Source organism: Ahaetulla prasina, chromosome 15, assembly GCF_028640845.1.
Source record: "Ahaetulla prasina isolate Xishuangbanna chromosome 15, ASM2864084v1, whole genome shotgun sequence".
NCBI lineage: Eukaryota > Metazoa > Chordata > Lepidosauria > Squamata > Colubridae > Ahaetulla > Ahaetulla prasina.
The window spans coordinates 7850001-8720000 of record NC_080553.1 but is presented as its reverse complement, the minus strand read 5'-3'; the positions used below and the strand labels follow the sequence as shown (position 1 = coordinate 8720000).

General features: G+C 44.9%; 4 protein-coding genes and 3 long non-coding RNA genes across 20 annotated transcripts in view; 4 read left to right on the top strand and 3 right to left on the bottom strand.

Annotated features, from left to right (window-relative positions):
- Positions 1-10056, bottom strand: part of GOLGA3 (golgin A3) — a 66590-nt gene extending 56534 nt beyond the window's left edge. Inside the window, exon 1 of the mRNA XM_058158841.1 lies at positions 9952-10056. The gene's annotated coding sequence lies outside the window, so the exon portion shown is untranslated. The remainder of the gene's footprint in view (positions 1-9951) is intronic.
- On the top strand, positions 6778-38676 carry LOC131185883 (uncharacterized). Of its 3 annotated transcripts, none has more exons than XM_058158857.1 (7): positions 6778-6968; positions 20734-21689; positions 29982-30033; positions 30135-30237; positions 31725-31867; positions 32508-32756; positions 34570-38675. In XM_058158857.1, exons 2-7 carry the CDS (start codon positions 20821-20823, stop codon positions 35278-35280), a joined length of 2127 nt encoding a protein of 708 aa, XP_058014840.1. In that variant the 5' UTR covers positions 6778-6968; positions 20734-20820; the 3' UTR covers positions 35281-38675. The 3 variants fall into 3 exon arrangements, with proteins under 3 accessions (XP_058014840.1, XP_058014839.1, XP_058014838.1); XM_058158856.1 differs by lacking the exon at positions 6778-6968 and adding an exon at positions 7694-7759 and having other exon boundaries at positions 34570-38676; XM_058158855.1 differs by lacking the exon at positions 6778-6968 and adding an exon at positions 8724-8947.
- A 1145-nt stretch (positions 38677-39821) lies between these two features.
- CHFR (checkpoint with forkhead and ring finger domains) lies at positions 39822-74120 on the bottom strand. Of its 4 annotated transcripts, XM_058158861.1 has the most exons (18): positions 73920-74120; positions 70562-70716; positions 70282-70381; positions 68228-68337; positions 66952-67011; positions 66613-66828; positions 65473-65673; positions 64305-64461; positions 62244-62398; positions 60280-60442; positions 57140-57282; positions 54155-54274; positions 50922-51005; positions 50276-50346; positions 49929-50016; positions 48567-48674; positions 44837-44909; positions 39822-42928 (listed from the first exon to the last, which is right to left on the bottom strand). In XM_058158861.1, exons 2-18 carry the CDS (start codon positions 70701-70703, stop codon positions 42886-42888), a joined length of 2034 nt encoding a protein of 677 aa, XP_058014844.1. In that variant the 5' UTR covers positions 70704-70716; positions 73920-74120; the 3' UTR covers positions 39822-42885. The 4 variants fall into 4 exon arrangements, with proteins under 4 accessions (XP_058014844.1, XP_058014841.1, XP_058014845.1 ...); XM_058158858.1 differs by lacking the exon at positions 73920-74120 and having other exon boundaries at positions 70562-72632; XM_058158862.1 differs by lacking the exon at positions 73920-74120 and having other exon boundaries at positions 70282-70384; positions 70564-72631.
- A 25669-nt stretch (positions 74121-99789) lies between these two features.
- FBRSL1 (fibrosin like 1) lies at positions 99790-752775 on the bottom strand. 8 transcript variants are annotated; one of them, XM_058158844.1, is made up of 20 exons: positions 752482-752775; positions 600414-600614; positions 494245-494346; positions 481163-481198; positions 353969-353998; positions 244650-244703; positions 179228-179273; positions 147387-147783; positions 145629-145885; positions 141491-141651; positions 135811-135861; positions 132545-132640; positions 124749-124820; positions 119939-119977; positions 118701-118772; positions 115100-115232; positions 111418-111501; positions 107018-107101; positions 102409-102637; positions 99790-101539 (listed from the first exon to the last, which is right to left on the bottom strand). In XM_058158844.1, the coding sequence occupies exons 1-20, from the start codon at positions 752773-752775 to the stop codon at positions 100303-100305; spliced, it is 3675 nt and encodes a 1224-aa protein (XP_058014827.1). In that variant the 3' UTR covers positions 99790-100302. The 8 variants fall into 8 exon arrangements, with proteins under 8 accessions (XP_058014827.1, XP_058014830.1, XP_058014831.1 ...); XM_058158847.1 differs by having other exon boundaries at positions 111424-111501; XM_058158848.1 differs by having other exon boundaries at positions 119948-119977.
- LOC131185886 (uncharacterized) lies at positions 127999-135671 on the top strand. Its single transcript, XR_009152240.1, has 3 exons — positions 127999-128184; positions 131559-131760; positions 133667-135671. It is a non-coding gene; the product is annotated as an uncharacterized LOC131185886 (long non-coding RNA).
- On the top strand, positions 422666-437743 carry LOC131185888 (uncharacterized). Of its 2 annotated transcripts, none has more exons than XR_009152242.1 (3): positions 422666-422781; positions 426984-427249; positions 437389-437743. It is a non-coding gene; the product is annotated as an uncharacterized LOC131185888 (long non-coding RNA). The 2 variants fall into 2 exon arrangements; XR_009152241.1 differs by lacking the exon at positions 437389-437743 and adding an exon at positions 436453-436729.
- A 76213-nt stretch (positions 752776-828988) lies between the features above and the next one.
- Positions 828989-849688, top strand: LOC131185738 (uncharacterized). Its single transcript, XR_009152217.1, has 3 exons — positions 828989-829055; positions 829186-829290; positions 848795-849688. It is a non-coding gene; the product is annotated as an uncharacterized LOC131185738 (long non-coding RNA).
- The last annotated feature ends 20312 nt before the right edge of the window (positions 849689-870000 follow it).

Below are 870000 nucleotides of genomic sequence, written 5' to 3'. Positions count from 1 at the left end.
TAGAACTACGCCGCCTTCGACATGACCTGAGTTTAACTCATAGAATCATCTATTACAATGTCCTTCCTGTCAAAGACTACTTCAGCTTCAATCGCAACAATACACGAGCACACAATAGATTTAAGCTTAATGTGAACCGCTCCAATCTTGATTGCAGAAAATATGACTTCAGTAACAGAGTTGTTAATACTTGGAATACACTACCTGACTCTGTGGTCTCTTCCCAAAATCCCCAAAGCTTCAACCAAAAACTGTCTACTATTGATCTCACCCCATTCCTAAGAGGTCTGTAAGGGGCGTGCATAAGAGCACCAACGTGCCTACTGTTCCTGTCCTAATGTTCCCTTTGATATCCAATTTCATATAGTTATTACATACTTATGATTATATTTATGCTTATATATTGTATAGTTATTTCATGCTTATGCTTATATATGCTGTTGTGACAAATAAATAAATAAATAAATAAATAAATATTAGTGAAAACCAAGGCCCCCCTCAGAGTTGGTTTTCACCAGATATGATATTTCCAATAAAGCTGTTCCTTGAAGAATTCACCTGCCTTGGGAGTTTTTGCTTGCAATGGATCTGTTACTTGGAATCCTGGCTTAGGGCTTCCTGCCTGAGCGGGGTGGGTGGGTTGGATTAGAAGACCTCTAAGGTCCCTTCCAACTCCTATGATTCTGTATTCTGCAATCTTGGGATAAGTGGCTATAGCACTGATCCAGTTCTGTTGAAGGATTTCGATCAAGCTGTTTGTTTGCAAATGCACCTGCAGGTTGCATTTGTTGTGACCGAGACCCAAGTAGGTAGTAATAAACTTAGTCCGGGGAAAAACAAACTTTATTCGAACAGCTGGGAATTACTTCATTCTCAGCATCATTCAACTCAAAGTAAAACAAATGCCTCCCAACACAAATTCCTCAGTTATCTCACAAACCGTCCAATTAGGCAAACTGCCAAAGGTCCTTCCTGGCAAACGTCTAGAAGCCACAAAAACAAAGACCATATACGAAGCAAAAGATGAAGCAAAAGACGCAGCTACAACGTTGTTTTCCGGCAAAGCTGAAATGCCGGTGCTGGTCTGTTTTAAGCCTTATGGGAGGGGCCAATCATCTCCTGGCCTTACTCCGAAGTCATCCTCTCTGCTTGAGCTACTCTTGCCTTCTGGCAGCTCTTCTCCTGCGTGCCTTAGGAACAGGCTCCTCCTGTTCCTCTGCCTCACTACTATCAGTCCCTGGAGGCTCTGGAGTCTGCACCTCACTTCCCGATGGCCCTGGTCTCACCTCAGCCTCATCGCTGTCCGACTCCGTTGCCAGCTCCGTAGGCTGCTGACGGACCACAACAGCATCGTACAGATAGTCTTCAACTTACAACACGCAACTGAGCCCAAAATGTATGTTGCAGAGTGAGTTATTCTGTTATTCTGAGTTGCTAAGGGGAATGTTCCCACCTGGTAGATGGGCCCAATGCTAGTTTTTGTGTGAAGCTTCCTATTTATCAAACACTGGCATTAAACCCCCACATCTCCCGAATTCCTCCATAAGCAGAGCCTTTATTTTTTTCTTTGAATCCCTTAAAAAAAAAACCACAACAAACCAGGAAGTATTTGCAAAAAAGAGGGAAACTCTGGGGTTTTTTTTGGGGGGGGCTTTTTAAGCCGAAATACAAAGTACACAAACTGGATCGGTGGAAGCCATCCACTTGCCTCACCTTTGGCCCAGCAATCTGAGCTTTGTTTTCAAAAAATTCCGCAAAGTGTCTTGCAATTAACATTTTAAGAAGTTATTTTATCAATGGCTAGATTAAAAAAATAGGTTGAAGTTTGACGGAGACATTTATAATGTAAGAATTCTTGAAACAAACAAAATATATCACAATATTATTGGTTTGAATTAAGAAAAGGAAAGGAATGATATAAATATCATTAATGTAAAATCTAGCACAATTTATACGAGGCAAGGGAAGAAATATTCAGAGTTAAACGAAAGATCAATCAATTAAAATCGATATTTGGATGCATATCAGATGGTAGAATAACAATCAACCAGCCATCCCAATATTCATAACAATCAACCAGCCATCCCAGTATTCAATCAAGTACCCATCACCCTACCACCCATTCAACCAACCATCTTACCAGCCATTCAACCAACAGCCATCCAACCAACAAACCAAGCAGCCATCCAAGCAGCCATCCAAACAGCCATCCAAACAGCCACCCAACAATCCACCCAACCATCCATCCAAACAACCAAACTACCATCCAACCATCTATACAATCATCTGTTGTACACAACCCCCAACCTACTAACATCCAAAACTAGGTATGCACGCCCCTTACCTCTTCAACACCAATCACTTCAGATCTCAAATGCAAATTGATAAATGCAAGAAGCATAGTCAACAAATTACCTGAATTTATCCTCTTATTAAACAGTGGCACATTTGATATCATTTTTGTTTGTGAAACATGGCTGAACTCATCCCTTCCTGACTCCATTATCTCAAACAAAGAATATCAAGTCTATCGATCAGATCGTGAAAACCAAGAGGTGGTGGAGTGGCTATCTTTACAAAAGTCACTGAATCTAAAAATATCCAAGTAGCACATAAACTCTCTCTTCCTGAAACTATAGTATGCGACCTATCCCTTGACACTACTCTTCGATTCTTACTATGCTACAGAGCCCTGACTATGACATTACCCATGCAAATATGCTAACCTCAATGCTAACATGGGCTACCTCTGCCCATATCCTCTCATCTTCCTGGGTGACCTAAATCTACCTCTCATTAACTGGACAACTAATGAATGTTCAACTGACCCAATCCATACTACACTATACAACGCTGTTACAAACCTAGGTCTTGAACAACTTGTAACTAACAATACAAGACTCAACAACTGCCTTGACCTCATCTTCTGCAACAATTCAAACTCAATTTACGGACTACAAATTAAAGAACCTTTTTCCAACAGTGACCACTGCATGATTGATTTTCGTCTCAATATACGTCCATACTTAAATCGTCATAACAACAGTACTCCCAACTACAACTTCAAAAAAGCCAATTACGACCTTATAAACAACGATCTTTCATTTCTGGACTGGCAAAATCTGTTTGCAACCTGCATAACCGCTGAAGACCACTATAGAGTCTTCCTACTTGAAATCAATAGAGTCATTAAACTATATGTACCACAAATGACTACCATGACCAAGAAAAACAAACTACCCATATCAATAAAAAGCTTCAATCAAAAAAATCCCTCTGGAAAAGAAACAAAAAAGGCTATGTTACAAATTTCAAAAACCGCTACAGAAACATATGCAACCAAATAAAAACTGAATGCACAAATTACCACACCAAGCAAGAAGAGAACCTTCTACGCACAAATTCCAATCGTGCCTTTTATAATTTTGTCAACAATAAACTTAAAGACTCAAGATCCATCCCACCACTAAAAGATTCTAACAACAAAGAATGCAATGATGAAACAGTCAAAGCAAACCTCTTCAACATTTTCTTTGGCTCAGTTTTTGTTAACTCCGATAACACATATCCGACATTCCACAAACGAACCAGCAATGATTATGATGATTTAACTCATATAGATTTCACAGAAGACAATGTTGGAAAAGCTCTTCACAACTTAAAACCATCGCTTTCTATTGGACCCAATGGACTATGTGCATACTTCTTAAAAAAACTTTCCATTAATATAGCAGAACCCCTAAGTATTATCTTTGATAAAGCTTTCATCACCAATTCTCTTCCCAAACTTTGGTCACTAGCCACAGTCATCCCTATCTTCAAAAAAGGAGACCCCAGCTTCGTCGAAAACTACAGACCGATCTCCCTTTGCTGCGTCACCTGCAAAGTTATGGAATCTATCATCAACCAATCCATTACCTCACACTTAGAAACTAACAACCTACTCTCCAACAAACAATTTGGTTTCAGGAAAAAATTATCATGTAACTTACAACTTCTCCACTGCAAAAACATATGGACTTCAAATCTCGATCAAGGCAAATCAATAGATGCAATCTACATAGACTTCTGCAAAGCTTTTGACTCAGTAGTACACGATAAACTTCTCCTAAAACTAACATCCTATGGCATCTCAGGACCCCTCCACAAATGGATATCTGCTTTTCTGTCTAACAGACAACAAGTGGTCAAAATTGGCAATGCTTTATCAAATCCTGTTCCTGTCAAGAGTGGTGTTCCTCAAGGCAGCGTCCTTGGACCAACACTCTTTATACTATACATTAATGATCTTTGTGACCACATCTCAAGTAATTGTGTTCTCTTTGCTGATGATGTCAAACTATTCAACACCACAGACAATACTTCTATCATTCAAAACGACCTTGATCATCTATCAGCTTGGTCTAAAAATTGGCAGCTCCAAATTTCAACCAGCAAATGCTCAGTCTTACATATAGGAAAAAAGAACCCAAAAACTAAGTACATACTAGATGGACATTACCTTACAGATGACCCCCATCCCGTTAAAGACCTTGGAGTTTTCATGTCAAATGATCTAAGTGCCAAAGCCCACTGCAACTACATAGCAAAAAAAGCTCTAAGAGTTGTAAACCTAATTTTGCGTAGCTTCTTTTCCAAAAACACCACACTACTAACCAGAACATATAAAACATTTGCTAGACCAATTCTAGAATACAGCTCGCCTGTTTGGAACCCTCACCACATCTCTGACATCAATACAATTGAACGTGTCCAGAAATATTTTACAAGAAGAGTTCTCCATTCCTCTGAAAACAATAAAATACCCTATCCCACCAGACTTGAAATCCTAGGCTTAGAAAACTTGGAACTCCGTCGCCTTCGACAAGACCTAAGTTTAACTCACAGAATCATCTATTGTAATGTCCTTCCTGTTAAAGACTACTTCAGCTTTAATTGCAATAATACTAGAGCAACTAATAGATTTAAACTTAATGTCAACCGCTTTAATCTAGATTGCAGAAAATATGACTTCTGTAACAGAATCATCAGTGCTTGGAATACTTTACCTGACTCTGTGGTCTCTTCCCATAATCCTAAAAGCTTTAACCAAAAACTTTCTACTATTGACCTCACCCTATTCCTAAGTGTGCCTACCGTTCCTGTCCTATTGTTTTTCTTTTCTTCTTCCTATATATATGCTTATACCTCCTTATATTTACTCATATATGTGTTTATATACTATATAATCTTTTTGTATGATCCTTATGATTTATATTGATATATTGATCATCAATTGTGTTGTAAATGTTGTACCTTGATGAACGTATCTTTTCTTTTCTGTACACTGAGAGCATATGCACCAAGACAAATTCCTCGTATGTCCAATCACACTTGGCCAATAAAAATTCTATTCTATTCTATTCTATTCTACATATATTGTTGTGACAAAATAAATAAATAAATAAATAAATAAATAGAATGTAAATTACATTTTAGGAATATGGTGAAATTGCACAAAAGCTTTGTAAACAACCAACCGACACACTGTCTGTATTTCAATTGAAGATGTTTTTACGTCCGTCTGTCTAGAAAAACGAAAGAAGAAGAAGAAGAAGAAATCGGAGGGACGTTTGTCTGAAAACGGTTTCCTGCTTGAGCAGGGGGTTGGACTAGAAGATCTCCAAGGTTTTTTTTCCCAAGTCTGTTACTCCGCTAAAAATGCCTGGGAAGGTTTTCAGATCCAAAGGCGGCCAAGTTTTTGTTCTTTGTTTTTAGAAAAATATCCTCCCTCCCTCTCTCTCTCTCTCTCTCTCTCTCTCTGTTCTGGGCTTGCCAGGATCTTCCAATCCAATTATGAGCTTGTCACCCCAAAGATGTCAAATGCTTTCATCTAAAACTTTTGCTTTGGGGGATTAAGGCGTTTAAAGTGTGGTGGTGGGGGGGGTGGGCCCTTCTCGTGATGCCTCCTTTCAAAACGCTCAAGCTCAAGCCTCCGTTTCTTTTCCTCTCTTGCACGCAAGTTGCGCGAAGGTGGACACGAGAGAGGGTTCCCCGGGAAGGCTCAGAAAGTCATCCGTGACTCCGGGTTCAAGAGACCCGCAAAAGGTCTGCGTTTCCTAAAAGCCACAGCCAAGAAGCAGCGGCTGCGTAGCGGGAGACCGACATGTTCTGCCCACTAAGATTTTAAGCGGCTTGTTAGGGACGACAGGACCCCACACTCACTAGAACTGATGATGTCATGTAGTTGGGCAATGAAACGACTGCAAGGAAACAACCAAGCTCAGCACCAAGGACCTCACAGTTTTCCCCTCCTCCTCCTCCTCCTCCTCCTCTTCTTCCCTCTCCCTTCTAGCATGGATGATATTACCTAGTTGGTAATGAAATGTCTGCAAGGAAACAACCAAGCTCAGAGAGTACCAAGGATCCCACAGTTCTCCTCCTCCCTCCCTCCCTCCTTCCCTTCTAGCCCTGATGACGTAACCAAGTCCGGTAATAAAATATCTGCAAGAAAACAACCAAGTTATCCCACAGTTCTCCTCTCCCTATTCCCTTCTTCCACTGATGATGTTACCTAGATGGGTAATTAAATGTCTGCAAGAAAACAACCAAGCTCAGAGAGCACCAAAGAGCCCATAGTTGTCGTCGTCCTCCTCCTCCTCCTCCTCCTCCTCTTCCACAAAGAAAACCTGACTTCCTTCTAGCACTGATGATGTTATCTAGTTGGGCGATGAAACGTCTACAAGGAAACAACCAAGCTAAGAGAGCACCAAGGACCCCACAGTACAATTCCAAGTGACGGGCCTTCTCTTCTGTTGGGATAAATGCCAATCATTATCTTGGACTTGAACTCGGTTCAACCGCCAAGGAGTCAGCAGGTTAAGAGATGGGAAGAGGGGAGTCACCATCAACCCAACGGATAAATCCCCCTCTTTGAGTTGACCCATCCCTCAACTGTAATCCGGCGATGAGCGTCTTCCCAGCCTGTGGTGAGTCAAAACAGAAGGCATCTCCTTCGCAGTAAGAACCGTAAGATGGGAAGAAATAAAAAAATGAGGACCTCGGAGATGCCTCTTCCACAGCTGGTGGCATCCGAGAAAGAGATTTTGAGTTGGTCCCATTGGCACAAGATGGTGGGCCTTTCTATTCTCAAAGAGGTTATCATTTCTAAGAGCTCATTTATACCTGCATATTAATATAGGGACATGGCGGCTCAGCGGCTAAGATGCTGAGCTTGTTGATCGGAAGATCGGCAGTTCAGCGGTTCGAATCCCTAGTGCCGCGTAATGGGGTGAGCTCCCGTTACTTGTCCCAGCTTCTGCCAACCTAGCAGTTCGAAAGCATGTAAAAAATGCAAATAGAAAAACAGGGACCACCTTTGGTGGGAAGGGAACAGCGTTCCGTGCGCCTTTGGCGTTGAGTCATGCCGGCCACATGACCACGGAGAGATCTTCGGGCAGCGCTGGCTCTTCGGCTTTGAAACGGAGATAAGCAGCGCCCCCTAGAGTCGGGAACGACTAGAATGTATGTGCGAAGGGGAACCTTAGCATAATTGCCACACAAAGCTGAGCTTTGTCTTCTGTTTTTCTAGCCATGCCTCCACACAGCCTTCTCGTTTCTTCCCTTCCCCTCGCATCCCATTTCCTGTTTCTGAAATTTGTGGTGGATGTTGGAATGAGAAACATCAAGGACGAAAGAAATATTTATGTGTGGAAGATGAAATAACATAATGGCTCGTTCTTCAATATATGTGATAGAGCTCTTTCTCTGCCTTCAGCTGGTAGGTCGATGGCTAAGGGACTGAGGGAGAAACCCCCAGTTTCTGGTTTATTTGTGCTATTTAAAATTTCAGACATAAAGGGCCTTTAAAAACTTCCTGCCTTTTCCCTCTCTTGTTCATCTGAAGATGGCCCGGCTGTACATGAAAATAGTATAATTGGGAGGAGAAAGAAAGGAAGGAAAAGAAGAAAGGAATTGAGAGGGAAAGGAAGGAGGGGGAAAAAGAGAAACAGGGAAGGGAAGGGAAGGGGGAAAATGGGGAGAATAAAGAAGGATGAAATGGAAGAAGGAAGGGATACGGAAAGAAAAGGGGAAGGGACAGAGAGGAAAGGACAGAGAAGGAACGGAGGGAGGGAGGGAGGGAGGAAGGAAAATGAAGGAAGGAAGCAAAGAAAAAAGGAGGGAAGGAAAGGAAGAAAAGAGGAAGGGAAAAGAAGGAAAGGAAGGAAAGAGGAAGGAAAGGAAAGGAAGAAAAGAGGACAGAAAGGAAAAGAAGGAGAAGAAAGGAAGGGAAGGGAAGGGAAAAGCTGAATGAAAGGGCCGGAAAGGGAGAGAAGGAAATAAAAAAGAAACAGTAGAAGAAAACGGGAAGAAAAATAAAAGAAAAAAAGAAGGAAGAGGAGAAGAAAGGGGCCACGGGGAGTGGGAGCTTCTCCCTTCTTTCATGTGTAAAAGAAAAAGGGACCACCTAGAAAGCCAAAGGGGGACCCCCAACCAACACAAGCACAGCGGCGCCTCCATTCCCTTTCCCGTTAGCCGAAGCCGCTCCCGCGACCCCCGCCTCAAACAAGGCAGGCTAGAGGAGGAGTGGGGGGGGGGGGAGATCTCGAAGCCCACCTCCCCCTCCCGTCGCAGGTGATCCGCCCGCCCCGGGGAGGCGGCCAAGAAGGCGACTGGACGGCCGCGCGGGAGAAGCGGAGAACCGGGACGGCCGGGCGGGCAGAGTCGGGGGAGGACGGAGAGGGGAGCCGGGCGGGGGCACCCAGCCACCCAGCCACCCACCCAGCCACCCACCCCGCCAGCCAGCCAGCCAGCCAGCCCGAGCGGATAGGGGCTGAGCCTCCGCTGCCGCCGGCCGCTTCGCCTAGCAGGCAGCGTCCCAACCGGAGAAGCCAGGATGGGCCGTCCCGCCTGCTTGCTTCTGCTGATAGCGGCCGCCCTGAGCTGGTCCTGGGGGGCTCAAGGCCAGGTAACCCCTGGGGGGCGGGCGAAGAAGTTTTTGCCAAGGGTCTCTTGCTCGTTCGCTCGCTCTGTCTCTCTCTGTCTGTCTGTCTCTCTCTTTCTTTCTCTCTTTCTTTCTCTCTGTCTGTCTGTCTCTCTGTTTCTCTGTCTCTCTCCTCTCTCTCTCTTTCTCTCTCTCCCTGTCTGTCTCTCTCTTTCTTTCTCTCTCTCTTTCTTTCTCTCTGTCTGTCTGTCTCTCTCTCTGTCTCTCTGTTTCTCTGTCTCTCTCCTCTCTCTCTCTCTTTCTCTCTCCCTCTCTCTCTGTCTGTCTCTCTCTGTTGCTCTCTGTCTGTCTGTCTCTCTCTCTCTTTCTCCTCTCTCTCTCTCTTTCTCTCTCTCTGTCTGTCTCTCTCTGTCGCTCTCTGTCTCTGTCTGTCTCTCTCTCTCTCTCTCTTTCTCTCTCCTCTCTCTCTCTCCCTCTCTCTCTCTCCCTCTCTCTGTCGCTCTCTGTCTGTCTGTGTGTGTGTGTCTCTCTCTCTCCTCTCTTTCTCTCTCTCTTTCTCTCTCTCCCTCTCTCTCTCTGTCTGTCTGTCTCTCTTTCTTTCTCTCTCCCTGTCTTTCTTTCTCTTTCCTTCTCTCTGTCTCTTTATCTGTCTATCTCTCTCTTTTTTTCTCTTTCTTTCTCTCTCTTTCTCTCTGTCTGTCTGTCTCTCTTTTTCTCTTTCTTTCTCTCTCTCTTTCTCTCTCTCTCGCTCTGTCTGTCTGTCTGTCTGTCTGTCTCTCTCTCTTTCTTTCTCTGTCTGTCTGTCTGTCTCTCTCTCTCTTTCTCTCTCTGTCTGTCTGTCTCTTTCTCTCTTTCTCTCTCTCTCTCTCTCCCCACTTTCGGTCTCTCGCTTCTCTACCTCCGCCCTCCTCTTCTCCTCTTCCTCTAATGCTGCCTTTCACTCCTTTGCAAAAACCCTCCGACGCCGGAGACTCCCCTGTGACTCCCCACCTCCCAAAAAAACCCCAACTTTGCCTCCCCACCCCCACCTTGCATGGGAAGAGCCTCTCCCGCGTCCACCGCGAAAGCCGGGCACCTCTCCAAAGTAGCCGGGCTCGCTGCGTAATTGCGCTTCGCCTTGCCGAGACTTTGGCCGAGCGGGCAGGGAGGGAAGGAATGGGGAGGGTGTCTGCGGGGGGGGGGGAGTTTATCCGGACATGTCGGGGTGGCTTCGGTCTCTCCCCCCCCTCCCCATCTTAATTTCCTGGGGCTCAGTGGAAAGTTGCGGGGGGGGGGAGTGGGAGAGGCAGAGCCGGAGAAGGGGAGGGGGTTTGGATTTCCAAACAGGGTCCATGTGGGTTTCATTGAAAAGGAAAATTAGGGTGGGGGGGGGAAACGGGTGGGGTGTGTGTGAGTAGAGCCATTCGGGGTTGTTTACGATCCTTTGAGCTGGGAGGGAAGGAAAGAGGCGGACAGGGCTTTCTTTGATTTCAAAATCCTCCTCAGGCAGATCTGGGGAAGGGGGCGAGGGCTGCGAGGGGGGTGGGCGTCGGAGCGCGCTTTCCCGGTGCTTGGAAGCCTTCGCTGTACCGTTCAGTCCCCTTGGCCGTGAAATTGTAAGCCACTGGACTAGCCACCTTGAATGAAGTGAATGAAGTCATGAAAAGAGAAAAAGGAAGCAGAGGTGGTTTAGAATTTAGAATAGCAGGGTTGGAAGGGACCCTTGGAGGTCTTCTAGTCCAACCCCCTGCTTAAGGCAGGAACCCCTACACCACTTCAAACGGTTATCCAACATCTTCTTAAAAACTTCCAGTGTTGGAGCATTTACAACTTCTGGAGGCAAGTTGTTCCACTGGTTAATTGTTCTCCGTGTCAGGAAATTTCTCTTTAGTTCTAAGTTGCTTCTCTCCTTGATGAGTTTCCACCCGTTGCTTCTTGTCCTGCCTTCAGGTGCTTTGGAGAATAGCTTGACTCCCTCTTCTTTGTGGCATGGAAGCATGGAAGCAATTAATTTAGCCCCCTGGAATGGCCAAGGGTTGTCAGCTTCCTAGCTTCAGGTCTTGAAAATCCAAATCAGCAGTAGTTCTGAATTTAAATCTCCACTGAGGCATGAAAGCTAGAATGGATTTGGCCCCACAATGTAACCTAACCATTCCTAACTTGAGTTGATATCCTACTGATGGAAAAAAATTCCTACCTAGCACCTTAAAAGAACAGAATAATAGAATTGGAAGGGGCCTTGGAGCTCCTCTAGTCTAGTCCAACCCTCTGCTGGAGCAGGAGACCCAATTCCATTCCAGACAAGTGACTCTCCAGTTTCTTCTTGAAAGCCTCCGGTGATGGAGCATATAATGAGACAGGAAGGGGAAAATAGAGTCAGGTGTAGCCTATTGAGCTTCTTGGAAATAATAAGAACTGGTGGGACAATATAATAGACAAATTAATAAATAATTATTGAAATCATTGGAGGAGGAGGAGGAGGAGGAGGAGGAGGAGGAGAAGGAGAAGGAGAAGGAGAAGGAGAAGGGGAAGGGGAAGAAGGGGAAGGGGAAGGGGAAGAAGAAGAAGAAGAAGAAGAAGAAGAAGAAGAAGAAGAAGAAGAAGAAGAAGAAGAAGAAGAAGAAGAAGAAGAAGAAGAAGAAGAAGAAGAAGAATCTAAAGTGCTCTGGAACTTTAGAATTCAGACAAACAAGCACCTGCCACACAACACTGCAAGTCTGCAACAGTTGTTGTTAAGAAATTACAAAAATACTGGATAGTGGATGTGGCATTAGATGCAGACAGCAGAAGAGAAGAGAATGAACTGGAGTGGGGGGGGAAATCACAAAATACAAAGATGTGCAATCGGAGGAGAACAACTAGGACCAAAGAAAGCAAAGACGGCACCCACAAGTGACAGGCACCCTGGGATGCAATCCCAAAACATCCGGAGCAACCCTTGAACACCCTCAGCATTGACAAAATCCCCGTAAGTCAGTTGCAGAAGGCAGCTTGGCTTGGAACAGCTGACATCCTGAAACAAAAATCTTGACCACCGCCTTTCCATCCAGATCCTCGGGAAAGGCTCAATGGAGGGCGATGAAAACACCAACTCTAGTCTAAACACCTGGCTGGTTGTTTGACCAACCCTAATAACAAAGCATTGTGAACAAAGATGGATTCCCTGCCCCCCCCCCGCCTCCCCCAGCCTTGCTCCTAAGCTTAGTAAAGTATTTGGTTTGGGGGGGGGGAATCCTTCCACTCCGAAACTATGTCCCTCAATTAGCAAAGAATGCAGTTTGATTAATAAAGTCTATGACATTTCAGCGATTAAATCTGGCAGCCAGGCCGGGATCACAGCTTGCTGTATTAGCTCCCTTGCCAGATCAACCCAGCAAATAACAGCAGCCAAATCTATGCAAATAAATAATGCCAAGTGGTTAAAAAAAAACGGGCCCCTTTGGCTTAGAATAGATGTAGCCAACAAAGGCCACCACAATGAGGAAAAATATGGGGGGTGGAAGAGGGAGGTTGGGTCAACTGTGACCAAGAATGACCACTGTATAGGGAAAAAAATAATGCCTTCAGCAAGGCATTGATGTCCAGGATCCACTTAGCAGAGTAGATCTCCAGTTCCTCAGTCTCCTACTTTCACCTCCATAAAGTCTATCGGTTCTTCTCAATTGGGAGACCTTCCAGATGATGGAGACTTTGAACCCCAGATTTGTCAGTAAAGGCTCCGTGATATGGAGACTGAGACATGGAGCTGAACGGATGATATTTTGTGAGTTCATCTGTTTTGGGAAATCCAAGATCGAACGAGAGTTTTGGTACGTGCTGTAAGAGCAGGTGGGTCTACTAAAACTAAAACTAATGTAAGGAACTAATCTAGACAGCAAATCTAGACAGCGTACTAAAAAGCAGAGACGTCACCCTGCCAACCAAAGTGCGTACAGTCAAGGCGATGGTTTCACCAGTTGCAATGGATGGCTGTGAAGGTTGGACCATAAGGAAGGCTGAGCGCCAAAGAATGGAGGCCTTTGAACTCTGGCGCTGGAGAAGACTCCTGCGAGTCCCTTGGACTGCAAGGCGAACAAACAAGCCAGTCCTAGAGATCAACCCTGATTGCTCTTTAGAAGGCCAGATCCTGAAGATGAAACTGAAATACTTTGGCCACCTAATGAGAAGGAAGGACTCCTTGGAGAAGAGCCTAGTGCTGGGAACGATGGAGGGCAAAAGAAGAAGGGGACAGCAGAGAACGAAGTGGCTGGATGGAGTCACCGAAGCAGTCGGTGTGAGCTTAAATGGACTCCAGAGGAGGGTAGAGGACAGGAAGGCCTGGAGGAACGTTGTTCATGGGGTCACGATGGGTCGGACATGACTTCACAACTAACAACAACAAGGAACTAATGTTCATCAAAACTACGGTAATATTCATCAAAACAATGTACAATCAAAAACCCTGGAATTTGGTGGTCCGTAACTTTCTTAAGAGGAAGCAGGGAGGGGGAAATAAAATTATTCCAGGCACCTGGGGAGGTTGAAACCCAGAGGAAGTAATCAGAATGATCTTCTAAGGCCTGGCCTCTTTCGTTTCCCACATGTGGTTTGTGTTGTTGTTTTTTTTTTATCCATATGGCCTTCTGTTGCATGCTCAACATGTGGGAACATCCTGGGGCCTACATGAAAGAAACTCAACTTCACGCTATTCGAAAACAAAGTCAAGTTTCTGTTTTCATCCCAGCATGAGGAGGAGAGGACAGGAGAAGGGAAGGGCAGGAACTGAGCCTTTGAAAAAATGAACACAACTTCCAAAGAGCCTCTCCTAAAAAAATTTCCCCCAAGGATTTGACTTGAACATCGCTCGGAATTTTCTCAGCAGATTCCCGGACTGTTGTTGCGAAGGGGAGAAATCTGCAGGGTTGGGTTTCCTGACGAGAAGACCGCTAAATTGATAAATTTGTAAATGAACGAGAAAGAAACCAATCAAGGAGAGAAGCAACCTAGGACTAAGGAGAAATTTCCTGCCAGCGAGGACAGTGAACCAACCAGTGGAACAGCTTGCCTCCAGACGTTGTGGGTGCTTCAACACTGGACCGTTTGTTTGGGATGATGGAAGGTCTCCTGCTTGAACAGGGGGTTGGACTAAAAGACCTCCAAGGTCCCCTCTGTTATTCTGTTGTTCTGATACAGCAACCCAGCTTTCGCCTTCTTGCTCATTTTGCTTGAGATAGAGAAGGCTGCCTGGATGATAACAAAACATCTATCAAAGATCCAACATCTAAATTGTCCTAGGAGTTGCACTCTCTGCTTTTTTGCCTCCCAAGTCACTAGGAAGTTGCGGCTTCTGCAAGGTATTGATTTAGTATAGGTCAGGAGTCCGCAAACTTGGCTCTTTTAAGACTTATGGACTTCAACTCCCAGAGCTCTGGGAGTTGAAGTCCACAAGTCTTAAAAGAGCCAAGTTTGCAGACCCCTGGTACAGGTACTCCTTGACTTACGATCACAAATAAACACAACATTTCCAAAGTCAGTTGTTCACCGAGCCACAGCAATTGTTAACGTTTCTGGTTTAACAAATGGTTGTTAAGCGAACTTGGCTCTCCCTGTTGACTTCGTCACAAAAAGGGATCACGTGACCCCGGGGCACTGCAACCGTCATAAATATGAACCAGTTGCCAAGCATCTAAATTTTGATCATTGGGGAAGCTACAGTTGGTCGTAAGTGTGGAAAACGGCCATGGGTCACTTTTTTCAGTGTGTGACTTCAAACGGCCACTAAGCAAATGGTCATAAGTCCAGGACTACCTATCAGGAAGCAAGCTGAACGTAAATCGATTTCTCTTCTGCAAGATCGCTCTACCTTAAACCTTGTGCTGTGATCAAGAAGGTAGTGAAGAAATAATCTGGAACTAGCTGTGTTCGGGATTCCAAACTCGCCAGTTGGGACCCTCCCAGCCAGCTTTGGACAACCAAAGTCAATACCGGTAGTCCTTGACTTATGACCCACATCATGCTGTTAAGTGAGACATTTCTTAAGTGAGTTTTAACCCGTTTTACGATCTTTCTAGCCGCGCTTGCCAAGTGAATTCAGTGCCGTTGTTCAATGAGTAACCCGGTAATTAAGTGAATCCCCTGGACTTTGCTTGTCAGACGGTCACAAAAGGGAAATCACGTGACACCCCGGGAGGCTGCGACCGTCGTAAGTATGAGTCAGTTGCCAAGCATCTGAATTTTAACTACGTGACCACGAGGATGCTGCAAATGTGAAAAATGGTCTTATGTCACTTTTTCCAGTGTCCTTTGTAACTTTGTAACAGTCACTAAATGAACTGTTGTCGTCGAGGACTACTGTCAAAGAAGCTGGGTTCGTTTAATGACCGCACGAATCACTTAACAACCGCCGTGATCCGCTTAACAACCATGGCAAAAAAAACCCCACAGCCATGGCTGTTTGAACGACCGCTTTGGTTAGCAGAGGGAATTCTGGCTCCAAATTGAGGTCGTAAATCGAGGACTAGCCGTGTTTGGAACGCTCCGCAATGAAGAGAAAGAGAAAGACGTTTTCACGAGGAAACAACAAGCTGTTTTGTATCCAAGATGGTTGCGAAGAAAGCCGCACCTTTTCCGAATGAGTAAGCCGGCCTTCGTTGACTCACAAACAATTTTCTCTTTCCATGCAATTACCAGACAGACCTTCCTGGCATCTGAAGCTGTAATCAACAAGAGGAAAAAAAAACATGTCAGCTAAGCTCAAGTAATTTGGCGCTATGGGAAAATAATTTCTGGCTAAGCCCAAAGATCAGAAGCAAATTCTGCGTCTTTTTCCTAATAAAGAGACAGCTGCATTGGCCGTACAAAAAAAATCCAGCTGGTTATACAAAGGAAGCCGGGAGAACGCAATGATAATCTACTCTATTGGGTTAGGATTTTTAAAAAATTTAAATCTTGTGGGTTTAATGAGGCTTCCACGCTTTTACGTCAGTGATTATTTCTGCGTAAAAGATTCCAGATATAGAGATGATGGATGTCCATTCAGATGTGGCTGAACATCAGCTTGAAGCAAAGGATCTTGGGAACAGATCTTCAGCAACCTTGGATGGGACACCCCAAGGTGCTGTTTCAGGAGGCAACTGGACTTTCTTGTTTTTTTCCGTTGAAGAGGTTTCGCTTTTCATCCAGGAAGCTTCTTCAGCTCTACAGGAACCATTTGACCCTGAGGACACAGATAAACCTCCAAGTGCTTCAACGACCCTCTAAAAGGATGCAAATGACCAGCTGTTTGCAAGGAGTATAAATCCTTCCATTCCTCACCATCCAGTCAGAGCTGAAGAAGCTTCTTGGATGAGAAGTAAACAAACGTATTCAAAGAAAAAAAACCAGAAAGTCCAGTTGACTCTTGAAAAAGCACCTTTTGAGGCAACCATGACCTGGATGAATCTCTACAGATTCGGATGAGATATATAGAGTATGGGTACCAGACCTGGGGTGTAAAAATCTGCATGATCACAAGATGGCAGCACAGACATGTTGTGGGTGATAACTCTTTGGCTCCATCTTGTGGTCCTTTTGATTTTTCATTTTTTGGGGCAGTTTTCAGGCCATTTTGGGGCTGTTTTCAGGCCATTTTTGGGCCATTTTCAGGCTGTTATTTGGGCTGTTTTCAGGCTGTTTTCAAGACATTTTCAGGCCGTTTTCAAGGCGCTTTTTGGGCTGTTTTCAGGCTGTTTTTGGGCTGTTTTCAGGCTGTTTTTGGGCTGTTTTCAGGCCTTTTTCAGGCCATTTTTGGGCTTTTTTAGGCCATTTTTTGGGCTGTTTTCAGGCCATTTTCAGGATTTTTTGGGCCCTTTTCAGGCCATTTTTGGGCTGTTTTCAGGCCCTTTTCAGGCCGTTTTTGGGCCATTTTGAGGCTGATTTTTGGGCTGTTTTCAGGCCCTTTTCAGGCCATTTTTGGGCTGTTTTCGGGCCCTTTTCAGGCCGTTTTTGGGCCATTTTCAGGCTGTTTTTTGGGCTGTTTTCAGGCCCTTTTCAGGCTTTTTTGGGCCCTTTTCAGGCCATTTTTAGGCCATTTTTGGGGTTGTTTTCAAGCATTTCCAGGCCATTTTTGGGGCTGTTTTTGGCCTTTTTCTGGCGCTGCAGTGCCCGTGAAGACCAGCGCACCAGAAACCAGAAGAGCAGCTAGCAACACCATGTGTGCCCACAGAGAGGGCTCTGTGTGCAACCTCTGGCATGCGTGCCATAGGTTCACCATCACAGATATAGGGTCTCTTGCCTGAGCAGGGGGTTGGACTAGAAGACCTCTGAGTTCCCTTCCAACTCTGTTATTGTATTATTCTCTGGCAAGTTTAATTTCAGACCGAGGGAGGAAGAATCTGCAATATTTTCACATCTGGGCTTATACACAAACTCTGTGTGACTTCTCTGTTCTCTTGCCAAGATCCATTTGTGTTGAAACAGACGAAAAATGACTTAATCCCTTTGTAGTTTTTTTCTTTTTCTTTTAAACCCCCTTTCCTCCACAATTAATGCCAGAGAATGGGTGGTGTTTAGAAGAAAAGTCTTGTTAGTGTATAACTTTGCTCTATCCAAGCGTAGTCGGGGAGCGGGATAGGAAAATATGGGAGGATTTATATCTTTTGGGTCAAGGCTGGAATTCCATGGATGCTTTAGACCAGGGGTCTCCAACCTTGGCAACTTTAAGCCTGGAGGACTTCAACTCCCAGAATTCAGAATTCAGCAAATCCCAGAACTCCCAGAATTCAGCAAAGCTGGCTGGGGCATTCTGGGAGTTGAAGTCCTCTAGGCTTAAAGTTGCCAAGGTTGGAGACCCCTGCTTTAGACTGAAACCTCACCATAAAACCCAGAAGCACTGAGACGTTTCTAAACACTACAGGATGTCCTTGTCTTATAACCAGTGGTGGGATTCAAATCATTTAACAACCGGTTCTCTGCCCTAATGACCAGCTGGGTAGGCATGGCTCGGTGGTCATGTGACCGTGTGTGGGCGAGCCCAACTCAACGTCACTCACATCGATGGGCGCTTCGCCTTAGCTGTTACAATGTAACAAGGCTTAACCCAAGAGGCAGTTTCTGTAAGCAGGGCAATAAAGATTGGGCTAGAAACACCACCAGAATGTTTCCTTCCTGCCTTCCTTACAGGATTAGCCCTGTAAAGTGGGGAAAAAAACCAAATAAGATTTCTTCCAACAACGGGTTCTCCGAACTGCTTAGAAAGTTAACAACCGGTTCTCCCAAATCGGTGCGAACTGGCTGAATCCCACCACTGCTTATAACCATTCATTTAGTGACCATCTAAAGTTACCAAGGCACTCGAATGAGCAATTTAGGACCGATTTTCACACCTACAATAACCTTTGCAGCGTCCCCCATGGTGATGTGATCAAAATTTAGACGCTTGGCTCTAAATTGGCAACTGGCTCACATTTATGATGGGTCGCAGTGTTCCAGGATCATGTGATCCCCTTTTGTGACCTCCTGACAAGCAAAATCAATGGGGAAAAGCCAGATTCCCTTAACGACCTGTATTATTACCTTAACAATTGCAGGGATTCACTCAACAACGGTGGCAAGAAAGGTTGTAAAATGGGGCAAAAACTCAATAACTGTCTCGTTGAACGTCAAAAGCGTTGGGCTCAATTGCGGTTGGATGTCAAGGACTACGTGTATATTTTTATGTTATAGCTTTAATGTAACACAGGGGTCTGCAAACTTGGCTCTTTTAAGACTTGTGGACTTCAACTCCCAGCAAAGCTGACTGAGGAACTCTGGGAGTTGAAGTCCACAAGTTTTTTTTTTTTTTATTGAAAGAGTTTTAAAAAACAAAAACATTTCCTCCCTTTTTCCCCCCTCCCTCCCAAAAAAAAAACCCCTTCCCCCTCCCTCCCCCCCCCCCCCCGGCTTCCCGGGTCAATCACAAGGTATTGTTATACATAAACCAAACATAGAATAAAATTTTCCCTTCCAATCCAAATAACCACATCCAAAGCTTTTCGTCTCCCAACCCCCTCCCCATTACATAAAATAACTTTCTAATTATTCAAAGGCAATCTGATATTTCTTAATCTGATATCTGTTTTGTAGATAATCAATCCATTTTTTCCATTCAATTAAATATCTTTCCTGCGTATTGTCTTTTAAAAACGCTGAGATTTTAGCCATCTCAGCCAAATTAATAACTCCACAAGTCCACAAGTCTTAAAAAAGCCAAGTTTGCAGACCCCTGACCTAACACATCGGACAGAACTACCCTTCCCTTGATGGGGAAGACACTGGCTAATTTTCCTCAGTTCAATTGAGAATAGAGCTGGAAGGGACCTTGGAGGTCTTCTAGTCAAACCCTACACCATTGGGACAGGTGGCTATTCAGTCTCTTCTTAAAAACCTCCAATGATGAAGCGCACACAACTTCTGAAGGCAAGCCGTTCCACTGGCTTTCTCAACACAACCAGTTGTGTTTGGAGTGCAGGTCTTGAGACTCTGCACCAGCATGAGTTTTGTTCTCCTCCCAACGTTTTGTCAAGAAAAGGAAAAACTTTGTTTTGTATCCATGAGCAACAAATAAATATATATTAAGCCTTAGTAAGACCACACCTAGAACACTGCATCCAGTTTTGGTCACCACACTATAAAAAAGAGGTTGAGACTCTAGAAAGAGTGCAGAGGAGAGCAACCAGGATGATTAGGGGACTGGAGGCTAAAATATATGATGAACGGTTGCAGGAACTGGGCATGGCTAATCTACTAAAGAGAAGAACCAGGGTGGGGTGGTGGGACTAGATGACCTAGAAGGTTGCTTCCAACTCTGTTAATATCCATCTATCTGATCAAAGGCCTGAAGACTAAAATATGAAGAACGGTTGCAGGAACCGGGCATGGCTAGTCTAGTGAAGAGAAGGACCAGGGGAGACAGGATAGCAGTGTTCCAATATTTGAGGGGCTGCCACAGAGAGGAGGGGGTCAAGCTATTCTCCAAAGTATCTGAAGGCCAGACAAGGAAGAATGGACGGAAACTGAACAAGGAGAGATTCAACCTAGAAATAAGGAGAAATTTTCTGACAGGGAGAATAATCAACCCATGGAACAAAAGTTGCCTTCGGAAGTTGTGGGAGCTTCATCACTGGAGGCTTTCAAGAAGAGACTGGACTGCCCTCTGTCAGAAATGGTCTAGGGCAGTGGTTCTCAACCTTTATAGTGCTGCGACCCCTTTAATACAATTCCCCACAATGTGGCGACCCCAACCATAAAATTATTTTCATTTTGAATTTATCACGCCTGAAGCCGTATTGGCTAGCGATCTGAACTGCTTGCGATTGCCTTGAGGACGGAGGCATTAAAGCGGAGACTCCTCCCCTATTAAGTTTATGGTGCCTGAAGCCAGATTAGGCTAGCGATTGGGAGTGATTGCAGCTGGCTTGAGAGGGAGACATCAGAGCAAAGATTTCTCTCTTTTTTAATTCATCGCGCCTGAAGCCGAATTCGGCTAGCGATTTGAAGAGCCTGCAGCTGGCTTGTGGAGTCAACCATTGGAGTGCGATTCTTCAACTCGCAAGTATACTTCCCATATTTCCGATGGTCTTAGGCGACCCCTGGCAAATCATCATTTGACCCCCAACGGGGTCGTGACCCACAGATTGAGAACCGCTGGTCTAGGGTCTCCTGCTTGGGTGGGGCATTGGACTAGATGACCTACAAGGTCCCTTCCAAGTCTGTTAGTCTGTAAAACAGAACTGATGGGTCAAACAAGGAGGGGGACCTTTTGATCAGTTGAGAGAGCAAATTCTTTTGTCGAAGGAATTGAGTGTGAATCTTCCTCCTTTTTGTTGTTGTTTCAGGTCTATTATTCCTGCGGGGCTCAGTTCAGTTCCTGGGAAAGAGGATTGATTTTATCTCCCGGCTTCCCCAGCAATTATTCCTCGGGCATGCACTGCGTCTGGCGGTTTCTTATTCCTGCCAAAACCTACTTACTGTTGGAGATCTTTGACTTTGATGTCTTTGAAAGCATCAGTGAAGACTCGAACGCCTGGGATGGCTATTTTTCCTTGACCCAAAATACGAACAAGGATTCTTCACCCGCAGAAGAAACCGCAGAATATTTAAGCACCGTCTTTCCAACCAAGACTTTGGTTGACCCCGATCTTGACTCAACGGATCTCGTCGAGGGCCTCCCAGAAGCCACGTCTCAAAACCTTGAGTGGAAAGAATTCCACCCAAGTGGAGAACCCAAAGACTTAGCGGTCACTCAACCAAGTCAATTTCCAATCCAGGAAGGGACCGACGATACCTTGACGAGACAAGGTGGAAAACAGGAAAAGGAGGACTTGGTGGACAAAATATTCTTTGCTCACTACCCTGCTAAGGAGAACGCGGAAGGTCCTCAAAGACATCTCGGGAAGGTGATTTTTGGAGAAGAGGCTGCCATTTCAACCATGATCTTGCCGGAGAACGTATCTTCCACTCCGCCGTCCTCCGCTGACGTTTGTCCTGATGATGTCTTATATGTCTCGGACCTCATCGCTTTTTCTTCTCGTTTCTGTGGGGCAAAATCGCCCTTGAACCAAAACATGACCTTTGGGTCTTCTCTCAAGATGGTGGAAGTGATTGTGGAGCTGATTACCACCACCGACCGTGGACGGGGTTTCGCCATGCTCTTTGAGTACAAGAACGGGACAGAGACGATGCCCACCCACGACATCGAGGATGGAGAAGAGAATACCATGATGTTGGTGGTCATCACAGGCATCCTCTTCTTTGCGATGGTCCTTTTGTCCTCGCTCTGCATTGCATGTAGGTAAGTGAGCGATGGTGGACTCTTCACTGTTTCGTGTTTTGAGTCTTAAAAAGATTAGCAGAATTGGAAGGAACCTTGTAGGTCATCTAGTCCAAACACCTCACACCCAAGCAGGAGACTCTACACCATTTCTGTCGTGTCCCACTCCTCCGCTGACGGCCGGGTCAGGGAAATCCGAATCAGGCATCCCTCTGCAGCTCTGCCAAAGTCCTAGCAAAGTTCTCAAGGTGGGCAGGAGACCAGGAAGTGACTTCAGCAAGATAAGGTAGACTTTGCCTGACTCAGAAAATGCCAGAAAGCAGATCCTTTATATAGGCCATGGGGTGTGGCTCCATGACTCAGCACTTATCCAGGCCTGCCCCTCCCTTCCTTCTGTTGCCACCGCCTATCAATTCTCCTGAAGCGAGGGTCACTCCAGTCTGCAGCTGTTGGTAATTGACCTTCCTCAGGCTCACATGCTGTGAGGGAGGGGGAGGGGTCTAGTTGCTCCGTTTGCCTGGGCATGGAGCCAGGGCTGGGGGCTGGGGGCGCTTCTTCTTCTTTGGCCTGTCTGGGCATGGAGCCAGGGCTGGGGCCGGGAGGCATGTTAGGACATTCCTCAGCATTCGGAAGCAGATAAGACGGGCCCGGCTGCGGGGAAAGCGGACGAGGCACAACAATTTCAGACAGATGGCAGTCCAGTCTCTTCTTGAAAGCCTCCAGTGATGAAGCTTCCATAGCTTCTCTCTTTGTTCAGTTGGCATCCATTATTCTTTGTCTGGCTTTCGGGTGCTTTGGATAATAGCTTGACCCCTTCCTCTATGGTAGCCCCTCAAATATTGGAACACTGCTATCATGTCTCTCCTGGTCCTTCTCTTCACTAGATTAGCCGTGCCCAGTTCCTTCAACCGTTCTTCATATGTTTGAGCCTCCAGACCTTTGATCATCTTAGATAGATTCATATTAACAGAGTTGGAAGGGATCTTGTAGATCATCTAGTCCAACCACCCCACCCAAGCAGGAGACCCCACACCATTTCTGACAGATGGCAGTCCAGTCTCTTCTTGAAAGCCTCCAGTGAGGAAGCTCCCACAACTTCCGAAGGCAACTTCTGCTCCACCCTTTGATTGCTCTCACTGTCAGAAAATTCCTCCTTATTTCCAGGTTGAATCTCTCCTTGATCTTAATCCTTAAATCCTTAAATCCTTTCTGAAGTCACTTTCAATAATAATAATAATAATAATAATAATAATAATAATAATAATAATAATAATAACAACAATAACAACAACAACAACAACAACAGAGTTTAATGGACTTAATGAAGTGGAGCGATGTTTCTCCAATACAAGAAAAAAGTGACTTCGGAGGATATACAGGTAGTCCTCGGCTTATGACCACAACTGAGCCCAAAATGTAAGTGGTTAAGTGAGAAATTTGTTAAGTGCTCCATTTGTTAAGTTTTGCTCCATTTTATGGCTAGAGCCGAGGTGGTGCAGTGGTTAGAGTGCAGTACTGCAGGCTACTTCTGCTGACTGCCGGCTGACTGATTCTGACCAGCTTGACTCAGCCTTCCGTCCTCCTGAGGTCGGTAAACGAGGACCCAGATTGTTGGGGGCAAGAGGCTGACTCTGTAAACCACTTAGAGAGGGCTGTAAAACACTATGAAGTGGTATATCAGTCTAAGTGATATTGCTATTCCTTCCTTCTTTCTGTCCATCCATCCATCCATCCATGGTGCACAGTGGTTGGAATGCAGTATTGCAGGCTAACTGTGCCCACTGCCAGCAGTTCAATCCTGACTGGCTCAGGTTGACTCAGCCTTCCATCCTTCTGAGGTCAGTAAACGAGGACCCAGATTGTTGGGGGCAAGAGGCTGACTCTGTAAACCGCTTAGAGAGGGCCGTAAAGCACCGTGAAGCGGTATATAAGCCTAAGCGCTAATCGCTATTTCCTTTCTAGATTTGTTAAGTGAATCACTGCAGTTGCTAAATTATTAACACAGTTGTTAAACGAATCTGACTCTTGTTTATCAGAAGCTCGCAAAAGGGGATCGCGTGACCCCGGGACATTGCAACTGTCATAAATATGGTCTGTGGCTAAGTGTCCGAATTTTATTCCCGTGGGGATGCGGCAATGGTCATATAAGTGTGAAAAACAGTCATAAGTCGCTTGTTTCAGCGCCGTTGTAACTTTGAAATGGTCATTAAATGAAGCATTGTAAGTCCTTGTATAGGTAGTCCTCAACTTAAATGGTTCACTTAGTATTGCTGGGTCTCTTCTGACTAACAAGTTTCTTTAGTCGGCTCTGTAGATTTTCACTTGGGTGAATATCTGGTTTATTCCCAGGCCATTCAAGCAGTGGAATAGGGTTATCTTGAAACTCAAAAAAGAAAAAAAGTGGTGTTATTAGCCATCAAACCTCACAAATATATTTGTTAGTCCCTCTGGCCTTGAAGGATAGTCAAGTGACTGCAAGGGGCCTGCATAAGAGCACAATAGTGCCTACCGTTCCTGTCCTATTGTTCCCTTCATTATATCAAATTAACATAGCTGTTGCATGCTTTTACTTATATATACATATTTTTCTTTCATGATATCTTGTTTTTATTTATGACGATGTTTGTGTATACTGTTGTGACAAAATAATAAAAAAATAAAAAAAAGAGGAACAGAAGCAATAGAAGGAGGAGAGGGATGGCCAATGAAGAGGCCAAATCTTGCGTAGGTAGAATTTTCTTCCAATTTATAGATGAGCCAGGATTACTTCAACTCAGCAGCAGAGAAAGGCTCTGAATGCGGTAGATAAAATGTCCATGGAGATTCTCAGTCATCCAGTTTCACGGTTGTCCCAAAGGTACTTTTTCAAGAGACAGCTGTATTTTCTAGTTTTTATTTGAAGATGTTTCGCTTCTCATCCAAGACGCTTCTTCAGTTCATGAACGGAATCAGTTCTCATCCAAGAACCAAAGAAGCTTCTTGAATGAGAAGCGAAAGGTCTTGAAAGATAAACAAGGAAGTCCAGTTCATCCTCTATTAACGACCCCATAATCCTTTGCGGGGTGGAGTCTTGGGCAACTGAATGGAGCTGAGTGGTTTAATGGCCGGATGCCCTTCCTGTCGCCAACGCAGAGGTTTTTTCGGCAGATATATTCTCAGTGTGCCCAGAGAGAGAAAGATTTGCCTCTACCTAGGATCGAACTCACAGCCTCCTGATTGTCGTAGTGACGTAATGCCGTAGTAACTGCCCATCTCTGAATGAAAGGCTACCATAGAGTCCTGTAGGACACATCACGATGAAACTAACACGAAGGACCACCTACATGGAATTCTCAAGCTGGCATGGAACCCAGATAAAGAGATAATACAAAGTGGAAAGTTGAAACCTCCTGTCTCAAATCATTCCACTTTGGAGTATTGTATTCCAAGTAAAAGAATAGGCACCCCTGAAGCCTTGAGGTCCAACCTCCCCATCTTCCAATATATGAATCCAGTTAATGGATTGATTCATGATTGATTCTTGGAGACCTCAAGCTGTTGTGCACCACTGTCCAAGTCTGGTGGCAAACTTGGACAGTGTTGTGACTCGTCCTCCCTCCTCTCCTCAGCCGGGCCACTCCCGTCTCCAACCAGGCCTTTTATCAGACTCCGAGTCTGACAATGAAGATGAATGGCCTGTCATGACTCCAGCCCCCGGCCCTGGACCCATGTCCGGAGAGAATTCAAGGAGTGAAAGGACAAGCCCAATAAACCTCACTCATACAGCGTGTGTTCCTTTGGCTCAGCCTTCAGAGCAGGAAGCCAGCCAGGTGGTGGAATTACCCGGGCCTACTCCCTCTGACCCCTCCCTTTCCCAGACGCTGACAGCAGATCCAGCTGAAAACAATTCAGGGTGGGTGGACCCTCACTTCCGGAGATCTGAGAGGCGACGCCAGCAGAAGGAAGGGTGGGGCAGGCCTGGATAAATGCTGAGTCATGGAGCCACACCCCACAGCCTATATAAAGGACCTGCTTTTGGCATTCCAACCTTGAGTCAAGCAAAGTCTTATTTAGTTTGCTGATATCGGACTCTATCGCTGAAGTCACAACTTGGACTCCTGCCTGCCCTGATAAACCTCGAAGGAACTTGGCAAGCTGCAGAGACTTCGTTGCCAAATTTGTTATGGACTTCCTTGACTCGTTCGTCGGAGTGGGAGTGGGACATGACAGACAGTGAGGAGGTTGGGGAGGAACATGGTCCAATCCTGGAGTCTGGGGAAGGCTCTGATGAGTGCTCTGCGTTGGAGGAGGAGATGGGGCCAGGGCCGTCCGACAGTTATCAGCTGCCTTCGGAGTCGGACATCAGTGGGGCAGAAGAACAGCTGGAGACTGTTCCCAGTGTGCGCATGTGCTGAGCTGCCAGGAGAAGGGAACAGTTAAGGAACAAGGGCCGACTCGGGAGTAAGGCCAAGGTGGACAGTGAATGGCCCCTTCCATCGGGAATAAAGAGGAGCGAAAGGGGAATGGAGTTTGCAGGAGACAATTGGTTCATTTCATCACTGTGAAGATCCATTCGTGATTCTCAGAGACTCCTTGCCAAGTATTTTCTTGTACAGCATTGCAAGTTTGGAAGATATCAGCCTGGTGGCTCTCCAAGCCTGATAAGGTCTGTGGTTGTAAATTCACCCTGGAAAGGCGGTTTGCTGGGACTTTGCTGGATGTGAATGAAAGGAATTCACTCATTCAATAAAAAGGGGTTTTGTCGGGACAAGGAATCTGCTTCGTGCTTTTGGGAAGCCTAGATCAGAACACAAGCTTTAAGCTTTTCCCTTGGTGCCATGCCGATCCCAAAGTCCCAAACTTGATTGCTCAGTTGTTGAAGAAAATCCATGTGCTGTTTTGGGGAGCATGGGACACGTTTTACCGTCCCTGTTGCTCCGCCGTGCTTTCCTGAAGCCCCAGCAAGTCGCCACTGTGGTTGGGTCGATTCTTCTTTCCGTTTCCTCTGTCTCGTTTTCATCGGTGAAGCTAAAAGTAGCAGCGTGGATTCAGTCAGCAACCCAGCCCAGACATATTTCTCCAATGCTGGCTGTGTAGGTCACCTAACGCTGTTCTAATAGTGTGTGTTTGTGCGTGTAAATGAGTGGAAGGGTGGGGGGAGGAAGAAAAGACAGTTCCTCAGTGAAATGTCCAAAGGTTCATTTTCCTCCACCACTCTCTGGGGATTCTCCAAGATTTTGCCACACTGCTCTCTTTGTGTGCCGGCTGGAGAAGGAATGAAAGCTTCATTTGTTGGTTTGGCCAATCCTTCTAATTGCTTTTGGCCCCCAAATTCGTCTGGCCACCTCCGTGAATATGAACCGTGTCCTGTAGAATCCAGGATGGGGTCGTTTCGATTCGTTTTGCAAAGACAAAAGAAGTTGCCACCGAAGGCCTCCCAACTTTGCAAACTATTGGAACAGCCGAACGGACAATTTACAGGAAGTCCTCGTCTTACGACCGCAACTAAGCCCTGATGTCAGGCCTGGAAGCCGTCTTTTGCATTGGGCCTTCAGGCCAGCGGTGAAATCTGAAGTCTGCTACCGGTTCTGTGAATCTACTATGGAGCGCATGCTTTGCACACATGTGTGCCTGAGGTGTGCCCGCGCAGCGCTAAAGAAGGAAACTTTTGAAGCCTTCTGAGTCTGCAAAAGTAAGTAGAACAGGAAGGGAGGGAATCCGCTGTGCCATACGATTTAGATTAGCTAGAAAGCAGGAAATCCGATGATTCTAGCTAATATAAATCATGCGTCACAGCTGATTGTCGCCCAGCTGATCGTTGGAAATATCGGTTCACCCGAAACTGTCCGAACTGGTAGCATTTCACCCCTGCTTCAGGCCTGCCACATTTACTGCTGTGGGAAACTGGGAGGGGGGATTGTATGGAGCCAGGGTGATATATAGTCATAACAACATTCCTTTCTCAGAGAGTCAAGGACATCTTGCCCTGCACCTGGGGGGGTGATTGGGAGGCATCTCCAGTTGAGATGGTGCTTGGATTAGACCATGTGATGGACTTGTGGTTGCTGGGCAGGGGCTTGGACTTTCCTTTGGGTGGAGAAAATCTGGAAGCTTTCAGATTCGGGTTTTCCCAGATGTGCCAATATGACATCTCTAATAAAATGGAACTTTGAGGAACTTCAAGCCTTGGAGTCTTCTTTAGTTGGGGGATGTTACTTGGAACCCTGACACCTGAATTCGTGTTGCTACGCGAGACATTGGTTAAGCAGGCCTTTCTTGCCACCGTTGCTAAGTGAGTTGCTGCGGTTGTTCAATTAGTCACACAGTTGTTAAACGAATCCGGATTGACCCGTTGACTTTCCTTGTCAGAAGGTCGCAAAAAAGGGGATCGCGTGACACACACACACACAATGGGACACTGCATCCATCATAAATGTGAGTCCAAGTGTCTGAAAACATCGTAAGAGTGGAAAATGGTCCTAAGTCAATTTTTCCAGTGCTGTTGAACCTTTGAACGGTTGTAAGTTGGGGACTTCCTGTACAGGTTCTAACAGCAACTTCTCAGCAGCCATCTTGGTGGCCCTTCCTCAATTTCTCAGAGAGAAAACAGAACATGAGCTACTTCCTAGGTCAGGGGTCTCCAACCTTGGCGACTTTAAGCCTGGCGGACTTCAACTCCCAGAATTCCCCAGCCAGCAAAGCTGGCTGGGGAATTCTAAGAGTTGAAGTCCGCCAGGCTTAAAGTCGCCAAGGTTGGAGACCTCTGTCCTAGGTATCATTTACTAAGGAGAAACAGGGAGCCTGCATCAGTGCGTAACAGTGTTAGCATGATTTCTGCACATCGGGCCAAATTGTAGCGTCCCAATTTTAAGTACAGTGGCCCAATTTTAACAGAATAATAAAAGGGTTAGAAGAGAATGGGGTGAAATTCACTTAACTTACCTACCGGTTTGCAAATGTGCGTGCGCCATCATCCACGCATGCACAAAGCCTTCTGCGCATGCGCAGAGGCTGAAATCGTCGGGAAAAAAGGGACCTCATGACATCTGCGCCAGAGGTGCTATTCAGCAGGTTCTGACCAGTTCTGGAGAACTGGTAGCGGAAATTTTGAGTAGTTCGGAGAACTGGTAGTAAAAATTTTGACTGGCCCCGCCTATATCTATTCTCTGCCTCCCGAGTCCCAGCTGATTGGGAGGGAATGGAGATTTGGCAGTAACCTTCCCCTGCCATGCCCAGCCGACTGAATTTCAGCCCTGGAAGGGACCTTGGAGGTCTTCTAGTCCAACCCCCTGCTCAAGCAGGAAACCCTTTACCATTTCAGACAAATGGTTGTCCAATCTCTTCTTTAAAAATTAGACATACCCAGTTCCTGAAACCCTTCCCCGTATATTTTAGCCTCCAGTACATCTTTGCTGCTCTTCTCTGCACTTTTTCTAGAGTCTCAGCATCTTTTTTTATATCGTGGCGACCAAAACTGGATGGAGGATTCCAAGTGTGGCCTCACCAAGGCATTATAAAGCGGTATTAACACTTCACGTGATCTTGATTCTATCCCTCTGTTTATGCAGCCGAGAACTGTGTTGGCTTTTTTTGGCAGCTGCTGCACACAGCTGACTCATATTTAAGTGATTGTCCGCTAGGACGCCAAGATCCCTCTTGATCAGTTACTGCTGTTGAGTCAGGTACAGCTCTCATTTGGGTTTCGCGGTCCCCCCTCCCCTCTAAAAGAAATGTGTTATCTTGCTTTCTATCTAGACCAGGCGTCTCCAACCTTGGTCCCTTTAAGACTTGTGGACTTGCTTTCTATCTAGACCAGGCGTCTCCAACCTTGGTCTCTTTAAGACTTGTGGACTTCAAATCCCAGAGTTCCCAGACTCTGGGAGTTGAAGTCCACAAATCTTAAAGGGACCAAGATTGGAGACCTCTGATCTAGACCAACTCCTATAAACAAAAACTTCAGTTCTCTTCGTTTCCATCGACCCCACTTCCTTTTTCTAATTAGTTACTAGGTCTGTCTAGTTACCAAGCCAAACTGAGTATGACGATAGAGATCCTTTGGATAATACTGTTGGCAGTTTCTCTTGGAAGCACGTTGTCTACATATCTAAGATTTGTTCCCCTTCTTCACTTTGTGGAAGGAAAGAAAAATATTAAATCTTGGACTCCTGGTTAGACTAAGAAGTCAAAATACGTGTCAGAAGGAAGCAATGGGGACCACACTTGTAACACCAGAACATTGGAAGTGTGGGGGATTAACAAGAGTCCAACCCAAGTCTGTAGCTTTGTATATGAAGGACACTTAATAATTAAATGTGTTCCTTCTTTATTTTCTAGGTGGAGGTTATGTCTCAAAAGAAGTTCTCTGGAAGTCCACAGCGATCAAGAAGTAAGTATCCTTATTTCAGGTCCTTCCGTGGATTTTCGTTTACCACTTTTGAAACAGGTTGCTGATCGATTGCTTGAACTTGGAAATGTTTGGAATTGTAGAACCAGATCCAGAACTCTGGCGTTGACGTCAGTGAACTCCAGCTGGTGATCCCCTGTCAAGAAAACGAAAACAACAATCACTCTCTTGGGGGAAATGGCGTCGGTAAGCAGAAAAAGGTTAAGAGGACTTTGTTGTCCAATCTTTGTAACAAGAAAGTTCTTGTTCAGGGTCCAATAGTCCATTTTATCCTTGCTGTGATATCACACAACCAAAGAGTTTTATGAATTTCTTGAGTATAGATTAAGGAATGACCTGATTATATATCAGTTGTAGTTGTTGTTAGTTGTGAGGTCGTGTCCAATCCATCGCAACCCCATGGACAATGTTCCTTCAGGTCTTCCTGTCCTCTACCATCCTCTGGAGTCCATTTAAGCTCACGCCGACTGCTTCAGTGACTCCATCCAGCCACCTCATTCTCTGTCGTCTCATTCGTCTTTGGCCCTCAATCGTTCCCAGCATTAGGCTCTTCTCCAGTGAGTCCTTCCTTCTCATTAGGTGGCCAAAGTATTTGAATTTCCTCTTCAGGATCTGGCCTTTTAAAGAGCAGTCAGGGCTGATCTCCACTAGAACTGACCAGTTGGATCATCTTGAAGTCCAAGGGACTCGCAGGAGTCTTCTCCAGCACTATATCAGAGACATCCTTTAATAGCAGCTAGTTATTTTTGAACCACTGTGAGGGAATTGTGGGAAGCAAAGTCTAATGTATCTAGAGGTTCTGCAAGTTTAGGAAAAGATGATAGAAGACATGAAGAAGCACTTTGGAAGTCTTCCAAGGAGAAGATTCATGACTGTTAGAGAAGATCCATGACTTAGAACAGCGTTTATCAAGCTTGGCAACTTTAAGACGAGTATACTTCAACTCCCAGAATTCCCCAGCAAACAGTGGTGGAGAAGAAGAATGAATCTCTGGGCAAAGCTGGTTGGGGAATTCTGGGAGTTGAAGTCCACCCATCTTAAAGTTGCCAAAGTTGAGAAATCTATATATATATATAAGCCAAATACCACTCACTCATCACAAAATCTCCAAAACCGTAACGCCTACAAACTTGAAATTTGGCACGTATGTTCCTCTTGGCTTCTAGGTGCTTGCAAAGAAAGGATTTTTTGAAATGATCATCAGATCATTAGTATTTTATATACAGTACTATATTCACACGCTCTGATGCTAAGGAGTTAGACGTTCTACTTCCCCTTCCCACCTGAAAGGAACTCTGTCCCAACTGCCAGTTGCCTTATATTCACACGCTCTGATGCTACCCCTTCACTAAACTGGGTGTGGGCGTGGCCAGTGTGTGACTCATCCGGTCTGCTGGCTGGAACATTCTACTCCGCTCCCCCTCTGTTCCAATTGCCAGTTGCCTTATATTAACACATTCTGATGCTACAGAGTTACACATTCTACATTAGGTTTCAGGCTTTAAGCGTCAATTTATCGCGCCCGATCACATAGTTTCGTAGCGAAGCACAGGCGTCCAGCTAGTACTGCTATAGAACATTTGAGACAAATGCAGAATGGGGTTACAAATGATTCTGAAAACATACTTGCTATTTCTTTGGTGCAAATATATACATTTTGGTATTTTCTCCAGTCACTTCCTGCCCTGGCAATGTGGAACCCATAATCGATCTAGATGCCCTTCCAATGTCAGCTGTGATGGGAGGTGACGAGGTGTTCATTATTTCTGCCAATCCAGAACCTGGTCGCTTGAGTTTTACCTCATGTAAAATACAGGTAAGGACCAGGTAAGGGGCAGAGAGAGAAAGAAAAAGAGGAAGAAAGAGAAAGAGGGAAAGAGAAAAAAGGAAAGAGTAAAAGAGAAAGAGAGGTGGAGATAAAGAAAAAAAGCCAAAGCAAGTAATAGAGAGAGAAAGAGAGAAAGGAGAAAGAAAGGCAGAAAGAAAGGGAGGGAGAGACAAAGATGAGAGAGAAGTAGAAGAAGAAAGAAAAAGAGAGGGGGAGATAAAGAAAGAGAGAAATAGAAGGAAACAGAGAAGGGAGAAAGGGAGGGAGAGATTAAAAAGAGATAAAAAGGGAAAGAGAGAGAGAGAAATAGGAGAGAGAGAGAAAGGGAGCGAGAAAGAAAGTAAGTCTCCTTGTACAGATTTTGCCTGCTTTTAATCTCGTTTTTTTGCCAGCCAAATGTTTTGGCTTTGCTTGCATTTCATCCATAAACATCCAGCTGCCTCTTTTTCTGCACGGATTCTTGGTCTGGTCTGAATAGAGGGACCGTCTGGGGAATGGGTTGGGTGTAGTGACTACCATTTCCGCACAAAGCCATGCCGTGGCTCAAGAGAAGGTGTTTCAATCCAATTTTCTGCTTGAAAATCCCATCCCATATTCCCAACGGGGTTTTCTCTCTCTCTCTCCTTAGGACAAGAGGTTGACACGAAGCATCACCAGCCCAACTTCCGTGTCGGAATGGCTGATCCCCAAGCAAACGGAGCCCGGCAGCCAAGCGTCCAAATCCCGAGGGGGGCGGCACCCCAAGGACGCTTCTCTGAAGCAGCAGGCGTGGCACGCACGTACCTTCCACGATCTCTTGGCTCCGTTCCCACAGCTCCAGGAGCAATGGGGCCACTGGACCAACAACGGCCCTTCCCCCAAAACGGCCAAAAGCGGAGTGAGTATTGGTGCCCTGGGGAGGACCCAGCCTAAGGGTTTTGGAAACCAGATCCAGCTGTTCCACCGCTGAGTTAAGGCATAGGCAGTGTTCTGTCCCCCCTCGCCTCCGTCCGAGCGATGGCTTAATTAGCCGGCACTATCAGCTCTGGCAGCAAACTAGCGAGCGTCTGCCAAGTGACTCTGTTATCTCCCTTGAGGCCGATGAGTCACCCAGGAACAAACAGTACTTCAGCTCTAGTTAAGCAGTTGATTTGCCTGCTACGAAGAGGCATAGCAGCCCTCACTGGTTTTATATCCTGTGGGGTGTGGCTCCGTGACTCAGCACTTCCTAGGCCTGCCCCACCCCTGCTTCTGTTGTTCCTGCCTCTCCTGACTACAAAACCTAGGGTCCAGCCAGGCCTGATTGCCATCAGCTGGGTCTGGAGGCGTGGCCTGGGGGGGAAAGAGTCAGGGGATGGAGGCCTCGTTATGTCCTCCACCTGGCCTGCCTCTGACTCCTGGAGCTGAGCCAGGGAAGCCGGTGCTCCCGAGGTAAGTCCTGATGGCCCTTCCCCCTCACTTTCCAAGTCACTTTCTGGCAGGGGACCCGGCTCGGGGGGCGCAGACGCAACAGGTAGTCCTCGACATACAACCGTTCGTTCGAGGTTACGACAGCACTAAAAAAAGGGACTTGCAAGCCATTCTCAGCTCGGAGACCCATCGGTCAAGCTTTGGGAGTGGCAGGTATTGATGGTGGTAGAACCACTTGATCTCCATTTGGGGACTTCCAACAAGCCAAGTCAATGGGGGAAGCTGGATTTGCCTTAACAACCAAGGTGATTCGCTTAACGACTGTAGCAAAAATGTCGTAAAATCAGGCACCACTCAATGGTGGAACTTCTGAGCCTGATGATGGTCGTACGTCAAGTGCTACTTGTACGTAAGAGTGTAACAAAATCTGTCCTGAACCAAACGGGCACTATATGCTCCAGTCCGGTGTATATATATTCTATCTCCTTATATATATCCTTATATATGAAGATGATTGTTGATTGATAGATGATTGATAGATTAGATTAAATATATTATACATATATATATTACACACACACACACATAAAACCAAATTTGTGTTTTGCTGATAAAAAAATAAAGGGAGACTAGTATAGATTTATTTCAAGCTATTTAGTTCTCATCAGCTAGCCACACCCTTATTGGAAATTGAACTTGGGCTGCCTGCATATTAGGCAGTTATGTTAACCTCTGAGCCACAAGTTCTCCTCCCTCTATTAGCTATATATATTATGTATATATAAAATCTATCTATCTATATAATCCATCAATCATCATATCTACTGGTATCTATCTGTCTGTCATTCTAGCTAGCTAATCTATCAATCATCTTACTATCATCCATCTATCCATCCATCCATCCATCCATCCACCCATCCATCCTGTACGTCTGTCTGTCTATCATCTCTATGTCTTATCATCTGTCATCCATCAATCCATCCATCCATCCATCAATCATCTATCTGATCATCAAACACTTTCTCTATCCCATCTTTATTTCTTCCTCTCTCTCATCTGTCACTATCTAATCCAGGGGTCTCCAACCTCAGCAACTTTAAGACTTGTGGACTTCAACTCCCAGAATTCCTCAGCCAGCAAAGCTTTGTTGGCTGAGGAATTCTGGGAGTTGAAGTCCACAAGACTTAAAGTTGCCGAGGTTGGAGATTCCTGATTCTAATCCATATGCAAGAGCCTTAAAGGAATGCTTCTTCTCTATTGTCTCTCAAAGTTCTTGACACAGATCTTCTCTTCCCTTCCAGGTTTTTTCGACCTCCACCCCAAACCAGCCCATTAGAATCCAAAATGTGAGCTCCGCGGGAGAAACTGAAGGAATTTCCGAAGGGTCCCATTTGAAAGGTTTGGCCAGTAGCCCATGGACACGTTCGGCCCAGAAACTGCAGAAGCTGACCGGTGGTTCTAACTCGAGAAGGTCCCAATTTGCAAACCCCTCTTTTGATTTCTTGACCGGTTCTCCTGGCTGCAGCCAGCCGAGGCTTCCTGAGCACTCCAAAGCTGAGGCCATTCTGTCCCCTGGTCTGGGAGGGAAGGATTCTCCAGATGCTGCCCTCAGATTGAAAAGCAACACCGTCAACTCTTCCAAACCCAAGGAGGCTTCTGTAGACGTGGACGGGCCCAAAGCGGTGTTTGTGATTTCTGAAGAAGGAGATGATCAACAGCCTTTGGTTTTGGCGGAGCACACAAATGAAGGCGTGGATGTTTTACCCGAGACAAATGCCGTCATCTGTGAAGGAGGGATGGCCGCGAGGAAGGAGCAGATGGTAGACCTAGCGCTTGAAGAAGACTCGGAGGAGACCACCAGAAGCAGGTTGGGCATAGGTCCGTGGGGGGAGCCCTGCCGTTCCTATCAAGATGCCTTTCAGGGCGACAGAGATGAAACCTATGCTCCTGGCCCAAGACCAGAGTCGCTGGCTCGTTTCAATTCAACGACTTGTCCGAATGTGCTCTTTTGATCGTCCATGAAGGTCCTTCACGGAACTGGAAGCGGTGAAGATCTTTTGAGATGGAACGGAGCAGGCAGACATTCAAGAGACAGCCTTTGATTTGCTTAGGGGGGCAAGCACGGATCCTGCACTCAACGACGCTTGCCCGAAACTTTGTCTTAAATTGGATGCAATGATTATGGATATTGCTGTGGAGCACAATGTTTGGTCTTGATGCATGGAGACCCACCTGGCGTTTTCCTTTTGAAATAAGCTTGTTGTTTTTTTTTTAAAGTTGTGTTTGAATTGGGAAATGTGATCAGATCTAAAGCCTATCAGGTTTAGGTAAAGGTGACTGTTCTGGATATAATCCTTAGCAAGAGATCAACCAAATTCTGCCCATGATGTGGAAGGGTCAGTGGTGGGAATTCACTGAGCGCGCGGTTCGCCCAAACTAGTCCGGACAGGTACAATCCCACCCCTGGGAAGGGTGTAAAGTTCTACTGATGTGTGATTATAGTCCCCCCCCCCAAAAAAATGGGTGACTCTGAACAGAACTGGGATAACTAAAAAAATACAAGCAACGCATGTGAAAAGACGATTGGGGAGGGCGACATTTTTAGATTAACACATTTTATTCAAAGGATTCACTGGCTTTGGTGAATTCTCTCTCTCCTACAGTGAGAAGATGAGGTCAAGTCAGTTCAATGAAACTGACCGTTACCCACACCAACAACAGGGTTTGCCATTCGCACAACCCATCCCGCCAAAGTTGGTGCGAACTTGGGATTCAAGTTCGGGTGGGTTGGCGTGGTTGCAGGCGCTCACACCGAAGTTGTGAGATTGCCAAAATTGTTATCGTGGCCACGTAAGAATGCTTCGGTGAATTCTGAAAGCAGGATAAAACCTTTTGAGAAAGCAACGACTTCTTCAGATTAACCTGACTAGGTGGCTCAGTGGCTAAGACACTGAGCTTGTCGATCAGAAAGATTGGCGGTTCGAATCCCTAGTACAGGTCTCCTGTGTGAGCAGGGGGTTGGACTAGATGACCTCCAAGGTCCCTTCCAACTCTTGCTACTGTTACTATAAGATTTGAAGACCACAATATGCTTTGGAGCAGACGATGGTTCTCCCACCCACGCCTACCTAGATAGCTCTTTAAAGCAGCTGCATCTTTTCTGGGAATGCACACGATGACAGAATCTGGGGAAGAGATGCGGTGGCTTTAAAGGTTTGCCGTCCTAAAAACGCACAATATTTTGAATCGGCCCTGCTCCACATTATTAAGCCAACACCCCGGCCTTTGTGGTTCAAATTCCTCACTCAAGAGAAGATTTTCAAGGATGGGTCAGTCTGTGACACCATAGTAAATTGCACTTGGAATTACAGTATTATTAAGAGAGTGGGGGCGCACAGTGAAGATTTGTGTTGGTTGAGGGGTTTGAACCAGGGGTTGGATTTCGAAATTTTAGCAACCAATACTCTGCCCGGTTGCTGGGTGGCCATGGTCGTGGTCTACTTGGCTTCCTGTCCTACGGGTGGGGGAGGCACAGCGTTTTTACCTTCCTCAGACTCCGGAGGCTTTCCTCGAGCCTCTGGGAGGGTGAAAACAGCCTCTCCCAGGCTCTGGAGGCCCTCCGGAGGCTGGAAGTGGGCCCATTTATGGACTTTCAGTATGCCCATTTTTTGCCCTACCAGAGCCTCCGCACGGGCCCTGCACTTACCTGGCATCCAAAACGGGCCACATGGAGACTCCTGGGAGGGGCGGGGAGGGAGGGGCGGGGTCAGCCAGTCCTTGCAACAGCCAGTTTGATGAACCAGATTAAAATTAACATCCGGTTTGCCCGAACTGGTCCGAACCGGCTGAATTCCCACCCCTGGTTTGAATTAAATGGTAGGTGAGTTTTAAGCAAACTTTGTTGTGGTTTTTACAGAAGCTGCATGATTTATTTGCAAAGTCCATGACCTGTTAGCAACTTACAGGTAGTCCTTGTTGTAAGTCAACGGTCATTTAGTTCAAAGTTACAAAGGCACTGGAAAAAAGTGACTTATGACCGCTGTTCACACATAACGACCGTTGCAACATCCCCATTTAAAATTCAGACCCTTGGCAACTGATTTGCACTTATGACGGTTGGTCATGCGATTCCCTTTTGCGATCTTCTGATAAGCGAAGTCCATGGGGAGACCAGATTTATCTAACAACCCTGTTAATAATTTAACAAGGCAGCGATTCACCGAAGCCTGGCAAGAAAAGCCATAAAACCGGGCACTTAACAAATTTCTCACTTAGCGACATAAATGTTGGGCTCCACTGCGGTCACAAGTTGAGGACTACCTGTAAATGCTTCCCTGTGGCCATTAAAACAGGGCATCGCTGGGTCTTTAATCGCACAACTTCATACCTGAATCAAAACAAATTTTTAAAGCCGGCTGCTACAGCTAGCAGCCTGATTGGTATTTTAATGGCTTTGTCCTGGAATGCAATTTTAGTTTTTCAGATTTTTTTGAGGCTGGAATAGAAGGGAATGTTATCCAAGACCTGCATTTGGTTCAGGCAGCTGTTGGAGAAAGTCCTTGAAATATCTGCTGGAAAACAGGTGCCAAGGGAAGGAATGGGAAAAATTCAGCTCTATTCAAATAAAGCAATTTTTTTTCTTAGCATTTTTCGGGCGCTGTCTGGGAGCTTTAAAACTGGCTCCTAAATTGCTTAACTCAGATTAATTCCTCATTTTCATCTGCTGTTTTAAGCGTCCATCTGCGCTAGCTTAAAGTACCAGGTGTAGTTGTAGAAGGGCTTAAGATTTGTGTGTGTTTGTGTGTGGTGTGCACATTTGCACTTTGAAATGAAGAATTTTTTCACCTAAAGGAGCAGTAGATTTGATCGTAGTAATGGGGAAATGCAAGCAGAATTTATAGTGCCTTTCCACTGAAAACCTGTTTTCCCAGCGACTTTAATCATTCAAGATTGCTAGGAATTCTGTTTTTGTTTCAAGCAGGACAATCAAATTGAAGAACTCTCCCTCCCCCTATTCTGCTGTTTCCTGTTGTTTTTGCAAAAATTTTTTTTATCAATTTATAAGAAGCTTGTTTGAGTTTTCTCATCTTTCCCAAAAGCTGGTGGTTTTTTTTTTGTGTGTATTTGTATGGATGTTTTTCCTATTACATTTTCACACCTTAGAGCTACGTTATCAGTGCAGCAGATGTGTCTACGTGTAAAACAAAAACTAAATACAAAATTCCTAAAATACTTTCCAGCTTTTTATACGTTACTGGTTTGGGTAGAAAGCAAGCTGGTGTGGAAAACTGCCTCAATTTTGTAGCTGGTAGTTCCAAATGTGTGCATCTGAATTCTAAGCCACACACATGGCAGAAATTGGCTAGGAAAGTCAAGGGCTACGTGTACTCATAAGGGGGTTCTTCTTATCTACAGAGCAAGCAAGCCCCTTCCCATCGGCTAAGTCTATAAAGCCAATATTTATTTGGCTTTATAGTACCCTTTGTTTTTCCATCAACCACGCAGAAACATTTTTTTTTAATTTGAATTTATATCCCGCCCTTCTCCGAAGACTCAGGGCGGCTTACACTGTGTTAAGCAATAGTCTTCATCCATTTGTATATTATATACAAAGTCAACTTTTTATTGCCCCCAACAATCTGGGTCCTCATTTTACCTACCTTATAAAGGATGGAAGGCTGAGTCAACCTTGGGCCTGGTGGGACTTGAACCTGCAGTAATTGCAAGCAGCTGCTGTTAATAACAGACAGACTTAGTCTGCTGAGCCACCAGAGGCCCATTTTGATGGAAAATTGCACTGTTGTGGCCCGCCACTGGCTAGCAGAGCTGGCAGCAGAGTCAGAAAGTGAGGAGGTTGGGGAGGAACATGGGCCAGACCTGGGGGCTGGGAAAAGCTCAGACGAGGGCTGAGAGGGAGCTAAACAGCGGTGAGGCAGAGGAACAGTTGGAACCTGTTCCCAGAGTGCGCATGTGCAGAGCTGCCAGAAGGCAAGAACTACTCAGAAAGCAGGGTCGACTTGGAAGTAAAGCCACACACCTTGGAGTTGATTGGCCCTCCCATAGGAAACAAAAGCAAACTGGGAACGAGCTTTTGCAGGAAACAATTGGTTTGTTTGTTCGTTCGTTTCAAGAGTGGAAACTTCCATTCGTAACTCTAAGAGACTCTGTGCCAAGTTTTGCCTTGTCCTGCGTTTGGAAACAAGTTACGTGGCAGCTTGCCAAGCGAGATAAGGTTTGTGTTGATAAATCTTCCTTTGAAAAACTGTTGGGACAGGCCTTGCTGACTGTGAATGAAAGGAATTCACAGCCGTGTAAATAAAAGAGGTTTGAGGTGGGGACTAAAACTCTGCTTCCTGCTTTCTAAGGGAGCCTAGATCAGAAGCACCACCATATTTAAGCTCTCCCGAATCAACTGAACCTTGGCGTGCGGGCCAGCCTGAGCTGACATCGGAAGACAAACGAAGCAAAAAAGTTCAATATTGTGCATTTTAATATTTTCCAAAGATAAATCATGAACCCCCAAAGCCCAACAGTTATTGGAATTCTTTTCTTCCCCCCCCCCCATTTCCCAGCCACCAGCTTGTGTACAAAGGAAACAAAAGCCGAAAACATTTCTTTTTAGAGCAGATAACAAAACTTCTAAAGTCCCAACTGCCCATCCTAAGCGTGGTGTGAACCACGCTAAACCCCCTGGAAGACACTTGTATGATTGGAATGAAGGAGGAAGGGGTAAATTTAGCCGGGGGGGGGGTGTTGTGTGTGGAAGCAAACTGCTGTTTTTAATTCTTCTATTTACATTTTGGCTGGTTAAAGAGAGCCACGGCAGTCAACCTCAACCGAGAGAAGAGAACCAAATTCTCCCTCTCTCCATTTTTCAGTTTGGAAGGGGAGAAGTCACCTGACAACCTCACCTGGACTAGCCAGAAGCTAACCTGGGAGAAACTGACATGGCTCTGTGTGCAGTTTTTTGCAGTCCCCTTTGTTTCTCCATTCCCTGAGACGGGAAAACGCACCCGTTGCAACAACAAACAGTCCCATGCAAACTTTGATGGCTGCAAGGTCCATCGTCTTAATTTTCCTGCAGCTGGTGTGGAAGTCTCACGGCGTGTCTTAGCAGTCCACTTGACATGGTCTGTGAACACGGCTGACGAAGCCTTTACGTGGCTTTTTACTGAAAACAGGCCCGTGACTAGACGCCGTTGGCGTATCACAGGGGGGGGTCTCAAAACCTGGCAACTTGTGAACTTCAACTCCCAGAATTCTCCAGCATGGGGAAGTCGAAGTACACAAGTTTCCAATTTTGGAGAGCCCTGCTGTACAGGATAAACTTGGAAGCTCTATATATATTTTTTAAAAGGGGAGCGAAAGAAGTCTGCAGTTAGAAAACGAACCAATCCTTATCAACCATCTTTAACATAAAGGGCATTAAATCTTGGAGGGACCTGTTGCTATCTCTTTGGACCACTCCCCACACTAGCTCTACAAGACCCAGCTCTGAAAAATTTACTATTTCAGCGCATAAAAATATAATGTGGCTTGGGTTCACCCTTCAATAATTGTGCCCAGCACATTGTTCTTTTAAATCCCCTTGAGTTTGAGAGCAGAGGGGAAAAAAGCCCGTAATTTTAGTGGATTGGAATGAGGCCACCATTACTATCTTAAGTTGCATTTCTCCTGCAACGTTAAGATGGGTGGACTTCAAGCTCCCAGAATCCCCTAGCTGTTGAAATCCGCCCATCTTAAAAGTTGCCAACACAGCTATAAAGGAAGACAAGATCCTGGCTACGGAACCAGCATATAGATGCCAATGTTTTAAACAATGGGAACTTCTGCAAGTTTTTGAGACTGCAACTTACAAATCGATGAGCCATCCCTGCCTTGGTTCAACTATCTCAGGGATTCTGGCACATGGAATTCCAACACGTCGGAAGGGTGCCAGGTTGGGGGGAAAAAATCCATTTACATACCGTTAGGGCTGAATTTAAGCAACATTGGGGAGTTGTAAGAAGAAGGGAAAAAGACTCGGCTGTCTTTATCCAGACTTCCTAAGGGCTACGTTGAGCTCTTGTTTTGTCTTAAAATATGCCCAACGGTGGAAGCAGCGGAACTGTGCTGTACCAGCATTAAATTATTTCAAAAGCAATTCTGGTTATGCAGGTTATCCATTATTCGTAGTTGTTGATGGTCAAGAGGACAGCTTTTAAAAAAAAAATTAAGTTAGGCAAGAGGTCACTCTGACATGGTTTTTAAAAAAAATGGATATATGTAGAAACACACTTCCCTGTGCTGCTCCATTTTAGGGACACAAAAAACCATTCAGGAATAACCCTTGGGAGATCGGGATAAAAGCTGCCAATATTAATGTCCTACATTCAGCAATCTTCGGGGATCAGTTGGGGATTATGCCAAATTCCCTTCCATCGTGAAGACGTCTTTATCATCAGGGGATTAAAAAAAAAAGAATTTCCAGTGGAATTTGACCAGTAAAGTGGGGGGAGAATGCATAGTTTTTTTGAAGCATAACTCAACTGCTAACAGCAGCAATTCCTGGGAGGGGGAAAAAAACTTTCTTGTGGAGCCCCAAGAAAGATGGTGGAGGTGAAATTCGATTTAAGAGAGCACCAGTCTGAATCCTAGAATTGAGCATGGGGGGAAAGAAACTGACAGGATCTAAGGAAGGAAAAAAAAAACCTAAATAAAAAGAAAAAAAGAAAAGCAAAGAGGACGAAACAATTGGATCTTTCCCATCAAAGGAGGCTAGGTCAACTGCACCAGCTGGATAGCGGCACTTAAGATATAAGTGTGGAGTGTGTTAAGAAAGCACAAGACACCCTAAGGTTGTGTTTGTCAACCTTGGCTGTTTTTAAGACGGGTGGACTTCCAGCTCCCAGAGTTCCTCAGCCAACATGGTTGGCTCGGGAAGTCTGGGAGTTGAAGTCCTCGTGTCAACATGTCCAAGGCTGAGAAATACGGCCTTAAGTGGTCAGTGTTGGGACAGACCTTGGTCAATCCAGCTGTGATCTTTGACCGAGGAGCCAAGAAGTCTAGGCCATCAATTCCAGCGAGATGTTGCAAGTTGGTCCAAGAAATTGACAAAGACGCACGGCACTTGTCCGCCAAGAAGGAACCAAGAATGTCCTTCTCTCTTGCTGTACTTCGCTCTAACGTTGCCTTCTCAAGTAAGACCTTTCTTCATTTTGACAATCAACGTTCACCGAGAATGGTTCCACGTCTACCGTTCAGCCTCCTTTGGCGAGTCCTTAAATTCCTACAGTAGCTCAAATTCAAGAAGAAAACAGGGGCAGCCGCCACCCTTCTGGCCTTCAAAACAAAACAAATTTTTTAAAAAAAAAAAGAAAAGAAAAGAAAAAAAAGCCAAGGAGAACACAGGGTGGCGGAAAAAAATCCGACAAAATAATAATCGTTAAGGAAAGGAAAAAAAAAAAGAGCACGCTAGCACATCAGAGTACCTGATGTAAAAAGTTGCCAATCCCCCCCTTTTTTTGTTGTTTTTGCGGGAACAAGCAGGCAAAAAACTGTCGAGTTGGCGTTTCGGGGTTTAATTTTCCGATCCTTTAAAAGCACGGAGCGAAGTGAAACGCCCCCGGGAAGGCTCCTCAGTTTTTGAACCGCGTTTGTTCGCAGATGTGGTTGAACTTCCTGAAATTAAAAACCCAAGAAGAGAAAAATTAGCATTTTCTTTTTCTTTCTTTTTTTGGGGGGAACGTCACATGAAAGAGATTTTCCAACAAAGGAGAAGCAGCTTAGCTTCCTAATTAATACTCTTGGGGGGGCCTCCAAATATTTGGCACCTCTTTTAATTCGTTTCTCCAATTCTAGACCCATTCTGAGCTCAGAATATTTCTGCTAAGACCGGAACAGCTGAAAATGCTTTGCATAGCACCTACTGGCGATTCTGAGCTTAATATCTAAAGCCTGCAAAATGAAACAGCCAGGAGGACAGTCCGCTGAGAACTGCCAATAGATTTGATGGCTAGATGATAGAGAGGGAGAGGGGATAGATAGATAGATAGATGATAGAAAAGATAGATAGATATAATGAGATAGATGATAGAAGAGATAGATAGATAAATAGATAGATAGATAGATAGATAGATAGATAGATAGATAGATAGATAGATAGATAGATAGATGATAGATATAATGAAATAGATGATAGAAAAGATGGATGGATGGATAGATAGATTAGATAGATGATAGATTATAGAAGGGATGGATAGATATTGAGATAGATGATAGATAGATTGATAGATAAGATAGATAGATAGATAGATATAATAAGATAGATAAATGATAGAAAAGATGGATGGATAGGTAGATAAATAGATAGATAGATAGATAGATAGATAGATAGATAGATAGATAGATAATGAGATAGATGATAGAAGAGATGGATAGAGATACAGATAGATAGAGATAGATGATAGAAGAGATAGAGATAGATAGATAATGAGATAGATGATAGAAGAGATGGATAGATAGAAGAGATAGATAATGATATGATATAGATAGAAGAGCAAGCGAGCGATCAGCGGTGAAATCCGGCCAGATCTATCTGGCTTGTGCGAGCCGGTAGGCCCAACGGCGGGAAGCTCCGACCACCCGCTGGGACATCATTACGTCCTGGTTTTGACCCTCCGTGCATGCGCAGAAGGCTCTGCGCATGCGCAGAAGAGGGGTGCGCACTCACATTTCCGAACCGGTAGCGAAGGTAACTGCATTGCACGGCTGTGATAGATGATAAGAGAAATGATATATAGATTGACGATAGTTAGAGGTGATATAGATGACGATAGAATAGAGAGAGATGATAGAGAAGGGTAGATGATGTAGACAGAGGACAGAGAAGATAGAGTTGATATAGATAATGACAGAGATATAGATAGATGATATAGAAGATAGAGATGATAGAAAGAGAGGATATAGATGATAGCTTGATATAGACAGATATACACACACACAGGTATATGTGGAGATAGATAGATAGATAGAGATAGATAGATAGATAGATATAGATAGATAGGAATTAGGATGGATGGATGGATAGATAGATAGATAGATAGATAGATAGATAGATAGATAGATAGATAGGTAGGTAGGTAGGTAGGAATTAGGATAGATAGATAGATAGATAGATAGATAGATAGATAGATAGATAGATATAGATAGATAGATAGATAGATAGATAGATAGATAGGTAGGTAGGTAGGTAGGTAGGTAGGTAGGAATTTGGATGGATGGATGGATGGATGGATATAGATAGATACATAGATAGATAGACAGACAGACAGACAGACAGACAGACAGATAGATAGATAGATAGAATGAATTAGGATGGTTGGATGGATGGACAGACACAGGCAGACAGACACAGACAAAGATAAAGCTTCACTCCATGCCCATCAATTTAATACATTGATCTGAGCTGGGTAAACAGGTTAGCCACAGAATTCTCTTCGCTCCAGAAGAGAAAAATCTCTTCTCTTTTTGTGTCCGCTACCTACAAACTGTTGCGCAAATGCTGAGCTTCCAAAGGGGCTCACTCACATAGCATGGTGGGCTTTCACCTGAGTGCGACAGTTGCGACCCCAGTAACAGTCGGGACGGGATGTGACAGCGGCTGCAAGACAAAACCCACGCAGAGAGTTCATGCATGGCTGAGACGGCTCAAAACCCAGGGGAATTTGATCTTTGAGGCAGGAGATTCTTGAAAGGGGCATCAAAGGTGAAACTAGAGACTTTTCCTATAGGACTACTGGACGACGAACTTGGAGGGGGGGGGGAAACATTATCTGGAACCTTGTTAGGCTATATGTTGACCGCAGCGAGAATTCTGCATGGAAAGCTGTAGTACAGCGAGGCCTCAGTTTGCAACCATTGGTTTAGCAAACATTCCAGGTTAAAACTTTGAAAAGCTAAACAATTAAATTACTGTCCAGAGCCCCTCCATGTGGAGATGAGCAGTTAGGAACTTTTGATAGGCAAATAAAATTATAAAACGACATTGAAAAAAGGGACTACCAACAGGTTCTTGCATTTGTGACTGCTATTGCATCCACTTCAAATCAGAATAGAGCTGGAAGGGACCTTGGAGGTCTTCTAGTCCAACCCTCCCCCCTGCTCAAGCAGGAGACCCTAGACGATTTCAGACAGGTGATTGTCCAGTCTTTTCTTAAAAACCTCCAGTGATGGAGCACCTATGATTTCTGGAGGCCAGGTGTTCTACTGGTTGATTGTCCTCACTTTTAGGAAGTTTCTCCTCAATTCCAGGTTGCTTCTCTCCTTGGTTATTTTCCATCCATTGTTTCTTCTCCTGCCCTCCGGTGCTTTGGAATATAATTTGACCCCCCTCTTCCTTGTGGCAGCCGCTCAAATACTAGAATATTGCTATCATGTCCCCCTCTAGTCCTCCTTTTTCTTTGCAATGGCCATACCCAATTCCTGCAACCGTTCTTCATATGTTTTAGCCTCCAGGCCTTTAGTCATCTTAGTTGCTCTTCTTTGCACTTTTTCCAAAGTCTCAACGTATTTTTTTTGTAACGTGGTGACCAAACCTGGATGCAGTATTGCAGGTGTGGCCTTACTAAGGCAAGGTAAAGGTAAAGGTTCTCCTTGCACATAGGTTGTAGTTGTTCCCGACTCTAGGGGGCAGTGCTCATCTCCGTTTCAAAGCTGAGGGGCCAGTGCTGTCCGAAGACGTCTCTGTGGTCATGTGGCCGGCATGACTCAATGCCAAAGGTGCACGGAATGCTCTTACCTTCCCACCAAAGGTGGACCCTGTTTTCCTACTTGCATTTTTTACCTGCTTTCAAACTGCTAGGTTGGCAGAAGCTGGGACAAGTCATGGGAGCTCACCCCATTAGGCGGCACTAGGGATTCAAACCACTGAACTGCCGACCTTCTGATCGACAAGCTCAGTGTCTTAGCTACTGAGCCATTGCGTCCCTTACTAAGGCAAAGCGGTATTCAATTTTGATCATGTGACCTTGACGATGCTCTGACGGTCATTAAGTGTGTGGACTGTTTGCAAATCACTTTTTTGTGAACGAATGCTTGTAAGTTCGAGGACTTACCCGTATTATGAAATTTAAATTAAAAAATAAATAAATTTAAAAGCCAGGGAAATTTGATAGGGAGTGCTGAGGTTGAGAAATAACTGCTCTGCCCTGAATACTTCATAGAAAACATTTCAGTGTTTAATTCTTTCTCAGCGGGAACCAGGAATGAGACTCAGTCAAGACTGCATCACTCTACCTACACCTGGAAACCACTTCTGGACTTTGTGCTTGAAGATAGGGGAAAAAAATATGAAACTTTGATTTTGGGGTTTACCGATTAGATCAGGGGTCTCCAAACTTGGCAACTTTAAGACTTGTGAACTCCCAGAATTCCTCAGACAGCAAAGCAAAACTGGCTGAGGAATTCTGGGAGTTGGAAGTCCACAAATCTTAAAGTTGCCAAGTTTGGACAGCCCTGGGATTAGATAGATCTGTTCTTAATAATAATAATAATAATAATAATATTTTAATTTGTATACCGCCCTTCTCCCCAAGGACTCAGGGCGGTGAACAGGCAGGTAAAATACAAATATACACAATAGTTAAAACAACCCTTAAAAAACTGATTAAATTAGCCCAAGTATTAAAATAACTTACACCCCTATAAAATTACAAAAATTCGAATTCAATTAAAATCTAGAGATAAAAATCAAGCTAGTCCAGCCATACGAAATAAATAGGTTTTAAGTTCGCGGCAAAAGGTCCTAAGATCAGGTAGTAGTCAAAGTCCGAGGGGAAGTTCGTTCCACAGGGTCGGAGCCCCCACAGAGAAGACCCTCCCCCTGGGGGCCGCCAGTCGACACTGTTTGGCTGACGGCACCCTCTCTGTGGGAACGCACCGGACGATGGGAGATAGAGGCCGGCAGTAGACGGTCCCGTAGATAGCCCGGTCCTTATAGAAATGGCTACTTTAAACTAGAGGTTTGGTGTTATTGCCATATTTTACTGCACCAAAGGGAGTCGGAAGTCAGTGCCTTTTCTGTCTTGTGGTCCCAAAGGTGCTTTTGCAGGAGGCAACTGGACTTTCTCGTTTTTTCGTTTGAAGACGTTTCGATTCTCAGCCAAGAAGCTTCTTCAGCTCTGGCAAGATAGAAAGTCCAGTTGCCTCTTGGAAATGAACCTTTGGGACAACCGTGACCTGGATGACTGAGAATCTCTATAGACTTTTAGCTTGGGGTGAGCACCCTTTGAATGGTGTGGGAGTAGGAATGGGAGTAGGAAAAATTGCAGACTAACAGGAACCATTCGCACCACTCAGGGTGACCCTGAGGACACAGAGAAACCTCCAAGTGCTTCAACGACCCTCTAAAAGGATGCAAATGACCAGCTCTGTCTGCAAGGAGTGTGAATCCTTCCATTCCCCACCATCCAGTCAGAGCTGAAGAAGCTTCTTGGATGAGAAGCTAAACATTTTCGAAAGAAAAAAAAATCAGAAAGTCCAGCTGCCTCTTGAAAAAGCACCTTTGGGACAACCATGACCTGGATGACGGAGAATCTCCATAGACATTTAGTTAGGCCCAGTGGTAAAATTCTAATTTTTTTTTTACTACCGGTTCTGTGGGCATGGCTTGATGGGCGTGGTGTGGCTTGGCAAGGGAAGGATACTGCAAAATCCCCATTCCCTCCCCACTCCTGGGGGAAGGATACTGCAAAATCCCCATTCCCTCTCCAAATACCAGCCAGAGGTGGTATTTGCCGGTTCTCCGAACTACTCAACATTTCTGCTACCGGTTCTCCAGAACCTGCTGGATTTCACCCCTGGTTGGACCAGAGCTGAAGAAGCTTCTTGGGTGAGAAGCGAAACGTCTTCAAAAGGAAAAACAAGTCCAGCTTTCTCCTGAAAAAGCAACCATGACCTGGTTGACTGAAAATCTCCACAGACATTCCTTTCTTTCTTCCCCTTCTTTTCCACACTTTCCCCTTCGCTTTTCCCCTTTCCTATTTTTCCTACTATTTTTTTTTTATTTTTTTATTTTTTGGGGGGGGGGGGCTCTATTTGTATATCCTAAACCAGGGGTCTCAACTTGATCCCTTTAAGACATGTGGACTTCAACTCCCAGAGTCCCTCAGCCAGCAAAGCTGGCTGAGGAACTCTGGGAGTTGAAGTCCACAAGTCTTAAAGGGACCAAGATTGGAGACCCCTGTCCTAAACCAATAAAAATGGTTAAAAAGAAAGACTCCATTGCTCTCTGCAAGGGCCTCTCATATTCTCCTGGTACCTGGCAAATCCGCAGCAGGAATAGTCTGCCTGTATTGGTAAGCGAGTTCTCGAAAAGTCCGTAGGCCGCAAAAATAACACAGCACCGTTTCTCCCGTGATTTGGTAATCTGAAAGAGAAAATTGGGGTCCTGGGGTTATGAAGAGAATATTCTTTTGAAGAATAAACCTCTCGGAAGAAAACTCAGTAGATGGTTAATCTCCCTCGGGTGAGCTGGGCTTAGGAGGTGCCCTTGCGAGTTTGCAAATATTTGAATACTGGATAATAGTTGGAAGGGACCTTGGAGGTCTTCTAGTCCAACCCTCCACTCAACCAGAAGACCTTATGCCCATTGAGATAATGGTTGTCCAGTCTCTTCTTAAAAACCTCCCGTAATGGAGCGCCCACAACTTCTGAATGCAAGCCTTCCACTGATTGTTCTGTCAGTGAATTTCTCTTTAATTCTAGGTTGCTTCTCTTCTTGTTTCCTGATTGCTTATTTGCACCCTATGCCCATCATTCAGTGTTGTACCTTAGAATTCTTGATGAAGGTATCTTTTCTTTTATGTACACTGAGAACATATGCATCAAAGACAAATTCCTTGTGGGTCCAATCACACTTGGCCAATAAAATATTGACTTGACTTGACTTCTATTCTATTCTTTTATTAGTTTCCATCCATTGTTTTTTTCCTGCCTTCAGATGCCCTGAAGAATAGCTTGACGTCTCTCTTCTTTGGGGCAGCCCCTCAAATATTGCAACACTGCCATCATGTCACCCCTAGTCCTTCTTTTCACTAGAGATACCCAACTCCTGCAACTGTTCTTCACATTTTAGCCTCCAGTCCCCTAATCATCTTTGTTGCTCTTCTCTGCACTCTTTCTAGAGCTGTGATGGCCAACCTATGGCACGTGTGCCAGAGGTGGCATGCAGAGCCCTCTCTGTGGGCATGCGTGCTGTCGGCAGCTGCTCTTCGGGTTTCCGGCATACGTATGTGTGCCGGCCAGCTGATCTTTGTGCGGGCCGGAGTCCCAGAAACCCAAGGACCAGCTGGCTGGTGTGCATGGATGTGCCGGAAACCCAAAGACCAGGTGGCCGGTGGGCGCATATGCACTGGCCAGCTGGTATTTGAGTTTCCGGTGCTCTGGCGCACGTGTGCGCACACACACACGTTCCAGTTTGGGAACTCGGTGTCGAAAAGCTTCGCCATCACTGTTCTACAGTTTCAATATCTTTGCTATATCGTGGCGACCAAAACTGGATGCCATGTTCCAAGTGCGGTTTTACAAAGTGGCATTAACACTTGGGTTACAGAAGCAGCAGAATCCAGGAAAAAAAAATTGTCTTAGGAGTATGTGGCTGGAGGGCTAAATCAAGACTTACCTGGTAAAATAAAAGTTCCTTTTTGAAGAGCTAGGAGGCTTTCGTTCAGCATGTCTTTCCATGTCAATCCCTTAGATTGCAAGTAATCCTAGAAAGGGAAGGCCGATTAAAATTAAAAACCTTCAGAAGAACTTCCAAGCAGGGATTTGAAACTCCTTGGGAAAGCGCAAGAAATGAAAAGGGACAGTCCTTAAAAACAGAGAGTTTTTCTGAAGGACTTTGTTTTGGACTTAATTTGGACTAAGCTGAGAATGAAGTAATTCTCAGCTGTTCTAATAAAATACATTTGTTTAGGACTGATTGTGTCTGGTAATAACCCCCTCAAACTTTTTCCAAACTGTCCGTACCTTTAGAATATCTGATTCATAGTTATTGCCGTTAAGAACGCCGTCTAAACACTTGTCACCGAGATTGAGTTCTGTTTAAAAAAGAAAAGAAAAGTAAGAACATTATTAGTGCCCTGAAGTGGCTGCAAGATATTTAATGAATTAGGCAAAATCTCTTAGAATTGAGCTGCAGTTTCCCAAAGCAGATGCTACTGGTAGATTATCCTAGATCAGGTGGCAACCTTAAGCACTCAAGGTCCTAACCGGAAACCCCTGTTCAATTCTGGAGCCGACCGGAAGTCCGTTTCCCCCATCGTAGTCTCCTCCTAGCGCAGTATCCTTTTTCCTCTACCTGTCCTAACCAAAAGCCCTATCAATTGTGGAACTGACCAGCAACAGGGAGCTGCAGCAGAGGGATGAAAGAGCCACATGCAGCTCCAGAGCCGCTGGTTGCTGACCCCTGTCCCAGATTAAGGAACAGGGATTCTGCTTACTTCATTTAGCTAGCTTTATTTATGGAAAAGGCTTACTCATGGAAGCCAACCGCCTCTTGAAGAAGGCGGCCTGGAGCCCGAGGAGCGGAAGAATATCGGAAGCGCCAACAAATTACAACAGAGCTTGTTTTTTGCAAAAGAAAAAGAGAGGAAGATTGCAAAGAAGATCATACCACAGAACGGGGCTAAACAGCCCAAGCAGGAAACACGGACACATCCCCAATATTGATGGCAGAAGGACTGCAGACAGATGGTACCTGTGAAGACGGAAAGGAAAAAATATATAGATATGCCACTGGCTCAATTTTTTTTTTTTCCTGTTGTGGTCCGTCGGCAGCCTGCGGAGCTGGCAATGGAATCGGACAGCGATGAGGCTGAGGTGAGGCCAGGACCATCGGGGAGTGAGGTGCAGACTCCAGAGCCTCCAGAGACTGATAGTAGTGAGGCAGAGGAACAGGAGGAGCCTGTTCCTAATGCACATATGAGAAGAGCTGCCAGAAGGCAAGAGCAGCTCAAGCAGAGAGGACAACTCGGGAGTAGGGCCAAGAGATGATTGGCCCCTCCCATAAGGCTTAAAACAGACCAGCACCGGCATTTCAGCTTTGCCGGAAAACAACATTGTAGCTGCGTCTTCTGCTTCATCTTCTGCTTCCTAGATGTCTTTGTTTTTGTGGCTTCTGGACGTTTGCCAGGAAGGGCCTTTGGCAGTTTGCCTAATTAGACTAAGGTTTGTGAGATAACTGAGGAATTTGTGTTGGGAGGCTTTGTGTTGTTTTACTTTGAGTTGAACGATGCTGGGAATAAAGTAATTCCCAGCTGTTTGAATAAAGTTTGTTTTTCCACAGACTAAGTTTATTACTATCTACTTGGGCTTGGGTCACAACATCCCACAAAGAAATAACAGTGGACTGAACAAAAAACATCCTTCAGTCATCAAAAATTTTAGGTGGGACAAACTCCCAGTCTCCTGTTGATTGGCCCAGAGTCACCTAGCCAGTTTTCATGCCTAAGGCAGGACTGGAACACACCATCTCCTGCTGACTGGCCCAAAGTCACCCAGCTGGCTTTTATTATGGCTAAGGCGGGACTAGAACTCACCATTCTTGGTTTTCTAGCTTGTTACCTTAACCACTAGACCAGGGGTCTCCAACCTTGGCCACTTTAAGACTTGTGGACTTCAACTCCCAGAATTCCTCAGCCAACTTTGCTCAGAATTCCTCAGCCAGTTTTCCCAGAGGAATTCTGGGAGTTGAAGTCCATGAGTCTTAAAGTGGCCAAGGTTGGAGAGCCCTGCACTAGACTAAATCTAACTGAAGATCTGATCACGGATGGAAGCAGCAGCAGAAGAAAAGGCTTCTATGAAGTTGGGCTGACCAGCCACGATGGTGTTCAAGACTCCTGCATCTCCTTCCAACTCCATCTTTGGTCAGGCTGAAAGGCCCACGTCAGGGATGAAATGCTCCCAGTTCGGACCGGATCGCCTGATCCGGTAGCGACGGCGGCAGGTAGTTCAGAGAACCGGTAGCAAAAATCCCTGCCCCCCACATGCCCAGCTGAGCCGCGCGATCATCAGAGGCTTTTTTTTTAACTTTTAAAAGCATTTTTTTCTTCAGCCGAAAAAATGCTTTTAAAAGTAAAAAAAAAAGCCTCTGTTGATCACGCGGCTGAGCTGGGATCATCAGAGCCTTTTAAAAGCATTTTTTCTACAACCTCTTCGGCCGAAGAGGTTGTAGGAGAAATGCTTTTTTTTTTTTTTTGCAAAAATTTTTTATTTTTCCATAATAATTCCCACAATTTGACCAGTGTACAATACAATCACTTATCCAACAATCAGTCCTATACTCAAATTATACTCAGTCAGGGCTGCTCGACTGCCACTCCCCCCTTTAATCCTTTCTTCCCTTCTCATCCTTCTTAAACTTCCCCCACCACCTTCTCCTCGCTTTCCTACTTCCCCTCCTCTTTCCCACTTCTCACTACCATCCTTTCTAACCCTCTATCTTCTCCTTCTTCTCCTCCTCCTATCCTTTCTTCTCCTCCTTCTTTCCTCCCTACCCACCTACCTACCTACTTTCTTCCTTCTTTACTCCTCTTTCCTTACCCTTTCCTTCGGGAGTGTTTGCCGAGCAGTCCCGACATTACACCATTCCAACTTGTTTAATTCTACCATTATTCCTGTACAATGGCAACCAATCAATTTATAGTCTTCCCTTCCCGCCTCCTTCCCCGAGACTTCCCAGAACAGAATACAGGGTATTGTAACTAACAAACATAATCTAAAATATAACATAAAACATATTCCATTTCACACCATCACACTATCAATTCCCTTCTTTCTTAAACTAATACATAATAATTCCTAACTTCACTCAAAAACTAATTGATATTTTTTAATCTGATACTTATTTTGAATATAATCAATCCACTTCCTCCATTCCAATATATATTTTTCTTGTGTACAGTCTTTCAAGTAGGCAGAAATTTTTGCCATTTCTGCTAAATTTGATACTTTACTAATCCATTCTCCAATTGTAGGTAAGTCTTCTTTCTTCCAATATTGTGCAATCAATAATCTTGCAGCAGTTATTAAATTCAGAATCAGTTTTGTCTCTATAACAGTGCAATCTGAGATTATTCCTAATAAAAGAACTGTGGAACAAACTTGATCTTCTTTTTCAAAATGTTCTGCATAATCCACCATATTTTAATCCAAAAGGCTTTAACTTTTTTGCAAGTCCACCATATATGATAATAGGTAGCATCCTCACAATCACATCTCCAACATTTTGCTTTCACATTTGGATACATACATGACAGTTTTTTAGGATCTAAATGCCATCTATAAAACATTTTATAAAAATTTTCTCTTAAATTTTGTGCTTGCGTGAATTTAACATTCCTCACCCAAATTTTTTCCCATGTTTCTAACATTATAGGTTGTTGAAAATTTTGTGCCCATTTTACCATACAATCTTTAACCAACTCCATTTCTGAATCAATTTCAACCAATACATTATATAATCTCTTTATATGCTGTTGACCTTGATCTTTTATTTGTTTTACCAGGAGAAATGCTTTTAAAAGACTCCTCTGACGATCCCAGCTGAGTTGCCTGATTGTCAGAGGCTTTTCTTTTAAAAGCATTTTTTTTTTGCCTTTAAAAGAAAAGAAAAGCCTCTGATGATCAGGCAATTCAGCTGGGATCATCAGAGGAGTCTTTTAAAAGCATTTTTTGGCCGAAGAGGTTGTTAAAAAAATGTTTTTAAAAGTTAAAAAAAAAAAAGTTGGCCACACCCACCCAGTCACATTACCCCCCAGTAAGCCATGCCCACAAAACTGGTAGTAACAAATTTTACATTTCACCACTGGCCCATGTGTTCCCCGAGGGAAGCTCTCTCTTGCTTACACTGCTGTGGGGCGATGTTCTGGTTCTGTTCCCGATCCGCTCTACGGTCTGGCATGGGCTGGAAACAGCAAGTGCAGAAGATGTGGCTTCCTTGAGCTGGACAAACATATTCCTGGACTGCTGTGGGAGGAGAAATGACCACCAACATGTCAGGGTAAGGTTGATTTAAAGCTGACCAGCCAATGTAAAGCTAATGCAACTGTGAGGCTGATGACATGTAAGGCTGATGCAATGAGAATAAATCAGCATTGGTATAGCCAGTTTAAGACTCTGAAGGGGTCCATACAAGACTTTTACCCCTTTAAGAGGCGTTTATAAATTTCAGCCAGGAGACGGCGTATTCATGGGGCTCCCCTTGAGGTGCACCCGGAGACTTCAGTTGGTTCAGAATGCAGCCGCGCGGGTGATAGAGGGAGCCACTCGTGGCTCCCATATAACACCGATCCTGCGCAGGCTGCACTGGCTACCTGTGGTTTTCTGGGTGCACTTCAAGTTGCTGGTTACCACCTTTAAAGCGCTCCATGGCATAGGACCGGGATATCTTCGGGACCGCCTTCTGTTACCACATGCCTCCCACCGGCCGGTACGCTCCCATAGAGAGGGTCTTCTCAGGGTGCCGTCAGCCAAACAGTGTAGGCTGGCGACCCCCAGGGGGAGAGCCTTCTCGGTGGGGGCACCTACCCTCTGGAATGAGCTTCCCCCAGGACTTCGACAACTTCCTGACCTCCGGACCTTTCGCCGCGAGCTTAAGACATATCTATTCTTCCGAGCAGGACTGGCTTAAATAGGGTTTTTAAACATGGATTTTATTGGGGTTTATTTTATATTTTGTATTGTATTTTAAATTTAGGCTATATTGAATAAGTTTTTTAAATAGTGTTTTTATTGTAATGTATTGTATTATTTTATCTGCCTGTTCACCGCCCTGAGTCCTTCGGGAGAAGGGCGGTATAAAAATTAAATAATAATAATAATAATAATAATAATAATAATAATAATTATTATTATTATTATTATTATTATTATTATTATTATTATTATTATTATTATTATTATTATTCTCTCTCCTTGTGTCCGGTATTCATTGCTGAGTTCTCCGTGTAGAGTTAAGAAGAAGATTGATTGCTTGTCAGGTATTTGCCAACCACGTATATTTCTGTATATGTCTTGTATATAATGCACCAACACTGGAAAGTTTTAAGAAAATGTTGGATAGCCATTTGTCTGAAATGGTGTAGGATTTCCAGCCTCGGCAGGGAGTTGGACTAGAAGGCCTCCAAGGTCCCTTCCAACTCTGTTATTATGTTATGTTATAAACCACTGTTAAATGTCTAAATCTCTGTGTGCTGTGTTTGTCTCCTAATAGTAGTCACGCTGCAAACCCACTGACACAACAGGTTGTGCAAAACAGTTTCAGATCCAGCCACTGATAAAACGTTTAACATCACATAGATTAAAAGAGTTGGAAAGGATCTTATCTAGTCCAGGGGTGTCAAACTCAGTTTCATGGCGGGCCGCATCAGGGCTGTGGTTCATCTCGGGGGGTGGAGGGATGGGAGGCAATCAGGTGAGGCCGTTTGGGTGGGTGTGGCCAACTTGATGCCACTCCCCAAACTCCTGAATGTTTCCACTTTGCATTGGGGAGACCGCTTCTCTTCGCGCTGGGTAAAGGTAAAAATTTCCCTTGCACATATGTGCTGGTCGTTCCCGACTCTAGGGGGCGGTGCTCATCTCCGTTTCAAAGCCAAAGAGCCAGTTCTGTCCGAAGACGTCTCCGTGGTCATGTGGCCGGCATGACTCAACGCCAAAGGCGCACGGAACACTGTTCCCTTCCCACCTATTCTCCTACTTGCATTTTTTAACCTGCTTTCGAACTGCTAGGTTGGCAGAAGCTGGTACAAGTCACGGGAGCTCACCCCGTTATGCGGCACTAGGGATTCGAACTGCTGAACTGCAGATCTTTCGATCCACAAGCTCAGCGTCTTAGCCACTGAGCCACCAGGTCCGTTGCTCGGACTGGGTAGACTATGTTGGCATGATCTTTCCTCTTCACACCGGGTAGATCAGGACAGCTCTGTGGGCTGGATCGAACCACTTCGCAGGTTGCATCTGGCCTGCAGGCCTTGAGTTTGACACCCCTGATCTAGTCCAATCCCCCCGCCTGAGCAGGAGACCCTACACCAGGGATGGCTAACCTTTTTGCCATGTGCCAAAAGTGAGGGTCGCACGCGGAGGGGGGAGGGTCGTGTGCATGCCCACACCCATAATTCAATGCGTCCTGCCCCTCCCCCGTGCATACGCACACGACCCCCCCCACGCTCTCCCTGCTTTTGGCACGCGATGGCACGGTGGGCCCAGTAGGCCTGTTTTTCGCTGTCCCCCAGGCTCCAGAGACTTTCTAGGAGCCTGGGGAGGCTGAAAACGTCCCACCCACTTGGAGGCCCCCTGGAAGCTGGAAACAGCTTGTTTCTTGACTTCCGGTGGGCCCAGAAGGCCTGAAAATCAGGTGGCTGGCGTGTGCATGTGCGCTGGAGCTGAGCTAGGACAACACTCGCGTGCCCATAGGTATGGCTCCACCTGTGGCACACGTGCCATAGGTTCGCCGTCACGGCCCTCCACCATCCCTGACAAACGGCAGCCCAATCTCCCCTTGAAAGCCTCCAGGGATGAAGCTCCCACATTAAACGACTCGCCTCACAGTTGCAGAAAGCTTATCTCCGTTCTCCATTTCCAATGACCATTTCCGAGGTAGGTTGTGGACAGCGTTGGGAGCACACAAATGCATACCAGCACTATCAGAAATAGTGCGGAGAGGCAGAATAAACAGCACAGGGGCAACTAACCCACATTTCACTTGGGGCACACAGTAGAAAAAACAGGGTTTGTTTTTTTCAGGGAAGCCAAGATCTTGATAATGCTTGTGAGAAAGGTACAAAGCTCACCTTGCCTTTCCAACCCCAGAAGATAACACCGGGATGCTCTTACCTGTTGGGAAGTTGGAAGAAGTCGATGGGGAATCTCCAGGAACCTGCCCAGGTTCTGTTTTTTCTTCCTGCTCGGGAAAGGTGAGGGGTGGGACCGTTTGGCAACGATAACCGGGACATTGCCGGCATAAGACATATGGTTGACTGCAAAGGAGAGAGTCACGGTCATGAAATTGACAAGGGAATTGCCACAAACCAAGTTCTGATCTCTCTAAGGAGTAGAGAGTTGGTCTCTCGACAGAAAACCACTTGAATTAAAATGACAGGGTCTACAGCATATAAAGAGAATTTGCATAAGATGTTTTACAGGTGGCATCTATCCTCGATAAGAATTGCTAGAATATTCAAGGATAAATCTGAAAAATGCTGGAAGTGTCATCAGATACCTGGATCATATTACCATATGTGGTGGACATGCGTGGAAGCAAAAAGATATTGGACTAAAACTAAGAACTAAGGAGAAATTTCCTGACAGTTAGAACAATTAATAAGTGGAACAACTTGCCTGCAGAAGTTGTGAATGCTCCAACACTGGAAATTTTTAAGAAAATGTTGGATAACCATCTGTCTGAGATGGTGTAGGGTTTCCTGCCTGGGCAGGGGGTTGGACTAGAAGGCCTCTAAGGTCCCTTCCAACTCTGTTTTATTATTGTTATTATTAAAATACATACATGGTTGGAGAAAATGATTAAAAAACATATAGACTTTAAGCCAGAAGTCTTTCTGTTGGGAATTATTCCTGAGATATATACTAGAGATGTAAAATATTTGATTGTGAATATTATTACAGCAGCCAGGATTGTGTTGGCGAAAAACTGGAAAAATGAGAAATCACCTTTGCAAGATGAAGTAATTAGGAAGATGATGGAATGTGCAGAGATGAGTAAATTGACATTTAGAATAGAATAGAATAGAATTTTTTTATTGGCCAAGTGTGATTGGACACACAAGGAATTTGTCTTGGTACATATGCTCTCAGTGTACATAAAAGAATAGATACGTTCATCAAGGTACAACATTTACAACACAATTGATGGTCAATGTATCAATATAAATCATAAGGATTGCCAGCAACGTTATAGTCATACAATCATAAGTGGAAAGAGATTGGTGATGGGAACTATGAGAAGATTAATAGTAGTGCAGATTCAGTAAATAGTCTGACAGTGTTGATGGAATTATTTGTTTAGCAGAGTGATGGCCTTCGGGAAAAAACTGTTCTTGTGTCTAGTTTGAAATTAGAGATCAAGAAGATAAGCAATATTATGAAATATGGAATTTATTTCACCATTGGTTAGAAGGAAAGATATGTTAGAAAAGATATGCATTGCACAAGAAGATACGTAAACACCCCTTCAGCACATTGTAATTGTTTGATGAGAATGTGTTTTGTTGTTGTTGTTGCTATGGAAAAATAAAAATTTTTATTAAAAAAAAAAAAAAAGAAAACCACTTGAAGAAACTAGAAGCATTTGAAATGTGGATTGACAGGCGGCTGTTACGCATAAGATGGGCTAACAAAATCACAAATGAGGTGATAAGCCGCCTGAGAAAGCCAAGGGAAATCATCAAAGCCGTTAAAAAGCGGAAGTTAGAATATTTTGGACGTGATGCAACACCCCAAAAAAATACGACATCTTTCACTTAATCCTCCAGGGAAAGATTGAAGGCAAACAAAGTCCAGGCAGAAGAAGAACATTGTGGCTTCAAAACCTAAGGGACCGGTTTGGACAAAACTCAGCAGCGCTTCTTCATGCGGCTGTTGACAAAACTAGGATCGCTAACGTCAGATGACGGTTATGGCTAAATTCTGCTCACGTGACCCAGAAGGATGCTACGCCAGTTGTTAAGTATTAAAAAACGTCACCATTTTTTCCCAGGGTCGTCGTAACTTTGAATGGGAACTAAATGAACTGTTAGAAGTAAGGACTACCTGTTCTGCTTTGATGAAAATTGTTTACAAATTTGAGAACGCCAGCCTGGTGTCAACACTGAAGTGAGCCTGGCTGAGGTCAGCTTGGAGGCTTCGGTGTGGCCACACTGGTGAAGAGGGGAAAGGGAGGGGAGGGGAATAGAGATAGCTGAGGTTTTGTAGCCAAAACAAAAACAGTTTCTCCTGTGAACCAAGGACATTCCAACAGCTAGCTGAAGAGAGGAGGCGAGAAGTAACCAGGCAACCGGCCAACATCTAGACTGGACAATGTGATTTAAAGTTTTCTCTTCCCCCAAACAATACTTTTTAATCTGCAGCTCTATAACTGTCTGGTTTGGCTCTGCAACCCAACAAGACAGAGACAGACTTCAGAGGATCATTAGAACTGCAGAAAAAACAATGGCTACCAACCTGCCTTCCATTGAGGACCTGTATATTGCACGAGTCAAAAAGAGGGCTGTGAAAATATCTACAGACCCCTCGCATCCTGGACATAAACTGTTTCAACTCCTACCCTCAAAATGATGCTACAGACCACTGCACAACAGAACAACTAGACACAAGGACAGTTTTTTCTCAAACGCCATCACTCTGCTAAACAAACAATTTCCTCAACACTGTCAAAACTATTTACTAAATCTGCACTACTATTAATCTTCTCATCGTTCCCATCGCCCTTCTCCTCCCACTTAAGACTGTATGAAAAAGGGGGGAAAAATGTTTTTGCTTGTTAAAACTTTTTCAATAAAAAAAAAAAAAAGATTGTATGACTGTATCCTTACGATTATATTGATATTGTTTCCTAGTATGATTCGATTGCGTATTTGTACCTTATGACTATCACTAAGTGTTGTACCTCATGATTCTTGACGAGTGTATCTTGCCTTTTTATGTACACATTTTTTTTACTATAGGTGTACCATCACCAATCTCTTTCCACTTATGACTGTAACTTTTGTTGCTTATCATTAAGTGTTAAATTATACCCTATGACCATCATTTGTGTTGTAAATGTTAAATGTTGTACCTTGATGAAGGTATCTTTTCTTTTATGTTCACTGAGAGCATATGTACCAAGACAAATTCCTTGTGTGTCCAACCACACTTGGCCAATAAATTCTATTCTATTCTATTCTACCTGGAACACTGACACCTAGGTTGTAACACAACCCAGCCAAACATATCCATTGCCCATTTGAGCTTTTTACCTAATATCAGAGGATTCACTGTCTACATCCGACAGATCCAGCAGGTCTTCTGAACTTCCTTCTTCATCTGAAAAGGATCTTCGAACTTTCGGCTGTAGCATGTCCTGAGTGATTTTGTTCCGGGCATCCATACTTTTTAAGTCTTCTTCGCTACGACACTTATCTAGAAAGATTTAAAAAACAACAATGGAGTTCTGTTATGGTCCAGATGCGGATCATAGAACTGTTGCTTAGTTCCAAAGATGTTTTTTTTTCAAAAGGCAACTCGACTTTTGGTTTTTAGAGAAGGATAGAACAACAGAGTTGGAAGGGGCCTTGGAAATCTTCTAGTCCAGCCCCCTGCTTAGGCAGGAAACCCTGCACCACTTCAGACAAATGGTTATCCAACATCTTAAAAACATCCAGTGTTGGAGCATTCATTTTCCCTGAAGATGTTTCACTTCTCATCCAAGATGCTTCTTCAGTTTCTGACTGAACGGTGGAGGATGGAAGGATTTATATTCCTTGCAGACATCTGGTCATTAGTATTCTTTCTGAGAGTCGTTGAGGCCACTTGGAGGATTATCTGTGCCCTGAGAGTCACCTGAATAGTGCAAAATGAGCGGGGAAACTTCTTGAAACTGCTGAAAGGACTGTGTTGTAAATGCAGAAGGCTCCACCCCCATTTGCACTACTCAAGTGACCCTCAGGACACAAATAAACCTCCAAGTGGCCTCGACGACCCTCTAAAAGGATGCAAATGACCAGCTGTCTGCAAGAAATATCAATCCTTCCGTTCCACACCGTGCAGTCAGAGCTGAAGAAGCTTCTTGGATGAGAAGCAAAACGTCTTCAAAGAAAAACAACAAAGTCCAATTGCCTCTTGAAAAAAAAAGCAACTTTGGGACAATCCGGAGGACTGAGAATCTCCATAGAAAAACTCAATGGCTCTTCCTCAGGATTAAGTCCCAAAGCAGCTCATGATTTCAATAACGTCTGAAAAGGTACCCAAAAAACACCCGATTCATGGCTGCTCCTCACACTTATGACCGTTGCGGTGTCCTCATGGTCATGTGATCAAACTTTGGGTGCTTGGCAACCCACTTGTCCTTATGACAGTTGCCAGGTCAGAAGGACATTTGTGCCCTTCCCAACGAAGACAATGGAGGAAGCCAGATTGGCTGAACAACCGCATGATTCGCTTAACAAACCAGGGCTCTGAAATTTGGGTACAACTGCCTTTCTGAGCAACAGAGATTCTCTACCCAACTGTCATAGGTTGAGGACTATCTGAGGTTCGTTTGCTGGAATTCTTGCAAATTGTTCCCACTTTCCTCTTAAGAAATCTTGTTAAAGAAAACTCTTTGAGTTGCATACTGGGAAAAATTACTTTTGGCTCAATAGCTTAATACAGACAGTCCTCGACTTAACAACAGTTCATTTGGGGACCGTTCAAAGTTACGACAACACCGAAAAAAAGTGACTTATGACCATTTTTCGCATTTATGACCTTTGCGGCATCCCCGTGGTTGTGCGATTTACATTCGGATGTAAATGACAACTGGGTGCAGTGCCCTGAGGTCATTTGAACACTGTTTGCGACCTTCTGATGAGTAAAATCAATGGGGAAAAGCCAGGTTCATTTAACAACGGTGTTACTAGTTTAACAACTGAAGGGATTCACTTAACAGAAGCAAGAAAAGTCACGAAATGGGTCAAAACTAACTTAACAAGTTTCTCCCTTAGCAACATAAATTTTGGGGGCTCATTTGTGGGACGTAAGTCGAGGACGACCTGCAGTCCATTCCCAAAGTATTCCCACTTTTCAACTCTCCAAGTACAAATCATTCGGTTCACTGTTTGTCCGCACATCACCCTACATCCGTGCAATGTTGAATTGTTAACAACAACAACAACAACAAAGAAATAACACAAGTATTTTTAATGACAAGAACGCTTGCACAGATTCCACATTCCTCACGTGCCTGGGTGTTGGATGAGATACGCTTCGACCAAGTTGTTCAAAATGTGATTTTTACAGATCCGTTCCACGGGACAGCGGCATGTCGGACAGAGGGAAGATCGCTCCATCCATCCTGAGTAGCAAGCGGCGCAGAAAGTGTGCATGCAGGGCTGCAAACTGAAGAGAGGAAGATGGAGGGGGAAACAAAAAAGGTGGATGAATCAAAGTAGGAGCTGGTTGGTCAAGAGTCTAAACCTTGGGAGACAGGAAGAAAATTTCCTGCCTCAAGTGGAAGGCCTCCTTCTGTTTCCCAAGGTCATCCCCATAGACCAGGGGTCTCCAACCTTGGCAACTTTAAGACTTGTGGACTTCAACTCCCAGAATCCCTCAGCCAGCAAAGAATTCTGGGAGTTGAAGTCTACAAGTCTTAAAGTTTTTTTTGTTTTTGTTTACATTTATATCCCGCCCTTCTCCGAAGACTCAGGGCGGCTTACAGTGTATAAGGCAATAGTCTCATTCTATTTGTATATTTTTACAAAGTCAACTTATTGCCCCCAACAATCTGGGTCCTCATTTTACCTACCTTATAAAGGATGGAAGACTGAGTCAACCTTGGGCCGGGCTTGAACCTGCAGTAATTGCAGGCTACTGTGTTCTAATAACAGGCTCTAACAGCCTGAGCTATTCCGGCCAAGGTTGGAGACCCCTGCCATAGACCATCAAAGCAAATCACCCATATTTCAAAATTCAAAAATCAACTTAACTTTTTTTAAAAAAATACAAATCTGGGAAGTTGTTACTCACTGTTGGCTCACATATTCATCAAGGTTCATGTCTTGGCAACAGTCTGAGTATTTAATTTAACCCTCCCAGGTCTCCTCTCCTCTCCCCTCCACCTCCTCATTCTACTCTACTCTACTCTACTTCTCACAACCAAAATACACACGTGGTTGAGAAGGTCTGGAGCTTTCTTTCTTGTCTCGTCCCTACCCATTTCAACTGGAGGCATCTTGGTCCAACACTTTAACCCCTACGCCACGCTGGCTCTCACGACGTGGCTGATATATCACTTGGTGGTCCACCAGAAATGCCCACTGCAGTGTCCACTGAAATCGGAAACTGATTGGCTGAGCCAGAAGACCCGTTTCAGAATGTTCCATGGCTCAAGGCCCGAGACTGATGCAACAAGGGAGAAGGGCTATGAAGTAGCCACAAAGCCAAGGAGCATTGGAACAGTTGGGTGAGAAAGTGGAGCTGGGGGGGGGGGAAAGAAAGTGAGGTGAGAAACCTAAGGGAGCTAAAAGCAGACGAATCAAAGACCTAAACTGGACAGATAGTCCAAGTGAAGAAAGGGGGATAATTGTTGGTAAGATGGGAGTCCTTGATAAGGAGAAAGAGTCAAAACAACCCATGTACAAATTTTAAGCCTTGATTAAGGCTACTACTACGGTCTTCTCTATTCAGTCTGCTTCTTCCAGACTCTTGTGAGTTGTGATTCAGCAACTCACAGAAGTCACAGGTTGCTTTGCTTTAGACTTCAGCAAGCAGCATTTGGCCTTCCTAAACTCTATGGTCACCAGGTGACTTGGGAAACCTGACTGGTCCCTCCCAAGAAACATGACTTCCACTTCTTGAGTTGAACCAACTCGACACTTCTTGAGTTGAATCAACTCGACGCTTCTTGAGTTGAACCAACTCAACGCTTCTTAAGTTGAATCAACTCGATGCTTCTTGAGTTGAACCAACTCGACGCTTCTTGAGTTGAACCAACTCAATGCTTCTTGAGTTGAATCAACACTTCTTGAGTTGACAAAATAGAGGCAAGCAGGGCAACCTTGTTTCAATCACATTCAATGGCTACGAAGGTGAGGTATGACCAAGATTCTCAACTGTCTTTCTCACAGTCTACTTCTCTTCGAAGTCCTACTGTAGAGAATATGAGCTAGTTCAGCCCTTTCCCTCCATCCAACCTTCTTCGCTTTATGTTTTCCACCAGACATACTTTCTCCAGCGAGCCACCGGCTCATATGGACTACTCCCTTCTCTCTTAATCAACCTATGACCACTGTCCATCCACCCCTACCTGACACAGTCATGAAGCAGTTCCTGGCAGATGATGCAGCTCAGGCTTTCTCCCATTTTGTCGGGCTTCATGGTTGCTGATTTGGCATCTCCAGGGTCAGGTCTCATTGCGGATCCCTCTGGGGTGACCACCTGAAGGGCACAGCTGGCTTCACCATCTGCAAGAGAGGTTCTTATGTCACATTGGGGAAGGCATGCAGAGGAAAAGACAGCATGGAACCCAACACATTGTTGCTCAACAATCAAGAGGTTGAGTGTTGGCCACAGAAATGAGAGCGGCTCTTCAATGTTCACAACCCTGGATTAATCAGTGGAATAGCTTGTCTTCCAGATATGTGGGTGCTCATCAATGGAGGTTGTCCAAAATAGACTGGACAACCATTTGACTGGGATAGTATAAGGTCTACTGCCTTGAGCAGGAGGCTGGGCTAGAAGACCTCCAAGATCCTTACGATTCTATGTTCCATATTCTAAGGGCTGTGTGTTGTGGCCCACCAGCTGCCAGCGGAACTGGCGGCAGACTCGGATGATGAGGAGGTTGGCGAGGAACTTGGGCCAGTTCTGGAGTCTGGGGAAGGCTGTGATGGATGCTCTGCATTGGACCCAGAGATAGAGCCAGGGCCATCCGAAACTTCCCAGCCACCAGAGAGGCAGCTGCTATGGAAGCTGAGATTAGTGGGGAGGAAGAACAGCTGGGGCCTGTTCCAGATGCGCCTATCCACAGAGCTATTACGAGAGGAGAACAATGGAGGACAAATCGGGAAGCAAAGCACACGTGGATGCTGAATAGCCCCTCCCTGGCTGGGGAATAAATACAAAGAAAGGGGAGTGGTGGTCGTAAGAGACAACCGTTCATATTTCTGAAGATTTGGCTCATGCCTCAGAATCTGCTTGCCAGAACTTAATTTATAGCTTTGCACCTGGCAATTATCTCAAGGAACTGATAAAGTCTGTTACTGCAGTTAACTATTCGAAGGATTATTGCCTGGACTTTTGGTTTGTCAATGCCATTAATTCACAGGAGATAAATAAAGAGGGGTTTTTCGGGACAAGGAGGCTGTTTCTTGTTTCTGCTAAAGCTGGGTCAGAAGACTGTGATCTAAGCTGCTGCTAAGAAGGTATCAAATCTCTCCCTGGAGAACACCAAAAACTTTGCCATATATACCAACCTCTTCTGATTTTCTTCTTAGCGGGGTAGGGTAAATCTTTTCCTTCCCTTCCCGAAAACTGGAACATGGCTGTTTTCTCTGCGTCCCTTGAAGAAGCACTGGAAGTTGCAGCAGGCTGCCTGAGTTGAAGCAACGTCTCTGGTCTGGATGGTACCAATTTGAGCAAAGCAGGTGCAAAAATTAAGGTGCAAGGCTGGGGTCCTGCAATCATGGAAAGAATGATGATCACCGTGAAGGCTCTTTGGACTCAACCAAATGACTCTGGAGAGCAGGGGTCACCAAGCGTGGCCGCATTAAGGCTTGTGGACTTCAACTCCCAGAATTCCCCAGGCAGCACAGCTGGCTGAGGAATTCTGGGAGTTGAAGCCCACAAGCTTTAAAGTTCTCATGTTTGAAGATCGCTGCTCTGGAAGAACAGTTCCAGTTCTCTACTTCCTGAGCCAATCCGAAAGGTGCTTTTTTCAGGAGGCAACTGGACTTCCTTGGTTTTTCTTTTGAAGACATTTTGCTTCTCATCCAAAAAGCTTCTTCAGCTCTGACAGTATAGTGGGGAATGGAAAGATGAAGACCCTTTGAATGGTGTGGGAGTAGGAATGGATTTCCAGAGGAAAAAAATGGCAGACTACAGGAACCAGGAGCACCACTCAGGTGACCCTGAGGACACAGATAAACCTCCAAGTGGCCTCAACGATCCTCTAAAAAGGATGCAAATGCCCAGCTGTCTGCAAGGAATATAAATCCTTCCGTTCCCCACCAAGTCAGAGCTGAAGAAGCTTCTTGGATGAGAAGCGAAACGTCCTCAAAAGAAAAAACAAGGAAGTCCAGTTGCCTCCTGAAAAACAAACATCTTTGGGACAACCATGACCTGGATGTCTGAGAATCTCTACAGACTTCCTGAGCCAATCTCTGCCTGTCCATCCCCTTCCACTTCCAGCAATACTATGGTCACCCTCCAAAGCAAGGGTCTCCAACTTTGGTCCCTTTAAGACTTGTGGACTTCAACTCCCAGAGTTCCTCAGCCAGCTTTGCTGGCTGAGGGACTCTGGGAGTTGAAGTCCACCAGTCATAAAGGGACCAAGGTTGGAGACCCCTGCTCCAAAGGAGGATTCAATCTTTGGGCCAAAGACGCTCAACCTTTACCAATTATTGTAGGGTTCGCCTTCTCAGTGGATGTGGACTGAATGGAAGAGGTAGGAACAATTTCAAAGAGGTTTGACGTCGAAGTTGATGGCTGCGGCTCTTCGTAGCTTGTCCGGGTAGCCGGCGCCGGCGGCAACACTATGGAGGTCCAATCATTGCTTTCTCTGGTGCTTGAGGTATCTTTGGTTGTGTGGCACGCACCGTCAAGCTTGGCCTCTGGAGATGGGGAGAGAGAGAGAGAGCGTGTGTGACTTCAACGAGGCCAGGAGAGCTGCGAAGAGCTGAAATGTCTCCTCGGCAGGTCCACGGCTCAAGTCCTCCAGGCTAATTTAAACTCACCTCCTGGATTGTTAGCTCCATCGTTTTTCGGGTGCAAAGATTCGTACAGGTATGCAACATCTGAAAGACGAGAAGGCGGTTGAACTCAACCGAGCAAAGCAAGATGCCCCTCCTTATAGGTTGTAGGTGCTCCATCACTGGAGGCTTTTTAAAGAGAGATTGGGCACCCATTTTTATTTTTTATTTTGTCACAACAGTATACACAAGCATCAACATAAATCAACAAAATATCATATTGGCATATATATGAGCAAAAGTATGTAATAACTGTATTAATTTGATATAATGAAAGGAAACATTGGGACAGGAACGGTAGGCACTTTTGTGTTCTTATGCACGCCCCTTATAGTCCTTTTAGGAATGGGGTGAGGTCAATGGTAGACAGTTTTTGGTTAAAGCTTTGGGGAGTTTGAGAAGAGACCACAGAGTCAGGCAGTGTGTTCCAAGCGTTAACAACTCTGTTACAAAAATCATATTTTCTGCAATCAAGATTGAAGCGGTTAACATTACGTTTGAATCTATTGTTTGCTCTTGCATTATTGCGATTGAAGCTGAAGTAGTTTTCAACAGGAAGGACATTGCAATAGATGATTCTGTGTGTTAAACACAGGTCTTGTCGGAGTCGGCAGACTTCTAAGTTTTCTAATCTAAGGATTTCAAGTCTGGTGGTGTAAGGTATTTTGTTGTTTTCAGAGGAGCGGAGAACTCTTCTTGTAAAATATTTCTGGACACGTTCAATTGTATTAATGTACAGGGTCTCCTCAGGGGTGAAATACTCCCGGTTCAGACCGGATCACCCGATCCGGTAGCGATAGCGGTGGGTGGTTCGGAGAAGTGGTAGCAAAAATCCCTGCCCCCCCCCACTCGGCCAAAAAAAATACTTTTAAAAGTAAAAAAAAAAAAAGCTGCTGATGATCGCGCAGCTCAGCTGGGTGCTAGCCAAAAAACGGTGCGGGGGAGGGGGAAGAGTCCGTTTTTCCTCCCAGCAGGCTCTGCTAGCCAAACCAAAAAACGGGGGGCTGCTGGGAGGAAAGCCTGAAGCCTGCTGGGAGGAAAAATGGACTCCCCCCTCAACCCAACTGCTAGGTTGGCAGAAGCTGGGACAAGTCACGGGAGCTCACCCCGTTACGCAGCACTAGGGACTCGAACCGCTGAACTGCCGACCTTTCGATCTATAAGCTCAGCGTCCTAGCCACTGAGCCACCGTGTCTCTGGTTGGAGATCCCTGCGTTATTGTATAAAAGCTGTTAAAGGGGATGGAATAAGAGTCTCTTACTGTTTTCGGGTTCGTATTTCCTGTAAACGACGTAGATCACGTCTCCAGTTTGTAAAGGGCAGGTCTGTCTCTTCACCACTTTCTGTTTATTGATCATTGTTCCGTTAGTGCTGCAGAGGGAGGCAAGAAACACAGGTGGGATCAAGACAGATTTCTTTATAGGCCCTTGTGTGATTGGACACGCAATGTCTTCTCCGGTGCATAAACTCTCATTGTACATAAAAGCTGTAAGTGAGGAATCGTGACCCATAGTCGTCATAAAGATGATAATGATCATCGTAAGATGGCCATCGGTCTCCTTTCTACCACTACTGACCTAGGTTAATGCCACCGCAGGTAAGTCTTCAACTTACAACAGTTCATTTAGTGACGGTTCAAAGTTACGATGATACTGAAAAATGTGACGTGGGATTCAGCTGGTTCAGCTAAACCGGTAGTTATGGCCAGGGGCTGGGCCCGCCCACCTACCCACCCTGGCGCTCTCCCGTCTTATACAATCGCCATGTTTTTGAACGCAGCGCGCAAGGGTGCAAGGTGTGCGCACGAGCGAAGCTACCCCGTCCGATACAATCGCCGTGTTTTTGACGCAGTGTGGAGGTGTGCAAGGCGTACCAGCACGAGCGCGCTCACATTTTCGATTCTGGCCGAACCGGTTAGTACCATTTTTCTGTTTAGGACCATTTTTCACCCTTACGACCATTATGACGTCCCCATGGTCAGGAGATTGAAATTCAGACGCTTGGCAACTGGCTCATTTTTTTGGACAATTGCCATGTCCTCAGGTCTTCTGGCCATTTTTCACACGTATGACCTTTGTAGCATTCCCTAGGGCAGGGGTCTGCAAACGTGGTTCTTTTAAGACTTGTGGACTTCAACTCTCAGAGTTCCTCAGCCAGCTTTGCTTTGCTGGCTGAGGAACTCTGGGAGTTGAAGTCCAAGTCTTAAAAGAGCCACGTTTGCAGACCCCTTCCCCTAGGACCATGTGATCAAAACTCTTTGCTGGCTGAGGAACTCTGGGAGTTGAAGTCCACAAGTCTTAAAAGAGCCACGTTTGCAGACCCCTTCCCCTAGGACCATGTGATCAAAACTCTTTGCTGGCTGAGGAACTCTGGGAGTTGAGGTCCAAGTCTTAAAAGAGCCACGTTGCAGACCCCTTCCCAGGACCATGTGATCAAAACTCTTTGCTGGCTGAGGAACTCTGGGAGTTGAAGTCCACAAGTCTTAAAAGAGCCACGTTTGCAGACCCCTTCCCCTAGGACCATGTGATCAAAACTCTTTGCTGGCTGAGGAACTCTGGGAGTTGAAGTCCACAAGTCTTAAAAGAGCCACGTTTGCAGACCCCTTCCCCTAGGACCATGTGATCAAAACTCTTTGCTGGCTGAGGAACTCTGGGAGTTGAAGTCCACAAGTCTTAAAAGAGCCATGTTTGCAGGCCCCTTCCCCTAGGACCATGTGATCAAAATTCAAAAGCTTGACAATTAAGACTCGTATTTATGACTGTGGCAGTGCCCCGGGGGTGGGGGTGGGGAGTCACGTGATCCCCTTTTTGCGACCTCTGACAAGCCAAGTCAATAGGGAAACCAGATTCACTTAACAACCGTGTGACTCACTTAACAAGAGCAGGGGTTCACTGAACAAAGGCGGCAAGAGAAGTTGTAAAATGGGGCGAAGCTCCCTTAACAACCGTTCTCGCTGAGCAGCAGAAACGTTGAGTTCAGTGGTGGGTTTCTACCAGTTCGCGGCAGCAGAGGGAGTCTACGCCCACCCTGCCCGGACGTCATCACAAATGCTCTGTGCCTGCGCAGAAGGTTCGCACACAAGCGAAGCGAGCACGCAAGCTCACAGTTCCGAACCACTAGCGAACGTAAGTGAAACCCACTACTGGTTAGGTTCAATTGTGGCCATTAAGTCGAGAACTACCCACATGAATACAAGGAAGTTCATCCACCTAGCTCGTTTCCAAAGAAAAATCAAGCCTTACAAAAGAGGCGCACAAGAAATATTCGTTTTCACCCACAAAAATCACAGAAAAAAGGATAAGAACGGCTTCTGACCTGGAATCCTGTAGGAAAACCTGACCCGATTTTTCATCCATTGTTATTTTACAGTGATAGCCAGACACCAGTTTATTACCAGGGAACGATAAGTCGCAACCTTGGAGAGAGAGGGAAAAAAAGAGAACATTGTTTGTTTAATTGGCTCATTCACCTGAAATTTCAACAAAGTCTCCTGCCATTTCTCCCCAATACCCCCCAAGTTTGCACATCGTTTCATAACTGAAGGGCAGTTACGTTACGTTAGTTTTTACGGGCGCAAGGCTAGAATTTTGGGCACCTTTTTTTCTGCCAATGGTCCACTCCTTTTTCTGCAGCAAGATATGGGGCTCGGCTTGTTCCACCCCAAAGCGGATCAGCTTCCCCCAAGGTTGAGGCCTTCCGACAGGTTGTGTCCGTCCTCCGAGGTCCATGTGTTCCATCTGGACTTCACATCTGCAAAGGGAAGGGAAGAAATACATTGATGCAGGAGAGGGGTGGGTTAACAGCAGCTCTAAAGGCGGCTGAAAAGCTGAGCTTTTGGAGGGAGGGTGTTCAATTGTTTGTAAGCAGCCCAGACCCATATATATACGGGAGGGGCAGTTATACACACTCGAAATATATGCATTAAACATTTCCCTTCTCAGAATTACGGGTGGTTTGTGTCTTTGACTCAGGTCTTCTATCAGTGACTGGGAGTTTGAGGGTTGTGCGCAGGAGTCTTATCAATTCCTAATCTTGCTCACTTTCAAACATAATCGCTCTCAGAATTACATTATCTCAGAATTACATTTACGTGATATTATAAATATAGGATGAAATTATCCCACAACTGCATTTTTATCCTGCTTTTTATGCAAAGATATATGGGTCCACTCAAGGCAGCAAACACGCCTAATGTCTATTTTATCCACTATAACCCTAAAAGAGAGCGCAGCTTTTAAAAATATTTATATACGCACACAACACACACACACGCACAACTCCACACACACATACATATACAACACCTGGTCATGTCTGGGAAAAGAAACGACTTTGCATGGATCCAGCTAAGGAAGCCCTGTCCCCATATTCCTCAGTTGCATTGGCTCCTCTACATCCCTTTGCACACTAGCCTCCTTCTCTTTGCATGTGTGTGCATGCACACAGACACACAAATGCTTGGGGAAAAATGACTTTGCTAAGGAAGCCAACTTCCTGATATTCCTCAGCTGCATTGGCTCTTCCACATCCCTTTGCGTGTGTGTGCATACACACAAAAACGCTTGGGAAAAGAAATGATTTTGCCAAGGAAGGCCCATCCCCATATTCCTCAGCTGCATTGGGTTTTCCACATCCCTTTGCACACTAGTCTCCTTCCGTTTGCACAAGCGCATGCATACATGTACACACGCACACACAAACAAAAATGCTTGGGAAAGGAAATGACTTTGCTAAGGAAACCCCGTCCCCATATTCCTCAGGTGCACTGGCTCCTCCTCCACATCCCTTTGCACACTTGAACACTCGTCCGCCTCCCTTTGCACGTGTGGGAATGCACATGCACACACACACACAAATGCTTGGGAAATGACTTTGCTAAGGAAGCCCCGTCCCCGTATTCCTCAGCTGGACTGGGTCTTCCAAAATCCCTTGGCACACTTGCATACTCGTCTCCTTCCCTTTGCACGTGTGTGCATACACACACACACACACACACACACACACACACACGCTTGGGGGAAAAATGACTTTGCTAAGGAAAACCCTGTCCCCATATTCCTCAGGTGCAGTGGCTCCTCCACGTCCCTTTGCACACTCGTCTCCTTCCCTTTGCACGTATGCATACACACACACTTGGGAAAGGAAATTACGCACACGCTTGGGAAAGGAAATTAAGGAAGCCCCGTCCCCATATTCCTCAGCTGCACAGGGTCTTCCAAATCCCATTGCACAGTTGCATACCGGTCTCCTTTCCCTTGCACGTGTGTGCATACACACACACACACACACACACACACACGCTTGGGAAAAGAAATGACTTTGCTAAGGAAGCCCCTCAGCTGCACGGGGTCTTCCAAATCCCTTTGCACACTTGCATACTCATCTCCTTCCCTTTGCACGTGTGCATACATACACACACGCACACACAAATGCTTGGGGGGAAAAATGACTTTGCTAAGGAAAACCCTGTCCCCATATTCCTCAGGTGCAGTGGCTCCTCCACGTCCCTTTGCACACTCGTCTCCTTCCCTTTGCACATATGCACATGCTTGGGAAAGGAAATTACGCACACGCTTGGGAAAGGAAATGACTTTGCTAAGGAAGCCCCGTCCCCGTATTCCTCAGCTGCACGGGGTCTTCCAAATCCCTTTGCACAGTTGCACACCTTCCCTTTGCACACTAGTCTCCTTCCGTTTGCACAAGCGCATGCATACATGTACACGCACACACAAATGCTTGGGAAAAATGACTTTGCTAAGGAAAACCCTGTCCCCATATTCCTCAGGTGCAGTGGCTCCTCCACGTCCCTTTGCACTCGTCTCCTTCCCTTTGCACATATGCACATGCTTGGGAAAGGAAATTACACGCTTGGGAAAGGAAATTAAGGAAGCCCCGTCCCCATATTCCTCAGCTGCACAGGGTCTTCCAAATCCCATTGCACAGTTGCATACCGGTCTCCTTTCCCTTGCACGTGTGTGCATACACACACACACACACACACACACACACGCTTGGGAAAAGAAATGACTTTGCTAAGGAAGCCCCTCAGCTGCACGGGGTCTTCCAAATCCCTTTGCACACTTGCATACTCATCTCCTTCCCTTTGCACGTGTGCATACATACACACACGCACACACAAATGCTTGGGGGGAAAAATGACTTTGCTAAGGAAAACCCTGTCCCCATATTCCTCAGGTGCAGTGGCTCCTCCACGTCCCTTTGCACACTCGTCTCCTTCCCTTTGCACATATGCACATGCTTGGGAAAGGAAATTACGCACACGCTTGGGAAAGGAAATGACTTTGCTAAGGAAGCCCCGTCCCCGTATTCCTCAGCTGCACGGGGTCTTCCAAATCCCTTTGCACAGTTGCACACCTTCCCTTTGCATGTGTGTGCATACACACGCACACACAAATGCTTGGGGGGAAAAATGACTTTGCTAAGGAAAACCCTGTCCCCATATTCCTCAGGTGCAGTGGCTCCTCCACGTCCCTTTGCACACTCGTCTCCTTCCCTTTGCACATATGCACATGCTTGGGAAAGGAAATTACGCACACGCTTGGGAAAGGAAATGACTTTGCTAAGGAAGCCCCGTCCCCGTATTCCTCAGCTGCACGGGGTCTTCCAAATCCCTTTGCACAGTTGCACACCTTCCCTTTGCATGTGTGTGCATACACACGCGCGCGCGCGCTTGGGAAAAGAAATGCCTTTGCTAAGGAAGCCCCTCAGCTGCACGGGCTCTTCCAAATCCCTTTGCACACTTGCACACTCGCCCCCCCTCCCTTTGCACCCTTTGCACGCCCTCCCAGCCGCCTGAGCCGCCCTTTTGCAAGCCCAGCTCGGCTCCCTCTTTCCGGGCAGGGGCCCCTGGGAGCGGGATGGCCTCCCCCTCCCCTCCCCAGCCGGGCCTCCCTGACCCGCGAGCCCCGCCTGCTGGCTGTGGATGCTGGGACCTGTAGTCCTGCCCCACAGGGAAGTGGGGCGCCCGGTCGGAGCCTCCTCTCTCCCCCCCGCTCCCTCGCCGGCGTCTTCCGCCTTGGAAGCGCGGCTGAAGAGCAGCCCGAGGGAGCCGCGCCGGGCTCCGCCGCTCACGCCCCGCTCCGGCCGCCCGGGAAGCCGCCGCCGCTGTCAACAGACCCGGCCAGCCCTCAGCTGATCCGGAGGGGCGGAGCAAGGGGCGGGGACTCGCCGCTCATTGGCCGGCGGGGCTGCGTGGCGCCGGCGGTGGGGGGGGCGCGGGGCGGGGCAAACCAGCGTCGGCGTCGTCGACGTGCGCGAGGCGGCGGCTAGAGCGTCCGGCGAGGGCCCATAGAGGGGACGCTAGAGCGGCGTTCTTTGGGCGAAGGCACGTGCTTGGGCGAACCAGCAAAATACACACACACACCCCCACACCCCTAAATAGGTAATTATATCTTTTATACAATATACGCATATAGAAACCCACATATATGTACATGCACCTATATAAGATACACATAAATTATATCTATATCATAGTTTGTTTGTATATATATATATAATATTAACAGAGTTGGAAGGGACCTTGGAGGTCATCTAGTCCAACCCCCTGCTCACGCCTAGGGATTCCAACCGCCGGACTGCCAACTTTTCTGATACGTGTGTTTGTGTATATGTGTGTGTGTGTAAATATATATTTCATAAACCATTTAATATAATACATGCGAAGTATGATTACATAATGCAAATACAATAATTCATGCATTTTATATTGTATAATATATTCAAATGGGTGATAGATATCATGAAATATACATCTTACAGAGTATGTTTTATCTGATAAGTTGTGAATATATTCACGTAGCATTTAGATAATATTGACTATATCAATTCCCAAGAATTAGAAATCACATTTGTGGTTGCACAAATTGCATCATTCTAACAACATAATCACATGAAATACAGCTATGTGCGCTCACCTATTCAAAAGGCCACTCTAGTTGAACGCTTCCAGTCCTCAAGCAAAAAGAGAAAAATCCACCACTCACAAATCCCAACTAGGATTAGCAAAGCTGGCTTCTTATAGAAGTATAAATTAAGAGTCCCATTCCCTCTGCTCCCTCATTGGCTGTGAAAATTAACAGGAGGGGCTTGAAATGAAAACAGCTGTTGGCTAATTGCCAAGCTTAATTATTGGGGCCAAAAAAGGGAATGACTTGCAGAATCCAGGCAGCTGAAGTTGAAATGCTTCATGACCCAACTAGGTGATCTCATCAGTGTTAGAAGAGAGTGGGGTTTGTTCTGTTTTAGTAGCTGGCCCTATCAGTGTTGGTGGAAAAATTCTTGGTGGTTTCAGTAAACAAGACCCTGATCAAGAAACCACTAAGACCAGTCCCACCAACACTGGTGCCACTGGAACAGAGAGCAAACCCCACTCCCTTTTAACACTGATGATGTCTGCTAGTTGGGTCATGAGACGTCTGCAAGAAACCCTAACCCAACTCAAAAAGCACCAAGCACCCCACAACATCGATTCTAACTTTTGCAAGAGATGATAGTGGTAAACTCCTTTTTAAACCAAGAAAGCCACAGGAATTTTAAAAAATGTAAAAGTTTACCTGGGGAAAAATGTATTTCTCTGATTGTTAGGAGTCAACAACAACTTGATGGTTCATTAGCAACCAACGTTTTTTTTTTTTTAGGATTGTAAAATGGGTAGATTTTTCTTTGGAAAACACCAGAAGATATTGTAGACCTTGAAGGACGATCCAAAATCAGGCGATTCCAAATTTTATTAAGCTGCTTCTTAAGGAATAAAAAATAAATAATATCCTCGTTAAATCAGCTATTGATTTTACTTTTGGGATTGAGTCTAATTCCACCCACCCCCTAAGGTGTTCTAAATTCAGCAAGGGCTTGTATTTTAGGAGACCAGCAAGCTGATAACTTATCTTTTAAAAATATATTCAGGCTGATCCTGGAGAGATCATAGCTTCTCATTTTATTATATCTAATCCATGGTTTTGCAGAGGCAGGAAGGGCTGTGTGATGGAGGCCAACATTGGTGGTTGTGATGCTTTGATGTATGGTTGAACTGTGTGAGGTTTTTGATGGATGGAGAAGTGGGAGGCCAATGATGGCTTGCTAATCAGAGCCAAACCCGTCTGCTGAATACAGATCACGGCATTAAGAGACAGCCTCTCTTCCTTCTAAATATAGTTCAGAGTTAACCTCTCTTCCCTTTACCAGGCTGTGGTTCACACATGGACTGTGACCTCCCAGCTTGGTCCAATTCAGGCTTCGAAACTCTTGTTAATTTTTTAAAATCAGGTCAGGGCTCTTTTCCCCCCTCCCTTTTATTAAAACCTTCAGGCGGTTATTTTTTTTAAGAGTCTGGAAAGAAAGAGAGAGATAAACCTGTTTCTGGGCTAATTTTTCTCCTGACAGAATCAATTTGTTCCCTTCCAACCGTAGGCTGGTCTTTTCCATTTGATTTCAAATTGGATTCGGACCTCCAGGGATTTGGGATGTCAGCTTCCCTAATGTAGTGTCGGTCGAAAGAGGCAAGAGAGATAAAAAGTCAGCTTCGGTTAACGGGAGATTTTTTTCCCCCGCCAGCCTTCCTTCTCTTCTTCCCGGGTTTTAACCTGGTTTGTCTTGGCTTTCTCATTCTCTTCAGCATTGGGCAGCTGAGAACAGCATAAAGAGATTAAGACTCACAAAAGTTCTTTTTGGGAACATTCAGATTTGCTACATCATGAAACAGGGTTTAATCTAGGTTGCTCTTTTTTTCTTTTCTTTCTTTTTGAAGTTCCATGTCAGAGGCTGTTCTGGTTTTTACCTGCCTTTTAGCTTTTTAACGGAGTATGGAAGGCCATGTCACAAAGGTGGGGTGAACACCAGCCTTCCAGAGGTGAATTACAACTCATGTCTCCTCGTTGGGTATCCCTGAGTAGTTGGTTTGGTCAATGCTGAACGTTATATACTCCCAAGAGGCAGTACAGAGAGTCCCTGGCTTACAACAATGTGTTTGATGACAGTTTGAAATTAAAGGTAAAGGTAAAGGTTCCCCTCGCACATACGTGCTAGTCGTTGCCGACTCTAGGGGGCGGGTGCTCATCTCCGTTTCAAAGCCGAAGAGCCAGTGCTGTCCGAAGACGTCTCCGTGGTCATGTGGCCGGCATGACTCAACGCCAAAGGCACACGAAATGCTGTGACCTTCCCACCAAAGGTGGTCCCTATTTTTTCTACTTGCATTTTTTATGTGCTTTCGAAACTGCTAGGTTGGCAGAAGCTGGGACAAGTAACGGGAGCTCACCCCATTACACAGCAGCACTAGGGATTCAAACTGCCGAACTGCCGACTTTTCGATCGACAAGCTCAACGTCCTAACCCCTGAGCCACCACGTCCCTAAATTTTGTTTGAATTTTGTTTGAAATTACAGCAGCGCTAAAAAAAAAAAGTGATTTACAACCATTCTTTTGCACTTATGACTGTTGCAGGTCAAGGTCATGCGATCAAAATTTACAACCACGTGGTTAGGATGGGCGTAGCGTCCTGGGATCATGTCTTCCCAGCCAAGTTTTCGACAAGCAAAGTCACTCTCTTTGTAAAATGCACCTGGTCAACGAATGTGGCAAAAGAGTCACAGCATGTGCAAGGTTTAAGGTAAGGCTTAATGCAGCCTCTTGGCCACTAGATGGCACTGTGGGTCTTCTGAAACTCTCACCCATCCTATTTTGATATATATATATATATATATATATATGTATGTATGTATGTATGTATGTATGTATGTATGTATGTATGTATATATGCCCCCTTTCTTTCTTTCTTTCTTTCTTTCTTTCTTTCTTTCTTTCTTTCTTTCTTTCTTTCTTTCTTTCTTTCTTTCTTTCTTTCTTTCTTTCTTTCTGGAGATTTCAATTTAGCCCTTTCTAGCTTGGCTGTGTTATCTTCGGCCTTCCCTCCCCTTCTTTTTCTTCTTGTAAACTCTTTGTAAGCCCTCTGGCAGTTTTACAGATAAAATGAGAACAGGGGAGGGGGGGGAAGGAAGCCCCAGGCTGAATTTCTCAACCACCTTCATTATCTGCACCTCTGTAACAACTACAGATTCACCCCCACCCACTCCCCTGCTTTTCTGAAAGCAGCTGCAACCTCCAGACTCCTTAAAAGGTAAAGGTAAAGGTTCCTTTACATACGTGCTAGTCGTTCCCGACTCTAGGAGGCGGTGCTCATCTCCGTTTCAAAGCCGAAGAGCCAGCGCTGTCTGAAGATGTCTCCGTGGTCATGTGGCCGGCATGACTCAACGCCAAAGGCGCACGGAACGCTGTTCCCTTCCCACCAAAGGTGGTCTCTGTTTTTCTACTTGCATTTTTTTTTTAATTTTTTTTTTTAATTTTTGCAACAAACAAACAAAAAGAAAATACATTATTACACCCTTGTGCTATACATAAAAGGAAGATTTGGGTCTTCGGATATATCCTCATGATTGCCAAAATCCACGTTCTCGAGGTACAGGTACTGAAGCGTCCAATGTTCCAAGCGCAAAGTCCACAAATGGTTTCCAAGTCTTCCAAAAAATATCTTCTTTATACACACCACTTCTAATTTTAATATCACATGTCATTTTATCATTTAAAGCTAATTTCCACATTTCAGAATTCCACTCTTCTATTCTAAAAATCACATCTAGTTTCCAATATCTAGCTATTATAATTCTACCTATTATAATCATAATTCTAATCAATTCTTTTTCATATTTTGTTAATTCTATTTCCTTAATTACCAACAATAATATAGTTTCCACTCTCAATGTTATTACTTTCCCCATCATTTCAAATATCATTTTCTCCAATTGTTGCCAAAACTTTTAACCTTATCACAATTATACCACATATGTTCATAAGTCCCCAATTCCATCTCACATCTCCAACATTTTTACTAATTTTTTATCCATTTGTGACAATCTTACTGGAGTCAAATACCATTTCAAACAACTTTATAATTGTGCTCTTTAATCCTTGTAGATAAAGTTCTCATAATTCTACTCTTCCAATTCACATTCCAATCTGACTCTGATATTTCAATATTAAGATCTTTTTCCCAATTTATCCTCATCACTCTTTGTAATTTTTCATCAGAATTTATAATCTTATAAACCCTACTAACGAGTCCCTTTAGCCCAATTTCATCTTTCATAATCCGAGATACTAAATATTCAAATTCGGTTTCACATCTATTTATCGAATAATTTTCCCTTAGTTTTTTTGTCCATTTTTCTATCTGTATTTTTTCAAACCAACTTAACCCTAATTTTTCAATAATTTCTTTATTTCTACTTGCATTTTTATGTGCTTTCGGAACTGCTAGGTTGGCAGAAGCTGGGACAAGTCATGGGAGCTCACCCCGTTACGCGGCAGCACTAGGGATTCGAACCGCTGAGCTGCCGACCTTTCGATCGACAAGCTCAATGTCTTAGCCCCTGAGCCACCAGACTCCTTAGACCTGCCGTAATAGCTCTGCTTTTGGTGAGCACAAAGGGGTACAATGGAACTGCGTGGGATCCTAAACATATGTTGATGTTGAGTATCTTTTGCAGCGTTAAGAAAGCAATACAGGTAGTCCTTGACTTACAAAAATTCATTTAGTGACCGTTTGAAGTTACAACCGTTTTTTCCCACAACCATTGCAGCACACACTCCTCCCAGGGTCACGTGATCAAAATTCAAACTCTTGGCAACCGACTCGTATTTATGACGGTTGCGGTGTCCCCTTTGTTGTGACCTTCTGACAAGCGAGGTCAATGAGGATTCACTTTAACAACCATGTGACTCATTTAACAATGGCAGTGATTTGCTTAACAACAGTGGAAAGAAAGGCTGTGACACGGGGCAAAACTTGCTTAACAACGGTCTCGCTTAGCAACGAAACTTTTGGGCTCCATTGTGGTCATACGTTGAGGACTGCCCATAGTGACAAGATGCTGGTTTGCTCTCTGGGTTAGAAACTAGGAGCCTGGGAGTTGTAGTCCTGCCTTAGACTCAAAACCAGGTGGTGGGCCAGTCCCTGTCTCTCAACTCTAAGAAAAAAGTAGGAAGGCCGAATCGTCTCCAGAAATGTGGCCACGAAAACAGTTATCAGACAGGAATCCAGACAGACTCAAGGGCCCAGAGACAATCAAACATTTAAAGCCAATTGTTGTTCATGCAATAAAACACGGTTAAAGAAGGTCATAGCTTAGTGCAGTGGTAGTCAACCTGATCCCTACCGCCCACTAGTGGGCATTCCAGCTTTCATGGTGGACGGTAGGGGTTTTGTCCGATACTGAAGCACTTTGCTTTTTTTTAATCTAATTGACTTTTTTTAAAAAAATTCATAGCATTATTTAAAAACATTTTCATTAGGTTTTCATAAAATTCCCCGTGACAATTTAAATTTCTGAAGATATACTATTTGTATCGCCCGCGTGTACGTTTAGTTCACGTTACGTAAGTGAAACTAAATGGCGCTATAGTGCGACCGCAAACAAAAGAGCCTCGTCCCAGAATAGCTTGCGCATCTCCCCCCACACCACCCAGCTGTAACAGACAAGCAGAGCTGGTAGCCAGCGCCCCCACCAAAACCCAATCCACGATGGGCGAGAGGCATGCATAGACGACAATACACGGCGCATTACTGTGGAACCGGTGGGCGGTTAGAAAATTTTACTACTAACAGAGATACAAAAGTGGGCGGTAAGTATAAAAAGGTTGACTACCCATGGCTTAGTGTGGTACATAGATCTAACCAAGGCTGGGCTTCAAAAATTTTAACAAGGGGTTCTCTGCCTGGTTTGCTGGGTGGGCGGTCGTGGCCATGGTCGCCATGGCCTAGCTGGCCTCCTGCACCACCGCGGGGGGGGGGGTGCTTTCCTCAAGCCTCCGGGAGGGTGAAAACAGCTTCTCCAGGTTCCGGAGGCCCTCTGGAAGTTCTGAAGCTCTTCCTGAACTTCTGGTTGGCCCCTTTTTCGCCCTCCCCAAGCCTTTGCGCGTGCCCTGCATTTACCTGCATCCAAAACGGGCCGCGTGGGGACTCCTGGGAGGGGTGGGGTAGGGAGGGGCCAGCCAGGAGTGGGATTTAGAGGTTCTCCAAACTGCACCGAATCTTAGCTAAAGGTTCTCCCGAATCTGTGCGAACCCCCAGCAGCCCCACCCCTGGGGCTAAACCAAGATATCTTGATTATTTTTTGGCATTGCAAACCAACCTTGCTCTCTTCCTACAACATGGACATAAGCAACGTATCTTTTTCCTATTTAAATAAGACGTGGGTATGTGTGCATGCGTGCCCGCCAGCGTAATTCTGAATGTATTTTTATGATGACAGTGATCATGATTGATCACTTATAGCTTTTATGTACACTGAGAGCTTATGCACTGAAGACAAATTCCTTGTGTGTCCAATCACACTCGGCCAATAAATTATTCTATTCTATATTCTATGTAATTTCCCTCTACCCTGCAAACACTATAGATCTAGACGTAAATGAAGCTATTTAAGAGCGTTGCCATTGCTCAGATATCTGTTCATTTGTATATATAAAAGAAGTCAACAGAAACTCAGCCACCGGTATTCTTACACAGATGATGGAGCTCTCTTAGCTAGAGAGCTAAGATTCTGTGCACTTCAGAGAACCGCCGAATCCCACTCCCGGCTGGCCCTACTCACCCCTTCCAGGAATCCCCACACGGCCCATTTTGGATGCAGGTAAGTGCAGGGTGCACACGGAGGCTCAGGGAGGGTGAACGGGCCCATTTCCAGCCTCCGGAGGGCCTCCGGAGCCTGTGAAGCCGTTTTCGCCCTCCCGGAGGCTCGAGAAAAGCCTCCGGATCCTGGGGAGGGCAAAAATGACCACGCCCACCATGGCCACACCCACCCAGCAACCGGGCAGAGAACCCCTTGCTAAAATTTTTGAAGCCCACCTCTGATCTCTTCCTCCTCCTCCCTGACCTCTGGAGATGGAGGGTCCCTCTGTCCTCCGTCCCCCCGCCCCCCGAGAAGGGCAAAGGTCTGGAAGGATGGGCAGCCACCTGGGTGGGCTTGTGGGAGCCATGCCCCAGAGGAGAGCTTCCCCCATAGCAGCCTCAGCGATGGCAGGAACTCCTTTGCCGTGCAGCTCTGCGGGTGCGCTTGTGTTTTGACGGTGCTAAGTAGCTGTGGCTTTCACACCCCAGCAGGTGCTAAAACAAATATAATTTCTGGTGACGGTAGAGGAAGGTGATGGAGAATGTCAGGCGGAGGGGAGGGGACACCGGGAAGGGTGGGGGGGAGACGAGGGAGAAGAAGACGCGCCGTTATTCATTCTGGCAGGCAAAGACGTCGCTGGCTGCACCCCGGCTTGGCTGTCAGCATGAATTTAAACATCTCCGCCTGTGGATGCCTCGCAGTCAGGTTGACGGACTCTCTCAAAGTCACTTTCCCCGCTCGGAAGAAGGACGTGCCTCTCTCTCTCTCTCTCTCGCCGCCACTTCGAAGGCAATGGAGGTCCTCTCCGGAGGAAGGGCACCTTTGGGGAGCTGCCAAGGCCGGGGCCTGGAATCCGTGTGGTCCTGTACCCGGCAGGTTCTCGGGCTGGGGCAAGAGGACTCTGGCCACCATGGTGGTCATAGGCTGGTGTTCCCAAGGGGTTTATTGTTGTTTTTTTTAAAAGATGAGAGGAGCAAGATCGAAGCATCTTCCTCTTCCTCTTCCTCCTCCTCTCTTTTCTCCTTCTCCCCTCCTTCTCCTCCTCCCCTCTTTCTCCCTCTCCTCCTCGTTTCCTTATCTTCCTCTTTCTCTCCTTTCTCCCTCTCCTCCTCCTCTTTTCCTTCTCCTCCTCCTCCTCTTCCTCCACTTCTTTTCCTTCTCTTCCTCTTCTTCTTCCTCCTCCTCCTCCTCCTTCTCCCATCCTCCCTTCTCCTCTCCTCTCCTCTCCTCTTTTCTTTCTCATCCTCTTTCTCTTCCTCTTTCTCCCTCTACTCCTCTTCACTTCTTTTCCTTCTCTTCTTCTTCTTCCTCCTCCCCTTCCTCCTCCTTCGCTCTTTCTCCTCTCCTCTTTTCATTCTCATCCTTTCTCCCTCTACTCCTCTTCACTTCTTTTCTTCTCCTCTTCCTCCTCCTCCTCCTCCCCTCTTTCTTCTTCTCCTCTTTTCATTCTCATCCTTTCTCCCTCCTCCTCTTCCTCTTCCTCCTTCACTTTTTCCTTTTCCTCTTCCTCCTCCTCCTTTCTCCTCTCCTCCTCCCCTTTCCCCTTCACCTCCTCCCCCTCTTTCTCCTTCTCTTTTCCTTCTCTTCCTCTTCTTCTTCCTCCTCCTCCTCCTCCTTCTCCCATCCTCCCTTCTCCCTCTCCTCTCCTCTCCTCTTTTCTTTCTTATTCTCTTTCTTCCTCTCCTCCTCCTCTTCCTCCACTTCTTTTCCTTCTCTTCTTCTTCTTCCTCCTCCCCCTTCCTCCTCCTTCGCTCTTTCTCCCTCTCTTTTCTTTCTCATCCTCTTTCTCCCTCTACTCCTCTTCACTTCTTTTTCTTCTCCTCTTCCTCCTCCTCCTCCTCCCCTCTTTCTTCTTCTCCTCTTTTCATTCTCATCCTTTCTCCCGCTCCTCCTCCTCTTCCTCCTTCACTTTTTTCCTTCTCCCTCTTCCTCCTCCTCCCCTTTCTCCCTCTCCTCCTCTTTTCCTTCTCCTCTTTCTCTTCCTCCTCTCTCCTCCTCCTCTTTTTCCCTCTTTCCTCCTCACTCCACATGGCATCTTTGTCCCTTTTCAGAGACGGTTCTCGGGTTCAGAAAAAAACGCCTCTATTCGCTTCCATTTCCATCGTGCTTCCTTTGTGTCCACCCAGAAGGGGAGTCCTCTTTTCAGGAGTTGTTTCCAGTTTGCCGTCATTTAACTCACCCGGAGCTCCCTCGTGCTGAGAAGGAGCCTCCCGCACATGTTTTCCAAAATTAGATAATGGGGAATGACTGTGGGAAGGAGAAAAAAAAACAACCACATGAACACAGAGGAAACCTTCAACAATAACGAGAAAAACCCAGCACGATTAAAATGTCTCTGGGGCCATCAGCTGCAGCAGCAGCAGCAATCTCCTGGAGGGTCTTTTTTGCTCCAATAACCACACCTTTGAAATTGCTTTATTGCTTTAATAATGCGGTGGTGAAAAGCGAGAGGGTGGGGACCTGCCACATGTCTTATTTACCGCTTGCAAAAGATGAAAGTGGGCAATTACAGCCTTTTAGAAGGAACCGGCAGAATGGCCTGCCCTGTGTTTGTGTGTCTTTCTAATGGCCTCCGTCATTACCTTTCAACGTTTCTGGAGTTCTACGAATGGGTTAGTCTGGGCCCAGCATCTGCCCAAAAGGCAGGCGGACTTAGTCGGCCTCCTAACCCTCCCGTTGTGGGGAGACTGTTGGTCTCCTGAAACGCCTGTGGTTGTGAGGCCCCCACAAACCAAGTAAGCACATGGAGTAACTTCTAAGCAGTTTCCTACATTGTTCTCCATCTGTAGACTGAAACCTTGCCAATTGCGCGGGGAATTGCCAGGGAGGAATCTCCTTAACTCTTCCTTCAGGGCAAACAATCTAAGCCACACACACCCTCCCTCCTGGGAATCCAGACTACATTCCACCACAGTTGTGGAGAGATGGTTGACCTTTTGAACTCTTGTGGAGATGTTTGATTAGTCTCCTAAATCTCCTAAGGTGGAGATACTTAGTCGGTCTCCTGAATCTCCTAAAGTGGAGATACGTCTTGCTTAAAAGTCTGTGCTGATCAACTGGCCCCCATCTTCACCTGTATCTTCAATAAATCACCAGAGATGTGCTATGTTCCTTCTTGCTTCAAATGCTCTACTATCATCTCAGTGCCAAAGAAGCCCACCATCAAGGAACTGAATGACTACAGACCAGTTGCTCTAACATCTGTAGTCATGAAAACCTTTGAAAGGCTAGTGCTGTCCCATTTGAAAACCATCACGGATCCGCTGTTAGACCCTTTGCAATTTGCATATTGAGCAAATAGATCAACAGATGATGCTGTTAATATGACTCTGCATTACATCCTACAACATCTTGAATCTCCAAAGATTCAAAGCAAGGGTCCTTTTTGTAGACTTTAGTTCAGCATTCAACACCTTCATTTCAGACAATCTTCTAACTAAGCTAAACCAGCTACAGGTACCTGAACAGACTTATAAGTGGAACATAAGCTTCCTAACAAACAGGAAGCAGCAGGTGAAGCTAAGCAGAATCATATCAGATTCCTGTACAAGGCTGTATGCTCTCCCCATTTTTCTTCTCTCTGTATACCAATGACTGCATCTCTAACGATCCATCTGTTAAACTACTGAAGTTCGCAGATGACACAACAGTGATCGGTCTCATTCAAGACAATGATGAATCCGCATACAGATGGGAGGTTGAATGACTAGCCTTGTGGTGTGACTGGAACAATCTGGAACTGAACACACTCAAAACCGTAGAAATGATGGTAGACCTTCCATACTTCCACCTCTCACAATACTAGACAACACAGTATTAATAGTAGAAACCTTCAAATTTCTAGGTTCTACCATATCGCAAGATCTAAAATGGACAGCTAACATAAAAAACGTCATTAAAAAAGCACACCAAAGAATGTTCTTTCTGCGCCAACTCAGAAAGCTCAAACTGCCTAAGGAGCTGCTGATTCAGTTCTACAGAGGAATGATTGAGTCTGTCATCTGCACCTCTACAACTGTCTGGTTCGGTTCTGCAACCCAACAAGACAGACACAGACTTCAGAGGGTAATTAGAACTGCAGAAAAAACAATGGCTACCAACCTGCCTTCCATTGAGGACCTGGATACTGCACGAGTCAAAAAGAGGGCTGTGAAAATATGTACAGACCCCTCGCATCCTGGACATAAACGAAACTCCTACCCTCAAAACGACGCTATAGAGCACTGCACACCAGAACAACTAGACACAAGAACAGTTTTTCCCCGAAGGCCATCACTCTGCTAAACAAATAATTCCGTCAATACTGTCAAATTATTTACTAGATCTGCACTATTAATCTTCTCATCGTTCCCATCACCCATCTCCTTCCACTTATGACTGTATGACTAACTTTGTTGCTTGTACCCTTACAATATATATTGATACTGATTGTTTCCTGATTGCTTACTTGTACCCTATGGCTATCATTAAGTGTTGCACCTTAGAATTCTTGATGAACATATCTTTTCTTTTATGTACACTGAGACTGTATGCACCAAAATTCCTTGTGTGTCCAATCACACTTGGCCAATAAAAAATTCTATTCTATTCTATTCTATTCTATTCTATTCTATTCTATTCTATTCTATTCTATTCTATTCTATTCTCTCTCTATCCATCTTCTATCCATCCATCCATCCATCCATCCTTTATATATCTTCAATCTCTCTCTCTTATCTGTCTCTCTTCTATCCATCCATCCATCCATCCATCTTTTATCTTCTATCTTCTATCTCTCCTCTATCTATCGCTATCATCTATTATTTATGACTTGTGCAATGTATATCATCTATCTTTTCTGCAATTCTGTCTACATTATGATTTCTATCTATCTGTCATCTATCTATCTATCTATCTATCTATCTATCTATCTATCTATCTATCTATCTATCTTATCTTATCTTATCTTATCTTATCTTATCTATATCTATATCTATATCTATATCTATTATTTATGACTTGTGTAATGTGTATCTATCTTTTCTGCAATTCTGTTTACATTATCATTTCTGTCTATCTATCTATCTGTCTGTCATCCATCCATCCATCCATCCATCTATCTATCATGCATCTATCTATCTATCTATCTATCTATCTATCTATCTATCTATCTATCTATCTATCTATCTATCTATCTAGATATACCTATCTATCTACTTTCCCTCTCTCTTTCTATTCTCTCTATCCTGCAATTATGTAGAAAAAGACACGGGGCAAGAATGAGTGTTATCTTTTTCTGGATAGTGCTGATACAGACGGTGGTTGATTTCTCTCTCCAATCCAAGCAATCCTGGTGCCGTGTACATATATATGTATATACATACACTGTATCTATCCAGCTGTGCTGAGGTTGCTGTCTTGTTACCCTTTAATCCTGCTCTCTGTCTTGCTCCTGTTTAAGGAAGCCTTCAAGCAGAATGCCAAGATTAATTTGACTCTGCTTTCTTTCACACAGAGACGGGGGAAGCAGACATACGTGCTGGAACAAACATTAAAGCGGTTTTCCACAGCAGCACATGGGTTGGCTTCGGGAGAGCTCAAAAAGCATCAGCGAGGCAGGTCAGGCCTGGTTAGACCTTGTAAAAAAAAAAGATTCTGTATTCTTTTTTTATTGTTTTATTTTACAGTCTCACTATTTTGCTGAATTTTATGGAGGCTATGTTTTATGAGACACTGTGGCTCAGTGGCTAAGACGCTGAGCTTGTCAATCGAAAGGTTGGCAGTTCAGCGGTTCGAATCCCTAGTGCCACATAACGGGGTGAGCTCCCGTTACCTGTCCCAGCTTCTGCCAACCTAGCAGTTTGAAAGCACGTAAAAAATGCAAGTAGAAAAATAGGGACCACCTTTGGTGGGAAGGGAACAGCGTTCCGTGCGCCTTTGGCGTTGAGTCATGCCAGCCACATGACCACAGATACATCTTCGGACAGCGCTGGCTCTTCGGCTTTGAAAAGGAGATGAGCACCGCCCCCTAGAGTCGGGAACGACTAGCACGTATCTGCAAGGGGAACCTTTACCATTTTATATGTCAAGACCGTTGGTTCTACCAATAAACTTAGTTACAGTGTGTGCGAATGGCATTCAATATCCTTTTTCACATTAAGCTGCAACAGCAGCTAATGAGCTAAAGAGCTACCTACAAGGCTGCCAGAAATTCAAGAAAGAAAAGAGGGAAAAAAAAAAAGATTGAGAAATGTAGTCCAGTTTAACGCCGCCAGGATAAATAGCTGGGACTCCCAAGGTTGTGTCAGGCGGATAGTAAGAGGCTAAACGGTCTGTTTGATTTGGGTGTCTCAGTTCAGGAATTGGGCTTCATTCCAACTTCCTAATTCTTTGTAACGTTGAGGTCAATAGAAGGAGGGATAACGTATCCGCTGCTTATCTTGTCCTGGCTATTTTGGATAAGAGAAACACTTTTTTATGTGCTCAACACCAGGCTGGAAGTTTCTCATTCCAAAAGGGTTTGGATCAGTGGTGAAATTCAAAAAAATTTCCCTACCAGTTCTGTGGGCGTGGCTTGGTGGTGGGGTCATGTGACTGAGTGGGCGTGGCCAACTCTTTTTTTTTTTTTTACTCTGTAGCATTTTTTAACTAAAAAAAGTTTTTGAAAAGTTCCAACGGTCAGCTGTGACCGCGATCGTCAGAACCTTTGTTTTTTACTTTTTTAAAGTATTTTTTTTACTACCGGTTCGGGCGAACTGGCTCAGACTAGTAGCATTTTACCCATAGTTTGGGTCCATCCTTCCAAGACTTGGTATGGAAGTCAAGGTAAATTTTGTAAGTGTCAGGCATCAAAGATCAGTTCCAGGGCCTGAAGGTCCAATTAAATTGATTTATTGCTACTCAGGCCTATGCGCATGATGATCTTCTCAACTAACGTTGATCACCTGCTAGGAGTTAGATAAGTGTCGATGGAATTCAGGGGAAGTTGGACTTAGTCTGTTTGTGGCTATGCAGGGATTCTAGGCTGATTTCTCTCTTGACACCGCCCTCAGGTTTTGCCAGTCCTTCTCCTATAGTAACTGACAGAAATGTAGAGATGATTTTTCAGAAATCTCTTGGCTGGATAACCAATCAAGATCTAAAGAAGAGTCGATTGATGTGCTTTGTTAATCCCAGAAGCAGGAGTGGGATTCAGTTGGTTCGGGCAAATCGGCTGTTAATTTTAATCTGTTTCACCGAACCGGCTGTTGCAAGGACTGGCTGACCCCACCCACCCCATCCTGTCCCTCCCAGGCGTTTCCATGCAGCCTGTTTTGGATGCCAGGTACCCAAAGTACCAGAAGTCTGGAAACGGGCCCATTTCTGGCCTCCAGAGTCTGGAGGAGGCTGTTTTTGTCCTCCTGGAGACTCAAGGAAAGCCTCCGGAGCCTGGGGAGGGCGAAAACACCCCCTCCCCCCACTGTTGTGCAGGAGGCAGAGTAGGCCACCCCACCATGGCCATGTTTACCCAGCAATCGGGCAGCGAACCGGTTGCTAAATTTTTTCACTCCCACCCCTGCCCAGAAGGCATATTGGCTGCTTGTAGATGTGGCCAGAGATGGGTCAGTTGAGTAAACCTTGGGTAAAATTATGTTCTTCATTAAAAAAAAAAATGGCCTTCTGCATTCTTGAATTGCATTGTCAAGACGAAAAACCGGAATCCTACGAGTAAGCAAATTACTGCTTTGGAAAGTCCTACGTTGTACAATTTAGAAATAAGTCCTCTTCTGGAAGGCGAGGTGACCCCTTTTTTCGACTCGTCATGCTGCAACATCACACTGTACTAACGATGCTCGGATTTATGTCCATCTTCTGCTCCACTCTTGCTTGTTCAGCCCTCTTAAGGGCCTTTCTGGACAATTAAAATTTGATTTTTGTGCAGCCCCCGCGCTTTCTTAACTGGATTTTTTTTGTCTAGCAAGTCCAATAAATGTCCTCATTGGCCATCTGCTGGGGGAACAAGCTTCATCTTTTAGCTAGTAATTAATGTTTCTTGGTTGGTATTCAAGGAATAACGTTCAAGAAAGTCGTCTCGGCTCCCTGGCTTTGAAGTGTGTCAGGAAAGATACTTTTATGGGGAGAAAAAAATAGTGTTGTGTTCTATGTTCTCATTTGTCATTTGACCACAGCACAGGGTTTGTTTTTTTTGTCCCAAAATCCAAAACACCAACTCAGTAGACAGGCCAAATCCAACATCCGCACCTATGGTTCTTCCGATGTTGCAGGATCCTCTCTCTTCCCAGGGGTGAAATCCAGAAGGTTCTGACAGGTTCTGGAAAACCGGTAGCGGAAATTTTGAGTAGTTCAAAATGCCGCCTCTGGCTGGCCCCAGAGTACGGCGGGAATGGAGATTTTGCAATATCCTTCCCCCAGGAGTGGGAAGGGAATGGAGATTTTGCAGTATCCTTCCCCTGCCATGCCCACCAAGCCACATCACGCCCACTAAGCCACGTCCACAGAACCAGCAGTAAAAAAATTTTGAATTTCACCACCGTCTCTTCCCCTTTAGCTAAGCAGGCTGGGGATGATGGGGTTCACAGTCACCTTGAACCGTAGGACGGGCGCAAATGAATTTGAAAAATAAATCAATAACTTAGCAAATCCATAGGATCCCACCTATTCCTACCCCTGATGCTACCTTTGCCGTTAAGTAATCGTGCACGCCACGCCAAGAGATGAAATTAAAATAAAGGTAGCCTTCAACTTACTACAGTTCATTTAGTGACGGTTCAAAGTTACAACAGCAATGAAAAGCAATGGGCCTCTGTGGCTCAGACTGCTAAGACAGTCTGTTATTAACAGCAGCTGCCTGCAATTACTGCAGGTTCTAGTCCCACCAGGCCCAAGGTTGACTCAGCCTTCCATCCTTTATAAGGTAGGTAAAATGAGGACCCAGATTGTTGGGGGCAATAAGTTGACTTTGTATATAAATATACAAATAGGATGAAGACTTTTGCTAACATAGTGTAAGCCGCCCTGAGTCTTCGGAGAAGGGCGGGATATAAATGCAAATAATAATAAAAAAAGTGACTTACAAGCATTTTTCGCACTTAAGGACCATTGCAACAGCCTCGTGGGTCACATGATCAAAATTCAGACACTTGGCAACTGGCATGTACTTGTGACTGTTGCAGTGACCCACCCAGGGGGGTCATGTGATCCTCTTTTACGACCTTCCGCTGAGCAAAGTCAATGGAGAAGCCAGATTCATTTAACGACCGTGTTAGTACCTTAACAACTGCAGTGGCTCACGTAACAACGGTGGCAAGAAAAGCCGTAAAATGAAGCAAAACTCACTTAACAACAGACTCTGTTGTTTGGGGCTGTATTGTGGCGGTAAGTTGAGGACTACCTGTCATTTATGCCGTTTTCCCGTTTGGTTCAGGATACAAGCCCGAGGAAGAGCTGTAAAATTTATTCCTGATCGTCGTTAAGCAGCTCTTAACTACACAGGCCTTGTTTTTCAAGCGATTTGTTTCATGCTGTGGGAATTAGACGTTCAGTTTTGGTTAAGCCGAGCGAAAGGATGGTGAACTTTATGCCGACGCGTGCAAGTTTTGAAAGGGGAGATTTAGGCAGATCGGTTTTCCTTTAGTCCTGAAGTTTAAAAAAACGGGGGATATAAATTCATACGCACAGACCCCTCGTCCTTCTTCTAAGCTTCTTTCTGCCACTTTACAAATGTGATTTTAAGGCTTTTAGGATAGCGGCCCCCAACTTTCTGGACACCAGGGTGTTGTGGCCCGCCAGCTGCCAGCAGACCTGGCAGCAGACTCGGATGATGAGGAGGTTGGGGGGAGGAACTTGGGCCAGTTCTGGAGTCTGGGGAAGGCTCTGATGGATGTTGTGCGTCGGACGCAGAGATAGAGCCAGGGCCGTCCAACATTTCCCAGCCACCGGAGAGGCAGCTGCCTTTGGAAGCTGAGATGAGTGAGGAGGAAGAACAGCTGGGGCCTGTTCCAGATGCACGTATGCGCACAGCAGTTAGGAGAGGTGAACAAAGGAGGACAAGGAGTCGACTCGGGAAGCAAAGCACACGTGGACGCTGAACAGCCCCTCCCTGCCCGGGGAATAGATAGGAGGAAAGGGGAGTGGTTGTCGTAGAAGACAACCGTTCGTATTTCTGGAGGTTTTGCTCATTGTGTTTCGTGCATCAAAGGCTGCTTGCCAGAACTTAATTTGCAGCATTTCGGCTGTTATCGCAAGGAACTGATAAGGTCTGTTGCTACCATTAACTCCTCGCAGGAGTCTTGCCTTGACTTTTCGGTGGGTGAATGCAATTAATTCACAAGAGGTAAATAAAGAGGGGTTTTTTTGTGCAAGCAGGAGTCATCAAAGTGTTTTTCACCTTGAGTGGTGCAGTGGCCCAGAGGTGGAGCTCTCTCCTCACCAATCAGGAGGCTGTGAGTTCGATCCTAGGTAAAGGCTGATATTTCTCTCTCTGGGCACCATGAGAATATATCTGCTGAACAAAACTCTGCATTGGTGACAGGAAGGGCATCCGGCCAGTAAACACTCCGCTCCAATCAATTGCCTAGGCTCCACCCTGCAAGAGATTATGATGGCAGTCAAGAAATTCCCCAGCCTTAACTAAATGGTAATTTTGAGAGCCCTGATATGTTTGTGTGATTTTACCCTTCCATTTGCCTAAGGCATGCAAGAATCCTCCAGCCAGCCTGCACTGCACAGATTAGATAGTCCTCTCTTTACAACCGTTCGTTTAGTGACCGTTCAAAGTATGTACTTATGACGGTTGCAGTGTCCCTGGGTCACGTGATCCCCTTTTGTGACAAGCAAAGTTCTTGGGGAACCCAGATTCACATAACCACTGTGGTTAAGAAAGGTCATATTATTTAAGTACTGCCTCACTTAGCAACAGAAATTGGGCTCAATGGTGGTCGTAAGTCAAGGACTACCTGTACAGCTCAACCTGCTTTATAATGCAGGAAGTAAAACCCACTGCTTAAAACTGTGTGTAGCTTTCACGCTTTTTCTTCTTACATAAAGCCGCCGAAGCACCTTTTGCTTCCTGCTCCTTTTCTCCTTCCCCAAGTTCGGATGTTCCATCACTTTACAAAATGGAAATCTGTAATTTTATCCTTTGTGCCTCTCGCCCGAGTCCTTTTCTTCCCCCTGCTAACGCAGAGTGCTTTTGCTAGAAAACAGCGTGAGCCTGATAAAATATCGATCCTGGCAGCTTTTTATAAGGTGGCGGATTCAAGCTCCAGCAATGGTCTTTGATGTGCTCCAATTTCCTTCAGGGGGTTTTCGAGGAAATTGGAACAGGCAGCCGAGGGAGAATTGCTCAGCCGGCAAAAATAAATAAATAAAAATAAAACCTTTGTTTTGGTGCAGCGTCGCCCTGCTCTGAATTCAAGTCTCCTTTCCTTACTCTGCATTTGACTAGATCTCTTTTGGAGAATTTTTGCTTTTGATTAAAGGTAAAGGTTCCCCTCGCACATATGTGCTAGTCGTTCCCGACTCTAGGGGGCGGTGCTCATCTCCGTTTCAAAGCCGAAGGGCCAGTGCTGTCCAAAGACGTCTCCGTGGTCATGTGGCCGGCATGACTCAACACCAAAGGCGCATGGAACGCTGTTCCCTTCCCACCAAAGGTGGTCCCTATTTTTCTACTTGCATTTCTACTTGCATTTTTTATGTGCTTTCGAACTGCTAGGTTGGCAGAAGCTGGGACAAGTCAGGGGAGCTCACCCCGTTATGCGGCGGTGGGGATTCAAACTGCTGAATTGCCGACCTTTTGATCGACAAACTAAGCATCTTAGCCACTGAGCCACCACGTACCTATTGCTTTTGAATAAAATGGGATCGTTGGAACAAAAGAGACGAAACGCTCATTCCAGAGCTGGTGCAAAGTTTAGCGAAAAGCTGGAGGATAATTTGATGATGAATTTTTACTTGCGATGGATTGATCCACGTTATGCAAACTCTTTTTTGGCTCGGTCTCTGGTAGCGGTTTCAAAAAAAATACTCCTCAAAAAACAAGGAACTGCTGGAATCCCCTCAGCCTCTGCAATCAAAACAAGGTTGCTTTTAGGTAGAGAGACAACAGTGTGGATCATATGAGGCCCCATTGCTGGGGCCTCATATAATATGCCAGAAGGATCAAATCTCTGTGACGCTTTGGATTTGATTAAAGTTCTAGATAACCAGGATAACAGAATCTGGAGAAGAGCTGTAATTTGAAAAAGCGTCTCAGACGAGACCCTCGCTAGTTTTCATGAAGGTGTAAACAGAGCAAGGGTGGGGTGGGGTGAAGCACATTTAAACTTGCCAGATTATGTAAATCTTGGAATAAAAATAAAAATCCGTGTTCATAACTTTGCACTGATGACGTTACCTAGTTGGGTCATGAAACGTCTGCAAGAAAACCACCAAGCTCAGAGAGCACCAAGGACCCATCATCCATAACTCTGGTTTCCTAGCCAGGTCTCCTCGCTGTCAAGGTTCCAGAAAAACCTCTTCTGCATAAAAAAAACTCAGAAGCCATTGTCTTTCAGAGTCTCACAAGAGTTGACATGCAACCTTATCCTTCTCAGAAACACCCATATTTTTTTTTAAATTTGCATTTATATCCCGCCCTTCTCCGAAGACTCGGGGCGGCTTACACTATGTTAGCAATAGTCTTCATCCTATTTGTATATTTATATACAAAGTCAACTTATTGCCCCCAACAATCTGGGTCCTCATTTTACCTACCTTTATAAAGGATGGAAGGCTGAGTCAACCTTGGGCCTGGTGGGACTTGAACCTGCAGTAATTGCAAGCAACTGGGTTAATAACAGACTGCATTAGTCTGTTGAGCCACCAGAGTGACAAACGGCACCAGCTAAATAATCCAGGAAGGTAGAACAACTGTTAAGGAAACCACATCCTGACCGAGAATAAACAGGCAAGCTACCATATGTAAACACCCGTCAAACTTCACTTTCCCATGCCCTGAAGATGTTACCTAGCTTGGCCTTGGAATGTCTGCCAGAGAACCTGAGAAAACCGGTTGCACCAGTTGTCCTAATAGGTAGGTAAGGAGTCAGCAACCTGCAGCTCTAGAGCTGCATGTGGCTCTTTCATCCCTCTGCTGCGGCTCCCTGTTGCCAGCTGGCTCCACAATTGATAGGTTAGGACAGGTAGAGGAAAAAGGACACCGCGCTAGGAGGAGACTCTACGGTGGGGGAACTGGACTTCTGGTTGGCTCCAGAATTGAACATGACCCATGTGCCCCTCCAAACTGTGAATCATGATCCACCTCTGTCAAAGGTCTAGCAGCGTTAATAGAAAGAGCATGTTGGTCTGGTCAATAAGCCATTTATTTTCCTTTTCTTTTTTTGCCTCCAGGCAACCCCTCTGTTGTGTTTCGATTTGACCCACCCACTATCTTTCTCCCCTCCCAAAACACTCTGAAGTCAATGCTGGGTTTATCTTCGGGAAGTGGAAGGTTTCAGATGACAGGGGAGGAGGCTGGAAAAGGATGCATGAAATAGAGCAAGGAAGAAAAAAAAAATATTGGAAAGAAAACAGGAGAAGAGATTGACTGAATAGGTAAAACACCAAATTGCTGTGGCTTTTGGTTCATTCCTCAGAGGGCTTTGGTGGAAAACTCAACAAGACACAAAAGTTGAGTCAGTGATATTGTTGTGGCCCGTCAGTGGAACAGTGAGGAGATTGGGAAGGATCATGGGCCAGTCCTGGAGTCTGATGAAGGCTCTGATGAGGGCTCTGTGTTGGAGGCAGAGAGGGGGTCAGGGCCGTCTGACACTTGTCAGCTGCCTTCGGAGTCGGACATCAGTGGGGCAGAAGAACAGCCGGACCCTGTTCCCAGTGTGCGCATGTGCTGAGCCGCCAGGAGAAAGGAACAGCTAAGGAACAAGGGTCGACTCAGGAGTAAAGCCACAGGTGGACGGTCAATGGCCCCTCCCATAGAGAATAGAGGAATGAAAGGGGAGGGGAGTTTGCAGGAGACAATTCGTTCAATTCATGAGAGTGAAAATCTGTTCCTGACTTCTTGCCAAGTGTTGTCTGCTACAGAGTGGTGTGTGGAAGATACCGGCCTGGCAGCTCTCCGAGCCTGATAAAGGTCTGAAATTGTGAAATCTCTTGAAAGACTGTTTGCTGGGACTTTGCTGGAGGGGAATTCCCTTTAAACTAAATAAAAGGGGTTTTATCAGGACAAGGAGTTGGCTTTGTGCTTTTGGGAAGCCTAGGTCAGAACACATATTGCCGGGGAGGGGGGGGGGAGCCGAATCACAGATACCCCTTTAAAGCTCAAAGTTGGAGACCCTGCGAAGGTACAGTTTGTGGTCTTCACCAGGCTTAGCATCACACGCGTGAGAAATGAACTCTCCGTCAATCAGCAGTGCTTTCAACGAAGAACAGCCTATAAAATCTCCAAATGGCCATCGAGATGGTTTTGGGGTACATTGGCACCAAGAGTCAAGTTTGCTCCCCAACTTTGCTGCTTCTAGAGAACACCGTTCTAGAGGTGGGAAGTTCAAGTGAAGAGCACCAAGGAAAAACCCAAATCTTATGACCACCTGAATCTCATTGTTGTGGTCCGTCAGCAGCCTATGGAGCTGGCAACGGTGTCGGACACCAATGAGGTGGAGGTGGGGCCAGGGCCATCGGGAAAGTGAGGTGCGGATTCCAGAGCCTCCAGAGACTGATAGCAGTGAAGCAGAGGAACAAGAGGAGCCTGTTCCTAATGCACGCATGAGAAAAGCTGCCAGAAGGCAAAAGCAGCTCAACCAGAGAGGACCGCTCAGGAGTAGGGCTAAGAGATGATTGGCCCCTCCCATAAGGCTTAAAACAGACCAGCATCAGCATTTCAGCTTTGACAGAAAACAACATTGTAGCTGCGTCTTCTGCTTCATCCTCTGCTTCATGTATGTCTTTGTTTTTGTGGCTTCTGGACGGTTGCCAGGAAGGGCCTTTGGCAGTTTGCCTAATTGGACTAAGGTTTGTGAGATAACTGAGGAATTTGTGTTGGGAGGCATTTGTTTTTCTTTGAGTTGAACGACGCTGGGAATGAAGTAATTCCCAGCTGTTCGAATAAAGTTTGTTTTTCCACGGACTGAGTTTATTACTACCTACTTGGGCCTGGGTCACAACACTCATGTAGCCTGCTGTGTGGACTCTTTATCAAACTGGGTGGGGGTAGGGTGTGTGACACTGAACTCAGAAAGTCTATGGAGATTCATCCAGATCCTGGTTGTCCCAAAGTTGCTTTTTTTCAAGAGGCAACTGGACTTTCTGGATTTTCTTTGAAGACGTTTCGCTTCTCATCCAAGAAGCTTCTTCAGTTTCTGACAGAACGATGGAAGAATTTATGGTGAAATGTAAACTTTGTTACTACCGATTCTGTGGGTGTGGCTTGATGGTGGTGGTGGGGTAATGTGACTGGGTGGACGTGGTCAACTTTTTTCTTTTTACTTTTAAAAGCATTTTTTCTACAACATCTTCGGCCGAAGAGGTTTCTAGAAAAAATGCTTTTAAAAGGCTCTTGCGAACCCAGCTGAGCTGCGTGATCATCAGAGGCTTTTTTTTACTTTTAAAAGCATTTTTTTTTAGCTGGAAGATTTTCAACCCCCCGATTTATTCTTCCTTGCAGACAGCTGGTCATTTAGTACTCTTTCTGTGAGTTGTTGAGGCCACTTGGAGGTTTATCTGTGTCCTTGCGGTCACCCGAATAGTGCAAATGTGTGTGGAAACTACTCAGGTGACCCTGAGGACACAGATAAACCTCCAAGCGGCCTCAAGGACTCTCTAAAAAGATGCAAACGACCAGCTGCCTGCAAGGAATATAAACCCTTCCATTCCCCATCATCCGGTCAGAGCTGAAGAAGCTTCTTGGATGAGAACTGAAACATCTTCAAAGAAAAATCAAAAAGTCCAGTTGCCCTTGGGAGGGGGAAAAAAAGAGCACCTTTCGGACTGAACTCAGAAAATTTGCATCTGTTCCTCTGCTCAGAGTAAGTAGTACACACGCACACACATTGCTAAATGGTTGTGATTTGTCTCTCTGATCCAGTTGTAGGGGCAGAGTTTCTTTGGGGCAGAAACTCAAATTGGGCCTTCATAATTTCTCTGCCCAACCAGCCAGTCGAAAGATTCCTATAAAGACGTTACTCCTGTGTGGGCTCCTCGGTGCTCTCTTTCTGATCTTTCTTGCAGACTTTTCGTGACCCAGCTAGGGAACATAATCAGTGCTAGAAGGGAGCGGGGTTAATCGGATAGAACTGATGTTCCCCAGTTGGCTCCTGAAATGTCTGTAAGTAAAAAGCCAAGCTCGGAGAGCACCAAGGACATTATCCTTTTTCCCTCCTTCACTTTAAAAACATGAATCCCTTCCAGCACTGATGATGTTACCTAGTTTGGTCATGAAACGTCTGCAAAAGAATCACCACCACCAATCAAGCTCACCGAGTATTAATTCCAGCTCTCCTCCTCCTCTCCGTAAATCCCACCCCCTTCTATCATGTTTCCCCCAAAATAAGACCGGGTTGTATATTAATTTTTGCTCCAAAAGATGCATTATGGTTTACTATCTGGTTAGGCCTTATTTTAGGGGAAATACAGTACTAATGCATCCGTCTGCTGACGATCTTAACTGGGGCTTATTTTGGAGGTAGGTGTTCTGTCTCCGTCCCCACTTCGGAGCAATGAGCTGGCCTTCAGCCAGTGGATTCACGGCTCTTATCAGTCCTGGCAGAGAAATTGCAGCTGCCTGCCAAAGTTCAAACAAATGACTCACAGAGTAAGACTTTCAGCTCTCTTTGAAACGGTTCAGCTAATTTTTGCTTCCGGTGGAATGAGAGCAGTCCCAAATCTCCTTATATATCCTGTGGGGTGGGGCTCCTGCCCCACCCTTCCTTTTGATGATGCCACCTCTCTAATCTTCTGAAGCGCGGGTCAATCCAAGCTTGATTATTATTATTATCAGCTGGGTCTGAAGGCGTAGCCTGGGGAAGGGAGAATCAGGGGATGATGGCCTCATTACCTCCTCCGACTGGCCTGGTTCTGGCTCCTGGAGCCAGGCCAAAGGAATTGGTGCTCCTGAGGTAAGCCTTACTGGCCCTTCCCCCTCACTCTCGGAGTCACTTTTTGGGCATGGGACCAGGTTCGGGGGCTGGAGTCACAACAGTAGGGCTTATATTACGAGCATCCTGAAAAGTCATGCTATAGCTTATTTGGGTCTTATTTTCGGGGAAACAGGGTAGCTCTGGTGATGTTACCTAGTTGGGGATTAACTGTATTAGTGAAATCGCCTCCAAGGTTCTTGCATATGCATACAATTAGGTTATATGCTCTAATTAATCCCTACATTGCATTCGTATCAGTATGAGTGGTGCGATGGCCTAGAGGTGGCGCTCTCACCTCACAATCAGGAGGCTGTGAGTTCGATCCTAGGTAAAGGCAGATATTTCTCTCTCTGGGCACAATGAGAATAGATCTGCTGAACAAAACTCCTCATTGGTGACACGAAGGGCATCCGGCCAGTAAAACACTCAGCTCCATTCAGTTGGCCAGAACTCCACCCCGGCAAAGGGATGATGGGTTTGTTAAAAGAAGAGGATTGCATTTGTATCAGTAGTTCTTTTTTTACCCTTAGAAACACCGAAGAGGATTGGGTTGGAATAACGTTAACCAATAACCAGAGAGTGGTTCTAGAAACCGTTTTTTTTTTATAAAGTCTACCTATGTTAAGAATTCAATATTGGTGTACATTTATATTAACAAGAGTATTTACATGTTGCTTTCTTTTGTTGCTGTTTTTAAAACAAGAAGTCAAAAAACTCTAATTTTCTCCATAATATAAGGCAAAAGACAAACAGTTTTTGTACATTATTATTAATTATTATTATTAATTAATTTTTTTTAATATATATCTGTAACTTCAATTTCAAAGTACCAGAGAAACCAGTGGCCTCGATTCAGGAACCTCACAGTGGACTGTATGAAACTATAGTTATCTCCATAAATAATACTTTTAAGAAACCCTGGATGTATGTTTTTTTTTTTGTTTTTTTTTTACTTAAGGATCTGAGGCCACAAAATTTAAACTAGAAACAAAAAATTCTTTTTTTCTTTTCTTTTTGCGTGTGTGTGTGTGTGTGTGTGTGTGTGTGTGTGTGTGTGTGTGAACGAAGAGCACAAAATTTAAAAAAAAAATACATTCATTAAAAATGTTCCTGGCATTTGGGGCAAAAAGAAAACATCAAAATAAAATATACAAACCTGATAATAGTTTAAAACTCAGCACAGAAGCAAAAGGAGGGGGGGGGGGAGAAAAAATAAAACCAGGAAACGAGAAAAACCAAAGACCTATATATTAAAATTTCCATATTTTTTTTTTCTTCAGCAACCGTGCGGGTCGAAAGGTTTGTCACCTTGGATGCCCCCTTCCGCGCGTCCCCCCCCTTCCCCTCCCTTCCATCGCTTTCGCAACTGTGCTTCATGTCTACAAATTTTACAGTTTTTTTTTAAAAAAGAAGTTTACAGCAGTGCATTTTTTTTAAAAAAAGGGTTTTTTTTCCCCCTGCCGTTCCCCGTCCTCCTCTGTTTATACAGGCGAGTTTGAAAAAAAAAATTTTTTTTTTCATCCTGCAGGCGAAGCCGCCGGGAACTATCGTGCCTCGACTTCTTTGGCATTTCTAGAAGGGGAATAGTCCCGGGATTCCGGGTTTGTGAGTGGGGTAGTCCGACGAGGGGAGGAGGGTCTCGTACTACTCGCCGGGACCAATGGGGGAGGAGCGCTGAGCGCGGCGGTGGGCGGGTTCCTGTTTAAAATCCCGTTGTGCATGGCGGCCGAAGGGCTGAGTCTGGGATAATGCATGCTGCTGAGATGAGACATGAAGGAAGGCATGTGGGCCAGGTGGCTTTCGATGGGGGATGTGTGCAAGTGATGTATTCGGGCACGCTCGAGTTCCTCCCGTAAGTGCAACCTCTCCCTCTCTTCCGCTTGTCGGAGCCGCTCCTGTTCCCGGCGGGCTTCCAGAAGGTTTTCGTGGTTGTAGTCGTGGGGTTCGCGGTCCCGGTAAGAGCGCTCGTGATCGTAAAATCCCGAGGCAGCAGGAAACCTGTGGATGGGATCTGCTCGGAGCTGGAAGTCCATCCGGCGATGTAGATCTAAGCTCCGGTAGGCGTCGCGTAAGGGGTCCCTCATGGGATCCCAGGAAAACCCTGGGTGGGGTAGCCTCTCCCGTCCCGTGAGCGGGTTCATGCCCATGAGCGGAGTCATCATCCGGCTACGTTCCAAAACGTTCATGTTGTTCATCTGGTGGACGCTGCCCATGGAGATGGGCATGGCGGCCGCCATGGTGTGGGGCAGGGGTAACCCGTGCAGAGAAGGGGGCGGTGGGTGCTCGGTGCTTCTGGGATGCTGCGAAGTTTCCGAGCTTACCACCAAGACGTCGCTCTCCTCTTTGCGCTCTTCTTTGACTTTGATGTCGTTCTTGATCTTCTGGAGGTCCGTCAGTAGCTCCGGCTTTCTCTCCACGTCCTTGTTCATCAGGTTGCTGAGTTTCAAGCTCTCGCTCAAGGCCGGTTTGCTGTAGGGAGAGACCGACTGGATTACAGGCTTGGTATTGTCCTCCAGCGATCTCTTTTCATGGCTTGGAGGCTCCTTCACCGGGGAGCGGCTTTCTTTGATCTTCTGGTCTGCCACTGGAGGAGGATCTCTGAGCCGGTCAGGAATCTCTCTCTCCAGATCTTTAGATCTGTCTCGGTCCAGGAGGGCAACTTGCCGGCTGGAATCGCTCGCAGCCTGGCTGTTGCTACGGATGAGGTTGCTGATTTGGTGCGTCACGGGAGCTGAAGCCGGCGAGGATCGGTTTGAATGCCGACTTTTATCTAGAAGATCCCTGGAGGGAAAGAGATTGAGACTATGAGTGTCACCGTACAACCGTTTTGCATTATTATTCAACAGAGTTGGCAAACGTGGTTGTAGATCAAGTATGTATAATGTGTGCCAGCAAAAAAAAATTCACCAGATGTGCCACGTACTATTATAATACCACTATGGTGGCTTGATTCATATCACAGGCTAAGTCGCTCTAGTTAGTGAGATGGATGGCATGAAAACAGAGAGAGAGAGAGTGGAAGGAAGGGAGGGAGGAGGGGGAGAGAAGATAAGCAAGGTAGAGAGAGAAGAAAGGAGGGAGGAGGAAAAGAAGGGAGGAAGAGAAGGAGGAAGGAAGGAAAGAAGGAGAGAGAAGAGAAGAGGTGGAGAGAGAAGAAGGGAGAAAGGACAGAAAAGAGGGAGGGAGGGAAGAGAGAGAAGAGAAGGAAGAAAAGTGGCGAGAAGGAAGGAAAAAAGGAGAAAGGAAGGAAAGAGGGAGGGAGGAATTGATGAAGAAAGAAAGGAATTGATGAAGAGAAGAAAGGTGGGGAGAGAAGAAAGAAAGGAGGGTGTCAGAGTTCCAAGTAACACCCCCAGCGGAAGAAAACTCTGAGGCTTGATTTTCAACGAAAAAGATGGCTTCCAGGCCTGAGAGAGGAAAGAAGGAAGGAAGGGCGAAGGAAGGAAGGAGGGAGAGAGAGAGAGAAGAGAAGGAAGGTGGACAGAGAAGGAAGGAAGAAAGGAAGGGAGGAAAGAAGCAGGCTAGCAAGCAGGTAGGTACTGGGTGGGTTTCCACAACACACTGGACCTCCAAGCTGTGAACGCCAGTCCATTTTTGCAAAGGCCACCATGACCATTTCGGCCAAATGTCCCCCACCACCACTCCCTCACCTCTCCTTGTCTCTCTCTTCTTTACTCGAGGAAAGCTCCCTCTTCTCGGAGTCTCTGTCTCTGTCGTGATTCGTCACCGAGGAACTCCGCTCGGTGTCTCCCGGCTTGGGCCACTGAGGTGGCGTGGGAAAAGAGGGTGGCGTCCGGTGCAGCCGGTTCCAGGGCTCGTGGGGGCTGCCGAAGCTCTGGACGTTCGGCCCGTCTTTGTGAGCAAAGATGCTGCTGTGACCTGGGAACCGAGAGAAAATGGTAGAAAAGATTGGGCTCGCTCCGGGAGGACAGAAAGGAAGTTCAGTCTTATATAGGATTGTGCCCCTCCCCCCCCCCCAAAAAAAGGCCAATTGTTTTATTTATCTTTTTCGTCCTGGAAAAAGAGAAAGGGAAGGGGGAGGATGAACAAGTCCAGGGATGGGATTCAGCCGGTTTGGACCGGTTCGGGCGAACCGGATGTTAAGTTTAATCTGGTTCGCTGAACCGGCTCTTCCAAGGACTGACTGACCCCGCTCACCCCGCCCTGCCCCTCCCAGGAGTTTCCACGCAGCCCGTTTTGGATGCCAGGTTAAGTGCAGCGTGTGCATGGAGGCTCTGGGAGAGCAAAAAATGGGCCTACTGGAACAGGGGTCTCCAACCTTGGTCCCTTTAAGACTTGTGGACTTCAACTCCCAGAGTTCCTCAGCCAGCGAAGTTGAAGTCCACAAGTCTTAAAGGGACCAAGGTTGGAGACCCCTGTAGTGGAAGTACCGGAAGTCCAGAAATGAGCCTGTTTCCAGCTTCCGGAGGGCCTCCTGGAAATAACAGCAGTGAATCGGCTCCATGGATGGAAAAAGGAGCCATTGAAAGTCTCTGCCGGCAAAGAAAATCTGAATAACTGCATGGACGTAATGAGGGTGTTTGGCCTAAAAGATTGCAGGTGAATCCCAAATCGCGCAGCTCCCTGCTGTGACACTCGGAGCTAAACTGAGCCTATTGTGGCGGCTAAGGAGGGTTTATTGTGAGAAATCAACCCGTTAAAAGAGGATCAGCTGTCTACCGGATAAAGCGGGCATGGAGATGGGCCATGAATCAGCTGAGTAGAAGCACCATTATCCAGATCTGCCACGAGTATCTCTCTCGGGTGAGAGAGTTGGCAACTCACAAATCTGTGGGGTCCTTGGTGCTCTCTGAGCTGGATGGTTTTCATGCAGACGTTTCATGACCCAACAAAGTAACATCATCAGTGCTAGAAAGGAGTGGAGTTTTGCTCTCTGTTCCACTCCCACCTAGCACTGATGGTGTTACCTAGTTGGGTCATGAAACGTCTGCATGAAAACCACCCTGTTCAGAGAGCACCAAGGACCCCACAATCCTCCTCCTCCTCCTTCACTCTACAAACCCCTCTCCCTTCTAGCACTGATGATGTTACCTAACTAGGTCATGAAACGTCTGCAAGCTCAGAGAGTGCCAAGGACCCCACAGCTGAACCCTGAGCTACAAAGACTCTCTTTTATCGGTACTCGTAATTCTGTTGGCCACTCAGCTTGGCGTTCCCCAGTTGTGTTGGGAACGCCACTCCCAAATCCGTAACCAGGGACAGCTCCTGAAGTTGGCAATGGACAATTTGGGGGAGGGGGTGTTCCCTGTCTCCCTGCATCTCTAGACGTTGAGGAAGGTGATGGAGCTTCCTTGAAGAACATCAACGTCTACTAGAAGTTCTTTGCGTTCATGAAATCGTCCCCAAGGGTGATGGCTTTGTGGCATGTGCTCTGGTTTTTTGGGGGGTGGGCTACTGAATGAATTGGATGCTTTTGAAAATTCTGGGTGTTGGGTCTGTATTTACGACTGCACACAAAGACAACAATCCTGAAAACACGTAGACAGTTCCAGTCTCAGCCCACAGAGCAATGTATGTTCTAGTGCAGGGGTCTCCAACCTCGGCAACTTTAAGCTTTGCTGGCTGAGCAGTTCTGGGATTTGGAAGTCCACAAGTCTTAAAGTTGCCAAGGTTGAAGACCCCTGTTCTGGTGTCTCTTTGGTCACACTAATTTCCTTCCACAAAGATTCACCCCTCCAAATCAAGTGGCTTCATTTTTCTAGTTTTATGAGCCTCAATCCAGCAGGGCCATGTCTCTCCAGGAAGCTGGGCCTAGTTAACGGAAACCCTCCTGACGTCTCATGATTGCGAATGACCTCCCAGGATATTTTTGGAAGACGCAGGAACACAGGAGCAGCACAGTTTACACAGGTGGAATTCAAGTACGCGAGTCTATGTTTAGCTCTTTTTTCCTGGATGCAACAATCAGGCCATGCAGCTACTTTCCAAGGACCATATGACCATCCGGGATTAAGAGGGATGGTCGGGACACCACTTCATCCCTGAAGGAAAAACAGAACGTTCTAGCATTCCCTGGAGTGTTCTGTCCTTCCCTGTTGCACATTTTGCACATGCTTGCAGTAAGTGACATTGTGAACAAGTGAACTAGAGTAGAGTTCAAGCTGTCTGGGGTCAATCATTCTACGTTCACACGTCTATCTTGGGAACATTAGATCTTGGCCGGTCAATGCAGGCCACTGCTTGGCCATCAGATGTCCTCCAGAGGTCAGCTCCCTTCCTCATGAATCTCACTCCAGCAGGTCTTCTCTTCAAAAAGCTCAATCCAATGAAGGAAGCATCTCAGCATGGACAGTCCAAAAATATCTCGGGATCATGCAGTTCCCTCCCCCGCCAAAATGGAGTTAAGAGAGGATGATGCCTTGATTGAAACAACAGAGTTGATCATCTGTATCCCTGCCTCTCTCTCTTTTTTATCATATCTTTCTTTCTATCTATCTGTCTTGTCTGTCTGTCTGTCTCTCTCTCATTCTATCTCTATCTGTCTGTCTGTCTGTCTGTCTGTCTGTCTATCTATCTATCTATCTATCTATCTATCTATCTATCTATCTATCTATCTATCTATCTATCTATCTATCTATCTAAATATCAAAATATCTAAATATCTAAGTCTCTCTCTGAATATGTATCTATCTAAGTATCTATCTATCTAAGTATCTAAGTATCTATCTATCTATCTATCTATCTATCTATCTATCTATCTATCTATCTATCTATCTATCTATCTATCTCTGTCTCTCATCACTAGAGATGATAGGAGATCATCTAATCAAGAAGAGAAGCAACCTGGAATTAAGGAGAACCTTCCTAAAAGTGAGGACAATTAACCAGTGGAACAGAAGGTGCCTTCAGAGGTTTGTGGGTGCTTTGTCACTGGAGTTTTTTAAGAAGAGACTGGACAGTCACTGATCTGAAATGGTGTGGGGTCTCCTGCTTGAGGAGGGGGCTGGACTAGAAGACCTCCAAGGTCCCTTCTAGCTCTATTCTGATTGTGATTCTGATATTGTGAAGAAGAGATAGGACAGCCATTTGTCCAGAATGGTATAAGGTCTCCTGCTTGAGCAGGGGGTTAAATTAGAATACCTCCAAAGTTCCTTCTAACTCTTATTATTCAGTTACCATTCATTCATTCATGCATTCATTCAATTTGTATAGCCGCCCATCTCAAACCAATGACTCCAGGCATCAAGCATTAATAAAAACAATGAGAACATGATGCGCAAAGAAATTAAATACAAACAGCAGCCAAGAAATATTACAATCTATCGGTATCAGTTTCCCCAGGTAATATTCGTGTATTCGGGACTCCAGGCCTGGGCACATAAACAAAAACCTTCCCAAAATGCCAACAGGATTGGCGCCATCCAAATCTCCGAAGGATTCTCCAGAGCGCAATCTATGGCAGAAGAGGCAAACTTCCTACTGCCCAGCAGCCAACATTCCTTGACTGATAGGAGTGGAACATGTCCATCCTACTGGACCAGACTGGGCAGGTAGAAATGACTGGAAGCAGACAGTCCTTCAAGATAAACCTTGTACCAAGCCAATGTCTTTTTCTCTTGCCTCAACAGTGATGCCATTCAATGGGTGCTATGGGCATCTGCCTGATCTGTCTACGGAGATTCTCAATCTTCCAGGTTGTCCCAAAGGTGCTTTTTCTCAAGAGGCAACTGGGCTTGCTCGTTTTGCCTTTGAAGACGTTTCGCTTCCTATCTGAGGAGCTTCTTCAGTTCTTGGATGAAAACCGATTCAGTTCATAAATGTGAAGAAGCTTCCTGGATGAGAAGCGAAATGTTTTCAAAGGGGGGGGGGAAACTCCAAAGAAATCCAGTTGCTTTTTTTGGAAAAAGCACTTTGAGATCTTCCTGATACCTTCTCCAAGTTCTTCCAGGTAGATCCTAAAAAACCACTCATGTTACTTCCTCAAACTTTGGACTTGAGACACCCTACCCCCACCCAAAAAAAGGATAATTAAAGGGGTGGGAGAGATTTTGCTGGGCTTTCCCCCCTCCACTTCTCTGGAAAGTGAGCTGAAGTCACCATTTTTGGTGGACCTGGGACATCGATTATGGAAAGCCCTCTACGGGAAACTCGGAATATTCGTAGCCTCAGTTCCCTTTGTTTGGGGGAATGTTTTAAGAAGCTTGCCTTGCTTCAAACGAACGGCCAGCGGTTGCTTTCGATAGGAACATGGCTCTTCTCTGGGAAAGAAGCTAGTCTGAGGAACCCATCCGTACTTACTCAACGTATGACTGCCTAATCCGCCAAAGGCATTGCTGCTTAAGTTTCCAAGGCCGCTGAAGGTGCTTGACCTTGTAAACGGATCTGGAAAGGCAAACAGGGTTTTAGCCGGCATTTAGCCAAGAATGCAGGGAAAACTAAATGTAAGCATCCCCCTTCTTTTTTCCTTACCCGCCCCCTTGTTTATTTGCTTTGTTTATTTCAGGGTTTGAATCGGCTAATCCTTCTCCCTGGTGGGGGCCTTTGCGCAGAACATTCTCAACGGGGTTAAAAACGGTAAGGACTTGCTAACGTGGAAACAGGTGCTGGAGTTTAGCGTGCCAGGAGGAAACCAACTGTTTGAGACCGAAGAGCCAGAAGGACTAAGGAGGCCATCGAGCTAAAATCTGAGCAGCTCAGATTCGTGAGAGCCAAGTAAGAAGATGGAGAGTGGTTTCTGGTGAGACGTGTTATGGAGCAGGGCTCTCCAACCTTGGCAAGTTTAAGACTTGTGGACTTCAACTCCCAGAGTTCCTCAGCCAGCAAAGAAAAGCTGGCTGAGGAACTCTGGGAGTTGAAGTCCACAAGTCTTAAAAGTTCCCAAGGTTGGAGAGCCCTGCTCTAGGCCAGGCTGGTTGAGGAATTCTGGGAGTTGAAGTCCACAAGTCTTAAAAGTTCCCAAGGTTGGAGAGCCCTGCTCTAGGCCAGGCTGGTTGAGGAACTCTGGGAGTTGAAGTCCACAAGTCTTAAAAGTTCCCAAGGTTGGAGAGCCCTGCTCTAGGCCAGGCTGGCTGAGGAACTCTGGGAGTTGAAGTCCACAAGTCTTAAAAGTTCCCAGGTTGGAGAGCCCTGCTCTAGGCCAGGCTGGTTGAGGAATTCTGGGAGTTGAAGTCCACAAGTCTTAAAAGTTCCCAAGGTTGGAGAGCCCTGCTCTAGGCCAGGCTGGTTGAGAATTCTGGGAGTTGAAGTCCAAGTCTTAAAAGTTCCCAAGGTTGGAGAGCCCTGCTCTAGGCCAGGCTGGTTGAGGAACTCTGGGAGTTGAAGTCCACAAGTCTTAAAAGTTCCCAAGGTTGGAGAGCCCTGCTCTAGGCCAGGCTGGCTGAGGAACTCTGGGAGTTGAAGTCCACAAGTCTTAAAAGTTCCCAAGGTTGGAGAGCCCTGCTCTAGGCCAGGCTGGTTGAGGAATTCTGGGAGTTGAAGTCCACAAGTCTTAAAAGTTCCCAAGGTTGGAGAGCCCTGCTCTAGGCCAGGCTGGTTGAGGAATTCTGGGAGTTGAAGTCCACAAGTCTTAAAAGTTGCCAAGGTTGGAGACCTCCTGTTATGGAGGACCCAATCACCAGAGGAAGCCTCTCATGAGGAAATCTCAGGAAGGCCTAATGGGGACATTTGAGATAACATATCGCCCTCAACTTAGGGTCAGAGTTGAGCCCAACATTTCCACTGCTAAGCGAGACGGTTGCTAAGTGAGCTTTGCCCCATTTTACGACCTTTCTTGCCACAGTTGTGAAGCAAGTTACAGGGTTGTGAAGTGAACCTGGTTTCTCCCATCGACTTCACTCGTCAGAAGGTCCCCAAAAGGTCCCCACACAATCCCAGGATAAAGTCATAAATATGAGTTGGTTGCCAAGGGCCAGGGGGTTGGACTAGAAGACCTCCGAGGTCCCAACTCTGTTATCCTTCATCTGATTTTAATCAGGTGAACAGCCCCCTTTCTGATGGTTTTGGTTAAATTACAGGTTGTGGGCCCAAGGAGCAAGAATTGGACAGAATCTACAAATTATATTTGGGGGTGGCAAGGACCAATGGCATCCCCTTGAAACCCACATTTCTTGAATTAAAATCGGATCCTTGTGCTGTCTACCTCGTCTTCTATCGTTTTAAGTTTTGTCCGCATTTGGACATTCAGAGTCTACTCTAAAGACCCCCTGGTTTCCCTCCCAAAGAGCACAATTCTTGTTTGGGCAACGCAAACAAGACACACTGATGTGCGATAGAGTCATGGTTGAAACTCATGTTCTTGGTTAAGAGTGTAGCTTTGCTTCATCTTCATTTAACGATCCCATCATCCCCTGGGGGGTGGAGTCTGGTCAACTGAATGGAGCTGGCAGAGTGTTTTAATGGCCGGATGCCCTACCTGTCGCCAATGAGGAGTTTTGTTTGGCAGATAATATTCTCATCGTGCCCAGAGAGAGAACTAGCTGCCTCTACCTAGGATCGAACTCACAGCCTCCTGACTGTGAGGCGAAAGCGCCACTTCTAGGCCACTTAAGCCACTCCCATGAGGGTAGCCTTGCTTGACCAGCTCAGAATAACAAATTGGAGGTTGTGAAAATGACGACCGAGGTTCTCTCGGGGAGTAGACCAATTAATAATTTAATTAGGCTGAAATGATGTCTCTCCTAAGCTTAATTTAAAGCCAGGCCAGATGGTTACAGCCGGTGTTGCATTCTTGTTGAAAGTCTGTGAATTATATCACAAGAGACTCTGATCCACCAAAAAAAAAATACTTCTGGCTAAGCGACCAGCTGGGTTGAAACGGATGTTGAGTTTTTTTTTTACAAGCTGCATCAACAACTTCCATTAATGTTTCTGGATTGTGGATTCATTATTGTGTGTCCTTCACCAATCCTAACAACGGTAGTTGAAGATCTACTATTTGCTATGCACTTAGGGTAAATATTAAAGGTTCCCCTCGCACATACGTGCTAGTTGTTCCCGACTCTAGGGGGCGGTGCTCATCTCTGTTTCAAAGCCAAGGAGCCAGCACGTGGCCAGCATGTGACCGGCATGACTCAACACCAAAGGCGCACGGAATGCTGTTACCTTCCCACCAAAGGTGGTCCCTGTTTTTCTACTTGCATTTTTTAACCTGCTTTTGAACTCTTAGGTTGGCAGAAGCTGGGACAAGTCACAGGAGCTCACTCCATTACGTGGCACTAGGGATTTGAACCGCTGAACTGCCGATCTTTTGATCGACAAGCTTAGCGTCTTAGCCACTGAGCTACTGCGTCCTTTCTCGCTATGGATCTAGGTCAGGGGTCTGCAAACTTGGCTCTTTTAAGACTTGTGGACTTCAACTCCCAGAGTTCCTCAGCCACTGGCTGAGGAACTCTGGGAGTTGAAGTCCACAAGTCTTAAAAGAGCCAAGTTTGCAGACCCCTGACCTAATGTCAGTTTTGGAAGCCATATTAGGTTGGAAGCTTCTGTGCTGCCACTATCTCCGGTGTGGGAAAGTCGGAGAGGGGATTTAGTCAAGGGGTTGTCTTTAGACCTAATAGCATCCTTCCTGTCGGTCAAGGTCAGGCCGATCCAGCATCTGGAGAAGGAGTGGTCGGAGGACTGTCTCGAGATGGGACGGATGCTGATCGGAGCATGTGATCGACTGAGGAGTCAGGGGATGGTTTTGGGGGGGTTTTGATTTACTGAGAGAAAACTTGGACCACTCAGATTCGGGTTTTCCCAGATGTGCCAGTTTACCTATTCTACTAAATAGAACTTTGAAAAATACTTGCTTCAGAGGTTTTACTTGGAGTTTGGGGGGTTTTCTGGAACGCTGACACCTAGCTTGTCCTAAATTGTTCACCCAAAGAAACCAGCCAGCACAGTTTCAAGCAGAAGGCGTGCTCTAAAAAAGGGACAGGAGACTTGGCTGAAGGTTGGGACATCACCTCTTCAAATCTGTTTCCACCCCCCCCACAAGTTGCTTCACAAACATGATCCATGATTTTCAGATACTGCTGGTTTTTTTCCAATGGCAAATAAATCCATTTTATTTAGCAGGAAGGTTTGTTTGTTTTAGCTTAAGAGGGTAATTTTATTTGGATTCTATTCTATTCTAAACCTGATCTATAAAGGTGTTTTCCAAGCCAGGAATGTTACGCAGCATTTGCTCTTTCAGTAGATAAAGATTATCACCGCCCTTCTGCACACCTGTCTTCCTTCCCAGGTCCTGATAGCAACAGCACTTAGACTTATATACTGGTTCATAATATATGTAGTTTCTGACAGTCAGAGCAATCCACCAATGGAACAGAAATTGCCTTCAGAAGCTGTGGGTGCTTCATCACTGGAAGCTTTCCAAGAAGAGACTGAGCTGCCATCTGTCAGAAATGGTGTAGGGTCTCCTTCTTGGGTGGGGGGTTGGACTAGATGACCTACAAGGTCTCTTCTAACTGTTAATCTGTTAAATTGTGATTTACAGCCCTCTCTAAGCGGTTTACCGAGTCAGCTTATTGCCCTCAAAAATCTTGTTTTACCGACCTCGGAAAGGAGGGAAGGCCGGTGAAAATCGAACTGCTGGCAGTCGGCAGAATTAGCCTGCAATACTGCATTCTAACCACTGCGCCACCACGGCTCTGATGCAGGAGAAGTCAAGACATATATCAAAAGACTACTAAATCGGAAGAATAAGGTTTACTTACACCTACCTGCCAAATGGCTGGTCGGCAGGAAGCTGCTATGATGAGGCGAGGATCCAAATGGCGTGGAGTTTGGATGAGCAGACCCTGCAACAACAACAACAATCACACAAAATAAGCTTGTAGCAGCATCTGAGAATCATCTTTACAGCCTGGTAACTTAGGGAAGGTCCCTACTGAGCTTCTTGCTTGACCCCTTGTTCAGCTGAGGGCTATGCTGTCTCTTATCTGACCAGTCTATAGGCAGCATCTCCTCCCTCCATCATCATCCTCATTTAACAACCCCATTTGGGGGGGGTGGAGTCTGGGCAACTGAATGGAGCTGAGTGTTTACTGGCCGGATGCTCTTCTTGTCGCTGATGTGGAGTTTTTTTCCAGCAGATATATTCTCATCGTGCCCAGAGAAATAAATATCTGCCTCTACCTAGGATAGAACTCACAGCTTCCTGATTGTGAGGCAAGAGCTCCACCTCTAGGCCACCGTACCACTCCTCTCCTCCCTCCACCTCCCAAGGTTTTTCTCACAAGCATTACAGCCGCCTCTTTCGCAGAATAAGAAACTAGGGAGGGTCCCTTTTGAGGCTCTCTCTCTCCACTCATTAAGCAGCTGTGGCAGTGGTGAAATTCAAAAATTTTCCCTACTGGTTCTGTGGGCATGGCTTGGTGGTAGTGGGTCATGCGATTGGGGGGGGGTGACCAACTTTTTTTTTACTTTTTAAAGCATTTTTTAACTTAAAAAAGTTAAAAGTTCCAACAAACAGCTGTGGCAATCAGCAGTGTCTGTGATTGTTGGAATCTTTTTTTTTTTACTTTTTTAAAGCATTTTTTACTACTGGTTCGGGGGAACCAGTCGGAGCCGTTAGCATTTCACCCCTGGGCTGTGGGCTGTGCTGTCTTTTATCTGACTGTTCCCTAGAGAGCATCTCTTCACCTAGTCTCCAAAGGTCATTCCCACATAGCATTGCAAGAGCAAATCATAACAAAGCAAAAACCCTCCCCCCATGCTCAAAGACCCTTATCTGCCATTGCTTCACCCACTCCCATCCGTCTTGAAAACTCTTCCTAAGATTCTGAAGGAATTTTGAGAAGGCTGGAGAAAGGGTCAGGCCGCCCTTGGGACTTGTTCCCGCACGGTCTCTTCACCATCAGTGCATCTGAAAGTGATTGAGGTTGAACTGGTTCCGAAGAACTCAAAAAAGGAATCGTGGTGTGTGTGTGTTTGTGCGTGTGTATGTGTTGGAAGCAGCCCTGGAGAATGGCACCCATTGCTATCAATGTACTTTTGCAACTTGCAGGTTTTCCTTGAGATGGATGGAGGCTTTCACCCCGTAAAATCCTTTAGGGCAAGGGTCTCTGACCTTGGCAACTTTAAGCCTGGAGGATTTCAACTCCCAGAATGAGGGATTCTGGGAATTGAAGTCCAGCCATGCTGCCTGGCGAATTGTGGGAGCTAAGACCCAACCATTTTGACTGAGGGATTCTGGGAATTGAAGTCCACACATGCTGGCTTGGGAATTCTAGAAGCTGATATCCAACCATTTCGGCTGGGGAATCTTGGGAGCTGAAGTCCAACCATGCTGGCTAGGGAATTCCAGGAGCTAAGATTCGACCATTTTGGCTGGGGTATTCTGGGAGTTGAAGTCCGCCAGGCTTAAAATTGCCAAGGTTGGAGACCCCTGCTTTAGGGTATCAGAAGGCGCAGAACAAACGGGCGATTTCTCGGAAGGAGGCATCTTTCCACCTTGACAACTCCAGGCTGATCATCGTAAGGAGGAAGGAAGAAGAAGAGGCTTCCTCAAGAGTAAAACCAGGAATGTAGCTGTAGGTTGTCAGGAAGCTATTAAACCCAATGTTCGCCTGCAGCTGTACATCCATCCCAGGGACAGGGGAATCCGAGATAACTTATGTGTTTTTTGGCGGAAACGTCAACAGCCTGGAGAAGCTGGGCCTCTCAGTGACTTCTCCTTCAACAAGGCCAGGAGGAAGCCTCAGATCCTGGCAATCCACAGATTTATGCCTCCTCCCGTTAGAGTCACTGCGTTCCGCCTCTTCTCTGCTGATAGCCAACTTTATTAAGATTTACTGCCCAGTGCAGCTCTGGGTATTCTACAAACGGGAAAGGTATTATTTATAAGCCAAGCGGGACTTCGGATTTGAGTCCGAGAAGATATTTCAGATAGCGCATCAGGAACACACCTGCCAAACACATTAAAGACTCTGCATTCGTTTCCTGAAGGATCTAGGGCAGGGATTCCTTCCCAACACCAGGTCCATGGTCCAGCACCAGGATGCGGGCATGCCAGAAACCAGGTTGCGCAAACAAGCAAAGCCCCATTTGTGGGATGCAGGCAGCACACGAAACCAGGCCCTCCCTGGTCCACGGAAAAACCTCTATGCAGGGAACCAGTCCCGGTGCCCAAAAGGTTGATCTAGGGCAGGCGTCACCAACCCTTCGGACCTCAGGGACCATTAAATTCATAATTTTAAATCCCGTGGATCACTCGTGTAATCTGCCTAATGATCAGCTGGGTGGGTGAGGCTAGGTGGTCATGTGACTAAGTGGGTGTGGCCAACTCACTCACATTGAAGGGCGCCTTGCCAGCTTCTACTCTCCCCTCCCCTCCCAGCCACTCCTTGCCTCTCTGTCCAGCCTCCTTAGGGCCCCAACAGGAAGCAGTTATTGGAGCTAAGTAGCCACAATGAGAAAGAGTTGGCAAAACAGCTCAGTTAAAATTGGATCTGACCGAAAAGGAGGCTCAGTAGAAGCACCTCACTGAGGACTACGAGCATAGGATTTCCAAGTAGAGGGAAGACCTGCGGAAATGCAAGGCCAGGTACCAGCATCTGGACGCTCGGGCTGAGATGTTCAGCCAGTTCCAAGCCATGATGCAGTCCCACTGGAAAAAGGTCCTTTGGCTCTTCGCCACTAGCGGCACTTCCCTCCAGCCTTCGCCCAAAGCCCCACACCAGGAGGCCGAAGTGGCCAAGACAGAATTTCTGCCCACCTCCGACAAAAAGACCCCGAAAGGGGGAGACTGTCTGCAGCAACATTAACATTCATTGCATGTATCCGGCCCAGGGGCTGTAGCTTGAGGACTCCGATTTAGTGCAATATATAATGCAAATAATTTTTTCTGTGGACCACCAAAATTTTCTCGTGGACCACCAGTTGGTGACCACTGATCTAGGGCACTTTTTTTTTGCAACAGAGTAGACATGTAAGGGATGCGGTGGCTCAATAGCTACGACAGTCTCACTATTTTGCTGCATTTCATGGGAGGCTCTGTTTTATGAGACACTGGGGCTCAATGGCTAAGACGCTGAGCTTGTCGATCAAAAGGTCGGCAGTTCAGCGGTTCAAATCCCTCGTGCTGCCATGTAACGGGGTGAGCTCCCGTGACTTGTCCCAGCTTCTGCTAACCTAACAGTTCGAGAGCACGTAAAAAATGCAAGCAGAAAAATAGGGACCATTTTGGTGGGAAGGTAACAGCGTTCCATGAGCCTTTGGCATGGAGTCATGCTGGCCACATGACCACAGAGACATCTTCAGATAGCGCTGGCTCTTCAGCTTTGAAACAGAGATGAGCACTGCCCTCTAGAGTCAGGAACAACTAGCACATATATGCAAGGGGAACCTTTACTTTTACTTTAGACGTGTGTGCATCAACAGGGATTTTCCCCTCACCTGTGCTGGAGAAGAGGGGTCGGGCAAGATCTTGAGAATAATGGAAACCAGGAAAGACGCCGGGAGCTGGCGGTCTACTGAAGAGGTCAAGTTTTCCGCCGATTTCGAGCTTGTGGGGATCCAGCTGCATTTGCTGTCAAAAGAAGAAGAAAAAACCCCCCAAACCTCATTATCCAATTTCTATTTTCTGGGCTTGGTGATGTACATGTTGGTTGCAACCTCTCTTTGATTGCCAACTGGGTTTAAAAGCAGATGTGGTTGGAATCATCGGTACCGACAGTTCCGTAATGCGGAAGCTTGCTAAAAAAGCCGAATTGAGCCGGGTCAAGTTTTTCATCATGCCTACGGAAGAGTAGATCTACTCCTCAAACCACTTCCTAGGTCAAAGGATCCCTCTCCAAACTCTTCACACGGGAAGCAAAGTTCCACGGAAATCGATTCTGTAGAAAGTTAGCACCCACCCCTCTCCTAGGAGAATGAAATACCGTATTTTTTGGAGTATAAGACGCTCCCGAGTATAAGAGTATAAGAGGCACCTTAGTTTTTGGGGAGGAAAATCAGCAGCCATCGTTATTCATCTGGCTGGTGTCCTCGTAGCAAATAGCGAACAAATAAGGTCAGCTTCAGCACATTATCGCAGCCTGACTCAGCGCAAGCAGATGATTGGTGGGTGGATCAGCAATCCCGGAATACCCGCAATTAGCTGTTCCGGGCTGTAGGGATTGCCGCAGACAAACGCTGCCTCCGTGCCTTGCGTTTTCTCCGACCCGTTCAAGGCTGCGGGGATCGCCAGAGCACATTGCTGCTGATCGCCGCCTCCGCACATTGTGTTTTCGGCCTCCCCATGTCCCGTTTTCGGCCTCCGCGCGCCATGTTTTCAGGCGATGGTCTGCGGCAACCCCTGCAGCCTGGAACAGGTCTAAAATGTGACATTGCGGAGGCTGAAAATGGCCAAAGGGTGGAGGGTGGGTGTGGCTACATTCGGCGTGTAAGACGCACCCAAATTTTCACCCTCTTTTAGGGGGGGGGAGAAGTGTGTCTTATAGTCCGAGAAGTACGGTACTTTGAGAAATATTTTTTTTAAAAAGGCAGAATATTGTATTTCCCCTAAAAGAGAAATAGAAATCTTAAAGGAAACAGAAACACGCAGAGCAGGACAGTTCCCTGCCTCCAAGTAGATGCTAAGCGGAGGCCAGCTTTTAGAAATGCAGATTTGGTAATCCATTCAAGACAGGATGTTTTGAACAAAGGCAGAATTAGGTAGAATGGTAGGATCAGCCCTTACTCAGGATCCAAACCAGGAAAAGCCATTAAGACACAATAGAAATGGCCCAACACCCTTTCAGGACACAAGCCTCATTACATCATCCAGGCTTCAATCAAACTTAATTCAGACAACCTAAAAAGTTAAGCTATGACCCCTGCATAGCCCCCTGGGTGTCTGACAACCAATAGAATACATTTCTTGCACAGGAACAGGAAGCTCAAGGTATAAATACTTCTCTCTCTCTCTCTCTCTCTCTCTCTCTCTCTCAACTCCATGTGTTCAGCTGCCCAGGACCTCAAACCCGTGTGGTCCTGTCCATCAATAAACCATCTTTCCATGTTTCCAGTGTCTTTCTCTCCGCTTGGAACTGAACCCGGATGGATATTTCTACCAACAATTCAATAAGGAAGGAGACCAGATCAATTTTCTGCTTCTCTCCCCTCCCTGCTTGCGGTTGCACAACTAGAACAGTAAACAATGGGGATGAACCACCAAACAAAACGCAGATTGTGGTGATCACAAAAGGGAGGGAAGGAGGGTGTCAAAGCGACTTCCTTGACTGTCAACCTCTTCGGTTCAAGTAATTTAGAAAGGTGTAGTTCTGCAACCACCAGTCTCTTCACAAACCATCTGGGCGTTAGCCAACCATTTACCAAGCGGCTTCTACAACAACCAATAACCAACCCCAGGGTGTTAGATGTTGACTTCTGTGGTTGAGGCTAAAATTCTGAATTCCGCCATTTGCAGTGGCAGATGTGTTTGGTTTGTCTCAAGAGTTTCTCCCACCATATAAAACATCTTTAACATCTCCTGATGAGAAATATCTCAGATTTGGAGAGGCTACCACAGAGTTTCTCTCGGCTTCTCTCTGTATGTTCTAGGGTAAGGACACCTGGCAATCTCCAAGAGTCTTCTAATATTTGAGGGGCAGTCACAGAGAAGAGAGGATGATCTATTCTCCCAAAGAGGTCCACCCCCTCTTCTCCTGTCCTGAGGGCAGGAACAGAATAGAGTAGAGTAGAGTAGAGTAGAGTACAGTAGAGTAGAACAGAACAGAACAGAATAACATCTTTTATTTCTTGTCCTTCTTCTTGAATACTGCATCCAGTTTTGGTCACCACACTATAAAAAAGATGTTGAGACTCTAGAAAGTGAATAGAGAAGAGCAACAAAGATGATTAGGGGATTGGAAGCTAAAACATATGAAGAACGGCTGCAGGGACTGGGTATGTCTAGTTTAATGAAAAGAAGGACCAGGGGAGACAGGATAGGAGTCTTCCAATATCTCAGGGGCTGCCCCAAAGAAGAGGGAGTCAAGCTATCCTCCAAAGCACCTGAAGGAAGGACAAGAAGCAACAGATGGAAACTAATCAAGGAGAGAAGCAACTTAAAACTAAGGAGAAATTTCCTGACAGTGAGAACAGTTAATCAATGGAGCAACTTGCCTCCAGAAGTTGTAAATGCTCCAACACTGGAAGTTTTAAAGAAGATGTTGGATAATCTCTTGTCTGAAGTGGTGTAGGGTTTCCTGCCTGGGCAGGGGGTTGGACTAGAAGACCTCCAAGGTCCCTTCCAACTGAGTTATTTTATAATGCCTTGGTAAGGCCCTACTTGGAATACTGCATCCACGATAGTCACCATGATGTAAAAAAAGATGTGGAGACTCTAGAAAGAGTGCAGAGAAGAGCAACGAAGGTGATTAGGGGACTGGAGGCTAAAATATATGAAGAACGGTTGCAGAAACTGGGTAGGTCTAGTTTAATGAAAAGAAGGACTAGGGGAGACAGAAGAGGGAGTCAAGCTATTCTCCAAAGCACCTGAGGACAGGACAAGAAGCAATGGGTGGAAACTAATCATGGAGAGAATCAACTTAGAACTAAGGAGAAATTTCCTGACAGTGAGAACAATGAATCAGTTGGACAACTTGCCTCCAGAAGTTGTGAATGCTCCAACACTGGAAGTTTTTAAGAAGAGGCTGGATAACTATTTGTCTGAAATGGTGTAGGGTCTCCTGCCTGAGCAGGGGGTTGGACTAGAAGATCTCCACGGTCCCTTCCAATTGTGTTATTTTGTATTCCGATCTTCTCTTCTGGATTGTGTAGGATCGGTATTACTACTAGGGTGTCCTGGCCCACCAGGGAAACATAGCCATTTCAGATTTCTAAGGTAGATATTCGAAGATAGAAAGGCTTAATGCCTTCCACGCTTTACAGAGGAAAAGTGACAGTGTGAAAAATGGACGTCTTAGGAAATCAAGGGCGGTGACAATGGGAATGTCAGCCTGAAAGCCAGAAGAGAAATCCGCTGGTTTTCTGAATAAATCCGCCTGATTACCTTTATCTTCTGTTGGTGATGGTAGATCTGCCAAGCGATCTGTACGTGTACAGCACACCATTTTCCTGGCTTCTGTAATAAAATAAAGAGCGGGATTTAATTTTAAGCAACTGTTGTGTCCACTAATCTCTCTCTCCCCTTTGTGCAACTGATTACGACCAGAATTCGGTCCCAAATTTCCGTTGGTAAGTGAGACATTTTGCTCAGCGAGTTGGCAACGGACTCATATTTATTATGACGGTTGCTGGGATCATGCAATCCCCTTTTTGTGGCCTCCTGACAAGGAAAGTCTGTCGAGGAAGCCAGGTTCATTTAAGAAACGTGTTCCTCACTTCACAACTGGTAGAGATTCGCTTAACGGCCGTGGCGAGAAAGATTGTAAAATGGGGAAGTGAATCTGGCGTCCTCATCGACTGTGCGGGTCAGAAGATCGCAAAAGGGGGATCCCCTCTGATCCCAGCAACTATCATATATATGAGTTCATCGCCAAGGGTCTGAATTTTGACCCCGTGACCATGGGGATATGGCAACGGTCGCAAGTGTGAAAAACGGTGGTCAGTCGTTTTTTTTCCAGTGCTGTTGAGATTTCAAACCGTCACTAAACGAACTGTCATAAGCCGAGAACTACCTGAAGTTATTGTTTTGATTTAAAGGCTGCTCTAATGTGTACATTAGGGACACGGTGGCTCAGTGGCTAAGACGCTGAACTTGTCAATCCAAAGGTCGGCAGTTCAGCGGTTCGAATCCCTAGCGCCGCATAACGGGGTGAGCTCCTGTTACTTGTCCCAGCTTCTGCCAACCTAGCAGTTCAAAAGCAGGTAAAAAATGCAAGTAGAAAAAATAGGCACCCCCTTTGGTGGGAAGGGAACAGCATTCTGTGCGCCTTTGGCATTGAGTCATGCCGGCCACATGACCACAGAGACGTCTTCAGACAGCGCTGGCTCTTCGGCTTTGGAACGGAGATGAGCAGCGCCCTGTAGAGTCAGGAACGACTAGCACATATGTGCGAGGGGAACCTTTACCTTTAATGTGTACATTAGACTGCCTAATATTGTCCATTTTCAACAGTTCCGATTCGTGAAATTGACGAACGGTAGACTGGCTGCAATCTTATATAATCTCACCTGTCCTTTTAAGGCAAGCATTACAAATACTTTTTATGCGTGTCATTTCCCCCTCCCCTCGAATTTTAAAAATAAAAAGTAGATTTAAAAAAAATAAAGAAATCCCTGACAAACCTTACTTACTCGTACAGGAGCCCGATAGGCATCAGCCACCTAGGGAAAAACATGAAAAAAAAATTTCTATAAAATAATATATGATGTAATGTTATGTCTGTTACGGGTTTTTAATGTGTTTTTGTTTTTTTGTTTTTTTAATTTTGTTTTTAAAAGTCAAAAGTCTAATAAAATTATTTTTTTAAAAAAAGAAAAAAAAATTCAACCTATTATGACACCTGGATTATAAAAAGGATTTTTTAAATTCAGGATGTGGAGCATGAAGAGGGAAGGAGCATGAAAAACGCTCTTTATTTATTTCAGCGTTAAGAACATAATTGCATCAAGACTTAGGGGGGAAAAAAGAGTTCTTAGCATGCAATTCCTTTATTGCAGCCTATTCCTCAACTCAGGATTCAGAGTTTGTTTAAAAATGATCTAATTTTCCTTTTGCTCAGGGCAGGATTGACGTTTCCCTAATTTTGATGCTTGGGCCTGGGAGAAAGAAGGATGGGGCTGTTTAAAAAAGAAAGAAAGAAAGAAAAAGAAAGAAAGAAAGGGCCTCTGGTGGCTCGGACTGGTAAGACAGTCTGTTATTAACAGCAGCTGCTTGCAATTACTGCAGGTTCAAGTCCCACCAGGCCCAAGGTTGACTCAGCCTTCCATCCTTTATAAGGTAGGTAAAATGAGGACCCAGATTGTTGGGGGCAATAAGTTGACTTTGTACATAATATACAAATGGATGAAGACTATTGCTAACATAGTGTAAGCCGCCCTGAGTCTTCGGAGAAGGGCGGGATATAAATGCAAATAAATAAAAAAATAAAAAGTAAAAGAAGTGGCTGTGGGTACTGGCATCCTGGTACAGTCGGCTAGTTCCGTCGCTGACTGTGGGGGGCAAGTCACTGGCCCCCAGGGAGTTGGTTCGCAGCCTAAGAGTTCTCCTGGATGCACGGCTGTCATTAGAAGAGCACCTGACGGCGGTCGCCAGGGGAGCTTTTTATCAGGTGCGCCTGATCCGCCAGCTGTGTCCCTTCCTGGACCGGGACTCGTTATGCACGGTCACTCATGCCCTCGTTACCTCCCGCCTGGATTATTGCAATGCTCTCTACATGGGGCTCCCCTTGAAGAGCACCGGGAGACTTCAACTGGTAGAGAATGCGGCTGCGCAGGGGATAGAGGGAGCATCTCGTAGCTCCCATATAACACCTCTCCTGCGCAAGCTGCACTGGCTGCCGGTGGTCTTCCGGGTGCAATTCAAGGTGTTGGTGATCACCTTTAAAGTGCTCCATGGCATGGGACCAGGTTACTTACAGGACCACCTACTGCCACCAATAGCCTCCCATCGACCTGTGCGCTCTCACAGAGAGGGTCTCCTCAGGGTGCCGTCAGTCAAACAGTGTCAGAGCCCCTTCTCTGTGGGGGCACCTGCCCTGTGGAATGAATTACCTTTGGGGCTACGCCTACTCCCCGACCTCCGGACCTTTAAGCGCGAGCTCAAGACCTTTTTTGTTTCACCGAGCAGGGCTGGCCTAACGGCAATTTTAATGGGTGGTTTTATTGATGGTTTGGTTTTATAGTTTTACTTGTCATTTTAATATTTCGGCCAATTGAATCAGATTTTTAATTGAAACATTGTGTTTTAACTTTTGTATATGTGTTTTATCTTGGCTGTAAACCTCCCTGAGTCTTCGGAGAAGGGCGGTATAGAAATGCAAATAATAAATAAATAATTAAATAAGAAAGAAAGAAAGAAAGAAAGAAAGAAAGAAAGAAAGAAAGAAAGAAAGAAAGAAAGAAATGCAAGTAGTCCTTGAGTTAGGACCACAATGGCGCCCCAAATTTCCGTTGCTAAGTGAGACACTGGTTCAGTGCATTTTTATCTCATTTTACGATCTTTCTTGTCACATTGGTTGAGAGAATCATTGCCGTTGTTAAGTGAGTCACACGGTGGTTACGTGACTCTGGCTCCCCTACTGACTTTGCCTGTCAGAAGGTCGCAGGAGCACGCAACCTCGGGACCACTGCGACCGTCATAAATACGAGTCGGTTGCCAAGCATCCGAATTTTGACCGCGTAACCATGGGGATGATGCCGTGGTCGTCAGTGTGAAAAACGGGTCATAAGTCACTTTCTTTCAGTGCCGTTGTTAACTTTGAACGGTCACTAAATGGACTGTTGTAAACTGAGGACTACCTATATGCAGGTAGGCATCAACTTGCAACTTCATTTAGTGACCATTCAAAGTTACAATGGCACTGAAATAAGTGACTTCTGTCCGTTTTTCACCCTGACGGCCTTTCCAGTGTCTCCGTGATCATGCGATCGCTGTTCAGACGCTTGGCAACTGGTTCATACTTATGACCCCTGCTCTGTCCCGAGGTTACACGATTCCCTTTTGACAAGCAAAATCCATGGGGAAGTCAGATTCACTTAACAGCCGGGTTAGTAACTTATCAACTGCAGCGATTCATTTAACGACTGTGGTGAGAAAGGTCATAAAACGGGGGCAAAACTCACTTAACAAATGTCTTGCTTAACAATGGAAAATTTGGGCTCCATTGTAGTCATAAGTCAAGGGCTACCTCTATATATCTATCTATCTCTGTATCTGTCTGTCTGGGTCTAACTATCTATCTATATCATTCTATCTGTCTGTCCGTCTTTCTGACATCCATCCACTCATCCATCCATCTATCTATCTATCTATCTATCTATCTATCTATCTATCTATCTATCTATCTATCTATCTATCTGTCTATCTATCTCTATCTTTATCTATCTCTATATATCTCTATCTATCATCTATCTATCATCTATCATCTATCTATCTGCCTGCAATTACTGCAGATTCTAGTCCTACCAGGCCCAAGGTTGACTCAGCCTGCCATCCCATCATCATCATCATCATCATCATCATCATCATCATCATCATCATCATCATCTACTCTCTCGATCATCTACTCTTTATCTAATCTATCATCTACTCTTTCTCACATCTATCTATCTATCTATCTATCTATCTATCTATCTATCTATCTATCTATCTATCTATCTATCTATCTATCATCTACTCACTCTCTTATATCTAATCTATCATCTCTCTCTATCATCTACTCTTTATCTAATCTATCATCTACTCTTTCTCTCATATCTCTACATCCATCCATCCATCCATCCATCCATCCATCCATCCATCCATCCATCCATCTATCTATCTATCTATCTATCTATCTATCTATCATCTCTCATCATCTACTCACTGTCTCATATCTAATCTATCTATCATCTGTGGGCCTCTGTGGCTCAGACTGCTAATGCAGTCTGTTATTAACAACAGCTGCCTGCAATTACTGCAGATTCTAGTCCTACCAGGCCCAAGGTTGACTCATCATCATCATCATCATCATCATCATCATCATCATCATCATCATCATCATCATCATCTACTCTCTCGATCATCTACTCTTTATCTAATCTATCATCTACTTTTTATCTAACCTATCATCTACTCTTTCTCACATCTATCTATCTATCTATCTATCTATCTATCTATCTATCTATCCATCCATCTATCATCTACTCACTCTCTTATATCTAATCTTTCATCTCTCTCTATCATCTACTCTTTATCTAATCTATCATCTACTCTCTCATATCTCTACATCCATCCATCCATCCATCCATCCATCCATCCATCCATCCATCCATCCATCTATCTATCTATCTATCTATCTATCTATCTATCTATCTGTCTATCATCTACTCACTGTCTCATATCTAATCTATCATCTGTGGGCCTCTGTGGCTCAGACTGCTAATGCAGTCTGTTATTAACAGCAGCTGCCTGCAATTACTGCAGGTTCTAGTCCTACCAGGCCCAAGGTTGACTCATCATCATCATCATCATCATCATCATCATCATCATCATCATCATCATCATCATCATCTACTCTCTCGATCATCTACTCTTTATCTAATCTATCATCTACTTTTTATCTAACCTATCATCTACTCTTTCTCACATCTATCTATCTATCTATCTATCTATCTATCTATCTATCTATCTATCTATCCATCCATCTATCATCTACTCACTCTCTCATATCTAATCTATCATCTACTCTATCATCTCTCTCTATCATCTACTCTTTATCTAATCTATCATCTACTCTTTCTCTCATATCTCTACATCCATCCATCCATCCATCCATCCATCCATCCATCCATCCATCCATCCATCTATCTATCTATCTATCTATCTATCTATCTATCTATCTGTCTATCATCTACTCACTGTCTCATATCTAATCTATCATCTGTGGGCCTCTGTGGCTCAGACTGCTAATGCAGTCTGTTATTAACAGCAGCTGCCTGCAATTACTGCAGATTCTAGTCCTACCAGGCCCAAGGTTGACTCAGCCTGCCATCCTTTATAAGGTAGGTATCATCATCATCATCATCATCATCATCATCATCATCTACTCTCTCGATCATCTACTCTTTATCTAATCTATCATCTACTTTTTATCTAACCTATCATCTACTCTTTCTCACATCTATCTATCTATCTATCTATCTATCTATCTATCTATCTATCCATCCATCTATCATCTACTCATCATCTCTCTACATCCATCCATCCATCCATCCATCCATCCATCCATCTATCTATCTATCTATCTATCTATCTATCTATCTATCTATCTATCTATCTATCTATCGTTGTAAATCAAGGCCAAAAGAAGAAAAATAGTCCGTTATAAGTCAACGTTTATCATGTGTCAGCCCTAAAGAGGAGTCGAAAAAAACCCCTGGACTTGGTACCTACCCCTGGTGTCTTCTGCAGAAGCGTGTGGTGCACTGTACTAGGCCTGCTGGCCACATCGATCGGATTCGAAGTCTAGAAGAACAAAAACGAAAATGTCGGTGAGTTTACTGTTCTAGCAATGCTTCGATGCGACGCTAGCAAACAGGAAGGACCATTCGATGCAACTGAGCTCAAAATGTCATTTTCCTTCCTTCCTTCCTTCCTTCCATTATCAAATAAATACAGGGAGTCCTCGAATTACAACTGTTCAAAGTTACAATGGCATTGAAAAAACCTGATTTATGACTGTTTTTCATACTTATGACCATTTCAGCATCTTGATGGTCACGTGATGAAAATTCAGATGTTGACCAACTGACTTGTATTTATGACGGTTTCAGTGTCCTGGGGTGTGTGTGTGACGTGATCCTCTTTCGCGACCTTCTGACGAGCAAAGTCCACGTTCAGATTTACTTAACAACCACGTTACCAATTTAACAACCGCAGTGGTTCACTTAACAATGATCTCTCACTTAGCAACAGACATTTTGGCCTCCATTGCGGTCATAAGTCGAGGACGACCTGTTGTGTTTGGATGGGTTTGAAACTGTGCCAATTCCACACACACCCTTTTTAAAAGGAACTTTTTGCCTTCTTGGAAATATAGCTGCGCACCAGGTGAATTTCTTTTTAATTCGTTCATTACATTCATCCCTTTTAATTGCCACTCTGGCTGACTTCGTCTTGGCAGCCGTGCAGAACGGGTTTTATCCTTTCTTTCATCCGCAGTTTCTTTTTTCTCCCCTTTCGACATCTCAGCCTAGCCCGCAGGCCCTTCTGTGTCTAACTGGAAGATGCCGACCGAGGGCTAATCAGGTTTGATTTGCTGAGCTCTTTAGAGATCAACCCAGGTCAGCTAAATGCAGCCCAGCTCCAGAGACGTTAATTCCTTCCAGGAAAAAAAGTTAAATGGACAGAGGGAGCCTCAGTTCTCCTTCTGCTTCCTGGTTTTAATTAAAAATAAAAAAGTGTGAGTACATCAGGCTTCCCGCCTTTAAAGTATTTTTTTTTTAATTGAAACGTGGGCGTTTTAAGAGTTTGCAATAAAACAAATAATTGGGGGAGAAATAAGAACTCCCGGGGGCGGGGGCGGGGGGGCGGGGGGGCGGTTCAGAAATGGTCAAATGTGGTGGCTAAGATGACTCAACAAGGCTGTATTCCCTGAGGGGGGGGGGGTCACCGCGTCAAAGTTGGCCACATCATCAGGAAGGGGAAGCCGTCTTTCTCAACCTTAGCAACTCTAAGATGTGTCTGTGGACTTCGATTCCCAGCATTCTTTGCCGGCTGGGGAATTCTGGGAGCTGAAGTCCATGCCACGTGAGTGATGTAGGATATAATAGCAGAAGCTTGAAAGTTTGTCTGAAATTCCCTTTGTCTTCTCTTATACACACGGAATCCAGGTGCAGGTATTTTACCTATCTTGCCTGCCTGCCTTTCCTTCCTTCCTTCCTTCCCTCCTTCTCTCCAATTGTCCTTCCTTCCCCCAGTCTTTCTTTCTTTCCTTCCTCCCTTCCCATTCCTTCCTTCCCTCCCAGTTTTTCTTTCCTTCCTTCCTTCCCTCTCAGTCTTTCTTCCCTTCCTTCCTTTCCATTGTCCTTCCTTCCTTCCCTCTCAGTCTTTCTTTCCTTCCTTCCTTCCCATTGTCCTTCCTTCCCTTCCAGTCTTTCTTTCCTTCCTTCCCATTTTCCTTCCTCCCTCCCTCCCTCCTTCCCTTCCCCTCCCGGGAGTAAGCTGTTCCTTCTCTCTTTGCAGCTCCTGCAATCATCCCTCAAGGCCAGTGGTCACCAACCAGTGGTCCGCAAGAAAATTTTGGCGGCCCGCCAAAAAATTATTTGCATTTTTTATATTGCGCTAAATACGATTTATCTTTTTTTAAAAAATCATATTCGTGGTCCGCGGGATTTAAAATTACGAATTTAGTGGTCCCTGAGGTCTGAAAGGTTGGCGACCCCTGCTCAAGGCTACCTCAACGGCTCTTTCTCCTCCTACCTATGTGCCATTGCCTTGTTGATCAATTGCAAGAGTTAACCAAGTCCTCCCCAGGGGTCTCTGGAGCCAGCAGTCAACGTAACCTAGTGCCAGCTTTTTTTTTTTTTTTGAATGGAACAAGGACTCAGGGCCATCTCCTCCTTGCCCAGCACCTGTTTCCTTCCAAGACGAGAGCCGGTTAGGTTCCCTGAATTCTCCTAGCTCAGCGATTCTCAACCTGTGGGTCGGGACCCCGTTGGGGGTCGAATGACGATTTGCTAGTGGTCGCCTAAGACCATCGGAAATATGGGAAGTATATTTGCGAGTCGAAGAATCGCGCTCCAATGGTTGACTTCACAAGCCAGCTGCAGGCTCTTCAGATCGCTAGCCGAATTCGGCTTCAGGCGCGATCAATTAAAAAAGAGAGAAATCTTTGTTCTGATGTCTCCCTCTCAAGCCAGCCGCAATCACTCCCAATCGCTAGCCTAATCTGGCTTCAGGCGCGATAAACTTAATAGGGGAGGAGTCTCCACTTTAATGCCTCCGTCCTCAAGGCAATCGCAAGCAGTTCAGATCACTAGGCAATACGGCTTCAGGCGCGATAAATTCAAAACAAAAATAATTTTACGGTTCGAGGTCGCCACATCGTGGGGAATTGTATTAAAGGGGTCGCAGCACTATAAAAGTTGAGAACCACTGTCCTAGCTAGACAGTTAAAGCTGCAAGACAAGCCAACTCACTGTCAGTTTTCCAAGAGGAAGCCTTTCTCCGAGTGCCCTGTCAATCACAAGGGATCAAGGGTTGTTTTAAACATAGGAGGGGTGGGGGAGAAGAAGGATGGAAGGAAGGAACGAAGCTTTCCAAACTCTGGGTGTGGTAGACCTTCAGCCTCCATCGCCCCACCGGAGAAAGCCAAGCCCCTCAGACCTTTCTCCAAACCGATGGAAAGGGAGGCCAAAAATAACAGCTGCAATGAGTTTTAAGGTCACGTTACATGAATAGTGTGAATGATAACAGAGCCCTCCTGGTCCTCTGTCTCCCCCCCACCCCCCACACACACCTTCCCCAAGACAGATGGGAAAACTTCCTTCTGCAAAGCAAATTGAATACTTTTGACCTTTCCCGAGTTCTTAGCTCATGAGAAACGGCCTTTTGGGAAAGCAACTCCCGAAGTCAGTCGGCAGTCCAGGCTGAGATCACGAGGCCAGGATTTCCAGACGAGGCCTTGGGGACGGGACACCAAAGGCAGGGAAAGCCAAACAAACTCTTTGCTTTCGGAGGGCAAGTGGGGGGGGGGGAAGAGAGAATTCATTATAACACCCCACCACCACCCCAGTCAGCCCTCCTGGACATGTCTGTCATGATGATCTAGAGCTTAAGTCATGGGCCGCCCGGGGAGGAAGAGGAAAAGTTTTGAGCCTTAAGAAAGGTTAGAATGATTTGTGCAGAGTTTGGTTCTGCTTGGAAGATTTGCATTCTGTCTCTCTTCCAAGGAGATTAATCTCTCTCTCTCTCTCTCTCTCATTCTCTGTCTCCCTGTGCCTCTGTTTCTCTCTCTCTTTTTCGTTCTCTCTGTGTTTCTCTTTCTCTCGCTCTGTTTCTCTGTTTCTTTCTCTGTCTCTCTGTTTCTGTTTCTCTCTCTCTCTCTCTCTCTCTGTTTCTGTTTTCTTCTCTCTCTCTCTGTTTCTCTCTCTCTCTGTTTCTGTTTTTCTCTCTCTGTTTCTCTCTCTCTCTGTTTCTGTCTGTTTCTGTTTCTTTCTCTGTCTGTTTCTCTCTCTCTCTGTTTGTTTTTTCTCTCTCTCTCTGTCTCTCTGTTTCTCTGTTTCTGTTTCTTTCTCTGTCTCTCTGTTTCTCTCTCTCTCTCTCTGTTTCTCTCTGTTTCTGTTTCTTTCTCTGTCTCTCTGTTTCTCTCTCTCTCTCTCTGTTTCTCTCTGTTTCTGTTTCTTTCTCTGTCTCTGTTTCTCTTTCTGTGTTTCTGTTTTTTTTCTCTCTCTCTCTGTTTCTCTGTTTCTGTTTCTTTCTCTGTCTCTCTGTTTCTCTCTCTCTTGTTTCTCTCTCTCTGTTCCTCTCTCTGTCTCTCTTGTTTCTCTCTCTCTTTTCGTTCTCTCTGTGTTTCTCTTTCTCTCGCTCTGTTTCTCTGTTTCTTTCTCTGTCTCTCTGTTTCTGTTTCTCTCTCTCTCTCTCTCTCTCTGTTTCTGTTTTCTTCTCTCTCTCTCTGTTTCTCTCTCTCTCTGTTTCTGTTTTTCTCTCTCTGTTTCTCTCTCTGTCTGTTTCTGTCTGTTTCTGTTTCTTTCTCTGTCTCTCTCTCTCTCTGTTTGTTTTTTCTCTCTCTCTGTCTCTCTGTTTCTCTGTTTCTGTTTCTTTCTCTGTCTCTCTGTTTCTCTCTCTCTCTCTGTTTCTCTCTGTTTCTGTTTCTTTCTCTGTCTCTCTGTTTCTCTCTCTCTCTCTCTGTTTCTCTCTGTCTCTGTTTCTCTTTCTGTGTTTCTGTTTTTTTTCTCTCTCTCTCTGTTTCTCTGTTTCTGTTTCTTTCTCTGTCTCTCTGTTTCTCTCTCTCTTGTTTCTCTCTCTCTGTTCCTCTCTCTGTCTCTCTTGTTTCTCTCTCTCTGTTTCTCTCTCTTTTTCTCTGCTTCTCTCTCTCTCTCTGTCTCTCCCTCCTTCCCTGAGTTAAAGATAATTTAGGTGCGGCCGGGTTTCTCCCACTTCTGCCAAATATAGCTGGGGGAAAAAAAAAAAGAGGATGGGAACTCTCAAGGCAAAAGATTCATGGGCAGTTAAGGGAGGCCTGCGAGGTGATGTATCTTCCACACATGCTGAACAGAGGTGGGGGAGTGGGGTGGGTGGGAAAGGAAGCATCCATTGATTGAGTTCACACATTTGGCTTAGTAGTGGGTTGTTTCCATCCCAGAAAAACACCCGTCTTTGCGGTCCCTAAAGAACCAAAGTTGAAATGTGTTGGCGTAAAAAAACCCAATCCTAATCAACTGGATTGTCTCTCTTGTTTGTTAAGCCCTGATTTATTTACCGTGGTGTGTCTCCACCATAAACCATGGTAAGCAGAACGTTATGTAGCCTGTGTGAAACCAGCGTCTCTTGTCTTGGATTTATAAGCCGCTTGCAATCCTACACGGCTTCTGGAGGATTTCAGTGGAGTGAGAGTTTCTTTGGCCGACAATGGAATGCATCAAAACTGGATCTTTAGTCCTGTGTTTCTTCTTTCATCTTTTTCCTTAGCTTTATGGTTTTTTTTTTCATTTACTTTCATTCATGGGGGCAGGCCTGAAGGCCCAATGCAAAAGATGGCTTCGTTGGGGGTGTGACTTGGAATCCTGACACATGCACTGTGTTCAGTACAATAGAAAATCCATCCATCTATCTATCTATCTTTGGATAGCCATTTGTCTGAAATGGTGTAGGGTTTCCTGCCTCGGCAGGGGGTTGGACTAGAAGACCTCCAAGGTCCCTTCAAACTCTGTTATTATGTTATGTTATGTTATTTATCTATCTATCATCTACCTACCTACCTACCTCCATCCATCCATCCATCCATCCATCCATCCATCTATCCATCCATCCATCTACTTACCTACCTACAACTCTCTCTCTCTCCTTCTACTCTCTCATATCTATCTACCTACCCACCTATCTCCATCCATCCATCCATCCATCCATCCATCCATCCATCCATCCATCCAATCTATCCATCCATCTAGCTATCCATCCTATCTATCCTCCTCCCTCTCTCTCCATCCATTTATTCATCCATCCATCCATCCATCCATCCATCCATCTACTTACCTACCTACAACTCTCTCTCTCTCCTTCTACTCTCTCATATCTATCTACCTACCCACCTATCTCCATCCATCCATCCATCCATCCATCCAATCTATCCATCCATCTAGCTATCCATCCTATCTATCCTCCTCCCTCTCTCTCCATCCATTTATTCATCCATCCATCCATCCATCCATCCATCCATTCATCATCTAAGAAGACCAGAAGCCATTCTTTGGTATGTTTTTTTCTGTCTCTTTTGCTGTTATATTTTCTTTCTTTTAAGCTTTTTCTGGGATTTCTTTCTTTTTCTTTTCTTTTTCTCCCTTACATTATATTTGTTGGTATTAGTTCTTTTGACTTTTGTTTACATTTTTAAAATAAAATTATTAAAAGAGGGAGAGAGAGAGAGGGGGGGAGGGGGAGGGAGGGAGGGAAGGGTTAATGGGAAACAGGCTGCTGTTAACCAATCAGTTTTCACAGATGGCCTTGTGTTTTTGGTTGGTTTCACTGCAGCCATCAATTTGATGGCTGACTTGAGAGCTGCTGGAGGCCTCTTGCCCTGCAAAACCCCCAGTTTCATTAAGACTCTGGCTGCATGCATTCAGAATCTACTCCCAGCTTCCTTCGACCTCCTCCCTTTCCCTCTCTCTCTTTCCTTTCCCTTCCTTTCATTCCTACCTCCTTTCCTTTCTCCTTCCTTCCTTCCTTCCTTCCTCCCTCCCTCTTCTTCCTCTTTTCCCTTTCCATTATGAAAGAAACTCAGAATAACAGAACTCCCCCCTTCTCCTTTTTTTTATTTTTTATTTTTTATTTTTTATTGGCCAAGTGTGATTGGACACACAAGGAATTTGTCTTGGTGCTTATGCTCTCAGTGTATACTTCTCCTTTTTCACCTCCTCCTCTTCCCCTTCTATTCTTCTTCTCCTTCTCTTCCATTATGTATTTTAAAAAATCTACTTCTCCTCCTTCTCCCTTATTAAAAAAAAGAAATAAAACTTCTTTCTCCTCCTCTTCTCCCTCTAATAGATTCGTTTTGGGTTTAATACGAAGAGGAAATCCTCACTTTTTGGTTTGGCAACATGTGCAAACCAGGTCACTGCAGCTTGTTAAAAAAATATATGGATAAAACAAACTACCTTGTTTCCATTTTATGAACAAAAACAACTTGTCAGCAGCTCAGGGCAACCACAGGCTCAGAGAATGAATGCTGGATTCAGGAAAAAGACAGGTGAGCATTTTTTAATAACCATTTTTGGAACACACCAGTGTTCCAAAAATTTCACCAGTGGTGAAATTCAAAAATTTTCCCTACTGGTTCTGCCGGTGTGGCTTGGTGGGGGGGGTTGTGTCATGTGACTGGGTGGGCATGGCCAACTTTTTAAAAACTTTATTTTAGCATTTTTTAAACTAAAAAAAAAAGTTTAAAAAAGGTTCCGACGATCAGCTGTGACAATCAGCTGTGCTGCTGATTTTTTTAAAAAAATTTTTAAGCATTTTTTTTTTACTACCGGTTTGGGCAAATAGGTAGTAAAAAAAATGCTTTAAAAAAGTCTGATTGTCACAGCTGATTGTCGGAACCTTTTTTTTTTTACTTTTTAAAAGCATTTTAACTACCTATTCACTGGAACCAGTAGTAAAAAATTGTTATAAAAAAGTTTTTAAAAGGTTCCGACAATCAGCTGGGACAATCAGCTGTGCTGCTTTTTTTAAAAACTTTTTTAAAGCATTTTTTAACTACCTATTCACGGGAACCGGTAGTAAAAAAATGTTATAAAAAAGTTTTAAAAAGGTTCCGACGATCAGCTGGGACAATCAGCTGTGCTGCCTTTTTTTTTTACTTTTTTAATGCTTTTTTTTTTTTTTTTACTAACGGTTTGAGTGAACCGGCCCGAACCGGTAGCATTTCACCCCTGCCTGATTTGTTTGGAGAAAGAACAAAATAAATAAATAAAAATAAAATAAATAAAAATAAAATAAAAGCAGTTTGACGAAGAAACCCAGTCAATATTTACCTTGGGTTGAAAAGCTCCTTGGAGAGACCCAAAAGGACCTGGGTGAGGGAGCATGGAAGGCATTCCTGGCACGTTGGGTGGGTAACTTGGAAAGAACTGAGGGGAGGAAAAAAAGAAAGAGAGAATTTGCATTAGAGAGGGATCAGAGAACATGGCGATGCACAAAAAAAACCCACAAGATTTCGAAGGCACCTTTTTTTCTCGTATCTCCCAGAGCAAGGGTCTCCAACCTTGGTCCCTTTAAGACTTGTGGACTTCAACTCCCGGAGTTCCTCAGCCAGCTTTGCTGGCTGAGGGACTCTGGGAGTTGAAGTCCACAAGTCTTAAAGGGACCAAGGTTGGAGACCCCTGTCCCAGAGTCCAAATAAAAATAAAATAATATCTACAATATTATTTTTCAAGGAGTCTCTTCTCTCTCAGCTCAACTGACCTCATGGGATTGATGTTTCGAGGAGGAGGAGGAAGGAGAATTATGAATGTTTATTGCCTTGAGTTACTTACAAAATAACAAAGACCGGATAACATATCTGCCAGTTTTAAGATCAAGTAGCTACTTCTGAAAAAATAGAGTTATGTGATCTCCTTCCTTTTCTCTCCCTCCCTCCCTCCGTTCTTCCCTTCCTTCTTTCCATCCTTCCTTCTTCTCTCCCTCCCTCCTTCCTTTACTCCCTCCTTCCCTCTGTCCTTCCCTCCCTTTCCTTTTCTCCCTCCCTCCCTCCTTCCCTTCCTTCCTTTTCTCTCCCTCCCTCTCTCCTTCTCTCCCTTCTCTCTGTCCTTCCCTCCCTTTCCTTTTCTCCCTCCCTCCTTCCCTTCCTTCCTTTTCTCTCCCTCCCTCTCTCCTTCTCTCCCTTCTCTCTGTCCTTCCCTTCCTTTTCTTTTCTCTCTCCCTCCTTCTTTTTCCCTTCCTCCCTCTTCCCTTCCTTCTCTTCCTCCCTCCCTCCTTCTCTCCCTTCTTCCTTCCCTCCCTTTCCTTTTTTCCCCTCCTTCTTTTTCCCTCCCTCCCTTCTCCTTCCTTTTTTTTCACTCCCCTCCTTCCTTTTCTCTCCCTCCCTCCTTTCCTCTGTCCTTCCTTCCTTCTCTCCCCCTCCCTCCCTCCTTCCTTCCCAATTTCTACTGAAGCAGCAGTTCTGCAGCCCCTGATGGTCTTTTGACATAAGCCAAGATGACTTTTCTCCAGTGGTTGGCCTTCACAAGCCTCCTGCAGAACAGCCGCCTTTAATCTTCATCCACCCTCCCGATTCACACACAGGGCCCAGCCAAGAAGCCCAAGCTTTTACCCAACCACAACTTGCTTCCTTTGATGCAGCCAGCAAATAAATGGACTGATAGAAAACAAGGAAGGCAGGAAGTTCTGTCTATATCTCCTTTTCTGGGCTGAGACGGTTGAAGATGCCCACAAGGTTAAACGATGTGAAGGCATGTCTGTTTTTAAGAACTCCTGGTCGTCTTTCTCAGCCAAGTTCTCTGCAAGCCAGAATGGTCTAAGGCAGGGCTCTGCAAACTTGGCTCTTTTAAGACTTGTGGACTTCAACTCCCAGAGTTGAAGTCCACAAGTCTTAAAAGAGCCAAGTTTGCAGACCCCTGGTCTAAGGTCTCCTGGACTAGAAGACCTCCAAGGTTTCCTTCCAACTCTGTTATTCTACGTTATAAAATTATCTGGGTACATTAACATTAATTATGATCTATTTGGGTGTTCCGTCCCTGGAGGTTTTCAAGAACAGACTGGACAAACCATTTTGTCCAGAATAGTATAGGGTCTCCTGCTTGTGCAGGGGGTTGGACTAGAAGACCTCCAAGGTTCCCTTCCAGCTCCCGTTATTTTGCAATTCTGTTAAGCTAGCTTCTCTTATACGGTTATAAAAAAAAAAGGAGAGGGATATCCTTGAGAGAAGCTCTTGGAGAGGACATTCTGCAGTTTTATTGGCAGCGAAACTGAAGTATTTTGACACTGTCTTCCTGTGTGATTTTTTTTTATTTTTTCCTCTTCACCCTCCAAAGTTAGTCTACAGCCTTGGGCTCCCCTCCAGAGGTAGCCTCCTGGTCAAGGATGATCTGTGGCCAATTCCAGAAACATCCAAGGTTGTCCAGGCGTTGCCAGATACCAAAGCCCATCCAAGTAAAGTAACAGAAATAAAATAATGTCAGAGTTGTAATGATCAGCCTTGTCTGGCCAACCAATGTCCTCAAGATGATGATGATGATGATGAACAACAACAACAACAACAACGTATTACTGGAACTGATTTTAAACTGAATTTTAAAATATAGGCTATCTTAATATAATATAATATAACAACAGAGTTGGAAGGGACCTTGGAGGCCTTCTAGTCCAACCCCCTGCCCAGGCAGGAAACCCTACACCATCTCAGTCAGATGGTTATCCAACATTTTCTTAAAAATTTCCAATGTTGGAGCATTCACAACTTCTGCAGGCAAGTCGTTCCACTTATTAATTGTTCTAACTGTCAGGAAATTTCTCCTTAGTTCTAAGTTGCTTCTCTCCTTGATTAGTTTCCACCCATTGCTTCTCGTCCTGCCTTCAGGTGCTTTGGAGAATAGTTTGACTCCCTCTTCTTTGTGGCAACCTCTGAGATATTGGAACACTGCTATCATGTCTCCCCTAGTCCTTCTTTTCATTAAACTGGACATATCCAATTTCTGCAGCCGTTCTTCATATGTTTCATCCTCCAGTCTCCTAATCATCTTTGTTGCTCTTCTCTGCACTCTTTCTAGAGTCTCAATATCTTTTTTATATCGTGGCGACCAAAACTGGATGCAGTATTCCAAGTGTGGCCTTACCGAGGCATTATAAGGTGGTATTAACATTTCACATGATCTTGATTCTATACCTCTGTTTATGCAGCCTAGAACTGTGTTGGCTTTTTTGGCAGCTGTTGGCTCATATTTTGATGTTGGATGTTAATGCCTTATTCTACTGCACCAAAACAAGTTGGAAGTCAATGCCTTTTTTTTTTTCATTTTCCTTTTTTTCTTTCCCTCACTTTTCCTACGGTTTACTTTTGTATTTTCTTGGTACGCTATAGTATATAAACTAATTAAAAAAATAATGATTAACACTGACAACTCCTTTATAATAAAAACTGCTCCTAGAATGAAAATAACTGGGTTTTTTTAAATTGTTCCTTTCTGGATCCTAAATAAAAACCCACACAGCTGAAGCGGCATCGGAAACAGATAAGGACAACGTCAAACACAGAACAAACTCCACACTTTTTAAGAATATTAAAAAATAAAAAGGCACTTACGTTGGAATGTCGAAAGTAAGGATTCTCAAGTTTGGGAGCGTATTTGTCGAACTGGAAAAAAAACAAAAACCAAAGTCGGAGAAAAGTTGGTTGGTTTGGTATAAGCCTTGAAAGGCAACTGAAGTATAACCGAACATAAGGTAGGAGGAGGATGTTGTGAGTTAGTTCATAGAAACGGTGGAGGTGAGTTGCTATTACAGGAAGTCCTCGAGTTACGGCCACAAAACGGAACTCAAAATTTACATTGCTAAGTCAAACGTTTGTTAAGTGAGATTTGCTCCCATTATACGGCTTTTCTTGCCACAGTTCTTAAGGGAATCGCTGCCCTTGGTTTAAATTAGTAACCCAGCGGTTAAGTGGATCCCCATGGACTTTGCTCGTCAGAAGGACGCAAAAGCAGATCACGTAATTCCCTGGGACGCTGCAACCGTCATAAACATGAATCAGTTGCCAAGCAGCCGAATTTTGATCATGTGACGGGGGGGGCGTAAGTGTGAAAAACAATCCTACAGCAGGTCACTTTTTTTCAGGGATGTTGAACGGTCACTAAATGAACTGTTTCACTTTGCATTTTAAGGAGCCTCCTTTTAGCAAAGCAAATGACTTCCTTCCTGATCTAGAATAGGGGGGTCAAACTCAAGGCCTGAGGGTTGGATCTGGACTGCGGGGTGCCACCCTGGAAACAGCGAAGGACCGGTCTGCGGTGCCTTGGGAGGGCCGTGGGCGGCTCTACCGTGCTCCATTTTCACTGGCAGAGGGTTCCAGGAGGCCGTTGCAGCCAAAAACGGAGCTCGGGAGCCCGTTTTCGCTAGCAGAGCGCTCGGGCCACCAACATGAATGACGTCCAGCTGGCCATGCCCACCCTGGGCTCCTGAGGTCAAACACAACTCTCAGTGAAATCGAGTTTGCCGCCCTGATCTAGAAAATCAGTGGAACATGGGGGCGAAGGTATTGGACTAGGAATGGGGAGACTCAAGTCTCGTTCCCCCCCCACACCCCGTATTCTAGTTCCCCTTTTAGCCAGAAGTTTGTTGAGGGGGAGGGTGTCATTGGGACAGGCAGTCAGTCAACAGCCACAGGGCTATAACAGGTAGCACTGTAGTCCTCGCCTTACGACCGCCATCGAGCCCAAACGTTTCGCTGTGAAGCCAGACAGTCGTTAAAACGAGTTTTGCCCCACTCGATGGCCTTTTTAGTAACAGTAACAGAGTTGGAAGGGACCTTGGAGGTCATCTAGTCCAACCCCCTGCTCGTGCAGGAGAACCTGTACTAGGGACTTGAACTGCCGACCTTTTCTGATCGACAAGCTCAAGTGTCTTAACCACGGAGCCACCTAGTCAGGTTTTCTTGCCACCGTCGTTAAGCGACTCCCGGTTGTCTAGTTAGTGACACGGTTGTTCAGTGAATCCGGTTCGCCCGATGACTTTGTTTGTCGGAAAGTAGAAAAACAACCACCACCACCACCAATCCCCCAAAAAAGCCTGGGATGCTACAACCGTCATAAATATGAAGCAGTTGCCAAGCGTCTGAAGGTTGATCATGTGACCGTGGGGATGTTGCAATGGTAAACCTAAACCAGGGGTCTGCAAACTTGGCTCTTTTAAGACTTGCGGACTTCAACTCCCAGAGTGCCTCTGGGAGTTGAAGTCCACAAGTCTTAAAAGAGCCAAGTTTGCAGACCACTGTCCTAAACAAAGGAGACGGCCAAAATCAGAGTTTTTGTGCCTGTTTAATCAGGGATAGATCTTCAACCCTCTGCATTTTTTCATTCGGCGATTTGATCTCCCCGCTGTGCTCGGTTTGACCCGAACCACCCTCCTCCCCTCATTAGTATTCCGATCACGTCCCGAGAACAATGAACCCTCAGGCAAGCAGAAGAGGTCCTACCATGGGAAGAAAGGGTTCTCCCTAAAATGCCCACCCCCCCCCCCGACCCCAGCCGAATTGTCACGCTCCCTTATGCGTCCTCCGCCGTCGTGCTGGAGCGCAGATTTGCAATTGGGTTAATTACAGTGATTACCGGAGTCATGTACCCTCCAGTGTAAATACCCAGAAATTACTAAAACACGTGCAGCTGCTGGTGGGTTTTTTCCCCTGCCACCCGTTCCGGCATTCGGATTAATAAACCCGCGGAGTGGAAGATCAGGAAAATCAGACATCACAAGGAAAGACGGGGTACAATTGTGTGTGTGTGCGCGCGCGTGTGGTGTTTAACGCGCTTCGCCCCACATCCGCGAGGCCTGGGGTGGCGTGAAGGGATCAGGTGACCGAGTTCTTAAAAAACTCCGGCTGGGCCGGCTCTCCAGGAAAAATGCTGAGCTTGTTGTGGCTAACTCGGGAGGAGGAAAGGAAAATGGGCCTTGAGCAATGTTCAAAACACCTGAAGGCACTTTGAGGGCGGATGAAAACTGTTCTTTGTTCTTGAGTTAAGCGGATTAGTGCCGCCAAAGGGATGAGAAGGCGGGAGAAGAAAGGATAAAGTGTCATTTCCCACGGGTTGGCTCTCCCCCAAATGAAGGAGGCTGGGAAAAATAATAGTAATAATAATAATAATACAGAAGAGTTACAAAACTTGAACTCTGTTTCAACACCGTTGGGAAGAGATGTTGAGCCCAGCCTTTGCTAAAGGCAGGACTGAGGAAGGAGTCGATCGCGTTTATTTAGTTACCGGGAGTCCTCGGTTCATGACAATTTAGACCAAAAGTTCTGTGGCTAAGCAAGAGAGGGTCATTAAGTGAGTTTTGTCCCATTTTACAGGGAACTAACGAAGAGAAGGATGGGATATGTGTGTGATACGATAGGAGTCTTCCAGTACTTGTGGGGCCGTCTCAGAGAAGAGGGTGGAAACTAATCAGGGAGAGAAGCAACTTAGAACTAAGGAGGAATTTCCTGACAGTGAGAACAATTAACCAGTGGAACAACCTGCCTCCAGAAGTTGTGAATGCTCCAACACTGGACGTTTTTAAGATGATGTTGGATAACCATTTGTCTGAAGTGGTGTAAGGTTTCCTGCCTAAGCAGAGGGTTGGAGTAGAAGACCACCAAGGTCCCTTCCAACTCTGTTATTCTATATGAAGGTCCTATTGTGGACTGGGTTGACCTGTTCTCCAAAGCACCTGAGGGCAGGAGAAGTAGTAATGGGTGGAAAATCATTAAAAAGAGAGATCCAAGCTAGAATTAATTTAATTAATTAATTCTATTAATTATTAGAATTAAAGAAATTTCCTGATGGTTAGAAGAATTGAAGAATTGAATTGAATTTTAAAACTTGGGCCAAATTTAAATAAGTTTTTTAATTATTGTTTTTAGTTGTATTGTATGTCTCTTGATTGTTTATTTGGCTGTTAATCGCCCTGAGTCCTTCGGGAGAAGGGCGATATACAAATTAAATTATTATTATTATTATTATTATTATTATTATTATTATTATTATTATTATTATTATTATTATTATTATTATTATTATTATTATTATTATTATTAGTGAAGAACTTGCTTCCTGAAATTGGGGGTGCTCCAAAGGAGAGATTGGACAGCTATTTGTCTGAATTGGTATAGGGCAGGGGTCTGCAAACTTGGCTCTTTTAAGACTTGTGGACTTCAACTCCCAGAGTTGAAGTCAACTCTGGGAGTTGAAGTCCACAAGTCTTAAAAGAGCCAAGTTTGCAGACCTCTGGTATAGGATCTCCTTCTTGAATGAAGGGTGGTTGGTTGGACTACAAGACCTCCAAGGTCCCTTCTAATTTCTCTGATTCTAAATACAGTTATTGCTGTGAAATTAAAAAAAATTCAAAGGATAGGAGAAGTGTCCCATTGAGTCAAAGAGTTGCTGTTTCCGACCAACAATTTGGATTCACATTTTTTTTGGGGGGGGAAGCAGGAAACTGTTAGTGGGTGGGCAACAGCGTGCTACAAAATCCGCACAGCTCCACTAGCCGGCTTCTTTGGAAGGAAACGTTAAAATAACCCGAATCCCTGAATTAGTCTTTCAGCCATGCCATAAACAAACATAACTGCCGCACAGCCTGGTCAGTGTTGAAAAGTACAGACACTTATTGATGGGGGCCTTGGCTTCACTCAAGTCAAATATTAACATTCGGGAGTGAAACAAATGTTCCCACTGCTACTGGGTGGTACCGATTTGGAGGGCCACGAAGGAAGAACATATTTTTCACGGGCAGCTGAATTATTACGGCGGGATGAGAGGCCCGAATGACAAAAAAAAAAAAAAAAAGGAAGGCGGCTGTTCTGGAGTAAAGAACATTCCGAAGGGTTGTGGGTTTTTCCTGACACGCAAAACGCCTTTTGTCATTAGAGGCTCGGAAGGGACCTTGGAGGTCTTCTAGCCTAACTCCCTACTCGGGCAGGAGACCCTATAACAGGGGTGTCAGACTCGATTGAGGGCCGCATCAGGGTTGTGTTTGACCTCCGGGGGGGGTGGGGTCTGGAGTAGGTGTGGCCGACATCACTCATGTCGGGGGCGCCTGTGACGGCCCCAGCGCTCTGCCAGTGAAAACGGGCTCCCGAGCTCTGTTTTTGGCTGCGACAGCCTCCTGCAACCCTCTGCCAGCGAAAACGAAGCTTGGGAAGACTGCGAGTAGCCCTCCCGAGCTCCGTTTTCACTGGCAGAGGCATCACGGGCCAGTCCTTTGCTGTTTCCAAGGTGGCACGGGATCTAAGCACCCCGTGTGCCGGATCCGGCCTTCGGGCCTCGAGTTTGACACCCCTGCCCTATACCATTTCAGACAAATGGTTGTCCATCTCTACTTGTAAACCTCCAGTGATGGAGCACCTGCAACTTCGTTCCACTGGTTAATTGTTCTCACTGTCAGGAACTTCCTCCTTAGTTCTAGGTTGCTTCTTGATTAGTCTCCTTGATTAGTTTCCACCCGTTGATTCTTGTCCTGCCTTTAGGAGAATAGGTTTGTTCCCCCCCCCTTTTTGTGGCAGCCCCTCAAATATTGGAACACTTACTATCATGTCACACCAAGCGTTAGACTACTAGACATGTGTAAACGCCCATGTCTGCCTTAGTAGAAAGTCTGAGACCACTCCTCCCCCTACTGCCTGCAAACAGATAAAATAAAGGTAATAACTAAGAAACAGCAATAGCAAATTACTCCCACATTTGTTTGTGGCGAAAAGCTGCGACTGCAACCGTGTCTTTAAAGCAATGTATCCTTTGGCAAGAAGGAGAACAGTTTTGAACATCCTTCAGGGTCAACCAGAGGTGTTTTTACTTATCCACACGTTTGGGGAAGGGGTACGCACCAGGGGAGGTGCCGAGTGCGGCTTCTGGGGCAGGCTGGACGGGTAAGGAGTGATTGTGTGCTGATGGGTGTGTTGGTGAGTGTGTTGGTGCTGATGGTGCTCCGCCCTCAGCATCGGCACCAGACTGAGCGAGCCGCCAGTCCTGTCTGCAATCTGAATCGAAAAACGATTGTTCAGGTCTTGTCTAAGCAGCTCGTGATCTAGAAGAGCAGGGAGAAAGAAAGAGACAGAGAGAGAGAGAGAGACGGAGAGAGAGAGAGAGGGAAAGAGAGAGAGAGAGAGAAAAGAAAGGAAGGAAGGAAGGAAGGAAGGAAGGAAGGAAGGAAGGAAGGAAGAAGACACCAGGGCCCAGAAGCCTGTGAGTTCCACTAAAAAAAAACGTAGAGGTAAAATAATTTAAAATATTCACCTGGCATTCCCTATTTCTGCACGTCATGCTGTGATGGTTTTCTACGTGAGAACTCATTGGTGGAGGTAAGAGAGATGCCTGTGACAATGTACCAATCAGAATCCCCGAATGAGGCTGGCAATACATGATTGGTTGGTTGAATGATATCAACAGGCTGGTATCTAAAGAACAAGAGAGAATACAATGAGCCATCACAGTAGAAAACATTTGGGGAGGGGGGGTTTAGCAACATTCAGCCCCTTCCCACCACCACCCACCAACCCCAGAGACCCCGAGGGTCACAACTGATCTTGCTTTCAAGAAGAACTAATCTGGGAGCCGAGAGAAGGACAACCCAACGTCGTCTCCCATCTCTACTTCCAACCCCACCAACATTTCTGGAGGAACTCCAGGCATGCCATGAAGGAGAGGCTGGGCCTTAAAGGTCTACATGGTTTCTTGCAACTTTGGTTTCAGGTTGTGGGATAGATAAGGTTGCATTGGTGAAGCCCATCAACCATATTATGCTTCATACCTTAATGGGCCAGGGAAAAACAACTAAGTAGTGGCTTCTCACATCTTTTTCTAGAAGTGGACTTTCCAAACCCAAACCCAAACCCAACCCCACTCCCACAAAACCCTTGCATTTCAATCTTTTCAAAGCCACCCTTCACAACCCTTCCGGATCATGCAAAGCCAACATTGCAAGCCCCGTTGAAACAAGATATCTTGAGAATTATCTCCCAAGGGATGGGTAAAAGCCATTAAGATTCCTCAAAACTGCTTGGACCTCGAAGGCCAGATTTCTTACATAGCTGGGAATGCTTGGTTGAAATATTAATGTGACGTGACTTGGGTTGCTCCTAAGCCTCCTTCTGGACTAACAGGCAAGTCTCATTGCTTGGATTTTGGGTTTTTCCAAAGTGATCCAACAATGTGGATTTGACGCATCAGATCATGCAAACAGACAAATGCCAAAGACCTGAATGGTGCATTGGAGTCAAATTAAGTGATTTAGACTGGATCAGAACCAATTCTCAGGGACCTTCCTCGCTGCAGCAATGTTGAGAGGTTTGAGGAGGTGAACAGAAAATGGGCTTATTATTAAAGTAGCATAACTTGGTGGGTACCTTAATTAGTAAGCAGCTTTGCAGGGTTCTAGACCAGGGGTCTCCAACCTTGGCAACTTTAAGACTTTAAAGCTTTACTGGCTGATGAATTCTGGGAGTTGAAGTCCACAAATGTTAAGGTTGGAGACCTCTGGTGTAGACTGAGGACTTGCTCATCACCTGCTATCTGATCCATAATTCAGTGCTAGGATCCCTGAGCTCAAAGAAATGAAGAAGGCGTCATATATCCAAGCTTACTCAGGAGAGGAAGCCCTGATAAGATGATGGGTCATCCAGTCTCTATCTCAAAATTTCTGTTAAAAGAGCCCGGCTCCTCTCTAAATTGGTTCCATCAATGAAGCTTTTTCCATGGAGGTCGGACAAAACCCTTGAACCGTTCCTCGTTGCCCAACTCTTTGAGTTGTCCCATTGAATCAGGTTCTGAGAAGCAGCTCTGGATGAACAAATTCAGTTCGATATCTTTCTTAACTTAAGTCTCCGGAACTGAAGGCAAACATATTTGTCAAGCCTGAATGTGATTGGAGTGTGGGATTGTTTGTATCCTTGAGCATTCAGGTCAGAATGCCCAAGAGCCGAAGTGGCGCAGTGGTTAGAGTGCAGTACTGCAAGGTGACTTCTGCTGACTGCCGGCTGCCTGCAATTTGGCAGTTCAAATCTCACCAGGCTCAAGGTTGACTCAGCCTTCCATCCTTCCGAGGTGGGTCAAATGAGGACCCAGACTGTTGGGGGCCAGAGGCTGACTCTGTAAACCGCTTAGAGTGGGCTGGAAAGCACTATGACGCGGTGTATAAGTCTAAGTGCTATTGCTATTGCATTCAGCTTGACAGAGTTTGGATCTGAAGGGGGGAATGGAGCCTTCAGTCAAAACAGCATCTCTAACTGATGAGTCAACCACATTCCAATGTCTGGCTGACCAGAGAAGGAGGAGGAGTAATGTCGCCAAGCAACCAGCTCCCATTTTGGTTGGACTATGTGACAATTTGTTTTGGAAACTCGAGAAAACTGAAACTTATACGAGGGTGAAAAGCCCGGAAACTTTAGTACTGGCTTTTCACCAGTAGCGTCAAGATGATGTATCTAAACAAATTTGTTCTTTAAGGAAAAACAATGCTTTGGAGTTCGATTTGTGATGGGTGCAGTACTTGGACCCCTGACACATATTTTCCAGAAGACAGGTCCTATGGAGATGGGAGCTACAGAGGTTTCAGGCTACGACACGGCAATGGTCGCTTTCTTCTCTTATTTCCTATCCGTTGAATTAAAAACCTTCCAAGGAAGAAATGAGAGAACCAAAAAGCACCACCGCTATTAGCGGTTATAAACCTCTCTTCCAACCGCCTCTTTCTCACTTCTTAACTAGCTTTGCATAGGAAATAGGAGAAGGTGTTGGTCTACATGTGCAGCTACTTTAATCCCCATGCAATTTTGTTTTCTTCCTTCGCTCTATACACACACACGCTTAATTTTTAAACTTTTTGAATTTTAATAATTGTAATTGGGGTATTTTTATGAATTTTATGGGTCAAATTTGACGGTTTTAAATTTTCGGCCATTTATAGAATATGTTATTTTAACTTTTGTCTTAATTTGTATATTGTACTGTTTTTATTCTGGCTGTACACCGCCCTGAGTCCTTCGGGAGAAGGGCGGTATAAAAATCTAAATAATAAATAATAATAAACACACACACACTCTCTCTCTCTTTTGGTTGGTGTTTTAGGGTTGTTGTTTTTATGTGTGTGTGTGTATTTCACCATTAATCCGAATGGATGAATTATAGAGTCAAAGGCCCGATCAAAAGGAGGCGTTTAACAGGGAGCGATCCCCCAGAGATTCCAGCTGCTGAAGGAACAGATGTAAACTAACGGGAAACGATAAAAGGAGATACTTCAGGGCCCTGAAACAAATCCGTACTTCAGAACGTGCAGAGAAAGTTTCAAATCTCGTGAACGTTAAATAAATAAAAGCTTCACTTCCTCCAGCAATCCAGCCTTTATAAATCTGGAACACGGGGAAATAATATTATTGCATGGGTGAGTGTTTGTTGCCTATGTTTATTTGCCTTCTAGAGCAGGGGTCTCCAACCTTGGCAACTTTAAGCCTGGAGGACTTCAACTCCCAGAATTCCCCAGCCAGCTTTGCTGGCTGGGGGATTCTGGGAGTTGAAGTCCTCCAGGCTTAAAGTTGCCAAGGTTGGAGACCCCTGTTCTAGAGGAAGGACTGCTGTCCACCAAGGCCATTTTTTTTAATTTCCTAGTTTATCCGTGCTTCATATGTAGGCTCAATCCTGAATTTTCTCTTGTCCTGCTGAGATGTCATTTGCATACGTTGATTAATTCCCAACTGCGAATGTTATTGAGGAATAACATGAATGAATAACGATGAGCGCTGGGTCTCTCTTTTCCCACAGTGATGGCAGATAGAATCAGCGTTTGCCAGAAGAATTTTTGCAGCTGGGAAGGAATTATCCCCCCCAAAAAAGGGACGTGCGGTTAAGGCTTTTTTTTTTTTAAATTAACGGTCCATCTACTACTAAGGATGAAATTTGCATGTTAGGTACAATAGGGGAATTCTATGAAAAATGGCGTCCCTGTCTCAAAACTTTTCCAGTTCGGTTTTCCCCACATATGCTTGAACATGGCTCAAGTCCTAATTCCCATCTTGGCTAGGCAGTTCCCCACATCTGGAGGATATCAGATTGATTCACTCCTGAAGGCGGAATGAAAAGGGGCATCTGCCTAGAATGCCCTACATAGTCACAAGCAAACAACCTTCCTTGAATTCCGTTGACCCCTATCTAACTCCTAACAGAAGCTGAGAGGATTCCCGTTCTCAATTCCTAACATGAGTTGAGAAGATTCCTGCGCATGGCCTTTTAGCAATAAAGCAGTTCAACTGGACCTCCGCCTCTAGAAGGTTGATTTTTTGCGCCCAAAGGTTAGCTTGGACCGAGGACTGAATCGCGTACCTCTTTCAAAGTGACGGCGAACGTATCTCAGTGGAGAATCCAGACAGCAGGTGGGACTTACCTGCAGGGTGTCCTGGGATCACAAGGCTGTTGGTGGGCAAGGCTGGAGGTGGGGGCGGCAGCGTGGGAGGGGTGGCGAACATGGCCGGATGATGCTGATGTTGGGACTGCGACCGGAGAGGGAAGTGCGAAGCGGCAAGGTTGGAGATGGAAAGGGGCACCACGGGGCCGGAGGAATGGTGGGGTGGGATCTGTGGGGAGAGAGAGAGGTGCTTGGGGAGGCTAATGCTTGTGGCGCTGCTGGCACTGCTGCTTCTGCTGTGAAGAGAAACAGAAGAGATGGGATGGGGGAGAGACAGAGAGAGAGAAGGAGAACATGGTTAGAGAAGGACCAGGTAGGATTACAAAATAGCACCATAATTCTTGAAAGCATCCCAGCTCCCTATCCCCAAGACAACAATGTTTTTGCAGTGTGTAGACTAGCCTTCTTCTCTTGACTTGAGGTTCTTCAAAATTAGAACTTCTGGACACTGTTGTTCCAGAACTCACAGAGAAATGCTCCTTCTGACAACTGAATTAGGTCCAGCATTAGCTGGATGAGCTTCTTCCTTGAATCTTCCTTCCAGTTTGAGGCATCCGAGATCCACTCACTATTTCCAACTTGACGTTCTTCATGATATTTCATCCTCTACTCTGGTTAACCCCGATGTTCTGAGATCTCCCCTCAAGAACAGAATGAGAAATATCCTCCATAGCTTTTGGTCTTTAAGATCACTCATTCTCCTTGGCAGTTGCCTCATCTACTTTACTGTTAAGTGGGGGATAATCATATCCCCCACTTAACAGACCCACCAGAGGCTGGGAGAACCTGGAACAATTCTCCTTAATGCTGTCAAAACCCATCTAATTTTCAAGCCCGGTGCATAGAGATGGAGAAGGGTTTGGAAACCACAGAAAAACCTTCACTGCCATGTTCCTGCTCTCACAAACTTCGAAGGATTTGGGATAGGAATTCAGAAAAGGATTGTGGTGGAACCACTAGCTGGAGAGTTAAAAGATTGGGGGGGTGGGGGAGTTAAAAGACATTCCAGCTTAAGACTTGCTACGGGGAAGGGAATGTTTGAAGTCAAATCCTTAGGTCTATACGTGCCTTTCCCAAAGGAAGGCAAGACAGCCTGGTGAAATTTCTTGTAAACTGGTGGGTCCACAATAACGAAACAGAGCTGATCCATTCTCGGAACTGTTCCGGTTGCTTACATCTAACAATGATTGTCCAAATTCTTGAATTGGGTGCTAGGTTGAAAATACACAAATATAAAGGGGTGGGCTTCAAAAATTTTAGCAAGGGATTCTCTGCCTGGATGCTGGGTGGGCGTGGCCATGGTGGGCGTGGCCTAGTCAGCCTCCTCCACCATGGCAGAGGGGGCGTTTTTTCCTCTCCCCAGGCTCTGGACGGCGAAAACAACCTCCCCAGGCCCTGGAGGCCCTCCAGAGGTCGGAAACGGGCCCGTTTCCAGCCTTCCCGAACTTCTAGTAGGCCCATTTTTCGCCCTCCCCGAGTCTATGCACATGCCCTGCACTTACCTGCATCCAAAACAGGCCGCATGGGGACTCCTGGGAGGGAGGGTGTGGGCGGGGCCAGCCTGGAGTGGGATTTGGCGGTTCTCCGAACTGCACAGAATCTTAACTAGAGATTCTCCCGAACCCCTGAGAACCCCCAGCAGCGAACCCTCAGCAGCCCACCCCTGAAAACACACACACACACAAACACACAGGCTGCAGAGAAGACAGCCTTCCAATCAACTTTGGCTGTCCCCACCTGATATTATTGATTCCGTTGTGGGTCACTTGGTGATGGACTTGGTAACCGAGAGGAGGAGGGATATGACTCGGTAGTTGTGTCCGAAGCTCGGGCAACAACTGAGGTTGCGACTGCGGCCGAGGCTGAGGTTGCGACTGAGGCCGAGGCTGTGGCTGAGGGGTGAGCCTCGGAGGTGCTGGTGCTGGGATCAACGGTTCCTTTTTCAAGAGCGGGCTAGCCCGAGTGCTTGATGTGGGTACCGAAGAGCTGGATGTCACAATCGTTGTGGTAGGCGGTGGGCTAGAGAGGGGTAGAACGAACGGCAGGTCTGTGTTCAGTTCCTGGCTGCGTTCTAGCCCGGACACTTTAGGGAGGTTTCCTGCTTTCGTTTCGGCCTTGTCATTCGAAATTGGACCTACAACAACAACAAAACGGGGTAAGGGGAGAAAAGCACAAATTTACATGCAACGTTTTTTTTCTTGGCTCAAGAAAGGAAAAAAATTGTGTCCGGAGAACCGCCCCTTCCCCACCGGCTGGGAATGAAGTTCAACCCATATGGAGAATATCCCAGTGGTGAAATTCAGCCAGTTCTATCCGGATCACGCGATCCGATAGCGCTGGCTGCGGGAAGTTTCGCACACCCACCCGGACGTCATCACATCCCGTTTTTGACCCTCTGCTCATGTGTAGAGGAGGCTTGCATGAGTGTAGCACGCGCATGATCGCTCACATTTGTGAAACGGTAACGAAATGTCCTTGAATACGGAATGTTTTTATGACTAACTTTCTACCACTCCAACAACAACCCCCTCCCAACTTCCACAGCTAAAATATGTGGCAGTTAAGAAGCAAAAAAAAAAAAAAAATTGCCTTCCAAAAATGACAGGAAAGTGAATTCCACCCCTGAAACATCCCTTTATTCAAACAAGGTTGTTCTTCTTTTGTTGTTGTTACTGTTCCACTACAACGTCCTTTGCCTTCCACTTAAGGTGGACCCCAGCGGTCCTCAATTCCTCAGAGTGTTTCAAAAGCAGAACTAAAACCAGAAGGGATGCTGATTGAAGATTTATTGGAAGGAAGAACCGTTAAAAAAAAAGAAATCTATCAAAAAAGCTGTCATCATCTTCCAACTAGGAAGGTCCGCTTTCTACAAAATGGCTCCTGTCTTCAACAGGTTGGGACAAACAATGCTACCGCCAAAGAGGGGGTCAACATATTTTCCAGAGCACCCGAAGGAAAGACAACAGAAAATGAATGGAAACTAATCAAGGAAAGAAGCAACCTAGAACTAAGGAGAAGTTTCCTGAGACTGAGAACAATTAACCAGTGGAATGGCTTGCCACCAGAAATCACTGGAGGCTTTTAAGAAGATACTGGACAGTCACTTGTCTGGAATGGTACAGCATCTTTTGCTTGAGCAGCGGGTTGGACTAGAGGATCTCCAAGGTCCCTTCCAACTCTGCTATTCTGTTATAAACCTTCTCCTTTATTGTATGTACGAGAAGCTTAGCGCTTTTGTATTACAGATACAGAGGCCGTGGTGGTGCAGTGATTAGAATACAGTACTGCAGGCTAACTCTGCCCACTGCCAGGAATTCGATTCTGAGCGGTTCAAGGTTGACTCATCCTTCCAAAGGTCGGTAAAAGGAGGACCCAGATGGTTGGGGGCAGTATGCTGACTCTGTAAACCACTTAAGAGAGGGCTGAAAAGCACTGCGAAGCTAAGCGCTATTGCTACAGAACAGGGAAAACCTCTAGAAACCTTGTTTACATCCAGCAAGCCAAGTTCCTTTTTATTTTTTATTTTTTTAGAGGGGTCAATACGAACCTCTTTGCAAAACAGGTTTTGGGCCAACCTGCTATTTAACTACATAAAGATAAATCACCTAACAGATGGTCTTTTCCCTTTTCCATCACTATAGTCTGGAACAGCCCCAATGATGACTGGCTCTCTTAAACGTCTTGGAGGCTTTCAAAAAAATAAATAAATAAATAAAAAATTGCATGTCCAGAGCTTCTGGTTCCACCTTGGCATCTGATGGTCCCAATTTCACATTCCTGATTTCCAGCCCAGTCCTAAACAAGCTTGGCAGTTCTACGGGAACCCTGCAAAGGCAGGCGCACTGTTTATTTTCTCCCCAAGTTCTAGAGTAGTTAATTTCCATCGCAGTAATACACTTGAGCTAATTTGCCAAAGACTCAGCCAGTCAACTCCAATATTTCAACCTTAATTAAAGCTGGATTCACATCAGCTTCGGCTCTTTCCTTTCACACGCAGGCTTGACAGTTATCATGAATTGTGTCTTGGCACAACCTCCCATTAGGGATTAGATAAGGCTCTTTCCTTTTCTTCCTAACTCAAGTAGACCACTTCGTTCCTTCTCTAACCAAACTTCCCAGGAGGTGTTTCAATCAAGAAAGATGTCGCTAAGATTGTTTCCCCTGCCCTGGCGTAACAGATTTAGAATAGCCTAGAGCTGGAAGGGACCTTGGAGGTCTTCTAGTCCAGCCCCCTGCTCAAGCAGGAGAACCTATACCATCTCAGACGAGTGACTGTCCAGTCTCTTCTTAAAAGCCTCCCGTGATAGAGCGCCCATGATTTCTGAAGGCCAGCTGTTCCACTGGTTAATTGTCCTCACTACTAGGAAGTTTCTCCTTAATTCCAGGTGGCTTCTCGCTTTGGTTAGTTTCCAACCATTGTCTCTTGTCCTGCCCTCAGGTGCTTTGGAGAATAATTTGACCCCTCCTCTTTGTGGCAGCCCTTCAAATACTGGAAGACTGCTGTCATGTCACCCCTAATTCTCCTTTTCTTTAGACTAGCCAGACCCAAAACCTGCATTCTTCATATGGTTTAGTCTCCAGGCCTTTGATCATCTTAGTTGTTCGTCCAGGAGATGTCCACGAGAGGAACTGAAGTTGCCTTCAGAAGTTATGGGAGCTTCATCACTGGAAGCTTTCAAGAAGAGACTGGACTGCCATCTGTCAGAAATGGTGTAGGGTCTCCTGCTTGGGTGAGGGGTTGGAGTAGATCTGGGGTCTCCAACCTTGGCCACTTTAAGACTTGTGGACTTCAACTCCCAGAATCCCCCAGCCAGCAAAGCTGGCTGGGGAATTATGGGAGTTGAACACAAGTCTTAAAGTGGCCAAGGTTGGAGACCCCTGGACTAGATGACCTACAAGGTCCCTTCCCATTCTTGATAATCTGTAAAAACACTGCAATTCTAAAACTGGAATGAACTATCATGGAACTCCGTGTGGGGCTTTAATGAAATAGAGATGTCAATTTAACAGGGAGAAGGCGTGGAAAACGGGTGTCCCCAGACGGATGAGGGAAGGACACAAATACCCCAGAGTTATGTAAATATTTCCATTGGTGGCGGTGGTGGGGATCCAGCGGTTTTCCCAAGCGACGTAAAGATGGTTCTGGATTCGAAAAAGAAGCATTTGAAATTCTGATTTGGGCTTGAAGAGTCGGTTTCTAATCCAAAATCCTGCTCGGGGGACATTTTGCTGAGTTCCTTTTGCACCCCCACCCCCACATTTTCTCCGTCTAAGGAAGATGCTTCTCCTGGACCCCCAGCGCGGATCCCACCTCTAGCCCTTCTCTTCCTTCGTGCAGAGCTGTCCTCAAGAGCCATCAACCTGCACCATCTAAAACACTCCCCGAAACAGCTGCCACTGTCAATTATTCTCTCTTGACAGCCTTGCCGAACAGGAAAAGAACTGGAGCGAGTACTTGCCAGTTTTAATAAACTCCGCAGCTAAAATCATTTAACCTGCTAGATTGCAGTTGGTGGGGGCTGTAACAAGCCGCCGAGCCTTGGGAAGGGAAAGAATAACAGAGTTTGGAAGGGACCTTGGAGGTCATCTAGTCCAGGGGTCACTAACCTTTCGGACCGCAGGGACCACTAAATCCATAATTTTAAATCCCGCGAACCACTAATATGATCTGCCTAATGACCCGGCTGGATGAGCGTGGTTGGGTGGGCATGTGATTGGTCAACTTGATGTTACCCACGTCGAAGGGTGCCTTGACTGCCTCTACTCATCTCTCCCCTCCCAGCCACTCCTTGCCTCCCTGCCTGGGCTCCTTAGGGCCCAACAGGAAGCAGTTGTTGGAGCTAAGCAGCCACCCTGAGAAAGAGTTGGCAAAACAGCTGCTCAGTTCAAATTGGATCTGGCCGAGAAGGAGGCTCAGCAGAAGCACCTCACTGAGGACTAGGAGCATAGGCTTTCCAAGCAGAGGGAAGACCTGAGAGAGTGCAAGGCCAGGTACCAGCACCTGGAGGCTCAGCGGGCTGAGATGGTCAGCCAGTTCCAGGCCATGATGCTGTCTCACTGGAACAAGGTCTTCTTGCTCTTCGCTACCAGTGGCGCTTCCCCCAAGCCTTCGCCCAAAGCCCCACACCAGGAGGCTGAAGCTGACTCCAAGTCGGAATTTCTGCCCCTCTCTGACCCACACAAAATGACCCTGAAGGGGGAGACCCTCTGCAGCAACACAAACGTTCATTGCACATATCTGTCCTAGGCAGGGGTGAAATCTAAAAATTTTCCCTAGCGGTTCTGTGGGCGTGGCTTAATTGGTGGGCCTTGCTTGGTGGGCGTGGCCAATAACAATAAATAATAAAAATAATAAACAAAGTATAAAAAAACAATAAGAGGTACCAAAAACCAACTTTCACACTTTACATACACACAACACAACACAACTGACTTACACACAATGTAAAAGCAGCTGCACTTCACACTTCACACAGCCACAAAAAGCTCAAAAACCAACTTTCGCACTTAACACACACAACTAACACACACACACACACACACACACACACACACACACACAATATGCCACATACAGCTTTCTGAGATTTTGTCTGTTTGTGTAGTTAGAGTGAAACACTACAGAAACACACCAAATCTCAGAAAGCTGCACAAATATTTTATTTTATTATTTTATTTTATTTTATTTTATTTTATTTTATTGTGGACTTCAAATCCCAGAGTTCCTCAGCCAGCCAGTTGATCACCGAGGAAATAGATTAGCTGAGCCGATTGATTCGGGCTGTGGCCATGTGTTCATCAGTAATCAGGTAAATGCCTTAGAATCTCTACTCTTACTTGTAGAAAACACGTTTTCTACAAGTAAGAGTACAAAGTAAGGTTCTGCTGTTTTTTACTTTTAAAGGCCTGTTTTGGCTGAAGCAAAACCGGCTTTTAAAAGTAAAAAAAAACAACAACCTCTGCAGATGGTGCGGCTCAGCAGAGGCGGGGGGGGGGGGGGGGAGGGATTTTTGCTACCGGTCCTCCGAACCAGCAGCTGCCATCGCTACCAGATCGCGTGATCCCGTCCAATCCGGGAGCATTTCACCCCTGGTCCTAGGGGTTGTAGTTTGAGGACCCCTGATTTAGTGCAATATAAAAAATGCAAGTAATTTTTCTGCGGACCAGCAGTTGGTGACCGCTGCTCTAGTCCACCTCTAGGAGTAGGGGTGAGGGGATAGCAACGTTCCCATATCTAAGGGGTTGCCACAAACAAGAAGTGGGGGGGGGGTTTCAGCCTATTCCCCAAAGCACCTGAAGGCAGGACGAGAAGCTAAGGATGGAAACTAATCAAGGTGAGACTATGAATGCAGTCTCTTCTCTGTGACTCATTAAAGCAGCCACATTTGTCTTCAAGACAGCAGGGCTGTAAGCAGAAGCTTCTCCTACCCACTTGCTCCAGAGCTCTTCTTTTTAAATCAAATCCAACACAACGCCCGGCTCCGACCTGCACGTTTTATGCTGCCTTGAAAAAGGGGTTCTTTTGTCGCCAAACCAACTGCTTTAGTCCCATCCCAAAGTCAGGCAGCTGCACTGGATTAATGGATTACAGCTCATTTGATGAATTTAATTGATGGCCCTTTGCCAAAGAGTGCCCTCCAAATTTAGGAATAATCTACTCAAAGGAAACTCGATCGCCCTCTAAGCTCCTTAGTGCAATGCCTTGAGGTCTGCTCTCGTGAAGGTCTTAGTGGTGTGTTTGAGTTGGACACGCGATGCACGACAAAAGGGCCTTTGCACTTGTTAGCCCAGACGCTGCGAGCAGCAAATACCAATAGTAATAATGCTTAGACTTCATATACCGCTTCACAGCGCTTTCCAGCCCTCTCTAAGCAGTTTACAGAGTCAGCCTGTTGCCCCCAACAATCTGGGTTCTCATTTTACCCACCCCGGAAAGAAGGATGGAAGGCTGAGTTAACCTTGAGCAGGTCAGGATCGAATGGCTGGCAGTGGGCAGAGTTAGCCTGCAATACTACACTCTAACCACTGTACACCTAGGGAGGGAGGGAGGGAGGGAAGGAGGGAGGGCAATAGTACTAGCAATAGCCCTTAGGCTTATATACCGCTTCACAGTGTTTTACAGCCCTCTCTAAGCAGTTTACAGAGTCACTGTATTGCCCCCAACAATCTGGGTTCTCATTTTACTGATCTTGGAAGGATGGAAGGCTGAGTCAATAGCAACAGTAATAGCGCTTAGACTTATATACCGTTTCACAGTGCTTTACAGCCCTCTCTAAGCAGTTTACAAAGTCAACATACGGCCCCAACAATCTGGTTCCTCATTTTACTTAGTAAGACCACACCTAGAGTACTGCATCCAGTTTTGGTCACCACACTATAAAAAAAAGATGTTGAGACTTTAGAAAGAGTGCAGAGAAGAGCAACCAAGATGATGAGGGGACCGGAGACTTAAACTTACGATGAACGGTTGCAGAAACCAGGCCTGGCTAGTCTAGTGAAGAGAAGGACCAGGGGAGACATAGCTACGTTCCAACATTTGAGGGGCTGCCACCGAGACGATGGGGTCAAGCTATTCTCCTGCTTGGGCGGTGGGGTTGGACCAGATAACTTACTAGGTCCCTTCCAAGTCTGTTAGTCTGAAAGTCCCTCTGGCAGCATTTATGGACCCTGGCTGTCAAGCTGTGTCCTTCTATAGGTGTTGAAGATGTTCCTGGGGAGGGCCATGCTGCATGTGGGAGGGGGGAGGGATTATCTGGAAGCATGCAAGGAAAAGACCCCCCCCGAGAGATGAACAGAAGCAGGCCCGGAGTGAGCGACGAGGGCCAAAGGATAGAAAAAGGCAAAAAAAAAAAGCCTGCAGAAAAAAGTGAAGGCAAGTCCGTAGCTGGCAAGCACCCAGAGCAGGGCTTAAAATGCGGATTTTCAACCCCAGGCATCGACGGGCAGAAGCGGCTTCGGTAATGAGATTGGAAGTTTCATGGCGGCTTTTTAATCTTGGCCTCCAACGCGGATCAAAACTCAGCAGGGTTAAATCCCTTCGTTCTGGCTCTTAAGCAGAGGCTAACCGGCTTCCCAGGCCCATGACGCAAGAGGCCCTTGACTAGAAAAGGAAGACAACCTTTGCTTTTCCCGTTGTTGCTGCTGCTGTTGTTGTTGTTTTAAAAAATACAAATAAACCACAACTGCAGGTGAAAAAGGTGTTTGATTGGCTTGGCTGGGCTTTTTCGGGTGTGTGTGTGTGTGGGGGGTGGGATGGCTCAAATCAACAACACACAAGGACAACCATCGCTGTGTAAGGGGTAATCAGGTCAAAGCCTTTTAAAAAGACACAACTCAATTATCTATCAAGCAGCGGGAAGGTGGGCAGGGGGGTTTAATTAATCAAGAAAGTGCAAACAGCCAACCATCAGCTGCCACACTACAGAAGGGGAGGGGTGTGTGTGTGTGTGTGTGCGGGGTGGGGTGGGGGGACCGGGGTGGGGTGGGGGGGAAACGCTTCGTTCCCTTGCTGCTTGCTTTCTCTCCCTGTTTGGAAATCTGGCTATCGATTGATTCCCACCTGGCTGTTGAGTTATTAATCGCTCCAATTAAATCCCTGACACAGCCTTGCATTGGAATTGAAGCCCTCGATGGATCGATCGCTAGAAGGCCTCCGAAGCAATTATTGCTCAACCAAACAGAACAAGGAGGGAGGGAGAGAGAGAGGGAGGGAGAGGGAGAAAGGAAGGAAGGAAGGAAGGAAGGGAGAGAGAGAAACAAAGAGGGAGGGAGGGAGAGGCAGGGAGAGAGAGGAAAGAAGGAAGGAAGGAAGGAAGGAAGGAAGGAAGGAAGGAAGGAAGGAAGAGAGAGAAACAGGGAGGGAGGGATAGAGGGAGGGAGGGAGGGAGGGAGAGGGAGGGAGGGAGAGAGAGAGAGAGAGAGAGAGAAACCCAAATCAAAGGTGCCTTTTCAAGAGGCAACTGGACTTTCTGGTTTTTCTTGGAAGACGTTTCGGTTCTCATCCAAGGAGCTTCTTCAGCTCTGAAGAAACGTCTGGGATAAGAAGCAAACTGGAGAAGCTCCTTGGATGAAAAGTGAAATGTCTTCCAAGGAAAACCAGTAAGTCCTGGATGGCCGAGGACCTCCATCTACACCAAAGGAGGTAGCATGATCCAATTTCGAGAGGCCACCAAGAACCAGGGCCACCTGTTCCCCTTCTACGAATAGTCCTCGGTTGATAACAGTTCGCTTAGCGACCGTTCGAAGTTACGACGGCACTGAAAAAAGTGAATTGAGGCCCTTTTTCACACTGAGGACCGCTGCGGCATCCCCATGGTCACGTGACCAACGGTCAGATGGTGGGCAACCGGTTCCTATTTATGACGGTTGCAGTGCGCCAAAGTCACACAATCCCCTTTTTGCGACCTTCTGGCGACCGTGGCAGGGTCCCTGTGATCACGTGATCAAAATTCAGAGGCTTGGCAACTGACATGTACTTATGATGGTTGTAGTGTGTGTGTGTGTGTGTGTGTGTGTGTGTGTGATGTGAACCCCAGAGGAACGAACTCAATGGGAAAAGCCAGATTCATTAAACACCCCGTTACTGACTTGATGACTGCAGGGATTCCCTTAACAGCCGTGGCCAGAAACGTCATAAAATGGGGCAAAACTGACTTAACACACCTCTCGTTTAGCAACGTAAACATTGAGCTCAATTGTGGTCATAAGTCGAGAACTGCCTGTAGGTGCACGGCTGTCTTCTACCTGGGGCGAGAGGACGAGCTATCCCTCACAGGTAGTCCTCGACTTACGAACGTCTTTTCTTAGCAAGCATTTCCAAGTTACAACTGGACTGGGGAAAAAAAAAGGGACTCACAACACGCACAACGACACTGCAATGCTGGAGTAAGGGGCATGGTTGGATCAGAGGGGATATTAGCAGACAAGATGGTTGGGTGGTCCTGTTACTGAAAACTCTTTGTCAAGGTCAAAGAGACTCTTTGTCACACCAAACTGGCAGGAATAGCCATCACTCCAGAAGAGAGGCTCAAGATACACAAGGATCTTGACAGACTTGAACATTGGGCGCTATCTAAAAAAATGAAATTCAACAGTGAAAAAAGTAAGATTCTACATTTAGGCAAAAAACCCCAAAATGCACAGATACCGTATATGTGGTACCTTGCTCAATAGTAGTAATTGTGAGAGAGATCTTGGAGTCCCAGTGAACAACCATTTAGATATGAGCCAGCCGTGTGCAGCAGCTGCCAAAAAAGCCAACACGGTTCTGGGCTGCATAAACAGAGGGATAGAATCAAGATCATGTGAAGTGTTAATACCACTTTATAATGCCTTGGTAAGGCCACACTTGGAATATTGCATTCAGTTTTGGTCACCATGATGTAAAAAAGATGTTGAGACTCTAGAAAGAGTGCAGAGAAGAGCAACAAAGATGATGAGGGGGCTGGAGGCTAAAATATATGAAGAACGGTTGCAGGAACTGGGTATGTCTAGTTTAATGAAAAGAAGGACTAGGGGAGACGTGATAGCAGTTCTTCCAATATCTCAGGGGCTGCCACAAAGAAGAGGGAGTCAAGCTATTCTCCAAAGCACCTGAGGGCAGGACAAGAAGCAATAGGTGGAAACTAATCAAGGAGAGAAGCAACTTAGAACTAAGGAGAAATTTCCTGACAGTTAGAACAATTAACCAGTGGAATAACTTGCCTGCAGAAGTTGTGAATGCTCCAACACTGCAAATTTTTAAGAAAATGTTGGATAGCCATTTGTCTGAAATGGTGTAGGGTTTCCTGCCTGGGCAGGGGGTTGAACTAGAAGACCTCCAAGGTCCCTTCCAACTCTGTTATTATGAAATTATGAAAGGTTCCAAGTAACACCCCCAACCAAGTAAGACTCTGAGGCTAAAGATCTAATTTATTAGAGATGTCATATTGGCACATCGGGGAAAACCCGAATCTGAAAGCTCCCGGGTTTTCCCCACCAAAGGAAAGTCAAAGTCCCTTCCCCTGCAGCCCACATGTCCATCACATGGTCCAATCAATCCACTGTGCCACCTGGAGATGCCTCCCTGTCAGGGGTGAAATCCAGCAGGTTCTGGAGAACCAGTAGTGGAGTGGAGTAGTTCGGAGAACCGGCAAATACCACCTCTGGCTGGCCCCAGAGTGGGGTGGGAATGGGGATTTTGCAGTATCCTTCCTCTGCCACGCCCACCAAGCCACGCTCACAGAACCAGTATTTTAAAAAATTGGATTTTACCACTGCTCCTCGTCATGTCTCTCCAGGGGCAGGCTGAACATCCTTGACTCTCAGAGAAAAGAATGTTGTTATGGCTACAATACCTGTGTTCCGCTATGAAACTATGTGATCGGGCTTGATAAAGCGACACTTACAGCTTGAAAATTAGTTACATTCTATAGTAAAGCTGCTTGCTGCTGTGAAAGTGAAACTGAAAGTGAAACTCCTCTCCTCTGCTTGTGTTTTGCATTTGGAACATATTTCTTTTCAGGTGGGGAGGGGGAGTAGAACTCCTTAGCATCAGAGCTTGTTAATAATAATGTAGGAAATACTAATGCTCTGATGGTCATTTCGAAAAACCCTTTCTTAGTGAGCACCTAGAAGCCAAGAGGAACATACGTGGCAAATTTCAAGTTAGCAGGCTTTATGGTTCTGGTGATTTTGTGATGATGCATGCGTGGTATTTCGCTCTTATATAGAGAGAGATAACTCTATCAACTCCATGCAAATCCCCTCCCACTTTCCCACAGCACTAAGTGTGGCAGCCCTGAAGATCCAAAAAGAAAAGATGGCCTCCATGGCTGATACTCTTCTTCTCTCTGCCAAAAGTAGCACTACTCTATGAATAAGTAAGACAACCTCACATCTTGTATAATCCTTGGGCCCCTTTAGATAAATCTAGTTGCATCTTTGGTTGGGAGTTTATATGGGTGGGTTTTAAAAAAAAAAAGAATTAAACCTCTGGTCTCCTTATGAATCCCGACATTTTTCTGCAAAAATGGGAAAAAGCATGTTTACTCAGCTGCTCCTCATCATCCCAACTCAAAGCCACCTCTGTGCGCCTCTCTCTTCGGCTCGGCTTCACCCTTTTTGCCTCAAATTGCAGTAGTTCACACTTTTAAAACAGGAGTCCCTCCTCAACGGGCTTTTAATAACCGGTTCCCTGCTTTTCTTTAGCCAAAGCTAGTCCGGTTCCAGTTTTGAATGGAACTTCTTAGCTGACATTTTGCAACGCAGGGACAGGGGGAGAGAAACGGCTGTCCCGAGAAGCAACGTGGTGATTCACAACACAATTGTTGTGGGGTTCCCCAAAAGACAAAAAAAATAATAATAGTTGCGGTTGTTTCTTTCTCTACCCAATGTCCAAACAACACTGATGCAGTTGTGAAATATGGTGGTTGAGTCGAAAGGCCAATGTTGTAGATAAGCTGCCTTCAAATACAGAAAGTCCTCGATTTATGACCAATACCGGAGTCGGAATTTCCGTCGGCAAGCAAGGTGATTGGGCCCGGTTTTACAAAACTTTCTTGCCTTGGTTGTAGAAGTTCCAGGTTGGATTTTTCCTTGGTTGGTTTCCATCCATTACTTCTTGTCCTGCCTTCAAGGTACTTTGGAGAATAGGTACTTCGCCATAAGCGGAACTCAAGTTTTCAGGACTCCAAACGTTAAATGGGGGAGTTGGATTAGAAGACCTCCAAGGTCCCTTCCAACTCTATGTATTCTATATACAAATCAGTCCAATCAAAACATTGGCAAAATCCATATGCAAGATTTCAGGAGGAAGTAGAGGGCTTGTATCGTGGAGAAATCCTCTGTAGCTCTCTTTGAGATTCTCAGACGGGAGCGCAAGGTATCTTTGCAAGCATTTCAAGAACAACCTGGAAGGTTACCCCTCAAAGGGGAAGTGTGAGTTGTTCTTTCTAGCACAAGACAGGAAACGGCCAGCGTGCCCCCTTTGCAGACTGTTCCTATGGCAACCAAAAATCCAATCCGCCATCGGGAAGAGTTTCTGGCTCCGAGGTTGAAATGGTATATGGGAAAGGCCTGGGGAGTTTGGACAAAGAGCCACAGCCAGGGGTTAGATAAGAGATAACCTAGCCCACAGGTGGGTACTAGGTAAGGCAAGAGGCTCAGTAGGGACCCTCCCTAGTTTCTCAGGCTGTAAAAGAGACAGAGGGAGCACTGTACTTTCAGACTTGCAAATGATTCTTGAATCTTGAAAAAAGCTAGTTTTGAAAACCTATGGCGGCGATGGCAAACCTGTGGCACGCGGAGCCATGTCGCCTGGCACACGGGGTGTCACTCATTCCTGTTCCGGGATTCTGGCACGCATGCGATGATCAGCTGGACTTTGTGTGTGCAGCATTGCTGGAAACCGGAAAAGCTGGTCTTCCATTTTCCGGTATGAGCATGTGCGCCGGCCATCTGATTGGTGCGTGCACAAACATGGCAATAACCGGAAGTCTTGCACTGGAAACAGGAAGTACTTTATCCGGCGTGCACATGCCCCCGGGCAGCTCCTCCTCCTGGATGCGGCACCAACGAGCATGTGAAGTGCTACTGTTTTGGTACCTGGTGCCACCCACGCACACGTGCACTTTCTTTTTTTGGCACTTAATGCCAAAAAGGTTCGCCATCACTAACCTATGGTGATGGGTCAAAGGCTCCTATAACAACCTCACACTCCCTTCTAGATTGATGATGTTCCCTAGTTGGGTAATGAAACATCTGCAAGAAAACAAACAAGCACCAAGGCTCCTCCAATTTTTCTCTTTCTTCTTCACTCGGCACATCTCATTTCTAACACTGATGATATCGCCTAGACAGGTTATGAAACGTCTGCATGAAAACCACCAAGGTCACAGAGCACCAAGGCCCCTACCAGTCTTCTCCTCCTTCTCTACTCTGCAAACCCCACTTCTGGCACGGATGATGTTCCTAGATGGGTAACGAAACATCTGAAGCCAATCGTCAAGCTCAGAGAGCACCACGGTTCAACCTTGAGTTACTCTTCTACTATAGATGATCCTGTCTATCCAACTGAATGCCCATCACAAAATGGATCACATTCTTCAGCTCATCATCTAGCGCAGGTGTGTCAAACTGGATTTCTTCAAGGGCTGGATCAGCATTGTAGTTCTCTGTGGGCCGGCGGGGGAGAGGGGAAAAGGAATGGGACGGGATAGGACAGAAACCTCTTGCAGCAACCTGCTGGTCAAAACGGGGTGCAGGAGGGCTGCATGTGGCCCCCTCTGCCCTGTTTTCGGCCTGAACGGCCTTCTGCAACACTTTACTGGCCAAAACGGGGCACAGAGGCCCCACGAAGCCCCTGCACGGCCCGTTTTTGGTCTCCAGCAGCACTCTGCCAGCCAAACTGCACAGAGGCCCCACACGGCCCGTATTCAGCCTCCCTAGCCTCCAGCAGCACTCTGCTGGCCAAAAACGGGCTGTACAGGGGCCTCCGTGTGGTCTGTTTTTGGCCGGCGGAGTGCTGGAGGAGGCCGAGGAAGCCAAAATTGGGCTGGGGGCATTGGGGGGGATGGGGGACACATGTGACCCATTTTGGCTGGCAGAGGCACCATGGGCTGGTCCTTTGATATTTACAGGCCAGTCCCGCGGGCCGGATTAAAGCACCCTGTGGGCTGGATTCGGCCCGTGGGCCTTGAGTTTGACACCCTTGATCTAGCGCAACACGTCGGCCTATCGGAGATTTTTTTCCAATCCCAATCTGCAAGTATTTCACTCTAGCAACAGCCACAACTAAGTTGTCTTTTTGCTAACCCAAATGACAGGGTTTGAAGTACAAGTAGGTGGGCCCTCCAGCAGGGGTTTGGACGGCTCTCCAGCTGGTAAACCAAGCAAAATAACAGTGCATTAGCGTCCCCATGTAGCTATCGGGTTCCTGGTTAAAGTCTACGCAGAGAATGCGCGAGCCAGCAAATGGATGCCCCTTTGTTTACTTTGGATGAAAAGACAAGACCATGGAAAAGCGGTTGTTACAAACTCCCCGAATGGGCTTAAGATGATCCTTTCCATGTAATAACGACTGGTGAGCGCTTAAGTGGCGAGTTTTAAGTAGGATCAGCTGTTGGTGGGGCAAGAGCGAACAAATTATATTTTGGTTTGAAACAGGGCAGAAACACCAAAGTTATTTTACTTCCATTCCTGGAGGATGGGAAAAGCTCCACCATCACCAGATGCTACTGCAGTTTGGCATTATGAGGAAACCGAGTCGCTATGTGGCATTTCAAAGCCGGTTTATTCCAGCTACGGTTTCTTTTCATTACGTTCCGAGTTGTTCCTAGGAGGGAGTCAAAAGAACCAGATTTTGAACGGTTCTGCAAATATAGCAGCGTTTTCTGGGCCTTCTCAACCTCAGCAACTTGAAGATGGGTGGACTTCAATGTCCAAGTCCAGACCCTCATAAATTACTAGGACTGGGGGTGACTTGAGAGCAGTAATCCAGTATTTGAGGGGCTGCCACGAAGAGGAGGGGGTCAACTAATTTGCCAAAGCACCAGAAGGCAAGACAAGAAACATCGGATGGAAACTAATCAAGGAGAGAAGCAACCTAGAATTAAGGAGAAACTTCCTAACAGTGAGGAAAATTAACCTGTGGAACAGCTTGCTACCAGAAGCTTCATCACTGGAGGTTTTTAAGAAGAGACTGGACAACCACTTGTCTGAAATAGTATAGGCTCTCCTGCTTGAGCAGGGGGATTGGACTGAAGACCTCTAAGGTCCCTTCCAACTCTGTTATTCTGAATGGTTCTCCTGCTTGAGCAGGGGGTTGGACTAGAAGACCTTCACAGTCCCTTCTAACTCTGTTATTCTCTTATTCTGAGTGGTATAGCATCTCCTGCTTGAGCAGGGGGCTGGACTAGGTCCCTTTCAACTCTATTGTGAATTGAATCCAATTCCACTGACCCTTATCTACTGCTAGTTAATTTGGATCTAGACATCTTGTCTAGAGGTAGCACTAATAAACTCCGTGCTTTGAACTCAACGCAGGCTTCTGGTTATTTACGCCTCACACAACCACGGCTCAAGCATCCATCTTTGTGGATGCTATGGAAGTCACGAGGCAGAGCATGATGCTTATAGGCCACACTGACGTGCGAGTTCCTGCTCATCTCCCGTGCGAGTCCCTGCTCACCTCCCACGTTTCTCCACCAACCCAAGGAAAGCCACCAACCAGGAAGGCCACGTGTGAAATTAATTACTGCCCAACTGAAGTCTGGATTGTCTTTTTCCTCTTCCTTTCTCCCGGCCAGCAAAGGTCTTGCTGAGCTGACTCCAAGGTCTCTGTATATTTTACTTAAACCATTGGCGCTGGAGAGCGCGCACAACCTAGGCATTCATTAAAGTCAAGTAGGGGGAAAAGAGGCTGTGTGGGCACAATTCCTCTTTACGAGAGCCGTCTCTCCCCTCACCTTCCCTCCAGCTGTTGGCTGCTGTTAATGTATGTTTGGGGGATAGCGTCCATGAAAAATAAACATAGATCAAGTAGCGGGTTGTTCCTCTCCCTCGCCCCATCGTTCTTGGTCTGAAATAACAGCCCAACCCCTGCCAGGCTGGGAACACCACTTCTCAGTCCATCTTGGAGAGGGGATAACCGCGGGGAATCCAAAAGTGGGGGATAAAATCACCGCTTAGAGGTGCCAGAATATACAGTCATCCGGGTCGTTCTGGAGCCAGAGTAAACTTTGGAACACAACAGCTTTTGATTCGCGGGCGTCCCAACGGGGACGTTAATTATTTAATAGGCGGCTTGTGGGTTTTTTTTCAGCAGTGGAAGGGAGACCGGGGGGGGGGGGGGGGAGAAAGGAAGTTGGAATTTTCTCTCTGACACACACACACACACACCACATGTGCACACAGGGCCTGTGGTTTTTCTGTGCGGAAAGAGCGAAAAGCATCTGACGCTGGGAACAGGGCAAGAGGCGACGCCAATACTCAGATGAAGGAGCCAGAAGGACCATCCTGGAGCGTCAGCCTTTCACGATTCGGTTCTTTTACGCTGGAAAACTATAAAGTAGGGATGATCCTCGACTTGCAAACCATTTGTTTAATGACTGCTGAACAAAGTGGACTCCTGGCTCGGTCCTTGCACTTAAGGACGGCTGCAGAACCTCCAGGGTCACATGATCAAAATGTAAGTGTCTGGCAATGTGTACCTTATTTTTCGGACTATAAGACACACTGAAGTATCAGACGCACCAAGATTTCGAAGAGGAAAACAAGAAAAACAATTGTTTTTGGTCTCCGCGCGTCCAGTTTTTGCCCTCCCTGGCCCCCAGGAGCACTCTGCAGGCCTCCCAAACCCTCTGCGCGTCCTGTTTTTGAGAAAAATGAGCTTGTTTTTGGCAAAAATGGGACGTGCAAGGCGGGGTTTCGGGAGGCCAAAAATGGCTGTATTCGGTGTATAAGACACACCAACATTTCCACCCTCTTTTAGACGGGGAGGGAGTGCGTCTTATACTCCGAAAAGTACAGTATGTATATGTGATGACTCTTCCAAGGTGAGCTCTTTAGTATTTCACACCTACAGACAGAAACTTGCCAAACTGAAGCACTCTGCTCTCTGCATCTACAATATACTGTAGGAACTATTAGAGAGAGGCTGTCTTCACCCATCTTCTCCCACGTACATAATATCCAGGCTGAGTTGCCTCTCAGTCCTCTGGAATGCAACCCCTTCCTCCTGGGGATTGAGCTCCTTACTACCTTCTATCCCGCTGCCTGTCTTATAGTAAAATAAGTGGCTTACAACAATGATGTTAAAAAAAGGCAGCCATCTCATCAAATCCCAATTTCTACAGGATTATCAGACCTGCTGACACAGGTCATATTTTTAAGGGGTTTCCAGAAGGATCTAAAGCACAGGTGTCAAACTTGATTGCATCACATGACGTCACATGACATATCGTGACGTTTTTTGCCTTTGGAGTCATGGCCTGCATGTGATGCATCCGGCCCTTGGACCATCAGTTTGACACCCCTGATCTAAAGGATGGGGGCTCTGTGTGTGTGTGTGTGTGTGTGTGTGTGTGTGTGTGTGTGTGTGTGTGTGTGTATGTTTGTGGACGGATTAATAAAAGTTAGTAAGTAGGGAGGGAGGGAGGTAGATTGACAGATTTGATAAACAGAGAGAGAGAGAGATTCACAGATATGATAAACAGACACACACAGAGAGATAGCTAGATAGATAAGATAAATAGAAGATGGAGATGAATAGATATAGACAGACAGACAAACGGACGCGGATACGACAGAAAACAAGAGCTAGATAGTCTGATAGCTAGATAAGTAGATAGAAATAAATAGGTGGGTACGTAAGTAGATAAATGGTTTGATAGCTAGTTAGCTAGCTAGCTAGCTAGCTAGACAGACAGACAGACAGACAGACGGACAGAGATAGCTAGATAAATAGAGATAGACAGAGATAGGTAGCTAGAGATACCATACATAGGCGGGCAGATAGATAGATAGATAGATAGATAGATAGATAGATAGATAGATAGATAGATAGATAGATAGATCATACAGAGAAGATGGATGGATGGATGGGTGACGATGGAGAGTGAGATAGATAGAGAGAGATACCGTACTTAGGTGGGCATGCAGATAGATAGATAATAGATAATAGATAGATAGATAGATAGATAGATAGATAGATAGATAGATAGATAGATAGATGGAGACAGACAGACAGACATGATAAGCAGACAGACAGACAGAGAGATGGATGAATATGAAATGCAAGGCCTGTCAGAGCTTGAGCGATGCCCCTGACTCTCCGCTCTCCTGTGCTCGGTTAGGACAAGATAGGCTGCTGTGAGCAATATCAGGATTTACACATCTGAAAATGAAGCTAATATAAAAATCAATTACTGAAACATACCACATGTCAACCCTGGGATTGCTGTGGAGAATGAACGATTACCGCTTGCTGCACGGATTGATTGGGCGAGCACGTTTCCTGCTCATCAGCGGAGCGCCCCATGACTCCCAGGGAGGGGAGGGGAGGGGCGGGAGGGATGGGGAAAGGGATGTGTGTGTGTGGGGCGGGGGAGAGGAGGATTGTGCATCAGTGGGGCAGACGGGAGAGGGAAGAACAGCCGCTGGCTTGTTAGTAGTGTTCTCTCTACTCAAGCTGAACCCCCTGCCACTGGGAGGAGGGGAAAGAAATGGGAAGACTACAAATTCAGAAATTTTCACAAAAGGGAGAAAGCACCCCCCTCTGCAATTAAAGAGCCCGACGGCCCCCACATTGATCACTTTCATTGACCGAACAAAAGGAAACACACAGTGACCTCCGGGGTCAAGTTAAGCCTCTCCTTCTGCATGTCCAGGCACTCCCCCCAAAAGCCCCCCCTCCCCTCCCGCTGACATGTCAAATTACTTGTCAATTGCCGCTCTGGCCTCTATTATACCACTGACCTGTACTAAGAAGGAGGTTAAGGCGGGTTGCTGGCTGAATCCCTAATGGGCCATTTAACACAACTGCTGGGACAGATTAATATTGATAACTTGTCAAAAGCTCCTTTTTTAATTTTTTTTTTTTTTTTTTGGAAAAGGAAGCCTATGGAGATGCAAGGCGAGGAAAGCAAGAGGAAGGATATTCAGATGGTATTTAACGACCCTGTTTCCCCCAAAATAAGACTCAACTGAAAAATAAGCCCTAGCGTGATTTTTCAGGATGCGCGTAATATAAGCCCTACCCCCAAAATAAGCCCCAGTTAAGATTGTCAGCCAGATGGATGTATTTAGTACCATATTTTCCCCAAATTAAGATCTAACCGGAAAATATGTCCTAATGAGTCTTTTGGAGCAAAAATTAATATAAGACCTCGTCTTATTTTCAGGGGAACACAGTTAAAAAAAAAAAAGGAGTTACAGAAATACAGAGTGTGTGCGGAAAACCCTCCCGGATCAACCAAAGACTGTTTTGTTATCAAGTTTGCAGGTCAAAGTTGTGTTTGTGGAGCAGAGGCTACGCTAAGCCCTCCAGCTCAGCTCCAGAACTGTAAAAAATGGATGTCCCAAAGGCGTTTTATTTTTCTTCAAAAGGCAACTGGGACTTCCTTTGATTTTTTCCCTTGAAGACGTTTTGTTTCTTCTTCAGAACTTCTTCAGAACTGAAGAAGCTTCTTGAATGAGCAGCAAAAACGTCTTCAAAGAAAAACAAAGGAAATCCAGTTGCCTCTTGAAAAAGCGCCTTTGGGGCAACCATGGCCCTGAAGACTGAGAATCTCCACAGAATACTACACTACACTACTAACCAGAGCATATAAAACATTTGCTAGGCCAATTCTAGAATACAGCTCGCCTGTCTGGAACCCTCACCACATTTCTGACATCAATACAATTGAGCGAGTCCAGAAATATTTTATAAGAAGAGTTCTTCATTCCTCTGAAAACAACAAAATACCTTATCCCACCAGACTTGAAATCCTACACTTAGAAAACTTGGAACTCCGTCGCCTTCAACAAGACCTAAGTTTAACTCATAGAATCATCTATTGTAATGTCCTTCCTGTTAAAGACTACTTTAGCTTTAATTGCAATAATACAAGAGCAATCAATAGATTTAAACTTAATGTTAACTGCTTCAATCTTGATTGCAGAAAATATGACTTCTGTAACAGAATCATCAGTGCTTGGAACACTTTACCTGACTCTGTGGTCTCTTCCCATAATCCCAAAAGCTTTAACCAAAAACTTTCTAATATTGACCTCACCCCATTCCTAAGAGGACCATAAGGGGCGTGTATAAGAGCACAAATGTGCCTACTGTTCCTGTCCTATTGTTTTTCTTTTCTTCTTCCTATATATATATATCCTAATATTTACTCATATATATGTTTATATACTTTATAATCTTTTTTGTATGATACTTATATATACTTATATATTATATATATTGTTGTGACTAAATAAACAAATAAAATAAATAAGAACAGGTAAAAATGGATGCAGTCTTGCTCATCGTGCGCACCACAAACCAAAGCTGGTGGATTTTTGGTTTTTGTTGGCGAGCGCAAGTTGGCTGACCCCCAAGAAGCTAGGCAGAGTCCACCCAACCTGGTTAACTCCTGGAGGTGAGAGATTGAAGGAGAATGAGAAAAAGAAGAAGAAGGGAATTGGGATAAATGCAGGTAGTCCTCGATCTGCATCAATTCATTTAGTGACCGTTCAAAGTTACAACACAGGCACAGAAAAATGTGACTTGTGACCAATGGTGGGATTCAAGTAATTTAACAGTCGGTTCTTTTGTCCTAATGACCGACTGGGTGGGTGTGACCAGGAGGTGTGACAGACAGCACTCAGTCTCCCTGAAGCCTCCTGGGAGTGAAAATGGGCCGCGGGAGGAGTGGGGGGCCCTCGCTACACCCCTATGCCCCATTTTGGGCCTAGTAGGCTTCCCTGCACGTACGCGGGAGCCAAAATGGGGCACTTGGGGATTCCTGGAAGGGGCGGGGCCAGTCAGCAATTTAACTACTGGTTCGCCCGAACTGGCTGCATTGCACCACTGCTTGTGGCCGTTTTGCACAGATACGACCTTTGCTGCATCCCCATGATCATGTGATGAGTTTCTCTAGATTGGCCACAGCCAATTCCTGCAACCGTTCTTCCTATGTTTTTGTCTCTGGGCCTTTAATCATTTTAGTTGCTCTTCTTTGCACTTTTTCCCAAAGTCTCAACATCTTTTTTTGTAACGTGGTGACCAAAACTGGATGCGGCGTTCCAGGTGCGGCCTTATTAAGGCTTTATAAAGCGGTATTAATACGTCACACGATTTTGATTCTGGGCCTCTATTTATACAACCCAGGATCGTGTTAGCTTTTTTTTTTTTTTTTTTTTTGCATGCTGTCGAAAACCACGGTTTCCCACGGATCCTGAATGGTGGTGAAATGTCGGTGGATCCCGGTTAACTCTGCACCGAAGCCAAACGTGAGCCAATCAAAACATTTCAATCGTGCTAAACCAAACCTAGAAGAACCTGTTTTGGGCTAGTAGTTTGACTGCTTTTCGCTCCAGAGGGCTGTTTGAAAATCCAAATTTGGTAAAACAAGCAGAGCTTCGTTAGGCCCGAATGTTTATGAAGCCAAACAAGAGGGAAAGGTAAACAAAGCAGGAGAAAAGATGAAAAGTTAATTTGATTTTTCTTCTCCAAAAAACCCCTGTAGCTCAAGGTAATGTAAATTGTTATTAGTGGACGGTTGGAGTTATTTATTGAAACGCCTTTCCACCTAACCTTATAGCTTCTTTTAATTGACTTTCTTTCCAAACTGCAAATTTAAAACTTGGCTGCTGGGGTAGATCCGAGCAAGTTGGTTATATATTTCCCCCCCTATTCTTTCTCTCTCTCTCTCTCTCTCTCTCTCTCTCTCTCTCTCTCTCTCTCTCTCCCCTTCCCTGACAATCGACTATATAATTAAAGAAAACAAATCATCTTTATACAACATTTATGCCAGCAAGACAAATTTATTTGTTTTGAAGACTCCTTCTCTTTTATCCTTTAAGATCTGGCGTGCTGTTAAGCCTTCTAGAATATTTAACAGGGCCACATTTAAAATGTAAACTATTTCCACGAAATGGACCAAATCTACAAAAAAAGGCACTTCATGGAGACATTTATGCCGCTGAGAATAATTTGGGGAGATGCTACAGTTTTTTTTTTCTCTCTCTCTCTCTCACTGCTCTGCTCTGCAAAACATGGGCCTGCCTTTGGATGCATTAAATCAAAAAGCAATTTCAGTCTGTAATGCCCAAGTAAATAATTAAATACTTCCTATCTCCTACAGTATTACTTCAATTTATTTTGTGCCCGGAGATGGGGGAAAAGCTACGCGGGTACCCCAATAACTTTAAAATAAGAGCCTATTGCTCACTAGAGGACTCCGAGAGGTTTATAGCTCAACTTTTCACCCCAATACTGTGGAGGGGTTTGGGGAGGTTGGCTCAGCCGTGGACATTCTTAGCTGGCAACGGTTGGGTCGGGTTGGGTCAGGCCGGGTCTCGCCTGTTTGTCTCAGACAATACTTCGCTGCCGTTGAGATTAAGGCCGTAAATTGCTCTTCTCCATCAGCTGTTGACATTTCTGGCCTGTATAAGTTGAGCTTTTACTGACCAGAGTACAAGAGGCACTGATTGAAAATTGACCCGAGGGGTTGCAAGCAGGGGTGGGGTTGAAAATTTTTAGCAACCGGTTCTCTGCCTAGTTGCTGGGTGGGCATGGCCATGGGGGCGTGGCCTAATTGGTCTCCTGCACCATGGCGGGTGGGGGGGAAGGCGTTTTCACCCTCCCCAGGCTCTGGAGGCTGGAAATAGGCCCATTTTTCGCCCTTCCAGAGCCTCTGTGCGGGCCCTGCCCTTACCTCGCATCAAAAATTGGCTGCGTGGAGACTCCTGGGAGGAGAAGGGAGGGGTGGGGTGGGCCCAGCCAGTCCTTGCAACTACCGGTTCGGCGAACCAGATGTAAAATTAGCATCCAGTTTGCCCGAACTGGTCCAAACCGGCTGAATCCCACCCCTGGTTGCAGGGGTTTCCACTGGACCCTGACTCAGAATGCCACAGCAGGTAGATTAGATACAGTGTGATAAGAATGGAAAGGATTCAGTAGTGGATATAGGACACATTTGAACCATGATGGCGAACCTATGACATGCGTCCCTGAAGTGGCATGTCGCCTGGTACACGCGGCATCGCTTGTTCTTCTTCCAGGTTTCTGGCACACGTACCGATCACCTGGCCTTTGTGCTTGCGCCCGTGCCGGAAACCGGAAGAGCTGGTCTTCCATTTTTCAGTGTGAACATGTGTGCTGGCCAGCTGATCAGTGTGTGCACATGCGTGGCAAAAACCTGAAGACTTGCCGGCCAGCACACAACAGAAACAGGAAGTACATTTTCCGGTGTGCGCTTGCCGGCTGATTGGCGCGTGAACATGCGCGACAGTAAGCTGAAGACTTGCCGGCAGTAACCTGAAGAAACTGCAAGTACATTCTTCTGCGCATGCACATCCCTGGGCAACTCCTATGCTTGGTCTTGGCCCTGACAAGCGCCCACGTGCTACCTTTTCAGCACTCGGTGCCGAAAAGATTCACCATCACTGCTTTAGAGTTTTATAGGAAGGCTTGGTCAGGAATAAGTGAGTTCAAATGGGACATGGGTTGATATAGTTAGTTTTCGACTTTAAAACCATCCGTTTAGCAATCCAAGTTGCAACGATGCTGAGAAAAGTCCTTGCAGTTATGATGGTCATGTCATAAAATATTTGGGACACTTGGCAACTGGCTTGGGTTTAAAAATCATTGAAAGAAAAAAAAAGAGAGAGAGAGAGATACATGATAAGACAGGAATATAGATGACTATATCAAGAAGACTAGGTAGGTAGGTAGATAGAATAGTTAGAATGGATAGATGGATGAAAGATGGAGAGAGAGAGAGAGAATAGATAGGAAGGTAAGGTGGACCGACAGAAAGATAGACAGGTAGAATGGATGGATAGACAGACAGACATTGACAGACATAAGGAATAGATAGATAAATGATATAGTTAGAATGGATAGATGGATGGAAGATGGAGAGAGAGAGAAAGAGGGAGGGAGGGAGGTAGAGAGAATAGATAGGATGGTAAGGTGGATGAACGGACAGAGAGATGGACAGATAGACAAATAGAATGGATAGATGGATAGACAGACAGACATTGACAAACAGAATGAATTAGAATAGAATAGAATAGAATAGAATAGAATAGAATTTTTATTGGCCAAGTGTGATTGGACACACAAGGAATTTGTCTTTGGTGCATATGCTCTCAGTGTACATAAAAGAAAAGATACCTTCATCAAGGTACAACACTTACAATACTTAAAGATAGTCATAGGGTACAAATTTAACACTTAATGATACAATGCTTAATGATAGATAAATGATATAGATAGAATGGATGGATGGATGGATAGGTAGATAGATAGATAGGATGGAAAGGTGGGTAGATGGATGGATGAACAGACAGACAGACAGATAGAAAGACAGACAGACAGATCAATAGATAGAATGGACGGACAGACAGACAGTCAGACAGATTGATCTTTGAACCATTAAAAGCTGGGCTGCCTGAAACCAAACTTCTCAACCCACAGTTCCGATTCTGGCCAAGTCCCTGGCATGGCTGCTTGCTAATTAAGAGAAGCTGTTCTCCTCTGATTCCTTCCCAGATCACTCGTTCAGTGCTGTCACTGGAGATCCAGCCAAGACCAAACTCTTCTGGCCAAACGGAAAACTAACTAGCAAACTCAACTACTGTTTCTCTCCATGAAAAATCAAAATCAAAATCTTTCCAGTGCTTTGACAGATTCCGGGCCTCTTCCGAAGCCTAGGAGGAAGACACAGGAGGAGGAAGACCCAAAGTTCAACCTAGAGTCAACAGAGTTCAGACTTTAGGCAGGAAGTGACCAATCCTGGATCTCTTTCCTTCCTTCCCTTCCCTGCCTTTCACTTTTACCAAATACTTTCCCTTCCTTCTTTCCCTTCCTTCCCCCTCCCTTCCTTGCCTTTCACTCTTTTACCAAATACTTTCCCTTCCTTCCTTCCCTTCTCCCTTCCTTGCCTTTAACTTTTACCAAATACCTTCCCTTCCTTTCTTCCCTGCCTTTCACTTAAACTAAATCCTTCCTTCCTTCCTTCCTTCCTTCCTTCCTTCCTTCCTTCCTTCCTTCCTTCCCTTTCACTTTTACCAAATATTTTCCCTTCCTTCCTTCCTTCCTTTCCTTCCTCCTCCCTTCCTTGCCTTTCACTCTTTTACCAAATACCTCCTTCCTTCCTTCCTTCCTTCCTTCCTTCCTTCCTTCCTTCCTTCCTTCCTTCCTTCCTTGATGGAAGGAGAGGGCTGTTAGAAGGCCGGATAAGTTCAAGGCGAGTGTTCCTTTTCATTTCACTGCTAGCCCACTAGCAACAACAACCAGGCGAAAGGGCCCTTCCCTTCCCAAACTCCTCCTCACACCCCCTTAGACCCCTCTGAAATAAACAGCATGGCTTTTCTCCGGAGGTTTTGCATTTCCAGCATTTAAAATGATTTATGGTGACAGGTTAGCACAGCAGGAGAAAGGAGGGGTGGGGGTGGGGGTTAAGCATGAAAAAAATAAAAAAAGAAGCTTTTGACTCCGTGGCAGCAACCAAATTATGCGGCCAGGCGAGCCAACCAACCAACCAACCAACCAACCAGGTCCCCGTTGTGGATCAGGCAGGGCAGGGAAATCGCAGAGGGCTTCTTTAACAAGAACTCTCTCTTGCTTGACCCGAGGCGAATTTCTTTGGCGGGTCAGACAAAATAAAAGCGCTTCAAGTAACTTCCAAGCACCTCCAGGCCTTCCAACCGCCTGCATTTTACAAGCTGCTCCTTGGGAGAATGTCGGTTAAGACTCGTGTGTGTGTGTGTGTGTGTGTGTGTGTGTGTGTGTGTGTGTGTGTGTTGTGTGGGCGTGTGTTTAAATAACACACAGAATGTGTCATTTTAAACAGTGAAACAGCTTGCCTTCGGAAGTTGTGGGTGCTCCATCGCGGGGTGTGTGTATGTGTTCAAGAAAAGACTGGACAGCCGTCTGTCTGTCTGTCTGCCTGGAACGGTACAGGGCCTCCTGCTTCTGCAGGGGGTTGGACTAAAAGGTACTCGTTCCCGACTCTAGGGGGCGGGTGCTCATCTCCGTTTCAAAGCCGAAGAGCCACCGCTGTCCGAAGACCTCTCCGTGGTCATGTGGCCGGCATGACTCAACGCCAAAAGTTTCTCTTTAATTCCAGGTTGCTTCTCTCCTTGGTTAGTTTCCATCCATTGGTTCTTGTCTTGCCTTCGGGTCAGGGGTGAAATCCAGCAGGTTTTGACGGTTTGGAGAACCGGTAGCGTAAATTTTGAGTAGTTGGGAGAGCCGGCAAATACCACCTCTGGCTGGCCCCAGAGTGGGGTGGGAATGGAGATTTTGCAATACCTTTCCCCGAGGAGTTGGGAGGGAATGGGGATTTTGCAGTATCCTTCCCCTGCCAACACCCACCAAGCCACGCCCACCAAACCACGCCACGCCCACAGAACCGGTAGTTTAAAAAAAATGGATTTCACCACTACTTCAGTTGCTTTGAAGCAGCTTTGCTGGCTGAGGGACTCTGGGAGTTGAAGTCCACAAGTTTTAAAGGGGGACCAAGGTTGGAGACCCCTGCTTTGGAGAACAATTTGACCCTCTCCTCTTTGTGGCAGCCCCCCAAATACTGGAATGCTGCTATCATCTCACCCCTAATTTTTCTTTTCTCTAGACTAGCCAAACCCAAATCCTGCAACTGTTCTTCATATGTTTTCGTCTCCAGGCCTCTTACCAATTGTCCTCTTGCAGTGATCAGGATGGATAATAAGCTTAATGAACGATACGCTGGTTCTAATGAAGTATAGACAGTCCATCTGAATGCACAGCTGTGTGGAAATGCAACAGCACGCCAGGGCAGACTGAAACCACCACATGCCAAAGACCAAGAAATGATCAAACAGTGACTGATGGATGAAAGTACCAAGATTCAAGGACATGAACTTCCATGCTCAAGAAGAGACTGTTTTCTAACTGTTTTCTAAACACTATTGTGTGACTCACAAGATGGATGGAAACCAGCTGTTCAAGAGTCCAGGACTCCCAGGATGTAAAACAGGTGAAGAAGAGAACTGACCGGAATGGAAACCAAATCAACAATTGCTCTGTTGCTTTTCATCCATCAAAAAAACACAACTACTAATCATTAATCTTAGGAAACGTTACGGGTGCTTTAGCAACGGAAGGAGGATTTAGAAAAAAAGGGAAAATGTAAAGACAAGAAATGTAAAGAAAAACTGTCAAGATTCAATCTTAATATATGTGCTGCAGGGAGGGAGGGAAGGAGGGAGGGAAGAAAGGAGGGAGGGAGGAGGGAAGGAAGGGTAGGCAGGCAGGTAGGTAGGTAAAATAACCTATTTTAGGGAGGGAGGGAGGGAGAAGAGGAGATGAGAAAAGAGATGGATGAATGGATGGATGGAAGAAAGGAGGGAAGAAAGGGAGGAGAGGAAAAGAAAAGAGATGGAAAGAAGGAAGGAAGGAAGGAAGGAAGGAATAGAATATAATATATTTTTTTATTAGCCAAGTGTGATTGGACACACAAGGAATCTGTCTTGGTGCATATGCTCTCAGTGTAGATAAAAGAAAAGATACCTTACAATACTTAATGATAGTCATAGGGTACAAATTTAACACTTAATGATACAACACTTAATGATAGTCATAGGCTACAGATAAGCAATCGGGAAAGAGAAGGAAGGAAAGATAAGAATGGAGAGGAGAGGGAGACGACTTCCGGTATCCAGCGGCAACGGACGTCTGGAAGGTTTCTCCTGCCTCCAGCGCCCGAATCCGGCCGCCGCCGAGGCCCTTAGGGGCCAGGTGTTCCGAAAAGGACACCTGCCGTACGGACGGCTCGCCAGGGGTCTCCCAGCCGATATACAGGACTGTGGGGACCGATGCTGGCGCGTCCTAGGCTTGGCGGGGTTCGGAGGCCACAGGCCGCGGCCATTATTTTGGTCGTCGCCTGGGCCGCTGTGCCCGTGACACGGGGCATTGGATTTATAACTGCAGCAGCCTGGTGGTGAACAGGGCACGGAGAAGAATTGAGGAGGAGAAGGAAGGAATATCGGTGGCGTGGTGGAGTGCTCCGGAGTGCGGGGGTTTTCTCCCCTGCGGTTGGAAGGAGCACGAGTTATTCTGGAGAGAGGAGAACTTAAAATAAGAAGATTACGGTTTTGTGGAGCTCTGGAGAAGAGGTGATGGAGAAATTTAGGAGGGAAGGTTTGAGGCCCCCTCCTTCTGGGGAACAGTGGTGGCGTCCAGCTTCCGCCTTCACTATGAGAATTTTGATGACATCACTTCCCTTGACTTCCTGGTTGACTAACTGTACTCTGGACTCGTTGCTCCTGTGAGTGCCCCTGGTGGATCCGGAGGAAATTACAAGGATACTGTGCTTGCCTGAGGATTTTGTATTTTTTTTTTTCAAATGGCAAAGGTCAGAGACCAACTGCTGGAGAGATGGAGAATTTTGGAAAAGTTATCTAATATGGACAAGAAATTGGATGAAATAAGAGCAGAAATTGTGACTATCCAAAAGGATTTAAAGGATACTCAACAAGTCTCAGCAGAAAACAAGCAGAAAGTGGAAGGTTTGGAGGGTGAGATGCGGGCAGTGCAGAAAAGAGAGAGGCGACAGGCAATGCTGTGCTTGGACTAGTGATGGATAAAATGTCTTATTTCCTTAGGTTTCAAAATTTGGAAGAAGTGGACCAAGAAGACTTGAGAGATGTTGTGACTAAATTGTTGGGAGAATTTCTTGGGAGAGGTGTTGATTACATGAATTGGGATGTGGATCGAGTTTATAGAGTTAATTACAATATGCACGCACGCATGCAGTTCCCAGAGAGGTTCATGTCAAATTTGTGAGAAGAGAGACGAGATGAAATTCTTAGAAAACATAGGAGTGGGGCACTGATTTACAGGGGCAGGAGATAGCCATTCTGAGGCAGATTCCCAGACAGGTGCGTGAAAAAGAAAGAAATATTATTTTTGTCAAGCAAATTGTACCAGAAGGAGTGGGCTTCAGATGGCTGATGCCAGAGGATTGATGATTTTCCGGGAGGGCATTACGAAAAAATCAGTACAATTGCGGAGGCTACGGCCTATGTGGAGGAACACAAAGCCTTCCTGGAATCAGATGACCCAGGAATTGAAGAAGGAGGTTATAGATCATGGGGCTGAGCGGCTGCCGCTGTTGCGGCCCTGGAGTTAGGTCAGGCTGAACCCAGAGTTCTGAGATCCAAAACTAGGAAGTGATAAAGATATTTGGGATTGTGTTGGTTTTCCTTATTCTCTTTTGTACGATATTCTGTTTATTCTTGACTCTTCTTTATTACGTATTTAAAATTTGCAAACTTAGCTACTTCGTGTCACCTGCTTGCCTTATGGCTGTTGTATGTGTTAAAAATTTGAGTAAAATTCTTATTTTAGATAAGAAAAATGAAAATTTACCATACCTGATATGTATTTGTATAAACCTTTTTTGACTAATAAAAACTTTTTGAATAAAAAAAAAAAAAAAAAAAAAAAAAAGAATGGAGAGGAGAGGAGAGACGACTTCCGGTATCCAGCGGCAACGGACGTCTGGAAGGTTTCCCCTGCCCCCAGCGCCCGAATCCGGCCGCCGCCGAGGCCCTCAGGGGCCAGGTGTTCCGAAAAGGACACCTGCCGTACGGACGGCTCGCCAGGGGTCTCCCAGCCGATATACAGGACTGTGGGGACCGATGCTGGCGCGTCCTAGGCTTGGCGGGGTTCGAGGCCACAGGCCGCGCCATTATTTTGGTCGTCGCCTGGGCGCTGTGCCCGTGACACGGGGCATTGGATTTATAACTGCAGCAGCCTGGTGGTGAACAGGGCACGGAGAAGAATTGAGGAGGAGAAGGAAGGAATATCGGTGGCGTGGTGGAGTGCTCCGGAGTGCGGGGGTTTTCTCCCCTGCGGTTGGAAGGAGCACGAGTTATTCTGGAGAGAGGAGAACTTAAAATAAGAAGATTACGGTTTTGTGGAGCTCTGGAGAAGAGGTGATGGAGAAATTTAGGAGGGAAGGTTTGAGGCCCCCTCCTTCTGGGGAACAGTGGTGGCGTCCAGCTTCCGCCTTCACTATGAGAATTTTGATGACATCACTTCCCTTGACTTCCTGGTTGACTAACTGTACTCTGGACTCGTTGCTCCTGTGAGTGCCCCCTGGTGGATCCGGAGGAAATTACAAGGATACTGTGCTTGCCTGAGGATTTTGAATACTTTTTTTCAAATGGCAAAGGTCAGAGACCAACTGCTGGAGAGATGGAGAATTTTGGAAAAGTTATCTAATATGGACAAGAAATTGGATGATTTGCAAAGAGGCCAAACGGAAATAAGAGCAGAAATTGTGACTATCCAAAAGGATTTAAAGGATACTCAACAAGTCTCAGCAGAAAACAAGCAGAAAGTGGAAGGTCTGGAGGGTGAGATGCGGGCAGTGCAGAAAAGAGAGGCGACAGGCAATGCTGTGCTTGGACTACAGATGGATAAAATGTCTTATTTCCTTAGGTTTCAAAATTTGGAAGAAGTGGACCAAGAAGACTTGAGAGATGTTGTGACTAAATTGTTGGGAGAATTTCTTGGGAGAGGTGTTGATTTCATGAATTGGGATGTGGATCGAGTTTATAGAGTTAATTCACAATATGCACGCATGCAGTTCCCAGAGAGGTTCATGTCAAATTTGTGAGAAGAGGCGAGAGATGAAATTCTTAGAAAACATAGGAGTGGGGCACTGATTTACAGGGGCAGGAGATAGCCATTCTGAGGCAGATTCCCAGACAGGTGCGTGAAAAAGAAAGAAATATTATTTTTGTCAAGCAAATTGTACCAGAAGGAGTGGGCTTCAGATGGCTGATGCCAGAGGATTGATGATTTTCCGGGAGGGCATTACGAAAAAATCAGTACAATTGTGGAGGCTACGGCCTATGTGGAGGAACACAAAGCCTTCCTGGAATCAGATGACCCAGGAATTGAAGAAGGGAGGTTATAGATCATGGGGCTGAGCGGCTGCCGCTGTTGCGGCCCTGGAGTTGGGTCAGGCTGAACCCAGAGTTCTGAGATCCAAAACTAGGAAGTGATAAAGATATTTGGGATTGTGTTGGTTTTCCTTATTCTCTTTTGTACGATATTCTGATTATTCTTGACTCTTCTTTATTACGTATTTAAAATTTGCAAACTTAGCTACTTCGTGTCACCTGCTTGCCTTATGGCTGTTGTATGTGTTAAAAAATTTGAGTAAAATTCTTATTTTAGATAAGAAAAATGAAAATTTACCATACCTGATATGTATTTGTATAAACCTTTTTTGACTAATAAAAACTTTTTGAATAAAAAAAAAAAAAAAAAAAAAAAAAAAAAAGAATGGAGAGGAGAGGAAGAGAAAAGAGATGGATGGATGAAGAAAGGAAGGAGAGGAGAGGAAGGAAAAAAGAGATGGATGGATGGAAGGAAGGAAGGAAAGAAGGGAGGGAGGAAATCACTCACTTTATCATACATAAGAATCTCCAAAACAACTGAAGCATCTAGACAAAACAACTGAAAATAACTTTGACAGATAGACCAGATCTGCTCTAGTGGCAAGGTGAAATACATGGTTGAAGTCGAAAACATGAAGAAGGCATGAGCAAATACTGAGGCAGACACCCCCCCCCCAATTCACATGAGTATAAAGGGGTGGGGGGGACTGCTATTATAGCCAATATTAATAAAAGTGATTTTAATCTTCTGAAGGAGTCGATTTCTTGGTTTGGCCTACACAATTGGGTGGACAGAAACTATGAGATAAGGGAGATTTCTTGCAGGTTGATGGCCAGGATATTCTTCCAGGTTTCCAGTTCTGGGAAGAACTGTCTCCGGAAGCATAAGAAGAAGTTTTAACCAAACACCCAAGGAGCATTTTTCAATTTTGACCTACCTTTCGTTGCTGGAGGGGTGAACAGCTTCTCGGAACCTTCCGATGCCTGAAAGACAGAACCAGAGGAAGAGGATTCAGTATTTCTCCAAAGGCCACGACAGAAGAAAAGTTTTGAGACTGGAGGGCTTTAGTTGTGCGTCACATCTGGAGGACGGGACAATATTATAACATTATACAGAAAACATGAAAAAAACAAGAGAGAGTGTCAGGAGACGACGGAATCGCATTCAAAACCAAGGCTTAAGAGAATGCAGGTAAGTTCTTGACTTACGACCACAACTGAGCCCAACACTTCCGTTGTTAAGCAAGGCGGTCGTCAAGTGAATTTTGCCCCATTTTAACCACCTTTCTTGCCACAGCCATTAAGTGGATCCCTGCCGCTGTTGCAGTTAGCAACGTGGTTCTTAAGTGAATCTGCCTTCCCCGTTGCTTGTCAGAAGGTCGTAAAACGGGATCACGCGACCCCCCGCAACCGTCATAAATCTGACTCAGTTGCCAAGCATCTGAATTTGACCCCAGGGATGCTGCAATGGTTGTAGGATTGGTGCGGCAGCCTAGAGGTGGAGCTCTCGCCTCATAATCAGGAGGCTGTGAGTTCGATCCTAGGTAGAGGCAGATATTTCCCTCTCTGGGCACAATGAGGACATATCTGCTGAAATAACACTCCGCATTGGCGACAGGAAAGGCATCTGGCCAGTAAGAACTCTTCTAGCTCCATTCAGTTGCCCAGACTCCACCCCGCAAGGGATTATGGGGCCGTTAAAAGATGATGCTGCTGCAATGGTTATAAGTGTGAAAAATGGCCGTAAGTCACCTTTTTTTTCAGCGCGATGGTAACTTTGAACCGTCACTACACAAACTGTCGTACGTCGAGGACTCCCTGTACAGATCCTCCCTAAAATTTTATCGGTCTTCTTAGAAACTTGCAAGTGAAACGTCCATCAATCAAAGGTCCACTACCATCGGATTTCATTTTGTAAGGGACCGCACAACTGCAGCCGATTATACCTGCTCTCTGCTAATCGGATTATTATGTAAAACGGTTTCCTCCTGTTTATATATCCAGGCAGCATTCTACTCTTTTTTTTTTTTTTTTTGAAACCCCATCCATGCTACGTTTCAGCCCCAGGAAGTTGTTAAGAAATCCAATTAACCTAAACCCTGTAAACAGCCTTCTGGTTAATCAGGGATATTCAGTTTCCGGCCAAGATGTCAATAACGTATAGTGGGGGGTGGGGGGAGGGGGAATCTACTCATTTATCTGCATAAGAGTTTCCCGAAATCTAATTTATAAAGCTTGATTCTGAGAAGTAGATTTATTTCTCAGCCCTGGTCAGAATTGCAACTTACAGTAGTGGCCAAAATTGTGGAAACCTTTTGGGAAAAGTGCATTTTTGAGGTTTGATGGCTAATAACACCATTTTTTTTGGGGGGGTGGCGTTTCAGGATCATCCTATTCCACTGCTGGAATGGCCTGGGAATAGCCCAGACCTTCACCCAATGGAAAATCTATGGCGCCAACTAGAGAAGCTTGTTAGTCAGAAACGACCCAGCAATAAAACCCAGTTAACAGAAGCAATCCTTCAATCTTGGTTTCACATGATAACAGCTGCAGAACTAAAAGACTTGGTTCACTCTATGGGAAGACGTCGTAAGGCCATAATTCATACTAAAAGGTTACCCAACGAAGTATTAACTGACATCTCATTTTGATATATCTCATTTTTTCTATAGTGGTAATTTTTGTACATCTCATTTTTTTCTACGTTTTCCATTTTTCTTCTTTATACTGTAATGGCTATTCTAATAGCAAATCCTTCATAAAAGTGATTGCATTCCATTCTTGATTAAATTATCTTTCCATTGATATATAATTTTATGGTACTACTCCAAAAGAAAAGTGGTGTTATTAGCTAGTTTTAGAAAATACACTTTTCCCAAAAGGTTCCTGCAATTTTGGCCGCTGCTGTAAGTATCTACAAAGATAGAACTGAGCTTCACAATAAATAAAATAAACGTACTTATGGCTCGGCTGGGCTGGTTTCCCTTCCTGACATCCCTGATTTTATTCCGCCCTGGCTCGTGTGTGTTATGATGTGCTTTGTGAAATGATTCTAGAGCGGCGCATATTTCATAGCCAGAGGTTTAGGAAATGGGATAAACACGGCGGAGAAACGTTAACCAGACAGGCTAACAGTTCTGGGCTGTGACCCAGGAGATTTGCAAGAATCAAGGGGGGGAGGTTTTTCTATTCTGGTTTCCTTTTGGCCTCCGGAACCGGATTTTCTTTTTTTACGAGAGAGAGAGAGAGAGAGAGAGAGAGAGAGAGAGAGAGAGAGAGAGGGAGGAGGGGGAGGGGGAGGGAGGGAGGAGGAGGGAGGGAGGGAGAGAACGAACCGTGGGTCAGAGATATTCTTCGGGGCAAGAGGTTTTAAGCTACATTTTAAGCTGAGGGTGCAGAGACAAGTAGCGTGAAAGTGGGGGGAGGAAATGGCTGTTTGACTGAAATTTGCAGCTTTGTTTTCCATCTTATATCTCTGCTTCGCTGGGCAAAATAACACCCCCCCCCAAATGCTTTTGAGATATGGGGACATCTCTCTCTCTCTCCCTCTCCCTCCCTCCCTCCCTCTCTCTCTCTCTCTGGCTCCTCGTTTGAGGTTCTAATGCTTAAATCACCTTTTGCTGCTGAAGGAGGGAAACGGAGGGTAGGCATTCTTTCTCTGCCAAGATTTTGTTTAATGCAGACCCTGCTGGGCCAGCTAAGGTATAAAACACTGTCCTTGGCAGGATGGTTTCTCCCTATGCTGTAAAGCAGTAAATTTCAGATTTCCTTCCTTCCTCCCTCCTTCCTTCTGTCCTCCATTCCTTTCTCCTTCTTTCCTTCCCTACCACCCTCTGTCCTCCCTCCTTCTTCTGTCCTTCTCTGTTCTTTCCTTCCTTCCTTCCTTCCCACCCTCTGTCCTCCCTCCTTTCTTCCCTCCTTCTTCTGTCCTTCTCTGTTCCTTCCTTCCTTCCCTACCACCCTCTGTCCTCCATCCCTCCCTCCTCCTGTCCTTCTCTGTCCCTTCCTTTCTTCCCTACTACCCTCTGTTCTCCCTCCCTCCTACCCTGTCCTCCTCCCTCCCTCCCTTCCTCCTTCTGTCTTTCTCTGTCCCTTCCTTCCTTCCCTACCATTCTCTGTCCTCCCTCCCTCCTCCTCCTCCTCCCTCCTCCTCCTCCTCCTCCTCCTTCCTTCCTTCCTTCCTTCCTTCCTTCCTTCCTTCCTTCCTTTCCTGTCCTCCCTCTGTCTCTCCCCTTCCCTCCCTCCCCCTCTCTCAAGCAAAGCCCAGAATTATTCTTGATGAATCAAGGAGGAAAACCTGACTTGGATGGACATCCAACCTCAGGCTTAGACAAATAGATCTAGGGAGAATTCCCACCTAATTTTTCTGGCTGCTTCCCTCTCATTTCCTCGGACCCTCCTTATTTGCAGGAGTTCGTGGCACGGAACGGAGAAATTGGGGGTGCCATTTCGTCCCTTGCTAGCTCACCCCACCATCCTTTTGCTCCCAACCCCTTTTCTCTCTGGCTGTGCAAACCCAGTAAAATCAGCCCAGCATTATTAGCCGGCTGGCATCTCCTCTATTAAAGGGTTCCGTCTCCTGGAATTGCGCGATTGCTCAGTTCATCACGCCCCGAATTAAAACAGCATCCCACAATCTCGAGCCTTTGATCTTTCGAGGAAAAGGATTTAGGGGATGAGCGAAGTGAAAGCCCACGAGCGAGAGAGGCTTTGTTCGCCAGCAACAGGCTCAAACCGTGGAGTTGAAGGGGGATTTTCGTCCGCGGGAATATTAGCCGAGCGGTGAAACCAACGCAAATAAAGCTGACCCCGAAAATGATCATTATCAGCCCTGCAGAGAAAGCTTGAATGCCGGTAATGCGGAAGGACACCTGTCAGATAATCGTTCTGCCACGATAAATAGGCGTTTGAGAGAGCAGCGCACGTTCCCATTATGAAGAAACCCAGATCGCGGGCCAAACCGCTGGTCCAAATCAAGGCTCTCGGTCTGCCTGTGGGTTTTTGCCCCCCATCACAGCAGGCCAGCTCCACACTCCCTCCAGTCATGGCGGGACAAGGGTTTTCAGACAACTGTGACCAAATGAAGAAGTGGGTTCTTTCTTTCTTTCTTTCTTTCTTTCTTTCTTTCTTTCTTTTTCTTTCTCTTCCTTCTTTTTCTTCCTCACCCCTTTCCTTTCCTCCTTTTTCTTCCTTCCTTTCCTATCTTCTTTTCCTCCCTCCCTTTCACCTTCTTCCTTCCCTGCCTATTCCTTCCCTCTCTTTCATTTTTTCTCTTCTCTTCTTTCTCTTCTTTCTTTCCCTTTCTTCTTTTTCTTCCTCGCCCCTTTCCTTTCCTCCTTTTTCTTCCTTCCTTTCCTATCTTCTTTTCCTCCCTCCCTTTCACTTCTTCCTTCCCTGCCTATTACTTCCCTCTCTTTCATTTTTTCTCTTCTCTTCTTCCTCTTTCTTTCTTTTTTTCTTTCTTTCCCTTCCTTCTTTTTCTTCCTCGCCCCTTTCCTTTCCTCCTTTTTCTTCCTTCCTTTCTTACCTTCTTTCCCTTCCTCTCTTTCATTTCTTCCCTTCCCTAACACTCCCTTCCCTGCCTATTCCTATCATGACAGGATGGTGGGGAATGGAAGGATTTATATTCTCAGTTATTCAGGTCATGGTTGTCCATGATCTGGTCATCCAGAATGACTGAAAATCTCTACAGACTTTTAGCTATACAATTTGGGACAAACACCCTTTGAATGATGTGGGAATAGGAATGGATTTCCAGGGGAAAAACTGCAGAGTACAGGAACCATTTGCACCACTCAGGTGACCCTGAGGACACAGATAAACCTCCAAGTGTTTCAACGGCCCTCTAAAAGGATGCAAATGACCATCTGTCTGCAAGGAATATATTTCTTTCCACTTATGACTGTATGACTGTAACTTTGTTGCTGGCAATCCTTATGATTTATAGTGATATATTGACCATCATTTGTGTTGTAAATGTTGTACCTTGATGAAGGTATCTTTTCTTTTATGTACACCGAGAGCATATGCACCAAGACAAATTCCTTGTGTGTCCAATCACACTTGGCCAATAAAAATTTCTATTCTATTCTATTCTAAATCCTTCCATTCCTCACCATCCGGTCAGAGCTGAAGAAGCTTCTTGGATGAGAAGTGAAATGCTTTCAAAAGAAAAAAGTAAGAAAGTCCAGTTGTCTCCTGAAAAAGGAGAAGGGTGGTATAAAAATTTGATAAATAAATAAATAAAAAAGCACCTTTGGGACAACCAAGACCTGGAGAATCTCTAATGACTTTTAACCATTCATTTAATGACTGTTCAAACAGTACTTATGACCAATACTCAATCTTATGACCACTGCAGAATCCCCAAGGTCATGTGATCAAACTTTGGGTGCTTGGCAACCAGGATATATCTATGATGGTTTTAGCATCCCAGAGTCCTGGTTTTGTTGTTTGCAACTTTCTTAGGGAGCTTCTGACAAGCAAGGTTTATGGGGGGACCTTGATCCACCTAAGGACCACCTGATCTGCTTAACAACTGCAGTGATTTGCTTAACAACCATGACAGAGAGGTGGTAGAATGGGGGCCCACTTAACAATCCCCTTGGTTAGCCAATGGAAATGTTGGGTTCAATTGTGGTCATAAGTCGAGGACTGCCTGTAGTAAAATTCTGGCTCTGTCTTCTTTCTTTAAGTACTTTGGGGAAGGGAAAGTGCAGGTAGTCCTCGATTTACGACCACCACTGAGCCCAAAGTTTTTGTTGCCAAGTGAAATACCTGTGAAGTAAAATTTGCCCCGTTCTACGACCTTTTGTGCCAGAGTTGTTAAGAGAATCCGTGCAGTTGTTAAATTAGTCAAATTGTTGTTAAGCGAATCGGGCTTCCCCCGCTGACTTTGCTTGTCAGGAGGTCGCAAAAGGGGATCACGTGACCCCGGGACGCTGCAACCGTCGTAAGTATGAGTCAGTGGGCAAGTGGCTGAATTTTGATCACGTGGCCATGGGGATGCTGCAACGGCCGTAAGTGTGAAAAGCGGTCATAAGTTGCTTTTTTCAACTTCAAAGGGTCACTAAATGAACTGTTTTAAGTCGAGGGCTACCTGTACCTGAACTTTCCCAGCTCAGTCCTTATTCTTTATCTTTAATACCTGTCAAATCTTCAGGGCACATACCGCAAGAACAGAAGCCCCACAGGTTACTAGGACTACGAAGTGGGGCTATTAAAACATGTACTTCCCTGCCCATGGTACACCTGTAGTAGAACATCCTAGTTGCATGCTGGTTACTTTCATCAGTCTACCTTTCCCAGCTGAAATCCAGCATGGCTCAAATTAATTGCTCAAGGTTTTCTCAGCAACCAGAACTGACAACCAATTATCCATTAAAGAAAAAAGAAAAAGAAAAAGAAAAAAGAGTCTAGGTGTTTCATTCAACCTAGGAGCATTTTAAGGAAAAACGGATGGGTGGAAGGAATGACTGACAGACAGGAGGGATGAGTAGATACAGTAAATGAATGGATGGATGGATGGATGAAGAAATAGGTAGATAGATAGATAGATAGATAGATAGATAGATAGATAGATAGATAGATATGAAAGAGACATGATAGATAGATAGATAGTTAGTTAGATAGAGATAGATAGATAGATATGAGAGAGACATGATAGATAGATAGATAGATAGATAGATAGATAGATAGATAGATAGATATGAGAGATAGATAGATAGGAGAGATAGATAGATAGGAGAGATAGATAGATAGATAGATAGATAGGAGAGAGACATGATAGATAGATAGATAGATATGAGAGAGACATGATGATAGATAGATAGATAGGAGAGAGACATGATAGATAGATAGATAGATAGATAGATAGATAGATAGATAGATAGATATGAGAGAGACATGATAGATAGATAGATAGATAGATAGATAGATAGATAGATAGATAGATAGATAGATAGATAGATAGATAGATAGATAGATAGATAGATAGATAGATAGATAGATAGATAGATAGATAGATAGATAGATAGATAGACAGACAGATGCTGGATAACTTAGCTGGACAGCAATGGATGGATTGATGGAATGGTGGGTGGGGAGTGGATGGATGGATGGAATGGTGGTTAAGTGGGTGGGTGGGTGGATGGGTAGATAGATAAATAGGTAGGTAGATAGGTAGATAATGGCTGGATAACCTAGATGGATAGCAATAGATGGATGGATGGATGGATGGAATGGTGGGTAAGTGGGTGGATGGGTAGATAGATAGATAATGGCTGGACAACCTAGATGGATAGCAATAGATGGATTGATGGATGGAATGGTGGGTGTGTGGGTGGGTAGATATATAGATAGGTAGATAGGTAGATAGATATAGAATAGAACAGAATAAAAATTGGTAGATGATAGATAATAGATAAATGATAGATAATAGTCAAACCAGCACAAATCTAATATGTAACAACATTTGTAATCCACCCAATAAACACAATATAACCTAAAAACAAGATACAAGGATTACAAAGCCATAAAAGTAGGTTAAACAGGACTGCAATTAATATAAACACTGCACCAATCTTCTAACATAAAAGCGAAGGCTAAAGCGCTAAGAACTCAAGTAATCAAAAAGACACAAAAAGGCAACCAGCTAATGTTAATAACCTGACGAAATCCCGACCGATGTTCCAAGATGGTTTGCGACATCCGGGTCAAAGAAACAACAGCATTAAAAGGGGCTGTTTAAAGACCTCTTTCTCTAACTGTTTCTCATGTGCTAGAAATCCCTTCTAGGAGCTCACCCAGTGGCACCCAGCCAGTGCTGGTAGAGTGGAGAAGCCAAGCAGAATTGGACCTGCTTAGGTCTTGCATGGGAGGTGAGCAGGAAAGTATGAGGCCAGGTTTAAGTAGGGAAGATAATAAAACAGATTAAAAAGGTAGTGTTATGGCCTGTCGCCTGCTGGCCCTTCCAGCAGCCGAATCAGAGGAGGAGGCGTGGGAGTCAGGGCCAGCATCAAGGCAACCTGAGAGCTCCGAGGGGGAGGAGGGAATGGAGCTGGCAGAGAGAGAGAGAGACAGAGACGGAGTTTGGGCCGTCCGTCAGCGTCAGATGGAGAGTCAACAGCCCTCAGGTCTGGAGATGGCTGCTGAGGAAGAGGAACAGCTGAGTCCAGTACCTGACATGTGGATGCGCAGAAGGCAGAGGAGAGGAGAGCAGTGGAAATCTATGGGCCGGTCCTTGGGATGGAAGAGCCTTCACTGCTAGCGAAGCCCTACCCTAGCTCTAGGGATAAAAGGCAGGGGGCAGAGATGAATAGGTGTGGCAGACAACTATTCATCTCCCTGCCGGATAGACTTGTTAGCCTGTGGTGAGAGAGAAACTCTTTGCCAGGGCTGGGCTGGCACTCCTAATAAAGGAATTATTGATTTCACTTCAGAGGGTTTGTCGTGTTTGGGGAGCTGGGTCGTAACAGGTAGTTTTCCCCTGTCGAGTCATGTCTGACTCTAGGGAACTGTGCTCATCTCCGTTTCCTAGCTGAAGGAGCCAGCGTTCTCTGAAGATGCTTCTGGGATCATGTGGCCGGCATGATTATATACCAAAGTGCACAGAATGCTGTTGCTTTCCCACCAAAGTGGTACCTATTTATCTACTTGCTTTTGCATACTTTCAAAATACTAGGTTGGCAAGAGCTAAGGTGAGGACGGGAGCTCACCCCATCGCGAGGCTCTTGGGTCTCAAACTGACAAAAAGACAATAGCAAAATGCTTTGGCACACAACAATATAAGAAAAGACTCTCATCTTTCCATTAACTTTTCTCTCTCTCACCCAACGGACGTAGTCATCCGTTCACATCTCGCGTCTCCGTTTCGGTCGAGCCAAGGAAGAGAGCTCAACCACTGGGGAAGGCAACTGGGATTTAGCCTGTGGGAACAAAGTTCTCCTTATGATGTTTGCCAGGAACCTACATTTTATCATCCTAGCGGCCTGCCAGACAAGACTTGGCAAAGGATGAAGAAGGGGCGGGGAGGAGGAAGAAGTGGCGGGAGGGGAGGAAGAATGGAAGGGAGCCAAGGGGAAACTGCCAAGTGAATCATTTCTCCTGAAATGGATGGACCAGGGTCCTTGCAGGGCAACTGTCACTTTTATTTCATATTTTTCTCTACCCTCTCTCATGGGACAAGGCCACCTAATTTCTCAGCTGCTTCAATTCCCAAATCCTCCCCACTAAACCAACAAAACACAGCAAGAGTTCTGCTCTGGAATGCAAGGTGACTGTATCAGTTTGGTCTAGGGCAGGTGTCTCCAAACTTGGCAACTTTCAAGACCGGTGGGCTTCCGACTCCCCAGAATTCCCCGGCTGTCATGTACTGTAAGCATAGTTGGCTGAGGAATTCTGGGAGTTGAAAGGCCACAAGTCTTCACGTCGCCATGCCTTTGGTCTAGTAGTTAAGGGACCAGGCTAGAAAGTGGGAGACCGGGAGTTCAAGTCCCAGCTCAGCCAGGAAGAACATGATAGAATAGAATTCTTTATCGGCCAAGTGTGATTGGACACACAAGGAATTTGTTTCAGGATGGAATGTCTGGAAGTTGAGTCATGGCAACTGGACTACTATTCTTTTTTGGTTTGAAAGATTTCACTGCTTTATCCAAGTAACTTCTTCAGTCTTTACTTGAAAATACATACATACATACATATACACACACATACACACATATGTGTGTGTATGTATTATCTATCGATCTATCTATCGATCTATCTATCCATCCACCCATCTCAATATCTCTATCTCAATATTTATCTGTATCTTCTACCTATCAATTTCTATCATCTCTCTCTCATTCATCTCTCTCCCTATTGTGCTATGACACTATCATTATCTCTATCAATCTCTTATCTATCTCTATTTCAGTTATCTATCTATACCTATCGTCTATTTCTATCACTCTACTATCATCTATCTATTTATATTAATCTTCTCATCGTTCCCATCACCCATCTCTTTCCACTTATGACTGTACAACTGTAACTTTGTTGCTGGCAATCCTTATGATTTATATTGATATATTGACCATCATTTGTGTTGTAAATGTTGTACCTTGATGAACGTATCTTTTCTTTTATGTACACTGAGAGCATCTGCACCAAGACAAATTCCTTGTGTGTCCAATCACACTTGGCCAATCAAAAATTCTATTCTATTCTATTCTATTCTATTCTATTCTATTCTATTCTATTCTATTCTATTCTATCTATCTATCTATCTATCTATCTATCTATCTATCCATCCATCCATCCATCCATCCATCCATCCATCCATCTCAATATCTCTATCTCAATATCTATCTGTATCTTCTATCCATCTATTTCTATGTATCATCTCTCTCTCATTCATCTCTCTCCCTATCTTGCTATCTCGGTACGTCACTATCACCATCTCTATCAATCATCTTATATCTATCTATTATCTATCTCTATATCAATCATCTATGTCTACTGTCTACTTCTCTCTACTATCATTCTACCACTCTACTATCCTATCTATGTATCTATCTTTTTTCGTTCTATCTATCTATCTATCTATCTATCTATCTATCTATCTATCTATCTATCTATCTTTTTCTATCTATCTATCTATCTATCTATCTATCTATCTATCTATCTATCTATCTATCTATCTCCACTTTCCTCGCTGTCTGTTCCTTCCTACTCCATTACTCCCATGTAATTTTGGCAGTCTCCGAGGCTTATCTAGGCCATCTCCCAGGGTGGACATGCGAGCAGCTGTTGTGACTTATCACAGGCTGCCTGTCCACCGAGTTTACAAATTAACACCCTATCGAGGCTGCCCGAGGACTGATTAATCACAAAAAGGCGGTGGAAGAGGGGACTTTTATCTCTGCTAGCCGGGGAAGAAATCTCTCTGGGGGTTGGGGATGGTTTACAAATGAAAGGCAAGGGGGGTGGGAAATGGCCAAGTCAAAGAAAGCTTAGCAACGATAAGGAGAAAGAAGGAAGAGAGCCAGAAAGAAGAGAGGAGTTAAAGGACAAGGCAAGAAGGCTGTTGACAGCTTAACAAATGATAATTAACAATCTGGACCTCATGATTCTAGCCTTCTCTTCCAACTCAGTCCTCTGACACTTTGGCCCCTTGGATGATAAATATTTAGCATACTGAAGAGTCTTGAGATGAACCAAACAATTCCACTATAGCAAATCCACTTCTTCCTTCCCTTCTTTCCCAACAAACGACGCATACTAATGCCGAGAAGCTTACAAAAAGAAAAAAAAAGAAAAAGAAAAGAAAAAAAAGAGGACAACTTGATTAACATAACATAATAACAGAGTTGGAAGGGACCTTGGAGGTCTTCTAGTCCAACCCACTGCCCAGGCAGGAAACCCTACACCATTTCAGACAAATGGCTATCAAACATTTTCTTAAAAATTTCCAGTGTTGGAGCATTCACAACTTCTGCAGGCAAGTCATTCCACTTATTAATTGTTCTAACTGTCAGGAAATTTCTCCTTAGTTCTAAGTTGCTTCTCTCCTTGATTAGTTTCCACCCATTGCTTCTTGTTCTACCCTCAGGGGCTTTGGAGAATAGTTTGACTCCCTCTTCTCTGTGGCAGCCCCTGAGATATTGGAACACTGCCATCATGTCTCCCCTGGTCCTTCTTTTCATTAAACTAGACATATCCAGTTCCTGCAACCGTTCTTCATATGTTTTAGTCAGCAGTGGGATTCAAGTCATTTAAAAACCGGTTCTCTGCCCTAATGATTTCTTCCAACAACCAGTTTGCCAAACTGCCCAGAAAGTTAACAACCGGTTCTCCCGAAGTGGTGAGAACTGGCTGAATCCCACCATTGGTTTTAGTCTCCAGTCCCCTAATCATCTTTGTTGCTCTTCTCTGCATTCTTTTCTAGAGTCTCAACATCTTTTTTATATCGTAGTGACCAAAACTGAATGCAATATTCCAAGTGTGGCCTTACCAAGGCATTATAAAGTCATATTAACACTTCACGTGATCTTGATTCTATCCCTCTGTTTATGCAGCCCAGAACTGTGTTGGCTTTTTTGGCAGCTGCTGCACACGGCTGGCTCATATCTCAATGGTTGTCCACTAGGACTCCAAGATCCCTCTCACAGTTACTACTATTGAGCAAGGTACCACATATACGGTACCTGTACATTTTGGTTTTTTTTACCTAAATGCAGAACCTTACTTTTTTCACTGTTGAATTTCATTTTGTTACTTAGTGCCCAATGTTCAAGTCTGTCAAGATCCTTCTGTATCTTGAGCCTATTAAACCACGATTGTCTCTGAAATAGTCCTTTCGTCTTTTAAGGATGCTTTCGCACGTGGTCCTTTGTGAGGAGATACAGGTTATGTCCTCGCTACAACAAAATAACAGTGTTAGAAGAAACCTTGGAGGTCTTCTGGTCCGATCAGGGGTGGCATTCCCTTACTTTCCCTACCGGTTTGCAAATGTGAGCGCGAGCGCATCCACGCATGGGCCTGGCCTTCCGCGCTTCTGCTTTGCTGCTTCATGTGCCTTCCGCATATGCGCCTGGTCTCAAAAACATGCCTAAATAGCATGATTCTAAGCTGGGGTGGGACGGGACCCACAATTTCTGTTACTGGTTCAGGCGAACCGGCTCAACATCACCTCTGGATCCAACCGCCTGCTTGGGCAGGAAACCCTACAACATTTCAGACAAATGGTTGTCCAATGTCTTCTTTAAAAAGCTTCCAGTGTTGGAGCACCACAACTTCTGGAGGCAAGTTGCTCCACTGATTAATTGTTCTTTATGTTCTTGTGAACATACAGAGCGTTTTTGTGAAAAACACTTGTGTTCAACCTTACCCTCTTGATGATCTCCTCAATTCACAGTTCTTAACTAACTATGCCGGCCAAGAGAACTGGAATCATCCTCAAAGGCAGGGGGTCTCCAACCTTGGGAACTTTTAAGACTTGTGGACTTCAACTCCCAGAATTCCTCAGCCAGATGGCTGAGGAATTCTGGGAGTTGAAGTCCACAAGTCTTAAAGTTGCCAAGGTTGGAGACCCCCTGCTCTAACAGATTTGAAGAGCTTCAGAGTTGGAGAAAGTTACTCTGAAAGTTACTCTAGGGACGCGGTGGCTTAGTGGGTAAGACGCTGAGCTTGTCAATCGAAAGGTTGGCAGTTCAGCGGTTCGAATCCCTAGTGCCGCGTAATGGGGTGAGCTCCCGTGATTTGTCCCAGCTTCTGCCAACCTAGCAGTTCGAAAGCATGTAAAAAATACAAGTAGAAAAATAGGGACCACCTTTGGTGTGAAGGTAGCAGCGTTCCGTGTGCCTTTGGTATTTAGTCATGCAGGCCACATGACCGCGGAGATGTCTTCGGACAGCTCTGGCTCTTCGGCTTTGAAATGGAGATAAGCATTGCCCCCTAGAGTCGGGAACGAGTAGCACATATGTGCGAGGGGAACCTTTACCTTTTACTATGTGGACAGAATAGTGGTCAAAGTGTTGATCTAGCTAGATCCAGGAAGATTATGGATCAACCAACCAACTGGGTGAGTCTACATCAGTTTGGTTGGCTGATGGTGGATGGAGATCAATTCCATGAAATCCATCTTCAGCTCCAAGAGGAAAGATATGATATAAATCTAGCAGCCATTTAGATTTTTCTTTCTGTTTTTGTAAGTATGAGATCCTTGCTACCAGTTGTAATACTGATGATGTCACCTAGTTGGGACATGAAATGTCTGCAAGAAAACAACCAAGTTCAGAGAGCACCGAGGACCCACACGGTTCAGCCCTGAGCTACAAATATTCTCTTCCATTGATATTCCTCTAAGAGCGGTCACCAACTGGTGATCCATGGACCACTGGTGGTCTGTGAGAAAATTTCGGTGGTCTGAAAAAAAATCATTTGCATTTTCTATATTGCACTAAATCAGGGGTCCTCAAACTAGGGCCCCTGGGCCGGATACATGCAATGCAGGTTTGTGTTGCTGCAGAGAATCTCCCCCTTCAGGATATTTTTGTGCAGGTCAGAGGGGGGCAGAAATTCCAAATTGGGTTCTACTTCAGCCTCCTGGTGTGGGGCTTTGGGCAGAGGCTGGAGGGAAGTGCCACTAGTAGCGAAGAGCCGGAGGACCTTGTTCCAGTGGGACTGCATCATGACCTGGAACTGGCTGACCATCTCAGCCTGCTGAGCCTCCAGGTGCCGGTACCTGGCCTTGCACTCCCACAGGTCTTCCCTCTGCTTGGAAAGCCTATGCTCCTAGTCCTCAGTGAGGTGCTTCTGCTGAGCCTCCTTCTCGGTCAGATCCAATTTGAACTCTTTCTCATGGTGGCTGCTCAGCTCCAACAACTGCTTCCTGTTGATGCCCTAAGGAGCCCAGCCAGGCAGGCAGGCAAGGAGTGGCTGGGAGGGGAGGGGCGAGTAGAGGCCGGCGAGGCGCCCCGCAGCATGAGTGACATCGAGTTGGCCACGACCACCCAGTCACATGACCACCTAGCCACGCCCATCCAGCCGGTCATTAGGCAGATCCTATTAGTGGTCCGCGGGATTTAAAATGATGAATTTAGTGGTCCCTGAGGTCCGAAAGGTTGGTGACCCCTGGTCTAAGATGCTTCTCATTGCATTGGGGATTCTGCTACCCAAACCACAAATTGTACAAAGGCCATTAATTCCCAACTATATAAAAAAAACTTCTCCAGATCCCTAAATTCCTTCTCTTGTTCCTGAAAGGCTGTGGTTGTGGCTGAGAACATTGAAATGTTAACAGGGTGGGTTTTGTGTGTGATGTTAAGACCAAGATTTCTTTGAAGCAGGATTCCTGGAACAAGTCAGCAGGGACTGACACGTCATAGTAAGTTACAAGCATATTACAGTTTGCTTGAAGATTGCCACACAAGCCCTCCCTCTGCCAGCACCCACCATGGAAGACCTTATCTAATTAATTTTCCAAAATTACCCTGCTATCCCCGAGTGCCTCATTCTCACATGGTTATCTAAATGACCCAGTGAAAAATCCATGTCAAAAGCTCTGATAAACTTTTAGATTAAATCTCTGAAAACCATAGTTAATCTTCCAACTATTTCTAATCAAGGAACAGGACCACGTTCTGAAACTAAGATGGCCTGGCTGATATTCCGCTTTTCCCTGTGGATACGACTCTCCCAAACGCGTCTGAAATAGCGCGCCTGGCTGGGACCCCCCACAGCAACATTTTACAGAATTGCTCAGACTTGATGCATCATGCAAACTAATCTCAACTCAGGTGGGACTAGAACTCCCAGTCTCCTGGTGATTGGCGCCAAATCACCAAGCCAGCTTTCATGTCTCAGGTGCAACTAGAACTCCCAGTCTCCTGGTTTCTGGTTTCTAGCCTGAGGCTTTCACCACTAGATCAAACTGGCTCTCAACCTATTGGAGGGGAGGATCCCCAGCTACTAAGAAGAGACTGAATCAAACCAGTCGCTGGAGATTTTAATTTGCTAATCACTGTAAACACTTTACGTATGAAGCGGGCTATCATTCCATGAAAGTTCATCCGATAACGTCTGTTATTAAGTCTGTAAGGTGTCACTAGCCTCTTCCTGTAGCCAGAGGTGGGATTTGCATACTGTAGCAACCGGTTCACCCAGCACTGGAAATGTGAGTGCACGTGCACACATGCTATCTTAGCTTACGCATGCGCCATCTGCACATTCGTGTGGCGTCACAAAACACGGCAATTTGCTTACATGAACCGTCCATTCATGTGTGGGACGTCAAACAATATGGCAATTTGCTTCGCATGCCATCCCCACATGCGTGCGGTGTCAAAAACACGGTGATATAGGATGGGATAGTGCCCGGACGGGCCCACCCGGTTCACCCGAATTGCTCCAAACCGGCTGAATACCGTCCTCTGCCTGTAGCTTGTGGCCAACCAGATTACAGTGGTTTCTCCAAACAAGATCTACCTCCAAGAAAAGCAGGGAAATCAGATGGAGAAGACGAGAGAGCTAGTGTTGTGTCTGCGCCCCCGAGCCGGGCCTCCTGCCAGAAAGTGACTTGTAGCCAGGCCTCCTGCCAGAAAGTGACTTGGATAGTGAGGGGGAAGGGCCGTCAGGACTTACCTTGGGAGCACTGGCTTCCCTGGTTCAGCTCCAGGAGCCAGAGGCAGGCCAGGTGGAAGAGATAACGAGCCTCCGTCCCCTGATTCTTTCCCCCCCCCCCCAGTCCATGCCTTCAGACCCAGCTGATGGCAATCAGGCTTGGTTGGACCCTAGGTTTCCTAGGCAGGAGAGGAGGGAACAACAGAAGCAGGGATGGGGTAGGCCTAGGAAGTGCTGAGTCATGGAGCCACACCCCACAGGATATAAAGGCAGCAAGAACTGCTGTGCCTCTTTGTAGCAGGCAAATCAGCTGATTAACTAAGAGCTGAAGTTTGTTCCTGAGTGACTCATTGGTGTCAAGGGAGATAACAGAGACATTTGGCAGACGCTCGCTATTTTGCTGCCAGAGCTGATAGCGCCAGCTAATTAAGCCATCACTCAGATGGAGGTGAAGAAGGACAGAACAGCTGGTAGTTATTGCTGCCAATGCCCAAGAGGAAACTAATATGGGTGGTCCTCAGCTTACGATGGTTCATTCAGTGGCCGTTCAAAGTTACAACTGCACTGAAAAAAGCGACTTATTTTTCCCACGACCGCTGGAGGATTCCCTAATGGTTGTGTGGTCAAAATTTAGAGGCTTGGCAACTGACTCATATTTATGACGGTTGCATAAATATGCAGTGTCCTGGGGTCAGGTGACCTTCTGACAAGCAAAGTCCACGGGAAAGCCAGATTCGCTTAACAACCGTGTTTCGTAACTTTCTTAACAACTGCAGTGTTAAGAAGAACTGCAGTTTCTTAACAACTGCAGTGATTCGCTTAAACAACTGTGGCATGAAAGGTCATAAAACGGGGCAAAATTCACTTAACAAATGTTTCACTTAGCACCAAAAACAACCTGGGCTCAACTGTGGCCGTAAGCCGAAAAAGACTCCTCCCACCTCTACGTAATTTGTTCAAGAAAATCCTCAGTCCTCAAGACCGCAAACTCCACACAGCTCCTCGGGATCTTGGCGTCTTTGAGGCTGAACTTTTAGAAATGCTTGTTTGGTCTAGTCATGTTTGGTCTAGTTGCCCTCCAAACAGCCCCGCACTCTGTCAACCAATTATGAATAACACTTCGCTGACAAAAAGTGCTAAGGGTTTATTTACTTTCCGACTGGTAATAACGCAAATGAATCAGACTTCTGGCTGTAGCCCCACCGTTTCCCAAGCTGGGTCTCTCCCTTTCTCTCTCTCAATCTCTCCCTCCTTCCTCTCTCAATCTTTCTCTCTCTCTCTCTCAAAATTTCTCTTTCCTCTTTCAATCTTTCTCTCTCTCAATCTCTTGCCCTTTTTCCTCTCAATCTCTCTCTCTCAAACTTTCTCTCAAAATCTCTCTTTCCTTTCTCAATCTCTCCCTCCCTCCCTCTTTCTTCTATCAATCTCTCTCTCTCCCAAAATTTCTCTTTCCTCTCAAACTTTCTCTCTCAAATTTTCTCTCTCAATCTCTCCTTCCTTCCTCAATCTCTCTCACTCTTTCTTTCCTCAATCTCTCGCTCTTTCCTTTCTTTCTCTCTCTCTCTCTCTTCCCCTCTCTCAATCTCCCTCTCTTTCAAAATCTCTCTCTCTTCCTCCCTCCCTCCCTCCCTCCCTCCCTTTCTCTCTCTCTCTTCATTTCTAATTCCTGCCCTTTCCTCTCCTCCTCCTCCCTGCTTCCTCCTCCTGCTACACAAAATGTCACCAATTTATTTTAGCCCCGGGGCCCATTTCAAATTTTACCGCAAACGCACGAAGAAATGCATTTCTCAAGCTGTTACCACTTAACTGTACAGATATCGGCGACTCGAGGGACCCGATATTGTTTACACAGTCTCCTCTGCGGAATAAGCACGGATGCCCAAAAAAATAAAAATAAAATAAAATAAATCTCTGCCTGAGCTCTGGAAGGAGACGTTTAGTCTCCGTTTTACGAGATTTCCCTCGATTTTGCAGCCGCCTCCACGGCCATAAAAAAACAATGACGGTAAATTAGGAGAGCACAACCAAAATTGCAACCATCATTGTTGAACCTGGCTGGGAAGAGCAGCAGAAGGTAAAGGGTGGGGGGAGGGGCTTGAGCAGGTGTGAAGTGACCCAAAGGTGTCCGGCATTGCACATGGCGGAACTGGATAACACTGAGGTTCACGAGAAAGAGAGCTTCGAACTGTGAATTGCTTCTTGTTTTTCTCTGCAGCAGATCCATGGGCACCCTTTTTTTTTTTTTTGAACTATTGCCATCTGGCAGCCGGTACAGGACAATAAAAACAAGGACAAATAGGCTGAAAAACAACTTCTATCCCAGAGTAGCAACTATACTGAATTCTACTGTATATAGTGCAATATTAGTGCAGTATCAGGGGTTTTCAACTCAATTGTGTAGAATATGAAGGATGTGTTTTATTTTGTTTTATAAATTCTTTTATTTATAGTTTTCTTATGTATGATGTACATTGAAGATGGCATTTAGTTTCATTGTATGCAATGACAATAAAGTAAACTTAAACTTAAAACATTTCCAAGGTGGGCAGTGAAGGATTCTGCCGTTTAAAGCCTTGAAGAAAAAGACTGGGCAACAATTTGTCTGAAAGGGTTTAGGATCTCTTGTTTGAGCAGGGGGTTGGACTAGAAGACCTCGAGGGTCCCTTCCAACTCTTATCCTGTTCTGTTCTGGTTGAGATCTCTGACTAGAAGAATGGACACACTAGAAACAGTGCTGAGAAGAGCGATAAAGATGATTCAAGGACTGGAGGCTAAAACATATCAAGAAAGGTTGCAGGAACTGGGCATGGCTAGTCTAGTGAAGAGAAGGACCAGGGGAGACTGGATAGCAGTCTTCCAATATTTGAGGGGTCAAGCTATTTTGCAAAGCACCCGAAGGCCAGACAAAGAATAATGGATAGAAACTGAACAAGGAGAGATTCAACCTGGAAATAAGGAGAAATTTTCTGACAGTGAGATCAATCAACCCGTGAAACAGAAGATGCCTTCAGAAGTTGTGGGAGCTTCATCCCTGGAAGCTTTCAAGAAGAGACTGGACAGCCATTGGTCAGAGATAGTGTAGGGTCTCCTGTTTGGGCAGAGAGTTGGACTAGATGACCTACCTACAATCCAACTCTGCTATTCTGTTCCGTTCTCTTGAGGGAAGCTCTCTTAGGAGGTAAGGGAAGGAGACAACTGGCTGGCCCGAACACTGGAATAACAACGAACAATTGAAAGGTGGGGCCTGCCAGTCAGTCAATTTATTTATTTATCGTTCATCAACTTGGTATGCTACCTGGCTCCTGACTCTAGGTGGCTCACAGCCAGGACAAAGGAAAATAACAGCAATGACCTAATAATAGAAAATCACAAAATATAAAGGACCTGAAAGTAGAAGTAGAACAACTGTGGCAAAAGAAAGCGAAGGTAGTACCAATAGTAACACTCGCCTTGGGTACAATACCAAAACCTCTGGAGCACCACTTGGGATACAAAGTGGCATTGACAAAATTACCATCCATCAATTGCAAAAGGTCGCTTTGCTTGGAACAGCTTACATTCTGCAACGATACTTTGAACACCATTAAACGACAACATTTGCTTTATTCCCAGGTCCTTGGGAAAGGACTCAATGGGAGATAAAAATGCCAACCATTCTAAACATCTGTCTGGGTGACAAACTATAGTACTAACAGTAACAGGTGCCTTGGGTACGCTCCAAAAACAACTGGATGCACCATTTGAACACCATTGGCACTGACAAATTCACCATCAGCCGTCAATTGCAAACGGCAGCTTAACTCAAAACAGTTTACATTCTGTGATGATAACATTGTCATACAAATGATGTAACTAAATACTTAGTTCCTAATAACATTCATCAGGAAAAGCAGCATTGTTTCAAATCTTCTTCTCAGGTCCTGTTGAAGGACTGATCTGCTTCAGTGCTGGGATTCAGCCGGTTTGTACCAGTTCGGGCGAACTGGTAGCAGAGACCGCTGGTGGGCTGTTGTGGTCTGCCAGCAGCCTGTGGAGCTGCCAATGGAGTTGGACAGCGATGAGGTGGGGTGGGGCCAGGGCCATCGGGGAGTGAGGTGCGGACTCCAGAGCCTCCAGAGACTGATAGTAGTGAGGCAGGGGAACAGGAGGAGCCTGTTCCTAATGCACACATGAGAAGAGCTGCCAGAAGGCAAGAGCAGCTCAAGCACAAAGGACAATTTGGGAGTAGGGCCAAGAGATGATTGGCCCCTCCCATAAGGCTTAAAACAGACCAGCAACGGTGTTTAGGCTTTGCCGGAAAACAATGTTGGTAGCTTCATCTTCTGCTTCGTCTACGTCTTGCATTTATTTTTGTGACTTTTGAATATTTGCCTAATTGGACCAAGACTGAGTTTCCTACTACTTACTTGGGCCTGGGTCACAACACGGGCCTGCCCACCCGCCCTGGTGTAATACTGTCCTATTTAGCCACGTTTTCGAGGTTGGGTACATGCATGGAAGGCACACGTACGAGCAAAGCGCATGTCCGAAGGCTGGGCACATGCACGGAAAGTGCGCTTGTGTGCGAAGTGAGCATGCACGCAGCAAACTGGTGGTAAGAACATTTGAAACCCACTTCTGATCTGCTTGCTTCAAATGTAGCCCAGAAATGTCAAGTGTGTGCGTTTATGAGTGTGAGAAAGACACATTACAAATAATAGAACTCTAAACAAGCAGGCTCAGTAACTTATGCCATAGACAATCTTACTATCTGGATTCCTACATTATCTTAACCCCGATTCTTTGTTAATGAATAAATGTCAGGTCTCAAGAACCAAGAACGACATGCGAAGTTACTTCAATTTCCCTGATGGTTCCTTGCCTGTAGACAGAATCTTGCCAGACTAAACAACTATTTGTATAACTACAGATATATACTGGGAATCATTAGGGAGAAGCCCTTTTTAACCCTCTTCCTGCTTACCAGACATTTTAAGCTCGGCTGCCTCTTTGCCATCCAGAAAGCAGCCCCACCCTCCTGGGAATCCAGACTACATTCTACCCCAATAAACTAGGGTTGCAAGGCTCATACAACCCATGGCTATAAATACCCACAGTGGCCAAGCTCCTACAATCGGCCCAACTAAAGCTGATGATTTAAGTATGCTGCCCAATCTCTGTATCCCTCATCTATATTCTTCATTTTTATCTCTTCTGTGTCTTCACTTCCAGATCAGGAACCTGTCACGACACTGACAATGTCCTAACCCCACACTGCTATTATCAGACATGCATGCTTAGGCTTCTAGAAAGACTTAAAGCAAAGGAAGGAGGAAAAAAAAAACCCTGAGCAATTATGACCCAATTCTCAAGATATCTCTATAGTTGTAGCATCTATTTTTATTCTCTCCTGGCTCGTTCGGTGTTAGCAACTCCCTTCAGGCTCCAACCACTAACTTATGGCCTTTGTAGCTGGAATATTTCCAGTGGATTCTTGTTATTTTTTTCTTTTCTTTTCTTTTTTGGCCTTTAATATGATTTCACTAAGCAAGGAAGATCTGGAGCAATCTGGTGGCCATTTTCCACAGATGCTTAAACAAGCATACCAGACAATTAACCCTCCTGACCCAGGCAGAGAGAGAGAGAGAGGCCTGATGAAAGAAAGAAGGAAGAAAGGGAGGGTTTTTCTTCCCAGGAAAAAGTGAAGTGGGGATCCGTGGGTGGGCACCGTTATTACTTCCAGACTCAACTTTCACAGGTTACAAAACGGAGCTTCAAACATTCAGGTGAAGTCCGTGACCCTGGGACATTTGTAACCGTCATAAATAGGAGCCAGTTGCCAAGGGGCTGAATTTTGATTATGTCACCGTGGGAATGCTGGAACAGCCGTTTAGAATAGAATAGAATAGAATAGAATAGAATAGAATAGAATAGAATAGAATAGAATAGAATAGAATTTTATTGGCCAAGTGTGATTGGACACACAAGGAATTTGTCTTGGTGCATATGCTCTCAGTGTACATAAAAGAAAAGATACCTTCATCAAGGTACAACATTTACAACACAATTGATGGTCAATATATCAATATAAATCATAAGGATTGCCAGCAACAAGTTATAGTCATACAGTCATAAGTGGAAAGAGATTGGTGATGGGAACAATGAGACGATTAATAGTAGTGCAGATTCAGTAAATAAAATTAAATAAAATTAAAGGAATGGAATGGAATGGAATAAATACAATAGAATACGAATAAAGCAAAGGAATTGAATGGAATGGAATGGAATAAATAGAATAGGAATAAAGCAAAGGAATGGAATGGAATGGAATGGAATGGAATAGAATAGAATAGAATAGAATAGAATAGAATAGAATAGAATAGAATAGAATAGAATAGAACAGAACTGAACAGGAATAAAACAAAGGAATGGAATGGAATGGAATAAACACAATAGAATAGGAATAAAACAAAGGAATGGAGTGGAGTTGAGTGGAGTGGAAGGGAGAAGAGTAGAGTAGAGTAGAGTAGAGTAGAGTAGAATATAGAATAGAATTCTTTATTGGTCAAGTGTGATTGGACACACAAGGAATTTGTCTTTGGTACATATGCTCTCATGTGCATAAGGAGGATAAAATACATTCATCGAGAATAAAAAGATACAACACTTAGTGATAGTCAAGGTTACTAATAAGCTATCAAATTGTACTAGGAAACAAATAAAAACAATATAAATTGAAAGATGCAAGCCACATGGTTATAGTCATATGTGGGAAGAGATAGATACTAGTAAGGAAGAGTAGAGTAATAGTAAGACAGTCTTAGTAAATTATATGACGGTGTTGAGGGAATTATTTGTTTAGCAGAGTGAAAAAACTGTCCTTGTGTCTAGTTGTTGTGGTGTGCAGTGCTCTGTAGCATCCTTTTGAGGGTAGGAGTTGAAACAGTTTATGTCCAGGATGCGAGGGGCCTGTAGATATTTTCACAGTCCTCTTTTTGACTCGTGCAGTATACAGGTCCTCAATGGAAGGCAGGTTGATAGCAACTGTTTTTTCTGCAGTTTTAATTACCCATTGAAGTTCTGTGTTTGCCTTGTTTGGTTGCAGAGCCAAACCAGTGTGAAAAATAATCGTAAGTCCCTTTTTTCAGTGCCGTTGTAACTTTGAATGGTCATTAAATGAACGGTTGTAAGTCAAGGCTACCTGTCATCAAAAGCACCGTTCAGAAACACGAGCGTGCGCAAAGCTAGCCAGCAGCGAAATACCTTGAAGGCATCTACATTACTTGCACCAAAGTCCATGTTTAAGCTGGCTGAGGGACTCTGGGAGTTGAAGTCCACAAATATTAAAGGGACCAAGATTGGAGACCCCTGGACTAGAAGACCTCCGAGGTCCCTTCCAACTCTAGTTATTGTGTTGTCTGTTCTGTTAAGGAACACAATTCCTCAACTGCGGTTAACGATGGCCGAGACAAGGCTAGCAAACAAGGAATAACTGCCTCTTTTGAGCACAGAGAAATGGATTGTCTCCACCTCAAGCTAATGACCCTCCATCCTTCATGGCTCTCTGAGGAATCACCGTCATCATTTAGGCCGAGTTAAAACTGATCGCCGTGCTTGCAAAACTAATGCCAGATATACCTTGACGAATCTCGCATCACGCCGTCAAGCCATCTGCTCTTCAAACTGGGGCAGGCGTGCAGAAAATAGGAAATTTTTTTCTGCTCCCTCCCCACTCTCATTTCTCTTCCTAAGTCTCGAGCTGGCTCAATCAGTTACCATCACAGCTTCTCTGTGATTTTTCTTCTTCTTCATTGATTGTCTCTTAAAACACGCCAGGGGACTCCGGAAGACGTTTCTGTCTCAGCATCTTCAGGATAGCTGAAGTAGGGACAGAAATGACACTGCACCCACCAAGCTGATATTTACTTTTTTGACTCAGTTCAAGGCTACCGTTCACACAGCCATTAGCCCACCGTCTGGTGAATGTGGAGTAGTTGGTGTGTTCAAATGTTAGGATGGTCAAAGATGATGAGGGGACTGGAGGCTAAAACGTGGGAAGAACGGTTGCAGGAACTGGGTAGGTCTAGTTTAATGAAAAGAAGGACCAGGGGAGACACGATAACAATCTTCCGATATCTAGGGGCTGCCGCAAAGAAGAGGGAGTCAAGCTATTCTCCAAAGCACCAGAAGGCAGGTTGAGAAGCAACGGATGGAAACTAATCAGGGAGAGAAGCAACTTAGAACTAAGGAGAAATTTCCTGACAGTGAGAACAATGAATCAGTGGAACAACTTGCCTCCAGAAGTTGCAAATGCTCCAACACTGGAAGTTTTTAAGAAGAAGTTGGATAACCATTTGTCTGAAGTGGTGTAGGGTTTCCTGCCTAAGCAGGGGGTTGGACTAGAAGACCTCCAAGGTCCCTTCCAACTCTGTTATTCTATTCATAGATTCAAGGTCCTACAAGGGTAGATGAAGCTAGATCCAGCCCTGTTCTCCTTGGTCAATGTCCTTCTGATGTTGTCTGGATGGAATCCTTGTCTCAGATCTTGGAGGCAGGTAGTGAAGCCCTTCCAAACATGGCTGCCAAATTGTAATTTGTAACAGGATTGAAGGAAGGAAAGGACTACAAACCATGAACAAGATTTAACGGAGTTGTTATAATTTTCGGGCCATTTTATTGAGTACACTTTACATAATTTCAGGGAGGAGGAGGAAGAAAAGGAGATGTTTTTATAATAAAGGAGAAGGAGAAAGAGAAGGAAGAGGGGCAGAAGGAAAAAGAAGGAGAAGTAGGAAGAGGAGGAGGAAGGAGGGGAAGATGAGGAGAAGAGATGTTTTCATAATAAGGGAGAAGGTGAAGGAGAAGGAAGAAAAGAAGGAAGAAGAGAAGGAGAAGGGGAAAAGGAGAAGAAGGCGAAGGAGGCGAGAAAAGAGGAGGAGGGAAAAAGAAGAGGAGGAGGAGGAAGAAGAGGAAGAAGAAGAGGAAAAGAGGAAGAGGAAGAAGAAGGAGAAAGAGGAGGGCTTTAAAAAGCTCTGTCAATCTATGCTATCTGTTTTAAACAATCCTACTGATGCAGGCAATTAAACTGAATAATTAGCTCCGTTAAGTGCCTCCTTAACGGTAAAAAGTACCGGTACCGAATAAAAAGATAAGGGAAGAGATTTAGCTGGCTTCTTAGTCAATATTGCAAGAAAAAGGATATTTTCTTTAAAGGTTTCCTCTGAATTCATGACAGAGAAACCAAGTACTGGTTGATTTTTTGGACTTTTTTGTTTTTGGAAAAAACAAAAAACCATGGTTGAAAAACCTTCCGACTGTCATCTGGAGAGGAAAAAAAGCTTAAAATGCGCCCCTGAACACTTTTCGAACCCTTGCGGTACAACCTCATTGGGCTGTTTATTAAACTTTTGATCAGCAATTGCTCAGATCTATAATTCCCGCCTTGATGGATGAACCAAGGAACCTTGGAGTGGGTGGGCTTATTGCACTGCATTCAGTTTTTTATTCTATTTTCAATCCCTTCGGTTCGCGTTTCTGTAAATCTGAAAGCTGCCGTATGAATCAATTAATCAAACAAAATAAAGACAAAACGGTTTAAATGATTTTTCAAACAGCGCTGCTTCGAGGACCACGTCAATGGCGGATTGTCCAGAGCCAATCCGATAGCAAAACATCCACTTAAAAACAAGACCAAATTAAAAAGGGAAATATTCCATCTCTTTCTTCAGTAACAACAACAAGAGCACCTAATTAAGGCATTAATATATTTCTCGGGTAAGAAACTACAGATGTAAAGACAACCCTTTGGGCTTGTTCCCAGTGTTTGAACTTGATTTGATAGACACCCAATCAAGAGGCTGTTGGGAGGAATCGGATTTAGGATTATGTAAATTCAGCCATGGTAAACCATTATGTAAGAGGGGTTACCTTTTTAAACCCACCGTGAACAGGCTGGCTTATTATTAGATATAGGGAATCAGCAATTAAAAATTGAAGGGTTCCGCTCTGTGGAAGACTGTCTGTTTGTCTGTCTAGTATCATCCATCATCCATCCTTCTATCAATTTTTCATTCTAGCTATCTACTGGTCTGTCTGTCTGTCTGTCTACATCCATCCCATCCCATCCCATCTATCCATATCCGTCCATCCTTCCATCCATCCATCCATCCATCTCCACTGCTATCTATTCATGTCCATCGTTATCTACCCTGTTTCCCTGAAAATATAACCCAACCGAAAAATAAATCCTTGCATGATTTTTTCAGGATGCTCGTAATATAAGCCCTACCCCCAAAATAAGCCCCAGTTAAGACTGTCAGCCAGATAGATGCATTTAGTACCCCTACTCTCCCCAAAATAAAACCTAACCAGAAAATAAGCCCTAATGCGTCCTTTGGAGCAAAAATTATTATAAGACCCGATCTTATTTTCGGGGAAACACAGTATCCACGTCCGTCCGTCCATCCAACCATCCATCCATTTATCTCCATTGCTATCTATCCATACCTGTCTATCTCTATCATCCATTTCTATCTTTATATATTTCTCATCTCTATCTACATCGCTAACTGTCCATGTCCATTGTTATCTATGCATGTCCGTCCATCCATCCATCTCCATTGCTATCTATCCATATCTATCTCTATCATCCATTTCTATCTTTATCTCTCTCCCTCTCATCTCTCTCTCTCTCATCTCTCTCTTCATCGCTAACTATCCATGTCCATCATTATCTATCCATGTCCGTCCACCCAGCCATCCATCTTTAATATACAACCATGTCTGGGAAGAAGAAGAAAAAATAGCGGGTGATGGCAAGGCAGGAGTGTGGTTCTTGAAAGGCATTCTGGGTATCCATTCAGAATGGAGTCTGGCATCCCTAGACTAATTTCGGGGTAAAGCGGAGAGGAATTTTGCCGCTGGCCGCGACTGCCATCATTCCGGCAGAAGAGTATATTATTCTGCTCCCTGGGACGCAAAGCCAAACAATGGAAAACATTTAATCTCTTCCCTAATTCTGCGCAGTGGGACGGCTCCTCCAACCCGCAGCGGCAGAGTCTGTCTACCTGGCAGGAGGGGTCATTTTTTTTTTCCTTGGGGCTTCCTCTTCAGCTCGGCCCCCCTCCCCAAGTAAACGCTGTGCATCCCCCGCTGCATTTTTCAATGGCTTCATCCGAGTTTGCACCAAGCCGAGCGTGAAAGGTAGCTCCGCGCCCAGCAGGCAAGATATGTTGTCTGTGTGTTTGTGTGTGTGTGTTTGTGTGTGTATGCGTGTCCGCACAACCGGTAGGGGGAAAAGAGGGGAAGGCAGAAGGAAACATTTGGCCTCCTTTGTGTTCCCCCCCACCTTAACCATTTCCCTTTCTTTCTTCCGAAAGGCGAGTTTTGCAGAACAGCGGTGAATAATGAGGAGTCGTGCGGTGAAGGCTTCGACTCCGGAGTAACCCTTTCTAACGGTTTTCCGCGACGGATAATCAGGTGCGCATTTGTGGGGCTCAGCGGGCTGCCTCACCCACTGCCCGGCTTGGCCTTATAATTAGGAGCTTCCACACTCGGCTGCATAAAAGGCAGATTGCAACAGCGGTGGTGAAGCCCCTCTGTTGTGCGGCTGGGGGCAAAAGAGGGTGGCTGCTGTCAAGGATGGAGGGAGACAAAGAAGGGACGAAACAAAAAAAAAAAGGGAAAGCTAATTTTTGCCTCTGCGATCCAACATCCTTTCATTGCAACCGAGTCTTTTCTTTTTCTTTTTTACATGGGGGCTCCTCTCTTTGGAACTCCAAGGCTCCCACCCCTCCATAATTTCCTTTGGGTTGGGAATTCCTCCTTTGTAGCGGCTGAAGAAAAGCGATACAACCCAGGGATAAAAATTCACATCCGCACAATTTAAAAGAAGGGAATATCTGTAGCTCAGGGTGGAACTTTGGGGTCCTTGGTGCTCTCTGAGCTTGGTTGCTTTTCTTGCAGGCGTTTCGTTACCAGACTAGGGAATGTCATCAGTGCTGTAAGGGAGTGGATTTTGCAGTGGGGAGGAGGAGGAGGAGGAGGAGGAGGAGGAGGAGGAGGAGGAGGAGAAGGAGGAGGACGATGACAACAACAACTGTGGGATCCTTGGTGCTCTTCAAATTTGGCAATTTTCTTGCAGATGTCTCATGACATCTAACATCAAAACATCATTAAAAAAGGACAACAAAGAATGTTCTTTCTGCGCCAACTCAGTAAGCTCAAACTGTCCAAGGAGCTGCTGATTCAGTTCTACAGAGGAATTATTGAGTCTGTCATTTGCACCTCTATAACTGTCTGGTTCGGTTCTGCAACCCAACAAGAAAAACACAGACTTCAGAGGATAATTAGAACTGCAGAAAAAATAATTGCTACCAACCTGCCTTCCATTGAGGACCTGTATACTGCACGAATCAAGAAGAGGGCTGTGAAAATATTTACAGATCCCTCGCATCCTGGACATAAACTGTTTCAACTCCTACCCTCAAAACGACACTATAGAGCACTGCACACCAGAACAACTAGACACAAGAACAGTTTTTTCCCGAAGGCCATCACTCTGCTAAACAAATAATTCCATCAACACTGTCAAACTATTTACTGAATCTGCACTACTATTAATCGTCTCATAGTTCCCATCACCAATCTCTTTCCACTTATGACTGTATGACTATAACTTGTTGCTGGCAATCCTTATGATTTATATTGATATATTGACCATCAATTGTGTTGTAAATGTTGTACCTTGATGAACATATCTTTTCTTTTATGTACACTGAGAGCATATGCACCAAGACAAATTCCTTGTGTGTCCAATCACACTTGGCCAATAAAAATTCTATTCTATTCTATTCTATTCTATTCTATTCTATTCTATTCTATTCTATTCTATTCTATTCTATTCTATTCATGACCCAACTAGGTAACATCATCAGTGCTAGAAGAAGGTGGGATTAGCAGAGAGGAGGAGGAGGAAGAAGAGAGCCATAATGATATCTGCGGGGTCCTTGGTGCTCTCTGAGCTTGGTTGTTTTTCTGCAGACATTTCATTACCAAACTAGGTAACATCATCAGTGCTAGAAAGGAGTGAGATTTGCTCTCTGTTTATATACAAGTGACTTGCCCTGCCAGTGTTGGTGGGAGGGTTATTTTCTTCTTGGTGATTCCTTGATTGGGCTGTTGTTTACTGCTCGACTGTCAGTTTGAGTTCAAGCAGTGAACAACAACCCAATCAAGGAACCACCAACCACCACCTAGGACTGAAAGTATTACCTAGTTGGGTAACGAAATGTCCGCTAGAAAACAACCAAGCTCAGAGAGCACCAAGGATCCCACAGACATCATTGTGGCTCTCCTCTTCCTCCTCTTCTCTTCAAACCCTACTCTCTTCTAGCACTCAGGGAGCCCCTTGGATCCTAGACACCAACCAGCCAAATGAGTCCCACAGACAATCCAGCCAATTAAAGACAACGGAGACATTCTCGCATGGACAGCCCTTGGGATTCTCCTAGCTCTCGGCATCTTCAAGGAAGACAGCCAAGATGCTACAGTCATAACTGTTTAGGGTTGAGGATGAGAGATGGCATTCAGCCGATTCCAACCGGTTTGCCCGAACCGGTAGCGGAAATCGCACCCTGGCACAATGCCATCCTATTTAGGCCCATTTTTTAGCTGCGTGCATGTCGCAGGTGTGAGCATAGACAAGCATGGAAGGCCGCGTGCATGCGTAGAGGTGAGCGTGCTCACATTTGCGAACCGGTAGGGAAGGTAGACATCTCTCTTGAGGATGTCCAGGCCAAAGCAAAGAAGGCCAGCTGGACAGCTATCAAAACACGGTGCAGATGCCCCACCATACCCCCCAGTATGAAGTGGGATTTCAATCCCCACATTTGCATTTCAATGCAATTCAAATTACATGCTGCTCATAACAATTAACTGCCCAGTTCCGTACTGGTTTCCCCATCTGTTCCTCTGAAAAAGGATAACAATGGAGGCAATAAACTTCTGGAGGTCCTTCAGGGCCGCCTTAAGGGACCCAAGGGATCCCTTGTGTGGCTCTGGGGTTGCGTGCTGCTGGGCACTGTTGATGGGAGGATAATATAATATAATATAATATATGATCAGGTATTGCTTGGGTGCTTAGGTTAGTCCTCTGGGTTCTGCCAGCAGAGGACATAGAGAATGGCCTTGAGGAACAGAAGGAAGAGTTGCAAGAAAGTCAAGACAAAGGGACTTGAGCCTGGGCCAAGAAAGTAACTAGAGAAAATGCTTCAAATGAGCCCCTCCCTCATTCACACTAAGTTAATGTGAGGGAGAAGCACATTCACTCTTGCAAAATTCTGTTACAGTAAAAGCAGTCCTGACTTATCTCAGTTGGGCCCACTTGGTTGGGCTGAACTTGCCTCAGCTCGCTCTATCTATCTATCTATCTATCTATCTATCTATCTATCTATCTATCTATCTATCTATCCATCCATCCATCCATCCATCCTCTATCTATTTATCTCTCTCTCACTTCTCTATGATCTCTCTATCTATCATCTATCCATCCATCCATCCATCCATCCATCCATTTATCTCTTTCTCATCTCTCTTATCTATCATCCATCTATCTATCTATCTATCTATCTATCTATCTATCTATCTATCTATCTATCCATCCGTCGATCCATCATCTATTTATCTCTCTCTCACCTCTCTATGATCATCTATCCATCCATCCATCATCTATTTATCTCTCTCATCTCTCTATGATCTCACTCTCATCTCTCTTATTTATCATCTATCTATATCTATATTTCTATAATCTATCTATCTATCTATCTATCTATCTATCTATCTATCCATCCATCCATCCATCCATCCATCCATCCATCCATCCATCCATCATCTATTTATCTCTCTCTCACCTCTTTATCATCTATCTATCCATCCATCCATCCATCCATCCCTCATCTCTCTCTCTCATCTCTCTTATTTATCATCTATCTACCATCTCTCTCTCTCTGACTGCTAACCCATTCAGTTCACGCTCATGCGCTATCCACCTTGCCCCACAGAGGTTGAGTCAGCTCCATGCCAGAAATAAAAGCATCCTGCAATGTCATTCAGGGCTTTCTCCCTCCACTGAAACTGCCTCGCAAAGGGGCATAAAATCTAGAAAGGTCCAGCTCTGACAGGCATCTGACTGTCTGCACGAAGCACCAGATTGTCTTCCCATCTAAGTGGTAACTATTTATCTACTTGTACATAGCATGCTTTTGAATTGCTAGGTGGGCAAGGCGCTGAAGCAAGGGACGTGAGCTCATCCCGCCACGTGGTGCTAGGACTCAAACCGCCGGAACAGCTCCAGCGTCATCAAGCCGCCAATCTCATTTCAGAGCCGGTGAAGATTGTCTGAAGAAATGGACAAAGCACTGCAAAACCCCACCCACAAATCTAACCCTTTTCCTAAGTCAACCGGGTCTAGGGGTTGTGGAGAAGGGCGCCTTGTCAAAGCAGGAGGGAAGTCACAGGGGCTCTGCTGTGCTCTTCCTTCTGCCTGGCATGAAATGCCAGTTTGTTTCCTTGGAACGCGGGAAGCAAATTGAAGAGCTGGGATGCCCGCTTCTGGCTGACCCCCAATTCGAGCTCTTGTGAATACCCATTTGTAGATATTTAAAGCCAAGGAAGATCATTAGCTCGCAGAGGCGCTGGCAAGGGAGCACTAACTCGGATTCACTAATGCGCCTCGTTCTTGAATAATGAAAAGGCACAAGTACACACAGACGCCTATCTGGCTACAAGTGAAAAACACAAATGGGAAGAAGAAAGGGCAATTTTGAGTTTTCCACTGCAGGTTCTCCCTCGCTTTCCGCCACTCTCAACCTCGGCAACGTAAGAGGAGGACTAGGGGAGACACGATAGCCGTCTTCCAATATTTGAGGGACTGTCACGGAGAAGGGAGTGATGGTGTCGACCTATTCTCCAAAGCAGGAGAAGAAGCAACGGATGGAAGTTTATCAAAGACAGATCCATCCTATAACTAAGGAGAAATTTCTGACAGTGAGAACCACTAACTGGTGGAAAGGCCTGCCCTTCAGAAGTTGTGAATGCTCCAACTGGAGGTTTTTAAGAAGAGGCTGGACAGCCATTTACGTGAAATGGTATAGCGCAGTGATGGCGAACCTTTTCAGCACTAAGTGCCGAAAAGGGAGCGTGTGTGCTTTGCGTGGATGCGCGTGTTCGTCTGGTCCACAACCCGGAAGAGGAACTGCCCAGGGTGCATGCGCGTGCCTGAAAATGAACTTCCAGTTTCTGGTATGTGCATTTGCACCGGCCAGCTACTCTTCTGGGTTTCTGGCATGCATGCGCGCGCTTCGATCAGCTGGCCGGTGCACATGTTCATACAGGAAAATGAAAGACCAGCCTTTCCAGTTTCTGGCAATGTTGCATGCAAAAAGGCCAGCTGATGTCATGCGTGCATGCGCACCAGAAACCGAGAAGAGGAACGGGTGATGCCCCGTATACCAGGCGACATGGCTCCGTGTGCCATAGGTTCGCCATCCTGGCTTTAGCAGAGGGTTGGACTAGAAGACCTCTAAGGTCCCCCCCAACTCTGTTATTCTGTTACCATCGAAGAGAGATCCAATCTAGAACTAAGGAGAAATTTCGGACAGTGAGAACAGTGGGAACAGAAGTTGCCTCCAGAGGTTGTGGGTGCTCCATCACTGAAGATTTTCGAGAAGAAACTGGACAGCCATTTGACTGGGATGGTATAAGATCTCCTGCTTGAGCAAAGGGTGGGTCTAGGAAACCTCCAAGGTCCCTTCCAACTCTGGTATTCTGCAAAAGGAATGATCTCAACCTTCCTTGTTTTCCCTTCATCGCATTCCTAATCTTTCTCTCTCTCTTGCCTCTGAACATGCTTCAACAGGTCTGCAGAAGGACTAAGGGTTGACTTTCCACATGCTAAGCTTAGTCAGATATAACCTGGATAACATCTCTGGGTGTGAGTATAAGGCATCTTGTCCTATCAATCCAAGAGTGAGAAGTTTTCAACTCCCTTCCCTGTAACAGTGCAGGAAAGCAGACAAGGATTTGGCCACCATACTGCCTGTATCTTAATGTACAAGGTTCTTGTTGGCATTCTGGTGTTTTCACCTTAAACTTCCTTCCAATAAATATTACTAATTAGAATCCTGCATTGTTCAAAGCATCAATTGGATAAACTCTGTCTGGTCCATCAAGGAGGGAAACAGAAGAGACTCTCTCTCTCTCTTTCCTTTCTCTCTCTCTCTCAATCTCTTCTCTTCTCTCTCTCTCTCTGTCTTCAATCTCTTGCCTCTCTCTCTCCAATCTCTCTCTTTCCTCTCTCTCTCTCTCTTTTCAATCTCTTTCCTCACTCTCTCTCTCACTCTCTCTTGCTTTCTCATATTTATGTGTATGTATGTGGAGGAGAGAGGGAGGGAGGGAGGGAGGGAGAGAGATTACACACACAAATTTAAGCTTTTTGGTTTGTTTATGACTTTGTGAACAGCCCAAATCAAAAAAGCGGCTAAATTCATAGAAAAATTATGGGTGTAACATATAGCAATTGAAGATGGATGAATCCTTCTGTGTCAACTTTCTCTTGATGTTATTTTTAGATAGGTTTCCTAGAAGCCTGTTCTAGCTTTCCCCCAAATTGATGTACTCAGCTGGGTGGGACCTCAATTTTCACCACGCCACCAGTCAACGCAGAGGGCTGAAGATGGGGCCTCTTTGCCCAACGGACAATGTTTTAAGCTTTTGGGTGCAAGGGTCATCAACTCTAAGGTCCTACCTGGTTCCATGTCTGCATACCTGCAAGATGCTTCAGTGGGGTGCTGGGAGACTTGCTGTTAATGAATAGATAATATAGAATCTTTCTAGGTTCATGAGCCTTGGTGTGAAAATATTCAGGCTTGGGACCAAGATTTGCCTCTGAAACCTCAAGGAAGCTTTACAGAATAACAGAGTTGGAAGGGACCTTGGAGGTCTTCTAGTCCAAACCCCTGTTTAGACAGGAAACCCTACACCACTTCAGACAAATGGTTATCCAACCTCTTCGTAAAAACTTCCATTGTTGGAGCATTTGCAACTTCTGGAGGCAAGTTGTTCTACTGATTAATTGTTCTAACTGTCAGGAAATTTCTCCTTCTTGCTTCTCTCCCTGATTAGTTTCCATCCGTTGCTTCTCAACCTGCCCTCTGGTGCTTTGGAGAATAGCTTGACTCCTTCTTCTTTGGGGCAAACCCTGAGATATTGGAAGACTGCTATCATGTTTCCCCTAGTCCTTCTTTTCATTAAACTAGACATACCCAATTCCTGCATCCATTCTTCATATGTTTTAACCTCCAGTCCCCTCATCATCTTGGTTGCTCTTCTGCTCCTCAAGCCCACAGAAAAGAGAAAAGTTCTTAAAAGAATTCGTATTTCCACTTCTACAACCTCAGCTCTATGGCAAATGATGGACTTTCCTTCCATTGCCATTCGCTTACCCCTGAGCATTTTATTCTTACCCTGGCCTTCTCCCCCACCCACTTCTCAGCCATGCTTCCTTACCGACAAAAGCAAGCCATGCCAAATTAAAAACCCCACGACCCAAAACTAGGTGAAAACGTTCTCTGGTCCAAGTGGAGCCAAGGATTCTCCCCAGGGACCCATGAAGATTCACGCTGGTTCCTTCCTCTGCACAGCCTCCTCTTCAGCCTTTTCCCTTGTGACAACAGCTTAATTTTTATTTATTTATTTAGGGCATAGTGTTCTGCAGGGCTAATGTATTCCCCCGTTTATCAAATTCTATGATTTGGAATGTAAGGAATATACTGTAGGCATTAATGTGGTTTCCCAAAGTGTTCGTATGAAGCTTGACCGATTATCAAACTTGGCCAAGGTTTAGTAGACGTATACGATAGTCTACTACTTTGGGTTATGAATGTAGAAGACTATAACAAAAATACTAGATAGACAGATAAAATAAATATAAAGAATTGGGAATGGGAATTTCATACGTCTAGGCTAATGAAAAGAAGGAGCAGGGGTGACATGAAAGCAGTCTTCCAGTATTTGAGGGGCTGCCACAAAGAAGATGGGGGTCAACCTATTTTCCAAAGCACCAAAGGGGAAGACAAGAAGCAACGGATGGAAACTAATCAAGGAGAGAAGCAACCTGAAACTAACGAGAAATTTTCTGACAGCGAGAACGATTAATCAGTGGAACGATTTGCCTCCAGAAGTTGTGAATGCTCCAACACTGATGGATTTTAAGAAACTGGACAACCATTTGCCTAAAATGTTATAGGGTTTCCTGCTTGAGCAGGGGGTTGGACTAGATGACCTCCAAGGTTTCTTCCAACTCTTATTTTGTTAATCAAGAAGATTGGATGGATAGGATCAGTGGTGGGATTCAGCCAGTTCGCACCACTTCAGGAGAACCGGTTATTATTATTATTTATTATTATTTATTCAATTTTTATACCGCCCTTCTCCCGAAGGACTCAGGGCGGTGTACAGCCCGAAGGACTCAGGGCGGTTGTTGGAAGAAATCATTAGGGCAGAGAACTGATTGTTAAATTACTTGAATCCCACTACTGGATAGGATGGATGGATAGATAGATGGATGGATGGATGGATGGATGGATGGATGGATAGATAGATAGATAGATAGATAGATAGATAGATAGATAGATAGAGTAGGTAGATAGATAGATAGATTGATTAATGAGTTTGCCAATGATGGCTGGATATTTTATCTGGTGAAGTCTCAGTGTCGCTTATTCTGGCTTTGAAAGAAAACACACACACACACAATTAGCCAGCCATAGTCCTTAAGAAAGACCACATCCAACTTTCCCCTAGCAAATAGCTTTGTTGTTACGTGCCTGCAATTTTGTTTTTAATACTTCAAACTGCCCAAAGAACCAACAAGGTCTGCCGAAGAAATCTGATGCAGTACAAAAAAGAAAGATTTAATCTTTTTTAGAAAAGAAGGGTAGAACCTTCAACCCAGAAATGTTAAAATGTTAAGGAAAAAAAAATATCCAACAAAAAGTAAAAATCCATCCATCATATAACGCCCCGGCTCTTTCACACAGCCAACAATAGACACACCCTTGCGAAGCGGGGAGGCCAAGTGTTAACTTCCACCTCATCTGTTCTTCCGGACACCCTGGAGACATCCTACCATAGCAAACTACAATTTCTAGTAAATATATCCTAGGGACACAATTAGTTTTTTCAGCTGGGGACATGATAAATTGGGCATGCATAATTCAGGACTGAAATCTGAACTGCGGCGTGACAGGCTTCCGAGCTTCCCAACAGGAGAATATGTAAACGACAATGCGAGCTGGCAACGCACGTGACAGCACAACGAAGACGATGGTGTCTGGTGTCGCTTTTGCAGCTTGGTGTCTTCCTTTCGTCAATCTAAAGCAGGGCTGTCAAACTCAAGGCCTGTGGGCCGGATACGAGGCCCGTGGAGTGCTTAAAACTGGCCCATGAGGCCAGCCTGGAAATATTAAAGAACTGGGCCGCAGTGCCTCTGCCAGCCAAAAAACGTGTGCCGCCCCCCACTGCGGCCCATTTTCGGCCTCCCCGACCTCCAGCAGCACTCTGTCGGCTGAAACAGGCCGCGTGGAAGCTCTGCGGGCGCCTCTATGTGGCCCGTTTTCGGCCTCCCCGACCTCCAGCAGCACTCTGTCGGCTGAAACAGGCCGCGTGGAAGCTCTGCGGGCGCCTCTATGTGGCCCGTTTTCGGCCTCCCCGACCTCCAGCAGCACTCTGTCGGCTGAAACAGGCCGCGTGGAAGCTCTGCGGGCGCCTCTATGTGGCCGTTTTCGGCCTCCCCGACCTCCAGCAGCACTCTGTCGGCTGAAACAGGCCGCGTGGAAGCTCTGCAGGCGCCTCTATGTGACCCGTTTTCGGCCTCCCCGACCACCAGCAGCACTCTGTCGACTGAAACAGGCCACGTGGAAGCTCTGCGGGCGCCTCTATGTGGCCCGCCGCCTCCCGTCCACCAGCAGCACTCTGTCGACTGAAACAGGCCGCGTGGAAGCTCTGCGGGCGCCTCTATGTGACCCGCTTTCCGCCTCCCCGGCCTCCAGCAGCACTCTGTCGACTGAAACAGGCCACGTGGAAGCTCTGCGGGCGCCTATGTGACCCGTTTCGGCCTCCCTGACCTCCAGCAGCACTCTGTCGACTGAAACAGGCCACGTGGAAGCTCTGCGGGCGGCTCTATGTGGCCCGTTTTCGGCCTCCCCGACCTCCAGCAGCACTCTGTCGGCTGAAACAGGCCGCGTGGAAGCTCTGCGGGCGCCTCTATGTGGCCGTTTTCGGCCTCCCCGACCTCCAGCAGCACTCTGTCGGCTGAAACAGGCCGCGTGGAAGCTCTGCGGGCGCCTCTATGTGGCCCATTTTCGGCCTCCCCGACCTCCAGCAGCACTCTGTCGGCTGAAACAGGCCACGTGGAAGCTCTGCAGGCGCCTCTATGTGACCCGTTTTCGGCCTCCCCGACCACCAGCAGCACTCTGTCGACTGAAACAGGCCACGTGGAAGCTCTGCGGGCGCCTCTATGTGGCCCGTTTTCGGCCTCCCCGACCACCAGCAGCACTCTGTCGACTGAAACAGGCCGCGTGGAAGCTCTGCGGGCGCCTCTATGTGACCCGTTTTCGGCCTCCCCGACCTCCAGCAGCACTCTGTCGACTGAAACAGGCCACGTGGAAGCTCTGCGGGCGCCTCTATGTGACCCGTTTTCGGCCTCCCTGACCTCCAGCAGCACACTGTCGGCTGAAACAGGCCGCGTGGAAGCTCTGCGGGCGCCTCTATGTGGCCCGTTTTTGGCCTCCCCGACCTCCAGCAGCACTCTGTCGGCTGAAACAGGCCACGTGGAAGCTCTGCGGGCGCCTCTATGTGACCCGTTTTCGGCCTCCCCGACCACCAGCAGCACTCTGTCGACTGAAACAGGCCACGTGGAAGCTCTGCGGGCGCCTCTATGTGACCCGTTTTCGGCCTCCCTGACCTCCAGCAGCACACTGTCGGCTGAAACAGGCCGCATGGAAGCTCTGTGGGAGCCCTGTGGGAGCCTCTATGTGACCCGTTTTCGGCCTCCCCGACCTCCAGCAGCACTCTGTCGGCTGAAACAGGCCGCGTGGAAGCTCTGTGGGAGCCGCTATGTGGCCCGTTTTCGGCCGGCAGAGTGCTGCAGGAGGACTGAATTGGACTGAATTGCAATTATGTGGCCTGAAGTAAGTGCCTGATCTGGATAGCAAACAAGCAACCATCCTATATTAATACTACAGTTGAATGCCAGATTTTACATGCTGTAAACCCATTTAATCTACCATCAGCTATCTAATCTATAATTGACAGCCATTTCTAGTCACTATCCTGGAAATTGACCTCTTCTGTTAGATCTTGAAGTATCATGTTATTTAGGCTATTGTATTTTTATCATTAGTTGAATGATAAAAAAATGCAATAGTATAAAAATAGCTTCTCTGCCTGGAAAAAGCAATTTACTATGAAACAATGAGGTATAAATTTAGAAATAAAAAGTTTAGTGGAGTATGAAGAATAAGTAATGAATGTTTGCCCGTAATATCTGATAAAAGAGATAAGGGAATGGTTATAGCAAAGAACTGTGGAAAGAAAGAGGGCACCTTGAGCCTCAAACGCCTACCCTGACGACACTCACCCCCAGACACCGCCCTCCGGCCCCCCAAGTCAAACACCACCCTGATGAGGCCCTCAATGAAATTGAGTTTAACCCCCCCCCCCCACGATCTAAGCGTGCCATACACTTTTCTCCTTGCTTGCTTTCTGCACTCTGTAGAATTGTGCACAGTCACTCATGCGCTCGTTACCTCTCACTTGGATTATTGCAATGCTCTCTACATGGGGCTCCCCTTGAGGTGCACTCGGAGGCTTCAGCTAGTCCAGAATGCAGCTGCGCGGGTGATAGAGGGAGCTACGCGTAGCTCCCACGTAACACCGCTCCTGCGCAGGCTGCACTGGCTACCTGTGGCCTTTCGAGTGCACTTTAAGGTGTTGGTTATGACCTTTAAAGCGCTCCATGGCTTAGGGCCTGGGTACTTACGAGACCGCCTGCTGTTACCGCATGCCTCCCACCGACCCGTATGCTCTCACAGAGAGGGACTTCTCAGGGTGCCGTCCGCCAAACAATGTCGGCTGGCGGCCCCCAGGGGAAGGGCCTTCTCTGTGGGGGCTCCCACACTCTGGAATGAGCTTCCCCCGGGTTTACGCCAAATACCTGACCTTCAGACCTTCCGCCGCGAACTGAAGACACATCTTTTCATTCGCGCGGGGCTGGCTTGAACTGAATTTTATTAATTTTAAATTTTTATTAATGAATTTTAAATGGGGTTTTTAGTCTAGTATATTTTAACCTATCAGGCTAATTTTAAAATAAGTTTTTTAATCTGCATTTTAAATTGTATATTGTATTATCTGTTTTATTTTTGCCTGTACACCACCCTGAGTCCTTCGGGAGAAGGGCGGTATAAAAATCAAATAAATAAATAAATAAATAAATAAATTTGTAAGCGATGTTTTTGAAAGCCTCGGGAATTTTTCACAAAGGGACAGGTGTTTGTGTCTGTTTGTGCAGGTGTGTCGATGCCTGTGTGTGTGTGAGAGAAATGAATCTATAAGACAATCGATATCAAGAAGATTAGTTAGATAGACAGACAGGTGCCCAAGGCCGTAAGTGTGGAAAAAACAGCCCTAGGTCATTTTTTTCAGTGGTGTTGTAACTTCGAACGGTCACTAAACAAACTGTTGCAAGTGCAGGACTTCCTGTATATACAGGACAGATAACAATGGTATAGGTATGATCTTGTAGATCACAGCCCTGTCAGACTACTTTTTGGGAGACTGCTAAAATGCTACAGATATAATTAACTTTTATAAGTAATAATAATAATAATAATAATAATAATAATAATAATAATAATAATAGGCCCTCTGTGGCTCAGACTGGTAAGACAGTCTGTTATTAACAGCAGCTGCTTGCAATTACTGCAGGTTCAAGCCTCACCAGGCCCAAGGTTGACTCAGCCTTCCATCCTTTATAAGGTAGGTAAAATGAGGACCCAGATTGTTGGGGGCAATAAGTTGACTTTGTATATAATATACAAATGGATGAAGACTATTGCTTGACATAGTGTAAGCCGCCCTGAGTCTTCGGAGAAGGGCGGGATATAAATGCAAAAAAACCAAAACAAAACAAAACTTTTGACTTCAACAGAACATTTTGCAAAAAGACTTCATGATATTCTGATTAGCAAACTGCATAAATCGGAGCTGGATGGTGGGTTAGTTAAATGGATACATGCCTGGCTTAGACATCACGGTGAAGGAGTGTTTAGTGATTCCTCATTAAACTGGAATGAGATATCAAGTGAGGTGGCTCAGTCTGGGAAACTGGGCTCAGTCTTCACCATTTTTGTTAATGACTTGGATGAAGAGGTGGAAGGAATTCTCACCAGTTTCAGATGACACAAATCTGGATAAGATAGTAGATACTTTAGCAGGTAATGCTTTAAAGGTAAAGGTTCCCCTCGCACATATGTGTTAGTCGTTCCCGACTCTAGGGGGCGGTGCTCATCTCCGTTTCAAAGCCGAAGAGCCAGCGCTGTCCGAAGACGTCTCCATGGTCATGTGGCCGGCATGACTCAATGCCGAAGGCGCATGGAATCCTGTTCCCTTCCCACCAAAGGTGGTCCCTATTTTTCTACTTGCATTTTTTACCTGCTTTCGAACTGCTAGGTTGGCAGAAGCTGTGGCAAGTACCGGGAAGTCATTCCATTATGCGGCACTAGGGATTCGACGCGGCACTAGGGATTCGACGCGGCACTAGGGATTTGAATAGCTGAAATGCCGACCTTCCGATCGACAAGTTCAGCGTCTTAGCTGCTGAGCCACCACATCCCTTTAGACTGCACTAACAGAAGTACGGTAATTATCGCACTTCATTTTGCATTGGTCAGATCCCACATTACAATATTTTCGATAGGTTTAGAGAAGATTGGTGAAAATAAAAAGAATATGGCATTGACACAAATACAAAATTATTCATTGAGTAAATAGCGTGTGTAAAAAATAATCTTGGAAGAGTGGATCTCACTGAATAGCAGTCAACAGGCATTTTTTAAGGACTACGAGTACTAAAACAGCATTTTTCCCCAAGATCCTCAAACAAAACCCTCTCGGCCATCTAAAAGGAACTCTTGGTCAATACTCTGATATAATCCCTTCCAAGCGTTCTCTGGCATTGGGATTAAAAAAACATATTCGATAGGAAACATCCATGTAGGTTAAAAGAGGAAAAACAACAACCCAAGGTTTTTATTATCATTCTTAAAGGAAATAAGCTTTTGTTGGAGAAACAATATCTCAATCTCAGATCATTCATTCGTCATTTGGGCTCCGGGTGGGGCTTCTCCTTGTTGAGCCCCCAACCTCAGTTTCCAACCAGAAATGCTAATTTGGGTAAAATAAATAGTTTGCCCGTTCGTTCGTTCTCTTTTCGGCTCGGCGCTCGGCTGGGTTAAAGAGCCTTGGAGCTCAAGTGTACAGATGTTCAGCAATCTGTACTGGTGTTAATTACCCTAATGTGAACAGAAACTCAACAGATCCCTGCTAATGAAGGAGAAAGTTTTCCAGAGTGACTACCTTATGTTACATTGTCCCTGTATTACCGCTCCCCCCCCCCGCCCCACAACCCAGCCTCCTCTGCCAGCTAAATCTCCTTTCCCCAGCCTATTTTGCATTTTATGTGGTCTGCGTTCCCCCCCCCTTAACTTGGTTGTGTCTGCCTAAGGACTGCGAATATGCAATATGGCGGGAGCTCTGTGTAGGACTGGCAGGGTGCCTATTTACAGATTAACAGAGTTGGAAGGGACCTTGGTGGTCATCTAGTCCAACTCCCCCAGCCCAAGCAGGAGACCCTACACCATTTCTGGCTGATGGCAGTCCAGTCTCTTCTTAAAAGCCTCCAGGGATGAAGCTCCCACAACTTCCGAAGGCAACTTCTGTTCCATGGGTTGTTTGTTCTCACTGTCAAGAAATTTCTCCTTATTTCCAAGTTGAATCTCTCCTTGACCAGTTTCCATCCATTATTCCTTGTCTGGCCTTCAGGTACGTTGGAGAATAGCTTGACCCCCTCCTCTCTGTGGCAGCCCCTCAAATATTGGAAGGCTGCAACCATGTCTCCCCTGGTCCTCCTCTTCACCTGACTAGCCATGCCCAGTTCCTACAACCGTTCATCTTAATTTTTAGCCTCTAGTCCCCTAATCATCCTGGTTGCTCTTCTCTGCACTTTTTCTAGAATCTCAACATCTTTTTTATAGTGTGGGGACCAAAACTGAATGCAGTACTCTAGGTGTGGTCTTACTAAGGCTTTATAGAGTGGTATTAGTACCTCACTTGATCTTGATTGTGTCCCTCCATTAACGCAATTTAGGATTGCACGACGGTGCTGGATTAACAGAGGGTATTTCAAATAATGGCAGGGTGTTTAGTTCATCTATCTCGCCCCTCCCAGCTGGGTAGAACAAGCCGTGTGAAGCCAGAACTGAGCCGAGTTCAGAGTGCTCTAAATCGGTCTTGTCTATGGATGTGTCTTCTGCAACTCGGAAGATGTGGCTGAGTGTCAGAGAGACACTGGCTGAGCCAGAAGGAGGAGTCAAACAGGGAATTAGTCTGGAATCGTTAAATGGGTGTAAGAGAGTAAGGTCTGACCCCACTTGAATGCTGGTCTGATCCATGTGTATAAACTGTCAGTCTGGGAAGATTCCTGTAAAATAGGCTTTCAGCAATAGAGTAGCTAATTGAACTCTTTGTATAGATCTGGTTGTTCGTGCCCAACATTGAGCTATAGCAGGGATCTTCAAACTTGGTCACTTGAAGACTAGTGGACTTCAGCTCCCAGAAGTCCCCAGCAGCATGGCTGAGGAATTCTGGGTGGTGAAGCCCACCAGTCTTAAGGTTGCCAGGTTTGGAGACCCCTGAGCTATAGCAACCAGCATCCTTCCACGATAGCCAGACTGGGAGGGGATTCTGGGTAACTGACTATCTGTGAGGGCTTCGGGACGACTATCCCAGGAAGCCTGCTCTTTTCAGATGTCTGGAAAAGCCAAATCTGCTTTGGAAAACATGACTTCTACAACTGAGCTATAGGCTTTCTGGAGCAAATGTTGAGAGGATGATAGTTGGAAAACCACACAGCTGTAGAATGGCAGCTTTAGACAACCCCACATGTGGGTTGGAGGGCCAAGGTCTTCCATTCTTGTATTAATTATGGTGTTTAATGGCAACAAAAGACGTCTCAATTTAATCTTCAAAGAGCTTCTCTCTGAGATCAAAACACAGCTGGGTTGTGGATCGATGAATGGCTTAGACCAACCCACGGAGGAAGGGCTTCTTCCTTCATCCCTCCCCATCTTCTGAGCCTAAAAGCAAGGAGATATATCCAATTCCTGGCAAGGATCAAGGGCAACCTTCTTTCGTAAGACAGGTAAGTCCTTGACTTACCAACAGTTCATTTAGTGGCCGTTCGAAGTTACAACAGCACTGAAATATGTGACTTAGGAATGTTTTTCACACTTACGGCTGTGGTCACCTGTTCAAAATTGGGATGCTTGGCCACTGATTCAAATTTATGACGGTGGCAGTGACCCCAGGTCATGTCATCAAACATTTGCGACCTTCTGACCACCAAATTGCAAGGGGGAAATCCCGATTCACTTCAGAAGCATGTGACTTAATGTTAAGAACCACAAGGATATTCGCTCGAGGACGATGGCAAAGGTCGCGAATAGGGCAAACCTCCCTGAACCAATGTCTCACTTAAGGTGAGAAATTTTGGGCTCAATGGTGGTCGTAAGTCGAGGCCTGCTTGTACTCTTGAAGAGAAGCAAGGAGGAAGAGGCAACTGATTCCTCTTCAGAGATAAACCGAGACACAGAAGGAAAAGGCAAAAATGTGTGTGTGTGGAGAGAGAGAGAGAGAGAGAGAGAGAGAGAGAGAATGAGAGGGAGACAAAGAGAGAGAGAGAGAATGAGAGGGAGAGCAAGACAAAGAGAGAGAGAGAGAATTAGAGAGAGAAAGAGAATGAGAGAAAGAGAGGGAGAGAGAGATTGAGAGGGAGAGAAAATGAGAGAGGCAGAGATACAGAGAGAGAGAATGAGAGAGAGAGAGAGAGAGAATGAGAGGGAGAATGAGAGAGAGAGAATGATGGGAGAGAGAGAGAAGAATCAGAGTGAATGAGAAAGAGACAGAAAGAAAGAGACAGAAAGACAGAGACAAGGAGAGAGAGAGAGAGAGAAAGAGAGAATCAGAGAATGAAAGTGAGAATGAGAAAGATATAGAGAGAGAATGAGAAAGAGAGGGAGGGAGGGAGGAAGAATGAGAGGGGGAGAGAGAGAGAATCAGAGTGAATGAGAGAAAGAATCAGAGAGAAAATGAGAGAGAGAGAAAGAGACATAAAAACAGAGACAGGGAAAGAGAGAGAATGAGAGTGAGAGTGAGTGAGTGAGAGAGAGAGAGAATGAGGGAGGGAGGAGGGAGGGAGGGAGAGAGAGAGAGGGAGAGGGAGAGGGGGAGATCCTAAGGCATTTATTGGCCTTTGTTGTGTCAATCCTCAGAGATGATAAAAGATGGATCAAGATTGAAATAGCTCCAGGACAAAATGGAGCATCTGCCACAATTGTCTTCTTTTGGGAGTTGCTGAGGAGAAGATGACTTATTAAAGAATATCCTCAGGACAAAACACTTAGAAAGCATTCCCGAAGGAGCGAGGCTTTCTGCTCATCTATTTTTTCCCCCCCTTTCTTTCCTTCTTTTTATTCTTTTACGTCTCTCCCTGCTTAAGAGTGCAAGTGAGAACAACAACTCGGGGTGAAAAGAATTAATCGCTTTGCTTCTCAAATTACGGGAGGAAGAAGGGAAGGAATGCAGCTGAGGCCACCAAAGGACCCGAGCTTGAGAAAGGCTGTGTAAAAGCGGTCCTCGACTTACAACCACAACTGAGCCCAAAGTTTCCCTTGTTAAGTGAGTTTTGCCCCACATTATAACCATTCTTGCCACAGTGCTTAAGTGAATCATTGCAGCTCTTAAGTTAGTCACAGTTGTTGTGACTAACTTAACAGCTGTTAAGTTGTTAAATGAATCTGGCTTTCCCTTGGACTTTCTTGTTAGGAGGTCACAAAAGAGGATCACCTGAACCCAGGACCCTGCAACCCGTCATAAGTACATGCCAGTTGCCGAGTGTCTGAATTTCGATCATGTGGCCATGGGGATGCTACAACTGTTTGTAAGTGTGGAAAAAATGGTCACGTTGCTTTTTTTCCCCCGGTGACGTAACTTCGAATGGTCACTAAATGAAGTGTTGTAAGTCGAAAACACTGCAAACCCGTTAATGATTCTTGCCAAATTGTCTCAAAAGTGCTTTTTCAAAAGGCAACTGGGCTATGTTTCTTTTCTTTGAGGAAGAAGTTTCACTTCTCAGCCGAGAAGCTTCTTCAGTTCTGACTGAATGGTGGAGGATGGAAGCATTTGCATATATTCCTTTGCAGTCATCTGGTCATTAGTATTCTTTCTGAGAGTCGTTGAGGCCACTTGGAGGTTTAGTTGTGCCTGTTCTGACCTAGGCTCCCTTAAAAAGTAGGAAGCAGAGTCTTGGTCCGGGCAGAACCTCTTTTATTTACAGGACTGTGAATTCCTTTCATTCACAGTCAGCAAGGCCTGTCCAAACAGTTTTTCAAAGGAATATTTATCAACACAGACCTTATCTCGCTTGGAAGGCTGCCACGTAACTAGTTTCCAAATGCGGTACAAGGCAAAACTTAGCACAGAGTCTTTTAGAGTCACGGAACGAACAAATTGTTTCCTGCAAAAGCCCCCTCCCCGTTCACTCCTCTTTTGTTTTCTATGGGAGGGGGCAATTAATTCCAAGGGGTAGCTTAAGTCAAACCTGCTTTCTGAGTTGTTCTTGTCTTCTGGCAGCTCTGGGCATGCACACACTGGGAACAGGCTCTAGCTGCTCCTCTGCCTCACTGCTCCAGCTCCCTCTCTGCCTCCGATGCAGAGCCCTCATTCGAACTTTCCCCAGCCCCAGGACTGGCCCATGTTCCTCCCCAACCTTCTCACTGTCCTACTTTGCTGCCAGCTCTACTGGGCATCAGCAGGCCACAACAATGTCCTCGAGGTCACCTGAGCAGTGCAAATGGGTGTGGAGCCTCCTTGGAACTGCTGAAAGGAGTTGTGTTGTAAACAAGAGAGAGTTGGTGTTGTATCCCTTCCCCACTGTTGAGGGAGGGCTGTTTTAACACACATGGACTGTTTTACTCCTCTCAGAGAGAGTATTAATGACCAGATGACTGCAAAGGAATACAATCCTTCCATTTCCCCATCCCTCCATCCAGTCAGAACTGAAGAAGCTTCTTGGATGAGAAGGGAAATGCTTTCTCCAAGGCAAAACCAAAAAGTCCAGTTGCCTTTTGAAAAAGCATCTTTGGGACAACCATGACCTGGATGACGAAGAGTCTCCATAGACTTCTTGTCCAGTTGTCTCACTGATCAAACTTTCCCAGTCGGACAGTTTGTCTACAGCAGTGGTTCTCAACCTTTATAGTGCTGCGACCCCTTTAATACAATTCCCCACGATGTGGTGACCCCAACCATAAAATTATTTTTGCTTTGAATTTATCACGCCTGAAGCCATATTGGCTAGCGATCTGAACTGCTTGCGATTGCCTTGAGGACGGAGGCATTAAAGCGGAGACTCCTCCCCTATTAAGTTTATCATGCCTGAAGCCAGATTAGGCTAGCGATTGGGAGTGATTGCGGCTGGCTTGAGAGGGAGACATCAGAGCAAAGATTTCTCTTTTTTAATTCATCGCGCCTGAAGCCGAATTCGGCTAGCGATTTGAAGAGCCTGCAGCTGGCTTGTGGAGTCAACCATTGGAGCGCAATTCTTCGACTCGCAAGTATACTTCCCATATTTCCGATGGCCTTAGGCGACCAAATCGTCATTCGACCCCCAATGGGGTCCCGACCCACAGGTTGAGAACCACTCGTCTATAGCAATGGCAATGTTGCACAATTGGGAAAGAACCACAACGGAGAGGAGAAAATAGATTATTTTCTTGATAATTTTCTAAAACAGAGTGGACATTTTCAGAAACCTGTGAAGAATCTTCCCAGCCGGCAGCAAAACACCTCTTTGGGTCGTGCCAATGCCTATGGAAGGTCCATAAAATGTAGAATCATAGGGGTTTTGTGGTCCTCGTTTTCTCACCATCACACGCTTATTACGAACACCCAACACAACATACACATACAGGGCGCATCCCTCAACTCCAAGCATGACTCAGAATTCTCTCGATCTGTTGTGGCTCCCGCCTCCGAACCTGACCCCATGCCCGAAAGTGCCTTGGAGCCGGACCTGCTGCCAGAAAGTGACTCAGAGCCGGGCCTGCTGCCAGAAAGTGACTTGGACAGTGAGGGGGAAGAGCCATCAGGACTTACCTCGGAAGCACCGGCCTCCCTGGATCAGCTCCAGGAGCCAGAAGCAGGCCAAGTGAAAGAAATAACAAGGCCTCCTTCCCCTGACTCTTTCCCCTCCCAGGCCACGCCTGCAGAACCAGCTGACAGCAATCAGGCTTGGCTCAATCCCAGGTTTCGTAGGCGGGAGAGAAGAGAATAACAGAAGCAGGGGAGGAGCAGGCCTAGGAAGTGCTAAGTCATGGAGCCACACCCCACAGGATATAAAAGGCAGCAAGAGCTGGTGTGTCTCTTTGTATCAGGCAAATCCACGGATTGACTAGAGCTGAAGGTTGTGACTCACCAGCGTCTTGGCAGACGCTGGCTCTTTTGCTGCCAGAACTGATAAGAGCCGACTAATTAGGCCATCGTTTGGACGGAGGCGAGGAGGACATAACAGGATGATACCGAAATTCATATGTTAAGCCAGTGGTAGTATTCAGCAGGTTCTACCATGTTTTCCCCAAAATAAGACATCCCCTGATAATAAGCCCAATCGGGGCTTTTGAGCGCATGGCAATAAGGCCAAACGCTTATTTCATGGTTCAAAAAATTATATGACTGGGTCTTATTTTTGGGGAAACATGATAGTTAGTTAGTTAGTTAGTTAGTTAGATAGACAGACAGACAGAGTTTATCCAATTGATGCTTTGAACAATGCAGGATTCTAGTTAGTAATATTTATTGGAAGGAAGTTTAAGGTGAAAACACTAGAATGCCAACAAGAACCTTATACAGTAATATATGGACAATATGGTGGCCAAATCCTTGTCTGCTTTCCTGCACTGTTACAGGGAAGGGAGCTGGAAACTTTTCATTCTTGGATGGGTAGGACAAGATGCCTTATACTCACACCCAGAGGTTATCCAGGCTATATCTGACTAACTGGTAGCGGCGGATGCAAGAGGCTCTGCCCACCCACTTGGACGTTCTCACGCCGCGTTTTTGACACACTACGCATGCACGGAAGGCCCTGCTTGCACTCACATTTGCGAACCGGTAGCGAAGGTAAAGTGAATACCCTCTCTGTATTAAGCATGTGCCTGAATCCTTGGTTGCGAAACGGTTGTGCGAGCTCTCTCCCATCGTGGCAAAGTCCTCAAGAACCGAAGACAGGTGTCTGCAAACTTGGCTCTTTTAAGACTTGTGGACTCCAACTCCCAGAGTCCCTCAGCCAGCAAAGCTGGCTGAGGAACTCTGGGAGTTTATTTATTTTTATTTTATTTTATTTTATTTAGATTTTTATACCGCCCTTCTCCCGAAGGACTCAGGGCGGTGTACAGCCAAATAGTAAAAAACTCACAATATAAACATTAAAACAAAACTAAAACCAAGCATATTACAGGAATGGCTAAAATTTAAAACAATTTAAAAACCCTAAAATTTATAAATAACCCCAATTAAAAATCTAATAAAACTTTTAAGCCAGTCCCGCTTGAATAAATAGGTGCGTTTTCAGCTCACGGCGAAAAGTCTGAAGATCAGGCACTTGACATAAACCAGGGGGAAGTTCGTTCCAAAGCGTAGGAGCTCCGACAGAGAAGGCCCTACCCCTGGGGGCCGCCAGCCGACATTGTTTGGCGGACGGCACCCTGAGAAGGCCCTCTCTGTGTGAGCGTATGGGTCGGTGGGAGACATAAGATAACAGCAGGCGGTCCCGTAAGTACCCAGTTGAAGTCCACAAGTCTTAAAAGAGCCAAATTTGCAGACTGCTGTCCTAAGAGCAAAACCTCAGGAAGCAGAGGTTTCATCACTCCCTTAAGGAATCTCGAATTTCTGAAAAGAACACCCCCAAAGCTCAGAATTTCTGAAGGAACTCCCAATACGCCTTTGGGGGTATTTCTTTTTTCTTTTTCTGTTTTTTTTTTTTTCCAAAAGCTGGCGGAACTTGTCCGGACAACCTGTAATTCACTCTTTCAAAGACACACCCCTGTGTGGGATTTCCAGATCTCCACTTAAAATGCTTGGATTACTCTTAACCGCAGCAGTTATGGATTCTTTGTCTGCCTCGAGTTAAGCACCGCTGAACAATGGGGCGAGAACAATGGAGGAGATTAGCACGCCTGACTTATTTTCAAAAGCCCACGTCCCCTTGGTGGAGGTATGGATTCCATTTTCAAACTCCTCCACCTCATCTTTTGACTCTTGAGAGCGAAGGAAAGCAGCTTTCGGATTTTATTTTATTTTTATTTTTTTGAAAAAAAGCAGAGTGTCTTAAATTTCAATCTGACTAAAAGAATTTACAAGAATAGGTAAAGGTAAAGTTCCCCTTGCACATATGTGCTAGTCGTTCACGACTCTAGGGGGCAGTGCTCATCTCCGTTTCAAAGCCGAAGAGCCAGTGCTGTCCGAAGACATCTCCGTGGTCATGTGGCCGGCATGACTCAATGCCAAAGGCGCACGGAACACTGTTCCCTTCCCACCAAAGGTGGTGTTCTGTCCTCACTCGCCTCCGTCCGAGTGATGGCTTAATTAGCCGGCACTACCAGCAGAATAGCCAGTGTTTGCCAAGAGCCTCCGTTATCTTCCACGACGCTGGTGAGTCACCCAAAAACAAACTTCAGCTCTTAATCAGTGGATTTGCCTGTTAAAAAGAGCCACAGCAGCTCTCGCTGCCTTTTATATCCTGTGGGGTGTGGCTCCATGACTCAGCACTTCCTGGGCCTGCCCTACCCTTGCTTCTGTTGTTCCCTCCTCTCCTGCCTACGAAACCTAGGGTTCAACCAAGCCTGATTGCCGTCAGCTGGGTCTGCAGGCGTGGCCTGGGTGGGAGGAAAGAGTCAGGGGACGGAGGCCTCGTTATCTCTTCCACCTGGCCTGTTTCTGGCTCCTGGAGCTCAGCCAGGGAAGCTGGTGCTCCCGAGGTAAGTCCTGACAGCCCTTCCCCCTCACTGTCCAAGTCACTTTCTGGCAGCAGGCCCGGCTCCAAGTCACTTTCTGGCAGCAGGCCCGGCTCCAAGTCACTTTCTGGCAGCAGGGCCGGCTCCAAGTCACTTTCTGGCAGCAGGGCCGGCTCCAAGTCACTTTCCGGCAGCAGGGCTGGCTCCAAGTCACTTTCTGGCAGCAGGGCCGGCTCGGGGCGTGCAGACACAACAGGTGGTCCCTATTTTTTCTACTTGTATTTTTACGTGCTTTCAAAACTGCTAGGTTGGCAGAAGCTGGGACTTGTAACAGGAGTTCACCCCGTTACACGGCAGCACTAGGGATTCGAACCACCGAACTGCCAATCTTTCGATCGACAAGCTCAGCTGTCTTAGCCCCCAAGCCACCGCGTCCACTTTACAAGAATACAACAGAGCAAAATTCAAGAGTCCCAAAGCTTGGCAACTTCCCACCCTGGCTCCAAAAATTGGCCTTCGAGGGATTTGCTGTTGTTCCGAGAAAGCTCAACTCATTTAGCCTAGCAAAGAGAAGGACTAGGGCAGGGGTAGTCAACCTTTTTATACCTACCGCCCACTTTTGTATCTCTGTAATAGTAAAATTTTCTAACTGCCCACTGGTTCCACAGTCATGCGCTGTGTATCATCGTCTGCGCATGCCTCTCGCGCATCGTGGGTTGGGGGGGCGCCGGCTACCAGCTCTGCTTGTCTGTTAGAGCTGGGTGGTGTGGGGGGGAGATGCGCGAGATATTCTGAGACAAGGTTCTTTTGTTTGCGGTCGCATTATAGCGCCATTTAGTTTCACTTACGTAACGTGAACTAAACTTATGCGTGGGCGATACAAATAGTATATCTTCAGAAATTTAAATTGTCACGGGGAATTTTATGAAAACCTAATGAAAATGTTTTTAAATAATGCTATGAATTTTTTTTTAAAAAGTCAATTAAATTTTAAAAAAGGAAAGTATCGGATAAAACCCCTCCCGCCCACCATGAAAGCTGGAACGCCCACTAGTGGGCGGGAGGGACCAGGTTGACTACCACTGGACTAGGGGGTGACACGGTAACAGTCTTCCAATGTTTGAGGGGCGGGTCAAAGAGAAGAACCATTCTGCAAATTACCAGAGGGTGGGACAAGAAGTAGTGAATGGAAATTAAGGAGAGAAGCAACTTAAAACTAAGGAGACATTTCCTGACAGTGAGAACAACCAATCAGTGGAATGGTTTGCTTCCAGGAAGTTGTGGGTGCTCCATCACTGGAGATTTTTAAGAAAAGACTGAACTACCATTTATTTGAAATGGTATAGGCCAGCGGTTCTCAACCTGTGGGTCGGGACCCCGTTGGGGGTCGAATGACAATTTGCCAGGGGTCGCCTAAGACCATCGAAAATATGGGAAGTATACTTGCGAATCGAAGAATCGTGCTCCAATGGTTGACTCCACAAGCGAGCTGCAGGCTCTTCAAATCGCTAGCCGAATTCGGCTTCAGGCATGATCAATTAAAAAAGAGAGAAATCTTTGCTCTGATGTCTCCCTCTCAAGCCAGCTGCAATCACTCCCAATCGCTAGCCTAATCTGGCTTCAGGCACGATAAACTTACTAGGGGAGGAGTCTCCGCTTTAATGCCTCCGTCCTCAAGGCAATCGCAAGCAGTTCAGATCGCTAGCCAATATGGCTTCAGGCGCGATAAATTCAAAACGAAAATAATTTTATGGTTGGGGTCGCCACATTGTGGGGAATTGTATTAAAGGGGTCACCACATCGTGGGGAATTGTATTAAAGGGGTCGCAGCACTATAAAGGTTGAGAACCACTGATATAGGCTCTCCTGCTTGAGCAGGGGGTTGGACTAGAACAGTGGTCACCAACTGGTGGCCCGCAGGAAAATTTTGATGGTCCGCAGAAAAATTACTTGCTTTTTTTATATTGCACTAAATCAGGGGTCCTCAAACTACGGCCCCTGGGCCGGATCTGTGCAATGAACGTTTGTGTTGGTGCAGAGAGTCTCCCCCTTCAGGGTCTTCTTGTGTGGGTCGGAGGGGGGCAGAAATTCCAACTTGGGGGTCTGCTTCAGCCTCCTGGTCCAGGGCTTTGGGCGAAGGCTAGAGGGAAGCGCCGCTGGTGGCGAAGAGCCAGAAGACCTTGTGGCTGACCATCTCAGCCCGCTGAGCCTCCAGGCATCGGTACCTGGCCTTGCACTCCCGCAGGTCTTCCCTCTGCTTGGAAAGCCTATGCTCCTAGTCCTCAGTGAGGTGCTTCTGCTGAACCTCCTTCTCGGGCAGATCCAATTAGAACTGAGCTGTTTTGCCAACTCTTTCTCGTGGTGGCTGCTTAGCTCCAACAACTGCTTCCTGTTGGGGCCCTAAGGAACCTGGGCGAGCAGTTGAGGAGTGGCTGGGAGGGAAGGGGTGAGTAGAGGCCAGCGAGGCGCCCCTCGAGGTGAGTGACATCAAGTTGGCCACGCCCACCCAGTCACATGACCACCTAGCCACACCCAGCCAGCCAGTCATTAGGCAGATTAGTGGTCTGTGGGATTTAAAATTATTATTATTATTATTATTATTTTTATTTTGCATTTATATCCCGCCCTTCTCCGAAGACTCAGGGCGGCTTACACAGTGTCAAGCAATAGTCTTCATCCATTTGTATATTATATACAAAGTCAACTTTTATTGCCCCCAACAATCTGGGTCCTCATTTTACCTACCTTATAAAGGATGGAAGGCTGAGTTAACCTTGGGCCTGGTGGGACTTGAACCTGCAGTAATTGCAAGCAGCTGCTGACTGTCTTAGCAGTCTGAGCCACCAGAATTATGAATTTAGTGGTCCCTGAGGTCCTAAAGGTCAGGGATCCCTGGACTAGAAGACCTGCAAGGTCCCTTCTAACTCTGTTCGTCTTTTATGTTCAAGAAGAAGCAAATAAAGAGGACACATTTTTCATCTTTTAAGAGCCTCTCCTGTCTCCAGCTGCAACCTTCATCTCCAACATCCAATTACAATGTCACGGGGAACGACAACTCTGCTTCCATTCTATTTGCACGCCAGATTACTCGTCCTCTAAAATCATCTCTTTTGAGTAACGCTTGCTCGCGGACTACATAGAAGGCACAATAATAAGATCTATGTTATCATCCGTGGGTCCTGAGCCTTCTTTCGCCCTGTCACACCCCCTTCGAAACAGTTCCTACGCTAAACAAAACAAGGTAAGAGAATAAGACATTATTCATCTCCAGAGGAAACAACTTTCTTACACCAAGCTGTGGACGTTTATTGTTAGGTGGGTTCTCGAATTATGACCACAACTGGCACCGGAACTTCTGTTGTTCGGCGAGACAGTTGTTAATGAGTTGCATGCAATTTGATGCCTTTTTTTTTTTTTTTTGGCCATGGTTGTTAAGTGAACTACATGCCAACTTCCTCCATTGGCTTTGCTTGTTGGAAGCCAGCTGGGAAGGTTGCCAGTGGGATGCTACAACCGTCATAAATATGAGCCCAGTTGCTCCCCCTCCAAAAAAAACCCTTATCATGTGACCATGGGGATACTGCAGTGGTCGTTCAGTATGAAAACTGGTGGTAAGTCAGAGCTGAAGAAGCTTCTTGGATGGGAAGCGAAACATCTTCAAAGGAAAAAAACCAGAAATTCCTGTTGCCTCTTGGGGAAAAAAACAACAACACACCTTTGGTCACAAGTCACTTTTTCTTGTAATTTCGAACGGTCACTAAACAAACAGGTTGTAAGTCGAGGACGACCTGTCCACCAGGATTTCCCACAACGTGGACTGAAAAAAAAAAAACCCGAGCGGAAACGTTTGCAAAAAAAGCAGGCCCCAGCATTCTCTGCTTTGATGTGAGAGTGCGTATATGCCACCCTCTTTTCTCCCTCCCCTCAAAAAGAGCAAAGCAAAGCTGGCTGGGGAATTCTGGGAGTTGAAGTCCGCCAGGCTTGAAGTTGCCAAGGTTGGAGACCCCCTGCTTTAGGGGACCGCGCGGCCATCTTTTTCTCCAACAGAACAGCTCTCTTTTCCAAGCCGAAAACAACCTCCCCACCTGTTCCTTTCCAACAGGAATTCGCTAACAAGGCAGGTGGCTCGTCGGAGGTGTTGAACAGTTGCCAAATAAAACATGCAAAAGCCTTTGCATATCGCAAAGGGAAAAGCTGTGTGTTTGTTGCCTCTGCATTTGGAACGGCTGTCTAAGAAGATTTGACGGCGTTGATCCCGGAAGGTTTCTCCGTAAGATACTCTTTTTTTGTCCACCCCCCCCTTGCAATTTGATCCATTTCTAACTAAGGCTGGGTCTGAAATGGGCTGAGTCAACCAGCCAGAGGGGTACCAGGCTGAGATTGTCTCTCTTCAACACACAGGCTGCTGTTGCAATGCCAGGGTTGTGATAGATGCCCTAATTAAATCATGAGCCTCGAGCCAAGCTTCAAAAGAAATCTAGTTATTTATTAGGAGCTTCATGTCGGCAGGTTCCCAAGTGAAGCCAGCTCTGACCCCACGTAATTTACACCCCAATCACGACCCTGTTTTCCCCCTCCTCCCAGGGTGTGTCATCAATCACACTCGCCAATGGAGCAATTTCCCCGGGTTGTAGAGATCACTCCCCACCGGCCACTGTGGGTAACCCTGGGATACAGCCTTGAGAGAGATCAGTCTGGAATGTGCATCTGTCTTTGGCTGCCCGTTTGTCGGTTTTCCATCCCCCCTGGCCTAGGGCAACTCCAGAGCAGTCCAGGGATGCTTTGTGAGTTGACACCTAACAACTCCAAAATGTCTCTCAGCTTGGATTTCCGAATTAAGGAGAATCAGGTTGTAGGCGAAGAGGAAAAGTCTCTCTTTTGGGTCAGGTAGGAAAAAAATATCTGGAATCATAGGGGCCTCTGGTGGCTCAACAGACTAAGCAATCTGTTATTAACACAGCTGCTTGCAATTACTGCAAGTTCAAGTCCCACCAGGTCCAAGGTTGACTCAGCCTTCCATCCTTTATAAGGTAGGTAAAATGAGGACCCAGATTGTTGGGGGCAATAAAAGTTGACTTTGTATATAATATACAAATGGATGAAGACTATTGCTTAACATGGTGTAAGCCGCCCTGAGTCTTCGGAGAAGGGCGGGATATAAATTCAAATAAATAAATAAAAAATCAGTACTGTTCGGCTTTCCTTGGGGGCCTGTTGTATTCCCAAAATTCTTACCCAACACAAACTTTGGCTGAACTGGCTAGAGGTGGGTGCGACACTTCTTGGATGGTCTACAGTTGTTGCATGGGGCTAACCAAATGCAACCAGTGGTTGGAACTATAAAATGACCTTTTGGAAAGAGGGTCTCGTTTCTTCCACACAATTTGGGGAAGGGGGAGGGGAGGAAGAAAAGAGAGAGGGGGACGGGAGGGGTGGAGAGGAGAGGAGAGGAGAGGAGAGAAGGAAGGTGAGAGGGAGGAAGGAAGGAAGGAGGGGAAAGGAAGGAAAGAAAAGGAAGATGAGAGGAAAGGAGGGAGGAAGGAGAGGGGAAAGGAAAGAAAGGAAAGAAAAGGAAAGGAAAGAAAGATGAGAGGGAGGGAGGGAGGAAGGAAGGAGGGAAAAGGAAGGAAAGAAAAGGAAGATGAGAGGAAAGGAGGAGGAAGGAGGGAAAGGAAAGAAAGGAGAGAGGGAGGAAGGAAGGAAGGAGGGGAAAGGAAGGAAAGAAAAGGAAGATGAGAGGAAAGGAGGGAGGGAGGAAAGGGGAAAGAAAAGAAAGGAAAGAAAAGGAAAGAAAGATGAGAGGGAGGAAGGAAGGAAGGAAGGAGGGGAAAGGAAGGAAAGAAAAGGAAGATGAGAGGAAAGGAGGGAGGAAGGAGAGGGGAAAGGAAAGAAAAGAGAGAGGGAGGAAGGAAGGAAGGAAGGAGGGGAAAGAAAAGGAAGATGAGAGGAAAGGAGGGAGGGAGGAGAGGGGAAAGGAAAGAAAAGGAAAGAAAGATGAGAGGGAGGGAGGGAGGAAGGAAGGAGGGAAAAGGAAGGAAAGAAAAGGAAGATGAGATGAAAGGAGGGAGGGAGGGAGGAAGGAAGGAAGGAAAAAGGGGAAAGGAAAGGAAGGAAAGAAGAGGAAGATGAGAGGAAAGGAGGGAGGAAGTTCAGAGGGGAAAGGGAAAAAAAGAAAGAAAAGGGAAAAAAAGTAAAAAAAAAGTGGCCCCACCTATTTTGGGACACAACTCCTCCCACTGATTTCTTCAGTCCTGACCATCAAAAGTGGGTGAAAATATATCCTATTCTAATTGTATCAATAAACCATGCTAGTTTAACCTGTTTGTTTGAAAGCCAATTGACTGGGTCAGCGCGAGACACATGAACTCAACTTAACCCATTACTTGGTTTAAGCCCAAGAAGGAGGAAAAAAAATCAAAGTTAATAATAACACACATTACTCAAATGCAGTTATTAATCCTTAGCTGGGTAGGTTAACTGTTGATTGAAAGAGAAGACCTCTAGGATTTACTTGATATACCCAATTCTGAGTAAATGTGAGAATTTCTGCCCTTTGGGACTTCTGCTTAAGTTTGTTTTTCCCCTCTGTTCAGGTAAAATACAGCCCACCTTACCAACAATACCCACGGTTACTACTTTACTTCTATAAAGCTGCAAAATCTTAACTCTCAGGTACATTAAATCCTTCTAAACCTGTCTTTCTGTTTTGACCATGTTATGTTTCAGCGCACAATGGCACCTTAAAAAAAAACAAACCCCGAGAAGAAGACAGGTAAAATATCTAAATGAAACGTCATTACATCATAATTCCTTGGAGGATGAAAAGACAATTTGTGACATTCTGATTTCTCTAAAACTTCAAACTCAGACAAGGAGAAGGAGCTATGGGGTTGCGTGGAATAAGTTTGCAAAACAAAATTATTGCTGAATGCAAGCCAAATCAAAAGACTGGCCCACCTGACAAATAGATGCTGAGCAGGAGTCTGGCACAAATACACAAGAGGATTTTGAATGATTAGAGCCGTCAGCACCGAGAGTCTGACCTAATAATAATAATAATAACACACGACAGCATGACAAAATAGAAACCATGGTGCGTTGGAATAAGTGCAAGAAATACCGCGTGCCTGCAAGCAAGAACTGGTGGGACTGTAAAAGAGATAAATAACAGAAAATAAAGAAACTAGAGTGCTCTGGGACTTTAGAACTCAAAGAGACAAGTGATCTGCTACACAGCACACTAGAATTATTAACAGTTGTTGATAAGAAATATAAAAAAGTCTGGGTAGTGGACAGGACAATACTTGGAAACAGCAGATGAGAAGAGAAAGAACTGGAGAAGATAACAAAATACAAAGAGCTGCAAATAGAAGCAGAATAATTGCGGTGATAGGAAAAAAAAAAATAGCCTCGATAGTAATAGTCGCCTTGGGTGCAATTCCAAAACATCTGGAGCACCATTTGAACACCATCGGCATTGACAAAATCCCCATGAGTCAATTGCAACAGGCAGCTTGACTTGTAACGGCTTACATCCTGCGAGGATATTTTTAATAACTTCAAACAACAACATCTGCCACGCATTGTAACGAACAAGGGCATACATTCAATTTTGCAGCTACTAAGACTTTTGGCCGAGCAGGGACAAAAATAGCCAGGGGAATGGTTGAAGCCTGGGAAAAGGACCCAGGAGTGCATCAGCTTATCTAGTACTTAAGAGCCAAGGGTATAGCAACACAAGGAAACAACAGCCAACGACTTAACAGCCGGCCATCAACACCCCAATCAACCACTAAAAAGCCACACACAACCAGGCACCACATATTATTGATGGCTAATACACCACCCTTTTTGGGGGGGAGTTTCAAGATAATCCTATTCCACTGCTGGAATGGCCTGGGAATAGCCCAGACCTTCACCCAATGGAAAATCTATGGAGCCGACTAAAGAAACTTGTTAGTTAGAAGCGACCCAGCAATAAAACCCAGTTAATAGAAGCCATCCTTCAATCTTGGTTTCACATGATAACAACTGCAGAACTCAAAGACTTGGTTCATTCCATGGGAAGACATTGTAAGGCCGACATTCATGCTAAAGGTGACCCAACTAAATATTCACTGATATGATGATAATTTTTGTATATCCCATTTTTTCCATGGTGATAATTTTTGTATATCTCGTTTTTTCTATGTGTTTTGCTTTTCTTCTTTATACCGTAATGGCTATTCCAGGGGTCTGCAAACTTGGCTCTTTTAAGACTTATGGACTTCAACTCCCAGAGTTGAAGCAAAGCTGGCTGAGGAACTGGGAGTTGAAGTCCACAAGTCTTAAAAGAGCCAAGTTTGCAGACCCCTGTGCTATTCTAATAGCAAATCCTTCATAAAAGTGATTGCATTACATTCTTGATTAAATTATCTTTTTATGGTACTACTCCCCCCCCCCAAAAAAAGTGGCGTTATTAGCTAGTTTTAGAAAATACACATTTCCCAAAAGGTTTCCACAATTTTGGCCACTACTGTAAGTTCCCTGTAAAGGTGTTGTGTAGCAGCCAATTCAACAGCGAGTTTGTTGTCAACTTCTGGATGATTTTTTCTTTTTCTTTTCCCCAGACTAGCAAGGAGGGCACAGATGATGAACCACCAGGAAGATCTGCCCAGTTTCGTGAAATAGAATAACAAAGTGTAATAAATGCAGTAGTGAGCTAACATATATAGACCTAATCTTTTAACAGCCAAAAATGCAAGGCAACACCCCACTTTTAGTAACAGCTGGCAAGAGCGAAGGAAGGCAGAAAATCTCACTCAGAAAGTGAACACATTTCAGCATGTTGTTTGTCTTCAATTTCTTTTGTATCATGTTCTTGTTGTTTTTATTATTGTTTTCTGCCTGGAGTCATTGGTTTGAGATGAGAGGCTATTCGAATAAATGAATGAATGCATGAATGAATGAACGAACGGATGGATAACAGAATAATAGAGTTGGAAGGGATCTTAGAGGTCTTCTAATCCAACCCCCTGCTCAAGCAGGAGACCCTATACCTTTCTGGACAAGTGGCTGTCCAATATCTTCTTAACTATCTCCAGTAATGATAGATAATGGATGGATGGATAGATAGATAGTTAGATATAAATAGAGATAGATAAGATAGATGGATGGATGGACGGACAGATGGACGGAGGGATGGACAGATGATAGATAAAAATAGGATTGGGTGGAGAGAGAGAAAGTAGGATCCAGGCCTTCCTTCCTACCTTCCTTCCTTCCTATCTTTCTCTTTTCCTCTCACTCTCTCCCCCTTCTCTTTCTCTCTCTCTCTCTCCTTCAGAAAGCATTCCTTCTGTTAGTCCATGCCTATCTCTTACAGGTAGTTCTGTGCCTGAATTTTGGTCATGTGACCGTGGGGAAAGCTGTGATAGTTGTAAGGGTGAGGATCGGCCACTAGTCACTTTGTTCAGGGCTATTGTAACTTTGAACGGCTGCTAAATGGATAGTGGAAACTCAAGGAGTATCTGTTTTGAATTTTCCCAAAGGACAGTCTATGGCGAACTTGTGGGACGCGAAGCTGTATCTGTGGGTATGCGAGCATTGCCCTAGCTCAGCTCCAGCGTGCATGCGCGTGCCAGACAGGTGATTTTTGGGCCTTCCGGCCCCACTGGAAGTTGGGAAATGGGCCGTTTCGGCCTCCGGAGGGCCTCGGCCATTTTCGCCCTCCCCAGGCTCCAAGAAAGCCTCTGGCACCTAAGGAGGGTGAAAAATGGGCCTACCAGGCCCACTGGTAAGCTTTTTGCCGTCTCATGCCAAAAGCAGGGGGGCCCCGGTGTGTGTGTGTGATGTGCGCTTGCACAGGGGCGCGGCATTGAATTATGGGTGTGGGCATGCGCGTGACCACCCACCCTCGCTCCCCCCGCTTTTGGCACACGACAGCAAAAAGGTTAGCCATCACTGGTCTATGATATGCCTCCCACCCTAGTGTGCGATATTTGTGAGTGTGTGAACGCTAACTATGACACTTCCAGCTCTTAGCCCCAAGCCTGCGCAACCTCATAATTATTGTCCAGAAATTCAAAGAATGGGAAGGGTTACATTAATACACAGGGACAGGGGAGCCATCCTGTCCAGGCTTCCCTTTATCATTTACCTACAACAGGAAGATAAAAGGAAATAATTATCCCAGCCTTGTTAAAGTCATCCGTTAACAATGTCAAGTTTTTGCCCCGTTGTTGACCTGGAGCGTGTGACTGGAAGGGAGGAAGTAGAGCGCCTGTCAGCTGGGACAGTGGCCCTTCCTCTGTTATGGTCGGCAAAGCCGAACAAAAGATCTCCTCCACTTATATCCCATCCACCCCAGCCGCTGCAGAGTATGATTTTTCTTGCAATGGCCACCCAATACGGGAAACTCCCTTCTCCCATGGGAGATGCACTTTGGGGTCTGATGCATTCTTCAGCACAGGCCGGCTGCATTGCACACAAACCTCACTAGCTTCCCCGTTCTGGATAGGATAGGAAAGGATAGGAAAGGATAGAACATAAACTAGATTAGGATAGGATGGAATTAAGAATGGAATAGAATAGGAGGATGGAATGGAATGGAACGGAATAGAATGATGAAAGAAGGAAGGAGAATAGAACAGAACAGAACAGAACAGAATAGAATAGAATAGAATAGAATAGAATAGAATAGAATGGAACAGTATAGAATGATGAAAGAAGGAAGGAGAATAGAATGGAATGGAATGGAATAGAATAAAATAAAATAGAATGGAATGGAATGGAATGGAATGATGAAAGAAGGAAGGAGAATAGAATGGAATGGAATGAAATGAAATAGAATAAAATAGAATGGAATGGAATGGAACAGAACAGAACAGAATGATGAAAGAAGGAAGGAGAATAGAATGGAATGGAATGGAATAGAATAGAATAGAATGGAACAGAATAGAATAGAATGATGAAAGAAGGAAAGAGAATAGAATAGAATAGAGAAGAGTAGAGTATGGTAGGACAGGACAGGACAGGATATTCTTTACTGGCCTAGTGTGATTCGACACACAAGGAATTTCTCTCTGGTGCAGAAGCTCTCAGTGTACATACAAACAACAAACTACATACTTAAATTTCTAACCTTCTCCCCATTATTGACTGCAGGAAACATTCTGCTTGCTTGTCTCAGCCAGTGAGTATGCAGGCCCAGTTGATAATCAATGAAGGTTTCTTGATCAGATTAAGAGAAAAACAGGAGAAGGGGGGTGGGGGAGAAGAGAACTGTTTCTCAAGAGCATTGAATTTCAGATTCCAGACATTGGGCCCCTCTCTCTATTTTCAATAGATAGAGAAAATGCTCTTGAACATAGAAACACATCCATAAGGAAGGGAGGGAGGGAGGAAGGAAGGAAGGAAGGGAGGAAGAGAAGGGAGGAAGGAAAGAAGGAAGAAAAGGGAGGAAGAGAAGGAAGGAAGAGAGGAAGGAAAGAAAGATGGAAGGAAGGAAGCAAGGAAGGAAGGAAGAAAAAAGAAGGGAGGAAGGAGGAGAAGGAAGGAAGGAGAAGGGAAGGGAAGGGAAGGGAAGGAAGGAGAGTAATTTTGCCCCTATTTAGTTGAATGAGTATATTTAGACCCAATCTGTGCCTTTGGGAAAACTTTTACTTAAACTCTTAAATCCCAGAAAATGCGCAAAATCATTTGTAGCCATTTCATTTGTTTTTTAAATCCTCTTTTAGTTTAACATGTTCCATTTCCGAAACAAAAACAAAACGAAAATCTTCCTTTCTTTGGATACATTTTGCCACTAGAAGCTACGCAGACAGCCCAACCAAAAGGAAACAAATAGCTAACAAATATTTCCTCTTTAATGAGAGCAGAAGGCTAAGAGATGAAAAGGCAGTTGGCAGGATTTTCATTTGCACAACTAAAGGGGCAGAATTTGCAAAAAAAACACAAAAGGAAAAACAACACCGCCTCACCTTCTTTACAAAAAAAATAATTAAAAAAATGGCGTTGTTAATAAGCCAGTTTTCAATTTTAATCCTTTAGGGAAGAATTCCAATTAGCTCAACCTTGTAATGTTCAGCAAAACTCAACCCAAAGTTGGACCCACATGAGTCAACCATTCCAATTATCCAAAGGCTAAAACCTGGCCAATAAACTAAGTAGGAAGATGCCTTTACGGAGTTAAGAACCGGCAGATGTTTTCACCTGACTAATAAAAGCTTGATTAGAGTTAACCTTGGTTTATTTGTAATGATGGTTTAGCGTATTGGGCTAAACACAATTCAAGTCATTTGGGTAGAGTAGATCCATGCGCTTCTCAACTTTAGCAAGTTTAAGATAATCTAGATTTTAACTTCTTGTCTTTCAAATTCTGAGTCTCAAAACTCAAGACACCTTAAAGTTGGTAAGGTTGAGAAACGCTGAGTTGGTTTAAAGTGGTGTCCAGAAAACGGGCTCAATTCAGTCACCAGTTTAGTATGGTTCATAAATTTATACATACACACAAACCTGTCTCAAAGGTGCTTTTTGAAAAGGAACTTCCTTGAAAGAGGTTTCGCTTCTCATCCAAGAAGCTTCTTCAGTTCTGACTGAATCCATTTGATCAGAACTGAAGAAGCTTCTTGGATGAGAAGCAAAACGTCTTCAAAGAAAAACCAAAGAAAGCCCAGTTGGCTTTTGAAAAAGCACCGTTGGGACAACCATGACCTGGATGATTGAGAATCTCTCTAGACAAACACGCAAACACATTTAGTCCACAAATACCATATTTTTCAGAGTATAAGGCATACTTCCCCCCCCACAAAAGAGGGTGAAAATTTGGGTGTGTCTTATACACCGAATGGAGGAGGCGATGGTCTATGGCAATCCCTGCAGCCTGGAACAGCTGATTGGGGGTATTCTGGGAGGCCAATCCACCCGCCAATCAGCTGCTCGTGCTGAATCAGGCTGCAATCATGTGCTGAAGCCGGCCTGGGTGTTCGCTATTTGCTGCAAGGGCTGTCGGAGTTTGCAGCAGCAAGCAAAACACAAGCAGAGGAGAGGAGTTTCGGTTTCAGTTTTAGTTTCAGAGATCAGCACAGCATGCAGCTTTAGAACAATTGACCTAAGCCACGCCCAGGCTCCTTGCTGTCTCCTTCCTTGTTGCTCACACAACAAATACTGTTTCAGTTTCCAAACAGTCTCACACACTGACAGGACGCTAGCCAGATGAATACCGATGGATGCTGGTAGGCAGAGGCAGAATTCCCCCCCCCTTATTTTACTCCCCCAAAACTAAGGTGCATCTTATACTCCAGGGCATCTTATACTCCTAAAAACATGTCAAACATAATTCAACCTTAATGTAGACTCTCCACTGCCTAACCCTCCGATGAAGCCAACATAAGTTAATGGCTGCAGATCTCACTGAAGTTTTATGAGACACGTATATTTTTTTCCAAAACGGGAATCTGGAATGCTGGCGATGGGGTGCTTGAGAAGAAGAGAAGTGCGAGATAAGCCATCAATTTGCAAATTGGGACCGTCCTAAGCCGGATATACAGTACAGGTAATCCTCGACATACGACAGTTCACTTAGCGACTGCTACAATGGCACTGAAAAAAAGTGACCATATGATGAACATTTTTCACACTTACAACCGTTGCGGCATCCCCATGGTCACGTGAGCAAAATTTAGACGCTCTGCAACTGACTCGTATTTATGACGGTTGCAGTGTCCCGGGGGGGGGGGGTGTCACGCGATCCCCTTTGGTGACCTTCTGACAAACCTAGTCGACGGGGAGACCAGATTCGCTTAACAACCGGTTACTATCGTTAACCTCTGCAATGATTCGCTTAGGAACCGTGACGAGAGAGGTCGCAAAAAGGGGGTGAAACTCACTTGACGGACTTCTTGCTTAGCCACGGGGATTTTGGTCGTAAGTCGAGGACTACCTGGTAGAAGCACCGGAGGAAGAAGAGGCAAAGCAAAAGACAACAGCAGTAGAGCAATCGAATTCGGGAAAGAAACTCTAAACCCCAAACTCAGTGGGCCGGTGAATAGCGCAGGCTGATAAAGCCTGTTATTAAGAACACAAAGCCTGCAATTACTGCAGGTTCGAGCCCGGCCCAAGGTTGACTCAGCCTTCCATCCTTTATAAGGTAGGTAAAATGAGGACCCAGATTGTTGGGGGGGCAATAAGTTGACTTTGTAAAAATATACAAATAACATAACATAACATAACATAACATTAGAGTTGGAAGGGACCTTGGAGGCCTTCTAGTCCAACCCCCTGCCCAGGCAGGAAACCCTACACCATCTCAGTCAGATGGTTATCCAACATTTTCTTAAAAATTTCCAGTGTTGGAGCATTCACAACTTCTGCAGGCAAGTCGTTCCACTTATTAATTGTTCTAACTGTCAGGAAATTTCTCCTTAGTTCTAAGTTGCTTCTTTCTTTGATCAGTTTCCACCCATTGCTTCTTGTTCTACCCTCAGGTGCTTTGGTGAACAGTCTGACTCCCTCTTCTTTGTGGCAGCCCCTAAGATATTAGAACACAGCTATCATGTCTCCCCTAGTCCTTCTTTTTGTTAAACTAGACATACCCAGTTCCTGCAACCGTTCTTCATATGTTTTATCCTCCAGTCCCCTAATCATCTTTGTTGCTCTTCTCTGCACTCTTTCTAGAGTCTCAACATCTTTTTTACATCGTGGCGATCAAAACTGGATGCAATATTCCAAGTGTGGCCTTACCAAGGCATTACAAAGTGAGATTATTGCCTTATACACTGTAAGCCGCCCTGAGTCTTCGGAGAAGGGCGGGGTATAAATGTAAACAAAAAAAACCAAAAAAACAACTTCCTGGCTGCCACATTGGAGAGTAATGTAACCCATAATCCCATACCTTGTTGGCTACCAAGCCGCTCCTGATATGAGGTAACTCCAGGTCCGCTGAATTCTACAGACAGACAAAACAAAAAGGTCCATTCACAATCACTTTTAGCATCATCGGGGGAAAATATATATATATATATATGTGTGTGTGTGTGTGTATATGTATATCAAACTTCTTTTCAATCCCTTGCTAAATTGGCTAAAATGCAGGTCGTTCTTGACTTACAAGCCTTCCTCCAGTGACCACTCAAAGTTAGGAGAGCACCGAAAGAAGTGATTGACAGCCGGTCCTCGCAGTTATGACTCATAAGAGTCACTGGACTGCAAATTCAGCCTGGTGGCCCCCATGTATTTATAAGAGTTGCAGGGTCCTGGGATCGAGTGTTGGCCACTTGCTATCTTCTCTGCTTGCTTCAGGACAAGGGAAACTGGATCCCTTTAACCGCAGCATGATTTGCTTAAGACCCACCGTTTTCTTAAACAACTGTTTAAGTTGACTTTGTATATAATATACAAATGGATGAAGACTATTGCTTGACACATTGTAAGCCGCCCTGAGTCTTCGGAGAAGGGCGGGATATAAATGTAAACAAAAAAAACCAAAAAAACAACTTCCTGGCTGCCACATTGGAGAGTAATGTAACCCATAATCCCATACCTTGTTGGCTACCAAGCCGCTCCTGATATGAGGTAACTCCAGGTCCGCTGAATTCTACAGACAGACAAAACAAAAAGGTCCATTCACAATCACTTTTAGCATCATCGGGGGAAAATATATATATATATATATGTGTGTGTGTGTGTGTATATGTATATCAAACTTCTTTTCAATCCCTTGCTAAATTGGCTAAAATGCAGGTCGTTCTTGACTTACAAGCCTTCCTCCAGTGACCACTCAAAGTTAGGAGAGCACCGAAAGAAGTGATTGACAGCCGGTCCTCGCAGTTATGACTCATAAGAGTCACTGGACTGCAAATTCAGGGCCTGGTGGCCCCCCATGTATTTATAAGAGTTGCAGGGTCCTGGGATCGAGTGTTGGCCACTTGCTATCTTCTCTGCTTGCTTCAGGACAAGGGGAAACTGGATCCCTTTAACGGCAGCATGATTTGCTTAAGAACCACCGTTTTCTTAAACAACTGTTTAAGTTGACTTTGTATATAATATACAAATGGATGAAGACTATTGCTTAACACATTGTAAGCCGCCCTGAGTCTTCGGAGAAGGGCGGGATATAAATGTAAACAAAAAAAAACCAAAAACAACTTCCTGGCTGCCACATTGGAGAGTAAGGTAACCCATAATCCCATACCTTGTTGGCTACCAAGCCGCTCCTGATATGAGGTAACTCCAGGTCCGCTGAATTCTACAGACAGACAAAACAAAAAGGTCCATTCACAATCACTTTTAGCATCATCGGGGGAATATATATATATATATATATATATGTGTGTGTGTGTGTGTGTGTGTGTATGTATATCAAACTTCTTTTCAATCCCTTGCTAAATTGGCTAAAATGCAGGTCGTTCTTGACTTACAAGCCTTCCTCCAGTGACCACTCAAAGTTAGGAGAGCACCGAAAGAAGTGATTGACAGCCGGTCCTCGCAGTTATGACTCATAAGAGTCACTGGACTGCAAATTCAGGGCCTGGTGGCCCCCCCATGTATTTATAAGAGTTGCAGGGTCCTGGGATCGAGTGTTGGCCACTTGCTATCTTCTCTGCTTGCTTCAGACAAGGGGAAACTGGATCCCTTTAACGGCAGCATGATTTGCTTAAGAACCACCGTTTTCTTAAACAACTGTTTAAGTTGACTTTGTATATAATATACAAATGGATGAAGACTATTGCTTGACACATTGTAAGCCGCCCTGAGTCTTCGGAGAAGGGCGGGATATAAATGCAAATATAAAACAAAAACAAAACTGTGGCCAAAAAAGGGTCGGGAAATTGGGTACGACTCTCTTAATGACAAGACGCTCTGATCCCAGTTGTGATTGTAAATCAAGGACTACCTGAAGCAACTGGTTCACAGGTGTAAATCAAACTTTTCCACCTCCTATGATTAGATGAAAGAGGCTATGGATTACCAACAGGTGGGCTTTTTAACGTAAGTCATGTTACTATTTAATCGATCACAAGAATAATAAGAGTTGGAAGGGACCTTGGAGGTCTTCTAGTCCAACCCCCCCCCCCCGGTCAAGTAGGAGACCCTAAACCTGAGATGGCAAACCTATGGCTCACCAGGTGGCACGCAGAGCCAAATCTGCGAGCATGTGAGCCATTGCCCCAGCTCAGCTCCGGTGCGCCGGCCAGCTGATTTTCGGCTGGGCCCACCCACACCACCCCTCCACTCCCAGGAGTCTCCATGTGGCCCCTTTTGGATGCCAGGTAAGTACAGGGCTCGCACGGAGGCTCTGGGAGGACGTTTTCGGCCTCCGGGGGTGGGGAGGAGGCCGTTTTTGCCCTCCCTAGGCTCCAAGAAAGCCTCTGGAGCCTGGGTAGGGTGAAAAACGGGCCTACCGGAAGTCTGGAAATGGGTAGTTTCCAGCCTCTGGAGGCTTCAGGGAGGACCGCTAAGCCCACAATGGGGCACAGAATTGGAAGGGACCTTGGAGGTCTTCTAATATTGAGTCTGTCACCTGCACCTCCATAACTGTCTGGTTTGGTTCTGCAACCCAACAAGACAGACAGAGACCTCAGAGGATAATTAGAACTGCAGAAAAAACAATGGCTACCAACCTGCCTTCCATGGAGGACCCGAATACTGCACGAATCAAAAAGAGGGCTGTGAAAATATTTACACACCCCTCACATCCTGGACATAAATTGTTTCAACTCCTACCCTCAAAACGATGCTATAGAGCACTGCACCCCAGAACAACTAGACACAAGAACAGTTTTTTCCCTAACGCCATCACTCTGCTAAACATATATTTCCCTCAACACTGTCAAACTATTTACTAAATCTGCACTACTATTAATCTTCTCATCATTCCCATCACTCACCTCCTTCCACTTATGACTATATGACTATATAACTTTGTTGCTGCCTTACAATTTATATTGATTGTTTCCTGATTGCTTATTTGTACCCTATGACTATTATTAAGTGTTGCTACCTTATGATTCTTGATGACTGTATCTTTTATGTACACTGAGCATGTGCACCAAAGACAATTCCTTGTGTGTCCAATCACACTTGGCCAATAAATAATTCCATGCCATGCCATGCCATGCCATGCCCTGCTCAAGCAAGAGACCCTGCACCATCCTGGACCAATGGCTGTCTAGTCTCTTCTTGAAAACCTCTAATGATGGAGCACCCACAACTTCTGAAGGCAAGTTGTTCTAACCGTCAGGAAATTTCTCCTTAGTTCTAGGTTGCTTCTCTCCTTGATTAGCTTCCATACATTGTTTCTTGTCCTGCCTTTAGGTACCCCCCCCCTTTCTATCACATCACATCAGATACCTGTACAATTAGCACAGGGCCCTCCCAAGGCTGTGTGCTCTCCCCACTTCTCTTCTCTCTGTATACCAATGACTGCATCTCCAACGATCCATCTGTTAAACTACTGAAGTTTGCAGATGACACAACAGTGATTGGTCTCATTCGAGACAATGATGAATCTGCATACAGACGGGAGGTTGAACGACTAGCCTCATGGTGCGACCGGAACAATCTGGAACTGAACACACTCAAAACTGTACAAATTGTAACTTTGTTGCTTGTATCCTTATGATTTATATTGATAGAGATTGTTTCCTGATTGCTTAATTGTAGCCTATGACTATCATTAAGTGTTGCATCATTAAGTGTTAAATTTGTACCCTATGACTATCTTTAAGTGTTGTAAGTGTTGTAACTTGATGAAGGTATCTTTTCTTTTATGCACACTGAGAGCATATGCACCGAAGACAAATTCCTTGTGTGTCCAATCACACTTGGCCAATAAAGAATTCTGTTCTGTTCTATTCTATTCTATTCTATTCTATTTCTATTCTGTTATGCACCAAGACAAATTCCTTGTGTGTCCAATCACACTTGGCCAATAAAGAATTCTATTCTGTTCTGTTCTGTTCTATTCTATTCTATTCTAGTTCTAGTTCTATTCTGTTATGCACCAAGACAAATTCCTTGTGTGTCCAATCACACTTGGCCAATAAAGAATTCTATTCTGTTCTGTTCTGTTCTGTTCTATTCTACTCTATTTCTATTTCTATTCTGTTATGCACCAAGACAAATTCCTTGTGTGTCCAATCACACTTGGCCAATAAAATTCTATTCTATTCTATGTGGCAGCCCCTCAAATATTGGAGGACTGTTACCATGTTGTCCCTAATCCTTCTTTTCACTAGACTAGACATACAAAATTCCTGCAACCAATCGTTCTTTATGTTTTAGCCTCCAGTCCCCTATTTTTTGTTGTTCTCTCCTTGTTTAACAGAATAACAGAGTTGGAAGGGACCTTGGAGGTCTTCTAGTCCTACCCTCTGCTCAAGCAGGAGACCCTTATACCATTCCAGACAAGGGGCTGTCCAATCTCTCCTTGAAAACCTCCAGTGATGGAACAACACCCACAACTTCTGGAGGGAAGGCCGTTCCGCTGATTATAACTGCTCTCATTGTCAGGAGCTTTTTCTCGACGCCTGCCTTCTCTAACCACTTGTCCTCTAGATCAGGGGTCTCCAACCTTAATAACTTTAAGACTTGTGGACTTCAATTTCCAGAATCCCTCAGCCAGCAAAGCTGGCTGAGGAATTCTGGGAGTTGAAGTCCACAAGTCTTAAAGTTACTAAGGTTGGAGTCCCCCTGCGCTAGATACAACTGCAACCGCCACAATTCCCATCCAGCCAGGCAGAGGGTAATTCAGCGGCTTCCATAGGACTTTTCCCCCTTCCCTCCTTCACACCCATGTTGCTTTAAGCCAAAGACAAACAACATTACAGGAATTCACGGCTGGGGGTGGGGGTGGGGGGTGGGGCTTTGCAAACGGTCTTTGTCAATTTCTCTGGTTTTTGGGCAGAGGACTGCCCAGTTCCAACAGGATTTTCCCCTTCCACGGGCTATTTAGCAAACACAGCAAAGAGGTTTAGAAACAAAAACGCCCCGGCCCTCTATCCCTGTTTTGTAAATCTGAGATAAGAGATTGTCTTCTTAATCCTAATGAGGCCTCTCCATTAAAATCTTTATTAACTCGCAGCTCAGCGTGGGCTGGCCAGCAAACCCTGTAGGCCTCTTTTTTTTTTTTTCCCTCTCCGCTATCTCTCCGTACTTAGATCTGCTTTAACTTTTTTTTTTTTAACCAATAGCTCTAAGATGTTTCCACTGCTTATCAGCCGTGCCAAGCCGCTTACTTTATCACTGCTATTGCAGATAAAATAAATGAGCTGGGGATGAGATGAATAATGGCATTTTCTGCAGGCAGGGTTCCCATTACATTCACAAGAGACTGTAGATTTCAACTTCTGCCACAAAAGAGACACAGGGTGGGTGGAGGGGGAGAGAGAAGGAGAAAAAGAGAGAGAGAGAGAGAAAGAAGAAGGAAGACAGAGAAGGGAGAGGGAGAGAGAGAGAGAGAAAGGAGAGAGAGAGAGAGAGAAAAGAGAAAGAGAAGAGAGAGACAGAGAAAGAGAAAGAGCGCGAGAGAGAGACAGAGAAAGACAAAGAGAGAGTCAGAAAGAGAAAGAAAAGAGAGAAAGAGCGAGAGAGACAAAGAGAGAGTCAGAAAGAGAAAGAGTAAGACAGAGAGAGAGAGAAAAAAGAGAAAGAGAAGAGAGAGACAGAGAAAGAGCGCGAGAGAGAGACAGAGAAAGACAAAGAGAGAGAGACAGACAGAAAAAGAGAAAGAAAAGAGAGAAAGAGCGAGAGAGACAAAGAGAGAGTCAGAAAGAGAGAAAGAGTAAGACAGAGAGAGAGAGAGAGAGAAAAAAGAGAGACAGAGGGAGAGAGAGACAGGGAGGGAGGGGGGAAAGGCAGATTTTAACAAATAACCTTCCTTTTTGCTCAACGGGTCTTAGATTCCAGAATGGGTTTTAAACCTACCTGAACTGAGGAGGCAATTAATTTTGAAAACCATGGGAAGGCAGCCAAGGGTTGACTTCTCGGAAAATCCCCCGGCTGAGCATATTGTGACTTTATACAGATTTTTTTTTTTTCTGCAGTGTTTGGCAAAGGGAGGTGCGGCTTAAAGCTGTACGTCGCCTAATAAAGCTGTTGGCTTTCGACTTTTTGTCTCCTTCGTTGAAGGGACGGAGCCTGGAGTGGTGTCTTGAAAGGGCGACACACAAACGTTGCGTTACTAAAACGGAGGAAGGACGCGGGAAGAGGGGAAATAGGGGAAACAGGGACGGATCGTCACAGCTTGTTTCAGGAACCGGATGGGTTGAAGTCATGAATTGCCTTAGGACAGGGGTCTCCAACCTTGGCAACTTTAAGACTTGTGGACTTCAACTCCCAGAGTTCCTCAGCCAGCTCTGGGAGTTGGAGTCCACAAGTCTTAAAGTTGCTAAGGTTGGAGACCCGTGCCTTAGGATATACCAGGTAGTCCTCGAGTTACGACCACAACGGAGCCCAACGTTTATGTCGCTTTTGTTCAACATTTGTCCAGCAAATCTTGCCCCATTTGATGGCCTTTCTGGTGGCAGTCATTAAGGGGATCACTTGCAGTTGGTCACAAAAAGGGATTGCATGACCCCGGGTCACTGCAACCGTCATAAATACAAGTCGGTGGCCAAGCATCTGAATTTGGATCGTGTGACGGCATGCAGATGCTGCATTGGTTGTGAAAAACGGTCGTCAATTCCTTTTTTTTTCAGTGCTGTTGTAACTTTGAACGGTCACTAAATGAACTGTTGTAAGTCGAGGGCTACCTGTACAGGAACTATTTTTTGGAGGCCTACAGGCTGAAATTCATCCTAGCCAGGGGGATAAGGAAGGACTCTAGCGTTGGAAGCGACTTCATAATGCAGAGACCATTTTTGCCCCTTGATTCCTCATTGTTTCCCAGTTTGTTTTACAAAACCGTTTCCGACACTCTTTGCCAAGCCTGTTAGCTTCCAGCTTTCTTGTGCATCTCACTTCTGGTTAACATCAACTCATAACATAATGAAGGGGGAAGAGAAATTATAATAATTAACACTGCATAGACAGGGGGCAGAGTCACAACAGGAGAAGAGCTATACTCTTAATTGTTTTGCTGCGTATCGAGGGTTTTCGGCACTTGCATTCAATGAATACTATTTTCAAGGCTACCCAGGCCAGGCGGTGGAAGAGGTGGAGGAGGAGGAGGAAAAAGAGAAAAAGGAGGAGGAGGGGTTTTGGCACCTGCAGGGAATGAATGAGTACAATTTTCAAGGCTACCCAAGCAAGGAGAAGAAGGAGGAGAGAAAGGAGGAGGAGGAGGAGGAGAAGAAGAAGAAGAAGAGGAGGAGGAGGGGGAGGAGGAGGGGAGAAAAGAGGAAGGGAAGGGAAGAAGAAGAAGAAGAAGAAGAAGAAGAAGAAGAAGAAGAAGAAGAAGAAGAAGAAGAAGAAGAAGAAGAGGAGGAGGAGGAGGAGGAGGAGGAGGAGGAGGAGGAGAGAAGGAGGAGGACAAGGAGGAAAAGAGGAAGGGGGAGGGGAAGAAGAAGATGAAGAGGAGGAGGAGGAGAGAAGGAGGAGGAGAAGGAGGAAAAGAGAAGGGGAAGGGGAAGGGGAAGAAGAAGAGGAGGAGGAGGAGGGGTGGTATGGTGATACCGGGGACAGAGAATTGGAGAAGATCCCTAAATTTCAAGATCTGAAAATTAAAAGTGAAAGATTTTTGGCATAAGCCAGTTGGTGCGGTCCCAGTGTTATCGGCACACTGAGTGCCATACCAAAAAGTCTTGGACAGGACTTAGCAAATCTGCGCAATGACAAAAAACATCCATCTGTCAATTGCAAAAGGCCACATGTCCTGGACCCCACGTATATACACCACCAATAAATTATGGAACACACTAGTTCCTGGCAAGAACATGATGCGAATGAGGGCCAACACAGCTAAAGTACTGGCAGTGGTGATTTCACATGGTTGTGTATGTAATAATAAAGGCACTGCAAAAAAAAAAAAAAAAGGAAGCAGAACAACAATGGCACAAGACAGCGAAGATACTACCAATGGTAATAGGGGCCTTCGGTGGCAATCCCAAAACATCTGGAGCACCACTTGAACGCTATCGGCATTGACAAATTCACTATCGGTCAATTGCAAAAGGCAGTTTCGCTTGGAACAGCTGACATCCCTGCATTCGATACCTCTAATACCAACAACCAACCACATCTGCCTATCTCAGGGTCTTTGGGCTCAGTGGCTAAGATGCTGAACTTGTTGATCAGAGAGGCCGGCACTTCGGCGGTTCGAATCCCTAGTATAGGTCTCCTGCGTCAGCAGGGGTTTAGACTAGATGACCTCCAAGGTCCCTTCCAACTCTGTTACTGTTAAATAAAGTGGACCAAAATGTTAAATCCAGTCTGAACATCTGCCTGCGCTACACACCATGATGATGATGATGATGATAAGGCCATGTTCTTTAAAAGCCACAAGATGGCATACAAATTATCTTTTCTTCTTTTGGCTTTCAAAGATTGTGGCTGGGGGAGCAAATTTGTGTCAGCCAAAGCCAGATTTTCACACCGCTTAAAGCAAAGGAGGAAGGGGAGGAAGCTAAGCGTGTCACCAGCCCCAGCAGGGGTCAGTCTGCCACTTCTATATCACCACCCGATATGCTGTCTTTTTAAAACAAAAATAAATTCCCATTAAAAAGGAAAAGAAAAAACCAACAACAGACAGATCTTCCCAGCTCTCGGTTCTGTTATTTCTGTCAACAAAGTTTATTGATCCTTCTAGAAAAAGATCAGCAGTGGGATGAAAGTCCCCTTTTCTCCCCCCACCCAACTTCTTCTATTTGCTGATGTATTTTACAGCTCTTCCTTCCAGTGATCGGCTGGCATATATCTTTGAAGCAGGGGTGCCAAATCATGGCTACTGTATTGTAATAGCCTAGAATTTATTTATGTTCTATTATTTCTCTTTGAGAAGCCAAACACAACAGCGGCCTATTGCAACAGTATCAGAGTTGGAAGGGACCTTGGAGGTCATTTCTCCAACCCCCCTGCTCATGCAGGAGACCTAGACTAGGGATTTGAACCACCGACAAGCTCAATGTCTTAGCCACCTAGTCACCACCTAGCAGATATATAAGTACGAGACAAGATTTCCATCTTACAACACTTCCTTCTTAATGAGAATATTGAAAACTTTGAATAATTCTTCTTTCCCAGTATAGTCTGGGAGAGATGGGGAATGTAGTCCAGCACATGGGGCAGTGTGTGTGTGTGTGTGTGTGTGTGTAAGTGTGTTTGTGTGTGCGTAGGCACATCGGACAAACATCACATAGTCCCTATGCAATGCATTTCTTTCCCTTGAGTTTCCGTAGATTAGAAGTGGAATAAGAATGCCAGATTGGTCTTAGTGGCTAAGGCTAGAAAGTGGGAGATGGTGAGTTCTAGTCTCATGTTAGTCGCGAAAGCTGGCTTGGTGACTTTGGATGCCAGGAGATTAGGAGTTCTAGTTCCATCCTAGGCCTTGAAAAGTCAGCTCGGTGGTGTTTAGGCCAATTGCCAGGCGACGGGGAATTCTAGTCCTGCCCTAGACATGGAAAGCCTGCTGGGAGACATTAGGCTGATCTGCCAGGCGACTGGGAATTCTAGTCTCTCCCTAGACATGAAAACCTGCTGGGTAACATTAGGCCGATTGCCAGGCGACGGGGAATTCTAGTCCTGCCCTAGACATGGAAAGCCTGCTGGGAGACATTAGGCTGATCCGCGAGGCGACTAGGAATTCTAGTCTCTCCCTAGACATGAAAACCTGCTGGGTAACATTAGGCCAATTGCCAGGCGACTGGGAATTCTAGTCCCTCCCTAGACATGAAAGCCAGCTGGGTGACTTTGGGCCAGTTTGCTCTCTCTCTCAGCCCAATGCACCTTACAGGGTTGTTGTTGGCGTGGGGAAAATAGGAAGAGAAAGGTGAGTCAGATATGTTCTCTGCCTTGCGTTGTTTGTAAAAATAAAGAGAGGAATGAATGAATGAATGAATGAATGAATGAATAAATAAATTTTAAAAATGCTTTAGGGAATTGATTTCAATCAAGCTACCACACTGCAGAAAGAAACCACAGAAAACTTGAAGGTAAGCTTGGAAGGTTAAATGCAAATATTTCTATATATATAGAGAGAGAGAGAGAGAGAGAATTTATTTGAAGAAGCATTGGACCTAAAAGGGATAATAAAAATCAGGCGGAGTTTTTTTGCAAATTTTTATTTTATTTTATTTTATTGGATCTAGCTGGAGTTGGTAAAATGAAACAAGGACAGGAAAGCTGAGATGGTAGGTAGAATAAGCTTTTTAATGTTTTATAGCCCTGGTGTTATGCCTCTTACCCAGAATTAAGAGGTTGGTCGCTTGGCCATCTTGGGAGAATTTCAAGGAAATAAAAGCAAACCATAATCCTGCCAAGGCACCAATCAGGCCTTTGGCAAACACACACACACACACACACACACACACACACACACACACACACACACGCATGCAACTCAAGGGAGGCTTTTCTTACAATTCCGCATTCTTCCAGGTCTCCACCATAGAACTGCCTTTAGGTTTCAAAAAGTCAAAATTTCAAAACACAGCTACTTCCTGTAAAGCCCAGGTAATTTCCACCCCCCCCCCAAGAATCCGTCCTCCCTCCCTTTCCACTTTTTCTAACGCCTGTGTTTCTCATTAAAATTTCTGCAAACTGTTCAGTCTTGGAAGCAGTTTTGGGCAGATCCGTCTGACTTGATACCTGACTGACAGGTTTTCACCGAAGCGTTAAAAAAAGAGAGTCCAGAAAGAAGGGGGGAAAAAAACCAACTAGCGACTTTTCGTTTTCAATCAACAATATGACGGGCTTGTAAAGATTGAAACTGGTAAGCGAGTTCCGCCCCCCACCACACACTTACAAGCAAGTTTAAACCCCAGAGCCTGAAAAGAGAGAGTGAGTTCACAAGGCTTTTGGTAACCAGCATCTGCGGCTTATCTCTGGCTTCTGAATGACTGTCTTGGACATTCAGCTTCACATGGGCCTTATTGGCAGGAGGTGGCCTTTTGCGGGGAGGAGTATCTAGTTCAGGGCTGAGTGGAGTCAACGGATCGTATCTTTTATTCAATCATTCATATTATTTTGGTCCACTGGCGGGCCTGTAGAACTGGCAGCAGAGTCGGACAGTGAGGAGGTTGGGGAGGTTCATGGGCCAGTCCTAGAGTCTGGGGAAGGCTCTGCGTCGGAGGCAGAGAGGGGGCCAGGGCCATCTGGGAGTTATGTGCTGCCTCCGGAGCCTCCGGAATCTGATATCAGCGAGGCAGAAGAACAGTGTGAGCCTCCTCCCAGTGTGTGCATGCGCAGAGCTGCCAGAAGGCAAGAACAATTAAGAAAAAAAAAGGGCAACTCAGGAGTAAGGCTTGGAGATGATTGGCCCCTCCCATAAGACATAAAAGAGGAGCAAACGGAGGTGAGCCTTGCAAAACTAATTGGCAATTAGGTCTCTGGCAGCATTTCAAGGAGATAAAGATGGTGCTTATCAACTCGAGCAGACATCTGTAGGAATCTGCACACATATTTACAGTCATAAGAGCTTAGAAATGACCATGTGTCCATCCGTAGGAAGTCTGATAGAAGAGAAATATTTGTACCTCCAGGTTGAACTGTGACGTTCTTGGTGCTTGGGGTTTTTTCGAGCAGACATTTCATGACCCAACTACGTAGCATCATCAGTGATAGAAGGGAGTGGGGATCTGTTGAATGGAGGAGGGGGAGGGGGAGAATTGTGGGGTCTTTGGTGCTCTCTGGGCCTGGTGATTTCCATGCAGACGTTTCATGACCCAACTAGATAATACCATCAGGTGATAGAAGGGAATGGGGTCTGTTGAATGGAGGAGGAGGAGGAGGAGGAGGGGGAGGAGGACAATTCTGGGGTCCTTGGTGCTGAGCTTGGTGGTTTCAATGCAAATGTTTCATGACCCAACTAGGTAACATTATCAGTGCTACAGAGGAATGGCATTTTCTCTGTTTATACCCCAATACAATAACCCCAACTGAGGAACTACCAAGTCAGTAATAAACAGCAGCCCAATCAAGTAGCCACCAAAACCACTCCCACCAACACTGATAGGGCAAGCCACTAATATATAAAATGAGAGCAAAACCCACTCCCTCGTAGCCCTGATGATGTTACCTAGTTGGGTCATGAAATGTCTGCCAGAAAACTACCAAGCTGAAAGAGCATCAAGGATTCCACAGTAGGTCTCTAACTACCAGAATATGAGGATAAGACCGATTTGATGGATCATCAAAAGCACCATTGGTGCCTTTACCAACATAGTTCTAGGCTGCATTAAGAGAGGGATAGAATCAAGATCACGTGAAGTGTTAATACCACTTTATAAGGTAAGGCCCCACTTGGAATATTGCATCCAGTTTTGGTTACCACGATGTAAAAAAGATGTGGAGTCTCTAGAAAGAGTGCAGAGAAGAGCCACAAAGAGGATTAGGGGACCCGAGGCTAAAACATATGAAGAACGGTTGCAGAAACAGAATATGTCTACGTTGATGAAAAGAAGGACTAGGAGTGACATGATAGCAATCTTCCAATATCTCAGGGTCTGCCACAAAGAAGAGGGAGTCAACCTATCCTCCAAAGCACCTGAAGGCAGGGCAAGAAGTAATGGGTGGAAACTAATTAAGGAGAGAAGCAACCTAGAACTAAGGAGAAATTTCCTGACAGTGAGAACAATGAATCAGTGGAACAACTTGCCTCCAGAAGTTGTCAATGCTCCAACACTGGAAGTTTTTAAGAAGATGCTGGATAACCATTTGTCTGAAGTGGTGTAGGGTTTCCTGCCTAAGCAGGGGGTTGGTCTAGAAGACCTCCAAGGTCCCTTCCACCTCTGTTATTCTTTATTCTACCTTTACAGGTTCCCATGCTATCAAACCCATCTGCAAAGTTGGGTCTTGGCCACACACTCATCGCACTTCACTTCTGGCTTGGGAAAAATGGAACCACACCCTTACTGTGGTATTTTTATTCCACCTGCCCAGCATGTGAAGGCAGAACACCAAAACACAGGATGATCTCCTGCAAAGGATGGCGAGAAACAGCCCACGGTTAATGAATGAGAAGGAAGAGGAGAAGACAACAACAACATCCATGATGCAAAGAAGCTGATGGCCAACTATTTTGAGGGCTTACAGGGACTCATCGCGCCCAACTACCGCTGGCAAGAGCAAAGAATGTCTCTGTAACAGCCAACACAGGGTTGGCAAGGAGTCTTCCACACTTACCTAAAAGGGGTAATAACAAGGAACATAATACATAGAATAATAGAGTTGGGAGGGACTTTGGAGGTCTTCTAGTCCAACCCTCTGCTTGAGCAGAGCAGGAGATCCTATATCCGTGATGTTGTGTCTGCGCCCTGCGAGCCGGGCCCGCTGCCAGAAAGTGACTTGGAAAGTGAGGGGGAAGGGCCATCAGGACTTAGCTCGGGAGCACCGGCTTCCCTGGCTCAGCTCCAGAAGCCAGAGACAGGCCAGGTGGAGGAGATAATGAGGCCTCTGACTCTTCCTCCCCCAGGCCACGCCTTCAGACCCGGCTGATGGCAATCAGGCCTGGCTGGACCCTAGGTTTCGTAGGCAGGAGAGGCGGGAACAATAGAAGCAGGGGTGGGGCAGGCCTAGGAAGTGCTGAGTCATGAAGCCACACCCCACAGGATATAAAAGCAGCAAGAGCTGCTGTGCCTCTTCGTAGCAGGCAAATCAACTGCTTGACTAGAGCGGAAGTACTGTTTGTTCCTGGGTGACTCATCAGTGTCGAGGGAGATAACAGAGACACTTGGCAGACGCTCGCTAGTTTGCTGCCAGAGCTGATAGTGCCGACTAATTAAGCCATCGCTCAGACGGAGGTGAGGGGGGACAGAACACGTGATGGCGAACCTAGGGCACGCATGCCCAAAGTGGCACACGAAGCCATGTTGCCTGGCACGCGCGGCGTCTCCCGTTGCTCTTTCGGGTTTCCGGCGCGCATGAATACGTGATGATCAGCTGGCCTTTGTGCGTGTGGCAGTGCCAGAAACAGGAAGAGCTGGCTTTCTATTTTCCGGCGTGAGCATGCGTGCCAGCCAAGCTGATTGGCATGTGTACGTGCGGCGCAGTAACTTGAAGAATTGCTGGCCGAAGTACCTTATCCAGCGTGCGCATGCCCCCTGGACAGCACCCCTTCCTGGTTGCGGCCCTGACGAGCGTGCACTTTTCGGCACTCGGTCCCAAAAAGATTCACCATCACTGTCCTAGATCATTTCAGACAAATGGTTTGCTAGGTTCTTTTTGAAAGCCTTCAGTGATGGGAGCACCCGCCACTTCTGAAGGCAACTTCTGTTCCACTCGTCAATTACTTTCAGAATTAGGAAATTTCTCCTTAGTTCTAGGTTGCTTCCCCTCCTTGGTTATTTTCCAACCGTTGTTTTTTTTGTCTTGCCTTTTGGTGCTTTGGAAAATATAGTCTGTCTTTATAGGAGACTCTCCTTTTTCATCATCATCATCATCATCATCATCATCATCATCATCATAATCATCATCATCATAACAGAGTTGGAAGAGACCTTGGAGGTCTTCTAGTCCAACCCCCTGCCCAGGCAGGAGACCCTACACCATTTCAGACAAATGGCTATCCAACTTTTTCTTAAAAATTTCCAGTGTTGGAGCATTCACAACTTCTGGAGGCAGGTTGTTCCACTTATTAATTGTTCTAACTGTCAGGAAATTTCTCCTTAGTTCTAAGTTGCTTCTCTCCTTGATTAGTTTCCTCCCATTGCTTCTTGTTCTACCCTCAGGTGCTTTGGAGAATAGTTTGACTCCCTCTTCTTTGTGGCAACCCCTGAGATCTTGGAAGAACTGCTATCATGTCTCCCCTAGTCCTTCTTTTCATTAAACTAGACATACCGAGTTCCTGCAGCTCAAAGAGTTCTTCTTCTTCTGCAACTCAAAGAGGTCCTTCTTCTCATTAGACTAGACATATCCAATTCCTGCGACCGTTCTTTGTATGTTGTAACCTCCAGCTCCCTAATCGTTCTTGTTGCTCTTCTCTGCACCCTTTCCAGAGTCTCCACATCTTCCGTTGACCAGAACTTGGGTTGCAAGTATTCCCAGTGTGGTCTTACTAAGGAGAAGACCCCCCAAGAGAGATGAAATGTGTGGCAAGAGAAGAACAATGCTTGAGGCGGCCTCTTGGCCAAGACCTTTGAGGCCCTGTCCAAAAATTCATTCCCTTCAAGGATGGAGGGGAAAAAAGCTGAGAATAACTTATTTCTTAACGGGGCTAAGATACCAATCAAGCATCTTCTGGCAACTTCTTCATCGCATTTTAATATAAATCAATCCCACGTTCCACCGAGGTGCTTTTGTTGCAAAGGAGAATCCTTGATTTCCTGTTCTTTCTCCATCTCCTATTCAGCCAGGGCCAAAAAGTATTTTTTTTAAAAAAAAAAATAATGCAAAATTGCTTGCCATTAAATCAAAACTCCTTTTGTAGCCCAGAGAATTGCAAAATAGCTTCTCTCTCCCGCTGTTTTCTTGAAAGTGAGCAAATGCACAATGTCTATATTTCCTGATCTATGATCGTAATAAAAAAAAAAGAGACTGATTTTTTTTGACAAGAAACATCAGGGAGCATTGACAAAATCTGGATTTAGAGGAAGATGAACGGAGGAAAAATATCCTTTTCCTCCCCGGCTTCCCAAGGCCCTTCAGTGGGTACAAAGTACCTATAGTCTAAAAACTGAATGGATCGTATTATTTACCTGAATGGGAAATTCATAGCAGTAAAAGTTTAAAATGCCTGTTCCTTCCCAGGAAGTTAATAAAAAGAACTCCGGGATTTTATGCTGGTTGCTTAGGGGAAAAAAAACGGGATCAGGGACACCAGGAGGAGGTGGTGGGGAGCAGTGGAGAGCTTTAACATTTGTAAGCGGTTAACCCCCTTTGCCTTTGAGTCTACACATGCAGAGAAAATCGGATTTAATGCATAAACATAAACCGCTGGAGTAAAAATTGTGAGCAGAGGTTTTAACTCTTTAGACATGAGAACAGGCAGGGATATTGTGCTGCTGAGTAAGATCCTTAGCTTGAAATCAACTCTCTAGTAAGAATAGATAATAAAAGCTGCCACCCTGTTTTGAAAAGGAGGCCCCACTGCAATTCTAAACAACCCCTAGAAGCAAACTCTCTCTCTTTTCCCCTTTAATACAATATTCTTTATTGGGCAAGTGTGATCCTTTGTATTCTCTCTCTCTCTCTTTCTTCCTGTTTCCCCAAAAAAAGACCCAACTGGAAAATAAGTCCTAGCATGATTTTTCAGGATGCTCGTGATATAACCCCTACCCCCAAAACAAGCCCCAGTTAAGATTGTCAGCCGGATGGATGCATTTAGTACCGTATTTCCCCCCAAATAAGACCTAACCAGAAAATAAGCCCTAATGTGTCTTTTGGAGCAAAAATTACTATAAGACCCGGACTTACGGTATATATTTGAGAGTCATGATGCTCCATATAACGTAGCATATGTTTAAAATCTCTCGCTTACTTATTCCTTTAATTGGTTCATTTTGGCAGGGAGGGCTCTTTCGACTTTGAAACGGCTCTTCTTAAAATCTTACCATTTCCTTTACCCATCTTATTTTGCAGGCAACGCACAGCGGAATGCCCTCATGCCATAAAATCTTGCCCTTCTGGCGGTCTAATGGATCAAAAGGTTGCTGTCGGAGGAACCAAACAGAACTGGATAGCCAGGAGAAGGGACAGACAAGCCTTCCTCTATAACAGGGCCTAGAATGGTTTTTCTCTTTTACAAATGCAACCTGCAGGTCTTTAGAAGGTTTCTTGACAATATTTTGCTGGGCCAGACAACAATACAGTTACACTGGATTATTCTCCAGTGACCATTTTTAAACAATTAGGTTTAGGCTAACTGTGGTTCCCCCCCCCTTCTTCTCCCTGAATTAAAACCCCACCCAAGAGGAAGAAATGACAAATAAAACTAAACCGAGAAAGTAAGGAGGGCCCAGCTGCTTTAGCTTAAGAGCTCTCAGTCAAAATATTATGTTTCAGTTTCAGGCTGATCTGAAGCTTCTTTGAACTTGGCACCAGGCTGAATACAGCTCCTTATCCACCCAGAACTCCAATGCAATGCTGGCTTTTGCTAAAATAAAATAAAATGGCCCAATAGAGAAGCCACGAATGCCAAATGTTTACCAATGACGGAACTGCACCTAACCAAAGCAATAGATAAAGAGAAGTGAAAAGCCTCTGGACGAAAGCAAGAGGTGTTAAGAAACAACGGTTTCATTATTGGTTGCTTTGCTTGTTTGCTTCAGTTTATCTCAGTTTATTATTTAGCCCGGTTTATTTCTGTAGCTATTCTTGCAAATTAAGCAGCTGTTATTACCCTCTTGCCAAGGATCCCATCCACTCGCCTTCCACCTTCTCTCCAATTCTCCTTCTCTCCTGGCTTTAAGAGAGAGAGAGAGAAAATTCTGATAGCTAAACAGGGAATTCTCATCCATCCCCCCCCCCTCCAACAATTACAGATGGAGTCAGGAGTCAGAAACCACATGCAAATTATGTCCCCCAAGTCAGTTTTACAAGGGATCCGCTCTTAATCGTTGCAGTTCCTTCCATTTCTACGCAATATCCCTGTTGGGCCACTCTTATTGTCGAAAGCAGTTTTAATCTTATTATCCTCCAAATATGGCTTGAGCTGGACTTCAATCCAGTTCCTACTTTTGGCAGCAATGTCATACGTGTGCAGAAACACAGGCAAAACGGTTTGCAGAATCGTTCCATTCCTGGCTCCCCCACGTTTTGTTAAAGTGCCCTGGGCTGCCTGGGATGGGAGGGGGGCGGGAATCCCCCATCCACCCCTTCCTAGCAAGTCAACCAATCCGATGGGCTTCGAATTGCAAAATAAAATAAAATAAAATTTAAAAAACAACAACAACCCTTTCCAAAAAAACTTTCTGGGAAGTTGAATCGGGCCGAGAATAAAAAGAGCTGGGCTGGATTTCCAAAGAAACCTATTTTCAAGGAAATAAAAACCTTCACTCGCCAAAACAACCATTCAAGGCACAGTGCTGCCAAATCCTCTCCTTTGAGGGAAGGTGGTGGTGGGGGGGTTGCACAGTGTCAGTTCTTGGCAGCCCCCCCCCTCTGGAAAATCTCTCTCTCTCTCTCAAGCCATTAATATATTTCCCCTCCTTGGGGAGGGAGAAGGAGGAGAAGTAGGAGACGGAAAAACATTTTTGGGGGATAGGATGATTCTGGAAGAATTCATTGCAAGGCTGAAAATGGAATTTCTGAATACACCGCGACTCGGGCAACCGAAGTGGGTTAATCGTCTTGGATTCCTTCCTTTTTCTCCCCCCCCCCGCTCCTCTATTAAACAAAACAAAACAAAACAAAACAAAACAAAACAAAACAGACAAGAAAGAAAGGCATTCAGCGGTTAGACTCCGGATCGACTCCGACCCCTGTCTCTTGCAGGGATGGTGTTAACAGACGAGGATGTTAAGTATTATTGTTATTCTCTTCTCTTCTGAATTTTATTAGGACGAAACACCACAACCAAGATGCGGATTATGCCCGTTTAAAAATAACTTGATCGCCCAGATCACACACACACACCGTTGGATGGGGATGGGAATGTTTTATCAACAAAACAAATAAAAGACGAAAAAACAAAAACAAAAGAGAGAGAGAGAGATGGAACGTCGGAACGTCGGTGGGGGGGAGAAGAGGGGATGAATCCGGCTCTCGCTTTTTTTTTTGCATTCACAAGGCGGCCCAAGGGTTTCTCTCGCCCACCCCCGGACTAGTCTGCCCATCATCCCCAGCGCTCGCGGGGCAGAAAGCCCCCTGCACTCCCCCCTACCACCACCACTAAGGCACCGCTCTCCTCCGGCCCCTGGCTGACACCCCTGGCACCGTTCTCCCCCAAACGCGTGTCGGCTCGGCACGTCTGAATAGCGTCTTCTCTACCCCTACCCCCACCAAACTCACCCGGAGGCTGTCCGAGCAGCCGGCCCTCCTTGCAGGCGACGTCCAAACGGGCAGCGGGTCCCCCGGGAAGCGCCCGACTCAACAGCAGCAGCCGCCGAAGAGAAGCGATAATCCACAAAGCGGGGAAGGCAAGACAGGCGGCCCGGCCTGGACTCCCCGTCCGTCCGTCCCCCGAAGCTGGCGAGGGCGAGCGAGGCGCAGAGACACATCCGACGGAGGAACCCCGGCCGCCGGGAAGCCGCCAAGTCCCCGGAGCCGAAGCTAGAGGGGTGGGTGCGTTGGCTCAGCTGCTCGGCTCCCTTTCCCCACCCCGAGGATCCGAAAAGGTAGGAGCCCCCCAAGCCGCTCCGCCGCCGCCTCCGGGGCGCCCCTTTTGCGCGCTTGGCAAAGGCCGGCCGAGTCTGCCAGGCGCCGGGCGAGACGAGCCTTTCCGAGCCCGGAGCGATAAAGTTTCCCTTCCCCCGGAATGGGGATCGCGGAGGCCGCTTCCTCTTCTTCCTTTCTTCGGGCTTTCCCTCCCGCCGGCTTAGCTAGCGTGGCATCCCCATCGGGTACCCCGCTTTCCCGGAGCCGGGCTGCGGGCTCCGCATCGCCGGGGCCGCCTGGCGGGAGAAGCGGCTGGGGGCGTTCGCGGCGGAGAGCAAGCGGGCGACGACTAGGAGGAGGAGGAGAAGAGGAGGAGGAGGAGGAGGAGGCGGCAGCCAGCGCGGCTCTGCCCTCCCCCAGCAACGGCGGCGGCGGCAGCAGCGGCAGCGGCGCCCTCCGAGCCCGGGGCGCGCTCGCCCTCGCCCCGCTGCTCCTCCAGCGCCGGCCCTCGGCTTGGCCTGCCTTCCCGCCGCGCTCGCCTTTTGTTCAAGTCGTCTTGGAAGCCATCATTCCCAACCATGGGGGAAGAAAAAGGGGGGAAAAAAGGGAAGGAATGAATGAAAAGAAAGAAAGAAAGAGAAAGAAAGAAGAAAAGGAAGGGAAGAAAGAACGAAAGAAGAAAGAGAAAAAGAAAGGAAGGAAGGAAGAAAGGAAGGAGGGAAGGAAGGGAGGAAGGAAGGAGCCGCTGGAAGCCCTCCGAGCCTGCGGGGGTGAAGTGGCCGTCTGAGCCCCGACTTGTCTTGGCTGGCTTTTTCGGGGGGGGGCTTCTTCTCTTCTGTCCCCCCACCCTAGGCAGATGCAACACGCCCAGGCGCGATCCGGGCTCCGTCCCCCCTCCTTTTTTTGTCCTTCTTCCGCGCCCCCCACCCCCCTCCGCTCCTGCTAATGTCTTCTTAAAGCAACGCTTGGTCCGTTTCCCGGCGGCGGCGAAGGACTGAGATGTATGTAGCAGGGCGAGCGAGAGAGAAAGCGGGAAGGGGAAGAGAGAGAGGTGGGGAGAGAGACGGGAAAAAGAGGGGGGCTTTGAGACTAAGGCGCGACTAATCCAGCCAAGAAAAGCCGATCTCTCCGGCTCCGGTGGGGTTGGGGGGTAGTGGGCGGTGGGGGAAGAGGACAGGGGATGGGTGGGTGGGATGGAGGAGCCAGCCAGTCACCCTCCCTCTTTCCCCCCCTCTCCCATCCTCACCCCTGGCTGGGAACGGGGGGGGGGGCACAGTTTTGCAACCTGGCGCCCGCGGGGAGGGGAGTGGAGGCGGTGGGTGGCTCGCCCGTGCCGGCACGAGGAGGGGAAGTGAAAAGACCCCACACCCCAGCGCAAGCAGAGCCAACCTTCCCTTGGCAAAGGCCTCACGCCCACGGGGAAGGAAAGTCCGGGTGGGTGTGTTTGCAGTGGGTTTGCTTGACCCTTGCTGGAAAGTTGCCCTCCCCACTCTCCACCTCAGCCCACCCCACCCTGGTTGCCCTCCAAATCCTGCGGGCACCATCAAAAAATTGCCGCCTTCCAGTATTTGAAATGCATCGACCTGGCCAACCGATTTATTGTGGGCACTGCGATGCCATTAACTTTCTCTGAAATAATCTACCTGGTAGGAGATTAATTCTGAGCTTCAGGACCACCTGCCCCCCCCCCCGCCCCCGCCACAAAGGGTCTCCCTCCCCCTAGGGTTAGCGTTGTGTTCAGACACAGAGCTGTCCTGGGACAACCTGGAAACCAGCTGCCTTCCCAGAAAATAGGGAGAGATGAACATCCTAGAAGTCCTCCCTATCAGGTGGTCCTCGACTTACAACCATTCATTTAGTGACCATTCCAAGTGACTCGGGTCCCTTTGTCATGCTTACGAAAGGCGGGGCATCCCCGTGGTCCCATGAGCAAAATTCAGATGCTTGGCGACCGATTCACACTTACAACCGGCGCAGTGTCCAGGGTTCATGTGATCCCCTTTTGCCACCTTCTGACAATGGAGGGGCGGGACCAGATTTGCTTAACGACCATGTGACTAACTTAACACCTGCAGTGATTCGCTTAACAAAGGTGACAAGAAAAGTTGTAAAACAGGGGGGCAAAATTCACTTAACAAATGTCTCACTTAGTAATATAAATTTGGGGCTCCAAATTTACGTCCTCGTCGTAAATCGAGGACTTTTACTCTCTTTCTAAACCAGCCCAGCAGACAAAACAGAAATGATGTCTGTGGATTGTGCCCATGGGCGGGGTGGGGAGTCCAAAAAAGGATTCACAACCCACGGTTACATCCCCTAAGCCAGGATTGCTGACGTTGAGTCCCATTCTCCTGAACAAACCAGGTTCTGCTGTCCTGGAGAACTTGGTTGGGCAGTCAAAACATCTGGTGACCTTCCGCAGGAGGAATCCAGGCAGCTCACTCAAGGATTCCTCCTCCCTCACCATCCACCCCCCCTGCCGAATTTACAGGCTGGGATGCTTTGTGAAATGGCAGATGTTGTTGAGACTCCACATCTGCTTTGAAAGAAGTGAGGGGGAGAGAATTGGGTGGCAAATCAGGGTTTATTTGGGATAGATGCAGTGGTGGGATTCAGCCGGTTCGCACCTATTTGTGAGAACCAGTTGTTAACTTTCTAAGCAGTTCGGAGAACCAGTTGTTGGAAGAAATCTTTTTTTCCCCCCCCACTTTACAAGGCTAATCCTGTAAGGAAGGCAGGAAGGAAACATTCTGGTGGTGTTTCTAGCCCAATCTTTATTGCCCTGCTTACAGAAACTGCCTCTCTGGTTAACCCCTTAGTACATTGTAACAGCTAAGGCGAAGCGCCCATCGATGTGAGTGACATTGAGCTGGCCACGCCCGCATGGTCACATGACCACCGAGCCATGCCTACCCAGCTGGTCATTAGGGCAGAGAACCGGTTGTTAAATTATTTGAATCCCACCACTGGATAGATGTAAGATATGAGTGCACCCTCAAGAGCATTTCTGGATGAACGAGCCTCCTAGAGGTCTGCTAAAGGGATCGCCTAAGTGTGTGTGGGTGTGATAGAGGGTGTGTGTGTGTGTGTGTGTGTGTGTGTGTGAGAGAGAGAGAGAGAGAGAGAGAGAGAGGAGGGCCTGGGCCTTCCAAGTGCAGAAATGAGTTTTGCAGGAAGAAGGAGGAGGATGGAGAAGGAAGAATTTACTCAGAGGACATCCAGATGAGAGAGAGAGAAAGAAAGACCAACTGTAAATACAAATCTCAAAAGAGACCAGCCTGGCCCTCGATGGAGGCTAGGCAGGAAGTGCCTTTATTGGGGGGATTTTTTTTTTAAAAAAGGATAAATCTTGGCAGGCAGGCAGGCAGAGACGGAAAGTATGTGCGGAAGGGAAGAAGGGAGAGCTGGCTTTCCTTCTTCGCCCCTGGGCCAAAGCCCTGTTCCTACAGCTGGCTTCAGGCAGAAGATTGTAATAACCCTCATGCTGCCTTCCGTCTGCAACTCATTAAATATATACGGGTATATAGGGAAAGGGTGGAGAGGGGGAGGATTATACATTGGCTTTGAGGAAACTCAAAGAAAAACTGTTCTGTCTGTCTATCATCTATCTCCATCCATCATCCTCTTTTTTCTCCCTATTTATCATATGTATGTTTGTTTGTATCTATCTATCTATCTATCTATCTATCTATCTATCTATCTATCTATCTATCTATCTATCTATCTATCTATCTATCTGCCTGAATCAATTTTATCTATTTATCTCCATCCATCCCTCTTTTTATCCATCCATCCATCCATCCATCCATCCATCCTTCCATCATCCTCTTTTTTCATCTCCCTCCCTCTGTCTCTCTCTCATCCATCCATCCATCATCTTTTTTCACATATCTATCTCTCTGTGTGTATCTATCTACCATCCATCCATCCATCCATCCATCCATCCATCCTCTTTTTTGTCTCCCTCTCTCTCTCTCCCTCTCATCCATCCATCCATCATCTATCATCTCTCCGTTCATCCATATCCTCTTTTTCCACCTGTCCTACTTCCCTACCATCTCTCCATTTATCCATCATCCTTTTTTTTCACCTCTCTGTGTGTATCTATCTACCATTTCTCCATCCATCCTTTTTTTATCTCTCTCTCTCTCTCTCTCTCATCCATCCATCCTCCAGCTAATTATACCCAACAGCAATTCATTTCCAAGTTTCCAGCGGCTTATCTCACAGGCCAAGGAAGAAACAGAGAAATAAAGGAATTAACTCATATTGAGAAATGGCAACTATGATGTAACTCCCCTTGTTCCCTGTCGCCCCACTCTACACACACACACACACACACACACACACACACACACACACACACCTACATACAGTTGGTTAAAGCCAAGAAGCCAGGAGAGAAGTGAACATATGGCCAAAGGCGCCAACCAGAGTGGGAAGTGAACATATGCGCTATCTCTTTGGTGCGACGTGTTGGTAGCGCAGATGATGAATTAAGTTTGCTTCTGTCACTGTTTATTGAATTTCACTAAGTATTTATAACACATCCGTGAGATATTCTGTTCTTTGGAGATGGGAGCCCATGAGCTGTTCATTGCTTCAAGGCTTGCTTGGGCTGTGGATGTCCCATTCTCCCCCTCCCCCTTTCCTCCTCTCCCCCCTCCCCACTCTGTCCAATGTTCCTCCTGCTCCTTTCCCCATGTAGAAACAGCCCCTTGACTAGGAAAATTAATCAGTGGAACGACTTGCCTCCAGAAGTTGTAAATGCTCTAACACTGGAAGTTTTTCAGAAGACATTGGTCTGAAGTGGTGTAGGGTTTCCTGCCTAGGCAGGGGGTTGGACTAGAAGACCTCCAAGGTCCCTTCTACCTCTATTATTCTATTCTATTCTATTCTATTCTATTCTATTCTATTCTATTCTATTCTATTCTATTCTATTCTATTCTATTCTATTCTACTCTATTCTTTTCCATTCCTATTATTTCTATCTCTATCCTCTTCCCTCCTATTCCTATTCCTATTCCTATTCCTATTCCTATTCCTATTCCTATTCCTATTCCAACCTCCTTTGTGGAGAAAGAGATTTTTGTAAGCAACTCCAAGAATGCTTTTGCACTGCAGATTACAGGGAGTCCTCGACATATGACAATTGAGCCCAACATTCCTGTTGCTAAGAGGGACATTTCTTAAGTAAGCTTTGGCCCATTTTATGACCTGGCTTGCTTCCGTCGTTAAGCAGATCCCTGCAGCTGTTTAGTGGCACGGCTGTTAAGTGTAGCTGGCTTCCCCCACTGATTTTTGCTTGCCGGAAGTTCGCAAAAGGGGGTCACGTCACTACAATGCTACAACAGTCGTAAGTATGAATCAGTTGCGGAGTCTTTGACTTTTGATCACGTGACTACGAGGATGCCGCTAAGGTCGTAAGTGTGGAAAACAGTCCTTTTTTTGAGGGCGACTTGTATTTTGTATTATCCTAGCAATTCTTAACAATTTCTGGATGATCAGAGGTCAAGCTGAAGTGGAATTGCCTCCCTAGGTGTTCCTGCTCTTATCAGGTATCTGAGGCGGGGGTGGGGGGGAGAACCATGTTTCTTCTATTTTCAAAGCACCTTTTCTTGGATCGGTTCCAAGACAACAGCCTTGGGGCAGTTTGCACCTAGTTTAACAAAGAGAAGGCTTCCGGGTGATATGATGGCAAGTTCCATTATTTGAGAGCTGTCAAAAAGAAGTGGGGGGCAACCTATTATCCAAAGCAGGGGTCTCCAACCTTGGCAACTTTAAGACTTGTGGATTCTGAGGAACTCTGGGAGTTGAAGTCCACAAGTTTTAAAAAGTTGCCAAGGTTGGAGACCCCTGCTCCAAAGCACCTGAAGGCAGGACAAGAAGGAAACTAATTAAGGAGAGAAGCAACCTAGAAATAAAGGAGAAATTTCCTGACAGAATAATTAGTGAAATGGCTTCCCTCCAAAAGTTGTGGGTGCTCCATCACGGGAGGCTTTCAAAAAGAGACTGGACAGTCATTTGGCTGAAATCGTACAGGGTCTCCTGCTCGAACAGGGGTTGGACTAGAAGACCTCTGAGGTACCTTCCAACTCTGTTATTTCCTTATTCCAAAGGGCAGAAGGTCTCCTGCTAAAGCAGGGAGTTGGACTAGAAGACCTCTGAGGTCCCTTCCTGCTCTATTCTGAACTGAATCGAATTCCATTGACCCTTCCCACCTGTTGTGTCTGCGCCCCCCGAGCAAAGTGACTTGGAAAGTGAGGGGAAGGGCCATCAGCACCAGCTTCCCTGGCTCAGCTCCAGGAGCCAGAGGCAGGCCAGGTGGAGGAGATAATGAGGCCTCCATCCCCTGACTCTTTCCCCTCCCAGGCCACGCCTCCAGACCCAGCTGATGGCAATCAGGCCTGGCTGGACCCTAGGTTTCATAGGCAGGAGAGGCGGGAACAACAGAAGCAGGGGTCGGGCAGGCCTAGGAAGTGCTGAGTCATGGAGCCACACCCCAGAGGACATAAAAGCAGCAAGGGCTGCTATACCTCTTTGTAGCAGGCAAATCAACTGCTTAACTAGAGCTGAAGTACTGTTTGTTCCTGGTTGACTCATCAAGAGAGATAACAGAGACACTTGGCAGACGCTCGCTAGTTTGCTGCCAGAGCTGATAAGTGCCGGCTAATTAAGTTATCGCTTGGACTGAGGCGAGGGGGACAGAACGCCACCATTTTTGCAAGAGTTATTCCTTTGCACAACTTGTGAAGCTGAAAAAGCCTTCCAACCTCCTGAATTCACCCGTACTTGATTTATTTCTCACATGGGGACCTACAGAAGCCGTGCTCTCTCTCTCTCTCTCTCTCTCTCTCTCACACACACACACACACACACACACACACGCACACAGGGTTTATGTTTCCACCCCAGTAACGTTTATGGGCTGAAGGAGGTTGCAACTTCTTCTGCTATCTAGGGCAGAGATGTCAGGCAGAGACCGGGGCGCTGCCTATTCGACGTGAAACATCAACGCTTATTTTTTATTTTTTTTTGGAGCCCATCGTAATAAAAGCTGCATTTCACGTTTAGCACCCTGCATGAGGAAATATGTATTACTAACGGCGAGATATTAAGAGAAACTCATCCCCAGCTTGCTGCCAGTGCCAAAATGATGTATTTCCAAATCATGCTGGGTGCGTTAATGATCTGCAAGGTAATAGAAGGCAATCTAAAAGTAAAAAAAAAGTCGCTGGTTGCAACCAGCGCAGTGCACACGCGGCTCATGTTAAGCAGTCAATTTCCCCTCTCCGTCATAAAGAGATTTTTAACGACGTGTTTCATTCGGCAGAGCCCCGTGGCTCCGCGCGGCCTTCCATTTTCTCTAGAAATCATTGCGATTCACAACAGCCTGTCCTGGCACCGTAGGAGTTTACTACACAACAACAACGGCTCTTATCTCCGGACGGAGGGAGGGAAGCCGGGGTCATCTGATGCCTCCTTCCGAACAATTTTACGGGTGCATCAAAGCATGGAGCAATTTCCTCGCAGAGCATCGCCGCAAAAAAATAAAAAATAAAAAACAAACCCAAATATATTTCCGTGCGCTGTCTTTGCCTGATGATGTTCCCTGGGCTGTGATGATGGAACCCCAGAAGAAAAAGATGATCAAAAGGCAGAGATGTCGGGAGAGTGAATTTGGCCTGATACGGACTGATTATCCGTACATCATCGGGATGATCTAAAGATGAGACACCTTCAAAGGCAACACTGATCTCGGGATGTCTAATGAGGAGCCCCTGTGGACTGATGCAAAGATTTCCTTGTACCGAACCACAGAAATGGACGTATGGGTCAGTGGTGAAATCCATTTTTTTTTACTACCGGTTCTGTGGGCGTGGCTTGGTGGGCATGGCAGGGGAAGGATACTGCAAAATCTCCCTTCCCACCCCATTCCTGGGGGGGAAGGATATTGCAAAATCTCCATTCCCTCCCCACTCTGGGGCCAGCCAGAGGTGGCATTTTCCAGTTCTCCAAACTGCTCAAAATTTCCACTACTGGTTCTCCAGAACCTGTCAGAACCTGCTGGATTTCACTCCTGATATGTAGTGGGGGTGGAGTTAAGAGTGAAATCAGCCTAGAATCCCTACATAATTACAAGGGAACAAAGTCAAAACTAGGGCTTACAAAACCTTTGCCAGACCAGTTCTCGAATACAGCTCGTCTGCCTGGAATCCACACTGTATATCGGATATTAATACAATTGAGCGGGTCCAGAGATATTTCACGCGAAGAGTCCTCCACTCCTCTGCTCACAATAGAATCCCTTATGCCACCAGCCTTGAAATTTTGGGCTTGTACAACCTGGAACTATGCCACCTACGGTCTGACCTAAGTATAATACACAAAATTGTCTGCTACAACGTCCTACCTGTCAATAACTAGTTCAGCTGCAACCATAATAATACACGGGCAAACAATAGATACAAACTCAAGGTAAACCGCTCTAAACTCAACTGCAGAAAATACGACTTCAGCAACAGTGGTCAATACCTGGAATGCTCTACCTGATTCCATTGTTACATCTTCAAACCCCCATAGCCTCAACCTTAAAACTGTCTGCTGTGGACCTCACCCCATTCCTAAGAGGTCTGTAAGGGGGCATGCATAAGTGCACCAGCGTGCCTACCGTCCCTGTCCTAATGTCCCCTTTAATTGTATTCATTACCTGTGCTCATGTCCATGTTTATACTTATACCTGTTATTTCGTACATGTTTGACAAACTAAAAAAAAAAAAAGGAATCCCATTGGCCCTTATCTAACTCCAAGCAGTGTAAACTGTGAATCGAGAAGATTCTTCTGCATTAGGTTTTTTAGCAATAAAACATTTTAATTGAGTGTTCACTCGTGGACTTGGTCTTTCAATAGGTGATGTTAGGTGTGTAAGCCTGTTTTTATTGGAATGTATCAGATCAGGGTTTGAACTCGCTAATCCTGAAGACCAGATTGGGAAGGGAGTTATCTTGACACAAGGCAAAGAACCCAACTGTACTGTATTTTAGCTGCTGGGGCACCCCAGTTGGCATGTCTACTTAATGCATGACTTACTATATAATCTTAGCCAATCGGGGGGAGGGATAAATAGACAATTACAGTCCATGAGCAGAAAACAAAGGTAGCCCCCAAAACACATCATATGAAATCACCATTAAGTTTGTAAGTGTGAGTTTATAAAGCAGAACATGTAACTGGTACGATGCAATTGACATTTCTTATGAAAACAAAAATAACATTAATGTAGCCTAGCTAATAGCAAACTCAGCTGGTAGATCTACTTAATTTTGACTGTGTCAAGGAGACCAAGCTAATGCAACTATAAATAGTTTATTATGACCTGAATATAATGAGAACAACAACAGTCACAACAACAAGCCCAACCTTGGTCTACATCTCTAAGATAAGGAATGGGTGGTCACTATTAATAAGCTTAACTATGGTCTACCTCTCTTAAGAGAAACACCAGAGAAGTCCAACTACTGGTCTACATTTCTAAAACAAACACCATCAACAAGCCCAGCCATGGTCTACATCTTTAAGACAAATAACATCCAACTATGATCTATTTTTTTTAATTTATTTATTTATTTTGTCACAACAATATATGTAGGTATCATACAAAAAAGATTATATAGTATATAAACACATATATGAGTAAATATAAGGAGGTATAAGCATGTATATATATATATATAGGAAGAAGAAAAGAAAAACAATAGGACAGGAACGGTAGGCACGTTTGTGCGCTTATGCACGCCCCTTATGGTCCTCTTAGGAATGGGGTGAGGTCAATAGTAGAAAGTTTTTAGTTAAAGCTTTTAGGATTATGAGAAGATCTACTTGGTGGATGAGCCGCGATGGCGCAGTGGTTAGAGTGCAGTACTGCAGGCTACCTCTGCTGCCTGCCTGCAATTTGGCAGGTCAAATCTCACCAGGCTCGAGGTTGACTCGGTCTTCCATCCTTCCGAGGTGGATAAAATGAGGACCCAGATTGTTGGGGGCAAGAGGCTGACTCTGTAAACCGCTTAGAGTGGGCTGGAAAGCAGTATATAAGTCTGGTGCTATTGCTAGTGCTATTGCTACTTCTCTACGGCAAACTCCCAAGTCCAACTATGGTCTACAACTCCCAAGAGAAACACCCACCCAATTCACATACCGTATTAAACTAATCATATTATGGGTAAAAAACAGTGAGGGCAGAAAAGAACGGGGAGGGGGGGAGCATAAAATCCAGACTAGAAGGATTAGGAACTTGAAGTGATTTTCGAAGTAATTCTAGTTGAAAAGTCATCGTAGAAGGCCCTGAGAAGAGACTATCCTGTGATTTGGAGGAAAAAAAAAAAAGAGGAAACCACATGATGGTGTGATTATCTCTCGGAAACATCAGAGCTGTGAGCAACCAATCTTCTTCCCTTACGATACTCATCTCTTGTTTCTGATTGTTTTCTACGGAACACGTCGTTTTATCATGCTGTAACATCGCATACCTTAAGTCAATTGCAAAACTTTTTTTTTTAAGGAGTTGCTAAAAAGTACTAAAGCAGTTTTAGAACTGGCCTGGTTTTTTTTTGCTTTTTTTTTCCAGATGTCAGGCGTCAACTCTATGAAAGCAAAATATTGTTTTCCGCTAGGTACCAAGAGAGCGAATGCATTTTATACTTTAAACAAAAAGTATCAAAAGAGCCGGATGACTTCCCATCCACCCCCTTCTCCCCTTTAACCCAAGCTGCTGCTTTGGCATTGGAACAAACACACACACACACACACCCTCCTTTGTGTGTATTTTGCTAACACACACAAAGAAACTTCTGTTTATACGGAGACTCCCGGCCTTTAAAACCTACAGTTTGTGAAGCTGTAATTTGTGGTTTGCAATTGTGGTTCGTGGAACAAGGAGAAGTCTTCGGGTTTGCCATAAACACCCAAGCTCCTGCTTCTCATTCTCATTGTCGCACCAGCTATCACAGCAACAATCTTTCACCCCGACAAATACCCGAAGATCCAGCAAGGCTGGCGGCTTTCCAGACTCTTGTTTCGTGATGCAACCGGGGTGCTACATCTCTTCTGCTGGAGCTCAGGCTTGTAATTAGGGCTGGCAAGCTCCTAATTACATACTGCCATCAAATCTAACAATTTTCCCAATAAAAAGAAATAACTACTTTGGTGCTGGATATGGCAAATACAATTACATGCTCTCCCCCTCTTTCCTTCCTTCCTTCCTTCCTTCCTTCCTTCCTTCTTTCTTTCTTTCCATTTAATATATGTGCACATATATGATGCATTGACTCAGGAGGCATTCGGGAGTGTTTTAAGATGGTCACAGAGGCTGATGCCATATAAAAATTGGGAGATTAGATAAATTATAGAGAGATATAGGTACAGGTACTTCTTCCAAGTTTTTTAATGCCTTCTTAAAAGGCTTAAGGCTATTTAGACTTGTTGAACATCTAGAGTAACAGTTAACAGTAACAGAGTTGGAAGGGACCTTGGAGGTCACCTAGTCCAACCCCCTGCTCAGACTGGAGGCCTATACTAGGGATTTGAACCGCCGAACTGCCGACCTTTTTTGATGTAGCAGAGGTAGTCCTCAACGCACAGCCGCAGTTGAACCCAAATTTTTTTTATTGCTAAGCGAGATAGCTGTTCAGGGAATTTTTGCCCCGTTTTGCGACCTTTCTTGCCAAGGTTGTTAAGGGAATCCCTGCAGCTGTCAAGTCAACCTGGCTTCCCCATGGACTTAGCTTGTCAGACACTGCAACCATCATTAATACGAGTGGGCTGCCAAGTCTCTATGAATTTTGATCACGTGACCACAGGGATCCTGCAATGGTCATAACTGTGAAAAAGGGTCATTAAGTCCACATTTAAACGCAGAGCTGGAAATTAGGTAAGATGGCAAGAGGAGCCCCATCTTGCTCCACGTGCCCCCAAATAATAAGACCTCCTCCAAAATAAGGCCAAGCGCTTATTTCAGGATTAAAAAAAGTATGAGTCTTATTTTCGGGGAAACACGGTAGATAGAGATGGATAGATAGATTAGATAGATAGATGATAGATAGATAATAGAGAAAGAGAGACAGATGGAGATAGATGATAGAGATAGAGAGATATGATAGATAGAGAGATGTAGATAGATGATATAGATAGAGTGTATTTGTATGTATGTATATACACACATACAGATACACACTATCATCTATCTATATCTATCTATCTATCTATCTCTACATCTCTCTATCTACTCTCTCTCACTCCTCTATATCTCTCTACATATTTATATACCTGTATACCCAAGATCATACACCCAACACATATATCCGTACTTCCTACTCAAAAGGCCCACTTCTTATCCCTACACTCTCTGAATGTAATCCCATCTGTCCTGTGTATGCATTTCGTTCCTCGGCTGCTCTTCGGCCCCTTCGCTTCCTGCCCCTAAGCTGATCCTCAAAGTCCTCTAAAGGGTGAAGCTTTTCTTCTATCTCCAACCAAACCGGCATGACTACTTGGGAGACGTCTTGCGTGCAGCCAGCTGCACAACCAGGTCAGAAGGTTGATGGGATCCACAAGGGGCTTGTGCCCTCCTGCTGCGGCTGCACTGCACTGACTCAGGAGCACAGTTGTCGGAGATTAGATGGTAATGGACAATTAGGGGCTGGTGTAGCATTTGGGGCTAACCGGCCAAGCGGGGCCTGCTGTCTCCATCCCTCTCTCTCTCTTCCCCCCCTCTCTCCCCCCTTTTCTCCATCAAAATGACCAACCACTCCCTCCCTCTTCCTCCTCCTCCTCCTCCTCCTCCTCCTCCTCCTCTTCCTTCCCTGTTTCTACGCCTGTCAGTCCCCAAGGGCTGTAATTCAGCTATCCTTCTCTCACTCTATCCATCACATTTACAGAAATCCCCAAAGTGGACTGCCTTCTAAATGTCTTTACCTTATGCATTATCCTGGGGCTTAACAATCCAATATTGGTGCAGCCAACCATAATTACTTTCCATTGATGATAAAACTGCCCTGAATCCTGTCAACCCCGGCTGTTTGCATCTTACGGTGTGCCGAGGATCAATAGCTACAACAAAGGAGTAAAACCTGATTAGATGCTGGCTGCTTGCTGGCTCTGTGGAAAGGGGTGGGGGCGGGGGGAAAGAGTGCAGCCGTTTTGCAATATCGGAGCTCTGGTTTAAGAAGGAAACAGCCACCTCCTCTTACAAGGATCGCTTTTGAGGGTGGTTTGAAGAGCTTGTAAGCTGGCAGAGAAGAAAAATGCAGGCCCAAACCAGGGAAAGGAGAGAGAAGAGCAACCAGGATGATGAGGGGACTGGAGGCTAAAACATACAATGCATGGTTGCAGGAACTGGGCAAGGATAGGCTTAGTGAAGAGAAAGACCAGGGGAGACAGGATAGAAGTCTTCCAATATTTGAGGGGCTGCCACAGAGAGGAAGGGAGACAAGCTATTTTCCAAGGCACCCGAAGGCCAGACAAAGAATAGAGGATGGAAACTGATCAAGGAGAGATTCAACCTGGAAATAAGGAGGAATTTTCTGACAGTGAGAATAATCAACCCATGGAACAGAAGTTGCCTTCGGAAGTTGTGGGAGCTTCATCACTTGGAGCTTTCAAGAAGAGACTGGACTGCCCTCTGTCAGATATGGTGTAGGGTCTCCTGCTTGGGTGGGTGGGTTGGACTAGATGACCTACGAGGTCCCTTCCATATCTATCTATCTAAGATGATCAAAGGCCTGGAGACTAAAACCTACGATGTAGGAACTGGGCACGGTTAGTCTGGCGAAGAGAAGGACCAGGGGAGACAGGATAGCAAGTCTTCCAATACTTGAGGGGATGCCATAGAGAGGAAGAAGTCAAATTATTTTCCAAAGCACCCGAAGGCCAGACAAGGAATAATGGATGGAAACTGATCATGGAGAGATTCAACCTAGAAATAAGGAGAAATTTTCTGACAATGAGAACAATCAATCAGTGGAACAGAAGTTGCCTTCGGAAGTTGTGGGAGCTTCATCTCCGGAAGCTTTCAAGAAGAGACTAGGCTGCCATCTGTCAGAAATAGTGTAGGGTCTCCTGATTGGGAGGGGGTTGGACTAGATGATCTACAAGGTCCCTTCCAGCTCTGTAACAGATAGAATTTTTTATTGGCCAAGTGTGACTGGAAACACAAGGAATTTGTCTTGGTGCATATGCTCTCAGTGTACATAAAAGAAAAGATACCTTCATCAAGAATTCTGAGGTACGACACTTAATGATAGTTAAGTTAACTTAATCTATTAAACTGTTGAGGGCATGATGGGTCCTATAATACTTAACGGAAGTGGAAAAAAAGGACTTTGAAGGCTATCTATCTATGAAGGTTATCAACCATCCAGGTCATGGTTGTCCCAAAGGTGCTTTTTTCCAAAAGGCAACTGGACTTTTGTTTTTCCTTGAAGATGTTTCGCTTCTCATTCGAGAAGCTTCTTCAGAGCTTTAGAGAATTTTCTTCAGGAGAACTGAAGAAGCTTCTTGGATGAGAAGCAAAACGTTTTCAAGAGAGGGAAAAAAAAAAAAGGAAATCCAGTTGCCTTTTGGAAAAGAACCTTTAGGACTGGATGAGTTTGGAGACCGTTGAACTTTGGTGTTGGAGAAGACTCCGGAGAGCACCAGGGGCAGCCAAGAAAAATCCCTATTTCACTTCTCACACAACATCAGGGGCTCTCAATCAACCCCAAACCATAACTGGAGTTTATGCCTTGGTAATAAAGTAATAAAATCCATGAGGACCATTTCAGCCTAAAATAAATAACTTGGCATCATTCTTGGTTAAGTTTTGGACTCTCACTGAGGTATCTTGTGAGATCCCTGGGAGACGTGGACAGGACAATCTTTCTTTCAGATGTATTTTTATTTATTTATTTATTTGCATTTATATCCCGCCCTTCTCCGAAGACTCAGGGTGGCTTACACTGTGTCAAGCAATAGTCTTCATCCATTTGTATATGATATACAAAGTCAACTTATTGCCCCCAACAATCTGGGTCCTCATTTTACCTACCTTATAAAGGATGGAAGGCTGAGTCAACCTTGGGCCTGGTGGGACTTGAACCTGCAGTAATTGCAGGCAGCTGCTGTTAATAACAGACTGTCTTACCAGTCTGAGCCACAGAGGCCCTATGGTTTGTTCTAAGCTACCGGCAGACACCGCCGGTTGACAACAGAGCCTTTCTAGCTCCATTTTAAATCTCGGAAATTCATCACAACATCACAGTAAAGAGGGAGGAACATGATTATGGCTTTCCACCTGTCAGTCTAAAGTGAAATGTAACTTTGGATTGGGCTCTGTAGTCTGCAGTTCAGGCATGGAAGATTTAGCATTCAGAGTTCTGCTTCTGAAGTGGGGGGGTGTGTGGCAAAACTGAAACAAAGCTGCTGTGACATGAGAAAATGAACCAATCTTGCCAGCCACTGCTCTCTAGGGGGAGGGAGAGAAGAAGAGGAGGAGGAGGGGAGGGGGAGGAGGAGGAGAAGAAGAGGGTAGGAGGAAGAGAAGGAAAAGGAAGAAGAGGAGGAGGAGGAGGAGAAGCAAGAGGAAGGGGAGGAGGAGAAAGAGGAGGCGGAGGAGGAGAAGGAGGTGAGAAGGGGAAGGAGGAGAAGCAAGAGAAGCAGAAGCAGCAGTAGCACCAGAAGAAAAGGAAGAAGGAGGAAGAGGAGGAGGAGTAAGAGAAGAAGGAGAAGGAGAAGGAGAAGAAGAAGGAGGAGGAGGAGGGTAGGAGGAGAAGGAGAAGAAGAAGAAGAGGAAGAGGAAAAAGAAAAAGAAGAAGAAGAAAGGGGTAGGAGGAAGAGGAGGAGGAGAAGGAAGAAGAGGAGGAGGAGAAGGAGAAGGAGAGGAGAAGGAGGTAGGAGGAGAAGGAGAAGAAGAGGAAGAAGAAGAGGGAGGAGGAGGAGGTGGAGGAGGAGGAGGAGGAGGAGGAGGAGGAGGAGGAGAAGAAGAAGAAGAAGAAGAAGAAGAAGAAGAAGAAGAAGAAGAAGAAGAAGAAGAAAGAAGAAGAAGAAGAAGCAGCAGCTTTCCACTTGGGTGCAATTCATTGCCTGCATTTCCATCACACTTAAACCATCTCAAACCATCTGAGAACGGCATTGATTTGTTCCGTGGTGGAGCACAGGCTGGATTTAATGGGGATTATATTTTTTAAGGCGATGATTACCAAGGGAGACGGGAGATAAAACTATATTAAATAAGAGGACACGAGGTCTTAAAACAGAGTTACTGAGCCGTCTATGCCTACCCCGCTCTTAAAGGAAGGGCAATAACTCCCTCACGTGCCTCTGACACAGGTGAGCTGAGCGGTAATGAATTTGCAAGGTGTAATAAACCTGATGGAAATTGGCTTAGGAGAGACTTGTGGCAATCATGAATCCTCTTACAGCACTGAGCTTTCAAGGACTCCGTCCCTCATCAAAATGACATTATGAAGAGTGGGAGAAACTGGGAGACCGGAGGCCCTTTTCTAAGCAGGCCCCGGAAGCTGACCGACGTACCTATGGAAGGAAAAGATAGGCAGGCCCTCAACTACTGCGACCGGATACCTCTCACCGACCCGTGCGCTCTCACAGAGAGGGACTCCTCAGGGTGCCGTCAGCGAGGCAATGTCGTCTGGCGACGCCCAGGGGAAGGGCCTTCTCTGTGGGGGCTCCCGCCCTCTGGAACGAACTGCCCCCAGGACTTCGTCAGCTTCCGGACCTTGGACCTTCCATGAGCTTAAAACATACCTATTTAACTGCGCAGGACTGAGTTAGATTTTAGTTTGTGGGTTTTAACTTGGGTTTTAATTTTTTATATCTTTTAATTATTAGGCTTTTGAATAAGTTTTTTAATTGTTTTTAGAATTGTATTTATTGCTTTTAAATGCCTGTAAACCGCCCTGAGTCCTTTGGGAGATAGGGCGGTATATAAATATAAACAATAAATAAATAAATAATAAATAAACTAGTCCAACCCCTGTTCAGGAAGCAAACCCTAGACCACTTCAGAGAAATGGTTATCCAATCTCTTCTTACAAACTTCCAGTATAGGAGAATTTACAACTTCTGGAGGCAAGTTGTTCCACGGATTCATTGTTCTCACTGTCAGGATATTTCTCCTTAGTTCTAGGTTGCTTCTCTACTTGATTAGTTTCCATCCGTTGCTTCTTGTTCTGCCCTCAGGAGCTTTGGAGAATAGTTTGACTCCCTCTTCTTTGTGGCAACCCCTGAGATATTGGAACACTGCTATCATGTCTCCCCTAGTCATTCTTTTCATCAACGTAGACATACCGAGTTTCTGTAACCGTTCTTCATATGTTTTAGCCTCCAGTCCCCTAATCCTCTTTGTGGCTCTTCTCTGCACTCTTTCTAGAGTCTCCGCATCTTTTTTACATTGTGGTGACCAAAACTGGATGCGATATTGAAATGGCTAGTTTGTATTGTTATGTAAAAGTAAAAAGTTGAGGTTTAGAATAGAATAGAATAACAGAGTTGGAAGGGATATTGGAGGTCTTCTAGTCCAACCCTCTGCTTAGGCAGGAAACCCTACACCACTTCAGACAAACAATTATCCAACCTCTTCTTAAAAACTTCCAGTGTTGGAGCATTCACAACTTCTGGAGGCAAGTTGTTCCATTGGTGAATTGTTCTCACTGTCAGGAAATTCCTCCTTAGTTCTAGGTTGCTTCTCTCCTGGATTAGTTTCCACCCATGGGAGTCATGGGGCTAAAAAGTGTGGACATCCAGAGGAGAACGCAACCATGTTCTTTGTAGAAGAACACGTAGCATTACCCAACCGGGTTTGCGATGTTACCTACTTCCGAACAAAGGTATCAGCGGAGCAGTGGTGGAATTCAATTTTTTTTAAACTACCACTTCTGTGGGCGTGGCATGGTGGGCGTGCCTTGGTGGGCATGGCAAGGGAAGGATACTGCAAAATTTCCATTCCCACCTCACTCCAGGGGAAGGATATTGCAAAATCCCCATTCCCTCCCCACTCCAGGGAAAGGATATTGCAACATCTCCATTCCCACCCCACTCCAGGGGAAGGATACTGCAAAACCTCCATTCCCACCCAACTCCAGGGGAAGGATACTGCAAAATCTCCATTCCCACCCCACTCCAGGGGAAGGATACTGCAAAATCCCCCTTTCCCTCCCCACTCTGGGGCCAGCCAGACGTGGTATTTGCCGGTTCTCTGAATTACTCAAAATTTCCGCTACCGGTTTTCCGGAACCTGTCAGAACCTGCTAAATAGCACCCCTGCAGCGGAGCCATAAATATCTTCGCAAACCCAAGAATCTCTCAGTTGATTCTCTTGCATCCTGCCTGTGGCTCAATCGAATGGAAAGTTCTTGAGAACCTGTGTGCATTTGTGTGAAGACCTTGTAGACTCCGGCTGTGGTGTACAAGGAATGCCGTTTGCAACCTCATTTGTTATGCTACCTTCTAACAAGAATTTTATAGGCCTCAAGTTGCTTAGCACTTCCCACTAAAAGCAGCTTTAAAATCCATTATTTAAAGGAACGGTTACACCCAGGTTTGGCTGTGGTCTTTTCCCCCAGTTAAAGGGGGAAACTCTTAATTTGGTTGTGCAAGAAGGAAAAAAAAATTCCTATTCCCCTCAAAAAAAGCAGGAAAACGACCCCTCCCCCCAAAAAGATTGACTATACATCTTTCATTTTGCTTAGAACAGGAAATCCCTTGCAAGATATAAGATTTAATGAGTTGAGGAACCTAAAAAGGAAAGGAAGTGGGGGATAGATTAGCAAGAGGAATAAAGCAAACCACTCGACAACATACCAATATTAAATATTAGGTTTCTAAACCAAATATATATAATGCATTTAGGGACTTAATGGAAGTTCTCAGAAGCACATTTATCTGTGGCTTATGGTTCAACAGCCAATATTATAACCCCATTTATCATTGTTAGGCAATGCGGAGGAAGCGGCAGATCTTAAGAATCCGCACACGGAGAGAGGTCTGTTTGATTGACAGAACAGTCCACTTACACCCGGAACGTAAGATGTTCTACTGCAGGGGTGTCAAACTCGATTTCACTGAGGGCCGCTTCAAGGTTGTGTTTGACCTTAGAGGGGCCGGGGTGGGCATGGCCAGCTCGACGTCACTCGTGTAGGGGGCGCCTGTGGTGGCCTGAGGGCTCTGCCAGAGAAAACGGGCTCCCGAGCTCCGTTTCGGGCTGCGACGGCCTCCCGCAACCCTCTGCCAGCGAAAACAGAGCTTCGGAGGACCGTATGCGGCCTTCCACACATGCGCAGAGCGTGAAAAACGGGATGTGATGACATCCAGGTGGGTGGGCGGAGTCTCCCGCAGGCTCCGCTACCGGATTGCCTGAACCGGATAGAACTGGCTAAATAACACCGCTGGTATGCAACCCTCTTGAGTTCCATTTTCACTAGCAGAGGCACCGTGGGCCAGTCCGTCGCTGTTTCCAGGGTGGCCCCGTGCGCCAAATCTAAGCACCCCATGGGCCGGATCCAACCTCCGGGCCTTGAGTTTGACACCCCTGTTCTACTGTCTTTCTCTTGCTGATCTAAGGAGTCTAACCCCATAATTTTATTTGGTTCTTAGCAAATGCAGGTGGAGCCTGAATTTGAAGAAATAATCTCCCACTGATTTTAATGGCTCAGTGATTTACTTAAAGGTATAAAGTTCTGCTTATCTCAAACCCAAGGGTGAGTTATGATCCTGGGGCAGCTGCAAAATATGCCAAATATGTAAAACTCAAAAGCCATCAAGGAAGTAAATGAGAAAAGCTGTTTCACGTTTAGCTCGTAAGGCAAGGAAGAAGCATTAACAGAGGTTGTAAAATTACGCACGTGTAAAGAGAGTGGACCAAGAGACTGTCAGGAAAGGATTCCCCACCACCACCACATATGGGCTACCAGACGCTCTAGTGAAGGCCACCATCTGAATGGCTTTACAACCAGATTGAACCAGGTCATGGAGACTATCAAAGGCTCGGCATATTTGCTGAGTATTAAGTCCATTATCAGAGGCGGGAACATTCGTTTTTATGCCCTGCTTGAAAGCTAGTTGGCTTGTAAGAAGAGAATGCTCTTCTTTAGGATGAGATTGAGATGGTCTCTTTCCCAGGTCTCCTTCAATCAGAATAGAGCTAGAAAGGACCTTGGAGGCCTTCTAGTCCAGCCCCCTCCCTGCTCAAGCAGGAGACCCTATATCATTTCAGACAAGAGACTGTCCAGTTTCTTCTTAAAAACCTCCTGCGATGAAGCACCCACAACTTCTGGAGACAACTTCTGTTCCTGCTGGTTAATTCTCCTCACTGTCAGGAAGTTTTGCCTTAATTCCAGGTTGCTTCTCTCCTTGGTTAGTTTCCATCCATGATTTCTTGTCTTGCCTTCTGGTGCCTTCTAGTGCTTTGGAAAATAAATGGACCCCCCTCCTCTTTGTGGTAGCCCCTCAAATACTGGAACACTGTTCTCATGTCCCCCTCTAGTCCTTTTTTTCTCTAGACTAGCCAAACCCAAATCCTGCAACCTGTTTTAGTCTCCAGGCCAGTTTCAGCTGGTTCTGACCAATTCTGGAGAACCGGTAGCAGAAATTTTGAGTAGTTCGGAGAACCGGTAATAAATACCACCTCTGAGTGGCCCCATCCCCTTCTATTCAGAGAAATATAAAGGGAAGAGCAACAAAGATGATTAGGGGACTGGAGGCTAAAACATATGAAGAACGATTGCAGGAACTGGGTATGTCTAGTTTAATGAAAAGAAGGACCAGGGGAGACATGATAGCAGTGTTCTAATATCTCAGGGGTTGCCACAAAGAAGTGGGAGTTGGGCTGTTCTCCAAAGCACCTGAGGGTAGAACAAGAAGCAATGGGTGGAAACTGATCAAGGAAAGAAGCAACTCAGAACTAAGGAGAAATTTCCTGACAGTTAGAACAATCAATAAGTGGAACAACTTGCCTGCAGAAGTTGGGAATGCTCCAACACTGGAAATTTTTAAGAAAATGTTGGATAGCCATTTGTCTGAAATGGTGTAGGGTTTCCTGCCTGGGCAGGGGGTTGGACTAGAAGACCTCCAAGGTCCCTTCCAACTCTGTTATTTATGTTATGTTATTCTCTGCCTCCCGAGTCTCGGCTGATCGGGAGGAAATGGGGATTTTGCAGTATCCTTCCCTTGAATTGGGGAGGGAATGGAGATTTTACTGTATCCTTCCCCTGCCATGCCCACCAAGCCACGCCCACCAAGCCTTGCCATGCCATGCCCACCAAGCCACACCCACACAACCGGTAGTAAAACTTTTTGAAACCCACCACTGCTCCAGGCCTTTAATCATCTTAGTTACTCTTCTTTGCACTTTTTCCCAAAGTCTCAACATCTTGTTTTGTAATGTGGCAACCAAAATTGGATGCAGCATTCCTAAGGCTTTATAAAGTGGTACTAATCCTTTGCACAATTTGGGTTCTATGCCTCTGTCGATATAGCCAAGGATTGGGTTAGCTTTTTTGGCTGCCACTGCACAAACTGAACCGGGAGAACTAATTCCAAAAGGAGAAGAATCTCTAGAGTCTTAATGCGTTGGTCAATAATTACAGGCTTCAAAACTGTTTAGTCAATCCGGACCTGCCTTGGCTGGTTAATTTCACACAGCCTTGCTCACTTTTAGTGGGTCTCTTTCTCAGAGGCCGCAACTTAAGCCAAGCACTAATTGACTTGCACCCACTGAGCAAGAAGGAAATTAGGTTGATAAATAAATAAATAAATAAATAGAGAAGCTTTCACCCTTTTGCCATCTTGGCTGCAGCAGAGGGGAACCAAAAAGGAAGAGAAAGGTTAGATTAAGAGAGTTGGAAGGGACCTGGTAGGTCATCTAGTCCAACCCCCCACCCAAGCAGGAGACCTTACACCATTTCTGATAGAGGGCAGTCCAGTCTCTTCTTGAAAGCTTCCAGTGATGAAGCTCCCACAACTTTCGAAGGCAACTTCTGTTTCATCGGTTGATTGTTGTTCTCACTGTCAGAAAATTCCTCCTTATTTCTAGGTTGAATCTCTCCTTGGTCAGTTTCCAGACATTGGGGATGGACCCAGCAGGCCAGCAACACCCGAGTGATCCATGACTGGTTTTATGATAGTGGAACAACAGCAAATGAGGGGTTGACAGGAGAAATGTGGAAAGGGTTGTTGTGGCCACTTGGAGGTTTATCTGTGTCCTCAGGTTCACCTGAGTGATGCTCCTGGTTCCTGTAGTCTGCCATTTTTGTCGTCTGGAAAGCCATTCCTACTGCCGCGCCATTCAAACGGTGCTTATCCCAAATTGTACAGCTAAAAGTCTGTAGAGATTCTCAGTCATTCAGATTGTGGTTATGTTATGGCATTAACAGGGAAAAAGGTTTAGAAAGTACAAACATCGCATGGCTTGGTCCAGCTTCATGGTTAGTGGGCAGGAAGGGACGTCTACAATTGAACCTAGTGATTGGCTTTGTGCTCCTTTGTTAATTCTTGATATGTTCAGGATGCAATGGGGGTCGAATCTATCTATATGCTGCTAAAAAAATTTCATTGTTGTGACCATTAAGTGGTGCATCAGGGGGCAACTGCTTTTGAGCTCCCATTGTTAGTTCAAATGGGAAAGTTTACAGAATGCGTCCCAACATCTGGGACCCATGACTCTTGAGGGAATGAAATTCGGGGAAGTCATGGCTATTTTAGTGCTAGTTGCTGGGCTGCTGTTGTGGTTGCTTCCTTTTCAATGTTCCGTAACAGTTTCCCAGCCAGTCTTGCAATCCCAAAGTTGTGTCGTCTTCATTTTCAAGTTCTGTGACAGTTTCCCAGCCAGTCTTGCAATCCCAAAATTGCGTCATCTTCATTTTCAAGTTCTGTGACAGTTTCCCAGCCAGTCTTGCAATCCCTCGCTCCTTTCCCCCACCCAGCAGCAGCCACTTATTTTTCTGATGGGAAGGGATGGGACGGGGTGGGTTGCAGCAGGTTCTGACCAGTTTTGGAGAACCGGTAGCGTAAATTTTGAGTACTTCAGAGAACCGGTAGTAAAAATTCTGATTGGCCCCGCCCCCATGTATTCTCTGCCTCCCAAGTCCCAGCTGATTGGGAGGAAATGGGGATTTTGCAGTAACCTTCCCCTGGATTGAGGAGGGAATGGAGATTTTACAGTATCTTTCCCCTGCAATGCCCACCAAGCCACACCCACAGAACCAGTAGTAAAAAATTTTAAACCTACCACTGGATGAGATGGGATGGGATGAGGAGAGGAGAGGAGAGGAGAGGAGAGGAGAGGAGAGCAGAGATTTCCTAATCTTGCTTTCTGCAAGATTTCCACAAAAAAGCTCCATGGGGAAGCCAGCGGGAAGTCGGAAGTCACTCCTGCTGCTTCTATGCCTGCCCTTGATCATTCAGTTTCTCTGTTTAGGTAAGAAAATATCTCTGAAATGAAGACTCAGTGGATCACAGATCATCTAGTTCTGAATAAAACTAGGGAAGGTTGCATCATTAAGAAACCCAGCGCAGAGAGAGAGTTCTGTAAAGTCCAAGCGGCTGGATCAAGCCCAGAAAAACAGCATGCAGTGAAGGAAGCCGGAGCGATGCAGTTCTGTAGAATACATTAAGGGCTTTGCCACCATTATAAATAACCCTGGTAATTAATCATATTGGATGAGCTGTTACGTGTCTCAAAAAGAGTCCGCAAAACTGGGACTCTCGCAGTACCTTGGTGGTAACATCACCCCCTGGGCCAGTCTTGTTTGCTGGGTGGGGTGTAGCTCCTGATTTTTTAATTTGGACAACTTCTGCATGATCAATGCAAGAAAGAGAGAGAGAGAGAGAGAGAAAAGAAAACAAATTCCCTTGGGTGAGAAATAGCCTCTGAAGCTGGGAGAAAGTGAAGTCTCTTTGATGCTTAGTCAAAAGCGAGATGCCACAGACGCAAATAAGAATACTCACCAACCTCTCCCCCCCCCAAAAAACCCGGTTCTTGCTCATTTAAAAAAAGGGGGAGAGAAAAATCTCATTTAAAGGCTAATTGGAACACCAGGGGAGAGCCATATATTCATTAAAAAGGCAACAAATTTATAAAAGCCCTTGCTGCCATATTAATGAGGCAGAAGAAGAATGCGGTTAGATTAAAACAACGGCCACAGTAATGAGATCTCACGCTTTAGATTTTGGAGAGGGAGAAAAAGAGTGAGAGAGAGATTATGGGCGTCGTTGGACGATAACGCTGTTACTAGCTGTGCCTTTCCGCAATCGCTTGATCAGATTTGCAGGATTTGGCGGAAATCGCCGCTACCTTTCCGGGATGCTGTCCGATGGCCGGGTTTTCCGTCACTCAAATCTTCTGATTTCAAAAGAACGAAAAGGAAGCCGAGATGGACTGCCCTCTTCTCTGTGTTTGTACTTCTCTTGTACAGCTAACAAATGCCATCGGGAAATGGGCACACTTTCATGTTTGCCAGGTCTCTGGAGCTCACTGACATCTGACCACCCATTAATACCTTTCTTTCCTGGACAATAAATGAGCCCAGGGATTGTCCCAAGTACTGCCGGTCTCCCTGCCTGCTTCCCCCTTCTGTAAATAAATGGCAAAAGCTATGTTTGTGTGTCTTTCCGTGCTTCTCAACACAGTTCACTTGGGTGTACTTCCAATTAGTAGTTGCTTTAAGGAGAAAGGCCCTGAGCAGAGATGTTTCGTGTCATCAGCTACCTGATCCTTGTAATTGGAGAAGAGAGAGAGAAAGAGAGAGAGAGAGAGAGAGAAAGAAAAAAAGAGAAAGAGAAAGAAAGGGAAAGGGAATGAGAAAAAGAGAAGCTGGATCTTCCTCCAGGCAACCTCATTTGCTATACTTTTGAATATTCCCTGCAGAACAACTAGCTTGTTATTTCCACCTGTTTGAATCCAGATACCTACGGTACTGTTCTGACCTAGGCTTCCTTAGAAATTAAAAGCACAAACTTAGTCTGGCAAACCTCTTTAATTCCTACGGCTGTAAATTACTTCCATTTACAGTCCACAAGGCATGATAAGCAGTCTTTCAGAGGAAGGTTATCAACATCCACCTATCTCACGTGGAACAAGCTCCCAAAGAGCTAGTTTCCAGATGCAGGGCAAGGCCAAACTTGGCACAGAGTCACAAACAGAAGTTTCAACTCTTGAATCGGCCAGATGAACGAATTGCTTCCTGCAAAAGCTCACGTCCCGTTCGCTTCTCTTTTATGTCTTATGGGAGGGGCCAATCATCTCCAAGCCTTACTCCCAAGTCGACCCTGTTTCTTAATTGCACCTCTGCGCATAAGCACACTGGGAACAGGACCACGCTGTTCTTCTGCCTCGCTGATGTCAGACTCCGGAGACTCTGGAGGCAGCAAAGAACTACCAGATGGCCTTGGCTCCCTCTCTGCCTCCGATTCAGAGCCATCGTCCAAGCGTTCCCCAGACTCCAGGACTGGCTCATGTTCCTCCCCAACCTCCTCACTGTCCAAATCTGCTGCCAGTTCTGCTGGTCGCTGGCGGGCCACAAAAGGTACATACCCTGGGCTAATCACTAAAAGTTAAGGAGAGTCAGGCCTGGTTAGTACAGGTAGTTCACAGTCTGAAAGGCGCCAAGTTTGGACACCTCTAGAGCATCAGAAAATTTCTTCCTAGGGAATTCTGAGAGTTGAAGTCCGGGGGTCCTAAAGTTGAAGTCCGGGGGTCCTAAAGTTGGGCATCCCTGCTCTGCAGCGTCTTCTCCAGTCTGACCATCTCTAAATGTTTTGATCCAGCTTTGCTTCCTGAATTTCTCGAGCACATTCTAGGGCTGTAGGTTTCAGCCTCCACCCCAATAGCAAGTCATCCATTAACATATCAACATTTTTGTTTTTATTCCAACAAGCTGGGTCATCTGCCTCGATGAAATATTTCAGAGATGATAGAAATCCACCTCTTTTAGTTAAAACACATGTAGATCGTTCCAATCAACTGAAGATGTGAGATAGGGGTGGGGAAATATGGCCCTTTTATGACTAGTGGACTTCAACTCCCAGAATTCCTGAGGCAGCCAAGCTGGCTCAGGAATTCTGGGAATTGAAGTCTACAACTCATAAAGGGGGGGGGCATAGTTCCCCACCTCTGATGTAGGAGATGACTAGGCTCAGCCCAAGGGAGGGGTCAAACGCATCATCAGTCATGAGTTCATTCGTGCCCAAAAGCAAAGTCCAGCCCACTGTGAATTCCTTATCTACCACTAAACTGCTTTGACTGTTAGTAGTTCAGATTCTTCTCAGAGCGCATAAGCTTATGAGAAGTCTTTATATCCATTTGAACTGCCTGGATCTCCTGATTTCCCCGGCCCTTGATAGCAGCGCTATGAAGTGGGTGACGTTAACCCAGCGATAAAAAAAACCAAAAAAAAACAACCACGCAGGTTTTGCAAAGATGTCTCTTTTGGCCTGATGGCTCTTCCTTGACGTCGACACCATCTGCGGAGTTTTAACATTTGCTTAGGGAAAGCTCAACAAAGAGAGGCGGCACTTAGTGAGGCCTCCGATTCAATTGAGCAGCATCAAAAGGGTAAACACGATTTAGAAGAGGCAGCGGTGTCATCTGTATCTCCCAAGCAGTGACGGATTAAAAAATAATATTCCTCGTTGCTCGCTTTTGAGAAATACACGGAGCCTTATTAATTCCCTCTGTTGACTTCCTTTGACATTTCGTCCTTCCTACTTAACCACTACTTTAACTTCTTGAAACCAGAAGGTAAGGTTAAACCTGTTGTAACAAAGGAACTCCTAATAGGTCTAGTAAGCCATGTTTTCTTAAGGTCTCCCCCCCTCCCCTCCCGCTCCCCTTAATTCGGGGAGTTTAATTAGCAGAACTCTTGAAAATGGACCATATCGGTGATTAGTCCTTTTAGTCCGGAGGGGAAAATAAAGTTGTGGTTGTATCTAATCAGCCAGGCCTTGGGTCACACCTGGAAAACACTAGAACTATTTAAGTTGCCAAAGGTTATTAATAAATCTCCCGCGATTCCCTTAAGTCAATAATGAAAGACCCATCTTTCAAGCGAGTTATGTCTGGCTATGTTATGGTACCAATTTGATCCTTCCTCTCCCCTCCCCTGCCCCACACACACCGGAGACCAAGCAGGAAGCTCAAATCTCTGCTGACCACAATGGCAAAACTGTGAATTATAAGCGTTCCTGTGTCTCTCTCTTCTGAAGGCCTCCTTCAGAGGTTCCTGCTTGGACAGCTGGGTGTAAGAGAGATGGATTGGAGAAGGATCCATGCTCTCTCTGGAGGATCTCAATGTCTACCCCTCCCTCAAGAAATAAAATAATAATAACATAAAACAATAAAACGATAAAATAAAATATAAAATAATAAAATTAGAATAAGAATAAATATAATGTAAAATAATATAAAATAAACAATATAATAAAATAAAAATCAAATCAAATCAAATTAAAATAATAACATAAAATAATAAAATAAGGTTGACTCAGCCTTCCATCCTTTATAAGGTAGGTAAAATGAGGACCCAGATTGTTGGGGGGGGCAATACAAGTTGACTTTGTATATAATATACAAATGGATGAGACTATTGCCTTACACAATGTAAGCCACCCTAAGACTTTGGAGAAGGGAGGGATATAAATTCAAATAATAATAATAAAAAAAATCAAATCAAATCAAATCAAATTGAAATAATAAAATAAAATAAACATATATAAAATAAAATAAAATAAAATATAAAGTACAATAAACACAACACAACACAACACAACACAACACAATCACTTGGTGGGGGGGAGAGAAAATCTTTGATCAAAGCCAGGTTTCTTTAAGGAAGTTTTGAAAGTCCTAAGTAAAATGTGAAACAATTGGGATGAGTGGATGCTCCATAATGAGTTTTTAGTTTTATTATAATAATAACAGCGCCTGTCACATTAGCAATTATCAGTAAGGAAGACCAAAAAAACAAAAAACAAAAAATCTGGACAGTGGATGTGACTACACCAAGAAGATTGCAGGAGAGAAGAGAAAGAAGTAGAGAAAATCGCAAAATACAAAGATCTGCAGACAGATGTGGAACAACTGTTCCCATATCTCAGGGGCTGCCACCAAGAAGAGGGGGGGAGGGGTCAACCTATTCTCCAAAGCACCGGAGGGCAGGACAAGAAGCAATGGGTGGAAACTAACCAAGGAGAAAACCAATCTAGAATTAAGGAGAAATTTCCTGACAGAACAATTAATCAGTGGAACGTCTTGCATCCAGAAGTTGTAAATACTCCAACACTGGAAGTTTTTAAGAAGAGATTGGATAACCGTTTGTCTGAAGTGGTGCAGGGTTTCCTGCCTAAGCAGGGGGTTGGACTAGAAGATCTCCAAGGTCCCTTCCAACTCTGTTATTCTATTCTATTCTATTCTATTCTATTCTATTCTATTCTATTCTATTCTATTCTATTCTATTCTATTCTATTCTATTCTATTCTATTCCCATTCCCATTCCCATTCCCATTCTATTCTAGGCAAAAGAAACCAAAGATGATACCAACAGCAATAAGCGCTTTGAGTAGAATCCCAAAACATCAGGAGTATCCCTTGAATAGCATCAACACTGACAAAAATCACTATTGGTCAATTACAAAAGGGAAGCTTGACTCCGAATACCTTACATCCTGCAACGATACCAACTAACACCATCAAACAACCACATCTGGCTATCCCAGGTCCCTTGGGAAGGACCTGATAGGTGGATAAAAATGCCAAACCCAGTCTGAACATTTGGCTGACTGCACCACCAACTGTAATAAGTCTAAACATCTGGCTGACCGCACCACCAGCTATAACAACAACAATAACAATAAGAAACCCAATGAGTGAGGGGGTTTGATATAAAAAAGATTTTGAGACTCTAGAAAGAGTGCAGAGGAGAGCAACCAAGATGATTAGGGGACTGGAGGCTAAAACATATGAAGAACGGTTGCAAGAACTGGGTATGCCTAGTTTAATGAAAAGAAGGACCAGGGGAGACATGATAACAGTCTTCCAATATCTCAGGGGCTGCCACAAAGAAGAGGGAGTCAAGCTATTCTCCAAAGCACTGAGGGTAGAACAAGAAGCAATGGGTGGAAACTAATCAAGGAGAGAAGCAACTTAGAACTAAGGAGAAATTTCCTGACAGTTAGAACAATCAATAAGTGGAACAACTTGCCCGCAGAAGTTGTGAATGCTCCAATACTGGAAATTTTTAAGAAAATGTTGGATAACCATTTGTCTGAAATGGTGTAGGGTTTCCTGCCTGGGCAGGGGGTTGGACTAGAAGACCTCCAAGGTCCCTTCCAACTTTGTTGTTGTTGTTGTTATTATTATTATATATTTCTTGTAGACTCTGGTTGGGAACCCCCGAAGAGAACAATAAACTGGGTAAAAATATATACTACATTGTAAAGTCGATCCAGACCTGAGACCAACTTAGAAACGCTCCTAACACTGAGAAACTTTTTGTTGAGGTTCATTATGCGAGTAAGCCTGCATCGAGTGGGGGAAAAAAAATAATTTGCCAGCGATTTTTTTTTCTTCCCAACGCTGAATTTGCGCTGTCCTGCTTCAGACCCCAAAAATGTTCTCCATCTGTGATTCTTTCAAGTTTGAAAAGAAAGAACAGACGACTGGTTTGGGTTAAGGATAAACATATCAATCACGCACTGGTGCGCATACGCACAAAACATGTGCTAATATTCACAGATCACCCTTCAGATGCCAGTAAGAAAAGGAGGGGATCAGTGGCGCTTAAGGTGCTTAAACAGGGGAGACGGGAACGAATGCCTACTTTTTCTTTCTTTTTTCCAAGAAACAAAACTTCAGTGGGATCGAGTATTTTTCCTAGCGAGAGATATATTTAGTTCTCATGAGCTAGTCATACCCTTTCTGGGATTCGAACCCGGCTACTTGCATATTAGGTAGATGTATTAACCTCTAAGCCACGGGCTCTCCTTGCTTTGTCGGCTCTACCAGGGGAGAGATTACCGTATTTTTCGGAGTATAAGATGCACTTCCACCTCCCCCATAAAAATGGGTGAAAATTGCAGTGCTTCTTATACACTGAATGTTGCTGAAGCCCCGCCTACCTACTGGCCCCCATTTTCGGCCTCCACCCATCACATTTTCGGCCTCCGCACACCCCGTTTTAGACCTGTTTCAGGCTGTGGTGATCACCACAACACATTGCCGCCGATCGCTGCTCCCACGCATCACGTTTTCGGCTTCCGCATGCCCCGTTTTGGGCCTCTGTGCTTCGCATTTTTGGCCGGTTCCAAACATGATGTGTGGAGGCGGCGATGCGCTCTGGTGATCCCCGCAGCCTGGAACAGCTGATTGGCGGTATTCTGGGAGGCCGATCCAACCGCCAGTCAGCTGCTTGTGCTGAATCAGGCTGCAATAACATGCTGATGCTGACCAGGCTGTTTGCTACAAGGACGCTAGCCAGATGAATACTGATGGATGCTAGTAGCCAGAGGCAAAAAATTTTTTCTTGTTTTCCTCCTCAAACACTAGTGTGTGTCTTATACTCCGGAGTGTCTTATATTCCAAAAAATATGGTAAGTGTTTTCCAGTAAGACCAGTGTTAGGGTTCCAAGGAACACCCCCAACGAAATAAAGCTCTGAGGCTTGAGTTCCTCAAAGTTCCTATTTATTTTACTTACTTACTTACTTACTTACTTATTTGAGATGTCATGTTGGCACAGCTGGGAAAACCCGAAACTGAAAGCTTCCAGGTTTTCCACACCCAGTTGACAGTTCACAGCCCTGCCTCACACCCATAAGTTCATCAAATTGCCCAATCAACTCTTCACACTCAATTGGATACAATCTTCAGGCAGTCTCCATCAGACGGAGGATGTCCTTGAATACGGTATGTTGTTATGACTAACTTTCTACCGCTCCGACAACAACCCCCTCCCAACTTCCCCAGTTAAAATATGTGGCAGTTACGAAGCAAAAGAAAATTGCCTTCCAAAACTGACAACCAGTCTATCAGGGCAACCTGGTCTACCCAATTATGGAACGGAGTAGACTGCTTCCGCTTTTGCCTTTCAGCCCCAATCCAGGAGCCTTCGCAGGCAGTCGCTTCCATGACAAACTATTTTTGTGTTGAATTTATATTTTACTGACAAAGAAATAAAGGGAGAATAGATCTATTTCAAGCTGTTTAGCTCTTATCAGCTAGCCATACCCTTTCTGGGATTCGAACCCAGGTTGCTTGCAAATTAGCTAGATGTATTAACCTCTAAGCCACGGGCTCTCCTCACTTTGTCGGCTACACCAGGGGAAAGATTAAGTGGTGTTTTTTTTTTCAATGAAAGCAGTCTATCAGGGCAACCTAGTCTACCCAACTATGGGATGGAGCAATGCTGCTTCCGCTTTCGCCTTTCAGCCCCAATCTAGAATTAAAACAAGAAGCCTGAGCAATATTTTGAATTTGATTAGGGAGAACTCACTCAGAGGGAGCTGGAGTATGAAAAAAAACCCTTACCTGTTTGTGATTCATTAAAGCGGCTGCAACTGAAGATGCCGCTTTAATGAGGCTCATACCCGTCATTTGCCGTTTGCAACCATTCATTTGGTGACTGTTTGAAGTCCCAACAGCACTGAAAAACGTAATGCAACCATTTCTGGATTACCCTTGGTCAATTCTCCTTTTTCTACCCAAGTGGCTTAACTTACCCAAGTTAAATTTAAATTTACCGACAAAGAAATAAAAGGGAGGCTGGTATAGCTATTTCAATAGCTATACTAGTCTCCCTTTATTTTTATTTTTGTCGGTAAAATATAAATTCAACACAAAAATAGTTTGCTGCGGAAGCGACTGCCCAGGAAGGCTCCTGGATTGGGGCTGAAAAGCAAAAACAGAAGCAGTGTGCTCCGTCCCATAGTTGGGTAGACCAGGTTGCCCTGATAGACCGGTCTCACCAGAAAATAACGATTAACTTATACAAGATGACTTATAGCTGGTTTTTCACATGTACAAGCACAACATCAAAATGTGGGCACTTGAGTACCTACAATAGAAGAATGGATATTGAAAGTTGCCAATTTGGCTGAGATGGCGAAGATATCAGCCTTTTTGAAAGACAATACGCAAGAAAGATACTTAAAGGAATGGAAAAAATGGATTGACTATATTCAACGTAGATATCAGACTAAGAGTTATCAGACTGTTTTTGAATGATTGTGATGTATTATTTTTGATTGTTTTCGGGGGAAGTTAGGAATTGATGATTGTAGGGGTATAATTAAGTTGGGACGAAATTTTTTTAGCATATGTTTGTTTTATTTTTAACTATACCTTGTGCTCGTTCCGGGAAGTCGGGGAGGAGGTTGTGAAGGGAGGGGAGAGGGGAGGTGGGGGGACAGGGGGGAAATTTTTTTCTGTAAAACTTTTTGAATAAAAAAAAAATTCGGGAACTTGGCAATTGACATGTATTTGCCATGGTTACATCGTAGTGATGGAATTCAATTTTTTTTACTACTAGTTCTCTGGGCGTGGCTTGGTGGGCGTGGTGTGGCTTGGTGGGCGTGGCAGGGGGAAGGATACTGTGAAATCCCCATTCCCACCCTGCTCCAGGAGAAGGATACTGCGAAATCCCCATTCCCACCCTGCTCCAGGGGAAGGATACTGTAAAATCCCCATTCCCACTCCACTCCAGGGGAAGGATACTGCAAAATCCCCATTCCCACCCCACTCCAGGGGAAGGATACTGCAAAATCCCCATTCCCACCCTGCTCCAGGGGAAGGATATTGCAAAATCCCCATTCCCACCCCACTTCAAGGGGAAGGATATTGCAAAATCCCCATTCCCACCCCACTCTGGGGTCAGTCAGAGGTGGCATTTGCCGGTCCTCTGAACTATTCAAAATTTCCGCTACCGGTTCTCCAGGACCTGTCAGAACCTGCTGAATTTCACCCGTTACAGTGTCCTGGGGTGGTGGTCATGCAATGGCCACTTTTGACCTTCCCAGTCTTAAGTCAATGGGGGAAGATGGATTCGTTTAAATGACTGCGCGATTCGCTTAACAACCACCAGAGTAACTGGGTTAAAACATGAGCCCTGGAGTGTGGAGAAGGCTATGGAGATTACCATCTGTGATTTGCATCACTCGACAGGTCTTCAGGACGGCACAGATGAGATGGATGAGGGCTGACCCCCCCTAATAAAATGCACAATTCCTACAAGATTTCCAAGGAACCTGTGTAGATAAACTATTTTCAAACTCTGCTTCTCCTCTGATTTTTATTTTTATTTTTATTTTTATTTTATTTACATTTATATCCCGCCCTTCTCCGAAGACTCAGGGCGGCTTACATTTTATGGCAGCCTTGAGTCATTTTTGTAAGGAAACGTTTAGTGGCACGGAGAACTGAGTATCTACCTATCTTTCTTGGTATCAATATAGTAAGCCTCTGTGTGAATGCTATATAAATATTTCTTTAGGCACGTCACCGCTATTACTTCCTAGTAGCTCCTTTCTAGCCTTAAAAACAAAACAGAACAGAACAAAACAAACAAGAAACCCCCGAGTCACACACTCCTAGTGGGAAAAACACCAGTCAAAACAACAGGATTTAACAATCATTACATTATCTACCCAGTGACAAACTTAATGGTTCTTTTTCTTTTAAATCTTCAATAAACTGAGCTATTTTAAGACAACCGGGCACTTTTAAAGAAACCACGAAGATGAATTTTACAAAATGAGCATTTCAACGTATTTGCATGCATAGAACGTCCTTTTGTGCCTTTGTGGTTGCGGTTGTTGTTGTTTTGGAATTCAGATTATTTTTTACACGCGCACACACGTACACCCCATGGTGCAATTTTCACAGCCACTATAGCACTACACTATAGTGCACTACAGCCACTATTCTAATCTCCAAAATTGCTGCTAAGATGTATCTACTATTCCCATTGGGTGTGTTATGGAGCAGCTGGTTCTATAACAGTAGAATATATTCTTGTTGGAATTCGTATTTATTCGGAAAGCACACTCCTTTGGAACCAAAAAAAGTTGCCATCTCAAAACTCTTTGGTTGTCGTCTTCCTGAGAGATGATCTACAGCGGTCATCAGCGTCCTAGTAGCATCGGAGTGATCCATGGGACTTGTGCTCCTCAACTTGAAATCTCAATTGCAAGGATGCCTTAATATGGATACCTGCTTTGAGCAGGAGATTGATGGAACATTTTTCCAAAACGCATTCCATAAAAAACTAGGAACTTGACGGAGGGTTTTTTTTTTTTTTGAAAGGCTAAAGATGTAGTCCATTTTCTGCCACCAAAGCTGTTAGCTGGTTAGGTGGGCCAGTCAGGATATCTGGCCAGATAAGATGGCTCAATGGTTAAAGACCCTGAGCTTATCAGATGGAAAGCTGACAGCCCAGGTTTGAGATCAGAGCTCTGTGTGATGGGGTGAGCTCCTGTTGCTTGCTCCAGCTCCCTGCCCATCTAGCAGTTCAAAAAGCATGCAAATGCGGGTAGATAAATAGGTACCACTTTGGTGGCAAGCTAACAGCATTCTATGAACCTCTGATTATAGGCATGTCCACAGAAAGTTCTTCAGATAATGCTGGCTCTCAAGTGGACAGCAGAAATCTTTACCTAACTTAGTAGAGGTAAAGGTTCCCCTCGCACATATGTGCTAGTTGTTCCCAACTCTAGGGGGCGGTGCTCATCTCCGTTTCAAAGCCAAAGAGCCAGTGCTGTCCGAAGACGTCTCCGTGATCATGTGGCCGGCATGACTCAATGCCAAAGGCGCACAGAACGCTGTTACCTTCCCACCAAAAGCGGTCCCTATTTTTCTACTTGCATTTTTTACGTGCTTTCGAACTGCTAGGTTGGCAGAAGCTGGGACAAGTAACGGGAGCTAACCCCATGACATGGCACTAGGGATTCGAACCGCAGAACTGCCGACCTTTGAATCAACAAGTTCAGCATCTTAGCCACTGAGCCAATGCGTCCCATATTACCTAACGTATGGAAAGTCCATTCTGATCCTCTTTCTCCACCCACTATACAGCTGTGGGCTAGGCTCCCTCTTATCTGACTGTTCCTCTTCACCCTTTGCCTGTCTCCCGAGGCCATTCGCACATACCATTACAAGAGCTTTGCCTTTTGATCGGAAAATCCTTTTAAAAAAAATGGCAACCATCTCCGCATTCCGAAAAGATTAGGAAACCCTCGGACTAGAGTCCCACAATTAGCCCTTCCCGATGCACAGATTCTAAGAGGGTCAACTCAACCCAAATGGACAATTTTCACAGCATTCCCCAGTTGGTTCAGGAACTGCGGAGGGAAGCACTCTGAGTCCGTAAAGCGTACTGCAATTTGGAAGCAGCCGTCTCCAAGTTAACATTCTGTCTAGGAGGGTGTGAACGTGTGAAGGAGGAGGAGTGGGGAAGGGGAGGTGTGTGCGTGTGTGTCGGGGGGGGGGAAAGCTGAAAGCTCTGCTGTTCAGGCCCCCCCATCCTGTCAGCGAGGGAGAACTGATGCGGGCACAAGTGGGTCTTACTTGCCAATCTTTCTGGCAGGAGAAATATTGCTGCAGATGGCAGCTGCCAGCAGGGGAACGGGGAGTGAAAATAGAGGAATTAATGACAGAAATTACCCGAGAAGGGAGAAGAGCATTAAAAAAAATAAAAACTGAAGAAGGGAAGAAAGAAAAAAAAAACACGACTTAGTTATTTTCTCTTGAGCGTTAAAGCAGAACCAGACATCAAATAGTCAAACAAACAGAATGGAACCAGATGGTGCAAAGAGGCACCGGCTTCAATGAAGAAGCATTAATGTTGGAGAGGGGAGGTGGATCATCTTGATGGCCTCTTGAGTTCCCCCTGCTATTAACTCAAACAAAGGTTTGAGAGAACCTTTGTGGCTTCATAATTTAAGGAAATGTCCACATCAATAGGTGATGACCTCGGGGATACAGAAATCTGCCTTTGGCCATCTGGACTCTTTGTAGGTTAAGAGAACACACAATTAAAAAAAAAATAGCAGAACTGGAAGGGACTTTGGAGGTCTTCTAGCCCAACCCTCTGCTCGAGGAGAAAACCCTATGCCGTCCTGGCCAAATGGCTGTCCAATCTCTTCTTAAAAACCTCCAGTGTTGGAGCATTCCCTCCAAGACGGAGTGGCTGTGGATGCCGGCACCCCGATTCAGTCAGCTGCAGCCGCGGCTGACTGTTGGAGGCGAGTTATTGGCCCCAAAGGATAGGGTGCGCAACTTAGGTGTCCTCCTGGATGAACGGCTGTCGTTTGAAGATCATTTGACGGCCGTCTCCAGGGGGGCCTTCCACCAGGTTCGCCTGGTTCGGCAGTTGCGCCCCTTCCTTGATCGGGATGCCTTGTGCACGGTCACTCATGCGCTCGTTACCTCTCGCTTGGATTATTGTAATGCTCTCTACATGGGGCTCCCCTTGAAGTGCACTCGGAGGCTTCAGTTAGTCCAGAATGCAGCTGCGCGGGTGATAGAGGGAGCTCCGCGTAGCTCCCATATAACACCGCTCCTGCGCAGACTGCACTGGCTGCCTGTGGCCTTTCGAGTGCGCTTTAAGGTGCTGGTTACGACCTTTAAAGCGCTCCATGGCTTAGGGCCTGGGTACTTACGGGACCGCCTGCTGTTACCACATGCCTCCCACCGACCCGTACGCTCTCACAGAGAGGGACTTCTCAGGGTGCCGTCCGCCAAGCAATGTCGGCTGGCGGCCCCCAGGGGAAGGTCCTTCTCTGTGGGGGCTCCCACACTCTGGAACGAACTTCCCCCGGGTTTACGCCAAATACCTGACCTTCGGACATTCCGTCGCGAACTGAAGACACATCTTTTTATTCGCGCGGGGCTGTCTTAAATTGTATTTTATCAAATTTTAAAATTCTTATTAACTAATTTTAAATGGGTTTTTTAGCTCACTGTATATTTTAATTTTCAGGCCAATTTTAAAATAAGTTTTTTAATTGCATTTTAAATTATATATTGTACTGTTTGTTTTATTTTTGCCTGTACACCGCCCTGAGTCCTTCGGGAGAAGGGCAGTATAGAAATCAAATAAATAAATAAATAAATAAATTCACAACTTCTGCAGGCAAGTTGTTCTACTGATTAATTGTTCTGTCAGGAAATTCCTCCTTAGTTCTAAGTTGCTTCTCTCCTTGATTAGTTTCCATCCATTGCTTCTTGTCCTGCCTTCAGATGCTTTGGAGAATAAGCTGACAACCCCCCCACCTTCTTGTTTGTGGCAGCCCCTGAGATATTGGAAGACTGCTATCATATCAGGTTACCAATCTACAGCTTGGAAGCTCTCTCCAAAAGCTACTTATGACCAGAGTTCAATAGCTGCTCTCTCTAGCTAGCCCAATTATCCTCCCAAGAGTGTTATTGTGGAGGCAAGGTGGGATATAAATCTATTGAACAAATATATCCATGCTGGAAGGGGGGAGATGGGATAAAAGGTCAAGAGGAAGCAAATGTGAAGAAGACCCAAACACAACTGAAGATGCTCAGAAGACTTTACTAGGGATTGGCCATTTGATTCTTTAAGCCTGGTCAATGCTTTTAAGTGATTACTTCGTCAATCTGGAAAGACCTGTGTGTTCACTGCTTATTGACAGAATATTGATAAAGCTTATTGATCTAAGCTGAGCCTAGGAGCAGGGATGGGGAAACCCGAGTCACAGGCCGCCAGTGCTTGATTTATTTCTCTAGGTTTTGTGGGGTCCTCAGTGCTCTCTGAGCTTGGTGGTTTTCTTGTGGACGATTCATTACCCAAGGAGGTACCATCATCAGTGCGAGAAGGAAGTAGGTTTTAAGGAGGAAGAGGAGCAAGGGTGGTATTCACTTACTTTCCCTACCGGTTCGCAAATGTGAGTGTGCAGGCTTTTGCACACGCTTCACTCAAATGTGCACCATCCACACATGCGCACAGACTTCCGCCTCAAATATGTGCCTAAATAAGGACAGAATAGAGCCGGAATGAGTGGGCGGGCCCATCCGTGATTTCCGCTACCGGTTCAGAGGAACCAGTTCGAACCGGCTGAATACCACCTCTGAAGAGGAGGACTGTGGGGTCCTTGGTGCTCTCTGAGCTTAGTTTTTTTTTTTTTGGAGACAATTCATGATCCAAAAAGTTAACATCATCAGTGCTACACTGGGTAATATCATCAGCCTTAACTGATGACGTGATCTAGTTGGGTTATGAAATGTCTACAAGAAAACTCCTAAGCTCAGAGAGCAATAAAGACCCCATAGTCCTCCTCCTCCTCCATTCCACAAAACCCACTCCCTTCTAGCACTGATGATGTTCCCTAGTTGGGTCATGAAACATCTGCCAGAAAACCACCAACCTCAGAGAGCACCAAGGAGCCCATGGTGCTGGAGAAGATTCCTGCAAGTCCCTTGGACTGCAAGGCGATCCAACTGGTCAGTCCTAGAGGAAATCAACCCTGACTGCTCTTTAGAAGGCCAGATCCAGAAGAGGAAACTCAAATCCTTTGGCCACCTAATGAGAAGGAAGGACTCCCTGGAGAAGAGCCTAATGCTGGGAAAGATTGAGGGCAAAAGAAGAAGGGGCCGGCAGAGAATGTGTAGCTGGATGGAGTCACTGAAGCAGTCGGTGTGAGCTTAAATGGACTCCGGGGGATAGTAGAGGACAGGAAGGCCTGGAGGAACATTGTCCATGGGGTCACGATGGGTCAGACACGACTTTGCAACTAACAACAATCGGTCTCTAAGGCTTGCCTTCAACACAAGACGCCTCCGCCATGCTTTTTTCGGGATGTGAATTTTCTTTTCTAAAAAAAACCACCACCACCAACAACCAACGTTGCAAAACATTTTGTCTCCCTGTCTAATCACGATTAATCAACAGGACAGACGGTGAAGCAACAGGGGAGAAGAAGCAGGACATGCAAATCAACAGCTGAAGGCTTCTGAAGTGACAGCTCCGAGAGAGCGTTTGGCCTCCCTGCTTTTAAGTGGGCAGCTCCGTTCCTTGGGGAAAGAGTTGGGGGGCGGGTGGGCTTTTCTATGGGATGCTAATTGAGATGTCCGATCCCTGGTTCAGGCAACTTCTGTGTTTTAATCGCTTGCTTTTCCGGGGGCTCTAGAGAGCCTGTGTCACGCTTGCCACCGCTGCCAGCCCCCTCCCAGAAAGAGAAGGCTTTGACTGGTTCTCCCTCTGGAAGCACTTAGTGCTAAGTTATTATTCAACCAGAGAGGCTAAGTGTTGACCAAGAGAACTGGAAGAGCTTAAGGTCACGTTTCGGTAGCGGACGGAGAGCTCAAATCCACAGATGTGTACAGATTTGTAATGACTGCAACAGCCACTATGTAGGACAAACAGTCTGTTGTGGCCTGTCGGCTACGGGGCCCCTCCAGCAGAAGGAGGAAGTGGGAGTCGGGATCAGCATCAAAGCGACCTGAGAGCTCCGAGGGGATAGAGGGAATGGAGCTGGCAGAGAGAGAGAGAGACAGAGGCGGAGCCTGGGAGGTCCGTCAGCCCTCAGATGGAGAGTCAACAGCCCCCAGGTCTGGAGGTGGCTGATGAGGAAGAGGAAGAAACAGCTGGGTCCAATGCCTGACATGCGGATGCTCAGAAGGCAGAGGAGAGAAGAGCAGTGGAAATCTATGGGCCGGTCCTTGGGATGGAAGAGCCTTCACTGCTAGCGAAGCCCCACCCTAGCTCTGGGGATAAAAGGCAGGGGGGCGGAGATGAATAGGTATGGCAGACAACTATTCATCTCCCTGCCGGACAGACTTGTTAGCCTGCGGTGAGAGAGAAACTTTTTGCCGGGGCTGCTGACGCTCCTTATAAAGGAATCTTTTGAGTTCATCTCAGAGGGTTTGTCACGTTTGGGGAGCTGGGTCAGAACACAGGCAGAAGGCATCCGTGAACACCAACTAGCAGTCAGAAGACATGATGAAAACGCTTGAATTTCACGACACGTAACGGAATAACGGAGCAGGAGACCTTCTACCATGTCAGACGGCACAGGAAGTGCTGGACGTACAACCGCAGTTCAACCCAACCTTTCTCCTGCCAAGTGAGAACACCCGGGAAGTGAATTTTGCCTTGTTTGACAATCTTTCTTGCCGCAGTTGTTAAGACACACGGTTGTTCTGCAAATCTGGCTTCCCCGTTGACGGGTGCTTGTCAGAAGGTCGCAAAAGGGGATCCTATGACTCCCGGACACTGCGACCGGCATAAATATGAATCAGTGACCAAGCGTCTGAATTTTGATCACGTGACCACGGGGGTGCTGCAATGGTCGTAAGTGTGAAAAACGGTCAAAAGTCACTTTTTTCCAGTGCTGTTGTAACTTTGAATGGTCACTAAACAAACTGTTGTAAGCCAAGGACTACCTGCATGTAAATATTATTTATGTCTGTCTGTCTATTGATGGCCAGTTTGTCAGACAGCCAGCCTTCTAGAAATTCTCTAGCGCTTTTGGACTTGGGCTTGGTCTAACTTGGGTTTTCCAGTTCCTTTAGTTAAGTTTGTCCGTTTGAAGTCCTAGTGGACAGCCATTTAGGTATGAGCCAGCCGTGTGCAGCAGTTGCTAAAAAAGCCAACACAGTTCTGAGCTGCATAAGCAGAGGGACAGAATCAAGATCACGTGAAGTGTTAGTGCCACTTTATAATGCCTTGGTAAGGCCACACTTGGAATATTGCATCCAGTTTTGGTCGCCACGATGTAAAAAAGATGTTGAGACTCTAGAAAGAGTGCAGAGAAGAGCAACAAAGATGATTAGGGGACTGGAGGCTAGAACATATGAAGAACGGTTGCAGGAACTGGGTATGTCTAGTTTAATAAAAAGAAGGACTAGGGGAGACATGATAGCTGTGTTCCAATATCTCAGGGGCTGCCCCAAAGAAGAGGGAGTCGGGCTGTTCTCCAAAGCACCTGAGGGTAGAACAGGAAGCAATGGGTGGAAACTGATCAAGGAAAGAAGCAACTTAGAACTTAGGAGAACTTTCCTGACAGTTAGAACAATTAATAAGTGGACTTGCCTGCAGAAGTTGTGAACCATCAGTGGAACGGTTGGCTTCTAGAAGTTCTGGGTGACCCATCACTGGAGGTTTTTAAGAAGAAATTGGACAGCCATTTGTCCGGTATGGTAGAGATAGTCCTCGACTTACAACAGTTCACTAAGTGACCGATCGAAGTTACAACGGCACTCAAAAAAGTGACTTACGACTGTTTTTTACACATATGACCATTGCAGCATCCTCATGGCCACATTTTCATTCATATACTTGACCTGACTCACCTTTATGATGGTTGCAGTGCCCTGCGGGGTGTGTGTGTCACGTGATCCCTTTCTGCAACCTTTTGACAGGCGAGTCCATGGGGAAACCAGATTCACTTAACATCCATGTTTACTCATTTAACAACGGAAGTTGATTCACTTAACAAATGTGGCGAGAAAAATTGTAAAACAGGGCGAGACCCACTTCATTTTCTAACTTTTAACAACATAAATTTTGGGCTCAATTGGGCTCGTAGGTTGAGGAACGTCCTGTAGTGTATAGGGTCAACTGCAGTGGTGGGTTGCCCCCGGTTCGGACCGGTTCTTGGGAACCAGTAGTAAAACCGGGGGTAGGCTCTGCCCACCGACTCCGATGTCAATCAGGAAGCTTCTGCACATGTGCAGAAGGAAGTGCGAGTGTGCGAGCGAAGTGCATGTGTGTGATCCTGCTGTGAACCGATAGTAAAGGTAAGTTGATACGCACACCTGGTCTACTGTTGAGTAGACTGTTGGCTTAGAAGACCTCCATGGTCACTTCTAATTCTGTTCATTCTAAGGAGGCTCTGCTTCAATTTTAGTCAAACATTCAGGAACCTACATGAGAGAAAGCATTGTAAAGTCGTCCCGTGATTGCTACTGATTCAGGGGTGGGATTCACCCAGTTCATATCGGTTCGGGTGAACCGGTAGTTGTGACTTGGCACTATGCCATCCTATTTAGCTGTACTGACTGCATCTGAAGCCATCAAACAGCCAACCAGGAAAGGGATTATGTTGGAGAGATGGATTTGGGAACAAGCTTCTGTACTATCCTGAGGGAAAAACACCAACATTTGTAAAACAAGCGAGGGAGAGAGACAGGGAGGGGAGTTTTCTCCCTCCCCCCCCCTTCCTCCTTTTCTTTCTGTGGTTCTTTTCCTCTTTCAATTTCATCCAGGTTGCACATGAGTAAACATCAATTTTAGCACTAATATGGAGCCCCTGCTTGCCTTGAGGTTGGTTGCCTGATTTGTAGAGTGATTGTTAAATCATTAATTGTGTGTTTTACACTCAATTTTCAAAAGCCGCATCTCGCCAAGAAAACAAAACAAAACGATTTACTTCCGAGTTCCCTCCCTCTCCGGAACGTGGCTGTTTAAGCACCATCGTTTTTTTTTTTTTTTTTTTTATTCAAAAAGTTTTTATTAGTCAAAAAAGGTTTATACAAATACATATCAGGTATGGTAAATTTTCATTTTTCTTATCTAAAATAAGAATTTTACTCAAATTTTTTAACACATACAACAGCCATAAGGCAAGCAGGTGACACGAAGTAGCTAAGTTTGCAAATTTTAAATACGTAATAAAGAAGAGTCAAGAATAAACAGAATATCGTACAAAAGAGAATAAGGAAAACCAACACAATCCCAAATATCTTTATCACTTCCTAGTTTTGGATCTCAGAACTCTGGGTTCAGCCTGACCCAACTCCAGGGCCGCAACAGCGGCAGCCGCTTCAGCCCCATGATCTATAACCTCCCCTTCTTCAATTCCTGGGTCATCTGATTCCAGGAAGGCTTTGTGTTCCTCCACATAGGCCGTAGCCTCCGCAATTGTACTGATTTTTTTCGTAATGCCCTCCCGGAAAATCATCAATCCCTCTGGCATCAGCCATCTGAAGCCCACTCCCTTCTGGTACAATTTGCTTGACAAAAAATAATATTTCTTTCTTTTTTCACGTACCTGTCTGGGAATCTGCCTCAGAATGGCTATCTCCCTGCCCCTGTAAATCAGTGCCCCACTCCTATGTTTTCTAAGAATTTCATCTCTCGTCTCTCTTCTCACAAATTTGACATGAACCTCTCTGGGAACTGCATGCGTGCGTGCATATTGCGAATTAACTCTATAAACTCGATCCACATCCCAATTCATGAAATCAACACCTCTCCCAAGAAATTCTCCCAACAATTTAGTCACAACATCTCTCAAGTCTTCTTGGTCCACTTCTTCCAAATTTTGAAACCTAAGGAAATAAGACATTTTATCCATCTGTAGTCCAAGTGCACCATCGTTTTTTGTTGTTGTTGCAGAAAAGAAACATTTATCGTTCCTGAAGATAAATCGTGCCCATGGTATTTTCCAGTGCATGAGCTGGAATGTGTAACAAAACCCCCGTACTTGAAGATTATCTAGGTTAACTGCAGCCAATGCCCCAAGAAATACCTTAACAGTCCAACCCATTCATGGGGACACCATCAATCAACTCACAGCAATGCACCCATCACCAAAGGGATGTCCTTCACACTCTGTTGTGTGCTGCAGGGGAGGGGGGAAGATTAAGGTAAAGGTAACTCCCACACATATGTGCTAGTCGTTCCTGACTCTAGGGGGCGGTGCTCATCTCCATTTCAAAGCCGAAGAGCCAGCACTGTCCGAAAAGGTCTCCGTGGTCATCTGGCCGGCATGACTCAACGCCAAAGGCGCACGGAACGCTGTAACCTTCCTACCAAAGGTGGTCCCTATTTTTCTACTTGCATTTTTTACGTGCTTTCGAACTGCTAGGTTGGCAGAAGCTGGGACGAGTATCGGGAGCTCACCCTGTTACGTGGTGCTAGGGATTCGAACCGCTGAACTGCCGACCTTTCGATCGACAAGCTCCGCATCTTAGACACTGAGTCACAGCATCCAACAATGTACCCATGCACAGACACCCAATGGCGGAGAGAGAATTTTTTTTTTATTTGAACCCAGAGATGCAGCCAGCATCTTGAACATCTGTGAATAGGTCTGTTTCCTGCACTGGGGGACCTCCAGCCAGGACTGGCCGAGCAAAGGTTTGGCACGGCTTTAAAGAGAAGGCTACAAAAATCAGTTGGATTAATTGGCTTCCTCCAAGAAGCCATAAATTGTTTACAGAGGCCTTGGTTTTTAATGGAGTGGGGAGGGAAGGGAGGAAAGGTCAAAGAAGGAAGGAAGCATTAACTATTTCAACACACTGAACAGAATAGCAGAGCGGGAAGGGACCTTGGAGGTCAACTAGTCCAACCCCTTGCTCAAGCAGGAGATCCTATACTATTCCAGACAAATGGCTGCCCAGTCTCTTTTTAAAAGCCTCAGCTGATGGAGCACCCGCAACATCTGGAGGCAAGTCATTCCACTGGGTCAATCAATCAGGAATAGAGCTGGAAGGGACCTTGGAGGTCTTCTAGTCCAGCCCCTTGCTCAAGCAGGAGAGACCTTATACCATTTCAGGCTGTCCAGTCTCCTCTTAAAAGCCTCCAAGTGATGGAGCGCCCACAACTTCTGGTGGCAAGCAGTTCCACTGGTTTATTGTTCTCACTGTTAGGAAATTGCTTTGTAAGGGATGTGTAATGAAAACAGAGTTGGTAGTTATTCCCCACTCCCTGGCATGTGCCCAAGGTCACATGCCGTCTTGTAGGAAGTGCACCCCACAGGTTACCAAGGAAACGCACCTGCCGGCTTGGCCACCTCTGTGAAGAGGGACCGGGCCCATCACACACACACACACAACACACACACGGTGACATCTCTTTCCACCTTGACCTGAGCTTGTTCAAACGGAGAAGTTAATAACGGAAGCCAACGGGGTTGCACTCCCTACAAGACGGAATGTGACCTTGGGCACCTGCCAGGGGCACTGTGCTCCCTCTGACTCTTTTAATTAAACGAAAAATTAAAATTAATTAAAAAGCACGAGGCTCCGGCCTCCTCTTTATATTTCAAAGCGTGTCTTGGGTTCGCTTGTAAAGGATGCGTAATGAAAAGAGTCGGTAGTTAACCCCCCCACTCCGCACCGTTCAGTTTGGGATGTTATCTCCACTAACTCAGGAAAGGGTGCGGCCAGGAGCATTGGAGTATAATGGGTTGAACCCAGTGGTGGTATTCAGTTGATTCTCTCCGGTTCGGGCAAACTGGTAGGGGGGACTGCGGGATGCCCCGCCCACCTGCGTGGACGTCATGGCGTCCCATTTTTCCACGTTTTTGAGGCTCTGTGCATGCGCAGAAGCCCTTGTGCATGCGCAGAAGATGGTGCGTGAGAGCAGAATGCGTGTGCATTTGCAACGGTAGGGATGGTAAGTGAATACGACCCCTGGTTGAACCCTCATGCCCGAAGGAACTTCTGCTTGTTTTCAGCTCCTTGGATGCTTCCTGGTCTTGTGAAACTAAAATAAGGACAAAAAAAATCCATACAAAAACTCTTCAAGTTCCTGACCCTTAAGGTCTACAAATGAGGAATTTGGAACATGAAAGGAAGGAGGGGAAAAAACTGAAAAGCCTTTGATGATGATGATGTTTTTAAAAAAACAATAACAAAAAAACACCAGGAGATTCACAACCAATCACAAACTCCAGGCTTGTTTACTTTGATTGCGTTTTCATCTATTTGTTCTTCCTTTTGTTCACGATTTTCTTTTTTTAAAAATGGAATGCAATGGGGGAATAGGAAACACTATGCTCAAGAATTAATATTGTACTTCCTTCAAGGTCTTGATAAGGTACCCGTTTGAACGTACCACGAAGGTATCGGGCAACCGTTTTTTTTATATATTCAATCGAGGGCTGAGTAGAGAAACTAGCATCCTGTTTTGATAAAAATAAGCTTAAGCTGCCAAATGTTTGACCTCTGGACAGTTTCTGTGACCTAAAGAATACCAAATCCTGAAATACTGTATTATGGCCAACTGTGTGTATTGCCTCCTTTGCTCATACTTTGAATAAACTGTCATTTTAAAATAAAGTGCAAATTGCTATTCTGCCTTTTTAGACAACTTCCCTTCTCTGTACCATGATTGGGAGTAGGAGGAGGTGGAGTAGTAGTAGTAGCAGTAGCAGTAGTAGTAGTAGTAGTGGTGGTGGTGGTGTTCCAATATTTGAGGGGCTACAACAAAGAAGAGGGGATCAACCTATTTTTCAAAGCACCTGGAAGACCAGGCAAGGAACAATGGATGGAAATTAATCAAGGAGAGAAGCAACGTAGAACTAAGAAGAAATTTCTTAACAGTAAGAACAATTAACCAGAAGTTGTGGGTGCTCCATCACTGGAGGTTTTTAAGAAGAGACTGGGCAGCCATTTGTCTAAAGTGATGCAGGGTCTCCTGCTTGAGCAAAGGGTTGGACTAGAAGACCTCCAAGGTCCCTTCCAGCCCCTAGGATTCTATGAAATATTTGCTTTGTCTGATCTCCCCTCCGATATAAGTGAAGGACTGGGGTTTTTTTAAGAAGAGTTTGGACAATCATTTGTTTGAAATGGTATAGAGTCTCCTGCTTGAGCAGGGGGTTGGACTAGCAGACCTCCAAGGTCCCTTCCAACTCTATTATTCTGAGAAGAAGGAGGAGGAGATGTGTTCATAATGAAAGAGAAAGACAAGGAGGAAGAGAAGAAAGACCTTGAGAGATTAAATGCAGTTACAACAACAACAACAAAACCACAAATCAAAACCATGGGAAAATTAAACCAGAAACACTCCCGAGATCTCCTTCTTATTACCCCCCTCTTTCGTTTGTCTATGTTGCCACGGAAGGGTGCCTAAAATAGCAGGAAAGGGCAGTTAAAACAAAACAACCCCTCCCCAACAACACTCCTCCCTCAACATATAAGACCTAAGATAACATTTCTTCCAGTAATTGAACCCTCCTCCTCCCGAACCAGACATTGGATGGCAATCTAGAGTCCTGTCTTCTCACATTACAGACGGGGAGGAGGGTGGGGGGGATGTCCGTTCCGAGCAAGACGGCTTGTCGTGAAGGGCAAACGAATTGCTGCTCTCTCTCCCCCCCACACACACACACTCTCTCTCGGCATTATTAATGAAGTCGATGGATTAATTTCCTATTTATGAGAAGCTAACCAACTGGCTAGCTTGCTGACAGCACTATTAATGATCCTTAATGCCCCACAGGCAGTAATGGGTCCCGTTGGGAGATGCTGGAGCTGTGCAATTTGTATGGAGGATTTAGACATTAAAAAAAGAGAGAGAGAGAGAGAGAGAGAGAGAGTGGGAGGGAGGGAGAGAGGGGGTCTCCCATGGGAGCAGGCAGCTGATCAGCGGGCGTTCCAGTGGAACACAGCAGACAAATAATAAATGACAGGCTGGCGATTAAATCAAACCTTCTACTTTAAGTGTTAAAGTGTCTGAGTGTCACTAACAATCCAGGGCTTGTTCCAGTCTCCGGAGGCCAGCCGAAAGAGAAGCAGTGAGCTGGAAGGGAAAGAGAGAGAAAGAGAGAAAGGGAAGAAGAGGGACACAAAAGCACCAAACGGCAACCCCGACAGCAGGAGTCGGCTGCTTTGACAAGGTGTGGGGGGGGGAGGAAACCCCACATTAAAGACGAAATGCTTCTTGAAGCAACAGACCCTGGCTTGCCCTGGATTTAAAGGCATCGCCCCGTTCTGGCAAAGCTTGGTTCTATCAAATAGAATAGAATCAAATAGAATATGGAATGGAATGGAATGGAATGGAATGGAATGGAATAGAATAGAATAGACTGGAGAAGGAGGAGAAGGAGAAGGAGAAGGAGAAGGGAAAGAAAAGGGAGAAGGAGAAGGAGGAGAATAGGACAAGTAGAAGCAGAGAAGAAGGAAGGAGAATGGAATGGAATGGAATGGAATGGAATGGAATGGAATGGAATAGAATAGAATAGAATAGAATAGAATAGAATAGAATAGAATTCTTTGTTGGCCAAGTGTGATTGCTCTCAGTGTACATAAGGAGGATCAAATACATTCATCGAGAATAAAAAGATACAACACTTAGTGATAGTCAAGGTTACTGAAAAGCTATCAAATCGTACTAGAAAACAAGTAAAAACAATATAAACCGAAAAATACCAGCAACATGGTTATAGTCATAAGTGGGAAGAGATAGATACTAGAAAGGAAGAGAAGAAGAATAGTAATACAGTCTTGGTAAATTATTTGACAGTGTTGTGGGAATTAGTTGTTAAGCAGAGTTATGGCATTTGGGGGAAAAACTGTCCTTGTGTCTAGTTGTTGTGGTGTGCAGTGCTCTGTAGCATCCTTTTGAGGGTAGGGGTTGAAACAGTTTATGTCCTGGATGTGAAGGGTCTGTAAATATTTTCAGAGCCCTCTTATTGACTCGTGCAGTAGACAGGTCCTCCATGGTAGGCAGGTTGGCAGCCATGTTTTTTTCTGCAGTTCTAATGATCCTCTGAAGTCTGTGTCTGTCTTGTTGGGTTGCAAAACCCAACCAGACAGTGATAGAGGTGCAGATGACAGACTCAATCATTCCTCTGTAGAACTGGATCAGCAGCTCCTTGGGCAGTTTGAGCTTTCTGCGGTAGGGGTCAGCTGCCCCTTGTCACCTCAAAAGCAACCTTCCCAGAGATCCGAGAAAAGCTGAAAACAGGACAGTGTGTATGTTTGTGTGTGGACGGATCTACTGAAGGTGGCATGTTGGAAACGGGGAAGGGGGCTTCATTTGAGAAGTTCCCCACCACCACCCCGGAAGCTTTGGATTCTGTTCCTTTGTCTGGGCAGTTGTCAGCCCCGCTTTGTGCGGGAGAGAAAATTATTGGAGACCCCGGCCATTCAGAGGCAATGGGGGTGGGCGGTGGGAGGTGAACCTGGCAGGGGGGAGGCTCTCCAAGCAGGACCCAGGATTTGTTTGAGTCCTTCGGGAGAAGGGCGGTATAAAAATCAAATAAATAAATAAATAAAGGGTCTTTGCGTGCTTGGTTTTAAAGCCCCAAGTGCTAAAAAAATAAAACAGATGGTCAAGGCAAGGTCAGGGAGGGGAATGGTTGGTCGTCCATTCTGGGGGAGAAAACGGATAAGAGGCGGTGTGACCTTTTCAGGATGGGGATCCAGAACCTGAGATGTTTCCATATGTGGTGCAAAAAAAGGCAAGGAAAGACAAAAAAAGTCCAAAGAGTGGAGAAAGGGAGGGCCCTTAAGCTTTGCACAACCTTCAATGCTGGGTTTAATCCAGAATAATAACAATAATAACAATAACAACAGCAATAGACGGATCATCATTTGGAACACACCAGATATCCCAGTTGTCGAAAATCGAAACATACAATTTATTGATATCACTGTACCAGGAGATGCCAGAGTTGAAGAAAAAGAACTGGGGAAAAAATCACGAAATATCGCGAGTTGGCCATCAAAACTACGCGATTATGGATGAAACATGTAACAGTGATACCCATTGTCATCGGGGCACTCGGTACCATGTCCAAGAATTTTACAAAATACATCAACAAATTGCAGCTTCCTGCAATAACACCAGCGGAACTGCAAAAAACTGCGCTACTCGGAACATCGTACATCTTAAGAAGGTACTTGGTTGATTCCTAGGACGCCGGCAGCAACCCGAATCAACCATTAGCACCAGTCAATGGAATTTGTGATGCCTTTTTGAATGTTCAGTTGACTGAGTTTCATATTTAATAATAAAGTAAATAATAATAATAATAATAATAATAATAATAATAATAATAATAATAATAATAATAATAATAATAATAATAATGAGAAGGAGAAGGAGAAGGAGAAGAAGACAACGACTAGGGGGTGACATGATTGCCCCGTTCCAATATTTCAGGGGCTGCCATAAAATAAGAGGGGGGTCAACCTATTCTCCAAAGTACCTGAAGACAGGACAAGCAGCAATGGATGGAAATGAATCAAGGAAAGAGAGAACCAACTAGAACTACGGAGAAACTTCCTGACAGTGGGAACAATTTATCAGTGGAAGGGCTTGTCTTCAGAAGTTGTGGGCGCCTGCACCACTTTGGATAAAATCCTGCCCAATCTCTGGGGTCCTTGATGTTCTTTGAGCTTGGTGGCTTTCTTGCAGAGGTTTTGTTCCCCAGCAAAGCTACCACAGATGATGCCACCTCGTTGGGTCATGAAACATCTGCAAGGAAACCACCAAGCTCAGAGGGCACCAAGGACCCCACAGTTCAATCCTGAGCTACAACAATTCTCTTCTATCCCTTTTCCTTGGCGTGACATTCTTTGGGAGCCACGTCCCTGATCTCCACGGTGTGATGCCTTCCCTTGCTTTCCTCCATCCTTTGCAAGCCAAGTGCCAAAGGAGAAATCAATAAGGGGGGATGGAAGGGGGGATGAAAGGAAGGAAGCATGGATGGATAGAAGGAAGGAAGGGTGGATGGGATGGATGGAAGGAAGGAAGGAAGGAAGGAAGGAAGGAAGGAAGGAAGGAAGGAAGGAAGAAGGGTGGATAGGAAGGAAGGTGGGTGGGATGGGAAGGAAGAGTGGATGGAAGGAAGGAAGGGTGAATGGGATGGCAGGATGGAAGAGTGGGTGGGTGGATGGGATGGAAGGAAGGAAGGAAGGAAGGAAGGAAGGAAGGAAGGAAGGAAGGAAGGGTGGATGAGAAGGAAGGAAGGAAGGGTGAATGGGATGGGAGGAAGGAAGAGTGGGTGGATGGGTGGATGGGATGGAAGGAAGGAAGGAAGGGTGGATGGAAGGAAGGAAGGAAGGGTGGATGGGAAGGAAGGAAGGAAGGAAGGGTGGGTAGGATGGAATGGGAAGAAAGAAAGGAAGGAAGGGTAGATGGAAGGATGGAAGGAAGGAAGGATATCATGGTATTACATAAGCCCCTTTCAAACTATGCCTCAGCATCTGCAGCGGCTGAAACGGCATGTGGTACCACCACATGGCAATTTGGAATTCATGCACACAGATTGCCTGCCCATGGGGGGCAAATTATATCTACCACCAGCACCCACTGAAGAGATTAACTTCTGGAATCCCTGTAGAGAGAGCAGAGCCCACAGAGAATACCAACAGGATTTTAGCAACACTTTCTCCAAGAGCTGGCAAAGGAAAATAGAACTATTTTGGAGTCTTTGGCTGAAGAAACATCTATTGGTGTCTCCCCGTGCCTAGCTCACGGTCTCCAGACTCTCATATCTTCAGGCAGCATGGAGTTGGGTTTTTCAACCTGGTCAACTTTACGATGGGTGGACTTCAACACCCAGAATTCCTCAGCCAGCATGTTGGCTGGGGGGATTCTGGAGGTTGAAGTCCACCTATCTTAAATTCAACCAGGTTGAGAAGCATTGGCCTTCAGAAAGAATGTTGTCAGAAGCTCTGCCTTAGGCAAGGATGTTAACTGGGAGGAGAAGGAGAAGAAGTAGAGGAAGAGGAAGAGGAGGAGGAGGAGGAGGAGGAGGCGGCGGGGGCAAGGTACTTCTGAAAACATTACCAAGAAAACTGCATGGACTTGCCCAGGCAAATGCTAGGAATCAAGACCAACTCAAAAGTCAAGAGAACCAGTTGAGGTAGTGGTTAAAGGCACCAAGTTGAGCCACATTCTGTCAAAGGCCTGCGAGTACTCCATTCTAAAGATCTACTGTAAGTCACAGAGGCTCACTATAAGATCATTGCAAAAAAGGCTTTAAGAGCTGTCAATCTTATTTTACGAAGTTTTCTCTCTGCTAACACTGTACTCCAAACTAGGGCATATAAAACCTTTGCCAGACCTATATGTGATTACTGTTCACCTGCCTGGAACCCTCACTGTATTTCAAACATCATTACATTAGAGAGGGTCCACAGGTATTTTACTAGGAGAGTTCTCAAATCTGCTCGAAATAAAATTCCCTATACCACCAGGCTTGAAATCTTAGGTTTAGGACGCCTCAAACTACATCTATGTTTCGACCTATGCTTAGTCCACAAGATTATTTACCAAAACGTTCTACCTGTAAATGAATACTTTAATTTCAACCATAATAACACAAGGGCCATCCATAGTTTTAAACGCAATGTCATTTGCTCTAATCTTAATTGTAGGAAATACGACTTTTGCAATAGAGTAGTAAATGTCTGGAACAATCTATCTGATCCTGTTGTTAGTCTTGCTTGATCCCCATACCTTTTACCGTAAACTGTCTACCACGGACCTTTCATGTTTCTTAAGAGGTCCCTAAGAATAGAATAGATTTTTTTTTAATTTTTTTATTGGCCAAGTGTGATTGGACACACAAGGAATCTGTCTTGGTGCATATGCTCTCAGTGTACATAAAAGAAAAGATACGTTCATCAAGGTACAACATTTACAATACAAATGATGGTCAGTATATCAATAGAAATCATAAGGATTGCCAGCAACAAAGTTACAGTCATACAGTCATAAGTGGAAAGAGATTGGTGATGGGAACGATGAGAAGATTAATAGTAGTGCAGATTCAGTAAATAGTTTGAGAGTGTTGAGGGAATTATTTGTTTAGCAGAGTGATGGCCTTCGGGGAAAAAACTGTTCTTGTGTCTAGTTGTTCTGGTGTGCAGTGCTCTATAGCGTCGTTTTGAGGATAGGAGTTGAAACAGTTTATGTCCTGGATGTGAGGGATCTGTAAATATTTTAAGGGGGCGTGCATAAGCGCACCAGCGTGCCTACTGTCCCTGTCCTACTGTTCCCAATTATATGTGATCATTCTGTGTGTTTATGGCTATGTTTTGCCAATTTATCCTTTTTCTTTTGTGCCAAATTTTTTTTATGTGTCCATGTCTCTGTCTACTCTGTTACTTGTATTTGTTGACAAATAAAATAACTAACTAACTAACTAACTAACTAACTAACTAACTAACTAAAGTAAGGAAGTAGAAACTGGGAGAACATGAGTTCTAGTCCTGCGTTTGGCATGGAGCCAGTTAGGTGAATTTAATAGGCCATTTTCCGCCACTTCAGAACCAGGAAGAAGGGGGCAAGGACAAACCACTTCTGAAAATTTTGCCGAGAAAAACGCAGGCGCTTGTCCAGCGGGTTGCCAGAAGAAACATCTGAAGAACATCTCCTCCATGCCCAAAACAAGAAGGTCGCTCAGGATTTTTCTCCCAGCGTTAGTTGGACATATTTCACAACGTTTCTTTAAAAGCCCCTCTTCTCTCCCCCCCCCACCTCTGTTTGTCTCAAACCAATTTCTTTAATATGCAAATATTAAGAGACAGGAAAGGTTTATTTTCCCCTCTTAGGAGTCTTCAGAAATCCAGACCTGATTAGAATGGAGAATTAAAACTCCGTCAGCAGTTTTATGGCTCCCCTTCAACTACATTCACTCTGTGATCATAACATTTTTCGCTCCCGGCTATGATGTTGTGTGAAATTTGCATTTCTTTCAATTTGGGATTGTTTCATTTTATTCCTCCCCCATCCTACCCCGCAAAAAGTAAACAGAAGAGAAAGCTTTGGGTTTTTTGTTTTCTGTTTAAATATTCATCTCGTCTTGCAAGCTCAGCCAGGTCCCTTTTCCAAAAATGAAAAAAATAAGGAGGCAGGTGGAATTTCCGCAGTTCCAAGGGATTTACAGGGATGCTGCTATTCAAAGTGTTCCTCAAACCACATCAGGAGTGAGTCTACTTCCGATGTATCCTTTTGAGGGGGGGGGATGTAGCAGGAGAAGACAAGCAAATCTGGACTGAGGCTTGGAGGCCACCTGCTTCAAAAGCAATTTGTGAGTTGGATCTTAGTTCACTCAGCCAGCATCTCGGGAGATGAGCATAGAAGCATGGGCTGGAAGGGGCTTTGGGAGTCTTCTAGACCAACCCTCTGCCCATGGCAGGTGTCAAGCCCAGGAAATCGGGAGTCCAGAGAGTTCAAATGAGAATAGAATAGAATAGAATAAAGAATTAGGAATAGGATAGAATTAAGAATAGAATAGAATTAAGGATGGGATGGGATGGGATGGAATAGAATGGAATAGAATGGAATAGAATAGAATAGAATGAAGGAGGAGGAGAAGAGAAAGAAGAGGGAGAAGGATAAAAATGAGAGAAGTAGAAGGAAAAAATAGAACGGAATGGAATGAAACAGAACGGAATGTAATGGAACAGAACAGAATAGAATTCTTTATTGGCTAAATGTGATTGGACACACAAGGAATTTGTCTTCGGTGCATAAGCTCTTACTGTACGTAAAAGATATAGGTGATAAATCATGCTCACAGTCATCATAAATACATTCATCATAAATCATAAGCTACAACACTTAGTGGTAGTCATAGGATACTAAATAAGTAATCAAAATCATACAAGGACACTAAATAAAATTGGCATGCTATTGCTCTCTACAGAATCTGAACTACTAACAGTCAAAGCAAATTTGTCGTAGATAAAGAGTCAAGGGAATTCAAGGTGGGTTGACTGAGATCTCTTATATGAGTCTCAGTCTCTCTTATGAAGGGACTGAAGACTGATGACGTATTTGACTCCTCCCTCAGGCTCACCTTGGTCATCTCCCACAGCAGGAGTCCTTATACCATCTTAGACAAATGGTTCTCCAGTCTTTTCTTGAAGACCTCAAGTGATGGAGCACCCACAACTCCAGGAAGCAAGTTGTGTCATGGACCGATTGTTCTCGTCGTCAGAAAATTTCTCCTTACTTCTAGGTTGGATCTCTCTTTAACAAAGTCCCATTTATTGCTTTTCGTCCTGCTCTCTGGTGCTTTGGAGAAGAAGTCAATCCATTCTTCTCTGGGACAAGTACTGGAAGACAGTTATCATGTCCCTACTAATTCTTCTCTTCATTGGGCTAAACACACCTAGCTCCCCCTTTGCTGTTCATTGTAGGACTAGACCCCTTATCATCTTTGTTGCTAGTCTCTGCACCCTCTGCGCAGGGGTGTCAAACTCAATTTTATTGAGGGCTGCATTAGGGTTGTGTTTGACCTCGGAGGGCCAGGTGTGTGTGTGTGTGTGTGTGTGTGTGGCCGGGGGTGGGGGTGGCCATAGTGGGCGTTTGACACAGGCTTAAGATGCATTTTTTCCCTCTTCTCTTCTTTCTTTCCACAGTTCTTTACTATAACCATTCTCCTATCTCTCCTACCAGATATTACCGGCAAACATTTATTACTTATTCTTCATACTCCACTAAACTTTTTATTTCTAAATTTGTACCCCATTGTTTAATAGTAATTTGCTTTTCCAGGCAGAAAAGCCATTCATACGATTGTATTTTTTTATCATTCAACTAATAATAAAAATACAATAGCATAAATAACATGATAATACAAGATCTAACAGCAGAGGTCAGTTTCCAGGATAGTAAACAGAAATGGCTGTCAATTATAGATTGTTGATGGTAGATTAAACGGACCTACAGTATGTAAAACCTGGCATTCAACTGTAGTATTAACATAGGATGGTTGCTTGTTTGCTATCCAGATCAGGCACTTACTTCAGGCCACATAATTGCAATTCAGTCCAATCCAGTCCTCCTCTGCTGGTCGAAAATGGGCTGCGTGGGGGCCACACGCATGGGGGCCAACCGTGGCCCACCTGTGGTCCATTTTGGCCGGCAGAGGCACAGTGGGCCAGTCCTTTGATATTTCCAGTATGGCCAGATTTAAGCATCCCACAGGCCTTGAGTTTGACACCCCTGCTCTAGGGTCTTAGCATCTTATTTTTGTATCATATTTATATTTAAAAGGAGTGGACTTTAATCATAAATATATCTAGTTCCCTTAGCCATGCATCGCATGATTTAGACCAGAGGTCCCCAACCTTTCGGACCTCAAGGACCACTAAATTCATAATTTTAAATCCCACGGACCACTAATATGATCTGCCTAATGACCGGTTGGGTGGGTGTGGCTAGGTGGTCATGTGACTGGGTGGGCGTGGACAACTCGATGTCACTCGCGTTGAGGGGCGCCTCGACAGCCTCTACTCGCCCTTCCCCGCCTGGACTCCTTAGGGCCCCAACAGGAAGCAGTTGTTGGAGCTAAGCAGCCGCCATGAGAAAGAGTTGGCAAAACAGCTCAGTTCAAATTGGATCTGACCGAGAAGGAGGCTCAGCAGATGCACCTCACTGAGGACTAGGAGCATAGGCTTTCCAAGCAGAGGGAAGACTTGTGGGAGTGCAAGGCCAGGTATTGGCGCTTGGAGGCTCAGCGGGCTGAGATGGTCAGCCAGTTCCAGGCCATGATTCAGTCCCACTGGAACAAGGCCCTCCGGCTCTTTGCCACCAGCGGCATTTCCCCCCAGCCTTCACCCCAAGCCCCACACCAGGAGGCTGAAGCAGACCCCAAGTCAGAATTTCTGCCCCCCTTTAACCCACACAAAAAGAACCCAAAGCGGGAGACTCTGCAGCAACACAAACTTTCATTGCACGTATCCGGCCCAGGGGCCGTAGTTTGAGGACCCCTGATTTAGTGCAATATAAAAAATGCAAATGATTTTTCTGCGGACCACCAACATTTTCTCACGGATCACCAGTGGTCCACGGACCACCAGTTGGTGACCGCTAATTTAGACCCCTTATCGTTGAACCAATGGGCGGTATGACCGGTTTGGGCATATTCCTATTTTATCTGGGCATGAGAAAAACAACTTTCTAACCACCATTCTTGGATCCAAAACCTTGAATGCAAACAACCAGCTCTTAAAATAAAAGGCTAAAGCTCATAATCCTAATAACAATAGAATATTAGCCAAGTATGGAACCGGCTCTTTGCAAAAAAACAAAAAAATAACCAACAAGAACCAGCCACTGAAATGGGTTACTTGGTTGAGTTTCCTGTTTGGAACCCAGCTTGTATCCTGGAGATCTTTTTGTTTTTATTAGACAGAAAAAGAGACCCCTCCCCACCTTTTTCTCCCTCCTTCCCTCCCCATCATCGCGGGGGGGGGGGAGAGAGACAAGGGGGTGAAAAGGGAATCTAAAAGGAGAAGCTTTAACAAGCTCCAGGCAGCCGATTATAAGCTGCTGCTCAAAATTTATAGATGTTTGGATCCTTGCCACGCAGAACAGATTGGCAAGCTGATCAGGATCACAGCAGGCTGTCTAATGAGCCCCACACAATTTTTCACCCCATATTTTTCCAATAAAAAAGCAGTTAAATACCAACCACAGCCAGAGCAGACTCGCCATCTGCCTGCCTCTTTCTACAGCCATCATTAAAATGGTTTTTGGCAGTTTACACCTCGACTCTTTTCTTTCCTTTTGCCTGTTCTCCTCGCAACCCCCCTCCCCTCCCCCTCCCCTCCCCTCCCTCCCTCCCCCCACCGGCTTTTCTCTGTGCAGATGTGGAACGAATTTTCTGACAACCCTGGGATGAAACAAGGGATTTTATAGATTAACTGCCTAACGCCTGGGTCTAATTTTAAGCATCTTTAGCACACCGGTGGTGGCGTCGTTGTAAGTGAGCTAATTGTAAGAATGTAACTTCCCTGGCAATCTCTGGGCAAGGCTGAATGAAATTGGAAATTAAAGACTGTAAAAAGGGTCCATGTGAACCAGGCCGAATGCATTCAGGAAACGTGGAAAGAAAGAAGGAAAGAAAGAAAGAGAGAGAGAGAGAGAGAGAGAAAGAAGGAAGGAAGGAAGGAAAAAGAAAGAAAGAAAAGGAAAGATAGATAGATAGAAAGAAAGAAAGAAAAAGGAAGGAAGGAAGGAAGGATGGAAGGAGGGAGGAAGAGATGGGAGGAAGGGAGAAAGGAAGACAGGAATAAAGGAAGAAGAAAGAAAGAAAGAAAAAGAAAGAAAGAAAGAAAGAAAGAAAAGGAAGGAAAAAGCAGGAAGGGAGGGAGGGAGGAAGAAAAAAGGAAGGAAGGAAGGAAGGAAGGAAGGAAAAGAAAGAAAGAAAGAAAGAAAGGGAAAAGAAGGGAGGGAGGGAGGGTGGAAGGAAGAAAGGAAGAAAAAAGAAAGAAAGAAAGAAAGAAAGAAAGAAAGAAAGAAAGAGGAAAAAGCAAGAAGGAAGGGAGGGAGGGTGGAAGGAAAGAAGGAAGGAAGGAAGTAAAAAGAAAGAAAGAAAAAAGACAGAAAGAGGTGAATTTAAAATCATGGCAGGATTGTGCTGTAACAAAACATGCTAAGTAGTTGCATGTTTATTCCGATCCTTACTGAAAGTCAATAGGAGAGATGGCCATCCCAGAACTGATGGGAAGTCTCTTCATTTAATCCCCGAGAATAGATTTCCAAGGATCAGGTGATTTGGCAAGGTTGAGTCGTGGAGGCCACCAGATGATCTTTGGGTAAGAAGAACCCAACCAGATCGGGGCAGGTTTCAAAACCCGTCGCTACTGGTTTGTTCGTGGGCACGTGCGTGATGCTTCTGTGCAGAAGCATCCGGGCAGGTGGCCGGAGCCTCCTGCTGCCCCTGCTATCAGCTCGCCTGACCCGGGGTGAACCGGTAGCAACCCACTAATGTACGAGATGGACAACAATGAGCAGGAGCCACATGCCCGAATCAGAAAAGGCCTTAGCTAATATTTTTTAATAAAGAAGGAAGTTCTACCATCCAGGCTGGTTGGATACAACTTATCTAGAACCCAAGTGAGAAGTTCAGTAGCATACAAGTTTAATAAACCAAAGTCTAATGGAATATTTTAAATGTCTCTCAACAGATGGCCATCCTCATATTTCCTGGAAGCAATCGATAATATATAAGTCAACGATTTGTCCCAAATGGAAGAGGGACACCTTTTTTTTAAACGCAAAAAAACAACAACACAACGTTATGCTTGGTCAAATCCAAGATCTACCTGGTTCCACCTCCCACTTTTAATCAGAAGCGTGTTTATTTCCTGCCTTCTCCGAGAATCCTATGAGATACGTAATCTTCCAATTTGATTTTAATTGGAAGATGGATTTTATTCTGTTTATGACAAATTACAATTTGTAGCTGGTAGGCTACCATTAGGTGACTACAGGTCCAAAAAATTAATAACAGTTGGGATGACCTCTACAAAGAGTGGAGCAAAAACAGGATATCCCAACCATCTTACAAGTCCCAAAAGTGCTGTTTCAAAAGGCAACAGGATTTTGTTTTTCCTTGAAGACATTTCGCTTCTCATCCAAGGAGCTTCCGTCCTTCACTTCAGAACTGAAGAAGCTTCTTAGATGAGAATTGAAACATCTTCAAAGTCCAGTTGCCTTTTGAAAAAGCACCTTTGAGACAACCGTGGCCTGAATGACTGAGAATCTCCATAGATAACTTCTTACGAGGTGCCAGGGGCTTAATTTCCATCTATTCATTTAGGCAATCAAAAAAATTGCACTAGGTTGTAAACCTGCTGGAGGAAAGAAGGCAGGGAGGCCAATCTTAAAAACATGGGCGCCAAACATTTAAGGAAGACTTTAAGATTAGGGATGTCTTTTGGGATAAAGCAGAAGGTGCTGCAAATGACCAAAATCATTGGAAACCACTTGCTCCCAAAGTGCTCTCTGCACGGGGCCTAGTGAGGATGGTGATGATTTCAAGTTTGATTCTTTGGGGCTATATTTGAAGAGTCAACCTGGACCATTTGTGTGTGGGGGAGATGAGAATATGGATTTTGGTTTAACTCCCTGTCTTTTGGTTCACAGCAAAACACCAAGAAATATCATTCACTCTTTCACCTGTTATTACTTTTGTTAGTATTAGTATTATTCTCCTACTCTACTCTACTCTACTCTACTCTACTCTACTCTACTCTACTCTACTCTACTCTACTCCATTCCATCCTCTCTGCTTCTCCTTCTACCTTTCTCCTCCTCCTCCTCCTCCGTTTCCCTATTCTGTTCTATTTCCACGGTCATGCAGCCAGCACAAAGTGCTGTTACCTTCCCACCAAAGTGGTACCTATTTGTCTTCTCGCATTTGCATGCTTTCGAACTGCTAGGTTGGCAGGAGACGAAGTGAGGACGGGAGCTGAAATCTGGGCTGCTGGTTTTCCAACTGACAATGTAATATACTACCCAGATAGTATCGCTGTAGTATTATTATTTATCCTTCTTGCTATCTTCTTTACTACCCGCTCTGATTATTATTATGCTGTTGCTTTCCATGTACACTGAGAGCTTCTGCACCAGAGACAAATTCCTCGTGTGTCTAATCCCACTTGGCCAAATAAAACTATTCAATTCAATTCAATTCAATTCTATCCTATTTTATTTTATTCTATTCTATTCTAGTCATTCTTATTCTATTCTAGTCATTTTTATTCTTATTCTATTCTATTCTATTCTATTCTATTCTATTCTATTCTATTCTATTCTATTCTATTCTATTCTATTCATTCTTATTCCTATTCCCATTGCCATTGCCATTCCCATTCCATCCAGACAACACTCACGGACCTCTGTTAGGAAATGGTCAACTCTTGGATGTCTTTTTTACTCACGATTGCAAAATCCTGGAATGTCTTATAAAACACCGCATTCGATGCTCCCCTCCACCAATAAATATTTTTGCAACGTTTTGTGAACTCAGAACAAAGAAATAAATTAGACCGTTGCTAAAGCTGGTAACAATCTAGGCTGACTCAAGGAAAAACGATTCATGTTTTTTGCACAAGAGAGACCAAAAAAACAAAAAAACAAAAAAAAAACCTTTCCCCCCCTCCCCGTTTTCTCTCTTTCTCTCTTTTTTTTTCTGTGTTGGATTCGGCTCCGATCGATGTGGAAATGTAAACAGCCTAAGAGGGGATTCGTCAAATCCAGTTAGCTTTCATTAGACTAGAAAATTCATATGCAAAACAAGAATGAAATGTCAATCCAGAAATTTCCTGGTCTTTCGACTTGTCTGTGATGCAGTTTACTAACCGCAAGACAGTTGGGTTTTAGAATGTGGTCGGGGAATAACACCACGACAAGAGAGCAAATGGCCCGTTTTTAAATAGTTTCCATCTTCTCATTGTTATGTCGCCCGAAGCCATCCCTTCCCAGAACTGAAGCGGTGGGCCTTGTTTGTGAGTTCTCCTCCTGCCTCTTGGGTCGCTTGCTCAGCAAGAAACACAAAGGAAACTTCACAGCCACTTTGGTCTGGTGGTTGAAGGCACCAAGCGCGACCCCGGGAGACGGGGAGTTCTAGTCCTGCCGCTCAAATCTTGCCCAGAATCAAATATGGACTGATCTCTTTTCTCAGGTGGCTTTTATTAAGGCAGTGTTTGATTTGACTACAAATGCTGACAATAACAGATACTGGTTTCCTTCCTTCCTTCCCTCTTTCCTTCCCCTCCAGTCCTTCCTCCCTCCTTCCTTTCTCCCTCCACTCCTTCTTTTCTCCCTCCCTCCCTCCCATCCTTCCTTCCTCTCCAGTCCTTCCTTCCCCTCCCTCTTCTTTTCTCCCTCCCCTCCTTCCTCCCCTCCAGTCCTTCCTTCCTTCTTCCTGCCCTCCCCTTCTTCCTTCCTTTCTCCCTCCCCTCCTTCCTTCCATCCTTCCTTCCCCTCCAGTCCTTCCTCCCTTCTTCCTTTCTCCCTCCACTCCTCTCCTCCCGCCTTCCTTTCTCCCTCCACTCCTTCTTTTCTCCCTCCCTCCCTCCCATCCTTCCTTCCTCTCCAGTCCTTCCTTCCCCTCCCTCTTCTTTTCTCCCTCCCCTCTTTCCTCCCTTCCAGTCCTTTCTTCCTTCTTCCTGCCCTCCCCTCCTTCCTTCCTTTCTCCCTCCTCCCTCCCTCCTCTACTCCTTCCTTCCTCCCTCCTTCCTTTCTCCTCCCTCCTTCCTTCCTCCTCCTTCCTCCCTCCTCCTCCTTCCTCCTTCTTCCTCTACTCCCCCCTCCTTCCCTTCTCCCTCCACTCCTCCCCTCCCTCCTTCCTTTCACCCTCCACTCCTCCCCCCCCCTCCTCCTTCCTTTCTCCCTCTACTCCTCCCCTCCCTCCTTCCTTTCTCCTTCCACTCCTCCCTCCCTCCCTCTACTCCTTACTTCCCCTCCCCTCCTTCGTCCCTCCCTCCCCTGCTCCCAATCCCTCTATGCCAAAAGTACGTATTTATATGAACACACCTTGCAGAGACACACCCCCCCCGCTTCCCTTCCTTAAGACGCAGCTGTCAGAGCCAGTTCTGAAATACGAGTTTCATTAGTCGCAGTACCTCTGCACAAGGAAAAATGTCAGCAGCAGGGAGGTTTTAGTTAGTATGCAGCTCGCAGACAAGCTGGCATTAGACCCGTCTTGCAACATTACATCACGGACGCTGCTGCTCCGAAGTACAGCGATATAGGCCAGAAGGGTTAGGCACCAGGAAAGGAAGGACGGAATTTAATAGAGAGTGTGAATTTTTTTATCTTTTTTCTTTAAATGGCCCTCCCAAATGGCAGTTCTCAGCTTTTTCTGTCGGTGAACCATTCGATGAGGCAAAGACCATCAAGTCAGATCTGTGATCCTCGCACAAAATCTGCTGGAGCCCAAACTGAAAACTGACTTCTTTAGTGTTTATCTACAACCATTACTACTGAATCGAGGCCTTTGAACTCTGGTGCTGGAGAAGACTCCTGCGAGTCCCTTGGACTGCAAGGCGAACAAACAAGTCAGTCCTAGAGGAGATCAACCCTGACTGCTCTTTAGAAGGCCAGATCCTGAGGAGGAAACTCAAATCCTTTGGCCACCTAAGGAGAAGGAAGGACTCCCTGGAGAAGAGCCTAATGCTGGGAACGATTGAGGGCAAAAGAAGAAGGGGACGGGAGAAAATAACTTTTTCTTTTCTTTTTTTAATGAAAATCACTTCCTCTAATCTTTGACCGGGACGCGGTGGCTCAGTTGGCTAAGAAGCTGAGCTTGTCGATCGAAAGGTCAGCAGTTCAGCGGTTCAAATCCCTTGTGCCGCGTAACGGGGTGAGCTCCCGTTCCTTGTCCCAGCTTCTGCCAACCTAGCAGTTTGAAAACACGTAAAAAATGCAAGTAGGAAAATAAGGACTGCCTTTGGTGGGAAGGTAACAGCGTTCCGTGCGCCTTTGGCGTTGAGTCATGCTGGCCACATGACCACGGAGACGTCTTTGGAGAAGCGCTGGCTCTTCGGTTTTAAAACGGAGATGAGCTCCGCCCCCTAGAGTCAGGAACAACTAGCACATATGTGCGAGGGGAACCTTTACCTTAATCTTTGACCTCTCTGGAAAACCACAACAAGGACTTCGACATCTTTCCAGCTTTAGTCACATCTGGCCCGCAGCAAAACAATGATCGCAATCGGGATTCTTCGCCAACCATCCAGTTCAGTTGCATCACTTGGTGGCCCAATAAAATCTGGTCTGAAAAATGACTCAGTCCCTTTACAGGCCAAAGGTAAGCAGGGAAGGATTCTTTGAATTGTTCACCCTTAACTTGCATCAAAGTGCAGTTAAAATGTCGCCACCGTTTTCCCCTCACAACTTTCTCCTAGGCGCATATTTATTACGGGTTGGTTGGTTTGCTTATATCCCGCCTTCATTATTTTTTACAAATAATTCAAGGCGGCAAATGTGTCTAACACAACTTCCTATTCTTATTTTCCCCCCAAACAACAAACCTGTGAAGTGGGTTGGGATGAGGGAGGGGGGACTGGCCCAAAGTCACCAGCCGACTTTGTGGCTATGGTGAGACTAGAACTCACCGTCTCCTGGTGATTGGCCCAAAGTCACCCAGTTGCCTTTCCTGCCTAAGGCAGGACTAGAACTCCCAGTCTTCTGGTGATTGGCGCAAAGTCACCCAGTTGCCTTTCCTGCCTAAGGCAGGACTAGAACTCCCAGTCTCTTTGTGATTGGCCTAAAGTCACCCAGCTTCCTTTCATACTTAGGTGGGACTAGAACTCACAGTCTTACGGTTTCTGGCTTGGCGCTTTAACCACTAGACCAAACTGGCTTTTAAATATGTTAAATATGCCATAATAAAACCCACAGAAGGCTCTCTGAAGGGGCACTTGTCTTTAATTTTTTTCCAAAACTTCCAGAAGAGCCCACCCCTCCCAAAGGGGCTTTTTCAAGAGGCAACTGGACTTTCTGGTTTTTCGTGGAAGACACTTCGCTTCTCATCCAAAAAGCTTCTTTCAGCTCAAATCAGATCGAGAAAAAACAACAACCAGAAAGTCCAGTTGCCTCTTGAAAAAAAACAACTTAGGGACAACCATGACCTGGATGAGTAGGAATCTCCATAGACATTCAAGGAAAGACTTTGTCTGATATCTTCGAGGAAGCTAATCTGTAACAGGCTGTCTGATAACAAAACCTATCATTTTATCCCACACTGATCCTTTGGCTATAAGAACTAGGCGAAAAGCCCATTGTAAAAACATGAAGATCCAGGAACTGAGTACAGTAGTAATTGTTGTTGTTGTTAGTTGTGAAGTCGTGTCCGACCCATCGCGACCCCATGGACAATGTTCCTCCAGGCCTTCCTGTCCTCTATCATCCTCCGGAATCCATTAAGCTCACGCCGACGGCTTCAGTGACTCCATCCAGCCAACTCGTTTCATCTTTTGTGTTTCTTAGGCTTTAATTCCCGCTTAATAGCACACCTTTACCTAAGATCAGGGAACTTCAAACTTGGCAACTTTAAGACTTGCGAACTTCAACTTTTAAGAACTTGTGGGCTTCAATTCACAGACTTCCTCAGCCAGCGAGAATTCTGGGAGTTGAAGGCCACAAGGTTTAGAAGTTGCCAAGACACTCCTGCCCGAGATCAAAGCTGCTAGAATGGTACAACAAGTTCCTCAAATCCGAAGAAGCTAAAGGCTTTATCTTTCTCATTTACTAGATTCAGTAGAAGCTACGTGGCATCGTCTCTAATGTATGTCCCTTCCTTTACCATGTGTGGTCAAAGGATGATGAAGAGCCTTCCCTGAGGTTAAACGCCTTCTTGGGGCACGTTTCTGAAGGCCTTTGGGTGGGATGGTGGCCTTATTTGAAATGGGAACTTTTAAAAAAAAAAAAAGACTTGCTTTGAAATCCAAGAACTTTGTAAGGAAAGACACAGTCTCCAAAAGTTTTCATCATTTCAGGTGGGCTGGTCTTTTGTTAACCAAGCTACTTTGATCTTAAGATATCAAAACTCTGTGAACTCCTATTTGGCCCCCCTTTTCCTTCCTTCCTTCCTTCCTTCCTTCCTTCCTTCCTTCCTTCCTTCCTTCCTTCCTTACTTCCTTCCTATCCATCCATCCATACATCCATCCTTCCAGGGATGGGATTCAGAAATTTTAGCAATCGTTTCTCTGCCCGGTTGCTAGGTGGGCGTGGCCATGGTGGGCGTGGCCTACTCGGCCTCCTACACCATGGGGGGAGGGGCATTTTCACCCTCCCCAGACTCCAGAGGCTTTTCTCAAGCCTCCGGGAGGGCAAAAATGGCCCCCCCTGGGCTCTGGAGGCCCTCTTGAGGCCGAAATAGACCCGTTTTCGGACTTCCGGTAGGCCCGTTTTTCACCCTCCCAGGGCCTCCATGCGGCCCATGCACTTACCTGGCATCCAAAACAGGCTGCGTGGAGACTCCTGGGAGGGGCGGGGTGGATGGGGTCAGCCAGTCCTTGAAACAATCGGTTCGGCGAACCAGATTAAAATTAACATCCGGTTCGCTTGAACTGGTCTGAACCGGCTGAATCCCACCCCTGCATCCATCCAACCATCGATCCATCCACCCACCCACATCCTATCCTATCCTATCCTATCCTATCCTATCCTATATCTCTCCCTCTCTCCACCACCCTACCTACCCATCCATCCACACATCATCTCTGTGTATATATGTGTGTGTGTGTGTGTATGTGTGTGTATAACCTTTTTATTGAAGATGCTTGAAAAGGAAGATAAAAATGAATACAAAGAAAGAAAAAGAAAGACATCAAAGAGAAAGCCAAATGTCTAAGCAAATATATATGTATATATATTGTATATCTTGATGGAATTATTCTGGGTTTGCCAACAACCCCCCACCCCACCCCACCCCATGTTCAGTCAAAGCTTCTTGCTGACATTTAATTGCAGGCCTGAACTGAGATTTATTGTCGCTATTACCTCCGTTATGATTATTTTTTAATTTTTCAAACCTCAACTGCTTTATGAACTTTATTTCTGAATAATTTACGCGACATTTGTCAGAGAAAGTGGGTGTTTGGGGAGGAGAGGAGAACAAAGCTTTCTTTTTTTCTCCCCCCTTCTCCTCCCCCCCACAAACGGCACTTCTATGAAAGAAAGGAAGAAAGAAGGAAGGAAGAGATAGAGAGACACTTAGCTTTGTCATTTACAGCAATTCGCCTCCCACTGCCATTCCAGGCGGCAGAAAATTCCTACCTTCTGCGTTTAAGCACTGGAGGCAAGCCCCTTTGGGTAATTGGGTTGACTGGTTAGGGCAGGGGCTGTGAAGCTTTTTGAGGGGGCTCAGCAAGCTCACGAAGGACAAATGTTCTTCCTTCAATTGGGTGAAGGAGTCTTGAGGGGACACAGAGCAGCCATCAGATAAAATGCCCCTTGGAGTCCCAGTGGTGGAATTCAATTTTTTTACTATCGGTTCTGTGGGCATGGCTTGGTGGGTATGGCAGGGGAAGGATACGGCAAAATCTCCATTCCCACCCCACTCCAGGGGGAAGGATATTGCAAAATCTCTATCCCCACCCCACTCCAGGGGGAAGGATATTGCAAAATCTCCATTCCCACCCCACTCTGGGGCCAGCCAGAAGTGTATTTGCCAGTTCTCCAAACCACTCAAAATTTCTGCTACTGGTTCTTCAGAACCTGTCAGAACCTGCTGAATAGCACCCCTGCCTTGGACCCTTCTGGCCCTAGAAAGCTTCTGTTTGAAGAGCTCCAGGTAAGGAGAACCTCACAACTTCATGCGCCCGTTTGCTCCAAGGGTTGACACCTTGGACAGTCAAAGAAGTTCTTCCTAACATCTAACTTGAATGGTCCTTCCTTGTAGGTTCTAATTTTGCCCTCTGGGACAACAGAGACGATGTCCTCTCTTTCTTCTCTTTGATGACAACCCTCCAGATGCCTTAAATTTCTATCATTATCTCAGTTATCTCTTCTATAGACCAGATGATGATGATGATGATGATGTTATCTATTCAGTCATGTCTGACTTATGGCAATTCTATGGGCCAGATCTCTCTGCATCTTCCAATCTTGGATATCAACCTTTAATTATTATTCCTCAAAGGACTGGATTTCCAAATTATGTATCCTTTTGGTAGTTGTTACTTGCCTTGGTAGTTCCTCAATTTCAATCAGAATAGAGCTGGAAGGGACCTTGGAGGTCTTCTAGTCCAGCCCTCTGCTCAAGCAGGAGACCCTATACTGTTTCAGACAAACGGCTGTCCAGTCTCTTCTTACAAAGTTCCAGTGATGGGGAAGGAAGGAAGGAAGGAAGGAAGGAAGGAAGGAAGGAAGGAAGGAAGGAAGGAAGGAAGGAAGAAAGGAAAGCAAAACAACATAGTTGGAAGGGAATTTGGAGGTCCTCTAGTCCAACCCCTGCCCAAGCAGGAGACCCTACACCATGTCCAGAGGTTATCCAATCTAACGGAAACAAACAAGCTAACAATAAACAACAGTCTAATCAAGGAATCACCAAGAACATGAACAGGACAAGCTGCAAGTATATAAAAAATAAGAGCAAACCCCCCTCCCTTCTAGCACTGATGAGGTTACCTAGTTAGGTTACGAAACATCTGCAAGAAAACCAACCAAGCTCTGAGAGCACCAAGGACTTCACACTTCAACCCTGAGCTAAAAATATTATTTCTGTCGGGAACAAGATATTCCTCGCTCTCCAACTTCCCGGAAGCGGAGGACATGGTTGGCAGAGAAACAGGAAGACTTCAGCTTCAGCAATGGCTGGAAATATTATTATTTCCAGAGATATTATTTTTTTTTCTTTCTTTCTTTCTTTCTTTCTTTCTTTCTTTCTTTCTTTCCTTCCTTCCTTCCTTCCTTCTTTCTCCTTCTTCCCTTCCCTCCTCTTTCTTTCTTTCTTTCTTTCTTTCTTTCTTTCTTTCTTTCTTTCTTTCTTTCTTTCTTTCTTTCTTTCTTTCTTTCTTTCTTTCTTTCTTTTCTTTCTTTCGCAAAGTGGCACAAGAGAACATTGAATATTATTATTTCCAGAGATATTATTTTCTTTCTTTTTTTCTTTCTTTCTTTCTTTCTTTCTTTCTTTCTTTCTTTCTTTCTTTCTTTCTTTCTTTCTTTCTCTTTCTTTTTCTTTCTTTCGCAAAGAGGCACAAGAGAATGGTGAATAACCCTTTTTCCACAACATTCATAAAACCTCCTCCCTTTGCCAAGGCAATCTGCAACGCGTTTGGGCTTAATCCTTTGGTGGAGAGCTGTATGAAAACCACTGCACGGAGGAATGAGTGTCCATGTGGTTTCTGTTTGTTTGTTTTTGAACTTTGATTTTATGGGATTTTTTTCCTTTTTTGTCTGGTGGGAGCAGAAGGTGAAGGGGGTCGGTTCCTCTGCCAACCATCCTCTGACTTGACATGCATTTATCTAATTAGCATTTAAGTGGGGTCATTCTTCTTCCAGCCTTTGTTTTTCTCATCTGACATTTCGCTTAAGCCGAAGGTTTCGAGATCCTCGTCTTCCCCCCACAACTCCCTTCCTTCAAACCATGACAATTTTGAAGGCCTTGTGTTTTGTGTGGGTGTGTTGTTGTTGTTGTTGTTTAGCCTCCTTCGGGTGCTTTCTAAAGCCAAGGCTTCAAAAACAAGATCAGCAAAAGACATAAGCCAAAGGGAAATATCTGTCAACTTTGGAAGCCATATTAACACCGGAAGCTTCCACGCTGCCACCTTCTTGTGTGTGGGGAAGTAGGAGGGAGGATTTAGTAGAGGGAATGTAGGTAGACAAAATAGCATTCTTCTTTTCGGTCAAGGTCAGGACAGTCCTGCATCTGGAGAAGGAGTAGTCGGAGTGATGTCTCGAGATGGGACGGATGGTGATTGGACCATGTCATGGACTGATGAGTGAGGGGATGGATTTGGGGTTTTTGATTTACTGAGGGAAAACCTGGAACTCTCAGATTCGGGTTTTCCCAGATGTGCCACTGTACCTACTCTAATAAATGGAATTTTCGAGAAAATGCTTTAATTGGAGTTGGTTTTTTTCTGGAACGCTGACAATACCTTCCTTTGCTGTCGAGGTGCCAATGTTGAGGCTTTGTTCTGCCGACCGGAAATAAAACGGCATTTCAAGAAAAGGAGGCCTTTCGGTTAGGCCTTTTTGATGTGCACCACAACAGGAGCTGCAGACATCAATATCGTGGCCTGTGAGTTTTTCTTTGGCCTGCTGACTATTAATCCTGACTCTTATCACGTTTCACGGGACCAAAGATTTTTGAGTGTTAAGGAGAGACAGTTTGTACGAGTATCAGAACCAAAAGTTATCAGGACGAAAAGCAATGGATGGAAACTGAACATGGAGAAGCAACCTAGAACGAAGGAGAAAATTCCTGACGGTAAGAACAATTAACCTGTGGAATAGCTTCCCACTGGAAGTTGTGGGTGCTCCATCACTGGAGGCTTTTAAGAAGAGACCGGACAGCCACTTATCTGGAATGGTATAGGGAAGTGATGGCTAACCTCTTCCAAGGACTGAGTGCCCAAACCGTGCACACATACCCCCCGTGCATGCATGGCAGGGACCCGAAGACCAGCTGGCTGGCGGGATGCATCTGTGCATGCACAGTGGAGCTGAACTGGGGTGACAGCTCGCGTGCCATAGGTTCGCCATCATGGGTAAGGGTCTCCTGCTTGAGGAGGGGGTTGGACTAGAAGACCTCCATTTCCAACTCTGTTATTCTGAGCTGTCTTAACTCTCTTCCTCCTGACTAAACTTCGCTTTCTCTTGGTCCTCTGGAATTCAGCCTCTCCCTGCTGGGAATCCAGACCGCATTCCACTACATTATCCTAATCGACTCCTTATGGGCAGACTTGAACCTGAATTTCCTTGCTTCCTGTCCAATAACTTAACCAGCATCAACACGATTCCCTCGTGGTGATCCTTTGTAAAAGAAGAGAAGGAGCCTAACTTTTCTAAGACGGACAGTTAATGGGTCCCGAACAAAATCCTTTCTAAGCCTCGGCTCCAGCAGGGAAGGGGGCCAGATCAAAGACCCTTGTGTTCAAGTCCAGCATCGTCAATACTTCACGGAAGCAAAAGTGCTCCTTTTAAACAATCACGCCGCAAGCCACCGATTCCTAGGTCAAAAACAAGCTTTTGCGAAAGGCTACGTAACCTAAGGAAGTTCAGGGCTCTGCAGAGACTTTGCAAAAGCTGCTCCTCATTTCAGGGGCTGCAAGCAATTACTGGGCGGGTCACGTTTATTGAATAAAACCATTTAAGCATTATGTTTACAAAGTCAAAGCAACATTAAAATCCAGTGAAAAACAATTATTTTTACAGGATACATCTGCAAGCAATCTGGAACGGACCTTTTATTATTATTTTTCCTCTTGGATTGACTCCTGCCCTCCTTCCCTCCCTTGGTAAATTTATCCGTAAGAGCCTTTCTTGGTGGTGTGGAAAATATCCACATCACAGCGATGAATTATTTTGGAAATGCTAAAATATCTTATTTTCAAATATCACGGGCTCTCCCAAAGCCAAAATAGCTGTGATTTCCTGACTAGTCAAAATTCTCTCGGTCTTGGCAGAGCGCTGCAGACCGATCAGGAAGAACTAGACAAATAGTTATTTTATTACTAAGTCTGTCAAATAAATCAGAATGTGACCAGGAACCTTTGCAAAGACGACACCCCCGCCACCCCCTTCTGCTTGGCTGACAGTTTGGCTGTCAAAAGGAAGGAGAAAAGATTGCACAACCCCCCCCCCCACAAATCTCCGAGTATGATTTTGCATAGCACAACGTTGTCGTTTTGAAGGATCCAAACGAAACCCTCTTCCAAAATCACATTATCTTGGCTCTCTTTAAGATAATGGGCAAGGCCGCCTGGCTCAAGTTTTATAACCGATTAAATTCAATCAAGCTTGTTATTTTTAAACTGGAATGTTTGGATAGCATACTGGTGCAAAGTCATACAGTTAAGAGCATTTTTTTTTTAAAAAAAAATGATGTTGCCAATTTAATTCGATTTCAGGGTTGACCTGCCTTGACGTCAAGATTCATACTACTAGGGTTTCCTGACTATTATTTTCCCCTTCAAAAAGACAAAATAAAAGCTTAGCTTAAGTGCCAAAAATGACTGAAGTTGACCCAGTGGAGGCCATTCCACGTCTCAAGGAAAACACGCTGGGTTTGCAAGATGTTCCAATGAAAATACAATGCACATACAGTATGTAAGGATCTTTAAGTCAAAGAAATATCTTGGATTCTGATTTTGAGATCCCATCGCAAAATCTAACCACCAATTGGAGAACATTGAAAACTATCAAAGATGTTTTTGCACACATCCTTCGTAAGACGGGTTTGCCTGAGCTTGGAAGACCCTTCTCACTATGTCTTGGTATTATGTGAACTGAGCTAACCTGGTTTGCTAATGAACCTTAAGAAAAAAAACTGTTTTTATGGGACATGTGTGAATATTAACTGTGGGGTCCTTGGTGCTCTCTGAGCTTGGTGGTTTTCTTGCAGATGTTTCATTACCCAACTAGGTAACACCATCAGTGCTAGAAGGGAATGGGGTTTGCAAAGAAAAGGAGGAAAAGTGTGGAGTGTTCTCTGAGCTTGGTTGTTTTCTTGCAGACATTTCATGACCCAATTAGGTAATATCATCAATGCTAGAAGGGAGGAGGAGGAGGAGGAGGAGGAGGAGGAGGAGGAGGAGGAGGAGGAGGAGGAAGAAACTGTGAAGTCCTTGGTGCTCTCTGAGCTTGGTTGCTTCCTTGCAGACATTTCATGACCCAACTAGGTAACACCATCAGTACTAAAACGGAATGGAGTTTGCTCTCTGCTTATCTTGCCCTTTCGGTGTTTCTTGGAGTTGTTGGTGGTTCTTTGATTAGGCTGTTTTTTTTTACTACTTGATTGGTAGTTCCTCGATTGGGCTTTTTGTTTGCTTCTTGATTGTTGGTCTGGTGTTAATTTTTCCTAAGCTGGGGTGTTGATTGATGACCAGGAGGTGTTTTGGTCTTTTTTTTGTTTTGTTCTTAGCTTTTTGACTGTCTCTTTTGAATGTCGTGTAGATCCTGTTTATGTCTATGTGTCTGTTGATGGCTGATTTGTTTGAACGCCAAGCTTCCAGGTATTCTCTAGCATTTTTGGACTTGATCTACAAAGTTCATAGCCTCCCTGTGGAAATTATGGTAATTTCCATGTGTTGTGCAATTAAATGAGTTTTCATCAAGTCTTCTGATTGCCAGTTGGCGTTCATGGATGCGTTCGTCTGGTCTTCTGCTTGTCTGTCCTACATAATGGTTGTTACAATCCGAACACAATCCCACATGATGTAGTTCAGCGGTCACCGACCAGTGGTCCATGGACCACTGGTGGTCCGTGAGAAACTGTTGGTGGTCCGCAGAAAAATTATTTGCATTTTTTATATTGCACTAAATCAGGGGCCCTCAAACTATGGCCCCTGGGCCGGATATGTGCAATGAACGTTTGTGTTACAGCAAAGAGTCTCCCCCTTTGGGTTCTTTTTGTGTGGGTTGGAGGGGGGCAGAAATTCTGACTTGGGGGTCTGCTTCAGCCTTCTGGTGTGGGGCTTTGGGCGAAGGCTGGAGGGAAGTGCCTCTGGTAGTGAAGAGCCGGAGGCCTCGTTCCAGTGGGACTGCCTCATGGCCTGGAACTGGCTGACCATCACAGCCTGCTGAGCCTCCAGGTGCCGGTACCTGGCCTTGCACTCCCGCAGGTCTTCCCTCTGCTTGGAAAGCCTATGCTTCTAGTCCTCAGTGAGGTGCTTCTGCTGAGCCTCCTTCTCGGTCAGATCCAATTTGAACTGAGCTGTTTTGCCAACTTTTTCTCATGGTGGCTGCTTAGCTCCAACAACTGCTTCCTGTGGGGGCCCTAAGGAGCCCAGGCGGGGAGGGGCGAATAGAGGCCGGTGAGGCGCCCCTTGACACGAGTGACATTGAGTTGTCCACACCCACCCAGTCACATGACCACGTAACAATGCCCACCCAGCCGGTCATTAGGCAGATCATATTAGTGGTCCGCGGGATTTTAAATTATGAATTTAGTGGTCCCTGAGGTCCAAAAGGTTGGGGACCTCTGATCTAGATGACTCCTGTTTTTTCTTCTTCTGGGGGCTACTGGGTCTTTTTGGTTTATTTAAAATATCTGGGAGGGCTTTAGTTGGGTTTGTGTGCTACGGTGATGCTGCGTGGTTGTAATTGGTTGGTTGTGTTTGAGATGTTTTTGAGCGTTATCCTTTTTCGCAGCTCGTGATGGTTGTGCTGTGGCGGGTTGAGGGCCCCTTGTGATAAATTGTGGACATGAACTTGTGCAAAACTTTCTTCTTAAGCTATCCAAACTAGGAGAGGGGTATAGCTGCCAGAATCTTTAAACCTCATGCTATCACGAGTGATTAGCAGCACTACACACAGAGAATAAAACCTGTGTGCGTTAAAACAAATGGCTGTTGTTCGCAGAAAAGCAGATGAAAACTCTGCTCTTTAAATCTGCTCTCCACTCGCCATTAATCCGCCTCCGATCCTTATAATATATCTCCATGGAGCACAAATTACATCACTTTGGTGTTCTGTACAGAAGCCAACGAACTGTGGATGATAAACCAATAACAGACATACGGCCATCACAACAACGGAGCTCAAGATTTATCTTTGTTGCTAAGCGAGACAGTTGCTCAGTGAGCTTTGCCCCCATTTTACGCCTTTTCTTGCCACGGTTGTTAAGTCAGCAACACGCTTGTTCAGTGAATTGGGCTTCCTGCTTGACATTGCTGGTCAGAACATTTGACATTACTTGTCCCAGTTTCTGCCAACCTAGCAGTTCGAAAGCAGGTAAAAAGTGCAAGTAGAAAAAATAGGGACCACCTTTGGTGGGAAAGTAACAGCATTCCGTGCACCTTTGGCATTGAGTCATGCCGGCCACATGACCACGCAGATGTCTTTGGACAGCGCTGGCTCTTGGGCTTTGAAACAGAGATGAGCAGCGCCCCCTAGAGTCGGGAACGACTAGCACGTATGTGGGAGGGGAACCTTTACCTTTTACCTTACGGTCAAGGATGCTGAGCAACAAAGGGACAATGCTCTGTCCATCACAAGATTGAAATCCTGCCAGTCACCATGGAAAACAGCTGCTACTTAACATCTGCCTAGTTTAACCCTGAGAATGCCCTGAGAGAGGAGGGGTCCAAGGTCACTTCTTGTGGCCTGATCATTAGTGATCCTTCAGCTAAACCATCTGGTTCCAACCTACTTCGTTCTGTCTGCTTGAAACGGAACGGAACTTAGGTGTGATCTTGGAAGAAGCGCCTCTGGCCAATGTTGTATCAATGTTGTGTTGTTGCGGTGCCACAATCACAGTGTTGTTATGATTGTGGTGCTGATAGGGAGACTAGATGCTCTTTCTGACACCTACATGGCGTTTGCAGCAGATATATTTTTTCTTAGCGCCCTAGGAAAGAAATGTCTGCTGCTACCTGGGAGTGAACTCTTCACTTTCTGAATGGGAGGCGAGCGTCTTCACCACTAGGCCACCACGCCGCTCACCTCTTGAGCTACAAACCAGTGGTGAAATACATTTTTTTTTACTACCGGTTCCGCGGGCGTGGCTTGGTGGGCACGGTGTGGCTTGGTGGGCGTGGCAGGAAAGGATACTGCAAAATCCCCATTCCCTCCCCAAGCCTGAGGGAAGGATATTGCAAAATCTCCATTCCCACCCCACTCCTGGGTGAAGGATATTCCAAAATCTCCATTCCCACCCCACTCCTGGGGGAAGGATACTGCAAAATCCCCATTCCCTCCCCACTCCTGGGGGAAGGACATTGCAAAATCTCCATTCCCACGCCACTCTGGAGCGAGCCAGAGATGGTATTTGCCGGTTCTTCAAACTGCTCAAAATTTCCGCTACTGGTTCTCCAGAACCTGTCAGAACCTGCTGGATTTCACCCCTGCTTCAAACCTTCTCTTCTGATTCAAATACCACCTCTCTCCACCAGAAGAGGTGAAGATGCCAGAACCTGGGAGGGTGTTGCTCAAGAAGCCGCCTGGGAGCAACTACTGTTGGTGATTCATAAAGCGAGCCTCATACCGCTGAGTGACTGCAAGTGGGTGCAATAAATGAGTTTATGACATTGGGTGGGAAGTAACGCCCAAACGCATTTCAGATCCAGGACTGATCGCACAAGAGGGAGGGAGGGAGGGAGGGAGAAAGAAATTGAGAGATTGAAAGAGAGAGAGAGAGAGAGAGAGAGAGAGAGAAAGATGGAGGGAGGGAGGGAGGAAAAGACAGATTAAAAGGGAGAGAAATTGAGAGAGAGATTGAAAGAGAGCAAAAAGATGGAGAGAGGAGAAAGAGGAGGGGGAGGGAGAGAGGAAAAGAGAGAGAGATGGAGGGAGGGAGGGAAAGAGAGATTAAAAGGGAGAGAAATTGAAAGAGAGAGAGAGAGAGAGCTGGAAGGAGGGAGGAGGAAGGGGAGGGAGAGGGGGAAAGAGAAACAGAGATTTAAGGAGAGAAAGAGAGAGAAAGAGAGGGAGGGGGATTGAGAGAGACAGAAAGAGAGAGATAGAGATGGAAGGAGGGAGAAGGAGGAGGGGCGGGAGAGGGAGGGAGGGAAAGAGGAACAGAGATTAGAAGAGAGAAAGAGAGAGATGGAGGGAGGGAGGGAGAGAGGAGGAGGGGAGAAGGAGGGAAAGATAAATAGATTAAAAGAAAGAAACTGAAAGAGAAAGAGAAGTGGAGGGAGGGAGGAGGGGAGGGAGGGAAAGAGAAACAAAGATTAAAAGAGAGAGAGATTGAGAGAGATTGAGAGACAGAAAGAGAGAGAGAGAGAGAGATGGAGGGAGGGAGAAAGAGGAGGGAGATGGAGGAGGGAAAGACAAACAGCTTAAAAGAGAGAGAAAGGAGAGAGAGGGGGAGAGAGAGAGATAGAGGGAGATCCCTTGCCCTGTCACTTGCAGAATTACAACCTCAATAAAATCTCATTGACTTTCGCTACCTGCTCTACGGCTTGCATTACACTCTGCTAATTATACAGCTGTTACTTTGGGCTATAAAGGAAAGGAGGATCGATGCCAACCATGGTTTCTTTTCTTTCTATTTTTTTTTAAAAGAAGGAGCCCATAAACAAAGCTGCTAGGGAACTCTTTCAGTTGCATTTTTTATGTTTATGAACTAGTTTAACATGACAGGAAAGTGGAATGGCGATAAAACAAACGGCCCACAAGGCCACGAAGAGCCATTTTTGGTGCCAATGAAGCAAAAGTTGGAATCAGTTTGGCCTCTGGTGGCTCAACAGACTAAGCAGTCTGTTATTAACACAGCTGCTTGCAATTACTGCAAGTTCAAGTCCCACCAGGCCCAAGGTCGACTCAGCCTTCCATCCTTTATAAGGTAGGTAAAATGAGGACCCTGATTGTTGGGGGCAATAAAAGTTGACTTTGTATATAATATACAAATGGATGAAGACTATTGCTTAACACAATGTAAGCCTCCCTGAGTCTTCGGAGAAGGGCGGGATATAAATTCAAATTAAAAAAAAAAGGTGTTGTTTTTTTTTAAATCATGGCCTCCAGGGAGCCAGATTGCCTTAGCTGACACACAATGCTAGATCGCAAGGGTGAGTGGGCGCACGTTACAGCTACACTTCGATTCCCGCACTGCGGTTGAGAGACTCTGATAAGGGCTCTTCTAGAAGGGCAGTCAGATAGAAAGAAAATGTGCAGAGAAGAACAACCAAGATGATCAGGGGACTGGAGGCTAAACCATAGGAAGAATGGTTGCAAGAACTCCCTACTAGACTAGTATGACTAGTCTAGTAGGAATGGTTGCAAGAACTCCCTACTAGACTAGTATGACTAGTCTAGTAGGCAGTTCAGTGGTTCGAATCCCTAGTGCTGCGTAATGGGGTGAGCTCCCTTACTTGTCCTAGCTTCTGCCAACCTAGCAGTTCGAAAGCAGGTAAAAAATGCAAGTAGAAAAATAGGGACCACCTTTGGTGGGAAGGTAACAGAGTTCCGTGCGCCTTTGGCATTGAGTCATGCCGGCCACATGACCAAAGAGATGTCTTCGGACAGCGGTGCCTCTTCGGCTGTGAAACGGAGATGAGCACCGCCCCCTAGAGTCAGGAACGACTAGCACATATGTGCGAGGGGAACCTCTACCGTTACCTTTTAGTCTAGTGAAAAGAAGGACTAAGGGCTGACATGATAGCAGTCTTCCAATATTTGAGGGGCTGCCACAAAGAAGAGCACCGATCAACATTAAAAAGTCGTCTAGGCTAGGACAGTCAGTTCTCTAGATGTTTGCTCTACAACTCACCAAATCTTTTGCTGCCCGCCAAGGTGATTGGCATTGAGCAGAGTTGAGTTCCAAAGCATTTGTTCACAGCCTCCCAGTTTGTCAGCTGGAGTCTCACAGGGCTCAAGGGTGACTCAGCCTTCCATCCTTCTGAAGTCGGTAAAATGAGGACCCCGATTGTTGAGGGCAACAGACTGACTGTAAACTGCTGAGAGAGGGCTGGAAAGCACTGTGAAGTGGTATATAAGTCTTAAGTGCTATTTGTAGAACACATGCCCGTCTACCCTGACTTTGGGCTGGTCTTCCCAAAGCAGTCTTTCCTAAACTTTCCAGGACATAACAACCCAGAACTAAGGAGAAATTTCCTGACAGAACAATTAATCAGTGGAACAACTTGCCTCGGAAGTTGTGGCTGCTCCAACACTGGAAATCTTTAAGAAGAGATTGGATAACCTCTCCTGCGCAGATGCACTGGCTACCTGTGGCCTTCCGGGTGCGCTTCAAGGTTCTGGTAACTATCTTCAAAGCGCTCCATGGCATAGGGCCGGGTTACTTACGGGACCGTCTGCTGCTACCGAATGCCTCTCAACGACCCGTGCGCTCTCACAGAGAGGGACTCCTCAGGGTGCCATCGGCCAGGGGAAGGGTCTTCTCTGTGAGGGCTCCCACCCTCTGGAACGAACTTCCCGCAGGACTCCGCCAACTTCCTGACCTTCGAACCTTTCGCCGCGAGCTTAAGACACATCTATTTATCTGCGCAGGACTGGACTAGAATTTTAAATTTTGAATTTGGTTTTAATGGGGTTTTATTAATTGTATTGCTATTTTTAATTTTTCGGCCTTATGTAATAAGTTTTTTAATGAATGTTTTATTTTGTATTTATATGTATATTTTATCTGGCTGTGAACCGCCCTGAGTCCCTAGGGAGATAGGGCGGTATAAAAATGCGAAAAATAAATAAATAAATAAAATAAATAAATAAATAACCATTTGTCTGAAGTGGTGTAGGGTTTCCTGGCCAAGCAGGGGGTTGGACTAGAAGACCTCCAAGGTCCCTTCCAACTCTGTTATTCCATTCCATTCAATTCCATTCCGTAGCCTGGGAAATGTTCTACATGCGGTCCAATCCAACAAGGCAATCCATTTTGGAGGGGACCAAAGCAGGAGTGGAATTCAGCCAGTTTGGGCAAACCGTTAGCTCCGACGATCAGCTGAGAGCGAACAGGTTTTCTCCGATGATCAGCTGGGCCGGCCTGCCCACCCCCTGTGCTATACCGACCTATATTTCCTTTGTTTGAAGCCCAGTAGATAGGCGCGGCAGAGCGGATTGCCATGCCGCAGCTGTTTTAGTCACCGGGACTGCAGTAGGAGGTAAGTTTTAGAGCTGTTTTCAAAAGCGCTGCGTGCACACGGAGCGCGTGTTTGGTGCGCGTGTGCAGTGAATCGGTTCTTACACTGGTTAAATGCCACCACTGGACCGAAGACTATAAAAAGGGGTGTCCCCCTCCCTTGGGAACACAAAGACTAGGTCAATTCTGCTGCTCGAATCTCCAGACCTGCCCTCGGTTGCGATAAAACAGGGCCCTACAGATTGACAAGCGGTAGGTGTCCTTGGGCTGGCGTTTCAAAGGTGTTCCCTGCTTTTTTTGAGAGAGAGAGAGAGAGACGGTAGAAGCACTTGCAAGTTAAGTCTTTTAAAATTCTCTTTCTTAAGACTTAATATTTCACCCTGACAGTGGGGGGAGAGGAATTAGAAGTGCCAGCAGCTATCCAGATAGATGTTAAAGCTCCTTTTTTTTTTTTTTTCCCCTTCTCCTCTCCCTCCTCCAACTTCTCTCTCCTGCCACATTTCTCTGGCTTCAGAGAATATTTTTCCCCTCAAATTGGTTTTAAATTAAAGGAGGTGATGAAGGCAATGTGCAGTCTCAGCATTTTCCCAGGTGCACTTAATCTAATTTCATTAAGGAGATCAGAACCGGTGATTGCTACAGCCGAAACATTAAGTCTGTCCATTTCTTTCCCCCCATCCTTCCCCTTTTTGGTATAAAAAAACCATTAGCTCTGTCAAAGGATCGGCGGGTGGCCTGTTTATTATTGGAGATGAAAGCCCATTTTGCTTCCCCAATAAACTGTCAGGAGCAGTAAGCCACAAATTAAGTCAACCGCTGCCAAAAGATTCAGGGCAAGGAGGATTCCAACTGCCTTTGACAAGGGAGTTGCCTCCAGAAGTTGTGGCTATGACAACACTGGAGCTATTTAAGAAGAGGTCGGACAACCGTTTGTCTGAAATGGCCCAGGGTCTCCTGCTTGAGCAAGGGGCTGGACAAGAAGGCCTTCAGAAGCGGTGGGCGCTCCATCACTGGAGGTTTTCAAGAAGAGATCGGACAACTGTCTTTGTCCGGAATGGCATAAGGTCTCCTGGTTGAACAGGAGGTTGGATTAGAAGACCTCCCGAGGTCTCTTTCAACTCTGTTATTGTGTCATTCGGTCTTCTGTTTGAAGAAGACCTCTAGACTTCCTGGTGTCCAGCTTTAACTCCTTCCTGATCGTTTTGGTTGTGAACCTACCTTTCGGGGCAGTGTGGTGATCTGCCTCTTTCCCGTCATATATCATCTCTTTGGTCATCTGTTCTGATGGGAAGAGAACTGGACAGCTATTGGTCCAGGATGGTATGCTATAGGACAGTGTTGGTGAACATTTTCGGCACTGAGTGCCGAAATGAGAGCATTCTTGCGCGTACACCAGGGGTGGGTTCTACTTACCTTTACTACCGGTTCGCAATGGGAGCGTGCATGCGCGCTTGCTTCGCTCATGTGCGCTTCTGCGCACGCACAAATCATCCATAGTGACGTCTGGGCAGGTGGGTGGAGCCTCCCGTTGGTTTTACTACCGGTTCGCAAGAACCGGACCGAACCGGGGGCAACCCACCATTGGCGTACACACATGCCAGAAACCGGAAGCACAGCCTCCTGGTACGCATGCGCGCGCTGGGTGCCTACTCTTCCAGTTTCCGCCACCTGGTCTTCCAGTTTCTGGTGCACAAAGACCAGCTGGTTGGTGTGCATGCGCGTGCCAGAAACCAGAAGAGCCGCCGCCTGGTGCGCATGCGCGAGCCAGAAAGATGATCTTCCAGTTTCCAGCGCTCCCACATGTGTGAAGACCAGCTGGCCTGTGTGTCGGAACACGGAAGAGCAACGGGCGACTGCTCGCGTGCCTGGAGAGATGGCTCTGTGTGCCACTTCTGTCTATAGGGCGTCTTGTCTGAGCAGGGGGTAGAATTAGAAGCCCTTCAAGGTCCCTTCCAACTCTGATATTCTGTTATTCGGTCTACAAGGGAGTTGAAGAATTTCAAAAACACAAACATCCATGGGGTTGAAGGAGGGTAAGGGATGTCATTTGAAGGACGCCATCGTGTGGGTAGTCCTCGACATAGGACCGTTCCTTAAGTGATGGTTCCAAATTATGGTGTTCTAGGACCCACCTTTGCAATTGGAACTGTTGCACTAAGCAAACAGGTGGCATTTACAAAGGCTGCAGGGTCCTGCAGTCCCACATTTGCAACCTCGCCAGCTGGCTTCCCGCAACCGAGGAAGGTGGATTCGCTTAGTGACCACGCGGTGCACTGAACAACCACCCTGGTTCTCTTTCATGACCACGGTAAGAACGGTTGGAAAAATCAGGGCCCAATCCCAGGGCGACTCGACTTAACAACCGCAAGCGACTTACAATGGAGATTTCGGTGTAAAGTTTTGGCTGTAACTCGAGGGCTACCTGGGCAGCCCTTCTACCTGACTGCCACAACCGACGTCTCACCCCTTCAGGTATTAGCAAAATTTGTAATCCCGTTATGGAGGGACGAAGAAGGAGAAATCGCTCATCCCCCCCCCTCGTTTGGGGCGGCTTGACTTTTTGCCTCTGAGTTTTATTCGTTTCTTTATTTATTTTGGGGGGCAAGATGCCGTTTAGCCTAGCAGATTAACAATCAGCTGCCTTCCCCCCCACACATTTCCTAGAAATCCTAAAGCAGGTAACAGACAATAAGAGGAACTGTTGATGTTTTATATTATGCCATTATGTTAATGTTCACTAAAGTATGCCATGAGCGCTCTCATTACATGTGTATAAACCAATTCTCTGTGGTGTTATTCCTGTGCTAAATGCTATAACTACATAAATCTTGAATTAATGGAGACTTTATAGTTGTTAAAAAATGAAGGGTAATTGCTATCTGTTAATGCTGTTGGAGCGAGCAAAGGAAATACTTCTATCTGTATATATAAAGGTAAAGGTTGCCCTTGCACATATGTGCTAGTCGTTCCTGACTCTAGGGGGCGGTGCTCATCTCTGTTTCAAAGCCGAAGAGCCAGCGCTGTCCGAAGATGTCTCCGTGATCATGTCGCCGGCATGACTCAACGCCAAAGGCGCACGGAACGCTGTTCCCTTCCCAACAAAGGTGGTCCTTGTTTTCTACTTGAATTTTTTACCTGCTTTCGAACTGCTAGGTGGGCAGAAGCTGGGACAAGTAACGGAAGCTCAGTCTGTTACACATCACTAGGGATTCGAACCACTAAACTGCCGACCTTTCGATCGACAAGCTCAGCATCTTAGCCCCTGAGCCACTGCGTCCCTATCTATCTGTATGGGAATATATATTTCAGGCAGAGGTTTGTGGGATGATGGGACATGGCCACATTTAAAAGTGCCACGTGATCAAAAAAGAAAGTTCAACCTTGCCCCAATCGGAGCAATGGTTCAATAACCGATGGGGTTCTGCAGGTAGTCCTTGACTCATGACCACAATGGAGCCCAACGTTTTTGCTGCTAAGCGAGACAATTGCCCAGTGAGCTTTGCCCCATTGTACGACCTTTTCTTGCCACAGTCGGTAAGTGAATCACAGCAGTTATTCAGGTGGACACACGGTTGTTAAATGAATTGGGCTTCCCTGCTGGGTTGGTAGAAGGTTGCAAAAGGGGATCATGTGACCCCGGGACGCTGCCACCGTCATAAATATGAAGTTGCCAAGCATCTGAATTTTGACCGCGGGACTGTGGGGATGCTGCCACGGTCGTAAGTGTGGGGAAAAAAGGCCATAAGTCACTTTTTCCAGTGTTGTTGTCACTTTGAATGGTCATTAAACCAGGAGTCTCCAACCTTGGCAACTTTAAGCCTGGAGGACTTCAACTCCCAGAATTGTGGGAGTTGAAGTCCTCCAGGCTTAAAGTTGCCAAGGTTGGAGACCCTTGCATTAAACGAACTGCTATAAATCAAGGACTACCTGAGGTTAATTTCCAAAATACCTGAAGGAAAGAAATATGAAGTGGGTGGGATAGTAAATTTCAGGAGTAGGGATAATAAATTTGAAGGGTGTTTTTTTTTCCTTTTCTTTTCTTCCTAGAAATAAGAGAAGGAAGAATAGGTGAACATTTCCTGCAGATCTAAGGAAACACTAAGTTTCAAGGGAATATTAAGATTTTCCCAAAGCAAATTCCAACTTTCATTTCCCTTTTCTCTCAAAGCAAAAAAAAAAAAAAAAAAAAGGAAAGGAAATTAGAATTGCAGAGTGCACAGCTGCTGGAACCTGATGTTCAACTGGAATACAATCCAAATGCGATCATTATCAAACTGCGGACTGACGTTTGGTGGGGTTCTAAAGGCTGTGAGATCATCCACCCAAAAATACGTTGGGTTATGGAAAAAAAAAGGGGGGGGGACTCACAAAGCAAAACAAAGGTTGCCTTGGTTATGTGCTACTTGAGACATCAACACTCCCAAGTTTGAATTGGTCTTCTTTCAAAATGTCGACTCTAGTCGCCAAATATCCATTTTTAAAGTCCCGAGGCCCCTTAATGTTCACAACTGGGAGCAGACCCAGCTGACACAACAACAGTGAGATCACCTGCCAATAACTAGGATACAACTGACTTGTTGCTACAAATAAACTCATACACAGACATGATAGCAGCCTTCCAATATCTCAGGGGCTGCCCCAAAGAAGAGGGAGTCAAGCTATTCTCCAAAGCACTTGAAGGCAGGACAAGAAGGAATGGGTGGAAACTAATCAAGGAGAGAAGCAACCTATAACTAAGGAGAAATTTCCTGACAGTTAGAACAATTAATCAGTGGAACAACTTGCCTGCAGAAGTTGTGGATGCTCCAACACTGGAATGTTTTAAGAAGATGTTGGATTTGTCTGAAGTGATGTATGGTTTCCTGCCTAAGCAGGGGGTTAGATTAGAAGATCTCAAAGATCCCTTCCAACTCTGTTACTCTACTCTACTCTACTCTACTCTACTCTACCCTACCCTACCCTACCCTACCCTATTCTATTCTATTCCTGTTGAGCAATAGACTTCTACTCAATCAAAGGGATCCCTGGATTTATGCCTGTAGGAATCAAGAACGAAGGGTGGAATAGATCCTGAAGCAATCAAAAGCTCCCGCTTTTCATTGATGGGTTGAGACCAGAACTCTCAAATATCACCCGTATGAAGTAGAGCGATACGTTGCTCAATTTCCTTCTCTAAAGTTAGACAGTGAAGGTACCAGGCAAACTCAAGGCAAATGTCTATGGAGATTCTCAGCCATCCAGGTCATGGTTGTCCCAAAGGTGCTTTTTCAAGAGGCAACTGGACTTTCTTGTTCTTTTCTTGAAGATGTTTCGCTTCTCATCCAAGAAGCTTCTTCAGTTAGTTTTCACAAAGGTAGGACTTGATGTTAGCTTCAGAGGAAGGTGCCTTGAGTTTCCCCAAAGATGCTTTTGCAAGGATCTTCTTCAGAAATGAAGAAGCTTCTTGGATGAGAAGTGAAACATTTTTAAGGAAAAACAAAGGAAGTCGTTGACTTTGAAAAAAGCATCTGCGGGACAACTCAAGGCTACTTGGATTAGATTAGATTAGATTAGATTAACAGAGTTGGAAGGGACCTTGTAGGTCATCTAATCCCACCCCCTGCCCAAGCAGGAGACCCTACACCATTTCTGACAGATGATGGATAGATTAGATTAGATTAGATTAGATTAGATTAGATTAGACTAGTCTAGATTAGATTAGACTAGATTAGATTAGATTAATAGAGTTGGAAGGGATCTTTGGAAGGTCATCTAGTCCAATGGGGAACCAAAATGCTCAACCCAGTATAAATGGTAATATTATCAATTTAATAATATTTATAGATTTATAGGTTACAAACTTACTTTGAGGGTAACATCAAATCCCAGCATTCTGAAGGCTAATCAATGTTGTCCAAATATTTTTTTTCCTCCTGCTATAAAGATGCAGTCAAAAGTTCATCTAACCGATGTCACTCTCCGATAAAATCTTGCCTACCAGGGTAATTTAAATAACCTTTATTTATTTCGTATGGCTTAAATGGGCATAAATGCTGTATTTTTTGCATGAATGCATAAAATTCACCAAAAAAAAACCCCAGCATATAAAATGTTGGGTACAATGTAGACTAACCCTCCAGAGTGGTACACTCTGGGGCAACGTAATCTTGCATGGCGAAACAGTCTACTCTACACATTCTGGCTGCTGGCCCCCCGGAAGGATGTCCCAGCAAGAAAAAACAGCACGAATAATACAATTTAAGCAACTGTTAATAGCACAACTCTGTACAAAAGGGACCTGTCACTTACACCTTCCTCTGATGGTTGGCTAGAAGACCTTTTAAGTGGCCTTCCCAATGATATTGATTGGGACAACGCAAGGGGAAACTGTGAAGCTTCCCCTGCCATCAAAAACATATGAAGAACGGTTGCTGGAACTGGGTATTAATGAAAAGCAGGACTAGGGGAGACATGACAGCAGTCTTCCAATATCTCAGGTGCTCCCACAAAGAAGAGGGAGTCAAGCTATTCTTCAGAGCACTTGTGGTCAGGACAAGAAGCAATGGGTGGAAACTGATCAAGGAGAGAAGCAACCTAGAACTAATCCAAAAGTGCTTTTTCAGGAGGCAGCTGGACTTTCTTGTTTTTTCTTTGAAGACATTTCGCTTCTCATCCGAGGAGCTTCTTCAGCTCTGACAGGATAGCTGGGGATCTATCCTGTTAGAGCTGAAGAAGCTTCTTCGATGAGAAGCGAAACGTCTTCAAAGAAAAAAAACAAGAAAGTCCGGAAAAAGCACCTTTGGGGCCACCACGACCTGGATGACTGAGAATCTCTACAAACCTGGAACTAAGGAGAAATTTCCTGACAGTTAACGGTTTCTCTCCAGAAGTTGTGGATGCCCCAACACTGGAGGTTTTTAAGAAGAGACTGGACAGTCACTTGTCTGAAATAATATAGGTCCCTGATGACGAACCTATGGCACGCATGCCAGAAGTGGCACACAGAGCCCACTCTGTGGGCACACGAGCCACCACTCCACTTTAGCTCCGCTGCGCATCACCTCCCGCCAGCCAGGTTAGTCTTTGGGTCTCTGCCGTGCATGCATGGGGGGGCCGGGCGCTGCGTGGGGGCCGTGTCTGCATGCGTGGGGGGCAGGGTATATGCACCGGGGCTGCGTACGCTTTCCTTTTTGGGGGGTTTGGACACACGTGCGCGTATTCACACACACACGTGTGCGCTTTGGCCACTCAATCCGGAAAAGATTAGCCATCACTAATATAGGTTTTCCTACTTGAGTAGGAGGCTGGATTAAAAGACTTCCAAAGTCCCTTCCAACTCTGTTATTCCGTTTAAAACAGCGGTTCTCAACCTGTGGGTCGGGACCCCGTTGGGGGTCGAATGACGATTTGCCAGGGGTCGCCTAAGACCATCGGAAATATGGGAAGTATACTTGCGAGGCAAAGAATCACGCTCCAATGGTTGACTCCACAAGCCAGCTGCAGGCTCTTCAAATCGCTAGCCGAATTCGGCTTCAGGCGCGATGAGTTAAAAAAGAGAGAAATCTTTGCTCTGATGTCTCCCTCTCAAGCCAGCTGCAATCACTCCCAATCGCTAGCCTAATCTGGCTTCAGGCGCCATAAACTTAATAGGGGAGGAGTCTCCGCTTTAATGCCTCCGTCCTCAAGGCAATCGCAAGCAGTTCAGATCGCTAGCCAATACGGCTTCAGGCGCGATAAATTCAAAACGAAAATAATTTTATGGTTGGGGGTCGCCACATCGTGGGGAATTGTATTAAAGGGGTCGCAGCACTATAAAGGTTGAGAACCACTGGTTTAAAATGAAAAGAACTGACATCCACCTTGTTCCCTTCTTAGTCTCTTTCCATGGGTCTCAGGCAAGGCAGACAAAAGCAATATTCTTCAACACACACACATAAACACACACACACACACACACACCCCAACAACAACACAAAAAGCCAGATTCAGCAACTTGGGTGGCTCAGCAATTTCTGTGTTCTTGGACATCCCAGCCAAGCAAGTCATTCAAGGCTTTTCCTTGAGATGACAGATTAAGGTCGCCTCCTTTTCCAAAGCTTTTAACGGATGATTGGTGCTGGTTGCTGCTTTTATCACTCTGTTTATTTAAACTTCCTCTCCGGGCTGATCTTCCAGTATATATTTGTACTTCTTGTGCTTTTACTGAGTTACGAGACACTTTTCGTCTATTTGTTTTAGGCGGTTTCTTAGCCCAGCTTTCAATCTGTGGCTTTTGAGAGCAGCTTGGCCAGTAAGTGGCAACCAACCCAAAGACAATATGCGAAATAAAGAAAAGAATGACACAACACAGCCAACACATTAAAATCAGCAGCGGATCAAAGGCCCACATCTCGGTTTCAGAAATAATAATTCAAAGGTCTTAAAGATAACAGAGAAGACTTCCAAGGAAGTCCCGGAAATGGAAAGGGATCACCAATTAGGATCTCTTAATTGTTCAGGTCACGATTTGGAAGACCTTGTCAGGTGTGAAAGACCAGGTCCACACCTGAAGGTTCCATTAAATTGATTTATTGCTTATGGCTTGTGCACAGGAATCTTCTCAACTAACATAAGAGAGTTAGGTAAGTGTCAGGGTTCTGATGGATACCCTAATTAAATCATGAACCTCGAGCCAAGCTTCAAAAGAGATCCAGTTATGTATTAGGAACTTCATATCATCACGTTCCAAGTGAAGCCAACTCTGACCCCACGTAATTTACGGCTGAGACTTGACCCTGTTTCCCCCCCTCCCCCCAGGGTGTGTTATCAGTCACATTCGCCAATAGAGCAATTTCTTGGGTTGTAGAGATCACTCCCCACCAGCCCGTTGTGGGTAACCCTGGGAGACAGCCTTGAAAGAGAGATGTCTGGAATATGCTTTTGTTTTTGGCTGCCGTGCTGTCTTCCCATCCCCCTTGCCTATGGCAACTCGAGAGCAGACCATGGATGCTTTACGAGTTGACAATAAGGGTCAACAGCACTGGAGAAGAGTTGGATTTGGTTCTTTTGTGACTACGTAGGGATTTTAGGCTGATCCCCCTTTTCACGCCGCTCCTGGTTCTGCCATCTCTTCTACAGGTCTGGAGGACAGTACCCCTAAAGGACTTGCACGCTATAAGCAATGAATTCAAATCCTTAAAAAAAAATAAAAATTAAAAAGCAAGCCCAAATTTCTCTGGAACGCATTTAACCTACTGAAGGTCAGAAAGTGGAATTTAAAGTCCCACCAGGCCCAAGGTTGACTCAGCCTTCCATCCTTTATAAGGTAGGTAAAATGAGGACCCAGATTGTTGGGGGAAATAAAAGTTGACTTTGTATATAATATACAAATGGATGAAGACTATTGCTTGACATAGTGTAAGCCGCCCTGAGTCTTCGGAAAAGGGCGGGATATAAATTCAAATAAAAAAAACAAAAAATGAGCCCTAGCAATTTTACAACTTGGGTATGGATCCCAAATAGCAATTCACATTTTGACCGGAAGCCAACAGCCCAGCCTTAAAAAAAAATAAGAATATTTATCTACATTAAATAGTTGCAAGACTGCCATCGAGACAAAAGGTGTATTACATCACGTGCGCCTGGTTTTGTTTTGTTTTTTTCCTAAGTGAATGTCGAACCTGTTACAAAATAAAGGACTGGAAAAACGTCTTGGCAAACTATTCTTAAAATTATAATACACAAGCCCAACTCAAGTATCTTGGAAACACACAGTTTTATGTCACAAGAACAGCCAACTATATCACATACAATAAGAGCCAGGAGAGGTGTGGATGAAGCCCTAGTGATGGCTACAAAAATTATTTTTAATCACTGCTAAACTAGGATCTGTTTCTCAAGTTGTCCCACTGGAGCAGAGGTCTCCAACCTTGGCAACTTTAAGACTTGTGGACTTCAACTCCCAGAATTGGAGCTGAATTCCTCAGTTCAATTCCTCAGTTGAATTTGAATTTGAATTCCGTTGAAGTTGAATTCCTCAGCCAAGCAAAGCTGGCTGAGGAATTCTGGGAGTTGAAGTCCACAAGTCTTAAAGTTGCCAAGGTTGGAGACCCCTGCACGAGTTTATTCCAGGTATTCCAGACAATCCTCGAGTTACGAGCACAACTGAGTACAACATTTCCACTGCTAAACAAGGCGGTTGTCAAAGTGAGCACTGCCCCATTATACGACCTTTCTTGCCACGGTCGGTAAGTGAATCACAGCAGTTATTAAGTTCGTAACATGGTTGTTAAGTGAATCTGGCTTGCTTGTCACAAGGTTGCAAAAGGTGACCACATGACCTCTGGACGCAGCAACGGTCATAAATATGACTTGCCAGGGGTCTGAATTTTGATCACGTGATGGGGGGGAAATGCTGCAATGGGCGTAAGTGTGAAAACTGGTCGTAAGCGTGAAAAATGGTCGTAAGTCTCTTTTTTTCATTGCCATTGTAATTTCGAGTGGCTGTAAAATTGAGGATTGCCTGGAATCCTGGGAAAGTGATTAGTGGAGATTCCTGGATTAAAACGCAAATTTATACCTACATCCTTTTCGTCTTCTTGCCCTCTAAAACCTCTGACTCAACTCGCCTGATGACTATAGCAGACATCAAATCCCCAAAAGTAAAAAACAATAACAACACTGCTACACGATAAGATTCGTGGCGCACAGAGCCAAAATATAAGCTGACAACTTAACAGCATCATCTGCAAATTCGGGTTCCTGGTTTGTCCATCTGCTTACTCCATTACAAAAAACTGACATGTTTAAAGCCCTTATAAATAAAATATCGCTTTGCAAGTCATTATGGTAGGGAGCCTTTCTCAAAAAAGAAGACGATAGAGGCATCGGCGTGGCCCTGAATTCATTTCCAATCAGAGCTCATTCATCCAGGAATTGATTCTTGTTAGCAACAAGCAGGGTTTTTTTTGTGTGTGTATGTGTTTTTTTAAGGAGGGATAAGTGTGTGCATCACACATAGGGAAGCTCAAAACAAAAGTCAATTTAAGTAACATTCAAAATCTCAAGGGGGTCCAGCAATTAATATTTTCAAAACCCGACAGTAGGCTAGGCAAAACAAAAGTATCATCGTTTGGTTGGGTTCTACTTTTTTGGGGGGATGACAGAGGATGTTAAAATTATTCCTGTAAGCAAAGAGAAGGGGTCTTACCTTATCGTCAATATCGCTCTCGCTGTCACACTGTAAATTTGAAAAAAGAGAAAGGAAAAGAAAGTTATAATTGGTGGGGGGGGGGAAATCACGTGCAGCAAGGTGTAATTCACCACTAAATCTTTTACTTTTCCTCTCTTCTGCAGTGGAAATCTTTGTGTCAAAGATAATATATATCTATTTTTTTTTACTATCGTCATTTCTAAGGCCCTTTTCCATCCCACAACCAGAGAACGTTTTAAATTCAGCACCTGCTAAATTTCAACCTTTGGATGATTTCATTGAATCCAAGAGCCAGTTGGGACCCACAGCTCTGGAAGTTTCTTTTGTAGGAAGTTAGCACCCACCCCTCTCCTAGAAAAATGAGATATTTTAGGAAATATTAAAAGGGCAGAATATATCCTCTAAAAAGGAGGCAGAAAATCAGCCCCCCACCACCACCTTTCTCAATGGGCCATTAAAGACTGGGCCAGTCTATTCTACATAGCAAAGATCTACCTACTTCAGGCAAAGCCATAGTAGGAATCCCAAAGCCATTTTCATTACATCATCATCCAGCAAGAGTCAACCAAACGTAGCACGCAGACAACCTACAAAGTTACTCCTGCATGGCTCATCTGACCACCAATCAGAACACAAGCTCAAATTCAAAAGCGCAGAGAGGGCATAAAACTCAGACATTCTCAGCATCTCTTCCCATTTTTTCCCTCTTCACCCAAGATCTTCAAGGCATGTGATCCTGTCCACCATTAAAAACCATCTTTCCAAACAGCCTGACATATTGAGGCAAACGGGGAACAGAAGCCAAAGTAAAGTAGGCAATTATAATTAAAAGCAAACAAACCAACTTTCCACCCCTGAAATCCAATCCTATCCAGGATTGGAGAACTGCAGACCCAAAATTTTCAACCCGACACAAAACGTCTAAAAATTTCCTGCCCTTGTAATAGATTGTTTTTTTAAAAAACTTGGTGACTTTAAGATGGGTAGACTAAGGTGTTGATGGGGGGTTTCTGGGGATTGAAGTGTTCTGACCTAGGCTCCCTTAAAAAGCAGGAAGCAGAATCTTGGTCCCGGCAAAACCCCTTTTATTTACACGACTGTGCATTCCTTTCATTCACAGTCAGCAAGGCCTGTCCAAACAGTTTTTCCAAAGGAATATTTATCAACACAGACCTTATCTCGCTTGGCAAGCTGCCAGATAACTAGTTTTCAAATGCAGTACAAGGCAAAATTTGGCACAGAGTCTCTTAGCGTCACGAACAGAACTTTCCACACTTGAAATGAACGAACAAATAAATTGTTTCCTGCAAAAGCGCCCTCTCCCTTCCCTCCTCTTTTGTTTCCTATGGGAGGGGCCAATCACTTCCAAGGTGTGGCTTTACTCCCAAGTCGACCCTGCTTTCTGAGTTGTCTTCTGGCAGCTCTGCGCATGCGCACACTGGAACGGGCTCCAGCTGTTCCTGGCTCCCTCTCTGCCTCCGACACAGAGCCCTCATCCGAGCTTTCCCCAGCCCCCAGGACTGGCCCATGTTCCTCCCCAACCTCCTCACTTTCTGACTCTGCTGCCCGCCGGCGGGCCACAACATGAAGTCCACTCCTCTTAAATTCAAATACGATACAAAAAAAATGTGGAGACCCTAGAGAGAGCAACGAGAAGAGCAATGAAGACGATAAGGGGTTTGGAGGATAAATTGTACAATGAATGTTGGAGGGAGCTAGGTACATCCAGCCTAGGGAACAGAAGGTTTTTTTTTGGGGGGGGACATGATAACCGTCTTTCAATATTTGAGGGGCTGTCACAGAGTAGAGAGGATAGACTTATTCTCCAAAGCACCAGAGGGCAGGACAAGAAGCAATGGGTGGAAGCTTGTTAAGGAGAGATTCAACCTAGAAATGAATTTTCTGACAGTGAGTACAATTAATCAATGGAATAGCTTGCCTCCTGAAGTTGTGGATGCTCCATCAATGGAGGTTTTCAAAAATAGACTAGACCAGTGGTTCTCAACCTTTTCTTTACCACTGACTCCCTTTCAATATTGTTTTTGGCCATGGACCACCAAGATTTAAACCGTAACACTTTTTTTAAGCCTTCGCGGATTCCCCTATGATGACATCATGGGGCCCCAGGGGTCTGTGGACCACAGGTTGAGAACCACCGGACTAGACAACCACTTGTGCAGAATGGTATAGGACAGGGGGTGTCAAACTCATGGCCCGTAGGCTGAATGCGTCATGCGCTGGCTACGCCCATTGGCATTTTAGCGAAAGGAGGACGGGACAGTTGCGATACGTCCCGTGATGACAACGTGTCATCGTGAATTTGACACCCCTGGTATAGGGTCACCTGCCATGAGCAGGGGGTTGGACTAGAACGGCGGTCCCCAACCTTTGAGGCTTGGTGGCCCGGTTGGGGTTAGGGGAACTGGGCCATGCAAGCAGTTCAATTTGCACAAGTGGCAGGCCAGTGCATGGACATACAACTCAACTTGTGTTAAGTCGAGCTGCACACGTGTGTGTATCAGCCTGCCACTCGTGCGGCCCGGTTCCAAATAGGCCACGGCCTGGAGGTTGGGGGACCCCTGGACTAGAAGACAGCCAAAGTCCCTCCCTGATTATATTTTCTAGGTTCTAAAGTGGCCAATTTGAAAAAAACACTCCTCTGAGTCCTAAGGGAAAGAGCTGTTCTGACCCAGCTTCCCAAACACGACAAACCCTCTGAAGCGAATTCAAAGATTTCTTTATTGGGAGCACCAGCAGCCCTGGCAAAAAGTTTCTCTCTCAACGCGGGCTAACAAGTCTGGACGTCCAGAAGATGAATAGTTATCTGCCACATATATTCATCTCTGTCCCCTGCCTTTTATCCCCAGAGCTAGGGTGGGGCTTTGCTAGCAGTGGTGGCTCTTCTGTCCCAAGGACCAGCCCATAGATTTCCACTGCTCTCCTCTCTTCTGCCTTCTGCGTATCCGCGAGTCAGGCACTGGACCCAGCTGTTCCTCCTCTTCCTCATCAGCTAACAAGTCTGTCCAGCAGGGAGATGAATCTGTCACATCTATTCATCTCCGCCCACTGCCTTTTATCCCCAAACCTAGGGTGGGGCTTTGCTAGCAGCAATGGCTCTTCCATCCCAAGGACCAGCCCATAGATTTCCACTGCTCTCCTCTCCTCAGCATCCACGCATCAGGCACTGGATCCAGCTGCTCCTCCTCTTCCTCATCAGCCACCTCCAGACCTGGGGGCTGTTGACTCTCCATCTGAGGGCTGACGGGACGGCCCGGGCTTTGCCTCTGTTTCTCTCTCTGACAGCTCCATTCCCTCCTCCCCCTCGGAGCTCTCAGGTTGCCTTGATGCTGATCCTGACTCCCACCCCTCTTCCTCCTCCTCTTGATTCGGCTGCTGGAGGGGCTGGCGGTCCACAGGCCACAACAAGAGCAATGGCCCTCGTCCAGCTGAACCTCTGTATCCAAAACCCCCAACCCCATAAAGCAAGGAAGGCCTTTGAGTCGTTTTACACCGAACACGCTTACTAGCTTGGCAAATGAACCGCCCGTGTTTTCAGCTGTACATATGGCAGGATAATCACAGGTTGGAAATCCTTCAGGATGCACTGAGCTGAGTAGCTGGAAACTGGGAGAGGCATTACCACCTCGCCACGTAAAAATAGAGCTATTTGGATTGCTATCTGGGCAAGAAAATGACCTCTGAACAGCAGGGGGGTTCTCCATTAAACTAGGAAGTTTCCCATCGAATGCAAATGCGCTCGCTTGCTCGAGAGAGTCATCTCTCTCCAGCTGGATGATTTTAGCCAAAGGATATGAATCAATACAATACTTTTAGGTAGCGTTGTCAAAACACCAACCCTGGAGAGAAATTCTGCACTACACCAAGTCTCGTTTCTCAATCTCCTCGGAGAGCAATTGCACAGCCTGGTTCCCATCAAAACCGATCCAAGGGCCAATCAATTTCCTAGGGAGGCCGAGTCAGCAGTTATCGCTGCATCAGTCGGTCGGACTGGTTCTGGAATCGTCGGAAGACGCGTTCTGACAACGGGATAATACCCATGCTGTGAATTAGGCTTGTGGGTGTGTGTGGGTGTGGGTTAGCAGGATAGAAATAAAATTTGGAGCCAGGCTCCATGGGAGAATGGAAAGAGACCTTCCCCTGCATCTAAGTTCCCTTTAAAAGTGTGTCTGTTGCATAAGGTTCAAATTTTATAGAATATACAACATAGAATAATACAGTTGGTAGGGACTTCAGGAGGTTGTCTAGTCCAGGGATCTCCAACCTTGGCAACTTTAAGTCTGGAGGACTTCAACTCTCAGAATTCTGGGAGTTGAAGTCCTCCAGGCTTAAAGCTGCCAAGGTTGGAGACCCCTGGTCTAGTCCAACCCCATGCTGGAGCAGGAGACCTTATATCAGTGGTGGGTTGCTACCAGTTGGCCCCAGATCAGGCAAACCAATTGTAGCGGCGGCGGGAGGCTCCGCCCACCTGCACAGAAGCTTCTGCACCTGCGCAGAAGCATCATGCACGAGCGCGCCCATGCCCACGAGTGAACCGGTAGCAACAGGATTTGTATCCCACTCCTGCCTTATATGGTATCATTTCAGATAAATGGTTGTTGTCCAGTCTCCACAACCTCTAGAAGCAAGTTGTTCCACTGATAAATTGTTCAGACGATCAGGAAATTTCTCCTTAAGTTTTAGGTTGCTTCTCTCCTTGGTTAGTTTCCCTCCCTTGTTTCTCGTGTTGCCTATTGGCACTTTGGGAAATAAGTTTAACACACACACCCGTCTTTGTAGGAGCCGCTCAAGCATTGGAAGACAACTATATGTCTTCCCTAGCCCTTCTTTTCGTAAGACCAGACATACCCAATTCCTGCAACCGTTTTTTTGTACGTTTCATTTCTTCTTCCATCTCTCCATTCTTTCTTTGCAGGCCCGATTTGATACTACTCGATGAAGGTATCTTTTCTTTTATGTACACTAAGAGCCTATGCACCAAGACAAATTCCTTGTGTGTCCAATCACACTTGGCCAATAAAAAAAATTATATTCTATTTTTCTATTTGTTTTTCTTTCCCAGGATGCTGAATTATGGAAAGGCAACTCATAATTTCTTATTCTCAGCTTGCAGAGTCACCTGTAAATGGCCCTCCTTATTTAGAAAATATTCTGGAATCCAAAAAGCATGATATTGAATTTTTAAACGGAGATTTTAAACCGGGAGACCCAACCCTTTTCAGGGTTTTTTAGCTTTAGTTGTTTTCTTAGTGTCATCTAAGCTTAAAAAAAAAAGCACACACTAAATAGCTGTTTTCTGATTAAAGATGTGCAAACCCTGAAGGAATTTAGCAGGTGAAGAAGGTAAGGAAGGGAGGGGGAAGAGTTCTCTTCCGTCTTCTAACCACAATGGGACAAAAGCCCTTGTCAAAATACACAGCTCAAGAAAAGTTGAAGAATGTCAAGGACAGGCAGCTCTGGAAGACAAAGGCCTCAATTACCTGCATTTTCCTCCAGGCTGTTAAAGCTCCCCAGGTTTATAAGTAAATCTGTAAACAGTCCATTGTATTTTGTTCATGAGGGCTTGTAAAGGGATTACTGCAGAATGGTGCCAATTGCCTCTTAATTCTGCCAAAAATGTTTCTAAAGAAGATCTTAATTGGCCTGGGTTTTTACTCCCCGCTAAAAGTAATGACAAGTTTAATCCTGAATTCAGCAAACGGGAATTTAAGAAGGGGAAAGAAAAGAAAACAAGAAAAGAAAAACAAAGAAGGAAAGAGAAAAATGAAAAAGAAAACAAACGGAGGAGGGAGGGAAGGAGGGAGGGGAGAAGAAAGGAAGGGAAGAAGGGAGGGAAGAAGAAAGAAAGGAAAGGAAGAAGGGAAGGAAGGAGAGAGAAGCAGAAAGGAAGAAGACAGGGAGGAAGGACGGAAACGAAAGGAAGGAACAGAGGGAGGGAGAGAAGGAAGGAAAGAAAGAAGGAGGGAAGAGTTCTCTTCCGTCTTCTAACCACAATGGGACAAAAGCCCTTGTCAAAATACACAGCTCAAGAAAAGTTGAAGAATGTCAAGGACAGGCAGCTCTGGAAGACAAAGGCCTCAATTACCTGCATTTTCCTCCAGGCTGTTAAAGCTCCCCAGGTTTATAAGTAAATCTGTAAACAGTCCATTGTATTTTGTTCATGAGGGCTTGTAAAGGGATTACTGCAGAATGGTGCCAATTGGCTCTTAATTCTGCCAAAAATGTTTCTAAAGAAGATCTTAATTGGCCTGGGTTTTTACTCCCCGCTAAAAGTAATGACAAGTTTAATCCTGAATTCAGCAAACGGGAATTTAAGAAGGGGAAAGAAAAGAAAACAAGAAAAGAAAAACAAAGAAGGAAAGAGAAAAATGAAAAAGAAAACGGAGGAGGGAGGGAGGGAGGGGAGAAGAAAGGAAGGGAAGAAGGGAGGGAAGAAGAAAGAAAGGAAAGGAAGAAGGGAAGGAAGGAGAGAGAAGCAGGAAGGAAGAAGACAGGGAGGAAGGACAGAAACAAAAGGAAGGAACAGAGGGAGGGAGAGAAGGAAGGAAAGAAAGAAGGGAGGGAGGGAGGAAGAAAGGAAAGGAAGAAAGGGAAGGAGGGAGGGAAGGAAGAAAGAGGGGAGGGGGGGAGAGAAGCAGGAAGGAAACAAAAGGAAGGAAAAGAGAGAGGGAGGGAGGGAGAGAAGGAAGGAAAGAAAGGAGGGAGGAGGAAGGAAGGAAAGGAAGAAAGGGAGGGAGGGAGGGAAGAAAGGAGGGAGAGAGAGAAGCAGGAAGGAAGGAAGGAAACAAAAGGAAGGAACAGAGGGAGGGAGGGAGGGAAGGAAGGAAAAGACAGCAACTTGGTGGGTGAATTAAGGAGTTTATTTCTTTCTTTGCATTTTATTTTTCTTAACCACCCGTCTCTATCTAAGAGGGGCTGTTTGGGGGACGTCCGTGGAAAAGAGTCTTTAGGTGCAAAGGTGACCAGGGAACACCAGGTGCCAAAGCCCAGCCTTTCATATCAGGTGGGAGGAAAACCAGGCCCCAAGGAAAACCCAAACCCGCAAAAAGAAAAAAAAAATCCACGCTCTCATTTATTTACCTACAAAACCCGGCGGAGGCGTCCCTCCGTCTGCGCCACCTTGGCCATTATCCTTTAACTAGAGAGCCCAGGGGAGGGAACAGCGGGCATCTATCATTCCCTGCCACCCACGGGAAAGAGCTATTAGCGGCTCAAAGCTGTACATCAAGCCACGCCACTAAGCGGAAAATGTTCTCGGCTGAAATAGAAGGCCCACCTCGAGACGCGATGACAGAAAAACCTCGGCGTATTTGACCTCAAACGAAGCACCCTTCACTTTAGGCCTCCTTCCTGGCACCTTCTGGAGGCCAAGATGAAGAAGAGGCAAGGGTTCAGGTGCCCAGACTCAGAACAGAACAGAACGAACACAGTTGGAAAGGACCTTGGGGGAGGGTCATCTAGTCCAATCCCCCTGCTCGAGTAGGACAGTCTATACCAGGGGCGTCAAAACTCAAGGCCCGCTGGCCAGATCTGGCCCACAGGGTGCTTAGCAGAGGTGGCTTTCAGCAGGTTCTGACCAGTTCTGGAGAACCGGTAGCGGAAATTTTGAGTAGTTCAGAGAACCGGCAAATGCCACCTCTGGCTGGCCCAGCCGGTATCTTTTCTCTGCCTCCCGAGTCCCAGCTGATCGGGAGGAAATGGGGATTTTGCAGTAACTTTGCCCTGGAGTGGGGTGGGAATGGAGATTTTACAGTTTGTTTGTTTGTTTGTTTGTTTGTTTGTTTACTTACATACATACATACATACATACATACATACATACATTTATATCCCGCCCTTCTCCGAAGACTCAGGGCGGCTTACAGTGTGTAAGGCAATACTCTCATTCTATTTGTATATTTACAAAGTCAACTTATTGCCCCCAACAATCTGGGTCCTCATTTTACCTACCTTATAAATGATGGAAGGCTGAGTCAACCTTGGACCTGGTGGGACTAGAACCTGCAATAATTGCAGGCAGCTGTGTTTTAATAACAGGCTTCTTACAGCCTGAGCCACACCGCAGCCACCGCGGAAGCCACAGTTTCCTTCCCCTGCCATGCCCACCAAGCCACGCCACGCCCACCAAGCCACGCCATGCCTACCAAGCCACGCCCACAGAACCGGTAGTAAAAAAAATTAGAATCCCACCACTGGTGCTTAGATCTGGCCTGTGGGGCCACCCTGGAAACGGCAAAGGACCGGCCCATGGTGCTTCTGCCAACGACAACGGGGGGGCCCTTTTTGCTGACAGAAGGCTAGCAAAACAAACTCAAAACCAAACCAAAGGAGAAACGTTTCCCCTTTTGCACAGGAGCATGGAAGAAGGGACAGGGAAAGGAGAAAGGGAAAGAGGAAAGACAGAGAAAAAGAAGGGAAGAGGGGAAGAGAGCAGGGAAGGAAAGAGGGGAAGGAAGAAGAAAGGAGAACGAAGAGGGAAGGAAAAAGAAGGAAGGAAGGAAAGAAGGAAGGACAACCAACTGCGTTACTAACTTATCAACTGCAGTGATTCGCTTAAGAACTGTGGCACGAAAGGTCTTAAAATGGGGCAAAACTCCCTTAACAAGAGAACATTTTTGGCTCTATCGTGGCCGTAAGTTGAGGACTGTATCTGCAGAGGTTTGAGGAGATGGGGAAGGAAGGCAGCCAGCTTTATCATGAGCCAAACGGACAGAAAAAGAAAGGAGACTACGGGGACCCAGGGCAGCTTCCACACATCACACAGCCTTCCCAAACTGCTAAAAAAACAACAACAATACCTCCCCACCACACAATTGCCAAGTTTCCTTTCTCAGAGGGAAGCCCTGATTGATGGCCGCAATTTGGCCACGGCTAAGGTCTCTCCAGTCCTTTGTTTTTTTTTTCCTGCTGCCAAGGAAGGCTGAGCTGCTGCAGCTCAAGGAGACAAAAGCACCAACCAAGAGGTGGTATTATTATTATTATTATCTCTTTTATTCATTAAACATGAAACTCAGTCAACTGGACATTTACATACTAAATAAAAATAGGGAAGGAAAAAGAAGAAAAGGAAGTGTAGGAATTTAGCACCCACCCCCCTCCTAGAAGAATGAAATATTTTAGAAAATATTTAAAAGGCAGAATATATTTCTCTGGATGAGAAATGGAGAAACAGGTTTTAAAGACAAAGCAGCTCCCTGCAACTTCCTGCCACCCCCCACCTTTGTCAATGGGCCATTAAAGCCTCAACCAAGCTCACTCAATCCCCCCCACCTTTGTCAATGACCATCATTTGCAACACAATAGAACAGAAACTCATCACATGACACCTGGGAAGATTACATCAGCCAGCAAGGCTAGCTAAGACCCCCACCCCCTGGGAGTCTGACAACCTATCAGGACACTCTTCCTGTGCCCCAGGAAATTCAAAGCTCAGAGAAAGCATAAAGCCAGGGAGTGCACAGGATCTCAGCCCTTTTCTGTTCAGGAACTCAAGCCATGTGATCCTGACCACCATTAAACCATCTTTCCAAGCAGCCTCCATGTTTCCAGTGTCTTTGTCCCCACTTGGAACTGAACCCAGATGGATATTTCTTCCAACAGAAGGAAGGAAGGAAGGAAGGAAGGAAGGAAGGAAGGAAGGAAGGAAGGAAGGAAGGAAGGAAGGAAGGAAGGAAGGTAGGTTATAAGGAGAGTGAGTGAGGGTCTGAGAGAAGTCCTGCCTTAGCACATGGCCACCACAGGTGCACCCCCCCAACACGAATGATATTGAGCTGGCCACGCCCACCTTGCCCATGCCCCTCTCCAAGGTTAAACACAACCCTGGTGCGGCCCTCCATGAAATCAAGTTTGACACCTCTGGTCTATACCATTCCAGACAAAGGGGTGTCCTAGCTCTTCTTGAAATGTATTTAAATATGATTGACTGGTGCTAATGGTTGATACGGGTTGCTGCCGGCGTCCTAGGTATCAACCAAGTACCTTCTTAAGATGTACGATGTTCCAAGTAGGGCAGTTTTTTGCAGTTCCGCTGGTGTTATTGCAGGAAGCTGCAATTTGTTGATATATCTTATAATATTCTTGGACATGGTACCGAGTGCCCCGATGACAATGGGTATCACTGTTACATGTTTCATCCATAGCCGTGTAGTTTTGATGGCCAGGTCGCGATATTTCATGATTTTTTCCAGTTCTTTTTCTTTGACTCCGGCATCTCCTGGTACCCTGATGTCAATAAATTTTACGTTTCGGTTTTCGACAACTGTGATATCTGGTGTGCTGTGTTCCAAGCGACGATCCATCTATTATTATTGTTGTTGTTGTTGTTGTTATTTATTTATTTATTTATTTTATTCATTAAAAATGAAAGTCAACTGAACATTCAAAAATACATCACAAATAGCATTGACTGGTGCTAATGGTTGATACGGGTTGCTGCCAGCGTCCTAGGCATTATTATTATTATTATTATTATTATTATTATTATTATTATTATTATTATTATTATTATTATTATTATTATTATTATTATTTACACAAAATGACAGTCTACACAGCAAATGAGATAACTACGCTGGATTTCGTATCACAGATCACTAGTCGAACACTTCCCAAGCATCATCATCATCATCATCATCATCATCATCATCATCATCATCATTATTATTTTGTTGGAAGGGAGGGTGGGTGGGTGGGTAGGTGGGCGAGAGGCGGGGAGAAGAGAGGAAGGGAAGGAGGGAAATGTAATGTTGACTTGAACTAGCCCCAGGCAAGCAAGCGTCCTGGCTTCAGTAGCTCTTTGACAGGTTGATGAAATTAAACCCAGGGCCTCCCCATAGCTAGACTCCACTCCGGCTCCTGATGGAAGGAAGGAAGGGACAGGAGGGAGGGGCGGGTGGAGTGGAGAGCTGCAAGAAACAGATTGAGCCCCCAGGGCAGCAATTTCCTTCCTTTAGCACAGGCCTCCCTCCCCCCACTTTTCCATTTTTCACTTGGCAGCATATGTCAGCGCAACCCACGCTTCTTTTTTTCCTCTGCTGCACAGCTACAACTGTTAAGGGCATGACAGAGGAGGGGGCTTCCACTGCCCCACACCCCCTGCCGTCTGGCTTAATTTGGAGGGTCAGTGATGACTCTCTAGGTTTGGTCCCTCTCCCCAATTTGTTTCCTGGATCCTGCTTTAGGCAGGGTCCCCCTGGGCTGAGGTTTTGCCCCCTGATGCAACCAGCTCTTTGACTCTGCTGGGGGGTGGTGGTTCTGATCTGTCGCTTTTTCTAGGATAGTGAAGACCCCTCCCCCAACTCCTCCCTTCATGTAAGTCTTCTTTAGCCTGTGTTTAACTTTGGGAGGGTTTTGAATGGCTTTTATATCGGCCATTGTTTTTATATTAATTTTTTGTAGCATTAGCCGCCCAGATTAGGGGTGGGGGCCGGGGCGAGGTAATGAAGGAATGGAAGGGATTCAGGTTCTTGAGGACTAGCGTCTTGGGACAGCAGAAGACCTGGATCTGCCAACTGGCCTGATGCCCCCCAATGGGTGGCGTGTCATTCTGGAGGTGACTAATGGATCAGATCAGATCCCGGGCGCATTTTGCTCCTTTCCTCTCCATCTTGGTTTTTTTTTTTTAAATTTTAATTTAATGTCTCTATTTATCATTTTAATGTTTTATAGGGGTATTTTTACTGAGTGATTGTAAGCCGCCTGGAGTCGCCTTTTGTTAAAGACCAGCACCTTGGACAGCACCTGGCCATCTCTCTCTCTCTCTCTCTGTCTCTTTTCAGTCTCTCTCTCAATCTGTTTTTCTCTCTCTCTTTCTCTCTCTCTCTTTTTTTTTTTGCATTTATATCCCGCCCTTCTCCGAAGACTCAGGGCGGCTTACACTATGTCAAGCAATAGTCTTCATCCATTTGTATACTATATACAAAGTCAACTTATTGCCCCCCAACAATCTGGGTCCTCATTTTACCTACCTTATAAAGGATGGAAGGCTGAGTCAACCTTGGGCCTGGTGGGACTTGAACCTTTTTTCTCAGTCTCTCTCTCTCAATCTGTCTTTCTCTCTTTTTCCTGCTTTCAATCTCTCTTTCTCTCAATCACTTTCTCTCTCCCCCCCTCTCACTCACACACACACAATTTTTCTATTTCTTTCTCTCTCTTTCAATCTCTTTCAATCTCTCTCTTTTCTCTCTCTCTCTCTCTCACACACACACACTTTCTATTTTTCTATTTCCCTCTTCCAATCTCTCTCTCAATCTTTCTGTTTTTTTCTCACTCTTACTCTCTTTTTCCCAGTCTCTATTTCTCTCAATCTGTCTCTTTCTCTCTTTTTCCTGCTTTCAATCTCTCTCTCTCTCTCTCTCTCTCTCTCCAGCTTATCACTCTTCCCCTCCCCCTATCTCTGTGGGTGTTGAGGAGCTGGCCTGCCTCTCCCTTTTCTTCCCATTTTCAAACACTATTTTTTTTTTAAAAAAAGTCTCTTTTCAGATCAAGGTCAATTCCTAAAGGACCAGCTGCATTTCCCCCCACACGCACAAACACACAAGCGCACACACAACCACCCTTGTGTGTGTGTGTGTGTGTGTGTTTGTGTGTGTGTGTGTGTGTCCCCCACCGCTGCTGCTTCTCTTTTCCTTAATCTTCGTAAATTAATCAGCAATGCTGGAAGTCATGGCAAGCTTTAGAACATAAAAGGAAGTCCCTGGACACGTTAAACCTAGGATCTATTAAAAGCAAAAGGGGAGGGGGAGGAGGAGGAGGAGGAGGAGGAGAGGCGGTGGGTGGGTGGATGGGGGGCACAGGCTTGCAACAGGGGGGAAGGAAAGAGAGGGAGGCCCACTTCACCTTTTCTGTTGCGGTTGCCGCTGTGAGATAAAAGCTAGGAAGACTTTTGTTATAAATTCCCCCGGCCGACATCAAAACACCTTAAATAATTCAAATAACGTGTTGAAAGGCAAGGAATCAAAACGCTGCTCTGATCTTCCATTGCTGCAAATGCAGAATATTACCCCAAGTGAGCTGGGTGGAGAAAACAACAGTGCGAGCAATGCAACCCTTTAGGAAAATGTCAGAACCTGTAAAAATCATAATTCCCAGCAAGGTGGTTAGTGGGTTCTTTTTTCTTTCTTTTTTCTTTTTGGCCTCGTTGAGTAATCGAGGGCAGGCGTGTGTGTGCGTGTCGAAATGTGTGTGTTTGTGTGTGTGTGTGTGTGTGTGTGTGTGTTGAGATATAAACTTAGCCAGGCTGAAATGTAGGTTTTTTCTGACAAGCTGTTAACAAGACAACAGTCAAGATGTCTGGTGCTTACTGGGAGACGCGATGCCATTTTCCCTGCTCGGAAAGAAGTTCGCGACATGACAAGCGAAAAGCAGACCTTAAAAACCTTGCCGTAATTTTCGTTTGCTTCTGTTGCAAAAGAATTCAGGCGGAAATATGAGAGGAGGTGGAACACACACAGAAGTGCGCATACACACACACACAGATGTGGGTGTCTATGCGTGCAAAAAGAATATAGGAACAAGGGAGGCAAGGGGAGGCAAGGGAAGGCAAGGAAGAATGCCGAAATCACGGTGTTCCCTTTGACCATCGTGTGGTCATTGGGCATAAAACCCCCCAAATAAATTAATAAACAAATAAATAAATAATGGGATTCTCTGTATATGTAACACTGGAGATTTGTCCTGAGAAAAACACAGCTGGGTGTGTACATGTGAAACCGTCCCCATGCATTGAAGAGCTGGACAAAGGATTGGGAGAGCTCAAGGGTCTTCGTAACCCTCTGGCTACGAAGCTTCTACAGAAACTCTGGAACAGTGGTGGGTTATGCAGTTAGTCATGGTTGGATAGATAGATAGATAGATAGATAGATAGATAGATAGATAGATAGATAGATAGATAGATAGATAGATAGATAGATAGATATGGATGGATGATAAATGGATAGATAGAAAGACAGACAGAAATATACTGACTGACAGACGGACGGATGGATGGATGGATAGATAGATAATGATAGACAGACAGACAGACAAAAATACCGTATACTGACTGACAGACAAATGGATGGGTGGATGGATGGATAGATAGATAGATAGATAGATAATGATAGACAGACAGACAGACAGACAGACAGACAGACAGACAAAAATACCATATACTGACTGACAGACAAATGGATGGGTGGATGGAAGGACGATAAATGGATGGATGGATAGATAGATAGATAGACAGATATTGACAGATAAGCAGACTGATGGATAGGTGGATGGATGGATGAGAGATGAGAGATAGCTAGACAGAAATAGATTGGCAAATAGATGGATGAATGGATGGATGATAGTTGATAGCTAGACAGAAAGATACACAGACAAGTAGATGGATGGATGGATGGATGGATGGATGGATGGATGGATGGATGGATGGAAGGAAGGAAGAATAGATGATAGACAAATAGAAATAGACAGATAAGAACAAATGAATATATATTTGTATTGAATTGCAAGCCGCCCTGAGTCACTGATTGAGATGGGTGGTATTGAAACTGAATAAATAAATAAATAGGTAATAAATAATTAATAAACAAACAAACACAAATCTATTCCTACTCCGTGTGGAGTACATATAAATATTTTTCAGCGATCCCTGCCAATCAAACAGCTCTGTTTTGGGACTTCCCCAGCATGTATTATTCAATAGAAAACATGCACTTTTGCTGTTGTTTTTTTTCCCCCTTCATTGCAGGGATCCTGGGAACTGACCGAGAAAGGAAAAAAAAAAAAACAGCCATAGCAAAAACAAAGAGAAAAAAAAGGTTTTTGAAGCTTTTTTGCAATTCCTTCTCACCATGAGTCCCAATCCCATTTCTGCCCCTCCCAGAAATTGCATCAATCGGTGGGCAACATGAAAGGCGTATTTGATATATATATTTTGAAAGTGATTTTATTTTGTGGGAATAATTTTCTGCATCATCATCATCACACTGCCGATGATGATACAGAATAACAGAGTTGGCAGGGACCTTGGAGGTCTTCTAGTCCAACCCCCTGCTTAGGCAGGAAATCCTATAGCATTTCAGACAAACGGTTGTCCAATCTCTTCTTAAAAACCTCCAGTGTTGGAGCATCCACAACTTCTGGAGGGAAGCTTTTCTACCGGTTAATTGTCCTGTCAGGAAATTCCTCCTTAATTCCAGATGGCTTCTCTCCTGGATTAGTTTCCACCCTTTGCTTCTTATCCTGCTTTCGGGTGCTTTGGAGCAGGGTCTGCAACCTTGGCAACTTTAAGCCTGGAGGACTTCAACTCCCAGAATACCCCAGCCAGCAAAGCTGGCTGGGGAATTCTGGGAGTTGAAGTCCACCAGGCTTAAAGTTGCCAAGGTTGGGGACCCCTGCTTTGGAGAATAGCTTGACCTCCTCTTCTTTGTGGCAGCCCCTCAAATATCATAATTATATCAAAGGGCCGCGGTGTGGCTCAGGCTGTAAGAAGCCTGTTATTAAAACACAGCTGCCTGCAATTACTGCAGGTTCTAGTCCCACCAGGTCCAAGGTTGACTCAGCCTTCCATCCTTTATAAGGTAGGTAAAATGAGGACCCAGATTGTTGGGGGGGCAATAAGTTGACTTTGTAAATATACAAATAGAATGAGACTATTGCCTTACACACTGTAAGCCGCCCTGAGTCTTCGGAGAAGGGCGGGATATAAATGTAAATAATAAAAAAAAAACTATCCCAACAAATCCAATTTTCATAGACAAGAGATTCTGAAAGAATAAAACTCTTCTCGCAACCGTGGCTGTCTTTCTCCACCCAAGTGAGGGTGGGAGAGAAATGCAGGCGAACGTCCCTACCAATGGCAATTAAGATACTTTCACGTCCAATGAACGAAAGAATGGAAAATAAATCTCCCCCGAGATTCGCAAGAGGGCTATCTGGCTCCAGTCAGAATTATGCATTACTGGTTTTTATACGTTGTACTCCAGCTGATTAATACAGGTAATCAAATTATATGGCCCTTCCGCCAGTGCTCTCCAATTCAAGGCTATCATGTTTTTTCAATGACAAAGTTCACGGAGTTGTATAAAAAAAAATGTACTTTGGGCAGCAGCGGGCCCTTTTACGGCCGCAGTAAAACACCATTTTCAATTTAGTAATAAGCTCTGACTGACAGGATTCAGTGGAATGGGGAGGTGGGTTGGGAAAGGTCATTCACACACTGGCTATGGAACTCAAGAACCAAGCTAAGTGACCGTCGCATCCATCACCTGGAGGGTGAGGGGGTTCTTGGGACGTGAATGGGTTGCGAATCATTGACAAGAAGGTCCCCCTATTTTTACAAGGGGTAGTAGTATCAGGCTCCAAAAACCCTCTTGCCAACCCGTCTTAAATCTAAATCTAAGATTTACAAGACAACCGTCCGCCGTATTGCACTGTATGACACCGAATGCTGGGCAGCAACAACAGGGACCGAAAGCCATCTGCATCAGAGGTGGGTTTCAGCAAGTCCTGACCAGTTCTGGAGAACCGGTAGCGGAAATTTTGAGTCGTTCGGAGAACCGGTAGTAAAAATTCTGCCCCCATCTATTCTCTGCCTCCCAAGACCCAGCTGATCGGGAAGAAGTAGGGATTTTGCAGTAACCTTCCCCTGGACTGGGGAGGGAATGGAGATTTTACAGAATCCTTCCCCTGCCACGCCCACCAAGCCATGCCACGCCTACCAAGCCACGCCCACAGAACCGGTAGTAAAACTTTTAGAAACCCACCACTGATCTCCATGCCATGGAAATGCGAATGCTCCGTTGGATATTGGGCATCTCCCTTCTCGACCACATCACACGTGACACCATTCAACAACATTCGACAACCAGAAATATTTCTGTTGGGCATCATACCAGACAAATACAGTAAAAGGAATGCATATTTAATAATACGTGTGTTAACAGCGGCCAGAATTGTGTTCGCACAACATTGGAAAGGCGAGGCGATCCCCACAGAGGAAAAGGTAGTAACAAAAATTTTCGAATGTGCAGAAATGAATAAACTAACATTTGAAATTGAAGAAAAGGAAGAGATTGAATATTTGGAGGGATGGGATCTGTTTTATCGAAGGTTAAATAAGAGAAACAGGAGTTAGAACGTCTAAAATTACAAGAGAAAGATTAATTTTATTATTAAACATTCCAAAGGACTTTTCTTTTTTCTTTTTTTTTGCAGCTGACGGAACCTGGGTAGGAGTCAGAAAAAGGAGGATTTCGGATCCATAAGGGAAAGGAACTGGAAACGGGGAAGGGCAGGGCCCGTCTGGGAAATGAACAAATGAAACAAGGGGGCAAACAGCAGCACCTGAGTCTGTGTTAAGGATTATCTGAATGAACGGTTAAGCCGGGGTTCCTTCCTCAACAAAAAATGTAAAATACTGTATGATGTATAGACAACGTGGTCTGGAATTAGTTGCCTCGTCTCCAGTCTGTTTCCTTAGCAACTTGACCTGCGTAAGGCTTCCAAAGGCAGACTAGCGTGTGTGTGTGTGTGTGTGTGTGTATGCTTTCATGTATGTGTATGTATAGGTGTATGTGTATGTGTATATCAGGGGTAGGTTCTATTTACCTTTGCTACCGGTTCTCAGCGGGATCGCTCGTGCTTGCTTGCTTCTGCGCATGCACAGAAGCTTCCTGATGATGTTGGGGTCGGTGGGTGGAGCCTCCCCCCGGGTCTACTACCAGTTCGCACAACCGGTCCGAACCGGGGGCAACCCACCACTGGTGTATATATATGTGTGTGTGTATATATACATATACATATGTGCGTTTCCATGTGTGTGTTTGTATATGAATAGAATAGAATTTTTTTTATTTTATTTTTTATTGGCCAAGTGTGATTGGACACACAAGGAATTTGTCTTGGTGCATATGCTCTCAGTGTACATAAAAGAAAAGATACGTTCATCAAGGTACAACATTTACAACACAATTGATGGTCAATATATCAATATAAATCATAAGGATTGCCAGCAGCAAGTTATAGTCATACAGTCATAAGTGGAAAGAGATTGGCGATGGGAACTATGAAACGATTAATAGTAGTGCAGATTCAGTAAATAGTCTGACAGTGTTGAGGGAATTATTTGTTTAGCAGAGTGATGGCCTTTGGGAAAAAACTGTTCTTGTGTCTAGTTGTTCTGGTGTGCAGTGCTCTATAGCGTCGTTTTGAGGGTAGGAGTTGAAACAGTTTATGTCCAGGATGCGAGGGATCTGCAAATATTTTCACGGCCCTCTTCTTGATTCGTGCAGTATACAGGTAATGTATGTATGTACATTATCCCACAAATCATGCCTGCTTCCTTAGGAGCTTGGCCTTTGTAAGACTTTGTAAAAGCATGTGTGTAAAACACACACATACACACACTTATATATGTATATTATTCCACAAATCATGCCTGTTTCCTTAGGAACATGACCTTCCTAAGGCTTCCAAAGGCAGCCAGGCATGTATGTATATGTATGTGTGTGTATGTATGAGAGGTGGGATTCAGCAGGTTCTGATCAGTTCTGGAAAACCGGTAGCGGAAATTTTGAATAGTTCGGAGAACCGGTAAATACCACATCTGGCTGGCCCCGCCCCCATCTATATTCTCTGCCTCCCAAGTCCCAGCTGATCAGGAGGAAATGGGGATTTTGCAGTAACTGTGTGTGTGTGTGTATAAAATTGATATATTATCCTGCAAATCATATCACAATAATCTTGCGATTAAGAGCCTTGCCAGAATGTGGCCTTGCCTCAAAACGGAGAATTAATGACTCTGTATTAAATGATCCACTGATGTTAAATCAAATTAAAGAACCCTTGGAAGAATATTTAACGCTTAATGATAGGCTCCATATCGGGGCTGGTTTAATCTGGGATGCAGATACAGATGTCATGAGAAGGAATTAATCAGCCCTGCTGCTGCGGAAACAGAAATGCAAAATTGCTGAACAGAATGAATTAGAAACAGATTAGAGAACCAGGGCTTAAAACATAAAAGAAACTTAGCCGATGCCACCCTCAGAGAGCTAATTTGATATACAGGAGAACTTAATTTGCCTTTAATGGTGGAATCGGACTGTTTGATGTTATTAGGAGGAGCTAGTTGATGAACCGGGGGTGGGGGGGGGGTGGGGGATGGGGGGAGAAAGAAGACCAGATAGTCTTTTTCCTTGTCAAAAGAAATGAAAGATCTGAAATAACCGTCTGCAGGGAGGGAGGGAGGGAGAAGGTGGGCGAGAAGAAACCAGGATGAATATTCACAGCCTAAGGGATGGGGTGGTTATCTTACCCGCGCCAAGCGCTGCTGGAAATCTGGGCTGCAAGAGGTTTGATCGGCGTAAAACATCAGAGGAACATGTTTGCAGCGGCTTTACAAGCCAAAACCCTGGAGTGACAGACAGCTTAACACCAAGGGACTGCTGATGAACGCGGTCGGGGAGAGGCTTGAAGCGAACGATGGGGAGGGAATTTTCCAAAGGATTCCCAGAGGTCGGAACTGCCAGCTCACCTGAGGTTCTCCTCTTAGATCTAGTTGACTTGGCCTACAGTGAGCCTTTGGACATGACTTGAGGTTCAACATGACCCTCATCGTACCAGTCCCACTAGGCACCGATTCTGGATATTTATTTTACTGAAGTCTGTAGAAGAGCAGGCAGGGCTGGGAAGGGGGAGTTAAGTGAGTCATTAGCTTAGAATTGTTACATTGCCACAAATGGTCCAATTCCAATTTATTTATTTATTTATTTGTCACAACAGCATATATAAGCATAACCATGAAATAACTATACGATATATAAGCGTAAATATAATCATAAGTATGTGATAACTTTATGGAATTGGATACAATCAAAGGGAACATTAGGACAGGAACTGTAAAGATTAGATTCTTGTGTACAGGCTGAGTAATTAATCCTTTTTGAACGGCAACTTAATTCCTTTGAGCCTGACAATGTCCTACTTAAGGTGTCTTAAGCTATCTGAGTACTTCTTTTATTGTTGTCTGTAGAAGAGCAGGCAGGGCTGGGAAGGGGGAGTTAAGTCAGTCATTAGCTTAGAATTGTTAAATTGTCAAAAAGGCTCCAAGTCCAATCCCTCTTGAATTTTGACCCTATCTAGTGCCAATCTAATATTGAAGTTGAATGATTAGATTCTTGTGTACAGGCTGAGTAATTAATCTTTTCTGAATTGCAGTCTAACTCCTTTGAGCCTGACAATGTCCTACTTAAGGTGTTTCCACAAGAAAAGCTTTGAGAAGCTCATCAAAATATCCAAAGACATAAAATAGACAAAACCCTCAAGCATAAAACCCCCGTAGCCCAGGAAACTTAAAAGCAGATGTTCTCAGAATTTCTCCTATAAAGAACCTTTTAAAACACTTTGAAAAACCTGTTAGCCAATTAGCATTTGAATCAATATAACTCCAATCGATTTACAAGAATCAACTGATGACGTACAATGGGAAGCACTTCAGCTGAGAAAAGTTCCTTTTTCGGTTACTTAATTATGACATTTGGTTGTCATTTCATATTTTTGATTTTATTTTTTAAGGCTGTACTGGATGGGTCTTTTTTTCCCTCTGTTTATTGTTTTGTTTTTATTGTATGCGGCCTGGAGTCACTGTCTGAATCAGGCAGCCCTATAAATCCATTAATTAAATAAATACGGTTCATGATGTTTATCGGAGGAGGTAAAGCTTTAAGCCGTCTACATTGGGGACAGGATTTCTTTTAAGGACGTACATATAATAAGCCTAATGGGAGCTTAACAAACACTCTATGTGCACTTGTGTACCTTTTTAAAAAATAAAAGAAGGAGAGAGAGAGAGAGAAAGAGAGGGAGAGAGAAGACAGAAAAGAGAGAAAGAAAAAGAGGGAGAAAGAAAAAAGAGAGAGAAAGGAAGAGAATGGGAGAGAGAAGAAGAGGAAGAGAGAGAGAAAGAGGAAGGAAGGAAGGAAGGAAGGAAGGGGAAGGAAGGAAAAGAGGGGAGAGAGGGGAAGAAAGGAAGGAAGAAAAGAAAGAAGGAAGGATGGATGGATTATGGGAGGGAGGGAAGGAGGGAGCACGGAAGATGGGAGGGAGCAAGGAAGGAAGGAAAATGAGAGGGAGGGAGGGAGAAGAAGATGGGAGGGAGGATGGAAAGATGATGGGAGGGAGGGAGGTAAGGAAAAAAAGGAAGGAAGGAAGGAAGAAAAGAAAGAAAGAAAGAAAGAAAGAAAGAAAGAAAGAAAGAAAGAAAGAAAGAAAGAAAGAAAGAAAGAAAGATCAAACCATTGGTCAAAGAATTTAGGGGAAAAAAAGACAAAATCCCCCAATTAATTCCAATATGCCAAGAAAAAGACTGGAAGCATCTCAAGAAGACCTTTTAATATTATGCTACTAATTTTCAAAAAGACTTTCGCGGCACTTTCCACACCCCAGCTCCAAATGTGAAAGGTTGAAATGCATGTCATGTCACCAAGAACACGCCGGTCGGTCTGAAATTCAGGGCGATTAATATAAGATTAGCTAATATTTGTGTAAAGCTTTGAAGATGCAAAGCCCTAATTAGAATTTCCAGATTAGCTTGGTTTATGGCCCGGACGCAATCCAAATCAGTAAATAAAAATGTGCAGGGATTTAAACACGCATCGGCCTATAGATTAGTGGACCCAGGAGGTAGCCTTGAAGGACTTCAATTTTCAAGAGGGCGACAGAAATTCATAAGTGGGGGAGGGGGGGAGTGGACTTTGAAAGCCACTGGGAAGAGCAACCAACTGTTCTGCAAAAATCAGCCGCTTTGCCCAGCAGAGTCTTCTTGGATCAGGCAAGTCATCTTTAGCTGAATTACAGAATAACAGAATTGGAAGGGACCTTGGAGGTCTTCTAGTCCAACCTCCTGCTCAAGCAGGAGACCCTAGACCATTTCAGACGAATGGTTGTCCAATCTTAACATAACATAACATAACATCAGAGTTGGAAGGGACCTTGGAGGCCTTCTAGTCCAACCCCCTGCCCAGGCAGGAAACCCTACACCATCTCAGTCAGATGGTTATCCAACATTTTCTTAAAAATTTCCAGTGTTGGAGCATTCACAACTTCTGAAGGCAAGTCGTTCCACTTATTAATTGTTCTAACTGTCAGGAAATTTCTCCTTAGTTCTAAGTTGCTTCTTTCTTTGATCAATTTCCACCCATTGCTTCTTGTTCTACCCTCAGGTGCTTTGGAGAACAGCCCGACTCCCTCTTCTTTGTGGCAACCCCTGAGATATTGGAACACAGCTATCATGTCTCCCCTAGTCCTTCTTTTTGTTAAACTAGACATACCCAGTTCCTGCAACCGTTCTTCATATGTTTTAGCCTCCAGTCCCCTAATCATCTTTGTTGCTCTTCTCTGCACTCTTTCTAGAGTCTCAACATCTTTTTTTACATCGTGGCGACCAAAACTGGATGCAATATTCCAAGTGTAGGAAATAACAGCATTACGTCATCAAACATCATCAAAAAAAGCACAGCGAAGACTGTTCTTTCTGCGCCAACTCAGAAAGCTCAAACTGCCCAAGGAGCTGCTGATCCAGTTCTACAGAGGAATGATTGAGTCTGTCATCTGCACCTCTATAACTGTCTGGTTCGGTTCTGCAACCCAACAAGAAAGACACAGACTTCAGAGGATAATTAGAACTGCAGAAAAAATAATTGCTACCAACCTGCCTTCCATTGAGGACCTGTATACTGCACGAATCAAGAAGAGGACCGTGAAAATATTTACAGACCCCTCGCATCCTGGACATAAACTGTTTCAACTCCTACCCTCAAAACGACGCTATAGAGCACTGCACACCAGAACAACTAGACAAAAAAAACAGTTTCTTCCCGAACACCATCATTTTGCAAAACAAATAATTCCCTCAACAGTCAAACTATTTACTAAGTCTGCACTACTATTAATCTTATCCTCCCACTTATGACTCTATGATTGTAACTTGTTGCTGTATCCTTACGATTTATATTGATTGTTTCCTGATTGCTTATTTGTTCCCTATGACTATCATTAAGCATTGTACCACAGGATTCTTGACGAATGTATCTTATCTATTTATGTACACTGAGAGCATATGCATCAAAGACAAATTCCTGGTGTGTCTGATCACGCTTGGCTAATAAAGAAAGAATTCTAAAGGAAAAATGTCTTGGAAGAAGAAAATGGGGTCAAGGAAACCACATAGACATGGCCCTCAACACTCCAGGAATGAAGGTTGATTTGAAGGAGAGTCGATCTAGCTTTTCTCTTGTTTCCAAGAGAAATGTCCATAAACCTCAGGGTGACTGGTGTCTTCACGTTATGTGTAAGGGCTAAGAGATGAATGGAGGCACAACCTGCGGAAGCCTGAAAGTCATCTCAGAATATAATAACTCTGCTAAAGAAATAATTCCCTCAACACTGTCAAACTATTTACTAAATCTGCACTACTATTAATCTTCTCATCGTTCCCATCACCCATCTCCTCTCACTTATGACTGTATGACTGTAACTTTGTTGCTGGTAATCCTTACGATTTATATTGATATTGATTGTTCCTGATTGCTTATTTGTACCCTATCATTACGTGTTGTATCATTAAGTGTTAAATTGTACCCTATGACCATCATTTGTGTTGTAAATGTTGTACTTTGATGAAGGTATCTTTGTCTTTTTATGTACACTGAGAGCATATGCACCAAGAGAAATTCCTTATGTGTCCAATCACACTTGGCCAATAAAAATTCTATTCTATTATTCTATTCTATTCTATTCTATTCTATTCTATTCTATTCTATTCTATTCTATTCTATTCTATTCTATTCTATTCTATTCTATTCTAAAATTCTGCTGGTAGGCTTGGTGCTTGAAGAGTATTTTATGCAAACACAGAAGCAGAGGTTGGGAGAGAAAAGGGAGGCTGTCCCATCCAATCCATTGGGGTCCAGGGATCTTCAAACTTGGCAACTTTAAGGATGGTGGACTTCAACTCCCAGAATTCCCCAGACAGCATGGCCAGTTGAGGAATTCTGGGAGTTGAAGTCCACACGAGTCTTAAAGTTGTAGTGTTTGGAGACCTCTACATTGGTCGATGCAGGATTTTTTTCATTTTATTATTAATACCTTGGTTCATGGCCAGTCAGACTTTGCTTGAACACCTCTAGCAAAGGGGGACTCGTCACCTCCTTGGCCAACTAATTCTGCTATCCAGTTACTCTTATTGTTGGGAAAATGTTGCGAATATTCAACTGGCATCTGTTTTCTTAAAATTTATGGCCTTTATTTTATTGCCTGTAGAGATTCTCAACCATCCGGTTTGTCCCAAAGTTGTTTGTCATGGTTTGTCCCAAAGTTGCTTTTCCGAAAGGCAACTGGACTTTCTTGAATTTTTTTCCCTTGAAAATGTTTCACTTCTCATCCAAGAAGCTTCTTCAGTTTTGCATTTATTTCACTGCATTTTCGAACAGCAAGGAATGAGTCTTGCTGCTCTGGTTTGACACCCCTTCAGGTATTTGAATAATCTTTTCAATCTTTTCAAGGTAAATGAGCCACGGTGGTGCAGTGGTTAGAGGGCAGTACTGCAGGCTACTTGGCAGTTCGATTCTCACCAGACTCAAGGTTGACTCAGCCTTCCATCTTTCCGAGGTGGGTAAAATGAGGACCCAGATTATTTGGGGCAAGTGGCTGACTCTGTAAACCGTTTAGAGAGGGCTGTAAAGCACTTGTGAAGTGGTTTATAAGTCTAAGTGCTATTGCCCTTCCTTCCTTCCTTCCTTCCTTCCTTCCTTCCATGGTGCCCAGTGGTTAAAATGCAGCATTGCAGGCTAATTCTGCCAACTGCCAAGAGTTCGATCCTGATTGGCTCAAGGTTGACTCAGCCTTTCATCCTTCCAAGGTGGGTAAAATGAGGACCCAGATTGTTGGGGACCATAGGCTGACTCTGTAAACCGCTTAGAGAGGGCTGTAAAGCATTGTGAAGCGGTATATAAATCTAGGTGCTATTGTCCTCCCTCCCTCCCTCCCTCCCTTCCTCTCTCCCTCTCTCCTTCCATGGTGCGCAGTGGTTAGAATGCAGTATTTCAGGTTAACTCTGCCGACTGCCAGGTGTTTGATCCTCATTGGTTTGTGACATGTACAAAGGGCTGTCCTGACCTTACCAGAAACGGTATATAAGTCTACTCTAAGAGCTATTGCTATTGCTAAATGTGCCCAATTCTGTTAATCTCTTCTTGTTGGACTTCCTCTCCCCATTGCTGAAATGTCCTTCTTTCTTTTCTTTTCTTTTCTTTTCTTTTTTTTGGGGGGAATCTGTTCCAGGTTGCCTGAACTGGTCCCAGCTTTCAAGGTTGAGTTGGACCAACACTGATGCCTGCTAACTGTTGATTACGATACAAAGGATCTGAGTATTTTTGTTGTTGTTCTTGTTGATGTGGCAAAATCTGCCCTGCAAAATCCATGGGATGAAAGGACACTCCATGAAATGATATTCCAGGATGGAGGGGCTACATTGTTGTTGTTGTTGTTGTTGTTTTTCTTGACAGATGCTGGAAAGTAGAGCCCTCCTGAGATGGGAGGTGGTTGGGTGGGTCAGGAAGCATTTTTCCATGGGTCGATGAAAGAATTTAATGGCCAGCCTGTTGGAAAAGCACCTCTGGCAAATGGAGAGGCTGAAAAGACCAGAGAGGGAAGAAATGGCAGGGAAAGCGAAAGCATTTCCAGCAATTTCTACCTGTAAAACCCCAAGGAAGTTAGACAGTGCCTGAAGATCTATTTGCGACGAGAGTAAACAAGACCAGGTTTAATCCAAACAAGGTCGAAATGCTCCAGGCAGAGAAACCAGCAATCCAGGGCACAGTAGAGGATTCTCCATCCCCCCCCTTCAAATTGTGTGTCTTTGTGGGAGCAGGAATATTTCCCCCTCCTTTTGCTTATGACTGTGCTGAGGCTATTTTAGGCTTACTGAGCAGTGGATGAAGCACTAATCAACTTACCGGAGGACATCAAAGGAGATGGCTCCAATCAGCAAGCAAAATCTCATATAGTTTGGGTGGTTGGAGAAAATGGATGAAAGACCAGAAGTGATGGTGTTTTGCAGGGCAGACAGGAGGAGGAGGAAGGAGGAGGAGGAAGGAGGAAGGAGGAGGAGAAGGGGCAGGGGGTGGAGGAGGAGAAGGAAGAGGAGGAGAAGGAAGAAGAAGAAGAAGAAGGAACAGGAGGAGGAAGAGGAAAAAGGAGAAGAAGAAGAGGAGGAGGAGGAAGGAGGAGGAGGAAGGAGGAGGAAGAATAAGAAGGAGGAGGAGGAAGGAGGAGGAAGAGGAAGAAGGAGGAGAAGAAGAAGAGGAGGGGGGAGGAGGAAGGAGGAGGAAGAATAAGAAGGAGGAGGAGGAGGAAGAGGAGGAGGAGGAAGGAAGAGGAGGAAGAAGGAGAAGGAGAAGAAGAAGAGGAGGAGGGGGAAGAATAAGGAAGAGGGGGAAGAGGAGGAGGAGGAAGAAGAAGAAGAAGAAAAAGAGGAGGAGGAGGTGGGAGGAGCAACAGCAGCAGGAGAAATGGAGAAAGTGGATAATTAAAGTCGAAGAGGATCAAACACGTTAATACAGTGGTTTTCAATCTTGACAGCTTTGGCTGGACACCAACTCCCAGAATTCTCCTCCTGGCTGAGGAATTCTGGGATTTGGAAGCCACCCAATTGAAAATTGCCCCAGTTCAGAAACACTGGGTTGATGGGATGGAGGGATCTGTCCATTCAGTAACCAGGAACTGGGATTGACTCAATGAGCTCTAACTGTCATTAGATAACTCTCGTTTCAAAATGGGAGGAAAATCACAAAGCCAAAATCAGTGGGAGTTGCAAGATTCCACCACCACCACCAAACAAAATAACAACAAAACAACCACCACAAACAGATTTGGGACACTTTACAACCTCAAAACCCACAGCTTTTCCAGTCCTACTAAGAAACCAATCAGGAGCAACTCTGGGTACTTATTTTACTGATGTCTGTAGAAAAACAGGCAGAGTTGGGGGGTGGAGTTAAGTGAAACATCAGCCTACAATCATTATGTTGCCACAAATGGTGCAAGCCCATCCTTTCTTGAATTACACTGACCCTTATTGGGCTTTCTATTGCACTTTCATTGACCAGAGTCTTCTGTACAGTCTGAACAAAAAAATCTTTTTTAATTGCAACTTGATGTATGGTCCTGATCAGTGGGCTTCTGCCCGATTGCTGGGTGGGTGGGGCCATGGTGGGTGGGGCCTAGTCAGCCTTTTGCACCACAGTGGGGGGAGCATTTTTGCCCTTCCCAAACTTCCGGTAGGCCCATTGTTGCCCTCCCTGAGCCTCCGTGCGCGCCTTGCACTTACCTGCATCCAAAACGGGCTGTGTGGGGACTCCTGGGGAGGGGGAATGGGGGGGCCAGCCAGGAATGGGATTTGGGGATTCTCCGAAAACTGCACAGAATCTTAGCTAGAGGTTCTCCCTAACCCCCAGCAGCCAAGCCCTGGCCCTGATCCTTTCCACCCGACACCATCCTTATCAAAGAGAAAAGTTTTCCAAAAAGCAGCCAACTCTACAAAGGAAAAGGAACTGTGGTGGTGATAAAGACGAAGTATTATTATTATTATTATTTTAAAAAAGGAAAATCTTTGATGAATTTCTCCTGACAGTCAAGACAGGCAGTTTAGGAGAAGGGGTGGCATCAGCCATCCAACTGAGCCATCTTGCCTCTCTTACAAATATGCCTTTTTTCCAGCTTAATTAAAACCGCTGAATACTTGAGCCGGGAAAAAAAAAACACGTAATCCCCATTAAAGTGTCATTTTAGCGGTAGGTGATTGAACCTTTCAAGTTATACTAAGTAATTATGCTGGTAGGAACCACGGGCTGTGTGAATGGCAGCCCAGGATGGTGACAAATTCTCGGGGTTGTTGCGGCTTCACCAAGCCAATCAATGCACGTTTCTGTTAAAGAGATTTATTGCTCAAAGCAATGTGGCGATCAAGGAAACAGGCATCTGTGCCAAGGAGGCTCATTTAGAGCAGGGTGGCAAACTCGATTTCATTGAGGATTGTACTTGACCTCGGTGTGTGTGTGTGTGTGTGTGTGTGTGTGTGTGTGGCCAGGGTGGGCGTGGCCAGATTGACATCAGTCATGTTGGTGGCCCAAGCACTCTGCCAGCGAAAACGGAGCTCGGGAAAGCCACGTGGTGCCGTCGCAGAGGCACCGCAGGTGAGTCCTTCGCTCACGGGTGGTCTCGCGGACCAGATCTAAGCACCCAGCGGGCCGGATCCGCCCCCCTGGGCCTTGAGCTTGTCACCCTTGATTTAGAACACCATTCCCCAACCTTTCCGGGTTGGTGGCTCGGCGTGAGGGGCGAGAGGGGAAAGATTTTGTGTGAGGGGCAGGAGTGCGCATCCACACACTGCTTCATTTGCCCGAGTGGGGCTGTGAATGATGGCACCCGCTGCTCACGTGAGTGGGGGCTGCAAGCATTGGTGCCTCCCCGCTCGTGTGAGTAGGGCTGCGCACGTGCCCTGGCTAGCCGTTCATGTGGATGCGAATAGCCCACAATCCCGTAGTGGTCTGTGGCCCACCGGTTGGAGACCCCTGATTTAGAGGGTTAGAAGCAGTGGTGAAATCCAATTTTTTTTTACTACTGGTTGTGTGGGCGTGGCTTGTTGGGCATGGTGTGACTTGGTGGGCATGGCAGGGGAAGAATACTGCAAAATTCCTATTCCCTCCCCACTCCTGGGGGAAGAATATTGCAAAATCTCCATTCCCACCCCACTCCAGGGGAAGGATACTGCAAAATCTCCATTCCCTCTCCACTCCAGGGGAAGGATACTGCAAAATCTCCATTCCCTCCCCACTCTGGGGCCAGCCAGAGGTGGTATTTGCCAGTTCTCCGAACAACTCAAAATTTCTGCTACCGGTTCTCCTGAACCTATCAGAACCTGCTGGATTTCACCTCTGGTTAGAAGGATCTAAATAATGTATGGTATATCATGCAATAATGCAGTAAAGCCTGTGCAATTTGAATTCTACCAATAAAAGAGAATATTAGTAGCTCGGGGTTGAACTAGGTGCTCTCTGAGCTTGGTGGTTTTCTTGCAGGCCTTTCATGACCCAACACAGTAAGATAATCAGTGCTAGAAGGGAGTAGGGTTTGCGGAGTGAAGAAGGAGGAAGAAGAGGAGGAGGACTGTGGGGGTCTTCGATGCTCTCTGAGCTTGGTGGTTTTCTTGCAGACGTTTCATTACCAAACTAGGTAATATCATCAGTGCTACGATAGTACATTACAAGAGTTCAAACTCTTCCCCCATCTTAACCCAAAATGGCTTTTCTTTTCCCTTTTTTAAAAATCATTTTAATTAGGGGATAAAATACGAACAGAAACAATAGTCAAGGAAGATACAGAGGAACAGTGCAAAAGATAATAAGTTTCAACGTTTATTAAGTCATAGTTGTTTTTAGCGACTGGGTTAAGAACTAAAAGCCTTGGGATGGAAATGTTTTTAATTGGTGTTATGATGGTTTGCCACCCAAAGTCATCTGCGCTCCCACAGAGTGGGCCTTCTCAGGGTGCCGTCGACCAAACAATGCCAGTTGGCGGCCCCCAGGGGGAGGGCCTTCTTTGTGGCAGCACCAGCCTTTTGGAATGAGCTGCCTCCGGGGTTACGCCAACTCCCCGACCTCCGGACCTTCAAATGGGAACTGAAGACTTTATTATTTCATCGAGCGGGACTAGCCTAAGTGTATTTTAACTGTAAATTTTAAGGGGTTTTATGTCGGTCTATGACCGTTTTAGTCGATTGGCCTACTAAATATTTGTTTTTAAATTCTTTTTAAATTTGCTATTTATTCTTTGTATTTTAATATGGCTGTAAACCGCCCTGAGTCCTTCGGGAGAAGGGCGGTATAGAAATTAAATTATAAATAAATAAATAAAAAAATTGAGATGGGCGGCCATAACAAATTGAATAAAGAAAGAAAGAAAGAAAAACATAAATAATTTTTTTGAGTTGGTAGAGACGTAACTGCTGGCAGGTTGGCTGGAGAACCTCCAGTGTATCAACGCTGCGTGATCTGCACCCCGTATAAAAGGAGATTAGCAGATGTTGAAAAAGACTTGAGTCTTTTGTAATCCATGAAATTAGTGCTAAAATTATAATTTCAAATAGCTCTGCCTATCTTGCTTTGGCGCTTTGAAGAGGACAAAGGCAAACTATAGGGACTCGGAAAGGATTAGCAAACGTGCAACTGATAGCTTTTGAAATCCAAGTCAGCAGATATAGTATATGGAGCCTTCCGTCAAGAAATTCAGAAGTCTTGGGGTGACTTTATATAGCTACTTGAGTCCCAAAGGTATTTTTTCCAAGAGCCAACTGGACTTTCTGGTTTTTCTTTGAAGACATTTCACTTATCATCCAAGAAGCTGGGCATGGCTAGTCTAGTGAAGAGAAGGACCAGGGGAGACAGGATAGCAGTCTTCCAATATTTGAGGGGCTGCCACAGAGAGGAAGGGAGTCAAGCTATTTTCCAAAGCACCTGAAGGCCAGAAAAGGAATAATGAATGGAAACTGATCAAGGAGAGATTTGACCTAGAAATCAGGAGGAGCTTTCTGACAGTGAGAAAAATCAACCGATGGAACAGAAGTTGCCTTCAGAAGTTGTGGGGGCTTCATCACTTGAGACTTTCAAGAAAAGATTGGACTGCCATTTGTCAGAAATGGTGTAGGGCCATGATGCCATCGCCTGTTCCTCTTCCGGGTTTCTGGCGCGCATGTACGCGCGACGATCAGCTGGGCTTCATCCATGTGGCAGTCCTGGAAACTGGAAGAGCTGGTCTTCCATTTTCCTGCATGAGCATATGTGCCGGCCAGCTGATTTTTGCACGCGTATGTGTGCCATAAAATCCAGCAGACTCACTGGTCGGTGGACATGCGCGCACTGGAAACCAGAAGTTTATTTTCGGGCACGTGCATGCGCACTGGGCAGCTCTTCTTCCGGGCTGTGGCTGAGACGAGCATGCACACATGCACTCCCTTTTCAGCAATCAGTGCTGAAAAGTTTTGCCATCACTGGTTTAGGGTGTCCTGCTTGAGCTGGGGGGGGGGTTGGACTAGATGACCTATAAGGTCCCTTCCAACTCTGTCAATCTGTGAAAGCTTCTCCAGCTCTTCTTGGATGAGAAGCAAAACGTCTTCAAAGAAAAACCAGAGAGCCCAGTTGCCTCTTGAAAAAGCACCTTTTGGATAACCATGACCTGAATGACTAGAGAATCTCTATAGACATTTAGCTACCCGAGTGTACAATCAATATCTATCTATCTATCTATCTATCTATCTATCTATCTATCTATCTATCTATCTATCTATCTATCTACCTACCTACCTACCTACCTACCTACCTACCTACCTACCTGTGTCTGTCTGTCTGTCTGTCTGTCTATCTATCTATCTATCTATCTTTGGTTATTCGGGTTTTCTCCCACGTAAAATTGGAAGTGTCTTGGCGACGTTTCGACGAAGTCTTTAAAAAGACCAGAACTATCGCCAAAACTGAACACTTTAACAACAGAATAATCAGAGAAGCCATCGAGATAGAAAAACGCCCACACAGCATGAACAAACGAGATGATACCTCCCGCCTACCAGCCATTTGGAAACCCGCCCTTATTGGCAAACGAGTCCCTAACATGAGGAATGACACCAGACCCACACTCACGAGGTCCACACAGGATGTCACCACCACACATCCACCCAGAAAGCAGACCCAAACCCACACTGATCATGAAGCACGACCAAGGACCAGAAGCCAGACCGCAGCTGCAACATTAGCCATTTCAAACCCCTCCAATCCATACATGCAGCAGACTGACACCCACTATGAAGATGTAGCACGACCACAAACACGAAGCCAAACAACAGCAATGCAGCTCACCAGCTCAAATCCCCCTGCAACTCAGACTAATCTGAGCACAACCAAGCCCCCACCCAAACAGGACACACCCCCAGCCAATCAGAGCACAAAAAACCCCCATCCAATCAGAGCACAGCCAAGCTCCCACCCAATCAGTTCAAACCCCCACTAGCAGTTAAAAAGGAAGAAACAGCTGCAATCACACATTGCTCCCAGAAGCACGAAGCTGAAGCCTGAAGATGACGAATGAGACTTCGTCGAAACGTCACCAAGACACTTCCAATTTTACGTGGGAGAAAACCCGAATAACCAAAGACCTACATACAAACACCCGTGAAAACCTCAGAAAACAAATATATATATATATATATATATTTATTTCTGGGCTAGTCAACAAATGTAAAATTGCACACACCGCATGAATCTGTGTAATTAAAAGAAGAAGAAAAAAGCGAATCGTTGTGGTTAATGCCGAAGCAAGATCATAAATGAATACATTATTAAGTCTTACTGAATTAATGTTTAACTGCAATAGAGTTGGAATTGAATGAGGCAATTAATCAGAGCAAGGACGGGGCGGCTGATAAGCATCTGTCTTGCTTTGAATATGTTGAGCAGAAACGACCTTCAGAACGGGGCTGCCAATCAAAGTGAGCTAGCTGGTATTTTGACAGTTCTGATACCACCGTAAGCGGGAAAATATTAGTGCGACAAAGATCCGTGCAGCACAGGAGAAGCCCTTGGGGAATTAAATTTCGCCTGAACCGTCAAGCCAGACGCTGAAGATTTACGTTTGCTGGAGGGGGGGGGGCGGGGGAGAGAAACTGTGCTTGATCAAAGACTCAAGATGACTTTTGATTTTTCATAATCACTGCACCATTCACACACACGCTGCAAAGTGATATATTGACTGGAGCAAGGTCAGTTTGCTCATTCCCATTTTGGAGAACGAAGAAGTGAGATGGGGAAAAAAAATTAAGTTGAAGGCCAGTAATCAATGCTGATTTGAGAAGGGTTCATGTTATGGCTGGAAATGGCTTCAATCACTCTGAGCTAAAGTCAGGGGGTCCCCCAAACTTGGCCACTTTTTCAGACTTGGGGACTTCAACTCCCAGAATTCCGAAAGTCTTAAAAGTGTCCAAGTTTGAAAACCACCTGGGCTAAACTATCATATGCTTTTAGATTACATTAACAGAGTTGGAAGGGACCTTGTAGGTCATCTAGTCCAACCCGACACCCAAGCAGGAGACCCTAATCCTGTGATGGTGAATCTAAAAGTGAGGGCGCGAGATTCGTTCTCTCACACGTGCAAATCCTGTTTAATGTAGCCTTACGATAAAGTATAAAATTAGTTCATTTGGTTGTGTTTCCTGTCTGGTTCACCTGGGACTCTGACACAAACTGACAAATAAGAGGAGATCAAGAAGCAGGAATTCCAGGGTTTTCAAAGGAAATCCCCCATCAAACTCTTACAAGGCGCTATCCTGAAAACCATATTTCCCACGGAAGAGCAAATACAGGGAAGGGTCAGAATTACAACCGAATATTGGGGAAAGGGGGTCTTTGCCACACGGAGCCCACCCCATCAATTACCATAACATTAATCCAATTACAGGCATCACAAGCGGCTCAGGGGCCCGTGTCTCCCCTACTCCCCCATAATTCATGCACCGGGTGCCGGTCTCCCCTCCACTTTGCCTGAATAATTCACCAGACAAAAGTGGAAGATCGTCCAACCGCGTCAGAGAAGAGGCAATTAAAGTTGGTTCCCGAGGTGGGACTCGGCGGAGTTTCGCTCTTACTACGCCGCTGTCTCGACTGATCAAACACTCTGCCACGGCTTCACCACGTTGTATGCAAAGCTTTAATGAGGCAAAGGGCCTAGGGCCCTTCAGTGTTCAAATACATGCCGTTTTCTGCACACTGTATCTTGTGGAGAGCGACTGCGCTTTCCCCACACGCTTCCAGCCTTCCCACTTTTCCCGTGATTTCTCATAACCCCTTGCAGGCGGGTCCTTGACTTACATCAGTTCTGTTGAGTCTGCGCCCCCCGAGCCAGGCCCCCTGCCAGAAAGTGACTCGGAAAGTGAGGGGGAAGGGCCATCAGGACTTACCTCTGGAGCTTCCCTGGCTCAGATCCAGGAGCCAGAGGCAGGCCAGGTGGAGGAGATAACGAGGCCTCCGTCCCCTGACTCTTTCCCCCCCAGGCCACGCCTCCAGACCTGGCTGATGGCAATTAGGCCTGGCTGGACCCTAGGTTTTGTAGGCAGGAGAGGTTCCCACCCAGAAGCAGGGGTGGGGCAGGCCTAGGAAATGCTGAGTCATGGAGCCACACCCCACAGGATATAAAAGCAGCAAGGGCTGCTAAACCACTTCGTGGCAAGCAAATCAACTGCTTAGAGGGAGAAATAGACCTGAAGTCCTGTTTGTTCCTGGTTTCCTGGCTGACTCATCGGCATCAAGAGAGATAACAGAGACACTTGGCAGACGCTTGCTAGTTTGCTGCCAGAACTGATAGCTGCCGGCTAATTCAGTCATCGCTCGTGTCTGAGGAGGGGGACAGAACAAGTTCGCTTAGCCACTGTTCGAAGAAAGAAGTGACTTACGACCGGTTTTTAATGACCACTGTCACATCCCTGTGGTCCCGTGATCCAAATTCACATGCTTGTGTCAACTGGCTCGTATTTATGATGGTCGCAGTGTCCTGGCGACCTTCTGACAAGCAAAGTTGAAGAGGAAGAAGCAGATTCACTTAACAACCTGTGTCACTAATTTAAACACTGCAGTGATTCACTTAACAACGGAGGGAAGAAAGGTCATAAAATGGGGCAAAATTCACTAAACAACAGCTCCGTTGTTAGTAACAACCATGTTATTAACAATGGCAGTGATTCGCTGAAGGACTGTGGCAAGAAAGGTCTAAAATGGGCAATACTCACTTAACAAATGTCTTGCTTAGCAATAGAAATTTTGGGCTCAATTTTGTAGTCAGACGTTGAGGACTGCCTGTAGCCATGTGGAATTTTATAGAAGGAGCTTCATGGGGTTTATTCCCACACAAGAGCCGCAGGCAATTTAGGGAATCCATTTGCAGATGTGATATCTTCTATTTGTGGTTCAGTTGTTCCAGATTCTCTTACATCATCTTTTAACAACCCCATAATCCCTTGTGGAGTGGAGTCTGGAGAACTGAATGGCGCTAGAAGAGTTCTTACTGGCCGGATGCCTATCCTGTTGCCAATGCGGAGTGTTATTTCGGCAGATCAATTCTCATTGTGCCCAGAGAGAGAAATATCTGCCTCTACCTAGGATCGAACTCACAGTCTCCCGATTGTGAGACGAGAGCTCCACCTCTCCGGATTCTCTTGATGGGTACAAAATATTTTATTTGCCTATTTATTGATCAAACTTATACGCCGCTTCAAGCAACTCTAGGTGGCTCGCCATCAATTAAAACAAGAAGATGAAAATGTTTAAGCATTAAAAACAAGGGCAGAATTTATTTCAAACTGACAACAATGGGAAAGGAGGGAGCAAGATGCACACATGGAATAAGAGGAATCCTATCCAGGTGGGCTGCTGGGGGTTCGGGAGAACCTCCAGCTAAGATTCTGTGCAGTTTGGAGAACCCCCAAATCCCACTCCTGGCTGGCCCCGCCCACCCCTCCTCTCACAGGAGTCCCCAGGTGGCCCGTTTTGGATGCAGGTAAGTGCAGGGTGAGCGCGGAGGCTCAGGGAACGTGAAAAATGGGCCTACGGAAAGTTTGGGAAGGTTGTAAACGGGTCCCTTTCCGGCCTCCAGAAGGCCTCCTGGGGAGCCTGGGGAGGCCGTTTTCGCCCTCCTGGAGGCACGAAGAAAGCCTCTGGTGCCCGGGGGAGGGCAAAAACACACACACACCCGCTGTGGTGCAGGAGGTCAACTAGGCCACGCCCATCATGGCCACACCCACTGAGTAACCGGGCAGAGAACCCCTTGCTAAATATTTTGAAGCTCAACCCTGATCTTATCTCTATCTCTGTGGTCTGGCTTAACTTCAGTCATTTAAGTTAAAAGTCGATTTAGTTTTTTTAATGTTAAAAATTGAATGACTACTCCAAAGATGCAACTGGGGTAGCGTGACTCGTACGCAATCGAGGGATGGGAAGCTAAAACGTATATTAGATTTTTTTTTTTTTACAGGATGACTGTCGCCTCAATGTTTCTTTAAGCCGTTTTGTCAACAGCCACAAATATTTTTGCTTCCCGCGTGGTTTTTTTTTTAACTTTCTTTCTTTTTCTTTTTTTTTTTAGCTTTCATTTTTCTTTTGTTAGAGCAAATTAATAGCGACTTGACAAGAGATCCAACTGTCTCCTTCCTCAGTGGGAATTGCTAGAGAAACTAGTGTGATAAAGATAATCAGCATATTCATTTCCACCAAGGACCAGGTTCAAGGCTTGCTATTAAAGATGTCCGCTCTGATATTCTTTGATGAATCAACTAATTATTCTAGCCAGAGAAAGAGTTTCCAGAGACTTTAAAAAAAAACAAAAAACAAGGTTTTAATAATGTGGCTTTCAAACACGTAGCCTCAACTTACGACCCCGATTGAGTCCAAAATTTTGGTTGCTAAGCCAGGCAGTGGTTGTGAGCTGTGCCTCACTGTACAACCTTTTTTTTTTTGTGCCACAGTTGTTAAACGAAGTGTGCAATCGTGAAGGCAACCTGCTTTGCCCTAACATTGGCTTGGCTTGTCGAAAGCTTGGCTGGGAAGATTGCAAATAGCACTCATACATAGACTTATATACCGCTTCACAGTGCTTTCCAATCCTTTCTGAGCGGTTTACAGAGTCAGCTTCTTGCCCCCAACAATCGGGGTCCTCATTTTACCCACCTCAAAAGGATGGAAGGCCTCAGTCAAAAGCACTAGCAATAGCACTTAGACTTATATACTGCTTCATAGTGCTTTCCAGCCTTCTCTAAGTGCTTTAGAGATGGTCTCTAAGCATCTTGTCCCCAACAATCTGGGTCCTCATTTTACCCATCTCGGAAGGATAGAAGGCTGAGTCACCTTCGAGCCGATGAGACTCAAACTGCTGAACTGCTGGCAGACGGCAGTCAGCAGAACTTGTCACGTTTTCGATATTTGGAATACGAAAATATCCCAGATAGCATGGTCATGGGGCAATGGAAGTTGTAATCCAACTCACTGAACCGCAGAGTGGATCCGGACTTCTCTATCAAGGTGGCCGAGTCTGTCCACTTCTGCTCAATCATTTGCCTTCTCGATCCCCCAAGATCTAATTTTTTTACAAATGTTCAACAGGGACCCTCTTCAAGGGAAGCAAGCAGGGGATTTTACAACCGAAAATAGAAAAGAGAGAAAGGGGGGCAGGGAGAGAGGGAGAGAGAGAAAGAGAAAATATGAGAGAACGAATGAAAGAATGAGAGAGAGAGAGAGAGAGAGGGAGAGAGAGAGAGAGAGAGAGAGAGAGAAGGTGATGGCGGAGAAGGATATGGGAGCTGCGTTCACCAATCTGTTAGATAAAAATCAACAAAGCAATTAAGCTCCAACAAAAACAAGACAAGGTAACTCCTTGCATCCCAAACAATCTGAATGTTAATTACCGTGTGCTTACAGGAAAGATAAGAGGAAGAGTTCCACACACCCCTCCTTTCCTTTCCTGAGGAATATATTTCAAACAAAGCCATGAAAAATGCATGAGCAAGGAGTCCCTTCCTGAGGTTGAGCTACGGTTTCCTTGTCAAATATTTCAGCTCCAAGAGGTCCAGAGGAAGGTTAAAGCACAACATTTTCATCTAAGAGATAGAGATACAGAGAGAGAGAGAGAGAGAGAGAGAGAGAGAGAAAGAGAGAGAGAGAGAGAGAGAGAGAGGGAGGGAGGGAGGGAGGGAGAGAGAGAGGGAGGGAGGGAGGGAGAGATAGGACTGCCAAGAAAGTTGAAAAGTGATGGGGAGTCTGCTGCCAGTGACCCCATCAATGTCCTTCTGCCTGCCCTCCAAAAGCACCACGGCCAAAGTTCATGCCAGGTATGAAGATCCTGAACAATTGCTCAGCCTTCAAACTCAATTTGAACCTATTCTGAAGAAGATACCACGAGATCTCCAAGTGTCCTGATGGACATCACACTGTCTCCAGGCCTGGTCATATAACCAGATATTGAGCTTCTTTTGGATATCAAAAGGGAGGAGAATGAAGCTTTATTTATTTATTTAAGTGGGGAAGAACATTCTATAAGGTTGGTGCCCTGGAAGAGAAGGTGTATCACTTGGGACCCAGCAAATGTAGATCCTTAGGTGATGGCGCCCACAGCGTCCTTGTTTGAGCTGCGGTGCTGGAGAAGGGAATGGGACAAGTTGCCATGGCCAACTTGTTGTGGCCAGCTCACCACGGCCAACTCGCAACAGCCAGCTCACCAACTTGCTGCGGGAAACACTCGTCGCGGGATGATTTACCAATTCTATTTCATTATTTCAAATCAAAGAAAATGGTTTTTAATTTTTGCCATTCACATTTCATTCAACTCTACTGAAGCTCTGCCATTTTCCCCTTTTCCTCAATGTCATATTTCTCTTTGGTTGACGGTCTAAACCAGGGGTGTCAAACTCAAGGCCTCAGGGGCAGGATCGGCTTGCGGGGTGCTTAGATCTGGTCCGTTGAGCCCCCCTGGAAACAGCGAAGGAATGACCCGGAATGCCTCTGCCAGTGAAAACGGAGCTCGGGGGGAGGCTGTGTGCGGCCCTCCTGAGCTCCGTTTTTGCTGGCAGGGGGGTGCAGGGGGGCGTCACAGCCGAAAACGGAGCTCGGGGGGAGGCTGTGTGCGGCCCTCCTGAGCTCCGTTTTTGCTGGCAGAGGGTTGCAGGAGGCCGTCACAGCCGAAAATGGAGCTCGGGAGCTCGTTTTTGGTGGCAGAACCCTAGGGCCGCCAGAGGCGGCCACAAGTGACATCAAACTGGTCACAGCCACCCTGGCCACACACCCCTCCCCCCCCCAAGGTCAAACACAACCCTGATGCGGCCCTTAATGAAATTGAGTTTGACACCCCTGGTCTAAACGGAATGAGTCTAGGACAACTTGCCATGGCCCACTCATCCCGGCCAACTCGCTTCAGGACAATTTGACGCTGTATTAATCATTTCATTCCATTATTTCCTGCCCCCCGTTCTTTTCCAAATGAAGTGTTCCCCTTTCGACGCGGCTTCGTGGGTATTGTTAACCTGTTAACGATGCATTGAAAACCACGTTCCATTTCCGAGTGGGACAACAACACACCGCGGCCAACTCTCTGCGGACAATTCAACAAATACAAAAGTTCAATTAATTTCGACGGAGCCGTGGCCAACAATAATACAATAAAATCGATCTAGAAATATGAGAGGAAATATAATAATTTCGCTGAAAATGTGGGTCGCCAATAATAATAATAATACTAGAGGCTCAAACGAAATGCTAAGCGCCTCATTTTTTTCCTACCCGGTCATTGTTTCAAGCGGCGTATAAAAACGCAGCCGCAATTAATGAAGGAAGGAACGATCCCGATGAAAACAGACAGCAATGGCGATGGAAATCCCATTCTGAGAAGGAAATAATTTGCTGGTTTCTCAGCTCCTTATCTTCCGCTAATGACAAAGTAAAATCAAAGGCAGTTAACCTCAACTTGTTCCTTTTTTCAATATACATCCCTGCGTTGTTGTTGTTTTTCGTGGTTTTTTTTTTTGCAGCTACACAACCGCACAATCCTGCCTACCTCCTCTTCACGTTTGTGCATTTTAATGCTGAGCCACTTAAAAGAGCTGAAGTACAGCTTTTTAGTAATCATGGGGCCACTCAGACCCTTTTAATAAATCTGAATCAATCACTTTGGCCCCCTTGTCCTTTATTGTGCCGCATCCTCTGGATACCCACACTTGTAAAACCATTTCTGCCCCCCCTCCTCCTTTCCTTCCGCCCCACCCCAAGTGGGACCACAAGAAGATTATTCTTAGCACAGCTTAAGACTCTCGTAAGCTGCCTGTTATTGAGGCAGAGAGCCAGAAGCAGCTGGGGTTTTCCAGGTTTTTAAGGCCTGGTGATATGCACAAGGCAGTCTTCGAGTTACGACTGCCACGGAGCCCCCAAAATTCATGTCGCGAAGCAAAACATTTGGTAAGCTGAGCTTGCCCCCACGTTAGTTACGATTTTTCTGGCCGTGGTTGTTAAGTGACTCGTTGCGTTGGTTAGTAAGACGGTTGTTCGGTGAATCTGGGGTTCCCCCATTGTCTTGGCTAGCTAGAAGGTCGCAAAAGGGGGAATCGCGTGGCCCCGGGACACTGCAAACCGTCATAAATACGAGTCGGTGGTCGAGCATCTGAATTTGGGTCATGCGGCCATGGGGGATGCTGCGATGGTTGTAAGGGTGAAAAACGGTCGTAAGTCACTTTTTTCAGTGATGTCATAACTTTGAACTGGTCACTAAAATGAACTATTATAAGTCGAGGACTACCTGCATTCAAGACAAAGCTATAAACAGGGAGGAATTGCGAGGGACCCTTTGCCTCTTTTCCGCCCACTGTGCTCTGCAAAACAAGGTCACTTCCTTAGCAGGGATTTCTTATTTATTTCTTTACTTCCACAGTTCAGTAACACAGTTCGACTTATGACCATAATTGAGCCCGATTCTTTTGTCCCTAAACGAGACATTTGCTAAGTGGGTTTTGCCCCATTTTAACAAACTTTCTTGCCCCAGTTGTTAAGTTACTAACAATGCAATTGTTAAGTTAGTAACACAGTCGTCCAATCACTTCTTGAAAAGCTCCAGGGTTGGAGCAGCCACAACTTCTGGAGGCAAGACGTTCCACAGGTTAATTGTTCACACGGGCAGGAAATTCATCCTTAGTTCTAGGTTGCTTCTCTCCTTGGTTAGTTTCCACCCATTGCTTCTTGTCCTGCCCTCCGGTGCTTTGGAGAATAGGTTGACCCCCCCCCACTCTTCTTGGTGGCAGCCCCTGAGATATGGGAACAGTTGTTCCACATCTGTCTGCAGGTCTTTGTAATTTGCGATTTTCTCTACTTCTTTCTCTTCTCTCCTGCAATCTTCCCGGTATAGTCACATCCATGATCCCGATTTTATTTTTGGTCGTCCTTACTGACAATTGCTAATGTGACAGGCACTGTTATTATTATAGTAAAAAAATAAAAACTCATTATGGAGCATCCACTCATCCCAATTGTTTCACATTTTATTTAGGACTTTCGAAACTTCCTTAAAGAAACCTTTAAAGGCTTTGATCAGAGATTTTCTGTTTTTTCCCCCCCAACAAGCTTCTCTCTTTGATTAGTTTCCATCCATTGTTTCTTGTCCTGCCTTCAGGTGCTTTGGAGAATAGGTTGACCCCTCCCCCCCCTCTTCTTGGTGGCAGCCCCTGAGAGATTGGAACACAGCTATCATGTCTCCCCTGGTCCTTCTTTGCATTAAACTAGACATAACCCAATTCCAGCAACATGCAACCCATGGTTGATGCCTGAGACCAGCCTCACCATCTTTGCGCCGACAGCTTTGGCATCGCTGACAAAGCAAGAAAGCCAGAAAGCCTTCCTTCACCGAAGGCAAAAGGGAAACCATATGCGGCACGAAGGGTTGGGCAACACCTGGACTGGGGACATATTGCTTTCGTGAGAACAAAAATCCGGCCTCCCACTCGCTCGCCACAAACAGGAAGTTGCTCCCAAGAGAACAAGGGTGCTGGCAGCTGCCTGCTAAAACCTGTTCTTAGGGAAAAAGCAGAAAAACCAGCTCTGCGACTTCTAATATTTATGTCCTCCGAGGCCAGGCAGGCTACAGGGAGAATTCGACTTACGACTACAATTGAGCTCCGTGTTTTGGTTGCTAAGTGAGACCTTCGTTAAGTGGAGTGTTGCGACATTTTAGACCTTTCTTAAGCGAATCACTGCACTTGTTAAGTTGGGAGCACAGCTGTTGCTAACAACGGAGCTGAACTTCGAGGAAGCGTTGGTCTTTCAGAAATCTAAAATGAGAAATAAAAAATAAAAATGAGCTGTGTGTCTTTCTAGCCCGCAAAAGCTCAGAGGAGATAAGAGAACTCTGAAGCCGGGACAAAAGAATTTAAGAAAGTCTCATTAAAACCATCAGATAGCTCCCCGTGCCTTCTTCCTAACTGCTCTACATGAAGATCTTGAGATGAATGTGCGTGCAGCAAGATAATACAGCTTCCCACTTGTTCTCTGGTAATCATCTGATCTAATATCAGATTATTTACTTTGGGGCATGTGAGAACTGACTCCCACGCCATGCATCCTTGCTCAAGACTAAGGCTAACGGAGATCGCCCTAACCCTGCAGCGTAAATAGAAGACACAAAATAAGGACTAACAGAGATAACTGAAAAAGGAAGTTTGAGGAACATTAACATTAACCAGATAATGACCTGACTCAAAAGGTTGGCACTTGTGGAATAAGTCAAGATCACGTGAAGTGTTGATACCGCTTCATAATGGCTTGGTAAGGCCACACTTGGAATACTGCATCCAGTTTTGGTTGCCACGATGTAAAAAAGATGTGGAGACTCTAGAAAGAGTGCAGAGAAGAGCAACGAAGGTGATGGGCGACTGATGGGGAAGCTAAAACATATGATCAACCCTGACTGCTCTTCAGAAGGCCAGATCCTGAAGATGAAACTGAAATGCTTTGGCCACCTAATGAGAAAGAAGGACTCACTGGAGAAGAGCCTAATGCTGGGAAAGATTGAGGGCAAAAGAAGAAGGGGACGACAGAGAATGAGGTGGCTGGATGGAGTCATTGAAGTAGTAGGCATGAGTTTAAATGGACTCCAGAGGATGGTAGAGGACAGGAAGGCCTGGAGGAATGTTGTCCATGGGGTCGCGATGGGTTGGACACAACTTCGCAACTAACAACAACAACAAAAAAAAACATATGAAGAACAGTTGCAGGAACTGGGCTTGTCTAGTTTTATGAAAAGAAGGACTAGGGGTGACATGATAGCAGTTTTCCAATTTCTCAGGGGCTGCCACAAAGAAGAGGAAGTCAAACTATTCTCCAAAGCTCCTGAAGGCAGGACTAGAAACAACGGGTGGAAACCAATCAAGGAGAGAAGCAACTTAGAACTAAGGAGAAATTTCCTGACAATGAGAACAATTAATCAGTGGAACAACTTGCCTCCAGAAGTTGTGAATGCTCCAACACTCGATGTTTTCAAGAAGAGATTGGACAATCTCTTCTTGAAAATCTGTTGGGTCCTTGGTGCTTTTTGACTTGGTGGTTCTCTTGCAGACCTTTCATGACCCAACTAGGTAATATCACCAGTGCACCACCGTCTGCAATCCCAAGCAAGGTTTACTCAACAATACAGAAAGAGAACGATCCATTCAATCAATTCTCTGTTTATGCTGGGTTTTTATTTATTTTTTTCCCCAGGAAAAAAAAGCACACAACCCCTCTACCAGGCAGGAGATATTTCACACTGCAGTCACGTTTGAAGCTGGTGGATAAGTTTCATCCCATTAAAAGAACCGAAAGGACACCGCACGCCTAGCTCGACTTACGATTCTATTTAAAATCTTTTCAGAAACCTCCAAAACAGTTTAAGTAATGCAATAATAAAACTCTCAGTGAACCTGAGCAATAAAATCCATCAACAGAGGAGACGGGTAATATAATCTCTTTAGGAAAAAAAGAGAGAGAGAGAGAGAAAATATTTCCTCTTTGCCTGAATTACCTTGTGCAGCGCAAGATAGAGCATTTCGACGATAGCAATGGACGGAAATCTCTCTTTAGGGACGCCCTTCTCATAATTGTGCATTCATGCTTCTCTCTTCAGTAGTAGGCTAAATACAATTTACCCTCGCACACACTTTTATGGGGTTTCTTCAAATCCCCCTGTTTTATTACCTCCCTGGCTAGGAACGGGGAGGGGTCTGTCCCGGAAGTCCTGAGGGCTTGCTTGCTAACTGTGCAAAGATATTAAGTGTGAATAATAATAATAATAGTAATAATAATAATAATAAAAATGAAATCCAAGGCAGGTCTCTATCTGCAATTTATCGTTTCTCGTAAAGGACCTTTGGGAGCCTCAATTTGAAGGTGAAAAAAGAAAATAAGATCTTTAAAAGTAGACAATCTAATCTCATTGATGGGGAGGGAACTTAGGCAGTAGAAGCGGGCTGAATGGTTTTAAAAGGGGGGGGGTTTAAGAATTAAAGCAGGGGTCTTCATAATGCAGGCAATCCTTGAGTTACAACAATTCATTTAGCGACCGTCCGACGTTACCACAGCACTGAAACAAAAAGTGACCTAGGTCCGTTTTTTCATGCTTACCACCGTGGCGGTGTCCGCATGAACACGCGACCCAAATTCAGACGCTTGGCAATTGACTCCCACTTATGACGGTTTGCAGTGTCCCGGGGTAACGTGATCCCCTTTCGCGACCTTCTGACAAGCGAGGTCAACGGGCAAACCGGACTCACTTAACAACCGCATTACTAACTTAGCAACCAGAGTGATTCACTTAACAACTGCATCAAGAAAGGCTGTAAAAGGGAGCCAAACTCACTTAACAAATGTCTCACTTTTATCGACAGAAAGGTCGGGCTCAATTGAGGCTGTAAGTCGGGGACTACCTGCATACAAGGGAGTAGAAAAGGGGACCCCGTTGATTCAAATTGATCTCGCACGCCAATGCTCCAGAAATCCATGCAAGTGATCAAGTTTTTTTTTACAAAAGAGCGCTAAGCAAAGAGACCGGAATTATTCTCCGAAGTCCCATATAAATAATCCGATTCCAGACATATATGCGCAGTAATTATCAGCAGTGGGTAATTTTCCTTCACAGGTTATTTGCGTTTTTTTTCTTCCAGGAGGTGTTAAAAAAAAAAATTAGGGGGGGGAAGAATCGCACACCATCTGACGCACGATAAAATTACCACTGTTGGTGCATCGCGTGCAAAAAATGCGGAAGGCTGAGAGCGGGCACGTGATGTTGTGTTTTTTTTGTTTTTTTGTTTAAACTCCTAGGTGTTAATACCACCCGGAGGTGATCCAGCAATGCGCGATAACGAGTGTTTTTCCCAGTTTCTTTTCATCGGGAACAGAAGGCAATTAAACAAGTGCTGATGGAACGCGCTTCCGTATAATCAGGGTTTGTCCGACTGATTTGAATGGCCTTTTATCGGAATAATTATGGAGGGTGGGTGAGACTGTTTATTTATGTATCGCATCTAGATAGCTGCCTAACTCTTGGGAACATGACTCGGAGCAAGAGAAACACATCCTAAAAAAAAAACTAACCATAAAAAAAGCACCCTACGATTGAAAACATACAAATGACCAAAAACAGAGATAGCTATCATAAGTAGAGATAGCTATCATGGTAGGCGATAAAGCTCTTTTGCTAATTATACAGAATAACACAATTGGAAGGGTCTTCTACTCCAAGCTGTTGCTCAAGCAGGAGACCCTACATCAGTTCGGACAAATGGTTGTCCAATCTCTTCTTGAAAATCTCCAGCACCCACAATTGCTGGAGACAAGCTGTTCCACCGATTGATAGTTCTCACTGTCAGGAAGTTTCTTCTTAGTTTTAGGTTGGATCTGTCTTTAAGGATCTTCCATCCGTTACTTCTTGTCCTGCCCTCAGATGCTTTGATGAATAGATCCCCTCTTCCTCTGTGACAGCCCCTCAAATTTTGAAAGTCTGCTGTCATGTAATCTTGTAATAGTAGTCCTGGTATCTATCTGACAATTCTTTTAAGAGCAAGATAGATAGATAGATTGATAGATAGATAGGTAGATAGATAGATAGATGATAGATCAGATAGAGAGAGTAGATAGATAGATAGATAGATAGATAGATAGATAGATAGATAGATAGATGTTAGATAGATAGACAGACAGACAGACAGATAGATAAAGACCGTCAGACAGACATGATTGAAGAGGGATAGGTGGATGGATGGATGGATCGATAGATCAAGACAGTCAGACAGACATGGTAGAAGATGGATAGATAGATAAATATGGATGGATGGTAGATAGATAGATAGATAGATAGATAGATAGATAGATAGATAGATAGATAGATAGATAGATAGATAGATAGATAAAGATAGACATAGACATGATAGAAGATGGATAGATGATGGATGGATGGATGGATGAATAGATATGGATGGATGGATGAATGGATAGATAGACAGATAGATCAAGACAGTCAGACAGACAAGATAGAAGATGGATAGATGGATGGACGGAGATATAGATAGATAGATAGATAGATAGATAGATAGATAGATAGATAGATAGAAAGATAGATCAAGACAGTCAGATAGACATGATAGAAGAAGGATAGATGATGAATGGATCCATGGATGGATAGATAGATAGATAGATGGATAGATAGAAAATATAGTGCATGAATCCAATTGCTACACATCAGATCCCTTGCCTACTCTCATCCTAGCAACAAGATTTTGTCACCTTTAAATGGTTGTCTTGGCGGCCAAGCACACTGATCAGGCCACATTTTTGTGTCGTGCGCAGCTCGGTACGACCCATGGAAAGTTTTTGCAACTCGACTGTAGGGCCTTGCCTGATCTACCAACCGAGCTATGCCTTGAATGTTTGGGTATTTGGGGACATCAGCTAGAGAACTTTCCAAGGTCAGGGTGGACTCTCCGACAGATTTATTTTCCTTTCCTGTCTGGATCAAGTGTCTCCAAAGGAAATGAGCAGCTCTCCTGTAAGGTCAAGGGTCGCGAAACGGTTTGTAGCTCTCCCTTCTTCTTTTCACGGGGCTATTTCCTTAAGTGGTTGGGCACCTCTTAATTAAACAGGAAGTTCTACAGTTAAGATCCTGGAGCCCGTGTGCTTTTTCAAAGCTCCTGAACGGCTTTTAGAATCTGACAGGTTGAACTTTTGGGGGAAAAGAGCATTCAATTGTTGATAAGATGTTGACAGTTTCTTTCCGGATCATGTAAACTGCTTATATTTCCTTTAAGCTGCTTCATGTAAAACTCTGACACCAGAGCCTGTGTCAGGAACAAAATCTGGGATAAATATAATGTAGAATGTGTTTACGTGCATTTAAGGCAGGCCAACGCTTCTGCTTTAAAGGCCAAAGGTATCGTCAGCCTGGCCAGGTATCTGGACTGTTCTTCAATGCAGAGGAAATGTTTTGGGGCCAGTCATGAGAGGCTGGTCGATTAAAAAGAATCCTCAACTTGCAACAGTTCATTTAGTGACCATTCGAAGTTACAACGGCACTGAGAAAAAGTGACTTTAGGACCGCCTTTCGCACTTAAAGACCGTTGCAGCGTTACCATGTGATCAAAATTCAGACACGCGGCAACTGATTTATATTTAAGATGGTTGCAGAGTCCCGGGATCATGTGATCCCCTCGTGTGATCTTTTGCAACCTTCTGACGAGCAAAGTCAACGGGGAAGCCAGATTCCCTTCCACGCTGACGTCGGGGAACTAACTCAACAAGTGCAATGATTCACTTACATCAAGTGTGGCAACAAAAAGTCATAAAAGGGAGTTAAACTCACTTAATGAACGTCTCACTGAGCAACAGAAATGTTGGGCTCCGTTATGGTCGTACGTCGAGGACTGCCTGTATCTTCTCAACTTCAAAATGGGAAATCCTGACTAAATGACCCTCGTCAGTCAGATAATTTCAGGCATGTAGATTTCCACGCACAGAGGAAGAAAAGGATGAGTCCCAAAAGTGATCTGAAGAGAAGAAGCTTCTCAGATGAGAGGTGAAATGTCTTCAAAGAAAAACCAGAAATGTCCATTTGCATCTTGGGGGAAAAAAAACACCTTTGTGTTGTGACCCAGGACCAAGTAGGTAGCGGTAGACGCAATCAGTTCAAAAACAAACACACTTTATTAGAACAGCTGAGAATTAACTCATTCTCAGCGTAGTCCAAACTAAATCAAAACTAAATCAAAACAAATTCTTCATAACACAATTCTTAAGTCTTATCACCAACCTTGGTCTAAGTTGGCAAACTGCCAAAGGCTTTTCTTGGCAAAGGTTCAAAAGCAGAAGACACTGACGAGAAATAAATGCAGCAAGACAAGGAGCAATTCTATCAACATTGTTTTCCAACGAAGAGCCCAAATGCCATTGCTGGTCTTTTAAGCCTTATGGGAGGGGCCAATCGTCTCTTGGCCCTACTCCTGAGTCGTCCTCTTTGCTTTACCTCCTCTTGCCTTCTGGCAGCTCTTCTCATGTGTGCACTAGGAACAGGCTCCTCCTGTTCCTCTGCCTCACTATTGTCAGCCTCTGGAGGCTCCGGAGTCCACACATCATTCCCAGATGGCCCTGGCCCCATCTCTGCCTCCGACGCAGAGCCCTTATCCGGGCCTTCCCCAGCCTCCAGGACTGGCCCATGTTCTTCCTCAGCCTCATCACTATCCAGCTCCACTGCCAGCTCCGCAGGCTGCTGGCGGACCACAACACTTTAGAGCAGTGGTTCTCAACCTTTATAGTGCTGCGACCCCTTTAATACAATTCCCCATGATGTGGCGACCCCAACCGTAAAATTATTTTCGTTTTGAATTTATCGCGCCTGAAGCCGTATTGGCTAGCGATCTGAACTGCTTGCGATTGCCTTGAGGACGGAGGCATTAAAGCGGAGACTCCTCCCCTATTAAGTTTATGGCGCCTGAAGCCAGATTAGGCTAGCGATTGGGAGTGATTGCAGCTGGCTTGAGAGGGAGACATCAGAGCAAAGATTTCTCTCTTTTTTAATTCATCGCGCCCTAAGCCGAATTCGGCTAGCGATTTGAAGAGCCTGCAGCTGGCTTGTGGAGTCAACCATTGGAGCGCAATTCTTCGACTCGCAAGTATACTTCCCATATTTCCGATGGTCTTAGGCGACCCCTGGCAAATCGTCATTCGACCCCCAACGGGGTCGCGACCCACAGGTTGAGAACCGCTGCTTTAGAGCAAACAAGAGATGGATGGCTGAGAATCTCCATTGGCAAAAGGATGAATCGCTTCAAAATGAAAAGGGATAAATGCGATCTCTGCGGATTTATATATATATATATAAAAAAACAGAGATATAACTTGCATTGTAATAATGAGAGATACTTCATAAAATGGTGTTTGTCATTTGCAGTTGTAACAAGTACTTGGATGAAAATGCCATAACAGAATTTCAGTCTGCTGATCAATGGAACAGAGTCACCTTGTTATTGCACTAAGAGGTTTTAAAATGGATTAATCTAACTCATTACCTGCTTAACTTGAAGAAAGGGTAACGAAACATTGAATGAAAATTGTGATTAGCAAGGAGCACTTTTCAAATGCTTGGCACCCAACCTTCTGCACATAGATCTTATGGTATCCTAGATTTCAAATTGGTTGTTAGGAATCAAAGCATCCACTCCAGGAAAAAAAAAAGAAAAGAAGAAGATTTAATCAGAATCACATTGGCTTAAAATGAGTGTTGTGTAAGCTATCTTGCATGCAGTTTCTTGTTTGATAAACAGTAATTTTATTTCGGTCCAAGACTAGGCATACAAAAAATAAAACATTTCAAGCATAAAGGTAAAGGTAAAGGTTCCCCTCGCACATATGTTCCTGACTCTAGGGGGTGGTGCTCATCTCTGTTTCAAATCCGAAGAGCCAGCGCTGTCCGAAGACGTCTCCATGATCATGTGGCAGGCATGACTCAATGCCAAAGGCGCATGGAACGCTGTTCCCTTCCCACCAAAGGTGGTCCCTATTTTTTCTACTTGCATTTTTACGTGCTTTCGAAACTGCTAGGTTGGCAGAAGCTGGGACAAGTAACGGGAACTCACCCCGTTACACGGCAGCACTAGGGATTCGAACCGCTGAGCTGCCGACCTTTCGATCGACAAGCTCAATGTCCTAGCCCCTGAGCCACCGCGTCCCATATTTCAAGCATACCATCCAACAGTAGACTATCAAACAACAGTAAGTGAAATATCGTGTTGTTGTTTACATTTGGACATCTGTAGAGCAAAAAGATGTAACAAGAATAAAGAGACCGAGGACTGAAAATATCATTGGGTCTTGAGGCATGTTCATATACTAGCATCTGCTGTTCCGAGCCCCCAGACCCTTCTTCATTCCATATGACTAGCTCTGTAGTGAGGTGGGATCTCATGAGGCTTCTCAACTATACATCCCATTCAAGTACTATGCTTCCCATCAGCCAGGGCTGTAAACGGTATGACTCATGGTTTGTGTCCATGGAGAGTCTCAATCATCCAGGTCATGGTTGTCCCAAAGTTGCTTTTCCAAATGACCACTGGACTTGGCTTTTTCCTTCTTTTGCTTCTCATCCAAGAACCTGAAGAAGAAGTGAACTGATGAAGCTTCTAGGACAGTGGTTCTCAACCTGTGGTCGCGACCCCGTTGGGGGTTGAATGACAATTTGCCAGGGGTCACCTAAGACCATTGGAAATATGGGAAATATATTTGCGAGTTGAAGAATCATGCTCCAATGGTTGACTCCACAAGCCAGCTGCAGGCTCTTCAAATCGCTAGCCGAATTCGGCTTCAGGCGTGATGAGTTAAAAAAGAGAGAAATCTTTGCTCTGATGTCTCCCTCTCAAGCCAGCTGCAATCGCTCCCAATCACCAGCCTAATCTGGCTTCAGGCGCCATAAACTTAATAGGGGAGGAGTCTCTGCTTTAATGCCTCCGTCCTCAAGGCAATCGCAAGCAGTTCAGATCGCTAGCCAATACGGCTTCAGGCGCAATAAATTCAAAACGAAAATAATTTTATGGTTGGGGTCGCCACATTGTGGGGAATTGTATTAAAGGGGTCGCAGCACTATAAAGGTTGAGAACCACTGTTCTAGGATGAGAAACAAACCATTTTCAACGAAAAACAAAATTCCAGTTACCTTTTGGAAAAGCACCATGGGACACTCAGGGTTTATCCTAAAGGTGTTTTTTCCAAGAGGAAACTGGACTTTCTGGGGTTTTTTTTCCCTTTGAAGGCGTTTTTTGCTTCTCATCCAAGAAGCTTCTTCAGCTCTGAAGAGTTCAGCTCTGAAGAGCTGAAGAAGCTTCTTGGATGAGAAGTGAAACGTCTTCGAAAAAACCCCCAGAAAATCCAGTTGCCTCTTGGAAAAGCACCTTTGGGACAACCATGATCTGGACGACTGAAGAAGATTCAAGAACTGAAGAAGCTTCTTGGAGGAGGAGAAGTAAAACATTTTCAAAAAAAAAGAAACCCCAAGGAAGTCCAGTTGCCTTTTGGAAAAAGCACATTTGGGATTTCTGGTGGTTGTAGGTTCCACAGACCAGGGCCAGAGAAGAAAAACTTTTCTCCTGTATCCCTCCAGGCAGAATTTCTTGGTTGACGGAGTCTGCCCTGGGGAGAGATGGCTCCTCAGATACCCTGGTTTAGCTTTTCAATCTTAAAGCAGAATAGAAAGGAAGAAGAATAGAATTGGCAATTGAGAAAAACGTACAGCTAGAAATTCCCCAACATTCTCAAGGAAGTCGAGAGTATTAGCCTCACCATCTCCAGTACGTAACATGATTGTCTTTCCAACCTTTAGAAAACCTGATGATGTTACCTAGTTGGGTAATGAAATGTCTACAAGAAAATAACTAAGCTCAGAGAGCATCGTGGACCCCAAAGTCCATTCCTCCTCTAGATCAATTCAATCAGAATAGAGCTGGAAGGGACCTTGGAGGTCTTCTAGTCCAACCCCCTGCCTGAGCAGGAGACCCTATGCCATATCAGACAAATGGTTGCCCAGTCTCTTCTTAAAAACCTCCAGTGATGGCGCACCCACAACTTCTGGTGGCAAGTCGTTCCACTGGTTAATTGTTCTCACCATTTGGAAATTTCTCCTTAGTTCTAGGCTGCTTCTCTCCTTGGTTTCCACTCATCGCTTCTTGTCTTGCCTTTTGGTGCTTTGGAAAATAGTCTGACAAACTGCCCCCCCCCTCATTTTTCTTACAGTAACAGAGTTGGAAGGGACCTTGGGGGTCATCTAGTCCAACCCCCTGCTCACGCAGGAGATCTGTACTAGAGATTGGAACCGCCAAACTGCCGACCTTTCTGATCGACAAGCTCAGCATCTTAAGACCCCGAGCCACCAAATCCGGCTTACTTTTTGTAGGAGCCACTCAAATATTGGAACACTGCTATCATTTCTCCCTTTAAAAATTTGGATCCCTTTACTGACTTTTAAAAGGAGGCAGTAAAAGGATCCAATTTCCCCTCCACTCGCCAGTCCCATCTCGCTGAGCCTCCTGCGTTTCGCTGCAATCCTTCAAAGCAACATTATCGCCCTGCTTGGTGCTATTCCTTTCTTTATTTTGGACTCGCAAACCCATCGATAAGACTGGCCGAGACCTGCAAGCCGCACGTTCTTCCTGGCTGACTTTCTGCGCCTGCTTTGCCAAGAACATTTTTTTTTCCAGGCGCAGAAAAGTAATGTAATACAAGGCTGGCCTGATGTTTTGTCTGCCAGCTGTCACTGGAGAGGTCTCTGTTGGGTGTCAAACCTGGATTTCCACTTCAACCACACCTGCGGAGCTCTCAGCTGCTGCCAAAACTGGAGCGAAGAGAGAAGAGGTGGGGTGTGTGTGTGTGTGTAAAAAAAAACAAAAAACCCAACCTTCTCCATTTTATTTACCGGATGCCAAGGAACACAGTCGCTTTGAATTAATTTTGTTAAAAGCGAGACCTTGCAAGGCAGGGCAAGCGCGGCTGTTGCGTAAAACAGACTGCGTGAAGGTATGTTGCTTGGAGCCGTGTCAAAGAAACATTTTAAACATCCCTGAACCGGTGCTGACATCGCCGCGTCAAAGAAAAGGAGGAGGTTGTGTGAAGGGTTGTCTCTTAAGGGGTCACGGACTGAGAAGCCGAAAGATGAAAAAATGGCTTGTCTCTGGGTTGACTGAGATGTCTCACTTGGGGGGGTGTGTGAAAGGGAAGGGTGGCGGGGGAGAGAAATCAAAACTTGCAAACTGCGGTAGGTGAAAACGTCACGTTTTTTTATTAGCTTGTTGCTCGCAACAGTGGTTTAGCAAGCTAGGGATTTGTGGCTTATTCCTTGTTTCTTTTTCTGTTTTGTGTTTGAGAGAGAGGAAAGGTAAAGGTTCCCCTGGCACATATGTGCTAGTCGTTGCCGACTCTAGGGGGCGGTGCTCATCTCCATTTCCAAGCCGAAGAGCGTGCGCTGTCCGAAGACGTCTCCGTGGTCATGTGGCCGGCATGATTCAACGCCAAAGGCGCACGGAACGCTGTTCCCTTCCCACCAAAGGTGGTCCCTGTTTTTCTACTTGCATTTTTTACCTGTTTTCGAACTGCTAGGTTGGAAGAAGCTGAGACAAGTCATGGGAGCTCAGCCCGTTACGTGGCACTAGGGATTCGAACCGCTAACTGCTGACCTTTCGATCCGCAAGCTCAGCGTCTTAACCACTGACCCACCACGTCCCTTCAGAGAGAGAGAGAGAGAGGAGGACATCGCAAAAAGGAAACGAAAGAAATTGCAAAAGGAAGGATGGACGATGGTTAAAGGAAGTTCCAACCTGCTACAGGTGGTTCTTGACTTACGACGGTTCGTTTTGTGACCGTTCAAAGTCACAAGGGCATTGAAAAAAAAGTGACTTAGGACTGTTTCTCACACTTACGACCGTTGCAGCATCTCCCGTGATCGTGTGGTCAAAATTTAGATGCTTGGCAACCGACTCATATTTATGACAGTTGCACTCTTCCCAGGGTCGTGTGATCGCTTCTTGCGAGAGGAATTTACTGACAGTGAGAACAGCGGAACTGCTTGCCACCAGAAGTTTCAGGTGCTCTCCATCATTGGAGGTTTTCAAGAAGAGATTGGACAGCCAATGGCCCAGAATGGTTCAGGGTCTCCTGCTTGGACAAGATGACCTCTGAGATCCCTCCCAGCCCTATGATTCTACGTTCTGTAAATAATAATGATGGTTGCAGTGAAGCCAGATGTTCTGACCTAGGCTTCCTGAGAAAGCATAAATCACAATCTGAGTCCCAAAAAACCTCTTTTATTGAGACGGCTGTGAATTATGGTCATTCACAGTCTGTAATGATTCACAAACAGCCTGTGAAGATTCCGACAGATGCCTGCTTGAGTTGACACAGCCTTTCAGGCAGTGGTGGGTTCCACCGGATAGCCTGAACCGATAGCAGCGGTGGTGGGAGGCTCCACCTACCCGCCCGGATGCTTCTGTGCATGCGCAGACGGGATTTGGAACCCGCTCCTGCTTTCAAGGTAATGTTGATAAGCACCCGCCTTTATCTCCCTTGAAACACTCCCTTGAAACAACACCTAATTGTCAATTAGTTTTAAAAGGCCAAGAGGAGCACAGAGTCAAACAGACTTCTCAGAGCTTGAATTGTCTATAAGAACTAATTGCTTCCTGCAAGTCCGTTTGCTCCTCTTTTATGTCTTATGGGAGGGGCCAATCATCTCCAAGCCTTACTCCCAAGTCACCCTTTTTGTTCTTAATTTTTCTTGCCTTCTGGCAGCTCTACGCATGCGCACAGTGGGAACAGGCTCATACTGTTCTTCTGCCTTGCTGATATCAGATTCCGGAGACTCTGGGAGCAGCACATAACTACCAGATGGCCCTGGCCCTCTCTCTGCCTCTGACACAGAGCCCTCTTCCGAGCCTCCAGGACTCCAGGACTGGCCCATGTTCCTCCCCAACCTCCTCGCTGTCCGAATCTGCTGCCAGCTCCGCAGGACGCTGGCGTGTCACAACACTAGAAGAACATTCTGCAAAATATCTAGAAAAGGGGTTGGTGTGAAACTCTCCTCCTGCATAAGAGAAGGGAAAACTGTGAACGAGATATTCTCTCCAGTTGGACTCAATTTTCCTCTCGCTGATAACTAGCACAGAGGTTCTAACCTTCATTTATGCCCCAAATGCTCAATCCAGGATGTAGAACACACACCAATTAAGCAATTCAGCTAAAATAAGAAGGCTCTGAACCAACATCGCGGCGGCGGCTGCCCCCAAAGGAATTGAGGGTTATCAGCTCGGGGAAAAGGTAATTTATTGAGCTTAATATTCTGCGAAATGTTCTCATGATAATAAGATTGTAAGATGGTTTTAATATCTGAAGTCATGTTGAAAAGGTCATTCCTCATCTTTTACGCCTACCTAAGTTATGTAAATTAAAGCTACTCAAACAGAGTTGAGGATGTGTTTGCTGGAGGATTTAAAAAAAAATCTTTTTTGAGGGGAGGGGGAGAAAGACTAGAGACTAAGGACGACTCAAGGTTGCCGGCTTTGAGTCCAATCAACTGCCCCAAACTTGAGTAGATCTGCAATCTGCTCCTTTAAGAATAACCGAATTGGAAGGGGACTTAAGAGGTCTTCCAGTCCAACCCTCCCTGTTTAAGCAGGAGACCTCGTGCCATTCTGGATAAATGGCTGTCCAGGCTCTTTTTGAAGGGAGCACCCACAATTTCTGAAGGCAAGTTGTTCCACTGATTCATTGTTCTCAATATCCCAATATCCCAATGACAAAGGAAAACTACCCTTAGTTCTAGGTTGGTTCTGTCTTTGATGATAACGGAATAACAACACTGAAAGGGATTTGGAGGTCTTCTAGTCTAACCCCCTGCTCAAGCAGGAGAGCCTACAACGTTTCAGACAAGCGGTTGTCCAGTCTCTTCTTAAAAACCTCCAGTGTTGGAGCACCCACAACTTCTGGAGGCAACCCGTTCCATTCGTTGATTGCTCTCACCATTAGGAAGTTTCTCCTTAATTCTAGATTGTTTCTCTCCTTGATTAGTTTCCACCCATTACTTCTTGTCCTGCCTTCAGGAGTTTTGGAGAATAGCTTTACTCCCTTTTCTTTGTGGTAGCCCCTGAGATATTGGAACACTGCTATCATGTCACCCCCAGTCCTTCTTGTCATTAAAGTAGACCTACCCAATTCCAGCAACCGTTCTTCATATGTTTTAGTCTCCAGTCCCCTAATCACCTTCGTTGCTCTTCTCTGCACTCTTTCTAGAGTCTCCACATCTTTTTTACATCGTGGCGACCAAAACTGGATGCCGTATTCCAAGTGTGGCCTTACCAAGGCATTGTGAAGTGGTGTTAACACTTCTCATGATCTTGATTCTCTCCCTCTGTTGATGCAGACTAGGACTGAACCTAACTGCCGAGGGAGAATCTCATCTTTTTTTTTATTTTTGAGATGAACCAGAGAGCTTTGACCACCTGGTCAACCATTTTTGCTGTTTTCCACTTTCCCTGAGAAACCCTATCAAGATTCTGCAAGATTGCTGCTTCCTAGATAACACCCTATAGGAACACAGTGGTTTTGTGGGTAAGAGGTTGAGCTTGTCGATCAAAAGGTTGGCAGTTCAGCGGTTTGAATCCCTAGTGCCACGTAACGGGGTGAGCTCCCGTTACTTGTCCCAGCTTCTGCCAACCTAGCAGTTCGAAAGCATGTAAAAAATGCATGTGGAAAAATAGGGACCACCTTTGGTGGGAAGGGAACAGCGTTCCGTGCGCCTTTGGCATTTAATCATGCCAGCCACATGACCACAAAGACGTCTTCGGACAGCGCTGGCTCTTCGGCTTTGAAACGGAGATGAGCATCGCCCCCTAGAGTTGGCAACGACTAGCACGTAAGTGCGAGGGGAACCTTTACCTTTAGATAACACCCATCACATTTTCAAGCTTTTGAACATGGCAAAAAAACAGCAGCAAACAAACAAAAAACCCCACGTGACTCAGCTCTTCTCAGGTTGCTCAACCATTCTCAAGCCCCTAAATTATTTCAAGGCCACCACCAAGCGCAACAGTTGATGATCTGAAATGATCTAAGTGCAACAGTACTACTTAGCAGGAGCAAGGCCATCCGTTCAGGTTCATCAGGCCAGGGCTAGGCTAGTGAACTGGTTAGTGTTGAGCTGGGAACGTGGAGCCCCAGTGTCCTGACCCCATCAACCGCAGCTTGTTATCTAGTTTATTACGGTGATAAATCCATCCGGCTAACTTTGCCAGCTGTAAAAAAAAACAATCTTAGCTCAGAAAACAAAAGCAGGCACACTGAAGAATGGCCATCCAAAGGAGCAAGCAAGCTGAGATTAGTCAAGTCAGAATGCTAGGGACTTCCGTGGAACTAGGAGTTAAGGTTGGCCTTCACCGATTTAATGTTCTTCAGCTTGCTTCTTCTAATATATGAGCACTATTATGAGCATGTATCAGAATACTACTGGGCCTGATAAACCTGGTTTCCCTCACTAGGTTACTCGCAATTAGCTAATTTTTGGTTTTTCCCATCCTCTGACATTCCAGTCCCAGATGCCAATGTTCTTCAGAACGTGGTAGAAGATATCCTGACTCAGGTCAGCCTTGGTTGAGTTTAGGGCAGAACAATGGGGCTGTTGCTAGCATGACACAATTGATAGAGCCTGGAAGACTGGAATCTGGTTCTGGAGATGCCTCCTGGTCCTTCAGATAGGGCCATGACACCAAGGTACTATCAATAATAAAGCTCACTACGCGTTGTTAGGTTACTTGAGTTTGGACTAAGACATAGCTCTCAGAAGAAATTGCAATTGTTCATTCAGAGTACTAAACCATAAGCCACAATTGTTGGAGGAACTGCAAACATGTACATTTAACGAATAAGTCATAAAATGGATGTTTCCGTTTCCATCCAAGTCCTAAGCTGTGCCTTCTTGCTGCAGATCTTTACAGAGGTTGCCCCAAGCTTCTAGAAGTAAGGAGGAATATAAACCTAATGAATAAATTAAATCATTGAAGAAAGGGCATAGGATTTCTGGAACCCTTATTTAATTTTTAATAAAGAGGAATAATTGAGTCTGTCATCTGCACCTCTATAACTGTCTGGTTTGGCTCTGCAAACCCAACAAGACAGACGCAGACTTCAGAGGATCATTAGAACTGCAGAAAAAACAATGGCTACCAACCTGCCTTCCATTGAGGACCTGTATACTGCACGAGTCAAAAAGAGGGCTGTGAAAATATCTATAGAAAATATCCTCATACCCTGGACATAAACTGTTTCAACTCCTACCCTCAAAACGACACTATAGTGCACTGCACACCAGAACAACTAGACACAAGAGCAGTTTTTTCCCCAATCGCCATCACTCTGCTAAACAAATAATTCCCTCAACACTGTCAAACTATTCACTAGGTCTGCACTACTATTGCTATTGGTCTTCTCATCATTCCTATGACCCATCTCCTCATACTTATGACTGCATGACTGTAACTTGTTGCCGTATCCTTAGGATTTATATTGATTGTTTCCTAGTATGATTTGATTGCTTATTTGTACCCCATGACCATCATTAAGTGTTGCACCTTATGATTCTTGACAAATGTATCTTGTCTTTTCATGTCAACTGACAGCATATGCACCAAACACAAATTCCTTGTGTGTCCAATCACACTTGGCCAATAAAGAATTCTATAATCTATTTATGGATCTCACAGAGCAAGAGGTAGAATCCCAGTAAGATCCAGATAGTAAGTAAATCAATGGCAAATCCTGATATCACCCCCCCTCCAACTTTTGGAAGTATCCAACTTCAGCCTCTTCCCCACTTACAAAGGAACTGTCTTTCGGGTTTTCAAGACTTCTCAGAAAAACCTTGAGAAAAGTTGCAGTGAGAAGAGGGCGAGGTGCGCTCCCGCCCCTTGACAACGACACAAACACGCAAACCACAAATGTCAGAGACGAATTCATCAAGATCTCACCTTACTGTGGTTTCTTTCAGAAGCTGCAGCCCTCAAAAAGTCTTTGTTAATAACTCAACTTAGATGGGTTTAAGATAACGTGAACGTTGCACGAAGGGGTGTGTGTGAGTTTGGGGTGCATGAAAGGAACGAGATGAAGCTGTTGCGGGATAAAAAAAACGTAGCCCCACTGCAGCTGCAGACGATAGGTTTCTCTTCCAACAACCTGCGGTTTCGAGGATATATTTTATAAAGGATTCTCTGGCTGAACAATAAGCGGATCTAAAGAAATGGGACACGTTTGAAGGGTAAGGGAAGTTAAGGCCTTGCAACCAGGTTTTTCATGTCTCCAGACTCGTTCCTATAGGTCCGTGATGACGAAACTATGGCAGGAGTGCCACAGGTGGTATGCAGTGCCCTCTGTGGGCACGCGAGCCGTCGCCCCAGTTCAGCTCTGCCGCGCATACATGCACCTCCCACTGGCCAGCTAGTCATCAAGACTCTGCTGTGCATGCATGGAGGGTGGGGGGATGGGATGCATGTGTGTGTGGGGTCACGCGCATGCAGAGGGCACATGTGTGGGGGCGTGCACGCATTGCATTTTGGGGGTTCGGGCGTGCTTTGGGCACTCGGTTCGGAAAAGGTTAACTATAGGTAGTCCTTGACTTATGACCATTTGTTGAATGACCGAAACAAGCGACTTCATGACTAGATTGGACCTTAACGCTTTTCAACTTGCCAATGAATTGGGCAGGGGGGGAGGGAAGGGGGAATTAGAATGAAGAAAATGTCTGTGTGGACCGTGAGAGCCTGGCAACCATCAAGGTCACCACTACAGGTGCTTGAGAAAAAGATGGACTGTTCCCATAACAAAAGGATGTCTCATAATTGGACAATGCGATCACCCAGGGGTGGGGAGAAAGGGAAGCCATTGTTTAAAGTAAGCAAGCATTTGCGCGTGAAAACCAGAGCTGGTTTTGATTCTTCAGTACCAAAATGGTGTAATCAGTAAAGTTTTACTTTTGGGGTTTCAAAGCTCCCGTGAGTGTCTCCTTGTCTTAGGTTCACTAGTCAGACAGCTGACATTGATCTTCTCACTATCATATTTATCAAATTTATCACAAAGGTATTTATCACTATAAAGACATTACACTGTCAGTGTCCCTACAGTCAGGTGATCAAAACGCAAGCATGTATTTATGATGTGATCAAGGCCTGTGACCTTCTGACCAGCCAAGTCAACGGGAAGGCTGCATCGGTTTAGTGACACAGTGATTCACTCAATAACTGCAGTAGTTCACTTAACCATGGCCAAAAAAGCTTATAAAATCATGTGTATCTCACTTAACCGCCTTGCTTAGCAACAGAATATCTGACCTTCGTGATGGTTGTAAATCAAGGATTACCTGTTGCATTTATCTCTGTTTCAAATGACAGCAAATTCAAGCCCTCATGCTACGCGTGGAGTTTAAGGCACCGGATGGAGTTGTCCCAAAGGTGCTTTTTCAAGAGGCAACTGGACTTTCTTTGTTTTTTCCCTTGAAGACCTTTCGCTTCTCATCCAAGAAGCTTCTTCAGAAGTGAAGAAACCTCTTGGATGAAAACTCTGTAGAGATTCTCAGTCCTCCAGGTCCTGGTTGTCCCAAAGGTGCTTTTTCAAGAGGCAACTGGACTTTCTTGTTTTTTCTTCTGAAGATGTTTCGCTTCTCATCCAAGAAGCTTCTTCGGCTCTGATAGAACAGTGGGGAAATGGAAATATTGGGAGTTGATTGCCTGCTATACGTCATGGCAGCAATAATACACACTTGTTCTAAAGCTTTCCTTAAAACACGCAGTAGCACCAAGATATTCTACCGACTTCTGTTCCTGGCACATGGGGTTCCATGCTGAAGTCAAGTAATGCAAAAAAAATGCAAAAAAATGTTGCCTTATTTTTGAAGGACACAAGGAGATGGGAGGACGTGGTTAAACTCTTGAGGTTGCTCAGTGTTGTGACTCTTTTAACATACCCACCTTTCTAACTTGCCTACCTGAAGTGAATGAGTGAAAGAGAGAGATAGAGACAGAGAGAGATGAGAGAGAAATTGAGAAATTATAATAAAAGGTTGATTAATTATGTGCAATAACCTGGGTAGCATATCATGAAAATTCCATTCTTGTTTACTCAGCTAATTCACTTTTTATGAGTGTTTAGGCTTTAAAGCAAAACAAAGCACTAATTACCCAATTAACGAGCAATTAAGTTACTGCAGCCTAATAGCCTGTACAGTGACTGCCTTTATGAGTCTGATGGTGAGTTAAGAGACCCATTAAACAAATTTATACACAGCTGTAGCAAACACAACATTTCTGGAGATGTTACATTACATGCTAATATATACTATATTCTCCAGCCATCCTTAAAAGTCGCTTCTTTTTCGCGGGAGGAAATGGAAGAGTCGGGTTTGATTAAAAAGAAGGGTTGCTAATTGTTTGGGTAAAAGTGACCATCAAAAGAGAGAGATGATGGGGCAGATGAAGGAGGAGACATATCGGATGGCCTGTCACACCACTCCCCAGCTGTTTTCACACAGCTGCACAACATTTATCATTGTACGGGAGAAAGAAAGAAAGAAAGAAAGAAAGAAAGAAAGAAAGAAAGAAAGAAAGAAAGAAAGAAAGAAAGAAAGAAAGAAAGAAAGAAAAGAGCTGTGTGCTATTTCATACATTCCGAAGAACAATGGATTGCCATTAATCCTTGAGCATTTCTCATTTGGGTTCTTGGGTTTTGGTAAAGATGTAGATTTCCTTGATTCTGGACACAGGGCAGGGGTGGGATTGAAAATTTTTTAGCAACCAGTTCTCTGTCCAGTTGCTGGGTGGGCGTGGCCATGGGGGCGTGGCCTACTCCAGGGGTCTCCAACCTCGTCAACTTTAAGACTTGTGGACTTCAACTCCCAGCTTTGCTGGCTGAGGAATTCTGGGAATTGAAGTCCACAAGTCTTAAAGTTGACAAGGTTGGAGACTCCTGGCCTATTCAGCCTCATGCACCATGGGGAGGGGGGCATTCCTTGAGCCTCTGGGAGGGCGAAAACGGCCTCCGCTGGGCTCCAGAGACTCGAAACAGGTATCCAAACTTCATAACTCTTTGTACTCCTTATATTCAGTTGTTAGATAGCATGGGATTGTGTTTCTAATGTAAATAGCTATTGGATTCAAGTTAAGTAGAGAGGGCCCTTTAAGAGCGTCTGTCTGACATAATTAAGGTGGGAGGGGAGATTAATGTTTTGAATTCAACAGGAATGTTTGAGCGCGAACTCTAACGGACATTGCATTCCTGATATGATTGACAACCAGAGACCTGTGGAAGAAGATTACCACGGGACCCCGGGAAGGAGCTGGCATTGGGCCAGAACTGATGACCTTTTGGGAAAGAGGAGGGAGGAATGGGGTGATACAGATTGTTAGCCATATTTTGTCTCAGATTCAACTTAGCACTGCTGCTATCCAGATGTAACTAGTAAAAGTACTTTTCTTTATTTGCAAATGAAGTCAAGGTGTATTCTTTCTTAGTTATAATCAGAGGCAGCCTGACAACAGGCCTGTTTTCAGACTTCTGATAGACCCGTTTTTCGCCCTCCCAGAGCCTCCGTGCGGGCCCTGCATTTACCTCGCATCCAAAACGGGCCATGTGGAGACTCCTGGGAGGGAACGGGCGGGCAGGGTAAGCCAGCCCTTGCAACTGCTGGTTTGGCGAACCAGATTAAAATTAACATCCGGTTCACGCGAACCGGCTGAATCCCACTCTTGTCACAGGGGCACCAAAACGTGCACTCATGGTCAGGCATCCTATGAGTTACTGAAAAGGAAGAGTAACATGTAGTACAGACAGTCCTTGGTTCACTACTACTTGTTTAGCAACTATTTGAAATAACGGCACTGAAAAAGAAATTTATGATTTATGACTGATCCTCGCAATTATGACTGTTGTACCACCACCCCTTGCAGTCATGGGATCAAAATCTCTTTGCACCTGGCAGGTATTTTATGACGGTGGCTGTGTGTCAGATCATGTGATTGCCACGTGTGTGATCTTCCCAGCCAGCTTCTGACAAGCCAAAGTCAAAGGGGGAGGTGGGATTCTTTTAATGGCTCCACGTTTCACTTACCGACCAAAGGGATTGCTTAACAACCTGTGGCAAAACAAGTCGTCAAAGCAGACGCAACCACTTCTGGTGAAAATTGGGGCCGTAAGTCCAGAACTGCTTTTCATTGCTTCTTTGAAGAACATCTGGGATTTGGGTGTCACCCTCTTTGTATCACACTAAGCTGCCTCCTAGGTAACATCTGGATTTGCCTTTAAGCAACTTCTCATTCTTTCAGACTTTATCCCAAAGGTGTTTTTTGTTCAAGAGGCAACTGGACTTCCTTGTTTTTTCTTTGAAGACGTTTTGCTTCTCCTCCAAGAAGCTTCTTCAGCTCTGACTGGATGGTGGGGAATGGAAGGATTTATATTCCTTGCAGGCAGCTGGACATTGGAATTCTTTTTCCCTTAAACCTCCCCCAAGCCTTCCCAAAAAAAGAATGCAAATGCAAGCTGTCTGCAAGGAATAGAAATCCTTCCATTCCCCACCATCCAGTCAGAGCTGAAGAAGCTTCTTGGAGGAGAAATGTGAAACGTCTTCAAGTAATAACAAAGACAATCCAGTTGCATCTTGGAAAAGGCACCTTTGGGACAACCATGACCTGGAATGACTGAGAATCTCAGTCTGTGTTTTTTGGGGGGAGAAAATTATGAAGAACCAATAATATCGGTGATGGGAATGAGGCGAGGGAGAAGGGATTCTCCAAGACATTCAGCCTTGTTTGAGCTGGAGAAAGAAAAGCCACAGACAACAGGGACACAAACTGCAGCTATTTAGAGCCATCTGCAATCCTTCTCCACCTCTCTCTCTCTCTCTCTCTGTCTCTCTCTCTGTCTGCTCCTCTCTCTGTCTCTGTTTGTCTGTCTGTCTCTCTCTCCCTGTCTGCTCCTCTCTCTCTCTGTCTCTCTCTCTCTCTCTGTCTGCTCCTCTCTCTATCTCTATCTGCCTGTCTGTTCTCTCTCCATCTGCTCCTCTCTCTGTCTCTCTCTCTGTCTGTCACTCTCTCTCTGTGTCTGTCTGTCTGTCTGTCTCTCTGCTCCTCTCTCTGTCTCTGTTTGTCTATCTGTCTGTCTGTCTGTCTCCCTCTCTCCCTGTCTGCTCCTCTGTCTGTCTGTCTTTCTCTCTCTGTCTCTGTCTCTCTGTCTCCCTCTCTGTCTGCTCCTCTCTCTGTCTCTGTATGTCTCTCTCTCTCCCTCCCTCCCTCCCTCCTTCCCTGTCTCTCTCTCTCTCTGTCTGCTCTGTCTATCTATCTATCTATCTATCTATCTATCTATCTATCTATCTATCTATCTATCTATCTATCTATCTATCTATCATCTATCATCTATCATCTATCTATACCAGCCATGACAAGGTAAATGGATTGTGACCTTACAAATGATGAAATATTCTCGGGCAATAAAGACCAGTAAAATAGTGATCTATGATCACCACTCACGTCTCAGCTTTTTTTTTTTTTTTACTTTTAAAAGCAATTTAGAAAGTAGGGTCTCCTTTCTTTTCCTCCCACCACCGCGAAGAGGCAGGACTAGATGAGAAGTACTAGGGGAAGCCAGAGCAACTCGGTTGTAATCAGTCTCAGAAAATGGGCGACACCATGCCCCATCTAACAAAATGAAACACAATGGTGACAAAAGTAAGGTTCTACATTTAGGTGAGAAAAACAAAAATGCACAGACAAAAGCATAGGTTAGGATTGTCAATCTCAAGGCCCGGGGGGCCCATGGGATGCTTATATCTGGCCCATGCAGCCACCCTGGAAATAGCGAAGGACCGGCCCGCGGTGCCTCTGCCAGCGAAAATGGAGCTTTCACTGGCAGAGGGTTGCAGGAGGCCATTTTAATAACTGGTAGAGCGCTCGGGCCACCACAGGTGCCCCCAACACAAGTGACATCATGCTGTCACGCGCACCTCTCTGAGGTCAAACACAAACCTGATGCGGCCCTCAATGACATAGAATTTGACACCCCTGGCATAGATGGTACCTGCCTCAATAGTAGTAACTGTGAGAGGGAACTTGGGAGTCCCAGTGGATAATCCGTTAAATAGGAGCCAGCCGTGTGCAGCAGCTGCCAAAAAAGCCAACACAGTTCTAGGCTGCATAAACAGAGGGATAGAATCAAGATCACGTGAAGTGTTAATACCGCTTTATAAGGCCTTGGTAAGGCCACACTTGGAATCCGGTATCCAGTTTTGGTTGCCAGGATGTAAAAAAGATGTGGAGACTTTAGAAAGAGTGCAGAGAAGAGCAACCAAGATGATTAGGGGACTGGAGGCTAAAACATATGAAGAACGGTTGCAGGAACTGGGTATTCCTAGTTTAATGAAAAGAAGAACCAGGGGAGACATGATAACAGTCTTCCAATATCTCAGGGGCTGCCCCAGAGAAGAGGGAGTCAAGCTATTCTCCAAAGCACCTGAAAGCAGGACAAGAAGCAATGGATCTAATCAAGGAGAAAAGCAGCAACCTAGAATTAAAGAGAAATTTCCTGATAGTGAGAACAATTAACCGGTGGAACGACTTGCCTTCAGAAGTTGTGGGTGCTCCATCACTGGAGGTTTTTAAGAAGAGATTGGACAACAATATGTCGGAAATGGTATATTATGGGTCTCCTGCTTGTGCAGCGGGTTGGATGAGAAGACCTCTAGCATCCCTTCCAACTCTGTTATTCTATTCTGTTATTCAGCTGAGAAGGTTACAAATGACGATCACATGACCGCGGGATGCTGCAATTGTCGTAAACACCATTGATGGGTTGCCAAGTGCCCGAATTTCAATCACTCGAGCATGGGGATGCTGTACCAGTGGTACAATTGAGGACTGGCCTCGAATTTACTTTTGAGTCCCTTTTCTTTCAGTGCCCTTGTTAACTTTGAGCAGTCACTAAACGAATGGGTGTAAGTTGAGGACTGCCTGAAGTCCCTTCCACATTCAGAGTATACTTGGTCATCATTGAACCACCACCACCTTCTCCTCTTCTTTTTCTCCTCCTCCTCCTCCTCCTTTCTTCCTCCTCCTCTTCCTCCTCTTCAGAGTATACTTGGTCATCATTGAACCACCACCACCTTCTCCTCTTCTTTTTCTCCTCCTCCTCCTCCTCCTCTTTTCTTCCTCCTCCTCTTCTCCTCCTCCTCCTCTTCTCCTCCTCCTCTTTTCTTCTTCTTCTTTTCTTCCTCCTCCTCTTCTTCTCCTTCTCCTTCTTTCTTCTTCCTCCTCCTCCTCCTTCTCTCTTTCTTATCAATGCAGGCTCATCCACTGCCACCCAACTATGGGCATCCTCTCCACCCCCCCACCCCCGCCCATGTTTAGCACGGCGGGGGCCTGACATCAAACCTCGTCTCCTTTTTCTCATTAGCGCTTCCTTCCCAAGCAGAGCTTCAAAGGTGGTAATAATTAATGAGACCATGTCAGAAAATGAATAAAAGATGGCTCGGAAGCTTCTCCTGTTCGGGGCTGACCTTTTGCTGAGTTGACTGTATTAATATATTCTTGTGTTGTCGGACTCGGGATGAAAAGAGAGAGCGAGAAGAGGGGACCAGAGAGAAAGAGAGAGAGAGAGAGAGAGAGAGAGAGAGGGAGAGAGGGAGAGACCGCTAACTGCCTTATGAATTATTTATCAACACAAAAAGTCTTAACCAGAAACAGTGTTAACATTAATTCCTAACCCTCCGTGTCACGGCAGAGTCCTGCATAATTGAATTTTTGTTCGCTCGCCAAGCAATCAGCACGCACGGCCCCCTGGTCTTCAGAGGGCAGGCTGGACCAGGGGCTGCACACACCTGGAGTTCACCTTGTTTTGTTTTGTTTTTGTAAAGCTGGTGCCACGAGGTGATGCCAAGAAGGCAGCCAAAGATCAGAGGGAGAAAGATGGGAAGCAGATGGGTGGTATTCGCTTACCTTCGCTAAGTGAGTGCGCCCGCCCCCATGCAGAGCCTTCTGCGCACGTGCAGAAGGTCAAAAATGGGATGTGATGATGTCCGGATGGGCAGGCGAAGCTTCCCACCGCTGGCGCTACCGGATCGCGCGATCCGGATAGAGCCGGTTGAATTTCAACCACTGCTACTATCCCTAAGGAGCTCGGCTAGCCAAGAGAAAAGAAGAAAACCTAGAATCTTGAATTCTAGAGCCAGAAAAGGGACCTTGGAGGTGCTCTAGTTAACCCTCCTTCCCAAGGCAGGAGACTTTATTCCACCCTGGACAGATGGTTGTCCAATATTTTCCTGAAGACCTCCAGTGATGGAGCACCTGTATCTTCAGGAGGGAAGCTATTCCATGGATCAATTGTTCTCACTGTCAGGAAATTCCTCCTTAGTTCCAAGTTGGATGTCCCTTTGAGGTGCTTCCACCCATTGCTTCTCGTCCTGCCCTCAGGTGCTTTGGAGAGTAAATTGACACCCTCATCCTTGTGACAGCCCTTCAACTATTGGAAGATGGCTATCACGTCTCTCCGTCTCTCCTGAGTCTTCCCTTCGTTAGGCTAAACATACCTAGTTCCCCCAACTGTTCATCTTACAGTTTGGCCTCCAAAACATCTTTGTGGCTGTTCTCTGCACTCTTTCTAGGGCTTCAGCATCTTTTCAGTATCGTAGTGACCAAAACTGGAGACAGTAAACACTGCAGGGTGGGGTGGAAAGGGACATTACTGCTGCAGTGCTGACACCGAACTGGGCCACTGGCACTTGCGCAGAAGGCCGGGTGCATATGTGGAAGGCAGGCGTGTGTGCGAACCAGGCACATGCGTGCACGAAGCAAATACATGCGGGGCAAACCAGTAGCAACATAATGTGCAACCCCCACTGCTGATTGTCTTCACATCTACACCTCACCCTTCAAGGATGAGAGGAGGATTCTGGAAAACTCAAAATGGGTTCAAAGAAGGGCAACAAAGATGATTGAAGGATTGGAAAGCCAAGTCTTACCAGAAGAGTTTGAAAGAGGCACAGAGGTATGGCTTTGACAAAGTCAGAGTAATAGAGTGGGACAGAAGAATGCAAAAGTCTTCTATTGGCTGTCTTTCCCAACCTCGGCCATTCCCAGGTGTTTGGACTTCCCAGAATTCCATAGCCAGCATGGCTAGTGAAAAAAAGGTTCTGGGACCTTTGACCTGAAAATCGCACTGCACGACAGGAAGCTGAAGGGAGAGGACAAGATCTCCGTCATCCTAGAGTTCAACCAATAATTGGAACTTCTGGCTTCATCCTGCAGAACTCAGTCAAATGTTCTTGAGATGGTCCAACCTTCCGTCTTTTGGTTCCTCCAGTCAGTTGCTAAACTTGGATAGAAGGGATCCACGTTTTCCAAACTCGGCAGTTTGAAGATATGTGGGTTTCATCTCCCAGCGTGCTGGCTGAGGAATTCTGGGAGTTGAAGTCCATCCATCTCAAAGTTGCCAAGTTTGGGGCGGGGAGAGGAAAAAAAGACTACCATGAAGAATCCCACAGCTGAAGGGAAGAATATTTCCTATAGTCTGAGAAAGCAGACAAAGTGAGCAAAATGAAAAAAGAAGAGAGAATCCCCTCCGTGTTCTTTTAAAATAACAAATCACCGACTCTGGCAGTTATAACATAACCTAGGCAGATTTTTCTTGTTATTCTGCTGTTTTAAGGGCCTCTCCTCCATGTGAATCTAATTATCCCAAACCTTTGTTTTCGCTAACAAAAGGCCTGTGTTTTGAGGGACTCAAGCTTCATCTGGCTTTAATCCGTTCGCAGCAGGGGAACCTCGTAGCAACTCTCCTGGGTGGGTGGGGGGAGCATGTTTCATGAGGATGGCACAAAGGCTGGGTGATTGGAAGGGTGAGACAACTCCTACACAATTGCCTAACTCTCCACCCCAACCCTTGTGGGAGGAGAAAATGCAAAACCTTGAGGTCTTATGAGAGATAGAGATTCTCCGTACTAGCTACAAGGCTGTGAAAGTTGGCCTTAAAGAAGGCAAGAGAGGAAGAATATCAACTCGTCTTGAGTTGTGGTGCTGGAGAAGGCTTCTGGATATTCCCCAGACAGTAAAAGTGAGTACCAAGCAGGGATGAAATTCAGCAGGTTGTGACCGGTTCGGCAGAACCGGTAGCGGATATTTTGAGCAGTTCGGAGAACCGGCAAATACCACCTCTGGCTGGCCCCAGAGTGGGGTGGAAATGGAGATTTTTGCAATATCTTTCCCCTAGAGTGGGGTGGGAATGGAGATTTTGCAGTATCCTTCCCCCAGGAGTGGGGTGGGAATGGAGATTTTGCAGTATCCTTCCCCCAGGAGTGGGGATGGAATGGGGATTTTGCAGTATCCTTCCCCTGCCACACCCACCAAACCACACCCACAGAACCAGTAGTAAAAAAAAAATTGGATTTCACCACTGGTGCCAAGCAAGGATTGGTGTGCATAACACAAGATGTGCCACTGGAAGGCAACAATCACAAAACTGTATCTCGCTTACTCTGGCCATGTCATGTGAGGGAATTCACTGGAGAAAGCAATTGGGAAGAGTTAACGATAAAAGGAAACCAGGCCCTCAAAGAACATGGTGGCTGGACACCATCAAAGAGGACACCAGCCAGAGCACAGAAAAACTCAAAGAAGCAGGGCTAGATTGTCAGATGTGGCGAGATCTGGTCCACTGAATTATGAAGAATTGGGCATGACTAAGTGGGAATCATCATCATCGTCATCATGAGAGGTAGCTATCCTCAACAAAGAACAGGTTGCCCGAAGTTGGGATTACTCCACCACTGGAGGCTTTCAAGAAGAGACTGGACAACCATTTGACCAGGATGATGTGAGGTCTCCTGCCTTGAGCATGGGTTGGACTAGAACAGGGGTCTCCAACCTTGGCAACTTTAAGCCTGGAGGACTTCAACTCCCAGCTTTGCTGGCTGGGGAATTCTGGGAGTTGAAGTCCCCCAGGCTTAAAGTTGCCAAGATTGGAGACCCCTGGACTAGAAGACCTTCAGTGCTATGATTCATCGTATCACCATGGTAGAAATTGTCATAAAACTGAGTCTGGTCACAGTGATTTGATCTACAACCACACCAATTTATAAACCAACACTCCGTTCCCAGTTGTGGACTTAAGTCAAGGACTACCTGTTCTAAGCTCTTTTGAAACACAAAGGAATCCCCTTGTAGGGGATGACCAGGCTGAGCCTGAGAGAGGAGTCATCAGTCATCAGCATCATCAGTCTCGAGTCCCTTTGTGCCCACAAGAGATCCAAGTCCAGCCCAACTTGAATTCCACTGAATCTTATCTACCGCCCATTTGCTTTGACCATTAGTAGCTCAGATTCTTGTAGAGAACTCAAGCTTGCAATAAATCCTTAGATTCATTTGAACCGGCTGGGTTTCCTGATTTCCGCGCTTGACGTTAATCTGGAGAAGAATCATTCAAGGTAGGTTGGATTTATATCTGTTGTGGGTATGAAGGGATTCGAGACTGATGACGATGGCTCAACCTGGTCATATCGTACACCTCTGCTATCATTTATGGAGAGAGAGAGAGAGACTCAAGATGCATCTTGGCTGCCTTCTCAAAGGATCAAGTGAAACCCTATCAAATAGTTCTTTGTGTTGCTTCATGAAAAGACACACCTAACACAGCCGGCTCCGATTCCCGTCCTTCTCCACCAGTAACTGAAATCCTAGACATTTGGAAGACAGCTTTGAACAACTTGTTATTCTTACTGTTGTGTAGAAATGTGGCTTTGTCGTCTTACTTCCAAGCGAAACCAAAAAGGTCATTCTATTTTTATTTGCTGATGGGATATATATACAAGCCGGGCCCCTCTTTTTTTTTGCTTCTTGAGAAATTAGATTGAGAAGTGATTCACTGAAGACATACAGAGTCGTCACTGCCCTCCCCGGAATTTCCCCCTCTGAGGCTTACATGTCACCCAGCCAAACGCCGGAGGGAAAGACAGAAAGGTCTCGATCTAATTTAGAATAATAGGATGACAAATTGCAAAATAACAGAAAATTACCAGGAATCTTAAACAACAGAGCTCTATTTGTACAAAGTGGGTCTCCCGGCCCATTCTGGTTTTGCGTTTTGTAAGCACTCAATCCCTAAGCACACACGGTTTCAGTCTTCTCGTTTTGAATTCGGTTGGGAGGTTGGCCAGGCAGAAGAAGGTTGACTGGTCTAAGAGCCAGTTGCCTTTGCCGATGGATTGGAAAAACCAATCCGAAGTATTTTTCAAGATGGTAACTATACCATATATGTAAAACCCTATCGAAGAAAGAGAAAGAAGGGAAGAGAGAAGAAAGGAAAGGTACGCACATTTGAGATGGGAAGGAAGGAAGGAAGGAAGGAAGGAAGGAAGGAAGGAGATGGGAGAGGAGGAAAGATAGGTAGGTAGCAGGGGTGAAATCCAGCAGATTCTGACAGATTCTGGAGAACCGGTAGCAGAAATTTTGAGCAGTTCGGAGAACTTGAAGCAGAAATTTTCAGTAGTTCGGAGAACCAGCAAATGCCACCTCTGGCTGGCCCGAGAGTTAGGTAGGAATGGAGATTTTGCAATATCCTTCCCCCAGGAGTGGGGAGGGAATGGGGATTTTGCAGTATCCTTCCCCTGCCATACCCACCAAGCCACTCCCACCAAGCCACGCCCACAGAACCGGTAGTAAAAAAATTTGAATTTCACCACTGGAAGGTAGGTAGGTAGGAAGGTAGGAAAGAGAAGGAAGGAGAGAAGATAGGAAGGTAGGTAGGTAGGTAGGTAAGAAGGAAGGAAGGAAGGAAGGAAGGAAAGAAGGAAAGAGATGGGAAGGAGAGGAGGGAAGATAGGAAGGTAGGTAGGTAGGAAGGAAGGAAGGAAGGAAGGAAGGAAAGGAAAAAAGGAAGGAAGAAAATGAGGAAGGAAGATAAATATTGAATATTAAGCAATGAAAGTTTGTCAACTTTTTTTAGTTTACAAAGTGCTACCGGGTTCTGTGATCTGAACCTTGTCAAACCAGAGACTGTTTCTCGTGCCATTCCTTCCCTCCCTCCCGACTAATGAAGGAGAAAAATGCTTCTTCTGTGCCACTGCCACTTCCATCGTTCCCAGAATGCTACAGTCATCTGGAAAACGGTGGTGTTGTTTTTTCTGAAAGAAGATGAAACATTGCCCAGTCTCTGAGGCACGGAATCTCTGCAAAGCACCGCAGCATCAATGGCTTATTTTGAGCGGCTTGTTTGCAAATTATTATTTTTTAATTCAGAGCAAACATCTGGAGCTAAATTCTTCCATTCTCAAGAAAGAAAGGAGCCATTAAAGTGTGTGAATGATTAACAAGCTTGTTTCCCTGGTCTAGCGGGATAATTATTAACGAACTCTGGAAAAATATTCATTAAACATGTGAAGTTCATGCCGATAGTGTTCTCCTACATTAGAGTTCAGTTCTATTATCCTTAGATACATGGGGGCCTCAGGTTGGAGAAACTTTGAATAGACAATCCCAAATGCACAAGCCGGTAAGAAGCAACAAAAGACTAATTTTTTGCTTTTCCAGCAGGAACAAATAGAAAATATAGATTTATATTGTGTAGAAGAAGAGGAAAAGCCAGAAGGTGGGGTCAAGAAAGTCATCAGCCTAGAGTCGCGACGTTGCCACAAACAGTCTTATGTCCAACCCCTCTTAAATTCCGTTGACTCTTATCTAGTGCCAATTTAGCATTGGACATGATTTGATTCTTGTTTGAGCCATAAATCTCCTGATCCTGCCACTTAATAATAATAATAATATCAGAGTTGGAAGGGACCTTGGAGGTCTTCTAGTCCAACCCCCTGCCCAGGCAGGAAGCCCTACACCATTTCAGACAAATGGCTATCCAACATTTTCTTAAAAATTTCCAGTGTTGGAGCATTTACAACTTCTGCAGGCAAGTTGTTCCACTGATTAATTGTTCTAACTGTCAGGAAATTTCTCCTTAGTTCTAGGTTGCTTCTCTCCTTGATTAGTTTCCACCCATTGCTTCTTGTTCTACCTTCAGGTGCTTTGGAGAATAATTTGACTCCCTCTTCTTTGTGGCAACCCCTGAGATATTGGAAGATTCTATCATGTCTCCCCTAGTCCTTCTTTTCATTAAACTAGACATACCGAGTTCCTGCAACCGTTCTTCATATGTTTTAGCCTCCAGTTCTCTAATCATCTTCGTTGCTCTTCTCTGCACTCTTTCTAGAGTCTCAACATCTAGAGTCTCAACTTGACGTGAGGTCTTGATCCTTTGCCCCTTTCATACAGGTGGGAAGTGGGAAGGAAGTACTTCAAGACACCTTTGCAGAAAATGAGGAATTGTATCTGAAATGAGGAGACCCGGAATTGACCTTCTTCGTGGTTTTCCAAGAAAAGAGATCCCTGAGTTGTCCAAGATGCCTGCATTAATCCTCCCTCCTCCCCCCCCGAAGAAAGCCACCCAAAGCTCTACTTGGTTCCATCTGGATATCGGCGTGAAGACTGGGAAGCAAATTAGTGGAAGCATCTAAAGAGGATAATCCTCCACTGAACAGGTGTTTCCCTCGCCCCCCCCCCAGTTCCTCCTCCTTCTCTTTCTCTCCGCCAAATTACAAGTTGCCAGGAAAAAGACAGGGGCTCAGCTCAGGTTTTATTTCACTCCCAGCTCCTTCCATTAAAATAATAACAGGCTTGATGTGCCTGAAGCTGTAATTAAACATGTGCTTTTGGGAGGAAGCCCTGAAGCTTGTTGTACTGGAAATAAAGAGGAACCAAAGCAGCCCCATCAACTGATAGCTTGGGCCCGCATCGATTCGACTTCCGCCATTTATCTCCGCTCTCATTCAGAGCCGTTCTCGGAATATAACAGAGTTGGAAGGGACACTGGAGGTCCTCTAGTCCAGCGGTCACCAACTGGTGGTCCATGAGAAAATTTTGGTGGTCCGCAGAAAAATTATTTGCATTTTTTTATATTGCACTAAATCAGGGGTCCTCAAACTACAGCCCCTGAGTGGGATATATGCAATGAGCATTTGTGTTGCTGCAGAGAATCTCCCCCTTTGGGGTCTTCTTTTGTGGGTCGGAGGAGGGCAGAAATTCTGATTTGGGGTCTGCTTTGGTCTCTCCACACCATTCTGGGCAAATGATTGTCCTGTCTCTTCTTGAAAACCTCCAGTGATGGGAGCATCCACAACTTCTGGAGGAACGTTTTTCCACTGGTTGATTGTTCTCACTGTCAGGAAATTTCTCCTAGATTCTGGGTTGGTTCTCTCCTTGATTAGTTTCCATCCATTGCTTCTTCTCCTGCCTTCCTAACCTAGGTTTTTAAACCAAGCCAGCTGTGTTTATTGCAAGAAGTAATTCCTAACTAGGGTTTCCAAAGAAGTCACAAGGCGATCAAATCTGGAACAGGATCCTGTAGACAAACTACTTGCTGTGATTAAGATGCTGCAGGCTTTAATGGTGCACATTGATTACCCTTCTGGGTCTCACTGCGCTGACTGTACCAATTACAGAAGATATTGAACTTGGGCCTCTGCTTGGTAAAGACTCACTCTTGAGTCACCAGAGGTCTTCAAACCTGACAATTTTTAAGACTTGTGGACTTCAACTCCCAGAATTCCCCCAAATTTGCTCCCTGGAAATGTCCCATTTAGACTGTGTTTGTGCGCAAAAATGGACTTTCCTATATTTATACTAACTGGCTTTCTTGTTTTTATACTGTGAGCCACCCAGACGTGATCTGGAGTTGGGCAGTGCCTACCCTGAATGCCATGAATGAAAAATAAATGTTTATTTATTAGGAAGATTTATTGATTAAAAAATATTTATTTATTAAGAAGATGTGGCCATCCGACTCTCTCACGGCCTCGGCTATGTCCTCCTTATTTGATTTTTCCCTTTGTGCGTCTGCCTCTCCTTTTAATGACAACCACGACAGCTTGACTCGGATGCTGCTTCCCCGTGGAGGCGTGCAGTGGATCCCCTAAATAAGACCCGTCACCGTGCATGCCAACCGCACCCAGGATGCGGCCCTAAACTGACAGGCACAACGGGTGCCGTGGTAGCCCTCCCTCCGCCTCGCTCCTGCGATTATCCAGGTGTTTTGACATCTCGCAGTGTGGCGTCTCGAAGAAGTGGAGTCATTTTCATAATCGGACGGAGAAGTGAGCAGCTCCTTCCGACACTTCTCCTCCCCCCCCCACCCCCACCCCCCGGATTTCATTTTAAGTTGCATGTGACGTTTGAGGCAACACTTTTCCGAAAGGCAGGAACGTTAATTGGAAAAAGAGATTTGTTCCTTGGATGGCTGAGCCTGTGGACTGGGAAGTTAAGTACAGGAAATACTTAACTGGGAAGTTAAGTGCAGTCCTCGACGTACGACGCGACGGAGCCCAAAACTTACATTGTGAAGTGAGATGTTTGTTAAGTGAGTTTTGCCCCAGTTTCCGATGTTTCTGGCCAGGGCTGTTAAGTGAATCGTTGCAGTTGTTCAGTTAGTAACACGGTTGTTAAGCGAATCTGGCTTTCCTGTTGACTTGGCTGGTCAGAAGGTCACAAAAGGGGATCACATGACCCCAGGGCACTGCAACCGTCATAAATATGAACCAGTTGCCAAGCGTCTGAATTTTGATCCTGTGACCATGGGGATGCTGAAACGGTCGTAAGTGTGAAAAATATTTATAAATTACATTTCTCAGTGCCGTTGCAACTTTGAACGGTCACTAAACAAACTAAGTCGAGGACTACCAAGAACCCTAATTAGGTTTGGATTCTGTACTGTTTAAGAACAGCTTTCCTTATCCTGATTTCCTCCAGATGTGAGTCCCTGCAAATGCCAGCTTTCCAGATGTTCTGAGGCAAGAATCACAGTCGCAAGGTAGGGTAGGTGATCTGTCCCCCTCCGCAGTCTGGGAGACACGAGCGATGACTTAATTAGCCGGCAACTATCAGCTCTGGCAGCAAACTAGCCAGCCTCTGCCAAGTGTCTCTGTTATCTCTCTTGATGCCGATGAGTCAGCCAGGAAACCAGGAACAAACAGGACTTCAGCTCTAATTCTCCCTCTAAGCAGTTGATTTGCTTGCCACGAGGTGGTATAGCAGCCCTTGCTGCTTTTATATCCTGTGGGGTGTGGCTCCATGACTCAGCACTTCCTAGGCCTGCCCCACCCCTGCTTCTGTTGTTCCCGCCTCTCCTGCCTACGAAACCTAGGGTCCAGCCAGGCCTGATTGCCATCAGCTGGGTCTGGAGGCGTGGCCTGGGGGGGGAAGAGTCAGGGGATAGAGGCCTCATTATCTCCTCCACCTGGCCTGCCTCTGGCTCCTGGAGCTGAGCCAGGGAAGCCGATGCTCCCGAGGTAAGTCCTGATGGCCCTTCCTCCTCACTTTCTGAGTCACTTTCTGGCAGGGGGCCCAGCTCGGGGGCCGCAGACACAACAGTAGGGATGGTCTGCAGCATTTCTCCACCGACTTTAAGATGGCAGGACTTCAACTCCCAGAATTTCCTCAAATTCCCCCACCAGCAGGATTCTGACTTATTTCAGCAGTCGGGACCAAAGGAACAGGGGTGAAATGCTACCGGTTCACACCGGTTTGGGTGAACCGGTAGTAATAAAAGCTACCGGTTCGGGCGAACCAGTAGGAAATTCTGCTTTCTAGTGAATCTAAATTGCACGGCACAGCTGTCCCCCCCCACCCTCGCTGTTCTACTTACCTTCTTAAGCCTCCTTTTTCCATGCGCAGCATGCGTTTGGTGCACAGTGTGCATGCATGCACGGAATGCATTTGGTGCACACCACGCATGCGCGGGCAGCAAAATGGTGGCAAACCGCGGAGGATTTCACCACTGCAAAGGAAGATGACAAACGAAGGAAGACGGCGTTTGGTAGAAATAGCAGGTGCAAATTTGCGAAAGAGCTTCCCGATGTAGAGACCGGCAAGACCGGCTTAACCAATTTAGACAGAGATGAAGCTGAGACGAGCAACGAAGGCGGCAGGGGATGCCCACACCCGCCAGAAACTCCAATCGGTGGGAAAGAAATTGCCATTTTTCCCGGGGTCCAGTCGCTGACAAACCCGGTTATGATACGTGTTGGTAAAAGCAAGGGAGCTAATCGAGCTCGGCTCGTAAGGAGTTTAAAACAATTTCCAGCAGAATTGTGATTAATCCCCGGCCAACCGCCGAAAGGTCAAACGCAGTCCCCACTCTTGACGGCCGAGAAAGGCCTGACTTATTTTTATCTCTCTTTTTAAAAATTACAGCAGCCATGAAGTGGCTCCCGGAGCTGAATAATGAACGCCATAAACCTGCCTCATAAAAATGGCATTCATGCAGCCCTATAGTGGGTCAGATGAGCGGGGAACATTTCATTAAAATTTCCCCTTCTTGCTTCCCCAGGAGAGACTTAAAACTAATCATATAAAATGGCTGAGTGACACCATTAACGAGCATTAATATTTTAAAGCTTTAATAGTACAACAGAGCGGGGCTGTTATAGCAAAATTATACAGCCTTATTAGATGGGCCACTCTGGCTGTATTACATTTCAAATATCAGAGTTTCTCGGGCTGGAAATATTAAGAGGTCCAAGGTCCACAGCATAAATATTTTAAAGTTTGGGAGTTCTTCGGGTGGCTTGTTCCGGCTTAAAGAGGTGAAGTCTCATGTTGATGGGTCTTGAGTTATCATCATTAATTTAATGGGAGGGAGGGAGGAAGCGTTTGGAGGAAGAAAGGAAGGAAGTAGAAAGAGATGGGAGGGAGGAAGGAGGAAGAGATGGGAGGGAGGAAGAAAGGAAGGAAGGAAGTAGAAAGAGATGGGAGGGAGGGAGGGAGGGAGGAAGGAGGAAGAGATGGGAGGAGGAAGAAAGGAAGGAAGGAAGTAGAAAGAGATGGGAGGGAGGGAGGGAGGAGGAGGAGGAAGAGATGGGAGGGAGGAAGAAAGGAAGGAAGGAAGTAGAAAGAGATGGGAGGAGGGAGGAAATAGAAAGAGATGGGAGGGAGGGAGGAGGAGGAGGAAGTAGAAAGAGATGGGAGGAGGAGGAAGTAGAAAGATGGGAGGGAGGAAGAAACGAAGGAAGGAAAGAGATGGGAGGGAGGGAGGGAGGAAGTAGAAAGAGATGGGAGGGAGGAGGAAGGAAGGAGGAAGAGATGGGAGGAGGAAGAAAGGAAGGAAATAGAAAGAGATGGGAGGGAGGGAGGGAGGGAGGAAGGAAGGAAGGAAGGAAGTAGAAAGAGGGAGGGAGTAAGTAGAAAGAGATGGGAGGGAGGGAGGCAGAGAGGAAGGAAGTAGAAAGAGATGGGAGGGAGGGAGGGAGGGAGGGAGGAAGGAAGGAAAGAAGGAAGGGGGAAGAGATGGGAGGGAGGAAGAAACGAAGGAAGGAAATCGAAAGAGATGGGATGGGATGGAGGGAGGGAGGAAGGAAGGCTTTGTGATAAAGGTTGATTAAATCCTCATTTGCCTATCCGGGTGGATGCCTTGGGGGTGCAAATCCCCAAATTTATCAACCAGCACTGGAACCCTGCTAAAAAGTTAATGAGGAGCTCCTGCCTCCATTCTGTCTCCTGGGGATACCATGGACAAGTAATCCTTGACTGAGAACCCCAACTGGGGCCAGAATTGCTGTTGCACCCAATCCCTCGTCACCCTCGTGTTAATTTCAGTCCCTCCATCAAGGGAGACTTAATGCATAATCAGTTCTAGGCTTTACAAAAATTTTAAGCCATGTATCATAGATTTTTTTGGAAAAAAAATCACCCACTGACATTGTTAAAGAAGATCTTAGACTTGTACTATGACTCATTCACATATCACCCCAAAGCAGGAGTCTGCAAACTTGGCTCTTTTAAGACTTGTGGACTTCAACTCCCAGAGTTCCTCAGCCAGTGGCTGAGGAACTCTGGGAGTTGAAGTCCACAAGTCTTAAAAGAGCCAAGTTTGCAGACTCCTGCCCCAAACAATCGATCGATCAATCAATCAATCAATCAATCAATTCATAGTTTGTGAATGACACAACCACCCATAGTATAGGGTCATAGCGTATTATAGCTCAGCACAATACAGGTAGTCCTCGACTTTTAACAGTTCATTTAATGACCATTACAAGGGCACTGAAAAAAAAAAGCGACGGATGGCCATTTTTCACACTTACGACCGTTGCAGCATCCCCATGGACACAAGGTCAGCATTTAAAGGCTTGGCAACTGATTCATATTTATGACGGTCGCTGTGTCCCATGATCCCCTTCTGACCAGCAAAGTCCATGAGGAAGCCGGATTCCCTTAACAACTGTGTTGCTCACTTAACAACTGGAGTGATTCACTTAACAACCGTGGCAAGAAAGGTCGTAGACTGGGGCAAAACTCCCTTAGCGTAACACGTTTCACTTAGCAACAGAAACGCTGGCCTCAATTGCGGCCGTAAATCGAGGACTACCCGTCTAGGACTCCGAAAACATAAATCTCAGCAGCGAAGAGTTCAGCTGGCATTCGTATTACCGCTAATATTACTAAGGGAAATTATTAATAATTTTACTACCCCTGGAGCTTCTCCTGGGTTAAATTTATTATTATTATTTGTATATGGCAGCATTTAGCCTATGCTGATAACAATGTTTACAGCATTTTCCTCTATAAGCAAGCACCTACTTAGGCGCTGATCACTTAAGAAACACCTCTTAATTACTTCGGCATTATAAAGAAGAGTTTTCTCGCAGACATCCAGCTGTTTTGTTTTGTCTTGAGTACAGGGAGAGAAAAAAACCCCACAGTAAAATAAAAATAAATAGTGGAGACATATTCTATAGCTCTCTCTTTCTTTCTTTACGAATAAGATACCAGGATCCTATTGAAAGACAATGCAGAATTGTGGAAAAGCTTATATCCTCTTCATATACCCCCTCTCCAATTTCTCTCCCTCGAAAATAGTATTTATTAGCAAGCAATTTAAAAGTTCTTAGAACGCAGTTGGCAAAAATCAGCAATCGATCCAATAATAGGCTGCTTAGGTGTTTCTTAGCCTCACGTAAGAAACACAGTTTTATATATTTACAGGAACACCTTAAAAAGCCTCACGTTTGCCATTCCTTGAGTATGTGGCTCCTTATCACATTAGATTGGTTTGATTCTCGCCTGTATTATTTTTTATAAATATCTCAAGGAGGTGAACACGGCTAATACGCCTTCCACTTCCTATTTTCTCCACGACAACAACCTTGTGAGGTGGGTTGGGCTGAGAGAGAGGGATTGGCCCAAGGCTTTCATACCTAAGGTGGGACTAGAATTCCCCATTTCCTAGTGATTGGCCCAAAGTCACCCAGGCGGCTTTCAAAGCTAAGACGGGACTAGAATTCACCTTCTAATGATTGGCCCAAAGTCACCCAGGTGGCTTTCATACCTAAGGTGGGACTAGAACTCACAGTCTCCTGGCGATCAGCCAAAGTCACCCAACCGGCTTTCATGCCTAAGGAGGGACTAGAACTCACAACCTCCTGGTTTCCAGGCCACTACCTTAACTATTACACCAAACTGGCTGTCTTTTTATCCGCTGATTATTAATGACTATTGAGGTGTTCTTGTACAAGTTTAATCTCCATTTGCCGTGACTCCAAAGAGCAGAGAGAAGCAGGATTCCCCCCACAATATTTTCCACTGTTGCAATCCATCTCGCCTGTTCCTATTCCCTGATCTGCACACTCTAAAGGATTAAATTCTTGTTTCTTAGTCCCCGTCTTTGTTCTTGCAAGCTCACTTTTTTTTTTTCCAAAGCAGCCTTACTTCGGACTCTTCTGTTTTTTTTTCTTATGAGCTTCCGGGCAGATTACGCTGTAAAATTATAACAGTTAATTCAGCTATCTTTTATAGCCTTGATGGCTTTTTTTTTTTTTAGGTACAAAGCAGAGATTTAGGGTAATCTCCCAGACGCCACAGTTCAAGAACTCTTTTAAGAAGTGGAAAATGATCTAAGGGAGAATGAGTTCCTACTATGGACAAGGAAGGTTGAATATTGTCACGTTATGTGGATGGGAAGATAAAGGAAGAATTAATGAGATTCAATGCAATCCTAAATTGCATTAACAGAGGGATACAATCAAGATCAAGGGAGGTACTAATACCACTCTATAAAGCCTTAGTAAAACCACACCTAGAATCCTGCATCCAGTTTTAGTCACCACACTATCAAAAAGATGCTGAGATTCTAGAAAAAGTGCAGAGAAGAGCAACCAGGATGATTAGGGGACTGGAGGCTAAAATCTACAATGAACGGTTGCAAGAACTGGGCATGGCTAGTCTAGTAAAGAGAAGGACCAGGGGAGACAGGATAGCAGTCTTCCAATATTTGAGGGGCTGCCACAGAGAGGAGGGGAGGGGGTCAAGCTATTCTCCAAAGCACCTGAAGGCCAGACAAGGAACAATGGATGGAAACTGATCAAGGAGAGATTCAACCTGGAAATAAGGAGAAATTTTCTGACAGCGAGAACAATCAACCCATGGAAAAGAAGTTGTGGGAGCTTCATCACTGGAGGCTTTCACAAAGAGATTGGACTACCATTTGTTGTAAATAGTGTAGGGTTTCCTGCTTGGGAGGGGGGGTCCCTTCCAACTCTGTTAATCTATGAATCTGTGCGATGGACCATAATCTAGAAAAAGGCATGGATTAATTTGTTGGAAGCTGAGATAGCAAAATCTGCAACTGAGTGTTTTGGGGTGTGCTCAGCTTCTTAAAACTTGGTTCCTCTCTGCACGGTCGCCAGGCTGCCAAAGAAGCTCATAACTACAGGTAGTCCTCAACTTATGACCACAATCGAGCTTGAGATTTCTGTTGTTAAGTGAGAAGTTTGTTAAGTGAGTTTTAGCCCATTTTACAACCTTTCTTGCCACTGCTGTTAAGCGAATCACTTGCCGTTGATAAGTTAGTAACCCGGTAGTTAAGCAAATCTGGCTTCCCCCTTGACTTTGGTCAGAAGGTCACAAAAGGGGATCACGTGACCCCGGGACACCGCAATGGTCGTAAATATGAACCAGTGGCCAAGGATCTCAAATTTGATCATGTGATCATGGGGACGCGGCAAAGGTCGTAACCAGGATGCTGTGACCATCGTAAATATGAGTCCATTGCCAAGCGTCTGAATTTTGATCACTTGACCAGGGGAATGCTTCAATGGTCGTAAGTGTGAAAAATGGTCATGTGTTCCTTTTTTCAGGGCGGTTGTAACTTTGAACGGTCACTAAACAAACTGTTGTAAGTTGAGGGCTACCTATACCTTGTAGGCTTCAGGTGAGCAAACCACGTCAGAGATAGGTGTGAAAGCAGACATCTGCACACCATAGATGGATGGATGGATGGATGGATGAAGATAGATAGATAAATATAGATAGATATAGATAGATAGATAGAGAGAGAGAGAGAGAGAGAGAGAGAGGACAGATAAATTAGATAAGACTATGGTAGTTAACCTGGTCCCTACCGCCCACTAGTGGGTGTTCCAGCTTTCATGGTGGGCGGTAGGGGTTTTGTCAGATAGTGAAGCACTTTCCTTTTTTTTTTAATTTAATTGACTTTTTAAAAAAAATTCATAGCATCATTTAAAAACATTTTCATTAGGTTTTCATAAAATTCCCTGTGACAATTTAAATTTCTGAAAATATACTATTTGTATCACCCGCGCATAAGTTTAGTTCACGTTACTAAACTAAATAGTTTGTTTGTTTGTTTGTTTTTTATTTATTTATTTATTTATTTATTTATTTCCCTAAATAGGGGGAGGGCCTTCTCTGTGGGGGCACCAACCCTCTGGAACAAGTTACCACCAGGTATCTGTCAACTCCCTGATCTTCGGACCTTTCGACGCGAGCTGAAAACATTTTTGTTTCACTGTGCAGGACTGGCCTAGTGGGGTTTTAATAAGGGGTTTTATTGGTTTTAAGTTCTTCAACCAACTCTAAATTTTCCTTTTAAACTGGTCTTAAAAATTTTACTAATTGTCTTTACTTTGGCTGTAAACCGCCCTGAGTCCTTTGGGAGAAGGGCGGTATAGAAATTGAAACAATAAATAAAAAAATAAAAAAATAAATGGTGCTATAGTGCGACCGCAAACAAAAGAGCCACATCCCAGAATAGCTAGCGCATCTCCCCCCACCCACCTGTAACAGACAAGCAGAGCTGGTAGCCGGCGCCCCCCCCCCCAAACCCAATCCACGATGTGCAAGAGGCATGCACAGATGACAATACACGGCGCATTACTGTGGAACCGGTGGGTGGTTAGAAAATTTTACTACTAACAGAGATACAAAAGTGGGCGGTAGGTATAAAAAGGTTGACTACCCCTGAGATAAGAGATAGAGAGATAGAAAGAGCTTGAAAGAGAGATAGAGGATAGATGTAGATAGATAAATTAGATAGAGATAGAAAGAGAGATGATAGATACATAGATATAGATAGATAGATAAATTACATAACATAACATAACAACAGAGTTGGAAGGGACCTTGGAGGCCTTCTAGTCCAACCCCCTGCCCAGGCAGGAAATTAGATAGAGATAAAAAGACAGAAAGAGAGAGAGAGAGAGATGATAGATGTAGATAGGGAAATCAGATAGAGATAGAAAGATAGAAAGATAGATGATAGAGAGATACAGACAGACAGACAGACAGATAGATAAATAAAGACTCTCTGCTTTCTGTTCTCCACCTTCAGATGCAGGAATTGAAAACGCTTCCCAGGAGAAGCATCTGGTTGCCCGCGAGAGGAGAAAGCGGCTTTCTATTCTTGGAAGTGTGGGGTCTGGTGGGAAGGATTTGCGAAGGAGAAACAGCCTGCTGCTAGAGAGATGTGGTGTCTATGTTCCTCCGACATCTGCTGCTTCAGAGATAACATGCCACCTTTTTGGTTTTCTTCTCCTGGTGGTGAAGGCAGAGATAGCCTTGAAGCAGCTGCATTCTTCAAGAGGACTATTTTTTGGTTTTTGTTTTTTAAAATCCTGCCTTCCTTTCATCCACTTCAATCAGAATAGAGCTGGAAGGGACCCTGGAGGTCTTCTAGTCCAGCCCCCTGCTCAAGCAGGAGACCCTACATCTTTTCAGACAAACAGCTGTCCAGTCTCTTCGTAAAAAGTTCCAGTGATGGAGAAGGAAGGAAGGAAGAAAGAGAGGGAGGGAGGGAGGGAGGCAGGGAGGGATAGCAGAATAACAGAGCTGGAAGGGACCTTGGAGGTCTTCTAGTCCAACCCCTGCTCAAGTAGGAAAACCTATACCATTTCAGACAGGTGGCTTTCCAGTCTCTTCTTAAAAAGTTCCAGTGATGGAGAAGGAACGAAGGAAGGAAGGAAGGAAGGAAGGAAGGAAGGAAGGATAGCAGAATAACAGAGTTGGAAGGGACCTTGGAGGTCTTCTAGTCCAACCCCTGCTCAAGCAGGAGACCCTATCCGATTTCAGACAAATGGCTGTCCAGTCACTTCTTAAAAACCTCCGATGATGAAGCACCCACAACTTCTGGTGGCAAGCCGTTCCACTGGTTAACTGTCCACACTGTTTGGAAAGTTTCTCCTTAATTCCAGGTTGCTTCTCTCCTTGATGAGTTTCCATCCCTTGCTTCTTGTCCTGCCTTCTGGTGCTTTGGGAAAACTATTTGACACCCACCCCTTCTTTGCGGCAGCCCCTCAAATACTGGAAAGCTGCTATCATGTCTCCCCTAGTCCTTCTTTTCTCTAGACTGGCCATCCCCAGTTCCTGCAACCGTTCTTCATATGTTTTTGTCTCGGGGGGGTGGGAGGGGCTTTACTGATTGTCTGTTCTCTTCTCTATTTCTATTGCAAGCGGATGATTAAACCAAGAGAGAGCTGGGTTGCATCAGATACTCAAGTGAGGAGTGTGTGTGTGTGTTTCCTTTAATAGCTAATAGTTGTTTATTTTTCTTGGACCACCCATGAATTCTTGGAGAACTTTGATGCCAGAGGAACTCGGTTGGCTTTCGGAAATTGTGTTTGGACTTAAAGAGACAGTATAACAATCGACTGCTCTGTTCCAAATGGGGAACGATGGATCAGGGATTGCTACAGGATGAGGTAGCCAGGAAGAAATAAATGCTGCCATTTTGGAGATTCTCAGAAGCTGAGGAGTAGCAACCCTGCTTAGGAATGTACTCCCTCTTTATCCACTTTAAGAAATGGTTCTTTTTCAGCCCAAGAAGTCAATAATAGAGTTGGAAGGGCCCTTAGAGGTCTTCTAATCCAACCCTCGCTGAAGCAGGAGACCCTATGCCACTTCGGACAAAAATGGCTGCCCAATCTCTTCTTAGACGTCTCTAGCAATGGAGTACCCACTCCAATTTATCAGAATTCATGTTGATTTATCCAGATAAATATAGAACATAGAAAAATAGGATTGGAAGGGACCTTGGAGGTCTTCTAGTCCAACCCTCTGCTCAGGCAAGAGACCCTATATCATTCGGAACAAATGGCTGTCCAATTTCTCCTTGAAAGCCTCCAGTGATGGAGGCTTCTGGAGGCAAGTTGTTCCACTGATTAATTGTCCTCACTGTCAAGAAATTTCTGCTTAGTTCTAGGTTAGATCTTTCTTTGATGAAAAAAAAAAATTCCATCCTACCCTCAATTGCTTTGGAGAATAGCTTGACTCCCTCTTCTTTGGGGCAGCCCCTGAGACATTGGAAGACTGCTACCATGTCACCCCTAGTCCTTCTTTTCATCAGACTAGATATACCCAATTCCTGCAATTGTTTTTCATATGTTTTAGCCTTCAGCTCCCTAATCATCTCTTCTTCCAGAACAAAGTGTCTCAACTTCACTGTCTCTTGGCCCTCTGGCATGTAGCCCCTCCCTCCTGGGAATCCAGACTGCATTTCACCACAATTCACTCTCAAGACATGTTGACACGAAGAGCATCTTGAAAAACAATAGCCATTATAGGGGACCATATTTTGTTCTGGAAGGAAGGAAGGAAGGAAGGAAAATATTCTGAGGAAAAGAAAGTAGGTAGATAGGTAAGAAGGAGGGAGGTTGGGAGGGAGTGAAGGAAGGAAGGAAGGAAACTATTCTGAGGAAGAGAAGGTAGGTAGATAAGTAAGAAGGAGGAAGGAAGGAAGGAAGGAAGGAAGGAAGGAAGGAGGAAGGAAGGAAGGAAGGAAGGAAGGAAGGAAGGAAGGAAGGAAGGAAGGAAAATATTCTGAGGAAGAGAAGATAGGTAAATAAGTAAGAAGAAGGGAGGGAGGGAGGGAGGGAAGGAAGGAAGGAAGGAAAATATTCTGAGGAAGAGTAGGTAGGTAGATAGGTAAGAAGGAGGGAGGGAGGGAGGGAAGGAAGGAAGGAAGGAAGGAAGGAAGGAAAATATTCTGAGGAAGAGTAGGTAGGTAGATAGGTAAGAAGGAGGGAGGGAGGGAGGGAGGGAGGGAGGGAAGGAAGGAAGGAAGGAAGGAAGGAAGGAAGGAAGGAAGGAAGGAAGGAAGGAAGGAAGGAAAAATATTCTGAGGAAGAGAAGGTAGGTAAATAGGTAAGAAGGAGGGAGGGAGGGAAGGAAGGAAGGAAGGGAAATATTCTGAGGAAGAGAAGGTAGGTAGATAGGTAAGAAGGAGGGAGGGAGGCAGGCAGGCAGGCAGGCTTGGTTCAAACAAAGGCAGGAAAGCAGAAGCGTGGAGCAAAATGGTGATTATGCCTTTATGGAAATATCTCATTAATTGCTAAGGCATGTGGAGGAGGAGGAGGGATGATTTAAATCCGAATGTCAATTGGCAGGTAATTTAGGCCCTGCCAACCTAATAGCTATTTACAAATCACAGAATGGAGAAGAGGGGGCTTTGACCAAAAGCTCCGGCTGATAGTTCTGGAGACGATCAGCAGAAATGGCACTGCATGGCGAGGAGACAGAGACAGAGACAGAGACAGAGACAGAGAGAGAGAGAGAGAGAGAGAGAGGGAAGGAGAGAGAGAGAGAGAGAAACAGAGCCAAGTATTTAACATGAGGACTAGAAACCTAAACCAGAATGAACTTATGTCACTAAGCTCTAAGAAAAATCAGAAAAAGTGGCTGAGGCTTGCTCTTTCTTGTGGTTTCTCCTGCTTGAGAGATGCAGTAACATGTCTCGGTGCTTTGGGGTGCAAACCTGCAACCTCCATAAATGGATGTCTCTAAAAAAAAAATCATTGGTGAGAAGTTATAGTTGATAAGCCCTTCCCTTGTTAATATTCCTCTCCGGCTGCCGTCTTTGTTTTATAACATTATCATTTCTCTTTAATAAAGGGGGAGGGGAAAAAACCCAAGTCCCCCCCCCGGCTTTGGCTGATGATAGAGCTTTCGTTTATTTTTGGTTGCAAGGAACCAAATTAAGGAAATTACTTTCAAACTAATTTTGCAGTGTTAGAGAAGACCCAACGAGACGCCAGGCGGAAGCTTCCAGCTTTTCCAGATGAAGCTGTTAAGGAGAGAAGTAATAACTGGAAATTGACTGTGAATAAATCACAGAGAAATTAAACTGCGTTTTAAGTTGCATGACCACCCCCCCCCAAAAAAAAAAGAAAAGAAAAGAAAAAATGAAATTACACAGAGCTAACGGTTCAAATACCTGAAACTATTTAAGGCTGTGGAGATGGATTTTTATTTTATTTTATTTTAATTTTAATTTTTTTGCTATAGCAACAGGAAGAGGGAAAGGGATTAAAAACAGAATGCATCCTGGGGTGATTGTGCATCTATCAAAATATGGCTTACCGAAAGGTAGGCTGATATTATAGAAACCCGGCTACAAACACAGTCCATCCCAAAAGGATGACAGAATAACAGAAATTAAATCCCCTGTTGCCAATCTCCTCTCTTCGTTCCTATTTATTCTTGAGCAGGGTAGTCGGATATAGAGCCCATCTGCCAAACGAATGCTGGAAGCTACAAGAAGTCTGTGAGAACATGAGCGAGACGAGGAGAGCCAAATTCATCGGTAGCCTCAACACTGCATGAACAAGAACATGCATTCAACACTGCAGCTACTGCAATTGTTGGCTGAGCAGGAACAAAAACAGCCAGACTGAAGCCTGGTAAATAGGCCCCTTGTCAGTCAACAGGAGGGCTGATTTACCACTAACTTATCAGGTATTAGGAGCCAAGGGTGAAGGAGTACAAGGGGAAAAAAACACACAATTAACGGCTTTAATAGCCAGCAATCAACACCCGGATTAACAACTAAAAGCTACACACAACTAGGCACCATATAAATACAATGCGCAGAACAGTTCAGGGCACATATTCTGGAGAGAGAGAAATTCCCCGATGATGGGGACAAGATTCAGATTGGATCTTATCATAAAATGGCCTCAAAGATCTCTCATCCATGGTCAGCAGAACAAAAAAGGTCAAGAGCCGAGGTGGCGCACTGGTTAGAGTGCAGTACTACAGGCTACTTCAGCTGACTGCTAGCTACAGTTCGGCAGTTCGAATCTCACCAGGCTCAAGGTTGACTCAGCCTTCCATCCTTCCGAGGTGGGTACAATGAGGACCCAGATTGTTGGGGGTAAGAGGCTGACTCTGTAAACCGCTTAAGAGAGGGCTGTAAAAGCACTATGTAAGTATGTAAGTCTAAGTGCTATTGCTATTATGATGTTTTCCAACCTGGACACCCTTCTAGTTGGGTGAACTTCAATTCCCAGAATCCTCACCTCTGTTGGCTGTGGAGATATAGTCTGTTTTGTACCTAAAGTTTAAGCCGCCTGGGAAAGCCAAGGGAAATCATCAAAGCCATTAAAAAGCGAAACTTAGAATATTTTGGACATGGGATGTGACACCCAGAAAAATACAGCATCCTTCACTTAATCCTCCAGGGAAAGATTGAAGGCAAATGAGGTCCAGGCAGAAGAAGAACATCAAAACCTGGGTTTGGAGAAAACTCAACAGCACTTTTTCATGTGGCTGTTGACAAAAATAGGACTGCCAACATGATCGCCAACGTCCGATGATGGATACGGCACAAGACGAAGAAGAATAAGATGACCTAAAGTTTGAGAGGACCGAAGAAGGTCTCCAAGGCGCCAGAGGCAATCAGAAGCTTCAAGTTGACTCCACCATGCCTTGTGGAGCTTCCAAAGGAGCATTTAAAAACCAGCATGTCTAAACTATCCCAAGCTGGAAGAGGACGCCAGCCATGGCAATAATATCTGTTTCATGACAGAAGCTGGGGACAATCTGCCATGTGTGAATGGAGAACAAATATGGCAATCCATTCCAGGGCCAATTTCATTCCGGGGCCCAAGCTGAAGTTGGAAGTACACCAGAGCTCACTTCGTACGAGCTTGGGGGATGGCGTGAGGGGTGGGGGGAGAACAGGCACCATAAGGCACAAAGAAGAGATGAATATATTATTATTTAAGCAAGAAAAGGAAGCCAACTTCTCAGGGGGAAGAAGAACAACGGTGTAGTTTCTTTAAAAGCTGAAGAAAGTAAATCACACTACATTTTGTTTGTGTGGCTGAGGATCTGGACAGGTTTGAGGAGAAGTAAAAAAAATAATAATCCAAGGGACAGAAGCTTGTTTGGTAGCTTCTCTCATAAATGGCCAAGTGGACCAGGTGGAAAGAAACCATTTAAAAAATTCGATCTTAACAAACTATCCCAGAAGGTGTAATTTTTCAACTGGACTGTCTTGATTTTGCTTGAAGATGTTGTGGTCTTCAAGGAATCAAGAAAGTCCAATTGCTGTTTGAAAAAGAGCACCTTTTGGGAGAACCATGACCTCTGGATGACTTGAAAACCTCCACAGACACCTTACCAAACTTGTTTTTCCGTGAAAGAGGGAAGTTTCTCTTCCATGAAAGGCAAATGAAAGGATCTCCTGAGATCCTCCATGTACGTAGATCAGACACCATGCTCTGGCTGCCCACTCTCCTGTTGTCTTATCTTTACAGCCTTCTAAGCTTCCAGCTCAGAGCTTGAGCCAGTTGCTAGGATGCGGTGGCTCAGTGGCTAAGATGCTGAGCTTGGCGATCGGAAGGTCGGCAGTTCAGCGGTTCGAATCCCTAGCGCCGCATAACGGGGGTGAGCTCCCGTGACTTGTCCCAGCTTCTGCCAACCTAGCAGTTCGAAAGCACGTAAAAAAAATGCAAGTAGAAAAATAGGGACCGCCTTTGGTGGGACGGTAACAGCGTTCCGTGCGCCTTTGGTGTTTAGTCATGCCAGCCATGTGACCACAGAGACGTCTTTGGAGAGCACTGGGTTTTCGGCTTTGGAACGGAGATGAGCACTGCCCACTAGAGTTGGGAACGACTAGCACATATGTACGAGGGGAACCTTTACCTTTAGAATTCAAAGTTGACTCTGTAATGACGTGCCTGGGAAAGGTGCATTCTATTGTCAGATGCATCTTTACGTTTTTTCAAAAAGGAAAAAAATAACAGGAACGCAATATGGCTCCTTGTTTTAACAAGCCAGCCGAAATTTCTTCTCGGCGCTTTAACGTTTTAACTCTCAGTCTAGCAGAGAATAAAATACTCGGAAGTTCAACAAACACAATGGAGCTAAGGGATGGGGTTTGGACAGGCTCTGCGTGCTGTTTACATACTTAACAAATAATAAAGACACAACGAAATGCACAATTAATTCCGCACTTTTACCTTTTTCATTTGAGAGAAAAAGGAAGAATAATTCACAGCCTTGTCTCCTGGGGAAGTATTATCAGGTTTAAGCGTGGTGTTTTGCTTTGATTGAACTTGCTGTTGAAAACCCATTTAAAACAATATGCTGCATTTTTAAGTGGTTAGTCATAGGGCTACTTAGAAGAGACATCATTACCAGTCCCCAATTCTGATCATACAAAGAAGATAGCTTCAAGATGCAGAAGGATTTTGACAGATTTTAACACTGGGCCTAAAAAAATGAAGTTTAATGTAGAGAAAAGTAACGTTTTACATTTAGGCAAGAAAAACCACATGCACAGGTACAGTATAGGTGGTATCTGGCTCATTAGTAGTAACTGCGAGAGGGATCTTGGAGTCCTAGTGGACAATCACTTAACTATGAGCCAGCTGTGTACGGCACCTGCCCAAAAAACCCAACACAGTTCTAGAAGCTTCATTAAGAGAGGGATAGAATTGATATCACGTGAGGTGTTAATACCATCGTATACTTCCTTAGTAAGACCACACTTGGAATATTGCATCCGGTTTCCCTCCCTCCCTCCCTTCCTTCCTTCCTTCCTTCCTTTCTTCCTTCCTTCCTTCCTTCCTTCCTTCCTTTTAAAATGCAGTATTGCAGGCTGACTCTCCCCTCTGCCAGGAGTTTGACTCTGCCCACTGCCAGTAGTTTGATCCTCACTTGAGCTCAAGTTTGACTCAGCCGTCCCTCCTTCCAAGGTCGGTAAAACGAGGACCCAGATTCTTGTGGGCAAGATGCTGACCCTGCAAACCACTTAGAGAGAGCTGTAAATCACTGCGAAGTGGTATGTAAGTCTAAGTGCTATTGCTAACTCTGCAGTCTACTGCCAGCAGTTCGATCCTGACCAAACTCAAGGTTGACTTAGCCTTCCGTCCTTCTGAGGTCGGTAAAATGAGGACCCAGATTGTTGGGGGCAAAAGCTGACTGTGTAACCACTTAGAGAGGGGCTGCAAAGCACTGCGAAGTGGTATATAAGTGCTATTGTTAGCACTTCCTGCACATGGTTCAGTACAGTCATCTGAAATAAGCACATGCCCTACCAGCAAACATGGTCCTTTTAAAAAAAAACAAAAATCACAATAATTTGCAATGCTATGTTTTTAAGGAATGAACAGATGAGAAGTTCATTGCAAAATGAAATCTACTTTCATTCATTCACCAGCCTGCTAATGCAACATTGTCCAACCAGGCAAAAAGAAGAAGAAGAAGAAGAAGAAGGAGAAGAAGAAGAAGAAGAAGAAGGAGAAGAAGAGGAAGAAGAAGAGGAAGAGGAAGAGGAAGAAGAAGAAGAAGAAGAAGAAGAAGAAGAAGAAGAAGAAGAAGAAGAAGAAGAAGAAGAAGAAGAAGAGGTATCTGCCAACTATAATTAATGCAGTAACCTTCTTCGTTTCTCCTCCTCCTCCTTTTTTGGAGTGGGTGGAATAGAGGGGGGGGGGAGAAACATAATGCAATTTTCCCTTGGCCCAAAGGGGATAATATTCAATCAGTATTAGTGCTTTTCTTTGTAAATTAATCTCAACCATCTAGCGTACAATTACAGCCTTTTCTTCCAAATCTTACGTTTCAGCAGATGGATGGCTTGGGGGCATGTTTTATTCCAGGTATGGAGTTAATTGAGGGACTCTTTATGTTGTGAACAGAGAACTTTGCATTATGGCTGAAAAAAGTTTCTCCCCCGCCCCCCTCCTTCTGCTTCCGTATTTGGGTTAGAAAATGACTGGCAAACAATGAACGTTGAATAATGGGGTTGGGGGTCTTCTAGTTCTACCCCCTGCTCTGGGAGGAGACCCTATACCAGTGATGGCTAACCTTTTCCGGATGGAGTGCCCAAAGCGCACGCCCGAACCCCCAAAATGCAATGCGCGCTCACTCCCATTCATGCATGTGCGAGCCCCCGCCAGCCCCCCCTGCGTGCCCCCGTCCCCTCGCACATGAGCCCCCGCACGCCCTCCGCGCATGTGTGTGCAACCCCCTGCATGCAACCCACTCTGTGCGTGTGCAGGAGACACTCGACAAGCAGCTGACCGGTGTTAGGCATGCGTGCATCCGTAGCAGATCTGGACTGTCCACAGAGAGGTGCTGTGTGCTAAGTGTGGCACGCGTGCCATCGTGGCCCTATACTATTTCAGACAATTGGTTGTCCTTTCTCTTCTTAAAAACCGCCTGTGTTGGAGCATTCACAATTTCTGGAGGCAGGTTGCTCCACTGATTAATTGTTCTAATTGTCAGGAAATTTCTCCTTAATTCCAGGTTGCTTCCTTTCTTGATAAGTTTCCATCCATTGCTTCTTCTCCTGTTCTCAAATGCTTTGGAGAATAGGTTGAACCTCACCCCACCTTTCTCTGTGGCAACCTCTCAGATATTAGAACACTGCTATCTTGTCACTCCTAGTCGTTTTCTTCTTTAGACTAGCCATACACAATTCCTGCAACCGTTCTTAGTATATATTTTAGCTTCCAGTCCAGGGGTGAAATCCAGCAAGTTCTAATAGGTTCTGGAGAATCGGTAGCGGAAATTTTGAGCAGCTCAGAGAACCGATAGCGGAAATTTTGAGTAGTTCAGAGAACCGATAGCGGAAATTTTGAGTAGTTCAGAGAACTGATAGCGGAAATTTTGAGTAGTTCAGAGAACTGGCAAATACCACCTCCGGCTGGTCCCAGAGTGGGGAGGGAATTTTTTTTTAAAATTTGCATTTATATCCTGCCCTTCTCCGAAGACTCAGGGCGGCTTACACTATGTCAAGCAATAATCTTCATCCATTTGTATATTATATACAAAGACAACTTATTGCCCCCAACAATCTGGGTCCTCATTTTACCTACCTCATAAAGGATGGAAGGCCTTGAGTCAACCTTGGGCCTGGTGGGGCTTGAACCTGCAGTAATTGCAAGCAGCTGCTGTTAATAACAGACTGCATTAGTCTGTTGAGCCACCAGAGGCCCTTATGGAGAATGGAGATTTTGCAATATCCTTCCCCTGCCACGCCCACCAAGCCACGCCCACAGAATCGGTAGTGAAAAAAATTTGGATTTCACCAATGCTCCAGTCTCCTAATCATCATTGTTGCTCTTCTCTACACTCTTTCTAGATTCTCAACATTTTTATTTTTATTTTTTGCATCAAGGTGACCAGAAGTGGATGCAAGTGTACTCCAAGTGTGTTCTTCACAATGGACATTTAATGGTTTGAGGAAAAGAATATAACAACGCTGTTTTTGCAAATGGTCTGGTCCTTTCCGCTAAATTAAAACACTGCCGTTTACTGAGTAAGACCTGGTCTTAAGAACTGTGCTAAGCCGACATCCAAAAAGGATATTATGATTTAGCAACGAAAATGCCCAAACCTAATCTGTAAAGGTAGATCTTTGTCCTGTTAATCAGGAAAGGACACTGCCCATCAAGAACTTGTGCACAGGGAATTATCAAATCAATATTGTTGTTAGCCATGATTTGCTGAAGAAGCCGGGGTCAACCTTGAAAGCTGGCAAAATACTATTCCCCCCCCCCACCCCAATTCTTCAGAAATAAATGGAGCACAATGAAAAGTCCTGAGGGGAAGCAATAAAACATAAGTTCACCATCACCCCCAGCCCTAAAAAAAACACTATGTTTTCCTTCCTGGGATAGATTAACATATGCTGAGCTAAACACAAAACACGTTTTTATTTACTAGCTACATTCTTCTTCAAAACTTCAGCAGCTGTTGAGCTTTGAATAGCCCGGGAGGAAAAGGAAAGAAGTTTGAAGAAAACTGGCAACGAGTTCAGGTTTGAGCTAGATATGTTCACTCTGGGTTGTTTTTTTTTGTGGGGGGGGACACAATCCCATCCTCTCTCAAGAACCGAGAAAGCTGTAAGAATGCACAACCCCAAAATAAAAATAAACGAAAGCAAAATGACGAGTCCCAAAATATAACAGCCGGGGATAAAGGACAGGCTTGTTTTATTTATTTTTTTGCAAGTGGAGGCTATTTAAATATTTATTTATTTATTTTAAAGGGAAGTCTGTTTGTCTTCAGGGGTCAGGACAGTAATTTTCCCTTTTCTTAAATCAAGGGGGAATAGATGATTTAAGATATAGGGGAAGGTAATGGGTGGAAAGGGTGGCTTAGTGGTTAAGACGCTGAGCTTGTCGATCGAAAGGACGGCAGTTCAGCGGTTCGAATCCCTAGTGCCGCGTAACGGGGTGAGCTCCCGTGACTTGTCCCAGCTTCTGCCAACCTAGCAGTTCGAAAGCAGGTAAAAAATGCAATTAGAAAAATAGGGACCACCTTTGGTGGGAAGGGAACAGCGTTCCTTGCGCTTTTGGCGTTGAGTCATGCTGGCCACATGATCATGGAGATGTCTCCAGACAGCGTTGGCTCTTTGGCTTTGAAACGGAGATGAGCACGGCCCCCTAGAGTCGGGAACAACTAGCATGTATGTGCGAGGGGAACCTTTACCTTTTTCTAATGGGTGGAAGCATGAAGGAGAGATCTAAGGTAGAACTGAGGAAAAGCTTCCTGACAGTGAGAACAATTAACCAGCGGAATGACTTGCCTCCAGAGGTTGTGGGTGCCCCATCACTGGAGGTTTTCAAGAAAAGACTGGATACCCATCATCTGGGAAGGTGTCGGGCCTCCTGCTTAAGCAGGGGGTTGGGCTAGAAGATCTCCAAGGTCCCTTCCTACTGTTCTTCTGTTAATCAGTGGAATGGCTTGCCTCCAGAAGTTGTGGCTCTTCCATCACTGGAGGCTTTTAAGAAGAGATCGGACAACCATTTGTCTGAAATGGTCTAGGGCCATGATGGCAAACCTATGGCACGAATGCCACAGGTGGTATGCAGAGCCCTCATGCGTGGGCACGAGCGCCGTCATCCCAGCTCAGCCAGCTGGTTATCGGGTTTCCGACGCTCTGGCGCGCAAGCACATGAATGCGCATGCTCCTTCCGGTTTGGATATTCTGTGCCAAAAAGGTTTGCCATCACTTGTGTAGGGTTTCCCGCTTGAGCAGGGGGTTGGACTAGAAGACCTCCAAGGTCCCTTCCAGCTCTGTTCTTCTGCATTCTGTACGTCTCCTAGAAGCTTAGAACAGCTTTTCCATTTAAAAAAAAAAAATAAACATGGGAAAGAATTTGCTGACAACCTTGGTAAACCATACCTGCTGCTAATTTTTATCCCATGCCGAAAACAAAATTTAAAGTCAGGGGCAGGAGTAGATATCCCAGCTCCAGGTATGGTTCTAAATTAGGTTACCCCATGCGGAAAACTCTGCATACATGAGTGAGCTTCGTGTGTGTGTGTGTGTGTGTGTGTGTATATGTGTGCGTGTGTGTGTGCAGATATATATTTATCTATCTGCAGAAATGCTATTTTTCTCAAAAACTGCACATTTCCATTCTTGAGGTGGGGAATAAAATAACATCCTGGGTTTCATCAATCAAAGGGCTTGTAAACTCATCCAGAATTTTTTCCGCTATTATTTTGCTTTATAACTTCCCCCTCTGGAACCCATTCCTGATTTATCATATACAAAGGAGAAACATCTCCAAAGCATCCAACAACGGATGTGTCTTTTTCTCTGTGTGTTCCCCCCCCCCACACACACACACAACCCTTCGCTGCAGGCGAAGAGAAAGAAAAGCGAAAATCGAGACATCGACTTTCTCCTGCCTGAATTAAAAGCCGGATGATCTGTTATCAATTGATAACAACTTTTGAGCCGATAAAGCTTTCCCGGGCATCTCGCTGTCAATGATAAAATTTTACGTTCTGGGGCCGAGGATCACATCCTGAAGTTGCCATCAGATGCTTCATCTTTGCTCTCGGCAAAATCGATACCAAGAAAACACAACTTGGCAGGTTGGTTAAATTGGCCACGGTGAGAACACGAAACGCTCTGGTTTGGCTTTTAATTTCCCACCCAACGGCTCTCCACCAGACGCGTGGGCAGAAGAGGTTACGGCTTCCTCAAGGACCCCTTGCTGCCTTCTCGCAGGCCCAGGTTCTACTGCGCGCAATTTTTTTATTACCAGAATATTGTATTTTTTTCTCAGCCTGGGAGAAAATTTCCCAACGCTGTATTTTGCAATGGGGGAAATAAGGTTTGTTCCCGCAAACAGAGCAGGTCAGGCCGCCGATGTTGTTACACAACAGTAATGCATCGATATAAAATTCGCGGGTGCATAATATACTATTTGCCTCTTCAAAGGAAGGCTTCTCAACATTGTCAATAAAAATAAGAATTGCCTTGCGGGGTTTCAGGTCTCAATTGCACAAGAATCCCCTGCAGCAGGGATGAAATCCAGCAGGTTCTGGAGAACCGATAGTGGAACTTTTGTGCAGTTCGGCAAATTCCACCTCTGGCTGGCCCCAGGAGTGGAGTGGAAATGGAGATTTTGCAGTATCCTTCCCCTGGAGTGGGGTGGGAATGGAGATTTTGCAGTATCCTTCCCCTGCCACGCCCACCAAGCCAGACCACGCCCACCAAGCCACACCCACAGAACCGGTAGTAAAAAAAATAATAATTGGATTTCACCACTGCCCTGCAGCGTTTTTCCCAGTCGCCAGCCTGAAAAGTTCTACTACTTCATTGCAAGATCTCGTTTTCTGCACAGGTGGAGCAAATAAAGATAGTCCTTGACTTACAACCGTTCATTTAGTGACTGTTCCAACTTACGATGACCCTGAAAAAAAGTTACTTAGTACCGTTTTTCACACAAATGTTGAAGCATCGCTGAGGTCACATGATCAAAATTTAGAGCTTTGGCAACTGGCATGTATTTATGACGGTTGCAGTGTCCTGGGTGTGTGTGTGTGTGTGTGTGTGTGTGTGTGTGCCATGTGATCCCCTTTTGCGACCGTCTGATAAGCAAAGTCAATTGGGCAGCCCGAATTCACTTAACAACCGTGTTACTAACTGAACAACGGCAGTGATTCCCTTAACAAATGCGGGCAAGAAAAGTCATAAAGTGGAGCGAAACTCACTTAATGTCTCACTTAACAATGGAAATTTGGGGCTCAATTTGAGTTACAACACCGTCGAAAATGAGACTTTACCGGCCTGATTCACTTAGCAACTTTGCCACCAGCTTCTCAACTACAGCGATTTAGTTAACAAGCAGGGGAAGAACCATCGAAAAATCGGGCAAAAGTCACTTAACAACTCTCTTGATTTGCAATGTAACTTTTGGGCTCCACTGAATCTTTAGAATAACAGAGTTGGAAGGGACCTTGGAGGTCTACTAGTCCAACCCTCTGCTTAGTCAGGAAACCCTACACCATTTCAGACAAATGGTTGTCCAACCTCTTCTTAAAGACTTCCAGTGTTGGAGCATTCACAACTTCTGGAGGCAACCCGTTCCATTCATCGATTGCTCTCCCCATTAGGAAATTTCTCCTTAATTCTAGGTTGCTTCTCTCCTTGATTAGTTTCCATCCATTGCTTCTTGTCCTGCCTTCAGGTGCTTTGGAGAATAGCTTGACTCCCTCTTCTTTGTGGCAGCCCCTGAGATACTGGGACACCGTTTTCATGTCTCCCCTGGTCCTTCTTTTCATTAAACTAGACCTACCCAGTTCCTGCAACCGTTCTTCATATGTTTTAGCCTCCAGTCCCCTAATCATCTTTGTTGGTCTTCTCTGCAGTCTTTTGCACATCTTTTTTACATCATTTTACATCTTTTACATCTTCTCTGCACATCTTTTTTACATCGTGGCGACCAAAACTGAATGCAATATTCCAATCCTTACCAAGGCATTATAAAGTGGTTTTAACACTTCACGTGATCTTGATTCTATCCATCTGTTTATGCAGCCTAGAACTATGTTAGCTTTTTTGGCAGCTGCTGCACACAGCTGGCTTGTTTTTAAATGGTTGCCCACTAGGACTCTGAGATCCCTCTCACAGTTACTACTATTGAGCAAGCTACCACCTACTCTATCCCTGTGCATTTTTGTTTTTCTTGCCTCAATGTAGGACCTTCCTTTTTTCCACCACTGAATTTCATTTTGTTAGATAGCGCCCAATGTTCAAGTCTGTCAAGATCCTTCTGTATCTGACGCCTAATTGTGGTCTCCCCATAGGATGTCTCTTTGGTTAGTGAAAGATCGACCAGGACAAAGAGGTGGGTGGTCTAGTGACATTCACAACTCAAATCATACCTGCACAGCAGGAAATCGTAAAGCCACAAAGCGGGTGATTGTTTGGTGTCTCAGGATGTTCCCCTTAGGTGTGAACTTCAGCTTTCAGAATTCTAAGCAGTGACCGCAGTGGCTTCTCACATCAAGTTTATAAAAGTTCACAGGAAGGCTGCCAGGATGGTGAGAAGTGTAGAAACCAAGCTCTGAGAAGAAGAGTTGAAGGTGTTCTCCAAAGCAGCTGATGGCAGAAGCAAGCAAGCAAAATCGAGGAGATACGCCTGATTCACTTAACAACCATGTTAACAACTCATTTAATGACTGCATTTTACAAACGTGGCGAGAAAAGACAGTAAAACGGGGGCAAAACTCAACAAAACGTCTTAGCCATATAAATTGAGGGCTCGATTGTGGTCATAAATGGAGAAACACCTGTGCTGGTGTCCTCTCTCCAGACAGATAACCTAGTGATAATTGATAAGCTGGTTGCATTAATTTATAGAACATCCAGAAAGGCCCCCAGGGTCTAAAAAAAATGAAAATGAAATTCTGAATATGAAGCAAGTTTTTTTTTTAAAAAAAAATTCTCCAATCTCTGAAAAAGTCACCCTGTTGTACATTAATGCAATAATTAAAGGGTTAATTACATGGGCCATAAAAATAAGCTCTGTAATTTATGGTGCACACCCACTCCCTATAATCCAGCCATAAATTAAAAAGGGGGTCGGAGATAAGGAAAAGCTGCAGGCCAGAAAGAACCCAACTCGCCCTCTTTAATGGGTAGTTATATGACAGGCTTCTAGTCCCGCTGGCAGTAAATCAGCAGAAAGATCTTTTATAGAGTTCTGGATTTTATGATGTCATTAACTTTCCTCCTTATATTTAAGGGATAATGAAATAAAAGTGGGGAGGGGGGGAGAAAGATCAAAGGATGAGTCCGTGCTGAGTAAGGTTGAGGCAGACCAGTGGTGAAATCTGAACCAGTTTGCCACTGGTTTGCTGGCCACACATGCACAGTGTGCACCAAATGTGCGTTGCGTGAACGTGCATTGCGCACCAAATGCACGCTGCGCATGCATGCACAGTACGCACCAAAAGGAGGCTTGGGAAAGTAAGTAGAGCAGCGGGGGAGGGGGGGATCAGCGATTTTAAATCGCACGGTACAGATGATCGTCGGAAATACCAGTCCGGAGCAACCGGCAGCTTCTTTTTACTACCGGTTCGCCCAAATCGATAGTTTTTATCACTACCGGTTCTCCCGAACCGGTGCGAACCGGTAGCATTTCACCACTGAGGCAGACAAGAGAGAGCTTCCTTCGCCCCGCTCTCTTCTATGCTAATAGGGGCAGAAAACTAGAATTGGGGATGGAAGTGAAGGAAGGGCGAGAAAGAAAAGAGGGAATTATTTAATTCATTTAAAAGGCCACCTGCCAAATGACACCAAACGACTTGCAACCAATAGTGGGTTAGACAATAGCAATAGCCCTTAGACTTGTATACCACTTCACAGTGCTTTGCAGCCCTCTCTAAGCAGTTTACAGAATCAGCCTCTTGCCCCCAAGAATCTGGGTCCTCATTTTACCCACCTTGGAAGGATGGAAGGCAGAGTCAACCTCAGGTTAGGATTCAACTCCTGGCAGTTCAGCAGAATTAGCCTGCAATACTGCATTCTAACCACTGGGAAGGAAGGAAGGAAGGAGGGAGGGAGGGAAGGAAGGAAGGAAGGAAGGAAGGAAGGAAGGAAGGAAGGAAGGAAGGAACGAAGGAACAATAGCAATAGCCCCTAGACTTATATACTGCTTCACAGTGCTTTCCAGCCCTCTCTAGGCAGTTTATGGAGTCAGCATCTTTCCCCGAACAATCTGGGTCCTCATTTTACTGACCTTGGAAGGATGGAAGGCTGGGTCAACCTTGAACCAGTCAGAATCGAACTGCTGGCAATGGGCAGAGTTAGTCTGCAATACTGCATTCCAACCATCGTGCACAATGGATGGAAGGATGAATGGAGGGAGGGAGGGAGGAACAGAAAGAAGGAAGGAATAGCAATAGCACTTAGACTTACATACCGCTTCACAGTGCTTTACAGCCCTCTCTAAGTGGTTTACAGAGTCAGCCTATGGCCCCCAAGAATCTGGGTCCTCGTTTTTACTGACTCCGGAAGGATGGAAAACTGAATCCAAGTCTGTGGCTCCAAACCTGGGATTTCATTCCTGTCCCTATGCCACTCATCACACAGTTCACTGCAACGTGAATTTCCCTAAACCAACGACGACGCAATGGGGAAAAAGCTGAAAACCTCCGGTCTCCTTTTGAATGATCAAATGGGATCGTTTACCATTCAAGCATCGTTTTGGTAGGGAAGGGCTTCCAACCTGCCTTGAGCCAGGATATAGAGAGAGGGAAGAAAGACAGGTTTAGTAATACTATTTAAAAAGTGGGAGGAGGGAGAGGAGGAAACGTTTAAGAGCCGGGCTTCCTTATGCATTGAAACATGGCTCAATGAAAGACAGCTTGTATGCATAGAACATAACCATCAAGATGATTGTCTACCATTACCAAGAATTGAACGGCGCTCGTACAAGCTTCCAATTTCTCAAAGGAAATGGGTTTTTTTTTGCCAGTCTATTCGCATAATGAATGGAGATATAAAGTTGATGGAGAAGAAGATGGGAGCCCTTCTAGGTGGGTTTGGCTCCAGTCTGTTCTTCGATGCTTCAAGTCATTTTTTTTTTTACAGAACGGGTGGGGAACTTTAGCGAGGGGGGTCGGGGGGGGAGAGGAGAAGGGGAAGCCGCAGAAATGGGAGCGTGATTCTTTTGAGTGAGTTGGCACTAAAAAAATTGTCACACGGGAAGAAAAAAGGGAAGGGCCAGTGAAGGAAAAGAGGAAAGGAAGGAAAAGGAGAGGGGAAATGAAGGGGAAGAGAAAGGGATGGATGGAAGGAAGGGAGGAAGAAAGAAAGAAAGAGAGAAAGAGAGAGAGAGAGAGAAAGGAAGGAAGGAAGGAAGGAAGGAAGGAGGGAGGGAGGGAGGGAGGGAAGGAAGGAAGGAAGGAAGGAAGGAAGAAGAAAGAAAGAAAGAAAGAAAGAAAGAAAGAAAGAAAGAAAGAAAGAAAGAAAGAAAGAAAGATGTTAAAACCACTTTAAAATGCCTTGGTAAGACCACACTTGGAATACTACATCCAGTTTTGGTCATCACAATGTTGAGACTCTAGAAAGAGCAACAAAAATGATTCGGGGACTGGAGGCTAAAACATATAAAGAACGGTTGCTGGAATTGAGTATGTCTAGTCTAATGAAGAGAAGGACAAGGGTGGGGGGACACGATACCAGTCTTCTAACATTTGAGGGGTTGCCAGAAAGGAGAGGGAGTCAAGCTATTCTCCAAAGCACCTGAGGGCAGGACAAGAAGCAACGGGTGGAAACTCATCAAGGAGAGAAGCAACCTCGAACTAAGGAGGAATTTCCTGACAGTTAGAACAATTAATCAGTGGAACAACTTGCCTCCAGAAGTTGTGGATGCTCCATCACTGGAGTTTTTTTTAAGAAAAGACTAGACAGCCACTTGCCTGAAATGAGGCTTTCCTGCTTGAGCAGGGGGTGGGACTGGATGACCTCCAAGGTCCCTTCCAGCTCTATTCTGATTGACTGATAATTGACTGATAATCAAGCAAAGCCATCATTTCCATATTGCTTAGATCTTAGATAATTGGACTAAAACTGCATTCACACATCCAAGGGATCAGCAGTGTGGAAGAAGGCGGGGGGGGGGGAAGGGGGGGGATGGACGGATACGGTACACTCATCTATCCACTCATCGGCTGCCCATTTTTGATCTTTGACATTTTTCATGGCTGTTCTTCCAAGCATTAAGACAGAATGAGGATTGAGCTGTGCCGAAGGAGAAAATTTGCTACTGTCAAAGTTATTTAGTTATTCATTTACAAATAGGATGTGATGGAACTAAAGGAGGAGGAGGAGGTAGATCTTGCTGCGCCGGTTGGAGGGGTTGGGAGTGGGAGGCACCGTTTATCGGTGGTTCTCCTCCTATCTCTCCGACCGGTCGCAGACGGTGTTGACAGGGGGGCAGAGGTCGTCCTCGAGGTGCCTCACTTGTGGGGTACCGCAGGGGTCGATTCTCTCGCCTACCCTGTTCAACATCTATATGAAGCCGCTGGGTGAGGTCATCAGTGGTTTCGGGGTGAGTTATCATCTGTACGCTGATGATACTCAGCTGTACTTTTCCACCCCGGACCACCCCAATGAAGCGGTCGAAGTGCTGTCCCGGTGCCTGGAAGCCGGACGGGTCTGGATGGGGAGAAACAGACTCAAGCTCAATCCCTCCAAGACGGAGTGGCTGTGGATGCCGGCACCCCGGTACAGTCAGCTGCACCCGCAGCTGACTGTTGGGGGCGAGTTAGTGGCCCCAAAGGAGGTGGTTCGCAACTTGGGTGTCCTCCTGGATGGTCGGCTGTCCTTTGATGAACATCTGGCGGCCGTCACCAGGAGGGCCTTTTACCAAGTTTGCTTGGTTCGCCAGTTGCGTCCCTTCCTTGACCGGGATGCCTTATGCACGGTCACCACGCCTGGTTACGTCTCGGCTGGATTATTGCAATGCTCTCTACATGGGGCTGCCCTTGAGGTGCACCGGAGGCTGCAGTTAGTCCAGAATGCAGCTGCGCTGAGTGGTAACGGGAGCCGTTCGTGGCTCCCATGTAACACCACTGCTCCGTAGTCTGCACTGGCTTCCTGTGGTCTTCGGTGCGCTTCAAGATTCTGGTTACCACCTTTAAAGCGCCCATGGCTTAGGACCCGGTACTTACGAGACCGCCTGCTGCTACCTTATGCCTCCCACGACCAGACGCTCACAGAGAGGGCCTTCTCAGGGTGCCGCCCGCCAAACAATGTCGGCTGGCGGCCCCAGGAGTAGGGCCTTCTGTGGGAGCACCAACACTCTGGAACGAACTCCCCTGGCTTCGTCAAGTGCCTGATCTTGGACCTTTCGTCGTGAGCTTAAAACATATTTATTCATTCAAGCAGGACTGGCATAAATAGCTGTTTTAAATTGGGGTTTTAATAATATTTTAAATTTTTAAATGTTTTAATAATCGGCCACATAGTAATAGTTCTTTTTAAATTCTTTTAATTGTATATATTCCGTGTTTTATTTTGGCTGTACACCGCCCTGAGTCCTTCGGGAGAAGGGCGGTATAGAAATTTAATAAAATAAAATAAAATAATAAATAAAATAAGATTAACTGGCCGGCTATTTTTTTTATTTTTTTTAAAAAAAGCCACACAGTCTCTGGTTGCAAATCTTTCTAATCAAGTTAGGGTGGAGCGGAGGTTATTTTTTACGTATTAAGGAGATTCAGCCTTATTTGAATTAATAGAAGTCCAGGTTTTTAATTAGCGATCGGGCTGGAGGGCTTGACGTGTCTCTAGAAATAAGAATTTATTTCAACAGGGTTTTTCCCCTCCCCCCCCATCTTTCCTCCTTTTAAATCATCCGATTATTTGTAAGAATCTGAATTCTCATCAAGAATTTTAATTCTCCAAGACGAGGATGGGAACGTGCAAAAAGACAAGGATGGGAACGTGCAAAAAACTCCTCGCTTTTAACCCACGGAAGTTTATTTACGACGTTTGTCCTGAACTTTGCAGAGAGGGCCTTTTCACGGATTAAGCTCCTCTTTTCGGGTCTTCGTTGGAAGAAGGAGTTTGAAAAAAGAAAGCCTTTCTCTTTCTCTCTCTTTTTTTTTTTATGCTTTCATGAAAAACGACCAAAAAAAAAAAAATGGAAAGGAAAGCATCAAAAGGACCCATTCCCGCCATACCTCGGCTTTCCATCTCGTCTTCCCCGCCTGGAAAAATTAAAGATTTTTTTTCTCCCCCTGGACTGCATTAAGTGAGGGGGGGGCCCCCCAACCCATAGCCCTGTCCAGCCAGTGGAAATTATTTTGGAAGGCTTGGGAACCAAAAAAAAAAAAAGGGGGGGGGCTGCTGAGGTTTGCTACAAGATGGATGCTCCGTGGGGCCTGCTGTGGTGAAGAGCATTTGCAACCCGTTGCTAGCGGCAACGGGTCCTGGACGCAGCATGGGGCCGAATGGTGGGTTTGGCGGCTGCTGCTGCAACAACGAAGGAGCTCTCACATTGGGGGGGGGGGTGGAAAGGGGGGGAATAAATAGACTTTTCAGCCTGGACAGGTCTCACGAGAGGATTTCGACATAAAGGGGCCTTCTGGGGAAAAAAAAAACCCTGGAATTGTCAGTCCTTTGATAGCCTCCCGCTGAGCTATTAGCTTCTGTTACTAATTTGCGGTCCATGCGAAGGGACAGGAACACCTGCAGCCTCCTCCTTAGATGCATGGTGGGAAGAGGGGCTTATTATTATTTTTTAAAAATAAAAAATAAAAATAAAAAGAAGAGGAAAGGGAGAAATAAGAAGGGAGGTAAGAGGAGGGTCTGGCTTCCCTCCATAGAAAAGGGAAAGGTGACCTTAGGGGGGCTATTGTCTGGTTTGATTTTTAAAAAGTTTGATTTAAAAAACAACAACTCAAAAAGACAAGAAACAATGGATGGAAACTAATGAAGGAGAGAAGCAACTTGGAATTAAGGAGAAACTTCTTAACAGTGAGGACAATTAACCGGTGGAACAGCTTGCCACCAGAAGTTTGTGGGTGCTTCGTCACTGGAGGTTTTTAAGAAGAGACTGGACAGCTACTTGTCTGAAATGGTATGGGGGTTTCCTGCTTGAGCTGGGGGCTGGACTAGAAGACCTCCAAGGTCCCTTCCAGCCAGTGGTGGGATTCAGCCAGTTAGCACTTATTCGGGAGAACCGGTTGTTAACTTTCTAAGCAGTTCCAATTGGTTGTTGGAAGATATCTTATTTTGTTTTTTTCCACTTTACAGGGCTAATCCTGTAAGGAAGGCAGGAAGGAAACATTCTGGTGGTGTTTCTAGCCCAATCTTTATTGCCCTGCTTACAGAAACTGCCTCTCTGGTTAACCCTTATTACATTGTAACAGCTAAAGTGAAGCACCCATCAATGTGAAAGACATTGAGTTGACCACACCCACACGGTCACATGACCACCGAACAACACCTACTCAGCTGGTCATTAGGGCAGAGAACCGGTTGTTAAATTATTTGAATCCCACCACTGCTTCCAGCTCTCTTCCGATTGATTGAACTGCTGTCTGAAATGGTATGGGGTCTCCTGTTTGAGCAGGGGGTTGGACTAGAAGACCTCTGTTGTGCCTCACCCGCCCTCCTCTCCACAGCCGGGTCCCTCCATCTCCTGCTATCTGAGCCAGAGACTGATAGTGAAGAAGAATGGCCTGGCATGCCTCCAGCCCCCAGCCCTGGCACCGTGCCTGGACAGACTGAGCAAACAAACCTCCCTACAGCGTGTGAGCATGAAGCCAGCCACGAGCTAGAATTGCCGGCAGCAGATCAGGAGGACGAAAAGACACAGTGGACAGATCCCCGCTTCCGGAGAATGGGCGTCAGCAAAAGGAAGGGAGGGGCAGGCCTGGATAAGTGCTGAGTCATGGAGCCACACCCCATGGCCTATATAAAAGATCTGCTTTTTGGCATTCCTTGAGTCAGGCAAAGTCTCATCTGGTTGCTGAAGTCACACCTTGGATTCCTGCCTGCCCTGAGAACTCTGACAGGAATTTGGCAAAGCTGCAGAGGCTTCGTGGCCACGCTTGATACAGACTTCCCAGACCCGGCCGTCGGAGGAGGAGTGGGATACGACAACCTCCAAGGTCCAGCTCTATTCTGACTGACTGATTGACTCTGAAGTGGCAACGAGGGCTCGCTTATAAAGTGGAATTAATAGTTACTAATACTACTAATAATGACAATCAGGGAAGAAGAGGAGGAAAATTTGTTTGAGAAACAGTAAGAAATCAAGATGGGTAGGACGCGACTCTAATAAATAAATAAATGAGGAATACATACATATAGAAGAAGGGCATTCAATTTAACTCAGGTGCTTCTCGGCTTACAAATATTTATTTAATGACCATCGGACATTACAACAGCTCTGAAGAAAGTGACTTAAGACCATTTTTCACACTTACGACCTTCCCCATGGCCATGTGATCAAAATTCTTGGCAACTGGCACGTACTTATGACGGTTGTCCTGTCCCGGAGTCAAATAATCCCTTTTGGCGATTCAGCAAAATCAATGGGGAAGCCAGAGACACTTAGCAACCGGGTTACTAACTTCACAACTGCAGTGACTCCCTTAACAACGGTGGCCAGACAATGGAACAAAATTTCCTTGCTTAGCAACAGAAATTTTGGACTCAATTCAATTCAGTTCAATTTCAGTTTATTACAGACATAGGCCAGGACAAATAAAAAACACTCAGTAAATATACAATTAAAAATTCAAGAATAAAATAATACATAACAGATAAAATCTATGATAAAATCCAGTTATCTGTTATGTATTATTTTATTCTAGAATTATTGTATATTTACTGAGTGTTTTTTATTTGTTCTGGTCTCTGGTTTATGATGATAAACTGAACTTGAATTGAATTGATTACAAAAGCTAATAAACAGATTGAAGGAAATCTGTTGTGATCGTAAATTGAGGAACCGCCTGTAATCTGTTGGATGAGGCTTTGTTTTAATTTTTTTTTTTTTATCTTCTCTGGCCCCAAAGAGTGGAAGCAAAATCTTTGATATGCTGAAATGTTTGGCCAGAATCGAATTTATTAGGAACAGGATTTTTAAATTAAGGCTCAACCTCTATGCTTAAACATTTCTTTTCTTTTTAAGCTTCTCTTAATTCTGCATCTGGAAACCATATTAATCTGGAGCTGAAGTTTTTAAGTTGTTCGCCAGCTAAATGCAAAAGAAGAAAAAAAGTTGGTAGGCAGAACTTTTTTTAAAAAATTACTTGTGTTTTTTTTTAAAAAAAATACACACCACAAACATTCTGGAAAGGGCGATGATGTGTTTTTTTTTGCTCCTGCGAGAATGGTGAAAAAATCATGATTCTTTAGCTACTTAGGGCAGGAAATTCCTAACAAATTGCATATTAAAGTGACTAGGCCTGCAGGGCCATTCAAAATAGTCTTTTTGTGCCTGCTGGCTTGGATAATTTTACGTACTGGAGCCATGGGGAGACATGCAGGCTACGAGTTCCAGTTGTTGTTTTCTGTATTAATGATGGAGTTGACATGTGTATTAATGGTTGGGCATAATATACAGTAAGTGAGCTGCTTCTCTAGAGCCGGTGGGGAGTTTCTTGGAATAAGTTGCTTAATCTTCTACTTGTGAGGACTAAAAATAAAACACTGTCATTCACAGATGGCTAGATGACCTACCAGGTCCCTTCCAACTCTGTTAATCTGCTCAAAAGATGTGTGTTTTTAAAGTAAACGTTTGCAGAGCAGGATAGTCCTGTTTGGTTTGGTTCTACAGCCCAACAAGACAGATACAGACTTCAGAGGATCATTAGAACTGCAGAAAAAAGCAATGGCTACCAACCTGCCTGCCAATGAGGACCTGTATACAGCACGAGTCAAAAAGAGGGCTGTGAAAATATCTACAGACCCCTCGCATCCTGGACATAAACTGTTTCAACTTCTATTATAAATATAAATGTACAATTATGATGATAGAAGGGACAGATTGGGCAAAATTGAAAAGACATTGAAAAGAAAGTATAGATTATTAGAAAATTATTGCTTGGATACCAAATAGGGGAACTATTGGGCAACAAAGGAGAAAGAAAGAAGAGAGGAGGAGAGGGAGAGAGAGGAGTGGAAGAAAGGGAAAAGGAGAGGAAGAAAGGATAGGGGGACAAGAGTAGGAGAGAAGGTGAGAAAGGGGGAAAGGAGAGGGGAGAAGTGGGGGAAAGGAAGAGGAAGGAGGGAAGGTGAAGGAGAGGAGAAAGGAAGGAAGTAGAAGAGGAGAGGAGGGAGGGAAGGGAAAGAAAGGAAGGAGAAGAAGGTTTGTTGTGAAATGAGGAAAAGAAAGGGTAGAAGAGCAACCCCGAATGTAATCAAAATGCCTTATCATTATGCTTTCTTTAGAAAAAAATATGTATATGTATGACCAATTATGGATAAGAGAATGTATATTTACAAATTGTATAATAAATTGTCCAGAAATATTTTACAAGAAGAGTTCTCCATTCCTCTGAAAACAACAAAATACCCTATCCCACCAGACTTGAAATCCTAGGCTTAGAAAACTTGGAACTCCGTCGCCTTCGACAAAACCTAAGCTTAACTCACAGAATCATCTATTGTAATGTCCTTCCTGTCAAAGACTACTTCAGCTTTAATTGCAATAATACAAGAGCAACCAATAGATTTAAACTTAATGTCAACCGCTTTAATCTAGATTGCAGAAAATATGACTTCTGTAACAGAATCATCAGTGCTTGGAACACTTTACCTGACTCTGTGGTCTCTTCCCATAATCCTAAAAGCTTTAACCAAAAACTTTCAACTATGGACCTCACCCCATTCCTAAGAGGACCATAAGGGGCGTGCATAAGCGCACAAATGTGCCTACCGTTCCTGTCCTATTGTTTTTCTTTTCTTCTTTCTATATATATATATATATATATATATATATATATATGCTTATACCTACTAATATTTACTCATATATATGTTTATATACTATATAATCTTTTTGTATGATACTTACATAGATTGTTGTGACAAAATAAATAAATAAATAAATAAAAATATGTGTATAAGAAATAAATATTATTTTGTAAACTTTTTTTACACACAAAAAAAAAAGACATTATAGAGCACCACACATCGACAGAACAACTAGACACAAGAACAGTTTTTTCCCCGAAGGCCATCACTCTGCTAAACAAATAATTCCCTCAACACTGTCAGACTATTTACTGAATCTGCACTACTATTAATCTTCTCATCGTTCCCATCACCAATCTCTTTCCACTTATGACTATTCTAATTCTAATTCTAATACTATTTCTCCTGAAGACATAAGGGTAGTCCTTGACCTATGCCCATAATTGAGTCCAGCATTTATGTTGTTAAGCGAGACATTTGCTTAAGTGAGTTCTGCCCCATTTTACAACCACAATTGCTAAGCAACTCACTGCAGTTAGTAACGTGGTTGTTACGCGAATCTGGCTTCCCCATTGACTTTGCTTGTTGGAAGGTTGCAAAGGGGGATCACGTGACCGCCGGGATGCTGCAACAGCCGTAAGTGTGAAAAACGGTCTAAGTCACTATTTTTTAGTGCCGTTGCAACTTCAAACGGTCACTAAGCGAACAGAGATTCCCTCCGTATGGTTTAAACATCAGGCCACAGGTAGTCCTCGACTTACAACCGTTCGTTTAGCAGTGAAAATGGCACTGAAAAAGTGGACTTACAACCAGTTGTCGCGATTATGACCGTTGCGGCATGGAAATGCTGGTCCCAATTGTGGCCGTAAGTCGAGGACTACCTTATGTGCTAAGAAAGGGCCCTGCCATGAAAACCAGTATTGTTTCAGAGGCGTTAATTCTGCTGGAAAGATCCCTGAGGATCCACCCACATAATGGAGCTATTAAATATTCTTCTATTCTCCCAGGAGCCATAAAAAGACAGCAGCTCCATTACAGCCGAGAACTTCTGTTGAAGCCCACAAAAATAGATGCATTTTGGATTCATACAATCCATGACTAATAAAGATATTAGAATGCAGAAGAATCAGGAACTGATGCAAAGGAACTCTGATCAATCACATTTACAGGGCTATATTATGCTTGTAGGGAAAGTACCGTTAAATATCAAACAATTTTTAATTTCCCCATTGCTGAGATGATGATTTTTTTTAAGGGGTCCTTGGTGGTCTCTGAGCTTGGTGGTTTTCTAGCAGGCGTTTCATTAGCCAAACTAGGTAATATCATCAGTGCTTTGATGATGTTACCTAGTTGGGTAATAAAAAGTCTGCAGGAAAACCACCAAGCTCAGAGACCATCAAGGACACCACAATGCTTTCTCCCCTTCCCATCTTCTCTGCAAACCCATTCCCTTTTAATACTGATGTTGTTACCTAGTTGGGTCATGAAACCGCCCTGAGTCCCTTGGGAGATAGGGCGGTATATAAATACGTTTAAATAAATAAATAAATGAAATGTCTGCAAGAAAGTCATCAAGCTGAGAGAGGACCAAAGACTCCACAATACACCTTCTCCCCCTCCCCCTCTTTCACCTCCTCTTCTTCTCTGCAAACCCCCACTCCTTTCTAACACTGATGTTATTACCTAGTTGGGTCATGAAATGTCTGCAAGGAAACCATCAAGCTCAGCGAGGACCAAAGACTCCACAATACACCTTCTCCTCTTCTTCTCTGCAAACCCCTCCCCCTTCTAACACTGATGTTGTTACCTAGTTGGGTTATCAAATCTCTGCAAGAAACTCATCAAGCTTAGAGAGGACCAAAGACTCCACAATACACCTTCTCCTCCTCCCCATCCTTCTCCTCCTCTTCTTATTCTCTGCAAACCCCACTCTCTTCTAACACTGATGTTGTTACCTAGTTGGGTCATGAAAAGTCTGCAAGAAAACCGCCAAGTATAGAGAGCACCAAAGATCCCACAATTCAACCCGGAGCTACAAATATTCTCTTCTATTCAGATACTGAATGTATCCCCAAAAACCTACCAAAAATCTTCCTCAGGTCAACTTGTGGAACACCTTGATTGATCGATTGAAATACCAGCATTCCACACTGCAGAGTTTAAGAATTTTTTTCCAGCAAGCGAGAAACACTTTGGCGATGTCTGGCCAAGCTTTATAATTGGGAGGAAAATATTTGACAAATACTCACACATGCAGCAACAGCAGTTGCCACTCATTTGGAAGAGATAAGCAGAGGGAAAAGGCTCTGCCAGGATACCAGCTCCATCACACAAGCACACTGAAAAAAACGTCTCGGGAGACATTTGGGAAAAAGCTGGTGATAGGACCAATCAGAAAGATCACCAGAAAGAGAGAGAGAGAGGGAGCTGCACTTCAGTCTGGAAGAGAGACAGATGGCCTTTATGGTACTCTGGCAGCATTTAATATTTGTGGATTACGCTCATTCAAGATGTCAGCCGGCAGAAGCCAAGAGCAGAAAACCCTCTTTTAAAAAACCATTTATTAGGGAAGATGGAGGAAGAGTGCCAAAGACCCTGGGAAGGAGACGGCGCTCTAAAATTCAAGAGAATTTTGCTCAGGTGACCTACAAGGATCCCTTTTGCTCCTTCAAAAGATGGACAGTGTCTTCTTATTGCTGGATTCTCCCATTTTCTTTTTCCACTTTCTTCCTTTTGCATCCACCCCGAGAAAGAGGGCAGAGGTTCTTCTCCTTCCAGCTAAAGGGTACAATGCAAGGAAAGCCTTAGGATGTTCTTTGGTTGTGTCATGAAACATCTGCAAAGTAACAACGAAGCTCAGAGAGCACCAAAGACCTCGCAGTCCTCCTCCTCCCCTTTCTAACACTGAAGATGTTACCTAGTTGGGTGATGAAACATTTGCAAAGAAACAACCAAGCTCAGAGAGCACCAAAGGCCCCATAGTCATCATCGTCTTCCTCTTCTTCCTCTTCTCATACTGAAGATCAGTGGTGGGTTGTTACCGGCTCGTCCCAGATCGGGCGAACCGGTAGCAGCAGCGACGGGAGGCTCCGCCCACTGCCCGGACGCTTCTGCATGCCCACAAGTGAACAGGTAGCGACGGGTTTTGAAACCTGCTCCTGCTGAAGATGCTACCTAGTTGGGTCATGAAACTTCTGCAAAGAAACAACCAAGCTCATAGAGCACCAAAGACCCCACAGTTCAACCCCGAGCTGCAAATATTCTCTTCTATCAAAATCCTACTGGAACTTCTTCTTCTTCTAGCTCTGCGTGACATTAACCAACCATGAACACTTGAATTCTCTCAAGCATGGATCGGGGAAAGTGAGCTCCTATCAAAGATGATCCTCGACAACAGATGTTTCAAGTGCACAACTATGATTCAGGAGACAAATGCAGTCATCTCCTTGTCAAGTGCGGTGACCTTGAAAAGTATTTGTGCAGAGGGCCATGTTCCAAGACCATCAACTGAAGGGATTTTAGTTTTTTTCTGAAAAATGGGGAAAAAACAAACGAAAGAGGCAATTCCAGGTCAACGGAACACAAGTACAATTTAGCCGCTCTTGATAAGGAAGGAACATGAGTTGAATGATGAAAGATTGTGAAAGACCTTCAGAAAAAAAACTTAATTTTTGGGTCAGGAGATGCAGTTAGAAGCATCAGAAGGTCTAACAAGAATGAAATATTTTTCTACTATTTATAGAATACAGAATATAGAATAACAAAGGGACCTTGGAGATCTTCTAGTCCAACCCCCTGCTCAGGCAGGAAGCCCTATGTCATTTCAGACAAATGGTTGTCCAATCTCTTCCTAAAAACCCCCAGCGTTGGAGCACCCACAACTTCTAGAGGCAAGTTGTTCCACTGGTTAATTGTCCTCCGTGTTAGGAAGTTTCTCCTTAATTCCGGGGTTGCTTCTCTCCTTGATTAGTTTCCATCCATTTTTTCTTGTCCTGCCTTCAGGTGGTTTGGAGAATAGCTTGACTCCCTCTTCTTTGTGGCAGCACCTCAAATATTGGACCATTGCTATCATGTCACCCCCTCGTCTTACTTTCCATTAAACTAGACCTACCCAGTTCCAGCAAGCATTCTTTATATATTTTAATCCCCTAATCGTTTTGTTGCTTTGCTCTGCGCTCTTTCCAGAGTCTTAACATCTTTTAACATCATGGCAACCAAAAGTGGATGCAATATTCCATGTGTGGCCTTACTGAAGCATTATAAAGTGGGATTGACATTTCACGTGATCTTGATTCTATCCCTGTTTATGCAGCCTAGGACTGTGTTGGCTTTTCTGGCAGCTGCAGCACACTGCTGGCTCCTATTTAAATGGTTGCCCACTAGGACTCTGAGATCCCTCTCACTGCTACTACTCACAGAATACTTAACTCACAGAATCATCTATTGTAATGTCCTTCCGGTTAAAGACTACTTCAGCTTCAATTGCAATAATACTAGAGCAACCAATAGATTTAAACTTAATGTCAACCGCTTTAATCTAGATTGCAGAAAATATATGACTTCTGTAACAGAATCATCAGTGCTTGGAATACTTTACCTGACTCTGTGGTCTCTTCCCATAATCCTAATAGCTTTAACCAAAAACTCTCTACTATTGACCTCACCCCATTCCTAAGAGGACTATAAGGGGCGTGCATAAGCGCACAAACGTGCCTACCGTTCCTGTCCTATTGTTTTTCTTTTCTTCTTTCTATATACATATATGCTTATACTTCCTTATATTTATATTTACTCATATATGTGTTTATATATACCTACATATATTGTTATGACAAAATAAATAAATAAATAAATACATAAATACTTATTGAGCAAGGTACCACATATACAGTACCTGTGCATTTTGTTTTTCTTGCCTAAATGTAGAACGTTACTTTTTTCACCACTGAATTTCATTTTGCTAGATAGCACCCAATGTTCAAATCTGTCAAGATCCTTCTGTACCTTAAGCCTACCCTCTGGAGTGTTGGCTATTCCTGCCAGCCTGGTGTTGTCTGTAAATCTGATGAGTTCCCCATCTATAATGAATAATTTTATTATTTAAAACAAATAAACCAAGCATCAGTCACAGGCTAAGTGCCAGCTTCCAGGCATTTTATTACAAAATATATTCACGGGGAAAATATCTCCAAGAATCGTATTTCAATATTAAAGGGAAAGATCCATAAATATTTCAGAGTTTCAAATGGAGGCTTTGCAGCCACGTACCGATCATCTGCACCATGGTTGGAGGGAACCCAATCAAAAACGCCCGGGGCCGGGAGCACAAACAGAGATACGCATTTTCCTGTAAAACTTTAATTGGGAAACTGACACAATATAATCTGTACGTCGTTACCTCCGAGCTGTTGTTAAATAAATAAATAAAAAGCACCATTATCAAAAGTGCTGCTTGGTTCAATTAACACATGTGGGCTATTCCAGGCGCGATCGTGATCACCCCATCGAAGGAAATGGCTCGGAGCCGTAAACACATTGAGGGCAACGTCCTGGCATGCCATCAGGAGCCCCAAAAACCTTAGTGGGTTAAAACACCTGCAGATCTCAAAGATACAGAGATATCTTCCAGTGGTGGGTTTCATAATTTTTTACTACCGGTTCTGTGGGTGTGGCTTGGTGGGCGCGGCATGGTTTGGTGGGCGTGGTAGGGGAAGGATACTGTAAAATCTCCATTCCCTCCCCACTCCAGAAGAAGGTTACTGCAAAATCCCCATTTCCTCTTTGGATGAGAAGTGAAACATCTTCAAAGAAAAATAAACAAACAAACAGAAAGTCCAGTTGCCTCCTGAAAAAGCACCTTTCGGACAGCCATGGCCTGGATCAGGGGTCTTCAACCTTCTCAACTTTAAGACTTGTGGACTTCAACTCCCAGAATTCCTCAGCCAGCAAAGGGAGGTGAAGCCCACAAGTCTCAAAGTTGACAAGGTTGGAGACCCCTTACCTGGATGGCTGAGAATCTCCGTAGACAACCAGCAAGGATAAAACTTTGAAAGTGTCTGGCTCTAGAGGCATTGGGAAGCTGTGGCTTCCACCGTCGCCACGGTGCTATAGAGAATTCTGGGATCTGCTATCCCAAGGCGTCCCGGGAAGACCTCTGGTTTGAAAGCGCTCAGAGACAGTGAAGGGATCTTCTCGGCTGCTCAGATCACAGAACCACAAGCCAGATCTGCTAACTGAACAAAGACCCCGGCGCAGAAACACGATAAGCATTTTCGCCCGAAGATTAGGAAGAAGTGTTTCCAAACACGTTCCAGTTTTCTCGCAGCTTCCTGTACTTGGCAAGGACCTGCCGAGAACCCGGTCTCTCTGAGGCGGAGTCATTCTGCAGGGGCGCGGCTGGGGAATCCGTCAGCGGACCAAATTTTTTTTTTTTTTACTCAACGGGCACACATCTGAATTGATTAGGCTGTTGGGAACTGATGCTAAATCAGTAGGAAAAAAAAAAAAAAAGGCCCACTCGCTGAAGCAGAAAGCGCCCGCAAACCATGTCAGGGGACAGACTGTCCGCAGATATTATGCTGATAGCTGAAGATGCTGGAACGTCCAACTTCCTGTTTCAGGCTTCTAACGCTTGCATGCAACACCAGAAGGGAAATGCAACCATCAAGAGACCTGATAGATATCCTGGCAATTCACTCACTGCATTCTTCAAACACATCACAGACACACGCACGCACATACACACATACACACACACACTTATATAAGTGACTGCAGAACCGGTAGCGGAAATTTTGAGTAGTTCGGAGAATCGGCAAATACCACCTCTGGCTGGTCCCAGAGTGGGGTGGGAATGGAGATTTTGCAGTATCCTTACCCTGCCACACCCACCTAGCCACACCACGCCCATCAAGCCACGCCCACAGAACCGGTAGTAATAAAAATGAATTTCACCATTGCTGTGATGTGTTAATATATATCCCTCTCTCTCTCTTCCTTTTTCTCTCCCTCTCTCTTTCTTTCTCTCCCCCCCTCTTTTTCTTTCTTTCTCTCTTTCTTTCTTCCTTTCTCTCTCTCTCCCTCTCTCTCTTGTTCATTGGACTGTTCCATTTTTTTTTAAACCCTAGGTTTAAAAATTTCCATTTTAAATGTTTCCATTCCTCTGAAAACAACAAAATACCTTATGCCACCAGACTTGAAATCCTAGGCTTAGAAAGCTTGGAACTCCGTCACCTTCGACAAGACCTAAGTTTAACTCGCAGAATCATCTATTGTAATGTCCTTCCTGTTAAAGACTACTTCAGCTTTAATTGCAATAATACAAGAGCAACTAATAGATTTAAACTTAATGTTAACTGCTTCAATCTTGATTGCAGAAAATATGACTTCTGTAACAGAATCATCAGTGCTTGGAATACTTTACCTGACTCTGTGGTCTCTTCCCATAATCCTAAAAGCTTTAACCAAAAACTTTCTAATATTGACCTCACCCCATTCCTAAGAGGACCATAAGGGGCGTGTATAAGAGCACAAACGTGCCTACCGTTCCTGTCCTATTGTTTTTCTTTTCTTCTTCCTATATACATATATGCTTATACCTCCTTATATTTACTCATATATGTGTTTATATATTATATAATCTTTTTGTATGATACCTACATATATTGTTATGACAAAATAAATAAATAAATAAAATAAATAAGTTTCATAAGTCCTGACTTGGCTGTCATTTGGGTTCTGCTGGAAAATTCATAACTGTAATTCAAAAAGTTGGAGAAGATACAGAATGGGGTGGAGAGCCGTACAGACCAATGAGGAAGGGGAGAAGCATTATGTGAAATATGCATAAGTCACAAACAATTTATGGGTTAGCCAACAAACTTTTAAGCAGTCTAGATGGAGAAGGTTCCAATGTTTGAGGGGCTGCCACAAAGAAGAGGGGGGTGAAGTTGTTCAGAACGCAACAGACGAAACCCAAGGAAGGGAATAAGATGACATCGCTGCCTTGAGGTTTTCCAAAGTAGATTCTAATGAGCGAAGCCATGAGAACATGTAAGTTTATGTAAATCAATAGCCTTCAATTACGTTCTCGTAAACAAAGTGAGCGGTGGTGGGGAAATGGCATGTTTCCTTCGTGACAGCAAAGCAAACCTCAAACTTAGCCCTTTGGAAACCAAGACAACCAAATCTGACGCGCTTTGTGCTTGCGCGCACACACACATACGTACCTACTCATTTATGGCTTTGAGGATGAGTGAAAAATTTATGGGACATTTGATTGTAATTAAAAGCAGGACTGCGGCTTAATTGGAAGCAGAGGGGGGGGGCATTTCGCAAGCAAATTAAGGGGACTTTAAAAACCAAAAATATGTTTTATGAGACACCGTGCTCGCTGGGTGACTTGCATAAATGCAGGAGATGCACGCCCTAGTGCCGTCGGGCCATTTGGGCTCCAAGCTGCTCCGTTTTATTTTGTTTTTAGTTTTTGCCCCGTGTCCAGCGTGGGTAATAATTTTGCAGGATCTCAGGAACATCAAGGGAAGGCCCATAACTTGACATCCGTCATTGGGTAATCAAAAGCTGGGATCCTGCTGCCTTTTCCTGTGGTGCTCTTTCTTTTGTTTAAAACATTGGATTAGATTAGATTAACAGAGTTGGAAGGGACCCTGTAGGTCATCTAGAACAACCCCCTGCCCAAGCAGGAGAGCCTACACCATTTCTGATCGATGGCAGTCCTGTCTCTCCTTGAGAGCCTCCAGGGATGAAGCTCCCACAACCTCCGAAGGCAACTTCTGTTCCATCGGTTGATTGTTCTCGCTGTCAGAAAATTCCTCCTTATTTCTAGGTTGATTCTCTCCTTGATCAGTTCCCATCCATTGTTTCTCATCTTGCTTTTGGGTGCTTTGGAAAATAAGATTAGATTAACAGAGTTGGAAGGGACCCTGTAGGTCATCTAGAACAACCCCCTGCCCAAGCAGGAGAGCCTACACCATTTCTGATCGATGGCAGTCCTGTCTCTCCTTGAGAGCCTCCAGGGATGAAGCTCCCACAACTTCCGAAGGCAACTTCTGTTCCATCGGTTGATTGTTCTCGCTGTCAGAAAATTCCTCCTTATTTCTAGGTTGATTCTCTCCTTGATCAGTTCCCATCCATTGTTTCTCATCTTGCTTTTGGGTGCTTTGGAAAATAAGATTAGATTAACAGAGTTGGAAGGGACCTTGGAGGCCATCTAGTCCAACACCCTGCACAAGCAGGAGACCCTACCCCATTTCTGACAGATGGCAGCCCTGTCTCTTCTTGAAACCCTCCAGTGATGAAGCTCCCACAACTTCTGAAGGCAACTTCTGTTCCATTAGTTGATTGCTCTCACTGTCAGAAATTTCCTCCTTATTTCCAGGTTGAATCTCTCCTTGTTCAGTTTCCATCCATTATTCTTTGTCTGGCCTTCGGGTGCCTTGGAAAATAGCTTGACCCCCCCCCCTCTGTGGCAGCCCCTCAAATATTGGAAGACTGCTATCAAGTCTCCCCTGGTCCTTCTCTTGCCTAGACTAGCCGTGCCCAGTTCTTGCAACCGTTCATTGTAGGTTTTATCCTCCAGTCCCCTAATTATCCTGGTTGCTCTTCTCTGCACTCTTTCTAGAGTCTCAACATCTTTTTGATAGTGTGGTGACCAAAACTGGATGCAGGATTCTAGGTGTGGTCTTATTAAGGCTTTATAGAGTAGTATTAGTACCTCCCTTGATCGTGATTGTATCCCTCTGTTAATGCAATTTAGGATTGCGTCCTTTGTAGGTAATCTATTACAACTATTCGCTTAGTGACCATTGGAAGTTACCACGGTACTGAACAAAAGTGACTTAGGATCGTTTTTCAGTCTTACGGCCATTGCAGCATCCCCGTGGTCGCACGATTAAGATTCAGACGCTTGGAAACTGACTCATATTTATGACGGTTTTGCAATGTCCCAGGGTCACGCGATCCCTCGTTTTGTGACCTTTTGACAAGCAAAATCAACGGGGATGCCAGATTCACTTAAGCACCGTGTGACTAGCTTAATAACTGCAGTGATTCACTTATCAGCTCTGGCAAGCGAGGTCACAGAATGGGGCAAAACTCACTTAACGACGGTCTTGTCCAGGAACAGAAATTTTGGGCTCAACTGTGGCCGCAAGTCGAGGAATTATCTGTAGTTTTGAGCACAAGAGACGAAGGCTTGGATGGGGTCTTTCATAACCATTTCCCCTCTCCTCAAAATTTCTTTAGTTGGAAACATTTTTTTTTTTAAAAGATGTTATTTTCACCATGAGCTGCTCCTGAGGCTTTTGACATGAATTAACGGGGAAATATGTTTCTGTTGGTTTCGGTAGGCTAAGAAAAACTGGTAGGAAGTAACAGCCTGAAAGGAAATGTATACACTAAAGTTGAAATATCACACTGCCCCAGCCTCCAGATTTATGCTGTTATCTCCACTTGGCTGTTTATTTATTTAAAATACTATTTGGGGAGCCAATATAGCAGAAGGATACAAATCTTCAGTAGGCTTTGTTCCAACGGATGTCCGCAGTCAACACAGTCTCACTGAATCGATATATCTCTGCTACTAAAAACACCGATAACTCCAATTGGAAATTAATTTAAAATCTACAGTGGAATCCACCCTCGAGTTGTACAGGTGGTCCTCGACTTACAACAGTTCATTTAGTGACCGTTTTGAACTTACAACGATGCCAAAAAAAAACATGACTTAGGACCGTCTTTTTCACATTTAAGACCGTTGAAGCATCCCCTTGGTCAGGTGACCAAAAGTCATACAGTTGGCAACTGACTCGTATTTATGACGGTCGCAGGGTCCCCTTTGGCAGGCCCCTGACTTAAGAACCTCCTTACTAATTTAACAGCTGCAGCGATTTGCTTGACAACTTTGGCAGGGAAGGTCATAAAATGGGGCAAAACTCACTTGAACAACTGTCTCACTTGGCACCGGAAATTTGGGCCTCAATTGTGGTCATTAAGTCAAGGTCTACCTGTAGTTCTAAGGCTTTTTAGTTGCAAGGAAGTTTGTGTAAGAAATGAAGTTGGGTGGGGTTTTTCATTTGCTTTTTTTCAGCATTGGGGGAAAAACGTTGAGGTCTTTCATCTTTGTTGGATGCTGGGAGAAGCCTTCAAAGGTTTTCTCCCCTTCCCACAACTTTTGCTAGCTCTTTCTGAAATAATGTTGTTAGTTGCAAAGTCGTGTCCGACGCATCGCGACCCCATAGACAACGTTCCTCCAGGCCTTCCTGTCCTCTACCATCCTCTGGAGTCCATTGAAGCTCACGCCGACTGCTTCAGGGACTCCATCCAGCCACCTCATTCTTTTTTGTCTCATTCTTCTTTTGCCCTCCATCTTTCCCAGCATTAGGCTCTTCTCCAGGAAGTCCTTCCTCCTCATTAGGTGCCCAAAGGATTTGAGTTTCCTCTTCAGGATCTAACCTTCTAGAGAGCAGTCAGGGTTGATTTCCTCCAGGACTGACCGGTTGGATTGCCTTGCAGTCCAAGGGACTCCCAGAAATCTTCTCCAGCACCAGAGTTCAAAGGCCTCAATTCTTCCGCTCTCGGCCTTTCTCATGGTCCAGCTTTCACAGACATCCATTGCAACTGGGAAAACCATCGCCTTGACTATACGCACTTTTGTTGGCAGGGTGATGTCTCTGCTTTTTAGTATGCTGTCTAGATTTGCCATGAAATGATAACAACATGCATTCAAGAACATCACTTGTTGGAAAAGAAGCCATGGATGGCTATTGCTATCATTCATTAAGAACATCTGATTACAATTCTGTTCCCTCTTTGATATAATATAATATAACAACAGAGTTGGAAGGGACCTTGGAGGCCTTCTAGTCCAACCCACTGCCCAGGCAGGAAACCCTACACCATCTCAGTCAGATGGTTATCCAACATTTTCTTAAAAATTTCCAGTGTTGGAGCATTCACAACTTCTGCAGGCAAGTCGTTCCACTGATTAATTGTTCTAACTGTCAGGAAATTTCTCCTTAGTTCTAAGTTGCTTCTTTCCTTGATCAGTTTCCACCCGTTGCTTCTTGTTCTACCCTCAGGTGCTTTGGAGAACAGCCCGACTCCCTCTTCTTTGTGGCAACCCCTGAGATATTGGAAGACTGCTATATGTTGCTTATTTTGTCCTGTTTGCGATTCTTTTCACTGATATATTGCTTGCAGTGTTAGAGGAATGCCATCAAGTATAAATGTGACGCATTAAAAAGATTTTGGAAAGGGTGAGGATGGTTTGGTGGCTTGCTTTGGCAGGAGAGCAGAACTCAAGTGAAATATAAAGCATCTATGAAACAATTCTATAGACACCTTGGTATTCCACCCACCCCCTTTTTGTCTCGTGGAACAGGAAAGGAAACCAATCATATCAAAAGTGCACACAGGAGGTGAAGGACACTAAAACTATCCACTCAGTTCTATATTTGGCCTCCTGGTTGTTTCACTTCAGAAAATAATATTTTTAAAAAAGCTCATAGCACCCAAGACGCCCACGAGAGTAGCAATCCCAAGTCACAGTGGCAATATTTTAATAGCCCAAATAAAGATTTACAAACTCGTTGCAAGCTTTTGTGTTTTAAGGGTCTCTTCCCCAAGCAAGAGGCTTACAGGCATAAAAGGGATAGAGAAAGGAAGACAGAATAACAGAGCTGGAAGGGACCTTGGAGGTCTTTTAGTCCGACCCCTACACTTTTTCAGACAAGTGGCTGTCCAGTCTCTTCTTAAACACCTCCCATGATGATGCACCCACAGCTTCTGGAAGCAAGTCATTCCACTAATTGATTGTTCTAACTAGTAGGAAATTTCTCCTTAATTCCAGGTTGCTTCTCTCCTTGATTCGTTTCCACCCATTACTTCTTGTCCTGCCCTCAGATGCTTTGGAGAATAGCTTGACTCCCTCTTCTTTGGGGCAAACCCTGAGATATTGGAAGACTGCTATCATGTCTCCCCTGGTCCTTTTTTTTATTAAATTAGCCCTACCCAGTTCCTGTAATCGTTCTTCATATGTTTTAGCCTCCAGTATAATAACGGGCATCCATGGCCTGGACTAGCAACAGACTCTTAGTCCTTCTTTTCATCAAACTAGAAAACTTCCATTAAACTTTTCATTGGTCTAATTCTAGTCCAATCCTCTGCTCAAGTAGAAGACTCTATACCTGTGATGGCAAACTTATGGCACATGTGCTGGAATTGGAACTGTCTCCCCTCGCCTCCGTCTGAGCGATGGTTTAATTAGCTGGCACTATCAGCTCTGGCAGCAAACTAGCGAGCGTCAGCAAAGTGTCTCTGTTATCTCCCTCGACGCCGATGAGTCACCCAGGAACAAACAGTACTTCAGCTCTTAGTTAAGCAGTTGATTTGCCTGCTATGAAGAGGCACAGCAGCTCTTGCTGCCTTTATATCCTGTGGGGTGTGGCTCCATGACTCAGCACTTCCTAGGCCTGCCCCACCCCTGCTTCTGTTGTTCCCGCCTCTCCTGCCTACGAAACCTAGGGTCCAGCCAGGCCTGATTGCCATCAGCTGGGTCTGGAGGCGTGGCCTGGGAGGGGAAGAGTCAGGGGATGGAGGCCTCATTATCTCTTCCACCTGGCCTGTGTCTGGCTCCTGGAGCTGAGCCAGGGAAGCTGGTGCTCCAGAGGTAAGTCCTGATGGCCCTTCCCCCTCACTTTCCAAGTCACTTTCTGGCAGGAAGCCCGGCTCGGGGGGCGCAGACACAACAAATGCAGAGCCATGTCTCCGGGCATGCGAGCTGTTGCCTATTGCTCTTCCAGGTTCTGGCGTGCCGGCCAGTTGGTCTTTATGCTTGCATGCGTACCAGAAAGCGGAAGATCAGGTGGCCAATGCGCATACACATGCTGGAAACCAGAAGATCATCCTCTTGGCGTCTGCATGTGTACTGTATGGCTGCTCTTCCAGTTTCCGGCACTCGCATATGCACCGGCCACCTGGTCCTCGCATGGCCATGCGCACCAGAAACCGAAGACCAGGTGGCCGGTGCGCATGTGTGCGCCCGAAACTGGAAGAGCAACCGACCAGTGTGCACATGCACTCCGGGCGACGATCTTCCAGTTTCTGGCATCTACATGCATAGGCGCGCGCTCCCATTTCGGCACTCTGTGTTGAAAAGGTTCACCAACACTGCTCTATATCATCCTGGACACATGTGTGTCCAATTTCTTCTTGAAAACCTCCAGTGTTGGATCACCCACAATATCTGGAGGCAAGTTGATGAATTGTTCTAACTGTCAGGGAAATTTCTCCTTAGTTCTAGGTTGCTTCTCTCCCTTGTTTAATTTCCATCCGTTGCTTCTTGTCCTGCCCTCAGGTGCTTTGGAGAAAAACATGGCAAACCAGAATAAGGGCCATTTGGAATACAGGGGGGCCCTTGAGGAAAAGCCATGGCTGCAACATCAGTGGTAGATGCTGGCTCTCAGGCCAAGATGGCTTTATGGAAATACCACGTACTTTATTTATTCGTTTTTTACACCACCCATCTCCCCTGCAAGTTGACTTTGATAATTCATCCTAATTGGGTTATATGGTTGTAACATTCTACGTTGATTAAGCAGAACCTACAGTATTTTTCGGACTATAAAATGCATAGGAGTATAAGACAAACCAAGATTTCAAAGAGACCCTGCATTGGTTGACGTTTGATTCTGTGCTCTGGAGCACAGGGAGATGCAAATGTAAATACTTTGTCTGCAACTCTTGAAAGTAGCTGCGTCTTTTCCCAGGATCGTGAATCTGGGAAAAGATGAGGCTGCTTTCAAGAGTCCTTAAACAGCAAAGGTGACCAACAAGCGGATACTGGAGTGCATAACACCACACATCACTAGAAGGCAAAGTCATAAAACTGTGTCTCACTCATTTTGGCCATGTCGTGTGAGGGAATTCACCGGAGAAAGCAGTTATGTTGGGAAGAATTAGCGGTAAAAGGAAACCAGGCCGCCAAAGGACACGGTGGCTGGATACCATCAAAGCTGACCCCAGCCGGAGCACAGAACAACTGAAAGAAGCAGTGCAAGATTGGAAGATGTGGAGAAACCTGGACCACAGAATTGCCAAGATTCGGACACAATAACTAAACAGATAACGTCAACATCACCACCAGTTTTCATTAAGTTACAGACAGAGGTTATGCCCATGGCCCTGAGTGCTTCAAAATAACCGCGGTGGCATGTAGTCTGGATTCCCAGAAGGAAGGGAGCGCGTTCCAGAGGATCAAGAGACAAACCTGGTTCACATAGAGTGTGTGAGAGAAAGCAGGTGAAGACAACTCCTCCCTAATGGTTCCCACAATATGGGGGCGGTCGTTTGTTTTAGTTTGGCAAGAGTCCATCTAGAGGTAAGGAATAATACAAGAAATCTCCTTGGAAAAATCATTCTGTGTCTTTCGTGGTTTCTCCAAATTATTTCTGAAGCGCCTAGCCCAGGGGTGTCAAACTCAAGGCCCGAGGGCCGGATCTGGCCCGCCGGGTGCCTAGATCTGGCCTGGGGGCAGGGGCACCCTGGAAATGAGCATACAAGAAGGGACAAAGAAGGAAAGATGGGAAGAGAGCAAGGAAGGAAAAATAAGGAAAGAGGGGAAGGAAGAAGAAAGGAGAAGGAAGAAGGAAGGAAAAGGAAGGAAGGAAGATTATAATGAAAGTCAGGGAGGGTGTGAGGGAAATCCTCCCTTAGCCCTTAGCCACCACAGGTGCCCCTCCCCCCCGATACGTGTGATGTTGAGCTGGCCATGCACACATCTTCCCCAGGTCAAACACAATCCTGATGCATCCCTCAATGAAATCGAGTTTGAACACCCCTGGCCTAGCCCTACGAAGAATTACCAACCCACGGCAACAGCCATCAAGGGAGCCAAACACAGCGAAAAGAGAATATTTTGCCATTTTTTTTCTTCTCACACCCCCCCCCAACGATTTCCCTCAGGGGTCAGTGAGAAGAGGACGTCTCTGTTTTAGGGACCCATGAACTCAAAATCCTCCCTCATTGGGAGGTCTCCAAAAATCAAGGCCGGGTACTTCACCACTGCAAGACCCAGCAATTTTTTAAAAAAGGGACTTTGACAGCTTTCAGATAAACCATCCTGCCCTCGCAGGCATCGTTTTGTGGAGCTGATCAAAAGGAAAGGTTTGGAAAGCCAGATAAAATGTCTGCTTGATGATTTATTAGTACTAACTGGTGGCAAAAGTTTTTTTTCCCCCCATTAAGGAATGGACGGAACCAAATCAGTTTTTTGCCCCGTTTGTTGGCAGAACTCGGAGGTAAGAAAACCTTGACTCTATAACTAAAGCTGATAAGAAGCCAAGAATGGGTCTTTTCCCACAGGTCTATATACAGTAGTGGCCAAAATTGTGGAAACCTTTTGGGGAAAGTGTCTTTTTGAGGTTCGATGGCTAATAACACCACTTTTTTTTTTTTTTGGGAGTTTCAAGATCATCCTGTTCCACTGCTGGAATGGCCTGGGAATAGCCCAGACCTTCACCCAATGGAAAATCGATGGAGCCGACTAAAGAAACTTGTTAGTCAGAAGCGACCCAGCAATAAAACCCAGTTAATAGAAGCCATCATTCAATCTTGGTTTCACATGATAACAGCTGCAGAACTCACAGTTCTGTTCACTCCATGGAAAGACGTTGTAAGGCCGTCATTCATGCTAAAGGTGACCCAACTAAGGATTAACTACATGGTGATCATTTTTGTATATCTCGTTTTTTCTGTGGTGACAATTTTTGTATATCTCGTTTTTTCTACCTGTTTCACTTTTCTTCTTTATACTGTAACTGCTATTCTAATAGCAAATCCTCCATAAAAGTTATTGCATTACATTCTTGATTAAATTATCTTTCCATTGATATATAATTTTATGATACTATTCCCCCACCCTCAAAAAAGTGGCGTTATTAGCTAGTTTTAGAAAATACACTTTTCCCAAAAGATTTCCACAATTTTGGCCACTCCTGTATTACAGTTTACAAATAGTGGGACTGAGTGAGATGCTCCCGGCAAGCCAAAAAGACAGTTTGTAGATTTCAACAGTCAGTCAAAGCTAGGCAAAATGTTGCTAAGCTACCATTTCCAGAGGTTATAGTTAGTACAGATAGTCCTCGACTTATAACAGTTCATTTAGGAACTGTTTGAAGTTACAACAGCACTGAAAAAAAGTGACTTAGGACTGTTTTTCACACTTACCACCGTTGAGGCAACCCCCGCAGTCACATGATCAGAATTCAGATACTTGGCCACTGACTCATCTTTATGACGGTCAGTGTCCCGGGGTCATTTTTGTGACCTTCTGACAAGCATCGTCAGTGAAGGAAGCCCAGTTCACTTAAGAACCATGTGACTATCTTATCAACTGCAGTGATTAGTCACTTTTTCCCCCAGTGTCGCCATAACTTTGAACGGTCACTAAATGAACTGGCTACCTGGATACATTGTTCTCCTGATTACGGCTCTCAGATTAGACGTAGAACATCTACAATGTACTAACCAAAGGAATGGTGGGGTGGCCTAGAGGTGGAGCTGAGAATATATCCGCTGAACAAAACTCCGTACTGGCGACAGGAAGCGCATCCGGCCAGTAAAACACTCTGCTAGCTCCATTCAGTTGCCTAGACTCCACCTTGCGAGGGATTATGAGGTCATTAAAAGAAGAAGAAGATGATCTACAATGTGCTACCGAAGCACCCAATGTGTCTATTAGTCCAAAATAGTTTGCTTTCTTCAAATCCAAAGAATCCTATTAATATTACGTCCATCCGTGAGCTTGGGATCAACACTAGAAAATGTACATATGTTAAACGAGACAACTTTCAGAGTGGGAAGGCGCAAAAAAACCCATTTTCTTGTCTGTATTTCCTCGTTTAGAGAGCATGTTTCACATTCGCTCCTCTGAAGAGAGGTGTCATAAACATGAGTGGGAGAACTTATCTTCCCAAACCTATTTTTAGGACCTTGCCTCGTGCCAGGGACCTGAGAAAACGCGCCAGGGACCCGAGAAAATGCAACAGATGGCCCAACTCTTTTCCAGTCAAGGAACAACGAAGCAACGCAGAAGCTGCGCAAAATGACTTACCGAATAACCTTTTCCTGACAACGACTGAGCAGAACTCTGTGGAAAAAGAGAAAATGGATGTTAAGTCGTAAAAATAGTCGCAAAGAATGCAACAACAACAACAATAATAATAATAATAAACAAATAATAATAACAAAGTCGAAACTGTTTCATATTTAATATGTGAATGCAGCAAAGTCGCACAAACTGATTACAAAGCTAGACATGACCGAGTTGCTAAATTAATCCACTGGTCATTATGTAAAAAATACAACTTGCCTGTATCCAAAAAGTCATAGGAACATATAGTGGAAAAAGTTATAGAAAATGAGAAGGTGAAGATCTTGTGGGACTTTCGAATACAGACGGATCGTCACTTGGAACACAACACACCAGATATCACAGTTGTGGAAAACCGAAACGTACAATTTATTGACATCGCGGTACCAGGAGATGCCAGAGTTGAAGGAAAAAAAACTGGGGAAAATCATGAAATATCGCGACCTGGCCATTGAAACTACATGGCTATGGATGAAACATGTAATAGTGATACCCATTGTCATCGGGGCACTTGGTACCATGTCCAAGAATTTTATAAGATACATCAACAGATTGCAGCTTCCTGCAATAACACCAGCGGAACTGCAAAAAACTGCCCTACTTGGAACATCGTACATCTTAAGAAGGTACTTGGTTGATTCCTAGGACGCTGGCAGCAACCCGTATCAACCATTAGCACCAGTCAATGGAATTTGTGATGCCTTTTTGAATGTTCAGTTGACTGAGTTTCATGTTTAATGAATAAAGATAAATAATAACAGAGGTCTTATCCACGCACTGCTTTGGCCGATGGGTAAACAGGTGGACCTTACCTTATAACCACAACTGAGCCCGAAATATATGTTGCTAAGTGAGTTTTGCCCTAGTTTATGACCTTTCTTGCCACCGCTGTTAAGTGAATCCCTGCAGTTGTTAAAGTTAGTAACACGGTTGTTAAGTGAACCTGGCTTCCCCACTTACTAGACTAGACTAGAACAGAACAGAATAGAACAGAACAGAATAGAGCTGGAAGGGACCTTGGAGGTCTTCTAGTCCAGCCCTCTGCTCAAACAGGAGAACCAATACCAGGTGTCTGCAAACTTGGCTCTTTTAAGACTTGTGGACTTCAACTCCCAGAGTTCCTCAGCCAGCTCTTCTTAAAAGCCTCCAGTGATGAAGCGCCCACGATTTCTGCTTGTCAAAAGGCCACAAAAACGGATCACAGGACTCTGCAACCGTCGTAAATATGAGTCAGTTGCCAAGTGTCTGGATTTGGATCACATGGCCATGGGGATGCTGCAACGGTCATAAGGCACTTTTTCTCAGTGCTTGTTGTGATCCAGGTTCCTGGACCCGGACTCCTGGACTCGGATGATTCAGAAAGTGAGGGAGAAGACCTGGCAAGCCCTGCTTCTCTTGAGCCCTTTCCCTCCCTGGCACCCACTCAAAGGGAGGAGGAGGGGCCGGCAAGACCTGATTCCCTGGAGCCTTCTTCCGATTTGGCAACGCCCCAAGAACAGTTTTGGAGTGATGCAAGGCTGCGCAGGCGTGACCGGCGCGCGCAGCAGAAGCAGTGTTGGGATAAAGCCAAGTCATAATTGTCATGCAGTGACATCTGCAGAGACTATAAATAGGAGGCGGGACTTCCTGGTTTTTTGTCTTGGACAAAGCAATGAATTTGCGCGGGCAAACTGTATCAATGGAGGGAAGAATATATTCGTGAGTAATTCTGGCCTTATCTATAATTTCCTCGTTATCTCCAGAAATTTGGCAGGCCCGTGGGTAGACGTGGCCAGGACATATATCTATGTAAATAAAAGGAGAAAAGGAGGCCTCTGACTGACTCTTTGCTGGGAGTATTGGGGGGAGGGAAACAGAACAGTGCTGTTGTAACTTTGAACGGTCACGAAGTGAAGACGGCTACATTTATAAGGTTGTAGGTACATCGATGTGTCCCAAATGCATGTGATCCCCTCTGGCGACCTTCTGACAAGCAAAGTCAATGGGAAAGCCAGATTCATTTAACAACTGTGTTACCAACTTAACAACTGCAGTGATTTTGCCCTCAATTTACAGCCATAAGTCGAGGACTGGCTGTACAATAAAACACGTCTATGTGTATGTCTCTCGAGATGTGTAATTAAAACATCAAAGTATAAGCAGTATATATAAATTAAAATTAACAGTTTAGAAATTATTTATTCATGAATAAATGCAATTTATAAATACAATTAAAATAACCTTCACAATTAAAAAAATCATCGATTTTAGAATTTTTAAAAAATTGCAAAGATTGTTCCTTTTGCGCTGGACTTTTTTTTTAATATAAATGCTTATTTTTATTCAAAACTTTTGAATATTTTATTCAAATTTTATTCAAATACAGACTCTAAAACAGGAAAAAAAATTAAAAAGACACAGAGTCTGGACTTTTTCTAAAATAAAAATAAAAGAGCTGAAAAGAGTTACCCAATCTCTTGAAGCAAGCAAGAGATGATCCAGGAGGAAAGTAATGAAAAAGACAACAGGAGACCTGGAAATTACAAATCTCCGTTTTTCGGAGAAGGCGCGTAAAGAATTGCCAACGAGGCTCAGCTTGATCTAAACGCTATTGCAAAGGGCAGGGGGTTGTTTCTCATTGGTGTTTTCTTCCCCCTTCCCTCTGTTGACATTTATTCGTTTCTCCACAGGTGAAAAAGCCCCACTCTGTTCTAACAGCTGGAAGGAGCAAGAGAAGCATCGAACACTAACTCAGAAGCTGACACAGTGTTGTGTCTGCGCCTCCCGAGCCGGGCCTCCTGCCAGAAAGTGACTCAGAAAGTGAGGGGGAAGGGCCGTCAGGACTTACCTCTGGAGCACCGGTTTCCCTGGATCAACTCCAGGAGCCAGAGGCAGGCCAGGTGGAAGAGATAATGAGGCCTCCGTCCCCTGACTCTTCCCCCCCCCAGCCACGCCTCCAGACCCAGCTGATGGCAATCAGGCCTGGCTGGACCCTAGGTTTCGTAGGCAGGAGAGGCGGGAACAACAGAAGCAGGGGTGGGGCAGGCCTAGGAAGTGCTGAGTCATGGAGCCACACCCCACAGGATATAAAGGCAGCGAGAGCTTGCTGTGCCTCTTCGTAGCAGGCAAATCAACTGATTAACTAAGAGCTGAAGTTTGTTCCTGAGTGACTCATCGGCGTCGAGGGAGATAACAGAGACACTTGGCAGACGCTTGCTATTTTGCTGCCAGAGCTGATAGTGCCGGTTAATTAAGCCATCACTTGGACGGAGGCGAAGGAGGACAGAACACACGGGTTGTTTTTTTTTGAGGGGTGGGTAGATGAGTAGGGAGGGTGTATAGGAGAAGAATAGGTAGAGGCCGAAGGTGGAGTCAAGAGAGCAATCAACCTGGAATCATTACGTTGACACCAAGGGTGGGATTTACATAATTTACCTACCAGTTCACCACAGCACAGAAAATGTGAGTGTGTGCGCACCTCTGCACATATCCTTCCGTGCATGCACTTTGCTCGTACCTGCGGCTTCCACGCATGCGCGTGGATAGAAAACATGGCTAAATAGAACGGCATAGCACCGGGGTGGCCACCCGCAGATCACTGCTACCAGTTCGCCCGAACCGGTCTGAACCGGCTAAATACTGCCTATGGTTGTCACAAGTGGTCCAAGTCCAACTCCTCTTGAATTTCTTTTTTTTTAAAATATTTTTTTAATATTTTTATAAAATATATTTTATTAATTTTCTATTTATTACATTTCTTAGTGCTTAATAAATATCGTGTTGTCCGGGTATTTAATTTACAATACAATTAACAATACTGATTCCATTCTGTTGAATTCCTTTATCTCTTATCTGGGGCCAATTTAGTGCTGAGTGTTAATTGACTAGATTCTTACGTACCGGTAGTCCTCGACTTACAGCAATTCATTTAGTGACCATTCGAAGTTACAACGGCACCGAAAAAAGTGAGTTAGGACCGTTTTTCACACTTATGACCACTGCTGCATCCCCGTGGTCACGTGATCAAAATTCTGACAGCTTGACAACTGACTCACATTTATGACGGTTGCAATGTCCCAGGATCACATGATCCCCTTTTGTGACTTTCTAACAAACAAGTGTCTGTTCTGACTCAATTCTCCAAACATGACAAATGCTCTGAAGTTACTGTAACTCAAAAAATCCTTTATTAAGTGTGTCAGCAGCCCCGACGAAAAGTTTCTCTCACGCAGCAGGCTAACAAGTCTGGACGGCCGGAAGATAAATAGTTATCTGCCACATCTATTCATCTCTGCCCCCTGCCTTTTATCCCCAGAGCTAGGATGGGTGTTGTGCCTCGCTCGTCCGTCCCCCCCGCCGCAGCCGGGCCCCTCTCATCTCCTGCTATCTCAGCCAGAGACTGATAGTGCAGAAGAATGTCCTGGCATGCCTCCAGCCCCCAGCCCTGGCACCATGCCCGGACAAACCAAGCAAACAAACCTCCCTCCGATAGCATGTGCGCCTGAAGCCAGCCACAAGCTGGGATTACTGGCAGCTGGGGATGAAACGATGCAATGGATAGATCCACGCTTCCGGAGAATGGAGAAGCGACGTCAGTAAAAGGAAGGGAGGGGCAGGCCTGGATAAGTGCTGAGTCATGGAGCCACACCCTATGGCCTATATAAAGGATCTGCTTTCTGGCATTCTTTGAGTCAGGCAAAGTCTAACTTGGATTGCTGAAGTCACATCCTGGTCTCCTGCCTGCCCTGAGAATTCTGACAGAACTTTGGTAAAGCTGCAGAGGCTTCGCAGCCTCGCTTGATACGGACTTCCCCGACCCGGCCGTCAGAGGAGGAGTGGGACACGACAATGGGGCTTTGCTAGCAGGGGTGGCTCTTCCATCCCAAGGATCGGCCCATAGATTTCCACTGCTCTCCTCTCCTCTACCTTCTGCACAGCTGCATGTCAGGCACTGGACCCAGCTGTTCCTCCTCTTCGTCATTAGCCATCTTAAGGCTGAGGGACGGCCCAGGCTCTGCCTCTGTCTCTCTCTCTGCCAGCTCCATTCCCTCGTCCCCCTCGGAGCTCTCAGGTTGCCTTGATGACCCCGACCCCCACGCCACCTCCTCCTCTTCCTCCTCCTCCTCCTTTGATTTGGTTGCTGGAGGGTCCAGCAGCCAACAGGCCACAACAGAGTTAATGGGGAAGCCAGATTCATTTAACAACTGTAATTACTAACTTAACAAGTGCCATGATTCGCTTAACACCTCTGGCGAGAAAGATTGCAAAACGGGGCAGAATTCCCTTAACAACTGTCTGGCTTAGGAACAAAAAATCTGGAGTTCAATTGTAGTCGTTAAGTCGAGGACCAGCTGTACGGGCAAAAGTATTAAATGAGTTTAACTGGACTTTCACGTGTGGCCCTGATTCTTGGCCCCTGGCAGAGAAATATGAAATCACACCCCCCCTACACTGACACACACGCGCCCAGTTCTCTACGCCACCTACTCTGAGGTGGCAACCGCTTCTTGCAAGCTCTTCCCTAACCAGCTGCTATTTATGGCTGATATTTCATGTTTCTAATTTTCACTTTGGGGCTCCTAGGTGGCAGCCAACCAACCTGCCTCTAATTGCCAATTTGCTCTCCGCTTTGGTCTATCAGTCCATTAGGCTCTTGCTGTGCCCCTCATCCCACCCCATTCATCCAGGGATGCCCCCGAGAATTGAAGGGTAAGACGGCAACCAGTTTCCCTACCAACAGGGGAGACCCATGGAGCGGTCAATTTCATCCCCCCCCACACACATACACACAGAGCACCAAATTGTGACTCTTACGACACCCACCCACCCCATCATCTCTCCCACCCAGCCTCCCCCTTCCCTAAGTTTCCAATTAATGCAGCTTTCAAATATTTGCTATTTCTTATGGGGCAAATCGGGGCTCTATTTTAGAGGATAATAAGCCGCAATCCGTTCCATTTAGCAATGAGGGGAAATCCATTAAAAAAAAACACGGGCTCTCCGTAAGCGGATAGGTCAAGAAAAGATAAACCCATTTTTTTTAAAAAAAAAAAAAGCCATTATATAAAGTGCCAGGTGGCTTTATTTTTTTTTAAAATGGCGGTGGGGGTGGGTTTGGGGGGGGCAGAATTCGGACAATTATGGAACGAAGGAGCAGAAGGGGAAGAAGAAGCAACAGAGTAGTATAGGGCCTCCTGCTTGAGGAGGGGTTGGATCAGGGGTGAAATCTAAAAATTTTCCCTACCGGTTCTGTGGGCGTGGCTTAATTGGTGGGCGTGGCTTGGTGGTCAGGTGACTGGGTGGGTGTGGCCAATAACAATAAATAATAAAAATAATTAACAAAGTATAAAAAACAATAAGAGGTACCAAAAACCAACTTTCACACTTTACACACACACAACACAACACAACTGACTCACACACAGTGTAAAAGCAGTTGCACTTCACACAGCCACAAAAAGCTCAAAAACCAACTTTCACACTTTACACATACACAACTGACACACACACACACACACGAAAAAAATGCCACATAGTTTTCTGAGATTTTGTGTGTTTGTGTAGAGTGAAACACTACAGAAACACACCAAATCTCAGAAAGCTGCACAAATATTTTATTATTTTATTTTATTTTATTTATTTTATTTTATTATTTTATTTATTATTTTATTTTATTTTATTTTATTTTTTATTTTATTTATTTATTTATTTATTTATTTATTTTATTTTATTTTATTTTATTTTATTTTATTTTATTTTATTTTATTTTATTTTATTTTATTTATTTTATTTTATTTTATTTTATTTTATTTTATTTTTTTATTTTATTTTGGACTTCAAATCCCAGAGTTTCTCAGCCAGCAAAGCCAGCCAGTTGATCACCGAGGAAATAGATTAGCTAAGCGATTGATTCTGTCTGGCTAAAAGTGAAACTGCTTTCGGACTGGAAAAAGAGGCATGCGTTCATCAGTAATCAGGTAAGTGCCTTAGAATCTCTACTCTTACTTGTAGAAAACATGTTTTCTACAAGTAAGAGTACAAGTAAGGTTCTGCTGATGAGGAACTCAGGTCAGATCGCCAGGAGACTTTTTTTTTTTTAAAGTTTAAAGGCTCTGCCAATCTCAGCTGAGGGGCGGGATCCTCAAAGGCTTTTTTTTTACTTTTAAAGGCATGTTTCGGCTGAAGCAAAACCGGCTTTTAAAAGTAAAAAAAAAACACCTCTGCAGATGGTGCGGCTCAGCAGAGGCAGGGGGGGCGGGGCCAGGGATTTTTGCTACCGGTCCTGTGAACCAGCAGCCGCCATCACTACCGGATCGAGCGAGCCGGTCCGATCCAGGAGCATTTCACCCCTGGGTTGGACTAAAAGATCTCCAAGGTCCCTTCCAACTCAGTTATTCTTTTGAGATGACACCAAAGGTTGCCCCTCCCCCCATTTCGTTTTAATCCAAATAGTCATTGGGGTTTGCCCCTTTGATTCTTTTAAAATTTCTTCACGCCTGAGTGTCAGCCCCCAAGAAAGTCAACCAGACAAGAAAGATGACTAGAGGGCTAATTCTACTTTAGTGTAAGGCTTGGGAGCTTAGGGAAGCTTGGGAGTAGGAAAGTACAAACTTCCCAGGACTACCTTGAACTGCCTGAGTAATTAGGGAGGATCCTTCCTAAGTTTCTTCCTCTGACTGTTAAGCAACGGAGGGCTCATCCCTCTCTTATCGGATTGTTTCCTAGGTCTGATTATTTCCTTCCTTTCTTCCATTGTCCTTCCTTCCCTCTTCTCTTTCTCCCTCCCTCCCTCTCCCCTCCTCCTTTCTTTCGTTTTCTTCCATCCATCTCCTTATGTCTTAGACTCCACTCTCCCGCTCCCTCCCTCCTTTTTCTTCAATCCATCTCCTTCCATCTTCAGACTCCACTCTCCCCTTTCCTTTCTTCCTTCTCTCCCTCCCTTCCTTCCTTCCATTCATCTCCTTCCATCTTCAGATTCCACTCTCCCCTTTCCTTTCTTCCTTCCTTCCCTCCCTCCCTCCTTCCTTCCATCTTCAGACTCCACTCTCTCCTTTCCTTTCTTCCTTCCTTCCTTCCATCTCCTTCCATTCATCTCGTTCCATCTTCAGACTCCACTCTCCTTCCTTCCTTCCTTCCTTCCCTCCCTCCCTCCTTCCTTCCTTCCATTCATCTCCTTCCATCTTCAGACTTCAGTCTCCTCTTTCCTTTCTTCCTTCTCTCCCTCCCTCCCTCCTTCCTTCCATCCATTCATTTCCTTCCATCTTCCGACTCCACTCTCCCCCTTCCTTCCTTCCTTCCTTCCTTCCTTCCTTCCTTCCTTCCTTCCTTTCCTTCCTTCCTTCCTTCCATCTCCTTCCATTTTCAGACTCCACTCTCCTCTTTCCTTTCTTCCTTCTCTCCCTCCCTCCCTCCTTCCTTCCTTCCATCCATTCATCTCCTTCCATCTTCAGACTCCACTCTCCCCTTTCCTTCCTTCCTTCCTTCCTTCCTTCCTTCCTTCCTTCCTTCCTTCCTTCCTTCCTTCCTTCCTTCCTTCCTTCCCTCTGTCCCCCAAAATCATCCACACATTCTATTACAGATAGTTCGGGGGGCAGGGGGCGGGGGACCCGCTCCCCAAAATTTTTACAAAATTAGATGGTGAGAACATGACCAAAATGCTAGCAAACGCATGTCTCCTAAGATCAACATAATTTTTTTAGTATTCAAACTTGCCTCACCCTTGCTGACATGATACTTTTGCTTCCGCCCAGGGTTCCCAAGCTAGGGTTGCTGATCTAAATCTTGGCAGCTAAGCATTTGGATTGTGTGTTGCTTTATAACTGAGTCCGCGGAGGTTTCTGCTCTGACATGTGAACAGCCTGTGGCCCAGACTTTCATTCTGACTCACCCGAGCAAGGCAGGAGATTAGCTATGTAATAGCATGGTTTGCAAACCGGCTTACATCTCAAGTGCATCTGAGGGCAGAGTTGAGAAGAGACATGGATGCTGAGATCTGCTTTGGTTAAAGAGGTTTTTATTTATTTATTTTAAAAAAAAAAACCAAAACCTTCTGGTTCTTCCTCGTTAACACCAACTTGCTAGCAGATGAAACAAACTCTGATGGAAGAGAATATTTGTAGTTCAGGGTTGGAACTGGTGCTCCCAGAAGTCAACAACTAAGTTCAGAGAGAACCAAGGACCCCACAGAAAGGAGTTAGCTGTGTGATTCTTTGATGGGTGTGTGTGTGTTTCTGCTCAATCCATTCTCTACCTGTTTAGTCACCTTGGAAAATATTTCCACTTTGCTGGAGGTCTCAAAACATGTTGGTTTTAACCAGGGGTGAAAGCTACTTACCTTCCTTACTGGTTTGGAAGTGTTTGCGCGCACGTCACATGCGCACAGAGACCTTCTGCACATCTGCAGAAGGTAAAAAAAACACCCGGGCAGGTGGGCAGAGCATCGTTCCGCCATTGCTACCGGATCACCGAACCAGTGACCACGATCGCTAGTGGATCGCGCGATCCGGTCCAAACCAGGAGCATTTCACCCCTGATTTTAACCAATAGTCACTCAAAACATTTCGCTATGCCTTACGATGGAGCCTTGCTAGGTATTTATGGATAAGGAGGAACAAGTTCTTCAAAAGAGGGGGTTGCCATTGGCCAAGAGCTCAAGAGTCTCCAGAAATGGAGTAGCACCTACGCTGCAGCGATAGATGGATGGATGGATGGATGGATCAATCAATGGGATAGATGGATGGATGGGATAGATGGAAGACGGATGAGCTAGCTAGCAAGCAAGGGAGCAGGAATGCATATGAAACATCTTTCTCTCAGTCTTAGAAGAGCCCATTTTTCCAGTCTTCTGCAACAGCTTTTGAAGCTATCTGTACAGGGTAAGAAATCTTGATGGAAATACTCAGGATCTTTTAGCCAGGCAAGTCCAGAAGAGCAAGAATGCCAACCCATCTTAAATCTAAGATTTACAAGACAACCATCCACCCCGTTGCCCTGTATGGCACTGAATGCTGGGCAGCAACAACAGGGACCGAAAGCCATCTCCATGCCATGGAAATGCGAAGGCTCCATTGGGTATCGGGCATCTCCCTTCTCGACCACATCACACATGACACCATTCGGCAGCATTTTGATGTGGCACCACTTACGGAGAAGATGAGAGAAGGCCAACTCTGTCCTGAAAGCAGCACCTTCCACTGTGGCCAAGGCTGCCTATCAACTAGAAGTCAATGGCCAGCGACCTTGTGGGCATCCAAAACAGAGATGGCGAGATAGCATCAACAAAGATATGCAAGGTGCAGGCCTGTGCCCCGGAGACACAGCTGGCCATGCAAAGTGGCATTCAATGATCCAAAAAGCGGATCCTGAACCTGGGGGCATACGCTAGGAAGGAGAAGTTGGAGGAGGAGGAAGGGAGGAGGAGGAGGAGGAGGAGGAGGATGATAACCAATTGTCTGAAGTGGTGTAGGATTTCCTGCCTAAGCAGGGAGTTGGACTAGAAGATCTCCAAGGTACCTTCCAATTCTATTATTCTATTCTATTCTATTCTATTCTATTCTATTCTATTCTATTCTATTCTATTCTATTCTATTCTATTCTATTCTATTCTATTCTAAGTAGTAGTACGGTAGTAGTAGTAGTAGTATTCCAGAAGAGCAAGAGAACATTTGCTGGCAGCTCAGGGAGACACCTCCCTAATTCACTATATCCCTGAAGATCTGCTTGAGGGCTTCTCACAAGCTTCCACCTAGCCAGGGTGGAAAAGAACAAGACGGACCAAAGACGCTCCGATGTGTGTTTTTGTATCCGCGTGCCTGAGACCGAGAGAACCTCTCCAGGCCTACAAGAGATGGGAAGCGCCCAGAAAGCTGCAACCACAAAGAAAACGATGGGAGGCGACAAGGAAACACCCACCCACAACCTCACGTCGAACGTGGTTGAGATGCCTCCAGCAAGGGTTTCACAGGCCCTTTCTCCACCTCCTGTTTTTTTTTTGTTTTTTTTCCTGGCTTCCCAGTTTTGGTTTCCATCCTTGGACGCAAGGATGTGCCTTCTCCATCTTTCCTCCTTTCCCCCTACCACACCGCCTGTTCGCACTCGTCACACGTAGCCCGAATTCTAGTCCCTCCTTCCTTCCGTCGCTTCTACCGGCGCAGTCGGGCTGTCAGAGTCGTCAAGCTGAATCTCATTTTAATCTGCCAAGAGCACTTTTCAGCTGACATTTTTAATAAATACTTTCAGCTTTTAAACACATTTGTGGGAGCTGTTTTACCCCCCCTCCCCCCCAGGTCCCTTCCCCCCCCCCTCGTTTCTTCTTCAGGGGTGTAAGCTCTGAGCGCCTTAATAGCAAATACATTAGGCTTATCAAAGGCTGTTTTTTCTCCCCCTCGCATCTAGAAACAGAGGTAGTGTTTTCAATTTTAAAGCTAAATTAACTGTCCAATTGAATTTAGTTGGCATGAGCTGCTTTCCCTGTGACAGGTTTTACTTATGTGAACCATATTTCACATTAATAGAACTCAACGTGAAAACTTAAGTCTCCCTGGGACATCGGCGTGGCTCGCCACTGAAATGTTAAATTTAATATTTCAGACATGCCTGGTGCCAGCGTTGGATTATTGTTCGTCATTTAAATCTCTCCTAACGGAAGGGCCTAATTAGCAAAAAATCATGTTTTAATGAAGGCGAAATGCTAATTGCTAACACCACACACATCCACACACCCACAAAAAAAGGCTTCACATAAAATTATCTCAGCACTTTCATTGATTTCTTGGCTATTGAAAGGGAATAAAAAAAAGGGGGTGGAGATGGGGGGGGAGGACCCATTTGGGTGTTTATACACAAAGCCACCGTCTGGTTTTTGTTTGATCATAACATTTCACTCAAAGGCGGCAATTGGGAAATTCAAAGGGAGGCAATGAAGCTCTTTCCATCCTTCAAATCCCAAGTCCTACCAAGCTCAGAGGCAGAGGAATTAAAATAGGCCCATCAGTGGAATACCCATCGCAATAGCCCTTAGACTTATATACCGCTTCATAGTGCTTTTACAGCCCTCTCTAAGCGGTTTACAGAGTCAGCCTCTTGCAAACCCCAACAATCTGGGTCCTCATTTTACCCACCTTGGAAGGATGGAAGGCTGAGCCAACCTTGAGTTGGGCAGGATTGAACGGCTGGCAGTGGGCAGAGTTTGCCTGCAATACTGCATTCTAACCACTGTGCACCATGGATGGATGGATGGATGGATGGATGGATGGATGGATGGATGGAAGGAAGGAAGGAAGGAAGGAAGGAAGGAAGGAAGGAAGGAAGGAAGGAAGGAAGGAAGGAAGGACAATTGCAATAGCACTTAGACTTCTATACCGCTTCACAGTGCTTCCCAGCCCTCTCTAAGCGGTTTACAGAGTCAGCCTCTTGCCCCCAACAATCTGGGTCCTCATTTTACCCATCTCGGAAGGATGGAAGGCTGAGTCAATCTTGAGCCAATCAGGATCAAACTGCTGGTGTGTGGGCAGAGTTATCCTGCAATACTATATTCTATATACTATATAATACTATATTCTAACCACTGTGCAGGCAGGCAGGCAGGGAGGGAGGAAGAACGAACAATAGCAAGGAAGGAAGGAGGGAGGGAGGGAAGAAGAAAGGAAGGAAGGAAGGAAGGTTCACTTAACAATCCTGATACTATCTTAATAATGGCAGTGATTCATTTAACAACTGTGGCAAAGAAGGTTGTAAAAATGGGGCAAAACTCACTTCACTAATGTCTGGCTTAACAACAGAAATTTGGGGCTCAATTCTAGTCATAACTAGCTGGCGACGGCGCGCGTGCCCACAGAGAGGGCTGTTCATGCCACCTCTGGCACGCGTGCCATAGTTCGCCATCATGGTTACAGTGTTTGCAAGAGAGCTCAGCCAACTTTCGCATTAACACTCTGTCACGACATAGGGATGGGGGGGGGGGAAAGTTACGACATGTTGATCTCTGAACGGCAACGTTTGTTCACGCAAGGTTGATGACCCGGCCGCCCATGGAGAGCCCCGGGGTTTCTCGTCAGGGTACTCACATCGCTGAGGCAGTCCCTCGAGCTACTGAGCTGGGAGCTGGTGGCTTCTCGGATGCTGTCATCCTCACTGTTCCTGCCACCCCGTCTCGCTGGGACCTTCATCTGTAAAGGAGCAAGAAACCACACCGTCATTTAGTAGAGTTCGAAGAAACCGCGTTTGCTTAGGCCCAGAGGCTCAGGCCTCTCTCCGAAACAGGGTTGGGCGCTAAAAATGTATTTGGGAAAACACTTGACTTTAAACAAATGACATTCCAGGTCTTCTTTATACCCCAAGGTGGCAAGATGGCCTCAAGATGCAGACAAACACCTGTTCTTTCATGACGGATTGACAGCATTTTGGACTTGCTATACTTATTACTCTAGGGACACGGTGGCTCAGTGGCTAAGACGCTGAGCTTGTCGATCAAAAGGTCGGCAGTTCAGCGGTTCGAATCCCTAGTGCTGCTGTGTAACAGGGTGAGCTCCCGTGACTTGTCCCAGCTTCTGCCAACCTAGCAGTTTGAAAGCAGATAAAAAATGCAAGTAGAAAAATAGGGACCACCTTTGGTAATAGTGTTCCATGCGCCTTCTGCGTTAAGTCCTGCCGGCCACATGACCACGGAGACGTCTTCGGACAGCGCTGGCTCTTCGGCTTTGAAACGGAGATGAGCACCGTCCCCTAGAGTGAGGAACGACTAGCACATATGTGCGAGGGAAACCTTTACCTTTACCATATTTACTTATTTCAAGGCAGGCTATTTTAGCATCAGCTAGCCAAGGAGGTTGCAGATTGTTCTATAACACAGAAAAACAACAACAACCCAAAGCCAAGATGCTAGGTAGAATTCTAGGCTTTATTACCAGCTTTTTAAAGGTAAAAGTTTCCCCTGCCCAGTCGTGTCCGACTCTAGGGCGCAGTGCTCATCTCCGTTTCTTGGCCAAGGAAGCTAACGTTGTCCGAAGACAATTTCCATGGTCATGTGGCCAGCATGGCTCTACATCAAAGACGCATGAAACGCAGTTGCCTTCCCACCAAGTGGTACCTATTGATCTACTCGTATTTGCATGCTTTCGAACTGCTAGGTGAGCCCAACCTAGACCAAGAAACGGGAGCTCACCCTGTTGCGCAAAGCTCGGGTCTCGAACCAGGACTGTCAGCTCTCCAACTGACAAGCTCAGCGTCGCTGAGACATCCCTTATAAGCACTTTAATGAAGGTTAAATGGGCATTTTAGCAACGATTTAGCCTCCTGTGGAAGTTTAGGAAACTCTGGACATAAAAACCATCCTTCACTGACACATTTAGGAAACGACATTCTTGCATTGAGCCAAAACGATTTCCTTTGATATGAAAAAAATTCTTTCGGTACCTTTGAAGTATTTCTAAAACAGTAATTTTATAAGGAACAAGTAACGCTGGTTTTCCATTGTTTGAATCGCCACCTCAATTTATACTTATTTGACCTGCGACTTTGAGGTTTGATTTCTGCAAAATTGTAACACAATGCTTCAATTTAATCACGTTTATTTAATTTGTGTTTTTCCTCTCTTTTATCAGAGTAGAGTTAATATCAATATGCACCCCCCCACTTGCAATATATTTGCTCCCTGAGGGTTTAGGAGCTGGGAATTGTCAGCTCTACAGAAATAACAATAATAAGTGGATAAGGATCCCAAATCCAGCCTAAACATCTGGCTTGTGCGACCAAGCATTGTCACAATCACAACTCCCAATCACTTCATTTGATCACATTATACACAATGGAAAGTCCTCCTTATTTATCTTCCATTTTTCCTTCTCTTACACATGACACAAAAGTCCACGTTTCCAACCGAGCCTTCTCTGTTGTGGCAGGCAGAAGTGGAATAAAACAACATCGCACACAGCGACACACAAAGAGGAATCTGACCTAACGAGGGTTACGGTGGGCAAGCAAATTAGAGGTACCCACGTCGCCATTAACCTCTCCAGGTAAACATCAATTACGAAACTTATTTCCGTACCCTCTGTCACTCGTTTGCTGCTGTGAATTACGAAGATCACCCACCTCTCTGACAGATCTTGTCCATTTACACCTGCTGATTGCCAGCAGGGATCTTCACTGCCCCCCTCAGTCAGCCCCCCCCCATTGCTACAACAGTCAGACCACCTGCTTTAATTCAATGGCAATTACCTTAATGAAACTCACGCAGGTCTGATCTGGGAGAACAACCTGTTGTTGTTTTTTTGTTTGTTTTTTGCACAATGCAAGCTATTGGTTTTGGTGGGGGTGGGGTGCCTTGGCAGCACTGGGTTTGAAATGGATGTGCCAAGAGAGATGGGGTGGGTGGGCTTGAAGTCGTTCCTTGCACCATTAGCTGATTTTGCCAAGTTTTAATTGTGCAGAAGAGAAACAGAAACAGAACTGTTGATATTCTCTTTTGACCCAATTCGGTGCCTTAATTCTTCCTTCCCCCCCCTACCCCTCAGCTTTAAAACACTCACCTAAATTTGTTTGTGTTAAATTTGTACCTTATGACAGGGGTAAAATGCTCCCGGTTTGGACCGGATCGCGCGATCTGTTAGTGATGGCGGCGGGTGGTTTGGAGAACCGGTAGCAAAAATGCCTGCTCCCTACAACCCGTGCCCAGCTGAGCCGCACGATCATCAGAGGTTTTTTCTTAACTTTTAAAAGCATTTTTTCTTCGGCAGAACTAGATCGGGGTCCCCAACCTTTTGGACCTCAGGGACCATTAAATTCATAATTTTAAATCCCACGGACCACTAATATGAACTCCTGGGTGGGTGTGGCTAGGTGGTCATGTGACTGGGTGGGTGTGGCCAACTCAATGTCACTCGTGTTGAGGGATGCCTCACTGGTCCCTACTTACCCCTCCCCTCCCAGCCCCTCCTCGCCTCCCCATCTGGTCTCCTTAGGGCCCCAACAGGAAGGAGTTGTTGGAGCTAAGCAGCCACCATGAGAAAGAGTTGGCAAAACAACTCATTTCAAATTGGATCTGACCAAGAAGGAGGCTCAGTAGAAGCACCTCACTGAGGACTACGAGCATAGGCTTTCCAAGCAGAGGGAAGACCTGCAGGAGTGCAACGCCAGGTAGTGGCGCCTGGAGGCTCAGTGGGCTGAGATGGTCAGCCAGTTTCAGGCCATGATGCTGTCCCACTGGAACAAGGTCTTCTGGCTCTTCGCCACCAGTGGCGCTTCCCCCCAGCCTTCACCCAAAGCCCCACATCAGGAGGCTTAAGCAGACCCCAAGTCAGAATTTCTGCTCCCCTCCGACCCCCACAAAAAGACCCCGAAGGGGGAAACTCTCTGCAGCAACAGAAACGTTCATTGCACGTATCCGGCCCAGGGGCCATAGTTTGAGGACCCCTGATTTAGTGCAATATAAAAAAAGGCAAATAATTGTTCTGCGGACCACCAACATTTTCTTGTGGACCACCAGTGGTCCACAGACCACCAGTTGGTGACCGCTGGACTAGATGACCTACAAGGTCCCTTCCAACTCTGTTAATCTGTAAAATCTGTAACTCATTCCTTTGGCGAGCATAAATATGCTGTCTCTATTTTCCGTTCGTAAGCAGTCTTGCTGTCCGCTCATTATTAATAAGCAGGCTTCGATTTCTCCAAAGCTGCCTTCCCTTCGGAGGGCCGCTGGGAGTTTCGGGGCAAAAGGAGACAAATTCTTTTCTTAAGTTGTTCTGAAGGATGTTGTGCGCGGTGAGCCTCACCCCCATTAACCCATCAGAGCCGGTTTGCTCCAAACGGGAACTCAACCGCCTGCGAAGGAGCCCATTCGGCCTGATCTTTGGCCTTATCCATGAATTTGTTTATTATCTTGCACGCCTTTGCAAATAAAGACTCGGGTCAGGATCCAAATTGAATCATCTGCCTTCGTTTTCCGCCCGATCTGAAGCCGCAGCTGTTCTGACAGGCGGTGGGGATTTCCCCCCGTGACAATTTTTTAAAGATTTTTTTTAATAAAATAAAATAAAATAAATCATGCTCTTCTTAACGCAAGGCGCCATCTGCTCGAGTTTTGTTTTGTTTCAGGGTTCTAATTTTAGGCTCCCTGCGTTATTTCTTTTAAAGAAACGCTCGCAATGGGAACTTAAGAGGAACGTGCTGTTTTTGGCAACCGAAATGAAGAGAGGAAGCTCCAGGCGATCGGGTGAAGTGAAAACGGCGCATCGTGGCATCCGGACAGCTTCAATTCTCACACGCAGCCACTCTGCAACATCCAACCCAGTGAAATAGAAAGTCCTTGACCATCCTTGACTTACGACCGCAATGGAGCCCCACATTTCTGTGGCTAAGCGAGACAGTTGTTAAGTGAGTTTTAATAATAATAATAATAATAATAATAATAATAATATTTTAATTTGTATACCGCCCTTCTCCCGAAGGACTCAGGGCGGTGAACAGGCAGATAAAATACAAATACACACAATAATTAAAAACATCCCTTAAAAAACTAATTTAAATGCCCAAATGTTAAAATAACATACTCCCCCATAAAATCACAAAACTTTAAAAACCCATCAAATAAAGATAAAAATCAGGCTAGTTTTGCCCCATATTACACAAAATGCCACAGCACCCAAAGGCCAGACAAGGAATAATGGATGGAAACTGATAGAAATAAGGAGAAATTTTCTGGTAGTAAGATCAACCCATGGAACAAGTTGCCTTCGGAAGTTGCGGGAGCTTCATCACTGGAAGCTTTCAAGAAGAGACTGGACTGCCATCTGTCAGAAATGGTATAGGGCTGTGATGGCGAACCTATGGCACCTGGGCCACAGGTGGCACACAGTGCCTTCTCTGTCGGCACGCGCATCATCACCAGCTGCTCTTCTGGTTGTCTTCGGGTTTCTGGGGCTCGGGCTCACGCAAACAACAGCTGGCAGAAGACCAGGTAACTGGTGCGTGCATGCGCACTGACCAGCTGGTCTTTGAGTTTCTGGGGCTCCGGTGTGCACGAACCCCAGCTGGCCAGCCTGCATGCACGTGCCAGAAACCAGAAGACCAGGTGACCAGTGCGCACATGTGCACCAGACAGCTGGTCTTCGAGTTTCCAGGGCTCTGTCGTGCGTACACGTTCCGTTTGGGCACTCGGCGCCGAAAAGATTTGCCATCACTGGTGTAGGGTCTCCTGCTTGGTAGGGGGACTTGGACTATAAGGTCCCTTCCAATTCTGTTAATTTGTTAAATCTGGTTAAGTGACTCGCTGCAGTTGTTACATGGTTGTTAAGTGAATCTGGCTTCCCCGTTGATGTTGATTGCCAGAAGGTCTCAAAAGGGAATTGCGTGACCCCGGGATACTGCGACCGTCATAAACATGAGTCAGTTGCCAAGTGTCTGAATTTGGATCACGTCAGGGGTGAAATCTACTTACCTTCCTTACCGGTTTGAAACTGCATGCGCCACACATGTGCACGAGCGGTGCGCATGCACAGAAGGTAAAAACACATTACTTCCTGGTTAAAACCAGGAAGTAATGACGTCCAGGAGGGTTGGCAGAGCTTTGATTATCATCACTACCAGATCACCGAACTATCACGGCCACAATCGCTACCGATCTGGGAGCCTTTCACCCCTGGATCACATGATCACAGGGGTTGCTGCAATGGTTGTAAGTTTGAAAACGCTCAAAAGTTACTTTTTTCAGAGCCACTGTAACTTTGACAGGTCACTAAGTGAACTGTTGTAATTCAAGGACTACCTGTAGTAGATGCGATTGTGGTTTAGCATACTGAGTCTCGCCACTGTGGTTGGAGAAGCGGAGTTTACGGCACAGCGTTTTGTGGGAACGTAACTGCGATTTACTCAATGAAGTGTGATCAGCTGCCAATTGTGTAAGTGTGTTAGGGTTGCTCCATTCTAGGATTTCTAAAACAGGCCGGCCAAAGTCACCCCATGTAGCTGAATGATTATCGATCAACATCATTATCAAGCCAGTGGCAGTAATATTAGGAACACAACTCCGATTCATGTAGTTATTATCTATGTATAGTTTTTCTTTGTTTTTAACTTAGGGAAGAAGAATGGGATTTATTCCTTCCAGAATGTGGAAAATAGTTCTTTCTAATTTTCAAGCTTGAAAGCAAGGCAAATGGTTTGCCTTTATAAATGCATTTCCTTGAGGGAGGAGATGGGAAGGAAGGAAGGGAAGGAGGGAGGGAGGGGAGTGTGACGACGTAAGGAGATGGATGGAAGAAAAGGAAGGAGAGAAGGAAGGAAGAAGAGGGAGGGAGGGAAAGGAAGAAAGAATGAAGGGAGTGGAATGTGAAGACGTAGGAGATGGAAGGAGGGAAGGAAGGCAGGAAGGAGGGAGTGGGGGAGGGATGGAGGGAAGTAAGTAAGTGGAATGTGAAGACATAGGAGATGGAAGAAAGGAAGGAAGGAGGGAGGGAGGGAGGGAGGAAGGGAAGGAAGGAACTGTGAGTGGAATGTGAAGACATAGGAGATGGATGGAAGGAAGGAAGGAAGGAAGAAAGGGAGGGAGGGAAGAAAGGAAAGAACTGAGTAAATAGAATGTGAAGACATAGGAGAAGGAAGGAAGGAAGGAAGGAAGGAAGGAAGGAAGGAAGGAAGGAAGGAAGGAAGGAAAGAAGGGAGCTATATATCAACACAAGAATAGAATCAGTTAAACATATTACATCTGACTTCTTTCCCTGAAAATCCAGCACTAATGTTTCCTAACAGAATTTATCTATCCCAAGCATACCCCATAATGAGATCAACTGGGAAAAATATCAAGCTTGTTTGTATATTTTATACGTGCTCTAACTTGGCAGTTTGCAGATTATATATTCCCCAGGTCCCTCCTTAAATCGTTTCACACACTGCAATTTGATTTTCTTTGCTTGCCCTTTGCCACCATTTCCCTCCCATACATTTTATTGAGTTGTGACTCACAAAGCAACATTCCCTTTGAATTACGGATGTAATCTTTTCTCTGTTTCCCCCCTTTTCTCTAAAGGATAGATGAGGAGGAGGAGGAGGAGGAGGGGAAGGGAGATTGTGGAGACCTTGGAGCTCTCTGAAGTTGGTTGTTTCCTTGCAGACATTTCATGACCCAACTAGGTCACATCATCAGTGTTAGAAAGGAGTAGAATTTGTGAAATGGAGGAGGAGGAAATTTTGCACCTAATTGTCTCTTGAGGTTCTAGCAGTGGCTACAGATGGAATGATTCACTCCTCAGGGATCAACCCACCCACACTACGCTAAAGAGAGACTATGCAAAGGTTTAAAAGCTGTTTTAATTTCAATTTTGTAATTAATGCACTTCCAGAACGTGACTGCATAAAAATTGATTAGTGTTGAAGGGAAAACATGCTGATTTGGAGCTCAAGTATTTATCACCGTCAGTTAACCAATAACGCAAAATATGAAATCAAAACCTCATCACAGCCACAATAAAAGGTAACAAACTAAGAACCAATTATAGCAACAGCCTGTGAAATAGGAGAGGTTTCAACATATGGCCACCTGCTCAGTGAGAAGGAAACAAAAAATATTCAAGAACTAACCGGGCCTGCATTGGACCACAATATCCATAACGAGCAACGGGATTTGGGTTTGGAGGTTCAAGTATCTTCTAAAACAACGCAGAAACAGGCTTAAATAACATGGAAAATTTTGCTCTCATTAGCAAGTACAGTGAAAGACAGCTTTTACCAATACCATCTCATGAAAGTAATATTTATATTATTATTTATTAAAATATTTAATATTTCAAAAGGGTTTTTATTTTGATTTCCTTGACACTTTATCAGCTCTAACCTACCGGCCCGACTGCTCTATGCAATGCACAGGCATTTGCTATTATGGAGAGAGGGAAACATTTTCCCCGATACTGACAAATATTTGAACTCGCTCCACTGTAAACCTTCATTCGGCATATTCCAGCACAGGTTATAACGAAATGTCAGACAAATGCTGAAATTAGAAAGTTGACATTTTGAACAGAACGGTGCTATTAAGGCCAGGCAGTCCCCAATTCTACTTAAGTGTCAGTGGAATTATTTAGAATTAGAATCAGAATACAGCCGGAAGGGACCTTGGAGGTCTTCTAGTCCAGCCCCCTGCTCACACAAGAGATCCTACACCATTTCAGACAAATAACTGTCCAGTCTCTTCTTAAAAACCTCCAGTGGCGGAGCACCCACAACTTCTGGAGTCAAGTCCTTCCACTGGTTAATTGTTCTCACTGTCAGGAAATTTCTCTTTAATTCCAGGTTGCTTCTCTCCTTGACTAGCTTCCATCCAGCGCTTCTTCTCCTGCTTTCTGATACTTTGGAGAATAATTTGACCTCCTCTTCTTTGTGGCAGCCCCTCAAATACTGAAATAGTGCTATCATGTCACCCTTAGTTCTTTTAATCTAGACTAGCCAAACCCAAAGCCTGCAGATGTTCTTCATATGTTTTAGTCTCCAGACATTTGATCATTTTAGTTGCTCTTCTCTGAACTTTTTCCAAAGTCTCAACATCTTTTTTGTAGTCTAGTGACCAAAATTGGTTGCAGTATTCCAGGTGTGGTCTTATTAAGGTTTTTAGAAAGGGGTTCTAAGACTTCACGTGGTTTTGATTCTATGCCTCTGTTTATACAACCCAGGATTGTATTAGCTTTTTTGGTTGCTGCTGCACACTGCTGGCTCGTGTTTAAGGGATCGTCCACTAGGACTCCAAGGTCCCTCTCACAGTTACTGTTTTTGAACCTATAGATTGAAGAGTAAATGGATGAAAAGGTTCATTTTTTTGACCCTGCTAGCTTGCAGTGTAAACTGTAGTGTTGGTGACACATTGGTCTGGACAATGGCTGCAGGCTGTGTGTACCCTCCTGGTTTTTTTCTTCCCTTTTTACATGTGAAGTAAAAAGCTGAGCTAGCTAGAAATCTTGTCCCCAAAGTCCAGCTGGCTATGTAGAAGAATCGAGCTCATTAAAGTAAGACCTTGACTCTGTAGGCCATCTGGGACAAGGTGTCCATCAAAGCCCAATATCTGTTCAATCTGAATATATTTTCACAGATGCAAATTTTGTGCACTGCGTCTAGATAAAAGGAGGGACTATAAAGTTACTGTATTTTGCTATATCACCGCATAAAATCACTGTTTTGCTGTATTTAGCGGGTGTATAAAAACAATGATTAAATATCCAACAATCCTACGGAGCCCAATATTTCTAGTTCAAGTTAAGACATCCCAAATTGATGGTTGCTTAGCCTCCACTTGTAACAAAGGGAGCTTGCCACTTCTCTTGGTTCCAGTACTGAACTGGTGTGGCCATTAAGAAACTCGTCCTAACATGCGACAGAATACAGAATAAAAGACCTTGGAGGTCTTCTAATCCAGGGGTCCCCAATCCCCAGTCCGTGTACTGGCATCAGCCCGCAGCATGCCAGAAATCAGTTCGCGTAAACAAGCAAAGCCCCATCCATGCGAGGGTGGCATTCACTTACTTTCCCTACCAGTTTGCAAATGTGAGCGATTTCCGCTACCGGTTCAGGCGAACCGGTCCGAACCGGCTGAACACCACCTCCGCATCCATGGGATGCAGGCAGCATGTGAAACCACAACCCCTCTGGTTCATGGAAAAATTTCTCTCCATGGAAACAGTCCCTAGTGCCCCAAAGGTTGGGGGTCTACTGTTCTAGTCCAACCCCCTCCTCAAGCAGATTTCAACACTGCTTCAGGGGGTTTGAAATGGCCCTCTATTTCCAAGCAAAGTCACTTGCTAATGCTCTGCCTGGAGTACAAAGCACAGCAACAATTATTCCTGTTAATTATCGCTGTGTTTTTGCTCGGTGATTAACATTCACGGCGGAGGCGCAGGGAAGCACTTTTTTTTCCCCCTGAAGTCGCGCTGCGATAAGGACAAACACGGGGGCCCTGTGGAATTGTTGTTTATCACTTAATATAGAAAAACGGATGAGCTGAATTAGCCAAAGAGCCAGGGGATAAAACAGAAGCTGTGAATCGCTCAACGGCTGGGGTGCTACGCTTGGACAATGACCAAGGCCGGGAGGAACCCCTCTTGCGTTTTGGCTGTTTTCCTAGCCCTCCTACCAAAAACACAGAGAAGGATGGATTTTATTCTGCCAGGAAGCTGGATTCATTTAGCCCAATTTGTTCTCCTCTTCCAGATGTGCTAGAATTTCATATTTCCCCCCCCGCACAACACCCCCAGCCACAGGGTAAAGGCTTCTCTCCATAACACAGCGAAGCGCAGCAGTGGGATCTTTGCCTAAAAGTAGCAAAAGATGGATTTCCACCAGAAGTTTGGGATGCTGCTCAAAAGATTTTGGCGTCAGTGTGAAACGCGCTCGGATTGCTCCGCTGGGGTGTTGCCGTTTTCATTAAGAAAAGCCTCGCTCGGTAGACATCGCTCTTGGAAAAAACAGCAGGCAACGTTTGAGCTGCCATCTTTGCATGAATTATAAAGAGGCTTAACCTGCTGTGCTCGTATGCAAATAAATACGGGGGAAGACTGCATTCCCAAACGACAAAGTTGGTTCTATTTGGACAGGTTTAAAGGGTAACGGTTCCCCTCGCACATATGTCCGAAGACGTCTCCGTGGTCATGTGGCCGGCATGACTCAACGCCAAAGGCGCACGGAACACTGTTCCCTTCCCACCAAAGGTGGTCCCTATTTTTCTACTTGCGTTTTTTTACGTGCTTTCAAACTGCTAGGTTGGCAGAAGCTGGGATAAGTAACGGGAGCTCACCCCGTTACGCGGCACGAGGGATTTGAACCGCTGAACTGCCGACCTTTCAATTGACAAGCTCAGCGTCTTAGCTACTGCGTCCCTTTTTTGGACAAGTTGAGGAGTAGCGTTTTAGCAGGCCATGTTTGTGTCAGGCCTGGAAACCATACTAGACTTTAGGGTTCCAGACGCTGCCACATTTTTTCCCCTGAGGGGAAGAAGGGGGGTTGAGGGGTATGGTAACATTCTTCAAGCGGTCAAGGTCGGATGGTGTTCACATCTGCAGGAGGAGTGGCGAGAAGATATTCGAATGAACTGGGAGAACGTGGGACCATGTGACCAGCAAAGGGGTTAGGGGGGTGGGACTCTTGGGGTTTGTATAACTGGGAAAAGGATCCGGAAGTTCAGTTTTGGAATTTCACTCATCGTGTGCCAGTTTCCTCATGCTAGTAAAGAACTCTGAAAGACAATGGCTTCTGAGGTTTTTTTATGCAGAAGAGGTTTTTCTGGAACCTTGACAGTTTGTTGTCATGGGATTCGGCATACCTAAATATTTTGATACTGATGTTAACAAGAGAGGGGGTCCGGAGGCTAAAACATACGAAGAACAGTTGCAGGGATTGGGTGTATCTCATCCAGGGGTCCCTAACGTGTGGGCCGTGAGAGGTTTGCAACTGGACCATGGAAACAGCCAGCGACTGGGTGAGAGCTTGCACATATGCTCTGTTTGTGTGAGCGACGCTCGTGGAAATGGAGTTGCGTGTGCAAGCTTGCCGGCCGCTTGCGTGAACCATCCCCTGCCTCCCTTGCCAGTGCGCAAAGCCGGAAATGTTAAGGAACTCTGGTCTAGTCTACTGAAAAGAAGGACTGTGGGTGACATGATCGCAGTCTTCCAATATTTAAGGGGCTGTCACAAAGAAGGGGTGGGGGGGAGTGTTAACTTATTCTCCAAAGCACCAGAAGGCAAGAGAAGAAGCAATGGATAGAAATTAATCAAGGAGAGAACCAATCTGGAAATAAGGAGAAAGTTCCTGATAGTGAAAACATTCATCTTGCCTTCAGAAGTTGTGGATGCTCCATCACTGGAGGTTTTCAAAAAGAGATTGGACATCCATTTGACTGAAATGGTGTAGGGTCTCCTGTTTGAGCAGGGGGTTGGACTAGAAGACCTCCAAGGTCCCTTCCAACTCTCGTTATTCTGTTCTGTTATTCATCTTTTGCGGATAAAATGAGAGCTCCCAAGTTCTAAGGAACTTCTGACTCACCCTCTGCTTGGTAGGCCTGACATTGCTTGCCAAAGGTACGCCAGGCGGAAGCACCTGGCACGAAGCAGGTGTGGTAAGTAAGGGCTGGCTGGGAGCAGAAGCTCATGGCGAAATAAGTCAGATGCTTGTCCCGTGATTCAGTTCGCTTTGATTCGGTATTAAGTTGTCAGCACGGGCGGATTTGAACCCAGAGATCTCCTTCACATCTTGCGCAGCCTAATCTCAGCTGAACATCGGCTGGGGCTGGTTAGCTGGCACACCTCCTCCTGCGGCGCATTCATGCACTCTCTGTCTTTGCTAACCGCTTTTTAGATTAAGTGCCGCCCACATTACACCTGTGAATTTGCAAATCAAAGCTACATCGGGCGTTCAAGGAAACCATTAGTGCAGGGAGAAGAGGAACAGCCAGCCAAGTGGGTTACCTCGACAAAACAAAGCAATTAACATCTGAATTTACAGGGAAATACGTTCCTGCAACAGATGCACACGCAATTTCTCTTTTGGCCCTTTGGTAAAAGACTGTTTAGGGACCAGATGTTTTCATTCATGTCAAAGACGAATCCAGCTGCGTCAAGCTGTGAGAATTTCTTCTGATCTGTCAAAGCCTGCCATGAGCTAAAAAAAAAAAGCTGGGGGGGGGGGGGAGAAGGATAAAAGGGGAGGGGGGGCTGGAGAAAGAAAAGCTAGGTTTGAAAGAGAAGCTGGCTTTCCACTGGGACTTGTTCCGCCATCTGTATTTAAAAGCTTTTGACTACTTGAAGCTTCTTCCTTGCAGCATTTGGAAGGCATTCAGCGAGAAATGCAGACATATTAAAATAAAATTTTAAAAAAGCAGAAGTATAGCAGGGGCTGCGAGGCTTCAGGAAGGCTTGCAGGAGAGGCAGGCGGGGGGGTGGGGGGCTTCACTTTGAAAACCGATTTGTGAACTCAGTGGGAATTGCACACAAATTAGAATACCTGATTCCCCAAAGCAACAGCCAGGCAATGGAGCTTCATGCCTGTAGCCTGCCTGATTTAAATGAGACTCAGGACCAGACTAAATCAGGTGGGTGGGTAAGTAGGTGAATGGGATGGATAAAGATAGATGGATGGATAGTGTTGTGACCTAGGCCCAAGTAGTTATTACCAGACACAATCAGTCCTGAACAAACGTATTTGATTAGAACAGCTGATAATTACTGCATCCTCAGCTTAATCCAAATTAATTCCAAAACAAATCCTTCAGAAAAAGTCCTTTGGCCTTATCACAAACCTTTGTCCTCTTGGCACCCTGCAAAAGGCTTTTCTTGGCAAAGCCCCACGAAGTTCAGAAACAAACAAGAGACGCTAACTAGGAACCAATGTAGCAACATTGCTTTCCTACAAAGAGCCCAAGAGCCGTTGCTGCTCTTTTAAGACTTATGGGAGGGGCCATTCATCTCCTGGCCTTACTCCCGAGTCGCCCTTTTTGCTTTAGCTGCTCTTAACTTTTTGGCAGCTCTTCGCATGCGTGCACTAGGAACAGGCTCCTCCGTACCTCTGCCTCTCTGCTGTCCACCTCTGGAGGATCCGGAGTCCGCGCATCGCTCTCAGATGGGCCTGGCCCCACCTCTGCCTCTGATGCAGAGCCCTCATCCGGGCCTTACCCAGAGTCCAGGACTGACTCATGGTCCTCCCCAGCCTCCTTACTGTCCGACTCCGCTGCTAGCTCTGCGAGCTGCTGATGGACCACAACAGATAGATAGGCAGGCAGGCAGGCGGATAGATGGATGGATGGAGATACATAATATAGGATAGGAAGGTAGGTGGATGGATGGTGATAGATAAGACAGTCTAAACTAGACTACAGAGACAGATAGTAGATGTAGGTGGCTATGTAGGTAGGTGGATGGATGAATTGGATGGATGGATGGATGGATGGATGGATGGGAGAGAAAGAGAGAGAGAGACAGACAATTGCTGGGTAACATAAATGGATAGCAATAGATTGATGAATGGTTAGAGATAGATGAACGGATGGAGAGACAGATGCCTCCACAAGCATGCTGAAGGCAGAAAAGAGGAGCACACAATGTCAAATTTAATAGATGAAACCATTATTTATTGCATGCTGGCTTCGGGAATTCTGGGAGTTGAAATCCACAAGTCTTACAAGTTGCCATGTTTGGAGATTCCCGATCTAGAATGTAGATTTAATCACGAAAATGGGCAATGAACGCGCTCCTAGGAAGACCTTTAAAAATCATTCGTTAGTGAATAGCACAAGCAGTGCCGAGCACATGTCATTGGGGCCACCTATAATACCCCCTGGTTAAAAGCGGATGTCAGAACCGGCTTCAGAGACAAAAGACATTCCATGTGCAGGAGGAGTCTTTATTGGCAAAAGAGAGATATTGTCCCTGCTCCCCGGGAAGGCAACGAGTGGACGGAGAAGGAAGAGTCATACACACGGCGACTGCCCTTTGACCCTCAATTGCAAACACCCAAAGTGTTTACTTTTCCCAGGATGGCAATTGCTGTTTCGCAGGTTTCAGCAGGAAATGAAGAATTTAATTATAATAACCCCTTTTGCACAATGCAAGCGCTTGCTAATCACACATAATCATACACTGAGTGCCTCCGCTCACATCAGGCTACCTTTAAATATCATTTTAGTTGACCTATCCAGTTAATGCGCCCCCAGGAAAACCTGCAGGGGCAACACTTACAAATCAACACCTAGGAAGGAGGGGAAACAGGCAAGACATTTGTTGTGGTTAGCGAGGGGAATGCAAGCTCTTTCTCGGTCTTAAAAACAGGAATGAATGTTTCACGTTGACGACTATTCGGCATTCAAAAGAACTGGTCCTCTGACTGGAGGTATTCCATAACCAAGGTGCCACAGCTGAGATGCTGATAGAAGAGAGTTATTTGTGGCTCAGGGTTGAACGGTGGGCTCCTTGGTGCTCCCTGCCCGGATGATGTTACCTAGTTAGGTAATGAAAGGTCTCCAACCCTAAATGTCAGGCACAGACTTCAGAGGATCATTAGAATTGCAGAAAAAACAATGGCGACCAACTTGCCTTCCATTGAGGGCCTGTATATTGCGCGAGTCAAAAAGAGGACTGTGAAAATATCTACAGACCCCTCACATCCTGTACATAAACTGTTTCAACTCCTACCCTCAAAACGACGCTATAGAGCACCGCACACCAGAACAACTAGGCACAAGCGGGGCAGGGCACGTGCGGGGCCAATCATGCATGCATGGGGGATGGAACGCATGCGCAGGGCAGCGCACACATTGCATTTTGGGGGTTCTGGCACAAGCGTGCGCATTCATCACACGCACGAGCGCGCTTGTGCACTTGGTCCGGAAAAGGTCTAGACCATCACTGGTCTAGTTACTCTTTGAAGAGAAGACTGTCAAGAATACCAAGACTGTAGGGCTACACTAGGAAATAAAAAAAAAACATCGAAAAGAAGGCAACAATAAATTCCACATTACTGCCAAGAAAAAAAACAAAAAAACCACCCAGGTAGGATAGCATCTTCCATTGCGCTTAAAGGTATGAACCTAACTTTCTTTGTTGTTTCTGTACCATATTTATAAACTAGCCTGCAGCACCTAGGAACATATAACCGAAGGCACCCACAACTCGCCCCCTCTTGCCCACTCCTGTAAAACACTCCTTTACGTCCTGGCTGGCATCTCTTGAGACTGGCGGCCTAAGGCAACTGACTCGTTTAGACAAATCTCAGCTCCAGCTCTGTTACTTCTCGTTCTTTACACTGAGTTGACTTCCAAGCCATTAAGGTCTTCAAACAGAGGTCAAGACAGTTCAAACAAAATCTCTCATCATGGAGATCTTAAGGAGGTGGTCTACAGCTTGTAGTACCTGGAAAGCTAATAAAGGAGAACAGGAGTGAAATGAGAGGTCCTTGGTGCTCTCTGAGTTTGGTTGCTTTCTTGCAGATGTTTCATAACCCAACTAGATAACATCATCAGTGCTGGAAGGGAGGAGGGTTTGATTGAGCAGTGATGATGTTACCTAGTTGGGTCATGAAACGTCTGCAAGAAAACATCCAAGCTCAGAGAGCACCAAGGACCCCACAGTCCTCCCCTTCCTCCTCCTTAAACCCCACACCCTTCTAGCATTGATAATGTTACTTAGTTGGGTCATGAAACGTCTGCAAGAAAACAATCAAGCCCAGAGACAACCAAAGACCCACAGTCCTCTTTTTCCTCCTCCTTAAACCCCACACCCTTTCTAGGATTGATGATGTTACTTAGTTGGGTCATGAAACATCTGCAAGAAAACAACCAAGCTCAGAGAGCACCAAGGGCCCCTCATTTCAAGAAAGCTCCAAGTCGGGAAGCAGCTCTCCTCATTATAATGCAACCTGAATGTGCTGGAGTTACAACCCTGGGTCATTCTCCCTGGACATACCTGTCTTCCATTCTGCCTTCATTGTTTTCTGACTCTCCCATTTTTGGAAATGCCTGGGTGGTGTTGCCCCTTGGCATCTCCATAACTTCACAGACAAACACGCGTGTCCTTGGTCGCTTGGAGGGACCAGTCTCTCTGCATACGCTATTGGAACAATCTGAGTCTCTTGCGCAGCAAAAGCTTTCAAGGTGATTGGGGTTTATGGAAGATGAATACGGGAAGATGGGTCTTTTGTATTAAGAGACGTAACCAGGGGGAAAGAGGGAGGAAAATGACACAGGCCAATTTTAGCACGCTTCCTATAATCGTCTCAAACGGCTGAGGTGCTTTTCACAAAAAAGACTAAGCAGTTGAGCTCGCTTTCTCCTGATTTCATTAAATTGGCTCAGACGTGCCCTGTTCCCTGTCTTGCTGCTGCCAATTGTTATTTCTCCTCCTCCTCCTCTTTCTCTTCGGCTAAACTCTTTTAGCACTGATGATGTAACCTTGTTGGGTAATGAAATGTCTGCCAGAAAATAACCAGGCTCAGAGACCCACAATCTTCCTCCTCCTCCTCATCTCAACAATACTAATAATTGCAATAATAATAATAAGAAGAGTTATTTTACAGTTGACTCTGCAGCAGTGTGTGCAAAGTGCCTGGAAAGCTATGTCAATTCTCTTTTTATTAACTATTGCCTTGGAGGAGTTGACTAGGACAAATAGAAGAGGGAGGGCAGTCCTCCCTCACAATATGAAACCATAAATCCCTTCCCTGGGTTGGATTAGACAGGGATTTTACACAGAAAGAGAGTTGTTCCCGGGAACCTTTTCCTGCTTTGCAGGCAGTCCGGAGACAAATGACCCAACGGCCTTGATTGGGGGTACACTAAATTTTCTCTTTGCAATCTTTCTTCCGAGAGTTTGGCATTTTAATCAGTTGCACTGTGTGAAAATTATACTGAGAGGCAAAGCCACGCCAGGCTGTTGCTTGAGGAGTCCCGGGTCAGGAACCCTGAACTCCAGCTGCACTCCGGCAATTTTTTGTGCTTTTGCGGTGACATGCACAAAGCAAAAGACGCCTATTGACACGAGGAACAGACCACATTTGAGTATGTTCTATCCGAACTGGGATGCGGTGGCTCATCTAACAATTGACAGTGACAGATCCTGATGGCCTCAATGTACCACTCCTTCTCCTTCTGCTTTTCCTTCTCCTCCTCCTTCTCCTCCACCACAATCTCCATTATTATGAACTAATATCCTTTGCCTTCTCTTTCTCCATTATTATGAAACCATCTCTACCTCCTTCTCCTCCTTCTCCATTATTACAAAGAAATATCCTTCACCTAGGGGTTTAGTGGTTTAGTGGCTAAGATGCTGTTTGTTGATCGAAAAGTTGGCAGTTCAGCGGTTCGAATCCCTAGTGCCGCGTAACGGGGTGAGCTCCTGTGACTTGTCCCAGCTTCTGCCAACCTAGCAGTTAGAAAGCAGGTAAAAAATGCAAATAGAAAAATAGGGACTTCCTTTGGTGGGAAGGTCACAGCGTTCCGTGCGCCTTTGGTGTTGAGTCATGCCGGCCACATGACCACGGAGATGTCTTTGGACAGCTCTGGCTCTTCGGCTTTGAATTGGAGATGAGCACCGCCCCCTAGAGTCAGGAACGACTAGCACGTATGTGCGAGGGGAATCTTTTCCTTTATCCAAACTTAACCAAAAATACCACTTGAAGCCAAGATCGCCAAACAGAGGCTGCCATACTTTAGCCACGTCATGAGAAGTGACTCACTCAAGAAGTCAATTCTGTCGGGAGTGATCAGTGGAGAAAGTAGAAGGGGACGCCCTGGCCCGTTGGCTGGACACTATAAAGCAGGGGTCTCCAAGCCTGGTCACTTGAAGACTTGTGGACCTCAACTCCCAGCATAGCTGGCTGAGGAATTCTGGAAGTTGAAGTCCACAAGTCTTAAAGTGGTGAAGTTTGTAAAGGATGACACTGAGATGGATGACCATGGAGGATCTGAAGGAGACGGTGCGAGGCAGAGGGGCATGGAGAGTGGTGATCCATAGAGTGGCCGAGAGTCAGACATGACTGAACGGCTGACAATGACAAAGTTTGGTCAAGAATGGTCTTTCAAAGAAGCTTGGACTCCAGTCCCCCATTCTCAGTCCAACATAGAAGACTCCAAGCGGGTCAAAAGTAGGAAGTGGCCACCGCAAGGAAACACAAGTTATGTAAACCTTCCTCCAGCTCATCATAATGGAATGAAGGATACGGATTAGGAATTAAGACTTTAATCTAGATTAGGCCAGGCTTTAATCCTATCTCACCGGTTTGGGACAAATCTAGCAGAGAAGCAAAGGAGTCTCTTTCCCAAATCCCCTTAAAACACAGATGTATTTTTGAGCATATTTTTGGCCTTGGTTATGCATGGTTTTTAAGGTCATCCATGGAGCACGATCAAACTACCGGGGACGTGGAATTATTGGATGACCAAAAGGACTTTTATGTATCTGTGTTGCAGAAAACAGAAGCTTCCTTCGTGATGCTTACCGAAGTCTATTTCTCGATCAGGAAACTCTGGAGTGACTGGGATTGGTATAAGGGTTGGACTAGATGACCTCCAAGGTCTCTCCCAGCCCTATGATTCTGTGTTCTACGTGTGAGTTGAAGGGCTGTATCTGAAGCCCAGGACAGAAAGTGAAAAGAGCCCTTTCAGGGGCGTCTTTTGGGGATTAAAGAAGCAAGAGAAGAATGGTGTAAGGACTTCCTTCTGGGCTTACCCCAAAGCTGGAGGTGAAAGGAGAATGGAAGAACATGTTCGGCACAAGGCAGAGCTCCAAACTTTTAACGCTGAATATATATATCTAAAACGACCTCCAGCTAAGAAATCGTGACCTTGGAAGGCAAGCCCTGCTTTCTAGCTTGATCCACCTTTAATATTGCAGCTTAAATTAAATCAACAGTGCATTTTAAAATCTATCTTCTATCCTTCCAAATCTACTGGGGAATACAGAAAGGTTTGCAAAGTCATTTGTAGGAGAAGGAGGCTTATGTTGGGTCAAAACTCGGCATGCTTTTAAACTTCTGGCAACTGTCGTTTTAAACTTTTTAGCATTTCTAGGTCAGCCAACTAATTTAGTCTGAGAAATGATCTCTTTGAAGAACTTGGACTGACTGCATAGAGTTATCAGACACTTACTGGTAATTTGGGGGCAGGGGGCCGTTAATTTTATGGCCATTTGCTTGTTGAAAGGTGTTCATTAACAAGAAACAATGGGTGGAAAACGATATATCAAGGACAGAAGCAATCTGGAATTAAAGAGAACATTCCTGACAGTGAGAACAATTAATCTATGGAACAGAAGTCGCCTCCAGAAGTTGTAGGTGCTCCATCATTGGAGGTCTTTAAGAAGAGACTGGACCGCCACTGGTCTAGGGCCTCCTGCTTGAGCAGGGGTTTGGACTAGAACAGGGGTCTCCAACCTTGGCAAAGCTGGCTGGGGAATTCTGGGGGTTGAAGTCCACCAGGCTTAAAGTTGCCAAGGTTGGAGACCCCTGGACTAGAAGACCTCCAAAGTCCCTTCCAGCTCGATTCTGAATGAAATGACTAGCAAAGGCACCAAAGGCTAACAAACCACAAACATTTGGCACAGTTGCCAGCTATTGAACAGTCTCTCACAGCCAGCATGACAATCCCAAAGGTGCTTTTTCAACAGGCAACTGGGCTTCATGGTTGTTTTCTTCGAAGACATTTCACTTCTCATCCACGCTTCTTCAGCTCTTCTCAGAGCTGAAAGTCCAGAAAGTCCAGCTGCCTCTTGAAAAACACACTTTTGGGCCAACCATGAACCTGGATGACCGAGAATCTCCATAGACATCCAGCATGACAATGTTAAGGAGTTCAGGAACATCTGGAAGACCAAGGTTCACCATCCTGCCTTATGGATAAACAACAACCATTTCAGAGTCAAGCAGAAGATAAGGACCAAGATGAAAAGGTGAAACCGTGGTTCCTTCCACATGTGGCACTCTACTCTCTCAATCCTGTTGTCAGTTTTGGAAGGCAGTTTTCTTTTTGCTTCTTAACTACTACATATTTTAGCTGGGGAAGTTGGGAGGGGGTTGTTGCTGGAGCGGTAGAAAGTTAGTCATAACAACATTCTGTATTCAAGGACTTTTGCCTGCGTCTGATGGAGACTGCCTGAAGATTGTATCCAACTGAGTGTGAAGAGTTGATTGGACAATGTGATGAACTTGTAGGTGTGGGGCAGAGCTGTGAACTGTCAGCTGGGTGTGGAAAACCTGGAAGCTTTCAGTTTCGGGTTTTCCTAGCAGTGCCAACATGATATCTCTAATAAATTGGAACTTTGAGGAACCTCAAGCCTCAGAGCTTTATTTCGCTGGGGATGTTCCTTGGAACCCTGACACCTGTAAGCCAGGAAAGATGGACCATTCAAATCAACCAGAGGGAGACTGTAACGGCTGTGGACCTAGAGATCCAATTGATCGAAAGCAAAACATGGCTTTGTAATATTTAGTTGGGCAACCCGACCCCGCCAAAATGCTAAACCGTAACGACAAGACTTGGAGCTCAGCAATCCAAATTCCTGAATAATTCACTCAACGCAAAGGTATCCTCAGGCAGGGTTTTTATGTCCACCTGCGACGGAGAAGTTGGCCAGGAAATAAATAGAAGGCAGCAGTTACAAATGGACCCTCGCTTTTCTGATATTTCTAAAGCTGTATCGAGTTTGGCAGCGAGATGGTTCAAGACCTGATAATAGGATAAGTGAACGGGAGGAATAATCTCAGGGATAGACGGAGCCTTCCAAAGATATTATTAGCAGGAAAAAGCTAGCTCTCCTTGGAGAATTGGAGTTCCTCTCTAACCCAAGTAGGCCTTCTGGCCAGAAGCAGCTGCCCATCCGGAATTCAGATGCCTACCCAGAAAAGATCTTGTTACAAGCAATTTAGCAAAAAGTCCAGTCTACGCACAACAATCACAAACCTGACAGCCTGTCTGACCACATTAGTGTCAGTAGTCATGTATGCTTTATGTCCAGGAGAGGAAGAGAATGAGGGAGATACGTTATCTGCTGGTTGCACACACGGCAGAGAGAATCCTGAGCTAGGCAGACAAGCCAGTCTGGGTTACCATGACTGCCAGCCAGCCAGGTTGGAGTTTTGCTCAAGGAGGTGGGGGGACGGGGATGGATGGGGGACATGACCAGAACTATGGATTCACATGTGGCTATTTATTGGCAGAATGGAAGGGGGGATCAAGAAGCTATTTTCCAAGGTACTTGAAGGCCAGATGAGGAACAATGGATGGGAACTGATCAAGGAGAGATTCAACGTGGAAATAAGGAGGAATTTTTTGACAGTGAGAACAATCAAACGATAGAACAGAAGTTGCCTTCGGATGTTGTGGGAGCTTCATCACTGGAAGCTTTCAAGAAGAGACTGGACTGCCATCTGTCAGAAACGGTGCAGGGTCTCCTGCTTGGGTGGGTGGGGGTTTGGACTAGATGACCTACAAGGTCCCTTCTAGCTCTGTTAATCTGTAAAGTTTAGAAAGCAAGTGTGGACATTTTCACTGATGACGATGAGATCCGTGCAAAGCTGCTTAGAAGTCTGTCATGTTTTTTACAACATAGAATCACTGGAAGGGAGTTTGGAGGTCTTAAAGTCCAACCCTCTGCTCAGGGCAGGAGACCTTATACCAGTCAGGTCAAATGGTGGTTCAGTCTCTTTTTGGAAGCCTCCAGCGATGGAGCACCCACAACTCTGAGAGGCATGCTGTTCCACTGATTTTTCTCATTGTCGGAAAATTTTTCTCTTTACTTCTAGGTTGGGATTCTCTGTAAGAAGGTTCCACCCAGCTGTGTCTTGTTTTGTCCTCTGGTGCTTTGGAGCAGGGGTCTCCAACCTTGGCAACTTTAAGCCTGGTGGACTTCAACTCCTAGATTACTGCGTAGTTTATGTTGTGTCTTGCCCGCTCTCACTGCTTATCTTATCTGCTTCCGAACGCTGAGGAATGTCCTAGTATGCCTCCCGGCCCCAGCCCTGGCTCCAAGCCCAGACAGGCTGAGGAGGAGGAAGCACCTCCCGGCCCCAGCCCTGGCTCCATGCCCAGGCAAACGGAGCAAGTAGACCCCTCCCCCTCCCCCACAGCATGTGAGCCTGAGGGAGGCCAATTACCAACACCTGTCGACTGGAGTGACCCTCGCTTCAGAAGAATTGATAGGCGGCGGCGTCAGAAGGAAGGGAGGGGCAGGCCTGGATAAGTGCTGAGTCATGGAGCCACACCCCATGGCCTATATAAAGGACCTGCTTTCTGGCATTCTCTGAGTCAGGCAAAGTTGAACTTATCTTGCTGAAGTCACTTTCTGGTCTCCTGCCTGCCTTGAGGATTTTGCTAGGACTTTGGCAGAGCTGCAGAGGCAAGCCTGATTCGGATTTCCCTGACCCGGCCGTCAGCGGAGGAGTGGGACACGACAGTTTATTGTAAACTTGGAAGATGGAGCGGAGGGTCCAACTTTCTTTTGGTGGGAGGGTGGAAGTTTTGCTGCCTGGGGAATTCTGGGAGTTGAAGTCCGCCAGGCTTAAAGTTGCAAAGGTTGGAGACTCTTGCTTTGGAGAATAAATCAATCCCCTCCCTCCTCTCTGTGACAATCTTTTCCATATGCTAGACCAGTGATGTTGAACCTTTTCGGCACCGAGTGCCCAAACTAGAACGCGTGCGCGCCGGAGCACCAGACACTTGAAGACCAGCTGGCCGGTGCGCATGCGTGCCACCTCTGGTACACGTGCCTTAGGTTCGCCATCACGGTGCTAGGCATTCCTAATTCCTTCAACTGTTCATAATACGATTTAGCTTCCAGACCCGTCATCATCTGCATGGCTCTTATCTGCACACTTTTACTGCGGTGATCAGAACCGGATACAGTAGTTCAAGTGTGTCCTCACCAGAGTGGTATAAAGCAGAACACAGAACATAGAATAATAGACTTGGAAGGGACCTTAGAGGTCTCCTAGTTCAACCCCCTAGCAGGAGACCTTCATATTTCAGACAAATGGTTGTCCAATCTCTTTTTGAAAGCCTCCAGTGATGGAGCATTCACAACAGGGCCGGGATAGCTCGGGCAGTAGAGAAGCCTGTTATTAGAACACAGAGCCTGTGTATGATAAAATGGGCACAGAATATTCAGGAACCAATAATGTTGGAAACATGGGAGAAAATCTGGGTTAGAAATGTTAAGTTTACACAAGCACAGAATTTAAGGGAAAATTTTTATAAGATGTTTTATAGATGGCACTTAGATCCCAAAAAATTATCATGTATGTATCCTAATATCCAAGCGAAATGTTGGAGGTGTGATTGTGATGATGCTACATATTTTCATATTTGGTGGACTTGCAAGAAAATTAAGGTCTTTTGGATAAGAATTTGGTGGATTATTCAAAATGTACTGAAGAAGAAGATAAAGTTCCTGCCACAATTTTTCCTTTTGGGAATTATAATGGATTGTACAGGGATTGAGACTAAATTGATTCTGAACTTAATAACAGCAGCAAGACTGTTGATTGGACAATACTGGAAGAAAGAAGAGATACCTACAATAGAAGAATGGATATTGAAAGTTATTAATTTGGCTGAGATGGCTAAAATCTCAGCGTTTTTAAAAGACAATACGCAGGAAAGATATTTAATTGAATGGAAAAAATGGATTGATTATCTACAAAACAGATATCAGATTAAGAAATATCAGATTGCCTTTGAATAATTAGAAAGTTATTTTAGGTAGTGGGGAGGGGGTGGGGAGACGAAAAGCTTTGGATGTGGTTATTTGGATTGGAAGGGAAAATTTTATTCTATGTTTGGTTTATGTATAACTTTACCTTGTGATTGACCCGGGAAGCCGGGGGGTGGGGGAGGGAGGGGGGTGTTTTGTTTTTTTTTGGGAGGGAGGGGGAAAAAAGGGGGAAAAATGTTTTTGTTTTTTTAAAACTCTTTCAATAAAAAAAAGAAAAAAAAAAAAAGAACACAGAGCCTGCAATTACTGCAGGTTCGAGCCCGGCCCAAGGTTGACTCAGCCTTCCACCCTTTATAAGGTAGGTAAAATGAGGACCCAGATTGTTGGGGGGGCAATAAGTTGACTTTGTAAAAAAAATATACAAATAGAATGAGACTATTGCCTTATACATTGTAAGCCGCCCTGAGTCTTCGGAGAAGGGCGGGGTATAAATGTAAACAAACAAACAAAAAAAAACTTCTGAAGGCAAACTATACCGTTGGTTAATTGCTCTCCCCGTTAGGAAATTTCTCTTTAGTTCTGGGTTGCTTCTCTCCTTAGTTAGTTTCCATCCCTTGTTTCCTGTTTTGTCTTTTGGTGCTTTGGAGAATAGCTTGACTCCCTCTTCTTTGTGGCAGCCCCTGAGATATTGGAAGATTGCTATCATGTCTCCCCTAGTCCTCCTTTTCATTTTTTTTTTATTTGAATTTTATATCCCGCCCTTCTCCGAAAACTCCGAAAACTGTGTTAAGCAATAGTCTTCATCCATCTGTATATTATATACAAAGTCAACTTTATTGCCCCCAACAATCTGGGTCCTCATTTTACCTACCTTATAAAGGATGGAAGGCTGAGTCAACCTTGGGCCTGGTGGGACTTGAACTTGCAGTAATTGCAAGCAGCTGTGTTAATAAAAGACAGACTTAGTCTGCTGAGCCACCAGAGGCCCATTAAACTAGACATACCCAGTTCCTGCAACCGTTCTTCATATGTTTTAGCCTCCAGCCCCCTCATCATCTTTGTTGCTCTTCTTTGCACCTGTTTCCAGTGCAACATATATTGGATCTAGGCCAATATCCAGTGAAGAACTGATCCTGTCTTTCTCCAGAAGGCCTGGGTCTTCTGGAGAACAAAGAGGCAGAATAAATGTCCTAATCACTCACTGTAAATAACCTTGGAGTCAAATATTAGCCGATATGTGGCATGGCACCTTATTAGCCTTCTAGTCTCTTAAAGATAGGGATGCTTTTAATTAACATCTGAGGGGTCTCCTTTTTTTGTAATCACCCATTACTGATTAAATAGCAAGATCCAGAGTCCAATCATGATCCGACTGGGAAGATTGTGAAGTTGCAGAGGTGTTGCCTTTCCGAAATTGTCTGTGAATTGATTTCTTTTATTGAATTAATAAGTGTTATCATGCTGTACAGAAGGCAAAATTGCTGCTGAATGCAAGTGATAACATATAATTACGGAAAATCAAATCCTAATCTGCAGAGCTGAACCAGGTGTCAACATTTTAATTGTAGTTCGGGGGATGCATTTAACACCGGGGAGCAGGGGAAGAAAAAAAGAAGAAGAAAAAGAATCTCATGGTTGCAAAAAAATCTAGAGAAACTGGTACTTTCATCCCATAGTCTGGAAATAGGATGGTTTAACTGAGAAGTGAGTGTTAATAATCCGCGGAAATTTACTTCTTTAGTAGGGGAACACAAAGAAAGGAAGGAAAGGAAATATGCATACAGGTAGCCCACGACGTATGCCCACAACTGGATTTCTCTTGCTAACCAAGGCAGTTGCTCAGCTGAGTCTGTTGCTAGTCCAGGCCATGGATGCCCGTTATTATACTGGAGGCTAAAACATATGAAGAACGGTTGCAGGAACTGGGTATGTCTAGTTTAATGAAAAGAAGGACCAGGGGAAACATGACAGCAGTCTTCAATATCTCAGGGGCTGCCACAAAGAAGAGGGAGTCAAGCTATTCTCCAAAGCACCTGAAGGCAGGACAAGAAGCAATGAGTAGAAAACTAATCAGGGAGAGAAGCAACTTAGAACTAAGGAGAAATTTCCTGACAGTTAACTTGCCACCAGAAGTTGTGAATGCTCCAACACTGGAAGTTCTTAAGAAGATGTTGGATAACCATTTGTCTGAAGTGGTGTAGGGTTTCCTGCTTAAGCAGAGGGTTGGACTAGAAGACCCCCCAAGGTCCCTTCCAACTCTGATATGATATGATATGATGACCTTTTTTTGCCATGGTTGTTAAATGAATCACTGCAGTTAAGTGATTCGTGCTGTCATGAAGTCCCGTTGACTTTGCTCATCAAAAGCCAGCTGGGGAGATCACAGATGGTGTTCCCAGGATCCCAGGATCCTGCAATGGCCTCATATCCCTGTTCTTTGCCAAGCACCCAAACTTTGATCAAGTGACCATAGAGATTCTAAGTGGGCCGTTCAGTGCGAGGCCCGGTCCTAAGTCCCTCTTTTTGGCGCTGTTATGACTTCAAACAGTCGCTGAATGAATGGTTGGAAGTTGAGGGCTCTCTATTCTTGAAAGCTGAGCTTGATGAATTCTTGGTTGACCAATAATCAAGAATGGCTTGATGGACAATACATACTTGGTTGGAAAAAATGACAAAGTAGCTTATAGGCTTGAAACCAGAGATACTTTTGTCGGGCATTCTACCGGAAAAAATATGATAGAAAGATTACATTATCTGGTCTTGTATATACTAACCGCAACTAGAATTGTTTTTGCGCAGCAATAGGAAAATGATGAGATTCCATTAGAGGAGAAGGTAATTAAGAAATTATTAGAATGCGCAGAAATGGATAGATTAACGCTCGCTATTAAGGATGAAGAAGGAACTGAATATTTTTTGATATGGGATGTATTCTATCAATGGCTAGACAATAGAAACAGAAGTTAGAAAGGAGGAGACATAAAAAGAGGAAATTTGTCTGAAGTGGTGTAGGGTTTCTTGCCTAAGCAGGAGGTTGGACTAGAAGACCTCCAAGGTCCCTTCCAACTCTGTTACTCTATTCTAAATGATAATGTGGAGAGTTGTTAAAGAAGATGATGTTAATTAAGTATTGTTGTTATTATATTATTAATATTATTGTGATGAATATTGTAACAACATGTGGATTATGATTGTTTAAAAATAATTGTATCTAGATCACACACTGCTTGATGGAAATTGAATGTTATATAAATAAAACAAGGGAAATAAAGAAAAAGAATGGCTTGATGGAGACAGATCGGTTCAAGCCTTCTCTGATAAATTGTGGTTCCAGAATGCAGACACGATTGGATTAAATGGAAGAAAAGACATGAGCTAGGAATGTTGAGAAGCAACGAAGATCTCCCTGTCTCCTTTTTAAAAAAGTGCGGTTAATCTCTGTCTAGAACAGAAGCCCCCCAGCCTTTTGGAAACCAGGGATTGGTTCTGTGGAGAGAGATTTTTCCTGTGGACTGGAGGGAGCGTGGTTTTGCCTGCATCCCATGGATGAGGCTTCACTTGCTTGCATGGCCCAGTTTCTAGCATGTCGGGGACCGGTTCTGATCCATGGAGTGGGGATTGGGGACCCCTGGTTTAAAAGGACTAGGGGGGACATGATAGCAGTCTTCCAGTATTTGAGTGGCTGCCAGAAAGAGGAGAGTGTCAATTTATTTTCGAAAGCACCAGAAGGCCAGATAAGGAATAATGTGTTGTGACCCAGGCCCAAGTAGGTAGTACGAAACTCAGTCCGTGAAAAAACAAACAAACTTTATTCGAACAGCTGAGAATTACTTCATTCCCAGCTTCGTTCAACTCAAATTAAAACAAATGCCTCCCAACACAAATTCCTCACTCCTATCGCAAACCTTGGTCCAATTAGGCAAACTGCCAAAGGCCTTTCTTGGCAAACATTCACAAGTCACAAAAGTAAAGGCAAGACGTAGACGAAGCAGAAGATAAAGCTACCAACGTTGTTTTCCGGCAAAGCTCAAACGCTGGTCTGTTTTAAGCCTTATGGGAGGAGCCAATCAACTCTTGGCCTTACTCCCGAGTCGTCCTTTTTACTTGAGCTGCTCTTGCCTTCTGGCAGCTCTTCTCATGACTGCATTAGGAGCAGGCTCCTCCTGTTCCTCTGCCTCACTGCTATCAGTCTCTGGAGTCAGCACCTCACTTCCCGATGGCCCTGGCCTCACCTCAGCCTCATCGCTGTCCGACTCAGTTGCCAGCTCCGTAGGCTGCTGATGGACCACAACATAATGGATGGAAACTAATCAAGGAGAGAAGCAACCTGAAATGAAGGAGAAACTTCCTAACAGGGAGGACAATTAACCAGTGGAACACCTTGCCTTCAGAAATTGCGGCCACTCCACCACTGGAGGTTTTTAAGAAGAGACTGGACAGCCACTTGTCTGAACTGGTATCGGGTCTCCTGGTTGAGCAGGGGGCTGGACTAGAAGACCTCCATGGTCCCTTCCGGCTCTATTCTGATTGATCTGTCCCCAACTGCCTGTCTCCTGTTTTCCAGAGTCTTCAGCTATTAAAAAAAACCCGAAACACTCTCTTTAGGAATGACAGCTTTGTTGACAGGAGGGAGGTGGCAAAGTCAAGCACACAAAGACAGCTGTTCTCGAAGCCCAGAAGACCAATTGATTTAATAACTAACTTAGCTAAATCGCTGTTGCTAAATTGGCGCAATTAGTAACTGAACTTCTTTTGTGGACGCTCAAATCAGTTTAAGGGGGTCAGGAGAGATATTGATTTTTATTTTTTATTTTTTTTTGCTCGCTCTGGATAATACAATCTGTCGATGCGGATCTCGTGGAAAAGGTGCCAGGCAGCAGCGGGTTTCCAATATTCTTACCTTCCGCACATACGCCTGGATTTCCGCGCACACGTTTTGCTCACGCATGCACCTTCTGCGCATGTGCCCGGCCTAAAAAATGTGTCTAAATAGGACGGCATTACGCCGGGGCGGTCCACAGTCGCTGCTACCGGTTCACGGGAACTGGCTGAATACCACCTCTGATGCCGGGTCTGCCAAGTTTAGCTACCCTTGGTGACAGTAAGAAAAGTATGCTGAGAAATGAATTTGGGTTTTATGACTTCACGGCCACAGATGGAAATGGTCTGGTATGGCTTTCTCCTAGACTGGTTTGGCATTCCCAGTTTGGCCTGTAGCCCTGGGATTTCCTGGCAGTCTCTGAAGACTTATGAGGCTTAGCTACCTGCCTATCCATCTTCCCAGGACGTTCTGGAATCTGATGCCAAGAAAGTCCTGGTGGAGTGTGGTGACATTGACCAAGCAGTGAAAAGACTGACTGTTCTTAGCCTTCCCTTCTCATTCTCTCAAGGAGGTAAAAATGAGTCCATTTGTTTGGTTTTTGATCTTCTTAACAAATAGGAAGCAGCAGGTGAAGCTAAGCCGAATCACATCAGATACCTGTACAATTAGCACAGGGGCCCCCCAAGGCTGTGTGTTCTCCCCACTTCTCTTCTCTCTGTATGCCAATGACTGCATCTCTAACGATCCATCTGTTAAACTACTGAAGTTCGCAGATGACACAACAGTGATCCGTCTCATTCAAGACGATGAATACAGACGGGAGGTTGAACAACTAGCCTCGTGGTGGGACCGGAACAATCTGGAACTGAACACACTCAAAACTGTAGAAATGGTGGTGGACTTTAGGAGAAACCCTTCCATACTTCCATCTCGTACAATATTAGACAACACAGTAACAACAATAGAGACCTTAACATTTCTAGGTTCGCAAGATCTAAAATGGACACTTAACATCAAAAATGTCATCAAAAAAGCACAACAAAGAATGTTCTTTCTGCGCCAACTCAGAAAGCTCAAACTGCCCAAGGAGCTGCTGATCCAGTTCTACAGAGGAATTATTGAGTTTGTCATTTGTACCTCTATAACTGTCTGGTTTGGTTCTGCAACCCAACAAGACAGACAGAGACCTCAGAGGATTATTAGAACTGCAGTAAAAACAATGGCTACCAACCTGCCTTCCATTGAGGGCCTGTATACTGCACGAGTCAAGAAGAGGGCTGTGAAAATATCTACATACCTCTTGCATGCTGGATATAAACTGTTTCAACTCCTACCCTCAAAATGACTATAGAGCACTGCACAGCACAACAACTAGACATAAGGACAGTTTTTTCCCCGAAGGCCATCACTCTGCTAAACAAATATTTCCCTCAACACTGTCAAAGTAGTTACTAAGTCTGCATTACTATTAATCTTCTCTTCGATCCTATCACCCATCTCCTCCCACTTATGACTGCATGACTGTAACACTGTTGCTGGTATCCTTACGATTTATATTGACTGTTTCCTAATATGATTTGATTGCTTATTTGTACCCTATGACCATCATTAAGTGTTGTACCTTAGAATTCTTGATGAATGTATCTTTTCTTTATGTACACTGAGAGCATATGCACCACAGTTAGTCCAGAATGCGGCTGCGCGGGTGATAGATGGAGCCCCTCGTGGCTCCCGCATAACACCCATCCTGCGCAGACTGCACTGGCTACCTGTGGCCTTCCGGGTGCGCTTCAAGGTTTTGGTGACCACCTTTAAAGCGCTCCATGGCATAGGGCCGGGTTATTTACGGGACCGCCTACTGCTACCAAATACCTCTCACCGACCCGTGCGCTCTCATAGAGAAGGACTCCTCAAGGTGCCATCAGCGAGGCAATGTCGTCTGGCGACGCCCAGGGAAAGGGCCTTCTCTGTGGGGGCTCCCACCCTCTGGAACAAACTACCCCCCGGACTTCGTCAGCTTCCGGACCTTCGGACCTTCCGCCGCGAGCTTAAAACATACTTATTTAATTGCGCAGGACTGAGTTAGATTTTAAATTTATGGGTTTTAAATTGGGTTTTATTCTTATATTTTTAATTATTGGGCTTTTAGAATAAGTTTTTTAATTGTTTTTATATTGTATTTATGTGTTTTTTAAGTGCCTGTAAACCGCCCTGAGTCCTTCGGGAGATAGGGCGGTATATAAATATGATCAAATAAATAAATAAATAAATAAATAAAACAAATTCCTTGTGTGTCCAATCACACTTGGCCAATAAATTAAATTAAATTAAATTAAATTAAATTAAATTAAATAAGTCTAGTCTAGTCTAGTCTATTCTTACTCTTGATCTGAGTGGGTGGAGTTGGTTTAAGTCTGTACAAGTCTTGGTCCGTTTCCAAGTCCAGGTACCCCTCCACTTCCGACTACAATTGAGCCCAAAACTTCTGTTGCTAAATGAGACCATTTGTTAAGTGAGACATTTGTTAAGTGAGATTTGCCCCCATTTTACAACCTTTCTTGCCATGGTTGTTAAGTGAATCACTGCAATTGCTAAGTTAGTAACAGAGTTGTTAAGTGAATCTAGCTTCCCCATTGACTTTGTTTGTCGGAAGGTCGCAAAAAGGGGTCACATGACCCCGGGACACGACAACTGTCATAGCAATAGCATTTAGATTTATATACTGCTTTATAGTGCTTTACAGCACTTTCTAAGCGGTTTACAGCCTATGGTCCCCAACAATCTGGGTCCTCATTTTAACGACCTCGGAAGGATGGAAGGCTGAATCAACCTGGAGCTGGTCAGGATCGAACCGCTGGCAGTCAGCAGAATTAGCCTGCAACACTGCATTCTAACCACTGTGCCGCCACCACGGCTTATAATCATAAATATGAGCCAGTCGACAAACGTCTGAATTTTGATCATGTGACCATCACGATGCTGCAACGTTTGTCAGTGTGAAAAATGATCACAAGTGATGTTGTTGTAAATTCAGACAGTCACTAAATGAACTGTTGTAAGTCGAGAACTACCTGTAATTCCATTCCAGGCTGTTCTCCCCAAATGTATTGCAGGTAAAAAACCAGACCGCTTGCAACGGAAAATCTGGAATCCTTCCCCGGTGCCAAATACATCTTCATTCCCTTCTTTGTGTATTTCAGGAGATAGCAAGAGCGCTTTGTTTTTATGAAGTCTTTTGCTGATAACAAAAGCCTTTGACAGTTCTAATAACAGACCAGTATGGTTTCCTAGCGCTACTGTGGGATGATAATTGTGCAGGTTTTTTTCTATTTCCCCGCTGCCGTAGATTAAAGTTTATCTTCCCGTTTTATCTCTTGCATGGAGGAGCCGTATTTTCGGTGCTTTCGTTGTTTTGATTAAGCGACCGCGTATGCCACCTTGAGAGTCATTTTTAAGGAAGATACCTGGGCGATAAAAGTTTTAGAGAATCGCTTGTAAAAACACCCCCTCTTAATGTTTACCCGCCCTAGAAAACTTGAAACTTGCATAGATTTCTGTGTAACTTTAATCCCACCCACCCAATTCTCCCTAGGTATTAATGTGGATCCTTCAGGAGGACATAGGTATAGGTAGTCCTTGACTTACAACCACTGTTGAGACCAGAAGCGATAGTTGTCCCACACTGTGAATCACTCAGGGATAAGTGTCTTGTGGCCACGTGGCGGGGGGGGGGGGGGGGAGGGAAGGATGGGGGGGGTCATTAACTGGTGGAGGCAGGGGTGAAATCTAAAATTTTTCCCTATCGGTTCTGTGGGCGTGGCTTAATTGGTGGGCATGGCTTGGAGGTCAGGTGACTGAATGGGCATGGCCAATAATAATAATAAAAATAATAAAGTATACAAAACTTGGGAGCACACTGGTCTACTTTCTTTAAAAATAGAGGCAGCGGTCTACTAATTGCCTTTTTTTGGGGAGGCATTGGCCTACCTTCTTTAAAAATAGAGGCACTGGTATACCAACTGCCTTTTTTTGGAAGGCAACAGTCTACCTTCTTTAAAAATAGAGGCACCGGTCTACTAATTGCCTTTTTTTGGGGAGACACTGGCCTACCTTCTTTAAAAATAGAGGCACTGGTCTACCAATTGCCTTTTTTTGGAAGGCACCGGTTTACCTTCTTTAAAAATAGAGGCACCGGTCTACTAGCCGCCTACAGCGCTGATCAGCTGTAGTGCGGCCCTTTGAAGCGCCAAAGGGCCTCACTACAAAAAAAAAAGCAAAGCTGGCTGAGGAACTCTGGGAGTTGAAGTCCACAAGTCTTAAAGGGACCAAGGTTGAAGACCCCTGCTCCAAAGCACCTGAAGGCAGGACAAGAAGCAACAGGTGGAAACTAATCAAGGAGAGAAGCAACTTAGAACTAAGGAGGAATTTCCTGACAGTGAGAACAATGAATCAGTGGAACAACTTGCCTGCAGAAGTTGCGAATGCTCCAACACTGGAAGTTTTTAAGAAGATATTGGACAAGCAACCTGGAATTAAGGAGAAGCTTCCTAATAGTGAGGATAATTAACCAGTGGATCAGCTTGCTTTCACTAATCGTGGGTGCTTCATCACTGGAGGTGGTTAAGAAGAAACTGGACTATCATCCATCTGAAATGGTCTAGGGTCTCCTGCTTGAGCAGGGGGCTGGACTGGAAGACCTCCAAGGTCCCTCCCAACTCTGCTGTACCTGTTATTCTGATCCTGAACTAGCAGGAACTGGCTGAGGAGACCCAAAGAAGTGGAATCTACCAAGACTAACTGATATCTCTCTTGAAGCCCTCAACTGCACATTGGCCCCTCCAGTATTTCTTACGCATTAAGCAATCGAGCTGTCAAAATGTGTATTCTTTTCTCGCCTTGAGATAGAGGGGAGCAGAGGTCTGCATGTTTGTGTATTCCTGCTGACTACAGTGATTTGCCAAAAAACGCCGCAATAAAATATAAGTGTACTTTCTTCCCAGGGCAGGCTGGGGGTCAGAGCTTCCTCCCGGAGGAGGTGTTTATCTCTCATTCCGTGCAACAGAAAAATATAACGGTAAGGACAGGGGTGGGCGGAGGCATCTGTACATCCTACTTTCTTCTTTTTTTAAAAAAAAAAAGTCCTTCATTACATCTTGTGCCTTCAGGCAACGCATAAAGGTGCAAACGCGGGACCGTTGTTTTTTTTTTGCCCTTAAAGCGAGAATGAATGTTGGCTTTTGCGTTGCCTCTGGTGCTTCTGGTTACACAGCAAACATGCACTCGGCGCCCTCCCTTTCATCCTTCATTCCACTTGTTAAATAGACTTGGCATCCTTGAACAGCTGCTAGGTTCAAACAAACAATGTCAGGAAAGCCGACCCACCACCATCTCGCACGAACACGGACTTCCTCCTCCTCCCGTGGCCTGAAAGCTTGACACAACATCGCTCAGGGACACGGGAGGGGAGAAGGGGGCTCATGGGAAGAAGGGGAAGGCAAGTTTTAGAAGGTAGCCCTGCAGGGGCAGTAGATTTGTGGAGGTCGTGTGCTTTGCATGGCACCCGAAGATCTCTTTTTTTTTTAAAGCTCAGAGCTGAAATGAGGGGTCTTTGGTGCTCGGAGATGAGGAGGAGGAGGAAGAGATAATGGAGAAGGAGAAGATGATGGAGAAGGAGGAGCAGAGGAGGAGGAGGAGAAGAAGAAGAGGAAGAGAAGGAGGAGGAGGAGATGATGGAGGAGGAGGAAGAGAAGGAGAAGATGATGGAGAAGGAGGAGCAGAGGAGGGGGAGGAGAAGGAGAAGAAGTAGTGGAGGAGGAGGAGGAAGAGAAGGAGGAGGAGGAGATGATAGAGGAGGAGGAGATGATGGAGGAGGAGGAGCAGAGGAGGAACAGGAGAAGGAGAAGAAGAGAAGGAGGAGGAGGAAGAAGGAGGGGAGGAGGAGGAGAAGATGATAGAGAAGGAGGAGCAGAGGAGGAACAGGAGGAGAAGGAGAAGAAGAGGAGGAGGAGGAGGAAGAAGGAGGGGAGGAGGAGGAGAAGAAGGAGAAGAAGGAGAAAGTTTTGTTTCTCATCCAAGAAGTTTAATCAGTTGTAACATTTTGCATTTCCAGTTTCTCTTCCTTCTAGTACATCTGTGGCAGAAGTCAACAACATTTTCTGACACGTCACGTGCTCTCATGCCATGGGCTGAGTGCATCTATTCCCCACCCCCCATAGCACAGAGCCCATCATTTCACATAATTATCAAATCCTGCAAGCTTTCGCCAAGATTTAATGATTTCTATTTGTCGTCCACTCTCTGGGCACCAGTTTGGGGTAGCAGGGGGTCTGTCCTGGTGCCATCCTGCCATCCTGATTTGAAGCCTTGCCGGGGGGGGGGCATTCAACAGTTTGCATTAAATCCAAAGGACTGGTCCCTTTCCCAGCCGCCATTTCATCCTGCACTCCTGGGTTTCCAAAACTCTGAGATCGGATCTCGCTAAAGCCTCCAGATGACAATTCTGAATGTTGATTATTAGGCTCGTCATTTACATAATAATCTCTTTTGAAAGGCCACTTCCTGCACTGTGTAATTCCCCCCCCCACTCCTTCGGTTCCAAGCTTTCTGGATCCCGCTTTTTGTTTTTAGCAAACGCTTTTTGAAGACTCTTCCTGGTTTTCGAAAACAGATGGAGGCCAAAAGGGAGAAAGTGAAAAATAATAATAATAATAGTCGTAAATTCACTTGACGTTGGAAAAAGTCCAGGGTGTTTAGCTGGGGGTGCTCCTGTTTGAAATGACTTCATAGCCTTTGTTTTTGTTTTTCTCTCTCTCTCTCTTTAATCTAGTGCAAAGAAAGGGATGTGGGGGGGGGGGAGGCCCAATCCCCTCTCTAAATCACCAAGGAGCTGGCATGAAAAATTGCCTTGGAATTCGCTCTTTTCGACTGCCTTCCTCTTTAAGTCTTTGCTTGCTCTCATTTAGCCTGGAGAGCTCTTAAGGGAGCTGTCGAAGGAGGCAATAGACAAGACAATAAGATTGGAGGAAGAGGGGGATTGCAAGTGGTGTCTGGGGAGACATCACGTTTTGTTATTCTTTTTGTTTTTGCCCTTTACCTCTTTCTCCCCCCCCCCCACTCTCTCTCCCAAACTTGGACTGGGGTTAAGACAAGAGATGAAAATGCCTGTCCAGGAGGCCTTTTCCTCTCCCTCGACAGGAAGAGTGGTCAGACATCAGAAGAAGTGTGGTTTTTTTTAAAAAAAAAGGAAAATGACAAGAATGATTCACTGGAGAGAGAGAGAGAGAGAGAGAGGGAGAGAGAGAGAGAGAGGGAGGGAGGGAGGGAGGGAGAGACCGCATCTGCCTCGCATTAAAACATGAAATCCTTAATGTAAAGGAGGTATCTGTGTTTTCTTTCCGGCTTTGGCACCCAGGCAGCCATATTTCGCGGTGGAAAGCCACAAGGAGAACAGATGGCTTGCTGGTTGGACCCTGCCAGGCCCTTTATCACTTCTAGGAGATGTCTGATGGCACCCTAAAGCAGGGGTCTCCAACCTTGGTCCCTTTAAGACTTGTGGACTTCAACTCCCAGAGTCCCTCAGCCAGCAAGGGACTCTGGGAGTTGAAGTCCACAAGTCTTAAAGGGACCAAGGTTGGAGACCCCTGCCCTAAAGCAATGGCTGATTTGGGGACTGGAGGCTGAAACGTATGAAGAACGGTTGCAGGAACTGGGTATGTCTAGTTTAATGAAAAGAAGGACTAGGGGAGACATGATAGCAGTCTTCCAATATCTCAGGGGTTGCCCCAAAGAAGAGGGAGTCAAGCTCTTCTCCAAAGCACCTGAGGGCAGGACAAGAAGCAACGGATGGAAACTCATCAAGGAGAGAAGCAACTTAGAACTAAGGAGAAATTTCCTGACTGTGAGAACAATTAATAAGTGGAACAACTTGCCTGCAGAAGTTGTGAATGCTCCAACACTGGAAATTTTTAAGAAGAGATTGCACAACCATTTGTCTGAAATGGTGTAGGGTTTCCTGCCTAAGCAGGGGGTTGGACTAGAAGACCTCCAAGGTCCCTTCCAACTCTTGTTATTCTATTCTAGAGCCAAGGTGGCGCAGTGGTTAGAGTACTGCAGGCTACTTCTGCTGCCTGCCGGCTGCCTGCCATTTGGAAGTTCGAATCTCACCAGGCTCAAGGTTGACTCAGCCTTCCATCCTTCCGAGGTGGGTAAAATGAGGACCCCCGATTGTTGGAAGCAAGAGGCTGACTCTGTAAATCACTTAGAGAGGGCTGTAAAAGCGCTATGAAGCGGTATATAAGTCTAAGGGCTATTGCGATTGCTATTCAGCAGCTTGTCTTCGCTGTCTCTTTGCCAGTGGCATCGGCCAGTGTTTGGGGGCATGTTGGCACTGTGCAGAGCACCAAATACAGGTAGTCCTCGACTTAGAACAGATCATTTAGCGATTGAAGTTGCAACGCCACTGGGAAACCGACTCGTGGTTATTTTTCACACTTATGACCACTGCAGCATCCCCATGGGTCACAGGATCAAAATTAGGACACTTGGCAACCGGCTCACATTTATGACGGTTGCACTGTCCCGGGGTCATGTGATTTAACTTTTGTGACCTTCTGACCGGCAAAGTCAATGGGGGAAAGCCAGTTTCACTTAACAACCGGATGACTAATTTAAGTGATTCACTTGACAGCCGTGGCAAGGAGGGTTGTAAAATGGGGCAAAACTCACTTAACAAATGTCTCACAGAAATTCTGGGCTCAGTCGGAGTTACACCACCATTGGAAAGGAGATTCTGTGGCCCATAAAGCAGCCAACAAGTTATTTTAATGTAAAAAAAAACAGTCTTAAATCCGGTCCGGTTGTGTTGGGTGTCTCGGCTTACAACCTTCACAATTCACAACCAAAGTCCCAGCCATAATTGTGGTCGTAGGTTGAGGACACCCTGTACAGGGAGCCTCTGTATACAACCACAATTGAGCCCAGCAACTCCGTCGCTAAGCAAGACAGTTGTTAATTGAATTTTGCCCCGTTTTACAACATTTCTTGCCACCGTTGTTAAGCGAATCACTGCAGTTATTAAGTTACTTGCACGGCTGTTAAATGAATCTGGCTTTCCCCTCGACTTTGCTTGTCAGGAGGTCGCAAGAGGGGATTTTTTTTCCCTGCATCCCATCGTTCTGCTAAACAACTAATTCCCGCAACACTGTTGAACTATTTGCTGAGATTGTATTACTATTCTTCTTCTCATCCTTCCTATTACCTATCTCACCCTGCTTATGACTATAACCTTGTTGCTTGTAACTTTACGATTTATATTGTTTATTTAGTTTCCTAGTATGATTTGATTGCTTATTTAGTATCCTATGACTTTCACTAAGTGTTGTGTCATATGATTCTTGATGAATGTATTTTTTATGTACACTGAGAACTTCTGCACCTGAGACAAATTCCTTGTGTGTCCAATCACACTTGGCCAATAAACCTCTTCTCTTCTCTTCTCTTCTCTTCTCTTCTCTTCTCTTTCCCTTCCCTTCCCTTTTCTCGTGTCTTCCCTTCCCTTCCCTTCTCTCTTCTCTTCTCTTCTCTTCTTCTCTTCCCTTCCCTCTTCTCTTCTCTTCCCTTTTATCATCTCTTCTCTTCTCTTCCCTTTTATCATCTCTTCTCTTCTCTTCTCTCCTCCCTTCCCTTCCTCTTCTCTTCCCTTCCTTTCCTCTTCTCTTCCCTTCTTTCTTCCCTTCCCTTCCCTTCCCTTGTTCTGTTCTGTTCTATTCTGAATCCAAGTAAACTCAGCCTAAGTAGCAGCCTCTCCTAGCGATCCAATCTCTTGCTTGCTTTGCAAACCCTGTCAATACCTGACTTTTATTTTTATTTTTAGCAGCAAAGCGAGTGGGATGTTAACAACAAATTAGAACCAATTAGGCATTTTCAGTTTTCATACATCAGTTCTGATTAGCTCTGGCCTCTCTTCCTTCTCCCTCCTCTTTCCAAGATGCATTAGGCCTGTCAGAAGCAAGTTGGGGGCAGCCGGGGGCAGCCGGGGAGGGCTGGCCTTGACAAAGAACAAATTGCTGTGCCTCTTTCCCCCAGTTCGCGGGGCAGGGAATGTAAATGATATTCAGGAGGGCGACATTTTCCTTGGCTTGTTTAGCGTTGATCATCAGCGGGGAGGTTAAAGGATCTTAGCTGGCCAGTTTGCCAGAGGGGGAAAAAGGGAAAATTCAGCAAAGGAACTTCCAATTAAAAAACAACAACAACGTAGGAATAGTGGACCTTGGACCAAACAGAGTCACACCCAAAGCAATAATTCATGTATGTGACTGACTTTTACATCCTGAAAAGCAGCAGTAATGAAATACAGGCTCATTTATTCTATTCTGCAACGATTCTAGATCATCATCTCTGAAAATATAATGTTTCAGTCACGGTTGTATCACATGCAGGAAACATGAGTGGAAAACATCCCGAAGGCACTTCTTTCCCAAAAAGCAACTAGACTCCCTTGGGGTTTTTTTTGCCCCGCATGGAAACGTTTTGCTTCTCATCCAAGAAGCTTCTTCACTTCGAAGAGGATGGTGAGTCAACCAGACACATTTCAAGGAAGCATTTATGAGCTGGGGAGGATTTCTCGCCTCCCCAACAGGACAGATTGATTGGCCACCCCTAAATTCAATCTAGTGTGAAAGTGAAGATCAGAGGAAGCGATGTACCTAGCAGGACCAAAGAAACATCTGCTTGTTTGCACTGCGTTTTCCACTTGGGCAGACTGTTCAGATGACAGCTGTCACAAGGCAAATCTCAGCAGATGGGAGGCTGGTGAAGGTCCCAGGTGGGTTAAAACTCAGAAAGGATTTTACAGTTCTCTTCTCAAACCAACAGATTTTTAAAAAATAAAACGTGCTCCAAAAATAGTTTGTGAAGAACTGCTTTAAATATACAGATGTTGGGTAGAGTTTCTTTCCTTGGGACAACCGCCAGGTACATATTTGGGTAATTGGATGTAAAGGAAGGCCTGCAGTATTTGATCCACCACTCTGTCATCTGTACCTCTATAACTGTCTGGTTTGGCTCTGCAACGCAACAAGACAGACAGACTTCAGAGGATCATTAGAACTGCAGAACAAAACCATGGCTACCAACCTGCCTTCCATTGAGGACCTGTATACTGCACGAATCAAAAAGAGGGCTGTGAAAATATTTACACACCCCTCACATCCTGGACATAAACGGTTTCAACTCCTACCCTCAAAAGAACGCTATAGAGCACTGCACACCAGAACAACTAGGCACAAGAACAGTTTCATCCCTAACGCCATCCCTCTGCTAAACAAATAATTCCCTCAACACTGTCAAACTATGCACTAAGTCTGCATTACTATTCTTCTTCTGATCCTTACTAGTACCTATCTCTTCCCACTTATGGCTATATCCATGTTGCTTGTATCTCTGCAAGTTTTATTGTTTTTATTGTTTCCTGATATGATTTGATTGCTTATTAGTATCCTATGACTGTCACTAAATGTTGTATCTTATGGTTCTTGACGAATATATTTTATTTTTTCTTTATGTACACTGAGACTATTTACACCAAAGACAAGTTCCTTGTGTGTCCAATCACACTTGGCCAATAAAGAATTCTGTTCTGTTCTGTTCTGTTCCCTCTACTTTCATCTTGGGTCTCTCAAAATTTCTGTTTTAACCTTTAATCTGTGTTTCTGTCTTCCTTTTTTTATTTATACAATAGCAGAATGAGAGAATAAGAGACTTGGAAGGGACCTTGGAGGTCTTCTAGTTCAACCCTCTGCTCAAGCAGGAGACCATTCCTGGAGGGAAACTCTGGTGGCGCAGTGGTTAGAATGCAGCACTGCAGGCAAAATTTGCCCAGTCTGGAGTTTGATCCTGATGGGTTCAAGTTTCATTCAGCCTATCATCCTTCCGAGGTCAGTAAAATGAGGGCCCAGATTGTTGGAGGCAATATACTTACAGTTGTAAACTGCTCAGAGGGTGTTGTAAGCAGTATATAAGTCTATTGCTCTTCCGGACAAATAGCTGTCCAGTCTCTTCTTGAAAACCTCCAGTGATACACTACCTACAACTTCTGGAAGCAAACAGTCAGAATCAGAATCGAGCTGGAAGGAACCTTGGAGGTCTTCTAGTCCAGCCCCCTACTCAAGCAGTGGATCCTATACCATTTCAGACAAGTGACTATCCAGTCTCTTCTTAAAAATCCCCAGTGATGAAGCACCTACAACTTCTGAAGGGAAGCTGTTCCACTGGTTAATTGTCCTCACTCTTACGAAGTTTCCCCTTAATTCCAAATTGCTTCTCTCCTTGATTAGCTTCCATCCATTGTTTCTCTTGTCCTGCTTTCAGGGGCTTTGGAGAATAATTTGATGCCCTCTTCTTTGTGGCAGCCTCTCAAATACTGGAATTCTGCTATCATGTCCCGTTCTCCCACCCCACCCCACCCCGTCCTTCTTTTCTCTAGAGTTCTGCAACTGTTCCTCCTATGTTTTTGTCTCCAGGCCTTTAATCATCTTAGTTGCTGTTCTTTGCACATTTTCCAAAGTCTCAATCTCTTTTTTTTGTAATGGGGTGACCAAAACAGGTCGCAGTTATTCCCCCCCGTGTGGTCTTACTAAGGCTTTATAAAGCGGTACTAAATACTTCATACAATTTTGATTATATATTCTATAATTCAATTCATTAATTGCGCTCACTGTTAGGAAATTTCTCCTTAATTCTAGGTTGGCTTTTTCTTTGATAGGATTCCATCTGCCCCTTCCTGTGTTTCCCATTACTTGGAATTGCCAAAGCTTTCTGCTATAATACTTAATACTTGCCTTAACTGACATCTGGAATATCAGTGGGGGTTTTCTGGGCATGTGGGGCTCCTCAATTTATGTCAGCATTCCCACTAGGAATTAATGTAAAGACATCCAATCTTCTTGACTCCATATAAATTCTCAAAGCAGGTTTGTAAACTTCCTTCCTTCCTTCCTTTTTTCTCTCTCCTTTCCCTCCCTCCTTCCTCTTTCTTTCTTTTCTCCCTTCCTTCCTTCCCTTACTCTTTCTTTCTTTCTCTCTTTCTTTTTCACTCTTTCTCCCTCCCTCCCTCCCTCCCTCTTTTTTTTTTCTTTCTTTCTTTCTTTCTTTCTTTCTTTCTTTCTTTCTTTCTTTCTTTCTTTCTTTCTTTGTCTTTCTTTCTTTCTTTCTTTCTTTCTTTTTCTCTCTTTCCTCTCTTCCCTCTCCCCTCCCTCCCTCTCCCTCTCTTGCATATACACAGATGCATGAAAAGAATAGCACTAAAGGAGAATAAAGATGACAGCCCAGTTGAACAAGGCAGCTATAAAACAGTGATCGTAATAAAGAATAAAAATGCTATATTACGTTGCCAAGGGAACAGGTATTCAAGGACTCCCAGGTAACGCTGTAAAACATGCTACTGAGCATAACGCACTAAAGCAGGTTAAGGGGTTATTTATTATGTTAGAACATGCCACGGAGTGCCCTCTGGTGTGTGCCGAAGACAGAAATGTCTGGCAGTTTTAATTAAAAAAAAAGAAAGAAAAGGCAACAACACCCCTCTGCTATAGGCCCTTGGAGGGAATTAGCAAGAACTAAACTGTTTGCTTTCCCACTACAAAATAAAGAGGCATTTTGGGGCTCTGAGTCCAAGCGACATCCTTCACCTGCTTCCTTTTTCTTTAAAAAGAAAAAAGAAGAACCAAACAAAAAAAACTAAGATCCTCCGTAAGAAGAAAGGGAATTTACACATGATAAATGAAAAGCGGAAGGAAGTCCAAGCTGATAGTTCCCCTGGGAAAATATTTTTCACGAGGTATTCACGAGAAAAATATATATATATATATATATATCTGCTTCAGAAATAACCACTGGGGGAGTGGGAAGTCAAAATAATATTAAGGTGGGATGGGAGGAGAGATCCGTCTGTGCAGAGTCAGCAACTTCCATATACAGTATTCGTTCCAAACACAGCAAGACGGATGGCCCGGCAGCTGAGCTGGCTATGAATCAACCCTTAGGTGTAAAATATCTTTGAAGCTAACCCTGAATCTTAGCTTGGACAATCTCTGGACTATTGGCGTCTTCTCTCGAATCCTCATTGAGCTCCTTTGATGGGAGTTTGACATAAGGAAGTGCCTTCCGCTCTCCGCCTGTTTTATTTCACGCTTAACTTTTTTCTTTCTTTTTAAGCCACCAGTTTACTCTTTCGGGTCACTCGTTTTAACGTTTTAGGTTTTAACGGCTCGCCTCCAGAAGTTGTGGGTGCTCCAACACTGGAGGTTTTTAAGAAGAGACTGGACAACCATTTGTCTGAAACGGCACAGGGTTTCTTGCTTGAGCAAAGGGGGGTTGGACTAGAAGACCTCCAAGGTCTCTTCCGACTCTGTCATTCTGTTAAAGTTGCAGAAGTTTTCTGAGTAGCAAAGGACAGGCGTTGGGCGATCGAGTGCATTTGATGCCCGCTGGCTGTTTTTCTAGAGAATGCAGTGGTCCCTCTGATCTACTTGTTTTGTTAGCAGCCTTCTGCCCATCTTAAGATGAAATTCAATGGTGAAAAAAGGAAGGTTCTACACTTAGGCAAGAAAAACCAAATGCACAGGTACAGTATAGGTGGTATCTGGCTCAATAGTAGTAACAGTGAGAGGGATCTTGGAGTCCTAGTGGACAACCATTTAGATATGAGCCAGCTGTGTGCGGCAGCTGCCAAAAAAGACAACACAGTCCTAGGCTGCCTAAACAGAGGGATAGAATCAAGATCACATGAAGTCTTAATACCACTTTATAAGGCCTGTGTAAGGCCACACTTGGAATCCTGCATCCAGTTTTGGTCGCCACGGTGTAAAAAAGATGTGGAGACTCTAGAAAGAGTGCAGAGAAGAGCAACCAAGATGATTAGGGGACTGGAGGCTATAAAACACATGAAGAACGGTTGCAGGAACTGGGTATGTCTAGTTTAATGAAAAGAAGGACCAGGGGAGACAGGATAGCAGCCTTCCAATATCTCAGCGGCTGCCCCAAAGAAGAGGGAGTCAAGCTATTCTCCAAAGAACCTGAAGGCAGGAGAGAAAGCAATGGGTGGAAATTAATAAAGGAGAGAATCAATCTAGAACTAAGGAGGAATTTCCTGACAGTGAGAACAATTAATCCGTGGAACAACTTGCCTGCAGAAGTTGTGGATGCTCCAACACTGGAAGTTTTTAAGAAGATGTTGGATAACCATTTGTCTCAAGTGGTGTAGGGTTTCCTGCCTAAGCAGGGGGTTGGACTAGAAGACCTCCAAGGTCCCTTCCAAACTCTTGTTATCTTATATCTAAACATTTAATTATGACCCTCTACCATCTGTGTAGGTTTTAGCTACTTATTTTCACTTATATTACAGTGACAGTGTGGAATCAGGGATGGAAGAGGGAGGTTTAGGGAAGGTCCTTCCTGGTTGCTATTTTGATATTTGGGAAGCGGGAACATCCCCAAACGATGCCACGGCTGTCTCTCCTTGGAAGATTTCACGCACTTTTAAGAAGTTTCAGTTCGGTTCTCCCCCCACTAAGTGGCAGCAATGCACTGCAAACTACAGAGAAAGAAAGGAAAAAGGAATGGCGACGTTGCATCCTTTCGTGGTTGTTTTTTTTTAAAAAAAAAGCTGAGTTAGTTGCCACCACGAGGCAAAAAAGCCTTTGCATTTTGTGAAGAGCCACGGTTTGTGGACTTCAGCAAGCGGAGTCAAAAAAGCTGATTTTGTAAGAGCAAGGGGAGATCGAAGAGGGTTGTTTTCCCATCCAGGATTCCAGAAAGATTTCAAAATCAAGCCAAGCCCTGCCGTTTGGGAAAGATCAGATCTTATGCAAGTCAACGTGGACGGGTGAGTCAGTCCACGTGGCCAATATTTTAGCCGAGAGGCTTTTAGGAAATCCCAGAACTCCAGACTGGGGAGGGGAGGGGAGGGTGAGTGAATGAGTGGAGATGGGGGAGGACATTCTGAATGAATTCGATAGGAAACTACCTTTTATTTGTCTATCTGTTTGTTGGTTAGTTCTACAGCTGCCCAACCACATGCAGCTCAGGGTCGAGGGCCGCCATTCAACAGAGCAAACAAAAATAATCATAAAATGTATTGCACCAGAGGCAGTTTCAAACAGCCCTTATCAGTCAAAAACAGCCGAGGCAGTTGTAAAACTCCTGACCCAGAGCCTGGAAAGGGAGGGGGGGGAAACAAAAAAGCAAAAAGCAAACAGGTTTTCAAGGACTCCTGAAAGCAGAATGGGACAACGCACCAAGGCCAACTCGCTGTGGGGCAACTCTCGCTTGCAGGACAATTTAATTCAATTTAATTATTTAAAATAAATAAATAAGTAAGTAAATAAAAATATTCACGTCGTTCACATTCTGTCCTTCCTTGCCTCTCTTCTTTAATGATGCTATTCCACCGTTTCTTTGATACCGTGTTTCCCCGAAAATAAGCCCTCACCGAAAACATTTAACCGCACGCGCAGCCAGTCCCCGCCATTTCCTCTGATTAGGGTTAGGGAGTCAGAGCTGGAAATCAGGTAAGATGGCAAGAGGAGCCCTGTCTTGCTCCATGCGCCCCAAAATAATAAGACCTCCCTGAAAATAAGGCCAAGTGCTTATTTCAGGGTTCAAAATAATATAAGACAGGGTCTTATTTTGGGGGAAACACGGTATTAGTGTAACTCTTGTGCCGCAGAGGGTTGGCTGCGATGAACTGTCAAAGACCCTCCTGAAAGACAGGCAGAGTTGGAGGCCATCTGAACCTCAGAAGGAAAAGCAGTTCCATAGGACGGGCATAACGGACAAGCACCGTACTTCTGCCAAGAAAATTACATGGATGTGCCTTTGAAGTCCTCAGATTGAAATGTACACATAGTCCTTTATGTATGACCACAACTTGGGACCAGAATTTCCATTGTTAAGTAAAGCGGGTGTTAATGAGTCGATTATATATATGTATGTGAATATATGTGAATATATGTGAATATCATCTCATCTCACAACCTTGGCCAACATTCAATAGTCTCCACCAGTCATCCTGACATATCATCCCATCAATATAAACAATAACAAAGTATTTGAAAGAATGGCCAATCAAGCCACTACTCCACCCCATCTGAAGGAGGCAGGCAGAACTCACTGGAAAGCAGAATAGGGAGTTACAATTTCCTCCAAAATTCCAGGAAGGGCTGACACAGTTTGTGTGTGACTGCACTGAATGGGCTGAAGGGCCAATTTGAGGATTAGAACATAGAGTCCTAAGTCTTCTAGTCCAGGGGTCTCCAACTTTGGCAACTTGAAGACTTGTGGACTTCAACTCCCAGAGTTCCTCAGTCAGCAAAACTGGCTGAGGAACTCTGGGAGTTGAAGTCCACAAGTCTTCAAGTTGCCAAGGTTGGAGACCCCTGTTCTAGTCCAACTCCCTGCTCAAGGAGGAGACTTTATACCATCCCAGGTCAAACAGTTGTCCAGCCTTTTCTTGAAAACCTCCAGTGATGGAGCATCCACAACTTCTGGAGGCAACCTCTGTTCCACTGATTGTTCTCACAGTCAGAAAAGTTCTCCTTATTTCTAGGTTGGATCTGTCTCTGATGAGCTTCCACCCATTGCTTCTTGTCCTGCCCCTCTGGTGCCTTAAGACAATAAATCAATCGCCACTTCTCTGTGACAGCCCCTCAAGTACTGGAAGACTATGATCATGCCCTTCTAATCCTTCTTTTCAATAGGATAGACATACAGTAGTGGCCAAAATTGTGGAAACCTTGAGGTTTGATGGCTAATAACTCCACTTTTTTTTTTTTTTTTGAGTTTCAAGATAATCCTAATCCACTGCTGGAATGGCCTGGGAATAGTCCAGACCTTCACCCAATTGAAAATCTATGGAGCTGAATAAAGAAACTTGTTAGTCAGAAGTGACAGCAATAAAACCCAGTTAATAGAAGCCATCTTTCAATCTTGGTCTCACATTATAACAGTTGCGGACTTGGTTCACTCCATCGGAAGACGAAAAAGAATTTACTTTCCAGGATCTCAGCATCTTTTTTGTGTTGTGGTGACTAGAACTGGATGAAGCATTTACGGGCTATTTACGGGACCGCCTGCTGTGACCGAATACCTCTCACCGACCCGTGCGTTCTCACAGAGAGGGACTCCTCAGGGTGCCGTCAGCTAGGCAGTGCCGTCTGGCGACACCCAGGGGAAGGGCCTTCTCTGTGGGGGCTCCCACCCTCTGGAACGAACTCCCCCCAGGACTTCGTCAACTTCCGGACCTCCGAACCTTTCGTCGCGAGCTTAAAACGCACTTATTCATCTGCGCGGGACTGGATTAGATTTTAAATTTTATATTGGTTTTAATGGGTTTTATTATTTATATTGTTTTTAAGAAATTGGGCCATGTAGAATAAGCTTTTTAACTGTTATTTTATTCTGTATTTATATGTACCTTTTTATTCGCCTGTGAACCGCCCTGAGTCCCTAGGGAGATAGGGCGGTATACAAATATGATAAATAAATAAATAAATAAATAAATAAATAAATAAATAAATAAATAAATAAATAAATAAATAAATAAATAAATAAATAAATAAATAAATTGTGGATCGAGCTGACATCACCCTATGTCTTACAAAACCCGTTGCCCATCTCTTGCCCTGCGTCCTTCAAAACACACTTCCACAATTCCAAAGAGAGTAATTTTTTTTTTAGGTAGCCATCACCCCACCCTCCCCCCGCACATCTGCCGGATGGAGTCTTTTCAGCTTTCTAGTCCTCCTCACCCCATGGTGCTCGGTTCAACAGCTGATTGTGGTGTTGTTGGCAGTCAGCTGCTGTAATTGACCTTAAACTTGGTGGGAGGGGAGTCACGCAGAAGGTTAGAGACCCCGGCCTACTGTTATTTATATAGCTGATTAAGCTCCATTCATCTCCACTGAAACGTTGCAGAAAATGGAAGGGTTCCCACCACACATCACAGGCAACAGCTGTTTATGGACTCCCCTTCCCTTCCTTTGTAGTCAGCTTTCAGCCTAGCTAAACAAACCAAGATGGCGTTTAGCAAAGAACCAGGCCTTTCGCGATGGGGAGTGGATGCCAGGCGAAATTCACCCTCTTTTGGGTGGGGATGGAGCCCAAAGAGATGGCCAGAGGCATCTTTTTCTGTGGTGTTTTTTTTTCTGATTTATTGGCCATGTGCAGACGGTTTTGGAACCTGCCTGCCTGGCGTTACTCAAAGCTTGTCAGGAACAAGCAAGCAAACAATTTTTTTTATTTTTTATTTTTTTATTTACATTTATATCCCGCCCTTCTCCGAAGACTCAGGGCGGCTTACACTATGTCAAGCAATAGTCTTCATCCATTTATATATTATATACAAAGTCAACTTATTGCCCCCAACAATCTGGGTCCTCATTTTACCTACCTTATAAAGGATGGAAGGCTGAGTCAACCTTGGGCCTGGTGGGACTTGAACCTGCAGTAATTGCAGGCAGCTGCTGTTAATAATAGACTGTCTTAGCAGTCTGAGCCACCAGAGCCACCAGAGGCCCCAGAACAATCACTCAGAAAGGGGAAGGATGACCAGGCATCGGGGAAAGTTTGGGGGCTCAGGGAGGAAATCTTGGGGGGGGGGGGAGAAACTTTCTTGATTTGGAGATTCTCTTATCCTGGCAGAAGCACATCTGTCTTTCCTTCTAGCTCATCGGCCAGCAAACCAGTTTGAGTTTTCCACTGTAATCCAGATTGAGTGGTTGTGTTTATATCAAAAACTTTCCCCCCAGCTAGGAGGCAGTGGTCTATCAGCTTTCCACACGCCACCAGAGGAGAGCAAAATAATAACAACAACAACAACAACAACAACAACAACAACAACACCGGTACGTGTGGACGTACAAGAGAGAGACTAACTTTGCTTATCCTTTTTATCCCCCGAATTCCCTCTTTTGCCTTTGGGCAAACATTCTTTCTTTAATTCTCGTCAAGCCCTCCGTGATTCCGGGATTAAGGTGATATTTAAGAGCAAGGTCTTTTGATGGCTGTGCTTGTTTAAGAAGCTGGGGGAATTTGACAAGCCATCCTCCACCCACACACACATCCACGCCCCTATTTTAAAGCTTTTTGTAGGCATGAACACAGGCACAAGTTCTTCTTACCTGATGGCTGAAGCATCGTAAAATATGGAAAGCAATAACGAGGAAGGCTATATAGCACGCTAATAAGTTAAGCCAGGTTTCCCAAATTCTGGTGCTTTCTATACAGTGAGCTTCTTAACTCCTATCATTCTGAGAATTGTGGGCCCTAAATTACAGCTAGCGCAACTACGACAACTGGGCTGCAGAAATCCATACAACAAGTTATGCAAGTACCAAAGAGGAGACCCCTGCTTTGGGGGGTTTGCAACACAGATATATAACAGAAAAACAGAGTTGGAAGGGACCTTGGAGATCTTCTAGGACCCTGCTCAAGCAGGAGACCCTATACCAGTATTGGTGAACCTTTTCGGCACTACATGCACATGTGCTAGAAACCAGAAGAGCACCTCCCCGGTGCGCATGCACGTGCCAGGAAGATGATTTTCCAGTTTCCAGTACATGCACACGCACCGGACACCTGGGCTTCCAGTTTCTTGCGTGCATGTGTGCGCGAAGACCAGCTGGATGGTATACACGTGCACAACGGAAACCTGAAGATCATCCTCCAGGCGGGCGCAGGCGTACCAGGCGGCTGCTCTTCCCATTTCCAGCGCTCCCGTATGCGTAAAGACCAGCTGGCCAGCACACCGACACCTGGGAGAGCAACGGGCAACGGCTCATGTGCCCAAAGAGATGGCTCTGCGTGCCACTTCCAGCAAGCGTGCCATAGGTTCGCCATCACAGCCCTATACCAGGGGTCTGCAAACTTGGCTCTTTTAAGACTTGCGGACTTCAACTCTGGGTTGAAGGCCACAAGTCTTAAAAGAGCCAAGTTTGCAGACCCTTGCCCTATACCATTCTGGACAAATGGCTGTCCGGCCTCTCTTTGAAAACCTCCAGTGATGGACCATATAGGCAAACCGTTTCACTGGTTAAATTGTTCTCCCTGTCAGGAAATGTCTTATTTCTAGTTTGGTTCTCTCCTTGGTTAGTTTCCATCCATCTATCCTGAGACCAAGCAGAAGGAAGTTAGAAAACAAACAGTTGTTCCCGACAACCAAAAGCAAAGTCCAAACACCATCAAATTAAGCCTTTCTTCCCCACTCATCCCCGCTGTCGATAACAACAGGAATTTTGATAGCTACCAGCTACGTGCACTCCAAACCGACTCCAATTACATTATTTTAAACTCTTTCGGAAGAATCCTGCTGGGTTCCTCCTATGCTCTTTCTTGATGAAATTGCTCTCAATCCAGCAGTCCAACTTCATAAAGAAGAACACACACCACATTCATGTTCCTGGCTATTTGAAATACGTCCTCCTCGCTCTACTCTTCCCTACCTTCGGTCACCAGCCCAGAGGCCATCCAGAAAAACAGATGAGAATGACGGTGAGCAGCAGCAGTACTGCAGAGAGAGGGAGAGGGAGACAGGAGAGAGAAGAGCGAAAAGAGAAGAGAGAAGAGAGAGGAGAGGAGAGAAAGAGAGAAGAGAGACAGGAGAGAGGAGAAGACAAGGAGGGAGAGAGCAGGAGAGAGAAAGAGAGAGAAGAGAGAGGAGGAGTAAAGAAAAGAGGAGAGGGGAGAGAGAGAGAGTGTTTATCTGGATGCCTAATCGCTTAATTATTAATTTTTTTCAGACCCCCGCCGTTGTCCCTCGGTGCTACTTCCGTCAAATCGAGGAGGTAACGTACTTCACAAGGAAGAAAACCTCAACCGTCTTGAAGCCTAGTTCCCCTTCCCACTGACATTTCTGCAAAGGTCATTCAATCTCGTCCTTCATCCCCCCCCCACCCCAAATAACAAAATAGAGAGGTGGAAGGGAGGATTTCAGAGGATTTAGAAAAACACATTTCAAGAAAGATCACCGATATTGGACTTACGTGAAGGGAGTGGAGGATGGGATTTGAGCAGGAGAGGGGGGAAAAACAAAAACCAAAACCAAAGAGAAGACCACGTCAAGGTTATCCCCTTTTTCAAAATGACTCTGTTCCCAGGAAGCGGAAACTGGCCGTTCAACCCAGTCGCTTATCATCAGCAGAATGGTTATCAAGGGTTTATCGCATTTCAAACGCTTATCTAAACCAAACAATCCGGCCTGACGAGGTAATTTCAGCAATTAGAAACCCTACTATGACACACAAGGGCTGATATGAGTGGCCCTACCACTTTAGAAAGGGATGTGGTGGCTCGGCGGCTAAGATGCTGAGCTTGTCGATTGAAAGGTCGGCAGTTCAGCAGTTCGAATCCCTAGTGCCACGCAATGGGGTGAGCTCCTGTGACTTCTCCCAGCTTCTGCCAACCTAGCAGTTTGAAAGCAGGTAAAAATTGCAAGTAGAAAAATAGGGACCACCTTTGGGGGGAAGGGAACAGCGTTCCATGTGCCTTTGGCATTGAGTCATGCCGGCCACATGACCACGGAGACGTCTTCTGACAGCGCTGGCTCTTCGGCTTTGAAATGGAGATGAGCACCGCCCCCCTAGAGTTGGGAACGACTACAACCTATGTGCAAGGAAAACCTTTACCTTTACCTTTTTACCACTTTAGAATGTGAAAATCTCTTCTCTCTACCCTTCTCCAGAACTGTTTTGCTACCATTCTCCTTCGCAACATTCATGGCCGGTCAACCTTATCCACTGCTGCCCTATGAGGTCTCTCTCTAATTTTTTTTTTAGTAGAGACAATTTTATCTCCAAGGTTTTGCTTCAGAACCTCATTTTTCCTAAAGGTTTGGTTCCACTTTCTCCTGGCTCCTACACTACACTTGATCTTAGCCAAAAGGCCAAGAAGCTCCTGGCTCCTTAGGTCTCATTAGAAAGAAGAACACCTGGTCAAACCAAGAGCCACTTGAAGAAGAAAAGATCAAAAGAGGGAAGGCAACCCTTGAAGGCAGCAAGATGACCCTTCAAAGGGTTCTTTAGCTAAAAGCAGACTTAGGCGCTAGGGAGAATCCTGCTGAATCTGTCGCCTCTAGTTCTTTTCAAAGATCAAGGAGGTGGTGTTGGAAATGACCTTAACTTTGTCCTAGACAGCTAAGATAAAGGAAAAGGTTCCCCTCGCACATACATGCTAGTCGTTGCCGACTCTAGGGGGCGGAGCTCATCTCCATTTCAAAGCCGAACAGCCAGTGCTGTCCAAAGACGTCTCCGTGGTCATGTGGCCGGCATGACTCAACGCCAAAGGCGTACGGAACGCTGTTACCTTCCCACCAAAGATGGTCCCTATTTTTTCTACTTGCATTTTTACGTGCTTTCGGAACTGCTAGGTTGGCAGAAGCTGGGACAAGTAACAGGAGCTCACCCCGTTACACGGCAGCACTAGGGATTCGAACCGCTGAGCTGCCGACCTTTCGATCTACAAGCTCAACGTCCTAGCCCCTGAGCCACCGTGTCCCTTCCTAGACAGCTACTTACTGCTATATAGATTGATCTTTGTCAGGGAGAAGCAACCAGAGCCACTAGTGAACAGCAGAAATAACTTTATTGTCTGCTACCTATATTACAAGAATCTACCTAGACTGCTTGCCTTCCCCTGGGAATGACCAAGTAAAACTTCAGGGATTTTGGGGAACGTTAAACTTACGCTGCTTATGGCTGTGCAAGGACTCCAAGCTAGGCCCTTGTTTGACTCCTCCTTCCAGTCTAGCTGGAAGTTTCCCAAGAGGCATAAAGTCATTATGTCAACTCGCAAAGCATTCCTCATCTGCTCTCGAGTTGCCATAGGTAGGAAAGTGGGGAGGACTGACGGAGCAGATCAGCAGCCACGTTCAAAAGCACATTCCACACATACCTTCTTCAAGGTTGCATCTCAAAGATTACCAGAGCTGACAGGTGAGGCGTGGTTTCTACAGCCTGCCTCGTTGGAGAATGCGATTCATGAGAGGAGGGGGAAAACAGGGTCAGAGCCGAGCCATAAATTACATGCGGCAGAGTTGACTTCACCAGGGAAGTTGCGAACATGTTGCTCCTAATAAATAACTGGATTTCTTTTGAAACTTGGCTCCAGGCTCATAAGTTAATTAGGGTATCTGTTGGACCTAGTGCTCCCGTAAAATAGGGAAGGAGTCATTCCTTCTAAAATGGCATATATCTTTCCCCAAAGGGCACCTTTGTGATTTGGCAAAATAGCCTCAGTGTCTGAGCTTCCCAACAGGTAGACTTCTAAAAGTCTTGGGATCAAAAATTTTCAATTTTCCTACCTACTCTCCCTCTTGGTTGGGAGGTGGAAGATAATGTTGACCTCAATAACCCACCTAGAAGGATCTGGGTTTGGGAAGGCTTCGAGCTATCAAAGAAGTTATAAAGAAGCATCGGGGGGGAGCCAAATGGACCCTCCTGCTATAATTTAAATCTGTTGCGTTTATAAAAAGAACTGGGATATGCAGTAAGTAAGGCATAGAATTCTACTTTTAAGTCTAAATTGCCATAACTTCTAAACAGCACTATTTCTAGACTTATGAACATCCCAGGGAACACACAACTAGAACACACAACCCGGTCATCTATCCTCAACTAAAGCTTCGTTCTTTTGCAAAATCCTTAGGAGAAAGTCTAACAATTGGGAGCCCTGCAGTGGCTGCCAACTCTTTAAAGTTGTTGGTTTTGTTTTTGTTTTTTTAATATGGAGGGCTTATTTTCCCTTGGCTTGCGTTTGCACAAGCTATGCCCAGCTTCAGAATTATGCAGGGCTTAATTTGGCTAATTTGTTTATCTTGCTAAGCAGAATGTTTTCTGCAGCCTTGAGCGGAATCTTGCCATGTCCAGACGTGCTGGACACCAAAACGAAGATGACCAGAAACTAGAGACGTTTTGGATGAATTTAATCTGCTTAGTTTTTCCAAAGCTTGCACAGGGATGAAACTGGCTTGAATTCTAGTAGCAAAGGATTCCTAGAATTTTACATACCATCGCTAAATAGAATAGAGTGGGGGAGGGGGGAAATACCAAACAGGCCTCAGCAATGGAAAAGCAATCACTCTATATAGCTGCTAGTGCGTCATGGGATTTTTCAACAACTTTTTTCCCCAATCAAAATTTAATGAATCAAGAAACAAATCCAGATGTGGAAGGCTGTTTCCCTTAATAAATCATGATGCATGCATTTGGCATGCAAAACGCAAACTAATCTGTTTAAATTACAAGAGTTAATGTGCTTATAAAAATATAATAGGCTGGCTTCATGGTTTTAATCACAACTATACATCTTGAATTTCAGAAAAAGATTACCTAGCTCAAGTCTCAAGATTTTACAGTTGAACACTCATCAAAGCAAGTTCCGTTAAACGTCCAGTGAGCAAATCTTTTTCTTCCCCTTATGAACCTAAATTATTTTATGTACATCTGCACCAATTTGGAATCATACCTCCCTATGTGAATCACAACACATCATGGAACAGAATTCAATTACCTACCTACCTACCTACCTACCTACCTACCTACCTACCTATCTACCTACCTACCTATCTATCTATCTGTTCTTGCTTAAAAGTCTGTGCTGACCAATTGTCCCCCATCTTCACCATTATCTTCAATAAATCACCAGAGATGTGCAATATTCCTTCTTGCTTCAAATGCTCTACTATCATCCAAGTGTCGAAGAAGCCCACCATCAAGGAACTGAATGACTACAGACCAGTTGCTCTAACATCTATAGTCATGAAAACCTTTGAAAGGCTAGTGCTGTTCCACTTGAAAACCATCAGGGATCCGTTGTTAGACCCTTTGCAATTTGCATACCGAGCAAATAGATCAACGGATGATTGTTAATATGGCTTTGCACTACATCCTAAAACATCTTGAATCTCCAAAGACCTACGCAAGGGTCCTCTTTGCAGACTTTAGTTCAGCATTCAACACCATCATTTTAGACAATCTTCTAACTTCTAACATAAATTGTTTCAATTCCTACCCTCAGAACGACACTATAGAGCACTGCACACCAGAACAACTAGACACAAGAACAGTTTCTTCCCGAATGCCATCACTTTGCTAAACAAATAATTCCCTCAACACTGTCAAACTATTCACTAAGTCTGCACTACTATTAGTCTTCTCATCGTTCCCATTACCCATCTCCTTCCACTTATGACTGTATGACTGTAACTTTGTTGCTTGTATCCTTATGATTTATATTGTTTTCTGATTGCTTATTTGTACCCTATGACTATCATTAAGTGTTGTACCTTAGAATTCTTGATGAACGTATCTTTTCTTTTATGTACACTGAGAGCATATGCACCAAAGACAAATTCCTTGTGTGTCTAATCACACTTGGCCAATAAAAATTCTATTCTCTATTCTATTCCATTTTCTCCCTTCCCTTCCCTTCCCTTCCCTTCCCTTCCATTCCCTTTTCCATTCCATTCCATTCCATTCTATTCTATTCTATATTCTATTCTATATCCCAATTCCATCTATCATTGATATTTTGCTTTCTAGCCTACATTCATTAAAATACACTCTGTGTAAAAAAAATCCACAATTCACGCAAACTATAAAAGTATGCTTGTCCAATGACTACAAGGCTAAAAAACCCACAATGCAATCCAATTCTGCTGCAAAGTGAACAGGTACCAAGTGAACAGATAACAAGCGAACAGATACCCAAGCTGATCTTAGGGTGGAAGGAAGCATAGAATGAAAAGAAAGAAAGAAAGAAAGAAAGAAAGAAAGAAAGAAAGAAAGAAAGAGAGAGAGAGGGGGGGGAAGGAGGGAGGAGAGTGGGAGGGAGGGAGAGAGGAAGGGAGAGAGGGGCAGGCTGGCCTTCATTACAAAGAATACAACTCTCACTGTTTATTTCTAGGTAACTTGGAATCCTGCAAAAAACAGATCCCTATCAGGACAAACACAGAAGTCTCCAGCACCTCTTCAAATCATTTTTTTTTTTTTGACACATATACTACCACCTGAGTCGTACTTTTTACAGCTAGCAGGAAAACCCACAGCCTGACAATCCTTTGAAAACAACCTCCTATTTGGCACTTCTTGTTCAGTGCACCCAATCTGCTAGCTATAAATCGTCATTCCGACTGTTTATATGAGGGCCATAAACCACTTTTTATCGCTAGGTGTTTGCATCCCGAGACCCAACTAATGTGCAAGGCCAACTAGCGCATAGAAAGCTTAGCCAAGGAAGAAGGAAAAAAAAAATGCAGTTGCACAGCTTGCTACCAGCTGCCTCTTGACCATTTCAAATCTAAAGCTTGTGGTATGCAATGACAGGGGATCCTAGAAAAGGGGTCTCCAACCTTGGCAACTTTAATCCTGACGGACTTCAACTCCCAGAATTCCCCAGCCAGCAGAGAAAAATATGAATAAATAAATAAATAAATAAAGTTGCCAAGGTTGGAGACCCTGTCCTAGATTACTACGTAGTTTATTGTAAACTTGGAAGATGGAGCGGAGGGACCATCTTTTTTGGGGGGTTGGAAGGGTGACAGGTGCTGGATCCCCAAGAGGTAAACTGATAGGATTTTTTAAAAGAATAATAACAATAACAATAACAATAACAATAACAACAACAACAACAATAACAATAATAATAATAATAATAATAATAATAATAATAATAATAATAATTATTTAATTTGTATACCGCCCTTCTCCCGAAGGAATCAGGGCGGTGAACAGCCAAATAAAACAACAATCAAATACACACAATACAGGTAAAACAGTAGCTAAAAAACTTATTCAAATTTGGCCCAAATTTAAAATACATTTAAAATCCCCAAAAACTAATTAAAAATTAAAAACCCATAAAACATCTAAAAATTCTATGCCAGTCCCGCGCGGAAAAATAAGTAGGTCTTAAGCTCGCGGCGAAAGGTCCGAAGGTCAGGAAGTTGTCGAAGTCCAGGGGGAAGTTCGTTCCATAGGGTAGGAGCCCCCACAGAGAAGGTCCTTCCCCTGGGGGCCACCAGCCGACATTGCTTGGCTGATGGCACCCTAAGGAGTCCCTCTCCTTAGCGCATCAATGTTTATCCCCCCCAAGTTCAAAAGCATCTATACTTTCCCTACCTTCCCTAAAGTGTCCTGGGGAAGACCAGCTATAAAATGTGAAAGAAATCCCATCTGCCTCGGGCAAAACGTTCTTAGCATCCTAGGTCTCACTTCCAGTAAAGATTCTGAAGAACAGAGAGCAGATGGAAATTAATGTCTTTCTTTTTTTTTTTCCTTCCGGCTGCTGCTCATTTGGTGTGTTTTTTTCTTCTAAATTTACAGGAAAACCTTATCAATTTATTTATTTTTTAAAAATAAACAACGGCACAGAGCTTTTAATGATGTTTGCTGGGGTTATCAGCACCCGAGTTAAATTTAGCTTGGATAAAAGGAAAGGGTAGCATCCGACGCCATAAAAACAAGCGCCCTGCGGAAGTAGAGCAATTAAAAATATGAGTTTTAATGAAACAAAAGTGTGCTAAAACGCGGCACGCACGTGTGAAGAGGCTGGGGATTAAAAAAAATAAAATAAAAGATGTGGAACAAAATGAATAGGTCTCTCAGGATCGGGATTTCTGCTTTCTTCCAGTTTAAGTAGCTCTTGGCTTAAAATGCTAATTGCAGGACGTCCTTGACGTACAACAGTTCATTTAGTGACCAAAGTTCCAATGACATTGAAAAATGTGACCTAGGACCAGGGGTGAAATGTAAAATTTGTTATTACCGGTTCTGTGGGCGTGGCTTGGTGGGGGGGTTAATGTGACTGCGTGGGCGTGGCCAACCTTTTTTTTTTTTTACTTTTAAAAGCATTTTTTTCTACAACCTCAGGTTGTCATAAAATGCTTTTAAAAACCTGTGATGACCAGGCAACTCAGCTGGGATCGCCAGAGGTAAAAAAGCTTTTAAAGGGTTCTGATGATCCCAGCTGAGCCGCACAATCATCGGAGGCTTTTTTTAAACTTTTAAAAGCATTTTTTTGACTGAAGAAAAAATGCTTTTAGAAGTAAAAAAAAAAACCCTTCTGATGATCATGTGGCTCAGCTGGGGTGGGGAATGGGGGCAGGGATTTTTGCTACCGGTTCTCCAAACCACCCACCACCATTGCTAGCGGATCGCACGATCCGGTCCGAACCGGGAGCATTTCACCCCTGCCTAGGACCGTTTTTCACACTTGCAGCATACCTGTGGTCACGTGATCAAAATTCTGACGCTTGGTAACTGACTCGTACTTGTGACGATTGCAGTGTTCCTGGGATCATGTGATCCCCTTTTGCAACCTTCCGACAAGCAAAGTTAACGGAAGGAGCCAGTTGCACTTAACAACCCGAGTCACTCACTTAAGAACTTGCCGTGATTTCGCTTAACAGCTGTGGCAAAACAGATCATAAAATGGTGGCAAGATTCACTTAACAAATGTCTCACTTAGCAACAGATTTTTTTTTAGTGGGGGAGGGCTCGGTTGTGGTTATTAAGTCTAGGACTATCCGTATAGCAGTCTCAAATTTTGGAAACAATGCTGGCCCAGATTCACTCTTTTTTTTTTTTTTTATAAAAAAGTTTTATTTTTACAATCATATCAAATAATTCATCCAATGTACAGTTATATACAATTAGTCGGGCCTGCCCAGTCACCACCCCCCTTTTTAACACTCTTCCCTCTTCTACCTTCTTTTACTTTCCAAACCTTCCTCTCCTTCTCTCCAAACCTTCCTCTCCTCACTCTTGAATGAGAAGCTGCTTGAAAAATGTTGAGGTTGCAAATTAAACTGAGGAATCAAAACAGAATATCTTGAAGAAGAACAATATTAAACCGGCCGGTTTTATCCGGTTCGGGAGAACCGGTGGCTGCAGGAGGCTCCGCCCACCTGCCCGGATGTCATCACATCCCATTTTTGATGCTCTGTGCATGCGTGGAAGGCTGTGTGCATGCGCAGACAGTGGCGTGTGCGCTCACGTTTGCGAACTGGTAGCAAAGGTAAGTGAATTCCACCCTTGTATTAAACTATTCCTGCAAGATGAAGAAAGGAAGGAAGGAAGGAAGGAAGGAAGGAAGGAAGGAAGGAAGGAAGGAAGGAAGGAAGGAAGGAAGGAAGGAAGGAAGGTATGACTGGGTTGAAGATCATCTTTGCTGGTTAAAGACACCCTGATGGGCTCATTCAAGTGCTGGAATTTTCTGGCTGAAGCTTCCCTGAGGTGCATCTCCATTTTTACCATACTTTTACCCTGCCAGTTTCTCCCACTGGACCAATGTGGTGTGTGTGTGTGTGAGAGAGAGAGAAAAACGTGTCATCAGTCATGAGTCCCTGCGCGCCCACAAGTGATCTAATGCCTTTGAACGCCTTGAACGCCTTCCTTATCTCCTGCTCATTTCCCTTGACTGTCAGTTGGCCAGATTCTTGTAGAGAGCTTAAGTCTGGCAATGAATATTTATACAGGTAGTCCTCCACTTACGACCACAATTCAGCCCAAAATTTCTGTGGCTAAGTAAGACATATGTTACGTGAACTTTGCCCCCTTTTACGACCTTTCTTGCTACCATTAAGTGAATCGCTGCCATTGTTGAATTAGTAACACAGTGGTTAAATGAATCTTGCTCCTTCATCGACTTTGCTTGTCAGAAGGTTGCATGACTTCCAAGAATACTGCAATTGTCATAAAGACGAGTCAGTTACTAAGAGTCAGAATTTTGATCACATGACCACAGGAATGCTGTAAGTGCGAAAAATGCTCTTAAGTCACATTTGTCAGTGCCGTTGTAACTTTGAATAATCACTAAAAAGAGAATAATCTTTTTTTGTTAATAATCACTAAAAAAAGAGGGCTGTGAAAATATTTACAGGCCCCTCACATCCTGGACATAAACTCCTACCCTCAAAACGATGCTATAGAGCACTGCACACCAGAACAACTAGACACAAAAACAGTTTTTTTTCCCAAACACCAAAGACCAATTCCCTGTGTGTCCAATCTAATTCCCTCAACACTGTCAAATTAACTACTAAGACTGTATTACTATTCTTCTTCTCGTCCTTACTAGTACCTATCTCTTCCCACTTATGGCTATACCCATGTTGCTTGTATCTTTACAACTTATACTGGTTTTCATTGTTTCCTAGTATGATTTGATTGCTTATTAGTATCCTATAACTAAGGGACGCGGTGGCTCAGGGGCTAGGACGTTGAGCTTGTCGATCGAAAGGTTGGCAGCTCGGCGGTTTGAATCCCTAGTGCTGCCGTATAACGGGGTAAGCTCCTGTTACTTGTCCCGGTTTCTGCCAACCTAGCAGTTTCAAAAGCACGTAAAAATGCAAGTAGAAAAAAATAGGGACCACCTTTGGTGGGAAGCTAACAGCGTTCCACGCACCTTTGGCGTTGAGTCATGCCGGCCACATGACCACGGAGACGTCTTCGGACAGAACTGGCTCTTTGGCTTTGAAACAGAGATGAGCACCGCCCTCTAGAGTCGGCAACGACTAGCACATAAGTGCGAGGGGAACCTTTACCTTTACCTTATCTCCTATGACTATCACTAAATGTTGTATCTTATGATTTTTGACATATATATATGGTACACTGAGAGCATATGCACCAAAGACCAATTCCCTGTGTGTCCAATCACACTTGGCCAATAAAGATTCTATTCTATTCTACTCTAAACAAACCGTTATAAGGCGAGGACTACTGCACTCATTTGAACTGCGTGAATCTCTGATTTCCCTGGCGCTTGACAATTCCCTGATGGAAAAACGTTCAATTCCATTTATCCTAGAGCTGAAGAGGAATTGAAAAGGGAGAGGGGGGTGGGGAGAGAGAGAGAGAGAGACCTCCGAGTGAGTATGTCCTATTTATAAAGCTTTACATTTCTAGGGCTTGCCACAACTAATTACTGCACCAGCAATGACCCATATATCCTCTAATCTTTGCAATAAACTACATTTTTATCAGCAAGGATGACATTCCCGAAGGAGCAAAGGATCTGGAAAAGGCAACGCAACCTCTCCCTCCCCACTTTTCCTTCGCAGGGGGTTTGAGAGAGAGTTGTATTACAGCAGAGAAATATTTCCTCGGGGACACAGACTGTTAACTAGTTCATTTCAATTCCTGGCAGCCCAATTCAGCCAGGCGGTGCTACTGGTTTATGGTGCTCTTAATGAGATGCTGAAATACAGTTGAGGCCAGGCTCCTTAACTCTTGGGTGGGAAGAATGGCTCCGTTTGGCACCACTTGTCATTTTTTTTTACAAATATTGGAAACGTAGTCCCCCCCATCACACACACACACACACACACACACACACACACACACACACTGCAACATGGAGCAATTTGAAATATTTTATTGGTTAGATTTTTAACCCATTTTGTATGTAACTCAAGGCGGAGAACATAACCAATACTCGTCTACCGAGACTTCCCCGCTAGTCAGTTGGAACTGAAGAAGCGTCTCGGATGAGAAGCGAAATGTTTTTCCAAGAAAAAAGCAAAATGAAACGAGAAAAGCCTTTTGTGCCTTTTTGGAAAAGAACCTTTGGGACTTGCCTAACTCTCCTCTTTCCTCTTGTGGGAAAATTCAAGCATCTCAAAACAGGAACAATTGCAGATTGTCCTCTTTCGTCCTGGGGTGTATAACTTGTATTTTGTTAGGGAAATTGTTAAGTTTATAGACAAAACAGTTCAGAAAAGAATCTGTTTTATACTGAACAGATTGGGGTATCATGTAAAGGTGATGTGTTTAATGGAACATCAATTGTTTGTAATTAGCACATAAGTATTTTATTACTGTATTTTCTTTTACCTATTTTATCCTGGAAATAGACCTTGTATCTTAACTTTGTTTTCTTTGATATGGCTGTAAGACTAATTTATCAATAATCTATATCTATCTGTCTGTCTGTCTATCGATATGACTGTAAAACTAACCTATCAATAATCTATGTCTGTCTATCGATATAATTGTAAGACTAATCCATTGAAAATAGGTAGGTAGGTAGGTAGATTAGATTAGATTAGATTAGATAGATAGATAGATAGATAGATAGATAGATAGATAGATAGATAGATAGATAGATAGATAGATAGGGTTGTAAGATTATCAACTGTCTATATCTGTCTCTATCTATCTATCTATCATGCATCTATCTATCTATCTATCTATCTATCTATCTATCTATCATCTATCTATCATCTATCTATCTATCTATCATCTATCTATCATCTAAACAGGATCAATGCTCAGCTACATGAAGTGGAAGTTATATTTTTAGTGCTATTATTGTAATTTTTAAAAAAGTAGACAGATTATCTCCACCCATAAAAGGAACAAGTGTGTGTGTGTGCGCGTTTAAAAATCTCAGAGTATCAACTGTACAAATATATCCTGCCTGCCGATATAGAGACTTACAGGTTGTTTAATTTGAATGTTTAAGAAAGTTGATGGGGGAGGGAGGAAGGGAAGGGAAGAGAAGGGAAGGGAAGGAGAAAGTAAAAAAGGAAGGAAGGAGGGAGGGAGGGAGGGAGGGAGAGAGAAAGAAAGAAAGAAAGAAAGAAAGAAAGAAAGAAAGAAAGAAAGAAAGAAAGAAAGAAAGAAAGAAAGAAAGGTAGGTATCTCAAGGCCATTTCTATGGGCTAATCTTATCACTGTTAGTAAAATATTAACTAATCAGATCAATATAAATCAGTCATTCTGCTTTTGCAACAGAATGGTGAGAGGGAATAACAAACTTTATTTAATCCTAGCTCTTTGGCAGGGTCATCCGAGCTTTAATCAAGCTCCATTTCAACCAGATATAGATATATAGATATTTAAAAAAACCTGTTCACACAGAAGAGACATCTGAAAGCTGGGTCTTCCGGGATAAAAGCATACACAATCTCTCAATTACATGGAAGACACTTTTGGCCTGGTGCTTTCTATGATAAATTGGACACTTTTTGGTCATTCTTTTCAAGAGAACCTGGAAATGGTCCAAAACAGCAAGCCAAGCTGGCTCTTTGAAGGGATGATTCTCTTAGTCAATAAGGCCATTTAACACATTACAGGTGTAAATATCAAAGCAATCCAGCAACATTTTTAAAGTTTCCTGGTGGGCTCCTTAAAAACCGTAAGAATTAACACCTACTCCATTTCCAAAATTGGCTGTTACAAATGTCTAAATACCCTTTTAGTGATCTGAACACCATCCAGAAACTGTTGATGACCAATTAAGATGCATAACAGAGATCTCTTTGCTCTGCCACTTTAATCCGGATGCTAGTTCTTCCCCTGAGCTAATCATAGTTAACCTTTGGAGTCCTTCAAGTTAAAGCTAAGTACCTGGTAACAACTTGAACCCAACAAGAGGAAAGGTTTAAAGCACATAAATTTAATGAATGACAACTGGAGCACGGTTTGAAAACCATCGGCATTGACATATTGGCCGTCACTCAATTACAAAAGGCAGCTTTCCTTGGAACAGCTTACATTCTACGACAACACCTTGAAAACCATCAAACGGCAACATCTGCCTATCCCAAGTCTTTGGGAAGGACTTGATAGGTCGATAAAATGCCAATCCAGTTTAAACTTCTGGCTGACTGTGAATAACCATAATAATACCACCGACATTGACAAAAATCACCACTGGTCAATTGCAAAAGGCAGCTTTACCTAGAACTGGCTTACATTCTGCGATGATAGCTTTAACGCCAGCAACTTCTGTCTATCCCAGGTCCTTGGGAAGGACTTGATAGACGGACAAATATTTGAAAATGAGTACAGGTATATAAATGAGAATTCCCAGCAAAAGCCGGAGGAATGAAGGAATGATTTTGTTCTGATAAACAAAAGCACATCTGAATAAAGAAGTGGGGGCTGGTACAAGCTTTGCATTTGATATCCCACCATCAAATTCATAATCTGCTTAATCAATAAAGGAGACTATTTGTAGCTCAGGGTTGAAATGAGAAGCTCCTTGGTGCTCTCTGAGCTTGGTTTCTTTCTTCCAGACGTTTCATGACCCAACTAGGGAACATCATCAGTGCTAGAAGAGAAGGGAATTTATGGAGAGGAAAAGGGATGGATGGGTGGATAAACAGAGGGAGGGAGGGATGGAAGAAGTGAGATAAGGAACAAAGGAAGACGAAGGGGAAGATGAAAGGAGAAAAGCAGGGAGGAGCGGAAGGAAGGAAGGAAGGAAGGAAGGAAGGAAGGAAGGAAGGAAGGAAGGAAGGAAGGAAGGAAGGAAGGAAGGAAGGAAGGAAGGAAGGAAGGAAGGGACTGTGAGGTCCTAGATACTCTGTGAGCTTGGTGGTTTTCTTGCAGACCTTTTATTACCCAAACTAGGTAACATCATCAGTGGTAGAGATTAGTTGGGTTTGTGTAGAGGAGGAGTCGAACTAGGAAGGGGAGGAAGAAGAGGAGGAGGATGACTATGGGGTCCTACGGTTGTAACTGCAACGCCTTCAGGTTGCTTTATTATACAGGAGAGCTTCTTCCTGACTTTGAGCTTTCTCAGTGAGGGATCCTTGGTGCCAAGTATGGTTGTTTTTCTTGCTGACATTTCATTACCCAAACTAGGTAACATCATCAGTGCTGTTGAGTAGCAGTGACTAGCATTGATAATGTTACCTAGTTTGGGTGATGAAACGTCTGCAACAAAACAACCAAGCTCAGAGAGCACCAAGGACCCCACAATCCTCCTCCTCCTCCTCCAACCTCACTCCCTTCTAACACTGATGATGTTACCTAGTTTGGGCGATGAAACAATCTGCAATCAAAACCACCAAGGACCCCTCTATATAAGCCTATTGTTTTGCTTTGGTTGGTGCACCTGAGGAAATCCATTTCAGAAACACTTTTGCTGTAGGTTGTTTCAAATTTTGCAAACAGACGAAAGCAATCAACCGTAACCCAAAGCTTACTTTACCTGTTTTACAACAGCCTGCTTAAACTGAATCCCACCTTAAAACCATTTTTAACATAACATCAGAGTTGGAAGGGACCTTGGAGGCCTTCTAGTCCAACCCCCTGCCCAGGCAGGAAACCCTACACCATCTCAGACAGATGGTTATCCAACATTTTCTTAAAAATTTCCAGTGTTGGAGCATTCACAACTTCTGAAGGCAAGTCGTTCCACTTATTAATTGTTCTAACTGTCAGGAAATTTCTCCTTAGTTCTAAGTTGCTTCTTTCTTTGATCAGTTTCCACCCATTGCTTCTTGTTCTACCCTCAGGTGCTTTGGTGAACAGTCTGACTCCCTCTTCTTTGTGGCAGCCCCTAAGATATTGGAACACAGCTATCATGTCTCCCCTATTTGTTGTTGTTGTTATTTAAAATGAAAGTGTAGGAAAATGGACAAAAAAGACGAGAAGGAAGCATTAATGTCAGGCTGCCTCTGATTATATCTAGGAAAGAATACACCTTGACTTCATTTGCAAATAAAGAAAAGTACTTTTACTAGTTACATCTGGATAGCAGCAGTTCTAAGTCGAATCTGAGACAAAATATGGCTAACAATCTGTATCACCCTATTCCTCCCTCCTCTTTCCCAAAAGGTCATCAGGTCTGGTCCAATGCCAGCTCCTTCCCGGGGTCCTGTGGTAATCTTCTTCCACAGGTCTCTGGTTGTCAATCATATCAGGAATGCAATGTTCGTTAGAGTTCGCGCTAAAACATTCCTGTTGAATTCAAAATATTAATCTCCCCTCCCACCTTAATTATGTCAGACCGACACTCTTAAAGGACCCTCTCTACTTAATTTGAATCCAATAGATATTTACATTAGAAATACAATCCCATGCTATCTAACAACTGAATATAAGGAGTACAAAGAGATACGAAGTTTGGAGTGGAGGCTGACAATTAGGCTCAGAGTTTGGCTTTCGTGAACTAGAAATTGGAAGTTGTTATTTTAGTTAGCTATTGTAACAGTATTTGGTAAAAGACAATAAATGAGGCAGATGGTCAAAATTAGCTTCCCGCCCCCCTCCCTTTCCCATCATGTATTAATAGACAACTAGACTGAACAAATATTCTGACTCCCAGCTGTTAAGAGCCAAAATTCTCCCTGGTCTGAAATTAAAGCAAGCACAACCAATTTTTATTTTAGTTTAGTTTAGTTTAAAAAAAGCTGGATTTTAATGACATACTGTAAATGCAACAGATTGCTCCCTTCTGTTCAATGAAGATATGGAACTGGGATGTGAAATTGGGGGGCACTACCTGTAGACACCTTGAAGATCAAGGTGCTGGAAACCGTTCTACCAAAGAACAATTCTGGCAAATTCCTGTTCTTAGAAACTTTAATATGGCAATGTTGTAATGCCATGATGGTGAACCTATGGCACGTGTCCCCAAAGTGGCACATGAAGCCATGCTGCCTGGCACACACAGCCTTGCCTGTTTGTCTTCTGGGTTTCTGGTGCACCTGTGACAATCAGCTGTCCTTCACGCGCGCGGCAGTACTGAAAACCAGTGTGTGCATGCGCACCGGACAGCTGATTGTCGGGCACGCATGCACGCTAGAACCCGGACATTTGGCTTTTCCAGAGCACGGCCCTGACGAACTCAAGCACGCAAGCGACTTTTCCACATGGCCTTTTCGGCACTCAGTTTCTTTGAAGACATTTCACTTCTCATCCAAGAAACTTCTTCAGCTCTTCAGCATCTTCAAAGAAAAACCAGAAAGTCCAGTTGCCTCTTCAAAAAGCACCTTTGGGACATCCATGTCATGGATGACTGAGAATCTCCGTAGACAATTCTCTGTGTTCTTCTCCATTTGGATACAGACCTATTTAATTCAGACAACCGTGATCGTGTACCTTCGCATGCAGCAACATTACTGCATTCCATCCATCTTCACCCAAAGTTTGAAAACTGAAGCGAGGATCAAACAGATTTCCCAGGTTGTTCTTAATATGTCAGATGCAAAGAATTAGGATCATAGGAAAAGCTGCAGTGAAGAAGATTCATTGCTCAAGCCTAGACATAATAATCTAGTCACACTAAATTGGCACCAGATAAAGATCAACGGAATTTAAGGAGGATTAGACTTGGATCATTTGCAGGAATGTAACGATTCTAGGCTGATTACTTGCTTAACTCCACCCTCCAGCCCTGTCTGCTCTTCTTCTACATAATGCTTTTTGTTCTAAGCAATTAAGAGGTCAAGAAGACGTCCTCAAGGAAGTCTCTTTCATATATATTGGGCTGCAACTATCCATCCATCTTATTCTTTACAGATGTTCAGAAGACCCCGTGAGTGGCCCAGAGACATTCCTTGAAATAAGGGTAATGTTCAAGGTTGGTGCTTTGCTTTGCATCATGCCAACTCTCTGTCTCAGTTTTTAATTAAATTTTAATTGAAAGTGACTTAAGGAAAATTAGAGGCAGCTGTCAGGCCCCAAGGAAGGAAGTCAGCACCCCAAAGATGCTATTCCTACAGGAAGATGCCTATAAATTGTGAGCATCTTTAGGGGGTTTATTAGATGTCCATCAACAACATTTGCAGTAGGGACACAGCAGGGTCAACCATGTTGCACCCTACTCAAAAAAAAAAAGGGCCTGCGTACTTCTGAAGAACCACAAAGTGTGGGAAGACACTCCCTCCAAGAAGAATGAAATACTTTAGGAAATATTAAGAAGGCAGAATATTATATTTTCCTAAAGGAGAAATAGAGCAACATGCTCTTGGAGACAGAAAGCAGCTCCCACCCCAAGTCTTTTTTAATAGCCCCCAGCAGATATTTTGTGCCCATTGAGAAAGACTGAGCCAGCCTATCTACAAAACAAAAGACTTCCAGCTCCAGGATGATGGGATTAAGACATGACCCCTCAGGACATAATAGGATTAACATTCTACCTTCTAGCAGCAGAGCTCACCACATGGCACAATCTCCTAAGGGCATTGCATCACCCTCCAAACTTCAACCAAACATAGCTCAGACATCCTATAAAGTCAGCTATCACCCCTACAACAGCCAATAGAATACATGTTCTTGCACAGGAACAGAAAGCTCAAATGCAGAGCCCAAGAGAAGGTATAAAAGCCCCTCACTCTCAACTCCATGTGGTCAGCTACCCAGAATCACACTTGCTTGGTGGTTCTGCTTCATCATTAAACCATCTTTCCAATCAGCCGCCATGTTTCCAATGTCTTTCTCCCAGCTTGGACCTGGACCTGGATATTTCTTCCAACAAAAGCAACTTTGGAACACGGAGAAGAAACACAATGCAACCTAGCAGAAGCGTTCCAAGCTCCATTTACCTGCATTTAGCTCGCCGTGAAACCACCAGAAGGTCTCCAGTTGCCATTTTACAGAAGCCGTGGTCCTTATTAATAGAGAGGCATAAACTGTTAAAGTGTGGGTAAATGGGAAGGGGCAGCTTTCCAAAAAAAAAAACCAACCCCGGAGGGAAAGCAACGTGAGGTCTGGAAGCAGAATCCGAAATGAGGTTACTCTAACAGCAGGAAAGTCTTCAAGAAGAGAAGATGAAAAAGCCATAAAAAGCTCCTTAGCAGAGGCTGATTTCCCCCCCCCCCCCTTAAACTTATTTGCATCAGAATTAAGCTCAAGAGCAACAGGGCTTACTTAGCATATTAATAGTTTTGCTTGCAAGAGCCACCTTCCGAATAAACATCATCAGCCACACTGGAAGGGCTTAAGTGACTTGTTTTAACTGCCCGCTAAGTAGTCTTGACAAGGAAAACCTTCCCATTAAAAATGTGCTTAAACACTTCACTATCTGGCTGCAGCCAGGGCCCCGAGGAAGGAAAAAAGGAGAGAGAGAGAGAGAGAGATTTGCATTTCGGAAGCGGGGATATTAGCAAGCCTGCAAGGGATGAAAGCGGGGATGGTAACTTCGGCAGCGGTTCAGAGTTTAAAAAGCCCAGCCTGCCGTGTCCCACTCCTCCGCTGACGGCCGGGTCAGGGAAATCCGAATCAGGCTTGCCTCTGCAGCTCTGCCCAAAGTCCTAGCAAAGTCCTCAGAGCAGGCAGGAGACCAAAAAGTGACTTCAGCAAGATATGTTTAGACTTTGCCTGACTCAGAGAATGCCAGAAAGCAGGTCCTTTATATAGGCCATGGGGTGTGACTCCATGACTCAGCACTTATCCAGGCCTGCCCCTCCCTTCCTTCTGTTGCCTCCGCCTATCAAGTCTTCTGACGCAAGGGTCACTCCAGTCTGCAGCTGTTGGAAATAAACCTTCCTCAGGCTCACATGCTGTGGAGGAGGGGGAGAGGTCTAGCTGCTCCGTTTGCCTGGGCATGGAGCCAGGGCTGGGGCCGGGGGGTGCTCCCTCCTCTGCAGCCTGCTTGGGCATGGAGCCAGGGCTGGGACCGGGAGGTGCCCCCTCCTCTTCAGCTTGTCTGGGCATGGAGCCAGAACTGGGGCCAGGAGGCATACATTCCTCTGTGTTCGGGAGCAGATAAGAAGGCCCCAGCTGCTGTGAGAGCGGGCAAGACACAACACAGCCTGTCCTTTTCTTGGGTCTCCAAAGTCCTAACAAGGGGCTGCAACTGGCAGACAGTTAGGGTCTACGACCGTGTGAAAAATGGCTCTTTTTTTTTCAGCGCTGCTGAAACTTCGAATGTTCACTAAGTGAAGTGTCATTAGTCGGGGACTACCTGTACAAGGAGCAAGAGGAATGATCCTGTCAACTTGCGTAGCCTCCCTAACCTGCTCCTGAGTTGCCATGGGGGGGGGAGGGGAAGGGAATTAGAAAGTGCCATCTTTCACACAAAAGCCGTGGTGGCGCAGTGGTTAGAACGCAGTATTGCAGGCTGACTCTGCCCACTGACAGGAGTTCAATTCTGAGCAGCTCAAGGTTGATGCAGCCTTCCATCCTTCCGAGGTGGGTAAAATGAGGACCCAGATTGTTGGGGGGGGGGGGCGAAAAATGCTACTCTGTTTCTAAACCGCTTAGAAAGGGCTGGAAAGCACCGTGAAGCATTATACAAGTCTAAGTGCTCTTGCTATTGACTGAGTTGGGAAGAGAAGCCGGATTTGGCTAGGTCAGTCATTGGGTGGGAAACTTACAGGGAATTCTGGGTCTGTAGGCTAGACGGGAAAATTGAAAGAGTAATTTGGAAGGTTGCCAAGTCAACCAGGAATCAAGTTCAGCTCGAAAGCTCTGGGTTTTAAACCAAAAAGGCAGTAGGATTGAGGATAAGAGTCTCAACTGCCATGTTTCTTCTTATTAGAATAGAATAACAGAGTTGGAAGGGACCTTGGAGGTCTTCTAGTCCAACCCCCTGCTTAGGCAGGAAACCCTACACCACTTCAGACAAATGGTTATCCAACATCTTCGTAAAAACTTCCAGTGTTGGAGCATCCACAACTTCTGGAGGCAAGTTGTTCCACGGATTAATTGTTCTCACTGTCAGGAAATTCTTCCTTAGTTCTAAGTTAATTATTTCTAATTAAATTTGTCACCCAACTCCCAACTAAAAACATTTTTAAAAAGGCTAGCCGAGAAGGAAAAAAGACAAGAACTGGTCGGGGATGAAAAAGAAAAATAATCCCGCACCATCTAAGAGGCTGTCATACAAAAGAGGGAGACGACCTCTTCTCCAAAGCAGCTGAGGGCAGGACAAGAAGTAATGGATGGAAACCTATCAGAGATGCAACCTAGAATTAGGGAGAAACTAACTGAAAATGAGAACAATTAATCCATGGAACAGTTTGCCTTCAGAAATCGTGGCTGTGTCGTCACTGGAGATTTTCAAGAAAAGATTGGACAACTATTTGTCCAGGATGCTATCGGAACTCCTGCATGGAGTTGAACTAGAAGACCTCCAAGGTCCCTTCCAACTCTGTTCTTCTGTATTTACTTTCATCAAATCTGCACTCCACTTAATCTGATAAAAAGAATGAGGAGTATCAAGTCAAAGTCAACTCCTGGAGAATTTTCTTGGTTAAAAACACAGAAAACATTTGACATTCCCTTCTCCAGATCAGGGGTCTCCAACCTTGGCTACTTAAGACTTGTGGATTTCAACTCCCAGCAAAGCTGGCTGAGGAACTTTGGGAGTTGAAGTCCACAAGTCTTAAAGTTACCAAGGTTGAAGACCCCTGCTCCAGATTGTTAGCCAAAGAATAGAGAGAGAGAAGCTGGAAAAAGGCCAGAAACTGGAGAAGATGTGAAAAGTCAAGAACAAAGAGGTCCCAGTGGTGGCAGAAGAACCTGTGACTCCAAGCTGGGAGAACAGATCTAACAGATCCTAAGAACTACCTCAAAGCTTTGTCCAAATAGAATAAAAACTTAGGAACAGCCAAGATATTGAGCAGAACCCTCAGATCTGAGGACTCAGGATTGAAGAAGACTTGCACCCACTGGGTGGGAAGGAGAGTGAATGAGTGGGAGTGGGGGGAGAAGGAAGGAAATGCTGGAAGGAAATGATGGAAGGACGGAAGAGAAAGAGAGGAAGAAAAGGGAAGAAAAGGGGAGGGGAAGGAAGAAAGGCAGAGAGGAAGAGAGGAAGGAAGGGAAAGGGAGAAGATGGAAGGAAGGGGAAGGAAGAGGAAGGGAGGGAGGGACAAAAAGAGAGGAAGAAAACGGTAGAAAAGGGAACGGAAGGGAGTGGAAGGGAAGGGAAGAAAAGAGGGGAGGGATAACTGGGTAGTTGAAAGAGAGAGAATGAATGAATGAATGAATGAATGAATGAATGAATGAATGAATGAATGAGAGAACAATCTGAGTAGCCCATTCTATTCTAGCTATGTAGCTGAGTAGATTGGAGTGATTTTTATCAGGCAATTCTTCGCCTGGTGTGAAACCTTAGAATTCTCTGGTGGTTTGCCATCTGCCATTCAAGTATTACCTCGCGCCAAGCCTGCTTAGCTTTCTGGCACCAGAGAGATGGTTGCATTTGCTTAGTCATTCTCAGTCCGGTGCCCTCTGATTCTCAAGAGCTCCAGCCAACGCTTGGAGAACTGCAGCTTGGGGGGACAAGCTGAGGTCATCTCCAAAGGGACGGGACCTTCAGCTTCCTAACTTGCAGGACTAGAGGGTGGAGCAAGGTCAGAACACTGGAAATAAAGGCAGGCTTGGGGGCTGGGAGGGGGGAGATCATGGAACTATGATGGGACTTCCGGAGATGGCTATAAATTAACAACTTTGAGGAGTGGAAAAATATATATTTACTATATGGTTGACTGGAGACCCCTTTAAAGGGAGGGGTCTCCCTTACAGGGAAATGATGCACTTACAATTTGTGCTTTTGAGATTAGAAGAAAAAAAACTGGTGGGCAGGAAAATGTCAGCTTTCTTTTGTCATCCTTGAGTAAAAGATAACTTTCGTGTTGTACCTATGTTTGCTGCAAGGGAAATCGGAACCTGCTTTCTTCTATTTCTTTTTCTTCTTTTCTTTTTATTTTCTCTCTGTTTTCCACCATTCCTTTTTTTGAAATTTGGGTTCGTTTTTATGCTTTCGAGATCAAAAAGAAATAAACAAGACAGGCTTCAAAAACCCACATTTTGAAAACCATCCTTGTTAAAGAAACAAAAGTCCGATCAGTTCATTTATGCAAGAGTTAGGTGGTGATGACTTTGTATTATTTTTTTTTAATCGAAAGTCGCCTTTAATTAATTCAGATTAATTTAGGATCCTTTCCTGCCAAGAGCAGAGGGAAGGAAATGCTTCCTTCCTTCTAACAAATGCGAACAAGCAATACAAATTATTCTTTGCATTTGCCATTTTCTAATATACATACATAGGGACGCAGTGGCTCAGTGGCTAAGACGTTGAGCTTGTCGATCGAAAGGTTGGCAGTTCAGCAGTTCGAATCCCTAGCGGCGCGTAACAGGGGTGAGCTCCCGTGACTTGTCCCAGCTTCTGCCAACCTAGCAGTTCGAAAGCAGGTAAAAAATGCAAGTAGAAAAATAGGGACCACCTTTGGTGGGAAGGTAACAGCGTTCCGTGCGCCTTTGGCGTTGAGTCATGCCGGCCACATGACCACGGAGACATCTTCAGACAGCGCTGAAACGGAGGTGAGCACCGCCCCCTAGAGTCGGGAACGTATGTGTGAGGAGTCGGGACATATGTGTGAGGGGAACCTTTACCTGTTACCTTTTATCCTTCACCTTCTCTTTCTCCATTATTATGAAAACATCTTTTACTTCTCCTTCTCCTTCTCCTTCTCCATCTCCACCATTAGATTGAAGATATCCTTTGGAAATGTCACTCTGGAGCATCCCTTTTCATTATTTCAGAACAACCCAGCAGAGGGCACTTTAGATTCACGGACCACATATCCTTTTGTTTTAAAAGAACCCCCGAAGCAAACCTTGCCAAAACAAAGGTGGAGCTGTCGACTCAGAAATGAAGATATTGCAGCTTTGATCCTCCTCCTCCTTCCCCTACTACTCAAGTTTTATTAAGTTCTCATCTTTAATTCATACCTGCGGCAGGGTTGATGTCACTCTGCCTGCTTTCTCTTCCCTTTGAATCTACGAAGCTCTGAGAGGAAGGCCCGCTCAGAAGGGGAAGCTTCGCCTTCCTCGTTTTCAAAAATTAAAGGGTCTGCTAACATTTGATTGAATGAGGTGTGGTGGCTCAGTGGCTAAGATGCTGAGCTTGTGGATTAGAAAGGTTGGCAGTTCAGCGGTTCGAATCCCTAGTGCCACGTAACGGGGTGAGCTCCCGTTACTTGTACCAGCTTCTGCCAACCTAGCAGTTTGAAAGCACGTAAAAAAAGCAAGTAGAAAAATAGGGACCACCTTTGGTGGGAAGGGAACAGCGTTCCGTGCGCCTTTGGCATTGAGTCATGCCGGCCACAGGACCACGGAGACGTCTTCGGACAGCGCTGGCTCTTTGGCTTTGAAACGGAGATGAGCACCACTTCCTAGAATCAGGAACGACTAGCACAAATGTGCGAGGGGAACCTTTACCTTTACCTTACATATGACTAGCGTCAGGAGAGAAGGAGATCCTTGCATAGAGAGAGCAGGGTTGCAGAGATCAGGAGAAGACAAAACTATTAGGTCACTAAATCTTCCCTCACTGCAAAAGGCTAAAGTTTGCGGCAAATCTGAAGTTGTCCAGCTACTACTTCTGGATCTTTTTCAACGAGAAAGCATACCACATTCTGAAAAGTCTATGGTCATCATTTCAAAGGGGATTCCGTTTGGGTTTGGGGTGGTGGTTTTGGGTTTTTGGGGGTTTTTTTTGGCTCAAATGAGAAATCGTCAGGCACAAACAACCAGAGCTAGTATGTGTAGAGTTCGAACTAGTTACTTTATTGTTCTATGCCTATTTTAAAGGAATCTCCCCAGATTAGCACTGATAATGTTACCTAGTTGGGTCATGAAACATCTGCAAGAAAATAACCAAACTGAGAGAGCATCAAGGACCCCCACAGTTCTCCTCCTCCTCTTCTCCACTACTCCACAAATCCGTTTTCCTTCTAGCACTGATATCAATAGCAATAGCACTTAGACTTATATACCACTTCACAGTGCTTTCCAGCCCCCTCTAAGCAGTTTACAGAGTCAGCATATTGTCCCCGACAATCTGGATCCTCATTTTACCCACCTCGGAAGGATGGAAGGCTGAGTCATGTTACCTAGTTGGGTCATCAAACATCTGCAAGGAAACAACCAAGCTGAAAGAGCACCAAGGACCCCATAGTCCCTCCTCCTCCTCATCTCCTTCTCCACCACTTTAAAAACTCAATCCCTTCCAGCATCAACTATGTTATCTAGCTGGATAATGAAACATCTAGAAGAAATGTTATGGGGTGAGTTGTCAACTGTATGCTGACGACACTCAGCTGTACAGTTCCACCCCGAACCACCCCAACGAAGCTGTTGATGTGATGACCCGGTGCCTTGAGGCCATTCGGGTCTGGATGAGGACGAACAGACTTCGAGTCAACCCATCCAAGACGGAGTGGCTGTGTGGATATCAGCGTCCCGGCACAGTCAGCTAATTCCATCGCTGACTGTGGGGGGCGAATCATTGGCCCCCAGGGAATCAGTGCGCAATTTAGGCGTTCTCCTGGATGCACAGCTGTCTTTAGAAGATCATCTGACGGCTGTCGCCAGGGGAACTTTTTATCAGGTTCGCCTGATTCGCCAATTGCGCCCTTTCCTGGATCGGGACTCGTTATGCACAGTCACTCATGCCCTCGTTACTTCCCGTCTGGATTACTGCAATGCTCTCTACATGGGGCTCCTCTTGAAGAGCACCTGGAAGCTCCAGCTGGTACAGAATGCGGCCGCGCAGGGGATTGAGGGAGCGTCTCGTAGCTCCCATGTAACACCTCTCCTGCGCAGGCTGCATTAGTTACCGGTGGTCTTCCGGGTGCAATTCAAGGTTTTGGTTATCACCTTCAAAGCGCTCCATGGCATGGGACCGGGATATTTACGGGACCGCCTGCTGCCGCGAGTAACCTTCCATCGACCGGTGCGCTCTCACAGGGAAGCCCTCCTTAGGGTGCCGTCGGCCAAACAATGTGGGCTGGCAGACCCCAGGGGAAAAGCGTTCTCTGTGGGGGCTCCGGCCCTGTGGAATGAACTACCTGTGGGGCTAACGTCTTCTCCCTGATCTCCGGACCTTTAAGCGCGAGCTCAAAACTTTCTTCTTTCACCAAGCAGGGCTGGCCTAATGATAAATTTTAATCAAGGGTTTATTAGTGGGGTTTTTAAGGGGTTTAATTTATTTTATAATTTTTACCTATTAATTTTAAATATTCAGCCTATTGAATCAGATTTTTAATTAATATTGTATTTTAAATTTTTGATTTTTATGTTTTATCCATGCTGTACACCGCCCTGAGTCCCCGGAGAAGGGCGGTATAAAAATACAAATAAATAAATAAATAAATAAATAAAACAACCAAGTTCAGACCCTCTTCTCTCCAAGCTGGCACTCTGCATCTGGGCTAGACAAGATGAAGTTCAGTGGCATTCAACAAAGGTCAGATTTTGCTCTCTCGAGCCTACATAAAGATTCCAGACTAATTCCCTGTTTGACCCTTCCTCCTGACTGAGACCGTTGGTCTCCAACAGAAATATGGGAGCATACAAATAAGGTTTCATGTCTTCCGATGCCATGGAAGAGTGTCTTTAAAACTTTCAGGAGCCACCTCAATGAATAGCTCTAATAAACAAATAAATATAATTAAAATGTGTATGGATATATGTTGAGTTATAACTCAGATCTCAGATGGGCTTTGCAACTATCCCATCCCATCTAGGTAGAATAGAATAGAATAGAATAGAATAGAATAGAATAGAATAGAATAGAATAGAATAGAATAGAATAGAATAGAATAGAATAGAATAGAATAGAATAGAATAGAATAGAATAGAATTTTTTATTGGCCAAGTGTGATTGGACACACAAGGAATTTGTCTTGGTGCATATGCTCTCAGTGTACATAAAAGAAAAGATACCTTCATCAAGGTACAACATTTATAACACAAATGATGGTCAATATATCAATATAACAATATAAATCATAAGGATTACCAGCAACAAAATTACAGTCATACAGTCATAAGTGGAAAGAGATTGGTGATGGGAACGATGAGAAGATTAATAGTAGTGCAGATTTAGTAAACAGTTTGACAGTGTTGAGGGAATTATTTGTTTAGCAGAGTGATGGCCTTTGGGAAAAAACTGTTCTTGTGTCTAGTTGTTCTGATGTGCAATGCTCTATAGCGTCGTTTTGAGGGTAAAAGTTGAAACAGTTTATGTCCAGGATGTGAGGGATCTGTAAATATTTTCACGGCGCTCTTCTTGATTCGTGCACTATACAGATCCTCAATGGAAGGCAGGTTGGTAGCAATTATTTTTTCTGCAGTTCTAATTATCCTCTGATAATTCTGATAACTCCTCCAACCCAGTGCTTATATCCTAAATTCCCAAGGAGCATACCAGGCATATCAATGGACCTGCAGTTATGACTGGGAAACAACCATGTTTGTTACATCCAACCTCGTAATTCAGGATGCTGGCTTGGGAAGGGAGGAGGGGAGAGGCATCGCCAAATTGCTCCAGCTATTTTTCCACTTACTTGACAGCCCTTCAGCTTGCTGGTGACTTAAGTGGAGGTGCTTTAGCTAAAAGGCTTGAAAACGGGGGCCTTGTCATGAGCCTCAACTAATTGCCTCTTAGCTTTTGAGCCTGAACCTTTCTTTGCCTGTAGTTCCAGAATCATTTACGACAGCATGGTTTTCAATGTGCCTCTTCATAGACAGATTTCCCTAGATTACTAGTTTAATCAGCTAATAGTTTTGTTTTTTAAAAAAAAGGGAAAAGAAGAAGAAAACTGGGGCAACAACAAAGTTTCTGAAGAAAGAAGTTGAAAAGAATAGAATAGAATAGAATAGAATAGAATAGAATAGAATAGAATAGAATGTAGAGTAGAGTAGAGTAGAGTAGAGTAGAATAGAATAGAATAGGAGAATGAATAGAATAGAAGAATAGAATAGAATAGAATAGAATAGAATAGAATAGAAAGGAAAAGAATAGAGTAGAGTAGAATACAAAACAATACAATACAATACAATACAATACAATACAATACAATACAATACAATACAATACAATACAATAGAAAGTAGAGTAGAGTAGAGTAGAATAGAATAGGAGAATGAATAGAATAGAATAGAATAGAATAGAATAGAATAGAATAGAATAGAACAGAACAGAACAGAATAGTATAGAATGTAGAGTAGAGTAGAGTAGAGTAGAGTAGAGTAGAGTAGAGTAGAATAGAATGTAGAGTAGAGTAGAGTAGAGTAGAGTAGAGTAGAGTAGAGTAGAATGTAGAGTAGAGTAGAGTAGAGAGTAGAGTAGAGTAGAGTAGAGTAGAGTAGAGTAGAGTAGAGTAGAGTAGAGTAGAGTAGAGTAGAGTAGAGTAGAATAGGAGAATGAATAGAATAGAAGAATAGAATAGAAAAGAAAAGAGTAGAGTAGAGTAGAATACAAAACAATACAATACAATACAATACAATACAATACAATACAATACAATACAATACAATACAATACAATACAATAGAAAGTAGAGTAGAGTAGAGTACAATAGAATAGAATAGAATAGGAGAATGAATAGAATAGAATAGAATAGAATAGAATAGAATAGAATAGAATAGAATAGAATGTAGAGTAGAGTAGAGTAGAGTAGAATAGAATAGAACAGAACAGAACAGAATAGAAGAGATAACTGTCTTTGAGAAGCTGTCACAGGGAAGAGGGGATTGACTTATTCTCCAAAGGATCTGAAGGCAGGACAAGAAGTAATGGGTGGAAAGTCATTAAAGAGAGATTCAACCTAGAACTGAGAAATTTCTTGACAGTGAGAACAGCTAATTTGTGGGATAACTTGCCTCCAGAAGTAGTGGGTGCTCCATCACTGGAGGTTTTCAAGAAGAGACTGGACAATCCCTTGTCTGAAATGGTATAGGGTCTCCTGGGTAAACAGGGGGTTGGGCTAGAAGACCTCCAAAGTTGCTTCAGTTCTTAATTCTATTAAACTATGTATTTCTTTGTTCATCCCTTCCTCTTGTCTTTCTTTGATCCTCCTTAGACCACACGTTCCTTAAGGAGAGGGAGTTTTCATTTATATTCCACGTTCTAACTACTTGTCCCTTACTTCACAACTCAGAAACCAGGTACTAGCCATAGCAATAGCACTTAAGACTTACATACCACTTCATAATGCTTTATAGCCCTCTCTAAGCAGTTTACAGAGTCAGCCTATTGTCCCCCCCAACAATCTGGATCCTCATTTTACTGGATGGATGGAAGGCTGAGTCAATCTTGAGCCGGTTCAGAATCGAACTGCTGACAGTGGGCAGAGTTTGCCTGCAATACTGCATTCTAACTATTGTGCACCATGGAAAGAAGGAAGGAGGGAGAGAGGGAGGGAGGGAAGGAAGGAAGGAAGGAAGGAAAGAAGGAAGGAAGGGAGGGAGGGCAATAGCAATAGCAATAGCACTTAGACTTACATACCGCTTCATAGTGCTTTTACTCTAAGTGGTTTACAGAGTCAGCCTATTGCCCCCAACAATCTGGGTCCTCATTTTACCCACCTTGTAAGGAAGGCTGAGTCAACCTTGAGCTCCATCAGGGTCAAACTCCAGGCTGTGGGCAGAGTAAGCCTGCAATACTGCATTCTAACTCTGCTCCACCGTGTGCTTATTCCTCTTTTTTTTTTATTCCTTTCTGTTCAAGTCAACGGCATGTAATTTATACATACCCTCCCACTTCCTTCTATTAGAAGTTATTCTTAGTTTTGCTCAGGGCATGTCATTAGTCAGAGGACAGCAGTCCAGCTGCTTGGCCGTCTGATCTGGTGATGTCTATTCCTGCTGAGAGCGCCTCTGCCAATGTGGGTGGGTGGCATCTTTCCCAAGACCCGAATTTGACGATGAACTAAAATGAACTTGAGATCTTCTGCACATGGGAGCAGATGTTCTCCTCATTGGCTTTTTACATCAGGGATCAATGTGAGGCCTGGAGAGTTTCCTGAAACGCATTTCCTATCATCCCTGAGCCTTGGAGAAGCTGATGGGAGGTAGAACTTAGTGCATCCGGAAGACTTTCCTTCTTTGCAAAGTCAAGGCTTGGCTCCCGATGACTTCATACTATTCTCTTCTTCTTCTTCTTCTTCTTCTTCTTCTTTTTTTTTTTTTGCAACAGCCTATAAGCTGTGCCTCACTATCTTCTTCTGCTTCTGCGATGGTTTTTTTACTTCACAGACTAAGGTTTTACCTGGGATTCTCTGGAGATGCCTCATCCAAATACTAACCAGGTCAAAAGCTGGAAGCAAACTAGCTGGGCCCTATCAGCTGCTGAATGATCATTGATCTGGATGGGAATTCTTTGACTCCCTCACAATTATAACTAAAAGTGTTGTAATTTCTCTGGTCTTTAGACGTTTCGAAAGAAGGCTTTTCCCAAAAGAGAAAGACATTCTTTGCTCTTTATCCCAAAGGAGCTACTTTTCGTAGTTATTCCCTGTCCTTTTAGGGCATCTTAAAAAAGAGCTTTGTTTTCTATGCAAAGCTCTCTAATTGTCCCACAAGCTCTCTGTCCTCAAAGCAAAGTTTACCCACAATGCCTCCCTGGCAAGCTCATCCACAACCATTGTTTTTCCACTGTCAGAGCCTGACCCTCTTATTGCTTGTTTGCACTCCCTGCCATAAATATTTCACTAAACCAACTCAAGGGCTGAATGGCTTTGCAAGACAAGTTGTGTGTGTGTGTGGGGGGGGAGACAGAGAGAAGGAGAGACAGACAGACAGGGTGAAAGAAAAGACAGTGACAGAGAGACACAGAGAGAGACAGAGAGAGAGAGAGACAGACACACACACACAGAGAGAGGGATAGACAGAGATAGAAAGACAGAGAGAGGAGGGAGAGAAAGGCAAAGAGAAAGAGAAACAGAGACAGAGAGAAAGGCAGAGAGAAATAAACAGAGACAGAAAGGGGGGGGGAAAGACAGAGAGAAAGAGACACACACACATAGACTGAGAGAAAGACAGACCGAGAGAGACCAAGAGAAAGGCAGAGAGAGAGACACAGAGAGAGAAAGACAGAGACAGAGAGAGGGGAGAGAGAGAAAGGCAGAGAGAGGGTGGGGGAGAGAGGGAGGGAGGGAAGGAGGGAGGGAGGGAGGGAGGGAGGGAGAGGGAGAGAGAGAGAGAGAGAGAGAGAGAGAGAGAGAGAGAGAGAGAGAGAAGACCAGGCCGTGACTGTTTTGTCTGTTTCTTGGGGGGAAATCTTTGCTGGTTGGCATGTGTTCCAGTGTTGACATGGAAAACAGCAAAGTGGTAGAACAGAGCGTACTGTTTGGTGCAATTCTGTGTCAAAAATAAATGATTCCTTTCTGCAGGAATGCTATGTCATTCTTGCCAAAAGGAAGACTGAGGTGAGAGGTGCAGGGAGAGCTAATCTGTGGTCAAAGGAGACACATCTTTAGGGAAGAAATAGTTCATCTGCTGGGTTCAGAAAGAGAGGAGAAAAGCATCGAAGAAAAAGGATTTTTTTCTGATGTTAGCAAGTCAACGAAAGTTGTGCGTGCTCCCTCAATTGAGGTTTTTAAGAAGAGACCGGATAACCACTTGTCTGAAATGGCATTGGGTTTCCTGCTTTAGCAGGAGGGTTGGACTAGAAGACCTCCAAGGTCCCCTCCAACTCTGTTACACTGTTCTCCCTATGCAGATAAAAGCTCGCAAGGTGGCAGCAATGATGGATGAGTTTATCAAGGTGGTCTTCAATGGAGAAGAGCCCCCCTGCGATGATCCCTGCTACTAATCTCCATGATGGTCTCTTCAAACCTAGTTTACCACGCTCCTTTTCAACGTTAGTGAAACGGTGCTTTGCAAGCAAGCTGGCTTTGTATTTTGGGGCTCGTTCAATTAAAAAAAAAATTTTTTTTTTAAAGTTAAGATTTAAAAAAGGATCGTGGGTAACCCACATAGTTGAACTTAAATCGGTCTCTCCCAGAACGGCTGGGATTCCAGATTTCAGGGGGGGGGGAGTTAGAAAGTGTTCCGGGTTGATTCACAGCTGTCCGTCATTCTAGAGATGTATCTTTTGACGTCTTTGGCAGCTCAGCTGCCTTCTGTTGAAAGGCATCATTTGAAGACATGGGCAAGCTGATGCAAAGCCCGTCCTGGTGTCGGCTCTCTGACAGCTGCCTCCCTCGCCATGTCAACGTTTGACACTGCGGCCAGGGATGAACACTTTTGTTAAAATGGCTGGGGGACAAAAATAATAACTACCACCGAATCACGTTGAAAAAGTGGAACAGAAGAAGTGGAATTGGGGGGGGGGGGGAGAGAAGGACGAGGTAGATCCACAACTTGTCTGCAAACACCTCCAACACACATGCTGTGACTGAAATACCGGGAGATTAAACTACAAAACGTTCAGCAGATGGAAAAAAAGCGTAAATACACAAGCAGTCCTTGACTTAAAATCATTTGTTTAGGGACAAAGTTCAAAGACAGAATGGGACTGGGAAAAAAAAGGTTGTTTTTATGACCGGTCTTTGCAATTGTGACCGTAGCATCATCCCCACACTCAGAGCCATCGTGGCTTGACATAAGGTGCATAAAATGTCAGGCACAAACAACCAGACACAGCTGTGTAAAGTTCGAACTAGCTACTTTATTGTTCTCTGCCTATAATACAGGAATCTTCCCAGACTGGCAGTTTTTCCCTTGGGAAAACACCAAATAAGGCTCTTAAGCATTGACCGGCGGCCAATCTCTTGTGTTTATATAAGAAGTCCAGGCTAATTCTTCCCTTGAGCCCTCCTCCCAAATGGGATGGTTGGTCTCCAACATAACCCCAACCATCTTGGCTTGCTTAAGAAGCCATGATTTAGAAAATCTGAGTTTCCCTAAGGTGAGAAGCTCAGCTCCGGTCCCTCCCCTTACTTCCTTTTGAAGAACTAGCCAGCTTTGGGGCAACGAAAAGCCGCTCAGATCCCTCTTGTGGGTATCTCCAATGACAAAAAACACGCCGCCAGGACAAAAACGAGTGGCAAAATGCCCAATCCTGCATGTGTGTCTTCCTGGCCACACTTCCTGCTCCTGACTCAACCTCACTCACAATCTTCTTAACCTTCAGGTTTGGTGGAAAGAAGGTTTCCTGGCCTTAAAAGCTCCAGAATAATTTGCCAAGACGACCTCATTGTACGGTGGCCTCTTCACTCAATAAACAATCTCAGCCAGTAATTCGGTCCAGGAAGAGGGAGGGGGGGAAGGGAATCAACCACGAGTTCTCTGAAGCAGCCTGGTCCTCCCAAAATCGCCCCCCCCACTTATTTTTCCAGGTCAGCAGACAGTAATTTGAGGTCCCTGCGATAAAAATCAAGCGACACCACATGTTCCTTTTCTCTCCTTAGGACAATGCCGTGCCTTTATTAGATTTGCTGCTACAACGTGCCCGTAATACGTTCTCTAAACGGGCAGCTCTCAGGTCAAACGCGCCTCTTGATCAATTTACTACAGGTCCCCGGTTGCTGCTGGTGTGGATTCTCTCAAGAGTATTTTTTATTCTCCCAGCTAGGCTGGAACAATTGACTCGGGGGGGGGGGTTGCAGAGAAGGGGCTGCTATATCCTGCTCCCTCTTTTCTGCTGTTTCTCCACTGATGATGTTCCGGAGTTTGGGTAATGAGAGGACTGCAAGGAAACTACTAAGAGAGCTCCAAGGACCTCGGAGTCCTCCCCCTCCTCCTCCTTCTAGCACTGATGATATAACCTAGTTTGGTAATGAAATCATCATCTTTTAATGACCCCATAATCCCTTGCGGGTTGGAGTCTGAGCAACTGAATGGAGCTGAGTGTTTACTGGCCAGATGCCCTTCCTGTCGCTAACGCAGAGTGATTTTCAGCAGACATAATCTCAGGGTCTCTGTGGCTCAGACCGGTAAGACAGTCTGTTATTAACACAGCTGCCTGCAATTACTGCAGGTTCTAGTCCCACCAGGCCCAAGGTTGACTCAGCCTTCCATCCTTTATAAGGTAGGTAAAATGAGGACCCAGATTGTTGGGGGCAATAAGTTGACTTTGTATATAAATATACAAATAGGATGAAGACTATTGCTAACATAGTGTAAGCCGCCCTGAGTCTTCGGAGAAGGGCGGGATATAAATGCAAATAATAATAATAAAAAATTCCCAGAGAAAGAAATATCTGCCTCTACCTAGGATCGAACTCACAGCCTCCTGATTGTGAGGCGAGAGCTCCACCTCTAGGCCACTGAACTATTCAGTTTGGTAATGAAACGTCTGCAAGAAAACAACCAAGAGAGCACCAAGGACTCCATAGTCCTCCTTCTCCTCTACTTTCCACAAACTCCACTCCATCCTAGCACTGATGATGTTCCCTAGTTGGGTAATGAAACATCTGCAAGAAAACAACCAAGAGAGCACCAATGACCTCTACTCTCTGACAGTGTTTACAGCGTAACTACTATTCAAAGAGAAGAAGATGGCGACCAGGAAGGACGCACCGGAGAAACGCTCTCTGTAAAGGGGCTCTTTTGAGCTCTTGAGGAGAGCAGTTTCCCCGAAGATTCTTTGCTGGCGATTCTCCAGAGCCGAAGGTTTTTCCAGGCTGCCGTGGATTGAGGCTGCCGAGGTTCTTCCAGGCTGCTGAGGACTCAGACGGTGGACGAAGAGTCGAGGCGGCCGAGACCACCGGAGCCGGGACTGCCGCTGCCGTGGGCCGCCGATTGAAGGCGGCTGGAGACGCCCGCCGCCACTGGGGCCACCACGCCAGACCCAGAACTGCCGCTGCCGCTTGTGTGAACACCCGCTGCCGCTAGAGCCACCTCGCCAGACCCAGGACTGCCACTGCCGCTACCGTGAGTCGCGCCGCTGCCATCACCGCCCTCCATCATCGCCCTCTCTCACCGCTTCTAACTTTAAATTCCCCACCAAGGAGATATAAGCCCAGCAACATTTGCATCAACTCTAAACCAATCGGCAGGACTGCTGCAGGATCACTGGTGAGTTCCTAGGAGACTCCAGTCTCCCGGCCTCTATTGACTTTTTGAATCTCCTGCCATTACAGCCACCTTTAAAGAAGCTTCTTCAACCACCTTTTCTCACCATTTTAAATTTCCCCCCAAATCTCACTGTTACCATAGTGACTCCCCATTACCATAGCAACTGCCAAATTGATTACCATTTAAAGTTAAAGAGAGAGATATAAAATTAAAGATAACTGATTAAGTGACAGATACTTAATCATTACTAAAATTGGAAAGAGTGTGAAATAAAACAAAGGAATAAGAAAGATTATCATTATGCCAGCCAGAAAATCCAACGCTGATAAAATCTTAGAAACAAGATTAACAACTATTGAACAAAACTTAGATAAAAGATTACAAGCTATTGAACAAAACCTAGAAAAAAGAATACAAAATATTGAACTTAGAAAAAAATTTTTTATCAGTTATTGAACAAAGTTTCACAAACTTAATAAAACAAATTTCAACACTAAAAAATGAAAACTCAAATGATCTAAATCTCTTCCAAACTCATCTATCATCACAAAATACACAACCTAATACACAACCTACAACTCAACCTAGACAACAAATTAATACAACACAACCTAAACAACAAATAACTACTAATCAACTAATCAGAGATGCAATGGAGAGAGGACAAAAAATAAATAATGCAATATTATTTGGACTTGAAAACACTAACGAACCAGATATCAATAAGATTCACAACATCATTGGAAATTATAACTCATCAACCATCTTCCCAAATGAAATAATTGCTGTCTCCAGAGATGGACCAGAATATAAAAACAGCGATGGGTCAACAGCACCAAGATTTTGTAGAGTCACATGCATAAATGAGGACAGTAAACGCAAATTCATATATACTAGAAACTCAATTGCTAAATCCAACCCTACCTACAGTAAACTTAGATCACGTCCTGATCTATCCTTTCTACAACGGATACGTTCTCGTGAACTTCGCACAGAACTTAAAAGAAGACAAGACAATGGTGAATCCAACCTATACATCAACTACCATGCTGATTGCATAAAAAATAAAACCTGCAATCAAAAAATCACCTCCAAACCCCCCATCACCCATAACAATCAACCAGCCATCCCAGTATTCAATCAAGTACCCATCCCCCTACCACCCATTTAACCAACCATCTTACCAGCCATTCAACCAACAGCCATCCAACCAACAATCCAACCAGCATCCAAACAGCCATCCAACCAGCCATCCAAACAGCCATCCAACCAGCCACCCAACAATCCACCCAACCAGCCATCCAAACAACCATCCATCCAAACAACCAAACTACCATCCAACCATCTATACAACCATCTGTTGTACACAACCCCCAACCTACTAACATCCAAAACTTCAGATCTCAAATGCAAATTGATAAATGCAAGACGCATAGTCAACAAATTACCTGAATTTATCCTCTTATTAAACAGTGGCACATTTGATATCATTTTTGTTTGTGAAACATGGCTGAACTCATCCCTTCCTGACTCCATTATCTCAAACAAAGAATATCAAGTCTATCGATCAGATCAGGAAAACCGAAGAGCTGGTGGAGTGGCTATCTTTTACAAAAAGTCACTGAATCTAAAAAATATCCAAGTAGCACATAAACTCTCTCTTCCTGAAACTATAGTATGCAACCTATCCCTTGACACTACTCTTCGATTCTTACTATGCTACAGAGCCCCTGACTATGACCCATGCAAATATGCTAACCTCAATGCTAACATGGGCTACCTCTTGCCCATATCCTCTCATCTTCCTGGGTGACCTAAATCTACCTCTCATTAACTGGACAACTAATGAATGTTCAACTGACCCAATCCATACTACACTATACAACGCTGTTACAAACCTAGGTCTTGAACAACTTGTAACTAACAATACAAGACTCAACAACTGCCTTGACCTCATCTTCTGCAACAATTCAAACTCAATTTACGGACTACAAATTAAAGAACCTTTTTCCAACGGTGACCACTGCATGATTGATTTTCGTCTCAATATACGTCCATACTTAAATCGTCATAACAACAGTACTCCCAACTACAACTTCAAAAAAGCCAATTACGACCTTATAAACAACGATCTTTCATTTCTGAACTGGCAAAATCTGTTTGCAACCTGCATAACCGCTGATGACCACTATAGAGTCTTCCTACTTGAAATCAATAGAGTCATTAAACTATATGTACCACAAATGACTACCATGACCAAGAAAAACAAACTACCCATATCAATAAAAAAGCTTCAAAAAAAAAATCCCTCTGGAAAAGAAACAAAAAAGGCTATGTTACAAATTTCAAAAACCGCTACAGAAACATATGCAACCAAATAAAAACTGAATGCACAAATTACCACACCAAGCAAGAAGAGAACCTTCTGCGCACAAATTCCAATCGTGTCAACAATAAACTTAAAGATTCAAGATCCATCCCACCACTAAAAGATTCTAACAACAAAGAATGCAATGACGAAACAGTCAAAGCAAACCTCTTCAACATTTTCTTTGGCTCAGTTTTTGTTAACTCCGATAACACATATCCGACATTCCACAAACGAACCAGCAATGACTATGATGATTTAACTCATATAGATTTCACAGAAGACAACGTTGGAAAAGCTCTTCACAACTTAAAACCATCGCTTTCTATTGGACCCGATGGTCTATTTGCATATTTCTTAAAAAAACTTTCCATTAATATAGCAGAACCCCTAAGTATTATCTTTGATAAAGCTTTCACTACTAGTTCTCTTCCCAAACTTTGGTCACTAGCCACAGTCATCCCTATCTTCAAAAAAGGAGACCCCAGCTTAGTCGAAAACTACAGACCGATCTCCCTTTGCTGCGTCACCTGCAAAGTCATGGAATCTATCATCAATCAATCCATTACCTCACACTTAGAAACTAACAACCTACTCTCCAACAAACAATTTGGTTTCAGGAAAAAATTATCATGTAACTTACAACTTCTCCACTGCAAAAACATATGGACTTCAAATCTCGATCAAGGCAAATCAATAGATGCAATCTACATAGACTTCTGCAAAGCTTTTGACTCAGTAGTACACGATAAACTTCTCCTAAAACTAACATCCTATGGCATCTCAGGACCCCTCCACAAATGGATATCTGATTTTTTGTTTAACAGACAACAAGTGGTCAAAATTGGCAATGCTTTATCAAATCCTGTTCCTGTCAAGAGTGGCGTTCCTCAAGGCAGCATTCTTGGACCAACACTCTTTATACTATACATTAATGATCTTTGTGACCATATCTCAAGTAATTGTGTTCTCTTTGCTGATGTCAAACTATTTAACATCACAGACAATACTTCTATCATTCAAAACGACCTTGATCATCTAACCGCTTGGGCTAAAAATTGGCAGCTCCAAATTTCAACCAGCAAATGCTCAGTCTTACATATAGGAAAAAGAACCAAAACTAAGTACATACTAGATGGACATTACCTTACAGACAACCCCATCCGTTAAAGACCTTGGAGTTTTCATGTCAAATGATCTAAGTGCCAAAGCCCACTGCAACTACATAGTAAAAAAGCTCTAAGAGTTGTAAACCTAATTTTAGCTTCTTTTCCAAAACACCACACTACTAACCAGAGCATATAAAACATTTGCTAGACCAATTCTAGAATACAGCTCACCTGTTTGGAACCCTCACCACATCTCTGACATCAATACAATTGAACGTGTCCAGAAATATTTTACAAGAAGAGTTCTCCATTCCTCTGAAAACAACAAAATACCTTATCCCACCAGACTTGAAATCCTAAGCTTAGAAAACTTGGAACTCCGTCGCCTTAACTCACAGAATCATCTATTGTAATGTCCTTCCTGTCAAAGACTACTTCAGCTTTAATTGCAATAATACAAGGGCAACCAATAGATTTAAACTTAATGTTAACCGCTTTAATCTAGATTGCAGAAAATATGACTTCTGTAACAGAATCATCAGTGCTTGGAATACTTTACCTGACTCTGTGGTCTCTTCCCATAATCCTAAAAGCTTTAACCAAAAACTTTCTACTATTGACCTCACCCCATTCCTAAGAGGACCATAAGGCGTGCATAAGCGCACAAACGTGCCTACCGTTCCTGTCCTATTGTTTTCTTTTCTTCTTCATATATATATATATATATATATATATATATATATATATATATATATATATATATATATATATATATATATATATATATATATATATGCTTATACCTCCTAACATTTACTCATATATATGTTTATATACTATATAATCTTTTTGTATGATGTTGTGACAAAATAAATAAATAAATAAAAATAAAATTTTGAGACAACCCAGGAGCAAAATACAGGACAGAGTTTTTGTCATTACAAACAGTGGTTTATATACAAGACTTCTATATACAGACATACCCGTGGTAGGCACATACCAGGCAAGCAAGCAATCTTCAACTCTACACAGAGAACTACAAGTCAGCTAGAACCCAACGAAGAGAGGGATACATGGGAGGGAGGGAGGGAGGGAGGGAGGGAGGGAGAGAGAGAGAGAGAGAGAGAGAGAGAGAGAGAAGTCCTCTAATGGCCTCCCTTATATAGACAGCTTCTTAAAGGGGCAATAACCCTGCTGACTCATCCTCAGTCTTAAAGCGGCAATAACCCTGCTGACTCATCCTGGTCCACAGCTTTACAGCAGTTGGTCAGCTTTAAATCTTCATTACCCTGACACTCTCCACAAAACCCAATCCATCAGAAAGGGCTCCATCAGCGCAGTTCTATCTAGCCTAGGGGTGAAATCCACTTACATTTGCTACCGGTTCGGGAACAGGAGTGTGCATGTGCAGATGGTAAAAAAATGGGATGTAATGATGTCCTAGTGGGTGGGCGGAGCCTCCCACCACCGGCGCTACCAGTTCAGCAAACCAGATAGAACCAGGGGGGGGGGATTTCACCGCTGATCTAGTCCTGCTTGTCTGAGTGGCCTAGGGACATTCTGGAGGGAGAGTCAAAACTTTTGAGTTGTGTCAGGCCCCAACATGTTGATCAAAGACCTGCTCCTTTTTCAACCTTCTAGCACTGAGGATGTTACCTAGTTGGGTAATGAAATGTTTGCAAGAAAAGTATCATCTCAGAGAGCACCAAGGACCTCATAGTCCTCCTCCTCCTCCCACTTCCCACAAACTGCCCTCTTTCTAGCACTGATGCTGCTACTTAATTGGGTAATGAAACATCTGCAAGAAAACAACCAAGCTCAGAAAGCACCAAGGACCCTACAGTCCTCTTTCTGCTCTTCTTCTTCTTCTTCTTCTTCCTCCTCCTCCTTGTCCCAAACTCTACTCCCTTCTAGCACTGATGATGTTTCCCTAGTCGGGTAATGAAATGCCTGCAAGAAAACAGCCAAGCTCAGAGACCACCAAGGACCCTTTGTTGTTTCCTCTGGTACAAGCAGGGTGTTTGTTGGTGGTGTGCTTCAAGAGAACGCACGCCAGTTGGCTTTCGTCGAGAAGCTCAGCGTATCCTTGCTCGGGAATAAAGTATTGAGAAGGGGGAGGGGAACATATTTTATTTATTTATCATATTTATATTTATCATATTTATATACCGCCCTATCTCCCTAAGGACTCAGGGCGGTTTACAGGCAGTTAAAACACATATAAATACAGATTAAAACGACAATTAAAAAACTTATTCTAAAGCCCAAATCATTAAAACAGTATAAATAATAAAAAACCCCTTAAAACCAATTGCTTTAAAACCTAATTCAGTCCATAAAACCCCAGTTGGCGTTTCAGCCTGCTAAAAACAGCTGCAGGCTTTTGGAGACGTTGGCAGACTTGCCAAATCAGCACCAGGTGACCTTGGAGGGGGGAGGGCGAGTGGAACATGCTTGCTTGTAGTAGCAGAAGCATCTGAGGTCCTTTTCGTAGCTAAAGTTCAGAGCTGAAGAAAAACCGGAATCAAGGAACTGCCACTGAAAAAAACACAGCCCCACCCACCAAAACTGGCTGGGTAAACAAATAACCCACGTTTTAGCGACCCGTTCTAAGTTTATTTATTCACTGAACTTGTAGGCGGCCCATTTTGCTGAAGGTGATTCTGGACAGCTCAACAGAGGCATCGTTAAGCTAGATGTAAATCATTCGATCAATAAGTAGGGATCTTAAATTTAAAATTCAGTTTAAAGTTACAGGTTGGCGCTGAAAAAGGTGGCTTATGACGGATCCTCACAATTATAACTGTCAATGCATCCCCATCGGTCATATGATCAAAAAGTGGGTTATAGTGTCCTGGAGGCCCTGTGATCAATATTTGTGACTTTCCCAGCTGGCTTCCAAGAAGTGACGTCATCAGGGGAAGACAGATTTAGAACATAAATAGAGTTGGAAGGGACCTTGGAGGTCTTCTAGTCCAACCCCCTGCTCGAGCAGGAGACCCTATACCACTTCAGACAAATAGTTGTCTGATCTCTTCTTATGAACCTCAAGTGTTGGAGCAGTCACAACTTCTGGAGGCAAGAAGCTTCTTGGATAAGAAGCGAAACGTCTTCAAAAAAGAAAAAAGAAAGTCCAGTTGCCTCTTGAAAAAGCACCTTTGGGACAACTATGACCTGGATGACTGAGAATCTCTACAGACTTTTAACTATACAATTTGGGATGAACCCCCTTTGAATGGTGTTAGAGTAGGAATGGATTTCCAGAGGAAAAATTGCAGCGTACAGGAACCATTTGCACTACTCCGGTGACCCTGAGGACACAGATAGACCTCCAAGAGCTTCAAGGACCCTTTAAAAGGATGCAAATGACCAGCTGTCTGCAAGGAATATAAATCCTTCCATTTCCCACCATTCAAGTCAGAGCTGAAGAAGCTTCTTGGATGAGAAGCAAAACGTCTTCAAAAGAAAAAACAAGGAAGTCCAGTTGCCTCCTGAAAAAAAACAACACACCTTCGGACATTCTAGAGGCAAGTTGTTGCACTGATTAATTGTTCTCACTGTCAGGAAATTTCTCCTTAGTTCTAGGTTGCTTCTCTTCTTGATTAGCTTCCATTTGCTTAAAGAATGCAATGATTCACTTAACAAGCATTGCAAGAAAAACAGTCATAAAATCCAGCACGACTTGCTTAACAACAGCCTTGCTAAGCAACAGAAAGTCTGATCTCAGTTGTGGTTGTAAGTCAAGCATTACCTGTAAAATCTTTTAATATTTAGCTATCGTGACAGTATAGTTTAGACCAGGGGTCTGCAAACTTGGCTCTTTTAAGACTTGTAGACTGGCTGAGGAACTCTGGGAGTTGAAGTCCACAAGTCTTAAAAGAGCCAAGTTTGCAGACCCCTGGTTTAGACCGAACACTAGCAAATACCTCTGCAAGTATGCAATGCTTTTATTTTCATTCCTACAATTTATACAAATGGTTTGCATTGCTTTATCAAAGGACCTATTTGGTTTTTGGAAATATTATTGTCAGTACTATGTGTAGACTTCATTTCTTTGGTTTCCATAAAAGCAAACCACTAGCCATTGATGTCTTCTAGTCTAATCAATTTCTAGCTGAATCCTCTGACATCTATTTTAGCACAGGTCAGCCTCTTACCTAGAAGCTGTTACAGACGTGAATGTGTCTTTATTCCCAGTATTTATACGTCCAAAGATAACAGTTTTAATTTATTGCTTTCTCCCTAGGGGGAATGTTGCAGGACTCAAATCTTTACCAGCAAAGCCTGTGTGTAATCTAATTAACACAGTGTCTGCATTAATTAACCTTCTGTCTTGTTGACTTGTAAGACCACTGACTTGACAAAGGTAATCTGCAGTCCAGCCCTCGACATGGATTTTTTTCCCCTTTGGGTGAAAATCTAAAACTTGAGAAAAAGTAAGACCGCTTCTCTGTTTTTAAATAGCAGAATGGCCAGGTAAACTATTGCTGATTTCAGCTTTCGTTTTCTTAACGGTTAAGCCAGACATTCCCACAAGGAGTGCAAGATTATAATCTGCGCTTCTCCAAGCAGGCCGGTAAGGGAGAAGATTTTGAACAGACTGAAAAAGAAATACATGGCGATCGTAAGTAAAGTGGATTGTTCTTGTTCTGTGGTTCCTATTTCCTGACAGACCTGGAAGGACAAACCATGGTTCCAATTTGGTTAGCATCCTGGAAGGGACAGAGAGAGAGAGGTACTATTTATTTAGATCAAGAATATCCAACCTCTAACCTTGGCAACTTTAAGACCTGGGAGTTGGAAGTCCACAAGCCTTAAAGTTGCCACAGTTGGACACCTCTCATCTAGCTCCAACCTCTAGTATTTTGAGATCCAACAAACTCCTTTAGGCCAGGTAAATGCCACCTAGTTGGGCTTACTAAGGGGTTATAGAGACAAATATTTGCATCTTAAGAGTCAAGTATTTTGTCTAATTAATGGTCCTCCCTTCCAAAACTTTTTTTTAAAAATATATATTTTTTGTTTACGTATCAATATATTGAATACAGAGCAATTGTCCTAGCATTCCACTTGCCATGTAACAAAGGTTAAAAACAAACTAACATATATACTATTTTAAACAGTGCTAGAGCTGTACAGTTATTTCTGACCATCATATTCTAGATCAGGGGTCTCCAACCTTGGCAACTTTAAGACTTGTGGACTTCAACTCCCAGAATTCCTCAGCCAGCTAAGCCTTAAAAGGTGCCAAGGTTGGAGAGCCTTGTTCTAGAATATCAATCTATCTTTCATTCTAATACCTACATATCTCTTTCCACGTCCACCTAACCTGATTCTTTCGCATTCTAACTTCCACCTCGTGTTTCTAACCATGGATAGAACCTATTCCATATAGCACAGTATTCTGTATCCCCTTTATCTTTTATTTTTAACGTTAGTCTGTCCATTTGCTGGGCCTCTGGTGGCTCAGCAGACTAAGTCTGTCTGTTATTAACACAGATGCTTGCAATTACTGCAAGTTCAAGTCCCACCAGGCCCAAGGTTGACTCAGCCTTCCATCCTTTATAAGGTAGGTAAAATGAGGACCCAGATTGTTGGGGGCAATAAAAGTTGACTTTGTATATAATATACAAATGGATGAAGACTATTGCTTGACACAGTGTAAGCCGCCCTGAGTCTTCGGAGAAGGGCGGGATATAAATGCAAATAAAAAAAAAAAATTCGGCACAGACCACTATCTTCCTTATTGTCTCCTCTTTTGAAACTTTTCTTCCTTCTTGTTTTCGGGCACGGCTATGTCAATATTTGCCTTTCGCTTCCAGGATCTTTCTCAGAAGATGTCTTACCTTGAACGTGTGTGTGTGTCTCTCTCTCTCTCTCTCTCTGTGTGTGTGTGTGTGTGTGTGTGTGTGTGTGTGGGCGAGCTTCACTTCACCCAGGGCCCAGCTGAATTCACACCCTCCCTTGCTGCCCTGTAGTGACAAGAAACCTTGCTTGAAGTGCTAAAAGAAAACAGAGTCCTTAAAAGAGAGAGAGAGGGAAAAAAAGAGGAAAAAAAAGAGCAGGCCCTGAAGCTATTTTGAGATCAAGCGATGTGCTTACTCAAGCTGTGCGTATTCTCAACAGCTCATGTAAAACCATCAATCAGTCAGAAGAATGAAAATTGGCTCCCTGAAGGATCGCAGCACAGGAAAGGTTGGGGGGGGGGGAGGGAGGGTCTAGGGATTGGAGAGGGGGGGGGGAGATGCAGCATTTGCGAGGCAAGCCTGAACTGCCAAACACCAGGAATCGGCTCCTGTTTTATAGGTAGTCCTCGACTTACCGCCATATGTTTAGTGACCAAAGTTGTGACCCTCCTTGACACCGGTGTTAAGTGAATCACTGCAGTTGTTAAATTAGTCAAACTGTTGTTAAGTGGATCTGGCTTCCCCATTGACTTTGGCCACAAAAGCGACCCTAAGACACTTTTTTTTTTAATTTGCATTTATATCCCGCCCTTCTCCGAAGACTCAGGGCGGCTTACACTATGTCAAGCAATAGTCTTCATCCATTTTTGTATATTATATACAAAGTCAACTTATTGCCCCCAACAATCTGGGTCCTCATTTTACCTACCTTATAAAGGATGGAAGGCTGAGTCAACCTTGGGCCTGGTGGGACTTGAACCTGCAGTAATTGCAGGCAGCTGCTGTTAATAACAGACTGCATTAGTCTGTTGAGCCACCAGAGGCCGTCATAAGTATGACCCAGTTGCCAAGCATCTGAATTTTGATCACATGACCACGGAGATATTGCTACAGTCGCAAGTGTGAAAATGGTCATAAGATACTTTTTTCAGTGCCGTCGTAATTTCGAACAGTCACTAAACGAACTGTTATAAGTCAAGGGCTTACCTGTACATGCCTGTTCCCAAGCATCTGAATTTGGATCACATGGCCCTGGGGATGCTGCAATGGTTGTTAAGTGTGAAAGACCATCAATAAATCACTTTTTTCAGTGCTGTTGTAACTTCAATCAATAGAATAGAGCTGGAAGGGACCTTGGAGGTCTTCTAGTCCAGCCCCTTGCTCAAGCAGGAGATCCTGTATTAATTCAGACAAGTGACTGTCCAGTCTCTTCTTAAAAACCTCCAGTGATGGAGCGCCTATGATTTCTGGAGGCCAGGTGTTCCACTGGTTAATTGTTCTCACTGTTAGGAAGTTTCTCTTCAATTCCAGGTTGCTTCTCTCCTTGATGAGTTTCCATCCATTGCTTCTTTTCCTGCCTTCCAGTGCTTTGAAGAAATTGACCCCTTCTTCTTTGTGGCAGCCCCTCAAATACTGGAATACTGCTATCATGTCACCTCTAATTCTTCTTTTCTTTAGACTAGCCAGACCCAAATCCTGCAGCCGTTCTTCATAGATTTTAGTCTCCAGGCCTTTGATCATCTTAGCTGCTCTTCTCTGCACTTTTTCCAAAGTCTCAACATCTTTTTTGTAGTATGGGGACCAAAACTGGAGGCAGTATTCCAGGTGTGGCCTTAATAAGGCTTTATAAAACGGTACTAATACTTTCACGTGATTTCTACTCTATGCCTCTGTTTATACAACCATGGATTGCATTAGCTTTTTTGGCTGTTGCCACACACTGCTGGCTCTTTTCTTTTCCTTTCTTTTCTTTCCTTTCCTTTCCTTTCCTTCCCTTCCTCTCTTCCTTTCCTTTCCTTTCCTTTCCTTTCCTTTCCTTTCCTTTCCTTTCCTTCCCTTTCCTTCCCTTCCTCTCTTCCTTTCCTTCCCTTCCCTTCCCTTCCCTTCCCTTTTCTTTTTTTTCTTTTCTCTCTTCTTATCAAATGGGTAGGACCCATCTTTGCAATTTGAGTTGAATCTGGACCATTGAACTTGTTTCTGGGAAGGGATTCCCGCCTAGAAACTGGAAGGTTGGCTTTGGCCAAGCAGAAAAGGCGATCCGTCCCTAGAGAGACACAAAAAAAGACCAGCCCTCCAGAGACCTCAAGCCAGACCCTGCCCTTTTTCTTCAAGAGCTGCTTTCAATCCACTCTGAATCAGAAGAGCCTGTAAATGCAAGAGCCCGCCTTAAAGGTCCCCAGAGATGACTGAACATATTAAGCCCATCCAGCCCTGCCTGGCACAGAATATAAGTGGAGGAAGGTGGGGGGGAGACTCAGAAAGCAGAAAGATAAAAAGAGGGGGGGGGAAAGAAATTTCAAACTATTATTCTCTCGGCCCCTAAACACTATCATTATTTTTAATCCCATCCCATAATTTGTGGTTGCAGTTGACATAGTGCTTCTGAATGCTTGAGGTTAATCATACTGCCAGGAAACAGAGTCCCGGCTTGTTCCCAATAGCTTTTCTGTCCTTAAAAAAAACAACAGCATTTTCAATGATTTCTGCTCCTTAAATGTACAGCAAGACAGTAATTCCATGCTCGGGTTCCTTAAAGTTCACCAAGGAAGCAGAAGACTGCAGAAGAACGTCTCTTTATGATTTATCTCTTTTCATTTTCGCTGGGTTGACTTGTCCAAGCATCGCAGGGTACTGGATTCAATCAAAACCGGGTCTGGTTCAGGCCTCCACCTGGTTAGACCTGGTTTCTAAACTCTACACACAGACTTTGAACCGGGCAATACAAAGTTAACCTGCAGGGCGAAAGCAATTGACTTTTGTACAGAGACCAGATAAGAGTTTAAAGCACTGGAATTCAAGACTCAGCTTGGCAATCCATCTTGTTAAAGATTCCTTGTTCTCCAACAACCTGCCAATCTTCGTTACAAGCCAGAGGCTATCTCCAAAATTAAGAAAGAAAAGAGAACACCATGGGCCACTGAAGTCATGCATGTTCTTTTCAACGTTTCTATGCAAACGAACGTTGAACGTCATGAACGCCAACTGGCAGTCAGAAGATGCGATGAAAACTCTTTTAACTGGACAACACACGAGCAGATTCGGCCAGAGTTCTGTCTGGGAAACTGTGAAGATCCTAGACCAAGCCAAGTCCAAAAATGCGAGAGAATTCCTGGAAGTCTGGCAGTCAGACAAACCAGCCATCAACAGGCGCATAGAGATAAACAATGTCTACATACCATTCAAAAGAGATAATCCAACAGCCCAAAAGGAAACAAATAGGCCAAAGCACCTGCTCGTCGGCATTCAATACCCCAGCTAAGCAAAAATTAACACCAAGATTAATACTACAACAACAGTGAAGCAATAAACAATATCCCAGTCAAGCAACTACCATCTTAGACCAACAATTGAACAGTAAACAACAGCCTGGTCAAGAAACTACCAAAAACCAGAGTCACCTCAAAGCGAGATAGGTGACAAACAAATCTAATAAATAAATAAATAAAAACACTCCCACCAACACTGGTAGGGCAAGCCACTTGTACATAGACAGAGAGCAAACCCCTCTCCCTTCTAGCACTGAAGATGTTACCTAGTTGGGTCATGAAATGCCTCCAAGAAAACCCTCAAGCTCGGAGGGCACCATGGACCCCAAAGTAGTTGTTCTCCTCCAGCTCCTTCTCCTGCTCTTCTGCTCCACCACCAACCTCTCCACTCCCTCCTAGCACTGATGATGTTCCCTAGTTGGGTAATGAAACGTCTGCAAGAAAGCAACCCGGTTCAGAGAGCACCGAGGACCTCACAAATTCAACCCTGAGCTACAGATTTTGTCTTCTTTTGCTCCACACGTATGCACACCTATGACTTAGAAGGAACAGCTGGAAAACCGCCTCCACTTTCCTGCGGTGCTTTCCAGACATGATGGCATGACGACTAGATGTTCCCAGCCAGCTGCCCTAGAAAGATCTGTCATTAAAAGTAGACAACAGTAATCTGGATGGAGCAACATTCTTGCATGTAGCTGTGTATTCAATTACTGTTAATAACTACTGGCTGTGGGGAAGTTTGTAAAAGCTGCGTTGCAGGTCCCACACAACTGCCAAATCAGATGTGTTGCCAGCAGTTCGTTGCCAAGTTCAAAGGGAAAGGCTGCCCTGGAGAAGGTTCTTCACCTTCTAATGAACCAAAAAGCTGTTTATTGAGGGGAGGGAATGAACAAAAAGTCTTCTGTTTATTAGCAAACTTTCCCCGACCTCCAGTTCATGAGCTGGACAGAAAAAGAAGTTCGCATTTTCTCCCCCCCCCCCAAACAATTATGCCTTGTTAGATCTTAAATTTTTTATCTTATTTACCTTCCTTATTATCTGAGGCTAACGTGGCACGCAGTTCAAACAAGAATAATAATGGGGGGGAAAAACCCCAGCCCTTTTCCAAGGAAAGAAAAGACTTTGCACACAAGAAAGGAGATGGCTATTAAACAAATAATAAAAGAAGAGGGGAGGGAAATGTGGCAAAACTGAGCCTGCCAATTAAATCTAAGAGGAGACCAAAAGAGTGTGTGTGTGTGTGTGTGTGTGTGTGTGTGTGTGTGTGTGTGTGTGTGAGAGAGAGAGAGAGAGAGAGAGAGAGAGAGAGAGAGAGAGAGAGAGAGAGAGATACAATTACAGCTTTCTGTAAATTACTTTGTGTAATTAAATCCGCTTCCCTAAATTACAAACCATTTAGCTCTTCTTTTATAACAATGTAAGCAATGACCACCAGCAACCTTTTTATGAGAGCTGGGTGCCATAAAAGTGGTTAAACAACAACCACTTTGCCTGCCTCTTCTCTTCAGAAGCAGACATGGGAACGGGGATTGGCTTACTTCTGGCTCGACCCTGCAACTAGATTAACACCCCAAGATGCTGAAGGGGTTTCCGTAAAAAGCTTTCCAAGCATGGTTTTAGTGAGCCGATTTAGTAGATTCCTTGTCAACTCGCAAGGCATCCCTGGCTTGCTCTCAAGTTGCCACAGGCCAGCGGGGGATGGGAAACTGGCAAAATGGCATGGCAGCCAAAGACAGACGCACATTCCAGACTTATCTCTCTCAAGGCTGTATCCCAGGGTTACCTACCGCAGCTGGAGGGGAGTGACCCACAAAATTGCTCCTTGGCAGAATGAATGTGAGTGATGACACATCCTGGAGCATAAATTATGTAGGGTCAGAGCAGGCTTCACTTGGGAACATGCTGACATGAAGCTCCCAATAAATAACTGGATTTCTTTTGATTTAATTAGGGCATCTGTTGGAACCTTGACATTCCTGTGGTGAACAGGCAATTGGATTAGACAACCTCTAAGGTCCCTGACAATACAGGTAGCCCTCAACTTACGATCACGATGGAGCCCCACATGTTTGTTTGTTTTTTGTTGCTAAGCGAAACATCAGTTTGCCTCAACTTTCTTGCCACCGTTGTTAAGTGAATCGCTTCAATTGTTAAATTAGTTATGCATCTGGCTTTCCCCCATCGACTTTGCTTGTCACCAAAGAGAATCACGTGATCCCAGGAAACTGCAACCGTCATAAGTATGAACCAGTTTCCAAGCATCTGAATTTTGATCACATGACCATGGGGATGCTGCTACAGTCGTAAGTGTGAAAACTGGTCATAAGTCACTTTCTTCAGTGCCGTAACTTTGAATGGTCACAAAACAAACTGTTGTAAGTCGAGGACTACCTCTATTTACATCCCTTAATTAAGGAAGTGTCTATGCTTAGAGAAAAAGAATTAATATGATTCTTCCTTCTCTCAAACATGAAGGTCTGATTGCCTCCAGAAGTTATGGATGCTCCATCACTGGAGGTTTTAAAGAAGAGATTGAACAGCCACTTGTCTGAAATGGAAGAGGGGGTCCTGCTTGAGCAGGGGTTGGACTACAAGACCTCCAAGGTCCCTTCCAGCTCTATTCTCATTGATTGATTGATTGATTGATTGATTGATTGATTGATTGATTGATTGATTGAACGAAACCAGTGCTTCTCAACCTTGGCCGCTTGAAGATGTGTGGACTCCAACTTCCAGAATTTTGTAGCCAGTCCCAACCCAGGAATTGAAAACCACACATCTTCAAGTGCCCAAGATTGAGAAACATTGCATTAGACTAAGCCAGGGGTCTGCAAACTTGGCTCTTTTAAGACTTGTGGACTTCAACTCCCAGAGTTCCTCTTTGCTTTGCTGGCTGAGGAACTCAGGGAGTTGAAGTCCACAAGTCTTAAAAGAGCCAAGTTTGCAGACCCCTGGACTAAGCCAAGGTAAGTAACAAGATGTATGTATTCTGCCACTTGGGTAAAAAGCCCCATATTTCCAATTGGGCTGAACTGGAGTTCTTTTTAAGCGCCTTCAAGTCTGTTTTGAGCTCCTGGAGAAAACCCCACAGTTTTCTCAAGAAGATTTTCTGGAAATCATTTGCCATGCCTACTTCTCAGGGTTAAGAGGAAGGGACTGGCTCAAGGTCACCCAGCTTTGTGCCCAAGTTGGGAACAAGAAGGTAAGGTCACCTAGTTCTAGCCTGATGCCTTATCCACCACAACAGACTGGTTCTGCAGGCTGCCTGGACAAGTTTCTGCAGTTTTCTTGGCAAGATTTCAGAAATGGTTTCTCATTGCTTGCTTCCTCCTAGGACTGATAGAGAGGAACTGGCCCAAGGTCACCAAGTTTGCTTTGTGCCTAAAGCAGGACTAAAAACTCAGACGTCCCTGACTTCTACTCCAGTGTCTTCAATCACCACACCAAGCTGGATTCCCGTTTTGGTGCCTTCAAGTCAGTTTTTAGAACCGTGTGTTTAAATGGAGAAGTTCACACAGTTCTCTTGGCAACACGTTTGGAAGTGGTTCTTCTTCTTCTTCTTCTTCTTCTTCTTCTTCTTCTTCTTCTTCTTCTTCTTCTTCTTCTTCTTCTTCTTCTTCTTCTTCTTCTTCTCCTCCTCCTCCTCCTCCTCCTCCTCCTCCTCCTCCTCCTCCTCCTCCTCCTCCTCCTCCTCCTCCTCCTCCTCCTCCTCCTCCTCCTCCCCTCCTCCTCCTCCTCCTCCTCCTCCTCCTTCTTCTTCTTCTTCTTAGGGCTGAAAAGGAGGAACCGTCCAAGGTCACTCAGCTGGCTTTGTGTCTAAAGCGGAAATCAAATTCCTGGTCTCCCCGATTTCTGAATTACGGCCGTTTTTTAATAATGGGTCTTCCCCAAGTTGGCACCATCCACCTTATAGCTCCCATAATTCTCAGAAAATAGCAGAATAACAGCATTGGAAGGGACCTTGGAGGTCTTCTAGTCCAACCCCTTGCTGAAGTAGGAAACCCTATAAAATTCAGACAAATGGTTGTCCAATTTCTCCTTGAAAACCTCCAGTGATGGAGCACACAACTTCCAGAGGCAAGTCGTTCCACTGTTTAATTGTCCTAATTGTCAGGAACTCTCCTGAGTTCTAGGTTGCTACTCTCCTTGATTAGTTTCCATCTGTTCCTTTATTTCCTGCCTTCAGGTGCTTTGGAAAATAGGAAAACTCTCCCCTCTTCTTTGTGGCAGTGCCTCAACTATTGGAACACTGCTATCATGTCATCCCTAGTCCTTCTTTTCATTAGACATTCCTAATTCCTGCAGCTATTCTTCTTATGTTTTAGCCTCCAGTTCCCTAATCAGAATAAGGCATATAAGTAAGAATTTCAGCAAATCCTTCTGGTCTTAGGATGCATTAAGTCTAAAATAGAATAGAATAACACAGTTGGAAGGGACCTTGGACGTGTTCTAGTCCAACCCCCTGCTTAGGCAGGAAACCCTACACCACTTCAGACAAATGGTTATCTAACAACTTCTTAAAAACTTCCAGTGTTGAAGCATCCACAACTTCTGGAGGCAAGGTGTTCCACTGGTTAATTGTTCTCACTGTCAGGAAATTCCTCCTGAGTTCTAGGTTGCTTCTCTCCTTGATGAGTTTCCATCCGTTGCTTCTTGTCCTGCCTTCAGGTGTTTTGGAGAATAGCTTGACTCCCTCTTCTTTAGGGCAGCCCCTGAGATATTGGAACACTGCTATCATGTCTCCACTAGTCCTTCTCTTCATTAAACTAGACATACCCAGTTCCTGCAACCGTTCTTCATATGTTTTAGCCTCATCATCTTTGTGGCTCCTCTCTGCACTCTTTCTAGAGTCTCCACATCTTTTTTTACTTCGTGGCGACCAAAACTGAATGCAGTATTCCAAGTGTGGCCTTCCCAAGGCCTTATAAAGTGGTATAGTCCAGGAAGTCTGGTCAAAATTTTGAAATCCCTCCTCGTTGCAGCCAGGCAGTGAAAATATTTAGCAAGCCAAGTGCAATTCATTTCTCTTTCCTGTTTTTTTCCTCCCCTCTTTCTCTCTCTCTCTCTCTCTCTCTCTCTCTCTCTCTCTCTCTCCTGGGCTCTGTGTGTGTGCAAGATAAGACGGATTAGCACCGCCGAGCAAGCTGTGTTAAAATAATAGGTCTTCCCCTACTCAGTGGTTTCCTTCCGCCATCACCCCCGGCTGCCATCACGCCATGCCCAACGATTCCCCTGCACTTTGTATGCTGCCTTCAGCATCCAAATGCCTGGCCGGGACTTAAAGCAGATTTTTAAATTAGTTCCTGACAGTGCAAACAGATTGCTATTGATTGAAATGAGCCTTATTTTAGTTCTTTAGATGAGCAGCCCTAATGACTAAATACTGTATTGCCCATTTCGACACTTGGTGCTGGGGACTCCCCAGTGGTTTCTTTGGCAGCTGCGAGTTTTCCACACTGGCGGATTACGAGGGAGAGGGTGGAAGTGGGCCATCTGTGGCTCTCCCCCCACCAACCCGTGTGGTAGCTCTCCGGCAGAACTGGAGGCAGAACAATGCAAGGAGGCGAGGGGGAGCCACTTCTGTAGCGTTGCCAAGAAAACAACGCAGGCGGGAGGGTGGAAATGGACCTGGAGTCAGGAGGAGGAGGCCTCCTTGCCTTGGAGAGCCTTCAGCTCATAAGCTGCTACTCCTCCCTCCCTTCGTCCCCCTTCCTTTTCCTTCCTTCCTTCCCTCCCTTTCCTTTCTTCTTTCTCCCCTACCTTCATCCTTCCCTTCTCTCTTTATCCTTCCTTCCTCCCTGCCTGCCTTGTTTTTGCATGCTTAGTAAAACTCTTAACAAAACATTGAAAATAAAGAACTTCAGCCACCATGGCCCTGTCTAATTTCAATACCACTGAACCGATATTAAATTGTAAATGCACTGTCCCCTAAGAGAGATTTTCTAAAAACTTTATCCAGAACTCTTGAACATAACTTATTCTCAGCAAAAAGAAGGCAGTTCTGATCTCTTCCTTCTCCTTCTCCTTCTCCCCCCTTCCTTCCTTCCTTCCTTTCTCCTCTCTCTCCTTCCTTCCTTCTTCTTCCCTCCCTCCCTCTCTCTCACTATACTCTTCCATGCAGTTGCTGCTCTTTTTCCTACATTGGAAAGATGGCAGAAGCAAGATGACAACCTCTTCGCATCAACGGGGGGGGGGAGGGGGGCAGATATAAATAAAACCTGAGGGGATTGAGGGGAAAAGAAAGGAAGCCATTGAGCTTTCTTCCCAGGGATCTGCTCCTTTGCCTCACCACTGAAATCTTGCCCAGCCCCTGCGATGGGAATTTAAGGAGGCTTTTTCTGGCGGCCTCTGATCAGGATAAGCTGCCTTGGCTGGCTGTAGAGGCGAAGCGATGCCCCTGGAACTCTTGAGCTCATGACGGAAAGAGCGCCAGATCGCCCCTTCAGACCGTCCAAGGAGAACAGAACAGAACAGAACAGAACAGAACAGAACAGAACAGAACAGAAAATATGGAATAGAATAGAATAGAAATAGAAATAGAAATAAAATAGAACAGAATAGAACAGAACAGAACAGAACTGAATTGAATTCTTTATTGGCCAAGTGTGATTGGACACACAAGGAATTTGTCTTGGTGTATACGGTCTCAGTGTACATAAAAGAAAATATAAGTTCATCAAGGTACAACACTTACAACACTTAATGATAGTCATAGGGTGCAAATAAGCAATTGAATCGTATTAGGAAATAGTCAATATAAATCGTAAGGATACCAGCAACAAGGTTACAGTCAAACAGTCATAAGTGGGAGGAGATGGGCGAAAGGAACGATGAGAAGACTAATAGTAATAGTAATGCAGCCTTAGTGAATAGTTTGACAGTGTTGAGGGAATTATTTGTTTAGCAGAGTGATGGCATTCGGGAAGAAACTGTTCTTGTGTCTAGTTATTCTGGTGTGCAGTGCTCTCTAGCGTCCTTTTGAGGGTAGGAGTTGAAATAGTTTATGTCCAGGATGTGAGGGGTCTGTAAATATTTTCACAGCCCTCTTTTTGACTCGTGCAGTATACAGGTCGCCATGAGTGACTCAGAGTGATAAACAGCCTGGCAAACAACATCACAACAAACCCATCTCTCTCTCTTTCTCTCTCTCTCTCTCTCCCTCCCTCCACCTTGAACCAACCTGTTAGTGCAAGTCAAGGCGGATGCAGTTGGCACTCTCGGTTCAGATGGGCAGGCTGGACTGTGAGCACTTAGACACCTCTCACCAAGTTTTGAATTTGTGTGTGTGTGTGGACTAATTGTATCAGGGCATCACAACTTTCTTTGACTCTATTTGCACAAGAAGCAGTTCCACAGATTACCTGTAAGCTTGTTACAGTAGGGAAAGATTTCCTGGCACAAATTTGGCAAGGAAAACCAAGGGGAGGAACTGATTGGTTGGGGTTTTGTTTTCCCCCCCAAAGATGCTCAATTTTCAGAGGGTGTCTCTAAATTTTAAAAGCAGGAGGGAGTAGGTTGAGGGAAGCCTCTTAAGTCTTGTTCTGGCCCCCTGACAAAGTTTGATGGTGCACAAACAACCCACGACATAAATTCCCCTCCAAGAATGTCATACATTGCGTGCAGCCTGCAAAAATCTGAGTTTCAATTTACATCTTCGGAAGCAATTTGATATACAAAGATCTTCAATAGAATAAGTTCCTAATGTCTGCCCAGATGTTTTTCCAACCTTCTACCTTGTCATCCATCATCCTAAAGCCCTGTAGTTGCCATGGAACAAAAGATAGCATCTTGGGGGGGACTCCAAATGTGGGGGCTTCGAAGCCACCTGCCCTTGCCACAAGCTTCACCCAGAGAAGATCCACCATCCATGGTACACAACCTAAGAAGTTTCCACTAGAGTCAGACACGTTCAACCAACAGTTGGTATCCCCATGGTCTCGTTTCTCCAGCCATATTTTGCATAAGCCAGGGGTTGGCAACCTTAAACACTCAAAGGTCCTTAAACACTCAAAGGTCCTAACCAGAAGCCCCCCATTCATTCTGGAGCTGCGCGGGAGTCTGGTTCCCCCACCATAGAGTCTCCTCTAGTGCAGCATCCTTTTTCCTCTATCTGTCCTAACCAAAAGCCCTATCAATTGTGGAGCCGACCGACAGGGAGCCGCAGCAGAGGCATGAAAAAGCCACATGCAGCTCCAGAGCCGCGGGTTGCCGACCCCTTGGCATAAGCCAACCTTTTCCCTTTAGACTCTTCCTCCACCCATAAATGTATCCTCAACAGCATCCCTTCCATACAGGTAGTTCTCGACTCTTATGACTGTAAATAGGGCCTCTGTGGCTCAGACTGGTAAGACAGTCTGTTATTAACACAGCTACTTGCAATTACTGCAGGTTCTAGTCCCACCAGGCCCAAGGTTGACTCAGCCTTCCATCCTTTATAAGGTAAAATGAGGACCCAGATTGTTGGGGGCAATAAGTTGACTTTGTATATAAATATACAAATAGGATGAAGACTATTGCTAACATAGTGTAAGCCGCCCTGAGTCTTTGGAGAAGGGCGGGATATAAATGCAAATAAAATAAATAAAAATAAATAAATAAATGAGCACGGAATTACGGTTGTAAATCCAGCTGGTTGTTAAGTGGATCACATTTTGCCAGGTGCCTAAAATGTGATAACATGACATGGGAGAAGCGGGCATCAGAACTTCAAATCCAGGTCATAAATACCTTTTTGAGGGGTCTATCATAACTTCAGAAGATTGCCAGGCAATTGGTTTTAAGTCGAGGACTACCTGTATATAATATCTGAACCCATCTGGATTCTTTATTCTCTCTCTCTTAATCTAATACAGTGTTTCCCAATCTTGGCAACTTTAAAATATGTGGGCTTCAACTCCCAGAATTCCCCAGCCAGCATGCCTGGCTGGGGAATTCTGGGAGTTGAAGTCCATCTATCTTAAAGTTGTGGGAAACACTGATCTGATTGAATCAAAGCAAAACAAATCTTCCCAAAGGACACCTCCGTGGCTAAAGATAGATGGTCATCTTTCCATCCTACCTGCTTCTGGACCTTCAGCGGAACTTTCTTTTTCACTCTCTCCTTCCCTCGATCCGTTTCTCTCCCCGAACTTCCGGCATCGTTACTGTGCCCATTTTCGCTGGGTTCGGCGGAGACGCAATGTTCACTTTCCCGGAGTTTCTTTCCTGGGTGCCTCTCCCATTTTTCCTTTCTCTCCTGAGGCTTCAGGGACATGTCCTTCTGTAGAAGAGGCAAAATCAGAAAGGAAATGTTAATGTTGACCCGTTTGTCAGAACAGCCAGAGACATTAAAGGAATTCTGTGTAGGTTGGTGAAGATGGTTGATCACTAAACCTTTCTGTTAAAAGAAGGACCAGGGGAGACATGATAGCAGTGTTCCAATATTTGAAAGGGCTCCTACAAAGATGAAGGGGTCAAACCACGGGTGAAATGCTCCCGGTTCGGACCAGATCAGTCGATCCAGTAGTGATGGAGGCGGATGGTTCAGAGAACTGCTAGCAAAAATCCCTCTCCCCCCACCCCCCGCCCATGCCCACCCAATGCCTGGTTGCCCACTTCCCCGCTTGCCATTTCTTTTTAAAAATGCTTTTAAAAGGTAATTTAAAAAAAGTCTCTGACGATCCCAACTAGGCTGTGTGATCGTCAGAGCCTTTTTTTTTTTTTTTACTTTTAAAAGCATTTTTTTACAACCTATTCGCAGCCAGCGAACCGGTAGAAAACTGGTTCCGATTTTACCACTGAGTCAAACTATTTTCCAAAGCACCAAAAGGCGAGACAATAAAAACTCCCAATGGATGGAAATGAACCGAGGAGAGAAGCAACCTAGAACAACAGAGGAAATTCTTAAACATGAGAGCAATCAACAAAGGAAAGGAGCTTGTCTTCAGATGTTGCAGATGCTCCATCACTAAAAGGTAAAGGTAAAGGTTCCCCTCGCACATATATGCTAATCGTTCCCGACTCTAGGGGGCGGTGCTCATCTCCGTTTCAAAGCCAAAGAGCCAGCGCTGTCCGAAGATGTCTCCGTGGTCATATGGCTGGCATGACTCAACATCAAAGGCCCACGGAACGCTGTTACCTTCCCACCAAAAGTGGTCCCTATTTTTTCTACTTACATTTTTTACCTGCTTTCGAACTGCTAGGTTGGCAGAACCTTGGCTGGGACAAGTCACGGGAGCTCACCCCGTTACGCGGCACTAGGAATTCGAACTGCCGAACTGCTGACTTTTTGATCGACAAGCTCAGCGTCTTAGCCACTCAACCACCGCGCTCCTATGCCCCATCACTAGAGACTTTCAAAAAGAGACTGGACAACCATTTGTCTGAAATGGCATAGGGTCTCCTGCTTGAGCAAGGGAGTTGGACTAGAAGACCTCCAAGGTCTTTTCCAACTCATTCTATGTTCTAAGCCCCCAAGACATTATTTCATGTTTACAGCCTCTTCTTGGTGAGGGGCAAGAAGGCTCATACAGCGACTGTGAAAGCTCTCTTGAATCAAGTATGACTTTTGATGGCTACATGGGTCATCAAAATGATGGTGTCCTTCAAATCCCAGATGGCCATCCCTTAGAACAGGGGTGTCCAACTTGGCAACTTTAAGACTTGTGGACTTCAATTTCCAGCTTTGCTGGCTGAGGAATTCTGGGAGTTGAAGTCCACAAGTCTTAAAGTTGCCAAGTTTGGACATCCCTGCCTTAGAAGAAGAGAAATTTTGTTCCTTCTGTTCTAGAGGACAAGAAAAAACCCAATGGCCTTCCTTCACAAGGCAGCAGGTCGTAGTTCAAGGTGCTTCTAAGCTTCTTGACCAATAAAGTCAATTTTCTGAAGGACAATAGGCCTTTCTGCTCCGGGTTCTTCAGACAGAAGATGGAGAAGCTTCTGTCTGAAACGTTTCAGTTCTAGATTTCTTGTTTCTAGAAAGCAGAGGAATTAGATGGGCAAGTGGAACTTTTCCTATCATTCTATTGTCTGGGTAATATGCAACCGTGTCATTCAAGGAAGAATTTCCTCCCCACACACACACCCCGCTCCACAGCACAACTGAGGTTTGAGAAATGGGACGGCGTGAAAAATAGAAACAAACTGCCAGACACATACAACCAGAGACACTCGTAAATAGCTAAAGCAAGCAACTTTATTGCTTTCCACTCAGAATATGCCCAGATGCTTTTATCCCATGGGACTAACCAGATAAGGCTTCATGGATCACGGGGGAAGATAAGCTTATGCACTTACAGCTATGCAAGGACTCTAAGCTAGGGCCTTGCTCGACACCTTTCCCCTTCCAACCGAGTTGGCGGTTTCCCAACACAAATACAGCATGTTTCTCTTTCCTCCACCCTAATTTAACTCCTGAAGAAATATATGTTCTTCTACGGCTGAGTTTGGCTCACATGCCCAGAGGTAATCAATCAGGAGGAGAAAAGCATATGGATGGGAACTACAGAACTATGGAAATAGCCCCTCTGTTTAGGATTTCACACTGGTGTACAACCTCATGCAAAATGCTAGATTAGACTGGTATATATTATGATCTCTTAACAATTCTTTTTGTCAATCTAACTCCCTTTTTGGCTTTCTTTTATCCCTTTTTGGCTTTCTTTTTTATTATTATTATTGTTGTGCCTCGTCTTCCCTCCTCTCCTCAGCCGGGCCCCTCCCGCCTACACCCGGGCCTGTTATCAGACTCTGAGTCTGATAATGAAGATGAACGGCCTGTCATGCCTCCAGTCCCCGGCCCTGGCCCCATGCCCGGACAGGATGTCAGGAATGAACAAACAAACCTCACTCCTACAGCGTGTGAGCAGGGAGCCAGCCACATGTTAGAATTACCGACAGCAGATCCAGCTGAAAAGAATTTCACAGTGGGAGGATCCTCGCTTTCGGAGATCTGAGAGGCGACGCCAGCAGAAGGAAGGGAGGGGCAGGCCTGGATAAATGCTGAGTCATGGAGCCACACCCCACAGCCTATATAAAGGACCTGCTTGTGGCATTCCAACCTTGAGTCAAGCAAAGTCTCATCTAGTTTGCTGAAGTCACAACTTGGATTCCTGCCTGCCCTGAGAAACCTGGAAGGAATTTGGCAAAAGCTGCAGAGGCTTCGTGGCCACGCTTGATACAGACTTCCCAGAACCGGTCGTCGGAGGGGGAGTGGGACACGACAATTATTATCTTGGAGAGCTTTTCCAACATTGACTAGCAAATCTTCTTTGGAACTGATAAGAAGCGAATGTGAGGTGTTTTGCATGATCTTTTTTTTTTTTTTTTTTTGGCCGTCATACAGGAACTTAAGTCTCTTTGAATTTAACACAGAGATTTGTCTGCTATTCTAAATTTCCTCTGTTTATTTGCATTCAGTGATGTCCGATTCTTAAGAGACTGCCTGGACAAATCCCCTGCAGTTTTCTTCGGTTATTCCCCTCCGAAGCTCGCTCACACACTCACACACTCACACAAAAATCATACACAGACACAACATTGGTTTTCTTATCTATAAAACAGGAGAAATGCTTTCGAGCCATACAGCCTTCCCTAGGGAGAAGATAACAATGGCAGAAAATATAAAACGCTGTAGGCATTTTTTTTAAAAAATAATAAAAAATAAAACCAGTGCATTATATGTCCAGTGATGCCTTTTTAACTTGGTCACAACAGTGATGTCTCTATTCAGCCTCTGCAGACACTGTAGGAGGCACAAACGGAAAGCCAGCTGCCTGTGCGAAGCAAAACCAGGAGCTGAATAAATGCCCCGATAATGGCTGCCCTACCCTGTGTTTCTCTCCCATTCTTTCTCTAATTTTAAGTAGCAAGATTATTGTGTGTGGAGAAAGCTGCGCTGGATCAACACCAGAGGACTGGTTAATTTCCTTTGTGCAGCAAAGCTCTTGTTTCCTCTGTGTAAATCAGTGACATTTGATTTTCTTGCAAGCTGCTAATTTGCTCCAAAGGCAATATAAAACATCTGTCCGCAGGGTGACATGATTGCCTTAAAAAAAAATTAAAAAAGGACAGCCCCATCTGAGCAAAAGATGGGAAACTACCATTGCAGCAAGAAAGGCAAGGCCATACACTTTGGAGCAACAGGGTTGGATGAGTCTTGAAACTAGCTTTACGAAGTAGCAAGGTGTAGTGTCTGGGGAGACAGAACAAAGAGGTCCAAACCCAAATTGTATCTGGAAGGCCATCTACTGTTATCTCTGCAGATGAACAGGAGAGGCTCTTCTGAAGAGCACTTTCACTGTCAATTCAAGGATAGGGCTTCTCCTGGGTGGCCTTCAGCTGCGGAAGACACTTTTCAAGAAGGTGTGTTTGGTCTTTCAGTCTCCTTCTAATCAAGAGGATGGAAAAAACTTTGTCCATCTGTCTGTCTGTTTCTATCTATCATCCATCCATCCACTTATTTATCTTATCCATCCATCTACCTAGATCTATCTTATCTTATCTAATTTAGTCTAGTCTGGTCTAGTTTAGGTTATCCAACTTCCTCCCTCCCTCCCTCCATACACCTACAGTACCTACCTGTCCATCCATCCATCCATCCACCCATGCCTGTCTGTCTGTTTATTCTATCCTGCTGGAGGAAACATTCAAGTCTTCTTAAAGACTAACAGGGTTGGAGCTAGTAAACTCTATCCATCCATCCATCCATCATCTCTCCCTCCATCTTCTCCCTCTCTCTCTCCATTATCTATCTATCTATCTATCTATCTATCTATCTATCTATCTATCTATCTATCTATCATCTATCTATCTATCTATCTATCTATCCACCCACCCACCCACCCACCCATATCTATCGCAAATTTATACACCGTCCATCTCTTAAAATGTGATTCTAGGCAGTTTACAAGTTTTTAAAACAACAACATAAAACCCCAGAAAATAAACAAAGTTAAAAAGTTGGAGAGAGGGCCCAGAAGCAACCAAGGTTCGGAGATCCCCAGGCTAGTTGACAGAGCGAGATCTGAACACTTTTGTAGGCCTTCCTTGAAGAACTCATACAGGTCTGGGCCCTTTGGTTGTAGTTCTGGTCTCAGGAGATCACTTTTAAGGACCCTGGAGAGCAGCCAAGAGGGTTTTCTCCCTCATTTGTTATTTGGACTGCCAGTGGGGGAAAGGGGTGCATTAAAGATGAATTGGTTGGTTGGTTGGCTGCTTCCTCATTCTGGGAAATGATGAGCATCCAAACACACATCTGGAAAGGCACCAAGTCAGCTTCTGCAATATCCTTTCCAGTTTGGCTCCAAAATGAACAGCTTCTAGAAGGAAAACTCCCAGCTCGTTGAACCCCTTGACTTCAGGACTCAATCCCGGCTCCCCCACAGAGTCGAAATGCAATTCAAATCCAAACAGCAAAAAATCCTGGTTTTGACCCCCAAATCGAAGCGCTGGGATCGATCTCAATTAGAGTGACTGCAAAGGAAATCGTTGCTTTTCCTAACCTCCACATTACAATTGCTCTCTAAACGGGCCACGTGTTTCCTTTCTCGTTTTTTTTGGTATTTTGGTGTTTTTTTTTACTTTAAACTTCAACATTTCCCATAACATCGGCTGATAAAATCCAGAGGCACTTAGGGCTGGGTTTTCTTAGAAGCCCTGTCAAAATTGTAAAATAAGGGAGAGACGCTTCTTGTTGTAATAAACCAGTGAAAAGTTCAGCACTGCAGCTTGCCAAGTGGTCCAATACAAAACGAGATCTGAAAATTCTCATAAACCAAAAAATGGCTCATCAACAGCCCCCCAAAAAACCCCAAGGTTTTTGGGTTCATTTGGGATGATTTGAATCTCAATTTGCCAATTAAAACTTTTTTTTTTAATAGTTTATGAAAGTATAAAATACAAAGGAAAAAAACATGGAAAAGTAAGAAGAGAGAAAAAGGAAAAAAGGCACCAACTTACCACTTTATTTGGCATAGTCAAAGATGACAACATGATAATTTACCATTTTTTGCTTTTACAGCTGGAGAGAGTGACTTAAATATGGTTTAAATAATTAGAATGGCTTTTTTAAAAAAAATAAAGATATGTGTATTGTTAGAAAGCTTTAAGTTAGTTTTATATGTATAAAATTAGTATGTATACGCAGGTATGCCGGTTTTTTAAAGTACTGCTGCACAATATTTGAAAGTTGGTAAAATATTATGGACTAGATTTGAAAATATGAGAATGAATGATATACTGTATTTTTCAGACTATAAGACGCACCAGTGTATAAGACGCACCAAGATTTTGAAGAGGTAAGCAAGAAAAAAAAAGTTTTTGTCCTCTCTGGGCCCCTCGAGCACTCTGCAGGCCTCCCAAACCCTCTGCGTGCCCTGTTTTTGTGAAAAACAAGCCTGTTTTTTTGCAAAAAATGGGACCCGCGGGGCAGGGCTTCGGGAGGCCAAAATTGCTGTATTTGGTGTATAAGACGCACCAATATTTCCACCCACTTTTAGGGGAAAAAACTGAGTCTTATATTCTGAAAAGTACGATATTATTCCCCACAGCAAGGGAAACCCCAAATAAGAGATTATATTTAATTTTGTCTCTCGTTCAAAACTGCTTCCGGATTTTCTGTTTGCAACAAGAAGGGTGGGGTGGGGGGGGGAGAAAAAGGGAAACTTTGATTCTGTTTTTGTAAATTAGACATTATCGTTATAGAAATGGCTTGTACATATTGCTGGCTAAAAGCAAAAAGTTGTAGAATCTCAATTTGCAAGAGGCTGCTATTTTAAAAAAAGGAGGCCAGTTAACCAACTGACTTTGATGCAAAAAGAAAAAAGAAAAAGTCATTTTGTGCGCCACCCAGAGCAAATAAATTTCATAAATAAATAAATAAATGAAGCATAACCAAAAAATAAAAAAGTAAAAAAGGCTCACCAGCAGTCTCAATTCAAGCTTTCGTACCATGAGCTGCACTTGGAAAAACAATAAAGCTCTTGTCTTAGTTAACTTTCACCCAGTTTTGAATCTGAAAGTCCTTGAAATGGATATGCTAATCTGATCTTAATATCTACAGCTGCACAAGTCTGTTTGTAGGCTCAGAACCTTGAACGCAGATCAGAAATAGGCAGTATAAATAAAAAATAAAAAATAGCCTGACTTGTAGCCAGCAGAGAGGGAAGGAAACAAAATCCATACAGCTGGATGCCTAAATCCGTGACAATTATTTATTTTTACTGCAACAACATGCAACATTGGATGGGATGCTTGTGTTTGGCTTCTTGGAAACGCATGCTGAAGCCAGCCAGCCTCACTTCTTATTCATTTTAGGCAGTGGTGGGATTCAAATAATTTAACAACTGGTTCTCTGCCCTAAAGACCAGCTGGGTAGGCGTGGCTCGGTGGTCATGTGACCGTGTGGGAATGCCCAACTCAATGTCACTCACATGAGAGGTGAAATGCTCCCAGTTCGGACCGGATTGCCCAATCCGGTAGCGATGGCGGTGGGTGGTTCGGAGAATGAGTAGCAAAAATCCCTGCCCCCACCCCCACCCCAGCTGAGCTGCACAATCATCAGAAGTTTGTTTGCTTTTTTACTTTTAAAAGCATTTTTTCCTTTGGCTGAAAAAATGCTTTTAAAACAAAAAAAAAGTTGGCCATGCCCACCCAGTCACAATACTCACACCACACCCACAGAACCGGTAGTAACAAATTTCACATTTCACCCCTAACTCACATCGATGGGCGCTTCACCTTAGCTGTTACAATGTAATAAGGGTTAACCAGAGAGGCAGTTTCTGTAAGCAGGGCAATAAAGATTGGGCTAGAAACACCACCAGAATGTTTCCTTCCTGCCTTCCTTACAGGATTAGCCCTGTAAAGTGGGGAAAAAACAAAATAAGATTTCTTCCAACAACCGGTTGGAACTGCTTAGAAAGTTAACAACCGGTTCTCCCGAATAGGTGCGAACTTGCTGAATCCCACCACTGATTCTAGGCAAGTATTAGAACACTATGAGAGGCCAAAGGAAACCTCTAAGGATGGGACTTCACGGAGGTGAAAATGGCAGCAATTCCTACTGTGAATTCAACTCCAAGAGGTCCTTTGGGAATTCAGCTGACCCAATCACCTTTGCTTTTTAAAAAATTATTTATGTAGCTTTATAAGGCTGTCCAATTTGCAAAAAATGCAACTCCGGGCAGTGTTTATAAAAAGAAAACATCCCCCCAAAAAATCGCAACAACAAGAGGCACAATCAGAACCTTCCAAACTATATTACACCTTTAGGGTAAGTTCATCAACATTGTGAGCTCCCTGCTGTAGGAAACATTCAAATTTTCTTAAGACTAACAGGTTTGGAGCTAGTAAAGTCAGTTTGTCTGTCTGTCTGTCTGTCTGTCCGTCCATCCATCTATCCATCCACCCACCCATCCACCCACCATCCACCTATCTTGTCTTTCTCTCTCCATCTTCTATCTATCTATCTATCTACCATCTATCTCCATCTTCTTTCTATCTATCTATCTATCTATCTATCTATCTATCTATCTATCTATCTATCTATCTATCTATCTATCTACCATCTATCTCCATCTTCTTTCTATCTATCTATCTATCTATCTATCTATCTATCTATCTATCTATCTATCTATCTATCTACCATCTATCTCCATCTTCTTTCTATCTATCTATCTATCTATCTATCTATCTATCTATCTATCTATCTATCTATCTATCTATCTATCTATCTATCTACCATCTATCTCCATCTTCTTTCTATCTATCTATCTATCTATCTATCTATCTATCTATCTATCTATCTATCTATCTATCTATCTATCTACCATCTATCTCCATCTTCTTTCTATCTATCTATCTATCTATCTATCTATCTATCTATCTATCTATCTATCTATCTATCTATCTATCTATCTACCATCTATCTCCATCTTCTTTCTATCTATCTATCTATCTATCTATCGATCGATCGATCGATCGATCGATCTATCTATCTATCTATCTATCTATCTATCTATCTATCTATCTATCTATCTATCTATCTATCTATCTATCTATCTTTTTCTTTCTATCTATCTATCTATCTATCTATCTTTTTCTTTCTATCTATCTATCTATCTATCTATCTATCTATCTATCATCTATCTATCATCTATCTATCTATCTATCTATCTATCTATCTACCATCTATCTCCATCTTCTTTCTATCTATCTATCTATCTATCTATCTATCTATCTATCTATCTATCTATCTATCTATCTATCTATCTACCATCTATCTCCATCTTCTTTCTATCTATCTATCTATCTATCTATCTATCTATCTATCTATCTATCTATCTATCTATCTATCTATCTACCATCTATCTCCATCTTCTTTCTATCTATCTATCTATCTATCTATCTATCTATCTATCTATCTATCTATCTATCTATCTATCTATCTATCTATCTACCTATCTATCTATCTATCTACCTACCTACCTACCTACCTACCTACCTACCTACCTACCCTGTCAGCCAGTCATCATCTACTATATATCTTTTATATTATATTATGTATCTTTTATATTTTTACATTATTATTTTAGCCATCTATACTAGAGACTTCGTAAATGTTCCGATCCAACCCCAGCATGGGGCAGGAATCCTTCTACTATCGGTATGCCAGACAACTGGCTGCCCCGTCTTTGTTTGAAAGTCTCCCGTGGTGGAGCCCCATGACCTCCAGAAGGCAGGCCCGTCTAATGCTTATCAGTACTTGCACAGGGTGGAAATGCCTCCTTATTTCAGGTTCGGCATGATTATTTTCTCTTTTTCCAGGGAAGTTGACCAGAGGTGGGAATGGAGCTTCCATAACTCTCTTTTCTTAGCAGTACAAAACTGTAATTTTGGAACACACTGCCTCAGAAGGTGATGGCCTCTCCTGAGTTAAAGGTCTTTCTGCAAAGAATGGATAACTATGGAATGGGGCCATCAACAATTTTTCAACACAAGTGAAGGGACTAAATCATTTCTGAGACACCTTCCAAATGAAGGATTCTGAAGTTTTTGGAACAAATGGAGTAAGAACAAGCTGCATTGTTCACGCAGGGAGAGAGAGAAAAATCAAAAATATTGTATATGAATAGTTCCTAAAACCAAGTGGACAAACATACCATGTTTCCCAGAAAATAAGACCAGGTCTTATATTCATTTTTGCTCCAAAAGACTCATTAGGACATATTTTCTGGTTAGATCTTATTTTGGGGGAAATATGGTACTAAATGCATCCATCTGGCTGACAATCTTAACTGGGGCTTATTTTGGGGGTAGGGCTTATATTACGAGCATCCTGAAAAATCATGCTAGGACTTATTTTCTGGTTGGGTCCTATTTTTGGGGAAATGGTGTGTGTGTGTGTGTGTGTGTGTGTGTGTGTGTGTGTGTAAATATATATATATATATGTTTTCATAGGTTTTCACAGGTACAGATATGTAGGTCTTGGCATTTTTGGGTCTTTTCCCAAAATATATATATATATATTTGTTTTCTGAGGTTTTCACGGGTGTTTGTATATAGGTCTTTGGTTGTTCGGGTTTTCTCCCGTGTAAAATTGGAAGTGTCTTGGCGACGTTTCGACGAAGTCTCATTCGTCATCTTCAGGCTTCAGCTTCGTGCTTCTTGTTCTTCTTGAAGCACGTAGCTGAAGCCTGAAGATGACGAATGAGACTTCATCGAAACGTCGCCAAGACACTTCCAATTTTACACGGGAGAAAACCTGAATAACCAAAGACCTACATATATATATATATATATATATATATATATATATATATATATGTGTGTGTGTGTGTGTGTGTGTGTGTGTGTGTGTGTGTGTGTGTGTGTGTGTGTGTGTGTGTGTGTGTATGTAGGTCTTTGGTTGTTCGGGTTTTCTCCCGTGTAAAATTGGAAGTGTCTTGGCCGAACAACCAAAGACCTACATACAAACACCCGTGAAAACCTCAGAAAACAAATATATATATATATATATATATATATATATATATGTAGATGTAGATGTAGATGTAGATGTAGATGTAGATGTAGATGTAGATGTATATATGTAGATGTTGATGTATATGTATATATAATTATTCCATATCATCAGCCTAGCATGTTTCAATAACAAATACTCCTCAGGGATCTAGAAACCAAACAAAATATCTATGAAATAAGTGTTAAATTGAACGCAAAATGCCAGCATAAATCAATAACTGTCTACCTTCAATTAGAAGCTACTCAGGAGATGGCACTACATTAATCAGTCAAAATTGCTTCATCACCAATAACTCATGTATTTCCATCTGAGGCTTTGGGAAGGGAAGTGACAGCTGGAACGATCGCCCAGAGCATTTGCGGCTTGCGAGATTGAAGCACCAGTGATTCAATTCCAAGGCAAAAAAAAGGGGGGGGGATTTGCACTGATACGCACATCTTTCCACAATCTTCTCCAAAGGATCTGGAGATATTTTTCTTCTGATCCTAAAGGAGACACTGGAGTCATGATGACTGAGATTGTCCTCCTATTACTATCGAGGCTCATGTTTTCCATCCATCCTACATCTCTGAAATAAAAGATACTTTCCGTGTTATTTTCCTCTCCTTCTGTCCTCTTTGTCTTAAGGAGTTCTGATCATTTTTGAAGCCACTTTTGATCTTCCATTAGAGGTAAAAGTTTCCCTTGCACGTATGTGCTAGTTGTTCCTGACTCTACGGGACGATGCTCATCTCTGTTTCAAAGCTGAAGAGCCAGCGCTGTCCAAAGATGTCTCCGTGGCCATGTGGCCGGCATGACTAAATGCTGAAGGTACACGGAACGCTGTTCCCTTCCCACCAAAGGTGGTCCCTATTTTTCTACTTGTATTTTTTTACGTGCTTTCAAACTGCTAGGTTGGCAGAATCCGGGACAAGTCACGGGAGCTCTCCCCCCTCCCTCTCCCTTAGCTATTCACTGATCTCCTAACAGACCTTCCTTCCTTTGCCAGAGCCTCAGTTGTAGGGCAGTAGCTCATATCTCCTGCGGTACCTTCTGACAGGCGTTCGGGCAGAGAGGCTATTAAAACCCCCACAGGTGCCGGCTGTCCGTCAAGAAGGAAATGATCCTACTTTAAGCCATCAGTATGTTCTCCGGGGATGGTGGTAAATACCCAGAGACTAAGGGGTGCAAAATTACTATCAACAGAAGACATGTCAGGGAGGCAAGGGAGCTTAAGTGACTGAAGGACGTAGGGGCCTTGTTTGCAGGCCGATGAAAGAAAACGCAGGGCCAGCATCTGCCTCACCTGTCCGGCTCTTAAAAAAGAGATCTTCATTTGCTAGATGGCTCAAGGTCGCCTGTCTTTCACGACTTATTTATATGCATTGGGATTAAGACTTCTATGATCAGCTTGGTTTGCACAAGAGTAAAATTACATAACTGTGGAGACCTCAGTGCTCTCTGAGGTTGGCTGTTTTCTTGCAGATGTTTGAGTACCCAACTAGGCAATATCATCAGGGCTATAGAGAGGAGTGGGGTTTGCTCTCTGTTTATATAAAGTGCTTGCTCTATAATATAACCAAGAAATACACCATAACCCAATCAAGGAACTGCAAACTCAGACAAACAAGGAATCAAGGAATCATAAAGAACACTCCCACCAACACTGACAGAGAAAACCATCTGTATCTAAACAGAGACCAAACGCCCCCTCCCTTCTAGTATTGATGGTGTTACTTAGTTGGGTCATGAAACATCTGCAAGAAAACAACCAAGCTCAGAGAGCACCAAAGACTCCACAGCTTTTTCCTTCTCCTCCCCCCTCCTAGCACTGATGATATTACCTAGTTGGGTCCTGAAATGTCTTCAAGAAAACAACTAAGCTCCGAGACCATCAAGGCCCCATAATTTTAGATTTACTGAATGTAAAAATTAAAAAGATTCAGCTCTCAAAAAATTGCATACCGCTCCATGTGTTATTTGGTTACTCTCTGTCACTGAGATGTTTCTCAGCATTATTAAAGCGGGTGAGTAAACTGTGACATTTAACACTGCATTGTTTTGAAGTTGCCCAGAGCACATGGTAACTGTTCTTATAAAATTATTTTAGTCTGTTTTTACTCCCAAGAGTTTTTAAACAGTGCTAAAGATTTTTTTAAAAAAAGAAAATAAACACAGAGAATTCAAAATCTGAATTAACGGAGTAATAAAAATAGCAAGCGCCATAGCAGGAGTTACTGTTTGCAGCAGTAACACACAACGGAAAAGGAAGGGATGAAATTCAGCAAAAATCAAAAGCCTGAGAGTCAGCGGCATGCAAACATTCACACACACATAGACACGCGTGTATGCCTTTCACAATGTGTTCATCAGGCTAATTGAGGGGGACCAGCATTTCAGCACCTTTACAGCCAAAATCCCCACTCCTCGCTACCAAAAACTGCACAGAGCAGCGTTTCAGTCGAGCATCGAACTTTTACTGCAGAAGCCGATTCTTGAAATAACTTGGGGGCCTCCCTTCTTTGGCTGCAGTTAGCAGAAGTAGATATAACTAATATCCTTTGGATTAAAACAGAAACTAACTCAGTCTGGACTGCTTCTTTTTTTTTTCCTTCCCAAGTGGATAAAAACTTATTTTCCAGGCTTGTTGCTACCACTAGCAGTTGCAAATAATAATAATAATAATAATAATAATGAGGCAGAGAGACTGAGGGAGGGAGAGAGGAGGGAGAGAGGAGGGAGAGGGAGAGAGGGAGAGAGGAAGAGAAGAGGGAGAGAAGATGGAGAGAGGGAAGGAGAGGGAGGGAGAGGGAGAGGGGGGAGAGAGGGAGGGAGGAGGAGAGGGAGAGGGGAGAGGGAGAGAAGAGGGAGAGAGGAGGGAGAGAGAAGGAGAGGGAAAGAAGAGGGAGAGAGAGAGGAAGGAGAGGGGAGGGAGAGAAGGAGAGAGGGAGAGAAGAGGGAGAGAGGAAAGGAGAGGGAGGGAGAGGGAGAGGGAGAGAGAGGAGGGAGAGGAAAGAAGAGGAAGAGAAGAGGGAGAGAGAGGAGGGAGAAGGAGAGGGGAGGGAGAGGGAGAAAGGAGGGAGAGGGAGAGAAGAGGGAGAGAGAGAGAGGGAGAGGGAGAAGAGGGAAAGAGGGAGGGAGAGAGAGGGAGGGGGAGGGAGAGGAGGGAGAGAGGGAGAGGAAAAGAAGAGGGAGGGAGGGAGAGAGAATGTCATTGCTCTATGCATATTATAGGAAGTTAATTCTTCAGTAAAAAATGTATTAATCTATCCTTTTTGCATGCTTCTTTAAACAAAACCAAGCCGTCTAACTAAAAGGCCTGACTTGCACAGCACTTTATTAATCTGTTACATTATGCAGTCAGGAGAGAAGAGCTGCTGCGTTCCAATTATTTATTGGGTGTTTATTGGGTGTTCCCCCCCCCTCCTCCGGAATGCATCACAGATGGACAGAAAAATCAAACAACTCGCAAGCAAAGCTATTTTACGATGCCAGCAGCTTCCTAGATCGTAAGATGAAACTCGCACACCTTGACAGCACGACCACAATTTTTAACTATTCAAAACGAAACGAAACAAAACAAAACAAAAAACCTACTGAAATGCCTCCGTTCTCCCAAGCGCCTGCGAGAGGGAGGGATGATGGTGGATGATCTTTGCTGACGTATGAGCCAGCGTTGCGCTGCAGCTGCCAAAAAACCCAACACAATCCGAGGCTGTATCAACAGAGGGATAGATCAAGTTCAAGTGAGATACTAACACAACTCTATAAAGTCTTAGTAAGACCACCCCTAGAGTACTGTGTCCAGTTTTGGTCACCACACTATAAAAAAGATGAGACTCTAGAAAGAGTGCACAGAAGAGCAACCAAGATGATGAGGGGACAGGAGGATAAAACATATGAAGAACGGTTGCAGGAACCAGGCATGGCTAGTCTAGGGAAGAGAAAGACTGGGGGGAGACATGATAGCAGTCTTCCAATATTTGAGGGGCTGCCACAGAGAGGAGGAGGGGGTCAAGCTATTTTCCAAAGCACCTGAAGGCCAGACAAGGAATAATGGATGGAAACTGATCAAGGAGAGAGTCAACCTAGAAATAAAGAGGAATTTTCTGACAGTGAGAGCAATTAACCAATGGAATAGAAGTTGCCTTCGGAAGTTGTGAGAGCTTCATCCCTGGAGGCTTTCAAGAAGAGACTGGACTGCCATCTGCCAGAAATGGTCTAGGGTCTGCTGCTTGGGCAGGGGGTTGGACTAGATGACCTCCAAGGTCCTTTCCAACTCTGTTCATCTGAAGTCCTTCACTGCAACCCTACTCCGGCCCCCTTCCTAGGAGCCATGGAGGAAGTCTCTGTCCACGCACACAAAACGGGGAAGGAAAACATCTCTTTGCTCCCTTCCATGCTGACTGCAACTCCGGGCAGCTTGCCAGTTTCCCCTCCCCGAGAGGCGATTAGCTAGCTCTTGGGAAGCTCTTCTGGAGATGGAGGGCCAAGCCACTTACTTCCCTTCTCCTTTACCCTACTTGAGCAACATCATCACCTCCAGGAGGGCTTGGCCTAGGTACACCCTGCCAAATGATTCCCCCTCCCCACCCCAGTTTTCTCTCTCCAGATTGACAAGGCGAGGAGGAAAAGAAGCCCGGAGAAAGAAGCTGCTCTTCTCCCTATCTCCATCTTGCCAAAGCCAGTTGCTAAGCAACCAAGTGAGCCTTATGGGGGAACAGCTTCTCTTTCTCTAACCCCCCCCCCAAGTCCCCACCCCCAACAGGCTGGCTGGAGTCTTTCAAAGGTAAGGGGGCTTATTTTGCAATGCTTGATCACTTGATGCTCGCGGAGGAGGAGGAGGAGGAGGAGGAGGAGGAGGAGGAGGAGGAGGAGCCTCTGCCGAGTCCGGACACGATGGCTTGTAAATAGCAAGCCAGAGGGAGAACTGGGTCTTCCCAAAACAATTAAATTTAAGAAAAGGAAAAAAAAAAACTCCCAATCCTCTGCAAAGGAAGGAAAGGGGAAGGCGAGAGGGCAAGATAAAAGGAGGCCTTTGAAGAAGGGTGGTTGACAGAAATCCCCTTTAGATGGAGGGGGGGAGGGAGGGAGAGAGAGAGAGAGAGAGAGAGAAAAAAGCACGGGGGGGGGGGAACCAAAAGCAATTGGTAGCCTGAGAGACTTCGTGTAAACACAAGAGGTCTTGCAAGTACAAATGCTACCTTCCTCTGTGAAGTTCAAAGAACGTGGCTGCTTTATTGGCAACCCAAGACTGTGCTCTTGGAGGCTGCCCCTTCCTTCTCACAATGCACACGCAGCACACACCGTGGGCCAACCTTCAGTTCTGCAAGGTTGACTCAGCCTTCCATCCTTCCGAGGTGATTAAAATGAGGACCCAGATTGTTGGGGGCAAGAGGCTGATTCTGTAAACAGCTTAGAGAGCTTAAACAGCTTAAAAGCACTGTGAAGCGGTGTATAAGTCTAAGTGCTGTTGCTATTCCTTCCTTCGTTCCTTCCTTCCATCCCCACCCCCACTCACCCATGGCGCAAAGTGGTTAGAATGCAGCATTGCAGGCTGACTCTGCCCACTGTCAGCAGTTTGATCCCGATTGGCTCAAGGTTGACTCAGCCTTCCATCCTGGGTCTGTAAAATGAGGACCCAGATTGTTGGCGGCAAGAGGCTGACTCTGTAAACCACTTACAGAGGGCTGTAAAGCACAGTGAAGCGGTATATAAGTCTATTATATTCTATTATATCTATTGCAGACATTTGGCTCTTCACAGCCAGGCGTTGGAGAGAGCCTGGTGAAAAGCCGCATGAGGCTGCATGCTAAGTCTTATTATTATTATCTCTTTTATTCATTAAACATGAAACTCAGTCAACAGAATATTTAAAAATGTATCACAAATATCACAGACTGGCGCTGATAGTTCATACGGGTTGCTGCCAGTATCCTAGGTACCTTAGTACCTTCTTAAGATGTACGATGTTTTGAGTAGCGCAGTTTTTTGCAGTTCTGCTGGTGTTATTGCAGGAAGCTGCAATTTCTTGATGTGTTTTGTAAAATTCTTGGACATGGTACCAAGTGCTCCGATGACAATTGGTATCACTGTTACATGTTTCATCCATAGCCATGTAGTTTCGATGGCCAGGTCGCAATATTTCATGATTTTTTCCTGCTGTTGTTGTTTTGTTTTGTTGTTTTGTTTTGTTGTTTTGGTTGTTGTTGTTGTTGTTACTATAATTATTAAAAGACATTTCCTTCTGGATACTAAACACTAAGAAGAGATGTTAGAGGATTTCCTAGCTTGCAAACATCCAAAGAATAATAGAAAGAAAAAGAAAGATTTGTTATAGCAAGGAAATTGAAACATTCAGAATTGAATAGGTCAATCAAACAGAAGGGTTGCCCACAATATGTTATGACACGATCACCACCAACTAATATAGAATAATACTTAGCATGTATGCCTGCAGTCCCTGGGACTTTTGTAAACTTACTCAGTCTATTTGGTTTAATTTACAAAGCAGGTCATCCAGTGTATTCGGAAGATAAATTAATCCAGTCGCTAAATTAACTATACGGTGTGACAATGGCTAGTATCTTGAGTAGAAATGCAGTCCATTAGGAGAATAAGAAAAGAGATCCAGGGCTTTACTGGGGCGAAGGTAAATATTGCGTTTATCATTTCCTTGGAAAATACACGGAGGCACATATTTTTCATAGAAAAGATGTTGCGTTAGGTTTTGCAATGGAAGAGCGTTCTATCACATTATTTCTGACTTGAAAATACAGGAGCAAAACACACGTTTACATCGTCAGCAAAAATGAGATCTTGGTCAAAGGTGGCATAAACAGAGTTTGCCCCTTTCGTGAACTCCGTCCCTTAGAGCCAGATACAGCCACACACTGTGTGTGCGCGCGCGCGTGCGCACGTGTGTGTGTGTCTGTGTGTTTGCATATGTGTGTGTGTGTGTGTGTGTGTGTGTGTGTGTGTGTGTGTGTGTGTGTGTGTACCCTAAAGTTATCCTGTCATCTGATTCCACACACCACTATAGAAAAACCTTCAATTAGAAGTTACGTGTAACTTCCTTACAAGAACTCCATCAGGAAAGGAAGAGCTTCGAGGCTTTTACTGCACCAGTGAGAAAATCCTTTTTTAAAAAATAAAATTAAAAAAAAAAATTCCAGCCAGGGGGTTCCCCTTTGGCCAACAGCTGTAGCAACATTTTCAGAATTAAAGAAGGTGGTTCATGGATGCCAGATGCAAGGGAGAACCGAGAAAGGAAGTTGCTGTTTCCTCCAAACAGAGGAGAGAAACCATCCTGTTTCGAAACAAAACCAAGTAACCAACCAAAACCACTTCCTTGTCTTGAGAAACTGCAAATATTTCTGTAGTTGAGACACCTGGCCTTGTCTCCCCTTCAATATTTTTCTTTCCTTCCTTCCTTCCTTTCTTCCTTTCTCCTTCTCTCTCTCCCTCACCCTCTTCCTTCCTTTCCTGCCTTTTCCTTCTTTCCCTCCCTCCCTATTTCTTTGTCTCTTCCTCTCTCCCTCTTTCTTTCTCTCTTCTTCTCTCCCTCTCTCCTTCTTTCTTTCTCTCTCCCCCCTCCCTTTTTCTTTCTATCTTTCTTCCTCCTTCTCTCTCTCCCCCTCTCTCCCCCTCCCTCCCTCCCTTCCTTCCTAGCACTCTATTCCAGTACAGCTGAGATTAAGGGATCACTTTTTAAAAAAATGTTTTCCCATGACTTCTGCAAAGCCAGAGCTGGGTTTGCGTGTATCCCACCACGCTGAAGCAATTTATGCAAGCCGTGGAACATGCTGAGATCAGAAGCTGCCTTTTCTCCAGAGCATTTGGGCCGCCTTTGTAGTTGGATCGCCCTGCTTGGTCTTACTATTTACCGCTTTTGAATGTAATAAGGAAATCGCATGCCCTAAAGCGAAGCGTTCACACAGGCGTTTTCGGTTCAGGGAATCCTCGAGTCAACGGACTCAACTGGAGACATCCCGTCAGCAAGGTCAGGGATTGGCTAAGGCCTTCCGTTTCATGCATCTCATTCATGCACAGTGACAGGGTTGGAAGGTACCTTGGAGGTCATCTAGTCCAACATTGCACTGCACACCAGAACAACTAGGCACAAGAACAGTTTTTTCCCGAAGGCCATCACTCTGCTAAACAAATAATTCTCTCAACACCGTCAAATTATTTACTAAATCTGCACTACTATTAATCTTTTCATAGTTCCCATCACCAATCTCTTTCCATTTATGACTTTATGACTATAACTTGTTGCTGGCAATCCTTATGATTTATATTGATATATTGACCATCAATTGTGTTGTAAATGTTGTACCTTGATGAATGTATCTTTTCTTTTATGTACACTGAGAGCATATGCACCAAGACAAATTCCTTGTGTGTCCAATCACACTTGGCCAATAAAAAAATTCTATTCTATTCTATTCTATTCTATTCTATTCTATTCTATTCTATTCTATTCTATTCTATTCTATTCTATTCTATTCACCCTGCTAACGCAGAAGACCTATATTCGAATCGCCAAACTGCCGACCTTTCTGATCTTGAATCTTGAAGCTTCCCTTCTTTTTTGATTCCTTTGCTACTTTTCAGGTCAGCCAGAAACTTGCTGGATAACAACTTCCATCTACTTCAGGAGATTGGATCCAACGATGGTCCTCTACTGTTCCTCCAGAATATCACAGCATTCCTTGCTTTACAGCTCAGCCAAAAGGATTCGATCTACCCCGTAAAAACCTGGTCAAGCTTTAGACCGCTGCCTAGGCAGCATCTCTTGCCTCCTTCTCCCAGGGTTTTTCCCACATATCATTACAGCCGTCTCCTTTACAGCCCAAGAAACTAGGGAGGGTCCTTTCTTGAGTGTCTTTTTCCACCCGTTATGTTATGCTGTCTCTTATCCAACTGCTCCCTAGGCAGCATCTCCCTGTGTCCCAAGGTCTTTCTCACAGGCCATTACAGCTGCCTCCTTTTCAGGATGAGAAACTAGAGAGAGCCCCTCCTGAGTCTCATGCCCCGCCCATTAAGCAGCTCTGGGCTATGCTGTCCCTTATCTGATTATTCTACAGGCATTGCCTCCTTTCTCCCACATACCATTACAGCCAGTCGCTTTTACAGCCTGAGAAACTAGGGAGGGTGGGTCCCTTCTGAGCATCTTCTCCACCCATTATGCAGCTCTGGGCTATGCTGCCCCTTATCTGATTTTTCCCTGGGCAGCTTCTCTTCACCTTGTCTCCCAAAGTCATTCTCACATGCCATTATACCCTTATTTCCTTTAATTCCCCCAAGTTGTTTTCAAACACCAGGTGCCCTTTGCTCTTTTTTTTTCTAGGCAGGTGGGCAATTTTCCCAGCTGCCCAATACTGACCGATTTTACTTTCTATGGAAACTTATGAGGCCCAGAGGCATTCTTGGGAATCAGTAATGGTTGTTTGCTGGGCAGCGAGCCAGCATCCATTTATTTTTAATTAGAAGAAGCTTTAAAACAAACCTAAATTGAGGAGGGAACAGAGGACTGCCTGGCAGACCAAAATGCAGTGGTCCATGAGTGCCTTGGTGCCCACTGACAACATACTGCTTGCCGTGACTGAGGGAGTGAATTCTCGGCCATCCATTATTTCAAAGCAAGAATATTGAGCCAGGAATACAGTTAGTGTCGTGTCCCACTCCTCCTCTGACGGCCAGGTCGGGGAAGTCCGTATCAAGCGTGCCTCTGCAGCTCTGCCAAAGTCCTATCAGAGTCCTCAGGGCAGGCAGGAATCCAAGGTGTGACTTCAGCAATCCAGATTAGACTTTGCCTGACTCAGAGAATGCCAGAAAGCAGATCCTTTATATAGGCCATGGGGTATGGCTCCATGACTCAGCACTTATCCAGGCCTGCCCCTCCCTTCCTTTTGCTGACGTCACCTCTCCATTCTCCGGAAGCGAGGATCTGTCCACTGCATCATGTCATCCCCAGCTGCCGGTAATCCCAGCTCGTGGCTGGCTTCAGGTGCACATGCTATCGGAGGGAGGTTTGTTTGCTCAGTTTCTCCGGGCATGGTGCCAGGACTGGCGGCTGGAGGCATGCCAGGATATTCTCCTGTACTATCAGTGTCTGGCAGGAGATGAGAAGGGCCCGGCTGCGGCGAGGGGGGCGAGCGAGGCATAACAGTTAGTCTTCTGTGTATGACCACAATTGAGCCCAAAGTTTATGTCAAGTTGTTAAGTGAGACACAAATGGTGGTCACATGACAATTGCCAAGTGCCCAAATTTTGATTACGTGACTGTGAGGATACTGCAATGATTCTAACAGCATGGATTGATGATAAGTTACTTTTTTCAGTGTTACCCAAAACAGGGGCTCCCAACTCATACCAGGTGGCCTCTCCGGACCCCCTTCAGAAACTAAGTTGCTAAAACTCAACATTGGTTTGCAACAGGGGTGACCAAACTTTGAAGACTTCTACACCAGATCCTGAATATGGCTTCTACCATAGCCAGAAATCCATTCCACATAGGTCATGCTCTACATGAGCTTTAGCAAAACACTCTAGTTGTATTCAGGTGATGAAATTAACCGTGCTTAACGAAAGACCTAATGGATGCATTTAAGGGTTCGCTTTTCTGTTATGTCTCCTAGGTTTCACATTTGCACTCATATTGTATGAATCTAGCCTGTTGGGCTACAGTATGATACCATGCATGGAATCAGAGTCCGTGTTGGAGAGAGACTAAGCTAGGCCTGAGGGAGGAGTCAAGCAGGGAATTAGTCTGGAATCCTTACGTAGGCACTAGAGAGCAAGGTGCAACCCAGGAGTGAAATCTAGCAGGTTCTGGAGAACCAGTAGCGGAAATTTTGAGCCGTTCGGAGAACCGATGGCTGAAATTTGAGTAGTTTGAAGAACTGGCAAATACCACCTCTGGCTGGCCCCCGAGTGGGGAGGGAATGGAGATTTTGCAGTATCCTTTCCCTGCCATGCCCACCAAGCCACGCTCACAGAACCGGTAGTTAAAAATATTTGGATTTCACCACTGATGCAATCTCCTCTGAATTCTGCTGAGCCTTATCTAGTCTAGCCCAGGTATAATCTGCCAGTCTGAGAAGATTCCTGTAAAATAGGCATGAGCAATAAAGTAAGTAGTTGAACTCTTCACCTGTGGATCAGGTTCTTCATGCCTAAGAGCTTACAAGAACGGGCGTCCACCATAAATCTAATAGAACAAATAAACAAGGCAAATCCAGAACATTGCTTTGTTGTGTCTGCGGGCCCCGAACCTGGCCTCCTGGCAGAGAGTGACTCAGGAAGTGAGGGGGAAGAGCCGACAGGGCTTCCCTCTGCAGGACCTTCCTCTCTGGCTCTGCTCCAGGTTCCAGAGGCAAGCCAGGTAGAGGAGGAGGAGCTGACATGGCCTCTTTCCCCCGACCCCTCCTTCTGCCTGGCAATGCCCAAGAGCCAGCTGAGGAGGCTCAATCTTGGCTAGATGCAAGGCAGCGACGCCAAGGGAAACATCCACAGCAAAGGAAAGAGAGGGGCCGGCCCAGGGAGTGCTGAGTCACGGAGCCACAGGGTATAAAAGTGGGTGGAGCTGCCATTGGGCTTCATGATGGACAAAAACTGACTTTTGGAAACTTTGGCTGCTTTATTGCGAGACTAAGGAATTGGATTTCTGTTTATTTCTGAACTCTGGGTTGCTCCAGCAATGGACCGCAGTTGCACTGAAGAGATCGGAGGACTTGGCAGGCAATCGCAGGTTCGTTGCCAGAACTGATATCTGTAGTAGGAATAAATTGCTGGCAAATATAGTCAGCTCGCGTGTCTTTTGGGTTGTGGATAAGGGGGACAGAACATGCTTAATTCAGTAAGCAAGCTTCACAAGCCAGTTGTGGCATGCTTTTCTGTTGTTTCAAGCAAAACAAGACACTAAAACCACCATTTGCAGGTTCTGAAAATGAAAGGTTTGGGGGCTGGATTCGTTTTGGTAAAAAAAAAAAAATTTAAGATTCAGTTCCTCTTCGGTAATCAAACAGCTTCTCCCACGCCAAATCCTTTATCCTCAAACACAATCAAAAAATTTTTTTATATTGCTCTCAGCCGGTGGAGGTAGCCCAAATGCTCAACAGCAGACTAATCTACAGATTTAAGTATCTCTAAATACACAGTGAAAAAGATGAATGGCCCATTAAGAAAAAACACGTGCAAGTCCCTAAATACATATGTTTAGTTTAATGCACGTACTAAGCAAGTCTTGGAGTGTGGATTTCAAAGGAGCTAACCAAGTTGGAGGAGGGGGAGGGAGGGAAGGAGGGAGGGAGACATATTGACAAAGGAGTCATTACACGCTGGATAAATAATATATCATTTAGAACAAACTCTCTGGACTGTCGTGAACAAGCTGTTTTGTCACAGAGAAAAAAAGAGCAAAAGCGAGACGGAGATGCGAAATTTAAATTGCGCTCATGATCTGGAGGAGAGAGAGAGGCAAGATCATGGAAGGATAAGACAACCTTATTTTACTTCATTGTAACGCAGAGACAAGGGAGGCTGATCAGAAGCGGTCCGGATCTTTGGCGCACGCCCTGGGTTCAGCAAACCGTGTTCCATTTCAGAATACTGGCAGTCCTTGACTTATGAACATTTTGCTTAGCAACCGTTCAAAGGTACGAGAGTGCTGAAAGGAGGGACGTATGAAAACAGGCAATCCTCAATTTACAATTGAGCCCAAAGTTGCTGTTGTTAAGTTAGTTTCCCCCCCCGCTTTTCGGCCTTCCTTTGCCACGGTTCTTAAGTTAATCACTACCGTTGATAAATTAGTAACCTGGTTGTTAAGTCCTGGCTTCCCCATGGACTTGTCAGATGGTCACAAAAGGGGATCGCGTGACTGCCCCCAGGACGCTGCAACCGTTGTAAATATGAACCAGTTGCCAAGCATCTGAATTTTGATTGAATGACCATGGGGATGTTGCAAAGATCGTAACTGTGAAAAACAGGGTTGCCAAGGTTGCTTTAGGTCAGGGGTCTGCAAACTTGGCAACTTTAAGCCTGGTGGACTTCAACTCCCAGAATCCCCCAGCCAGCTGGCTGGGGGATTCTGGGAGTTGAAGTCCACCAGGCTTAAAGTTGCCAAGTTTGCAGACCCCTGCTTTAGGTCATTAGCTTAAGCACCATAGAAAGGTTTCTATAGCACAGGGATGTATTTATTGAGCTTTTTCTTTTTTTAAAATAAAAAAGAAAAGTTCAATGGACACCAAGGACTTGCTGCCTTCTCCAAACGGTTTCAGGAATCAGGTATGGCCGGTCTAGAGAAAAGAAAGAGTAGGGGTGACATGATAACAGAATTCCAATGTTTGAGGGGCTGCCACAAAGAAGAGAGAGTCAAGCTATTCTCCAAAACACCAGAAGGCAAGACAAGAAACCATGGATGGAAACTGATCAAGGAGAGAAGCAACCTGGAATTAAGGAGATGACATTAAGGAGAAACTTCCTGACAGTGAGAACAATTAACCAGTGGAACAGCTTGCCTCCAGAAGCTGTGGGTGCTCCATCACTGGATGTTTTCAAGAAGAGATTGGCCATCGATTTCTCTTCCAAGGTCTCTTCCAACTCTTGTTATTTTATTAAAAAAGGAGAGAACAACAAGGATTAGGGGACCAGAGGTTAAAACATAAAGAGTGGTTGCAGGAATTAAGTATATCTAGTCTAGTGAAAAGAAAGACTAGGGATGACATGGTAGCAGTCTTCCAATATCTGAGGGGTTGACATAAAGAAGAGGGGGTCAACCTATTCTGCAAATTAACTGAAGGCAAGAAAAGAAGCAACAGATGGAAAATAATCAAGGAGAGAGCAACCTAGAACTATGAAAAAATTTCCTAACACTAAGAACAATTAATCAGTGGAACAACTTGCCTCCAGAAGTTGTAAATGCTCCAACACTGGAAGTTTTAAAGAAGAGATTGAAAGTCACTTGTCTGAAATGGTAGAGGGTCTCCTGCTAAAGCAGGGGAGGTTGGGCTAGAAGACCTCCAAGGTCTCTTCCAATTCTTCTGCTATTCTGTTATAAACTATTTACTAAGTCTGCACTACTATTAGTCTTCTCATCCTTCCCATCACCCATCTCTTTCTACTTATGACTGTATGACTGTAACTTTGTTGCTGGTAATCCTTATGATTTATATTGATTGGTTCCTAGTATGATTTGATTGTTTATTTGTACCCTATGACTGTCATTAAGTGTTGTACCTTATGATTGTTGACGAATCTTGTCTTTTTATGTACACTGAGAGCATATGCACCAAAGACAAATTCCCTGTGTGTCCGATCACACTAGAATAGAATAGAGTAGAACAGAGTAGAACAGAACAGAACAGAACAGAACAGAACAGAACAGAACAGAGTAGAGTAGAGTAGAGTAGAGTAGAGTAGAGTAGAGTAGAGTAGAGTAGAGTAGAGTAGAGTAGAGTAGAGTAGAGTAGAGTAGAATAGAATAGAATAGAATAGAATAGAATAGAATAGAATAGAATAGAATAGAATAGAATAGAATATTCTCTTCTCTTCTCTTCTCTTTTCTTCTCCCTCATGCCTTATTCAGACTTAGGAAGAAAGTGAACCGCCTTTGTTTCCCTAACGAAAAATATTCCAGCAATATGATATGTAATTTCATTTACTGCCCTCGCCCCTTCTTCCTCTTGAGAATGCATTACCATGCAGCTTCATTCCAAACCCACTCTGTGGCTCCCCCTCTTGTTGTCAGCGACGCAAGCACACACTTGTTGAAAAGACTCACACTGTTCCTTCATTTATAAACTTCATTTATTCTCCAAGAAATTCTTGGCACAAGGACAAGGGGACAGAGATATCTCCCGAAAGCAGAGACTTGGGAAATTCAGCTGTCAAGGCAGACCAAGCTTGACCCAAGCCTGGTTGACTTGCCTCTTCTTGGCTGAAGTCTCCTGCAATGCACATTTTGAGGGTTGCAATTAAGGGGGTTGGGGAGAAGCAGTCAGAAAACTTCAAAGCCGACTAATCAGGAAGGCTAAAGCCAATCAACATTTCAAGAGAGGAGTAGCCTGGAGCTGCTGTGGAGAGAGTAAGATCCCGTTTCAGGCAATGTTCTGGCTGACTGTTTTCTTAGCCTCCTGCTATTCCTAAATTTGGAAAGCTATCCGAGCCCCACTGTATTTTTTTTTCCCCCTCTCTCCTCTCGAAGCAGTCTCTCCCCCCCACACCTTTCTTCCTTACATACACATTTCTGCTTTTCTGCTTCTCTAGCTTAAGCGAAAACAGGGCAAACTCCTCCTGCAGATTTTTTCCAAGGGTATGTGGTTTTTCCAGATGGGAGGGAGAAAGATTAACAAGGTAATTGCTGGGGGGTGGGGGGAGAGATAGAGAGAAAGAAACGGAGAGAGAGAAAAAAACAGAGATAATTTGAGAGAGAGAGAGAGAGAGAGATGGAGAGGGAGGGAGGAGAGAGAGAGAAAGAGAATAGAATAGAATAGAATAGAATAGAATAGAATAGAATAGAATAGAATAGAATAGAATTTTTATTGGCCAAGTGTGATTGGACCCACAAGGAATTTGTCTTGGTGCATATGCTCTCAGTGTGCATAAAAGAAAAGATATGTTCATCAAGGTACAACATTTACAACACAATTGATGGTCAATATATCAATATAAGAGAGAAAGAAAGAGAGAAAGAGAGAGAGAGAGAGAGAGGAAAGAATGTTAGTGCGAGAGAAGGGGAGGGAGATAGAGGGAGAAAGAGAGAGGGGGTTGGAGGGAAGAGAGAGAGAATTGAATAAATTAGATAGAGAGAGACAGAGAGACAGAGAGAATAGATACAGAAGATTAAGAGAGAAAGAGAATTTTAGAGAGAGAGAGGAGAGAGAGGGAGAAAGACACAGGGGGGAGGGAGAGAGAGGGGGGAGAGGGAGAGAGGGAGAGGAGAGAGAGAATTAGAAAGAAAGAATTGAATAAATTAGACAGAGACAGAAACAGAAAAACAGAGAAATCTTCAGTATCTAAGATTGAGAGAGAGATAAAGATGGATGGATAGATGGATAGAGAGAGAGAGACAGAGAGAGATAAATATAGACAATACCGATGGATGGATGGAAATAAGAGATAGATTAGAGACAGATACAGACAGACAAATGGACAGACTGATAAACAGGCAGGCAGGCAGACAGTGGGGCCAAGCTCAATAGCAAAGAGAATCTTTTGGAGCCAGGCAAGCTATGCCAGACAGCTTCCTAGTGATGCAAAGAAAGAAGTCTGCATTCAGACCTCTGCCCTCCTCACCCAAACTTTCCTTCTTGCAAACTTAAAATTTTCACCCAGGAATATCACGAACCAGTTTTGACTAACCTAGATTTGGTGACGTCTCCCTTCCTCTCTTCACAAACAAGGACAATGGGCAAAGTGTCTCCCAACTACAGCAGGGGTCTCCAACCTTGGCAACTTTAAGCCTGGAGGACTGCAACTCCCAGAATCCCCCAGCCAGCAAAGCTGGCTGGGGAATTCTGGGAGTTGCAGTCCTCCAGGCTTAAAGTTGCCAAGGTTGGAGACCCCTGAACTAGAGGGCAAGTAAGGGATATGGCTCAGTCCCTCAAGAGAAACAGAAAAGGGGTCCCTCCTTCTGAAGGCAACCTTCTGAACTCCAAACTTCGTAATTGTCAGCCAAGGCCCACCACCACACACACACGCACACGCACACATGCACACAGAGCGACGTAAAGCTAGCTACACAAATCAAGTCGGCCCTTCATGAGATATAACAAGGGCTGTTATGATTTCCTGTTGTAAATTGCTAAGAACTGCCGCATCGGGGAAATCCTCTCAGGCCAAGAGAACTACTTATATGAATCATGATTATTTCCCTTTCATCAAGTGTGTACTTTTTTCTTTGCGAGATGAAAGGCGGAAAACACACGGCGTCGTATCCCAGAATTCAGACGCGCACAGAAACGGTAAACAAGTGACAGTATTCTCTTCTGGGAAGGCTGAGCCACGGAGAAACAGGAGAAATCTTATCTCTTCGGTGAGAAAAGAAAGTGCCGAATTTTTTCACCAAACACCACCAAGGCTGGTGTCACCTAGTGAGTAAATAATATTATGAGACTACGCGCTAGTACTCATATGGCACCAGGGGTGGTATTTACTTACCTTCGCTACCAGTTCATAAAAGTGAGCATGTGCCACCTCTATGGGCCTTCTGCGCATGCACAGAGCATAAAAAATGGGACGTAATGATGTTCGGGCTGGTGGCCGGAGCTTCCTGCAGCTCCCGCTACCGGTTCGCACGAACTGGATAGAACTGGCCGAATATCACCACTGTATAGCACCCAATTTACATTGCCATAATCCAGCACTGCATTTCTGGATGCTTTATCAATTTAGCTTGCATTGACCGGTACTTATCTCTCAGTAGTTCAAAAGCCCAAAAGACATTTAGACTTTCAGCAAGGATGGATAAAAATCGATGATTTTTTTTTAAAAAATGGGATTTTTAAAAAATTTAAATCAATTTTTTGATTTCAATCAGAATTTTTTTTACATTTTTTTAATCAAATTTATTTTAATAAAATGCTTTTGGAGTAAAATAATCTATCTAGATACTTTTCTATTTAAGATACATTAATAATTTAATTCATTCAGCATGAAATGGAGCTTAGTTACATAGCATGAGGCTGTATACTGGGACTTTCGGTGAGTCAACAGTGGGTCTGAGTAGGGGACACTGCGGGACAGAGATGACTGTTGCTTTTTAAAAATTACGATTTAAATCAAGCCCTTTTACTAGTGATTTCAATCATGATTTCAATCATGATTTCAATCGACTTGATTTAAATTGGGCCTCTGTGGCTCAGACTGTTAAGACAGTCTGTTATTAACACAGCTGCCTGCAATTACTGCAGGTTCAAGCCCCACCAGGCCCAAGGTTGACTCAGCCTTCCATCCTTTATAAGGTAGGTAAAATGAGGACCCAGATTGTTGGGGGCAATAAAGTTGACTTTGTATATAATATACAAATGGATGAAGACTATTGCTTGACATAGTGTAAGCCGCCCTGAGTCTTCGGAGAAGGGCGGGATATAAATGTAAATAAAAAAAAAATCAAATCCACCTTGCTTTCAGCTGAAGGGACCTTGGAGGTCTTCTGGTCCAACCCCCTACTCAAGCACCAGTGGAACTTTGTAGAAGACCTTGGCTAAAGGTTAGCAGTTCATGATGCTGGTGAAGGGACACCATTTACCAGAATAACAGTCTCCCAACTTCAAGCAAACTTGAGTTCAGCTCATAGAAAGCCCTGAAGACATATGGATGCATTCAGCTGATCAAAAGACATACAGAATCTCATTTACAATAGATGGCAATGGAAACTGACTTGCAATCACTTCTTGGTGGGAGAATTTGAAGGTTAAATTTGGTAGGAGTTCACAGAAGTATTATTCCCAGAGGTATCCAGGGAAAAATCCCTCTGCCTCCAGCAAGATATCTATTTTTTTATTTTTGTTTACGTTTATATCCCGCCCTTCTCCGAAGACTCAGGGCGGCTTACAGTGTGTAAGGCAATAGTCTCATTCTATTTGTATATTTACAAAGTCAACTTATTGCCCCCAACAATCTGGGTCCTCATTTTACCTACCTTATAAAGGATGGAAGGCTGAGTCAACCTTGGACCTGGTGGGGCTTGAACCTGCAGTAATTGCAGGCAGCTGGTTTTAATAACAGGCTTCTTATAGCCTTGAGCCACCACGGCCCTATGAAAAGACCTCTTCTCTTGCAGTCCAAGGGCTCCAAAATACTTTACTTTATCTTGACCAAGAAAGGACAATTAACCAGTGGAACAGCTTGCCTTTGAAGGTGTAGGTGTTTCGTCACTGGAGGTTTTTTAAGAAAAGACTGGACAGATATCTATCTGAAACGGTATAGACTACAGTCTCCTGCTTGAGCAGGGGGTTGGGCTAGTAGATCTCCAAGGTCCCTTCCAGCTCTATTCTGATTGAATCATTAACAATGAAGTCCAGTAAAGACCTGGACTTTATAGCAATATCAGGACCTTGGAGAGTTCAATCCAGATGATTTATAGGCTGGGTTAAGTCTCAGAAGGAACATTATTGTTCCAGTTCACCTTAAAAAGCCTTTAAAAAGGAGACTTCGTGCCTCCAATTCTACTTGTTCCTTTTTAAGATATTAAAAAAAGCCCTTGATCATTTCTGTCTGAAATTCTTAAGTGGCTGGGAAATTCAGTTGAAGATTGAGGTTCTCAAAATAATAAGAGTGCTACAGACTGAAAAAGGGATTGTCAAAGACTTGACCTCAATTGGGTAGTCTGAGATTCACTGTACTTTGAATCTAGGCAGGATGTTGCTACACTCAGGTCCTACAAAGGTGACATATTCTGTAGATAGAAGCTAAGAACAATTCTGGTAGTATGAAGTCCTACATAAATGCTTCTTGACCCTTTTGGATATAATTAAGGCCTGTCTAACGCTCCGTTCTGCTTTCTGTATCCAATCAGATGCCTCCAGAGAAATCCCCGAAGAATCTTCTTGATCATGTTCTCCAATGTCCATTAGAGCAGGACTCTCCGAATTTGGCCATTTTAGGACGTGTGGACTTCAACTCCAAGAATTCCTCAGCCAGTCATGGGTCTCCAACCTTGGCCACTTTAGGACGTGTGGACTTCAACTCCAAGAATTCCTCAGCCAGTCATGGGTCTCCAACCTTGGCCACTTTAGGACGTGTGGACTTCAACTCCCCAGAATTCCTCAGCCAGCATCTGACCTTCGCGGGAGTTGAAATCCACATGTCGTTAAAGTGGCCAAGGTTGTGAAGAGCCTCCCCTCCCCCGCATTAGAAGATCACTTTCACCATGTGATATTTTCTCTGCAGGTAGCAATGCCTGGCAGTGCCAGTTTGGACAGAGAAGCTAAACCAGAATCAGTCCTGGTTAGAATTTGACGAGGACTCCAGGGAACGCCTGCCAGCGCTCGAGGTGAGACTGGCGATTCCCAAGGAGGAGGCACCTACAAAATACTTCTGTGCCGCTGCCAGGAAAACTGTGCAGGCATGTCTGGGCAATCACTGGTACTCCAGTTGGAATTGAAGGAGACTTCGTGCCTCCAATTCTACTTGTTCCTTTTTAAGATATTAAAAAAAGCCCTTGATCATTTCTGTCTGAAATTCTTAAGTGGCTGGGAAATTCAGTTGAAGATTGAGGTTCTCAAAATAATAAGAGTGCTACAGACTGAAAAAGGGATTGTCAAAGACTTGACCTCAATTGGGTAGTCTGAGATTCACTGTACTTTGAATCTAGGCAGGATGTTGCTACACTCAGGTCCTACAAAGGTGACATATTCTGTAGATAGAAGCTAAGAACAATTCTGGTAGTATGAAGTCCTACATAAATGCTTCTTGACCCTTTTGGATATAATTAAGGCCTGTCTAACGCTCCGTTCTGCTTTCTGTATCCAATCAGATGCCTCCAGAGAAATCCCCGAAGAATCTTCTTGATCATGTTCTCCAATGTCCATTAGAGCAGGACTCTCCGAATTTGGCCATTTTAGGACGTGTGGACTTCAACTCCAAGAATTCCTCAGCCAGTCATGGGTCTCCAACCTTGGCCACTTTAGGACGTGTGGACTTCAACTCCAAGAATTCCTCAGCCAGTCATGGGTCTCCAACCTTGGCCACTTTAGGACGTGTGGACTTCAACTCCAAGAATTCCTCAGCCAGTCATGGGTCTCCAACCTTGGCCACTTTAGGACGTGTGGACTTCAACTCCCCAGAATTCCTCAGCCAGCATCTGACCTTCGCGGGAGTTGAAATCCACATGTCGTTAAAGTGGCCAAGGTTGTGAAGAGCCTCCCCTCCCCCGCATTAGAAGATCACTTTCACCATGTGATATTTTCTCTGCAGGTAGCAATGCCTGGCAGTGCCAGTTTGGACAGAGAAGCTAAACCAGAATCAGTCCTGGTTAGAATTTGACGAGGACTCCAGGGAACGCCTGCCAGCGCTCGAGGTGAGACTGGCGATTCCCAAGGAGGAGGCACCTACAAAATACTTCTGTGCCGCTGCCAGGAAAACTGTGCAGGCATGTCTGGGCAATCACTGGTACTCCAGTTGGAATTGAAGGAGACTTCGCCTGAAACCAAGAGAGACAGGAAGCCAGGGGAGAACTTCGTCTTATATTAGCTCAGCTACCAGAGATTTACGAGGCCATTTCTCAGCAGTTTCCACAGACTGCTTAAGCCAAGCTACCTTCTGGAAAACTCAACCTGCAACCCCCTCCGGTTCAAAGCCAGCACTAGCCCACCTGCTATGCTATCCTATTTAGCCACGTTTTCTAAGTTGTGCACATGTGTGCAAGCCGCGCGTGCAAGCAAAGTGCATGTGCGGAAGACCGCGCGAATGCACACACGCTCATATTTTCGGTGAGTGGAGAATCGGCGGTAAAATTATGAAGGCCACCTCTGGTCCTCTGTGTGTGTGTGTGTGTGTATGTATGTGTGTGTGTGTGTACATACGTACAGGTAGCCCTAGGCTCCAGACCACAATTGAGGCCACATTTCTGTTGCTAAGCGAGACAACTGTTAAGTGAATTTTGCCCCCATTTTACCACCTTTCTTATCACTGTTGTTAAGTGAATCACTGCAGTTGTAAAACTAGTAACACGGATGTTAAGTGAATCTGGCTGCCCATCGACTTTGTTTGTTGGAGGGTCGCCGAAGGGGATCACGTGACCTCGAGACAACTGCCACCGTCATAAATGTGAGTCAGTTGCCACATGCCTGACTTTTTTGAGCACGTGACCATGGGGATTGCGGCAGCGGTCGCAAGCGTGAAAAAACGGCCGTAAGTCCCTCTCTTTTTTTAGTGCCGTTGTCCCTTCAAACGGTCACTAAATGAATGGTTGTAACTCAAGGAGTAGCTGCATATGTGTATATGGGATTTAAAAAGACAGAAACCATTCCTTTGAACTCCAAAATGGTAGAGTAGGTTTAAACCATATACACTTCTGAGATTTTAAGCCATCCCTCGGTTGGATTCGGTGGCTTCTACCAGAAAAATGACGGCTGCTTTTGAGGTGCTTCAAGAGAAAGAAAGTTGATGCGGTGGCTCAGTGGCTAAGATGCTGAGCTTGTTGATCGAAAGGTTGGCAGTTCAGCGGTTCAAATCCCTAGTGCACGTAATGGGGTGAGCTCCCATGACTTATCCCAGCTTTTGCCAACCTAGCAGTTTGAAAGCACGCAAAAAATGCAAGTAGAAAAATAGGGACCATCTTTGGTGGGAAGGTAACAGCGTTCCGTGTGCCTTTGGCATTGAGTCATGTTGGCCACATGACCATGGAGACATCTTCGGACAGCAACGGAGATGAGCACCGCCCCCTAGAGTCAGGAATGACTAGCACATATGTGCCAGGGGAACCTTTACCTTTAGCTTAGGAGAATTTTTAAACTTGGTAGTTTGGGGAAGCTGACCCCCCCCCCGTTTCAGGTGAAAGAAAGAGGGTTGCGTGCTAATTGCAACTTAAGTCACACGAGAAGCAAAATAAACATTGCATCTAGCTTTGTACTCATCCAGACAGTTGGCGAAATGAAGGTGTCTGCTATGCTCTGTAGCTAACCAGAAAGGTGTTTCTGGGATACTGCTAACTTGCAATTTCATTATGCAGTGCAAATAAATAAAACCCACACTGCAGGCAGACAGCCAACCTGAAAGGCCCATCAGGGCAATGTTACAAAATCGAAAGGACTCCCGAGTCATTCTGGATCTCTGGCGTTGATTTTTTTTTTAACTCCTTCGCTGCCCTCCGTTTCTAAACAAAGGAAAAACCTCGGGCGGGCGTTTCACAGGGGCTGCTACGGGGAGACTGTCTTCAAAAGAACACATCAACTGCCAAAGTGCAATTAAATAGGTCTTAGGTATAAAGAGCTTTATACCACTCCATCAAATCCAGATAAGGAAGCTGTCAAGAATAATAAAACCACTGTTCTGAACAAATAGAACTTTCCTTTCCTCCCTCTTTAATTTTTTCCCCTTTCCTTCCCTTCCCTTCCCTTCCCCTCCCCTCCCCTCCCTTACCCCTTTCCTTTCCTCTGCTTTCCTTTACTTTCTGGGGCAATTAAATACCAACCCTATCTAATTGCAAGGGGCCCCATCTGAAGCATAGCTGCACTCTTTTGAAACAGTCCAACTGTGCCCCACCGTGCAATCCAGGAAAAAAAACTAACTCGCTATAGACTTAAGTGTCATTTCTGTTTTGGGGGTTTTTCCTGCCTAAAATGAGGGTTCCACACAGGGATGTCTTGATGCAAAACTCATATGCTTGTGTCCTGATGCCCATGGTTTGTTTTTTTTTCCCTTTCTGATAGGAGGACCTAAGAAGGCAGGGAAAATAAGCATTGTTATATGTTGCTGGAAAAAAAATGGAATATTTGTCCCCGGGTCTCTCCTGATCTAAAAAGGAGGAGGAGCAGAAGTTTGTACAGGATCCCAGAAAGTTGAGGCCACGAGAGGAAACCAACCCTTGTCACACCCAGGACTAGCTTGGAAAATGTCCACGTGATACTTTCTAATGCTGATCCTAACAGGTGTTTTATTTGGCAGCCAAAATGAACCTCACACTGACGAGGGGTAGGAATGTCAGGAACAGGAATCCTAGCGCATGATATTCTTTCTAATCTAGAGACCAAGAGGGAAAGGAGAATAAAAACAGGGCAAGCTACCATATTTTTCGGACTATAAGATGCACCTAAACTTAGAAGAGGAAAACAACAACAAAAAAAGTTTTTGGCCTCCCTTTTTGGGGCCTTTTTTCGACCCATTTTCAAGGCTTTTTTTCAGCCCATTTTCGAGGCTTTTTGGCCTGTTTTTGAGGTTTTTTTGGCCCATTTTCAAGGCATTTTCCAGCCCATTTTCGAGGCTTTTTCAGCCCATTTTGAGGCTTTTTTCAACCATTTTTTCCAAAGGAAATGGGCTGAAAAAAGCCCCAAAAACAGGCCCCAAAAAAGCCTCAAAAATGGGCCAAAAAAGGCCTGAGAAAAACCGAAAAAAGGCCCGAAAACAGGGCATGTGAAGGCCAAAAAACAGCTGGTGGATGGGGGAGGGGCTTCGCCAATATTCGGCCTATAAGACGCACAGACATTCTCGCCCCCTTTTGGGAGACAAAAAAAAAAGTGCGTCTTACAGTCCGAAAAATACAATATTTGCTTCTTCGGTTCTGGAATCCCAGAAGGGCGATATAGGGTATTCTGGGTTCATTTTTGAAGGGTCACATCAGGAAAAACAAGACAAGAGATGTTAAGGTTTCATCTGAGAAGAGTCCTTGCTCATTTCTCAGCTTCAGACCAGAAACGAAAGCTGGTCCTTGAATCATGATGACGATTTGAGCCCTCAACGTTTCCGTTCCGTTCGGTGAGCTTTTACGAAAGGTCGTTTTGCCACCTTTTCCTGCCACAAGTTGTTAAGCGGACCACTGCCGTTGTTAAGTGAATCCTGTGGGTCGTTAAGCAAATCGGGCCTCCCCCATTGTCTCTGCTTGTCAGAAACCGGCAGGGGAAGATTACGAGCTACCTGTGTTATTCTGAAGGACGACCAACTGGCGCTCAAGGTAAGAGCAGAGACAGTGAACCGATCTGGGAAATTCCCCAGCCGACTCTACCTTGATTAATGTATCGCACTGAGCAGCCCTTTAAAGACCTAATAAAAATGGTAACGGGGATGCAGAAATATCTCATAATTATCCTTTTGAGCTCTACCAGAATCTTCTGCATTTATTCTTTTTTTTTTGCAAAGAGAAGAGAAAAAAAAGCATCAACCTTAGGCAGCCAAGAATGATGATCGTATTTCTCACACATTACTTACTTGTGAACAAAAACCTAATTATTACCAATTAAGAAGGGGGGGAAGCCTCTTTTTTTTAATTTATTACCACTTCACCTTCTTTATATGGCTCTTGCCTGATTCTTTTAATTGATTCCCCTCTTCCAACAGGCAATGAATGAGTAATGAGGACTTTTCAAAAAAGGGCCCGCCACCTTCACACTTGCGGGTTTCTGTGGAAGGAACACCCAGGTGGCAAACCAACCCTTAAATCAGGGCGGGGTGAGGAGAAAGGAATAAGTGTAGCACGCCCCCCCCCCAATTCATTGAAGACCCTAGAAAGTGTGCCTTTTTACTCTGGAGAGGCCCATTTTGCTTCAGAGATGCCCAGCACTTCACTAGACAAAACAGATTGATTTCCAATCAGACATAATTATGCCCCCCCTCTCTCTCACACTCACACACTAATTTAAGCAAATTAAAGCTGAGGAAGGAAGGGAGGAAGGAGGAGGAGGAGGGCAAAGGCAAGTGGAAAAACTGAAGAACAGAAAAAAGAAACAGGAGAAAAACAGGAGAGGAGAGGAGAGGAGAGGAGAGGAGAGGAGAGGAGAGGAGAGGAGAGGAGAGGAGAGGGGAAGAGGAGAGAGAGGAGGAAGAGAGAGAGGAGAGGAGAGGAGGGGAGGGGAGGGGAGGGGAGGGGAGGAGAGGAGAGGAGAGGAGGCTGTGGCCATTCACACTTTACCTGGGGGATTTCATTCTCAGTAAGGTGCAATTTAGAAGCCACTCTGGGAGTAAACACCACATATATCCCTCCTCCCACAATATTGGTAAAAGACTCTAGGGGTCTGTTGCAGCCAGCCCCTCCCTTCCTCCCCCAGCATCCTGCTAAATGCACTAGTTACATTTTTATCTGGATCAATGAGCTCAAACTTCTCTGCTCACCAGTTCGTGGTAGTTCCAGGTACTCCTGGCCTCTAGCACCTTTCAGGTAATCAGCAACTATAACCATCAGCCGGTAGACCAAAATTCCATGTATTAGCCCACCAATTCAATCTGTTATTTATACTCCATTCTTTCACCCCAAGCAGCTACTTTCAAACGTCCTGTGCAGCCTAGTCCAATCTGGTGGCCTTAAAGGCAAACTGAAAGATCTACTAACCGGGCACTTTAAGCAACCTAAAAAAAGGGCAGGGTGAAACCACTCAAGCACTTATGTACCAAGAACAAGCAAGTTATTTATGCATTGCTTCATCTTGCTTCCTTCTGCTGGCATAACAGAGTAACAGAGCTGGAAGGGACCTCATAGGTTATCTAGTCCAACCCTCCACCCAAGCAGGAGACCCTACATCAGGTATAAAATCTACTTAGCTTCCCTACTGGTTCGGAAGTGCACGCGCCACGTGCATCACCTGCTTGGACCCTCTGCGCATGCGCAAACCTTTCTGCACATGCGCAGAGGGTAAAAAACAGGTTACTTCCTGGTTAAAACATGGAAGTAATGATGACCGGGCGGGTGGGCGGAGCCTCGCACCACCATCACTACCAGTTCTCCAAACCAGCCACCGCCATCGCTACCGGTCCAAACCGGTAGCATTTCACTCCTACTGCAACCATTCATTGTATGTTTAAGCCTCCAGTCCCATCATCCTGGTTGCTCTTCTCTGCACTCTTTCTGGAGTCTCAACATGTTATTTATATTGCAGTGACCAAAACTGGATGCAGTATTCTAGGTGTGGTCTTACTAAGGCTTTATAGAGTGGTATATATATATTAGCACCTCCCTTGATCTTGATTGTATCCCTCTGTTAATGCAATTTAGGATTGCATTGGCTTTTTTGGCTGCCACCTCACACTGTTGGCTCATATTTAATTGGTTGTCCACTAAGACTCCAAGATCCCTCTCCTGGTTACTACTATTAATGATCACAAATACTCCAGCTTTGAAAGGAAAGCCTACTTATAGTAGAATGCAGAAATGGAGCAGCTGACCTGTCCTTTGGGCCACCAGACGAGAATGAGAAGATGTTGAGTAGATTTGCTTAGATCCACTCTACATAATTACATAAAAGCCTCAAGAAGGACAGCTGTTCTGATATAGGAAAGCCCCCATGTTTCTAGGCAGAGAGGGGAGGAGGAGGAGAGGGAGAAGGAGGAGGAGGAGGGGAGGAGGAGGAGGAGGAGGGCTCCAATAAAAACCAAGGCACTGAGTTAAGGCAATAGATTTTATGTGAAATAGCGTCTGGGTCATAAAAATATGATTTAAAAACTGCAAGGCTTGACAAGCTGGAGAGTAAAGGTGGCGCACAGAAAATGCGCTGGATGAAAGGTAATTGAATGCGGTGAGACAAGAATGTAAGTGTTTCTTTTGGGGGGGATTTAATACAAGGGTATTAAAGCACCGTATGACAGTGGAATCTGTTTCTGAGATACCAGTCAAGGAGATTAAATTAGGCTAGAGATGAAAGAGCGAACATGCGCCGGCTAATGGAAGGCTCTTCCACTTGAAAACGTGGGGAAATTTCAAATTCTTTCTGTGAACATGAGCATCAAGGTTAGAAGTTCACCAGAAGGTTTCGGTCTATGTCCAAGTTGATTCTGAGCGATAGGCAGGCTGAGAGGCTCTAACTTTGGCTCAGTATCGGCTGTTATTTGGATTTTGCTAATGCTTTATTGAGGGATCAAGACCCCACTTTCTGCAATCCCCCCCCCTTTTTTCCCCCCTTCCGGACCAAATTTTTGCTCTGCAGGAAATGCCTAAATGAAGAACGTGATACGTTCATAAAACATCCTCAAGCCTCGTTCGTGGGAGTCCACCGAAATTACTTCAGGAGTAAAAGGGCTAATCGGATACATCATTATTTTGGCGGGAAGAAGGGGAGAAATGGAAAAAATGAGGGGTCCCTGGTGCTCTCTGAGCTTGGTGGTTTCATTACTCAACTAGGGAACACCATCAGTGCTAGAAGGCAGCGGTGTGCGTTGAGTGGAGGAGAGGAGAAGAGAAGAGGAGGAGGAAGAGGACTGTGGGATCCCTGGTACTCCCTCAGCTGGGCTGTTTTCTTGCAAACGTTTCATTACCCAACTAAGTAACATCATAAATGCTTAGAAGGGTCTGGGGTTTAACCTCTCCTGCGCAGGCTGCATTGGTGGCCAGTGGTCTTCCGGGTGCGATTCAAGGTTCTGGTTATCACCTTTAAAGCACTCCATGGCATGGGACCGGGATATTTACGGGACCGCCTGCTGCCGCCAGTAGCCTCCCATTGACCGGTGCACTCCCATAGAGAGGGTCTCCTCAGGGTGCCGTAGGTCAAACAATGTCGGCTTGCGACCCCCAGGGGAAGAGCGTTCTCTGTGGGGGCTCCGGCCCTGTGGAATGAACTACCTGTGGGGCTACGTCTTTCTTCTCCCTGATCTTCGGACCTTTAAGCGCGAGCTCAAAACTTTCTTCTTTCACCAAGCAGGGCTGGCCTAATGATAAAGTTTTAATTGAGGGTTTTAGTGGGGTTTTTAAGGGGATTAATCTATTTTATAAATTTTTACTTATTAATTTTAAATTTTTTCAGCTTATTGAATCAGATTTTTAATCGTTTATTGTATTTTAAATTTTTCGATATTTATGTTTTATTTCTGCTGTACACCGCCCTGAGTCTTCGGAGAAGGGCGGTATAAAAATAAGAAAAATAAATAAATAAATAAATAAGGAGGAGGAAGAGGAGGACTGTGGGGTCCCTGGTGCTCCCTGAGCTTGGTTGTTTTCTTGCAGACGTTTCATTGCCCAACTAAGTAACATCATCAATGCTTAGAAGGGTGTGGGGTTTAAGGAGGAGGAAGAGGAGGACTGTGGGGTTCCTGGTGATCTCTGAGCTGGGTTGTTTTCTTGCAGGTGGTCCATGGCCCAACTAAGTAACCTCATCAATGCTTCAAGGGAGTGGGGTTTGCTCCCTGTTTATATACAAGTGGTTTCCCATTTGTGATGAGGTGATCACGTGAGTGAGGGACACTGCAACCATCCAATAGACAAGACTAAATTTTGATCACAGGACCATGGGGATGCTGCAGCAGCTCCAAAGGCGAAAAACAGTTGTTCGTAACTTTTCTTCAGTGCCGTTGTCACTTCCGACGGTCTCTAAATGAATGGTTGTAAGTCGAGAACTACCTGCGATATTAAAATATCCATTATGCCTTGTCAGAAAAGAGCGGATTTCCAGGAAGGGCAATAGCTGTTTTCTAAAGCTCTTGCCAAGACTCTCTATGAATTTCTACCCTCTCAATCCTGACAGTGATAATGACAAGAACGCAATCTATGAAAGCTTCGTGTCACCAGATTCTTCTCTTCTCTTTCTCTCTCTCTCTCTCCCCTTCTCTTTCTCTCTCTCTCTCTCTCACTCACTCCTTTCTGCACTCAGCTGTGCGAGGCAATAAATTTCCGAGGCCTTAACGATCGGCTTGCGTGGTGAGAGCCAACACTGTAATTCCCAATTGATTGTAGATGTTAATCTTCCAAAGACTCTTGTTCTCCTGCCACGATTTATTAGCCAAATTAATGACGAATGGTTGTGCATGAAGGGGGGGAAAGTCCTGCTTTACATGAGAACTCAAGGAACGCCCGCCATAGGTCAGGGCCCTTTCAAGAGAATCCCTGACCCGCAGAAATGAAGAAAAATGCCGAAGATTTTGGAAACATGGCTCTTGCGGAGAAGCTCAAGATGGCGCATACAGGAGGTGGGTCCTATTGTCTTGTGTTTAATCTGGCATAAATACACGTGATCCTCGACGTTTCTGTTGCTAAGCGAGACACCCCTTAAGTGAGTTTTGCCCCATCTTTCTTGCCAACTTTCTTGTTAAGTGAAACCCTGCAGTTGTTAAACAAGTCACAGAGTTGTTATGTGGCTTCCCCACTGCTAGTCCGAAGGTCGCATTACATTATGGTGACCAAAGCTGGATACAAGTATTCAAAGTGTGGTCTTACCAAGGCATTATAAGGTGGTATTAACCACTTCACATGATCTTGATTCTACCCCTATGCAAGAGTTTGGAAACATGGACAAGGGCACTGGACACATATACACACACACAAACACACGGCAATTTTGGAGCACGTATAATTCACACAGGCCACCTCCAAGCGAGGCAAGACGACACAACTTCTGCTAGGTTGGCTTATTAAAAACTAGCCCAGGCCATCTGCTGGTGGTCAGGCTCTGGGAAGTGGCAATCAATTACAGCTGTTATCTCATCCGAGCTTGGACAGATGTTTCTCCCTTTGATTGTACAGTAATTACTGCTGAGTTGCCAGCAGGATCTTGGGCTTTAATTGCGGTGCTAATTTGGAACTGAAGAACACAAGAAGGAGAAAAAGCAGAAAGAGAAATTGAGAAAGAAACAGCCAAAGGTTGCCCAGGATAAAAGAAGAACCATATTACAAGATGCCGTGGACTTCAACTTGACTTTGTCCAAGAGAAGAATGGTTTGTATTTTCAATTGGGGTGACGGGAATTCACAGCCTTTCCCTTAAAGGCAGCCAAAGGTTGCTTTTGCATTTTCACATACCAGAATGACTGTTACAGAAAGAAAGAATTCACATTTCTATTCATTCATTCATTCATTCCCACCTTTAGGTAATAAGTGGAGGAACATACCTAATATTCCTTCCTTCTCCTATTTTCCCCACAACAACAACCCTGTGAAGCAGGTTGAATTGAGGGAGAGAGACTGGTCCAAAATCACCTAGCCAGCTTTCATGCTTAAGGCAAGACAAGACTAGACTAGACTAGACTAGACTAGACTAGACTAGACTAGCAGAGTTGGAAGGTCTTCTTGAAGGTCCTCTAGTCCAACCCCCTGCTCAGGCAGGAATCCCTATACCATTTCAGACAAATGGTTGTCCAATCTCTTCTTAAAATTTCCAGTGTTGGAGAATTCACAACTTCTGGAGGCAGAACTCAATAGAACTCACTGTCTCCTGGTGATTGGCCGAAAGTCCCCCAGCCAGCTTTCACGCTTAAAGAAAGACTAGAACTCACCGTCCCCTAATGATTGACCCAAAGTCATGTAGCCAACCTCCGGTGGAACTAAAACTCACCATCTTCTACCAACCCTAACCCTAACCAAACTGGCTTGTCCAAGTTGCTTGTCAATCAAATTCAGGAGAATTCATTCCCACCCCTGCTGATGCCACCCACTTTGTCTTAAGCCAAATCCGTTCGGGCAATGAGCTGGCGGTGGTTCCAGGAGATCGTGCACCTCTGCCCCAGTGTTGCTCTAGCTAGAATTCGGAATGAAATTCCAAGGTTGGGTGGACGAAATCTAGATGTGTTTAAATCAACACGGTGGCTTTAGAGAATGCTTGGCAATTCCAGCTTGGCCAGGATGGGTGCTCTTGTTTCTTGTTTTCACTTCCCCCTGAATTTTGCGTTCCTAAGATACAAATGTCTTACAAATGCCCCTTTTTCCATCAACTAAAAAAGATGTGGAGACTCTAGAAAGAGCGCAGAGAAGAGAAACAAAGATGATTAGAGGACTGGAGGCTAAAACATATGAAGAACGGTTGCAGGAACTGGATATGCCCAGTTTAATGAAAAGAAGGCGTAGGGGAGACATGATAGCAGTCTTCCAATATCTCAGGGGCTGCCACAAAGAAGAGGGAGTCAAGCTATGCTCCAAAGTACCTGAGGGCAGGACAAGAAGCAATGGGTGGAAACTAATCAAGGAGAGAAGCAACCTAGAACTAAGGAGAAATTTCGTGACAATGAGAACAATTAATCAATGGAACTACTTGCCTCCAGAAGTTGTGAATGCTCCAACACTGGAAGTTTTAAAGAAGATGTTGGATAACCATTTGTCTGAAGTAATGTAGGGTCTCCTGCCTAAGTAGCGGGTTGGACAAGAAAACCTCCAAGGTCCCTTCTCTTCTCTTCTCTTCTCTTCTCTTCTCTTCTCTTCTCTTCTCTTCTCTTCTCTTCTCTTCTCTTCTCTTCTCTTATTTATTGTATTACTCAAGGAGGCTGGGTACAAACCAACTTTGCCACAGGCTGATGTTTAACATAATGGCTTCCTCCTCCTTTCTCCCCCACCCCTCAGCCCATCTTAAAAAGCTTGAAGTGGAAGACAAAGATAAAATACAGTCAGGCACAATATTAGTCTTTTGGATTGAAGGGATTTTTTTCCTCTCGCTCCCCCTCTCCCCCCCACCTCGCATCAGCCTGAGGATGGTAATTTGACACGGAGCATCGGACTACCACCGTTCAAGAAAGAAAAATGCGATAAATATGAAATAAAGCTGCAAGAGCCAGCCTTTGGGCTTTAGGCAACGACACCCTCCCCCCCCCCCAAATGCAAACCAGCTTCCAAAGGCTAAGATCAGTGGACAGTGGATTTGGGTGCTTGGATACCAGGCTGTTCACCTGATGTTAATCTGATTGTATGGGTGCCTTCTCCCTTCTGACAGATGGGACTCCTTCGAGATGCAAAACGCGCGTTTTAAAGTCAGCAGGTCAGCAAAATCACTCAGAAGGAATGTCGCAGGCTGCTATTACGGCTAGATCCTTTAAAAAAGGCCTTTTCACAGAGACAGGGAGTGAAGTGCAGAGATTGGGGGGGGGTGAAGAGGGGAGAAAGTGGGGATGGGGAAACCATCCACTGAAACCAAGTCAAATCTCACTGGGTGGTAGGGGGGTCATTGTCTCGCTGCCTACCATGCAAGGGTACAGAGGAGATAAAACTGGTAAGAATGAACAGGCAATTTTTTCTCAGCTAAGGTTTAATTCTGCTTCTGCTATTCATTAATATTTACTCACTCTAGTACCAGCCTATCTTTATTTTTATTTTTATTTCTTTCTTTCTTTCTTTTCTTTCTTTCTTTCTTTTCCTTTCTTTTTTTCTTTCTTTCTTTCCTTCTTTCTTTCTCTCTCTCTCTCTTGCTACTTATCGCTATCTCTGTTTCTATCTATTTCCATCGTTCTATATATTTCTATCTCTATCACTCTACCACTCTCTCTTTCTCTCTCCTGCTCTGTCCCTCTCTTTCTTTTTCTTCCTTCCTTCCTTCCTTCCTTCCTTCCTTCCTCTCCCTCTTCCCTTCCTTCCTTTCATCAACCTTCTTAAACATTCAAATTGAACAAGTCTCTTTATATCAGCAAACATGATATAGTTGTACAATTGATACTCTGAGCTTTTTAAACACACACACACACACACACACATATTCCTTTCATGGGTGGAGATCAGAGGTGGGATTGACTTACTTTCCCTACTGGTTCACAAATGTGACCGGACTGCGCACACACAGTAATCGTGCATTACATCTGGGTGGGTGGGCGGAGCCTCCCTCAGTCGCCACTACCGGTTCGCGCGATCCAGACAGAACCAGCTGAATCCCACCGCTGGTGGAAATAATCTGTCTACTTGTTTAAAAAATTACAGTGGTAGCACTAAAAATATAACTTCCACTTCATGAAGCTGAGCATTGATCCTAGACAGACAGATTGATTCTTTCTATCCTGGGTAAATCCAAGGGAAACCAGAGGATAACATAATGCATAACGTCAGTTTCTTACTTTCAGTTGGGCTCTGTCTAAACACGGGAAGTTCAAACTTGTAGTGAGGAGCCTGATCTGGAAACATATCAATCTGAAGAACAGCCAGCCTCTAAAGATCATGGAAGCTCCATCTTTAGAGGGCTTTCATGCAAAGGTTGACCTCCCCACCAATGGTCTGGAGGAAGGAGGATGGACTAAAACACAAGTCTCCAACATTGGCAACTTGAAGACTTGTGGACTTCAACTCCCAGAGTTCCTCAGCCAGCTTTGCTGGCTGAGAAACTCTGGGAGTTGAAGTCCACAAGTCTTCAAGTTGCCAACGTTGGAGACCCCTGGACTAGAAGACCTCCAAGGTCCCCAGAATTCTATAATAATGTGATACATTATATGAGTTCTATTTCCTCTGTTTTCAAATTCCAAAACTCAGCCTCTCTTCTATTTAAATACTATCAGATGTTTGGAAAAGCATGCCGTGATCTTCTTGTCTCCATAAATTAACAAATATGCAGCAACAAGGGCACTTAAAAAAAAAAACTTAACTGTCTCTATCACTCAAAGGAGAAATGAATCATTTCATTATTTTTCTGTCTGCTTGCCAAGACCCTTATTAGTAGACACTATTCAGACACTCAGACACATTTCTGGAATGTACCTAAAGGAGGGTGTGTATCGCCACAATCATGTATACAAAGGGATGTATATCAATCGCAAAGGCACACCTCTCTCCTAAGGCAATACAACACACACACACATCACTAAACATGTGCAGGAGAGCACGGATAGTTGAGAGCGACCAGTGCAATTCTTAAAGACAAGAGTCAAAATCGTGGCTACTATTCTTCTTGATGCTCTTTGAGCTTGGCTGTTTTTTTGGCAGATGTTTCGTTACCCAAACTAGGTAACATCATCAGTGCTCAAGCAAACATCCTCCTCCCCTCCCCCTCCTCCTCTCCCCATAGGTCCATGTTCAACAACTTCCCATACCTTGTGTGTCTAGCTCAAAGTCCTCCTCTTCCTCCTTCTTAAACCCCACACCCTTTCTAGCATTAATGATGTTAATTAGTTGAATAACGAAACATCTGCAAGAAAACCACCAAGATCAGAGAGCACCAAGGAGCCTACAGTACCTTGAGCCACAGTGGCGCAGTGGTTAGAGTGCAGTACTGCGGGCTACTTCTGCTGATCACCGGCTGCCAGCAATTTGGCAGATCAAATCTCACCAGGATCAAGGTTGACTCAGTCTTCCATCCTTCTGAGGTTGGTAAAATGAGGACCCAGATTGTTGGGGGCAATACACTGACTCTGTAAACCGCTTAGAGAGGGCTGTAAAGCACTATGAAGCCATACAGAAGTCTAAGTGCTATTGCTATTGCTAAAGTCCAATGATGGAATTCAATTTTTTTTTTATTACCAGTTCTGCGGGCATGGCTTGGTGGGGGTGGCAGGGGAAGTATATTGCAAAATCTCCATTCCCACCCCACTCTGGGGCCAGCCAGAAGGATATTTGCCGGTTCTCCAGACTACTCAAAATTTCTACTACCAATTCTCCAGAACCGGTCAGAACCTGAATAGCACCCCTGCTACAGTCCATCCCTGAGCTACAAATATTTTCTTTTATTGGTACTTCGCCACTAGGCAAAGTTCTTCCTTGAAGATTAACCCAAACCCATCAGACCTAACTTGAAATGTGCCCAGCTCCCCTCCCCGGATATCTCATTAGCAATTAGTCCTTGCCAACTGATTTTTTTAAAAAAAAAACACCCGTGGGAGCATTTGTGTGTGCGCATGCGCGCACACACACACACACACACACACACACACACACACACACACACAGCTTCCAGACAAACTGAACTGGCTTTTGAACCATCTCCTGCAACAAGAATGACCTTCACTTCTAATTAAAAACTCCTTCAGTCACACCAGAAAAAGTCTATTACAGATGCTTTGTCACAGAACATTATCAGTTCCACTTACTTAACACATCACTCAACAAGCAGGGGGAAAAGAGGGGCAGGAGGAGGAGGAGGAGGAGGAGGAGGAGGCAGCGGCCCTGGGCCTAGAGAGTAATTAATGTGAGGTTCATGGGCAGGGATGGAGGGGGGTGCTAAGAAGAGGCGCAGCAGCCCAGCTGCCCAAATTTTAATCCCTCCCCAAAGGATTAGAGTTGAAAGGTTGGAGATGGTTGCCCTAAAGCCCAACAAAAGAGACGGATGAATGAAGGAGGGACATTATGATGGAGGAGAGAATCAACCCTGAGTGGAAACAGAAGCCTCCAGTGAACAGTTTCTCAACTTCACATATCTACAAAAAAAAGAGGTCTATTCATCATCCAGATCTGGGTATATTAATCTTCTTTCCTCTGATTCATCTCTCTCTCTCTCTCCCTTTTTTTTTTGCTTCCCCTTTCCCCGTCTTAAAATTTTGATTGGTCTCCTGGACCAAAGGGATGAAAGTGTTCCACTTTCAAAGGTTGAAACTTAAGCACTTGAGGGCTTGAAAAGGGAATATTTGCTTCCATAATAATCTTTAAATCACTACCAGAATAAAAGAGACTGAAAGAGGGAGGCACAGGTTCTTCCCTCTCTCACTCACCTACTTTCTCAAGAATTTGGGTCAAAAATGAGTAGTATAATAAGATTCCAATTCATATTATTTATTTTCTACCTTTATTATTTTTATAAATAACTCAAGGCATGAACATGCCCTCTTCCTCCTAAGGTGGGACTAAAATTTACAGTCTTCTGGTGATTGGCCCAGAATCCCCCAACCAGCTTTCATAGCTAAAGCAGGACTAGAACACACAGTCTCCTGGTGCTTGGCCCAAAATCACTCAGCTGGCTTTCATGCCTAAGGTGGGACTGGAACTCACAGTCTCCTGGTGATTGGCCCAAAGTCACCCAATTGGCTTTCTTGGCTAAGACGGGACTAGAACTCACTGTTTCCTGGTGATTGGCCCAAAGTCATCCAGTTCATTTTCATGGCTTAGGCAGGACTAGAACTCACTGCCTCCCGGTGTTTGGCCCAAAGTCACCCAGCTGGCTTTCATGCCTAAAGTGCGAGGAACTCACCGTCTCTTGGTTTCCAGCCCAATGCCTTAACCACTAGGGTAAGCGACAACACTGTGAACTATCTTAAATCTCCAAGTAGACAACCATTAAAATTGGATGGTGAGTGTCTATTTCCCCTGATATTTTATTCCTAAAAATTCAAAAGGCAACTGGACTTTCTGGTTTTTCTTTGAAGACGTTTCGCTTCTCATCCAAGAAGCTTCTTCAGCTGTGAAGTCCAGCCACCTCTTGAAAAAAGTGCCTTTGAGACAGGGGTGAAATCCAGCAGGTTCTGACAGGTTCTGGAGAACCGGTAGCGGAAATATTGAGCAGTTTCGGAGACACCTCTGGCTGGCCCCAGAATGAGGTGGGAATGGGGATTTTGCAGTATTCTTCCCCCAGAGTAGGGTGGGAATGGAGATTTTGCAGCGTCCTTCCCCTGCCATGCCACCAAGCCGTGCCCACCAAGTCACACCACCCCCACCAAGCCACGCCCACAGAACCGGTAGCAAAAAAATTTGGATTTCACCACTGCTTTGGGACAACCATGGCCTGGAGGACTGTGAATCTTCATTGACTGAAAATTCAAACATGGGATGGATCACACAGAATGTAAGGGTGAAATCCATCATAGCTGGTGTATTTTTTTTTTCCTTTCCAGTTTTCTCTTTTGCTTGGATTCCACATACACAAAAGCTAAGAGAGATTATTACGTAGAACTTTGAAGTCGATGTATATTGGAACCGTTTTCTACAACCGAATACACACCCTGTTACGAGATATTTAGGATAGAAAGTGAAAGCATCACGGAGAGTATCTTCGGTCTACTTTTTCTTATTATTCGCCACAAAAATGGAGTAAGGTTTAATCTCCGAGGATCTGCGTCAGTTTTAAGGACAAACGGCTTCCACGGAGTTCCGTTTCTCTGTGAGGAGGTTGAATGATCTGCGTTTCATTAGGGATTGTATATATTTGCAAAAACATTTTAAGGAAAAGCACCCGTGCAATGGCTGGTGATCATCAAAACTTTATTTTTTTAAAAAAAATAAAAATAAAAATAAAGCAGAAGGTTTGTTAGAGATAGGGTCCTTTTCTTTTGGGGCTCCATTGCGGTCGTAAGTCGAGGACCTACAGAGGGAGGGGAGGGTGGTAATGTCTCTTTCTCACCGTTGTTGTTAGTCACGAAATCGTGTCCGACCCCAAAAAAATAAAACACCTTTGGGACAACCATGACCTGGACGACTGAGAATCTCCATAGATGTTCAAGATGTTCATGACAAGATGTCTGATATCTTCGAGGAAGCTGTAACAGGCCGACTGATAACAAAAGCTATCATTTTATCCCACACTGATCCTTTGGCTATAAGAACTAAGCGAAAAGCCCATTGTAAAAACATGAAGATCCAGGAACCGAGTACAGTAGTAATTGTTGTTGTTAGTTGCGAAGTCGTGTCCGACCCTTCGCGACCCCATGCACAATGTTCCTCCAGGCCTTCCTGTCCTCTACCATCCTCCAGAGTCCATTTAAGCTCACGCCAACGGCTTCAGTGACTCCATCCAGCCACCTCATTCTCTGTCATCCCCGTCTTCTTTTGCCCTCAGTCTTTCCCAGCATTAGGCTCTTCTCCAGTGAGTCCTTCCTTCTCATTAGGTGGCCAAAGTATTTGAGTTTCCTCTTCAGGATCTGGCCTTCTAAAGAGCAGTCAGGGTTGATCTCCTCCAGGACTGACTTGTTTGTTCGCCTTGCAGTCCAAGGGACTCGCAGGAGTCTTCTCCAGCACCAGAGTTCAAAGGCCTCCATTCTTTGGTGCCCAGACTTTCTTTCTCACCATAGCAGGAGGAGGAGAAGAAGAAGGAGACCCCGAAGGAGGGAATCACATTTGAAAACTTTCTCCTCTGCTCCCCCCTCCCCCCCCGCCCCTTCCTCCCAACCAAACTGCAGGAGACATGTTAAACAGCATATTTCCAAAGGAGGGAAATGGAAGACTTTGAACTTCTGATGTCTAGACTTCACAGCAGGCTGAGAAGGAACCAGCGAGGGTGGGGAGGAAACAGATGACTAAACCACACGGTCTGTAACCCATTTACTTTACAAGCCCGGTTTCTATGCCTCATTGCTCAGGGCTAAACAGGTTAGCGGTCAGGCTTCTTTTTAAAAAAAAAAAAATTAAAAACCCAAAACAACCACATGCCAATTTTCGCTCCTGTGGGATGCAAGGATGGAAGGTGGTGAAATTGTGGCTTGGAGAAGCGAAACCGTTTCTGGGTGCGAACAAAAGAAGAGGACAGAAACTGGAATCATGAAAGGTTTTTTTGGGGGGGTGGGGGGAAGGTCGTCCAGAATTAACAGCCTCCCCCACCCCCCAAAAAAGGAAAAACAAGGCTTCTCTTTCTCTTCCTTCCCTGGACGTGTTTACGTATAATCACAAATTGGGACCGAAGTTTTGGAAACAAGAGGCGAGTTGTGTCCTTTTGCTGAATGCGTCTGGTTTTCTGAAAAAGCTTAAAAGAGCGAAGGAAAAACAAATGAGGTAACATCCTATGCCAAGGTAGGCCTAGTAGAGCCCTTCCCCCCCAAAAAAAGGTGTGTAGTTCTTATTATGTATTTATTTGCAATTTATTTATTTACTTATATGCAAGCAGCATTTAATACCATCATTCCAGATAGTCTTCTGACTAAGCTAAATCAGCTACCGTGTTTCCTCGAGAATTAGACAGGGTCCTATATTATTTTTGGCTCCAAAAGTTGCATTAAGAGCTTATTTTCTGGTTAGGTTTTATTTTGGGGAAAATACGGTACTAATTGCATCCGTCTGGCTGATGATCTTAACTGGGGCTTATTTGGGGGGGTAGGGCTTATATTATGAGCATCCTGAAAAATCATGCTAGGGCTTATTTTCCAGTTGGGTCTTCTTTTCGGGGAAACAGGGTAGCGGTACCTGACCATGCTTGTAAATGGATCATAAGCTTCCTAGCAGACAGGAAACAGCAGGTGAAGCTAGGCAAAATCACATCAGATACCTGCACAATTAGCACAGGAGCCATTGTTTTTACTTGTTTCCTGTACAATTTGATAGCTTATTAGTAACCTTGACTATCACTAAGTGTTGTATCTTTTTATTCTTGATGAATATATTTTATTCTCCTTATGTACACTGAGAGCATATGTGCCTAAGACAAATTTCTTGTGTGTTCAGTCACACTTGGCCAACAAAGAATTGAATTCTATTCTATTCTATTCTATTCTATTCTATTCTATTCTATTCTATTCTATTCTATTCTAAAGTTCAGTTTCTCAAGGGTCAGGGAAGTCGAAGCTAGGAGCAAAGCCTGACAGAAGACAAAAGGTGACATCCGCTGGGTTCTCTTTTCTTGGCTGTGGTCATTTCCTCCTGAAAATAGAACCCAACGTGACTGAAATTTGGAGAAAGCTAAATATAAAGGCAGATATCCCACACGTCTAGGCCAAAGATAGACACGTTCGTTTTTTTCTGCCATGCTTAGATGAGCTCCAGTTTCTTTCCTGAGAGCTCTAACCTGATAATAAACCACCAGGGATTTTCTTGTACATCTCAAATTAAAATTGAAGCAGCCCTCTGAGGATGTATATCAATTTCTTCCAAGATCATCTTTACAAAACTGAAGACTTAAAAATTGGAGGTAAAAGATTGGTCCGTCCGTCCTTCCTTCCTTCCTTCCTTCCTTCCTTCCTTCCTTCCTTCCTTTCCTTCCTTCCCTCCCTCCCATCTTTCTCCTTCCTTCCTTCTTTCCTTCCTCCCCTCATCTTTCTTTTTCCTTCCTTCCTTCTCTCCCTCCCATCTTTCTCCTTCCTTCCTTCCTCCCCTCAGCTTTCTCTCTCCTTCCTTCCTTCTTCTTATAACAGCATAAACTCTGCTAAGGGCTCTAAGCAGAGCTTGGGAGAGAAAGAGAGAGAGAGAGAGAGAAAGAAAGAGAGAAAGGGAGACCAGCTGTAAGTAAATAATAAATACCACTAATAACCAGGGTGAGATTTTAATCATTAATAATTAATACTAATATATGTTTCCACTCTGCTTTTAAAGTGTGCTCAGACCACACTGTACAAGATAGCGAACATCTGCTAAACATCTCTCTCTCTCTCCCTCTCTCTCTCTCCCTCTCTCTCTCTCCCTCTCTCTCCATCTTACACACACACACACAAAATGCAGGGAAATATATTTAGGAGACAGTGTGCCATGAAAGGCCTATTTATGATACATTCATTGCAGGATTCTGGAACATGCAAGCAAACCAAATCTTGATCAGATTTCAATTGTAACCAGGATGACTTCAACCATCCTAGCATTAGAGATCCAAGATATAATTGACTTAATTTATGGGTGGGGGGGAGTAGCCAGGAAGCTACACTTTCATTGGGAGAGATTATAGCTAGGCTGAGCCCTTACAGTTTGTTTAAACTATGATTTAGTTACATGGAAGAAGGAAACTAGCCAAGATGATGGGTAGAAGGAAAAATTAAAGGAGCAATGTGTGTGGCCATTGTAACTTTGAACCAAGTCGTAAGTATCTCTAGGGAGGTCTATCCTAACTTCAAACAATCACTAAGCAACCTGTTGTAAGTCCACGACTATCTGTGTTCCAAATATCACACAATCCTTCTTAACAGGACACAATTACTGGATTCATTGCTGATCTAAATAAAGCCTTTAAGACTTGTTTTCCTACTTGGTAACACTCACAAGGCTAACCTCAAATGATTTAACGGCCCTAAGAATTAGATCTAAGTCAGTAGCCATCTTAACATTTGAGCAGAAAAATGTATTCCTGAACAAAGCCACTTCTCCCTTTGGCAAAGGCAAAACACACCCCCATTTTCCAAGATTTTTAATGGCAACGAGGAGGAACAAGACGACAGCGGAGTCAAAATGCAAGACAGATGTTCGAATCCGTCTGATGTCTAATAACATTCAGGCTTTTTACTACTCTGTAATTTTAAAAGCTAATTATGAAATTATTGGCTGCATTGAAAAAAGAATTCTCTTCCAAACCAGAGCTTAAATTCCTTATAAACATCCTAAACCATAGCCACTTGTCTGGAGAGAAAAGGGCCTTTATGTTAAAAAGGAGGCAATTACCATAGCTGACCGTTTCCCCGAGGTTATCTGGCAAAGCACCAATAATGCATCTAATTTATGAATACTCTCAGCAACCAGAGGTTAAACAAAACACAGATGCTGTGTTAATATTCAAGCAAGCTTTGGCAACTCCAAACACAACAGAGCAAGTACCAGCAAGCTTGCCACCCCTTAGATTTCTGAAGGTGGCATCTGAAATAACCACATTAATTTAAAAAAAAAAAATTCCCCCTAAATCAAAACCAACAAGAGGCCTCCGTTGCATGATGTAACCATGTATTTTGGGGAGACCCAGACTGTGGAGTTTATGCCATAAAATCAAATGGAGGGAGGGAGGGAGGGAGGGAGGGAGGAAGGAAGGAAGGAAGGAAGGAAGGAAGGAAGGAAGGAAGGAAGGAAGGAAGGAAGGAGAGAGAGGTGGTATTAGAGCTGGTTTGGGCTGGTTCAGGCAAACTGGTAGTGGAAATCACAGGTGGGTGCCGTCCTATTTAGGCATGTTTTTGAAGCCAGGTGTATGCGCGGAAGGTGTGCGCATGAGCAAAACGCATGCAAGAGAAGGCCAGGCGCATGCGCGAGCGTGAAGCGAGCGTGCACGCAGCAAACCGGTGGTAACAAAATGTGAAACCCACCGCTGGAAGGAAGGATACTAAGATGGCACTTGGAAAAACCTAGCAATCTAATCTACTCCTACAGCCACAGAAATGTGCAGAAAAGCAAAATGGGTAGGCCTCAGAGGTTGCCGGGGCAACGACGGAATTCATTTTGAAAGGGGCAGCCTGTGAACTGTTCAAAAGAGAAAGCAAGCTATACCTAGAAAAGTTAGGGGGAGAGGGAGGGAGGGAGGAGAGAGGGAGCAGGAGAGAAGGGGAGAGAGGAGAGAGAGAGGAAGGGAGAGAAGGAAAGAGGGAGAGGGAGGGAGGGAGGGAGGGGAGAGAGAGGAGAGAGGAAGAGGGAGTAATAGAAGGAGGGGGAGAGAGAGAGAAAGAGGGAGAGGGACGGGCAGAGGGAGGGAGGGAGAGAGAGAGAAAGAGAGGGAGGGAGAGAGGGAGAGGGAGGGAGAGAGGGAGGGAGGGAGGGAGAGATATGGAATCTTCTGTAATCAGACTTCATTAGTAGTTCAAAGGCAGCAATATTTTCAAGGGCACTAGAGTGATTGTCAAAAATGCAAACTGAGACACACAGATACACACATGTATATATAAAGAGAAAGGACACCAAGCCAAAATACTGCAGACTGACATAGAAAGCTTCAAGCGGAGGGAGATCTTTTGCAGAAATGGACAAAGAAAATTTATCATTACTGAGTGGAACTCAAAATTTGCAATATTTGTTACAAACAAACTCATTTGAAATATTGTTCCGCCAACTACAGAGGGAGGCAGGATGTTGTAGAATGTAACAACTAGAAGGGAAAAAAAGCATGAAAGTAACCGGTTCCTTACCATGCTGGATGATACTCAATGAAAGACTATTTGTACAGGTAGTCCTCGACTTAGGACCACGATTGAGCCCCAAATTTCCATTGCTAACTGAAACATTTGTTCAGTGAGTTTGTCCCATTTTACCACTTCCTTTGCCACATTTGTTAAATGAATCGCTGCCGTTGTTGAGTCAGTAACATGGTTGTTAAGTGAATCTGGCTTCCCCATTGGCTTTGCTTGTCAGAAGGTCGCAAAAGGGGATCCCGTGACCCCTGCAACCCTCATAAAATATGAGTCAATTGCCAAGCGTTTGAATTTCGATCTTGTGACCGTGGGGATGTCACAATGGTGATAAGCGTAAAGACATACATGGTCATAAGTCACTTTTTTTTCCAGTGCTGTCGTGACTTTGAATGGTCACTAAATGAATGATTGTAAGTCGAGGACTAACTGTATATGATTAGACAGACCTATAACTGGATTGCTACAGTTCTGGGACCTCCGTCTGTTATGGAGGAAATGAAATCTTCCAGATGCGTTTGAATTACAAGTCCCAGAAGGCATGTTTGGCTGAGGAATTCTGGGAGCTGAAGTCCACGAAGTTGCCAGGGTTGGAGACCCCTGCATGAAACCCAAACTCAACAACCTGTATTGTGGCTTAGTGGTGGGGTAGGTGACCCAGGAGGGTGTTTCCTTTAAGGCAGGGGTCTGCAAACTTGGCTCTTTTAAGACTTGTAGACTCTGGGAGTTGAAGTCCACAAGTCTTAAAAGAGCCAAGTTTGCAGACCCCTGACTTAAGTTGACAAGATACAGCTTCCTTTTTTCTTGACTTGCTTCCTGTTTCTTATTGCCTGCTCTTTGTCAACACCTAGATATGGAGTCTCGCTTGAACCAAATCCCTAACGGAATTGCTTTTCATCCGTGAAGCAATGTCAGACAGAAACCAGCATCTATTCTGAATTGCTTACAGCTCATCACTCAACCCAAGAGGAAACCCCCATTAGAGAAAAGAGCCGCCAAACTTGGCAACTTTCAGATTTATAGACATTGACTTCCTGAATGCCAGGCTGAGGCATTCTGGGAGTTGACGTTCATGAGTCTTTAAGTTTGGAGACCCCTGGTTTAGGAGAAAGGATAAACACAATCCAGAATAAGGCAGAATAACACCTGAAGATGACAGACCCATAGATAACAGAACAGGATAACCGAATAACTTGAGTTGGAAGGGACCTTCAAGGTCTTCTAGACCAACCCCCTGATTAGGCAGGAAAACCTACATCACTTCAGACAAGTGGTCTTCTTTAAAACTTCCAGTGTTGGAGCACTTACAACTTCTGAAAGCAAGCTGTCCCACTGATTAATTGTTCTAACTGTCAGGAAATTTCTCCTTAGTTCTAGGTTGCTTCTCTCCTTGATTAGTTTTCCACCTATTACTTCTTATCCTGCCTTCAGATGCTTTGGAGAGTAGCTTGACTCCCTCTTCTTTGGGGCAGACCCTGAGATATTGGAACACTGCTATCAAGACACCCCTGGTCCTTCTTTTCATCAGATCTGTCATGTAACTTTTTGGCTGTCTCTGCAAAGAAGATTCAAGGCTGGTTGAATCGGCCTCTATTCTGGATCCGTGGTTGAGTTCTATTCTGGATTGCTGGTAGAGCTCGGTCGCATTCTGGATTCCCAGTTAAACTGAATCAAATTCTAGATTCCTGGTTGAATTAGATCCAATTTTGAGTTCCTCATGACTCCTGTTTAAATAGTGTGATTTCCACTTGCCTTTTGCTTGTAACCTGCCACGGGCAGTTTCCCAAGCTACAAAACTGACAACACTTGTGTGTTCCTGGTACAGCCTCCCTTCTCTTTTGCTCTGATGTTACTCTCCCTGATGATGTCATGAGCATCTTCACATATTAGCATATTCTCCGTTCTGAGAACCACCAGCTATGACAGCCTGCAGCCTCTGCTCAAGGCATCTTTCCCTGAAATTAAATCAAAGGAAGCAGAAGAAAGCAAGTGTAGGGGAAGATGAAGTGGGGGGGGGGGAGGGCATACCACCAAAAGATGATTTACAGGTAGCTCATCAGCTTGGCACCGGTTGTCAAAACCTGGCTGAGATTTTTCTAGTCTTGAATTAATGCTTTCAAGTAATTCCCATACACAGCAAGTCATCCTTCATATGAAAATATACTAATCCTTTCCCATTTCAAGGGACAGATGAGATTTATATCTGGAGCGGGTATCTTAACTAGGTTTGCATTTCCCAAGGTCTAAGCGCAGCCTGGTACATCCGAGCGCGTGAATTTCCCCCAGACTAGCAGCGGGAATACTTGACGTACATCACAAAACTCCGGCTCTCTCCAAGCATAACGTATTAATGATGGGAGATAATCTTATTTAACCGATTTATCAGCATTACCGTCTTCCTTTGACACATCAAGACTGACTTCTGGGGAGCGGAAGGAAGAGAAACCATTTATCCAGATCTGTGTCTGTTGTTGTTTTTTTAAGCCACTGTGGCATGTTCAGTACAGGTAGTTCTCGACTTACGGCCACAATGAGTGTCAGGAAATGGAACTGTCAGGAAATTTCTCCTTAATTCTAGGTCACTTCTCTCCTTGGTTAGTTTCTTTCCATGGCTTCTTGTCTTGCCTTCTGGGGCTTTGGAAAATAGATTGATCCCCTCTTCTCTTCCCTTCAGGTTTTAGAAGACTGTGTGCTCGTGTCAGCCCTAGTCCTTCTTTTCATTAAACCACATGTACCCAGTTCTTGCAACTATTCTTATGTTTTAGCCTCCAGCCCCCTGATCGTCTTAGTTGCTCTTCTCTGCACTCTTTCCAGAGTCTAAACATCTTTTTTATATCGTGGTGACCAAAACTGGTTGCAGTATTCCAAGTTTGGTACAACCTATCTCAGGGGTCAGCAACCTGCAGCTCTTTCACCCCTCTGCTGCGGCTCCCTGTCACTCAAAATATGTGTCACAACTGACAATGCGACACCTGCTGGCATGCAATTTATTGAGCTTTTCAACCCCCCGGGGCCAACCATGGATAAATCCAAGAAAATCCAAGAAAAGAAAAGTTTCAGAAGAAAACAGAACGTTTAATTTAACTACATATGCTAGTTTTGTGGCCACTCAAGAAATAGTCAGGCATGGGAAGGGTTTTGTGGCTCCCGGTGTTTTCTTTTCTGTGGGAAACGGATCCAAATGGCTCTTTGAGAGTTTAAGATTGCAGACCCCTGACCTAGCTATTCAATATGTTTTACCTCTAGAACAGGGGAATCAAACTCGATTTCATTGAGGGCTGCATCAGGGTTTTGTTTGACCTGGGGTGGGGGAGGTGCAGTGGGCATAGCCAAGATGAGGTCCATTTTTGCTAGCAAAGGCACTGTGGGCCAGTCCTTTGCTGTTTCCAGGGCGGCCCTACGGGTCAGATCTAAACACCCTGAGCCTTGAGTTTGACATCCCTGCTCTAGATATTTATGGCCCATCTCTCCCCTCCAGACTGGCAGATTTAACCAGCAACTAACTGACCACTGAACCAAGGTGGCGCAGTGGTTAGAGTGCAGCACTGCAGACTACTTCACCTGACTGCTAGCTGCAGTTCGGCAGTTCAGATCTCACTGGCTCAAGGTTGACTCAGCCTTCCATCCTTCCGAGGTGGGTAAAACGAGCTACCCCCAGGGATACACCAACTCCCTGACCTCCGGGCCTTCCGGCGTGAGTTGAAAACTCTTATTCCATCGTGCAGGACTGGCCTAATAGTTTTAATGGGGATTTTAATAGTTTTTAGTATATTCAGCCTATCTAAATTATTCTTTTAAATGTGTTTTTAATTTTTATATTTATTGTTCTTAGTTGGCTGTAAACCGTCCTGAGTCCTTCGGGAGAAGGGCGGTATAGAAATTGAATAAACATAAACAAATGAGGACCCAGATTGCTGGGGGAAAGAAGCTGACTCTGTAAACGGCTTAGAGAGGGCTTTAAAAGCACTATGAAGTGGTATATAAGCCTAAGTGCTATAGCTATTGATGTCTAGTTTTCCTTTCTGTCTTTTGGAGGGCATTCGAATCTTCTCTGTCCATCCACAGCTCACCTACGCCAATAATTTTAGTGTTTGCTTCCTCTCTTGTCCCTTATTGCTTCCCATTAGCAGAAAATGTATTCCCAACCATATCTAGAAGCTTCTTTTCCAGGGCAAAAGAAACATTTGTTCCCTCAAATGCTAATTTAATTCTGTTCCTGTCCTTCTCTGACCCAGTCAGTGATATCACTCAGCAGGGAGTTTGGGATTTTAAAAGCCAGTAAAAAGCATTTTGTCTGGAAGGGAGGGAGACCTCTTCGGGGAGGAGGGGCGGAGAAAGAATTTATGGTAAGATCTTATTTCTTCGCTTAGGTCATGCCCAGAGGAAAGTCTGCATGTTTACAAACTTCAAAAGCTAAGCCTTTCTTCGGTTATCGCGTTAAACCATGACTTGTTCCCATCGTGGTTTAAAACATCCATAGCTCCAGCATCTGAATATATAAGCAAATCTTTAGAGGGTGGAGGGTTTTTCTTTTTTTTTTTTTTTGTCTATCTAGCCAAGCCTTAGATTCTTCAGGTTTGCTTGAACAACAAAGACAGATCAGGAATATAATCTGAACCCTGCCTTTCCCCAAAAGATATTTCTGAATGTTTGCATTATAAACATTCACTGCTAGGACCGTTGGTCAGAAGGTGTCATCTAGGTTTTTTTTCCTCTCCTGTCTTCTATCCTTCCAAAAACCATTTACCCAACTAGATAACATCATCAGTGCTAGCAGGGGAGTGGGGTTTGAATGGGCAAACCATTTTTATATAAACAAGAGAGCAAACCACACTCCTTTCCAGCATTTTATTTATTTTATTTTATTTTATTTATTTATTTATTTTGTTAATCACATAAAAGAACAGGTAAAAGTATAAACATAATTTGGATACATGAAAAGAATAAGTTTAAAAAAAGGAATATTAGGACAGGGACGGTAGGCATGCGGGTGCACTTATGCACGCCCCTTACAGACCTCTTAGGAATGGGATGAGGTCAACAGTAGACTGTCTAAGGTTAAAGTTTTGGGGGTTTGGGGGAGAAACCACAGTCAGATAGAGCATTCTAGGCGTTGACCATTCTGTTACCGAAATCATATTTTCTGCCATCGAGTTGGGAGCAGTTTACCTTGAGTTTGTATCTATTAGTTTATATCTTGAGTTGTTATTATTATTATTATATTGAGTTATTATTATTAGTTTGTATCAGTATGTATCTATTAGTTTGTATCTTGAGATGTTACTTAGAAATGTGCCATGAAACATCTACAAGGAAACCAGCAAGCTCAGAGAACACCAAGAACAACAACAACTCCAACTTCTCCTCCTCCTCCTCCTCCTCCTCCTCCTCCTCCCCTAATAGGGCAATGTTCAACAACTCCCCTTACCTTGAATGTGCAGGAAGTTAGCACCCACACCTCTCCTAAAAAAATATGAAATATTCTAGGAAATATTAAAAAGGCAGAATATTATACCTTCCTGGATGAGAAAAGGAGAAACATGCTCTTGGAAAGTGGCCCCCACCTTTATTAATAGACCCAGAAAGGCAAAAGACATCTAATCTACAACACAAAAGACCTTCAGCTCCAGGGTGATGGGATTAAGGCATGGCCCTCAGGACGTGATAGGATTAGCCCTCTACCCATCTCACCACATGGCACCTGGGAAGATTACATCACCCAGCAAGGCTCAACCAAGCTTGGGACTCAGGACAGCTTACAGAGTTGCCCCTGCATGGCCCCATGGGAGTCTGACAACACAAGCTCAAATTCAAAGCCCAACAGAGGGCATAAATCCCAGGCACTCTCAGCATCTCCGCCCCTTTTTCTGCTCAGGAACTCAAGCCATGTGATCCTGTTCATCAATAATCCTTCTTTCCAAGCAACTTCCGTGAACCCAGTGACATTTTTTCCCCACTTGGAACTGAACCCAGAAGGATATTTCTTCCAACAGATGTATAACTCAAAGTTCTTCAAGACCTCCTCCTCCTCCTCCCCCACCCCTTTCCGGTTAAGTCATGAAATGTTTGCAAGGAAATTACTAAGCTCAGAGGGCACCACGGACCCCACAGTTCAACCCTGAGCTAGAAACATTCTCTTCTGTTAGATCTCTGGTATGCACCACCTATTGCACATTCATATTTATCTAACCTCCTAGGACACCAGGCTACTCTTTATCTGTTCCGTGCACCAAGCAACTCATCAGGGACTCTCATTCCAAGCTTTGAGATTGACTTCAGTTGAAAACCACCTGCACATGTTAAGTGGAAGCAAGTCTTGTAACAAGCCATTTTTAAATACAGACAGGAAGGTGGAGGAGGAGGGGGGTGGGAAGGAAGAGGGGAGACAGAAAACACAACACCACCTAAGCAGATCCTCGTTAAATATTTCAGCAGCTTCTATCCAACATCTGTCTTCCGCTTTACACTTGATAAAGCCAGCCAGGTAACAGACAAATCGCTCAATTACCGTCAAAGAGGGGAGTTCAAAGCGAAACCGAAGAAAAGAACCGCAATCTCACCCAAGACTTCCAGCAGATGCTCCTGGGAGCTTGCAAAAAAAACAACAAAAAAACCCAAAACCCAAAATAATAGAAATCAGACCCCGATGGTCACCTGAGTCAAAACAAATCTGTGCTTTTCCCTTTATCGTCTCTGCTTACAAGAGGGGGGCTCTGTGTGTGTGTTTTGTGCTAGCAGGAAAAAAAACCAATGAGATCGGAGCCACACGTTGAAACAGTGTCACCCATCCATGTCCCTGATTCTGAGGGAGCACGGGAGGGCAAAGCCGGCCAGCTGGCGTAGCTAATGAAATCTCTGGGGGACGCCCCACTTGCCTAGATGAACAGCTATTTATGCAAGGAAGACAAGAAGCCGTTTGCATGCGAAGCACCCAGCGAAGGAGCTCGGTCAAATGTTAACACAACAGCCCCAACAGCAGCAACAGTCAGTCAGTCAGCGTCAAAACAAGAAGAGGGAAATAAGGAATCTTCCTGTCCTGAGATGGCCTGGGATGTACTGACCAAGTCCAGGGCTTAATTGTGCTTTTTGGACCTCGATTGGGAGGTCCAAAAGTCTCTATCTCTATCTCTATCTATCTCTATCTATCTCTATCTCTATCTAATCTCTATCTCTATCTATCTAATGTATCATTTGTGTGTGTGTGTGTGTGTGTGTGTGTGTAAAGGTTCTCCTCGCACATATGTGCTGGTCGTTCCCGACTCTAGGGGGCATTGCTCATCTCCGTTTCAAAGCCGAAGAGCCAGCGCTGTCCGAAGTCATCTTGGTGGTCATGTGGCCGGCATGACTCAACGCCAAAGGCGCACGGAATGCTGTTCCCTTCCCACCAAAGGTGGTCCCTATTTTTCTACTTGCATTTTTTACCTGCTTTCGAACTGCTAGGTTGGCAGAAGCTGGGACAAGTCACGGGAGCTCAGCTAACCCTGTTACGTGGCATTAGGGATTCGAACCACTGAACTGGCGATCTTTTGATCAACAAGCTCAGTGTCTTAGCCACTGAGCCACTGCATGCATGCATATATATATATATGCATATACATACACACACACACACACACACACACACAGAGACACACACACACACACACACACACATATATATATATATAATGATACTGAAGTATCCATTTTTGTTTCTCCAGGTAGTCCTCGATTTATAACACTCCATTTAGTGACCTTTCGAAGTTACAGCAACGCTGAAAAAAATTACTTATGACCGTTTTTCACATTGTAATAACCGTTGAGGCATCCCTGTGGTCAGGTTGATTGAAATTCAAAGGTCTGGCAACCAATTCATGTTTATGACAGATGCAGTGTCCATGCAATCCTCCTTTTGCAACCTTCTGATAAGCAATGGGGAAGCCACTTAACAACCCTGTGACTTGTTTAACAACTGCAGGGTTTCACTTAACAATAAAGTTGGGGCAAAGGTCACTTAAGGGGTGTTTCACTTAGCAACGGAAATGTTGGGCTCCGTTGTGGTCATAAGTCAAGGACCACCTGTATTTAGGCCAGATTAAATGCAAGACAATACGACCCGCCTCCTGTATGCGCCATCTTGAGCTTCTCCGCAAGAGCCACGTTTCCAAAATCTTCGGCATTTTTCTTCATTTCTACGGGTCAGGGATTCTCACGAAAGGGCCCTGACCTACGGCGGGCGTTCCTTGAGTTCTCATGTAAAGCAATACTTTCCCCCCTTCATGCACAACCATTTGTCATTAATTTGGCTAATAAATCGTGGCAGGAGAACAAGAGTCTTTGGAAGATTAACATCTACAATCATTAGACTCCTCCTGTTCCTGTTCCTCCTCCCCCTGTCCCCCACTTGCTCCTCCTCTCCCTTCTAGCACTGATGACGTTACCTAGTTGGGTAATGAAACATCAAGTAAATTACCAATCTCAGAGAGCACCAAGGACCCCACAGCTCAACCCTGAGCGACATATATTCTCTTCTATCGGGTTGTAAAAATGTCTGACATTTCGCAAGAGATGGCAGGCAACAAGAGAGTTCAACACCTGGAAAATGTCATGCCATTTAGACAGGGACCACAGCTACACGACATCCAAAAATAAGCCAGGTCACCATTCTAATCAGTGAAGCCACAAAATGAATGGCCAACAAATGAAATTAAGCAGATGAGAGAACGGATGGAGGATGAAATGAAAAAAAGTTGGGCTGATGTAACTTTAACATCCCTAAGTCTCCACTGCAATATCCTGCTTGTAACTCAATTTCAGCTCCTTTTGTTGGGAAGCAGATCAGGAAGGAAGGAAAAGAGGGAGGGAAAGAGAAAGAAAGGAAGAGAGAGAAGGAAAGAGAAGGAGGGAGGGAGGGAGGGAGGAAGGAAGAAAAGGAGGGAGGGAAAGAGAGAGAAAGAGAAAGACAGAGAGAGAGAAACTAGAGAGAAAAGAGGAGGAAAGAGAAAGAAAGGAAGAGAGAGAAGGAAAGAGAAGGAGGGAGGGAGGGAGGAAGGAAGAAAAGGAGGGAGGGAAAGAGAGAGAAAGAGAAAGACAGAGAGAGAGAAACTAGAGAGAAAAAGAGGGAGGGAGGAAGGAAGGAAGGAAGGAAGGAAGGGAGGGATATTCCCACAACTGGGCGCCATTTTGAGAAAGATTCCCAACTTCCAATACTCAAGAAGGACTTCAATCAGCCAAAAAACCATGGGTATATTAGAAAGCAAACCAGTTGTAAACTATTTAAAAACATATTCAGGAGGGATGCCCAATTAAGGGAATAAGATGTTATTAAAAGCAACAACTAAAGCAAAAACAGAACCCCTTGAGAGCAGGGGTCAAAGCCTCCTAGAGTCACCTCGGGGGTGGGTGGGTGGGTGGGTGAGATAAGACGGTGTATAAATGCAATAAATAAATAAGTAAATAAATATAGAATCTTGTGATCAGTTAAGGTAAAGGTAAAAGTTCCCCTGGCACATACGTGCTAGTTGTTCACGACTCAGGGGGCGGTGCTCATCTCCGTTTCAAAGCCGAAGAGCCAGCGCTGTCCAAAGACGTCTCCGTGGTCATGTGGCCGGCATGACTCAATGCCAAAGGCGTACGGAACGCTGTTACCTTCCCACCAAAGGTGGTCCCTATTTTTCTACTTGCATTTTTTTTACGTGCTTTCGAACTGCTAGGTTGGCAGAAGCTGGGACAAGTAACGGGAGCTCACCCCATTACACGGCAGCACTAGGGATTCGAACCTTAGCGTCCCTTGTGATCAGTTACCTAGGCAAATTCCGAGGAAGGGGAGAATATCCCATTGCACATGGAAAGGTGCACCTTCCCGCTGCATTCTATGGAAATAGGAAGAAAAGCCATTGTCACTCGTATTCTCATATCACTGTAGCTTAGTCCAAGGTCTATGGCATTAAATATTTTCCAGCCCCCCCCCCCCACCCACCGCATTCAAAGCCGGAAAAGGTTGTGTGTCAATGAGTCACTGCCTTCACCAGGAGCCTATTATGAACTGGAGCTAATTAGGGATTCCACAGAGACTTGGGGCACAAGGCAAGGGTATAGTTACCTTAATAACAGCTTTTTGCAGCGGGATTAAAAAAAGAAAATCCTTTCGGTCCTTAGAGGGCAGGTGAAGAATGGAGAGAGCCGCAGAAGGACAGGGAAGCATTTTTTAGGAGCCAGGAGGCTCTTTTGAGGTTAGGAGAGGGAAAAGCAACCAAAAGAAAGAGAAGTTGTGCAGGTCCAGCATGTTCCTGCTAATTATTTCGAGCACACTTGATTGGAAGCATGGAGGGCGATCGATACCCACTAATAATTTTGAACATCCTTGATGGTAGGGTGCAATCAATAACATCACTACACCACTGCCATCTAGACTTGCAGGTCTCCTATGACCTGCGGACAACCATTAGAACTGGTGGTCTCAAAAGGGCTTTTTCCAAAAGGCAACTGGATGGACTGTTTTTTCCTTGAGGAAGAAAAACAAAACGTTTCTCAAAGGTGCTTTTTTCAAGAGTCCTTTCAGCAGTTCCAAGAAGGCTCCACACTCATTTGCATCACTCAAATGACCCTGAGGACACAGCTAAACCTCCAAGTGGCCTCAAGGACTCTCTCAAAGGATGCAAATGACCAGCTGTCTGCAAGGAGTATAAATCCTTCCATTCCCCACCATCCAGGCACAGCTGAAGAAGCTTCTTGGATGAGAAGCAAAATGTTTTCAAAAGAAAAAACAAGAAAGTTCCGTTGCCTCCTGAAAAACCACCTTTGGGACAACTATCACCTGGATCAGTGGTCTCCAACCTTGGCAACTTTAAGCCTGGAGGACTTCAACACCCAGAATTCCCCAACCAGCTCTGCTGGCTGGGGGATTCTGGGAGTTGAAGTCCACCAGGCTTAAAGTTGCCAAGGTTGGAGACCCCTGAACTGGATGACTGAGAATCTCTACAGACTTTTAGCTATACAATTTGGGACGAACACCCTTTGAATGGTGTGGGAGTAGGAATGGATTTCCAGAGGGGGAAAAATGGCAGACTACAGGAACCAGGAGCACAACTCACAACTCTGTGACCCTGAGGACACAGATAAACCTCCAAGTGCTTCAACGACCCTCTCAAAGGATGCAAATGACCAGCTCTGTCTGCAAGGAGTGTCAATCCTTCCATTTCCCACCATCCAGTCAGAGCTGAAGAAGCTTCTTGGCTGAGAAGCGAAACGTCTTCAAAGAAAAGAAAAAAAAAGCTTCTTTGGGACAACTATGACCTGGATGATTTTCCATGTTTGATATCAATAATGTTCATGTTATTTGGCCTTCCGTGTACAAGATTTGGATGCTTCCAGATTGGGGTGATGAGAAAAGATAGAGATTATCTAACTTGCTTGAGACTGAAGGGCCTAACCATCATTAGCCCTTAGATCATTATTAGCCATTAGATCAGTGGTCTTTGCTAACCAGCTCTCTGCTCTTTTGCAGGGAGAGGATAACAAGAACAATTCCAAGAATGTGTGATTGTGCAGCAGTGACACATTAACACTCAACTCACGCCTCTTTCTCTCCGCAAAAGCCTTTACCTTCCAGATTAACAACAACTAGAAGCAAGTTACCAACCAATCACCAATTACATCCCTGGAACCAACAATCCCACAGAATCGTTAAGGTCTCTTAAAAGCAATTCAACGTTATTGCACGAGATTTGGCTGCCTTGTTTGTAATCACAGATACTTCAATTAACTCGGCTGAACGGAATTAGGTTGGTTAGGTTGGCTCTGTTGCATGTTAGCTTGTTTGATAAACGTAACTTCGGAATGCGGCAGCTGGATCTCAGTCAAAGACATTATACTGTATACAAGAGGGGTCCTTGGCGGTCTCTGAGCTTCGATGTTTTCTCGTAGCCATTTCATGAGCCAGATTAGGTAACATTATCAGGACTAGCACTGATAGAAATAGCACTTAAGACTTATATACCGCTCCTCTCTAAGTGGTTTACAGAGCCAGCATAATCCTGATGATGTTACCTAGTTCAGGGGTCTCCAACCTTGGCAACTTGAAGACTTGAGGACTTCAACTCCCAGAATTCTGGGAAATGAAGTCCACAAGTCTTCAAGTTGCCAAGGTTGGAGACCCCTGACCTAGTTGGATCATGAAACATCTGCAAGAAAACAACCTAGCTGAGGTACTAATACCAATCTATAAAAGCCTTAGTAAAGCCACTGTCAAGCCCTGTTCCAAGGCTCACCATACCTGGGGAGGGGGGAGAACGACGCGGCGAGGAAGGCGGCGGCTGGAGCGGCGGGAGAAGCGGCAGCCAGAGCGGCGATAGAGGTGGCTTCTCTGCCATGACGAGCAAACCTCTGCCATGAACCAGTAGCAGAAATCATGGATGGGCCCGCACGCTCCCGCCCCGGCTCTATGCTGTCCTATTTAGGCACGTTTTTGAGACCAGGTGCATATGCGGAGGTGACGCGAGCGAGCAAAGCGAGCGCACCCGCACACAGGCTCACATTTTAGGTGCTGGGCGAACCGGTATCCCGCCTCTGGCTCTAACTCTGGGAAAAGTGGAGGAAAAACGAAGAGGACAAGCAGAAGGAAAGTCCGTGGACTCAGTTACAGTGGTGATGGATGCATCGTTAGAAGATTTGAAAGTACAAGTTAGAAGTACAGGCAGCCCTCGACTTACAACGGTTCATTTAGTGACCGTTCGGCGTTACAACGTCACTGAAAAAAAGAGAAACTTTTCTTATGCTTACAACCATGGCAGCATCCCCCATGGCCATGGGATCAAAATTCCGGCGCTGGGCAACTGGGAGGTACCGTATTTAAGATGGTTGCAGTGTCCTGCAGTCACCCGATTCCGCTTTTGCGACCTTCTGATAAGCAAAGTCAAGGGGAAAGGCAGATTCAGTTAACAACCGTGTTATTCGCTTAAGAACCGCCGTGACTGACTTAACTGGGACTACTGGGGCAGTAGTCGCTTAACAGCGTCTTTCGCTTAGCCATAGAAAATTTTTCGGCTCAACTGTGGCCGTATGTCGAGGACTATCGTGGTGCAGAAAATCTTATCTATGTGGATGCCAGGAACTGAAAATGACATTTTGACACGTGCCCAGTTTGATCGATCCATCAGCGCTAAAGATGGACTGATTGACAAGGACCCATGCCCCTCCCTTATGGAAAACCTCGGCAAAATTAAGTCGTCTTAAATAAACACTTGTGGCTCACTCCCACAATTTCTGTTTATTTTATACTCTTCTGGATAAATACACTCAGATGTTTGGTTAAGGCTTATGCTAAGACTTCTGAAAGGGAAGACGGAGTGAGGAAGAGGGCAAAATCCTCCACGAAAAAGGCTCAAGGGGTAAACTCAGGGGGGTGAAATCCAGCAGGTTCTGACAGGTTCTGGAGAACCGGTAGCGGAAATTTTGAGCAGTTCGGAGAACCGGTAAATGCCACCTCTGGCTGGCCTCAGAGTGGGGTGGGAATGGAGATTTTGCAGTATCCTTCCCCCTGGAGTGGGGTGGTGGTGGAAATGGGGATTTGGCAGTATCCACACCAACCAAGCCATGCCCACAGAACCGGTACTAAAAAAAATCTGAATTCCACCACTGGGTAAACTGAAGGCCGCAAACATTTCCAACCATCTTGCTGAAGCTAAGGGAGAAGCCTACAGATCCATCAAGAGTCACTGGGAAGAGTACATGCATGTTGTAAGTCCTCGGCTTTGAACGGCCAACTAAACAAATCTGCTGTAAGTCAAGGACAATCTCTACAGGCGGTCCTTGACTTACCAATACAGTGGAGTCCAACATTTCCGTTGCTAAGCGAGACGTCTCTTAAGGGAGTTTTGCCCCAACTTTCTTGCCACTGTCGTTACGTGAATCCCTGCATTTGTTAAGCGAGTCACACGGTTGTGAAGTGAACCTGGCTTTCCCGTTGACTTTGCTTGACAGAAGGTCGCAAAAGGGGATCACGTCACCCCGGGAGACTGCATCCCATCGTAAATATGAATCAGTTGTCAAGCATCTGACTTTTAACCACCTGATGCTGCAACGGGTCATTCAGTGTGGAAAAACGGTAAGTGATTTTTTTTTTCCAGTGCCTTTTGTAATCTCGAATGGTCACTAAACAAACTGCTGTAAGTCAAGGACAAACTGTATTTAAAACAAAAAACAAAAAACAATGGCTACTTTTGTGTCTCCAGAAAATGTGGCCACTGACTGGGACTTTTCACCAGCCTTACTGTTCTCTTCCAACTACTTTTAGGGAGGTAAATCTCCAAAGGACAGGGGGCCTTCTTTGGGGTGGCCCCAGATTCAAACTACGAAACACCGTTCCAAAAGAATTGCACGGGGCTTATGCTGACGTAAAAAGCAAAAGCCAACCAAAAAAAGGTGCCAGGCCGGGGGAGTTGGGAGGGTTCTATTTACCTTTACTACCAGTTTGCAAAGGGAACACGTGCACACATGCGCAAATCACCAAATATGACATCAGGGCCGGTGGGCGGAGCCTCCTGCCGTTTTTACTACCGGCTCTCAAGAACCGGACAGAACCAGGAGCAACCCATCACTGGTGCCAGGGCATTTTCAAAAAGCAATGTTGATGGCGGGGCAGGGAAAATACGAACGCCAGCCGTGGAAATAAAAGAATCGACTGACAAGGCTCCCTTTTAAGATCCCTGTGTTTTGCGCCCCTCTCTCTTGTAACGGAATAAAGTCACCTTAGCAGTTTGATGTCTGAATGAAGGACTTTCAAAGAAGGCTGTGTTTGTTTTTCCTGATTAAAGCCCTCTTTCTTTGGCTGCCGAAAAGGGGAACTTACCTCCCCGGTCCTTGCATCTTTAAAAATGCTTCGGCAGGGATCAAATTCTCTCCCAAATTCTCTCTCCTCGGCTCCTGTTGCAAAACTTCCCCCAGCAGCCCAGCAGAGCTAAAATTCTGTGGTTGACCACAGAGAGTATTTAACAAGGCTCCCTGATGGAGGAACAATTACAGGCAGAAAACACCAAGGCCGAAGGAAAGGAAAGGAAAGGAAAGGAAAGGAAAGGAAAGGAAAGGAAAGGAAAGGAAAGGAAAGGAAAGGAAAGGAAAGGAAAGGAAAGGAAAGGAAAGGAAAGGAAGAGAGAAAGGGAAGAAAATGGAAGGCGAAGGGAAGGGAAAGGAAAGGAAGAGAGAAAGGGAAGAAAAGGGAAGGCGAAGGGAAGGGAAAGGAAAGGAAGAGAGAAAGGGAAGAAAAGGGAAGACGAAGGGAAGGGAAAGGAAAGGGAAGGGAAGGGAAGGAAAGAAGGAGAGAGAGAGAGGGAGAGAGGAGAGAAAATATGTAACAAAGATGTGGCTTTTATCTTTTAGGGTTGCCAACTGGCTGGTTTGATATACGAGATGGGTGGCTCTAAAAATGTTTTAAATAAAATAAAACAACTTAAAAGGGAAGAGGCACAAAGGCGGCTGGGTGAGAGAGTTCACGTGCAACAACCCTAAATGCAATTGATAGCAAATCACTGCAGTAAATTGCAGTTACTAAACAAATGGTTGCAAGTCAAGGACTACTGTATAAATAGAGCCGAGGAAGCAATGCAAGTGTAAATTATGTAAATATTCCCCCGAAAATAATAAGATAAGATAAGATAAGATAAGATAAGATAAGCTATAAAATAAAATAAAATAGAATAGAATAGAATAGAATAGAATAAAATAAAATAAAATAAAATAATAAAATAAAGGTGATTTCTTCTTCTGAAAAATGCACCAGGGAGGGGTCCTGTCAGAGCTGCATATAGGTTGCAGGAAAGCCCCCCTTGGACCCTGAAGGGCCTCCTCCCCTCCCCCCACTCTCCAATCACACATTTCCTTCATAAAGCAAACATTTCTCCATCCCTCACGTCTTCCCCGTGCCCAAAACGCCAAGCATGTGTTTGCAATTGGGGAATTGGCCTCTTCTGCACTGTTTCCCCCCCACCCCACCCCAAAGCCCGTTTAATGGGAGTTTGGCACAAGACGACTCTATTTCACAGCAACAGAATTGGGGGTGGGGGGCAAGAGGGGAGCGGGAGGATAAGAGAAAGGAAAGAGAGGAGGAACAATCTGTAATTGCTGGCGTGCCTTCAAACTCCAATACATTTTAGCAATGTATAGGGTTTGATTAAAAACATTTGCTGCCCCCTACGAATTGAGCAAGGTGGAGGGGTGGGGGGAGGGAATCATCTTTGTCAGTTTGCCAGATGGTGCCCTGCTACATCTGGAAGGGGGGGGGGAAGAAGGGACCGAATGAATTAGTCATCCCGGCGGAGTATATAGGTAGTCCTCAAGTTATGACCACAATTGAGCCACAAATGTCTGTTGCTAAGTGAGTTTTGCCCCATTTTTATGACCTTTCTTGCACCCGTTGTGAAGTACCATATTTTTGGGACTATAAGACGCACTTTTTTGTCTCCCAAAAGGGGGTGGAAATGTCTGTGCGTCTTATAGACCGAATATTGCTGAAGCCCCTCCCCCACCCGCCAGCCGTTTTTTTCCCCCTCCACACACCCCATTTTCAGGCCTTTTTTCAGCCCATTTTTGGGACCTTTTTTTTGGCCATTTTTTTTCCCCAGAAAAAAACGGCCTGAAAAAAGCCTTGAAAACGGGCTGAAAAAAGCCTTGAAAACGGGCAAAAAAAAAGCACTGAAAATGGATCAAAAAAAAAAAAAAAATGCTGGAAAAGGCCCAAAAAAGGCCCGAAAATGGGGCGCGTGGAGGCCAAAAACTTTTTTTTGTTGATTTCCTCTTCTAAATTTAGGTTTATCTTAATAGTCCGAAAAATACGGTAGGTGACTGCAGTTGGAGTCACACCGTTGTTAAGTGAATCCAGCTTCCTCACTGACTGTGCTTGTTCTGAAGGGCGCAAAAGGGGGAATCGCACAACCCCGACATCAACACGAGTCGGTGGCCTAGCGTCCAATTCTGATCACGTGACCACGGGGGTTGCTGCAACGGTCGTAAGTGCAAAAAGGGGTCCTAACTCACTTTTTCCAGTGCTGTCGTAACTTTGAGCAGTCACTAGAGGAATGGTTGTAAGTTGAGGATCACCGTAGCTTTCGATCATATTTTTGGTCCTGTGAAGAGGGTGAAAGCATGAAAGAAGATGCCACGGAGAAAGGATAGCTTGGTAGAAGCCCTTCCAGAAGCTGAGGGAGAAAGGGAAGGACAGGAGACCAAATATCCTCACCGAAACATACAAACACCCTTGCGGAGTGTGTGTGTGTGTGTGTGTGTGTGTGTGTGTGTAGATCTTCCATCACAGTGTTTCTGAAGAGGGGCAACTATAAGGTACGTGGACTTCAACTCCCAGAATTCCCCAGCCAGCCTGCTTTAAGAAGTGTGGACTTCCACTCATTGCTGGCTGGGAAGTTCTGGGAGTTGAATCCAGATGTTCTTAAAAGTTGCCATAGCTGAAGAAACACTGTTCTTACTCAGTCAGGATGTGGATAACTCCTCACACACCAACAACAACTCACCAAGTGGTATTCAGAAGTCCGCCTTTGGCCCTGGAGGCTTCCAACAGTGGACAAGAATGATTTATTGTTTTGCACAAGATTCCAGAACCTTTCGTTCCAAATACTATAGACATATAGCAATAGTACTTAAGACTTATATATCGCTTTACAGTCCTCGCTAAGCGGTTTGCAGAGTCAGCCTCTTGCCCCCAACAATCTGATCCCTCATTTTACCAACCTTGGAAGGATGGGAGGCTGAGTCAGCCTTGAGTCAGTCAGCATCGAACTGCTGGCAGTCAGCAGAATTAGCCTACAATACTGCATTCTAATCATTATGCAGGGAGGGAGGGAGGGAGGGAGGGAGGGAAGGAAGGAAGGAAGGAAGGAAGGAAGGAAGGAAGGAAGGAAGGAAGGAAGGAAGGAAGGAAGGAAGGAAGGAAGGAAGGGACAATAGCACTTAAATTTATATACCACTTCACACTGCTTTCCAGTCCTCTCTAAGCTGTTACTAGAGTGTCAGCATCTTGCTCTCCTCATTTTACCCACCTCAGAAGGATGGAAGGCTGAGTCAACCTTGAGCCAATCACATTCGAACTGCTGGCAACTGGCAGTCAGGAGAAGTAGCCTGCAGTACTGCTTCTAACCACTGCGCCACCACGACTCTTATTCATTTTATAATGAATATAATAGTTATATTCATTATAGAGGAATAACAGCAGCATCTTCAACACGTGGACCACCCAGCATGAGTGTGTGTGTGTGTGTGTGTGTGTGTGTGTGTGTGTGTGTACACAAAACAAAACATAATGACACAATCGGGATTACACAATATTCAAAAGGATGTCTGAATAACCCAACCCAAGATCAGAACTCCAAGAGAGGAAGCAAAGGATTTGGAAGTCAATTTGACTGGGATGATACAAGTGGTCCTCGATTTACAACAGTTCTTTTAGTGACCGTTAAAAATTGAAATGGCACCAGAGGGAAAAAATAGGTAGGATCGTTTTTGTGACCATTGCAGCATTCCCCATGGCCAGAGACTGGCGCATAATTTATGATTGTTGCAGTGACATTCTGACAAGCAAAGTCAATGGGGAAGCCAGATTCACTTAACAAAACTCTATTACTAATGGTGATTCATTTAACAACGGTGGCAAGAAAGGTCGAAAAATGGAGCAGGACTCACTTAAATAACTATCTCGCGGAGAAGAGGATTACCTGCACAATGGGGTTAGTCTAGACGACCTCCGAGATCCCTTCCGGCCCTATGATTCTATGATTCCTGATTTAGGAACCACATTGACAATCCTTCAATAGGTGCCTCTCAAATCCCGCCCCCCCAAAAAAAATTAGAAGTAGATCTCATCTTATCCAACACCCCCTTATCCCTTCCTATTCTAGTTCTTTGATGTTACTGTAACATTTCAGCCTTAGCCAAAGAGATAACAATTACTTTTTCTAGCCTCCTTTATTTTTTAATGAGCTCTGGGTCCGTTTCCTTTGGAAGGGCTCCAAGCTGCCGCAGACACCATTCACACGCATGCCTGTGTGCATAAACAGAGAGGGGGAGGGGGGTGGGGAAGAGAGGCAGAGAGAGAGAGACAGAGAGGAAGAGAGAGCGACAGAGAGAGAGAGAGAGAAAGAAAGAGAGAGACAGAGAGGGAGAGAGAAAGAGACAGACAGAGAGAGACAGAGACAGACAGACAGAGGGAGACAGAGATAGGGACAGGGACAGACAGAGGGAGGGAGGGAGAGGCAGAGACAGACAGACAGACAGAGAGAGACAGAGAGAGAGAAAGTGACAGACAGAGAGGGAGAGGAAGGGCAACACCTCATTTGCAAAGGCATAGTATGATTACCAAGTCTGCAAAGAGCAGTTTTCTATTAAAGGGGGGAAAAAGAAAACACACATTTAAAAAATCCGTTTGCAGCAGATGGATAGAAAGCCTCGCACAATAGAAATGCCTGAGGACCTTTCATTGTTAAGGTGAAGAGCTTTCTCTCTCTCTCTCTCCCCCCCCCCTCTTCACCACCACTTGTCCCTCATTAAGAATGAAAAAGCAGCGAGGCAGGAAGGGGGAAAAGAAAAGGCAGAATGAATAAAGCCGGGCGAAAATGTATCAGATTGTCAGCTTGCCAATAAATCCTGATGCTCTTTTAATACCATTCATCCCTCGGCATCTCGGGGTGTTTAAACACGCTGCAGTGTGGATTCTCAAGAATCTAGGAAGGTAAAGCGGATACTAATGAAGGAGAATATTTGTAGCTCAGGGTTGAAATGAGAGCTCCTTGGTGCTCTCTGAGCTTAGGGGGGTTTCTTGCAGATGTTTCATGACCCCACTAGGTGACATCCTCGAGAGCAATCCCTGCTCCCTTCTAGCACTGATGATGTTTCCTAGTTGGATCATGAAACGTCTACAAGAAAACAACCAAACATCAAGGACCCCGTACTCCTCCTCCTGCCCTCCACAAACCCCACTTGCTTCTAGCATAGATAAAGATATCTAGTTCAGTAATGAAACATTTATTTTTTTTATTTAGTTAGTTTGTCAAACATGTACGAGATAACAGGTATAAGTATAAATATGAATATGAATACAGGATAAGGACACGAAAAATGGGGACAGAAGGACAGGGACAGTAGGCAGGCTGGTGTGCTTATGCACGCCTCTTAGAGACCTCTTAGGAATGGGGTGAGGTCAACAGTAGACAATCTAAGGTTAAAGTTTTGGGGGTTTGGGGAAGAAACCACAGAGTCAGGTAGTGCATTCCAGGCACTGACCACTCTGTTGCTGAAGTCATATTTTCTGCAATCGAGTTTGGAGGGGTTTACCTTACGTTTGCATCTATTGTGTGATTGTGTATTATTGCGGTTGAAGCTGAAGTAGTCATTGACAAGATAGGATGTTGTAGCAGATAATTTTGCATACTGTGCTTAGGTCAGACCAAAGGCGACGTAGTTCTAAGTTGTCCAAGTCCAAAATTTCAAGCCTGCCGGCATAAGGGATTTGGTTGTGAGCAGAGGAATGGAGGACTCTTCTCGTGAAATACCTCTGGATTCACTCAATTGTACTAATGTCCGATATACAGTGCAGATTCCAGGCAGACGAGCTGTATTCAAGAATTGGTCTAGCAAAGGTTTTGTATGCCCTAGTTTGCAGTACAATATTACCGGAGAAGAAGCTTCGCAAGATTAGGTTAACAACTCTTAATTAACATCTGCAAGAAAACAACCAAGCTCAGAGAGCTCCAAGGATCTCCTATTCCTAATTCCTATTCCTCCTCCTGCTTCCCCTCCTCCTCTTCTCTACAAACATCACTTCCTCCCTCCTAGGACAAATGATGTTACTTAGTTCAATAATGCTACCTAGTTCACAAATGATGTTGCCCACTTCAGAAACATTTGCAAGAAAACCACCAAGCCTGAAGAGCACCAAGGACCCCTCAGGTAAATTTGAGCTGAGTAGGGTTTGCATTTTAGCAGAAGTGCTGAGAATGAAGAGGGGGGCGGGGTTTGGAATAAAATAGAATAAAATGGTTGAAGCCATAAGGATTTAATAGACTTCAGTGCCAAGACTCACACACCTGCAGTCCTAGCAATTTATTATCGTGCCTCCATAATTTATGGGTTGCGCTTTCCAAGTTAGTAATCTGGCCCTAGTGGGTACATATATCTACAGGGCAGGCACCATATCCAGTCCAATGGCCAAGGCCAGCCGGGTTTCAGGGGAAGAATCCTTGCGTAAACGCTTCTGGGATTTTAATTTTTCTCCCTCCCCAAAACAGAACCACGAGTGGAATTCCCAGAGAAGTGTCTCTATCGCCTTTGTCTCCAATTCCCTTCCCTTCAGAAAAACCGAAATCATTTTTTCCTCCTCCTAGGACAAATGATGTTACTTAGTTCAATAATGCTACCTAGTTCACAAATGATGTTGCCCACTTCAGAAACATTTGCAAGAAAACCACCAAGCCTGAAGAGCACCAAGGACCCCTCAGGTAAATTTGAGCTGAGTAGGGTTTGCATTTTAGCAGAAGTGCTGAGAATGAAGAGGGGGGCGGGGTTTGGAATAAAATAGAATAAAATGGTTGAAGCCATAAGGATTTAATAGACTTCAGTGCCAAGACTCACACACCTGCAGTCCTAGCAATTTATTATCGTGCCTCCATAATTTATGGGTTGCGCTTTCCAAGTTAGTAATCTGGCCCTAGTGGGTACATATATCTACAGGGCAGGCACCATATCCAGTCCAATGGCCAAGGCCAGCCGGGTTTCAGGAGAAGAATCCTTGCGTAAACGCTTCTGGGATTTTAATTTTTCTCCCTCCCCAAAACAGAACCACGAGTGGAATTCCCAGAGAAGTGTCTCTATCGCCTTTGTCTCCAATTCCCTTCCCTTCAGAAAAACCGAAATCATTTTTTTTCCTCCCTCCCCTGTGTTTTCCAGCTGGCTAAAAACCTAGCAGCATCTTGCGCACATTAAACGAATACTTATCAGCCTGAAGTGCTTTAGAAACGGAAATCTAAAGGATGAAATGAATCCCGCTGCAGCCTGACAAAAGGGAGATGGGAACCAGTTTTCCGCCAGCTCAAGTGTTGGAAGAAGGGAGGGGGAAATGGAGGCTTTTAGCTGGGGCAAATTCATGCCCAAATACATCCCAGCTGCACAAGTCATAGAGGGAGGAGGGGAGTGTGTTACAGTCCAGCACTTGGGCAGCCCAGAAATACTAAATAACCCAACTGAGGAATTATCAACTCAGATAATCAAACAATAAACAATGGCCTAATCAAGGCACCACCAAAACACTGCCACCAGGTTCTGGTTCTCACAGGTTCTGGAGAACCGGTAGCGGAAATTTTGAGCAGTTCGGAGAACCGGCACCAGAAATTTGAGTAGTTCAGAGAACCGGCAAATACCACCTCTGGCTGGCCCTAGAGTGGGGTGGGAATGGAGATTTTGCAGAATCCTTCCCCCAGGAGTGGGGTGGGAATGGAGATTTTGCAATATCCTTTCCCTGCCACACCCACCAAGCCACACCCACAGAACTGGTAGTAAAAAAAATTGGATTTCACCACTGACTCCCACCAACACTGACTGGGCAAGCCACTAGTATATAAAAAGAGAGGAAACCCCACTAACCTACAGTACTGATGATGTTACCTAGATTGAACTGAATCCGAACTGGACTGTGTTGTATAATATAGGTGGGTATATACATACTTTTGTATTCATTTATTTTGTCGAGTTGATGTAGTGTATATTGGAGGAGGTGACCCTTTGAGAGCTGCATGCCATGAAATTTCATTTTAATGTATGCCAATTAGTGTACATTCAAAGTGACAATAACGTTACAGTTATTCTATTCTATAGTTCCGTGATGGCGAACTGATGGCATGCGGATCCCTCTCAGTTGGCAAGCGCACTGTCACCAGCTGCTCTTCTGGTTTCTGGCACGCCGACCAGCTGATCTTCGCGGGTGGTGGAGCGCCAGAAAACAGCCTGAAAGTGGTCAAAACCCAGGCCGTTTTTCAGACCATTTTTCGGGCTGTTTTCCGGACCATTTTTCGGGCTGATTTCCAGGTCATTTTTCTACCCAAAAACAGCCCAAAAAATGGCCTGAAAACAGCCCTGAAAACAGCCAAAAAACAGGCATACACGCGCCAGCCAGCTGGTCTTCAGGTTTCTGGTGCTCGAGCGAGTGCAGATGCACGTACGTTCTGGTTTGGGCACTCGGTGCCGAAAAGGTTCACCATCACTGGAATATGAGCTGGAAGGGACCTTGGAGGTCTTCTAGTCCAGCCCCCTGCTCAAGGAAGAGAACCTATACCCAGTGATGGTTAACCTTTTTGGTGCAGGCGTGTGTGCCCAAACCCCCAAAATGCAATGCGAGCCCCCATCCCCCATGCATGCCCGCCATGTCCCGTTTTCTGCCTGGAAAGCCTCCTGCATCGACCTGCAACCCCGCGCATGTGCATGTGTGTCCCCCCCCCACGCGCCCTGCTCCCCACGCATGCGTGGCAGAGACCCAAAGACCAGCTGGCCGGCTGGAGGCACTGACGCATGCATGGTGGAGCTGGGCTGGGCCGACGACTGGCGATCACAGTCTTATTCTTTTCTACATCTGCTCCTGGGGAAAAAATTGCGGCGTGTACAGTACTTCTAACATTTCTTTGTTGTTTAACTGAAACCTGGAAGCCTTTTTTTTTTTTTTTTTAAACATACGTTTGGGTGGTTTCTATTACCACATCTTTTATCTGTGTTTTGTCTTCTTGGATATTGCTCAGGGCACCTCTGGGAAGGAGAGATTAGAAAACAAACAAATCACGGGACGATCAACCCGGTCTTGACGTAGCTGTGAAAAATACCAAGGTTTTATTACAGCACAGACAGCCGTTTCCCACCTCTCGGGAGACCGAAGGGATCCCAGCGGCTGACTGATGTTTCATCTCAGGCCCTTTTAGAACATGGCTGTATCTTTAACCTTTCTTAAATAATTAACCCGTCTACCGAGAAAGAGAGACAGAGCTGTCCAACCTGCAGCGAAAATGTGGGCCTCGGAGTTGCTACAGGGGATTTTGTATCTGCTGGAAAAGCAGGAAACGAGGGAAGGAAGAAGGGAAAGCAGGAAAGAAAAGGAGGCTTCTTTTGCTAAATACTCATGGAAGAGGCCAAACCAGCGTATCTCTGTCTGTCTCTCCTTTTCTTTCATTCTCTCACTCATTCACTCCTTCTCCTTCTCACACCCTCTCTCTTCCTCTCTCATTGTCTGTCTCCCCCTCTCTCTCCCCTATTTCTCTCCCTGCCTCTTTCTCTTTTAGTCTCTCTCCACCTTTCTCTCTCTTATTCTCTCATCCTCTCATTCTCTCTCTCCCTTTCTCATTTTTTCTCTGCCTCTCTTCCCCCCTTTTCCTCCCGCCCTCATTTTTGCCTCTTCCCTCTCTCCCCCTCACTTTCCCCCTCTCTCTCTCTCTCTCTTTTTTAAAAATAGTTTTTATTGAATATTTTACATTTCAAAACCAAAAACATAACAGAAAAAAAGCAAAACAAAAACAAAGAAAAAAAGAGAAGATTAAAAAAACATACATATACACCAAACGGCAAAATACGAAACATAAGTAACAATATTATATAATTTTTTACAATTTTCCGCATCGACAATTATCTTTGCTATTACATTCAATTTTCCTAATCATTCTCTTATTCTTGTATAACCATATTAAGCATTCTTGTATATAAAACTGTTACATATACTTACATCCTATTTATTGACGTAATCAGTATTTTATCCTTTCCAATATTCAATACTCTTAGTTGCCTATTAATCAAATTCCAATTTACATTCTTATTTCTTATTTTGATTTCTATTTTCTAGCCACATATAGAATCCACACCATACTTTATAGTAATCCTAATCATCTCTTTCTTTAATCTCCATTGTCATTTTATCCATTTCAGCACATTCGAAAATCTTTTTAATTACTATTTCTTCAGATAGTGCATTGATCTGTTTCCACATTTGTGCCTGAGTGTTAGTATATGTAATGTTATGTAGTACAGACTTTTCTCCATTTTCTTATCAATTATTCCTAGAAGAAACAACTCCGGTTTGAAAGCAATCTTTTGGAGTGTAATCTCTTCTAGCCACCTTCTAATTTTGTACCAAAATTTTTAAACACTGGGGCACATCCACCACATGTGGTAGTAAGTTCCTAATTTATGACTACATCTCCCAACGTTTAGGTGATAGGTTGGAGTATATTTTTGCCAATCTTGCTGGTGCTAAATGCCATCTATAAAACATTTTATAGATGTTTTCTTTATCTGTTACTGTCATGGTCAGTTTATCATTTTCTCCCCACAATTTTTCCCATTTTTCCAATTCTATAGTGTGTCCAAAATTCCTAGCCCAACTCTCTCTTTCTTTCTCTTTTATTCTCTATCCCTCTCACCCTTTCTCTCCCTCTCTCCCATTCTTTCTCTCATTTCTGTCTCCCTCTCTCTCCCCTTTCTCTCCCTTTTATTCTCTCTCATTCTCTCTCTCATTCTTTCTCTTCCCCCCTCTTTTATTCTCTCTCTCTCTCATTCTCACTCTCTCCTCTCTTTCTCTCCCTCTCTCATTCTCTCTCTCTCCCACTCTTTCTCTCACTCCCCCTCTCTTTTATTCTCATTCTTTTATTCTCTTTCTCTCTCTCTCTCATTCTCTCTCTCTTTCTCTCTCTCTCTCATTTCTCTCAACTCTTTCTCATTTCTCTCCCCCCCCACTCCTCTCTCTTTGAGGTCCCCACCAACCATCACAGCGCTGCAGGAAGACACTTATTGTTTTCCATGTTTACAAACAGCCCTTTCAGATCTCCGTCCCCCGAGGAGGCGTGCATCATAATAAATTCACAGTAGGCATGGCAATGATTTAAACAGCTTTGGAGTGGTGGGTTTTAATGACTTTGTTTCCCATTTGTCAGCCTGTCCTACCTGTCAAGTCTACATGTCGGCAGAAGGCATTTGTCAACTCGCTAAAGGAGATGCGGGTTCTCTCCCCCCCCACTCTTGTTATCAGTGGCGGGAGGGGTGGAAGGTTTTCTTGGATGGGGGGGCAAAGACCACATCATCACATTCGTCTTCCGAGTTTTTTAAAACCGTTCCTTCTCAGACTACGAAGCTGGAGATCTGCTCGGCCTTAAGCATCCGAGGGTAATAGGGAGCTGAAATGTTATGGGTTTAAACATATATAGAATAACAGAGTTGGAAGGGACCTTGGAGGTCTTCTAGTCCAACCCGCTGCTCGGACAGAAAGCTCTACCATTTCAGACAAATGGTTGTCCAGTTTCTTCTTTAAAAACCGCAGTATTGGAGCACCCACAGCTTCTGAAGGCAAGCTGTTCCACTGATATTAATTGTTCTCACTGTCAGGAAATTTCTCCTTACTTCTAGGTTAGATCTCTCTTTGATAAAAAATAATAATCCATCCTTTATTTCTTATTTTGCCTTCTGGTGCTTTGGAGAACAGGTTGACCCCACTCTTCTTTGTGGCAGCCCCTCAAATATTGGAAGACTGCTATCATGTCTCCCCTACTGCTTCTTTTCATCAAACTAGCCATTCCCAGTTCCTGCAAACGTTCTTCATACGTTTTAGCCTCCAGTTCCCTAATCATCTTGGTTGTTCCTCTCTGCACTCTTTTCAGGGGTGGGATTGAAAAATTTTAGCAACTGGTTCTCTGCCTGATTGCTGGGTCGGCGTGGCCATGGGGGCATGGCCTACTTGGCCTCCTGCACCATGGGGGGGGGGGATTTTTTACTTCCCTAGGCTCTGGAGGTTTTCCTCGAGCCTCTAGGAAGTCAAAAACAGCCTCCCCCAGGCTCCGGAGGCCTTCTGGAGGCAGGAAATGGGCCCATTTTTCACCCTCGCAGAGCCTCCCCAAGGTCCCTGCACTTACCTTGCATCCACGTGGAGACTCGAGAGGGGCGGGGCGGGGTGAGCGGGGCCAGCCAGTCCTTGCAACAACCGGTTCAGCGAACCAGATTAAAATTAGCATCCGGTTTACCCGAACCGGTCCGAACTGGCTGAATCCAACCCCTGCTCTTTCTCTATATATTTTCTCCCCCCTCCATCTGTCTCTTTCTTTGTCTCTGAGTGAGAGAGAGAGAGAGAGAGAGAGGGAGAGAGAGAGAGAGGGAGGGAGAGAGAGACCTTGCACTCCTCCACTCACTTCAAAACCCAATCCCAGAGCAGAATCCACCACCCACCACTGCAAAAAAAAAATTTTTTTTATATTGCTGACTAAATGTTATTGCTACGTGATACCAATAAAATGACAAACTGTACCGCAGTAAACCGAGCGTGGAAAGATAAAAGTAATTATAACTTGGCAAACATGAGCCCTTTAACTAGATTACTAATGAGGTCTCCACCAGCTTCTGCACCGCCCACAGGGAGCAGAGCGTGGTATACATATTTGCACATTGCCCCTGCCTCTCTGCACACCTGTCCTCAGCTTACAACCATTTGCTTACTGATCATCCAAAGTTACAGCAGCACTGAAAAAAAGTAACATGATCGTTTTTCACACTTACGACGATTGCGACATCCCTGCGATTGAAATTCAGACACTTGGCAACCGACTCGTATTGATGGTGGTTGCAGAGTCCCAGGGGTTATGAGATCCCTTCTGATGAGCAAAGTCAACAGGCAAAGTCTGATTCACTTAACGACTGTAACACTGACTTTAAAAACTGCAGTGATTTGCTTCACAATTTGTGGCATGAAAGGTCAAAGAAAGAGGCAGAACTGACTTAACCCACTGTCTCGCTTAGCAACGGAAATTCTACGAAGATATAAACGCAGATACAAGATTACAGATACAAGATCGTGATTACAGGGGACCGCGAACGACGTACTACCATAATGGGCAGGCTCCATTACAGTCATAAGTCAAGGACTAATTGTATTCAGTTTGGAGAGGCAGAGAGAGATGAGAGGAAAATTCTCAAGAGATCAAAGTTGGAGAGCGAAGATATAAAAATACCCTTGGATGATACAGGCTCACGCATTCGACAAGATTCCCTTTGTCTCTGCAGGAAGACATACATACACACACACACACACACACACACACACACACACTCTAACTTAAACACACACACCTACACACACACACAACGCCCTTGCATTGAGAGCCTCAAGTCTCACATCAGGGCAAAGTGCCAAAGTCTCACAAAAGCCAAAGGAAGGAAGGAAAGTACATCAATGTGATTCGAGTTTTCCACTCCAGGCAGAGATAAGTACAAAATGCAGGTGGCTTCAAGGGAGAAGGCCCTTGATCGTCATTAACTGAGGAACAGCCGTTCTGAGAATTACATCTCTCCCCCCATTTCGTGGGATGGGTGAAGGTCACGGATGGAGGAATGAAAAATTGGGTTTGGGGGGGAAGCCCTCCCCCAAAAAGCTACTTAGATCTAAAGGGGTCCTTGGGCTTCAACGAGGAAATTAACCCAGTTGAGCGAAATCTTTAAAAATGCTGGAACTGCTCAAGAGCTATCTCAGTTTGTTTGGGGAGGGTGTGCTATTTTATTCCTTTGACCCAGCCTGGGCTCTCCCCTCCTTCACCTTTGCATGGAGACATCTCTGCAATCACATCTCTGCTACAACAGAGGTTCCTCTATAGGACGGTTTTCCTTTGCAATTAAAGGAGATGGTGGGGGAGTGAACATGGGGGGGGCGGAGAAAGACACACAGAGAGAGAGAGACAGAGAGAGAGACAGAAAGACAGAATGAAAGAGAGAGACAGAAAGAAAGACAGAGGAAAAAAGAGACAGAGACAGAGAAAGACAGAGAGAAAGAAAGACAGAGAGAGAGAGAGAGAGAGAGAGAGAGAGAGAAAGAGAGAGATGGGGGAGAGAAGATATTGTAAAAAAATAATTAGGCATATAGAGGGAAGGCATCTCCAGTGCATTTACTCTGGCACACAATTAAGGTGCGTTTCTTCTCCTTCTGGAAATCCTTACTGATGTTCAAGAAGGGCATGCAATGGCCAGAAACTACTGATTGAAGGTTCAAATCATGACCCAGGGACAGTATATTTAGGATTTTTTTAAAAAAATTCTTTTTATCCCACCTTTATCATTTTTACAAATAATTCAAGATGACAAACATACCAAATACGGTTAGTCCTCGACGTGCAACAGTTTGTTTAGTGACCGTTTGAAGTTACAATGGCCCTGAAAAAAGCAATTTACGACCATTTTTCACACTTATGACCACTGCAGCATCCCCGTGGCCACGTGATCAAAATTCAGGTGCCTGGCAACTGACTCATATTTATGACGGTTGCAGTGTCCCATGGTTGTGTGATCCTCTTTTGCAACCCTCTGACGAGCAAAGTCAACAGGCAAAGTCTGATTCACTTAACAACCATTTTATTAATTTAAGAACTATGATGATTCATTTAACAAAGGTGACATGAAATGGGACAAAAATTCCTTGAACAAATGTGTCACTTAGCAACAAAAATTTGGGGCTCAGTTGCAGCCACAAGTCAATGACTATCCTATATTTGCCAGTAGCCAAGTCCCCAAATTTTGATCACATGGCCGTGGGGAATGCGGCAACGGTTGTAAGTCCGAAGACTGGATTCTAAGACCCTTTTTTCAAATGCACTTGTGTAAGTCGAGGACTGTCTGCATTTTTACTTCCATGCAAGAAATGCAAATCACCTGTAATATCAAAACTCCTTTTTTAAAAAGAAAGTTTATAAGGTTGGGGGGGGGTGGGGAGAAACAAAAACAGAGAAGGCTGCGTTTTTTAATTCTGGCAGAGAGCGAAAGCAGATTTTTTAACGTGTGCCAAAATCTAACCCTTTCCCCCGCGCCCCCCGCCCGCCCGCCCCACGCAAGGAAGTTTGGGAAAAAAGGCATTTTATTTTTAGCTCGGGCAACGTGTTCCTTTGTTCGCTCCAGTAAATGCCGTTGCATCACAGTAAATGATCCTTTGCAGACGCAGCATGAACTACGAAGCCAAATAGGGAAGGTCCGGAGTCAATACGAAAAAGCATTTACGGCACTATAAAGTACCTTAAAAAGCCGAAGGGAGGAAGGAAAATACATCAATGTGACTTTTGAGTTTTCCACTCCGGGCAGAGATAAGTAACCCAATCCATAGTTGCAAGTCAGGAGCCAAGCGCATTAGTCCAAGCAGGGAAAGGATAATTTGTTTTATTTTTATTTATTTATATCTCACCTTTTATTATTTTTTGCATTTAATTCAAGGAGGCGAACATATCCCATGCACCTTCCCTCTCTGACTTTCCCCACAACAACAACCCTGTGGAGGTGGATTGGGGGGGAGGGGGAGAGAGAGAGAAGGAGAGAGAGAGAAGGAGAGAGTTCTCCCTCCCTCCCCCCCTCTCTTTCCCTCTTTCTCTCCTTTCTCTCTGTCCTTCCTTTCTCCTTCTCCTTCTTTCTCTCACTCTCCTTTCTCTCTCTTCCTCACTTTCTCTCTCCTTTTCTTTCTCTCCCTCTTTCTCTTTCCTCTCTCTCTCTCCCCCTCTCTCCCCTTTCTCTCTCTGTCCTTCCTTTCTCCTTCTCCTTCTTTCTCTCTCTCTCCTTTCTCTCTCTACCTCACTCTTTCTCTCTCCTTTTCTTTCTCTCCTTCCCTCTCTCTCTCTCTCTCTCTCCCTTGCTTTTTCTTCCTCTCCCTCTCTCTCTCTCTCTCTTAAGTGGAAACCGATTAGCAGCCGTATCTATAGTGAGGGCCAACCAATTTGCTATAATAGTTATGCTTTTAAAGGTTATCAAAACCCCCAAGGCTAATAGCCACGCTGCTCCCTTTGCACGAGATAAGGGGAAGGGCTCTTTTAAATCTCAAATCCTTCTGTTAAATAGATCATTAATTCAAAGGATTTAACAATGGGACATTATGCCCACCGGATTGCCCTCTCAAAGACTGTTGCCCGGAATGGCTTAATTTTAGATATTAGATATTGTGATCCACATACTTACGGGGACAGTTGGCTTTTAACTATACTTGCCGAAGAGTTATTTCGATAAGAAGGCAGGTGGCTCAGCTGAAATGTTTATAAGCTGTAATTGGCAAACTAGCCTCAAGTTCTCCACCAGTTTTCAGTTACATCTGGCACAATTCGACATTCTTTCCTTTCCTTCCCTATTTCCTTTCCTTCCTTTCCATTCTCCCTTTCCTTTCCTTTCCTTTCCTTTCCATTCTTCCTTTCCATTCCTTTTCTTTCCATTCTCCCTTCCCTTCCCATCCCTTCCCTTCCTTTCCCTTCCCATCCCATCCCATCCCATCCCATCCCATCCCATCCCATCCCATCCCATTCCATTCTCTGTTTCTTTCCTTTCCCCTTTCCTTTCCTTTCCTTCCCCTCCCCTTCCTTTCCCTGGAAGGAACAGTAGAAAGAAATACAAAGAACAGTAGAAAGTGACAGCTTATCAGTAAAGGATAATATTTGTAGCTCAAGGTTGAACTGTGGGGTCCCTGATGCTGTCGGAAGTTGTCGGTTTCCTTGTAGACATTTCATTACCCAACTGGGTAGCATCATCATTGCTGATATGTTATCTAGTTTGGTAATGAAACATCTACAAGAAAACCACCAAATTCCGACAGCACCAAGGATCCTTCAGATGTCAGCTTATTTCATTAAATGGCAATGTCAAGGTTCCCAATGGAAGGGAGCCCCAATGGGGAGGGGGATCTGCAAATATTCAGACTCGGCCTTAATTAACTCACAGTACATGGACTTGGAACATTCCTATGACAGTTCTTAAAATTCAGTGATTTACTTACTTAGAGAACTTATATGGCTGCCTATTTGATATTGTGTTTCCAGGCGGTTCACAACCAGCCATAAAAAAACCCAAGATTAAAAAATTGCAGACGGGAACATTAAAGAGGCCTTATTGAAATCTATACACCATTTCTTTCCTTGGTCTCAATGAGCCGAGGAAGGCTCAAAAGATAGACCTGGAACGTAATAGCCCATCATTTCTACACTGTTATAAAGAAAACCGCATGGATATGTCTATTTTATTGTAGCTGTCGAGCCTGACCTCTTGAACCATCCGCCAGAGGCAATGAAAAACATACGGCCAAATTTGCGAGCGTTTAGCAGGCAGGCCCTTAAAAGACTTTATTTTTACCCAGCAATTATCTGAGAGCTTCTGGGCTTGAGTGCGTCATTCTTAACTGTGAAACCCCACCTATTGTCTAGGGAATCCAGGCGAGAGATTGTGTTGTTGTTTATAATTCTTGGTATATCCTTGAAAGATGGGTTCAGAAGGAGTAATGGGACCCACGTCAAATAGTCTGAGGATGAGTCATTGGTGTTTTTTTGTTGGGTGTCCCTTGCCTGGGTGACAGGTTAGGATCGACTTTGGCTGATCTCATCAAGCTAAGCCGAATTAGACCTGATTGGTGCCTTGAATCTACTGGGAACCCCAGGGCTGCAGGCTAGCCTGGAAGCCATCAAAGGCATCACGAGGAGGCTAGGATGGACCGTTTCTGCCATGTGGCCAACAAAATCAGAGGCACGTGTCAAAGCCGCCTTCGGCAAATGAGCTGCACTCAAGGGAGGCTTTGTTTTATGTCAACCTCAAGAGCAGACAAGCTTAGGCGGCCAACATCCATGAAATGAATAAAACTGTGTCATCTTTCTGGAGTGAAGCTCAGTTCTGGATACAGGTTGGTTGTTTTTTTTTTAATAGCAATATGTCTATTTGACGACTTATGTTCTCATCAGCTTTCCAACTTAACTGACTTTCATGCCTATGGCGGGATTAGAACTCACCGTCTCCTGGTGATTGGCCCAAAGTCACCCAGCTGGTTTTCATTGGTAAGGCGGGACTAGAACTCACTGTCTCCTGGTGATTGGCCCAAAATCACCCAGTTGGTTTTCATGCCTATGGCAGGACTAGAACTCACCGCCTCCCGGTGAATGGCCCAAAATCACCCAGTCGGCTTTTATGGATAAGGTGGGACTAGAACACACCGTCTCCTGGTGATGGGGCCGAAGTCACCCAGCTGGTTTTTATGGATAAGGCGGGGCTAGAACTCACCGTCTCCTGGTGATTGGTCCACAGTCACCCAGCTGGTTTTCATGGATAAGGCGGGGCTAGAACTTACCATCTCCTGGTGATTGGCCCAAAGTCACCCAGCTGGTTTTCATTGGTAAGGCGGGACTAGAACTCACTGTCTCCTGGTGATTGGCCCAAAATCATCAAACCAGTTTTCATGCTTATGGTGGGACTAGAACTCATGGTCTCCTGTTTTCTAGCCTGATGCTTTAATTGCTAGTCATAACCAGCTCCCAATAGTGTGCAGGTTTTCATTTAGCAACCTTAGCTAATAACCAACTGGATTTCCCACACCTAGCTACATAGGTGTTTACCTATGCAATGCTACATTACGTAAAGTAATACTACCAGAAAGTTTCCAACATGAACCACAAGAGTTCTATTATTTTTTTTCCCCTTGCATAATTACTTCTCAAGAATATTGCCATGGTTTTAAAGAAGAACCAGATTATCAACACAACCTGGCACGAAAACCCAACCCAGTGGCGGAGTACAACGCGTAATTGAAAAAAAGAAAAAGAAAATATTCTGCTGAATGCAAGCAGGGATTCAAATCATCGGCAAGGAAAGAAAGAAAATGTGAAAGACGTTTTTGCTTTTCCTGTCCTTAATCCAGACTTCTCAAAGTAAACACCAGCTAAGTTTCCGGACACTAACCACAGAGCCTGGGAGCTGCTCGTAGTGGTTTTGGTTTATTCTATATTAGTCTCTCTGTGTTTTCATTGTGATCAGGGCAATTTTTCACGTTTGGCTAAGTATGCTTTGTGCAAAAGGGGTTAGGGCTTGAATATAGGCACTGTCCCCTTTACAAATTCTATTTTGCAGTGGCTGGTCTGGGAACATAAATGGTTTTGTGAAAAATGGATGATGACCAAATAACGGGAGAGCCAGTTGGTTATAGCGGTTAAGGCAGGGGTGCTATTCAGCCGGTTCTGACCGGTTCTCATGAACCGGTAGCGGAAATTTTGAGTAGTTCGGAGAACCAGCAAATACCACCTCTGACTGGCCCCACCATCTATTCTCTGCCTCCTGAGTCCCAGCTGATTGGGAGGAAATGAGGATTTTGCAGTAACCTTCCCCTGGAGTGGGGAGGGAATGGAGATTTTGCAGTATCCTTCCCCTGCCATGCCCACCAAGCTATGCCCACCAAGCCACATCAAACCCACCAAGCCATGCCCACAGAACAAGTAGTAAAAAAAATTGAATTCCACCACTGGGTTAAGGCACTGGGAGACTGTGAGTTTTAGTCCCATTTTAGGCATGAAAGCCAGCTAGGTGAGTTTGGGCCAATCACCAGGAGGTGGCAAGTTCTAGTCTTGCCTTAGACATGAAAGGGGGCTGGGTGACTTTAGGCCAATCACCAGGAACTGTGAGTTCTAGTCTCGCCTTAGGCTGGAAAGCCAACTGGGTGACTTTGGATCAATCCCTCTCTCTCAGCTCACCTCACCACACAGGGTTGTTATTGTAGGCAAATAGGAGGAGGAGGAGGAAGGTGTGTTGGATATGTTTAGTGCCTTGAGATATGGAAATAAATTAAAATAAAGTTAATCTCAGATGCAAAGGGACAACTTGAAAACTGCTCTACTGCCGGAAAGTCCTGCTTCTCAACTACAGGGAGAAATGTAAACAATTCCCCTACTCCCACCTTATGCCGGTCACAAATTTGGGGGAGTGGGGGTGATTTTGCATACTCTTGGGAGTTGAGGGATGTAACCAGAAGTGGTATTCAGCCAGTTCAGACTAGTTTGGGCGAACCAGTAGTAGAGACCGGTGGTATGCCGTCCTATTTAGCCACATTTTTGAGGCCAGGTGCATGCGTGGAAGGCATGCGAGCAAAGCACATATGTGGAAGGCTGGGCGCATGCGCAGAAGGTGCGCACATGTGGCAAAACGGTGGTAGAAATAAATGAAACCCACCACTGGATGTAATCCCTGTGAGTTTGTCCCATTCTTTTGAAAGAACGCTCTACCAACCAATGGATATCTCCACGAAACACCATCCTGACGTTATCTTGAGAGCCCTTAAATTTCCTCAGCTGTGGCAGCTTCATCCCAACTCCTTAACCAGAAGATGGTTCTCTGGAAGCTCACCTGCAGAATTTTAAATTCTGTTTTTCGGAGTGAGCCATTTCTCTTCCATGATTGGCACTGAGAAGCAGCAAAGTATCTCACTATGGTTCTGCCCCCACCCCCCGTCCTCCTCCTCCTCATTGTGCCAGCTGTAATGATGCCGGGAGAAAGCTTTTTAGCCAGCTTCCTCCTCCTCTCTTTGGGATTATTTTGCAGCTCGAGCAATAAGGCAGCAAAACAATTTCCTGACAAAGTAGGAAATGAGCTTTGGAATGAGTTCAGGAACTTTCGGAAGAGAGATTTAATTGCTTGGAACTCGGAGACCGCCTCAGCAGAGTGTGCCGGTTCTAAAACCGTCAAGGCACAATCAGAGCCGGGGCCAAACTCTGATGAGGATGTTGTTTTTGTAAGGTTTCAAATGAAATATTACAAATTGGGAGGTGAAGAGAGACTCCTCTTCCCAGCAGTGAAATCCGGGCCGGAACTATCTGGCTCGCACGAACCGGTAGTGCCGGTAGTGGGAGGTTCCGCCCACCCACCAGGATGTCATTTCATCCGTTTTTTACCCTCTGCGCATGTGCAGAAGAGGCACACGTGGATTTCACCACTGCATCTTCTCCCCCCCCCCCTTTTTTTTTTTTTAAAAATGGGCTCTCCTGTGGATAACCTGGGTGGAAAACCTTTAGATCTAGAACCCGATTCCGTGCTGGATTAAATTGATACTATCGAAAGAGTTTCCTGTTTATATTAATATTGATCAGTAAAACATTCGCCCATAAGCGTTCGTCTTAATGTAGGATCGAACAGAATATCTGGCACCAGTGATTTATTTCTATTTCTGAGTTTATTCCACCAGTTTAGAAATATGATTATTTCTCCTCAACTTAAAAGTAGAGTCCTTGTTGTGCTCTCTGAGCTTGGCGGTTTTCTTGCAAACATTTCATTACCAAACTAGGTAGCATCATCAGTGCTAGAAGATAGTGGGACAGAGAGCAAACCCCACTCACGATGCTACCTTGTTGGGTCATGAAACGTTTGCAAGAAAACCACCAAGCTCAGAGAGCAATGAGGAGCTCACAGTTCAACTCTAAGCTACAAATATTCTCTTCTATCAAGAGAGAAAGGTGAATCTAGAGAAGGCATATGCAGATAAAACATATAAAAGTCAGTGATCTCTATAACAGCTTACATGCAGATGACAGGAAAGTCCCAGAAATTGCTCTTCAAGGCCCATCTTCCATTGACATATTAGATGAAAACCAGAAGATGATTAAATTTTTTAAATTCTTGCTTTTGTGCCTCCAGAGCCCTCAAGAGTCATGTAGAATACAAACGCTGTTAAAAACTAAAAAAAATCTCTAGCCGAAAGAAATGCCTGTTTCACTACTACCAAGATGGGCAGCTTTATGAATTGTCTGGATGGATGGATGGATGGATGGATGGATGGATGGATGGATGGATGGAAGGATGGATGGATGGATGGGAGGGAGGGAGGGAGGGAGGAAGGGATGGGACGGAGGGAGGGAGGATAGCAAACAAACCTGCAGATAAGGAACTTGGCAAATGTATAGAAAGTGAGTAACTTAAACGCATTCTATCTATCAACAGTACCAATTTTGCTCACAATTTAGAACAAGGGTACAGAGAACACCCATTCCGACAGAGCTGGTCAATCTACAAGAGAAATAATGCAAATCCAAAACTTCTTTGCTAATTCCTTATTTTGGGCTCCATCCACTGGTAATTTTGAAAGACAAATCAGGACTTCCCCGAACCAGTCACCATTGTTCATCGGAAAGATTAATTCTGGCTCAGCAAGCAATAGATAAAACCCATCTTGACTTAATGCTGCATCTAATTACAGCTTCCATCAATAAGAGGAAAGACAAATACATACCCAATCAGTCCCTCTTGCACAAGCGGCTGAATATAATTCTCCGGTTATTTAGTTATGGATTTCTTATTTAGAATTATTGCGGCTGTTTTAGGCTATGTAAAATGTTGTTTATTAACTGCCAAGGGTTTTAGCAGATTACAGTGGATTACAAGTCGAGTAACTGCAAACATACATAAATGTACACACACATTCCAGGACTGTCAGTTAAATGGATTTAGAGCTAGCATTAGGATGTTATCAAGCAGGGCTAAAATATATATATTATATATAGATCAAAATGAAATCTGGCTCTCTTATATCAATCAATTATACTTGGCAACACCACTGGTAAGGAAAGAGAAATGGTTTAAAAATGCCAAGCTGCTAAAAAGCTCCTTTTTAATTTTCATGCATTTGAAACATAGCTATCTGTTTCAAAACTGTGGCTTGGATAAAATTAATGTTTTGGGTTGCAGGACCCCTCTTGAATTCCATGGGCAGCTAAGGCAATCTTTCATTCTAAGCAAAACTGTCAAAACATTTTGTGGGACAGAAAGAAAAGGGGAATTCAGTCCACAGGATGTTTTCAGTTCTTAATATTTGTGATTTTTCTTTGTTTGGGAATATGAAGAAGTTTGTCAGACTAAAATTGGAGATACTCTGATAGGATGCAAGGAAGAAAAAAAGTTTCTCATTTCCTTAACAGATTTTTTTTAAGTATCTCACTTGAGATTTTTTTTTCTTTTTGGAGAGGAGGGTCCCTCCACAAACAGGTTTGCAGAAATTTCTCTCTTGAATATGGAAGCTGGGCAGATAGAAATTTAATGCTTCTCAGGCTTGAGTGAACAGTTTTGTAAACACTCAGCAGATGGTTCTAACTACTAAGACTGGGAAGATGACAGCCAACTTTCTGTTGATTTTTACACATCCTTCTTTGGACATATTATGAGAAGACAAGATCCAATTCTCTGGAGAAGACGCTGATGCTGAGAAAGATGGAAAGAAAGAGAAGAAGAGGGCCATCAGCAAGGATGGACGAGTTCCATTATAATGACGATGGGTGTTTTGTTGGAAGATCTGAAGGATCAGGTGAGGGACAGATCATCATGGAGAACATCTACGGATGTGGTTGCTAGGAGTCAGCACGGTCCTGAAAGCACCTAACCACTGAGTCAACCAGGAGTAGCCAACCTTGGCCACTTGAAGACGTGTGGACTTCAACTCCCAGAATTCCTCGGCCAGCATCCTCAATCAATGGAAAGACTAAGCTCTCTGGAGAAGGCTCTGCTAGGAAAGGTAAGATAGAGAAGACAGGAAGGTCTACCAGCAAGATAGATGGAGAGAGTTATGGGTGCAGTCATAGAGGATCTGATTAGGGACAGACCTTCATGGAGAAAATCTGTCTACGCTGCTAAGAACTCACACTGTCACTGTCATGATGTTGCATCAATCAATCAAAATCAATCAATCAATCAATCAATCAATGCAAGGACTCATCTCTCTGGAGAATGCTCTGATTCTGGGAAAAGCGGAAGAGAAGTGGAGGACAACCAGGAGGAAGGTGGACAGACATGGTTACAGGGGTGATGAGTGCTTCATTGGGTGACCTAAAGGGCCAGGTTAGAGATAAGATTTTCATGGAGAAAATCTATGTTGCCAATAAGAGTTGACAATGACTTAATGGCACATAGTGTATCAATGAAAATACATAGATTCCACAAATTAATCTGGAAGTATGAAATGGAAGAGTGTACAGTGTAAAAGTAAAAGTGTAAAAGAGTGTACAGTGTGCCTTTGAACTCTGGTGCTGGAGAAGACTCCTGCGAGTCCCTTGGACTGCAAGGTGAACAAACAAGTCAGTTCTAGAGGAGATCAACCCTGGCTGCTCTTTAGAAGGCCAGATCCTGAAGAGGGAACTCAAATACTTTGGCCACCTAATGAGAAAGAAGGACTCACTGGAGAAGAGCCGAATGCTGGGAAAGATTGAGGGCAAAAGAAGAAGGGGACGACAGAGAACGAGGTGGCTGGATGGAGTCACTGAAGTAGTAGGCATGAGTTTAAATGGACTCCAGAGGATGGTAGAGGACAGGAAGGCCTGGAGGAATGTTGTCCATGGGGTCGCGAAGGGTCGGACACGACTTCACAACTAACAACAACAACAGTGTAAAACAAAACAAAACAAATAACAACAAGGAACCCTGGCTTGTAACTCATCCAAAGATGCAGAAATCTAAAGCCACAAAGTCAGCACTCTTGTCTTAGGCTGTATCTATTTTCCTTTCAAGAAATCAAAGAGAACACAACTCCTTTATAATTCTTCAAGGTATAAAGCATCCTAAAACCATATTTGTACAACCTCTTTGTTTATGCTTAGAAGTTCCCGTAGTTGCTTTAATGTCTGGAGAGAGGGAGAGGGGGGGAGGGGGAAAGAGGGAGGGAGAGAGAAAAGAGGGAGCAAGGGGAAGAAGAAAAATTTAAAAAAAAAACCAAAGTACACAGTGTCAGCCTCCAGCTACTTATTCATGCTTCTTTTGAACACCGCAAGGGTAAGTTCAGCTCCAGTGATTCCCAAATGTTGTCGACAACGGTCCTTTGTAGAAGAGAGGGGAGGGGGGGAGAAACCGGACTGGAGAACTTGAGATATTCTCTTAGGAGTTTGTGATCAACCAGAAATTATTCCGACCTGGTCAGAAAATTTAAACCGCCTGCTCGGTTCGTTCCATTCTGCCAAGCCACAAAGACAGTGTCTCTCTGGGATAGGGCAGAGGTTGGTATAACAAAAGCTACGTTTGTTTTTTGCGCGTCCTCAACCCCCCCCCCCCCCCAACACACTTCAGCTACACATTCTTGCCGCCCAAAGGAACAGGGCAGAAGTTACAACAAGAGTCAGAAAGACTGTCCTAATCGGCCAAACTCGAGCCAAACTCGCTGCAGCCAACTCTCCACGGATGGCCGACTTGCTGCGGGACAAGAGTTACGCTAATATTGAAAAACAACAACAGTGGGATAGAATCGTTAAAGAAAGGATGCCAAAGGAGGGACAAAAATGAAATGTGGATGACTGTGTGTGTGTGTGTGTGTGTGTGTGTGTGTGTGTGTGTATTGTATCTATGTATTGTATCTATGTATTGTATATATATTGCTACATACATATATATATATATGTTTTCGTCGGTTTTCACGGGTATAGGTATGTAGGTCTTGGCATATTCGGGTCTTTTCCCGTGTAAGGTTGAGAGTATCTTGGCGACGTTTCGACAAGGTCTCACTCATCATCTTTAGGCTGGTGCTTTCGGCTTCATGCTTCTGTGAGCAAAGCGTGGTCGGAGCTGCCGTCTCTCTATAAATACTGGTGGGGAGTGTTGCTGTGAGCGGGCTGGTTGGCTGCGTGGCTGCATCTTGAAGCACAAAGCACAGAAGCCGAAAGCACCAGCCTGAAGATGATGAGTGAGACCTCGCCAAAACGTCACCAAGATACTCTCAACCTTACATGGGAAAAGACCCGAATATGCCAAGGCCTACACACACACACACACACAGACACACACACAGACACACACACACACAGAGTGATTACATTGAATGGTTGAATTGTCCTGCAACGACTTGTCCCATGTTGTCCCGTGCCACTCCTGATCGCCTGGATAAGTTTCCCATTATTGTTGTCCTACTCTCAGGAAGGCTCCGTGTTTTCTTGACAAGCCTTATAATTCGTTTGCACAGAAGCCTCTGCTCTTTTGGGGGGTTTTTAAGGGGTTTTTCTTTTTATTAGGCAAGGAGTATTTTTAGCCTCTGAGCTGTTGCAGCAGGATGCTTCTCCCTCCCTCCCCACCCCTTTTCTAGCACAAACACACACACTCTCTCTCTCTCTCTCTCTCTCTCTCTCACAGAGACACACAATTCTCTCTTACATACATATCCTCTCTCACACACACATCCTCACACACACACACACACACATTCTTTCTCTTACACACACACATTTTCTCACACACAAACATTCTCTCACACACACATTCTCTCTTTCACACACAAACACACACACACTCTCTCTTGCGCACACACATTTCTCTCTCTCTCTCTCTCTCTCTCTCTCTCTCACACACACACACACACACACACACAGACACACACACACACACACACACTCTCTCTCTCTCTCTCTCTCTCTCACAGAGACACACAATTCTCTCTTACATACATATCCTCTCTCACACACACATCCTCACACACACACACACATTCTTTCTCTTACACACACACATTTTCTCACACACAAACATTCTCTCACACACACATTCTCTCTTTCACACACAAACACACACACACTCTCTCTTGCGCACACACATTTCTCTCTCTCTCTCTCTCTCTCTCTCTCTCTCTCTCTCACACACACACACACACACACACACACACACACACACACACACAAAGCTGGGTTTTTGCTTTCTCTCTTAAGTGGGAATGTGAAAAATGTGGCTGATCTTTCTGGCAGTCGACCCGATGCATCTCAATTTGGTGCTTTCACGAGGCCATGCAAATGTTGTTCTACTTCATACTTCAGCTCTTAGGCAAAAGGATCATAAAAAGAATGGCTTTCCCAGCCATTTTGAGCTGGCTCCCCCCCCCCCAAGGTTCAGAGAAGCAGCTCTCCTGAGAAAATTGGGGCGAGGAAAAAAATATATCCTAGATCGGGTGTGCTCTAATGCAGGGGTGTCTCCAACCTTGGCAACTTTTAAGCCTGGCGGACTTCAACTCCCAGAATTCTGGGGTCTGGGAGTTGAAGTCCGCCAGGCTTAAAGTTGCCCAGGTTGGAGACACCCCTGCTCTAATGAGTGCCACAAACTGCCTACCCCCATGATGGTGAACCTATGACACACGTGCCACAGGTGGCACCCGGAGTCCTCTGCGGGCATGCGAGCTGTCGCCCAGCTCAGCTCCACCACGCGTGCCTCCGCGGCTCCCACCAGCCAGCTGATTTTCTAGTCTCTGGCGCAGGGGTGCGATGCATCCAGGAGATGTACCCATTTTTGGTCCCAGGAGGCTTCAGGGAGGCCTACTAGGTCCAAAATGGGCAGTGGAGAGTCGCGTGCACATGCATGCGGGGGGGGAGCAGGGCGCATGCGGGGACATTGCATTATGGGTGTGGTCATGTACGCGTGCAACTCCCTCCTCCCCACACTCCCCCTACTTTTGGCACGCGACGGCAAAAAGGTTAGCCATCATTGGCTTACCCCATGCTTGAAGTGTGATTTTTATTGGTTGGTGGAAAGAAGGAAGGAAGGAAGGAAGGAAGGAAGGAAAGAATCCTTCATGAATATGTTTTGAAGGCTGGAAAAAATCAGAAAGGTAGATACTGCAGGGTTGAAAATGCGCCTATTACAGAAGGATTCCAGCCACTGTAGCGATTCGATGCAAGTCTTAGAATCGTATAATTACAGAATCATTGAAGAGACCTTGGAGGTCTTCTAGTCCAACCGTCTAGTCCTTATATTATCCTGGCTAAATGGTTGTCCAATCTTTTCTTGAAAACTCCAGCGATGGAGCACTTACAACTCCACTGATTAATTATTCTCACCGTCAGGAAATTTCTCCTTAGTTCTAGGTTGGATCTCGCCTTGATAAGTTTCTAGCCGTTATTTCTTTTCCTACCTTCTGGTGCTTTGGAGACGAAGTTGACCCCCTCTTCTCCGTGACAGTCCTTCAAGTACTAACAGACAGCTATGTTTCCCCTCAGTCCTTTTCTTCATTAGACATCCCTAGTTTCCTCAACCGTTCATCACACAATCTAGCCTCCAGACCATTTGTGGCTCTTCTCTGCACTCTTTCTAGGGCAGGGGTGTCAAACTCAAGGCCTGGGGGCCTGGATCCAGCCCATGGGGTGCTTAGATGTGACCCAGGGGGCTGATCTGGAAACAGCAAAGGACCGGCCCACAGTGCCTCCGCCAGCAATAACATGGCTTGGGGTAGCCGGGCTCTGTTTTCACTGGCAGAGGCCTATCAAAACAAACTCAACACAAAACAAAAGGAGAAATGTTGTTGCATTTGAGCATGCAAGAAGGGACAGGAAAGGAGAAAAGGAAAGATGGAGAAAAAGAAAAGAAGATGGGAAGAGAGCAAGGAAGGAAAGAGTGGAAGGAAGGAAAAGGGGGGAAGGAAGGAAGGAAAGAGGGGGGAAGGAAGGGAGGGAAGGAGGGAGGGAGGAAGGTTATAATAAGAGTGAGGGAGGGTCTCAGGGAAGTCCTGCCTTAGCACAAGAAGAGAAAGGGAAAGACAGAGAAAAAGAAGTAAAGATGGGAAGACAGCAAGGAAGGAAAGAGGGGAAGGAAGAAGGAAGAAAGGAAGATTATAATAAGAGTGAGGGAAGGTCTTAGGAAAGTCCTTCCTTAGCACAAGAATGGATAGGAAAGGAGAAAGGGAAAGACAGAGAAAAAGATGGGAAGATGGGAAGAGAGCAAGGAAGGAAGGAGGGGAAGGAGAGGAAGGAAGGAAGGAAGGAAGGAAGGAAGGAAGGAAGGAAGGAAGGAAGGAAGGTAGGTAGGTTATAATAAAAGTGAGGGAGGGTCTCGGGGAAGTCCTGCCTTAGCACTTGGCCACCACAGGTGCCCCCCACTCCCGACACGAGTCCTGTGTCAAGCCCACCATTGTCCCGTCCCCCCGTCCCCCGCCCCGTCCCCCCCGAAGTTGAACACAATCCTGATGCGGCCCTCAATGAAATCGAGTTTGACATCCCTGTTCTAGGGGCCTCTGCATCTTTTTTTTTTTTTTTTTGTATTACGATTGATATGAAATCACTATCGCTTGGATATTGGAATCAAACTTTTAAATCCTTGTGTTTCGCTCTAGTTTCCAAACGATGCAAGTGGGATGGAAAACTCCCTCTGTTGATAAGAGGCCTATTTTCCACCTGCTTGGGGAATAGACAAGACTTGGTATCTGGTTGTTTACTTTGGGCAGCATGAAAATTCACTCCCACACGGACCTGAGAACATTTGATTAACTGCGCTTGGAAAGAGCTGGTGGAATTTTTTTTGAAACTCCTGTTGGTTGGTAGCATGCCATAAGGGCAAATTCACTCCAACTGATCATCTCCTCCCGGTTCTAAACATCGAAGGCAAGCCTGAAACTAGGATCTGGCCAATATTTTCACGTCGTGGCTGTTCAGATGTATTTAGGAAATGATAGCTTCCTTTTACAGCTTCCCCATTTAAGTGACGCCACTTTAACACATTAAACCAGGGGTCCCCAACCTTGGCAACTTTAAGCCTGGTGGATTTCAACTCCCAGAATTCCCCAGCCAGCAAAGTAAAGCTGGCTGAGGAATTCTGGGAATTGGAGTCCACAAGTCTTAAAGTTGCCAAGGTTGGAGACCCCTGCATTAAACAACCATCAAAAACTGTAGAAAGACAGTTGTCGTTTGAATCTCTCTGAATTTCTCTAGGTGAACTTCCCTGGATTCATACTCCATGCCTGGAGACTATAAACAAAGTGTTCTTTTCTTGGCAATCGTAAGGAAGTAGTTTGAAAATTATTTCTGGATGTTGTTTTTCAACTTCACAGTCTAGTCTGCATCCCTGAGCTCACAGCAAACACCAACCGAATGCAACACTGTTTAGCCTCCTCAAGGTCAACCAAGGTCAAAACTGGTCCAGTCAGGTGCAGTGATTTAGTCCTTTTTAAGTCTCTTCTTAAGTCAACATGAATTGGTGAGCACCACAGTTAAAAGGAGTGAATCCCCACACTGTGTGTTCTCCACATGTCCCAAAGGTGCTTTTTCAGGAGGCAACTGGACTTTCTGGTTTTTCTTTGAAGACGTTTCTCTTCTCATCCAAGAAGATTCTTCAGAGCTTCTGCCAAGCAACGTCCATGGGGAAACCAGATTCACTTAACAACCAGGTTACTAATTTAGGAACTGCAATAATTCACTTAACAAAAAAAAAAAGCAGCTGCCAAAAAAGCCAACACAGTTCTAGGCTGCATAAACAGAGGGATAGAATCAAGATCATGTGAAGTGTTAATACCATTTTATGGTAAGGCCACACTTGGAATATTGCATTCAGTTTTGGTCGCCATGATGTAAAAACGATGTGGAGACTCCAGAAAGAGTGCAGAGAAGAGCAACCAAGAGGATTAGGGGACTGGAGGCTAAAATATATGAAGAACGGTTGCTGGAACTGGGCATGGCTAGTCTAGTGAAGAGAAGGACTAGGGGAGACATGATAGCAGTCTTCCAGTATTTGAGGGGCTGCCCCAAAGAAGAGGGAGTCAAGCTATTCTCCAAAGCACCTGAGGGCAGAACAAGAAGCAATGGGTGGAAACTAATCAAGGAGAAAAGCAACTTAGAACCAAGGAGGCATTTCCTGAGAGTTAGAACAATTCATCAGTGGAAGGACTTGCCTCCAGAAGTTGTAAATGCTCCAACACTGGAAGGTTTTAAGAAGAGATTGGATAACTATTTGTCTGAAGTGGTGTAGGGTTTCCTGCTAAGCAGGGGGTTGGACTAGAAGACCTCCAAGGTCCCTTCTAACTCTGTTATTCTATTCTATTCTATTCTATTCTATTCTATTCTATTCTATTCTATTCTATTCTATTCTATTCTATTCTATTCTAAATGTGCCAAGAAAAGTTGTAAAATGGAACAAACTTACTCCACAACTTTCTCCCTTAACAATAAAAAATTTGGGCTCAATTGTGGTCGAAAGTTGAGGACTACCAGTATTCAAAGTTACGACGGTACTGAAAAAAGTGAGCCAGGACCGTTTTTCACACTAATGACCGTTGCAGCCTCCCTCGTGGTCAGGTGATCAAAATCCAGGCACTTGGCATGTATTTATGATGGTTGCAGTGTCCTGGGTCATGGGATCACCATTTGCAACCTTTTCCAACTGGCTTTGAACAAAGTCAATGGGGGAAACCAGGTCATTTGCTTAATGACCTCATGAGTCACTTAACAACTTCAGTGATTCGCTTAGCAATGGTGGCAAGAAGGTCGTAAAATGGAGCACACTCACTTAGCAACGGAAATTCGGGGGTCCATTGTGGTTGCAAGTTGAGGAGTGGTACGGCGGCCTAGAGGTGGAGCTCTCGCCTCACAATCAGGAGGCTGTGAGTTCGATCCTAGGTAGAGGCAGATATTTCTCTCTCTGGGCACGATGAGAATATAATCTGCTGAACAAAACTCCGCATTGGTGACAGGAAGGGCATCCAGCCAGTAAACACTCAGCTCCATTCCCCAGTTGCCTCAAGGGATTATGGGGTTGTTAACAGAGGATGATGATTATGGTTGCAAGTTGAGGACTAGCTGCATTTCTGAACCAGTATGCAACGGCTTGCAGATCTCTTTCAACAACCGGGTTGCTTGGCTATGTATCAATGGTTGCACCCTCAAGGGAACTTCCTTTTCCAAAATAGCAGCTGAAGGGAAAAGCAAAGCTGGAGTTGGCCTCCAATTCTTTGACTGTGCTTCTCTTCTCCTTCTCAAGCTTGTTTCTGCCCGATTTGGAAGCAAAGCGGTAGTGATCGCCATGGAAACCTTTAACGGAGGAGACAATGCACAGGCCATCAATCCCCATCACCCCCTTACAAGACGTTGGCGCACAAGCTGTGTGAAATATAATTAAGCGGTGATTAACAGAACATCGTAGGTAGAGGCGGCTCCTTTGTCCCTAATCTGCCCTCTGGATAAATATCAACATGATGGGTTATTAAGAAATGCATCAAGTAAAGAGACGGGATAAAGATTTCGCTTCTTTTTGCATTATCATGGTCATCTGCGCACCGCTGGTCTCAATGCGTTGTCTTTTTTTTTTTTAATAAATGTACCATTTGTTCAAACCGTCTCTAGACTGGCCTTTGTTTGTGTTTTTGCTTCTTTAAATACAGTTTCAACTTGTTTCCATTCACGTAAATCGTACAGGAATTTAGAGGAAGGAAGGAAGGAAGGAAGGAAGGAAGGAAGGAAGGAAGGAAGGAAGGAAGGAAGGAAGGAAGGAAGGAAGGAAGGAAGGAAGGATTCAGATGAATTCCAAAGATTAACAATGGAATTCAAATCAAGGGCAAATCAAGGACGAAATAAGAGTTTCCATATGTCAAACTAACTTAAATGGAAAGTTGGGCGTCACTTTTCATTTCTTGGTTAAAGGTACCCTGTTTCCCCGAAAATAGGACATCCCCTGATAATAAGCCTATTTGGGCTTTTAAGCACATGGCAAAAAGACCAAGCACTTATTTCAGGGTTCGAAAAAATATAAGACAGGGTCTTATTTTCGGTGAAACACGGTAGTTCTCAACTTACAACTAAAATTGAGGGTGCAAGTTGTGCTGGTCATTAAGGAGGTCGCCACATGGCTGTGTCTGATTTTAGAATCATTTTTGCGGCTGTTGTTAAGTGAATTATTGCAACCATTAAGTGAATGTGGCAGTTGGTAAGCAAATCCACTGTCCACAGTGGGGTTCTTTTGTCAGAAACTAGAAGTAAACATCAGTTTCCTGCAAAATCATGGGACGCTGTAAACGTCTGTAAATGCAGGCTGGTTGCTGAGCACACCAAAGGTACTCCAAAGAGCAGGGGGTTAGACTAGACGACCTCGGAGGTCCCTTCCAGCCGTAGGATTCTATGTTCTTCCAACATGCAGACGACATTTTAAAATGCTGCATATATTAAACATGCAACCAGCTACCAAGCCAAATGCAAACAGATTACTAAACACTGAGAAGGGTTGAAGGATTCTGAACGTCAACCCAAATACCTTTCTTTCGCCTTATTTCCAGAGTAAATTAATTAAATAAAGAGCAATGTTTTTTCTCTTTGGGGGCACGAATCTACAAGCTGGATTTGCAGAGCCATGAAGTTTCGAGTCTGGCACTTGCCAGGTTAAGGAGAATGAAATGCAAATTACAGCAACCTGGGATACAGGTGCAATTAACTTCAGTCCTGAAGCCGATGCCTGATTTCCCCTGTGATTCTAATGTTGAGCACATTGTCTGCTCCTGTTCCGCGGTTTACCCTTCCCCAAACTCCTTCGGGACAGGTAGCTGATGTTTTCCCGTACCTTTGACTTGCCTAGAGGGAGAGAAAGTGCATTTAAAAAAAAAAAACACCCCCCCAAATAATCAGGTCCCGTGGAAGATTGTACCATTCAAAGCACGGATCAGGAAGCTAGAGAGATGCAAACTTTCAAACGTTTCTTCCTGTTAAAATGCTCTCCTCTAACCATCTTCCCGAGGTTGGAAAGGATATAGGTGGTACTCGACTTATGACCTTTGGAAGTTAAGACAGCCCCCCACCACACAAAGGTACTTAGGACACAGTTCTGAAGTTCTGATGGCTATCTCCCCCCGCCCCATCCAAGTGATCATGTGACTGCATCTGCGCCCTCAGCAATTGGCCTGGAAGCTAAAAAATCAGAAGTGAATGACGTGTAGATGTTGTTTATCTCTATTCAGTTCAAGATGGCGACTGCAGTAGCACAACTGAAGTTCTTATAGTTTTAGATCATACACTGCAAGACCCCCTTGGAAACCACCTGACATCCTTAGAAGTAAGGCAGGAGATAAAAAGGAGTCTCTAAAGATCTTACTCCACTAGTGGTTGCTGACTCTAGTGGGTGGTGTTCACCTCTGTTTCAAGGCCATTGTGCCAGCGCATTTCTGCGGTCATGTGGCCAAACATGACGTCACGAACAGTTGTTACCTTCCCACCAAAGTGGTACCTATTAATCTACTCACATTTGGGTGCTTTCAAACTGCTAGGTTGGCAGGAGCTGAGGTGAGGACGGGAGCTCATCCCGTCATGTGGAGCTCGGGTCTCAAACCTGGGCTGTCAGTTTCCAGAGAAGAGGCCTAGCATCTTAAACACTAAGCCACCACACCAGCAGGGTAGGAGATAAACAAATGTATAAACAAGTAAATAAATACCCAACTCTGTTCTTCTCTGCAAGCAAGATACCCCAGCTTTGTCCCAAAGATGCAAAGTTTGAAAAGAGATGAGAAGCTTTGATCACCACAGTATAAAAAAGATGTTGAGACTCTAGAAAGAGTGCAGAAAAGAGCAACCAAGATGATTAGAGGACTGTAGGCTAAAAAAGGAGAAATTTTCTGACAGTGAGAGCAATCAACCAATGGAACAGAAGTTGCCTTCAGAAGTCTCAAGAAGAGACTGGACTGCCATCTGTCAAAAATTACCTTACAGATTAACAGAGTTGGAAGGGACCTTGTAGGTCATCTAGTCCAACCCCCCGCCCAAACAGGAGACCCTACACCATTTCCGACAGATGGCAGTCCAGTCTCTTCTTGAAAGCTTCCAGTGATGAAGTTCCCACAACTTCTGATGGCAACTTCTGTTTCATGGGTTGATGGTGCTCATTATCAAAAAAAATTTCCTTATTTCTAGGTTGAATCTCTCTCCTTGATGAATTTCCACCCATTATTCTTTGTCTGGCTCCTGCTTGGGCGAGGGGTTGGACTAGATGACCTATTTCTCCCTTCCAACTCTGTTTATTCTGTTATTATTTTGTTAATTCTCACATTTCCTGAATGTCATTGGGCACCTCTGAAATAAGGCCAAGCTTGCACCGCTTCAGGGTTCCTCTGTATCCTGTCACTGACCAATTTCAGCTCAATGCAGAAGTCTGCCAAAGGTCTAACACAGAAAGTGGGGGGGGGAGCTGAGTTGGAAAAGGACGCCAAAAAACTATTTACACCCAGTGACTGACTCAGCTGTAACATGACCTTGATTGTGTCTTCTTTGCTAAGGAGAACATGAAGTGCCAATTGCTTCTATTCAGCACCTTTTGCCAAAAAGAGAGAGAGAGAGAGAGAGAGAGAGAGAAACCAACAAACTAGGGCCTCTTCCCTTGGCTGTTTTTCAGCGTTCTCCTTCACTCCTTCCTTCTCTTCCTTTGCATTACTTTTCTCCCCACCCAGTGGTGGTTTTCAAAAAATTTTGCTACTGGTTCGGCGACCTTGGCCAAATTTCTACCAACGGTTAACACGAACTGGCTAAATACCACCTCTGCCCCCGCCCTTCTTTTTCCAGATTGTTTCAAAGGCTGAAAATATTCCTTGTGTTGCTATTTCTTTGGTGTCTACTCAGGCCAAAAAGCATTGTTAGAGATCACACACACACACACACACACACACACCATAGTCTGTTTATGTTGCTCCCTGCCGAGAGGAAGGTTTCAAAGTATTTCTACCCTGACTACCAGATTCTGGAACAGCTTTTTTCAGATTTTTCAGGATGCCCGAAATATAAGCCCTACCACCCAAAATAAGCCCCAGTTAAGATTGTCAGCCAGATGGATGCATTTAGTACCATATTTCCCCCCAAAATAAGACCGAACCAGAAAATAAGATCTAATGTGTCTTTCGCAGCAAAAATTAATATAAGACCCGGATTTATTTTTGGGGAAGCACGGTACATGTATATATCTGAGCTAGGCTGTGTTGTTTCTCCGTGTTACATAATATATGTGGGTATATGCATAATTCTGTAGTTATTTATTTTTTTATGTTCGTGTAGTGTATATTACAGGTGGAGAACCTTTGAGCTGCATGCAACAGAATTTCATTTTCATGGATGCCATGAGTGTGCATTCAAAGTGACAGTCAAGTTCTTCTAAATCTAATCCAAGGGGAAAAAATAGATCCAGATTTCCCGTGACGTTTCCCGCGGTAGGAGGAGGCCAGGATAAGAAGTATGCGATGTCAGGGCAGCCAGTCCTCGACTTACAACCATTCGTTCACAGCGACCGTTCAAACTTTTAACAGCACTGAAAAGTGGCTTACGACCAGTCCTCGCACTTACAACTGTTGCAGCATCCCCAGGGTCATAAGATTAAAATCCAGGCACTTTTGCAACTGCTATATGTATTTACAACAGTTGTGGTGGTCCTGGGATCATCATTTGTGATCTTCCCAGTCACTTTCCAACAAGCAAAGTCAAGGGAGGCCATTGGATTCGCTTGATGACGGTGGGGTTCACTTAACAACAGAAGCAATTCGCTTAACAACCATGACAGGAAACGCTGTAAACTTGGGCACAGCTCCCTGAACAACCGCCTTGCTTAGCCATGGAAATTGCAGTTCCAAATGTGGTCGTAAACCCGAGGACTGCCTGTATGTCGAATGGACAATCCCTTTTGCAACCAAGCAAACAACTAAGAGCCACGGTGGCGCAGTGGTTAAAGTACAGTACTGCAGGCTATTTCTGCTGACTGCCAGTTGATTGCAATTTGGCAGTTCAAATCTCACCAGGCTCAAGATTGACTCAGCCTTCCTTTCTTCTGAAGTCGGTAAAATGAAGACCCAGATTATTGGAGGCAAGAGGCTGACTCTGTAAAACCGCTTAGAAAGGGCTGTAAAGCACTATGAGACAGTATATAAATCTAAGTACTACTGCTATTGTCCTCCCTCCCTCCCTCACTTCCTTCCTTCGACTCAGCCTTCCATCCTTCAGAGGTCAGTTAAATGAGGACCCAGATTGTTGGGGGCAATACTCTGTAAACCACTTAGAGAGGGCTGTAAAGTGGGATATAAATCTAAGTGCTATTGCAATTATATAACGTTGACTTACCATGAATGATCAACCCAAGCTGTGTAGATATGTTTTCATTCTTTCCAGAGTGGCCTCCAGATAGAATCGGACACCCTTCACTGCTTCTCATCTCAGCAAGGTGCATCTCCAACGAAACCCAAACAACCTCCAAACCACCACCACAACAAAATGAAATAGTTGAACGGAAGCAAAGAATATCCTCTGCTTTCTCTCCCAGAAATTCTTCGAAAGCTGAACACCCCGCTGGGGGGTTCTGCTCTCCCAATATTTTGAGGACCTCGTGGAGTCTTGCAGATGGTTGATCGCTGGAGACTTTTGTTTGAATAGCATTCCGGTCTGTTTGAAGGGTTATTATTTATATTTGAAAAGCAGAAATGGAGAGAATAGGTGTCCTAGTTTTAAAAGAACTGAAAGGAGGGAGAAAGCAGAGCAGGGTGGGGGGGAATCAACGTTTGTGCAGTACATGCTACAGGATTAAACCAAGATAGCAAGAATTTGTTAGGTAGGAGGGGAGTAAACTGGTCTACAGAGCTCAACATTCAGCCACGGTCTATTCTGACTCCCGAGGAAAGTGGAATGAATGAGTTCACACGTGTCAATAAGCTAGTAGCCCTCGCTGATAAATTACACAAGATAGCCCAAACGTTTTGGAACTGGAAAGCCTATTTCTGGGGGAAAGATCTTAGTTTGCACAAATGCTGAATATACAGTACAGATAGTCCTTGATTTATGACCACCATTGGGAGCAGACTTTTCATTGCTGAACAAGGCAGTTAATGAAGTGAATGACACCTGATTTTTATAACCTTTTCCCCCCCATGGTGCTTAAGCAAAGGTGGAGATGCATAAAGAGAAGACCCTGTTCTCAGTGATCCACCATCCAAGTTGGTTGATCGCAAGCCAGGATGGATAAAGGAGACAATGTCCTCATCATCAGAGCAATACAATCAAGATCAAGTGAGGTACTAATACCACTCTAAAAACCCTTAGTAAGACCACACCTAGAATCCTGCACCCAGTTTTGGTCCCCACACTATAAAAAGTTGCTGAGACTCTAGAAAGAGTGCAGAGAAGAGCAACCAAAATGATGAGGGGACTGGAGGCTAAAACATACAATGAATGGTTGCAGGAACTGGGCATGGCTAGTCTAGTGAAGAGAAGGACCAGGGGAGACAGGATAGCAGTGTTCCAATATTTGAGGGGCTGCCACAGAGAAGAGGGGGGTCAAGCTATTTTCCAAGGCATCCGAAAGCCAGACAAAGAATAATGGATGGTAACTGATCAAGGAGAGAGTCAACCTGGAAATGAGGAATTTTCTGACAGTGGGAGCAATCAACTGATGGAACAGAAGTTGCCTTCAGAAGTTGTGGGAGCTTCATCACTGGAGGCTTTCAAGAGCAGACTGGATTGCCATCTGTCAGAAATTATATAGGGTCTCCTGCTTCAACGGGGGGTTAGACTAGATGATCTACAAGGTCCCTTCCAATTCTGTTAATCTAATCCAGGGGTCCGCAAACTTGGCTCTTTTAAGACTTGTGGACTTCAACTTCCACAGTTCCTCAGCCAGCAAAGCTGGCTGAGGAACTCTGGGAGTTGAAGTCCACAAGTCTTAAAAGAGCCAAGTTTGCAGACTCCTGATCTAATCTAATCAACATACTCATTACAACCGGTATCACCCTAACAGCCCAATATCAGGACACACAGCAAAGTACATTTGGAGAATTTAAGTTTCATGCTCACCCATTGGACTCGTATCACGAGGAGGGTTCTGTGTATGCTTTCTAGTCCCTGAGGTGCTTTTTCAGGAGGCAACTGGACTTTCTTGTTTTTTTTTGTCTTTGAAGAAGCAGCTTCTCATCCCAAGGAGCTTCTTCAGCTCTGACCCGAGTGAGAAGTGAAACGTCTTCAAAGAAAAAAACAAAAAGCACCTTTGGGACCTGGATGACCGAGAATCTCCATAAGACTTTTAGCTAGGCACTTTGGGATGAGCACCCTTCGAATGGTGCGGGAGTATGAATGGGTTTCCAGGAAAATTGTAAGCTACAGGTGTTTCAGTTTGAGATGCAGACAACACACACTCATCCCAAACAGCAGCAGTGAAGGGGCAGAAAACACCCTGCAGTCCAGAAGGCTCCACACCCATTTGCGCCACTCAGATGATCCTGAGGACACAGATAAACCTCCAAGTGGCCTCAAGGACTCTCTAAAACAGTGGTTCTCAACCTGTGGGTCGGGACCCCGTTGGGGGTCGAATGACGATTTGCCAGGGGTCGCCTAAGACAAATCGGAAACATGGGAAGTATACTTGCGAGTCGAAGAATCGCGCTCCAATGGTTGACTCCACAAGCCAGCTGCAGGCTCTTCAAATCGCTAGCCGAATTCGGCTTCAGGCGCAATGAATTTAAAAAGAGAGAAATCTTTGCTCTGATGTCTCCCTCTCAAGCCAGCAATCACTCCCAATCACTCCCAATCGCTAGCCTAATCTGGCTTCAGGCGCCATAAACTTAATAGGGGAGGAGTCTCCGCTTTAATGTCTCCGTCCTCAAGGCAATCGCAAGCAGTTCAGATCGCTAGCCAATACGGCTTCAGGCGCGATAAATTCAAAACGAAAATAATTGTATGGTTGGGGTCGCCACATCGTGGGGAATTGTATTAAAGGGGTCGCAGCACTATAAAGGTTGAGAACCACTGCTCTAAAAGGATGCAAATGATCATCTAACTGCAAGGAGTATAAATCCTTTTATTTCCCACCACCCAATCAGAGCTGAAGAAGCTTCTTGGATGAGAAGCTAACAGTCTTCAAAGGAAAAAACCAGAAAGTCCAGTGGCCCCTTGCAAAAGCACCTTTGGGACAACCATGACCTGGATGACTGAGAATGTCCACTGCCTTTCTAGTTATTTATCTACTCAGCTGAGTTGCTTCCCAAATATAATATCAGAAGAGTAAATCAGATAGGCCTCTGGGAGTAAATACCAATGAAAGACACTCCTGCCCTATGGGAAAAGACAAAGATCAGATGCTTTCTGCGCAGAGATAAGTGTATCAGTTTAGCTATTTAAATTGCCCTTGTTAGTCCCTCAGCTCTCCAAGTCCACAATAAAACCTGAATATCAAAGTTATTTCCCCACAGGACGGAGTCCATACGAAGTGTTAGCGATATAGATTTGCAAAGAAAAAGCATAGAGGCGCTCCTCCACTTATGACAACAATTGGGACGGGAACTTCCGTTGCTAAGCAGGGGCAACTGTTAGGGGAGTCCTGCCCAATTTTACGCTATCTTTTGCTCAAGCGAATCACCATGGTTGTTAAGTAAATCATGTGGCCATTAAGCAAATCCAGTTTTTCCCATTGACGTTGCTTGTTGGAAACCGGCTGGGAAGGTCACAGATTTATTGATTGGTTTGTTCGTTCGTTCATGTATTTTGCCGCCCATCTCATTTCAAAGCAACTCTGCGATCCTGTGAGAGCCCAGGATGCTTCAAGCACACTGGTTACCAAGTGCCTGAATTTTGATCAAGGATGCTGGGAGCCTCAGGCCTCCCTTTTCAGTGCAATTCTTACTTTGAACAGTCGCTGAAGGAATGCTCTTTGATTCCTACAAATGGACGAATGGTTGCAAAAGCTTGTGGAGTTAGCGGAGTTGGCTAACTAACTGCTTTGATTAAAGAAAAAAGCGCAATTTCGTTGGTTTCTACTTGGAAACCGCTTCTGGACTCTATGCTCGGGGTGGAAAAAATCCAAAACTTTGATTTTGGGGTTTACCGATTAATAGGTTTGTTTTTGTAGAAATGGCTAGTTTATATTATTATGTAAAGATAAAAAGTTGATGTTTGATGGTATTATCTTATTTGACTGCACCAAAGGGAGTCGAAGTCAAGGCCTTTCCTTCCTTCCTTCCTTCCTTCCTTCCTTCCTTCCTTCCTTCCTTCCTTCCTTCCTTCCTTCCTTCCTTCTTTCTTTTCCCTTTTGCCACACGTTTTTCCCTTTCCTTTTTCCTCCCCTATTTTCCTACAATTTTCTTTTTGCGCTTAACAAAAACTACGGCTAAACTAATGGTTTTCAATCAAGGACCCCTTGTACACTTTCTAAATTTACTTTTAAGACAGTTGTAGATAAGATTCTGACTACAATTTCCATGCACCAGCAACCTTGTGCAATGCCAGTTCACATCAATTTCAAAAACCAACACCTAACGTTGAGGTTGATATTTTAATTGCCTCTCGTGAGGTTGCAATTGCTCTGCTCACATCCAAGAGAAAGCTACGGTCACACTCTTTTGGCTGCCCTTAATAATCTGTCTTTTTATCCACACTTGGCTCACTCTGCAACGGATCACCAGCAGTCCAAAGGAGGAGAGGACTGAACAAGTAGGGGGGTGAGAAATGTTTTTTACACCACCGGCAATCAATACAGAAGAAGCATTATTATTATTATTATTATTATTATTATTATTATTATTATTATTATTATTATTATTATTATTATTATTATTATTATTATTATTTTGAACTGACAATGGAACAAAACTCTGCCAACAAACAGGAAAAGAAAACTGGAATGAACAGAGTATGTCCACAGAGTACGAAGATAAAAGCAGAATACCCATTCTGTTTTAATGAGAACAAGAGAGATTGTTTTCATGCTAGTTTTTCATAGTTCAGAAGCGATAAATAAAAAGCCAGATAACAACAGAGCTATTCTTGAAAGAACACCTGCTCTCCAAGTGGACACATGGTTTTTGCTACGAGTTTTGTGTGCAATTATCATGCACATACATGTTTGCACGTGTAAGGTTGCCATTCAAAAGCTAGTGCCATTGTTTCATTAAAGCTGTGTTGGGCTCCCCCCCCCCCTTTGGTTCCGCGCAAGCACAATCACTGAACATTGTCTTCCTCTGACAGTGCCGGGAGGACTGGGGAACATGGTTTTGCAGACAATTAGTACAAATCTGCCTGATGCCGTCAGCGCTTAAAATAAACCCTGCATGCTAAGTAGCATCAGAGCAAGTTCAAAAAAACCCCTGAGAGGGAGGAGGGGAAGCCAGGAGAAAAATGCAAGGGGGGAAAAAAAGGCCCAAAGAATGCAAACAAAAATGTTTAAGAAGGAAGTGATTGGCACACACATCTTCGGGTGTTGGTTCAAGCTCCATTTCGCATTTTAACTACTTGGAAACTGATGTCCTGTAAGACCAGTGGGAGGGTGTCTTGGGGGGTTACAAGCCCAGCAGCTTCTAGAACTCATTTGGAAAGGGTCCATTTGCCCAAGCAGATAGTAGCCAGGGAGCAAGAGAGGGATGGAGCAACAGCCAGCCTTGTAAGAATTGTGTTTCTTCTATTGTGTCGCAGACTGTGGCTTGAGCACCCAGCAGAATTTATTATATTTATTGTTATTTTATTTAACAAATTTATATAGCTGCCCACCAGAAATGTCACCGGAAGGCAAAATCAGGGAATTGTGTCTCACTTACTTGGGCCATGCCAGGCAGGGGAAACTCACTGGAAAAAGCAATTATGGAAACTAGGATGTCAAAGCACACGGTAGCTGGAAATCATCAAAGCTGACACTAGCCAGAACCTAGAAAATCTAAAAAAAAATAAAAAAAAAAATACAGGTAGTCCTCAACTTTCAACAGTTCGTTTAGTGACTGTCCCAAGTTACAGTGGCACTGAAAAAAATGAGTTATGACCATTTCTAACACTTAAGACAGCTGTAACATTCCCATGGCCACGTGATCAAAATTCAGACACTTGGCAACTGGCTCGTACTTATGACGGTCGCAGTGCTCTGGGGTCGTGTGATCATCTTTGGAGACAAAGTCAATGGGGAAGACAGATTCACTTAATAACCAGCTTAACAGCTGCAGTGATTCGCTTAATGACTGCAGCAAGGAAGGTCATAAAACGGGACAAAGCTCACCTAACAAATGTCTCATTTAGCAACAGAAATTTAAGCTCAGTTGTGATCATAAGTCAAAGACTACCTGCAGTGGCAAGGGAGGTGATAAAATGGGGTGAAATTCCTGCTTAGCACAGCATAAATTTTGTGGTTATAAGTTGAGGACTACCTGTAGTGCAAGATCAAAAGGAGTGGAGAGACCTGGCCCATAAAGTTGCCAAGAGTCAGATATGTCTGAATGGATAACATCATCATCACCATCTAGCTGTCCAACTCATACATAGGTGACTCCAGGCAGCTTACAGATTTAAAAAATCTACTATATTAAAAAAAAAACACCACATAAAGCCTCCATCCCAGCCACTCCGACCGAGTCACAGCAGCAGCAACAACAACAATCAAATCAGTCACTTGATTGGCTCCACCTCCATTTGTGGTCCCCAGGTCCACTGGCAAAACCACTTTTTGGTATAGGTTCTCCTGCTTGAGCAGGGGGCTGGACTAGAAGACCTCCAAGGTCCCTTCCAGCTCGATTCTATTCCTACCGCTTTCCATTTTTTAAAATGGGTTTAATTAAGAAGGAAGGAAGGAAGGAAGAAAAGAAGAAAGAAAGAAAGAAAGAAAGAAAGAAAGAAAGAAAGAAAGAAAGGGATGCGGTGGCTCAGTGGCTAGGACGCTGAGCTTATAGATCGAAAGGTCGGCAGTTCAGCAGTTCAAATCCCTAGTGCCGCATAACGGGGTGAGCTCCCGTGACTTGTCCCAGCTTCTGCCAACCTAGCAGTTCGAAAGCAGGTAAAAAATGCAAGTAGAAAAACAGGGACCACCTTTGGTGGGAAGGTAACAGCGTTCCGTGCGCCTTTGGCGTTGAGTCATGCCGGCCACATGACCACAGAGATGTCTTTGGACAGTGCTGGCTCTTTGGCTTTGAAACGGAGATGAGCACCGCCCCCTAGAGTCGGGAACAACTAGCACATATGTGCGAGGGGAACCTTTACCTTTAATTAAGAAGGAAAAAAGAAGAAGCTAGCATGTTGTAAAGAAAACAAAAAGTCTCTAGCACTATTTCTACTTACAAGAACGCCTCTAAGTATTTTCAGACGTTTGCAAGGCACAAATACGAAGAGTTAGTAGCAACGACTGCTCCTAGGAGCAGCTGTTAGCAGCAGCCATGATGGCTAATAATTATCATTATTAGTCTTCCTTATGAGTTCCTGTTCTTCCTCATTAATGTAATCTATTATTACTGGCTCACCAGCCAAAGGAAGACACTGGAAGGACCAGGAAGCTCATGCAAAATAATTGCATTTTTGACTCGCATAACAGAAATTAGGAATGTGGTCAGCAGACCCGAGGCGAAGCAGAGGGAAGAGAAAGGCCGTGAGTGGAGAGAGAGAAAACAGCAGCAGAGAAACAGGAGGGAGGCGAATGGTCTTTTAGTGCACAAAGGTCTGTGGCTAAAGCTTCACAGCCATCCTGCTTTTATTAGATTTTGCTTTTTCCAATTGAGGGCACCAACAGTGTGCATTTATGAACAACAGAGCTGCTTCTGGGCCACACACCACAGATTTTGCACGGGGAAGTTGCGTTATTCAAAAAAAAAACAACCTTTCCCATCGTTGCTCTGACTAAGTGCAGAAAATAAACAAACACAGCCCCTCCATCACCATGCCTCAGTGATGTGAAAACTCTCCAGGGTGGGAACACGAGAGAGAGAGAGAGAGAGAGAGAGAGAGAGAGAGAGAGAGAGAGAGAGAGAGAGAGAGAGAAAGAGAAAGAGAAAGAGGGAGAGAAAGAAAAAGAGAGGGAGAGAGAGAGAAAGAGAAAGAGGGAGAAAGAAAAGGAGAAAAAGAGAGGAAGAGAGAGAGAGAAAGAAAAGGAGAGAGGAAGAGCAAGGAAGAAAGAGAGAGAGAGAAAGAGGGAGAGAAAGAGCGAGGAAGAGAGAGAGAGAAAAAGAGAGAGAGAGAGAGAAAGGAAAGAGAAAGAGGGAGAGAAAGAAAAGGAGAGAGAAAGAGTGAGGAAGAGAGAGAGAGAAAGGAAAGAGAAAGAGCGAGCGAAAGAGCGAGAAAGAGAGAGAGAAAGAGAGAGAGAGAGAGAGAGAGAAAGAGAAAGAGAAAGAGGGAGAGAAAGAAAAGGAGAAAGAGCGAGGAAGAAAGAGAGAAAAAGAGAGAGAGAGAAAGGAAAGAGAAAGAGGGAGAGAAAGAAAAGGAGAGAGAAAGAGCAAGGAAGAGAGAGAGAGAGAAAGAGAGAGAGAGAGAGAAAGAGAAAGAGAAAGAGGGAGAGAAAGAAAAGGAGAGAGAAAGAGCGAGGAAGAAAGAGAGAAAAAGAGAGAGAAAGGAAAGAGAAAGAGGGAGAGAAAGAAAAGGAGAGAGAAAGAGCGAGGAAGAGAGAGAGAAAAAGAGAGAGAGAGAGAGAAAGGAAAGAGAAAGAGGGAGAGAAAGAAAAGGAGAGAGAGAGAGAGAGAGAGAGAGAGAGAGAGAGAGAGAGAGAGAGAGAGAGAGAGAGAGAGAGAGAGAGAGATCGATCTGTGGTTCAAGTGGAAAGGTGAGGATGTCAGTGGGTTTTTTCACTGGCTAAATTCTTCACCAGGGTGAAAAAGGCCCCATGGCTCAGTTGGAAAAGTACTCCGGGCGTTAATCTAGTTAAAAGGGATTCTCTCCAGACTACTAACCCCGAGGAGGTCTTGAAAATCCCCCCAGCCATCTGGGACAGATGGAACGGCAAAATAACCTTTCTTGAACACAACTTGCTGAAGACAACTTAACTGTTTTTCCAACCCAGCGCTTTCAGCCTGCGGCTTTCTCTCCGCCACAAGGACCACATGAGAAAAACGTAAAGTATCAGTTTTCACATTGGGTGAAGAAGGAACAACGAGGTGGGGTTTTTTTTTGGGGGGGGGATGTATGTACCCCTTCCTCGGAAAGAAAGATAGCTTTCTTATGGAAACCGTCTCAAGGGAATATCTGAATCAGGGGGTCTCCAACCTTGGCAACTTTAAACCTGGCGGACTTCAACAGAATTCCCCAGCCAGCTTTGCTTTGCTGGGAGTTGAAGCCCTCCAGGCTTAAAGTAGACAAGGTTGGAGACCCCTGATCTGCATGGTGTTCACATAAGAGGAGGAGTGGATCCCACTTGTCTGCTGCCCCAGAAGGAAGGACCGGAACCAAGGAACTTACATTACAAGGATGCTAATTGAGGGTAGACATCTGGAGGGACTTCCTGACCAAGAAGCCATCAACCGATTAGACAAACCAATCGGTTCCCATTGACTGCACATCTTCAGATGGAAGCTTGGATGGTCTTTTATCGGGTAGGTTGTAATAAGATTCTGTCCTGAGCAGGAGGTTAATCTAGAAAACGTATATGGTCACTTCCAACTCTGATTCTATGACTAAGCAGTTATGAAGAGCAACTTGCTAGTTTGCTTTCTGTAAATCACTAACATCATAGCTGTCATTTTGTGTATCAACAAAGCTTCCTTGCAGCCATTATTCTGGGAGAAGACTTACAACATTGGAGGAGGAGGAGGAGGAGGGGGAAGAAATCACTACATATTATGTTGGTGGTGACGCTCAATAATCACACAGATGGATCCTCCTCAGGACAATCTGTCCGTAACCTCTCAACACTTCCGATGAACCCACCAACAGAAGATTTAATTAAGAAAATTCTAGAATGCGCTGAGATGGATAAACTCACAAAAGAAATCAAAGAAGAAGATACAGAATATTTTAAGGTCTGGTGTAGATGGTATCAGTGGTTAGAAAATAGGAAAGATAAGAAAACTGAATAATAGGGTAGACTCTAGATGAAATAAAGGAAGATAGATCTTAAAGTAGAATAAGATAGAATTAAAATATGTATATATAGTTAGAAAGGACCGCTCTGAATAGCTGATAAGAAATAGTGATATGCATATAAATGTCATATGTTTGTCTTATTTTTTAATGTGTTCAAATAAAAAACTTTTAAAAAAACACTTCCAATGGTCAACCTATGGCTGCTCTAATCAAATCCATCTACCTTCCTACTGGTCGCCTCCTTCTTCTCTTTCCTTCCACTTTTCTCAGCATTATAGACTTTCAAATCCATCTACTCCCCACCTTCCTATTCTGGAAGCATAAAAGGATACACATGGTAAGCATTCTCTACACTGGCACATTTCCACCTCTGGTTTAACCCTGAAAATCTTGAGGAAAAACCTGCTGGGCTTCCAACCGCTTAGTCGATAAACTGTGTATCCAGATGGCACTACGCAAGTGTTTTTTTAAAAAAATAAATAAATAAATAACTCACAACCGTCAGATCAATAATTCTGGCAGGAGATAAGCACAAACACGTTCATGGTTAGCCGTATGACAAATTGCCAGACCACCACCACAATCACCGAGGAGTCAGCTGGATTTGGGCAACGACACAACAGGCGTTTCGGAAGGCTCACAATATTGGCTGGGGCATCGGTGCTGCAGCTGCAAGAGCAGCTGGATTTCGATTTAATGCCTGCATTTTTTCCTCCCGTCCCTCCAGGCACAAAGTTAAGTTGTCTGCAGCCCGTTCTGAGTTCTTTTCCTGGATGACGACAACCCCAAGCCAAACTTACATTTCAAGGAAAAAAAAGAAAAAAAAAGGGGGGGGGGAAAGAGTAGCGAGGCTACAGCTAAGTCGTTTAATGAAACCATCCCAGTAAATGGGTTTTCCTTCTACCCTGCAGCTCTCAAAAGTTATAGGTTGCAGGCTTTTTAAAAAACTCACTCTCCTGAGTGTAAAAACTCCCAAATTGTAGACGTTCGGTTTCTAGCATTGATTGCAGAGGTAGGGCAAGGGGCTGGGATAAGCCACCCAACAAAAGCACAAGCAGTCGACTTACAACAATTCACTTAGTTTGAACTTGCAATGGACTTGAATAAAGTAACTGGTGATCATTTTTCCACACTTACGACCGTTGCAGTATCCCCACGGTCACGTGATCAAAAGTCAAATGCTTGGCAACTGACTAGTACTTATGACAGTTGCAGTGTCCTGGGGACATGTGATCCCCCTTTTTTAACCTTCTTCAAAGCCGCAATGGAGAAGCCAGAGTAATTTAACAATCATGTTACTAACTTCACAACTGCTGTGAGTCACTCAACGAAGGGTGGTACAATGGGGCAAAAATCCATTTGCAACTGTCTCGCTTAGCAACATTAAGCTCAATTGTGGTCGTAAGTTGAGCATCCGTCGAGCTGTCCAGATATTTTTTTGACTCTAGACACACAACAGCCTCAGAAAATAAGCTCATGGCCAAGATTTATTGGAGCAGTCTATGAATTATAATCTGCTTCAGGAGGCGGGCCAACCGTTCCCTTCAGTTAGAAATTATATCTACACCCAAGGTTGTATGTGTTAAAGGGTGTAGCTATAAACAGAATTAAACCACAGCAGGAGAAACTGCTTTTAATAACGGCTTTATTAACAGGGGCCATTCAGAAAACAGTTGGGGTGATAAGGCAAGGGTGGATATATGGTTGAGGCTGAGATGGTTAAACCCCCGCAATGCAATCAAAAAGTCTCCAAGCAGAGCCAAGGTTGAGCCTTCAGAACCCGTAACTTTCCTTGAAGATTACTTTGAAGGTTAGGTGCCTCTCCTGTGTGTGGTCCTGATCTTGTTAATTTTCTGGGAAGTCTTCAGGATTTGCTCTTTTCTTAAGACATGGGGGACAAGGTTGTTAAGAGTTTCTAGGGTTGTAATTGTGATCATTTATAGGAACCTCCTTGACGTTTGTTGAATTTATTGACATTTGTTGACAGCCAGTTTGGTGTAGTGGTTAGGACACCAAGCTAGAAACCAGGAGACTGAGTTCTAGTCCTGCCTTAGGCTTGGTGACTTAGGGCCAGTGGTGAAATCCTCCGCGGATCGCCACTGGTTTGCTGCCCACACATGCACGGTGCGCCAAATGCACACGCAGCATGCACACGCAGCACACACCAAAAGCATGCTGCGCGTGCATGCACAGCACACACTAAACACGTGCTTCACATGGAAAAAGAAGTCTTCAATGGGTAAGTAGAACAGCGAGGGAGGGAAACAGCTGTGCCGTGCGATTTAGCTTCACTAGAAAGTTGGATTTCCTGCTTTTTAGTGAATATAAACCATGCAGCACAGCTGATTGTTGAAAATACCGGTTCGAATGAACCGATAGCTTTTTCTAACTACTGGCTTGCCCGAACCGGTAGTTTTTATCACTATTGGTTCGCCTGAACCGGAGCGAACAGGTAGCATTTCACTCCTGCTTTGGGTCAATTACCAGGAGACGGTGAATTCTAATCCAACCTTAGGCATGAAAACCAACTGGGTGATGTTGGGCCAATCACCAGGAGACAACAACTTTTAGTCCTGCCTTAGCCATGAAAGCTAGCTGGGTGATTTGGGGGCCAATCAGCAGGAGATCATGAATCCCTCTGTCTCTGCCCAACCCACTTCACAAGGGTTGTTGTTGTGGGGAAAATAGAAAGAGGAAAGGTATAATGTGTGTTCCCTGTTTCACTTTACTTATAAAGTAATGAAAGTAGGATTAAAAAAAGAAATCTAATAAGAAAATCTAATAATAATAATGTTCCTCAAGCTTTCTCCCCACGGTCACGCCACTCCTGCTCCGATTCCTTCCCCCCCCCGCCCCGCCCCGCTCCAAAGTGATCCTTCTCTCCTTTGACTTGAAACCAAAGAGTGTGCCCATCACTCACCCTCTTGCTGGAGTGCCAGGCCACTTTCCCCCCAAGTCTCCAGCGATTACTTAAATTAAACACACCCAGCTGCTTCCACTTAGAGCCTCTTGAGCCTGGAGACCCCCCCACCCGCCACCCATCTTAGCGCAGCGAAAAGGGGGAGGGTGGAGGATCGGCGTCAGATCCCCAGCGATCTGGTTCCCCTCCCCTCCCGCCCACTAGAAATGCGGCAAGGGGAGAGAGAATGCAACCAGGAACCATGCTGATTTATTTCGTCCAAGGCGCTCCTGGCAGGCAGCAGGGAGGGAGGGGTGTGTGTGTATGTGTGTGTGTGTGTGTGTGTGTGTGTGTATGTGTGTGTGTGTCCTCGGAAAGCCGGCCTCATGTGCGGCTTGTGCTGGGAAGAACAATGCTCCCATTCTCCGGCCTCATTCGCAGCCACCCTGCGCACAGAGCATGCCCTGTTGAAAATCAGCTGGTGCGCGATGTTCGGCTGATATAAGGTTACCCCCTTTGAATGGCAGGCTGTGCCAAGCCCAGACAGTGCCAGCTCCATTATTTACATACACCCTTTCAGCAGGAACAAAGCAGGAGAACTAGTTTATTACTCCGAGCTGGATGGCTTGAGAGAGGAGTTGGCTTGCAAGGGAGGGAGAGAGGAAGACAGGAGGAAGGAAAGCAACAGAAGATGATGGTTCAAGGAGAGGATCAGTCAGACACTCTACCCAACAAGGAGAGGCTCAACCTGGCCCAGACTGTTTGGAGGCCTCCAGGCGTGCCTTGCTAAGGCTCATCCTTCCAAAGCAAATGTCCACCCATCTTAAAGCTCCCACGGTTAAGAAACACTGGTCTAGGAGCTACTCTGAGGACCTTAGGTAAAGGTAAAGGTTCCCTTCGCACATACGTGCTAGTCGTTTTGACTCTAGGGGGCGGTGCTCATTTCCGTTTCAAAGCCGAAGAGCCAGCACTGTCCAAAGACGTCTCCGTGGTTATGTGGCTGGCATGACTCAACGCCAAAGGCGCACGGAACGCTGTTATCTTCCCAACAAAGGTGGTCCCTATTTTTCTACTTGCATTTTTTACGTGCTTTCGAACTGCTAGGTTGGCAGAAGCTGGGACAAGTCACAGGAGCTCACCCCGTTAGGCACTAGGGATTCGAACTGCTGAACTGCCGACCTTTCGATTGACAATCTCAGCGTCTTAGCCACTGAGCCACCCCGTCCCTTCTGAGGACTTAGTAACCAAATAACAGAATTGGAAGGGATCTACTCCAACCCCCTGCTCAAGGAGGAGATCTTTCTGGATGAAATGCAAGCTGTAAAATGTTTTTTTTAAAAAAAACCTTGGTTTTGGCCCTGCTGACTACTAACCCAATTAGTTGCTTAGGCTTATAAAGACACAACTCTGGTATTCTACATTCAGTGGACACATGGCCCCGAATGGCTAAAAATAATTGAATATATACATATTCCTCTCACCTACCATCTCTGGTAAAGAAACTTGTTCTCCACACAGAGGAATTTTATATTATCACTAGCAGAGAGTATTTGTAGCTCATGGTTGAAATGAGGTCTCCTTGGCACTCTCTGAGCTTCGTGGTTTTCTTGCAGACATTTCGTTACCCAACTAGGTAACCTCATCAATGGTTGAAAGTAATGGATTTTGCAGAGAAGAGGAGGAGGAGGAGGATGACGGTGGGGTTCTTGGTGCTTTCTGAGCTTGGTTGTTTTCTTGCAAATTTCATGACCCAACTTAGTAAATTATCATCAGTGCTAGAAGGGAGAGGAGGAGGAGGAGGAGGAGGAGGAGGAGGAGGAGGAGGAGGAGGAGGAGGAGGAGGAGGAGGAGGAGGACTGTGAGGTCCTTGGTGCTATCTCAGCTTGGTTGTATTCTCACAGACGTTTCATTACTCAACTAGGTAACCTCATCAGTGCTGCAAGGGAGTGGGGTTTGCAGGGAGGAGGAAGACTGTGAGGTCTGCCTCCCTTTAAACCTCACACCTTCTAGCATTGATGATGTTACTTCGTTGGGTAATGAAACATCTGCAAGAAAACAGCCCAGCTCAGAGACCAATCAAGTACCGCACAATCTGTACATTGTATTGTTTACGTCAGAGGATGCGTGTCACACACAGGGCATGAAGCACCCGATCTCTCTGCTAAAGACCAAATCCTCCCTCCATTCACCCTTTCATGCATAGGTATGTTCAGTCCACAGCTACCAAAAATCTTTTGAAAGATGGGCAACGGGGGAGGGGGAGAGATCCTTTCCTGGCTTCTGATTCGCTTTGCCCTTCCTGTTCTCCCTCCCCCACCCGTCACCTTCCCACCAACTCAGATCTGGTGCCACGGAAGCGGATCCCCACTCTCTTTCTAAATTGCTACCCGGGGATGCTGGCTGGCTTGTTCCTACCGCTGCAGAGAACCTGAAAGAGGAAACACCCCCACTCTGCCTCCCCTTCTTGCTTGTCAGAACGTCTTCTTTCTGTCATCCAGCCTCAAATCTCTTGTGACAAGAGAGGCGGCTTTGCGAAGCTGCCCTGCATCAACCCAGCGCATGAAGAGCAGAGAATTATTCTGGCCACGCTCCAAGGAAAGAGGGCGGAAGAAGCTGGGAGGGGAGAGAAAGGAAGGACCGGGAGCAACCCCAGATAAGATCAAGCCGCCTTGCAAACGGTAGCTGTGCGCCTGGAGCTGGCAAGGGAGAAAGAAATCTTATTTTCCAAATGCTGGGAACACTAGACAGTTACCAAGGAGCAGGCCATCGAGTCTGTGGAGCAAAGGGCACTTGGGGGAATTGAAGGGAGTTCATAAAGACCCTTCTCGGAGACCCTTCCCTGAAAAGGCCAGACAAAAAGGCTTAAAACAGTGGTTCTCAACCTGTGGGGTCGGGACCCCATTGGGGGTCGCCTAAGACCATCAGAAATATGGGAAGTATACTTGCGAGTCGAAGGATCGCGCTCCAATGGTTGACTCCACAAGCCAGCTGCAGGCTCTTCAAATCGCTAGCCGAATTCGGCTTCAGGCGCGATGAATTAAAAAAGAGAGGAATCTTTGCTCTGATGTCTCCCTCTCAAGCCAGCTGCAATCACTCCCAATCGCTAGCCTAATCTGACTTCAGGCGGCGATAAACTTAATAGGGGAGGAGTCTCCGCTTTAATGCCTCCGTCCTCAAGGCAATCGCAAGCAGTTCAGATCGCTAGCCAATACGGCTTCAGGCGCGATAAATTCAAAACGAAAATAATTTTACGGTTGGGGTCGCCACATCGTGGGGAATTGTATTAAAGGGGTCGCAGCACTATAAAGGTTGAGAACCACTGGCTGAAAAGGAAGTCACCCTGCAGGCCTCAAATCAGTGGTGAAATCATCCACGGGTAACCACCGGTTTGCTCCCTGAGCATGTGCGGTGCTCACCAGATGCGTGTTGCACGCCCACATGTACAGCGCATGCCAGACACATGCTGCGCACTTGCACATGTACAGTGTGCACCAAACATGTGCTTTGCACGGAAAAAGAAGCAATTTGAAGGTAAGTAGAACAGCGAGGGGGGGGAAACAGCTGTGTTGTTTAGCGATTTAGATTTGCTAGAAATTAGGATTTCCTGCTTTCATAACATAACGTAACATAATAACAGAGTTGGAAGGACCTTGGAGGTCTTCTAGTCCGACCTCCTGCCCCGGCAGGAAACTCTACACCATTTCAGACAAATGGCTATCCAACATTTTCTTAAAAATTTCCAATGTTGGAGCATTCGCAACTTCTGGAGGCAAGTTGTTCCACTGATTCATTGTTCTAACTGTTAGGAAATTTCTCCTTAGTTCTAGGTTGCTTCTCTCCTTGATTAGTTTCCACCCATTGCTTCTTGTTTTACCCTCAGGTGCCTTGGAGAATAGTTTGACTCCCTCTTCTTTGGGCAACCCCTTTCTAGCGAATATAAATCGCGTGGCACAGCTGATCGTCTGAAATACCGTTTTGGATGAACCAGTAGCTGGTTCTCCCGAACCGGTGCGAACCAGTAGGATTTCACCACTGCCTCAAATGTGATTTAGGCTGGGGAGTGTTGGGACCTCAGCCCCGGAGATCGGGTACAATTGAACTCATTAAAATTTTTAAATGTTTGGCTTGAGTTACGATAAAATGTATTTTCAGGGCTGTGGGGTTTGATCGGGACATACTAATATGCCTTCCTTCTATTTTTCCCATGACAACAACCCTGTGAGGTGGGCAGGGCTGAGAGAGAGAGACTGGCCCAAAGTCACCCAGGTAGCTTTCATGCCTAAGGCAGGACTAGAATTCCCAGTCTCCTGGTGATTGGCCCAAAGTCACCCCATAGGGCCTCTGTGGCTCAGACTGGTAAGACAGTCTGTTATTAACACAGCTGCTTGCAATTACTGCAGGTTCTAGTCCCACCAGGCCCAAGGTTGACTCAGCCTTCCATCCTTTATAAGGTAGGTAAAATGAGGACCCAGATTGTTGGGGGCAATAAGTTGACTTTGTATATAAATATACAAATAGGATGAAGACTATTGCTAACATAGTGGAAGCCGCCCTGAGTCTTCGGAGAAGGGCGGGATATAAATGCAAATTAAATAAAATAAAAAAAATAAAAAAACTGGCTTTCCTGCCTAAGGCAGGACTAGAACTCACTGTCACCTGGTGATTGGCCCAAAGTCACTCCGCTGGTTTTCCTGCCTAAGGCAGGACTAGAACTCACTGTCACCTGGTGATTGGCCCGAAGTCACTCTGCTGGCTTTCCTGCCTAAGGCAGGACTAGAACTCACGGTCTCCTGGTGATTGGAGCAAAGTCATGCAGCTAGCTTTGATGCCTAAGACAGCACTAGAATGCACTGTTTCCTTGCGATTAGTCAAAATCCCCCAGCCAGCTTTCATGCCTAAAGCAGGACTAGAACTCACAGTCACTTAATTTCTAGCCTGGTAACCACTAGATGAGATCTTCTCTTCTGACCCAACACTTTGGTCAATAGTACACCACGAAAGTTTTCTTGTCTTTTAGGATGACTAAAAGGTCAGAGGTGGCAGTGGTACCACTAATTTTTTCTATCAAGCATTTTTCCCATGCTCCCTGACTGGGTCTCACTTCTAATCTGAAAAAAAGAAAAAGAAAAGAAAAACTATGAAAATCATTTCCTCGACTCTTCCTGTGGCTTCGAACAGCAGCTACCAGAAGTCACAGCACCTAGTCCTCCACAATTTCACCCCTAAATTCATTCAAGACTGATGCACTGCAGTCAAAATCTTTTCCAGACTTTTTAAAAAATAATAATTCCAAAGCACGGTCTCTTCTAACATACAGAATGAGAAGAGCAGGAAGGAAATGCCAAAAACGTATCCTTAGCCACCTCCCCTATTCCTAATCAAAGTTTTTAAAAAATAAACCAGGTTGCCGTTCCCCTAATGTTTCCCAAACTCCAAATGCAAGAATAGTTTTAAAATCAGGTAGAGATTCTCAGTCATCCAGGTCATGGTTGTCCCAAAGGTGCTTTTTCAGGAGCCAACTGGACTTTCTTGCTTTTTCTTTTGAAGACGTTTCATTACTCATCCAAGAACATTATCCAGCTCGGACAGGATAGTGGGGAATGGAAGGATTTATATTCCTTGCAGACAGCTGGTCATCTGCATCCTTTTTAGAGAGGCGTTGAGGCCACTTGGAGATTTATCTGTGTCCTCAGGGTCACCTGAGTGGTGCTCCTGGTTCCTGTAGTCTGCAATTTTTCCTCTGGAAATCCATTCCTACTCCCACACCATTCAAAGGGTGTTCATCCCAAATTGTATAGCTAAAACTGTAGAGATTCTCAGTCATCCAGATGATAGTTGTCCCAAAGGTGATTTTTCAGGAGGCAACGGAACTTTCTTGTTTTTTCTTTTGAAGATGTTTCGCTTCTCATCCAAGAAGCTTCTTCAGCTCTGACTGGATGGTGGGGAATGGAAGGATTTATACTCCTTGCAGACAGCTGGGCATTACAATTCTTTTTAGAGGGTCGTTGAGGCTGCTTGGGGGTTTATGGAGGTTTTAAAACCAGGCTAGTAGGTAACGCGTCTACAGATGTGTGCCGTTTCTTTCTCTGTTTCTCTTTCTTTTTCTTTTTTTCCTAAGCAGACGACGACAGTTGTCACCGTACATCAAGCCTTTTGTCACAGGCAAAATACTGCTTTGTTCCAATCCTGTCTTCACTTTCTTACTGATGAATTAATGAGGACATTTTTCCTTTTTTATCCACCTCAGCTGCAAGACAGCAGATCACAGGAGAGAGAGAGAGAGAGAGAGAGAGAGAGAGAGAGGGAGGGAGGGAGGGAGGGAGGGAGAAGGAAGCACTGAAAGGAAACAGGTTTTGCCACTTACAAACTCAGAGGAGGAAGAAACAACAAAAAAGGCTGCGATTGTAGCCACAAACTAGGTTTTGTAGTCTTGTAGTTTAAAATACCAGATTAATATGAGCAAAAGAACAGCTGGGTGGAAAGAGACTAGGATTCATCTACCACTTGACACAGTGGCTCAGTGGCTAAGACGCTGAGCTTGTCGATCGAAAGGTCAGCAGTTCAGCGGTTCAAATCCCTAGTGCCGTGTAACGAGGTGAGCTCCCGTGACTTGTCCCAGCTTCTGCCAACCTAGCAGTTTGAAAGCACATAAAAAATGCAAGTAGAAAAATAGGGACCACCTTTGTTGAGAAGGGAACAGCATTCCATGCGCCTTTGGCGTTGAGTCATGCTGGTCACATGATCACCAAGACGCCTTCAGACAGCACTGGCTCTTCAGCTTTGAAACGGAAATGAGCACTGCCGCCTAGAGTCGGGAATGACTAGCACGTATGTTCGAGGGGATCCTTTACCTTTTACCTTACCACTTGAAGGCTTCGTTAGTTGGCTAGTTAAACAAGAACCTTTCTTTCCACCTATTTCTGGCAATCAAAACCTGTTTATTTTTCAAATTGCAGGGAGAAAAAAGCTCATTCATTCTATCTCTCCCAAACAGCTGGAAAAGAAGCTTGAGACAGGGAGAGATCAGGATGATGGGAAATGGGTTCCCTACCCTCAAAGATTTCTTTCTTTCTTTTTTTCCACCCTTCTTTTTCTTGGCTGAATGGGCAGCTGCTTTCTGAAAAGAATTCAGCACCTGGTCCTTTTCTGAATGCGGTGGACTGAAGGGGAATTAAAAAAATAAGATAAATAACTGGTAGAATTTGCAGAGAAACTGCAATTTGTGTAGGGTTTTTTTTAATACCTTTCTTTTCAATTAGAGAATAGGACACTCGGGGATGGACAGAGAGGGCTCAAGTGTACAGTTCTTGGCTCAGGACTTTGAAAGACGCAAATCTGGAAGAGTGACAAAGAAGGGAAGTGAGATAAAAGGAAAGGTTACAAGTTGTGAACTGCATGATCAAGAATTGAAAGCAATGGGGGGGGGGAGGGGAGAGGAGAACTGAGCCAAGGGATAATTTCTTATCTTGCAACTTCCTCTACCTTAGAGAGGATTTATTGTGCCAAAGAAACCAAAACAGCTGTTGTGGTCCGTCAGCAGCCAGCGGAGTTGACAATGGAGACAGCGATGAGGCTGAGGTGAGGCCAGGGCCATTGGGGAGTGAGGTGCGGACTCCAGAGCCTCCAGAGACTGACAATAGTGAGGCAGAGGAACAGGAGGAGCCTGTTCCTAATGCATGCATGAGAAGAGCTGCCAGAAGGCAAGAGCAGCTCAAGCAAAGAGGACAACTCGGGAGTAAGGCCAGGAGACGATTGGCCCCTCCCATAAGGCTTAAAACAAACCAGTAACAGTGTTTGGGCTTTGCCAGAAAACAACATTGGTAGCTTCGTCTTCTGCTTCATCTACATCTTGCATTTATTTTTGTGACTTCTGAACATTTGCCAAGAAGGGCCTTTGGCAGTTTGCCTAATTGGACCAAGGTTTGCAATAGAACTGAGGAATTTGTGTTGGAAGGAATTTGTTTTGAGTTGAACTACGCTGGGAATGAAGTAATTCTCAGCTGTTCGAATAAAGTTTGTTTGTTTTTTCTTTCAAGGGCTGAGTTTCCTACTACTTACTTAGACCTGGGTCACAACAACAGCATCCTAACCAGACCTTGGAAAGCCAGCAGAAATGTGGGGGGATAAGCTCATTAAACATACCAAGCTCCACAACCGGGAAACCCATGAGCAGTCAATCCCTTCCAACCCAATCGAAGATGCCCGTCAATCAAGCGATCAAATCAGGACAGCACTATTTGCAGTGGTCTGTACTGGGCCAAGCTGGATTCAGCAGAGAAGCATGAAGAACAAGGAAAAAACAAATGCATTTCAGTCTTAACTGCTAAAAGAGACATTAGCCCTGCAGTTAAACCAGGAGAAAGAGGTTCAAAAAGATTCCCAGAGACTCAGAGATAGTTATCAATAAATGAAAGGTGGAGTTTATTTATTCTGTATCTCAACCACCTTTTCTATTAATTAAACCTAGCATGGAACTCTGACAATCGTGCCTCACTTCTGGGGTGTTGATCTTGAGAAGGGCATCCAACTTGGGAAAACTGCCTAATTATATCAAAGTAGGGTTAGGCTAAATGCCCATAGCAATAAACCAACAAGCAAATTGTTCCATCAGGTTTAAAAACAAACTCTTTGTTCTGCCTACATATGATTCTACACAGCTTTCGTGTTGCTCCGAACCCACCCATCCTTTTATTGCTAAGCTAGAAAGTCCCAATACATTTATTTCTCCAGCAAGTATCTTGATTGCCTCTTTAGTACTTTTGAAAGTTTTTGATTGATTAACTGATTTACTTTGACATCTAACCAATTGTGCCAATCGAGTTTGCCATGGTCACTTTCCAACATTTCTGTGGAGATAAATCTAATCTAAATAAACTTTGTAGCATCTTCTAGGTCCACCCTCCTTAAAACTGGTATTCTCCAAACCAGGGGTTTAAAGACACTGTGCTTGCCAGCTGGAAAGGGTTTGAGACCCGAGTGTTATGTGATGGGGTGAGCTCCCGTTCCTTGCTCCAGCTCCTGCCCACCTAGCAGTTCGAAAGCATGCAAATCAGGGGTGAAATCCAGCAGGTTCTGGAGAATCTGTATTGGAAATTTTGAGCAGTTCAGAGAACCGGTAGCAAAAATTTTGAGTATTTCGGTGAACCGGCAAATACCACCTCTGGCTGGTCCCACAGTGGGATAGGAATGGAGATTTTGCAGTATCCTTCCCCTGGAGTGGGGTGGGAATGGAGATTTTGCAGTATCCTTTCCTTGCCACGCCCACCAAGTCCCACCCACCAAGCCACACCACACCCATCAAGCCACACCCACAGAACCGGTAGTAAAAAAAAAATTGGATTTCACCACTGATGCAAATGCGAGTACCACTTCGGGTACCACTTCGGTGGGAAGTAATAGCGCTCCATGCATCTCAATGTATAGACATGTTGGCCACATGACCCCAGAAGTGTCTTCAGATGGCACTGGCTCCCTTGGCTAAGAAAGGGAGATTAGCGCCATGGCCTAGTGGCCTAGAGTCAAACATAACTGGACAGCGGAAACTTCTACAATCTCGCCAGCTTCAATGTTGGAAATCAATATCTGGACAGCTCTGACCGATCTCCTTTGCTGGATTCAAACAATCTTACCTGGGCTAAATTAAATCTTCTCAACTGTTACGAGACCTGATAGATTTAATTCCTGCCCATTTATTTCCATTAATCTACTGACACTGCACTTCAAAAAAATTAAAAAAACCTTTTCCTCAATTTCCTTCTATTTCTCATTCCAAACCATCCATCAAGATACATTTTTTTTCCTTAAAAGAGACATCAGAAAGATTTAGCAGTTGAGCCACCAACCTTCAAAGACTTCGGATATCATATTTCTCATCAGCAAATATTGGAAGAACAGAAGACACAAGCCATTGCATTTTACTATTCACTTCAGCATGTCATAAATCTGTTCCCAATACGTAAATCAATAATTTGCTGGAGTTAGCCTTGTCCCTGTCGGTGAATTACTTAGTTTTCTGGCAACCCGGGAGGAAAAAAAAAAGATGTTTAAATTGTGCATTACAGAAACCAGGAACTATCGACTCTGCAAAGGACGGACTGCAAAAACTCACATCTGCAACAGAATGTGGAATATGCTTTTTCTCCTCAATTGTATACCTCAATTGTCTTCAGGAAGCATCTGGTTCCTAAAACTACAGTGCGGGGACTTTCCATTAAGTGGGTAGAATCAATAAATAAAGTGCTGCATGTATGCATATATGGTGGTAATAAAATGTTTTTTTCCCTTCAACGTATAAATTGTAGTGGGGGAAAAAAAACGAAACAAAACAAAATTTACCTTCCAGTAAATATTAATTTGTGCAGAAGTTCAAGTATGGAAGCCTTTGTTTTGCAAATACCTCCACATTCCTAATTATCTTCTTTGGCTTTGTAGAAGTAAATTGTACTCCAGTACTAACTAAGGAGCTAGAGCAGGGGTGTCCAAACTTGGCCCTTTGGAGAGTGGTGGACTTCAACTCCCAGAATTCCCCAGCCAGCATGAGCTATAAATTTAAGCAAGTTGCTAGTTGGAGAATTCTGGGAGTTGAAGTCCACCACTCTTCAAGGGGCCAAGTTTGGACATCCCTGGGCTAGAGGATATGTGCAATCTGCATGTCGGAAGCATAGCATGTGCATGTTGAAAGCACTGCATAAGAACTCCCTAACTTAACCTGTAGAATGTTACTAGCTGGTTTTTCAAAGAGTGTTCTCAAACACTCATTCTACCTCCTCCTAATCCAAAACACTTCTATAATTTCCACAATCGTCCTGAGACTGTGCCTTCCTGGTTGTTCTTAAGAGTCATACTTTGCTCTCTTCTCTGTTTTACTAAGCTCTAACCTGTGTTTTGAAGTAATTATGTGCACATTCTCATTAGCACTAGTACTATACGGTCTGCAGGACTTCAACAATGCTGCATTCCTTGGATACCAAGTGTGCAACAACCTACGCCTGGATAAATAGGCCTACATTTGTGCAAACCTGCAGCGTCTTTTGCAATACAGATAGTCCTCAACTTATGACACAAAGGGAGTCTGCCCATTACAGTCAGTCAGAAGTGGGGAACTATTGGCCCTTTTATGACTTGTGGACTTCAACTCCCAGAATTCCTGAGACAGATAGTTCCCCATCCTTGCAGTAAGTCGTGACGGTCGCAAAGCAAGTCACCACATGACTGACTCATTTTTGCAACCTTTTTGTTTTTGGGCGACTATTAAGCAAAGCCATTGTTTGGTTAGTTAGCCAGAAGAAAATTTTGTGATATTGCAAATGGTTGAAAAGAAGAGACCAACTGCCAAGCGCCCATTATGCCAAGCGCAGTCATGGGGGGAGGCAACCACTGGAACTTTGGACTCAGGTTATAAGTACCATGGGGGAGGGGGGAAAATGTCAGAACTTCAAATGGTCACTAAGCAACCGGTCAGAAGTGAAGGACCATCTGTCTTGAGATCAAGAGACTGCTGAGCTGCCTCAAGTCGGAGGCCAAATCCCCTTGGTGGATTTGTCCATGCACAAAATCTTAGCTGGCCTCCAATTGTTTGCCTTTCTGTTTCTCACGGAATGCAACTCGCATTGTGAGACCTAGAATTGGGCACTACAGACCTGAAACATGCCCACTCCCCAAATAAACTGCCCAGGGATGAAATGCTACCGGTTCGGGCCAGTTCTCCTGAACTGGTAGTAAAAAATGCTACTGGTTCAGGCAAATTGGTATTTCCAACGATCAGCTGGGCGATGATCAGCTGTGACGCCCGATTTATATTAGCTAGAATCGTCGGATTTCCTGCTTTCTAGCTAATCTAAATCGCGTAGCACAGCAGATTCCCCCCCCCCCTTGCTGTTCTACTTAACTTTGCAGACTCGGAAGGCTTCAAAATGTTCCTTTTTTTTTAGTCCTGCGCAGGCAAATTCCAGCACGTTTGATGTTTCAGACACCTGAACCAGTGCATGAATTCACACCTGAAATCCTTCCAATCTCTAGGCCGGTGCGAAAACCCACATTTGTATCCCAATCTAGCTTTACCTACACAGGTGAACTTCCCTCCTTCTCTGCGCTGCACCAGCCTAAACTTGGTAAGAAACATCTGCATCCCTTTAGCAGGAAGCCCTTGAGGATAAAAACACCAGCCACTTGAACAATTGCACAGGGTTGATCAATATCCCTGTCAAAAAAATCAAAAGTCGGCTCCCTCCTCCTCGCTAATTTGACTTCGCTTGTGGATTTTATTATTTTATTATAAATAATAATATTTATTATTTAGTGTTTTATTTATTTTATTATGCAAGAGCAGCAAGCAGACCATGGAGGCGGTGAAAGCACCAGCACTGGCCACAGCCAGGCCGGGCGTGTGTCTCGGGGCAGAGAGAAAGTTGTACATCTCCCTGAGCGACCGAGGTGCGTGTGGTGCCCACAAGGGGCAAGTACAAGGCTGCTTTGCTCTGGCTCTGGAATGTGGAGTAAGTCTCCATCCACCACTGTCACCCTTACCTTCTCAGGCGAGGAGTGACTAGGAGGGCAGGCCGAGGGGTGGGGCCAGCCAGTGGTGGGATCCAGTTCAACAGGGAGCCACAGCAAGGGGCCCAAAGAGCCGCATGCAGCTCCAGAGCCGCGGGTTGCCGATACCCGGACTAGACAGTCACCTGTCGGAAATGGTATAGGTTCTCCTGCTTGAGCAGGGGGCTGGACTAGAAGAAGTCCATGGTTCCTTCCAGCTCTTTTCTAATTCTAATTCTAATTCTTAGATTTATCTCCCATTTTAGCTGTACAGCACATCCGATTTCTCTGTCCAACCACCACTTTGAAACCATAGGAATTGGCCTCAAATCATCCATGGCTTGGCATCAGGTTGACCCCAAATCCCTCAAACTTCATCTAATGCTTTTAAATCAAGATATTTGCAAATATCTATCTATCTATCTATCTATCTATCTATCTATCTATCTATCTATCTATCTATCTATCTATCTATCGGAACCCCGCTTTCACCCTCCTTAAAGCTTTCCTTCGAATCCTGTTCTTGCCTATTTCCTTTACTTGGTTCCTCTAAAAAAAAGCAACCCCTTTGTGTTAGGAGCACAAAAGGTTAATTATGCTGCTGTTGTCAGATCAACAGAGAAGCTGCCAGAAGGGACTGCCACACCCCCAATGTTAGCAGCTGTTGACCCAAATATAACATGGCCAGGGGGGAAAACACACACATACACACACACACCACACAATTGCACCTACTTCTCTAGAAACAACAGTTTGCTCCTGAAATTAGGACGTTACTGGATTGGGAGATGGCAGGTTGGAAGCCTTTCTGGATTCCAGCAGATTCTACCTGTTCTTGAGGTAGCTGCCTTCTCCACCTCTCCTTTCCAAATACGGTCTGTGCGGGAGCTGCATTCAGTGGCTGAAAGCCGGGCAGATCGTTTGGATAAGGGTTACTGAGCATTATAGTATTATGAGCAGCCTGCACAAGGGATTAAAAATGTACAAGCACAGATTTGCTTTGGGGGAATAGGAAGGAGTCCCATCCAGTTTTGAGGCTTCTTCAGAAGGAGTGTTCAACACAAAGCGGTTCTTATGTAGAATGGAAGCTGAAATGTGGTTTCGTTTGGCTCCTGGCTTAGCTTTTTTTTTTCTTTTTCTTTTTTTTTGTGAAAAGCCAGTCACCATAGCTAGGTCAGACCATGGAGTCTTCATTAATAAGTGAATGAAACTTGGATTGTCTCCCGATTCTTTTTATGGTTGGTTACAAGATCAGAAAATAGATCTTGCCCTTGGCAGCCTCGCCATGCTTGGCAGATCAGCTGGAGTCACTTTTTGCTAACTTTCTGCATTCGTCCAATCCGAAGCTCACCGACAGAGTCTGGTTTGTGGTTCAAGAAAGGATTTTTTAGTGCAAATTCCCTAGCCACCCCCAAGATTTAGTCGTGCACATATTTTGGAGAGTTGTCATTTGCAAACCTGTTTACCTATTTCGGACAGTTCTCATTTGCAGGTAGAAAACCGGCTTTTTAAAATATGACCTTAAAAGTTTCTGCAGGAAAAGCAGTGTTGTTCAACAAATCATCCAGGTTGGCAGAAACATTTCTGGAGTTCTTATCGTTAATTACACAGACTTCATTGTTTCGTGCAACTGTTACATATACTTTTGTAGGTAGCCACAACATGAACTGCGGTTCAACATCTTTTTTTTTTTCCCCTTCCTGTTCATTTTTCTTTCGACTACCCAAGATCTGGCACCTAGCCCCAGCATCGGGACTTAAAATAATTTTGTACAGCACATTAACATCCAAGGTCAGGCTTGACAAATCTTGCAAAAGCCAACCCAGATGGGATTTGGTTGATTTTTGACTTAGAACAATGCATATTCGCAGTAAAGGTGGCTTATTAAACCATAGGTTTCAGCTTAGCTAATTGCACGAGCTGATTCGTAGTTTATTCAAGAAACCACCGTCAAATAAAAAATAGGGCTTAGCCGTGTATGAACTTGGTTGCACACACCTAATAATTTAAAGCATTGACACCACCAATGTCAATCAACAACAACCAACAGCAATCAAATAAAAGGTTTCACCCAACCAACGGCAATCAAGCAAAACATCACAAAAGAAATGGATGTTCTACTGCCAGCAAAGAGCATTTCTAGAGATTGACAAAACTGCTCTGCCTATTATGTACAGCTTCTTCAATAGCTATGTTTTTTTTTAAGTTATTTGCAGAATAATATGTAAAAGCAGAAGTACTGCCTGCCGGTTCAGCTTAAACTGCTGCCGATTGCAAATGCCTTCAGGTTTGCTCTATAAATAGCTCTGGGCACTGGCAACCATTAAAACACAAGATCACAGGAGAAAGCGTTAAGAACGTTTTTGTTGAGGGATCTGGCTCTTCCTTTCACAGAAAGGAGAAGATCAAAAGCTTAGCCCTGAGAAAGTGACAGGACCTGCAAAAAGGTTTTCACATAAACCTTGATCTCCAGAATAATTCAGTGGTTCAACCCAAATCCCAGCCACAAGTGTCCCACCTTCTCCCTTTCACATCGCTTATTTGTTTATTTGGAAAATGTATATAAGGGCTTCCGGAGCCACGCACAGGGACTGTCCGTGGCAGAGGTGTGGACTCAGCGGTGGGTTGATCTTCAGGCCTTCTCATGAAGTCTACATGGTTGGTCTGATGTGGTTCTGTTTGTTTGTTTATAACTCACTTGTGGTGACACCGGGTGGCAGAAATTAAACACCCCAAGCACATAACCCAATGAATACCCTCAACCCCTGGTTGAAAAGAAACAAACCAGCCACTTAATGGGCTGTGTCCCCAAACCCATGTCTTCAAGGAGCTCTCAAAAAAGTGTCAAAATGGGGAGACCATCTTATTTCCGCAGGGATAATGTTCCACAACAAGGGTCGTGGTGGCTCAGTGGCTAAGACACTGAGCTTGTCGATCGAAAGGTCGGCAGTTCAGCTGTTTGAATCCCTAGTGCCGCGTAACGGGGTGAGTTCCCGTGACTTGTCCCAGCTCGTGCCAACCTAGCAGTTCAAAAGCACATAACAAATGCAAGTAGAAAACTAGGGACCACCTTTGGTGGGAAGATAACAGCATTCTGTGTGCCCTTGGTGTTGACCACGGAGACGTCTTCGGACAGCGCTGGCTCTTCGGCTTTGAAACGGAGATGAGCACTGCCCCCTGGAGTCGGGAACGACCAGCACATAATATTTTTATTATTATTATTACTTTTTTCTAACATTACAAACAAAGAAAAGAAAAAAAATACATTATTCCACCCTTGTGCTATACATAAAAAAGGAAGATTTGGGTCTTCGGATATGTCCTCATGATTGCCAAAATCCACATTCTCGAGGTACAGGTACTGAGGCGTCCAATTTGGGAACGACCAGCACATATGTGTGATATTATCTTAATGTTCCACAGGGAAGGAATTATCACTCAAAAGACACTTTTTCTTGGTCCCAACGGATGGACCTCCTAAACAGCAATAGCTATTAAGACTTACATATTGCTTCATAGTGCTTTTACAGCCCTCTCTAAGCGGTTTACAGAGTCAGCCTCTTACCCCCAGCAATCTGGGTCCTCATTTTACCCACCTCGGAAGGATGGAAGGATGAGTCAACCTTGAACCTGGTGAGATTTGAACTGCTAACTGCAGCTAGCAGTCAGCTGAAGTAGCCTGCAGTGCTGGACTCTAACCACTGTGCCACCTCGGCTCTTAAGAGAAAGAACTTATAACGTCTCCTGCCTCTCTGGTCTGGTGGGATGGGTAGACGTAAATGGGAAGAGATGGTGTTTCAAATAAGCTGGCCACTGGCCAGTACAAGGGGAGCATGCCTATAATCATACTGGTTGATCAGCACAGGAGTATAATTTGCCCAACAACTAAGAACTGGGGCTCCATCAAAACAGGTAAGGTAGATTTCCCCAAGGTGGGCAGGCCTCACGTATATAGATTGGATCTTCAAATCATGACGGTTGAAAATTGAAGCCCACAGACCTGCAACTTGTCAAAATCAGCACTAGGTAGTACAGGAAATTCTCAACTTACAACAACAGTTCATTTATAACAGCACTGAAAAAAGTGACTTATGACCGTTTTTCACACAGTCGACCGTTGCAGCATCCCCATGATCAGGTGATCAAAATTCAGACAATTGGCAACAACTGACTCATAGTTATGATGGTTGCAATGTCCCAGGGTCAGGTTTTAGCAACCTTCTGACAAGCAAAATCGGGGGGAAGCCAGATTCTCTTAACAACCATGTTACTAATTTAAAAACTGCAGTGATTCACTTAACGGAGAGGAGAGGAGAAAAAGAGATAGGGGATGAGAGGGGAGGGGAGGGGAGGGGAGGGAAGAGGAGTCAGAAGGGACCTTAGATGTCTTCTAGCCCAACCCCCTGCTCAGGTAGGAAACCCTATACCAATTCAGACAAATGGTTATCTCTTCTTAAAAACCTCCAGTGTTGGAGCATTCCCCACCTATGGAGGCAAGTTGTTCCACGGATTAATTGTTCTAACTGTCAGGAAATTTCTTCACTGTGGCCAGAAAAGGTGTAAAATGGGACAAAACTCACTTAATGTCTCGCTTAGCAGCAGAAATGGTCACAAGTCAAGGACTATCTCTCTATGTTTCATCAGCAACTGGGTTTCTTTCAGCTTGAGGCTCCTATCTGCTATTGCATTCCTGGGCAGTTAGTTGCCTTTTTACAGGAGTCAATTGTTCTAAGGCTTGTTGTTCTAAGTCAGCATTAAGTCAGGCGTTTTAAACAACACCCTTCCTTCCATTAGAGTGAAACTAGCAGGCCACTCACTGAGTTGTTAAGAAAGAAGCAACCCAAAACTTCCCTGCATTTATTCCTCCCATCCATCCACCCACCCAAAAATGAATCTTGATCAAAAGCAATTAGTTAAAACGCCAGGAGCAATTTGACGATAAATAAATATTCTTTTGTTATTAGACATGCTGCACCGTAATTGAAAAACACAAATTCCTGAACCGTTTATAGCCATGTATTTGAACTTGTGATTCAATTTTTTTTTGGGGGGGGGGTTTGTTAGGGGAGAGGAGGGACAGCAGAGGGCCCTTCTGTCTTTGTCAATAATCGCATAATTATACAATCCCTAAAGTACATACTGGTTGGCAAGGTTTCAGATTTTAATCGTTGTAGGTGACAGGGTTGGCTTTTCCCACCATGCTGCGAAAGAGAGATGTCCATTTTATTTCTATATTTAGCCTTCAAATTCGTCAGTATAGAACCGTGATGGCGAACCTATGGCACGCTTGCCAGAAGTGGCACGCAGAGCCATCTCTCTGAGCACGCGAGTCGTCATCCGTTGCTCTTCCGAGTTCGGCGTGCCGGCCAGCTGGTCTCCACACGTGCAGGAGCGCCAGAAACTGGAAGAGCAGCCACCCAGTGCGCGTGCCGGGAAGATGATCTTTTGGTTTTCAGCGTCCACATGCCTGTGTGGCAGAAACTGGAAGACCAGGTGGCCGGGACGCATGTGCGTGCCGGAAACCAGAAGATCATCTTCCTGGCGCATGTATGCGCACCAGGTGGCTGCTCTTCCTGTCTCCAGCGCGAGTGCGCACGCCTCCGTTTTGGCACTCGATGCTAAAAAGGTTCACCAACACTGGTATAGAAACTTCCTGAATTTCCAAAGAACTGTTTTAACAGCCTAGCAGGTCACAGCAACATCCAACAAGAAATGCAGCAGCCATCTTTGTGAGACCCAAAGTGTTTGGGTTTTTTTTTCTAATTATTATTTTTATTTTAATGAATCGTCTCGGAGCTCTGAGATTCCAACCGTTTTTAATGGATTTCACATCCTTTATTTAATTTTACAAATCTTGACAGAAATGCCAGGAAACTTGCAATGCTATAATTATATTTCTTCCAATGGTTGTAAGTTATTAACAAGGCTGTCAAAACACCATAATTATTTTATACCAAGTTTGACTGATTCCATAAGCTGCCTCTTTTTAACTCTACAACATCCATCCTTTCTAGCTTCCTCCTTCAATTAACGGTGGCTGTGGGCATACATAAGATCCGGCGGCTATTTAAAGGAAATGCTGCTTCCTTGTTTGAAAATAACATCGAAACTATATCTTGCAATTGTACGATATATGACCAGAATCGAGCAACATTTCTATTCCTAAGTGAGACAATTGTTAAGTGAGTTTTGCCCCATTTTATATCAGATCAACAGAGTTGGAAGGGACCTTATAGGTCATCTAGTCCAACCCCCCACCCAAGTGGGAAACCCTACACCATTTCTGACAGATGGCAGTCCAGTTTCTTCTTGAAAGCTTCCAGGGATGAAGCTCCCACAACTTCTGAAGGCAACTTCTGTTCCATGGGTTGATTGAATCACATTAGTGATTAGACCACATTAGTTACTGCAAATAGTCCTCAACTTATAACCACAATCGAGCCCAAATCTCTGCTGCTGAGACGTTTGTTAAGCAAGCTTTGCCCATTTTATGACCTTCCTTGCCGCAGTAGTTAAATGAATCACTGTAGTTAAGTCAATAACACAGTTGTTAAGTGAATTTGGCTTCCCTGTTGGCCGTGGGACATTGTAACTGTCATAAATATGAGTCTAAATTTTGATCATGTGACCATGAGGATCCTGCAATGGCCTTAAGTGTGAAAAACGGTCGTAAATCACTGGTTTCAGTGCTGTTGTAATTTTGAATGGTTACTAAATGAACTATTGTTAAGTTGAACACTACCTGTACTTTACAATCTTCAAAAACCAAAGGATCCAGTTTTAACTTCCTTATTAAAAAGCAAAACCAAGCTGCAAGGATAAAAGAAATACTCGAACAACAATTGGATAATAAGTATTTTTTTTCCCTTAAACTCTCCAACATATGAATGCAATAAGAAGCAATGCGTCTGTTTTGCATTAAAGTGTCCAGTGACAAGAATCAAGTCATCAATCCGATTATGAACAATGCCCGTTTTAGGAACCAGGGTGGGAGTGAGACTATCTGATATAAATGATCCCAGATCTCTCAAACTTCAATAATTGATGAGTGTTAATAGACACTGGAAACAGGGAAATGGAAAAAAAAATCCCATGAATAACAATCAAGTAAAATAGAAGAGAATATTTGTAGCTCAGAGATGAACTATGGGGTCTTTAGTGATCTCGGTGCTGGGTTGCTTTCTTGCAGACGTTTCATTACCCAACTAAGTAACATTATCAGTGCTTGATGTTACTGATATTACCTGGTTGGATAATGAATTGCCTGCATATTCTCAAAAAATAAATTAAAACTCCTGCAGGTTTTTTTTTCACAGGCTTTTTAGCTGGGCCTAATACGACTGCCCCGCTATAAAAAGTCCATCTGCAAACTCATCTCTCTGTATGAAATATCACTTCATAAAATTCACATATTGTAGGATAAAAGTTTCAGTTTGATTTTTTAAAAAAAGTTGAGCGGATGTCAGTCTCTTACTCCAACACCACCTAACCTCCTTGCCATTCAAGGCAAGGTTTTTAAGCTGGAGTAAAGTAAAGGTAAAGGTTCCCTTCGCACATACGTGTTAGTCGTTCCCGACTATAGGAGGCAGGGCTCACCTCCATTTCAAAGCCAAAGAGCCAGCGCTGTCCGAAGACATCTCTGTGGTCATATGGTCGGCATGACTAAAGACCAAAGGCACACTGAATGCTATTACCTTCCCACCAAAGGTGGTCCCCATTTTTCTACTTGCATTTTTTACATGGTTTCGAACTGCTAGGTTGGCAGAAACTGGGACAAGTAACGGGAGCTCACCCCGTTATGCAGCACTAGGGATTCGAAACACTGAACTGCTGACCTTTTGATCGACAAGCTCAGTGTCTTAGCCACTGAGCCACCGTGTCCCTTTAAGCAGGAGACATTAACCCAATTATCTCTCTAGGAAGATTCATTAATTTTTCTGTTTGCTTGCAGGGCAGGGCACGTTGGGAGTACAACAGCGAAATCCCTGTGTGTTGATGCAGTTTAAGGACCACAGAATTGGCCTCAAGAACATGGCTATCTCTTTAAAAGAGGGACAGGATCAATCTGCAGAAAAGAAGACCTTAGCTGCTAAGCACAACCTCTCTCTGAGATGCCTCTGAAATCAGAGACTGCTGGAAACAAGAGCAAGATATAGAAGAAAAAAAAAATCTTCCTTCGCATTCTCTCCTTAAACACTTCCTGCATAAAGCTTATTCGCCTGTCATTGAAAACAGGATGTTCAGTTGAAAGGGCTTCTTAACTCTGATCCAGAAAAAAAGGGCTCCAAAACACACTTCAGCAGCCACGCTATTCATCCTGGAGAATCAGGCATAGGTGGCAAACCGCTCTTAAGGTTGAAGGTGAAGTCAAGGTCTTGGAATATTGCAGTTTTGGTCACCATAAAAAAGATGTCAGCAACTGTAGAACAAGGGTGTCAAATTCAAGCCCAGGGGCTGGATCCGGCCATGAAGTAACTTAGATCTGGCCCGCAAGACATGCCCACTGTGCTTCTGCCAGTGCAGTCCTCCTAAGCTCCATTTTCATGTTCTGACCTAGGCTTCCTTAGAAATTAAACAGCCCAAACTTAGTCCCGGCAAACCTCTTTAATTCATACAGCTGTAAATTACTTTTACAGTCTGGGAGGCTTGATAAAACAGTCTTTCAGCGGAAGGTTATCAAAACCCACCTATCTCGCATGGAACGCTGCCAAAGAGCTAATTTCCAGACGCAGGGCAAGGCCAAACGTGGCACAGAGTCACAAAGAGAAGTTTCAACTCTTGAATTGGCCAGATGAACGAATTGCTTCCTGCAAAAGCTCACATCCCATTCACTTCCTTTTTGTGTCTTATGGGAGGAGCCAATCATCTCCAAGCCTTTCTCCCAAGTTGGCCCTGTTTCCTTAATCGTTCCTATCTCCTGGCAGCTCTGCGCATGCGCACACTGGGAACAGGCTCACGCTGTTCTTCTGCTTCACTGATGTCAGACTCTGGAGGCAGCAAATAACTACCAGATGGCCTTGGCCCCCTCTCTGCCTCCAACTCAGAGCCTTTGTCTGAGCCTTCTCCAGACTCCAGGACTGGCCCACATTCCTCCCCAATCTCCTCACTGTCTGAATCTGCTTCACTGGCAGAGGGTTGCAGGAGGCTGTGGCAGCCAAAAACTGTGCTCGGGAGCTCATTTTTGCCGGTAGAGTGCTAGGGTCACCATGATAAGAGTGCTAGAGACGCCCCCAACATGATTGACGTCAAGCTGGCCACGCCCACCCCGGCCCCCCAAGGTCAGACACAACCCTGATGGGCCCTCAATGAAATCGAGTTTGACACCCCCTGCTCTAGAAAGAGTGTAGAGAACAACAAAGATCATTAGGGGGCTGGAGGCTAAAACATATAAAAATGATTGCTTGGAATTGGGTATGTCTAGTCTACTGAAAAGAAGGATTAAGAATGACAGGATGGCAGTGGTTCCAATATTTGAAGGGTTGCCACAAAGAAGAGGGGGGGTCAAGCTATTCTCCAAAGCACCTGAAGGCAGGACGACAAGCAACAAACGGAAAGTAATCAAGGAGGGAAGCAACCTAGAACTAAGGAGAAAATTCCTGATAGTGGGAACAATTAGTCAGTGGAACGGCTTCCCTTCAGAAGTTGTGGGTGCTCCAACACTGGAGGTGTTTAAGATGAGATTGGACGATCGTTTGTCTGAAATGGTCTAGGCTTTCCTGCTTGAGCAGGGAGTTGGGCTAGAAGACCTCCAAGGTCCCTTCCAACTCTGTTATGGCCCCATTATGTTAGGTGCCAATAGAAAAGTTCCTACTGAGGTTCTAAGACTTTATCCTTAGTTTAGAGAGCAAGAGATGATCTTCAGAACGTAACAGAAGAAATAGTAAAACTGAATCCTGCTCCTGTTGTCTTTCAATCCCAATGCTCCACCATTCCCGGGACCATACAAAATGCAGGTGACCAAGAACCTCGGATCACCTTTCTCCAACTCCTAAGCTTCCTTTAGTTTAGATGATTAAGCCAGGAGTGTCCAGACTTCCCAGTCTGAAGGACACGAGCTTGGAAAAGACGGCCTTGAACCCTTCAAGCATAAACATCCTGAAACCACCAAACGATACGGGGCTTTGCAAAACTTTGCAACTAAGAAATCAGCTATCAGCTTTTCATTTAAGCTACGTTTCTGTCAGGATCAAGGGATGCTGCCGTGCAGATCGCTTGCCAGTTCTTTCAGCAAAGCAGCCAAGCAAAGAAAACATGTCCAACTGCACTTCAGAGCAGCAGCAGCAGCTGACTCAGCTTGGGTGAGTCTATTTCAGGATCTGCAAGAAATGCAATCCTTGTGGATCAAGCTGGCAACCTCCCTGCCCACTGAGAAGGACAAGGGGGCGGCATGGAGGAAACAACACAGTGCAGTGGTAATGGGGGCGGGGGGGGGGGGGGGAGAACTTAAGCTACACCAACTTTGGGAGGGGGGCAGGCACCGTGTCATATTGGAATTCCACATAATGCAGACGCAAGCAATAGAACATAATCAAACTGGCTTTAAAAGAGCTGATTTCAAGTTTGGGGAGGATTTCCGTGGATGAAAATCTTAAAGGGGAAAAACAACTCAAGTAGCTTGGGGAACTCTGACAAATATGATTTTAAAAGCCCAGTCAAGCACAATACCACCTTGTACAATCTCTAGAAAAGAAGCACCTTATCTTTAAAGGGCTTCTTATGCTTCACTATAATTTTAAAATCACTCCTGTTCGTTGGTTTACCTTCATGCATTAAAATCCGAGGAGAAGGAGGAGGAGGAGGATGTAGTCTATTTTCCCAATCGAAACAGCTGACCTTGAACCCTATTTGCCAACAAGTCCGGTCTAAACAGATTTGCCTTTAGCTTGTCCCAAGATGCTTTTTCAAAAGGCAACTGGACTTTGTTCTGCCTTGAAGATGTTTCGCTTCTCATCCAAGAAGCTTCTTCTGTTCTGACTGAATGGTGACGGATGGATGGATTTATATCCCTTGCAGTCATCTTGCCCTTAGCCCTCAATTCTGAGAGTCGCTGAGGCCACTTGGAGGTTTATCTGTGGTCTCAGGGTCACTTGGATAGTGCAAATGGGTGTGGAGCCTTCTTGAAACCGATGAAAGTTCCTTTCGCTTGTTTTCCATCACTGGAATTTTAAAATAAACTGGAGTGGTTAAACCAGGGATGAAATGGTCCCGGTTTGGACCAGATCAGCCGATTCGGTAGCGATGGCGGCAGGTGATTCGGAGAACTGGTAGCAAAAATCCCTGCCTCCCCCCCGCCCATGCCCACCCAATCGCCCGCTTCTTTTAAAAAATACTTTTAAAAGGTTAAGGCTCTGACGATTACAGCTGTGCCGTGCGATTGTCAGAGTCTTTTTTTTTAACTTTAAAAAGCGTTTTTTTACAACCTATTCGGCCAAATAGGTTGTAAAAAAATGCTTTTAAAAGTAAAAAAAAAAGACTGTGTGCCACAGCTGATCACACACACACCCCGTGCACTGTTCTACTTGGCCCACGCCTCCTTTTGGTGTGCGCTGCGCGTGCCCCTCACATTTGGTGCGTGGTACGCACTGAGCATGCACATGCGCAGCGTGCAGCCAGTGAATCAGTAGTAAACCGGTTCAGATTTCATCCCTGGGTTAAACTATGGTCAGGGGTCCAACTTTTAAGACCAACGGTTCATTCTAGCGGTATTATCTAGGTTGGGAAGCAAGAACTTGAAGATTTCATTGGAGGCGGCTTCTTCAAAAAACAGCCTGAATAAATAGTGATTTATTCAGCAGTACTGATAACCTTCCATAACCCTGGTCATCGCTGGGTGATCGGAGGAGGAGGAGGAGGAAAAAAAAAAAAACGAAAGGAAAGAAAAATACAGCAATAAAAATCCAGTCCCAAAAGCAAAAAGATTCCATTCTGGTGAGGCGTTGCATGACAATGCCTGACAGCTGAAAGAAAAATGTTTTTCACCCTTGCCGTTTTTTCCAAGCCTTGGAGATGAAGTGGTGTGGTGTTTTTTTTTTAGGAGTGAAAATACATTTCACGCTAATGGATTGTCTGCCACAAGATGTGCTTGCTTTTGACTAGATTACATGGCTTTCAAGGAAGCGGTGAGGGCAGGCAAATCTATATTAATGAAGATCCCTCATGAAAGAGTTTGAAAATCCAGATTTGTTGTGAAAAGAAAGGTTTTTTTGGGGGGCCTAATGTACACGGTGGATCAGTGGCTAAGATGCTGAGCTTGTCAATCAAAAGGTCAGCAGTTCAGCGGTTCGAATCCCTAGTGCCGCTTAACGGAGTGAGCTCCCGTTACTTTTCCCAGCTTCTGCCAACCTAGCAGTTCGAAAGCACTTAAAAAAATGCAAGTAGAAAAACAGGGACCACCTTTGGTGGGAAGGGAACAGCGTTCCGTGAGCCTTTAGCGTTGAGTCATGCCGGCCACATGACCACAGAGATGTCTTTGGACAGCGCTGGCTCTTGGGCTTTGAAATGGAGATGAGCACCGCCCCCTAGAGTCGGCAACAACTAGCACGTATGTGCGAGGGGAACCTTTACCTCTACCTTTAATGTAACCATCTCAGAGTTTCTTAACCTTTGCGACTCAAAATGTGTGGACTTCAACTAACCACAGTGAAGGAGGTTGTGAAACCGGGCATGACTCACTTAATAACCGCTCTGCCTAGCAATGGAAAACAGGGTCCTAATTTTGGTCGTAAATCAAGGACTATCTGTAATTCAGAACCAGTTTAAGAAAATTCACTAATTCCCTCTGCAAGTTTACGTTTCTCTTTTTTAAAAAATCCCCAATGCTACTTTTTGTGTTTGTTTTGCTGCCTTCAAACTCCTGGCAACCATGAGGACATGTCTACGCAGTTTTCTTGGCAAGGTTTTTCAGAAGCAGTTTGAAATTCATGAGCCTTCTTCCTAGGGCCAAGAGAGAAGGACAGGCTCAAGTCACTCAAACAACTTCTACCAGTATGCCTAAGGCAGGACTAAAATTCACAGGCACCTGGTTTCCGGGCTGGTGCCTGTAACTTCCACGCCAAACTGTTTCTCTGGAACATCATCAGTTCTGGGTAAACCAGATCATCTGTAAACGTCTCTCCCCACAAGACAGAAACCAATTGCAGGTCAATGCTCCCAGTTCTTTTTAAATGCTTAAGATGCTAAATTCTAATATCTGATTTGCCGTTGAGGTTAATCAGCAGTGAGCCTAAGGAAGCCGCCTGTATTGCGTTTAGCAAAGACAACTGTTCAATTACGGTATTTCTGAATAGAAAACTCGGACCAAATGTAGAATTTACTCACAAAAGGAACTGCATGGCCAACTTAATAGCCTCTTGAGGAGTGTTTTCCCCTGCAAAACTTTCTTCCTGTACAGTTCTTTAGAAACGAAATTTGTTCAATTTCTCAGACTTCTCTCTCTCTTTTTTTTTTCCAAGGGGAAACTCCAGCAAAACTGTCCTTTGCAAATACTCAGAGCACTATCAACTCTACTTTGTCCAGCAAATTCCACGTTAATACCCTTTTTTTGGATAGATAATTACTTCCATAACGTGAATAGATGATTGATGTAAGCCTGGTTCGGATCTTGCCCTTTGCTTCTCTTAAAAAAAGAAAAGAAAAAGCGACAAACACGAGAAGGCAGCTTTTAAATTTGAACTTGTGAAATGGGAGACGCTGATTGATTGCGGCCGAATTCACAATCATGCAAAGTCACAGACAACTGTTTAAAATCCTCTGGTGAATTTATACAGCTGTCCAGACAGTGTGCTTCAAAACACAACCTTAGCATGCTTGATATGGCACTGGAGGACTTATGACCGAGGGTCGGGCTTTCCTTTCACATCTGTGTAATTTCCCCAATCTTAAGGGAATTGCTAAATAACTAATCAATGACACGCTTGCTTGCCAAACGCAGATCCCCAGACCCTTTCTGAAGGCCCGATTTTTGCCCGGATCAACGCTAAGCGAAAACGCCTGACCACAAGAACCGTGTTCTTGCAAACAAACATGAAGCTACCGTGGTTATGTTTTACAGGAAGAGGGAAATCCCCGAGCAGCGAGATAAGTAAAATACAACTTCCCAATTTCATCACTGCAACATTTCCTTTTAATGCAGAGAGTTGGCGGTTTGGAAATTCTGCAGGAAAAAAAAAAGTCCCAGAGTCTAGTTTTTTTTTCTTTCAACAATTTTTCTTAATGCCTGGTTCTTACAGAACCAAGTTTTTCAGTTATGTTTACTTTATTTATACAACGGATACAAATATTTGTCCAGCTATAGTCTGTAGATTTCATAGGAAATAACAGCATAGGCCTAAAACCACCAAAAAACCACATCCAGTCATAACTTTCATATTTTCCAACAAAATTAACTGTGAAGGAAAATTCTCACACGTCAATATAACACATGACCTGGTTTTTATTTTCGAGGATCTAGCAGCCATTCTTCCCAAGTGAAAATAATTTATAGCCTAACACCCCTTGCTTTGCTTGGAAAGGTGCACACCTGTCCAGAAAGAAGTTATTTGGATGGAGGAGGATCCAGGATGATCTCAAGAAGCTAAGCAGAGTCATGTCTGGTTAGCAAGTCTAAAGGCTGAACTGGGAAGATAGACTTCTCAAGAAAACGGAGGAAACCCAGCCAACTCTGTAATCTCAGCCCCAGAAGTGCACAGATGCAGTCATAAATTCATCAGCTTAAAGTTCTGACTTCAAGGAGATTCACCTTTTCTTGGGATAGTCACAAGTATTCCAACAAGATAGAAGAACTTAAGGAGGCAATTTTACTCCTTGCTCTCAAATTTTTCAGGGCTTTGAACATAGAGAACATGTTTTTAGTTTCGAAGTCATGTCTGACCCATTGCAACCCCATGGACAATGTTCCTCCAGGCCTTCCTGTCCTCTACCATCCTCTGGAGTCCATTTAAGCTCACACCGACTGCTTCAGTGACTCCGTCCAGCCACCTCATTCTTTTTTGTCCCATTCTTCTTTTGCCCTCAGTCTTTCCCAGCATTAGGCTCTTCTCCAGGGAGTCCTTCCTTCTCATTAGGTGGCCAAAGTATTTGAGTTTTCTCTTCAGGATCTGGCCTTCTAAAGAGCAGTCAGGGTTGATCTCCTCTAGGACTGACTGGTTGGATCGCCTTGCAGTCCAAGGGACTCGCAGGAATCTTCTCAGCACCAGAGTTCAAAGGCGTCAATTCTTTGGTGCTTAGCCTTTCTTATGGTCCAACTTTCATAGCCATACATTGCAACTGGGAAAACCATAGCCTTGACTATACACATTTTTGTTGGCAGAGTGATGTCTCTGCTTTTTAGTATGCTGTCTAGATTTGCCATGGCTTTCCTCCCCAGGAGCAAGCGTCTTTTAATTTCTTGGCTGCAGTCCCCATCTGCGGTGATCTTGGAGCCCAGGAAAATAAAATCTGTTGCTACCTCCATTTCTTTCCCATCTATTTGCCAGGAATTGAGAGGTTCGGATGTCATCATCTTAGTTTTCTTAATGTAATGTATAAAGAACATAGCTCACCATATCTCCATCCTCAGGAGACCACTCATGGCATGCTTTCACTGCTCCAAATGTTCTCCAACTCCCATCTATGGCCACTCTTTAACGAACAGAAGTCTCAACTCCTGAACTAAGCCATATTTGGCTGACTATACCACAACTGACTTGAACCACACCAAAGAAGAAGCCATTTTTACCACTCACAATGCCTGATTTAACACAAAACACCCAGCCGATACCAAGTCAACCAGGCTAGAGTTTCATAAGATGAATGGACTCTTATCAAAAAGATGAAAAGAAACTATTACTTAAAGCGAGATATGTAATATTTCTGGCTAAATCAATGCTTCCCTTTCAGTCGGAGACAATAGAATGGAAGAACTTTGAGTTCAGAATACAGATAGTTCTCGATTTACAACCATTTGTTTAGTAACTGCTCAGTTACGACAGCACTAGAACAAGTTACTGTTTTTCCACATTTATGATGGTTGCAGAGTCCCCATGGTCACATGATTGAAATTTGAACACTTGGCAACTGGTTCATATTTATGACCGTTGCTGTGTCCCAGGGTCACGTGATCCCCTTTTGCAACCTTCTGAAAACCAAAGTCAATGCAGAAACCAGGTTCACTTAACAACTGTGGCAAGAAATGTTGTAAAATGTCCCCAAACTCCTTTAACAACAGAATTCACTTAGCAACAGAAATTTGGGCTCAGTGGTGGTCATAAGTCGAGGGCTACCTGTACAAAAAATACACAAGTAGGATGTTATTAGCAAAGTCTTTTCATATAACTTTCGTATAACTGCATTCAACTAAGAACATTTGCATCGCAAAACAGAGAATGCATTAAAAAACCCCACTAGATTTCTCTCTCGTGGTCTACAACATAAGTAGATCTCAATTAACAAAATACACCTGGCTATAAGAAGAAGAAAGGTCTTTAATGTATATATAACATGAGTTGAGCACATGCTAGTTCGAGAGATTCTGGCCCTGGTAATCCCCTTCTCACTTCTGGGTAATATCAGAAGCTCCTCTGGCATTTCCCCACGAACAACAAGAGCAACCACACACCTTGATATGGAGAAGGAAAGAACCCCATGTCAGCCTTTCTCTTGGAATTCCCACCTTGCTTTTGGGTCCTGAACGTGTGAAAAGTCAACACACCCACCCAAACACACGCTTGTGCCAATACAACAGCCTTCTGGAGAAGCAACCGGCCTCTGGCCCTTGAAAAAAAACAAATGGATCCTGTGTAGGTTGTTTATTGCAATGAGTCAACTACAACCCAAGAAAGCAAAAGTCCTCCTTTTCCCTATTAATGAAGCAGAGCTCTAAGGCAGCTGCCGCCATCCCATAAGCAGGACGAGTCTTTTAACAGATCCTGCGGGACACCTGGCCTAGTTCCTGATCAGAAGTCGCTTCTGCACGGATCCCAACTCTCTAAGCGTTGGGTCATGTGCGTAGCCACAAAAATAGCTCCATCACCCCTCAAGATAATCTATAAATGAACAAGTGACAGAACTGGGTATGTTTAGTTTAACGAAGAGAAGTGAGATGACAGCAGTCTTCCAGTATTTGAGAGGTTGCCACAAAAAAGAAGGGGGGGGGTCAACCTATTTTCCAAAGCACCTGCAAGGCAGGACAAGAAGTAATGGGTGGAAGATCATTATGGAGAAATTCCACCTAGAACTAAAAGATTTCCTGACAGTGAGAACAATCAATCAGTGGAACCTCCAGAAGTCATGGCTGCTCCATCACTTGAGGCTTTTAAAAAGAAATTTGTCCAGAATGGCACATGGTCTCCTGCCATGGGCAGGGAATTGGAGTAGAACAGGGGTATCCAACCTTGGCAACTTTAAGACTTGTGGACTTCAACTCCCAGAATTCCTCAGCCAGGTTTCTGGGAGTTGAAGTCCACAAGACTTAAAGTTGCCAAGGTTGGAGACCCCTGGACTAGAAGACCTCCAAGGTCCCATTGTATTCTATATTCTAAATTTATGGGTCACAATGCACAGCTCAATCATGTTATTGTCATTCATTAAAACCCTTTTTTTTCCCTTTCGTCCAATGACAGGGCTAGCCCCACTTGGCTCACCCAGCACCATTAGCCAGAGTTCAATCATTTTAATCCAAGTATCTTCATGCAATGAAACCCTTTAAAATAATCCTTCAAGGTGGTCCCATCCTAGGTTAAGGCTGCAGAGCACAAGGGCTAAACCAGGAGAACTGATCGTTCCATTTAGCTAAATCCCTTCTACAAACCAGATCTCGACTTTTTAAGTTCTGCAAGTATTCTTGGCAAATGCCACCCTCAGTTTCAAAGTCAGGGCTATATTTGAGCGATAGGAAACCGTGTTTGATAGCAGACCCTGCCTCCCCTTTGCTCTCTGTTCCCCACCTGTCCATCTTTTGTTATCGTACTGATACATTCTCAGGGTTTTCTTTTTCATTGTTTATTTTACTTAGAATAGAAGAATAGAATAGAATTCTAGGTGATTGGACACACAAGGAATTTGTCTCTGGTGCATATGCTCTTAGCGTACATAAAAAGAAAAGATACATTCATCAAGAATCATAAGGTACAATACTTAATGATAGTCAGAGGGTACAAATAAGCAATCAGAAAACAATCAATATCAATATAAATCGTAAGAATTTATATTGCAACAATATTTCTGTTTTGTTGATACTCTTTTCGTTTCTTTATTTTCTACCCTTGCAAGCTGCCTGAAGTGGCCCTACTAACAAATAAAATAATAAATTAAAAAATTATAGGAATGGTCTACTGTCTTGTCTGAAGAAAGCTCCAATGAAAAGGATTGCTTTAATACCGGTGGCAAAATCATAATCTTTTTTTTGTTCTGCAAAAATGACATTTGGTGGAGTGTAGCTAAAGTTAAAATTCCATACAATCGTTTCCACAAGCCAGTTCAACAAATCCTCAAGTGATGTAAGCCCAGAAGAGTCTCTCTTTTTTTAATGATCCTTCACCTCCTTTCTGAACTGGTTGATCAAGGTTCAACCATCTAAGAGACTGATAATATCCTTTTCATCCTTCTCTTTTATTGTTCAAACGTTCCCAAGTATCACTTCCAGGATCTGCTGGAAAGATATAGGTAGACCTACCTATTCATTTCAGCTCCTTATTTATTTGCTCGCTTACCAGTCCTAATTTTGTTGTACCTGGTTCCCAGTCGATTTCAAGAATGTTGACACAAACTTTTTAAGGAAGAGAATCCTTAAAGAGGCTGACTTTAGAGAGGGAAAGAGATTGTCAAGTAATTCTATACATAGATAAACACTACCTTTTTTGTAAATATACCGTAGCACACCAGCAAAGATAGAGCTGAACATATGACTTGAGCTGAACATATGACTTGTTTTGTGAGAACTTTTCACTTGATTGTGAACAAAGCTCCATCAGGTTTAAGACATTTGGTCTTAAGAAGGCCAAATGATACACAGAGATATAAACTAATTTAGGAAGAAAACACACATGCTATTCCAGACACTGGAGCTTTTTAAATCTCCCTAGATAAGCAATAGAAGTGATTCATGATATAAATACACACCGAGCCAGCAACTCAAATTCAATCTATTATTGAAGAGTAAAAAGCACATGAAACCTTTAGGTATTCTTCACAACAGCATTGAATACATTCTCCATTTTCACAATAATGCAGTTTTAGAGAGGAATAAAGCTGGGTGCTGCTGTCTGACAATCTGCACCTTGTTTATTGGTGATCAAGGAATGAACCCCTTTATTTTCCACTAAAGAATTTGTGCAGTTCTTTCAAACCACCCAGCTTTGTCCAAGATAGGATGCTCTAAGGACCATCGCTGACTGCAGAAGACACCAAAGCAGTTTTTTACAGCGTGCACCCAACCAAGGTAGATCAGACAGAAGCAATGTTATGAATTCTCCAACAACTGTTCTAGAGGCCCATCAGTTTGATTAGCAATTAATTTGAGTGCCTGACGGATAGATAGCAATCATCTTGCAGGAAAATAACAGGGAAAGTTAAAGACTGTGAGAACAAATAGTAGTACAGTGACAAACAAGCAACATCAGGAAATTTTTCTTGCATCTGCTACCACCACATTCGAGACAAGAAATATAAAGATTTCATCCTATCAATCTTCCGGTTAAGACCAAAACAGTCACAATTGTGAACAGTATTATGAAAAAATACTTTCAGACTTTGCATGCATGCAAGCCTGGAAGGAGTATCCTTCTCCAAACACCCATTGATTGAAGATTTGAAAAATATCACAGTGATTTTCTTTTTAATCCATGCAACTGAAAGATTCCAGAGCAACAATTGTTTTTTGGGACAAGCGGACAGTTTTGAGTTTTGCTTACAGCCAGAAAAAGTTTGACCAAACTACAAAATGAAATCCAGAGGTGAACTCCTACAACTTCAAAGTGAATCTTCCAGGGAAAAACAACAAAGGAAAAACAAATAACATTCATAGTATATTCTAGATAGACTAATTGGCCAACTTTAGAACAAACTTTTATTTGGGCAAGTATCAGTGTTACTCCATATCTTAGAAAGATCTCAACTCCTGCATGCAATGATCACCAGATTCTAAGGTGGCCCATTCCGGTTCAGCTTTATTGATTTATCTCTTAAAAAAACAATCCAGAATTGAAACATTAACCAAACTTTTTTGCTTCTTAATGGAAGGGAACCAAACCAGCCGATCGAAAATGACTAAGATATATAGCAGGATAAAAAACAGTTACCAGAAATTGTTACCCATTCAGACTTTCCCATCACATCATGAATAAAAACTGAACAGAAAAACAAAAAGCCAATCAAAAAAAAAAAAATCACAAGCCACACAAAATCCCCTCTTTTGCCCAAACTCTCTAAAAATATAGTTGCTTGCTTCGCTTAACTTTTTACATGCAGAAGAAACAAGCCAATACCAAATACAATACAATAATACCAAGCAAAGCAATTCCTTCCAATGATTCTTCATTTCTCTTATTCCTTAAAAACCAAAAGCACATTCAGGTTAACCCAGAAAATCTCTCCAGTCTGATTCAACAGCTGCTTCTCCCAACAGCCAAAGAATTAGCCTGGTTGGGGCAATGACACCCTAGGCCATAAACTCACTGGCAAGACCATTCAACCCGGTTTTAAACACACTTTTAAAATGGTGGTGCATTTTCTGCAGGACTGGCGTTTAAAGAGAAGTTTTGCATTCATCTTCCTGCACTCCACAAACAGGTTTGCAAGCCTACTACAAAGCTAAACCAACACACCGCTTGCCTCCAGTGACCCTCACTGCTTCCCAGCTGAAATGGAGAGCAAGGGTCAGCCAGAAGACTTGGCCCGCTAACATCAGCTCAGAAGAGCACAACTCAGAACAAGACAGTTGCCAGATATTTAGCATGCTTTGGATCTCAGATGGGGACTGCCGCAGACCCAAGCCCTGAAGGTCCACCTTTAATTCATCCAGATGTTGACACCAAGCCCCTTGAAAGTTCAAATGAGACTGACCATCACAAGTAAAGCGGTCCCACGGATGGAGACCAGCACAGATCAGTTCCCAGGTCTGAAGGTCCACTTTTAACTCCTCCAGATGTCAATCCCACTCACTCCCCACTCCCAAAATTTCAACGAGATTGACCTGCACAAGCAAAGTGGTCCCACAGATGGAGACCAACACAGACCCCAGGCCTGAAGGTCCACCTTTAAGATGTTGGTCCTAACCCTCGCAGAAGTTCAATAAGACTGACCAGCACAAGCAAAGTGGTCCCACAGATGGAGACCGCCACAGACCAAGGCCTGAAGGTCCACCTTTAATTCATTCCAGATGTTGGTCCCAAGCCCTTCAAAAGTTCAATCAGACTGACCAGCAGAAGCAAAGCAGCAGCCCAGACGATGACCAAACTCTTCCTCCAGTGTTCCTCCTCCCAACCAGAGCCACCTCACCACCACCCGTCCAACATCTTACCTCCAAGGCTTCCATGGTGGTGAAGCTGGCGATGGCAAATCCATCAATTAAATCCTCTTCCTGGGAACTGGATTCTCGCCTCCGCCGCCTCGGAGGTCTGGCATTTCTGCCTGCAGAAGCCTGGCTCTTGGGAAGCAGACCACTTTGGCTAGTATTCTCTTTGCCAGGACTGGCTTCCCGTTCGGAGGTCGAGGAGGGGCTTTGGTGAAGTCTATCCCTGCCGTTGGGGTCTCTGCGCCTCACCCGATCCCTTTGGGACCGGGATTTCCTGCTTTGTCTGATCTTGCCATCCATTTCCAAAGCCAGTTAAGACCACCACCACCACCCCAAAAAAAAAAAAAACCACCCCACAACCCCACAATTCGTCTTAATGGGGTTTTTTTGTACGATCCAGCTTCTTTCTCTGGCTCAGAGCTGCTCCTTTCTTCTGGCTCATGAAATCCGAAGGAACCAAGGGGGCGGAGTGGGGGTGGGTGGGCAGCCAAAGGGGAGGGGGGGCACCAGAAAGCTAATCCAGCAGCCCTGGAAAAGAGAGCCAGGGGCGATCCAAGCTAAGGCAGGAGCAAGCCACCAAAAGGGGCAATCCACATCCAGAGGCAGGCAAAAAACCCAAAGATAAATCCACAGTGACCTTGACAAACGGCGCCCCCAATCTCTCTCTCTCTCTTGGGGAGGGGGGGTTTGGAAAAAGAGAAAAAAAGACCAGCTAGGGGAGAAAATCCAGCGGGGGGGTGGGAGAAAAACGGGGAAAAGACACCAGCCCCGCTGCGATGAATCTCAAGTTCGGGTCTGGAGAAAGAGAGAGGGGGGAAAAAGGGGGGAGGGCAGGCAGGCAGGCAGAGCCAAGCTTCGCCGCCACCCCCGTCCCCAAATCCAAACCAGAGCTCCTCGGGAGGCACAGAAGCGGATCACCCCTCCCCGCTTGGGCCAAAGACTCCCCCCCCCCACAAAAAAAATCAATCAATCCACCGCAGATCCAGCAGGGCGAATCCAGACGAGAAGCAGCGGCAGCGGCGGAGGAGCAGGAGAGGGGCGGAGGGGCTGCACTAAACCAAAGCCGCCCCCCCGCTTCTTCTTTTTTCTCTCTCCCACCCCTTGTCTCTTTGCACCCCACTCCCCTTTCCTCGCCCCGCCCCGGGTTCGAATCCGGGGGGAGACCCGTGCAAGGCGAGGGCGCCAAAGAGGGGCGCCGGCCGTTCAGCCGAGGCTGGAGCTGTAACTTTGTTGCGAGGCCAAGCGCGCGTCGGGAAGGAAGGAAGGAAGGAAGGAAGGAAAGAAAGAAAGGCGGAAGGAAAGCAGGAGCGAAGGCGGAGAGGAAAGGAAAGGGGACGGGCGGAAAGGAGGAAGGAAGGGTAGAAGGAAAGGAGGAAGGAAGGAAGGAAAGGAAGAAAAGAAGGCGGAAGGAAAGCAGGAGCGAAGAGGAAAGGAAAGGGGACGGGTGGAAAGGAGGAAGGAAGGAAAAGGGGAAGGAAGGAAAGGAGGAAAAGAAGGCGGAAGGAAAGCAGGAGCGAAGGCGGAGAGGAAAGGAAAGGGGACGGGCGGAAAGGAGGAAGGTAGGAAGGAAAAAGGGAAGGAAGGAAAGGAGGAAAAGAAGGCGGAGAGGAGAGGGGGCGGGAGGGAGGAAGGGTAGAAGGAAAGGAGGAAGGGAAGAAAGGAGGGAGGGAAGAAAAAAAAAGGGGGAAGGAAGGATCGGACTGGCCTCTGCCTTTGCAGCAAGCCCAGCAGCAGCAGCAGGCAGAGCCTTCCTCCTCCTCCTCCTCTTCCTCCTCCTTCTCTTCGGGGGCTGCGGGCGAGCGGCTGGGCCCGCCGGCCCGCTCGGCCCCTGCCCAACTTTGCCCCCGCCTCGGCCGGCCCGGCGGGCTCCCCTCGCCTGGCAGGAGCCGCCTGCGCCCCGTCGGCCGCCCGTTGCCCGCCTGCCTTCGTCCCTCCCCCCCTCCCTCCCTCCCTCGCGCGCCGCCCACCCCGGCTCGGGGCGCGCCTCAGGAGGGGCCGCGCCGGCTGCGCTTCCTCATGCCGCCGCCTCAGCCGTTTCTTCTGCTCCGGGCTCCTTCCTCTCCCCCGTCGCCTCAGCCCTCCGCTCGGCCGGCCGCCCGCCCGTCCCCCCCTCGGTCGCCCTCCTCCTCCTCCTCCTCCTCGCTGGCTCGCTCGCTCGCTCTCTCTCGCTCGCTCGGGGCTTTAGCACCGCCCGGCCGGCTGCGCATGAGCAGGGCCGGCCAGCTGCGCGTCACTCGCTCGCCGCAGCTCCGACCGCCCCGGCGCGCGCCCTCGCGCGCGTGCGCCCTCCCCCGCGCCTTCCCAACCACCTGGCGCGCGCTCGCTCTAGCGCTCGCTTTCTCTCGCTCGCTCTCTCTTGTTCTCCCCCGCCTCACCCCCGGCCCTCCCCCCCCCCACGCTTCGGAGTGCCTCGCGCGCGCCGCCGCGTGACTGGCTGGCTGGCGGGCGTCGGCCCCGCCCCCTCCCCCCCCCACTGGAGGTGGTGGTGGTGGGGAGAAAAAAGGAGGGAAGCGACCACCCGCCTCGAAGGGGGCCGCTCGCTCTTTTTCTCCCTTTCTCTCTCTCTCTTTCTATTTCTCTCACTCTATTTCTCTCTCTCTCTCTCTCATTCTTTCTTTTTCTGTCTTTCTTTCTCTCTTTCTATTTCTCTCTGTATTTCTCTCACTCTATTTCTCTCTCATTCTTTCTTTTTCTCCATTTCTCTCTTTCTATTTGTCTCACTCTATTTCTCTCACGTTCTTTCTTTCTCTCCCTTTCTTTCTCTCTCTCCCTTTCTATTTCACTCTATTTCTCTCTCTCTCTCTCTCTCATTCTTTCTTTTTCTGTCTTTCTTTCTCTCTGTATTTCTCTCACTCTATTTCTCTTTCATTCTTTCTTTTTCTGTCTTTCTTTCTCTCCTATTTCTCTCTGTATTTCTCTTACTCTATTTCTCTCTCATTCTTTCTTTTTCTCCATTTCTCTCTTTCTATTTGTCTCTATTTCTCTCTCACACGTTCTTTCTTTCTCTCCCTTTCTTTCTCTCTCTCCCTTTCTATTTCACTCTATTTCTCTCTCTCTCATTCTTTCTTTTTCTGTCTTACTTTCTCTCTGTATTTCTCTCACTCTATTTCTCTTTCATTCTTTCTTTTTCTGTCTTTCTTTCTCTCCTTCTATTTCTCTCTGTATTTCCCTCACTCTATTTCTCTCTCATTCTTTCTTTTCTCTCTCTTTCTCTCTCTCTTTCTCTCTCCCCCTTTTCTTTTTCTCCTTTTTTTTCTCTCTCTCTCTTTGGATGGGGGAAAAGCAGAGGCGCCGCCCCCTCCCCTCTCTTTTAGTCGGACTGGAGTTTGGGGAAGGGGTGTGTGTGAGAGAGAGAGAAAGGAAGGCTTGCCTACGGGTTGGGACCTGACCCCACCCCACCTCAACTTTCTCAGGTGGCAAACTCAGCGCTGGGTGAGGCTTCCGATGACCGCCTCTGAGCCCCCCCCCCCAGAACCAAAGGTTAGCCTCCTTTTTTGGCAGGTGGGGTGACTCTGACTGCCAGCCCGGACTCGTGTTTGAAGCTGGAAAGAATTGGGGGGCCTGCCCCCCTTGCAAAGCAGGATCCTGAACCCCGCTCCCGAGATGTCAGAATGTGAGGACAGGCACCTGACCGGGGTGGGGGGGACGACTGAGGGGTGCCCGAGAGGCTGGGGGGCACTGGAATGATGAGCTGGTTTGGGGGAAAGTTGGCGATGGAGGGATAACTTTTGGGGGGTTGACCCTCCTTGGCACCCTGAGCTGTTTCACACAACCTTGGCGACCCAGACTAGGGCCCCTTAGGAGGCCTGGGGTGCCCGAGAGGCTGGGGGCGCTGGGAGAATAATAAGTGGATTGGGGCAAGCTAGCTATGGAGGCATAACTTGTGGCATTGACCCTCGTGACATCCTGAACGGGTTCACACAACCCCCTAACTTGGACTTTGGAGTCAACCGAGGTCAGCCTAGGATCTGAGTTGAAGTGCAACCAACCTCATTTCCACCAGTATTCCCAGTCAGCACCAGTATGGGTGGTCCTTGACTTACGACCACAATTGAGACCAAAAATTTTATGTTGCTAAGTTGAGACGTTAAGTGAGTTTCACTTCATTTTACAAACTTTCTTGTCCCAGTTGCGAAGCAAATCGACGTTGTTGTTAAGTGAGTCACACGGTCGTTAAGTGAACCTGCCTTTCCCCATGGTCTTTGCCTCTCGGAAGGTCGCCAAAGGGGATCACGTGACCTCGGGACACCACAACCGTCATAAATATGAGCCAGTTGCCAAGTGTCCTGAATTTTGATCACATGACCTTGTGGGGGATGCGACAACAGTCGTAAAGTGTGAAAAATGGTCGTAAGTAATTTTTTCAGTGATGTAACTTCGAGTGGTCACTAAACAAACTGTCGTAAGTGGAGGACTATCTCTTTCCCAGCCAGAGTAATACAGTAGCCACTAACAGTTGTCCTTCAGCACAACCGGAAGGCATTAAAACTGACATCTAAACTCTTCGCTTGCAAGCTGTGCAAATATTTAAAAAGCAGATTTTCTAAAACTCCAGATTTTATTCACTTGCTTTAATGCTTTATGGAATGGGGGAGACAAGAATCCAGGGTACATGTAGTCCTCGACTTAGGACCACGTAGAGTCCAAAATGTCTGTCGCTAAGCAAGATGGTTGTTAAGTAAATTTTGCCTCATTCTACACCTATTCTTGCCACCGTTGTTAAGTGAATCATTGCCGTTGTTAAATTAGTCACACCGTTGTTAAAATGAACCTGGCTTCCCCATTGACTTGGCTGGTCAGACGGTTGCCAAAGGGGATCACGTAACCCCGGGACACTGCGACCGTCATAAATACGAGTCAGTTGCCAAGCATCTGAATTCTAATTATGGTCGCTAAGTGTGAAAAATGAACCTAAATTGCTTTTTGTCAGTGCTGTTGTAACTTTGGATGGTCACTAAGTGAACTGTCATAAGTCGAGACTACCTGTATGGGAAGAATCCGGATTCTTACCCACAGAGGTTTCTCTCCCGAGAGTTATTTTAAGAATCCAAGTAAACTCAGCCTAAGGAGCAGGCTATCCTGGTGAGCCAGTCACTAAACGAATGGCTGTAAGTTGAAGATTACAACAAATAGATCTTTTATGGAAACCATTCGTAAGATTCATTTATTTAACTAGCTAGATACCCAGGCTTTGCTAGGAAACTATGTGATGTGGCTTAATAAAGTGACAGTTAAAGCTTGAAAATTAATCAGTAAGTTACAATCGGCCTGTCCTCTCCCTCAGCCTTGCCCCACAGAATCCTCCCCTATCCTATCCCCTCCTCTTCCTCAGCCTTGCCCCACAGAATCCTCCCCTGTCCTATCCTCTCCTCTTCCTCAGCCTTGCCCCACAGAATCCTCCCCTGTCCTATCCCCTTCCCTCCCTCAGGCTTGCCCCACAGAAGCCTGTCCTATTCTCTCCAGAGTTATTTTCAAGTTGGGAGGGGGAGTAGACCATCTAACTAATTAGCATCAGAGCATGTTATAATAATATTGGAAATACTCATGGGTCTGATGGTCATTTTGAAAAATCCTTTCTTAGTGAGCACCTAGAACCCAAGTGGCAAATTTCAAGTTCGTAGGCTTTATGGTTCTGGAGATTTTGTGATGATGCATGAGTGGTGTTCGCTTTTTTATATATATAGATATCCCACCTTTATTATTTTTATAAATCTCAAAGTGACCAAGGTATCTAATATGCTTTCCTCCTCCTAGTGGATGACCCTTGCCACCTTCAATTCCACAGCTTGTCTCTGTGGGGCAGGCTTCGTATTAAGCAGGTGTTTAACTATCATTTACTGAATAAACCACCATTGGTTTGGTTGGATGAGGACAAACTACAAACCCACATAGGTCTGTGGTTGTTGGGGAAATAGGAGTATTACGTACGTTCACCATCTTGAGATATTTATTAAAATTATTTATTTATAAAATTTATTTGCTGGCCATCTCATAGAACATAGAACAGAATATCAAGAGTTGGAAGCGACCTTGGAAGTTTTCTAGTTCAATCTCCTACTCAAGCAAGAGATCTTATATTATTTCATATCCGGGCAGCTAAATAACAAGAGTAAAATAATAAAAACAATAAAGTCAGGATTAAAGGTAAAGGTAAAGGTTCCCCTCGCACATCCGTGCTAGTCATTCCTGACTCTAGGGGGCAGTGCTCATCTCTGTTCCAAAGCTAAAAAGCCAGCGCTGTCTGAAGATGTCTCCATGGTCCTTTGGCCGGCATGACTAAACGCCAAAGGCTCACAAAACGCCTTCCCACCAAAGTTGGTCCCTATTTTTCTACTTGCATTTTTTACGTGCTTTCAAACTGCTAGGTTGGCAAAAGCTGAGACAAGTAACGGGAGCTCACCCTGTTACGCGGCGCTAGGGATTCGAACCGCTGAACTGTTGACCTTTCAATCAACAAGCTCAACGTCCTAGCCCCTGAGCCACCGCATCCCCAGGATTAAAAAAAAAAACTTTTAAAAAAATCCCCCAGGGTAGATCACAATTCACGCCCCCCCCTTTTTTTTTTTAAATTTGAATTTATATCCCGCCCTTCTCCAAAGATTCAGGGCGGCTTACACTATGTTAAGCAATAGTCTTCATCCATTTGTATATTATATACAAAGTCAACTTTATTGCCCCCAACTATCTAGGTCCTCATTTTACCTACCTGATAAAGGATGGAAAGCTGAGTCAACCTTGGGCCTGGTGGGACTTGAACTTGCAGTAATTGCAAGCAGCTGTGTTAATAACAGACTGCTTAGTCTGTTGAGCCACCAGAGGCTTGAATTGTACAAATAAAGGCAGAATATAAAAATACTTGCCGTCTGGCTGTACAGCCTGGGAAGGTAGGCCATCTGGGCAATTAAACTCTTGGTGCAGCTCTGGCCCACAAGCCAGGAGAGGCAAATTGGCATTTTGTTCCTTCCTTAACCCCAAATTACAGATTGAGGGGTGTCATCTGTATTGGAAGACATCCTGTAATCAGTCTTGGCCCAATTAAGCAAGAAAGATGGCTGAATGTCTAACCATTTCCTTTGGTAATTGCAGGCTACTAGGAACCGATCATTTATCTACTGGTAGGCTTGGCTGGATTCTCAGTTGAAATGGGATTTTTTTTTTCCCCCCCATCCTCCTCGTTTCTTCCCTCTTCTGGGACTTTGAAATATTTGGCCCTGGGAAGGTTTTTCAAAAGGAACCGAATTGTGACCTGTAATGGAGAAGATGCAAGAATGTTAAGGGTCAGTAGAAATGATGGTTGAAGCATGGGTAGCCTGCTGAAGGGGTTTCTTTTTCTTCTTCCCTTTTCTTCCCATTGCCCTTCCTTCCTTCCTTCCTTCCTTCCTTCCTTCCTTCCTTCCTTCCTTCCTTCCTTCCTTCCTTCCCTCTCTCCCTCTCTCTCATTGTCCATTCCTTCCTTCCTTCCATCTATCCATCCATCCATCCATTTCATTGGCTTTCCTTCCTTCCCTCCCTCCCTCTCATTGTTCCTTCCTTCCTTCCTTCCTTCCTTCCTTCCTTCCTTCCTTCCTTCCTTCCTTCCTTCCCTCTCTCCCTCTCTCTCATTGTCCATTCCTTCTTTCCTTCCATCTATCCATCCATCCATCCATTTCATTGCCTTTCCTTCCTTCCTTCCCTCCCTCCCTCTCATTGTTCCTTCCTTCCTTCCTTCCTTCCTTCCTTCCTTCCTTCCTTCCTTCCTTCCTTCCTTCCCTCTCTCCCTCTCTCTCATTGTCCATGCCTTTCTTCCTTCCATCTATCCATCCATTCATCCATTTCATTGTCTTTCCTTCCTTCCTCCCTCCCTCTCATTGTTCCTTCCTTCCTTCCTTCCTTCCTTCCCTCCCTCCCTCTCATTGTTCCTTCCTTCCTTCCTTCCTTCCTTCCTTCCTTCCTTCCTTCCTTCCTTCCTTCCTTCCTCCCTCTCTCTCATTGTCCATGCCTTTCTTCCTTCCATCTATCCATCCATCCATCCATTTCATTGCCTTTCCTTCCTTCCTTCCCTCCCTCCCTCTCATTGTTCCTTCCTTCCTTCCTTCCTTCCTTCCTTTCCATTCCCTTCTTCCTTCCTTTCATCCTCTTTCCCTCCCTTTCTTCTTCCTTCCGGTTCTTCTTCTTTCCCATTTTCCTTCTTCCCCTTGCATTCCCCTCCCTCCCTTCCTTGTCCATCAACCGAGTAACAGAAAGACGTGTCAAAACTTAGGACGTTCCCATCCCACAGGACTAGGTTGAGTCTTTATGGACCAAGCCCACCTATGGAAGAACAATTTGCTGTAGAATTCCAGAGCAACAAAGAAGGTGTGGTTTGCAGGGAGCAAAAGGTGGTGTTGAGTATGATTCCATGGGTAGAAGCTTTTCCTCTACTCCGTAGCATCCCTGTGATGTCCTTCCAAGCTACACATGGGAGTATCAGGGAGGGGTGCAGAGTTCCCCCTGCTCCTTCCTTACCCCCTTCAAATCAAGCCTCATAATTTTGCAACACAGAGGGCATAATAATCAATGGGAAGAGGAGAGGTTAACCATTCCTGTTTCTCCCTTTAAAGACCTGTTGGCAACACTCGCAACAGACCGGAGGCTTCCTCAAAGCCCTTTCGGTGCAGACTGGAGGCGTGAAAAATAAGAGCATCTTTAGCAAGGTGCGAAATCTGTCTTCCCTCTGCCACTTAGAGCCGTGTCACACATTGCATTTTAAAGTGCGCACTTCTAATGCGTCAGGCATAATGTGCAAAGGAAGGGAGGAACACATTGGCAAACAGACGCACCTGGAAATGCGACAGTGTCTTTATAGGTGTTTTTCCTTGTTGCATGCACATTTTGTGGGGCGGGAAGCGTATTTTAGAATAGAATACAATGACAGAGTTGGAAGGGACCTTGGAGGTCTTCTAGTCCAACCCCCTGCTTAGGCAGGAAACCCTACACCACTTCAGACAAATGGTTAACCAACATCTTCTTAAAAACTTCCAGTGTTGGAGCATTCACAGCTTCTGGAGGCAAGTTATTCCACAGATTAATTATTCTCACTGTCAGTAAATTCCTCCTTAGTTCTAGGTTGCTTCTCTCCTTGATGAGTTTCCACCCATTGCTTCTACTCCTGCCTTCAGATGCTTTGGAGAATAGCTTGTCTCCCTCTTCTTTGTGGCAGCCCCTGAGATATTGGAACACTGCTATCATGTCTTCCCTGGTCCTTCTTTTCATTAGAATAGAATAGAATAGAATAGAATAGAATAGAATAGAATAGAATAGAATAGAATAGAATAGAATAGAATAGAATAGAATTTATTGGCCAAGTGTGATTGGACACACAAGGAATTTGTCTTGGTGCATATGCTCTCAGTGTACATAAAAGAAAAGATACGTTCATCCAGGTACAACATTTACAACACAAATGATGGTCAATATATCAATATAAATCATAAGGATTGCCAGCAACAAAGTTACAGTCATACAGTCATAAGTGGAAAGAGATTGGTGATGGGAACGATGAGAAGATTAATAGTAGTGCAGATTCAGTAAATAGTTTGACAGTGTTGAGGGAATTATTTGTTTAGCAGAGTGATGGCCTTCGGGAAAAAACTGTTCTTGTGTCTAGTTGTTCTGGTGTGCAGTGCTCTATAGCGTCGTTTTGAGGGTAGGAGTTGAAACAGTTTATGTCCTGGATGTGAGGGATCTGTAAATATTTTCACGGCCCTCTTCTTGATTTGTGCAGTATACAGGTCCTCAATGGAAGGCAGGTTGGTAGCCATTGTTTTTTCGACATACCCAGTTCCGGCAACCATCCTTCTTTCTATGTTTTAGCCTCCAGTCCCCTAATCATCTTTATTGTCTCAGAGAATATCTTCTAGATCAGGGGTCTCCAACCTTGGTCCCTTTAAGACTTGTGGACTTCAACTCCCAGAGTCCCTCAGCCAGCAAAACCAAGGTTGGAGACCCCTGTTCTAGATGATCCTGGGATGATCTGAGCCTGTTTGGAAGGGCTTGCAAATCTGATATTTTCTGCAGCTGAAGTGTGCAAAATGTTTAGGCAACAGGGAATTCACCGGTTTGCACCTCTGACTAAGCCAAGCATGTCACAAAATACAGTTACGAATCCAAGCATTACAGCCAGTGGGACAAAGGATATGGCTTCCAAGTTCAAACCGAACCCATTGGAGATTATTTAACAAGCTGTGATTAAGTCATGATTTAGCAAATTACGAGAGCCGAGCCTGAGGTTCTTCTATAGGCTTGACTTTCACTGATCAAAAACTTAGTTGCAAATTGCATTGCTGTTGTTGACTTACTGTTTCATAGTATCATTGGGTGTTTGTAGACAGAAAACTTCTGCTACTAATTGTTGTCTTTAAAACCTCGAGTGGTCTGTAAATAACGCTGGAATGTTTACATATTCTTAAGTATCTTCCCCCCCCCCTCCTTATTCAGTTCCAGCTTGCTTCCTTGCACAGCAACTTGTAGATTCAAAATTTATGAGCATCACAGATTTTCTCAGTTTTAATAAGAAGCTCTGGAATGCTTTCCTTCTTCTTAAATAAGTCGCAAAAAATAAAAATAAAAATGGGAAGGCAGCATAAAATTTGTGTGTACAGACTTGGGAACGAAACCCACTTGAAATCCTCTGCTTTGGTTTAAAGCATACGTCAAATTACTAGAACCACCTTGGATTCATTTACTGCGTGAAGCCAAGGATCGCTTAATCAAAGTTGATTAAATTTGCTCCATATTAAATCATAATTCATAGTTTACATAGCTCAGGGCTTAAGCCCCCATAACAGGATCAGCCAAAACCAAACAGACATATTAGGGTTTAGGGGAGACAAAACAGCCACTGTAGTTGGTTTAAGTTTGACTGATGTGTGAAGCTAATATTGTGACGTTTACATGGGGTGTATAACTCGGCCCAGGGCAGAAAATCAGCTAATTGGGGCATATTGGATAACCCCTGATTAAGCAAACCACCATAAAGCGCAACACACAAATAATGTGTTGAATACATTGTGCAAGTCTTACGAGCTTAGAAGTAAGCTACAGAGAACCAATTTGCTTCAGCTATGTTTATTTGCAATAATGTGATAAGCCTTTGATAATGATCAGATCATGTGAACAAACACACACCGAAAAGAATTTTATGACTGTTTCCATAATTGCATATGAGCCAGCCGGGTGCTGCAGCTGCCAAAAAAGCCAACACAGTCCTAGGCTGCATAAATGGAGGGATAGAATCAAGATCCCGTGAAGTATTAATACCACTTTATAAGGCCTGGGTAAGGCCACACTTGGGAATACGACATCCAATTTTGGTTGCCCCGACGTAAAAATGATGTGGAGACCCTAGAAAGAGTGCAGAGAAGAACAACAAAGATGATTAGGGGACTGGAGGCTAAAACATATGAAGAACGGTTGCAGGAACTGGGTATGTCTAGTTTGATGAAAAGAAGGACTAGGGGTGACATGACAGCAGTGTCTCAGAGGCTGCCCCAAAGAAGAGGGAGTCAAGCTATTCTCCAAAGCACCTGAGGGCAGGACAAGAAGCAATGGGTGGCAACTCATCAGAGAGAGAAGCAACCTAGAACTAAGGAGGATTTTCCTGACAGTGAGAACAATTAACCAGTAGAACAACTTGCCTCCAGAAGTTGTGAATGTTCCAAAACAGGAAGTTTTTAAGAAGATGTTGGATAACCATTTGTCTCAAGTGGTGTAGGGTTTCCTGCCTAAGCAAGGGGTTGGATAGAACAGGGGTCTGCAACTTTGGCAACTTTAAGACTTATGGACTTCAACTCAAAGCTGGCTGATGAACTCTGGGAGTTGAAGTCCATAAGTCTTAAAAGTTGCTAAGGTTGCAGACCCCTGGACTAGAAGACCTCCAAGGTCCCTTCCAACTCCTATTCTATTCTATTCTATTCTATTCTATTCTATTCTATTCTATTCCAGCATCTCTATGGTCATGTGACCAAATTCGGAGGTTTGGCAATTGGCATGCATTTATGATGGTTGCAGTCATAAATCCCGGGATCATGTGATCTACCTTCTGACAAGCAAAGTCAGTGGGGACGCCATACTGCTTCTGTTGTTAAGTGAGACAGTTGCTTAAGTGAGTTCCGCCCCCATTTTGCAACCTTTCTTGCCACAGCTGTTAAAGTGAATCAGTGCAGGTGTTAAGTTAGTATCACGGTTGGTTGCGTTACTAACTTAACTGTTAAGTGATTCACTTAACAACTGTCCTAGAAAGGTTGTAAAACAGGGCAAAACTCACTTAACAACTATCTCACTTAAGATAAATTTTACGTCCTTTCTTGCCGCAGTTATTAAGCTATTTACTGCGGTTGTTGAGATAGTGGCATGGTTGTTAAGTAAATGCCCATTGACTTTCCTGGTCAGAAAATCACAAAAGGTGATCACATGACCCGGGACAGTGCGACCATCATAAATATAGGCCAGGCATCCGAATTTTGATCACATGACTGTGGGGATGCTGCAGCAAAACGGTCATAAGTCCCTTTGGCAGTGCCGTTATAACTTCGAACATTCACTAAACGAATGGTCGTAAGTTGAGACTACCGGCAGTGAGGCTGCAAAATAATAATAATAATAACATGGATCTGCAAATTGCCTTGTCCTAAACCAGTGATGGTGAACTTTTTAGAGACCGAGTGCCCAAACTGCAACCCAAAACCCACTTATTTATGGCAAAATGCCAATACGGCAATTTAACCTGAATAATGAGGTTTTAATGATAAACAAGACAGAGTTCAGCTAATTGTTCTAAGAAAAGTGTGATAAATGCACTTTTATTCCCCTTCATTTTTTTCTGCGTTTGAAATATTTTGAAAACTTTTATAATATCATTTCTCTTTCCCTCCCTCTCTCTCTTCCCCTCCCTCCCTCTCTCTTTTCCTCCCTCCCTCTCCCTCCCTCATTCCCTCCCTTTCCCCACCCCCCACCCCCTGTGGGAAGAAATGCAATGGAGCAGGGCTGGGGCTACAGAGCGCATGCCCATAGAGGGGGGGCCTGATTGCCTTCCGCGAACCTTCTGTCGCGAGCTTAAAACACATTTATTCATCTGCGCAGGACTGGATTAGATTTTAAATTTATACTGGTTTTAAATGGGTTTTATTATTTATATTGCTTTTAATAATTCGGCCATGTAGAATAAGTTTTTTAACTGTTATTTTAGTTTGTATTTATATGTGCTTTTTACTTGCCTGTGAACCGCCCTGAGTCCCTTGGGAGATAGGGCGGTATATAAATGTGATAAAATAAATAAATAAATAAATAAATAAATAAATAAATAAATTGCCACCTAACTAGGTGACTAGCCTAACTAGGTGACTCAGTGGCTAAGATACTTGAGCTTATCAATCAGAAAGGTCGGCAGTTCGGCGGTTCGAATCCCTATTACGGGTCTCCTGCGTGAGCAGGGGGTTGGACTAGATGACCTCCAAGGTCCCTTCCAACTCTGTTACTTTCTGAAACCTCTGGCACGCGCGCCATGGGTTCGCCACCACTGTTCCAAACCATGAAATGCGGTTTACCAACTACACTGTCTGGCGCAACCCAACAGACTAAGATTACAAGCTGAAATGATGAGTTTGCCATGCTTTGCAAAAAGAAAAAGAAAAAAGAAACCATTTCAGAAATACCATTGATGCTAATGTCAATATTAGTAGGATAATGTAACAGTGAAATTCAAATAGAGAGCTCCTACCCTGGAGCCATGATTTAAAAAGCTTAAGGGCTGGAAAAGCAGACATAATTTTTCTTGAAATACTTGCACTTTGAAATTAATACCTTTATCCATATTCCTTCCTCTGCTAAACATCGGCTCTTAAAATACTCTGTGCGTGCATTTCTCTCTCTCTTCCCTCCCCCCCCCCTCTTCCTAAAGTAACTCCCTAGAGCTCTATAAAGCAGACGCTGTAAAACTCGGCATTTGATGTGCATTAATTTCTCTGCTCTATTAGTGAAAGCTGTTTTTGGGAATCTGTTTCTTTTTTTCCCCTTCCCTTTCCTAGGAAGGAGCGGAAGGGGGAAAAACGGATTTAGAAGACAGATTTCTAGAAGCAAGCAATTATCCGGCAGGTATCAAGTGGGATCGGATTGGCGGGTGAAAATAACGTCCTTAATGGACAGGATTCTTGCACGATAAAACGGTACTAACACCTTTCTGCAGTATTCGCCAAGATTTCATTTCTCTGAATTGCTTGTAGGTGCTACAGGTTCTCAAATACACAACCCGCCTCACACCCCCCCCCCACCTTCCCTGTTCTCAACTGGCTGATTAAAACAAGCTTGGAGGTAACCGGCGTGTAGCTCACGTGCAAAGGAGTGTTGCGTAGCCTTTGTGAAGAGTGATAGTTGTTGTGTCTCCTAAGGGTTTGGCAGTCTGCCTTATCAAGCTCCTAACTGACGATTCATCTTGACTATTGCAACGCGCTTTTACATGGGGCTGCCCTTGAAGAGCATCCGGAAGCTCCGGTTGGTGCAAAATGCAACGGCCCGCACGGTTTTGGGCAGACCCCGGTGTGCACATGTATCACCTCTCCCAGTGGTGGGTTTCAAATTTTTTTTTACTACTAGTTCTGTGGGTGTGGCGTGGTGGGCGTGGCTTGGTGGGTGTGACAGGTGAAGGATACTGAAAAATCTCCATTCCCATCCCACTCCAGGGAAAGGATACTGAAAAATCTCCATTCCCTCCCTACTCCAGGGGAAGGATACTGTAAAATCTCCATTCCCACCCCACTCCAGGGGAAGGATACTGTAAAATCTCCATTCCCACCCCACTCCAGGGGAAGGATACTGTAAAATCTCCATTCCCACCCCACTCCAGGGGAAGGATACTGAAAAATGTCCATTCCCACCCCACTCCAGGGGAAGGATACGGTAAAATCTCCATTCCCACCCCACTCCAAGGGAAGGATACTGTAAAATCTCCATTCCCACCCCACTCCAGGGGAAGGATACTGTAAAAGCTCCATTCCCACCCCACTCCAGGGGAAGGTTTCTGCAAAATCCCCATTTCCTCCCGATCAGCTGGGACTTAGGAGGCAGAGAATAGATGGGGGCGGGACCAGTCAGAATTTTTACTACCAGTTCTCTGAACTATTCAAAATTTCCGGTACCGGTTCTCCAAAACTGGTCAGAACCCACTGAAACCCACCTCTGACCTCTCTTGCGGGAGCTGCATTGGTTGCCGATTTGCTTCCAGGTGCAATTCAAGGTGCTCCTTGCCACCTTTAACGCCTGGGACCAGGTTATCTGAGGGACCGTCTGTTGCTGGTCACATCTACCCGACCCACCAGAGTGGGGAGGCAGGGAATGCTGTGGGTCCCATCCCCAAGGGAGAAACACCTGGTGGGACCCAGAAGAAGGGCCTTCTCCGTGGTGGCTCCCTCTCTCTGGAACATCATTCCCCCAGGGATTAGACTGGCCCCCACTCTAACATTCTTCCTGAAGGCACTGAAGACCTGGTTCTGCCTGGGGAACCCAGAGCAGGATGGAGCCCATTGAATGGCTCGTGTGATCTGCTGTCGCTGGAGTGGAGGTTGATTTTATTACATTCATTTATTTGGTTTTTTAAATTAGTTTTTACTAGTTTTGCTGTTTTTAAATGTGGTTTTATATTTCGTAAGCCTCCTTGAGTCGCCATGGGCAAATACGCGGCAATATAAATTCAGTAAATAAATAATGGTGCAGAATGCAAGGGACCTTGATTATAGTTCAACCTTGGTGACTTTGAGACGTGTGGACTTCAATTCCCAGGACTTCCCAGCCAGTATCTTAAAGATACCAAGGTTGAGAAACACTGTTCTAGAGCAGGGGTCTCCAACCTTGGCAACTTTAAGACTTGCGGAAAGCTGGCTGAGGGATTCTGGGAGTTGAAGTCCACAAGTCTTAAAGTTGTCAAGGTTGGAGACCCCTGCTTTGTAGAATAGCTTGACTCCCTCTTCTTTGTGGCAACCCCTGAGATATTGGAAGACTGCTATCATGTCTCCCCTAGTCCTTCTTTTCATCAGACTAGACCTACCCAGTTCCACCAACCATTCTTCATATGTTTTAGTCTCCAGTCCTCTCATTCTCTTCATTTACCTTATAGTAAACTTGTTGAATCTACCCACAGTTTTTTGGGTTTGCCTGTACTGCTCACCCACAAAATAGGTTTTATGGTTCTTCACACAACATACTCAGCTCAAACAAACAAAAAAAACCTTTTCTACAGCTGAACGCTAGACCCAAAATCCATATTTATTTTCACACCTTCCTGGGTCACCAATAGTAAATGGCATATATGTTCCATACCCTGTCCTTAAAAGCTTGGGAACTGCCTTGATTTGTCTTCCCTCTGCCTGTTCTTCCTCCAGTTAAGTTTTTTTTCTTCTTTTTTAACTTACTGAGAGGTGTGAAAGGGGGAGGGGGAAAAAACTCCGCATAATTAGTTCAAGAATACAGAATGTACTCCCGAATTCACAAGTGTCAAAATTGCCTTTTTTAAAAATAATAATAATAATAATAATTGTGTGTATATATCTGAGCTCTTTTTAACAAGCACTTGTTTCCAGAGAGGGAAATATTACAACTTTCTACTTTCCTTTTTTTAACACGCCCTTCATCGAAATGCAAGGAAAATACCCACTCTGTTCATCTACGATCATAGTGGTAGAGGCAATTTGATTTATCTCAAAGGAGAAGCATATTTATGGGGAGGGGAAAGGAACTCCCACTGGCCAGCTGGTCTTTGGGTCTCTCCCTCACATGCACGGGGTGCAGGACGCGTGTGGGAGGGCTCTGCACACATACACGGGGGGTGGGCCACATGCAGGGTGCGTGTGTGAATGCGGGGGGGGCAGGGTACGTGCAGGGGACTGTGCGCACATCCGCGGGGGGGGTGGCTGTGCGGGGGGCCATGCACGCATGCACGGGGGGATGTGCAGGAGGGTGTACGTGCATGCACAGGGGGCGTGGGGGGCATGCACATGTGCAGGGGTGGGGTGGGCCACGCACACATTGCATTTTGGGGGTTCGGGCCCACGTTTTGGCCACTCAGTCTGGAAAAAGTTAGCCATTAGTGCTCTACGGAATCTTGAAAGCTTTTTCGTGTTTGCATTGTACCTTGTTTTTTTTTTTAAAATGTGCTTGAGTTGACCTATTACTATGATCTGAAATACTATTTGCTGCTGCTTCTTCTTGTGCCATATCTGTCATCGGACGTTGGCAATCCTATTTTGATCAACAGCCGCAACAAAAAAGCACTGCTGAGTTTTATCCAAATCTGTCCCTTAGATTTTGAAGCCACAATGTTCTTTTTCTGCCTGGACCTCGTTTGCCTTCAATCTTATCTTGGAGGATTAAGCGTATTTTTCTGGGTGTCGCATCACACGTCCAAAATATTCTAACTTTTGCTTTTTTATGGTTTTGATTATTTCCCTTGGCTTTTTTTTTTTTTAATTTGCATTTGTATCCCGCCCTTCTCCAAAGACTCAGGGCGGCTTACACTATGTCAAGCAATAGTCTTCATCCATTTGTATATTATATACAAAGTCAACTTTTTATTGCCCCCAACAATCTGGGTCCTCATTTTACCTACCTTATAAAGGATGGAAGGCTGAGTCAACCTTGGGCCTGGTGGGGCTTGAACCTGCAGTAATTGCAAGCAGCTGTGTTAATAACAGACTGTCTTAGCAGTCTGAGCCACCAGAGGCCCCAAGTAGCTGATCACTTCCTCATTTCTGATTTTGTCAACCCAGCTTATGCATAACAGCCGCCTGTCAATCCACATTTCAAATGCTTTTAGTCTCTTCAGGTGGCTTTCTATCAAAGTCCCTTTGCTTAGTTGTAGTTTAATGTGCTCTATAGATCGTTTTTATTCTGTTAGATTTTTTTTTTATTCCGTTTGTATTACTTTATAAATGACTCAAGACAATGAACATACCTAATACCTCTTCCTCCTCCTATTTTCTCCACAACAGCCTTGTGAGGTGGGTTAAGGTGATAAAGAAGAACTTTATAGAAGAACTGATAAAAGTCACCCAGCTGGTTTTCATGCCTAAAATGGGACTAGAACTTCCAGTCTCTTGGTTTCTTGCCCAACGCCTAAAAACCACTGGTTCTGTTGAGCCTTTTAAACCCTGATTTACAGCGATAAAGGTGTGAATTTAGCCAGTACGGGCGTGTTCAATAAATCATAGTTAAAACAGGCCACAAATGAATGAATCTGGATGATACGTAAACCCATCCAGACCCCACGATTTTGTACCATCAACAACAGCAAGCATTGAAATCAATTTTTTGATTACAGAAATTCATTAAGCGGGGTTTTAAAATAAGGAATAGCAATGAATTATTACAGACAAAATGGTGTATGGTTCACAAAATATGCTAAGTGATGTGTGGTTTAAATGCAATTTAAAAAAAAAAAAGCCACAATGATTCTACACTCCATTTAAACATAAATTCTGGTTTCTACACTACAGCGGCTTTATGGATGAGCTCAGTTCGGCTTTTTTTTTTTTAATTTTTAAATTGCCTCTTATATTTCTGCGGGCGATAGCATGAGTAGGATGCCAGCACAAGGACTGTGATGAAATACCCAGGAATGTTAACATCTTATTATTGATAATAAGGGATATAGTACAAATAAGGGTTCCAGATCTCGAACAGATTTTCCAGATCGAAGTACCGACAGATCCCTCACTTAGTTAACCCTCTGAGCTGCTCCTTCAAGGCCGAGAAATTTTTCCCCCCTAAACCTGATTTGAAGAGCTCTGTTCAGATTAAAAAGCAGAATATGTGCAAATAGTAAAATTTAATGAGCTGGAGACAACCATTTTCTGCATGCTGTGAAGTCTGTACAGAACTGATCCGATGCGGGTTTGTTTATACAAGCAAAATAATCACGTTCTGAAATGCTGTTTGAGAAAACAAATAAGCATAAATCTTTTCCTTCTCCCCCCCCCCCTCCGCCACCTTTTCTTGGCATCTACGTCTTTTAGCAGGCTTCACTTCTCTGGAAAGATTATAAACTCTGCAGCTGGGCTGGCAGGGTGGGGGAGAAGGGATTAGGGCTTCATAAACCCAGTCTCTATGAAATTACATAAAAACCAGCGGCATCAGTTCTGTTTAGGCAGAAACAAGTGTTGGAAGACATTTCCTTCTGGGTTCAGTTCCAAGTGGGGAAGAAAAACCCTGGAATCATGGTGGCTACTTGGAAAGATGGTTTTAATGGTGGAGTCAGGATCACACGCCTTGAGGATCTTGGGTGAAGAGGGTGGGGGGAAGGGAAGAGATGCTGAGAGTGCCTGAGTTTTATGCCCTCTCGGGGCTTTTGAATTTGAGCTTGATTGGTTGTCAGACTCCCATGGGGCCCATGCAGGGGTGACTTTGTAGGTTGTCTGTGTCCCAGGCTTGGTTGAGCCTTGCTGGGTGATGATGCAATGAAAGGGGCTTTGGGCAATTCCTACCATGGCACTGCCTGAAGGAGGTAGATCTTTGTTATGTAGAATAAGACTGGCCCAGGCCTTCATCACACGGCTTGAGGATCTGGCGTGAAAATATTTACAGATCCCTCACATACAGGACATAAACTGTTTCAACTCCTACCCTCAAAACGACGCTATAGAGCACTGCACAGCAGAACAACTAGACACAAGAACAGTTTTTCCCCGAAGGCCATCACTCTGCTAAACAAATAATTCCCTCAACACTGTCAAACTATTGACTAAATCTGCACTACTATTAATCTTCTCATCGTTCCCATCACCAATCTCTTTCCACTTATGACTGTAACTTTGTTGCTGGCAATCCTTATGATTTATATTGATATATTGACCATCAATTGTGTTGTAAATGTTGTACCTTGATGAATGTATCTTTTCTTTTATATACACTGAGAACATATGCACCAAGACAAATTCCTTGTGTGTCCAATCACACTTGGCCAATAAAAAAAAAATTCTATTCTATTCTAATGGCCCATTGACAAAGGTATGTGGGGGGGGCTGACTTTCTGCCTCCCATTTAGGGGAAATATTCTGCCCTTTTAATATTTCCCAAAATATCTCATTTTCCTAAGAGAGGGGAGGGTGCTAGCTTCCTACAGAAGCAACCCACTTGCAAAAACAAAGAAAAAGGAATAAAAGGGCATGAAATGGGCATCTTGATGGCACCGCAGTCCAGTTGCAGGAACTTTAAGGGGTGTGAGAGGACAGGCTGCCTGCAAATGGCCATCAGAATATATAGGAACAAGTCTCGTTAAATATAGGAACAAGTCCTGTTTTTTCCACCAAATAAAAAAATATATTTCCTTCTTGTGTGTCACTATCCCACTGTTAAGCTTAGTGGTTAAAAAAAGTGTTTTCTTGGGGATTGAATCGAGTCTGCGTCGAATGATGGCTTCCTTCCGGCTTGAATTCAGAACAGAATAACAGAGTCGGAAGGGACCTTGGAGGTCTTCTAGTCCACCCCCCTGCTCAGGCAGGAAAAGTTTCTTAAAAAACCCCCAGAGATGGAGCATCCACAACTTCTAGAGGCAAATCATTCCACTCAGATGTAGGTTTCACATTTCTCCCTTGGGCTGTTTGTGCCCTGTCCTTTTAAAAACTCTTCCTTGCCTGGTCTAAAAGCTGAGACGAGAGATAGTTGTGTGTGACATTGTTGGAGTTAATTGTGTTGGTGTGGTAAGTAAGCAGGAAGGTGGTTTGTGTTTGTTTGGGGAGAATTTAAACAACCTGAAGTAAACTTGGTTTGGTAGCATCGCGGCAAGCTAACCAGCTGTGGCTTAGTAAACCATGTTTAGCTAAGCTGTGGCTCAGAAAGCCCAAATCTGGTTCTATTGGGTTTTCGTTGAGTGCATTGTGCCAAACTAACCATCTGGGCCTCCTCAGTAAGCCACGTTTAGGCTTAGAGTGAAATATGAGCCCAGTTGGTCAATGATGGATTCAGAGACCCTAAAGCAGAACATAGAATAACAAGAGTTATTCTTGATCTGAGTTTAACTCATAGAATCATCTATTATAATGTCCTTCCTGTCAAAGACTACTTCAGCTTCAATTGCAACAATACACGTGCACACAATAGATTTAAGCTTAATGTTAACTGCTCCAATCTTGATTGCAGAAAATATGACTTCAGTAACAGAGTTGTTAATACTTGGAACCTGACTCTGTGGTCTCTTCCCAAAAGCTTTAAACAAAAACTGTCTACTATTAACCTCACCCCATTCCTAAGAGGGATCCTTCCTGTCCTAATGTTTCCTTTCGTTATATCCGATTAATATAGTTATTACATACTCATACTGATATATATGCTTATATATCATATAATTATTTCATGCTTATGCTTATATATACTGTTGTGACAAATAAAATAAATAAAATAAATAAAGAGTTGGAAGGGACCTTGGAAGTCTTCTAGTCCAACCCCCTCCTTAGGCAGGAAACCCTGCACCACTTCAGACAAACTGTTATCCAACATCTTCTTTAAAACTTCCAGTGTTGGAGCATCCACAACTTCTGGAGGCAAGTTGTCCCCCTGCTTGTTCTCACTGTCAGGAAATTTCTCCTTAGTTCTAAGTTGCTTCTCTCCTCTTTTCAAACATCTTTATTATTATTTTTTTTTCTTGCAACAATCCTCTGCCGGATTCGTGTCTGTCTCATCCCCTCCTCTGGATGGCCCTTAAACTCAAAATGATGCCTTTTGTCAGTTACAAAAATGTTTACTATTATGGGCAAAATGTACTTATATATATATATATTCTGAGGTTTTTGCGGGTATTTGTACGTAGGTCTTTGGTTATTCAGGTTTTCTCCCGCGTAAAATTGGAAGTGTCTTGGCGACGTTTCGACGAAGTCTCATTCGTCATCTTCAGGCTTCAGCTTCGTGCTTCGTGCTTCTCCCAGCACGAAGTGGTTCGAATCCCTAGTGCTGCCGTGTAACGGGGTGAGCTCCCGTAGCTTCTGCCTACCTAGCAGTTCGAAAGCAGGTAAAAAAGGCAAGTAGAAAAAATAGGGACCACCTTTGGTGGGAAGGTAACAGCGTTCCGTGCGCATTTGGCGTTGAGTCATGTTGGCCACATGACCACGGAGACGTCTTCGGACAGCACTGGCCCTTCAGCTTTGAAACGGAGATGAGCACCGCCCTCTAGAGTCGGGAACGACTAGCACGTATGTGCGAGGGGAACCTTTACTTTTACCTTTAGTTCAGAAGGAAAAAAAAAAAGGACCAGGGATGGCAGGATAGCAGTATTCCAGTATCTGAGGGGCTGCCACAAAGAAGAGTGGCGTCAACTTATTTTCCGAAGCATCAGATATAAAGACCAGAGAGAAGAATATCTCTATCTTCTACAGAAAGCTATCTTAACAGAATGACAGAGTTGGAAGGTACCTTGGAGGTCTTCTAGTCTAACCCCTTGCTGAAGTAGGAAACCCTCCATAGACACAAAGATTTCAGTTTCAGAAGCGGATTGAGGGTTTTAATTTAGATCTCTCTGCAGTTGCAGTTAGAGATTTTTATATCTAGCAGGGATAAAGGTGGTCCTTAACTTACGGCAGTTCATTTTAGTGACCGTTCGAAGTTACAACGGTGCAGGGAAAAAAGTGACTTACGATCGTTTTTCACAACTACGACCATTACAGCATCCCTCCAGTCATGTGATCAAAATTCAGAGGCTTGGCAACTGACTCATTTTATGACGGTTGCCGTGTCCTGGGGTCACCTGATCCCCCTTTTGCCACCTTCCGACAAGCAAAGCCAATGGGGGGGAAGCTGGATTCACTTAACAACCGTTACTAACTCGACAGCCGCAGTGGTTCACTTAACAACTGTGGCAAGCAAAATTGACAAATTGGGGGTGGGGGGTGCAAATTCATTGAACCAAATTCATTTTAACAAAATTCATTTAACAAATGTCTCGCTTCCCAACGGAAATCCGGGGCTCAACTAAGGTCGTAACTCAAGGACTACCTGTGCTCTGGAAAGAGCAGGTGCAAAAACTCTCCTGGATACCTGAGTTGTGTGTGTGTGTGTGTTTTAAAGTTGTGCAGCTGGTAAGGAAGTGACTTTCGCAGCCAAGTTCTCCCATCTTCATGGATATTTATGATCTCTGCAAACAAAAAACAAAAAAAATACCCAGTCCGGCTGGCTGTCCTTTCTCCTCTTTGGAGGGCAACTGGAGCGCCTTGATTGTTTTTCCTTAATTATAGCCTCTTCTTTTTGCAAACTTCAAAAGCTCTCCGGCAGTATTGTACATTATGATAATGGCTTTCCTCTCTTCTCCTTGATTGCTGCGTTGAATCTGAATCCCGAGTTCCTTGAATTCTCTGCGGAGGATGCTAAGTGCTGCTGTAATTCTCCCAGCCCAGTTTATATGGCTTTCCGCTTCTAGCAGGCATACTTTGCGGGGCGGGGGAGTTGCTTCCTTGATCTTCTTGTAGCAAATGCTCTTCGTGCCAATCCAGGAGGACTTGGCAAGATTCAGATACAGATTGACAGAGTTGGAAGGGACCTTGGAGGTCATCTAGTCCAACCCTCCCTTGGCCAAGCAGGAGACCCTACACCATTTCTGGCCGATGACAGTCCAGTCTCTTCTTGAAAGCCTCCAGTGATGAAGCTCCCACAACGTCTGTTCCATGGGTTGATTGTTCTCACTGTCAGAAAATTTATCCTTATTTCTAGGTTGAATCTCTCCTTGTTCGGTTTCCATCCATTATTCCTTGTCTGGCCTTTGGGTGCTTTGGAAAATAGCTTGACCCACTTCCTCTTCTCTGTAGAAGCCCCTCAAATATTGGTAGGCTGCTATCCTGTCTCCCCTGGTCCTTCTCTTCACTAGATCAGAAACTCTACTGAGGCCAAAACTCTATTGATAGAAGCTACAATAACAGAGTTTTGAAAGCCTGACCATTGGGACTCTCATACCAAAGAACCTCAAAATAGATGGCCCTTCCCTCCAGCCTTCGCCCAAAGCCCCACACCAGGAGGCCGAAGCAGACTCCAAGTCGGAATTTCTGCCCCCCTCTGACCCGTACAAAAAGACCTCGAAGGGGGAGACTCCCTGCAGCAACACAAACGTTCATTGCACGTATCCATCCCAGGGGCCGTAGTTTGAGATTTAGTGCAATATAAAAAATGCAAATAATTTTTCTGTGGACCACCAAAATTTTCTCACATACCACCAGTGGTCCCTGGACTACCAGTTGGTGACCACTGATTTAAAGGAACGTCTCTTCCCGGTTACCTCCACCTGACCCACTGGAGCAGGGAGGCAGGGAATGTTTAAAGGTAAAGGTAAAGGTTCCTCTTGCACATACTTGCTAGTCGTTCCCGACTCCAGGGGGCGGTGCTCATCTCCGTTTCAAAGCCGAAGAGCCAGCGCTGTCCGAAGACGTCTCCGTGGTCATGTGGCCGGCATGACTCAATGCCAAAGGTGCACAGAACGCTGTTCCCTTCCCGCCAAAGGTGATCCCTACTTGCATTTTTAAGTGCTTTCGAAACTGCTAGGTTGGCAGAAGCTGGGACAACTAACGGGAGCTTACCCCGTTATACGGCAGCACTAGGGATTCGAACTGCCGAGCTGCCAACCTTTCAATCGACAAGCTCAACGTCCTAGCCCCGAAACAGTGCACCTAGAGTACCCAATGTACTAAAGACCTAGAACAGTGATGGCTAACCTTTTCGGCGCTGAGTGCTGAAAGCGTGTGCATGCACACCCATAATGCAATGCACATGCAACATCACCTTGCGCGCCCCACCCCGCGCATGCCCATGCGACACCCTGCACGTGCGCCCGTGCCCCCCATGCGTACCCTGCCCCTGCACATGTGCACGTTACCCCCGCACATGCGCCCCCGCACATGTGCGTGTGACCCCCCCAAATGCACACATGACCCCACGTATGTGCACCTGCCCCCACCGCGCATACATGTGCAAACCCCGCGCATATGTTCTGTCCCCGCGCAGGCATGCATGTCTCCTGCATGTGCCCCCCCCCCCGCAAATGTGCTGCAGAGACCCAAAAACCAGCTGGCTGGCAGGAGGCACACCAGCATGTGTGGAGGAGCTGAGTTGGGGCGACGGCTTGCGTGCCTGCAGAAAGGGCCGTTGGTGGTGAAGAGCCGGAAGACCTTGTTCCAGTGGGACTGCATCATGGCCTGGAACTGGCTGACCATCTCAGCCCGCTGAGCCTCCAGGTGCCGGTACCTGGCCTTGCACTCCCGCAGGTCTTCCCTCTGCTTGGAAAGCCTATGCTCCTAGTCCTCAGTGAGGTGCTTCTGCTGAGCCTCCTTCTCGGTCAGATCCAATTTGAACTGAGCCGTTTTGCCAACTCTTTCTCATGGTGGCTGCTTAGCTCCAACAACTGCTTCCTGTTGGGGCCCTAAGGAGACCGGGCGGGGAGGCAAGGAGTTGGCCACGCCCACCCAGTCACATGACCACCAAGCCATGTCCACCTAGCTGGTCATTAGGCAGATCATATTAGTAGTCCACGGGATTTAAAATTATGAATTTAGTGGTCCCTGAGGTCCGAAAGGCTGGTGACCATTGCTTTAGATCAGTGGTCCCCAATATTTCTGGCTTGGTGGCTCTTGGGGTTGGGGGGAGAGGGGCACAGTTCCTTGTGAGTGGCAAGTGGGTGTGCGTGAGCACACGCAGCTCCATTTGTGTGAGCAATGGTGTGAGCACCGCTCCTGCAAAAGGGAGGTTTGCATGTGAGCGCAGGTGACCGCTGCTCGTGCAAAACTTCACACGTGAATGCAAGCATTGTGCAAAAGGAGCTTCACAGGTGGGTGCAGGCAGCTGCCACCCTGGAAAGGAAACTCCTGTGTGTGAGTGCAAACAGCCACTGCTCGTGCGAGGAGAACTTTGCATGCGCGCACACACGCGCCTCCCCCCTGTGCCGCCCGGTTCCAAACAAGCCTGGTTAGGTGGCTCAGTGGCTAAGACGCTGACCTTGTCAATCAGAAAGGTCGGCAGTTTGGCAGTTCAAATCCCTAGTATAGGTCTCCTATGTGAGCAGGGGGTTGGACTAGATGACCTCCAAGGTCCCTTCCAACTCTGTTACTATTGTTGTTGTTGTTATTATTATTAGGCCACGGCCCAGGGGTTGCTTTAGATAACCAAGTCCCAAACCATATAGGGCTTTAAAGTTACTTTGCTAACATTTGAATTCTAGATAAGCAATTGAGGAGCATCCAGCTGCTTCATTGCTTAATAAGCTGACCCTCCCCTAGGGCAGGGACTGATGACAAGGCTGTTGATGATTGATTTCCCATCTTAAGGTCAGTCTCATCCATCCAGAGGGGAAACAGGAGATCTGACCTTTGCAAATGGTAGGTAAGGCTCAGCAAAGCTCCCATGGAGAGTTGGAGCCAGGCTGGTTATTTAAATGGCACTCGTGGCTCAAAAAAAATAAAACAAAATAAAACAAAGCTGTGCAGCAGCTGCCAAAAAAGCCAACACAGTTCTAGGCTGCATTAACAGAGGGACAGAATCCAGATCACGTGAAGTGTTAATACCGCTTTATAATGCCTTGGTAAAGGGACGCAGTGGCTAAGACGCTGAGCTTGTCAATCAAAAGATGGGCAGTTCAGCAATTCGACTCCCTAGTGCTGCCATGTAACGGGGTGAGCTCCCGTGACTTGTCCCAGATTCTGCCAACCTAACAGTTCGAAAGCACATAAAAAATGCAAGTAGAAAAATAGGGACCACCTTTGGTGGGAAAGGAACAGCATTCCGTGCGCCTTTGGTGTTGTGTCATGCCAGCCACATGACCACAGAGACGTCTTCAGATAGCGCTGGCTCTTCAGCTTTGAAATGTAGCTGAGCACTGCCCCTGAGAGTCAGGAACAACTAGCACATATGTGCCAGGGGAACCTTTACCTTACCGTAATGCCTTGGAAAGGCCACACTTGGAATACTGCATCCAGTTTTGGCCACGATGATATAAAAAAAGATGGTGAGATTCTAGAAAGAGTGCAGAGAAGAGCAACAAAGATGATTAGGGGACTGGAGGCTAAAACATATGAAGAACGGTTGCAGGAACTGGCTATGTCTAGTTTAATGAAAAGAAGGACCAGGGGAGACATGATAGCAGTCTTCCAGTATCTCAGGAGTATCTCAGTATCTCAGGGGTTGTCACAAAGAAGAGAGAGTCAAACTATTCTCCAAAGCACCTGAAGGCAGGACAAGAAGCAATGGGTGGAAACTAATCAAGGAGAGAAGCAACTTAGAACTAAGGAGAAATTTTCTGACAGTTAGAACAATTAATCAGTGGAACAACTTGCCTGCAGAAGTTGTGAATGCTCCAACACTGGGAATTTTTAAGAAAATGTTGGATAACCATTTGTCTGAAATGGTGTAGGGTTTCCAGCCTGGGCAGGGGGTTGGACTAGAAGGCCTCCAAGGTCCCGTCCAACTCATTATTATTGTTGTTGTTGTTGTTGTTGTTATGGACGCATGAAAAAATTGGCACCAAAAAAAAGGATATAAATAGGCAAAACATAGCCATAAACACATAGAATGATTACATATAATTGGGGACAGTAGTAGAGGGATGGTAGGCATGCTGGTTCGCTTATGCACGCCCCCTATATTATGCCCACTACTATTTATAATATCTTTTGCCTGTTTTTTTCCTTCATTATTCCAAGAGCTGGGATGTTATCGGGTCTGAATGAAATTTGGAGAAACCTTAGGAGAAATGAATGAAAAAAAAAACACCTTAAGTTATTCTAAATAGGCCATATAAGTCTAATAAATCGCTGGAAACCCCTCATGGGCTTTTTGCGCAAAGCAGGGGGGGGGAAAAATACAAACTTGGGATTTATGATTTTGATGGTTAGGCAGGCTAGATTATAGAAAAATGAGTTACGCTGTAACCATCGAATAAGAGGTAAATTTACAGTTGTATTTATAAGCACGATAAAGACAAATTGGAAGCCGCTTCTTTGTATTTTTTTTCTCTCCTTTTATTTTTGGTTTGCTTGTTTTCTTTCTTGCGCTTTTATCTTCTTTGATTTCTTTCTTCTTCTTTTTCTCACTTTCAATCCATCAATTTGTTTCCTACAAACCTGGAAGTGAGGATCAGGAAAAGGAGTGGGGAAGAGAGACGATGTCATTGTTTGGGGTAAGGGTGGAAGTGAGGAACGATTAAAAAAAAAAAATTCCAGGAGAGAGCAATAAACTTGCTTCCCCATTTGATCTCCTGGTTAAACATCAGTTTTAGTGTCACCAAGAGAATAGATAAGAATATACATAAAGTTAAAAAATAATTTATATTTGTCAAAGCTTTTTTTTCCTTTTCCTCCTCCTCCTCATGAAAAAAATATCTTCCCTTCCTTCCTTCCTTCCTTCCTTCCTTCCTTCCTTCCTTCCTTCCTTCCTTCCTCCCTCTCTCCCTCCCTCCCTTCCTTGTTGTCCCTCTCTTCCTTCGATCCTTCTCCTTTCTTTTCCTTCTCCTCCTTTCCTCTTATTCTCTTCCTTCCTCCTCCTCTATTTTCTTCTTCCTCTCTTCCTTCCATCCTTCTCCACCACCCCTTTTCTTCTCTTTCCTCCTCTCCTCTATGAAAAAAATCTCTTCCTTCCCTCCCTCCTTGTCCCTCTCTTCCTTCCATCCTTCTTCTTTCTTTTCCTTGTCCTCCTTTCCTCTTATTCTCTTCCTCCTTTTTTCTTTCCTATTTCTTCCTCTCTTTCCTTCTCCCTCTCTTCCTTCCATCCTTCTCCACCACCCTTTTCTTCTCCCTCCTCCTCCTCCTCTTTTTCGTCCTCCTCCTCCTCCATCCCTTCCTTCCATTCTTCCTTCCAGCCTCCCCTTCTTCTCTTTCTTTATTATTCTCCTTCTCCTTCCCTCTCTCTCCATCCATCCCTCCTTTCTCCCACCTCCCTCCCTCCCTCCTCTCCTTTCCCCTCCATCAGACTTTCCATTTCCTCCATCCACCCATCCATCCACCCTGATCAGGCTATTCCCTTCTGGGGAGAAAGCGCAGCTTTTTAATCAGTTTTGTGCTTGAAATAAATTGCCCCCGGGATTACTTGAAGAGAGTGTGACATGCGTCAAAGAGATGTTTTATCAAAGACGGTTGGGCTCGCGAAAAAGAAATCAGGTTTTCTTTTATGGTATGTATGTATAATTCCCCTCCTGCTACATGATGGCTTATGGATCCCACGACCACCACCCCCGTTGCTGTCTACCGATCAAGATCTTTGGCTAATTGCTTTGATGCTTTTCTGAATAGCTGAGTTCCAAGATTGGGATCACGCACAATGTTAAGCTGTGGTTTGCTTGATAGTGGTTTGCTTGATCGTGGTTTGTTGACTAAATCAGCACTCAGACTCCCCAAGGATGTTCCATTCTAGACTTGCCTTCTTCTTGTCCAATATTAAGTGGTGGGTTTGCAGACACCAAAGAACCAACAATGAGCAGATGGATAATTTCCCCTTTTCTCTCCATGCAAACCTCCTCACTCAGTCCAATTCTTCAAAAAAAACAAAAACCAACAACACCAAGGTGGCCATCTTTATGCTAATATCTCTTAAAGAATCAGAATCGAGCTGGAAGGGACCTTTGAGGTCTTCTAGTCCAGCCCCCTGCTGAAGCAGGAGAGGAAAAATGTTAAATTATCTTGCAGGGATATCTTGTGCTCTTGAAGCTTGGTTATTTTCTTGCAGACATTTCATTACCAAACTAGGTAACTTCATCAATGCAGTAAATATTCTTGATCTATGACAAGCTTAAGTAGCATAATCCCCTTTATTATTGTTGGGGGCGTCAGAGGGGGAAGTAACCCATTAGAATAGAATAGAATTCTTTATTGGCCAAGTGTGATTGGACACACAAGGAATTTGTCTTTGGTGTATATACTCTCAGTGTACATAAAAAGATACATTCGTCAAGAATCATAAGGTACAACACTTAATGATAGTTATAGGGTACAAATAAGCAATCAAATCATATTAAGAAATAATATAAAACGTGAGGATACAAACAACAAAGTTACAGTCATGCAGTCATAAGTGGAAGGAGATGGGTGGTGGGAATGATGAGAAGATGGTGTGGCTCAGGCTGTAAGATAGCCTGTTATTAAACACAGCTGCCTGCAATTACTGCAGGCTCGAGTCCCACCAGGCCCAAGGTTGACTCAGCCTTCCATCCTTTATAAGGTAGGTAAAATGAGGACCCAGATTGTTGGGGGGGCAATAAGTTGACTTTGTATATAAATATACAAATAGGATGAGACTATTGCCTTACACAATGTAAGCCACCCTGAGTCTTCGGAGAAGGGCGGGATATAAATGTAAATTAAAAAAAAAAGATTAATAGTAGTGCAGACTTAGTAAATAGTTTGACAGTGTTGAGGGAATTATTTGTTTAGCAGAGTGATGGTGTTTGGGAAAAAACTGTCCTTGTGTCTAGTTGTTCTAGTGTGCAGTGTTCTATAGTGTCCTTTTGAGGGTGGGAGTCGAAACAATTTATGTCCAGGATGTGAGGGATGTGTAAATATTTTCACAGCCCTCTTTTTGACTCTTGCAGTATACAGGTCCTCAATGGAAAAATTGAATTCAAAAAAATTCAAAAAGAATTGGTCTAGCAAAAAACATTTGCTAGACCAATTCTAGAATACAGCTCACCTGTTTGGAACCCTCACCACATTTCTGACATCAATACAATTGAACGTGTCCAGAAATATTTTACAAGAAGAGTTCTCCATTCCTCTGAAAACAACAAAATACCTTATCCCACCAGACTTGAAATCCTAGGCTTAGAAAACTTGGAACTCCATCGCCTTCGACAAGACCTAAGTTTAATTCATAGAATCATCTATTGTAATGTCCTTCCTGTTCAAGACTACTTCAGCTTTAATTGCAATAATACAAGAGCAACCAATAGATTTAAACTTAATGTTAACCGCTTTAATCTAGATTGCAGAAAATATGACTTCTATAACAGAATCATCAGTGCTTGGAACACTTTACCTGACTCTGTGGTCTCTTCCCATAATCCCAAAAGCTTTAACCAAAAACTTTCTACTATTGACCTCACCCCATCCCTAAGTGGACCATATATGCGTATAAGCGCACAAACGTGCCTACCGTTCCTGTCCTATTGTTTTTCTTTTTCTTCTTCTTATATATATATATGCTTATACCTCCTAATATTTACTCATATATATGTTTATATACTATATAATCTTTTTGTATGATACTTACATATATTGTTGTGACAAAATAAAAAAAAATGGAAGGCAGGTTGGTAGCCATTGTTTTGTTCTGCAGTTCTAATGATCCTCTGAAGTCCGTGTCTGTCTTGTTGGGTTGCAGAACCAAACCAGACAGTTATGGAGGTGCAGATGACAGACTCAATAATTCCTCTGTATTATTAAATTCTAAATAAAAAAACCAGGTACTCCTTGAGTTAGGCCCACAACCGAGTCCAAAATTTCTGTTGGACAAACTGAGACATTTGTAAAGTGAGTTAAGTGCCTGATTTTACAACCTTTTCCTGCCACTGCTGTGAAGTGAATCGCTTCAGTTGTTAAGTTAATAACATGGTTGTTGAGTGAATCTGGCTTCCCCATCGATTTGGCTGGTCAGAAGGTCGCAAAAGGAGATCGCGTGACCCCAGGACACGGCAACCGTCATAAATACACGCCAGTCGCCAAGCGTCTGAATTTTGATCCACATGACCATGGGGATGGTGCAATGGTCGTAAAGTGTGAACGATGATTATAAGTCACTTTTTCCCCCCTCCGGTGCCATTGCAACTTCAGATGGCCACTAAACGAATGGTTATAAGTCGAGGACTGCCTATTCCAGAAGAGCTGCTAAGTTATATGTCAGTGGGATCCATTCTTCCTCCTGCCAGACGATCTCATTAAAAATACAATAAAATTAAGGAAACATAAAAGCAGCTTCCCTGCTTTCCTGTTTGATTGTTAGCCAGTGTTTCCATGACACTGAAGGAAAAGCCAAGATAAATATTTAATTATGGAAACAAACCTGATAGTTAAAACTTGAAAACAAAGGTGGGAAGGGGTGAACACAAAAGTAAGACACCGCATCATTTGCAAAAAGGAACAACCGCCACATTTCCTAGGGAAGGGATTATTTTGCTAACAAGCGTTAAATCAGCATCGATCCGTTTCTCACCATCGAAATAGGACCTCGAGGTTAATATCAGGAAAACCAAAAGAGTAGATTATTTGAAAAGCACAGATTAATTTAGGGATTTTTTAAAAAAATCTGGATGTAAGGAAATATATGTTTCCAGGGGAAATGAATGCAAGGAAGATGCTATGCAAGATATAAAACTGGAGTTACACCCATCTAGGATCAACCTACAGTAGTGGCCAAAATTGTGGAAACCTTTTGGGAGAAGTGTCTTTTTGAGGTTTGATGGCTAATAACACCAATTTTTTTTTTTTTGGACTTTCAAAATAATCCTATTCCACTGCTGGAATTGTTTGAGAATAGCCCAGACCTTAACCCAATTGAAATCAGCGACCCAGCAATAAAACCCAGTTAATAGAAGCAAACCTTCAATCTTGGTTTCACATGATAATAGCTGCTGAACTCAAAGACTTGGTTCACTCCATGGGAAGATGTTGTAAGGCCATCATTCATGCTAAAGGTTACCCAACTAAGTTTTTACTGACATGGTAATTTGTATATCTCGTTTTTTTCTCTAGTGATCATTTTTGTATATCTCGATTTTTCTACGTGTTTCACTTTTCTTCTTTATACTGTAAATTTGCTATTCTAATAGCAAATCCTTCATAAAAGTTATTGCATTACATTCTTGATTAAATGATATTTCCATTGATATATATATTTATGGTATTACTTAAAAAAGTGGCGTTATTAGCTAATTTTAGAAAATACACTTTTCCCAAAAAGTTTCCACAATTTTGGCCGCTACTGTAGCTTCTCATATGGGGCCCTGGAATGTTTTATTCTAAAGATGGTTTGTTCAAGCAATCACAAGAGCTTGATTCCCAAAGAATCAAGAGATGACAGGATAGCAGCGTTCCAATATTTGAGGGGCTGCCGCAAAGAAGAGAGAGTCAAACTATTCTCCAAAGCACCAGAAGGCAGGACAAGAAGCGCTGGATGGAAGCTGGTCAAGGAGAGAAGCAACCTAGAATTAAGGAGAAAATTCTTGACAGTGAGAACAATTAACCAGTGGAAAGACTTGACTCTAGAAGTTGTGGGTGCTCCATCACTGGAGGTTTTTAAGAAGAGACTGGACAGTTATTTGTCTGAAATGGTCTAGGGTTTCCTGCTTGAGCAGGGGGTTGGACTAGAAGACCTCCAAGGTCCCTTCCAACTCTGTTACTTTTTTTCTAGGATTAATTAACATGGTCTGTTTCCTATCTAGTCTATTTGGGAAGCATGACAGGTGCTTATAGGAAAACCTGTCTGTAGCGTTAATGAACATCTGCCCTCAAATGGTCTATTAAAGGGAAACCTCACTGTTTGCAACATAAATTTTTCAATTAATCATTCTCTTTGTCTTGGCCTACTTAGCAGATTTGATGGGAGGATAGAAAGGAAGAGGGAGAGCGGAGAGGTGGTTTCAAAGTCTAGGACAGTGATGATGTATCTTTTCGGTACCGAGTGGCAAAAAGGGACCGCCCATGCATCTGGGCCACAGACGAGCTGTCCAGGGCACATGCGCGCACCCAAAAATGAACTTCTGGTTTTTAGCTACTGAACTTCCAGTTTCAGCCAGCTACTCTTCCGGGTTTGTGGCATGCATGCACACCCGACGATCAGTTGACTAGGGCGCATGTGCACGCAGGAAAACGGAAGACCAGCGCTTCTAATTTCCAGCACTGCCGCATGCGAAAAGGCCAGGTGATCGTTGTGTGCACATGCGCGTCAGAAACCCGGAAGAGGAACGGGGGCCGCCGCGCGTGCCAGGTGACATGGCTCCGTGTGCCAGTTCAGGCACACGTGTCATAGGTTCGCCATCACGGGCCTAGGACTTCCAAGGTCCCTTCAAATGAGCCTTGGTGGCACAGTGGTTAGAATGCAGTACTGCAGACCGCTTCTGCTGACTACTGGCTGCCTACAATTTGGCAGTTCGATTCTCACCAGGCTCAAGGTTGACTCAGCCTTCCATCCTTCCGAGGTGGGTAAAATGAGGACCCAGATTGTTGGGGGCAAAAGGCTGACTCTGTAAACTGCTTAGAGAGAGCTATAAAGCACTGTGAAGCAGTATATAAGTCTAAGGGCTATTGTTATTCCTTCCTTCCTTCCTTCCTTCCTTCCTTCCTTCCTTCCTTCCTTCCTTCCTTCCTTCCTTCCTCCCTCCCTCCCTCCCTCCCTCCCTCCCTCCCTTTGCACAATGGTTAGAACACAGTATTGCAGGCTATCTCTACCCACTGCCAACAGTTCAATCTTAACCAGCTCAAGGTCAACTCAGCCTTCCATCCTTCCGAGGTGGGTAAAATGAGGACCCAGATTGTTGGGGGGCAATAGGCTGGCTCTGTAAAACCGCTTAGAGAAGGCTGTAAAGCACTATAAAGTGGTATGTAAGTCTAAGTGCTATTGCTATTGCTAAATTCTCTGTTATTCTGAATAGCTGGATGGATTGAAGTTACCCAGGAACTTATTCAAGGAAAACGCTAATGAAGCTTAGCTTCTTGGAGCAAATGGAGACGTTGGGTTCTAACTTAACTCAGCTAAGCCTCCCGGGTAATTTCAGCTTAGAATAACAAAGTTGGAAGGGATCTTGGAAGTCTACTAATCCAACCCTTTGCTCAAGCAGAAGACTGTGCACCATTATGGACAAATTGCTGTCTAATCTCTTCTTGAAAGCATCCAGTGATGGGACACCAGAGCTGGTATTCAGACAGTTTCGACCGGTTCAGCAGAACCGGTAGCGGAAACCGTGGGTGGGCCTGCCCACCCGCCCCGGCTATATGCCATTATATTTAGGCACATTTTTGAGGCCGGGCGCATGTGCGACAGGCACACGTGTGAGCAAAGTGCATGTATGGAAGGCTGGCAGATGAGTGGAAAGCAGGAGCATGCATGAACCGGGTGTGTGGCGAACCGGTAGTAACATAATGTGAAACCCACTGCTGTGGGGGGACCAAGAGGACCGAGGACCGAGGACCAAGAACTTCTGGAGGCAAGCCCTTCCACTGATTAATTGTTCCAACTCTGAGGAAATTTCTCCTTAGTTCTAGGTTGGTCTTCCCCTTGGTTAGTTTCCATCTTGTATAACCTTGATAACAAAGAACATGATTTATTTATAGGGAGCTGTTGCGATTTTTTCCCCGAGCTCTTCAGTGATGTGCTTAGTTGAGGTGGCCTTTGATAACATCTGGGCTTTGATAACATCTGATTTTATAGGAAATAGCCCCCAAAAAACCTAAATTACAATATGGTGGTTGTAGATGCTGCACTTCATTGTCTTTACAAGCTGCCTTTTTTCTTTTTTTTCTTCAGCGCCTGAATGGATTCGCCGATGTTTCCACTAACGTCCAACTTTTAAGGCACCAGTAAGAAGAAGAATGGAGGAGAAGGAAGAGAAAGGGAAGGAGAATTATTTAACAACAACAGAGTTGGAAGGGACCTTGGAGGCCTTCTAGTCCAACCCCCTGCCCAGGCAGGAAACCGTACACCATCTCAGACAGATGGTTATCCAACATTTTCTTAAAAATTTCCAGTGTTGGAGCATTCACAACTTCTGCAGGCAAGTGGTTCCACTTATTAATTGTTCTAACTGTCAGGAAATTTCTCCTTAGTTCTAAGTTGCTTTTTTCCTTCATCAGTTTCCACCCATTGCTTCTTGTTCTACCCTCAGGTGCTTTGGAGAATAGCTTGACTCCCTCTTCTTTGGGGCAGCCCCTGAGATATTGGAACGCTGCTATCATGTCTCCTCCAGTCCTTCTTTTTATTAAACTAGACATACCCAGTTCCTGCAACCATTCTTCATATGTTCTAGCCTCCAGTCCCCTCATCATCTTTGTTGCTCTTCTCTGCACTCTTTCTAGAGTCTCAGCATCAAATAAATGAAGGTATGTTACATTTTTAATTTTCAAAAGTTGACGTACTAAAGCTGTTATAGGAATAAACCAGCAGAGATGCTTGAAGCGAGGAAAATATGGATATGAATTATGTCAGGTGTTGTGTCTGTCTCTCTCTCTCTGTGTTTTTCTCTCTGACACCTTCACATACTTTTTCTGTACAGCCGCAGGCTTGGAAATGCTTCCGAATTAATTAATTTTGGACTGAAAACATGTCTTTGCAAAGAAGGACTGAAGCCTATCTAACTCGTTTCAAGCCACCCTAAATGCAGAGCTTGAACTGGTGGTATGCCCTGAACTGCCTGTTTTCTGCAGCCACAAATCTTGTGATTTTCTTTTTCCGCCACTTGTTTCCCAAGGAAGACTTTAGCTTGTGGCAATTTTGCCCCAGTTCTAAAAGAATTAAGGATTGGCTTCGGGTATTTTGGAAGCCTTAAGGAGGGATCTGCTCTCGTAGTTTATGGAGTTAGTGTGCCAAAACTAGCTGGAATTTTTCTCATCATGGTTTCTAAGCTGTATTTGTGGTTGACTGAGAAAAAAAACTCCAGAATGAAATATAGCCTCGGCTGTGTTCAATTGGAGCTGGATCTGCAAAGAAAAAAGAAATTTTTTTTTGCACATGTTACATTTGGTGGCATCAAGAGAGACAATGGTTCCTTTGCAGCAAAAAGTCATCAGACACAGTGAAATGAAGCAAAAGAAAGATAGAGGGAGTGTTGTGGTCTTTTTTTAAAATTATTATTTACATTTATATCCCGCCCTTCTCTGAAGACTCAGGGCGGCTTACAGTGTATAAGGCAATAGTCTCATTCTATTTGTGTATTTACAAAGTCAACTTATTGCCCCCCCAACAATCTGGGGGCCAGCGGCCAGCAGATTTGGCAGCAGATTTAGACAGTGAGGAGGTTGGGGAGGAACGTGGGCCAGTCCTGGAGTCTGGGGAAGGCTCGGATGAGGGCTCCGAGTTGGAGGCAGAGAGGGGGCCAAGGCCATCTGGCAGTTCTTTGCTGCCTCTGGAGCAGCGGTGAAATCTAAATTTTCTTACTACCGGTTCTGTGGGCGTGGCTTGGTGGGCGTGGTGTGGCTTGGTGCGCATGGCAGGAGAAGGACACTGCAAAATCTCCATTCTCTCCCCATTCTCCTAGGAGAAGGATATTGCAAAATCTCCATTCCCACCCCACTCTGAGGCCAGCCAGAGGTGGTATTTGCCGGTTCTCCGAACTGCTCAAACTTTCCGCCACAGGTTCTCCAGAATCTGTCAGAACCTGCTGGATTTCACCCCTGCTCTGGAGTCTGACATCAGCGAGGTAGATGTGGGAGCCTGTTCCCAGTGTGTGCATGCGCAGAGCTGCCAGGAGACAGGAACAAATAAGGACACAGGGTCAACTTGGGAGTAAGGTTTGGAGATGATTGGCCCCTCCCATAAGACATAAAAGAGAAGCAAACGGGAGGTGAGCTTTTGCAGGAAGCAATTAGTTCATCTGGTCAGTAAAAGCTTTGGGAAAGTTCTGTTTGACTGTGTGCTAAGTTTGGCCTTGCCCTGCATTTGGCAATTAGTTCTCTGGCAGCATTCCAAGGGAGATAAGGTGGGTGTTTGTAAACACTCCCCTGCAAGACTGTTTGATAAGCCTTTCAGATTAGGAATGACAATAATTCACAACTGTATGAATTAAAGAGGTTTGCCGGGATTAAGTTTGTGCTGTATACTTTCTCAGGAAGCCTAGGTCAGAACAGGGAGGAGAGGGAGGAGGAGGAGGAGGAGGAGGAAGAGGAGGAGGAGGACTTGGAAATGTATGGATAAAATATTTCTGATTTTGCTTTGGGTTGTGTATGCTCTATTATGAGTGGGCCTCAGTCAAGAGAAACGAGCCTAGAACACATTCACGTACAGCGCAGAATCGAGGAAGAATTGCCGGCATAAAAACTAAAATCCAGATGTAATAGAAAGTAAGAGAGGCTTAGAAGAAGGCAGCCTTACAAAAAGCCAAGAGTGCAATTCTGGAAAGCATGTGGATAACCTTGGACTTAAGAGTCAAGCTGCATTGAATTTCATGGCTAATTAAGTTCAAGGCTCCTGTTCTTTCTCCTCTTTTTGCATTCTCAAAAACTGAAGGAAAAGTGAAAACCTAGAAGGGCAGCCAGCTTCCTATACTGAACAAAGTGACAAATCTTGGGGTGAAAGAAGCCAGAATTGGCAGCGTTCACACATCGTGGTGAAGCAGGTTGCCAAAGATGCTAAGGCATGCTTTGCTTTACATTCCTCTGTCCCCCCTCTTAACAGAACAACAGAGTTGGAAGGGACCTTGGAGGTCTTCTAGTTCAACCCTCTGCTCAAGCAGGAGACCTTATACCATTTCAGACAAATGGTTGTCCAGTCCCTTCGTAAAAGCCTCCAATGATGGAGCATCCACAGCTTCTGGAGGTAGAACTTCCTACTGGCTATTTGTTCTCACTGTCATGAACTTTCTCCTTAGTTCTACCTTGCTTCTCTGCTTGTTTTCTTTCCATCCATGTTTCTTGCCCTGCCTTCATGTGGAGGCAGGATAATGGGTTGACACCCCCCACTCTTCTTCGGGGCAGCCCCTGAGATATTGGAAGACTGCTATGATGTCATTTCTACTCCTTCTTTTCATTAGACTAGACACAAACCAATTCTGCAACCCTTCTTTGTATATTTTAACCTTCAGTCCCTTAATCATCTTTGTTGCTCTTCTCTACACACTTTCTAGAGCAACCTTAAACACTCAAAGAGCCATTTGGACAATTTTCCCACGGAAAGGAGCCACAAAACCTGGGTGGGCGTGGCCAACTCGATGTCACTCACTTCCACCAGTCACATGACCTCCTAGCCACGCCTACCCAGCTGGTTATTTGGGCAGAGAACCGGTTGTTAAAAAACACCGGGAATCACAAAATCCTTTCGACATCTCTCCCTCCCTCCCTCCCTCCCTCCCTTTCTCTCCCCCCCTCTCTCTGTATCACTCTATGTTTCTCTCTCTCCTCCTCTCTCTGTATCTCTCTGTCTCTGCCCTGGCCGCTTCTCCATCCCCTGCTGTCTCCCTTACCTTCTCAGGCCAGGCAAGGAGTGACTGGGAGGGGAGGGCGAGGGGTGAGGCCAGCCAGTGGTGGGATCACCCGACAGAGAGCCACAGCAGAAGGCCCAAAGAGCCACATGCAGCTCCGGAGTCACAGGTTGCTGACACCTGTTCTAGAGTCTAAACATCTTTTTGGTTTTTTTATATCGTGGTGACCAAAACTGGGTACAGGATTCCAAGTGTGGTCTTACCAAGGCATTATAAAGCGGTACTAAAACCTCACGTGATCGTGATTCTTTCCCTCTGTTAATTCAGCCAATCTTGGCTTCAGCTCTCCGTTTCGGAGCGGGGGGGCACCCCACCCCATCCTACCCCCCACTGCATGAAGGACTTGATGGGCTTGGTCTTTGTTCTTGTAGAATCAGCCTTTTTTTTTTTGATGGGCAAGCTTGAGAATGGCTCTTTGAAAGCGTTGGAGTGGTGCGAAGCTCTCCAGGCTTCTTGAGCTGAAAGACGGATGAATTAATCTTGAATAAAGAGGCTATGATCTCGTCAATGGCCCTTCAGTTGTTCACACTGAATAGCTTTGATGCTCGGCTGCGTAATTACTGAATCATCCAGATTATGAAATATAGAGAGAAGTAGATTCCTGTTCGGGTTTATATGACTATGGAAGCAGAGATTCCTTTCTTTTTCCCCCTGTATCCCGTGACAGAGGAAACGAGGCTAGCTAATAGGTCGTCTCCATTTCCATTTCCCTGGTAAAATTTATGTGGATGTAGATGATGACCAGGCTGAGCCCGAGGGAAGGGTCAAATGCATCATCAGTCATGAGTCATGCCCACAAGAGATCTAAGTCCAGCCCGCCTTGAGTTCCTTCTTATCTTGAGTTCCTTCTTATCTCCTGCTAATTTCTCTTTGACTGTTAGTAGTTCAGGTTCTTGTAGAGAGCTGAAGCTTTCAATAAACGTTTATACTCATTTGAACTGCCTGAATCATCCAGATTATGAAATATATAGAGAAGTGGATACCTGTTTGGGTTTATGCCTATGGAAGCAGAGATTCCTCTCTTTTTCCCCTGTATCCCATGATAGAAGAAATGAGGCTAGCTAGTAGGTTGTCCCAGTGGTGAAATTCAGCAGGTTCTGGAGAACCGGTAGTGGAAATTTTGAGTAGTTCGGAGAACCGACAAATACCACCTCTGGCTGGCCCCAGAGTGGGGTGGGAATGGAGATTTTGCAGTATGCTTCCCCGCCACACCTACCAAGCCACACCTACCAAGCCACACCCACCAAGCCACACCACGCCCACCAAGCTACGTCCACAGAACCGGTAGTAAAAAAATTGAATTCCACCACTGGGTTGTCCCCATTTCCGTTTCCCTGGTAAAATTTATGTGGATGTAGGTGATGACCAGGCTATTGTTTTTTGTCTTTTCCTTCAGGTGCTTTGGAAAATAAGTTGACCCCCCTCCTCTTTGTGGAAGCCGCTCAAATACTGGAATACTGCTATCATGTCCCCCCAGTCCTTCTTTTCTCTAGACTAGCCCAACCGAACCCTGCAGCCATTCTTTGTATGTTTTAGTCTCCGGGCCTTTGATCGCCTTAGTTTTTCTTCTCTGAGCTTTTTCCAAAGTCTAAACATCTTTTTTGTAGCATGGTGACCCATATTAATGGCAGTATTCTAGGTGTAGTCTTACTAGGGCTTTTTAAAGCAGTACTAATACTTCGCATGATCTTGATTCTATGTCTCTGTTTATACAATCCAGGATATACAAGGTGATTAAAAGGCGATTGAGTAGGATTTTAAGCCAGAAACGGAGTAGAAACCAAATTGGAGCAATTCTGCCCATCCCTGGATCCAACACAGCCCTGCAATTCTTTTAGCTGCAAATCTGCTGTCTAGATTTATGTCTCCTGTCTTTCACCGCCCCCCCACTCCACTTCTCCAATTCTTCTGCCTTTTCTTTAAAAGCCTCAAAAATAAATAAGTAAATACTTCAACCCCCCCTCCCCCCGAGCGCTCAATATTCATTCCGTTTTCCCCCGATGATTCAAAGGAGAAGCATCTGTGCGGTCTGTCTGAAGTAGCTAGGGTGAAGTGGCTGGACGAAGCCCACGAGATAATATTTTTATTAAACATGAAAGCCATTATTTCATTTGCGCGAAAGTCTCTCTTGCTTATTTCCTCCTCCTTTCCTTTCGGGGAGTAGATTTGTATCCGTCTCCCCGGACAGCCTATCATGCTTATGATGTAATTCGGCACAAGACAATTGTACTTCAGCTGCCTCCCTCCCTCCCTCCTGCCCACCCACCCTATATATTAAACTAACAAAACGTGTCAAAATGCAACCGAGCCGCTATGATATAATGTACTTCAAAGCACTTTTTTTTTTTTCAATGCCTAACCTTGGGGATTTTGATGCGATGCCAACAGTTTTGTACAAGAGTTGGGATTTATAGAATAAATGCCTGGGATAAAGCCGAAATCCTGGGTTTACACACTTTCTGAGCAACGTAAAAAGCTCCTCTCTAAAGAATTGTAGATCTGGAAAAAGACCTCAAAGGGCCAACCGCTGTTGCTGTAAGCATCCTTGATTAATGGCCTCCTAGGCTTCGCTTAGAAAGCTCTAATGCAGTGTTGCCGAAACGGGAGCACGCTTGGGGGGGGAGCACCAGAAACCAGAAGAGGAGCTCCCTGACGCGCGGAAACCAGAAGAGTAGATCCCTGGCAGGCATGTGTGCGCCAGGAAGCAGAGATTCCGGTTCCCAGCACGCGCATGGTCTTCACGCACATGTGTGCACCAGAAACCGGAAGACCGGGTGACTGCCAGAAACCGGAAGCTCGGCTTCCCGATGTGCGCATGCCCGCCAAGGATTTGCTTTTCCGGTTTCCGGCGCTCCCGCACACGCGAAGACCAGCTGGCTGGTGCGCATGTGCGCCCTGGAACCTGAAAGAGCAACGTGCGATGGCTGGCGTGCCTGGAGAGAGGGCTCTGCGTGCCCCTTCGGCACACCATCCTGGCTCTAACGGAAAAGAGGCGACCACCATCGGAGTGAGTTGTTTGGCCGGTTGGGTCAACTTGACGAGATCTTTCTGATTGGTTGCGACCCAGTTAAAAGAGAACGTCAGCCCCTTTGAGGTAGAGCAGGTCATAATAATATAAACCAGGGAACGATGGATGAGAACTTTGCTACGACAGAGTACAACGACTGAATCTTGAAAGAGGGGTTCACAATGTCTTCCAAAGCACCTGAGGGCAGGACAAGAAGCCACGCATCGAAGGAGAGAAGCAACCTGGAATTAAGGAGAGATTTCTTGACGGTGGGAACAATTAATCAGTGGAACAACTTGCCTCCAGAAGTTACGGGTAGAGGTTTTCAAGGAGAAATTGGACAACCATTCGTCTGGAATTTTATAGGGTTTCCTACTTCAGCAAAGGGTTGGACTGGAAGACCTCCAAGATCCCTTCCAACTCTGTTATTTTGTTAAGAATAACAATAATAATAATGGGCGTGCATAAGTGTACCCGCATGCCTACCGTCCCTGACCTAATATTCCTTTTTTACTTACTCTTTTCATGTATCTAAATTATCTTTACCTGTTATCTTATATATGATTGACAAAATAAATAAATAAATAAAATAGCTTTCTATAGAAGATACAGAATACAACCGAGAAATCGCTGGTCCGTTGTAAACCTTCTCACAGTCTGAAAAGTGTCATTCCCCCACTGGGGGGTTATGTGTCCGAGTGGAGGGATCATTTTTACTGGTGACTCCCTTCAAAGCCCTTTTGGGGACATCCTGAGAACTAACCGAGGTTTCCTCTCTAACCCTTTTCATGAAATATTCTTAGCTTTTCACGACCAGGGAACACACTTCCAATTTCTGCTGTGGCGCTGAGATCAAGAGCATCCTTGTAGCCGCCTCAATGGGATTTAGGCTTCCACGCTGTTATTCCCAACCATCTGAAGCTCAGTCTATTAAATTGTATTTATTATAGCAAGCGAACATCAATTATGGATCTATGCGTCTCAGAGCTTTGTATCTAGTCCCACGTGCTCGCTTGGCCTCCCTCTAAAGCAACGGAGATATGCTAACCTATTTATTCCATTAGACTAACTACCCAGCCCTGTTGTTCTCTTATTCCCAGTCTTACTGGGCCAAACAGCTGATCAGTTGTTCTTAATGGGTTTTCACAATAAGGCTGTGCTAAACATTGTCAAGAAAGTGGCTCGCCTCCCGTCTGTGCGGCCTGGTTCCAAACAAGCCTGGCTAGGTGGCTCAGTGGCTAAGCTTGTTGATGAGAAAAGTCGGCAGTTCAGCGGTTCAAATCCCTAGTGCCGCGTAATGGAGTGAGCTCCCATTACTTGTCCCAGCTTCTGCCAACCTAGCAGTTCGAAAGCACGTAAAAAATGCAAGTAGAAAAATAGGGACCACCTTTGGTGGGAAGGAACAGCGTTCCATGCGCGTCTGGCATTGAGTCGTGCCGGCCACATGACCATGGAGACGTCTTTGGACAGCGCTGGCTCTTTGGCTTTGAAACAGAGATGAGCACTGCCCCCTAGATTCAGAAATGACTACCTTTAAATGTCGAAATCTCGGGTTGAGAAGAAAGTACCCTTAGAATGGATCTGGGGAGATCTAAGTACCGGCAGTCCTCAACCCCCTAACAATTCATTTAGTGACCAAAGTTACAACGGCACTGAAAGGGAGTTATGACCATTTTTCACACTAATGACCATTGTGGCATCCCCATAGTCACGTGATCCAAATTTGGATCCTTGGCAACTGGTTCATATTTATGACCGTTTGCAGTGTCCCAGGGTCACGTGATTCCCTTTTGCGACCTTCTGAAGAGCAAAGTCAATGGGGAAGGCAGATTCACTTAACAGTTGTGTTATTAAGTTAACAACTGTAGTGATTCACTTAACAGCCGTGTCAAAAAAGGTGATAAAACGGGACAAAACTCACTTAACAAATGTCTCGCTCAGCAACAAAAATTTGGGACTCAATCATAGTCATAAACAGAGGAATTATTGAGTCTGTCATTTTCACCTCTATAACTGTCTGGTTCGGTTCTGCAACCCAACAAGAAAAACACAGACTTCAGAGGATAATTAGAACTGCAGAAAAAATAATTGCTACCAACTTGCCTTCCATTGAGGACCTGTATACTGCACGAATCAAGAAGAGGGCCGTGAAAATATTTGCAGATCCCTCGCATCCTGGACATAAACTGTTTCAACTCCTACCCTCAAAACGACGCTATAGAGCACTGCACACCAGAACAACTAGACACAAGAACAGTTTTTTCCCCAATGCCATCACTCTGCTAAACAAATAATTCCATCAACACTGTCAGACTATTTACTGAATCTGCACTACTATTAATCGTTTCATAGTTCCCATCACCAATCTCTTTCCACTTATGACTGTATGACTATAACTTGTTGCTGGCAATCCTTATGATTTATATTGATATATTGATCATCAATTGTGTTGTAAATGTTGTACCTTGATGAACGTATCTTTTCTTTTATGTACACTGAGAGCATATGCACCAAGACAAATTCCTTGTGTGTCCAATCACACTTGGCCAATAAAATTCTATTCTATTCTATTCTATTCTATAAATTGAGGTCTACCTGTCTACCATATTTTCCCGAAAATAAGACCCTGTCTTATATTTTTTTGAACCCTGAAATAAGTGCTTGGCCTTATATGCTCTCAAAAGCGTGATTGGGCTTATTATCAGGGGATGTCTTATTTTGGGGGAAACAGGGTATGTCTTCATTAACCTATTCCTATACGTTAAATATGGTAGCTCAGGGTTGAACTGTGAAGTAATTGATACTCTCTAGATCTGGCTTGTTTGGCTTGCAAACCCCACACTCAGCTGCACTGATGATGTTACCTAATTGGGTAACAAAATGTCTGCAAGCCAACAACCAAGCTCAGAGAGCACCACTAGGCTAAGTGATTAATTTTTGCAAGACGATCTGGTTTTCTAGTCAAAAAAGGACAGGCAACTTTCTTTCCAGAATCTTATTATTTGTAAAAGCGCGGATAATGGTTTCGTACAGCCCTGTAGATCTTTTCCCTATAATTTAAATCTTTTTTGGTCAGTTCCTCTACACCATCATTTCTAATTTATAGCCCCTAGGATCTTGCCCTAGCACAAACAGTTCAGGACGCAAGAGTTTTGTGGAACAACTGTCAAAGTCTGTGGAGATTCTCAGTCATCCAGGACATGGATCTCTCAAGGGTGCTTTTTCAAGAGGCAACTGGACTTTCTGGGTTTCCTTTGAAGACGTTTCGCTTCTCATCCAAGAAGCTTCTTTAGCTCTCAGCTCTTCTTCAGTTGAAGAAGCTTCTTAGATGAGAAGCGAAATGTCTTCAAAGAAAACTACTGCACAGGTATAATATAGGTGGTACCTTGCTCAATGGTAGTAGTAACTGTGAGAGGGACCTTGGAGTCCTAGTGGACAACCATTTAAATATGAGCCAGCTGTGTGCAGCAGCTGCCAAAAAAGCCAACATAGTTCTAGGCTGCATAAACAGAGGGATAGAATGAAGATCACGTGAAGTGTTAATACCACTTTATAATGCCTTGGTAAAGCCACACTTGGAATACTGCATCCAGTTTTGGTCACGACGATATAAAAAAAGATGGTGAGATTCTAGAAAGAGTGCAGAGAAGAGCAACAAAGATGATTAGGGGACTGAAGGCGAAAACATATGAAGAATGGTTGCAGGAACTGAGTATGTCTAGTTTAATGAAAAGAAGGACCAGGGGAGACATGATAGCAGCCTTCCAATATCTCAGGGACTGACAGAAAGAAGAGGGAGTCAAGCTATTCTCCAAAGCACGTGAGGGTAGAATAAGAAGCAATGGGTGGAAACTAATCAAGGTGAGAAGCAACCTAGAACTAAGGAGAAATTTCCTGACAGTTAGAACAATTAACCAGTGGAAGAACTTGCCTCCAGAAGTTGTGAATGCTCCAACACTGGAAGTTTTTAAGAAGATGTTGGATAACCATTTGTCTCAAGTGGTGTAGGATTTCCTGCCTAACCAGAGGGTTGGGCTAGAAGACCTCCAAGGTCCCTTTCAACTCTGTTATTCTATTCTAAAAACCAGAAAGTCCTGCTGCCTCTTGAAAAATCACCTTCGAGATAACTACTGTCAAAGTTTGCAAAGTTCCCTTCGTGAGTATTGAGGCTAACATGTTTTGTATGTTGAACACAAAAAGGCGCTTGTCTCCATCTGATCACCCTAGATAAAAACAACAATGAACTCAACAACAGGTCCCAAACTGAGTACCAACCAATTGCTGAATAACATAACAGGTACAAAAGAGTGCAATTATTTCCCTGTCTGTCAACACAGAGATTTGCCTGGAGGAAGTCTGTTTTCTGCCTTCAGGAATTTGTGGATTTGGGGAAGCTTCTCTTCAAATGACTTGAGTCTCAAACAGCAATTCTGAGCATGGCTGCCAACTGAGTTTACGGGGTCCTTGGTGCTCTCTGAGCTTGGTTGTTTTCTAGCAGACGTTTCATTACCCAACTGGGTAACATCATCAGTGCGCTTTTTGCTTTTGCTTTCTTTTTTTGCCCCAGTCATTCCTTGGATGATCAATAGAAAACCAGGCAAGAGTATAAACAGTTAACCAGGAAATAGTGAGTTCTAGTCCCACCTTTGGAATGAAAGCCGGCTGGGTGGCTTTGGCCCAATCATCAGGAGACAGTGAGTTCTAGTTCTGCCTTAGGCATGAAAGCCAACTGGGTGACTTTGGGTCACACACTAATAGGAGGTGAATTTTAGGCCCTCTTTGGGCATGACTGGGTTATTTTGGACCAGTCTCTCTATCTCTGTCTCTCTCTATCTCTCTGTTGTTTCTCTGTCTTCTGTCTCGCTCTGTTTGTCTCTGTCTGTCTGTCTCTGTCTCTCTCTATGTCTCTTTTGCTGTCTCTCTCTCTCTCTCTCTCTCGTTTTTTTCTCTCTCTCTCTCTCTCTTGCTCCCTCTCTCTCTCTCTCTGTCTCTCTCTCTTTGTCTCTGTCTGTCTGTTTCTCTCTCTCTCTCTCTCTTGCTGTCTCTCTCTCTCTCTCTCTCTGTCTGTCTCTCTCTCTCTCTCTCTGCCTGCCTGTCTGCCTGTCTGTCTCTCTCTCTGTCTCTCTCTCTCTATCTCTCTCTCTCTCTCTCTCTCGGTTTTTTTCTCTCTCTCTCTCTCTCTTGCTCCCTCTCTCTCTCTCTCTGTGTCTCTCTCTCTTTGTCTCTGTCTGTCTGTTTCTCTCTCTCTCTCTCTCTTGCTGTCTCTCTCTCTGTCTGTCTCTCTGTCTCTCTGCCTGCCTCTGTCTGTCTGTCTCTGTCTGTCTCTCTCTATCTCTCTGTTGTTGTTTCTCTGTCTTCTGTCTCACTCTGTCTGTTTGTCTCTGTCTGTCTCTGTCTCTCTCTATGTCTCTTTTGCTGTCTCTGTATCTCGCTGTCTCTCTCTCTCTCTCTTGGTTTCTCTCTCTCTCTCTTGCTGTCTCTCTCTCTCTGTCTCTGTCTCTCTCTGTCTCTCTCTCTCTCTGCCTGTCTGTCTCTGTCTCTGTCTCTATCTCTATCTCTTTCTTGCTGTCTCTCTCTCTCTCTGTGTGTCTCTCTCTCTCTGGGTCTGTCTCTGTCTCTCTCTTGCTTTCTCTCTGTCTCTCTCTCTCTCTCTTGGTCTCTCTGTCTGTCTGTCTCTCTCTTCCTGTCTCTCTCTCTGTCTCTCTCTATCTCTCTCTTTCTGTCTCTGTCTGTCTATCTCTCTCTTGCTGTCTCTCTCTCTGTATCTCTCTCTCTCTTGCTGTCTCTGTCTCTGTCTCTCGCTGTCACTGCCTCTGTCTCTCTCGTCAACCTAACTCCCAGGATTGTTATTATGGGTAAAATGATGAAGGAGTTTTACAAAGGTTCACCCACTTGAGTTACTTATCCAGTAACAAAGGCAGGATTTTAAAGAAGTCTAATAAACAAGCAAACCTTGATATTTGCTTAGTTTGCATTCAGAGGCAAACCAAATGAATTTTTTTCAATGTCCCTTCTTCCGTACGCTTCCCCTCTCCTCTTTTCGCCTGGCTGTGTTTCCCCCTCTCTTCCCCCTCCCCTGTCCATCCACTTTCTCAGCTCAGCCATTAAATTGCTGACTTCATGATTTCCTGCCTTTGTGCCCCCCCCCACCCCTCCATTCTCCAGGGACGGCCTCTTCAAACACGGGTTCTGCCAGCTGCTGCTGCTACGTTATACTGCAGTTCAAATGCCTCCCGGTCGCCACAGCTGTGTGTTTTGAACTTGACTGATTACACGGGGAAGTGAACCATGCTTATTCACATCTCTCCCCTCCCCAGCCTCTTCCTTATTAGAGAGCAGTCAAGCGTGGCTCCTTTCTGACCCTCCTCCCAAAGAATCTGAGCTGTGGGCTTCCTTCACCCCCTTGCAGGTGGGATAAACCTGATAATACCAATAGCACTTAGACTTATATACCACTTTACAGAGCTTTTACAGCCCTCTCTAAGTGGTTTACAGAGCCAGCACATCACCCCCCCAACAATCTGGGTCCTCATTTTACCTACCTTGGAAGGATGGAAGGCTGAGTCAACCTTGAGGCTGGTGCGATTCCAACTGCCAAATTGCAGTCAGCCAGCAGTCAGCAGAAGTAGCCTGCAATACTGCACTCTAACCACTGCGCCACTGTGACTCCCATTGTTCCTGCCCCTCCTTCTGTGATGACCCCTCCCTCCGGGACTGCATTGCTAATCAAAGGGAAATACAGGTAGTTCTTAACTTACCACCACAGCTGAGCCCAAAATTTCCGTTACTAAGTGAGATGGTTGTTAAATGAGTTTTTATTTATTTTATTTTATGATCCTGCAGCTGTTAAATTAAAAACACAGGTTGTTGAGTGAACCTGGCTTCCCTGTTGATTTGTCAGAAGGTCTCAAAAGCAGAGGTGGTATTCAGCCGGTTCACACCGGTTCGGGCAAACCGGTAGTGGCAATTTGGCCTGGATCAGCAAACCGGTAGTGACTACTGACTGGCCACGCCCCTGCCCGGTCACCCGGTCTCTGTTCGCTTGCCCCGCCCACCCCTGCCCTGTATATGTTGCCTTTGCCACGTGGCCCAGTTAATTGCCTCACCAGTTGCCTCACTGACGCCCGCTCAGCTCAGCTCACCAAAGGTAAGCAATGCATATGCTTGCTCAGATTTGCCCGCCCCCTTTATCCTAAGTTACAAGTCACCACGTTTACAAAAAAAGATGTTGAGACTTTGGAAAAAGTGCAAAGAAGAGCAGCTAAGATGATTAAAGGCCCGGACACTAAAACATATGAAGGACAGTTGCGAGAATTGGGTCTGGCTAGTCTAGAGAAAAGAAGGACTAGGGGGAACATGATAGCAGTATTCCAGTATTTGAGGGGCTGCCACAAAGAAGAAGGGGGTCAACTTATTTTTCAAAAGCAGGTCAAGAAACAATGGATGGAAACTAATCCAGGAGAGGACCTGGAATTGAGAAGAAACTTCCTAAAAAGTGAGGACAATTAAACAGTGGAACAGCTTGCCACCAGAAATCGTGGGCGCTCCATCACTGGAGGCTTTTAAGAAGAGACTGGACAGACACTTGTCTGAGATGGTATAGGACCCCCTGCCTGAGCAGGGGGCTGGACTAGAAGACCCCCACGGTCCCTTCCAGTTCTTTTCCGATTCTGACTATGCTTTCCATACACCCTTCGAAGAGGCCCACACCTCTCTACCATCTCAGAGGCAGGAGGAGGCACCAGAGGAAACGGTGTGATGACAGGGCATTTCCTCTTTTCAACCTTGTGCAGTTTTTCACTTGCGTTGCGGTGCTGACACAAGGGAAGGTCGGCTGAGGAACATCCTCCCCCTCCCCCTCTTGCAAACCAAAAGACTTCAGAGGCCGAGAACTTCCCTGTTGATGCCCCAATGTTGACCTTGAAGATTGCAATCTGGGAACTTCTTCTTTCCCACACACCACAAGTCAAGAACCTGATGGCCACAAGACTCAAGTTTCATAATCCGTTTGCTTCTGACGGTCCAAAATATCTCTGGCATGCACCATCATGTCAATCTTAACTGATGTACATCGACCTGGTGATAACCCCCGAGAATTTCTTTTCGAGTGGATGTGGAAAATGAGGACGCGGTTATGCTTTTTTTTTTTTTTTTTACCTTATGGCTCTTCAGCTTCTAGGGACCCATGAAAACGTTATTGGCTCTGCCCTCTTCCCAGCCCTTCAGTCTGAGCCATTTTTGAGTGACAGACAGGTGCTGAAGGAATTACCAGCTGTCTCGCTGCCTGGTCTACATCTCTCTTAATGTTTTTTTGTCCGTGCAATCGATACAGAAGGGTTTCCGAAGGAGAACATTTTAAAACATCCTGATTTCAACCTTCACGGGTCTGTTAGGTGAGCAGGCGGAAGGAGAAGAACCTGGAGCATTAAAACTTTGCAGCGGTTTGGCCCTGTATAAGTGGGCGTAAAAAAATTGGTGGAAATCTCAAATACTCCAATGAAAAATTGATTAAGAAACTATATAATTTTCTGTTAAACTTGAAAATGGAAGATGAACAAGTAAAAGAAACAATGATACAGTGGGCAAAAAACTTTGGATATTATATAGAATTAGAGAAATGGGAAAGAAATTATTTATTTATTTATTTTATTTGCATTTATATCCCGCCCTTCTCCAAAGACTCAGGGCAGCTTATACTATGTCAGGCAATAGTCTTCATCCATTTTGTATACTATATACAAAGTCAATGTATTGCCCCCCAACAATCTGGGTCCTCATTTTACCTACCTTATAAAGGATGGAAGGCTAAGTCAACCTTGGGCCTGGTGGGGCTTGAACCTGCAATATTGCAAGCAGTTGCTGTTAATAACAGACTGCATTAGCCTGTTGAGCCACCAGAGGCCCTGGTTAATTATAAATTAACAGTGGCAACTTCTTATAAAGAAAATCAAGGAGAGGCGCATCTTAGAACTAAGGAGGAATTTCCTGACAGTGAGAACAATTAACCAGTGGAAGGACTTGCCTCCAGAAGTTGGGAATGCTCCAACACTGGAAGTTTTTAAGATGATGTTGGATAACCATTTGTCTGAAGTGGTGTACGGTTTCCAGCCTAAGCAAGGGGTTAGACTAGAAGACCTCCAAGGTCCCTTCCAACTCTGTTATTCTATTCTAAAAACTTATATAAAATGTTTTATAGAGGGCATTTACCACCTGCTAGGTTAGCCAAAATGTTCAAAAATCTGTCTTGTAAATGTTGGAAATGTAACCAAAAATCTGGCACATATTATCATATGTTTGCTAAAGCAAAAAAAAAAGAGGGGGGGGGGAGAAATACACACGTGGCTAGAAAAGATGTCAGGAAAACATGTAGATCTTAAACCTGAACTTTTTTTTATTAGGCATAGTACCAGAAAAATGTGATAAACAAAGTGCATATTTAATATTCCATGTATTAACAGCAGTGAGGATTGTATTTGCGCAGGTGAGTCAACCTTGGGCCTGGTGGGACTTGAACCTGCAGGAATTGCAAGCAGCTGCTGTTAATAACAGACTGTCTTAACAGTCTGAGCCACCAGAGGCCCACTTTATTTAAAGGCAGGACATTATCTAAGTCCCATTTACAATATAGAATAAAAATAGAGCTGAAAGGGACCGTTGAGGTCTTCTAGTCCAGCCCTTCTGCTCAAGTTCCAATATGAACCTTTCCTTTTTGAGTGAAACTGAAAAAATACGCAATTATGATACGGAGTTTTTGATAATGAGAAGAATAAATAAATAACTTACAGAAAAAAATATGAGTAATGTAATTGTAGTATAGAGTAAGGGGATAATCTACATTTATGTATCACTGCTGTAAAAGAAAATTGAAATTCAGTTCTTCTATGTTTTTTCCCCTGCGCTTTTGTTTCTGTTCTTTTTTTTTTATTTCTTATTCTAAATATTTGTTCTTGCTGGTTTTTAATCTTTCGTCTTCACATTTTTAAAATACAGGTTGTCCTCAACTTACAACAATTTGTTTTAACGACTGTTCGAAGTTACGACGACACTGAAGAAAGTCCCATTTATGACCATTGCAGCGTCCTCATAGTCACATGATCCAAATTCAGATACTTGGCAACTGACTCACTTTTATGACGGTGGCAGAGTCCCATGGTCATGTGATCCACTTTTGCGACCTCCTGACAAGCAAAGTCAATGGCGAAGCCAGATTCACTTAACAACCGTGTGACTAAAAAATACACTTACAGATTTACAGAGTTGGAAGGGACCTTGTAGGTCATCTAGTCCAACCCCTCCACCCAAGCAGACTCTACACAATTTCTGACTTGAAAGCCTCCAGTGATGAAGCTCCCACAACTTCCGAAGGCAACTTCTGTTCCACTGGTTGATTGTTCTCACTGTCAGAAAATTCCTCCTTTATTTTCAGGTTGAATCTCTCCTTGATCAGTTTCCATCCATTGTTCCTAGTCTAGCCTTTGGGTGCTTTGGAGAATAGCTTGACCCCCTCCTCTCTGTGGCAGCCCCTCTCTGTGGCAGCCCCTCACGGTGCGAGCTCGGAAAAGCAAGGCTTTGTGCGTGCGTTTGTGAGCGAAATCACTTTGCATGTTTAAACAGGCTAACCAATTACAGATGGAGAGAGGCTTCAGAATATTCCACTGTAATTGGATTTCAGCTTTGTTTGTGGTTTTGGCATCTGCTTCCCGAGGCCATGAGATGGAAAAAAAATAGAAACGGGGGAAAAAGAAAGAAAAGGAAAAGATTTCGTGGAAACGCTTTGGAACATTCTCCGGCCCCTCAAACAGATCCCAATTACCTTTTGGAAAAGAAGAAAAAGGAATCTATAAATTGAAATACAGCTAAATGTTCTTCCTTTTTTCCTTTCTTTCTTTCTTTTTTTTTTAAAAGAAATAATATCCCCTTCCCCTCCTTAAAAGTTTTTATTGTTGCACTCGGCAAAGTATCTAGTTCCTGTGTTAAGGCAAAGTATCTAGTTCCTGTGTTAAGACCGTCTGTTCCCTGACCCGTCCTTGTGCGATAATTACACAGGCTTGTTAATGGTGGTGAGTCAGGTTTTTGTCAGTTTCAAATAACAGTAATTTCTCTCCCAAGCGCTGAATATTCTTTGCATCTTTTAAGAAATTCACGTCACCAATTTTGTGTGTGGCGGGAAGACTATCCAGAGGCCAGAAGGCGCCTGAGAGGGAAAATTCAAGGGTTGAAAGGAGCAACTTGGTCAGAAAAAGAGGTTGACCTTCTAACCTGCAAAACTTTCGAAGGGGTGAACTTCACTTCTCACAATTCTCCGCAGTGACTGGGGAATCCTGGGAGTTGAAGTTGCTCAGGTTGGGTAACATTGGCTCACCACTATCATCATCATCATCATCATCATCATCATCATCATCATCATCATCATCTAGTTGCAGATTAACAGAATTGGAAGGGGTCTTATAGGTCATCTAGTCCAACCCCCTTCCCAAGCAGGAGACCCTACACCATTTTTGACAGTTGGCAGTCCAATCTTTTTTGGGCCTGGTGGCTCAACAGACTAATGCAGTCTGTTATTAACAGCAGCTGCTTGCAATTACTGCAGGTTCAAGTCCCACCAGGCCCAAGGTTGACTCAGCCTTCCATCCTTTATAAGGTAGGTAAAATGAGGACCCAGATTGTTGGGGGCAATAAGTTGACTTTGTATATAATATACAAATGGATGAAGACTATTGCTTGACATAGTGTAAGTTGCCCCGAGTCTTCGGAGAAGGGCGGGATATAAATGCAAATAAAAAAAAAACTCTTCTTGAAAGTCTCAAGTGATGAAGCTCCCACAACTTCTGAAGGCAACTTCTGTTCCATTGGTTGATTGCTCTCACTGTCAGAAAATTTCTTTTTATTTCCAGGTTGAATCTCTCCTTGTTCACTTTCCATCCATTATTCCTTGTCTGGCCTTGACCCCCTCCTCTCTGTGGCAGCCCCTCAAATATTGGAAGACTGCTATCATGTCTCCCCTGGTCCTTCTCTTCACTAGACTAGCCATGCCCAGTTCCTGCAACCGTTCTTCCTATATTTTATCATCCAGTCCCCTAATCATCTTGGTTGCTCTTCTCTTCTCTTCTCTTCTCTTCTCTTCTCTTCTCTTCTCTTCTCTTCTCTTCTCTTCTCTTTCTAGAGTCTCAACATCTTTTATATAATGTGATGACCAAAACTGGATGCAGTATTCTAGGTGTGGTCTCACTTATTCTAGGTGTGGTCTCACTCTATAGAATGGTATTAGCACCTCACATGATCTTGATTTTATCCCTCTGTTAATCCATTTTAGGATTGCATTGACTTTTTTGGGCTCCCACTGCACATTGCTGGCTTATATTTAACTAGTTGTCCACTAAGATTCCAAACTCCCTTTCATAGTTACTGCTATTAAGCCTGATTTCCACCTGTCCATATGTGTACTTTTGTTTTTTCTTGCCTAAGTGTCTTTACTTTTCTTATCTAAACATATGTAGGTAGTCCTCGTCTTATGAATCAAAGCTGGAACCAGCAAAGTAGCCATTAAGTGAGCTGTGCCTCATTTTGCAACCTTTTTTCCTGCCACGTGTCTCAATGAAGACTCAACCACTCCAGGCCGAAGGCGTGTCTAAAAAGTTGAATCATGGCAACTGGACCAAACTTTGCCAATCTCAAGACATTTTGTTGCTCGTCCAAGCAATTCATCCATCAGAGCAAAATTAGTTAGGCAGAGAGGAGTCGCTGGAGAGTCTCTTTCTTTTTCTCCTGGTTGTTAAGTGAATCACTGCAGTTCTTAAATGAACTGTGCGAGTGTTAAGCAAATCCATCTTATTTCCTTGACTGTCCTTGCTGGAAGCCAACAGCTGGGTAACAATAACGCTTTTCTCTAATGATTGAACAAGAGCAGGATAGTCTCACCTATTCCTCTGTCCGATTTGTAAGATTATGTGAGGTACTAATACCACTTTTTAAAGCCTTAGTAAGACCACACCTAGAAATATTGCATCCAGTTTTGGTCACCACACTATATAAAAGATGTTGAGACTCTAGAACAGTGCTTCTCAACCTTTATAGTGCTGTGACCCCTTTAATACAATTTCCCACGATGTGGCGACCCCTTTAATACAATTTCCCACAATGTGGCAACCCCAACCGTAAAATTATTTTCGTTTTGAATTTATCGCGCCTGAAGCCGTATTGGCTAGCGATCTGAACTGCTTGCGATTGCCTTGAGGACGGAGGCATTAAAGCGGAGACTCCTCCCCTATTAAGTTTATGGCACCTGAAGCCAGATTAGACTAGCGATTGGGAGTGATTGCAGCTGGCTTGAGAGGGAGACATCAGAGCAAAGATTTCTCTCTTTTTTAATTCACCGTGCCTGAAACTGAATTTGGCTAGCGATTTGAAGAGCCTGCAGCTGGCTTGTGGAGTCAACCATTGGAGCGCGATTTTTTGACTCGCAAGTATACTTCCCATATTTCCGATGGTCTTAGGCAACCCCTGGCAAATTGTCATTCGACCCCCAACGGGGGCACGACCCACAGGTTGAGAACCGCTGCTCTAGAAAGAGTTCAGGGAAGAACAACCAAGAGGATTACGGGACTGGAGGCTAAAACATACGAAGAGTGGTTGCAGGAACTGGGCATGTCTAGTCTGATGAAAAGAAGGACCAGGGGAGACATGATAGCAGTCTTCCAATATCTGAGGGGCTGCCACAGAGAGGAGGGGGTCAAGCTATTCTCCAAAACACCTGAAGGCCAGACAAGGAATAGTGGATGGAAACTGAACAAGGAGAGATTCAACCTAGAAATAAGGAGGAATTTTCTGGCAGGGAGAACAATCAACCCATGGAACAGAAGTTGCCTTCGGAAGTTGTGGGAGCTTCATCACTTGAGACTTTCAAGAAGAGATTGGACTGCCATTTGTCAGAAATGATGTAGGGTCTCCTGCTTAGGTGGGGGGTTGAACTGGATGATCTATAAAGTTCCTTCCAACTCTGCTAATCTGTAAACTGTATGAAAGAAGACTCAGCCAACCTTCTGGAGACTTTGGGAGATGAGGCAGTTGTGCTGAAGGACTTGCAATTCTATGATTTTTCATTTCCCCCATTGAGTCTTTCGACTCAGCTGCGTCAACTACAGACAATCTGTCTTGACCTTCCGATACAACCATATGGGAATGCAACTAGCTAGATAAGCATGTTTGTCTCCCGCTATAACATTTGCGCTCCAGAGGCATTACTTAATCAGATGCCATCTATCTCTGGCTAAATGCCCCCCCCCACCCCAAAACACACACACATGTAGCTTTCACACGTATTTACAACAATTTTTCTCTCCTCCTGGATACCTACCCGCCCCCCCTTCTGATTGCATATGCGAGCTACCCCATTTACTGTATTTTTTGGAGTATAAGATGCTCCGGAGTATAAGATGCACCTTAGTTTTTGGGGAGGAAAATAAGAAAAAAAAATTCAGCCTCTGCGTACCAGCATCCATTGGTATTCATCTGGCTAGCATCCTGTCGATGTTGAGTTGAGGGCTGTTTGGAAAGTGAAGCAGTATTTGCTGTATGAGTAACAAGGAAGGAGACAACAAGGAGCCTGGGCGTGGCTTAGCTCAACTGTTGTAAAGCTGCATGCTGTGCTGATCTCTGAAACTGAAACTCCTCTGCTTGTGTTTTGCTTGTATTGGGAAACCCGCTTTTGGTATTGTATATTTACTTTATATTATATATAAAGAGAAGTTATTGAATCCTGCTGAATCAGTGACTTGTGTGTGCTTTCTGGATGTGATTGCTGCTGCAAACTCTGACACGTCCTTGCAGCAAATAGCGAACAGCCAGATCAGCACATTATTGCAGCCTTATTCAGCATGAGCAGCTGATTGGCAGGTAGATCGGCCTCCCGGAATTACCCTAATCAGCTGTTCCAGGCTGCAGGGATTGCCACAGACCATTGCCTCCTCCGTGCCTCGCATTTTTGGCTACATTCAGAGTATAAGATGCATCCAAATTTTCAGCCTATTTTTTTTGGGGGGGGAGTGTGTCTTATACTCTGAAAAATATGGTAATTCTCGGTACTTTCTGGGCTATGATGGGTTTCACTTACCTTTGCTACCGGTTCGCTCACGCATGTGCCACTTCTGCACATGCTTCTGTGCATGCCCAGAACTTATTTGATGATGTCTGGGCGACTGGGTGGATCTTCCCACTGCCACTGCTACCAATTCACCTGAACCAGGGCGAACCAGTAGCAACCCACCACTGTTTCTGGGTTCTTTTGGTGTTTCACAGGTGTGTTTCCATCCTGCTCTTTGGTCCAACCACCTTGATACAAGGTGGGGCAGAAACCCTGGGACTCGCTCCGAAAATGCCCCCTCCCAAAAGATCTAGAACTGGCTTCCTCCAATTTCAAGGAAGTAGAGCACTCCTACTGTTTCAACGTTGTGTCCCAGATGCCCCACCATTGCTGGGGAAAAAGGGTAACTCTTAGCTTTTTTAGGGGGGAGGTTTATTAAAGCAGAACCGAATACGGTGGCTCATTGTCTGTTGTATCATACTTCACAATTGTTGTGCCTCGTCCTCCCTCCTCTCCTCAGCCCAGCCCCTCCCGTCTCCTCCTGGGCCTGCTATCAGACTCAGAGTCTGATAATGAAGATGAACGGCCTGTCATGCCTCCAGCCCCCAGCCCTGGCCCCATGCCCGGACAGGATGTCAGAAATGAACAAACAAACCTCACTCATACGGCATGTGTTCCTTTGGCTCAGCCATCAGAGGAAGTCAGCCACAGATTGGAATTACTCGGGCCTACTCCTTCTGACCCCTCCCTTTCTCAAACAGCAGAAGACAATTCAAAGTGGGAGGATCCTCGCTTCCGGAGATCTGAGAGGCGACGCCAGCAGAAGGAAGAGAGGGGCAGGCCTGGATAAATGCTGAGTCATGGAGCCACACCCCACAGCCTATATAAAGGACCTGCTTTTGGCATTCCAACTTTGAGTCAAGCAAAGTCTCATCTAGTTTGATGAAGTCACAACTTGGACTCCTGCCTGCCCTGAGAAACCTCGGAGGAATTTGGCAAAGCTGCAGAGGCTTCGTTGCCACGCTTGATACGGACTTCCTAGACCCGGTCATCGGAGGGGGAGGAGGACACGACAACAATCTGCAATCCCTCTTGGTCCATTGGCTCCCGAATTGCAGTTTCGAACGAGAAAACAAGGCGAGACAAAGTGCCCAGCCATAGTCGCTGTATTGAATTAATTGATGTCCATTTCCAAGGCATTTATATTCAAATGAAATACAATTGTATTTGTGTGTGTGTGTGTTTTCCCCTTGGCTGCCCACATTTTCAGGACCAAATGCCACCCTGGGTTTGACACATTTGCATAAACCTATAATATTTCCACGTTTGTGCTTCCGAAGTTTTTAAACCACCTTATGTCAAGGTTCCAGAAATACCTCTTCTGCGTAAAAGAAACTCAGAGGCATTTTTTCTTTTTCTCAGAGTCCTTTACTAGCATGAGGAGACTGGCACACGATGAGTGCAATTCCCAAAACTGAAGTTCCGGATTCGTTTCCCCAGTTATACAAACCCCCATAGTCCCACCCCCCTGATGATCACACGGTCCCACGTTCTTCCAGTTCATTCGAGTAACTTCTTGCCACTCTTCCTGCAGACGTGAACACCATCCGACCTTGACCCTTTGAAGAATGTTACCATACCCCTCAACCCCCCCTCCTCCCCTCAGGATAAAAATGTGGCAGCGTCTGGAAACCTAAAGTTTAATATGGTTTCCAGGCCTGACACCTTACCTCTCCCTCTTCCATCAAATCCGCTAAGTAGGCCAGGACAGAGAGAAGGAGGGCCCATGTTTGACCTCGGTTCACTGCATGATTAATTGAAAAATGTATGTTGCACACAGTGAGGTTTCCTTTCTAACAGACTAATTGAGGGGAGATGTTCGTTAACGCTAAAGACAGGTTTTCCTATAAGCACCTGTCATGCTTCCCAAGTAGACTAGGCAGGAAACAGACCGGATGAGCTAATCTTAGAACATAGAATAACAGAGCTGGAAGGGACCTTGGAGGTCATATAGTCCAACCCCTTCCTCAAGCAGAAGACTCTATACAATTTCAGGCAAATGGCTGTCCAGTCTCTTCTTGAAAGCCTCCAGTGTTGGGGCACCCATAACTTCTGAAGGCAACTTCTATTCCACTGGTTGATTGTTCTCACAATCAGGAAATTTCTCCTTAGTTCTAAGCCGCTTCTTTCCTTCGTTAGTTCCCATCCATTGGTTCTTGTCTTGCCTTCTTGTGCTTTGGAAAATAGTTTGCCCACCAACCCCATCTTTGTGACAGCCTGAAACACTGCTATCATGATTCCCCTAGGCCTTCTTTCCACTAAATTAAAAAAATAAAGGTAAAGGTTCCCCTCGCACATATGTGCTACTTGTTCCCGACTCTAAGGGGCTCATCTCTGTTTCAAAGCCGAAGAGCCAGTGCTGTCCGAAGATGTCTCCGTGGTCATGTGCCCAGCATGACTCAATGCCAAAGGCGCACGGAATGCTGTTCTTTTCCCACCAAAGGTGGTCCCTATTTTTTCTACTTGCATTTTTTATGTGCTTTCGATCTGCTAGGTTGGCAGAAGCTAGGACAAGTAATGGGAGCTCACCCCATTATGTGACACTAGGTATTCGAACCGCTGAACTGCCAACCTTTCAATGGACAAGCTCAATGTCTTAGCCACTGAGCCACCATGTCCCTACCACTAAATTTGTATGTTTTAGCCTCTAGCCCCCTAATCACCTTGTTTGCTCTTCTCTGCACCCTTTGAAGAGTCTCAGATCTTTTTTTATATTGTGGTGACCAAAACTGGATGCAATATTCCAAGTGTGGCCATACTAAGGCTTTCTAAAGGGTAAAATTTGTGAAATCCTATTTTACTGTAAGGCTGCATTAACAGAAGCTTGCAAGTCTGAGAGTACAGGTCTCATACCCTCTCCTTTACAGCCTGAGAAACTAGGGAGAGCGTCTTCTGTCCATTGTACAGCTGTGGGCTATGTTGTCTCTTACTTCATCATTTTCTAGGCCTCTTTTCAGGTCTCTCTCTCTCTTGCCCAAATGGTGACTTCTGTCTGATTGACTATAGATGTGTTAAGCAGCTGGATTAACTCTGCCCACTAGCTTCCTGAACTTGGATGTTGTCTAAGATGAGGTCCCACTTTGATAATGTATTTTCAATTTGACGTGTGTTGTCTGGAAGCGCATGGGTAGCCTGTGATGGATTAGCAAAATTAATCTCGGTTATGTCATGAGCACATTACACAAGGCTCAATTGAGCTTGATGGGTTCCCCCCTCCCCCCGTTTCTTATTTATTATTTCCTGCCACGTGCCACTAAATCGGAGCCCTCTTAATCTTGTAAAGCATTGGAGCTGCATGTGGCAGAGCAGCTTACATATAAGGGTCAGCATTTCCTTAATTAACCCAATTTTTCATGCTTCCCGGTTGCAGGAGGCTTTTAATTTATGCTGGGCCAAAACGGTTTGGTGATTTAGTGGGCCTGGCTTTGCATTTGGAAGAGGACAGAAGACAATATGAAAGTCATCAAAGTTTTAGGAAAATCATTTTTCCCCCCACTAAACGAAGCTCCTTTGTGCAAATTAACCTTGATCTCATTTGGATCTTTCAGACATTAAAACTGATGAGATTTAGAACTTCAAATTTCTTCAGGAAATTGCTGAGATTTCAAATTTCAGAATCATTTTGGGACAATACTGCATAGTGAGGTGGGTTGGGTGGGTGAGAGAGAGGAATTTGGTTCTAGTGCCGTCTTAGGTATGAAAATGCCTGGATGATTCTGGGATCAGGAGACGATGAATTCTAGTCCCACCTTAGGAACAAAAGCTGGCTGGGTGACTTTGGGCCAATCACCAGGGGATGGTGAGTTATAGTCTTGACTGAAGCATGAAAAACAGCTGGTTGACTTTGGGCCAATCACCAGGAGACAGAGAGTTCTAGACTCACATTAGTCATGAAAAACAGCTGGTTGACTTCGGGCCAATCACCAGAAGACAGTGAATTCTAGTCCCACCTTAGTCATGAAAGCCAATGTGGTGACTTTGGGCCAGTCCCTCTCTCTCTCAGCCCAACCCATCTCACAAAGTTGTTGTTGTGGGGAAAATAGGAGGAGATATATTTGCTCCCTTGAGCTCTTTATCAAAATAATAAAGGCAAACTTGAACAATCTACTAAACGAAACAAATACTAGATCAAAGTAACCAGTCCGTCAACCGGAAAAATATTCCCGACAATTACGGACCAATGACAGATTGCAGGATGACCATGTTCAGAGGTGGCATTTCAGCCGGTTTGCACCGGTTTGTGCGAACCGGTAGCAGCGATCGCGGCTGGGGTGCCCACACGCCTCAGCTCCAAGTCGTGCTGTTTTCGAGGCACATTTTTGAGGCGGGGCACATGCATGGAAAGCGCGTGAGCAAGCATAGCACATGTGTGGAAGGCTGGCGCATGCGCAGACAGTGCGCACAAGGCAAACCAGTGCTAACATAAGTGAAACCCGCGCCTGACCATGTTGTTATTCTGTTTGTAAAGAACACCAAGATTTCCAGAGAAGCTTCTGATCTTCTAATTCAGGGGTCTGCAAACTTGGCTCTTTTAAGACTTGTGGACTTTAATTCTGGGAGTTGAAGTTCACAAGTCTTAAAAGAGCCAAGTTTGCAGACCCTTGTTCTAATTGAATCGGGCTTCCAAGCTGCATTATTATTATTTTTTTAATGTCCAACTTGATCGATTTTTGTTGCCCTGCCTGAGACCTCACCAAGTACCGTTTTAGCTTATCATTATCCAGCATTTATGCATTGATCACAAGCAACCCTGTGTCTGTAGAATTATTTTTGCATCCCGGCAAACAGATTTGTAAAACAAATGTCTGTTGGAGAGAGAGAGAGAGAGAGAGAGAGAAGGGAGGAAGGAAGAAATGTAACTGCTGGAGCCGAGTGCATAAGTTGTGATGAATAATTAATTGGATGACAATGCTTTCTTTTTTGCTAATGGGAATATCCACAAAGACAACGCAGCGGCTGACTTTATCCCAAGGAGAAGCAACTGGGCCCAGAGTCTAAGCTCTGAACCCCGTTTTGGTGGAACCTAGAGCTATCCCAGCCCCTGACCCTAAAAATCAGGGGTTCTCCCCAGCACTTTTGGCACATCTTTTCATGTTTGATCAGAAAGCCTATCGCTCTTAATTATCCTGGGAGTATCTGAGCAGGCAACCCATTCACAAGGTATGAAGTGTCAGTATCAGGCTGACTTAGAATGCCCCCCCATCCCTCCCCACATACTGTACACTGATTTGAGCTTGTGGGGGACTGAAGTGGACCCCCCCCTTTTTTTTGTGTGTGTGCAAGCAAAGCCTCTCCAGCTTCTTACCCCGTGCCCTGCAGTCTTGATGGGGAATGCATTTCCTTGCAATGCAGCCAAGCCTGGCTCCCATCCATTCTTAATTTGCAAGTGGGAATAACTGCTTAAGCAGTGAGGCATTCTTTCTGGTTTGCTGCTGCAGCCAATTCCTTCTCGAACAAATCCCTGCCTTTTGCCACAGAGCTCCTGCCAAGAGTTGGCAGCGCACTGCCTGTTGTGGTTTGATCTGACAAGGAGCATCGGTTCTCAGGTGCTCCGACACACTTTAGAAAAGTTAGGCAAGGTAAGGGTTCCCCTCGCACGTATGTGCTAGTCGTTCCCGACTCTAGGGGGTGGTGCTCATCTCCGTTTCAAAACCGAAGAGCCAGCGCTGTCTGAAGACGTCTCCGTGGTCATGTGGCCGGCATGACTAAGCGCCAAAGGCAGACGGAACGCTGTTCCCTTCCCACCAAAGGTGGTCCCTATTCTTCTACTTGCATTTTTAAGTGCTTTCGAACTGCTAGGTTGGCAGAAGCTGGGACAAGTAGCGGGAGATCACCGCATTACGCAGCACTAGGGATTCAAACCGCTGAACTGCCAACCTTTCGATCAACAAGCTCACCATCTTATCCACTGAGCCACCACGTCCCTTACCACCTTGATATTGCTAACAGTCAACAGTCTGAGCTAACACCCAATGCCAGTGGCCGAAGAGGGAGACTGTGTCGGTCATCCAGGTCACAATTGTCCCAAAGGTGCTTTTTTTCAAGAGGCAACTGGACTTTCAGGGTTTTTTTCGTTGAAGACATTTTGCTTCTCATCCGAGAAGCTTCTTCAGCTCTGACCGGATGGTGGGGAATGGAAGGATTCATATTCCTTGCAGACAGCTAGACATTTCCATCCTTTTAGGGAGGTGTTGAGGCCACTTGGAGGTTTGTCTGTGTCATCAGGGTCACCTGAGTGGTGCTCCTGGTTCCTGTAGTCTGCAATTTTTCCTCTGGAAATCCATTCCTACTCCCACACCATCCAAAGGGGGTTCATCCCGAATTGTACAGCTAAAAGTCTATGGAGATCCTCAGTAATCCAGGCCATGGATGTCCCAAAAGTGCTTTTCTCAAGAGGCAAGTGGACTTTCTGGTTTTTTCTTGGAAGACGTTTTGCTTCTCATCCGAGAAGCTTCTTCAGCTCTGACTAGATGGTGGGGGAATGGAAGGATTTATATTCCTTGCAGACAGCTGGTTCTCTTTTTTTGGTGTGTGTGTGTGTGTGTGTGTGTGTGTGTGTGTGTGTTAGGGATCACAAAATTGCTGAGCATATGCCTACTACACCAATGAGATCATGATCAGATGCAGATTGTCTGTCATGTACAACTCAAGAAGCCCCTTGCTCATGAAGCTCAGCTTCCTTCCTTCGGACCTGTCTAGATCCTGTTGGAGACTCCGGTGGTTACCAGAGCTTGACAAGGGAATGGGTCAAAGATAGTTCACCTCGAAGTAGGCTATCTAAGCAGGCTATTTAATATGGTGCTCTGCCTCCGACACGTAGCAAGGCAGTCAAGCAAATCACAGAAAGCCAAGGTCTTATATTACCGTAGGAGTTCACCTCTAAGTCAGCACTTTTAATTCCGCCTTCACACACTCTCTTTTCCTGCCTTTCCAGCTAGGACGACCATGAACGCTTGTGAAATGGACATACTTGTGTTTTCTACATCTTTAGTTTCCAACTACCGTGTTTCTCCCAAAATAAGATTAATTTTTGCTCTAAATGATGCATTAGGGCTTATTTTCTGGTTAGGTCTTATTTTTGGGGAAATACAGCACTAAATGCATGCATCTGGTTGACAGTCTTAACTGGGGTTTATTTGGGGGGTAGGGCTTATATTACGAGCATCCTGAAAAATCATGCCAGGACTTATTTTCCAGTTGGGTCTTATTTTTGGTGGGGTAGGTTTTTAGCAACGCCACCATTGAAGGGGAAGATGGAGGTCATCCCTTCAAGAAAGAACAGATAGCGGTCTTTAATTGGGATTTTTGTGTGTCGTATTATGACATCAGTTATACAAAAACACACACCAGATGCCATTGACTAGGGCGCTGATATCATCTCCACCCCCTTGAAGTGCTTAAGAGCGGATTCAAGGTTAAGAGCTTCTTAAGGCCCATCAATAAGAAGGGAGTCAATTGTCTCATTGGCAAATTCTTTAACAAAAGCTTGTAGGCACATGTCTACTTTATCTGCAGTTTGGTCTAGTGGAGAAGGCACCCAGCTAGGAACTGGGAGATGATGAGTTCTAGTCCTGCCTTAGGCACGAAATCTGGCTGGGTGACTTTGGGCCAATCACCAGGAGATGGTGAGTTCTAGTCCTGCCTTAGGCACGAAAACCATCAAGGACTCCACAGTTCAACAGTGCTGTCCCGGTGTTTGGAAGCCGTACGGGTCTGGATGGGGAGGAACAGGCTCAAACTTAATCCCTCCAAGACAGAGTGGCTGTGGATGCCGGCACCTCGGTACAGTCAGCTGCAGATGCGGCTGTCTGTCGGGGGTGAGTCATTGGCCCCGATGGAGAAGGTACGCAACTTGGGCGTGCTCCTGGATGGTCGGTTGTCCTTTGAAGACCATTTGGCGACCGTCTCCAGGAGAGCTTTTTATCAGGTTCGCCTGATTCGCCAGTTGCGTCCCTTCCTGGACCGGGATGCCTTATGCACGGTCACTCATGCTCTCGTAACTTCTCGCCTGGACTATTGCAATGCTCTCTACATGGGGCTCCCCTTGAAGAGCACCCGGAGACTTCAGCTAGTCAGAATGCGGCTGCAGGTTATTGAGGAGCGGTTCGAGCTCCCACGTAACACCTATCCTGTGCAGACTGCACTGGCTACCTGTTGTTTTCGGGTGCGCTTCAAGGTATTGGTTACCACCTTTAAAGCGCCCATGGCTTAGGACCGGCTACTTACGGGACCGCCTACTGCCGGCCTCTATCTCCCATCGTCCGGTGCGTTCCCACAGAGGGGACTCCTCAGGTGCCGTCAGCCAAACAGTGTCGACTGGCGGCCCCAGGAGGGCCTTCTGTGGGGCTCACCCTGTGGAACGAACTTCCCCTCGGGCTTCGACAACTACCTGACCTTAGGACCTTCTGCCGCGAACTTAAAACTTATTTATTTCGTATGGCTGGACTAGCTTGATTTTACTTTTAAATTTTAATTGAATTTGATGGGTTTTTAAATTTTTGTAATTTTATGGGGTGTATTGTTATTTTAAATTTTTGGGCAAATTTAAATCAGTTTTTTTAAGGGTTGTTTTTAACTATTGTGTATGTTTGTATTTTATCTGCCTGTTCACCGCCCTGAGTCCTTCGGGAGAAGGGCGGTATACAAATTAAAATATTATTATATTATTAACCCTGAACTACAGATATTCTCTTCCATTGATGTTGATTTTCTTTCTACCCAAATTTCTTACTTAGGGGAGAGTGAGTCCTTCTTTGTTTTCTGATACCAACCTTTTCTTGAAGCAAGCTTGGAATGCAATGAATTTGAGGGCTTCACCCATCCTCAATGGCCTTAATTAACAGACTGCATAAATACATGGCGGAGGTCAAAAGCTCTCATTGGCCTTGAAAAGGTTGCAAAGGAAAGGGTGTGTTGCAGACAGCCGAAGTCCATTCTGAGAGGCAGGTGGGTTAGGTTCTTGACAGCCCTTTTGTTCCCAATCAATGGGAAATTAATTGGTTTCTCTTAATGGGGAAGAACCAGGAAGAACCATACAACCTGCTGGATGAACTACACGCAGCTGGGATTGCTTCAAGCCAAAAGGCTGTTGACATTTCTCTCTGTCTTTTGTCAATAGATAATGGTTGACTTTGAACCAAACCATTGGGTCTTCACCAACACTTGTCTCTGGCCACGGTGCAAATTTCTCTGACATCTGGGTGGAAGAGAGGAACAATCATCCTTTTTAAAAAAAAAAATATGTCCAATCGTTTTCACAGAGAACAAATTTGGAAACCATGAGTCATCTAGATGTTTTATAGATGGCATTTAGATCCCAAAAAATTATCATGTATGTATCCTAATATCCAAGCGAAATGTTGGAGGTGTGATTGTGATGATGCTACATATTTTCATATTTGGTGGACTTGCAAGAAAATTAAGGTCTTTTGGATAAGAATTTGGTGGATTATTCAAAATGTACTGAAGAAGAAGATAAAGTTCCTGCCACAATTTTTCCTTTTGGGAATTATAATGGATTGTACAGGGATTGAGACTAAATTGATTTTGAACTTAATAACAGCAGCAAGACTGTTGATTGGACAATACTGGAAGAAAGAAGAGATACCTACAATAGAAGAATGGATATTGAAAGTTATTAATTTGGCTGAGATGGCTAAAATCTCAGCGTTTTAAAAGACAATACGCAGGAAAGATATTTAATTGAATGGAAAAATGGATTGATTATCTACAAAACAGATATCAGATTAAGAAATATCAGATTGCCTTTGAATAATTAGAAAGTTATTTTATGTAATGGGGAGGGGGTTGGGAGACGAAAAGCTTTGGATGTGGTTATTTGGATTGGACTTTACCTTGTGATTGACCCGGGAAGCCGGGGGTGGGGGAGGGAGGGGGGTGTTTTGTTTTGTTTTTTTTTTTGGGAGGGAGGGGGAAAAAAGGGGGAAAATGTTTTTGTTTTTTTTAAAACTCTTTTAATAAAAAAAAAAAAAAAAAAAAGGAAACCATGAGTCATCTGTCATAGGCAGCTGCCTTGTATTTGGAACTGTCAGATTGTCTAGGGTTACATTATACATGAAGTGGCAGCTCTGATTTATCTCCAAAGACAAGTTGTGTTCCCCCAAATCATTGGTAGATCAGGGACAGGAACCTGGTGGTTCTGAAACCAGAATAAGAGAGTTGGAAGGGACCTTTGGAGATCTTCTAGTCCAGGGGTCTCCAACCTTGGTCCCTTTAAGACTTGTGGACTTCAACTCCCAGAGTCCCTCAGCCAGCAAAGCTGGCTGAGGAACTCTTGGAGTTGAAGTCCACAAGTCTTAAAGGGACCAAGGTTGGAGACCCCTGTTCTAGTCCAACCCCCTACTCAAGTAAGAGATTGTATACCATTCCAGAAAAATGGCTGTCCAGTCTCTAATTGAACACCTCCATTGATGGAGCACCCACAACTTCTGGAGGCAAGTCTGACTGGTTGTTCTCACTGTCAGGAAATTTCTCCTTAGTTCTAGGTTGGCGCTCTCCTTGATTAGTTCCCATCCGTTATTTTGTCCTGCCCTCAGGGTCTTTGGAGAATAGGTTGACCCCCAATTCTTTGTGGTAGCTCCTCAAATATTGGAAGGCTGCTATCTATCATGTCATCCCAGTCCCTCTTGATGGCTTTCCATTTGTCCTCTTGGTGGGCTCTTCCTTTATCTGTTGCCCATCAGTCTTTGCAACAAAATACCTTATACCACCAGATTTGAAATCCTGGGATTAAAAAACTTAGAACTCCGCCGACTCCGACAAGACCTGTGCTTAACACACAGAATCATCTATTGCAATGTCCTTCCTGTTGAAGACTACTTCAGCTTCAGTCGCAATAATACAAGAGCAAACAATAGATTCAAACTTAATGTTAACCGCTTCAATCTTGATTGCAGAAAATATGACTTCTGTAACAGAGTTATTAGTGCTTGGAACGCACTACCTGACTCTGTGGTCTCTTCTCAAAATCCCAAAAACTTCAACCAAAAACTGTCTACTATTGACCTCATCCCATTCCTAAGAGGACTATAAGGGGCGTGCATAAGAGCACAAAAGTGCCTACCGTTCCTGTCCTATTGTTCCCTTTCATTATATTGTTGCAAGCAGGCTGAGTTGTAATGCTGGTTTCTTGGTTTTTGGATGTTCCGTCGGTACCACAGGCGACAAAACCTGGCAAAACCCCTCGCTTTGTGTCCCTGGCTTTAACGTGCTTAACGAGGCCCTAATTTGACTCCATTTACTCCAATTAGTTCAGTTTGATTTTGTTTATTTCAGAGGTTTGATTAAACTTTCCTTAAAATGGAACTAATCAAAGGAGCAGTTCAACTTAGTTAAACAAGCAAACTAAGCGAATTAAGGCTTAATCTGAAGCAGATGCCCCCCTTCGACGGTTCTCCTGTTGGCGGGGAACTCCAAAGAGGAACAGGATTAGGGGAACAAAGGCGGCCACAGCTGGAAGACCTGGTTCGAATTGGGCTGCGTTCACACAACACGTCAATTTCGTGGCGGTTCGCCATGTCACGGGAACCAAGCCAGTGTGTGTGGTTCATTTGAAATTCAGGCAAAAATCCATGCCATTGGGTTAACTCAATCAGCTTTTGTTTCAGTAAATACAGCGTGTTGAACCCAACCCTTGAGCGGGTTGCAAAGTTGGAGTTAAACCGTCTTCTGGGTTTCTTCAAAGATGGGGGAAGGAAAGAGGTTGGTTAGTTGATTTCTTTGAGAAAGGAATGCTTGTGGGTTTGAACTTAGGGGCCCTTAGAGGTTGTGGAATGCTGAACTTCTGAGTCCATTCTGACTTTTCTCGTGGTATACCACAGTAATTTGTGAATTCATTTGTATATATCTTGCCTTTATTATTGTTACAAATGATTCAAGGTGGTGAATCCAATACACCTTTCCCCTCCTATTTTCCCTGCAACAACAATCCTGTGAGGTGAGTTGTGGTGAGAGAGAGTGACTGGCCCAAAGTCACCTACCTGGCTTTCATGCCTAAAACAGGATTAGAACTCCCAGTCTCCTGGTGATTGGTCCAAAGTCACCCAGCTGACTTTCATGCCTAAGGCAGGACTAGAACTCCCAGTCTCCTGGTGATTGTCCAAAGTCACTCAGCTGACTTTCATGCCTAAGGCAGGACTAGAACTCACAGTCTCCTGGTGATTGGCGCAAAGTCACTCAGCTGACTTTCATGCCTAAGGCAGGACTAGAACTCACAGTCTCCTGGTGATTGGCGCAAAGTCACGCAGCTGACTTTCATGCCTAACATGGGACCAGAACTCACCTGGCAATGGCTCAAAGTCACCCAGCCAGCCTTCATGCCTAAGGAAGGACTAGAACTCACTGTCTCCTAGTGATTGGTCCAAAGTCACCTAGCCCAGGGACCCCAACCTGTAGGTCGTCATGGCCCGCATGTGCCTGCCCAATACAGTCACATCTGCACATGCCCCTCCCACAAAACCATCCCCTCTTTCTCCCTTACTCCCCCCCCATTCCAGGCCGCCAACCCAGAAAGATTGGGGAACTCTGACCTAGCCGCTTTTGGGCCTAACACGGAACTAGAACTCACTGTCTCCTGTTGATTTGCCTAAGGCGGGACTAAATTCGTCATCTTCTAGTGATTGGCCGAAAGTCACCCATCCAGCTTTCATATCTAAGGCGGGACTAGAACTCACTGTCTCCTGGTGATTGGTCCAAAGTCACCTAGCCCAGGGGCCCCAACCTGTACGTCGTCATGGCCCGCATGCGCCTGCCCAATACACATGCCCCTCCCACAAAACCATCCCCTCTTTCTCCCTTACCCCCCTCCCCATTCCAGGCCGCCAACCCAGAAAGGTTGGGGAACTCTGACCTAGCCGCTTTTGGGCCTAACACGGAACTAGAACTCACTGTCTCCTGTTGATTTGCCTAAGGCGGGACTAAATTCGTCATCTTCTAGTGATTGGCCGAAAGTCATCCATCCAGCTTTCATATCTAAGGCGGGACTAGAACTCACTGTCTCCTGGTGATTGGACCAAAGTCCCATAGCCGACTTTCATGCCTAAGGCGGGACTAAATTCGTCATCTCCTGGCGATTGGCCCAAAGTCACCCAGTCAGCTTTTGTTTCTAAGGCGGGTCTAGAACTCCCGGTCTCCTGGTTCCTAGTTTGATAGTGCCTTCACCACTGGATCAAACGACCTGATAGTTTAAAAATGCCAGGAAAAAGAATACCCTTGGCATTCATTCACCAATCCTCTACTCTGTTTCATATATGCCTGAGTGGAGACCTGATACAGAGTTGAAAAAAACGAAGGATCTTCGTTCCCATTTTGCATGCTAGGCCCTGGCATACGTTCTGTTTTGATTGGTGCCCTAAGTTATAACTGTCACAAACATCAAACATGCCCCTTTCCAGACAGAGGAATAAATATATTGCTTTATTCTCTCCCTCTTTCTTCTGAATTGATTTGTTTTATCTCCAGGCAAATGTCATTTTCTGCCTCTTAGAAGCTTTTCTTTTCCTTCTTTTTCTCTCTCCCGCCCCCCCATATTGCCGAATCGGGTTGTTTGGTTTTGCTAAGGTCTGAAAGGAGATAAAATGAAGTGCATCATTAAAACAAAAAGGCCCTTGAGATAATAGAAGGTGGGGGGGGGGGAAAGCGTGATAGAATAAGGAAGGAAGCAGATGGTTAAGCGTTAAAACTGCACTTGTTACTCCCACATCTGGCAAAATACAGCACCTGTACATGTGCCAAAATACATCTGAAGAGCATTCTGATTTAAATAATATGTTTTTCATTTGAGAACAATTAACACCAATATTTGCATAGCGTGAAGTATGGAACTCGTCCACATTTTATGTCTGCAGGAAGAATGGGGGACGCAGAGCCGGGGGTTTCTTCACACTGAATGTTGAGTTGTGACCCTGATGCTTTCATCTACCAAGTCTTCTTTGTAGTGGAGTGTGTGTGTGTGTGTGTGTGTGTGCATAGCACTTTGCATTCAACCTACTGCACCTCTTTAAAGCAACCATGTCTTTTTTCCACGATCATAAACTTGCAATGGGTTTTGAAGCAAAGTCCTGACCCTGTTCAAGAGTGGAAATCACCTGCACAGCGGTTAGAATGCAGTTTTGCAGGCTAATTCCGCTGACTGCCAGCTGCCGGCAGTTCGATCCTGACTGGCTCAAGGTTGACTCAGCCTTCCATCCCTTCTGAGGTGGGTAATACGAGGACCCAGATTGTTGGGGGGCAAGAGGCTGACTCTGTAAACCCCGTAGAGAGGGCTGTAAAAGCACTGTGAAGTATATATAAGTCTAAGTGCTATTGCTATTTCATTTCTTTTTTCAGAGCTGCGTTGCAAGTTTGGTTGTCCAGCTCATCTCCTGAAAAACTCATAACATTTGTGAATCTGAAAGTGACACTTGACTAAATAAATGCATTCTCTTTCTATCTGTCTGTCTGTCTCTCTCTGTCTGTCTCTCTGTCTCTTTCTCTCTCTCTCTCCCTCCCTCTGATTCTCTGTCTCTCTCTGTCTCTGTCTCTGTCTTTCTCTCTCTCTCTCTCTGTCTCTGTCTCTGTCTCTCTGTCTCTGACTCTCTGTCTCTGTCTCTCTCTCTTTCTGTCTCTGACTCTCTCTTTCTCTCTCTCTCTCTCCCTCCCTCTGATTCTCTGTCTCTCTCTGTCTCTGTCTCTGTCTCTGTCTCTCTCTGTCTCTGTCTCTGTCTCTCTGTCTCTGACTCTCTGTCTCTGTCTCTGTCTCTGTCTCTTCTCTCTCTCTCTCTCTCTCTGTCTCTGTCTCTTTCTCTCTCTCTCTGTCTATGACTCTCTCTTTCTGTCTGTCTCTGTCTCTCTTGTCTCTCTCTCTCTCTCTCTCTCTGTCTCTCTCTCTGTCTCTGTCTCTCTGTCTCTGTCTCTCTCTCTCTCTCTCTGTCTCTCTCTGTCTCTGTCTCTGTCTCTGTCTGTCTCTCTCTCTCTCTCTCTGTCTGTCTCTGTTTCTGTCTCTGTCTGTCTGTCTGTCTGTCTGTCTGTCTGTCTATCTCTCTCTGTCTCTCTCTGTTTCCCACCACCAATTTGTTTTTATTACAGTTTTCTTGCACGTAATACAGATGGCAGCTGTTTTCTTTAGGATGTTTGCTTAGTTTTAACAGAGTGTTTAGACAGACAAAGTGGTGTGCTGGGAGAAGAGAAAGCAATTTCCTTTTTCTTTTCTTTTATTCTTCTGGCTTCATTAAACACTCTGCTGTCCTAATCCCCACTCCATGTCTTAATAAATAGCTTTTTTCTTTTTCTTTTCTTTTTTTTAAAAAAGCAAAATTGTATCTTGACTTTAGTTCCGTTAATATACTTGTGTTTTATAGCAAATCTGGATTGACACATTTGGCGTAGCTTGTGTCTATGGCATTAATGGAATGATTTGAATAATTGGCTGGGTTCCCACCACATTCTAAATCTTCACTTGTGATTTATACACACACACACACACACACATAGTGCCTGGTTCAGACAACGTGTAACCACAAGCAAAGAAACTGAATGAATGGCTAAAAACACCATGCGTGAACCAAGCCTATGAAAAATAAATTGTTCAGATGGTTCGCACATCTGTTGGCTTTTTGTTGATGTCTCCAGATGGTTGAGCTCTTCCAACAGTTATGGATCCCATTAGGTACAAACACAACTTTGATTTGCTGATCAGTCACCCCTGGACTTGCCAAAATCTGCAACTTGCACTTGAGAATCCAGATCTGCTCATCTCCTATGGCAGAGGTGTCAAACTTGGTTGAACGACTAGCCTCCTGGTACGACCGGAACAATCTGGAACTGAACACACTCAAAAACATAGAAATGGTGGTAGACTTTAGGAGAAACCCTTCCATACTTCCACCTCTCACAATACTAGACAACACAGTATCAACAGTAGAGACCTTCACATTTCTAGGTTCTACCATTTCGCAAGATCTAAAATGGACAGCTGACATCAAAAACGTCATCAAAAAAGGACAACAAAGAACAAAGAATGTTCTTTCTGGGCCAACTCAGAAAGCTCAAACTGCCCAAACTGCTGATCCAGTTCTACAGAGGAATTATTGAGTCTGTCATCTGCACCTCTATAACTGTCTGGTTTGGTTTTGCAACCCAACAAGACAGACACAGACTTCAGAGGATCATTAGAACTGCAGAAAAAACAATTGCTATCAACCTGCCTTTCATGGAGGCCCTGTATACTGCACGAGTCAAAAAGAGGGCTGTGAAAATATTTTCAGACCCCTCGCATCCTGGACATAAATTGGTTTCAACTCCTACCCTCAAAACGACGCTATAGAGCACTGCACACCAGAAGAACTAGACACAAGGGCAGTTTTTTCCTGAACACCATCACCCTGCTAAACAAATAATTCCCTCAACACTGTCAAACTATTTACTAAATCTGCACTACTATTAATCTTCTCATCGTTCCCATCACCCATCTCCTTCCACTTATGACTATAACTTTGTTGCCTGTATCCTTATGATTTATACTGATATTGATTGTTTCTTGATTGCTTATTTGTAGCCTATGACTATCATTAAGCGTTGTATCATTAAGTGTTAAATTTGTACCCTATAACTATCATTGAGTGTTGTAAGTGTTGTACCTTGATGAAGGTATCTTTTCTGTTATGTACACTGAGAGCATATGCACCAAGACAAATTCCTTGTGTGTGCAATCACACTTGGCCAATAAAAAATTCTGTTCTATTCTATTCTATTCTATTCTATTCTATTCTATTCTATTCTATTCTATTCTATTCTATTCTATTCTATTCAGGCCTGCAGGCCAGATCCAGCTCATGGGGTACTTAGATCTGTGGGCCCTGTGGGCCACTCTGGAAACAGTAAAGGACCAGCCTGCAGTGCCTCTGTCAGCACGCAGCCCTCCGGAGTGTCGTGTCCCACTCCTCCGCTGACGGCTGGGTCAGGGAAATCCGAATCAGGCGTGCCTCTGCAGCTCTGCCAAAGTCCTAGCAAAGTCCTCAGTGCAGGCAGGAGACCAGAAAGTGACTTCAGCAAGATATGTTTAGACTTTGCCTGACTCAGAGAATGCCAGAAAGCAGGTCCTTTATATAGGCCATGGGGTGTGGCTCCATGACTCAGCACTTATCCAGGCCTGCCCCTCCCTTCCTTCTGTTGCCTCCGTCTATCAAGTCTTCTGACGCGAGGGTCACTCCAGTCTGCAGCTGTTGGTAATTGACCTCCCTCAGGCTCACATGCTGTGGAGGAGGGGGAGGGGTCTAGTTGCTCCGTTTGCCTGGGCATGGAGCCAGAGCTGGGGGCTGGAGATACTTCCTCCTCTTCAGCCTGTCTGGGCATGGAGCCAGGGCTGGGGCCGGGAGGCATACTAGGACATTCCTCCGTGTTCGGAAGCAGATAAGAAGGCCCCGGCTGTGGTGAGATCGGACGAGACACAACACGGAGCTCCGTTTTCACTGGCAGAGGGTGACAAGAGGCTGTTGTGGCTGAAAACGGAGCTCGGGAGCTTGTTTTCACTGGCAGAGTGCTTGGGCCCCTGACACAAGTGATGTCGAACTGGTCACGCCCACCCTGGCCACGTTCATCCCCCTCCCCCCCCGAGGTCAAATACAACCCTGATGTGGCCCTCAATGGAATCAAGTTTTACAACCCTGCCCTACGGGCAAGTTGTGCTCTATTCCTTGTGAAGCATGACCCTTCCCCAATACATTTAGTCCACGATTTAAACATAATTGAGATCAAAATTTCGATTGCTAAGTAAGGCGGTTCTTAAGCGAGTCATGCATGATTTTGAGGATTTCTCTCACAGTTGTTAAACGAATCACACGGCCATTAAGCCAATCTGGCTCCCCCACCTTGCTTCTCTGAAATAGGCTGGAAAGTTTTAAACAGGAATCAGAAGACAGCTGTTCCGACCAAGACTTCCTGAGACAATAAAAAGCAGATGATTAGTCTCAAAAACCCTCTTTTTATTTCAACGGCTGTGAATCCTGTTCACTCACAGCCCGTAATGAGTCACAAATAGTTTGTAAAGAGTCCGACAGAAGTCTGCCACAGGGATAAGGCTGATAAGCACCCACCTTTATCTCCCTTGAAACGTTGCCAAAGACCTAATTGGCAATTAGTTTTGCAAGACCACACGGAGCACAAGAGTCAAAACGGAGCTTCGGAATTTAAACTTAGACCAGCATGAACAAAGTTGCTTCTTGCAAAAGCTCACGTGCCTTTGCTCCTCCTTTATGTCTTACAGGAGGGGCCAATCATCCCCAAGCCCTACTCCCGAGTCATCCCTTTTGTTTTAACTGTTCTTGCCTTCTGGCAGCTCTGCGCATGGGTGCACTGGAAACAGGCTCCCCCTTTTCCTCTACCTCGCTGATGTCCAACTCTGGAAGCTCCGGAGGCAGCACATAACTCCCAGATGGCCCTGGCCCCCTCTCTGCCTCTGATGCAGAGCCCTTGTCCAAGCCTCCAAGACTCCAGGACTGGCCCATGTTCCTCCCCAACCTCCTCACTGTCCGACTCTGCTGCCAGCTCCGCAGGCTGCCAGCGGACCACAACAACACCAAAGAAAGGAGAGATTCACAAAGCAGGGCTTCTTTGAAAAGCCCCTTTGTCCAACCCGAGAGCTGGACGCTTGCACGAATTCCAGAGAAACGCTTCTTTAAATAAGAGCTATTCGGTCCCTGAAGTTATCCTTCGGAAAATAACCTGCCAATTTATAATCTGCCCCTTCTTGACTGAGAAACGCTAGCAAGTTCTAGCAAGTTTTTGGTTGGGAAGATTGCTGAAGCGGAGAAGCACGTTGTCCGTAATTGTTTTATAGAAATGTATTTGGCTTAATTCTTCTCCAAATGTGGGTTGGCATTGACCCCTTTCAGCATGCCAAACAGCCGAGGTGCTTAAGTCTTTGATTCATATCCTTCTAGTCCTTACTTTGTCGAAGGAAGCAGAAAGGATTAAGTTGGCGGACAGATTTAAAGCTGAAAAAAATCCATTCTGGGCACAGCAGAGCAGAATCGTGCCAACTGGCCAGCGTGCTTCCTACTGTGGTTTTCTTCCTTGCAAAATATTCTCCATAGCCAGAGAGAGAGAGAGAGGGAGAGGGAGAGCTTATTTTTCTTTGCCCTACGCTGAAGAAATGACACTTTTTTACTAGAAGTTGGAACTCTGCCTGTAATTCTAGATTAGGAAAGGAGAAGGGAGGGGGGGGGAAAGAAAGTGTCTTGGCGGACAGAATTTCAGGAAATCCTGGCGGTGTAGCGTTGAGCGAAATTCCTTTATTTTGGCAAACCCAGGTGGGTCAAGTTCAGACTGCTAATTTAGACGCGTTTATCGTGGCACACGAATTCGCCAATTCAATTAGAGCTTTTGGATGGGGACACAGATTGCCGTTCCAATAAAGAAGATCTTTATTTTGCATTGTAGCTTAAAGACAAATCAAGGGAGAGACCAGAGGTAGCCCCAGATCCATGATTTAGGGTGGCTCAACATGGCAAAGGAAAAGGATGAAAAAATGTCTACAGGATTCACGTAAGTACAGCGGTGATTCGATTTTTACTTTTTGTTTATATCCTGCCTTATTATTTTTACAAATAACTCAAGGCGGTGAAAATATCCAAGACACCTTCCTCTTCCTCTTGCCCCATAACAACCACCCTGTGAGGTGGGCTACCCTGAGAGAGAGCCACTGGCCCAAAGTCACCCAGCCGGCTTTCATGCCTAAACCAGGACTAGAACTCACCATCTCCTGGTGATTGACCCAAAGTCACCCAGTCAGCTTGCATGCCTAAACCAGGACTAGAACTCACCGTCTCCTGGTGATTGGCCAAAACTCATCCAGTTAGCTTTCATGCCTAAATCAGGATTTGAATTTGTAGTCTCTTGCTGGTTCCTTCACCACTAGACAAACTGGCTCTCCAGGTTTGGTTAACAATTGTGGTAAAAAGCGTCATAAAAGTGGGTTCGGTGACATGATGGCTTGCTTTACAACTGCACTGACTTAACGATGGAAATCGAATTCGGGTTGTATGTCGAGGACTGCGCATCAATGGTGGTATTTAGCCAGTTCTATCCGGTTTGGGCGAACCAGTAGCGGCTGCGGTGGGAGGCTCCGCCCACCCGCCCAGACGTCACCACGTCCCATTTTGATGCTCTGCGCATGCACGGAAGGCCCTGCTCGTGCGCGGAGGTGGTGCATGCACTCTAGACAGCGTACTAAAAAGCAGAGACATCACCCTGCCAACCAAAGTGTGTATAGTCAAGGCGATGGTTTTCCCAGTTGCAATGGATGGCTGTGAAGGTTGGACCATAAGGAAGGCTGAGCGCCAAAGAATGGAGGCCTTTGAACTCTGGTGCTGGAGAAGACTCCTGCGAGTCCCTTGGACTGCAAGGCAATCCAATCGGTCAGTCCTAGAGGAGATCAACTCTGACTGCTCTTTAGAAGGCCAGATCCTGAAGAGGAAACTCAAATACTTTGGCCACCTAATGAGAAGGAAGGACTCCCTGGAGAAGAGCCGAATGCTGGGAAAGATGGAGGGCAAAAGAAGAAGAAGGGGACGACAGAGAACGAGGTGGCTGGATGGAGTCACTGAAACAGTCGGCATGAGCTTAAATGGACTCCAGAGGATGGTTGAGGACAGGAAGGCCTGGAGGAATGTTGTCCATGGAGTCGCGATGGGTTGGACACGACTTCGCAACTAACAACAACAAGTGCAGGTAAGCAAATACCACCCCTGCTATGCATCTTTTAAAACAACAACAACAGCACACAACAGTAGCAAAGGGAATCGATGCTTTTATATCTCTCGGTGTGCATATCAGCGTCTTCCCTTTCTCTGTGCGCAGCTCTTGCAAATGTAATAAGGAGCTGGAGGGTTGCTACAACGAAGTAAGTGATTCCTGGGCGACCTCTGGGAATCTCCCCCTCTGCTTCTCCTGTTGACGCGCGTTCGCATTGAATAGTAATGAATATATTATTCATTGCCACCCACCAGGGAGAGCATTGTGGCACTCCGCACATAGATCTGTAACAACAATATTGCCTGCGAAGAAATGGAAAGCAAGTGAGAGAGAGAAAGAGACAGAAGGAGAGAGGGAGGGAGACAAGGAAACTGTTTAACAAGATTGAGAAGCCTGATAGGAGCTCCTTCAGGGACAGGGGGGGAAAAAAAAACCCCGATGTGAGATACATTTCAAATAAGGAGAGAAATCTCTGCTCGCCACTTTGGGGAAGCGATGCATGAAACTCTATCGGTGGAAAGTTGGTTCTTTGTCTCGCTCGGTTTCAAGGGTCATCTTGGAAGGCCAGATTGGTATTTCGTGCAGCCCTCCAAGCTAGCCAGAGGTGGGTCGGGGTGAGTCCGTGAGGACGGATCAAACAGGTGGGTTGGAAAAGGTGAAGGTTTAGATTAGAGATTAACAGAGTTGGAAGGGACCTTCTAGGTCATCTAGTCCAACCCACCGCCCAAGCAGGAGACCCCACACCATTTCTGACAGATGGCAGTCTAATCTCTTCTCGAAAACCTCCAGGGATGAAGCTCCCACAACTTCCGAAGGCAACTTCTGTTCCACTGGTTGATTGCTCTCCCTGTCAGAAAATTCCTCCTTATTTCCAGGTTGAATCTCTCCTTGATCAGTTTCCATCCATTGTTCCTCGTCTAGCCTTCGGGTGTTTTGGGAAATAGGTTGACCCCTTCCTCTCTGTGGCAGATCCTCAAATATTGGAAGACTGCTATCCTGTCTCCCCTGGTCCTTCTCTTCACTAGACTAGCCAGGCCCAGTTCCTTCAACCCTTCTTCATATATTTTATCCTCCAGTCCCCTCATCATCCTGGTAAGGGTAAGAAACAGCTTTCACCTGTCTAGAAGTGAATGAGCAAAGCCCAATTCGCTTAACGACCATGTGGTTGATAGAATATTTGTAGCTCAGGATTGAAGAAGGAACATCCTTGGTGCTGTCTGAGCTTGGTGGTTTTCTTGCAGACGTTTCATGACCCAGCTAGGTAACAGCATCAGTGCTGGAAAGGAGGGAGGTTTTCAGGGAGGAGGAGGAGAAGGAGAAGGAGAAGGAGAAGAAGAGGAAGAGGAGGAGGAGGAGAGGAAAAAGAAGAAGAAGGACGAGGAGGAGGAGGAGGAGGAAGAGGAGAAGGAGGAGAAGAAGAAGAAGAAGGACGAGGAGGAGGAGGAGGAAGAGGAGAAGAAGAAGAAGAAGAAGAAGAAGAAGAAGAAGAAGAAGAAGAAGAAGAAGAAGAAGAAGAAGAAGAAGAAGGAGGAGGAGGAGGAGGAGGAGGAGGAGAAGAAGGAGGAGGAGAAGAAGGACGAGGAGGAGGAGGAGGAGAAGAAGGAGGAGGAGAAGAAGGACGAGGAGGAGGAGGAGAACTGTGAGTCCTTTGTACTCTCTGAGCTTCATGGTTTTCTTACAGACGCTTCATTACCAACTTAGGTAATATCATCAGTGCACTGATGACGTTACTTTGTATGGTAATCAAACGTCTGCAAAACCACCCACCGAATGCAGACAGCACCAAGGGCCCCGCAGATCATGTGATGCACTGATTCCTTTAACATCCATGGCAAAGAACGTGATAAAATCAAGTCTGATTCACTTAACAACCCCACTGCTTAGCAGTGGAAATTGTGGCCCTAAATCAAGGACTGCCTGAATTAAGGAAAGTGTGGCAAAGAAGAACAGCTGAGGCAGTGATTCCTAAGCTCATGTAGACTTTCACAATTATTCCAGCCTGAAAAATAAGTCAAAGCCAACTCAGGGTTTCTACCTGCTGGGTGCCACTTGTTGCTGAAAAATGCCAGACACCAATCTGTGGACATTTCCTTTGCATCTGTCGTGGGTTGTCAGAGGTCAGGATCTGACATCATCTTGTCAACCACTGCAAGCCATAAGTTAAAAGGCAGACAGAGATTTCAGAGGATAATTAGAACTGCAGAAAAAAACAATGGCTACGAACCTGCCTTCCATTGAGGACCTGTATACTGCACGAGTCAAAAAGAGGGCTGTGAAAATATTTACAGACCCCTCGCACCCTTTGGCAGCAGTGTGCAGCAGCTGCCAAAAAAGCCAACACAGTTGTAGGCTACATAAACAGAGAGATAGACTCAAGATCATGTGAAGGGTTAATACTGCTTTATAATGCCTTGGTAAGGCCACACTTGGAATATTTCATTCAGTTTTGGTCTCCATGATGTAAAAAAGATGCTGAGACTCTAGAAAGAGTGCAGAGAAGAGCAACAAAGATGATTAGGGGACTGGAGACTAAAACTTATGAAGAACGATTGCAGGAACTGGGTATGTCTAGTTTAATGAAAAGAAGGACTAGGGGAGACATGATAGCGATGTTCCAATATCTCAGGGCTGCCACAAAGAAGAGGGAGTCAAGCTATTCTCCAAAGCACCTGAAGGCAGGACGAAAAGCAATGGGTGGAAAGTAATCAAGGAGAGAAGCAACTTAGAACTAAGGATAAATTTCCTGACAGAACAATCAATAAGTGGAACAACTTGCCTGCAGAAGTTGTGAATGCTCCAACACTGAAATTTTTAAGAAAATGTTGGATAGCCATTTGTCTGAAGTGGTGTAGGGCTTCCTGCCTGGGCAGGGGGTTGGAGTAGAAGACCTCCAAGGTCCCTTCCAACTCTGTTATTATATTATATATTATAAATGGTTTCAACTCCTACCCTCAAAACAACGCTACAGAGCACTGCACACCAGAACAACTAGACATAAGGACAGTTTTTCCCCGAACGCCATCACTCTGCTAAACAACTAATTCCCACAACACTGTCAAATTAACTACTAAGACTGTATTACTATTCTTCTTCTCATCCTTACTAGTACCTATCTCTTCCCACTTATGGCTATATCCATGTTGCTTGTATCTTTACAACTTATATTGTACTATTGTTTCCTAGTATGATTTGAATTTTGCTTGCTTATTAGTAACTTATGACTATCATTAAGTGTTGTACCTTATGATTCTTGACGAATGTATCTTGTCTTTTTAGGTACACTGAGAGCTTATGCACCAAAGACAAATTCTTTGTGTGCCCAATCACGCTTGGCCAATAAAGAATTCTATTCTATTCAACCTATTCTAAAAGCAGGTGTTGATTGCACATTCCCGCTGTGGTGGGGATGCAAATAGTTCTTGAAAACTTCATGCGAAACATCTGGAATCTTTGCTTCAAGCTTTTCTTTCTTCAGGGGTTGAGCAGCTGGAAGCATAAACGGATGTCGTCGCAGGCATGAAACCATGTACTTGCTCTCAAAGCTGCAACTTACCTGGCTTCTCCTCCTCTTCCATTTACCCTCCAGACAAAACTGGCTCTTCATGGCCAACGAGGATATTTGGAAGATGAAGATATTGATGTTCTGCACCGATGTTTGTTGATAACAAAGGGCAAAAACTCTGGCATGGAATTGTGACAAAACTCAACATGCTGATGATATCTCGGCTGGGATGGGCCTCATGACTAAATCCTGTAAATATTTCTCAACTCTGTTCTTACCGTGTGACAATCTTCCTGTTATCTGAAGATCAGCAAGTAAGCCTCCATAAGCTCTTGCCAGAGAGGAAACTATTATTGTTTGTTTATTTTACGTACATTTAAGCCAGCATAATATAGCAGATGCTGGGCCAAAATTCTTCTCTGCTTATATGAGACGATTCCATCTTCAGTTCCAAATACATTTCTTGGATTTCCAGTGAAATTTAAATTATTCAAATTATTTGACCTTTATTGTCAAAGCACAAGACGTTGCTTGTTACAATGAGATTGGCTGAGCCTCCCTTTGTGCACCCGCCCCCCCAACATAAATACATATCAATAACTCACAGTAAAAGAAAATAAATCCCTACCCCAATAATTATACTAACAACACACAATCCTCTACACTATACATATATGTGCATAACATTGCATTATGATATATTGCACCAATATGAAAATGTTGCGCCGGGCCCTGTAAGTCTATCATGCTACATGCTTATGATGTTATGTAGGAGTCTGACATCCCATGGATAAAAGCTGACAGTTCCACAAATAAAAGAAGCATGGAGCAATTTCGCAGGTTGTAGAGATCACTCCCCTCTGGCTGCTGTGGGTAACCCTAGGAGACAGCCTTGAGAGAGATATGTCTGGAATGTGCTCCTGTCTTTGGCTGCTGTGTTGCTTTGTCGGTTTCCCATCCCCCTTGCCTATGGCAACTCAAGAGCAGACCAGGGATGCTTTGCGAGTTGACATTCCACTCTTTTCAGTTTTAAAGTTCTCCTCTACCACCTCCTCCTCCTCCTTCTTCTGACAGTTAGCTGCACAGATGTTGAGACTGGATTTGGCATCTTTATCCACCGATCTGGATAAACCCAGGATGTTGCAATCATTGTTAAGTTGCAGTTCACCCATCTTAAAAGTTCCCAAAGTTAAAAAACTCTACTCAATGGATGGCAAAAATCTATGTGTCTTTATTTGCAAGGAAGAAAAATATTGTAATCTTTGCATTAGCTAATCTGGAGATTAACTTTGTCTGCAGATTAGAAACAAGGAAATACAGCTGCGTGCAGTGTGTGTGTATATATATACACACACACACACATACTTCATGCAGCTGTATTTCTGTCTGTCTCTGTTTCTCTGTCTCTCTCTCTGTCTCTCTCTCTGTCTCTCTCTCTCTCTCTCTCTGTCTCTCTCTCTTTCTGGCTCTCTCTCTCTCACTCTGTGTGTCTCTGTTTCTTTTTCTTTCTCTCTGTCTCTCTCTCTGTCTGTCTCTGTTTCTCTCTGTTTCTATTTCTTTGTCTCTCTCTTTTTCTGTCTGTCTGCCTTTATATACACACACAGAGAGAGAGAGACAGACAGGGTGGGGGAAGAGATCAGGATTGTCTTTGAAAAAAACCTTGATGCAAAGTCCCATATTCCCTGGAAGCTTTTTGAAGTCAACATTTCTTAACGAGCCATAGCATAATTAACTCTGGGTGATATTTTTTCAGCCACACCGAATTATTCCAAGCAGCCAGGTTAAACATGCCTCAAATTGAAATCCTATCCCTTCTCATTACATAGATTTAATCAATAATATTAATTGGGAAAACAGGAGGATCTCTTTATTAATCTAGCTGGATAGGTATGCTTTGGAAATCCACGGCAACGAAGTGATTAAGCTTGGTTTATAGTTGGGTGTCTAGGATTTTATGCTCCGGCGTTCTGGTCTCACATCCCAAAATCTGGCTGCCTAAAAGCTGCTAATTCAGAAAGACGGGAAGTTGATCGTCTCTCCGGAGGAATTTTAGGAATTGAGGTGTGGCTTGGAAATGTGTTAATTCAGCCTGGTGAGGAGGATCACAGCGGAATTTTGAGATCACTGAAGGTGGCAGTGAAACTGCGAGGGGAATAAAAGGATTAACACTTTATTCCTAAGCAACATCTACATACCATTCAAAAGAGGCCATCAAAAGACTCAAAAGGAAACAGGCTAAAACACTTCCTAGAATAAACAGAGATTAACCACCAGGATTAATGCTAAACTAGCAATCGAGAAGCAAACAACCACCCCAATCAAGAAACTACCAACTCAGACAAACAGACGGTAAACAATAGCCTAACCAAGGAGAACACACCCACTGACTCTAGGATCTAATTTTAGAGCAAACCCCTCTCCCTTGTAAAACTGATGGTGTTACCTAGTTGGGTAATGAAACATCTGCAAGAAAACCACCAAGCTTAGAGAGCACCAACGACCCTACAGTCCTCCTCCTCCTCCTCCTTCCTCCTCCTCCTCCTCCTCCTTCTCCTCCTCCTGAAAACCTTCTAGCACTGATGATGTTATCTACTTGGGTAATGAAACGCCTGCAAGAAAATCACCAAGCTGACAGAGCACCAAGGACCTACAGTCCTCCTCCTCCCTCCTCCTCCTTCTCCCTCCTCCTCCTCCTCCTTCCTCCTTCTTCCTTCTCCTCCTTCTCCCTCCTCCTCCTTCCTCCTCCTCCTCCTCCTCCCTCCTTCCTCCTCCTCCTCCCTCCTCCTCCTTCTTCCTCCTCCTCCTTCCTCCTCCTCCTCCTCCTGAAAACCTTCTAGCACTGATGATGTTATCTACTTGGGTAATGAAACATCTGCAAGAAAATCACCAAGCTGACAGAGCACCAAGGACCCTGCAGTCCTCCTCCTTCCTCCTCCTCCTTCCTCCTCCTCCCTCCTCCTCCTTCTTCCTCCTCCTCCTCTCCGCAAACCCCACTCTCTTTTAGCACTGCTGATGTTACCGAACTGGGTCACGAAATGTCTGCAAGAAGACAACCAAACTCGGAGAGCCTCAAGGACCCCTCATTTCAACCCCGAGCTACAATTATTCTATTTCAAGGGAACTCAGCCACCATCCTGGATCAGACTTGGGGGAAGAAAAGGAAAGAAAAAAAAACCCCCTACAGGTGAATAATGTCACTGCCTTCCATGATTCTCTTTGTGCGTGCCTGTGTGTGTGTGTGTGTGTGTGTGTGTGGTGGGAAACACATTTTGCCCTGGTGTGATAAAAAACCGCTACCGTTGACTCAACTCTTGTAGGAAGTTATTATCCCAGCGTGATGATTCATCCTTGCCTCTGGTGATGCATTAGAAAGAGAAAGCTTCCCCCCCACCCAAGAAACATGAGAAAGACAAGAGCTCTGTAGCACATCCTGATGATTGACTCAAGGCGTTTTTCCCCCTCCCCCTCCTACATCCTTGGATAGTTTACTTCTGGCCTCTGATATGATACAGGTAAAAAGGTAAAGGTTCCCCTCGCAGATACGTGCTAGTCGTTGGGGACTCTAGGGGGCGGTTCTCATCTCCGTTTCAAAGTCGAAGAGCCAGCTTTGAAGACGTCTCCGTGGTCATGTGGCCGGCATGACTCAACGCCAAAGGCACACAGAACGCTGTTCCCTTCCCACCAAAGGTGGTCCCTATTTTTCTACTTGCATTTTTACCTGCTTTCGAAACTGCTAGGTTGGCAGAAGCTGGGACAAGTCACGGGAGCTCACCCCATTACACGGCAGCACTAGGGATTCGAACCGCTGAACTGCCGACCTTTTGATCAACAAGCTCAACGTCCTAGCCCCTGAGCCACGGCGTCCCTTTCTGATATGATAAGGACGGGCAAATACTTCAGTTCCTCCAAAGACGTGTCTCTTTTGTAGATTGCAATCAAGGCCAGCTGGAGTCACAGTGTCTTACTGCTTCTTTCTTGGATTCAGTACTCAACTTATAAAAAAGCTTATAAAATATTTGCTAGACCAATTCTTGAATACAGCTCGCCTCACCCATACCACATTTCAGACATCAATACAATTGAATGTGTCCAGAAATATTTTACAAGAAGAGTTCTCCACTCCTCTGAATACAACAAAATACCTTATGCCACCAGGCTTGAAATCTTGGGTTTAGAAAACTTAGAACTCTGCTGCCTTCGACAGGACCTGTGTTTAACACACAGAATCATCTATTGCAATGTCCTTCCTGTCAAAGACTACTTCAGCTTCAATCACAACAATACAAGAGCAAACAATAGATTTAAACTTAATGTTAACTGCTTCAATCTTGATTGCAAAAAATATGACTTCTGTAATGGTTGTTAATGGTTGGAACACACTACCTGACTCTGTGGTCTCTTCTCAAAATCCCCAAAGCTTTAACCAAAAACTGTCTACCATTGACCTCACCCCATTCCTAAATGGTCCGTAAGGGGTGTGCATAAGAGCACAAATGTGCCTACCGTTCCTGTCCTATTGTTTCCTTTCGTTATATCCAATTAATATAGTTATTGCATACTTATGCTTATATATATGCTTATATATTATATAGTTACTTTCATGCTTATGCTTATATATACTGTTGTGACAAATAAATAAAAATAAATAAACTTCATTTGGTAGAAGCAGAGGCCGCACTGCAGCATCTTTAGCGAGGGAAGCTGTGGGAAGATCTGGCTGACCTCCTGCCCTCCTCCCATTTTCATTCCTATTTCCCTATCCCAAAGGTGCTTTTTCAAGAGGCAACTGAACTTTCCGTTTGTTTGTTTTTTTATTGGAAGACGTTTCGCTTCTCATCCAAGAAGCTTCTGGTTAAAGAATTCCACTGTCCAGCTGTCTGCAAGAATATAAATCCTTCCATTCTTCCACCATCCAGTCAGAGCTACAGAAGCTTCTTGGATGAGAAGCAAAACGGGTTTTTTTAATTTTATTTATTTATTTATTTATTTTGTCGCACAGTATGTATATAAGCATAAGCATGAAATAACTAAACAATATATAAGCATATATATGAGCATGAGTATGTAATAACTATATTAATTTGATATAATGAAAGGAAACAATAGGACAGGAACGGTAGGCACGCTGGTGCTCTTATGCACATCCCTTATAGACCTCTTAGGAATGGGGTGAGGTCAATGGTAGACAGTTTTTGGTTGAAGCTTTGGGGATTTTGGGAAGAGACCACAGAGTCAGGTAGTGTGTTCCAGGCATTAACAACTCTGTTATTGAAGTCATATTTTCTGCAATCAAGATTGGAGCGGTTCACATTAAGTTTAAATCTACTGTGTGCTCGTGTATTGTTGCAATTGAAGCTGAAGTAGTCTTCGACAGGAAGGACATTATAATAGATGATTCTATGAGTTAAACTCAGGTCATGTCGAAGGCGGCATAGTTCTAAATTTTCTAAACCCTGGATTTCAAGTCTGGTGGCATAAGGTATTTTGTTGTATTCAGAGGAGTGGAGAACTCTTCTTGTAAAATATTTCTGGACAAGTTCAATGAAAAATCCAGAAAGTCCAGGTGCCTCTTGAAAAAAAAGCACCTTTGGGACAACCATGACCTGGATGACTGAGAATCTTGTTGTTGTGAAGTTGTATCCGTCCCATTGTGACCCTTTGGACAACATTCCTCCACCATCCTCGGGAGATCATTTAAACTCACACCAACTACTTCAGTGACTCCATCCAGCCACCTCATTCTCTGCCATCCCTTTCTTCTTTTGCCCTCAATCGTTCCAAGCATTAGGTCTTCTCCAGTGAGTCCTTCCTTCTCATTAGGTGGACAAAGTATCTGAGTTTCTTCTTCAGGATCTGGCCTTCTAAAGAGCAGTCAGGGTTGATCTCCTCTAGGAGTGACTGGTTGGATTGCCTTGCAGTCCAAAGGACACGCAGGAGTCTGCTTCAGCAGACCATCTCCATAGACATTTGTATTTATACTTTATATATATATATATTCAACATGCCTCTCAAACTCTGCAATTTGGAATTTGCATTGATCTGAGGTTTGAGCCTCAGGATTTGAGCAATATGGAGCATTGTTAAGATCCAGACTGAAGTTTGGCGTAGAGGGATGGGTCAGGTCAAAAGCTGAGTGAAGACAAGAGCCAGATTAAAACGCAAAATTAAATGGGGAAGCCAAATTTGCTTAATTGTGGTCCTAAGTCGAGGACTACCTATACTTAATGGAACAACAAACTTGAAAGGAACCCTGGAGGTCTTCTAGTCCAACCACCAGCTCAAGGAGAAAACCCTATACCATTTCAGAACAGGTGGCTGTCCAGTCTTTTTTTTAAAAAAAAAAACACCAATGTTGGAGCACCCACAACTTCTGGTGGCAAGCTGTTCCACTGGTTAATTGTCCTCACCGTTAGGAAATTTCTCCTTCGTTCTAGGTACAGGGAGTCCTTGCCATATGACTGCAATTGAACTCAAAATGTCTGTTGCTATGTGAGTCATTTGTTAAGTGAGTTTAGCCCCAGCTTTTCTTGCCACAATTGTTAAGTGAATCCTGGCAGTTACTAATTTAGTAACACGGTTGTTAAGCGAATCTGGCTTCCCCATTTACCTGTCAGAAGGTCGTAAAAGGGGATCCTATGACCCCGGGGACACTGCAACCATCATAATTATGAACCAGTTGCCAACCCTCTGAATGTTGGTCATGTGGCCATGCAGCGGTTGTTAAGTGTGAATAACAGCCGTAAGTCACGTATTACAGCACCATTGTAACTTCGAAAGGTCTGTTCTGTCTCCTTCCCCACTTCGGAGCAATGAGCTGGCCTTTAGCCAGTGGATTCACGACTCTTATCAGTCCTAGCAGTGAAATCGCAGCTGCCTGCCAAAGTTCAAACAAATGACTCACGGAGTAAGACTTTCAGCTCTCTTTGAAACGGTTCAGTTAATTTTTGCTTCCCGTGGAATGAGAGCAGTCCCAAAGCTCCTTATATATCCTGTGGGGTGGGGCTCCTGCCCCACCCTTCCCTTTGATGACGCCGCCTCTCTAATCTTCTGAAGCGCGGGTCAGTCCAAGCTTGATTATTATTATTATCAGCTGGATCTGAAGGCGTAGCCGGGGGAAGGGAGGAATCAGGGGATGACGGCCTCATTACGTCCTCTGACTGGTCTGGTTCTGGCTCCTGGAGCCAGGCCAAAGGAATCGGTGCTCCCAAAGTAAGCCTTACCGGCCCTTCCCCCTCACTTTCGGAGTCACTTTCGGGCATGGGGCCAGGTTCGGGGGCTGGAGTCACAACAAGGTCACTAAACAAACTGTTGTAAGTCAAGGACTACCTATAATTGAGAGTAGGTTTTTTTCTCTTTGTAGTATTTGGAATGTTTGGGTTGTGTCCTCTTCTCCCAACACACACACACACACACACACACACACACACACACACACTTTCTTTTGCTCAGATTTGTTGCCGTTTGTCGGTCATACCAACAAGGTTGAAATCTTGGGCTTAAAACGAACGTTTCTCGATGTCAGCCTTTATCTAGAGTTTACTTGAAAATCTTTCAGGCCTAAAGAGGAAGATTAAAAGCTTTTGTGATGCTCAGTCTTACAGAAGAGGTTTAATCCCTTTTCGAACTCGGCATACAGACAGGAGGTTGAACCACCACCCTCGTGGTGCAACAGTCTGGAACTGAACACATTCAAAACTGTAGAAATGGTGGTGGATTTTAGAAGAAAACTTCCTATACTACCACCTCTTACAATACTAGACAACACAGTATCAACAGCAGAGACCTTGAAATTTCTACGTTCTACCATATCTCAAGACTTAAAATGGACACCTAACATCAAAAACGTCATCAGAAAAGCACAACAAAGAATGTTCTTTCTGTGCCAACTCAGAAAGCTCAAACTGCCTAAGGAGCTGCTGATCCAGTTCTACAGAGGAATTATAGAGTCTGTCATCTGCACCTCTATAACTGTCTGGTTCGGTTCTGCAACCCAACAAGAAAGACAGACTTCAGAGGATAATTAGAACTGCAGAAAAAACAATGGCTACCAACCTGCCTTCCATTGAGGACCTGTATACTGCATGAGTCAAAAAGAGGGCCATGAAAATATTTACAGATCCCTCACATCCTGGACATAAACGGTTTAACTCCTACCCTCAAAATAACGCTATAGAGCACTGCACACCAGAACAACTAGACACAAAGACAGTTTTCCCCCGAACGCCATCACTCTGCTAAACAACTAATTCCCACAACACTGTCAAATTAACTACTAAGACTGTATTACTGTTCTTCTTCTCATCCTTACTAGTATCTATCTCTTCCCACTTATGACTATAACCATGTTGCTTGTTTATTTATAATTTTTTTATTTGTTTCCTATTTGATAACTTATTAGTAACCTTGACTATCACTAAGTGTTGTATCTTTTTCTTCTTGATGAATGTATTTTATTCTCCTTACGTACCCTGAGAGCGTTTGCACCAAAGACAAATTCCTTGTGTGCCCAATCACACTTGGCCAATAAGGAATTCTATTCTATTCTATTCTATTCTATTCTATTCTATTCTATTCTATTCTATTCTATTCTATTCTATTCTATTCTATTCTATTCTATTCCATTCCATTCCATTCCATTCCGTTCCATTCTGTTCCATTCTGTTCTATTCTGTTCTATTCTATTTTATTCTCTGCTATAGGCACTTGCCTGCCTAGCCGAAGCCAAACCTCGACATGTCCTTATTGTTAAATTCGGAATGTTTTACATAGTGACAGATGGCTTTTCTCCTTACCTGTGACATCCGGAATGAAATGCATATGATCCAATATCCTATACCTCAAACGGCTTGGCTGTTAAGAAACATTTCCATATGATTCCACAGCAGCAATCAATTCAGACTCATTGACTTGTGTGTGTGTGTGTGTGTGTGTGTGTGTGTGTGTGTGTGTGTGTGTGGTTTTTACTAGCATAACTCCCGGCCAGGTTTGGGGAAACTGAGATAGGTTGCAATCTGCCACGATAACTCGGAAAAGATTAAAGGCAGACTAAAAATACATCCATCAGCTTTTCGTGGATGCTTTCCAGGCGAATTGAAGAGAGAGCTGTCACTACAATGCAAAAAGCAATTCAGATGAAAGGTACACAGGCACAGAAACACACACAGACACATGTTGTGAGAGTCCTTGGTGATCTCTCCGCTTGGCACTAAAGGACCCTGCAGTTGAACTGAAAGGATGGCTGAGACTCTAGAGAGAGTGCAGAGAAGAGCACCCAAGAGGATTAGGGGATTGGAGGCTAAAACATACAACGAACGGTGGCAGGAACTGGGCATGTCTAGTCTAGTTAAAAGGACTAGGGGTGACACGATAGCAGTGTTGTGATATCTCAGGGGCTGCCACAAAGAAGAAGGGGTCATCCCAATCTCCAAAGCACCTGAAGGCAGGACAAGAAGCAATGGGTGGAAAGTAATCAGGGAGAGAAGCCACCTGGAACTAACTTGATGCCCTCTGAGCTTGGTTGTTTTCTTGCAGACATTTCATGACCCAGATTAAGTAACATCATCAGTGCTAGAAGAGAGTGGAATTTGCAGGGAGGAGGAGGAGGAGGAGGAGGAGGAGGAGGAGGAGGAGGAGGAGGAGGAGGAGGACTGTGGGCTCCTTGGTGCTGTCTGAGCTTGGTTGTTTCCTTGCAGACATTTCATGACCCAGATTAAGTAACATCATCAGTGCTAGAAGAGAGTGGAATTTGCAGGGGGGGAGGAGGAGGAGGAGGAGGAGGAGGAGGGGGAGAAGAAGAAGAAGAAGAAGAAGAAGAAGAAGAAGAAGAAGAAGAAGAAGAAGAAGAAGAAGAAGAAGAAGAAGAAGAAGAAGAAGAAGAAGAAGAAGAAGAAGAACGAGGAGGAGGAGAAGAAGAAGGAGGAGGAGAAGAAGAAAGGAGGAGGAGGAGGAGGAGGACGACGACTGTGAGCTCCTTGAAGCCCTCTGAGCTTGGTTGTTTCCTTGCAGACATTTCATGACCCAGATTAAGTAACATCATCAGTGCTAGAAGAGAATGGAATTTGCAAGGAGGAGGAGGAGGAGAAGGAGAAGGAGAAGAAGGACTGCGGGTTCCGGTGCTCTCTGAGCTTGGTTGTTTTCCTGCAGACGTTTCATGACCCTAACTAAGTAACATCATCAGTTCTAGTAAGGAATGCAGTTTGCTGTCAGTTTATATTCTGGTGACTTACCTGTCTTTGTGAGTGGGTGGGGGGTCTTAGAGATTCTTTGGTTGGGCTGTTTACTGATGGCTCTTTGGCAGTTTCCTGATTGGGGGATTGCTTACTTGATTGTTGGTCTTGGAGTTAAATTCTGCTGATCTGGGTGCTGATTACTAACGGAGAGGTGCTGAAATGTTTTTGTTCTCTTTTGGGCTGGATGATTGTCTCTTTTGAATAGTCTATAGATGTTGTTCATGTCCATGTATGTATTGGCGGCTGATTTGTCAAGAGTGGCAGCCACGCTTCTAGAAATTCCCTGGTGTTTTTGGATGGTCACATTTTCCCAGTTGAAAATCTGGTTAAACCTGTCTATATGTTGTGAAATTTGAAAAATCTCCTCAGTCCTTGTTACTCAGAATAATTGCTATCCAGATGGCCTGGTTAATTCTCATTCCTGCTGCATCTTGCAAAGTGCAATAGTTCACTCCCACCACTTGATTTGAGGGATCAAGATACCGAAACCTTGCTAGAATAAAAATGGCCACAGAGTGAAGATAAATTATAGGATTTCCTGCTGGAGCAGAGAGTTGGACTAGAAGACATCCAAGGCAGTGGTGAAATGCTACCGGTTCGCACTGGTTCAGGCGAACCGGTAGTGATAAAAACTACTGGTTCGGGCGAACCAGTAGTAAAAAAAAAAAGCTACCGGTTCCTCCAAACCAAGCAGGAAGTCCTGCTTTCTAGTGAATCTAAATTGCACAGCACAGCTGATCTCCACCTCGCTGCTCTACTTACCTTCCCAAGCCTCCTTTTGGTGCACACTGCGCATGGACATGCCCGCAGTGCGCATTTGGCGTGCAGCGCGCGTGTACAGCCAGCAAACCGGTGGCAAACCCGTTCAGATTTCACCACTGCTCCAAGGACCCCTTCAACTCTGTTATTCCGTGTCATAGAATGTGGGGATGACCTTAGAGGGAAGAGAGATGCTACTTAACGGAACAATGAGATAAGGGTGTGGGGAGCCCACAGCTGCCTAACCTCCCTCCCCCTGGCTTAGGACCGGGGTATTTGCGAGACTGTCTTCTGCTACCGATTGCCTCCCAACGACCTGTGCACTCCCACAGAGCGGGCTTCCTCAGGCTGCCGTCGACCAAACAATGTAGGTTGGCGGCTCCCAGGGAGAGGGCCTTCTCTGTGGCGGCACCAGCCCTATGGAACGAGTTACCTCCGGGGTTACGCCAACTACCCAACCTCCGGGCCTTCAAGCGTGAACTAAAGACTTTATTATTTCACTGGGCGGGATTAGCCTAAGAATGTATTTTAGCAAAATTTTAATGGGTTTTTAATTGTTCTTCGGCCATTTTAGTGATTCGGCCACTAAATATTTGTTTTTAAATTGTTTTTAAATAGTGTTTATTTATTATATTTATATCATAGTGTTATGTGTATTTTAATATTGGCTGTACACCGCCCTGAGTCCTTCGGGAGATGGTGCGGTATATAAATGTAATTATAAATAAATAAAATAAATAAACAGGCAGAGAAAGAAACTCAGGAAGGAGCCTCCCTAACTTGCCAGACAGTAAAAAGTGACTGTGGGAGATTTGTACTTTCAGACTTGCAAGGTGTTCTGTCCCCCTTCGCCTCCGTCCGAGTGATGGCTTAATTAGCTGGCACTATCAGATCTGGCAGCAAAATAGCAAGCATCTGCCAAGTGTCTCTGTTATCTCTCTTGACACCGATGAGTCACCCAGGAACAAACTTCAGCTCTTAGTTAATCAGTTGATTTGCCTGCTTCGAAGATGCACAGCAGCTCTGGCTGCTTTTATATCCTGTGGAGAGTGGCTCCATGACTCAGCACTTCCTAGGCCTGCCCCACCCATGCTTCTGTTGTTCCTGCCTCTCCTGCCTACGAAACCTAGGGTCCAGCCAGGCCTGATTGCCATCAGCTGGGTCTGAAGACATGGCCTGGGAGGGGGGAAGAGTCAGGGGATGGAGGCCTCGTTATCTCTTCCACCTGGCCTGCTTCTGGCTCCTAGAGCTGAGCCAGGGAAGCCGGTGCTCCCGAGGTAAGTCCTGATGGCCCTTCCCCCTCACTGTCCAAGTCACTTTCTGGCAGGGGGCCTGGCTCGGGGGGCGCAGACACAACACAAGGGTTCTGTTAAGGTAGCCTTACAATCAAGTAAATTTAGCTTATCTAGTCATGTTTTCTGTCTGATTTACCCGGATAGACTGATGCTTTCTCTGTTGAATCTGCAGATGCTGTGACTTTGGTTTAAAAAAGAGAACATTTAAAGCAATTAGCACAGTTGTCAAAATGGCTTGCTCTTCCTATATTCTGTGCTGATTTTCCCGCCCCTAACCCACCGCCTGCCCCATTTAGACAGAAGTCTATTTGTATCCAGTTTGCTGACAGACCTTCCCAATTATTTAGGAAATGACATTTTATGGATCTTCTCTTTGGCGGCTCCACCCGTTTTCCAGTGTGTCATCTGCTGTGGGGCCGGCCGTGGGAAAGATTTTTAAAATCCATTCCTTTGTTGTGATCTTTTTTTTTAAGGCCGTCATTTTTTTTTTGGTGATACACAGGACTGTTCTGAACAATATGTTTGCCTTTTGTGGCTCTTGCGATATTTTCGCTAGCTACATTTATTTTCCTTCTCCTGGAGAAAGTGCTCAAATGGATAATAAGCTTCTTTCTCTCTCCCCCCCCCCACCCATGGCCCTCCTCATCTTGGAAAACCAAGATAATAACCTATTCCTGCTGATTAAACTGACAGGGGTGTCAGTTATGAAAGACCTGGTTCATCAGATAACAGCTAGACAGATGTTTCAAGGATTTCCTGTATAAATAATTCAATAGATGGATTAGTATAAATCCATAATAAGTACATAGCTGGGTGAGCTGCAGATATGGAGAAGGAAGGAAGGAAGAAAGGAAGGAAGGAAGGAAGGAGAAAGATGGGAGGGAGGAGAAGAGGGAAGGACGGAAGGAGAAAGGTGGGCTGGAGGAAGGCGGAAGGAAGGAAAGAAGGAAAGAAGGAAGGAGTAAGTGATGGGAGGGAGGGAGGAGAAAGATGGGAGGAGGAGACGGAAGGAAGGAAGGAAGCGTGGGAGGAAGGAAGGAGAAAGATGGGAGGGAGGGAGGGACGAGAAAGATGGGAAAGAGGAGGAGAGGGAAGGAAGGAAGGAGGAAGAAATGGGAGGGGAGGGAGGATGGGAGAAAGAAGAAAGATGGGAGGGAGGAGGGAGGGAGGAGAAAGATGGGAGGAGGAGACGGAAGGAAGGAGGAAGAGATGGGAGGGAGGAAGGAAGGAGAAAGATGGGAGGGAGGAGAAAGATGGGAAGGAGGAGGAGATGGAAGGAAGGAAGGAAGGAGAAAGAGATGGGTGGGAGGAGGGAGGGAGGGAGGAAGGATGGGAAGGAGGAGGAGGGAAAGATGGGCGGGAGGAAGGAAGGAAGAAAAGAAGGAAGGAGTAAGAGAGGAGGAAGGGAGGAAGGAAGGAAAGAAGGAAGGAGTAAGAGATGGGAGGGAGGGAGGAGAAAGATGTGAGGAGGAAACAGAAGGAAGGGAGGAAGGAAGGAAGGAAGGAAGGGACAAAAACATCTCATTTTTGCAATTAGATTTGTTCATTTCAGCTATCTTCCAAGGATATTTTTTTTAAAAAAAAACTGCACACAGATTTGATTGTATTATTCTTGGTGCCTCACAGGCTTGTGAAAGGACTTTTCAAGCCCACCCCTCCAATCCCCATGTCGAGGTGAAATCAAAATGCTTTGCTCCATCATTGCAATTTCTCCTGGTTCAAACTTGGACCAGCAAGTGAAATGACTGGGAGGAACTCTTTGGTTTCCTTCTCCCACTTCCTCCCGGGGCACCTAGTCCTACATAAAACTTTGCACGTGTCAAGGGAACACGAAACAGACGTGGAGCGATGTCTCCTTCCATTCCATCCCTTTTGTAACATTAGTGCTGGGATCTAAAGGCTGATCTGAAGTTATTTTTAACTCGCTTGCCCTCCAAATGTGCCTCTTGGCACTTTTGGGATAGCCGCCTGCTTTTCAATTTCGATGATGTGCGGCAGGGAAGTTGCAAAACAACAACAGTTGCAGCAGCACGAAAGGTAGATTTCCAAAAAGAACGAAAGAAAGAAAAAAACAACAGCAACAATCAACCACCACCGCAACTAAATGGCTTTGTTTAATTTTTAATTTGTTCTGGATCACATAAAAGTATATTTAATCTTCTCTCCGGGAAGAGAAAAGCTTGTTCTTCTGATGAGGAGAAGAGGAGAGAAGAGATGGGAGGAAGGGGTGATGGAAGGGTTTTTAATTAAGTTTTAAAAGAAGACTGTCACCGAGGGAGCAATTACTAAATTTTATTCTTTCTCAAGTGGCATGTATTGTCAAGGAAATATAGCACACCCATTTTCAGAGCCTGTCTCTTGGGGAACCCCAGGAATTTAAATGGAGAAAGGAAAAAAAAACACCACACGACACGATTCGCATCTGTTTCCATGGAACTCCCTGAAGGATCCAGGGTTTGTTTGTGTGTAAAATGAACTTGTAATGATTTGCTCTTCTTTTTCAATAGCAGCGATGCCCCAACGTCAGCTGTTTGATTGACAGGCTAGAAAACACCCTTCAAAAAATGATGGATGCGAAGCTGGAGAAACTGCACCGGCAGAGTCAAAAGGAGACTTAATTTGATTGAATTGACCAGGTCTTGGACCAGGTTATCTGAAGGACCAAATCCTGTACTTTGGTCCAGTAATTCCGTACCATCTAGAGCAGGGGTCTCCAACCTTGTCAACTTTAAGACTTGTGGACTTCAACTCCCAGAATTCCTCAGCCAGCTTTGCAGAGGGATTGTGAAGTGTTAATACCACTTTATAAGTCCTTGGTAAGGCCAAACGTGGAATACTGCATCCAGTTTTGGTCGCCACGATGTAAAAAGATGTTGAGGCTCTAGAAAGAGTGCAGAGAAGAGCAACAAAGATGATTAGGAGACTGGAGGATGAAACATGTGAAGAATGGTTGCAGAAACTGGGTATGTCTAGTTTAATAAAAAGGACTAGGGGAGACATGATAGCAGTTCTTCCAATATCTTTGGGGCTGCCTCAAAGAAGAGGGAGTCAAACTATTCTCCAAAGCACCTGAGGGTAGAACAAGAAGCAATGGGTGGAAACTAATCAAGGAGAGATGCAATTTAGAACTAAGGAGAAATTTCCTGACAGAACAATTAATCAGTGGAACGACTTGCCTGCAGAAGTTGTGAATGCTCCAACACTGGAATTTTTTAAGAAAATGTTGGATAACCATTTGTCTGAAATGGTGTAGGGTTTCCTGCCTGGGCAGGGGGTTGGACTAGAAGACCTCCAAGGTCCCTTCCAACTTTGTTATTATTATTATCATGATTTGATTGCTTATTTGTACCCTATGACTATCATTAAGTGTTGTTCCTTAGATTCTTGATGAATGTATCTTTTATGTAGACTGAGAGTATGCACCAAAGACAAATTTCTTGTGTGTCCAATCACACTTGGCCAATAAAGAATTCTATTCTATTCTATTCTATTCTATTCTATTCTATTCTATTCTATTCTATTCTATTCTATTCTATTCAACTGGTGCGAGATAAACCTCAACATAATTCAAGTAGAATTGGACTTAAACCGTTTGCAGGAACGTAAAGGCCCCCCAGCTGATTCTTCTCTAGATTCTGCCTCTCCTCCTCCTACATCTGTGACCTTTACAGGTAGTCCTAGACTTACAACTATTCATTTCATGGTCGCTCAGAGTTACAACAGCCCTGAAAAAAGGGACTTGTGGACAGTTTTAATACTTACAACTTTTGCAGCATCCCCCCCCCCGCAGTCATGTGATTAAAATCCAGACATTTGACAACTTGGCATGTATTTATGGCAGTTGGAGCGGTGCGGTGGCCTAGAGGCGGAGCTCTCGCCTCACAATCAGGAGGCTGTGAGTTCGATCCTAGGTAGAGGCAAATATTTCTCTCTCTGGGCCCGTTGAGAATATATCTGCTGAACAAAACTCCGCATTGGCAACAGGAAGGGCATCCAGTCAGTAAAACACTCTGCTAGCTCCATTCAGTTGCTCAGACTCCACCCCGCAAGGGATTATGGGTTCATTAAAAGATGATGATGGTGATGTATTTATGGCAGTTGGACGGTTCTGGGGTCATGTGATCACCATCTGCTACCTTCCCAGCTGTTTTCCGACAAGCAAAGTCAATAAGAGAAACCAGATTCACTCAACAGATGTGTGATTCACGTAACATTTGCTTAATAACGGTGGCAAAAAAGGATGTAAAATTAGGCGCCACTCACTTAACAACTGTCTTGCTTAGCAACGGAAACGTCGAGCTCCATTGTGGTCGTAAGTCAAGGATGACCTCTTCCTGGTCTTCAAGATCCATAATGTCAACCTTTGGAGGCAACGTTTCATTGACTGACCTTTCTCAGGACGTGCAAGAACCCAGAAAGTCCTTGGCTAGCGGTGATTATTTATTTTCGCCTGATAGTTTTAATTTAATGTGAGTGGTAAACTTGAGCTGGGGAGTCTGGCAGCTGATCCATAACTCATTTTCATTCGCTTGGTGGTGATGTCACAGACAGCCTCCCCGTGGTATAAGCTTGATCATTAAACCAACATGTAACATCTGGTTATTGTTCGTTTAGTTTATTAGCAATTGGTGGAGAGGGAAAGGCCAGCCCATTAATGGCCAAAGCCCAGAGGTATATATTTGGTCCTGTCTCACCCTTAAACGGCTCCCATTTATGTTCGAATATGAGCATATGACACCCATAGATAATTAGGTTGCAAATGGCTCGGTGAAGTAATTGCACGGTTTCCCTTCCCTACCCAAAGCTTGAAAGTAATTTCAGGTTTTTATAATTACAGAGCAAGTGGACTGTAATAATTTCCAAATGTTCAAGGCTGGCTCTTTTTTTTTTTTTTGAAAGAAGCAGCCAACAGCAGCAACCAACAGCACCGCACACATCCACTCTTGTCTCTTGCACAAGAAGGACTTGTGGTCATCGGTTATGATGGGCTTCGGTACATGACATTATGTTATCGGTGTTTGAGTTGAGAAGGTTTAACAAGAATTTCTCCTCGCTGTTAGGAAAACAGATTCATGGAATGACTCACGTAGCAAGACTTTCAGCTCTTTTTGAAACGGATCAGCTAAACTTTGCTTCCCGTGGATTGAGAGCAGTCCCAAAGCTCCTTATATATCCTGTGGGGTGGGGCTCCTGCCCCACCCTTCCTTTTGATGACGCCGCCTCTCTAATCTTCTGAAAAGCGGGTCAAGCCAAGCTTGATTATTATTATCAGCTGGGTTTGAAGGCGTAGCCTGGGGAAGGGAGGAATCAGGGAATGACGGCCTCATTACGGCCTCCGACTGGCCTGGTTCTGGCTCCTGGAGCCGGGCCAAAGGAATTGGTGCTTCTGAGGTAAGCCTTACCAGCCCTTCCCTCTCACTCTCGGAGTCACTTTCGGGCATGGGGCCAGGGCCTCTGTGGCTCAGACTGGTAAGACAGTCTGTTATTAACACAGCTGCCTGCAATTACTGCAGGTTCTAGTCCCACCAGGCCCAAGGTTGACTGAGCCTTCCATCCTTTATAAGGCAGGTAAAATGAGGACCCAGATTGTTGGGGGCTGGAAGAGACCTAGGAGGTCTTCTAGTCCAACCCCTTGCTGAAGCAGGAGACCCATCCTGGACAAATGGATGTCCAATCTCTTCTTGAAAACCTCCAGTGATGGAGCAGCCACAACTTCTGGAGGCTCCACTGATCAATCGCTTTCCCTGTCAGAAAATTCCTCCTTAGTTCTAGGTTGCAGCTCTCCTTGATGAGTTTCGATCTGTTGCTTCTTGTCCTGCCTTCAGATGCTTTGGGGAATAGAGGGGGAATCCCCTTTTCTCTGTGAGAACCCCTCAAATATTAGAAGACTGCTATCATGTCACCTCAAAACCTAGACCCCTAAACCCTAACCCTAACCCTAGACTAGACATATCTAGTTCTAGGGGTGAAATGCTCTGAAGCAGGGGCTGAGGGACTCTGGGAGTTGAAGTCCACAAGTCTTAAAGGGACCAAGGTTGGAGACCCCTGCTCTGAAGTCTGCTACCAATTTTCTTTGCTACCAGTTTGCTGCAAATGCCAAAGGCACATGGAACGCGGGGAACACATGGTCCCTATTTTTCTACTTGCATTTTTTACGTGCTAGGTTGGCAGAAGCTGGGACAAGTCATGGGAGCTCACCCTGTTATGTAGCACTAGGGATTCGAAACACCAAACTGCCAAGCTTTCGATCGACAAGCTCAGCGCCTTAGCCACTGAGCTACCGCGTCCCTTTTTTGCTGTGCTTTAGCGCCTTCCAATTCTTTTTTCTTCCTTGCGCCTTCCTTTTTTCTGCCGCCGTCTCTCTGCTCCAGCTTCTTGAGAAAATGCCCGGAGGCAAAACTCATGTTCAACCCCAGAGCCGAGGGAGATGTCAACCCTTAACAACTAACGGGAAGAGGGAATTTGTGGAAGAAAACCAAGAGAGAGAAAGAGAGACTCCGGCTTAGCTTCTCTCTGGCTAATTTCTGCAGGGACTTGAAACAGGCTACCAGATGTCAGAACCGATTAAGAGCTAACCTCTGGAGTATATTAGGAGCTGCTGGAGCCGAAGAATGACTGACACCACTATTCATAAAAGAACCAATCAGACCTCTCAGACAACAACAGCCAGGCCTCTCGATTTGTCTCCTGGTGCTTCATTGCGTGGTGACAATTGGATTGCCCATGAGATGCCTTCTCAAAAGTATGTTCCCCTCATATATTAAAAGAACAGTCTGTCACTTATCTTAGCGTGGGAAGAGAGGAAGAATTCAGTGTTGACTGGGCTGCTAAATTGCACCAGATAGTTTCCCATGCACACCTGGGACAGAGAAGACACGAGCAGATGCTCCTAATCTTTCCTGCGGTCCATGATTGAGACCACTCATTTAGTGACTGTTCAAAGTTACAACGGTATTGTCCCAAGCGCCCTTGTTCAAAAGACCAACTGGCCTTTTATTTTCCACCCAGCCCTTGAAGGCATTTCGTTTCTCATCTGAGAAGCTTCTTCAAGGGCTGCAGCTGCCAAAAAAGCCAACACAGTTCTGGGGTGCATAAACAGAGGGACAGAATCAAGATCATGTGAAGTGTTAATACCATTTTATAAGGCCTTGGTAAGGATATGCTTGGAATATTGCATCCAGTTTGCTCGCCACGCTGTAGAAAAGATGTTGAGACAGAGTGCAGAGAAGAGCAACCAAAATGATTAGGGGACTGGAGGCTAAAACATATCAAGAACAGTTGCCGGAATTGGGTATGTCTAGTGTGAAGGGGACGCGGTGGCTCAGGGGCTAGGACGTTGAGCTTGTCGATCGAAAGGTCGACAGCTCAGTGGTTCAAATCTCTAATGCTGCCGTGTAATGGGGTGAGCTCCCGTGACTTGTCCCAGCTTCTGCCAACCTAGTAGTTTCGAAAGCACGTAAAAATGCAAGTAGAAAAAATAGGGACCACCTTTGGTGGGAAGGTAACAGTGTTCCGTGCGCCTTTGGTGTTGAGTCATACTGGCCACATGACCACGGAGACGTCTTCGGACAGCGCTGGCTCTTTGGCTTTGAAACGGAGATGAGCACCGCCCCCTAGAGTCAGGAACGACTAGCATGTATGTGCGAGGGGAACCTTTACCTTTACCTTAGTTTGATGAAGTGAGGGGACGTGATGGCTCAGTGACTAAGATGTTGAGCTTTTGTCAATCCGAAAGGTTGGCAGTTTGACGGTTCAAATCCCTAGGGCCATATAAAGACGTGAGCTCCCATTTCTTGGCCCAGCTTCTGCCAACCTAGCAGTTTGAAAACATGTAAAAATGAAAGTAGAAAAATAGGGACCACTTCGGTGGGAAGGTAACTGCGTTCCATGCACCTTCAACATTTATTTATTTATTTATTTTATTCGATTTTTATACCACCCTTCTCTCGAAGGATTCAGGGCGGTGTACAGCCAAATAAAAATCCACAATATACACTTTAAAACAAGACTAAAACAAAACATATTACAAGATGGCCAAAATTTAAAACAGTTTAAAACCCTAAAATATAAATAGCCCCAGTTAAAATTTAGTAAAACTTATAAGCCAGTCCCGCTTGAATAAATAGGTGCGTTTTCAGCTCACGGCGAAAAGTCCGAAGATCAGGCACTTGACGTAAACCAGGGGGAAGTTCATTCCAAAGCGTAGGAGCTCCAACAGAGAAGGCCCTACCCTTGGGGGCCGCCAGCTGACATTGTTTGGTGGACGGCACCCTGAGAAGGCCCTCTCTGTGTGAGCGTACGGGTCGGTGGGAGGCATAGGGTAACAGCAGGCGGTCCCGTAAGTACCCGGGCCCTAAGCCATGGAGCGCTTTAAAGGTGGTAACCAAAATCTTAAAGCGCACCCGAAAGATCACAGGAAGCCAGTGCAAACTGCGCAGGAGTGGTGTTACATTACCCGCGCAGCTGCATTCTCGACTAGCTGCAGCCTCCGGGTGCACTTCAAGGGCAGCCCCATGTAGAGAGCATTGCAATAATCCAAACGGGAAGTGACAAGAGCATGAGTGACCGTGCATAAGGCATCCCGGTCAAGGAAGGGGCGCAACTGGCGAACCAAGCGTACTTGGTGAAAAGCCCTCTTGGAGACGGCCGCCAAATGATCGTCAAACGACATTTAGCCATGCCGGTCACATGAACACAGAATCTTCGTCAGACAGCGCTGTCTCTTCGGCTTAGAAACAGAGATGAGCACTGCTGTCTAGAGTTGGGAATGACTAGCAGGTAGGTATGAGGGGAACCTTTACCTTTTTAGTTTAATGAAAAAAAGGACCAGGGGAGACAGGATAGCAGTGTTCCAATATCTCAGAGGCTGCCCCAAAGAAGAGGGAGTCAAGCTACTCTCCAAAGCATCTGAAGGCAGGACAAGAAGCAATGGATGGAAACTAATCAAGGAGAAAAGCAACCTACAACTCAGGAGAAATTTCCTGACAGAACAACTAATCAGTGGAACAACTTGCCTCCAGAAATTGTGAATGCTCCAACATTAGAACTTTTAAAGAAGAGATTAGACAACCATTTGTCTGAAATGGTGTAGAGTTTCCTGCCTGAGCAGGGTGTTGGTCTAGAGGACCTCCAAGGTCCCTTCTGATTCTGTCCTGTTAGTAATTCTGCACTGAAGTCAGAACTGAAGAAGCTGCTTGGATGAGAAGCAAAAACGCCTTCAAGGAAAAACAAAGCCCAGTTGCCTTTTGAAAACGCACCTTTGGGACAACCACAACCTGGTTGACTGAGAATCTCCGCAGACAATTATAACAGTATTGAAAAAAGTGACAGGCCACTGCTCCCTATACTTATGACAGCTGCAGCATCCCCCCCCCCCCAGTGACGTGATCTAAAATTCAGATGCTTCGCAACTGGCCTGTATTTACTCATCCCTGAGTAACAGACGATAGATCTCCAAAAGTTAAAAGAAAAAAAAATCCATTTTATGACACGTTCAGAAGGAGAAATCCAGCGCCGTTGTTCAGTTGTGATTTGCTGCTAACAGAGATGATAGTGGCAGTGACTGCTGTGCCTGCTTTATGGTTAAATAATGACAGGTGAGAAACCTCTTTAACTTCTTCCGGCTGGGGAACGTGCCGTTGGGAAGTAGGTGAGTTACAATCATTGACTCACAGGGCTGGAAGCCTTGTGAGTCAAGCCTTGGAGGTCTTTCAGCCCAACCCGCTTCCCAAAGCAGGAGTCTTTTATACTGTACCTCCAAATGGCTATCCACTCTCTTCTTGAAAACCTCCAGTGATGGAGCACCCAAATTTATCATAATATATATTAATGTACCCAGAGTGGTGCCTAGAGGTGGAACTCTCCCCCTCACAATCAGGAGGCTGTGAGTTGGATCCTAGGTAGAGGCAGATATTTCACTCTCTGGGCGCAATAAGAATATATCTGTGGAATATAACTCCACATTGGCAACAGGAAGAGCATCCGGCTATAGTAAACAATCTTGCTAGCTCCATTCGCTATAGAGCACTGCACGATGCTATAGAGCACTGCAGGACGCTATAGAGCACTGTACGACGCTATAGAGCACTGCACACCAGAACAACTAGACACAAGTATAGTTTTTTCCCAAAGGCCATCACTCTGCTAAACAAATAATTCCCTCAACACAATCAAACTATATACTAAATCTGCACTACTATTGATCTTCTCATGGTTCCCATCACCCATCTCTTTCCACTTATGACTGTATGACTTAACTTTGTTGCTGGCAATCCTTATGATTTATATTGATATATTGACCATCATTTGTGTTGTAAATGTTGTACCTTGATGAACGTATCTTTTCTTTTATGTACACTGAGAGCATATGCACCAAGACAAATTCCTTGTGTGTCCAATCACACTTGGCCAATAAAAAAAATTCTATTCTATTCTATTCTATTCTATTCTATTCTATTCTATTCTATTCTATTCTATTCTATTCTATTCTATTCTATTCTATTCTATTCACCAATCTCTTTCCACTTATGACTGTATGACTGTAACTTTTTGTTGCTATCATTAAGGGTTAAATTGCAACCTATGACCATCATTTGTGTTGTAAATGTTGTACCTTTGATGAAGGTTTTTTTTCCCTTTTATGTACACTGAGAGCATCTGCACCAAAACAAATTCCTTGTGTGTCCAATCACACTTGGCCAATAAATTCTATTCTATTCAAATTCTATTCTATTCCATTCTAATTTTTGCTCCTGTCTGCAAGGAAGGAATCAAATTGTACCATGGGTTGTTGCTTCCCGACTGACCCAAGGGAGGCAAGCAGGCCTTAGATAATCTGGATTAGAAAGCTCTGGATGAATTTGGACAGCTGCGTTTATCTCCTGTAAACCAGCGACCCTCATTCTAGGGAAGAATGTTTGTAGATGTGATTAAGGGCATAAAATACAGGTCAGCTCTTGAGTTTTGGCCGAGTACCGTTGCATTCCAGGCCCCCCCCCCTTCCCCACATCCTCTTCTCCCCCTCCCCATAACCACATGTGGCCAAGTAAGGAACAGATGGTGGGGTCAGGATTTCCATGTCAATCCCGTCTGCTAAAAGCAGGAAAGTGCAGGTGGAAAAGGGAAGAGGCGAAAGAGGAACAAGGTCCCAAGGGAAGCCAGGTTTTCATCCCAGATACCAGGAGGATCTGAGAGGATTGGAGGAAGAAAAAACAAAACAAAACCCACCAGTCATTCCTCTAACGAGATCACCTTCATGGTTAGTAGGTTTGGCAGGAAAATACTACAGGTAGCCAGGGGTGGGCTGCTGGGGTTTGGCAGGGGTTCAGGAGGACCTCTAGCTAAGATTCTGTGCAGTTCAGAGAACCCTCAAATCCCACTCGTGGCTGGCCATGCCTACCCCACGCCCACCCCTCCCAGGAGTCTCCACATGGATGCAGGTAAGTGCAGAATGCACATGTGTTGTGTCTCCGTCTTCACTCTGGAGTAACGAGCTGGCCTTCAGCCAGTGGATACACGGCTCTTATCAGTCCTGGCCGGGAAAACGCAGCTGCCTGCCAAAAAGTTCAAACTTCAGCTCACTTCGCCACGGTTCAGCTAATTTGCTTCCCATAGAACTGAAAGCAGTCCCAAAACTCTTTATATATCCTGTGGGGTGGAGCTCCTGCCCCACCCTTCCCTTTGATGATGCTGCCTCTCTAATCTTCTGAAGCGCGGGTCGATCCAAGCTTGATTATTATTATTATCAGCTGGGTCTGAAGGCGTAGCCTGGGGAGGGGAGGAATCAGAGGATGATGGCCTCATTACGTCCTCCGACTGGCCTGGTTCTGGCTCCTGGAGCTGGGCCAAAGGAATCGGTGCTCCTGAGGTAAGCCTTACCAGCCCTTCCCCCTCACTCTCAGAGTCACTTTCGTGCATGGGGCCAGGTTCGGAGGCTGGAGCCACAACACTATGGAGGCTTGGGGGGGACGAAAAACGGGCCTACCAGAAGTTTGGGAGGCCAGAAACAAGCCCATTTCTGGCCTCCAGAGGGCCTTCGGAGCCTGGGGAGGCCATTTTCGCCCTCCCGGAGGCTCAAAGAAAGCCTCCAGAGCCCAGGGAGGGCAAAAACACCACCATAGTGCAGGAGGCCGACTAGGCCATGCCCACTGTGGCCACACCCACCCAGCAACCGGGCAGAGAACCCCTTGCTAAAATTTTTGAAGCCCACCCCTGCAGGTAGTTATTGACATATAACAGTTCATTTAGTGACCATTTGAAGTTACAATGGGGACTTATGACCGTTTTTCACAGTTATACGAACATTGCAACCTCCCTGTCGTCAGGTGATCAAAATTCAGAGGCTTGGCAACAGGTTCATATTTATGACGGTCGACGTATCCCGGGGTCATGTGCTTTCTCCTTTTGCGACCATCCGGAAAGCAGAGTCAATGGGGGGGTGGGTAGCCAGATTCGCATAACAACTCGTGTTACTAATTGCAGGGATTCACTTAACAGCGGCGGCAAGAAAGTTTGTCAAATGGGGCAAAACTCCCTGAACTCACTTTAGCAACAGAAATTTTGGGCTCAATTTTGTGGTCGTAAACCGAGGATTGCCCGTACATTTCTTCACTTACGAACAGTCACTTAGCGAGATGTAAGATTTATGAATCGTCTTGGAGTGTTTGCTTAAAATGTCTGTAAGTTTCCTGATTTCAGCCAGGGAGCTGGAACCTCAAGAGCCACGGTGGCGCAGTGGTTAGAATGCAGTACTGCAGGGTACTTCTGCTGACTGCCAGCTGCCGGTAAGTTCAGCAGTTCGATCCTGACCAGATCAAGGGTGATTCAGCCTTCCATCCTTCCGAGGTCGGTAAAATGAGGACCCAGACTGTTGGTGGCAATAGGCTGACTCTGTAAACTGCTTAGAGAGAGCTGAAAAGAACTTTGAAGTGGTATATAAGGGGTATACAAGCAATATAGCTATTGCTATTGTTATTCCTTCCTTCCTTCCTTCCTTCCTTCCTTCCTTCCTTCCTTCCTTCCTTCCTTCCTTCCTTCCTTCCTTCCTTTCTTCCTTCCTTCCTTCCTTCCTTGGTGCACAGTGGTTAGAATGCAGTATTGCAGGCTAACTCTGCCCATATACCAGCAGTTCGATCCTTACCAGCTCAAGGGTGACTCAGCTTTCTGAGGTTGGTAAAATGAGGACCCAGACTGTTGGTGGCAATAGGCTGACTCTGTAAACTGCTTAGAGAGGGCTGAAAAGAACTTTGAAGTGGTATATAAGTGGTATACAAGCAATATAGCTATTGCTATTGTTATTCCTTCCTTCCTTCCTTCCTTCCTTCCTTCCTTCCTTCCTTCCTTCCTTCCTTCCTTCCTTCCTTCCTTCCTTCCTTCCTTCCTTCCTTCCTTCCCTGGTGCACAGTGGTTAGAATGCAGTATTGCAGGCTAACTCTGCCCATATACCAGCAGTTCGATCCTTACCAGCTCAAGGGTGACTCAGCTTTCTGAGGTTGGTAAAATGAGGACCCAGACTGTTGGTGGCAATAGGCTGACTCTGTAAACTGCTTAGAGCGTGTTGAAAAGAAATTTGAAGTGGTATATAAGTGGTATATAAGCAATATAGCTATTGCTATTGTTAGTCCTTCCTTCCTTCCTTCCTTCCTTCCTTCCTTCCTTCCTTCCTTCCTTCCTTCCTTCCTTCCTTCCTTCCTTCCTTCCCTCCCTCCCTCCCTCCCTTCCTTGGTGCACAGTGGTTAGAATGCAGTATTGCAGGCTAACTCTGCCCATATACCAGCAGTTTGATTCTGACCAGCTCAAGCGTGACTCAGCCTTCTGAGATCGGTAAAATGAGGATCCATATACACTAGTTGGGGGCAAGATGCTGACTGTGCAAAAACTGCTTAGAGAGAGCTGGAAAGCACTGTGAAGTGGTATATTTCTAAATGCTATTGCTATAAAGAAAGAACTATCCACCTTATGTCCATTCCACCATCTGTTTAAGAGAACCTCCAAACCCAATAAAATTTAACAAGAGAGCCCTTGGTTCAAAAATGCAAAGTTGGACTGAGTTAACGCTTGGGTGGGAACTTACTAAGAAATCCCCAGGCTGATTCAGATAATTAAAAAAAAAAAATCCCCAGAAGAAAGCAATGAGAAGCCACTTCTGAATCATTGCCAAAAAAAAAAAAAAGTCCCCAAGAACCCAAGGAAGGCAAGGAGAACAAACTGCAATTTTAAAAAAGAGAGGGAAACGAAGGGAAGGGAGAGGAAAGGAATGAATTGGGAAGGGAAGGAAAGAATTGGGAAGGGAAGGGAAAGGAAGGGATGAACTGGGAACAGAAGGGAAGGGAAAGCAAGGCAAGGAAAGGAAGGGGAAGGGAAGGGAAGGGAAGGGAAGGGAAGGGAAGAGAAAGCCAAGGCAAGGCAAGGCAAGGCAAGGCAAGGCAAGGCAATAGAGAAAGGAAAGGAAAGGAAGAGGAAGGGAAAGGGAAGGGAAGGGCAAGGCAAGGCAAGGCAAGGGAAGGAAAGGAAGGAAGGGAAGGGAAGGGAAGGGAAGGAAGGAAGGAAGGAAAGGAAGGAAAGGAAACGAAAGGAAGGGGAAGGGAAGGGAAGGGAAGGGAAGGGAAGGGAAGGGCAAGGCAAGGCATGGCAAGGCAAGGCAAGGCAAGGCATGGCATGGCAAGGCAAGGCAAGGCAAGGCAAGGCAAGGCAAGGCAATAGAGAAAGGAAAGGAAAGGAAGGGAAAGGGAAGGGAAAGGAAGAGAAGAAAAGGGAAAGGAAAGGCTTAAATTTACCCAACATTGTAGTTTCATAGCAGTAATTATGTATATGTGTTTCCCGAGGATGTTTGGGGGATTATATTTTGCTTATTTCTTTAATTTCAGCCTCCAAATATTAGTTACCTTCTAGCTTGGGTGACGATCTTAGTTGCGTTGACAAAATACTTTTTGCTTCGAGATGAATCATTCCTCCAAAGAGAGGTATTCCTCCCCCCCCCTCCCGCCCTGCCGCCTGTCATTTAAAATCGCACTGTGACATTTTCTCCTCTACAGTTTTCGGTGGTTGCTGCATTTCCTGCACAACAGGGTCTAATTGAAATGACTCCTAACTTGGGGCGAGCAGCAAAAAACCTTTTCTGAATACGAAGCATTTCAGATTTGAAGCACGTCATGGTGAGAGACGGAAACAGCTGCTTTGCATTCGCACAGAAGGATTTTTTTTTTCCACCCACCACGATCGACAAAATTTGAAAGCGATCTCAAAAACTTTCCGGCAGGGTCAGAACAGCTGGCTTTGGGTACAGCGCAGCAGCTCTGAAACAGAAACAACGGTGTAGGCAGTCCTCGTTTAGTGACCGCATTTGCAACCGGCATCTTGGTTCTAGAATGAAGCGATGGTTAATTGAAACTTCCAATGGATTTAAGACTTCGCTTCAGTCTGTAGATCATCTAGTCCAACCCGCTGCCAAAGCAGGAGACCCTACACCAATGATGGCTAACCTTTTTGCCATTGCATGCCAGGAGCGGGGGGGGGGCGACTTTGCCACTGGAAGTTGGCAAATGGGTCATTTCCAGCCTCCGGAGGGCCTCTGGAAGGGCAGAAGGCCGTTTTTGCCCTCCCCAGACTCCTAGAAAGGCTCTGGAGGTTCGGGAGAGAGAAAAACGGGCCTTCCCCAACACCCACCGAGGTCCTCCGGAGGCAGGAAACAGCCTGTTTCCCTACTTCTGTTGGGCCCAGGCGGTCTGAAAATCACCTGGCCTGCCCGTGTATGTGCGCTGGAACTGAGCTTGTGTACTCACCAATATAGCTATGTGTGACATCATGGCCCTACATCATTTCAGGAGGAATATTCGTGTGTGGTGACATCTTCCTGTGTTATAACAGAATAACAGAGCTGCTCAAGCAGGAAACTCTACAACCTTTAGACAAATGGCTGTCCAGCCTCTTCTTAAAAACCTCCAGTGATGAATACCCACAACTTCTGGACGCAACTTCTGTTCCACTGGTTAATTGTCCTCACTGTTAGAAATGTTCTCCTTAGTTCCAGGTTGCTTCTCTCCTTGCTTAGTTTCCATCTGTTGCTTCTTGTCCTGCCTTCAGGTCTGTTTCCATGGAACTCTCTTAAGGATCAGGGTTGTGTTTTGTATGTGTGTGTGTGTGTATAAAATGATCTTGTAGTGATTGTTCTTCTTTTTCAATAGCAGCGATGCGCAACATCAGCTGTTTGATTGGCAGGCTAGAAACTCTACTTCAAAAACAAGACTAAGGCTAGAGAAACTGCACTGGCGGAGTCAGGACTTTGACTGAATTTGTGGTCTGGGTCAGGTTATTTTGAAGGACCAGATTCTGTGCCTTGTGCTGGTAAGTTTCTTATCATTTATTGTCACTATCTAGAGAAGCTCCATGTCAGTGGTGAAGAATCAGGACTTCTGGTTGAATTTTCATCTGTTGCTTGACAAGGAACAATGGATGGAAAGTGATCAAGGAGAGATTCAACCAAGAAAATATGGAGAAATTTTCTGATAGTGAGAACAACCAGTTGGTGGAACAGTTTGTCTCCAGAAGTTGTAAGTGCTCCAACACTGGTGGTTTTTAAGAAGAGATTGGACAGCCATTTGACTGGGATGGTATAAAGTTTCCTGCTTGAGCAGAGGGTTGAGCTAATGACCTCCAAGGTCCCTTCCAACTCTGTTATTCTATTCTATTCTATTCTATTCTATTCTATTCTATTCTATTCTATTCTATTCCATTCCATTCCATTCCATTCCATTCCATTCCATTCCACATTCTCTATTTTATTCTATTCTATTCTTTCTTCATTTTTGTTCTGTTCTGTTCTGTTCTGTTCTATTCTATTCTATTCTATTCTATTCTATTCTATTCTATTCTATTCTATTCTATTCTATTCTATTCTATTCTATTTTTTGCTTCTACTTCTCTCATTTTTATCCTTCTCTCTCTTCTTTCTCTTCTTCTTCTTCTCCTTCTCCTTCTCTTCCTTCCTTCTATTCTATTCTATTCTATTCTATTCTATTCTATTCTATTCTATTCTATTCTATTCTATTCTATTCTATTCTATTCTATTCTATTCCACTCCACCTTCAGGTGCTTTGGAGAAGAGGTTGACCCCCTCCCCTCAAATATTGGAAGACTGCTATCACCTCACCCCCAATCCTTCTTTTATGCCATCACAACCTCCACCCGAGGACACCTGCAATTTTGGAAGGCCATGCCGTCATTCTTCTTCTCCTCCAACACCACCCATGTAAGTTTGTCGGCTTGCAAATCTCCCCATTCAGCTTTTTTACTGCTGAATTCCCAGACTGTCTTTTGCAGGATGCTACCTCAGCCGAGCAGCACTGCCAACATTTCTCATTTGAATGGGATTTCCGTCTCCGATGGATAATTGAGCTGAATACTCGCACGTGTGTCTTACCCGTCTGCTTAACACGGTCCACGTTCGTTGGCTTTTAATCCCTACAAATTGCTTTGCGCTCCAGAGCTTTTGTTCCCCGTGTCGAGCGGTTAAAACACGACAACGTGGAGATCAGTTTCTTAAGCGCCTGCCGTGCCATCTTATCAAGGCAATGGGGAAGTGCAAGGTTGTTTTCTTGACAAATGCTACAAAAAAAAAAAGACACAACGACACAGGCACACACACACACACACACACACACACACACACACACAGGAAGTGAAAGGGGCCTCATTAAACCCTGCTGTTTTAATTAATTGGTCCTTCAGCTTTACTTTTGTGAAAGCAGCTCACAGCCTTAAGCTTTCCCGAGATTAATTACAAAAGAGGAGCAAATCACAATAATTAGTTTAGCCTCCGGTGCTTGTTTGACCTCTGACCTAAAGTATGTGGCTTCTCTGGTACAAAGGAGGAGGAGGAGGAGGAGGAGGAGGAGGAAGAGCAGAAGGAGAAGAGGGAATCACGAAGAGGAGGAGAAAGAAGAGAAAAAGGAGGAGGGAGAAGAAGAGAAGAAGGAGGAGGGAGAAGAGGAGGACAAGGAGGGAGGTCAGGATGAGGAGGAAGCGGAGCAAGAAGAGAAAGGGGGAGAAAAGGAGGAGGAGGGAGAAGAGAAGAAGGGAGAAGGAGGAGGAGGAGGAGAAGTGGGAATCACGAAGAGGAGGAGGAGGAGGAGGGAGAAGAGAAGAAGGAGGAGGATCAGGATGAGGAGGAAGTGGAACAAGAAGAGAAAGAGGATGAGAAAGAAGAGGAAGAGAAGGAGGAGGGAGAAGAGGAGGATCAGGAGGAGGAAAAGGAGGAAGAAGAGAAGAAGAAGGGTCATGAAGAGGAGGAGGAGGAAGAGGAGGAGGAGGAAGAAAAGAAAGAAGAAGAGGAGGAGGAGGAAGAGAAGAAGGAGGAGGGAGATGAGAAGGAGAATCATAAGGAGGAAGAGGAAGAAGAGGAGGAGGGAGAAAGGAGAAGAATCATGAGGAGGAGGAAGAAGAGGAGAAGGAGTATCATGAAGAGGAGGAGGAAGAAGAAAAGAAGGAGGAGGGAGAAGTGAAGGAAGAGGAGGAGGAAGAAAAGGAAGAAGAAAAGAAGGATGAGGATGAGGAGGGAGATGAGAAGAAGAGGGATCACGAGGAGGAAGAGGAAGAAGAGAAGGAGGAGGGACAAGAGGAGAAGAAGGAGAATCAGGTGGAAGGAGGAGGAGGAGAAAGAAGAGGTGAGGAAAAGAAACGATGCAGAGAAGAACAGCAAAGAAGATAAGGGGTCTTGGAGGCTAAGTTGTACAACCAACAAGCTAAAGGAACTAGGTTTAACCTAAGGAAGAGAAGGCTTGGGGTGACATGATAGCTAGCAGTCTTCCAATGTAGCTGGAAACTTCAGGAAGAAAGACAATGGACATACCTCACCCTAATTATTTGTTTTAATTGTTTATTTGTATCCCACCTTCATTACTTTTGCAAATAACTCAAGGCAGCCAAACATATCCAACACACACCTTCTTCTTCCTCTTTTCCCCACGATAAAAACTCTATGAGGTGGACTGGGCTGAGAAAGAAGGATTGGCCCAAAGCCATGTGGCTAACTTTCATGCCTAAGGCAGGACTAGAATTCCTAGTCTCCTGGAGGTTGGCCCAAAGTCACCTAGCTGGCTTTCATGCCTAAGGCAGGACTAGAATTCCCATTTTCCTGATGATTGGCCCAAAGTCACCCAGCTGGCTTTCAGACCTAAGGCAGGACTAGAACTCACCATCTCCTTGTGATTGGCCCAAAGTCACCCAACTGGCTTCCCGGCTTAGGCAGGATTTGAACTCATAATCTTCCAATTTCCAGCCTGGTGCCTTAACCACTAGACCAAACGGGCTCCCCAACTTGGCATCCTCTTCCACTCTCAATGCCCCATTCTATCATCCTGCTAAATTAGATGAAGAGCCAGCATGTAGATTAAGTCTCCACACGTCTGTAGCACTAAACCCCTTCAACACTAAACCAAGAAGGGCTTTGTAATGGGGGGGGGGTGTCTTTCGACAACCCCGGCCCTCCTGTCACCGCAGTTTGCCCAGGATCAACTCTTAATCCTGCCTTACTTCAAAGTTGGGTGGGGTAGTAGGTCAGGTTAGGAAATGGACTTCCACAAAGACGACACTGTGTAGAATCAGAAAAAAAGAGTTTATCGCTCTTATCTTACGACGTTATTTCTTTCCAGGGCTCAAGTATAATCTCTTTTATTTCTTTCAATCCTTTGACAATGTTATCTCTGCTTCTCTCCTCTTCTATCACCCGACCAAAGTCATATTTCTTTGACATCTGGAGATCCTTACTGTTCACCCTCTATTATCGAGGCCAAAACAAGGGGATCGCAACGATTTTGGCTGCACCTCATTTGATTTTGGGGGTGGGGAGATGCTGCCTGCTTTGTGACTTATCTCACACTAGAAGGCAGGAGAAAAAGAGAGAAAAATAAGGTATCAAGCGAACCAGTGGTGGGGTTCTACCGGATCGCCCTGGTTCAGGCGAATTGATAGTGGCAGCGGCCCATATGCCCAGACATCATCACAAAACACTCTGCACATGAGCGCATGCTCACAGTTCCAAACCGGTAGCGAAGTTAAGTGCAACCCACTATTAAAGCAAACCCCCGCCCTGCCTGTTTCATAGACAGGTATTCAATTTCTACTCAGAGGCAAGATTCCAGCTGGCAGTTCAGATGTTTCAAAGGTCTTTTGTTGTTGCTTGGTAGCAGGGGAGGTGAAGTTAACCAGGGGGTGATTACCACCACAGCAAAGGCAAGCTAAGGTAGCAGTCTTCTGGTATTTGAGGGCCTGCCACAAAGAAGAGGGGGTCCACCTGTTCTCCAAAGCAGGGGTCTCCAACCTTGGTCCCTTTAAGACTTGTGGACTTCAACTCCCAGAGTCCCTCAGCCAGATGGCTGAGGGACTCTGGGAATTGAAGTCCACAAGTCTTAAAGGGACCAAGGTTGGAGACCCCTGCTCCAAAACACCTGATGGCAAGACAAACAACAACAGATGGAAACTAATCGAGGAGAGAAGCAACCTAGAAATAAGGAGGCATTTCCTGACAGTTAGAACAAATGAATCCGTGGAACAGAAGTTGCTTCCAGAAGTTATGGATGCTCCATCACTGGAGGTTTTCAAGAAAAGATTGGACAACCATCTCTCTGAAATGGCAGTAGGGTTTCCTGTCTGAGTAGGGGGTTGGACCAGAAGACCTCCAAGGTCCCTTCCAACTCTGTTAGACATTCTGAGCTAAAGTCCAGAACTGAAGAAGCTTCTTGGATGAGAAGCAAAACGCCTACAAGAAAAAACAAAGCTGTTCTGTCCCCTCCCAACCACAACCAAAAAGACACGCGAGATGACTATCTTTGCCAGCAATTTACTCCGATGACAGATAACAGTTCTGGCAACGAACCTGCGATTGCCTGCCAAGTTCTCCTCAGACCAGCGTAATTGCAGTTCAGGAATAAACAGAAGCCAAAGTCCGAATCACAAAATAGCACAGCCAAAGCTCCCAAAAGTCTGTTTTTGTCCTTCACGGAGCCCAAAGGCAGCTCCACCCACTTTTATACCCTGTGGGGTATGGCTCCATGACACAGCACTCCCTGGGCTGGCCTCTTCCTTCCTTTTGCTGCACACGCTTCATTCAGTGTTGCTGCCTTGTATCTAGCCACAATTGATTCTCCTCAGCTGGCTCTTGGAGCTCTGCCAGGGAGGAGGAGGGGTCGGGGGAAAGAGGCCCTGTCAGCTCCTCCTCCTCCACCTGGCCTGCCTCTGGGACCTGGAGTGGAGCCAGAGAGGAAGGTCCCACAGAGAGAAGCCCTGTCGGCTCTTCCCCCTCACTCTCTGAGTCACTCTCAGCTAGGAGGCCCAGCTCGGGGGCTGCAGCAGACACAACAAAAACCCAGTTGCCTTTTGAAAAAGATCCTTTATTTATTTATTTATTCGATTTTTATACTGCCCTTCTCCCGAAGGACTCAGGGTGGTGTACAGCCAAATAAAAAGCACAATATATAAATTAAAACAAAACTAAAACAAACATATTACAAAATGGCCAAAAATTTAAAAAATTTAAAAAATTTAAAATAGTTTTAAAAACCCTAAAAATATAAATAACCCTGAATTAAAATTTAATTAGGCCAGTCCCGCTTGAATAAATAGATGCGTTTTCAGCTCACGGCGAAAAGTCCGAAGATCAGGCACTTGACGTAAACCAGGGGGAAGTTCGTTCCAAAGCGTAGGAGCTCCCACAGAGAAGGCCCTGCCCCTGGGGGCCGCCAGCCGACATTGTTTGGCGGACGGCACCCTGAGAAGGCCCTCTCTGTGAGACCATACGGGTCGGTGGGAGGCATAGGGTAACAGCAGGCAGTCCCGTAAGTACCCGGGCCCTAAGGTGGTCCCGTAAGCAGGCGGTCCCGTAAGTACCCGGGCCCGGTTGTCCCTTTGGGACAACCACGGCCTGAATGACTGAGAATCTCCATGGACAATTAGAACTGTATTGAAAAAAGTGAGAAGGCATTGGAGAAGGCTATTGGTTCTACCAACTGCTCTAGAAAGACAAGATCTGTGTTCTAGACCAGAGGTCTCCAACCTTGGCAACTTGGCAAAGCTGGCTGGGGGATTCTGGGAGTTGAAGTCCTCCAGGCTTAAAGTTGCCTAGGTTGGAGACCCCTGGTCTAGACTGAGTCTACTTCTGTCTGTGGTTATAAAGCCTGGATCAGAACACCAGATCTGATTCTCAACTGAGAAGTCATTGGGAAATATTTGGTTCTGCTAGCTGCTCCAGAAATGCAAACTCATTTCATTTTAAATGTGAAGGATCCAGGTTCCAGAACGGACTTCCTTCTGCCTGTGACCACAAAGTCTCAACGGCCATTTCAGTTCCCAGCTGAGAAGATATTAGAGAAGGTTTGGTTTTGCCAGTGGCTCTGGAAATGCAAACTCGTTCCATTTTAAATGTTAAAAGATCTAGGTTCTAGAATGCACGTCCTTCTGCTGGGACCACAAAGTCTCAACAGCCCAACTCCAGGTGAACGTTATGGAAGCCACCAGAGAAATCCGCTGACCTGATTTAAGGCAGCTCGCCTTTGTGCCCAGGAAGATCCTGTACCTCAGTATCTTCAGACTGAATAAAACTTTGCCTTTCAGAAGGCATGAGACGGTCTACTGTGCCTGCTCTGTTTCTTCTCCCCTGCCCCAAGCAACAAATACGCCTGAATGCAGTGCAGCCGTGTAGACCTTGTATAATGAGCATCCCCCAGGAAATATGTAATTGTGCATCCAGCAGGGTAATTAGAAATCAGACTGGGGTGGCTGCAGCGAATTCCCTGAGCTCGGTGTGTCAGCTGCCTTCTCTGCTGAGAAGGGGGAAAACGGCAGAAAAGGGAGAAATTATATCTCAGTGGCAAATCTAGACAGCATACTAAAATGCGGAGACATCACCCTGCCAACCGAAGTGCGTATAGTCAAGGCAATGGTTTCCCAGTTGCAATGGATGGCTGTGAAAGTTGGACCATAAGGAAGGCTGAGCGCCAAAGAATGGAGACCTTTGAACTCTGGTGCTGGAGAAGACTCCTGCGAGTCCCTTGGACTGCAAGGTGAACAAACAAGTCAGTTCTAGAGGAGATCAACTCTGACTGCTCTTTAGAAGGCCAGATCCTGAAGAGGAAACTCAAATACTTTGGCCACCTAATGAGAAGGAAGGACTCCCTGGAGAAGAGCCGAATGCTGGGAACGATGGAGGGCAAAAGAAGAACGGGACGGCAGAGAACGAGGTGGCTGGATGGAGTCACTGAAGCAGTCGGCGTGAGCTTAAATGGACTGCAGAGGATGGTAGAGGACAGGAAAGCCTGGAGGAACGTTGTCCATGGGGTCGCGATGGGTCGGACACGACTTTGCAACTAACAACAACAACAAATATCTCAGTGGATCTGGACGTGCAACTGCTTTGAATATTAGATGAGAACCAGTGGAAAATGCAGATATTGGTTTCATCGAATGCCCCTTGTTCCTCATCTTCTCTTCCAGCTGCGTATAACTTGTACTCCTGCCTTCAAAGCTTTGTTTGAAGGTTCTACATCTTCCACCAAAGTTACCACTGTGTTGGAGTTTTGGCTAGAGCAGAAGGGGAGAAAGGAAATCACCAGACGGAGCAGTTGTGATTGTCTGAATGACTGTTAATTGATATTATTTTACTTTATTTTCCATTCAATCCAATTTAGGAATTTTGGTTTTACTACTCTTGGTTTGCTACTCAACAGCC

Excerpts from the sequence above, each read along its gene's own strand:
- LOC131185883 (XM_058158855.1), top strand. The coding sequence starts at position 8,876 with ATGGGCCGTCCCGCCTGCTTGCTTCTGCTGATAGCGGCCGCCCTGAGC. Across the intron at positions 8,948-20,733 it reads CCTGGGGGGCTCAAGGCCAG|GTCTATTATTCCTGCGGGGC; the intron begins GTAACCCCTGGG and ends TTGTTGTTTCAG. Across the intron at positions 30,034-30,134 it reads AAGTCCACAGCGATCAAGAA|AACCAGATCCAGAACTCTGG; the intron begins GTAAGTATCCTT and ends TTGGAATTGTAG.
- CHFR (XM_058158858.1), bottom strand. The coding sequence starts at position 70,895 with ATGTTTAATGCATATATTTCGAGTGTGTATAACTGCCCCTCCCGTATA. Across the intron at positions 60,443-62,243 it reads GTATCTCATCCAACACCCAG|ATAAGTGTCGTAGCGAAGAA; the intron begins GCACGTGAGGAA and ends AAATCTTTCTAG. Across the intron at positions 42,929-44,836 it reads GTGAAAGCCCACCATGCTAT|GAAGTTCAACCACATCTGCG; the intron begins GTGAGTGAGCCC and ends TTTTAATTTCAG.
- FBRSL1 (XM_058158844.1), bottom strand. The coding sequence starts at position 752,775 with ATGGATGGCAAGATCAGACAAAGCAGGAAATCCCGGTCCCAAAGGGAT. Across the intron at positions 145,886-147,386 it reads AACGGAATCAATAATATCAG|CAGAAGCAGCAGTGCCAGCA; the intron begins GTGGGGACAGCC and ends TTCTCTTCACAG. Across the intron at positions 111,502-115,099 it reads ACCCCTCTTCTCCAGCACAG|GGTCTGCTCATCCAAACTCC; the intron begins GTGAGGGGAAAA and ends TTGTTGTTGCAG.